Below are 1,105,904 nucleotides of genomic sequence, written 5' to 3' on the forward strand. Positions count from 1 at the left end.
TTTCCTTTGTTCTCCCTGCTTGCAAACTGATGCCACATTTTAAGGGAAACAAGCACAAAAGTTCACAATACACTCAGCTAGTCTCTGCATTTTCTTCCACATGGGTTGGGCTGCTTTCTTATGCTAATGCAGTTCTTGATTTTTCTTTACTGATCGTGAAACCTTACAGAGTGGCCCTCCAAGTTCACAGAAGTAAAAGATGACATGACAGAGAGCGAAAGGTCCCATATATCCAAGCCCTGAACAAACCGACTCAGACAATCACACCACCCGTAAGAAAGAGGGGAAAATCTGTAAAGGTTCGAAATCATCATCACCATGAAACACATACAGATATCAAATGGCCTGGGTGAGATGCCTGAATTAACCCTTCACTATTTACAAACATTTGTGCCCATTCTAGAGGGAGAATGGTGCCACTGGGACTTCCAGCAAATCCAAAACATTGGGAAGAATGGACCAAACACAGGGATGGGAAGGGAAGGGAAAAGGAGCGGAAACCAAGATACCACTAGCATCATCTTCAGCTGGATCTGCTCCTAAGGGTGAAAATAACAAACTTACTGACAGCAAAGCTAAGTTTATTGAACAGGTTAAATCAATTCAATAAGAAATAAAATCAACTGATTAATTTTAATTAATTTCACGGTTATTAAAAGTTTGTTTGATAATCCAGTTGTTAATGCAACCCCACAAATGGCAAAACTGATTTCTCAAAACCAAAATACACCAAAGCAGGAAAGGTTAACAATCTGTTAACGCAGGCAAGAACATCTAATAACCAACTCTCAGAGGCACATCTGCTGTCTCCCAAAACACAAGTTAAATCTACCAAATCTGTGCCCCAGTGTTACAGTGACAGACCTGTCCTCACCAGTACTGCACCCCAGTTTAACACTGACAGACATGTCCACTCCAGTGCCCAAGTGTAACACAGTGACAAACCTGTGTACACAATGTCTGCCAGCTTTAGAGTAGCAGACCCATACATCCCAGTACTGTACCCCAATGTGATGCTCAAATAATCTTCCCAGACACATCCCAAGTTTAGGACTACAAAATCTGTCTTCCCTTCAGCTCCATGGAATACAGCATTTAAACATCTCCTACCTGTTTGCAACTGGGCCTTTGAATTTTGGATCATATTTCTTTGAATCACCTAAAACAATGAAAAGATACAAGAAAACATAAACAAAGGCAGATCTGAAACAAAAGAAACTACAAAACACGTCTATCTACAATTAACAACTTTATACAAGAACAAAGATTAATTCTTACATAAAACACTTAAGCTTCATACTGAAGTATGTTACTGAACAATGACATATACAAATAATTGAGATGTAATTGCTCTCCTTCCTACAGATGTGCAGTTTCTCGCCAAAACTTTGCTGGTTCCATGAAATGATGAAAAACATGATTTTGATTGGTGTGTTAGTTGGATAATAGTCAGTTTCATCATCTTCGATCTTGCGTCCTGACCTGTCTTGGTTCACAGACAAAACAAGGCTAGTCGGCTATAAATAGATTCATGGACCATCTGAACAACAGTTATTGTGTTTTACTGAAATTGGAGTCAATGGGATTTTTGAGGTGGGGGGTGGCTCTTTCTGCTGGTTGGTGCTATACCTGGCAACCTGGCACATCGGAGAACGGTTGCGGTTGTTGGAGATCAGTCGTAGGGATGTTTGCCAATGATTGCACAATGTTCAGCATCACTCAAAACTCCTCGGATACTGAAGCAGTCCATGTTGAAATGCAGCAAGACTAGGACAGAACACAGGCTTGAGCTGACAAGTGCCAAGTAACATTCATGTTCACAAGTGCCAGGCAATGACCATCGCCAACAAGATAGAATCTAACCATCGCCATTTGACATTCAATGGCATTATCATCGCTGACCCTTCAGGCCAACCTGTCCATGCTGACCAGATAGCCTACATTAATCGAATCACATCTGCCAGCATTTGATCCATATCCCTCTAAACCCTATTCATACATCCATCCTTTTAAATGTTGTAATTGTATCACCCTCCACCACTTCCTCTGGTGGCTCATTCCATACATGCACCTCTGAGAAAAAGTTGCCCTTTCGGTCCTTATAAACCTTTCCCCTATCATCGTAATCCAATGCCCTCTAGTTTTGGACTCCCCTACCCTGAGGAAATGACATTGGCTATTCACCCTATCCATGCCCCTCCTGACTCTATAAACTTCTATAAAAGGTCACCCCTCAGCCTCTGATGCTCCAAGGAAGACGGCCTTAGCCTATTCAGCCTCTTCCTATATCTCAAACCCTGGCAATGTCTTTGTAAATCTTTTCTGAACTCCTTTAAAGTTTCACAATATTGTTCATAGCAGGGAGACTAGATGCTTCTTCCATCATAGCAACTGGCCTCTGCAGGTATTTATTCTACAAACGCCAGTCACCTTGAGAATGATGTATAGGTATAAGCTGGCAGGAAGAGAGTTAAGTTCAGAGATTCGTGAAACAAGAGGTTCAGCTGAGCATGACTCAGATCAGATAAGAACTTACAGTTACAATGGGGCACTGGAGGCAAGGATAGTGGGTTAACAAGGCAGAAAAGCAGTCATTATGTAGAGCCATGTAACAATATTGGAAGCATTCAGTATGCAAGATCAGCTAACAAGGGGAAGTATTCATTGTATGAATTTGGTTAACAAGGTTAAGAACATTCATTGTATAACAGTAAAGGGCTTGGTCTCAGTTATTAATGCTCGTTGATTGTTGATTGCAACGGTCACCTATTAATATGTATGTTGCCTTATCTGGATGCTCCTCCCTGCAAAATGACTATATAGTTCATTGAGAAACTGCTGCTCCAGGGAAGACCGTGAACTCATGTCCTTGTGCACATGGGTGACTGTTCTCTCTCCCTCCAGGGCCCAGAATAAAGATAAAGGAGGTAAAGTTATATTGTCTCTGAGTGTCTTTCTTCGACTGGGGGAGGGGGGGGGGGGGGGGGGAAGGAATGACAACCTCATGGACAACTTCCATCTTGAAATTCTGTAATTCCTAATGAGTTCCTATGGGAACCACCCTCCAACAACAAAGTGCACACAACAAGATCTCTCAAGTAACAAACTAAATACCCGGATAACATTTGAAGTCATAGAAAGTGTGTGTGTGTCGGAAAAAAATTCAAGTGGTCTGGCATCATCTGTGGAGAGAGAAAGAGTTAATGTTAAGAATTTAACTAAAGTTTGATTTGATACAAAGTTAACCATATTCCTCTCCAAGGGCCTGCTGATTAAAACTAAGTGTTGAGAATCCACAAACAATTTTATCTGTGTGGCACTGGAGAAGTGCAACAGATCAGGCAGCATCCAAGGACGTTTCGGGCAGAAAGGCCTTCATCAGAAAGGGCTGAAGGACTTATGCCCATAGCGGCGACTCTCCTGCTCCTTGGATGCTGCATGAACTGCTGTGCTTTTCCAGCACCACATTTTTCAACTGACTCTCCAGCATCTACAGTCCTCACTTGCCCCCCCCCCCCCCCCCCAAGAGATTTTAATCCGTCAGTTGACATACTAAAATTGACAAGGTCGCAGAATGAAATCTTTGCTCTTTAAATACCACCACAGGATTTTTTTTTTTAATAACCAACCTGAAAGGCTCATCACCCTGCCCTAAAGCTGACACATCCAACAGTGCAGAACGCCTTTGGCACTGCACTTGAATGTCAGATTGAATGCGATAGCAAGCTTCTGATGTGAGATTTGAACAAAACCTTCTTTCAAATACCGTAGGGAGCTTTCACGTTGTAGTGTTCTTAAATAGAGTTGCCATCTTCCCTCTAATTCTCTAATATTGGTGACTTTTGTTTGTGGATTGATAATCCTGGCTACTAGCAAACAAAAACGTTAAACATTGCCACATTCTGGGAATTCTCCCTCTGCCAAACATTGCAGCAAATAGAAAACAATTTTAAAATCCTATAAATTTAAATCACAAACACCAGAATACCCAACAGTTTGTGCTAACACTAACTGTTACATTTAAGATTTGGAAACGCCGGTGTTGGACTGGGGTGTACAAAGTTAAAAATCACACAACACCAGGTTATAGTCCAACAGGTTTATTTGGAAGCACTAGCTTTCAGAGCGCTGCTCCTTCAACAGGTGATTGTGAAACCATCTGAACTGAAACCAACATGTTCATTCTAAGAGATGAGACACTTAACAAACAATCCGGGTCTTTTTCAATATATCGTTTCAGTTACATCGTACTTAAACTTTTGCTATAAATTCTGTGTCTTACAATCTTATTCTCCACAATCACCTGAAGGAGCAGTGGTCCAAAAGCTAGTGCTTGCAAATAAACTTGTTGGACTATAACCTGGTGTTGAGTGGTTTTTACCTTTAGTTATATTTAAAACATTAACCTGATCCTTCTCTTTATAAGCTGGCTTCGTTTTTTTGAAAAGAATGTTCAGTTCATTTAAGTAGCAGTTTACAATCATGCTCTATACAGACATGTAGACTTGACTGTTTATGTAGCAAACTGCGCAATATCACCACAGGAAATATCTTGCTGTCTAAGTTCTGCTCTCAATTTACATTTGGAGATTGAAAAGACAAATTAAAGAAAGCAATTGATCCCAAAGTGAAGTTACCAATACGTTGATATTCTGCCACTGACAACATGCACTAATTAAACAAACACAAGAGGAAACAATTCACACGTTGACTTCTTACATTGTCAGAACATCCGGGTGATTTTAATCAGGAGTTAATTGGAAAGATCAGTGGCTGCATTCTGCAGATAGATATATAGTCAAGAGATAAACTATAACCCTCTCCACAAACAGCACTGGAACAAATCATGTGCCCGGGGCAGGGACTTGAAGCAGGAAACATCACAACCCTTAAAGTACTTAGATGAGCACTTAAATGTTATAACATAAGGCTAATAGCCAAGTGCTCGAAAGTGGGATATGGAGTAGTTTATGTCAGTGCAGACTCAAACCAAAAGGCCTCTTCTGTACTGTATGAGTCTTTGAATAAATTTGGCAGGAGTATCTACTGAGAAAGGAACTCAATTAATCTATCTCCAATTAATCAAAAGATTGCCCTCATGATGGTGAACATACCAAAGGTTTTAATATCATTTTAAGTGACCAAAATGCACTTCTTACAGCCCAGCAATCCTCACACACTACTAGAACATCAGCACAATTTACATGCTATAATCTTGGAATTAGGTTTAAACCAGCAAATGCCCAATGCAGAGACATTAGTGACAAGGGTCTTGAGGATATGGGAGAAGCCACTTGAATCAATGCAATCAAAAGGGAGTTATCTGAAAAGGATCAAAGTGGGGGTTACGAGGCAAAGATCGGAGAATGGTATTAAGCGAAATGCTCTTTCCGAGAGTTGATGTAAACACAATGGACCAAGAGTCCCTTTCTGTCCTGTGTAAATCTGTGATTAATGAGTTTTTCAGTTTCTTTACGAGATTGGCAAATGACAGACCATAACTGGAATGTAACTGGAGAGAGGGGCCTGCACATATCCCCCCTTGGACAAAGGGATTATACTGAATAACAGATCCCAACATCAGAACCAAATAAGAGAAACATTCTGCTAAAATGACCATCCCCAACTGTAAAACCTGCAGTCAGAATGCCATCTGCCTACAACAGACACCTTTCCATGGTGTGTCCATGAACATGGAGTCAGCAATCATTAAGAGCCATCTACTACCAGGCATGGAATTCTGACAACCCACTTTAACATTTCATCCCCCATTTCACTAGGACATCATTCTTGCTCCTACCCACTTTGTAAAAAGCCAAACATGCCCATAAATTGCATTGAAAAACAAGTTCTTTTATGATTTCACTATTTGAAATGGATTTTTCTTTACTACAATATTTGGAGAAAGTATGTGCAGTGCCTGAACACAAACTTCAGTGGCACCATGTGGAGAACAGGAATGGAATGTGCTGCACAGCATCAGATTAATCAGACCACATGTCTTGTAACAAAACGCTTCTCAATGGGAAGATAAATATTCAGAGATAAATACACACAGTTTGCTGTGTTGAAAATTGCATGCTCTTTTCGTGTAATGAAGTGTTAATTTTTCCAAAAATTATTATCCCTTTCTGATCTCCGTGAGTGAGGTCAGCAACAGTCCCCTGAAGCTATCCTGACAGAGGGATAGTAGGAGTCGAATCTGAAGTGTTGTCAGTCTCCGCCATACTAACTTACTCAAAACACTTGAGGGCAATGTACCTGCCATTCGAACATGACCTCGTCCATTCAAATCTTGTGTATATCTCACCTAAACTTCCTATACTCTGGGGATTAAACAAAGTTTCCACAGAAAATGGTTGGAAATATCTGTCCTGTGTACAGAGGCACAGTGAAAAGCTTTGTCTTGTGAGCAATGCAGGCAGATCACAGAGTCAAGTAGCATAGATAATAGCAGCAAAAATAAAAACAGGTACAGGCGAATGTTTTGAGTCAATTCAGTATTTTAACAACAGTAGGATAGAAAATGTTCCAAAGCCAACTGGTGCATGTGTTCAGGCTTCTGTACCTTCTCCCCGATGGTAGAAGTTGTAGAAAAGCATTGCCAGAGTGGGATGGATCTTTGAGAATGCTGGTGGCTTTTCCTTGACAGTGGGCCTGGTAGATGGATTCTATAAACGGGAGGTTGGCCTTTGTGATTATCTGGGCCGAGTTCATCACACTCTGCAACAGTCTCCGATCTTGAATGGTACAGTTGACATATCAGGTAGTGATACATCCAGACAGAATGCTCTCGATGGTGCATCTATAAAAGTTGGCAAGGGTATTCACCGTCATGTCAAAATTTCCTCAGCTGCCCGAGGAGGAAGAGATGTTGTTGGGCCTTTGTAACCAGTGCATTCACATGAAGAGTCCAAGAGCTGCTTGTTGTGGATGACCACTCCCAAGAGCTTGACACTCTCCACTCATTCCCCCCTACACATTACCAGCACAGAGATGGAACGAGTAACATCCTGCCGAAAGTCAATTTTGAGTTCCAGTGTTGAGTGTTAGTGAGAATGAAATATTGTCCCCAGTCTTCACTGATTGTGGCCTGTGGGTCAGGAAACTGAGGATCCAGTTGCAGAGAGTGGGGCTCAGTCTGAGATCACTAAGTTTAGTAAATCAGTCTTAAGGGGATAATAGCGTTGAAGGTTGCACTGTAGCCAATGAGTAGGATTCTTACGTAGCTGTTCTTGGTGTCAAGATGTTCTAGGGAAGTGAAGGGCAAGTGATATGGCATCTGACATGCATCTGTTGGTCTGATAAGCAAATTGGAGTGGGTCAAGTGTAGGGGGAGGCTGGAGTTGATTACTGCCATGATCAGCCTTTCAAAAGCACTTCATGACCACCAAAGCTAGGGCCACTGGGCGGTAGTCATTGAGACATGCTGCGTGAGCCTTCTTAGGGCCAGGGATGATGTTGGCCTCTTGAAACAGGCAGGGACTGTGGCCTGCTGCAGGGAAAGGTTGAAGATATCAGAGAAGACCTCTGCCAGTTGATCTGTGCATGGCCTGGTACTCTGTCTAGTCCCATCGCTTTCCTTGGATTCTCACAAAGGAAAACCGATCTGACCTCTGATGCAGTATCTCTTGGGATAGGTTCGTCCGGACTTGTCAAAATAGGTGTTACCTCTCCACCAAAATTTTAATCAAAGCGAGCAAAGAAGGCAATGAGAATCTGGGAGGGACATGTCATCGTCGGCTATCTTGCACTCTCTTTTTCAAATTTGTGATGTCATTCAGTCCTTGCCACAGTGACCAGGTGCCTGTCTGGGTCTCTAGTTTGGATCGGTATTGGTCCTTAACTGTCTTAATGGCTCTGCGAAGGTCACACTTGGATTCCTTATATTTGAGTGGGTCTCCTGATCTGAAGGGTAAAAACAAGACTGCAGATGCTGGAAACTAGAGTCTAGATTAGAGCTGTGCTAGAAAAGCATAGCAGGTCAAGCTTTTCCTGCTCCTCAGATGCTGCCTGACCCGCTGTGCTTTTCCAGCACCACTCTAATCTAGACTCTTGATCTGAAGGCCTCAGGCCTAGTTTTTAGCAGATTCTGTATGTCCTGATTCATCCAGGCCTCCTGTTGGGGAATACCTGGATTCATTTCCTCGGTATGCAGTTCTCCACACACTTGCTGACAGTGGTGGCGAACTCGTCCAAGGTACCTGCGGACTGTTTGAACATGCCCCAAATTAGCTGATTCCAGACAGCACCAGAGTTGATCCTCTGCCTCCTCTGACCAGCACTGGACCTGTATCCGTGAGGAGGTCTCCTGCTTGAGCCTTTACCTGTAATCCAGGAGAAGAAGCGTGGCATTGTGGTCGGAGTTCCCGAAATGAAGGCAGGGGATGGAGCGGGAGGCATCTTTCAGTGGTGTAGTGATAGTCTAAAACGTTTGGGCCCCTGACTACTGTCTTAAAGTAGAGTGAACTATTCATACGGCAACATCCTGTCCTTTTACTCTGGTGTTTGACAAAGTAACTGGATTTGACTCTAAGTCACCTGTTCTTTGTCTTCCTCAAATTTCACAGCAAAGTGAGGCAAGAAGTTGGTGATTAAAATCACAGTCCAGCCTAATACAACCTCAAGGTGAATTACTGTAGGGAGCCTGGATGTTAATTGCTGGCAGACTATCCAACTGTGGAAGCATTCAGCCCGCTCTAACCAAACTGAAGTGTCAATCTCCAGGGCAGTGAGTGGGTCACTGGCTTAGGGGTAAGATTCTTATTTAGCAATATGTAGTAAAGTGTTCCACAAGATCTCCTGAGATCATATAGAGATACGCAGGGTAAATAGTCAATGAGTTAAAACCATAGCTCAAAATGTTGATGCACCATAGATACTAGAGTAATAGTCGATCTCATGTAAAAGTCGATCCCCTATTTCTGGCCAAATAACCTGGAATTTTCCATATATCTCAGGTGAAAGTCAACCCTAGTTCTTCACAGATAACAGAACGACATTTGAGAGTCAGTGCACCGGCCGTCAGGCCCCGCTCCAGCTTCCTGGTCTGCTGTTTGTTAAGCTCCACTCCCAGTCTTCCAGTTCGCTGGCTGTAATGTTCCCCTCCGGGTTCTCAGAATTACCATGGTTCATTTTTTTTCCTTTATTCGTTTTGAGATCACTTGGGTTTCTGCTAATGATTAAGGTATAAATTTTGACAGGCATGAATTTCAACCCCTCAAAAGTCCTATCCATGTACTGGTCGACCCCATAAATCTAACCTTAAAAATAGTCCAAACAATTGTTGATTATTACTCGACTATATACGGTAGGTTGAACGGGTTTCGCTTCATGGGGCACAGGCACTAGTACTGGATGTTCAGGTGAGACAAGGTTCACTTGGACTATGCTGTGTCCAGTGTTCTGGAATATCACATTACCATAGTTGTAGAGAACGCATTAACTAAACAGAGTATTGGGATGGTGCATACAGTATTCAGCAAAAAAATTAATATCATACCCATCAACCTTTGCTTATGATGTCATCACCATTCTCAGGTAATTCCTCAGATCAAATCTGGGAGTTAAATACTCTGTCATGTAACTTCTCAAAAGGACAGGTAGGAAGGAAAGGGTAGTAGAATAGTTTTGTTAGTATGGAACAAAATAAGTAAATAGCAAGAAATGATCTTCAACTGAAAGATATAGAATCCAGATTAGTGGAGACAAGAAATAACAAGGGGAAGATGATACTGGTAGTAGTAGGGCACCTTCCCCTGCCACTGCAGGAACTATAAAACCTGCGCCCACACCTCCTCCCTCACCTCCATCCAAGGCCCTAAAGGAGCCTTCCACACCCAAAGTTTTACCTGCACATCCACTAATATCATTTATTACATCCGTTGCTCCCGATGCGGTCTCCTCTACATTGGGGAGACTGGACGCCTCCGAGCAGAGCGCTTTAGGGAACATCTCCGGGACACCTGCACCAATCAACCACACTGCCCTGTGGCCCAACATTTCAACTCCCCCTCCCACTCTGCCGAGGACATGGAGGTCCTGGGCCTCCTTCACCGCCGCTCCCTCACCACCAGACGCCTGGAGGAAGAACGCCTCATCTTCCGCCTCTGAACATTTCAACCCCAGGGCATCAATGTGGACTTCAATAGTTTCCTCATTTCCCCTTCCCCCACCTCACCCTAGTTCTAAACTTCCAGCTCAGCACTGTCCCCATGCTTTGTCCTACCTGCCTATCTCCTTTTCCACCTATCCACTCCGCCCTCTCCTCCCTGACCTATCACCTTCATCCCCTCCCCCACTCACCTATTGTACTCCATGCTACTTTCTCCCCACCCCCACCCTCCTCTAGCTTATCTCTCCACACTTCAGGCTCTCTGCCTTTATTCCTGATGAAGGGCTTTTGCCCAAAATGTCGATTTTGCTGCTCATCGGATGCTGCCTGAACTGCTGTGCTCTTCCAGTACCACTAATCCAAAATCTGGTTTCTAGCATCTGCAGTCATTGTTTTTACCTAGTAGTAGTAGTATACAAGCCTCCTAACTGTAGCTATACCATAGGAAAGAGAATAAATCAGGACATAAGGGCATGGAAACAAAGCAGTATGTTAATCATGGGTGACTTTACTCTTTACAGGTTGGTAAGAGCAGCTTGGCAGAGATATCCAGGAGGAAGAATTCAGATTGCATTTGACAATTGACTAAATACAGGACATTGAGCACCATAGTCTAGAAGTGGCCTAACCAATTTGTGTGTCTCTGCTTAAGGAAAGGCGTTGTGAAACTTCAGAGGGTTCAGAAAAACTTTGCAAGGATGTTGCCGGGGTTGGAGGGTTTGAGCTATAGGAAGAGGCTGAACAGGCTGGGGCTATTTTCCCTGGAGCGTTAGAGGTTGAGGGGTGACCTTAGAGGTTTATAAAATCATGAGGGGCATAGGGTGAATCAACAAGGTCTTTTCTCCCCCCAGTGAGGAGAGTCCAAAACTAGAGGGCATAGATTTAAGGTGAGGGGGAAAGATTTTAAAAAGGGGCATTAAGGGGCAATCTTTTCATGCAGACTGTGGTGCATGTACAGAATGAGCTGCCAGAGGAAAGCTGGTACAATTACAACATTTAAAAGGTATCTGGAATTGAATTTATTGTCACGTGTACAGAGGCACAGTGAAAAGTTTTGTCTTGCGAGCAATACAGACAGATCACATAGTTAAGTAGCATAGATGAGTAAATAATAGGTAAACAGTGGCAAAAATAAAAACACAGGTACAGGCGAATGTTAAGAGTTTGGGAGTCTATTCAGTATTCTAACAACAGTAGAGAAAAACTGTTACGTAACCGGCTGGTGTGTGTGTGTGTGTGTGTGTGTGTGTGTGTGTGTGTGTGTGTGTGTGTGTGTTCAGACTTCTGTACTTTCTCTCCGATAGTAGAAGTTGTAGAAAAGCATTGCCAGGGTAGGATGGATCTTATATGAGTAGGAAGGGTTGAGGGATATGGGCCAAGTGCTGGCAAATGGGACTAGATGAAGGTAGGATATCTGGTTGGCACAAACTAGTTCGACCAAAGCGTCTGTTTCCACGCTGTGTCTCTCTATAACGCTAAATCAATAAACTACATATCCAAACAGGGATCAGGCTACTTTGGATCCAGTAATATGTAATGTGGCAGATTTAATAAATGATCCTCCAAGAAACAGTGTCCAAATAACATGACAGAATTTAGCATTCAGTTTGAGAGAGAAACTTGGGTCTGAAACTATTGCGCAAAACCTTTAAAAGCCCTAATAATTACAAAAAGGAATAACTGGGAAAGTAGTTTAGCAGAAGAGATTTTCATTTTCAATTTGTTCATGAGACATGATGCATCATTGGCTGGGGCAACTTCTGTGGACAGTTAAAAGTCAACCTTGTTGCTGTGGACCTGGAGTCACATGTAGGCCAGACCTAATATGAATGGCGAATCCCCTTCCCTAAAAGGCATTAGTGAACCAGGCGGGTATTTAAGACAATCAATAGTCATTATAAAGTTGTGATAAGACTAGTTTTTTATTTCAGACTTTTGTGAATTCAAATGTTACTATCTGCCATGGTGAAACTCAAACTCATATCCTCAGAACATTAACCAGAGGCTTTGTATTACTAGTCCAGTGACATTACTATGTTGCAACCACCTCCTTTAAATGATGAACAATGGCAGACTTTCAAGAAAATAGTTTATGACTCACAGCAAAGATACATCGCAGTGAGGAAGGCAGATTTGAAGGGAACAAACTGACCATGGTTAACCAGGGACTATAGGATAGTATCAAATTGAAAACAAAAGTGGTAAAGATTCATGATAAAGCAGTTGATTGAGAAAGTTTTAAAACAACTATGAAGAATATTAAAAGAAAGAAACTTTTGATTGTAAATTTGCAAGTACATATACACACACGTGTGTGTGCGCGCGCGCATATAAGGCCAAAGTAGACATTGGCCCTTGGAAGACAGAGCCTGGGAAATAATAATGGGGAACCAGGTCAGGAATCTACGTACATGGACACAGATCTCACTGTTCACCTACACTACCAAGAATCTTACCATTAACCCAGTACTCTGCATTCCTGTTACTCCTTCCAAAGTGAATCACTTCTCACTTTTCTGCACTAAACTCCATTTGCCACCTCTCAGCCCAGCTCTCCAGTTTATTTATGTCCCTCCACACTATCCAAAACTCTACTCACCTTAGTGTTATCTGCAAATTTACCAATCCATCCTTCTACGCCCTCATCCAGGTAATTTATAAAAATGACCAACAGCAGTGGACCCAAAACAGATCCTTGCAGTACATCACTAGTAACTGAACTCCAGGATGAACATTTCCCATCAACCACCATCTTCTGTCTTCTTCCAGCTAGCTAATTTCTTATTCAAATTGCTAAAGCACCCTCAATCCCATGCCTCTGTATTTTGTGGAATAACCTACCGTGTGGAACCTTATCAAACACCCGACTGAAATCCATATACACCACAGCAACTACTTTACCCTCATCCACCTGTTTGGTCACCTCCTCAAACTCAATAAAGGTTTGTGAGGCACGACCTACCTTTCACAAAACCGTATTTATTATTCCTAATCAATTTATTTCAACAGGATTATAAATCCTCTCTGTTATACTCTTTTCCAACACTTTGCGCACAACTGAAGTAAGGCTCATTGGTCAATAATTACCAGGGTTGAACAAGGGGACAACATTTGCTATCCTCCAGTCTTCTAGCACTATTCCTGTAGACAATGACGACAAAGATCAAAGTCCCCTCCCTGCCTTCCCAGAGAATCCTAGGACGAATCACATCCAGCCCAAGGGACTTATCTATTTTCACATTTTCCAGAATTGATAACACCTCTTCCTTGTGAACCTCAATCCCATCTAGTCTAGTCGCCAATATCTCAGTATTCTCCTCGACAACATTATCTTTTTCCAGTGCGAATGCTGACGAAAAATATCCATTTAGCACTTCCTCTATCTCCTCTGACTCCATGCACAACTTCCCACTACTGTCCATGACTGGCCCTAATCTTTCTCTAGTCATTTTTTTATTCCTGATATACCAATAGAAAGCCTCAGGATTTTCCTTGATCCTATCTACCAATGACTTCGCATGTTCCCTCCTGGCTCTTCTTAGCTCTCTTTTGTCTTTCCTAACTAACTTGTAACTCTCAAGCACCTTAACTGAGCCTTCACATCTGATCCTAACATAAACCTCCTTCCTTTTGACAAGAGATTCAACTTTTTTAGTAAACCACAGCTCCCTCGCTCAACATCTTCCTCCTTGTCTGACTGATACGTACTCATCAAGGACACATAGGAGCTGCTCTTTGAATAAGCTCCGCATTTCAATTGTGCCCAGCCCCTGCAGTTTCCTTCCCAGTCCTATGCATCCTAAGTCTTGCCTAATCGCATCATAATTGCCTATCCTCCAGCTATAACTCTTGCCCTGCAGTATATATCTATCCCTTTCCATCACTAAAGTAAACATAACCGAATTGTGATCACTACCAAAGTGCTCACCCACCTCCAAATCTAACACCTGGTCCAGTTCATTACCCAGTACTAAATCCAATGTGGCCTCACCCTTTGTTGGCCTGTCTACATACTGTGTCAGCAAACCTTCCTGCACACACTGGACAAAAACTGACCCATCTAAAAGAACTTGAAGTTTGTACTCCCAGTCAATATTTGCAAAGTTAAAGACCCCATAACAACTACCTTGTCACTCTTGCTCTTATTGAAAATAATCTTTGCTATCCTTTACTCTACATCTCTGGAACTATTCAGAGGCCAATAGAAAACTCCCAGAGTGACCTCTCCTTTCCTGTTTCTAACCTCAGCCCATATCACCTCAGTAGGGGAGTCCTCAAACATTCTTTCTGCCACCGTAATACTGTCCTTGATTAACAATGCCACACTTCCACATCTTTTACCATCTTCTCTGTTCTTACTGAAGATCAAAATCCCTGCAACAACCATTCCTATCCTTGCTCTACCCATGCCTCCAAAATGGCCACAACATCGAAATCCCAGGTACCAACCCAAGCTGCAAGTTCACCCACCTTATTTTGGATGCTCCTGGCATTGAAGTAGACACACTTCAAACCAACTTCCTGCTTGCCGGTGCCCTCTTGCGACTTTGAAACCTTATTTCTGACCTCACTACTCTCAACCTCCTGTATACTGGTATTGTCCCAATTCCCTATCCCCGTATCAGTCGAAGCAAACACTCATGGCTGTAGAATAGAAAGTGATTAAACAAGGGGACCGTTTCCAACACAGGAATATCCAGAGTGATTACGGTTTAAAATCTTATCTTGTGGGCCCGTCCATCTCGAGGTAACGATGTTCCAGGTGATTGCTGACACCGTCCGATTGTAACAATTCGTTTGGACTCCTGCCTGACTTGCCACGTTGACGTACTGTTTCCCTATCCCCGTATTGGTGGAAACAAACACTCAGACACAGTATGGCTTTACCTTCTCCATCTTTATTCCAGTCCCTGGAGAGAGAGAGAACAATCACCCATGTGCACAGAGACACGAGTTCTCGTTCTTCTCTCAAACAGCAGATTCTAAAGGAATTCTATAGTCACTACAAGGAGCAGCATCCAAACAAGGTAACATCTATATTGATTGGGTGACCGTTACAATCAGTGTGCATCAACAGTAAAGATTAAGCCATTTGGCACGATACAATAGATGTTCTTAACCTTGTTAACTGGCATTACATAATGGACGCGTTTTATCTCATTAACTCACTACCCTTGCCTCTAGCTCCTCATTGTTTACTGCAAGTTCCTGTCTGGTCAAAGTCACGCTACCTGAGCTTTTGTCACGCATCCTAAAACCTAACTCTTTCCCTTCCTGCTCATAACTTGTACACTTTCTCACTGGAACTACAATTTGGGTTCCATTCCCCTGTTGAACTAGTTTCAACCTCCTCGAAGAGCATGAGCAACTTTCACCCCCCCACCCCAGAATATTGGTACCCCTCTGGTTCAGGTGAAGGCGATCATGTTTGTAGAGGTCCCACCTACCCTAGCAGGAGCCTCAATAATCCAGAAATCCAAACCCTCTCTCCTGCACCATCCCTGCAGCCACGTGTTCAACTCCTCTCTCCCCCTATTCCTTGCCGCTCTAGCACATGGCACAGGCAACAAACCAGAGACAACAACTCTGTTCTAGCTCTAAGCTTCCACCCTAGCTCCCTGAATTTCTGCCTTAAATCCCCATCTCTCTTCCTACTTATGTCGTTGGTGCCTAAGTGGACCACGACTTGGGATTGCTTCCCCTCCCCCTCAAGGATCCCGAAAACACAATAAGAGGTCACGAACCCTGGCACCTGGAAGGCAACACATCAACCGCGAGTTTCTCCCGTTCCTAAAGAGCCTCCTATCTATCCCCCTAACCGCCCAAATATATAACCTCACTTATCCAGAAGTCCCGTATCTGCTGCTGAACAGCGTGTTCTCCACCTATACAAGAGGTAAATATTTATACTTTAAAAACTTACCTTCGGGTCAGGCCCCTGGTTCACGCTGTCACACCTCCCACTGCAACTGCCGCCAAAAAATTGCACAAATATTTCACAATAAGTTTTGAATATAAAGGTGAAATTGCGGCATAAGCACTTTGATTTAAAGCTTTGAGGACAGGACTTTCTCCAGCCACATTTGCCCATTATCATCCATCTCATTCTAATATCCAAAGCTGGCCATGAATACACTGTTCAGCTTTCAAGATCCATTCTGATTCACCAAATGTCATAGTCTAGTGGGTCAAAATTAAATCCACACGACGTGTGTGATTCACCCACGAGCTGGACAGCCAGTGAAAGCCCCACATCACCTCCTTTGGAGAAAGCTCACATCAAGTACTGCCAAGCACCTGGGGTCAAGAACTTAATCGGAGGAATTCCAACACCAAGAGAGCTGCCAGAGACCAAACAATTCCTGACTGCCTGGAGAGCTCCCGGGTTTGTGCTGGTAATCCACGGGGACTTCAGGCCAAAAGGTATGAGAGGCCGGGATTAGAATGGCTGCCTGGGGCATTGCTCAGCGGACCCACACTTCCTGATGCTGGTTCCTCAATCAGGTCCAGAGGCTGAAAGCTCATGTTGTCCTCACTCAGAACCCCCTCCCCACTCCAATTAAATACAGCCTTTCCTCCAAACCCACCTCATGAACAGGGGAGTCTATGTCCTCTCCCCAATTCTATACCTGCTCAACTTGGTGAAATATGTCATCAAGGTCCCCAACCCAAAATAGAAATCAATTCATACTGCCATACAACATTGGCTGTAAGACATAAGGTATTGTACAGCAAAACGTTCAGGGCATTTCTAACAAATACAAGATAGAATACAATCGAATGCATGGTGCTGGAAAAGCACAGCAGGTCAAGCAGCATTCGAGGAACAGGAGAATCAATGTTTCGGGCATAAGCCCTTCATCAGGATTCCTGATGCTCCAGATGCTCCTGATTCTGAGCTCCACCATCTGCGGTCCTCACTTTCTCCTACAAGATAGAATACAGTGTATTATCCTCCGCCATTTCTGCCATCTATAATCAGACCCCACCGCCAGAGGTATATTTCCTTCCACGTGCTTATCTGCATTCTGCAGAGACCATTCCTTCCATGGCTCCCTTGCTAGGTCCACACCCCTCCACCGACTCAAAATCCACATCCAGCACCTTCCCTTGCCGCTGCAAGTAGTAAAACCTGTGCCCACACCTCCCATCTCATTCCGTCCAAGGCCCCAAAGGATCTCTTCACATCCAGCAGAGATTTTCCCGCCCATCCACCCACCTCATCTACTATGTCCATTGCTCTCGATGTGGTCTCCTCTACATTGGGAAGACAGGACGCTAACTTGCAGAACGATTCAGGGCACATTTCTGGGACACACACCAAACACCTCCACTGCCCTGTGGCCGATCAGTTCAATCCCCCACAAGGACATGCAAATCCTGGGCCGCCTCCACTGCCAAATCCAAGCCACTCAACAACTGGAAGAACGACGCCTTTTTTTTTTTAACCACCTTGGGACTCTTCAACCACACAGCATCAACACTGACTTCACTAGTTTCTTAACCTTCCCTCCTCCCACCTCACCCAACATCCAACCCTCCTACTCGGTACCGCCCTTTTGACTTGTCCTACCAATCCATTTTCCTTCCCACCGATCCACTCCAGCCACCCTTTTGACTTATCACTATCACCCTCCACCTGCATCTACCTATCACCTTCCCATCTGTGTTCCCCCCACCCCACCCTCCTATTTATCTCTTAGCCCCCTTGACCCCTCTCCATATTCCTGATGAAGGGCTAATGCCTGAAATATCGATTCTCCTGCTCTTTGGATGCTGCCTAACTTGCTGTGCATTTCCAGTGCCACACTTTTCAACATGAAACACAAGATAGCGGCAACAGCAACATGCCAGCAACATCAATATGAAGACACTCTCTGCAGCTTCAATATCAGTTATCAGCAGAATGAGAGGATTGCAATCGTCGATAAAGTTAGTGCCACACCTCATATTTTTACTAAGTAAAACTTAGAATTAAACTGTGCTCTTCCACTGTTAACATGGCTGAAAGGAAACCAGGATCAGCCAAAGGAATAATTGATCTTTACAGGACAATCTCTCCCCAACCACTTGGAACTTTGAAATTAAGAACAGATTGATCGTCACACACTTCTAGCAATTGTATTGATAAGGGTCAAACAGGAGAGTCACTTTCACTGTCAAATACAAGCTAGTCAATGAGACCTTTCCAGTTTCAAGTTTCTCCTTGAACTTAAAATAGATAAAATATACAGTCACTAGATTTCTGCACACACCTGTTAATTAAAGTTATATTTAGTTTCACTCTTTTTGATTAAAATCTGAGAGCCATATCATTTCAGGCCCAATCTGTTTGTGTACACTCCTGCTATAGGATGTTATAAAACTGGAAAGGGTGCAGAAAAAGATTTACAAGGATATCACTGAGACCGCAAAGTTTGAGTTATTAGGAGAGGCTGGGACTATATAAAGGTATATTAAAATCATGAAGAGCATGGATACAGTGAATAATCATGGTCTTTTCTCCAGAGTAAAAGAGTCCAAAACTAGGAGGGAATTGGTTTAAGGCAAGAGGGGAAAGATTTAAAAGGGACCCATGTGGTAACATTTTCACACAGAGGGTGGTGCATGTATGGAACGAGTTGCCAGAGGAAGTGGTAGAGGAGAGTACAATTACAACATTTAAAAGACATTTGGACAGGTACATGAATAGAAAGGTTTTAGAGGGATATGAGCCAAATGCAGGCAAATGGGACTTGCTCAGTTTAGAAAACATTATCGGCATGGATGAGGTAGGCTGAAAGGCCTGTTTCCATGCTGTATGACTCTATTAATCTATAATTGAAGTTCTAAGTCAGTCTTCTGCATTGTGAAAGCAGAAACACGCAAATAATGCTGTGAACGCTCCACCACTTACTACAAGTCTGTCTAACCGCGACTGTACGCACTCTGGGGCCTGAACTGCACTGACAACAAACAGCAACAACAGCCTGAAAGGAAAAAAAACAAGTTTCCAAACATGAGCAAGAAACAATCAGGGCCCATAAACCATTACCATATTTCCCATAGAAATTCTCCTCTGTGCTCATGGTCTTCAACTGTGCAAATTCTTTTCACAATTGTGATGACGTTGTGTACTCTGCATCGCTCAGTACAATATCCTTCGTGTCTGCCTGCTGTAGAACACGCTGCAGTGCTCAGCACAGTGCAGACTGGTTTAACTGGATACTCAGCTCTTACAACTGGGTGGCGGCTCAGCAAGTTCCTTTACTGCTGGCTTTTGTATCAGGGGGCCCAACCACCCGTCCTTCCTGAACCAGGTTAAAAATGTCTGAAAGGCTGAGGTGTGTTCATTGTACATTTAATATTCCATTTGAATAACACATTTTCCTGATAATTTAGTGACGATACAGGCAAATAAAGGGGAATGTAATGACAATAAAAAGCAAATAACTATTTGTTCTAAGTTCCAAATGTTGCAAAGTATCAAATGATACATCTCAGTAAAATCAAACTAAGACTGCTGTACATGGCTCATACCTGGCCTTCAGAAGCTAAGTGTGTGAGAGAGGGGCTAACTATCCTTTTCATCAGTCCCTTGAAATGGAGGGTGACCCCTGGCTCCATTCTGTTCAATGGGTTTGAGGATAGTTGATAACACAATGTCTAAGTTCAGACCCTGACATAGGTGGGGCTGGTGGTGCTTGAAGGGTTGGGTTGTGCACACTCTCTAACACCTTGACTGTGGCTCCACTTGTTCCTGACGAGTTCAGTGTATTAACTCAAAGATGCACCTTCTCCATGTTGGTCAATCACAATCCAGGATATCCTGCGAGCTGACAGCAATGCTTTGAGGACATTAAAGCCACCAATGGTGGTACTCAATGCTTCGAGGTACCTGCTGTAGGTTTTCGGGAGGGCACGCTTCTTGACCGGCTGGAAAAGGACCTTATTTTTGAAGTATTCACTGAAACGCCCATAAGAGATGAGGTAAATAGCAAAGGTCTCTTCCCCAGGGTAGGGGAGTTCAAAATTAAGAGGCACATTTTTAAGGTGAGAGGAGAAAGATTTTAGAAGGGACCAGAGGGACAACTTTTTCACACCGAGGGTGGTGTGCATATGGAATGAGCTGTCAAAGAAGTGGCAGATGCAGGTATAGTTACAACATTTAAATGATACTTGGACAGATACATAAATAGGAAAGGTTTAAAGGGATATGGGCCAAGTTGGACTAACTTGGGTTTGGGAAATTTGATTGGAATGGGTGAGTTGGATTGAAGGGTCTGTTTCTGTGCCATATGACTCTATTCACAAACTTCAGAGAAGGAGTCATCGGTAACTATAGCTCCATTCCGGAGGAATGCATACACCAACCTTTTCTGTTTTGGATTTAGATTGAAACAGTCAAGGCTGACAGTTTCCTGCTTGTTAAAATCAACTAGGTAAAAACAATAACTGCAGATGCTGGAAACCAGCTTTTGGATTAGTGGTACTGGAAGAGCACAGCAGTTCAGGCAGCATCCGAGGAGCAGCAAAGTTGACATTTTGGGCAAAAGCCCTTCATCAGGAATAAAGGCAGAGAGCCTGAAGCGTGGAGAGATAAGCTAGAGGAGGGTGGGGGTGGGGAGAAAGTAGCATGGAGTACAATAGGTGAGTGGGGGAGGGGATGAAGGTGATAGGTCAGGGGGGAGGGTGGAGTGGATAGGTGGAAGAGAAGATAGGCAGGTAGCACAAGTCATGGGGACAGTGCTGAGCTGGAAGTTTGGAACTAGGATGAGGTGGGGGAAGGGGAAATGAGGAAACTATTGAAGTCCACATTGATGCCCTGGGGTTCAAATGTTCCGAGGCGGAAGATGAGGTGTTCTTCCTCCAGGCGTCTGGTGGTGAGGGAGCGGCGGTGAAGGAGGCCCAGGATCTCCATGTCCTCGGCAGAGTGTTCTGTTCAATTATCCCCAGACCTTTGGATAATTTGCTGCAGACGGGATGCAGCGTTACAGCCAGGAAAACAGAGGAGAGTTGGCGCAATCCAGAGTTTCTCACTAGTCTGCACAGAGATAGGGTTTGGAGAGGTTCCGTCAGTAAGGACCACTTGAAGGTCATGAAAGACAAGGCAACTTGGCCACGAGTGAGAAGTGACTGAGGATGAATCTGGAAGAAGTCACAACCGAGAAGAGGATTGTGGGAGTACTCAGTGTCAAAAAACGGTGAAGCCCCAAACATTAGTGCTTCCCTCCCTCCTCCTCAAACCAAAGAGAGACTGGCTGCCGGAAAATTTGTTTGCGACTTAGAAACAACAGGGCCTCAGCAGTGTGCATCATCTTTACCAGTAAAGATGACAGGGGCTCTGGGAAAGCATGCAATATATATGGTATGTAAAATGTGGGAATTGTGGATACACAAGACATCCAGGATAGTCACAGTGCATGAAGTGCCAGAAGATAGCAGTCTTTGAATAACTTGAGACTGACTTGGAGCAACTATTTTCCTCTGTGCACTGTACAAAAGGAGGGGTACCTGGGACAGTTGTACCAGAGTGGTCAGTCTGCATCATGACAGGCTGGCAACGAGGAGTGCAGAGACAGAAGAGTGGGAGATTCTTCACTGAAAGGAAAGGAAACAGCAGGTCCACAAAACCCAGGACTCCTGGTATGAAATTTTAAACATCTAATCAGTGAGCAACATGACTGAATCTGGGGTGGATGACTCCACAAGGGACGCCTATAAGGAAGGCACAGTGGGTCAGTGGTTAGCACTGCTGCCTCGTAATGCCAGGCACCCAGGTTCAACTCCACCCTCAGGCAACTGTGTGGATTAGGGTTACAGGGCTAGGATAGGGGGGTGGTCTGGGGGAGATGCTCTTCAGAAGGTTGGTGTGGACTTGATGGGCCACACGATAAGAGATTCTATGATGATTCTTTTATGACTTGCGGGAGAACCACAGTACCGTGATGCCCAAGACTACTCTGGGAAGAGAGAGAAAGGCTGGTAAGCAGATCAGATGTGGCAATAATGGGCGACTCACTAGTTCAAGAGTGAGACAATCTAATTTGCAACTGAGGTGAGTCCCTATGGTCCGTTGCCTCCTCGGTGCAAGGGTTCAGGAATGACTGGATAAACATTTGGAAAGAGAGGGTGTACAACCAGTGGCTGTGGTGCATGTGCGGAGGAGGGAAGGGATCTACATTTCTAAGGCAGGTGACCAGGTAGGTTGACTAATAGAACTACCAAACAGTGCAAAAAAGAGAAAATATCAGGACAGAGGTAAAAAGGCAGTGGGGGGGAAGGCTTGAGTGTTGACAATTAGATTAGATTAGGATTACTTAGTGTGGAAACAAGTCCACACTGACCCTCCGAAGATGAACAAAGATTACGGTCACCTTCTATGGGCAAGAAAGTGATAAATGCGTGGAATATAGAAAACAAAACTGGAGATCTGAAAGCAGAAATTGCTCTGGGGATATGACACAGTAGTACTGACAGAAATATGGCTTACGTCAGAACAGAACTGAATATTTAACATCCCAGGTTAGAAGGCTTTTTACAGCAACAGGCAGGGGTAAAAATAGAGGAGGTGGCGTAAGTGTCTTGGTAACAGATAATATCATAGCCCTTGAAGATTCAGTTCCTGAATTAGAATCTACAGAGGAACCTCAATTATCTAAATACCGAATTATCCAGCAAGACCGCAAGGTTCCAACGCGTGTCTAAACTAAGTTCTCCTGCATTCGATCATCCAGAATTCAAACTAACCAAACAAAATTCTCTCTGCCCGAGTCCTTCGGAAAATCGAGGTTCCTCTGTATATGTTTGGAGATGGGAAACAGGAAGGTGTTGGCTTGGGGGGGGGGGGGGGGGGGGGGGGGGGGGTTGCTGAGTATTTATTATGAGGAGACAAAAACACTGCAGATGCTGAAATCCTAGGTAGACAAGCAGGTGCCTGGAAGAACACAGCAAGCCAGGCAACAGCAGGAAGTGGAGAAGTCAACTTTTTGGATGTAACTCTTCTTCAGGACTGGGGTTGGATGTAAGGGGAGCTGCAATGTTTCGGGTGTAACCCTTAGACCTCCAAATAATGGAAGGAAGTAGAAGAGAGCATTTGTACACAGATTATAGAAACCTTATAGGACAAGTGGGGCTGTGACAGTTGGTGATTTCAATTACCTCAGAATAGACTGGGAAAAAGGTAGAGTGTGGGGCACAGAAGGGGGTGGGGGAATTCCTACGATATGTGCAGGAGAACTTCTGGAACAGTACATTTTCAGTCCCACGAGGGAGTGTGGGGTGTTGGATCTGGTCCTAGGGAATGAGACAGACCAACTGGAGAACATCAGAGCTAGGGAGCATTTGGGAAATAATGATCATTATATAGTGAAGTTCGATATTACCTTGGAAAAGGATAAAAATCAGTCAAGGATCAAGATTCCAGACTGGAAAACAGATTTTATGGGTCTAAAAGCTGAATTGGAGCAATTGAAACATTTTGGGGGATAAAACAGGTGAAAAATGGGAGAGATGAATAGATACAAGCTAGGTACATATCCATGATACAGGGTATTCAAATGTAGAGTACCCAAATGACTAAGGATATTGATGAAAAAAATAAGAGAAAAAGGAGACATATGATGCATACCGGAATAATAATAGCAATAGAAATCAGGAAGAATATCACAAATGCAGGCTGGAATAAGGAATGCTAAGAGGAAACATGAGGAAAGGATGGCAGGTTGCACTAAAACAAGTAGTAAAATGTTCTTCAAACATCATAATAGTAAAAGATTAGTGAAGGATAGAGTGGGGCTCATCAGGAACAAGCAGGAGAAATTGCTTACAGAAGCGAAAGGTATGCCAGAGGACTTGACTTTCCTTCCATTTTTACTAGATTACAAAATGGTCACAATGGCCTATTTGAGCAACTGTGGGCTGGGAACAATTGAGTGGTACTGAGATAACTAAAGAGGTGCTAAACAGGCAGGCAGCACTCCAGGCACTGAAGTCCCCAGGCACAAGTGGGATATATCCTAAATTGCTGAGAGGGGTAAGGGAGCAAATTGTGAAGCTGTTTCCAGGCCTCTCCGAATACTGGATTTGTCCCAGGGGGACTGGAAGATTGGAATTGTGATACCATGGTTTACGGGGCAAAGGATAACCCAGGAAACTACAGATCTGACAGCTTGATAACAACTGATGAAGGCCATAATACAGGTTAAGGTAAATAAAAACAGACAAAAATAAGTTAATACTAGACAGTCAACATGGCTTTGTCAAGGGTAAGTAATGCCTCAACAAATTTTAATTGAGTCCTTTGATGAGGTGACACAGGCAGTGGAAGTTGTGGATATTTGGACATTCAGAAAGCAATTGCTGGGGCACACAGCAAGCTGGTGAGCAAATTAGAAATGTTCGAGATTGGCAACATGGATTAGAAGTTGGTTAAAAGATGGGAAACAGTAGGTATAGATGGACATTTCACAGACTGGAGACAAATTGAAAGTAATGTCACCCTGGGATCAGGAGTTTGGACCCTTGCTTTTTCTGATTTACATAAATGATTTGTTGATGGATGTTGACGGTAAAATCTCTACACTTGCAGATAACACTAAGCTAGGGAAAGTAGTGAATTATGAAGATGCCACTGAGTTACTTCAGAGCGCATCAATCAGTTGGCCAAATGGACAGGTGTCTAACAGATTAATTTCAATGCTGGGAAATGTGAGGTCATGCATTTTAGAAGAGGAAATCTGATGAAGGAGCGTCGCTCCGAAAGCTAGTGTGCTTCCAATTAAACCTGTTGGACTATAACCTGGTGTTGTGTGATTTTTAACTTTGTACACCCCAGTCCAACACCGGCATCTCCAAATCATACATATTTGAAAGTGATGATTTTTTGGGGCTACAGAGAAAGGGCTGGAGAATGGGTAGCTCTTTTGGGAGCAGAAGGCCGCCTCCTGTGTTGTCAAATGCTATGATTCTATACTGTTTATTGTTGTTACCACGGCTCCAGTGCTCAGCTAAGCTCACAAGGTTACAATTATACTACTGCACACAATGTGAAAGAGAGAATGGACAAAATCCAACATGCTAAGCTATTAATTCACAGGATTTGAAATTTGCTGGCTGGGCTAACATTTACTGTCCATCCCTAACTGCCCTGGAGAAGGTGCTGGTGACTTGCCTTCTTGAACTACTAAAATCCGTGGAGTGTACAGCGAGAGATGTTAGGGAAGGATTTACAGGATTTCGACCCATAGACAGTGAAGGAGCAACGTTAGCTCTAAATCAAGATGGTGTGCAGCTTTGAGGGGAACCCGTAGGTGGTGGTCTCTCAAATCAGCTTCCTACGATTATGCCTTTTAGATTGTGAAGATGGTAGATTTTGTTGGTGGTCATCAGATCAAGAGTAGGTCATTCAGCCTCTGAAAGCTGTGGTATCATAAACAGATCGTCTATAATCTTGTATGATCTTTATACCTTCCCGTCTGTTTTCCATCACTTTTCTGTACTAATTTTGTCAATAAATATCTGACAATCTTGAAAGGTTGAAATCAACAGTGACCCAGTCTCTACTTCTCCTAGGAGAAAAGAATTCCAAAACCAAATTAACTACCCTCAGAAGAAATTCTTCCTCATCTCCATCTTAAATGGTAGACACCTTGCTTTGAATTTGCCTCCCAAATCTGGAGTCCCCATGAAGAAACATCCTCTCAGCATCTACCCCGTCAAGTCCTCAAAATCTTGTATATTTCAATAAGATCCCTTTATTTGGGTGTAGGCCAACATCTCCAATTGTTCCTCTGAAGATAAGCTCTTCATCTCAGGAATGAGTGACCTTCCCTGGATGCCTCAAAATATTTCCACCCCTCCTTTAGTGAGCAGAACAAAACTGTACACAATACATTCGGAATGGTATCAACAATGTTCGGGACAATTATAGCAAGCCTCCTCTATTTTTATAGTACTGCATCTTACTATTAAGTTGAACATTGTTTGCCTTCTTAATCACTTACTGTGTCGGCATAATGTTCTGTAATCCACGGATAAGGACACCAAAACTCATCCGCATGCCAGCATCCGGCAGTTTCTCTATATTAAAAAACATTCTGGTTTCTATTTCCCTACATTATTGCCTACATTATAGTCAACTTGTCAAACCATTGCCCGCTCATTCAATCGCTATCTCTTTGTAGACACTTTGAATCCTCATAACTTGCTTTCCTGTTTATGATTTGGAGATGCCAGTGTTGGACTGGGGTGTACAAAGTTTCCTGTTTATGTTTGTATTGTGTTGCTTTCAAAGCAACAGTAAGTGCAGGAACTGCATCAATGTATGATCAGAGTGCCCTGGAAGTGTTTTGTTGCCCTGAGTACCTGCACCCTGACTTTCTCCACTCCTCAGACTAAACTGGCATCTTGTTACTTCCCAATGAAGACAGGGTATCTATTATTCTGGTCAAAAAGCAAATAGGGGAAAGGAAAGTAAATTAAAGAACTGAATCTTCACGATTTGTTGCAGTTCAACTCCCACAGTACCATGTTGTTAAGCAAAGGCAATAAGTCCTGCCCTAACCGGCGGCATATTCATGAATAAAAAGAACCATCAAGTTCCGCTGAGAAGCGGTGGACCATAACTGCAGCTGTATAGTTATAAATAAGTAATGTAGAAACTGGTCTCCAGAGACTGATTCACATTAATATAAAACTTATCTTAAAAAGCCATATTTCTTCATAATAGACAAATATTCCTGACGTGCTCTGGCCAACAATTCTCAAGAGTCTCTACATTCCTGCAATTCTGACCACTTGTGCATTTTGCACTTTGCCTACACCCAAACACTGCAATTTCAACCTCCTCTCACTACAAAGCATCTATGTCTCTGACCAAGTTATTGGCTATCCATCCTCTATGGCCAGCTTAGTCTGATTACAATGTCTATAAAGCACATAGGAACTTTAAACATCCTATGTTGGAAAACCAGATCCTTTCAACTGGTGTAATTAATAAATTAAACAGCTGCTTCATAAAGAGAAGAATCTGAGTTATGGAATATTGTAAAGAATCTGATAATATTGTGCAAATCAATAAGAATGCTGAGAGATGTTTTAATTAGAATGTTACAGATTGTCTCAGCTGCTGAATGGAATTTTCTTTTACAGCTGTCAATATACAGTTTTCAGAGCAGGTTGTTAAATGTGGATCAACCTGAAACCTCATTTGGATGAAAGCTCCAAATAAAAAATATATTGTTCTTCAACTTTGTAGAGACAGAGCATCAATCTGTTTGGGAAAAAGGCTGCATATCTGTAATTACATAGAGTTCGCACAGTGCAGCATGGAATGCACCAAGTTCCTTCCTCACTGATTGCCACACTGTATCCTATTTACATAGAGAGCAGTAAAGTGTTCCCATAGATGGCCTGACAATCCATAGTTTGCAGTTAGCACATTAAAACAAACTTTTTTTAATAGAAAAAAGGATGGTTTGGATGTGAAATGAACTTCCAGAGAAAGTGGGGGATACAGGTACAGTTACAACTTTTAAAAGTACATGAATCAAGAAGGTTTGGAGGGATAAGGGCCAGGAGCAGACAGGTGGGGCTAGTTTAGTTTGAGATTATGTTCAGCATGGACTGATTAGACCAATGGGTCTGTTTCCAAGCTTATGACTCAAATCATCCAGCAGTATTTCCTAACCACCCCCTGATTCTCAGCAAGAATGAGCTGCCTTCTCCTGATCATTTATTTCAGAGGGTATTAGATGTCATCCATGTAGATTAGCTATGGAGTCAATAGTAAGCCAGGGCAACAGGATGACTATTTCAGATTAGACACTTTTTTTATTTCAAAAATATACTTTATTCATAAATACTTTGATGATCTATACAACTGGACATGCCATACATATGTAAACATTCCATTTGTTTGCATACCGAAACAGAGTAATCATTCCTATTTACAGGTCTGTATGATTACATTTTGAGCTGAGGCGTCAGCAGAGCCCAAATGACTGCGTGGGCCCCCTGTTCTTCTTTAGGCAGGCAGACGTTACTCAGTGGTCTTTCCCCACCGCGCCTTGGCGGCAGCTGCCCCAGGCTTCAGCACGTCCCTCAACACGTAGTCCTGGACCTCGGAATGTGCCAGTCTGCAACACTCAGTCGGGGTCAACTCCTTCAGCTAGAAGATCGGCAGGTTTCGGCTTGCCCAGAGAGCGTCCTTCACCGAGTTGATGATCCTCCAGGCACAGTTGATGTTTGTCTCGGTGTGCGCCCCGGGGAACAGGCCGTAGAGCATGGAGTCCCGCGTCTCAGCGCTGCTCGGGACGAACCTCGACAAACACCACTGCATTCCTCTCCAGACTTCTTCTGCGTAGGCACATCCCAGAGGGAGGTGTGTGACAGTCTCGTCTCCTCCGCAGCCGCTTCGAGGGCAGTGAGCGGTGCGGCTGAGAGTCTGGGCGTGCATAAAGGATCTCACAGGCAGAGCCCATCTCACCACAGCCAAGCCATGTCTTGGTGCTTATTGGAAAGTTCTGACGATGAGGCATTCTGCCAAATGGCTTTGACAATCTGCTCAGGGAACCGCTCAATAGGATCCGCCCTCTCCTTTTCCCAAAGGGTCTCAAGGACACTACGTGCTGACCACTTCCTGATGGACTTGTGGTCAAAAGTGTTTTTGTTCATAAACTTCTCCACGAAGGACTGGGGATACGGAACGGTCCAACTACTCGGAGCGTTCCGCGGCAGCGAGGCCAGGCCCATCCTTCGCAACATTGGGGACAGGTAGAACCTCAGTACGTAGTGACACTTGGTGTTTGCGTACCGGGGATCCACGCACAGCTTGATGCAGCCACACACAAAGGTGGCCATCAGGGTGAGGGTGGCATTGTTTGTATTTTTTCCCCTTTTGCCCAGATCTTGGTACAGCGAGTCCCTTCAGACCCGGTCCATCTTTGACCTCCATATAAACTGGAAGATGGCCCGGGTGACTGCAGCGGCACAGGTTCTGGGAATAGGCCAGACCTGTGTCACGCATAATAGCAATGACAGTGCCTCACACCTGATGACCAGGTTTTTTCCCCGCGATGGAGCGCGACCGTAGCTTCCATCTGCCCAGTTTCTGCCTCACTTTGCTGATACACTCCTCCCAAGACTTGGCGCATGCCCCAGCACCCCCCCCCGAACCAAATACCCAGCACCTTCAGGTGGTCAGTCCTGACGGTGAAGGGGATCGAGGATTGGTCGGCCCAGTTCCTGAAGAGCATGGCCTCGCTCTCGCCTTGGTTTACCTTGGCCCCCGAGGCCCGTTCGAACTGGTCACAAATGCACATGAGGCTGCGCACGGACAGCGGATCCGAGCAGAACACGGCGACATCATCCATGTACAGGGAGGCCTTAACCTGCAGGTCCCTGCTGCCAGGAATAGTCACCCCTCTCAGGCTCGCATCCTTCCTGATGGACTCGGCAAATGACTCTATGCAGCACACAAACAAGGCAGGAGAGAGGGCAGCCCTGCCTGACTCCAGATCTGACTGGGAAGCTATCTGATTCCCACCCATTGATTGAGACTGCACTGACAATGTTGGCGTAGAGCAGTCTGATCCAATTGTAGATTCCCTCCCCAAAGCCCATTTTGGAGAGAACATCTCTCAGGCACCTGTGTGATATCCTGTCAAAGGCTTTCTCCTGGTCCAGGCTGATCAGGCAGGTGTCCAACCCTCTGTCCTGCACGTACGCAATCGTATCTCTGAGGAGTGCAAGACTCAGCGATCTTCATGCCCGGCATAGCACAGGTTTGGTCAGGGTGAATCACCGACCCCAGAGCAGACCTGACTCGGTTGGTGATTACCTTTGACAGAATTTTGTAATCCGCATTCAACAGTGAGATTGGTCTCCAATTTTTGAGTTCCTCCCTCTCCCCCTTCCGCTTGTAGATGAGGATGATGACGCCTTTCCTCATGGATTCACTCATGGTACCTGTCCGAAGCATACTGACATACACCTCCAGCAGGTCCTAGCCAATCAAGTCCCACAGAGCAGAATAAAGCTCGACCGGTAAGCCGTCGCTTCCGGGATTAGACACTCATTGTAGGAAAATTCTCCGCATTACCTTCCGCATCCAACTACAGTCCCCACACAGCTGAATTTTATATTCACAAACCAGCTCCCTTCCCACCCCCCGGGGCAGAGCAGGGCAGGGGGGTGGGAGGAATGTAAAGGAGGGTGCGATAACAGCGAATCTCTCAACTTAGGGATGGGGAGAAGCTGCAGAGTTCGCAATGTGTCTGCCATTTGTAAATCACTAATTGACGAGCTCATTAACGACCTTATCGCAGGAATTTTAAAAATATTGTCTGTTGCATTTGCAGTCTGATAAAGGTGTAGGAATAGGGTGTAGGTTTGCTCGCTGAGCTGTAGATTTGATATCCAGACGTTTCATTACCTGGCTAGGTAACATCATCAGTAGCGACCTCCAAGTGAAGCAAAGCTGTTGTCTCCTGCTTTCTATTTGTTTGTTTGTCCTGGATGGGATTCCTGCGGTTCTAGACTTATGCCAGAGAATTCTGAGAGGCCTGGCACTCCAACCACAACGCCATTAACAAACATATTAGGTCTAGATACCATCTATCAACCCCTCAGAAAATGAACAGGAAATGACATCACCACAAACCCCAGGAACCCCATCCAGGACAAACAAATAGAAAGCAGGAGACAACAGCTTCGCTTCACTTGGAGGTCGCCACTGATGATGTTACCTAGCCAGGTAATGAAACGTCTGGATATCAAACCTACGCCCTAAACCTCAACCTGAGCTACAAACCTTGCAAGGTGTAGGAGTGTTGTATGGCAGCTACGAGGAGTGCTGGGAACAAATTTCGGTTTAAGGACTACTTGGAAAAAGTACTGGAGGGTTTGGGACTATTTAGACATCCTCTGGACGAAGATGAATTATTGACACAGGTTGAATCTGAAGTCTATTGCGTGGTTTACAATGAATAGGTCTGGGCCACTCACTCCAACCCCAAATCCAGTTTCAGGAGGTATCTAATTTAGCTCTAAGAGTCTAAACCAGGAAGATAAACTTGAACATTTGTACAACATTTTAAAGTTTATACAGAAAATAAGTAAAGTGAAGGAAAGAAAGGTGGAGTTGAGAGTAAACTAAAGACAGAAAAATGTTAAAGTTAAATTTTCAGAATCTCCAACATTAACATTTGGGAAAAAATAAATTCCGCTCTGTTTTCACTGCCAGAGACTTTGTTGACAATAATTGGGATTTAACATGCTTTTAAAAATTCACCTGGACACCAACACACCAGTCCCAACCTATCCTGCACACATCACAGGTAAGTTGAGCAACTTCATGACCTTTCACTGTCTTCAATGCAGAGCCTTTCAGTAAAAACATGTGGAGGTTCAAGGCAACCCAGACATCAGCTTTTGGATGTCTACCTATTTGCAGGCTTCAAATCATACTGCCCATGAGTTGTGCTGTCTGCCTCACTGTCATTCATGATGCAAAACTTGGGCATTAGCCCAGTGCAGATACAACATTGCTGCATTAGAAAGCTGTTCCTCTCAAGGCCAAGGCTGTAGCTGAAAACAAGACCGTCATGTGTGCCAAAGTATTTCTAAAGTGCCTCAAGATTTAAAACAACCTTTTGGGCATTACACAGCCCCAGCAGTTTTCAAACATTCACACTATGTTTACCGGTAACTGCCAAAACATTTGGCGGATGGTTTCCTACTTTGCCCCAGTAGTTTTCCCCACTCCTCTCTGGGGTACAATTCTACGTCTGTTGATAATACCGTGCTGAAGTGGCTTACAGCCTGGTCTCTGGACTTTCAGTGGGTTCCTCAAGAACACAGGAGCAGATGTCTAGCTCAGTCCTGTCCTCACTTCACATCCAAATATACTTTCCAACAGAATAATCAGTGACAGAAATATAGGTCATTGTCTCCTCCCACTAAAGCCCCACCACTCTTCTGACAGAGGTCAGTAGAGGCAGGATCAAGGCTAAGACATATACAAGTCGTCTGAAGAATAAACTGATCCTTTAAGAACTACCCACTTCCACAAGGAACATCATTTCTTGCTTCCCAAAACCTGACAAAATTTGCTAATAAAAAGATTTAAAAGAACAGATTTTAGAGAGATGAACAACTTATTTTAATAAAGCACTGAAAAGGAAAACAAAATCCCAATACAGGGAAATGCCAATCCTCCCAGTAGGATGAAGAAAATATTCTGACTGAGTGTCTTTGCTGTGGTCTTGTTTCAGCAGTAGCTAAAAATGAATAACCATGTGACTGAGCTGCAAGTTTCTATTTCAGTTTCAATCTGTACCTACTGAATAAGGAGAGGGCGGCAGTGTGAAGGTCTCTAATCAAGACTGGAAGAGTATTTGAGCCCCTGGCACACTGACCAACACAACCCAAGCAAACTTTGAGCCCCATCTACACAAAAGAAAACTTAGCCTGTCAAAGGCAAGAGCAATTGGTAATGAAATCAACCCCTAATGTCTCACACTGCACCCTCCCTCACTTTTATACCTTCCCAGGAGAAAGCAAGGGCCAATGTTACCAGTTTAATGGTCATCGCCACTGACAACTGCTAAAAGGTGCATCCTTATAGATTCAAGCAGGGAACAGTTCAAACTGGACTAACAGTGCTGATTACATTTCCTAACAACAGGATTTGCACTTACATGTAAACCACAACCATCAGGGAAAAGTTACTGAGTCAGTGTTACCTGTGGAATCATTTCTCGATATGGAAAATGTGGTATTAGCATTGTCTGGCAATGAAACCGTAGAAAACAGGTCTCGGGGCTGGTAGACGACAACAATGCAGAGCTCATCAACACTGAGTAATAGGCCCAATGCTTTACCATCAGCGAGTACTTCAAGTGGACATAATCTCACTGGTGGCGATAGTGCAGTTTAAGCACCTACCCATTAGCCATTTACGACAGATTGCTCACACTGTGCAAACATATTTGTCCAATTCAGATTTAATTAGTAAATGTAATGATTTCTTATTCAATTCAGATCCAAAGGCTGACATCAGCATCTAGATGAAGGAATGAGATCACACATTACAAGACATGTTCAATTATTTTAGTGGATTGGACAGCTAAGCTGGGGCTGTCCTGCATACCAGGTCCAAGACCAAACTGAACAAGTAAACAAGCATTCATTCCAACTAGGCTCTCTCCACCATGTAATAACAAATAACCAGTTTGGTTCGGCAGACTGAAATCTCCCTCTGGGAGGGGAAGCAGGAGGCCAGACTGTTTCTGTCTTCCCATTCCCCCTCCTCAGTCGAAGCAAAATGCTCAGACAGCGTATAGTCTTTCCTCCATCTTTATTCCATGCCCTGGAGGGAGCGAGAACGATTGCCCATGTGCACAGAGACATGGGTATTCCCTCTCAAACAGCAGTTTCTTAATGAATTATATAATCATTTTACTGGGAGGAGCATCCAGATAAGGCAGCATACATATTAATTGGGTGACCATCACAATCAGAGAGTGTCAATAGCAAAGATTAAACCATCTAGTGTTATACAATGAATGTTCTTAACTTTAACTGGCTTCACTTAATGAATACTTTTGACTTTGTGAAACTGACCTTACATATTGAATGCTTCCAATATTGTTAAATGGCTCTAAATAATGCTTTTTCACCATTACCCTTGCTTCCAACACCCCATTGTTAACTGCAAGTTCTTAATTGATCCGAGTCATGCTCAGCCGAACCTCTTGTTTCACAAAATTCAGAACTTAACTCTTTCCCTACCTGCTCATACCAGATACACATTCTCATTTCTATATCTTGAACTGGCCTTGGGAAGAGTCTCCTGCTCGCTGGAATTTTCCTGATGCCATCCCATTAAGTGGCATGAAGCTAGATTCCAAGTCATCTTAAAAGGTACTGGGTGGGGGAGAGGGAGGTCTCTAAACTGCAGGACCAATCAGGCATTTCTTAGCTTGACAGCAGCAGCAGCAGGCTGTAAGGAACGGTAAGTCAGTGTGTGTGTTTCAATGTGGATGCCTTCTTCCAAGAGTTTTTAAAATCATTAATTAAAAAATTAGTTTCATCTTCCAGGACATGTCACTAGACTGTTCCCCTATCCTGGCCTGCAGTTGGGTGTCCACAGTAGTCACCAATGCCACTGGAAACTAGACATCAACAGGGAAATCCTTATCAGCCTCATTTAATCAGACTTGAGGTCCTGCCAGATCCTGATCACTTATCACATGCGGCTGGGGAGTCCTGTTGGTCAATCCTACTTCCACTGAAATGACCCAGCAGAATGGAGCGAGGTAACTCGACAGGGAGTAAAACCAGAGCTCAGCAATTGGAAACAGGCCTTATAGACTGGAAATATAAGCAGTCACCTCGATAGTAAAAGAATGGTGCCCTGAAATTATTTCCCTTTACCCTAATGAACATTGTAACTATAGTTGGACAGTAATCTCAACTTCCTAGAAATATCACATCCCAATTTGAATGCATGCTGTTCTATCATCACAGGATCAGAGATCTGGATATTCCCCCCCTTCCACCCACCCAGAACCAGACACAGTTATTCAGGGTGAGGCTCTCCACCATAAAAGTGAGAAATTAAAACTTCTGATCATGTCAACATCACTCAAATGCTGAGAACAAATCAGAAAACCTAGTCATCAGGGCTTTCTTCTGGGCTGAACTGAAATCTAGTCCCCACCAGAAATAACACCAAGTTCCCAATTGACAAGCATTAATTCTCTGTAACCCAATTGTGGGTTACATCGACGCTCATGATTTCCTCCTGACCTTTCTGCGAAAAAAAAATGGTGCTCAGTGGGAAAGAACACCCTTCTGAGACTAGTGTTGGGTTTGTCTGTAAAATGTACAAAATCCCCACCCTCTGCAGTCTTTGATCAAACACTTTCAATATCCAAGTATAAAAAAAAAATCACAATTAAAACCTAAGTGAAAACATTAAGAAATGCATGTTGAGCAAACCAACAGGCAATGCCTTTTATCATAAGGCAAATATTTCAACTTTCCTCACGGATGATTTTCGTCCACTTAGTGCTTTTTCCCTGCCCCCAAATCTAACCAGATAATACAGACGATTCCAAAGAATCAAACCATATTTGTAACATTGTCTTGTTTCTCTTTCCCACAGATGCTGCCAGACCTGCTGAGCCCCTCCAGCACTCTGTCCTTAATCCAGGTACAGCCTTTGCTGAAATACCAATAAGCACTCCAGCTTTAGTTGAAACATTTACTGATGTGTTGAGATAATCCTCTCAAAGATTAAAATTTCATTTCTACATTTCTGTGCAATTTTACTCACATTAGCCAAATTTTCCAAAACTAAAGAATCAGGGTAAAAAAAATGTTAAAAATCACATAACACCACGTTATAGTCCAACAGGTTTATTTGGAAGCACTAGTTTTCGACCTGATAAAGAAACAGTGCTTTCAAAGCTAGCACTTCCAAATAAACCTGTTGGACTATAACGTGGTGTTGTGATTTTTAACATTACCCACCCCAGTCCAACACCAGCTCCTCCAAATCACTTCTTTATAATGTATTATCTTCAAGACTGATATCAGCTGAGAACAACCACACAATAGTGCCAAACTCTGATCTCCTACTTTCCCAGTTTTTACAATTAATTCCAGCAGTTTCAGTTGCAGAAGGACTCAAGGTACCTACTAGGCCTAGACTCCAGTGCAACAATTTTCAAAAATAACCAATTAACTCATTAGTATACTTTGGGTTGTCTTAGTGACAAGCTTCATGGTGCAGCTAAAGCAGAGAAGGATGTTCCATAATGCTTCCTGGTTGATGATATCAATGTATATGATTTTTACTAGAGGATATTTAGAGGTCACAGTTTAAGGGTACAGGGTAGGCCATTTAAGACTGAGATGAGGAGAACTTTGTTCATCCAAGGATGTGGTGAGCCTATGGAATTCACTGTCACAAAGTGGCTGAGGCTATCACAATGGATGTTTCCAAGGAGTTAATTATCATTCTCAAGGCTGAAGCAATAACAGGATATGGGGAGAAGGCAGAAACTGGGGACTAAGTTGGATGATCAGCCATGATCATATTGAATAGTAGAGCAGGCTTGAAGGGCCGAATGACCTACTCTTGCTCCTTGTTTCTATCCAGCCCTCCAATCCCCAGGATTCCCTCCAAGGATTCCTAAGAAATGAAATTTCTTAAGGGACAGGGTGACCAGCCAGAGGTCGTTGTGCACAATGGTACCAATGACATTGGTAGAAAGAGGGATGAGATCCAGTGTAGTGAGGACAGCGAGTTAGGAAAAAGGCTAAAGAGTAGGACCTTTAGAGTAGCAATCTCTGGATTACTATCAGTGCCACACGCCAGTGAGGCAAGGAATAGAAAGACAGGAGAGATGAATGCATGGTTAAGAAGCTGGTGCAGGGAACAGGGTTTCAGGTTCTTAGATCTTTGGGACCTCTTCTGGGGTAGGGGTGACCTACCCCAGAATTAGAATTAGAGGGGGTCATTTCAGAACAGAAATGCGGAGACATTTCTTCAGCCAGAGAGTGGTGGGCCTGTGGAATTCATTGCCACGGAGTGCAGTGGAAGCCGGGACGCTAAATGTCTTCAAGGCCGAGATTGATAGATTCTTGTTGTCTAGAGGAATTAAGGGCTACGGGGAGAACGCTGGTAAGTGGAGCTGAAATGCACATCAGCCATGATTGAATGGCGGAGTGGACTCGATGGGCCGAATGGCCTTACTTCCACTCCTATGTCTTATGGTCTTATGGACCTGTACAAGAAGGATGGGTTGCACCTAAACTGAAGGGGAACCAAAATCCTTGCAGGGAGGTTCACTAATGCGACTCTGAAGGATTTCTACTCGAGTGGCGGGGGCTTGGAATCAAAGCAGCAGGTCAGCAATTGGAGGGATTGAGGGGAAGGTAGATATTAGGACCAGAAAACAGAAAGAAAAGACAGGCAGAGACAGGTTAATAAACACGATAGTACTAATGGGCTAAAGTATATTTATTTCAACTCAGAGTATTATGGGTCAGCAAATGAGCTTAGAGTCTGGGTCAGCACATGAGACTATGATGTTGTGACCATTACAGAGATCTGGATAAGAGTGTTTACTCAAAGCTGCAAGGTTTTTATTGTTTTAGACGCGATAGGGAAGGAGGTAAAAGAGTTGGAGGTGTTACATTATTTATCAGGGAGAATGTCAGTTGCACTCAGAGGACATACTGGAAAGCTCATCTACTGAGGAAATATGGGTACAGCTCAAAAACAAGAAAGGTACAATCATTCTGATGGGACTATAGCATAGGCCCTCTTAACAGCCACCAGGACATCTAGGAACAGATATGTTGGCAGAATATGAAAAAATGCAAAAACAACAGGGTGACTAACATCCCCAAGATTGACTGGGACTTCCTTAGAACACAAGGCTTAAATGGGGCAGAATTCAAGGGGGTTTCTTGAAACAGTAAATAGATAGTCCAAATGGAGGAGGTGCCATACTGAATGTTGTATTGGCTAATGAGCCTAACCAGACGACTGGCCTTTCAGTGGGAGAGCATTTTGGAAATAGTGATTATAACTCCTTAAATTTTAAGAAAACTATGAATAAAGGATGAGTCAGGACCTTGTGGGAAGGTACTAAATTGGAGGAGGGCAAACTTAGTCAGTAGTATTAGGCAGGAGATAGGGAATGTTAATTGGGAGGAGCTGTTATCGGGCAAGTCCACATTTCACATTTGGGAGTTGTTTAAAGTTGTGATCAGAGTTCAGGACTGGCATGATCCAGTAAGAAGAAAGGACAAGGATGGCAAGGTATAGGACTCATGGATAATGAGGGAGGTTGTGAATTTAGTCAAAAATAAAAAATGCATATGTAAGGTTCAGGAAGCTAAAAATTGGACAGAGCATTTGCGGAATATAAAGAAAGTAGGAAAGTATTCAAGGAGGCAATTAGGAGAGCAAGAAAGGGCCGTGGAATGACCTTGGTAAGTAGGGTGAAAGAGAAACCCAAGGCATTCTATACATATATTAAAAGCAAGCGGATAACTAGGGAGAGGGTAGGACCACTCCAGGATAAAGAAGGGAACTTGTGCTTGGAGGCAGAAGATGTGGGTCAGATCTTCAATGAGTACTGTGTGTCAGTATTCACTCAAGGAGGACATGGAAGACAGCAAGATTAGTGTGGGGCACACTAATATGATAGGGCAGTTTGAGATCTAGAAGTGGTGTTAGGTCTCTTGAAGAACATTAATGTAGATAGGATCCCAGTGCTCGATGGCACTTGCCCCAGGTTATTGATAGGGGCTGGGACTTTGACCAAGAGTTTTGTCTCCTCGCTAGTCACTGGAGAGGTCCCGAAGGGCTGGCAAGTAGCTAATGTTATTCCACTGCTCAAGAAGAGAAATAGGGATAATCAAGGAAACTATAGACCGGTGAGTTTCACCTCAGTGGCTAAGAAGCTACTGGAGAGGATTTACACCCATTTGGAAGAGCATGGCCCAATTGGGGGCAATCAGCATGGCTTTGTGCAGGGCCAGCCATATCTTATTAACTTGAGTGAATTTTCAGGAGATGACTAAGGATAGAGCAATGGATCTTGTCCACAAGGATTTTAGTAAGGCTTTCAACAAGGTCAGCTCATCCAGAAGATTAAGATGCATGGGATCCATGATGACGTGGCTGCTTGGATTTAGAACTGGCTTGCCCAGAAAAGTCAGTAGTGGAGGAAGGGTGTTTTTCTGGCCGAAGGTCCATGACTGGTGATGTTCTGTAGGGATCCGTACTGGGACCTCTGCTGTTTATGTGACTTGGATGAAAACAGAGGGATGGATTGGTAAGTTTGCAGACGACACAAAGTTCAGTGAATTTGTGAATAGTGTAAAACGTTGTCAAAGGATATAGCAGGATAAGGATAAGTTTAAATATAGATGTAGAAATGGCAGATGGAATTTAATCCTGGCAAGTATAAGATGTTGCACTTTATGAGATCAAATATGAAGGAAAGTATACAGTTAATGGCAGGACCCCGACCAGAATTGACGTATAGAGGGATCATGAGGTTCAAATCCATAGCTACCTAAAAGTGGCCATGCAAGTAGATAGGGTGGTAAAGGCATCCAATGACATGCTTACCTTTACTGGCTGGGGCATTAAGGACAAGAGTCAGGATGTCATGTTGAAGCTTTAAAAGATTTTAGTTAGGCAGTTAGAGTGTTGAGTTGCATTCAAGTGGCCACATTGCAAGAAGGATGTGGAGACTTTCGGGAGGGTGCAGAAGAGGTTTACCAGGATGCTGCCTGGATTAGAGAGTATAAACTATAAGGAGAGGCTAGAAAAACTAGGATGTTTTCACTTGAGCGATGGAGGCAGAGAGAATCAAAGAAAATGTGGGGCAATTTTGTTTTGCACAAGAGTGGTGAGTCTGGAAGGCACTGTTCAAGGTGCTGTCAGAGGCATTTAAAGGGCTGTTAGATAAGCACATGAATAAGCAAAGAAGGGAGGAATATAGACCAAAGGCAGAAGGGATTAGTTTAAATTTGGCATCATGTACTGTACAACATGGGCCGAAGAGCCTGTTCCTGTGCTGTACAGTTCTAAGTTTGAAGAACCTAGAATTTTATTTGTCGGAAAGAATGTGCTGAATTCTGTCTAAAACACAACTGTGGTTTCTGGTTCCACCATTCATAGCAGTAATCCATTCCACATTTTTTTTTGAAAAAAATCTTCCTTCTGTAATTCTTGCTTTCTTCAGCTGCCCTTTGTAATAGTAACTGCATCTCCAAAGAAGCAAGATGAACTTCTTTGGGAACAGAGAAGTACAGGATGCTTGTTATGAACAATTCCCCTTAGTTTGAGTTAACTGTCCCAGCCTGCATGCTCAACTGAAATCTAGGTCTGAAGTGTTGTTTTGTTCATTCAGTTTGGGCAAGGATCGATGATTGAGGGTGACTCAAGGAAAAATCTGGATGATTTAACAACTGAAGGCAAAGACATGTTTCCGGATGTAATTTTGCTGCAACAAACAAGGCAGGTAGAAACTTGTTGCCTGCACTACACAGTCATTCCTGGCACCAAAGTAGATACCAAAGGCAGGTACAGACAATTATCAACAGCTTTCAGTATTTTGTCTCAACTGTTTCAGTACAGATGTCTGTCACGCCCAGTACTCAAGAAGAAAAACAAGCACAGATGTTAATATTCCCAGTTAACCATAAATTGTCTGTAATATTTAACAAGATAACTCTGTTACCACTTTAGTGATGTTAGTTGACTTTCTTTATTCAATGCAACCCAAGTAAAAGTTTCACTTATCTTTGAAACAAGCTGGTTTTCAGTTTACCTTATATTAAAGGCACTATTTAATGAGCCTCACTTAGCTGCACTCACGTCTTCTCTCTCAGATGGTTATAATGCAGGCCAAGAGTCTGAAACAGAACCCAGGAAATTGTCTATTGTGGGAAACATCATTTTCCAGATGAACAAACTGACTAACTACAATCGGATAGAACTCCCATAGCTAAAGCAAACAGAGGTATCTAAAAGGTGCGGTAAGGCATTACACTAACAACTCTGTTTAAACATTTTGCCTGTCAAAATATTTCTACTAAATTTTCAAATTAAATAATAAAATTAATTGCTCAATTTGTGTTGGAGGCTTGCAATTAACTTAATTCCAGTGGCCACTGACAAGATCCTCTCTCCAAGTGTTTAATAACACAGCTGTCTGGCTATAAACTGGAATCCTGGTTTGCATTCGAGTTAGGATGGTTGACAAGTGATCAATGTGAACTATTTATGATGATAAAAAGCACAGCACCCATAAAGGTAAAGAAGAACTATTTCCTCTGGTTAGTCAATCAAGAAAAAGGGAATACTCTTAAAACTAGACAATCAAGGAGTGATCCACTTCTTCACAGAAAAAGTTGAGAGAACCTAACATTTTCTCACCCTAAAATAGCTCTGCATCCTGGAGTTCAACTGAAACAGCTGGGACCGAGATCAAGAGATCTACACAGCCTAAGGATAAAGAATATGTAGCAAAGACAGGTAAATTAAGCTGAGGTACAAATCTAACTGTTTGGCAGAACAAGCTCAAGAGGCTGACAGAGCCTGGTCCTATATTGTGGATAACTAACTGATTAACCAACAAACAAAATATCTTTGTTTCTGTTATGGTTTCTGCATCATGTTATCAGTGAGTATTAAGAAAATTATGTTGATCATAACAACTTATACACTTGAATTATCACATCAAAATTAGCCAGATATACTAATTTCAATCTGAGGAGAAAGTGAGGTCTGCAGATGCTGGAGATCAGAGCTGAAAATGTGTTGCTGGAAAAGCGCAGCAGGTCAGGCAGCATCCAGGGAAAGGAGAATCGACGTTTCAGGCATAAGCCCTTCTTCAGGAAACCTGCTGCGCTTTTCCAGCAACACACTTTCAGCGCTAATTTCAATCTGATCCCTACCTGGGAACACTGACAAAATATTGAATATACTGTCAAAATACCAGCTACAGCTCAAGTTGTACCTCAACACAATAACAGATCAGAGCCAAGTTGACTGGCTCCAAACATTAATTCTGAATAACCTGGAATTTACATGCCTTTTTGGATAATATTCTGAACGCTGTGTTCTCAAACTCCCAGTAATACTATGATCATGCAGAGATCACAAAATAATCTTGAACGAGTGACATTCCACCAGTCAACACAATTGTCATTTCAGTTACGTCTTTGCTAATGTTTGAGCTTTAATTTAGATTGCTAGCAAATCTTAACCAAGGCAGGGTAGGGGCACAACAGACATCACAACAGTGCAGCTCTAGGAATTGGAAAAAGTCAACCAGGATATCTGTTCCCAGTCACTATTCAGTTATCAGTTACTGGAAGTGTAAATGTATGAACATGAGGAAAAACATGACTGGACCTGGCTATGATGTCTCCATAGTAAAACCTCAGACTGACATTTGAAGATTGGTCACTTGGATGACATATGGTAGGGAAGCTGACATCAGTGCAATTGAACATCAACAGGAAACTGCACCTTTAGGACAGTAAGAAATCTGATACAACAAATTAATCTAAATCTTAACAGCAGACGGGGTGACTGAGATCTCTGGCCAGATTACAGTGACTACCTTCACCAGGTATTACACATGTTAATAAAATCCTGAGGGGTGAGGCTGGACAGGAATACAATCTCTCTTCATGATAGCACTGATGCCAGAGTGAAGCTAAGCAATTCTTCACAGGAATAGATACAACTGATTAATACGGATACCATCATCTCCAGTTGATATTCATTCAGGGGATGGAAGAAAACTACAAATGGTAGCCATCCTAAATTAGAAACATTTCAATAAAGTCCATCTTGGAAAATTTACGTCCACGTAGCTCAAAACATCAGAACAATGATCTTTGAAATCTAACTACACTGAGGGGAGTAATGCAAACTCCCAGGAAACCAACTGTATTTCGCATGGTCATATTTCAGCTTATCAGTTAATTCTCCTGTATGAAAAGTTACATTTTCTTCAATGTTAACAGTAGTTAATGACTAAGCAAATAGGAAGGCTTGTGGTATATATGGTGTATTCAATATTTAAAAGCCAGATGAGACATGTTGAAACACTATTGGCCAATCATTACAGTTTGCTGCACTTGGAGTTTAACGGCTCAATGATCTAAGTCACTTTTCACAAAAGGTCCCAAAGATTAGAAAGAAAGGATTTTCAATTTAAATACAAACAGAGAAAAGCAAGTAAGAACTTCAGGCCAGGTATCTAGTTGGAACCTATATTAATTATCCGTTTTCATTGAAATGCTGACAAACTTACTTCTAGAACTCATAGCAAGAAAAACATTAACCTAAAAATTGTCAGAAATACTCAGCAGTACAGATCTACCAACTGTCAAAAAACAAGATTATACAGTGGATTTCTTTAAAATGGAAAGGACCCAGTAGAAAACAATCAAGACAACGTACATCTGATTGCACCCTGATGGATTAAAAACATCATTTTGAATTTATTTAATGCAGGGAATGTTCATGTGAACTTTTATTTTTGAGGAAAATTAAACCAGCAACATGTTTTCCACTATACTGTTCTGACTGCAAAACAAGTGACATTCTCAATTTTCACTCAAGAACTGAGTCTTCCATTTGTCTTGGAAAATGTGACTCACTTCACATTATTCTTTCAATTCCTCAGGTTCAGAAAATAGAGTGTGACCTCAAGAACCGGTTGCCAGAGTGTAGTCCTCTGGATCATGAGGGTTGGGGTTCAGCTGGAGTAAGATCCTGGGGGCTTGGAGCTGAGGTTTGGACCCTGGGGTTTGGGGAGTGAGGTCCTAGGTGGGGTTTACAACCTGGTTCTGCAGTGTGGTCCTGAGGACAATGTTTTAGACCCTGGAGTTGAAAAGTGTGGGACTGGAAAAGCACAGCAAGTCAGGCAGCATCCAAGGAGAGTCTACATTTCAGGCATAAGCCCTTCATTAGGAATGAGGGGGAGGAAGGGGGCTGGGAGATAAATAGGGCAGTGGGGGGGGGAGAGAAAAGAGAGAGAGAGGGGTAACTGGGAAGACAATAAGTGGATGCAGGTGGGGGGTAATAGTGATAGGTCAGTGGAGAGGGTGGAGCAGATAGGAAGAAAGGAAGATGGGCAGGTAGGACAGGTCAAGAGGGTGGTGCCGAGTTGGAGAAAGGGAAATGTGGAAACTGGTGAAGTTGTTCTTGAGCCCATGTGGTTGAAGATAAAGTGTTCTTCCTCCAGATGTCAGGTGGCTTGGATTTGGCAGTTGAGACTGCCCAGGGCCTGTATATCCTTGGGGGAGCAGGAGAGGGGAGTTGAAGTGGTTGACCACAGGGCAGTTTAGTGCATTTGGACCCTGGAGTTCAGTGGGTAAAGTCTTGAGGACCATGTCCTAGAATTTAGACCTAGATCTGGAATGAGATCCTGGTGGCCAGAGACGGAGATTACACAGGTGGGGTCCTCAGGACCAGAGGCTCAGGTATAGAGGAGGAGGGGAGGGAGGAGGGGAGGGAGGAGGGGAGGGAGGACCGTGGTCTGGAGGGTGAGGACCGTGGTCTGGAGGGTGAGGACCGTGGTCTGGAGGGTGGGGGTGAAGTCGAGGTCGAGGTCGAGGTCGAGGTCCATGGTCTGGGGGGGGGGGGGGGGGGAGAAAGAGAGAGGTCCTGGGGTCCCTGGTCAGGGGGGAGGGGGGGGTAAGGTCCAAGGTCTGGGGGTTGAGGTCCTGGAGTCCATTGTCTGGGGGGTGGGGGGTGGGGGGTGGGATCGGGTGGGGTGGGGAGAGATCCATGGTCTGGGGATTGAGGTCCTGGAGTCCATTGTCGGGGGGGGGTGTGGAGGGGTGGGGGATGAGGTGGGGGGGTGGGTGGGGAGAGATCCATGGTCTGGGGATTGGGGGTGAGGTCCATGGTCTGGGGGGGGGGGGGGGGGGGGGTAATGTGTTCAGGAGCCCGGGTCTCCCTGAGTAGATTGTAAAAAACAGACAGACAGATGGAGACACAATAACTGACCTTGCAGTTGCTCACTACCCGCCATGGCGGCGGCCGCCTCCTCCTCCTCCCGCGGGTCCCGGTCCCGGTCCCGGTCTCGGCTCCAGCCGCTCGCGCGCTCGCTCTCTCTCCGTCACAAATCCACGATGCCATCTGTGGGCGGGACCGTCCAATCAGTAACGAGGGGGGGGTTCCACATCGCGAGACCAACCAATAGGTACCTGGAGATTGGTGGACCCTCCGATTGACATTCTAACTGCCCAATTATCAGAGAGGGGTGTGTCACAAGCTTGTCCCGTTACTCTATTGGAATGTATTCCCTAGTGTTACAACCGCACCCTCCAAATATACAGCCTTGCAAAAACTAAGCTATTGATAGGATCTCAACTCCAACACTGCAAAACCTTTACAAGTCCCAAACAATATAAGGGAGGGAATTCAGCCCCTCATATCCGTGTTAGCTCTTTCAGAAAAACTATCCACTAATTCCAAATCCCCCCCTTTCCCTCGGGTTCAGCAAAATTTGCCTGTTGAAGTGTCCATCCAATTCAAGCTTTGAAGCATCTTGCAGCCTTCTTGAACTGTAAGTCATAAGCTTAACCTATGCAGACTGGGTGTTTTGTAAGAGGCAGAGAGGCTGACTAGGGACATGATTGAAACGTGTAAAATTATGAGGGGCAGAGATTGAAACGACGGGGAAAATCCTTTACCCTTCATGGAGGAATCAATGACGGAGTGGGAGGGGGCAGGGGAATGGGGGTGTATCGATGTCAAGGAAAGGAGAACCTGTGAAGAAAGACTTTTCACCTGGATGGTAGTGGGAATCTGGAACTCATTGCGTGTAAGGGTGGTAGAGGCAGAAACTCATAACATTTAAGAAGTAGATAGATATGCACTTGCAAAGCCAAGGGGTACACAATTATGGGCCAAGTGCTGGAAAATGGGATGGTTGTTTTTGTTTGACATGGAGGTGATGGGCCAAAGGACCTTTCTCTGTGCTGAGATCTGTGACTCTAAATTCCCTTGCAGTTTGGTGTCATCAGCAAACTTGGAAATATTACAATTAGTCTTCATATTCAAATCATTGACATGGATTGTTGTAGTCCTAGCATTGATCCTTATGGGACCCCAGGTGTAACATCCTATTAGATTAGATTAGATTCCCTTCAGTGTGGAAACCGACTCTCTGAAGAATAACCCACCCAGACCCATTTCCCTCTGACGAATGCACCTAACACTATGGGCAATTTAACATGGCCAATTCACCTGGCCTGCACATCTTTGGACTGTGGGAGGAAACCGTAGTGCCTGGAGGAAACCCATGCAGACACTGGGAGAATGCGCAAACTCCACACACAGACAATTGCCCGAGGTGGGAATTGAACCAGGGTCCCTGGTGCTGTGAGGCAGTAGTGCTAACCACTGAGCCGCCATGCCGCCGTGCCTGAGAATGATCAAATTATTCCCACCCTCTGCTTTCTATTGACCAATTGTCAATCCATAATAGTATATTTGACCCAAATCGAATGTGTCCTAATTTTATTTACTAACGTCATGTTTGAGATCTTAGCTAACACATTTTGAAAATCCAAATACATCAAATCCATTGATTCTCAGCTGTGTATGCTACAAGTAACATCAGGTCAGGAAATTTATCAACCCTCAATCCCAAATTTTCCAATTACTATTCTTTACTAGTGGGTTTTGAGAAGATTTGTAGCTCTGGTTAAGGTTCTGGATGTAGGTTTGCTAACTGAGCTGGAAGGTTCATTTCCAGGCGTTTTGTCTGCCCTACTAGGTAACATCTTCAGTGGGCAAAAGTGAGGACTGCAGATGCTGGAAACCAGAGTTTAGATCAGAGTGGTGCTGGAAAAGCACAGCAGGTCATTCAGCATCCAAGGAGCGGGAAAATCAACGTTTTGGGCAAAAGCCCTTCACCAGGGCTTCCTGATGAAGGGCTTTTGCCCGAAACGTCGATTTTCCCGCTCCTCAGATGCTGCCTGACGTGCTGCACTTTTCCAGTACCATTCTGATCTAACATCTTCAGTGGGCCTCAGGCGAAGCACTGTACATGATTCCTGTTTTTTATTTATATGTTTGGGCTTCTTTGGGTTGGTGATGTTATTTCCTGTGGTGATGTCATTTCCTGTTCTTTTTTCTCAGGGGGTGGTAGATGGGGTCTAACTCAATGTGTTTGTTGGTAGAGTTTTGGTTGGAATGCCATGCTTCTAGGAAATTTTCGTGCGAATCTCTGTTTGGCTTGTCCTAAGATGGATGTGTTGTCCCAGTCGAAGTGGTGTCCTTCCTTATCTGTATGTAAAGATACTAGTGAGAGAAGGTCAAGTCGTTTTGTGGCTAGTTAGTATTCAAGTATCCAGGTGGCTAGTTTTCTGCCTGTTTGTCCAATGTAAATTAACCTTCTTCGCTGTCCATTACACCTCCAATTTTGATTTCATCTGCAAACTTACTAATTATACCTCATATGCTCACATCCAAACCATTTATATAAATGACAATAAGTAGTGGACCCAGCACCGATTCTTGTGCACTCCACTGTTCTCAGGCCTCCAGTCTGAAAAATAACCCCCCACCGCCACCCTCTGTCTTCTACCTTTGAGCCAGTTCTGTATTCAAATGGCTAGTTCTCCCTGTATTCCATGGAATCTAATCTTGCTAACCAGTCTCCCATGGGGAACCAAATCTTAAAAAAAAAACAAATCACCTTTAACTTTATATCCACCAAGAAATGGAAGCCTAGTTTATGTAACCTCTCCTTAAAAAAGAACCCTTGGAACTCTCATAACATTCCAGTAAACCTGCAGACCATTCCATCCAATGCCAATATTTCCTAATGTATAATGCCCAAAACTATACACTGAATGCAGCCTAACCAGGGTTTTGTTTAGTTGCAACTCAACTTTAATATTTTAGCCCTTGCATAATTAAAACTAAAATTTCATTAGTGTACTTGATTGTTCCTTTCCTGTAACCTTTAGCTTTTGAAATGTAATTTGTGTACACATATCCCTGAATCTCTTTGGTCCTCCACTGTTTGGATTTATCCCTTCTGGGTCCAATATGGATGATTTCACAGTTCAAATCCATATGCCACACTTCTGTTCACTCACTCAAGCTAACGGTGTCTCCTCTGAACTTTCAGCTCCCGTTTACACCACTTACTATGCCACTGAACTTTGTTCCATCAGAAAACCTGGATGTATAGCTATCAAATATGCTATCCTAAGTCATTAATAAACATAGCGACTAGTTGAGGCCTTACCACAGATCCTTGTGGTATACCACTCTACTTGAAAAGGGATTGAATAGTAGCTTGGAAAATAAAAACATTAAAGCTAAGAGGGAACAGCCAGAGTGATGGGATTAAACATAATGGCTTGTGGGCAAAAACGTTCATAAATTGAATAGCTTGTATACATTGTAACATTCTGTGATACCATGTACTCCCTCTCATCCTTGTAATGAAATATTAATCACGCAAGAAACAATGCTTTGATTGGACAGAAAAATATAACAGAATGTGTATTATAGCTAATGTCAAAAAATATGAAACATAAACTTGCAATTTTGGTGAGGGCTATTTCACATACTGTGCAGCTTGTTTGCAATTTTACAGTCACCAATTGATTCAAACTTGCCAAGAACTTCTCCTTAGTTTGAGATCAGCTTCAGTTTTTTTTTAATATCACTTGATATAGAATGCCTTCCAAACTCAGGACAGCCTCTAACTTATTCACTTAGACATTCTGTAAGCACAACTTTATTCAAATAATCAGCAACAGAGTCAATTCGCAGGTCAGGATTGATTCTCGTCTGTCTCCATATCTTCATTCCAGTTTATCAAAACAATTAAATCCAAGCAAAACAAATAAAGCAACCTACCCACATTTATGATACAGATTGTATGCAAATTATTTTCAAAAATACAAATTGAAACTCTCCTATACATAAAGACAAAAGTGAATTGTTTCAAGATAAATAGCAGACCAAGTATTTATTTTAAAAACACACAATGGATATTTAATTCAGCTGACTGAGATGCATATTTGCACCTCTTCTCATGAAAAGATAACTTCACTGTTAACAATTCTAAGATTTAGGAAATACATTCAATTAAAAAGGTGAGGACCGATTAAGGATAGTCAGCATGGCTTTGCATATGGGAAATAGTGTCTCACAAACTTGATTGAGCTTTTTGAAGACATAACCAAAAAGATTGATGAGAGCAGAGCAGTAGATGTTGTTTATATGGACTTGCCTTTGACAAGGTTCTGCATGGGTAGCCTTGTTAGTAAAGTTAGATCACACAGGATTCAGGGAGAACTTGTCAATTGGACATAAAATTGGCTTGACGGTTGGAGACAGAGGATGATGGTGAAGGGTTGTTTTTTGAACTGGAGCACTGTGACCAGCGGTGTTCCGCAGGGATCAGTGCTGGGTCCACTGTTGTGTCAGTTATATATACAATGGATAGCATGGGCCAAATTGCTGAGGAATGGCATATGGAATTTAACGGTGGCAGTGGTTAGCACTGCTGCCTCACAGCACCAGAGACCTGGGTTCAATTCCCGCTTCAGGCAACTATCTGTGTGGCATTTGCACATTCGCCCCGTGTCTGCGTGGGTTTCCTCCTGGTGCTCCGGTTTCCTCCCTCAGTCCAAAAATGTGCAAGTTAGGTGAATTGGCCATGCTAAATTGTCCATAATGTTAGGTGAAGGGGTAAATATAAGGGAATGGATTTGGGTGGGTTGCTCTTCGGAGGGTCGGTGTGGACTTGTTGGGTCAAAGGGCCTGTTTCCACACGGCAAGTAATCTAATCTATAAATGCAAAACTGATACATTTAATGGTAAGGCTGGGTAGTGTTATTGAACTGAGACCTCGGATTCAGGTACATAGTTCTTTGAAAGTTGCATCACAGGTAAACAGGGTGGTTACGAAGGCATTTAGCACGCTTGCTTTCATTGCTCAGACCTTTGAGTATAGGAGTTCGGACATCATGCTGAGGTTTCACAGGATGTTAGTGAGGCCACATTTGAAATACTATATATATTTCTACTTGCCCTGCTGTCGGAATTATATTATTAAATTGGAGAGGGCTCAGCAAAGATTTACAAGAATCTTGCCAGGACTGGAGGGTTTGAGTTATAAGGAGACGCTAGAAAGGCTGGGATTTATTTCAATGGAGTGTAGGAGGTTGAGAGGTGACCTTATAAAGGTTTATAAAATCATAACAGGCATAGATAAGGTGAATAGCAAAGGTATTTTTCCAAGGTTAGGGGAGTTCAAAACTAAGGGGCACATTTTTGAGAGGAAAAAGATTTAAAAGGGACCTCAGGGGCAACTTTTTCACACAAACCGTGGTTTCTATGTGGAACTGCCAGAAAAAGTGATCGATGCGGGTACAGTTACAAGTCATTTAAAAGTCATTTGGATAGGTACATGAATGGGAAAAGTTGGAGGGATATGGGCCAAACTCAGACAAGTGGGGCTAGTTTTAGTTTGTGAAATGTATTTGGCATGGATGAGTTGGATTGAAGGGTCTGTTTCTGTGTTGTATGACTCTATAACTCAATATAAAATTTATCTTAATAAAGTTTTAACTTGCCTTTAAACAATTTTGATAAACAAACAATTATTATTAAACTTGAAAGAAAGTCATAAACACACAACTCAGAAATTGTGGCCAACTTATATGTTCAGCTTACATCTGTCATGACTGGAGTAAACTCAGGACAACATATCACATTCAAGTCAAAGAAAAATACTGCAGATATTAGAGATCTGAAATTAAAAAAAGCAAGCGCTGAAGAAACTCAATATCTGTGGAGAAATAAGCAGACCTAAAGTTTAGAGTTCAATATGACTTCTTTGAAAGGAGTCTTGGTGGAGGAGAGAGAGGCTGTAATCAAAATGAGGACAGAGCTCATGGTCTGGATTACTGGACTCCACGTTGAGTCCTGAAGACTGTAAAATACTTAAACAGAAAATGGGAGCTGAGGGCAGAAATGTCAGTGTGAGAGTAAGTTCAAAGTCAGGCATTAGACAGAGGCTTGGAGCTTTAAAGACAATGATAGCATTCATGATTTATAGTACTTTAATCCACATAAAGATAATTTAATGAAAAGATCAGGTTATTGTGAATGCAACAATAAATGGTGTTTGACTTATATTCATCGCACCTTTTGAGCATGAAGTTTAAAATTGTGATAAATGGGGTTGGATATGATTCTAAAGAGTTTATGAAACTAAGTTAGACAGTTCTTCGGGAACAGGGACCTAACCCAATATGTGTCAAGGACAGCAGGGACGGCCTGAAGAGTGAATGGAAAATTGGTTTTACAATTGAAGTTTATATCTGGAGAGTAAACATTAAAAGCCATTAACTTATTTTGGTTCAGGAGAATCAAGCATTAATTTTAGTTTAAGAAACACTAGCAGCTTGGAAGTGATCTGAGTGGGCTCAGAATAAAATACAGATTCCATAGTTCAGTGCGGCGAAAGCACAGTTAACGCAATAGAAAGGTTTAGCTTACGGAACTTCCAAATCAAGAGAGATTGGTTGGAAATCTTTAGGTTTGTGATATTCATGTAAGACGATTTCACAGTTCACCGGAAGGAACTGGAGAGAATCAGTTGAACTGAATCGATTGTTATAATTTCATTGGGTTGAGTCTCTGTAATGAATAGTACCAGGAAATGGGGTAAGATTTTGTTTTGCTCCATGTTTTAAGAACTTTCAAACTGTGGTCTGTATTTAGATACAAAAAGTGTGGCGCTGGAAAAGCACAGAAGGTCAGGCAGTATCCGAGGAGTAGGTGAGTTGATGTTTCGGGCATAAGCCCTGCACCAGAAATGTGGGGGGGGAAGGGAAGGGGGCTGAGAGACAAATAGGACTGGGGGGGGCACTGGTGGTAAGGTAGCTAGGAAGATGATAGGTAGATGCACATGGAGGAGGGGGGTGATAAGTCAGAGCAGAGGGTGAAGTGGGTAGGTGTGAAGGAAGGTGGACAGGTGGGACAGTTCAAGAGGGTGGTACCGAGTTGGAAGGTTGGGTCTGGGATGAGGTGGGGGAGGGGAGATGAGGAAACTGGTGAAATCGACGTTGATGCTGTATGGTTGGAGGGTCCAAAGGCAGAGGATGAGGCATTTTTCCTCCAGGTGTTGGATGGCTTGGATTTGGTGGTGGAGGTGGCCCAGGACTTACATGTCCTTGGTGGAGTGGGAGGGGGAGTTGAAGTGGTTTGCCACAGAGCAGTGGGATTGTGTGTGTGTCCCAGAGATATTCTCTGAAACGTTGCCACCGCAAGGGGTGTAAAACCTGCGCCCACACCTCTCCCTCACATCCATCCAAGGTCCCAAAGGATCCTTCCACATTCGGTAGAGATTTTCCTGCACATCCAAATGCCTCATCTATTTATCTGTTTCCTCTATTTAGATAACCTGGTTTGCTATTATTTTGTGTAATAAACTTCTGCTCTATTGTTAAATAAACTACGCAGCCTCATGTAGTTATGTTTTAATGACTGTTTTCCACATTAGCTAAGTCTTTTAAAAATAGTCTATCAAGCCAGACTTGATTCTGGGATCTGACTTATCGGGTAGTGACATCAGCTGGGATCATAACAAGATATGCATTTTGAGTTGTTTAAAAGTCTGTTTTACATTACAAATTTCAGGTATAGAGAAATAAATGAGTCCAGCAATTTAATTTGCTAATTTTTCCAACTTTTTTTATTCCATGTTAAAAATCACATAACACCAGGTTATAGTCCAGCAGGTTTATTTGGAAGTACAAGCTTTCAGGTAGCTAGTGATGCAGGATCATAGGACACAAAATTTATAGTAAAAGATCAAAGTGTCATACAATTGATGCGATGTATTACACATTTCAGAGGAAAACAAACAATCGCTTAATTAAATCCCCAATATGCAAATTCAGAATCTGTAATAATGCGATTAAAGCAGAAATCAGTCCCACAAGGAATACGATGAATTACATGGAAGAACTCCCCTGTTTTTATAAAACAGAACCCATTGGAAACAGATAAAGTCGCCATAATCCCAGGGGCAATAGGGCTGTTCTTGAGACCTTCATGATGAGATTAACCAGTACAGGAACTGAACCCACATAGTTTGCATCACTCTGCATTGTAAACTGGTCATTCGGCTAATTAAACTAACCAAGCCCATTGGAAGCAATGTTATCACTGATCTCCAGAAGACATAGATAAAATGTTTCAGGTGATACGTACGCAAGATTTCTTTTATTTCCTTGTGTTTGATTCTGAATTTAGGAAACAGGAAAACCAATTCACAAACTTGCAAAGCAACAGAAAATATACCACAACCCCCCTTTCACTGTTTTATCACGCAGCATTGCCCTTTGATGTGAAGGCCACTGCTTGTCACTGGCCACGCGGATGTTTCCTTTCTTCCTGGTGGTGGAAATTTGAATAAAGATTCATGCACCTTGTGTCTTTCGCTGTGTCTCACACCTGCACACACACATGGGCGCTAGGGAAAAAAATAAGTACTACCACAGTTAGGCGATAGTGTGGGGGTAACAGGGAGAAAAAAAATAAACAGGAGTGCCAGAGCTTCTGTTACTCTGAGAGCTGGCTCTGAGGAAGCTAAGCTGAACCACTGTGAAGTATTATGCACGTGTAAATAAAGGATGACTTGGTGACGGGCTGCCACCCTCTGTGAGGAAAAAAAGAAAGAAAAACCACAACTAACATCAAAATACATCTCTACTTTGTCCCTCAAAACCAGGATGATAATTACTTATGGCAAGAACCTGTAAGAGGAGTCCTTTAACATGGGGAAACTGTAGCTATAGCTACCACAGGGTTCAGGGTGACTAGCAAACTCACATTTTCCATAGGCATATCAATCAGATGGATCTATTGATTGATAGTCAAACTGTTTGGCCACATTGCCACACATCTGCCATGACCATCGTAGTTGAGGTGGGACCCGAACTCAGATATGGGGATTGTGTTATAAGACCCGCCTCCCAACTCCCACCCACATATATGTACTGCTGTTGGAGATGTGACTTAATAAGGAAATGTGTCACTCAGACTCAAAGTAGCAGTAGATGATCTCATTAATATACATAGCATAGATAATTAGATTAGATTAGATTCCCTACAGTGCGAAAACAGGCCCTTCGGCCCAACAAGTCCACACTGACCCCCTCGAAGAGCAACCCACCCAGACCCATTCCCCTACTCATGCACCTATCACTATGGGCAATTAAGCATGGCCAATTCACCTAAATTGCACACCTTTGGACTGTGGGAGGAAACCGGAGCACCCAAAGGAAACCCACGCAGACATAGGGCAAACTCCACACAGACAGTCACCCGAGGCTGGAATCGAACCCGGGTCCCTGGTGCTGCGAGGCAGCAGTGCTAACTACTGAGCCACTGTGCCACACTCTTCGGAGGTTCGGTGTGAAATGGTTGGGCTGAAGGGCCTGATTCCACACTGTAGGGAATCTAATCTAATCTAATCTGTTAATAATTATTTTGTCCACAAATCTATTAAGCAAATCATTTATTTTCAATTAAGCATTCCAAATTAGTGACAGTGCTTGGAGTTTTCCAGAGATAAGGAATAGACCAATGAAATCTTAACTGCAGAAAAAAAAGTCATTATTTTTTACGAGTATGATGGTTCTTCAGGTGGCAATTAAAGCTTTTGAATGCTCAGGCATACAAATAAATCAGCTTAATGTCACAGAGAAAATGTAACTGTTATTCAGGTCCTTATTCAGTTATTGCACACTTTATAAATAATGTGAAGTCTGTAAGGCTCTTAGATACTGATGTTCTTACCAATAATCTAATTCTAAAAATTGAACCAATCCAAACTAGAGACCCAGACAGATACTCGGTGACTATGGCAAGGACTGAATGACATCACAGGTTCTAAAAAGAGACAGTGCTAGATAGCAGACGATGTCACATCCCTCCCAGATCGTCTCAATGACTTCTATGCTCGCTTTGAGCAGAATTTCGGCTGGGACTAGAGAGAGTACCAGGCCATGCACTCAGAGCATATGCAGATCAACTGGCAGACGTCTTCTTGGACATCTTCAACCTCTCCCTGCAGCAGGCCACTGTCCCTGCCTGTTTCAAGAGGCCAACATCATCCCTGTGCCTCAGAAGGCTCATGCAGCATGTCTTAATGACTACCGCCCAGGGGCCCTAACGTTGGTGGTCATGAAGTGCTTTGAAAGGCCGGTCATGGCATTAGTCAACTCCAGCCTCCCCACTACACTTGACCCACTCCAATTTGCCTATCGGACCAAAAGATCCACATCAGATGCCATATCACTTTCCCTTCACTCCTTCCTAGAACATCTTGACACCAAGAACAGCTACATAAGAATCCTACTCATTGACTACAGTTCAGCCTTCAACACTATTATCCCCTCAAGACTGATTTACTAAACTTAGTGATCTCAGACTGAGCCCCACTCTCTGCAACTGGATCCTCAGTTTCCTGACCCACAGGCCACAATCAGTGAGGCTTGGGACAATATTTCATCCTCACTAACACTCAACACTGGACCCCCTAGGGGTGCGTACTCAGCCCCTTACTGTACTCATTGTATACCCATAACTGTGTCGCCAAATACGAAACTAATGCCATTTTCAAGTTTGCTGATGACACCACCATAGTTGGTCGAATCTCAGATGGCGACGAAACAGACTACAGACGGGGGGTCAAAGATCTGGAAAAATGGTGCACTGAGAACAATCTAGCACTCAATGCTGGCAAAACCAAGGAACTTTTTATTGACTTTCGGTGGGATGTTACTCCTCCCTCCTACACATTAACAGCACAGTGGTGGAACGAGTGGAGAGGGTCAAGCTGGTGGGAGTAGGCATCCACAACAAGCTTTTTTGGACTCTTCATGTGGACACACTTGTTACAAAGGCCAACAACGTCTCTTCTTGCTCAGACAGCTGATAACATTTGGCAAGACTGTGAATGTCTTTGCCAACATTTATAGGTGCGCCATCGAGAGCATTCTGTCTGGATGTATCACTACCTGGTATGGCCACTGTACCATTCAAGATCAGAGACGGTTACAGAGAGTGGTGAACTCAGCCCGGATAATCACAAAAGCCAACTTCTAATTTACAGAATCCATCTACCAGGCCCGCTGTCAAGGAAAGGCCACCAGCATTCTCAAAGATCCATCCCATCCTGGCAATGCTTTTCTACAACCTCTACCATCGGGGAGAAGGTACAGAAGCCTGAACACACGCATCAGCCGGTTTCGAAACAGTTTCTACCCTACTGTTGTTAGAATACTGAATGGACCCACAAACTCTTAACATTCGCCTGTACCTGTGTTTTTATTTTTGCCACTGTTTACCTATTATTTACTTATCTATGCTACTTAACTCTGTGATCTGCCTGTATTGCTCACAAGACAAAGATTTTCACTGTGCCTCGGTACACATGATAATAAATTCAATTTAATGCAATAAATCTAAAATTATACAAGTAATACTGCCAAATTATTGCATGCACATGTTCTCTAATTTTTAATATCTAGGATTTTGTTTAATAAAATGTTCACTTTCTCATTCATGTGAAAACTCCCAATGACTGAATGGGTAAGTGTGCCATATAGAGTTCACAGAGTCATAGAGTCCTACAGCATGGAGACAGGCCCTTCGGCCCAAACCGGTCCATACCGACCAAAATGTCCATCCATGCTAACCCCATTTCCCTGCACTTGGCCCATATTTCATTCAACATTTCCCATTCATGTATTTAAGTTCTGGCTCAGATTATTTAAGAGTGCAGATTTATTGGGGGGGGAGCTTTTGTGATGATGCCGCTCCTTTAACAAGATTATGCTGTCCTTGGTTTTTTTCAAAGACGGGTTGTAAAAGGCAGAGGTTCTGATTTGTCTGACCAGATCATATTTATCAATAAATCCTCTTGCCACTCTTTACCTTGTATCCAGTTACCAATACACCTCACAGGAATCAATCTTAATATGTGTGCAACGCTGGAACAGTAGAAGAGAGAACATTTAAGCAAATAAATCTAATATAGTTATGCTCAGGAATGTACATACAAAAGGCAATTTGTACTCATCCAGTGTTATGCACACAGAGAGTTCTAATCGAGTCATGTTGGATCTGACCCTTAATAATGTCCATCCCTGTACTTCCAAACTATCAGAAAATAATGATTAAAAATAAGAATCTTGCCCTAACTCATGGGAATTAAGACTAATTGTAACCCTACACTATCTGACTGGGAATTCAACTATAAAACTTGCATTTAGATAGTGTAAATGTCCATAATGGTTCACAGTGGAATAAACATTTCTCTTGTATTCTTTTATCCTAATTATAAAACTCAAAATGCTAATCACATTTATTATAAACTTATTTATGTACACTCGAATTTGCCTCAATGGTGGACACCTGCCTCAAATACGGAACATGGTCAGTTTAAGTCCCCCATGTGAAACTTGACAAAATCTCAGCTCACTTCAGTATTACATTGTCAACAGTGCCATCTTTTGGATGATAGTTTAAATTAGTGTATAAATTGACCCTCTCAAGTGAATATAAAATTTCCTATGTGAAGAAGAGGGCAGTTCTCTTGGCGGCTAGATCACATTAATTCTTCAGCCAAGATTCCCGGAATATGCGTGTCATAGGCTGGGGCAGCAAGAATTGCCCATCCCTACACCACACTGAGAGTCAACCTCATTACTGTGGGTCTGGAATCACATATAGGCCAGACCAAGTAAGGTTGATAGTTTCCCCACTAAAGGATAATATTGAACATAATGAGATTTCCTGACAATTGACAACAGCTTCATGGTCATCATTGGACACTTAATTTTACTGAGTTCAAATTTCACCATTTGCCATGATGGGATTTAAACCCAGGTGCCCAGAACATTGTGTGGGTCTCAGCATTAATAGTCTAGCACTAGGACTAACACCACTAGGCCATGGCGACCCTTGATATGTTATCATTTAAAGTAAAGTCATCATTGTTCTATCAGACCATTAGAGAGAGATGACAGGTGGTAGTTTAACCTGAGGGTCACCACACCTCAGGCAAGGGGAGAGGTTGAGAAGGGAAGTCCTTCACACTAACCTTAACCAGTACAAGAATTAAACCCACCCCATAGTAAGAGTAACAAAAAGATGGGGTACTGGGCTAATGGTCGGATACTTGGTAGTGTGGATGAGCAGAGGGATCTTGGTGTCCATGTACACAGATCTTTGAAAGTTGCCACCCAGGTAAATAGTGCAGTGAAGAAGGCATATGGCGTACTGGCTTTTATTGGTAGAGGAATTGAGTTCCGGAGTACTGAGGTTATGTTGCAGTTGTATACGACTCTGGTGCGGCCGCATCTGGAGTATTGTGTGCAGTTTTGGTTGCCATACTATAGGAAGGATGTGGAGGCACTGGAACGGGTGCAGAGGAGGTTTACCAGGATGTTGCCTGGTATGGTAGAAAGATCGTATGAGGAAAGGCTGAGGCACTTGGGGTTGTTTTCATTGGAGAAAAGAAGGTTTAGGGGTGACTTGATAGAGGTGTACAAGATGATTAGGGGTTTAGATGGGGTCGACAGTGAGAATCTTTTTCCACGAATGGAGTCAGCTATTACAAGGGGGCATAGCTTTAAATTAAGGGGGGGGGGGGTAGGTATAGGACAGATGTTAGGGGTAGGTTCTTTACTCAGTGAGTCATGAGTTCATGGAATGCCCTACCAGTAGCAGTGGTGGACTCTCCCTCATTATGGGCATTTAAGCGGGCATTGGATAGGCATATGGAGGATAGTGGGCTAGTGTAGGTTAGGTGGGCTTGGATCGGCGCAACATCGAGGGCTGAAGGGCCTGTACTGCGCTGTATTCTTCTATGTTCTATGATGGGGTCAATCTGCATTGCTGAGTTAACTGACCCCTAGGTGTGGCTCACTGACTGCCCATCCCTAACTGCCTTGCAAAGGTGCTGGTGAGCTGCAATGTCTTGAATCACTGCAGTCCATTTAGTGTAGGTACCTCTACAATTTTGTTCAGGCAGGAGTTCTAGGATTTTGACCCAGTGACAGTAAAGGAATGGTGATGGCTTGGAGAGGAACTTACTGGTGGTGGTGTAGCCTTGTATCTACTGACCTTGTCCTGTTCAATCGTAGTGGCTGTGGGTTTGGAAGATGCTATCTAAGGAGATTTGATGAATTGTTCTGGTGCATCTTGTAGGTGGTAGAGTCAATGGTGGAGGGAATGAGTATTTGAGGATCTAGTGCCAAGCAGATTGTTTTGTCTTGGATAGTGTCAAGCCTCTAGAGTGTTGTTGGAGTTGCACTCATGCAGGCAAGTGGGGAGTATTCTAACACATGTCTGACATACGCCTTGTAGATAATGGACAGGCTTTGGACAATCAGGAGATAAGTTATCAGCAGCAAAATTCCTAACATTGGACTTACTCTTGTCGCCAAGATATCTATATAGCAAGTCCCATTAACTTTCCTAAGGAACCCTCAGGATGTTTGTTGTGGGGAATTCAGTGAGGGTATGCCATTGAATGTAAAGGGGGAGATACTCTTTTGTTGGAGATGGTCATTACCTGGTACCTATGTGGTATGAACATTACTTGCCACTTTACAGCTCCAGCCAAAATACATTCTGGGAATAATCTGGGAAATTACAGGTCAGAGAGCGTTACATCAGTGATAAGGTAATTATTGGATAAGAAACTTATGGATAGGATTACACCCATTTGAAAATTATGGACTTATTTATAGGCAGCATGAGTTTGTGCTGGGGAGGTTGTGTCTCACAGAACGTGCTTTTTTTTGAGGAGATGACAAAGATGATTGATGAGGGTAGAGCAGTGGATTTTGTCAACATGGATTTTAGCAAGGCCTTTGACCAGGTTCCTCATGGCAGGCTGACAGAGAAGGTGAAGTCACATGGAATGAGTTGGAAAGGTGCATACTGAACTGAACTGGCTTACTCATAGAAGATAGAGTTTGCAGTGGAAGGGTTTGCAGTGAAATATTCCTGATGAAGGGTTTGTGCCCAAAACATTGACTCTCCTGCTCCTCGGGATGCTGCTTGACCTGCTGTGTTTTTCCAGCTGCATACTTTTTAATGTTTACATGAGTATGCAAGGCATGGATAAAATGGATACTTGGAATTTTTTTACCAGGGTAGAAATGTCAATTACTTAAGGGACATAGGTTTAAGGGAAATGGGGAAAGTTCAAAGGAGATGCAAGTTTTTACATAGAGGATGGTAAGTGCTTGGACTGCGCTGCCAGAGGAGGTGATAGAAGCAGATATAATGGCAACATTTAAGAGGCACCTTGACAGACACATGAATAGGTAAGGAGTAGCAGGATATAGACCACATAGAGGCAAAAGATTTTTAGTTTAGTACGGCATCATTTGCTGGCGCAAGCTTTGTGGGCTGAAACGTCTTCTGTTGTGCTGTACTGTGCTTTGTGTGTTCAGTCCAGCAGCTCGGCCACATTCAGTCATGGGCTTGGTCCCACCACAGCTAAAAAAAACCTGTATTCCTGCAGTCCCAGGATTGTGCCATGGTCAGTCCTACAGGTCAGATGCAACCAGCCCAGGGATTATTGTCTGTCAAGGTGTTGTGGAGGTATTAGTCAAGAGGCTGAGCCAAGTTTTGTAGTGAGACAACAGGAGGACCTTAGTATGATGACAATGAGGAATTGAAAAACAATGGTGATACATGAACAGGAGAGGTAACAACATGTCCCCAGTGAATAGGAAAGGCAGAAGGCAGGTAGGAAGGCTCTTAGTACCAAAATGGGAAACTAGGTACGGGCAATAAATGCAGTTTCGTTGTCATTGCCCACATTCCTCTTTAATGCATTCAGTGGTCACAAATCAACACTCAATATCTACACAGCTATTGAAGAAAATCAATGATCACAAAAAGAATTTAGATTGGCACCAAAGAAAAATAAACTTGCAGTTCTCTGTGGATACAACAGGGTGAATGGGATCAATGGGATGGGTATGCAGAGAGCTGGCATGGGCTTGACAGACCTACTGTCGCCTTTCCATTCTGTAATGATTTTGTGGTTTCTAGATTTATTTCCAAAAATTAGGATCACTTCTCTAATTTCAATAATACTACATTCTCAGATCTACTCAATAACAATTGAGTACAAAGTGAGTATGAAAAGTTTTTTGTTTATATAGTTACACACCAACAAAATAGACTTTGTGAATTGATTAAAGGGCTAGTTTCCATGCTGCCAGTCCTTACTGGATAGTGTTGAGTTTCCATCCTGACATGGTTCAAATTCCTGAAAATGAAAATTAGAAAGGTCAAATGGAACATGTGAATCTTTTGATTTGGTAAGTTTTTTTTCCCTTTTCCCATCCAGACAAAGGCACAGTTGTTTAGAAGGTGGGAAACCTTGGTAACTGAATCCAGTGGCCGTTCTTCACATCTGAACCAAGACATTTGGTCTTGGCAGATAATTCTAAGGCAGATAGCATGACAAATGAACTCAGCCTGGTCTCACCTGACATCCACACATTACATTTTCTAGCAGGGTTAAATAGTTAGTAAGCAGGAATACTTTTTCTTTTTTAAATTTGAATTAATGAAACTTGCTGAGATCAGTTAACAATTCACAAACCAAAGTTGTAACCTGCAACCTACTGTTCTCCATGGTTCAGTTATCTACTGCCTTAAGTAGCTGAGCATACCTAACCCCTTACTGACATGGTGTGTAAAGTAACATTTTTCTTTGGATAAGACAATGACTTGTTAACAGGAAGCAAAGAATAAACGGGTCTTGTTTTAATTCATTTCGGGATATGGCCATCACTGGCTGGGCTAACATTTCATGCTCATCCCTGTGTGTCCTTGAGAATTTGACGGCGAGCTGCCTTTTTGAAGCACTGTAGTCCATTTGGTGTCGGTACACCTAGAATGCTGGTTAGGCCAAAGTTTTGACTCCATGACAGTGAAGGAACAGCGATTATATTTCTAAGGCAGGATGGTAAGAGAATTAAAAGAGGACTTGGAGGTGATGGTGTTCTCATGGATTTGCTGTCCTTGGTTTTCCAGACTGTAGTGATTGTGAGTTTGGAAAGTGTAGTCTAAGCAGCCATGGTGAATTGTTGCAGTGCATCTTCTAAGTGGTATACACACAGCTGCTACTGTGTTGGTGGTGGAAGGAGTTAATGTTTGAGAATGTGGAGCTGATCAAGCAGACATTTTTATTAAGATGGTGTCAAACATTGAGTATTGTTGGAGTGTATTCATTTAATAGACAATAGGTGCAGGAGTAGGCCATTCTGCCCTTCGAGCCGGCACCACCAATCAATATGATCATGGCTGATCATCCTTAATCAGTATCCTGTTCCTGCCTTATCTCCATAACCCTTGATTCCACTATCCTTGAGAGCTCTATCCAACTCTTTGTTAAATGAGTCCAGAGACTGGGCCTCCACTGCCCTCTGGGGCAGAGCATTCCACACAGCCACCACTCTCTGGGTGAAGAAGTTTCTCCTCATCTCTGTCCTAAATGGTCTACCCCGTATTTTTAAGCTGTGTCCTCTGGTTCGGCCCTCACCCATCAGCGGAAACATGTTTCCTGCCTCCAGAGTTTCCAATCCTTCAATAATCTTATATGTCTCAATCAGATCCCCTCTCAGTCTTCTAAACTCAAGGGTATACAAGCCCAGTCGCTCCAGTCTTTCAGTGTAAGGTAATCCCACCATTCAGGAATTGACCTCGTGAACCTACGCTGCACTCCCTCAATAGCCAGAATGTCTTTCCTCAAATTTGGAGACCAGAACTGCACACAGTACTCCAGGTGTGGTCTCACCAGGGCCCTGTACAGCTGCAGAAGAACCTCTTTGCTTCTATACTCAATCCATCTTGTTATGAAGGCCAGCATGCTATCAGCCTTCTTCACTACCTGCTGTACCTGCATGCTTACCTTCATTGACTGGTGTACAAGAACACCCAGATCTCTCTGTACTGCCCCTTTACCTAAATTGATTCCATTTAGGTAGTAATCTGCCTTCCTGTTCTTGCCACCAAAGTGGATAATCATACATTTATCCACATTAAACTGCATCTGCCATGCATCTGACCACTCACCTAACTTGTCCAGGTCACCCTGCAATCTCCTAACATCCTCATCACATTTCACCCTGCCACCCAGCTTAGTATCATCAGCAAATTTGCTAATGTTATTACTAATACCATCTTCTACATCATTAACATATATTGTAAAAAGCTGCGGTCCCAGTACTGATCCCTGCGGTACCCCACTGGCCATTCCGAAATGGAGCCGTTTATCACTACTCTTTGTTTCCTATCAGCCAACCAACTTTCAATCCAAGTTAGTACTTTGCCCCCAATACCATGCACCCTAATTTTGCTCACTAATCTCCTATGTGGGACTTTATCAAAAGCTTTCTGAAAGTCCAGGTACACTACATCTACTGGATCTCCCTCGTCCATCTTCAGAGTTACATCCTCAAAAAATTCCAGGAGATTAGTCAAGCATGATTTCCCCTTCATAAATCCATGCTGACTCTGACCTATCCTGTTACTAATAGCCAGATGTGTCGTAATTTCATCCTTTACAATATACTCCAGCATCTTTCCCACCACTGAGGTCAGACTAACTGGTCTATAATTTCCTGCTTTCTCTCTCCCACCTTTCTTAAAAAGTGGTACAACATTAGCCACCCTCCAATCCGCAGGAACTGATCCCGAATCTATCGAACTCTGGAAAATAATCACCAACGCATCCACGATTTCTCGAGCCACCTCCTTCAGTACCTTGGGATGTAGACCATCAGGCCCCGGGGACTTATCAAGCTTCAGACCTAACAGTCTCTCCAACACCAATTCCTGACAAATATAAATTCCCTTAAGTTCAGGTCCTTCAGCCACTGTTACCTCAGGGAGATTGCTTGTGTCTTCCCCAGTGAACACAGATCTGAAGTACCAATTCAATTCTTCTGCCATTTCTTTGTTCCCCGTAATATATTCCCCTGTTTCTGTCTTCAAGGGCCCAATTTTAGTCTTAACCATTTTTTTGCCTTTCACATACCTAAAAAAACTTTTATTATCCTCCTTTATATTATTGGCCAGTTTACCTTCGTACCTGATTTTTTCTCTGCGTATTTCCTTCTTAGTAATCCTCTGTTGTTCTTTAAAAGCTTCCCAGTCCTCCGTTTTCCCACTTATCTTTGCTATGTTATACTTTTTCTCTTTTAACTTTATATGTTTCTTAACTGCCCTCGTCAGCCACGGCCACCCATGCCTCCTCCTAGGATCTTTCTTCCTTTTTGAAATGAAGTGATCCTGCAACTTCTGCATTATACACAGAAATATCCGCCATTGTTCCTCCACTGTCATCCCTGCTAAGGTATTGCACCATTGAACTTTGGCCAGCTCCTCCCTCATAGCTCCATAGTTCCCTTTATTCAACAGAAATATTGTCACTTCCGATTGTACCCTCTCCCTCTCAAATTGCAGATTGAAGCTTATTGTATTATGGTCACTACTTCCCAATGGCTCCTTCACTTCGAGGTCCCTGACCAATTCAAGCAAGTGTGGATAATTCCATCACACCCTGGCCTATGTCTTGCAGAAAATTGACAGGCTTTGGGAAGTAAGGTGGTGAGTTACTCACTGGGACATTCCTAGACTATGACCTGCTCTTGTAGACACTGTACTTATATGACTCGTCCAGTTTAGTTTCAACTCTGACTCTCCAGCATCTGCAGTCCTCACTTTCTCCCAATTTTCCACATTGTCAGGCTGACGCAAGTATTGTACTTATCAAGCTTCAGACCTAACAGTCTCTCCAACACCAATTCCTGACAAATATAAATTCCCTTAAGTTCAGGTCCTTCAGCCACTGTTACTTCAGGGAGATTGCTTGTGTCTTCCCCAGTGAACACAGATCTGAAGTACCAATTCAATTCTCCTGCCATTTCTTTGTTCCCCGTAATATATTCCCCTGTTTCTGTCTTCAAGGGCCCAATTTTAGTCTTAGCTCTACTGAAAAAGAATGGTTGGGGGCATGGCAATTTCTGGAGCATGTGTCTTCAGTATTATCGACAGAATGTCTGTTCTTCACGGTACCCAGAGACTTCAGATGTTTCTTGCTATCAAATGAAGTGAATTGAAGGCTGGCAATCATGACACTAGAGACCTCTGGCGGAAGCTGAGATATATTGTCAACTTGGGTTGGCAAGCAGTAATTACAAAGTACCATCGGGACCACAGCTAATGCTTCAACTGTTTACAAACCATATTAATAACTTGGATGACAGAATCCAATGTCGAGAGTGTGTTGCTGGGAAAGGACAGCAGGTCAGGCAGCATGTGAGGAGCAAGGGAATTAACGTTTTGGGCATAAGCTCTTCATCATTCTATTCCTGATGAAGGGCTTATGCCCGAAAAATCAATGCTCCTGCTCCTTGGATGCTGCCTGATCTGCTGTGCTTTTCCAGCAACACACTCTCGACACTGATCTTCTGCATCTGCAGTCCTCACTTTCTCCTCCTGACAGAATCCAATGCAATGTTGCCACATTTAATAGCAGGCGGGGAATTTGTGAAGAAGATACAAGATAGCTGCAAAGAGATAGGTTAACTGAGTGAGTAAAAGTTTGACATATGGACTCTCCTGTAGGAAAATATGAACTTGATCATTTTGACAGGAAGAACACAAACACAGTATTGTTTAAATGGAGAAAGACTGCAAAGCTCTGCAGGACAGCGAGATCTGGAAGATCCTGGTGCATGAATCACAAAAGGCTAGAATGAAGGTACAATGATAACTGGGAAGGCAAATAGAATGTTGTTGTTTATTACAGAAATAATGTAGTACACAATGAGGGATGTTTTCCTTTAGTTATACAGCGCCTTAGCAAGACCATATCTAGGGAATTGTGCTCTTGTTGTTGTCGTTATGAAGTTTATTGAGATTAGTAAGCACTTTGTGATTTGTTGGGTGGAACTTAATGAAGGACAGGATGAGGGCAGTAATGTTCTTGAGGAATTGGCATTTATGTGGAATGAAGCTAAGGAGGTCTACACAGATCATACTGGAAAAGTCAATTCAAGACAAGTGTGACATTTATGTGCATTGTCTATCTGAATCCTCAATTATACTCACCCAAAATAACTGTGATTATATGGAATTCACAAGTGTATGGAACCCCATGTTTGAAATCTCTAGCAGGGGCTGAACAGCATAGATTGGTCTTGCTAATGTTAATGGCAAAAATATTTTGTTTATCCACAACTTGACCATACATCAGCCATCACTCACGATTGAAATCAAGGGTGAAGGGAAGACATAAAAGTGTAAATTAGCCTTTATATGAAAATTGGCTCCAAGGTTATTTCTTAGGTACAGCTTAATATTGAAAATTACAGGCCCACCTGGAATCAATGCCTAGAGTCACAGTTTTTAAATATCTCTAACGTAGATCACTCACCTCATTTATGTTGTCATTTTTTGCCACTTCTGAAATATAACAGAAATATGATTTTGAGTGAACATGCTGGTGTGTAAATTTGTTAAAAAAAAAGACTTCACAAATATAGAAGGTATACTTTACACTTAGAAAATTAATGGATCAGCAGCACTGACTGTAAGCAAGCCTAGATAGTTCTTTTTATGGGTAACTAGAACACCTATAGATTAATTTCATATTATATTCATTGTCATTAGCCAGCAAGACACCATCTTATACAATCATTGCAAATTTGAAACCATCTTGATTTATCTGTTTTTTAATTACTCACATATAATAAATTTTGTTCCAGAATTAGCAAATAGCCAGAAATACATGACTGACCAAATAATATATCACAATTAGGTTTTAATTGAAGAAATATTCAAAGTATTCAACTAGTTTTATTAAGGTCTTAAAAGCTGTAATTTTGAAGCTTGCAGTTAAAAGTCCTAATTTGCCAGTTAAGATTCCGTTTATTAGGAACAGCAGGAAGTCAGATAAAATGTGCATAGCTCAACTTCATTCTAGCTTTGACCATCTCAATGATGAAACCAACCAGTAGACAAGGTTGATAGCAAGAAGCACAATGTATCAATATCTGTTTGAATGGATAATATTCCCTGGCAGTGAAACTCCAATTTAAAGAAAGCAGAAATTAAACTGACCAGCTATGAAATTGTATAAACATGGTTTGAGATGACGTCTTGATAAATTAAAGTTTTGAGCAACATTTTTTGAAGTTAGTTGCTTGCAAAGGCAAAATTTGAAAGATCTAATGTAAATGAAGCACTTTGAGGAATCTAAAACTGTACATCAACCTGATCATCAATCTGTCAAAAACAGGGTATGATATAAATACACATCAGGTTTGAAGCTGAAAACATTGATGTATATTTATATCATACCCTTTTTTTTAAAATAATAATTCTCTTTTAATTTTCAATTTGAGAATTCAACTTTGGCTCACACATATACTTGTGAGAACAACATTTATTTGTTTTGATTAGGTTAATTTCAGTAATTAATTCTCAAATTAATTCCATAATCAAGAACTAAATGAAATTTCTAGCAGGGTCTGAACAGCATAGATTGGTCTTGCTAACATTAATGGCAAAAATATTTTGTTTATCGACAACTTGACCATACATCAGCCATCACTCATGACTGAAATCAAGGGTGAAGGGAAGACATAAAAGTGTAATATTAGCCTTTATATGAAAATTGGCTCCAAGGTTATTTCTTAGGTTAATTCCATAATCAAGAACTAAATGAAAGTAACATCTTCAATATATTAAACAACCTTGTAATTTCTGACAAACTAGCAGAACAAGATAAAAAGACCAGACATTTGATTTGTAAACTATTAAAAAAGTAAAATAATTAAAAAATTGTATCACAAGAGATAGACTAACGATCAGACAGATAGGCATCAAAGCAAAACACATTTCACAATACAAAAAAAGTTTGCTTGCATCCCAATGGAAAATTAGCATGTTGCAGTCTCAATGTTGAATGAAAGTAGTAACTGGTTTCACTGTGATATTACTTTTACTGAAGGAAAAATCAAAAGTAAAATATGGAAATCAGCGGAAGGGAGACATCTCTTGACATTTAGCACTTATTTCTGTCCTACTCAGGATTATGGTATAAGAAATAATAAGAATCAAAATAAGGATCAAATGATCCCACAATTAGAACAGCTGTTAGGAAAAGGAGAAAAAGCCCTGTTTAAAAGAAGCGACTGATTTAAAACTATGGATCCAAGGTAAACAGATGCTAATGTAACAGCATTCCTGTGGCATCAGCAATTTTACATGTGTGCCAATGCAAACACAGCTATGGCTAAGAAATAGGAGGTTAAACAAAAACTAAAAATGAGCAAGAAAATTAATTCTTAAGACTGATTTACAGGTTGCTAGGGAGTACTGTATACTAAGAGAAAGTATCAGTGAACAACAGTCTAAGGACGATCACATATTGTTAACTGAATATAGAAGTGACAAGGGAGATTCAAAAGACGTGGATTGTTCTTGTCAGTTTTATGCCCATCACAGATGTAAATGTCAATTTGCAAATGGTCAGGTATGTCATCACCAGTAACAACAGTCGAAGCTGGGGATTTCCCTCACGTGTTTCTAAGAAGTAAGTAGTGATGTTGTGCTATTGCCACTGGACTATTAGTCCAGCAATGCAAATAATGCTTTGGTTTGAATCCCACCACAACAATTCAATAAATTCTTGGAATTAAAAGTCTAATGATGACTGGGAACCCACCGCCATAGAAATCCATCTGGTCCACTGATGCCCCTTTTGGGAAGGACAAGTCCTTACCTGGTCTAGTCTACATTTGACTCCTGACCTACAGCAATGTGGTTGACACTTAACTGCTATCTGAAATGATCTAAGAATCCATCAGTAGTTTATCAACCACTAAGAAGTTTCAGAAAAGGGATGAAGTCAGAATGACCACCTGGTGTCAACCGAAGCATTGGAAACGACAATAGGAAACTCAGCCCTGCCAGCGAAAAAAGTCCTCCTTACAACATCTGGGGATGAGTACCAAAATTGGGAGGGGTCCTTTCCTGCAGGCAGGGCTGACCCAGCAGAGGTGGTGGCACAGTGGGATACATTCAGAAGGAAATTGCTTTGGCAGTCCTTAACATTGGGCCCCATGAAATATAATACCTTTGGGTCAAACATATTCAAGGGAAATTCCTGCTGATTACTACATAATATTCTCCTTTGGCTGATGAATCAGTACTCCTCCGTGGTCACCATCAGTTGGAGGAAGCACTGAGAGTGGTAAAAGTGTAGAATGTATTCTGCCCGGTGGATTTCCATGTCCAGCATCACAAGTGACTCAGCAGCAGTACCCATGACCAAGCTAATTGAGTCTAAAGGACTTAGCTGCTAGACTGGGTCTGTGGCTGGATGTGAAGGAACCAACAGAGGCAAAAACATCTTTGACCTGATCCTCACCAATCCACCTGCTGCAGATGTATCTGGCCATGACAATATTGGTCAGAGAGACCAAAACATAAGACTCAGTCTGCCAGATTTTTGTCCACTGACTCATTTTATCTATAGTCCCCTGTAACTTCTTTTTGACTTCTTCACAACATACTTTTCAATCTATGTTGGTGTTGTCTGTGAATATAGCTACCATGCCTTTGCTCCCTTCACTTAAGTAATCAATGTTGTCCTGATGTTGAGGCCCCAGCAAGGATAGCAGCAGGACTCCACTTGTTACATTCTACCAATTAGAGAGATCAATCTATGTATACTCTGTTTTTTGCCAGCCATCCATGTAACAATATTACTGCAACACTATCAGCTTGTATTTTACCCAAAAGGTTTTAATATTGCACTTTAGCAAAAGCCTTCTGGAAATCCAGCTATAGTATGTCCACAGGCTCCCCTTTATTCACAGTGCATTTTATTCCTTCAAAGAACTCCAATAAAATCATTCTACAGGATTTCCCTTTGACAAACCACACAAATTCTTCCTGATTACCTCAAGATTTTCTAAGCGTAGAGCCATAATCTCTTTATGGATCGATTTTAACAACTTCCATGACAGAGATCAAGCTAACTGGCCTACAATATTTCCAGTTTTCTGTATTGCTCCATTCTTGAATAGAGAGGTTATGTATGTTTATTTCCAGCCTGAAGGAAACTTTCTAGGGAATTTCAGAAAAATTAACACCTATGCATTTACATCCTCACTAGTTATCACTTTTAAGACCATAGGATGAAGTTCCTCTGGACCCAGAGGCTTATTAGCCTTCAACTCCATCAATTTGCATTATACTGCTCCTCTTGTAATTGTACTTTTGCTAAGTTTCTCTCCCCTTTCCATCTCCTGATTTGAAATTATTATTGTAATGTTTTTGAAACCTCTACTGAAGACAGAAACAAAATATTTGTTCATATCACCCACCACTTCCTTGTTATTTGCTATTATCTCCCCATTCTCACTCTGCAGAGGACCAACATTTACTTTACTGACACTTTCCTTTTTAAAATATATGTGGAAATTCTTCCTATCTGCTTTGACATTCCTAGCTAGATTCCTCTCATCATTAAATTTTCAGTCATTCTCAGCCATTGGATATATTCTAACCATTCATCTTTGCACATAGAAGATAGAACGGTACAGCACATACAGGCCCTTCGGCCCTCGATGTTGTGATGACCTTTTATCCTTCTCTAATATCAAACTAACCTACATCCCATACATTTTACTATCATCCATGTGCCTATCCCAGAGTTCCTTAAATGTCCCAAATGTATCTGACTCTACTATCAATGCTGGCAATGCATTTCACAATGCAATCACTCTCTTTGTAAAGAACTTACCTCTGACATCTCCCCTAAACCTCCCTTCAATCACTTCAAAATCATGCCCCCCACTGTGAGAGCCATTTCCGCCCAGGGAAAAAGTCTCTAGCTATCCACTCTATCTATGCCTCTCATTATCGTGTACACCTCTATCAAGTCACCTCTCATCCTTCTTCACTCCAATAAGAAAAGCCCTAGCTCCCTCAACTTTTCTTCATAAGACATTCCCTCCAGTCCAGGCAGCATCTTAGTAAATCTTCTATGCAACTTCTCTAAAGCTTCCACATTCTTCCTATAATGAAATAACCAGAACTGAACACAATATTCCAAGTGTGGTCTAGCCAGGGTTTTATAGAGCTGCAGCATAGCCTGCAGCTCTTAAACTCAATCCCCCTCCTACTGAAAGCCAACACACCGTATGCTTTCTTAACTCTAACAACTTGGGTGGCAACTTTGAGGGATCTTATGGGCGTGGACCCTAAGAACCTGTTCTTCACACTGCCAAGAATCCTGCCTTTAACCCTGTAATCTGCATTCAAATTTGACCTTCCAAAATGAATCACTTCACACTTTTTCAGGTTGAACTCGATCTGCCACTTCTCAGCCCAGCTCTGCATCCTGTCAGTGTCCTGTTGCAACCGACAACAGCCCTCCACACTATCCACAACTCCACCAATCTTCGTGTCATTTGCAAGCTTACTAACCCACCCTTCCACTTCCTCATCTAAGTCATTTATAAAAGTCACAAACAGCAGATGTCTCAGAACAGACCCTTGTGGAACACCATTGGACATCAAGCTCTGGGCTGAATACTTTCCATCTACTGCCACTCACTGTATTCTATAAGCCAGAATCGACAGCCAAATTTCCCTGTATCCCATGCATCCCTTACTTTCTGAATGAGCCTACCATGGGGAACCTGATCAAATGCTTGCTAAAATCCATACACACAACATGCATTGCTCTACCTTCATCAATGTGTTTTGTCACATGCTCCAAGAATTCAATAAGGCTTGTGAGGCACAACCTGCCACTCACAAAACCATGCTGACTATCTTTAATCAGACAATGCTTTTTCAAGTAATCATAAATACTGTCCCTCAGAATCCTCTCCAATAACTTGCCCACCAGTGACTTAAGACTGACTGGTTTGTAATTCCTGGGGTTATCCCAATTCCCTTTCTTGAACAAAAGATTAACATTTGCTAACTCCAATCATCTGGTACTACTCCAGTGAACATTGAGAACGCAAAGATCATCGACGAAGGCACAGCAATCTCTTCTCTTGCTTCCTGTAGTAACCTTGGGTACATCCTGTCTGGTTCATGTTTTTCAAGATTTCCAGCACATCCTCATTCTTAACATTAACCTGTTTAGGCATATCAGCCTGTTTCATGCTGTCCTCACAAACAACAATGTCCCTCTCACTAGTGAATACTGAAGCAAAGTATTCATTAAGGACCTCCCCTAGCTTCTCCGACTCTAAGCACAAGTTACTTTCACTACCCCTGATCAGCCCTACCTTCACACTGGCCATCCTCTTGTTCTTCACCTAAGTGTAGAACGGCTTGGGATTTTCCTTAATCCTACATGCTAAAGATTTTTCATGTCCCCATCTAGCTATCCTAAGTCCATCCTTCAGTTCCTTTCTGGCTACCTTATAACCCTTTAGAGCGCTGTCTGATCCTTGCTTCTTTAACCTTAAGAAAGCTTCCTTCTTCCTCTTGACTCGACACTCCACATCTCTTGTCATCGAAGGTTCCTTCACCCTTATACATTTTTCCTCAGGTTTGATGCTTTCCTTAACTTCTTTAGTTAATCACAGATAGTTGGTCCTCCCTTTAGTATTGTTCAATATAGTAGGAACGTAAGTATTCTAAATATTCTGAAATATCCCCTTAAATGCTTGCCACTGTATCCCATTCATCTATCCTCTAGCCTAGTATGCCAGTTTGCTTCAGCTTGCTCAGTTTCCATGTCTATGTAGTTGCCCTTATTTAGGTTTAAAATACTAGGTCATAGACCTAATTTTCTCCCTTTCAAACTGAAAGTAAAATTCAGTAGTAGTACAGTTATTGATAGTTACAGGTAGCTTTACTCTGAGGTTAATAATTAATACTGTTGCATCACACAATAATTTAACCTGCTCTCTGGTTGCCTCCAGAAAATGCTGCTCTAAGAAACTATTTAAAAACCTTTCCATGAATTCCTCATCCGGGGTACCAATGCTAATCTGATGTTTCCTGTTTAGATTAAAGTCATCCTTGATTATCGCCTTCCCTTTATCACAAACACCAGAATTTCTTCTTGTATATCTTATCCCACGTTGTGGTTACTCTAAGAGGGCATGTAGACCATTCCCATTGGTGACATCTTCCCCATACTATTTCCCCTCTCCATCCAACCCCATTCTAATCCTGATCTCCTAAACTGAGATCACCTTTAACTGTTACACAAATGTCTTCCTTGATTAACACTGTAACTTCTCCACCTTTACCTAACTTACTAATTTCCTTGCAAATCGAACATCTCTCATTATTCTGATTACAATTTTTGTTATACTTTAGCCATGTTTCTGAAATGGTTGCCGGATCATATTTATTCACTTGAATGTGTGCGATCAATTAATTTTAAGTCAAAAGTCTCACACCAAATGTCATCAAAACAAAAATGTTTTCTAAAATGGAAGATTAAAGTAAACAACAGGTGAACAAAGTAACCTATAACGTAACCTATTATCAAAGAACAATTTATTACTGTACAAATGCAGTTAATCACAGACCAAACACACCCACAGCAAATGGAACCCAAACAAGTTGCCAATAAAGAAGTTAGGTCCCTGTTGAATGGTCAGTGCTGGGGTTCCAATGCAAGTGTGACAGTAGACCAGTCATTCCTTCTGATTTAGAAGGGGAGAACAACAGAGCATGATAACTAACACAGGTTCAGATTCATACGTTGAACATTACGCTGCAGTGAGCAAAGGTTGTGCTCCAAAGAAAGGTTATGATGGCTCTGAAAATGTTATATTCTTCAGTATAGTTAACTGATCACTGCACATGGATTTGCCTTTAAAGGGGGCATAATAGGAGCTTATAAATTGGGTGGGCTTTTCAATTTCTTTTGAGTTCCCTGGGCAACGGTGAGAAATGTGGGAAGATACAATGAAAGTGAAAAAAAATCAGATTCTAAACATCAAGTAAAAAAATGTTGATGTTCCCCTTCAGAATCTTACTAATGAACAGCAATTATCTTTATTTCCATGCATTTGTATACGTTTAATGAATCTCACAAGGAGGTGGTGGTGTAGTGGTGGACTAACAATCCAGAATCCAATGTTCTAGATGCATAGGCTCAAATACCACCATGGCAGATGGTGAAATCTGAATTCAATAAAAATCTGGAATAAAAAGTGAGCTGAATGGTGACCATGTAATCATGTGAAAAACCATCTCGTTGACACTTAAACGCTCTTTGGGAAATTTGTGATTAAAGGTGACCTCTGGCCAGTGACAATTTTTTTAAATGGCTTAACAGTACAAATTTGCTACTGCACAATTCTGTATTTTTTGGAAGAGTACCAAGTTAAAAATGGGTGTGTATAATATACGTGTAGGAGACTTACGTTTTCTTTACTTTCTTTACATTCTTTTTTGGAAGAAGGAACCAGGTCAATATCAACAATACAATAAAACTCACGATAACAGCTAAAATAACTGTAAATAAAAAGAGAGAAAGAAATCACAACAAGGGACTTAAATCTAGAAATAGGTAAACCCTGAATCTGATAAATGCACAGAGTAGACATGTTAGTAAACAAAGGAATAATCAAAATATTCTTAATAATGAAAGAGCATACATTAAGACACAGAAGTGGAAGTAAGGCCATTCGGCCCATCGAGTCCACTCCACCATTCAATCATGGCTGATAGGCATTTCAAACTCCACTTACCCGCATTCTCCCCCTAGCCCTTAATTCCTTGTGACATCAAGAATTTATCAATCTCTGCCTTGAAGACATTTAGCTCCCGGCCTCCACTGCACTCTGCGGCAATGAATTCCACAGGCCCACCACTCTCTGGCTGAAGAAATGCCTCTGCATTTCTGTTCTGAATTTATCCCCTCTAATTCTAAGGCTGTGTCCACGGGTCCTAGTCTCCTCGCCTAACGGAAACAATTTCCTAGTGTCCACCCTTTCCAAGCCATGTATTATCTTATAAGTTTCTATTAGATCTCCCCTTAATCTTCTAAACTCCAATGAATACAATTCCAGGATCCTCAGCCGTTCCTCGTATGTTAGACCTACCATTCCAGGGATCATCCGTGTGAATTTCCGCTGGACACACTCCAGTGCCAGTATGTCCTTCCTGAGGTGTGGGGACCAAAACTGGACACAGTACTCCAAATGGGGCCTAACCAGAGCTTTATAAAGTCTCAGTAGCACAACGGTGCTTTTATATTCCAACCCTCTTGAGATAAATGACAACACTGCATTCGCTTTCTTAATCACGAACTCAACCTGCATGTTTACCTTTAGAGAATCCTCGACGAGCACTCCCAGATCCCTTTGTACTTTGGCTTTACGAATTTTCTCACCGTTTAGTAAGTAGTCCATGCTTGTATTCTTTTTTCCAAAGTGCAAGACCTCGCATTTGCTCACATTGAATTCCATCAGCCATTTCCTGGACCACTCTCCCAAACTGTCTAGATCCTTCTACAGCCTCCCCACTTCCTCTCCACCTGTCCACCTAACTTTGTATCATCAGCAAACTTCGCTAGAATGCCCCCAGTCGCTTCATCCAGATCATTAATATATAACGTGAACAGCTGCGGCCCCAACACTGAACCCTGCGGGACAGCGCTTGTCACCGGCTGCCATTCCGAAAAAGAACCTTTTATCCCAACTCTCTGCCTAAGCACACTTAGTGTGCTCTAAGTGTACAAAACTTCATTGTTTAATAAGGCTCCTTATCCTGATAGTATACTAGATTCCTAAATCTTGCCATTGGAATTAAAAAAGCTGGTTTTGATTCTTTAATCATGGATAAATGTGTGTCTAAGTGAAAGATTGGGGTACATGAACACTAAAACCCTGGTAAAATACACTTGCAGATATAAATGCAACTGATGCTATACAGACCATGATGACAGAGGAGGAAATTCAATCATTAAAGACTTTCAAAATTAGTAAAGTGGATACATTGGATAAGGCTGTATTGCTCGTAGTTCTATGAGCAGCAGATGAAAAATACCTATACAGCTTATTCAAGAATAACGGTTACCCAATAAACACAATCCGCCGATTCCTAAACAACAAACCCAGACAAGCAGACGTAACACACCCAGAATCTCTAGCCACATTACCATACATCAAAGACATCTTGGAGATGACTACCAGACTACTCTGACCCCTTGGCATCATGGTAGCCCACACACTTAAACAGCAGCTGGTGAACCTAAAGGACCCTTTACAAACAATCAGCAAAACAAATGTCATTTACAAAATACCATGCGAGGACTGTAATGAACACTACATCAGACAGGCCACCAACCAGCCACGAAAAGACATGACCCACCATCACTAGTATCCTTATATACAGATGAAGAAGGACACCACTTTGATTGGGACAACACATCCATCCTCACACCAATTCCTCAAATTCATCAAGATGTTAGGATGGATTTTCCATTGAAATGTAAAGTCAGTAGGTTAATCAGAACATCCTCCATCAAGAACCTTTTTACCTGTAGAGTTAAGTGCACATGAAGGGTGGGTGAATGGCTTAGTCTCTACTGGGGGTTGTGCCAGGATGGAAGTTGAAATTTGCAGTGGTAAACACTGATGGTTGGCTGTCTCGGAGGAAGAAGCAGCCACTGAATTGCCTTCAGAGATATTTTACATTTATTTGTTGATACTCTGTTCCCTTATTATTGGAACCCCTGATTCACTCAACAATGGAAAAACAAGGTCCATTGGAAATCAAACTTAGGATCTTTCAGCAGTGTGATGGCCAGTTATTTGTTTAATAGATTTAATGAACATTGGTGGAGCTGTAAGGAATTTTCATAGTTACCACCTTCTTTATTACTCACTGATAACAATCATTCTGAAGCGTCTTTGCCCAACTATCCAATAATTATTATGCTCAATAGTAGGTCCATGTTCACGCTCATGTCTATGCTCATGTTTATGTTCATGTCTATGTTCATGTTCACGTTCATGCTCACGTTCATGTTCAAGGTTGTGGTGCTTACTAGCCTGCCTCAACTTTTCATCTTCTAAGTCTGAAAATAAACAAAATGTTAGAATGAACATCAATTAAACAATGAACAACATACTACAACAACATGAAGCAGGTATATGATTGTAAAAGATGGTTAAGAAACCAAAACATTTAAAGATAGTTGGAATTTGAAACAATAAATGCTGAAATCACTCAGCAGGTCAGGCAACATCTAAATAAAGACATATTGGCATAAACTTCAATGTAAACTTCACTGTTCATTCCATAGATGTGGTATGACTTGTTATAGAGTCGCAGAGGTGTACAGCATGTAAACAGACCGTTTTGTCCAACTCGTCCATGCCGACCAGATATCCTAACCTAATCTAGTCCCACTTGCCAGCAAATGGTCCATACCCCTTCAAACCCTTCCTATTCATATACCCATCCAGATGCCTTCTAAATGTTGCAACTGTACCAGCCTCCATCACTTCCTCTGGCAGCTCATTCCATACACATACCACCCTCTGCGTGAAAAAATTGCCCCTTAGGTCTTTTATATTTTTCTCCTCTCACCCTAAACCTATGCTCTCTACTTCTGGACTCGTCCACCTCAGGGAAGAGACTTTGTCTATTTATCCTGTCCATGCCCCATTTTGGTGTTTAAACCTTGTTGACATTTGAAAATGGTACTTCTGACTTTTGCGAAAAGTCAGTAACTGGAACAAGTTCATATAATTTTGAATTCTGGAAACAGTTTTATGGCATGTTAGAATAGGTCACTAATCTTTTTATATAAGGAATGCCCTGTTCCATGATATATCTGGTTGTTTTGCAAATGATTTGCACATAGTTTTAGTAACTTGATTGGATCAAATAATGCACACACAAACAATAAACAATTAACCAGTGGGACACAAACCGAAATTCCTGGAAAAACTCAACAGGTCCGGCAGGACCGGTGGTGAGAAAGTAGAGTGAATGTTTCAGGTCCAGAGATCCTTCTTCAGAACTGTCAGAGAGAAGCAGAACTTCTTCAGGTAGGCATACTTGGAGGAGATGTGGCAGTGTGTTTAATACAGAAAGCTTTTCCTCCACCGATGATGCAAGACTTGTTGAGTTTTTCCAGCAATTTTGTTTGTGTTTCTGATATCTAAGTTTTTTTTAGCTTAGTGATTAATCAATAGGATTGTGCTTATTGGTAATACTTTATCTCAAAGTAATTTATTTCCTTTTCACTCAATTTTCTCCTCTCCTGAAGGTGCTGACCACTTATGGAATATTATTCTTCGATACTTGCAGCTTTCTGGAGCCTTGTACGAAGGACCTTTATTTAATTAAGGTTAGGCAATGACAGAATACTTAATTGCTGACCACCACATCCAAATGTGGCACCAAGACAAAGGAGCATCACTACTGCTGAGACCTGATTCACCAACTGAGCACAGATATTGACCATGGGAACACTTGATTTACATCAATAATTATCAGAGTGGGCAGTGCATTTAGCCACTGTACTTTCTATAGACTTAAAATCCCCTTACATCTGCCTGACACTCTCTCAACCCTCAACCATTCCGGTCAACAAATAATGATTCCAATAATTCTTCCTTTTCCTTTGGGAAATACCTCATCCTACTTTTGATTCACAGGATCTCTGTCAAATGATTCAACAAACAAGTAAATACTCAACTATAATCAACTGTAACATTCAATATTCATACCAAATAAGACCTACTTCACAATACACTGCACAAAAAAGCCTAACATAACAAAGCTAAAGTGCATAATTTGTTTCCAATTTTCACAAAATATCATAGAATTCCATCAAATGTAGTTTAGAATGTGTCAGCTATGGTTCAGTTGTTGGACTCTTGCCACTTGGTTTGAAAGTTATAGTTTCAAGTCCCATTCAGGAGACGCAAGTGTGTTATCTAGGTCTGAACCTCTGATGTAGAACTGAAAAAGCATAGTGGTATCTCTTTATTTTTTATTTTTTTTCTTCTTTTTTTCTTTCTTTGGTAGTGCTTATTTTATCCCCAGCACCCATGGTGGATGTAGGGGTACTCCTGTTTTTTTTTCTTTCTTTTTTTTTCCTCCACACTACCACCTAAGTGCAGTAGTGCTTATTTTATCCCCAGCACCCATGGTTTGTGTGTGCAGGTGTGAGACACAGTGGAAGACACAAAGTGCACCAATCTTTATTCAAATTCCACCACCAGGAAGATAGGAAAACACCCGGGTGGCCAGTGACAAGCACTGCCCTTCACATCAAGGGACAGTGCTGTGTGATCAAAACAGTGAAGGGGAGGGTAGGGACTAAATCAAAATAGAATTGGAGAGAGAAATGATGCACTCCACTCCCTGCGGCGCCCACCTCTCCCTGAACAACTCCAGGCTGTTGGTCGACACCGCGTGCACCTTCTCCAAGGACACCCGGGCTCTAACATAACCGCGGAAGAGGGGCAGGCAAGTGGTATCTCTTTATTGGCTGTGGGCATCATTAGTAAGGCCAGCATTTATTACTCATCTCTAATTGCCTTTAAGAAGATGGTGGTGAGCTGTATTGCTATACTGCGGCAGCATGTGTGGTGTTGACGCATTCAAGTGCTGGTAAGGAGGGATTTCCATGTTTTTGACTCATGGTACAGATCTGAGTTGTTGTGTACAATCTCGCTGTCACTGGTTTTCTACATTACAACAGTAACTACATTTCAAAAATACTTAAATGCAATATCTTGAGGTTGTGAATGCAATAGTAAATAATTTTTTTTCTTGACTCTTGGAAATGTAATGTGTACAGGATGCATCTTATGGCACTTATCTTACTTTTTGTTTAGCATTCATTCACTTTGATCTTACTTGGAGGCCACCAGCCTCTGTATGCTTCATGTTGCTTTCTTAGTGCACTCACTGACTTCAGCACTGACTTATAGACTGCCAGCATCTGTCTACTTTTCATTGCGTTCTGAGCTTACTCACTGACTTCAGCAGACTTTTGCATTGCTTTCTTAACATACACTCATTGACTTCAGCACTAAGTTACAGGCTGCCAGCCTCTCTCTGGGTCACAGTGCTTTTTCAGTGTACATGGTCTTGCATGTTCAGAAACAGTTTGCCAATCTCTGTGGTTTACACAGCTTCTGAATGCAAAGGAAAAGGCAAACAGTTTGTCACAGTGGGAAGCACTGAACAGTCAAGGGAGAGCAAAGGTCCACCAAGTAGCTTGTAACAGCTATGAAAAGGGATTAGGAAAGGGAACTTGCCAGGGACATCAAGATCAATGAGAAGACATTTTATAGTTACTTAAAGGAAAATGGGTATTCAGAAGCTAAGTTGGTCCACTAAAGAGTCAAAGTGGGGACAATGGGGAAATGTCATACGCGCTGAATAATTACTTTGCCTCTGCATTTACCATAGAACAGGAAGAGAGCTTGTCAGAAGCCCTGAAGAAATTAATAGTAGATCAGGAACAGGAACTGAATAAAACAAATGCAAGTAAAACATTGATAATGAGGAAACTAATGGAATTAAATAGTGACAAATTCCAAGACCTGATAGTTTTGATCTAAGTGTGTTAAAAGAAATAGGGAGCACATTGAAGTTGCCCTAATTATAATCTTTTAGAGTTGCCTTGATACTGCAGCCATCCTCTGGATTGGAAAATTGCATGTGTCACTCTGCTGTTTAAGAAAGGTGAAAAAGGTAAGTCAAGGAACCATAGATCAGTTAACCTAACATCTGTGGCAGGGAAGTTGTTGGAGTCTATAATTAAAAATTGGGTAACTGAAAACCTTGAAAATTCCCGTTAGTCAGGGAGAGCCAGCATGGATTTGTGACAGGTAGGTCATGCCCGACCAACCTCATTGAATCTTTTGGAGAGATGAGTAGGTAGTGGGCAGGGGAATTTCTATGGATGTTGTTTTTATAGACTTCCAGAAGGCATCTGATGAAGTCTCACACAAGAGGCAGTTAACTAAGGTAGAAGCCCACAGACTGAGGGTAAGTTACTGACTTGGCTAGGAAATTTCGTTGAGTGGCAGGTGATAGGAAGTAGTGATAATCAGGAGGTAGTCAAATTGGCAGGATGTGTTAAGTGGTGTTCCACAAAGATCTGCGTTAGGGCCTCAATTATTCATATTATTAATAACTTGGAGAATGGCACAGAAAGTCGTATATCTAAATTTGTTGATGATGCAAAGTTAAATGGCAATTTAGACAGTGTAGATAGTAGCACAAAATTACAAAGGGATATTGTTAGACTAAATGAATGGACAAGATTGTGGCAGATAGAGTCCAATGTAAGCAAGTATGATGTTATCTATTTTAAACCAAAAAAGGCTAGATCAGTGTACTTCCTAGATGGTATGAAGTTAAATACAGTGAATATCTAAAGAGACTTGGGGGGGTCAGGTACATAGGTCTTTAAAGTAACAGGAACAGATGCAGAAAATAATCAAGAAATCTAATGGAATGCTGGTCTTTGTATCAAGAGGATTGCAGCACAAGGATGTAGAAGATATGCTGCGGTTGTACAATACTCTGGCTAGACCTCACTTGAAGTACTGTGTGCAAATCTGGACACCTGTAGCGTATGAATCCAAAACTTATAACTCCAAAACAGATCATTAGAAGTCAACTGGGCTTGGTAACAAGCAACTGAATGAGAATGGAAAATTATGCAATAACAGGCTGTTTTGCAAGAAGAAAAACATAGCATGAAAACAGTTTGTTTTTTTTATCAACTTTTTTTGATCACCAAATGCAGAGGAATCTTTGGAAAAGTACTCAGAAGAGGTAATTTGGCATGTAATATTAAAGCATGCAGTATACTATTCATATCAGAGACTTTTCACAGTTTGTTGGACTTCACCATTGGAACAGATGGTGCCATGGAATTGAGATCGCAATCCAAATGTCAGCCATCGCTGAGGGGACTTTGACGTGTACAAAGGCATGAGACTCACTAATAGATTCACTCATTCGTTTGCGTATATTTGAAGTAGTTTAAGGTAGTAAATTTGCTTTACATCAAAGCACATGTGTTTTCTTGTACTCATTTTGATCAGACCTTAAAGAACCAGTTTAAGCACTTTAGTCTAACGTTACAACAATACATTTTAGGAATGATACAGTGGCTTTGGAGGAAGTACAAAGTAATTTACAAGAATTAAATCTGGACTTTGGATGTAAAGTCATGAAGAAAGATTATACAAATTAGGTCTGTCTTAGAATCACAGAATATAATCCCTACAATGTGGAAGCAAGTCATTTGGCCCACTGAGTTACTACCAACCTTCTGAAGATCATCCCACCCAGACCCAGACCCCTCCCCCCTCATTCCTGTAACTCTCCATTTCCAGTGGCTAATCCACCTAGCCTGCACATCCCTGGACACTATGAAGCAATTTAGCATGGTCAATCCACCTAACCTGCACATCTTTGGATTACGGGAGAAAACTGGAACACCAAGAGGAAGCCCATGCAGATACGGGGAAGAATGTACAAATTCCACACAGTCACCTGAGGATGGAATTGAACCCATGTCCCTGGCTCTGTGAGGTAGCAATACTAACCACTAAGCCACCCTTGTTTAGGAGTTAGAAGGTTAAGGGATGATCTGATTGAAGTCTTCAAAACATTAATAGGAAAGGACAGGGTAGATAAAGATAAACTATTTTCACTGGTTGGGGATTCTAAAATAAGGGGCATTGTCTGAGAATTAGGGTTAGGCCATTCAGAAGAGATATTAGGAACCACTTTTCCACAGAAAGGGTGGTAGCTGTTTGGAACTCACGTTCACAAATGTCAGTGAATGCTGGAATTGTTGTTAGTTTTAAATCTGCTGAAAAAAAAAGTGTTAAGCAAAGCTTTAAGAGATAAGGACCAAAGGCAGATGTGTGGAGTTTGATCACAGATCAGCCACAATCTCATTAATAGCAGAACAGGCTCAAGGGGCTGAATGGCCTATCCCTGTTCCTATGACCAACAGGATGTGCCAGCAGTTTAAGTGACAAATACACTGCACGTGCTTAAAGCCATTGGCCATATGTGAAAGTCAAGAGAAGCAGTCCTCAGCGTGGCGAAGGGTGTTCGTGGGTTAGTCCGGGCTCTTGTGATTCTAGTCCAGGGGTTAGCCACAGTTGGGTGCTTAGCATTACCTTATTCCAAGAGTTTGTGTCCTTGTAGTCCATGGTATTGGACTATGGACAGTCCTGAAGGTAAAGTTCAATCAGTCTGGAATTATAGACGGGCTAGTCAAATAACTATGGATCTTTTGCTTTAGCGACACAGAGGAGGATTTTTCCTGCAATGAGACAATGGGAGAGATTGAGTATGATGGACATAGATTGAGGAGTAGTTAGTGGAGATGAGGAGCAGGAGGACTGAATGGATGTCCCCATTCAGTGAGTAGGGAAGTGCACAAACAGGAAGTATCAGTCATTTGGAAGGATGAGGTGGGTGAAAGCCATTAAGTCGGCATTATGCATGCAACAGTGAGATCTGTGGTCAGTGAACCTTGGCAGGAAGTGTATGCAATGCCAGAGTTAGACTGCATTGTGGCGCTGTGGATGTTACGTGAAGGAAGAAGATAATAGCATTAGCACTTGTGGAGGACAGGAGATAATGACCCTCTTTGTGTATTCAGGCCATTCCTTTTCACTTGGGAAGCAGTACTGACTGCATTTTGGGTCCAGGTTGGCTTGGTTTGGTGGTGTGGCCTCCTGTAATGGTCCGCAAATAAAAATGATTGCTCTCCCTTCTACTGCACCATCCACCAAGGGCTCAAGGTCCTTTTATATGAAGCAGGAAGGGAACTCTGCTTTCCTCTCCCCTGGGTCATGTCCTTGGAGATAATGATCAAACAGCACAGTGTGAGCAGTCATTCCTGACTTGTAGCTTCTGAAATATCATGCAGCAGGGCTGTAAGCATGGGTGTTACTGGCCTGGACATCGGAAGGTTCCCAGCAATGGTTACAATCTTGCCTCTCCGGCTGTACAATTCTTAAGAGCCCAGCTGCATAATCAATAAGATGAAGAGCAATAGAGAAAAGCCTTGGCAGACCCGGCACTGAATCTCTTAAAAAAAACACGGAAAATTTCCGCATGCTGTTCCTCAGATTATTGGGGAGCATCGATGACACATCTGTCCATTTTGAAATCCAGAGCTATTCTAATTCCCCACCCAAAATGCAGTCTCCAACATTAACCTTTTCAGAACCATTAACCCATACAACACTTCCATCCAAATAATTTTTCAACACTTTGCATTTATATATTCACATGTCTAATTAAATTTACAGCTATCCATCTTGCTCCAAGTCTCTAACTTCATAATTTTAGATAGTCAGGAGGCTTTGTAGGTCTTTGGTTCAGTTCTGATCTTGATCTTATATGGTCCGTAAACTGTTTTTCCATTGAAGAACATTTTATCTCTTGGATCCCCTCTGTGGAGGATGTTATTCCTACTTAACCATTACCTTCTCTTAAGCAGGAATCATCTTGGTTCTCTTTGCACTGGAATTCTTCCTTGCTTTAGGAATTCTAAAACTGCAGTTCAGTGCCAGTGCAGAGAGGCAGACCTTGTGCCAGATTGCACCTGTAGCCTTAACTCTAGTTTCAAGGTCAGTAGGCTTGCCTTGCAGGGAACTCAGTCAATCCAAAAGGAAAATCTGACCTTCTGAGGCACTTTATGCCGGTTGATTTTGCAGGACCAGGACATGTCCTGTCTCTACCTTCTGACTTGGAATGAAAGTAAGGATCTAGATTACTATTTGCACTCCAAACCTGCTGCACCATGAGAAATAAACAAAATTGACAATTACTCTGGTGAGGTCAGTGAAGTAATAGAAAGTGTTGTTGACAGTCCTAGGCAGAAGTGGGTACTGCGGATGCTGGAGATTACAGTCAAGATTAGAATGGTGCTGGAAAAGCACAGCAAGTCAGGCAGCATCCGAGAAGCAGAAAAATCAAAAGCCCTTCATCAGGAACTATTGACAGTGCTGTCAAGCAGCAGTTACTCACAATAACTCACAAAGATTCTCACTTTGGGTTCCACCAGAAATCCTCAGCTTCAGAACTTTAGATGAGAGGATATCATCCTGAAACATTTGCCCAATGTCTCTGGCCAGATAAAAATTATGACTTAACTTTCTCCAATTTTTCTGTCTGATCTTCCAATATAGGATTCTCCCACCCTCAGTCAGCACAGGAATCCTCAGAGGGAGCAGCTGAGAATATCCACACAGAAACTATACCCCTTTTTGGCGTTTTCTCACAGGCAAGTTCAAAATTCCCAGATTTTAACCGAGTAGTTGTGGGATTGTATGAATGAAATGCATAGGTTTGTAAATGGATGACAGAGTATGGTATGTGAAGTAAGTAGCTAGGGTACAAGGTAGTAATGTGGAGGTGTGTTGGTTGGTAGGTTGGTCAAGTATCAGGTGAGGAGAGTGGCTGATGGGTAAGTGAAAAAGTTGTAGGTTGGGTGGCAGGGCAGTAGACTAGTAAGGTCATGTCAAGGTGGAGTTGGGTTAGTTTAGGGTTAGGATTGGGGGGGGATAGTCAGGTTTGTGGAAGGGTCAAGCAGGAGTCAGGGATTAATGGTCCGAGATTAATGTCAGGAGGGAGTCAGAATATTGGGAGTTTCAGAGAAGTTGAGCGAGTCATGGGGGAGTCACGAACAATCAATGGTGAAGGGTCAGCTGTTTGAACATCCAAAAGTTAAACGGTGTTTTCATCTCTAAGACATTTCCTGGCTAAGTACCCAGATAAGTAGCTCAGATCTCTACCAACTCAAAGTTGGAGATAAATGGGCAGGTCTTGGGGAGCTGTCCAAAGAAGGTTTAAACCACTCAAGAAATTTCAATAGAGTCAGCGCATAAGGATGTCCAAGAGATCCAGCTGCACATCGGTGGGGTTACATCCTGTCTCCAGATATCTGCACACTAACTGATATAGATATGTATTCTATTTTTCTTCACAGATGCTTCCTGATCTGCTGAGTATTTCTAATGTTTTCTGCTATTGTTTTAGAATTTCCACATCAGCAATAGTTTGCTTTTGTCTTATTCCTAGCTGCAAACATGGACAAAAGAAAACTGATGAGAATGGAGGTTAGAGTAGAATAGAATAGAATCCTTATAGTATGGAAACAGGCCATCGGCCCAACAAGTCCACATCGACCCTCTGAAGGGCATCCCACCCAAAACCATCTCCCTAACTTATCCTAAGATGAGCTGAGTCATTGCCCTTGACATCAAATAGCATTTGAGCCAATTATTCCATTGAGGAGTACCTTAAAACTGAACTGGTGGAAACCTCTCCATGGGCTGATGGTTTTTGATTGTTGGGGCCAATCATTTTAACATCAAGATACTACTGTCTTTGCCAGTTGCTTTATTTCTTGCTTCCTCATCTCTTTCATTTAGGTCAGAGGTGGTGATAATTTCTGACAATTGGACAGCATTCAGTTCCATTTACATTTCCTCAGAAGACAGCTGCCCATAAACACGTGCAGCAAGATTTGGACAATATCTGGCTTAGGGTAAGAAGCAAGTAATGCTTGTGTCACAAACATGCCAGATAATGAGCATTTTTCCAAGAAAGAGGTTTGATAGCACTATGATTATGTTACAGGGCTAGTAGTCCAAATACCTGACTTCATGAACCAAGGATGCACCAAAGGAGCTGTGTTGTAGGGACGAAAACCTGCTGTCTTGATACAGTCTGGTCCATATGTGACTCTATTTTTGAGGCATCCTGCCTAATCTTAAAGTGTGTAATTATAAGACTTTTTGTCTTTTTAATTCTTTGACCACATCCTTGTGTTTGCTCCTCCTTGCAAAACTCCTAAGTTTCCAGTGTTATTGTTCATGTCTTCTTGCATATCATGTATCTAGGTGAGATACATTGTATAGATGTGTATTCTTGTTAGGTTGAGTAACAGTAACAACTCTCATAATCACTTTGGTATACTCTGCCAGTATTCATTATACAATCTATGTTATATCTACAGCCTAACAGTATAACAAACTCATAAGAACCATTGAAAGTTACACCAAATAAATTGATCCTATCCTGACTACAGTAAACTAAACAGAAAATATTCCTGAGTGTAGTCTTTCTATATCATAATTCCATTCTCCACAACCACAAACACATTTCAAATTTAAAGCTTCTTTATCTTCTGACATTGGGAGTGATTTATGTTGGACTGTAATTGTTTTTCACACCTGTAAATATCTCTTCAAATGACTCATAATGTGGCATTCTGTTCAAAGTCTGGCCTCTTCGACGATTCATGCCCCATTCATTTCGAAAAGCAGGATCTGAAATGAAATATTTGATAACTGTACCATCAGGATTTGCTACACTTATCATGGTAAGAGATCAGTTTTCTCTTACAAATTGTACCCCATGACACTTCTTTTTTGCATTCTTCAGTACACTGAGATCATCAAATAGCAAACTTCTTGACCTTTATTAATACTTTGTCCAACTACTGAGGGGTCATCTCTTAGATCCCAAAATTTAAAAAAAGACAACTGTATGAGTATGGCTTTGTGAACCAACCGGCTCAGGTAAGCTGAATGACTGGGCAAAGCATAACAAATGCAAGATAATATGGATAGATGTGAGGTTATCCACTATAGTAGGAAATACAGGAAGGCAGATTATTATTTGAATGGCTATAAATTGAGACACAAGAATGTGCACTTGGACTTGGGTGTCCTTGAAAAGCAGTTGCTGAAGGTAAGGACATATCTGCAGCAGGAGGTAAAGAAGACAAATAGTATGTCAGCCTTCACAGAGAGGATTCAAATATAGAAGAGGGGCATCTTGTTGCAAGTGTACAGCCTTGGAGAAACTTCTCCTGACATATTGTGTGCTGTTTTAGTCTCCTAATCAGAGGAAAGATGTTCTTGTTATTGAAGGTTTACCAGACTGATTCCTGAGATGGCAGAACTGATATCTAAGGGTAGGTTAAACCAGTTAGGATTATATTCACTGAATTTAAGAAGAACAAGGAGAGATTGCATATAAACCTATAAAATTCCAACCTATAAGAAGAGTAGACACTGGAAGGATGTTCCCAATGACTGGGGAGTCCATAATTAGGGATAACAGTCTAAGGGTAAACTATGACTGAGATGAAGAGAAATCTCTTCACCAATTGAGTATTGAACAAGTGGAATTCCCTAACACAGAAAGCAGTTGAGCAAAATATTAGGAGAAAGTGAGGACTGCAGATGCTGGAGATCAGAGTTGAGAGTGTGGTGCTGGAAAAGCACAGCAGGTCAGGCAGCATCCGAGGAACAGGAGAATCGATGTTTCATCTTGATGAAGGGCTTGTGCCTGAAACGTTGATTCTCCTTGCTCCTTGGGTGAGCAAGATATTGTTTGATTTCAGGAAAGAGTTGCAAATAGCGCTTTGGGCTGAAGAGATTAACGAATATGAGGGATAAGCAGGAACAGACTACTTAGTTGGATGTTGAGAGTGTAGTGCTGGAAAAACACAGTGGGTCAGGCAGCATCCAAGGAGCAGGAAAATTGACGTTTCGGGCAAAAGCCCTTCATCAGGAATGAGGCTGGGAGCCTTGGGGGTGGAGTCAGCCATGATCATTATGAATGGCAGAACAAACTTGAAGGGCCAAATGGATTACTCTTGCTTCTATTTACTGTTTCTACGCATGGTCACAGTGAACATATTTCTGACAATGATAAGCATTACACTAATTGCAGATAATTTAACATATCACATTTTATTACAATTCCATGTATAAACAACAATTTACCAAAGGAATTCAGAACTTTGTGTCCATGTTAATCCAAGTATTGGTTAATGATATGTGGAATGATTTCTGACTTCCCTTGATGGTTCTGCTGTCACACTGCAAGACAGAGAGATGCATTCTACTACCCAATTTATTAAACTGCTGCAGGATAACTTTACTCGCTCAGCTATCATCCAGCTTTTGTAGCTTTAATTGTTATTTAACTCATCATCATCAGACAGCCACCTGTGATGTCTTACTCTTTTCTCACTCCTTGGGTACCTCTTGGGCCCCAAACATCTGACCTTGACCGCTCTTATTTCTACATGTTTCCCATTAGTGACAGCGTTCAAAAACAGGTGAGATTCCATATGTGTACTGAGAATGCCTGGTTCTACCTCACCACCACTTCTGTCGACTCCTCGCTGGTCATCTACTCCATCCTTCTATCTGAAGGTGAAGCAGACTGTTCACCAACTTGGAGCCTTTTGACTTTGAGATGAGCTTCCAATCACAAATCCAGAATCAAAAAAAAAATGCAGATGTAAATTCAGTGCTGTCTGGTGAAGCCTTGTGTGGGATCCATGTGATGTCACACCTGTAGAATGTCAGGGAAACCTCAGACAAGGAGAAGGAGAGAGTGGAACAGAAGAAATAATAAGCTATCTCACCATCTCAGCACAAAGCCACCTCTTGCAGACATTTTCTAATGTTTTGTCTTTCTAGGAATAGACAAAACAAAGTGTTAACCTTGGTACGTGTGTGCTAATGGGAGAAGAGGTGCTAGTGGAACAAGTACGCTGGTGAACTGAAGTTTACATGTTATGAGGAATGGTCACTCAACCCAAAACGTTAACTCTGATTTCTCTCCACAGTTGCTGCCAGACCTGCTGAGCTTTTCCAGCAAGCTCTGTTTTTGTCTGCGTGTACCAGCTTTGGTTGAAGCACAAGTGCAATGTGAACCTCAAAACTGAAGAACCACACGCTAGTCAACCGTGAATTACAGACAAAAGGATTCTCTTGCTCTAAATATTTGAAGCCAATTAGTTAATAAGACAGTCAAAGGGAAGGACAACAGAAGGATCTCCAGCTGAGTGCTGCCAGCCAACAGCCAAATGGAAACAGGACAACAGGATTTCAGCCAATCTGCAAGAGCCAAGAACCTCAAAATCATTCATTCAATTATCACTGTTTCATAATCTGCTCTTCATGAATGACAGAGGGAGAGTAATCTCTTTTAGATTCTTTTGGATTCTTTTCTTATTCCTAGTCTTTGTGTATATGTTATTTATTAATTCCTTTTTTGTTTAGTAACTCTTTTGTCAATGCAAGAAAGCCTCCAGTTCTTTTCAAAATGCAGATTTATTTTGCTTGAGAAAGGAATCTACAAGATAATCACATTGTGACCAACCCAGGGAGGATTGTCAAGAAGAGGAAACAAGGACTTTAAACTAGTGTCGGGGGGGAGGGGGGGGGGGGGGGACACACGACAGGAAGTATGATGGTAAATAAAAAGATAAGCACGAGGTAAGCATGTGTCGGAGAGTTTAAGTTCAAGGCAGACTATGAAGGAAGTAAAAAGGAAGGATAACTCAGGAGATGTAATTAGAGATGTTGGAAATCATGAAGGTAAGAAAGCTAGCATAAGGGCACTTTACCTGAATGCTTGTTGCATTCATAACAAGGTTGATGAGTTAACAGCGCAAACCATCGAAAATTAATATGATTTAGTAGCCATTACAGAGACATGGCTACAGGATGGTCACGACTGGAAGTTAAATATCCAAGGGTATCAGACTATTCAGCAGGATAGACAGGAAGGTAAGGCAACATCCGAGGAGCAGGAACATCGACATTTCAAACAAAAATAATACGTGCAATTCTGGTCTCCTTCCTATTGGAAAGATGTGAAACTTGGAAGGGCTCAGAAAAGATTTACAAGGATGTTACCAGGGTTGGAGAATTTGAGCTATAGGGAGAGGTTGAATAGGCTGGGGCTGTTTTCCCTGGAGCGTCAAGAGGCTGAGGGGTAACCTTATAGAAGTTTATAAAATCATGAGGGGCATGGATAGGATAAATAGACAAAGTCTTTTCCCTAGGGTGAGGTACTCCAGAACTAGAGGGCATGGGTTTAGGGTGAGAGAGGAAAGATATACAAGAGACCTAAGGGGCAACTTTTTCACGCAGAGGGTTGTACGTATATGGAACGAGCTGCCAGAGGAAATGGTGGAGGCTGGTACAATTGCAACATTTAAAAGGCATCTGGATGGGTATATAAATAGGAAGGGTTTAGAGCTATATGGGCCGGGTGCTGGCAGGTGGGGCTAGATTGGGTTGGGATATCTGGTCGGTACGGACAAGTTAGACCAAAGAGTGTGTTGCACATCTCCATGACTGTAAAAGCCCTTCATCAAGCTTTTGCCCAAAATGTTGATTTTCCTGCTCCTTGGATGCTGCCTGACCTGCTGTGCTTTTCCAGCACCACTCTCATCTCCAGAATTTGTAGTACTTACTTTTGCCTAGGAAGGTAAGGGGGGTGAAGCAGCTTTGATATTCAAGGACAACACCAGGGCGGTGTTGAGAGATGATATAGGTTCTTTGGAGAATAAGGTTAAATCCATTTGGGTGGAAATTAGAAATTCTAAGAAGAAAAAGTCACTGATAGGCGTAGTCTATAGGTCACCAAATAATATCACATTGGGGCTGACAATAAACAAATAAATAACTAATGCCTGTAAAAATGGAACAGCAATTATCATGGGGGATTTTAATCTACAAGTCGATTGGTCGAACCAGCTCGGTCAGGGTGGCCTTGAGGAGGAGTTCTATTCCTAATGAAGGGCTTTTGCCCGAAACGTCGATTTTCCTGCTCCTTGGATGCTGCCTAACCTGCTGTGCTTTTCCAGCACCACTCTAATCTAGACTCTGGTTTCCAGCATCTGCAGTCCTTGTTTTTACCTTGAGGAGGAGTTTGTTGAGTGTATCCATGGTAGTTTTCTTGAATGGTATGTAATGAACCGCTGAGGGTGCAAGCTATCCTAGATTGGTCCTGTGTAATGAGACAGGAATAATTAATGACCACATAGTTAAGGGCCATCTTGGAAGGAACGATCACAGTATGGTTGAATTTAGAATACAGATGCAGAGTTTGAAGATAAAATCCAATACCAGGGTCCTGTGCTTAAATAAGGGAGACTACAATAGAATGAGGAAGGACTTGGCTAAAGTAGTCTGGAAACAAACATTTTATGGTGGGACAGTTGACGAGCAGTGGAGGACTTTCAAAGCGCTCAGCAAAAGTAGATTCCAATGAAAAGGAAGGACTGTAAGAAAAGGGGTAATCTGCCATGGGTGTCTAAGGAAACAAGGGAGGCTATCAAATTAAAAGAGAAGGCATACAATGTGACCAAAAATAGCATGAAACTAGAAGATTGGGAAAACTTTAAAGGTCAACAGAAAGCCACAAAAAGAGGTAGAGCAAAGTAAGATAGAACATGAGAAAAAACTAGCACAGAATATAAAGATAGATAACGAAAGTTTCCATAAATACATAAAAAGAAAAAGAGTGGCTAAAGTAAATGTTGGTCCTTTAAAGGATGAGAAGGGGTATTTAGTTATTGGATATGATGAAATGGCTGAGGCTTTGAACATGTATTTTGTATCGGTCTTCACAGTGGAGGACACTAATAACATGCCAGTAATTGACAAAGAGATGAAGGTAGGTGAGGACCTGGAAACAATTATTATTATGGAAGAGGTAGTATTGGGTAAACTAATAGAGCTAAGGATAGACAAGTCTCCTGGCCCTGATGGAATGCATCCCAGGGTGCTAAAAGAAATGGCAGGTGAAATAGCAAGTGCACTGGTGGTAATTTTCCAAAATTCATTGGACTCTGGAACAGTCCCAGCAGATTGGAAAACAGCAAGTGTGACGCCATTGTTTAAAAAGGAAGGTAGACAAAAGATAGGGAGCTATAGACCAGTTAGCTGTAGTGGGGAAGACGCTTGAGTCTATTATCAAGGAAGAAATAGCAAGGCATCTCGATAGAAATCATCCTGTTGGGCAGACGCAGCATGGATTCATGAAGGGCAGGACATGTTTAACAACTCCTTTGGAATTCCTTGAAAACATTATGAGCAAGTTGGACAACAGGGACCCAGTGGATATGGTGTACCTAGATTTCCAAAAGGCCTTTGACACGGTGCCGCACAAGAGGCTCATGCATAAAATATAGATGCATGGCGTTATGGTGAAGTATAAGCATGGATAGAGGATTGGTTGCCTAACAGGAAGCAAAGAGTGGGGATAAATGAATGCTATTCTGGCTGGCAATTAGTGACTAGTAGTGTGCCTCAGGGATCAGTATTGGGTCTGCAATTATTCACAATATAGATGATTTGGAGTTGGGAACCATGTGTAGTGTGTCAAAGTTTGCAGATGACACGAAGACGAATGGCAGAGTAAAGTGTGCAGAGGACTGTGAAACTTTGCAGAGGAACACAGATACTTTGAGTGAGTGGCCAAAGGTCTGGCAGATGGAATACAATGTTGATAAATGTGAAGCCATCCATTTTGGTAATAGTATAAAGGATTATTATTTGATTAGTAAAATGTTGCAGCATGCTGCTATGCAGAGGGACCTGGGTATTATCGCGCATGAACCACAGAAGGTTGGTCTGCAGGTACAACAAGTCATTGGGAAGACAAATGGAATTTTGACTTTTGTTGCTAAAGGGATTGAGGTTAAAGGCAGGGAGGTTATATTGCAGCTGTAGAGGGTGCTGGTGAGGCCAAACCTACTCTATGCAGTTCTGGTCTCCTTACTTGAGAAAGGATGTACTGGCACTGGAGGGGTTGCAGAGGAGGTTCACTCGGTTGTTTCCGGAGTTGAGGGGGTTGGCTAATGAGGAGAGACTGAGTAGACTGGGGTTGTATTTATTGGAATTCTGAAGAATAAGGAGGGATCTTATAGAAACATAGAAAATTATAAAGGGAATAGCTAAGATAGAAGTAGAGAGGATTAGAGTGGTGCTGGAAAAGCACAGCAGTTCAGGCAGCATCTGAAGAGCAGGAAAATTGACGTTTTGGGCAAAAGCCCTTCATCAGGAATACAGGCAGATTGCCTGAAGAATGGAGAGATAAATGAGAGGAGGGTGGGGGTGGGGAGAAAGTAGCATAGAATACAATAGGTGAATGGGGGTGGGGATGAAGGTGATAGGTTGGAGAGGAGGGTGGAGTGGATAGGTGGAAAGGAAGATAGGCAGGTAGGACACTGTCATGGGGACAGTGCTGAGCTGGAAGTTTGGAACTGGGGTGAGGCGGGGGAAGGGGAAATGAGGAAACTGGTGAAGTCCATATTGATGCCCTGGGGTTGAAGTGTTCCGAGGCGGAAGATGAGGCGTTCTTCCTCCAGGCGTCGGATGGTGAGGGAGCGGCAGTGAAGGAGGCCCAGGACCTCCATGTCCTCAGCTGAGTGGGAGGGGGAGTTGAAATGTTGGGCCACAGGGCGGTGTGGTTAATTGGTGCAGGTGTCCCAGAGATGTTCCCTAAAGCGCTCTGCTAGGAGGCGTCCAGTCTCCCCAGTGTAGAGGAGACCGCATTGGGAGCAATAAATGATATTGGTGGAAGTGCAGGTAAAACTTTGATGGATGTGGAAGGCTCCTTAGGGGCCTTGGATGGAGGTGAGGGAGGAGATGTGAGATTCCTGCGGTGGCAGGGGAAGGTGCCAGGACGGGAGGGTGGGTTGTTGGGGGGGCGTGGACCTGACCAGGCGTGGACCTGACCAGGTAGTCACGGAGGGAACGGTCTTTGTGGAAGGCAGAAAGGGGTGGGGAAAGAAATATATCCCTGGTGGTGGGGAGCGTTTGGAGGTGGCGGAAATGTCGTCGGATGATTTGGTTTATGCAAAGATTGGTAGGGTGGAAGGTGAGCACCAAGGGGGTTCTGACGACATCCGATGACATTTCCGCCACCTCCAAACGTCCTACCTGCCTATCTTCCTTTCCACCTATCCACTCCACCCTCCTCTCTGATCTATCACCTTCATCCCCACCCCCATTCACCCATTGTACTCTTTGCTACCTCCTCCCTGACCTATCACCTCCCTCCCCCATTCACCTACTGTACTCTATGCTATTTTCTCCCCATCCCCACCCTCCTCTCATTTATCTCTCCACCCTTCAGGCTCTCTGCCTCTATTCCTGATGAAGGGCTTTTGTCCAAAACGTCGATTTTCCTGCTCCTTGGATGCTGCCTGAACTGCTGTGCTTTTCCAGCACCACTCTAATCCAGAATCTGGTTTCCAGCATCTGCAGTCATTGTTTTTACCGAGAAGTAGAGAGGATATTTCCACTGGCGGGTGAAATTAGGACAAGAGGACGTAGCCTCAAAATTAGAGGGAGCAGATTTAGGACTGAATTGAGAAGGAACTTCTTTACCCAGAGGGTTGTAAATCTATGGAATTCCTTGCCCAGTGAAGTTGGTGCTACTTCAGTAAACGTTTTTAAAGCTAAGATAGATTTTTTTTAACAATAAAAGAATTAAGAGATATGGTGAGAGCAAGTTTAAGTGGATCTGAGTCCACGAAAAGATCAGCCATGATCTTGTTGAATGGTGGAGCAGGCTTGAAGGGACAGACAGGCTACTCCTCCTTCTAGTTCTTATGTCCTTAATTCTTTCCTCTTCACCCAGAATCTTAACAATTTGTGGTATCCATCTGGAACCAAAGTAACATGGGGAATCTCACCCAAAGCCTGACCATAACATCAAGAACATAATTGCTTAGATTAGTACAACCTTGGATCAATCTCCATCAAAGTCAAAGGTCCAAGTGCAATCTCGCATAATTACTTTTTGCACTGTTTCCAATGTGCTCAAGTGTGCAATTATCTTATCCAAAGAATTTTTAGAGTCAGATAAGGTACAGGCAGTGACCGCTTAATTACATACAAATTGGGATCTTCTGACTCAATTAACACTCTAATACCATGTTAATGCAAAATTGCAATGTTCCCAACCCAGTGAGTAAAATCTTTCAAGTTGGTTTTTCAGAGCCACTGAAGTACTATGGTACATTGTATAGATCTATAAAGTAATCAGGCCTTCCACATCACCTCTTTGTGACATTTATTAACACATTATTTGGAATCTGGAATATTGTGTGCAGTTTTGGTCGCCATACTATAGGAAGGATGTGGAGGCACTGGAACGGGTGCAGAGGAGGTTTACCAGGATGTTGCCTGGTATGGAAGGAAGATCGTATGAGGATAGACTGAGACACTTGGGGCTGTTTTCATTAGAGAAAAGAAGGTTTAGGGGTGACTTGATTGAGGTGTACAAGATGATTAGGGGGTTAGATAGGGTTGACAGTGTGAACCTTTTCCCGCGTATGGAGTCGGGTATTACAAGGGGGCATAGCTTTAAATTAAGGGGGGGTAGATATAGGACTGAAGTTAGGGGTAGGTTCTTCACTCAGCGAGTCGTAAGTTCATGGAATGCCCTGCCAGCAGCAGTGGTGGACTCTCCCTCTTTATGGGCATTTAAGCGGGCATTGGATAGGTATATGGAGGATAGTGGGTTAGTATAGGTTAGGTGGGCTTGGATCGGCGCAACATCGAGGGCCAAAGGGCCTGTACTGCGCTGTATTCTTCTATGTTCTATGTTCTATTTCTGCAGTAAATTTAACCTGCATGTCAAGTTTGCAACTAGAACCAGTGTCATCTGGATGATAGAATATTTGGAAGAGAAGCAGCATGTGTTCTTCTTCTTGAGTCACAATCAGCCTCACAACAGCAGACGTTGTGCCTGTTATCGGATAGTAGGAATTGCTCATAAAAAGCTTTGACTGGTAAACATCACATCCTTCTGCAATGTCTTCAACAGAAGTTTCTCACAATCTTCAGCAGTTGTGGATTTATGAATTTTTCCCTTTTTTATATACAGATCATTTATGCAGCTCAGTTGGCATCTGTTACGGACAAGGGAGAAGATATGAATTTAATTATGTTAATTTTTCTCCTCTTTTGTCCACAGCAGATGTGTTTGTAATTTTTCGTTTCCTTCTCTCTTTTAAAGTAGGCTATGGCATGTTTCCCTAAATCTCTGTTTGTGAAGTACATTTGTTAAATGACATACAACAAACTCACTTTATGGTTAAAATGAAAGGTAGCATTCAAGCAGTCAAATACTTTTGAAGCACATGCATGAAAATAGACAAACAAGGAAGAAAGAAGAGAAAAAGGAAAGGAAAGAGGTCACAATTAGGAATTGTTTAAAACATAAAGCTATGAACAATAATTCACTTTTTTTTTGGACTGAATCTTGAAATTCATGGCGAGCCTTTTCCATAGTCTGATCTTGAATAATCCTTTTTTGTAGTGGTTCAAGGTATAGCAGTGAGAATGGTTCACTTTAAAGGCACATGTAGGATTTCTTCCAGAAACCAGTTTTTGAGGAAGGCTCAGCCAACTATGGTCTTCTGTAGATAACATTTTGCAAGCAGTGAGATTAACAGAGGGCTGGCCCTTCCAAGACTAAAGGAAGGCAGATCAGAATTATATTTAAACTTGTTTATGGAATACAGAAGTTTCAATCATGTGACAGGGTTCTTGCATGAGCCACCTAAATTAGCAAGATTGTTTCAATGTTTCTGGTTCTGATCATAGTTTGCTCAATTGAGGTGAATGGTGCCAAGTAGTGCCACTCCAGACAAAATGAGTTTAATTAGCCTACTTTATTCAGAAATAATTGGGAATCTATCTGGTCTGCTGTTTTTTTAGTGTTGATTGATAGCAAGGTGTTACAACTGAGGCTACAGAAGCGCACTGTTATTCTAGTCTCACTCCCCATGGGTCACAACATAAAATAAAAATACGTTTTTCTAGTTACCAGGGTGGCCTTCAATATTTTGTCTACATCTAGTTTTAAATAAAAAAATCTACTAATCAGGTTTCTTAATATATGCAATTACTGATTTATCAAAACAAAACCTACTCACTCATGATGCAACAACTGGTTAATACACAAAGTCAATAATGTAGGAGCATCAACTCTTATCTTTATATATGCCTCAAATATACACATACAAACACATGCACATGCACACTCTTCACATTAAAATCTCAGGTTCAGAGATGTCAAGTCTTGTTAAAGCCAAGGTGATGTACCACAATAGCACAGGAACAGAAATCACAAAAGATCAGACCTGCAGTGGTGTGCAGTTTTGGTTTCCACATTTGAGGGAGCATAATCTTGCATTAGGGATGGTGCATTGAAGATTCATAGAAGGATTCACCCATGATATGAGACTGATTTAAATGGATTTTACATTCTCCTAAGCTTTGAAAAATAAAAGGTGATCTCACTGAAACAAGTGACATTCTGAAGGGGCTTGACAGGGTGGAAACAAAGAGGCTTTTTCCCTTGGCTGGGAATCTAGAACATGGAACACAACCTCTAAATAAAGGTTCTGTTATTTAGGACTAAGATCAGAAGAAATTTCTTCAAGGGTTTGTGAATCTTTGGAATTCTCTATTTTAAAGGAATTTGTATGTTCCATTATTAAGTATATTTTTCTCTACAGCTCTGCAGGTCACACTGTCTATGTCAGATTTCAATATATTCAACACAAAAGCAAGGTATTTTGGATTGACAGCACCTGCAATATTTTGCTTTCATGTATAAATAAACAAAGTCTTTTCCCTGGGGTGGGGACCAGAACTAGAGGGCATAGGTTTAGGGTGAGAGGGGAAAGATATAAAAGAGACTTAAGGGGCAACTTTTTCACACAGAGGATGGTACGTGTATGGAATGAGCTGCCAGAGGAAGGGTGGACACTAGTACAATTGCAACATTTAAAAGGCATCTGGATGGGTATATGAATAGAAAGGGTTTGGTGGGATATGGGCCAGGTGCTGGCAGGTGGGACAAGATTGGGTTGGGATATCTGGTCGACATGCACGAGCTGGACCGAAGGGTCTATTTCTCTATGACTCTATTTTGAGTAAATTTGAGTCAAGATAGACAGCATTTTGATCTCTCAATGAAGCAAGGTATAGGAAGTGAGGCATCCAATCAACCATGAACATATTAATTATACAATAAGCATGAGGCGTTTATGGTCTCCTCTTGTTCATATTTCTTATAAGAACAGAAGAATGCTCCTAAAATAAGTTTCTCACAATTAGAAAATAGGAACTTCAGCAATAGCATTGGTTAAGGACTTTGCAAATAAATGCACGCACGTGTTGCTTAGAAATAATATTAGATCTACACCTAAGATTGCCCAATTTTGAAAGTTTAGAAACTTGTGACTCATCTTCGACTGTACTTCACAGCTTTAAGTTTAGCACAAACAAAAGGTAACAAATGGCAGCATGATTTATTTTTGTCAGCACTACCTGTCAATAATGAGCTTTTTCATGTTTTACTCATCACCGAGTGGGTGTTATTCTACATAAGTGACAAAGAGGCATACAGCTATAAGCAGTAAATATCTGCAAACACATTGTTCACTCGGTGTATGGAGGACATTGCTTTTATGGCTTCTTCACATATTAACATTTCAGAAGCTATGTACCTTTCTTTTCTTTATTACTAACGCTAATTTATACTATTACCATCTTTGTCTAACCTACTTTCTCATTGTCGCTTAAGCACACATCACCATCGTTGCCATTGCATGTTATCCTTCCTCCCACATCTGCAACAACTCATGCTCTTTTTCATATTCCAGCTCGTTTACTTTTTTTCTGTTTATGCAGTCTAATTTGATTTAAGGCTTCAGGTAGAAACATTTTTGCTGGATTTTCCAGAACGTCCATCACCACAGAATTCTTTGAATACTTTTAGTGAACCATTGAGGAGTGTAATTATCCTCTTAGTGATGAACTGTAAAAGAATTGGTACCTCAATTACAGCTCTGCAGAAAAAAGAACAACTGTGCATGGATGGAGGCTTTGGATGCAGCACTCTTTAATTAGGAAAGAGGACCAAGTTAACTTTTCCTTGCCTAGTCAACTTGGCATGTCTGAGATCAGATAATAAAGATCGAATGAACTTGGTATCTTCACAATATATTCAACACCAAATACCTTAAGAGCCACAGACAGTACTTAATTTGATTCCGTGGCAAAGGTCTGCAGAATAAATTATCTTTAACTTGTTGTTTTCTTCAGCATCTCCACAATGATAACCACCAACAGCTCAGTAAATAATGCACTATCTTCTGTAGTACTGAGCTACATAAATCACAGGCTGGAATTTTAAAAGGTGGTAGGATTAGGACATTGAACAGGCAGGATGTGAGAATTACAGTCCTGAAGATTATCTTGAGACATTGATGCTGATGGAACAGCATGCAATTTTCAAACAGCTGATGAAGGGAGACAATGGGGAATCTGTTCATCTCCAACTAATGCTCCCTTAAGCTCCTTAAGGAGTTTATTAGGAGCCTGTCAGATACAAAATTTAATTTTTCAATTTATTTCACCCAAAGGTCTGATAAATATTACTGCACAGCTGTTGAGTTCTGCACGGGCCAATCAACTTTCATTTGTCTTTGTAAGTTACGTATGCCTTCTGGGACCTGTTTCTGACAGTGCAAATGCTGAACTTTAATTTTCTTTCAAGCTGCCTTCCACCCACATCAAATAGTACTGAGTGGCCTGTTTTCTTCAGCAAGACTGCAAATCCCACAGCTTAGCTGCTACATGCTCTGCACTTCTAACTGGGTGCTGAGCTTGTTTCCTTGCAGACTGGCCAGCACTCTGAAGTTTGGAGCAGATTGTTGGGTTCCTGACCCCAATTTGAAAATGCAGCCCTGCATGTCTCAAGGTCATTTATCCTGCATTGAGAGTTACAATTCAACAATTAGACTAGCTGAAAATGGAAATCACAATGGGCTGAATCTCACACTTCTTTTGGCTAAGTGTCAGTTTTGTCAAGTTTTATAGAGAGTTTTTCTGTGTTTCTTACCTTTTTTTTACCAAATGCTCCTCATTAACAACCTACCCCACTTCAAGATGACCCTCTCATCTGTCCCCATTCTACCACTTGGTATACTCAGAATAAATTGCCGCTGTTGGGATTCCCAGTAATGGATCTGCGTCCCTGGTGCCATATGGAGGCCCTGATACCAGACCCTGCCAGCCTGGTGCAAAGTTGTCAACTGGTTCAATGCAGTTTTAGCCATCTGGAGGAAATCACAACATTGTAAGAAGATATTCTGCATTCTTCTGGCATAATTGCCACCATCTTCTCTCCAATACCCCACATTCATTCACTCTCTGCTCTTTCATCCACCTCCCATCAAGGGTCACACTCTAACACTTTGACTATTGCCTGCAAGATCTTCCCTCATTTGCTGTCACCAGTAACTCTACATATAGATCAGGGATAGTGGAGGGAATTTGTGCCTGACATCTGAAGAGGTAGGGGAGGCCCTAAATTAGTTTCTTGCTTCAGTATTCATTAGAGAGAGGGATCTTGTTGATAGTGAGAACACCATGGATGAGGTTAGTCGGCATGAACAGATTGATATTAAGAAAGTGAATGTGCTGGAAATTCTGGGAAGCATCAAGATAGATAATTCCCCTGGGCCGGACCAGATATATCCAAGGTTACTAAGGGAAGCAAGGAATGAGACTGCTGTGCCTCTCCACGGGAATAGTACCAGATGATTGGAAGGAGGTGAATGTTGTTCCTCTGTGCAAGAAAGGGACTAGGGAACTCCCTGGGAATTACAAACCAGTCAGGCCTATGTCTGTGGTGAGCAAGCTACTGTAAAGGATTCTGAGAGATAGGATTTATGAGTATTTGGAAAAACATAGTTTTATTAAAGATAGTCAGCATGGCTTTGTGAGAGACAGGTCATTCCTCTCAAGACTTATTGAGTTCTCTGAGGATGTGACAAAACACATTGATGAAGGTAGAACAGTGGATGTGGTGCATATGGATTTCAGTAAGGCATTTAAACAAAGAACAAAGAAAATTTACAGCCCAGGAACAGGCCCTTCGGCCCTCCAAGCCTGAGTCGATCCAAATGTACTGTCTAATCCTGTGGGTCAATTCCTAGGCATCTGTATCTCTCTGCTCCCCACCTACTCATGCATCTGTCCAGACACATCTTAAATGAATCTACCGTGCCTGCCTCTACCACCTCTGCTGGCAACGCGTTCCAGATGCCCACCACCCTCTGTGTGAAGTACTTGCCGCGTGTATCCTCCTTAAACTTTTCACCTCTCGTTATTGAATCACTCACCCTGGGAAAAAGCTTATTGCTATCCACCCTGTCTATATCCTTCATGACTGTAAATCTCAATCAGGTCCCCCCTCAATCTCCTTTTTTCTAATGAAAACAAACCTAACCTACTCAAACACTCTTCATAGTTAGCACCTTCCATACCAGGCAACATCCTTGTAAACCTTCTCTGCACCCTCTCCAAAACGTCCACATCCTTTTAGTAATATGGCGACCAGAACTGTATACAGTAGTCTAAATGCGGCCGAACCAATGTCTTGTACAATTTTAACATGACTTGCCAGCACTTATACTCAATACCCCGTCCAATGAAGGCAAGCATACTATATGCTTTCTTGACCACTCTAACCACCTGTGCAGCAACCTTCAGGGTACAATGAACCTGCACTCCCAGATCTCTCTGCCCATCAACTTTTCTGAAGGCTCTTCCATTCATTGTACAATTTGCTCTAGACTTAGTCTTGCCTAAATGCATCACCTCACATTTGTCTGGATTGAAAACCATCTGCCACTTGTCTGCCCAACTCTCCAGTCTACCTATATCCTCCTGTATTCTCTGACAGTCCCTTATGCTTTCTGCTACTCCACCAACCTTCGTGTTATCTGCAAACTAAGGTTCCCCACAGTAGGCTCATTCAGAAAGTTAGGAGCTATGGGATACAGGGAAATTTGGCTGTCCGGATACAGAATTGACTGGCCGAAAGAAGACAGCAAGTGGAAAGTATTCCGCCTGGAGGTCCGTGACCAGTGATATCACAGATCTGTTCTTGGGCCTCTGCTCTTTGTAGTTTTTATAAATGACTTGGATGAAGAAGTGGAAGGGTGGGTTAGAAAGTTTGCCGATGACACATGTTGGAGATAGTGTTGAAATCTGTTGCAGGCTACAATAAGAGGGCGAGCTGGGCTGAGAAGTGGCAGTTGGAGTTCAACCTGGATAAATGCAAAGTGAATCATTCTGGAAGGTCGAATTTGAATGGCAAGGATTCTTGGCAGTGTGGAAGAACAGAGTCGAGAGTGTGGTGCTGGAAAAGCACAGCCGAGCAGGCATTAACCAAGGAGCAGGAGAGTCAACATTTTGGGCATAAGCCCTCCATCAGGAATCCTGATGAAGGGCGTATGCCTGAAACGTCGTCTCTCCTTCTTCTCCAATGCTGCCTGACCTGCTGTGCTTTTCCAGCACAACAGTCTCGAGCCTAGAGCCCAGTTACAAGTGGAGTTCTGCAGGGATCAGTTCTGGGTCCTCTGCTGTTTGTAATTTTTATTAATGACTTGGAAGAGGGAGTCAAAGGGTGGGTCAGTAAATTTGCAGATGATACGAAGATTGGTGGAGTTGTGGATAGTGAGGAGGGCTGTTGTTGGCTGCAAAGGGACTTAGATATGATGCAGAGCTGGGCTGAGGAGTGGCAGATGGAGTTCAACCATGCCAAGTGTGAGGTTGTCCATTTTGGAAGGACAAATAAGAATGCGGAATACAGGGTTAACGGTAGGGTTCTTAGTAAGGTGGAGGAGCAGAGGGATCTTGGGGTCTATGTTCATAGATCTTTGAAAGTTGCCACTCAGGTGGATAGAGCTTGTAAGAAGGCCTATGGTGTATTAGCGTTCATTAGCAGAGGGATTGAATTCAAGTGTCGTGAAGTGATGTTACAACTGTACAGGACTTTGGTTAGGCCACATTTGGAGTACTGTGTGCAGTTCTGGTCTCCTCACTTTAGGAAAGATGTGGAAGCTTTGGAGAGGGTACAGAGAAGATTTACCAGGATGTTGCCTGGAATGGAGAATAGTTCGTACGAGAATAGGTTGAGCATGCTAGGCCTTTTCTCATTGGAACGGAGAAGGATGAGGGGTGACTTGATAGAGGTGTATAAGATGATCAGGGGAATAGATAGAGTAGACAATCAGAAACTTTTTCCCCGGGTACAACAGAGTGTTACAAGGGGACATAAATTTAGGGTGAAGGGTGGAAGGTATAGGGGAGATGTCAGGGGTAGATTCTTTACCCAGAGAGTGGTGGGGGCATGGAATGCGCTGCCTGTGGGAGTGGCAGAGTCAGAATAATTGTTGAGTAATAACTGTTGCACCTACACTTCCTGTGTAAAGAACCTACCTCTGACATCTCCTCTATACCTTCTTCCAATCACCTTAAAATTATCATCCCTCTCACACACACTCACACTCTCTCCCTTTCTCTTACATGCACACTGTCTCTCCCTTTCTCTCAAACACACTACTCTCCCTTCCTCTCACGCACACTCTCTCTCTCCGTTTCTCACACACATACTCACTCTCCCTTTCTTTCTCACACACATTCACTCTGCCTTTCTTTCTCTCTCTCACACACACACACACTCAAACTCACACTCCCTACCCCCCCAGACACAAACTTTCTCCCTTTCACACACACACAATCTCCCTTCCCTCCCCCCCCCATACACACACACACCTCCCTTACACACACACTCTCCCTTTCCCACAGAAACACACACAATCTCTCCCTTTCTCACACACACACACTCTCTCCCTTCCCCTCCCCACCCCCCCCCACACACACTTCCCTTACACACACACTCTCCCTTTCCCACACAGACACACACACTCTCTCCCTTCCCATCCCCCACCTGCCCCCACACACACACTCCCTTCTCCCCCCCACCCCACACACACTCTCCCTTCTCCCCCCACCCCAAACACACTCTCTCCCTTTCCCACACGCACTCTCTCCCTTTCCCACACACACACACTCTCTCCCTTTCCCACACACACTCTCTCCCTTCCCTCTCCACAAACACACACATACTTCCGTTACAGACACACACACTCCTTTCCCACACACACACAGACACACTTCTCCTTCCCCACACACACACACACATTCCTCCTTCCCCACACACACACTCCTTTCCCCCCCCACACACAACATCATGGGCTAAAGGGCCGGTACCATGCTTTACTGTTCTATGCCCTCTGGGATATCTGTTCTGTCCCTCAGGATACTCCTGTCCACACCAAGAGTAACCCATTTTCATCTCCTTTAACACCTACCTCTCTCTCTCTCTTTCTCATTTCAGGAGGAAAACAGCCAACAAGTCAGCAAGAGTCAAGATAGGTGATGGGTTGTTTGACATTTGACTGCTCACTCCATATGAGGAGAAGATTCTTTCTGCCTCAATCTGGTGACTGACTATCCAAGACCCTGGGCTGGTATCAGAAGCTGCCCTTGATTTACTGTGCTGGACCCCCAATGAAGACTGCTGACAACTATGATAAACTCTTGGATTTCCATCTGTGCTAAGCAATATAGAAGGACTGAGAACCTGGCAAAACAAGCAGGATGCTGTGAGCATCCAGGCACACTCAAAGTGACAGAACACTAATGGAGGGCATGTCTTTGAGCACAAAGTATCTTTGCTGCAGCATTACAATGAAAGTTGTTATTGAGTTGTGGTGCAGCAGTGAATGCAAAAGCATACTGCAAGTATACAGTAAATACTGCCAATGTTCATAGACATGCATGTGAGGCCAATATCTATATAATGTGCCCCATGTTGTTGGTGCCTTCTGACCAAAATGAAGCTCCTTTGGAGAAAGTAGCGAGCTGAAGTTGCCAAGTACCTGTTCTGAATTCCATTTTGAGAATTCTGTGTTCAATTTGCTTGTAGCAGGTGGTATATTAAAGAAGCAAAATCTGCAGTTAGGAAGGTCATTGAAAAGTAATAATGCCACTTAATAGGCACCCAACTGCTGCCGAGAGAGACTGTTGCCTCAACACCCTGAACTTAATCAAAAGATGCAGTAAGATGTTCCTAACACTGCACTGAAATGGGATCAATGAACTTCTCACTCTGACCTACATTGTTCAGGCTTAAATAAAATTCCACCCAATGTTTCTACACTGGGTGCTAGTGGTCCAGTAAAACAAACTTTTTTTATGGTTAGGAACCTACAATCTTCCATTGTAGCTTGGTCAGAAAATGACAAAAATGTCAGGGGTCCTGCAACTGACCACTATGCAGTATGTAAAAATGCATACGCATGGTTAATAAACTGAACTGAGAAGAAAAGCAAGCTAATCTCTGATATACTCTATAATGACTCATTAGGTTCAGAAATAAAGATAAGCACTAACATGAGATAGTTTAAAGACTCCAATGTCTATGGAACAGCATCCCAGTAAAGGTCAACACCTTCAGGTAAAGAATGCATATTAAAACCTTGTTATGAGTAACATTAAATGTCTTTCAGACCATTTTTCCCATTCAGTAATAAAGACAATCATTTATTTTAATTTTTTTCAAAAATCCATGATGTTGTTTCTTATCCTATCTGAGGAGTACTCCAAGAGCCATTCCTCAATAAAGCTACAATTAGGATTTGGAGAGAGGCAATTTATTCATTGTTTCTTTCTGCTTCCTGGGTCAGAATCACTTTGCATCAAATGCACTGAATTGCTCAGGCCAGCACAACAAAATCAAGACTTACTATCAATTTTTAATGTCACATTATTTCAGTTTAATTATTTAGAGAAAATTGCTTTTCAAACCTTGATATATATGTGGAGTGACTCCAAATGAAGATTCAGGAATTATAACTTCTCTGGATCCGTCTCTGATAACTTCCTCTTCACCATGATTGACAGGATCTAAAATTATATATTTTAGGATTATCATCTGAACTTTTGTGCACTTTACAATATTTTTCTCCCCTATTTTACTCTTTTATCCCCCACAGACAGCTTTATAGCTCAAAGTTCTCTAACCTCACAAAGCCTGCTTCTGCCTTCTCCTCAAAATAAACAACCAAGTCTGTTTCTGCCTGTTCCTGACCCATCTTCTTCCTACCTCAACTATTTTTTTAATCCTCTTGACAGGTCCCTTCCCACTTAAAGCTGCAATTCTTCTAATGCTTTATGTTAATTTCAAAATTTCCAGTTCATGGATCTCTGCCTCTTCCTTTTCAGCATGGTCGTGCAATCCTATTCACGTCAGGATGGTCTCAGGGCTCTCCAATTCTTCTGGAAAAAAGGCCTGAACCGTTCCCATCCACCACCAACCTCCTCTGCCTGGCCAAGCTCGTCCTCACTTTCAACAACTTCTCCTTTAACTCCTCTGACTTTCTTCAGATAAAGGTGTGACCATGAGCCTCAGTTATGCCCATCACTTTCTGGGATAAGTGCAACATGGCTTGATCCAATCTTACTCGGTTTTCACCACACAATTCTTTCTCCAGTTCAGAGTTGGTATGAACCAGAGAAAGGTGCTGCTTCACTCTCTCATTTGGAACTGTAAATTTCACTTCCAATTTCCACCCTGCACCTGGTCCATCTCCAATTCCTCCCTTCCCTTTCTCGATATCAGTTTCCATTTCTAGGGATAGGCGGGCCACCATTATCCACTACAAACCCACTGAATCCCACAGTTACCTTGACTATACATCCTCACACTCTGCTTCCTGTAATTACTTCACTCCATTCTCCCAGGTTCTCCATTTCCATTGCATCTGTTCTGATGATGCCACCTTTCACGGGGGGGGGGGGCACAGAAATGTCCATCTTTTGCCACCACTGTGGTCAAAGGGCTGTTAACCATGTTTGACCCATCTCCCATACTTCTACCCTCACCCTTTCTCTTCCCTTCACAACAATGATAGTGTTCCACTTGGGAACCCTGCAATCTCTTGGAGTCCAACAACTTTACAGTCTGATTCCTTCCTTCCATGGTTTTTACCCACTTGTCTCCAGTTATCTGCTCACCCCTTCCCTTCCCATTTGTGTCCCTCCCAGAAAAAAATTTAGATTGAGCATAAATCCCACATTTTCCTAGCAGTTAACTACTAACAGCTTTGATGAGGAGTCATTGGATTCAGAACATTAACTCTGCTTTCTTCCCACAGATGCTACCTGATCTGCTGAGTTTCTCAAGCAATTTCTGTTTTAGATTTCTAGCATCTGCAGCCTGTTTTATTTTTAATGTATTAGGCCATATCTGCTTAACTGCTGCCTCTATACCTTTTGCAGTGAATCACAGTAGGATTGTCACTTCTATTTAGCTGCCTAATCAAAATTCAGCTACAATAATTACAAGTTACCAAGTAACAAATTAGGTTCCTAATTTCTGTAAGACACAACTTGTTCAATAATCCAAATCTGTTGGTCATATAATTTATGATTATACTTTACGTAAGACTCAACCATGCCAAAACACTGCAAAACTTTACATAAAAAGAATGATTTATTGAAGTGCAGTGTGATGGTGCCATATCAAAGGTGATTGTGGAAAATAAAAGTTTACAATGTTAGGGGAAGCCGATTGGTTGATTAGTAAAATAAATTAAATGTAAAAAGCATCTCCACTGATAATAAATGAATGCCAGTTACATCCCTGTGAGAATGGAGAATATGTGTAGTGTAGTTTTGCTATCTTATGGTGTAGATCTGAGACATTTATAGCAAGGAAACTGAAATTGTCTAGCTAATTATATATGTATATATAGAATATATATACACGTATATAAATATGTTGTTCACTGTCCTTAATTCTTTGTATTTCATAGAGTCATACAGCAAGTCAACAACTCACCGAGATTGCTTAGTTTGAAGATGATAGGAGGGATACGCTACTAGGTACAGATGTATAGCTTGCTTGCATTTGATAAAAACTGAAAATGCTGGAAACTCAGAAGCATCAGACAGCACCTGTGGACAGGGACAGAGATCATTTTTCAGGTTGATGACCCTGAACTTAAGCATGTTTCCACCATTCACTGTTTTTATATCAGTTTTACAGCATGTACAGTGTTTTTATTAAGGGCTTTTACATTTGCCTCTACACTCCAGCTGCACTGTCACCCTGCAATGTCTCTATAATGAAGTAAATGCAGTATGATATTTCTATCCATTGGTGTGGTGGCATATGACTCAACAGATCACAGGACTATAATCTCAGAAATGAAAGACTCAGAGGTCGCATGGAATCTGTTCCTGGAGATGCACAAATTGACACATTTTCCCCTATTCTATACTCAGGGTTTCCCTGATCATTAGTAGTTTACAGGCTTTGATGAATAGCCGATCCATAAGTGTGGCACAGAAATTCATGGGGTCCTGGATGATGTGGGCTATGGTGAGAAATCTGGGAGAATCACGTGAGAAGTCAGTCGAGACCTTTCTTAATATCAGAAGCAACTCATTGCATTTTCAGTTCCAGATGGTGAGATGTCTGTTAACAGCGATGATTGCTTGTTGTCATCATCATTAATTGCAAATTTGTCTCATTGACATGCAGCTCCCTATTCCCAAAAAGGAGACTAAACGTCAACAATTCCCGAGATTAAAGTTGAGAAAGTACCTGGTGACTTCAGCTTGTCACTTGTTCCAAAGGACCACAATCTTGGACACCTGGCAACAAAATTTCTGTGGGTACTCCACGACACCTGCTGCAACCACCCTATCCATGGAAGCTAGCATCCAACACTTGACAATCTTTCTGGACCCTCATGGCATGACCATACATACTTCAACACTTTAAAGCTGCCTTTCAGGGTGCAGTGGCAACTAGCACTGCAATACTGTCACAAGGACACTTTGCATACAGGGACACAAACCCAGCTCACAGATTGGACCAAGGGTGCATCTTAAGGTTGTCCACTTGCTTTCTTAGTGTTCCCTCACCTAAACCCTACCTGGATGCTCACATCATCCCTGCCTTTCCTTGCCTCATGCCCTTTAACTACTCAGATACAGATACCAGGCTCATAATATTTCTGTTTTGCCTTGCTGTATAGCACAGCAAGGAAGGTTTGCATGGTTGTCAGTAATCCTCAATCAAGGTAGAGATCTTCTGTCAGTGGCATCCTGGCACATTAAGCAGACTCCAAGATTAACTAGGAGAAAGTGAGGACTGCAGATGCTGGAGATCAGAGTCGAAGAGTGTGATGTTGCGAAAGCAAAGCCAGTCGGGCAGCATCTGAGGAGCAGAAGAATCGACGTTTCGAGCATTAACTCTTGATGAAGAGCTTATGCTCGAAACATCGATTCTCCTGCTCCTCGGATGCTGCCTGGCCCACTGCGCTTTTCCAGACTCCAATATCAGTCCAGTGTCTTGGGCACAGTCAGTTGGCCACTTGGGGCAGTCAGGATCAGATCCTTCTTTGCAAAGGGAGTAAGAGCAGGACGTAAGGCAGCCCACCGCCAGTCTTGCCTTCTTCTGCCCCATTGTGGGCTGTTTTCCTCAGGAACGATTGAAAGGGATGGATTTAATCAGATGAAACCGGGTTGCAAAGCTACTACTGCTAGTGGGGTGGAGAAGTGGCAACTGAGCAGGCACAGCTGAGGCCATTCAGGATTAGGAGGGCATTCAGATGTGTTGGAGTGAGTGAGGGAAGATGTTGCATGTAATAGTAAGTGTATAGTCACTGACCAATTTCCTTCACTGTTGTGTATTTCTCCAGCTGAATGAAATTTCAATGACCCAAGCAGCAGTCTCAGACCAGACTAGCAGGATCTGATGACATGACCTCCACTGCCAGTCCTGGGGGAGGAGGATATTCCTGCTCTGCACTACCTCATCCAAGTAGCTGGCTACAAAGAAGACCATTGATTTCCTCTCATCTGCCACATTTTGAGCAAATGTCACAATCATACAGGGCATCTCCGGACTGACAGTGCATATGTGGGTGCACAATGGCCTTTTCAAAGATAGTGTGTGTGCCAAAGATGCTAGTCTATTTCATCTTGGTAATGGACAGTTCTTCAGGCAACAGTAAGTGATAGAAACAGGCTAACCTCAGATATAGGGGACTCCATTGTGATGAGGATTCCACTGTGATGAGATAGGTAATTGATAGTTCAGTTTGGGACAATAGAATGAGATAACTCTCTTGGCATCATAGAAAGAATTCCTCGATGAAACTGACGCATAGCCAGTAGAAAAGTAAGATTCAGCCCACAAACTTACTTTCACTTTCTGTTAATATTAATAATTGGGATTAGTTTTGGCATTCAAGTCCAGTAGTAATTCTAAAAAGTAATTTGGATTCAGCCACTATATTCACTTAACAATACCTGTCAACGTGATTGGTATTAACTGTATTTTCATTGAATTTTAAAGTACACCCAGTGGTCCCCAGCATCAGAGAGTCATACCTGGAACAAAGGAAAATGGTTGTGGTTGTGGAGTGTCAGTCATCTCACCTCATGGATATCTCTGCAGGAGTCCCTCAGGGTAGTGTCCTAGGCCCAACAATCTTCAGTTGCTTCCTCAATGACCTTCCCTCTGTCATAAGGTCAGAAGTGGGGATGTTCGCCAATGTTCAGCACCATTCGCAACTCCTAGATATTGAAGCAGTCCATGCTCAAATGCAACACGATCTGGGCAACATCCAGGTTTGGGCTGACAAGTGGTAAATAACATTTGCGCCACACAAATGCCAGACAATGACCATCACCAATAAGAGACACTCTAAATACCGCCCCTTGACATTCAATGGTATTACCATCACTGAATCCCCCACTGTCAACATCCTTGGGATTACCATTAACCAAAACTCAACTGGACTCACCACATAAACACAATGGCTACAAGAGCAGGTCAGAGATGAGGGATACTGTGGCGAGTAACTCACTCCTGACACCCCAGGAATACTCCTCTCTTTCCTGGATGGGTGCAGCTCCAAAAACACTCAAGAAGCTTGATATCATCCAGGTCAAAGCAACCTGCTTGATTGGCACCACATCTACAAACATTCAATCCCTCCACCACTGGTGCTCAGGAGCAGCAGCGTGTACTATCTATAAGATGCACTGCAGAACTTCACCAAAGATCCTTAGATACCTAGGACCGCTTCCACTCAGAAGGACAAGGGCAATAGGTACTTGGGAACACCACCACCTGCAAGTTCCCCTCCAAGCTACTCACCATCCTGACTTGGAAATATGTTGCCGTTCCTTCACAGTCTTCAGGTCAAAATCCTGGAATTCCCTCCTTACCAGTATTGTAGGTCAATCCACAGCAAGTGGACTGCAGCGATTCAAAAAGGCAGCTCACCACCATCTTCCCAAGGGTAAATAGGGATGAGTTATCAATAATGCCCACAAATGAACAAGAAAAAAAATCAAGGGCTAGAGGGCATTAGTTTAAGGTTAGAGGGGAAAGAATAAAAGGGAACCTGAAGGGCAACTTTTTTTTACACAGAGCATGGTATACATATGAAATGAACTGCCAGTGGAAGTGATTAAGGTGGATATGTTAACATTTAAAGGCATTTGAACAAATACATGGATAGGAAAGGATTAGAAGGATATGGGTTAAGTGTAGGAAAATGGGGTTAGCGTGGACGGACATTTTGTTCGGCTTTAGAACAGTTTGGGCTAAAGGGCCTGTCTCCATGCTGTAGGACTCTATGACACTATGACTCTAAGTGCTGCCCTGATTTATTTTTCCAAAATGCAGTACCTCATGTTTATCTAAATTAAACTCCATCTGCAACTCCTCAGCCCTTTGGCCCATCTGATCAAGATCCCATTGTTCTCCGAGGTAATCTTCTTCACTATCCACATACCACCAATTTTGGTGTCATCTGCAAACCTACTAAACATATCTCCCATGTGCACATTCTAAAAGAGATACAGAGCAGAGATACCTGGCCACATCTATACATAAATTATTAAAGGCGGAAAGACAGGTAGAGATAGCTGATAATAAAACATAGAGTATTCAAGGCGAAATTACTAAGGGCATAGAATATAAGAGTAAGACAGTTATGCTGAGCTTATATATGATACTAGTTAGGCCTCAGCTAGAGTACTGGGTATATTTCTGTGTTCCTCAGTTTGGAAAGATATGAATGCATTGGAGAGAGTTCATAAAACCATTATCACAATGGTTCTAAGATTAAGAAATTTCAGTTATGTGGATAGATTAGAAATGTTGGGATTGTTTTCCATGGAAAGAAGGCTAAGAGGATAGCTGATGGTAGATGGATGATTAAGTAGAAACAGTACGGGGCGGCATGGTGGCTCAGTAGTTAGCACTGTTGCTTCACAGTGCCAGGGACCCAGGTTCAATTCCAGCCTTGAGCAACTATCTATGTGGAGTTTGTACAATCTCCCTGTGTCTGCGTGGGTTTTCTCTGGGTGCTCTGGTTTCCTCCCACAATCCAAAGATGTGCAGGTTAGGTGAATTAACCATGCTAAATTGTCCATAGTGTTCAGGGATGTGTAGATTAGTTGCATTAGTTGGGTAAATGTAGAGTAATAGGGTAGGGGAATGGGTCTGGGTGGGTTACTCATAAGAGGGTCGGTGTGGACTTGTTGGGCCAAAGGGCATATTTCCACACTATAGAGATTCTAATTCTAAATGGCTGAATCCTTAGGATCATTGATTCACAGAGAGATCTTGCAGTCCAAGTCCATAGCTCCCTGAAAGTGACACCACAGGTGGTTAAGGTGGTAAAGACAACATATTCAAGTCTGCCTTTATCATTTGGGGCATTCAGTATAAAGTTGGCAAATCATGCTGCAACTGTACAAGACTTTGGTCAGGCCACATTTGAAGTACTGTGTGCAGTTCTGATCACTGCACTATAGGGAGAATCTGGGTTTTGGAGACAGTGCAGAAGAGGTTTACCAGAATGTCGCCTGGATCGGACTGTTTAATTATAATGAGAGACAAACTTGGATTGTTTTTGCTAGAGAGTCGGAGGCTGTGGGGAAACTTGATAGAAGTTTATAAAATATGAGGGGCATGAACAGGGTGGATAGTAAGGGTGACTTTCCCAGAGTGGAAATGTCAAATATTAAAGCACATATGTTTAAGATGTGATGATGCTGCCCCATTAACAAGTTTATTTCACCCTTGTTTTCTCCAAGAGGAGTCGTAAAGACAGAGGTGCCAAATGTCTGAACTGGCTACTTTAATAATGGCTAACAGATACTGCCTAAGTCTTAAATCAGAGGAGGCCTTTAAGGTTTTTTTTTAAACAACGAAAGGGGAGTGGCCAGCTCTCCTAGCTCAGGTTTTGTTTTTCTAGATTGGCTTAGTTTGAAGCTGCTGGTCAAAGAAGACTGCTGGAAAAAAAGGTCCCTGATTGAACAGAGGTTTTCTGGTTGACTCATCGTTGGCATCTCTCCTGTAAGAACCTGTGTTTGATTTTACCATTTTTGCGAAGGGGTCTTTATGGGGATGTTGCAGGAAATTAGAACAGCATCATTAAGTTGCGATAAAGTCGTTTGGGTTTTCAGTTAGGTTAAGTTATTCTATATTCTGTTCTCTTTTGTTCATGTTTCATTCAGTAGTCTGTAAATAAATTCTGTTTTGTTTAAAACTGAATTGTTTGACTAGCTGCATCACTCCTGGAATATCCGTTATACACCTGCTTTAAACAACTAGAAAAGTTAGGATCTGGTGTCCTTCTTGAAATGTTTTGTGGGGCTCTGGCCTGGTCCACAACAAATGTGAGAAGGGAAAGTTTAAAGGACATGGGCGAGGCAGATTTTCTTTTAAAACACAGAGAGTAGTAGGTTCCTCGAATGAGTTGCCAGGGAGGTGATGGAGCAGATATGATAGCAATGTTTAAGGGGCATTTAGACAGATACATGAACAGGCAGAGAATAAAGGGGATATGGGCCATTACAGGCAGATGGGATTGGTTTAGAATAGCATCATGGTTAGAACACACACAGTGAGTTGAAGAGTCTGTGAACCGGTGTAGAAGTGTTGGTTCAAGTAGCCTACTGCTGCACGTTAACAATTCTTTGATTCAGTGATATTTGAAAAAAACAGATCACTTTTCTCTCCTACAAGCTGTGAATACTTCTCTGCATACTTATAACCAGAAATTTTTTCGTACCTTCATACACATGTGGATGCATTCTAGGAGGCGGTCTGGGCAAATAATATTCTTTGTGTCCAGTCACTGCATCCTCATTCTTTAAACGGTTTTCATCGCCTACAGAATCTGCAAACAAAAAAGTAAAACAGTGGTAACAAAATAAGCAAAACAAATTGTTATAAGGTTGAAGGCATGCACTCTATCTTCACGGGAGAGAGAGTGCAGTTCTGAACTGAGAGCTTACAAGCACCTGTGTATATGACCAGATGGCAGTCCCATCATGTATTGGATAATGGAAAATACATAACATTTGGTTGTGAAATAGATACTTGAGCTTTGTTTGCTGTTTTCACAACAATTCAAATTTAACCAATCAGTTTAAATTATGCCCCAGGATACCAAAACTCAATTGCTTTTGAATTTATTGTTTTGTCAACATTGAACCAATGAGATGATCCGATATTGAGGCAGCGTATAAAAATGCAGACAACTTGAAAATTGGTCAGACAGGACCTGCATAGATAGAGAAAGTGCTGGAGAGCTATTTGCCCATCTTAACATCTTGCTCTCAAAGAAATTAGAAAACACTCTCTATCAAAGGTACCTTTTCACGTGAAACATACTCGCAGTAAAAAGAAAGATGACGACCTAGAGCGATCAGCAGCTGGAAAAGTGAAAACACATAAGAAGACAGACGCTATGTGGTTTTGAAATTAAGTTGAAATTAAGGTACTTATTAATTTTAATAAGTACCTTATTGGAACACCATATTGTTGTAGGGTTGGAGGCAGATAGTAAGCAGATAAGTGAAAGGGGGGGGTGCTTAGATTTGTGAATAGTTTTTGTTTAATGTTCATTTTTAGAGTAAGAAAATAAATTGATATTATTTTCTTTAAATAGTGGAATTTGGGAGTTTTCTGTCACTCATAATTTAAATGATTATGAGGTGAGGTGAACTTTTCTAGGTGTTTGGTTTACTTAACAGAGGGGTTCGCCTCCGTGTGGTAACAATCCAATTTAGATTTTTTTTTAACCCTCTCATTGCATTAATTTCATATTTACTTCTTAATTCAGAATCATCAAATATTCAACAATTGCTCTGAAGTTCCCAGCAGAGAATACAAGGTGATAGTCATATTGTGGAAAAAATTGAAAATACTAAAGGATAAGGTGAATCAGGAAGTAACAGTAGTTGCTAGAAAATGTGGATTTTAAAATCCTGTAGATTGAATTGTTTCAATGATCTCTGTGTGACATTACAATCCAGATGCTGTCTCTAAGATCCCTGAGTTAACATTATAATCCAGGTGCTATCTCTGTGATTTATGTGCTAACATTATAATCTAGATACTGTCTCTATAGTTTCTGAGCTGTTCATGTGACACCTGTTTAATTTCTAAAATCTCTACACTGACACTGCAGTTTCTGTTCAGCCAATACAATGGTTATGCTATCCTTAAGATTCCATTGCATTATGTACAATTCCTGCTGTTACTTTCATAGTTTCATTCTAATCCCAATCTCTGCCATCATTCAGCATCCCAGTCCTACTGCTTTTCATGCAGTGCCACCTTCATGCTGCTTACTAAAAGATTTATTTCACTGGCAGCATACTTTATTTAATTTGTATTTTACACAAAAATGATGCTGTGCTACTCACGTAAAGCATGGGAATTGTAACGCTTACGCCTGAGCTGCAATTGGTTGCTTTTCAGCTGCTCTCCTCCAGGGAACTGTGGCACTTTCCTTGGGTGACCTAAAATAAGGAAAATTTTAAAAATATTGAGTTAAGAAAAGGACCAGATGGCGTGACAGTTGACCACCTTACTCTTTGGTTGACTGTGTTTTCCTACTTTAACAGTTTTCTCATGCTGACAGATAATTCCAGGTAAAATGAATTAGGTTTTGCATGTGATATGTTTTGGCTAACATTAAGAGAAAGAAACATGCCACATATATTTCACTAATTTCTTTCCATCAGAATAAATTAAATGCCTAGCTAAATCAAAAATAATTCTAAAAATTAGATTACAGAAAGGAAGACCATGACTGACAAACTTGAGAAATTCTGAGTTGATATAGTGGTGTATATAGACTTTCAAAATCATTGACAAAGTGCTATGCAGGAGGAAGGGACATGGGATTAGGGGGAGGATAGCAAATTGCTTTAAACACAGGGATTGATGGAAGGAAACAAAGCAGGAATTCAGATTCATTTCTCAGTAGTCGGAATTGTGAGATGGTGTTCAAGAAGTTACTATGCTATTTACTGTATATTTGATTAGAATTAGCTGGAGGTGGGGTCCAATTTGATGGATAATATTAAAAGATGAAACAAATTCAGGCCAAAGATATCTGGAAGGGAATACAGCACAGTTCTACAAGGATTCTGCCTGGTAGGAGGAAATATGATAAAGGCAGGCTCAATGTGGGTACAACTACAACATTTAAAAGATATTTGGATAAGTACGTGAATAGGACATGTTTGGAGGGATGTGGGTCAGGAGCAGGCAGGTGGGGCTAGTTTAGTTTGGGCTTATGTTCGGCATGAACTGGTTGGACTAAAGGGTCTGTTTCGTGCTGTATGACTCTATGACTCTAAGAAAAGTCCCAATTTGAAGAATTATCAGAAGGCTTTATCAGAAGGCTAAAGTGACCTTAACCCAAATAAAAGACAGCACTTTCATGACAAAGGAGGAAACATTGCCCCATTAAGTAGTTACTGGGAAGACTGTGCCAATAATTGAGCCCCACTATTGCACAAGCCATCACAAATGTCTAGGTACCCACTTTAAAACACCAAGATGATCAATTTACCTGACTAACTGCGGTTCAGGACAAAGCCAATTCACACCATGTTTTGTCAAAAACAGGAAAATAACTATTTAGTGTAAACAAACTTACTTGTTAACAAATGGAAAAAGATTACTAATCTACTTTGTAACTTAAACTATACCCCTTTAAAATCATAAATACAGCCATCAATTTATTTATTACAAATAGGATAGATTAAAGACAGATGCTTTGACACAAATATTATAGGTGGGAAACAGAGATATGGAAAACAAAATGTGCTGAAGATCAAAACTCCAGATTGCAAAATGCAGAGCTATTTCTCACAATTCTTTTGATTTTAGCAATGCCGTCAAGCTACTCTGTCTCAATAATGGAGTGATCTCACTGCTCCAAAAACACCCTAGTCTTGTCCAGCCAAAAATGTGCCCCACTTGATGTTTCAAGTTGCATAACACTCCTGATATGTTATCAATATAGCAGTTTCTGACTTTTCTTCCATTTTACAGTTCAAAAGGAAAACAAACATGTGGTCTCTTATAGTACAGCCAAGGTATCAGTCATGGATCAGAAGTAACACTTCTGCCTTGAAGTCAGAAACTTGCAGGTTTAAAGTCCAGCACAAAGATTTCACCTGACGAAGGGACAACGCTCCGAAAGCTATAACCTGGTGTCGTATGACTTTTGACAAAAAATTTAGCATATAGTCTATGTTGGTACTTTAATTCAGCACCTTTGAGATAAGGCTGAGCCCCAAAATGTTTGCTGAGGTAAAAGTCAAAAATCAAAGGCTACAAATCTACAGCAGCACAGGGAAGTTCTCGTTAATGTCTGAGCTAATATTTATCTCTCAACCAACATCATTATTTTCTTTCTGTTTACAAGTTTCCATATTTCCTCTCTTACAATTACTGCATTTCAAGAAACTAACTTAATTTGTCTGATGTCATAAAAGGTGTCTTATATAACAAGTACTGTATTTCTCTAAATTTCAGCATTGCAAGTAAGATGGGGACAGTGGCATAGCCGTAATGTCACTGGACCAGCAGTTCAGAGCCTCGAATAATGTGCTGGGTACAAAGTTTCAATTGACAGAAGGTGGACTTTGAATTAATAAAGACATCTGGAATTAAAAAAAGCAAAATAGTGCATATGCTGGAAATCTGAAACAAAGAACGTGCTGGAGAAATGTCTCTTTCTCACTCCACAGATGCTACCAGACTTGAGTTTCTCCAGCACTTTAAAATAAAAAACAATACAGCACTGGAAACCTCCAAGCCTGCGCCTATACATTTTGTCCTTCCATACTAAAATTCTTCATTTCCAGGATTTGTATCCCTCTATTCCCTCAAGATTAGAATGGTGCTGGAAAAGCACAGCAGGTCAGGCAGCATCCGAGGAGCAGGAAAATTGACATTTCAGGCAGGAGCCCTTCATCAGGAATAAGCAGTCCTCACTTTTGCCTAGTCCCTCTATTCCCTTCCTATTCAAGTATTCGTCTCGGTGCTCCTTAAATGCTGTTATTGTGTCTGTTTCCACTACTACTTCTGGCAGCGCATTCCAGACACTCACTATTCTTTGTGTGAAAAACTTACCTGCACATCTCTTTTAAACTTTTGCCTCTTCACCTTGATGCTGTGTCCCCTAGTAATTGACACCTCCACACTTTCCACTTTATCCATGCCAATTACAATCTAGGTCATCCCTCAACCTCCTGCGTTCCAATGAAAACAAACCCATCTATCCAACCTTCCTTCACAGCTAAAATCTTCCATGCTAGGCAACATCCTGATAAGCCTTTTCTGTACCATCTACAAAGCATCCACATCCTTCTGGTAGCTTGGTGACCAGAACTGTATGCAATATTCCTAATGTGGCCCAACTAAAGTTCTTTAAAGCCTATAATTTGTTTATCGGTTTAGCTCAATGGCTAGACAGTAAGTTCGCGAAGTAGTGTGATGCTAACAGGATGTGTTCAATTCCGACACCAGCTGAGGTTACCATAAAGGACTCTCCTTCTCAACCTCTCCCCTTGCCTAAGGCGTGGTGGTCCTTATAAAATTCAGACTAGTCCCTCTATACATTATGGAAGCTGACCTGCAAGGTGAAAGGAGAATGTGCTAACTTACAATGTTCCTAAACTGTGATACATTTAAAGTTTCACTCACTATTGTTTGACTGTAGTGCTTTTCCTCACCTCCATGCAATCTGGGAGGGGGGTCACTTCTACGGCCCTCCATGGAGATTTGGTTCTGTTGTCTGTGAGCATTCTCCTCAGGTGGAATTCTCTTCTCAGGGAGATGAGTAAGCTCTGAAATAAAGTGCACTGTGGAGAATTATAAACACAGAAGTGTGGGACAGCAAACTTCTGTTCTCTCACTTTACAATTACCATTGTGATTTTAATGGGTTTTGTCTGACGCTTACTCGATGGACCAAAGGGCCTTCTTCTGGGCTGCAGACCTCTATGACTCTACATCTAGCTCAATAATTTTCCCAAGAAAACAAAGCAAAACCAGCATTCAAATATTAGAACCAGAAACAGCTTATAACATTGGCTTGTAACTTTCTGGGTCATATAGTCATACTGCACAGAAACACACCCATCAGCCCAACTTGTCCATGCCAACCAAGTTTCCTAAACCAAACTAGTCCCATTTGCCTGCATTTGACCCATAACACCCTAAACCTTTCCCATCCATGTAGCTATCCAAATGTCTTTTAAATGTTGTAATTGTACCCTCTACCACTTCCTCCTGCTGCTCGTTCCACATACGCACCACCCTCTGTGTGAAAAGTTTGTTGCTCAGGTCCCATTTAAATCTTTCCCCTCTTACTTTAAACCTATGCCCTTGACTTTTGGACTCCCCTTCCCTCAGGAAAAAAACCTTGGCAATTCACCTTGTCTATGCCCCTCATGATTTTATAAACCTCTATAAGATCATTCCTCAGCCTCCTATGCTTCATGGAAAAAAAGTCACAGCCTATCCAACCTCTCCTTTTAACTCAAACTTTCCAGTCTCGTTAATATCCTTGTGAATATTTTTTGCATCCTTTCCAGTTTAATAACATCCCTCCTATAGCAGGACGACCAGAATTACATGCATTCCTCCAAATGTGCCTTACCAATATCTTGTACAGAGGTAACATGATGGACCAAACTCCTGTACTCAGAGCACTGAGATCAATGAAAGCAAGAGTGCCAAATGCTTTCTTCACCACCATCTACTTCAAATGCCATTTTCTTTTTCTTTATTCATTTGTGGAATCTGGGCAATGTTGGCTAGTCACCATTTATTGCCAAACTTGAGAAAATAGTGATAAGCTGCCTTCTTGAACCTACGGGTCTACCTGCTGTGGGTTTACCCACAATACCGTTAGGGAGGGACTTTCAAGGAAATGTGTACCTGCACCTCTAGATTTCTCTGTTCGACAACACTCCCTATCATTAACTGTGTAAGTCTTGCACTATTTCATCTTATCAAAATGGAACACCTATTGTTTATCTGCATTAAACTCCATTGCCAAACCTCAGTCCACTGGCCAAGTTGATTAAGATCCCGTTGTACTCTTAGTTAATCTTCTTCACTGTGCACTATACCGCCAATTTTGGTGTCATTTGCAAACTTACTAACCATGCCTCCTATCTGCTCTTCCAAATTGTTTATATAAATGGCGAACAACAGTGAAGTCAGTACCAATCTTTGTGGCATACTGCTGGTCACAGGCCTCCGGTCTGAACAACAACTCTCTGTCTCTTACTGTCAAGCCAATTTTGTATTCAGTTGATTAGCTCTCCCTAGATTCCACGTGAAGTAACTTTCCTAAACTGTCTAACATGCAGAACCTTATCCAAGATCTTGCTAAAATCCGCTCTGCGTTCATCTATCTTCTTGGTCACTTCTGCAAAAAATCCCAATCAAATTTGTGAGACAGGATTTCCCACACACAAAGCTATGTTGACTATCCCTAATCAGTTCTTGCCTTTGCAAATGCATGTAGATCCTGTCTCTCAGAATCCATCCAACAACTTACCCATCACTGACATCAGGCTCACTGATCTGTAGTTTCCTGGCTTTTCCTTACAGGCTTTCTTAAATAATGGCACAACATCAGTCACTCTCTGGTCTATCAGCACCTCACCCATGGCTCCATGATTGGCCTGCAATTTCTTCCCTAGCTTCTCATGAAGTCCTGGGATATACTTGATCAGGTCCCAGAGAGATTTAGCTATCTTTATGTGTTTTAAGACCTCCAGTACCCCCTCTTCTGGTTGCAAGTTTACTCCCTGAGCTGGTAGGTTTGTTCTTAGACGTTTCGTTACCAAGCTAGGCAACATCATCAATGAGCCTCCGTTGAAGCAATGAAACATTGATATCACCAACCTTAAGAGACCAAGACACATAAATGGAAAGTGGGACAGAACTCCAGTGCTTCAATGTAGGCTCACGTTGATATTACCTAGCATGGTGACAAAACGCCTGAGAACAAACCTACCAACTCAACGAGCAAACTTACAACCTGAACCTCAACTTGAGCTACAAATCTTCTCAAAAATTGCAAACCTCCTCTTCTGTAATGTGGACTTTTTTCAAGATATCACTATTTATTTCGCCAAGTTCCCTAGCATCTATGTCCTTTTCCATGGTAAATACTGAGGAGAAACATTTGTTTAGGATTTCACCCATCTCCTGTGGCTCCAAACACAAGCAACTTTGTTGATCTTTAAGAGACCCTTTTCTCTCCCTAGTTACTCTTTTGTCCTTAATATACTTGTAGAATCTCTTTGGATTCTCCTTAACTTTATCTGCCAAAGCTATCGCATGTCTCTTTTTTGCCCTCCTGATTTCCCTCTTCATTGTTGTCCTACATCCCCTGGGATTCACTTGATCCCAGTTGTCTATACCTGACATATGCTTCCTCCTTTTTCTTGACCAGAGCCTCAATATCTCTAGTGATCCAGTGTTCCCTACTTCTGCAAGCCTTGCCCTTCACACAAATAGGAACACCAGCCCTGAATTCTTGTTGTCTTGCTTTTGAACCCCCCTGATGTCCCTTTACCTGCGAACAGCTATCCCAGTCAACTCTTTCAAAGTTCCTGTTTAATATCATCAACAGACCAAAGATGTGCAGGGCAGGTGAATTGGTCATGCTAAATTGCCCATAGTGTTAGGTGCATTAGTCAGAGGGAAATGGGTCACTCTTCGGAGGGTCGGTGTGGATTGGTTGGGCCGAAGGGCGTGTTTCCACACTGTAGGGAATCTAATCTAATCTAAAAAAAGTGACCTTGCCTCAATTTGAAACTTGAACTTGTGGACCAGACCTAGCCTTCTCCATAACTGTTTTTAAAAAGGTCAAGGAAAACTGGTTCCTCCTGTCTCTTCTCTCTCTCTCTGCCCTTCAATTATACGTCCTTCAATCATGATACCCTTCAGCCTTCTCTGTTCCAAGGAAAACAACTCCAACTTCTTGAATTTCTGCTCGTAGCTACATTTCTCGAGTCCTGGCAACATTCTATTAAATCTTCTCTGCAGAGAAATTACATTCTTTCCATAGTGTGGTGACCAGAACTGCACACAATACTCTATATAGTTTCATCATTTTATCCCCACTTTTGTGGAATATTATATATCTCTGCCAATGGAGGGGAGAATTCTATATACCTTTTTTACAAGTTTATCTACCTGTACTGCTACTTTTAGGAAGCTGGGCACTTGCATGCCTAGATCTCTCACTTCATCTACCCCTCTCAGTATATTCGCAGTTATTATGTATTTCCTTTTACTGTTTCATCTCCCTAAATGTATTGAACTCCATCAGCCACTTTCCTGCCCACTCCTCGAAACCAACTATATCATTTTGGAGTTTACAGCTATTCTCTACATTATCCACAATATGGCCAACAATTTTTGTGTTGTCTGCAAATTTCCCAATTGTGTTTCCCATGTTCAAGTCCAAATCATTAATGTATAAAACAAATAGCAGGGGCCCCAACACAAAGTCCTGTGGAACACCACATGAAACAGCTCTCCATTTGCAAATGCAGCCATGGGACCATTACCCTTTGTTTCCTGCCACTAAACCAACTTTGGATCCAGTGTGACACATTATCCTGTATCCAGGGGCTTTTCCTTTTTGACCAGTCTGCCATGTGGGACCTTGTCAAATGCTTACCAAACTCCATGTTGACAACATCCACTGTACTACCCTCAAAGTATTTGTAGAAAAGTAGAGCAATTCTTCTGGTTATGATTATCTAATCTTAGATAATGTGTTCTTTCATCTCAGTACAACTGGGGAACCTTGTGCGCATAAAAAATCTCAAATTAAAAAGCTAGTCTAATGGTGAACATGTAACCATTGTCAATGATTGCAAAAACTCATATGGTTCACCAAAATATTTCAGGGAGGGAAATTTGCTGTCTTTATCTGATCTTGCCTACATGTGACTCCAGATCCACTGCAACAGTGGTTGACTCTGAACTGCCATCTGAAATGGCCGAGCAAGATATTCAGTTGCACCAAACTGCAACAAAGTATAAACAAAGGAGTGAAACCGGCATCGACCTAGGCAATGGAAACTCAGCCCTGTCTATCCTGCAAACTCCTCCCTGTCAACATCTTGGGGCTTGTGTTAAAATTGGGAGAACTGTCTCACAGTCTAGTCAAGTCAAGCAATGTTTCCACACTGTAGGGACTTTATGATTCTATGAATAGCACAACATAGTCATACACATGGAATAATACCTTACAATTTCCAAAGACACACAGTGTGGGTTCCACTAGGGCCACACAGTCAAGTCCAGAGCACAGGCAAAAGAACTGAACTCCAGAGATGAAGCGAGAGTGACTGCCTTTGACATTATTGGAGAACCTGACCAAGAGTGGCATGAAAGAGCCCTTGCAGACAGAAATCTCCCCACTGTTTGGAGACACACCTGGCACAAAGAAAGATAGTTGTGGTTTATGAAGGTTAGTTATCTAAGCTCCAGGACATTTCTGTAGGAGTTCCTCAGGATAGTGTCCCAGGCCCCAACCTTCTTCAGCTGCTTCATAAATGGTCATGCCTCCATAATAGCATCGGAAGTGGGGGTGTTCCACTTTTACTTACACAATGTTCAGCAATTTTCATGACACCTCAGTTACTGACGTTGGGAAGATCCAAATGCAGAAGAACTTGGACAATATTCAGGTTTAGAGTGCTCATGGGTAAATGACATTCACACTCACAGACATAAGGCAATGGATATGCCCAACATTGAGGAAATATAAAAGTTTTTCCTTGACATTCAATGACATTACATCACTGAATCCTCTATTAACAACATCTTGGAGATTACCATTTATCAGATAGTGAACTACACCAGCCAAATATATTTGTTGTTGCAACAGCAGATTAGAGGCTAGGATTTATGCAACTCATCCCATCTCCCCAGAGCCTTTCTAGTATTTGCAGGCACAAGTCAGAAATGTAATAGAATATTCTCCACTTCCCCAGATGGTTGCATCTCCTGAAATGCCTCAGGACAAAGCCACCCACTTGAATGTCACCCTCTCTGTAACATTCAATTTCACTCCCTTCACTTCCAATGCACAGTAGCATCAGTATGTACCATCATCAAGATGAATGGCAGTACCTCACCAAGGGTCCATCCACAGCACCTTCCAAAATCACTACTTCCAACTAGAAGGTCAAGAGAGCAGCAGATACATGGAAACATTAGCAGCTGCAAGTTCCCCTCCAAGACTTTCACCATCCTGACTTGGAAATACATCATCGTTCTCCACTGTTGCTGCGCAAAAATCCTAGAACACCCCTCCTAACAGTATAGTGGCTGAAGCTAAACCAAACAGATTACCATGGTTCAAATAAGTGGCTCACGACCACCTTCTCCAGGACAATTGGAGATGGACAATAAAAGCTGACCCACCAGTAACACCCACTTTCTATGAAGGAAAGAATAGGTACCATGTTCCTTTATATGACAATGACTAAATATGAATCATAATTTATTAGTTATGAAGGGCTTTGGGTCCTGATACCATGAAAAACAGATTTCCTCAACTTCTCTTGACGATAAATTGTATACTAAAGGTAAAATCTATCATCTGGCTGAGATGCAATTTCCAGAGATGCATGGGCAGTGCTGATTGGTGACCTTTGGGTATGAGATTTGGGAAGGGTCTTGTTATACTATTCCCTGGAGGCCTGTACGGACAGTACTTACCCAGGGGAAGCTGACCCACGAGACAGGTGAGGAGCAACAGGTAACCACCACCCGCCGCCATCTTGATCCCCGCCAGGTGTGAAACCCCCGGGCATGCGGCAGCCCATTGTGACTGCAACCCAGCCCTGCAGCCAATCACGGCACAGCTCGGCGCCGCGCGCGGGGTGTCCCCGGTCATGGCGACACACGCGCTTCGAGCAGTTGCCCAGAGCACGCGCACTGTGTCAGCTCAGGCGTTCAGATCTCAAGGAAATGTAGATGGATGGATGACTGACTAAAACACCCATAAAAAACCTATAATTATCATCAAAAGCTTATAATAATGATTCTAGATTTCATATTTAGAAGTATGAAATATAAAATCACGAATGTTCGAGTGACAAATTGTAAAACATTGGTTAGCCTTCAACTTGAATATTGATTGCAGTACCGGCACCACATTTTCGAAAATATGTAGGCAGTTAGGTGAGACTGTAGAAAATATTTTTAGATATTTTCTAACCAATGTGTTCAGAGATGTTATTACACTTCTTGAGCAGGAGAGATTTGAACCCAGGATCAGCATTGTTCATAAGATTGGTTCCAAATTTCTTCGGTAACTTAGAGTATCCTTCAGACGTTGAGAGGTGTTCTAAGTCATGAGGAGTCAGACTGAATACAAAAAGTGATATTGTTCTAATTAACAGAAGAGTTGAGAACCCAAGTACAAAGGTTTAAGGAACTTGACGGATGAAACAGTAGCAATCCGAGGCAAAATGTTTCCACAGCGAGTGGTTAAGATCTGGAATGACATCTCTGAGAATGTGGTGGAGGCGCTTTCAGTCATGTCTTTCAGAATGAATTGGGAGAGTTCCCTGATGGGAATATATTTACAGGGCAATGGGGAAAAGACAGAGGAAAAATGGTTGATTGCTCTTTCATACATACTGGCTAAATGGCCTCTTTCTGTGTTACAGCCATTCTCTCCCATCTTTTGAGAATCTAATTACCATTTTCACCATCTGGAGTGTATGTGAAGTTTCCCATTATTATGTACATTACTGCTACGCTGAATTATGCAATTCTGCAGGGAGGTGCATGTATGAAATGAGGCTGTACACTTACAACATTTAAAAGGCATCTGGATGAGTATATGAATAGAAAGGGTTGAGAGGGATATGAACCAAATGGGACTAGATTTATTTAGGATATCTGGTCAGCATGGACAATTTCAAAGGGTCTGTTTAGATTAGATTAGATTAGATTTGATTACAGTGTGGAAACAGGCCCTTCGACCCAACAAGTCCACACCGACCCGCCGAAGCGAAACCCACCCATACCCCTACATTTACCCCTTACCTAACACTACGGGCAATTTAGTATAGCCAATTCACCTGACCCTGCATATCTTTGGACTGTGGGAGGAAACCGGAGCACCCGGAGGAAACCCACGCAGACACGGGGAGAACGTGCAAACTCCACACAGTCAGTCGCCTGAGGCGGGAATTGAACCCGGGTCTCTGGCGCTGTGAGGCAGCAGTGCTAACCACTGCGCCACTGTGCCGCCCACCGTTCCTGTGCTTTGTATCTGTTTACCTCTCTGACTCTGTATGATTGATTAATAAATGTCTAATCACCAGTAACTGAATCACCACAAGGAAATGTTTGTGTTTAAAATTTGCTGTCTAACTTTATTAATGCTCACCAATTTTCCAAAACCGCTAGTGTAGAGCAACAAACTGTGTCTATAATCCCTCCAATTCTAAAACAATCATGTCAAACAAATAACGTGCAGTGGATTATAGTCCATTTAAGGGCAACTTAAAAATGTCAGACATTTTGATGCTTTTGAAAATCACCAAAATTGGAGGTGGAAAGTATGTGTCTGTAAAGTTTGGATAATGATCAGCTATGCATGTTTAAAAGCTGGGCTGCTTGCTGAAAATTCAGACATATTCAGCTGGAAATTATACAAACTACTAGCAAGTATTCATTTCAGTTCTTCTTTCAAAAAGACCTGCTATGAATTGTCACTTTGTAAGCTGTACATGTAACAAACATATAGTTTGCATCAGTTGATTCTAATCATTAACATTATCCCATTATTGCAGCTCTATGTAACAATGATCTCCATTGGAAAAGTGTCTTTAAGTGGTCTGAACATCTCTGGAAACCTAAGCCAGGTGAGAATCAACGATACTGAAGAGCAAAGAGAAACTTTTATTTTCTTGTAACCTTTTCTGTTATTGTTTGGTACATAGTACCAGCTGGAATGTGGGATCACATTAATTACATGGTTGATGAAGTAAAGAAACATATACAACTTGTGTATTTTCAGCAAGAAGCGAGATTAGGGTAAATTTGTCTCTTGCGTGCTCCGGAGAGATGGCTTTATCTCTTGGGAATGATGTTGAGAAATTACATTCCTGCAGCTCTGAATTTCCATTTGATAAAATGAATAGCATGTGTGGTTTTTCAGCAAAGGTCACCATAATCTTACCAGACGATAGGGCTGCATTCTCATTCGGGAGATGGCTGATGGTGTTTTAACCTGAGGGAGGATGACCATACCACAGGCAAAGTTGAGAAGGAAAGTCCTTCATGGTAACCTCAGCTGGTATGGGAAGTGAAATTACATCATAAACCAGCTGTCTATGTTTTAAGCTGAGGTCAGGTTCGAAGCGGAACCTCACACCTAAAGTGCATTGTTTAACCTGAGATGTCACCTCTTGTACATAAATAAAATCTTTAATTATCTAGGGACAAAGATTTGAAAGAAATCTGTGTTTTGCATTTTAATCAGTAGTCTAACTCCTAACTGATTAAAGGATTCAACAAGGGCACCTAGTGTTAATGTTGTTAACCTTTTGCTTATAAATACTGTTTTATAACTCTCAATCATACCACGCCTGAGAAACAAGCTGACCTCCGAAAGCTTGCAGTTTCAAATAAACCTGCTGGACTAAAACCTGGTGTCGTTTGATTTTTGACCTTATTCATCCCAGTCCAACTCCAACCTCTCCACATGAAGAAAACTCAAGCGATGTGCATTTGCAGCTAATTTATTGATACAGAATGAAACATGTTATAATTTCGCACATTCCCATGTTCTAGTCCATAATAAGATCTATAGAAAACCAAATTCAAAATGGCATAAAATGTAATATAAAGCAAGTTTGCATTTTCCGTACAATTGCTTCCAGAGTCTGCTAATGAAAATAATTATTAAACTTAGACTATCCAGTTTTTGTATAGATCAGCATAATGATTAAGACATACGACCTTTGTCTGAATATTCATGGGGTTTCTCCTGATCTTTCAAGATAACTTCAGCACTTACTCCATTTTCATCAATCTTCCACCAAGAGTATAGCAGCAAAGTAGGAAAACCTCCAAAGCTATTTTCCTTCATAATCAACAAGGACCAGTAGTGTTATTAGAATCATAGAATCCTTGCAGTATGGAAGCAGGCCATTCCACCTATACTGACCCCTGGAAGACCATCCCACCAGACCCACCTCTCTATATCCCTATGTTTTCCATGGCTAATCCACCTAGCTTGCACATCTCTGGACATTGTGGGCAATTTGCACCTCTTTGGACTGCGGGAGCAAACCCTTGGAGTCATGTGGAGAATGTGCAAACTCCACACAGACAGTCGCTTGAGACTGGAATTGAACTTGGGTCCCTGGCGCTGTGAGGCAGCAGTGCTAACCACTGAGCCACCATTCCATCCCTGCAAAAAGCCCCAGATCCAATGTGACAGGTTGAAACATGATTCCAGACCCTCAAAAAGGCAGAAAACTTTGAAGACAAATGCACTTCCCAAATCAGATCTTTACATTGCCACTCAATGTCACTAAATATTGAGAGTAAATGATAGCGCTGACCTTTGATCATGAGTATGAACTTTTTGTGCCATGCATGTCAGATAAAGGTTCTTCAATCAGAGCAACTCATCCAAGGTTGGCATCCAAAGGGCTGAGTATAATCCAGTTTTATTCATGTAAGTTAATTCATTTAGCTGACAAAATAAATCCAGTAGGCTACATGGTGGCCATTACTGATACCAGTTTTTTATTCCAGAATCGTTTGATTAACTAAATTTAAATTCCACAGCTGCCATGTGGATACAAATCCTTCTATCTTTCTACCATTCCTATTCATTCAATACCAACAATTATCTGCAGTAGGGTAATGCTTTGCTGAAATAACAAAACATTGATGCAAATGAAACCATCAACATTGTCATTCTACAGACTCTGCAATCCCACTGAGGATTTTCATCAGCTTGTCTTAATTTATGTTGAAGTTCGGTTTCAGGAGAGGATGCTCTATATCGTGGCCCCCTTGACCAGTCATAAAACTATATTAATGATCATTGTGTTTTTTAAGTGGAAAAAGAGTATACCATAGATATGAAGCTAGACAAATAATACTTTAGTTTTACTTTCTACAAAGCTAAAATCTAAATGCTGTGATTATAGTTATCAGTTGTACTATGGACAGAAAATAAGTCCCTTGAAGATTCTTTTGGTGCTTCCTTTTGATGAGATCATGGGGCTTGACAGATTGGTGTACCTTCTGCAATATACCACACTTCATTATGTCGACCAGTTAATGTCTTTGGACTGAATGAAAAAGAAATTTTAAAAATTAATTTTTATTGAAATTAAAATTGCAAACTAATATTCACAACATACATGACAGAATGGAGAATTGCCCCCAGTCTTTTTCTTTAGTTTTTAATAGTGATGTTAAGTGTGTGATTTATATATATTAATTACACTTGTTTTAGAATTTGGATTTTGAACTAGTGGTTTCTGTCTATGAGTGAGTTAAATAATTAACTTGTCATTTTTTTTCTGAAGTCATGATTTTTAAACCATTATGAGGGGGCAGTTCTAGAGTGATAATGTGGATTTGTTTGCGAAGTGCGAGTTTATGATTGAAAAGAGCAAACATTGAAAAGCATTAGTTGCCTTTAGTTTAGAAGAATCAGGAAAGGATTTTTCTTTTGCCTGGGGAAAGACCCAGAGAATAGCAAATTTTTGGTTTCAGTTCACAGAACATGGTTGAGGTTAGATACAAGACAGTCTTTTCCTAGATGGGTTAGATATAAGACAGTCTTCTCAGAACAGTGAGGAAATAGGTTACTTCAGAGTAAAGATTTTAGTTTGAAAATTATGGACCTGACATGTTTTGTTAAAAATGTGATGGAGTTATCTGAAGCTAAGAATGTTCAAGTTTGGTTGTGTAATACTTTAAGGAAAACTCTATCAAACTCTGAAGACTGGGAGTTGATAGCAATAGTTAAATGAAACCTATAGATGTAATTGAGAAGTGAGCTGTTTCTGGTATTTCTGCACTGTAAAGGATGTTGGGGTAGATAGGATGCTATTTTACTGTGTGATTTGAAATCTTTCAAATTATGTTATATGCAAGTGGCCTGGTGCATAATAAACTTCTGGTTTCTTGTTAAAACAAAATTGTACCATTTCACTGAAAGACCACCTTGTCAAATTGAATGAAAAATAAAATCTGATCGGTCAAGCTGGATTTCCATCTGAGATCTGACTTGTCCAGTAGCTTCACCAACTGGGATCATAACACACTCTTCTAGGACAATGTAAGGGAGACAAAAAAATTCAAGCAAAATAGAACCATCTCCACAGTCAGTACTACTAAGTGTATATGCAAATTGGTCTTCCTTTCTGCTGGATGGGAAATATTTTGACTTTTCTTGTGTCACTTGAGTAGCCAGTGTTTGAACTCATCATTTGAGATATTATAGATCTATATCTTTTTTAATATCCAGTTTAGGCCATTTAGAACTGAGATGAAAAGAAATTTCTTTACATAGAGAGTGGTGAACCTGTGGAATTCTCTGCCACAAAGAGCTGTTGAGGCCAAACATTGACTATTTTCAAGAAGGAGTTAATATAATTCTTGGTGCTAAAGAGATCAAAGTGCATCAGGAGAAAACAGGAACAGGGTTCTAAGTTGGATGATTGGCCATGAACATACAATATAGAGCAGGTAGAATGGCCTACAATGCTCCTATTTTTTATGCTTCTTTTAAGGGGAAACTCATAGTGTCATTGTATTGCTCTTTGTACATCACCATTTCATTATAGTTAAATTTGTGAATTCAATATAGAGGATGGCAGATGTGATTGCCTGCCCTGCTCCATGCAATGTAACACATTGTGTATCAGTTCACTCAATTACCTGGATAACGATTGCTTTAAAGCAAAGGACTGCTGAACATGCATTAAATCATTACCTATTGTAGCCAGCGCCAAAATAAAAACTGGAATCAAATTGTTCAGCAGCATTTTCCAGCTGCTGTTTCAAACTCTTGGCATTGGATTTTGAATTCAATGTCATTAACCAACCACCAAACGATTTCACATAGGCATACATATCTGGGAAATCAATGAAGTAAACCTGTTTAATATAAAAGAAAAAAATGTCAAAATGTTAAGATGGAAAATAATGGAATCAGTGATAAAATAAATTCCTTCTTTAAAACTGCCCTGTTCCCTAAATATTAAGTGCCATAGAATTGCATGTTTTAGGTTTATGTCTGAAATTTAGTATGTATTAAACTCCTGGTCCAATGTGATAGGCAGAATCATGATAGTCGACCATCAGTAGTAACAGAAAACTTTGAGGACTACCACGCTGCTCTTCACAATGTTGCTGAATGGTGGGAGCAAGCGTTACTATTGACTTCGAGTTTACATCGAAAGGAGATGCTAAGATTAAGTTAAAGAATTGAATTAAGGTTTTAAAAATATATCAAGTATACATAAAACTTCCTTGTTTGAAGTGTCAAGCAGCAACTCACTGACTATAAAAAAAACTAGAAATTAGTTTCAAGTCATTGTGCTGCAGGGGTCAAATGTACTGAATCATAAATTAATAAGAAGTGGACAATTAATAATCAATTTGGATAAGCCAACCCTATCTAATGATGCACATTTATGGATGAAGCTTTGCTTGCTGAGCTGGAAGGTGCGTTTTCAGATGTTTCGTCACCATACTAAGTAACATCATCAGTGAGCCTTCAGATGAAGCCTTCATCCGGAGGCTCACTGATAATGTTACCTAGTATAGTGACGAAACATCTGAAACATCTTTGGTCCAACTTATCCATGCCAACTCGAAATCCTAACCTAATCTAGTCCCATTTGCCAGCACTTGGCCCATATCCCTTTGAAGCCTTCCTATTCATATAACCATCCAGATACCTTTTAAATGCTGTAATTGTACCAGCCTCCACCACTTCCTCTGACAGCTCGTTCCATACACGGACCACCCTCAGCATGAAAAGTTTACTTCTTCGGTCCCTTTTATATCTTTCCCCTCTCACCCTGAACCTATGCCCTCTAGTTCTAGTTTCGGACTCCCCCACCCCAGGGAAAGACCTTGTCTGTTTATCCTATCCATGCCCCTCATGATATTATAAACTTCTAGAAGGTCATCCCTCAGCCTCCGACGCTCCAGGGAAAATAGCCCCTGATTATTCAGTCTCTCCCTAAAGCTCAAATCCTCCAATTCTCAGAACATCCTTGTAAATCTTTTCTGAAACCTTTCAAGTTTCACAACATCCTTCCAATAGGAAGGAGACCAGAACTGCATGCAATATTCCAAAAATTGCCTAACCAATGTCCTATACAGCCGCAATATGACCTCTCAACTCATATACTCAATGCTCTGACCAATAAAGGAAAGCATACCAAATGTCTTCTTCACTATCCTGTCTACCTGCAACTCTACTTTCAAGGAACTATGAAGCTGCACTGCAACGTATTCTGAGGTAACCTTTTTCGCTGTCCACTACACCTCTAATTTTGCTGTCGTAGAGTCATAGAGATATACAGCATGGAAACAGACCCTTCAATTCAACCCATCCATGCCGACCAGATATCCCAACCCAATCTAGTCCCATCTGCCTGCAAGCTTACTAACTATACCTCCTCTGTTCACATCCAAATCATTTATATAAATGACGGAAAGTAGTGGACCCAGCACCGAGCCTTGTGGCACTCCGCTGGTGACAGGCCTCCAGTCTGAAAAGCAACCCTCCACAACCACTCTCTGTCTTCTGCCTTTGAACTGGTTCTATATCCAAATGGCTAGTTCTCTCTGTCTTCCATGAGATCTAACCTTGCTAACCAATCTCCCATGAGGAACCTTGTTGAACACCTTACTAAAGTCCATATGGATTATATCTACAGCTCTGCACTCATCAATCCTCTTTGTTACTTCTTCAAAAAATTCAGTCAAGTTTGTGAGACATGATTTGCCATGCACAAAGCCATGGTGACTATCCCTAAGTAGTCCTTGCTTTTCCAAATACATGTAAATCCTATCCCTCAGGATTTCCTCCAACAACTTACCCACCACCGATGTCAGGCTCACTTGTCTATGGTGCCCTGGCTTTTTTAACCACCTTTTTAAAAATAGTGGCACCATGTCTGCCACCCTCCAGTCTTCTGGCACCTGACCTGTGACTATCGATGATCCAAGTATCTCAGCAAGGGGCCCGGCTATCACTTCCCTAGCTTCCCACAGAGTTCTCGGGTACACCTGATCAGTCCTGGGGATTTATCCTTTTGTATGCATTTCAAGACATCCAGCACCACCTCCTCTGTAATATGGACATTTTTCAAGATGTCACCTTCTATTTCCCCACATTCTATACATTTCACGTCCTTCTCCACAGTAAACACTGCCACAAAGTACTCATTTAGTATCTTGCCCATATATGCGGCTGCACATAAAGGCTGCCTTACTGATTTTATCTCCCCAATTACCCTTTTGTCCTTAATGTACTTATAAAAACCCTTTGGATTCTCCTTAACCCTATTTGCCAAAACTATCATGTACCCTTTTTGCCCTCCTGATTTCCCTCTTAAGTATACTCCTACTGCTTTTATACTCTTCTAAGGATTCACATGATCTCTCCTGTCTATACTTGTCATATGCTTCCTTCTTTTTTTTTACCAAAACCTTAATTTCTCTCGTTATCAAGAATTCCCTACACCTACTATCCTTTCCTTTCACCCTAACAGGAATATACTGTCTCTGGACTCTCATCTTATTTTTGAAGGCTTCCTGATTTCGAGCCGCCCCTTTACCTGCGAACATCTGCCCCCAATCAGCTTTTGAAAGATCTTGCTTAATACTGTCAAAATTGGCCTTCCACCAATTTAGAACTTCAACTTTTTTCCATCACTATTTTAAAGTTAATAGAATTATGGTCGCTGGTCCCAAAGTGCTTCTCCACTGACACTCGGTCACCTGCCCTGCCTTATTTCCCAAGAGTAGGTCAAGTTTTGCACCTTCTCTAGTAGGTACACCCACATATTGAATCTTGTATACACTTATCAAATTCCTCTCCATCTAAATCCTTAACACTATGGCAGTCCCAGTCTATGTTTGGAAAGTTAAAATCCCCTACCATAACCACCCTATCATTCTTACAGATAACTAAAATGTCCTTACAAATTTGTTTCTCAATTTCCCGCTATTAGAGGGTCTATAATACAATCCCAATTAGGTGATCATTCCTTTCTTATTTCTCAGTTCCACCCAAACAATTTCCTTGGTTGTATTCCCAGGAATATCCTCCCTAAGTACAACAGTAATACTATCCCTTATCAAAAACACTACTCTCCCTCCTCTCTTGGTCCCCTTTCTATACTTCCTATAGGATTTGTATCCTGGAACATTAAACTGCCACTCCTGTCCATCCCAGAGCCACGTTTCTGTAATGCTATGATATCACAGTCCCATGTTCCTAAACATGCCCTGAGTTCATCTGCCTTCCCTGTTAGGCAACTTGCATTGAAATAAATGCAGTTTAATTTCTTAGTCCTGGAAATGTGTTGCTGGAAAAGCGCAGCAGGTCAGGCAGCATCTAGGGAACAGGAGAATCGACGTTTCGGGCATTAGCCCTTCTTCGGGAATTGCCCGAAACGTCGATTCTCCTGTTCCCTAGATGCTGCCTGACCTGCTGCGCTTTTCCAGCAACACATTTCCATCTCTGATCTCCAGCATCTGCAGACCTCACTTTCTCCTCAATTTCACCTTGTTGCTTTGTTCCTTCCTGCCCTGACTGTTTGACTCGCCCCCTTTCCCAACTGTACCAGTTTCAGATTGATCTCTTTCCTCACTATTTGCCTGGGTTCCATGGCTCCCCCCCAAATCCTCCTGAGCATCTCTAGCAACTCTCCCTGCCAGTATATTAGTCCCCTTCCAATTTAGATGCAATCCGTCCTTCTTGTACAGGTCACTTCTACCCCAGATGAGATTCCAATGATCCAAAAACGTGAACCTTTCTCCCATGCGCCAGCTCCTCAGCCATGTATTCATCTGCTCCATCTTCCTATGCCTACCCTCAGTAGCTCATAGCACCGGGAGTAATCCAGATATTACTACCCTTGAGGACCTCCTTTTTAAATTCCCACCTAACTTTCTATATTCTCCCTTGAGAATCTCATCCTTTTCCTTTCCTATGTGGTTGGTTCCAATGTGTACAATGACCTTCTGCTGGTCCCTCTCAACTTTGAGAACATTCTGCACCCTCTCTGAGACATCCTTGATCCTGGCACCAGGGAAGCAACACACCGTTCTGATTTTTTGCTGCTAGCTGCAGAAACGTGTTTCTGTGCCTCTGACTAGAGTGTCCCCTTCACAGTTGATTGCTTGGAACCCGACATGCCCTTCATTGCCTTATAGCCTGTCTCGAAACCATAAACTTGGCTGTTCATGCTACATTCCCTTGAGAATCCATCACCTCCTACATTTTGAAATGTTTGAAATGGGGAAACTCCTGCATTACCTGCCTACCCTTCCTGGAGTTAACCCATCTACCTGACTGTATCTGTAGCTTTTCTCCCTTCCTATAACTGCCATCCATCACATCCTCTCACTCTTGTAAATTCCTCATTGCCTCTATCTGTCGCTGCAACCGATCCATGCAATGTGATAGGATTTGCAACCAAACACATTTACTGCAGACACAATCATCAGTAACATGGAAACACTAATATCTGACAGGAAGAGCATTTCACTGTATTAAAGTCCATCTTTGCTCCTTCGCAATCTACAGATCAAGAAAATAGCACTGTCCTTTTTGTCCTAAAAAACAGTGCTCTAGGCTAACTTAGTACTTAGGTTTAAATTTTTAAAAATTTAATCAAAAGACAGATTTCAATAAAACATATTAATCAAGAAAGAACCCACTCTATTCAGTACAGCAGAATTACAGCAAACTTGTACGTTAAAATTAAATTGGTTCAACATTCAGTTTCAACAAAAGTTGAACCATCTATCTACTCACATTAGTGTCAATGGGTGCTGGTGGATTCTGCTGATTACTAGCTGGCAACAAAAAATGGATGGTGTAGGTCTTGATATCTAAGAAATGTTTATCTTGAGGTATCTTCAGCAGAACTGGAGCTGTCATGTCAATATTTTTGCCTGTGTTTAAATAACACTGTTAGTACTTGTTCAATATGAAGCAAAATAGTTCTCCTATTCTACAATTGTATTTTTTTGCTAGATTGACAAATTTGGAGAAATTGGGTAAATACTGATGTTATGGTGAAAGTTGGATGAATTCCCATCTGTAGTCAGGCAAAGATTTTTATACAGCAAACTTTGTAGCTGTACCTCTTATGCTGTCATCCAAATCATTTATATTAATGATGAAAAGTAGTGGACTCAGCACCGATCCTTGTGGCACTTCACTGGTCACAGGCCTCCAGTCTGAAAAACAACCCTCCACTACCACCCTCTGTCTTCTACCTTCGAGCCAGTTCTGTATCCAAATGGTAAGTTCTCCCTGTATCCCATGAGATCTAACCTTGCTCACCAGTCTCCCATGGGGAATCTTGTTAAACGCCTTGCTGACGTCCATATAGATCACATCTACCGCTCTGCCCTCATCAATCTCTTTGTTACTTCTTCAAAAAACTCAACCAAGTTTGTGAGACATGATTTCCCATGCATAAAACCATATTAACTATCCCTAATCAGTCATAGAGTCATAGAGATGTACAGCGTGGAAACAGACTCTTCGGTTCAACCTGTCCATGCTGACCAGATATCCCAACCCAATCTAGTCCCACCTGCCAGCACCCAGCCCATATCCCTCCAAATCCTTCCTATTCATATACCCATCCAAATGTGTCTTAAATGTTGCAATTGTACCAGCCTCCACCACTTCCTCTGGCAGCTCAAACCATACACGTATCACCCTCTGCGTGAAAAAGTTTCCCCGTGGGTCTCTTTTATATCTTTCCTCTCTCACCCTAAACCTATGCCCCCTAGTTCTGGATTCCCTGACCCCAGGGAAAATACTTTGCCTATTTACCCTATCCATACCCCTCATAATTTTGTAAACCTCTATAAGGTCACCTTTCAGCCTCCAACGCTCCAGGAAAAACAGCCTCAGCCTGTTCAGCCTCTCCCTATAGCTCAAATCCTCCAACCCTAACAACATCCTTGTAAATCTTTTCTGAACCCTTTCAAGTTTCACAACATCTTTCCGATAGGAAGGAGACCAGAAGTGCACGCAATATTCCAGCAGTGGCCTAACCAATGTCCTGTATAGCCGCAATACGACCTCCCAACTCCTGTACTCAATACTCTGACCAATAAAGGAAAGCATACCAAATGCCTTCTTCACCATCCTATCTACCTGAGACTCTACATTTAAGGAGCTATGAACCTGCACTCCAAGATCTCTTTGTTCAGCAACACTCCCTTGGACCTTACCATTAAGTATAAAGGTCCTGCTAAGATTTGACTTCCCAAAATGCAGCACCTCGCATTTATCTGAATTAAACTCCATCTGCCACTTCTCAGCCTTGCCTTTCCGTGCTGTACATCTCTATGACTCTATGACCTTAACCAACATACTGACCTATGTGAATGTCGCGTGGGCAGAACCTGTTGTACAAGCATTACTAGATTTTATGGTATTGGAGACAAGGTTAATCAAACAATGGTGGGCGACTGTACATTAAGTTAAATATCACACAGCTAGCTACCTGACAAAGAAGCAGCGCTCCAAAAGCTTGTACTTTCAAATGAACCTTTTGGGCTATAACCTGGTGTTGTCCATTTTTAACTTTGTCCATCCCAGTCTAACACCAGCACCTCCATGACATGTACCTGCCTTAACTACAACTTCCTTATCTCCCTTTCTTTCTATTCTTCGTTGGCTGCCTGTCCCGTAATGGGTTTAAATTTAAAGTCTTGGCTCTCAGCTTTAGTTCCTGCTACATCCTCACCTTACCTTAATTCTATGATATGTGGCAGCTCTATATTTCTATTTTTTACTCCTCAACACCCTGCTGTCTTAATTCCATTTGCTTTGCATTATCCTGTGCATGACTCGAAATTGATGATAAAGCTTTTGATAGTTTTCCTTTCCTAAACTACTCTGCTTTTCTATCTCTCTTTAAAAGCTTTCTCAAAGCAACCTTAGAGTGGGGTTTGTCACAAGCAGACCCGAGGCTAGTATTTAATTGGGGGAGGAGGAATTACACTGTTATTAGGCAGGAACTGTGGAGCATAAATTGGGAACAGATATTCTCAGGGAAATGCAAGACAGAAATGTGGAGGTTGTTCAGGGAGCACTTGCTGTGAGTGCTGGATAATTTCGTCCCACTGAGGCAAGGAAGGGATGGTAGGGTGAAGGAACTTTAGATGTCAAGAGGTATGACATATCTAATCAAGAGGAAGAAGGAAGCTTACTTAAGGTTGAGGAGGCAAGGATCAGACAGGACTCTAGAAGATTACAAGGTAACCAGGAAGGAACTAAAGAATGGACTTAGAAGAGGTAGAAGGTGGGCATGAAAAAGCTTTGGCGGGTAGAATTAAGGAAATTCCCAAAGGTGTTCTGCAGTTATGTGAGGAAAAAGAGGTTGGCCAGAGTGAGGGTTGGGCCAGTCAGGGATAGTGGAGGGAACTTGTGCCTAGAGTCGGAGGACATATGGGAGGTCCTTAATGAATACTTTACTTCAGTATTCACTAGTGAGAGGGACCTTATTGTTTGTGATGATAACGTAAAGCAGGCTCATATGCTCGAATAGGTTGATGGTAAGAAGGAGGATGTGCTCGAAATTTTTAAAAACATGAGGATAGATGGGTTTCTGGGTCAGACTGGATATACCCAAGGTTACTGCGGGAAGTGAGGGAAGAGATTGTTGCATCTTTGGCAGTGATCTTTGCAACCTCACTCTCCACTATAGTAGTACCATATGATTGGAAGGTGGCAAATGCTTTTCCCTTGTTCAAGACAAGGAATAGGGATAATCCTGGGAATTACAGACCAGTCAATCTTACATTGGTGGTGGGCAAATTATTGGAGAGGATTCTGAGAGACAGGATTTATGATTATTTGGAAAAGCATAACTTGATTAGGGATAGTCAGCATGGCTTTGTGAGGGGCAGGTCATGCCTCAGAAGCCTTGTTGAATTTTTTGAGGATGTGACAAACACATTGATGAAGGTAGAGCAGTGAATGTTGCGTACATGGATTTTAACAAGGTGTTTGATAAGGTTCCCCATGGTAAGCTTATTCAGAAAGTAAAGAGGCATGGGATACATGGAAATTTAGCTGTCTGGATACAGAATTGGCTGGCCCAGAAGAGAAACGGTTGTAGTAGATGGAAAGTATTTAGCCTGAAGCACGGTGACCAGTGGTGTTCTGCAGGGATCTGTTCTGGGACCTCTCCTCTTTGTGATTTTTATGAATGACTTGGATGAGGAAGTGGAAGGGTGGGTTAGTAAGTTTGCTGATAACACAGAAGTTGTTGGAGCTGTGGGTAGTGTGGAAGACTGTGTAGATTGCAATGGGACATTGACAGGATGCAGAGCTGGGCTGAGAAGTGGCAGATGGAGTTCAACCTGGAAAAGTGTGAAGTGATTCATTTTGGAAGGTCAAATTTGAATGCAGATTACAGGGTTAAAGGCAGGATCCTTGGCATTATGGAGGAACAGGGGTCCACATTCACAGATCCCTCAAAGTTGCCAACCAAGTTGATAGAGTTGTTAAGAAGGTGTATGGTGTGTTGGCTTTCGTTAACAGAGGAATTGAGTTTAAGAGCTACAAGGTTATTCTGCAGCTACATTGAGTCCTGGTTAGATCACACTTAGAATACTGTGTTCATTCTGGTTGCCTCGTTATAGGAAGTATGTGGAAACTTCAGAGAGAGTGCAGAGAAGACTTAATAGGATGCTGCCTGGACTGGGGGGGCATGTCTTATGAAGAAAGGTTGAGGAAGCTAGGGCTTTTTTCATGGGAGCTAACAAGGATGAGAGGTGACTTGATAGAGGTGTACAAGATGATGAGAAGCATAGATAGCGAGAATGGCAAGAGACCTTTTCCCAGGGCAGAAATGGCTTTCACGTGGGATCATAATTTTAAGGTGATTGGAGGAATGTTTAGGAGTGATGTCAGAGGTAGGTTCTTTACACAGAGAGTGGTGAGTGTGTGGAATGCACTGCCAGCAGTGGTGGTAGAGTCAGATACATTAGGGACATTTAAACGACTGTTGGTTAGGCACATGGGTGATAATAAAATGTATGGTATGTAGGTTGGTTTGATCTTAGGGTAGGATAAAACTGAAGGGACTGTACTGTGCTAGACTGCTCTATAAAGTTTAGAGTGGGTTGGAAAAGCACAGCTGGTCAGGCAGCATCCGAGGAGCAGGAAAATCGACATTTCAGGCAGGAGCTCTTCATCAGCCCTTCTATGTCCTATGTTTCCCAGTTTGTTACAGTTCCAAGAGGGATATCCCAAACTGTTAAGCTCACAGGGAGAAGGCATGAACTGGCTTCCCTCTTTTAATCACCTGACCCTCAGTCACATGTGAAATCTGATCCCTTCCTTTTCACCCAGAATCAAATTAGCATACATTTTGAAAGGAGTCAATTTAACCAAGCTTTAGATTCATAGAGTCATAAAGATGTACAGCATGGAAAAAGAGTTAGTTTATTAATGTCAAAACATGCAAAGTACTAATAACATACAGATGTTATACACATAGATTAGAATTAACGTTTGAGTCCAAAAAGATAAAAGTCAAAAAGAAACATATGTGATTTTGTAACAAAAGCAGAAATTGTTGGAAAATTTCAGCAGGTCTAGCTGCATCTGTGGAGAGAAATCAGAGTAAACTTTTTGGCCCAGTGACTCTTCTTCAGAACTGGTGGTAGCTAGAAAAAGGTTAGTTTTTATGCAGAGGATAGGTTGGAGGGAGAGGGTAAGAAGTAAATGATAGGTTGAGGTAGAGCCCAAAGAGGAAAAAGAACAGTTCTCAGGCAAAGGAGTAGATAACAATCAGCCTAGGAGATTGAGTGGCTGCTGATGGGGACTATGAGTAGCAAACAATGGGTAGTGTGTAATAGCAGACCATGTGATAACAAGACTTGGTGTGTGGGATTTGGAGTATGGACATGGGAGAAGGTCACAGGATCTGTCTCTGAATTGTCATGAAGAACGGATAGTTGAATGTTGTGGCTGTTGCATTGGAGGTTACAGGTAACATTGACAAGGGTAGTTGAACAGTCAGTATTTGTTTTGTAGGTTGATTGAATTTCACAGAATCACAGAATTGTTTCAGTGCAGAAGGAGGCCATTCAGCCCATTATCCTGCACCAGCTCTTCAATCCAACATCGTCATCTAGTGACAACCTCCTGCTTCCCCCCGCATGCCCTTATACATTATTCAAAGTTTGGGTGAAGATTTGTATCTCGGGTGCTCGTTGTTGTGGTTCTGTTCGCCGAGCTGGAAATTTTTGTTGCAAACGTTTCGTCCCCTGTCTAGGTGACATCCTCAGTACTTGGGAGCCTCCTGTGAAGCGCTTCTGTGGTGTTTCCTCCGGCATTTATAGTGGTCTGTCCCTGCCACTTCCGGTTGTCAGTTTCAGCTGTCCGCTGTAGTGGCCAGTATATTGGGTCCAGGTCGATGTGTTTGTTGATGGAGTTTGTGGATGAGTGCCATGCTTCTAGGAATTCCCTGGCTGTTCTTTGTTTGGTTTGCCCTATAATGGTAGTGGCATGGCACTCATCCACAAACTCCATCAACAAACACATCGACCTGGACCCAATATACCGGCCACTACAGCGGACAGCTGAAACTGACAACCGGAAGAGGCAGGGACAGGCCACTATAAATGCCAGAGGAAACACCACAGAAGCACTTCACAGGAGGCTCCTAAGCACTGAGGATGTCACCTAGACAGGGGACGAAACGTTTGCAACAAAAATTTCCAGCTCGGCGAACAGAACCACAACAACTTATACATTATTTCTATCCAAATAATCATCCAATGCTCTCTTGTATGTCTCAATTGAACTTAGCTCCAACACACTTCCAGGCAGTGTATTCTATATCCTAACTACTCACAGTGAAAAAGCTTTTTGTCACATCACCCTTGCTTTATTTGCACATCACTTTAAACCTATATACCCTCTTGTTCCTTCAATCAATTGGAACAACTTATTCCTGTCTACTTCATTCGGCTCTCTCATGATTTTGAGAACCTCAATCAAGTCTTCTCTGAAAAGAGAACAGTCCCAACTCCTTCAATCTATATTCATAACTGAAGTTTTCTCATATCTGGAACTGTTCATGTAAATCGCTTCTGAAATCTCTCCAATGAATTCACTCCTCTCCTATAAAGTGATACCTACAGCTGTACACAGTACTCTAGCTGAGGTCCAGCAAATGACTTAGGCGAATTTAACATCACCTCCTCGTTCTTGTATTCTATCTCTTTTGGTAAAGCCAAGGACACTGTGTGCCGTATTGACTAGTCTCTCCACCTGTCCTACCACCTTGAATGACCTGTACACATATACACCTACTACATCTAATTTTGAAATCCTTGAAATTTTTAAAACAAATTCCTTGTAGCCTTGTCTCTTGTTGTCTCCATAAGCTCGTCTGACCTGGACAAACTGTCTTTTACCCTGATTTCAGGCAGTTGTGGATTATTTGTTCCAGTTGCTCATTTGTTGACAACATGGCTTTAGTCTTTTAGGTTCCATTCTCTGGAGTGTCACTTGTGAAAGACCCCTGCCTCTTCACTTTCCTCTGTTGCTTTAAGATTTGTTTGTAAAACTTAACAACTTAGTTTTGACAGAATCTTGGCACAACCTGTTCAATAATTGTTAAAAGTAGTTTTCATGGGCTTTCAAAAAACAGACTCTTTGCAATTAAAATGGTTCTGATTATTTTTAAGGAGGTATTTATTCCCTCCATCTTTGTTGGGTGCTCTTGTGTCAAAAATGATTCTTGTTTAAGAAAATAATTAAGTAGGCAGCTATGAATATTTGAAATAGGATCGGGAATAGACCATTTGGCCCCTAGAACCTACTCCATGATTGAAATATTTGTGTTTCAAATTCTACATTCTGATCTACACTCAATAATCCTTCATTCACTTGTCTAACAAGAAGCTGTCTACCTTTGCCTTAAAAATATTCAGTGAGCATTGCCTTCACCATCTTTTGAGGAAGAGAATTCCAAAGTCACACAACCCTATGAGTGAAAAAGTTCTCCTCATGTCTGTCTTAAAAAGATGATCCCTAATTTTAAAACAGGGTCCCCTAGATATGGACTGACCTACAAGAGGAAATATCTTTTCCACATTAACTTTGTCAAGACCTTAAATCAAGTCACTCCTCATACTTGTAAACTGCAGTGGAGTCAAGCCACTGGTCAACAATCAACCTGGTGTCGGACTTTATTTGCTCGCCATTGCGAAGAAATATGTAAGAACAAGCTTTGGTAGGTGCCATTTAATCTTTCCTCCCTCCCTGCAGACCACTGTCAGTTCTCTAGTCTTTTCCAAAATCACTGCACCTGACTACATAGACACAATATGGTGCTTTGTCCAGATGTTAAGCAATTTATTTTGAGTTAAATGTCCATTTTAACTTTGAAATAAAACTCTGAAAGTAAATGTTACAACTAGTGTGATTGTCCCTGTTATATTTAATCTTTGTTCTCATATTTGTACCTTCTGCATTTTTGCCCTGAATGTACTGAAAGAGCCTTGTGAATCCTGAGTACATGGCAAATTCCATTAAGAAGGACGTAGTGTTTGTAGCAACCCATTTTGAAGCATTGTAATGGCGAACCTACATGTGGAGCAATAAAGGAAAGCAGAGATTAAACATCAAACAGTCAGTTCAACTAGCTAAAGATCAAACCATGTAAACTTAACAAAGCATATCTTATTCCCAGCTACATGATTTTGATTCTGTTTGCCTAGATTAACCAGCTTTATGATTATTTCTGTGTAAACTTATACACTAAAATAACATGTTTTGTTTTCTGGACCCATGCCCATCAAAACTGGTTTGAAACTACTTGATCTCATTCCATGTAGGATGCTTATGGCTGATGACGAATGTCAATTGTCATTTGTTAGTCTTGTCTGGATCAAATTCAAGCTGTATTCAAGAGTAAAATAACTGTGTCCTCACTCAACAACTAATTACTATTTTAACCCTTTCCTTTCAGATGTCATTAGTTACTTCATAGAGATTAAATATATTTTTCAAATGTTGCTTATTGACATCATATACAGCGCCTATTGTTTTGAAGGTCAAAAGAAAAATGATCAATCCAATATTCTTTTTCAAATCCTATTTGTCCAAGGTAAGCAGTATGCAAAGCAAAAGAAATTCACTCCTGCAGAAATGAACTTCCCAGCTTCTTACATTATACACACTTTATTCATTTTACTCTAGAATTGAGAAGTAGTTCTGAGCTCCATTTCTCACCTCATAATCTGAAGTTTCACAAACAAGGTCATAGTTGAAACATTCCTTTACTTCATTGCATTGAGCTGGTTTAGAATCACTGCTCAAAGATGAATAAAAGAACAAAAAAATTGTAAGTAAATATTAGCCAAATCATCCTTGACCACCATTTCAGCATAGTAATCCATCTTAAAATAATGCTTGCATTTTTGACAGATACACCATTGAAGATGCTTAAAAGACATGTAAAGATAGGAAGTTTGATCTTTGAGATATATAACATAGAACATTACAGCTCAGTACAGGCCCTTTGACCCTTGATGTTGTGTTGACATGTGAAACCAATCTGAAGCCGATCTCACCTACACTATTCCATTATCATCCATATATTTATCCAATAACCATTTAAATACCCTTAATGTTGGCAAGTCTACTACTGTTGCAGGCAGGGCATTTCATGCCCTTACTACTCTCTAAGTAAAGAACCTACCTATCTATCACCCCTCAATTTAAAGTTATGTCTCCCCGTGCTAGCCATCACTATCCGAGGAAAAAGGCTCTCAATGTCCACCCTATCTAATCCTCTGGTCATCTTGTCTGTCTCTTTAAGTCACCTCTCAACCTTCTTCTCTCTAACCAAAACAGCCTCAAGTCCCTCAGCCTTTCTCATAAGACCTTCCTTCCATACCAGGCAACATCCTGGTAAATCTCTTCTGCACCCTTTCCAATGCTTCCAAATCCTTACTATTTTGTGGCAGCCAGAACTGTACGCAATATGAATTAAGTAGGAAGTTTACAGGGCTATTCTGTCTTGTGTTCCTGAACACTTCGGGCCATTTGGCATCTGATTGAGGGGGACAATGAAAGGAGATAGTTAAGTTTATCAATTCATGTTGTCTCCTAGCGCTGACTTGAATGCCTGTAGGAATCAAGGGGCCATTTATGATTTTTTGCTGGTGTTTTTTCGTCTTATTTCTGTCTCCTTCAGGAATTGACAAACAGATTTTGGCGGAGTGTATTGGGTTGCATCATCTAATGGAAAGAATCAGCATAATGATTCCCCTTATTTCAACAAGCAACCTTAGTGAGAATTTTCACACATATTATCATTCAGTATATATAACAACACTAACTAGCGAGCATTTCTGGCTAACTATGAGCAGTGAAAACTCTGGAAACTTTATATTCTTCCTTAATTTGAACAGTGTAGCCAAATTTCAGGCCTCTATCATTGGTTTGACTGAGTTCAGTTAAAAAGAAAGGAAGCCATACATGTATATTGCAGTTTGTACAACCATTGGATGTCTCAAAGTGCTTTCCAGTCACTTAAGTGTTTTTAAATTGTAATCACTATTATAAGAGGGCAAGGATCTGCCTGACTTGTATGGCTCAGCTATTCACTGAAACATTGAGCAGATCCTAAGTGATCTTTAAGTTTATAAGCTCTACACTTGTTGTATAAACCTAGTATTTTCCTATATATGCTATTGATTTGTAAGCACGTTTACACTAGAAAATACAGGCACTGTTTGCCAGTTAATGATTGTTTTCTGTTTTATAAAAGGCTGAAAGATATTCTATTGGTATCACTGATGGTAGTCTGTGATTAATCATGAGAGATGGTAAAACACCAGTTTTACACTATCCACGATAGAGTGTCTCACTTTGTAGAGTAATCCATCTCGTACCTGGACAAAAGCTGACTGCACTATGCTTTTGCTTATTAGTGTCTTTCCTATTCTCCTCCCTGAAGGCACTAACTATTCTTGAATTTCAGCTGTGTTGTAATTAGCATCCCCTAGTACCACACCGTTCCAGCACCACACTTTTGACTCTAATCTCCAGCATCTGCAGTACTCATTTTTGCCTTTCCCCTATACTTTGCCAGTTGGCCATTCTCCAAATGTGAGTCCAGACAATGAGTGCTGGCAAAATATCTGGCTGTGTCACAGAATACCTAAACCCAATCCTGTGCATTTTGCAGTGATGGTCAGTTGATCAGAAGTCTGTGTTTATTAGGAATTCAGAGCAAGGTGAAATAAAGACCTCATCACATTCAGCTATGATACTATAAGTTGCAGGACACATGATTGGTGCTTCTAAATCACAGTCTCCTATTTACTTCTTTGGGTACACTATTCATTTCTTACCTTATCCCAATTTCTGTCAGACCAAGGTATAGAAAGATAATTAGTCCAGCCCAGTACCTAAGGGGAGAAAAATACAACCAATCTAAACAATATAGATATAGTCCCACAATTTCAGTTTATATTTTGAAAATAAATCTTACAATCCTTCAATAGTTGTATCCATTTTTAAAAAAATGAATAAAAATAAAAATGAAATAAAAATAAAGAAGTCTAATATTTGGCAAGAAAAAGATATAGTAGACTGGGAAGATTAACACTCATTCTATCCCTCAGCTCCATCCAGTATGACTCTTCCCTGGAACTTTGGTCATTCCCTTAGTTTATTTTCTGTTCAGTGAAGGGATATGAGCATTGCTGACTGGGCCAGTATTTATTGCCTTTCTATAACTCTTGATCTGAGTGGCAGGCAAGATCTTTAGGAGAGCATTTAAGTGGGCGGCACGGTGGCACAGTGGTTAGCACTGCTGCCTCACAGCGCCAGAGACCCGGGTTCAATTCCCGCCTCAGGCGACTGACTGTGTGGAGTTTGCTCATTCTCCCCGTGTCTGCGTGGGTTTCCTCCGGGTGCTCCGGTTTCCTCCCACAGTCCAAAGATGTGCAGGTCAGGTGAATTGGCCATGCTAAATTGCCAGTAGTGTTAGGTAAGGGGTAGATGTAGGGGTATGGGTGGGTTGCGCTTCGGCGGGTTGGTGTGGACTTGTTGGACCGAAGGGCCTGTTTCCACACTGTAAGTAATCTAATCTAATTCAACCACATTGCTGAGGGTCTGCAGTCACATGTAAGTCAGGTAAGGTAAGGATGGCAGATTACTTACTCTAATGGACATTAAGTGAACCAGGTGAGTTTGCATAACATTCAACAATGTTTACATTGAATTATTGAATCTTAGAATAATCCCTACAGTGCTCAATTTTAATTCAAGATTTTTCTTGAATTCAAATTTCACCATCTGCCATGGGATTTGAAGGCCAGACTTTGGTCTGGGGTTTCTGGATAATTGTGCTACACCAGCACCTCCCCTATGGCAAAAGTATTTCAGGGATATACATAAAACTTATGTAGGTTTATTTTTTGTTAATGGAAATGAAGATATAGTCATTAGCTACCACAAATGCAGTCACTAGGTGGCAGTAGAAGAATTCGGAAATATAAATGCAGTGCAAAGTTAGTTTAACTTTTATTACTACTGGACTACATTTTACAATCAGTGGCGAAGCAGCACTACTTGAAGAGAGTTTCCCATAAGGATCTGTTGGTCTCTTTTGCTGTGCATTTCATCTTTCCCAATTTTAACTGGTACAAAGTCAAGGTGATCTCCAGGCAGCGAGCAATAGTGATGTCATCAAGCAGGGTAAACCCCCAAGCACATTGAATAATTTTCAACAAACCAAGAAGTAAAACTCACGTATTAATCTTCAATGTTTATACATTTTGCAGAGTATGAAAATAAATGCTGGGGCACACCAGAGAAGTTGAAATATTGTAAACAAGCTTTTAAGTATGTTATTACAAAAAAACCCAGGTATTTTTAAAGGGGAAAAATTGACGTTTTACAAATATAACATTTATTTTTCAGAACCATGACTTAGCATTCTATTAAAAAATTATGTTGCATTAACAAGTGACTATTTAAAAGTAATTTTAAAAAGAAAAGAAGGAAGTTCTGATATGTTGAATGTAATTGTAACAATTGCAGTTTACAGAGACTTCAATAGTGCACCTTTAGGAGAGGGAATCACTGATAACTGAAATTTTGCATTACATTATACAATCAGAAACAATTTGGCATCATTCCAATGCAAAATCTGGATTGTTGTTTCTGCTCTGAAGGGTAACTTCAATTTTCAGCCCATTGAGTTATAAAGAGAGGTTGGATAGGCTGGGATATTTTTCCCAGAGCATAGGAGGTTTATAAAATCATGAAGGGCAGAGAAATGTGAATGGCAGGTTTATTTTTCCAATGGTGGGGGATTTCAAGACTAGAGGGCATATTTTTAAGGTGAGAGGAGATAGATTTTTAAAAAAGACATGAGGCAATTTGTTTACACAGAGGGTGGTTCATGTATGGAATGAACTTTGAGACGAATTGGTGAATGTGGGTACAGTTACAACATTTAAAAAACACTTCGATAAGTATATGAGTAGGCAGGGTTTAGAGGGACCAAATGCAGGCAGGGAGGACTAGTTTAGTTTGCGATTATGATCGGCATGGACTGGTTGGATTGAAGGGTCTGTTTGTGTCCTGTATGACGCCAAGATTCTATGTTTTCCTCCAGATAGCAACGTGATGGTGCTTGCTGCCTGCGGTGCAACCTGTGGTGCCAAACAAGTGGTCATTTTTATGTATGAGTCAAATAATTGGTATTGACAAAATGTTAATCATGAGCATCATCGTAGCTGAGTTTGATCCTCTTATCATTTGTGAGAGAGTCACCTGGTTTGCAATCAGAAGCAGGAGCTCTCACTAATTCTCTTGTAGAGGCGAAATACAACTCTCCTACCTGCTGATTTACTTGACATTGCATAATTCAAAGCATCTACATTTATTTATAATTCATGGTTTTATTCAGTTATTTCCATTCTTATTATCTTTATTTATTGTTCCTGCTCTTAGCAGTTCCTAGATTATTCAGTTGTTACTATGGCATATTTAAATCTATCTTTTGCCAGAATCATTAGTATATGGTTGACAGATGTGATTTGGATCCGAATCAACATTTTTCCCCAGATATTTTACCCCCTGGGGATAAGCTAACTTTTTGGGGGGGGGGCAAGCTTTTCAGTTTGCGAGAGAGAAATAAACCATATTCAAGGATGTGAGCTGCAAACTGTATTGGTATGCTACCCCATGCAACTAGAAAGTCCTTAGCCTGTCTGCCATATGGGGATGATAGGAAGAGGTAATGGGAGGCTTTAACCAAAGCATTATTGAAACCCAGCCATCTCCCCTTGACCCCTGTTTCCTCTCTTACCCCCCAAATATATTTTAAAATAAATGTACTCCATTGTTCAGGGACCCAGAACACTAATGACTGTGTGATCCCTTCTGAGCCAAGGAAGGAGGCCCTCGCTGGAAGGGCAGGAGGAAGTTCTAGGCCAGCCCTATTCATTTGGCACACATCGCTTTTTTGTCATTCCATGTTATGCTTATTGTTTAATTCATTACTTGTGTCAAGTCTAGTTGTTGTTACTTTTAACTTAAGAAGTAAAATTGGTAATAAAGTTGATACACAGCTTAATTCCAGGTGGCAATGCTGCCTCATACAACACACAAAGAATCCCAGATGAGCAGGTGCAGACCACAGGTGATCAAGACGGTCTGCCTCGATGCTTGATGCCAAACTGCTAGATGCAGTGTTTACTCTTTTATTCTCATAGAAACTGAGTCAGTGAGTTGAAATAGACTTTTACTTTTTGAAAGCAATAAAGGATGGAGAAGTGGGAGCGATGGCATCAGCCGATTTAGGATTGTGGAAAGGGTACAGGACACAGTCATAAAAAGAAGTGAGATGACAAGAAATGTAAGTGTGAATAATGCCAGGGGTTTTAAGAGAGATGTCATGTGTGATTTTTTTGCCAAGATTACCCCATATTATGAAACCTTTTTTGCAACTAGTGCTGGGCTGTTGTTTATACACTGTATTTAGATTCTGGTGTGACAGTGTAATTTGACTAATTACAGTGGCAGACAAGAATTACTTTTAATTTTGTCAACCGCAACTAAATGAGCTCATACTATAATTATTATAAAATGTAAAATGGGAGAAACCTTATTAATGATCTGAATTTTAAAGAACATAAAACTGCCTTGAGTTTTGCATAAAGGAACTAAAACTACATCTCCTGTCGAGGTGAACACCTGTACTGTGCATTCAGAAGGAACAGAAGCCAATAGGCAATGTACAGATGCCTTGTGTGTGCAATCTCTAGGACTTCAATGGACAGTACATCACTATAATTGAGACATTCCTTTCTGTGCACAGCCACCAGAACAAATTTAGATGTGCACAGTTTAACCTTAGCTTTCAGATTACAGAATTTGCTTCTTGGCTAATTGGGCAAAGCAATATTTTGCCTTGGTATAGCCAGTGAATTTAATTTTCTTTCTCATTTAGCATTATTTGTTTTTTTCCTTGAAACATGGGGACTCCAAACTTAACCAATCCACCCAATTTATTGTCTTAGATAATTTCTAATCAAACACTTCAGAGGGGTTATTACACACCTCTGGAGCAGGTAGGACTTGAACCCTGGCCTCCTGGCTCAGAGATAGGTACAGTGCAACAAGAACCCACGTTTTTGCCTTTTTATTATAAATGCTGTTGTCTCTTCAGGAAATGGAGGATGTTGACAATTAGAAGCAAGGAGAGTTGTGCCTACGGTGTGGGAGAGAATACTTTAGACCAACAGTATTATTTCTAGGAATGACTGAGAGACCAGGTTGTCTGATAGCTATGGACCTTCAGGGAAACAGTATTGATCTGTAAGAGGATTACCAAACCAGTTCTGCAGCAGTATTGTGACAACTGTATTAAATCTTTGTGCTTTGTTTTTCAAAGTGTCACAGGGGAAACTGTCAGTTATGCCAATGTGCAGAACAAAGTTTTTCTGGGAGGCACTGAAGCAGTATTTCCAGCGAAAACTGATTAAAACACAGGATTACCAGTGAGAATGTACAGAGAATTGAGAAAGAATGTATTGTTAATTCTGCTATGTCAACCCATAAACATTGGAATTTTCACATCAGCTGATTTGATACTTTTCTTGCTACTGTTCCAACATTGGGTCAAGGTACTGCTTTCAAGTGCTTAAAACTACAGATACAGTAGTATCTGTACTATACTATAAACAGAAGAGCCTTGGGAAAAGTTGATGAGCAGAGAGATCTGGGAGTTCAGGTCCATTGTACCCTGAAGGTGTCTGCACAGATGAATAAAGTAGTCAAGGATGCATTTGGTATGCTTGCCTTCATGGACGGAGTATTGAGTATAAGAGCTGGCAGGTCATGTTAAAATTGTACAAGACTTTGATTAGACTGAATTTAGAATACTGTATGCAGTTCTGGTCGCCACATTACCAAAAGGATGTGGACACTTTGGAGAGGGTGCAGGGAAGGTTTACAAGAATGTTGCCAGGTATGGAAAGTGCTAGCTATGAAGAGAGGTTGAGTAGGTTAGGATTGTTTTCATTAGAAAAAAGGAGATTGAGGAGCGACCTGATTGAGGTCTACAAAATCATGAAGGGTAGAGACAGGGTGCATAGCGATAAGCTTTTTCCCACGGTGAAGGATTCAGTAATGAGAGGTCACGCATTAAAGGTGAGACAAGAAAAGTTTAAGGGGGATACCCTTGGCAAGTACTTTACACAGAGGGTGGCAGGTGCCTGGAACATGTTGCAAGCAGAGGTAGTAGAGGCAGGCACAGTAGATTCATTTAAGATGCACCCGGACAGATGCATGAGTAGGTGAGGAGCAGAGGATACAGATGCTTAGGAATTGACTGACAGGTTCAGACAGTACATCTGGATCGGCTCAGGCTTGGAGGGCTGAAGGGCCTGTTCCTGGGCTGTAAATTTTCTTTGTTCTTTGTTCAGTATGGCACTTACAAATGTTTTAAAATTTAAAGTAATTTTGTACTTTTGTTAAAATTTATTTGAATTATTAGTTAGTATTAACAAGCAGTGTTGCAGCCACCACTGGTGTAGTGTCAGGATAATTAAGGCAAATTCTGCATCTACAACAATTCAGGGTCTGAGTTTTCCTGGGTAGCAAAATTGGTGCTTCAAGACTCCAAAGTACATTCTATCTGGCCTCAGGAGTCGGTATCATTGTTAGCAGATAGTGATATTTTCAATTTTAGTGCTACACATCCAGAGTCCTAACATCAATATTACCATTTCAAAAGGGGATAAAATAAATTATCTTAAAGTTACTGATCTTAAGTAATGAGGTTTAGAACTGCTCAGAATGAGATTTCTACTGCAGAGATTGTCCCGTTCAAAAAAAGAGCATAGATTTACAATGACTTGTTTGTGTTAGAAACCTAACAACTTGTCATTGCTGAAGCATGCATTGTTCATAATAGATTGAAAATTCTACATTTAAATGTTAAATTAAGTTTTATCAAGCATTATCGATCATTGTGATACCTTCTGGGGAAGGTGGGACCTGTACAAGGAGGACAGGCTACACCTGAACTGGAGGGCTACCAATATCCTGGGCAGGAGATTTGCAAGAACTGTTTGGGAGGGTTTAAACTAGTTTGGCATGAGGATTGGAACCAAAGCTATGGATCAGATGATTGGGTAGCTGGTGAACAGGATAGAGCATGCAGAGAGTCTATGAGGAAGGATAGATAGTTGATCGGGCAAAGTTGCAGTCAGTGTGATGGGTTGAAGTGTGTCTATTTTAACGCAGGAAGTGTCAGGAATAAAGGTAATGACAATAGTAATGCTCTCCCACTGAGACATCTGATACCTGACCTGGTTCACTGCCAAGCTCCAAATCCAATATGGCCTCCCTTCTAGTCAACCTATCTGCACATTGAGTCAGGAATCCTTCCTGGACACACCTGACAAAATCTGGTCCATCCAAACTATTTGCACTTAGATGTTCCAATCAGGAATAAAGGTAATGAACTTAGAGCATGGATCAGTATGTGGAGCTACGATGTTGTGGCCACTATGGAGACTTGGATATCACAGCAGCAGAAATGATTGTTGGATGTTCTGGGGTTTTGATGTTTCAAAAGAAATAGGGAGGGAGGTAAAAGAGGTGGGGAGTGGCATTGCTAATCAGGGATGGTATCACAGCTGCAGAAAGGGAGATCATTGAAGAGGGTTTCTCTACTGAATCATTATGGGTAGAAGTCAGAAGCAGATAAGGAGCAGTCACATTATTGGGAGTTTTCTATAGACTCCCGAATAGCAACAGAGATATTGAGGAGCAGCTTGGAGGCAAATTTTGAAAGGTGCAGAAGTAACAGGGCAGTTATCATGTAACATTGATTGGAACGTCTAAGTGCAAATAGTTTGGATGGACCAGATTTTGTCAGGTGTGTCCAGGAAGGATTCCTGACTCAATGTGCAGATAGGTTGACTAGAAGGGAGGCCATATTGGATTTGGAGCTTGGCAGTGAACCAGGTCAGGTATCAGATGTCTCAGTGGGAGAGCATTACTATTGTCATGGAGAGGGATAGAAGCAGACTGTATGGGAAATTATTTAATTTGGGGTGGGGATTTACAAGGCTATTTACAAGGCGGGAACAGTGGAGCATAAATTGGGAACAGATATTCTCAGGGAAATACACGATAGAAATGTGGAGGTTGTTTAGGGAGCACTTGTGAGTGCTGGATAGGTTTGTCCCACTGACGCATGGCAGAGATGGTAGGGTGAAGGAACCTTGGATGACAAGAGCTGTGGAACATCTAATCAAGACGAAGGAGAAACCTTTCTTAAGGTTGAGGAAGCGAGGATCAGGCATGGCTTCAGAGGGTTACAAGGTAGCCAGGATGGAAGTGAAGAATGGACTTAGGAGAGCTAGAAGGGGACATGAGAATGCTTTAGTGGCTAGGATTAAGGAAAACCCAAAGGCATTCTTACATTTATGTGAGGAACAAGATGATGGCCAGAGTGAGGGTAGGGCCAATCAGGGACAGTGGAGGGAATTTGTGCCTGCAGTTGGAGGAGGTAGGGGAGGTCCTTTTAATGAATACTTTGCTTCAGTATTTGCTAGTGGGAGGGACCTTGTTGTTTGTGAGGACAGTGTGAAACAGACTGATATGCTCGAACAGGTTGATATTAAAAAGGAGGATGTGCTGGAATTTTGCAAAACATGAGGATGGATAGATCCTCTGGGCCAGACATGACTGGATGGTGGCAAATGTTATTCGCTTGTTCAAGAAAGAGAATAGGGATAACCCAAGGAATTATAGACCATCAGTCTTATGTTGGTGGTGGGCAAATTATTGGAGTGGATTCTGAGAGACAGGATTTATGATTATTTGGAAAAGCATAGCTTGATTAGGGATAGTCAGCATGGCTTTGTGAGGGGCAGGTCATGCCTCACAAGCCTTGTATTCTTTGAGGATGTGACACAACACATTGATGAAGATAGAGTAGTGGATGTGGTGTACTTGGATTTTAGCAAGGTGTATGATAAGGCTCCCCATGGTAGGCTCATTCAGAAAGTATGGAGACATGGGATACACGGAAATTTGGTTGTTGAGATGCAGAATTGGCTGGCCAATAAAAAACAGAGGGTGGTGGTAGATGGAAAGTGTTCAGCCCAGAGCTCGGTGACCAGTGGTATTCCGCAGGGATCTGTTCTGAGACCTCCGCTCTTTGTGATTTTTATAAATGACTTGGATGAGGAAGTGGAAGGGTGGGTTAGTAAGTTTGCCGATGACACAAAGGTTATTGGAGCTGTAGATAGTGTGGAGGGCTATTATAGGTTGCAACGGGACATTGAGAGGATGCAGAGCTGGGCTGAGAAGTGGCAGATAGAGTTCAACCTGGAAAAGTGTGAAGCGATTCATTTTGGAAGGTCGAATTTGAATGCAGATAATGGGGTTAAAGGTAGGATTCTTAGCAGTGTGGAGGAATAAAAGGATCTTGGACTCCACGTCCACAGATCCCTCAAAGTTGCCACCAAAGTTGATAGGGTTAAGGTGTATGGTGTGTTAGCCTTCATTAGTAGGGAGATTGAGTTTAAGAACTACAAGGTTATTCTGCAGCTCTATAAAGCTCTGGTCAGACTATACTTGGAATATTGTGTTCAGTTCTGGTTACCTCATTATAGGAAGGATGTGGGAAGCTTTATAGAGAGTGCAGAGGGGATTTACCAGGATACTGCCTGGACTGGAGGGCATGTCGTATGAAGAATGGTTGAGGGATCTAGGACTTTTCTCATTGGATCAAAGAAGGATGAGGGGTGACTTGATAGAGGTGTACAAGGTGATGAGAGGCATAAATAGAGTGCATAGCTAGAGACTTTTTCCCAGGGTGGAAATGGCTATCACAAGGAGTCATACTTTTAAGGTGATTGGAGGAAGATTTAGGGGAGATGTCAGAGGTAGTGGTGGGTGTGTGGAATGCACTGCCAGCGGTGGTAATAGAGTCAGATAAATTAGGGACATTTAAACGACTGTTGGATAGACACATGGATGATAATAAATGTATGGTATGTAGGTTGGTTTGATCTTAGAGTAGGATAAAACTGAAGGGCCTGTACTGTGCTGAACCGTTCAATGTTCCATGTTCTATGTCCCAAATTGGATAAAAGTGATATTTACAAGGGACATATGTTATATATTTTAAAAGGGATTTCAATATTATTGATCTGTTGACTGTTAGCTTTGAACAAACAGCACAATAACACTATCAATTCCAAAATAACTAACTTAGAAGTAATGTAAATTGCGTATTGCAGAAAAATAATTTTAGTTATATTGCAAATCAATGCACAAATTATTGTTGAAAATCAGTATATTATTTTAACAGTTTGTGCAGAATGTATAGAAATGAATAGAACCATATTTAGTATAAAAATGTTATTAACTTTACTCAAACAAAGTTAAAAAAAGCCCTTTATGCTGAGAGGTCAAATTATTTCAGATATACTGAGTTACAGTCTTTTTAAAAAATACTATTATCATGTAAATTGAAAGAAAACTTTTAGAACACTCACATTGTTGTGCCCAGGTTTTTCTCTCAGTTGTTCTGATGTCAGTCGATGACTGTTTATTTTGTGTCGCTTAAATGAAGAACTACTTGCGTTTTATACAATTTTGGTTTTGAAGGTGGGATGTGATTATAAAACGTTGATTATTCAACATTGAATGACAAAGTTATGCAACTATTGCAAAAGATCACATGCTCTGCATATAAAGTAATTGTGTAAGTCATGTGACAGGCTTTCCAACAATAAAGCTGAAAGAATAGTCATCAGCTATTTTTTAAGTATGTCATATGTTATTCTTTGCCAAGATTACCCAATGCTTATGAAACCTTCTTGGACCAATGTTGGGCTGTTGTTTTCAGTTAGATTCTGATTTAATTTTGTGCGGTTTGAGTGTTTCTTTGACTAATTGCCAAAGGCTGGCAGGATTAACTCTTCATTTTAACAACCACAACCGGTGAGCTCACACCATAATGGTGATTACAAAATGTATGAAAAATAGAAATCCTGACATGATCTGAAGTATAAGGAACACAGAATTGCCTTGAAGTTTACATTAAGGAGCCGAATCTGCAATTCCTGTACAGGTGAATGCTGGACATAGAGGGCACAAAAACCAGTAGACAGTCTACAATCACATTCTCAATGTTATTCCTAGTATTTCCATTGACCTGTGCTGTGTCAGGTATTTATTTTGATGCACATCTATCAGAAGTACATTTAGATGTGCATACCTTAACCGTAGCTTTTAGATTGTTGAATTTGTTTCTTTGAGGAGAAATTGAGGTCTGCAGATGCTGGAGATCAGAGCTAAAAATGTGTTGCTGGAAAAGCGCAGCAGGTCAGGCAGCATCCAGGGAAATTCCTGAAGAAGGGCTTATGCCCAAAACATCGATTCTCCTGTTCCCTGGATGCTGCCTGACCTGCTGTGCTTTTCCAGCAACACAGTTTTAGCTAGAATTTGTTTCTTTGCCACTTTGTTTTTTTTTGCCTTGCATTCCCTTGTGAAATTAGCCTCTTGTTTCACTTGAGTGAAGAAATAATTTTTTTTTCTGAACTTTTGGAGCAAGATTTTCGTTTTGGGATTGGGATCCTGGTATCAGGCCCATTTTGGACACCGATCAATGTTGGCCCAGTGCAATCTCTGGGATTTTGAAAGTGTTGTTTAATCCATGGCCTTAAAGTGTGCTCGGTATATGCAGTGCATAGTGGGCAGGCTCTAGTGCTGCCTCCAGCAGTGAAGGATGTAGCTAGCTGGTGCAGATAAGGGAGACAGAGACCACCTCTCTCAACACTTGTAAATGACATGGTGCCACGTTGACTTGGCCTCCATAAAAGTGGTTCCAAGGCAGGTAGTTTCCAGCATTGCTGCTGTTATTTTCGAGGTCAAACACCTCTAGCCTTTCTAGCAAGACAATTTGAAATCTAAACAGTCCATTCCAAACCAAATCAATTCACTCAAGTTGTTGTGACATTACTGAGTATTCTGTTGTATCTTTACTGTGTAGAGAATGAGGTGCAGCAGGATCAGTGACAAAGGTGCCTTCATCTCACAAAGGTGGAGTGCACAGATTTCACAAAGATGTGGTTCCCATACAGTCCAAATACATGCCAAACCCACCTAACCATATTCATGCCAAGTGGATACTCCTCTGTGTGGAATGTGTATGTGTGGAAAATGATTCCTGTTCTCCCTTTTGTTGATGTTAAGTCTCAATGTGCTCCTCCACATTTGTGATTTTTATGCTACATTGTAAGCTGTTTAATGCAAACATTAATCAATAAGGCAAAGAGAAGAAATTTCAAAGGAGGCATATGCTAAATTCATAAAATAATTTATAGGGTAAAATTTTATTGGAAATATGAGAAACATGCCGCTGGGGCTGTAAGTGGGAGCTGACCCCACTTTAGTGAGTGATGGGACCACTAGCAGCATATAGCCAAAGCACTATCCAATCCACTGGATGGTTGCTGAGCAACGTCTTCAGCAACATCACCAGCAGTACAGGAAGAATGGGTCTCAATGAGAAGGCACCCTTAAAGTGATGATAACATTGGTTGAGTGGGGCAATGGATGGGGAGGAGAGGGAATTTGTGGGGAATTGTCATTATGTGAAGGCAGCCTTTGCTGCTGGAGGAAACCTTCTGTGTGCCCATAAAGGACCTTCCCCCCCACCCCGATCAAACATGCTGGGAGTCCACCAGGTTTTATCAGCCAAACCTAGAATCCCTACAGTGTGGAAACAGGCCTTTTGGCCCAACAAGTCCACACTGACCCTCCGTGGAGCAACCCAACCAGACCCATTTCCCCCAACCCTATTATACTCCTGACTAATGCACCTAACCTATGCATCCCTGAACACTATGGGCAATTTAGCATGGTCAATTCACCCTCACCTGCACATTTTTGGAGTTGGGGGGGGACCAGAGCATCCGGAGGAAATTCATGCAAACACGGGGAAAATGTGCAGACTCCATACAGACAGTCGCCCAAGGTTCAAATCCGGGTCCCTGCCACTGTGAGGCAACAGTGCTAACCATTGAGCCACCATGCCCTCTCGATGCAATTGAAAGTGGTCCTTTCTCATTAAATCTATGGTTGGGCATGTAAATTGCCAACTTTTGCTGGCTGTGATAATAGGAAAAACTGAGGACTGCAGATGCTGGAGAGTCAGAATCGGAAAGTGTGATGCTGGAAAAGCACAGCAGGTCAGGCAGCATCCAAGGACCAGGAGAATCAATGTTTCGGGCATAAGCCAGTGAACGAGTCCCAGGACTTGCATGTTATTGGTGGAATGGGAGGGGGAGTTGAAGTGTTCGGCCATAGGGCAGTGTGGTTGTTTGGTGTGTGTGTCCCAGACATGTTCCCTGAAACACTCCGCAAGTTGACGTCTTGTCTCCCTGATATAGAGGAGACAACATTAACAACAGCGGGCACAGTAGATGAGGTGGGTAGATGTACAGGAAAATCTCTGCTGGATATGGAAAGATCCTTTGAGGCCTTGGATGGAGGTGAGAGGGGAGGTGTGGGTGCAGGTTTCCCACCTCTTGTGGCAGCAAGGGAAGGTGCTAGGTGTGGAGGGTGGGTTGGTAGAGAGATGGACCTAACGAGGGTGTCACGGAAGGAATGGTCTCTGCCTGTGATAATAGGTGTGAGAAAACACTAATTCCCTTCCTAATGCCAACCCTTTCCTTCAAAATTTACCAGCCCCTCTGTATACCCAGCGTGTCCCAAACAGCCAGACAATTCAGCTTGGTATATTTAAATCACTTGAATCATGCAGATAGTGACAACACCTTGCAGGGCAGAAAAATGCAGTTGATTGGCTGGTGAGTATTGCTGCATTGTAACTAACTTGAAGAAACACTGAATTAGTCAGGTTTATTAATCTGTCTTAATATGTTTATTGATGTTGCCAATGTTTATTATCAGGTACAAGGTTAACAAACTAATAAAGAAATGACAGGATAGCTTCAATCTTGAGAATGGCTACCCTGTGTAATGTGGGAGCTCCAGGATATTTCCCAAGTACTGGCAATTGCCTTATCAAAGATAGAAAGAAGTGTTGTTATGAAAGGATGTGAAAGCATGGTCACTGAGCAGGCAGGTAATTAGTAAACAGGACTTGATGTGGGCTTGAATTTAGACAGCAGAGTTTTACAATGAGTTCAAGTTGAAGAAGCTTGGATGAACGGATGCTGGCTAGGAGAGCTGTAGAATAGGCAGACCGACAGGTAGCAGAAGCGTGGATGAGGGTTTTAATCGCAAGTGAGCTGAGGCATTAGAGGAGATGACTAATATTATGAAAATGGAAATAAGTGGCTTTGGTTCTAGAGCGGATATGTGGTCAGAAGCTTACTTGGTAAATATAAAACGAAAGTTACGTGTAGTATGAGTCTCACAGTTTTATTAGGGAGAGGCATAGAGTTGGTGATTCAGGACTAGAATTTATGGTGCTGTCAGAAGGAAAATTATGCTCATCCAGGTCTGTATGTCAAACAGGCAGGTTGGAACAACATCAAAGAAATCATAGGGCAGAATCTTATAGGGACCTGAGCAATGTAGGCTCTGCAAGATTTATGGCAGAATCAGGTGAGCAGTCTGGTAAGCCTGTCTTGACATCAGGTGTATTTCACTGCATCTTTTATGCTTTTGCCGAGAGGCAAGGTGCATTTCTTGCTAGGCAATAGTGAGTTACCAACTAAAGGTATAGCTTGTTAAATTATTTATTAATGCCACCTCATTAATATTGAGTTTCCTATCTCACCAAACAAGCTAGATATTGACAATTCTTGACATGGAGGTCAGACGTCAGCTTGCTGCTTGCTCCAAAGAACCTCCATGTTGAACATAGGTACCAAAATTTCAGGACATGCTTCATTTGCAATGGCGGAATGCAAACCCATCCTTCGAAAATGACATCTGATGGGTCAGCTTCTAATAAACCTCATGACGCATAGAGTAATTCAGCATGGTAACCATCCTTCAGTCCAATTCGTCCATGCCAAACAAGTTTCCCAAACTAGTCATACGTGCCTGCGTTTGGCCCATATCCCTCGAAACCTTTCCTGTTCATGTAGCCAGCCAAATGTCTTTTAAATGTTGTAACTGTACCTGCATCTACCACTTCATCTCTGATTCATTTACAATAAATTTCTGCACTTCATTACTGCAGCTAGGGCTGCACTGGTAACTATTGTAATGCTGCTGCAAGGCCACTGTTTGCTTAGGGACATGCACCCATCTCATGGACTTGTTCAATCTACATTTCCAGGCTCTCCACTTGCTGTCACAGCATTCAGTCACTCTGAGACTGTCTGGATGCTCATAGCATCTCTGCTTTGTACAGTCTGACCTTTCAGACAGACATAAAGCCAGAAAGCTTGTAATGGTTGCTAACAAGCCTCAGTCAAATCAACAGGGATAGCCTTATTCAGAGGATCCCAGCACAGTAAGACAAGGGTAACCTCTGACGTCTGTTGAGGGTCTTGGACATGATCAGTCAGCCGTTTGAGTGTTCAGAGTCAGGGTACTCTCTACATAAGGGGAGTGGAGCTAAATGTCGGGCAGTTTACCATCTGTCTTAAGTCCTTCTTCTGAATTATAAGTTGTTTTCCTCCTCAAATAAGGGAGAGGAACAGATATTACAGGAAATGAAATTGGGTGGTACAGTTGTTACTATTGGTCTAGATGGGAATGTGCCTGAAGTGAGTGAGTAGGCAGTGCAGAGAGCATGCAGCATTAGTGGTGTCGGGTAGGGTGGGTGTAAGCGTGGGGAAGTTATTGCAGGCAGTTGTGAGAGTGGTAGAGCGTGAGTCTTGTTGGGAGGTGAGTGAGATAGCAGAAATAGTGTAAGGAGAGAAGGTGGTGGCATTAAAGCTGACAGAGTAGAGAAAGTCACTGACCATCTTCCTATAGTGCTGGGTATTTCTACAGATAGCTAAGACTGCACTGACCAGGCTGGCATGGACAATGTAGTAGCCTCCGCTGCTGGCCTTGGGAAGAGGATGTGCTGTGTCTATGCCAACCCATCCAGCAGGACCTCAAAGTCCCTGGCTGAAAAACAGGCTGCTAATTTCCCTTTATCTGCATACTTAGGGCAGGAATAGTATAGAGACAAAAAAACTTCAAATATTGGTATCCAAAACAGAGGCAGGAGGCTGGAAGAACACAGAAAGCCAGGCAGCGTCAGGAGGTGGAGAAGTCAAAGTTTTGGGTGTAACCCTTCTTAAGGTCTGGGAGTGGGTGTAGGGGGAGCGCACACAAAGGGGATGGCGGGTGCAAGGTGGTGAAGTGGGGATAGGTGAAGATAGGTAGAGGGTATGACCTGGTTGATCAAAGGTATGACCTGGTTGATCCATTTGGTGGCAGGGAGCAGTGGAAGGGATGGGGAGGGGCTGGGAAGGGAGTCGGGGGCTGGGGAGGGAGGTTACTTGAAATTGGAGAACTCAATGTTGAGTCATCCGGACTGTAGGCTGCCCAGGTGGATGATGAGGTGGTGTTCCTCTAATTTGCGCTGTGGTTCATTCTGGCAATGGAGGAGACCAAGGATGGTCATGTCAGAAAGGGAAGTGGGAAGGGGAATTGAAATTGAAATGGTCGGCCCCCTACAGGCCTAGCTGTGATGCTTGGTGAACCATTCCCTAAGTTTACATCGGTCTCCCGCCCATTTCGATTCCCCCAACCATTCCCTTTCCGACATGGCCATCCTTGGTCTCCTCCATTGCTAAAATGAACCACAGCGCAAATTGGAGTAACAACAGCTCATCATGCACCTGGGCAGCCCACAGCCCGGAGGACTCAACATTGAGTTCTCCAATTTCAAATAACCTCTCTCCCCATCCCCCGAATCCCTTCCCAGCCCCTCCCCATCCCTTCCACTGTTCCCTGCCACCAACCGGATTCATTCATCCTATGACCAACTAAGTCATACCCTCTACCTGTCTTCACCTATCCCCACTTCACCACCCGGCACCCCATTTATCTGTAGCTCCCCCCAACCCACCCCCTGTCCTGAAGAAGAGTCAACCTTAAACGTTGACTTCTCCACCTCCTGATACTGCCAAGAATTGTACAGGGCAGATCGGGGCTTTTTAAAGATGGCGTGGGTGTCAGCGATGTTGATCTTTGGTAGGTATCCACTGAGTTGTGACTCATTCCTGGAAGGCATGTGATAAGATGGGGATAGAATTGAATGAGAAAGATGCTTTTGGGCTTGGTAGTAGTTAATGAAGTGAGTTTGATAAGACAAGGCAAGAAATCTCAAAATCTCTGAAATAGGATTTTCATCGAGCATCCATCCAAAGATTTGATGCAATCCACACAACCCGATTTTGATGGTAAATCCATTGTGTTTAAATGTATTCATTTGGGCATTAACTGGGGATTCACTTCTGCTCCTAGAAATAGGATTAATTAAAACTGTGATTAGGAAGTGCATGGTATCTGTGAATAGAAGATTGTAGGAGTGCAAAATTGATTCCAATTCCACCACTCACAGCTGGGCTTTCTAAAATAGTGGTGAAGTAGAGCTGGTTGTTGTTAGTATACAAGAGTATTCTGAAGTGATTTCAAGTGATGCCATCTACAGATAGTACGTAAATGAGAAATAAGAAGGTACCAGTGATAGATCCTTGGGAGATTTCCGAGATATGGATGCTAAAGCAGAAAGAAGTGACTTTGAAGATAATTTTCTAGTTACAGCTGGATAAATAAGAATGCTAGTGCTTTTTCTGTGATTCTATATAGAAACACACAATAGAATGCCACTGCAAATTAAGGACGATTCTAAGTGATGAAGTCCTCAGCGGGTCAATCCACTGTCAACTCCTTTAAAAGATCCAAATGATGTAAATTAATGCATAGAAAGATGTTTTGATGCTTGGGGCTAAAATAGAGCTCCCATTGAATCTGTAATGCTTAAATCTAAATTTCCTTCTTTAACTCAGCCACAAAGTAGATGCTGAGCTAACACTTAAGAGAATAATATAATCCTCCAAGCATCCTGGATTTGAGCTGAAATATGAAGATGTTTGCACTAGCCCACACATTGGCTTTTGAGGAGGGTTTTAAATCAGAGGTCCATCCTTTTTTACTTAGAGCTTGCAAAATAGACTGGCATGAACTAAACCAGCAAAGTTCTCCTTTATGCAGGTTGGCTGTTTTCCCCAGGTGATCTTTTACAATTTTTCTGACTGCCAGTTTATCTTATGCTTTTACCGACAGTCTTGGGCACCAGTTCACTTAACAAAGCAAATTATAAAATTGTATTTAAACCTGGAGGAAAGAAGTTATTTCTCTTCCAGTTCCATTGCCTTGTTGGATTTTGAGGCATTTTCCAGAGTTTGAAAGAACACATAACCAGCTCTCTCTTTGACATCATATCTGGTTAATTATGATTTTGGTGTTAACTTCTTTGCTTGTACATTTTCATTCAGCTGATGTATATCAACATTGTGATGTTAACTGTGTTAGATCAGTTTGTTTACTGATCCATGTTCAAGCAGGAAATTAAGTTTGGGCAGAGGTCACAGGAAGTGCATTAAAACTATAGAGCTACAACAAGTGCAGAAAAATATGCTGCAATTCAAAGTAAAGCAAACATTGTGAAACAGAACATCTCATTTATTCCTCTCAATTTTCTCTCCTCCTTTCCCAGAGGGATTGAATAGTGTTTGGCTCAGATTTCACAGACACTTGCCCAACGCTTGCTGCTGCGTTGATCTTCATTGGCCAGTGGCCCTAGTCAGGATTTTTGGGTGGGTTAAATTTCAAGAGCAAAAATTAGTTTGTAAAATTCTACTGTTTTCTTTGTCCTGCAGCTGAAACTCTACCTTTGTCAGAATAGAAAGAAGAAACAATCATGATAATTACATGAAGAGAACAGTTTCAAAACCTAATGATTTGAGTCGGACTCAAATCACAGCCAAGATGGTCATGGCTAAATAATCTTAATTGTGTTTCTCTAAATGTCCAAACTTCCATGAGTTGGCTTCAATGGCAGCTAATACTTTCTATGATGTTCTGGGCAGAGGAAGAAGAGATCATATTTCTCTGGTTCTTAATTTTTAAAAACATTTTTTCCTGTTTTTAGACCTTTAGACCCTAAACAAATGAAGTGGGTCAGTAACTTGCATCCTCCTCCTCGAGTGCATGAGGAATTTCAGATAGGGCGGTAAATCAAACATTGGCCTTTCATGTCTATGATGACTCCTTCTGGGGTTTTAATCCAATCCTGATGGATAATCTAAAACAGCCATCTTTTGTTTTGAGCAGGTAAGTTTCTCCTGATTCTTTGTCAATCAGACATAGGCTGTAATATGACTAGTATGATTTGGAAAATTGGCACAATCATTGACATATCTTGGGCAAAGGTAAGGAGAATGACAGCAACAGGATACAGTGGGTACTAGAAGTCTGAAACAAGCACAGAGAATGCTGGATAAACTCAACAGGTCTAGTAGCATCTGTGGAGAGAGAAACAGAATTAATGTTTCATGTCCAGTGTAACACTTCTTCAGAACTGATTCTGAAGTTCTGAGTTCTAGAGAAGAGTAATACCCGATACAAAACATTAACTATATTTCTTTAATAACTGTGATTATGCATCTGAGTTATTAGGAAGAACTAAAGAACTGGAACTACTTACATGAGAAGGTGCAGAGATGACTATTGTAGTGCTCAATTAGTTAATGGAGACTGACAAGTTAAATGTAAATAATACATTTAATAGTCACACATTCTACAAATAAGTAAAAGGTGAAAAGAAAGTTCATCCATTGGAGACTTTGGATCACTGATTGGAAGCATTAACTCTGAGTAGAATCTCATAGGGGTCTCAGTGATGTAGGCTGTCATTAGATTTGTCACAGAATCACATAAGAAGTCCAGCAAGGCCTTCCTTAGAATTGGGAGCATCCTGCTCCATTTATTATGCATTTGCCAAGCAGCAAAGCAAGATTCTTGCAAGGTCGCCAATTTAGGGAGGATTATAGGTTGTTAAACATCTTACTAACCTCACAACTCACCTCATTAATATTCAGCAACAAATCTTACCAATAAGCAAGAATTCTCATCATGGAAGTCAGAGCAGGTATCTGGCAGCCTCAGCTCACTGCTGGCTGCAAGAAGCCTTCATGTTGGACACCAGACACAAATATCTCAGGGCATATTTCATGGATACTGGCCACATGCACATCACATCCATGGAATTGGCATCTGACACGTGCCAGCCTCTAAGAATGCTCACGGTACAACTCCAGGCCACCATAAATACACTTCTGCACTTCAGTACTGAACCTTGTGTAGCATTCGTAAATATCGTTGTAATGCTGCAGCACTGGGCTAAGGGACAGTCCGACTAAATTTATGGGCTCTTAGCATGCTATCATAGTGCTCATTCATTTTGATCCTGCCTGTATGCTCCCAGCATCCTTGCCTTGCCTTGCCTTGACTTTTTGTACTTTGCCCCCTCAGCCAGAGATACCATTACTTCTCTCATGCCTCAGCATTTAGCATGGATACAAAAGAAATAAGATTGTCATGGTTGTTTGTAGGCCTCAGTCAAGTTCAGGAAGATAGCCTTCATTCAGGAGATCGTGCACTGTAAGCCAAGGGCAACCTCCAGTACCACTCCAGGCCACACTCGGGCAGTCAGTCAAGATCCTCACCTCATAGGAAGTGAGGAACCAAATGTCAGACCGCCAGTACCTGACTTGAGTCTTTTCTACTGCATATTGTGGGCTGTTTTCCTCCTGGACTAAAAGGAAGCAGATATTACAAGAGATGAAAGTGGGTGCTGTAGCTGTTACTGTGCAAGTTGGGAGTGACCTCAGTGAGTGATTAGGCAGCACTGAGGGAATGAAGGGTTATTGGTATTGGGGGTTTAGGTGGGTGACAGTGGGTAGTGGAAGATATTGCAGCCAGTAGCAAAAGTGATAAAGCATGAATGCCACTGGGAGGTGAATAAGGTAGCAGGTGGAAAAATAAGATGGTCGTACTTAGACTGGTGGAGAGAAGGACATTGACCTCCTTTCTATAGTGTTGAGTATTGAGCCAGATGGCTGCATCTACTCCAAACCAATTGGCAACATTGGATTAGGCTGGCATTATTTGATGTTGGGGCCTGTTATGGACTAGGCCAGACCACTCAAAACATTCTTGAGCAGGCAACCCAGACCATAACTTTGCAATTTATTTAGGTACGTGTACAGTGAGAATTACCAGGAGTAAGCTAGCTAGGTTGACCACTGGGTTTTAAAACAGACAGAAATTTATTCACAAAATTACATAATGAAACACAAAGAACAGAATAAAGAACCCCTATAGAACTCAGCCTGTCCAAACTAGACTTAATTATGCTGTTCTGAATATACACAACTGTCCCAATAAGCAAACCCCCTTAAAACACAGTTAAAAAATGGAACAGATGCTTACACGTTGAAGTTAGAAGAGCAGAAAGAGAGAGAGAGAGAGAGAGAGAGAGTTTCCAGACAGCTCACTGTTGAACTCCCAACTAGTTCTGGACTGAACTGCTCAGCTAGAGAGCTGACCACTCCCCTTTCACTGTGCAGGTCACTTCTAAAACATGATCACTTTGACCCGGAGTCTCATCTGTTTACATATAAACAAAAAGGCCTCTCAATACTCTTTAATCTCGGTACCAAACCAGTCTAGTTGGCACTGGGAGCGTTTACAACCCCTCTGAAAAAAAAGTAAGAATGTAGTATACTTGAGAAAAGGAACAGCTTTTAGAAAAAAGGAACCAGCTTTGTGACAGGCCCCACTGCTGGTCCTGGGGGAAGAGGAAGTCCTGTGTCTTCACATCCCATCTAGCAGGATTTCCAGTACCCTCCCCACAAAATGGGCCAGCAGTTTTCCGTGTCTGTCATGTCCAGGGAAAATGACAGGAACTGTGCAAGGCAGCTCAAGATTGAGGGCTTGTCCGGGTGCGTGGCAGGCTTTCAAAGGTGACACAAATGCTGGTGAATTCTGGGACATCTGGTGAGGGGTGAATTTTCTGGGAATGGAGTAGAAACATGAGGCTAGACTCATGATGGATGCCATTGTAGCAGGTAGTTAATGTGGTTAGTTTGGTAAGATATGGCTAGAGAATGTACTAAGGCTCAGAGCAAGAATGCTCCAAAGTACTTCATACAACTTGGACTTGGCCAAAAAAAGTAGGATTCAGCACACTGTGTCTCTCTTCATAGACGCTGCCTGATTGCTAAATATTTCCACTTTTCTTTGGTTTTATTTTAGATTTTCGGCATCCACATTGTTTGCTTCACTACTCTTAGGTAACAAGTACGTAAGGTTATCTATCCACTTGCACATTGGGCTAGACTGGATCAAGAGTTAAGATTAGAGTGGTGCTGGAAAAGTACAGTAGGTCAGGCAGCATCTGAGGATCAGGGAAATTGACATTTCGGGCAAAAGCCCTTCATCTGGAATGCCCAAAATGTCAATTTTCCTGCTCCTTGGATGCTGCCTGACCTGCTGTGCTTTTGCAGCACCACTCTAATGTTCACTCTAATCACCAACATCTGTAGTACCCACTTCTGCCTGGATCAAAAGTCATCAGACCTCTCTGCTCTGCCAAAATTTCTCACCGTAGATTCCAGAAGAGCAAAGATAACCTTTTATTTCCAGTACCAAGTGACTTATAACCCCATTCTCTTGTTGCCTTCACAACAACACTGGACCTTTTGCCTCTAACTGTGTATCTTTAAATTATGCCTCTGATGTGCTACGGATAGTGGTGATGTCCCTGCAGTGTTACCCACAATATGTAATCACCATTAACTGAATAGTGACAAAGTCAGAGGTCTAGGACAGAGGAGTAAATACTGATGTTAGACAAGTATGTTGCTCAATCTTTACTGCAATTTTAGAGTTCACAGTAACACAATTGATGTGAGCAAAGTATTCAAGAAGTACACAGAATTGCTGCTATAATAAAATAAAATCAAGAACTGTGGATTCTGGAGATCTGAAGCAAACAAAAACAAATTTGCTGGAGAAGCTCAGCAAGTCTGGCAGTGACTGTGAAAAGAGAAAACAGTGTTAACGTTTCGAGACCAGTGACTCTTCTTATAGAATCGCTGTTGACATAAGCAGTTGGCTCTTTAACCATGTGCTTTGGAAGCAACTGATGCTCTTCTTGCTGAGGATTTTGATATCTGTAAAATGTTTGACTTTTCTGTTCCTTATTCTTACCAGTGAGCATTGATACTAATGGTTGTCCACTTTTTAGAGAATTTACATATTGTTCAAATGATTTAAAGTGTTCATATTTGACAGACTTAGATATACACAACACTAAACTAATATCGCCCCAAGCAACATCAGTTTTGTAATATTAATGGGAAGAGCAGTTTTAATGTGGGTGGCTTAATCAGGATATTCAGATTGAGGGTATATCCAGGTGAGATGTGTTTGAACTTGTATGTTTAAATGCTGTAATGATGCCCTTCCTTATTTCTAAATTCCAAGTGGGAGTAAAAATCTCACTTTGAGCTTTACGAATTTCTTAAAAAGGGATTTGCTTCAGTATTTGGTTAAACTGGGATTAAAGCCTCCCACCTTGTATCATGAGCAGGCAAAAGAGTTAATGATTAGATAATTATTAGGAATGTATGAGAACATGATAATCATTACAAAGCAGAACGATTAACTTAATTTTAATGTTGGGGAGTTGATGCAGCATATGGGCACTAATTGCATCAGATAAGACTCTAAGCTGTAAGAGCAAAATTAGGCCTTTTGGCCCATCAAGTTTGTTCCTTTAAGTTCCTGAACTCTATTCTCCTGCCTTCTCTCCACAATCTTTGATCCCCTTACTAATAAAGAATCTATCTATCTCTGTTGACACTGCATCTACGCTACAGCTATGCCAATTAACACTGAAGTGGATGCATCATGTATGTTAAATGCAGATGAATATATGAACAATGCAAAGACCCTGTTTTAAATACACATCAGTTATCCTCAGTCCAGCAGTTAAGGAAGTTATCCTGCAGTTAGGCCTCATCTCAAATATTTTATTTGGTTTAATTCAGCAACCTGGATTTTCCCCTATGGGTCAGAATGCCAATGTTGGAGTCAAATGAACATCACACTTGGGAAATAGACAGTTGTTAGTGATTTTCTTTAAGATTAGATTCCCCACAGTGTGGAAACAGGCCCTTCGACCTAAAAGTCCACACCAACCCTTCGAAGACTAACCCACCCAGATTCATTTCCCTATATTTCACCCTGAATAATACCCCTAACACTATGGGCAATTTAGCATGGCCAATTCACCTGACCTGCACATCTTTCGGAATTTTGGAGAAACTGGAACACCCAGAGGAAAGCCATGCAGACATGGGGAGGATATGCAAACTCTACACAGACAGTCTCCTGAGGCTGAAATCAAATCTGGTTCCCTGGCGCTGTGAGGCAACAGTGCTAACCACTGAGCCACCATGCCATCCCTACATTAAAATCACCCATAATTATTGCTGCACCTTTCTTACTATCTACATTATTGTTAGTTCAGGAGCCTATAAACAACTCCCATAAGTGACTTTTTAGTTCTGCTATTTCTCATCTGTACATGTGATTTGGTATGTTCTTTTGAAGAGATGAAGGGCTTACACCCAAAATGTTGATTCTTCTGCTCCTCGGATGCTGCCTGACCTGCGATTTTCTAGCATCACACGCTGGACTCTGATCATCTACTAAGTTCACTTTCCAACACACTTCTCTGCTATTCATTGCTTGAGAGACCAAAAATCCATCTATATCAATCTCAAATATGTTCAGATTGGAGCAAACATCCACAGCTCTCTGGGGCAGAGAATTCTAAAGATTCATGACTCTTTCAGTGAAGAGATTTCTCCTCATCTCAGACCTAAATGGGCAGCCTCATTACCATGAGACTTTAATGCTATGTTTTAGATGCTCAAGCCAAAAGAAACAATCTCCCTGTGTCAACATTGTCAGACCTCTTCAGTATCTTATTTGTTTCAATGAGATCACCCATCGTTTCTCATCTTTTTCTTAAGTGGGAGACTTATAGTTTTAGTCATTTCCTATGGTTCTAGTCTCTCCCATAATAGGGAACATCCTTTCACCATCTACCTTGTTAAGTCCCTTCACGATATTGTGTTTCAATAAGGTGACTTCTCATTCACTTAAATTCCAGTAGATATAGCACAAAGTGCCCAACCTTTCATCTTAAGATAACCCCTTCATCCCAGCAATGATTTGAGATAACCTTAACTACAATTATCGTCTTTTTGAATAAGGAGACTAAAATTGAACAGAATACTCTCCATATGCTGCACAAGTGCAGCAAAATATTTCTACTGCAATACTCCACTCCTCTTTTAATAAATAACAACATTTCATTTCTTAATCACTTGCTGTTCCTCCATACAAATGTTTTATGATTCATATATCAAGAAACTCCATCCTTCTGTAACTTGGAGTTCTGCAGTGTCTCTCCATTTGAATAATATGCTGCATTTCACTTCTTCCTGCCAAAGTGAACAAATTCATATTTTCCCACTTTATACTTCATTTTGCAATATTTTCCCACTTAACTGACCTATCTCCCTTTGCAGATACTATACCTTGTCTTGAACATTTACTTATATAGCTATTTTGATATTACTGTCAAATGTAGGTACCCATATGTTCAGTTCCTTCATCTATTTTGCTGTTCTAAACTTCAGAGATTATAAACCCATCCTTTTCAGCCTCTCCTCAAAACACAATCCACCCATTCCAGGCATATATTCTCTGAACTGCCTATTGCCTTCACACCACCTCTTGATCTATGGTGGGTGAGTAAGACAGCTTATCATCCTTGGGTCTCTTGAAATCCATAGCTGAACAATCAATTGCGATTTTTGTGAAGATTTGTAGCTCAAATTGTGGTTCAGGATGTATGTTTGCTCACTGAGCTGGAAACTTTGTTCTCAGATGTTTTGTCACTACACTGGGTAATATCATCAGTAAGCCTCCATTGAAGCACTGGTGCTCTGTCCTGCTTTCTATTTAGACCAAGATACATAAATAGAAATTGGGACAGAATACCAGCACTTCAATGGAGGCTCACTGATAATGTTACCTAGCATGGTGACGAAACATCTGAAAACAAATCTTCTAGTTTAGTGAGCAAACTTACAACCTGAACAATCAATGTGTAGTTAACTGCCTTATTCCACCTCTGACATTATAATATGAGTGTATGTGTATTGTAATGTGTTCATCAGAGGTACTCTTCAAGTCATAGAGTAATACGGCAAAGAAGCAGATCTTCGGCCCAACTCATCTGCACTGACCAGATGTCCTAAATTAATCTATTCCCATTTGCCAGCATTTGGTCCACATCGCTCTAAATCCTTCCTATTCATACATCCATCCAGATGCCTTTTAAATGTTGTAATTGTACTCACCTCTGGCAGCTTGTTCCATACATACACCAATCTCTGCATGAAAACATTGCCCCTCAGGTCCCTTTTAAATCTTTCCCCTCTCACCTTAAACTTACGTCCTCTAGTTTTGGACTCCCCTACCCTGGGGAAAAAAACCTTGGCTATCTACCCAATCCATGCCTCTCATAAACCTCAAGAAGGTCATTCTTCACTTTCCGATACTCTGGGAAAAATGTCCCAGCCTATTCAGTCTCTCCCTATAGCTCAATCCCAGCAACATCCTTGTAAATCTTTTCTAAACTCTTTCAAGTTTAACAACATCTTCCCTATAGCAAGGAGGCAAGTCACCTAGCTCAAAATGACAATCCTTGTTTTATGCCATCCTCCCAGCCTCTAGAAATCCCCAAAACACTTACCTGTGGACCCCAATTCCTCCCCAACCAAGTACTGCTGTCTTCCCAATAACACTGACATGCATGTTCTTCCTTCTGGGGGCTCGTTGTAATCTAAGCAGCAGTGACTACTAAGTTCTCGCATAGCTGGGAGTCAGGAGCCAGCCAATCTGACTGAGAGGTGGTCTTCCTTTCTCTCAGGAGTGGAATTTCTTGCTGTAGGCTCACTGCGCTGATTCAAGGCGTATCTCTGCAGGGCAATCTTTTAAAGTCAGTCGTCTAAGATTGACTTTTCTACCAAAAAGTGTGTGAGCAATTTCTTTTATTCATTCATGTGATGTCGGCATTGCTGACCATCCCTAGTTAACCAGAGGGCAGCAAAGAGTCAACCATATTGATGTTAGTCTGGGGTGACATTTAGGTCAGAACAATTGGCAGCAGATTCTCATTTCTAAAGAATGTTAGTGAACCAGATGAGTTTTTACAGCAATTGACAGCGCTACCATAAGACCACAAGGAATAGGAACAGGTGTAGCCATTCGGTCCTCAAGCCTCCTCCACTGTTCAATAGGATCATGGCTGATCCAACGTTCCTTACGTACACTTTCCTTCCCTTTCTCCCTACTGATCAAGTATCTATTTATTTCAGTCCTAAATATACATATTGGGAAGTGGTGGAGTAGTCATAATGTCATTGGACTAGTTATCTAGAATGCTTGGTCAATGTTCTGGGGCATGGGCTGAAATCCCACTATGGTTGAGAAAGAACTTTTAATTCAATACAAATCTGGAATAAAAGCTGACCTAATGATGATCATGTTGCAAGGAATGGAGTGATATGGCCCAAGGCCAGATAGAAGAGATTAGTTTAATTTGGCGTCATGTTCGGCACAACACCGTGGGCCAAAGGGCCCCTTCCTGTGCTGTACTGTTCTATGACTCTGCCCTTACAACTGTCTGTGGCAAAGAGTTCCAGAGACTCACAACCATTTGAGGAAGAAATTCCTCCTCATCACAGTCTTAAATTGGCACTCTTTTATTCTGAGATTATGCTCTTTTGTCTCAGACTCTCCCATGAGGAAAAACATTCTCTCAGCACTTACCCTGTGGAGCCCCTTAAGAATCCAGTACATTTCAATGAGATCACCTCACGTTCTGAACTCCAATGAGTAGAGTATCAACCTGTTTAGCCTTTGCCCCTAAAATAATCCCTCTATACCAGGGATGATCCTCGTGAACTTTCTCTGAACTGCCTGGCATGATAATCATTCTTTAATTAAAGGGACCAAAATAGCTCACAGTACTCCAAGTGTGGTCTCAGCAGCCCCTTGCAGAGTTGCAGTAAAGCTCTTAAACTGCAATATGATCATCATTAGGTCAGCTTTTATTCCAGATTTGTATTGAATTAAAAGTTCTTTCTCAGCCACAGTGGGATTTCAGCCCATGCCCCAGAACATTGACCAAGCATTCTAGATAACTAGTCCAATGACATTATGACTACCCCACCACTTCCCAGTATACCATCCCAATACATCACCAGCAGCATCGCACCACCCACTCACATTCCCAGCATAAAATTGAACCATTTGAATCAACAGTTGTGTTTACAGTATGTAACTCTTATCCTGGTTAATTGTGTTTGGTCATTAGAGAAAGTTGCTGCCACTACTCAAGAAAAAACATTGCCATTGTAAAGGAATCACGTAAGACTGGCTGTTCATTTTGATTTATTGGAAGTAAATGCAGAGTTGAACATGTTTTTCAGCCAAAAAAAGCATTAAAAATGTGTATTTGCATCTTTATGTTTCTATTGTTGGATGACCAAAATGACTTGAAATTGTTTATTTTCTGTGATGCTTTACATTCCAGTCATCCTGATGAGTATTCAATTGCAGCAAATTTTGTATTGGTTTTGGTGGGTGAAAATGAGAAATATTGCCACTTAACCAGACAAGCTAAGAAAATAAAATGATTGTTTGACTATAGTTGCAGAAACACTTCATGGAAGCAATGGATATGGAACTCTGTTTTGAAGGAAACTCCATATTAGGGGTGCACTGAGAAGATTTGCCCATTGAGCAAATTGTTCCTCCTTCATCAATTAAAGTAGTTTAAGTGATGAGGGTGAGCAACATAATTTAATCTTTTCACTTCCAATCTTTTCACTTCTAACTAACAATTACTGCGGTAATTGTTCCTTTGGGGGGCAGATTTTACTTGACAAAAAGTATGTGACAAATGATTAAGGATTGCCTATTCTTGACTCCTACTTTCTTTATACTCTTCTAAGGATTCACTCGATCTATTCTGTCAATACCTTACATATGCTTCTTTCTTTTTCTTAACCAAACCCTCAATTTCTTTAGTCATCCAGCATTCCCTATACCTAACAGCCTTTCCTTTCACCCTAACAGGAACATACTTTCTCTGGATTCTCGTTATCTCATTTCTGAAGGCTTCCCATTTTCCAGCTGTCCCTTTACCTGTGAACATCTGTCCCCAATCAGCTTTTGAAAGTTCTTGCCTAATACCGTCAAAATTGGCCTCTCTCCAATTTAGAACTTCAACTTTTAGATCAGGTCTATCCTTTACCATCATTATTTTAAATCTAATAGAATTATGGTCGCTGGCCACAAAGTGCTCAGTAGATGTGATCTATATGGACTTCAGTAATGCATTCAACAAGATTCCCCATGGGAGACTGGTTAGCAAGGTTAGGTCTCACGGGATACAGGGAGAACTAGCCATTTGAATACAGAACTGGCTCAAAGGTAGAAGACAGAGGGTGGTGGTGGAGGGTTGTTTTTCAGACTGGTGGCCTGTGACCAGTGGAGTGCCACAAGGATCGGTGCTGGGTCCACTACTTTTTGTTATTTACATAAATGATTTGGATGCGACCATAAGAGGTACAGTTAGTAAATTTGCAGATGACACCAAAATTGGAGGTGTAATGGACAGTGAAGAGGGTTACCTCAGGTTACAATAGGATCTTGACCAGATGGGCCAATGGGCAGGGAAGTGGCAGATTGAGTTTAATTCAGATAAATGTGAGGTGCTGCATTTTGGGAAAGCAAATCTTAGCACGACCTTTACACTTAATGGTAAGGTTGCTGAACAAAGAGACCTTGGAGTGCAGGTTCATAGCTCCTTGAAAGTGGAGTCGCAGGTAGATAGGATAGTGAAGAAGGCGTTTGGTATGCTTTCCTTTATTGGTCAGAGTATTGAGTACAGGAGTTGGGAGGTCATGTTGCTGCTGTATAGGACATTAGTTAGGCCACTTTTGGAATATTGTGTGCAATTCTGGTCTCCTTCCTAGCGGAAAGATGTTGTAAAACTTGAAAGGGTTCAGAAAAGATTTACAAGGATGTTGCCAGGGTTGGAGGATTTGAACTATATGGAGAAGCTGAACAGACTGGGGCTGTTTTCCCTGGAGTGTCAGAGACTGAGAGGTGACCTTATAGAGGTTTACAAAATTATGAGGGGCATGGATAGAGTAAATAGGCAAAATATTTTCTCTGGGGTCGGGGAGTTCAGAACTAGAGCGAATAGGTTTAAGGTGAGGGGGAAAGATATAAAAGAGACCTACAGGGCAACTTTTTCATACAGAGGGTGGTACGTGTATGGAAAGAGCTGCCAGAGGAAGTGGTGAATGCTGGTACAATTGCAACATTTAAGAGGCATTTGGATGGGTATATGAATAGGAAGGATTTGGAGGGATATGGGCCGGGTGCTGGCAGGTGGGACTAGATTGGCTTGGGATATCTGGTCGGCCTGGATAGGTTGGACTGAAAGGTCTGTTTCCATGCTGTACATCTCAATAACTCTATGACTCGAAGAATGAAATTAAGGAAATGTCTAGTCAAATGGATTGGTTCAATTAATCAATCATCTGATTGTCCCAAAAAGAGCATTACTTGTACTAAATGACTTTGTTGTATAAAAGAATATAGTGTTTTGTTCTTTAATTTGTTTTGAAATATGATTTGTGAAGATTACTTAAATTTTCTTTGAAAGGGAAATCTGTTGTTGTATAATTGATTTAAGGGTAAGTGTCTGCACCTATTGGAATGTGCCTGATGTGTTCCGTATTCAGAAGCTAATTAGTCAGAGGCTGGGTAAGTATTTAGGTTGGTCTTTGAATAACAGGCCTGAAGAAGGGCCTGTGCCCGAAACGTCGAATCTCCTGTTCCCTTGATGCTGCCTGACCTGCTGTGCTGTTCCAGCAATAAAGTTTCAACTTTGATCTCCAGCATCTGCAGACCTCACTTTCTCCTTTGAATAACAGGTGCAGTAACAGTTTGTGACCAGAAGGGGATTTTCACATCACTATTCTCCACTCCCAAATCAAAGGGAAATATTTTTCAGCAATAGTATTTTAATTAGATAAGTTTCAATGTAGTTTCGTTTCAGTTGGTACCCCTCTAAGGGAGTGTAAGTTAGTTAACTTGTTCATTTGATTTTAGTTTACTTATGTACACTGGTGGGGGAGGTGTTAAACGTACATATCAAATATCTCATTTTGTGAATTAATCTGAAACTTAGTGAAGATTGACATTTGGTCTCTGCTTTTTGACAAAGGGTCACAAAGCATTAACTCTGTTTCTGTTTTATCAGATGCTACTAGACCTGCTGAGTTTCTGCAGCACTTTCTGTTTTTGTTCCTCCATCAATTGAAGAAGTTTAAATGATGAGGGTAAGGAATATAATCTTTTCACTTCCAAAGCATTGCTGACCGCTGTCTTTGCTTTAACCCTATGGATACTTGAAATGTATTGTTGCAAACCATCACCTTGAGCATAATTAATGTAAATTGTAACTTAACTCGAACTCTATTGGGTAAATCATTTTTGTGCTTAGTAATACTCATTTATCTCCTCAAATCTATTGCTCCCCTCCATTCTTTGGGACACGCATTTTGAAATTCCTGTCTTCAGTTTCAACTTCTAATTATCTAATTTAGCCTTGAACAAGTTGATGGGCCTTTTCCTTGTTTTCCATTATTAATTCACCAGACTCTCTCTGGAGAAGACAAACACAGGCTTTAGTTATGCTTTTCTTATTTAAACACCAGAACTATTATAACCTGTTTTTAATATATCCAGAGAGTTTTGTATCATATCATAATTTTTCCCTTTTATTGTTTGGTCATTCTTTGCTAGCCCTTAAAATCAGTTCAACCTCGTGACCGGCCACTAACTTTTACAGAATTGTGTAGAATTGTTCCTTTGAATATGATAATATTCTTATTTTCATCACTGAGTTATGAATGAAGCTTTCTTCTCAAGTAGTCTTTCTTGCTCACTGGGATTAATCTTTGCTGAGAGTTATTAAGTACCTTCCTACAAAGTTGATGGTGCACATCTACTGTTCCACCTCTTAACCTCGTTTCCCAGTTCACTTTAGTCAGCTCAGTCTTATGGTTACTTATATTTAAAAGACTTGTCTTAGAACAGAACTTTTCCCCTTCAAACTGAATCTGAAATTCTATCATGTTACAAACTCTGTTGCCCCAAAGCTCCATGAGTATGTGCTTACCTCATTGCTCATTATCAGGCCTGGAATAGCCTGCTGTCTGTACAGCCTGAAGAGACTGTCCTGGATATGCTTAATGAACTTAATTTCTATGCTACCTTTACTTGATGTAAATTATGCTTTATTCAATGTACATGTAGATTTAAGTCACCACCACATCTGGGGCAATGAGGTGCACAGTAAACATAGTGCATTTAGAGGGCAAGAGATTAGGGACACCGCAGGCCTGTGTCCAGTACTGTGTTAGATCTCTGTGGAATGTTTATTTCCTTTAAAGGCCCTCACATTGGTGGGATATGCACCCCCTCCCTCATGGATCAGCTGACTTGCCCAGCTCACACTGAATGTGATTGCAGCTATTTATATCCCCATCATGCACTTTCGATTTCCAGCGCAATGGAAGGCAACAGAAAGTCTTTGGCCAGTGACTTCCAGCCTTCACCTCTACATGTTGCTGAGCTCCCATACATGTTAATTGCCTTCCTCACAGCTCCCTTAGATTATACACCTTCTCCGAACCCAACCTGTCTACATGAGGTCGCAGCTGCCTACCTTTATCGCCCCCCAGTTCTTGACTTATGACTATAACACGTGTGGTCACACACTGTCCCCCTACCTTGAATCCAGAATACTTCTGACCGTGGATGAACCCTCCATCTCCCACAATGTGACTCCCCGTCCCCATCTATGATTTGCCGTATTCCCTCACCACAAGTGCTGATGCCTCCATGAGGATTATCAACCCCCTTTCCCCCACAAAGTGCAGCCCCCAATATTGAAGAATAACTTGCTGAGTATCATAACCACGGCAGTGGACCCCTTGTTCCCCTACATTCCTTTTTCCACTCGCCTTCTATGGATAGATCCTATGGACTGACTGTGGCTCACCCCCATGAGCAACCTTACCCAGCGACCGTGGGTGAGAAGTGTCCAGATCCCTGACTGACAACTGTATATCTCCCTGAAGGGTATTAACCTAAACCCCCGACCTGACCACTGTGGAGCCACAGGACTGACTGTGACCCATTCCTGACATTGCAGAGGCTTAGACTCTGACCAGGTTCGCCCTGAGCGGATTCCTGAATGTGGGCATTCCCCTGTATTGGTACTGGATGCTGCCCTTGACTTGCTGTGCCAAGGCTCCTCGACTGATGGATCCCTCCATGGACATCGATGAGAGCTATTCTTTTAAGACTTTAGACATGGTTGCTTGCTGGTTGTACAGGCAGTGTGTTTGCCCTAAAGCTGCTGGCTTCTTGCTAAATGTCCAGATTACAGAGGAGGAAGTGCTGGATGTCTTGAAACGGTTAAAAGTGGATACATCCCCAGGACCTGATCAGGTATACCCAAGAACTCTGTGGGAAGCTAGAGAAGTGGTTGCTGGGCCTCTTGCTGAGATATTTGTATCATCGATAGTCACAGGTGAGGTGCCGGAAGACTGGAGGTTGGCAAACGTGGTGCCACTGTTTAGGAAGAGCGGGAAAGACAAGCCAGGGAACTACAGACCAGTGAGCCTGATCTCGGTGGTGGGCAAGTTGTTGGAGAGAATCCTGAGGGACAGGATTTACATGTATTTGGAAAGGCAAGGACTGATTCGGGATAGTCAACATGGCTTTGTGCATGGGAAATCAAGTCTCACAAACTTGATTGAGTTTTTTGAAGAAGTAACAAAGAAGATTGATGAGGGCAGAGCAGTAGATGTGATCTATATGGACTTCAGTAAGGCGCTCGAAAAGGTTCCCCATGGGAGACTGATTAGCAAGGTTAGATCTCATGGAATACAGGGAGAACTAGCCATTTTGAATACAGAACTAGCTCAAAGGTAGAAGACAGAGGGTGGTGGTGGAGGGTTGTTTTTCAGACTAGAGGTCTGTGACCAGTGGAGTGCCACAAGGATCAATGCTGGGCCCTCTACTTTTTGTCATTTACATAAATGGTTTGGATGCGACCATAAGGGGTACAGTTAGTAAGTTTGCAGATGACACCAAAATTGGAGGTGTAGTGGACAGCGAAGAGGGTTACCTCAGATTACAACAGGATCTGGACCAGATGGGCCAGTGGGCTGAGAGGTGGCAGATGGAGTTTAATTCAGATAAATGCGAGATGCTGCATTTTGGGAAAGCAAATCTGAGCAGGTCTTATACACTTAATGGTAAGGTCCTAGGGAGTGTTGCTGAACAAAGAGACCTTGGAGTGCAGGTTCATAGCTCCTTGAAAGTAGAGTCGCAGGTAGATAGGATAGTGAAGAAGGCTTTTGGTATGCTTTCCTTTATTGGTCAGAGTATTGAGTACAGGAGTTGGGAGGTTATGTTGTGGCTGTACAGGACATTGGTTAGGCCACTGTTGGAATATTGCGTGCAATTCTGGTCTCCTTCCTATCAGAAAGATGTTGTGAAACTTGAAAGGGTTCAGAAAAGATTTACAAGGATATTGCCGGGTTGGAGGATCTGAGCTACAAGGAGAGGCTGAACAGGCTGGGGCTGTTTTCCCTGGAGCGTCGGAGGCTGAGAGGTGACCTTATAGAGGTTACAAAATTATGAGGGGCATGGATAGGGTAAATAGGCAAAGTATTTTCCCTGGGGTCGGGGAGTCCAGAACAAGAGGGCATGGGTTTAGGGTGAGAGGGGAAAGATATAAAAGAGACCTAAGGGGCAACCTTTTCACACAGGGTGGTACGTGTATGGAATGAGCTGCTAGAGGAAGTGGTGGAGGCTGGTACAATTGCAACATTTAAGAGGCATTTGGATGGGTATATGAATAGGAAGGGTTTGGAGGGATATGGGCCGGATGCTGGCAGTTGGGACTAGATTGGGTTAGGATATCTGGTCGGCATGGACGGGTTGGACCGAAGGGTCTGTTTCCACGCTGTACATCTCTATGACTCTATGACTCTATGTGGTGTTAGGTGCGTGATTGATGTAGTGCATTGCCAATACAGCAAGATCTGTGTCCCCTAACGGAGGAATGCTGACTAGCCAGTCAAGCTGCCTTTATGTTTAACTGCACCAGTTAGTACAGCAGGGCAAGGAATGTGTGCTGTGAGCATGCAGCTAAGTGCTAAATGAAAGAGAACAAGTGAGCATGCTGAGATGCGGATTAGCTCAGTCTATGAGTTGGGTACCAGTCCATGCACATAAACTGTCCTTGCAGCAGCCTTTCAATGCTAGTTGTTAGTGTACTCTGTATTGCAAGTCTGTCTTTCCAGACTGGCCTGCAAGTGTATAGAGATCTCTATGATCTGTGCTACCACAAGTGATCCCGTACTTTCCCGAAACAAAAATAGAAATTGCTGGAGAAACTCATCAGATCTGGCGGCAACTGTGAAAGAATGAGTCAACATTTCGAGTCCAGTGATCCTTCTTCAGAGCTGATAGTAACTAGGAAAAGCTTGTGTATATGTTGAAGAAAGGGGCTGGGGGTGATGTTGTTGGGGGAGTGCAAAAAGAGTAAGAGGATAGGTGGAGATGAAGTCCAGAGAGCGAGAAAGACAGTTTGGCGGACAAGGTGATGGATGATAGTAAACCCGGAAGAGAAAATCTGATAATAGGTCCATAAGTAGTTGAAAATGGGTTGGCTGTGCTGAAAACAGTCCATGTCATGACAGGGTGTGAGTAAAGGACATGGAATGACATGTCCAGGTTCTACAACTATTGAACTTAATATTGAGTCCTGGAGGCTGCAGGGAACCCACGCAGAAAATAAGATGCTGGTCCTCCAGCTTGTGCTGAGCCTTGCTGGATTACTGCAGTAGTCCCAAGAGAGAGATATTGACCAGGGATCACAGGTTGTGTTGAAGTGGCAGGCAACTGAAACGTCCGGGTCATTTTTACAGACAAATGTAGATTCTGCAAAATGGTCACCCAGCTAATGTTTTGTCTCCATTGTGTATAGGAAACCGCATTGTGAGCAGTGAATGCAGTGGAGCAGATTGAGTGAAGTGTAGGTAAATTGCTTGGCTCCATTCCTATATGGTTACCACCCTCCCCTCCCCTCCCACCCCACACCCCAGCCGGCTCTTGATATATTCCACCCTTTTCTATCTACTGTCATTTCTGAAGAAGCAAAGCATTAACTCTCCTCTCTGTCCACAGATGATGCCAGACCAGCTGCATTCCTCCAATAATTTCTTTCTTTGTTTCAGATCTTCAGTATCCACAGTTCTTTGTTATATTTTCGTGCCTTGCATTTCTTATTTCTACACAAACTGGTTCTATATCTTGCATTTACGATTTGTGGTTCTCTCTCACTATTACATGAAAACATCAGCCAGGCATTTGTGCTCAGGTTGTGGAGTGAGACTTGAACCCATAACTTTCAGTCGGAAATGCAAGAGCTCCACCTTACAATTGAGCCACAGCTGATGCAGTTGGGAACCAAGTAAGGGCTGTCCTGTAGAACTGGAACTTGCAAATGAGATGGTGGAAGGATGTTGTGAGATTGATTGTTGGAAGCTGAGCCAAGGTAGTGGAGGCACTATGCTCACAATTTTCGGGAAATATTATTGTAACCATGCTTACAGCTGTTTGGGTACTGTGGGAGACCTAGCTATCTAACTGGAATGATTTCAATAATAGTTAGGATTAAGGTTAGGTGAGGTGGGAGCAGTGGGAGTTGACAGTGTATTCAGGAACCATAGAATAGAAAGGTAGAGTTGCTTGAAGACACAATGTTAATTATTAAGGACTATATGATGAGGGTCTAGTACCGGGGATGTTGAAATATGCATGACAGTTCCAGAAGAGATAGAACCATTTAAAATTGTCCTCTGAAGAACAATGAGTACTAAAGGCCTGGCCAACATTCCTCTCTCAACCAAACAGCTGCTTGGGGAAACATGCTTTTAAAAAATGGATGCTACATTTTCTGTCTGAAATAATAGTCATTGCATTTCGAAGTGATTTTTATAGCATTTCATTTGGGACATTCTTGAGGTCCAAGATGAGGTATTTTGTATATTACGCAAGTCACTATTTTACTTTCTTCATTTTACTGTTACTTATTCCTTTTTCACAATTCCTACAGAACCCATGTACACATCAATGTTATATACAGATTGCTTCTGTTGCTGCTTGAAACCTGCTTTCAAGGGAAGCCATTCTGGATATTCATTGACATTATGGTGTGGACCATAAAGACCATGAAGACATGGGCAACGATGACATTTATGTTGGAAAGTAAAGGACCGTTTTGCAAAGAAGCTTTTGTGTATCTTTCAGAATCTTAATAATAAGTTTTGGCAAGCTATTCAATCCTGAGAATCACCAGAACTAAGCTGAATCCCTACTCCACCTGACATCAACAGAAAGACATATTTGAAACGGAGATCATTAGTGATGAAGGCCTGGAATCTTCGACATTCTTATTTTTTCTTGTGCAGATGACCTGAGATCAGAATCCTCATTTAAACATGGGGATCAGAGATAGGATAGTCTGGCTGGCTCAGCAGTTTAATACCTAAATTAGCTGAAACCCCAGGTACATTTAGCTGCCATTTCAGTTTCATGATGCTGGAGGAATATCCAGCCCTCTTCTACGTTTGGAAAGGAGGTGCAGGATTATTTACTCAACTGAAACTAGAAGACTGATACATTTTTTAATGTCTGAATTGGAGGGTAACTAGCCACTATCTTAGATTGATTTTTACCTTAACAAATGTTCATCCACGTATCATGAAAGATCAGATTTAATGATTTAAATTCTTTCTTTTGGCTTCTGAGTTGAAATTGTTTCTCATCAGGTGAGAATTTGTGAGAACTGAATCTAGCATCGTTCCCCCCTCTTCCCACCCACACATAGACATAACATACATACTCACATACTCTCGCGCACAGATATCTATCAGGGATTTCACAGCTCACATTTTATTCTCAACCCCTGCTGGATCTGCAGTCTTTATTTCTCCTCTCTCTCTCTCTTTCTCTCTCGCTCTCTCTCTCTCCCTCTCTGCACACAGTGATTAACTGGGCTGTCACATCGTCAGGCTGCGCACGTTGGTAAACAAAGAGAAGCTTCTGTGAATGGGGTGGCCCTGTATGGGAGCCGGGGATTTTTTTTTGGACAATCTTTCCTTAATAGAATCTCTTATTGTAGCAGACTGACCCATCCATTCTCAGTTATTACAAAGGTGAGCCTCCTCTATATGTAACCATACGCTTCATGTTTGGATCTCACATTGAGCTGCTGCAGAGTCTGGATTTTAACCAATGATGGTGATCATGTCTTATTCATGTATTTTTTTATAAATCTTTTTTTAGCGGTGTGTACAACCCATTAATGTCATGTGTGTTTTATATATATTTTTATCCTGATTAGTAAGGTTTTTTTATTGTACTCGGTTCACTGCAGTCACTGATTAGCTGTTTAAAAGTCATTTTGCAGTTTGAATATGAAGCAATAGACAAAGCGATTTCTGTATAAAGCAGTGTATGGCTCTTCTGAAGCCTGCGGGGTTTTCTTTTGCTTGTTTAGATTCGATAATGTGTTATATTCTGCTCTTCTAGTTTCACCTTGGTTTTGTTTGTGTGACTGATGGATGATGGTACCCCAGGTTATTTTGATAAAATATTGCTCACTTTGGATGAGTATGGTCCTGCTTCACCCTGATACCTCATTTGGTCAAAGCAATGAGTAATTGAGTGATGCTCACCAGAAGGTCTCAGAATCTACCTCCTGATCACTGCTGAGTTACTTAATCCTAGTGGGAACAGCATCTAAAGTGCTACAGTTGGTCACAGTGCCCTTGGGATAAGAAGGGAAAATGATCCAAGGTTTTTGCTCCTGATCACTCACTATTCACTGAGTAAGATAGTGATTTGGATGAGGACAAGTTAGACCTAACTGCAGCATCTCTGCAGTTGAATATCTCATGGATATTTACTGTCAAGGTTCATGCGTCAGGAGCACCCCATTGGCTGAGTTGCTGGAGGATGACTACCCCTATAAGTCTGTACCTGAAAATAAAAGGGAAAAAATAGATGAAAGCAAATAGAACAACATATTATATGAAAGAAAAATTGGATTCAATTCAACACACAAATTTCGAAAATGCTGGAAATGGTCAGCATAGTAATAAGGGTGAGGGAAAGGAACACTTTTTTTTGGATTTATAATCTTTGTTAAAACTAAAACATTAATTGAGAAAATACCGTAGTCATACCAAAATGTCTTTACTCCTAGAGATTCAAACTTCATCACATCTAGTTGAAAAAAGGCAAAGTGTCTACTCATAACAAATTGGTGTGTGAGTTCACGTGGTTTTTCGATAACTCCTGGCAGAAAGTTGGAAAGTAGCGTTGGCAAAGCAGTTGGAAAATGCAAGTGGATGCAAGCCCAATTGGATCTATCTGGTAGGATGAGACTGGAAAGCATCGGGCAGGTTAGAAAAGAAGAGGATGCCAGACACTGTTGACATGAAACAGGCTTGTAGGGTATAATAAGTGATAAGGCAGATTTTGTCAGGAGTTAAGAACTCTGATTTGTACTAATTCAATAAAGGTCAAAATTTAGCACATTCAGTGAGCGTCATTCTTGTTATGTTTGCAACTGATTATTATATCATAACGCTACTACATCTATGAAGTTTAACCACTATTCCCTGTCTGAACAAGGAGGGAAAGGCTTAACAAATCCTTTATAGTTTTACTCCAGATGTAAAAACAATCAATGTCAAGTTGCAACCATTTAGAGTCATAGAGATGTACAGCACAGAAACAGACCCTTCAGTCCAACTCGTCCATGCCAAACAGGTATCCTAACCTAATCTAGTCCCATTTGCCAGCACTTAGCCCATGCCCCTCTAAATCCTTCCTATTCATATACCCATCCAGATGCCTTTTAAATGCTGCAATTGTACTAGACTCCACCACTTCCTCTGGCAGCTCATTCCATACATGCACCACCCTCTGTGTGAAAAAGCTGCCCCTTACGTCCCTTTTATATCTTTCCCCTCTCACCCCAAACCTACGTCCTCTAGTTCTGGATTCCCCCACCCCAGGGAAAAGACTTTGTGTTTTTATCCTATCTATGCCCCTCATGATTTTATAAACCTCTATAAGATCACCCCTCAGCCTCTGACACCCCCAGGAAAACCTATTCAGAGAGCCTATTCAGCCTCTCCATATTGCTCAAGTCCTTCGACCCTGGCAACATCCTTGTAAATCTTTTCTGAACCCTTTCAAGTTTCAAAACATCCTTCTGATAGGAAGGAGACCAGAATTGCACGCAATATTCCAAAAGTGGCTTAACCAATGTCCTGTACAGCCGCAACATCACCTCCCAACTCCTATATTCAGTGCTCTGACTGATAAAGGAAAGCAGTCCAAATGCCTTCTTCAATTTCCTATCTACTTGCGACTCCACTTTCAAGGAGCTATGAACCTGCACTCAACGTCTCTTCATTCAGCAACACTCCCTAGGACCTTACCATTAAGTGTATAAGTCCTGCTCTGATTTGCTTTTCCAAAATGCAGCACCTCACATTTATCGAAATTAAACTCCAACTGCCACTCCTCAGTTGTGAGGGAACACCCAATTCCTCAGAAATTTGTGATCAAGTCAAGTTCAACCATGCGGCAGGAATATTTTGTCTGTCTGGTGAGTGTTACACACCAATCTGAAATGATTTTATAGCTGTGGCAAACCTTGTACTATTGTATGGTGTGATAAAGGCATAAATCTGCCCCTGTTCAATAATTGCTTACAACATACCAAATAATTTCTAAATTCTAATGATGTCAAGTTTGGTTAGAGGTGCTTCTGAATCAGTGAGAGTTATTATGTGCATGATAGCAGGGAACAGGACAGAAACCAGAAAGGTCACAGAGAATTTTCAATATTCCAAGAACCTGTGAAATAAATACGGCAAACACACATAGCCATAAACAGGCAAATATAGACATACCACTACATACAAACATGCACACATAATCAGAAATATGTTCATAATTCCCTTAGGTCTATCATTGACTATTTTTATTGAACCGTTGTTAGTATAACACGACAAATAGGATGCTATTTTTGGATTTGATGGGAATTGGTTACAGATTTATTAAGATTGATAAAATGACACTGCGTTAAAGTGTATTGTTCTTCTTAAGAATCACATATACTGATGTAAGGTAAAATAGAAATGATCTTTAGAATCTGATCGTGCAAACCACTTATCATGGTACCCATGTGTTTATCACTGACTGATGATATAAATCACTGGAAACTGTTACTTTTGATCATGAAGACTTTTGGTTTGCTTTGAGGCTGAGCAATCTTGGTCTTCTACCATAACTCTAGATATTTTGTTTGTTAAAGTGGCTGATTAGCTACCTATTGCTCTGAAATGTTTGCTGGACTCAGGGTTTGATTGGATTAACTTAAGTGCATGTGTGAACATTGCATTACTGGTAACGATTCTGATAAGTTTTGAGGATCTTTTCCAATACTTGTTTTTCAAGACCAGGTCAACAATTGGTTCTCATAGTGAACTTGGTCCTGGGCATCTTCTTCAAGGCAAATTTGTTACTGATACCGAATTGCCTCATTGCAATCCAGTTATTTGGCAAATTAAGAAATGTGATGACTTTGAACTTGAGACCAGCTTCATCCTTCAATTATTCTGTTTGAAGACTCATTTCTCTTAATTGTTCATTCAATGGGGTCTGCATTATTTGGGCATTTGCTAGATTCTTGAAAATCTTCACAGTATGACCCCTGGAGGCTGGATACCTTGCATCCAGCTTTAAAGTGAGGAAAGCATACATTTGTGAGGTGATAAAAATTGAGGCTGACTACTGATGCATGTAGCACGTTGTGACTAACAAGGTGGGGGTTCGATTTATATGCCAAGTAAATTGAAAATCTCAATTTTTGGCATGTTAATATTGGATCATTTTAGATTCTTTGTTATATTGCAAACTATGGAAAAAGGCAGTGCATTTTTAACTTGCCTTTTGGTCGTGATTCATAGCATGATATTTTGTATGTGATGTCAAAAATAGGAATTTAGTGGAATGGCTAATGTGGGCAGTTAGAGCATTATCCATTCACTTCTGTGATAGGCTTTAAGTGCAACCCAAATCAGTGGGAAGGATAGGTCCTCTCTCTACTGCTTGTAAGAATCCAATATTTTCTATCAGGAACTCACAGAATAGATAAAATATATCACAACTGTCACATCCTGATACATTCTCACTCCTATGAAATTAATTTGAAATTTTTACTTAAATGTTGGTGCAGGATACATGATGTGAAATATTGTAAAGAGTCATAGAGGTAAACAGCATGGTAACTACTCCCATTTACCTGCATTTAGCCCATAGCCTCTAAACCATTCCTATTCATACCAGAAGAGAGCAGAAGAGAGCAGACGATGAGGAAGGCAGAGAGGAGACAGGTGCAAGAGACCCCGGGGGAAGTACCTGTCAGGAACAAGTTGAATCTTTTGGAAACAGTAGAGACAGATGACACTGCCAGTCCACGAGGCAGCCAGGCCTGTCAATCAAAAGTTGGCGTGGAGGCAGAGCAGAAGAGTTGGACATCGCACTGGGCCGCGGTAATAGGGGACTCCATAGTGAGAGGAACTGACCAGGGTTTTTGTGGCAGCAGGCGGGACTTAAGGATGGTGTGTTGCCTTCCTGGTGCCAGTGTTAAAGACATCACAGACGGAGTGCAGGAAATCCTCAAGGACGAAGGTGAAGAGCCAGAGGTGGTGGTACATGTCGGCACAAATGACGTCGGGAAGAAGGGGAGGAACATACTACAGCGGGACTTCGGAGAACTAGGAAGAAGGCTGAAAAGCAGGACGTCCAGGGTGGTTATCTCTGGTTTGCTTCCAGTTCCTCGGGCTGGTGAGGCCAGAAACAGGGAGATAATGGACTTGAACGTGTGGCTGGGGAACTGGTGCAGGAAGCAAGGATTTAAGTTCTTGGATCACTGGGGTATGTTTTGTGGTAAGCATAAATTATACAAGAGAGACGGTTTGCACCTTAATAGGTTAGGGACCAGCATTCTGGCAGGCAGGTTTGCTACTGCAACACAGCTACGTTTAAACTAAGTAGTGGGGGGGAGGGGACAAACTGGATGTTTAAGAAGGAAATTGAAGGGAAAGTTAGAACAAAAGAAGTCAAGAAAGACAACTGTATCAATGAGGCAGAAAACTCAAAAAGGGATCATACTATAAGGTTGAGTGAAATAGGAGTTGATAGGAAGGGTGAGGCAGTAACAAATTAAAAATACTATACATGAACGCATGAAGCATTAGAAATAAGATGGATGAGCTTGAGGCTCTTTTGGAAATTGGCAGATACGATATTGTGGCGATTATTGAGACATGGTTCAAGTGAACAGGGCCTGGGAAATGAATATTCAAGGCTACACGTGCAATCGTAAGGACAGACTGACGGGCAGAGGGGGTGGGGTGGCATGTTGGTAAGGGATGGTATTCAGTCCCTTACGCGGGGGGACCTAGAATCAGGGGATGTAGAGCTGAGAAATTCTAAGGGTAAAAAGATCCTCTTAGGAGTTATCTACAGACCCCCAAACAGTAGTCTGGATGTCGGATATAAGTTGAATCAAGAGCTGAAATTGGCCTGTCGGAAAGATGTTACTACAGTTGTTATAGGGGATTTCAACATGCAGGTAGATTGGGAGAATCAAGATGGTATTGGACCTCAAGAAAGAGACTTTGTGGAGTGCCTTCGAGATGGATTCTTAGAACAGCTGGTGCTGGAGCCTACCAGGGAGAAGGCAATTCTGGATCTGGTATTGTGCAACGAACCAGAATTGATCAGGGACCTCGAAGTGAAGGAGCCATTGGGAAGTAGTGACCATAATACAATAAGCTTCAATCTGCAATTTGAGAGGGAGAGGGTACAATCGGAAGTGACAATATTTCTGTTGAAAAAAGGGAACTATGGAGCTATGAGGGAGGAGCTGGCCAAAGTTCAATGGTGCAATACCTTAGCAGGGATGACAGTAGAGGAACAATGGCGGATATTTCTGTATATAATGAAGAAGTTGCAGGATCAGTTCATTCCAAAAAGGAAGAAAGATCCTAGGAGGAGGCATGGGTGGCCGTGGCTGACGAGGGAAGTTAAGAAACATATAAAGTTAAAAGAGAAAAAGTATAACATAGCAAAGATAAGTGGGAAAACGGAGGACTGGGAAGCTTTTAAAGAACAAAGACGATTACTAAGAAGGAAATACGCAGAGAAAAATAAAGTACGAAGGTAAACTGGCCAAAAATATAAAGGGGGATAGTAAAAGCTTTTTTAGGTATGTGAAAGGCAAAAAAATGGTTAAGATTAAAATTGGGCCCTTGAAGACAGAAACAGGGGAATATATTACTGGGAACAAAGAAATGGCAGAAGAATTGAATTGGTACTTCAGATCTGTGTTCACTGGGGAAGACACAAGCAATCTCCCTGAGGTAACAGTGGCTGAAGGACCTGAACTTAAGGGAATTTATATTTGCCAGGAATTGGTGTTGGCGAGACTGTTAGGTCTGAAGCTTGATAAGTCCCCGGGGCCTGATGGTGTACATCCCAGGGTACTGAACGAGGTGGCTCGAGAAATCGTGGATGAGTTGGTGATTATTTTCCAGAGTTCGATAGATTCGGGATCAGTTCCTGTGGATTGGAGGGTGGCTAATGTTGTACCACTTTTTAAGAAAGGTGGGAGAGAGAAAGCAGGAAATTATAGACCAGCTAGTCTGACCTCAGTGGTGGGAAAGATGCTGGAGTCTATTATAAAGGATGAAATTACAACACATCTGGATAGTAGTAACAGGATAGGTCAGAGTCAACATGGACTTATGAAGGGGAAATCATGCTTGACTAATCTTCTGGATTTTTTGAGGATGTAACTCTGAAGATGGACGAGGGAGATCCAGTAGATGTAGTTTTTTTTAGATTAGATTAGATTAGATTAGATTACATTACATTACAGTGTGGAAACAGGCCCTTCGGCCCAACAAGTCCACACCGACCCGCCGAAGCGCAAACCACCCATTTGACCCTTACCTAACACTACGGGCAATTTAGCATGGCCACTTAACCTGGCCTGCACATCTTTGGACTGTGGGAGGAAACCGGAGCACCCGGAGGAAACCCACGCAGACACCGGGAAAATGTGCAAACTCCACACAGTCAGTCACCTGAGGCGGGAATTGGACCCGGGTCTCTGACGCTGTGAGGCAGCAGTGCTAACCACTGTGCCACCGTGCCGCCCATCGTGCCACCGTGCCGCCCATGTAGTGTACCTGGACTTTCAGAAAGCTTTTGATAAAGTCCCACATAGGAGGTTAGTGAGCAAAATTAGGGCGCATGGTATTGGGGGCAAAGTACTAACGTGGATTGAAAGTTGGTTGGCTGATAGGAAACAAAGAGTAGTGATAAACGGCTCCATTTCGGAATGGCAGGCAGTGACCAGTGGGGTACTGCAGGGATCGCTGCTGGGACCGCAGCTTTTTGCAATATATGTTAATGATATAGAAGATGGTATTAATAATAACATTAGCAAATTTGCTGATGATAATAAGCTGGGTGGCAGGGTGAAATGTGAGGAAGATGTTACAGGGTGACCTGGACAGGTTAGGTGAGTGGTCAGATGCATGGCAGATGCAGTTTAATGTGGATAAATGTATGGTTATCCACTTTGGTGGCAAGAACAGAAAGGCAGATTACTACCTAAATGGAATCAATTTAGGTAAAGAGATCTGGGTGTTCTTGTACACCAGTCAATGAAGGTAAGCATGCAGGTACAGCAGGTAGTGAAGAAGGCTAATAGCATGCTAGCCTTCATAACAAGATGGATTGAATATAGAAGCAAAGAGGTTCTTCTGCAGCTGTATAGGGCCCTGGTGAGATCACACCTGGAGTACTGTGTGCAGTTCTGGTCTCCAAATTTGAGGAAAGACATTCTGGCTATTGAGGGAGTGCAGCGTAGGTTCACGAGGTCAATTCCTGGAATGGCTGAAAGACTGGAGCAACTGGGCTTGTATACCCTTGAGTTTAGAAGACTGAGAGGGGATCTGATTGAGACATATAAGATTATTAAAGGATTAGACACTCTGGAGGCAGGAAACATGTTTCCGCTGATGGGTGAGTGCCGAACCAGAGGACACAGCTTAAAAATATGGGGTAGACCATTTAGGACAGAGATGAGGAGAAACTTCTTCACCCAGAGAGTGGTGGCTGTGTGGAATGCTCTGCCCCAGAGGGCAGTTCTGAGACCCAGTCTCTGGACTCATTTAACAAAGAGTTGGATAGAGCTCTCAAGGATAGTGGAATCAAGGGTTATGGAGATAAGGCAGGAACAGGATACTGATTAAGGATGATCAGCCATGATCATATTGAATGGAGGTGCAGGCTCGAAGGGCAGAATGGCCTACTCCTGCACCAATTGTCTATTGTCTCTTGTCATGTACCTTTCTAAATATCTTTTAAATGTTGTAGTTGTACCCGTCTCTACCACTTCCTCTGGCAGATCGTTCCAAATATGCACTACCTTCTTTGTGAAGAAAGTTGCATTTTAAATCTTTCTCCTTTCACTTTAAACCTATACTCTCCAGTTTTGGACTGTCCTATTCTGGGGAGAAGACTTAGCTATACACCTTATCTATACTTTTCATGATTTTATAAACCTCGATAAGGTCACTCTTTAGCCTCCTACATTCAGGGAAAATGGTCACAACCTATCCAACTTCTTTGTATAATTCAAACCTTCCAGTCTTGGTAAAATCCTTGTTACAACATTGTTTTGCACCCTTTACAGTTTAATAACATCCTTTGTATTCTGGACGACCAAAATCGTATGCAGTACTTCAAATGTGGCCTTATCAATGTCTTGTACAGCCATAACATGATGTCCCAAACTCCTGTACTCAACGTTCTGACCTATGAATTTGTTACAGGAGGGTGTACATTTCTGAAATCAGGATTAAATACCATTTTTGTGACAGTGTAAAAGGAACTTTATCCCTGTATCTGACCCTGAGTCAACTTTTTGCACAGTATTTATTTAACAGTTTAATGTAGAAATGATTGTAAAGTATGTATCTAATTTTTTTAAAAAAGGAAAAAGAAAATTTAGAAATGACAACCAAAGGTTTGACTGTGATGAGGAGAAATATCTTCACCCTGAGAATGATGAGCTTGTGGAAAATGCTACCACAGAAAGCAGTCCAGGCCAAAATGTTGTATGATTTCAAGAAGGAGTTGGATATAGCACTTGTGACAAAAGGAATCAAAAGATATGGGGAAAAGCAGGAGCAGGCTGTAAGTTGAATGATCAGTCAAAATCATAATGAATAGCAGGGCGGGCTCAAATGGCCCATCTGCACCAATTTCCAAGAGATGAGTTTTAAAAAGTGAGAATATGGTACAGGCACCTAGAAGAGGAGGGTATTCTCCATATAGACACGTTTCAAATTTATTTTAAGGTATGTGGTTAAATATTTTATCCAAAGAATATATAAAATTCTTAAGGGGCTAAACAGGGTAAATTTTGAGGAAATGTTTCTCCTGGTTAGAGAATTCAGAGTTTGTTGAAAGATTCATTTCCCTAAATTGTTCATTCAATGGGGGCTGCTTTATGTGAGCATTTGTTAGACTCTTGCAAATCTTTGCAATACAACCCTTCGAGGTTTATAATCTCATAACGTCATTTCAGCCAGTTAGGACTGAAATAGGGGAAACCTCTTTACTCAAAGTATTCTGAATCTTTGGAATTCCTTCCCCAGAGGCTGGTGGATGGTTACTTTTGGGTACCAAGGAATTAAGGAATATGGGGAAGGTTTGGGAAGATAGCACTAAGCCATGTTCCTTTGGATTGGCAGATCCATAAGGCCTACACGAGTTCTAATTTATATGTTCTGTATACTCTTAGACTAAATGAAATATTTGCTCATGTTGCTAATATTCCTTTGCTGCTGCTGAGTGAACTCATAGTTCACCTAAGACATAGTTCACCTAAGAGACCATGAGCTGTGATTCTGCACTCCCCCCAGTTATGATGAAAGAAATGTAAGTTTACTGTCACTCATGACTTCTTCAGTGTATCAACAGTCTGAATATTTACACCTTCTCAGACAATGTCAGATAGGGCATTCCAGATTTCACTGTATATTCACATGCCTTCATCATGGATTCACTTCTGTATTTTTTTGTGTTGATCATTTTTAGTACTTTCTCCTTTAGGTAATCAGGATTTTGAGATAAATCCATAATATCATGCTGAGTTTCCGAGCACTTTGGTGGTGGACTGATAGTATAGCAGAGGAATACATTTGAAAGGGAGTCTGATGTCTTGGTGCCATTGTGGCACAGGACCAACAGCAGAACCTCAGCAGTGTGGCTTCCACTGAGCATCCATTTGAGCCACATAAATGCACATATAATGGCACGAGAAGGGTGTGGAGTTCGGTAAACTCTTGAGGCTTTTCAGGTTTGAGGGAGGATGGGGTGGTTATTCAGATATGGTACCACTGTTTGAAAGTCACCTTCACTTGTCCACCCACCTGATCACTGAGACTTGCCTTTCTGGCTCTACTCCTAAAAATAAACTTACTTGAATTCTTCCTTTCTCATCCTGCAGTGACCAACACTAGTGGTTGTGCTGTTGAATTGCCAAGCTTTATCCCTGATTTGGCCAAAACTCTGGGAGGTGGGTTGCCAGCTCAAGCAATGGGGTGGGTTCTTGCTGTGGTGAAAAAATTCAACACCTTGTGTTGTCCTCATACGTTGTTGGAAGGGTGAAAGTTAGATGTCATTATTGTCATTAGCAGCTCACAAGGTTGACTGTGAGTAATATTAGTTTGAGTTTTTCACAGCAAGCAATTTCTTGTTCTTTACTTGAATCTGTTTCCTGTGCTTCTGAACTTTCCTTCTTATTCCTTTTTAAAGGTCCAAATACAGGAATGTGTGGCATAGTGATAATGTCAGTGTACTGGTGATCCACGGTGTTAATGTTCCAGGAATGTGGGTTCAGACCCCACCATTGAATTCAATAGCAAAATTGCAATTAAAGAAAGCTAGCTTAAAAATGATTATGTAACCACCGTTGATTGTCATAAATACCCAACTGGTTTACTAATATCCTTTAAGGAAGGAAACCTACTGTCCTTCCCTGGTCTGACATACATGTGACTCCAGATCCACACTCATGGTGGTTGATTCTTAGGTGTCCTCTGGGCAACAAATGTTGGCCAGGCCAGCGATGCCCACATCCTGTGAATGAATGATCATTTATTCTTCTACAAACTTCCCTCCACCTTGCCCTCTCACTATGTTGAACTCTAGAAACATTACCTTCCCCACTGATCTAATTATTTTTTCCCCAAGACTTCACAATTATGGACACTTCACTCTTTGGTCCATGCCCCACCAACAAATATATATTGTGTCTTTAAACTGGTGAAATGTCTAATGATGCTTCCCAGGAGCATTGTCAAACAAAGAGATAGGTGTTAAAGATAAAGGATGCTAGGAAACCGGAGAGAGAGAGATTGAGAGGTTTAGGAAAGGAATTCCTGAACTTTAGCATTGGCAGCATGAATGTCCGTTAGTAGTGAAGTAACTAAAATTTAAAATGCCAAGATGTCTTGAAGCATTGTAGGGTGAGTGGAACAAGCAGAGATAGAGAAGATCACGGTCATAGAAGGACTTGAAAACTAGCTTAGGAATTTCAAAACTAAGGTATTGCTTAACTGGGAACCAGCTTGGGTCAGCAAGCACTGGGGTGATGGGTACGTGGACTTCATATAAGATACAGATAACAGATGAGTACAGGGTCAGACTCCCATCCCATGCTCACACAGCCTGCTGATTATTATTTAAATAAATAAAATATTTGCATTTTTATAGTGCCTGACTTAACCTCAGGATGTTCTGAAGCACTTTACAACCACTGCTGCCTCACCATGCCAAGCAGCTAGGCTCGATTCCACCCTTACACAAATATCTGTGTGGAGTTTGCATATTCTCCCCGTGTCTGCGTGGGTTCCTCCAGGGGTCCAGTTTCCTCCCACAATCCAAAGAAAGCGTCAGAGGCTGAGGGGTGACCTTAGAGAGGTTTATAAAATCATGAGGGGCATGGATAGGATAAACAGACAAGATATTTTTCCTGGGGTGGGGGAGTCCAGAACTAGAGGGCATAGGTTTAGGATGAGAGGCGAAATATTTAAAAAGGGCCTAAGGGGCAACGTTTTCATGCAGAGGATGGTGTGTATGTGGAATGAGCTGCCACATGAAGTGGTGCAGATTGGTATGATTACAACATTTAAAAGACACCTGGATGGGTATATGAAAGGTTTAGAGGGATATGGGCCAAGTGCTGGCAAATGGGACAATATTAATTTAGGATATCTGGTTAGACCGAAGGGTCTGTTTCCATGCTGTACATCTTTATGACTCTATGTGCAAGTTAGGTGGATTGGCCATGCTAAATTGCCCGTAGTGTCCAGAGATGTGCAGGTTAGGTGGATTAGCCATGGGAAGTACATGGCTGCAGGGATAGGGTTGGGCATCGGGTATAGGTAAGATGCTCTTCAGAGGGTCAGTGTGGATTCGATAGGCTGAATGGCCTGCTTCCACACTGTAGGAATTCTATGATAAGTCCACTGAAGTAGTTTCTTAGTTTATTCATTGTTATAATGTTGGAAGAACAATAGACAATTTGCACGCATGGAAGTCGTTCAAACAGCAGCAAGGTAACAAACAGTTAGTTAATTTGTGATGTTGGCTGAGGAGTAAGTATTGACCAGAACACTAGGATGTAGTTTTTCTGAATAGTACTATGGGATCTTTTACACTAGTCTGAGAGTGCAAACAGGATCTTGATGTATTGTGACATCCAAAAATGGCAGTCTCGATAGTACAACAAGTCCCCCAGTGTCACCCTATCTGAGATACTCAAATTTTTGCAAGCCACAACTTTCTCATTGACAGGTAAGAGTGTTCCTACCGAGCCATGGTTAACACCATTGCATGAAGAACAACTGAATACATGAGGCATATGAACATATGAGGTGTCATAAAATTGAGTAGCGAAGATTGTTTACTGTGACAGCTCATTGATGGATCAGGGATTGCCATGAGCAGCATGCGGATGTAACAGTGAGAATCACTGCTTGAGATACCCTGAGAGAGTCGAGAGTGTGATGCTGGAAAGGCGCAGCAGGTAAGGCAGCATCCAAGAAGCAGGAGAATTGGTGTTTCGGCATTAGCCCTTCATCAGATTCCTGATGAAGAGCTCTTGCCCGAAACATCGATTCTCCTGCTCCTCGGATGCTGCCTGACGTGCTGCGCTTTTCCAACACCACACTTTCGACTCTGATCTCTAGCATCTGCAGTCCTCACTTTCTCCATCCCCTGATTGAGTAATTGATATTTCAGTGATGTGGTTCAGGCAGTCTCTGTTTTTATTTCTGGTGAAATTGACTTAGCTTGACTATAATTTCTAATCTTATATTGAAGAGAGCAGAGGAAGCCAGCTGAAAAACGACATCTCTTATAGCCTCACATCTGTAGACAGGCTTGTAAATTATTTGTAGCAAATTTCACTAGCAGAACTAGCACAGAAAAAAAAACTATTGCTTTCCAGTACAGGCCTGAGAGCAGTCATAGGAGGTAGAGCTTTCAATCTAGTGATATCGATAGGTGAAGTGAGTTGGCAAAAATTTGACAGATGGAATATAATGTGGGAAAATTTGGCAAGAGGAATAGAAAAGCAGTAAATTAATAAATGGAGACAATTTACAGAATTCAAAGTTTCAGAGAGATTTTGGTATGCTACTACATTAAAGAAAGTTAATGTTCAGGTACAATGAATAATTAGGAAGGTAAATGGAATACTAATGTCTATTACATAAAGAATGGAGCACAGGGAATTTGTTTTGCAACTGTATAGGGTCTTGGAGAGACTATGGATGGATTAGATTAGATTAGATTAGATTACAGTGTGGAAACAGGCCCTTCGGCCCAACAAGTCCACACCGACCCGCCGAAGCGAAACCCACCCATACCCCTACATTTACCCCTTACCTAACACTACAGGCAATTTAGTATGGCCAATTCACCTGACCCTGCACATCTTTGGATGGTGGGAGGAAACCGGAGCACCCGGAGGAAACCCACGCAGACACGGGGAGAATGTGCAAACTCCACACAGTCAGTCGCCTGAGGCGGGAATTGAACCCGGGTCTCTGGCGCTGTGAGGCAGCAGTGCTAACCACTGTGCCACCGTGTCGCCCACGGATGGAGTCAAATGCAATTCTTAAACGGCTAGTTGGTACTTTTCTCAGAACCTTCCACACAGTTTAGTTTTCCTGATCTGGTTGGGACCTCATGAGTATTCGTTAGCGTGTTATTAATACTCATTAACACCCCATCCCACTGGAATTATGTTGAAGGGTGCAATCTTAGGCAAATTATGTGTTCACAAACTCTATTATCTACAAGTGATGGAGACAATCAGGTTGGCATTGTATTTCCTAGCCACTGACTCCTTTCAAACACTCAACCAGGGATGTGTGGCCTGTCTCAATGTACAGGCCAAAAGTACAATCGTGAGTTCACAGATGTTCTTTGTGGGAAGATAGTACAGTTTTTCAGTTCACCATGGACCCAGCAAGTCAAGCTGTAAGAGATGTAGGATTTGCAACTCAGGTCCAAGATGCCATCTGCTGCATGCACGTGGCACTCCAAGCATGGCATCTTCCAGCCATGTTCCTGAACAGGAGGGATTTCACTCGCTCAACACCCAACTGGCATGGCGGGATGACAAGGGTTACCCCAAAATGTATGGCTAATGACTCTAGTGTGCAACACTCAGACTGATACCAAACAATGCTACAGTGCTGTCCCTCTATTTACTAGGGCTATCACTAAATAGGCAATTAGTCTTTTGAAGGTACAATTCTATTGCTTGGACCACTTAGGAGGTGTATAATTACCATTAATTATATGTTAATTTGTTCCTTTTGTGCTCATAATCTCCTGTTTAGTTTCCTGACCAGACCATCATTGTGGAGTTATGCAGAATTATATGGGTGCTGTGCTTCTATGAAACAAACCTCAGTTTACAAAGGCTTTGATGGAGAGGGGCCAAACTATTCTGATTGACGCCTGAAAATCAAACGTTTAGCTTAAATTCTCATTTCCCAGAGATTATGTTCCTCCCACAAAACAGCAGAGAACGACAGCCTCAGCATTCTTTGCACTGTTCCTCATAAGGTACGTGTGTGTCCAGTGATGAATGTTCCTCAAGGTAATCTACAAGGGAACATAGCCAAAAGATATAACAGATTGAAAATAAAATTACAGGACTGGTATACAAACCGCTGTATTTAAGTCAAGTATTAGGTTGTATAGAATGTTGACATACCTCTGCATCCAAAGTGATCTTGGTGTTCTTTAACCTTTTTATTCTTACTGCTGTATCTTGGTGCCACCTCTGCAGCCACAGCTGAGTTTAGGGAAGTTTGCAGACAGTTTTGCTTCTTTGCCCAAGATGACTCTGGTGGGTGTCCTTTGATGGTCTGGTGCATTGGGATCTCTAGCCTGCTGAGGGTCTCCTGCAAAGGCAGTGGTGAAACCTCTTCAATATAACCTGATGGAGATATTGGGTTCCATCCCTCTGAAGTGTCCTGAGATGAAAATCCCTGGGTTCCTGTCTGTTGCTTCTCCTACCAGGTAATAAGGGATATCTGCCAAAAGCAGATATATGGAATTTGGCCACAGATCAGCCATAATCTCATTGAATGGCAGAACAGACTCAAGGGACTATTCCTGTTGCTATGTTCCTATGTACCATCGCCTGGATGATGAACGAATGCATCCATGGTTCAAGTGCCGGAGTAAAAGTTCCCAAAACATATCCTGTAGCTACTGAAATAAAAGCTGGAGAAACTCAAATCTGGCAGCAGAAATGGAGAGAGAAATGTAGTTAACATTTCAAATCTGGTATGATTAATGAGTCTGCCTGCTTGTATGTCTCTATATCCCTCTAGCCTGCGAGGACCAGGATTCTATCCTCATACAGACTGAGGATTCCGATGTCAAGTTGTCCTTCAACCAAACAGGGCTTTTCTGTCTCTATTGCAGGCTGAGAGTTCTCTGGTGCCATGATAGTGTCCCTACCTCCTGGCTGGAAAGTCTAGGCTCAAGTCCCATCTGTCCAAAAGGTGTGACATTTGTATGACCAGTTTAAAAACAGCTGAAAGTGAAGCTGCAATTAGGTTATACTATCCTTCAGTTTAAAGTGGCTGAAGGTTTTAGGTGAAAAGAAAGCCTGAGAGTCACTTTATTGCTCATTGATTTCTCTTGTGATTGCTCCCACTCTGCTCGATTGGTGAGTCTTTTTACAAGTTTGCCAATTAAGAAGAAAGAATGCAATGCTGAGTTGTAAAGTTGTTGAAGGAGGGAATAATGAGCACTGAGAAAAGAAGGAGGCATGTTCCTTTGTTCAAAAAGCTGGAGTTTATTAAAGAAAATATACAAATGGAAATTATTCACAACTGGAATATTCAACATTCCTATGCTTATAATTCTTCATCACAACCACGTCTATTCCAAGTTAATGATAGACTTTGAGGTACAGCAGTGATCTGAAATAAAGAAGGAAGTGGTTGAATTTCAAGGAAAGCTCATGCAGTCTGGAGGGCAAAATATTTGGCTCTGAGGATAAACTGACCATGACCCAGAGTGAATAAAGAAGTGAGAGAAAACTCTATTATCTTGCCATGATTGGAATGAAGCAACACAGAGTGATCTGCAAGGGCTGTCTTCAACAACAGCACAATGACTGCTGCAATCTTTATTATTAAACAATTCTCCCACACTAATAAATGAATTATTTTTCCATCCTAACATTTGAATAAGGTGATTTTTTTTAACAATCTCATGGTAGTTGGAGACATGACTGATATCATCAATTGTATAGATTGAAATTCTTCCTTTTGCTAAAGTTGGAGTTAAGAGAACCAAATGTTGATATTAGTAACCATTGCCACCCAGATGCAACACATTGACTAATATTTGGCAAGTTTAAGTAACTTAGCTCTTAAAACCAAGAATTTTTCTCTCCATCCCTCTTAATTTTGAGAATAAGCAATTTGAACAGCTTGTGTCTTTGGATTAAAAAATCAATGGGTGAACCAGAGGTGCTGAAAGAAAGAGGAAGCTTTCACATTGCACTTCTATATGAGAATAAATAATAAAGAAATGTGCATAATGGGAGCAGCAGTAATTGCTCCCCCATCACACTGTGTTATGGAGGTGTACTGTACCTTTAAGAGAGTTGAAGGACTTAGCAAGCACACAGAGTGCTGGAGAATTTACAATGTCACATTTGGTCCAGCAGCCAGTAGTACCTGGGTCGTTATGAGACAAAACACAAATTCAAATTCGGCCAATCAGTTTAAATTATACCCCAAGATACTAACCTCCAATCAAGTTTGAATTTAGTATTTTGACAATATTAAAACCAATGAAACAATCCAATGCTTTGGGGTATAAGCCTGGGAAAATTTGAACAGTTGGAGGAGAACTGCCAAAAGACCAACAGAGGTAGGCTGCTAGTAAGAACTCTCTGAAAGGTACCTGTCTGGAGAAGGAGTTTGCATAGGAAAAAACAACAACACTGACTCTGGGGAGCAAATCTACAGCGGAAGATAAAAAGAGAGACAACAGCTGGCTGGTTTTGAAATTTGAACTTTTCTGTAAATCTTAATTGGGGGTTTTGTCGGACTAGTACTGTACAGTGGAAAGTAAACGATAGGTTTAGATAAATGAGTTGTCAATAGTTGTTAATTATTCTCTGTTAGATGTTAAAAAAATTTAGGTTGTTAATTTTTACTTTAAATTGTAAATTTTGGGATAGTTCTTTGCCTCTCGAATTTTAACTGATTACACGGGGTTAAATCATTTCTGCATTGTTGGTTTAAATTAGCAGGGGGGTTTAACCCCGTGTCATAACACACTGTCACTTGAAAGATTTTAATTATCTTCCTACAAATAGGCTGAAATAGTTCAATTTCTAGCTTTCTCCATAATCTGTGTTTTGGGCTAAGTGAGTGAGTCATTGCTTCACTGGACTTCAATAATTGAACATTTAAAATTGAACTTCTTCACTGATTGGCTTGTTGGAAAAGTTAACTGTACCCTGCAGCAGAGTATAGTTAATAAGTTGGACTTTGCAAATTGTTTGTGACACTAAAATGCCAGCAGTAAAAATGGTTTTGCTGAGATGTAACATACATGCTAGTTGGAGTTTGGAAATCAACATCCATCTGGATTTTGCTGTTCCTTATTCTGTGGATGTAATGAAGAATATTGCTAATTGTTGTCTGGAGTTCAGATGTATGAAGTTAAACTATTTAGATGTAACATCAGTGAGATGGAAGGTTTCTCCTCATTGATATTGAGATTTCTTTGGTTATTCTTTGTTGAGGTCAAGTGCAAGCAGCCCCACAAATGCACATGATCCATTGTTGATCAGGAATTGCTTTTATTTATTATTCTTCAGAGCTCATCATGATTATTCATGAATTGTTGAGCTACATAGACAGGGTTTCATCTTTGATAAGGGCTGAGTTAGCTAATCTGTCTATGTGATGTTAGCACTGATGAAGTTAATCTCAGAAGACTGAGAAAGGAAGGAGAAAAAGTCCACCAACACATCCATTTCTTTTAGGTCATAGAGACATTACACCACAGAAGAAGACTAATCAGCTCATCGAATTGATTTTTTAATATCTGTAGCACAATCCTTCTGCCACTTCTATCCAGGAGGCTGGAAGAACACAGCAAGCCAGGCAGCATCAGGAGGTGGAGAAGTCAATGTTTTGGGTGTAACCCTTCTGCAGGACCTGAAATGTTGACTTCTCCACCTCCTGATGTTGCCTGGCTTGCTGTGTTCTTTCAGCCTCTTGCTTTTCTATTTTGGATTCCAGCATCTGTAGTTTTTATGTTGCTACTTCTATCCAAGCCCTGAATACTGTACATACAAGCTTGGTCTCTGAGCTAATGGCTGCAAATGTGAGAGAAAATATGAGATATGTTCACCTACACTCTCTCCTTCCTCCATTGATTAGGGATGTTAGGTATGGATCATTCAAAGCTGAGACAGACAGACTTTTCAATTATCAGGGAGTCCAGATTTGTGGGAGAGGATAGGACAGGAGAGCTGAGGCCAAGATCAGGGTTACAATTCTGAATCTCTTATGATCTTAGGGTAGTTTATCCACAGGCCATACCTACTAGAACCAAAAGAGGCCCACAAAATAAGTTACTAAACAATAAATCTTCCACATTCCTCTGGGATAGAGATCACAGATTTACCACCCATTGAATGAAGCAATTCCTCTTCATCTCGATGCTAAACAGCTTGCCCCTTATACTGACACTATGTCCCTTGGTTTTAGACTCCACAATCAGGGAAAACATCCTTCCTATTTAACCTGTTGATTCCTGAATGTATTCTGTATGATGAATGAGATCGCCTGTTTAGAACTAATGTCTGATGAAGGGTCACTGGATTCGAAACGTTAACTTTTTTTTCTCCACAGATGCAACCAAACCTGCTGAGTTTCACCTGCTGAGCACTTTCTGTCTTTGCCATTGGATTACAGGTTCAGTAGTATTGCCACTCACTACAATCTCTCTAACTCAGGCCTTTTCTGAACTTGACAGATTCAGCTCTGAATCTGCATGTTTAAAGAGAAGCGCACTGGCTTGACTTAGGTGCCCTTTTCAGATGAAATTTGAAGTTGCTATTGAACTGATTTGGATGGGAAAGGAACAAAGGAAATGTGTTTAATTATACAGCATTACTGAATGTTAGCTGAATGGCCTCTTTCTATGCTGTATCAGTTTATCATTACACAAAATGCTCTGCTCAGTTCAATATCCTCACCCTCTCCTCAGGGTTCTTTCACATGGTGGGAGTTAAAAATAAAATCTGATGTCTTTAGGGTGAGAGGACCTATTTATCTCCTCAAAGTAAAAAGATTCTGTTACATTTTTCCAGTAAGACCTGAACATCACCTGATACTGTTCTGCTCAATACTTATGATGTGGAGGTGCTGGTGTTGGACTGGGCTGGACAAAGTTAAAAATCGCATGACCTCAGGTTATAGTCCAACAGGTTTATTTTGGAAGTACAAGCTTTCAGAGCACTGCTCCTTCATCAGGTAGCTAGCAGCGCTCCGATAGCTTGTACTTCCTAATAAACTGGTTGGACTCTAACCTGGTGTCGTGTGACTTTTAACAATATTTATGACTCAGCCAACATTATTAAAGCAATTTAGTTGATCTTAGAGTAGGATAAAAGGTTGGCACACCATTAAGGGTTGAAGGGTCTGTACTGTGCTGCACTGTTCTATGTTCTATGTTCAGATTATTTGATCACACCTTATTGCCCTTTGTGGAATCTCACTGTGCAAATTGACTGCTGCGTTTACATCAGTTTCACAATCTGCATTACCCACTGGATGATCACAATTTAACATATTTGAATCCTTCCCTCCAGTTCATTTATACAAAACAGTTATCCCACTATGCTCTTGAGTCAATGAGTTTCCTATGTGTTGTGACTTCTAATGTTTCTTCCACCCCCTTCGCACTTACTTTTTCAATTGTGACTCCCACCCACCCTCCGAGGACCCCTTCTCCCACCTCTAACATACTCCATCCATTTGAACATCCCATCCTGGCGTGTTATCCATCCTCGACCTTTTTATCTCTAACTGTCGCTGTGGCATTGATCACCTCAACCTGTCCATGCCTCTCACCCACTTCAACCTCTCACCCTTGCAAAGCACAGCTCACCACTCCTTCCGCTCCAACCCCAAACTCACCATTAAACCAGCGGAGAACGGGTGGGGAACCTCTACACCGCAAAAGCATGTGCCAACTCACAGATATCTCCTCCTCCCATCACCAAACCATCATCTCCCAGACCAACCACAACCTCATCACCTCAGGGGATCTCCTGTCCACAGCCTCCAACCTCATAGTCCCGAACCCCGCACTGCTCGGTTCTACCTCTTACCCAGAATCCACAAACTTGCCTGCCCTGGTCAACCTATCATCTCTGCCTCTCCTGCCCCACCAAACTTATCTCAACACTGTCCTGCCTTCCATGATCCAGGAACTCCCCACATACACTGGGGACACAATGCATGCCGTCCACCTTCTGCATGACTTTTGTTTCCCCAGGCCCCAATGCCTCATCTTTACCATGGACATCCAGTCCCTATACATGTCCATCCATCATGGTGAAGGCCTCTACGCCTTACATTGCTTCCTCTCCCACGGACCCAACCAGTACCGACACATTCAATCGATAGGCAGAACTGGTCCTCACCCTCAACAACTTCTCCTTCAAATCCTCCCACTTCCTTCAGACCAAAGGGGTAGCCATGGGCACCTGCATGGGCCCCAGCTATGCCTGCTTTTTTGTATTATACATGGAACAGTCCATCGTCCGTAGTTACACTGGCATCATCTCCCACCTTTTCCACTGCTATATTGATGACTGTATTGCCATCTCATGCTCCCACAAAGAGGTTCATCAGCTTCACTAACACCTTCCATCCTGATCTTAAGTTCATCTGGACCATGTCGGACACCTCTCATCCCTTCCTGGACCTCTCCATTTCCATCTCTGGTGACTGATTCAACATGGACTCTATTTCAAACCCATCAACTCCCATACCTACCTGGACTACACCTCCTCCCAATGCTGTCCTGTAAAACTCGTTTCTTATTCTCAATTCCTCTGCCTCGTCATATCTGCTCCCAGGAGGAGCAAATCCACTCCAGGAGATCCCAGATGGCCTCCTACTTCAAGGGCCGCAATTCCCCTCCCACATGGTCAACAATACCCTCCAGTGCATCTCCTCCACTTCCTGTACCTCCACCCTTGAACACCACCCTTCCAACTGCAATAAGGATAGATCCTCCTGCTCCTCACCTTCCACCCCATTAATCTTTGGATACAGCACATTGTCCTCTGCCATTTCCGCCACATACAATCAGACCCAACCACCAGAGATATATTTCTCTCCCCACCCCTATCTGCGTTCCGCAGAGACCATTCCCTCCGTGAGTCCCTTGTTAGATCCATACACCCCACCAACCCACCTTCCAAACCTGCCACCGCAGGAAGTGTAAAACCTGTGCCAACACCACCCCCTCACTTTAGACCAAGGCCCTAAAGGATCTTTTCACATTGGCAGAGATTTTTCTGCACATCCAAACACCTCATCTGCTGTGTCCATTGCTCTCGATGTGATCTCCTCTACATTGGGGAGACAAGACGCTAATTCGTGGAAAGTTTCAGGGAACATCTCTTGGACTCATGCACCAAACAACCCCATCGCCATGTGCCTGACCACATCAACTCCCCCTCCCACTCTGCCAAGAACATGCAAGTCCTGGGCATCCACTGCAAAATCCAAGCCACCTGATGACTGGAGAAGGAACACCTCATCTTCTGCCTTGAGACCCTTTAACCACATGGCATCAACACTGACTTCACTCATTTCCAAATCTCCCCTCCCCCCACCTTTTCCCATATCCAACCCTCCAACTCGGCACCGCCCTCTTGAACTGTCCTACCTGTCTATCTTCCTTCCCATCTATCTACTCCAACTTCCCCACCTGCATCTACATATCGTCTTTCCAGCTACCTTCCCCCCACATGCAACCCCACCCTCCTATTTATCTCTCAGCCCCCATCCTCTCCCCCACATTCCTAATGACGGACTTATGCCCAAAACATTGACTCTCCTGCTCCTCGGATGCTGCCTGACCTGCTGTGATTTTCCAGCATCCCGCTTTTCAACAATACAATACAGTCAGTCCTGCAGAGGTACCTTTACGCCAAACACTTTAAGTATCCATTCCAAAATCCTTCCCATATATTGTCAAACTGAATGTAAAAATCCTTCATTTTATTTAGTAACATTTGCTTTTATTAGATCTAGCCAAATGTCACTAGGATTTAGTCACTAAAAGCTTGGACCCAACCACATGAGTAATCAACTTAAAAAATGAAATTGCTGGCAATGTTTCAAACACTTGCTCACTCTGCTTTAATTTCATAATTGCTGATTTGAACTTATAAATCATGGACTTCATTTATTTCTTTGACTTTTGTGTTCTCCTCTTTTCAACTCCCCTTAATGGCAGAACTAAAGGATGTCTTCCTCTATCTGTTGCTGGGAGGCTGCAGCTCGTGCCCTCTTCCAGGACTGCTGAGTGGATCCTCCTGCTAAGGACCTGTGACATTTGTTTGAGCGCATCAAGGTATTTCTGCCCTTCTCAACAGTTACAGTTTGCATGGTTTTGGATAAGAACTACTTCCTTTTGCCAAGGCCTAGATCTGATGGACTAGTATTAGAATTAGGTTTTGAGCTGTAATTTGAGGTCTTGAAAATTTATCAAAAACTCTAATCAATTCATTCCTTCAGATATTCAGATGCATAAGCAAATTGCAAAAGTAAACCATTGGAAAAAAAAAGTTGGATTGTTTGATGTCCAGTTTATATTTGGAAATGTCTAATCAATGCATTAAAATTGATTTCCTCTACCTGATCACTCATGGTTTGTCCAGCTGTGGCTACACAAGGACTAGGATTCACTATTTTTTTCCTCTCAATTGTCCTTGTTCCTGTCATTTTCTCCCTTTCCCTAAAACTGTAATTGTGAAACGTTTCCAGCTTAGCAATCCAATATTACAAATTAGCTTTGAAAGTTGGTTGCTAACTAGATTTAGGGACTCTTGTACTTTCCCTTGCTGCAGTCAGTGACCCTTTCCTGGAGATCCGAGTAACTCTTCTGTTCTAGTGTTGAGAATTCTCTTCTCTTATGCGTAAACCTCAAGCCACTGTGTTCGATCTATACACCTTCTCTGTGCAACTTAACTGTTCCTAAATCAAGATTCATTTGATCTTCTGTGTCTTTCCAGGACATCACTCACATTACATTTCAACATTTCTTCCAGATTAGTATTTGAAACCTATTCTGGACATCATTTAGTCATGATTTTCTGAATTGTTTACCACTTTTTTCCTACTGTTTCCAACCTTGGTATCTTGTGTAATAGTCCTCGACCTTCATCTAACTTCCTCAATAATGAGAGAAAATCTTGCAGATAGCTGATACACATTCAACATGTGTAATTAAATTTGGTATCTATCAGCAAATCTGCTCACATTAGACATTATTTAATGGAGATGGTTGGGGTTTATCATCTCCCAGCTAGAAAGCCAGTGAGAGCCTTTAGTAGCCTCTTCACTGTATTAAAGTGTCAATGGGTCAGGCACCCAACTGGGCAGTGCCGGTCCTTCCCTGTAGAAGGACCCTGGGGCAGAAGCCTACTCCTTGGCGAGAGATATTAGTCAGTGAGAAGCCAGCAACTGTTTACTGTTTTGCAATACCACTGGAAGTGCAGTGGCTGCTGGTAGCACGATATTTATCCAAAACCTAAATTTGCAATGATTCCAGGTGTGTGATGCGACAGAGATGTCATGGGGGAGAGAGGAAGGACATCTGAGGGGAGGGAATGTATCAAGAAGAGCAGGGAAGTGGTTTCAGTGGGTCCTCCCCCTTACTAATGACAGGTCCTTTAATGAGAGACCACACACTGTACCAGATGTCCACAAAAAATGCACCATTGTTTTCTTTAAAGGCTGTTCGCCTAGTGAGTCTCCTACTTGTAGCTGAACGAATGCCATTGGTTGAGGTACGAGAATCTTAAGTGGACATTAATTGGTAGCAATGTGGGAGAGACATCTGTTAGCCTTCCTGATATGGATTTGATCAGGCTGTGGGGGATAGGTGGCAGAGATCCCACCTGACACCCTCCTGCCTGACTAAATATCCTCTACCACCAAACCCGCCACCTAGGAGGGCATAAAATTCCACTACTGTCTTACTGTAGCTTAGTGATATTTATGATAGGACCTGGGAACCTTTACTGCCCACCTCCCATCAGTTGAGATTCTCAGCAAAATGAGACTGTTTGTGTCTGTGGATTTCATTGTTTGGCTGATTGTAACATGTTTCAGAATTGGCATCAAGCACTATGTTCTGTTATTAAACAAAAACCCATATTCCATAATTTGCACATCAGTCTCCAGTAATTGGAGTTCCTCAATCTAAGAGATACATCTTTCAGCTGTTTGCATCTGTGTTTTAATGTCAAGAATCAATTCAATTAAGTATTTTCAGCCTTTAACTTAGACAAATATATTGCAACTTTCTGGATTTGATTTGTGAAAATGTAGTTATGCTATTCCGGATGTACAGTTGTGGCAGTTGTTCACTATCTTTTTTTAAATTCATTTGTGGGATGAGAGCATTGCTGGTCAGGCCAACATTTATTGCACATCACCAATGGTCCAGAGGGCAGTTAAGAGTCAACCACCATTGGTGTGGGTCTTGAGTCACATGTAGGCTAGACCAAGTAAGAGTGGCAGTTTCCTTCCTTAAAGGTCATTAGTGAACCCAAAAGGTTTTTCCTCACAGTCAGCAAGGTTTTTTGGCCATTAGAACTCTTAATTCCAGATTTTTAAAAATTGAATTCATATTCCACCATCTGCCATGGCAGGATTCCAACCTGGGCCCCCACAACATTACCTGAGGTCTCTGGATTAACAGTCCAGCGATAATACCACCAGGCCGTTGCCCTCTGGTATTAGCAGTGTGCCATGTTAAGTTTGGCAGCACAAGCAAGGCTTATTTTCTGTAATGACATTTGACATTACAGATAAATAAATGAGCTGTGCAAATTAGAAGATTCGATGTTTGATTATCAATCTGTGTGAATTTATCCTGATCTCAGTCAGGGGGACTCTAGTTGGCATCAGTCCATCAGAAATGGAGATAATCAATTTCAAAAGTGTTCACAGCCTTTATGTATAAGAGATCCATGCCAGTGCATCACATGAGTCTTCTCCCATCACTTCATCCAAACGTACCAATAGATACTTCAAAGCTGAAAGGTTCATTTCCAGACGTTTCGTTACCTTACTAGGTAACTACTACTTTATATGTTTGGGTTTCTTTCTATAAATAGAAAGCAGGAATTTTCAGCATTGCTTCGCATGAGGTCCACTGAAGATGTTAATTAATAAGGTAATGAAATGTCAAGAAATGAATCTTTCAGCTCAGCGAGCAAATCTACATCCAAAACCTCAATCTGAGTCACAAATCTTCTCAAAACTCGCTAAGATACTTCAAATTCAATTCTCTCTTATATATTTATCCAACTTCCCCTTGAATAAATTTAAGATGTTCAAATTAGCTAGCCCTTATGATAGCGAGTTCACACCACTGTCCACAACTATAAAGGTCTCCTGAATTCAGTATTGAGTTCATTAGTGACTTAATTAATTTCTAGTTTGCATTTAAGAAATCTGAAGACAAGTGCACAATGGATGCTAAGTGAGTTAGTAATTGAGCCATCATAAGTGTGTATTCAGGATATCGTATTTTGTGCATTTACCATCAGATTTATGAATTTACTGTATTTCCTTTAGATTTTACTGTTGTAATTAACCACACCCAATGGTTTTCAACAATGGTAGCAGTGTTTTTCTTTTTATTTGTTCATTTCCAGGGCAGCACGGTCGCTCAGTGGTTAGCACTGCTGCCTCACAGCACCAGGGACCCGGGTTTGATTCCAGCCTTGGATGACTGTCTATGTGCAGTTTGCACATTCTCCCGTGTCTGCGTGAGTTTCCTCCTGGTGCTCTGGTTTCCTCCCACAGTCCAAAGATGTGCAATTTAGGTGAATTGGCCATGGTAAATCACCCATAGTGTTCAGGGATGTGTAGGTTAGGTGCATTGGTCATGGGAACTGTTGAGTATTAGGGTAGGGGAATGGGTCTGGGTGGGATAGTCTTCGGAGGGTTGATGTGGACTTGTTGGGTCAAGTATTCTGTTCCATATTGTAGGGATTCTATGATTTCTTCTATGATTTGTGGGATGTAGGCCTATACGAATGGCCAGTATTTATTGCCCATCCCTAAGTGCAGTTGAGAAAGTGGTGATGAGCTGCCTTCTTAAACGGCTGCATCCCACCTGCTGTGGATTGGATCACAATGTCTTAGGGAGGAAATTCCAGTGTAGTTCATACTGTCTTTTTAGACTTAGGACTTGAAATTTATTACTACTGGTTGGAGTGTGGTTCTTGGAAATGTGATACTATTTGAAGAGTGTTCTCGAGGAAGATTTGAAAAATCTCTAATGCCTGTGAAGTTGTTCCCCGGCATAAGTCAATGCTTTCAGAAGAGGAGGCTAGTAAAAAGGAAATGAGGCTGCAGCCTCACACATACCAATTCACACTTCAGCTGGACACCTTTAGATTTATTATGATTCAATTTAAATGTGTTTTAATTAAATAAGACATACTGCACAACAAAAGCAATTTTATAAGTATAGATTACAAAGAAATTTACAAGGATGTTGCCAGGACTCAATGGTCTATGTTATGGAGAGAGGTTGGACAAGCCAGGACTTCTTTCTTTAGAGTGTAGGAGACTGAGGGGGACCTTATAGAGATGTATAAGATTATGAGAGGCATGGATAGGGTGAATGCAGTCAGTCTTTTTCCCAGGGTTGGGAAATCGAGGATTAGAGGGCATCAGCTTAAGGTTAGAGTGGAAAGAATAGAGGGGCAATTGTTTTACACAGAGGGTGGTATGCATATGGAATGAGCTGCCAGTGGAAGTGGTTGAAGCGGGTACATTAACAACATTTAAAAGGCATTTGGACAAATACATGGATAGGAAAGGTTTAGAAGGATATTGGCCAAGTGCAGGGAAATGGAGTTAGCGTGGATGGGCCTTTTGGTCAAGAGCCTGTCTCTGTGCTGGAGGACTCTGACTATGAGATTAGAAGGTTCAGATAGTAATAAATATATTATTGAAAATGAAGTGTTGAAATATATTAATTCAGTGTATATGAAAGTAAGGACTTTAATTTCTATAAACTCAAAAATTAAACAGTGTGAATAATAGAATGTGCATGTTTACTTGTTTATACAAATATTTTCACTGATTTAACAGTGGTGTTAATGCTTTTAAAATGATCAAAGTCGCACCTCTAAAAATAACAGGATGCAGGATTCCTAAGCCTTTGAGACGTACAAAAAATCTTGCTGTCACCAAAGTGCTGACTTTAATTTTAGCTTTTCAGCAATTTTTTAGTCTTACAGGTGCTGATCGAGGGTAAATTCAGCAATCCTGCACTCCTAGTGGTGAGCCACACTTGCAGAGAGCGTGTTCTGCAGTGTTGTCAGCCTACCTCCAACTCATTGTTCCTTTCTCTTGGTAAAGGAATAGCTGCATTTAACCTCGGTTAAATTAATCAGTCAGTCTGAAAAATCAGTACTCCAGGTAATGATTATTTAGATTATTAACAGCATCAAGGAATAGAGAAAGAAAAAGTAATTCTGGATATTTCTGAACCTGTGACTGTAATAGACATAGTGTCTTGATTAATATGGTCACTTCCTTTGTGAAGCTAAGCAGGTACATTTGTTGTTAAGCTGTTTCTCCCCCTTTGCTACCCCTCTTTAATGGGAGTTGCATGTAACTTGAAAAGGAGTATTGACTGTACAACACTCCATATAGACAGTGTAGCTATTTATTCGTCAGAATGCTGTGTACAGTTCTTGTCATCCTGCTGTATGAAGAATGTTATAAAACTGGAAAGGGTGCAAAAAAGATTTATAAAGATGTTACTGAGACTGGAGGGTTTGAGTTATAAGGAGAGGCTGAGTAGGCTGGGGCTTCTTTCCCTGGAGTGAAGAAGGCTGAGGGGTGACCTTATAGAGGTTTATAAAATCATGAGGGGCACAATTAAGGTGAACAACAAAGGTCTTTTTCCAAGAGTAGGGGAGTCCAAAGCTAGAGGACATAGGTTTGAGGTGAGAGGGGAAAGGTTTAAAAGGGACCTGAGGGGCTGCATTTTCACCCAGAGGGTGATTCATATGTGGAATGAACTGCCAGAGGAAGTTGTAAATGCAGGTACAGTTACAACATTTAAAAGATGTTTGAACAAGTACATGGATAGGAAAGCTTTAGGGGGATATGGTCCAAACACAGGCAAGTGGGACTAGTTTAGTTTGGGAAACTTGTTCAGCATGGACGAGTTGGACCGAAGGATCTGTTTCTGTGCTCTTTGACTCTATTTGGACCAACCTATGTTGGTATTTATTCTTCACTTGAACCTCTTCCCATTTTTCTACACTAAAGTCTACCATTGAAACTATTAATTATCTTCTCTCTTAAATTATGGCCTGGCTTCCCTTTAAATGCATTTACATGAGTTCATTTCAACTACTCACCATGTGCTGAATATCAGGATCTCACCTTTCTGTGGGTTACAAAACTTTTTTCTGTATACGCTGAATTTCTGGGTGAATATTTTATATTGATAATCTCTTGTTATGATCAAGAGGAAATTCTCTTTTTTTTTTAACAGAGAAAAATGGAGTAGAGAATGTTCATGCAGTATGTCATATATGGATTTTCAAAAGGCCATTGATGAGGTGCCCTATAATAGACAAACATAAAGATGAGATAATGGGGAATTACGATGCCAATTTTACATTTCATGGAAATTGACTGTTTAAACATAATGTAAGATTCTTTTTCTAACCTTAGAGAGGGATAAACAACTTTTCAATCACTTTAAGGAGAGCTCTGAGCTGAGATGTTACCTTTTGTTATAAAACCTTAAGTTATCTCGAGAAGGTGACTTAAATGAAGCTCTGGAATTTACATATTAATGAACCAAAACCTGCAACCCATTCTAAAAGATGAAAGATTTAAACAACAATCCAGGTTTGTTCTATATATCATTCCAGTTGCATGACATGGTAATCTTTCACTATAAATTCTGTGTCTTATGATCTTATGCTCCACAACCAATTGATGAAGGAGTAGCGCTCCAAGTGTTAGTGCTTCCAAATAAACCTATTGGACTATAACCTGGTGTTCTGTCATTTTTAACTTTGTCCACCCCAGTCCGACACTGACTCCTCCACATCATGGAGGAATATGGGCCAAACACAGTCAGGTGGGATGAGTTTGGTTTAGGATTATGGTCGGCATGGACTGGGTGGACTGAAGGGTCAGTTTCCATGCTCTAAGTCTCTATGACTCTATAACTAATAATCAACATGCCATTTTCCAGTTTATATTCCCAAATAAAATAGATACAGAGCCTACGCTTGGACCATTGCTCTATATCTCAGCGTGTTGAAAAAGGTAGCTATAGAGACAATAGATGCGTTGGTGGTAATCTTTTATTGCCTTGCAGGCAGATTTATGAGTGGTTTTGGAGAAATTTACATTAGATGGGGAAGACAAATTAGGAATGGTAACCTCTGGTTTGACAAACCTACAGGATTATTTTAAAGAGAAGAGGGACAGTGTGTGTGGTGTATTTGAATATTCAGAATACTTTAGATAAGGTACCAAAAGAAGGTTAGTAAAATTAGAATACATGGGATTGGTGTAATATACGGGTATGAATTGAAAATTGGTCAACACACAATGGGAATAAACAGGCAGGTGGTTACTCGTGGAACACTGCAAGGATCAGTGTTGGGGACACAGCTGTTCACAAACTATGTCATTGATTTGGATGTGGAAACCACATATATTATTGCCAGATTTTCAGACAACACAAAAATAGGTGGGAATGTGAGTTGTGAGACAATCCAAGTACACTTCAAGGCAGCTTTGAGAGGCCAAGAGTATGGAAAAGAACATGGCTGGTGGATTACGATGTGAAGAAGTTAAAAGTTGGGAGTTGGTGAGAGGTTGGGAAGTGATGCTGTCCAAAGAGATCTGGGCGTTCTTGTTCATGAGTCACAAAAAGCTTTCACAAAAAGCAAGTACAGCAAGCAATCAGGCAGGCAAATGTAAGTTGGTCTTCATTGCAAGCATATTTGAGTACAGGAATAAAGATGACATACTGCAATTGTATGGAGTCTTTATGAAACTGCACATGGAATATTGTGTACAATTTTAGTCTCCCTATCTAAGGAAGATATATTTGCCATAGAGAGAATGCAATGGATGTTCAGTAAATTAAACCATGGGATGGCAGGATTGTATTTCGTGGACGGATTGAAAAAACTGGTTTTGTAATCTTTAGAGCCTTGAAGATTGAGAGATATATATTTGAAACTTAGAAAATTCTTACAGGGATGGATATGGAAAAGATATTTCCCTGACTGATTGTGGAGGGAGAGGGGGAAGGTTTTGCAATAAAGGGTAGGTCATTTAAGATTGTGATTAGGTGAAGTTTTTTCACGCAGGGTGTTGAATATTTGGAATTCTGTATTGCAGAGAGCTGTGGAAGTTCAAACATTGAACAAGTTCAAATCAGAAATTGTTATTGGATGCTAATGACACTAAGGGATGTGGGAATAGCACAGGAAAATAGCATTGAGGCAAATAACTAATCATGATCTAGTTCAATGGGGTAGCTGGCTGGATGGGCTGAATGGCCTACTTCTTATACTATGTTTCCAGAATGGATTTCTGGCTGTCTTTGAGACAAAAAGCATAGAGGGGAGTAAAGTGTAGTTATTCAGTGGCAGAGAGTGGGAGGTGATGTTCCATAAGTATCAGTACTTGGACAACTGCCTTTCACAATTTAAATTCAGGATTTGGACTTTGGAATCAGAGGCACAATTTCTAAATTTGCAAATGACATCAAATTAGGAACATAGTCAACTCTGGGGAGAACTTAACTAAAACTATAGAAGAGCATTAAAGACTTGTCAATGGACAAACAATTGGCAAATGAAGTTCCATACAAGTGAATGTAAGGTAGTACATTTTGGTAAGAAGAATAAGAAATCACTTTTACTTGGATAATACAGGTCTGTCGAGGAGGAGACCAAAGGGAATTTGGTATCTAAATGTATCAATCCTAAAAGATGTGCCACAGGTAGGCAAAACATGAAGTAAAGCAAGCTCTGGGCTTTATTGCTAAAGGGAGTGTTAAAAAGGAGGCAAGTTCAACTAAAATAGCATTGATCCTTGATTTGTCACACCTTTAGAATACCACGTGCAGTTCTGGTTACCATGCAATAACGTTATAACTGGGCTGGGAGGACAGATGTACTAACATCAGGGTATTTGAAGCAGCCAATAGCACCAGCATTGAGGCCATCATCATCCAAAGTCAACTCTGGTTGCCTCGCCATTTGCTTCAGATGCCTGAGTTCACGCTGTCAAAGCAAGTCATCTTAATAGAGTTCAAGGAAGGCACTCGAACAAGAAGAAAGCTTCCCTTAAGAAATATAACATAGACATCAATGCATGGAAGACCTTCACATAGAAGAAACTGATTTGAAGGAAGATCCCATATGAAGGCACAGAATTCTTTGAAAACACACATTGATTGGAGGATATATGGAAAAGGAACCGAAGAAAAGAAAGTCAGCGATCTTAAGCCCAAGGATCATTTCCATCTCCCGGAAAGACATGCCAAATATGTGGATGGAGATGTGGCTCTTGAATCAGATTCATCAGCCACAAAATGACCCACAGAATCCATGATCAGTGACATGGAATTTCCTTGGTGGACAATGGTACTTATTAACTAGAGAATGCCAACAACAATAAAAATGTAATAGAATCAGTGGAGATTTCCAAGATGATCCCTGAAGTACTTGTATAAAGATGTCAGGAAAGGATTGACAGTTTTGGTCTCTTTTCTCTGGAATAAAGAAGGCTGAAAGGTGAGCTAACAGACGTTTTCACAATTAAGAAAGGTTTCGATGTTGAAAGATGGAGAAGAGATTCCCAATGCAAGGGAGAATCAAAGTTTTCTTGTAAGGCATAGAGGGATACATCTTTGCCTGGCCACAAGGCCAGAAACAAAAAAAAATTAACTTTACTTTCAGGCCTATTTTCTTCCCAGATTTGCTCCCATTGCAAGTCTTGGGTTAAACTAGCAGTCAAGTCTCATTGACATCATTGGAGCTTGGATATTTGAAAAATAGGGCCCACTACTTGCTGACATCTATGTTTCTCACCTGATCAAAAGAAAAGGTTAACATTTCAACCGGCTGGAACATAGCAGCATCGAAGAGGGCATTATTGCTGTGAAAGATTTAGCTGGCTGCGAGCATTCTCTCATTTATTACGACAGGCTTAAATGTTAAACATTTCACCTGTTTTCATTTATTAAATCATTCACAAGAAATCAAATCTTTCAATAAATGTTAAGAACATCAACTCAAATGGTGTCTTTCCTGTCAAGCACCAGACATAACTTAGGAGCACCAGTACTTGTTACATGATGTTAAGCAGATAGAATCATAGAGATGTACAGCATGGAAACAGACCCTCCGGTCCAACCCGTCCATGCCGACCAGATATCCCAACCCAATCTCATCCCACCTGCCAGCACCCGGCCCATATCCCTCCAAACCCTTCCTATTCATATACCCATCCAAATACCTCTTAAATGTTGCAATTGTACCAGCCTCCACCACTTCCTCTGGCAGCTCATTCCATACACGTACCACCCTCTGCGTGAAAAAGTTGCCCCTTAGGTCTCATTTATATCTTTCCCCTCTCACTCTAAACCCATGCCCTCAAGTTCTGGACTCCCCCACCCCAGGAAAAAGACTTTGTCTATTTACCCTAACCATGCCCCTCATAATTTTGTAAACCTCTATAAAGTCACCCCTCAGCCTCCGACGCTACAGGGAAAAAGCCCCAGCCTATTCAGCCTCTCCATATAGCTCAAATCCTCCAACCCTGGCAACATCCTTGTAAATCTTTTCTGAACCCTATCAAGTTTCACAACATCTTTCCGACAGGAATGAGACTAGAATTGCACGCAATATTGCAACAGTGGCCTAACCAATGTCCTGTTCAGCTGCAACTTGACCTCCCAATTCCTGTACTCAATGATCTGACCAATAAAAGAAAGCATACCAAATGCCTTCTTCACTAAATTAATTAATTAATTGGTTGGCTGGGTAGACCTAAAGAGAGAATATAGGCTCTTATGGTGCAGTGGGAGTGTCCCTACCTCTGAGCCAGGAGACTTGGGTTCAAGTTCCACCTACTCCTTGGAAACTAATGAAGTCAGTGTTGATGCTGTGTGGTTGAAGGGTCCCGAAACGAAAGATGATGCGTTCTTCCTCCTGTCATCAGGTAGCTTGGATTTTATGATTGAGGAGGCCCAGGACTTGCATGTCCTTGGTGGAGTGGGAGGGGGAGTTGAAGTGGTTGGCAGTGGGAGGGGGAGTTGAAGTAGTGTTGCAGAGAGAAAATACTTGATCTCCTACTCATCAATTTGCTTGTTTCAGGTATATTTATCCATGATAGTAGTATTGGTCGAAGTGACCATGCACAGTCCCTGTAAGACTATAAGATATAGCAGCAGAAAAACATTTTTACTGTACTAAGGTACATGTGGCAACAATAAATCAAGCCAAATTAGGCCATTCGGCCCATCGAGTCTGCTGCACCATTTAATCATGGCTGATATCTTTCTCAATCCCATTCTCCTGCCTTCTCCCCAAAACTTTGATCCCCTTATCAATCAAGAATCTATCTATCTCTTTCTTAAATACACTCAATGGCATGGCCTCCACAGCCATCTGTGGCAATGAGTTCCACGGATTCACCAACCTCAGGTTAAAGAAATTCCTGCTAATCTGAGTTTTAAAGGGTCATCCCTTCATTCTGAGGCTATGCCCTTGGGTCCGGATCTCTCCTATTAGTGGAAACCTCTTCTCTATAACCACTCTATCCAGGCCTCTCAGCAGTCTGTAAATTTCAGTGAGAACACCCCTCAGTGTTCTAAATTCCACAGACTACAGACCCAAAGTCTCAACTGCTCCTCATATGGACAAGCCTTACATTCCTGGGATCATTCTTGTGGAAAAGAAATCCCATTTTCACCTTGAAGACTAACACCCTGTTGGGTTGTTTTGTGCATATATCATGATAAATTGGATCAATTCTGAAAGATCTAGTAATTAAATTGATGTGGTGTTTCAGCAGCACCAAAGTTGTATTCCACCACAATCTGTAATTTTGTGATACAGCATACCCCTCAGTTTACTATCAAGCCACTCTGGTACAATTGGAAATACAAGAGGGCATGCCACAAGGATAAGGAGGTGACTTACTCACCACAGAATAACTAGTTGCCCCAGCAACCCGACATGCACCTGTTCCCTCCATCACGACAGATCAGTCTTCCTGGGACTCAACTCAAAGAAAGTGACGGCCTGGATGGAGTCCCCAGCCATGCACTTAGATCCTGTGTGAACCAGCTGGCAGAGGTATTCTTCAACCTCTCCCTCCTACAAGCCAAAATCCCCAGTTGCTTCAAGAAGACCACCATCATCCCAGTACCGAAGAAGGCATGTGCAACATGCTTTAATGACTACTGCGTAGTGGCTCTGACCTCCATAATCATGAAGTGCTTCAAAAGGCTGGTCATGGCCTACATCGACTCTAGTCTCCTGGCCTGCCTCGATCCCTTACAGTTCATCTACTGGTGTAACAGGTCTACAGCAGGTGCCATTTCCCTAGCCCTGCACTCATCCCTGAAACATCTGGACAACAAGGACACTTACGTCAGACACTTGCCCCTCGCCTACAGCTCCACCTTCAGCACCATTATCCCCTCCAGACTGATCTTAAAATTTTGAGACCTAGGTCTCGGCTCCACCCTCTGCAACTAGATCCTCAGCTTTCTGACCCCATAGATCACAATCAATGAAGATAGACAACTACATCTCCTCCACAATAACACTCAACACTGAAGCCCCCTAAAATGATGTGTTCTCAGCCCCCTACTGTAATCCCTGTACACCCATGACTGTGTTGCCAAATTCCAAACAAATGCATGTAAAAGTTTGCTGACTACACCACAGTGTAAGGACGGAGAGTCAGAATACAGAAAAGAGATAGAGGGCTTGATGATATGGTGTAGTGAGAGCAACCTCTCTCTCAACATCGACAAAACTAAAGAACTGATCCTTGACACCATGAAACTCATACCTTGATTTGACTTTCCAAAATGCAAGACTTCACCTTTACCTTTATTAAACTCCATTTGCCATTGCTTGGCCACTTCCCCAGCTGATTAACATCTTGCTGCAATTTCTGATAGCCTTCCTTATAGAGTCATAGAGTCCTACAGTACAGATACAGACTCTTTGGTCCAAACTAGACCATGTTGTTCAAAATATCCATCCACACTAACTCCATTTCCCTGCACTTGGTCCATATCCTTCTAATCCTTTCCTATCCATGTATTTGTCCAAATGCCTTTTAAATGTTGTTAGTGTATCCATCTCAACCATTTCCACTGGCAGCTCATTCCATATGCATACCACCCTCTGTGTAAAACAGTTGCCCCTCAGGTTGCCTTCTATTCTTTCCCCCCTAACCTTAAACTGATGCCCTCTAGTCCTCAATTCCCCAACCCTGGGAAAAGGACTGAGTACATTCACCCTATCCATGCCTCTCATAGTCTTATACATCTCTATAAGATCCCCCTCAGTCTCCCACGCTCCAAAGAAAAAAGTCCTAGCTTATCCAACCTCTCTCTATAACACAAACCATGGAGTCCTGGCAACATCCTTGTAAATATCTTCAGAACTCTTTCCAGATAATAACATTCTTCCTATTAACAAGGTGACCAAAACTGAACACAATACTCCAAGTGATACCTCACCAATGTCCTGTATAACTGCAACGTAACTTCTGTACTCAATGCCCTGACTGATGAAGGCTAGTGTGCCAAAAGCCTTTTTCACTGCCCTATCTAGCTGTGACCCCACTTTCAGAGAACTGTGAACCTCTACTCCAAGATCCTTTTGTTCCACTACACTCTTTAAGACCCTACCATTCACCATGAAACTCTTACCTTGATTTGACTTTCCAAAATACAAGACTTCATCTTAATCTATATTAAACTCCATTTGCCATTTCTTGGCCCACTTCCCAGTTGATCAAGGTCTTGCTGCAATTTCTGATAGCCTTCCTCACTGCCCATGATACCACCTATTTTAGCGTTATCAGTGAACTTACTAATCATGCCTTATACATTCTCATCCAAATCGGTGATATACAGTAGTTAAGAAAGAGTAATCGGCCCAGCACTGACCCTTGAGGCACTCCACTAGTCACAAGCCTCCAGTCCAACAATCACCCTTTTATTATTACAGCTGAAAATGTGTTGCTGGAAAAGCGCAGCAGGTCAGGCAGCATCCAGGGAACAGGAGAATCGATAAGCCCTTCTTATGCCCGAAACGTCGATTCTCCTGTTCCCTGGATGCTGCCTGACCTGCTGCGCTTTTCCAGCAACACATTTTCAGCTCTGATCTCCAGCATCTGCAGACCTCACTTTCTCCTTTTATTATTACACTCTGCTTCCTACCATTAAGCCAAATTTTTTATCCAATTTGCCAGCTTGCCCTGGATTCCATGCGATCTAACCTTCCAGAACAGCCTACCATGTGGAACCTTATCAAAGGCCTTACTCAAATCCTTATAGACTATGTCTACTGCCCTGCTGTCATCAACCTTCCTAGTCACTTCACCAAAGAATTAAACAAATTTGTGAGGCATGATCTCCCACTCACAAATCCATGCTGACCACTCCTAATCAAATATTGTCTTTCTAAATGCATGTATATCTTATCCCTCAAAATTTTCTCAAGTAACTTACCCACCACAGATGTTATGCTTACTGGTCTATAGTTCCCAGGCTTTTCTTTGCAGCCCTTCTTGAATAATGGCACAACGTCCACAACCCTCCAGTCTTCTGGGACCTCACCCGTGGCTAACAATGATGCAAAAGTATCAGCGCTGGCTGTCGCAATTTCTTCTCTAGCCTTTTGCAGTATTCTTGGATATATCTGGTCAGGACCAGAAGATTTATCCATGTTCATACATTCTAATACTTCCAACACTTACTCTGCTGTGATATGGACTGTCCACAAGATATCACCACTGACTTCCCCAAGTTTTCATGTCTTTTTCCATGGTAAACACAGAGGAGAAATATTCATTAAGAACCTCACCCATCCCCAGTGGTTCTACACATACATGAACACTTAGGTCCTTGAAGGGCCCTATTCTCTCTCTAATTATTCTTTTTCCTTTAATTATACTTAAAGTACCTCTTTGGATTCATGCTAATCATTTCAGCCAAGGCTATCTCGTATTCCCTTTTCACCCTCCTGTATTCCCTACAGACCTCCAGGGATTCCCTTGAACCCAGCTGCCTGTACCTGAGCCACGCCTCCTTTTTTCTGGTCAAAGTCTCAATATCTCTCGTCATCCAGAGTTTCCTATTCCTGTCAACCTTGCCCTTCACACTTGCAGGAACATATAGACCTTGAAATCTAGCTATTTCACTTTTAAAGGCCTCTCACTTGCTAAAGGTCCCTTTGCCTGCAAACAGACTACTCCAATCAACCCCTGCAAGCTCTTGTCTAATTCCATCAAAAATTGCCTTGTCCCAGTTCAGAACTTGAACTTATGGACCAGTCTTGTCCCTCTCCATGACTATTTTAAAATCAAAAGAACTACGGTCACTGGTCCCAGAGTGCTCCTCCACTGTCACCTCTGTCAGCTGTCCTGCCCTATTTCCCAAGAGTAGGTCGGGTTTTGCCCCTTCCCGAGTAGGACCCTCTATACACTGCTTGAGGAAACTTTCCTGAATGCACTTAGCAAATTCCTCTCCATCTAAACCCTTAACACTCTGGCAATCCCAGTCTACGTTAGGAAAATTAAAATCCCGTACAATGACAACCCTATGACTTTAGAAAGAAAGGAGGAGAACATGCTCCCATGTATATCAGTGGAGGGAGTTTGAGAGGGTTGAGAGTATCTAGTTTGTGAAAGTGACGATAATCAATGAAGTCCTAGACTTCCCATGTAGATGTAATGGTCAAGAAAGCACAAGAATGGCTCTTCTTCCTCAGGCAACTAAGGATTTGATTAGATTAGATTACTTACAGTGTGGAAACAGGCCCTTCGGCCCAATAAGTCCACACCGACCCGCCGAAGCGCAACCCACCCAGACCCATTCCCCTACATTTACCCCTTTTACCTAACACTATGGACAATTTAGCACGGCCAATTCACCTAACCTGCACATGTTTGGACTGTGGGAGGAAACCGGAGCACCCGGAGGAAACCCACGCAGACTCTGGGAGAATGTGCAAACTCTACACAGTCAGTTGCCTGAGGCGACTGGTATGTTCAGAAGGACCTTCACCAACTTTTACCGATGCACTGTAGAAAGCATACAGTCTAGGCCTGGTATGGCAACTGCTACGCCTAGGACTGTAAAAAATTACAGAAGGTTGTGAGCACAGCCGAGACCATCACTGAAGGCGATCTCCCATCCAGGGACTCAATTGCCAAGGAAAGACTGCCCACATCATCAAAACCATATGCACCCCAGTATTGCTCTCCTACAACTTCTTCTGTCAGGCAGAAGATACAGAAGCTTAAGCACATGCACCAACAGGTTCGAGAACAGCTTCATCTCTGTTACTCGACTGATGAATGCACTAACTTCAAATATGCTGATCTTGTTAACGTTCATCTTGCCTCGCGCACATCCTCTGGGGTGTAACCTGTATGCCTCACTGTATTCCAGGTTTTTTTCACCCTATGATCTGTATGCTATTGCTTACTGTCATCTGCCTGTACTGCTTGCAAACCAAGCTTTTCACTTTACTTAGGTACATGTGACATTAAATCAAATCAAATTTCAGTTTGATGGATGATTAATTTTAACCTAATTGCTCAAAATAAAATGGGCAATTCAGATCAGCACCTGTTTTACATACCACTCAATTTACCTCTTTGATGGAGTTTAAGATAGGCAACTGATCCCATCTTTGACCAGTGAGCTGGCTAAAAATTAACCGATACGTTTAAATGCAACTTGCACAGCTGTGAAGCAACCTGGAAGTCCACATGCAGCCCAATCCCCTTTAAGTTCCTACTTATATGGTGCATCACAAAATTAAATGTGGTATTTTTGATATAGAAGCATAGAAAATAGGGAATGGGATAGACCATTTAGCCCTTCAAGCCTGCCATACCATTCAAAATGGTCATTATGATAATATAAGCTAAATATGCATTTTAGTTAACATGCTGTGCACTGTTAAAAACATTAAGGAGCCATTGGTTAGGAAATTATGTAAGTTAACTGTGTTAAATTAGAAATTACCATTGCGGTATGTTTAGTGGACAAATATTTGACTTACTTGTCCACTATCTTTGCTCACTATTTTAATGCTGGCATTAGTAGCTTAAATTAAAGTGGAACTAATAATTATCAAGAAATAACTAACAGTGAATACAAGCAATCATAAGGAACCGTTAGCAGATGCCATTTCTGCATTGTTAGTTTTACGTCTATCAGCAGTGTTCTGAGGAGAGGGTCAAAAAGAACATTTTAAACCAATATGGAGAAAGCTCCTTCAGTGGCTTATTTGACTACACAATGTATAATGTAGGATATATACTGCAAAATCCTACAGCGCTGGAGCTCTGAAATTAAAAAAAACAGGCTAGAAAAATTCAGCATCTGTGAAGAGAGAAACAGAGTTAATGTTTCGAGTATAAGTCTCTTTGGGAACAATAATATAGGACACAGCTGTGCAGAGCAAATGGTAGGTCATCATCCTGGTCTGTGTTCAGTCATTGAATTTTCTGTTGTGTTACACTGTTTCTCCTAGTGCCTCCTCAATAGGAAGTGGAAGGAAAATCAGCTAGGGTTAATATTCTACATTGACTTCTGGAAATGTTTTTTCATCAGGACAGGATCATGGCTTTTTGCTAAGTCTCACAGTCAAATGGTTTGGCAACACTAATCCTCTGGACTCAAAATAAAGAAGAATCCTAACCTTCCAGGTATACTTTCTGAAGAAATTAGATATCTTCAACTTCATTAGTGAATTTTCAGAGGATTCCTGCCCTATAACCTATTCAAGGGAAGTTGGAACAAGAAAGAGAGAAATAAACATTGTTCAGAACTTGATGGGTTAATTCCCTTGTCACATACAAACTATTTATTTTCACTTCCTAGGCTGAGCAGGTGTTGAGAATTAAATCCACCTTGGATGAAATCTACCACCCACCTGGTCTGGCTGCAGTTCAACAGACCCCATGCTCATCCTGACAGATTGTTCATATCTTAAAAGGCAGCATCATGTGGGTCATTGATGTAGTAATCATACTATTTCAAGTAGCATCAAAGCCATCTAATGCAAGAATAAACTGCAATTACAACTTAAAGTTACATAAAAACTTGGAGACGAGAAAAAGCGCAAGGTTTAATTATATCAAGTTTGATTCTGAGCTTCAGCAAGAACCTAAAGGCTGGTGCTTTGAGAGCTCAAAGTGAGAGACCTCTATTAAGACAACTGTAATAACAAAGATTCTTCTTTTACTGAGTCTGTAACTGAAATTGGAGTGTGATATGTGTAGGTCAAGGGGCTGAACAGGAATAGAACAGAGTCAAGGTAGAAGCATTGCTCATGGGTATGTATATAGGGATAGAGTAGGCATGGGACAGTAGCAGATGGGTTTGAAATAGGATATATGTGTGCTAAGTGCAGGATCGCAACTTGAGTTGTTGTTGGAAATTTATTGATATGTTAGTTGTTACTCACTAATTAACTATTAAATATATTTACACAATGCAATAACAAGGAAAGAAAGAGAATTTTGGTATAAAACATGCATTTTTAGAACTGTTGAGACAGCCTGCTGAAAACTTCAGAGACATAGCAGATTTTTTGAGTAAGTATAGGAGTGTTTCACATTTGTAAAATATTTTAACAGTTAGTAAATCTGCTGCTTCTGTTGCTGAGCTTGAAAATCTATGTTATAACATCCTGGATGTCATGGTCTGATTGCAGATGAGCTGGAGACCATATGTGAGGATGGTACAAAATAGCTGAGTGTGACATAACATGACAGCAGATCTCTTAGCAGGAGTAGCTTCTAGCAGTAACAGCAGATCCTGATGCTGCCAAATATTTGGTCATCCTGTAAGCATTTGATAGTTGTGAAGGGAGGGATGGAATGGGAAGGATGGGAGGGGATTGAGTAATGTTGACCTCCCGGCAAAACCAAACTGAGATGAAGTGCATCTTTTTTGCACCATCCATGAAATATCTTCAGATGTTTTCTTCACTGCTTTTGTTCATTCGTGGGGTGTGGGTATCACTGGCTGAACCAGCATTTATTGCCCATCCCTAGATGGCCATGAGAAAATGGTAGTGAGCCGCCTTCTTGAACCACTGCAGTCATTGCTAATAGAACACCCATAGTGCTGTTAGGGAGGGAGTTTGATCCAGTGATACTGAAGGAGGGGCAATATATTTCCAAGTTAGGATGGTATTTGGCTTGGAAGGAGACTTGTAGGTGTTCCCATGTATCTGCTGCCTCGCCTTTTCAGGTGGTAGTGTTGATGGGTTTGGAAGGTACTGTCTAAGGAGCCTTAATAAATTTCTGCATTGCATCTTATAGATGGACTGCTGGAGCTACTGAGTGTTGGTGATGAATGGTGTGAAAGTTTGTGGATGTGGTGCCAATTGAGTGGACTGCTTTGTCCTGGATGGATGGTGACAGGCTTGGTGGGGGTTGTTGCATTCATCTAAGTAAGAGGCAAGTATTCCATCACATATTTCTTATGACTTGCAGATGGTGAACAGGTTTTGAGGAATCTGGACATGAGTTACTTGCCGCAGGATTCTGAGCCTCTGTCCAGTATTTATGTGGCCAGTCTGATTCTTTTTTCTGGTGAATGGCAACCCCCAGGATTTTGATAGTGAGAGATTCAATGATAATGATGCCTTTGAATGTGAATTAGTGATGGTTAGATTCTCTCTTGTTGGGGATGGACATTCCCTCGCACTTATGTAATGTGAATATTACTTGCCACTTCTCAGCCCGAATCTGGATATTGTCCAGGTCTTGCTGCATTTGGACATGGATTACTTCAGTGTCTGAGAAGTCATGGATGATGCTGAATATTGTGTAATCATCAGCAAGCATCCCCACTTTTGACCTTATGATGGAAGGAAGGTCATTGATGAAGCAAATGAAGATGGTTGGGCCTAGGACACTGCTGAGGATCCTGGAAGTGAGACGACTGACTTCCAACAATCACAACCATTTTCTTTTGTACCAGGTACGACTCCAACAATTGGAGAATTTTCTCCTTGATTTGCCTTTGACCCTTGGTTTATCAGGGCTTCTTGATGTCACGCTTGGTTAAATGTGCCCTTCATGTCAAGGACAGTCAATCTCACCTCACCTCTAGTATTCATCAGTTTTGTAAATGTTTGAACTAAAGCTGTGATGAGATCAGGAACTGAATGGTCCTTGAGCAGGTTATTGCTAAGCAAGTGCTATTTGTGACAGCTTCTATCATTTTACTGATGATTGAGAATAAAATGAGCTGGTAATTGGCTGGGTTGGATTTGTCCCGCTTTTTGGTCAATTTTCTACACCATTGGGTAGATGCCAGTGTTGTATCTGTCCTAGAATGGCTTAGCTATGGGAACTAAAAGTTCTGATGCACACACCTTCAGAATTATTGCTGGAATGTTTTCAGGGCCCACAGCCATTGCAGTATCCAGAGCTTTCTTGATATTGTGTGGAGTGAATCAAATTGGCTGAGGACTGTGGAGCTTAAATCTTATCTGTTGGATGTGGAATTGCTTAGCTCTGTTTATCACTTGCTGTTTGGTATGCAAATAGCCCTGGCTTTGAACTTCACCGGGTTGTTAACTCATTTTTAGATATGCCGATGCTGCTCCTGGTATATCCTGCACTCCTTTGAACCAGGGTTGATCCACTGGCACTGAAGAATAATCATTTAAAGCATTTCTCTTTCCATAGATCTGCCAGATCTGTGTTGTTTCTTCAATATTTTCTCTCTTTATTTTGATCCCCTGACGTCATGGTAAAGTGGGGATATATGTTGGGCCATTAGGTTCAAGAACAATTATGCTGCTGATGGCCCATAGTGCCTCATGGGTATGCAGCCTCGTATTGCTAGATCTGTTTAAAGTTTATCCCATTCAGCACAATGATAATGCCACACACCATGATGGAGGACTGTGCAGTTGACACTCCTATCAATACTGTAATGGACAGACACATCTGCAGCAGGCAGATTGGGGAGGATGGAGTATATTTTTTTTTCCCTTTTTTATTGATTTCCTCACAATTCAGTTTGGCAACTATTTCCAATAGAACTCGATCAGATCAGTCTATAGTAGTGCTGCTGGTGGTGGACAGTGAAATTCCCAATTCTGAGTACATTCTGTTCCTTTGCCACCATCATTGTTGCCTCCAAGTGATATTCAACATTGAGGGCCTCTGATTCATCAGTCGGGGGTGGGGGGAGGTGAGGTAGGTGGTAATCAGCAGGAGATTTTCTTGCCCATGTTTGACCTGATGTCATGTTGTCATGTCAGAAATATATTTTCTATACTCTTTTCATTTCTTTACATCTGTGCAACATTTTTAAGTTTTATGACAAGTTGTCATCAAATTGCACAGAAATAACTCAATTCACTTGTAAATCTTAAAATATGACCATTTTCGTGAGATGCCAAGAGATTTGTATGCAGTGATGTTGATTAGCTGATGGATCTGTGAACTGCTTTAAGAAGCCACACTATCACTTGGGAGAGAGTCACAAACCAGGGGGAATGAAGTGAATGTTATTTTTCCAAGTACTTTTTGTAACCCTCCTGTCAGTGTCCTGTCAGACATGCAGAGAGGAGACTGATTTTGCTCTGTGCCATTCTCTGGAGATTATTTTCTCCTTCTGTAGATTTTTTTTCCCACTGCTGTTGCTATGGTTACATTATTTAAGGCAGTTTAAAAATCGTCCTGTTGTTTGCTTCCTCTCTTGAATCAATGAAATTCTCTGCCACACTTCCTGGGATAGAGCCAGTAAAAGACACCGACAATTCATCTTTCTCTGCCAGACATGGCTGTGAATGTTAACTAGAGCTCTGTTTGCTAAGAGCTATTCTGAATGGATGCATTTTTCTTTTACATCTCACCCCTGCATTTAATAATTTGCATTAATTTAATACTTATATTAAACATATATAATGAATTCAGATAGTGATTCACCAATTTGCGCTACAGTCACCTCCTCCGGACTGATCCAGCCCTCTCAACATGTCATTGGGTTATGTGAATCCTGTTCTATGGGATACTAGAATCGTTATAAAATCAAATAAAAACTCAAATGTGATTCTGCTGTTTACCTTCTTACCCAGGCTGTAAAAAATGTTTGTTGACTGCAAATGTAATTCGAACCAATTGGGGTTTGCTTAATATGACGTGGACAGGTTTGAGAACCAGGGAAGCAGGTGTAAGCCACAAAGGATATCAACAGACGATGGGGGGAGGTGAGAAAAAGATTTCAACTGGTTGAAAATGTTTAAAATCGATAATGTCCTGTTGTGTTAACCATTCTACCAGCTTGTTTAAATGACATTTTCTAAACTCTCTGGTAGCTCAGTAGTTAATTTTAAATGTACTAATTCACACAGGATGAGTAAGACCCAGGTCGGATCTGTTTTGCAGAATCAAAACTGTTTTCACTGCCTCTAGGGCAGAAAGGTGTAAAAATCAGCTCAGTTGCTTCTCCTCCTCATTGTCCAGTGTATGTATGTGCACATGGGATCAGGGTTGACTGTTGTGTCCCATGTTGGAATAGTTCACATACATTCATTTGATGAATTATCAGAGAGCATTTGTTGAGTAGTACCCTATCTTCTTTGCTCCATTACCAGCTCTTGCACATCTTCCTTCTCATCTCTATCCTCATCTACAAAAGGGCATGAGATTTAAGGGCTTCTTTTATTCAACGATTTTGAGACAATTTGTTTAACTTTTGCTGCTGCTTCCCTTTTTCTGTTTGCCCACCAAACTTAACTCAGTCCAGGCTCTTTTCTGCCATAAAATTGAAATTGCAACTCACTCTAGATCCTCTCCTATTGCTCTACCAGTGCTTGTCTTATCTATGACACTCACATTTTGCCTCTTTGACTCTGTCCCCATTAAATTGCTACTGTCCAAAATTATTTCCTTGCTCCCAAGCAGCTGACAGTGTCAATATTTCCTCTGGTCTACGACTTCCCCCATCCCTTTCAAAACCACTGTGGAAACATAGAAAAAGTAGAATTAGGCAATTTGACCTATCAAGCATGCTCTGCAGTTCAACATGATTATAGCTGATCCTCTATGTCAATGTGATTGTCCTACTCTCTTCCTATACTCCTTGAAACCTTCAGTTGTCTATAAATCTACCTATTTCTTTCTTAAATATGTTCAGTGATTTGGCCTCCATAGTTTGTTTACAAGCAATACAGGCAGATCATAGTAAGCAACGATGTACAGATCAAAGGTTGCAAAAAACAGATTGCACAGAGCTTGCGCTAAACGAGATCACCATTAACAAGATCAGCATTATTTGAGACTAGAAATTCCATTCATCAGTCTAATAACAGCTGTGAAGAAGCTGCTCCTGAACCTATTGGTGCATGTGTTCTGATTTTTCTATCTGATGGAAGAAGTTGTAGGAGATCACACCTGGGGTGCGATGGGACTTTAATGATGTTGGTAGCCCTTCCACGGCAACGAGCAGTGCAAATGGAGACCATGGATGGAAGGTTGGCTTCTGTAATGATCTGGGCTGTACACACAAATTTCTGTAGTTTCTTTGAGTCTTGGGCAGAGGTGTTGCCATTACTTGGTCATTATGCACCCAAACAGTATACTTTCAATGATGTATCTGTAGATGCGAAATTTCCTGAGCCACCTGAGGAAGAAGAGGTCTTGACTATTGCCTCTATGTGGGAAGTCCAGGATAGGTTGTCGGTATTGAAACTCTGAGGAACTTGATGCTCTCCACCCTCTCAACCTCAGTTTCCTTGATGTAGATGGGCATGTTCTCCTTTCTGAAGTCAATGATCAGTTCTTTAGTTTTGCCGATGTTGAGAGAGAGAGAGAGGTTGTTCTCATTGTACTGCGTCACCAAGCCCTCTGTCTCCTTTCTGTGTATTGACTCGTTGTTGTTAGATATCTGCCCTACTACAGTGCTGTCATCAATGAACTTTTGGAACTTGGCAACACAGTTTTTAGATACCTAAAATTTTATGTTATCATCCTTGTATGTGAAGCCTCAAACTATCATATCTCACTAATCTTTGACATCTTCCAGAATTTTGGACTTATAACATACAACATAGAACATAGAACATTACAGCGTAGTACAGTCCCTTTGGCCCTCGATGTTACACTGACCTGTGAAACCAATCTAAAGCCCATCTAACCTACGCTATTCCATTATCATTCATATATCTATCCAATGACCATTTAAATGCCCTTAAAGTTGGCAAGTCCATTACTGTTGCAGGCAGGGCATTCCATGCCATTACTACTCTCTGAGTAAATAACCTACCTCTGACATCTGTCCTATATCTACTGCCCCTCAATTTAAAGCTATGTCCCCTCATCATCACCATCTGAGGAAAAAGGCTGTCACAGTCCATCCTATCTAATCCTCTGATCATCTTGTACGCCTCCACGAAGTCACCTCTTAATCTTCTTTTGTCTAACGAAAACAGCCTCAAGTCCATCAGCCTTTCCTCATAAAATCTTCCCTACATATTCCGCAACATCCTGGTAAATCTCCTCTGCAGCCTTTCCAATCCTTCCACATCCTTAGTATAATGCGGCAACCAGAACTGTACGCAATACTCCAAGTGCGGCCGCAAGAGAGTTTTATACAGCTGTAACATGACCTCATGGCTCTGAAACTCAGTCCTTCTACCAATAAAAGCTAACACACTATACGCCTTCTTAACAACCCTATTAACCTGGGTGGAAACTTGCGACTTGTATGAATTCCATTCCCTTCACCTCACCAGGGGCACACTTGCTTTCTTGGACTACTTGGGCTGGAATTTCCTACCTAAATTTTTCCAATCCTCTGTTCCTTTAAGACCCTTGTGAAAATTCCATCTCATAACTTCCTCATAATACGTTAGCACTTGAGTTTTACTATATTGGGTGTATATTGAGAAATTGGAACAGAGTCTGTCATTTAGTTGAATGAGTGAAATTCAGTGAAATCATGACTGATCTGTAATCTCACACACTTCACCTTTGCCCATATTTGGAGATGGTGGCATAGTGATAATGTCACTAACCTAATAATCCAGATGACACAAGATCAAATACCACCAGAACAGTTGATTATATTTAAATTCAGTTACTAACAATTGCATTATAAACCTAGTCTCAGTAATGGTGATGATCATTGACTAATGTAGAAACACATCTGGTTTATTAATGTCCCTTTGGGGAGGTTATCTGCCATCCTTATCTAGGCTGGTTTACTTGACCCATATCCAAGCAAAAAATACATATATAACCAATATTCAGCATTTATTTAACAAAAAACTATTTCATGTAAAATTTTCAACTGATTTAGCATCAATTGCTTTCAGCTGGGAAAGATGAAGAGAAATTACTTCACTCAAAGGATTTTGAATGTTTAGAATTCTGCATCCCAGAGGGGTGTAGATATTCAATTGTTGAGTATATCTGAGGCTGAAATGGAAGAATTTTGATCTCAGTTAATCAAGAGATATGAGGAATGAGCAGGAAAATTGAGTTGTGGCAGAAGTTTAGTAGTGATTGTGATAATTGGCAGTACAGATTCAGTGAGTTGTTTGGTCTACTCCGTTACTATTTCTAAGCTGCTTATATTCTTATGGTGCTGAGCATCTCATGTAATTCAGCTGCACTCATCCAATAAATATAGACCATTCTATTACAATCTTTTATTTTTAACTTGCTAATGGGATGTCGGCAGCACTGATTATACCAGCATTCATTGATCATCCATAATCAACTTGGAGAAGGTTAGATTAGATTCCCTGCAGTGTGGAAACAGGCCCTTCCACACAACCAAGTCCACACCCTACGGAGAGTAACCCACCCAGACCCAATTCCCTCCGACTAATGCACCTAATACTATAGGCAATTTAGCATGGCCAGTTCACCTGACCTACACATCTTTGGACTGTGGGAGGAAACCAGAGGACCCGGAGGAAACCCACACAGACACGGGGAGAATGTGCAAACTCCACACAGTCACCCAAGGCTGGAATCAAACCTGGGACTCTGGTGCTGTGAGGCAGCAGTGGTAACCACTGAGCCACCGTGCCGCCCATGAAGGTGAGCTGCTGTAGTCCATTTTGTTAAGGTACACCCATAGAGCTGTTAGGAAGGGAGTTCCAGGATTTTGACCAAGTGAAGGGACAGATGTATTTTCAAGTCAGAAAGGTGTGTGGCTTGATGGGGAACTTGCATGCCATGGTATTCCCATATGTCTATTCCCTTTGTCTTTCTGGTTGGTTGATGTTACGGGTTTGGAAGGGGCTGATGAATAAGCCTCGGTGAGTCATGCCTTGGAGGCGGTGGATGGGCTTTAGTAAGTTAGTCATAGAGATATACAGCAAAGAAACAGATCCTTCAGTCCAACTCATCCATGCCGACCAGATATCCTGAATTAATCTAGTCCCATTTGCCAGCATTTTGCCCATATCCCTCTAAACCCTTCCTACTCATATACCCATCCAGATGCCTTTTAAATGTTGTAATTGTACCAGCCTCCACCAGTTCCTTTGGCAGATCATTCCATATACGCACCACCCTTTGCATGAAAAAAATGCCCCTTGGATCCCTTTTAAATCTTTCCTCTCTCACCTTAAACCTATGCCTTCTAGCTCTGGACTCCCCTATCCTGGGGGAACGATCTTGTTTATTTACCCTATCCATGCCCCTTATGATTTTATAAACTTCCATAATGTCACCCCTCAGCCTCCGATGCTCCAGGGAAACAGCCCCAGCCTTTTCAGTCTTTCCCCACAGCTCAAACCCTTCAACCCTGGCAACATCCTTGGAAATCTTTTCTAAACCCTTTCAAATTTTACAACATCCTTTCTAGAGGAGGGAAATCAGAATTGCACACAATATTCCAAAAGTGGCCTTACCATTGTCCTGTACAGCCGCAACATGACCTCCCAATTCCTATACTCAATGTTGCAGAGTTTGTCGTCTCGGTGTGTTGTAGCCACAGTGACTTTATGTCTGCCATCCACTGAAGTTTCTGATGAATGCTAAACCTCAGGATGTTGATGTAGTTTGCTGTTGTAATGTAGGAACAGCAAGGTAGCAATGTAAACTGCGTTGAAAACATGGAGCAACTGCAAAGAGATACAGACAGTTAGGTGAGTAAGCAGCATGATGGCAAATGAAGTACAGGTAGTTCTCATATAAAGTGTGCTTTGGCAGTGCGATTTGGCTATAACACCACTGAAGAATTAAAGCTCAGTATTTTCGAGAACGCTTGCCTCTGTTTGCAATAGCACGATTCCAGCGGCGATTGTTTCACATGCTTCTTTCTGCACATGTGCCAATGTCAACGCCGAAGTTTCCATGCCATTCTGCGTATGTACCGATGTCAGAGCATGTGAGAGGTACAGCATTATACATTGAGCAGCTTCATCTCAAAAATTAAATGAATGAATGTTCATTGCTCTCCCTCAGAGACAAGAATATTCTTGTATAATTCTTGTATAAGCCCTGTATAATTACTGCAGGACTGCATTACACTTATACATTCAATTTGCCTTTCTACTTTGTTCTTGTACCTGCATATCATATAATCTAAACCAATCCCCAAGAAACAGTCGGAAGACAATCAATCACAGCAATCTACTTCTACAACCACAACTGCACCTTAACATGGTAATTTTTAGATTAGATTTGCTACTGATTAGATTCCCTACAGTGTGGAAACAGGCCCTTCGGCCCAACAAGTCCACACCGACTCTCCGAAGAGTAACCCACTCAGACCCATTCCCCGACCCTACATTTATCCCTGACTAATGCACCTAACACTACGGGCAATTTAGCATGGCCAATTCACCTAACCTGCACATCTTTTGGATTGTGGGAGGAAACCGGAGCACCCAGAGGGAACCCACGCAGACACGGGGAGAATGTGCAAACTCTACACAGACAGTCGCCTGAGGTTGGAATCAAACCCGGGTCCCAGGCACTGTGAGGCAGCAGTGCTAACCACAGACCCACCGTGCCGCCCCTTTAAATATTCAGACTACAATACAGATTAGATTCCCAACAGTGTGGAAACAGGCCCTTCAGCCCAACAAGTCCACATCGACCCTCCGAAGAGTAACCCACCCAGACCCATTTCCCCTCTGACTAATGCACCTAACACTATGGGCAATTTAGCATGGCCAATTCGCCTGACCTGCACATCTTTGGACTGTGGGAGGAAACTAGAGCACCTGGAGGAAACCCAGGCAGACGATGATGATCCTCTGTCCCTGCATTAATAATATTTTTTCAATGTACTGTGTTAAATTTACTTTTGTTTCATTAATAAATATGACTTAAATTTTCATTCAAGCTGTGTTAGGCTTTTGGGTGTTTTTTTGAGTGATTGCGAGTGTTATTTTTTGCTGGTATGCCCCTAACTCTAGTTTTCCCATTGGCCTCATTAATGTTTATTAAGCGATTTTCTATTAAGTGAGGTTTTGCTGGATGCAACTATGGCATTATAGAACTACCTGTATAAAATGGATAAATGTTAACTTATTCATTCTAGTAATGAGAATAAAAAAGCAGAATATTTTGATGTTGGTGTTCAAAGAGATTTAGATTGGCTCTTACATGGTACAGAAGAAAGTTAACATACAGATACAGCAAGCAATTAGAATGGCAACTAGCATATTGACCTTTATTGTAAGTGGATTGAGGTGCAGAAAAGGAGATCTTGTTACAATTGTACAGTATTTCGATGACACTAAATTTTGAATACTGTGTGGAGTTTAGATCTCTGTATTGAAGGAGGGGCAAACTTGCATAGGAGGTCAGATAGCAAAGCCTCTTGGGATTGGTCCCTGGACTGGTGTTTGGTGAGGATTGTGACAAGAAGTTGGATGGTTTGAGCTCATATTTTCTAGAGTTTAGAAGAATGAGGGGCATTGAAACTTACAGGACTGTGAAAGGGCACAGTAGGGTACATGGAGGCACAGTCTTGGGATAAAGGGCCAATTGTTTTGGATTGAGATGAGGACAAGTTACTTCAGAGATTTCTGAATCTTTAGAATTCTCTACCCCAGACCATTGTGGATGCTCAATCATTGAATATGTTGAAGTATGGGATAGACAGATTTCTGGTTTCCTCAGGGAATCGATGGATATGGGATGGAAAATGAACAGGAAGGTGGACCTGAAACCTGCAATAAGCTATTAAGTGCAGAACAGACTTGACAAACTATATGTTCTCGCTCTCACTCATATTCCATATGTTCCTATGATATAGGTGAATCAGCAATTTAAATAATGTCTGTGGGAGATGGTTATATTCCCTTGTGTTGGTGATGGGCTAGTACTTGTGAAGCACGAATATTCCTTGCCATTTATCAGCCCAAGTCTGAATGTTATCCTCATTTTGCTGCTTATGATTATGGATTGCTTAAGTACTGAGGAGTTGCACCTGGTAAACCTTTGTACTTCTCCAAGTTCTTGACAATCTTCCTCAGTGTGGAATATACAGTTGCACAATTTAGTTGTCATTGGGTGGCAGCATTTAAAGACAACCAAGAACAGATCTTGGGAGACTCTGGAGATTACTATGGAGGGAGCTGGAGGAGAAGCTGGAAAAGGTGCAAACTGTGGTGGAAATAGCATAAATAGACCTCACTTGACACTAAAGTAGAAACAAATGAAACATAGCAGAGGAGGATGATATGATTCACCATGTCACATTTTGTAGACAGACATCATTATAGTTTAAGGAGATGTAATTGGTGATCATGTCAAACACTATTTTGATGCTGTATATAGGAAGAAAACCAGAGTAGAGATCTCTGAATAGTGAGACAGGGAGGTGATGTCAAGTTCAAAGATCTTCAATAAGAAGAAAAAGGTAGAGATTGCTGTAGTTGTACAAAAAGATGAATTCAACACAAAAAAGTCACACAGTACATTGGAATGCAGAGGCAATTACCATTACACATTGAGGTTCTGCAGAAGTTTTGATTTTTTTTCACTTATTTTATTCATGCCTATGTTCACATGAACATATAATACTCCCCTTTGTTCTTCATCTACAGGAGATATCAGGACATGCAAGCATTTTATTCCTGGTGCTGATAATTTAAAAATATTTGATTAAAATATTCGCAGACTCCAAGCAACAGGGTCTTCATAAAGCTGAAACCAGGACTGGCAACTCCTGATGCAGTAACCAGCACATTATTTTCATCGCAGAACTGGCTGAAGTTTATACACTGTGACCATTCTTCTCCTTATCACAGGACTGGGCCAAACTTTCTCACAATGAAAAAGAGCAGCAGTGTCCTAGCTGTGAATGCAGAAGATGTAAGTACAACAAATTTAAAGAATGCATTGTATTTTAGAATAAGAACATAATAAAAAGAGCAGGAGAGGCCATTCAGCCTTTGAGATCACTGCACCATTCAGTGAGATAATGCCTGATCTACTTCAATATCATTTTGCTGTTTTCCCCATATCCTTTGAGATTGCATTATTTATTGATGCCCAGTTTGGGCTCTGCCAGGGCCACTCTGCCTGAACTCATTGCAGCCTTGGTTCAACCATGGATAAAACATCTGAATTCCAGAGATGAAGTGAGTAACAACCTTTGACATCAAGGCCACATCTGATTAAGTGTGTTATTAAGGAACTCTAGCAAAACTGGATTTATTGGGATTCGAGGGAAAAGTTCTCCAGTGTTTGGAGTCATACCTGCCACATAAGAAAGTAGTGGCTGTTTATCAAGAGAGAGCGAGGACTGCAGATTAGATTTGATTCCCTACAGTATAGGAACAGGCCATTTGACCCAACAAGTCCACACTGACCCTCCAAAGAGCAACCTACCCAAACCCATTCCCCGACCCTATATTTACCCCTGACTAATGCACCTAACATTATGGGCAATTTAGCATGGCCAATTCACCCGACCTGCACATCATTGGATTGTGGGAGGAATCCCACGCAGACATGGGGAAAATGTACGAACTCCACACAGACAGTCTCCTGAGGCAGTGCTGGAGGTCCGAGTGGGAAACTGGTGAAATTCACATTGGTCCTGTGTGGTTGGAGGGTCCCAGGACGGAAGATGAGACGTACTTCTTCCAGGCATTGAGCGGTTAGGGTTTGGCAGTGGAGGAGGCCCAGGACTTGCATGACCCGCACCTCCCTCCCATCCTGGGGCTCTCCATCTCCATTTCTGGCAATCTATTCAACACAGACATCCAGTACAAACCCACCGACTCCCATAACTACTTGAACTACACCTCCTCCCACCCTGCCTCCTGTAAAAATGCTCTCTGTTATTCCCAATTCCTCTGCCTCCACCGCATCTGCTTCCAGGAGGACTAATTCCACCATAGAACATCCCAGATGGCCTCCTTCTACAAAGACCGCAATTTCTCCTCTCACATGGTCGACAATGTCCTCCAGCGCATCTCCTCCACTTCCCCACCTCCACCCTTGAACCCAACCCTTCTAACCGCAACAAGGACAGAACCCCGCTGGTCTTCACCTTCCACACCACCAACCTCCACCATTCCCACCACCTACAGAGACCCCACTCCAATTACAAATAGACCCCACTACCAGAGTTATATTTCCATTCCCACCCCTTGCACATCCAACAGAAATTTACCTGTACTTCTACACGTCATCCATTGCACCCGATGTGGTCTCCTCTACACTGGGGAGACAGGACGCCAACTTGCACATCATGTCAGAGAACATCTCTGGGACACCTGCACCAACCAACTCCACTGCCTTGTAGCTGAACACTCCAACTCTCCCTTCCACTCTGCCAAGGACATGCAGGTTCTGGGCCTCCTCTATCACCAAACCCTAACCACCTGATGCCCAGAAGAATGCCTCATCTTCCATCTTGGGACCCTCCAAACAATATAGATTTCACCAGTTTCCGCATTCCCCCTCTCCCCACCTTATCCCAGTCGCAACCTCCCAACTTAGTACTGCTCTCTTGAACAGTCCTACCTGCCCATCTTTCTTCCTACCTATCTGCTCTACCCTCTTCTCTGACCTATCACTTTCACTCCTTCCTTCATCTACCTCTTGCATTCTCAGCTACCTTCCACCCAATCCCCTCCCATTTATCTCTCAGCCCCCTTGGCCCACAAGCCTCATTCCTGATGAAGGGCTTATGCCCAAAATATACTGTCCTGTTCCTCAGATGCTGCCTGACCGGCTGTGCTTTTCCAGCACCACACTCTTCGTGGCTGTTGGTCAGTCATCTCAGTTCCACGATGTCTCTCCAAGAGTTCCTCAGTATAGTGTCCTTGGCCCAACCACCTTTAGCTGCTTTATCAATGACCTTCCCTCTACCATAAGGTCAGAAGTGGGGCTGTTGGCCAACGATTACACAATATTTAACACCGTTCACAATTCCTCAAAAACTGAAGCAGCCCATACCAAATGCAATGAGACTGAGACAATATCTAGTCTTAAGTTGAAAAATGGCAAATAACATTTGCACCACACAAGTGCGAGGCTAGACCACCAGAATATCACCTCGCTAAAACTGGCTGCCCCATAGCTATAGATCACTCAAAGTGTTAACTGACTAAGGGTGATACATCTCTCCACCTGGTCCACCTAGAGAAGAAGTGCCACCTCAGAATTCTGCAGACCGTTTGGTTTGCAGGCAGTTCTGTAGTCCCAGCAGCCCAGGTTCAAGCAATGGCCGCTGCTGGACTACAGCCAGTTACTGAAGGAGGACAAATGGATGGCAATCTGGGGTATTGGCGGGTTCTCAGATGTTGGGGGCTGGGTTTGAGAGACTGTGAGGGAGTTTTAATTTTGTTGGGGGTGGGTGGATGGTGCATTTCATATTAGCACAGGATATCCATAAAGGATTCACATGGTGACTGACACTAAAGCTGCTAGTTTTGCCAAATTAAAATGGGTCTCCCTTTGTTGCAGATGTAACAATGACAGGAGTGAGAAATTTGGCTCTCAATGGAGCACTACTTGAGTCAGGGAGTAGGAGACAGAGTGAGAGATGGAAGGAGTCAGGAATTAGGAGTGAGCTGGGGAGTGGGAGAGAGAGAGAGAGTTGGGGAATATCAAGCAGTCGAAGAGATGGGGAGAGAGAGAGTCACGAAAATGGAGATAGAGATTCAGGATATAGGAGACAGTCGGAGACAGGAGTTAGGGAGAGGTGAGGAATGAGACAGGCTTCTCCAAAATGTTACCATTAAGTCACGAAATGTTACATTGGCCAGCACAAAACAATGCTGAAGCAGATGTCCCGATGATAATTGTGCATAGCTTCGCCATTATACGTGCAGTATTAAAGAGCAATGATGCTGAATGAAGCAATTTAAAATTGGGCTTACTGTGCTTCCCTTTTGAACTTGCACAAAGCTCTTCATCTGTCTTGGAATCTCATTTTTTTCTCTGAACATTTGCTCTCAATTCCAATCTTGCCTGGTCAACATCTGATATGCTTTCCACTATTGGTGAAGATCCATGGGATGTTCTTTGTGATAAATGGGCTATTTAAATGTAAATTGTTCAAACTGTTTTAAAATCCATGAGGTGCCTGTTTTACGAATGTCTGATTTAAGATTGCTGATACTGAAGACCGGGATTTCACATTACTATTAATTTTAAGGATCTGACATGCGAACATACTTATGAACAGATATTTTACAGTATTGTACTGTGCTCTGATGTGTTCTGGATGTACTGGAACCTGTTGTGTCACCCAGGGACCTTGTGTATAGTGAAAAGTGCAGTTTCAGACCCCAAATACAGCATGCTTTATGGCTGTGACACCCTCTGGTGAAAGGAAAGCTGAACTACAGTGGTTGTGACCCTGAGGTCTGGGACCAAATTCAACAAGAAAATTTAATTATTAATCTAAATGTGGAATACATTAAAAGCTTTCTTTGAATGTATCCAAGTTTGAAAAGATGACAGATCTCAACGATGAATTTTTATAATGTTCATTATTTATTGATCAATGGGAATACCATTGGTTTTTTCATTCCTGTCTCTGTAAAGGATGTGCCTTCAGTCAAATCGTATTTGTTGTGTTTAGCGTTACAAGTACTCCTTCTGCAGTTTCCAGCTGATGACTGTATTAATAAGCCTGGGTTACCCCTTTAAAGAGGATTATATTGTTCCTTTAAAAGGGGTAATTTGTTGTTGAGAACTGAAAAGCAGCATGTTATTTAAATAGAGAGAACGACTGTAGAACTCTGAACTACAGAGGGTTCTGGGCATCCTGATACATGAGTCACAAAATGTGTGTATCCAGGTACAACAAGTGTTTCAGGAGACAAACTGAATACTGTTGTTTATTGTCAGAGGAATGGAAAATAAAAGTAGGGCAGCTGTGCTACAGTTATTGAGAATATCGCTGAGGCCACATCTGGAGTATTGTATTGTTTTTATCTCCTTATTTAAAAAATAATGTAAAGTAGTAGTGCAAACAAGGTTAACTTGACTGATTCCTGGGATGAGGGAGTTACCTTATAAGGAAAGGTTGAACAAGTTGAGCCTGTATCCACTGGTCTTTGAAAGAACGAGAAATGTCTTCACAGGGAGCAGTTGAGGCTGGGTCATTCTCAAGGCAAGGAAAAACAGATGCAAAACTAACAAGTGATTGAAATGGTATCAGGGGTAGGCAGAAATGTATGTTTGAGGCCATGGTCAACTCAAATAGTTCTATCAAATGATGGAGCATGCTAGAGGGGCTGCATGTCCTACTGTTGCTCCTAAATTATCTGTTTGTATGTTCGTACATTTCTGCCAAAAGGAGCAGCATCACTATATTTTGCATCACTCTCTGTGCATGTGGATTACAATCACATATAGCAAACTTTTTATTAAGTGGCACCTAAGGAACCAGGAGTCTGCTGGTTGAGCAAATATTCTGGTTGATCAGCCAGCACACCCCAGTTCCAGAAGTGCCGGTTAATAAAATGTTTGTTGTAGTCTATTTAAAGCATAAATCACTTAAATAATAATACCTTAAATAAAACTTATAGAATGTAATGTATAGAGGAATCTCGATTATCTGAATATCAATTATCCGAAAATCAGATTATCTGAAGGAGATCTCGAGGTCCCGATAGAAACATTTAATCAAAGACGTGTTTCCAACAGCCATCGTGTCTTTTGTTTACAGTGATTAAACAGGCACAGTCTCCAAACAACTGACCTCCCATCCCCTCTCTCTCCCCACACTTTCCCTGGAGTTCTACAGAGGGGTGTCTCTAAACCCTCCCCCCCTTCCCCAGATAATCTCTCCAACATTGTCCTGTATAGGGCAAAGGCAGAACCTGTCAAAAGGTTTTTTTTAGATTACATTACAGTGTGGAAACATGCCCTTCGGCCCAACAAGTCCACACCGACCCGCCGAAGCGTAACCCACCCATACCCCTACATTTACTCCTTACCTAACACTAAGGGCAATTTAGCATGGCCAATTTACCTGACCTGTACATCTTTGGACTGTGGTAGGAAACCGGAGCACCCGGAGGAAACCCACGCCGACACAGGGAGAACGTGCAAACTCCACACAGTCAGTCACCTGAGGCTGGAATTGAAACCAGGTCTCTGGCGCTATGAGGCAGCAGTACTAACCACTGTGCCACCGTGCCGCCCACAAAACGTTGTATGTGTGGCTGCGGCTGTGCGTGCGTGCGCTATTTGGAGACTTACCAGAAAAAGGCATCTGCTACAGTAGCAGCAGTCCTGTTGTTGGGTGTCCAGCTGCCCCGGAGAGGGGGGTGAGGGCGGACTGGGGGGTCGGGGGGGGAAGAAACGGTGTTGGACAGAGTTGGGGAGGTGGGATGAGTTTTGCTTGGGATTGGGGCGGGGCTGGATGGGGTTAGGGGCAGGGTGGAGCTGGACAGGTTTGGAGCGGAGGCGGTGTTGGATGGGGTTGGGGGCGTGAGGTTGGATGGGGTTGGTGTGCTGCTGCAGTCTCCTGAATGGGAATCAGACTTTTAAAAACTCTTGAGCCCCAGAGGAAAGGCATTTAATCAATTAACCGAATAATCAATTATCCGAACGAAATAGTGCCCGCCCATCTCGTTCGGATAATTGAGGTTCCCCTGTAAATGTAAATTAGACTTAAAACATAACTTAAACATTATCACCAGAATCACATTACTAGGATCATCAGGTTGAGTCACTACCATTCAAGGATCGCCACCTGATTCAACATTTTCTTTCTTAAACAAATCCTGAATGTCAGCTAGCTTAAAATAATCTTGCTTTTTCTGTAAGAATGTAGAATGCAGTAAATGTAACCGAATGACTTCTTGCGCGGTGTAGCAATTTTGAGTTTCAGCAAATTTAAGCAACACCTGAAAGGCCTCTGCCGCCTTAGCCCAAGAAACCCTCACTTCATGCAATTCTTCATCAGTGTTCCTTTCAGATTCGCTCTCTTTCGTTGGATTCAAGGCGGTCTTAATTATTTCATCATCATTCAACACATGCCTAACATCTTTATCAACATCAACCCACAGTTCCAATTCTTGTTCACTAAATTTACACACAAGATTTTCATCACTTTGCACATTTTTCATCATCAAAGCCATTTCCATGACTGTACTTTTCTTCTGACAAACTCTGAAATCTTCGAATTCTTCATCTGAAGATAAACTTACATTGGGCAATAATTTATGCCAAGCACACCTCAAAGTCTGGGGCTTAACTAACTTCCAAGCACAAGCTACATTATACACTGCATCTTCCAGAGTATATACATTCTGAAACTTGGTAATCTTTTCATTACTGCTCAAAAGTTTACGTAATAAGTTTTTTCTGTAGTGACACTTTAAATTTTCGATGATCCCTTGGTCCATGGGCTGGATTAACGCAGTCACTTTCAGTGGTAAATAAATAACAAATATATTTCCTGACACCAATTTCGACTCTGGAGGATGAGCTCTACAGTTATCCAGCAATAAGATACACTTGCTGTCTTCGGGTTTTCCAATCTTTCGGAAATGCTGCTTAACCGAAGGGACAAAAAAGTGGTGAAACCAATGAGTGAATAATTGAACGTCCATCCATGAATTACTTTGAGCACTGTACCCAACAGGTAGGTGACGCAAATTCTTGAAAACACATGGATTCTTGGATTTCCCGACGACAAAAAGTTTTATCTGGTGTGTTCCAGCGGCATTGGCGCAAACGAGGACTGTTATCCGATCTTTGTTCTTCTTCAATCCCTCAGCATGAGCCTCACCAGAACCTGGCAGAGCTGATTCCGGAAGGTATCTCCAGAGCAGCCCGCTCTCATCAGCGTTATAGATCTGGTCGGGTGAAAGACCGTGTTCAGCAACGATTTTTGCGAAGTGATCACACAACGATCCCTGTGCTCGGCACTCAGCTGCCGTGCTCCCCCCTGACAGGTCCAGGTGCCGTATGCCATGCCGTAACTTAAAACAAGTGAGCCAGCCTTCAGAAAAGGCGCAAGGGCCAGTCAGCTGCAACTTGGTGTACAGCTCCTTGGCCTTTTCGATCAGCATCGCCCGTGTCATCGGAATCCCCTCCAGGCGCTTGAGGGCAAACCACTGGTACAACACCGTGTCGAGTTCTTCCAGTTTGGGTTTCTTCAGCGTGCGCCTCTTATCCGCACTCCCGCTGCTCTCTGACAGTGTGTAAAACTTCAGCAGCTCCTGCTTCTGCCGCTTTATGTCATAAATAGTGGACGAGCCAATGTTGAACTCGGTCATGATCTGACTGCGCTTCTCTCCCTTCTCAAGCCGTTGACATATTTCTATTTTCTGCTTGAGTGTCAGTACCACACGTTTACGTTTGCGGCTCGAGCGAGCGGTCGGAGTTTCCGTCATGGCGGACGCCGGGGGCAGTTGTTCTCGCGACAAACCGCCGCCACTGTCTGACTCTCCCAAACAATATGGCGGAAGTGGAAGCAGGAAGGTGCCAAGCGCGCCACTGATCCGGCAGCGGCGGAACACGGAACTACCGGCAGCGAGCCTTCTCACTCGCACCCTCCGCTGACGACTTGGCTCAACATTTTTGGCGGTTTGTCGAGAGGGCAGGCTGACCAGGATGCCGGTTAAAACAAAGTTGTGACACAGACATAGACCTGTACAGCACGGAAAACAGACCCCTTCGGTCCATCTTTTCCATGCCGACCAGATATCATAGAATCATGGAATGCCTACAGTGTGGAAACAGGCCATTTGGCCCAACAAATCCACACCGGCACTCCAAAGGCGTTCCCACCTGTATCCATTCCCCTACCCTATTAGTCTACATTTCCTCTGACTAATGCACCTAACCTACACATCCCTGAACACTATGGGCAATTTAGCATGGCCAGTTCACCTAACCAGCACATCCTTTGGACTGTAGGAGGAAACTGAAGCACCCGGAGGAAAACCATCTAGTCCCATTTGCCAGCATCTGGCCCATAACCTTCTAAAGCCTTCCTATTCATATACCCATCCAGATGTCTTTTAAATGTTGTAATTGCACCAACCTCCACCAGCTCCTCTGACAGTTCATCCCATACCTGCACCACCCTGCGTGAAAAAGTCCCCTCGGGTCCATTTTATATCCTTCCCCTCTCATCTTAACCTATGCCTTCTACTTTTGGACTCCTCTACCCTGGGGAGAAACCTTGACTATTCACCTGATCCATGCCTCTTGTAATTTTATAAAACTCTATAAAGTCACCACTCAGCCACTGATGCTCCTGGGAAAATAACTCCAGCAGATAAATTTTGATGGTATTAGGCAAGAACTTTTGAAAGCTGACTGGAGGCAGATGTTTGCAGGTAAAGAGACGGCTGGAAAATGGGAAGCCTTCAGAAATGAGATAACAAGAATCCAGAGAAAGTATATTCCTGTCAGGGTGAAAGGAAAGGTGGGTAGGTATAGGGCATGCTGGATGACTAAAGAAATTGAGGGTTTGGTTAAGAAAAAGAAGGAAGCATATGTAAGGTATAGACAGGATAGGTCGAGTGAATCCTTAGAAGAGTATAAAGGAAGCAGGTGTATACTTAAGAGGGAACTCAGGAGGGCAAAAATGGGACGTGAGATAGTATTGACAAATAGAATTAAGGAGAATCCAAAGAGTTTTTACAAGTGCATAAAGGACAAAAGGGTAACTAGGGAGAGACTAGGGCCCCTCAAAGATCAGCAAGGTGGCTTTTGTGTGGTATGGAATCTTTTAATAATCTAATTTGAAACAAGTAATTAGATTTTCCTGAAGGAAGTCTAGGCCCTTTAGATGGCTTGACCCTACACCCCAAGCAGTCAGTCAATGCCACCAATGAAAGGTGATTGAATTAGTAGTCCTTTTGTTTTATTATCCTTTCCCAACCTGTGTATTTTGTTTCTTCTACCTCATTGTTGGTTGTTAAAAACCTGTTCCTGAATACACTTTATTCCCTGCCAGAATTGCAACAGAATTGCCTTTACCTTGTTTTTTGTTTTGGAATGGTGTTGATATGAACACCTTTCACAAGTTCCTTTCAGTGTCTGTGGCTCAACTTTTGATTTGCTAAAACCTCTCCTAGGAATTTGCATTTTAACAAAGGTAACAAGCACTCTCCCTTTTATAAGAACTGGACTTTTGAGAGCACTGCTGCCTCTCCATTGAGGGTGAAAACCTGGTCATCAGGCGTAATGTACTCTCTCTGCTTTTGTACATGGTGCAGGTCTGGCGCATTCCCAGACCTGAGGCATTGCTGTGACCTAAGCCATCTTCCACTTCATCTGGGGGTCTAAGACACACTGTGTCCGCAGATACACCATGTACAAAACACCATGGATAAGTGTGAGAAGAATCTCACCAACACTACCGCATTCTGATGGCCACCTTTGTGTGTCACTGCATGAAGTGTCACTTTGTATTGAGGATCTACCGGTCCCCAGTGATGCAAGGGATTCGACTGGCATCGTTGCTAAAGAATGTTCCGGGTAATTGGACCATTCTGTATCAACCTGTCCTTCAAGGAGAAATTTGCAAAGAAAAATACTTTTGACCACAAGTCCATCAGGAAGTGGTCAGCACATAGCATCTTAGACCCTGCAGGAAAAAGAAAGGGTGGGTCATAGAGATATACAGCACGGAAACTTCGGTCCAATTCATCCATGCTGACCTGACGTCCTAAACTGATGTAGTCCCATTTGCCAACATTTGGCCCATATCCCTCTAAACCCTTCCTATTCATGTACCCATCCAGGTGCCTTTTAAATGCTGTAATCGTACCAGCCTCCATCACTTCATCTGGCAGCCAATTCTATACACACAACACCCTCTGCATGAAAAAGTTGTCCTTTAGGTCCCATTTAAATCTTTCCCCTCCCACCTTAAATCTATGCATTCTAGTTCTGGACTCCCCCAAACCAGGAAAAAGACCTTGTCTATTTATCCTATCCATGCCCCTCATGATTTTATAAACCTCTATAAGGTCACCCCTCAGCCTCCAATGTACCAGGGAAAACAACCCCAGCCCATTCAGCATCTCCCTGTAGCTCAAACCTTCCAACCCTGGCAATATCCTTGTAAATCTTTTCTGAACCCTTTCAAGGTTCACAACATCCTTCCATAGCAGGGAGACCAGAATTGCACACAATTCTGCACAATATTCCAGTGGTGGCCTAACTAATGTCCTCCTGTTGGCTTGTTCTCTGAGCAGACTCAAAATCATTTCGCAAAATGCCTCATCACCAGAACATTCCAACAAGCACCAAGGCATCGCTTGGCTGAAACCCACACCCTGTGATTGGATTAAAAACAAACTTAAGTTGTTAATGAGTTTGTTTATATCATGTGTTGTGGTTCTTGGGTTGCTATAATTGATCTCTGTACAAAAAAGTGGGAGAAAATCAGCCAGAGCTTTCTCTTCTGGCCATGAAAATGGGAAAAAGTGTGTGCACATGTGTAAATGTGGGAGGATCTTTACCACTAGGTGAGGTTAGAATAGGGTTCAGTTGTGCTGCCCTGCACAATGAAGAGCCTGCTACTCTCACTCTCCAGGTTCATATTTGAAGAACACACACTTGAAAAATGAGCCACAGGGATTGAAATCCATATGTTGGGAAAACATTTTCTGCTTTCCTCTGATAAGACTTCAAAAAGACATTTTCCTTGAGAATTGCTGACATTTACTAGCGTGATACTTCTGTTTCCTATAAAAATAGGAATAATCAGTCACAGAATTGTTCCAGCTCCATGCACCCAGACTCTCTTCTTGTGCCTCGGATCATGGAAGCATCTTTTTGCTATTAATAAAATGGTGCTGTGTTTGAAAAGGAACAGAATGAAATACAACAATTAGTATTTTGTTTGCTGCAGTAATGCAGTTAAGCAACTGGATAAAATCAGGGCAACTGGTGATTCATTTATTGTCCTGCCAATGCATCATTTCTGAGTTCAGCTCATTTTATTGAATTGCTTAAAAGGTGGACTTGATTTTGCTGGCTCTGCTGTATTTTTGCAAGGTTATTGGCTCTCATTGCTGCTGATGATTTATTTTCTGCTTGGATTAGCATTGAGGGAAGAGGCAAAATAGCTTAACTTAGTTGATAGCATTGTTGCTTCAGAGTCAGAAAACTGGCAGCTGAGCACTCAATTCAAACTAAATTGGCAGGATGATGGGATCCTAACAAGTAGTTCAGAAGAGAGAGAAGCTGCGATGGAAGTAGAGAGTGGTGGAAATTTTGAACTCAACTGCATGAAAGAATGAGTCAATGAGTGTGGTGCTGGAAAAGCACAGCTGGTCAGGTAGCAGCCAAGGAGCAGGAGAATCGACATTTCAGACATCAGGATGAAGGGTTTATGCCTAAAACGTCAATTCTCTTGCTCTTCAGATACTGACTGACGACTGTGCTTTTCTAGTATCATACTCTTTGACACTGATCTCCAGCATCCGCAGTACCCACTTTCTCCTGCATGAAAGAATGGTTGAATCAGAAACTCAGAATATTTGAGTGGCATTTAGATATTAGCTTGCATTGCCACAGCCCCCAAAGCTATGGGCCAAGAAATGGATTATTGCAGTTAGATCTTTGTTGATCATCACAGATGTAATGGGCTGAATGGCCACTTCTGTGCTGTGAATGTGCAAGAGCCAAAGAGTCTGTGTCCTACTGAAGGATTATTGGAAGTAATGACTTTCTAAAAGGCCCCTTTTCAGTGGAGAGCTGGGAGTTTTCTCATGTCATACCCAATATTTGTCCTAAGCACCATCAAAGTCATTCATCTCATTCTTGTTTATGGAACTGAGAGGTTTAGTCAAATTAGCATTAATCAGATTTAATCAAATATCATCCTATTAACAACCAACTCCCCTTGCTACTCCAAAATCATATCTTTTCGATCAGGTATCCTATCAAACACCAGTCTGATGCATTGTGAGCAGCTGACAAGGAGATCATGAATATGTCACCAGGAGAATCCTTGGAAGGATTTGATCATTTTGGGAACCACTTGTAACCACTGGTGGCTGGCCTCCAGGAGCAACAGGTCTTCTCATAAGCTGCCATCATAACCTGTAACTCATGATATACAATTGTTCCAACTAGTCGAGGAAACTTAGCCATTGCCTGTATACTTTGGGCTATGGGTAGTACCTTCCAGCTGCAGCCCACTGTTTCTGTCCATTCTGCTGATTCTGCCTCTTATGTACGGCTACAGAACTCTGGCTACCAGGTCAAAGCTGGTGTTGACTATTTTGGGCCTCATCATATTGCTCCTCATTCGTTGTCCAGTGTAAGTCAGTCAAAGTGTCTGAAGTGATTCAGAACCTGTAGTGAATAGACTCTCAGCAAAAGAACTATGAACAAACTTTTCCTGTAGTGTGAGAAAGAATATCTGTGAATATTGTTGTTTATTGTACTATTTTAATGAGTTTTAAACAGTTGCTATCTGTTCCCACCTTTCTTTTAGTGGTGAGTTTCAGAACGTCCAGGAAATGTATAAACACGATGTTCAATATAAAACTGTGTTGAAGTATTACACCAATTTTGTGATTGCTATGTGATTATTAATAACTTGCTTCACCAGTGGGATCGTGTGTACCCAGCCAAACACACTCAAATTTAATGCAGAAGTAGGCAAATTGGAGTGGCTTCCTGACTTGTTTGTATATTTGCCAGTGGAACTCTGCACTGAAACCTACAGACATCAGCCCGTACAAATCCAACCTCCTGCCACCTCTCCCTGCCATTTCACTTTTTAAACTAAAGAGTCATGCATAGATTGTGGTTGACAGCACAAATGTTGCTGTGATATGATGAAATGTGTGGTTGGAAGCACTATGTACAGTGTTAATATCCTTTGGAAGCATACTATATGGTTGCTGTTTTCTGATTGCTACCAATCACATTGTCATGGACCTAGCTGGGATGGGGCTGTGATACAGATTAGTTGAAGGAGTGTATGATGGCATCAAAATTTCACTGAAACCCCAACAGAGAATTTACTGATATCAGGCTTGTACTCATCAGTTACAGTGCCTTGCGGAGTTTCTCCCAGGAGAAAACAAAGCTGGGTTTTGGATGAGTAAGTTCACTGTCAGCAACCTGAGGGGGTGACTGAGGTTGTCTTTAACTTATTTCAGTTTCAAGAATAATAATACATGTAGTGGAGATTTCCAGGATGACTACGCCTACAGAGGTGAGAGTATCATAAATTAAACACTCTCTCTTCCCACCTCTGTTTTTCATGTCTATCAGAACAATTTAGAGCATGCCTAGCCGTTACTATGGCAATGTGGAGCAGAATACAAAGGCATGCACATGCTCTACCTACATATAGCATTGTCATTTTAAAATATGATTTTACTATTTCTGCATGTTTGTCCTATGCTATTCTGAAGAAGTATTAACTTTCAATGGCATTCAGTTCCACAGATATGTGTTGCCCCTCTGGTAATCCACCCGTCGTCTGTTCCTTTCATGTGGGCCTGGACATTGAGTGTTGGCAACAATTTCAGCTTTAGGAACCTGAGTCAGATCCTGACTTCACCCAAATGGACTTAGCAAAGTGCTGGATGGTGTTTTGAAGTGGAAAACAGCTGCTTATTTGTTAATCTCTTTCCAGTTATGGCATTCTTAGGGGCAATTATAATTACCCTAGTTCTTAGTTTTAGGTTCACATTTAGGATCCTAGTTTTAGGATCAAATACCAACACAATCTGGGAGTAGAAACCAAGACCATTCTGGTCTCCCCGGCTCAGAATATACAACATAATTTTTTTTAATCTTTCACGTCGCTATCCATTCATTTTAATTGCAGAAGAAGTGATTATGTTCCAACTGTGTACCTGTTTGTTGCTATATTCATGTAATGCGATCTCAGTAAAATTATCCCTCACCATTTTTGCCACAGAAGCAGTTCCAGGTAACACTCCACACAGCAAGAATCAATCAGATGTCTATTACGTTGTGGTGAACCAAGTGAGGGTGCTCAGTTGCTGAGTGCAATGTTGCGTGTTGAGCTCATCTTCTCTTTGCTGTGGTGCTACACATATCATACATCCAGCATGCTGAGAGCTGGAAGTCTGAGCTTTTCTTTTTCTTGCTCCAGTAATAGAAGGAAATATATAAGAAGTAGGGTTATCCTAGCTTGAAGCATGTTAACATAGCATATTACAACAGCTTCAAATTATATAGCATCTTTAGGTAGTGAACCCTCACTCCACAGGGCCATTGTAATGCAAAGTGTGATGTTGAGCTATTAATGAGATATTAGGTCCAATGACCAATATTTTGGTCAAAGAGGTCAGGTTTAAGGTGTGTCTTAAAGTAAGAAAGTGAAGTAGAGAGATGGAGAGATGAAAGGGAGGAATCCCAGAGTTTGGAGTCTTGGCAATTGAAAACACAGCCACCAATGGAACAATTGTAATTGGACTGTGAAAGAAACAAAAATGAGAGAAGTGCAGATATGTTGGAGCACTAGGATTAGAGGAGTTTACAGTGATAGGTCGGGAGCAAGGATGCAAAAATCAGGGTGAGAATTTTAAAATCAAGACATTGTTTAACCAGAAGCCAACATAGTTCAGCAAGCCCAGAGATGACAGGGAATGGGGCTTCCTGTGAGCCAAGAACAGGCAGCAGAGTTTTGGATGACCTCAGGTTTATTAGGGTTGAATATGAGAGACCAATCAAGATAAGAAAAATACATTCAATTGAAGATAGCTCAAGTAATGTTTTATTTCCCACATAGTGGGAATGGCTTCTCCATTTGGTTAGCATTTAACATGCATGGAGAAGACATTGGTGCAGACCTATGTCCCATCATTCTGTTCTACATGTTAAACATATCAGGAAAGGATGAACAGACTGGTAGTCTGTTAAGAGATGTTTAAGATTATGAATGGTTTTGATTGCGCAGAGAGAGAGCGAGGGGGAGCATTTTTCCATTTATGGAAGAGATTAGCAAAATATGATAGTTACCAAAAACAAAGAGGAATTTTAGAAGAAGCTTCTTAGTGAGTGGTAAAATTGTAGAACTTGTTTTCATAAGGAGTGAAGGTTGAAGTAAATAGATTAATTATATTCAAGGGGAAGTTAGATAAGCATAGGAGAAGAATTTTATGGAGAGTTATGCTGATAGTGTTAGAACTTGAGTGGAGTCTAAATACTGATAAAGATTGCTTGGGCCAAATGGTTTGTTTCTGTACTGTATATACTATGCAATTCTTGAGGCATGGATTGAAACTGTTGCCTTTGCAAGTTAGTGAGTAACACTTGTCTCTGTGCAATTAGACGAGGAATTGGTGGGAGGGCCACTCCAGGTTCTATACCCATATCTTATTGAGTAGATGTAAATTGTCATTTGGAGAGGCCTGAGAATAGGATTGTCATTGCTCTTGTTATGATCCTGGACAAGCCCCCAATTTTAATTTGAACCCAGATGAATCCAATAACTTTGAAAAAAGAACAAATCCAAAATCTTATTAATTTATTGAAATAAAACCCACAAGATTCCACAGTTTAAAACAAATTTTTTTTGCTGTACATGAGTCAAACCAAGCGAACACTACATTTTTAAAAACATAGTCTAAAATGCAGAATCAATATCAGCGAAACATAAACAAAGCATGGTTTTGTGTGAAGGAAATTGCGTCTCACAAACTTGATTGAGTTTTTTTGAGGAGATAATGAAAAAGATTGATGAAGTCAGAGCGGTAGACATTGTTTACATGGACTTTAGTAAAGTCTTTGACAAAGTTCCACATGGTAAACTAATTAGTAAATTTAGATTACAAGGGATTCAGAGAGAACTTGTGAACTGGATACAAAATTGGCTTGATCTTAGGAGACAGAGGGTGTTGGTGGACGGTTGTTTTTCAGACTGGAGGCCTGTGACCAGTGTTGTTCCACAGGGATCGGTACTCGATCCACTTTTGTTTGTCATTTATATAAATGATTTGGATGAGAATTTAGGAGACATGGAGAGTAAGTTAGTAGATGACACCAAAATTGATGGCATCGTGGACAGCGAAGAAGGTAATCTAAGATTACAAAGAGATCTTGATCAATTGGGTCAGTGGACTGAGGAGTTTAATTTGGATAGATGCATGGTATTGCATTTTGGTAAAACAAACAAGGGTAGACTTATAGAATTAATGGTAGGACCCTGGGTAATGTTATAGTAGAGAGAGATCTAGCAGTTTAGAAATATAATTTTTTAAAAATTTGTATCACATGGAGAAAGGGTGGTTAGGAAGCCATTTAGCATACTTGCCTAGTGGAGATGATGGTCTAATGGTTTTACTGTTAATCAGGAGACCCAGATAATGTTCTAAGGACCTAGGTTCGGCATACAGTGGATTTTGAATTCAATTTTTAAAATTCTGGAATTAAAAGTCTAATGACCATGTTGATTGTCAGAAAAACCCATCTGGTTCACTCATGTCCTTTAGGGAACGATACTGCCATCATTACCTGTTCTGGCCTACATGTGAGTCCAGACCCAGAGCAATGTGGTTGACTCTTAACTGCCCTCTGGGCAATTAGGCTCAACAATAAATGCTGCCTAGCTAGCAACGCCCTCATCCCATGAATGAATAAAGATTTGCTCAGACCTTTGAGTATAGGATTTGGGACGACATGTTGAGGTTGTACAGGGTGTTGATAAAGCTTGTTCTGGAGTATTGTGTACACCTCTGGTCACCCTGCTGTAGAAAGGGTATTATTAAATTGGAGAGGGTTCAGAAAAGATTTATCAGGATGTTGCCAGGAATGGAAGGTTTAAGTTATAAAGATAGCCTGGGACTTTTTTCACTGGAGCATAGGAGGTTGAGGGGTGATCTTATAGTGGTTTATAAAATCATGAGGGGCATAGATAAGGTGAATGGCAAGGGTCTTTTCTCTAAGGTGAACTGGATACAAAACTAGGGGGCATATTTTTAAGGTGGGACGGGAAAGATTTCAAAAGGACATAAAGGACAACGTTTTACGCAGAGAGTGGTTCATATGTGGCTTGAACTGCCAGAGAAAGTGCTGGTGAAGGTACAGCTAGAACATTTAAAAGATGAACAGGTACATGAATAGGAAAGGTTTAGAGGGATATAGCCCAAATGCAGGCATGTGGGACTAGTTTAGTTTGGGAATATGGTTAGCGTGGACTAGTTGGACCGAAGGGTCTGTTTCCGTGCTGTATGACTCTACATCTATGACTTTAAATAATAGGCAAATTGTGGTCAAATATAAACTATAAATTACATATGAAAGGATAGAAATGACAAAGACAGATCTTATGAATAAGCTTTGATTCATTGCCACAGAAGGCTTTGGATGCCAGGTCATTGACAGTAAGACTGAGGTAGTATCAAGGGGTTCAAGGGTTACAGGTGGAAAGCAGGAGAATGAGGTTGAGAAAAGTATCAGCCATGATTGAATGCCAGAGCAGACTTAATGGGCAGAATGGTCTACTTTCTGCTCCTATGTCTCATGGTCTTATGCTCTTGATAGGAGGGCTTATGCCCGAAATGTCGATTCTCCTGTTCTTTGGATGCTGCCTGACCTGCTGCACTTTTCCAGCAACACATTTTCAGTTATGCTCTTGATAATCCATTCAAGTCTATATATATCATCAATCAAAGTCACAAAGTTCTTTAAAACTCTGTCTTTCTCATGAAAAATGTCAGCTCCTATCTTTCTAGGATTTAACTCAGACTTCATTTGACTTCAAGCAATGCATGTTTAAGAGAGGAAGGTGATACTGGAGCTGTAGAAAATGCTGTTTAGCCCACAATGAGAATTCTGTGTGTAATTCTGAAATCCACAATATAGGAGGGATGTGATTACTCTGGAAAGCCTAAGCTGGAGAGTTTTAGTTTTGAAGAAAAGATTAGATAGACTGGAGTTGTTTTGCTTGGAGCGGAGGGGACTGAGGGGGGACATTATTGAGATGTATAAAATTATGAACGAGGTAGACAGGGTAGATCAGAAGAAACACTTCCCCTTGGTGGAAAGATCAATGACCAGGGCATAGATTTAAGGTAAGGAGCAGGAGGCTTGGAGGGATGTGAGTGAAAACTTTTTTATCCAGAGTGTGTTGGGAATTCTGGAACTTTGCCTGAAAGGGTGGTAGAGGCATAAACCTTCATAGCATTTAAGTTGTACACTTGTCTTGCCAAGGCATACAAAGCTCTGAGCCACGTGTTGGGAAATGGGATTAGTACAGTTAGGTGGTTGTTTTTGACTGGCACCAACCCAATGGGCTGAAGAGCATTTTCTACCCTGTAGACTTCTATGATTTTAAACCAGCCAGAGTTCCAAGGCACAGTCTTCATCAAAAATGGCTCATTTCTGCAGAAACTCACTGCTGTATATAACAGTCTGGATGATGTAAATCCCCCAAAGTTATCTTCAAATAGCATCTGTACAACTACATATTTACTTTTTCTCAGCACCTGAATCTAGCCTCTATCTTCTTCAGCCTACCTATACTGCTCCACACCACTCATAGAACCGCTTAGCATTTATCCCTGAGCTCTGATGCCTCTTGCCCCTTTTTGAATTGTTTTAGCCAGAACTTGTGGTTTCAAATCTCTGTTTTAGTCTTTATTTCCTCAACACCTAGGACAATCACTCTTCTTTCTCAGCTTCTCATTTCAGTTTGGATCTGTCTCAAAATCCAAGCTTTGCCCCCAGAATCCATCCCTTTTGCTTCCCCAGAGTGCACTGAATAGCATGTGGGAAAGAGGTCAGCAGGAAGATCGGAAAATAGCATATCAACAACATTTGTAAATGTCAAAATACACAAGTAATGTTTTGAAATGCTGGACATCCAAAACCTTAAAATTATAAATGATACATTTCCTTATTAGCTAGACCCATCAGATCATTGCCAGTTTAAGGACAGGATATTAAAGTCTTTACAAAAGGAAAGTCTTTATTTGTTGCTGCCCTAAAAGAACTCTAATTTATAGAAGAGTTTTAACTGGAGAGAGAAATATTTGAAGGAACAGAATACCTTTGGCCTCAGAGCAATGAAAAGAAATTAACAAAATTGAATAAGATATGACTTAGAAGCAAAATGAGTTTTTCAAGAATTCATTCATGGGAAGTGGACCTTGCTGGCTGGTCCAGTATTTTTTGCCTATTCTTAGTTGCCCTTGAGAAGGTGGTGGTGCACTCCCTTCTTGAACAACTGCAGTCCAAATTAAACAATGGATCAGAAAGATATCTCACTTAATGGCTTGTGAGTAATAGATAACATAATTTGATTAGGGAGATCCTAGCCTATACTAACCTTAGCTAGGTGAGAGTGATCGTCAGAATTATTCTCAGTGCTATGGTTTAGAAAGTTCTTGCTCCTGACAATACATTTGAGTGGGTAGGTGGGGGTGGGTCTGATTGAGGTGACCTCTGGAGTGATGACAAGATTGGCCTCACTTATGATGCTCTTATCTTGTCAGGGGCTGGAGGGGTGGTGGTATCTAAGCTAACCTTCAACTTCAAGGAGGGTGGGAAACACAAAAAGCACCCACTTTGCATCTTTTAAAGATTTGCACCAATTTCTCTATTTAAAAATATGGATATCTATAATTTTGATACAGAAAGATTAGACATTTAGCAATAATTAGTTGCTTCCAATTACTGTGATAACTGCTTTGCATGTTAGACATTTGTGATAAGGGAAAAACATTTCAACTTGGTAGGAAAATTACAGCTCATATAAATTTAGATTTAGAATAAGGAAAAAGAACATAATCTAAATTGAAGTTAAATAAGAGAGAGTGATTCACCACCCAAGAGATTGTAGATAAAAATAATTATTTAACGCAGTGAATCATGCAAATTACATGACCCCACAGTGTATCTTTTAGCCTCTGCCCCTAGCATTATAGCGTTCAGCTCATATTTATACTCTTAATAGCACTGTTGAAGTCAATATGAGAGTATTGACTCTCAATGAAGTGTTCAAATCTCAGACAACACAAATAAAGAAGCCAGGATCAAGAGGCAGTGAAGCAAAACATTTTCACCCAAGTAATCATTTTCCAGAAAAGACAATAATGTGAAAGAGTTTAACTGAATTAGAGAGGCAACAAGCTATCTTTCTGGCGAGAGAGAGAGAGAGAGAGAGAGAGAGAGTTAAAATTCACCAATCTGGATGGGTATTGTGATTTAAAATGGCCTGCTGTTTGTCGATGTTTTCCATTAAAGGGTCTGCCCTCCATGTCTGAAGGTGCTGATTCTTGCTGGGAAGTGTGTGGGGGGATATTTTTGTGGGCATAGACAGTTTTCTCTCAAGTGGCTTTTCTTTAGTTGTGAGTGGACTGTCAGCAGCCTACTCATTCCTTCTCTTCAATGAACATTTCTCAGCAGGGGTGCTGCATGCTTCTCTGAATGAGAAAGCTATTTAAAAAACCAGTTCCATAGATAAACTCACTCATAATGGACTTATAAGTCTTATAGAGAGACCTGGGGATTCATGTACATCAAACTTTGAAGGTGTGAAGACATATTGAGAGTGTAATTAGCAAAGTATCAAGATCTGCTACTTCATAAGTAGAGGTATTGAGCAAAGGAGGTCAGACTTAAACTTTATGAAGTTGTGGTTAGACCTCAACTAATGTGTCACGTTCAGTTCTGGTCACCATATTTTGGGAAGAATGGTTTGATATTCCATATAAGGCCCATGGAGAATCACAAATTAATCTCGTCATTGAGTATGAGTTCCCTTGGTAACAGGGAATGGCCTGCCCAGCCAGAACCCATCATCTTCATAACAGTAGCACATCTGATGTCAGGTCAAATGGTTATATGTTCAAATCATGTCAAACTAATGGTGTATTGTTGCAGCTTAACTCCCTGGATTTAGAAGGGCTGTTGTGGTGCAGTGCTGGTGTCTATACCTCTTGAGTCTGGAAGCCCGGGTACAAGTCTCACCTGTTCCAGAGATGCATAATAACATCTCTGAACAGGTTGATTAGAAAATATACAAAGCAGATCCAGGAATGGACATGGACGACTGTCTGTCCCAGACTAGGATTGGCCTAGTGCCGCAAGTAGTGGCTCTATTTTGGTATTCAGCAATAAATGAAGTTCATTTCCAGTCAGGCTTTCTGAGATATTATGGTTAGGAAGGCCCTTGAGAGGATATGGAGGAGAGTTACCAGAATTCTGGTTAATTCCAAGTTTCAGGGACAATAAACACCTCAATTTCTGGACTTGATGATGTATAGAAGCAACTAAAGGTGGTTGGTCCCAGGACATACTCTCCTGAGGAACTCCTGCAATGACGTCCAGGGACTGAGATTGAACCATAGGACTGAGGTGCAGGAATAAGTCATCTGACTTATTCAATAAGCTCATGGCTGATCTGGTGTGGTTTCAACTCACTTTCCTATCTGCCGCCCATAAAACTTACTTCCCTCATCTTTTGAAATGTATCTACTCTGTGTTATATAATTTCAATAACCCAGCCTTCACTGTTTTTTAGGGAAAGCAATTTCACAGGCTCATGATACTCTGAGAGAAAAAAAAGCTCATCCCCATCTTATGGTGGCTCAGTGATTAGCACTGCTGCCTCACAGCGCCAGCAACCTGGGTTCAATTCCAGCCTCGGGTAACTGTCTGTGTGGATTTCTGCCGGGTGCTCTGTTTTCTTCCAGCAATCCAAGGACATGCAGGTTAGTTGGATTGGTTGTGCTAAATTACCCATAGTATACAGGTTAGGTGGATTAGCCATGGGAAATACGGGGTTATAGGGATAGCATGGTGAGGCTGGGTCGGGATGGTATGTTCTTTAGAGGGCAGTGCAAAATTAGTGGGCCAAATGGCCTCTTTCCTTACTGCAGAGATTCTATGATCTATACTAAAAGCAGTGCCTCTTGTTCATTAAACAGTGTGCATGGTTCAAGCCTCTCCTACGAGGGGAAGTATCCTTGTGGGACTCACCACATCAACATCATCTACAACAATCTTTTCTGGACCGTATACTATTAAATCAAGTCATCTCTCACTATTCAAAATGCTAGTGGAAACTGGTCCAGTCCATCCAATTGTTCCACATAAGACAACACACTCATTCTAGATAACAATCTGATAAACCTTCTCGAAAACACCTCCAATACATTTTCATCCTTCTTTGTGTAAGGAGATAAAGACTGCGCAAAGTATTTGAGATGTGGTCTCACCAATGCCCAATATGACCAGAATATCCTTACTTTTATAAGTAAGTTCTCCAGTTCTAAAGAAGGGTCACTGGACCCAAAACGTTAACTCTGATTTCTCTCCACAGATGTTGCCAGACCTGCTGAGTTTTTCCAGCAATGTGTTTTTGTTTCTGATTCTTACTTTTCGAATCCATTCCTCTTGTAATAAACAACAAAATTCCATTAACCTTCTTAATGCCCGCTGCACACATAAACTAGAGCACCTAGATCTCTTTATCTCAGAATTCTGCAGTTATTCATTTAAATAACACTCAGCACTTTTTATTCTTTCTACTTCACATTTTTTTCACCTTATATTTCACCTGCCAGAATTTTCCCCAGTCACTCCACTTATCTGTGTAGCTAGGCAACCTTATTATGTCCTCTTCACAACATACTTTGCTACCTGTCTTTGTGTCGTCTGCAAATTTAGCCCTCAATCCCCTCGTCCAAGTCATTGATACAAATTGCAAAAATTTGAGGGCCCAGCACAGACATGTAGGTGTTTCCACTCATCACATCATGTCAATTTTAAAGAGACACACATTCATGAAAAGTCAACATAGTTTTGTGAAAGGCGTTCAAGAAATTTGTTCGAGGATTTTGAGGAATTAACAAACAACGTGAAGAAAGAGGAACATGTTGATGCAGTGTAGACTTCCAAAGAGTATTTGATAAGATACAATACCCAAAGTTATGACAAAATAAAAGACCTCATGATGTGAGGGCAATCCATAACTCATGGGTGTAAAAGGGATCAGAGCTAAAGACTCAACTATTTATAATTTATGTTAGTACCTTGGATATGGGGAGAGAATTCTGCAAGCTAAATTTGAATGTGCATAGCATTGATAAAAAGTGGATGATCATCTTGATGGGATTGTACTATAGCTCGCCTCCCCCCCAGTAGTCAGTGGGAAACTAAGGAGCAAACATGTACAGAGTTCTCAGACATCTATTAGAATACTAGGGTTGTATTGTAGGGATTTTAACATTCCAAACATAAACTGAGCCTGCCATAGTGTTAAAGGGCTTGGGAAGGAATTTAAGTGTGTTCAGGAAAGTTTTCTTTATCAATATATAGGTGTATCAATTAGAGAAGGAGCAAAACTCTGTCTTCTTTTGGGAAATGAGGCAGCGCAAGTGACTGAGGTGTTATTGGGGGAGCACTTTCAGACCAATTTTCATGATTCTATTAGTTTTAAACTGGTTATGAAAGAGGATAGGCCTTGTATAAAAGTTAAAATTTTAAATTGGAATAAGGCCAATTGTATGAGCCAGAAACTTTCATAAGTTGATTGAGGTACGCTGTTTGCAGGTAAAGGGATAAATGGCAAGGGGAGGCTTTCAAAAGTGAAATAATGAGAGTTCAGAGATAATATGTTCCTCTTAGAATGGAGGGCAATGCTGGTAGGAGTAGAGAACATTGGATGACTAGAGACATTGAGTCTCTGGTCAAGCAAAAAAAGGAGACATATGTCAGATATAGACAGCTGGTATCAAGTGAATCCCTTGGTGGTTCAAGATGGCAGAGTCGGGCTCCTCTGCCAGACCTCGTCTGCTCTGACTGGTTTTCTTTATCTTTTTCTTTTGTTCCCTCTGTCTTTTTTTTTCACTTGCTTACCTTGTCTTGAATTCGGGTGGCATTGACAGCAGGGAGCAGACCTCGAACAGACCCAAGGCGCTGACCTTGAACAGACTCAAAGCCTGACCTTGTGTAATCTCGAGCTGGACCCAGGGAATCGACCTTCAGCAGGCCAAGGGCATAGACCTCAAGCCAGGCACCGGGTGCAGTCTTCGAGTGGGCCCAGAGTGGAGGGGAGTGGGCCTCTGCTTAGTTTTCTGGAGCAAGCACAGGACCTGGAAATGGTGGCTGCCACATCAGCAGAGGCAATATGGTGAGGTCGGCCCAGTGGCAAATGATGGTGCCTGAGGTTCGGCGATTTTATTGGATCAGGTGCTGGCTGCGGCGAAGTGGTGATGGAAGGGCATCATAGCAACATCGATGAGGAGGGCTCAGCAGTGAGAGATGTGACTATAATGTTGATTGGTCCAGCGCAGGTGGCAATGAGGCGGTGGAAGAGCGATAGCGGCATATGCATCATTGATGGTGATGAGCTACCTCAGAACTAGCGGACTCTCTTCAAGCTGTATCTTTCTTTCTTTCCTTATTCTTAAGTTATTCAAAACAACACTATTTCGTGGTGACACATGAAGGCTTCTCATTGTATTTTATTGTACTCTTACTGTAAAATATAAGTGACAATAAAATCAACAATGGGGGTGTAGGAGGACACTTAAGAGGGAAATCAGAAGGAGAAAAAGGAGACTTGAGATAGCTTTGGCAGATAAGATTAAGGAGAATCAAAAACAGTTGCATAAGTTCATCAAGGGCACAAAAGCAAGTAGGGAGAGGATAAGGCCTGTTAAAGATCAGCAAGGCCATCTACGTGTGGAACCACAGGAGATGGGTGAAGTAGTAAGTGAATACTTTGTGTTAGTATTTACTGTGGAGAAGGACATGCAAGGTAGGGAACTTGAGGAAATAAAGAGTGATGTCTTGAAAAGGGTCTGCATTACAGAAGAGAGGTCTTAAAAAGGTAGATAGATCCCTGGGAGTTGATTATGTGTATCCTAGGACATTGTGGGAAGCTAGAGAAGAAATTGTGGGGCCCCTAGCAGAAGTATTTATGTCATCTACAGCCATAGGTGAGGTGCCAAAGATTGGAGGGTGGCAAATGTTTTGCCTTTATTTAAGAAAGGCTACAAAGAAAAGCCAGGAAAATGCAAGATGGTGAGTCTGACGTCAGTGGTGGTTAAGTTATTGGAGGGGATTCTGAGAGCCTGAATTTATATGCATTGGAGAGGCAAGGACGGATTAGGGATAATCAGCATGATTTTCTGCATGGGAAATCATGTCTCACAAACTTGATTGAGTTTGTTGAGGATGTGACCAGGAAGATTGATGAAGGCAGAGTTTTAGTCATTGTCTACATAGACTTTTGCAAGGCCTTTGATAAGGTTCCGCATAGTAGACTGGTATGTAAAGTTAGATCACATGGGAGGTGTTGCATTTTGGTAAGACAAACCAGGGCAGGACCTACACAGTTAATGGTAGGGCAGTGGGAGTGTTATCGAGCAGAGAGACCTAGGGGTTCAAGTACATTGTTCCTTGAAAGTGGTGTCACAGATAGACAGGGTAGTGAGGAAGGCTTTTGATATGTTTGCTTTCATTGGTCAGAGCATTGAGTATAGGAGTTGGGACTTCATGTTGCGGTTGTACAGGACATTGGGGAGGACACTTTTGGAATGCAGCATACAGTTCTGGTCATGCTGCTTTATGAAGGATATTGTTAAATTGGAAAGGGTGCAAAAAGTTTTACATGAATGTTGCTAGGACTAGAGAGTTTGAGTTCTGAGAAGAGGCTGAACAGAAAAGTCAGGGAACTGCAGAATGGTGAGTCTGACATCACTCCTTTGCTGCAGGAGGCTGAGGAGTGACCTTATAGAGACCTATAAAATCATGAGGGGCATCAATATGTTGAAAATCAAAGGTCTTTTCCCTTGGTAGGGGAATTCAAAACTAGAAGGCATAAGCTTAAGACGAGAGGGGAAATATTTAAAAGGGTCCTGAGGGACAATGTTTCCACATAGAGAGTCATAGAGATGTACAGCATGGAAACAGACACTTCGGTTCAACCCATCCATGCCGACCAGATATCCCAACCCAATCTAGTCCCACCTGCCAGCACCCGGCCCATATCTCTCCAAACCCTTCGTATTTATATACCCATTCCTTTTAAATGTTGCAATTGTATCAGCCTCCACCACTTCCTCTGGCAGCTCATTCCTTACACGTACCACCCTCTGTGTGAAAAAGACGCCCCATAGGTCTCTCCTATATTTTTCCCCTCTCACCCTAAACTTATGCCCTCCAGTTCTGGACTCCCCAACCCCAGGGAAAATACTTTGTCTATTTATCCTATCCATGCCCCTCATAATTTTGTAAACCTCTATAAGGTCATCTCTCAGCCTATGACTCTCCAGGGAAAACAGCCCCAGCCTGGTCAGCCTGTCCCTATAGCTCAAATCCTCCAACCCTGGCAATATCCTTGTAAATCTTTTCTGAACCCTTTCAAGTTTCACAACATCTTTCCGATAGGAAGGAGACCAGAATTGCGTGCAATATTCCAACAGTGGCCTAACCAATGTTCTGTACAGCTGCAACCTGACCTCCCAACTCCTGTACTCAATACTCTGGCCAATAAACAAAAGCATATGAAACGCCTTCTTCACTATCCTATCTACCTGCGACTCCACTTTCAATGAGCTATGAACCTGCACTCCAAGGTCTCTTTGTTCAGCAACACTCCCTTGGACCTTACCATTAAGTGTATAAGTCCTGCTAAGATTTGCTTTCCCAAAATGCAGCACCTCGCATTTATCTGAATTAAACTCTATCCGTCACTTCTCAGCCCATTGGCCCATCTGGTCCAGATCCTGTTGTGATCTGAGGTAACCCTCTTCGCTGTCCACTACACCTCCAATTTTGGGATTATCTGCAAACTTACAAACTGTACCTCTTATGCTCACATCCAAATCATTTATGTAAATGACAAAAAGTAGAGGACCCAGCACCGATCCTTGTGGCACTCCACTGGTCACAGGCCTCCAGTCTGAAAAACAACCCTCCACCACCACCCTCTGTCTTTTACCTTTGAGCCAGTTCTGTATCCAAATGGCTAGTTCTCCCTGTATTCCATGAGATCTAACCTTGCTAATCAATTTCCCATGGGAACCTTGTCGAACGCCTTACTGAAATCCATATAGGTCACATCTACCGCTCTGCCCTCACCAATCCTCTTTGTTACTTCCTCAAAAAACTCAATCAAGTTTGTGAGACATGATTTCCCATGCACAAAGCCATGTTGACTATCCCTAATCAGTCCTTGCCTTTCCAAATACATGTACATCCTGTCCCTCAGGATTCCCTCCAACAACTTGCCCACCACCGACGTCAGGCTCACTGGTCTATACTTCCCTGACTTGTCCTTCCCACCCTTCTTAAACAGTGGCACCACGTTAGCCAACCTCCAGTCTTCCGGCACCTCACCTGTGACTATCGATGATACAAATATCTCAGCAAGAGGCCCAGCAATCACTTCTCTAGCTTCCTGCAGAGTTGTAGGATACACCTGATCAGGTCCTGGGGATTTATCTACCTTTATGCATTTCAAAACATCCAGCACTTCCTCCTCTGTAATTTGGACATTTTGCAAGGTGTCACCACCTATTTCCCTACAGTCTATATCTTCCATATCCTTTTCCACAATAAATACTGATGTAAAATACTTGTTTGGTATCTCCCCCATTTTCTGCAGCTCCACACAAAGGCCGCCTTGCTGATCTTTGAGGGGCCCTATTTTCCCCCTAGTTACCCTTTTGTCTTTAACGTATTTGTAAAAACCCTTTGGATTCTCCTTAATTCTATTTGCCAAAGCTATCTCATGTCCCCTTTTTGCCCTCCTGATTTCCCCCTTAAGTATACTCCTGTGGTGAATATCTGGAATGAACTACCAGAGGAAGTTGTGGATGTAAGTACAGTTAAAATGTTTAAAAGACATTTGGATAGGTATATGAATAGGAAAGGTTTAGAGGGATATGGGCCAAATACAGACAAGTGGGACTTCTTTAGTTTTGGAAACATGGTTGGCATGGACGATTTGAACTGGAGTGTCTGTTTTTATGCTGTATGACTCTGTGACTGTAAATTGATAGTGATCATTGAAATAAAGAAATGTGCTCTGATAGCCATTATGGAATGGCTGCATCCAGAGTGGTCCTGCAGATTTGAGGAATATATGGCATTCAATAAGAATTACAAGCTAGGCAAAAGTGGAGGCATCAGATCTTAATCAAAAGTGGCCCTGCAGTAGATAGAGATGACCTTGGTTTAGGATATCATACTATAGAGTTTGTTTGGGTACATATAAGGAATAGACAGGAAACAAAAATTAGTAGATATGGTCCACAGATCCCTGGGAGGAACTATAATGTAGGATGAAGTTGGATGCTGGTGATAAAGAGCTGGAAATAACCACTGTAACTTCTGAATGAAAAGCTTATCTAATGTTCTCAAGTTAGTTTCTATGTACAGCATGTCCTCGAATCAACTAAAGAGCAAGTTATAAAGGATTTATTAATGAGGCAAAATTAGTAATGGCTATGTAAAGCCATCTCCAATTAGCAGCATCACAATATGATTGGATTTTACATCCAGTCTGAAAGGGAGAAGAATGGGTCTGAGGTTAGTATTTAAACTTCAATAAGGATAACCATGCGGGCATGAAGCTGCACTCACTGAAATGAAATTGGATACAAGGCGAGGAGATAAATCAATAGGGAGGCAGTTAAGGGAAAGTTTCAGAATACTCAGAATGAGCATGCAAAGAAAATATCCAAAAAGATAAGCCACCACCTGTGATTAACTAAACAAGATTTTGAAAGCATCAAACTTATAAAGAAAAAGCATGTAATTACATAAAGCTGTGTGGTAGGTCAGATAATTGGTCAGAACATGCAGAATAGGTCAGAATCACTAAAAGGTTAATCAGCAGAAATAAATTGCAATACATGAGGAAGCTTGGTAGAAATGTAAATATAGGCAGCAGGAATTTCTGCAGGCATCCAAAAAGGAAAAGAGTAAATAAAATAATTATTGATCCTCCAGAGAATGAGGATAGGGTATTGATAATCAATAATAAATGTAAGTGATAATCCCAGAGGGCCTTAGTGCTCTTCTCTATTAGATAGAGATGACTGGTGGTGAGTTTAACCCGAGGATCACTTCAGGTAATGAGTGAGGTTGAGAAGAATATTAACCTCAGCCAGTGCAAGAATTGAACCTAAGCTTTTGGCATCACTCTGCATCACAAATGAACCATCCAGCCAAATGAGTTAACTGACCTCCAAGCCAACTGAGCTAACCAATAATAAGGAAATGGTGGATGTAATGAAAAAATACTTTTCTTCTGTCTTCATTGTAAAGCTTGGAAAACTATCTGATTAATAACAGCAAATCAGGAGGCGGAAGGAAGAAGAGAACTTGGCAAAATTAAAACACCAAGGAAGTGGTACAGAGCAAAGTGATGGAGCTTTGGACTGACAATTCTTTGGATCCTGATGAACTTCACCCTAGGGTCTGAAAAGAAGTGTCTAATAAGGTAGTGCATGAGATAATGCAATAATGCCAGTTTTTCACAATGCTCTAGATTCTGGAAAGATTCTATCAGATTGGAAAATAGCAATTGTAACCCCCTCTTATTCAAGCAGAGAGGGAGGCAGAAAATAGGCAACTAAAGACCACTTACTGCTCCTCTCCCTCTGCCTATACATAAAAGCACTAAATGTTTTCATTTCTGAAGAAGAATCAAATTGGTCTCAAATGTTAACTCTTTCTTTCTCCACAGAGGCTGCTGAGTTTCTCTAGCACTGTTTTTATTGTTAACTATAGGCTGGTTAGCTTAAGGTTTTTCATGAGGATGTTGTTAGAATTGATCATTTATGTGTTTATAACTGATAACTTAGAATAACCGATGTAATTGGGAAGGATCAGCATGGTTATATGAAAGGGAAATTATGTAGTATGTGGAATTCAAAACACAAACAAATAAGCCATGATCTTATTGAATGGCGGAGCAGGCCTGAAGGTCTGAATAGTCTACTTCTGCTCTGAATTTGTATGTTCATATATTTTAGTTTCCTTTGAGTTACAACATCTCCTTGATTTGCAAGACCCCTGGTCCCAACATGGTTGATAGGAAACCTGTCCCATTGCTACAGCTTCCAATTTTACCACTACTTATGCCAGTGTCCCCAGAATCAAAAACCCATTTCATCTATGTCATGTTGATTGACCTCCAACAACTCTAGCCATCTTGGCTTAGTGCTACGTACGACTCTGATCAGTGGAGAGCTTACTATATGTCTGTCATAGACTTCAATTTTGCGAGGGCACATTGATGTCATTCTTAATCTCCATTGTTATGACTCAATGATTATGTGAATCAAGCTGCCAGCAAGGGTAACCAAACAAGAAATTATGCCAGGGTTCCAAAGGTCAAAATCCTGGCAGTAAGTAGCATTCAGGATAAATTCAGAAATACATTGGAATAATTTTCTGGGAAATTGAATGGCTGGCTTGTATGGATTAAGTATTTGCTCAAAGTTCTCATAATCATTTCATGATTTTCATGTTGCATTCAGACAGGTAAGACCTTATCAGTTCAACCTTATGATATAACCTGACTGGAATTTGAGCCTAGAACCTGTATTTTGCATTGAGCTCAGTACCACAACACATGGCATGTTTGCACATTGAGCCATTGAGAAGTATTTAGTCAGATTTAATTGAAGAAAGAATCATTTGATCTGCTAATGGTGACATTGTGCAGTCTTGTGTTTATATGCAGAAGAGATGGCTGATGAACATGTGACACATGAATTGCCAAAGATATTGAATCACAAAATGGAAATAGAAATCACAATATCAAACATGCTTGTGCATTGCAGCATGAAATTGAATACTGGCATTTATATTGTTCTAGTTCTGTACAGTACTCCTACGCACACACACAGACTTAGGCTTTCCCATTGTCTCATAATGCACACTGTGCAGCATCCCTCAATATCTCAACGCATTCTTGGATTGTTCATCTTTTTTCTCAGTGATTCACTCTATTTATTTTGTGCTATACTGATGAGGAGGCTTACCATTGAATTCACTTGTCACTGTGCAAGCTGGAAATTGTCTTTCTGCATTCAGACACCTGGTACTAAAATGACAATGTGCTGAGACTCCTACAGCAGCTCATTATCTGCCAAATTGCTGCCGTAAATAAAGTAAAGCTGCTGGATTTCCTGTGAATGCTTCCTGCTCTTCCATCACACTAAGTGAAAGTACATTTATATAAATTATTTTGATGAGAATATAGAAGGCATGGTTAGTAACTTTGTGGATGACACCAAAAGTGGTGGCATAATAGACTGAAGAAAGTTTTCTAAGATTACAAGGGGATCTCGATCAAATGGGTCAATGGGCTGAAAAATGGCAAATCTGCCTAAATGCGAGGTATTGTATTTTGGTACAACAAACAAAGGTAGGGCTTATACAGTTAATTATAGGGCCTTGGGTAGAGTTGTAGAACAAAGGTACCTAGGGCTGTACATACATAATCCTTTAAAGTTTGCATCACATATGGACAGACTGGTTAAAAAGGTGTTTGGCGTGCCTGCCTTCATTGCTCAGTCCTTTGAGTATAGGAGTTGTGATGTTATGTTGAGGTTGTACAAGACTTTGGTGAGGCCTTTTCTGGAATACTGTGTCCAGTTCTGGTTGCCCAGTTCTAGAAAGGATATTATCAAGCTGGAGAAAGTTCAGAAGAGATTTATTAGAATGGTGGTAGGTTATAAAGAAAGGCTGGAACTTTTTTCAGTGAAGTATAGGAGGTTGCAAGGTGACCCGATAGAAGTTTATAAAATAAGGAGAAGTATAGGTAGAGTTGATGGTATTGTCTTTTCCCCAAGATGAGGAATTTCAAGACAAGGAGAGAGATTTAAAAAATACATAAGAGGCAAATTTTTTATACAGAGGGTTGTTCGCATCTGGAGTGAATTTCCTGAGGAAGTGGTGGATGCAAGTACAATTACAGCATTTAAAAGGCATTTGGATGGATACATGAAAAGGAAAGGTTTGGAGGGATATGGGTCAGGAGCAGGCAAGTCCTCAGGGTGTCCAGAAGTAGAGGGTGTAGGTTTAAGGTGAGAGAGGAAAGATTTGAAAGAGACCTTAGGGGCAACTTCTTCACGCAGAGAGCGATGCGTGTATGGAATGAGCTGCCATTGGAAGTGGTGGAGGCTGGTACAATTACAACATTTAAAAGACAATGGGTGGGTATACGAACAGGAAGGGTTTAGAGAGATATGGATTGGGTGCTGGCAAATGGGACTAGATTAATTTAGGATATCTGGTTGGCATGGACAAGTTGCATCCAAAGGTCTGTTTTCATGTTGTACTTCTCTATGACTATGAATGATCTAATTCATGTTGCCAGTGACACAGGGGCACGCATAATATAAACTGGTCAAAGCTGCACAAAACCTAATATATCCCTTAGTCACAAGCTAATGACAAAATTGAATGGCTTGTGTAGTGATGTGAACACTAGTGTTTCACCTCTGGGACCAGTAAAGATATGCAATTTTGAGTGAGAGAACTTAAAACCAAAATTAAAGCTAAAATCTTGAGAACCAATTTAGAATGAAGAAACCATTTAGATCTTAATGGAAGCTAATCATTTTGTAGGGAATTACTGAAAGATCCTGTAATTAAGTTAGCTTACAATCATAATAAGTTAAAGTGCTTTTCTTTTAATGTCTGATTTTGATTTTTAATGTAAGTTTCAAACCTATGGCACTTCAGTCATTTGTTTTAATTGGCTAGGTGTCTGATGTGTGGAAACTCATTCCCATGTTTAACCATCTCTGAATTAATCTGCTGGAAGATCCGTGTAGCTGCAATTTCTATTTAGTAATTATGGAGCAAAACATCTTCCCATTAGGATGCAGTCTACTTACCTAATCTGAAAAGATTCAGCCAAATGTCAGAGCTAAGGCCAATGACCAAAACTGCTGCAACAGTTCACATTATTGGAATTGCACAGGTCACCACAGAGCACCTTTCCGCAACTTGTCGATTTTAACAAAGAATGAACAGGGTTATCTGGCAATTTTTAGACAGAATCCTTTCTGCCAATGACATATTTCCCATCAGATCCCAACAATAAACCATGCTCCTTAGTCATCAATAATGTGTTGCTGTATACCATGAGTGTAACAGTGGCAGGGACCTCATAGAACATCTGTTCTCTGATTGGGGCTGTTAATCTGTTCCAATCAAGGAACCCGAGCTGAGAGATAAAAAGAGAAATGTCAGACATTCTGATACTCTTGAGAGTTGTTTCTGAGGGAGCGGGACCAATGTCAAGGATTCTCGATGTGTAAATAAAAGGTGACTTGGTGATGGGATACTGGCCACAGTGAAGTTATTTTAGTGGCGATGAGAGTAAAGCATGTTCCCAAAGAAACTCTCTCGCAACAGTCGTCTTTGAGTTTGGGATAAGCATTTCTGGCGTCATGCCATTATTTGGGAATCTTTACTTGTCCAAACCAATCAAAATAAACATCTGGTTAAACAGTCATCCAGTTTGAATGATGGTCAATACTGACGCAGCCATATCAGTGATTGCAGAACTAGTCTTCAACAAAATTCGCTCTGAATTCCAATCTTAAGTTTGACAAGACCTCAGCTAGACTGAGAACCAATACTAGGGAACCTCTACAGATTAAGGATACAACTTCAGTTTCGGTCACTTATGAGAAGCAACTGGTTCAGTTACCAGTCCAAGCTTGATGGAGCGAAATTACTTGAGAAATGTTCACCTAGATTCGCTCAACATTTTTCAATTAGAAAATGGCTGCCGAAGTGAAGTCATAATTAAATACTTGAAAGTCTTTTAGGAAGATGTAGGGGCTACCAAATGAGTCAAGGCCACCTTGCATGTGGACCAGGAAGCAATTCCACGATTCTGTGAGGCCTGGCCAGTGCCATTTGCTTTATGGGCAAAAGTAGAGACAGAAATCAGAAGGCTGGAAAGCAAACAAATCAACAAACCAATCCACTTAGCGGAGTAGGCAGCACTGGTCATAACAATTGTGGAGCCTGATGGGTTGGTTCACCTTTTTAGGGACTGCAAATAGAAACTGTTTTTTGCAGCTGGATAAATACCCAATCCCACACATAGAGAATTTATATGCAAAGATAGTATGGGGGCTGTCCTTCACAAAGTTAGACATGAGCTATGCATACTTGCAATTGTGGTTAGATGAGGATTCCCAGATGTGTACTACAATTAATACCCATAATATTTTATCCCAATATATGAGACTGGCAATTAGCCTGTGCAATTTTTCAGCAGGCAATGGAGAATATTTTATATGGTCTACCCCAGGTCGCCATAAATCTAGATGATATGCTAATAACAGTGAAGACCAATAAGGAGCAGTCAGAGAACTTGGACATATTCATTAGATGTTTCTTCAAGGTATATGTACATCTTAGGAAGGAGGAATGTGTGTTGCAGGCATCCCAAGTGTCCTACTTGGGCTACAGAGTCGATGAGACCAGGTTACATCTATTGGAAGATAAAGTAAGGCCGATCAAAGGTTCCCTGGTTCCCACATCTGTAAAAAAGCTTAGGTGTTTCCTTGGCTGGTAAACTATTACAGAAAGTTCATACATAACCTGACCTCCATCCTAATTTAGTATAAAAGTCCATCGCTGAATTCGACCTGCAGTTATTGGCAGCTCAGCCTTGTCCTCTTTAAGTAGACCAAGGGAGGGTTTGTGGTCTGTTATTATTAGAAATTTACATCTGTAAAGGTATTGGTTGAATTTCCTGACTTCAAATAAGACCACCAAACCTTCCTTCTCTATCTGGGCATATTTACTCTCTGCATTAGCCAAAGTCCTTGATGTTGGGCATTGATACCGCCACTAGAACAATTCGTAATGGTTTTAAGTTTTGCACCAACTCTTTAAAAAAAAGGTCAGCCTTGGAAATGGTTGTGTAGCCAAGGAAGTGAAGAAACAGATATCATTCTTGAAGGTGTTGGCACATTGTGGGCGGCACGGTGGTACAGTGGTTAGCACTGCTGCCTCACAGCGCCTGAGACCCGGGTTCAATTCCCGCCTCAGGCGACTGACTGTGTGGAGTTTGCACATTCTCCCCGTGTCTGCGTGGGTTTCGTCTGGGTGCTCCGGTTTCCTCCCACAGTCCAAAGATGTGCAGGTCAGGTGAATTGACCATGTTAAATTGCCCGTAGTGTTAGGTAATGGGTAAATGTAGGGGTATGGGTGGGTTGCGCTTCGGCGGGTCAGTGTGGACTTGTTGGGCCGAAAGGCCTGTTTCCACACTGAAATGTAATCTAATTGTGCTCCCAAGCAAGATCTGGTATTGATATGCGATGCCTCCTTGTATAGCATTGGACTGGTATTAGCTCATGGGTGGAGAGTGTGGTGCTGGATATGTACAGCAGGTCAGGTAGCACCCAAGGAGCAGGAAAATCGACATTGCGGGCAAAAGCCTTTCATCAGCCCTCCTGATGAAGGGTTTTTGCCAGAAGCGTCAATTTTCCTGGTCCTCGGATGCTGCCTGACCTGATGTGCTTTTCCAGCATCACACTCTCGACTCTCATCTCAAGCATCTGCAGTCCTCACTTTTGCTTAGCTTATGGGTGGTCCAATGAAAAGGAATGCCCAACATCAAGGACTTTGGCTAATGCAGAGAGTAAATATGCCCAGATAGAGAAGGAAGGTTTGGTGGTCTTATTTGAAGTCAGGAAGTTCAACCAATACCTTTACAGATGTAAATTTCTAATAATAACAGACCACAAACCCTCCTTTGGTCTACTTAAAGAGGACAAGGCTGAGCTGCCAATAACTGCAGGTCGAATTCAGCGATGGACTTTTATACTAACTGCGTATAATTACGAGTTGGAACACCGTCCAGGAGGCCTGGTAACAAATGTGGATGCATTGAGGCATCTCCCACTGGCACATACACCACCGGTGATACCGCCACTAGAACAATCCGTAATGGTTTTAAGTTTTCTGGACACACTTCCAGTCACAGCTGACAATAGTAGACTTTGGACACAGAAAGATCTGGTCCCGGCAAAACTAAAACAGTTAGTGGCAGTTGGGGAAACCAAAGGACCATCACAATCAAAACTGAAATTTTTTGGACCGAGAGAGACCAGATTACATAGAAGACGGCATATTATTATGGGGAGCAAGAGTGTTCCGAGCAAAGGTTGCTGGCAAATAGTGGCTGAATTTACCAGAGCCATTCAGGGGTCTCCAATATGAAGATGTTTGCGAGATGTTATGTTTGGTGGCCAGCCTTGGTTGCAGACATAGCCGTGTTGGTGGGCAGTACCCAGAGTTCCAACAAGGACAAAAATTACAGCCAGCAGCTCCTCCACATTCATGGGAATTGCCAGGTAAATGCTGGACTCAGTTACATGTTGACTATGCAGGTCCTTTCATGGGCTAAATGTTCTTAGTTATTGTAGACACCCACATTTATCGTGCATAGAGATCATTTGTCAAAAATGGGAACAATGTTTCAAAACCTATACACATCTTTTACAATGCACAGACTCCTGGAAACGTTGGTCACAGATAACAGGCCATTGTATACTAGCAGGGATCTTGAGTATTTCCTAAAGTCGAATGGGATTCGACATCTCAGTACAGCTCCATACTATTCATCATCCAATGGCCTGGCAGAAAGAGCATTCCAAATTTTGAAGGCAGGCTTGAAGAAACTCCAACTCCTCCTCCCACTCTGCCAAGGACATGCAGGTCCTGGGCCGCCTCCATCGCCACTCCCTCACTATCTGACGCTTGGAGGAAGAATGCCTTATTTTCTGCCTCAGAACTCTTCAACCCCAGGGCATCAATGTGGACTTTACTAGTTTCCTCATTTCTCCTCTCCCTCCCCTCCCCCCCACCTTACCCCAGTTCCAACCTTCCAACTCAGCACTGCCCTGATAACCTGTCCCACCTGTCAATCTCCCTTTTCCTTCCCACCTACCCACTCCACCCTCCTCTCTGATCTATCACCTTTATCCCCACCTTCATCCACTTATTGCATTCTCAGCTACCTTCTCCCCAGCCCCACCCTCTCCCATTTATCTCTCCACCTCTCCCCCCCCCCCCCCGAATCTCTCAACCTTATTCCTGATGAAGAGCTCTGACACAAAAAGTCAATTTTTCTGCTCTTCAGATGCTGCCTGACCTGCTGTGCGTTTCCAGTAACACACTGTCAACATAGGCCTGAAGAAACAGCCTACACCATCGCAAGATCCCAAAATGTCCCAGTTCCTATTTGATTAAAGGACCACTCCTCGTGCAACCACAGGATAGCTCCAGCAGAGTTGCAAAAGGGGAGAAGATTCCGTATCAAGTTAAATAGGATCTTTCTGGGCCTGAGGAAGAGGGGGGAGGGGGGGGGGGGGAGGGAAAGAGTGAAATAGCATCAGGAATGCCTAACAAGCACGTGGACGATATGAAAGCCGTGAGCTTGCAAAAGGCATGGGAGTAAAACATTCCCTGCTCCTTGAAAATAGTCGGACCCTGTGAGTTCTCCCACTCTGTCAAGCGTTGAAGAAACTTTGGAATCTGTGATGCACATGTCAGATCTTGTGCTTTAGGAAGCAAAGAGTGAATTTCCCCTGAGGTGCTCCAGGTGCAATAGGTGTGCTCCTGTGCATTACATGCCACCCGTATATGAACCTGACCTGGTGCTAAAACGCTTCAGGAGATGCAACAAGAAAAAGGACTGACTTATGTTTTTGGACTCAAGGGCGAGGCATATAGTTATTGTAATGAGGTCAGCCAAGTAGACCTCATAGAATATAAGTTCCCCGATTGGGGATGTTAATTTGGCCCAATCAGGGAGCCCTGCCTGACAGACATAAAGAAAAATGTTGAAGGTTCTCTTCACTCTGAGAGCTGGCTCTGAGGGAGCTGGACCAGTGTCAAGGACTTTCCATGTGTAAATAAAGGATGACTTGGTGGCAGTATACCAGCCTTTATTGTGTTATTTCACTGTAGATCTGCTTCACTTGGATTGTCAGAGCAGTTAGAGTCATAGAGATGTACAGCATGGAAACAGACCCTTCGGTCCAACCCGTCCATGCCGACCAGATATCCCAACTCAATCTAGTCCCACCTGCCAGCACCTGGCCCATATCCCTCCAAACCCTTCCTATTCATATACCCATCCAAATGCCTTTTAAATGCAATTGTATCAGCCTCCACCACATCCTTTGGCAGCTCATTCCATACATGTAGCAACCTCTGCATAAAAAAGTTGCCCCTTAGGTCTCTTTTATATCTTTCCCCTCTCACCATAAACCTATGCCCCCTAGTTCTGGACTCCCCGACCCCAGTGAAAAGTTGTAGTGGGTTGTTTGCTTCCAAACATCCCATTGCCATCCCAATCACCTTGGTGTCAAACAAAGCAGCTCACCTTCTCTTACTAAAAGCCTAGTTAGTCATGAGAAGACTGACAAGAATTAGTTTCTCCCTTCCCTATTTGGTTTTCCATGTACAAAGACCCTTGCAAAGTATATTGTCTAACTCTAATCCTGTTCTCCTGATCACAGCACAGCACACAATAAAACATAGTGACTCTAACAGACAGAGAAGTGAAGTATTTGTTAGGGTAATTTAGAAGGGACATGACTCTGTACCTAACCGCTGTATCTGTCTTGGGAGTTTGATGACGATTATGTATCTAAACCTGTGCTGTGCCTACCCTGAGAGTTTTTGATGGGGATAGTGTAAAGGGGGATTTACTCACCAATCCTGTATCCATGCTAATATATTACCCAACTCTATGAGCCCTTATCTTGTGCATTAACTTTTTTAAGTGCCTTATTGAATCCCTTTTAGAAATCCAAATAAATTACATCGACTGATTCCTCTTTATCTACATTAGTTACAGTACACCCTCAAACTCTCGAATAAATTTGTCAAACAGGCATTCTCTTTCCTGAAAATGTGGTGTATTTTTCTAACCTTACTATCCTTTTCTATTCACATTGTTAAGACTTTCTTAATAATATATTCAACACTTTTCCAATGGCTGATGTCTAAAGATTCTTGTTTTCTTTCTCCCTCTTTTAGTGAACAGCTGTAACATTTGCTAACTTCCAAACTGCTGACATCAGGGATGCTGCACGTAATTGTTGTATATGTCAGTATCGACTTGGTTTTTAGTCACCTGACAGAGGACACAGTTATAGTTCAATGTGAAGGTTAACAAACCACATGGGAACTAATTTAGTTTTCACACAGAAAGCTTGAAGTGGAGAGTCTTAGATTCTCCAAGGATATCACACCTTATCTTGACAAAATTAATACAAAATAAAATTACAAAAATAATAGTAATTTTCAATCAAATGGATAGCAAATGACCAATGGAAGGATAGACTTAGACATTGACTTAGTTTCTTGGATTTTTGTATTATAATGATAAGCTCAGCAATAAGTTGCCTGCAGGTTCTGATGAAAGGTCAGAAACCTGAAATATTAATTCTTTTTCTCTCTCCACAGGTGCTTTGAGATGTGCTGAGTACTTTCGGCATTTTCTGTTTATAGTTCAGCAAAAAATTATGCAAGTCATGAAAGTGATGATGTGATGTTAATGTATTGTTTTGACCTTTCTGTCATCCACGTTTCTCTTACTTTTCTGTTCTTTATACACACAGTAATCAAACTCTCTGGATGGGATACCAGTTTCATAAATGTAATTTCTGTCTTACCAGAGAAAGGTCTTGTATTTATAGAGTATCTTATCACAACTTAAAGATGTTCTGAGACCATTAACAATCAGGTTGTGGGTTTGCTCACAGAGCTGGCAGGTTTGTTTTCAAGCATTTCTTCACCATGTTAAATAACATCAACAGTGAGCCTCTGGCAAAGTGTTGGTGTACTGTTCTGCCTGCTATTTACGTGTCTTGGTTTGTTGTGGTGTATGATATCATTTCTGGTTCTGTTTCTGAGAGGTTCGTAAATGGGGTTCAAATCTATGTGTTTGTTAATTGAGTTCCAGTTTGAATGCCAGTCCTCTAGGGATGGTTGCGTGTGTCTTTGTTTGGCCTTTCCCAGGTTGGATGCATTGTTCCAGTCGAACTGGTGCCCCTCTTCATCTGTATGTGTGAATACCAATGATGGTTGGTCATGTCTTTTTGGTGGCTAGTTGGTGCTCATGTATTCTGGTGGCTAGTTTCCTGCTGGTTTGGCCAATGTAATGTTTGTTGCAGTTCCTTGCAGAGTATTTTGTATATTATGTTCGTTCTGCTGGCTGTGGGTACAGGGTCCTTTAAATTGATCAGTAGTTGTTTTATTGTAGTAGTAGGTTTGTGGGCTACCATAATGCCTCGGCCTGGAGTAATCTGGTGGTCACCTCCTAAATGTTTTTGATGTAAGGGAGGGTGACTAGAGTCTCTAGGCATGTTGTGTCTTCCTGTTTAGGTCCATTGTGCAGAAATCACCAACATGAGCACCAACTAGCCACCAAAAGACATGACCAACTGTCACAGACCAGAGGGAAACCAGTTCGTCTGGGACAATGCATCCAACCTGGGACAGGCCAAGCAAAGACACGTGCAGGAATTCCTAGAGGCCTCGCATTCAAACTGAAACTTTATTAACAAACATATTGATTTGGACCCAATTTACCAACCTCTCAGAAACAGTACCAAAAATGACATTGCACACTGCGACAAACCAAGACACATAAATAGTAAGTGGGATAGAAACCAATGCTTCACCAGAGGCTCACTGATGATGTTACCTAGCAAGGTGGTGAAATGTATGAAAACAAATCTACTAGCTCAGTGAGAAAACTTACAACCTGATCCACTACCTGAGCTATAAATTTTCTCCAAAATCTCACCATCTCACCACAATCAATGGATTAGTTTAGAAATGAAGTCAAGGAAACCAGTCCATTTCCACAGCAGAATGACCAAATATTCTGTTTATATTTGTGTTGGTTGAGCAAAGTTAGTGGGAAAATTATACCTGGTTTTCTCTCAATGTGATCTTATGCTGCCACTTTAAAAGATAGTAGAGCCTTGGAATTACCCCAAATGATTTGACAGTGCAATGTTTCCCTATTATTAAATTTATGTCAACTATCAGAGACATTTAAAAAAGATGGGTGTAACAATGAAGGAACTATAGAATTAAGTTAAGCTATGTGGCCTTTCTCATCTGTATCAATTTTGTGACCTGTTCCCCTCAGTGGAGAGTTTTCTATCTGATTACAGTACCAACAATTTTTATCATCTGCACTTCTCAAGGACAGCATTACACTATGTAACTAGTATCAAACAATTAAGATATGAGTCAATTCCAAAAGTTGCTCTCATAGCAGATTAATTATGCTATTTCAGGCAATTCATTAAGTACTTACTTTGTATTTACCCCTTTTAAATGGTGCTGCTGATTCAGGCAAGGTTGGGTTTTCAGTCTGCCATTTGTACTTTGTTGAAGTCCAATTATCTCAGTGATAGGATATTAACAGTCAGGAGAGGCAGTTGCTACATATTTCCCAAAAAATATACTTTATACTTAAAAATATACTTAAAATTAGTATTACCAGGACAAATATTACAAGGACATTTCAACTTGACTATTTTGGACGTGTAAGAAAATTTAACATACAATTGTAACAGTGTTCATGTAGAGTTGCTAAGTTTTAAAGTTGTTTGTTTTTAAAAAGTAAGTTGGTTATTCTGTTCTTTTGCTAACAGTCCATCACCTATAGCAGGTGAATCCCATTACACCAATATTCCTGCTATATGCAGTGAACTCTACACATGTATTCAGCAGAGGGAGAAGTGAAAGATTTAAAAATTACAATAAATTGTTGAGGACGTTGATTGTGATTTTAGTCTGAAGAAAAGAGGCATTGAGTTGTTTCAATTTTCAACTGCAATTTTACACAGATATAGGGGAGAGGGAAAGAAATGACCTGTCTGAGAAGTGTCAATATTTCTAGGTACTGTGAAAATTGCTTGGCATATTTTGAGGCAATGTGGCAGATAGAAAGGACTTTGTTAACAGTAGCTGCTGAAGCTAGCAAATGGACAGAAACTCTCATTTTTTTTTAGAAATTCTCAGTTGTTGGTGAAACTATTCAAAGCTTGATTGATTCTTTTCTTTCTCTTAGAAAAATAAGGAGACTTTGGATGTTGGGCGGTGCAGTCGATCGTACACCTCCAGCAGCACGCTGGGAGTGGATCCACGTCGAGGTCGCCGCACCTTCTCTGGCACCTTGCAGGTACCACAGTGGAGAACAAGGTCCAGATCACCAGAGATAGACAGATTCCAGAGGCCAACCACTCTGCCTCTACTCATCCCTCCACGCATAGCTATTACACAGGCAGACCAGGAGGAGGCCAGGTAAGAGTGAGATGCATACAGTTGAAATTACTGCAAGACAAACAAGTGGCTCAACCACATAAGAGCCAAGTGGAAATGGCAACATCTATCATTCAGATCTTGCTCCCATGAAGTAACTAAACACATACATCAAAGTAGCACAGGATAATCAGATAATCAGATAGTCTTAGTTTTTCAATAGCTGTTCCAGAGTCCTGACTGTTTCCTAAAAATGTCCTTGTTTTCACCTTTTTCCTTTTTGTCAAATCTAAACTGAGCCTGGTTGGGAAAAATCTGAGCAACATTTGGTTCTTCTTCCCATGAATATGCATCATAATGTAACCGTCCCGAGTGTTCCCAAGGGAGTTGTAACTAACTTTTTTGAGCGATCAGCCCTATTGCTGATGACATCTTTTAAATGATCTGCAGAATAGGACTAGCCTTTCTGGCTGGACAGATTCCAGAAAATGTCACCACATGATACCTCACCTTCTTAAGTCCTTCCCTCAGCTTCACATCCTCAGTTGTCCAAAATGTTAATCATGGAGCCCCACATTCTCATGGCATTTTAATGTATCCTGGTTTTGAATTTTGGAAATCTGGTGACCCATGGGTATGATGAAGAATACACTTAAGGTGTTAATCAAGGGAACCATCTAACTGGAGTGTGATCCTTGGAGTTGGTCATGTTTGATTGGAACTCTGACAAATTTGGAACAGGATGAGGAGTATCCTTAGAACATCTGGCTGTCATGTGAAGATACTGCACTAGATTATTCTGTATTCTACTTAAGAATGTATGAGATCAGACTCAACTCCTTCTTGCAAAGGGAACAGCGTTATGGATTCTGGCCAAACTGGGAAAGGACAGAATTCTCTATATTCAGTAGAAGCAGACTGTGCCTGTTGAATCCTTCTTATGATCAATCAAATAAAGTCTGATTCAGGAACGGAATCCATTTTCTGTGGGGTTTAGAATGAATGCTTAAAAACAGCAAGGTGGGAGTGTTTTAGAAACAGTGATAATGATTGTTGACTGATATCAGGATGGGAGGGGACCATTCTGATGACAGTGCATTAGCAAACATTAAATTTGGAACAAACCTTCTATTTTTAAAAAATTAGTTGCAAAAATATTTAGTTAAAATGGTTGCTATTAATTATGTTTAATTTGTAAGGTTGAATCTGATGTCAGATCCACAGTTTGAGAGATTATGCAGTGGATCTTTAATGGAAACAGAAATGGGATGATTTCTGTCTTTTGTCATTGCACCTACTGGGTGGGATCCCCTCACTGCCCAGGCAATGCTGGCAGGACTTGTTTAATGGCTTCTTACTTAAATTTTATTTTCTGTAAAAGCCTCTTGCCCCTGAAAGCATGTGAATTGCTGTTGATCCAAGGAATGCTGATAAAGAGCTCTCAATGCTTTACCAATCTCCTTATCCTATGGACCAGCCTGAAGTGTCAACCTTGATTATTAGGGGTGCAGCAGGTTGGGGGCTGCAGGATGGTGGGGGGCAGGGATAGCGAGTGGGGAGATGTCGAGATGCAGGGATGGCATTGATGAGATGGCCAGCAAGACAGTGAGGGATAGGCTGCAAGAATGGGGGCACCACTTTCATTTGCAGCTCCAACTTCCTGACCCAGTGTGGTGCAGGTACACAATAATGGCTTTCTATTCAATACATCATTTCAGGCAGCAAATGGAAAGCTTGCAGCTCCAGACACTGGTGGTGATAGCTCAGTGGCTCCAAATTCCAATAGTGGTTCGAACCGTTACTTGATTTTAGTCAAGAGGGTAGTGAAATGTGGGGCGACAACAGGGAATGGGAAAATTAAACCCTGACTGTTGTGCTGATCATTATCCAGTGACTCCTACTGGAAGGAATGTTGGTACTGCTTGCCTCCACTAACCCCCAAACCTTGTGCTTGCGCCTGTGGTGGGGTGACAATGGTTAGGGTGGAGAACAAGTTCCAGATAGAATTAATGATGAAAAGAAAAATCTGATAAGGTACAAAATGTCTTCATACCATGGAATAATCTGGATGATTTACCCAGCGGGATAGAGTATCACCCAGTAAACTGGTCAGCTGCTGCTTTTTGTCAGTCTTCCCTAATACCACCATGTGGCAGCAGTGAGCTGCTAATATGCCTCTGTTTCAGAATCAAGTTTATTCAAAATGTGGACTCGAGTGGCAGAAAACTCTCTGTCATATGTTATATTTCTTCTTCCTATAGCCTTCCAAATCAGTCTTTTATCTCAGCTTTTCTTGCCTCTTTCCACCAATACAATGATTGCTAATGCATTTCTGAACTTTCCAGTTGTTGAAAATTCTCCACCCGATATCCTTTACATCTGCCACATATCAAAGTTAACGTTTTACATCCTCAAATTTTCCTCAAAAACGCTTTCTCCGGGTGTCAAAACTGTGTAACTACCGTCTCCTCATCCCTTTTGTTTTTCCTTGCCCCAATAGTCAACATTTAAATTTACTTTTTTTTTTGATCAATCTTATGTCTTTTACTGTTTTCACCTTTTCATCCTGCATTGGGAATTCTCCTCTGCTTTCTCAAGTAAAATGAGTTACATCAACATTTCTAAAAAAAAAATCAGGAGGTCGTCTGATTGCTGCATAATGACCGAAAGAAATTGGCTCCAACAGCATCAACTTTGCTTCCAGAATGATTGGCTTTAAAGTATTTTCTGCTGGTTGAGCTTTGGTTCACCATGATAAGTACAAAGGCTTTAAATTGTTGTGAATAGTTGCTTGGAATTAATTATTCATTGTGACAACCCTAACATCAGTTGGCACTCAAGTATAATTAGGGCTCTCATGACACAATGATAGTACTCCTAAGGGTAGAGTGGGGGGTGGGGGGAGGTTCAGTTAGCTCACTTGGCTGAACAGCTAATTTGCATCGCATAGTGATGCCAGCATGTGGGTCAATTCCCATGCCATGAAGATCCTGCCTTCTGAACCTCTCCCCTCACCTGAGGTGTTGTGACCCTCGGGTTAAACTACCGCCAGTTATATCTCACTTTCCAATGAGAGAGCAGCCCCGTCATCCTTTGGCCCTCTGATACTGTTGCAACTTTGCCTGCTCTTTTATGCAGAGGCACTAAAGGATCCACTTTTCTACCCATTCCACAAATGGTTTGGTGGAGTGGGTAGAAAAGTGGTAGATGAAAAGTGGCAGAAAAGTAAGAAGTGCTGCATTTTGACAGGAGTAACATGGAAAAGCTATATAAAACAAAGGTTACTAATCTAAAGGAGGTGCATGAGTTGAAGGAACTGGGTGAACGTGCGCACAAACATTCAAGGTGACAAAGCAGGTGGAGTTAATAATGCGTTCAGTATCCAAGGCTTTATTAACAGGGCATAGAGTATAAAACCAAGGGAGTTATGTTAAACATGTATAGAGCACTGGTTCAGCATCAACTGGATTAATGTGATCATTTGTGGGTGCCACATTTTATTAATGATGCAAAGTCTTTAGAAAAGGAATACAAAATAGAATAGCAATGTACTGTCACTTGTGTTTATGAAAATACAGTGAGATGTGCATAAGTGGCCACAATTCAGTGCCAGTTTAATTACAGTAATTATAGAGAGAAATAACTGAGACAAAGTTAAGACAAAATTCATCAGTTTTCCTCTCCACGGCATTCTGGGTCTATACAGTGGCTATGCCACAGCCAACGCCACGCTGGGGCTACCAAAGCAAAGATTTCCGGACTGGACCCACTACACTGCCACTGCCAAAGCCAACACCAAAGTCACTATAACATCGCCATAGCCAGGAAGGACAGAGTGGAGCCTCCAAGTTACTGATGCTGAAGCCATCACCCCTTCACTTGTTACCTGAAGCTGCCACATTGCTACCATAGCCACTGGGAACAAACCAGGACCACCATGCTATCACCGCTATAACCATCACTGAAACTACCGTCAGGAGGAACGGACCAAACCCACCAATGATAAAGCCATGGCTACTATTGACATGAGGAATAGACATCGGATCCACCACACTACCACTGCCACAGTGGACCCTTGCAACTGCCTTCCACCACCACAACCGCAGAAGAGAAGTAAAGGTGAACTTTGATCAAAAAGAGAAATGAAGAAACAAAACAAAAAGAAACAAAGAAGAATGCAGCCAGCTATGTGAGTGAATAGAATGGACCCAAGGATAAGGAATTCAAGTTACTTGGATAGATTTGAAAAGTTGGGACAGTCTTCCTTGGAGAAGAATGAGTTGAGAGGAGATTTGATAGAGAGGTGAGGGGTCTGTACATTGTAGATAGAAAAAACTGTTCACATCAGTGGAAGGGTTGAGAACAAGGAGGTGGGGATCTAAGTTACTTGGCAAAAGCACAATAACAACTTGAGGACAATCTTTCTCATGGAAGAGTGTTTAACATTTAAAACATTACGGCTAAGACATAGAGGCAATTGAACCATTCAAGAGAGAATTGGATTGTTATCTGAAAAAGAAGGAAGTGAAGGGATTGCTGGGAGGAGGCAGAGGGGTGACACAAAGTAAATTTCTCCTCTAGGGAGCTAGCAAAGGTGAAACAGGTGAAATGGCCTCCTGTGCTGCACCAATTTGGTGATAAAACTGCAGCATCACTAGAATAACAGCTTAAGGTGAAATTAGAGTGGTACAGTGGATCTAATCTCCCATGGGAGATGATAGAACTAGGGAAAAATAGCACAATTGTGGCATTTATTTCCTTATATTTAATGGGATTCATTGAAATGTTTCTATTGGGACCCAACAGCAGCAATTAATTCAAAAAGTATAAATTGGTTGTCGTAATGTGTGTAACGCTCTGGGTAATGCTTCAGTTAGAAACTAAAACAGAAGTTGCTGGAAAAGCACAGCAGATCTGGCAGCATCTGTGAAGTGAAATGAGGAAGGGTCACCGGACCTGAAACATTAGCTTTGCTTTCTGTTCACAGATGCTGCCAGATCTGCTGAGCTTTTCCAGCAACATCTGTTTTTGTTTCAAAGCATCCACAGTTCTGTCGGTTTTTATTTAATGCTTCAGACAGGCTGCTTGAGGGTTTTAAAACTATTTTGAAATATTCTTTATTGGCATGTCAATGTTGCTGGCTAGGCCACTATCTGTTGCTCATTCCTAACTGACCTAGAGAAGATGGTGATGAGGTGCCCATTGATGTGCTGCAGTCCACGTGTTGCAGGGACTTCGGCAGTGCTGTTCAGGAAGAAGTTCCTGTATTTTGAGTAAGCAGTAGTGAAGGAACAGCATTTATAGTTCCAAGTCAAGTGTGGCTTGAGAAGGGAAGTTTAAGGGAGCATTTGTTGCCTTGTCCTTCTTGGTAGCAGAAGTTGTGGGTTTGGAAGATATATTTGAAGGAGCCTTGGTGAAATGCTGCATTACATCTTGCATAATTTAAGTAATGTATATAATGCTTCCACTGTCAGTAGTGGATGGAGTGAATATTTAAGGTTGTGGATGGGGCACCAATCGAGTCAGCTGCTTTGTTCGAAATGGTGTTGAACTTCTTGAGTCTTCAGAGCTGCACTCATTGAGGCAAGTCAGGATTATTCTATCACACTCCTGATTTGTGCCTTGTACTTGGTGGACAGGCATTGGGGAGTTAAGTACTGAGTTATACGCTGCAGGATTCTAAGGCTCTGGCCTGGTTTTGTCGCCACAGGACTTCTATAGTTGGTCCAGTTCAGTCTCTAGTCAATGGCAAATGGTAGAATTTTGATTGTTGGGGCATACATTGGTAATGTCATTGAATGTCAATGTAAGATGGTTAACTACTGTCTTTTACAATATAGTCATTGCTGGCACTTGTGTGGCGCAAATTTAACACAAGCCTGAATAATATCCAGGTTGAAACTTTATTGCTGGAACAGCACAGCAGGTCAGGCAGCATCCAGGGAACAGGAGATTCGACGTTTCGGGCACAGGCCCTTCTTCAGGAATGAGCAGAGAGTGTTCAGCAGGAGAAGATAAAAGGTAGGGAGGAGGGACTTGGAGGAGGGGCGTTGGAAATGTGATAGGTGGAAAGAGGTCAAGGTGAGGGTGATAGGTCGGAGTAGGATGGAGGCGGAGAGGTCAAGAAGAAGACTGCAGGTCAGGAAGGCGGTGCCGGGCTGGAGGGATTCGGCTGAGACAAGGTGGGGGGAGGGGGGATGAAGAAACTGGTGAAGTCCAAGTTCATCCCCTGTGGTTGGAGGGTTCCCAGTCGGAAGATGAGACGTTCCTCCTCCGACCGTCGCGTTGTTGTGGTTTGGCGGTGGATGAGTCCAATGACCTGCATATCCTCGGTGGAGTGGGAGGGGGAGTTGAAATGCTGTGCTACAGGGTGGTTGGGTTGGTTCGTCCGGGTGGCCCAGAGGTGCTCTCTGAATCGCTCCGCAAGTAGGCGGCCTGTCTCCCCAATATAGAGGAGGCCACACCGGCTGCAGCGGATGCAGTAGATGATGTGGGTGGAGGTGCAGGTGAATCTGTGGCGGATATGGAAGTTTCCTTTGGGGCCTTGGAGAGAAGTGAGGGGGGAGGTGTGGGCGCAAGTGTTGCACCTCCTGTGGTTGCAAGGGAAGGTGCCGGGAGTGGAGGTTGGGTTGGTGGGGGGTATGGATCTGACAAGGGAGTCGCGGAGGGAGTGGTCTCTACGGAAAGCTGATAGGGGAGGGGAGGGAAATATATCCTTGGTGCTGGGGTCTGTTTGGAGGTGGCGGAAGTGACGGCGGATGATGCGCTGTACATGGAGATTGGTGGGGTGGTAGGTGAGGACCAGTGGGGTTCTGTCCTGGTGGCGGTTGGAGGGGCGGGGCTCAAGGGCGGAGGAGCGGGAAGTGGAGGAGATGCGGTGGAGGGCACCGTCGACCACGTCGGGGGGGAAATTGCAGTCCTTGAAGAAGGAGGCCATCAGTGTTGTACGTATTTTGAACTGGTCCTCCTGGGAGCAGATGCGGCGGAGACGAAGGAATTGGGAGAATGGGATGGCGTTTTTACAGGGGGCAGGATGGGAGGAGGTGTAGTCCAGGTAGCTGTGGGAGTCGGTTGGTTTGTAGTAGATGTCCGTGTTGAGAGCACCTCTGGTCCACCCGGACGAACCAACCCAACCACCCTGTAGCACAGCATTTCAACTCCCCCTCCCACTCCACCGAGGATATGCAGGTCATTGGACTCATCCACTGCCAAACCACAACAACGCGACGGTCGGAGGAGGAACGTCTCATCTTCCGACTGGGAACCCTCCAACCACAGGGGATGAACTTGGACTTCACCAGTTTCTTCATCCCCCCTCCCCCCACCTTGTCTCAGCCGAATCCCTCCAGCCCGGCACCGCCTTCCTGACCTGCAGTCTTCTTCTTGACCTCTCCGCCTCCATCCTACTCCGACCTATCACCCTCACCTTGACCTCTTTCCACCTATCACATTTCCAATGCCCCTCCTCCAAGTCCCTCCTCCCTACCTTTTATCTTCTCCTGCTGAACACTCTCTGCTCATTCCTGAAGAAGGGCCTGTGCCCGAAACGTCGAATCTCCTGTTCCCTGGATGCTGCCTGACCTGCTGTGCTGTTCCAGCAATAAAGTTTCAACTTTGATCTCCAGCATCTGCAGACCTCACTTTCTCCCTGAATAATATCCAGATCTTGCTGCATATGGAGAGAATATCCCCATGTCTAACTTATGATGAAGGGAAGATCATTGATGCACCAAGATGGTTGGGCCTGGAATGCTACCCTGAATAACCTCTGCAGCAATGTTTTGGAGCACAGATAACTGACCTCCAACAACCACAACTGTTCTCCTTTTTACCACATATGATTCCAACCAGTGGAGAGCTTTCACCTTGATCACCATTGACTCCAGTTTTACTAAGGTTCCTTGATGCCACATTCAATCAAATGCATTCTTGATATCAAGGGCAATCTCTCTCACGTTTTTTGAGGTTGACTCTCTTGACCATCTCTGGACCAAGGTTGTAATGAGGTCAAGAGCAGAGTAGCCCTTATGGAACTAAAGTGGGCACGTAATTATTGCAGTGTAAGTGGCTGGAGCTGGCACAATCAGAGAACCTCTCCATCTCTTTGCTGATGACTAAGAAGAGGCTGATTTGTGGAAATTGACTGGATTGGAATTTTGTCTGGAGGACATGCAATTTTCCACATTATCAGATATTTGCCAATGTTGCAGCTGTACTCAGGCAGCCTGAATAGGGGCATGGCTCGCTCTGGAGCACAAGCATTCAGTACTATTGTCAGAATGTTGTCAGGGCCCATAGTCTTTGAAGTGTTTAGTGCCTGCAGCCATTTCTTGATATCACAGTGGGTGAATTGAATATGCTGAAAACTGGCACTTGTGAATCGGGGGACCTCTGGAGGAGGCCAAGATGGGTCATCCACTCAGCTCTTCTTGCTGAAGATGGTGGCAGATGCTTAAGCTTTTTCTTTTGCACTAATGTGCTGGGCTCTTCTATTGATGGTGAAATATTTGTGATTCAATTACTTGTATTGAAACCCAGATAGTTGTGCAGTGAAGCTAGTCTTTGTTCACTTCTAAGCTTTTATTACAAATACATACATATACATACACATATTACAAATGCATTTGCACATCTCTAATAAAAATCTCTATTAAAAGATGATCTTCAATTAATACCCAGCTTCTGAATATAATTAACACCAACTGACACACTATAATAGATTCCTTATCTTTTTTTAAATGGCACAACCGTTGTCCATGTGAGCAGAGTTTGCAGGCTCCTGCTGATGGTTTTGCAGGTAGGCGAACGTATGCCCGCCCCTGATCTGTCAGAAATTGGGCTTGGTCTAGGGTGGTTTGACTGCCCTCACCTTAATGTAGACCCTGACATGGCCAGGTATTGGCTACTTCTGTGGATCCTTCTGCATAGTTTCTCCACAATGCCTCCACCATCTGATCCTTAGATTTACCTTTTTTCTGAGCCCCTGGCACTTACAATCTGGGGATTGTCTATGATGTGGCTGCAAGGATGGTGTAGGATGGAGGGCTTCAGGTATTTGGACAATTTGACTGCATTCTGGGGAAGGTGGGACCTGTACAAGCAGGACAGGTTGCACCTGAACCAGAAGGGCACCAATATCCTGGGGGGTAGGTTTGCTAGCTATCTTCGGGGGGGTTTAAACTAATTTGGCAGGGGGATGGGATCCGGACTTGTAGTCCAGCAAGTAGGCTAGCTGTTTGTCAGGATGTCCAAGTGTGTGGGGAGGCTGTGAAGAAGTTGGCACTGACAGGGAATACTTGCGGACACAGAGATGGGTTCAAGTGCGTATACTTCAACGCAAGGAGTATCAGAAATAAGGTCGGTGAACTTAAGGCGTGAATAGGTACCTGGGACTACGATGTTGTGGCCATCACGGAAACGTGGATAGAAGAGGGACAGGAATGGTTGTTGGAGGTTCCTGGTTACAGATGTTTCAGTAGGATTAGGGAGGGTGGTAAAAAAGGAGGGGGGGTGGCGTTGCTAATTAGAAATGGTATAACAGCTGCAGAAAGGCAGTTTGAGGGGGATCTGCCTTTAGAGGTAGTATGGGCTGAAGTCAGAAATAGGAAAGGTGCAGTCACCTTGTTGGGTCTTTACTATAGGCCCCCCAATAGCAGCAGAGATGTGGAGAAACAGATTGGAAAACAGATTTTGGAAAGGTGCAGAAGCCACAGGGTAGTAGTCATGGGCGATTTCAACTTCCCAAATATTGATTGGAAGCTCTTTAGATCTAGTAGATTGGATGGGGCGGTGTTTGTGCAGTGTGTCCAGAAAGCTTTTCTAACACAGTATGTAGATTGTCCGACCAGAGGGGAGGCCATTTTGGATTTGGTACTCGGTAATGAACCGGGACAAGTGATGGGCTTGTTAGTGGGTGAACAATTCTGTGACTTTCACCTTGGTTATGGAGAGAGATAGGTGCATGCAACAGGGTAGGTTTTACAATTGGGGGAAGGGTAATTACGATGCTGTAAGACAGGATCTGAGGAGCATAAGTTGGGAGCATATGCTGTCCGGGAAGGATGTCGTGGAAATGTGGAACTTTTTCAAGGAACAGATACGACGTGTCCTTGATATGTATGTACCGGTCAGGCAGGAAAGAAATGGTCGTGTGAGGGAACCTTGGTTGACGAGGGAGGTTGAATGTCTTGTAAAGAGGAAGAAGGAGGCTTACATAAGGTTGAGGAAACAGGGTTCAGACAGAGCAGTGGAGGGATACAGGATAGCCAGAAGGGACCTGAAGAAAGGGATTAGGAGAGCTAAGAGAGGGCATGAAAAATCTTTGGCGGATAGGATCAAGGATAACCCAAAGGCTTTTTATGCGTATGTGAGAAACATGAGAATGACGAGAACGAGGGTAGGTCCGATCAAGGACAGTAGTGGGAGACTGTGTATTGAGTCGGAAGAGATAGGAGAGGTCTTGAATGAGTACTTTTCTTCAGTATTTACGAATGAGAGGAACCGTATTGTTGAAGAGGAGAGTGTGAAACGGACTGGTAAGCTAGAGGAGATACATGTTAGGAAGGAAGATGTGTTGGATATTTTGAACAACTTGAGGATAGACAAGTCCCCCGGGCCTGATGGGATATATCCTAGGATTATGTGGGAAGCAAGAGAGGAAATTGCAGTACCGTTGGCAATGATCTTTTCATCTTCACTGTCAACGGGGGTGGTACCAGGGGACTGGAGAGTGGCGAATGTTGTGCCCCTGTTCAAAAAAGGGAATAGGGATAACCCCGGGAATTACAGGCCAGTTAGTCTTACTTCGGTGGTAAAGTAATGGAAAGGGTACTGAGGGATAGGATTTATGAGTATCTGGAAAGGCACTGCTTGATTAGGGATAGCCAGCACGGATTTGTGAAGGGTAGGTCTTGCCTTACAAGTCTGATTGAATTCTTTGAGGAGGTGACCAAGCATGTGGATGAGGGTAGAGCAGTGGGTGTAGTATACATGGATTTTAGTAAGGCATTTGATAAGGTTCCCCATGGTAGACTTATGTGGAAAATCAGGAGGCATGGGATAGAGGGAAATTTGGCCAATTGGATAGAAAACTGGCTAACCGGTCGAAGTCAGAGAGTGGTGGTAGATGGTAAATATTCAGCCTGGAGCCCAGTTACAAGTGGAGTTCCGCAGGGATCAGTTCTGGGCCCTCTGCTGTTCGTAATTTTTATTAATGACTTGGAAGAGGGAGTCGAAGGGTGGGTCAGTAAATTTGCAGATGATACGAAGATTGGTGGAGTTGTGGATAGTGAGGAGGGCTCTTGTCGGCTGCAAAGGGACTTGGATATGATGCAGAGCTGGGCTGAGGAGTGGCAGATGGAGTTCAACCCTGCCAAGTGTGAGGTTGTCCATTTTGGAAAGACAAATAAGAATGCGGAATACAGGGTTAACAGTAGGGTTCTTAGTGAGGTGGAGGAACAGAGGGATCTTGGGGTCTATGTTCATAGGTCTTTGAAAGTTGCCACTCAGGTGGATAGAGCTTGTAAGAAGGCCTATGGTGTATTAGCGTTCATTAGCAGAGGGATTGAATTCAAGAGTCGTGAAGTGATGTTGCAACTGTACAGGACTTTGGTTAGGCCACAGTTGGAGTACTGTGTGCAGTTCTGGTCGCCTCACTTTAGGAAGATGTGGAAGCTTTGGAGAGGGTGCAGAGAAGATTTACCAGGATGTTGCCTGGAATGGAGAATAGGTCGGACAAGGATAGGTTGAGAGTGCTAGGCCTTTTCTCATTGGAACGGCGAAGGATGAGGGGTGACTTGATAGAGGTTTATAAAATGATCAGAGGAATAGATAGAGTAGACAGACAGAAACTTTTTCCCCGGGTACAACAGAGTGTTACAAGGGGACATAAATTTAAGGTGAAGGGTGGACGGTATAGGGGAGATGTCAGGGGTGGGTTCTTTACCCAGAGAGTGGTGGGGGCATGGAATGCGCTGCCTGTGGGAGTGGTAGAGTCAGAATCTTTGGTGACCTTTAAGCGGCAATTGGATAGGTACATGGATGGGTGCTTAAGCTAGGACAAATGTTCGGCACAACATCGTGGTCCGAAGGGCCTGTTCTGTGCTGTATTGTTCTATGTTCTATCCCAGTAGTGCCATAGTTTCCTGGGGTATGCTACTGAGCCTTCAGAAATGCTGGTCAATCAGATTGGCAGGCAGCTTTTGGAGGCAGGTCTTCCTCTTGAGTTGGATGCGGATGACTGTGAGGCTGTCAACATTGATATTTTTTGTAATGTGGCAGGAAATTCCATCATCCAAACATATTGCACATTATTTTCATAATATTTTAGTTAAAAATAAAAACATCTGTATTCTTTATGTGCATTGTGAGACAGCCCTCATCTCGAAGCCCTAACAACTCATTGTACATGTACCTTTTATAAAACAACCCAACAATTGGTGGCTTAAATTTACCAATTTATTTTTAGAGATTTCCTTTCTGTCCAGTTTATACGTTAAGGCAGCCCATAACTTTTAATTCACATTTTTCATGGTGTGCAATATTGCACAATGAATGCATGTCTACATCACAGTTGATGCTTATATTACCTTCAGTAATCCATTGTATAGCTGTCGCTTAAGATATTTGTTAAATAGAATTCCATAACTGCTGTTTCCACAAGAAATGGTGTTTCAGCAGTTGGAGTAGTTTTATGAACTAGTTTTGTTTTCTTGGCTTCTCAAACTAAAGTACAGCCTTTGCCATTGTCATCCATGAGAAATACAATAAAATCAGATGTACCGGCGTACCCATCAGGATGATTTGCCAGTAAAGCATCATTAAATATAACTGCTGATCTTTGAGTCAGCTAAGGATGGTAATTTAAGTATTTGTCCAGACTTAATTTTTATTCCATAAATATTCTCTACTTTGAGCTGTTCCATCAAATCACTAAACTCTGACACATCAAAACTAGCTTTTGATCTTGTTTGAATGTGTACCCATTTTAACTGACTAATAACCTTCAAAATGTTTTGCCTTTTCTTTCAGTTTAACATTGCCTTTCTATGAAGACTTAATATTGTTAAAGGCAGAGGAAAGAGACAGACTGAACTCCTTTTATTCCTGTCACTTTCTGTCCATAAACAGAGTTGTTTAATTTTGAAAACACTGTGACATGTTTCACAAGCCCATTTTATGAAGTCAAATTTAAAAGTGAGATGCAGCAAACTCCCCTAGGGTTTAATTCGGACAAATGATTTAATAATGTATTGAAACCCAGAGTTTGAGAGGAAAGAGCTTCATATCAATATCAGTAAAGAATTGCAGATGCTGGAGATCTGAAACAAAAACAGAAATTGCTAGAGAAACTCAGCAGGTCTGGCAGCATCTGTGGAGAGACTTTAACATCTATGAATATTAAAACCAGAGGTGTTATTGTCAATTTAATAAACTCCAAACGTTTCCAAAGTAACTTATTTTGATTTGACTCAACTATCCAATTTATTGGTCTCTTTGTTGAGAATCATCTCTCTCTGATGCTGACTCTCAGTGTTCTTCTTGGTATTCTGTGACATTTGTATCCTCAGATTATCCTCAACAGATCAACCTCAAAAGCAGGATAGTTTCTTTATTACCTTTTGATGAATCATTGTTCTGTACAGTAAAGTCAGCTATGCTGGAATTTCTTGTTGGAGGTTTGAGGGATGTGGGGGTTCCTTCCAGTTTCCACTTTGTCTCGGAAGCTTTGAATTCTCACACCAGTTAGGGGCCATTGTGTTGTACAAAGGTAAATCAAATTCTGAATAGCTTCCTTTTCAGTTGCTAATGAGATACCAGATCACACTAGCAATGGGAACAGTCATGTGTTTTCTAGGGGGCAGCTATTAAATTGTTGTATGTATTTCTAAAAGCTCAGAAGAGCATTTTTAAAATAAAATATAAAAATGATAACACCATCAAAAATTGATGAACATTCCATGCAATTCTACTTATTCAACGTCCTCTGAAAATTATTGATGTTATTTAACGTTGATCCTGTCAGTGTGTGTGTGAGTGTGAGGGAGAGAGACTGCTTGTATCTTTGTGGATTTCCATGTTTTTGAGGAGTGAGAATGAATGCAGTCTGGGTTAGGTTCATTATGATCAAGTTATATTTGTACAAAGATCTTGCATCAAATAGAAAAATATGTTATTTTCATTTTTACAAAATCCTACTTGAGTAAGGTCTTGGGTGTTCAATTCATTTTGTGTGAATGGATTTGAATAATTTACTGTTTTAATGTTTAGAAATGTGCTTTAATTCTTTAGCAGCTTTGTTGCTGTTGAAATTCAATGCACGATGTTTATGTAAAATGTTGTTTTCAACTATTAATCCGTCAGGTTAAGTTCTATGATTCTGAAAGACAAAGAGAGATAGAGGCTGATTTGTGGCTGGCGGCTAAGGGCAGAGAGAACCATTCAGTAGTGTTACTAAACACACCAGCTCAGTCCTGCATCTCTTCATTTGGTTTTTAATCAAAGCACAATGATCCATAATTGCTGTTGTGGTGGTACAGTTCCAAATATTGTAATTCTGCTGATTTGAAAATATATAATTTAAATTTAAGTTCAAGCAGAGTGCAGTTTTTGTTGTTCTGTAGGTTTGAAATGTGTGTTGCAACTGGCTGCCGCTACCATTTTATTTCCCACAGGATTTGGGCATTGCTAGCCAGGCAAGCATTTATTGTCTGATCCTAATTGCCCTTGAGAAGGTGTTGATTAGCTGCTACCTGGAGTTCATGAGGGGTAGGGATACACACAATGATGTTAGGAAAAGAGTCCCAGGATTTTGTGACAGTAAATTAGTGACAATATCAGAATGGTGAGTGGCTTGTAGGTAACCTGCAGGTATTGGTGTTGCCATATAGCTGCGGCCCTTACCCTTCCAGATAGTAGAGATTGTGAGTTTGGAAGGTGCTCTGGAAGAAGCCTGATGAGTTGCTGCAGAATGTCTTGTATACACATGTAACTGGTAAACATAGCTTCCAGTGTGTATCAATGGTGGAGGGTGAGAATGTTTAAGTTAAATGAGGTGCATTCAAACTGGCTAATTCATCCTGATGGTAATGAGCTCCTTGAGTAATGTTAGCACTGCACTCAAACAAAGAATATTCCACAGATTTCTGATTTGTACAATATAAATGGTGGACACAGGAAATCAGCAGGTGAGTTACTTGCTACAGGATTTCTTGCTTTTGGTCTGTTCTTGTAGCCGTAATTTGTATATGGCTGGTCCAAACAGTTTCTGGACAATGGAAACCCTCTGGACATTGTAGAGGTGATTCAGTGATGTTAATTGTAATAGTTAGATTCTGCCTTTGAGATGATCATTTATTAACATTTGTGTGGCATGAACGTTACTTGTTACTTGTAAGTCTAAACCTGAATGTTGTCTAGATCTTGCTGAGTATGACTTGGACTGAGGAATCACGAAAGGTTCTGAACATTGTGCATCAGCAAACATCCTCATCGAAATTATGATGGAGGGAAGGTCATTGATAAAGCAGGTGAAGAAATCCTTGCATAGGTATCCTGGAGTTGAGAATAATCACTAATTTATAATCAGGATTTTCCATTATGATATTGCCTCAATTTGGATGATGTAGAGTCGGTTCGCTATCACAACTTTTGTGAGATATTCAGAACTTCCTTCAGTGTCACTGGGTCAAAATCCTGGAGTTTCCTTCCTGATGGCATTGTGAATACCTACAGCACATGGACTGTAGTGCTTCAAGAAGGCAGCTCATCACCGCCTTGTCAGGAGAACTAGAGACGTACATTAAATGCTGACCAACTAGCTGCAACCATGTCCCATGACTGAGTAAAACAAAGGAAAACAATATTATTATGACCAGAACCTGGGCAAAGTTACTCAATTGGGTTTCAGACAGGATAACTCAAACCAATAAGATTAGATTACATTACAGTGTGGAAACAGGCCCTTCGGCCCAACAAGTCCACACCGACCCGCAACCCACCCATACCCCTACCTTTACTCCTTACCTAACACTACGGGCAATTTAGCATGACCTGCACATCTTTGGACTGTGGGAGGAAACCGGAGCACCCGGAGGAAACCCATGCAGACACAGGGAGAACGTGCAAACTCCACACAGTCAGTCGCCTGAGGCGGGAATTGAACCCGGGTCTCTGGCGCTGTGAGGCAGCAGTGCTAACCACTGCTGCCCATAAGTTCCTAGATTAGGAGGACTGAATTAGCTCTTCCTTTGTTATTGTACAATTCCCTTGGTTGTTTGCAACGTGGTTAATTTTAATTTGACCCCTCCACTTCTGAATACTTTTCTCCTAGACCTAAAAGAAATTATGTTGAAAAGGAACATTTTAAGCAGGTATTTGTGAATTAACAATAACGTGAACTTATTAATTACCAAACATGAGAGAAATAGTAGAAGAAAGTGAGGACTGCAGATGCTGGAGATCAGAATCGAGAGTGTGGTGCTGGCAAAACACAGCGGGTCAGGCAGCATCCGAGGAGCAGGAGAATCAAAATAGTAACATAACACACACCAATTAAAAATAAAAGGTGAATTCAAAAAGATAAAAGTTTTAAAAATGAAGACATGTCCAGATTAGCCTCTTGAGTTGTTCGCGAAGAGCGGAACATTCCTGCCATTTGAGTAGATGTTACCAGTAGCATTGACGGTAGTAGACTGAGTTTCTTGTCTTTGTAGGTTAACTAAAACTCCTGTCCTGATTCCTTTTGGCTGTGGCTAACTGGCAACACATTGATTAGGAGAGCTATGTTTTTCATTTTCTACTTGCAGTGCATGAGTGTTTAAATGACTGTTCTCAGAGCACACTATTCCACACGCTAGGATTTCAAGTCACTAAGACATACAAACCAGGGTTAAATTCACTTTAAACACTGTCCCTTTCTATTCTTGAAAGGGGCAGAAATACAAATATACCTCTCACCCAGATTGCTGCATTTTTAATAATTTACTATCGTACTCCAGTTTGAGATGCTTACAGGAGATTACAAGTTCAGTTTGTAGTGCATTTTCTCCCTTCAAAGCTTCTTTGACACCTTCTGAGGTATGACATTCCAGAGTCTCTCTCTCCATACAGCTATTGAATTCACATCTGCAGTCAATCTTTGGTTAGGCAAGCAATGGCCAACGATATAGTGATTATATACTAATCACTGTAATATTAATCTAGTGGACCTAGGTTCAAATCCTGCTATGACAGATGGTGGAATTTGAATTCAGTTTAAAAAATGGAATTAAAAGTCTAACTAAAAGTCAATTATCAGGAAAATTTCATTTGGTTCACTCCTGTTCTTTAGGGAAGGAAACGGCTGTCCTTATTTGGTCTGGCTTACATGTAATGTATTTGACTCTTAATTGCCCTCTAGGCAATTCGGCAAGAGCAATAACTGTTAGCCTAGCCAGTGATGCCCCCATCCTATGAATGAATGATGGAAAAAAAACAGACAAAACAGATTATGTGAAAGTGAATACAGGTCGTTCTGCTATAATGCGACAATTGAGCTATAGAAAATCGCATTATGGAAAATCGCCATAGAAAATCGCACTCTAGGAGATCACTAATAGGAAAATTGCTCTACCTGTTCAGCAGTATGTTTGCATTATACAAATAATGTGCACAATTTATCAATCGCCAATTGTTACACCCAACTTGCGCTGACGAAATGAGGATTATAGCAAAACAACCTGTAGAAGAAGTCCATTGGGAGAGAGGTGGATGTTTGAGAATTTCTTGGAATCCCAGAAAATCCGATTTTAAATCTGTGAATCAGTGTACTTGGCTATGTGCGGCATCACAGCCAGATCTTAAGTTGGCGTCATTCAACATCCACAGAAAACCAAGTCATCATTTTGTGTACAATCAGTGGGAGAGTCATAATTCCTTGATGGAGATGCAGTGAAGTCCATTGCAACTGTTACTATCTCCGACTGAGACCAATTAACTGTGCAAAGATTAGGAGTTAAATACAGAACTTTCCAACCTGCATTATTCAATAGAAAATTAGGCAGTGTGTTTACCCACTGAAGCAACAGGGGATAATTGTGTAAACAGTTTATTTAGAGATCTTTGTTTACTTGTGTATCTGTTTCCCGGTTGATGTATTCATGTTTACAGCAATTTAGAATTTTACACCTAGGAGAGCATATCCCTCTTTAATACATACAGACCTTTTTGAGGGCCTGATGCCTCTTTCTATTCCTAGGAACTTTGTCTCTGATTTTGCATACCACCCTGTGGAATTATGTGAAACAGATAGTTGCATGATGGGAAAACTGGCCAACCCCTGGTTGCAACATACACATTGGCTGTCCTTTGAATGACCTCAGAGCTGCCTGAGATAACCCAAGTTAAGACTATAACAAAGGTCATTCCTGATGAAGGGCTTTTGCCTGAAATGTCAATTTTTCTGCTCCTCGGATGTTGCCTGACCTGCTGTGTTTTTCCAGCACCACTCTAATCTTGACTCTGATCTCCAGCATTTGCAGTCCTCACTTTCACCTAAAGGTCAAAACATTGCTAACCTCAGCAGGACTTGATGTAGGCTAAGTGCACATAAATTCTTTAACCTTGGTAGACCTCAGCAGAGCTTGGTCAGGCTGGCTCCACAGGAATTCTGGGATAGTGACTGAGCCCAATTAAAGACATGCCACAAAATCCTTTGAGCCCCCAACAAGGACGAGATTATGAGATAATGTATATGGCACCAGGTTTTGGGAGGTCAATGTGATAAACCGCTGATATAATAACACAGAACAGAATTAAGTATACTGGTCTAATGCATGACTAATCTCTAGTGATAGTCATTGATAGCTATTGATAAGTTTTAAGTATAAATATTCCTGCTTTACTCTCTGTAAACGTGAAATTGTGAGAGAGCTGTGATCAACTATTTAAAGGTCAAGTGACCAAGATTCCAATTGAATTATGTCCATTGTTCAAAGTGTTATTTAGAGTCAGTAAAGTGCTGAGTAGGAGAATAGTTCAAGTATAAAGAGCAGGGATACTAGAGTGATTTAATACTTACTTAAATAAAATATGATAAAGATGGCAGGTTAGTAATATGTTGCAACTGCAGTGTGTAGGAATTGCTGGACACCAAGGTGATCCACAGCAAACTCATTTGTAATAAATGTTTCCAGGTCAACCAACTTTGGATCCAAGTTGAAGAGCTGGAGTCTGAACTACAGATGCTGTGCTGCACCAGGCAGGGGATAATTTACCTGGACACTTTACTCCAGGAGGTAGACACACCCCTTGGTTAGGCAATTCAGATGTGGTCTGTATTCAAGGACAGGGAGGTATGATTGTAGATGAGCTAGGCACAAGGACTCAAAGCACAGCCCAAGAGAAGCCTTTGACCCTGCAATTGTTCAACATTTAAGAGATGCAGTTGTGTAGATGAGAGTAGGGAGGATGTAGCAAATTGACCATGGCACCTTGGTACAGGGAACAATTCAAGTGGTGGTGGTGGTGGGGGGGGGGAGGGGGGAGGTGAGCAGGGGAAGAGAGTTGGGGTTGGGATTGTGTATGTTCGTGGTACTGTTAGAGGATAGTATTATTAGGGGGATAGATAATATTCCCTGCAGCCATTAGTCCTGAAGGCAGTGTTCTTTCCCTGGTGCCCAGGTTAAGGACATTTCCTTAGGGGAGGGATCTAGTTGTCATCATTCACATTGCTATTAATGACATTGACAGGACTGGAAAGGAGCATTTGTTGAAGGATTCTGCACAGTGTTAACCTAAACAGAGTTAAATCTCCAAAGTAACAATCTCAGGATTGCTATCTGAGTCATGGCAAGACTGATTTATGTTAAATAAAATTAAGAAAGTAAATATATGGCTTAAATATTGTTTTGGGAGGGATTATTTCCATTTCATGGAGCCCTGGCAGCAGTATTGGTGAAGAAGTAAGCTGTTCCATTGGATGGGCTTCACTTGAACCATGCTGGGATCAGTATCTGGGCGAATCAAATAACTAGGATTGGAGAGAGGGCTTCAAACTAATTAGAGAGGGGCAAGGAGATGCATAAGCTTACAAAGATTAAGGATATGGGTGCCATTGCATGGAACTATTTTGAAAATGATACTCAGAGAGGGACAAGAAGAGACCAAGTGCACTGCAAATAGGTGCAAAGGGAGAAAGAATGGTTTAAAAAAAGCTAAATGAATGACTCTTTACTTAAATATGTATAGTATTCAGAATAAAATAAATGAATTAACAGTACAAATAGAGGTTAATGAGTTTGATCTTATAACCATAATGGAGTCATGGTATAAGGAGACCAAACTTGGGAACTAAATATTGAAGATTATGTGATTTTCCAAAATGTCAGGCAGGAAGAGATGAAGATGAAATAGCTTTGTTAGTACAAGATGGAATAAGTAAATTGGTAGGAAATGATCTTGAATGAGATGATGTAAAATCCAAATGGGTACAAGTAGAAATGACAAGGGCAAGAAGACATGGGTCGGAGTAACCTTTAGATGACCAAGCATTAGGTATTCTGTAGGACAGAAAATAAATGAGAAAATAGCATGGGCATTGTAAAAAAGGCATTAATCATAGGTGATTTAAATCTTTATGTAGATTTGGGAAAATCAAATTGGTAAAGGTAGCTATGATGAAGAATTCATAGTGAGTATTTGAGACAGTTTCTTAGAACAATAACTTGTGGATCCAACGAGGAATTCAGACCATTTTGGATCTGGAAATGTGTATTTAGGCAGGAGAGAGAGATCCCCAGGGTAACAGTGATCATAACATGGTGAAATATAGCATTCAGTTTGATGGTGAGAACCATGGAATAGGAAACACCTGAGTTAAACTTTTATAAGAGTAATTACAGGACTGAGTTGGCTGTTGTGGAAAGGAGTTTAACAGAAAAAGACAATTGAAGGACAATGGCAGGTGGTTACAAAAATAGTTCATGACTCCCCACAAAGATATATCCCAGAAAGGAAGACAGATTCTAGGAAGGGGATAAATCGAACATGGAAGTTAAGGATAGTATCAAATTGAGATAAAAATAGTAAAATGTGCCAAAAATTAGTGGTAAATCAGATGAATGTGAGGGATTTAAAAGCCAACAGAAAATGACCAAAAAAAAGAGAGAAAATAAACTGTCAGGGCATTTAGTGACTAATGTAAAAACACATAGTAAGAGCTTCTTTAAATATATAAAAAGGTAAAAAAGAGACCAAAGTGAGTGTGATCCAGTTGTAGAACAAGGCTAGAATAGTAATAATGTGGACCCAGGAAATGGCAAAGATGTTGAATAAGTATTTTGCATCAGTCTTCATGGCAAAGGACATTAATACCATTCAAAAAAATACTAAATAATCAAGACATCCTGGTGTTGGAGAAAATAAGCACAGTAATTATCTCTAGAGAAAATGTACTAGGTAAACTAATGGGCCTCAAGAATGATCATTTTATAGGCTACATCTGAAGATTTTAAAGGAAAGTAGCTACAGGGATATTGAATGCATTGGTAGTAATCTTTCAAAGATCCTTAGATTTGGGAAACTGCCAATGTAATAACAAAAAGGAAGGGAGAGCAAACAACAAGTTTATAAGTCAGTTAGCTTAACTTCTGTCATTGGGAAAGTGTTACAGTATCTTGTAAAGGACATATTGGCAGAGTAATTAGAAATACATAATATGGTTAGGCAGAATCAACATGGTTTCATGAAAGAGAAATCATGTTTGACAAATGTATCACAGTTGTTTAAGGAGGTCACAAGTAGGATAGGTAAAGAGGAACCAGTAGATGGAGTCATAGACTCATATGGCATGAAATATATTTGTATTTCCAAATGACATTAGACAAAACTACTTAGAGTCATAGAGATATACAGCATGGAAACAGATCCTTCGGTCCAACTCGTCCATGCCAATTAGATATCCTAAATTAATCTAGCTCCATTTGCCAGCATTTGGTAAATTTGCACCTAAATCCTTCCTATTCATATACCCATCCAGATTCCTTTAAATGTTGTAATTGTACTAGCCTCCACCACTTCCTCTGGCAACTCATTCCATACAAGAATTACAGCTGGAGGAAAGGCAATTATGAGGCGATTAGGCAATATGTACCAGTCAGGCAGGGAGGAAGTGGACAAGCGAGGGAACCATGGTTTATGAAAGAAGTTGAATCACTTGCTAAGAGGAAGCAGGAGGCTTATGTAAAGATGAGCCATGAGGCCCAGCCAGGCCACTTGAGAGATGCAAATGAGTCAGGAAGGATCTAAAGAGAGAGCTAAGTAGAGCCAGGAAGGGACATGAGAAGTCTTTGGCTGGTAGGATCAAGGAGAACCCTAAAGCTTTCTATAGGTACGTCAGGAATAAAATAATGACTAGAGTAAGATTAGGGCCAGTCAAAGACAGTAGTGAGAATTTGTGCATGGAGCAAAGAGATAGGAGAGGCACTAAATGAATATTTTTCGTCAGTATTCACACAGGATAAAGACAATGTTGTCGAGGAGAATACTGAAATACAGGCTATTGGACTAGATGGGATTGAGGTTCATAAGGAGGAGGTGTTAGCAATTCTGTAAAGTGTGAAAATAGATAAGTCCCCTGGGCTGGATGGAATTTATCCTAGGATTCTCTGGGAGGCTAGGGAGGAGATTGCAGAGCCTTTGGCTTGATCTTTATGTTGTCATTGTGTATAGGAATAGTGCCAGAAGACTGGAGGATAGCAAATGTTGTCCCCTTGTTCAAGGAGGGGTGTAGAGTCAACGCTGGTAATTATAGGCCAGTAAGCCTTACTTCGGTTTTGGATAAAGTGTTGAAAAAGGGTATAAGAGAGAGAATTTATAGTCATCTAGAAATGAATAAATTGATTTGGGATAGTAAACACGGTTTTGTGCTGGGTAGGTTGTGCCTCACTAACCTCATTGAGTTCTTTGAGAAGGTGACCACACAGGTAGATGAGGGTAAAGTGGTTGATGTGATCTATATGGATTTTAGCAAAGCATTTGATAAGATTCCCCATAGTAGGCTATTGCAGAAAATACAGGGGCATGGGATTGAAGGTGGTTTGATAGTTTGGATCAGAAATTGGTTAGTTGTAAGAAGACAGAGAGTGGTTGTTGATGGGAAATGTTCATCGTGGAGTTCAGTTACTAGTGGTGTACCGCAAGGATCTGTTTTGGGGCCACTGCTGTTTGTCATTTTTATAAATTACCTGGATGAGGATGTAGAAGGATGGGTTAGTAAATTTGCGGGTGACAGTAAGGTCGGTAGAGTTGTGAATAGTGCTAAAGGATGTTGTAGATTACAGAGGGACAGAGATAAGCTGCAGAGCTGGGCTGAGAGGTGGCAAATGGAGTTTAATGTGGAAAAGTATGAGGTGGTTCATTTTGGAAGGAGTAACAGGAATGCAGAGTACAGGACTAATGGTAAAATTCTTGGTAGTGTAGATGAACAGCGAGATCTCGGTGTCCATGTGCATCGATCCCTGATAGGGTTGTTAAGAAGACATACGGTGTGTTCGCTTTTATTGGTAGAGGGATTGAGTTTCGGAGCCATGAGGGCATGTTGCAGCTTTACAAAACTCTGGTGCGGCCGCACTTGGAGAATTGTGTACAGTTCTGGTCACCACATTATAGGAAGGATTGGAAGCATTGGAAAGGCTGCAGAGGTGATTTACCAGGATGTTGCCTGGTATGGAGGGAAGGTCTTATGAGGAAAAGCTGAGGGACTAGAGGCTGTTTTCATTAGAGAGTAGATTAAGAGGTGACTTAATAGAGATATACAAGATAATCAGAGGATTAGATGGGATGGGCTGTGACAGCCTTTTTCCTTAGATGGTGATGGCTAGCACGAGGCGACACAGCTTTAAATTGAGGGGTGATAGATATAGGACAGATGTCAGAGGTAGATTCTTTATTCAGAGAGTATTAAGGGCATGGAATGCTCTGCCTGCGACAGTAGTAGGTTTGCCAACTTTAAGAGCATTTAAATGGTCATTGGATAAACATATGGATGATAATGGAATAGTGTAGGTTAATGGGCTTCAGATTGGTTTACAGGTAAGTGCAACATTGAGGGCCAAGTGGTCTGTACTGAGCTGTAATATTCTATGTTCTATACAGACACCGTCCTTTATGTGAAAACGTTGCTCCTTAGCTCCCTTTTAAATCTTTCCCCTCTCACCTTAAACCTATGCCCTCTAGTTTTGGATCCCCCCAACCCTGGGAAAAAAGACTTTGTGAATTTATCCTATCCATGCTCCTCACGATTTTTATAAACCTCTATAAGGTCACCCCTCAGCCTCCGATGCTCCAGGGAAAATAGCCCCGGTCTATTTAGCCTTTCCCTATAGCTCAAACCTTCCAAACCTGGCAACATCCTTGTAGTTCCTTCCTGAACATTTTAACGTTTTGCAACATCCTTCCTATAGCAGGGAGACCAGAATTGAATGCAGTATTCCTAAAGTGGCCTAACCAATGTCCTGTACAGCTGCAGCATGACCTCCCAACTCCTATACTCAATGCATTGACCAATAAAGGCAGTTAATAAAGTAAAAGCACATTGTGTCAAGGTAAGTACATTTGCTGTATAGAGGATTGGCTAACTAGCAAAGACAGAGAGTTAGGATGAAGGGGACATTTTCAGGATGGTATCCTATAATTAGTGAAGTGCCATAGATATCAGTGCTGGGGCCACAATTATTTACAGTATATTAATGATGTGGATGATGGAAGTGAATCTGTTGTCACAGTTTTGAGGATGACATAAAAATAGGTGGGAAGGCAAATGGAAAGGATGACAATGAGTCCATAGAGAGATATGAACATATTCAGTGAGTGGGCAAAAGCTTGGCAGATGGAATATAATGTGGGGAAATTGGACATTATGCCCTTTGGTAGGAAGAATAGAAAAGCTGAATATTATTTAAATGGAGAAAGACTGCAGAAAACTGTGGCAACAGAGGGATTTGAGAGTCCTTGTGCATGATTCACAAATGCTAGAATCCAGTCCTGTGGGTAAAAGGGAAAACAAAAATTATTGGTTTGGATTTCAAGTGGAATCAAGTATAAAGATATGGAAGTCTTGCTAACACTAAGGATTGAAAGTATAAGATTCTTAGTGGCCTTGTCAGGGTAGACACGGATAGTTTGTTTCTCCATGTGGAGGGGTATAGGAGCAGAGGACATCATTTCAAAATAAGGAGTTGCTCATTTCAGACTGAAATGAGGAGGGAATATTTTTTCTTTCAGATGTTAGTGAATCTGTGGAATACTTCACTGAAGTGGGCTGTTGACAGCATTACCCTTATTAATCATTTCTATTACGTTTTCAAAAAAACTCCAATAAACTATTCGAACATGGCTTCTGTTTGTAAATCCATTCTGGTTCTTCCTAAACAAGCCAACTTTTCTCCTTATGACTGCTAATTCAAATCTGAATAATTATTCTAGAAGTTTCCTCATGACTAATGTCAAATTGACTGACCTGTAATTGCTTGGCATACCTTGTAACCATTTTTGAACATGAGCATATTTCTGCAATTCTCCAATCCAAGGCATCCCCGCCCCCCACCTCCAGAGTCCAGGGAAGATTGAAAAGTTTATGGCGAGCAGCCCTGCAATCCCCTTCAATATTCTTTGATGAATCCAGTCTCAGTGCTTAGTGGTTTTTTTTTAATCGATAGCCAATCCAACACTTGCTTGTAAACAATTTTGAACCCTTCTAGTGACACTGTTTTCTCTTCTGTCATTATGCCTTGGGTATCATCTACATCCCTGGTAAAATTAGATGCAAAATATTCATGTAGTACATCAGCCATAGCTGTTGCAGCCATGTGTCAATCTCATTTTTGGTCCCAAATCCTTTTATTACCAGTTTACGTACAGTAGTCTCCTACAAACAGCAATATGATGATGACCAGATCATGTGTTTAAGGGATATTGATTGAGGAACAAATGTTGTCCTGAAAAATGGAAAGAAGTCTTGTACTTCCTCTTCAAGATAACACCACGGAATTTTTTACAAACAGAAACTTGTATTACTGCATTGCTGTTTTCCAATGTTGTAGTATTCATGTAATAGAACAGTAAAAGATCACTTGGGAATTCTCCAAATAATTGGTTGGAATTGGACAGCTGGACTTTTCAGATTTTGAAGGATCTAGTTACAGCTCTTTGACAATGATACATAAGTTGCCTACACTATGTACTGTCTACCCAACATACTGATGTTGCTTTTTCAACAAGACTGACAAATCTTATAACCTTCACTGCTGAAAAGAGCTTGGGCAGCAGTCGAGGACAGTGTCACTTCATTAGAGCAGAGAAATTTGAGTAGAGTTTTGACAGAGGTGTTCAAAATCAGGAATGGCCTTGATAGAGAGAAATAAGAGAAAGCAGTTACGGTGGACAGAGATTTAAGGGGATTAGTAAAAGACCCAGAGTCAAAATGAGGAAACATGTTTTTCACTGCAACAAGTTGTTGTATTCTGGAATGTGCTGTCTGAAAGAGTGATGGTGTCAAATTCATGAGTAAATTTACAAAACGAATCGGATCAATACTTGAAGGGAAAACAATATTAGGACTATGGGGTAAGAGAATAGTAGTTGTACCAGAGACCTAGTATTAGACATGGTCTATCACTGTTCCTTCTGTTCCTTTACTTTCCTTCACTGGGTCAAGATCATAGAATTCCCTACCTAACACCTCCCCATATGAACTCCTGGAGGTCAAGCAAGCCCCTACCACCTCCCCCCCCCACTCCACATCCAGCTTCTAAAATGCAAATAGGAATTTGCCATAACTGATGAGATTGACGGTGCTGGCTAGTTCCTGTGAATAATTTCAAAAGGTTGACTTTAGACTAATGGCATTTGGAGTCTAGAGTTACCATAATGTTTCTGACTTAAGAACGGGAAAAAAAGGGTATTGTTTCAATCCTGTTCATTATTCACTGAATTCATTTGAAACTGTGAGACATGGCAGGATCAGCCACAGTGGTAATACCCTTGCAACAAATTAATATACTGCCAACACTCATGTCTAGGATCCCACATGAAGAATGACACATTAGAGAGATATCAGAATGAGTCCAATGCTTGGAAATGTTCTACACTAAGAATCGTGAGGAGAGAAGAAATTGGAAAGTACATTAACATCAAACAAGTTTGAGAAATCAGTTAAATGTCTTTCTTTGTACAAATCCTCTGTAGGTATTTATTTAGTTCCGAGAAAAATCAGAATTGAAAACGTTATATTAAACTTTTGGTCACCTGAGGCAATTTATTTGCATGCATAATTGAACTAATTAACTCTATAAAATTAGATGGGCATCACTCCAACAATACCCAACAAGCTGGACCTCATCTAGAAAGAAATTGTCCCCTAATCAGCATCCAATGCGTTATTTAAACAGTTAGGTCCTCCAGCATGACATGGTTTCAGTATTTTCACACACAAAATGCACTACAAGAACTCACAAAGACTTCTTTGACAGCAGCTGCCAAACCTAGGACCACTATCACAAGGGGAACATCTACAAGTTGCCCTTCAATTGATAACCATTTAAGCTTAGAAATGCTGCAAATGTTACTTGCCACTTATCAGCCCAAGCTTGAATATTGCCTGGGTCTTGCTGTATATGTACACATATGCTTCATTATCTGAGGTGTTGTGACTGATGCTGAGCAATATGCAATCATCAACAAATATCTCCACTTCTAATACTATGATGGAGAGAGGGTCATTGATCAAGTAGCTTAAGATGATGGCAGCATGACCACCTGCAAGTTCCTCTCCAAGCTTCTCCCCATCCTGACTTAGAAATATATTGTCATTCATTCACTGTCACTGAATCAATATCCTGGAACTTCCTCCATGCAGCATTATGGGTCTACCTACCCCAAATGGACTGCAGCGGTTCAGGAACACAACTCACTACCTTTCTCAAGAGCAACTAAGGATGGCAATAAATACTGGCACATCCAGTGATGCTCACTTCTCCGAATGAATAAAAATGTGCTGAGGATGGTTAAATCAAGGAACTGTTCTGAGGAACACTTGCAGTGATGACCTGAGACGCGGATGATTGACATTCAACAACCACAAGCATCTTCCTTTGTGTTAGAATAACTCCAACCAATACAGAGTTTTAACCTGATTCCCATTGACTCTGGCTTTGCCAAGGCACCTTGATGCTATGCTTGATCAAGTGCCACCTTGATTTCAAGGGCAGTTATTCTTAATTCTGGAGTTAAGATCTTTTAGTCCATGCTTGGACCAAGGCTATACTGAGGGAAGGAACTGAATGGCTCTGGCAGACTGAGTATCAGTGAACAGGTTATTGCTGAGCAAGCACTGCTTATCATCACTTTGCTGATGATTGAGAGTGGGTTAATGGAGTGGCAATATACAGGACATACTCGGACAATTTTCCACATTGTTGGACAGATGTCAATGTTGTAGCTGTACTGGAACAGCTTGGCTAGGGGCACATAAGGTTCTGGAGCACAGGTTTTCAGTATTATTGCCACTGTGTTATGCATTGCCTTTGCATACTCTAGTGTCTGCAGCCAATTCTGGATATCGTATGCAGTGAATTGAATCATCTGGAGGTTATCACCTGTATGTTGGGGACCTTGGGGAAATTCGAGATGGATCATCACTCGCACTTACAGCTGAAAATGGATGTAAGTGCTTCAGCCTTGTCATTTACAATCACATGCTGCATATCCATATCATTGAGGATGGATATATTTATGGAGCCTCCACCTCCTGCTGGTTGTTTAATTGTCCATTACCAAGCATGACTGGATGTGATGGGACTGCAAGAGCTAGAACAAAGGTGCGTCAGTGAATCACTGTTTGTAAAAGGAATGCGCAAAAGTGATTGAGACCCAACAACCACAAGCATCTTTTTCTGTGCAAGAATTAACTCCAACCAGTGCAGAGTTTTAACCTGGATTCCCACTGACTCTGGTTTTGCCAAGGCACCTTGATACCACACTTGGTCAAATGCAATCTTGATCTCAAGGGCAGTTACTCTTACCTCTGGAGTTTAGATCTTTCGTCCATGTCTGAACCAAGACAGTAGTGAGGTAGGAGCTGAATGATAATCTACTGGAAAATTAAAGACAATCAAGAGAAGCTAGACATATCAAACAGAAACAGGACACATTGCAAGTATAAGACACAGGAAGGTTGATTAAAATGGTGAAAAAGATGTTTATGTGGACATAAAGAATTGCACCATTAATATGAAAAACCAAATTAAATTTGTTGTTTCACTGAACAACATGTACATTTTGCAAGAGTGTTGGTGTATAACAGGGGCTGGTTGACAAATTAAACACCATGTGATGTGCTACATTGTGAGAGAAACAATATCATCAGAGAAAAAAAAACATTTTGAACATGAAGAGAAACTTTTAAGAGGATGAAGCACATGACCAAAATCACAAGTTCATAATGAATATGAGCACTGCATCATCTCCCACTCTCAGTCAGTGTGTACAAATGCCACATCGTCTCCCACCCTCAGTCAATGTATATAAATACTGAACCACCTCGCTCTCTCAGTCAGTGCATACTAACACTGCACTATCTCTGAAGCTTAGTCACTGTGTACAATCAATGCACCATCTCCCTCTCTCAGTGTATAGAAACACTGCACCATCTCCCACTCTCAATGAATGTGTACAAAAACTGCATCATCTCCCACTCTCAGTCAATGTTTACAAACAGTAGTCTCCCAATCTCAGTCAGTATGTAAAAATACTGCACTGTCTCCCTCTTTCACTCAGTATGCACAAACACGGACCATCTCGCACTCTTAGTGAATATGGACAAACATTGCATTGTCTCCCATTCTCAGTCAGTGTGTACAAACACTGCATCAACTCCCACTCTCAGTCAGTGTGTACAAACACTGCATCATCTCTCACTATCAGTGCGTACAAACACTGCATCATCTTCCACTCTCAGTCAATGTTTACAAACACTACAGAGTCCCCCAATCTCAACCAGTGTGTAAACACACTGCACCGTCTCCTCCTTCAGTCAATATGTACAAACACTGCACCATCTCCCACTGTCAGTGAATGTGGACAAATACTGTACTGTCTCCCACTCTCAGTCAATGTGTACAAACACTACAGCCTCTCACATGCTCAGTCAATGTGTACAAACACTACATCATCTCCCATTCTCAGTCAGTGTGTACAAACACCGCACTGTCTCCCACTCTCAAATCACTGTGTACAAACACTGTGTCATATCCCACTCTCAGTCAGCGTGCACAAACACTGCACCATCTCCCACCATCAGTGCATACAAACACTGCATCATCTCCCACACTTCATCAATGTGTACAAACACTGCACCATCTCCCACCTCACTCAGTGCGTACAAACACTGCATCATCTCCCACTTTCAGTCAATGTGTCCAAACACTACAGCATCTCCCACTCTCAGTCAGTGTATACAAACACTGCACCATCCCCCACTATCAGTGTGTACAAACACTGCACTATCTTCCACTATCAGTGTGTACAAACACTGCATCATCTCTCACTCTCAGTCAATATGTACAAACACTGCATCATCTCCCGCTCTCAGTCAATGTTTACAAACACTACATAGTCTCCCAATGTCAGTCAGGGTGAAAACACTGCATCATCTCCCACTCTTCGTAAGTGCGTACAAACACTGCGGCAAGGCAAAAGTGAGGACTGCAGATGCTGGAAATCAGAGTCTAGATTAGTGTGGTGCTGGAAAAGTACAGCAGGTCAGGCAGCATCCGAGGAGCAGAAAAATCGATGTTTCAGGCAAAAGCCCTTCATCAGGAATGAAGGCTGGGAGCCTCCGGGTTGGAGAGATAAATGGGAGGGTGTGGGGCTGGGGAGAAGGTAGCAAAGAGTACAATAGGTGGATGGGGTGGGGATGAAGGGGTAGGTCAGAGAGGAGGGTGGAGGGGATAGGTGGGAAGGAAGATTGGCAAGTAGGACAGGTCATGAGGATGGTGCTGAGCTGGAAGGTTGGAACTGGGGTAAAGTGAGGGGAGGGAAAATGATGAAACTGGTGAAGTCCACATTGATGTCCTGGGGTTGAAGTGTTCCGAGGCGAAAGATGAGGAGTTCCTCCTCCAGGCGTCGGGTGGTGAGGGAGCGGCGGTGGAGGAGGCCCAGGACTTGCATGTCCTCGACAAGGTGGGAGGGGGAGTTGAAATGTTCGGCCACAGGGCAGTGGGGTGTCCCGGAGATGTTCCCTAAACCGCTCTGCAAGGAGGCATCCAGGCTCCCCAGTGTAGAGGAGACCGCATCAGGAGCGACTGACACAATAAATGACATTGGTGGATGTGCAGATGAAACTTTGATGGATGTGGAAGGCTCCTTTGGGGCCTTGGATGGAGGTGAAGGGAGAGGTGTGGGCACAGGTTTTGCAATTCCTGCGGTGGCAGGGGAGTGTGCCAGGAGGGGAAGATGAGTTGTTGTGGGGCGTGGACCTGACTAGGTGGTCACGGAAGGAACGGTCTTTGTGGAAAGGGGTGGGCAGGGAAATATCTCCCTGGTGGTGGGGTGACGGAAATGTCGCCAGAGGATGCGGTTTATGCGAAGGTTGGTAGGGTGGAAGGTGAGGACCTAGGGTTCTGTCCTTGTTACAGTTGGAGGGGTGGGGTTTGAGGGCGGAGGTACGGGATGTGGATGAGATGCGTTGGAGGGCATCTTCAACCACGTGGGAAGGGAAATTGTGGTCTTCAAGAAGGAGGCCATCTGGTGTGTTTGTGGTAGATCTGGTCCTCCTGGGAGCAAATACCGCGGAGGCAGAGGAATTGGGAATACAGGATAGCATTTTTGCAGGAGGAAGCGTGGGAAGAGGTGTCAGTGTCAAGTCGGTCATCATTGATGGAGATGGAGAGGTTCAGGAAGTGGAGGGAGATGTCAGAGATGGTCCAGATGAATTTAAGGTTGGGTTGGAATGTGTTGGTGAAGTTGATGCAGGAGCACGAGGTGCCGCCGATGCAGTCATCAATGTAGCGGAGGAGATGGTGGGAAGTGGTGCCGGTGTAACTACGGAAGATGGACTGTTCCACATAGCCGACAAAGAGACAGGCACAGATAGGGCCCATGGCTACCCCTTTCATCTGGAGGAAGTGATCTCCCACTCTGAGTTCTTGTGTATAAACGCTGCACCATCTCCCACCCTCAGTTACTTTGCACAAACACTGCTCCATCTCCCATTCTCAGTCAGTGCGTACAAACACTACAGCATCTCCTACTCTCAGTCACTGTATACAAACACTGCACCATCTCCCACTCTCAGTCAGTGTGCACAAACAGAGCATCATCTCCCACTCTCAGTGTGTACAAACACTGCACCGTCTCCCTGTCTCAGCCAGTGTGTACAAACACTACACCATCGCTCACTCTCAGTCAGTGTGTACAAACACTGCACCATCTCCCACTCTCAGTCAGTATGTACAAACACTGCACCATCCCCCACTCTCAGTCACTGTATATAAACACTACACTGTCCCCCACTCTCCGTGTGTACAAACACTACACCATCTCCTGTTCTCAGTCAATGTGTTCAAACACTACATAGTCTCCCAATCTCAGTCAGTGTGTACAAACACTACATCAATTCCCACTCTCAGTCAATATTTACAAACTCTACATAGTCTCCCTGTCTCAGTCAGTGTGCGCGCACACTGCACCATCTCACACTCACAGTCAGTATGTACAAACACTGCACCATCTCCTACTTTCAGTGAATGTGGACAAACACTGCACCATCTCGCACTCTCAGTCAGTGTGTACAGACATGCACTGTCTCCCAGTCTCAGGCAGTGTGGACAATCAATGCATCATCTCTCACTTTCATTCAATGTGTACAAATACTACATCATCTCCAAGGTCAGCATGTACAAACATTGCACCGTCCCCCACTCTCAGTCACAGTGTACAAACACTGCACCGGCCCCCACTCTCTGTGTGTACAAATACTGCACCATCTCCCATTCTCAATCAATGTTTACAAACACTACATAGTTTCCCAATCTCAGTCAATGTGTATAAACACTGCACCATCTCCCACTCTTAGCGTGTACAAACACTGCACCATCTCCCACTCTCAGTCAGTTTACACAAACACTGCTCCATCTCCCACTCTTAGTAAGTGTGTACAAACACTGCACCATCTCCTACTCTCAGTCAGTTTGCACAAACACTGCTCCATCTCCCACTCTCAGTCAGTGCGTACAAACACTACAGCATCTCCTATGCTCAGTCACCGTGTACAAGCACTGCACCATCTCCCACTCTGTGTGTACAAACACTGTACCATCTCCCGTTCTCAGTCAATGTGTACAAACACTACATCATCTCCCACAGTCAGTCAATGTTTACAAACACTACATAGTCTCCCAATCTCAGTCAGTGTGTATAAACACTTCACCATCTCCCACTCAGTCATTTTGCACAAACACTCACCATCAAGCCAGCGGACAAAGGGGGCGCAGTGGTAGTCTGGCGCACTGACCTCTACATCGCTGAAGCCAAACGCCAACTCGAGGACACCTCTTCCTACCGCCCCCTTGACCATGACCCCACCCCCCATCACCAAACCATCATCTCCCAGACCATACAGAACCTCATCACCTCAGGAGATCTCCCACCCACAGCTTCCAACCTCATAGTCCGGGAACCCCGCACTGCCCGGTTCTACCTCCTTCCCAAGATCCACAAGCCTGACCACCCTGGCCAACCCATTGTCTCAGCATGCTCCTGCCCCACTGAACTCATCTCTACCTACCTCGACACTGTCCTATCCCCCCTAGTGCAGGAACTCCACACATACGTTCGAGACACCACCCACGCCCTCCACCTCCTCCAAGACTTCCGTTTCCCCGGCCCCCAATGCCTCATCTTCACCATGGATATCCAATCCCTCTACACCTCCATCCGCCATGACCAGGGCCTCCAAGCCCTCCGTTTTTTCCTCTCCAGACGTTCACAACAGTACCCCTCTACCGACACTCTCATTCGTTTGGCCGAACTGGTCCTCACCCTTAACAATTTCTCCTTTGAATCCTCCCACTTCCTCCAGACCAAAGGGGTAGCCATGGGCACACGTATGGGCCCCAGCTATGCCTGTCTCTTTGTTGGCTACGTAGAGCAGTTGATCTTCCGTAATTACACCGGCACCACTCCCCACCTTTTCCTCCGCTACATTGATGACTGCATTGGCGCCACCTCGTGCTCCCGCGAGGAGGTTGAGCAATTCATCAACTTCACCAACACATTCCACCCTGACCTTAAATTTACCTGGACCATCTCTGACACCTCCCTCCCCTTCCTGGACCTCTCCATCTCCATCAGTGACGACCGACTTGACACTGACATCTTCTACAAACCCACCGACTCCCACAGCTACCTGGATTACACCTCTTCCCACCCTACCTCCTACAAAAATGCCATCCCGTAGTCCCAATTCCTCCGCCTCCGCCGTATCTGCTCCCAGGAGGAGCGGTTCCACCATAGAACTCACCAGATGGCCTCCTTCTTTAGAGACCGCAATTTCCCTTCCCACGTGGTTAAAGATGCCCTCCAACGCATCTCATCCACATCCCGCACCTCCGCCCTCAGACCCAACCCCTCCAACCGCAACAAGGACAGAACGCCCCTGGTGCTCACCTTCCACCCTACCAACCTTCGCATAAACCAAATCATCCGCCGACATTTCCGCCACCTCCAAACAGACCCCACCACCAGGGATATATTTCCCTCCCCACCCCTCTCCGCCTTCCGCAAAGACCGTTCCCTCCGTGACTACCTGGTCAGGTCCACGCCCCCCTACGACCCATCCTCCCATCCTGGCACTTTCCCCTGCCACCGCAGGAACTGTAAAACCTGCGCCCACACATCCTCCCTCACCTCTATCCAAGGCCCCAAAGGAGCTTTCCACATCCATCAAAGTTTTACCTGCACATCCACTAATATCATCTATTGTATCCGTTGCTCCCGATGCGGTCTCCTCTACATTGGGGAGACTGGGCGCCTCCTAGCAGAGCGCTTTAGGGAACATCTCCGAGACACCTGCACCAATCAACCAAATCGCCCAGTGGCTCAACATTTCAACTCCCCCTCCCACTCTGCCGAGGATATGGAGGTGCTGGGCCTCCTCCACCGCCGCTCCCTCACCACCAGACGCCTGGAGGAAGAACGCCTCATCTTCCGCCTCGGAACACTTCAACCCCAGGGCATCAATGTGGATTTCAACAGTTTCCTCATTTCCCCTTCCCCCACCTCATCCTAGCTTCTAACCTCCAGCAACTCGATCCCCTGACCTGTCCGGACTTGTCCGACCTGCCCAGCTCCTTTTCCACCTATCCACTCCACCCTCTCCTCCCTGACCTATCACCTTCATCTCCTTCCCCACTGACCTATTGTACTCTATGCCACTCTCTCCCCACCCCCACCCTCCTCTAGCTTATCTCTCCACGCTTCAGGCTCTCTGCCTTTATTCCTGATGAAGGGCTTTTGCCCGAAACGTCGATTTTGCCTGTCTTCGGATGCTGCCTGAATTGCTGTGCTCTTCCAGCACCACTGATCCAGAATCTGGTTTCCAGCATCTGCAGTCATTGTTTTTACCATCTCCCACTGTCAGTCCGTGTGTATAAACACTGCACCATCTCTCACTCTCAGTCAGTTTGCACAAACACTGCTCTGTCTCCCACTCTGTCAGTGCGTACAAACATTGCAGAATCTCCTACTCTCAGTCACTGTGCACAAACCCTGCACCATCTCCCACTCTCAGTGTGTACAAACACTGCACATCTCCCACTCTCAGTCAGTATGTACAAGCACTGCACTGTCCCCCACTCTCAGTCACTCTAAACAAACACTGCATCGTCCCCCACTCTGTGTGTGCAAACACTACACCATCTCCCGTTTTCAGTCAATGTGTACAAACACTACATCATCTCCCTTTCTCAGTCACCGTGTAAAAACATTGCACCATCTCCCACTTTCAGTCAGTGTGCACAAACACTGCACCATCTCCCATTCTCAGTCAATGTGTACCAACACTACATCATCTCCCATTCTCAGTTAATGTTTACAATCACTACATAATCTCCCAATCTCAGTCAGCGTCTAAATACATGGCACTGTCTCCCACTCTCAGTCAATGTGTCAAACACTGCACCATCTCCCATTCTCAGTGAATGTGGACAAATACTGCATCACCTCCCACTCTCAGTCCGTGTGTATAAACACTGCACCATCTCCCATTCTCAGTCAGTTTGCACAAACACTGCTCCATCTCCCACTCTCAGTCAGTGCGTATAAACACTACAGCATCTCCTACTCTCAGTCACTGTGTACAAACACTGCACCATCTCCCACTATCAGTCAGTATGTACAAACACGGCACCATCTCCCACTCTCAGTCACTGTGTACAAACACTGAATCGTCCCCCCACTCTCTGTGTGTACAAATACTACACCATCTCCTGTTCTCAATGTGTACAAACACTCCATCAAATCCCACTGTCAGTGTGTACAAACACTGCACCATCTTCCAATCTCAATCAGTGTATACAAACACTGCACCATCTCCCACTCTCAATCAGTGTGTACAAACACTGCACCATCTCCCATTCTCAATCAGTGTATACAAACACTGCACCATCTCCCACTCTCAATCAGTGTGTACAAACACTGCACCATCTCCCAGTATCAGTGCATACAAATTCTGCATCATGTCCCACTCTCTGTCAGTATGTGCAAAAACTGCACCATCTCCCACTCTCAGTCACTGTCTATAAACACTGCTCCATTTCCCACTCTCAGTCAGTGTGTACAAACACCGCACTATCTCCCACTCTGTCAGTGTGTACAAACATTGCACCATCTCCCACTATCAATGCGTACAAACTCTCAGTCAATGTGTACGAACACTACAGCATCTCTTACTATCATACAGTGTGTACAAACTCTGCATCATTTTCCACCCTCAGTCAGTATGTGCAAAAACTGCACTGTCCCCCACTCTCAGTCACTGTCTACAAACACTGCTCCATCTCTCACTCTCAGTCAGTGTGTTCAAACACTGCACCGTCTCCCACTCTCAGTGTGTACAAACATTGCACCGCCTTGCACTCTCAGTCAGTGTATCCAAACATTGCACCATATCCCACTCTCTGTCACTGTGTACAAACACTGCATCATCTCCCTCTCTCAGTCAATGTGTACAAACACTGCACCATCTCCCAGTATCAGTGCATACAAACACTACACCATCTCCTAATCACAGACAGTGTGTACAAACACTGCATCATTTCCCACTCTCAGTCAGTGCGTACAAACTATCTCCCAGTATCAGTGCACATAAATACTGCACCATCTCCCACTCTCAGTGCATACAAACACTGCACTGGCTCTAACTCTGAGACAGTGTGTCCAAACACTGCACCATCTCCTACTCTTAGTAAGTGTGTACAAACACTGCATCATCTCCCTCTCTCAGTCAATGTGTACAAACACTGCACCATTTCCCACTCTCAGTCAGTATGTACAAACACTGCACCATCTCCCAGTATCAGTGCATACAAGCATTGCATCATCTCTCACTCTCAGTCAATGTGTACAAACACTCCATCATCTCCCACCGTCAGTCAGTGTGTACAAACACTGCACCATCTCCCACTATCAGTGCATACAAACTCTACATCATGTCCCACTCTCAGTCAATATGTTTGAACACTACAGCATCTCCTACTCAGACAGTGTGTACAAACACTGCACCATCTCCCACTTTCAGTCACTGTGTACAAGCACTGCATCATCTCCCTCTCACAGTCAATGTGTACAAACATTGCACCATCTCCCACTCTCAGTCAGTATGTATAAACACTGCACCATCTCCCCACTCTCAGTCAGTATGTACAAACACTGCACCATTTCCCACTCTCAGTCAGTATGTACAAACACTGCACCATCTCCCACTCTCAGTCAGTATGTACAAACACTGCACCATCTCCCACTCTCAGTCACTGTGTACAAGCACTGCATCATCTCCCTCTCACAGTCAATGTGTACAAACATTGCACCATCTCCCACTCTCAGACAGTATGTACAAACACTGCACCATCTCCCACTCTCAGTCACTGTGTACAAGCACTGCATCATCTCCCTCTCACAGTCAATGTGTACAAACATTGCACCATCTCCCACTCTCAGTCAGTATGTACAAGCACTGCATCATCTCTCACTCTCAGTCAATGTGTACAAACACTCCATCATCTCCCACCGTCAGTCAGTGTGTACAAACACTGCACCATCTCCCACGACAGTGCATACAAACGCTGCATCATGTCCCACTCTCAGTCAATGTGTACGAACACTGCAGCATCTCCTACTCTCAGTCACTGTGTCTACAAACACTGCACCATCTTCCACTCTCAGTCAGTGTATACAAACTGCATCATCTCCCACTCTTAGTAAGTGTGTCCAAACACTGCACCATCTCCCACTCTCAGTGCATACAAACATTGCACCGTCTTCCTCTCTCAGTCAGTGCGTAAAGACACTGCACCGTCTCCAACTCTGAGTCAGTGCGTACAAACACTGCACCATCTCCCACTCTTAGTCAGTGTATACAAACACTGCACCATCTCCCACTCTCAGTCAGTGTATACAAACTGCATCATCTCCCATTCCTAGTAATTGTGTATAAACACTGCACCATCTCCCTCCCTTAGTCAGTATGTACAAACACTGCACCATCTCCCACTCTCAGTCACTGTGTACGTACACTACTCCATCTCCCACTCTCAGTCAGTGTGTACAAACACTGCACCGTCTCCCACTCTCAGGCAGTGTGTACAAACACTGCACCATTTCCTACTTTCAGTCAGTGTATACAAACACTGCACCATCTCCTACTCTCAGTCAGTATGTACAAACACTGCACCATCTCCCACTCTGTCCGTGTGTATAAATACAGCACCATCTCCCACCCTCAGTCAGTGTGCAAAACACTGTGCCATATTCCACTCTCGGTCAATGTGTACGAATATCACAGCATCTCCTACTCTCAGACAGTGTGTACAAACACTGCACCGTCTCCAACTCTCTGTCAGTGTGTGCAAATACTGCACCATCTCCCACTATCAGGGCGTACAAAACTGCATCATCCCCCACTCTCAATGTGTACAAATACTACAGCATCTTCCCCTCTCAGTCAGTGTGTACAAACACTGCTCCATCCCACAGCTCTCAGTCAGTGCGTACAAACACTGCAGCATCTCCTACTCTCAGTCACTGTGTACAAACACTACAGCATCCCCTACTTTCAGGCACCGCCTCCCTGTCTCAGTCAGTGTGCACACACACTGCACCATTTCGCACTCGCAGTCAGTATGTACAAACACTGCACCATCTCCCACTCTCAGTGAATGTGGACAAACACTGCACCGTCTCCCACTCTCAGGCAGTGTGGACAAACAATGTGTCATCTCCCACTCTCATTCAATGTGTACAAACACTGCATCGTCTCCCACTCTCAATCAGTGTGTACAAACACGGCACCATCTCCCAATATCAGTGCATGCAAACACTGCATCATCTCTCACTTTCAGTCAATGTGTACAAAAACTCGATCATCTTCTACTCTTAGTCATTGTGTACAAACACTGCACCATTTCCCACTCTCAATCAGTGTGTACAAACACTTCACTGTCTCCCACTTTCAGGGTGTACAACCACTGCATCATCCCCCACTCTCAATTTGTATAATCACTTCAGCATCTCCCACTCTCTGTCAATGTGTACAAATACCGCTCCATCTCCCACTCTCAGTCAGTGTGTACAAACACTGCACCGTCTCCCACTCTCAGTGTGTCAAACATCGCACTGTCTCCTACTGTCAGTCAGTGTGTACAAACACTGCACCAGCTCCCACTCTCAGTGTGTACAAATACTACATCATCTCCCACTCTCAGTGTGTATAAACTCTGCACCATCTTCCACTCTCAGTCAGTGTGTACAAACACTGCACCATCCCCCTCTCTCAGTCAAAGAACAAAGAACAAAGGAAATTTACAGCCCAGGAACAGACCATTCGGCCCTCCAAGCCTAAGCCGATCCAAATCTACTGTCTAAACCTGTCGATCAATTCCTAAGCATCTGTATCCCCCTGCTCCCGACCTACTCATGCATCTGCCCAGACACATCTTAATTGATTCTACCTTGCCTGCCTCTACTACCTCTGCTGGCAATGCATTCCAGGTACCTAGCACCCTCTATGTAAAGTACTTGCTGCATGTATCCCCCTTAAACGTTTCACCTCTCACCTTGAAAGCGTGACCACTCGTTATTGAATCCTGCACCCTGGTAAAAACCTTATCTCTATCTACCCTGTCTATACCCTCCATGATTTTGTAGACGTCAATCAGATCCCCCACTCAATCTCTTTTTTTCTAATGAAAACAAACCTAACCTACTCAACCTCTCTTCATAGCTTGCTCCTTCCATACCAGGCAACATCCTCGTAAACCTTCTCTGCACCCTCTCCAAAGCGTCCACATCCTTTTGGTAATGTGGCTACATGAACTGTACACAGTATTCTAAATGTGGCCGAACCAATATCGTGTACAGATTTAACATGACCTGCCAGCTCTTATACTCAATACCCCGTCTGATGAAGGCAAGCATACCATATGCCCTCTTGACCACTCTATCCACATGTGCAGCAACCTTCAGGGTACAATGGACCTGAACTCCCAGAACTCTCCGCTCATCAACTTTTCCCAAGGCTCTACCGTTTACTGTATAATTCGCTCGATACTTAGATTTCCCAAAATGCATCACCCCAGTGTCAGTGTGTACAAACACTGTGCCATCTCCCACTCTCAGTCAGTGTGCACAAACACTGCACTCTTTCCCTGTCTCAGTCAGTGTGCACAAACACTGCACTGTTTCTCTCTCTCAGTGTGTACAAACACTGCACCATCTCCCAATTTCAATGAGTGTGTACAAACACTGCACGAGCTCCCACTCTCAGTCAATGTGTACAAACTCTGCATTGTCTCCCACTCTCAGATAGTGTGTACACACACTGCATCATTTCCCACTTTCAGTCAGTGTGGACAAACACTGCACTGTCTCCCACTCTCAGTCCATGTGTACAAACATTGCATCTGCTCCGACTCAGTTAATGTGTACAAACACTGCACTGTCTCTCTCTGTCTGTCTGTGTACAAACACTGTACCATCTCCCACTCTCATTCAGTGTGTACAAACACTGCACCATCTCCCAGTATCAGTGCATGCAAACTCTGCATCATCTCTCACTTTCAGTCAATGTGTATAAAAACTCAATCATCTCCTACTCTTAGTCATTGTGTACAAACCTGCACTGTCCCTCTCTCTCTCTCTCTCAGTCAGTGTGTACAAACACTGCACCATCTCCTACTCTCATTCAGTGTGTACAAACACTGCACCATCTCCCAGTATCAGTGCATGCAAACACTGCATCATCTCTCACTTTCAGTCAATGTGTACAAAAATTCGATCATCTCCTACTCTTAGTCATTGTGTACAAACACTGGAGGAGAAAGTGAGGACTGCAGATGCTGGAGATCAGAGCTGAAAATGTGTTGCTGGAAAAGCACAGCAGGTCAGGCAGCATCCAAGGAACAGGAGAATCGACATTTCGGGCAAGAGCCTGAAGAAGGGCTCATGCCCAAAACGTCGACTCTCCTGTTCCTTGGATGCTGCCTGACCTGCTGTGCTTTTCCAGCAACACATTTTCAGCTGCACCATCTCCCACTGTCAGTCAGTGTGTACAGGCACTGCACCATCTCTCACTCTCAATCAATGTGTACAAGCACTGCACTGTCTCCCACTCTCAGTGAGTGTGTACAAACACATCACTGTCTCCCACTTTCAGAGCATACAACTACTGCATCATCCCCCACTCTCAATGTGTACTAACACTACAGCATCTCCCACTCTCAGTCAATGTGTACAAACACCGCTCCATCCCCACTCTCAGTCAGTGCGTACAAATACTGAACCATCTCCGACTCTCTGTGTGTACAAACACTGCACCATCTCCCACTCTCATCAGTGCATATAAACACTGCACCATCTGCAACTCTCAGTCAGTGTGTACAAACACTGCAACGTCTCCCACTCTCAGTGTGTGAAACACTGCACCGTCTCCTACTGTCAGTCAGTATGTACAAACATGCACCATCTCTGACTGTCAGTCATTGTGTACAGACACTGCACCATCTCCTACTCTCAGTCAGTGTATGCAAACAATGCATCATCCCCCACTCTCAGTCAGTGTGTACAAACACTGCACCAGATCCCACTCTCAGTCAGTGTATACAATCGTTGCACCATCTCACACTCACAGTCAGTATGTGCAATCCCCACATCAACTCCCCCCTTCCAGTCAACGTGTACAAATGGAACACCTTCTCCAACTCTTAGTAAATGTGTCCTAACACTGCACCATCTCCCACTCTCAGTCAGTATGTACAAACACTGTACCATCTTCCACTCTCAGTCAGTATGTACAAACACTGCACCATCTCCCACTCTCATTCAGTGTGTACAAACACTGCACCATCTCCCTCTCTTAGTCAAAGAACAAAGAACAAAGGAAATTTACAGCCCAGGAACAGACCATTCGGCCCTCCAAGCCTGAGCCGATCCAAATCTACTGTCGAAACCTGTCGATCAATTCCTAAGCATCTGTATCCCCCTGCTCCCGACCTACTCATGCATCTGCCCAGACACATCTTAATTGATTCTACCTTGCCTGCCTCTACTACCTCTGCTGGCAATGCATTCCAGGTACCTAGCACCCTCTATGTAAAGTACTTGCTGCATGTATCCCCCTTAAACTTTTCACCTCTTACCTTGAAAGCGTGACCACTCGTTTTGAATCCTGCACCCTGGGAAAAAGCTTATCTCTATCTACCCTGTCTATACCCTTCATGATTTTGTAGATGTCAATCAAGTCCCCCACTCAATCTCCTTTTTTCTAATGAAAACAAACCTAACCTACTTAACCTCTCTTCATAGCTTGCTCCTTCCATACCAGGCAACATCCTCGTAAACCTTCTCTGCACCCTCTCCAAAGCGTCCACATTCTTTTGGTAATGTGGCTACATGAACTGTACACAGTATTCTAAATGTGGCCGAACCAATGTCGTGTACAGATTTAACATGACCTGCCAGCTCTTATACTCAATCCCCCGTCTGATGAAGGCAAGCATACCATATGGGCGGCACGGTGGCAATGGGCGGCACGGTGGCACAGTGGTTAGCACTGCTGCCTCACAGCGCCTGAGACCCGGGTTCAATTCCCGACTCAGGCGACTGACTGTGTGGAGTTTGCACGTTCTCCCCGTGTCTGCGTGGGTTTCCTCCGGGTGCTCCGGTTTCCTCCCACAGTCCAAAGATGTGCAGGGTCAGGTGAATTGGCCATACTAAATTGCCCGTAGTGCTAGGTAGGGGTAAATGTAGGGGTATGGATGGGTTTCGCTTCGGCGGGTCGGTGTGGACTTGTTGGGCCGAAGGGCCTGTTTCCACACTGTAATGTAATCTAATCTAAATGCCCTCTTGACCACTCTATCCACCTGTGCAGCAACCTTCAGGGTACAATAGACCTGCGCTCCCAGATCTCTCTGCTCATCAACTTTTCCTAAGGCTCTTCCGTTCATTGTATAATTCGCTCTAGACTTAGACTTCCCAAAATGTATCACCTCAGTGTCAGTGTGTACAAACACTGCACCATCTTCTACTCTCAGTTAGTGTGCACAAACACTGCACTGTTTCCCTCTCTCAGTGCGTACAAACACTGCACCATCTCCCAATTTCAGTCAGTGTATACACACTGCACAAGCTCCCACTCTCAGAGTCCAAAACTGCAGCATCTCCCTCTCTCAGCGTATACAACTTTCACAGCGTCCCACGCTCAGTCCCATGTGTACAAACATTGCACCTGTTCCCACTCAGTTAATGTGTACAAACATTGCACTATCTCTCTCTGCCTGTCTGTGTACAAACACTGTACCATCTCCCACTCTCAATCAGTGTGTACAAGCACTGCGCTGTCTCTCTCTCTCAATCAGTGTGTACAAACACTGCACCATCTCCCACTTTCATTCCATGCTTTTCTATCTTTGGGTTTATTTCCTGAAGAAGGGCCTGTGCCCGAAACGTCGAATCTCCTGTTCCCTGGATGCTGCCTGACCTGATGTGCTGTTCCAGCAATAAAGTTTTATCTTTGGGTTTACACTCTCAAAGTTTCTTGAAGGGAATATTTTCTCTTCCACTGTGTCGTTTAATGTAGAGGAAATGAGCCAATCAGATCAGGGAACATCTCGCCTAACTTTCCCGTTGATTTCTTAAAAAATAGAATCAGGAATGTGTCTAGCACGTTCACCTGGCTGGTTAATTAAATAGATTATTAAGGAACAGGTTAGACTAGCGGGAAACAAGCGGAGATACACGGAAATAGACATGGATAATAAACAAGAAATAGAGACAGCACATACAGCAGGATGGAGAGATGACAGAAACAGGTTTCTTTGATGTTGTTGAGAAGGAGACTGTGGTTTGTATGTCTCGGTGCCAGAGAGCGCTCGCGAGTATTTCTTAGCAACAGAATAAGATACTGATCTTCACTGCTCCAGAGAGGAAGGGAGGGAGAGAACGCACGGAGAGGACTGAGGGGCAGAAAGAGCTCTGGAGAGAGGCTGAACTCTGCAGTGGAGAAGCTGAGCAATAATCCAGCGCTGAGACTGGTCAGAGAAGGTGCTAGCAGCAAGACCTCAGGCAGGAGAGGGCACAAGGAACTGCAAATGTAAGTTTGGTGGGAATACGTGGGACGGCCGGGGAGAGGCGGATTTCATAAAAGCTGAATTAAAAATAGAAGCCGGGCGACAGAGGAATGATGAGTCTGGAACACGGTGCCGGCGAGGAAAAGGGAGAAGTTTATTAGCGATTGGAAAGGGTGCCGGGTGCCCATTGCGTGCGGGAGAGCTGGGAGCCAGCCTGAGGATGGGCGAGATACCAAGAGGCGTTTAAACAGGGGAGCGAGCGATCCGCTAGACAGACAGCGATCAGAGCAAAACAAACCAGGCAAATGGAAGTGCAGCAGGATAGGAATCGCTGCTGATTCAGACCAAATCAAAACAGAAACAAAAATTAGAAGGTGTACATTAAAAAGGAAGCAGGAGAGGAGCGACTAAAATGAGTTGAACAGCAGTGTGTTGCTGCCTACGAGACTGAACTGCTAAAAAAAAACCCACATTATTTTGTAACAACAACATCCCCAGGAGGAGCCAGGCAAGGAGGAAAAGTCTCAGAATCAAACCGGGGGGGAAGGCGGTGTCAATGAGGATAGTGCCAGTGGCGGCACTGAATGAATGAACTGAGGTCAGCTCAGTCTCTTGGAGGGTCTGGGGGCCTCGAGTCCTTGTCACAGGGCCGGGAGGGAGTCACTTACAGCCTCCTTCCCTCAGCCCCAGCCGGTACCGGCGGCTTTGCGGCCATCTGATGAGCTGAAACTTCATCCCTGTCTGTGCCCCTGAACCCAGAGCTGAGCATCTGCTGGAGCCCTGCCGGGTCACTGTGAGCCGTGAGGTGGTGCCCATTACATTGAGACCAGCTCTCCCCCCCCCCCCACCCCTTCTCCCCTCGTCCGGCGATGGATCCTCCACCTTGCTCCAAGAAGAGCTTGTCTCTGTCCCTGCCCGTCCCCAGAGAGGGGCAGAACACCCTCAAACCCCCGCAGCACCTGTGGAGACAACCCCGAACACCCATCAAAATCAAACACCGCGGATACTCGGACACAGACCGGCATGTACACCGCCAGATGGAGCGATCTAACGCCGTGGATACAAGTGACAGACCCGGGCTGAATAAATCCCGCATGTCCTGGCCATCGTCCTTTCAAGGGACTCCCAGACGGTAGGACTGGACTTATCTAACTACTCAGTAAACAAGGGTCTAGCTGGCGCAATTTCCGTTCGAACACGTTACTTCTCCATTTCAATTGAGAGCTGTGCTTGATCCCAAATGGTGATATTAATGAATGCTCCATCACCCTATCTAGGGTTGTGAGAGTGACGAAAGACTGTTTGTGTTAGTCATTTTCTCAGCAAATTTATATATCTTTAAAGTTTTTCAAAGTTTAAAAAAATGCTCCATACAAGACCCTGAGTATTGAAGGTTATCTCTGTCCATTGGGGGCAGTGCTGGGGGAAGATAGCAAGTACACAGTGATAGCAATGTCTGTGCAATGGGGTGCATTGGAAACTGTCTCCACAGGGACTGTCTGAACAATGTGGGAGCTGTTTAAGGAACAGAGACAGTGTAGTGCTAGGATACTTGTAGTTATTCTTACCTCTTATTTTTGCATGTGCTTTGAAGATGTTTAAACATGAAAATGCCATTGCATCACTTGTATGAACTGTCATAGCATCCCAATTACAGGAGTATTGTTGGCTTCAGAACACACACGTACCAAAACTGCATACCACTACACGTATGTTTTTAAAATGGCTCAATACAGAGTTCTTTTTCCAATTGTTTGGTTTCCCCTCCTCAAAATGCCACCTTATGCCCTGGTGCAGAATACCTCTGCTATCTTATGCCAAGTGTCCATTCTTTACGAGTAAAGAAAGGCAGTAAGCGTTGCTATCAATTGCCTGGCTTTAGCTCATATCTATGCACCTGTCATTTCTAATGGGGGTTAAATTTCCTCCGTGTAACTCACGCTTTCAAGGCTAATTGTGACTGAGATCAGCATAGAGCCAAAATCAAGCCTGAAGCCTCTGGTCCATCCAGCTCTGGTACACAATGTCGTGATCAAAACATCCATTGCAGAAGTTGGGAGTGTTTTTGGTGCATCTTTCTGATTCACAGGCAATTGTCATAATTGTAATTAAAATCTTGAATATATTCATCATGCTAGTTAAAGGTCCAAATCAATGATGCCTTTAGGTTTTCCAGCATTAATGCATTAGAACCCAGTGATGTGATGTGACAAATATGACAGCCAGTTCTACACTAGCCACTAGGTTTTGGAGGTTTGTCAATTTAAGTCAGAATATTTTTGACCTAGTCTTTTTTCCTCATTAACTGACATTTCTAATTTCCAAAATGAAGTCTTAAATAAAAAAAAAATCATACTACACAATTATGTCATTCAACTTATCATTGGATTGTCTATTGTAATTTTTTTTATTTTGTTCAAATTTTCACTAAAGGCCTCAGCATAGGGTTTGCTTGGATATTTTATGTCTCAGCCCCAACATTGAGAACGGTTTCAGTCACAATTATACATCCTGAACAGGAGATGAATAGTAAATGGAGAGTGCCAACATGCTGTGAGCATTTGGCATTTTCTTTGCTTATACCAAACTTCAAAAGATGGGCGATTGGGTGGTAAAAATTTTTTTAAGAAAGATGAATTTAAATAAATATGTGACGAAGTTTGCTTTTCTGTTATGGATTCCTCTTAGAAAAAAACTAAAGCAGGATGTGAACAAAATCAGCTATTATTTTGTGTGAGAATTTCCAGCACTGGCAAAAAAAATCAGCTGTGGCTCCTTTTATTAGTGATTATTAAAGAAAGTGTACTGTTTACAGAGAATTGATTTTAATTATTTCAATAAAGAATCTCTCCTGTGTTGTTCTAGAGCCTTTGTAAAAACCTGAACATCATATATACATAATGACCTTTAAGTATTTGATAGAATAATTTTTGTTCCTTTTTAAAGGCACACATGGAGGTTATATAAGATTGTTAGTTCATTATGTTTACAAAACATAAGTATTAATTGGTCAAAAGAAAATTCAGAACATGCTGAAGATGGGGAAATTGATGGAAAGGTATGATATTTGGGAAAGCATAAATATGGAGTCTGGTAGTTTGACAGATCCCAAGTTGTGGTTTGCGTTCCATTCTCATGAGTCCCCTTTCCCATATATATGTACATTCTGCTTTTCCAAAAGCCATCAGTTTCTGGTAGACTCAAATAATGGACCTCAACAAGTTCTTCTTTAGATTTCCTCACTTCTATAACTTCTTCCTCTTCAGGCTCTGCAGCCACTCACCAATGTTTGTAAATCCCAAAACCACATTATAAGACTCCAACCCATCGTATCTGTTACTGTGGGAGACCATCACTTTACACTTGTTATTTTAAAATCCTAAACTCATGCCATTAAACAGCTGGTATTTCTTTTTCTAGCTCAGTATGTTCTGGATGTGTTCCAGGAGACACTTTATTAAAAGGGTACTTAATACTGGAATCATTTACTTTCTGTGATGTTTTAACCAGCAATGCCAATAAAGCCACTCCTTTGTGAATGTGGTGCTATAGATCATTATTTATTGGTGTTATTTACATTCTAGTAAGTTAGCAATGTTAAAGGAACATTATTCTCATCTGAAACAATCATTATCAGCACATCCCATCTTAGTTTTTCATCCTCTGACCTGGAGCCACCATTAGTTTGCATGCAGTTATTAGTTTATTTGTCTGGGTCATCCTTCACATTCCCAACCTACCAACCATTCTTTGTCAGATTGTCAAGACAATTATAGAGATATACAGCACAGAAACAGACCCTTCGGTCCAACTTGTCCGTGCTTACCAGATATCCCACCCCATTTTAGTCCCACCTGCCGACACCTAGACCATATCCCTCCAAACCCTTCCTATTCATATACCCATCCGGATGCCTTTTGAATGTTGCAATTGTACTAGTCTCCACGGCTTCCTCTGGCAGCTCATTCCATACACGTACCACCCTCTGCATGAAAACGTTGCCCCTTAGGTCTCTTTTATATCTTTCTCCTCTCACCCTAAACTTATACCCTCTAGTTCTGGACTTCCCCCACCCCAGGGAAAAGACTTTGTCTATTTATCCTATCCATGCCCCTCGTGATTTTATAAACCTCTGTAAGGTCACCCCTCAGTCTCCAATGCTCGAGGGAAACCAGCCCTAGCCTATTCAACCTCTCCCTATAGCTCAAATCCTCCAACTCTGGCAACATCCTTGTAAGTTTTTCTGAATCCTTTCAAGTTTCACACCATTTTTCAGATAGGAAGGAGACCAGAATTGCAAGCAATATTCCAACAGTGGCCTAACCAATGTTTTGGACAGCCGCAACATGACCTCCCAACTCCTGTACTGAATACTCTGACCAATAAAGGAAAGCATACCAAATGCCTTCTTCACTATCCTATCTACCTGTGACTCCACTTTCAAGGAGCAATGAACCTGCACGCCAAGGTCTCTTTGTTCAGCAACACTCCCTAGGACCTTGCCATTAAGTGTATAAGTCCTGCTAAGATTTGCTTTCCCAAAATGCAGCACCTCACATTTATCTAAATTAAACTCCATCTGCCACTTCTCAGCCCGTTGGTCAACGGTAATGGGCTGGTTCCATACTCATTAAATCATTCCATTGTGACTGAATACCGTAAGTTGCTTGCAACAAAACCATCGTCCAAACCTATGGTAATGTGTTTTTGATCACAAAAGGATAATAAGGTAAAGCTATCCAATCAGAGCTTACTAATTTTAACCAGGTCTCAACTTGGGCTGATTTTAATCAGATCCTCAGATAGTTTTGAGAGGGTTGATTTTAATCAGATCTTCAGACAGTTTTGGGAGGAGCTGATTTTTAAATTCTCAGTACATGGAGGGGCTGATTTTAATAACATCTCAATTCAGAGAAGGTCAGATTTTAATCAAATCTGAAATCAGGGAGGGACTGATTTAAATCAGATCCCTCAAACTGTATTTGGAGGGTCTGCTTTTAATAGCGTCTCAATCTCAATCAAATTTTCATCAGACCTCAATAAGGGTGGCACGGTGACTCAGTGGTTAGTACTGTTGCCTCACAGCGCCAGGTACCTGGGTTCAATTCCAGTCTCAGGTGACTGCCTGTGTGGATTTTGCACATTCTCCCTGTGTTTGCATGGGTTTCCTCCACAATCCAAAAATGTACAGGTTGGGTGAATTGACTATGCTAAATTGCCCAAAGTGTTAGGTGCATTAGTCAGAGACAAAAGGGTTTGAGTGTGGTGGTCTTCAGAGGGTTGGTGTGGATTTGTTGGGGGAAATGACTTGTTTCCACATTGTAGGGAATCTAATCTGATCTAATCAAATAAGATCCCAATAAGGGGAGTGGCTGATTTGAATTAGGTCCTCACTCAGACAATTCAGGGAGGGACTAATTTTAAATACAGATACAAATACAATTCAGATTTGGTCAGATATTAACAAGGGAGGGATTGATTTAAGTCAAGTCTCAGTGTAGAAGGTCTGATTTCATTCTAATCTCAGTTCAGGGAGGGACTGATTTAAATTAGATCCACACATAGAACATATAACATGCAACTTTGTATTGGATGATGAAATCATGTATTGCTTTACAAAAACAAGCTCACCATGCGGCGAGGTCACCAACAGGCTGTTGAGAGATCATGGAGCTTGTCAGAAAACAAAGATCATAGTCTGTCATGTAGACTTAGATTAGATTACTTCCTTAGATTACTTACAGTGTAGTGGCTTACCATGTAGTGCTCGTAAATCACCTTGCCCTGACTGTGAGGCATGGATACAACCTAATGGTGGCACATAAATTAACCAGATGAATTACACCATTGCTGTTTTAGATTTATTTGCAATACGAAGTGGCAGGACAGACACCCCACACCAAAGTTATTTTAGAGAGCATATCTATCAGAGGTCAGCTTTGCTGGGTCAGCCATGTGACTCACTTGAACAATTCCCACAGGCAGGATGGCCGGATGCTGATACAGCCAGCTGAGCATGAGAACTGCAACATAAGAAGTTACTAACTCAGCGACAAGACCAGTTTGAAAGCCACTCTCATTGCTTGTAAGGTATAGGCTACTACATGGTAAAAAACGACTCTAAATAAATTGAAATAGAGAAGTTCCCAACATCAAGACAGTCTCTGCATTTGCGGGGAACAGAGTCGGATGCTGCCTGAACTGCTGTGCTTTTCCAGCACACTCTTATCTAGACTCTGGTTTCCAGCATCTGCAGTCGTTGTTTTTACCTCAGCTTCCTACAGGACATTAGAAAGCCTGCGCCACCGCCCCCCCCCCCCCCCCCCCGTTTAGTCATATTTGCAATCGGATCAGCAAATCCTAACAATGAACAGTTGGTTTCCTTGCTGAATACTCATCTGTCAAAACAAAGGGACAATCCATCATTAGATTATTATTATTACCATTCAATTAGAAAGGGTGAATGCAGGGAGTATGTTCCCAATGATCGGGGAGTCCAGAACCAGAAGTCACAGCCTTAGGATAGAGGAGATGTGGAAAAGTTTCTTCACACAGAGTGATGAAAATGTGGAATTCTCTGCCACAGAAAGTGATTGAGACCAAATTGAATGTTTTCAAGAAGGTGATAGATTTAGTTCTTAGAGCCAAAGGGTATGTGGTGAAAGTGGGAACAGGGTTCTGAATTGGTTGATCAGCTATGATCATATTGAATGCCAGAGAAGACTCAAAGGGCCAAATGGCCTACATCTGTCCATATTTTCAATTATTATTATTTTAGGTCATAAGGCTGCTGTAAGTACCTTTGGATGCTTTATTAAATTAAACATACTATTGACACGCAAACTGTCCCTGTTGCTGTTTAGTCTTCCTCTTGTGTTCGGATGTTTAGATCTCCTCTGATTGTATTGTGGGCAATTCCATTACAATGATGATTCTGCTTTAAGTCCTTCATTAAACAGGACCTGATCAGGTGTACCCAAGAACTCTGTGGGAAGCTAGAGAAGTGATTGCTAGGCCTCTTGCTGAGATATTTGTATCATTGATAGTCACAGGTGAGATGCCGGAAGACTGGAGGTTGGCAAACATGGTGCCACTGTTTAAGAAGGGCGGTAAAGACAAGCCAGGGAATTACAGACCAGTGAGCCTGACCTCAGTGGTGGGCAAGCTGTTGGAGGGAATCCTGAGGGAAAGGCAAGGACTGATTCGGGATAGTCAACATGGCTTTGTGTATGGGAAATCATGTCTCACAAACTTGATTGAGTTTTTTGAAGAAGTAACAAAAAAGATTGATGAGGGCAGAGCGGTAGATGTGATCTATATGAACTTCAGTAAGGCATTCGACAAAGTTCCCCATGGGAGACTGATTAGCAAGGTTAGATCTCACGGAATACAGGGAGAACTAGCCATTTGGATACAGAACTGGCTCAAAGGTAAAAGACAGAGGGTGGTGGCGGAGGGTTGTTTTTCAGACTGGAGACCTGTGACCAGTGGAGTGCCACAAGGATCGGTGCTGGGTCCTCTACGTTTTGTCACTTACGTAAATGATTTGGATGTGATCATAAGAGGTACAGTTAGTAAGTTTGCAGATGACACCAAAATTGGAGGTGTAGTGGACAGCGAAGAGGGTTACCTCAGATTACAACAGGATCTGGACCAGATGAGCCAATGGGCTGAGAAGTGGCAGATGGAGTTTAATTCAGATAAATGCGAGGTGCTGCATTTTGGGAAAGTCTTAGCAGGACTTATACACTTAATGGTAAGGTCCTAGGGAGTGTTGCTGAACAAAGAGACCTTGGAGTGTAGGTTCATAGCTCCTTGAAAGTAGAGTCACAGGTAGATAGGATAGTGAAGAAGGCATTTGGTATGCTTTCCTTTATTGGTCAGAGTATTGAGTACAGGAGTTGGGAGGTCATGTTGCGGCTATGCAGAACATTGGTTAGGCCACTGTTGGAATATTGCGTGCAATTCTAGTCTCTTTCCTATCGGAAAGATGTTGTGAAACTTGAAAGAGTTCAGAAAAGATTTACAAGGATGTTGTCAGGGTTGGAGGATTTGAGCTATAGGGAGAGGCTGAACAGGGTGGGGCTGTTTTCCCTGGAGCGTCGGAGGCTGTAAACCTTATAGAGATTTACAAAATTGTGAGGGGCATGGTTAGGATAAATAGACAAAGTCTTTTCCCTTGGGTCATGGAGTCCACAACTAGAGGGCATAGATTTAGGGTGAGAGAGGAAAGATATAAAAGAGACCTAAGGGCAACATTTTCACGCAGATGGTGGTACTAGTATGGAATGAGCTGCCAGAAGATGTGGTGGAGGCTGGTACAATTGCAACATTTAAGAGGCATTTGGATGGGTATATGAATGGGAAGGGTTTGGAGAGATATGGGCCGGGTGCTGGCAGGTTGATTAGGTTGGGTTGGGATATCTGGTCGGCATGGACAGGTTGGTCCAAAGGGTCTGTTTCCATGCTGTACATCTCTATGACTCTAAACCACTTTAAAATACATGAAATCATGAAAGGTGCTGCATAAGTGTAATACAGCACAGTATTAAATGGAATTAAAGCACAGAAACAGGCAATAGATATCAAGAAGATATCTCAAGTACAGGAGAGAGGCTAAGGCTGGAATAAGGAAGGCTAAGAGGAAGCATGAGGAAAGGATGGCAGGTTGCGCTAAAACTAGAAGTAAAATGTTCTTCAAACATAATATTAGTAAAAGATTCGTGACGGATAGAGTGGGGCCCAAGGTAAACTGCTTACTGAAACAAAGGATATGGCAGAGGTACTAAACAAATATTTTGCTTATTTCTTAACCAAATTAGAAGCCGGTGACAATGGTGTAGTTGAGCAACTGAGCAGTATAGTCACAGCTAAAGAACAGGTGCTAAAAAGGCTGGCAGCATTTCAGGTAGAGAAGTCACCAGATCCAGACGGAATGCATCCTAAATTGCTGAGAGAGATAAAGGAGCAAATCACAGAGCTGTTGATAGAAATTTTCCAGGCCTCTCTGAATACGGGTTTAGTCCTTGAGGACTGTAGGGTTGCAAATGTGATATCAATGTTTAATAAAGGGGTAAAGGATAACCAAGGAAACAACAGATCTGCCAGCTTGACATCAATAGTGGGAAAACTGAAGGAGGCCATAATTAAGTTCAGATAAGTATACAGTTAGAAAATAATAAGTTAATACTAGATGGTCAACATGGCTTTGTCAAGTAATGTCTCAACAAAGTTAATCAAATTCTTTGACAAGGTGACACAGCTGGTGGATGAGGGTAGTGCTGTGGATGTTATATATTTCGACTTTCAGAAAGCATTCAATATGGTGCCACATGGCAGGTTGGTTAGCAAATTATAAATGTTTGAGATTGATGGATCCTTGGCAACATGGATTAGAAGTTGGTTAAAAGATAGGAAACAGACGGTAGGTATATATGGGTATTTCACAGACTGGAGACAAATTGAAAGTGGTGATTTCAGGGATCAGTGTTGGGACCTTTGCTCTTTCTGATTTATATAAATAATTTGAAGATGGTTTTGAGGGAAATGTCTCTAAATTTGCAGATGACACTATGCTAGGGAGAACAGTGAGTTGGGAGGTTGATGCTGAATGATTTCAGAGGGACATTGACAAGTTGGCCAAATGGACAAATGAATTTTAATGTAGAAAGATGTGAGATAATGCATTTTGGGAACATGGAGAGACAATATAGGCTCAAAGATAGAATCTTGAGGGGAGTACAGAAGCAGAGGGACCTCGGGATTCACCTGCATGATTCTCTGAAGGCGGACAGGCAAGTTAAAACATTTGTTAAGAAGGCCTTTAGGATCTTTATGTTTATAAATAGTGGCATAGATTATAAAAGCAACGAAGTGATGCTATACCTCTACAACTCATTGGTCAGACCACATTTGGAGCATTGTGTTCAGTTCTGGGCACCTTATTTAAGGCAGCATGTTAAAGTTCAAAGGAGATTTACTGGAATGGTACCAGGACTGAGGGAATTTAGATACAAAGAAAGATGAAAGAAATTGGGCTTATTCTCCTAAGATTAAGAGGTGACCTTATTGAGGTGATCAGAATTATGAACAATTTTGACAGGATAAAGAAGGATATTCTGTTTCCACTAGTCGGTATGTCAGTAACTAGAGGGGTCATAATTGCAAGATTGTCAGCAAGACAGCTAGGAATGAAATGAGGAGAAACTTCTTTACTCAGAGAGTTGTTAGGATTTGGAATGTGCTGCCTGGAGAGTGGTGCAAATGGATTCTGTAGGAGGTTTCAAAAATGAGCTGGATATATATTTGAAAGTGATGAATTTAGAGGGCTACAGAGACAGGGCTGGAGAATGGGATGAGCTGAATAGCTCATTCAGGAGGTGATACAGACATAGTGATTCAAATGGCCTCCTTCTTTACTGTAAAATTCTTACATTCTGTTTGATCTGATGTATAGTTGCCAGAATCTGTGCCTACTCTCACCCTGCTTCATCGAATTTGATTAGGGCCGGAGGACAAAATCTCACAGTAAGCGGTTTCCCATTTAAGACAGAGATGAGGAGAAATTTCTTTGCCCAAAGTCTAGTGAATCTGAGAAATTCTTTACTGCAGAGAGCTCTCAAGACTGAGTCATTATGTATATTTAAGGCTGAGATAGATTTTTATTCGGTAAGGAAATCGAAGGTTGTGGGAAATGGCAGGTAACTGGAGATTGAGGGTTATCAGATTAGCCATGATCTCATTGAATGCCAAAGCCAACTCAATAGGCCAAATGGCCAACTTCTCTCCTATGTCTTATGCTGTAATATTATCAGTACATCCTTTCACTTTTGTCTCTGTTGTGCTTATCCAACTTCTTCTTGATTACATCTTAGCTATTCGCTTCAACCACTCCCTGTTGTTATTCAGTTCACATTCTCACCACTCCCTGGGTAAAGAAGCTCCTTCTGAATTTCCTGTTTCTAAATCATATTTACAGTCCCTTGATTGGGTCTCTCCTAGAAACAGATACTTATTACAACCTTTCAAAATCTTTATGTAAAGGAATCACCCCTCAGTTTTCTGGAGAAAAGGTTCCAGTCGGCTAATTAGAACATAGAACAGTACAGGTAAAAGTGAGGACTGCAGGTGCTGAAGATTAGAGTCAAGAGTATGGGGCTGGAAAAGCACAGCAGGTCAGGTAGCATCTGAGGAGCAGGAAAATCAATGTTTCAGGCAGAACGCTTCAGAGAACATCTCCGGGACACCCGCACCAACCAACCTCACTGCCCTGTGGCTGTGACTTGAGCTCCCCCTCCCACTCTACCAAGGCCATGCAGGTCCTGGGCCTCCTCCATCACCACTCCCTAACCACCCAATACCTGGAGGAAGAATGCCTCATCTTCTGCCTCGGGATCCTCCAACCCCATGGCATGAATGTGGATTTCACCAGTTTCCTCATTTCCCCATCCCCCACCTTACCCCAGTTCCAACCTTACAGCTCAGCACCGCCCTCATGCCCTTCCCACCTGACCATCTTCCTTCCCACCTATCCACTCCATCCTCCCCTATCACCTTTACCCTCACCTTCATCCACCTATTGCACTCTCAGCTACCTCTCCTCAGCCCCACCCTCTCCCATTTATCTCTCCATCCCCGAGGCTCCCAGCATCATTCCCGATGAAGGGCTTTTCCCCGAAACGTTGATTTTCCTGTTCCTTGGATGCTGCATGACCTGCTATGCTTTTCCAGCACCGCACTCTCGACATAAAACAGTACAGCAAATATAGGCCCTTCAGCCTTCGATAGAACATAGAACAATACAGCACAGAACAGGCCCTTCGGCCCACGATGTTGTGCCGAACTTCTAACCTAGATTAAGTACCCATCCATGTACCTATCCAAATGCTGCTTAAAGGTCGCCAATGATTCCGACTCTACCACTCCCACGGGCAGCGCATTCCATGCCCCCACCACTCTCTGGGTAAAGAACCCACCCCTGACATCTCCCCTATACCTTCCACCCTTCACCTTAAATTTATGTCCCCTTGTAACACTCTGTTGTACCCGGGGAAAAAGTTTCTGACTGTCTACTCTATCTATTCCTCTGATCATCTTATAAACCTCTATCAAGTCACCCCTCATCCTTCGCCGTTCCAACGAGAAAAGGCCGAGAACTCTCAACCTATCCTCGTATGACTTCCTCTCCATTCCAGGCAACATCCTGGTAAATCTTCTCTGCACCCTCTCCAAAGCTTCCACATCTTTCCTAAAGTGAGGCGACCAGAACTGCACACAGTACTCCAACTGTGGCCTAACCAAAGTCCTGTACAGCTGCAACATCACTTCACGACTCTTGAATTCAATCCCTCTGCTAATGAACGATAATACTCCATAGGCCTTCTTACAAACTCTATCCACCTGAGTGGCAACCTTCAAAGATCTATGTACATAGACCCCAAGATCCCTCTGTTCCTCCACCTGACTAAGAACCCTACCATTAACCCTGTATTCCGCATTCTTATTTGTTCTTCCAAAATGGACAACCTCACACTTGGCAGGGTTGAACTCCATCTGCCACTCCTCAGCCCAGCTCTGCATCATATCTAAGTCCCTCTGCAGCCGACAACAGCCCTCCTCACTGTCCACAACTCCACCTATCTTCGTATCATCTGCAAATTTACTGACCCACCCTTCGACTCCCTCATCTAAGTCATTAATAAAAATTACAAACAGCAGAGGACCCAGAACTGATCCCTGCGGAACTCCACTTGTAACTGGGCTCCAGGCTGAATATTTACCATCTACCACCACTCTCTGCCTTCGACCGGTTAGCCAGTTTTCTATCCAATTGGCCAAATTTCCCTCTATCCCATGCCTCCTGACTTTCCGCATAAGCCTACCATGGGGAACCTTATCAAATGCCTTACTAAAATCCATGTACACTACATCCACTGCTCTTCCCTCATCCACATGCTTGGTCACCTCCTCGAAGAATTCAATAAGACTTGTAAGGCAAGACCTACCCTTCACAAATCCGTGCTGGCTGTCCCTAATCAAGCAGTGTCTTTCCAGATACTCATAAATCCTATCCCTCAGTACCCTTTCCATTACTTTGCCTACCACAGAAGTAAGACTAACAGGCCTGTAATTCCCGGGGTTATCCCTATTCCCTTTTTTGAACAGGGGCACAACATTCGCTACTCTCCAGTCCCCTGGTACCACCCCCGTTGCCAGTGAAGACGAGAAGATCATTGCCAACGGTACTGCAATTTCCTCTCTTGCTTCCCACATAATCCTAGGATATATCCCGTCAGGCCCGGGGGACTTGTCTATCCTCAAGTTGTTCAAAATGTCCAACACATCTTCCTTCCTAACAGGTATCTCTTCTAGCTTACCAGTCCATTTCACACTCTCCTCTTCTACAATACGGTCCCTCTCGTTCGTAAATACTGAAGAGAAGTACTTGTTCAAGACCTCTCCTATCTCTTCCGACTCAATACACAGTCTCCCACTACTGTCCTTGATCGGACCTACCCTCGTTCTCGTCATTCTCAGGTTTCTCACATACGCATAAAATGCCTTGGGGTTATCCTTGATCCTATCCGCCAACGATTTTTCATGCCCTCTCTTAGCTCTCCTAATCCCTTTCTTCAGGTCCCTTCTGGCTATCCTGTATCCCTCCACTGCTCTGTCTGAATCCTGTTTCCTCAACCTTATGTAAGCCTCCTTCTTCCTCTTTACCAGACATTCAACCTCTCTCGTCAACCAAGGCTCCCTCACACGACCATTTCTTTCCTGCCTGATAGGTACATACATATCATGGACACGTCGTATCTGCTCTTTGAACAAGTTCCACATTTCCACCACATCCTTCCCTGACAGCCTATGCTCCCAACGTATGCTCCTCAAATCCTGCCTTACAGCATCGTAATTTCCCTTCCCCCAATTATAAAATCTACCTTGTTGTGCGCACCTATCTCTCTCCATAACCAAGGTGAAAGTCACAGAATTGTGGTCACCATCACCAAAATGTTCACCCACTAACAAGCCCACCACTTGTCCCGGTTCATTACCGAGTACCAAATCCAATATGGCCTCCCCTCTGGTTGGACAATCTACATACTGCGTTAGAAAAGCTTCCTGGACACACTGCACAAACACCGCCCCATCCAATCTACTTGATCTAAAGAGCTTCCAATCAATATTTGGGAAGTTGAAGTCGCCCATGACTACGACCCTGTGGCTTCTGCACCTTTCCAAAATCTGTTTCCCAATCTGTTTCTCCACATCTCTGCTGCTATATAGTAGCCTATAGTAAAGGGGGGCCTATAGTAAACACCCAACAAGGTGACTGCACCTTTCCTATTTCTGACTTCAGCCCATACTACCTCCAGAGGCAGATCCCCCTCAAACTTCCTTTCTGCAGCCGTTATACCATTTCTAATTAGCAATGCCACCCCCCCTCCTTTTTTCCCACCCTCCCTAATCTTACTGAAACACCTGTAACCAGGAACCTCCAACAGCCATTCCTGTCCCACATCTATCCACGTTTCCGTGATGGCCACAACATCGTAGTCCCAGGTACCGATCCACGCCTTAAGTTCACCCACCTTATTTCTGATACTCCTTGCGTTGAAGTATACGCACTTGAGCCCATCTCTGTGTCCGCAAGTAGTCCCTGTCAGTGCTACCTTCTCCACAGCCTCCCTACAGTCTTGGGCATCCTGACAAACAGCTAACCTACTTGCTGGACTACAAGTCCGGATCCCATCCCCCTGCCAAATTAGTTTAAACCAAATTCGATGTTGTGCCAATCTTTTATCCTACTCTAAGTTCAAACTAACCTACGTACCCTTCATTTTACTATCATCCATGTGCCTATCCGAGAGTTCCTTAAATGTCCCTAATGTATCTGACTCTACTACCACTGCTGGCAGTGCATTCCATGCACCCACCATTCTCTGTGTAAAGAACCTATCTCTGACATCCCCCCTAAACCTTCCTCCAGTCACCTTAAAATTATGACCCCTTGTGATAGCCATTTCGGCCCTGAGAAAATGCCTCTGGTTATCTACTCTATCTATGCCTCTCATCATCTTGTACACCTCTATCAAGTCACCTCTCATCCTTCTTTGCTACAATTAGAAAAGCTGTAGCTCCCTCAACCATTCTTCATAAGACATGCCCTCCAGGCAGTATCCTGGTAAATCTCATCTGTACTCTCTCTAAAGCTTCCACTTCCTTCCTATAATGAGGCGACAAGAACTGAATACAATATTCCAAGTGTAGTCTAACCAGGGCTCTGTAGAACTTCGTGGCTCTTAAACTCAATCCCCCTCCTAATGAAAGCCAACATACCGTACACCTTCTTAACAACCCTATCAACCTGGGTTGAAAATGTGTTGCTGGAGAAGCGCAGCAGGTCAGGCAGCATCCAGGGAACAGGAGAATCGACGTTTCGGGCATAAGCCCTTCTTCAGAAGGGCTTATGCCCGAAACGTCGATTCTCCTGTTCCTGGATGCTGCCTGACCTGCTGCGCTTCTCCAGCAACACATTTTCAGCTCTGATCTCCAGCATCTGCAGACCTCACTTTCTATCAACTTGGGTATCAATTTTGAGGATCTATGGACGTGGAGCCCAAGATCCCTCTGTTCCTCCACGCTACCAAGAATCCTGCCTTTAACCATGTAATCTGCATTCAATTTCGACCTACCAAAATGAATCACTTTACACTTATCCAGGTAGAACTCCATCTGCCACTACTCTGCCCTGCTCTGCATCCTGTCAATGTCTCGTTGCAACCTACAACAGCCCTCCACACTATCCACCACTCCATTAAGCTTAGTGTCATCAGAAAACTTTCTAACCCATCCTTCCAGTTCATCATCCATGTCATTTGTAAAAATCACAAAGAGCAGAGGTCCAAGAACAAATCCCTGCAGAACACCACTGGTCACCAAGCTCCTGACTGAATACTTTCCATCTACTACCACCCTCTGTTTTCTATGGGCCAGCCAATTATCTGTATTTCATGCCTCCTTACTTTCTGATTGAGCCTACCATAGGGAACCTTCTCAAATGCCTTGTTAAAATCCATATACACCACATCCACTGCTCTCCCTTCATCAACATGTTTTGTCACATACTCAAAGAATTCAATAAAGGTGTGAGGCATGACCTCCCCCTCACAAAGCCATGCTGACTATCTCTAATCAAACAATGGTTTTCCAAATAATCATAAATCCTCTCTTTCAGAACCCTCTCCATTAATTTGCCCACCATAAACATAAGATTGACTGGTCTGTAATTCCCTATTCCCTTTCTTGAACAAGGGAATAACATTTGCTGTGCTCCAATCATGTGGCATTAATCCAGTGGACAGTGAGGACACAAAGATCATCGCCAAAGGTGCAGCAATCTCTTCCCTCACTTGCTGTAGTGACCTTGGGTATATCCAGCCTGGCCCAGGGGACTTATCTATCCTTGTTCTTCAAAGTTTCCTGTACATTCTCCTTCTTAACATCAACCTGTTTGAGCATATCAGCCTGTTTCATGCTGTCCTCACAAACAACAAGGTCCCTCTCAGTAGTGATTACCGAAGCAAAGTATTCATTAAGGACCTCCCCTACCTCCTCCGACTCATACTGGACTTTTAATTCCCAAATCTACATTTATATATGTAATTGGTAAAGAAATTGGTCCCAGCACCAGTACTTGTTCAACATTAATTATAGAGATGTACAACCATGGAAATAGACCCTTCGGTCCAACTCATCCATGCCAACCACCTGGCAGATCATTCAGAAATGTACCACCCTCTGCGTGAAAATGTTGCCCTTTAGGTCTTTTTTAAATCTTTGCCCTCTCACCTTAAACCTATGTTCTCTAGTTTTGGACTCCCTACCCCAGGGAATAGACCTTGTCTATTTATCCTCTCTATGCCCCTCATGATTTTATAAACTTCTACAAGGTCACTCCTCAGCCTCTGACACTGCAGACAAAATAGCCCCATCCTGTTCAGCCTCTCCCTGTAGTTCATACCCTCCAATACTGGAAACATCCTTCCAAATCTTTTCTGAACTCTTTCAAGTTTCACAAATTCCCATTTTATGCTCATCTGAGCAACTACCTTTCACCTTGACTATCCATTTGTATCCAACTTACTATTGTGTTACTTGTGCCCTGAGTCCACATGTTCTGCTCATGCAAGTCTTTCTTTAAGCAGATGTGTTCCGTAAGAATTTCCAGTCAGGAGCATAGTCCATGTGATAAAACATTGTCTGATCATGAAGTAGTTCCACTTAATATGCAAGTTAAAGTAGTGAATGATGATGTATTAGCTGCCTCAGGTAATAATTAGCAAGACCATTTATTGTATGGTGTAAAAGGTAAGGATAGGGCTTAGTTCTCTTGCATAACATCTTGTACTGAAAATTTTAAACCATTTAACATAATTATAAGTCAATACAAGCGGCCACGGCAGTTTTTGCAGCTTCCCTGATGTATAACAACATCACCACTTATTGATGTAGATTTAATGCCACCTCCCTTCATCAACACAGACTGTGGCTGGACAGCTGGTAGCATCCATGGCAGTCCCGACAGAGCACTCAGTCCATTTTGAGGGCTGGATCACTACCGTTTGAACAAAAAGCAGCAAAGCTCTGAAAAACAAGTCATATTAGACTCAAAACATTAACTCTGTTTCTATCTCCACAGAGGCTGCCAGACATCAAGTTTCTTCAGCACTTTCTGTTTCGTTCCACTTACAGAGGCATGGATTATCTAGCATTTAGTTTTCTTTCTATTAGGAATTAAGGGAACAAAGTCTTTCAATCCCAGGGTTTAAAATTGCAGCGATTTGCTTTGAGAGCAAAGTGATATAAACTCTGGATGAATGACAATCTCTTGATTTTATAGCGACAGCTATTTTATTCTGGTGCTGTCTCCCTTATTCAGCCAGTTACTCTTCCTGCCCTCCCCCTAAGTTCCTGTTCACACTGCATATGTCATCACACTTCTGTATATTCGCAGTATATTCTTGCTGTCATTTCCTCACTAAATTCTCTTGATACTACAATACAAATTCTTGATAAAAAGTTACGCAGTTCAGGAAATTGTTTTTCTTTCCCCTGTCGCCCCCAAGTATTAATTGATGCACTTTTAAATTTCTTTTACACATTAAAAAATTTGGAGCAGAACAATTCAGTTTCAAGCACTCTGTGTCAGCATTAGATTTGTAGAGCAAGTACAACATCAAGAGTGAAGTTTTCTATACATCCCCATAACATATTCCGAGGGCAGTTAAAACACAAAGTTGGGTACAAATGAGCCCAACGCAGTAAGGAGCAATCCCCCTTTCCTTCAGAAGTATCCATAAAATTGCCACAAACTTGTTTCAAATAAGCCCATTGCATGTTCAAGATATTTTCATCTCATAGTGCCTTTGTACGGTTTACACGTTGAAAGAGGAAGATGTTGTGCAGAACCCTGGCCAGCAGATCTCTCAGCAAAAGTTGCTGTGAGGCAATTTTTCAATTGAACATCTTCACAGTTCCAGCCATTTGTAATGTCGATAATTTCTTACTTTTGCTGTCCTGCTGTCAGTTATGACATAGAGTTTACAGTACAGCGTGAAAATTAAAGCCCAGTAAATAGCAGGCAAATTAACGCAACACACATACACATATTGTTGTATACTTGATGTGTCTTTAGGGGCCAGCCATACACAATGATTGTGTAAAAATGTCACCAAATACTGGAGCTAGTGGAGTCAAGGTTACAACCCAGCCCCCTCAGTGAAACAGAAATAGGCCTTCACATAACAAAAACATCTGAAGCACTCACGCAATGAATTAAATGGTTTTGTGAGAACAGTGTGGCTGCAAATGATTAGAAAGGAAAAGCAGGGAAGGTTGAATTTTGGGTGAAGGTATCAATATTTTATCTTAAATTGCATTTATTAAGTTGATAGTAAAAGGGGCAATCCTGGAACATGATCAATTCAGAAACCATACCTCTGGCACTGAAACCCCTAATAGACATCATTGGGTGCTATTGATAGGAAAGTGCCGCTGGTGCCAAAGAGTTTTGGCAATCGAGCAAAATTCTAAAATAGGATCTCTAAAGTCTGTGCAATGCTGAGCCATCAGCTGTTTATTATCCCCAGCCTTGGTGATACCAGAGATAGCGCAAGTCAGAATAATAGTCTTTAATGTAGCTGTTTACTGACTATGCTTGCGCAACTGCCTTTGCTTTCAGTAATATGACTTTGTTCTGACCTCAAATAGCAAAATGCCAGCTGACAATGTTGTAATTCCCACATCCGCCACCTTGTGGTCATTGCCCCAATATCTTTTTATTTTGCTTCTGTGAAACACTTTAGGATATTTTACTGTGTTGAAAGTGCTATATAAATGTACTTTCTACAGGGCTATGAGTAGCCATGAGTACGCAATGAGGCCATCCTCTCAGAATTGAGTTATGACTTCCACATTTTAGACAGGATCCGAATAACAGAGGCATTTTGACCCTATCTGATGTGAATTTCTACATGGTTTTCATAGTTTAACAACAATGTAATAATCATTTGGAAGTACAGAATTTGAGTATTCCTGAAAAAAACATGTATTTTGTTTAAGCTTTTTGTCATCAGGAAATACTGCAAAAAAGGGTAAGCATTCTTTATACTAATTTGATGGCAAATAGACTCTGATTGATTGTGGCATTGCTATGGAGAATGCAGCACTTAATGATGACTGACAGCTAACTGCCAAACTTTGTTTAAGTTTTCAACTTGACAGGTTAACTTTGATTGTCAAGAGGTTTGTGTCTTGGAAGCTACATATGTCAGTACATAGGGCCAGTTCTATGCACATAGGAAGAATATTTACATACATTCTGCCTGTTACAACTCAACAAACTAGGCAATAGCCATTTTCTCGCTCATATCTCAGGACAATGTCTTGACCAATCAAAGTCAACCCATCTAGTTTAAAATTTAAACAAACTCCACTTAGACATTCATTGTTGACAGGTTATTACATCATGTGGAATGTTCCAGTCAAGATCAAAACACATATCTTCCAGCAAATAGCATTCAGCAGCAAGAACCCTGTCTGATTTATCCCTCCCATACCAGAGGCCACCAAAGATAAGCCATCCAAGTTAGCATCAGCTATAACAACATACACAGTCATTGAACAGTTTATTTAAGGTTGTTCTGGGACGTATTGCAACTCTTGTGCAAGAGCAGCATGTATTGCCATCTCTAATTTTCTTTGAAAAAGTGGTGAGCCTTCTCAGGTGTCAACAAGTATAAACCTGTCAAGAAGTGTCAAGGATAGCAATATGTGTCAAGGTCTGTCAAGCTTTGTCTAGATATGTGGACAAATATCACCATGTCAAGATCTGTCAAAAAGTGTCAAAATATGTCTTTTCGAATTAGACTGTTTTTCTCAATAGAGTGTAGTCTGCAGTATAAAAGTTTTAGTAATGAAACTTTTTATCCCTCTTATGTTTGTGTGTTTGAAGCTATTCAATGAGTTGGCATAGTAGGTGAAGGGGGAAAGGTGGTGGTTTGAAGTAGGGACAAAGATAGAATGGGGGAATGAGGGACCATGGAGAATGGGTAGTGGGGCATAGGGGCTATTGGAGGTTATAGGAATGTATAGAGGATGTTAGGTTGTATGAATTGGCATGCGAGGGGAATGGGGATTGTGTGGTGCTGATGGGACTGTGAGGGATGAGGGGTGGAGGAATGTATTATATTTGTGTTTTTTATAATGTTCTTGTTCTCATTTGGATCCAGTACCAGGACATCTTTGGTAGGTGTAGGGCAAGTTAGGGTTTGTGAAAAGACATTTGTGCATAAAAGTGCATAAACCCATTGGGACTGTGAAATCTGCCAAGAAAATGCATTATTGGAAAAAAGAAACATTAGGTATTTCAAGTTTACATAAAACCATTAAGGAATGGTGCTACATGACTGATTTCCCAAACTGTCATTTTCATAACAGGGTGCATATCAAGTCAGCATTTTGATGCACAACTACAACTGGTTATTGAATGTAAACAGACATTTCCATAAGGAATTAAGAACTTAGCGATTAGGCATTCAATGGAATGTTTGCTTTCATAAAAGATTAGTTTGAATAGATTAGAATAGAATAGGAATTTATTGCCACTTGTACTTCTACATGAAAAATACAGTGAAAGATTTCATAACTTGCTTCACCATGGCTCCTCCATCAATGACAGACATCATACATCATAACAAAAAAAAGTAAAATTAAGACAAAGTGCCTCATAGTTCAGTTAATTGCTCCTGGCTCAGTGAAAACCAGCTAAGGGACACTGGAATAAGATGCAGCTGGGACGAGATCACCATTCTAGGTCATGAGCATCTGCCAGGCCCCTGGAATGCTTGGATAAAGAAGACCTTCATGCTGGGACAAGACCTCCAACTTGGACAAGACCACCTCTTCAGGACACTGCCACGCTGTGCCAAGACCACTGTTTCTTCACCTTCAGGCGCCTGGGCCTAGATGTGCACCTGGAGCCTCGGCCTAACCTATGGGTCCAGACAAGAGAGTCAGCCTGGGAACTGTTCCTTGCTCGCCAGGAGACCCCGGGCTGGGGTGGGGCTGTGTCCAGCGCATCTGATGTTGTTGCTGCTACTGTCACTGGAGGCCTCCTCCTTCACCTGTCACTCTCCAGGCTCAAACGAAAACAAAGAAAGAGAGCCAATTCAGAGCAGATGAGCCCTAGGCTCAGCCCAACTACTCCACCACAACTAGTTGAAGAAGTTTCACTGAATGGACTTGCTTGTTATCAATAAGAGTGATTCTTCCCCCCAGTAGTGACATCAATTATGTTTCCAGATGATGATAATACTAAATAAGTCAGATCACAAAGTGCAACCTACTTTGTTAGATCATAAATTTAATTTTTGATGTTGGTTACTGTGGTGATTAGCAATCTTTCTCTTCCAGTCCAGAGGAACCTTGATTATCTGAAGGACACGGATGGGGAGTATTTCGCTCGGTTAATCAAATGCCGGATAATCGAGTGTAGGATAACATATTAGCCAAGCACTGGGACCTTGCGATCTTGTTCGGATAATCCGAAATTGAGTTAATCAAATGCCGGATAATTGAGGTTCCTCTGTAATACTTGAGCCCCACTACTTTCAGGATCATCACAAAAGGTAAAGCCCCAATTTTCTTCTCTGATGAACTGAGGTTGGTAGAAAACACTGACCAGATCCTTGTACTTAACAAGAAACTGCTATTTAATATGCAGAAATCAAATCTAACCACAGGCAAGCAAAACTGTGAATTATCAACATATAACTTTCCTAGCTGAAACTCAAACACCCTTCATAAACTCTACACTTACACACATACAGACATGGACAGGCAAACATGGATGTCATGCGTAGAGAGACAAATAATATTACTGGGAAACCAGTGCAAGGGATTTGATGAGACATCCCTTTTGCTTCTGAAATTTTTCTGATCTCCAATCTCCATTCTTTCCAAATTCTTTCAGTTCTTTATTGTAGTCTTAAAGCAACTGGCACACTAATGGTTCAGTTTTTTTCAATCACTGGTTGGAGACAACAGCTTACAGCAGCCGATGGAAGAGAATTGCTTGTGATCATCTAGATTTTGGCTATTTTACTGCAGAGAGAGAAACAGCGAGATCTTTCCCCTATTGGAATCTGGAGGCTTCCACCTCTGTTTTGATCATGCACACACACTGTTCATCTGCCCAGGAGCTAATCAGAGTTGTTCAGCTGATGATTGCTGGCATCCACACTGGTCTCATTGCACAAACCAATCTGTCTCTGAGCAGAGCTTTTTCTGCATGTACATAATGTCATGGTATCTTAAACCTCTTTGTCTCACGACTTATTTCAAACCAACAGTGTAAACCCAACTCGGAATGCTTACTAGTAATTTGCTTTCAAAGTGCAACAGCTTCTTCCACAGTCCTTTATTTAAAGCAGTCCTTTTTCTGAGTTGGGTCACAATCCAAAATAATGTAGTCTTTACAGAATGTACTGCCATTTTGACCTTAACTCTTCAAGTTCTCTGTTAATTGGGTCTTATTAGTTTGATATCCTGAAGACATGGAACCCTGAGGCAAGCTTTCAAGCTAGGTCTCCTTGGGAACTGGCTCTCCCTGGGTCATCCAGCCTGATTCCCAAACCAGGCCACAACTCTGAAGCATAAATTGGAAGTGCAGTTGACTATGTTTAAAGGTGGGTAGTTCATGGAGTCAAACCTTCTTCTGCTTCTGTGCACTGAACCCAGGAATATAAATGGGGTCCCATGATTCACAAGACTCCTGAGCCATGAACCATTGAAACTTTGATCAGATTGTGAAAATTGTGAAGGACTAGGATATACCTGTCATTGCACTAGAGACAACCAGGTCAGGAGTGCCAGCTGTGGGCTCATGACCAACACCAACCTGCCGACTTTAAAAGGTGAAAATGTGTTGCTGGAAAAGCGCAGCAGGTCAGGCAGCATCCAGGGAACAGGAGAATCGACGTTTCGGGCATAAGCCCTTCTTCAAAAGGGCTTTAAAAGGCATTCCTGAAAATCAGAAATCCAGAAATTGGGGTGGGTATCCTGGAAGCACCATTTTAAAGGATCCAGAATCAACATAGTTTGGCAAGACTCCAAGCCTTTACTTTGATAGTTGCTTTTTAATTCTGGATTTAAAAATTTTTCAACTGCTATGGTGGATTTGAACTGTGTTTCTACATTTTTTATTCAGTTTTGTAACCACATAACAGCCTGTCTGAGTGAGGTTAAGGATCGGTTTGACATCTCTAATTCAACATAAAACTAGGGGTTTCAGCACCTGATAGTACAGAATTCCTAATCACTCAAACAGCCTTTCTCCCTACCTGCAATAGCAACTAAACAAAAGTGTTGAAGTGAATAAAAAATTAATAATTAATTAATTAATTAATTAAAAAATAATTAATTAGCTAAGCAAGGCAGTGATTTAGAGGTAATTCCATTGGACCGGTAATCCAGATCCTGAAGCTAATATTCTGGGAATATCAGTTTGAATGCCAATGTGGAGACGGTGAAATGTGAATTTAGTAAAAATCTAGCATAAAAAGCTGGTCCAAAAATGACCATTTAGGCTTTGATTGTCGTAATGCCCATCTGATTCACTAATGTACTTTTGGGAATGAAATATGCTGTCTTCAACTGGTTTGGCCTACATGCAATTCCAAACTCTCAGCAATGTGGTTGATTCTTAATTGTTCTGTGGAAAATGAAGTGCTGACCTATCCAGTGACACCTATATCTCATGAACAAGAAGAAAATGTTTTTAATACCATGACAGCTTTTATTCCTGAAAACTCAAGGTTATGCTCAGATATGAATCTTTCTATCATTAAATGTATTTTAAGATTGAGGTAGAATTTGGTCTCTCAGACAATCAAAGGGGTATGGGAAGCAGCCAGGAAAGTGAAGACCATTGAGTCATAGAGATGCCAGCATGGAAACAGACCCTTTCATCCAACCTGTACAGGCTGACCAGATATCCAAAATTAATCTAGTCCCATTGGCCAGCATTTCGCCCATAACCCTCAACACCCTTCCTATTCATGCCTTATAAATGTTGTAATTGTACCAGCCTCCATCGCTTCCTGTGGCAACTCATTCCAAACATGCATCACCGTCTCCGTGAAAATGTTGCCCCGTAGGTCCTGTTTTGAAGTTGTGGGTGTAGTGTACCTTTAAGAGAGTTAAAAGCAACAGAACTACCTGACAGAACCAAATCTTCTGAAACAAAAATGTAATGTAACATTTGATCGAGCAACTTGATTAGTTGGTTACCTGGAATTGACAAAACAGATTCAAATTAGGCCAATTAGTTTAAATTATACCCCAAAAAATACCAAACTCCAATCAAGTTTGAATTTAGCATATTGACAATATTAAAAGCCAATGACACAATCCGATGCTTTGGGGGGTATAAGACCAGGGAAAATTGAACAGTTGAGAGGAGAACTGGCAAGCCACCAGCATGTAAAAAGACTGCCTGAAAAACAGCTCTCTTAGAAGCTACCTTTATCGATCAGTAACCTCTGAAGCAGAATCCGCAAGAAGAAGACAGGAATTCAGAGAAAACTGAAAGCTGCCTGGTTTTGAGATAAGAAGTTTTGTTTTATACATTTTAATTGGGGGGTTTTATTGGATTAGTATTGGAGAGGGGAAAGTAAAAGATAGGTTAGAGGAAGGAATTGTAAATAGTTGTTAGTTAATTATTCTCTGTTATATTTTAAGAAATAAAGTTGTTAATTTATACTTTAACTAGTTCTTGGCCGATCGAATTTTCACAGATTACTGCACAGGATAAATCTTTTCTGCGTTGCTGGTTTTAAATTAGCAGAGGGGTTTACCCCGTGTCATAACAGGTCCCTTTTAAATCATTCCCCTCTCACGATAAACCTATGCAGTATAGTTTTGGACTCCCCAACCCAGGGAAAAGACCTTGTCTATTTATCCTATCCATGCCCGTCATGATTTTACAAACTTCTATGAGGTCACCCCTCAGCCTCTGATGCACCAGTGAAAATAGCTCCATCCTATTCAGCTCAAACTCTCCAACCGTGGTAACATATTTGTAAATCTTTTCTGAATCCTTTAAGGTTTCACAACGTCTTTTCCTGTAGCAGGGAGACCAGAATTGCACACAATGTTCCAAAAGTGCTCGAACCGATGTCCTGTACAGCCCAACTTCTGATTAGACTCCCTACAGTGTAGAAACAGGCTCTTTGGCCCAACAAGTCCACACCAACCCTCCAAAGAGTAACCCACTCAGCCCCATTTCCCTCTGACTAATGCACCTAACACTATGGGCAACTTAGCATGGCCAATCTACCTGACATGCACATCTTTTGGACTGTGGGAGGAAACCGGAGCACCCGGAGAAAACCCACACAGACACGGGGAGAATGTGCAAACTCACACAGACAGTTGCCCGAGGCTTGAATCGAACCCAGGTCCCTGGTGCTGTAAGGCTGCAGTGCTAACCACTGAGCCACCGTGCCACCCCAAACTTCTATACTCAATGCACTGACAAAGAGGGGAAAGCATACCAAACGCCTTCTTCACTATCCTATCAACCTGCGATTCCACTTTCAAGGAACTATGAACCTGAACTCCAAGGTCACTTTGTTCAGCAACACTCCCCAGGACTTTACCATTAATTGTATAAATCCTGCCCATGATTTGCCTTTCCAAAATACAGCACCTCACATTTATCTAAGACTGAGATCCAACATAATTGTTTTGAATGGTCATCACCTCCTCCTATCTCTTGATGTTCTTGACTTCCCAGAGATTTCAGGACAATCCTGAAGGATAGCTTTTTCCTCATTAAAGATCTTTTGTTTACAGTCAACTGTTCACTAAGGCTATCTGAACTGAGTTTATAGAGATTCTCATCCAATGAGTTTGGTCTGAATTTGAACCCAGCTGTCAGACAGTAGGCTGTTTCTGTTATGAGTGTTGTGTGATGTTATAATATTTTGAATTGTGATTGAATTGTTGAAGAGGAGAGTGTGAAACAGACTGGTAAGCTAGAGGAGATACTTGTTAGGAAGGAAGATGTGTTGGACATTTTGAATAACTTGAGGATAGACAAGTCCCCCGGGCCTGAAGGGATATATCCTAGGATTATGTGGGAAGCAAGAGAGGAAATTGCAGAGCCGTTGGCAATGATCTTTTCGTCTTCACTGTCAATGGGGGTGGTACCAGAGGACTGGAGAGTGGCGAATGTTGTGCCCCTGTTCAAAAAGGGGAATAGGGATAACCCCGGGAATTACAGGCCAGTTAGTCTTACTTCGGTGGTAGGCAAAGTAATGGAAAGGGTACTGAGGGTTAGGATTTATGAGTATCTGGAAAGACACTGCTTGATTAGGGACAGCCAGCACGGATTTGTGAAGGGTAGGTCTTGCCTTACAAGTCTTATTGAATTCTTTGAGGAGGTGACCAAGCATGTGGATGAGGGTAGAGCAGTGGATGTAGTATACATGGATTTTAGTAAGGCATTTGATAAGGTTCTCCATGGTAGGCTTATGCAGAAAGTTAGGAGGCATGGGATAGAGGGAAATTTGGCCAATTGGATAGAAAACTGGCTAACCGGTCGAAGTCAGAGAGTGGTGGTAGATGGTAAATATTCAGCCTGGAGCCCAGTTACAAGTGGAGTTCCGCAGGGATCAGTTCTGGGTCCTCTCCTGTTTGTAATTTTTATTAATGACTTGGAAGAGGGAGTCGAAGGGTGGGTCAGTAAATTTGCAGATGATACGAAGATTGGTGGAGTTGTGGATAGTGAGGAGGGCTGTTGTCGGCTGCAAAGGGACTTAGATATGATGCAGAGCTGGACTGAGGAGTGGCAGATGGAGTTCAACCCTGCCAAGTGTGAGGTTGTCCATTTTGGAAGGACAAATAAGAATGCGGAATACAGGGTTAACGGTAGGGTTCTTAGTAAGGTGGAGGAGCAGAGGGATCTTGGGGTCTATGTTCATAGATCTTTGAAAGTTGCCACTCAGGTGGATAGAGCTTGTAAGAAGGCCTATGGTGTATTAGCGTTCATTAGCAGAGGGATTGAATTCAAGAGTCGTGAAGTGATGTTACAGCTGTACAGGACTTTGGTTAGGCCACATTTGGAGTACTGTGTGCAGTTCTGGTCGCCTCACTTTAGGAAAGATGTGGAAGCTTTGGAGAGGGTGCAGAGAAGATTTACCAGGATGTTGCCTGGAATGGAGAATAGGTCATACGAGGAAAGGTTGAGCGTGCTAGGCCTTTTCTCATTGGAACGGAGAAGGATGAGGGGTGACTTGATAGAGGTTTATAAGATGATCAGGGGAATAGATAGAGTAGACAATCAGAAACTTTTTCCCCGGGTACAACAGAGTGTTACAAGGGGACATAAATTTAAGGTGAAGGGTGGAAGGCATAGGGGAGATGTCAGGGGTGGGTTCTTTACCCAGAGAGTGGTGGGGGCATGGAATGCGCTGCCTGTGGGAGTGGCAGAGTCAGAATCATTGGCGACCTTTAAGCGGCAATTGGATAGGTACATGGATAGGTGCTTAAGCTAGGACAAATGTTCGGCACAACATCGTGGGCCGAAGGGCCTGTTCTGTGCTGTATTGTTCTATGTTCTATATTAGTTTGTGAGCCACGGAGCTTTGCAGTTTGGGGTTCTTTTAAACTCAAACAGGGATGATTAGGTGTAATTTAGTGGAGTAACATGGAATTTGTATGGAATCCAAGTAAATTAGCTGAATAAGCATTAATTAATTACTGCTAATTATCACAGCTTAATCAATTTTTGTTGCAAAGGCTGGCAGCTGAGTAGATCTCAAATATAACTGAACATTTTTTTCAGACCTGTTAAAGTTCAAAGGGAGAGGAATGTGCTGATTTTCTTGAAGCTGCTGTTCTTTCTAAGACTTTCTGTTGTTGCCAAATGTTGTTTCCGCATTTCAAACCAAGAATGCGGTTTCCTAAACCTGCACACAGGAACCAAACCATGGTGTAACAGGAATCAACTAATAGATAATGCAGTTTGTGCTTTTTAACTTGTCACTCATTAATGAGAGTTGAAGTTGTGCTGGAACATGTTTTAGTGAATCCTTTATGCAGTTACTAGCTTATGTTTCTGTCTGCCCCTTTCCTTTAATTAATATTAAGAGAATGTAGGGCAACAGAAGAGGCACTATAATTCCCCAATGGACGAGCAGTATGACAGTGGTGAGAATAAAAGCAGTAGGGATAGGATTACAAAGAAAGGAACAAGAAGTTAGGTTAAGTGTGTTGATGGGTCAAGATATGGGGACTGTGGTGGATAATTCACTAGTCACACGACACCAGTTTATCGATGAACAGGTTTATTTGAAGTCACAAGCTTTCAGAGCGCAGCCCCTTCGTCAGGTGAATTGATGAAGGAGCAGTGCTCCAAAAACTTGTGATTTCAAATGAACCTGTTGAACTATAATCTCATGTTGTGCAACTTCTGACTTTGATGGGCCAAGGGTACCAAAGAAGAAGGGCTTGGATTCTGATGTTGATTAGAGTCAAGATTAGAATGGTGCTGGAAAAGCACTGCAGGTTAGGCAGCATCCAAGGAGCAGGAAAATCAACGTTTTGGGCAAAAGCCCTTCATCAGGAATGAGGCAGGGAGCCTCCAGGGTGGAGAGATAATTGGGGGGGGGGGAAATGAAGGTAGCTGGGAATGCAGTAGTAGATGGAGGGTGGGGATGAACGTGATAGGTCGGAGAGGAGGGTGGAGTGGATGGGTGGGAAGGAAGATTGGCAGGTAAGACAGGTCATGAGGATGGTGCGGAGCTGGAAGGTTGGACCTGAGGTAAGGTGGGGGAGGGGAAATGAGGAAACTGGTGAAGTCCACATTGATGTCATGGGGTTGAAGTGTTCCGAGGAGAAAGATGAGGCATTCTTCCTCCAGGCGTCGGGCGATGAGGGAGTGGCGGCAGAGGAGGCCCAGGATCTGCATGTCCTCAGCAGAGTGGGACGGGGAGATTGGGTTGATTGGTGCGGGTGTCCTGGAGATGTTCCCTAAAGTGCTCTGCGAGGAGGTGTCCAGTCTCCCCAATGTATAGGAGACCGCATCAGGAGCAACGGATACAGTAAATGACATTGGTGGATATGCAGACGAAACTTTCTGATGTTGATTGAAGAATGGATGAAAATGATGATGAAAATATTTTCAAAATATTAATAATTCAAGCAACTGCTTTAGGGAACATAGACAAAGTGAAATAAAATGTTTTAAAACCACAGCTTTTTTGTCAAAGCATATTTCTTCCATGTTTCAAATGTAGAAAGGAATTCTCGCAAGAGTGGTGAGGCAGAAGTTACCCCAACTTACTGTGACCCTGCAGTAACCCTTGGGGTGGAGTTATTGGGGACAAGTACCACAGCAGTATTTCTGGGGTATCTACGGACTGTTGGGACTGAAAGCTCTTTACTGTTTTCTTGGTGGGATGGTGGTTCTGCAAGCTGAAAAATTTATTGGTGTAAATGAAGTGTTCTGCTCCTCCCTTTGATCTGGCAGGCCCTATATTCGTTATGGCAGTTGATGTTTCTGCTATCCACGAGTCCACAGCACTCCTAAAGATGATATTGGAAAGTGGAGCAGGTGGAGGAATTACCTCCACTCCTGCCCTTACCTGCTTTTCTACCCATGCCACAGCCCCTTCCCCCCTTCCCTTGCTGAACTCAGTCATTTTCATTGAAGGTGCAAAAACCATGGTTTTGTCCAGTCTCCAGGAGCTTAGCTCCCAGAATGTTAGATATCCGCTGCCAACAATATTGGACATTATCGGTAGATATTTTCTTAGCACGCTATTCAGAGATGTTATTGCACACCTCTGGAGTAGGTGAGACATGAACCTCAGCCTCCTGGCCCAGAGGTAGGGATACTACCATTGTGTCACAAAAATCCACATTGTAAGCACACTTTTAGAAAATGTCCAGATTAAACGAAGGTTTTCTGAATTCAGATATGCAGGCAATCTGACTGAAAAGACAGGAACAAAATAGAAAATGAATGAGAAAAGGGGAAAAAAAGTTTAGAATTGTGACTTTTCAGTTCCATATTCACAAACATGGCCGAGTGAATGTTCTGATTCTGTTTAAAAGCAATTTCTAGCAGAGTGGACTTTAAAGCCTGTTTAAATGGAGACTCCCAGCAGCACAGCTCTGTTTTATTGCCTGTCTGTGTGAATGAGCGTTAAGATACTGGTGCCGAGGACAGATGGTCCTTGTCAGCCGTTGCGTAGAAATGAAGTAATAGATGGGTGGGAGGGAGAAACCTAATCAAGTCATCAAGACTTCATTGTGATACCAGCATAACTGTAAGACTGATGGGAAGCTGAAGCAATGTAAATGTGTTATTGGTGACTCAGTAACTCCCTTCCACCTACAGTTAAAGCATTACATATATTGACTGTTCTTTCCTAATAATCAACTCTGGATTATCAATGTTTACCTCACCCGTACCACCTCCCCACTCACCAGGATTTTCTGTCTTACTTTCCTCAACATGTTGGTTCATACAAGGAACAGTTTCGTGGGTTCTATGATATTTCACCAAAGTTGACATTCGAGTGTGAATTATATATTGTATATTGCCATGACCATGAGACAATTAATTTTATCTTTTCCTCACCTGATCTCCATACATATAGTAACACAGATCCAAGGGTTGGTAATGACAATGACATACATGCTACATTTATACTGCACCCTTGCTGCATTTCTATTGCAACCTAACTGCATTCTAACTGCTTCCTAACTGTATTCTAACTGACATGACCTCACTGCAGCCTTGGTTCAAACATCAACAAAAGATCTGACCTCTTTTCAGTGAGAATAACTGTCCTTGGCACCAAAGCCATATTTGACCAGCTATGTCATCAAGGAACCCTAGAAAAATTAGAGGCAGTAGGAATCGGGGAAATCTCTCTGTTGGTTAGAGTCAAAACTAGAACAAAAGAAGATGATTGTGGTTGTTGGAAGTCAGTCACATTAACTACAGGACATTACTTCAGGAGTTCCTCAGGATAGTGTCTAGGCCCAATCATCTGCAGCTGCTTCATTAAAGATCTTCCCTCAATCAAAAGATCAGAGGTTGGGATGTTTGCTGAAGATTGCACAATATATTTTGTACCATTCACAACTCCTCAGATACCGAAGCAGTCCATGGCTAAATGCAGTTCAGACCTGGATGATATCCATGCTTGTGTGAGGTATTGTTCGTGCCACACAAATGGCAACGATCATCCTCAACATACTTTGATCATTGCACCTCAACTTTCAATTACATTACAATAATATAATCCCCACTAAGAAAATCTTGCGGGTAACTGTTGACCAGAATCTGAACTGGATTAGCTATCTGATTCCTTTGGCTACAAGATCAGAATCTGGGAATCCTGCAGCGTATGTCTGTGGAGCAGCATGGTGGCTCAATGGTTAGCACTGCTGCCTCCCAGCGCCAGGGACCCAAGTTCGATTCCAGTCTTAGGTGACTGTACGTGTGGCGTTTGCACATTTCTCCCCATGTCTGTGTGGGTTTCCACCCATAGTCCAAAGATGTGCAGGTTAGGTGAATTGGCTATGATAAATTATTCATAGTGTTCAGGTATATGTAGGTTAGGTGCATCATTCAGGAGAGTTGTAGAATAATAGGAGGGAATGGGTCTGGGTGGGTTATTCTTTGAAGGATCAGTGTGGACTTATTGGGCCAAATGGCCTGTTTCCAACGTGTAGGGATTCTATGATCTGAACTGACCTCCTGACTCCCAAAACCTGTCCACTGTCTTCAAGGCACAGACAAGGAGTGTGCTGGAATACTCCTGACCTGCCTGGTTGAGTGCAGCTCCAACAGCACTGAAGAAGCTTGACACCATCCAGAAAAAGAAACAACTTACTTGATTAGCACCACATCCACAAACATTTACTCCCAACTATTACCACCTTCTCAAGGGAATTAGGGACGGACAATGAATGCTGACCCAGTGGTGACAACATCCCATGAATGAATATAAAACAAAACTTAGATCACTCTATCTGCACCCTTACTTCACTCTCAACACATCCTTATCTCATTTTTACTACATCCTTACTGAGCTCTTATTGCACCCATATTGCTTCCATACTCTGATTTTACTGTACCCTTTGCTGTACCCTTTGCTGCACCCTTACTACACTCTTCCTGCACCCTCATCACCACGTGTTGAACATAAAGTTCAAATATTGCCATCAGAGACAACATGTTGCATTTATATAGCTCCTTTAAAGTAAACTGTTCCACAGTGCTTCAGAAGGGTGTTATCGATCAGAATTTGACACCAAACAATCTTGATGCTGTCAATGCAGATAATCAAACTCTTGATCACTGAGGTAGGTCTTCAGAAGCACCTGAAAGGAGCAAACAGAGAGAAAGTAAGACTTAGAAAGGGAGTTCCAGAGCTAATGGTCCCAAGCTGGTGAAGGTAGAGTGATTAAACTCAGAAATGCACAAATAGTTGGAATTGAAGGAGGTTGGAAATTTTTGTGAGCTGTAGGGTTAGTGCAGGTTGCAGCCAAAGCCACAACGTGAGGCCATTTAGAGATTTGAAAGTAAGGATGTACATTTTAAGATTGAGAGTGACATCATCCCTTTGTTATTTCACTTGAATTGTCCTGCCTGACAGAGACTGTCCTCCCTGTTTCTGGACATTAGCTTTTCCCTTGACCTCTGTCTGACTACCCAAAAAAGTAATATACATTCCTGAGCTTTGCCACCTTCAGATTGGTTGCCAGGCTGGCCCTCATTGCAATGAATAGAAGTGACACCAGAGGAATTAGGTTGCTCTCTGTCACTCATGTTGTCTGATCAGCTTAGGAGCCCTGTATAGGGAGGAGAGGTGGGAGTGTCTCATTTTCAGCCTGACAATTCAGGTGTCTTGGTTAAGCAAACATTGAATCAATCAAACTGTTAACAAATAAACTGACCCTTGGAGTACCAATCAAAGTGGATTATGCGAGGTAATGGAAAAAAATTGGTGAGACCGGGCTTGGGAAGCAAGGTCTATTTTAGATAGTGAACATTCAAAGTGATTCTAAATTTAGTCAACGATGCCAAAAGTGAAGGACATAAGCCCTTTCATAGTAAAAATAAATCCAGGGCACGGAGATATCCAAAAATGTGTTAAAGATCTTTCTGCGAAGAAATATATTTTTCTCACTCTTTTAGTGGGTGCATCAGAAAATGCTGAGACAGCAAGGAAAGGAGGCAGTATGGGTGATGAAGTGTCTTTTTGGAAGTACAGCATTGAATTGCATTTCAGTGTCAGTCTCATTTCCTTATCTGTTCCCAAAGCTTTATGAATTTATTTTCTTCAAGTGCCCATCCAATTTTGTGTTGAAGTTATACATCTTCTCTATTTGTACCACCCTCGCAGGCAGTGAGTTCCAGATCATTACCACTTGTTGTCTTGAAAATATTCTTCCTCGCATCCTCCCTCCATTTCCTAGCCAAAACTTTAAAGCTGTGTCCCTTCATCCTTGCATCATCAGCTAATGGAGAACAGTTTTGCTTTTAAAATTTACCGTATTTAAACCTATCATAAGCTAATATGTTACAAAAGTGTGGTGCAGAATAAAGCCAATAACATGTTTTCAATCCCTGTACCATCTGCCTTAATTCATGGAGACCTGCCTCCTTAGCTTACTCCATGTTTGTGAAACAGTTATCCTCAAGCTCTATTAAATGGCTTGTGAAAGACATTTAATGCACCTCATTAACTGCATTGAGTCTTTCTGTTACCTATTCAAAAAACTGCAGCAAATTGGTCAAACATGATTTCCTTTTAAGGAAGCTATGCTGGCTCATCCAAACCCTTTTCCAAGAGACTACCAATTCTATTCCGAAAATTTGTTTCTAGAAGCTTACCCATGACTGAAGTTAAATTAATTGGTCTGTAATTGGGCTTATCCTTACAACCTTACTTGAACAAGGCCATAATGTTTCCAACTCTGCAGTCTTCTGGGCCTCCCCAAAGTCGAGGGAAGACTGAAAGATTGTGGCCAATGCCTCTGTAATGTCCATCCTCACCTCCTTCAATATCCTTGGATGCATCTCATCCAATACTGGTGTCTTTTCAATTTTAAGAATCAGTAATCTGACCAACACTTCCTCCTTATCAACTTTGAACCCATCTGTGTCACCATAGGAAAGCATCTCCCTCTTTGGTAAAGACAGCTTCAAATTCATTTAGCACGTTAGCCATGTCCCCTGCCTCTATGTATAAATCACTTTTTTTGGGTCCTTCAATATCCCTAGCCGTCCCTAGCGGCACGGTGGCTCAGTGGTTAGCACTGCTGCCTCACAGCACCAGGGTCCAGGTTCGATTCCAGCCTCGGGGGATTGTCTGTGTGGAGTTTGCACATTCTCCCCGTGTCTGCGTGGGTTTCCTCCGGGTGCTCCGGTTTCCTCCCACAGTCCAAAGATGTGCAGATCAGGTGAATTGGTCATGCTAAATTGCCCATAGTGTTAGGTATATTAGTCAGAGGGAAATGGGACTGGGTGGGTTACTCTTCGGAGGGTTTTTGTGGACTTGTTGGGCTGAAGGGCCTGTTTCCACACTGTAGGGAATCTAATCATAACCTCATAGCTAAAACCCCACTTCCCTGAATGCATTCTGGTAAATCTCCTCAGCACCCTCTCAAGGACCATCTTGTCCATCCTAAAATGTGGCTACAGGAGCTGGACAGAAGTGGAGATGAAAGTAGTGCTTACCAATATTGTAAAGTAGGAAATGTTATGATAAATTCCCAGTGGCAGATGTGGCTAAGATAATAGGACATAAGTTTAAAGTGAGGAGTAAGTGGCTTAGAGGAGATCTGAGAAAAAAAAATTCCCCAGAGGGTAGTAGAAATATGGAACATGCTGTCTGAGAGGGTAGTGGAGACAAGTACTCTCGCAATATTTAAGAGTCATCTGGATGAGTACTTAAATTGCTAGGGCATAGCATGCTATGGACCAAGTGTAGGTAAATGGGATTAGTGTACATGGGTTGGTGTTTGTTGGTCAGCATAAACATAGTTGGCTGGAGGGTCTGTATATGCTGTATGACTCTATAAATAATTTGAACTTGACATATTAATGTATGGAACAAATAGTTTGAAATTCTTGTTCCATCTAACCATTCAAGGTATAAATGTGACTGATTTAGTAGTGCTCAATACTGCTGCAAAATCAAGAGAAAAATATTAGTTGCTGTGATAGCAACTCGGCAATGAATTGAGATGGGATATCCTGAACAAACTTTCCTCTTTCTTACACTGTCAGCAGACAGCTAAAGGTGCGACTGCACAGGGTCCGGAACTCAAGAAACATGCAGTATTGGGTAGAGAGGTGAAGAGAGAAAGAGCACTCATTGCTTGCTGCCTTTGTAATGTTGGAAAGGTAGCCCAATTTTCACAGAAGCAGATGCCGCATACACAGAAGCAACAGCATGAGCAGATTAGGGTCTGGATTTCCCAAGAGATTAAATTAGATTCCCCACAGTATAGAAACAGACCCTTCAGCCTAACAAGTCTATACCGACCTCCGAAGAGTAACCCATCTCATTCCCCTAACTAATGCACCTAACACTGTGGGAAATTTAGCAAGGGTGATTCACCTGACCTGCACATCTTTGGACTGTGGGAGGAAACCCACACAGACATAGGGAGAATGTGCAAACTCCGCATAGACAGTCACCCAAGACTGGAATCGAACCCAGTCTGTGGCACTGTGAGGCAGCAGTGCTAACCACTGAGCCACCCATCATTAACTGAGATATTAATCAAATTTCAGTGTTCACCGTGTTTAGAAAATAAGTTAACAGAATGTTCAGAGATTTAAGATGTTTTCATTTTATGGTTGTGTTTACCAAAGTTTACTTCTCATGAATGCATTTAAAACGAAAATCATATATTTAAATTGATGCTCGTGCTCTTTAAATTTTCAATGCGGCATTTTAATTGGATTTTTATGTAAATTAGGTGTGACCAGGACAAGCTGTGCTGAAGGCAGAGTTACCCACAGTGCCTCACACCAGCCACAGGCTGATTTATGTTGTTTCATAGATCAGTGGCTGAGGACAGTCAGCAGCTGAGCCATATGGACCACAGAGGTGCTAAATATAGCCTGGTCCATACTAAATTAACTGAGCATCCTCTTAGATCAGGAAGATAAACCTTAACTGGCAGCTACACACTCACCCCATCCTTTTGCTTGAGTGCACGTGGGTCTATGGCATGGCTGGTCAGTTACGTCATCTGTGGTTAGACAGTTAATTGATATTCAACTGTACTGGCTCACCCACGAAGAATTGCCAATAATTTTAATGTTTGCTATCTGTGGAACTGAATCTCAGTGAGGCTCATGGCTTCTGGAAGATGTGGAAAAATGATCAAAGCTAAAGGAAGCGAAGTCTTGAGTTTTAATGAGATGGTTGGAAGACTTTAATAGAAAACCCGCTTGCTGGAGTAAAGTGGGTAGAATTTAAACTGGGGTCACAGCTTCATAGTGATCCAAAAGAGATTCCAGGAACTTCCTGACATCCGCAGATTTCCATATTGACTATGATGTGGAAGTGACAGTGTTGGACTGGGGTGGACAAAGTTAAAAATCACACAACACCAGGTCGTAGTCCAACAGGTTTATTTGGAAGCACTAGCTTTCGGAGTGTTGCTCCTTCATCAGGTGGCTGTGGAGTATAAGATCATAAGACACAGAATTTATAGCAAAAGTTTACAGTGTGATGTAACTGAAATTATGTATTGAAAAAGACCTGGATTGTTTGTTAAGTCTCTCATCTTTTAGAATGAACATGTTGGTTTCAGTTCTTTCATAAGTAAATTGTAGAACGTTTTTAAAGTTACATTCTCAAATGAACTTTCACAATAGGTGCCATGTTGGCCCAGATAATGCATTGAAGGTGTGAGTTCACTTGAGAATGTAACTTTAAAAATAGGTTCTGTGATTTACATATGAAAGAACTGAAACCAACATGTTCATTCTAAAAGATGTGAGACTTAACAAACAATCCAGGTCTTTTTCAATACATAATTTCAGTTACATCACACTGTAAACTTTTGCTATAAATTCTGTGTCTTATGATCTTATACTCCACAGCCACCTGATGAAGGAGCAACACTCCGAAAGCTAGTGCTTCCAAATAAACCTGTTGGACTATGACCTGGTGTTATGTGATTTTTAACCAAATAATTATCAACAAGTTCCTGCATTTGTGGACTTAACTAGGCCCTTTATGGTATATTAACAAAGAATATTTATTGCACTTCTTATCTTTGAATGGTGGATACCATGAGTTGAATCTGACAGGGGTCTGACCAACACACGCTATAGTGAGATTTCTGGCAGAATCCAATGAGATGTCCAGTGAGGCCCATCTCAACACTGAGACAGCTTGCTCCATCTTGTATGCTTTTCACAAGACAGCGGTGAGAATTGCCAATTGATGATTTCAAATTATTTAATTCCCTGTTGACGGCTCAATTTGCCTCATTAACATTCAGCTTTCTTTCCTACCAAATTCGCCAAACAAGATCAACATCAGGAAAATCTGACATGGAAGACAGAGCAATTTGGCCTCTTCAGCTTACCACTTGCTCCGAAGCACCTTCGCGTTGGACAACATCTCAGGGCGCTCTCCATGGAACCGACCACTCACACCCCACATCTAAGGACATGTGCCAACCGTTAAGAATATTATGCTGCACCTTAGGCCTTAGGTTGTACTGGCAACTACCATTGTAATGCAGCTGCAAGAAACTGTGTGCTTAGGGACACACACCCAAACAATGGACTAGACTAGGCTCCGCCTCCAGTTTGTTTGGTTGCTGTCATAGTGCAAACTCACTCTGAGCCAATCTGGCTGCTCATAGTATCACTATCATATGTTGTCTTGCCTTGCTAATTAGTTAAAAATCAGAACACCAAGTTATAGTCTAACAGATTTATTTGGAAGCACTAGCTTTCGGAGTGCTGCTCCTTCATGAGGTGGTTGTGGAGCAGCGCTCCACAAGATAAGGCTTCCAAATAAACCTGTTGGACTATATACTGGTGTTGTGTGATTTTTAACTTTGTACAGCACAGTCCAACACCGGCTCCTCCAAACCTCGCTGATTAATGCAGACACAGAGGAACGATCCTGTCATGGTTGTCAGAAAGTCTCAGTCAAGATAAGGGGGATTGCCTTCTGACAGGGAGTCCCAGCGCAGTAAGCCTAGGAAAGCCTCTGAAATGAGTCCAGGGTCTTGGTTTTAGTCAATCAGCCTCTCAGGGCAGCCAGGGTCAGCCATGTATGGGGTAGGCGCTGAGGGTTTGGCAAACCTCCACCTGTTTTTGACTCCTTCTGTCCTGTGATGAGACATTTTCTTTCTGGAATAAGTAAGGCGTAAGTATTCAGGGAGAAGAAAGTGGTGGTACAGCTAATACTATTGTGCAGTTTGGGGAAGTGACCCGAGTGATTTGGCAATGCAGCGTGTATGCAGGTTGCATGGGCAGAGGTTGTGATGGGTGACAACAGGTAAGGAACAGCAGGTAAAGTGAAATGTATTCAGCAATATTGAGTGGGGTAGAGGCTAGAGATGGGTACAATTGCAAAAATAGAGTGAGGGTGAAGTGTCAGTGAGAATATGGTGGCATTTACACTGGCAGAGTGGAGAATTGTATTGACCTTTTACAGTACTGGGCAGACTTTGAGACTGCTTTAATCCACATTCCAACTTTGGTCTAGGCTAGCATGGTCTGGTGTCAGGGACTCAGCTGCCAGTCTTGGAGATTAGATTAGGTTAGATTTTACTGTCATGTGTAGCCAAGTACAAGAGTACAGTCAAAAGTGTACAGAGTCACCACTCTCCTGGCACCATCTTAGAATACAATAGTTAGAATTAAAAACAAGGTCAGAAATTAACAAAACAATAGGAAAATATAATGCCCAGATCACCCTTGCTGCTGTCGCCAGACCCATCACTGCGTCAGCCCATCCAACAGAATCCTCAGTTCCCTGTCCACAGACCAGGATGCCAATTTCCTCCTTGTCTGCCATGTACAGACTAAATGTGAGGAGTTGAACTGTGCAGCTGTGGACTGACAGTGTTTGGCCTGGTGTGGGTGCATGGGATGCCAGTGATTTTTGGGATTATAGGTGAGTTGTTCTGGGAATGGTGTTTGGCAGGATAGGGCTTGAATCAGATGTGAGAGTGCCATACAGGCAGTGTAGCTGATTAATGAGGTGATTTTGGTAAGATACAATGGGTCAACACGGTGGCCCAGTGGTTAGCACTGCTGCCTCACAGTACCAGGTCCCCAGGTTCGATGCCAGCCTCAGGCGACTGTCTGTGTGGAGTTTGCACATTCCCCCTGTGTCTGCGTGGGTTTCCTCCGGGTGCTCTGGTTTCCTCCCACAGTCCAAAGATGTGTAGGTCAGGTGAATTGGCCATGCTAAATTGCCCATAGTGTTAGGTGCATTAGACAGAGTGGGGAAATGGGTCTGGGTGGGTTACTCTTCGGAGGGTCCATGTGGACTTGTTGGGCTGAAGGGCCTGTTTCCACACTGTAGGGAATCTAATCTAATCATACAGAAAGCAAACTTGCTGAGCCATGCCGTGGGACTCCCTTCAAAATCTTGGTAACTTAGGCTGAGAAAAAAGAGCAGAGGTTTCAGCTGTGTATTTTTAAAGTTAGAACAGTGTTAGCGAGGGAATGCAGCAGTGTTTGCAGGGAAACCTCTACCCTAAATTTGAATGATTACTGACAAAGAGTGGTGCTGCCTAGAATTTTACAAGTTGCATTTAGCAAATCAGAGTACAAACTGGGCAGTTAAAAGACATCCCAAAATTCAACATAAGTGCATGACTAAGACTCAGACAAAACATCCAAAGCCAATACTGATCTCTTCTGTCAACTCAGGAAAACCATTCACCTGTGAAGTTGATTCCACCTGTGCTCACATTATGCTAAGACACTTGTGCTTGTTAGTAGTAAGGACAGTGTCAGTAGTGGGGATGTTGGTTGTCTTTTCTTTCTCCTAAATCAACTCACTAAAGTCTAAAAGTTTCTACGTTTCTGATTGAGAGGCACATTTTGCTGGAGTACCCTAACTTTGGTTAAATTTTTTAACTGTCCAATCTAGCACCTTTTGGATTAGGTGTTATTCCAGGTGCCTGTTCAAAATGATATTAAAGTTCCCATGACATTATTTGAAGGACAGAGAGTTCTTCCTACACCAATAAATGTGGAGGAGCCGGTGTTGGACTGGGGTGAACAAAGTTAAAAATCACACAACACCAGGTTATAATCCAACAGGTTTATTTGGAAGAACTAGCTTTCAGAGCACAGTGCTTCCAAATAAACCTGTTGGACCATAACCTGGTGTTGTGTGATTTTAACTTACTCCAGTAGAGTTAAATATCTCATGATGACTGAAGAATGATGCTTTGTGGAAATCGGCTGTTGTCATTGTGTGAATAAACAAAATTGCCATACCCCAAACTAACTCTGTATGTGAAGCCATGATCCTGAGAAACATGATGAGGTGCTATATAAATGCAAATACCCCGTTAGCCTAATCTGCTAGACCACTGTAAAATAAGCAGATCAGCCATAATCTGATTGAATGGTGAAAATAGGCTCAAAGGACTGAATGGTTGCCTCCTGCTGCTGCTATGGACCATTAATGCATTTCTTCTGCTTACATTTATTTCTCATCAATATTCATTCCTCTGCCCACTTACCTCTGCCCTTCATAACATTTGCTGTTCCTGAGTATGGTTCCACAAATGTCAGTTTTTATAATTCCTCAGCAGTGCAGCCACTCTTCATGTGCAGGCCAAGATACAGAATATTATCAAGTTATTTATCCTGGAAGTCATCACAACTAAGCCTAATCCTCTCCTCACCCACTATTCACACACGTTCACTTTCCAGCTACGGTCTCTGAACTGACAGGAGGAACATGAAGCCAGACTTATTTTTCTTAATCTGACCCAGTGTTAGAAGCATCTGCTTCAGATAAAGATGTTACTGTTTGCTTTGATTCCTTATTTGCAAAGTGAAGCAGATTGTAAAACCGAAGCAGCAGTGCAAGGGAAAATGACAGTAGATTAGATTAGATTCCCTACAGTGTGATAAAAAGCCCCTTCGGCCCAACAAGTCCACACACAACCTCCAAAGAGTAACCCACCCAGACCCATTTCCCTCTGACTAATGCATTTAACACTACGGGTAATTTAGAATGGCCAATTCACCTGACCTGCACATCTTTGGACTGTGGGAGGAAACCGGAGCACCCGGAGGAAACCCACGCAGACACAGGGGAATGTGCAAACTCCACACAGACAGTCGTCCAAGGCTAGAATCGAACCTGGGTCCCTGGCACTGTGAGGCACAATGAGCCACCATTTTTTAAAAAGTCCAACAGAAACACATTTTCCTTGTTGGCAAGTCTGCACGGTATAATTGTGAACTGCAGCTTGGGTTAGTGTGAGTAGCATAAATATTACACATGCCATGTGGCTACAGATCATGGCAGTTTTAGGTGTCCAGCTGTTTACATCTGTCACTTTCTACAGCATATTAGACTGCACATCCATTGACACAGAGGGTGGTGATGTGTTCAGTATCAATTAAATTACAGTAGTAACAGTGAATGGTACATCATCAGGTACACCAGTCACCAGTAGGATTCTGATCAGGATCACAATAGCAGGAGGTTGTCCCATTCGCTAGTCAGGATCACTGATTGTTGACCTTAATTACAAACAATCCAAAATACCACTCCCACCCAACTCATTAAATCACTTAGGACAGACATTTGTTCCAACCTGGGAGAAAAATGTGACAGGGTTAGTATTTAATTATTTTATTTATGCGCCTATAAATCCACAGCAGAGAGAATACCTGCACACTGATTGCAATCTGTGAACCCGTTTGGATAGTGTTGCCTGGGTAACATAAACTGTGGTAAATATACTTTTCTAATCTGACCCCAATCTTTGAAAGTATGGACATCAATATTAATCTTAATGGACTTCTCTCCACAACACTCTCACAGAAAACAAACTACAAGCTTGGACTGTGTAGATAGACGGTTACCTCAGTGACTGCTGATTGGTATTCCAGTAGGTATGGTTTTGAGAATAAATCTAGAGATGGTCGTAGGAATGATAATCCAGTGTGCAGCTGTCAAGTTGTATTTACACAGTTATCTTTGTATCAATGGATGCACTGCGTCAGTAATTAGTCTTGGTAATTTATTTCACCATGTCTGAAACCCAGATATTTTTCCCCTTTAATTGTAATCTCTATTTTTTTGTTCAAGGTGGTGCGTATTGCTGAGGGTAATGTTCCACTCTTAATTCTCTATCGACATGGTCATTCTTCACGTATGCCCTTACAACAGTGTGTGTTGGCAAGTCATTTCTTTGGGAAGAGTAACATGAGTCTGATCCTGTCCATAAATTAGACGATTGTACATTAATAGGTGAAGCTACAGAAAGGAAAAAAGAAATGTTTCAATCAGGGTTACACTACGTGTGAATGGGTGCATAAAGTACAGACATTAAAATTGCTATGTTACAGATAAAGATTACTGCATGGGATTTTGATGTTACATCTGTAATAGATGTGGCTCAAGGAAAGACAGAACTAGGTGTTAAATATTACATGGTGTTCAGCAAGTAAGGAAGGAAAGAAAAGAAAGAGGGGTGGCAGTACTGTTAAGGAGTTCAATGTATTCTTCAGAAGGAGGATGTCCCAGTGGGTTCAAGGATTGAGTTGATTTGATTAGAACTAAGGAATTAAAAGAGGGTATTTCTCAGTCTAGTCTACAGTCCATTGACTAGTGGGAAGGATGTAAGAGAACTCCACGAGATGTAAGCATTAGAGTATTTAAGTAATATTATACTTATAACTGGGAGCTTTAATTACATGCGTATAGACTGGGATGGGGTAGTGTAAAGAGCTGTGAAGGGCAAGCAATACTAGATTGTGTTCAGGAGAATATTCTCCAATAGTTGTGTCCAGACCAATGAAAAAAGAGATACTGCTTGACCTCTTCTTGGGAATGAGCCAATTGGAGCAGCCTCAGTGGGGAAACTTTTAGGGGACAGTGATCATAGCATCATAAGATTTGGGATGACAGTGGAAAGGACATAGGGAAAACCAGAGTAAGAACAATTAACTGGCAAAGAGTTAACATCAGTGGAGCAAGAATAGAGATGGGGCAGTAGTCTGGAACCAAAGGTTGATGGAGAGAACTGTTGTTGAACAATGGGCTACCTTCAAAAATTAGATACTTCAGGCCAGACAGAGGTATAGTCTCTTAAAAGGGAAAGGAAGGACAAACAAATTGAGGGCTCCAAGGCTGAAAAATAAAGTAATGGTTAAGAAAGAAGTGTGCTTATAATTGCTGCCAGATAGAAAATACAGTTGAAAACCAGCTGAATTAAAAGGTTCATAAGAGAGGTTAAAAAATAAATAAGAGCAGCAAAAAGGGGAAATGAAAAAAAGACTAGCAGCTGACATAAAAGGGAATACAAAAGTACATAAACAGTACAAAAGGTGATAAAAGAAGGATTAGGGTCAAATAGAGACCAAGGAGAGGTTTACACATGGACAGGGAGTATTGCTAATGTATTAAATGAATACTTTGCAATTGTTTTTACCAAGTTAAGAATCACACAGCCCCAGGTTATAGTCCAACAGGTTTAATTGGAAGCCCTAGCTTTCAAAGCGCTACTCCTTCATCAGGTGGTTGTGGAGTATAAGATTGTAAGACACAGAATTTATACCAAGAAATTTGATGCTACCTTTGGCCATGGTGAAACCAAAGGGAACTCAATCATTACAAGGATTTAAAATTGGCAAAGAAGTGATATTGGATAGAATGTAAGTATTTAAAATTAATAAGGCACTGGGACCAGATAAAATGCATTCAAGGATGTTGAAGAAAGTGAGAATAAAAATTGCAGAGGCAGTAGATACAGTCTTTCAATCTTTCTTACTCTTCATGTAGACCCAGCTGGTGTCATCAAACTGAAGAATTGCTGACATTATCACATTGTTCAAAAACATTGTAAGGACAAGACCAACAATTACGGACCAGTCAGTTTAACTTCAGTGGGGGAGCAACATCTAGAAACAATTATTCAGGATGGAATTAATAGTTACTTGTTAAAATGTGGATTAATTAAGATGAGCATCTACCGATCTCTTACAAAAAAGTGATGTTTAACTTATTTTGCTGAAGTTTTTTGAAAAGGTAACAGAGACAGTTGATGATGGAAAGACTGTTGATATGAACATGAACTTCCAAACGTATTGAACATAGACAATAGACTCATGAAAAGGGTATATGGATACTTGGCTGAATGACAATTGCCTGAAGAATAGGAAACAAAGAGTAATGGTTAATGCGATTATTTGCACTGGAGTACAGTTATTAGTAGAGTTCCTCAGGGTTTGAATTTGAGGCCCTTGCTTTTCCTGATACATATATGTGATCTAGATCTTAGTGTGCAGGGAAAAAATTCAGATTTTTTGGATAATGCAACACCCAGAAGCATTGTAAATTGTAAGGAGGACAATAGAAAACTGCAGTAAGAGATAGATAAGTTAGTGGATTGGACAGATGGGGGCAAATGAAGTTCAGTGCGGAGATGCCATTTGGATACAGAACTGGCTCAAAGGTAGAAAACAGACGGTGGTGGTGGAGGGTTGTTTTACAGATTGGAGGCCTATGACCAATGGATTGCCACAAGGATCAGTGCTGGGTCCACTACTTTTCATCATTTATATAAATGATTTGGATGTGAGCATAAGAGGTATAGTTAGTAAGTTTGCTGATGACACCAAAATTGGAGGTGTAGTGGACAGTGAAGAAGGTTATCTCAGATTACAACAGGATCTTGATCAAATCGGCCAATAGGCTGAGAAGTGGCAGATGGAGTTTAATTTAGATAAATATGAGGTGCTGCATTTTGGGAAAGCAAATCTTAGTAGGACTTATACACTTAATGGTAAGGTCCTAGGGAGTGTTGTTGAACAAAGAGACTTTGCAGTGCAGGTTCATAACTCCTTGGAAGTGGAGTCGCAGGTAGATAGGATAGTGAAGAAAGCATTTGGTATGCTTTCCTTTATTGGTCAGAGTATTGAGTACAGGAGTTGGGAGGTCATGTTGTGGCTGTACAGGACATTGGTCAAGCCACTGTTGGAATTTTGCGTGCAATTCTGGTCTCCTTCCTATTGGAAAGATGTTGTGAAACTTGAAAGAGTTCAGAAAAGATGTACAAGGATGTTGCCAGGGTTGGAGGATTTGAGCTATTGGGAGAGGTTGAATAGGCTAGGGCTATTTTCCCTGGTGCATCGGAGGCTGAGGGATGACCTTATAGAGGTTATATAATCATGATCTTTATAAAATCATGAGGGGCGCAGATAGGATAAATATACAAAGTCTTTTCCCTGGGGTTGGGGAGTCTAGAGCTAGAGGGTATTGGTTTAGGGTGAGAGGGGAAAGAAATAAAAGAGACCTAAGGGGCAACTTTTTCAGTCAGAGGGTGGTACGTATATGGAATGAGCTGCCAGAGGAAGTAGTGGAGGCTAGTACTACTGCAACATTTAAAAGGCATCTGGATGGGTATATGAATAGGAAGGATTTGGAGGGATATGGGCCAGGTGCTGGCAGTTGGGACTAGATTGGGTTGGGATATCTGATCAGCATGGATGAGTTGGATCGAAGGGTCTGTTTCCATGCTGTACATCTCTCTGACTCTATAATTGTAAGGCAACACATTTTTGGCAGAAGGAACATCAGTGAGTAAAAATAATCTTTAAAGAAAACAAGCTGAAGAAATATCTTAGTGAAATATTTTCTGGATACTTGAGAAAGTTCCAGAAATCAATGTCTTAGATCTCCTCATAGACTCTTAATAACAAAATATTAGCTCAATCCAGGACCTAGGTCTAACTGATCCTCCACCTCAACTGAGGATCTTACACTACTCTGTGACCAACAACAAGCAGATCTTCTTGACAGTTTATCAAAGGAATTTTGAGAATAAACACATTCTATCTTCTACATCTGAACCCTTGACCTGTTCAGGTGTTTCTTTATGTTTTTCTTCTCTTTGCCTATATTTCTGTATCCATTATACTTCGCAGAGGTGAGTTTTCTCAACCTGTCCATGTATGAATGCGCATATGTTTGGAATTAAGGGGATATAATTTATTCGTGCATAGTAGCTTAGTTGATAACTGGTGTAGCCATGTGTTTAAAGCATAAATTAAAGTTAATGTTTTGGGTCCAGTGATCCTTTCTAGAAGGGTCACTGGACCCGAAACATTAACTCTGATTTCTCTCCACAGATGCTGCCACATCTGCTGAGCTTTTTCCATAATTTCTATTTTTGTTTCTGATTCCTGGCATCTGCAGTTCTTTCAAGATTTTGTTTCAAGCATTACTTTGTTTCTAAAAAATGAGTTAGAGTTTACTGACAAAACTGGTGAAAGTTTCTTTTGATCTGGAAAGCACAAAGAGAAACAATTTGAATAACTTGGTGAAAAAGAATGACATTTAAACTTTCTTTAAAACATGTGATGCACTGGGGCTTAATTCCAGAGTCATAGCTGATTCTGTGGATGAGAAGCTTCACCTATAAGGATAAATTAAATAAGTTAAGACTGTTTTCCTTTGAGAGGAGAAGGTTAAAAGGAGATTTAATAAAAGTTTTCAATATCATGAGGGAGCTGGGCAGAGTACAAAGGGAGAAAGTGTTCCCAGTTATAAAGTTATTGAGAACGAGAAGGCTTAGATATTAGATAATTTGCAAAAGATGTAAATATGAGAAATTTTTTTCACAGAGTGAGTAGTTAGGGTCCGGAGTGCCATGCCCAGAAGTGTGGTGGAAGTAGGTGCAACTGATACATTAACTTATTATTAAATAGAAGCCATATTCAGAGATATGGAGAAAGGACAAGGGAAATGGCACGATGTCAGGATATTCGTTCAGGGAACAGGGCTAGAGCTAATAAGCCAAATGGCCTCCCCCTGCATTGTAAAATTTCTGTGATTTTGTGACTTACGCATAAATGCCCAAAGAGGTTATGTGAAAACGATCAATTGAAGGAATTCAGTCTTATTTTTCCAATAAGAAGCAGGGGCCAGGAATCAAACTAATGTTCCTCTTGTTTGTCCAACTCCATGTCCTAATCTCGTTGACATACCATGTTGCATACGATGATCGAAACTGAGTATTTCAAAGAGGTTGAGGTTAGATATTATCACTTAACTCTGTAATACTTGGAACTATGCTGTAATTGTTCTCAGCAACAAGCATAGAAACTGCAGAATGATCTTCTATTGATGAAGCATGAAAGTGCCCATTGTACCAATGGTTTCTACACCATTACTATGGTCTGATTATCATAGTTGATGTTGAAAGCGACTGATGTATAGCATATGTACCCTTATTGCGTTCCCTTGTTTAAAGGTCACATTTATTTAACTTGTCTTGAATATTGAACAATTTCTTTCCCCCCAGATTGTTTTGCAGTGAATTCAATCAGATAAATCTGTCAGGTAATTCAGGTCATTGTGTTCTCCCAGCAACTACCAAATTCATAGTCAACAGAGAGATCATCCTGGTTACTGTTACCTCCAGCAGCACTTTGTTGTTCTGTGACAATGCTGCCCCTTTAACAAGATTGTGCTGTCTTTGGATTTTTTTTTCATACAGTTTGTAAAAGACACAGACTCCAAAAAGTCTAAGTTGAAGGGTTTTAGGGCCAATTTGATTACAGCTAACAGATACTGCCTCAGACAAAAGGCATTTAAATTTAAACAAAACACATGTACAATGAAAAGGCAGTGGCCTGATTCTCCCAGCTCAGTTTTTTCTCTGGTTTGGTTTTAGCACAGAGTCGAGAGTGTGGTGCTGGAAAAGCACAGCAGGTTAGGCAGCAACCAAGGAGCAGGAGAATCAAAGTTTCCAGCATAAGCTCTTCGTCAGGAATGGATTCCAATGAAGAGCTTATGCTCGAAAAGTTGATTTAGATTAGATTAGATTAGATTACTTTACAGTGTGGAAACAGGCCCTTCGGCCCAACAAGTTCACACCAACCCGCCGAAGCGCAACCCACCCATACGCCTACATTTACCCCTTACCGAACACTACGGACAATTTAACATGGCCAATTCACCTGACCCGCACATCTTTGGACTGTGGGAGGAAACCGGAGCACCCGGAGGAAACCCACGCAGACACGGGGAGAATGAGCAAACTCCACACAGTCAGTCGCCGGAGGCGGGAATTGAACCCGGGTCTCTGGCGCTGCGAGGCAGCAGTGCTAACCACTGTGCCACCGTGCCGCCCACATTCTTCTGCTGCTTGCATGTTGCCTGACCTGCTGTGCTTTTCCAGCATCACACTTTCAACTCTGATCACCAGTATCTGCAGTCATCACTTACTCTTAGTTGGTTTGAGCACAGCAGAGGTTTGAAGCTGCTGGACCCAAAGAAGCAGGTCCATGCTGGTACTCTTTTTCTAACATCTGTCCTGTAAGACCCTGTGTGCAAGTATTTGGAACAGCATCATTAAGTTGAGATGATCTGTTGGATTTTCAGATAGGTTAAGTTATTCAGTATTCTCTTTCATTTGTTTCATTTAGTAATCTTATAAATAAATTCTGTTTTGTTTAAAACTATGTGGTTTGACCAACAGCATCCCTCCTGGAATATCCACGTTACACCTATTTAAAACAACTAGCATAGTTCGAGTCTGGGCTACTTTCTTGAAATATTTCGAGGGGGTCTGGCCTGGTCTATAACAGTTCCCAGACCAAATAAATTTGGGTTGAGATTTTCAGGTGTGAGTTTACCTTGTGGCACAAACCAACATTCGGTTTATATCACATGGCTGCATAAATGGTAAAGTGGCTCCATATTCTGCTCTTTCGCCTGTCTGCTTTTCCCTATCTCTTTTTTCTGCCGCCTTTCTTTTCTATTTTTCCACCCATAACCCACTGGATTTGGACATTTGTCGATGTTCTCTATGTTCCATGTCACTCACATCACTGATGAAATAATTACCAGCAGTACCTGCACCAGGAAAAGTTCCTGTCACTACATATCAGGATATAAACTGGATAACTTTGACAGAGTGCCTGGTCAGTGATTCCATTTGAAAAACAGATGGGCAAAGTCCAATTTTCCATTGATATATTTTAAAAATAGACAGTGTACAAATGGGATTGATCCATTTCACAGCTAAACATGTGCAATATTATAATTGTACAAGCAAACCTGGCAAGATGTGTTTTTGAGTTTGTGACTGAACGACAAACAGTTCCTCTATGACCATATGCTAGCCAGCCTGATCATTGCATCTCCCACAGTACAGAGTTCACGGTTTCAGTTTGTTTGGACTGTTATAGTTCCAAAACCAATACAGGGAGACTGCACTATATATGTGTTGAATTCTCATAATTCAGCTGAATTATTGGCACATGTCCAGGCCTACCAGTGCATCAAACTTTATTTTAATACAAGCAGCTCAGGGTGCAAAATACAGAGCTGCACTTTTAAGCTCTGATCCCCAGCATCTGCAGTCCTCACTTTCTCCTAGTGTACAAAATATGACAAACAACGAGCTTAAAATAGAGCTCAGGCATCTAGGAGTGTAGAGTTATTGGGTAGGCAGATTATGGCTTTGCAAAGTTAGAGAGGGTGGATATATAACAAAAGTACTTTGCACAAAAGCACTGCTTTCTGGAACATGTACACACATGACACAGAAAGGGTCTGTATTCATTGCTTTTGAAAGAATCAATCTAAAATCTTTACTTGTTTAATGTAATGACTTTTGTCATTAGCTTTTCAATGATCAAAATTTACAGGCAGACATTCATGAAACCAGAATGTGTATTTAAATCGTAACAGGTGTTTGTTTATTCTCAGTGATACGGTTCCCACTGGTGTTAATGGCATCTGTTTTCTTATTTCCCTGTCATATTTCTGTTCATAGAAGCTATGTTTATTTGGAAAGCCTTTCCTCTGAAGGGCTGAGGAGGAAGCTGCTGTCATTTACTAACTATCAGTTAAGGAAGAAGAGTTTTTTTTTATTGCAATGATGTGACTAATGAGAGTCATTAGTGAGAAACTCTGTAGAACAGTAGAAGGTGAAGCAATGTAAGGAAATGAGACGGTTTGGGGTAAGTGCAGAGAAGGACACTCCTTGATAAGGGAAATATGACATCAACCTGTCCACCCTTCCACCCCTCTCACTCACTCCAACCTCGCACTCTCATAACCCGCAGCCCTCCACTCCCTCTGCTCCAACTCCAACCTCACCATCAAACCCGCAGACAAGGGGGAGGGGGGGCGCAGTAGCAGTGTGACGCACCGACCTCTACACTGCTGAAGTCAGGCGCCAACTCGCAGACACCTCCTCCTACTGACCCCTTGATCGCGACCTCACCCCCCATCACCAAACCATCATCTCCCAGACCTTCCACAACCTCATCATCTCTGGGGATCTCCCATCCACAGCCTCAAACGTCATTGTCTGTGAACCCCACACCACCTGATTCTACCTGTTTCTGAAGATTCACAAACCTGACTGCCTTGGTTGACCAATTGTCTCAGCCTGCGCATGTTCCCCCGCACTCATCTCTTCCTACCTCGACACTATCCTGTCCCCCTTACTCCAAGAATTCCCCACCTATGTTCGTGACACCACCCATGCCCTTCACTTCACTACATCTAAGATTTCCATTTTCCCGGCCCTCAACGCCTCATCTTCACCATGGACATCCAGTCCCTGTACACATCGATCAGCCACGACGAAGGACTCCCAAGTCTTCCGTTTCTTCTTCTCATGCCATCCCAACCAGTACCTTTCCACCAACACCCTCATCCACCTGGCTGAATTGGTCCTCACCTTCAACAGCTTCTCCTTCCAATCCTCCCAATTCCTCCAAATCAAAAGAGTAGCTATAGGCACCCACCTGCCTGTTTGTCGGATACATGAAATGGTCAATCTTCTGCAGTAACATGGGCAGCACCCCTCACCTGTTCCTCCGCTACATTGATTAATTTTTTGGCACTGTCTCGTACTCCCATGAGGAGGTTGAACAGTTCATCAACTTTACAAACACCTTCCACCTCGACCTCAAATTCACCTGGACCAACTTGGACACCACCCTCCCCTTCCTGGACCTCTCCATCATCGTCTCTAGCGACCGACTAACTACAGACATCTACTACAAGCCCACCGACTCCCACAGCTAACTAGACTACACCTCCTCCCACCCTACCACCTGTAAAAATGCCATCCCTTATTCCCAATTCCTTTGTGTGTATGCATGCTTGATAGAGAGAGAGAGAGAGTGTGTGTGTGTGTGTGTGTGTGTTGTGTGTAGTGGGGTCACCTGTAGTGTGACATGAACACTTCAGTGGTCAGGGACATTTGGCTTTGGATCTTCGGGTGACCATCCTCCAAGGCGGACTTTGGGATATGCAACAATGCAGAGTGGTTGAGCAGAGCCAAGTTCAGTACCCATGAGGATGGCCTCAACCAGGACCTTGGGTTCATGTCACACTATAGATGACACCACTACACAATACACTCTCACGTGCATACACACACAAGCACACATACTCACACACTCTTATATGCTCACACACTCACGCAGACTTTCTAATACACACACTCTCTCTCTCTCATACTGTTATGAAGATGTGGGTGTACTTTAAGACAGTTAAAAGCAGCAGAACTACGAGACACAGCTGTTCTCAGTAAGGCAACAATATAACACTCGGTCAAACAACTCGATTAGCTCGATTTGCCTGAAGACAAAAAGAAATTCGAATTAAGCCAATCAGTTTAAATTATACCACAAAAAATATCAAACTCCAATCCAGTTTGAATTTAGTATATTGACAATCTTAAAAGCCATTGACACAATCCAATGCTTCAGGGGTAAAATTGAACAGTTGAGAGGAGAACTGACAAGCCCAGCATGTAAACAGAATTCCTGAAAAACGCTGTCTTAAAAGTAACCTGTGACACAGAAATTCCTAAGAAGAAGAAAACACAGGAAGATCTGACTAGAAGAACGAAAGCTGCCTGGTTTTGAGATAAGAAGGGTGGTTTTGTAAATCTTAATTGGTGAGTTTTATCAGACTAGTATTATAGAAGGTCAGGTAAATGATAGGTTAGAGGAAGAAATTGGAAATAGTGGTCAGTTAATTATTCTTTGTTATACTTTAAGAAACAAAATGTTAATTTTTACTTTAAATATTTGTTGGCCACTTGAATTTTTACAGATTACTGCATGGGATAACTCTTTTCTGTGCTGCTGGTATTAAATTTTGCAGAAGGGTTTACTCCGTATCATAACACATACACCCCCCTACCCACACACCCATGCACACAATCTCTCACAGGCTTACACTCCATCACACATACAAACAAACACACATGCACACATTCTTTCTCTCTCTCTCTCAAGTAAGCACACATGCAAACACATTCCTTGATACAGAGGTTGGAGGCTTATGTGGTATTGATAATGATTTGTTGGTTTGAATCAGGTAAGCATGAAGCTTAATGACATCACTGAGGCGTTTTTAAAAATTGTTAATGGAATGTGGTTGTCACTGGCAGGGCCAGAATTTATTGCTTATATCTAATTGCCCTTGAGAAATTGTTGATGAGCTGCCTTCTTGAATCGCTGCAGTCCATTTGGTGTACGTATATCCCCAATGCCCTTAGTGAAGGAGTTACAGGATTTTGATAATAAAGGAAGGGTAATATATTTCCAAGTCAGGATGATGTGTGACTTGATGGGGAAGTGTGGTATTCTCATGTATCTGGTAGAGGGAGTGAAAGTTGAGGCAGTGTATCAGGTGGCAATCAAGTTTGCTGTCAGATATACTGAATGATGTTAAACATTTCCAGTGTTGTTGGAGCTGCACTCATCTAGCCAAGTGGAGAATATTCCATCACTCCTGACGAGAATGCAGGTGTGTTACTCACCGCAGAGTTTCCAACCTCCGACCTGCTCTTGTAGCCAATTTATTTTCATGGTTGAAGCAAGTACAGAGATTTCTGAAGAAATTCAGTAGGTCTAGCAGCCTCAGTGGAGAAAAAAGCAGAGATAATGCTTCGAGTATGATTTGACTCTTCTTCAGTTTGTTACAGATTTCCAGCATCCATGTTATTTAGCCTTTATTATTTATAGGGCTGGATGTGTTTAGTTTTTGGTCAATGATACCTCCAGATTTGACAGTGGTGTTTAGTGATGGTAATGCCATTGAATGTTAAGAGTTAATATTTGCATTCTATCTTATTAGATTTTAGATTAGATTACATTAGATTACATTACAGTGTGGAAACAGGCCCTTCGGCCCAACAAGTCCACACCGACCCGCCGAAGCGTAACCCACCCATACCCCTACATTTATCCCTTACCTAACACTACGGGCAATTTAGCATGGCCAATTCACCTGACCTGCACATCTTTTGGACTGTGGGAGGAAACCGGAGCACCCGGAGGAAACCCACGCAGACACGGGGAGAACGTGCAAACTCCACACAGTCAGTCGCCTGAGGCGGGAATTGAACCCGGGTCTCTGGCGCTGTGAGGCAGCAATGCTAACCACTGTGCCACCGTGCCGCCCACTAGATATGTCATTGCCTGGTATTTCTGTGGTGCAAATGTTAATTGCCACTTGTCAGTCCAAGCCCAAATGTTCCCCATGGCTTTCTGCATATCGACACTATCGAGGAGAGGCAAATGGTGCTGAACATTGTGTAATTATCAGCAAACATCCCCACTTCTGATGTTAAGATGGAGATAAGGTCATTGATGAAGCAACTGAAGATGGTTGGTCCAAGCACACTATCCTGAGGAACTCCTGTAGTGATGCCCTGGGACTGATATGGTTGACCTTGAGCAGCCACAACCATCATTCTTTATGTTGGGAGCAATTCCAACCAAGTTTCCCCCAATTCCCATTGATTCCAATATTGCTAGGATTCCTTGGTGCCACACTCAGTCAAACACACAGCTTCAGTAATGTTGCTAAGACACATAATCTTTGCATATCCAGTGGCATAACATATGCAATTTCTTAAAAGCATAGAGAGTGAGTAGAAAGTGAGGACCGCAGATGCTGTAGGTGAGCTTAAGCCCTTTCCTGATGAAGGGTTTATGCCCGAAGCGTCGATTCTCCTGCTCCTTGGATGCTGCCTGACCTGCTATGCTTTTTCAGCATCACCCTTTCAATCACAGAGAGTGAATCAACTTCAGTGAAGACTGCATCTGTGATGCTAGAACAGGAGGAAGCTGAGGTGGATAGTCCAATCGGTACTTCCTGCTAAAGTTTGTCAGCCTTATTTTTTTCCAGTGAAATGCTGGGCTTCCCCATTATTGAGAATAAAGATATTTGTAGGGCCTAATCCTCCATTGACTTGCATAGTTGTCTATCACCATTCATGACCTGATGTGGCCGAACTGCAGAACTTAAATTTCATGCACTTGGTGTGGGAACCTTTTAGCTCTGTTTATTGAAAGCTGCTTGTGTTGCTTGCCATGTAAATAGTCCTGTGTTGACAAGTCCAGGAACTCCTTCTGCACTCTTGTTTGAACAAGGGTTCATCCCTGACTTTGTTGTATGATGCAGAGAGGGATATGCCTGGCATAAGGGTATAGATAATGGTTGAATACAATTCTGCTGTTACTGGTGATGCACAGCAACTCATGGAGGCTCAGTTTGAGTTGCTAGATCGATTTGAAATCTATCCCATTTAGCATCATAACGTTGTTATAGAACAGGAAGGGACGTATAGTTAAAAAGTGTGGTGCTTGAAAAATACTCTGCAGTGGACTCTCCTACTGATACTGGACAGATTCATCTGCAACGAGTAGATTCGTTGACAATGTACATTTCTCCAGTTTGTTGATTTTCTTACCACATGCCACAGACCCAATCTAGCACTTCGTTCTTTAGGATTCAGCAAACTCAATCAGTTATGGTGCTACTGAGCCACTTATGGTACTGGATCTTGAAGACTGCCACTCCAGATTACTTTCTGTGCCCTTGCCACCCTCAGTGTGTTCTCCAGGTGATGTTCCACATGGAGGATTCATCAGTGGATGTTCAATAAGTGGCAATCAGCAGGAGGTTCCTTTACCTATTCCTGGTGTGATTCCATGAGAGTTCATGGCATTGAAGCCTTACACCCAATTGTATTCAATGATTCTACTACCTCCAGTGAGCATCTTCCATCAGTGGGAAGGGCATTTCCAGGCATGGAGATTGTGCTGTCTGCAACATTGTATGCAGATATGATTCCAAGAGAATGATTGTCTTGGGCTTTTGCTTGTTTTAATATTGTTCTTCTAATTTTGACAATAGTCCCTAAATGTTGGCAAGAAGGTATTTGTAGGGTCAACAAGGCTGTATTGCTGTTGTCATGTCCAGTGCCTTAATTGGTACTGAGTCGTCCATCTGGTTTCATTCTTTTTATCAGACTTTGTAGCTGTCAGATACAACTGAATGTCTTGCTAGCCCATTTCAGAGTTAACCAAATTGCTGTGGAGTCTGATGTTGGCTCGACCAGATGAGGGTGGCAGACTTTCTTGAAACATTAACTCTGTTTTTTTCTCCACAGAAGCTGCCAGAGCAGCTGAGTTTGTCCAATATTTTCTGTATTAGTAGCAGATTTTCCTTCCCTAAAAGGAATTTCTGAACTTTGTTGATTAAGAATGGCTTCATGGTCACCATTTGAATAACTTTCAATTCCAGATTTATAAATTGAATTCAGGTCTCACCAGCTATTGAGTTGGGATTTAAACCATGCGCTAGGACATTAACCTGGGTTTTTGAATTATTAGTCCAGTGACAATCAGTAAGCCACTACCGCCCAAAGAAAATTAATCCTCACCATTTATCATTTCATGCCCATTAACCATACCTCATTCATCCTTGTGAAAGTACATTGCAAATAAGTTGACTTGTGCCTCTGATCCAAGAGGGCAGCTTCAAACCACACTGACATTAACCTCAATGAAGTGTGGAGGAAGAAAGTTGCGATAAGTAATGAGCCCCGTAACCGGATTATTGAAACATACTGGAATTCCAAATTTTTGACTTAATGCTTCATAAAAACCAGATTGAAGGCTAGTGTGAATTGACAGGCACATCAGGATCACTACCTGCTGTACTGATGAGTATTTACTGAAACTGTGAATGTCCTGGCAAGGTAAAAGAAACTGGTCTCTTTTTAAATTCACAACATTTCCAATTACTTCAAAATGTCAACTGGTGTGACTTTAGGGAGAACTGTCAGTTTTATGAAATTATATTCTAAGACATTTGATGTCTGGAAAAAAATGTTGACTGTTTATTCTTTGGATTTTATCAAAGCTCTCTGACCACATATGTGTCCAAAGTTGACAGCATCCTCTGTGAAAAGGAAAGGTGTGATCTGAGCCAGGGGTTGCAGTGGGGGAAAAAAACAGGCAATCCCTTGAGATGTCTGCATTGTGCTGTGCTGAGTATCACTGAGATTTCACTGGCTCCAAAGTATTTGGTACGATTGCCAATTCCAGGTGGCTAATCTTTGTGTGAGTGCAAACATTGACTGCTCTTGGGCCGGGTGGCGGTTGGGGGGGGGTGAGATGTTTGAGGAAATGAGCAGGGCATTAGATGTTCTCCATATGGACTTTAGTAAGGCCTTTGATAAGGTCCCTCATGGCAGGTATGTACAAAATGTGAAGTCACATGGGAACCGTGGAGTGCTGGTAAGACAGATACAGAATTGGCTGAGTTACAGAAAACAGAGAGTAGAGGTGGATGTGTATTTATCTGACTGGGGATATGTGACCAATGGTGTTCCATAGGGATCCGTGCCAGAACCACTGTTGTATAAGTGATTTGGGGGAGTATGTAGGTGGCCTGATTAGCCAGTTTAAGGATAACACAAGGATTGCAGGAGCTGCAGATAGTGATGAGGATTGCCAGAAGATACAACAGGATATAGATAGGCTGGAGACTTGGGCAGAGAATTGGCAGATGGAATAAAATCCAGACAAATGTGAGGTGGTGCACTTTGGGATATCTAAGGCAGGAGGGAAGAATACGGTAAATGGAAGAACCCTTTGTAACATCAATGTACAGAGGGATGTAAGCGTACAGGTACACAGTTCCTGGAAAATGGCAACATCAGTAGATAAAATGGACAAGAAGACATATGGCAGGCTTGCCTTCATTTGTCAAAGCACAGAATATAAAAATTTGCAAGTCACTTTGCAGCTATAATAAACTTTAATTAGGCTACACTTGGAGTATTGTGTGCAGTTCTGGTCGCAACACTACCAGAAGGATGTGGAAGCTTTAGAGACGGTGCAGAAACGGTTTACCAGATTGTTGCCTGATTGGAAGGGTATTAGCTATGAGGAGAATTTGGACAAACATGGTTTGTTTTCACTTGAACGTCAAAGGTTGAGGGGTAACCTGATAGAAGTTTACAAAGTTTTGAGAGGCATGGATAGGTTGGATAGTCAGAGTCTTTTTCCTGGAGTACAAATGTCATTTACAGGGACCTAGGTTTAAAGTAAAAGGGGCAAGTTTAAAGGAGGTGTGAGAGGCAAGTTTTTTATACAGTGGGTGGTAATGCCTGGAATTTGCTGCCAGAGGAGGTGGTAGATTCAGATACACTAGCAACATTTAAGAGCCATCTTGACAGATACATGAATAGGCAGCGAATAGAGGGATGCAGACCATGTAGAGGCAAGAGGTTTTTAGTTCAGAAAGACATCAAATATCAGCGCAGTCTTAGTGGGCCGAAGGACCTGTTCCTGTGCTGTATTATTCTTTGTTCTTTCATCTAAACTCCTGCACATTTATTTACCAGCGGGGATTATTTTGCCCACTAAACTTGGGGATGCTAAGACAGACCAGGAATCAGCATCAATCTTCCCCTTCTATGTTGTCCAGCCTCATACGAGACAGTGATGTTTGTAAGTGATTATACCAACTTGGATGGTACCGTAATTTTTTCAAACACTGATATTGCTGCCGGTTTAAATTGCTGATTTTGGACGACCATGTATCTGTAACCCAAAGATGCTAATCACTGCATATATACTTTAATACCAAGTCTCAAGTTGCTATTGTTGGTATTCCAGTATTGTTTCTCCAGCATTTACCATGAAGGCAAGACAAGATAAGCTCATTAAATAAAGCACAATTGTGTTAATAATACTCACACATCTTACACGTATCTTGTACATGCTTATCACATACATCCATCTGTCACACACATTGACATATAGCCACAGAGAAATGCTAGACCTAATTTTCTGAAACTCCTTACCATAACAGCAGCTGAGATTAGTAGTGTAGATGCGTTTATAGGTTTTCTGGATAAGTACATAGAATAGACCAGTGTAGAAGGATATGCTGATAAGGTGAGATGATGTAGGATGGGAAACATCTCATGTGAAGTTTAAGATTCAGTGTGGAGCTCTTGGGTCAAATGGCATGTCAAGTAAATTCTAAATGAACTAATGTACCAAACAGATGCTTGCTCATGCGCGCACAAACACACGCACCTACAGATAAATACATATTTCAGATGTTTCTCATTTTAAAATTTTTAAAACAAATGTTGAGTCATGTTCACCAAACCAAAATGTCTTCTTTTCCATTCTATTTTTACACCACATCCCATCTCTCCACGACCACGCACATACTGATATGAGGAAATTACTTGTCACAATAATTGGTACTTTGCATCCTTGATTCCAATGGCTGGCACAAACTACTCTGAATTTGAAAAACATCTGTCACGCCTAAAAGGCTAAAATTATCTCTCGCTCTGAGCCAGTGCTGGCTCCTGTGTCCCCAGGACATCAGGCATTGCATACTGAGTCACTGAATGTTCAATAAATCATGTGGTTTCTTCATTCATAAAACTGACAGGCTTTTAAACTTTCCTCTCTGGGTGAAGCTGAAAGGAGCAGCTGCCTTCTTATTTACGAGTAGCAAATGAAAATCAAAGCACAAGCTCAGTCCAGTCTTTAGCACAGAAGGAAAAATACATGTATTTTTACAAAGAAACTGGGGTGTTTTAAGATATATTTTATACACTCAATATGCTCCTAGTTCGAGTCGTATAGTCAGCAGAGGACCCACAAGGAGTGCCACTGACCTCCTGAGGGCTGCTTCTCCCATTCAGTCACTTCATTGCCAGTCAGTATCGCAACTCTTGCATTTCCATCCATATCCCTTAATGTTCTTACCCAATCATAACATGTCACTAATAAAGCATGATCTCCCCATGTCAGCCTGGGTTTCCTCTGGATGCTCTGGTTTCCTTCCACAGTCCAAAGATGTGCACATTAGGTAGATTGGCCATGCTAAATTGCCTCATAGTATCCAGGGATGTGCAGGTTAGGTAGATTGGCCATTCTGAATTCCCTGGTAGTATCCATGGTGAACATGGAGTTACGGACACTGGGGGGGGGAATACTCTCTGGAAGGTTGGTGCAGACTCCTTGGGCCGGAGGCCTCCTTTTGCACTGTACGTATTCTACAATCCTTTTCCAGAAAAGCATGTAGCCAGTCATGAGTGACTTGCCACTATTTTTCACTCTACAGAGTGAGGAAGAAGTAGAGCTCCATCTTGCACTGTCTGAGCAACTGGCAACAGAGGATAAGCTCCAAGTGGAAAAACTTTGTCTCAGGGCAAAACTGCTGGAGGTAGCTGCCCTGGATCTCTTAGTCTTCATGGCTACTTGGAACAATGTACACCTTGTAACTCAGTGGCCAAATACTAAACAGTATTTTGAAAGATCTGGTAAAAGAACAAGAGTTTAGGAATAGGTGATGGTAGGATTTGGGAGGTATATTAACTGGGAGTAGATGAACCAATTGTGAATCGTCACTTTGAGGTAAAGGCCAGTTGAACTGTGGGATGTGACGTACAGCCTTTAGTTAGCTGATCACTGAACAGGGAAAGAAAGAAGCAGTTAGCTATCAGCATGAAGCAAAGAGTGAACCTGGTGGCTGAAAGGAGTTTTGGAGGTGTATGGAGTGAAGGAGTATGGCCCCAGGTAACACAAAGAGACTCCCTTTGTGACTTGACACACCTGGCCATAATGAAAATTTTGACACTTACTGTCTGACCTGTTCAGTCTTAAGAACTGCTAATAGTTAGTTGGAGCATTAGAGGTGAGGAGAAAGTGAGGTCTGCAGATGCTGGAGATCAGAGATGGAAATGTGTTGCTGGAAAAGCGCAGCAGGTCAGGCAGCATCTAGGGAACAGGAGAATCGACGTTTCGGGCATTAGCCCTTCTTCAGGATCGACTTCCTGAAGAAGGGCTAATGCCCGAAACGTCGATTCTCCTGTTCCCTAGATGCTGCCTGACCTGCTGCGCTTTTCCAGCAACACATTTCCATCATTAGAGGTGAGGACCACCCTTTTCAGACTATTCTTAAAAGGACTTAGAAATCCTATTGGTATAACATGGCTCTGATTTGTTTGCTTGAATGTGATATCCACCTGATTTAAATAGGGGCCTCATCCACTGGTGTTAAGATCTCAAAGCTAGGAACTGGGAATTGGCTTATCTTTTTTGAACTGCCTACACACACTTATTAGGGCTGCTGTGGTGCAGTGGTAACATCCCCAGCTCTGACCCAGAATACTTGTGTTAAAGTTCTACCTGAGGTGTTTCAATTCACACCTGAATAGGTTGGTACAATATCCACACATACCTGCCTAGTTTCTGCTGAATAGGTTCACTTAAAATGGTCCCATCATACTTTAATTAGAGTAATGCATATATTCACGCATGTGTATTGGTAAAGATGAGGTTCAGCCATCAAAGGCAGAACAGGGACATTGTAAAGAAGAGCTGTCACAAAAAACACATTCTGCTTGAATCAGTCACTCCTTCAAACACAATTCTGTAAATCTTTCCCACCTGTGTTCTTTCTCACCAGTGAAAATCGTCTGTGTACAACCCTCTCCCCTAAGCTTCTACCCATTTCTTTTTTTTTGACAAAAAATTAGACATATTTTCAGAGTTCAGCTCATTCCCTTAAAAATGTCGAGTGTATGAGCTTTGTGTCTTCCTTTATCCAGAGTGAACAAGGGGTGTGGGTGTGATTGCTGACATGCTGGTGAAAGTATCCTGTCATTGTGAATTTGCTGTTAAACACAAAGATTAAAAACCTGAGACATATCCTGATGACAATCTACTCCTCTGCAGACCTCTGCATGGACCATGTTGGAGTATTCAGCGCAGGTTTGAGCATGAGACTTACAAAAGAACATTGGTACATTAGAGACAGTTCAAAAGAGAGTGATAAGATTGTCCAGAAGGAAAACCAGTAAATCTGGTGAATGAGTCATATTGGTCGGACTCGAGTATTTCAAGATAGAGGCCCAGTGTGACCAGTACATTCATTTTCAAGAATTACTAGTTTTAGGTTATTCCCTCTGACTGAATTTGGGAATTTAGGCTCCAAATTGTGTCGTGGGAATCATAAACTGAGTTTAGCTAAAAACTGCTCAAAGCAGACTTGCCCGTATGGACTGAATGTTCCCAGCTCTGGATGGGGGTAGTAGAGGCTGGAGGTCTGCTGGTAAAATAGAAGGACATCATTGCGATGCTGCCTCAACAGCAGGGAGGAGGTGGGCAAGGTTTGCATTGGCTGCCCACTGTACAGATGTAATCAGCCAGCTTCTGTAACAAAGATCCCAATTGGTGGGATACAGGGAGGTGACCTGCTTCAAGTAGGTGCTCTCCCTACAACAGTCTGAGTAAGAGAGCCAGAGGCTCCATGACCTCAGGGAAAGGCCAGCAGGCCCACAGGCACGAAACCCCCTAACAGTCTCCCTGAAGGAGTAATTCCCTTCAATCATTGGGAAACATTTACCCTTGGCCAACCAGGTTAGACTATATCGATAGAACCCTCAAGTGTCACCTCGAGTTTGAGATACCATCAAGATCTTCCAGTTACCTTCATATCATCCAGGCTTCTGATTGAGCCTAAGGCATCACGAGACTGTCCACCAACCCAAATTAGACCATGAGCCCAGAAGTGTCCAATTAGGAGACTGCTTCTAGTAAAATCACTGAGCCGGTCCCACTGCCAACAAGTGCTGGAAGCCCACAGTAAATTCACCTGTGTTATCTCCATCAGTACCCAGCTCTGCAAAGGTTTCCTACAGCTTCTTGTTCAGTTCCTAATCCCCTTATTTCTGTTCCTTCTCAGCTCGAATTTGAACCATGCACCACACACACATTTACCTGGATCGACTTCCATCATCATCTCAAACTTTATCCGGTCAATTTAGAATTCCAAAGAAAACATAGGGCAGAATTTTCCCATATTTTGGTTGTGTTATGTTCAGGGAGTTTCATGGAAGGTTTACTGCCATGGTCCTTGGTGGCTTTTCTCATGCAAGCTTCTACTGCTCACCTCACTAATTGTACATTTGGGATTCATACTACCCTGCCCGTGCAATCTCGCAATCTCGGAATTGCTCACCAGGGTATACTGTTCATGCTATGGGCACTATATTTAAACTCCATTGACAAACCATTTCAGACTATGCAAGCCAGGTATCGGTCTTTCACAGTCTGCTGCTGCTGGCAATGTCTCAGAAAGGGAAATTAGCTTTGCAGAGAGAGACCTGCTGGTAGACAAGGTGATAGAGAGGAGGACCATCCTCTTTCTGGTGGAATGACACTGAAGGCTTGACACCAGACCAAGCCAGTCTCAACTGAAATAGCAGTTTGGGTCAGAACCATTTGTTTGACCAAGAGGATTGCACAACAGTGACGCAAGAAGCTCAGTCTGTTAAGCTTGAGAGGGTTCAGAAAAGATTTACAAGGATGTTGCTGGATTGGAGGGTATGAGTTATAAGAAGAGAGTGAATAGCCTGGGCGTTTTCCCCAGAGTGTCAGAGACTGAGGGGTGACCTTCTTGAGGTTTATAAAATCATGAGGGGCATTGGTAGGGTAAATAGCCAAGGTCTTTTCCTGAGGGTGAGGCAGCCCACAGCTAGAGGGCATAGGTCAGAGGAGAAAGATTTTAAAAAGACTTGCGGGATAACTTTTTAATGCAGAGGGTGGTGCATGTATGGAATGAGCTGGCAGTGAAAGTGGTGGAGGCTGGTAAATTACAATATTTAAAAGGCAGTTGAATGGGTAAATGACTAGAAGGGATTAGAGGAATGTGGGCCAAATGCTGACAAATGGGACTAGGTCAGATTGGGATGTCTGATTTACACAGATGAGTTCAACCATGTTTCTATGCTGCATGACTCTATGACTCCATCTTTTGCACTCAGCAAGGGTAAATGGCGCCATCCTTTCTCTGCTACCTAACAGTAACTTCAACTGTGACATTGCACACACAGCTCCCACTAAAGCTCATACTTGCTACTGCATGCAACCTCTCCACTCAATAGCTCCTATCCACCTCATCCTCCACAACTATGAGCTCATCCTGTCCTCCATTAAAGGGAGGGCTCAGCAGACATTATTAAAGTTGGAGAACATGTAATAGAACAGAGAATATGGAAAAGGTGAGAAGTCTAACTTCATGCACAGCAGATAAGGGGACAACTGTGAGAAGGGGAGAAGTCAGTGTAAGACTAGAGGTGTTGTACATAAATGCTCACAGTACGAGAAACAAGGTGAATGTGCTTGTAGCACAGATTGAAATTGGCGGGTACAATGTGGGCATCACAGAGATGTGGCTGCAAAGGGGTTGCATCTATTGAAAGGACAAGCACATGGGCAGAGGAGTCAGGGCTCCTGGTTAGTAAGAAATGAAATGAAATTAGATTAGATTACTTACAGTGTGGAAACAGGCCCTTCGGCCCAACAAGTCCACACCGACCCTCTGAAGAGCAACCCACCCAGACCCATTCCCCAAATTTACCCCTTCACCTAGTGCTATGGGCAATTTAGCATGGCCAATTCACGTAACCTGCACATTTTTGGACTGTGGGAGGAAACCGGAGCACCCGGAGGAAACCCACGCAGACACAGGGAGAATGTGCAAACTCCGCACAGACAGTTGCCTGAGGCAGGAATTGAACCCAGGTCTCTGGCATTGTGAGGCAACATTGCTAACCACTGTGCCACCATGCCGCCCACTTGATAATAAGAAGCAATATAGGATTGGAAAGCATAGAATCTGTGTGGATAGAGATGAGGAATCACAAAGGGAAAAAAAGACCCTGATGGGAATTACGTACACGTCTTCGAGCAATAGTCAGGAGAAAGAAACAGAATGTACAAAAGGCACTTATACAATAATCATGGGGGACTTCAATCTATAGATGGACTCGGTAAATCAAGTTGGTAGCAAATCCCAAGAAAAGGAATTTCTAGAATGTCTATGAAATGTTTTTTGGAGCAGCTTGTGGTAGAGCCTACAAGGGCACAGCAATTCTGGATTTGGTGATGTGAAATAGAACATGGAACAGGCCCTTTGGCCCATCATGTCTGTGCCAACAATGATTCCATTTTAAACTGATTTCACCTGCCTGCATATGGTCCATATCCATCTATTCCCTATCTCTTCTTGTGTAATGAGGCTGAGATGACAAGGGAACTTAAGGTGAAGGAATTCCTGGGGGCAGTGGCCATTGGATGATAGAATTCACCCTGCAATTTAAGAGGGAGAAGCTAGAAACACATGTAACAGTATTACAACTGAGTAAAGATAACTAAAAGGATATGAGGGTGGAGGTGATAAAGTTGATGGGAAGAGGAGCCCAGCAGGGAAGATGATGGTTTAGCAGTAATGACAGGTGTTTCTGGGGGTAATTTGTAAGAAATCCCAAGGAAGAAAAACATATGAAGGGGAGGATAAGGCAACCAGGGCTGACAAAAGAAGTCAGGGACAGCATAAAAGCAAAAGAAAAATCATACATGTGATGAAGATCAATGGGAAGACAGAACCCTTTAAGAACTCACAGAGGACAACTAAAAAAGCAAAGGAAGAGGAGGGAGGTGAGAAGATGAAATATGAGAACAAGCTAGCTAGTATTATAAAAGAGGATTGCAGGTGTATTTTTAGGTATGTAAAAGGTAAGAGAGGCAAGAGTAGACTTTGAACCCGTGGGAAAATGAGACTGGAGAAGTTAAAATAGAAAACAAAGAAATGGTGAAATAACTGAATCGGTACTTTGCATCAGTCTTCATGATGGAAGACTCCAGTAGCATACCAGAACTTCAAGAAAGTCAGGGGCAGAGGTCAGTGTACTGGCCATCACTAAGGAGAAGGTGCTAAGAAAGCTGGGTAAATCACTTGGACTGGATGGACTATACCTCAGGGTTCTGAAGGAGATAGCTGAGGAGATTGTGGAGGCATTGGTGATTGTCTTTCAGGAATCACTGGAGTCAGGGATAGTACCAGAGGACTAGAACATAGCTAATGTAAATCCCTATTTAAGAAGGGAAGGAGGTAGAAAACAGAAATAATAGAGATTCCTGAAGAAGGGCTTATGCCCGAAACGTCGATTTTCCTGCTCCTTGGATGCTGATTGGCCTGCTGCGCATTTCCAACCCCACACTTTTCAACTCTGGTCTCCAGCATCTGCAGTCCTTACTTTCTCCTAACGGAAATAATAGGCCAGTTAGCTGAACTCGGTCATTGGTAAGAATTTAGTGTCCATTATTAAGGAAGAGATGGCTGAATAATTGGAAATGTATGGTAAATAAGGCTGAGTCAAGGGGGTCATGCCTGACAAATCTGTTTGGATTCTTTGAGAAGGTAATGAGCAAATTAGACAAAAGAGTACTAATGGACATGATTTATTTGGATTTCCAAAAAGCCTTTGACATGGTGCCACACAGGAGGCTGCTAAATAAGAAGAGACCATGGTATTAGGGACAAGCTACTGGCATAGATAGAGGATTGGCTAACTGGGAGATAGCAAAGCGCGGGAATAAAGGAGTCTTTATTAGCATATCAGCTGGTGACTAGTGAAGATCTGCAGGGGTCAATGTATGTTATACATTAATAATCTGGATGAACGAGTGGTTCAGGTCTCTGGGTCTGTACTCAATGGAATTTGGAAGAATGAGGGAGGATCTTATTGAAATTTACAGAATATTAAGGATAGAGTGGAGGTGGACATTGTGTTTCTACTAGTCAGAGAGACCAGGTGCCAGGGGCACAGCCTCAGTGTGAAGAGATAACCCTTTCAAACTGAGATAAGGAGGAACTTCCTCAGTGGAAGGGTGGTGAATCTGTGAAACACATTGCCACAGAGGCCTGTGGAGGCCAAGTCATTGGGTATATTTAAGACAGAGATACATAGTATCTCTTGATTAGTAAGAGGATCAGAATTATGGGAAGAGAATGAGGTTGAGAAATATATCAGCCATGATTGAATGGCAGAGCAGACTCGATGGGCTGAATGGCCTAATTTGTTTCTATATTTTATGGTTCTCTGGCTTGAAAGTTATGGAACGACAAAGGCTGCAACCTCGAAGTAACTGCAAAGTTAGTGTGTACTAAAAAAGGAAGCTAACAGTCAGAAAGTGCATCCTGTGGAGATACATGAGATGATTGTGTGTTCATGTTCACAAAGTGACTTGGCAGAAGAATGTAAGTCAAGGTTCCCAGAGTGAAATTCTGTCAGAGTCAAGTGGACTCTGCGATCAGCCATGATAATGTGCTGAGACTGGTGTTTTGCTGATGCTAATGAAAGTTGGAGGTAATCACTGTCGTTGGAGTGCGCCATGAGATGGGGTGAATGGACCTGAAGTCGGAAGTCTGGAGAAAAAAAACCTGAAGGGGAAAAATTGGATGTTTCTTCCTTGACATATTTTCATTCTCATTTTCCCAAAATTCTCTCCATTGACCACATCACTCAAACACTGAGAAAAGTCTACCCATAATTACTTTTATAAGCCTTCCACCTAATTGTGTAAACTCCTGAAACCTGGAACTGTCATTGGTGCTGCCCTCGTTCTCTCAAGTAATGACGTCCATCCTGATATTCATTGACACGACAGCGTGCAGTGTTCCAGGAAAGGGCTCTAATGCCTAATAGAGAAGTGAAACATTTTGATTGATATTTTACCACTTTTTAAAAATGTATATCGATAATTTCTTTCATTTTCATGTGCTTCATCTGCATTCCTATACTGAACCCAAAAAGAAAAATTTGCTTTTATTTTACACTTCACACACTGTCAAGTCATCCCAAAGCTCTTTGCATAAATACGTAAGAAATTGGCTATTCGGCCCCTCAAGCCCACCTCTCCATTCTATAAGGTCATGCCTGATGTGCCTCAAGCCTCAACTCCTCTTTCGTGCTAAGCGCTCATAACCCTCACCTCCTTGATATTTCAAAAGTCTATCTACCTCCTGTTTAAATACTACTAGTGATCTAGCCTCTACAACTTTCTGGGGCAGAGAACTCCAGGCAGTCAGTACCCTCTGAGAGATTAAATTCCTTTGTGTCTCAGTTTTAAATGAATGTCCCTTTATTCTGGAACTATGCTCCCCGGTTCGAGACTGCCCCATGAGTGGAAACATCTTCTCAACATCTGTCCTGTCAAGCCCCCTCAGAATCTTGTATATTTCAATGAGATCACCACTCATTCCTTTAAACTCTACTAAATAAAGGTCTGATCTATTTAACCATTCTTGATAAGTCAAACTGTTCATCTCAGGAATCAGCCAGTGAACCTCTTTTGAACTGCTTCCAATGCCAGCATATGTTTTCTTCAACATGTGGACCAACTCTGTACACAGTACTGCTGGTGCACCCTCACCAACAGCCTGTACAGTTGTGACAAGACTTCTCTATTTTTAAATTTCAGCTCCCCCCTAGCAATGAAGTCCAAAATTCAATTTTCTTTCTTAATCACTTGTTGCACCTGTATACTAACTTCTGTATTTCATGCACAAGAACAACCAGAACCCTCTGTACTGAACTTTTTCTAGGATCTGTCTCCATTTAAATAATGGTCTGCCTTTTAATTCTTTCTCCCAAAGTGTGCGATCGCACATTATCCTAGATTAAACTCCGTCAGACAAGTATTTGCCCACTTACTGAGCAAATGTTTATGAGGCTTTTAGACAGACCATATCATTCTATGTTCTATCTATATCCCCTTGCGGATCCCTTATGCCCTTATTACAATATGCCCTCCCACCTATTTTTGTATCATCAGCAAATTTGGATACATAACACTCTGCCCCCACCTTCAAGTCATTAATATGCATCATCTGTAATTGAGGCCCTTGGACTGATCCTTGTGGCACTCCACTAGTTATGCCTTTCCAACCTGAAAAAAAATTCTGTGTGTTAACCAGTCCTCAATCCATGCAACAGATGATGTATGCTAATACATTATCCCCAGTATCGTGAGCATGCATCTTGTACAATAACATTTTATGTGGTATCTTTACAACCAATGAAATGTTTTCTTGAAATTCTGTCACTGTTGCCAGTAGGAAATACAGTAATCAACCTCTGCATAGCAAGCTTCATTAGATAACAATGTGATAATGATCAGATAATCTGTTTCTGTGTGTTGGCTGAAGGATAACTGCTGGCCAGGACAAGAAATGAATCCAGAATAGTTTTAAAATGAATAAATAGGGGAGGAGAAACAAATCACTCAGTTGTGTTGCATAAAACAGTCACTATACAGCAGGCCTTTCTCTTACGCTGCCAAATGCTGGTTAAAAATTAGTTTGCACTGTATTTTAAGGATGGGGTTTGAGATTGACAACCAGTTGTGGTGGAGGCAGGCAGTTCAAAAATGTGATTGAAGTATGGAGCAAACATCTGCCTCACTGCTGGTTGCCTCTGGTTCAGCGGGGAGCCGAGCAATGTTCCTTAATTGCATGTGGTGCAACCAACCTTCTGTTCTTAAAGTAATCTGTTCCTCTTAAAGGGGAAGTGCACTGCTTGACAAGTGGCTACAACTCTAAACAAGGAAAATGTAACATTTAGACCGAAGCCTTTGAAATGTGAATGCTAAGATGAATGCTATTAATTCAAATGACAGACCATAAGGTAAAGAAGAGCTGTTTGACGTTACATGAACAGAAAGAATTCTAAAAAGTGACATTCAGAAAAGAAAGTGTCAATATTTCTGCCATTTGAATAGGCCTGAAAAACAACAGAGACTCTTTTCTTGAGGGTAAAGTGAAGTGCAACTGAAGAAATTTAAAACTGAGTAGCTGGAATAGGTTGCTCCGTCACTTAATAAAGAATGGTTGACATTGGCATCGTTGGATGATGGATGTCATCAAGCAACTGTAGGTGAGATACAGTGGATGTGTGAGAATGGCATCAGACAGACAATTGTGACATCCCGTGACAGCAGACCTCCAGTCGGGGCAGCTACAAGCACAAGCAGAAGGGCAGAGAAGGCTTCCTGGCGATGGATGCAGTGTTGGAGGTGGTCATAAAGAGAGATGCTGTGGTTCCAGAGAGGGCCAGGAGGCTTTCAAAGATTGGGAATTGGTGGTTATGTAGGACAGTGCCTGGAATCTAGACCCAAGGACCTGGCAGAGGAGCCAATCAAATACTAGGAGGCGTAAGATTAAGTTGAGGAGGAAAAGTTTAAGGGAAATGGATGAGGCATTTCTTTTATACAGAGGGTGTTAGGTGTCTGGAATGTGCTGCCAGAACAATTTCAACAGCAACATTTAAGAGGCATTTCAGCAGAAAGGTGCACACATGGGATTAGAGGGACGTAGATTATATGCAGGGAGATGGGATTGGTTTAGAATGGTATCATGGTTGGTACAGTCACGTGGGTGGAAGGGCCTGTTCCTGTGCTGTGCTGTTCTACGTACTATATAAGCCAAATGACCTCAGGTGTGTGATCAAGGACATCCTCATGCATCATTTCTAATTCAGCCTTTTAAACTACACAGTGCACAACATCTCCATTACTTACCCGTCAGTATCCCCTCACTCACAGAACTCGGATGAAAATCCAAATCTTTCACCTTACTCTCTTAGACCTAGCAACACTGCTGGCAGCCTCACAACCACCTTCCTCTAGATATACATACTTCTAGATATTCCACTCTGGCAGGTGCATTACCCACAATATGCTGTTATCCCTTTTGCATGACAAAGTGGAGTATAATAAAACAGAGGAGAAAGTGAGGTCTGCAGATGCTGGAGGTCAGAGTTGAGATTTTTTTGCTTGAAAAGCACAGTAGGTCAGGCAGCATCCGAGGAGCTGGAAAATCGACATTTCAGGCCAGAGCCTTCTGCTCCTCGGATGCTGCCTGACTTGCTGTGCTTTTCCAGCAACACACTCTCAACTATAATAGATTAGATTAGATTACATTACAGTGTGGAAACAGGCCCTTCGGCCCAACAAGTCCACACCGACCAGCCGAAGCGAAACCCACCCATACCCCTACATTTACCCCTTACCTAACACTACGGGCAATTTAGCATGGCCAATTCACCTGACCCTGCACATCTTTGGACTGTGGGAGGAAACCGGAGCACCCGGTTTCCTCCCACAGAGCAGAGCAGAACTCACAGGAGTCTAGTGTGCCTATAAGTCTTAACATTAAGGATACGATAGGTCTTTACATCATGGGGTCTGTGTAACAGAATTTGTAATGTTGGTGTCATTGAAAATGTTCTGGATGACAGTCTGTTTCTACCTTCTGTACCTCACTCCTCCAGGTAGCCTCCATTATGCTGTTTGTGCAATATAAGGTGTGACTTATATATATATTTTATGTATTACATATATATATATATATATATATATATATAATTTATTTTAGAGCTGATTTTGAACTAGAGGCATGTGTATTCCTGTAGCCAAGGCAATATCTTCTAAAACATTATGAGAGACTTATTGAGAGTAATGGTGTTTGTTTTCACTGGGTAGCTTTACATGATTCTGGATCAGTGGTGCTGGAAGAACACAGCAATTCAGGCAGCATCCGACGAGCAGCAAAATCGACGTTTCGGGCAAAAGCCCTTCATCAGGAATAAAGGCAGAGAGCCTGAAGCGTGGAGAGATAAGCTAGAGGAGGGTGGGGTGGGGAGAAAGTAGCATAGAGTACAATAGGTGAGTGGGGGAGGAGATGAAGATGATAGGTCAGGGAGGAGAGGGTGGAGTGGATAGGTGGAAAAGGAGCTAGGCAGGTCGGACAAGTCCGGACAGGTCAAGAGGACAGTGCGGGCTGGAAGTTTGAAACTAGGATGAGGTGGGGGAAGGGGAAATGAGGAAGCTGTTGAAGTCCACATTGATGCCCTGGGGTTGAAGTGTTCCGAGGCAGAAGATGAGGCGTTCTTCCTTTAGGCGTCTGGTGGTGAGGGAGCGGCGGTGAAGGAGGCCCAGGACCTCCATGTCCTCGGCAGAGTGGGAGGGGGAGTTGAAATGTCCAAGCCCTCAGACCCCACCCCTCCAACCGTAACAAGGACAGAACACCCCTGGTGCTCACCTTCCACCCTACAAACCTCCGCATAAACCAAATCATCCGCCGACATTTCTGCCACCTCCAAAAAGACCCCACCACTAGGGATATATTTCCCTCCCCACCCCTTTCCGCCTTCCGCAAAGACCATTCCCTCCGTGACTACCTGGTCAGGTCCACGCCCCCCTACGACCCACCCTCCCATCCTGGCACTTTCCCCTGCCACCACAGGAACTGTAAAACCTGTGCCCATACCTCCTCCCTCACCTCTATCCAAGGCCCTAAAGGAGCCTTCCACATCCATCAAAGTTTTACCTGCACATCCACTAATATCATTTATTGTATCTGTTGCTCCCGATGCGGTCTCCTCTACATTGGGGAGACTGGGCACCTCCTAGCAGAGCGCTTTAGGGAACATCTCCGAGACACCCGCACCAATCAACCAAACCGCCCCGTGGCCCAACATTTCAACTCCCCCTCCCACTCTGCCGAGGACATGGAGGTCCTGGGCCTCCTTCACCGCCGCTCCCTCACCACCAGACGCCTAAAGGAAGAACGCCTCATCTTCCGCCTCGGAACACTTCAACCCCAGGGCATCAATGTGGACTTCAACAGCTTCCTCATTTCCCCTTCCCCCTCCTCATCCTAGTTTCAAACTTCCAGCCCGCACTGTCCCCTTGACCTGTCCGGACTTGTCCGACCTGCCTAGCTCCTTTTCCACCTATCCACTCCACCCTCTCCTCCCTGACCTATCATCTTCATCTCCTCCCCCACTCACCTATTGTACTCTATGCTACTTTCTCCCCACCCCCACCCTCCTCTAGCTTATCTCTCCACGCTTCAGGCTCTCTGCCTTTATTCCTGATGAAGGGCTTTTGCCCGAAACGTCAATTTTGCTGCTCGTTGGATGCTGCCTGAATTGCTGTGCTCTTCCAGCACCACTGATCCAGAATCTGGTTTCCAGCATCTGCAGTCATTGTTTTTACCAGCTTTACATGATAGGCATGGTTATGCATTATGCATCAGAAGGATCTGGAATTGTACCTTTTTTGGCTTATAGGAAACATGCACAGCTTGAAGAAACCTTTTGGTTTGTGTTTACGGAAGTTTTAGTGAAAGTTAATGTGTAAAACGGCTGTTCCTGAAGAACAGAGATAGTTTAGAACTGTTAATAAATAGATTACATCAATGTAAGAAGTTCAGTTTGAAAGTTGCAGACTAACGGTGTTTTGTTAAAATCCTGAAGGGGCTATTTGAAGCTGAGAAAGTCTAAGCACAGTTGGATAAAGACTCAAGAAAGCACCTGTCAAATTATCAAGACTGGGAAATGAAGCATTCATTAAGTTAAACCTTATAGATAGAGATAGACAAGGGAATTCTCTCTGGTCTGAGGACTACAAAGGGGTCCTGTTGGGACTAATGGGATTGTAGTTTATTATGTACATCAAAATCTTCAAATTTGTGTTATATCTAAATAGTTTGGTTTATTTTATCATTCTTTCTTTTGCATCATAAGCATCTGTTATATTGTTGAAACCAAATCTCCAAATATGCTTATGTCTCTGTGAAAGATCACCTCGTTAAAACCAGTACACTACAGATGTTGGGAGCAACAGCACAGGAATGATGAAGAGGCCCTTTCACTTCATCTGACACTCACAGTTCTGCATTTAACACTAACGTTCCACAGCACCTGATTGGAAAGCTGAGTCTGCTTGGCCTAAATACCTCCCTTTGTAACTGGATCCTGGACTTCCTGACTGGGAGACTTCAGTCAGTCTGGCCAACACCATCACACTGAGCACAGGGGCCCCCAGGGCTGTGTGCTTAGTCCACTGCTGTTCACCCTGCTAACACACGACTGTGCAGCGATGCACAAGTCGAATCACATTATCAAGTTCACTGATGATATTAGTAGGTCTCATCAGCAGGAACGATGAGTCAGCATACAGAGAGGAGGTGCAGCAGGTAATAGACTAGTGCAGAGCCAACTGCCTGTCTCTGAATGTGGACAAGATGAAAGAGATGGTTGTTGACTTTAGGAGGGCACAGAGCAACCACTCTCCACTGGACATCTACGGGTTACCAGTGGTGATTGTGAAGAGCACCAAATTTCTTGGCATCCACTTGATGGAGAATCTCACCTGGACCCTCAACACCAGCTCCATAGCCAAGAAAGCCCAGTAGTGTCTCTACTTTCTGTGCAGGCTGAGGAAAGCCCATGTCCCACCTCCCTCCACCCCCATCCTTACTACATTCGACAGAGGGTTCATTGAGAGTACGCTGAGCTGCTGCATCACTCCCTGGTTTGGGAATTACACCCTTTCAGATTGTAAGACCCTACAACAGATAGTGAGGACCACTGAGAGGATCACTGGGATCCCTCCCCTCCCCATTACTGACATTTGCACCACACGCTGCATCCAAAAGGCTATGAGCATTGTGGAAGACCCGACACACCCCTCACCTCAAACTCTTCTCCCTCCTGCCATCTGGCGGAAGATACCAAAGCATTTGGTCTTTCACAGCCAGACTGTGCTACAGTTTCTTCCCCCAAGCCATCAGGCTCCTTAACACTGTATGATTGGACTCTTTCCCATCTGCAACTCATTGCATGACTTTGAATTGCTGCTAGAAAAATGTCTATTATTTATCATTCTTCGATGTCACTGTAACTTGCGTGGTTTGCACTTCTTATGCACTTTATGCCGTGTACAATTGTGTAGTTTGTGCTGTCCATGTAGCACCCTCGGTCCTGGAGGAACACTGTCTCGTTTTTACTGTATCCGTTGTATATGATAGAAATGACAAATGAAAAGCTACTCTAAGTTTGTGAGAAGATTTGTAGCTCGGGTGCTCGTTGTTGTGGTTCTGATCGCCGAGCTGGGAATTTGTGTTGCAGATGTTTCGTCCCCTGTCTAGGTGACATCCTCAGGGCTTGGGAGCCTCCTGTGAAGCATTTCTGTGATGTTTCCTCTGGCATTTATAGTGGAACAGCTGGAACTGATAACCGGAAGCGGCAGAGACAAACCACTATAAATGTCGGAGGAAACATCACAGAAGCGCTTCACAGGAGGCTCCCAAGCACTGAGGATGTCACCTAGACAGGGGACGAAACGTCTGCAACACAAATTCCCAGCTTGGCGAACAGAACCACAATGAAAAGCTACTCTATCTGTCTACTCTCTACTCACAGACACCAGTCAGATACTGGTGTAATTAGTGCAGTGGTAATAGATAGTTCATGTGCCAGTTCATCAGGGGGAAATGTCATAGCCAGGTTCTGCAACAGGGACCTCAGGCATACTGGAAATCACTGAGAATATGCATGCCAAGTTGCTGGGTGTTATGAGAATATGAAGGAGTCCAGCTCCAACATGACAGAGGGCATCCTGCAGAGGTTGTGCCTCGAATATTAATCTGTCTTCAGATCCCAGTTAACCTGCTGAATGTTTCTGAAATTGTGTGTTTTTAATCTGGGCTTCCAGGATTTGGAGGACTTCAACTTTTAGTTCAAATTAGATTTTGCCTACGTCAATGCATACTGTATATCGAGAAAGCCTGAGTTGGATCCTGAGGCAAGTGCAAAGTGCATTGATCCTGTAGCTCAGCAAACACAGGGCTGAGGCTGAGCAATTACTGCAAATTAATGAACTGGAAAGCATGACAATTTGTCAGCTTTGAGGTGGATTTTAAATTGTAAATCCTGTGGCTGTTGAATATGTGAATTATTTTGTGAAATTCATAGAGAACATGCACCCAGCAAGGTCGCTCATTCATCAGTGATCCATCGTTTCACATGTAGCATTGCTGGAACACGCTGATTCACTTTCACTCTGTTGTTTATTGTGCTTTCACACAAAGTAACAGCAAACTGTCCAGTGTATTTGATGAACTCGTAAGCGGGAATATTTGTGCCACAAGGTGACTATCATCTCCAAAACAGAATCTGGCCACACCTCCTTGATATTTGGTAACATTACTGTCACCAAATTCTCCAACATTAACATCCTGGTGGGGAGAGCTCACCATTTACCAGAAACCTAGATGGACAGTTAGATAAATACTGTGACGAGAAGAGCAAATCTAAGGCTGGGAATTCAGTGGCAAATTCACCTTGTCTCTTGACTCCCTTAAGTCTGTCCACCATCAACAATGTGCAAGTGAGGAGTGGAATGGAATGTTCTCCTCTTGATGCCAAGTTGCGTAGAATAATTTTTATTTTTTTGGATTTTGGATTGTTTTGAAAAGAGAAGCGTATGGATATGAGTTAATGCTGTGAAGATTTTTTAAAGAGTCAAGAAGTCATTCCCAGATCGTGACTTAAATGTTCGGTTCCAATAAAGTGCTTGAGAGTACACCTGGAATGTTAATAGATTAAGATGTTTATAATTTTGGATTTATGACAGGCAGTGTAAACATGTTAAACCATTAGTTTTATTTTCAGTTCTGTGTAGAAATTGCCATTGTTTTATTTGAGAAGAATCAAGCTCAGAAGCAGTTGAGTTTCTCTTGTGGCATATTTTAGTTTACTTAGGAGGAAAACCAGCCACTGCAGTACAGTGCTTTTACGAGAACATAGAACTGTACAGCACAGTACAGGCCCTTGATGTTGTGCTGGACTTTTATCCTATGCTAAGGTCAAACTAACCTACATTCCCTTCATTTTACTAACATCCATGTGCCTATCCAAGAGTCACTTAAATGTCCCTAATGTATCTGACTCTACTACCACTGCTGGCAGTGCATTCCACACACCCACCACTCTGTAAAGTATTGACCTCTGACATCTCCCGTAATCTTTCCTTCAATTACCTTAAAATTATGTTCCCTTATGATAGCCATTTCGGCTCTGGGAGAAAGTCTCTGACTATTCACTCAATCTATGCCTCTCATCATCTTGTACACTTCTATCAAGTTACCTCTCACCCTTCTTTGTTCCAGTGAGAAAAGCCCTAGCTCCCTCAATCTTTCTTCATAAGACTTGCCCTCCAGTCCAGGCAGCATTCTGGTAAATCTCCTCTGCACCCTCTCTAAAACTTCCATGTCTTTCCTATAATGAGGCAACCAGAAATGAACACAATATTCTGAGTGTGGTTTAACCAGGGCTCTATAGAGCTGCAGCATAACTTCGTGGCTCTTAAATTCAGTCCCCCTCCTAATGAATGCCAATATACCATACGCCTTCTTAACAACCCTATCAGCTTGGGTGGCAACTTTGAGGGATCTATGGACATGGATCCCAAGATCCCTCTGTTCCTCCACATTGCTAAGAATCCTGCCTTTAACTCTGTATTCTGCATTCAAATTCGACCTTGCAAAATAAATCACTTCATACTTTTTACATTGAACTCCATCTGCCACTTATCAGCCCTGCACTGCCTGTCGATTTCCTTTCCCTCTCCTGACGCTCGCCCAGTTACCTTTATCCTGTAACTTAGGTGCGATGGTCTCCCTATAACTTCTCTATCACCCCCTCAGCTTCCCAAATGAGCCAAGAGAGAGTGAATAAATATTTTTTAAAATCCTTACCTTATAGGGTCTTTTTTATTGGTTAGAGAAGGAGGACGGGTGGGAGACTTTACACATGTCGTGTCCTGGGTTCAGCCACAACCTGAATATATCGGTTCACGTACCCAGCAGTCCCCATGTCCGTGTCCACTCCTGTTGAACCTTCACTCCACCTGTTCACGAGGTCAGTATTTACAGGAAAATTTACCTTCCCAGCAGCCCCATGATCTGCGCTGTCACCACTCCCACTGCTGCAATGGGTTTGTAGTTTTTAAAAATTCATTCATGGGATGAGGGTGTCATAAGCTTGGCCAGCATTTATTTCCCAACCTAATTGTCCAGAGGATAGTTTAAGAGTCACCTACATTGCTGTGGGTCTGGAGTCACATGTAGTCAGATCAGGTAAGATTGGCAGTTTCGTTCCTTAAAGGACATTAGTGAACCACGTTTTTCTCCAGATTTTTAAAAAAATTGATTTCACATTTCACTATCTGCCATGGTGCAATTTGAGCCCGGGTCCCCAGGATATTACGAATCTGTCTGGATTAATAGTCCGGTGATGCTATCACAAGGTCACTGCCTCCCCATATTTGTGAAGATTCAAAATCCTGAGAGTTTTAAGATAGAAACCTTCAAATTATTAGAATTTGAAATAGTTTAGTGCCATCAGCTGAGATCATAACACTAGGGTGTGTGAAGCTCGGTACCAACAAAAGTGTTATTTGATTGATTGACATTCCTCCCATTAATATTCACTCCCTCTTCTACCAAAACTGTACCAGTGATATGTAGGATGAATTCATGAATTGCAATCAAGGTCATTCTCTATGTCAGTATGTTCATTTGAGAGTGATTTAGATAAATATTGATTTAATTTCCTCATTGTGAACAAAGAAAACTGCAGGTTTGAGGAGCAAGTCGTTGATAAGTAGACAGTAGATAAGAAATAACAAAAATATAAATAATTAATTCATGATTCATCACAAGTGTACCCTTAAGGAATGAAAATGCCATGGAAAAGTATTCAACCTTGGCTAGCAAGAGAAATTGAAACATTAGAAAGACAGAAAATGTTCATCAGGTCTGGTGGTCTCTGTGGAAGAACAGAGCTAATGGGTGGAATTGTCTAAGGATCTGAGCGATGTGGGTTATGGTGAGACTCATGGCAACACTGGACAAGAAGTTCAGTGAGGTCCATCTCGACCTCATAATCATCGCACTCTGGAGTTTCGCGTTAGGCAGCAGCGAGTTCCCAATTATGGGAGTTTATTGCTTGTTAAACACCTTGTTGATGGCCCAACTCATTTAATTAATATTCAGCTTTCTATATTACCAAAGTCATTAAACAAGCTAGATGTTGAGAAACCTGAGAAACATCAACTTACTGCTTCCTCTGAAGGACCTTCATGTTGGATACTGGGCACCAATATCTCAGGCCACGCTCTATAGGGCCTAATCACACACACACAGTCTAAGGACTTTGGCATCAGATATGTGCCAGCCTCTAAGAACCCTTAGGGTGTAGCTCCAATTCATTTAACAGTATGCTTCTGCATTTCAAAGCTGCACAACAGGCACACAACAGCAGCCATCATTGTAATGCTGCAGCCAGAATACTGTGCACTCAGACAGGCATATCCAGCTCATCAAGCTGCATCTCCGGGCTCTTCATTTGTTTCATAGTGCTCATTGCTGTCAGCTTACCTGAATACTCATAGCAACCCTGCTTTGCATGGCCTTGCCTTGCCTTATTGAGCTTTGCCCCTTCAGCCAGAGATACTTGTCTCAATATACTCTGTCTTGCCTTCCATTTAACTCAGACACAAAGGAAGGAAGCATGTCAGCATGCCTCAGTTAAATCGAAAGAAACAGACTTTTTGTCAGGGGGTCCTGGTAGAGTAAGTCAAGGGCAATCTCCACTGGGGAGGTATCTAGAGTGAATAAAAAATTCAGAGGAGAATGCAGGATTAGTGCTGTCGGGTTGGGGGTGTGTGACAGCGAGTAAGGGGAGATGTTGCAAGCAAATGGTGAGACCATGAGAGCCAGAGCCGTGTGTTAGGTATTTCAATGAATTCTGGATATCAGCTGAGTGGAGAATTGTTCTGGGAATGGCATGTGGTAAATTGGGCTGGAGTCAACTGAGGGATGCCATAAGCGTGGGTATGCCGTTAATAAGGTGAGTTTGTGAGATACAGTGAGGAACCTCACGAGGCCTCACGGCAAACAGCCTTTCATAAAACTTGACACAACTTGCACTGAGCCAAAAAAATAAGATTCATCCCCATGTTTCCATTCAGTGATCCTTCACCAGACTATTTAGGGATGTAGCGGTTTGACCTAGGTAAGTAATAATTGAGCTTCAAAGGATTAAGTACGTCTCAAACTTTTATTTCTGAGAAATGAAATTTGGGTAATATGAATGCAAGTCTGTCATTGAATGCACTTCAATGATTTTGGGGAATGTACAGTGCTGTTTGCACACAGTGAGTCACAGACAAAGAGGGCAAGTTGCTCCTGTAACTTGTTATTCTAATAATGTTGAGAGACTGATCAGGAGTCAGGCATCACCAGAGTTCTGCATTCACTCGCATACACCTGTTTTCAGACTTAGTGTATTTGGTGTTGGCAGAATACTGGTAACAGTGAGGTGTGTGAGGTAGCTGCAGAAGACCATTCTATTCTCTAAATTATATTGATTTACTTTTCAGTATTTTGAACCTCAACCTTGCATGTTGATTAACGAATGAGTCTAAATTGCATGGTAAAGGAAAATTCAAATATTCTGGCATATGTTGCTATCATTAATGGAATTAGTTAGAAAATGGATGGTTTTCAGATTTGCTGAGCACTGCAAATTTCTGACTAATTCAGGATTACATATTGAAGAGAGTAGTATTTGTATTTCCTTTAGCCAATTCATAATGAGCCACCTGATAATGCCAAGGAAGGATCTAATGAAATTCTTTGGGCTAGAAAGTAATAGTTTACCATACCTCCTTTTACTAATGTTTTGGTGATTTTTCAAGATGATAAATCTTAGATTTATGAAAACTTTATCTGTGATCAAGCATCAAGCATTCACAGACCAGATATAGCACAAGTTTGATTTATAGTAAGGTATCTGCTACACTGCCCTGCAATATTTCCATTTGCCTTGCCAGTCCTGACAAAGCCTTTCAGCCCAAAACGTTGACTTTCCTGCCCCTTGGATGTTGTCTGACCTGCTATGCTTTTCCAGCTTCACGTCTATTGCCTTGCCATATCATTATGATATTTGAGAAGAGGGTGGAACTATATTGTTAAGTGTATGCAATATGTAATTGTCCAAAACGCCAGATGTCCTCCATCTTCTGTATTAGTCCCACGGGATCGAGGATGATCTGCTTCCATTCCAGTTCAATGAGTTATGAGATGGCTAATAAGCATAGCATGATCTATAGAGCGTGCCACATGCAAGGTGAATGGTAATTGGAAATTTGGGTAGATGTGTTGTTTTGTGATTTGTGGGCTTCTCCAATGCCTTGAATTCACCTTTGCACATCCCTGATGAAAACTCTAAATTTTTCAGTGGGTTTCAAAATGAACATTCTCCCTTTGGTTGGTCACAAGCCAAAATCTCCCAAGGTTTTGGAGGAATGTTTGACCTCTTCAGGGATACTTGGAGGACAGCCTCAAAACATTTCTGATCATTTGGGTATCTCCTTACACGCCAGTCCCAAGTCGACCAGTTGGTTCAGTTTGCTGTTAGGCACATGAGCAACTTCTCCCATCCAGCAGAGCTGGTTTTGAGTGATTAGCACCTCAATGTTGGGCAAGTTGGCTTGGGAGAGAATGTTACTGAAGGGTCTTGTTTCTTGCTTCTGGATTTGGAGGATCTTGCAAAGGCACTGCTGGTGGTACCTTTCCCCACCAAAACATTATTTTAGTTGAATAGGTCATTTGGTTACAAAGTACCCTGGTTGTTTCAAAACTCTCAAAGTGTGAAAAGCTGTAGCATAGGATGTGAATTGGCCCAACATATTACCTTAGTTGGGAAAGGACTTGGGATTTGCAGCAAATCACAGCCTTATCTCTTACCCATCCTTTTTAAACTTCCGAGCAGGAGTTACTCTGATCAGAAACACCATGATAGATACCATCTGAAAGCTACTGCAAGGTAATGATGTAGCCAAGGTAAAACAGTTTAACCTTGAAAGTGGAAAAAGAACGACCTTCCCCACCCCAGCACGTTGCAACTTCCAATTCAACTGAGAGACAAACTTGTAGCACTTCAACTCAAGTTATCTCACAGTTTCCTGTTAACTCTTTATTTTTCAAGATCTCCATGCCAGCTAAATCATCAATTCATCTAAGAAATTACAGGCCTGACATGCAAGAGACTGAAGTAGTTACTAAGTGTAATCATATTGTTTTTATTCTTTAACTGAATATAAATATTTTTATGGTCATGTGTCTGAGATGCCATATTTAAACATTTGGACAAATGTATAATAATAAATAATTTTCTTTATTTCAATTTACGAAAGAAGTGTGCCTTTGGAAACTATTTAAATTGAAATCAAGCACTTGGAGGGTTAAAAAAATACACTAACCTCGCACATAAAGACACTTTGATCACAGATAATAAGAAAGCTCAAACTCTATTCATGATAACGTTATGTTGTTGAAGAAGAGTTAGGAATAATATTTTATATTCACGTATACGTCAACATTCAGGATGTTACATAATTCGCCACTCCACTGCAATAGATGTACCAAAACAACAATTTAATTTTCATTGCATGTGGAGAGATGTAAATAAACTCAACATCAGTGAAATGTGATTACTTCAAATTTCCAGGGGCCATAAGATGACTGCCCTATCATTTTCCAGGTCCATAGATCATGGGTTAGATGCAGAATGATACTCCTTTCTATTACCATACTCAAATATTATGATCTGTTTCAGTGCAATGTTTCCATTTGCCTCACCATATTCTTTATGTTTCTTAGAATGGAAAGTTGAACTTTGGGAACACTAGGATTGAGCACTAGGATTGAGGTGTCTAAACACATGGCCAAACAGGCTCACAGCTGAGGTAAAAAGAAAATGATGCCATCAGTCTCTTTCAGCTGTGAGCCAAGGAGTGTGGAAAAGCCAAGGGCGATATGGTGGCTCACTGGTTAGCACTGCTGTCTCACAGCGCCAGGAACCTGCGTTCGACTGCAGCCTCGGGCGACTGTCTATGTGGAGTTTGCACATTCTCCCTGTGTCTGTGGAAAAGTCCAAAGACCAATTTCCTTTTTTGGCTGGGCTGACCCTATTATAGAGAGGGAAATTCTTCATCCTTTCTGTCAGAATCAGATTTAGAACATAGAACATAGAACAGTACAGCACAGAACAGGCCCTTCAGCCCACAATGTTGTGCCGACCACTGATCCTCATGGATGCACCCTCAAATTTCTGTGACCATATGCATGTCCAGTAGTCTCTTAAATGTCCCCAATGACCTTGCTTCCACAATTGCTGCTGGCAACGCATTCCATGCTCTCACAACTCTCTGTGTAAAGATCCCGCCTCTGACATCCCCTCTATACTTTCCTCCAACCAGCTTAAACCTATGACCCCTCGTGTTAGTCACTTCTGCCCTGGGAAATAGTCTCTGGCTATCGACTCTATCTATGCCTCTTATTGTCTTGTACACCTCAATTAGGTCCCCTCTCCTCCTCCTTTTCTCCAATGAAAAAAGTCCAAGCTCAGTCAACTTCTCTTCATAAGATAAGCCCTCCAGTCCAGGCAGCATCCTGGTAAACCTCCTCTGAACCCTCTCCAAAGCATCCACATCTTTCCTATAATAGGGCGACCAGAACTGGACGCAGTATTCCAAGTGCGGTCTAACCAAAGTTTTATAGAGCTGCAACAAGATCTCACGACTCTTAAACTCAATCCCCCTGTTAATGAAAGCCAAAACACCATATGCTTTCTTAACAACCCTATCCACTTGGGTGGCCATTTTAAGGGATCTATGTACCTGCACACCAAGATCCCTCTGTTCCTCCACACTGCCAAGAATCCTATCCTTAATCCTGTACTCAGCTTTCAAATTCGACCTTCCAAAATGCATCACCTCGCATTTATCCAGGTTGAACTCCATCTGCCACCTCTCAGCCCATCTCTGCATCCTGTCAATGTCCCGTTGCAACCTACAACAGCCCTCTATACTGTCAACGACACCTCCAACCTTTGTGTTGTCTGCAAACTTGCTGACCCATCCTTCAATCCCCTCATCCAAGTCATTAATAAAAATTACAAACAGTAGAGGCCCAAGGACAGAGCCCTGTGGAACACCACTCACCACAGACTTCCAGGCAGAATATTTTCCTTCTACTGCCACTCGCTGTCTTCTGTTGGCCAGCCAATTCTGTATCCAGACAGCTAAGTTCCCCTGTATCCCATTCCTCCTGACCTTCTGAATGAGGAGAAAGTGAGGTCTGCAGATGCTGGAGATCAGAGATGGAAATGTGTTGCTGGAAAAGCGCAGCAGGTCAGGCAGCATCTAGGGAACAGGAGAATCGACGTTTCGGGCATTAGCCCTTCTTCAGGAATGAGCCTACCATGGGGAACCTTATCAAATGCCTTGCTGAAGTCCATATACAGCACATCCACAGCTCGACCCTCATCAAATTTTCTAGTCACATCCTCAAAGAACTCAATAAGATTTGTGAGGCATGACCTGCCCCTCACAAAGCCGTGTTGACTGCATTTAATCAAGCCATGCTCTTCTAGATGGTCATAAATCCTATTCCTCAGAATCCTTTCTAACACCTTGCAGACGACAGACGTGAGACTTACTGGTCTGGAATTGCCGGGGATTTCCCTATTTCCTTTCTTGAAGAGAGGAATTACATTTGCCTCTCTCTGGTCCTCAGGTACGACTCCAGTGGAGAGCGAGGATGCAAAGACCTTCACAAGTGGCGAAGCAATTGCATTTCTCCTTTCCCAAAGCAGCCGAGGACAAATCATCAGACAATCCAAAGTTCAAAGATTCTGCATGGATAAGGAATTCTATTAATGTCGGGATTGGTTTAATCCAATTGGATTTTGTGCAGCATGGAAATTTGACTGCTGGATTTTATGGTGTAAAGTAGTTTGCCTCTTGAATTCTATACAGTAGGAAAGGGTTTGACCCTCATATTCTGTATAATGCAAAGTTTGTTCTCTTAGATTTTGTACTGCTCAGATGGAGTTTTGACTGCCAACATTCTGTAACATGTGAGCAAGTGGAAGGATATGTAGTGAGTGTGGAAGGAACTGTCGGTTGGAAATCTGTGAAAGGACTGAAATGATTGACGAGTGGAGTTCGGAATTAGTGGGAAACTCGAATTCTTTTTACAGTTCATTCTATAATTATTTTGATGATTCAAAGATGATGAGATGCAACATGGATACAGTAGAAGCAGATAAAATAACCCTGAGCAACCTGAGCTGTGAAGTGTAACACTGACAATCTGAACCATTCAGGACATGCACTGATAATACCACACCTGAAAATATTGACCTTTTCAAGCAGTGCTGTTCATACCGTTCTCAGAGAGCAGGGTATAGTGAGAGAGCAGACTATTGCATTAATCAGCAGATTGCTCCCCTATACCAGATGTAAACTGCAGTAGAACAGTGACACACTCATTAGAAAATAAATAGCAACCAAACCATGAGCTCCTGCTGTTACTTCAGGATCAAATTCCAACATTTAAAGCCCTGTTTGCTGTTCTCAAACATTCAGTTGGATTCAGTGATCTATCCACTAATACTCTGCTCAGGATCGGAGCATTTATCTATATTTCTATATCTTAATAGTGATAAGAGAGGTTTGACAGTTCTCATTGAGACATGCTAATTTTCTGGAGAGCTGAATTCTGAGCTCTGATCTTCTCCTATTAAGTTCACATTGATACTGTGTGTCTGAGCTACGTTAAGTGTGCTTCCTCATTCCCTTTGAATGAAAAATGTAAGTTAATAGATTGCCTGTTGGTGATTGTAATGGAATGGTTCTCTTGACTTTAACACAATGATAATTGCTAGTGCTGAATATTCCCAGGCCGGTACTGAATTGTTTCAGGCCAATAATGCCCACAGTATTGTACAGACTGATGGTTTTACTTTAAGTGTTCATCTCTCTCCATATGCTATTTGCCCAAATAACATTAATGCTTCTTATTTAGCTCTGATTTCTGATTTGATACAAAAATGAAACATCAACTTTGGCTTGAAGCTTGGCAAGTTGAACATTTTCAGGGGTAATTTATGGTTATTAGCCATTTTAGCTTGGTCTTTGGTCAAGAAGACCTATTGCAAATTTCATAATGAAATATCTCATCACTTGACATATTATGGAATATTGGGAGGACACAATCATCAGAGGCAGAATGATGCAGTGGGTCCCTCCAGAAACCCAGGTGATGGCTTGGGATCTGTGTTTGAAGCCCACTGTGGCAGAAATTAAAATTTGAATACAATTCAAATGACGACTGAAAAGCCATTGTTGTAAGAGCTTGTCTGGTTCACAAGTGCCCTTAATCAAAGGAAACCTGCCAACCTTATCCGGTGTACATGTGATTCCAGACCCACAACAATGGTTGACTTGGTTGAATCACAGAGAATGCTGGAGAAACTTTGCAGGTTGGAGAGAGAGATAGAGTTAACATTTTGACTCCCAGATTTTCAGCATCCACAGTATTTTGTTTTTACTCAGTTGTACCAAATGCTATAAACTCAGAAGACAATACAAAGAGGGACAGGTAGCATTGAGGAGGTAGGGAGGCTGCAGAAGGATTTGGACAGGTTAGGGGAGTGGGCAAAGAAGTGGCAGATGGAATACAATGTGAGAAAGTGTGAGAGCATGCTTTTTAGTAGAAAAAAATAGAGAAAAAATAGATGGGCAAAAAATTCAGAAGTCTGAAGTGCAAAGAGACTTGCTAGTTCTAGTCCAGGATTCTTTCAAGTACACTTGCAGGTTGAGTCAGTGGTTAGGAAGTTAAATGCAGTGATGGCATTTATTTTGAGAAGACTTGAATATGAAAGCAGGGATGTACTCCTGAGGCTCGTTAAGGCTCTAGTGAGACTACAGTTGGAATATTGTGAGCAGTTTTGGGCCCCACATCTCAGGAGGGATGTACTGGCCCTGGAGTGTGTTCAGAGAGGTTTACAAGAATTGTCCCAGGAATTAAAAGCTTAGCATTTGAGGAACATTTGATGGCTCTGGGTTTATACTCGAAGGAGTTTAGAAGGGTGAGGGGGATCTAATTGAAACCTACAGAATACTGAATGGCCTGGGGACAGAGTAGATATTGGGAAGACATTTCCATGGGTAGGAGAGACTAGGACCTAAGGGCATAGTCTTAGAGTGAAGGGAAAACCATTTAGAACAGAGATAAGGAGAAACTTTTTCAGCCAGAGAGTGGTGAATCTATGAAATTCATTGCCAAAGAAGTCTGTGGAGGCAAGATCATTAAATATATTTAAGATTTAGATAGATCCTTGAGTATCAAGGGCATTAAGGGTTATGGAGAAAAAGCGGGAGAATGTGAAATTTATCAGCCATGATTGAATGGCAGAGCAGACTTGATGGGCTGAGTGGCCTAATTTCTGATCCTATGATTTATGATCTAATGGAGTCATCAACAGTGCTATCAAGTAGCACCTATTCAGAAATAATCTGCCAGTTTGGGTTCTGCCAGGGCTGCTCATCTCCTGACCTCATTACAGACTTGGTTCAAATATGGACAGAAGAGCTGAATTTCAGAGGTGAGCTGAGAGTGACAGTCCTTGGCATCAAGGCTGCATTTAACTGAGTGTGGCATCAAAGAACCCGAACAAGACTCGAATCAATGAGTATTGGGGGCAAACTCTCTGTTCGTTGGAGTCATACCTAGTACAAAGGAAGATGGTTGTGATTGTGAAAGGTCAATCATCTTGCATCCAGGACATCTTTGCAAGAATTCCTCAGGGATTGTCCTAGGCCCAATCAGCATCAGCTGCTTCATCAAAGACCTTCCCTGCATCATAAGTTTAGAGTGGCGATATTCACTAATGATTGCGCAAATGTTCAGCACTTTTCATAACTCCTCAGATTCTGAAGCAGTCCAGGCTTGGCCTTTCAATGGCAAATGGCATTTGTGCTGCATAAGTGTCAGGAAATGACTATCTCCAACAAGGGTAATCATTATCCCTTGACATTCAGTGGCATCACTATCACTGAATCCCCCACTATCAACAATGTCAGAGTTACTATTGACCATAAACTGAACTAGATTTGCAACAGATAGATGAGAACACCACCATCTGCAAGCTCCTCTCTGAGTTATCACCATCCTGACTTGCACCTGTATCACTGTTCCCTCACTGTTGCTGGGTCAAATTCCTGGAAATCCATCTCTACAGCCCTAGGTATGTCCATATTCCAAATGGACAGACACAGTTTAAGAAGGCAGCTCACGACCATCTTCTTAAGGGCAATTAGGAATAGAAAATAAATGATTGTCCAGCAAGTGAAGCCATTTCCCATAAATTAATAAATAAAAAGAGAGGCATAGAGAGAGAAAGAATTGGAGGCAGGGTAAGGATGGAAAGAAGACTAAATGAATGTATTGCTTTTTCAAGTGCCACGTTGTCCTCATCTTTAGCTTCGTCAGAACAGAGAGCCACTTACTGCCAATGGAGACCCCATACCGTCAATTGTAATTACCAGATGGCCAGTTTGGGTTGAGAGTTGACATTCACAAGGGAGCCTGTTTTAATAGTTTGAGACGGACTAATTATGCAAAGAGTGCAGATTCAGATCAAATGGAGATGGAATAGTCGGTCAGAGTTCTTGCTCCTAATCAATATCCAGTGACCCCTTCAGTAGGGCTGCTAGTGAACATTGATTGACAGCAAATTAAACTCTGCTGTGAAGCCTGTTAATCTGTGTAGGCTCAAGATTTGTACTTCCAAGGCCACATGTGGGAGTACAGCAGAAAGAGAGTGTGCTTAGAATGTTAAATAAGGTACAATTAAACACAGTGAATGCATGATGTCATGGGATAAAAATTACAGGTTTGTTCTGACATCAGAACCAGAAAATGATATAGCTATTGCTTTTTAAAGGGCTTTTTACTATGAATCGCATGTGTCTCCAGCTAAAATGGACAGTATGCCTGTAGTTCAAGAGTTAATTGTGTGAAAATATTTCATAAATACAAAACAAATCAAAAATTTGGACTGCTGGAATTTTTTTATTATGCCTGAGTATTTCAAAATGTTTGAGCATTTTGTTAATGTATCGACTAATGCATCTATCCGCAAGGCCAGAACAGTCAGCAACCAAAAGCTTTGTATTTGAGGCCTCCTGTGATTCTGCCCAACTTTAAACTTACAGATAAACACCATGAGTGTTGTCCGTATATAAGGATATTCCTTTGGGTTTCAAGTTTGTGAACTGACAAAAATTGCACAGTTGGAAAGATCAATAAAAAAACCATAAGGCAACGTCAAGTCAGAGACGAAGCTTCCATCACTTCAAATAAGAATGATTTAAACTTGTATAGCACCTTTCACAACTTCATAATGTCTCAAGGCATTTTACAACCAGTGAAATACTTTTGAAGTTCACCTACTATTATAATGTAGCAACTACAACAGTAAATTTGTTCATAGAAAGCTCCCACAAGCAGAATTATGGTAATGGCCAGGAAGTCTGTTTTAGTGATATCATTGAAGTATGAATATTGCTCAGAATACTGCAGGAGGATTCTTTTCACTCAAGAGACTACACTGGGCTTCATTTCAGACTGAGTTTAACATCTGTGGGCGGCACGGTGGCACAGTGGTTAGCACTGCTGCCTCACAGCGCCAGAGACCTGGGTTCAATTCCCGCCTCAGGCGACTGACTGTGTGGAGTTTGCACGTTCTCCCCGTGTATGCGTGGGTTTCCTCCGGGTGCTCCAGTTTCCTCCCACCATCCAAAGATGTGCAGGTTCAGGTGAATTGGCCATACTAAATTGCCTGTAGTGTTAGGTAAGGGGTAAATGTAGGGGTATGGGTGGGTTTCGCTTCGGCTGGTCGGTGTGGACTTGTTGGGCCGAAGGGCCTGTTTCCACACTGTAATCTAATCTAATCTAAAATCTTAATCAAAGATGGCATATCTAACAGCGCAACCCTGTTTCAATAGTGCTCCCCCTGACAATGCAGCCCTCCTTAGTACAGCTACTTAAAAACTGCCTCACTGCTGTCCTCTTGAAAATGCAGCACTTTCTCATTGCAGTCCCTCCTGCAGTGCAGCATTTCCTCAGTGCTGGCCCTCTTGCAGCGCAGCATTTCCTAGTGGTGTCCCTCAGTGCAATGCAGTACTTCCTCAGCTGTATTGCACTGAGGGACAGCAGTGCAGTATTTCCTTAGTAGTGACCCTTCCACAATGCAATGTGGGTTTGAGTCAGAATTGAACGCACAGCCTCCCAACTAGGAGGCAAGACTTCTGATATCAGAACATAACAAGATCTATTGTGTTTTTGTTGTACTTTGGCCTAAGGATATCCTGACAAACTTGTTTAGAGCCAAGCATTATTGTAATACTGTATACACAGACCTGTGTTTCTCGAGTTTCAAAAATACATTGTAGTGCCACCCATAGGTAGAACACTGATGTTGCAACAATTTTTCACTCCAAATTGTGAGAGAAAGGCTAAAGCAAAAAACTGGAAATCTGAAATAAAAACAGAAAATTGCAGGAAATTCTCAGCAGGTCAAACAGTATTTGTAGAGGGAAATTGAGTTAATGTTTCAGATGCTGGCCCATATCTCTTTTTCAATGATCTGATGGAAGGTACAATTACCTCAACATTAGCAGGAGCATTTTGAATTCTTGCAACAAGTTACTAATTGGTTAATTCTGTGGCTTACATATTGCACCTTCAAGCATGATGTAAGACCTTTGGCCTGTGCTCAGCAGGTAAAGCCACACAAAGGTCACTTGGTAGTCTCACTCTGTCGATATCCCAGCATCCTGCTTCACAGGAACATCATCAAACAAAAGTATAACACCAACATTTCGCTGAAAGATTAGACTATATAACCAAGAGTTTAGTCAAAGAGTTAGTTTTAAGGAGTGTATTAAAGGTAAAAAGCATATTGTGGCAGGGAGAGAATTTTAGAACTTAGGACCTTGGCAACTGAAAACAGAGCCACCATTAGTGTGGCCTTTTCCTGGTCTGGCAATCTGACAATCCAGCGCCCAGTCAGTGTAACAACAGAGCACCAGTCTAGATTATGCACTCAAATCTTTGCAATGGGACTCAAGCCCATTTTCTCAGACGGGAGATTCTTGAAAAATAAACCAACCTACCAAGCCAGAGCTCACACTGAAATTGTGTCCTTTATCTGTACCATTGGTCCCCACCCTGGCCTTCAGTTGTTTCAAATCTGGCCTTTACAGACAAAAGTGTCATCTAATTTGGTAACGTGCAACTAAAAGAAAGTGTACCTGTAATAAATTACAGGTTGAAATTTGGAAAATAATATTGAGGATTTCACAAGGGCATTTTAGATGATTAATATAGAAACAATGTGCAAGATTATGGGTAAAGGGTAAGAAAATAACATTAAGGCCACGGGCAGCAGATGCATGGAAACTGCACCACCTACAAGTTCCCCTCCAACCCGCTCAACATTCTGATTTGGAAATAGTTTGCTGTTCCTTTAGTGTCACTGGGTGAAAAGCCTGGAACTCTGTCCCTAAGGGCATTGTGGGCCAACTCACGGCACATGGACTGCAATGGTTCAAGAAGGCAGCTCACCCCAATCTTCTCAATGGCAGCCAAGATGCCAATGTCCTATGACTGACTCAAAAGTAATCATGAAGCTCATTCAGAGAGCCAGTGCAGACATGATGTGCCAGATAGTCTGCTTCTCATCTGTAGAAAATCTGTAAAAAAGAATGAATTGAGCAGCTTGTTCAAATCTTTTAATGACCTGTGAGAATGGGCTTAAGATCCTGAGTGTGTGCATGTAACCTGTGGGTCACAATACAACAAAAGCGGAATTTCCATTTGAATTTGACAATTTAACCAGAGACTTAAATAAAGCCAAGTTTTCAAGAAATATTTGAAATTTCACCTTTCCCACACTGATTATTCTACCCTCCCACGTCATATTCCCTCCCCTGATATCAGTTCCTATCCTTGACACATCTTTCTCAGCCCTTGTAAGAAAGCTCTCTGAAGCTACATCACTCTTCTGTAACATCCCTCCACTCTCCTACAGATTCTGATCCTGATTAGGATATGGTTGCCCTGTTCCAGGAATGAAGCATCAAAGGCAGTATAAGTGGTTAATGTTGTCCTCTGGAACGTGACCATAGAGATCAGAAGGAAGCCTTGACCTTGGACTGCTCCCCATTGTGGAAAATCTACTGGGCAGAATATTCTTTTCATTTTGAGCATGAGTTGGGAACCAATTCTGGGACTGGACCTTGCTTAGACTGTTAGTCTGCCTGCCTGCAAGATCTTTCTGGAGATAGCCAAATAAGAGGCTACCTCTTGGCGTACCATCAAGGATGGTGAATAAGCCCCTAAAGCTGCAGGCCCAATATTTTTAGATTAGATTACATTACAGTGTGGAAACAGGCCCTTCGGCCCAACAAGTCCACACCGACATGCCGAAGCGAAACCCACCCATACCCCTACATTTACCCCTTACCTAACACTACGGGCAATTTAGCGTGGCCAATTCACCTGGCCCTGCACATCTTTGTGACTGTGGGAGGAAACCAGAGCACCCGGAGGAAACCCACGCAGACACGGGGAGAACGTGCAAACTCCACACAGTCAGTTGCCTGAGGTAGGAATTGAACCCGGGTCTCTGGCACTGTGAGGCAGCAGTGCTAACCACTGTGCCATCCTAATATGGGGTCCTGAAATCTTGGAATAACTGAGGTGAGCATTGCCATTGTCAGAGGAGACACCCTCTGAAGAGGTTTGAACTTTAATATAACAAGCAGTGGCCACAAATGTTTGCCGGACTGATTCCTGGGATATCAGGACTGATGTATGAACAGACTGGATGGATCAGGACAATATTCATTGAAGTTTAGGAGAATGAAGGAAGATCTCATAGAAGCCTATAAAATTCTAACCAGTCTGGACAGGGATAAGGATAATTGGAGAGTCCAGAACCGTGATCATTGATATGGGGTAAACAATTTAGTACAGAGATGGGAAGAAATGTCTTCACCCATTGAGTGATGAGCCTGTGGAATTCTCTGCTACAGAAAGTGGATGAGAACAAAACATTGAATATTTTCAAGAAGGAGTTAGATATAGTTCTTGGTGTTAAAGGGATCAAAAGGTTTGGTAGGAAAGTGGGAGAAGGATACTGAGTAGGCTGATCACCAGGATCAAACTGAATGGTGCAGCAGGTTTGAAGACCCAAATGGCCAACACCTGCTCCTATTTGCTATAACGTAGGGCTACCCATAAGAAAGAGAAACCCCCTTCTCAGGAGCGTTAGCCAGCACAGCTGTGACCTGCTGATGATTGTAACCATCGTGGGAAGGGGTGATTACAGGGGAGTTCTCTGGACGCCATCCAGGTCAGTCACTGGCAAGCTGCCTGCAGGCACCTGCTGAGGTTTCCTCCTCAGAGGATTTTGGGTTGGCGGGGCATGGGACATCAAGGCTTACCAAGATCCTGGCAGTGACCCCAAACAGCCCACAAATGAGTACTTAAATATGCAGATTGGCTACCTAACAACAATCAGATGTCTTAAAAGCCAGTAAAACTTGTGAATGACACAAATGATCAGATTTATGTCAAAAATCATCAAAAATAGAGCAAGCCGGCTGCATTCATTTCCAAGTATTACTGGTTTTTTAACTTGATTTTCCCTTTGGAGTCTCAAATACTTCCCCATCCCTCTTCAATTCCCACCCCACAGAGCTGGGATGATTCCAGCAAATGTCCTCTTAATTCTGCATAGCTGAAAAACATTTCTGCGTAATTTTCATGTCAGACTGTCTCTCACTGGCCAGGGAGACAGTTCAAGTGGAAAACACAAATGTTTATACTAAGTATGATGGAAGCAGGAAGCTTTTTTTCAAATTTTTCATCATATTTTGTACATTACTGGCATCAATGAACTCAACAGTATTTATTATTTCATGATTAAGTGGGTGGTAGAGCAGCAGATGGTTTTTATGAAGTAGAATTATTTGGGGGGCTTAGAAGGAGAGAGAGAGAAACATACAAAGAGAAGCCCTGTTAAAAAAAAAAGGTGCTGGATCTGACTTATCTCACTGCTGATTGTAATTATTGTCAATTATCTGTCAAAGCTCTGACTCTGTTTTTGAGGCAGGAATAGCATATGAAGTTTTGAAGTGGAAACTTTTCCAGGAATACAGTTTTTGAAACAAGAGGACAAAGATTTTGCCCTTGACCTTTAGAAATTTGCTGTTTGCTGTAAAACAGCACAACTTTCTTTTTCAAATCATTAATGGGATTTGGATGTTGCGATCTGGGCCAGCACTTATTGCCCATCCCATGATGCCTTTGAAAAAGTGACGATGAGCTGCTTTCTAGACCCACTGTAGTCCATTTGATGTGAGTACATATACAACACTAATAGGGAGGGATTTTCAGGATTTTGACCCAACAATATGGGAGGAATTGTGAAATATTCCAAGTCAGGATGGTGAGTGGTTTGGAGAGATATTTACAGATTGTGGTTCTCCCATGTACCTGTCACCTTTGTACTTCTAGATGGTAGAGTCCAGGTGATTGGAAAGTGCAGGTGAAGGGGCCTTTGAGAATTAATACAGTGCATGTAACAGATTGGTACACACTGCTGTCATTGAGAGTTGGTGGTGGAGGGAGTAAATGTTTGTGGATATGGTGCTAATCAGGTGGACTGCTTTGTCTTGGATAGTGTCAGCCACTGAAATGACAACCATACGACATAAAATACTATGGGCCAAATGCTACAAAGTACGATCAGTGTAGATGTAGAGGAGTTTTCCTGATGAAGACCTGATGAGCTGAAGGACCGCTGTTGTATTGTTTGTTTCTATTATTCATCATCATGAGGTCCCGTCAACTGGGAATCATCCTAAACTAACTCAACTGGACATCATCCTGAATTCGCCTCAACTGGACATCACCCTGAATTCTCCTCAAGTGGACATCACACCGATCTCCCACCAACTGGACATCACCCTGAATTCCCACCAACTAGACAACACCCTGAGTTCCCATCAAATGGACATCTCCCTGAGCTCCCACTAACTGGACATCACCCTAGGCTCCCACCAACTGGACATTACCCTAGGCTCACACCAACTGGACATCACTCTGAGCTCCTTTCATCTGGACATCACACTGAGCTCCCACCAACTGGACATCACCCCGATCTCCCACTAACTGGACATCACCCTGAGCTTCCACCAACTGGAGATCACCCCGATCTCCCATTAACTGGACATCACCCTGAGCTCCCACTAACTGGACATCACCCCGATCTCCCACCAACTGGGCATCATACTGAGCTCCCACCAACTGGACATCACACCGATCTCCCACCAACTGGACATCACCCTGAGCTCCCACCAACTGGACATCAGACCGATCTCCCACTAACTGGACATCACCCCGATATCCCACCAACTGGACATCAGACCGATCTGCCACTAACTGGACATCACCCCGATCTCCCACTAACTGGACATCACCCTGAGCTCCCATCAACTGGACATCACCCTGATCTCCCACCAACTGGACATCACTCTGAGCTCCCACCAACTGGACATCACACCGATCTTCCACCAACTGGGCATCACACTGATCTCCCACCAACTGGACATCACCCTGAGCTCCCACCAACTGGACATCACCCTAAGTTCCCACCAAATGGACATCTCCCTGAGCTCCCACTAACTGGACATCACCCCGATCTCCCACCAACTGGACATCACCCTAGGCTCCACCAACTGGACATCACCCCGATGTCCCACCAACTGGACGTCACCCTGAGCTCCCACCAACTGGACATCACACCGATCTCCCACCAAGTGGACAGCACCCTGAGCTCCCATCAACTGGACATCACCCCATTCTCCCACCAAATGGACATCACCCTGAGCTCCCACCAACTGGACATCACCCCGATCTCCCACCATCTGGACATCACCCTGAGCTCCCACCAACTGGACATCACACCGATCTCCCACCAACTGGACATCACACTGATCTCTCACCAACTGGACATCACCCTGAACTCCCACCAACTGGACATCAGATTGATCTCCCACCAACTGGATATCACACTGAGCTCCTTTCACCTGGACATCACACTGAGCTCCGACTAACTGGACATCACTCTGAGCTCCATAACACAACTTTGAACTAGCCATCTGCTATGGAACATAAGTTCCAATTCTGTATATCTGGGCATGACTCTGAGCCCACTTTAACTGGACACTACCCATTGCTCCACTCCACAAGACGTCAGAATAAATCCCGTGAATGAGATATCAGTCCATTCTCCATGCATCTGGATTAGTCATTATTTGCTTCAGTAATTTCATGGAGGGCCAGTGTAAAAGCTGAGTGCCACAGGCTCTCACAGCCAGTAGGAATACAACAGTTGGCCATGGGTAGATGGGGTGCATTTGTTGTCCATTGTTCCTTGGGTTAGGAAACTGGAGATAAGCTCTGGTTCTGGTTCCAATGCTTGTTCATTATTTAGTGACCATAAACGCATGGAGAGAATGTTGCCAATTGGCCATTGGTTAAATATTGTCTGGGCAGTGATACCTTCCATGGTTATTTAAATCATGCTGACTGGCCACTCAGGCAACGTGGGCACTGGGACCAAATCCCAGCAAGGAATTCATTAATTCAACTGAAAAGAGGCAGTAAATTGGTGAGAAGAGAACTGTATGTTTCTAGAAAGTGATCGTGTCATTTCTGAAATCATTACTGTGGGCTGAAATTGAAAGTCTATGTTATTAAATGACGGAGTGTACTCGACCCTATAGTGTGTGGGAGCTCACTGTGGCTTTGCTGTTAAACACTTTATTCTGAGCTTTATTGCGAAGGAATTGCAGCCAATGAGAAGATGAGTCATCATTTAGTGTCAGGGGAGTTAGGGGTGCGGGGATCTGTGAACAGAACAGTTTCCAGCATTCCCAATTGGCAGCTCAATTCTAATCTTGGCTAGCAGTGTTTTGAAGAATAGACTGATTGGGTTCAGCAAACCTATTGACAAAAATGATGAACAAATGGAGCTGCATTACAGCCTTGTTTTCTTCATTAAGTGACAAAACTCTCCACAGCCCTCAGCCACAACCCTTCTCTTCTGAGGCGAGGGAACTCCTTGACCTTTTTGTGAACAAAATCACCTGATAACTTATAAAGTGTTTGTCAGATAGAATGTTGTGAAAGGACTTGCTTAGCATAAGAGTATAGGATCAAGAGCAGGAGTAAGGTCCATGAACCCCTCAAGCCTGCTTCATCATTCAGTAAGATCAAGGTCTGCTCTTCAGCTGAGCTGCACTTCGCTGCCTGCTACTGTAGCTTTCTATAGCTCAAAGTCTGTCCGTCTCAGCTTTAAATATATTCAACGACTCAACACTTGTAGACCCCAGTGTAGAGAAAACTTATAACTCTTTGAGAGAAGAAATTTCTCTTTATTGCTTTATTAAATGGAAGACCACCTATTCCGAGATTGTTCTCCCAAGTTCTGGATTTCCCCATGTGGGAAAATATCCTGTCATCATCAATCCTATCAAGACCCCTCAGAATTGTATAGACCCAAAGTATTCTAAGCTTCCTGGCAAGATAAACCTTTTATCCCAGGAATCAAACTTGTGAGGTTTCTCAGGATTGATTTCAAAGCAAGTGTATCTGACCTTAAATGCTGTAAACTATTATAGATCTGATCTCACCAATGCCTTGTATAGTTGTATCAAACTTGTCTACTTTTATATTCCATCCTCCTTGCTGTAAAGGGCAATGTTCAATTTGTCTTCTTAATCACTTGCTGTGTCTAAATGCCAGCTTTTTCTGATGCATGCACAGTGGACATGAAGTGCATATCACAATGAATCACAGACTTGAGTATCAATGTTAGGATTGTGAGGTTGACTTTATTGCTGGGTGCTGTATTTTCTGTGAGCACAGATTAGGAAGATTTCTTGGAGTTGCTGATTGATGTTGATGTCATTGATCCTGTCAGTGAAGGGTACGTGTGTCAGCAAAGCAACAGCCAGGGTTGCTTTCCAGGCTTTTCCCCTCCAGTCTTTTGGACAATTTAATTTATATTATCAGGAGATTGTTCAGGAACATCTGTGTTTGCAGTCTGCTTCCATGTTTCACAAGATCATTGGCAATGCAGAAAATAGGTCTTTCTGTATAGAGAGTTTCCTCTGACTGCTGTCAGAATTTTGCATCACATAAAAGTAATAATCTAAGATATTGCACGTATTCAGACATATACATTGTGTGACTCCTATACCCATGTTACACAGAGTTACACTCATTGCCAGGATAGTGCAACATTCACCCAAGATAGTGCTCCGTGCACTATATGGCATGCAGTCCCAGGGAGTACTCTTAAAACCATGTGACACTGACTCCCAGGGAGTTTATTTAATTATTTCATTGAACTACTAAGAATAAGAGAAAGCACATGTTGTTCCATACAGAACATACTGATCATGACAGTAATAAAACCCATCCATTCTGGCTGTGACATCTTTGACAGCAGAGTCTTTGCCCTTTTCTCCTTCATTCATTTAGGAGATGTGGGTGTTGCTGGCTGGCCTAGCATATATTACCCATCCCTAGTTCCCCCTGAGAAAGTGGTGGTGAGCTGCCTTCTTGAACCATTGTAGTTCTTCTGCCGTAGGTACACCCACAGTGCAGTTGGAGAGGGAGTTGCAAGTTTTGACCTAGTGACATTGAAGGAATGGCAATATATTCCCAAGTCAGGATAGTGAATGGTTTGGAAGGGAACTTCTTGGATAGTGGTGTTTGTCAGTTTGGAAGATGCTGTCTAAGGAGCCTTGATGAATTCCTGCAGTGCATGTTGTAGATGGTGCATATTGTTATAACTGTCCAGTGGTGGTTGAGGGATTGAATCTTTGTAGCTGTGAAGTCAATCAAGCAGGCTGTTTTGTCCTAAATGGTGTCAGGCTTCTTGAGTATTGTTGGAGCTGCACACATCCAGGCAAGTGGGGAGTATTCCATTATACCCATGCTGTGTGCTTTGTAGATGTTGTCTTTGGCAAGTTTGGAGGTGAGTTTCTTTCGACAGGATTCCTAACCTCTGACCTGTTTTTATAGCCACTGTAATTATATAGCTAGTCCAATTGAGTTTCTGGTCAATGGTAACCTCCAAGATGTTGATAAAGAGGGATGCAGTAACATCCTTGGAAATCAAAGGCTGATGACACTTCAACACCTCTCCTATATTTCAGAAAACTGGTTTGACAACCACAACTCTCCAAATCATGCTCCCTTGACCCATTACAATCTGTTGCTGGTCAGTCGGTGTTAAGGGGAAATTGGAGTTCTGTAGAAATGATAGAGCCTTAGAGTAACCCTTGGGAGTGATATGAACATGTAACTTAGGAGCAGAAGTAGGCCATTCAGCTCTTCAAGTCTGCTCTACCATTCAATTAGAGTATGGATGATCTGATTCTGAATTCCACATTCCCATCTACTAACTTTAACCTTTTTAAACTTTTTCACCTTATTCTCCTGGCTAATAAAAATCTATCTATCCCTGCCTTAAAAATATTCAATTACCCCAACTCCAGTGTCTCTTAGACATATATACAAAATTGTACAATTCTTATTTCTGTCAGAAAAGGTTCTAATTTTAGAACAGTGTCCTTAATTGTGGATTGACTCATATTCTTTCCATGTCCGCCTTGTGAAGACCATTCAGGATCTTATAACCTTCAACCAAATCACTCCTAACACGTTTAAACTGTAGTGAAATCAGACCCAGTCTATCCAACCTATTCTCACAAGACAATATACTCATTCCAAGTATGACTTTAATAAACCTATAGCACATTTATGTCCTTCCTTAAATGAAGAGAGCAAACGTGCACCCAATATTTGTGATGCAGTCTCACTAATACCCTGTATAACCAAGGTAGAAGGCCCTTATTTTTATGTTCAGTTCCTCTTGCAATAAAGGATGGCATTCCATTAGTCTTTTTAATCACTTGCTGGCTTTGAATACTAACTTTTTCTTGTGACTCATTCACTAGAACACTTAGATCCTACTGCATGCAGAATTTTGGAATTATTATCTGTTTAAGTAATACTCTGTTTCTTTATTCCTCTTGCCAAAATGAACAACTTCACATTGTCCCACATTATACTCCAGCTGGCAGACTTTTCGTACACTCACTTAACCCATCTACATATGTTTGCATCCTTCTTTTGTCCTCTTCACGGCATACTTTCCCACCGATCTATCATTTGCAAATTTAGTCACCATGCCTTTGATCCCCTCATCTCAGTCATTGATGTAAATTGTTAAACGCTGAGGGCATAGCACAGCACCCTGCAAGACTCCACTCATCATCCAGCCAGTCAGAAAAAGGCCCATTTATATATGTCCTTTGTTTTCTTCCACCAGACAATCTTCAATCCATGCTAATGTTTTAACCTCATAAACCATGAGCATCTAATTTGCACAATAATCTTTTAAGTGGCACCTTACATCCACAGTGCATGTTACTCCTTCAAAAAACTTCAATACATTGATTATACATGACTTCCCTTAGTCGATATCACTCTGATTCTTAACGATTACTTTGAGTTTTTCTGTGTGGCCAGCTATAACCTCCTGAATGAGCAAATCCTACATCTTTCCAACCACAGATATAAAGCTAAGTAACCGAGTTTTCTGTTTTCTGCCTCCCTCTCTCCTTAACAAGAGATGTTATATTTGCTCATTTCTAGTCTGATGGACCTATTCCAGAATTTAATGAAACTTGAAAATTAACCCCAATGCATCTGTAACCTCATTAACCACCTTTTTAAAGATAGAGTTATTGAGTCACACAATGTGGAAACAGACCCATCGATCCAAATAGTCCACACTGACCAGACGTTCCAATCTGACCAAGCCCCATTTATCAGCACTTGGTCCATATCCCTATTAACCTTTCCTACTCATATCCCCATCCAGACGCCTCCACCACTTCCTCAGGCAGCTCATTGTATGCATGCACCACTCTCTGTATAAAAAGGTTACACCTCAGATCTTTTATAAATCTTTTCACTCTCACCTTAAATCTATGTCCTCTAATTTTGGACTCCCCTACCCTAAGAAAAAGACCTTGGCTATTCAACCTGTCCAGGCCCCTTATGATTTTATAACTTCTTTAAGGTCACCCCTCAGCCTCCCAAAGCTCCAGGGAAAAAGCCCCAGCCTATCCAGCCTCTCCCTCTAACACAAACCCTGTAGTCCCAGCAACATCCTTGTAAATCTTTTCTGCACCCTCTTAGGTTTAACAGCATCCATCCTTTTGAAGGGCAGCCAGAATTGTGCGCAGTATTCTTAAAGTGGCTTCACCAATGTCCTGGACAGCTGCAACATGTCATCCCAATTTCTTTACTCAATATTATGATCGATGAAGGCAAGCATGCCAAATGCCTTCTTCACCACCCTGTCTACCTGCAACTCAACTTTCAAGGAACTATGCACCTGCACCTCTAGGTCTCTTTGTTGAGTAACACTCCTTAAGGCTCTACCATTAACCATATAAATCCTGCCCTGGTTTGTCTTGCAACAGGTCACACTTATTTAAATTAAATTCCATCTGCCACTCATACGTCATTGATCCATCTGATCAAGGTCCGTTATACTCTGAGATAATCTTCCCTGCCCACTACACCACCTAGTTTTGAGTCTCTTGCAATCTTGCTAACCATGTCTCTTACATTCACATCCAAATCGTTTATATAAATTACTAAAAGCAGTAGGCCCAGCACACATCCTTGTGGAACCCGGCTGGTCACAGGCCTCCAGTCTAAAAAGCAATCCTCTACCACCACTCTCTGTCTCCTACCTTCAAGTCAATTTTGTATCCAGTTGACTAGCTCCCCCTGGATTCCATGTGATCTAACCTCACTCACCAGTCTACCATGTGGAACCTTTTCAAATGCTTTACTGAAGTCCGTGTAGACAATTTTCTTTATCACATCTTCAAAACATTCAATCAAGTTAGTGAGACGTGATTTCCTACACACAAAACCATGTTGACTATCCCAAATCAGTTCTTGCCTTTCCAAAAGCACATAAATCCTGTCCCTCAGAATTCCCTCCAACAACTTACCCACTGACGTAAGGCACTCTGATCTATAGTTTCCTGGCTTTCCTTACTATCTCCCTTACATAATGGCACCACACAAGCCAACCTCCAGTGTTCTGGCACCTCACCCATGGCTGTCAATGATATAATATGGGGCAATCTCTTCCTATAAAGTTCTGGAAAATACCTGATCAGATCTTGGGGATTTATCTACCTTTATGCATTTTAAGACCTCCAGCGCTCCCCTTTTCTAATATGAACTCTTTTCATTATATCACTATTTATTTCCCCAAGTTCCTTGGCTTCCATGTCCTTCGTCACAGTAAATACTGTTGTGAAATATTTGTTTAGTAATTCACCATCTCCTGTGATTCCACTTATAGTTGGCCATGTTGTACTTTAAGGGGCACTATTCTCTCCTTAGTTACTGTTTTCTCCTTAATGTACTTATAGAACCTCTTTGGATTGTCCTGAACTCTATTTGTCAAAGATCCTAAAATGAAGTTCGTCAGGATCTGGAAATGCCAGCTTGTAACTCCATCAGTTTACTTTGTACTGTTTCCCTTGTGATTTAATTTCACCAAATTACTCTCTTCCTCCCACGTCTTGATTTACAGGTATTACTGCGATGTTTTCGTACCCTCTCTTGAAGACAGAATCAAAATATTTGCTCACTTCAGCCATCATTTCCTTATAATTACTACTAATTGCTCATTTTCACTCTGTTGAGGACCAACACTCATTACTTTATTTCTTTTTAAAATCTGTGGAAACTCTAGCCATCTATTTTTACATTTTTAGTTAGCTTCTTCACATAATTTCTTTTGATTAATCTTTTAACCATTTTTTTCAATCATCTTTGTACAAATATATATTTTTTCATTAAGTTTTATGCTTTTCTTAAGTTCTTTAATTACCACAGATAGTGGGTCCTCTCATTAGAATGTCCCTTCATAGTAGGAATATACTTAATTTGAAAAATCCCTTTAAATGTTTGTTTACTGCTTCCCTACTTTTTATTCTTTGGCAAGGCCAGAATTTCTGCCCATCGCCAGATGGGATTGTTATGACATGGTTATCATTAGACTAACTTTTAATTCCACATTTTTACTGATTTAATATTTCACCATCTGCCATGGTGGGATTCAAACCAACATCTCCAGAACATAAGCATGAGGTTATGGATTACTAATCCAGTGACAGCACCATTATGCCACCACCTTCCCAGCAAAACCCCAGCCTCATGTTTCAGTTCACTTCAGCTAGCTCTGCTTTCATGCCAACATTGTTCCCTTATTTAAATTTAAAGTATTCCTATTCTTAGATGATCAGAGGATAAAAAGTTGGTTAAAGTGCAGGTGTATATATTTCTGGTCAATTTACTTTTAACTTAAACATTACAAAACATTTAAAACTGCTGATTACTTGTACCTAAGAGTGTCCCATCATATTCTTGAGTCATGCATTGTCGATGATCACTGAACATTGGGAGACAGAAGATGAATGCCTGACTGCAGAATTCCTGGACTCTAACCTGCTCTTGTAGCCACAGTATTTAAATAGTTAGCCTTGTTAAGTTTCTGGTCAATAGTAACCCCCAGGGTATTGATAGTGGGGGATTCAGTGTTGACAATGCCATTCAATGTCAAGGAGCTATAATTAGATTCAATCTTATTGGAGACGGACAATGCCTGACACTTGTGTGGCGCAACTGTTACTTGCCACTTGGATGTTGTCTATATCTTTCTGCTTCAATATCTGACATGTAATGAAGAATGTGAATATTATGATATCATCAACGAACATCCCCATACCTCACTTTATTTTGGAGGCAAGGTCGTTGATGGAGCAGGTATAAATGTTTGGGTTGAGGACACACGTTAAGGAACTCCTGAATTGTGTCCTGAAGTTGAGCTGGCTGACCACCAATAATTACAACCATCTTCCAATGTGGCAGGTGTGACCCAAATCACAGGTGTGACTCCTTTTGATTCCAGTTTTGCTTGGGCTCCTTGATGCCACACTCGGTTAAATGCAGCGTTGATGTCAAGGACAGTCACTCTCACCTCTCCTCTGGAGTATAGCTCTTTTTTCTGTGTTTGGACCAGGACCAGAGTGAGGTTAGGTGCAAGGTGGCCCTGGCGGAATATAAACTGAACATCAGTGAGCAAGTTATTCCATTGCAAGACCAGCTTGATAGCATTGTCAATTACCTCTTCCAGCTTTCGTTGTTTGACACCCAAGTAATACAGTTTTGAGGCTTTGCCAGGTTGACATATTATTTTTAGGCTAGCCTGGCACTGCTCTTGGCATGCCCTTTTGCATTCTTCATTGAACCAGGTTTATCTGCTGGTTCAATGGTAATGGTAGAGTGGAGAATATGTTGGACCATGAGGCTACAGATTGTGGTTGAATACTATTCCTCTGCTGCTGATAGCCAACAGTTCCTCATGATAGCGAATGAGGCCTCATTCCTGATGAAGAGCTTATGCCCGAAACATTGATTCTCCTGCTTCTCGGATGCTGCCTGACCTGCTGTGCTTTTTCCCGCACCACACTCTCAACTCTGATCTCCAGCATCTGCAGTCCTCACTTTATCCCAGTTTCTCATGATAGCCCAGTCTTGAGTTGCTAGATCTGTTCAAAGTCTGCCCATTTAACATGGTGATAGTGCCAAACAACATGTTGGAGGATGTTCTCAGTATGAAGATCGAACTTTGCTTCCACAAGCACTGCATGATGGTCACTCACACTGATACTCTCATGGATGGACATCTCTGTGGTCGGTAGATTTATGGGAATGAAATCAAGTACATTCTTCCCTCTTGTTACTTGCAGCAAGCTCCACTTGCTGTTGATCTAATCCTGCAGTCACATAGGACTTGACTCGCTTGTCTGAGTGGTGCTACTAAGCCTCTCCAAGTGATGGACTTGATGTCCCCATCCAGAGTACATTACATGTGCCCTTGTCACGCTTAATGCTTCCTGCAAGTGCTGAGTAACATAAAAAAGGGCTGAAGAAGAGCTCATGCCCGAAACGTCGATTCTCCTGCTCATTGGATGCTGCCTGACCTGCTGCGCTTTTCCAGCAACACATTTTCAGCTCTGATCTCCAGCATCTGCAGTCCTCACTTTCTCCTAACATTAAAAAAAAGCACTGATTCATCAGGAAATCAGATGGCTTCCCTGTCCTTGCCTGACATGATGTCATGAGACTTCATGGGGTTTGGAGTTAATATTGAGGACTCGCAGGACTGCTCTCCCCTGACTGGCTACCACTGTGCTGCCACTTCTACTGGGTCTATCCTACTGGTGGTACACGAAATACCCAGGGATGGTGATGGTGATGTCTAGGATATTTCCTTAAGGTCTGATTCCGTGTGTGTGAGACTCTGTCAGACTGTTGCTTCAATTTTCTGTGGGACAGCTCTCCCAATTTTGGCACAAAGCCCCAGATATTTTTAAAGAGGACTTTGTAGGGTCAATCTGGCTGATTGCTAATGTTGTTTTCAGTATATAAGTTGATGCTCGATGGTCTGTTTTTTTTTTGGCTTTGGTACAAGTGAGTGTCTTGCAATGCCATTTATGAGGATGGTTGAGAGTCAACCACATTGCTGTGGGTCTGAAGTCACGTGTCTGCTAAATCAGATAAGGATGGCAGATTTCCTTTCCTACAGGACATTGGTGAGCCAGATACCATTTTTAAAACTAATGTCACTTTACTAATACACGCTTTATATTTACACATGTATTCACTGAATTCAGTTTGCAAGAACTGTCATGGTAGGATTTGAACCTTTGTTGCCTGGGCATTAAGCTGGGTTACTGATTGGATTACTAGTCAAGTGACTTCACAACTATCCCACCATCTTTCTCCCCATTCACCTCATTAGATTATTAATAGTTCCCAATAATTTGTTATAAACTTCCTCAGTACTTCCCCAAATGCTTAGTCAAAGAGGAGGTTTTAAATATATTTTAAAAGCGAGGAAGAGAGACAGAGAGGAACTTAGGTCCTAGGCAACTGACGGCACAATTACCAGTACATGAATGGGTGGAAGAAATCTGATGAATAGGAACCCAAAGTTGGAGGACTGCGGACTGCAGAGATCTTGGTCAGGAATCAGCTTGTAGCACTTTTTCTGATTATGTACGATGTGACTTTGAATAGGGGAATACTGGTTATAGATTTAGCTTCATTGTTGGTGAAATCTCAGAAGGACACTGTTACAATCGATGGAATAATGTAACCTACCAATGGAACAAGTCCTTCTTGATTTGCTTGCAGCTTAAACAGCAGGAATCTATTGCCTTGTAAAGAAGGAATGTTACATAATATTAAGCAAATTGAAATTGTGGTTTCAAATAAATTTACAGATTGCTGTTAGAAGTCAGCTGAGTATGATTGTTTGTACAGCTTGAAGTCACATGCTTTCTGTCTAGACTTACATTAGTTATAATCCAAAATATTGAGCCATTTGCATGTTTTTTTTTCAATTTCTAGCAAATTCTCTTTTGTTGAAAAGGACTATAGTCATTCTGGTTACATTCAAGTTGTGGTCATTTCTTGGTGGGCGTTGGGGATTTGGGGGGTGTGGGGTGGTTAGTGGGGGGAGTGCAGGTTTGTTACTCGTCAATTAAATTATTTTTCTCTTGTGATTTTATGCCCAAACCCAAAAGTTTGGGTTCAAACGATTGAGGAGATTGCAAGGTCAAGACTTGTCTTCAATCTGGCTTCTTATCCCTTTGGCTGCTCAGGGGCTTTTAATGCTCTCTCTGCATTTTAAAAGAAAAGTGTATTTCCCTTATTACTGGATGTAAAAGGTTTTTATTCAGTTGTTTTTGGTATTTTCTGTGCAGAATATTTATGTTCAGTGATTTCTCCTATTTAGCAGTTGTTCAATTTTGTGGAATTTCCGACTGCTGGTTGGTCTTAAAGCTGCGCCGCCAATTCCTTTGAGTTCTTGTCTTCTGCAAACCATTTCAACTCTGTTTCCTAGTATTCACCATCTTGGCAGCAGTTTCTGTCATTGGCATCATGTTTTGTTGTGTGGTCTTAGGCCTACATTCAACAGTTTGGGTTCAAGATAGACTGTTCAAAGAGAAGACAAGGTCAAGAACTTGCCTGGGTTTTTTGTAACACTGTTTATGACATATTAAGGCTTAATATTGTACATGGTATTCATAGATATACAAGAATCTAATTTCACTGCAAGACTTATTGCAAAACTATTCTATAAACTCTACTGCCAAATGCTAGTTGGCCTACTACACATGCTTCTCTCTAAAGTTTTTATAAAACAGTCTATATTGTAAGGATTACCTAGCTACCTTTACTCAGCAGCATTCTAAAGGCTATCTCTCAATGCAATGTTCTACAGTTCTGTTCTTCCTGCCAAAATTGACCACTTCAAATTTTCCCACATATTATCGCATCTGCCAATTTTTTGCCCACTAACATAAACTGCATGTATTCCTTTGCAATTTCCTACCTATCTTTGGATTATGAGAAAAATTGGTTGCAAAACAGTCAGTACATTCTTCAAAGGCATTACTATGGATTGCAAATAGTTAAGGCCCCAACACTGAGCCAAGTGGCAATCCACTGATTAGTTTGCCAATCTTAAAATTGTTCATTTATCCGTAACTCTCTTAGTTGGACATCTTTATTGATAGATCACTTGTAATATCATGAATTTTTATCTCCTGTTGTAAGATAATAGTTTTCAATTCCCCAAAATGCCAGTTTAACCACGTCCCGAATCTGCAGAGAAAAAATTACACTTAAAAGTGTATGGATAAGGTCAAGTTTTTATTTGATCTGCAACAGCATTCCCAGTAATCTGCTTGGAGCTCCCAGCTCCATACGCAGCAGTGTCAATACTGTGACAATCCGCATCCACATGCCCATCATCACTTGCAGAACGTTGAAGTTGCACAACTTGGTGGGAACATTATCTCCAAGGACAAATTGTTACTGTTGGTCTACTTTGCTGCCAAAAAATATTGCAAAGTAAACAGAAACACATCCGCCATATGTCCATCTGGAATTACGAAGAAATAAAGAAAGAAATCCTCTTAACCCAGACCCTGCTGAACACAGATTCTGTACACTATACCATTTATGGATGATAAGAGACTTTAGGTACAGGCAGTTGGACTGTGTCACGTTCAGGTTTTGGCTGCTCCCATTCAATGTGGCTGCTGTGCCTGCACTTCCTGCTGCCCCCACACCATTCTCAGTCCCTCTGGTTTCCTTCAAAATTGGCCTCATTGGTCAGCCTTTTGAATCATTTCCACAAGCCATTTCTGTACATGTGCCTCTGTGCTGTATCTGTGCTTTACCCACAATACAAAACCCAGCTGTACTGCCTTCATAGTCCAGTTGGCCCAGCTAAAGTGTGAACTGCAGTCGCTGTTGTTTCAGTAATCACCAGCTCAAGTCTGACCCTGATTTGTGGAATCTCTTCATAGCTCACACTTTGTAACAATATTAGCAAGTTTATCTCAATCAAGTCTCTCCATTCCTGTGAAAAAAACTAGTGTACTCCTGCCCCAATACTGTCATCCCTCCCTCATGCTGCACCCTTCCTCATTCCAATACTGGACTCCTTCCCCCAATACTGGACACCTGTTCACAATTCTGCACCCCCTTCACTCATGAGTGGTAAGTGTTAGTAATGGGTGAATATGCAGTGCTAGTGAAATGTTCGTTGTCAGTTGAAGGGTTAATGCTCAGTGTTGGTGAAGTTAATGGTCAATGCTAGTGAAGTTTCAATGATCAGTGCTGGTGAAGAGTTAATGGCCAGTGCTGGTGAAGAGTTAATGGTCAGTGCTGGTGAAGAGTTAATGATCAGTGCTGGTGAAGAGTTAATGGCCAGTGCTGGTGAAGAGTTAATGATCAGTGCTGGTGAAGGGTTAATGGCCAGTACTCATGAAGGGTTAATGGTCAGTGCTGGTGAAGAGTTAATGATCAGTGCTGGTGAAGAATTAATGGTCAGTGCTGGTGAAGAGTTAATGGTCAGTGCTGGTGAAGAGTTAATGATCAGTGCTGGTGAAGAATTAATGGTCAGTGCTGGTGAAGGGTTAATGGTCAGTGCTGGTGAAGAGTTAATGGTCAGTGCTGGTGAAGAGTTAATGATCAGTGCTGGTGAAGAATTAATGGTCAGTGCTGGTGAAGAGTTAATGATCAGTGCTGGTGAAGGGTTAATGGTCAGTGCTGGTGAAGGGTTAATGGCCAGTACTCATGAAGAGTTAATGGTCAGTGCTGGTGAAGAATTAATAGTCAGTGCTGGTGAAGGGTTAATGGTCAGTGCTGGTGAAGGGTTAATGATGTGTTGATGACCATGGGTGAAGTTCTCAAATTATTGCAGTTCCAGATGGGATATTCCAAATTGTCAAACTCCTATGTGAGGAAGGATGAACTGGCTCCCCTTTCTTCACCTGCCTTCAGTTTGTTGCAACAGGTTAATTTACAAAGGGTACCCTCCCTCACTTTCTCACAGACCAAATGAATTTATGTTTTAAAAGGAGCCAGTTTAATCAGGCTTTCTTGAGTTAACAGTAGGGTGCATTTATTAATAATTAATTTTAAGAAGAAATAATAATAACAAAATGTACATACATAGATTAGGAATAAGAAGTGAGTCCAAAAGAAAATTAATGTTAAAAAAGGGAAAAGTCACTCATGAAGAGTAGATAGTAAAACACTGCAATCATTGATGTTACTGGCTCTGGTAGCATTGACATTGGTAGAGGAACAGTCAAGTTTGAATTTCTTGGCTTGGTAGTTCACTACAAATTCCTTTGTCCTGCTTCATTATGATTGTTGTTGGCTGGCAGTATTTGCAGTGAGAGAGTCCTTTAGACATATTAAGTCGAAGAAAGCAAAATCTCATAGAAGTCTGAGTGACATTGGTCATGGTGAAGTTTTTGGCAAAATTTGACAGGAATTCTAGCAAGGTCCATCTTGTTATCAGGAGCATCTCACTCCAACTGTACTTTTCACAAGTGGTGGGGCAAGTTTCTCACTCGGCAGAAACAAGTTGTCAAATAAGGGGGTTTATTGTTTGTTAACTGCCTGCTGTGGGCCCAACTCACTTCATTAACACTCAGTTTCCTATTTTATCAAACAAGCTAGACGTCAAGAAATTCAACATGGAAACCAGAGCAGAAATGTCATAAATTCAGCTCATTGTTGGCACTGCACCACCCTCTTGAATTGTGTTCAAATACAGATCAGGGCATAATCAAGGGGCAGCAGCAACATGCACTCCTCACAACCATCATAGCACATCTCCAATGTACTGGCAGCACAGTCTTGTGTTACAGGGTGCACTGACAGTTACAATCAAAGGCTGCAGAAGTGACACTTAGTGCAGGTGGTTGAGCACACAGATAACAGATGGGACCAGCGCTGCTCACTTCACTCACCTCTGTGCCCTGTAATTATCTGGATTATCTGGATTATCTCTGTTTCCCTTCTTAAACAAAGGAATAATATTGGCCATTCTGCCATCCTCTGGAACCTCACCTGAGACCAAAGAGAATGCAAAAATATCTGTTCAGGCCCAAGTTATTTCCGCCTTCTGTATCCTGGGGTAGACCCTATCTGGCCCTGGGAACTTGTCCAATGTCACAAAGCTAGTCCCATTTCTTTCATAAAAGCTCAAGGATACTCTGCCCTTGATTTTATTTCAGAGGGGTAATAAAACAGGCCAGGCTCTGATCAGTCTGATTTTGTACAGAGATGAAAAGGGTTTGAGAGGTGTATTGTTTATATGTAAACAGATGAGACTTCAGGCCAAAGTGGTCATGTTTTAGAAGTGACCGGTATAATGAAAGGGGAGTGGTCAGCTCTCTAGTTGAGCAGTTTGGTTCAGTCTTGAACTGGTGAGGCTTTCAACAGTGAACTATGTGGAAACTTTCTCTCTCTTTCTGCCCTTCAACTTCAGCCTGTAAGCATGTGTTCCATTTATACTGGCTTTTAAAGGGAGTTTGCTTAATGGGATTGTTGTGTATATTCAGAATCCCATGCTTAAGTCTAGTTTGGATAGACTGAGTTCTGTTGGGGTTCTTTATTCTGTGTTTTGTGTTTCATTGTGTAATTCTGTGAATAAATTTTTGTCTGTTTTAAAACTTAGTAGTCAACCTAGCTAACTTACTCCGGGTAATTTTCACCGTATACTTACTGAAACAAATTGCAAAGTTATGGTCTGGGCTGCCTGCTTAACAATGTCTTGAGTGGCCTGGCCTCCTCCATTAGTGCATTTCAAGACACTCAACACTCCCTTCTTCATTATGTTGATCTGCCCAATTCCCTAACCTCATGTCTCTCTCTTAGGTGAATACTGATGTAAAGTACTCATTAAGGATTTCACTCATTTCATTATGAAAATTCTCCCAGAATGAGTCTGAGCTGAGAACCTTCATCATCGTTAGAAGATCTTGAGATCATTGTTAGATTGTGACCCTGGAGGATTGTCAGTTGAGCTGAGCTCCTGTTTGTGGATCTTTATGCTGGTTTCGGTCTACCGCCAATTCAGATCCCAGCCAAACAAGCTACGGCCTCTGTGAGTGACTGCAGACTATCACACATCTCCTTCTGGAATGTACCTTTGTAAAGGGGGTCTGGGGAGAAATGCAGTGGTTCTCGTCAAGGTTCATCCTGAGCAGCTCCATGATGCAGGTCCCTGTGCTCTACAGGCTGTTCCCTGGAATAGGACAAACATTGACTGCATCTGGAGGACCATCAACTCAGTGAAAGATGCTCTTTAATTTGCCCAAAACTTGTTGGTTGTCCAGAACAAGGAGTTGACCCTGATCGAGTGTTGCAGACTGGCACATTCCAAGGTCCAGGACTACATGTGTGGGATGCACTAACGCTTGGGTAGCTGCTGCCAAGGTGCAGTGGGGAAAGACCACTGTCTGAGGTATTTCTGCCAAAGTACAATGGGGTCGATTCAGCTATTGCCTCAAATATATATAAATAATATGTTGCATAAGTCAAAAATATTTTTGGATTGTTGGAACTGTCAGGAGAGTCAAAATCCAATGTTTGTTTGTTCCCAATATGCACAGACTGCACAGAAACGAACTGCTGTAGCAACTATGTATGTTTCTAGAGATATTTTTATGAATCAAATATATTTTTGAAATTAAAAAAAGTTCTCTCACATCATATCTATCTGCTTGCTTTCAGCATCCATGCCTTGCACTGCCTTGTTTTGCAAATTCGGGCATTTACACAGTCAGGCAACATGCCTTGGTGGTCTGCGATCCTCAGTGAAGGGGGTGGACATCTTGCAGTACAGCAGTGAATTACATAATTTTCACAGCCACTCCATGTGCATGTGCAGCAAACAGGCAGCCATGTCTTAAAGTCTTAATGGAGTAGTCCCCATCAAATTCCATGCAGGCACCAGTCAGTCAGGGGGTCTCAACACATTAAGTTAAGGGATGTCTACGTTACCAGTCCAGGGGATTATCCACAGTCTGTTATCCAGTCGGAATTGTTTCAATCAGGGGGTCTGTGCCTGTGCAGTCCAGGGAGTGGGTAATGATCATTCCTGTGGCTCCATAGCAGCTATTCCAGGGGTAATAGGTTTAACATAGTTGGCCAAGTGTACATCCAACAGTCAGGGGTCTGGATATTTCTGGTCCTGGGACTGTCCGGTTAGATTGCTCAAGGGGATGGACCATGGTCAGTCTGTCAGATCTGCCTTACTGCAGTAATTGACAGCTTGATCAATATTGCCACACCATCTTTTCACCAACCTTGCCGCCATTTCTCTCTCAACCATGTCTACATGATAGCGATGATATCGTATGCCCATTTGTATACACCCTCAACACCCTCAACTCATCTGCCTTTCTCACAAGATCCCTTACATTAAAATAAATACCGTACTCCTTTTGTCTTGGCTATATATGCTCTGCCTTCTGGACAGATTTTGCTTTTCTTCTACACCTGTCTGTACATCATCCCATAAAATGCCTCCACTCCATATTCAATCCTACTGCCAAATTAGTTTAAACCCACACCAACAGCACCAACACCCCTGCCATCCCTTCGGATTCTGGTTGAGATGTAACCCAATGGATTAGCACAGGTCCAGAAATGGACTTGTGATCCAGGAATCTAAAGCCCTTCCACCTGCACCAACTCTTCAGCCACACGTTCATCCATTCAAACCACCCATTCCTGTACACATGAGCACTAAATTTAGATTTCACTACGTATCATGGTATGATCTGAACACACGCCTCTAGGACATTATCCTGGGATTTTAGTTCCTTTTACACCGATATTGCCACTGTCCCACTACCTCTACCTTTTCTCTGTCTTGGCATGAGTTATATGGATGTGTATTGATGTTCCCAAAGCTGTGGCCTTCCAAACACACTAGTATTCTTGAAAGTGGAACATTACAAGTGTGTTCTTTGCCCAGACTGCTGTCTTCTTTACCATCATGTTCACCGTCGGAGTTAGAAACAGAATGACAAGTTCAGTTTCTAGTGCATTTCTCTCTTTGAAGCCTCTTTGACACATCTTAAGGTGTGACACTCCAGAGTCTCTAGATAGCCACTCAGTTTACACCTGCAGTCACTTTGGCTGTATCAACCCTCTTTTAAAAGGATCATTGGAATTAAAGTTTGGTCTAGCCATAGGTGATCTGGGCTGAGATTATGATTCATGGTCATGATCGTGTTCAATATTGCTGAAGGATTAATGCTCAGTGTTGTGGAAGGCTGAATGTTTGGTGTTGGCAAAGAATTAATGTGCAATGTTAGGGAAGAGTTAATATTTAATGTTGGTAAAGAGTTAATATTTAGTGTTGTTAATAGGTTAATGTTCAGTGTTGGTACCTCTTCTCATTGTACTTTGTCAATTGATGCATTGAGTTCTCTGCCTACATGGATCAGCAATGCTGGATTTGCATCACTGCCAGGCTGTACATAATGATCAGCACACTTCAACAACAATTCATTGTGTTAGGTATTTGGAGACATGACGTGCACAACATAAATGAGGCGTCATAATTATTATGGCTAAATGTGCAGATCATGACTGTAGCTTAATTGCAGATGTATTTGTGAGACCCAGGAAACCAGATCATCTGGCAAAATTGAAACAATGTCAACAGGAAATCAGACCAAAAAAAAAGAGTAAAAGATGGAAAAACTCCTGTAAATACAAGTTATGAAATATTTCGACCCTGTCTAGTGACAGCAGATGAAGATGTTGTGTACATTGACAGACTATGCAGAGATTGAACTGTAATTTATCTGACTATTGAACAAGGAAGGTAGTGGTTATTATCAATATAAAAGCTAATGAGGTGTACAGATCAAGATGGATTTGTTTCAGTGCCAGGTGGTAGTGTGCAATACTCCATTATCTCACTGTTTATTCTCTCATCACATGAGAGAAAAGGAAAGCAAAGGTATATTGAAGAACTAGAAGCAACAATGGCTGTGTCTAATTGAGCCTCTCCACAGAGTGTGAATTCCACACAGTGTGATATATCTCATTCCCTATAAAATGCAGCAGTGGGAGGTAACACTGCACTGATTTTCTGTCTAACGAAGTTCTCACTCTTTCCTTCTTTGACTAATTAAAACAAGATTTATCAAAATGCTGCTATAGAGAAGGAGATCGTTTTAAGAATAAAATCACGCAACTCTTCAGAGATGGACAGAGAGCCAGAGATGGTCACCCTTTTCACTGAACCTCAGAGTAGTTACGTGCAGAAAGAGAAACCTGCGCCTACACAGGTTTTGAAAGAACCATGCAAGGTGGTTTCACTGTTTCTGCTATTTCTCTGTATACCTGCAAACTTTTCCTTTGCAAGAATTGGATTTTTGAAGATTACTAGTGAAGCTGTTTCCATTATTCTTTATGCATCTTAATCCAGATCACAGTAATAAATGTTCCCTCTTTTGACTTTTTTGCTGGATGCCTTAAACCCTGCAAATATCTTCCCACTAACATCTGGGGGCTAGTGGCAAAATTGGGAAAACTGCCTCACCAACTAGTAAAGCAACAGCCTGACATAGTCATACTCACGGGAATACACCTTACGGGCATTGTTCCAGACAATGCCTTCCAGGAACTGTCTTAAAATGTAGGTGTCTTGAAACATAGAACATAGAAAAATACAGCGCAGTACAGGCCCTTTGGCCCTCGATGTTGCGCCGATCCAAGCCCACCTAACCTACACTAGCCCACTATCCTCCATATGCCTATCCAATGCCCGTTTAAATGCCCATAAAGAGGGAGAGTCCATTACTGCTACTGGCAGGGCATTCCATGAACTCACGACTCACTGAGTAAAGAATCTACCCCTAACATCTGTCCTATACTTACCACCCCTTAATTTAAAGCTATGCCCCCTCGTAATAGCTGACTCCATACATGGTCAACCCTATCTAAACCCCTAATCATCTTGTACACCTCTATCAAGTCACCCCTAAACCTTCTTTTCTCCAATGAAAACAGCCCCAAGTGCCTCAGCCTTTCCTCATACGATCTTCCTACCATACCAGGCAACATCCTGGTAAATGTCCTCTGCACCCGTTCCAGTGCCTCCACATCCTTCCTATAGTATGGCGACCAAAACTGCACACAATACTCCAGATGCGGCCGCACCAGAATCTTATACAACTGCAACATGACCTCAGGGCTCCGGAACTCAATTCCTCTACCAATAAAAGCCAGTACGCCATTTGCCTTCTTCACCGCACTATTTACCTGGGTGGCAACTTTCAGAGATCTGTGTACATGGACACCAAGATCCCTCTGCTCATCCACACTACCAAGTATCTGACCATTAGCCCAGTACCCCATCTTTTTGTTACTCATACAAAAGTGAATCACCTCACACTTACCTACATTGAACTCCATTTGCCATGTTTCTGCCCAGCTCTGCAACTTATCTATATCCCGCTGTAACCTGACACATCCTTCCTCACTGTCAACAACTCCACCGACTTTCGCATCATCCGCAAACTTGCTCACCCAACCTTCTAACCCCTCCTCCAAGAGTAACTGCACTCCAAGATGAACCTTTACCATCAACTACTACCCTCTGTCTTCTTCCAGCCAGCCAATTCCTAATCCAAACCTCCAACTCACCCTCAATGCCATACCTCCGTATTTTTTGCAGTAGCCTACCCTGGGAAACCTGATCAAACGCCTTACTAAAATCCATATATATACCACATCTACCGCTTTACCCTCGTCTACCTCCTTAGTCACCTTCTCAAAGAATTCAATAAGGTTTGTGAGGCACGACCTGCCCTTCACAAAACTATGCTGACTATCCTTGATCACATTATTCCCATCCAGATGTTCATAAATCCTATCCCTTACAATTCTCTCTAAGACTTTGCCCACAACAGAAGTGAGACTCACCGGCCTATAGTTACTAGGGTTATCCCTACTCCCCTTCTTGAACAAGGGAACCACATTTGCTATCCTCCAGTCTACTGGCATTATTCCTGTAGACTACGAGGACATAAAAATCAAGGCCAATGGCTCTGCAATCTCCTCCCTTGCTTCCCAGAGAATCCTAGGATAAATGCCATCAGGCCCAGGGGACTTATCTATTTTCACTCTTTCCAGAATTTCCAACATCTCTTCCCTACATACCTCAAAGCTGTCCATTCTAATTAATTGTGACTCAATATTCACATCGGCAACAATGTCCTGTTCCTGAGTGAATACTGACAAAAAGTATTCATTCAATGTCTCCCCAATCTCTTCAGCCTCCACACGCAACTTCCCACTACTATCCTTGACTGGACCTATTCCTACCCTCGTCATTCTTTTATTCCTGACATACCTATAGAAAGCCTTAGGGTTTTCACTAATCCTACCAATTAAGGACTTTTCATGTCCCCTCCTTGCTGCTCTTAGCTCTCTCTTCAGATCCTTCCTGGCTACCTTATAACTCAAACATTCCTAGAAAGCTTGCACAGATCTGAATGATCCACTTGTGGTGATCACAGGCCAATTGTACATTCAGCGTGTGGTAGCCCTTCTTGTTCATGAATGCAATTGCCTGATCTTTTGTAGCCTTAATGGCCATGTTTCACCTGGTGAAGTCCAACAGTGGAATTGAAGCTCACAGCACTCACTAACTGACTGTCCAGATCGGTGCAAAACTGTACATATTGGCTGATTCTTTTCAACATGATGTGGAGAAGCTGGTGTTGGACTGGAGTGTACAAAGTCAAAAATCACACAACACCAGATTATAGTCCAACAGGTTTATTTGGAAGCACTTGCTTTCGGAGCACTGCTCCTTCATCAGGTGGTTGTGGAGCATAAGATCATAAGACACAGAATTTATAGCAAAAGATTAGTATCATCCAACTGGAATGATACATTGAACAAACCTGGATTGCTGTCAAGTCTTTCATCTTTTCATCCTGAAGAAGGGCTTATGCCCGAAACGTCGATTCTCCTGTTCCCTGGATGCTGCCTGACCTGCTGCGCTTTTCCAGCAACACATTTTCAGCTCTGATGTCCAGCATCTGCAGACCTCACTTTCTCCTCTTTCATCTTTTAGAATGGGTTGCAGGTTTCGAGTTCATTAATATGTAAATCCCAGAACTTCTTTTAAGTCACATTCTTGAGATAACTTAAGGTTTTATAACAAAAGGTGACATTTCAACTCAGACAATGCATTATATTGTGAGGTTGGGATACAGACAGACTCTAACCTCCCACCATTTCTCATTGAGGCTAGCTTCCTCTCCATTGCGCCACTTAGTTTACTAACCCCTTCACCGGAGAAGCACTGTCTTCAGTGACATTTTACAGACTGTAGACCACTCCAGTGAGTAGCATCATCTGCGTACAAGTGATTGATTGAATGCTCCTCTGCACCCTGAATCCAGTACCTCTTTTCAGCATTTCTTCCCTTGTGCTTATCAGGGGCTTTCTTTTATTCAGTCATGGATACGGCATCACTGACTGATCCAACGTTTATTTCCCATTTCCACTTATTGTCCTTGAGAAAGTGGTGCTGAGCTGCTTTCTTGAACTATTGTGGTAAATGTGCGATAGATAGACCCACAATACCATTAGGGAGGAATTCCAGGATTTTGACTCAGCAACACTGAAGGAACAGTGATATATTTCCAAGTCAGGGTGGTGTGTAGCTTGGAGAAGAATATGGTGGTGTTCCCATGTATCTGCTGCCCTTGCCCTGGATGGTAGTGGGTTTAGGAGTGCTGTCTAAGATTTGTTGGTGAATGTCTGCAGTGCATCTTGTATATTAGACACACTGCAACTACTGAGAGTCAGGGAATGGATGTTTGTGGATGTGATGCCAATTAAGCCAGCTGCCTTGTCCTAAATGCTGACAAGCTTCTTGAGTGTAGTTGAAGTTGCACCCATCCAGACAAGTGGGGAGTATTCCATCACAGTCCTTGTAAACAATGGATAGACTTTGGGGAGTCAGGAGGTGAGTTACTTGCAATGGTAATCCTAGCCTCTGACCTGCTCTTGTAGTCACTGTATTTATATGGTGAGTCCTGTTCAGTTCTAGTTGATGGGAACCCCAGGAATTTGATATTGGGGAACTCAGTGGTGGTATCTCTATTAAATGTCAAGGGGCGAAGGTTAGATTGTCTCTTATGGCGATGGTTTGATTCCATGATTATGGCTACTGTTCTTGACTAGTCTGTGAGACTACTCCCACAATTTTGGCACGTTCTGCCAACCTTACTTGGTCTGACCCAGCTGTGATTCCAGACCAACAGCAATGGGGTTAACTCCTGATTTAGGGATGGACACCTGGGTCACCTGTCTGCACTATTCCAATTAGATGGCAAACACAGAGGCAGCCTGTTGTCACCTCCAGAAAGGTCACACAGGCCAGGGGGTCATAGGCACCTGCCAAGGCCCCTGAGTTTCCACCAGCACAGACTCAGGGATGGTTTGTTGTAATATCTGATGGTGACTGTCTAAAGACTGACTGGCAACAGCCTTAATGAAAGATTGCTCAGTTCCTTGATTGCCGATGTATTGAGATATTTTTAAGGGTCTCATTATTTGAAGAACATTTTAATGAGAGTAGTGATAGTGCAAACTTTGGAATCCTGTGGAGAGTGAGAGAGCATATTGTGCAAACCACTGTGATGGGAATGTTGTTACTGTCACCATGTCCTTTAAACCTGAGATTAACTCACTCAGCACAGGGCTTTCTTGTCTGTACAGTTCATTACATCTAGAAAGTGTTTGCTTGCTAAGACAAAGTGGAGAATCTCAAGAAATTGATAACCAATCTAAAACGTAAAATAGTTTCAGTTACTGATGTCCACTTGGATTTTGTGAGTGGCAACAAGGACCCCTCCTTTACTATATTCTCAGGAGAATTCATATTCTCAACAAACAGTATTTCAACACCGTCTCAAACATCAAAAATTGTAAGTACAACAAACTTTTATCTACCCACCTCCATAACCAGCACTCCTCAAACATTCCAGTAGATTCCTCCGGCTTCTGGAACTGCTCAGATGCCATTAGCCATGCAGCTGGTGCAGCCACCATCCCCACGCTGATTGATGATGTCACTTCCGCCCCCATCACAGCCGCTTCCACAGCCACTTCCGCCCCTCACAATTCCTCATGCACCACACGTAACATCACTTCCGTCCCTCACATCATCACTGATGTCACATGCTCAGTGACTTCCGCCCCCTCCAATGTCGTGCTTACCACCACTTCCACCCCCATCAACGCCACTCACCTGCATTCTGCTGACACGCCCCCGCAGATCCCACTGTCACCACCCCTGCCCCCCAGAACCCTGAGGGGAACACCACCACTGCTCATGACTCCACCCCCATTCCGCCCACCATCACACCCACTCCAGTTACAGGCTCCGCCCCCACTCCCAGCTCCACACCCACACCAGATCCCAGTTCCCAGCCCTGCCGAGTGTTCACCATCCCTCCAGACCTCCCCCTCGCTGAGGGCAAACTATCAGTCCTCAGCAAAGGACTCACCTTCATCCCCCTCCGTCCACGCATCAATGAAGTTAATACACGCCGTGACGTCAAACACTTATTCCGCCGCCTCTGCCTCCGAGCTTACATTTACAATCAGGACTCCCACCCACCTTCCGAGGGCCCCTTCACTCGCCTCCAACACACTGCATCCACCTGGACACCTTGTGCTGGCCTATTACCCGCCCTCGACCTCTTCATTTCCAACTGCCGCCGGGACATTAGCCGCCTCAACCTGTCTACACCCCTCCACCACTCCAATCTCTCTCCCTCACAACGCGCAGCCCTCCACTCCCTTTGCTCCAATCCCGACCTCACCATCAAGCCAACAGACAAAGAGGTTGCAGTGGTAGTCTGGTGCACTGACCTCTGCACCGCTGATGCCAGACGCCAACTCAAGGACACCTCCTCCTACTGCCCCCTCGACCATGACCCCATCCCCCATCACCAAACCATCATTTCCCAGACCATACAGAACCTCATCACCTCAGGAGATCTCCCACCCACAGCTTCCAACCTCATAGTCCAGGAACCCCGCACTGCCCGGTTCTACCTCCTTCCCACGATCCACAAGCCTGACTACCCTGGCCGACCCATTGTCTCAGCATGCTCCTGCCCCACTGAACTCATCTCTACCTACCTCGACACTGTCCTATCCCCCCTAGTCCAGGAACTTCCCACATACGTTCGAGACACCACCCATGCCCTCCACCTCCTCCAAGACCTCAGTTTCCCTGGCCCCCAAAGCCTCATCTTCACCATGGATATCCAATCCCTCTACACCTCTATCCGCCATGACCAGGGCCTCCAAGCCCTCCATTTCTTCCTCTCCCGACGTCCCCAACAGTACCCTGCCACCGACACTCTCGTTCGTTTGGCCGAACTGGTCCTCACCCTTAACAATTTCTCCTTCGAATCCTCCCACTTCCTCCAGACCAAAGGGGTAGCCATGGGCACATGTATGGGCCCCAGCAATGCCTGTCTCTTTGTTGGCTACGTAGAACAGTCCATCTTCCGTAATTACACCAGCACCACTCCCCAACTCTTCCTCCGCTACATTGATGACTGCATTGGCGCCACCTCGTGCACCCGGAAGGAGGTTGAGCAATTCATCAACTTCACCAATACATTCCACCCTGACCTTAAATTTACCTGGACCATCTCTGACACCTCCCTCCCCTTCCTGGACCTCTCCATCTCCATTAATGACGACCGACTTGACACCGATATTTTTTACAAACCCACCAACTCCCACAGCTACCTGGATTACACCTCTTCCCACCCTGCCTCCTGCAAAAATGCCATCCCGTATTCCCAATTCCTCCGCCTCTGCCGTATCTGCTCCCAGGAGGACCAGTTCCACCACAGAACACACCAGATGGCCTCCTTCTTTAGAGACTGCAATTTCCCTTCCCATGTGGTTAAAGATGCCCTCCAACGCATCTTGTCCACATCCCGCACCTCTGCCCTCGGACTCCACCCCTCCAACCGTAACAAGGACAGAACCCCCCGGTGCTCACCTTCCACCCCCACCAACCTTCGCATAAACCAAATAATCTGCCGGCATTTTGTCACCTCCAAACAGACCCCACCACCAGGGATATATTTCCCTCCCCACCCCTTTCCGCAAAGACCGTTCCCTCCGTGACTACTGACTACCTGGTCAGGTCCACCCCCCCCCCCCCCCCCCGCCAACAACCCACCCTCCCGTCCTGGCACCTTCCCCTGCCACTGCAGGAATCCCACACCTCCTCCCTCACCTCTATCCAAGGCCCTAAAGGAGCCTTCCACATCCATCAAAGTTTTACCTGCACATCCACCAATATCATTTATTGTATCCGTTGCTCCCAATGCGGTCTCCTCTACATGGGGGAGACTGTACACCTCCTAGCAAAGTACTTTAGGGAACATCTCTGGGACACCTGCACCAATCAACCACACTGCCCTGTGGCCCAACATTTCAACTCCCCCTCCCACTCTGCCGAGGACATGGAGGTCCTGGGCCTCCTTTACCGCCGCTCCCTCACCACCCGACGCCTGGAGGAAGAACGCCTCATCTTCCGCCTCGGAACACTTCAACCCCAGGGCATCAATGTGGACTTCACCAGTATCCTCATTTCCCCTTCCCCCACCTCACCCCAGTTCCAAACTTCCAGCTCAGCACTATCTCCATGACTTGTCCTACCTGTCTATCTTCCTTTCCACCTATCCATTCCACCCACCTTCATCCCACCCCCATCCACCCATTGTACTCTTTGCTACCTTCCCCCACCCTCCTCCATGACCTATCACCTCCATCCCCACCCCTACTCACCTATTGTACTCTATGCTACTTTCTCCCCACCCCCACCCCCCTCTCATTTATCTCTCCACCCTTCAGGCACTCTACCTGTATTCCTGATGAAGGGCTTTTGCCCGAAAGGTCGATTTTCCTGCTCCTCGGATGCTGCCTGAACTGCTGTGCTTTTCCAGCACCACTCTACTCCAGAGTCTGGTTTCCAGCATCTGCAGTCATTGTTTTTACCTGAGTGGCACCTTGAGAGTGACACAAGGTTTCAGAAATATGCAGTAACACACATAGTGTCTGGAATTCCTCCATCTTCAAATAACATGCCTGCCATGTGGAAATCAGACCTGTTGTGTTTCAATCTGAGAAAGCTTCCAGCCTTCTGTGCAACTAGTTTTGTCATCTCCATTAATGGCACTCTTTGTTGAAGTTCTGTGTTGTGTTCAGTTTCTAGCCTTAGCTTTAAACATGTTTCAGTCAACTCGTTTACTCAGAATTAAATCCTCACATTCGTTAACTATAGGCCCAGAAATAGAAAGGTTGTTTGTTTGGGGCTGACAAATGTCAGGCAAAAATAGCTTAATGTTGAAGTCATTTGTTGATGACATCCTGTTTGGTGATAGGGATTGGGTAACATGTTAAAGTGCAATGGTAGGTGTGTTGCATATACAGCCGGTTTAGCAGCAGTTCTGTAAAGCAGATGAGTACTGATCTTGGGTATCAATGTCTGTATCATCCTTCACACCTAAGTAACTCCTGGTAACTTTAATCACTTAGCATTCCAGGTTTAGCTATCTTTCTTATATGAACGTTTCTTTCTCTCATGATCTCCCCTTCCTTCAGAAGATGCTAACTCCACTAGGGACAGATTGCATAAATAGTTAATGCTGTGACTCTTCATCCAAGTGAGCCATAAGACCATAAGACATAGGAGCAGAAATTAGGCCATTCAGCCCATTGAGTCAGCTCCGCCATTCAATCATGGCTGATAAGTTTCTCAACCCCATTGTCCCGCTTTCTCCCCATAATCCTTGATCCCCTTGACAGTCAAGCTGTCATATGAGTTTCCCTCATATGAGAGCTAATGCGATGAATATGGGATGGAAACACCAGAGATTGTTATTGTGGTGTGATTGTTGAGGTGTAACAGCTGTACTCAGTGACAACATGCAGCAAGCGACAAAGTATATGAATCCTATCACAAGGAACACAAGGCTAACACAGAGCCGCACTCGATGTGTGTCAGAGATATTAATTTGTCTCGGTCTCAGAGTAATTTACACTCAAAAAAATCCTGCTTAAAGTGTGGTTGCTGTTGTGGTGCATAAAGCACACAAGTCATTTTGTGCATAGTAAGATCCCACAAGCAACAGTGCACTAACGACCAATATGATAAATCTGCTCCAGTGTGGATTGAAGGATAGATATTGAAACCTGCGGAGAACTCTCCTGCTCTTTAAGAAATAGCACCGTGGGATTTCTTGCGTTCGCCCGAGGGAGCTACTATGCAGTCGGGACCTGACTGAAAGACAATACCTCCAGAGGTACAGCACTCCCTTACTATTGTACTGGAGTGTCAGCCAAATTGGCTGTTTCTGTGTTGTAGCTGCTGTCCATTTGTTTAACTGTTTGTTAGTGTTTCTAGGTAAATGAACAAATATATATTGCGCCTATATTAGTGGAGCAGGGGAAGTGTTACAAACTTGAGTTCAGTGTTGTGGACATTTCAGCATCGGAGCTATGTAAACATAAAAATTAGGAGCAGAAGTAGGCCATTCGACCCTTTGAACCTATGCTACTAACCAATAAGATCAAGGTTATTCTGATTGTACTCTCAACTCTACTTTCCAGTCCTCCCCTCTATAAACTCAGGACTCTTGCCTTTTAAAAATCCAAGAACAACAAATCTACAGATTACCCTTTATCCACCTTGTTTGTTATTTCCTTACCTCTAATAAATTGATTAATAATTTACATTTCACAAAGTTTTTGAAGTAAACTCAGTAATGGATCCTAGCAGTTTCCCCATGACTGATGTTAAACTAACTGGATATAGTTTCTTGCTTGGTGTCTCTCTCTCCTTTTTTCACTGGAATTGATACATTAACTGTTGTCCAAAGCAGCTGGGACCCTTCCCGAACCTAAGGAATTTTGGAAGGTTACAGTCTGTCCCCCATCTTTGCATTCATTTCTTTTAAGACAACAGGGTGCAGGCAACTGTTTCTGGGATTTGTTTACGGTTTAGCCTTTTCCCTGGTGGGTGGTGTGATGGTTCAGCGATTAGCACTGCTGCCTCTCAGCACCAGGGACCTGGGTTTGATTCCACCCTCAGCCGACTGTCTGTGTGGAATTTGCATGTTCTCCCTGTGTCTGTGTGGGTTTCCTCTGGATGCTCGGTTTCCTGCCACATTCCAAATATGTGCAGGTTGGTGGATTGGTCACGTTAAATTGCCCATTGTGTTCAGGGGTTTGCAGGCTAGGTGGATTAGTCATGGGAGATGTGGGGTTATGGGATATGGTGGGGATCTAGGTGGGTTGCTCTTCGGAAAGTTGATGTGGACTCGATGGGCTAAATGGCCTCCTTCCACATTGTACGAATTCTATGGTGATGGTTATTCTATTAAGTTCTGACTCACCTCTTGAATTTTGAGTAATTTTGAGAGTTTTTGTCAAAATCTACCAGTGAGGACTGGCACAAAATATCTTTTTTTTCCCTCCATCATTTTCTTACTTTCTTTTGCCCATTCCGCAAAGAAAGTGTCCCAAATACACTCCACGAGCTTTATCTGATTTTCCCATCCACATGTAGACGAAAGTCATCCTGATTACTGTATTGAGGTATTGTTTGTATGTGCCCTCTTCATTTTTCCCTTTATACCATGTCCTGCAGTTAACTACTGTTAGGAAACAGTTGCCTCTCACTATTGTACTATATCCTTAATTTACAAAGCTACCCCACCAGTTTTGTAGCTTCCTATCTTATCAAGGAGTCAATATTCAGTTCACAAATCTGGTTACCCAGCAATGATGTCCCTATCATACACATTGATTTTTATCGGTGGAGATGTCACTCATTTGTTGACCTTGTCACAAATAGTGTGCTTTGTCAGATACAGGCCTTTTATATTATCATTTTACCATCTTTTTGCAAACTTTGGCATTAAGTGTTTAATTGATACACACTGGGCTTTGGGGCTGTGTACACGCTGGATTTTGGAGCTATGTACATGCTGGGCTTTGGGGCTGTGTACACACTGGGCTTTGGGGCTGTGTACACGCTGGGCTTTGGGGCAGTGTACACACTGGGCTTTGGGGCTTGTACATGCTGGGTTTTGGGGCAGTGTACACACTGAGCTTTGGGGCAGTGTACACACTGGGCTTTGGGGCTGTGTACACGCTGGGCTTTGGGGCAGTGTACACGCTGGGCTTTGGGGCTGTGTACACACTGGGTTTTGGGGCTGTGTACACACTGGGCTTTGGGGCCATGTACACGCTGGGCTTTGGGGTTGTGTACATGCTGGGCGTTGGGGCCATGTACACGCTGGGCTTTGGGGCCATGTACACACTGGGCTTTGGGGCCATGTACACGCTGGGCTCTGGGACTGTGTACACACTGGGCTTTGGGGCTGTGTACACGCTGGGCTTTGGGGCAGTGTACACACTGGGCTTTGGGGCAGTGTACACACAGCTTTGGGGCTATGTACACACTGGGTTTTGGGGCAGTGTACACACTGGGCTTTGGGGCTGTGTACACGCTGGGTTTTGGGGCAGTGTACACACTGGGCTTTGGGGCTGTGTACACACTGGGCTTTGGGGCCATGTACACGCTGGGCTTTGGGGTTGTGTACATGCTGGGCGTTGGGGCCATGTACACACTGGGCTTTGGGGCTGTGTACACGCTGGGCTTTGGGGCTGTGTACATGCTGGGCTTTGGGGCCGTGTAAACACTGGGCTTGGGGGCTATGTACACACTGGGCTTTGGGGCTGTATACCCACTGGGCTTTGGGGCTGTGTACATGCTAGACTTTGGGGCAGTGTACATACTGGGCTTTGGGGCTGTGTACACGCTGGACTTCAGGGCTGTGTACACATGGGCTTTGGGGCTGTGTACACACTGGGCTTTGGAGCTGTGTACACTCTGGGCTTTGGGGCAGTGTACACACTGGGCTTTGGGGCTGTGTACACACTGAGCTTTGGGGCTGTGTACATGCTGGACTTTGGGGCAGTGTACATACTGGGCTTTGGGGCTGTGTACACGCTGGGCTTTGGGGCCGGGTATACACTGGCCTTTGGGGCTGTGTACGCTCTGGCTTTGGGGTTGTGTACATACTGGGCTTCAGGGCTGTGTACACACTGGGCTTCGGGGCTGTGTACACACTGGGCTTTGGGGCTGTGTATACACTGGGCTTTGGGGCTGTGTACACTCTGGGCTTTTGGGGCTGTGTACATGCTGGGCTTTTGAGGCTGTGTACATGCTGGGCTTTGGGGCTGTGTACACACTGGGCTCTGGGGCTGTGTACACACTGGGCTTTGGGGCAGTGTACACGCTGGGCTTTGGGGCTGTGTTCATGCTGGGCTTTGGGGCCGTGTACACACTGGGCTTTGGGACTTTGTACATGCTGGGCTTTGGGACTCTGTACATTGTCTGGCTATGACCAGAATAATGGCACACAATGCACTTGCACAGATTTGATCTCGTCTTCAGTGCACATTTTTAAATTCATTTCCAGGACATTAATTGCCATGTACTTCCATTAGAACCATTGGACAATAAGACCCTGAAGCACATATATAGTCTCATTATATTACGCTCTCTCAAACTAAATCATAAAACTGGAGAAGGAGATGAAGAATTATTGGTCATTTTAAATAAGATTAGAATGATGGAATAGAATCCCTACAGTATGGAAACAAGGCCCTTTGACCCAACAAGTCCACACTGACCATCCGATGTAAAACCCACCCAGATCCATTTCCCTACCTTATATTTACTCCTGACTAATGCACTTGACCTACAAGTCCCTGAACACTATGGACAATTTAGCACAGCCAGTTCACCTAACCTGCACATCTTTGGATTGTGGGAGGAAACCAGAGCACCAGGTGGAAACCCATACAGACACGGGGAGAACTGCAAACTCTACACAGACAGTCGCCCAAGATCGGGATCTAACCTGGGTCTGTACAACTATGAGGCAGCAGTGCTAACCACTGAGCCACCGTGTCGCCCCAGTTTGATTCGAAGAGAACTGGATGAATCAGACTCCTGAGCATCCCAGTAACTAACCCCAGAGAAAGCAATAATCTCAGGGGCAGTAATAGTCAGACCATTGGAATTCGCCTGAAGTGTCCTGTAATGGTAAAGCAAGCAAGTTTTCTGAACATGATCAGAGTCCTTTGAAATCTGCTGAAAAAAACAGTAAGCTGGATTTTCTAGTAGACATCTCGACTCAGAAATAGGGCTGTATTGGAGTCCTAAGCCTATCCTTGACATCAGTGTCCTTTCTGAATGGTCTCCTCAGCACTCACTGACCCATTGGGCTGGCACATGGGCTTCTGATGCTGCAGACCTGCAGTGATCCCAGGCTGACTGTCTTTCCATGGAGCTGTCTCTATTCTCGGGTGACCCCTGGAAGTTGTGGAGAGGTAGAAATTCTTTAGCGAGCTATCCCGATGCAACCTCCTACTACCCTCTAAGATTGTTTTCCCGGGTTGTGTGTGGCTGACAAGGAAAATTGGAGATACACAATTCAACTGTTGTTATTTGATTTTTTTTTTTCACATTGACAAGTCACGAGGCTGGCATTTTTATCAAGATTTTATTAGAATTGTTGTTATAGAAAACCCCCAGGGTTAAATTTGTCACAAAATTAATGGTTAGTGAAATCATTTTGCTCTCATACTTATGGCACAATCGAGATGTTAAAAGTCATTAGAGAAGGTGACTGAGTTGAAGACTTATTGATTTCTTTCTAACAAGTTGTTAGGTTTGATATTTTCAACAGAACAAGCAGTATCTTAAAATGACCCATTCCCAGTGCAAAACCAGCACCATTCACTGAGTCTGCATGCAGAACTCCTTCAAGTATCTACAGTCTGGGAGTCCATTTTTAAAGTAATTGCATAGAAGATTAAGGGGCTATCTAACTGTGGTATTTAAGGTGATTAAAAAAGGAGAAATAACTTTCTCTGGTGGGAGAATCCGAAAAAAGGAAAGTAAAACACATAAAATTAGAGCTAATTAGTTGAGAGATGATATCAGAAAGCAGTTCTGCACAAAGGCTTTAGACCCTGAGAGACATTTAACATTTTTCAAAAATTGAGATTCATGCATTTTCATTGAGTGAAGGAGCAAAGGATTACAAAACCAAGGTTGATCAATCGCTACAGATCAGCCATGATCTAACTGAATGGTGAAACAGGCTTGAGGGCTGAATGGACTCCTCCAAATACTGGATCCTTAATTTACCCAGTGCTTTTTTTTGCCTATTTGCACAGGCTTGAGCTATATCCAAGCATTACAGTGTCATCCCCATGACAAGTAGGGGTTGTACCAATCTGTTAGTTTCATGTGTACTTGTTAGCAAATATTGATTATCATCAGAAAATTGCATGATTAAGTTAGCACCATTTAATTACTTTCCTCCTAGGCAATTTCCCATCCTGAAATACTGAGCTCTCACTGTAATTGAAGGTCAAAGCTGCAACCAGTTGTGACTTTCAAATCCTCAGTCCTTAAACTCAATATTTGACAGCTCAAAGAAGTAGTCACAAGAAGCTAAATCGTGATATCGATTAGGATTTAGAGCATTGAACGAGATCTAGATGATTGGCACCTGTTCAACTAAGATTTTAAAAAATGCATTTTTGACATCAAATTCATAATCTGACCACTTCCAACAAATAGGCAAGAAATGCAGTAATGAGCGAGGTCTTCTTCAAGGCTTGCTTCTGGTGAGGGTAGGTGGGTTCCATATACACCTAACTGACCTGACCCATGACAGCATTAGGGATGCATTGCTATTTTACCAGATTGACACTTTTTCTAAAATTCCAATTCCACCCCCATCTATTAGCTCTTGCTGGGCTGTAGTTCTGTAATGGCCACGTGAGCCTATATTCTTTGTGTCCCCAAGACTTTCCCTGTGAACTTGGAAAACAGTTATTCTTGTGACTTCACTGTGAATGATCAACTGATGGCCAGAATGTGAGGTTTCCATCCAGTTAAGGTCAGGATGTGGGCTCTGAAACAAGTAACAGTAGCTTTTGATGGCAGGTAATTAAGGGAGTGCTTGTTTCAAAATGGAGGACGTTATGGTTTCCATGGAAACCAACAATGTTAAGAAGAAATTTGAGCTTCCAGTGAATGGCTGAAAGGATTGCACAACAAGGTGTGATGTTTTAACTGTAACAAGGAAACCAAAAGAAGTATTGACTAACACTATTTCACTGCGCAGCACGTACTCTATCACAGTGATTCCCAGCCTTTCCATTATCAAGGCACGCAGGCTCCAGAGCTGAGCAGATTACCCTTCTCCTGCATACGTGGGGTGATGAATGTCAGTAGATATTACCTTCAATAATGTGCATCCAGGCTCCAGAAGAGATTGGAAGCATGGGCATGAAAATTTCCTGGTACACTTCTTGCCTTTTCAGACCTGCAGTACTTTGGTTGAAAACCACTGCTGTAACATATAGAGAACACCCCCCACCTGTCATTTGAATCTAGTAATTGGACTGGAAGTCTACCTCCACTGTAAGACTTCGCTCTGTCCCATCAGTGAATGCTTCTCCTGGGAGGATGTGACCACTACTGGAAGGAGTCCCAAGATTGGAGAGCAATCCAGGAAGCAAGTAATTATTGTTGGGAGAAGGAGCTTTGAAGAGAGGAGGTTGCAAACAGAGGAAGAGTAATAGCAAAGGGAAGGAATAATTCTCAATGGACCTTATGGTCCTAATATCTAGTTCCTCAATCAGACACTGAGTGCCTTTGCTCAAGGTATCCTCACCTCCCAGAGGCAACAAGCTTGCCATACGTTTTCAGCTACTGTCCATGCAGCATGGTGACAGGCCTGACTGCAACTAGGATCATCCCAGCAGCAACAAGATGTAGTCTTTCATTGGCCATTAATTGTACCATGAAAAGTCTCATTATGCAGCAAGGCAGAAAGGGTGACTGTGTCCCGTCTGTCTTGCACTTCATTCTAGTCAAGGTGGGAAGGTGGCCGTGGTTCAGGTAGTTGAGCATCCCACCTTATACCCTTCCTGCTTCAAAGCCCTCTACCAGGGATTAGATTTTTAAGGCTCTTCCTAGTTCTCAGACTTTCAAAATGGTGGGTGGGATCCAGGCCCAGAGGACGCAAACTATTTCCAGTGGTTGCTGGTGGGGGGAGGAATTCAGAGACCCCACTTTGACAGCATGAAAAATCATAACATTTAAAGGTAGGCAGGTCTGTTAAAGTGTCAGACACCCCAAATTATCAAGCCCCTAGTGAGGAAGGATAAACTGGCTCTCTTTCATTATTCATATGTGCCCCCTTGGTTGGTCACAAGAAGCTTAGTTTAGAAAGGATTCCTTCTTTTGTGGATGTCTTTCTCCCAACCAGTTTGACCAGGCTGCCTTGAGCTGATGAAAGAATAAGTTCATTTGTTACGAAACATGAGAAGAAATAATGCAACACACAGACTAGAAATGAGAGGTGAACCCAAGCAAAAATTAGAAAATAAATGATCAGTCTCTACGAAAAGTAGATGATGGGAGGTTGAGGCCTTTGCTTTTAGTGATGGGGAGCACTGATGAAGATAGGTAACTGCACTTCCTCCACAATAATACTCAACACTGGAGTCCCCAAGGATATGTCCTCAGCCCCCTGTACTCCCTGTACACCCAAAACTGTGTTGCTAAATTCCAAAAGAACGCCATCTACAAGTTCACTGATGACACCACTGTAGTTGTACAATATCTAACAATGATGAGTCAAAATACAGAAGGAAAATAAAGGGCTTGGTGATGTGGTGCAATGATAACAACCTCTCTCTCAATGTTGGCAAAACTAAAGAAATGATTATTGACTTTAGGAAAAAGGGAGAAGAACACGCCCCCATCTACATCAATGGAGCTGAGGTTGAAATGGTTGAGAGTATCAAGTTCTTCGGAGTGATGATAGCCAACAACCTGTCCTGGACTTTCCACATAGATGCGACGGTCAAGAAAACACAACAACACCTCTTTTTCCTCAGGCAGCTCTGGAAATTTGTCATGTCCATAAGGACCATCACCAACTTCTACAGATGCACCATTGAGAGTAAACTGACCAGGTACATAACGGCCTGGAATGGCAACTGCTCTGTCCAGGTCTGTAAGAAACTACAGAAGGTGGTTTGCATAGCCTAGACCATCGCAGAAGCCAACTTTCCATCCATGGACTCCATTTACATGGCTTGCTGCCAATATCATCAAAATCCCATCATATTCTGATAATGATCTTCTCCAACCTCTTCTGTCAGGCAGAAGTCACAGAAGCCTGAACAAATGCACCAGCATGTTCAGGAACAGCTTCTCCCCACCAGTTATTAGACTGATGAATGGACTATCTAGCCTCAATTAAAGCTGATCGTGCTAATGATCTCACCTAGCGCACACCCTGTGCAGTGTAACCTGTATATGCCTCTGTCTAAGTCTTTTTGATCTGCACATCCTTGCTTACTATGATCTGCTTGTACTGCTCGTAAACAAAGCTTTTCACTGTACCTCAATACACGTGACAATAAATCAATCAATCAATCAATGTTGATAGATGAGCAGTTGATTTTGAGATGCTTAGCTTTGCTGGTTAGCTGAAAGATCTGTTTCTTTTCGACTGTGGCTTCACTTTCTGGCTTTAGCAGAGAGAGAGAGACTTCCCATCTGTTTACCTGCAACGCAGGAATGACTAGGGTTTCTCAGTTGTGACCCTCAAAACACATACCTTCACCCACTAGCAGACATAGACCATATATGAAATTTGCTTTTAATCCAACTTCTTGTCTATTCTCAAACGGGGCAAATACAATTAGGGCTCTCACCCATACTGTTGTGTTTCTTCCCCACCACGTTCAGAATCTCAGATAACTCACAGGGGACTACAGTTCAGTTTGCAGAGCTTTTCACCTTTCGATGTCTTTATCTTTAAAGTTTCCTTAACACCAATTAAGTGTGACAATCCTGAACTTCCTCAAGGCTGAGAAAGTTCAGGCCATTCAGACCATTATTAAATTACCTTGCTCTGAATTTACATTTGCAGTCTCTTTTTTCATTTCTATCTTCTTTTAAAAAAAAATTGTGATTTAACGTTCAATATGTCCATAGATGATCTGAGGGTACGATGTGTGGTCATGGGAAACTCCACCTTAACTGTCAGATTAACTGCTTATTCATCTCACTGCTGTTTTCACCATCTTGCTGTTTGCAAATTGCTTACTCAGTTCCCTAAATTACAATGTGACAACACTATCAAAGTAACCAGATGGTGTTGAATGCTTTGGGATTTCTTGAGAAGGTGGAAGGTGCCATATAATTATTTGATAATTCTGGCACACTTCTACATCGTGTTCAAACAGTATGTGAGATGGCTGCAGATTATTCTTAAGCACTTAATATTGCAATTTTTATAAAAGGTTCCCAGAACAGAATTATACTGTGAAGTGAGCTATGGTCCAAATCAACACTGTGAGCCACAACTTGTATAGTCACCCAGGGTGAATGTTGTGGCTGTCACTTCAAGTGAAGTCACACACCCTTCTCACACCAACAGTAGGAGGTGCAACAACCTAGATTTGGGTTAATGCCAAGAGGAAAATATCTAAACTCAGCATCCTCAATATCAAGCAAGAACATCTCCAAAAAATGGTCAATTAATAGACCACACTGACAACCTACACAGAGTGCATCTGCAGAACTAAACACGACAATTTTGAAAGAAATAACAAAAAAGAATTAACAAAACCTACTTATACATTTATATGTAGCACTTCACCATAGCTGTGTTCATTCATCTAAACTGAGGCTTCAAATGTGACAATCCATCAGGCATTTTTAAAAAAATTAGTTACATGCTCATTATTACTTAAAAACCTTTTTCTCTGCATTTCTGTTAGCCATGAGCACAGGACAACGCTGGGAATGATAATCATTCCTCTATCTTTTTAAGAGAGTTTTCTTGAATTGCTGTGTTAAAAAAGTCTTTCAGCACCAGTGACTGCAGGAATAGAATTCCTAGATAAACTGTGAAGAGAGTAAAGAGACATAAACAGAAAAAGGAGAGAAGTTAATACATTAATACTTGTAGCTTTTGTGACTGTGCAACCACAATGGTGAACGTCTCTCAGTTATATAGCTCACGGCTAAAAATCATGTCCATGGAACTTGTCTAATGCTGACAGCTCTGTCATAGTTCTTCCATTGTGTTGCCCTTCCAATCCCAGATGATAGACCTATCCTTTTCACTCAATTGGAGTAGGATTTAGGTCTATTTTACTATATTGAGTATTCTTGCGTATTGAAGGTATCATATCAGAGAGATTTCCTGTCAAAGGAACCTGTACATATCAGCTGAAGGCTTCATTCGCGCTCACATTCTCACTGATTGAATCAAAAATGTATACATTAAGGTGTTTTAAATGCTGTTCTATAGTTTTTTTTACTGTAACCCCAAGGTCCCTTTGTTCGCTGCTTCCTCAACATCAACTGTCAACTTGATCGATCTCTCAGATTTTGAGCCTTTAGGCTCAACGGGGGTGGTACCAGGGGACTGGAGAGTGGCGAATGTTGTGCCCCTGTTCAAAAAAGGGAATAGGGATAACCCCGGGAATTACAGGCCAGTTAGTCTTACTTCGGTGGTAGGCAAAGTAATGGAAAGGGTACTGAGGGATAGGATTTATGAGTATCTGGAAAGGCACTGCTTGATTAGGGACTGCCAGCACGGATTTGTGAAGGGTAGGTCTTGCCTTACAAGTCTGATTGAATTCTTTGAGGAGGTGACCAAGCATGTGGATGAGGGTAGAGCAGTGGATGTAGTATACATGGATTTTAGTAAGGCATTTGATAAGGTTCCCCATGGTAGGCTTATGCGGAAAGTCAGGAGGCATGGGATAGAGGGAAATTTGGCCAATTGGATAGAAAACTGGCTAACCGGTCGAAGTCAGAGAGTGGTGGTAGATGGTAAATATTCAGCCTGGAGCCCAGTTACAAGTGGAGTTCCGCAGGGATCAGTTCTGGGTCCTCTGCTGTTCGTAATTTTTATTAATGATTTGGATGATGGAGTCAAAGGGTGGGTCAGTACATTTGCAGATGATACGAAGATTGGTGGAGTTGTGGATAGTGAGGAGGGCTCTTGTCAGCTGCAAAGGGACTTGGATATGATGCAGAGCTGGGCTGAGGAGTGGCAGATGGAGTTCAACCCTGCCAAGTGTGAGGTTGTCCATTTTGGAAAGACAAATAAGAATGCGGAATACAGGGTTAACGGTAGGGTTCTTAGTGAGGTGGAGGAACAGAGGGATCTTGGGGTCTATGTTCATAGGTCTTTGAAAGTTGCCACTCAGGTGGATAGAGCTTGTAAGAAGGCCTATGGTGTATTAGTGTTCATTAGCAGAGGGATTCAATTCAAGAGTCGTGAAGTGATGTTGCAACTGTACAGGACTTTGGTTAGGCCACATTTGGAGTACTGTGTGCAGTTCTGGTCGCCTCACTTTAGGAAAGATGTGGAAGCTTTGGAGAGGGTGCAGAGAAGATTTACCAGGATGTTGCCTGGAATGGAGAATAGGTCGTACGAGGATAGGTTGAGAGTGCTAGACCTTTTCTCATTGGAACGGCGAAGGATGAGGGGTGACTTGATAGAGGTTTATAAGATGATCAGAGGAATAGATAGAGTAGACAGTCAGAAACTTTTTCCCCGGGTACAACAGAGTGTTACAAGGGGACATAAATTTAAGGTGAAGGGTGGAAGGTATAGGGGAGATGTCAGGGGTGGGTTCTTTACCCAGAGAGTGGTGGGGGCATGGAATGCGCTGCCTGTGGGAGTGGTAGAGTCAGAATCTTTGGTGACCTTTAAGCGGCAATTGGATAGGTACATGGATGGGTGCTTAAGCTAGGACAAATGTTCGGCACAACATTGTGGGCCGAAGGGCCTGTTCTGTGCTGTATTGTTCTATGTTCTATTGTTCTATGTTCTATGTAAATATTATTTCCTTTCAACACCAGCAGTCACTCCTGTAAGTAAACCTTGTGTTCCTGTTGATCTCGACCAGCATTCCCTCCATGCTGTGTGACTATGTAACAGTGCATCAAATGTCATACATTTAATTACTGTTGCTGTGTTACTTTGGTTAACTAAGACTTCCTGCCATTTTCGTAAAAGGACTGGTTGACCGTCCCACAACAGGAAATTTATAAATGAGATTCAAGCCTGCCATGATTAATCAGATGGGATTAACAAACGAAATTCCTTACATGCGTCACTTTTCTCCCCAACCTTCCTGCTCGCCATTCCATTTACTTCCTCATTCATTTCCTCCCTCTGCCTGGCCTTGTCACTGCTCAGAATGACTGCTCAGGACAGGGAGAAATGGTGTCAAGGGTCAGGAGGGAAAGCAACAAACATGAAGGAACTGACTCAGGAGGGAAATAGCAAGATGAGTGGGAATGGAGGGGATGTGACATGGGTCAACAGTGAGTTGGGAGGGAGAGAGGGGGACAACTGATAGGGAGGCAGAGAGTCAAGAGGGAGGTGGCTAGCAGTGGGGAGGCCAAGGTGACAGGTCAGGAAGTAGCCTAAAGCCTAATATTTAGCCGAAAGGCTCAAAATCTGAGAGATCGATCAAGTTGACAGTTGATGTTGAGGAAGCAGCGAACAAAGGGACCTTGGGATTACAGTAAAAAAAAACTACAGAACAGCATTTAAAACACCTTAATGTATACATTTTTGATTAAGAGAGTGCTTCCTAAACATTTTCCCTCTGTGACACCATTTCAGGACTTGAAAATTATTATGACACTCAAGTGAGAAATGCCAATGCATGAGTATAGATGTTATAACTTGGTCAGAGCTCTGCGGCTGCCACTACTACCAACATTTCAACCTGCAACTCCACTTGGGGTCCCAACCCACACTTTGGAAAACTCAGCATTAGGAGTTTGTAAGTTATTAAGAGTTTTTAAGTTATTGAGTTGGAGTAAGAGAATTGGGCACCAATTTGTTATTCTGCTATATCTGGTTTGTAGAATTATTAAAGAAAAAATTGATCTCAAAGACATTTAACACATTAAAAGTATAACAACATAGCAGCATTTCTACAGAGTTTATATAAACTTTCTGATTCTTAGCCCAAATCTTTAAATAACAATGAAACTTCCTTGTGATAATATCTCATGGGACATTTTAAACTGTTTATCCTTCCAAATACTACTTCTCTCTATTCATGTTTGTATGCATTGTAAGAGACACTTTGATTTAAAAATAGTGAACTATTTATTATTAATCTAAAAGAACTGAAGGTGGTTTAAATGTCACTACTTCCCTAAAGCCACCCTCAGCAATATTCTTCTTCCTGGGATTCAATTCACTCTTTACCACAGTGCTTTCGACCTCAGCCCCAGATGCAGTCTTCCCCCTTCAATATTCACGTAATTTATGGAGACAGTGTCTCTCTGACCTTCACTCTCCAGTTCACAAGAGCTAACCTCTCTCCAAATTCGCAGAGACACTTTACTGCTGCATGATTATGTTTGTTGATATGATGAAATGACTCAAGCTTTTTACCTCGGAAATGTTAAGTAAAGAAAACACTCAATAAACTGAGAAAATAAAAGTTGCCATTTCCACATTTCCATTCAATTCAAAAGACAAGCCTTTTAAGCTTGTCACTGAACTCATAATCCAGAGACCCAGGCTAATGCTCTGGATTCAAGTACCACCATGGCCGCCATAGAATTTAAAGTCACTTCATAAATCTGGAATTGAAAGTTGTTTCAATGATGGTGACCATGACATTATTATCAATTGTTGTAAAAACCCAACTGATTTACTAATGTCCTTAGAGTCGTAGTCATGCAGCACAGAAACAGAACCTTTGTTCCAACTCATCCAAGTCAACCAGTTTTCCCAAAATGAACTATTAGTCTTCATTTGGCCCATATCCGTCTAACCCTTTGCTATCTATGTTCCTGTCCAAATGTCTTTTAAATGTTGTCATTGTACCTGCATCTACCACCTCCTCTGGCAGCTCATTCCATATATGCACCGCCTTCTGCATGAAAATGTTGCCCCTCAGATCCCTTTTAAATCTTTCCCCTCTCACCTTACACTATGCGCACAAGTTTTGAATTCCCCTATCACTGGGAACAGACCTTTGCTATTCACCTTATTTATGCCCCTCACAATTTTATATACCTCTATAAGATTTAAAAGGGACCGAATGGGCAACATTTTCCATGCAGAGGGTGGTGCATGTATGGAATGAGCTGTCAGAGGAAGTGGTAAAGCTGAAAATGTGTTGCTGGAAAAGCGCAGCAGGTCAGGCAGCATCCAGGGAGCAGAAGAATCGACGTTTCAGGCATAAGCCCTTCTTCAGGAATGAGGAGAGTGTGCCAAGCAGGCTAAGATAAAAGGTAGGGAGGAGAGACTTGGGGGAGGAGCGTTGGAAATACAATAGGTGGAAGGAGGTTAAGGTGAGGGTGATAGGCCGGAGTGGGGGTGGGGGCGGAGAGATCAAGAAGAAGATTGCAGGTTAGGAAGGTGGTGCTGAGTTCGAGGGTTGGGACTGAGACAAGGTGGGGGGAGGGGAAATGAGGAAACTGGAGAAATCTGAGTTCATCCCTTGTGGTTGGAGGGTTCCTAGGCGGAAGATGAGGCGCTCTTCCTCCAGCCGTCGTGATGCTATGGTCTGGCGATGGAGGAGTCTAAGGACCTGTATGTCCTTGGTGGAGTGGGAGGGGGAGTTGAAGTGTTGAGCCACGGGGTGGTTGGGTTGGTTGGTCCGGGTCCCAGAGGTAGTCTCTGAAACGTTCCGCAAGTAGGTGGCCTGTCTCCCAATATAGAGGAGGCCACATCGGGTGCAGCGGATGCAGTAAATGATGTGTGTGGAGGTGCAGGTGAATTTGTGGTGAATTTGTACTATAAACCAACCGACTCCCACAGCTACCTAGACTACACCTCCTCCCACCCTGCCCCCTGTAAAAACGCTAATCCATATTCCCAATTCCTTCGTCTCTGCCACATCTGCTCCCAGGAGGACCAGTTCCAATACCGAACAACCCAGGTGGCCTCCTTCTTCAAAGACCGCAATTTGCCCCCAGACGTGATTGACGATGCTCTCCACCGCATCTCCTCCACTTCCCGCTCCTCCGCCCTTGAGCCCCGCCCCTCCAATCGCCACTAGGACAGAACCCCACTGGTCCTCACCTACCATCCCACCAACCTCCATATACATCATATCATCCGTCGTCATTTCCGCCACCTCCAAATGGACTCCACCACCAGGGATATATTTCCCTCCCCTCCCCTATCAGTGCTCCGAAAAGACCACTCCCTCCGTGACTCCCTCGTCAGGTCCACACCCCCCACCAACCCAACCTCCACTCCTGGCACCTTCCTCTGCAATCGCAAGAAATGCAAAACCTGCGCCCACACTTCCCCCCCTTACTTCCCTCCAAGGCCCCAAGGGATCCTTCCATAGCCGCCACAAATTCACCTGCACCTTCACACACATCATCTATTGCATCTGCTGCACCCGATGTGGCCTCCTCTATATTGGGGACACAGGCCGCCTACTTGCGGAACGTTTCAGAGAACACCTCTGGGACACCCGGACCAACCAACTCAACCACCCCGTGGCTCAACACTTCAACTCCCCCTCCCACTCCACCAAGGACATGCAGGTCCTTGGACTCCTCCATCGCCAGACCATAGCAACATGACGGCTGGAGGAAGGGCGCCTCATCTTCCGGCTAGGAACCCTCCAACCACAAGGGATGAACTCAGATTTCTCCAGTTTCCTCATTTCCCCTCCCCCCACCTTGTCTCAGTCCCAACCCTTGAACTCAGCACCACATTCCTAAACTGCAATCTTCTTCCTGATCTCTCCGCCCCCACCCCACTCCGGCCTATCACCCTCACCTTAACCTCCTTCCACCTATCACATTTCCAATGCCCCTCCTCCAAGTCCCTCCTCCCTACCTTTTATCTTAGCCTGCTTGGCACACTTTCCTCATTCCTGAAGAAGGGCTCATGCCCAAAACGTCGATTTCTCCTGCTCCTTGGATGCTGCCTGACCTGCTGCGCTTTTCCAGCAACATATTTTCAGTTCTGATCTCCAGCATCTGCAGTCCTCACTTTCTCCTAGAGGAAGTGGTAAAGCCTGGTATAATTACAACATTTAAAAAGCAACCAGATGAGTATATGAGTAGGAAGGGTTTAGAGAGATATGGGCCAAGTGCTGTCAGGAATAAAAGAATGACTACAGTAAGATTAGGGCCAATTAAGGATAGTAGTGGGAAGTTGTACATGGAGTCCAAGAAGGTAGGAGAAGTGCTAAATGAATGCTTTTCGCTAGTATTCACACTAGAAAAAGACAATCTTGTCAAGGAGAATACTGAGATACAGGCTACTGGACGGGATTGAGGTTCACAAGGAGGAGGTGTTAGCAATTCTGGGCCAGGTGGGATTTATCCCAGGATTCTCTGGGAAGCTGGGGAGGAGATTGCAGAGCCTTTGGCTTTGATCTTTATGCCATCATTGTCTGCAAGAATAATGTAGGAAGACTGGAGGAAAGCAAATGTTGTCCCCTTGTTCAAGAAGGGGAGTAGAGACAACCTTGATAATTATCGACCAGTGACCCTTACTTCGGTTGTGGGTAAAGTGTTGGAAAAGATTATAAGAGATAGGATTTATAATCATCTAGAAAGGAATAATTTGATTAGGGATAGTCAACATGGTTTTGTGAAGGGTAGGCCATGCCTCACAAACCTTATTGAGTTATTTGAGAAGGTGACCAAACAGGTGGATGAGGGTAAAGCGGTTGATGTGGTGTAAATGGATTTCAGCAAGGCGTTTGATAAGGTTCCCCACGGTCGGCTAATGTTGAAAATGCAGAGGCATGGGATTGAGGGTGATTTAGCAATTTGGATCAGAAATTGGTTAGCTGTAAGAATACAGAGGGTGGTGGCTGATGGGAAATGTTTATCCTGGAGTTCAGTTACTCGTGGTGTACCGCAAGGATCTGTTTTGGGGCCATTGCTGTTTGTCATTTTTATAAATTACCTGGATGAGGGCATAGAAAGATGGGTTAATAAATTTGGTTGGTGGAGTTGTCGATAGTGCCAAAGGATGTTGTAGTTTACAGAGGGACATAGATAAAACGCAGAGCTGGGCTGAGAGGTGGCAAATGGTGTTTAATGCAGAAAAGTGTGAGGTGATTCACTTTGGAAAGAACAACAGGAATGCAGAGTACTGGGCTAATGGTAAGAATCTTGGTAGTGTAGATGAACAGAGAGATTTCGGTGACCAGGTACATAGATCCCTGAAAGTTGCCCCCCAGGTTGATAGGGTTGTTAAGAAGGCGTATGATGTGTTAGCTTTTATTGGTGGAGGGATTGAGTTTCGGAGCCGCGAGGTCATGTTGCAGCTGTACAAAACACTGGTGCGGCCGCAGTTGGAGTATTGTGTACAATTTTGATCACCACATTATCAGAAGAATGTGGAAGCTTTGGAAAGGGTTCAAAGGAGAGTTACCAGGATGTTACCTGGTATGGAGGGAAGGTCTTATGAGGAAAGGCTGATGGGCTTGAGGCTGTTTTCGTTAGAGAGAAGAAAGATGAGAGGTGACTTAATTGAGACATACAAGATAATTAGAGGGTTAGGTAGGGTGGACAGTGAGAGTCTTTTTCCTCGGATGGTGATGGCTAGCACAAGGGGACATAGCTTTAAATTGACGGGTGATAGATATAAGAAAGATGTCAGAGGTAGTTTCTTTACTCAGAGTCGTAGGGGTGTACAATGCCCTGTCTGCAACAGTATTGGACTTGCCAAGTTAAGGGCATTTAAATGGTCATTGAATAGGCCTATTGTTGAAAATGGAATAGCATAGGTTACATTGGCTTCAGATTGGTTTCACAGGTCAATGCAACATGAGGGTCAAAAGGCCTACCATTCGCTATAATGTTTTATGCTCTGTGTTAAATGGGGCGAGATTTAGTTAGGATATCTAGTCGGCATGGGTGAGTTGGACCGAAGGCACTGTTTTCATGCTGTATAGCAGTATGACTCGCAAGTTACCCCTCAACCCAGGCTCCAGAGAAATAAGTCCCAGCCTATCCATCCTCTCCTCACAGCTCAAATCCTCCAATCCCATTAACACCCTTACAAAGCTTTTCTGCACCCTTTCCGAATTTAATAGCAATCTTCCTATAGCAGGGTGACAAGAACTGAAATCTGAAATCTTTACTTGATCTAGCCTACATGCGATTCCAAGCCCACAGCAATATGGTTGATTCCGTCCTGCCCTCTGAAATATTCTAACAAGTCATTCTGTTCCATTGCAATTGAGGTTGGGCAGCAAGTACGAGGCTTGCCAGTGACATATACATCTCATGAAAGAATTAAAAAATATAAGATATGCTAAAATACAAGCTGCAATATAAAAACTCACCAGCTCAGCAAATATACCCACAACTACGACAACTAATACCTTTCACATGCATAGTAATAGCTAGCAGTGGTTATAGTACAGAGCTTAAAACAGAAAGGTCATGAGTTCAACTGCCACAAAGGTAAATTTAAAATTAAATTCATAAGCCTTATAAATTGTGGATTAGCATGTTACTGTGCCAATAGCTTGGGGTGAGATTCTTTCCTTATTTTTCATGTAAAAATATATTTTACGTGTATATAATCTGAAAAGAATTCCATTAGGCTGATACCTAGGAGGAAAGAATTGACTTATCATGAAGGATTAAACAGGTTAGGTGTTTTATTCCTTTGAGTTAAGAAGAATGAGAAGTGATCTTATTGAAATATACATGATTCTGAGGGAGCTTGATCGGGTGCAGGAATCTGAAGCTAGGGGACCGAGTTACAGAATAAAGGAGTGCTCATTTAAAACCGAGATGTGAAGGAATGCCTTCTGTCAGAACATCGTGAAAACCTGGGATTCTCTAGCACAGAGAGTTGAGGAGGTTAGATCACTGAAAGTATTTAAAGACGGGTGAATTTTTGATTTATTGAGGAGTTGAGGGCTATGGAGAGCTGGTGAGCAAAAGGAATGGAGCCCTGGAACAGATCAACCCTGATCTTGTTTAACGGCAGGGCAGGCTCAAGGGGCCGAGTGGCACAATCCTGTTTCTGTTTCTGATATTCTTACGGGTGGTGCATGTTGCTTGTTATATGAGCGCCAGAATATTTTTCACGTGGATAGAAAATTTTAGGCCAAACATTGATCCAGAATGCACTCTTTTCTGCCTAATATCTAAATAAATGATAGTATGATTCAGGGAGTAGTCAACTTAATGAACTCTAGAACAGGCAACCCAATTGGAGGCTAACCTACTCACACATTGATTATGTTCTGTCAGGCTATTGAAAGTTCATTCACCTATTGTTCCAGTTTATTCTGTTAGTTCATTATTCTTAAATGACCTACCAACATAAGTTTGTGAGACGGAGTCTCTCCCCAACAAACATTGAATCACCTAAGATTCCAGCCTATCAAAATCATAAAAGGCTCAAGACTCAAAATTGCCTTGGCCTTAGAAGACAGAAGGTAATTGTGGAGGGGTGCTTTCTGGCTGGTGGTCTGTGACCAGTGGTGTTCAGCAAAGATCAGTGCTCGGACCTATGTTGTCTATGATATATATATAAATGATTTGGATGAAAACGTAGCTGATCTGATTAGTAAGTTTGCAGACGACAAGAAAATTAGTGGAGCTGTAGATAGTGAGGAAGGTTATCGAAGGATGCAGCTGGATATAGATCAGTTGGAAGGGTGGACGAAGAAATGGCAGATGGGGGGGATTACACATAAAGTGTGAGGTGATACGTTTAGGGAGATAGAAGGCAACAGGAATGTTTACAGTTACAAATCACACAGCCCCAGGTTATAGTCCAACAGGTTTATTTGGAAGCACTAGCTTTTGGAGCGCTGCTCCTTCATCAGGTGGTTGTGGAATATAAGATCGTAAGACAGAATTTATAGCAAAAGTTTACAGTGTGATGTAACTGAAATATTATATTGAAAAAGACCTGGATTGTTTGTTAAGTCTCTCATCTTTTAGAATGAACATGTTGGTTTCAGTTATAGAGTCATAGAGTCATAGAGATGTACAGCATGGAAACAGACCCTTCGGTCCAACCCATCCATGCTGACCAGATATCCCAACCCAATCTAGTCCCACCTGCCAGCACCCGGTCCATATCCCTCCAAACCCTTCCTATTCATATATCCATCCAAATGTTTCTTAAATATTGCAATTGTACCAGCCTCCACCACTTCCTCTGGCAGCTCATTCCATACACGTACCACCCTCTGCGTGAAAAAGTTGTCCCTTAGGTCTCTTTTATATCTTTCCCCTCTCATCCTAAACGTATGCCCTCTAGTTCTGGACTCCCCAACCCCAGGGAAAAGACTTTGTCTATTTATCCTATCTATGCCCCTCATAATTTTGTAAACATCTATAAGGTCACTCCTCAGCCTCCGACGCTCCAGGGAAAACAGCCCCACCCTGTTCAGCCTCTCCCTGTAGCTCAAATCCTCCAATCCTGGCAACATCCTTGTAAATATTTTCTGAACCCTTTCAAGTTTCACAACATCTTTCCGATAGGAAGGAGACCAGAATTGCACGCAATATTCCAACAGTGGCCTAACCAACAGCCGCAACATGACCTCCCAACTCCTGTACTCAATACTCTGACCAATAAAGGAAAGCATACCAAACGCCTTCTTCACTATCTTATCAACCCGTGTCTCCACTTTCAAGGAGCTATGAACCTGCACTCCAAGGTCTCTTTGTTCAGCAACACTCCCTAGGACCTTACTATTAAGTGTATAAGTCCTGCTCAGATTTGCTTTCCCAAAATGCAGCACCTCGCATTTATCTGAATTAAACTCCATCTGCCACTTCTCAGCCCACTGGCCCATCTGGTCCAGATCCTGTTGTAATCTGAGGTAACCCTCTTCGCTGTCCACTACACCTCCAATTTTGGTACTTGGCTATCAGCTTCTGCTCGGTCACTTTGCGTTGTTGCCTGTCCCAAAGTCCGCCTTGGAGGACAGTCACCCGAAGGTCCGAGGTCGAATTTCCCAGACCGCTGAAGTGTTCTCTGACTAGGAGGGAGCACTTCTGTCTGTTGATTGTTGTGAGGTGTCCATTCATCCGTTGAGGTAGCTTCTCCTTGGTCTCACCAATGTACCATACCTCAGGGCATCCTTGCCTGCAATGTATGAGATAGACAACGTTGGCTGAGTCACATGAGTACCTGCCATGTAGATGGTGGGAGGTGTCCCCATGCTTACTTGTGGTAACCGTGTCAACAATCTGACACATCTTGCAACATCTAACATGACACGTGGTATTGTCCTAAAAGCCGGGCAGTTTGCTACGAATCTCAGGACAACACCATACAACCGTGTCACAGTAGACGTTACAAGATGTCTCAGAGTGTCAACACGGATACCACCATTACGCGTGAGGACACCTCCCACCGTGTACATGGCAGGTACTCATGCGACTCAGCCAACATTGTCTATCTCAAAAGCTGGAGGCAAGGATGCCCCGAGGTATAGCACATTGGCGAGACAGAGCAGAGGCTACGGCAACAGATGAATGCGCACCGCACAACAATCAACAGACTGGAGTGCTTCCTCCCAGTCGGAGAACACTTCAGCTGTCCAGGAAATTCGACCTCGGACTTTCGGGTGACCATCCTCCAAGGCAGACTTTGGGTCAGGCAACAACGCAAAGTGGTAAAAACAATGACTGCAGATGCTGGAAACCAGATTCTGGATTAGTGGTGCTGGAAGAGCACAGCAGTTCAGGCAGCATCCAAGGAGCTTCGAAATCGACGTTTCGGGCAAAAGCCCTTCATCAAAAATAAAGGCAGTGAGCCTGGAGCGTGGAGAGATAAGTGAGAAGAGGGTGGGGGTGGGGAGAAAGTAGCATAGAGTACAATGGGGAATGCAAAGTGGCCAAGCAGAGGCTGATAGCTAAGTTCGGTACCCATGGGGATGGCCTCAACCAGGACCTTGGGTTCATGTCACACTACAGGTGACCCCACTGTACTGCACGCACACACACACACAGGCACTCCTACGCACACATACTCCTACAGACACAGACACTTATGCAGACCGTCTCTCATGCACAAACTGTCTCCCATATGCTCACACATACACTCCCACACACCCTCTTACAGACTTATACCCCTTTACACTCATACTTACACACATACAGACACTCATCAACACACACACACACACACAAACACACAAGTTTGTGGGGTGAATCTATGTTTGCAGAATTAAATTTTATTTTGCTCAAAAACTGCATAAATCCATGTAAGGTTCTGTAAATCCATCTTTTAGATTAGAATCAGCCTGAACATTATGATTTGGAGATGCCGGTGTTGGACTGGGGTGTACAAAGTTAAAAATCACACAACACCAGGTTACAGTCCAACAGGTTTAATTGGAAGCACACTAGCTTTCGGAGCAACGGTCCTTTCATCAGGTGATCACCTGATGAAGGAGCGTTGCTCCGAAAACTAGTGTGCTTCCAATTAAACCTGTTGGACTGTAACCTGGTGTTGTGTGATTTTTAACTTTGAACATTATGACACAGTCTCACACAGGGCACCTCACACCTTCAGTGCATTATCTGGGCTGACATGACACCAAAGTTAAAGTTCACTTTAAAAACGTTCTGCAATTTACATATGAAAGAACTGAAACCAACATGTTCATTCTAAAAGATGAGAGACTTGACAAACAATCCAGGTCTTTTTCAACATATCATTTCAGTTACATCACTCTGTTAACCTTTTGCTATAAATTCTGTGTCTTACAATCTTATTCTCCACAACCACCTGATGAAGAAGCAGGGCTCCAAAAACTGGAGCTTCCAAATAATCCTGTTGGACTATAACCTGGTGTTGTGTAATTTTTAACTTTGTACACCCCAGTCCAACACCAGCGTCTCCAAATCAAGAAAGTATACAATAAATGGAGCAGTGATATACAGAAGGATCTTGGGGCCAAAGTCCATAGCTCCCTGAAAGTGGCACACAAGTGGATAAAGTGGTAAAGAAGGCATTAGGCATGCTTGTCTGTACTGTTTAAGACACTGAGTATAAAAGTTGTTGAGTTTGGAGTACTATGCACAGTTCTGATTGTCGTACTATAGGAAGGTTGCGGAGACTTTGGAGAGGGTGCAGAAAAGATTTAGCAGGATGTTGCTTGGATTGGACTGTATTAGCTCTAATGGGAGGCTGGGCAAACTTGGATTGCTTTCGCTAGAGCATGGGAGGCTGAGGGGATGACCTGAAAGAAATTTATAAAATTGAGAGACATGGATAGGTTGGATAATTGGAATCTCTTCCCCAGGGTGGCAATGTCAAATCTTTGGGACATAAGTTTAAGGTGACAGGAGGAAAGTTTAAAAACAATGTGAGGGCTTTTATTTTATACAGAAGGAAGTGGAATGCACTGTCGGGGAAGGCAGTAGAAGCAGATATGATAGTGAAGTGTAAGAGGCATTGAGACAGACAGAGAATAACGAGGTAGAGACTGTTTTCAATCAGATGGGATTCGTTTAAAATAACTTTATGGTCAGCACAGATATGGAGGGTGGAAGGGCCTGTTCTGGGCTGTACTGTTCTCTGTTTGTTCTATGATTATCCGTCAACCAGTCACTTATTCTGGATAAAAGATCTGATCTTTGATGTGACGGACTGGCTCCACTCTCCCTTACAAAGTTCAAAAAGAAGAAAACTGTAGACAATCAGTACAGATAGAGGCTGGGGGGGCGGGGGGGGGGGGGGGGGGGGGGCGGAGGAGGGGAGTGCAGTGGACAAACAAATCTGCTGTCCCACCAGAGAGAGGGAGAGGTACAGAAAGAGAACAGTTATGTGTCAAATCCAAGAGAGAATCAGAGGGTGAGGAGACTGCTCAGCATCCCACCACAGAGACAGAGAAGAGTGAATGAAGACAGAGGCTCTGGTGGGTATTGTAATTGTATTTTTCAGGTCAATGAAACCATCTTCAGGAACATTATGAGATGTTTCAGATCGTAAATAACAACATCCCTCGGGATAACTAAATCGATATCTCAGAATCACTATTCTGTGAGCATCAATAAACTTACATTGCCAGGTAGATCTAATAGACAAACAGTATAGTTCAGAATGATAGATTTCTCTGTACAGCCTCAGCAACTAACCCTTTACATGCTGAATCTAGCATTATAAGAATACAAGTTTAACACAGACAAACATCCATTTTTCTCACCTTCTACGGTATGACTATCCTCTCTCTCAGTAGGGTTGATGCTCAACTTCTTTGGCAGTTTCTCATGTTCTCTGTAATCTGATGCAATGTCTTACTGTTGAATTATTCTCCCCCCATTCTTATCTCTCTTTGTAGTGGAACTGTTAACTTGTTTTATCTCTCTCTCTCTCTCTCTCTCTCTCTTTTGCTATGTCTCCCCATTGCTGACTCTATATCTGTCTCTGTCATTCTTGTTCACGAAATTGTTCCTTGGCCAGAAATATTGTTCTTAGAAAAGAAGCTGAGTAAATTCAATAAGTCTAAAAGCATTCAAGATTCAGAAGGGGTTTGGTCGTGTAGATTCTGAGAGACTGACAGGGCAAATACTGAGAGATTAATGAGGTAGATACAGGGAGACTGACAGGGTAGATATTATGGTAGTATAATCCTAACCCCTGTTTAAGAAGCGAGGGAGACAGAAAACAGAAATCTTAGTTGTTCCTAAGATCTTAGAGCCCATTATTAAGGATGAGATTGCAGAGTACTTGCCTAGCTAACACTCATTGTTACAGCTAACCTGAGAATGCATCTTTTAAAAAAGAAGGGTTTTGTGATTTACACATGAAAGAAGTGAAACTATCATGGTATTCGAACAGATGAAGACTCAACAGACAATCAAGGTATTTTTCAATGTATAATTTCAGTTACATCACACTGTAAATTTTTGCTATAAATTCTGTGCCTTAGAATTGTGTCCTCCACTATCACCTGATGAAGGAGTGTCGCTCCGAAAGCTAGTGTGCTCCCAATTAAACCTGTTGGACTATAACCTGGTGTTGTGTGATTTTTAACCTTGTACACCCCAGTCCAACACCGGCATCTCCAAATCATGGTAAAATAGGACTGAGTCAGCATGGCTTTGTCAAGGGGAGGTCATCCCTGACAAATTTGTTAAAAGTCTTTGAGGAAGTAACATGTGAGTTTGACAAAGGAGATCCAGTGGATATGATCTAGCTGGATTTCCTGAAGGCCTTTGACAAGGTGCTGCACAAGAGGCTGCTAAATACAATAAGAGCCCATGGTGTTAGAGGCAAGCTACTGGTATGGATGGAGGATTGGCTGATTGGCAGAAGACAGAGAGTGGCGATAAAGGGGTCTTTTTCAGGATGACAGCTGGTGACTAGTGGAGTTCCGCAAGGGTCCATGTTGGGACCACAGCTATTCATGTTATGCATTAATGACCTCAATAAGGGAAGTGAAGGCATTGTTGTTAAGCTTAACAAAAATAGGTTAAAGGACAAGTAGTGTTGAGGAGGCAAGGAGGCGGCAGAAGGACCTGGACAGGCCAGGAGAGTGGGCAAAGAAGTGCAGATGGAATACAATGTGATAAAGTGAGAGGTTATGCACTTTGGCAGGAAGAAGAGGGGTGTAGACTATTTTCTAAATGGGGAAAGGCTTTGGAAAGTGATTTGGGAGTCCGAGTTCAGGATTCTTTTTAATGTTAACATGCAGGTTCAATTGGCAGTCAGGAAGGTAAATGCAATGTTAACATTCATTTTGAGGGAGTGAGAGTACAAGAGCAGAGATCTACTGCTGAGGCTGAATAATGCTTTGGTCAGTTCACATATGGAATACTATGAGCCTGTATCTAAGGAAGGATGTGCTGGCCTTGGAGGGGATCTAGAGGGGATTCACAAGAATGATCCTGGCAATGAAGGGCTGTCTTATGAGGAGCAGTTGAGGACTCTGGGTCTGTACTTGATTGAGTTTAGAAGGATGAGGGGAAAATCTCATTGAAACTTACAGAATATTGAGAGGCCTGGATAGAGTGGATGTGGAGAAGATATTTCCACTCGTGGGAGAGACTCGGACCAGAAGGCATAGCCTTAGAATGAAGGGATGACCCTTTAGAACTGAGATGAGAATGAATTTACTCAGCCAAAGAATAGTGACTGTATGGATGTTCATGTGGAGGGCTGTGGAGGCCAAGTCATTGAGTGTATTTAAGGCAGAGATAGATAGATTCTTAATTAGTAAGGGATTCAACATTATGAGGAGAAGGCAGGAGAATGGGGTTGAAAAACATATCAGCCAGAAGTGGATTGGCAGAGCAGGCTTGATGGGCCAGATCACCTAATTCTGCTTCGAGATACAAAGGACAAAGAACCTTACAGCACAGGAACAGGCACTTCGGGTCTTCTGGTCTATACCTTATGGTCTTACAGAAACTAAGAGACGGACAGGTAAACACGGAGACTGACAGGGAGTATCGTGGGAGACTGACAGGGTAGGCACAGAAGTTGATGGGGTAGATACTGAGAGACAGAGAAGACACTGAGAAATCGTCAGAGTAAACACTAAGATTGACAAGCCAAATACTGAGAGATTGACAGGTTAGACACAGATTGTTTTCATTAGCTGGGATGGCTGGAACACAAGAAATAGTCTCAGGATAAGGGACAATTGAACTAAGACTAAGATAAGGATAAATAACTTCCCTCAAAGAGTTGCAGGTGTTTGGTTTCTCTTTTTCCAGAGGATTGTTCATGTTCCATTGTTGAATACATTGAAGGCTGAGGACAGACAGATATTTTGTTTCTCAGGGAATTGAGGATTTTGGAGAGTTTGCGAGAAAGTGGAGTTGAGATAGGGGATCTGCCACAATTATACTGAATGACAGAGTAGGCTTAAGCACCCATATGGTCAACACCTGCTCCTTTTCCTTATGGTCTCTCGGTTTCTATTTGACCTGCACTATCCACAACACCCACTTTACACATCTGGTTCTCAAGTGGGTCTCTGGTGAACTCAGTCTTTGGGTGTTTTCTGACTCCCTGCACACCTTCTCCAACATCTCCATGATTTTGATTTAATGTTTCTGTCAGATAACAAGGGAGTTTGTTAAGGAGTAACTTTTCGAATGCAAACTGGACCAGGAAGAATTGAACTTGATATTGTGGTCCTGTTATTCTGTCTGATCCAAGTTGCGTTGTCAAGTTTTGTGGAAATAAGTTAAAAGGTTTCCGGGTAATTGCAGCTGAGGAAATTTCGAAAGTGCCTCTTGTTCAGGGATTAGTTTCAGGCTGTTTTTAGATCTGTGTGATGCATTTTGACAAATTGCAAAATAAAAACGAATCAAAGTTATTATTGAGCAGCCCCAGCTTCCATAAATCAGAAGAGATGTCGAGAGCAAGGAAATTAATCAGAGACAGGATTTTGTGTCATGGTGTTCCAGCATTGAGCACTCGCTTGGGGAATAAGGCACAGACTCTGAAGCATTAACCCTCTCATTGTTTTAGCCTGCTACTGATGCTTCTTCCTCCTTTCCTGAAGTCTGCTGAGGTATGGCTCCATTCACCTAAATTGTGAAGGAATAAAATTCTGTCTGGCTGTACGGAGAGAGGTGTTGTTGCTGATCCTGTTCCTGTCCTTACCTAACACCTACACTTTCCAGTGAGATCCACAGAATTATCTAAGCCATTGTCCATAACAAGAACATCCAGGTCATTGTGCCTGGCCATCACCTTCTCCAGGTCAATTCGCATTTGGCACTAAGTGTTGACCAGTAATATCATATTCCATGAACAAATTTACAAAAGTGCTTCTCCACTCAAGACTTGTCTAGACATTAAGTATAACAACAACTTATATTTATGTAGCACATTTTACATAATGGAATGTCCCAAGGCAGTTTTCAGGAGCATCAATTGAAGAATGACTCTAAGTCACATCAGAAAATATTAGGTCAGATGACCAAAAGCTTTTCTGAAGTGTTTTCAGAATTGTCAGATACATGAAGAGGTTGGAGGTTGGAGGAAGGAGAGAGCTAGGCTGTGAAGGTCTTCAAAAACAAGAATGAGAATTTTAAAATCATGATGTTAGAGGTTTTGAAAAGAATTGTAACTCGGGTTGTGGGTGAGGTCGTAGATTTGTTTGCCGAGTTGATGTGTTTTTCTGCAGACGTTTCGTCAACTCACGAGGTGGCCTCGTCAATGCGCCTCCAGTGAAGCGTTTGTGATCTGTCCCACCAGGTATTTATGTGTCGCTGTTTTCTAGTGATCCTGTTCTGTATCTGAGTGGTTTATACATGGGGTCCAGTTCCATGTTTATTGATTGAGTTCTGATTGGAGTGCCAGGCTTCAAGGAATTCTCTTGTGTGTGTCTGTTTTGCCTGTGTTAGGATGGTTACAATATAGAACATAAATTCAACTGGGACTCAATCAATAAACATATTGAACTGGACCCCATATACAAACCACTTAGATACAGAACAGAATTACCAGAAAACAGCGACACATAAATACCAGGTAGGACAGACCACCAACACTTCACAGGAAGTGCATTGACGATGCACCTAGCGAGGTGACGAAACGTCTGCAGAAAAACACATCAGCTCAGCGAATGAATCTATGACCTCAATCATGGTGTTGTTTGATTAGGAGCTAATGTGCATCAGGTGGTAGGGAGATAAATCTCACAGATTTCAAAGATAGGCAGCAGAGTTTTGAATAACTTCAAGTTTATGGAGTGTACAATGTGGGAGAGCATCCAGAGATGCAATGGAATACTCGAGTTAAAAGCTAACAGTGCTGTGGATGAGAGCTTCAACAGCAAATGAGTTGAGACAGTTAATAACTCAGGAAAGGAACATCAGTTATTGTTGAACACCAAAATAGAGCCACTACTCAGGTTAATCCCACTCTGGGACAAACTGTTCTACAGATCCATACTTTTTTAATTTATCCAGAGGTGCCTATCACACACAACTGAATTTCTTTTCATCACCAAATCACTGTGCACTTTTTCTTTTTGATTAATCATCACAACCAGTCAGTCAATGTGTTTCCAATTGAATACATTGCACATAAAGCCTATTAAGAGCAGTACAAACCATCAAAGGTAAGGCAGAGGTAGGGAGCAGGGGGAGGGGGTTAAATCAAAATGGAGTTGGAAGGAGATAGAAAACACTGAAACCCCTGCAGTGCCCATCACTCTGTAAAGGCATTGAGAATACTACTCCCACTCCAAGAACAGAATATAAGACAGCTAAGTACATGAATAAGAAATGTTTGGAGGGATATAGACCAACTGCAGCCAGGTGGAACTAGTTAAATTTGGGACTATGGTCGGCATGGATTTGTTGGACCGAAGGGTCTGTTTCCATGTTGTATGACTCGATGATACCGGGCATGAATACAGCTGTGGTGGAGGGGCAGACAGTTAGCAGATATGACCCCCTCCACAACCCACTGCCTGGGCCTGTTAATAGCCTGCTTGGCTAGGCCCAGGAGCAGATCCATGAGGAGGTCCTCTGATTTGCCCACATGCCTCCTCAGTGGATACCCAGAGATCCAGAGTGCAGTTCTGAAGAGCAACCAAAAGCGCAACAAAGATTTTTCAAATATCGGTAAAGGAGGTGCACTCGCCAAAACTCGCCAAACGTGACCCACAGACTCCACAGCGCCACAAAATCAACAGTTGGGCTGGGAGTCCATGACCACCACAATCTGCACTTACACAGGACATGCAACATCCTTGACCACAGGTCCCAGATGGAAAGTAGAAGGGCTTTTCACAGAGGATCCTACCATGTCAAGGGGTGTCCAAACGGCTGATAAAGGAGTCAAAGTGAATGGTGTGCAGCAGCAGCCCGTATAACGATCACATCCATGCCAGGAAGAAGGACACAGAGGGCATTCCCATCAAGTGCCTCAGGTTGTGGGCGCAGTCTCTTGAGGGAAGTTCAGGAGCCTGTGGCTGATGTGAAATTCCATCCAAGCAGGGATACACACAAACGGGATTCCATCATTCACTGTAGCATCCTCGAACTTGTGCACAGTGTCAGGTCCGAGCACCACCAGTTTCAGGCAAAAGATGGCATTGGCCATGAGCTGGACATCCATCGTCACCCGCCTGCCAATTCCTGCAGCAATATCCAGCATAGGCCTCTGCCACCCAGCATGTCCCCAGTTGTGGTCACCGCTGCAATCATGGCTGTCTCTCCACTTGCCAATGAAACCCGCAATGAGGCAGTTGTGGATTCCTGAGCAGTGACTCCGATGATAGCTGCTATTCCTGACGATGGGAAGACCCGGCACAGGTCAAACATGTTTTAGGTATTGATTGGGTCCTGGTAAAACACAGGCAGCATCCTGAGGGAGACATGGAGACCCTGGCGATATACAAACAGGTGCTGTACGTTATAATTGATTAGATTAAATTAGGTTACTTACAGTGTGGAAACAGGCCCTTCAGCCCAACAAGTCCACACCAACCCTCCGAAAAGCAACCCACCTAGACCCATTCCCCTACATTTACCCCTTCACTTAACACTACGGGCAATTTAGCATGGCCAATTCACCTGACCTGCATATCTTTGGACTGTAGGAGCAAACCGGAGCACCCGGAGGAAACCCACGCAGACACGGGGAGAACGTGCAAACTCCACACAGACAGTTGCCCGAGGCGGGAATTGAACCCGGGTCTCTGGCGCTGTGAGGCAGCAGTGCCGACCACTGTGCCACCGTGCTGCCCTTGAGGTTGAGGTTGCTCACCTAGCACAAGGAATACATCAGTAGGGCACAGCATCTGGGAGGAGGTTCAACATAAAGGTATCACTGCATGGACAAAGTCAGGAAGTCACCACCCAGGTGCGAAGGTAGCAGAAGAAGTGAACAGGCATATTCTGGATTTTTGTGACAAAACCAGGGGAAAGGGTCAAAGGGACCACCTGGTACCACACCATGGAGGCCACCAAATGGTTTATGACCAGCACTAGGAGTAGTCCTGTCCTAGGCAAGCAGAGACTTTGGCTGCATCTCCTGCCAATTCGCTTGTCCGGATTCCTTATCCCGGCTTAGGTAGACTTCCCAGATAGAGGAGATGAATTGTGCTCTCCCCATAGCTCCTTTAGTAAGAAATCCAACCACCACAAGCCCATTAGGACTTTGGCCATGTCAATCCTGACAGAAGACGCAGGTGAATACACTGCCTGACACTCACACATCTTCCAAGTCAGCTTGCTCAATGAATATGAAAAGTGCATGAAAGTGTCAGCATAAGCCAAAAGACACCCCTGTGCCCAGTTTGCACAGAGCCAATCCCAACAACATCCTCCACAAGAGGCACAGGAAAGGCTCCATACATCTCGCCAGACAAGGAGCATCCATGACTCACTCCTGTCCTAAGTGAAGAGGTGCTGAGAGGAACTCGTTAACTTTAATCAGACACTCTGCGGCAGTATCTCGCTTCAGATCTGGGTGACAAAATGAGTCCCAAATCTGAATGCTCACAGGACCAGCTGGACTGGCCTTTGCCTGATACCAAGGGAACTCATACTGAATGATTCCATGAGGAAATTAATTAGTGATTCCCCATGGGCCTTGCAGGGGTTATCAGAGACAGGAAGGCAAGCAATGTTGTACAGATGGAAATAAGAGTCTTAGCGATAACACAAATCAGGAGGTCAGGAGCACAACTCAGGTCAAATATGACTCCACGTTACAAACAGACTGGATAATGTCAGAGCCGGTTGTTGGGGAACAGATTTTAGACCTGCATTCCAAAAACAAAAGCTTCTGTCTTCCCAATGGTCTGCTGGATGTCAGAGTGTTGGATGTCAGAGAAGCAGTGGAGGAGTTAAGCAAGGGCCTGCCCTCAGGTAAAGGGGGATCAAGATCAGAAGTCAGAAAGGGCCAATGTTATACTACAAAAGATCATTTTATTCAAGTCCACAATTTTTTGAGAGAGCTTTATTTCAATTAGCTAAACTCCATAAACCTTTCATCTCACTAATTACACTAGTTCCCATATTTATACAACCAATTCAAATCCAGTTAAATTCTAATTAATATATCACCAACTGTTCCTTCATTCCATTAGGTCTTGAGAATCTGTTCAGGCCATTTCTGATTATATCAGCCAAGGATTTGATCTTTGGGGATGTCAGAGGTCACAGTGTGGGAACAGGGGGAGAATCCATTCTAAGTGATTTTCAAGCTGCAGTTAGTTCAGTAGGAATGGAAACAGGTGAGAGCAATCTCACCCAGTTGGACAACAGTGGCAGGGGAAGCCTGATTAAAGGAATTCAATTATGGAGTTCTGAGAAATTTTGAGAGGTGAAACATGTTCAAAGACATTGAACATTGAACCTAGAACAGTACAGCACAGTACAGGCCCTTCGGCCCTTGATGTTGTGCCAGCCTTTGATCCTCCTCTAAGATCAGACTAACCTACATATTCATTGTATATAACCTACATGTTCATTGGATTAATTTCCATGTTCCTGTTCAAGAGTTGCTTAAATGTCCTTAATGTACTGACTCTATTACCAATGCTGGCAGTGTATTCCACACACTCACCACTCTCTGTGTAAAGAATCTACCTCTGACATCTCCCCCAAACCTTCCTCCAATTACCATGAAATAATGCCCCCTTATGATAGACATTTCCGCCATAGGAAAATGTCTCTGGCTATGCACTCTATCTATGCCTCTCAACATCTTGAAGACCTCTATCAAGTCACCCTTCGACCCATATCTTCACCCCAATGAGAAAAGTCCTAGCTCCCTCAACCTTTCTTCATAAGACATGCCCTCAGTCCAGGCACCATCCTGGTAAATCTCCTCTGCACCATCTATAAAGCTTCCACAGCATTCCTATAATGAGATGACCAGAACTGAACATAATATTCCAAGTGCGATCTACCTAGGACTCTATAGAGCTGCAGCATAACCTTGCAGTTCTTAAACTCAATTCCCCCTGCTAATGAAAGCCAGCACACAAGTAGGGAAGATGTGTTGCGTAGGCTAGAGGTTATTAAGGTGGACAAATCCTCAGGACCGAATGGGATCTATCCCAGGTTGCTGAGAGAGGCGAAAGAGGAAATAGCTGGGATCCTGACAGATATCTTTGTGGCATCCTTAAATACAGGTGAGGTGCCAGAGGACTGGAGGGTTGCTCATGTTGTTCCCCTGTACAAGAAGGGTAGTAGGGATATTCCGTGTAACTACAGACCAGTGAGCCTGATGTCAGTGGTGGGAAAGTTGCTGGAGGAGGTACTGAGGGATAGGATCTATTTATATTTAGAAAAGAATGGCCTTATCAGTGATAGACAACATGGTTTTGTGCGGGGGAGATTGTGCATTACCAACTTAATAGAGTTCTTCGAAGAAGTGACCAAGTTGATAGATGAAGGAAGGGCTGTTGATACATGGACTTTAGTAAAGCATTTGATAAGGTTCCCCATGGTAGACTAATGGAGAAAGTGAAGTCACATGGTGTGAAGGGTGTTCTGCTAGGTGGATAAAGAACTGGTTGAGCAACAGGAGACAGAGTAGTAGTTGAAGGGAGTTTCTCGAAATGTAGAAAGGTGATCAGTGGTGTTCCACAGGGGTCAGTATTGGGGCCACTGTTGTTTGTGATATACATAAATGATCTGGAAGAGGGCACTGTTGGAATGATCAGCAATTTTACAGATAACACGAAGATTGGTGGAGTAGCAGAAAGCATAAGGGACTGTCAGAGAATACAGGAGGATATAGATAGACTGCAGAGTTGGGCGGAAAAGTGGCAGATGGTTTTCAATCCAGAAAAATATGAGGTGATGTGTTCAGGCAAGACTAACTCTCGAGTGAATTATACAATGAACGGAAGAGCCTTGGGAAAAGTAGATGGGCAGAGAGATCTGGGAGTGCAGGTCCATTGTACCCTGAAGGTTGCTGCACAGGTGGATAGAGTGGTTAAGAAGGCATATCGTATGCTTGCCTTCATTGGACGGGGTATTGGGTATAAGTGCTGGCAGGTCATGTTAAAATTGTACAAGACATTGGTTTGGCCATATTTAGAATACTGTGTACAGTTCTGGGCGCCACATTACCAAAAGGATGTGGACGCTTTGGAGAAGGTACAGAGAAGGTTTATGAGGATGTTGCCTGGTATGGAAGGTGCTAGCTACGAAGAAAGGTTGAGTAGGTTAGGTCTATTTTCAATAGAAAAAAGGTGATTGAGGGGGGATCTGATTGAGATTTACAAAATCATGAAGGGTAGAGACAGGGTGGATAGAGACAAGCTTTTTCCCAGGGTGAAGGATTCAATAACGAGAGGTCACGCTTTCAAGGTGAGAGATGGAAGGTTTAAGGGGGATACATGCGGCAAGTACTTCACACAGAGGGTGGTGGGCATTTGGAACGCGTTGCCAGCAGAGGTGGTAGAGGCAGGCACGGTAGATTCATTTAAGATGCGTCTGGACAGATGCATGAGTAGGTGGGGAGCAGAGGGATACAGATGCTTAGGAATTGACCAACAGGTTTAGACAGTACATTTGGAGCGGCTCAGGCTTGGAGGGCCGAAGGGCCTGTTCCTGGGCTGTAAATTTTCTTTTTTTATTTTGTTTTTGTTTTTACACCATACTCTTCTTAACAACCTGTGACAACTTTGAGGGATCTATGGACATGCATCCCAAGATTCCTCTGTTCCTCCACAGTGCCAGGAATCCTGCCTTTAACCCTGTATTCTACATTCAAATTCAACCTTCCAAAATGAATCACTTCACACATTTCCAGGTTGAACTCCATCTGCCACTTCTCAGCCCAGTTCTGCATCCTGTTAATGTCTCGTTGCAACCTACAACAGCCCTCCACACTATCCACAATTCCACCAATCTTTGTGTCATTGGCAAACTTACTAACCTACCCTTTCACTTCCTCATCCAAGTCATTTATAAAAATCATAAAGAGCAGAGGTCCGAGTACTGATCCCTGCAGAACACCACTGGTCACCAAGCTCCAGGCTGAATACTTTCCATCTCTCACTGCTCTCTGTCTTCTATTGGCCAGCCAATTCTATACCCAGGCAGACTGGCTGCCCTGTATCCCATGTCTCCTTACTTTATGAATGAGCCTCCCATGGGGAACCTTATCAAATGCCTTGCTAAAACCCATGTACACCACATCCACTGCTCTACCTTCAACATGTTTTGTCACACTCTCAAAGAATTCAGTAAGGTTTGTGAGGTATGATCTGTCCTCACAAAGCCATGCTGACTATCTCTAATCAAACTATGATTTTGCAAGTAATCATAAATCCTGTCTCTCAGAATCCTCTCCAATAACTTGCTCACCACAGATATAAGACTGACTGGTCTGTAACTCCCAGGATTACCCCTATTCCCTTTCTTGAACAAGAACATTGAAGAGGACAAATAGATGAAATGGGGATGGTTGTTCCCAGGGACAGAGGAGTCAAGGTTTCTTTTGAGGGGAATAGTGATGAAAGCAGAAATAAAGGAGAACAGGACAACAGCAGCTAGGTGCCTTTGAATGAAAAACTGATTGCAGCAATCTGTCACAGTTGCAACCTATACTTGGGACCTCAGAACAGTCAAGGTACTTCCAAAAATCCCCAAACTAGCAGATCAGACTCTTGATCCATAGCTGTAGGTAGCTGTAGGTCAAGTGAATATCCTCAACATGGCAGAGGAGGAAGAAACTGGCTGCTCGCTATTGTTAAATTCCAGAAGAGATGCCACAAACATGATCAAAGTATATGTGATCATTTTCTTACTTTCTACATGAGTAATTCAGAACAAACCAAAGGTGTGAATATCATTTTCAAAAACTAGTTGGCAATTATAAATGGAGTTGACATGAAACTCTATTTTGTAAAATATTGTGCAACTTCATCTGGTTCTAGTGCATTAAATTAACATTTATGTAATTGTTTGCAGTATTACAGAGGAACAAAATAGAGTCTTTTCAGAGTCTTAGTCACAGGCCGTTCTCAGAAGAGTCTTGAGCAAGTCTCAGGGGAGTCTTGGGGCAGTTTGTGTTGTGAAGATAGATATGTGACCGTTGTTGGTTGGTGGTGTTAGGGGAGGAAGTTATCTGCAGTCTTACTGCAATCCCTGTGAGGATTTACACTGAAATGTGTTGTTGTGCCGCTGACTCATATATTGAGGTTACTGATGATTGTAATTACTGTTGAGGGCCAAGGGTAGGAATTTCATTCACCATTGCACAATCCAGCTGAGTTACAAAATGCCTTTTCTTTCCTTTACTGTTGACAGCAGCATCTGTGATTGTTCAGGAAATGCTTTTACAGATCTCACAGCCACCAATGGCCATGACCTTAGTTGTTTTTGTTCTCGAGAACTTTCTATCAGTAGAGATGTTTATTGCAAAATAATGGTGGTGTCAGAAAGGAACCGGCATTAACTCCAAACAGGCAGCCCTAGCCCATTCCTGCAGCAAATCATGCCATTAATTTATGGTAGAATAGGAATTAAAAGGAAAAGCAATAATGGGATGAAAGACCTGTGGATTTTTTTTCGGAAAGCCTAATGAAGGAGCAATGGTCTGAAAGCTTGTACTTCCAAAAAATGTGTTGGACGATAACCCAGCGTTGTGTGATTTTTAACCTTTTTTCGGAAAGGTAGCAGATTCCGGGGAATGTAGGGAGTGGGGAAGGTAAAGATTGGGAAATCTGAGGAGTGGGCTGTTGAGGATTAAGGGAATGTAAGAAATGAGGAGGGTGAGGATGTGAGGATTGTGAGGGATGTGAGGTTTGTGAGGACTGTGAGGATTGTGAGGATGTGAGGATTGTGAGGATTGTGAGGATTGTGAGGATTGTGAGGATGTGAGGACTGTGAGGATTGTCAGGATGTGAGAATAGTGAGGATTGTCAGGATGTGAGAATAGTGAGGATGTGAGGGATGTGAGGTTTGTGAGGATGTGAGGACTGTGAGGATTGTGAGGATTGTGAAGATTGTGAGGATGTGAGGATTGTGAGGATTGTGAGGATGTGAGGATGTGAGGACGTGAGGATTGTGAGGATTGTGAGGATTGTGAGGATGTGAGGACTGTGAGGATTGTGAGGATGTGAGGATTGTGAGGATTGTGAGGATGTGAGGATGTGAGGACGTGAGGATTGTGAGGATTGTGAGGATTGTGAGGATGTGAGGATTGTGAGGATTGTGAGGATGTGAGGACGTGAGGATTGTGAGGATTGTGAGGATTGTGAGGATGTGAGGATTGTGAGGATTGTGAGGATTGTGAGGATTGTGAGGATGTGAGGATTGGGAGGATTGTGAGGATTGTGAAGATTGTCAGGATGTGAGGATTGTGAGGATTGTGAGGATTGTGAGGATTGTGAGGATGTGAGGATTGGGAGGATTGTGAGGATTGTGAGGATGTGAGGATGTGAGGATTGTGAGGATTGTGAGGATGAGAGGATTGTGAGGATGTGAGGATTGTGAGAATGTGAGGATGTGAGGATGTGAGGATTGTGAGGATTGTGAGGATGTTTGGATTGTGAGGATTGTGAGGATGTGTGGATTGTGAGGATTGTGAGGATGTGAGGATTGTGAGGATTGTGAGGATGAGAGGATGTGAGGATTGTGAGGATGTGAGGATTGTGAGGATTGTGAGGATGAGAGGATGAGAGGATTGTGAGGATGTGAGGATTGTGAGGATTGTGAGGATGAGAGGATGTGAGGATTGTGAGGATGTGAGGATTGTGAGGATGTGAGGATTGTGAGGATTGTGAGGATGAGAGGATGTGAGGATTGTGAGGATTGTGAGGATGTGAAGATGTCAGGATTATGAGGATGTGAGGATTGTGAGGATTGTGAGGATTTGATGGCTGTGAGGGTGTGAGGATTGTGTGGATGTGAGGATGTGAGGGATGTGAGGATTGTGAGGATGTGAGGATGTGTGGGATGTGAGGATTGTGAGGGTGCTGAGGATGTGAGGATAGTGAGGATGTGCGGATTGTGAGGATGTGAGAATGTGAGGATGTGAGGATGTGACGATTGTGAGGGATGTGAGGATTGTGAGGATGTGAGGATAGTGAGGATGTGAGGATTGTGAGGGATGTGAGGGATGTGAGGATGTGAGGATTGTGAGGAAGTGAGGAGGTGAGGATTGTGAGGATTGTGAGGATGTTAGGATTGTGAGAATGTGAGGATGTGAGGATTGTGAGGATGTGAGGATTGTGAGAATTGTGAGGATGTGAGGATGTGAGGATTGTGTGAGGGATGTGAGGATTGTGAGGATGTGAGGATTGTGAGGATGTGAGGAGTGAAGATGTGAGGATTGTGAGGATGTGAGGATTCTGAGGATGTGTGGGTTGTGTGGATTGTGAGGATGTGAGAATGTGTGGATTGTGAGGATGTGAGGATTGTGAGGATTGTGAGGATGTGTGGATTGTGAGGATGTGTGGATTGTGAGGATTGTGAGGATGTGAGGATGTGTGGATTGTGAGGATTGTGAGGATTGTCAGGATTGTGAGGATTGTGAGGATGTGAGGATTGTGAAGATTGTGAGGATGTGAGGATTTTGAGGATTGTGAGGTTTGTGAGGATTGAGAGAATTGTGAGGATGTGAGGAATGTGAGGATGTGAGGATTGTGAGGATGTGAGGATTCTGAGGATGTGTGGGTTGTGAGGATTGTGAGGATGTGTGGATTGTGAGGATGTGAGGATTTTGACGATTGTGAGGATTGTGAGGATTGTGAGGATGTGAGGATTGTGAGGATGTGAGGATGTGAGGATTCTGAGGATGTGTGGGTTGTGAGGATTGTGAGGATGTGTGGATTATGAGGATGTGAGGATTTTGACGATTGTGAGGATTGTGAGGATTGTGAGGATGTGAGGATTGTGAGGATGTGAGGATGTGAGGATTCTGAGGATGTGTGGGTTGTGAGGATGTGAGGATGTGTGGGTTGTGAGGATGTGAGGATTTTGAGGATTGTGAGGATTGTGAGGATGTGAGGATGTGTGGATTGTGAGGATTGTGAGGATTGTGAGGATGTGAGGATAGTGAGGATAGTGAGGATTGTGAGGATTGAGAGAATTGTGAGAATGCGAGGATTGTGAGGATGTGAGGATAGTGAGGATGTGAGGATAGTGAGGATGTGTGGATTCTGCGGTTAGTGAGGATTGTCAGGAGTGAGAGAATTGTGAGGATGTGAGGATTGTGAGGATGTTTGGATGGTGAGGATTGTGAGGATTGTGAGGATGTGAGGATTGTGAGGATTGAGAGAATTGTGAGGATGTGACGATTGTGAGGATTTGAGGATGTGTTGATTGTGAGGATTGTGAAGACGTGAGCATTGTGAGGATTGTAAGGATGTGTGGATAGTGAGAATTGTGAGGATTGTGAGGATTGTGAGTATGTGTGGATTGTGAGGATGAGGATTGTGAGGATGTGAGGATTGTGAGGATTGTGAGGCTGTGTGGATTTGAGGATTGTGAGCATCTGAGAATTGTGAGGATGTGAGGATTGTGAGGAATTTGAGGATGTGTGGATAGTGAGAATTGTGAGGATTGTGAGGATTGTGAGGATGTGAGGATGTGTGGATTGTGAGCATTGTGAGGATGTGAGGATGAGAGAACTGTGAGTATTGTGAGGATTGTGAGGATGTGAGGATTGTGAAGATGTGAGGATTGTGAGGATGTGAGGATTGTGATGATTGAGAGAATTGTGAGAATGTGAGGATTGTGAGGATTGTGAGGATGTGTGCATTGTGAGGATTGTGAGCATGTGAGAATTGTGAGGATGTGAGGATTGTGAGGATGTGAGGATTGTGAGGAATTTGAGGATGTGTGGATAGTGAGAATTGTGAGGATTGTGAGGATGTGAGGATGTGTGGATTGTGAGCATTGTGAGGATGTGAGGATGTGTGGATTGTGAGGATTGTGAGGATTGTGAGGATGTGAGGATTGTGAGGATTGTGAGGATGTGAGATTGTGAGGATTGTGAGGATGTGAGAATTGTGAGGATTGTGAAGATTGTGAGATGTAAGGATTGTGAGGATGTGTGGATTGTGAGGATTGTGAGGATGTGTGGATTGTGAGGATTGTGAGGATGTGAGGATGTGTGGATTGTGACGATGTGAGGATTGTGAGGATGTGAGGTTTGTGAGGATTGTGAGGATTGTGTGGATTTTGAGGTTGTTAGGATTGTGAGAATTATGAGGATTGTGTGGATTGTGAGGATGTGAGGATGTGAGGACGTGTGGATTGTGAGGATGTCTGGATTGTGAGGATGTGAGGATCGTGAGGATGTGAGGATTGTGAAAATTGTGAGGATGTGAGGATTGTGAGGTTGTGGGGATTCTGAGGATTGTGAGGATGTGAGGATGTGTGGATTGTGAGGATGTGAGGATTGTGAGGATGTGAGGATTGTGAGGATGTGAGGATTGAGAGAATTGTGAGGATGTGAGGATTGTGAGGATTCTGAGGATTCTGAGGATTGTGAGGATGTGTGGATTGTGAGGATTGTGAGAATGTGAGGATTCTGAGGATTGTGAGGATGTGAGGTTTGTGAGGATGTGAGGATGTGTGGATTTTGAGGATGTGAGGATTGTGAAGATGTGAGGATTGTGAGGATGTGAGGATTGTGATGATTGAGAGAATTGTGAGAATGTGAGGATTGTGAGGATTGTGAGGATGTGTGGATTGTGAGGATTGTGAGGATGTGAGGATGTGTGGATTGTGAGGATGTGAGGATGTAAGGATTGTGAGGATTGTGAGAATGTGAGGATTGTGAGGATTGAGAGAATTGTGAGGAGGTGAGGATGTGTGGATTGTGAGGATTGTGAGGATGTGAGGATGTGAGGATTGTGAGGATGTGAGGATGTGTGGATTGTGAGGATTGTGAGGATGTGAGGATGCGTGGATGTATGAATGTGAGGATGTGAGGATTGTGTGGATTGTGAGGATTGTGAGGATTGTGAGGATGTGAGGATTGTGAGGATTGTGAGGATTTGAGGATTGTGAGGATTGTGAGGATTGTGAGGATGTGATGATGTGAGGATGTGTGGATTGTGTGGATGTGAGGATGAGTGGATTGTGAGGATTGTGAGGATTGTGAGGATGTGAGGATTGTGAGGATGTGAGGATTGTGAGGATTGTGAGGATGTGATGATAGGATGTGTGGATTGTGAGGAAGAGGATTCTGAGGATGTGTGGGTTGTGAGGATTGTGAGGATGTGTGGATTGTGAGGATGTGAGGATTTTGACGATTGTGAGGATTGTGAGGATTGTGAGGATGTGAGGATTCTGAGGATGTGTGGGTTGTGTGGATTGTGAGGATGTGAGAATGTGTGGATTGTGAGGATTGTGAGGATTGTGAGGATGTGTGGATTGTGAGGATGTGAGGATTGTGAGGATTGAGAGAATTGTGAGGATGTGAGGGTTGGAGGATGTGAGAATTGTGAGGATGTGAGGAATGTGAGGATGTGAGGATTGTGAGGATGTGAGGATTCTGAGGATGTGTGGGTTGTGAGGATGTGTGGATTGTGAGGATGTGAGGATTTTGACGATTGTGAGGATTGTGAGGATTGTGAGGATGTGAGGATTGTGAGGATGTGAGGATGTGAGGATTCTGAGGATGTGTGGGTTGTGAGGATGTGAGGATGTGTGGATTGTGAGGATGTGAGGATTTTGAGGATTGTGAGGATGTGTGGATTGTGAGGATTGTGAGGATTGTGAGGATGTGAGGATAGTGAGGATTGTGAGGATTGAGAGAATTGTGAGAATGCGAGGATTGTGAGGATGTGAGGATAGTGAGGATGTGAGGATAGTGAGGATGTGTGGATTCTGCGGTTAGTCAGGATTGTCAGGAGTGAGAGAATTGTGAGGATGTGAGGATTGTGAGGATTGTGAGGATTGTTAGGATGTGAGGATTGTGAGGATTGAGAGAATTGTGAGGATGTGAGGATTGTGAGGATGTGTGGATTGTGAGGATGTGAGGATTGTGAGGATGTGAGGATTGTGAGGATGTGAGGATTGAGAGAATTGTGAGGATGTGAGGATTGTGAGGATTCTGAGGATTCTGAGGATTGTGAGGATGTGTGGATTGTGAGGATTGTGAGAATGTGAGGATTCTGAGGATTGTGAGGATGTGAGGTTTGTGAGGATGTGAGGATGTGTGGATTTTGAGGATGTGAGGATTGTGAAGATGTGAGGATTGTGAGGATGTGAGGATTGTGATGATTGAGAGAATTGTGAGAATGTGAGGATTGTGAGGATTGTGAGGATGTGTGGATTGTGAGGATTGTGAGGATGTGAGGATGTGTGGATTGTGAGGATGTGAGGATGTAAGGATTGTGAGGATTGTGAGAATGTGAGGATTGTGAGGATTGAGAGAATTGTGAGGAGGTGAGGATGTGTGGATTGTGAGGATTGTGAGGATGTGAGGATGTGAGGATTGTGAGGATGTGAGGATGTGTGGATTGTGAGGATTGTGAGGATGTGAGGATGCGTGGATGTATGAATGTGAGGATGTGAGGATTGTGTGGATTGTGAGGATTGTGAGGATTGTGAGGATGTGAGGATTGTGAGGATTGTGAGGATTTGAGGATTGTGAGGATTGTGAGGATTGTGAGGATGTGATGATGTGAGGATGTGTGGATTGTGTGGATGTGAGGATGAGTGGATTGTGAGGATTGTGAGGATTGTGAGGATGTGAGGATTGTGAGGATGTGAGGATTGTGAGGATTGTGAGGATGTGATGATAGGATGTGTGGATTGTGAGGAAGAGGATTCTGAGGATGTGTGGGTTGTGAGGATTGTGAGGATGTGTGGATTGTGAGGATGTGAGGATTTTGACGATTGTGAGGATTGTGAGGATTGTGAGGATGTGAGGATTCTGAGGATGTGTGGGTTGTGTGGATTGTGAGGATGTGAGAATGTGTGGATTGTGAGGATTGTGAGGATTGTGAGGATGTGTGGATTGTGAGGATGTGAGGATTGTGAGGATTGAGAGAATTGTGAGGATGTGAGGGTTGGAGGATGTGAGAATTGTGAGGATGTGAGGAATGTGAGGATGTGAGGATTGTGAGGATGTGAGGATTCTGAGGATGTGTGGGTTGTGAGGATGTGTGGATTGTGAGGATGTGAGGATTTTGACGATTGTGAGGATTGTGAGGATTGTGAGGATGTGAGGATTGTGAGGATGTGAGGATGTGAGGATTCTGAGGATGTGTGGGTTGTGAGGATGTGAGGATGTGTGGATTGTGAGGATGTGAGGATTTTGAGGATTGTGAGGATGTGTGGATTGTGAGGATTGTGAGGATTGTGAGGATGTGAGGATAGTGAGGATTGTGAGGATTGAGAGAATTGTGAGAATGCGAGGATTGTGAGGATGTGAGGATAGTGAGGATGTGAGGATAGTGAGGATGTGTGGATTCTGCGGTTAGTCAGGATTGTCAGGAGTGAGAGAATTGTGAGGATGTGAGGATTGTGAGGATTGTGAGGATTGTTAGGATGTGAGGATTGTGAGGATTGAGAGAATTGTGAGGATGTGACGATTGTGAGGATTTGAGGATGTGTTGATTGTGAGGATTGTGAAGACGTGAGCATTGTGAGGATTGTGAGGATGTGTGGATAGTGAGAATTGTGAGGATTGTGAGGATTGTGAGGATTGTGAGTATGCGTGGATTGTGAGGATGAGGATTGTGAGGATGTGAGGATTGTGAGGATTGTGAGGATGTGTGGATTGTGAGGATTGTGAGGATGTGAGGATTGTGAGGATTGTGAGGATGTGTGGATTGTGAGGATTGTGAGGATGTGAGGATGTGAGGACGTGAGGATTGTGAGGATTGTGAGGATTGTGAGGATGTGAGGACTGTGAGGATTGTGAGGATGTGAGGATGTGAGGATGTGAGGACGTGAGGATTGTGAGGATTGTGAGGATTGTGAGGATTGTGAGGATGTGAGGATTGTGAGGATTGTGAGGATGTGAGGATGTGAGGACGTGAGGATTGTGAGGATTGTGAGGATTGTGAGGATGTGAGGATTGTGAGGATTGTGAGGATGTGAGGACGTGAGGATTGTGAGGATTGTGAGGATTGTGAGGATGTGAGGATTGTGAGGATTGTGAGGATTGTGAGGATTGTGAGGATGTGAGGATTGGGAGGATTGTGAGGATTGTGAGGATGTGAGGATGTGAGGATTGTGAGGATTGTGAGGATGAGAGGATTGTGAGGATGTGAGGATTGTGAGAATGTGAGGATGTGAGGATGTGAGGATTGTGAGGATTGTGAGGATGTTTGGATTGTGAGGATTGTGAGGATGTGTGGATTGTGAGGATTGTGAGGATGTGAGGATTGTGAGGATTGTGAGGATGAGAGGATGTGAGGATTGTGAGGATGTGAGGATTGTGAGGATTGTGAGGATGAGAGGATGAGAGGATTGTGAGGATGTGAGGATTGTGAGGATTGTGAGGATGAGAGGATGTGAGGATTGTGAGGATGTGAGGATTGTGAGGATGTGAGGATTGTGAGGATTGTGAGGATGAGAGGATGTGAGGATTGTGAGGATTGTGAGGATGTGAAGATGTCAGGATTATGAGGATGTGAGGATTGTGAGGATTGTGAGGATTTGATGGCTGTGAGGGTGTGAGGATTGTGTGGATGTGAGGATGTGAGGGATGTGAGGATTGTGAGGATGTGAGGATGTGTGGGATGTGAGGATTGTGAGGGTGCTGAGGATGTGAGGATAGTGAGGATGTGCGGATTGTGAGGATGTGAGAATGTGAGGATGTGAGGATGTGACGATTGTGAGGGATGTGAGGATTGTGAGGATGTGAGGATAGTGAGGATGTGAGGATTGTGAGGGATGTGAGGGATGTGAGGATGTGAGGATTGTGAGGAAGTGAGGAGGTGAGGATTGTGAGGATTGTGAGGATGTTAGGATTGTGAGAATGTGAGGATGTGAGGATTGTGAGGATGTGAGGATTGTGAGAATTGTGAGGATGTGAGGATGTGAGGATTGTGTGAGGGATGTGAGGATTGTGAGGATGTGAGGATTGTGAGGATGTGAGGAGTGAAGATGTGAGGATTGTGAGGATGTGAGGATTCTGAGGATGTGTGGGTTGTGTGGATTGTGAGGATGTGAGAATGTGTGGATTGTGAGGATGTGAGGATTGTGAGGATTGTGAGGATGTGTGGATTGTGAGGATGTGTGGATTGTGAGGATTGTGAGGATGTGAGGATGTGTGGATTGTGAGGATTGTGAGGATTGTCAGGATTGTGAGGATTGTGAGGATGTGAGGATTGTGAAGATTGTGAGGATGTGAGGATTTTGAGGATTGTGAGGTTTGTGAGGATTGAGAGAATTGTGAGGATGTGAGGAATGTGAGGATGTGAGGATTGTGAGGATGTGAGGATTCTGAGGATGTGTGGGTTGTGAGGATTGTGAGGATGTGTGGATTGTGAGGATGTGAGGATTTTGACGATTGTGAGGATTGTGAGGATTGTGAGGATGTGAGGATTGTGAGGATGTGAGGATGTGAGGATTCTGAGGATGTGTGGGTTGTGAGGATTGTGAGGATGTGTGGATTATGAGGATGTGAGGATTTTGACGATTGTGAGGATTGTGAGGATTGTGAGGATGTGAGGATTGTGAGGATGTGAGGATGTGAGGATTCTGAGGATGTGTGGGTTGTGAGGATGTGAGGATGTGTGGGTTGTGAGGATGTGAGGATTTTGAGGATTGTGAGGATTGTGAGGATGTGAGGATGTGTGGATTGTGAGGATTGTGAGGATTGTGAGGATGTGAGGATAGTGAGGATAGTGAGGATTGTGAGGATTGAGAGAATTGTGAGAATGCGAGGATTGTGAGGATGTGAGGATAGTGAGGATGTGAGGATAGTGAGGATGTGTGGATTCTGCGGTTAGTGAGGATTGTCAGGAGTGAGAGAATTGTGAGGATGTGAGGATTGTGAGGATGTTTGGATGGTGAGGATTGTGAGGATTGTGAGGATGTGAGGATTGTGAGGATTGAGAGAATTGTGAGGATGTGACGATTGTGAGGATTTGAGGATGTGTTGATTGTGAGGATTGTGAAGACGTGAGCATTGTGAGGATTGTAAGGATGTGTGGATAGTGAGAATTGTGAGGATTGTGAGGATTGTGAGTATGTGTGGATTGTGAGGATGAGGATTGTGAGGATGTGAGGATTGTGAGGATTGTGAGGCTGTGTGGATTTGAGGATTGTGAGCATCTGAGAATTGTGAGGATGTGAGGATTGTGAGGAATTTGAGGATGTGTGGATAGTGAGAATTGTGAGGATTGTGAGGATTGTGAGGATGTGAGGATGTGTGGATTGTGAGCATTGTGAGGATGTGAGGATTGCGAGGATTGTGAGGATGTGAGGATTGCGAGGATTGTGACGATGTGAGATTGTGAGGATTGTGAGGATGTGAGGATTGTGAGGATTGTGAAGATTGTGAGAAGAAAGGATTGTGAGGATGTGTGGATTGTGAGGATTGTGAGGATGTGTGGATTGTGAGGATTGTGAGGATGTGAGGATGTGTGGATTGTGACGATGTGAGGATTGTGAGGATGTGAGGTTTGTGAGGATTGTGTGGATTTTGAGGTTGTTAGGATTGTGAGAATTATGAGGATTGTGTGGATTGTGAGGATGTGAGGATGTGAGGACGTGTGGATTGTGAGGATTGTGAGGATGTCTGGATTGTGAGGATGTGAGGATCGTGAGGATGTGAGGATTGTGAAAATTGTGAGGATGTGAGGATTGTGAGGTTGTGGGGATTCTGAGGATTGTGAGGATGTGAGGATGTGTGGATTGTGAGGATGTGAGGATTGTGAGGATGTGAGGATTGTGAGGATTGTGAGGATGTGAGGATTGAGAGAATTGTGAGGATGTGAGGATTGTGAGGATTCTGAGGATTCTGAGGATTCTGAGGATTGTGAGGATGTGTGGATTGTGAGGATTGTGAGAATGTGAGGATTCTGAGGATTGTGAGGATGTGAGGTTTGTGAGGATGTGAGGATGTGTGGATTTTGAGGATGTGAGGATGTGAGGATTGTGAAGATGTGAGGATTGTGAGGATGTGAGGATTGTGATGATTGAGAGAATTGTGAGAATGTGAGGATTGTGAGGATTGTGAGGATGTGTGCATTGTGAGGATTGTGAGCATGTGAGAATTGTGAGGATGTGAGGATTGTGAGGATGTGAGGATGTGAGGATTGTGAGGAATTTGAGGATGTGTGGATAGTGAGAATTGTGAGGATGTGAGGATTGTGAGGATGTGAGGATTGTGAGGATTGTGAAGATGTGATGATGTGAGGATTTTGAGGATTGTGAGGTTTGTGAAGATTGAGAGAATTGTGAGGATGTGAGGAATGTGAGAATGTGTGGATTGTGAGGATGTGAGGATTGTGAGGATTGTGAGGATGTGTGGATTGTGAGGATGTGTGGATTGTGAGGATTGTGAGGATGTGTGGATTGTGAGGATTGTGAGGATTGTCAGGATTGTGAGGATTGTGAGGATGTGAGGATTGTGAAGATTGTGAGGATGTGAGGATTTTGAGGATTGTGAGGTTTGTGAGGATTGAGAGAATTGTGAGGATGTGAGGAATGTGAGGATGTGAGGATTGTGAGGATGTGAGGATTCTGAGGATGTGTGGGTTGGGAGGATTGTGAGGATGTGTGGATTGTGAGGATGTGAGGATTTTGACGAGTGTGAGGATTGTGAGGATGTGAGGATTGTGAGGATGTGAGGATGTGAGGATTCTGAGGATGTGTGGGTTGTGAGGAAGTGAGGATGTGTGGATTGTGAGGATGTGAGGATTTTGAGCATTGTGAGGATTGTGAGGATGTGAGGATGTGTGGATTGTGAGGATTGTGAGGATTGTGAGGATTGTGAGGATGTGAGGATAGTGAGGATAGTGAGGATTGTGAGGATTGAGAGAATTGTGAGAATGCGAGGATTGTGAGGATGTGAGGATAGTGAGGATGTGAGGATAGTGAGGATGTGTGGATTCTGCGGTTAGTGAGGATTGTCAGCAGTGAGAGAATTGTGAGGATGTGAGGATTGTGAGGATGTGTGGATGGTGAGGATTGTGAGGATTGTGAGGATGTGAGGATTGTGAGGATTGAGAGAATTGTGAGGATGTGACGATTGTGAGGATTTGAGGATGTGTTGATTGTGAGGATTGTGAAGACGTGAGCATTGTGAGGATTGTGAGGATGTGTGGATAGTGAGAATTGTGAGGATTGTGAGGATTGTGAGTATGTGTGGATTGTGAGGATGAGGATTGTGAGGATGTGAGGATTGTGAGGATTGTGAGGATGTGTGGATTTGAGGATTGTGAGCATCTGAGAATTGTGAGGATGTGAGGATTGTGAGGAATTTGAGGATGTGTGGATAGTGAGAATTGTGAGGATTGTGAGGATTGTGAGGATGTGAGGATGTGTGGATTGTGAGCATTGTGAGGATGTGAGGATGAGAGAATTGTGAGTATTGTGAGGATTGTGAGGATGTGAGGATTGCGAGGATTGTGAGGATGTGAGATTGTGAGGATTGTGAGGATGTGAGGATTGTGAGGATTGTGAAGATTGTGAGATGTAAGGATTGTGAGGATGTGTGGATTGTGAGGATTGTGAGGATGTGTGGATTGTGAGGATTGTGAGGATGTGTGGATTGTGACGATGTGAGGATTGTGAGGATGTGAGGTTTGTGAGGATTGTGTGGATTTTGAGGTTGTAAGGATTGTGAGAATTATGAGGATTGTGTGGATTGTGAGGATGTGAGGATGTGAGGACGTGTGGATTGTGAGGATTGTGAGGATGTCTGGATTGTGAGGATCGTGAGGATGTGAGGATTGTGAAAATTGTGAGGATGTGAGGATTGTGAGGTTGTGGGGATTCTGAGGATTGTGAGGATGTGAGGATGTGTGGATTGTGAGGATGTGAGGATTGTGAGGATGTGAGGATTGAGAGAATTGTGAGGATGTGAGGATTGTGATGATTATGAGGATTCTGAGGATTGTGAGGATGTGTGAATTGTGAGGATTGTGAGAATGTGAGGATTCTGAGGATTGTGAGGATGTGAGGTTTGTGAGGATGTGAGGATGTGTGGATTTTGAGGATATGAGGATGTGAGGATTGTGAAGATGTGAGGATTGTGAGGATGTGAGGATTGTGATGATTGAGAGAATTGTGAGAATGTGAGGATTGTGAGGATTGTGAGGATGTGTGGATTGTGAGGATTGTGAGGATGTGAGGATGTGTGGATTGTGAGGATGTGAGGATGTAAGGATTGTGAGGATTGTGAGGATGTGTGGATTGTGAGGATTGTGAGCATGTGAGAATTGTGAGGATGTGAGGATTGTGAGGATGTGAGGATTGTGAGGAATTTGAGGATGTGTGGATAGTGAGAATTGTGAGGATTGTGAGGATGTGAGGATGTGTGGATTGTGAGCATTGTGAGGATGTGAGGATGTGAGGATGTGTGGATTGTGAGGATTGTGAGGATTGTGAGGATGTGAGGATTGTGAGGATTGTGAGGATTGTGAGGATGTGAGATTGTGAGGATTGTGAGGATGTGAGAATTGTGAGGATTGTGAAGATTGTGAGATGTAAGGATTGTGAGGATGTGTGGATTGTGAGGATTGTGAGGATGTGTGGATTGTGAGGATTGTGAGGATGTGAGGATGTGTGGATTGTGACGATGTGAGGATTGTGAGGATGTGAGGTTTGTGAGGATTGTGAGGATTGTGTGGATTTTGAGGTTGTTAGGATTGTGAGAATTATGAGGATTGTGTGGATTGTGAGGATGTGAGGATGTGAGGACGTGTGGATTGTGAGGATGTCTGGATTGTGAGGATGTGAGGATCGTGAGGATGTGAGGATTGTGAAAATTGTGAGGATGTGAGGATTGTGAGGTTGTGGGGATTCTGAGGATTGTGAGGATGTGAGGATGTGTGGATTGTGAGGATGTGAGGATTGTGAGGATGTGAGGATTGTGAGGATTGTGAGGATGTGAGGATTGAGAGAATTGTGAGGATGTGAGGATTGTGAGGATTGTGAGGATTCTGAGGATTGTGAGGATGTGTGGATTGTGAGAATGTGAGGATTCTGAGGATTGTGAGGATGTGAGGTTTGTGAGGATGTGAGGATGTGTGGATTTTGAGGATGTGAGGATGTGAGGATTGTGAAGATGTGAGGATTGTGAGGATGTGAGGATTGTGATGATTGAGAGAATTGTGAGAATGTGAGGATTGTGAGGATTGTGAGGATGTGTGGATTGTGAGGATTGTGAGGATGTGAGGATGTGTGGATTGTGAGGATGTGAGGATGTAAGGATTGTGAGGATTGTGAGAATGTGAGGATTGTGAGGATTGAGAGAATTGTGAGGAGGTGAGGATGTGTGGATTGTGAGGATTGTGAGGATGTGAGGATGTGAGGATTGTGAGGATGTGAGGATGTGTGGATTGTGAGGATTGTGAGGATGTGAGGATGCGTGGATGTATGAATGTGAGGATGTGAGGATTGTGTGGATTGTGAGGATTTGAGGATTGTGAGGATTGTGAGGATTGTGAGGATGTGATGATGTGAGGATGTGTGGATTGTGTGGATGTGAGGATGAGTGGATTGTGAGGATTGTGAGGATTGTGAGGATGTGAGGATTGTGAGGATGTGAGGATTGTGAGGATTGTGAGGATGTGATGATAGGATGTGTGGATTGTGAGGAAGAGGATTGTGAGGATGTGTGGATTGTGATGATTTTGAGGATGTGAGGATTGCGAGGATTGTGAGGATGTGAGGATTGTGAGAATTGAGAGAATTGTGAGGATGTGACGATTGTGAGGATTTGAGGATGTGTTGATTGTGAGGATTGTGAAGACGTGAGGATTGTGAGGATTGTGAGGATGTGTGGATAGTGAGAATTGTGAGGATTGTGAGGATTGTGAGGATTGTGAGTATGTGTGGATTGTGAGGATGTGTGGATTGTGAGGATTGTGAGAATTGTGAGGATGTGTGGATTGTGAGGATTGTGAGGATGTGAGGATTGTGAGGATTGTGAGGATGTGAGGATTGTGAGGATGTGAGAATTGTGAGGAATTTGAGGATGTGTGGATAGTGAGAATTGTGAGGATTGTGAGGATGTGAGGATGTGTGGATTGTGAGGATTGTGAGGATGTGAGGATTGTGAGGATTGTGAGGATTGTGAGGATTGTGAGGATGTGTGGATTGTGAGGATTGTGAGCATGTGAGAATTGTGAGGATGTGAGGATTGTGAGGATGTGAGGATTGTGAGGAATTTGAGGAAGTGTGGATAGTGAAAATTGTGAGGATTGTGAGGATTGTGAGGATGTGAGGATGTGTGGATTGTGAGCATTGTGAGGATGTGAGGATGTGAGGATGTGTGGATTGTGAGGATTGTGAGGATTGTGAGGATGTGAGGATGTGAGGATTGTGAGGATTGTGAGGATGTGAGATTGTGAGGATTGTGAGGATGTGAGGATTGTGAGGATTGTGAGGATTGTGAAGATTGTGAGATGTAAGGATTGTGAGGATGTGTGGATTGTGAGGATTGTGAGGATGTGTGGATTGTGAGGATTGTGAGGATGTGAGGATGTGTGGATTGTGACGATGTGAGGATTGTGAGGATGTGAGGTTTGTGAGGATTGTGTGGATTTTGAGGTTGTTAGGATTGTGAGAATTATGAGGATTGTGTGGATTGTGAGGATGTGAGGATGTGAGGACGTGTGGATTGTGAGGATTGTGAGGATGTCTGGATTGTGAGGATGTGAGGATAGTGAAAATTGTGAGGATGTGAGGATTGTGAGGTTGTGGGGATTCTGATGATTGTGAGGATGTGTGGATTGTGAGGATGTGAGGATTGTGAGGATGTGAGGATTGAGAGAATTGTGAGGATGTGAGGATTGTGAGGATTCTGAGGATTCTGAGGATTGTGAGGATGTGTGGATTGTGAGGATTGTGAGAATGTGAGGATTCTGAGGATTGTGAGGATGTGAGGATAGTGAGGATGTGAGGATAGTGAGGATGTGTGGATTCTGCGGTTAGTGAGGATTGTCAGCAGTGAGAGAATTGTGAGGATGTGAGGATTGTGAGGATGTGTGGATGGTGAGGATTGTGAGGATTGTGAGGATGTGAGGATTGAGAGAATTGTGAGGATGTGACGATTGTGAGGATTTGAGGATGTGTTGATTGTGAGGATTGTGAAGACGTGAGCATTGTGAGGATTGTGAGGATGTGTGGATAGTGAGAATTGTGAGGATTGTGAGGATTGTGAGTATGTGTGGATTGTGAGGATGAGGATTGTGAGGATGTGAGGATTGTGAGGATTGTGAGGATGTGTGGATTTGAGGATTGTGAGCATCTGAGAATTGTGAGGATGTGAGGATTGTGAGGAATTTGAGGATGTGTGGATAGTGAGAATTGTGAGGATTGTGAGGATTGTGAGGATGTGAGGATGTGTGGATTGTGAGCATTGTGAGGATGTGAGGATGAGAGAATTGTGAGTATTGTGAGGATTGTGAGGATGTGAGGATTGCGAGGATTGTGAGGATGTGAGATTGTGAGGATTGTGAGGATGTGAGGATTGTGAGGATTGTGAAGATTGTGAGATGTAAGGATTGTGAGGATGTGTGGATTGTGAGGATTGTGAGGATGTGTGGATTGTGAGGATTGTGAGGATGTGTGGATTGTGACGATGTGAGGATTGTGAGGATGTGAGGTTTGTGAGGATTGTGTGGATTTTGAGGTTGTAAGGATTGTGAGAATTATGAGGATTGTGTGGATTGTGAGGATGTGAGGATGTGAGGACGTGTGGATTGTGAGGATTGTGAGGATGTCTGGATTGTGAGGATCGTGAGGATGTGAGGATTGTGAAAATTGTGAGGATGTGAGGATTGTGAGGTTGTGGGGATTCTGAGGATTGTGAGGATGTGAGGATGTGTGGATTGTGAGGATGTGAGGATTGTGAGGATGTGAGGATTGAGAGAATTGTGAGGATGTGAGGATTGTGATGATTATGAGGATTCTGAGGATTGTGAGGATGTGTGAATTGTGAGGATTGTGAGAATGTGAGGATTCTGAGGATTGTGAGGATGTGAGGTTTGTGAGGATGTGAGGATGTGTGGATTTTGAGGATATGAGGATGTGAGGATTGTGAAGATGTGAGGATTGTGAGGATGTGAGGATTGTGATGATTGAGAGAATTGTGAGAATGTGAGGATTGTGAGGATTGTGAGGATGTGTGGATTGTGAGGATTGTGAGGATGTGAGGATGTGTGGATTGTGAGGATGTGAGGATGTAAGGATTGTGAGGATTGTGAGGATGTGTGGATTGTGAGGATTGTGAGCATGTGAGAATTGTGAGGATGTGAGGATTGTGAGGATGTGAGGATTGTGAGGAATTTGAGGATGTGTGGATAGTGAGAATTGTGAGGATTGTGAGGATGTGAGGATGTGTGGATTGTGAGCATTGTGAGGATGTGAGGATGTGAGGATGTGTGGATTGTGAGGATTGTGAGGATTGTGAGGATGTGAGGATTGTGAGGATTGTGAGGATTGTGAGGATGTGAGATTGTGAGGATTGTGAGGATGTGAGAATTGTGAGGATTGTGAAGATTGTGAGATGTAAGGATTGTGAGGATGTGTGGATTGTGAGGATTGTGAGGATGTGTGGATTGTGAGGATTGTGAGGATGTGAGGATGTGTGGATTGTGACGATGTGAGGATTGTGAGGATGTGAGGTTTGTGAGGATTGTGAGGATTGTGTGGATTTTGAGGTTGTTAGGATTGTGAGAATTATGAGGATTGTGTGGATTGTGAGGATGTGAGGATGTGAGGACGTGTGGATTGTGAGGATGTCTGGATTGTGAGGATGTGAGGATCGTGAGGATGTGAGGATTGTGAAAATTGTGAGGATGTGAGGATTGTGAGGTTGTGGGGATTCTGAGGATTGTGAGGATGTGAGGATGTGTGGATTGTGAGGATGTGAGGATTGTGAGGATGTGAGGATTGTGAGGATTGTGAGGATGTGAGGATTGAGAGAATTGTGAGGATGTGAGGATTGTGAGGATTGTGAGGATTCTGAGGATTGTGAGGATGTGTGGATTGTGAGAATGTGAGGATTCTGAGGATTGTGAGGATGTGAGGTTTGTGAGGATGTGAGGATGTGTGGATTTTGAGGATGTGAGGATGTGAGGATTGTGAAGATGTGAGGATTGTGAGGATGTGAGGATTGTGATGATTGAGAGAATTGTGAGAATGTGAGGATTGTGAGGATTGTGAGGATGTGTGGATTGTGAGGATTGTGAGGATGTGAGGATGTGTGGATTGTGAGGATGTGAGGATGTAAGGATTGTGAGGATTGTGAGAATGTGAGGATTGTGAGGATTGAGAGAATTGTGAGGAGGTGAGGATGTGTGGATTGTGAGGATTGTGAGGATGTGAGGATGTGAGGATTGTGAGGATGTGAGGATGTGTGGATTGTGAGGATTGTGAGGATGTGAGGATGCGTGGATGTATGAATGTGAGGATGTGAGGATTGTGTGGATTGTGAGGATTTGAGGATTGTGAGGATTGTGAGGATTGTGAGGATGTGATGATGTGAGGATGTGTGGATTGTGTGGATGTGAGGATGAGTGGATTGTGAGGATTGTGAGGATTGTGAGGATGTGAGGATTGTGAGGATGTGAGGATTGTGAGGATTGTGAGGATGTGATGATAGGATGTGTGGATTGTGAGGAAGAGGATTGTGAGGATGTGTGGATTGTGATGATTTTGAGGATGTGAGGATTGCGAGGATTGTGAGGATGTGAGGATTGTGAGAATTGAGAGAATTGTGAGGATGTGACGATTGTGAGGATTTGAGGATGTGTTGATTGTGAGGATTGTGAAGACGTGAGGATTGTGAGGATTGTGAGGATGTGTGGATAGTGAGAATTGTGAGGATTGTGAGGATTGTGAGGATTGTGAGTATGTGTGGATTGTGAGGATGTGTGGATTGTGAGGATTGTGAGAATTGTGAGGATGTGTGGATTGTGAGGATTGTGAGGATGTGAGGATTGTGAGGATTGTGAGGATGTGAGGATTGTGAGGATGTGAGAATTGTGAGGAATTTGAGGATGTGTGGATAGTGAGAATTGTGAGGATTGTGAGGATGTGAGGATGTGTGGATTGTGAGGATTGTGAGGATGTGAGGATTGTGAGGATTGTGAGGATTGTGAGGATTGTGAGGATGTGTGGATTGTGAGGATTGTGAGCATGTGAGAATTGTGAGGATGTGAGGATTGTGAGGATGTGAGGATTGTGAGGAATTTGAGGAAGTGTGGATAGTGAAAATTGTGAGGATTGTGAGGATTGTGAGGATGTGAGGATGTGTGGATTGTGAGCATTGTGAGGATGTGAGGATGTGAGGATGTGTGGATTGTGAGGATTGTGAGGATTGTGAGGATGTGAGGATGTGAGGATTGTGAGGATTGTGAGGATGTGAGATTGTGAGGATTGTGAGGATGTGAGGATTGTGAGGATTGTGAGGATTGTGAAGATTGTGAGATGTAAGGATTGTGAGGATGTGTGGATTGTGAGGATTGTGAGGATGTGTGGATTGTGAGGATTGTGAGGATGTGAGGATGTGTGGATTGTGACGATGTGAGGATTGTGAGGATGTGAGGTTTGTGAGGATTGTGTGGATTTTGAGGTTGTTAGGATTGTGAGAATTATGAGGATTGTGTGGATTGTGAGGATGTGAGGATGTGAGGACGTGTGGATTGTGAGGATTGTGAGGATGTCTGGATTGTGAGGATGTGAGGATCGTGAGGATGTGAGGATTGTGAAAATTGTGAGGATGTGAGGATTGTGAGGTTGTGGGGATTCTGATGATTGTGAGGATGTGTGGATTGTGAGGATGTGAGGATTGTGAGGATGTGAGGATTGAGAGAATTGTGAGGATGTGAGGATTGTGAGGATTCTGAGGATTCTGAGGATTGTGAGGATGTGTGGATTGTGAGGATTGTGAGAATGTGAGGATTCTGAGGATTGTGAGGATGTGAGGATAGTGAGGATGTGAGGATAGTGAGGATGTGTGGATTCTGCGGTTAGTGAGGATTGTCAGCAGTGAGAGAATTGTGAGGATGTGAGGATTGTGAGGATGTGTGGATGGTGAGGATTGTGAGGATTGTGAGGATGTGAGGATTGTGAGGATTGAGAGAATTGTGAGGATGTGACGATTGTGAGGATTTGAGGATGTGTTGATTGTGAGGATTGTGAAGACGTGAGCATTGTGAGGATTGTGAGGATGTGTGGATAGTGAGAATTGTGAGGATTGTGAGGATTGTGAGTATGTGTGGATTGTGAGGATGAGGATTGTGAGGATGTGAGGATTGTGAGGATTGTGAGGATGTGTGGATTTGAGGATTGTGAGCATCTGAGAATTGTGAGGATGTGAGGATTGTGAGGAATTTGAGGATGTGTGGATAGTGAGAATTGTGAGGATTGTGAGGATTGTGAGGATGTGAGGATGTGTGGATTGTGAGCATTGTGAGGATGTGAGGATGAGAGAATTGTGAGTATTGTGAGGATTGTGAGGATGTGAGGATTGCGAGGATTGTGAGGATGTGAGATTGTGAGGATTGTGAGGATGTGAGGATTGTGAGGATTGTGAAGATTGTGAGATGTAAGGATTGTGAGGATGTGTGGATTGTGAGGATTGTGAGGATGTGTGGATTGTGAGGATTGTGAGGATGTGTGGATTGTGACGATGTGAGGATTGTGAGGATGTGAGGTTTGTGAGGATTGTGTGGATTTTGAGGTTGTAAGGATTGTGAGAATTATGAGGATTGTGTGGATTGTGAGGATGTGAGGATGTGAGGACGTGTGGATTGTGAGGATTGTGAGGATGTCTGGATTGTGAGGATCGTGAGGATGTGAGGATTGTGAAAATTGTGAGGATGTGAGGATTGTGAGGTTGTGGGGATTCTGAGGATTGTGAGGATGTGAGGATGTGTGGATTGTGAGGATGTGAGGATTGTGAGGATGTGAGGATTGAGAGAATTGTGAGGATGTGAGGATTGTGATGATTATGAGGATTCTGAGGATTGTGAGGATGTGTGAATTGTGAGGATTGTGAGAATGTGAGGATTCTGAGGATTGTGAGGATGTGAGGTTTGTGAGGATGTGAGGATGTGTGGATTTTGAGGATATGAGGATGTGAGGATTGTGAAGATGTGAGGATTGTGAGGATGTGAGGATTGTGATGATTGAGAGAATTGTGAGAATGTGAGGATTGTGAGGATTGTGAGGATGTGTGGATTGTGAGGATTGTGAGGATGTGAGGATGTGTGGATTGTGAGGATGTGAGGATGTAAGGATTGTGAGGATTGTGAGGATGTGTGGATTGTGAGGATTGTGAGCATGTGAGAATTGTGAGGATGTGAGGATTGTGAGGATGTGAGGATTGTGAGGAATTTGAGGATGTGTGGATAGTGAGAATTGTGAGGATTGTGAGGATGTGAGGATGTGTGGATTGTGAGCATTGTGAGGATGTGAGGATGTGAGGATGTGTGGATTGTGAGGATTGTGAGGATTGTGAGGATGTGAGGATTGTGAGGATTGTGAGGATTGTGAGGATGTGAGATTGTGAGGATTGTGAGGATGTGAGAATTGTGAGGATTGTGAAGATTGTGAGATGTAAGGATTGTGAGGATGTGTGGATTGTGAGGATTGTGAGGATGTGTGGATTGTGAGGATTGTGAGGATGTGAGGATGTGTGGATTGTGACGATGTGAGGATTGTGAGGATGTGAGGTTTGTGAGGATTGTGAGGATTGTGTGGATTTTGAGGTTGTTAGGATTGTGAGAATTATGAGGATTGTGTGGATTGTGAGGATGTGAGGATGTGAGGACGTGTGGATTGTGAGGATGTCTGGATTGTGAGGATGTGAGGATCGTGAGGATGTGAGGATTGTGAAAATTGTGAGGATGTGAGGATTGTGAGGTTGTGGGGATTCTGAGGATTGTGAGGATGTGAGGATGTGTGGATTGTGAGGATGTGAGGATTGTGAGGATGTGAGGATTGTGAGGATTGTGAGGATGTGAGGATTGAGAGAATTGTGAGGATGTGAGGATTGTGAGGATTGTGAGGATTCTGAGGATTGTGAGGATGTGTGGATTGTGAGAATGTGAGGATTCTGAGGATTGTGAGGATGTGAGGTTTGTGAGGATGTGAGGATGTGTGGATTTTGAGGATGTGAGGATGTGAGGATTGTGAAGATGTGAGGATTGTGAGGATGTGAGGATTGTGATGATTGAGAGAATTGTGAGAATGTGAGGATTGTGAGGATTGTGAGGATGTGTGGATTGTGAGGATTGTGAGGATGTGAGGATGTGTGGATTGTGAGGATGTGAGGATGTAAGGATTGTGAGGATTGTGAGAATGTGAGGATTGTGAGGATTGAGAGAATTGTGAGGAGGTGAGGATGTGTGGATTGTGAGGATTGTGAGGATGTGAGGATGTGAGGATTGTGAGGATGTGAGGATGTGTGGATTGTGAGGATTGTGAGGATGTGAGGATGCGTGGATGTATGAATGTGAGGATGTGAGGATTGTGTGGATTGTGAGGATTTGAGGATTGTGAGGATTGTGAGGATTGTGAGGATGTGATGATGTGAGGATGTGTGGATTGTGTGGATGTGAGGATGAGTGGATTGTGAGGATTGTGAGGATTGTGAGGATGTGAGGATTGTGAGGATGTGAGGATTGTGAGGATTGTGAGGATGTGATGATAGGATGTGTGGATTGTGAGGAAGAGGATTGTGAGGATGTGTGGATTGTGATGATTTTGAGGATGTGAGGATTGCGAGGATTGTGAGGATGTGAGGATTGTGAGAATTGAGAGAATTGTGAGGATGTGACGATTGTGAGGATTTGAGGATGTGTTGATTGTGAGGATTGTGAAGACGTGAGGATTGTGAGGATTGTGAGGATGTGTGGATAGTGAGAATTGTGAGGATTGTGAGGATTGTGAGGATTGTGAGTATGTGTGGATTGTGAGGATGTGTGGATTGTGAGGATTGTGAGAATTGTGAGGATGTGTGGATTGTGAGGATTGTGAGGATGTGAGGATTGTGAGGATTGTGAGGATGTGAGGATTGTGAGGATGTGAGAATTGTGAGGAATTTGAGGATGTGTGGATAGTGAGAATTGTGAGGATTGTGAGGATGTGAGGATGTGTGGATTGTGAGGATTGTGAGGATGTGAGGATTGTGAGGATTGTGAGGATTGTGAGGATTGTGAGGATGTGTGGATTGTGAGGATTGTGAGCATGTGAGAATTGTGAGGATGTGAGGATTGTGAGGATGTGAGGATTGTGAGGAATTTGAGGAAGTGTGGATAGTGAAAATTGTGAGGATTGTGAGGATTGTGAGGATGTGAGGATGTGTGGATTGTGAGCATTGTGAGGATGTGAGGATGTGAGGATGTGTGGATTGTGAGGATTGTGAGGATTGTGAGGATGTGAGGATGTGAGGATTGTGAGGATTGTGAGGATGTGAGATTGTGAGGATTGTGAGGATGTGAGGATTGTGAGGATTGTGAGGATTGTGAAGATTGTGAGATGTAAGGATTGTGAGGATGTGTGGATTGTGAGGATTGTGAGGATGTGTGGATTGTGAGGATTGTGAGGATGTGAGGATGTGTGGATTGTGACGATGTGAGGATTGTGAGGATGTGAGGTTTGTGAGGATTGTGTGGATTTTGAGGTTGTTAGGATTGTGAGAATTATGAGGATTGTGTGGATTGTGAGGATGTGAGGATGTGAGGACGTGTGGATTGTGAGGATTGTGAGGATGTCTGGATTGTGAGGATGTGAGGATCGTGAGGATGTGAGGATTGTGAAAATTGTGAGGATGTGAGGATTGTGAGGTTGTGGGGATTCTGATGATTGTGAGGATGTGTGGATTGTGAGGATGTGAGGATTGTGAGGATGTGAGGATTGAGAGAATTGTGAGGATGTGAGGATTGTGAGGATTCTGAGGATTCTGAGGATTGTGAGGATGTGTGGATTGTGAGGATTGTGAGAATGTGAGGATTCTGAGGATTGTGAGGATGTGAGGATTGTGAGGATGTGAGGATGTGTGGATTTTGAGGATGTGAGGATGTGAGGATTGTGAAGATGTGAGGATTGTGAGGATGTGAGGATTGTGATGATTGAGAGAATTGTGAGAATGTGAGGATTGTGAGGATTGTGAGGATGTGTGGATTGTGAGGATTGTGAGGATGTGAGGATGTGTGGATTGTGAGGATGTGAGGATGTGTGGATTGAGAGAATTGTGAGGATGTGAGGATGTGATGATGTGAGGATGGTCAGGATGGTGAGGATTGTGAGGATTGTGAGGATGTGAGGTTCATGGGGATGGTGAAGATGTGAGGATGGTCAGGATTGTGAGGATGTGAGGATAGTGAGGATTGTGAGGATTGTGAGGATTGAGAGAATTGTGAGGATGTGAGAATTGTGAGGATGTGAGGATTATGAGGATTGTGAGGATGTGAGGATTGTGAGGATTGTGAGGATGTGAGGATGTGATGATGTAAGGATGCGTTGATTGTGAGGATGAGTTTTGTGAGGATGTGAGGATTGTGAGGATTGTGAGGATGTGTGGATTGTGAGGATTGTGAGGATGTGAGGATTGTGAGGATTGTGAGGATGTGAGGATTGTGAGGATTGTGAGGATGTGAGGATTGTGAGGATTGTGAGGATGTGAGGATTGTGAGGATTGTGAGGATGTGAGGGATGTGAGGATTGTGTGGATTGAGAGAATTGTGAGGATGTGAGGGATGTGAGGATTGTGGGGATTGTGAGGATTGTGAGGATGTGAGGATGTGTGGATTGTGAGGAATGTGAGGATTATGAGGATTGTGGGGATGCGAGGATTGTGAGGATGCGATGATTGTGAGGATGTGAGGATGCGAGGATTGAGAGAATTGTGCGATGTGAGGATTGTGAGGATGTGTGGATTGTGAGGATTGTGAGGATTGTGAGGATTGTGAGGATTGTGAGGATTGTGAGGATGTGAGGATTGTGAGGATTGTGAGGATTGTGAGGTTTGTGAGGATGTGAGGATTGTGAGGATGTGAGGATTGTGAGGATTGTGAGGATGTGAGGACAGTGAGGATTGTGAGGATTGAATGAATTGTGAGGATGTGACGTTTGTGAGGATTGTGAGGATGTGGGGATTGTGATGAATTTGAGGATGTGAGGATTGTGAGGATTGTGAGGATGTGTGGATGTGAGAATGTGAGGATTGTGAGGATTGTGAGGATGTGAGGGATGTTAGGATTGTTAGGATTGTGAGGATGTGAGGATTGTGAGGATGAGTGGATTGTGAGGATTGTGAGGATTGTGAGGATGTGAGGATTGTGAGGATGTGAGGATTGTGAGGATGTGAGGAGGTGAGGATATGTGGATTGTGAGGTTGTGAGGATGTGAGGATGAGTGGATTGTGAGGATTGTGAGGATGTGAGGATTGTGAGGATGTGAGGATTGTGAGGATTGTGAAGATGTGATGATGTGAGGATGTGTGGATTGTGAGGATGAGGATTGTGAGGATGTGTGGATTGTGAGGATTGTGAGGATGTGAGGATTGTGAGGATGTGAGGGATGTGAGGGATGTGAGGATTGTGTGGATTGAGAGAATTGTGAGGATGTGAGGATTGTGAGGATTGTGAGGATGTGAGGATTGTGAGGATGTGAGGGATGTGAGGATTGTGTGGATAGGGAGAATTGTGAGGATGTGAGGGATGTGAGGATTGTGGGGATTGTGAGGATTATGAGGATGTGAGGATTGTGAGGATGTGAGGATTGAGAGAATTGTGAGGATGTGAGAATTGTGAGGATGTGAGGATTATGAGGATTGTGAGGATGTGAGGATTGTGAGGATTGTGAGGATGTGAGGATGTGATGTAAGGATGCGTTGATTGTGAGGATGAGTTTTGTGAGGATGTGAGGATTGTGAGGATTGTGAGGATTGTGAGGATGTGAGGATTGTGAGGATTGTGAGAATGTGAGGATTGTGAGGATTGAGAGAATTGTGAGGAGGTGAGGATGTGTGGATTGTGAGGATTGTGAGGATGTGAGGATGTGAGGATTGTGAGGATGTGAGGATGTGTGGATTGTGAGGATTGTGAGGATGTGAGGATGCGTGGATGTATGAATGTGAGGATGTGAGGATTGTGTGGATTGTGAGGATTGTGAGGATTGTGAGGATGTGAGGATTGTGAGGATTTGAGGATTGTGAGGATTGTGAGGATTGTGAGGATGTGATGATGTGAGGATGTGTGGATTGTGTGGATGTGAGGATGAGTGGATTGTGAGGATTGTGAGGATTGTGAGGATGTGAGGATTGTGAGGATGTGAGGATTGTGAGGATTGTGAGGATGTGATGATAGGATGTGTGGATTGTGAGGAAGAGGATTGTGAGGATGTGTGGATTGTGATGATTTTGAGGATGTGAGGATTGCGAGGATTGTGAGGATGTGAGGATTGTGAGAATTGAGAGAATTGTGAGGATGTGACGATTGTGAGGATTTGAGGATGTGTTGATTGTGAGGATTGTGAAGACGTGAGGATTGTGAGGATTGTGAGGATGTGTGGATAGTGAGAATTGTGAGGATTGTGAGGATTGTGAGGATTGTGAGTATGTGTGGATTGTGAGGATGTGTGGATTGTGAGGATTGTGCGAATTGTGAGGATGTGTGGATTGTGAGGATTGTGAGGATGTGAGGATTGTGAGGATTGTGAGGATGTGAGGATTGTGAGGATGTGAGGATTGTGAGGAATTTGAGGATGTGTGGATAGTGAGAATTGTGAGGATTGTGAGGATGTGAGGATGTGTGGATTGTGAGGATTGTGAGGATGTGAGGATTGTGAGGATTGTGAGGATTGTGAGGATTGTGAGGATGTGTGGATTGTGAGGATTGTGAGCATGTGAGAATTGTGAGGATGTGAGGATTGTGAGGATGTGAGGATTGTGAGGAATTTGAGGAAGTGTGGATAGTGAAAATTGTGAGGATTGTGAGGATTGTGAGGATGTGAGGATGTGTGGATTGTGAGCATTGTGAGGATGTGAGGATGTGAGGATGTGTGGATTGTGAGGATTGTGAGGATTGTGAGGATGTGAGGATGTGAGGATTGTGAGGATTGTGAGGATGTGAGATTGTGAGGATTGTGAGGATGTGAGGATTGTGAGGATTGTGAGGATTGTGAAGATTGTGAGATGTAAGGATTGTGAGGATGTGTGGATTGTGAGGATTGTGAGGATGTGTGGATTGTGAGGATTGTGAGGATGTGAGGATGTGTGGATTGTGACGATGTGAGGATTGTGAGGATGTGAGGTTTGTGAGGATTGTGTGGATTTTGAGGTTGTTAGGATTGTGAGAATTATGAGGATTGTGTGGATTGTGAGGATGTGAGGATGTGAGGACGTGTGGATTGTGAGGATTGTGAGGATGTCTGGATTGTGAGGATGTGAGGATCGTGAGGATGTGAGGATTGTGAAAATTGTGAGGATGTGAGGATTGTGAGGTTGTGGGGATTCTGATGATTGTGAGGATGTGAGGATGTGTGGATTGTGAGGATGTGAGGATTGTGAGGATTGTGAGGATGTGAGGATTGAGAGAATTGTGAGGATGTGAGGATTGTGAGGATTCTGAGGATTCTGAGGATTGTGAGGATGTGAGGATTGTGAGAATGTGAGGATTCTGAGGATTGTGAGGATGTGAGGATTGTGAGGATGTGAGGATGTGTGGATTTTGAGGATGTGAGGATGTGAGGATTGTGAAGATGTGAGGATTGTGAGGATGTGAGGATTGTGATGATTGAGAGAATTGTGAGAATGTGAGGATTGTGAGGATTGTGAGGATGTGTGGATTGTGAGGATTGTGAGGATGTGAGGATGTGTGGATTGTGAGGATGTGAGGATGTGTGGATTGAGAGAATTGTGAGGATGTGAGGATGTGATGATGTGAGGATGGTCAGGATGGTGAGGATTGTGAGGATTGTGAGGATGTGAGGTTCATGGGGATGGTGAAGATGTGAGGATGGTCAGGATTGTGAGGATGTGAGGATAGTGAGGATTGTGAGGATTGTGAGGATTGAGAGAATTGTGAGGATGTGAGAATTGTGAGGATGTGAGGATTATGAGGATTGTGAGGATGTGAGGATTGTGAGGATTGTGAGGATGTGAGGATGTGATGATGTAAGGATGCGTTGATTGTGAGGATGAGTTTTGTGAGGATGTGAGGATTGTGAGGATTGTGAGGATGTGTGGATTGTGAGGATTGTGAGGATGTGAGGATTGTGAGGATTGTGAGGATGTGAGGATTGTGAGGATTGTGAGGATGTGAGGATTGTGAGGATTGTGAGGATGTGAGGATTGTGAGGATGTGAGGGATGTGAGGATTGTGTGGATTGAGAGAATTGTGAGGATGTGAGGGATGTGAGGATTGTGGGGATTGTGAGGATTGTGAGGATGTGAGGATGTGTGGATTGTGAGGAATGTGAGGATTATGAGGATTGTGGGGATGCGAGGATTGTGAGGATGCGATGATTGTGAGGATGTGAGGATGCGAGGATTGAGAGAATTGTGCGATGTGAGGATTGTGAGGATGTGTGGATTGTGAGGATTGTGAGGATTGTGAGGATTGTGAGGATGTGAGGATTGTGAGGATTGTGAGGTTTGTGAGGATGTGAGGATTGTGAGGATGTGAGGATTGTGAGGATTGTGAGGATGTGAGGACAGTGAGGATTGTGAGGATTGAATGAATTGTGAGGATGTGACGATTGTGAGGATTGTGAGGATGTGGGGATTGTGATGAATTTGAGGATGTGAGGATTGTGAGGATTGTGAGGATGTGTGGATGTGAGAATGTGAGGATTGTGGGGATTGTGAGGATGTGAGGGATGTTAGGATTGTTAGGATTGTGAGGATGTGAGGATTGTGAGGATGAGTGGATTGTGAGGATTGTGAGGATTGTGAGGATGTGAGGGTTGTGAGGATGTGAGGATTGTGAGGATGTGAGGAGGTGAGGATATGTGGATTGTGAGGTTGTGAGGATGTGAGGATGAGTGGATTGTGAGGATTGTGAGGATGTGAGGATTGTGAGGATTGTGAGGATTGTGAAGATGTGATGATGTGAGGATGTGTGGATTGTGAGGATGAGGATTGTGAGGATGTGTGGATTGTGAGGATTGTGAGGATGTGAGGATTGTGAGGATGTGAGGATTGTGAGGATTGTGAGGATGTGAGGATTGTGAGGATGTGAGGGATGTGAGGATTGTGTGGATAGGAAGAATTGTGAGGATGTGAGGGATGTGAGGATTGTGGGGATTGTGAGGATTATGAGGATGTGAGGATTGTGAGGATGTGAGGATTGAGAGAATTGTGAGGATGTGAGAATTGTGAGGATGTGAGGATTATGAGGATTGTGAGGATGTGAGGATTGTGAGGATTGTGAGGATGTGAGGATGTGATGATGTAAGGATGCGTTGATTGTGAGGATGAGTTTTGTGAGGATGTGAGGATTGTGAGGATTGTGAGGATTGTGAGGATTGTGAGGATGTGAGGATTGTGAGGATTGTGAGGATGTGAGGATTGTGAGGATTGTGAGGATGTGAGGGATGTGAGGATTGTGTGGATTGAGAGAATTGTGAGGATGTGAGGGATGTGAGGATTGTGGGGATTGTGAGGATTGTGAGGATGTGAGGATGTGTGGATTGTGAGGAATGTGAGGATTATGAGGATTGTGGGGATGCGAGGATTGTGAGGATGCGATGATTGTGAGGATGTGAGGATGCGAGGATTGAGAGAATTGTGCGATGTGAGGATTGTGAGGATGTGTGGATTGTGAGGATTGTGAGGATTGTGAGGATTGTGAGGATTGTGAGGATGTGAGGATTGTGAGGATTGTGAGGTTTGTGAGGATGTGAGGATTGTGAGGATGTGAGGATTGTGAGGATTGTGAGGATGTGAGGACAGTGAGGATTGTGAGGATTGAATGAATTGTGAGGATGTGACGATTGTGAGGATTGTGAGGATGTGGGGATTGTGATGAATTTGAGGATGTGAGGATTGTGAGGATTGTGAGGATGTGTGGATGTGAGAATGTGAGGATTGTGAGGATTGTGAGGATGTGAGGGATGTTAGGATTGTTAGGATTGTGAGGATGTGAGGATTGTGAGGATGAGTGGATTGTGAGGATTGTGAGGATTGTGAGGATGTGAGGATTGTGAGGATGTGAGGATGTGAGGATTGTGAGGATGTGAGGAGGTGAGGATATGTGGATTGTGAGGTTGTGAGGATGTGAGGATGAGTGGATTGTGAGGATTGTGAGGATGTGAGGATTGTGAGGATGTGAGGATTGTGAGGATTGTGAAGATGTGATGATGTGAGGATGTGAGGATTGTGAGGATGAGGATTGTGAGGATGTGAGGATGTGAGGATTGTGAGGATGTGAGGAGGTGATGATATGTGGATTGTGAGGTTGTGAGGATGTGAGGATGAGTGGATTGTGAGGATTGTGAGGATGTGAGGATTGTGAGGATGTGAGGATTGTGAGGATTGTGAAGATGTGATGATGTGAGGATGTGAGGATGTGAGGGATGTGAGGGATGTGAGGATTGTGTGGATTGAGAGAATTGTGAGGATGTGAGGATTGTGAGGATTGTGAGGATGTGAGGATTGTGAGGATGTGAGGGATGTGAGGATTGTGTGGATAGGGAGAATTGTGAGGATGTGAGGGATGTGAGGATTGTGGGGATTGTGAGGATTATGAGGATGTGAGGATTGTGAGGATGTGAGGATTGAGAGAATTGTGAGGATGTGAGGATTGAGAGGATTGTGAGGATGTGTGGATTGTGAGGATGTGTGGATTGTGAGGAATGTGAGGATTATGAGGATTGTGGGGATGTGAGGATTGTGAGGATGCGATGATTGTGAGGATTGTGAGGATGTGAGGATTGAGAGAATTGTGCGATGTGAGGATTGTGAGGATGTGTGGATTGTGAGGATGTCAGGATTGTGAGGATTGTGAGGATTGTGAGAATGTGTGGATTGTGAGGATTGTGATGATATGAGGATTGTGAGGATTGTGACGATTGAGAGAATTGTGAGGATGTGAGGATGTGAGGATTGTGAGGATTGTGAGGATGTGTGGATGGTAAGGATTGTGAGGATTGTGAGGATGTGAAGATTGAGAGAATTGTGAGGATGTGAGGATTGTGGAGATTGTGAGGATTGTGAGGATGTGTGGATTGTGAGGATTGTGAGAATTGTGAGGATTGTGAGGATGTGAGGATTGTGAGGATTGTGAGGATAGTGAGGATGTGAGGATTCAGAGAATTGTGAGGATGTGAGGGTTGTGAGGATGTGAGGATTGTGAGGATGTGAGGAGTGAGGATGTGAGGATGTGAGGATTGTGAGGATGTGAGAATGTGTGGATTGTGAGGATGTGAGGATTGTGAGGATTGTGAGGATGTGTGGATTGTGAGGATGTGTGGATTGTGAGGATTGTGAGGATGTGAGGATGTGTGGATTGTGAGGATTGTGATGATTGTCAGGATTGTGAGGATTGTGAGGATGTGAGGATTGTGAAGATTGTGAGGATGTGAGGGTTTTGAGGATTGTGAGGTTTGTGAGGATTGAGAGAATTGTGAGGATGTGAGGATTGTGAGGATGTGAGGATTGTGAGGATGTGAGGATTCTGAGGATGTGTGGGTTGTGACGAATGTGAGGATGTGTGGATTGTGAGGATGTGAGGATTTTGACGATTGTGAGGATTGTGAGGATTGTGAGGATGTGAGGATTGTGAGGATGTGAGGATTCTGAGGATGTGTGGGTTGTGAGGATGTGAGGATGTGTGGATTGTGAGGATGTGAGGATTTTGAGGATCGTGAGTATTGTGAGGATGTGCGGATGTGTGGATTGTGAGGATTGTGAGGATGTGAGGATTGTGAGGATGTGAGGATAGTGAGGATGTGAGGATAGTGAGGATGTGTGGATTCTGCGGTTAGTGAGGATTGTCAGGAGTGAGAGAATTGTGAGGATGAGAGGATTGTGAGGATTGAGAGAATAGTGAGGATGTGAGGATTGTGAGCATTGTGAGGATGTGTGGATGGTGAGGATTGTGAGGATTGTGAGGATGTGAGCATTGAGAGAATTGTGAGGATTGTGAGGATTGTGAGGATTGTGAGGATGTGTGGATAGTGAGGATTGTGAGAATTGTGAGGATTTTGAGGATTGTGAGGATGTGAGGATTGTGAGGATTGTGAGAATGTGAGGATAGTGAGGATAGTATGGATTGTGAGCATTGTGAGGATTGTGAGGATGTGAGGATTGTGAGGATTGAGAGAATTGTGAGGATGTGGGGGTTGGAGGATGTGAGGATTGTGAGGATGTGAGGAGTGAGGATGTGAGGATTGTGAGGATGTGAGGATTCTGAGGATGTGTGGGTTGTGTGGATTGTGAGGATGTGAGAATGTGTGGATTGTGAGGATGTGAGGATTGTGAGGATGTGAGGATTCTGAGGATGTGTGGGTTGTGTGGATTGTGAGGATGTGAGAATGTGTGGATTGTGAGGATTGTGAGGATGTGAGGATTGTGAGGATTGTGAGGATGTGTGGATTGTGAGGATGTGTGGATTGTGAGGATTGTGAGGATGTGAGAATGTGTGGATTGTGAGGATTGTGAGGATGTGAGGATTGTGAGGATGTGTGGATTGTGAGGATGTGTGGATTGTGAGGATTGTGAGGATGTGAGAATGTGTGGATTGTGAGGATTGTGAGGATGTGAGGATTGTGAGGATTGTGAGGATGTGTGGATTGTGAGGATGTGTGGATTGTGAGGATTGTGAGGATGTGAGGATGTGTGGATTGTGAGGATTGTGATGATTGTCAGGATTGTGAGGATTGTGAGGATGTGAGGATTGTGAAGATTGTGAGGATGTGAGGATTTTGAGGATTGTGAGGTTTGTGAGGATTGAGAGAATTGTGAGGATGTGAGGATTGTGAGGATGTGAGGATTGTGAGGATGTGAGGATTCTGAGGATGTGTGGGTTGTGAGGAGTGTGAGGATGTGTGGATTGTGAGGATGCGAGGATTTTGACGATTGTGAGGATTGTGAAGATGTGAGGATTCTGAGGATGTGTGGGTTGTGAGGATGTGCGGATGTGAGGATGTGTGGATTGTGAGGATGTGAGGATTGTGAGGATTGAGAGAATTGTGAGGATGTGAGGGTTGGAGGATGTGAGGATTGTGAGGATGTGAGGAGTGAGGATGTGAGGATTGTGAGGATGTGAGGATTCTGAGGATTGTGATGATATGAGAATTGTGAGGATTGTGACGATTGAGAGAATTGTGAGGATGTGAGAATTGTGAGGATGTGTGGATTGTGTGGATGTGCGAATGTGTGGATTGTGAGGATTGTGAGGATTGTGAGGATTGTGAGGATTGTGAGGATGTGAGGATTGTGAGGATTGTGAGGATTGTGAGAATGTGTGGATTGTGAGGATTGTGATGATATGAGAATTGTGAGGATTGTGACGATTGAGAGAATTGTGAGGATGTGAGAATTGTGAGGATGTGTGGATTGTGAGGATTGTGAGGATGAGAATTTTGAGGATGTGAGGATTGTGAGCATTGTGAGGATGTGTGGATGGTGAGGATTGTGAGGATTGTGAGGATGTGAGCATTGAGAGAATTGTGAGGATGTGAGGATTGTGAGCATTGTGAGGATGTGTGGATGGTGAGGATTGTGAGGATTGTGAGGATGTGAGCATTGAGAGAATTGTGAGGATGTGAGGATTGTGAGGATTGTGAGGATGTGTGGATTGTGAGAATTGTGAGAATTGTGAGGATTGTGAGGATGTGAGGATTGTGAGGATTGTGAGGATGTGAGGATTGTGAGGATTGTGAGGATTGTGAGGATGTGTGGATTGTGAGAATTGTGAGAATTGTGAGGATTGTGAGGATTGTGAGGATGTGAGGATTGTGAGGATTGAGAGAATTGTGAGGATGTGAGGGTTGGAGGATGTGAGGATTGTGAGGATGTGAGGAGTGAGGATGTGAGGATTGTGAGGATGTGAGGATTCTGAGGATGTGAGGATTCTGAGGATGTGTGGGTTGTGACGAATGTGAGGATGTGTGGATTGTGAGGATGTGAGGATTTTGACGATTGTGAGGATTGTGAGGATTGTGAGGATGTGAGGATTGTGAGGATGTGAGGATTCTGAGGATGTGTGGGTTGTGAGGATGTGAGGATGTGTGGATTGTGAGGATGTGAGGATTTTGAGGATCGTGAGTATTGTGAGGATGTGCGGATGTGTGGATTGTGAGGATTGTGAGGATGTGAGGATTGTGAGGATGTGAGGATAGTGAGGATGTGAGGATAGTGAGGATGTGTGGATTCTGCGGTTAGTGAGGATTGTCAGGAGTGAGAGAATTGTGAGGATGAGAGGATTGTGAGGATTGAGAGAATAGTGAGGATGTGAGGATTGTGAGCATTGTGAGGATGTGTGGATGGTGAGGATTGTGAGGATTGTGAGGATGTGAGCATTGAGAGAATTGTGAGGATTGTGAGGATTGTGAGGATTGTGAGGATGTGTGGATAGTGAGGATTGTGAGAATTGTGAGGATTTTGAGGATTGTGAGGATGTGAGGATTGTGAGGATTGTGAGAATGTGAGGATAGTGAGGATAGTGTGGATTGTGAGCATTGTGAGGATTGTGAGGATGTGAGGATTGTGAGGATTGAGAGAATTGTGAGGATGTGGGGGTTGGAGGATGTGAGGATTGTGAGGATGTGAGGAGTGAGGATGTGAGGATTGTGAGGATGTGAGGATTCTGAGGATGTGTGGGTTGTGTGGATTGTGAGGATGTGAGAATGTGTGGATTGTGAGGATGTGAGGATTGTGAGGATGTGAGGATTCTGAGGATGTGTGGGTTGTGTGGATTGTGAGGATGTGAGAATGTGTGGATTGTGAGGATTGTGAGGATGTGAGGATTGTGAGGATTGTGAGGATGTGTGGATTGTGAGGATGTGTGGATTGTGAGGATTGTGAGGATGTGAGAATGTGTGGATTGTGAGGATTGTGAGGATGTGAGGATTGTGAGGATTGTGAGGATGTGTGGATTGTGAGGATGTGTGGATTGTGAGGATTGTGAGGATGTGAGAATGTGTGGATTGTGAGGATTGTGAGGATGTGAGGATTGTGAGGATTGTGAGGATGTGTGGATTGTGAGGATGTGTGGATTGTGAGGATTGTGAGGATGTGAGGATGTGTGGATTGTGAGGATTGTGATGATTGTCAGGATTGTGAGGATTGTGAGGATGTGAGGATTGTGAAGATTGTGAGGATGTGAGGATTTTGAGGATTGTGAGGTTTGTGAGGATTGAGAGAATTGTGAGGATGTGAGGATTGTGAGGATGTGAGGATTCTGAGGATGTGAGGATTCTGAGGATGTGTGGGTTGTGAGGAGTGTGAGGATGTGTGGATTGTGAGGATGCGAGGATTTTGACGATTGTGAGGATTGTGAAGATGTGAGGATTCTGAGGATGTGTGGGTTGTGAGGATGTGCGGATGTGAGGATGTGTGGATTGTGAGGATGTGAGGATTGTGAGGATTGAGAGAATTGTGAGGATGTGAGGGTTGGAGGATGTGAGGATTGTGAGGATGTGAGGAGTGAGGATGTGAGGATTGTGAGGATGTGAGGATTCTGAGGATTGTGATGATATGAGAATTGTGAGGATTGTGACGATTGAGAGAATTGTGAGGATGTGAGAATTGTGAGGATGTGTGGATTGTGTGGATGTGCGAATGTGTGGATTGTGAGGATTGTGAGGATTGTGAGGATTGTGAGGATTGTGAGGATGTGAGGATTGTGAGGATTGTGAGGATTGTGAGAATGTGTGGATTGTGAGGATTGTGATGATATGAGAATTGTGAGGATTGTGACGATTGAGAGAATTGTGAGGATGTGAGAATTGTGAGGATGTGTGGATTGTGAGGATTGTGAGGATGTGAGAATTTTGAGGATGTGAGGATTGTGAGCATTGTGAGGATGTGTGGATGGTGAGGATTGTGAGAATTGTGAGGATGTGTGGATTGTGTGGATGTGCGAATGTGTGGATTGTGAGGATTGTGAGGATTGTGAGGATTGTGAGGATTGTGAGGATGTGAGGATTGTGAGGATTGTGAGGATTGTGAGAATGTGTGGATTGTGAGGATTGTGATGATATGAGAATTGTGAGGATTGTGACGATTGAGAGAATTGTGAGGATGTGAGAATTGTGAGGATGTGTGGATTGTGAGGATTGTGAGGATGTGAGAATTTTGAGGATGTGAGGATTGTGAGCATTGTGAGGATGTGTGGATGGTGAGGATTGTGAGGATTGTGAGGATGTGAGCATTGAGAGAATTGTGAGGATGTGAGGATTGTGAGCATTGTGAGGATGTGTGGATGGTGAGGATTGTGAGGATTGTGAGGATTGTGAGGATGTGTGGATTGTGAGAATTGTGAGAATTGTGAGGATTGTGAGGATTGTGAGGATGTGAGGATTGTGAGGATTGTGAGGATGTGAGGATTGTGAGGATTGTGAGGATGTGTGGATTGTGAGAATTGTGAGAATTGTGAGGATTGTGAGGATTGTGAGGATGTGAGGATTGTGAGGATTGTGAGGATGTGAGGATTGTGAGGATTGTGAGGATTGTGAGGATGTGTGGATTGTGAGAATTGTGAGAATTGTGAGGATTGTGAGGATTGTGAGGATGTGAGGATTGTGAGGATTGAGAGAATTGTGAGGATGTGAGGGTTGGAGGATGTGAGGATTGTGAGGATGTGAGGAGTGAGGATGTGAGGATTGTGAGGATGTGAGGATTCTGAGGATGTGTGGGTTGTGTGGGTTGTGAGGATGTGAGAATGTGTGGATTGTGAGGATGTGAGGATTGTGAGGATTGTGAGGATGTGTGGATTGTGAGGATGTGTGGATTGTGAGGATTGTGATGATTGTCAGGATTGTGGGGATTGTGAGGATGTGAGGATTGTGAACATTGTGAGGATGTGAGGGTTTTGAGGATTGTGAGGTTTGTGAGGATTGAGAGAATTGTGAGGATGTGAGGATTGTGAGGATGTGAGGATTGTGAGGATGTGAGGATTCTGAGGATGTGTGGGTTGTGAGGAATGTGAGGATGTGGTGATTGTGAGGATGTGAGGATTTAGACGATTGTGAGGATTGTGAGGATTGTGAGGATGTGAGGATTGTGAGGATGTGAGGAATCTGAGGATGTGTGGGTTGTGAGGATGTGAGGATGTGTGGATTGTGAGGATGCGAGGATTTTGAGGATTGTGAGGATTGTGAGGATGTGTGGATTGTGAGGATTGTGAGGATGTGAGGATAGTGAGGATTGTGAGGATTGAGAGAATTGTGAGGATGTGAGGATTGTGAGGATGTGTGGATAGTGAGGATGTGAGGATAGTGAGGATGTGTGGATTCTGCGGTTAGTGAGGATTGTGAGGAGTGAGAGAATTGTGAGGATGAGAGGATTGTGAGGATTGAGAGAATTGTGAGGATGTGAGGATTGTGAGCATTGTGAGGATGTGTGGATGGTGAGGATTGTGAGGATTGTGAGGATGTGAGCATTGAGAGAATTGTGAGGATGTGAGGATTGTGAGGATTGTGAGGATGTGTGGATTGTGAGGATTGTGAGAATTGTGAGGATTGTGAGGATGTGAGGATTGTGAGAATGTGAGGATAGTGAGGATACTGAGGATGTGTGGATTGTGAGCATTGTGAGGATTGTGAGGATGTGAGGATTGTGAGGATTGAGAGAATTGTGAGGATGTGAGGATTGGAGGATGTGAGGATTGTGAGGATGTGAGGAGTGAGGATGTGAGGATTGTGAGGATGTGAGGATTCTGAGGATGTGTGGGTTGTGTGGATTGTGCGGATGTGAGAATTGTGAGGATGTGAGGATTGTGACGATTGAGAGAATTGTGAGGATGTGAGAATTGTGAGGATGTGTGGATTGTGAGGATGTGAGAATTGTGAGGATGTGAGAATTGTGAGGATGTGCGGATTGTGAGGATTGTGAGGATGTGTGGATTGTGAGGATTGTGAGGATTGTGAGGATGTGTGGATGGTGAGGATTGTGAGGATTGTGAGGATGTGAGGATTGTGAAGATTGTGAGGATGTGAGGGTTTTGAGGATTGTGAGGTTTGTGAGGATTGAGAGAATTGTGAGGATGTGAGGATTGTGAGGATGTGAGGATTGTGAGGATGTGAGGATTCTGAGGATGTGTGGGTTGTGACGAATGTGAGGATGTGTGGATTGTGAGGATGTGAGGATTTTGACGATTGTGAGGATTGTGAGGATTGTGAGGATGTGAGGATTGTGAGGATGTGAGGATTCTGAGGATGTGTGGGTTGTGAGGATGTGAGGATGTGTGGATTGTGAGGATGTGAGGATTTTGAGGATCGTGAGTATTGTGAGGATGTGCGGATGTGTGGATTGTGAGGATTGTGAGGATGTGAGGATTGTGAGGATGTGAGGATAGTGAGGATGTGAGGATAGTGAGGATGTGTGGATTCTGCGGTTAGTGAGGATTGTCAGGAGTGAGAGAATTGTGAGGATGAGAGGATTGTGAGGATTGAGAGAATAGTGAGGATGTGAGGATTGTGAGCATTGTGAGGATGTGTGGATGGTGAGGATTGTGAGGATTGTGAGGATGTGAGCATTGAGAGAATTGTGAGGATTGTGAGGATTGTGAGGATTGTGAGGATGTGTGGATAGTGAGGATTGTGAGAATTGTGAGGATTTTGAGGATTGTGAGGATGTGAGGATTGTGAGGATTGTGAGAATGTGAGGATAGTGAGGATAGTGTGGATTGTGAGCATTGTGAGGATTGTGAGGATGTGAGGATTGTGAGGATTGAGAGAATTGTGAGGATGTGGGGGTTGGAGGATGTGAGGATTGTGAGGATGTGAGGAGTGAGGATGTGAGGATTGTGAGGATGTGAGGATTCTGAGGATGTGTGGGTTGTGTGGATTGTGAGGATGTGAGAATGTGTGGATTGTGAGGATGTGAGGATTGTGAGGATGTGAGGATTCTGAGGATGTGTGGATTGTGAGGATTGTGAGGATGTGTGGGTTGTGTGGATTGTGAGGATGTGAGAATGTGTGGATTGTGAGGATTGTGAGGATGTGAGGATTGTGAGGATTGTGAGGATGTGTGGATTGTGAGGATGTGTGGATTGTGAGGATTGTGAGGATGTGAGAATGTGTGGATTGTGAGGATTGTGAGGATGTGAGGATTGTGAGGATTGTGAGGATGTGTGGATTGTGAGGATGTGTGGATTGTGAGGATTGTGAGGATGTGAGAATGTGTGGATTGTGAGGATTGTGAGGATGTGAGGATTGTGAGGATTGTGAGGATGTGTGGATTGTGAGGATGTGTGGATTGTGAGGATTGTGAGGATGTGAGGATGTGTGGATTGTGAGGATTGTGATGATTGTCAGGATTGTGAGGATTGTGAGGATGTGAGGATTGTGAAGATTGTGAGGATGTGAGGATTTTGAGGATTGTGAGGTTTGTGAGGATTGAGAGAATTGTGAGGATGTGAGGATTGTGAGGATGTGAGGATTGTGAGGATGTGAGGATTCTGAGGATGTGTGGGTTGTGAGGAGTGTGAGGATGTGTGGATTGTGAGGATGCGAGGATTTTGACGATTGTGAGGATTGTGAAGATGTGAGGATTCTGAGGATGTGTGGGTTGTGAGGATGTGCGGATGTGAGGATGTGTGGATTGTGAGGATGTGAGGATTGTGAGGATTGAGAGAATTGTGAGGATGTGAGGGTTGGAGGATGTGAGGATTGTGAGGATGTGAGGAGTGAGGATGTGAGGATTGTGAGGATGTGAGGATTCTGAGGATTGTGATGATATGAGAATTGTGAGGATTGTGACGATTGAGAGAATTGTGAGGATGTGAGAATTGTGAGGATGTGTGGATTGTGTGGATTGTGAGGATTGTGAGGATTGTGAGGATTGTGAGGATGTGAGGATTGTGAGGATTGTGAGGATTGTGAGAATGTGTGGATTGTGAGGATTGTGATGATATGAGAATTGTGAGGATTGTGACGATTGAGAGAATTGTGAGGATGTGAGAATTGTGAGGATGTGTGGATTGTGAGGATTGTGAGGATGTGAGAATTTTGAGGATGTGAGGATTGTGAGCATTGTGAGGATGTGTGGATGGTGAGGATTGTGAGAATTGTGAGGATGTGTGGATTGTGTGGATGTGCGAATGTGTGGATTGTGAGGATTGTGAGGATTGTGAGGATTGTGAGGATTGTGAGGATGTGAGGATTGTGAGGATTGTGAGGATTGTGAGAATGTGTGGATTGTGAGGATTGTGATGATATGAGAATTGTGAGGATTGTGACGATTGAGAGAATTGTGAGGATGTGAGAATTGTGAGGATGTGTGGATTGTGAGGATTGTGAGGATGTGAGAATTTTGAGGATGTGAGGATTGTGAGCATTGTGAGGATGTGTGGATGGTGAGGATTGTGAGGATTGTGAGGATGTGAGCATTGAGAGAATTGTGAGGATGTGAGGATTGTGAGCATTGTGAGGATGTGTGGATGGTGAGGATTGTGAGGATTGTGAGGATGTGAGCATTGAGAGAATTGTGAGGATGTGAGGATTGTGAGGATTGTGAGGATGTGTGGATTGTGAGAATTGTGAGAATTGTGAGGATTGTGAGGATTGTGAGGATGTGAGGATTGTGAGGATTGTGAGGATGTGAGGATTGTGAGGATTGTGAGGATTGTGAGGATGTGTGGATTGTGAGAATTGTGAGAATTGTGAGGATTGTGAGGATTGTGAGGATGTGAGGATTGTGAGGATTGAGAGAATTGTGAGGATGTGAGGGTTGGAGGATGTGAGGATTGTGAGGATGTGAGGAGTGAGGATGTGAGGATTGTGAGGATGTGAGGATTCTGAGGATGTGTGGGTTGTGTGGGTTGTGAGGATGTGAGAATGTGTGGATTGTGAGGATGTGAGGATTGTGAGGATTGTGAGGATGTGTGGATTGTGAGGATGTGTGGATTGTGAGGATTGTGATGATTGTCAGGATTGTGGGGATTGTGAGGATGTGAGGATTGTGAACATTGTGAGGATGTGAGGGTTTTGAGGATTGTGAGGTTTGTGAGGATTGAGAGAATTGTGAGGATGTGAGGATTGTGAGGATGTGAGGATTGTGAGGATGTGAGGATTCTGAGGATGTGTGGGTTGTGAGGAATGTGAGGATGTGGTGATTGTGAGGATGTGAGGATTTAGACGATTGTGAGGATTGTGAGGATTGTGAGGATGTGAGGATTGTGAGGATGTGAGGAATCTGAGGATGTGTGGGTTGTGAGGATGTGAGGATGTGTGGATTGTGAGGATGCGAGGATTTTGAGGATTGTGAGGATTGTGAGGATGTGTGGATTGTGAGGATTGTGAGGATGTGAGGATAGTGAGGATTGTGAGGATTGAGAGAATTGTGAGGATGTGAGGATTGTGAGGATGTGTGGATAGTGAGGATGTGAGGATAGTGAGGATGTGTGGATTCTGCGGTTAGTGAGGATTGTGAGGAGTGAGAGAATTGTGAGGATGAGAGGATTGTGAGGATTGAGAGAATTGTGAGGATGTGAGGATTGTGAGCATTGTGAGGATGTGTGGATGGTGAGGATTGTGAGGATTGTGAGGATGTGAGCATTGAGAGAATTGTGAGGATGTGAGGATTGTGAGGATTGTGAGGATGTGTGGATTGTGAGGATTGTGAGAATTGTGAGGATTGTGAAGATGTGAGGATTGTGAGGATGTGAGGATTGTGAGGATTGAGAGAATTGTGAGGATGTGAGGATTGGAGGATGTGAGGATTGTGAGGATGTGAGGAGTGAGGATGTGAGGATTGTGAGGATGTGAGGATTCTGAGGATGTGTGGGTTGTGTGGATTGTGCGGATGTGAGAATTGTGAGGATGTGAGGATTGTGACGATTGAGAGAATTGTGAGGATGTGTGGATTGTGAGGATGTGCGGATTGTGAAGATTGTGTGGATGTGAGGATGTGAAGATTGAGAGAATTGTGAGGATGTGAGGATTGTGGGGATTGTGAGGATTGTGAGGATGTGTGAATTGTGAGGATTGTGAGAATTGTGAGGATTGTGAGGATGTGAGGATAGTGAGGATAGTGAGGATGTGTGGATTGTGAGGATTGTGAGGATTGTGAGGATGTGAGGATTGTGAGCATTCAGAGAATTGTGAGGATGTGAGGGTTGGAGGATGTGAGGATTGTGAGGATGTGAGGAGTGAGGATGTGAGGATTGTGAGGATGTGAGGATTCTGAGGATGTGTGGGTTGTGTGGATTGTGAGGATGTGAGAATGTGTGGATTGTGAGGATGTGAGGATTGTGAGGATGTGAGGATTCTGAGGATGTGTGGGTTGTGTGGATTGTGAGGATGTGAGAATGTGTGGATTGTGAGGATGTGAGGATGTGAGGATTGTGAGGATGTGAGGATTGCGAGGATTGTGAGGATGTGTGGATTGTGAGGATGTGTGGATTGTGAGGATTGTGAGGATGTGAGGATGTGTGGATTGTGAGGATTGTGATGATTGTGAGGATGTGAGGATTTTCTGGATTGTGAGATTTGTGAGGATTGAGAGAATTGTGAGGATGTGAGGATTGTGAGGATGTGAGGATTGTGAGGATGTGAGGATTCTGAGGATGTGAGGATTCTGAGGATGTGTGGGGTGTGAGGATTGTGAGGATGTGTGGATTGTGAGGATGTAAGGATTTTGACGATTGTGAGGATTGTGAGGATGTGAGGATGTGAGGATTCTGAGGATGTGTGGGTTGTGTGGATTGTTAGGATGTGAGAATGTGTGGATTGTGAGGATGTGAGGATTGTGAGGATGTGTGGATTGTGAGGATGTGTGGATTGTGAGGATGTGTGGATTGTGAGGATTGTGAGGATGTGAGGATGTGTGGATTGTGAGGATGTGTGGATTGTGAGGATTGTGATGATTGTCAGGATTGTGAGGATTGTGAGGATGTGAGGATTGTGAGGATTGTGAGGATGTGAGGATTCTGAGGATGTGTGGGTTGTGAGGATTGTGAGGATGTGTGGATTGTGAGGATGCGAGGATTTTGACGATTGTGAGGATTGTGAGGATGTGAGGATTCTGAGGATGTGTGGGTTGTGAGGATGTGCGGATGTGAGGATGTGTGGATTGTGAGGATGTGTGGATTGTGAGGATGTGAGGATTGTGAAGATGTGTGGATTGTGAGGATGTGAGAATTGTGAGGATGTGAGGATTGTGAAGATTGTGAGGATTGAGAGAATTGTGAGGATGTGAGGATGTGAGGATTGTGAGGATTGTGAGGATTGTGAGGATTGTGAGGATGTGTGGATGGTGAGGATTGTGAGGATTGTGAGGATGTGAAGATTGAGAGAATTGTGAGGATTGTGGGGATTGTGAGGATGTGTGAATTGTGAGGATTGTGAGAATTGTGAGGATTGTGAGGATGTGAGGATAGTGAGGATAGTGAGGATGTGTGGATTGTGAGGATTGTGAGGATTGTGAGGATGTGAGGATTGAGAGAATTGTGAGGATGTGAGGGTTGGAGGATGTGAGGATTGTGAGGATGTGAGGAGTGAGGATGTGAGGATTGTGAGGATGTGAGGATTCTGAGGATGTGTGGGTTGTGTGGATTGTGAGGATGTGAGAATGTGTGGATTGTGAGGATGTGAGGATTGTGAGGATGTGAGGATTCTGAGGATGTGTGGGTTGTGTGGATTGTGAGGATGTGAGAATGTGTGGATTGTGAGGATGTGAGGATGTGAGGATTGTGAGGATGTGAGGATTGCGAGGATTGTGAGGATGTGTGGATTGTGAGGATGTGTGGATTGTGAGGATTGTGAGGATGTGAGGATGTGTGGATTGTGAGGATTGTGATGATTGTGAGGATGTGAGGATTTTCTGGATTGTGAGATTTGTGAGGATTGAGAGAATTGTGAGGATGTGAGGATTGTGAGGATGTGAGGATTGTGAGGATGTGAGGATTCTGAGGATGTGAGGATTCTGAGGATGTGTGGGGTGTGAGGATTGTGAGGATGTGTGGATTGTGAGGATGTAAGGATTTTGACGATTGTGAGGATTGTGAGGATGTGAGGATGTGAGGATTCTGAGGATGTGTGGGTTGTGTGGATTGTTAGGATGTGAGAATGTGTGGATTGTGAGGATGTGAGGATTGTGAGGATGTGTGGATTGTGAGGATGTGTGGATTGTGAGGATTGTGAGGATGTGAGGATGTGTGGATTGTGAGGATGTGTGGATTGTGAGGATTGTGATGATTGTCAGGATTGTGAGGATTGTGAGGATGTGAGGATTGTGAGGATTGTGAGGATGTGAGGATTCTGAGGATGTGTGGGTTGTGAGGATTGTGAGGATGTGTGGATTGTGAGGATGCGAGGATTTTGACGATTGTGAGGATTGTGAGGATGTGAGGATTCTGAGGATGTGTGGGTTGTGAGGATGTGCGGATGTGAGGATGTGTGGATTGTGAGGATGTGTGGATTGTGAGGATGTGAGGATTGTGAAGATGTGTGGATTGTGAGGATGTGAGAATTGTGAGGATGTGAGGATTGTGAAGATTGTGAGGATTGAGAGAATTGTGAGGATGTGAGGATGTGTGGATTGTGAGGATTGTGATGATTGTGAGGATGTGAGGATTTTCTGGATTGTGAGATTTGTGAGGATTGAGAGAATTGTGAGGATGTGAGGATTGTGAGGATGTGAGGATTGTGAGGATGTGAAGATTGAGAGAATTGTGAGGATTGTGGGGATTGTGAGGATGTGTGAATTGTGAGGATTGTGAGAATTGTGAGGATTGTGAGGATGTGAGGATAGTGAGGATAGTGAGGATGTGTGGATTGTGAGGATTGTGAGGATTGTGAGGATGTGAGGATTGAGAGAATTGTGAGGATGTGAGGGTTGGAGGATGTGAGGATTGTGAGGATGTGAGGAGTGAGGATGTGAGGATTGTGAGGATGTGAGGATTCTGAGGATGTGTGGGTTGTGTGGATTGTGAGGATGTGAGAATGTGTGGATTGTGAGGATGTGAGGATTGTGAGGATGTGAGGATTGTGAGGATGTGAGGATGCGTGGATTGTGAAGATTGTGAGGATGTGAGGGTTTTGAGGATTGTGAGGTTTGTGAGGATTGAGAGAATTGTGAGGATGTGAGGATTGTGAGGATGTGAGGATTGTGAGGATGTGAGGATTCTGAGGATGTGTGGGTTGTGTGGATTGTGAGGATGTGAGAATGTGTGGATTGTGAGAATGTGTGGATTGTAAGGATGTGAGGATTGTGAGGATGTGAGGATTGTGAGGATTGTGAGGATGTGTGGATTGTGAGGATGTGTGGATTGTGAGGATTGTGAGGATGTGTGGATTGTGAGGATTGTGATGATTGTCAGGATTGTGAGGATGTGAGGATTGTGAAGATTGTGAGGATGTGAGGATTTTGAGGATTGTGAGGTTTGTGAGGATTGAGAGAATTGTGAGGATATGAGGATTGTGAGGATGTGAGGACTGTGAGGATGTGAGGATTCTGAGGATGTGTGGGTTGTGAGGATTGTGAGAATGTGTGGATTGTGAGGATGTGAGGATTTTGACGATTGTGAGGATTGTGAGGTTGTGAGGATGTGAGGATTCTGAGGATGTGTGGGTTGTGAGGATGTGAGGATAGTGAGGATTGTGAGGATTGAGAGAATTGTGAGGATGTGAGGATTGTGAGGATGTGAGGATATTGAGGATGTGAGGATAGTGAGGATGTGAGGATGTGAGGATGTGTGGATTCTGCGGTTAGTGAGGATTGTCAGGAGTGAGAGAATTGTGAGGATGAGAGGATTGTGAGGATTGTGAGGATGTGAGAATTGTGAGGATGTGAGGATTGTGAAGATTGTGTGGATGTGAGGATTGTGAGGATTGTGAGGATTCAGAGAATTGTGAGGATGTGAGGATTGTGAGGATGTGAGCATTGAGAGAATTGTGAGGATGTGTGGATTGTGAGGATTGTGAGGATTGTGAGGATGTGAGGATTGAGAGAATTGTGAGGATGTGAGGATGTGAGGATTGTGACGATGTGAGGATTCTGAGGATGTGAGGATTGTGATGATTGAGAGAATTGTGAGGATGTGAGAATTGTGAGGATGTGTGGATTGTGAGGATTGTGAGGATTGTGAGGATGTGTGGATGGTGAGGATTGTGAGGATTGTGAGGATGTGAAGATTGAGAGAATTGTGAGGATGTGAGGATTGTGGGGATTGTGAGGATTGTGAGGATGTGTGGATTGTGAGGATTGTGAGAATTGTGAGGATTGTGAGGATGTGAGGATTGTGAGGATTGTGAGGATGTGAGGATAGTGAGGATGTGTGGATTGTGAGGATTGTGAGGATGTGAGGATTGAGAGAATTGTAAGGATGTGAGGGTTGTGAGGATGTGAGGATTGTGAGGATGTGAGGAGTGAGGATGTGAGGATTGTGAGGATGTGAGGATTCTGAGGATGTGTGGGTTGTGTGGATTGTGAGGATGTGAGAATGTGTGGATTGTGAGGATGTGAGGATTGTGAGGATTGTGAGGATTGTGAGGATGTGTGGATTGTGAGGATGTGAGGATTGTGAGGATTGTGAGGATTGTGAGGATTGTGAGGATGTGTGGATTGTGAGGATTGTCAGGATTGTGAGGATTGTGAGGAGGTGAGGATTGTGAGGATTGTGAGGATGTGTGGATTGTGAGGATAGTGAGGATGTGTGGATTGTGAGGATTGTGAGGATGTGAGGAGTGAGGATGTGAGGATTGTGAGGATGTGAGGATTCTGAGGATGTGTGGGTTGTGTGGATTGTGAGGATGTGAGAATGTGTGGATTGTGAGGATTGTGAGGATTGTGAGGATGTGTGGATTGTGAGGATGTGTGGATTGTGAGGATTGTGAGGATGAGTGGATTGTGAGGATTGTGAGGATTGTCAGGATTGTGAGGATTGTGAGGATGTGCGGATTGTGAAGATTGTGAGGATGTGAGGATTGTGAGGAAGTGAGGATTGTGAGGATTGTGAGGATGTGAGGATTCTGAGGATGTGTGGGTTGTGAGGATTGTGAGGATGTGTGGATTGTGAGGATGTGAGGATTTTGACGATTGTGAGGATTGTGAGGAATGTGAGGATGTGAGGATTGTGAGGATGTGAGGATGTGAGGATTCTGAGGATGTGTAGGTTGTGAGGATGTGAGGATGTGTGGATTGTGAGGATGTGAGGATTTTGAGGATTGTGAGGATTGTGAGGATGTGAGGATGTGAGGATAGTGAGGATTGTGAGGATTGAGAGAATCGTGAGGATGTGAGGATTGTGAGGATGTGAGGATAGTGAGGATGTGAGGATAGTGAGGATTGTGAGGATTGAGAGAATCGTGAGGATGTGAGGATTGTGAGGATATGAGGATAGTGAGGATATGTGGATTGTGAGAATGTGAGGATGTGTGGATTGTGAGGATGTGAGGATTGTGAGGATGTGAGGGTTGTCAGGATTGAGAGAAATGTGAGGATGTGAGGATTATGAGAATGTGAGTATAGTGAGGATTGTGAGGATGTGTGGATTGTGAGAATGTGAAGACGTGAGGATTGAGAGGATGTGGGTATAGTGAGGATTGTGAGGATGTGAGGATGTGAGGATTGTGAGAATGTGAGGATTGTCAGGATGTGAGGATAGTGAGGATGTGAGGATAGTGAGGATGTGAGGATTGTGATGATGTGAGGATAGTGAGGATATGAGGATTGTGAGGATGTGAGGATTGTGAGGGTGTGAGGTTGTGTCGATTGTGAGGATCTGAGGATTGTGAGGCTGTGAGGACGTGAGGATGTGAGGATTTTGAGGATTGTGAGGATGTGAGGATTGTGCGTATGTGAGGTTTGTGAGGATGTGAGGATTGTGAGGATTTTGAAGATGTGACGATAGTGAGGATTGTGAGGATGTGAGAATGTGAGAATGTGAGGGTGTGAGGATGTGAGGATAGTGAGGATTGTGAGGATTGTGAGGATGTGAGGACTGTGAGGATTGTGAAGATTGTAAGGATGTGAGGATTGTGAGGATTGTGAGGCTGTGAGGATTGTGAGGATTGAGAGAATTGTGAGGATGTGAGGATTGTGAGGATGTGAGGATTGTGAGGCTGTGAGAACTGTGAGGATGTGAGGGTTGTCAGGATGTGAGGATTGTGAGGCTGGGAGAACTGTGAGGATGTGAGGATTGTGAGCATGTGAGGATGTGAGGATTGTGAGGATGTGAGGAGTGAGGATGTGAGGATTGTGAGGATGTGAGGATTCTGAGGATGTGTGGGTTGTGTGGATTGTGAGGATGTGAGAATGTGTGGATTGTGAGGATTGTGAGGATTGTGAGGATGTGTGGATTGTGAGGATGTGTGGATTGTGAGGATTGTGAGGATGAGTGGATTGTGAGGATTGTGAGGATTGTCAGGATTGTGAGGATTGTGAGGATGTGCGGATTGTGAAGATTGTGAGGATGTGAGGATTGTGAGGAAGTGAGGATTGTGAGGATTGTGAGGATGTGAGGATTCTGAGGATGTGTGGGTTGTGAGGATTGTGAGGATGTGTGGATTGTGAGGATGTGAGGATTTTGACGATTGTGAGGATTGTGAGGAATGTGAGGATGTGAGGATTGTGAGGATGTGAGGATGTGAGGATTCTGAGGATGTGTAGGTTGTGAGGATGTGAGGATGTGTGGATTGTGAGGATGTGAGGATTTTGAGGATTGTGAGGATTGTGAGGATGTGAGGATGTGAGGATAGTGAGGATTGTGAGGATTGAGAGAATCGTGAGGATGTGAGGATTGTGAGGATGTGAGGATAGTGAGGATGTGAGGATAGTGAGGATTGTGAGGATTGAGAGAATCGTGAGGATGTGAGGATTGTGAGGATATGAGGATAGTGAGGATGTGTGGATTGTGAGAATGTGAGGATGTGTGGATTGTGAGGATGTGAGGATTGTGAGGATGTGAGGGTTGTCAGGATTGAGAGAAATGTGAGGATGTGAGGATTATGAGAATGTGAGTATAGTGAGGATTGTGAGGATGTGTGGATTGTGAGAATGTGAAGACGTGAGGATTGAGAGGATGTGGGTATAGTGAGGATTGTGAGGATGTGAGGATGTGAGGATTGTGAGAATGTGAGGATTGTCAGGATGTGAGGATAGTGAGGATGTGAGGATAGTGAGGATGTGAGGATTGTGATGATGTGAGGATAGTGAGGATATGAGGATTGTGAGGATGTGAGGATTGTGAGGGTGTGAGGTTGTGTCGATTGTGAGGATCTGAGGATTGTGAGGCTGTGAGGACGTGAGGATGTGAGGATTTTGAGGATTGTGAGGATGTGAGGATTGTGCGTATGTGAGGTTTGTGAGGATGTGAGGATTGTGAGGATTTTGAAGATGTGACGATAGTGAGGATTGTGAGGATGTGAGAATGTGAGAATGTGAGGGTGTGAGGATGTGAGGATAGTGAGGATTGTGAGGATTGTGAGGATGTGAGGACTGTGAGGATTGTGAAGATTGTAAGGATGTGAGGATTGTGAGGATTGTGAGGCTGTGAGGATTGTGAGGATTGAGAGAATTGTGAGGATGTGAGGATTGTGAGGATGTGAGGATTGTGAGGCTGTGAGAACTGTGAGGATGTGAGGGTTGTCAGGATGTGAGGATTGTGAGGCTGGGAGAACTGTGAGGATGTGAGGATTGTGAGCATGTGAGGATGTGAGGATTGTGAGGATGTGAGGATTGTGACGATTGTGAGGATGTGAGGATTGTGAGGATTGTGAGGATTGTGAGGATTGTGAGGATGTGAGGGATGTGAGGGATGTGAGGATCGTGTGGATTGAGAGAATTGTGAGGATGTGAGGGATGTGAGGATTGTGGGGATTGTGAGGATTATGAGAATGTGAGGATTGTGAGGATGTGAGGATTATGAGGATTGTGGGCATATGAGGATTGTGAGGATGTGTGGATTGTGAGGAATGTGAGGATTATGAGGATTGTGGGGATGTGAGGATTGTGAGGATGCGATGATTGTGAGGATTGTGAGGATGTGAGGATTGAGAGAATTGTGCGAAGTGAGGATTGTGAGGATGTGTGGATTGTGAGGATTGTGAGGATTGTGAGGATTGTGAGGATTGTGAGGTTTGTGAGGATGTGAGGAATGTGAGGATTGTGAGGATTGTGAGGATGTGAGGATTGTGAGGATTGTGAGGATGTGGGGATTGAGAGAATTGTGAGGATTGTGAGGATTTTGAGGATGTGAGAATGTGAGAATGTGAGGATTGTGAGGATGTGAGGGATGTTAGGATTGTTAGGATTGTTAGGATTGTGAGGATGTGAGGAGCTGAGGATGAGAGGATGTGAGGATTGTGAGGATTGTGAGGATTGAGAGAATCGTGAGGATGTGAGGATTGTGTGGATGTGAGGATTGTGAGGATGTGAGGATAGTGAGGATATGTGGATTGTGAGAATGTGAGGATGTGTGGATTGTGAGGATGTGTAGGTTGTGAGGATGTGAGGATGTGTGGATTGTGAGGATGTGAGGATTTTGAGGATTGTGAGGATTGTGAGGATGTGAGGATGTGAGGATAGTGAGGATTGTGAGGATTGAGAGAATCGTGAGGATGTGAGGATGTGAGGATTCTGAGGATGTGTAGGTTGTGAGGATGTGAGGATGTGTGGATTGTGTGGATGTGAGGATTTTGAGGATTGTGAGGATTGTGAGGATGTGAGGATGTGAGGATAGTGAGGATTGTGAGGATTGAGAGAATCGTGAGGATGTGAGGATTGTCAGGATGTGAGGATTGTGAGGATGTGAGGATAGTGAGGATATGTGGATTGTGAGAATGTGAGGATGTGTGGATTGTGAGGATGTGAGGATTGTGAGGATGTGAGGGTTGTCAGGATTGAGAGAAATGTGAGGATGTGAGGATTATGAGAATGTGAGTATAGTGAGGATTGTGAGGATGTGTGGATTGTGAGAATGTGAAGACGTGAGGATTGAGAGGATGTGGATATAGTGAGGATTGTGAGGATGTGAGGATGTGAGGATTGTGAGAATGTGAGGATTGTCAGGATGTGAGGATAGTTAGGATTCTGAGGATGTGAGGATTGTGATGATGTGAGGATAGTGAGGATGTGAGGATTGTGGGGATGTGAGGATTGTGAGGATGCGATGATTGTGAGGATTGTGAGGATGTGAGGATTGAGAGAATTGTGCGAAGTGAGGATTGTGAGGATGTGTGGATTGTGAGGATTGTGAGGATTGTGAGGATTGTGAGGTTTGTGAGGATGTGAGGAAGGTGAGGATTGTGAGGATGTGAGGATTGTGAGGATTGTGAGGATGTGGGGATTGAGAGAATTGTGAGGATTGTGAGGATTTTGAGGATGTGAGAATGTGAGAATGTGAGGATTGTGAGGATTGTTAGGATTGTGAGGATGTGAGGAGCTGAGGATGAGAGGATGTGAGGATTGTGAGGATGTGAGGATATTGAGAATGTGAGGATTGTTACGCTGTGAGGATGTGAGGATTGTGAGGATTGTGAGGATGTGAGGATTGTGAGGATGTGAGGATGTGTGGTTTGTGAGGATCTAAGGATTGTGAGGCTGTGAGAACTGTGAGGATTGTGAGGATGTGAGGATGTGTGGATTGTGAGGATTGTGAGTATTGAGAGAATTGTGAGGATGTGAGGGTTGTCAGGATGTGAGGATGTGAGGATTGTGAGGCTGTGAGAACTGTGAGGATGTGAGGATTGTGAGGATGTGATGATGTGATGATGTGAGGATTGTGAGGATTGTGAGGATTGTGAGGATGTGAGGATTGTGAGTATTGTGAGTATTGTGAGGATTGTGAGAATTGTGAGGATGTGAGGATTGTGAGGATTGAGAGGATTGAGAGAATTGTGAGGATGTGAGGATTGTGAGGATGTGTGGATTGTGAGGATTGTGATGATGTGATGATGTGAGGATTGTGAGGATTGTGAGGATTGTGAGGATGTGAGGATTGTGAGTATTGTGAGGATTGTGAGGATTGAGAGAATTGTGAGGATGTGAGGATTGTGAGGATTGAGAGGATTGAGAGAATTGTGAGGATGTGAGGATTGTGAGGATGTGTGGATTGTGAGGATTGTGATGATATGAGGATTGTGAGGATTGTGACGATTGAGAGAATTGTGAGGATGTGAGGATTGTGAAGATTATGTGGATGTGAAGATTGTGAGGATGTGTCGATGGTGAGGATTGTGAGGATTGTGAGGATTGTGAGGATGTGAGGATTGTGAGGATTGTGAGGATGTGGGGATTGAGAGAATTGTGAGGATTGTGAGGATTTTGAGGATGTGAGAATGTGAGAATGTGAGGATTGTGAGGATTGTGAGGATGTGAGGGATGTTAGGATTGTTAGGATTGTGAGGATTGTGAGGATGTGAGGAGCTGAGGATGAGAGGATGTGAGGATTGTGAGGATGTGAGGATATTGAGAATGTGAGGATTGTTACGCTGTGAGGATGTGAGGATTGTGAGGATTGTGAGGATGTGAGGATTGTGAGGATGTGAGGATGTGTGGTTTGTGAGGATCTAAGGATTGTGAGGCTGTGAGAACTGTGAGGATTGTGAGGATTGTGAGGATGTGAGGATGTGTGGATTGTGAGGATTGTGAGTATTGAGAGAATTGTGAGGATGTGAGGGTTGTCAGGATGTGAGGATGTGAGGATTGTGAGGCTGTGAGAACTGTGAGGATGTGAGGATTGTGAGGATGTGATGATGTGATGATGTGAGGATTGTGAGGATTGTGAGGATTGTGAGGATTGTGAGGATGTGAGGATTGTGAGTATTGTGAGGATTGTGAGAATTGTGAGGATGTGAGGATTGTGAGGATGTGTGGATTGTGAGGATTGTGATGATATGAGGATTGTGAGGATTGTGACGATTGAGAGAATAGTGAGGATGTGAGGATTGTGAAGATTATGTGGATGTGAAGATTGTGAGGATGTGTCGATGGTGAGGATTGTGAGGATTGTGAGGATGTGAGGATTGAGAGAATTGTGAGGATGTGAGGATTGTGAGGATTGTGAGGATTGTGAGGATGTGTGGATTGTGAGGATTGTGAGAATTGTGAGGATTGTGAGGATTGTGAGGATTGTGAGGATTGTGAGGATGTGAGGATAGTGAGGATGTGAGGATTCTGAGGATGGGTGGGTTGTGAGGATTGTGAGAATTGTGAGAATTGTGAGGATTGTGAGGATGTGTGGATTGTGAGGATTGTGAGAATTGTGAGAATTGTGAGGATTGTGAGGATGTGTGGATTGTGAGGATTGTGAGGATGTGTCGATTGTGAGGATTGTGAGGATGTTACGATTGTGAAGATTGTGAGGATGTGAGGATTTTGAGGATTGTGAGGTTTGTGAGGTTTGTGAGGATTGAGAGAATTGTGAGGATGTGAGGATTGTGAGGATGTGAGGATTGTGAGGATTGTGAGGATGTGAGGATTCTGAGGATGTGTGGGTTGTGAGGATTGTGAGGATGTGTGGATTGTGAGGATGTGAGGATTTTGACGATTGTGAGGATTGTGAGGATTGTGTGGATGTGAGGATTCTGAGGATGTGTGGGTTGTGAGGATTGTGAGGATTGTGAGGATGTGAGGATTGAGAGAATTGTGAGGATGTGAGGGTTGTGAGGATGTGAGGATTGTGTGGATTGTGAGGATGTGAGAATGTGTGGATTGTGAGGATGTGAGGATTGTGAGGATTGTGAGGATTGTGAGGATGTGTGGATTGTGAGGATTGTGAGGATTGTGAGGATGTGAGGATGTGTGGATTGTGATGAATGTGAGGATGTGAGGATGTGAGAATGTGAGTGTGTGAGAATGTGAGGATTGTGAGGATGTGAGGGATGTGAGGGATGTGAGGATTGTGAGGATTGTGAGGATGTGAGGATTGTGAGGATTGTGAGGAGGTGAGGATTGTGAGGAGGTGAGGATTGTGAGGAGGTGAGGATTGTGAGGATATTGAGAATGTGAGGATTGTGAGGCTGTGAGGATTGTGAGGATTGAGAGAATTGTGCGGATGTGAGGATTGTGAGGCTGTGAGAACTGTGAGGATGTGAGGATTGTGAGGCTGTGAGAACTGTGAGGATGTGAGGGTTGTCAGGATGTGAGGATGTGAGGATTGTGAGGCTGTGAGAACTTTGAGGTTGTGAGGTTTGTGAGCATGTGAGGATGTGAGGATTGTGAGGATGTGAGGATTGTGACGATTGTGAGGATGTGAGGATGTGAGGATTGTGACGATGTGAGGATAGTGAGGATGTGAGGACTGTGAGGATTGTGAGGATGTGTGGATTGTGAGGATTGTGAGGATTGTGAGGATTGTGAGGATTGTGACGATGTGAGGATAGTGAGGATAGTGAGGATGTGAGGATGTGTGGATTGTGAGGATTGTGAGGATGTGTGGATTGTGAGGATTGTGAGGATTGTGAGTATGTGAGGATTGTGAGGATTGTGACGATGTGAGGATAGTGAGGATAGTGAGGATTGTGAGGATTGCGAGGATTGTGAGGATGTGAGGATTGAGAGAATTGTGAGGATGTGAGGATTGTGAGGATTGTGAGGATTGTGAGGATGTGAGGATTGTGAGGATTGAGAGAATTGTGAGGATGTGAGGGTTGGAGGATGTGAGGATTGTGAGGATGTGAGGAGTGAGGATGTGAGGATTGTGAGGATGTGAGGATTCTGAGGATGTGTGGGTTGTTTGGATTGTGAGGATGTGAGAATGTGTGGATTGTGAGGATTGTGAGGATTGTGAGGATGTGTGGATTGTGAGGATGTGTGGATTGTGAGGATTGTGAGGATGTGTGGATTGTGAGGATTGTGAGGATTGTCAGGATTGTGAGGATTGTGAGGATGTGAGGATTGTGAAGATTGTGAGGATGTGAGGATTGTGAGGATGTGAGGATTGTGAGGATTGTGAGGATGTGAGGATTCTGAGGATGTGTGCGTTGTGAGGATTGTGAGGATGTGTGGATTGTGAGGATGTGAGGATTTTGACGATTGTGAGGATTGTGAGGATTGTGAGGATGTGAGGATTGTGAGGATGTGAGGATGTGAGGATTCTGAGGATGTGTAGGTTGTGAGGATGTGCGGATGTGTGGATTGTGAGGATGTGAGGATTTTGAGGATTGTGAGGATTGTGAGGATGTGAGGATAGTGAGGATTGTGAGGATTGAGAGAATCGTGAGGATGTGAGGATTGTGAGGATGTGAGGATAGTGAGGATGTGAGGATAGTGAGGATTGTGAGGATTGAAAGAATCGTGAGGATGTGAGGATTGTGAGGATGTGAGGATAGTGAGGATATGTGGATTGTGAGAATGTGAGGATGTGTGGATTGTGAGGATGTGAGGATTGTGAGGATGTGAGGATTGTGTGGGATTGAGAGAAATGTGAGGATGTGAGGATTATGAGAATGTGAGTATAGTGAGGATTGTGAGGATGTGTGGATTGTGAGAATGTGAAGACGTGAGGATTGAGAGGATGTGGGTATAGTGAGGATTCTGAGGATGTGTGGGTTGTGTGGATTGTGAGGATGTGAGAATGTGTGGATTGTGAGGATGTGATGATGTGATGATGTGAGGATTGTGAGGATTGTGAGGATTGTGAGGATGTGAGGATTGTGAGTATTGTGAGGATTGTGAGGATTGAGAGAATTGTGAGGATGTGAGGATTGTGAGGATTGTGAGGATTGAGAGGATTGAGAGAATTGTGAGGATGTGAGGATTGTGAGGATGTGTGGATTGTGAGGATTGTGATGATGTGATGATGTGAGGATTGTGAGGATTGTGAGGATTGTGAGGATGTGAGGATTGTGAGTATTGTGAGGATTGTGAGGATTGAGAGAATTGTGAGGATGTGAGGATTGTGAGGATGTGAGGATTGTGAGGATGTGAGGATTGTGAGTATTGTGAGGATTGTGAGGATGTGAGGATTGTGAGTATTGTGAGGATTGTGAGGATTGAGAGAATTGTGAGGATGTGAGGATTGTGAGGATTGTGAGGATTGAGAGGATTGAGAGAATTGTGAGGATGTGAGGATTGTGAGGATGTGTGGATTGTGAGGATTGTGATGATATGAGGATTGTGAGGATTGTGACGATTGAGAGAATTGTGAGGATGTGAGGATTGTGAAGATTATGTGGATGTGAAGATTGTGAGGATGTGTCGATGGTGAGGATTGTGAGGATTGTGAGGATGTGAGGATTGAGAGAATTGTGAGGATGTGAGGATGTGAGGATTGTGAGGATTGTGAGGATTGTGAGGATGTGTGGATTGTGAGGATTGTGAGAATTGTGAGGATTGTGAGGATTGTGAGGATTGTGAGGATTGTGAGGATGTGAGGATAGTGAGGATGTGAGGATTCTGAGGATGGGTGGGTTGTGTGGATTGTGAGGATGTGAGAATGTGTGGATTGTGAGGATGTGAGGATTGTGAGGATTGTGAGGATGTGTGGATTGTGAGGATTGTGAGGATTGTGAGGATGTGTGGATTGTGAGGATGTGAGGATTGTGAGGATTGTGAGGATGTGTGGATTGTGAGGATTGTGAGGATTGTGAGGATGTGTGGATTGTGAGGATTGTGAGGATTGTGAGGATGTTAGGATTGTGAAGATTGTGAGGATGTGAGGATTTTGAGGATTGTGAGGTTTGTGAGGATTGAGAGAATTGTGAGGATGTGAGGATTGTGAGGATGTGAGGATTGTGAGGATTGTGTGGATGTGAGGATTCTGAGGATGTGTGGGTTGTGAGGATTGTGATGATGTGATGATGTGAGGATTGTGAGGATTGTGAGGATTGTGAGGATGTGAGGATTGTGAGGAATGTGAGGATTATGAGGATTGTGGGGATGCGAGGATTGTGAGGATGCGATGATTGTGAGGATGTGAGGATGCGAGGATTGAGAGAATTGTGCGATGTGAGGATTGTGAGGATGTGTGGATTGTGAGGATTGTGAGGATTGTGAGGATTGTGAGGATGTGAGGATTGTGAGGATTGTGAGGTTTGTGAGGATGTGAGGATTGTGAGGATGTGAGGATTGTGAGGATTGTGAGGATGTGAGGACAGTGAGGATTGTGAGGATTGAATGAATTGTGAGGATGTGACGATTGTGAGGATTGTGAGGATGTGGGGATTGTGATGAATTTGAGGATGTGAGGATTGTGAGGATTGTGAGGATGTGTGGATGTGAGAATGTGAGGATTGTGAGGATTGTGAGGATGTGAGGGATGTTAGGATTGTTAGGATTGTGAGGATGTGAGGATTGTGAGGGTGAGTGGATTGTGAGGATTGTGAGGATTGTGAGGATGTGAGGATTGTGAGGATGTGAGGATGTGAGGATTGTGAGGATGTGAGGAGGTGAGGATATGTGGATTGTGAGGTTGTGAGGATGTGAGGATGAGTGGATTGTGAGGATTGTGAGGATGTGAGGATTGTGAGGATGTGAGGATTGTGAGGATTGTGAAGATGTGATGATGTGAGGATGTGAGGATGTGAGGATTGTGAGGATGAGGATTGTGAGGATGTGAGGATGTGAGGATTGTGAGGATGTGAGGAGGTGATGATATGTGGATTGTGAGGTTGTGAGGATGTGAGGATGAGTGGATTGTGAGGATTGTGAGGATGTGAGGATTGTGAGGATGTGAGGATTGTGAGGATTGTGAAGATGTGATGATGTGAGGATGTGAGGATGTGAGGGATGTGAGGGATGTGAGGATTGTGTGGATTGAGAGAATTGTGAGGATGTGAGGATTGTGAGGATTGTGAGGATGTGAGGATTGTGTGGATAGGGAGAATTGTGAGGATGTGAGGGATGTGAGGATTGTGGGGATTGTGAGGATTATGAGGATGTGAGGATTGTGAGGATGTGAGGATTGAGAGAATTGTGAGGATGTGAGGATTGAGAGGATTGTGAGGATGTGTGGATTGTGAGGAAAGTGAGGATTATGAGGATTGTGGGGATGTGAGGATTGTGAGGATGCGATGATTGTGAGGATTGTGAGGATGTGAGGATTGAGAGAATTGTGCGATGTGAGGATTGTGAGGATGTGTGGATTGTGAGGATGTCAGGATTGTGAGGATTGTGAGGATTGTGAGAATGTGTGGATTGTGAGGATTGTGATGATATGAGGATTGTGAGGATTGTGACGATTGAGAGAATTGTGAGGATGTGAGAATTGTGAGGATGTGTGGATTGTGAGGATTGTGAGGATGTGAGAATTGTGAAGATTGTGAAGATGTGATGATGTGAGGATGTGAGGATGTGAGGATGTGAGGGATGTGAGGGATGTGAGGATTGTGTGGATTGAGAGAATTGTGAGGATGTGACGATTGAGAGAATTGTGAGGATGTGAGGATTGTGAGGATTGTGAGGATTGAGAGAATTGTGAGGATGTGAGGATGTGAGGATTGTGAGGATTGTGAGGATGTGAGGATTGTGAGGATTGTGAGGATGTGAGGATAGTGAGGATAGTGAGGATGTGTGGATTGTGAGGATTGTGAGGATTGTGAGGATGTGAGGATTCAGAGAATTGTGAGGATGTGAGGGTTGTGAGGATGTGAGGATTGTGAGGATGTGAGGAGTGAGGATGTGAGGATGTGAGGATTGTGAGGATGTGAGAATGTGTGGATTGTGAGGATGTGAGGATTGTGAGGATTGTGAGGATGTGTGGATTGTGAGGATGTGTGGATTGTGAGGATTGTGAGGATGTGAGGATGTGTGGATTGTGAGGATTGTGATGATTGTCAGGATTGTGAGGATTGTGAGGATGTGAGGATTGTGAAGATTGTGAGGATGTGAGGGTTTTGAGGATTGTGAGGTTTGTGAGGATTGAGAGAATTGTGAGGATGTGAGGATTGTGAGGATGTGAGGATTGTGAGGATGTGAGGATTCTGAGGATGTGTGGGTTGTGACGAATGTGAGGATGTGTGGATTGTGAGGATGTGAGGATTTTGACGATTGTGAGGATTGTGAGGATTTTGAGGATGTGAGGATTGTGAGGATGTGAGGATGTGAGGATTCTGAGGATGTGTGGGTTGTGAGGATGTGAGGATGTGTGGATTGTGAGGATGTGAGGATTCTGAGGATGTGTGGGTTGTGAGGATGTGAGGATGTGTGGATTGTGAGGATGTGAGGATTTTGATGATCGTGAGTATTGTGAGGATGTGCGGATGTGTGGATTGTGAGGATTGTGAGGATTTGAGGATTGTGAGGATGTGAGGATAGTGAGGATGTGAGGATAGTGAGGATGTGTGGATTCTGCGGTTAGTGAGGATTGTCAGGAGTGAGAGAATTGTGAGGATGAGAGGATTGCGAGGATTGAGAGAATAGTGAGGATGTGAGGATTGTGAGCATTGTGAGGATGTGTGGATGGTGAGGATTGTGAGGATTGTGAGGATGTGAGCATTGAGAGAATTGTGAGGATTGTGAGGATTGTGAGGATTGTGAGGATGTGTGGATAGTGAGGATTGTGAGAATTGTGAGGATTTTGAGGATTGTGAGGATGTGAGGATTGTGAGGATTGTGAGAATGTGAGGATAGTGAGGATAGTGTGGATTGTGAGCATTGTGAGGATTGTGAGGATGTGAGGATTGTGAGGATTGAGAGAATTGTGAGGATGTGGGGGTTGGAGGATGTGAGGATTGTGAGGATGTGAGGAGTGAGGATGTGAGGATTGTGAGGATGTGAGGATTCTGAGGATGTGTGGGTTGTGTGGATTGTGAGGATGTGAGAATGTGTGGATTGTGAGGATGTGAGGATTGTGAGGATGTGAGGATTCTGAGGATGTGTGGGTTGTGTGGATTGTGAGGATGTGAGAATGTGTGGATTGTGAGGATTGTGAGGATGTGAGGATTGTGAGGATTGTGAGGATGTGTGGATTGTGAGGATGTGTGGATTGTGAGGATTGTGAGGATGTGAGAATGTGTGGATTGTGAGGATTGTGAGGATGTGAGGATTGTGAGGATTGTGAGGATGTGTGGATTGTGAGGATGTGTGGATTGTGAGGATTGTGAGGATGTGAGGATGTGTGGATTGTGAGGATTGTGATGATTGTCAGGATTGTGAGGATTGTGAGGATTGTGAGGATGTGAGGATGTGAGGATTGTGAAGATTGTGAGGATGTGAGGATTTTGAGGATTGTGAGGTTTGTGAGGATTGAGAGAATTGTGAGGATGTGAGGATTGTGAGGATGTGAGGATTGTGAGGATGTGAGGATTCTGAGGATGTGTGGGTTGTGAGGATTGTGAGGATGTGTGGATTGTGAGGATGCGAGGATTTTGACGATTGTGAGGATTGTGAGGATGTGAGGATTCTGAGGATGTGTGGGTTGTGAGGATGTGCGGATGTGAGGATGTGTGGATTGTGAGGATGTGAGGATTGTGAGGATTGAGAGAATTGTGAGGATGTGAGGGTTGGAGGATGTGAGGATTGTGAGGATGTGAGGAGTGAGGATGTGAGGATTGTGAGGATGTGAGGATTCTGAGGATGTGTGGGTTGTGTGGATTGTGTGGATGTGCGAATGTGTGGATTGTGAGGATTGTGAGGATTGTGAGGATTGTGAGGATTGTGAGGATGTGAGGATTGTGAGGATTGTGAGGATTGTGAGAATGTGTGGATTGTGAGGATTGTGATGATATGAGAATTGTGAGGATTGTGACGATTGAGAGAATTGTGAGGATGTGAGAATTGTGAGGATGTGTGGATTGTGAGGATTGTGAGGATGTGAGAATTTTGAGGATGTGAGGATTGTGAGCATTGTGAGGATGTGTGGATGGTGAGGATTGTGAGGATTGTGAGGATGTGAGCATTGAGAGAATTGTGAGGATGTGAGGATTGTGAGCATTGTGAGGATGTGTGGATGGTGAGGATTGTGAGGATTGTGAGGATGTGAGCATTGAGAGAATTGTGAGGATGTGAGGATTGTGAGGATTGTGAGGATTGTGAGGATGTGTGGATTGTGAGAATTGTGAGAATTGTGAGGATTGTGAGGATTGTGAGGATGTGAGGATTGTGAGGATTGTGAGGATGTGAGGATTGTGAGGATTGTGAGGATTGTGAGGATGTGTGGATTGTGAGAATTGTGAGAATTGTGAGGATTGTGAGGATTGTGAGGATGTGAGGATTGTGAGGATTGAGAGAATTTTGAGGATGTGAGGGTTGGAGGATGTGAGGATTGTGAGGATGTGAGGAGTGAGGATGTGAGGATTGTGAGGATGTGAGGATTCTGAGGATGTGTGGGTTGTGTGGGTTGTGAGGATGTGAGAATGTGTGGATTGTGAGGATGTGAGGATTGTGAGGATTGTGAGGATGTGTGGATTGTGAGGATGTGTGGATTGTGAGGATTGTGATGATTGTCAGGATTGTGGGGATTGTGAGGATTGAGAGAATTGTGAGGATGTGAGGATTGGAGGATGTGAGGATTGTGAGGATGTGAGGAGTGAGGATGTGAGGATTGTGAGGATGTGAGGATTCTGAGGATGTGTGGGTTGTGTGGATTGTGCGGATGTGAGAATTGTGAGGATGTGAGGATTGTGAGGATGTGAGGATGTGAGGATTCTGAGGATGTGTGGGTTGTGAGGAATGTGAGGATGTGGTGATTGTGAGGATGTGAGGATTTAGACGATTGTGAGGATTGTGAGGATTGTGAGGATGTGAGGATTGTGAGGATGTGAGGAATCTGAGGATGTGTGGGTTGTGAGGATGTGAGGATGTGTGGATTGTGAGGATGCGAGGATTTTGAGGATTGTGAGGATTGTGAGGATGTGTGGATTGTGAGGATTGTGAGGATGTGAGGATAGTGAGGATTGTGAGGATTGAGAGAATTGTGAGGATGTGAGGATTGTGAGGATGTGTGGATAGTGAGGATGTGAGGATAGTGAGGATGTGTGGATTCTGCGGTTAGTGAGGATTGTGAGGAGTGAGAGAATTGTGAGGATGAGAGGATTGTGAGGATTGAGAGAATTGTGAGGATGTGAGGATTGTGAGCATTGTGAGGATGTGTGGATGGTGAGGATTGTGAGGATTGTGAGGATGTGAGCATTGAGAGAATTGTGAGGATGTGAGGATTGTGAGGATTGTGAGGATGTGTGGATTGTGAGGATTGTGAGAATTGTGAGGATTGTGAGGATGTGAGGATTGTGAGAATGTGAGGATAGTGAGGATACTGAGGATGTGTGGATTGTGAGCATTGTGAGGATTGTGAGGATGTGAGGATTGTGAGGATTGAGAGAATTGTGAGGATGTGAGGATTGGAGGATGTGAGGATTGTGAGGATGTGAGGAGTGAGGATGTGAGGATTGTGAGGATGTGAGGATTCTGAGGATGTGTGGGTTGTGTGGATTGTGCGGATGTGAGAATTGTGAGGATGTGAGGATTGTGACGATTGAGAGAATTGTGAGGATGTGAGAATTGTGAGGATGTGTGGATTGTGAGGATGTGAGAATTGTGAGGATGTGAGAATTGTGAGGATGTGTGGATTGTGAGGATTGTGAGGATTGTGAGGATTGTGAGGATGTGTGGATTGTGAGGATTGTGAGGATTGTGAGGATGTGAGGATGGTGAGGATTGTGAGGATTGTGAGGATGTGAAGATTGAGAGAATTGTGAGGATGTGAGGATTGTGGGGATTGTGAGGATTGTGAGGATGTGTGAATTGTGAGGATTGTGAGAATTGTGAGGATTGTGAGGATGTGAGGATAGTGAGGATAGTGAGGATGTGTGGATTGTGAGGATTGTGAGGATTGTGAGGATGTGAGGATTGTGAGGATTCAGAGAATTGTGAGGATGTGAGGGTTGGAGGATGTGAGGATTGTGAGGATGTGAGGAGTGAGGATGTGAGGATTGTGAGGATGTGAGGATTCTGAGGATGTGTGGGTTGTGTGGATTGTGAGGATGTGAGAATGTGTGGATTGTGAGGATTGTGAGGATTGTGAGGATGTGTGGATTGTGAGGATGTGTGGATTGTGAGGATTGTGAGGATGAGTGGATTGTGAGGATTGTGAGGATGTGAGGATTGTGAGGATGTGAGGATTCTGAGGATGTGTGGGTTGTGTGGATTGTGAGGATGTGAGAATGTGTGGATTGTGAGGATGTGAGGATGTGAGGATTGTGAGGATGTGAGGATTGCGAGGATTGTGAGGATGTGTGGATTGTGAGGATGTGTGGATTGTGAGGATTGTGAGGATGTGAGGATTGTGAAGATTGTGAGGATGTGAGGATTTTCTGGATTGTGAGATTTGTGAGGATTGAGAGAATTGTGAGGATGTGAGGATTGTGAGGATGTGAGGATTGTGAGGATGTGAGGATTCTGAGGATGTGAGGATTCTGAGGATGTGTGGGTTGTGAGGATTGTGAGGATGTGTGGATTGTGAGGATGTAAGGATTTTGACGATTGTGAGGATTGTGAGGATGTGAGGATGTGAGGATTCTGAGGATGTGTGGGTTGTGTGGATTGTTAGGATGTGAGAATGTGTGGATTGTGAGGATGTGAGGATTGTGAGGATGTGTGGATTGTGAGGATGTGTGGATTGTGAGGATGTGTGGATTGTGAGGATTGTGAGGATGTGAGGATGTGTGGATTGTGAGGATGTGTGGATTGTGAGGATTGTGATGATTGTCAGGATTGTGAGGATTGTGAGGATGTGAGGATTGTGAGGATTGTGAGGATGTGAGGATTCTGAGGATGTGTGGGTTGTGAGGATTGTGAGGATGTGTGGATTGTGAGGATGCGAGGATTTTGACGATTGTGAGGATTGTGAGGATGTGAGGATTCTGAGGATGTGTGGGTTGTGAGGATGTGCGGATGTGAGGATGTGTGGATTGTGAGGATGTGTGGATTGTGAGGATGTGTGGATTGTGAAGATGTGAGGATTGTGAAGATGTGTGGATTGTGAGGATGTGAGAATTGTGAGGATGTGAGGATTGTGAAGATTGTGAGGATTGAGAGAATTGTGAGGATTGTGAGGATGTGTGGATGGTGAGGATTGTGAGGATTATGAGGATGTGAAGATTGAGAGAATTGTGAGGATTGTGGGGATTGTGAGGATGTGTGAATTGTGAGGATTGTGAGAATTGTGAGGATTGTGAGGATGTGAGGATAGTGAGGATAGTGAGGATGTGTGGATTGTGAGGATTGTGAGGATTGTGAGGATGTGAGGATTGAGAGAATTGTGAGGATGTGAGGGTTGGAGGATGTGAGGATTGTGAGGATGTGAGGATTGTGAGGATATGAGGATTGTGAGGATGTGAGGATTCTGAGGATGTGTGGGTTGTGTGGATTGTGAGGATGTGAGAATGTGTGGATTGTGAGGATGTGAGGATTGTGAGGATGTGAGGATTGTGAGGATGTGTGGATTGTGAGGATGTGTGGATTGTGAGGATGTGAGGATGCGTGGATTGTGAAGATTGTGAGGATGTGAGGGTTTTGAGGATTGTGAGGTTTGTGAGGATTGAGAGAATTGTGAGGATGTGAGGATTGTGAGGATGTGAGGATTGTGAGGATGTGAGGATTCTGAGGATGTGTGGGTTGTGAGGAATGTGAGGATGTGTGGATTGTGAGGATGTGAGGATTTTGACGATTGTGAGGATTGTGAGGATGTGAGGATTGTGAGGATGTGAGGATTCTGAGGATGTGTGGGTTGTGAGGATGTGAGGATGTGAGGATGTGTGGATTGTGAGGATGTGAGGATTTTGAGGATTGTGAGGATTGTGAGGATGTGTGGATTGTGAGGATTGTGAGGATGTGAGGATGTGAGGATAGTGAGGATTGTGAGGATTGAGAGAATTGTGAGGATGTGAGGATTGTGAGGATGTGAGGATAGTGAGAATGTGAGGATAGTGAGGATGTGTGGATTCTGCGGTTAGTGAGGATTGTCAGGAGTGAGAGAATTGTGAGGATGAGAGGATTCTGAGGATGTGAGGATTGAGAGAATTGTGAGGATGTGAGGATTGTGAGCATTGTGAGGATGTGTGGATGGTGAGGATTGTGAGGATTGTGAGGATGTGAGCATTGAGAGAATTGTGAGGATGTGAGGATTGTGAGGATTGTGAGGATGTGTGGATTGTGAGCATTGTGAGGATTGTGAGGATGTGAGGATTTAGAGAATTGTGAGGATGTGAGGGTTGGAGGATGTGAGGATTGTGAGGATGTGAGGAGTGAGGATGTGAGGATTGTGAGGATGTGAGGATTCTGAGGATGTGTGGGTTGTGTGGATTGTGCGGATGTGAGAATTGTGAGGATGTGAGGATTGTGACGATTGAGAGAATTGTGAGGATGTGAGAATTGTGAGGATGTGTGGATTGTGAGGATGTGAGAATTGTGAGGATGTGAGGATTGTGAAGATTGTGAGGATTGAGAGAATTGTGAGGATTGTGAGGATTGTGAGGATTGTGAGGATGTGTGGATGGTGAGGATTGTGAGGATTGTGAGGATGTGAAGATTGAGAGAATTGTGAGGATGTGAGGATTGTGGGGATTGTGAGGATGTGTGAATTGTGAGGATTGTGAGAATTGTGAGGATTGTGAGGATGTGAGGATAGTGAGGATAGTGTGGATGTGTGGATTGTGAGGATTGTGAGGATTGTGAGGATGTGAGGATTGAGAGAATTGTGAGGATGTGAGGGTTGGAGGATGTGAGGATGTGAGGAGTGAGGATGTGAGGATTGTGAGGATGTGAGGATTCTGAGGATGTGTGGGTTGTGGGGATTGTGAGGATGTGAGAATGTGTGGATTGTGAGAATGTGTGGATTGTAAGGATGTGAGGATTGTGAGGATGTGAGGATTGTGAGGATTGTGAGGATGTGTGGATTGTGAGGATGTGTGGATTGTGAGGATTGTGAGGATGTGTGGATTGTGAGGATGTGATGATTGTCAGGATTGTGAGGATGTGAGGATTGTGAAGATTGTGAGGATGTGAGGATTTTGAGGATTGTGAGGTTTGTGAGGATTGAGAGAATTGTGAGGATATGAGGATTGTGAGGATGTGAGGACTGTGAGGATGTGAGGATTCTGAGGATGTGTGGGTTGTGAGGATTGTGAGAATGTGTGGATTGTGAGGATGTGAGGATTTTGACGATTGTGAGGATTGTGAGGTTGTGAGGATGTGAGGATTCTGAGGATGTGTGGGTTGTGAGGATGTGAGGATGTGAGGATGTGTGGATTGTGAGGATGTGAGGATGTGAGGATAGTGAGGATTGTGAGGATTGAGAGAATTGTGAGGATGTGAGGATTGTGAGGATGTGAGGATATTGAGGATGTGAGGATAGTGAGGATGTGAGGATGTGAGGATGTGTGGATTCTGCGGTTAGTGAGGATTGTCAGGAGTGAGAGAATTGTGAGGATGAGAGGATTGTGAGGATTGTGAGGATGTGAGGATTGTGAAGATTGTGAGGATTCAGAGAATTGTGAGGATGTGAGGATTGTGAGCATTGTGAGGATGTGTGGATGGTGAGGATTGTGAGGATTGTGAGGATGTGAGCATTGAGAGAATTGTGAGGATGTGTGGATTGTGAGGATTGTGAGGATTGTGAGGATGTGAGGATTGTGAGGATGTGAGGATTGTGAAGATTGTGAGGATTCAGAGAATTGTGAGGATGTGAGGATTGTGAGCATTGTGAGGATGTGTGGATGGTGAGGATTGTGAGGATTGTGAGGATGTGAGCATTGAGAGAATTGTGAGGATGTGAGGATGTGAGGATTGTGACGATGTGAGGAGTGAGGTTGTGAGGATTGTGAGGATGTGAGGATTCTGAGGATGTGTGGGTTGTGTGGATTGTGAGGATGTGAGAATTGTGAGGATGTGAGGATTGTGATGATTGAGAGAATTGTGAGGATGTGAGAATTGTGAGGATCTGTGGATTGTGAGGATTGTGAGCATGTGAGAATTGTGAGGATGTGAGGATTGTGATGATTGAGAGAATTGTGAGGATGTGAGAATTGTGAGAATGTGTGGATTGTGAGGATTGTGAGGATTGTGAGGATGTGTGGATGGTGAGGATTGTGAGGATTGTGAGGATGTGAAGATTGAGAGAATTGTGAGGATGTGAGGATTGTGGGGATTGTGAGGATTGTGAGGATGTGTGGATTGTGAGGATTGTGAGAATTGTGAGGATTGTGAGGATGTGAGGATTGTGAGGATTGTGAGGATGTGAGGATAGTGAGGATGTGTGGATTGTGAGGATTGTGAGGATGTGAGGATTGAGAGAATTGTAAGGATGTGAGGGTTGTGAGGATGTGAGGATTGTGAGGATGTGAGGAGTGAGGATGTGAGGATTGTGAGGATTGTGAGGATTGTGTGGATTGTGAGGATTGTGAGGATTGTGAGGATGTGTGGATTGTGAGGATGTGAGGATTGTGAGGATTGTGAGGATTGTGAGGATGTGTGGATTGTGAGGATTGTCAGGATTGTGAGGATTGTGAGGAGGTGAGGATTGTGAGGATTGTGAGGATGTGTGGATTGTGAGGATAGTGAGGATGTGTGGATTGTGAGGATTGTGAGGATGTGAGGAGTGAGGATGTGAGGATTGTGAGGATGTGAGGATTCTGAGGATGTGTGGGTTGTGTGGATTGTGAGGATGTGAGAATGTGTGGATTGTGAGGATTGTGAGGATTGTGAGGATTGTGAGGATGTGTGGATTGTGAGGATGTGTGGATTGTGAGGATGTGTGGATTGTGAGGATTGTGAGGATTGTCAGGATTGTGAGGATTGTGAGGATGTGCGGATTGTGAAGATTGTGAGGATGTGAGGATTGTGAGGAAGTGAGGATTGTGAGGATTGTGAGGATGTGAGGATTCTGAGGATGTGTGGGTTGTGAGGATTGTGAGGATGTGTGGATTGTGAGGATGTGAGGATTTTGACGATTGTGAGGAATGTGAGGATGTGAGGATTGTGAGGATGTGAGGATGTGAGGATTCTGAGGATGTGTAGGTTGTGAGGATGTGAGGATGTGTGGATTGTGAGGATGTGAGGATTTTGAGGATTGTGAGGATTGTGAGGATGTGAGGATGTGAGGATAGTGAGGATTGTGAGGATTGAGAGAATCGTGAGGATGTGAGGATTGTGAGGATGTGAGGATAGTGAGGATAGTGAGGATTGTGAGGATTGAGAGAATCGTGAGGATGTGAGGATTGTGAGGATATGAGGATAGTGAGGATATGTGGATTGTGAGAATGTGAGGATGTGTGGATTGTGAGGATGTGAGGATTGTGAGGATGTGAGGGTTGTCAGGATTGAGAGAAATGTGAGGATGTGAGGATTATGAGAATGTGAGTATAGTGAGGATTGTGAGGATGTGTGGATTGTGAGAATGTGAAGACGTGAGGATTGAGAGGATGTGGGTATAGTGAGGATTGTGAGGATGTGAGGATGTGAGGATTGTGAGAATGTGAGGATTGTCAGGATGTGAGGATAGTTAGGATTCTGAGGATGTGAGGATTGTGATGATGTGAGGATAGTGAGGATGTGAGGATAGTGAGGATGTGAGGATTGTGATGATGTGAGGATAGTGAGGATATGAGGATTGTGAGGATGTGAGGATTGTGAGGGTGTGAGGTTGTGTCGATTGTGAGGATCTGAGGATTGTGAGGCTGTGAGGACGTGAGGATTGTGAGGATTGAGAGAATTGTGAGGATGTGAGGATTGTGCGTATGTGAGGTTTGTGAGGATGTGAGGATGTGAGGATTGTGAGGATTTTGAAGATGTGACGATAGTGAGGATTGTGAGGATGTGAGAATGTGAGAATGTGAGAATGTGAGGGTGTGAGGATGTGAGGATAGTGAGGATTGTGAGGATTGTGAGGATGTGAGGACTGTGAGGATTGTGAAGATTGTAAGGATGTGAGGATTGTGAGGATTGTGAGGCTGAGGATTGTGAGGATTGAGAGAATTGTGAGGATGTGAGGATTGTGAGGATGTGAGGATTGTGAGGCTGTGAGAACTGTGAGGATGTGAGGGTTGTCAGGATGTGAGGATTGTGAGGCTGGGAGAACTGTGAGGATGTGAGGATTGTGAGCATGTGAGGATGTGAGGATTGTGAGGATGTGAGGATTGTGACGATTGTGAGGATGTGAGGATTGTGAGGATTGTGAGGATTGTGAGGATTGTGAGGATGTGAGGGATGTGAGGGATGTGAGGATCGTGTGGATTGAGAGAATTGTGAGGATGTGAGGGATGTGAGGATTGTGGGGATTGTGAGGATTATGAGGATGTGAGGATTGTGAGGATGTGAGGATTATGAGGATTGTGGGCATATGAGGATTGTGAGGATGTGTGGATTGTGAGGAATGTGAGGATTATGAGGATTGTGGGGATGTGAGGATTGTGAGGATGCGATGATTGTGAGGATTGTGAGGATGTGAGGATTGAGAGAATTGTGCGAAGTGAGGATTGTGAGGATGTGTGGATTGTGAGGATTGTGAGGATTGTGAGGATTGTGAGGTTTGTGAGGATGTGAGGAATGTGAGGATTGTGAGGATTGTGAGGATGTGAGGATTGTGAGGATTGTGAGGATGTGGGGATTGAGAGAATTGTGAGGATTGTGAGGATTTTGAGGATGTGAGAATGTGAGAATGTGAGGATTGTGAGGATGTGAGGGATGTTAGGATTGTTAGGATTGTTAGGATTGTGAGGATGTGAGGAGCTGAGGATGAGAGGATGTGAGGATTGTGAGGATTGTGAGGATTGAGAGAATCGTGAGGATGTGAGGATTGTGTGGATGTGAGGATTGTGAGGATGTGAGGATAGTGAGGATATGTGGATTGTGAGAATGTGAGGATGTGTGGATTGTGAGGATGTGTAGGTTGTGAGGATGTGAGGATGTGTGGATTGTGAGGATGTGAGGATTTTGAGGATTGTGAGGATTGTGAGGATGTGAGGATGTGAGGATAGTGAGGATTGTGAGGATTGAGAGAATCGTGAGGATGTGAGGATGTGAGGATTCTGAGGATGTGTAGGTTGTGAGGATGTGAGGATGTGTGGATTGTGTGGATGTGAGGATTTTGAGGATTGTGAGGATTGTGAGGATGTGAGGATGTGAGGATAGTGAGGATTGTGAGGATTGAGAGAATCGTGAGGATGTGAGGATTGTCAGGATGTGAGGATTGTGAGGATGTGAGGATAGTGAGGATATGTGGATTGTGAGAATGTGAGGATGTGAGGATTGTGAGGATGTGAGGATTGTAAGGATGTGAGGGTTGTCAGGATTGAGAGAAATGTGAGGATGTGAGGATTATGAGAATGTGAGTATAGTGAGGATTGTGAGGATGTGTGGATTGTGAGAATGTGAAGACGTGAGGATTGAGAGGATGTGGATATAGTGAGGATTGTGAGGATGTGAGGATGTGAGGATTGTGAGAATGTGAGGATTGTCAGGATGTGAGGATAGTTAGGATTCTGAGGATGTGAGGATTGTGATGATGTGAGGATAGTGAGGATGTGAGGATTGTGGGGATGTGAGGATTGTGAGGATGCGATGATTGTGAGGATTGTGAGGATGTGAGGATTGAGAGAATTGTGCGAAGTGAGGATTGTGAGGATGTGTGGATTGTGAGGATTGTGAGGATTGTGAGGATTGTGAGGTTTGTGAGGATGTGAGGAAGGTGAGGATTGTGAGGATGTGAGGATTGTGAGGATTGTGAGGATGTGGGGATTGAGAGAATTGTGAGGATTGTGAGGATTTTGAGGATGTGAGAATGTGAGAATGTGAGGATTGTGAGGATTGTGAGGATTGTGAGGATGTGAGGGATGTTAGGATTGTTAGGATTGTGAGGATGTGAGGAGCTGAGGATGAGAGGATGTGAGGATTGTGAGGATGTGAGGATATTGAGAATGTGAGGATTGTTACGCTGTGAGGATGTGAGGATTGTGAGGATTGTGAGGATGTGAGGATTGTGAGGATGTGAGGATGTGTGGTTTGTGAGGATCTAAGGATTGTGAGGCTGTGAGAACTGTGAGGATTGTGAGGATGTGAGGATGTGTGGATTGTGAGGATTGTGAGTATTGAGAGAATTGTGAGGATGTGAGGGTTGTCAGGATGTGAGGATGTGAGGATTGTGAGGCTGTGAGAACTGTGAGGATGTGAGGATTGTGAGGATGTGATGATGTGAGGATTGTGAGGATTGTGAGGATTGTGAGGATGTGAGGATTGTGAGTATTGTGAGGATTGTGAGGATTGAGAGAATTGTGAGGATGTGAGGATTGTGAGGATTGAGAGGATTGAGAGAATTGTGAGGATGTGAGGATTGTGAGGATGTGTGGATTGTGAGGATTGTGATGATGTGATGATGTGAGGATTGTGAGGATTGTGAGGATTGTGAGGATGTGAGGATTGTGAGTATTGTGAGGATTGTGAGGATTGAGAGAATTGTGAGGATGTGAGGATTGTGAGGATTGTGAGGATTGAGAGGATTGAGAGAATTGTGAGGATGTGAGGATTGTGAGGATGTGTGGATTGTGAGGATTGTGATGATATGAGGATTGTGAGGATTGTGACGATTGAGAGAATTGTGAGGATGTGAGGATTGTGAAGATTATGTGGATGTGAAGATTGTGAGGATGTGTCGATGGTGAGGATTGTGAGGATTGTGAGGATTGTGAGGATGTGAGGATTGTGAGGATTGTGAGGATGTGGGGATTGATAGAATTGTGAGGATTGTGAGGATTTTGAGGATGTGAGAATGTGAGAATGTGAGGATTGTGAGGATTGTGAGGATGTGAGGGATGTTAGGATTGTTAGGATTGTGAGGATTGTGAGGATGTGAGGAGCTGAGGATGAGAGGATGTGAGGATTGTGAGGATGTGAGGATATTGAGAATGTGAGGATTGTTACGCTGTGAGGATGTGAGGATTGTGAGGATTGTGAGGATGTGAGGATTGTGAGGATGTGAGGATGTGTGGTTTGTGAGGATCTAAGGATTGTGAGGCTGTGAGAACTGTGAGGATTGTGAGGATTGTGAGGATGTGAGGATGTGTGGATTGTGAGGATTGTGAGTATTGAGAGAATTGTGAGGATGTGAGGGTTGTCAGGATGTGAGGATGTGAGGATTGTGAGGCTGTGAGAACTGTGAGGATGTGAGGATTGTGAGGATGTGATGATGTGATGATGTGAGGATTGTGAGGATTGTGAGGATTGTGAGGATTGTGAGGATGTGAGGATTGTGAGTATTGTGAGGATTGTGAGAATTGTGAGGATGTGAGGATTGTGAGGATGTGTGGATTGTGAGGATTGTGATGATATGAGGATTGTGAGGATTGTGACGATTGAGAGAATTGTGAGGATGTGAGGATTGTGAAGATTATGTGGATGTGAAGATTGTGAGGATGTGTCGATGGTGAGGATTGTGAGGATTGTGAGGATGTGAGGATTGAGAGAATTGTGAGGATGTGAGGATTGTGAGGATTGTGAGGATTGTGAGGATGTGTGGTTTGTGAGGATTGTGAGAATTGTGAGGATTGTGAGGATTGTGAGGATTGTGAGGATTGTGAGGATGTGAGGATAGTGAGGATGTGAGGATTCTGAGGATGGGTGGGTTGTGTGGATTGTGAGGATGTGAGAATGTGTGGATTGTGAGGATTGTGAGAATTGTGAGGATTGTGAGGATTGTGAGGATGTGTGGATTGTGAGGATTGTGAGGATGTGTCGATTGTGAGGATTGTGAGGATGTTACGATTGTGAAGATTGTGAGGATGTGAGGATTTTGAGGATTGTGAGGTTTGTGAGGTTTGTGAGGATTGAGAGAATTGTGAGGATGTGAGGATTGTGAGGATGTGAGGATTGTGAGGATTGTGAGGATGTGAGGATTCTGAGGATGTGTGGGTTGTGAGGATTGTGAGGATGTGTGGATTGTGAGGATGTGAGGATTTTGACGATTGTGAGGATTGTGAGGATTGTGTGGATGTGAGGATTCTGAGGATGTGTGGGTTGTGAGGATTGTGAGGATTGTGAGGATGTGAGGATTGAGAGAATTGTGAGGATGTGAGGGTTGTGAGGATGTGAGGATTGTGTGGATTGTGAGGATGTGAGAATGTGTGGATTGTGAGGATGTGAGGATATTGAGAATGTGAGGATTGTTACGCTGTGAGGATATTGAGAACTGTGAGGATTGTGAGGATTGTGAGGATGTGAGGATGTGTGGATTGTGAGGATTGTGAGTATTGAGAGAATTGTGAGGATGTGAGGGTTGTCAGGATGTGTGGGTTGTGAGGATTGTGAGGATGTGTGGATTGTGAGGATGTGAGGATTTTGACGATTGTGAGGATTGTGAGGATTGTGTGGATGTGAGGATTCTGAGGATGTGTGGGTTGTGAGGATTGTGAGGATTGTGAGGATGTGAGGATTGAGAGAATTGTGAGGATGTGAGGGTTGTGAGGATGTGAGGATTGTGTGGATTGTGAGGATGTGAGAATGTGTGGATTGTGAGGATGTGAGGATATTGAGAATGTGAGGATTGTTACGCTGTGAGGATATTGAGAACTGTGAGGATTGTGAGGATTGTGAGGATGTGAGGATGTGTGGATTGTGAGGATTGTGAGTATTGAGAGAATTGTGAGGATGTGAGGGTTGTCAGGATGTGAGGATGTGAGGATTGTGAGGCTGTGAGAACTGTGAGGATGTGAGGATTGTGAGGATGTGATGATGTGATGATGTGAGGATTGTGAGGATTGTGAGGATTGTGAGGATTGTGAGGATTGTGAGGATGTGAGGATTGTGAGTATTGTGAGGATTGTGAGAATTGTGAGGATGTGAGGATTGTGAGGATGTGTGGATTGTGAGGATTGTGATGATATGAGGATTGTGAGGATTGTGACGATTGAGAGAATTGTGAGGATGTGAGGATTGTGAAGATTATGTGGATGTGAAGATTGTGAGGATGTGTCGATGGTGAGGATTGTGAGGATTGTGAGGATGTGAGGATTGAGAGAATTGTGAGGATGTGAGGATTGTGAGGATTGTGAGGATTGTGAGGATTGTGTGGATTGTGAGGATTGTGAGAATTGTGAGGATGTGAGGATTGTGAAGATTATGTGGATGTGAAGATTGTGAGGATGTGTCGATGGTGAGGATTGTGAGGATGTGAGGATTGAGAGAATTGTGAGGATGTGAGGATTGTGAGGATTGTGAGGATGTGTGGATTGTGAGGATTGTGAGAATTGTGAGGATTGTGAGGATTGTGAGGATTGTGAGGATTGTGAGGATGTGAGGATAGTGAGGATGTGAGGATTCTGAGGATGGGTGGGTTGTGTGGATTGTGAGGATGTGAGAATGTGTGGATTGTGAGGATTGTGAGAATTGTGAGGATTGTGAGGATTGTGAGGATGTGTGGATTGTGAGGATTGTGAGGATGTGTCGATTGTGAGGATTGTGAGGATTGTGAGGATGTTACGATTGTGAAGATTGTGAGGATGTGAGGATTTTGAGGATTGTGAGGTTTGTGAGGTTTGTGAGGATTGAGAGAATTGTGAGGATGTGAGGATTGTGAGGATGTGAGGATTGTGAGGATGTGAGGATTCTGAGGATGTGTGGGTTGTGAGGATTGTGAGGATGTGTGGATTGTGAGGTTGTGAGGATTTTGACGATTGTGAGGATTGTGAGGATTGTGTGGATGTGAGGATTCTGAGGATGTGTGGGTTGTGAGGATTGTGAGGATTGTGAGGATGTGAGGATTGAGAGAATTGTGAGGATGTGAGGGTTGTGAGGATGTGAGGATTGTGTGGATTGTGAGGATGTGAGAATGTGTGGATTGTGAGGATGTGAGGATTGTGAGGATTGTGAGGATTGTGAGGATGTGTGGATTGTGAGGATTGTGAGGATTGTGAGGATGTGAGGATGTGTGGATTGTGATGAATGTGAGGATGTGAGGATGTGAGAATGTGAGTGTGTGAGAATGTGAGGATTGTGAGGATGTGAGGGATGTGAGGGATGTGAGGATTGTGAGGATTGTGAGGATGTGAGGATTGTGAGGATTGTGAGGAGGTGAGGATTGTGAGGAGGTGAGGATTGTGAGGAGGTGAGGATTGTGAGGATATTGAGAATGTGAGGATTGTGAGGCTGTGAGGATTGTGAGGATTGAGAGAATTGTGCGGATGTGAGGATTGTGAGGCTGTGAGAACTGTGAGGATGTGAGGATTGTGAGGCTGTGAGAACTGTGAGGATGTGAGGGTTGTCAGGATGTGAGGATGTGAGGATTGTGAGGCTGTGAGAACTGTGAGGTTGTGAGGTTTGTGAGCATGTGAGGATGTGAGGATTGTGAGGATGTGAGGATTGTGACGATTGTGAGGATGTGAGGATGTGAGGATTGTGACGATGTGAGGATAGTGAGGATGTGAGGACTGTGAGGATTGTGAGGATGTGTGGATTGTGAGGATTGTGAGGATTGTGAGGATTGTGAGGATTGTGACGATGTGAGGATAGTGAGGATAGTGAGGATGTGAGGATGTGTGGATTGTGAGGATTGTGAGGATGTGTGGATTGTGAGGATTGTGAGGATTGTGAGGATTGTGAGGATGTGAGGATTGTGAGGATTGTGACGATGTGAGGATTGAGAGAATTGTGAGGATGTGAGGATTGTGAGGATTGTGAGGATGTGAGGATTGTGAGGATTGAGAGAATTGTGAGGATGTGAGGGTTGGAGGATGTGAGGATTGTGAGGATGTGAGGAGTGAGGATGTGAGGATTGTGAGGATGTGAGGATTCTGAGGATGTGTGGGTTGTTTGGATTGTGAGGATGTGAGAATGTGTGGATTGTGAGGATTGTGAGGATTGTGAGGATGTGTGGATTGTGAGGATTGTGAGGATGTGTGGATTGTGAGGATTGTGAGGATTGTCAGGATTGTGAGGATTGTGAGGATGAGAGGATTGTGAAGATTGTGAGGATGTGAGGATTGTGAGGATGAGAGGATTGTGAAGATTGTGAGGATGTGAGGATTGTGAGGATGTGAGGATTGTGAGGATTGTGAGGATTGTGAGGATTGTGAGGATTGTGAGGATGTGAGGATTGTGAGTATTGTGAGGATTGTGAGGATTGAGAGAATTGTGAGGATGTGAGGATTGTGAGGATTGAGAGGATTGAGAGAATTGTGAGGATGTGAGGATTGTGAGGATGTGTGGATTGTGAGGATTGTGATGATGTGATGATGTGAGGATTGTGAGGATTGTGAGGATTGTGAGGATGTGAGGATTGTGAGTATTGTGAGGATTGTGAGGATTGAGAGAATTGTGAGGATGTGAGGATTGTGAGGATTGAGAGGATTGAGAGAATTGTGAGGATGTGAGGATTGTGAGGATGTGTGGATTGTGAGGATTGTGATGATATGAGGATTGTGAGGATTGTGACGATTGAGAGAATTGTGAGGATGTGAGGATTGTGAAGATTATGTGGATGTGAAGATTGTGAGGATGTGTCGATGGTGAGGATTGTGAGGATTGTGAGGATTGTGAGGATGTGAGGATTGTGAGGATTGTGAGGATGTGGGGATTGATAGAATTGTGAGGATTGTGAGGATTTTGAGGATGTGAGAATGTGAGAATGTGAGGATTGTGAGGATTGTGAGGATGTGAGGGATGTTAGGATTGTTAGGATTGTGAGGATTGTGAGGATGTGAGGAGCTGAGGATGAGAGGATGTGAGGATTGTGAGGATGTGAGGATATTGAGAATGTGAGGATTGTTACGCTGTGAGGATGTGAGGATTGTGAGGATTGTGAGGATGTGAGGATTGTGAGGATGTGAGGATGTGTGGTTTGTGAGGATCTAAGGATTGTGAGGCTGTGAGAACTGTGAGGATTGTGAGGATTGTGAGGATGTGAGGATGTGTGGATTGTGAGGATTGTGAGTATTGAGAGAATTGTGAGGATGTGAGGGTTGTCAGGATGTGAGGATGTGAGGATTGTGAGGCTGTGAGAACTGTGAGGATGTGAGGATTGTGAGGATGTGATGATGTGATGATGTGAGGATTGTGAGGATTGTGAGGATTGTGAGGATTGTGAGGATGTGAGGATTGTGAGTATTGTGAGGATTGTGAGAATTGTGAGGATGTGAGGATTGTGAGGATGTGTGGATTGTGAGGATTGTGATGATATGAGGATTGTGAGGATTGTGACGATTGAGAGAATTGTGAGGATGTGAGGATTGTGAAGATTATGTGGATGTGAAGATTGTGAGGATGTGTCGATGGTGAGGATTGTGAGGATTGTGAGGATGTGAGGATTGAGAGAATTGTGAGGATGTGAGGATTGTGAGGATTGTGAGGATTGTGAGGATGTGTGGTTTGTGAGGATTGTGAGAATTGTGAGGATTGTGAGGATTGTGAGGATTGTGAGGATTGTGAGGATGTGAGGATAGTGAGGATGTGAGGATTCTGAGGATGGGTGGGTTGTGTGGATTGTGAGGATGTGAGAATGTGTGGATTGTGAGGATTGTGAGAATTGTGAGGATTGTGAGGATTGTGAGGATGTGTGGATTGTGAGGATTGTGAGGATGTGTCGATTGTGAGGATTGTGAGGATGTTACGATTGTGAAGATTGTGAGGATGTGAGGATTTTGAGGATTGTGAGGTTTGTGAGGTTTGTGAGGATTGAGAGAATTGTGAGGATGTGAGGATTGTGAGGATGTGAGGATTGTGAGGATTGTGAGGATGTGAGGATTCTGAGGATGTGTGGGTTGTGAGGATTGTGAGGATGTGTGGATTGTGAGGATGTGAGGATTTTGACGATTGTGAGGATTGTGAGGATTGTGTGGATGTGAGGATTCTGAGGATGTGTGGGTTGTGAGGATTGTGAGGATTGTGAGGATGTGAGGATTGAGAGAATTGTGAGGATGTGAGGGTTGTGAGGATGTGAGGATTGTGTGGATTGTGAGGATGTGAGAATGTGTGGATTGTGAGGATGTGAGGATATTGAGAATGTGAGGATTGTTACGCTGTGAGGATATTGAGAACTGTGAGGATTGTGAGGATTGTGAGGATGTGAGGATGTGTGGATTGTGAGGATTGTGAGTATTGAGAGAATTGTGAGGATGTGAGGGTTGTCAGGATGTGTGGGTTGTGAGGATTGTGAGGATGTGTGGATTGTGAGGATGTGAGGATTTTGACGATTGTGAGGATTGTGAGGATTGTGTGGATGTGAGGATTCTGAGGATGTGTGGGTTGTGAGGATTGTGAGGATTGTGAGGATGTGAGGATTGAGAGAATTGTGAGGATGTGAGGGTTGTGAGGATGTGAGGATTGTGTGGATTGTGAGGATGTGAGAATGTGTGGATTGTGAGGATGTGAGGATATTGAGAATGTGAGGATTGTTACGCTGTGAGGATATTGAGAACTGTGAGGATTGTGAGGATTGTGAGGATGTGAGGATGTGTGGATTGTGAGGATTGTGAGTATTGAGAGAATTGTGAGGATGTGAGGGTTGTCAGGATGTGAGGATGTGAGGATTGTGAGGCTGTGAGAACTGTGAGGATGTGAGGATTGTGAGGATGTGATGATGTGATGATGTGAGGATTGTGAGGATTGTGAGGATTGTGAGGATTGTGAGGATTGTGAGGATGTGAGGATTGTGAGTATTGTGAGGATTGTGAGAATTGTGAGAATTGTGAGGATGTGAGGATTGTGAGGATGTGTGGATTGTGAGGATTGTGATGATATGAGGATTGTGAGGATTGTGACGATTGAGAGAATTGTGAGGATGTGAGGATTGTGAAGATTATGTGGATGTGAAGATTGTGAGGATGTGTCGATGGTGAGGATTGTGAGGATTGTGAGGATGTGAGGATTGAGAGAATTGTGAGGATGTGAGGATTGTGAGGATTGTGAGGATTGTGAGGATTGTGTGGATTGTGAGGATTGTGAGAATTGTGAGGATGTGAGGATTGTGAAGATTATGTGGATGTGAAGATTGTGAGGATGTGTCGATGGTGAGGATTGTGAGGATGTGAGGATTGAGAGAATTGTGAGGATGTGAGGATTGTGAGGATTGTGAGGATGTGTGGATTGTGAGGATTGTGAGAATTGTGAGGATTGTGAGGATTGTGAGGATTGTGAGGATTGTGAGGATGTGAGGATAGTGAGGATGTGAGGATTCTGAGGATGGGTGGGTTGTGTGGATTGTGAGGATGTGAGAATGTGTGGATTGTGAGGATTGTGAGAATTGTGAGGATTGTGAGGATTGTGAGGATGTGTGGATTGTGAGGATTGTGAGGATGTGTCGATTGTGAGGATTGTGAGGATTGTGAGGATGTTACGATTGTGAAGATTGTGAGGATGTGAGGATTTTGAGGATTGTGAGGTTTGTGAGGTTTGTGAGGATTGAGAGAATTGTGAGGATGTGAGGATTGTGAGGATGTGAGGATTGTGAGGATGTGAGGATTCTGAGGATGTGTGGGTTGTGAGGATTGTGAGGATGTGTGGATTGTGAGGTTGTGAGGATTTTGACGATTGTGAGGATTGTGAGGATTGTGTGGATGTGAGGATTCTGAGGATGTGTGGGTTGTGAGGATTGTGAGGATTGTGAGGATGTGAGGATTGAGAGAATTGTGAGGATGTGAGGGTTGTGAGGATGTGAGGATTGTGTGGATTGTGAGGATGTGAGAATGTGTGGATTGTGAGGATGTGAGGATTGTGAGGATTGTGAGGATTGTGAGGATGTGTGGATTGTGAGGATTGTGAGGATTGTGAGGATGTGAGGATGTGTGGATTGTGATGAATGTGAGGATGTGAGGATGTGAGAATGTGAGTGTGTGAGAATGTGAGGATTGTGAGGATGTGAGGGATGTGAGGGATGTGAGGATTGTGAGGATTGTGAGGATGTGAGGATTGTGAGGATTGTGAGGAGGTGAGGATTGTGAGGAGGTGAGGATTGTGAGGAGGTGAGGATTGTGAGGATATTGAGAATGTGAGGATTGTGAGGCTGTGAGGATTGTGAGGATTGAGAGAATTGTGCGGATGTGAGGATTGTGAGGCTGTGAGAACTGTGAGGATGTGAGGATTGTGAGGCTGTGAGAACTGTGAGGATGTGAGGGTTGTCAGGATGTGAGGATGTGAGGATTGTGAGGCTGTGAGAACTGTGAGGTTGTGAGGTTTGTGAGCATGTGAGGATGTGAGGATTGTGAGGATGTGAGGATTGTGACGATTGTGAGGATGTGAGGATGTGAGGATTGTGACGATGTGAGGATAGTGAGGATGTGAGGACTGTGAGGATTGTGAGGATGTGTGGATTGTGAGGATTGTGAGGATTGTGAGGATTGTGAGGATTGTGACGATGTGAGGATAGTGAGGATAGTGAGGATGTGAGGATGTGTGGATTGTGAGGATTGTGAGGATGTGTGGATTGTGAGGATTGTGAGGATTGTGAGGATTGTGAGGATGTGAGGATTGTGAGGATTGTGACGATGTGAGGATTGAGAGAATTGTGAGGATGTGAGGATTGTGAGGATTGTGAGGATTGTGAGGATGTGAGGATTGTGAGGATTGAGAGAATTGTGAGGATGTGAGGGTTGGAGGATGTGAGGATTGTGAGGATGTGAGGAGTGAGGATGTGAGGATTGTGAGGATGTGAGGATTCTGAGGATGTGTGGGTTGTTTGGATTGTGAGGATGTGAGAATGTGTGGATTGTGAGGATTGTGAGGATTGTGAGGATGTGTGGATTGTGAGGATTGTGAGGATGTGTGGATTGTGAGGATTGTGAGGATTGTCAGGATTGTGAGGATTGTGAGGATGAGAGGATTGTGAAGATTGTGAGGATGTGAGGATTGTGAGGATGTGAGGATTGTGAGGATTGTGAGGATGTGAGGATTCTGAGGATGTGTGCGTTGTGAGGATTGTGAGGATGTGTGGATTGTGAGGATGTGAGGATTTTGACGATTGTGAGGATTGTGAGGATGTGAGGATTGTGAGGATGTGAGGATGTGAGGATTCTGAGGATGTGTAGGTTGTGAGGATGTGAGGATGTGTGGATTGTGAGGATGTGAGGATTTTGAGGATTGTGAGGATTGTGAGGATGTGAGGATGTGAGGATAGTGAGGATTGTGAGGATTGAGAGAATCGTGAGGATGTGAGGATTGTGAGGATGTGAGGATAGTGAGGATGTGAGGATAGTGAGGATTGTGAGGATTGAGAGAATCGTGAGGATGTGAGGATTGTGAGGATGTGAGGATAGTGAGGATATGTGGATTGTGAGAATGTGAGGATGTGTGGATTGTGAGGATGTGAGGATTGTGAGGATGTGAGGATTGTGTGGGATTGAGAGAAATGTGAGGATGTGAGGATTATGAGAATGTGAGTATAGTGAGGATTGTGAGGATGTGTGGATTGTGAGGATTGTGTGGATGTGAGGATTCTGAGGATGTGTGGGTTGTGAGGATTGTGATGATGTGATGATGTGAGGATTGTGAGGATTGTGAGGATTGTGAGGATGTGAGGATTGTGAGTATTGTGAGGATTGTGAGGATTGTGAGTATTGTGAGGATTGTGAGGATTGAGAGAATTGTGAGGATGTGAGGATTGAGAGAATTGTGAGGATGTGAGGATTGTGAGGATGTGAGGATTGTGAGGATTGTGTGGATGTGAGGATTCTGAGGATGTGTGGGTTGTGAGGATTGTGATGATGTGATGATGTGAGGATTGTGAGGATTGTGAGGATTGTGAGGATGTGAGGATTGTGAGTATTGTGAGGATTGTGAGGATTGAGAGAATTGTGAGGATGTGAGGATTGTGAGGATTGTGAGGATTGAGAGGATTGAGAGAATTGTGAGGATGTGAGGATTGTGAGGATGTGTGGATTGTGAGGATTGTGATGATATGAGGATTGTGAGGATTGTGACGATTGAGAGAATTGTGAGGATGTGAGGATTGTGAAGATTATGTGGATGTGAAGATTGTGAGGATGTGTCGATGGTGAGGATTGTGAGGATTGTGAGGATTGTGAGGATGTGAGGATTGTGAGGATTGTGAGGATGTGGGGATTGAGAGAATTGTGAGGATTGTGAGGATTTTGAGGATGTGAGAATGTGAGAATGTGAGGATTGTGAGGATTGTGAGGATGTGAGGGATGTTAGGATTGTTAGGATTGTGAGGATTGTGAGGATGTGAGGAGCTGAGGATGAGAGGATGTGAGGATTGTGAGGATGTGAGGATATTGAGAATGTGAGGATTGTTACGCTGTGAGGATGTGAGGATTGTGAGGATTGTGAGGATGTGAGGATTGTGAGGATGTGAGGATGTGTGGTTTGTGAGGATCTAAGGATTGTGAGGCTGTGAGAACTGTGAGGATTGTGAGGATTGTGAGGATGTGAGGATGTGTGGATTGTGAGGATTGTGAGTATTGAGAGAATTGTGAGGATGTGAGGGTTGTCAGGATGTGAGGATGTGAGGATTGTGAGGCTGTGAGAACTGTGAGGATGTGAGGATTGTGAGGATGTGATGATGTGATGATGTGAGGATTGTGAGGATTGTGAGGATTGTGAGGATTGTGAGGATGTGAGGATTGTGAGTATTGTGAGGATTGTGAGAATTGTGAGGATGTGAGGATTGTGAGGATGTGTGGATTGTGAGGATTGTGATGATATGAGGATTGTGAGGATTGTGACGATTGAGAGAATTGTGAGGATGTGAGGATTGTGAAGATTATGTGGATGTGAAGATTGTGAGGATGTGTCGATGGTGAGGATTGTGAGGATTGTGAGGATGTGAGGATTGAGAGAATTGTGAGGATGTGAGGATTGTGAGGATTGTGAGGATTGTGAGGATGTGTGGATTGTGAGGATTGTGAGAATTGTGAGGATTGTGAGGATTGTGAGGATTGTGAGGATTGTGAGGATGTGAGGATAGTGAGGATGTGAGGATTCTGAGGATGGGTGGGTTGTGTGGATTGTGAGGATGTGAGAATGTGTGGATTGTGAGGATTGTGAGAATTGTGAGGATTGTGAGGATTGTGAGGATTGTGAGGATGTGTGGATTGTGAGGATTGTGAGGATGTGTCGATTGTGAGGATTGTGAGGATGTTACGATTGTGAAGATTGTGAGGATGTGAGGATTTTGAGGATTGTGAGGTTTGTGAGGTTTGTGAGGATTGAGAGAATTGTGAGGATGTGAGGATTGTGAGGATGTGAGGATTGTGAGGATTGTGAGGATGTGAGGATTCTGAGGATGTGTGGGTTGTGAGGATTGTGAGGATGTGTGGATTGTGAGGATGTGAGGATTTTGACGATTGTGAGGATTGTGAGGATTGTGTGGATGTGAGGATTCTGAGGATGTGTGGGTTGTGAGGATTGTGAGGATTGTGAGGATGTGAGGATTGAGAGAATTGTGAGGATGTGAGGGTTGTGAGGATGTGAGGATTGTGTGGATTGTGAGGATGTGAGAATGTGTGGATTGTGAGGATGTGAGGATTGTGAGGATTGTGAGGATTGTGAGGATGTGTGGATTGTGAGGATTGTGAGGATTGTGAGGATGTGAGGATGTGTGGATTGTGATGAATGTGAGGATGTGAGGATGTGAGAATGTGAGTGTGTGAGAATGTGAGGATTGTGAGGATGTGAGGGATGTGAGGGATGTGAGGATTGTGAGGATTGTGAGGATGTGAGGATTGTGAGGATTGTGAGGAGTGTGAGGAGGTGAGGATTGTGAGGAGGTGAGGATTGTGAGGATATTGAGAATGTGAGGATTGTGAGGCTGTGAGGATTGTGAGGATTGAGAGAATTGTGCGGATGTGAGGATTGTGAGGCTGTGAGAACTGTGAGGATGTGAGGATTGTGAGGCTGTGAGAACTGTGAGGATGTGAGGGTTGTCAGGATGTGAGGATGTGAGGATTGTGAGGCTGTGAGAACTGTGAGGTTGTGAGGTTTGTGAGCATGTGAGGATGTGAGGATTGTGAGGATGTGAGGATTGTGACGATTGTGAGGATGTGAGGATGTGAGGATTGTGACGATGTGAGGATAGTGAGGATGTGAGGACTGTGAGGATTGTGAGGATGTGTGGATTGTGAGGATTGTGAGGATTGTGAGGATTGTGAGGATTGTGACGATGTGAGGATAGTGAGGATAGTGAGGATGTGAGGATGTGTGGATTGTGAGGATTGTGAGGATGTGTGGATTGTGAGGATTGTGAGGATTGTGAGGATGTGAGGATTGTGAGGATTGTGACGATGTGAGGATAGTGAGGATAGTGAGGATTGTGAGGATTGTGAGGATTGTGAGGATGTGAGGATTGAGAGAATTGTGAGGATTGTGAGGATTGTGAGGATTGTGAGGATGTGAGGATTGTGAGGATTGAGAGAATTGTGAGGATGTGAGGGTTGGAGGATGTGAGGATTGTGAGGATGTGAGGAGTGAGGATGTGAGGATTGTGAGGATGTGAGGATTCTGAGGATGTGTGGGTTGTTTGGATTGTGAGGATGTGAGAATGTGTGGATTGTGAGGATTGTGAGGATTGTGAGGATGTGTGGATTGTGAGGATGTGTGGATTGTGAGGATTGTGAGGATGTGTGGATTGTGAGGATTGTGAGGATTGTCAGGATTGTGAGGATTGTGAGGATGTGAGGATTGTGAAGATTGTGAGGATGTGAGGATTGTGAGGATGTGAGGATTGTGAGGATTGTGAGGATGTGAGGATTCTGAGGATGTGTGCGTTGTGAGGATTGTGAGGATGTGTGGATTGTGAGGATGTGAGGATTTTGACGATTGTGAGGATTGTGAGGATTGTGAGGATGTGAGGATGTGAGGATTCTGAGGATGCGTAGGTTGTGAGGATGTGAGGATGTGTGGATTGTGAGGATGTGAGGATTTTGAGGATTGTGAGGATTGTGAGGATGTGAGGATAGTGAGGATTGTGAGGATTGAGAGAATCGTGAGGATGTGAGGATTGTGAGGATGTGAGGATAGTGAGGATGTGAGGATAGTGAGGATTGTGAGGATTGAAAGAATCGTGAGGATGTGAGGATTGTGAGGATGTGAGGATAGTGAGGATATGTGGATTGTGAGAATGTGAGGATGTGTGGATTGTGAGGATGTGAGGATTGTGAGGATGTGAGGATTGTGTGGGATTGAGAGAAATGTGAGGATGTGAGGATTATGAGAATGTGAGTATAGTGAGGATTGTGAGGATGTGTGGATTGTGAGAATGTGAAGACGTGAGGATTGAGAGGATGTGGGTATAGTGAGGATTCTGAGGATGTGTGGGTTGTGTGGATTGTGAGGATGTGAGAATGTGTGGATTGTGAGGATGTGATGATGTGAGGATTGTGAGGATTGTGAGGATTGTGAGGATGTGAGGATTGTGAGTATTGTGAGGATTGTGAGGATTGAGAGGATTGAGAGAATTGTGAGGATGTGAGGATTGTGAGGATTGTGAGGATTGAGAGGATTGAGAGAATTGTGAGGATGTGAGGATTGTGAGGATGTGTGGATTGTGAGGATTGTGATGATGTGATGATGTGAGGATTGTGAGGATTGTGAGGATTGTGAGGATGTGAGGATTGTGAGTATTGTGAGGATTGTGAGGATTGAGAGAATTGTGAGGATGTGAGGATTGTGAGGATGTGAGGATTGTGAGGATTGTGAGTATTGTGAGGATTGTGAGGATGTGAGGATTGTGAGTATTGTGAGGATTGTGAGGATTGAGAGAATTGTGAGGATGTGAGGATTGTGAGGATTGTGAGGATTGAGAGGATTGAGAGAATTGTGAGGATGTGAGGATTGTGAGGATGTGTGGATTGTGAGGATTGTGATGATATGAGGATTGTGAGGATTGTGACGATTGAGAGAATTGTGAGGATGTGAGGATTGTGAAGATTATGTGGATGTGAAGATTGTGAGGATGTGTCGATGGTGAGGATTGTGAGGATTGTGAGGATGTGAGGATTGAGAGAATTGTGAGGATGTGAGGATGTGAGGATTGTGAGGATTGTGAGGATTGTGAGGATGTGTGGATTGTGAGGATTGTGAGAATTGTGAGGATTGTGAGGATTGTGAGGATTGTGAGGATTGTGAGGATGTGAGGATAGTGAGGATGTGAGGATTCTGAGGATGGGTGGGTTGTGTGGATTGTGAGGATGTGAGAATGTGTGGATTGTGAGGATGTGAGGATGTGAGGATTGTGAGGATTGTGAGGATGTGTGGATTGTGAGGATTGTGAGGATTGTGAGGATGTGTGGATTGTGAGGATGTGAGGATTGTGAGGATTGTGAGGATGTGTGGATTGTGAGGATTGTGAGGATTGTGAGGATGTTAGGATTGTGAAGATTGTGAGGATGTGAGGATTTTGAGGATTGTGAGGTTTGTGAGGATTGAGAGAATTGTGAGGATGTGAGGATTGTGAGGATGTGAGGATTGTGAGGATTGTGTGGATGTGAGGATTCTGAGGATGTGTGGGTTGTGAGGATTGTGATGATGTGATGATGTGAGGATTGTGAGGATTGTGAGGATTGTGAGGATGTGAGGATTGTGAGTATTGTGAGGATTGTGAGGATTGAGAGAATTGTGAGGATGTGAGGATTGTGAGGATGTGAGGATTGTGAGGATGTGAGGATTGTGAGTATTGTGAGGATTGTGAGGATGTGAGTATTGTGAGGATTGTGAGGATTGAGAGAATTGTGAGGATGTGAGGATTGTGAGGATTGTGAGGATTGAGAGGATTGAGAGAATTGTGAGGATGTGAGGATTGTGAGGATGTGTGGATTGTGAGGATTGTGATGATATGAGGATTGTGAGGATTGTGACGATTGAGAGAATTGTGAGGATGTGAGGATTGTGAAGATTATGTGGATGTGAAGATTGTGAGGATGTGTCGATGGTGAGGATTGTGAGGATTGTGAGGATGTGAGGATTGAGAGAATTGTGAGGATGTGAGGATGTGAGGATTGTGAGGATTGTGAGGATTGTGAGGATGTGTGGATTGTGAGGATTGTGAGAATTGTGAGGATTGTGAGGATTGTGAGGATTGTGAGGATTGTGAGGATGTGAGGATAGTGAGGATGTGAGGATTCTGAGGATGGGTGGGTTGTGTGGATTGTGAGGATGTGAGAATGTGTGGATTGTGAGGATGTGAGGATTGTGAGGATTGTGAGGATGTGTGGATTGTGAGGATTGTGAGGATTGTGAGGATGTGTGGATTGTGAGGATTATGAGGATTGTGAGGATTGTGAGGATGTGTGGATTGTGAGGATTGTGAGGATTGTGAGGATGTGTGGATTGTGAGGATTGTGAGGATTGTGAGGATGTTAGGATTGTGAAGATTGTGAGGATTGTGAGGATTGTGAGGATGTTAGGATTGTGAGGATTGTGAGGATGTGAGGATTCTGAGGATGTGTGGGTTGTGAGGATTGTGAGGATGTGTGGATTGTGAGGATGTGAGGATTTTGACGATTGTGAGGATTGTGAGGATTGTGTGGATGTGAGGATTATGAGGATGTGAGGATTCTGAGGATGTGTGGGTTGTGAGGATTGTGAGGATTGTGAGGATGTGAGGATTGAGAGAATTGTGAGGATGTGAGGGTTGTGAGGATGTGAGGATTGTGAGGATGTGAGGAGTGAGGATGTGAGGATTGTGAGGATGTGAGGATTCTGAGGATGTGTGGGTTGTGTGGATTGTGAGGATGTGAGAATGTGTGGATTGTGAGGATGTGAGGATTGTGAGGATTGTGAGGATTGTGAGGATTGTGAGGATGTGTGGATTGTGAGGATTGTGAGGATTGTGAGGATTGTGAGGATGTGAGGATGTGTGGATTGTGATGAATGTGAGGATGTGAGGATGTAAGAATGTGAGGGTGTGAGAATGTGAGGATTGTGAGGATGTGAGGGATGTGAGGATTGTGAGGATTGTCAGGATGTGAGGATTGTGAGGAGGTGAGGATTGTGAGGAGGTGAGGATTGTGAGGAGGTGAGGATTGTGAGGATATTGAGAATGTGAGGATTGTGAGGCTGTGAGAACTGTGAGGATGTGAGGATTGTGAGGCTGTGAGAACTGTGAGGATGTGAGGGTTGTCAGGATGTGAGGATGTGAGGATTGTGAGGCTGTGAGAACTGTGAGGTTGTGAGGATTGTGAGCATGTGAGGATGTGAGGATTGTGAGGATGTGAGGATTGTGAGGATTGTGAGGATGTGAGGATGTGAGGATGTGAGGATGTGAGGATTTTGAGGATTGTGAAGATGTGAGGATAGTGAGGATGTGAGCATAGTGAGGATTGTGAGGATTGAGAGAATTGTGAGGATGTGAGGATTGTGAGGATTGAGAGAATTGTGGCGATGTGTGGATTGTGAGGATTGTGAGGATGTGACGATTGTGAGGATTGTGACGATGTGAGGATAGTGAGGATAGTGAGGATGTGAGGACTGTGAGGATTGTGAGGATGTGTGGATTGTGAGGATTGTGAGGATTGTGAGGATGTGAGGATAGTGAGGATAGTGAGGATGTGAGGACTGTGAGGATTGTGAGGATGTGTGGATTGTGAGGATTGTGAGGATTGTGAGGATGTGAGGATTGTGAGGATTGTGAGGATTGTGACGATGTGAGGATAGTGAGGATAGTGAGGATGTGAGGATGTGTGGATTGTGAGGATTGTGAGGATGTGTGGATTGTGAGGATTGTGAGGATTGTGAGGATGTGAGGATTGTGAGGATTGTGACGATGTGAGGATAGTGAGGATAGTGAGGATGTGAGGATTGTGAGGATTGTGAGGATTGTGAGGATGTGAGGATTGTGAGGATTGAGAGAATTGTGAGGATGTGAGGATTGTGAGGATTGTGAGGATGTGAGGATGTGAGGAGTGAGGATGTGAGGATGTGAGGATAGAACATAGAACATAGAACATAGACGAATACAGCGCAGTACAGGCCCTTGGGCCCTCGATGTTGCGCCGATCCAAGCCCACCTAAACTACACTAACCCACTATCCTCCATATACCTATCCAATGCCCTCTTAAATGCCCATAAAGAGGGAGAGTCCACCACTGTTACTGGCAGGGCATTCCATGAACTAACGACTCGCTGAGTGAAGAACCTACCCCTAACATCAGTCCTATATCTACCCCCCCTTAATTTAAAGCTATGCCCCCTTGTAATACCCGACTCAATACGCGGGAAAAGGTTCATACTGTCGACCCTATCTAACCCCCTAATCATCTTGTACACCTCAATCAAGTCACCCCTAAACCTTCTTTTCTCTAGTGAAAACAGCCCCAAGTGCCTCAGTCTTTCCTCATACGATTTTCCTTCCATACCAGGCAACATCCTGGTAAACCTCCTCTGCACCCGTTCCAATGCCTCCACATCCTTCCTATAGTATGGCGACCAAAACTGCACACAATATTCCAGATGCGGCCGTACCAGAGTCTTATACAACTGCATCATGACCTCAGGACTCCGGAACTCAATTCCTCTACCAATAAAAGCCAGTACGCCATATGCCTTCCTCACCGCACTATTTACCTGGGTGGCAACTTTCAGAGATCTGTGTACATGGACACCAAGATCCCTCTGCTCATCCACACTACCAAGTATCCGACCATTAGCCCAGTACCCCATCTTTTTGTTATTCTTCCCAAAGTGAATCACCTCGCACTTAGCTACATTGAATTCCATCTGCCACCTTTCTGCCCAGCTCTGCAGCTTCTCTATATCCTGCTGTAACCTGCCACATGCTTCCTCACTGTCAACAACTCCTCCGAGGATGTGAGGATTTTGAGGATTGTGAAGATGTGAGGATAGTGAGGATGTGAGCATAGTGAGGATTGTGAGGATTGAGAGAATTGTGAGGATGTGAGGATTGTGAGGATTGAGAGAATTGTGGCGATGTGTGGATTGTGAGGATTGTGAGGATGTGACGATTGTGAGGATTGTGAGGATTGTGAGGGTGTGAGGATTGTGAGGATTGAGAGAATTGTGGCGATGTGTGGATTGTGAGGATTGTGAGGATTTTGAGGATTGTGAGGATGTGAGGATTGTGAGGATGTGGGGATTGTCAGGATTTTGAGAATGTGAGGATGTGAGGATGTAAGAATGTGAGGATTGTGAAGATTGTGAGGATGTGAGGGATGTGAGGATTGTGAGGATTGTGAGGATTGTGAGGAGTGAGGATGTGAGGATGTGAGGATTTTGAGGATTGTGAAGATGTGAGGATAGTGAGGATGTGAGCATAGTGAGGATTGTGAGGATTGAGAGAATTGTGAGGATGTGAGGATTGTGAGGATGTGAGGATAGGGAGGATTGTGAGGATGTGTGCATTGTGAGGATGTGAGGATGTGTGGATTGTGAGGATGTGACGATTGTGAGGATTGTGACGATGTGTGGATTGTGAGGATTTTGAGGATTGTGAGGATGTGAGGATTGTGAGGATGTGGGGATTGTCAGGATTTTGAGAATGTGAGGATTGTGAGGATGTGAGGATGTAAGAATGTGAGGATTGTGAAGATTGTGAGGATGTGAGGGATGTGAGGATTGTGAGGATTGTGAGGATTGTGAGGATGTGAGGATTGTGAGGAGGTGAGGATTGTGAGGAGGTGAGAATTGTGAGGATATTGAGAATGTGAGGATTGTGAGGCTGTGAGGATTGTGAGAATTGAGAGAATTGTGAGGATGTGAGGATTGTGAGGATGTGAGGATTGTGAGGATTGTGAGGCAGTGAGAACTGTGAGGATGTGAGGGTTGTCAGGATGTGAGGATGTGAGGATTGTGAGGCTGTGAGAACTGTGAGGTTGTGAGGATTGTGACGATTGTGAGGATGTGAGGATTGTGTGGATTGTGAGGATGTGTGGGTTGTGAGGATTGTGAGGATGTGTGGATTGTGAGGATGTCAGGATTTTGAGGATTGTGAAGATGTGAGGATAGTGAGGATGTGAGCATAGTGAGGATTGTGAGGATTGAGAGAATTGTGAGAATGTGAGGATGTGTGGATTGTGAGGATGTGAGGATAGTGAGGATTGTGAGGATGTGTGCATTGTGAGGATGTGAGGATGTGTGGATTGTGAGGATTGTGAGGATGTGACGATTGTGAGGATTGTGAGGATGTGAGGATTGTGAGGATTGAGAGAATTGTAAGGATGTGAGGATTGTGAGGATTGTGAGGATGTGAGGATTCTGAGGATGTGTGGATTGTGAGGATGTGAGGATTGTGAGGATGTGGGGATTGTCAGGATTTTGAGAATGTGAGGATTGTGAGGATGTGAGGATGTAAGAATGTGAGGATTGTGAAGATTGTGAAGATTGTGAGGATGTGAGGATTGTGAGGATTGTGAGGATGTGAGGATTGTGAGGAGGTGAGGATTGTGAGGTTATTGAGAATGTGAGGATTGTGAGGCTGTGAGGATTGAGTGAATTGTGAGGATGTGAGGATTGTGAGGATGTGAGGATTGTGAGGCTGTGAGAACTGTGAGGTTGTGAGGATTGTGAGGATGTGAGGATATGAGGATTGTGAGGATTGTGAGGATGTGCGGATTGTGAGGATTGTGAGGATTGTGAGGATTGTGAGGATTGTGAGGATTGTGAGGATGTGAGGATTTTGAGGATTGTGAGGATTGTGAGGATTGTGACGATGTGAGGATAGTGAGAATAGTGAGGATAGTGAGGATGTGCGGATTGTGAGGATTGTGAGGATTGTGAGGATGTGAGGATTTTGAGGATTGTGAGGATTGTGAGGATTGTGACGATGTGAGGATAGTGAGAATAGTGAGGATAGTGAGGATGTGTGGATTGTGAGGATTGTGAGGATGTGAGGATTGAGAGAATTGTGAGGATGTGTGGATTGTGAGGATTGTGAGGAATGTGAGGATGTGTGGATTGTGAGGATTGTGAGGATGTGAGGGATGTGAGGATTGTGAGGATTGTGAGGAGGTGAGGATTGTGAGGATGTGAGGATTGTGAGGATTGTGAGGATGTGAGGATTGTGAGGATGTGTGGGTTGTGAGGATTGTGAGGATGTGAGGGATTTTGAGGATTGAGAGAATTGTGAGGAGGTGAGGATTGTGAGGATTGTGAGGATTGTGAGGATGTGAGGATTCTGAGGATGTGTGGGTTGTGAGGATTGTGAGGATGTGAGGATGTGTGGATTGTGAGGATTGTGAGGATGTAAGGATAGTGAGGATTGTGAGGATTGAGAGAATTGTGAGGATGTGAGGATTGTGAGGATAGTGAGGATGTGAGGATAGTGAGGATGTGTGGATTCTGCGGTTAGTGAGGATTGTGAGGAGTGAGAGAATTGTGAGGATGTGAGGATTGTGACAATGTGAGGATGTGTGGATTGTGAGGATGTGAGGATTGTGAGGATGTGAGGATAGTGAGGATTGTGAGGATTGAGAGAATTGTGAGGATGTGAGGATAGTGAGGATATGTGGATTGTGAGAATGTGAGGATGTGTGGATTGTGAGGATGTGAGGATGTTAGGGATTGTGAGGATGTGAGGATTGTGAGAATGTGAAGACGTGAGGATTGTGAGGATGTGAGTATAGTGAGGATTGTGTGGATGTGAGGATTGTGAGGATGTGAAGACATGAGGATTGTGTGGATTGAGAGAATTGTGAGGATATGAGGGATGTGAGGATGTGAGGATAGTGAGGATATGTGGATTGTGAGAATGTGAGGATGTGAGGATTGTGAGGATTGTGAGGATGTGAGGATTGTGACGATTGTGAGGATGTGAGGATTGTGAGGATTGTGAGGATTGTGAGGATTGTGAGGATGTGAGGATTGTGACGATTGTGAGGATGTGAGGATTGTGAGGATTGTGAGGATGTGTGGATTGTGAGGATTGTGAGGATTGTGAAGATTGTGAGGATGTGAGGATTGTGAGGATTGTGAGGATTGTGAGGATGTGAGGATTGTGAGGATGTGAAGACGTGAGCATTGTGTGGATTGAGAGAATTGTGAGGATGTGAGGGATGTGAGGATGTGAGGATAGTGAGGATATGTGGATTGTGAGAATGTGAGGATGTGTGGATTGTGAGGATGTGAGGATGTGAGGATTGTGAGGATGTGAGGATTGTGAGAATGTGAGGGTTGTCAGGATTGAGAGAATTGTGAGGATGTGAGGATTATGAGAATGTGAGTGTAGTGAGGATTGTGATGATGTGTGGATTGTGAGAATGTGAAGACGTGAGGATTGTGAGGATGTGAAGATAGTGAGGATTGTGAGGATGTGAGGATTGTGAGGATGTGAGGATTGTGAGGATGTGAGGATTGAGAGAATTGTGAGGATGTGAGGATTGTGAGGATGTGAGGATTGTGAGGATGTGAGAATTGTGAGAATTGTGAGGATTGAAAGAATTGAGAGGATGTGAGGATTGTGAGGATGCGAGGATTGTGAGGATGTGTGGATTGTGAGGATGTGAGGATGTTAGGATTGTGAGGATTGTGGGGATTGAGAGAATTGTGAGGATGTGAGGATTGAAAGAATTGAGAGGATGTAAGGATTGTGAGGATTTGAGGATTGTGAGGCTTGAGAGGATGTGAGGATTGAGAGGATGTGAGGATTGTGACGATGTGAGGATTGTGATGATTGTGAGGATTGTGAGGATGTGAGGATTGTGAGAATGTGAGGATTCTGAGGATGTGAGGATTCTGAGGATGTGTGGGTTGTGAGGATTGTGAGGATGTGTGGATTGTGAGGATGTGAGGATTTTGACGATTGTGAGGATTGTGAGGATTGTGAGGATGTGAGGATTCTGAGGATGTGTGGGTTGTGAGGATTGTGAGGATGTGAGGATGTGTGGATTGTGAGGATGTGAGGATTTTGAGGATTGTGAGGATTGTGAGGATGTGAGGATTGTGAGGATGTGAGGATGTGTGGATTGTGAGGATTGTGAGGATGTGAGGATAGTGAGGATTGTGAGGATTGAGAGAATTGAGAGAATTGTGAGGATGTGAGGATTGTGAGGATGTCAGGATAGTGAGGATATGAGGATAGTGAGGATGTGTGGATTCTGCGGTTAGTGAGGATTGTGAGGAGTGAGAGAATTGTGAGGATGTGAGGATTGTGACAATGTGAGGGTGTGTGGATTGTGAGGATGTGAGGATTGTGAGGATTGTGAGGATGTGAGGATAGTGAGGATATGTGGATTGTGAGAATGTGAGGATGTGTGGATTGTGAGGATGTGAGGATGTGAGGGATTGTGAGGATGTGAGGATTGTGAGAATGTGAAGACGTGAGGATTGTGAGGATGTGAGTATAGTGAGGATTGTGTGGATGTGAGGATTGTAAGGATGTGAAGACTTGAGGATTGTGTGGATTGAGAGAATTGTGAGGATATGAGGGATGTGAGGATGTGAGGATAGTGAGGATATGTGGATTGTGAGAATGTGAGGATGTGTGGATTGTGAGAATGTGAGGATGTGTGGATTGTGAGGATGTGAGGATGTGAGGATTGTGAGGATGTGAGGGTTGTCAGGATTGAGAGAATTGTGAAGATGTGAGGGTTGTCAGGATGTGAGGATGTGAGGATTGTGAGGCTGTGAGAACTGTGAGGTTGTGAGGATTGTGAGCATGTGAGCATGTGAGGATGTGAGGATGTGAGGATTGTGACGATTGTGAGGATGTGAGGATTGTGAGGATGTGTGGATTGTGAGGATTGTGAGGATGTGAGGATTGTGAGGATTGTGACGATGTGAGGATAGTGAGGATAGTGAGGATAGTGAGGATTGTGAGGATTGTGAGGATTGTGAGGATTATGAGGATTGTGAGGATGTGAGGATTGAGAGGATTGTGAGGATGTGTGGATTGTGAGGATTGTGAGGATTGTGAGGATTGTGAGGATTGTGAGGATGTGAGGATTGTGACGATGTGAGGATAGTGAGGATTGTGAGGATTGTGAGGATTGTGAGGATTGTGAGGATTATGAGGATTATGAGGATGTGAGGATGTGAGGATTGAGAGAATTGTGAGGATGTGTGGATTGTGAGGATTGTGAGCATGTGAGGATTGTGAGGATTGAGAGAATTGTGAGGAGGTGAGGATTGTGAGGATTGTGAGGATGTGAGGATGTGAGGAGTGAGGATGTGAGGATTTTGAGGATTGTGAGGATTGAGAGAATTGTGAGGATGTGAGGATAGTGAGGATTGTGAGGATGTGTGCATTGTGAGGATGTGAGGATGTGTGGATTGTGAGGATTGTGAGGATTGTGAGGAAGTGACGATTGTGAGGATTGTGAGGATGTGAGGATTGAGAGAATTGTGAGGATGTGTGGATTGTGAGGATGTGAGGATTTTGAGGATTGTGAGGATTGTGAGGATGTGAGGATTCTGAGGATGTGTGGATTGTGAGGATGTGAGGATTGAGAGGATGTGGGGATTGTCAGGATTTTGAGAATGTGAGGATTGTGAGGATGTAAGAATGTGAGGATTGTGAGGATTGTGAGGATTGTGAGGATTGTGAGGATTGTGAGGATTGTGAGGAGGTGAGGATTATGAGGAGGTGAGGATTGTGAGGATATTGAGAATGTGAGGATTGTGAGGCTGCGAGGATTGTGAGGATTGAGAGAATTGTGAAGATGTGAGGATTGTGAGGATGTGAGGATTGTGAGGCTGTGAGAACTGTGAGGATGTGAGGGTTGTCAGGATGTGAGGAAGTGAGGATTGTGAGGATTGTGAGAACTGTGAGGTTGTGAGGATTGTGAGGATGTGAGGATGTGAGGATTGTGAGGATGTGAGGATTGTGAGGATTGTGAGGATTGTGAGGATTGTGAGGATTGTGAGGATTGTGAGGATTGTGAGGATGTGAGGATTGTGAGGATTGTGAGGATAGTGAGGATAGTGAGAATGTGTGGATTGTGAGGATTGTGAGGATTGAGAGAATTGTGAGGATGTGTGGATTGTGAGGATTGTGAGGATGTGAGGATTGTGAGGATGTGAGGGATGTGAGGGATGTGAGGGATGTGAGGATTGAGAGAATTGTGAGGAGGTGAGGATTGTGAGGATGTGAGGATTGAGAGAATTGTGAGGAGGTGAGGATGTGTGGATTGTGAGGATTGTGAGGATGTGTGGATTGTGAGGATTGTGAGGATTGTGAGGATTGTGAGGATGTGTGGAGTGAGGATGTGAGGATTTTGAGGATTGTGAAGATGTGAGGATAGTGAGGATGTGAGGATTGAGAGAATTGTGAGGATGTGAGGATTGTGAGGATAGTGAGGATTGTGAGGATGTGTGCATTGTGAGGAGTGTGAGGATGTGAGGATGTGTGGATGTGAGGATTGAGAGAATTGTGAGGATGTGAGGATTGTGAGGATGTGAGGATTTTGAGGATTGTGAGGATGTGAGGATGTGAGGATACTCAGGATTTTGAGGATTTTTAGGATTGTGAGGATTGTGAGGATTGTGTGGATTGTGAGGATGTGAGGATGTTGAGGATTGTGAGGATTGTGAGGATTGTGAGGATTGTGAGGATGTGAGGATGTGAGGATTGTGAGGATGTGAGGATTGTGAGGATGTGAGGATTGGGAGAATTGTGAGGATGTGAGGATGTGAAGATTGTGAGGATGTGAGGATTGTGAGTTTTGTGAGAATGTGAGGATGTGTGGATTGTGAGGATGTGAGGATGTGAGGATTGTGAGGATTGTGAGGATAGTGAGGATGTGAGGATGTGTGGATTGTGAGGTTAGTGAGGATTGTGAGGAGTGAGAAAATTGTGAGGATGTGAGGATTGTGAGAATGTGAGGATGTGTGGATTGTGAGAATGTGAGGATGTGTGGATTGTGAGGATGTGAGGATGTGTGGATTGCGAGGATTGTGAGGATGTGAGGATTGAGAGAATTGTGTGGATATGAGTATAGTGAGGATTGTGAGGATTGTGAGGATTGTGAGGATGTGAGGATGTGAGGATTGTGAGAATGTGAGGATTGACAGGATGTGAGGATAGTTAGGATTGTGAGGATGTGAGGTTGTGAGGATTGTGAGGCTGTGAGGATGTGAGAATTGTGAGGCTGTGAGGACTGTGAGGATGTGAGGATGTGAGGATGTAGGATTGTGAGGATTGTGAGGATGTGAGGATGTGAGGATGTAGGATTGTGAGGATTGTGAGGATTGTGAGGATGTGAGGATTGTGAGGATGTGTGGATTGTGAGGATGTGAGGATTGTGAGTATTGTGAGGATGTGAGAATTGTGAGGATGTGACGATGTGAGTATTGTGACGATGTGAGGATTGTGAGGATTGTGAGGATTGTGAGGATGTGAAGATTGTGAGGATGTGAGGATTGTGAGGATTGTGAGGATTGTGAGGATTTGAGGATTGTGACGTTTTGAGGATTGTGAAGATTGTGAGTATGTGAGGATTGTGAGGATTGTGAGGATTGTGAGGATTGTGAGGATTGTGAGGATGTGAGGATGTGTGGATTGTGAGGCTTGTGAGGATTGTGAGGATTGTGAGGATGTGAGGATTGCGAGGATGGTGAGGATGGTGAGGATGGTGAGGATTGTGAGGATTGTGAGGATGTGTGAATTGTGAGGATGGTGAGGATGGTGAGGATTGTGAGGATGTGAGGGATGTGAGCATTGTGCGGATTGAGAGAATTGTGAGGATTGTGAGGATTGTGAGGATTGTGAGGATTGTGAGGATTGTGAGGATTGTGAGGATGGTGAGGATGGTGAGGATGGTGAGGATGGTGAGGATGGTGAGGATTGTGAGGATTGTGAGGATGTGAGGATTGTGAGATGTGAGGATTGTGAGGATGTGAGAATTGGAAGATTGTGAGGATGTGAGGATGTGAGGATTGTGATGATTGTGAGGATTGTGAGGATGTGAGGACTGTGTGGATGTGAGGATTGTGAGGATGTGAGGATGGTGAGGATTGTGAGATGTGAGGATTGTGAGATGTGAGGACTGGAGTAGTAATGTTATCACCAAATATTATCTTAGAGGCAAATTCTTTAAGTGCATAGCCCTTTTATATTATTTTTCTCATCTGTGCATGCACATTAATATAAACGGACCTACCTGTATGTAGTCTGGACTGGGATTTTTGGCTTGCACACAGCTGGATAGTTTCGTAGCACCATTGGTGGTGAAGCCATCCATCATTTTGAATTCCAGGAAAGAATGTGTTTGAGGAGAAAGTGAGGACTGCCGATGCTGGAGATCAGAGCTGAAAATGTGTTGCTGGAAAAGTGCAGCAGGTCAGGCAGCATCCAAGGAGCAGGAGAATTGACGTTTCGGGCATGAGCCCTTCTTCAGGAATGAGGAAAGTGTGTCCAACAGGCTAAGATGAAAGGTAGAGATGGAAATGTGTTGCTGGAAATGCGCAGCATGTCAGGCAGCATCTAGGGAACAGGAGAATCGACGTTTCGGGCATTAGCCCTTCTTCAGATGCTGCCTGACCTGCTGCGCTTTTCCAGCAACACATTTCCATCTCTGATCTCCAGCATCTGCAGACATCACTTTCTCCTCTAAGATGAAAGGTAGGGAGGAGGGACTTGGGGGAGGGGCGTTGGAATTGCGATAGGTGGAAGGAGGTCAAGGTGAGGGTGATAGGCCGGAGTGGGGGTGGGGGTGGGGGCGGAGAGGTCAGGAAGAAGATTGCAGGTTAGGAAGGCGGTGCTGAGTTCGAGGGATTTGACTGAGACAAGGTGGGGGGAGGGGAAATGAGGAAACTGGAGAAATCTGAGTTCATCCCTTGTGGTTAGAGGGTTCCTAGGCGGAAGATGAGGTGTTCTTTCTCCAATCGTCGTTTTGCTATGGTCTGGCGATGGAGGAGTCCAAAGACCTGCATGTCCTTGGTGGAGTGGGAGGGGGAGTTGAAGTGTTGAGCCACGGGGTGATTGGGTTGGTTGGTCCGGGTGTCCCAGAGGTGTTCTCTGAAACGTTCTGCAAGTAGGCGGCCTGTCTCCCCAATATAGAGGAGGCCACATCGGGTGCGGCGGATGCAATAGATGATGTGTGTGGAGGTGCAGGTGAATTTGTGGCGGATATGGAAGGATTCCTTGGGGCCTTGGAGGGAAGTATGGGGGGAGGTGTGGGCGCAAGTTTTGCATTTCTTGCGGTTGCAGGGGAAGGTGCCGGGAGTGGAGGTTGGGTTGGTTGGGGGTGTGGACCTGACGAGGGAGTCACAGAGGGAGTGGTCTTTTCGGAACGCTGATAGGGGAGGGGAGGGAAATATATCCCTGGTGGTGGTCCGTATGGAGGTGGCGGAAATGACGGCGGATGATACACTGTATATGGAGGTTGGTGGGGTGGTAGGTGAGGACCAGTGGGGTTCTGTCCTGGTGGCGATTGGAGGGGCGGGGCTCAAGGGCGGAGGAGTGGGAAGTGGAGGAGATGCGGTGGAGGGCATCGTCGATCACGTCTGGGGGGAAATTGCGGTCTTTGAAGAAGGAGGCCCTCTCCCAAAAGCTGTCCACTATCTGCAAGGCACAAGTTAGGAGTCATGATTTGGAGATGCCTGTATTGGACTGGGGTATACAAAGTTAAATTTCACACAACACCTGGTTATAGTTCAACAGGTTTATTTTGAAGCACTAGCTTTCGGATCTTATTCTCCACAACCACCTGATGAAGGAGCATCGCTCCGAAAGCTAGTGTTTCCAAATAAACCTGTTGGACCATTACCTGGTGTTGTGTGATTTTTAACCAAGTTAGGAATGTGATGGAATACTCCCCACTTGCCTGGATATGCTTAGCTCTTAACAACACTCGAGAAATTTGACACCATCCAGGACAGAGCAGCCCACTTCATTGGCACCTCGTTCACAAACATTAAAAATCGCTTAATTTGGAGTTTGAAAAATTTATGTTTTCTAACAGAAGCTCCTCGTAGTTATCCATTGACTGGGTGACTGCCCACTGCATTGTCCAAAGATGAACTGGAGCGAAACCAAAAACATATTGTACACAAGTTGGAGACCTCCCTTCCTCATCTGAAATGCAATATCTCTCTATTCAATCCCAATTGACACGAGATATCCCTTAAAATAAGCTGTATCATGCCAACATGCACCTTACATCACACCACCAACTAAACTCCTAAAATTAGGAGTATGGCAGGGTTATCACTGGTTCTTCAGCTGGTAGATGGGACTATGATGGCATCCATTCAATTCAGACAGTATTCTTTGATAAAACACAGCACCAAAGTGTCAACAGTTAGATACAGCTAAAGGTTCAAATCCCAGATCGTACAGAAGGTATTTTCATGAAGTCGGTTCAAACCAAATGTAATGACACAGAACAGCAGGTGAATGAATTATACTTGATAGCAGATTATAGTCACGGAGAGAAAAATAATGTGCTTTGTACTCCCTGGGCAGGTGCATCCACAGCCGCAGCATGTCTGTCGATAAATTTGCTTTCCAATGTTTAAGCAATAAGATGCACGAGATATGTTGCTGACTTCAAAATGGAGAAAATAGATCTGTAAATGGAATTAAAAGGCAGGCAGCGGATCTGATCTGACTCTGGGAACACATCCTCAGTGTCAGGTAACTGCATTAAACCCTAAAGAGACCAGATGGTAGTTAAAGCCCAATTTATCCAGTATTTATATTGCACAATTTCTTGTCAGTGCCTCTTTTAACAGCATTAAGCCCAACAGAACATATGTTTCACATTTTTTTTTAGATTAAGATTAGATTAGATTAGATAAGATTACATGACAGTGTGGAAACAGGCCCTTTGGCCCAACAAGTCCACACCGACCCGCCAAAGCGCAACCCACCCATACCCCTACATTTACCCCTTACCTAACACTGCGGGCAATTTAGCATGGCTAATTCACCTGACCTGCACATCTTTGGACTGTGGGAGGAAACCGGAGCACCCGGAGGAAACCCACGCAGACACGGGGAGAACATGCAAACTCCACACAGTCAGTCGCCTGAGGCGGGAATTGAACCTGGGTCTCTGGCGCTGTGAGGCAGCAGTGCTAACCACTGTGCCACCGTGCTGCCCACCCACTGTGCCACCATGCTGCCCACCCACTGTGCCACCATGCCGCTAATTTCTTTTAAATTAGTTTAGTTCATTATATAAATTCAGTTTCTTTCCCCAAGTCTTTCTATTCTCCTTTCTGTTTGTTGAAGTTGCTTTGTCTTGCTGAGTGCACGCAGTACCGTAGACAGTCTCTGGCACCTCATCCTATCAAGAACATCCAAAGGCATCACACACTGTGAAACTGAATTTTTTAAAACAATGCAGTGAGTTGAGATTGAAACGAAAAAGAAACTGAATGAAAAGCAGTGCATCAATGTCTCCCATCAGGTGGTGAGATGGTACTACAGTGAAATTGAGACTAGGCTAGAAATGCATAGTGCTCAGCACTCCACTATGCCAGCTGCTAGGATTTAAATTCAATCAATACATCTGCATTTTAAAGCTTGTGTTTGATGTAGTTACTATGAAACCATTATTGATTGTTATATTTTTAAAAATCACTGATTTTAAAAGAAAAGCAATCTGCCATCCTTACCCAGTCTGGCCTACATGTGACTACAAAGCAATTTGAGGAGAAAGTGAGGTCTGCAGATGCTGGAGATCAGAGCTGAAAATGTGTTGCTGGAAAAGCGTAGCAGGTCAGGCAGCATCCAGGGAACAGGAGAATCGACGTTTCGGGCATAAGCCCTTCTTCATGCTGTTCCCTGGATGCTGCCTGACCTGCTGCGCTTTTCCAGCAACACATTTTCAGCTCTGATCTCCAGCATCTGCAGACCTCACTTTCTCCTCAAAGATTTCAACCTACTGCGAATCCTCTTACAAGGATGCCTTCCTTGAAGAAGCTCTCTTCCTCCCTCTACAAAGATTTCAGTGAGTCCCTGAAGAAGGGCTTATGCCCGAAACGTCGATTCTCCTGTTCCCTGGATGCTGCCTGACCTGCTGCGCTTTTCCAGCAACACATTTTCAGCTCCAAAACAATTTGGTTGACCTTTAACTGCCCTCTGAAATAGTAACCACAGTTCAAGGGCAATTAGGGATGGATAACATATGCCCATGATCACAATGACCCTACCAAACCTGATATTGGTCCAAGCTGCAGGGGGTTTTATTAAATTTAGTTACTCCTTTAGTTACTGCCCAGACCTGCGTTAATTGCCCACCCCTAAATGCCCTGGGGAAAGTGGTGGTGAGTTGACAATGTTGCCAATGTTTATGGAGCAATAAGAAAATCTCAGTTGCTTTGTCCACTTCCAGAACAAACTGAACTGAGTCCCAATATCTGCATTTGCATTTGATTCGGTTCAGCAGTTACCATGCGAGTCACTGGGGATAATGGCTGGAACTTTACTCTTTGAGAATGAATTACCTGGTACACAGCATGTTATATAATGCCTCTTCCCATGCTGCCAATCTGGCAGGTTGTATAGAAACTCAATTGGTTCAGACAGGGCTGGTCCAGCAGGTGGCCAGAGCCACAGGTGGTTCGCAAGGCCTTGTCCAGGACATTCGGAACAACAGAGAAAGGAGTGGATTGGACAACAGCTGCTTAAACAATCCATCAGACCATAAGAAGTAGGAACAGGAGTCAGTCGTTCAGCCCCTCATGCCTGCTCTGCCAATCAATAGGATCATGGCTGATCCAACGTTCCTCACATCTCCATTCCTGCATTTTCCCCATAACCCTTGACTGTCTGACCGATCAAGGATCTCTGTCCACTCTAGATATACCCAAGGACTCTTGACAGCTCTCTGTCGCAAGGAATTACAAAAACGCTCAACCCTCAGGGATGAAATTCTTACTCATGTCATTCTTAAACTGGCACTCTTTATTCTGAGACCATGCCCTTTGGTCCCTTTGAGGGGAAACATCCTCTCAGCATTTATTCTGTCAAACCCCTTAAGAATCCAATATATTTCAATCTTTCAACTTAAAAGACCCAGTACATCCCATGGACAAAACCAGCGTCATCTACAAAATTCCATGTAAGGACTGCCACAAACACTACGTAGGACAAACAGGAAGAAAGTTGGCCATCAGGATACACGAACACCAGCTAGCCACAAAAAGACACGACCCCCTCTCCCTCGTAGCCCTACACACGGATAAAAAAAGCCACCTTTTCGACTGGGACAACACATCTATCCTGGGACAGGCTAAGCAAAGGCATGCCAGAGAATTCCTAGAGGCCTGGGACTCCAACCACAACGCCATAAACAAACACACCGATCTAGATGCCATCTATCAACCCCTCAGAAAACGAACAGGAAATGACATCACCACAAACCCCAGGAACCCCATCCAGGAGAAAGATATAAATAGAAAGCAGGAGACAACAGCTTTGCTTCACTTGGAGGGCGCCACTGATGATGTTACCTAGCCAGGTAATGAAACGTCTGGATATCAAACCTACAGCTCAACGAGCAAACCTACACCCTATATTTCAATTAGATCACCTCTCATTCTTCTAAACTGCAATGAATAGAGTTCCAACCTGTTTCACCTTTGCTCATAAGACAGTCCCTCCATACCAGGGATCATCCTACTGTATCTTCTCTGAACTGACTCCAATGAAATAATACTTTCCTTAAATAAGGGAACCAATACTGCTCACAGTACTCCTGATATGGTCTCACCAACACGTTATATTGTTGCTGTAAGACTTGCCATTCTTATACTCCAACCCCACTGATATAAGGGCCAATAGGGTCAGCAGTGAAATGCAGGTGTAAACAATCAGCAGCAAATACATGAAAGAAACGGCCTGTGTTTGAATGAGCAGCAGGCAGTGTCCAAGTAATTGACTCCATATGGACTATTGTGTCTCCACATGTGGCATTGTTCCTGGTCCCCTGAAGGAGCACAAGAGAGCAGTGCAGGCCGGGGAGACCATGAGGAGCAGCAGCAACATTCAGCAGGCACCCATGCCTGCCACGGCAGCTTCAGTGCTGAAAATGTGTTGCTGGAAAAGCGCAGCAGGTCAGGCAGCATCCAGGGAACAGGAGAATCGACGTTTCGGGCATAAGCCCTTCTTCGGGCATAAGCCACGGCAGCTTCAGTGTAAGACATGGCTGAGTGAAAATGCAAAGTCCACAACCTGAAAATGTTTAAGTCTCACAGCTCAGGAGGAATTGAATGAGGAGGCAAGTCTTGGAGTGAGACAGAGCATGGGAGAGAGTTTGTGACTGTATGGGAAGTGGGGCCATAGTGTGGGGACTAATAGGGAGGGAGAGACAAAGATGTGTTTGAGAGAGAGAATACTTGTGAGGGAAAGGGTGTGTGTATTAGGGAAAGAGTGTGAGTAGGAGAGACAGTGAGCGTGCATGAGGGGAAGGAGAGAGACAGAGTTTATATGATTGCTTTATTGCTTTGGAATTCCTAAAATTCACATTTGCTATGTGCAAAACATTGTCTTTCTGAAATTTACTCATCAGGGACCCTGAGTGAGAGAAAAATTGAATAGTGGCCCAGAAAGGTTGGACAGCCTCTGGGTCAGACAAGTGAGACTTCCCAGGTGTGAGTGATTCCAAATCTGTTGAAACCACGTTCACTGACATACTTCCCACCCATTGGTTGCTTCTCTGCAGTGGCCTCTAATGAATTTCCTGATGAAACACTACCCTCTGTAGGAAGATGGAGTGGTTACTATACATTAGCCCTTTCAGAGTCTATGAAAAACAATGTATTCTCCTGACAAATTAATCATTCCCTACTGCACTCACAAAGAATGATATTCTAAACTGAATCAGTAACATCTTGCTCTGTATTGTTAAAGTTTTCATTGATGTGCTGGTTGCTGATAATAGGATACATGTTAAAAATCACACAACACCAGGTTATAGTCCAATAGGTTTATTTGGAAGTACAAGCTTTCAGATCGCTGGTCCTACATCAGGTAGCTAGTGGGGTAGGATCATAGGACACAGAATTTATAGTAAAAGATCAAAGTGTCACACAACTGATGCGATGTATTGATCAAACCTAGTTTGCTATTAAGTCTTTAATCACTTAGAATGAGGATGTAGGTTTCGATTCATTAATATGTAAATCCCAGAACTTCTTTCAAATCACAGTCCCAAGATAACTTAAGGTTTTTTAATAAAAGGTGACATCTCAGCTCAGACAATGCGTTAAAGGTGTGAGGTTAGAGTTGGTCTATATTCTGACCTTGAGTCAGACTTATTCTATTTCCAAAGTAGGAATTTATAAAATGTTACATAGACTGGCTGCCTACAGATTGTCTGCTTTTTGAATTAAATAGAATGTATCTGCAAATGCAAATTCACCCCATAGCTTTAGATGTGTGTGTGCTTGCGTGTGTGTGTGTGTGCACGTGTGAGGGAGTGAGAGAGTGTGTGTGTGTGCTTGCGTGTGTGTGTGTGCACGTGTGAGGGAGTGAGAGAGTGTGTGTGTGTGCATGCGTGCTTGATAGAGTGTGTGCACGCATATGACAGAGTATATGCCTATGAGAGGATGTGTGTGCGTGAGTGTGAGTGTGTGTTTGAGAGAGAACATGTGTATGAGAGAGGGTCTGTGTGAGTGTGACTGTGTGTAAGAGTGTGTGTGTACGTGTGTGAGTGTGTGTGTGAGAATGTATAGTGAAGTGGTCACCTGTAGTGTGACATGAACTCAGAACCCAGTTGAGGCCATCCTCATGGATATTGAACTTGGCTATCAGCCTCTGCTCGGCCAACACCAGCACCTCCACATCTAGGATACATATTACAGGCAATCTACAACAATATGATTGACACTTAACTGCCCTCTCAAATGGAAAAAGTGAGGACTACAGATGCTGGAGATCAGAGCTGAAAATGTGGGTGGCACAGTGGGCGGCACAGTGGCACAGTGGTTAGCACTGCTGCCTCACAGCACCAGAGACCCGGGTTCAATTCCCACCTCAGGCGATTGACTGTGTGGAGTTTGCACATTCTCCCCGTGTCTGCGTGGGTTTCCTCCGGGTGCTCCGGTTTCCTCCCACAGTCCAAAGATGTGCAGGGTCAGGTGAATTGGCCATACTAAATTGCCCGTAGTGTTAGGTAAGGGGTAAATGTAGGGGTATGGGTGGGTTGCGCTTCGGCGGGTCGGTGTGGACTTGTTGGGCCGAAGGGCCTGTTTCCACACTGTAAAGTAATCTAATCTAATCTATTCTAATGTGTTGCTGGAAAAGCGCAGCAGGTCAGGCAGCATCCAAGGAACAGGAGAATCGACGTTTCTGCCCTCTCAAATGGCCTAGCAAGCTGCTCAGTTCCAGGGTAATTAGGGATGGGCAGCAAATGCTGGCCTTGATGGTGAATCAATTTGTTTTTAATTGAGACTTAACCATATGATCATCATCTCTCAGACTGTCTAATGCCATAAACTAGAAAAAGATTGTGGTCCAAACTGAGAGACTAAAGTCTTCTCTCTCTCATTCTTCTTGGAGTCACTGGACATTATTGAACACAACTTGCAGTGCAAGTAAGATTAATGTTTGTCCATAATTTGAGATCTACCTTTAAGGGGGAGGTGATGGCCTATGGCATTATTGCTAGACTATTCACCCAGAGAGCCAGGTAATGTTCTGGGGACATGAGTTCAAATCCTGCCATGGCAGATAGTTGAATCTGAATTCAATTTATAAGCACTTAAAATAGCCTGTTTGACCTTTTCATAATCTCTTGACACCTCATCCGACAGTGCAGCAAATAGCTCACTAGCTCTGCCTACCAGTTTAGTCTGAACTAGCATTACCCATAAATCCTCGGACTACTCCATCTGCCGAGCCAATTTTTCAAATGAAATGAAGAAGACTTCAACATCTTTCTCAGCAAAATGTGACAGAGTTTTGACATATTTATATATACCACTACCTTCTCTTTTAATCTCCATCCTTGCTGACCAAGTCACGACTTCTCAAGTTCAAATTCTCTCTCTTTTTGCTCAGCTAAAAACTTTCTCTCTTGTTTTCCTCTCTCTCTCCTCTCTCCTCTTCTTCTCTCTCTCTCTTTGCTCAGCGAAGAACCTTCTCTCTCTCTCCTCTCTCTCTTTCTCTCTCCCTCTCTCTTTCCTCTTTCTCTGTCTTTGTTTATTTTTTAACTCCATTTTCCTCCATTGTAATTTAAATTTTTCTACCTCTACTGCACTTCTCTAATACACCTTAGTGTTTGAGTAATTCCCTTACAATTTCAGCTTTACTTTTGTCCTTGGCGAAGCCCAAATCTAACGCATTTGCTAATTCTAAAAATATGGCCTTTTTCTTTCCTTCTAAACTTTCTTGGCAAATTTGTGAATCATCTTCAAATCCCAGAACCTCTTTAGCAATTTTAAGACCCATTTCTCTCATTTTTAATTGACTCAGCCGCAAGTGACCGAAAGTAAACAAATTGCCTCACCTATGTGTTATTTTAATATCTAGGACACTAACCTGCAAGTGTTTATATCTGCTGGAATTTTTCATACCCCCAAATCTAATCAAATCTGTCTAAAACAGTTCAAGTCACGGACCTGAGCCCCCAAACTGTTACAACACGAGGTAAACTCTCCTCAACCTGTAAACCAGAAACACAGAAAAGATTTATCCCATGCAGTAATCTGTGAAAATTAAAGAGGCCAAGAACTATTTAAAGTAAAAATTAACAACTTTATTTCTTAAAGCAAAACAGAGAATAATTAACTAACAACTACTTACAACTCCTCTCTAACCTATCTTTTACCTTCCCTTCTATAATACTAGTCTGATAAGAATCCCGATTACAATTTACAAAACAAAACTTCTTATCTCAAAACCAGGCAGCTTTTGGTTTTCCTATGGGCGGCACGGTGGCACAGTGGTTAGCACTGCTGCCTCACAGCGCCAGAGACCCGGGTTCAATTCCCGACTCAGGCGACTGACTGTGTGGAGTTTGCACATTCTCCCCGTGTCTGCGTGGGTTTCCTCCGGGTGCTCCAGTTTCCTCCCACAGTCACAAAGATGTGCGGGTCAGGTGAATTGGCCATGCTAAATTCCCCATAGTGTTAGGTTAAAGGGGTAAATGTAGGGGTATGGGTGGGTTGCGCTTCGGCGGGTCGGTGTGGACTTGTTGGGCCGAAGGGCCTGTTTCCACACTGTAAGTAATCTAATCTAATCTCTATATTCCTGTTGTCTTTTCTTCTTCTTGGGGATTCTGCTTCACAGGTTACTTTTTGATAAAAAAATCTTTTGAGAGAGCTATAATTCAGATAGTCTTTACATGCTGGTAACTTGGCAGTTCTCCTCTCAACTGTTCAATTTCCCCAGTCTTATACCCACCCCCCCCACCAAAGCATCGGATTGTGTCATTGGCTTTTAAGATAGTCAATGTAATAATTTCAAACTGGATTGGAGTTTGGTATTTTTCAGGGTATAATTTAAACTGATTGACCTAATTCAAATCTGTTTTGTCATTTCCAGGAAACCAGCTACCCTAGCTACCCCAGTAGCTGGAGCACATGTTATATTGTATCTTTGTTCAGAACATTTGGTGCTGTCGGATAGTTTTTGCTAGCTTTTAACTGTCTTAAAGCTACAGTACACCCACATCTTCATAACACTAAGGAAAGAATAGGACACCTCAAAGATCAGCAATTTAGCCTGTATGTGGAGCCGCAGGAGATGGGGGGAGAAACCAAACGAGTATTTTGTGTCAGTGTTTACTGTGGAGAAGGCCATGAAAGATATAGACTGTAGGAAAATAGATGGGGACATCTTGGAAGATGTCCACATTACAGAGGATTAGATGTTGGATGTCTTGAAACGCATAAAGGTGGACAACTCCCCACGGGCTGAAAAGGTGTACCTTAGAACTCTGTGGGAAGCTAGGGAAGTGATTGCTGAGCCTCATGCTGAGATATTTGTATCATTGATAGTCACAGGTGAGGTGCCGGTAGACTGGAGGTTGGCTAACATGGTGCCACTATTTAAGAAAGGTGGTAAGGAAAAGCCAACGAACTATAGACCAGTGAGCCTGACATTGGTGTTGGGCAAGTTGTTGGAGGGAATCCTGAGGGACAGGAAGTAATGTATTTGGAAACACAAGCACTGGTTAGGGATAGTCAACCTGGCTTTGTGAGTAGGAAATCATGTCTCACTAACTTGTTTGAATTTTTTGAAGAAGCAACAAATTGGATTGATGAGGGCAGAGTGGTGGATATGATGTATATGGACTTCAGTAAGGCATTCAACAAGGTTCCACATGATAGACTTGTTAGCAAGCGAGTTTTGAAAAGATTTGTAGACCAGGTTGAGGTTGTGGATGTAGGTTTGCTTGCTGAGCTGGAAGGTTCATTTCCAGACATTTCGTCACTATACTAGATAACATCTTCAGTGGGTCCTGTGGGTGACAAAAAGTCCGGAAATGAACCTTCCAGCTCAGTGAGCAAACCTATATCCAGAACTAGTTAGCAAGGTTGGATCATAAGAATTACAAGGAGAATTTACCATTTGGATACAGAACTGGCTTGAAGGTAAAGGACAAAGGGTGGTGTTGGAGGGTTGTTTTTCATACTGGAGGCCTGTGACCAGTGGTGTGCCACAAGGATCAGTGCTGGGTCCACTGCTTTTCATCATTTATATAAACGAATTAGATGTGAACATAGGAGGTATATAGTAAGATCGCAGATAACACCAAAATTAGAGGTATAATGGACAGCGAAGAAGGTTACCTCAGATTACAATGGGATCTTGATCAGATGGGCCAATGGGCCGAGGAGTGACAGATGGAGTTTAATTTAGATAAATGTGAGGTGTTGCATTTTGTAAAGGCAAATCACAGCAGGACTTGCACACTTAATGGAAAGGTTCTGGGGAGTCTTGCTGAACAAAGACACCTTGGAGTGCAGGTTCATAGCTCCTTGAAAGTGGAGTCGCAGGTAGATAGGATAGTGAAGAAGGCGTTTGGTATGCTTACCTTTATTGGTTAGAGTATTGAGTACAGGAGTTGGGAGGTCATGTTGCAGCTGTTCAGCACATTGTTTGGGCCACTTTTGGAATATTGTGTGCAATTCTGGTCTCCTTCCTATCAGAAAGATATTGTGAAATGTGAAAGGGTTCAGAAAAGATTTACAAGGCTGTTACCAGAGTTGGAGGATTTGAGCTATAGGGGGAGGCTGAATAGGCTGGGGCTGTGTTTCCTGAAGTGTCAAACGCTGAGGGGTGACCTTATAGAGGTTTATAAAATTATGAGGGGCATGGATAGGGTAAATAGACAAGATTTTTTCCCTGGGTTGGGGGAGTTCAGAACGAGAGGGCAGAGGTTTAGAGTGAGAGGGGAAAGACTTAAGGCACCTAAGGGCCAACCTTTTCAGGCAGAGTTGCCCGAGATAGTGATGGAGTCTGGTACAATTACAACATTTAAATGGCATCTGGATGGATATATGAATGGGAAGGGTTTGGCGATATGGGCCAAGTGCTGTCAAATGGGACTAGATTAGGTTAGGATATCCGGTTGGCATGGATGAGTTGGATCAAATGATCTGTTTCCATGCTGTACATCTCTATGACTCTAAGCATTGAAATTAATGCTGTCTAATTGATCAGTTTTCCCTTGTTCCCTGCCATACTCTTGCCCGCTGAATCTCTTTAACTGGTGCTCAATAACTTCTGCACTAGCTTCAACTTCCTCTCTTGTCTCACTACCTCTTAGGATCCCATCCCCCTGACAGACCAGTTTTAACCCTCCCGAGTAGCTCAGCAAATCTCCTCACCAGCATATTGGTTCCCTTCCAGTTCAGGCGCAACTTGTCGCTTTCTGTACAGATCAACTCTGCCCCAGAAGAAATCCCAAAGCTCCAAATATCTGAATCCCTGTCCCCAACTCCTCAGCCACGCATTCATCTGCCTTGTCCTCCTATTCCTACTCTCATTAGCACAAGACACCAGAAGTAATCCAGAGATTTCTACCATTGGGGTCCTGCTTTTTCACCTCCTGTCTAACTCCCTGTTTGTCCAGGAAGCTCATTAATACCAAACCCATAAGTGTTACATTATTGGCTGACGACAGGTTTAACCACTAAAAGCCTTCCCCTATCACGTGATTGCACGCCACCAACTCTTCAAGTTTAATTGTAGTTACCTAGGAAACAGCAAGAATTGAGAGATTGCCAAAGGGTAAAAATAAACAGGTATTTTTCCAAGTGGCAGCTAGTGAGCAGTACGGTACCAGAGAGATCATAGCTTGGACCAGCTATAAAAATATATATTAGTGATTTAGCTGATGGAATTAAATGTAACATCTCCAAGTTTGCAGAAGACACACAGCTGGGTGGGAGGGTGAGCTCTGAGGTTGGCACAGTGTGTTTTAGTGTGATATGGACAAGTTGAGTGAGTGGGCAAATGCACGGCAGTTAAAATGTAATGTGGATACATATGTGCTTACCTACCATGGTGACAAGAATGGAAAGGCCGATTATTATCTAAATGGCAAATGATTGGGAAAGGAGTAGGTGCAACTGGCTGTCCTTGTACACCAGTCGCTGAAAGTAATTACGCAGCTGCAGCAGGTGGTGAAGAAAACACCTTTGGTATGTTGGTCTTGAAAGCAAGAGGATGAGTATAGAAGAAGAGATGCCTTGCTGCAATTAAAGAGGGCTTCGGTGAGGCAGCACCCAGAGTATCATATGCAGTTTTGGTCTCACTAACTGAGGAAGGATGTTCTGGCATGGGAGGAAGTGCAATGGAGATTTACCACATTGAGTCCTAGGATGGCAGGACTGACATGTGAGGAGAGGCTGCATAATTTAGGACTATTTTCACTAGATTTAGAACAATGAGGGGTAGATGTTATTGAAACCTATAAAACTCTAACAGGACGAAACAGAATGGAAACAAAATGCAGCAAGGATGATCCTGATGACCAGGGATTCAAGAGCCAGGGGTACAGTCTTAGGATAGAGGTAAATTACTAAGGACTGACATTAGGAGCAAGGTCTTCACCTAGAGAGTGCTGAATTTGAAGTTTGATACCACAGAAAGTAGACCAAAACGTTGACTCTTTCCAGAAGCAGTTCTTAGGGCTAAAGAGATCAAAGGGTATGGGGAGATAGCCTGAACCGGGGACTGAGTCAGATCATATTGAATAGTGGAGCAATCTCAAAGGGTCAAATGATCTACTGCTCCTATTTTCTATGTTTCTATACAACTCATACTCATTTACTGTCCCACCATCAGGAACAGTGTGCTCTGGATAAAATTCCACCTAAGAACAAAATCCTCTGCCAGCACTATAGAGACAGCTGCGCAATCGATTTTGTGTTTATAGTCAATAAACTTCTTGTTATTGAACTCAAGTGAGTCCTTTTACTCTATTAGAACCAATTGATTTTCTGTCAGACCTGATTTCTAAATAAGAGAGCACAACTGGATGAGGTGTAGACATTGAAAAAGAGAGGACAGCTGGAACATAAGAACTAGGAGCAGGAGTAGGTCATTTGGCTCATCGAGCCTGCTCCACCATTCAATAAGATCAGGCTGATCTTTTCATGGACACAGGTCCACTTACCCCACCCTCTCACTGTAACCCTTACTTCCTTTACTGTTCAGAAAATTATCTATCTTAGTTTTAAAAATATGTAATAAGGAAGCCTCAACTACTTCACTGGGCAGGGAATTCCTTAGAGTTGAGAGTGTGTTGCTGGTAAAGCACAGCAGGTCAGGCAGCATCCGAGGAGCAGGAAAATCGTGTCTCAGTCTAGAGCCCTTCATCAGGAATGAGGCTAGGTGCCTCAGGGGTGGAGAGATAAATGGGAGGTAGGTGGGGCTGGGGAGAAGTTAGCTGAGGGGTAGCAGGGAATTCCATAGATTCACAATCTTTTGGGTAAAGAAGTTCCTCCTCAACTTCGAGGATCCTAAATCTGTTCCCCCTAGTTTTGAGGCTGTGCTCCCTAGTTCTAGTTTCATCTGCCAGTGGAAACAGCCTCCCTACTTCTATCTTATCTATTCCCTTCATAATTTTATATGTTTCTATAAGATCCCCCCTCATTCTTCTAAATTCCAACAAATATAATCCCAGTCTATTCAGTATCTCCTCATAAACCAACCCTCTCAACTCTGGAACCAACCTAGTAAGCCTCCTCTGCACCCCCTCTGGTGCCAGTACATCCTTTCTCAAGTAAGGAGACCAAAACTGCACACAGTACTCCAGGTGTGGTCTCACCAGCACCCTGTACAGCTGCAACATAACCTCCCTGCTTTTAAAATCAATCCAATGCAATGAAGGACAAAATTCCATTTGCCTTCCTAATTACCTGTTGTACCTACAAACCAACCTTCTGTGATTCATGCACAAGGACATACAGGTCCCTCTGCATAGCAACGTACTGTAGTTTTTACCATTCAAATAATTGTCCTTCTTACCGTTATTCCTACCAAACTGGATGACTTCACATTTATCAACATTGTACTCCATCTGCCAGATCTTTGCCCACTCACTTAAACTATCTATATCCCAATGCAAACTTCCAGAGTTCTCTGCACACGTTGCTCTACCACTCAGCTTAGTATCAACTGTAAACTTTGACACACTGCATGTTGTCTCCAACCCCTAATCGTCTATATGAATTGTAAAGAATTGTGGTCCCACCACTAGTCACTGATTGCCAACCAGAAAAGCACTCATTTATCCCCACTCTTTGCTTCCTGTTAGTTAACCAATCCTCTATCTGTGCTAATATATTGCCTGTAATGCCATGCACCTTTATCTTATGCAGCAGCCTTTTGTGCGGCACCTTGTTGATTGCCTTTTGGAATTCTAGGTGCACCTCATCTACTGGGTCCCTGTAGTCCACCTTGTGTTATTTCTTCATAAAATTCCAGTGAATTAGTTAAACATGACCTGCATTTCATGAACCCATATCAAGAAATTAAGTTCTTCTTTTTCTGAGATTAATATGGAATGGAATGTAAAAGCTGAGCTGTTGTGCTACAGTTGTACAGAGCATGGGTGAGAATACATCTAGAATACTGTGTATCGTTTTGGTCTCCTTAACTAAGGAAGTATTAAATCTCATCAGAACCAGTTCAGAGAAAGTTCACTCAACTGACTCTTGGAAGGAAGGGCTTATCCCATGAAGAAAGTTTCGACATGTTGGGCCTGAACCTCTCTGAGTTTTGAAGGATGAGAAGTGATCTTACTGAAATATAAGATCCTGAAGGAATTTGACAGGGTGGGTGCTGAGAGAATATGTCCCCTTGTAGGAAAGACTAGAATGATTTAAAAATAAGGAGTCTCCTATTTAAGACATATATGAAAAGAATTTCTTTTTCTTAGAGGGACTTGAGTTTGTGGAACTCTTTCCCAGAGAACAGAGGAGGTTGGGGCATTTTATGACCGAGGTAGTTGCAGTCAGAAGTTATCAGGGGAAGTGAAAATGTGGAGTTGAGGTTACAATCAGATAGATGTTGTTGAATAGGCTCCAGAGACAGGTTGGCCCACTCCCACCTGTGCTTTGTACATTTGTATGTAAGGACTGGGGCCTAAGTGTCTCTGTCTAGGAAAGAACATTTCAGATCAGGATCACAATACAGTGATTGTTGTTTGCATGTGGGCTTCTTTGTGTATATATTGTCTGTGTGTTCTCTGTGTTTTTGTCTGTACATGGTGTCTGTGTGTGTAACAGATGTGTTTCTGTATGCAAATGTGGAATCTCTGTGTGGCATTTGTGTCCGTGTGTGATGTCTCTCAGTGTGGTGCCTGTGTGTGTGGTGTCTCTCAGTGCAGTGTAGGTGTCTGTGTGTGGTGTCTGTGTCAGTGTGGTGCCTGTGTCTGTGTGTGGTGTCTCTCAGTGCAGTGTAGGTGTCTGTGTGTGGTGTCTGTGTCAATGTGGTGTCTCTCAGTGTGGTGTATGTGTCTGTGTGTGGTGCCTCTCAGCATGGTGTGTCTGTGTCTGTGTTTGGTGTCTCTCAGTGTGGTGTATGTGTCTGTGTGTAGTGCCTCTCAGCGTGGTGTCTGTGCCTGTGTGTGGTGTCTCTCATTGTGGTGTCTGTGTCTGTGTGTGGTGCCTCTCAGTGTGGTGTCTCTGTCTGTGTGTGATGTCTGTCAGTGTGGTGTCTGTGTCTGTGTGTGGTGTCTGTCAGTGTGGTGTCTGTGTCTGAGTGTGATGTCTATGTGTGGTGTCTCTGTCTGTGTGTGATGTCTGTCAGTGTGGTGTCTGTGTCTGTCAGTGTGGTGTCTGTGTGTGGTGTCTGTCAGTGTGGTGTCTGTGCCTGTGTATGGTGCCTCTCAGTGTGGTGTCTGTGTCTGTATGTGGTGTCTCTCAGTGTAGTGTCCGTCTGTGTGTGGTGTCTGTGTCTGTGTGGTGCCTCTCAGCGTGGTGTCTGTGTGTGATGTCTGTCAGTGTGGTATCTGTGTCTGTGTGGTGCCTCTCAGCATGGTGTCTGTATCTGTGTGTGGTGTCTGTCAGTGTGGTGTATGTGTCTGTGTGGGGTGTCTGTCAGTGTGGTGTCTGTGTCTGTGTGGTGCCTCTCAGCGTAGTGTCTGTGTCTGTGTGTGGTGTCTGTCAGTGTGGTGTATGTGTCTGTGTGGGGTGTCTCTCAGTGTGGTGTCTGTCTGTGTGTGGTGTCTGTCAGTGTGGTGTCTGTGTCTGTGTATGGTGCCTCTCAGTGTGGTGTCTGTCTGTGTGTGGTGTCTGTCAGTGTGGTGTCTGTGTCTGTGTGTGGTGTCTCTCAGTGTGGTGTCTGTCTGTGTGTGGTGTCTGTCAGTGTGGTGTCGTGTCTGTGTGGTGCCTTTCAGCGTGGTGTCTGTGTCTGTGTGTGATGTCTATGTGTGGTGTCTCTGTCTGTGTGTGATGTCTGTCAGTGTGGTGTCTGTGTCTGTGTGGTGCCTTTCAGCGTGGTGTCTGTGTCTGTGTGTGATGTCTATGTGTGGTGTCTCTGTCTGTGTGTGATGTCTGTCAGTGTGGTGTCTGTGTCAGTGTGTGGTGTCTGTCAGTGTGGTGATTGTGTCTGTGTATGGTGCCTCTCAGTGTGGTGTCTGTCTGTGTGTGGTGTCTGTCATTGTGGTGTCTGTGTCTGTGTGTGGTGTCTCTCAGTGTGGTGTCTGTCTGTGTGTGGTGTCTGTCATTGTGGTGTCTGTGTCTGTGTCTGTGTGTGGTGTCTCTCAGTGTGGTGTCTTGTCTGTGTGTGGTGTCTGTTAGTGTGGTGTCTGTGTCTGTGTATGGTGTGGTGTTGGTATCGATTCTCAATGGTGAATTGTTTCAGACATTTTCTTTCAATAATTAGAATGACCATTTATAAATAGCCAGACCCAAAGCTCTCATGGAATTGTTATGGTTGAGAATCAGTCCCTCCTAAAAATAAGAACGGAAAACTAATGCTGCAAATGGGGAACAACAGCATAAGGAAGGCTATGAAAACCAGGCACTGTTCCAAATTAGTTAGACACTGATGCCATCACTCGTGTATTTCTGATCTGTAGTTTGTCCCAGGTATAACACTAAAAGATTAATTATCCTATGGGAGTTTCAGGATCCAAAGCAGCTATTTTTTCCTTTGGAATTGGTAAGAATTAAAGTCACACTAGAATCTTTGTTGTGTTGTGATGCAGTCAATTCTCCTGACCATCTTCAGTATGCCACCATATAATGTACATCTGTAGTTCAGGACTATGAAAGGAAAAAAAATGAAAGAACTGCAGATGCTGAAAATCAGAAACAAAAACAGAAATTTATGGAAAAGCTCAGCAAGTCTGGCAGCCTGGAGAAATCAGAATTCCAGTGTCCCTTGCTCAGAACTGATTTCTCTTCACAGATGCTGTCAGACTTGCTGAGCTTTTCTAGCCATTTCTGTCTTTGTTGTCCATGAAAGGAAATATTGCTCACTGACCTGAAATCAAGGTCATGCCCTGTTAGCACTCTGACTTATTGTGTTCTAGAACTTCACAACTATTGTATTCTTTACATCATTTAACCCTCTGAATTTAACCTTAAACTCACTAAGCCCCACTTTTCTCTCTGGTGTACTGTGACCCTCAGTGTTCAGTCTAAAATCTGCACTCTTCCATTTTCTATGTTTCTCATTGCAGTGTGGAGAGCTCCAGTCTCATCACTGCTAGTGCTATTCTCTAAACTTTCAGAGTTACCTATCAGAATCCAGATAATCTAAAACTTTGAACTGTCAAAAAATGTGAACATAAAACAGTTTGTAAATGAGGTACACCCTACTGGAATCATTAGATTCTTGTATGTATGTGTGTGTGTTTTCTTCAAAACTGTGGGAACTTTATAACAAGCTTCAAAAGATCCTTTAATATTTCAGCTCCAGTGAACTGCTTTTGAAGTATGATCACTGTTGTAATGGAGGAACCACAACAGCTGGTTGAGCACTGCAAGTTTCCAGCAACAGAACTGAGATATATATTCAGATTATCTGTTTTTAACAATGTTCACTGAGAGATAAAAAAATGGCCAGAGTCAATACCCTGCTTATCTTCAGATAATACCCTGCAATCCATCTGAGGAAGCAAACAAGGCCTCTTGTAATGCTGCACCTGAAAACAGAGAGCAGTCCGATATTGCTATCCTCCAGCAGTAAAGAACTCCAATAATATGGCATTGAAGTATCAGCCTAGATATCCTGGAGGTTGGGCATGAACAATGCAGTCCATTGCTACATTAGCATTAGAATATTAGTGTTTTACAGCACAGAAAGAGGGTGCTGAGGAGATTCACCAGAGTGTTGCCTGGCTGGAGTGGTTCATCTCTGGAGAGAGACGAGATAGGTTGGGGTTGTTTTCCTGAGAGCAGAGAAGGCTTGGGTTAGGAGTGGAATTTGATTAAAGAGTACAATCTTAGAGGGATAGACAGGGTAGGTAGGCAGAAACGTTTCCCTGTTTAGCGGAGTCAATAACCAGGAAACATGGGTTTGAGGTAAATGGCAGGATGTTTCGAGGTGATTTAAAAAGCAATGTTTTCATCCAGGTGGTTGGCGCTGTCTCGAACTCACTGCCTGAAAGGGTGGTACAGGAAGGAACCATCACAATCTTTAAGAACTATTCAGATAGTCATTTGAAGTGCCATAGCATAAAAGTCTTCAGCCCATTTGTCTACACTGGTCACTGAGACCCAATCTTCTCTGGTCCCCCTTTCCAGCATTTGGCTTGTAGACTCATATGCTATGGCACTTCAAATAATCATTTAAAACCTCCTTATGAATGTCCACATTTCCAAACACTACATCATTATCTGTGTCATCATATGCAAATCAGCAGTGATCCTGTGCCTAGCCCTCTCCCCATCTCTCTGCTGTTTCCCATGCTCCTCCTCCCATCTGGCTCTCTCTCCCTGGTCCCCCAACCTAATCTCCCCGTCCTGCCCCCACCTCCAAATCTCTAACCCCCATCCCGTTCTCTCTCCTCTCTCCCTTCTCAGTGACATTGAATTTCCACTCCTCGCCCCCACTGTTGTGGATCTCTCACCCCCACCCCTTCCAGTTCTCTCTCTCCTCAGCCACCTCCCCGATCTGTACCACACCCTCTCGCCACTCCTCCATCCTGATTTCCCCTCCACCCAACACCGCTCCAGATCTCTCAACCTCCCTTTCCACTCCTTCCAGCTCTCGCTTCCCACTTCCCCCATCATGATCCTTCAGATCTCTTCTAAATTCTCACTCTTTCCAGCTCTCTCTTTCTTGCCCTTCCTCCACCGAATCTCTCCCCCCTTTTCAGTCTCTCACTCCACTCCGGTCTGTAACCACCCACCCCCCCCTCCCCATTCCCTCTCCCCTCTCCCCCACCTTGAACTCTACACTGCTACCGCTGCCTCTGGATCTCTCTCCCTCACACACACTCAACCGGCTCTCTCCCTCCTCCTCTGGATATCCTACTCCAGATCCTTCCCCCATCCCCACTGTCCTGGGTCCAGGACCATGTTCTCCCGAAGCCATTTGAATGCACATGCACGATTTAAGGCAGTTGACATGGCTTTTGTTTTACTTCTGTCTGTGGATCAATCACTACTGTACCTCCACTCCGTACTGTACCTTCACTTGATATCCCATTACCCTGTCAAATTAGTTTAAACCCCTATCAACTTTATTAGCAAACCTCCCCTCCCACAAGGATTTTGATCAAGTTGTGGTTCAGATGCATCCCATCAGACTTGTACAGGCCCCAGCTTCCTCAGAAACAAATCCAGTGATGCAGGAATTTAGATACCCTCCTCCTGGTTCAAACCCTTCAGCCGTGCATTAATCTGCTCTGTCCACCTACTGCAAACTCACTACCAAATGACACCAGGAATAATCCAGAAATTACATCCTTTGAGCTCCTGCTTTTCAATCTGCTACCTAGCTCCCTATGTTCTTGTTGCAGGACTTTATCCCTCTTTCTACCAATGTCATTGCTACCTGATGAACCATGACCTCTGACTGTTCACCCTCCACCCTGTATGACAGCTAAGGTTCAGTGACAATGGACGGCACGGTGGTTCAGTGGTTAGCACTGCTGCCTCACAGCGCTAGAGACCCAGCCTCAGATGACTGTCTGTGTGGAGTTTGCAAGTTCTCCCCGTGTCTGCGAGTGTTTCCTCCCACAGTCCAAGGAGGTGCAGGCCAGGTGAATTGGCCATGCTAAATTGCCTATAGTGTTAGTGCATTAGTCAGAGGGGAATAGGTCTGGGTGGGTTACTCTTCAGAGGGTCGGTGTGGACTTGTTAGGCCCACCAACCTTCGCATAAACCAAATCATCCGCCGACATTTCCGCCTCCAAACAGACCCCACCACCAGGGATATATTTCCCTCCCCACCCCTTTCCACCTTCCGCAAAGACCGTTCCCTCCGTGACTACCTGGTCAGGTCCACGCCCCCCTACAACCCACCCTCCCATCCTGGCACTTTCCCCTGCCACCACAGGAACTGTAAAACCTGCGCCCACACCTCCTCCCTCACCTCTATCCAAGGCCCTAAAGGAGCCTTCCACATCCATCAAAGTTTTACTTGCACATCCACTAATATCATTTATTGTATCCGTTGCTCCCGATGCGGTCTCCTCTACAGGGAGACTGGACGCCTCCTAGCAGAGCGCTTTAGGGAACATCTCCGGGACACCCTCACCAATCAACCACACCGCCCCGTGGCCCAACATTTCAACTCCCCCTCCCACTCTGCCGAGGACATGGAGGTCCTGGGCCTCCTTCACTGCCGCTCCCTCACCACCAGACCCCTGGAGGAAGAACGCCTCATCTTCCGCCTCGGAACACTTCAACCCCAGGGCATCAATGTGGATTTCAACACTTTCCTCATTTCCCCTTCCCCCACCTCACCCTAGTTCCAAACTTCCAGCTCAGCACTGTCCTCATGACTTGTCCTACCTGCCTATCTCCTTTTCCACCTATCCACTCCACCCTCTCCTCCCTGACCTATCACCTTCATCCCCTCCCACACTCACCTATTGTACTCTATGCTACTTTCTCCCCACCCCCACCCTCCTCTAGCTTATCTCTCCACGCATCAGGCTCACTGCCTTTATTCCTGATGAAGGGCTTTTGCCCGAAATGTCGATTTTGCTGCTCCTTGGATGTTGCCTGAACTGCTGTGCTCTTCCAGCACCACTGATCCAGAATCTGATTTCCAGCATCTGCAGTCATTGTTTTTACCTTGTTGGGCCGAAGGGCCTGCTTCCATGCTGTAGGGAATCTAAAAAAAAACCTGACCTTGCCCCAGGGAGGAAACACATCATCCTGAAGTCCCAAATAATCTCAGGAGGGAAAAGGTTGCATGTGGTCACTATCCACTGTTTCCTTTCCTTGTTGCAATAGAATTGACCCTGCTGTTATATCCTCCCATAATCAATTAGCTTCATCTTTCAGCATCAAGATTGACCTTGGCCCAAGATTGATGATTTTCTAATGTGTGTGTGATCAGGAAACCTATGATGTTTCCGACCTGGCTTTGCTGCTCTGTCTGTGTCCCAAGATGTAAAAGGGAAAAATTGTGTGCATCAGCTAGGTTTCAAACAGCTGAACTATCCTGTGGAGCCTTCACTAATTAATCCCTTATAAATACCTCTACTGGAAGTGTAAGCATATTGAAACCTGCAGGTTTGATGAAGACTTTAGTTTGAAATGCTGAGAAAGATCCAAAGGGACAGCTTCTGACAGATACCTAAAGAAATGAATGTCAGCACAAGAGACAGAGGTCTGAATAAGCACTGAGGGACAAGCGAGCATTCCCTCAGCAAAATGTGACAGCATAAGTAAAGGCTATAGATGTGACTTGATGATGTGACCTTTGTAACAAAACAAGCAAATAATTTGATTCCTTGGATTATTTGGTTGAGGAACTCAGCAGGAAGACATTGACATCCTGTGTCACTGTGCTGAGGAGAAGAGTATGTGACTTGAAACACATGGGGTAGTGTCACACTGCTCCCCCGAAGTGACCTTATTTCTGACTTTCTCTGCAGCGTTGATGGTGTTTTTGCCAGATTGCTTCCTGAAGAGACTGCTCTAGCGCACCAAGACAATGCCGGTCTCAAGACTGTCTTGAGTCACTGTCCTGTCACATGTAAAGGAGAACAAAGACAGATGAATGTGTGGTTGGAAAGATGATACAATAGGGAAGGTGTTAGATTCTAGAGATACTGAAACTGACTCACTGAACAGTTTACATCTGAGTAGAGCTGGGACCAAGTTCCTTGTGAGCCATTTTTTGTTAGTGCTGTTAGTGGGCGTTAAACTAACTCCATTGTGGCGTAGGAACCAGGAGAGTGTATTAAAGAGCAACACCAAGGTCTACAAAACCCTGGGAGAGTCAGACAGCATTTGTATCAAGAATAATCAGTGAATAGGCAGAATTACAGAAAGGAGGAAAGAAATAGAAATTAAAGCAGGGTTACACTAAATATGTGAATGCATGGAGTACAGTCAATAAAATGACTGAGTTATCAACTGCAGATTGCCCTGTGGGATTTTGACATTGTGTCTATAACACACATGGCTCAAGGAAGGGCAGGACTGGGTGTTAAATATTCTTGGTTACATGATGTTCAGAAAAATAGGGGAAGATAAAAGGAGGGGTGGCAGTAGTGTTTAAGGAGTTCAAGTATTGCTGTGGGAGAAGGATGTCTCGGAAGTTTCAAGGATGTCGTCACTTTGTTAGAAACAAGGAACAAAAAAGAGGCAATTACATTGCTTGGGCTAGTCTGGTCCATCAGCTAGTGGGAAGAATTTAGAGGAACAACTCTGCAAGGAAGTTGCAGAGATTTGTAGTCATTACAGAGTATTTAACTAATATTATACTTATGATGGAAGATTTTAATTACCTGAATATAGACTGGGATGGTGATAACGTAAAAGGAGGGTGCAGCAGGGGTTCCTAGATTGTGTTCAGAACATTCTCCAGCTGTAAGTGTCCAGACCAATAAGAAAAGAGGCACTGCTCAATGTGTTCTTGAAAATGGGCCAATTGAAGCAAGTGTTAAAAGGAGAACTTTGAGGGTACAGTGATCATTGTATAATGGGATAATAGATCTCAGTGGAAAAGTACATAGGACAAACCAGAGTAAGAACAATTAACTGTTGGAGAGCCAACATCAGTGGGACAACAACAGAGCTGGTTGAATTTTCAAACAAACTAAAGTTAAACCGATTGAATGTAATTACAGGGCTGATCCTTCTGCCCCTTGTTAAACCCTTGTGTTACATTTGCAATTCTTCAGTGCTCAGACATCACTTCTGAGTCCAGGGAAGATTGAAATGTTATCCCAAATGCCTCTGCAATTTCAACTGTCACTTCTTCGATTTTCCTTGCATCATATCTGGTTGCAGTTCCTTAGCAATTTTAAGTACCCCAGTCGATCCAACTTGCTTTCTTAATCATTTTAAACCCTTCTAGTGACAGAATTACCTCCTTTGTCACCATGGCCTGGGAAGCACTTGCCTTAGTAAAGACAATCATTGATGAAGCATAGTTACATAGTGGAGATGGTCAAGACAAAAACCATATCGTGAGAAATTGCTGCAGTGATGGCCTGGGATTGAGATAACTGACCTCCAACAACCATGACTGTCTTCTTTTGTGTTAGATGTGACTTTAACCAGAAGAGATTCCGGTTGACTTTAATTTCCTTAAATTCCTTAATAAAATGCAGCCAAGAGCAGTCACTTCCAACACTTGTCTTGAATTTAGCTTTTTGTCATTGTAATGAGGTCTGGATCAGGTAGCCCCAGTGGAAATTAAACTAAACTTCAATGAGCATTTTATTGTGAAACAAGTGCCATTTGATAGCACAGAATCATAGAATTGATCTGGTGTAGGAGGAGGACGTTCAGCCCAATGTGTATACACTAGCTCTCTTGAATGCTTTAAAAGAGCTTGCCTCCACCACACTACCAGGCAGTGCATTCCAGACCTGAACCACAAAAAGAATTTTTTCTCACATATTATTTGTTTTTTTTTCAAAAATTGCCTAATATCTGTGCCCTCTTGTTCTTAATCCTTTTATGAGAGCAAGCAGTTTCTATCAAACTATTCTGTCCAGTTCCTCATGATTTTGAAAGATGCTTTCAAATCTCTGTAGTCTTCTCGTCTGCAAGGAAAACAGTGGCAACATCCCCAATCCATCTTTATAATTGATGTTTCTCATCAGTGGAACCATTCTCTTAAATCTCTAGTCATTTGGTAGAACAGAACTTGAGTATTGAGGAAGAAAGACACATTTTGTCATAATGTTTTGTCTTGCATACATCAGGATATTTTGCAGGAATATAAATTCAAGGCTAAGAAAACATTTATATTGCATGACAGTAGAGAAATGAAAGCTCATAGTTGATTGCACAATGTTCAGTAACGAATCAGTTCATTCCTGCATGCAATAAGACTTGGCATCAATCAGGCAAGCAGCACATAAGTGGCAGTGACCACCTCCAACTGAAGATAATCATTCTGTCTTGATGATTAATTGCATTACCATCACTGAATGCCACACCACCCACATCCTGGGAGTTACCATTGTTCAGAAATGTAACTGGACTCACCTTATAAATATAGTGACTACAAGAGCAGATCAGATACTAGGAATAGTGCAATGAGTAACTCACCTCCTGACTCCCCAAAGCCTGTCCAGCATCTAAAAGACACAAGTCAGGAGTGTGATGGAATATCACCAGTAGCCTGGTTGAGTGCAGCTCCAACTACCCTCAAGAAACTCGATAGCAATCACAACAAAGCAGCCCGCTTCATTATTAATATATTTACCAACTTGCACAGCATTGTCAGTTGGAGCAGCTTGAAAAGTCTACTAGATGCATTCCAGCTATCACCAAGGCTCCTTCAATAGCATCTTCTAAAAATGTAACCTGAATGACCTAATAAAGGAAGCAGATTCATGTAACCTGTTTAATTTTCCACATTGTTGGGTAGATGCTAGTGATATCACGTGGAGTGCATTGCATTGGCAGAGCATGGGTATCTGCGATTCGGGAGACCTGAGTGGCAGCCTGAAAAGGATAATCTGCTCTGCACTGTAGTGGTTGCAAATACTTCAGCTCTGTGTTTTGCACTGACATATAGGCTCTGCCTTCATTACATAAGCTAATGTCGAGCTTTGTCCTTTGTTAGTTGTTTAATTGCTCATCACCATTCACAACTAAATGTAGCTGCATCACAAAGCTTGAGTTGTATCCTTTAGTTCTGGGATTGCTTAGCTCTGTCTTTCAGTCACTGCTTCTGCCATTTGGCAAGTGCCCAATCCAATGTTATAGCTTCACCATCTTTAGATATGCCTGGTGCTGCTCCTGGCACACCCTTCTGCTCTCTTCATTTAAACTAGAGTTGATTCCCGGGCTTGATGGTAATGATAGAGTGAGCATGAGATTGCACACTGTGGCTGAATACTATTTTTCTGACTGTAGATGACTTACATTGCTTCATGGATATCCAATTTTGAGTTGCTACGTCTGTCTGAAATTTATTCCATTTAGCACAGTGGTGGTACCACACAATACGATGGAGGGTACATCTATGTGAAAATGGGACTTTGCCTCCACAAGACCTGTGGAGTCAATACTACCAATACTGTCAAGGACCATTGCGTCAGTGACAGAGAAGTCAGTGAAGATGAGCTGAAGTAATTGATTGTCTACTCTTGTTTGTGTGTCACCACCATCTGCAGGCCCAGGCAGGCAAATTTGTTCTCGAGGACTTGACTAGAACAGACTGTATTGATACTGCTGAGCTTTAGATGGTGATGGACATGGAGGTCTGTCACACCAAGTTATTCCCTGCCTTTACTTTCACCTTCATGGCTTTTCCTGAGGGACATCCAACATGGGGAAGTAGTAATTCATTGAGTGAGGGAGGGATAGTTGTCATCAGCTTTCTTTACCCATATTTCACTTAAGGAGGTTTCTGTGAAAAGTAAGGCTATGATAATAAAGCATTAGAGAAGAATTCACACAGATGTTTGGGAAATGTCCTAATTTCTCACTAGCCATTCAGTCCCTGACTGTGTATGGTGCAGAGACTGGATGATTTCAAATGCATGAAGCAGAACCATCTAAAAGTACAATTCCTACCCAACTCCCAGTGATTATTTAAATGATGCTTCCTAAAAACAGCCTGCCCGACTCAAGCTTACCTGATGAGGACCAGCCCTGGGTTCTGTGTTTATTGCAGAATATATAGACTCCTTCCTCCCTTGACGCTTTTTAACTGGTGCTGTGTGTGACTAATACAGTGACTCATTCTCTCTAAGTGCAGGTCCTGAAGGATTATAAAGGACAATACGAGAATAAGGAACAGCGACTGGGGGAAAATATTGCTCAGGATGATCAAGGTGTTGGGAGTTTCAAAGATTAATAATTGAAACATTTATATATTTTTATAAAAAATTCATTTTCTAATCATGAAACCCTACCAGCAATGAATGAATTCAGTGAATGAATTGAAATGGTGCATGCTAACTGATTTCCTGGCTTCCACTAATTAGTCTTTGAATTAGCATTTTCTTTTTATTTCCAAGATAATTATCTCATCACTTATGCCTGCATATTTAATATTTCTTCGAAAGGTTTGAGTTGATAGTACAAAGCATGGAGAGGATTACAACAACACGGTTGACCCGTGTCACATATTGCAGGGCTTCGTGCAGTCTGCTCGGGCACCATTTCAACATCGGATTACAAATGCAGAACTCAACATTGCTGGCCACACAAATGCAGTGTGGAAGTGTCAGGGGAATTTCAGCAATTACATTTGACGCTGAGCATTCCAGAAACCCGCAAGGGGAAAGGCCATGTAACCCCTCCACCCTAATTCAATTAGATTGTGGCTAATCTGTATCTTAACATAATTTACCTGCTTTGATCCCACATCTCTTGGTTTTAGTTTTCTGGTCAGAGTGGTATAAATCTCAGTTTTGAAATTTGCAAACGATTCCCAGCATCCTCAGCCTGTTTGAGGAGAGTTCACGATTTTCCTTACCCGTAATGTGAAGAAGTGATGCCTGACATCAGCCCTCAGCAACCTAGCTCTAATTTTAAGGTTATGAACACCTCCTAATAATGGGAATAATTTCTCTCAACCTACTGGAAATATTTTACTTTACTAACCTCTTTAATCATCTTAACAACTCAATTAGACTATTCTCAAACTCAGGGGAAAACAGCATAATCGCCATCTGAGAATGATTTCTTTTTAAATCAACCTCTTCAAGTATGTTATTACCTACCTCTGGAGCAGGGGGGAACCTCCTGATACAGAGGTAGAGACACTACCACTGCACCACAAGAACTTTCGGTTTGGGAGTGATCACTGTCTTTCCCCATTCCATCTTGCATGCTTCCCCTTCAACACATTGGAGGAAGGGATTGTTTTCCAAATGTAGACCCAATCTGTAATTTAAAGCTCACATTATGATTTCTAATATGTCTATATATTCTCCCCCCGTAATTCAGTGAGTGGATGTACCATGTGGTACTTGTTACATCCGAGATCCTGGGGACGTTCCCCAATTTTGTTCCAGACAGGATACCCTAAATAGTTAACTTCATTCTTCCTCATCTGGAACTTTATTCCCCCCACCTTCTTGACCTCAACAAGGTTAATTTAAAACCCTTCCCTTTTGCATATCTTCCTCCTAGAACTAAATAAACTGTTAGGTTTCAAAAGGAGTCAATTTAACCAAGCTTTTTTGAGTTAACGAAAAGTGAGTTTAGATTCCTTATAGTGTGGAAACAGACCATTCAGCCCAACAAATCCACACCAACCCTCCAAAGAGTAACCCCCCCAGACCCAGTTCCCTCTGACTAATGCACCTAGCACTATGGGCAACTTAGCATGGCCAATTCACCTGGCATGGACATCTTTGGACTGTGGAAGGAAACTGGAGCACCCAGAGGAAACCCGCACAGACACGGGGAGAATGCGCAAACTCCACACAGATAATCACCCAAGACTTGAATTGAACCTGGGGCCCTGGCGCTGTGCAGCAGCAGTGCTAACCACTGATCCACCGTGCCACCCCATTCATTGCTAGACACAAAAAAATTAGTACAGCAACACACATAGACACATACTAAAGATAAGAGGTGAACCACAAAAGATAAATATTTTTTTTAAAAAGAGAGATACAGATCAGTTACTGAATTGACTGTAAAGAACAGACAGTTGAATGTTGCAACCATTGCAGTGGATATTACTGGCAATATTGACTTTGGTGAAAGAGAGTCTTTACTTCTGGCTTGCTAGCCAGTGGACTTTTCATGTTCAGAGTTAAAAATCAATTTTATTTGCATCACAGGGTTGATCAGGGGTAAGTTCTTCAACTGTGATCTTCTTTGTATGCTAACGCTTGAAATGAGGTTAGTACACACAGGTGTCTTAGTCCATTGGCATACATGAGAAGCTCAGTTCCACTAGCGCACTCCAGTAGAGATGAAATTAGCTTTTTAATATCCATCCTTGTTTACCCTCCAAAGGGAAACCACAATATATTTCTGAAGGTTTGGGCACAATTTGCAGAGGCTGGCTTGCTGTTGAGAAGGATGTGTTCAGCCTTCTTTAGTAGTCACTAGAGATCACCGTCCAGTCTGTTTATCTTGCCCCTTCCCTCCCCATTTGAAAGGTTGTTGTTTGAAGTACCTTTCACATCTTTATGTGTGGCATTCCGTGGGTCTCTGTTTGCCACTTGATGTATTTCTGCAGCCATTTTTTGGCTGAATTTTCTCTCTTTTTAAAAATACATTTTGAATTTATGAGTTAAAAATGTGTCACAGTTCTTCAGGGTTCTGATCCATGATAATGACATGCTGAGCCATATAAATAAGGGTTTAAGGTTTAGTTTCTGGTCCATACTCACAGATTCAACCAGGGCTGTAGTTATCAGGAACCCTATTACTGAGGGGAAAGGTCAGGCAACCTCCTCACTTCTAATCAATATCCACTGATGCACTTGCTCAAGGTCACTCAGACTCAACATCCAGGAACAGAGAAGGTGTCTGGGAGCTTTCAGCAACTTTGAGAGTGACCCCACTTGAATCAGCAGCTTCAGAGGATTAGAGAAAATTATAGCAACAGTTGGCGGAGTTTCATACTGGGGAGAGCACACAGCAGAATGCAATCTTCTCAGGAATCATAGGGAAGCAGAAGAAAGTAGCCATTTAAAGGTTAGTGTCACTGTTAACCAATTACTAGTGATAATTCGATCTTTATTACTTCATAGGTGTTGGTTCATGCATATTGTAAGCTTTGATGTTCAGTCGATGTGATATGCCATTTGTTCCCACTTAGTGCCTGAATAAATAGACAGTCAAATGACTGTATGAAAGATTGGTTTAATGAGGTGGTCTGCAGTTCAGGAAATGCTTATTTAATGGTTGCCAGGATGGAATTGCATTAGTTAGTGGGTGGAGCCATTTTTCTCTCTTGTTTTGTGACCTCACCCCGAGTCGTAGTTATAATAGGTCCGAATATTCCACTCTTTGAATGTCTCAATGCTTCACGTGTTGATTGCTCCTCAATTGTGACAGTTATTTATGAGTAGGTTTCATGGTACCCACATGCTGTTGAAGTAGACAGTGAGAAAGATGCTCACTGTAACTCCATGATTGCACTGATGTTTCCTTTTGCATAAGACTTTAAACTGAGGCACTTTCTGTGCTCTCACTTCAATGCTAAACATTGCAACATTTTGAAGAAGAGCAGAGGAGTTGAGGGATCTCTAGGACTATCCTCCCCCAAGTAAAATCATTGTAACAGACTGCCTGGCTATTATGCTGATATTGGGGCCTTGCTATGCTCAAATTGGCAGTCACACTTTGTACATTGTAATAGTGACTGTGCTTTGAAAGTACTTAGCTTTCTGAATGTTAGTCCTAAAATTAAGAAAAGTACCTTAGAAATGCATGTTGTTTTCTTTCTTAAGGACCTGCTCTATGATGTAACATTGTCCCTTGCAGAAATTCCTCCACTGTTTATAGTGGCTCTACTCCTGGATTCTGAAATACAGCAGGTAGAATACTGGAGTAAGTGCCTGCAACGCAGCAGCAAATTTGAGAGTTTGTAAAGTATTTCTGCAGATGTTTGGCTGGATATTTGATCAGAGGTCTGTAGCTAATTACACTGACTGGACAGTGCGTCACCACTGGGTGCAAAGTCAGCATTTGGTAACGTTTGATAAATAAATAAATAGCATTTTTGCGCACTGGACAGGCAGGCTATGATGCAACACTAATCATGCAGACATAGTTTTGTATATCCACTGTCCTCTTCCTTTGTACAATTAACATCATGTAGTCCTGACATAATATTGCAAACAGATTGAGACAAGGTGCAAAGTCTGCAAGAAAAAGGGTGGAAGAATGATAGTTCACAGACGAGTGGACGGTTGAATTGTGATTGCCATTGCCTCCTCCGTTGGATAGCCATGTTTTGAGCTGCTTGGGCCCCTCATCTCTGAAATATTTATTGTAATCGTTATTACCTCTACCTCTGCTTTGAAACTTACTTTCTGTGACTAAACTTTTAGTTACCAAAATTAATATCCAAATGTTTATAAACTATATTAAAGGTACCTATTGTTGCTGTTTTGATGCCTGTTGTAGTTTTCCCAATCTGTACTGTGATGAATTGAGCACATTCTAAATAAGTCTAGGCTCGGTGGCACCTTTGTCTGGCTTTTCTTGCACAATTACATCTGCTCAATCAAGGAGCTCAGGGAACCTTGTGGCTGGAGCCAGCAGGAAGTTGACATCTCTGCGTAGTCTTATGGGGTCAAAGGTCCTGGTTCATAGTTAAAGAGCAGCTAGACAGACATTCATTCCCTCTTTGCCAGGAGCACTATCGGGGTCAGTGAGTGCCTTCAGTTAAATATTTTGACTGTTCCACCCTTTCAACCTCGCTCCTTTCCCCAGACAAATGTCCACTCTTTGGTCTGTGCCCTCTCTTCCTTAATCATTCTCTGTGCACCTTGCAACCTAGATTATTGTCAATCGATCTGAATTTTGGCCTGACATTGACAAATGCTCCAGAAGGAGTCCAAAGCAGTGGCTACCCTCTGATGCCTCCACCTGCTGTGTGATTCTTATACGCTGTTGGGAATTGAAAGGCACACATTGCTACTTCACAAATGACTTAATTGGAAGAGGCTATTTGATTCTGCTGAGTTCACCTTTTAATGGACATCCATGACATGCAAATGCCTTCAAAAGGGATTCCTGATATTTGCCATTAGGAAGCTCAAGCTGCCTTCAAACTTCCAAGAGGTTAACTGCAAACTTTTTTAAAATTATGCTGTTGATATGATACTTAGCTCCTGGGAGCTGTACACAGTTCTATTCTGAGACTGTTTCCAGAAACACTCAAACACAAGTCACCCAGTCAGAGGAGCTGTGTCGAGAGAAGCAGCCATCTAGGCACTATATTAGGAGTGGGAGTTTGTCAAGTAAAGGAAAGAAATCCCAGCCTTCACAAGGTACATACCTCCCACTTTATACAACAAAATTAACATTGTCTTCATATCAACAATTCCTGTTTAATCTCTCTCCTGGATATAAACATCACTTGATCCCAGTGAATTCCTCATGTTGTTGGGTGAACTTATCTGTCAGATTTCAACAAGAGCATGTTCTGGGCAGTGACCACTGGGTGACATTAGTTTTTGAAACTTTTAATCACCAACGCCTTGGATATTTTGGACACTTTTTTAAAAAGTGAGTATCTGGTTGGATGCTCACCTGGTCATTCAGTAGAATGAAGGCAACAATATCAGGCCAAATATTGTTGCAAACAACTTTGTATTGCAATGTAGGATGAAGTGTCAGTGACATAGAAAATATATAAGAGCTAGCAATACTTATGAAGAGGTGCAGCTGTAAAGAATATTCTTTACTAAGTATTCCTTACCTCTGATAAATAATCTAATACTTCTCTTTCTTGGTTATTATAATATGGAGGTGCTGGTGTTGGACTGGGGTGGATAAAGTTAAAAACCACACAATACCAGGTTATAGTCCAACAGCTACCTGATGAAGGAGCAGCACTCTGAAAGCTTGTAATTCCAAATAAACCTGTTGGACTATAACCTAGTGTTGTGTAATTTTTTACTTTGATTATTATAGTAAGACAGTTGTAGCTATCTGTGTGTCAGACTGAGCTGTGTATTTCTGCACCTCTTTCTCTGTCTCAGTCTGCCTGTTTTTCATTCTCTGTGTCTCTCCTGAGGACGCACTCTGTCCCTCTTACTGAACATGTCGCTTGTGGTGACCTGTCTATCCCACTCTCCTTCTTTTTCCCTTTGTTGCAATGACAGTCTGCCTCTGAGGTTTTTCGTATCTTTGCTTTTCACTTTTTCTGATTATCCCTGAATCAATTCAATATTAAATCAGTTTTGACCTTCACAGAGTCACAGTGAATAAAGTTGTTAAATATGGGTGACTAATCGAGTATCAGATGTATGGTGGTGATAATAAACACACCATCTTCATACAATGTCACAACCAATGAATCTGCAGGTCTGTAGAGTAACTGAATAACTATAGATAAAGCAAATTAGAAAAAAAATTTACTGAATTGCCTGCCAATAATTCAGATGATTTCTAATGACAGCTAAATCGTGCAACAAAAATTCATGCTAATTGTAAATTTCTGTATAGCAGTGTCACTGTGTGCCTCACACACTATCTCCCTCACCTCTCACTTTGGCCCTCATTCTCAGTCCCCCTCACAACTCTCCCAGGCTCTCACTCACTATCCTCCTAACTTCTCTCTGCCCTCATCCTGCACCCCCTCACTCCTCTGTGTGACCCTCACTCACTATCCCCCTCAATCCTCTCTCTGACCCTCACTCACTATGCCCCTCACTCACTATCCCCCTCACTCTGACCCTCACTCACTATCCCCCTCACTCCTCTCCCTAACCCTCACTCCCTATCCCCCTCACTCCACTCCCTGACCCCCACTCATTATCCCCCTCACTCTGACCCTCACTCACTATCCCCCTCACTCACTAAGCCCCTCACTCTGCCCCTCACTCCCTATCCCCCTCACTCCTCTCCCTGACCCCCACTCACTATCCCCCTCACTCTGACCCTCACTCACTATCCCCCTCACTCCTCTTCCTTACCCTAACTCTCAGTCCCCCTCACTCCTCTCCCAGGCTCTCATTCACTATCCTCCTAACTTCTCTCTGCCCTCAGCCTGCACCCCCCTCACTCCTCTGTGTGACTTCACTCACTATCCCCCTCACTCTGACCCTCACTCACTATGCCCCTCACTCTGACCTTCACTCACTATCCCCCTCACTCCTCTTCCTTACCCTAACTCTCAGTCCCCCGCACTCGTCTCCCTGACCCCCACTCACTATCCCCCTCGCTCCTCTCCCTGACCCTCACTCACTATCCCCCTCACTCTGGCCTTCACTCAAATTCCCCTTCACCCCTCTCCCTGACCATCACTCACTTTCCTCCCTCACTCATCTCTCTGATCCTCACCCACTATCCCCCTCACTCCTCTCCCTTACTCTCACCCTCTATCCCTCTTAGTCCTCTCCCTTACCCTCACTCACTATCCCCCTCACTCTTCTCCCTGACCCTCACTCACTATCCCCCTCACTCCTCTGCCTGACCATCACTCACTATCTCTCTTACTCCGGTGTCTGGGTCCACTCAGTATACCCTTATTCCTACTTGAATTTAATCCAAAACCTGGGAAGGATGTGGACCTGCAGAAAGTCACTGAAACCTGAAACAGCAAGACAGAGGAGGACCCTTTGGGAGATAGAGGAGGGACGGAAGTTCAATAAAGAGCAGGTTAAAGAGAGGTTTACTGAAGGGAAGAGAGCAGATCAAACAACATAAGGGAGAGAGTGGGCATAGCAGCTTCATCGAGAGCAGGAGGGAGTGCAGAGGAGTCTGGATGGTGTGCATGAAACACAAAAGGTTAATATGCAGATATAGCAAGTAATTAAGAAAACAAATTGAATTTTTGTGCTTTGCTGCTAGGGGGTTGGAATTTAAAAATAAGGAAGTCTTGCTACAACTGTAGAGGCTGTTGGTGAGGCTGCTCCTGGACTGTTGTGAACTGTGTTGGTCCCCAAATATACAAAAGGATACACTGACATTAGAGGCAGTTCAAAAGAGATTCACTGGCTGATCCTGGGATGAAAGGATTGACTTAACAGGAATGGTTAAACAGGTCAGGCCTTTATTTGTTAGAGTTTAAAAGAATGATGATGATCTTATTGAAACATTCAAGAGTCTGAGAGGCCTTGATAGAATAGAAGTTGAGAAGATGTCTCTACGAGTGGGGGAGCCTTGAACTAGAAGACATAGTTATAGAAAAAGGAGACACTATTTAAAACTGAGATATAAAGAACTTTATTTCTCCCAGAGTAGTAAATCTCTAAAAGTCTCTACTCCAGAGAACTGTGGAGACTGGATCCCTGCACGTATTTATTGGAGTTAGTTAGATTTTTGGGATATTGATATTGAGATATTTGTGATATCAATCTAGGAGATTCCAATGTTGAGAGCTATGATGAGCAGACCTGAAAAAGGACTGGAAGCTGTTGCAGTTCAAACCTAACCTTGTCTGAATGGTAGGGCAGGCTTGAGAGGTTGAATGCCCTGTGTTTGCTTCTATTTTTGATATTCTATTTCTTAATCCTCTCAAGCATCTTAGACAGAGCTAAAAACCCATGCCAATCATTTGGTGATCAGGAATGTTCAGGCCATATTATGTTAAATACACACCCTCTTCCCCTGAAACAGTCACTCACGTACAGTCATAGTCTAACACCCTTCCAATTGCATATTCATTCATTTACATAAAAATCGCACTCACATGCAAACATTCATAAAATCCCACCCAGACACTTTGAATGCTATATTCAGTCCTATACAGTTGAATTCATTCACACTAATTCTCACATTCACTTGGATCCACACACACACTTAAACGCACCCACATATTTCAATGGAAGAGTACGTGGATTGGGGTGTTAAGGAGCTACCAATTTGCACTCTCTTTTACTTGCCTTTTTAAAAATTCACTCATGGGTTGTGACCGTCGCTGGCTTGGCCAGCAATAATTGCTCATCCCTAGTTGTCCTTGAGAAGATGGTGATAAAGCTGCCTTCTTGAACTGTTGCAGTTCATTTGGTGTAGACAGCCACAATACTGTAAGGGAGGGAATTCCAGGGTTTTGAACCAGCAACATTGAAGGAACAGTAATATATTTCCATGTCAGGAATGTGAGTATTTTGGAGGGGTCTTGCAGGGGGTGGTGTTCCCATATACCTGCTGCCCTTGTCCTTCTTGGTGGAAGTGGTCATGGGTTTGGAAGGTGCTGTCTAAGGAGCCTTGGTGAATTTCTGCCATGCATCTTATAGATGGAACACACAGCTGCTACTGAGTGTCGGTGGTGGATGGAGTGAATGCTTGTGGATGTAGTGCCAATGAAATGGACTGCTTTGTCCTGGATGGTGTCAAGCTTCTTGAGTGTTGTTGGAGCTGCACCCATCCAGGCAAGTGGGGAGTATTCCATCACACTCCTGATTGTGCCTTGTAGATGGTGGACAGCCTTTGAGGAGTTAGGAGGTGAGTTACTGCAAGATTCCCAGCCTCTGACCTATTCTTGACGCCATAGTATTTATATTAAATTATACAGCTTGAGGAGATAATATGTAGTAATAGAACCAAGGTAGCCTTGAATTCAAAAAAGAGAGTTCATAATGTTAAATCAGCCTAGAACAAACACATCACAAGTGATGAATCATTTTTTCCATGCTGTATCAAATTCTTTGTGATTCCAAAATCGCAGAAATGCATTTTGAAGGGCTGCCTGCTTCTTTCTCTGCGATGTTTTTCTCATTGAGACAAGCAAGTCATCCTGTCTTGCTCCAGGTTCCATCTTGTTCCCTGGGAGAGCTGGAGGGGAGGAGATGCTCCATTTAGCCCCAATCGAGGGTACTAGCATGCTGCCAAGAGCTATCCCCAGCCTGTGCCATGATACCTGGTGCTGGTGAGCCTCATCCTGTGGCTGTTTTTTTCACCAAGATTTTCACTGCATTTACAGCTTTTAGCTGTGCTTAGCATGCTGTAGGCCCAAGAACCTTTGAAGGCTTTACACAGGATTTCAAAATATATCACTTCCATCTGCATACAGTTTGAAACTTCTGCCTCAGAGAAGCCGAATTCTTCCAGAAAGTTTATTCTGCTGGCTCTGTCTAATTTCTCTCCATCTGCTCTTCTCATTTCCTCTCTCTGTTTCTCACCATTGCTTTGCTTGTCACTCAGTTTCTGTTGTTTAGCTACAATGGAATCTGGAACAGTGTTGATCCCTCACTCTTTTCATCCACAGTTGCATACCATGTAAATAAAATTACATATATTTTGGGGCTATTTTAATTTCTGACTGACTTCTACATGTCTGGGCCTCTCAGCGGAGACAAAAGGTAACGGGCTGACAACAGAGATGGTGAAGTGATTCCTTCTAATCTTAGATATGATTGAGCTGCCTTGCAATTGGAGCCAATTCTGAGCTGTCAAGTATTCACCCAGCAGTGTCTAACTCAAAGCAAACAGCCAGTGGAACTTGAAGCTCTCAGCTCATGGAGCTCTAACTGTGTCAGGAAAATGCTAGAACAAAGATATTGTGAAGAAATGGTGGCAAAGCAATCTCTGGATACAGGGAGTATTGATTTTGATATTGTACAGTGCAAGCAAGGTTATGAAATGGAAGATGCAACATGAGTAGTAAAGTGCGAGAAAAGCATTGGAGAGGTCAGACTTAGTAAACAGGCACCAGGCTTGGGAGTAAAGCAGGAACATTATGTGTGAGAAACATTTGTTTATTCACTCGTGTAATCTGGGCATGATTGGCTGGGTCATCATTTATTCCCCATCCCTAATTGCCCTTGAGAAGGTGGTGATAAGCTGATGTACTGTAGGTTCGCCCCTACATTGCCATAACTCTGTTGTATCAGGGCAGAGAGAGTGAGTATGGCAGCAGCTACAGAGAAGAATGTCCCATTTAGATGCTGTGTAGCAGCATATAAGCACAACAAATGTGAAACTCTTCCAACTCCTAATGCAACTAATGAGGGTGGGGACAGTGCACATAATACAGGGCAGGATGAGTATACTTCAGGCACTTAAAGTTCTGCAGGGAGGGTGTATCTAAGAATTATTATCTTCTTTCTGACAGTTTATGTTTTCTTCACTCTTGTCTGTCACACTGGAATGTGGGAATAATCAGATCAGCCATTATCTAATGGAAAGGCAGAGCAGGTTCGAGAGCTGAGCGGGCTACTCCTGCTCCTAATTTACATCTGGCTGTTACTACTGATCCTAATTTACATGTGACTATTACTCCTGATCCTAATGTACATGTGGCTATTATCCTTGCTCCTAATTTACATGTGGATTTTACCCCTGCTCTAATTTACATGTGGCTATTACTCCTGCTCCTAATTTACATGTGGCTATTACTCCTGCTCCTACATGTGGCTATTACCCCGATCAGGCTATTACTCCTGCTCCTAATTTACACGTGGCTATTATCTTTGCTCCTAATTTACATATGGATATTACCCCTGCTCTAATTTACATGTGGCTACTACTCCTGCTCCTACATGTGGCTATTACCCCGATCAGACTATTACTCCTGCTCCTAATCTACATGTGGCTATTATCTTTGCTCCTAATTTACATATGGATATTACCCCTGATCCTAATTTACATGTGGCTACTACTCCTGCTCCTAATTTACATGTGGCTACTATTCTTGTTCCTAATTTACATGCAACTATTATCCTTGCTCCTATTTACATGTGGCTATTACCCTGATCAAAATTTTCATGTGGCTACTACTCCTGCTCCTAATTTACGTGTGGCTATTACTACTGCTCCTAATATACATGCGGCTATTACTCCTGCTCCTAATTTACATTTGGCTATTACTCCTATTCTTAATTTACATGTGGCTATTACTCCTGTTCCTAATTTACATGTGGCTATACTCCTGCTTCTAATTTACATGTGGCTATTACTCCTGCTCCTAATTTGCATGTGGCTATTACTCCTGCTCCTAATTTACATGTGTGTATTATTCCTGCTCCTTATTTACATGTGGCTATACTCCTGCTCCTACATGTGGCTATTACCCCGATCAAAATTTTCATGTGGCTATTACTCCTGTTCCTAATTTACATGTGGCTACAACGTCTGTTCCTCATGTACATGTGGCTATTATCCTTGCTCCTAATTTACATGTGACTATTACCCTTGCTCCTAATCTACATGTGGCTATTATTCCTGCTCCTAATTTACATGTGGCTATTACTCCTGATCCTAATTTACATGTGGCTACTACTCCTGCTCCTTATTTAAATGCGGCTTTTTCTCCTGCTCCTAATTTACATGCGGCTAATATCCTTGATCCTAATTTACATGTGGCTATTACTCCTGCTCCTAATTTACATGCGGCTACTATTCCTGCTCCTAATGTACATGCAGCTAGTATCCTTGCTCCTAATTTACATGTGGCTATTACCTCGATTGTAATTTACATGTGGCTCCCACTCCTGCTCCTAATTTACATATAGCTAATACTCCTCATCCTAATTTACATGTAGCTGTTCCTCCTCCTAATTTACATGTGGCTATTACCCCGATCCAAAATTACGTGTGGCTATTACTAATGCTCCTAATGTTCATGTGGCCACTGCTCCTGCTCCTAATTTACATGTGGCCACTGCTCCTGCTCCTAATTTACATGTGGCTATTACTCCTGATCCTAATGTACATGTGGCTATTACTCCTGCTTCTAATTTACATGTGGCTATTACCCTTGCTCCTAATTTACATGTGGCTACTATTCCTGCTCCTAATTCAAATGTGGCTTTTACTCCTGCTCCTAATTTACATGCGGCTATTACTCCTGCTCCTAATTAACATGCGGCTATTACTCCTGCTCCTAATTTACATGTGGCTACTACTCCTGCTCCTAATTCGCATTCGGCTATTACTCCTGCTCCTAATTTACATGTGGCTACTACTCCTGCTCCTAATTCGCATTCGGCTATTACTCCTGCTCCTAATTTACATGTGGCTACTACTCCTGCTCCTAATTTACATGTGGCTATTATTCCTGCTCCTAATTTACATGTGGCTATTACTCCTGTTCCTAATTTACATGTGGCTATACTCCTGCTCCTAATTTACATATGGCTATTATCCTTGCTCCTAATTTACATGTGGCTATTACTCCTGCTCCTATTTTGCATGTGGCTATTACTCCTGCTCCTAAGTTACATGTTGCTCTTACTCGTGTTCCTAATTTACAGGTGGCTACTCCTTCTGCTCCAAATTTACATGCGGCTGTATCCTTGCCCCTTATTGACATGTGGCTACTACTCCTGCTCCTAATTTACATGTGGCTATTAGTCTTGCTCCTAATTTACATGTGGCTATTACTCCTGTTCCTAATTTACATGTGGCTATACTCCTGCTCCTAATTTACATGTGGCTATTACTCCTGCTCCTAAGTTACATGTTGCTATTACTCGTGTTCCTAATTTACAGGTGGCTACTCCTCCTGCTCCAAATTTACATGCGGCTGTATCCTTGCCCCTTATTGACATGTGGCTACTACTCCTGCTCCTAATTTACATGTGGCTATTATTCCTGCTCCTAATTTACACGTAGCTATTAGTCTTGCTCCTAATTTACATGTAGCTATTACTCCTGCTCTTAATTTGCATATGGTTATTATTCCTTGTCCTAATTTACATGTGGTTATTACTCCTGCTCTTAATTTGCATATGGCTATTATTCCTTGTCCTAATGTACATGTGGCTATTACTCCTGCTCCTAATTTGCATGTGGCTGTTACCTTTGCTCCTAATGTACATGTGGCTACTACTCCAGCTCCTAATGTACATGTGGCTACTACTCCAGCTCCTAATTTACATGTGGCTACTACTCCAGCTCCTAATTTACATGTGGCTACTACTCCTGCTCTTAATTTGCATGTGGCTATTACTCATTGTCCTAATTTACATGTGGGTATCACAACTGTTCCTAATTTACATGTGGCTATTACTCCTGTTCCTAATTTACATGTGGCTATACTCCTGCTCCTAATTTACACGTGGCTATTATCCTTGCTCCTAATTTACATGTGGCTATTACTCCTGCTCCTATTTTGCATGTGGCTATTACTCCTTGTCCTAATTTACATGTGGGTATTACACCTGCTCCTAATTTACATGTGGCTATTACTCCTGTTCCTAATTTACATGTGGCTATTACTCCTTGTCCTAATTTACATGTGGGTATTCCACCTGCTCCTAATTTAAATGTGGCTATTCCACCTGCTCCTAATTTAAATGTGGCTATTACTCCTGCTCCTAATTTACATGTGGCTACTACTCCTGCTCCTAATTTGCATATGGCTGTTTCCATTGTTCCTAATTTACATGTGGCTACTACTCCTGCTCCTAATTTGCATGCGGCTGTATCCTTGCTCCTTATTGACCTATGGCTATTATTCCTGCTCCAAATTTACATGTGACTGTTACCCTTGCTCCTAATTTACATGTGGCTACCATTCCTGCTCCCAATCTGCATGCGCCTATTACCCCTGCTCCTAATTTACATGTGGCTACTACTCCTGCTCCTAATTTGCATGCAGCTATTACTCCTGCTCCTAATTTACATGTGGCTATTACTCCTGCTCCTAATTTACATGTGGCTATTATCCTTGCTCCTTATTTACATGTGGCTATTACTCCTGATCCTAATGTACATGTGGCTATTACTCCTACTCCTAATTTACATGTGGCTACTACTCCTGATCCTAATGTACATGTGACTATTACTCCTGCTTCTAATTTGCATGTGGCTATTACACTTGCTCCTAATTTACACGTGGCTACAACTCCTGTTCGTAATTTACATGTGGCTATTACTCTTGCTCCTAATTTTCCATGTGGCTTTTACTCCAGCTCCTAATTTACATGTGGCTATTACTCCTGATCCTAATTTACATGTGGCTACTACTCCTGCTACTAATTTACATGTGGCTATTACTCCTGATCCTAATGTACATGTGGCTATTACTCCTGCTTCTAATTTACATGTGGCTACTATTCCTGCTCGTGGTTTACATGTGGCTATTACCCTTGCTCCTAATTTACATGTGGCTATTACCCTTGCTCCTAATTTACATGTGGCTACTACCCTTGCTCCTAATTTACATGTGGCTATTACCCTTGCTCCTAATTTACATGTGGCTATTACCCTTGCTCCTAATTCAAATGTGGCTTTTACTCCTGCTCCTAATTTACATGTGGCTACTTCTCCTGCTCCTAATTTGCAGGTGGCTATTACTCCTGCTCCTAATTTACATGTGGCTACTTCTCCTGCTCCTAATTTGCAGGTGGCTATTACTCCTTCTCCCAATTTACATGTGGCTATTACCCCTGCTCCAAATTTACATGTGGCAACTACTCTTGCTCCTAATTTACACGTGGTTATTACTCCTGCTCCTAATTTGCATGCGGCTATTACTCCTGCTCCTAATTTACATGTGGCTAATTCTCCTGCTCCTAATTTGCAGGTGGCTATTACTCCTGCTCCTAATTTACATGTGGCTATTACTCCTTCTCCCAATTTACATGTGGCTATTACCCCTGCTCCAAATTTACATGTGGCAACTACTCTTGCTCCTAATTTACACGTGGTTATTACTCCTGCTCCTAATTTACATGTGGCTATTACTCCTTGTCCTAATTTACATGTGGGTATTACACCTGTTCCTAATTTACATGTGCTTATTACTGCTGTTCCTAATTTACATGTGGCTATACTCCTGCTCCTAATTTACATGTGGCTATACTCCTGCTCCTAAGTTATATGTTGATATTAATCCTGCTCCTAATTTACAGGTGGCTACTCCTCCTGCTCCAAATTTACATGTGGCTATTAACCTTGCTCATTATTTACATGTGGCTATTATTCCTGATCCTAATGCACACGTGGCTATTACTCCTGCTCGTAATTCACATCTGGCTATTATTCCTGCTCCTAATGTACATGTGCGTGCTACTCCTGCTCCTTATGTACATGTGGCTATTACTCCTGATACTAATGTACATGTGGCTATTACTCCTGATACTAATGTACATGTGGCTATTACTCCTGCTCCTATTTACATGTGGCTACTACTCCTGTTCGTAATTTACATGTGGCTATTACTCTTGCTCCTAATTTTCCATGTGGCTTTTACTCTAGCTCCTAATTTACATGTGGCTATTACTCCTGCTCCTATTTACATGTGGCTACTACTCCTGTTCGTAATTTACATGTGGCTATTACTCTTGCTCCTAATTTTCCATGTGGCTTTTACTCTAGCTCCTAATTTACATGTGGCTATTACGCCTGCTCCTAATTTACATGTGGCTATTACTCCTGCTCCTAATTTACATGTGGCTATTTCTCCCACTCCTAATTTACATGTGGCTATTACTCCCGCTCCTAATTTACATGTGGCTATTTCTCCTGCTCCTAATTTACATGTGGCTAATATCCTTGATCCTAATTTACATGTGGCTATTCCTCCTGCTTCTAATTTACTGTGGCTACTGCTCCTGCTCCTAATTTACATGTGGCTACTATTCCTGATCCTAATTTACGTGCAGCTAGTATCCTTGCTCCTAATTTACATACGGCTATTACCCTGATTGTAATTTACATGTGGCTACCACTCCTGCTCCTAATGTACATATAGCTATTACTCCTAATCCTAATTTACATGTGGCTATACTCCTGCTCCTAATTTACATGTGGCTGTTACTCCTCCTAAGTTACATGTGGCTCTTACCCCTGATCCTAATTTACGTGTGGCTATTACTACTGCTCCTAATATACATGCAGTTATTACTACTGCTCCTAATTTTCATGTGGCTACTATTCCTGCTCCTAATTTACATGTGTCTATTACCCCTGCTCCAAATTTACATGTGGCTATTACTCCTGCTCCTAATTTACATGTGGCTATTACTCCTGCTCCTAATTTACATGTGGCTATTACTCCTGCTCCTAATTTACATGTGGCTATTACTCCTGCTCCTAATTTACATGTGGCTATTACTCCTGCTCCTAATTTACATGTGGCTACTACTCCTGCTCCTAATTTACCTGTGGCTATTACTCCTGCTCCTAATTTACCTGTGGCTATTACTCCTGCTCCTAATTTACATGTGGCTATTACTCCTGCTCCTAATTTACATGTGGCTATTACTCCTGCTCCTAATTTACCTGTGGCTATTACTCCTGCTCCTAATTTACATGTGGCTATTACTCCTCTTCCAAATTTTCATATGGCTATAGTCCTGCTCCTAATGTACATGTGGCTTTAGTCCTACTCCTAACTTACATGTGGCTAGTATTCCTGCTCCAAATTTACATCTGGCTATTATCCTTGCTCCATATTTACATGTGGCAACTACTCTTGCTCCTACTTTGCATGTGGCTATTATCCTTGCTCCTAATCTACATGTGGCTTTTACTCCTGCTCCTAATTTACGTCTGGCTACTACTCCTGCCGCTAATTTACATTTGGCAATTACTCCTGCTCCTAATTTATATACAGCTATTACCCCTGATCCTAATTTACATGTGTCTTTTACTCCTGCTCCTAATTTACATGTGGCTACAACTTCTGTTCCTAATTTACATGTGGCTATTACTACTGCTCCTAATATACATGCGGCTATTATTCCTGCTCCTAATTTACATGTGGCTATTACTCCTGCTCCTAATATACATGCGGCTATTATTCCTGCTCCTAATGTACATGTGGCTATTACTCCTGCTCCTAATTTACATGTGTCTATTACCCCTGCTCCTAATTTACATGTGGCTATTTCTCCCACTCCTAATTTACATGCAGCTATTACCCTTGCTCCTAATTTACATGTGGCTTTTACTCCTGCTCCTAATTTACATGTGGCTATTACCCTTGCTCCTAATTTACATGTGGCTTTTACTCCTGCTCCTAATTTACATGTGGCTATTACTACTGCTCCTAATATACATGCGGCTATTATTCCTGATCCTAATTTACATGTGGCTATTACTCCTGCTTCTAATTTACATGTGGGTATTACTCCTGCTCCTAATTTACATGTGGCTATTGCTCCTGCTCCTAATTTACGTGTGGCTATTACTCCTGCTCCTAATTTACATGTGGTTATTACTCCTACTCCTGATGTACATGTGGCTATTACTCCTGCTCCTAATTTACGTGTGGCTTTTACTCCTGCTCCTCTTTTACATGTGGCTAATACTCCTGCCCCTGATTTTCATGCGGCTAATACTCCTACTCCTAATTTATATGTGGCTATTACTCCTGCTCCTAATTTACATGTGGCTATTGCTCCTGCTCCTGATGTACGTGTGGCAATTACTCCTGCTCCTAATTTACATGTGGTTATTACTCCTACTCCTAATGTACATATGGCTATTACTCCTGCTCCTAATTTACGTGTGGCTTTTACTCCTGCTCCTAATTTACATGTGACTATTATCCTTGCTCCATATTTACATGTGGCTATTACTCCTGATCCTAATGTACATGTGGCTATTACTCCTGCTCCTAATTTACATGTGGCTACTACTCCTGATCCTAATGTACATGTGACTATTACTCCTGCTTCTAATTTGCATGTGGCTATTACCCTTGCTCCTAATTTACACGTGGCTACAACTCCTGTTCGTAATTTACATGTGGCTATTACTCTTGCTCCTAATTTTCCATGTGGCTTTTACTCCAGCTCCTAATTTACATGTGGCTATTACTCCTGATCCTAATGTACATGTGGCTACTACTCCTGATCCTAATGTACATGTGGCTATTACTCCTGCTTCTAATTTACATGTGGCTACTATTCCTGCTCGTGGTTTACATGTGGCTATTACCCTTGCTCCTAATTTACATGTGGCTACTACCCCTGCTCCTAATTCAAATGTGGCTAATTCTCCTGCTCCTAATTTACATGTGGGTACTACTCCTGCTCCTAATTTGCATGCGGCTATTACTCCTGCTCCTAATTTACATGTGGCTACTTCTCCTGCTCCTAATTTGCAGGTGGCTATTACTCCTTCTCCTAATTTACATGTGGCTATTACCCCTGCTCCAAATTTACATGTGGCTATTACCCCTGCTCCAAATTTACATGTGGCAACTACTCTTGCTCCTAATTTACACGTGGTTATTACTCCTGCTCCTAATTTACATGTGGCTATTACTCCTTGTCCTAATTTACATGTGGGTATTACACCTGTTCCTAATTTACATGTGCTTATTACTGCTGTTCCTAATTTACATGTGGCTATACTCCTGCTCCTAATTTACATGTGGCTATACTCCTGCTCCTAATTTACATGTGGTTATTACTCCTGCTCCTAAGTTATATGTTGATATTAATCCTGCTCCTAATTTACAGGTGGCTACTGTCCTGCTCCAAATTTACATGTGGCTATTAACCTTGCTCATTATTTACATGTGGCTATTATTCCTGATCCTAATGCACACGTGGCTATTACTCCTGCTCGTAATTCACATCTGGCTATTATTCCTGCTCCTAATGTACATGTGCGTGCTACTCCTGCTCCTTATTTACATGTGGCTATTACACCTGATACTAATGTACATGTGGCTATTACTCCTGCTCCTATTTACATGTGGCTACTACTCCTGTTCGTAATTTACATGTGGCTATTACTCTTGCTCCTAATTTTCCATGTGGCTTTTACTCTAGCTCCTAATTTACATGTGGCTATTACGCCTGCTCCTAATTTACATGTGGCTATTACTCCCGCTCCTAATTTACATGTGGCTATTACTCCCGCTCCTAATTTACATGTGGCTATTTCACCTGCTCCTAATTTACATGTGGCTAATATCCTTGATCCTAATTTACATGTGGCTATTCGTCCTGCTTCTAATTTACTGTGGCTACTGCTCCTGCTCCTAATTTACATGTGGCTACTATTCCTGATCCTAATTTACGTGCAGCTAGTATCCTTGCTCCTAATTTACATACGGCTATTACCCTGATTGTAATTTACATGTGGCTACCACTCCTGCTCCTAATGTACATATAGCTATTGCTCCTAATCCTAATTTACATGTGGCTATACTCCTGCTCCTAATTTACATGTGGCTGTTACTCCTCCTAAGTTACATGTGGCTCTTACCCCTGTTCCTAATTTACGTGTGGCTATTACTACTGCTCCTAATATACATGCAGTTATTACTACTGCTCCTAATTTTCATGTGGCTACTATTCCTGCTCCTAATTTACATGTGTCTATTACTCCTGCTCCAAATTTACATGTGGCTACTACTCCTGCTCCTAATTTACATGTGGCTATTACTCCTGCTTCTAATTTACATGTGTCTATTACTCCTGCTCCAAATTTACATGTGGCTACTACTCCTGCTCCTAATTTACATGTGGCTATTACTCCTGCTCCTAATTTACATGTGGCTATTACTCCTCTTCCAAATTTTCATATGGCTATAGTCCTGCTCCTAATGTACATGTGGCTTTAGTCCTGCTCCAAATTTACATCTGGCTATTATCCTTGCTCCATATTTACATGTGGCAACTACTCTTGCTCCTACTTTGCATGTGGCTATTATCCTTGCTCCTAATCTACATGTGGCTTTTACTCCTGCTCCTAATTTACGTCTGGCTACTACTCCTGCCGCTAATTTACATTTGGCAATTACTCCTGCTCCTAATTTATATACAGCTATTACCCCTGATCCTAATTTACATGTGGCTACTACTTCTGTTCCTAATTTACATGTGGCTATTACTACTGCTCCTAATATACATGCGGCTATTATTCCTGCTCCTAATGTACATGTGGCTATTACTCCTGCTCCTAATTTACATGTGTCTATTACCCCTGCTCCAAATTTACATGTGGCTACTCCTCCTGCTCCTAATTTACATGTGGCTATTACTCCCACTCCTAATTTACATGCAGCTATTACCCTTGCTCCTAATTTACATGTGGCTTTTACTCCTGCTCCTAATTTACATGTGGCTATTACCCTTGCTCCTAATTTACATGTGGCTTTTACTCCTGCTCCTAATTTACATGTGGCTATTACTACTGCTCCTAATATACATGCGGCTATTATTCCTGATCCTAATTTACATGTGGCTATTACTCCTGCTTCTAATTTACATGTGGGTATTACTCCTGCTCCTAATTTACATGTGGCTATTGCTCCTGCTCCTAATTTACGTGTGGCTATTACTCCTGCTCCTAATTTACATGTGGTTATTACTCCTACTCCTGATGTACATGTGGCTATTGCTCCTGCTCCTAATTTACGTGTGGCTATTACTCCTGCTCCTAATTTACATGTGGTTATTACTCCTACTCCTGATGTACATGTGGCTATTACTCCTGCTCCTAATTTACGTGTGGCTTTTACTCCTGCTCCTATTTTACATGTGGCTAATACTCCTGCCCCTGATTTTCATGCGGCTATTACTCCTACTCCTAATTTATATGTGGCTATTACTCCTGCTCCTAATTTACATGTGGCTATTGCTCCTGCTCCTAATTTACGTGTGGCTATTACACCTGCTCCTAATTTACATGTGGCTATTACTCCTGCTCCTAATTTATATGTGGCTATTACTCCTGCTCCTAATGTACATGTGGCTATTACTCCTACTTCTAATTTATATGTGGCTATTACTCCTACTCCTAATTTAAATGTGGCTATTACTCCTGCTCCTAATTTATATCTGGCTATTACTAGTGCAGGCCACAAGCAGAATTCATGCCATTGTGACCCTTTAGAGTCTGTGTAATTAACCCAGTGCCTTTACAGTGTCCCACCTACCCAGACTGTAGCCATAGCTGCGATATTGGTTACTTCTGGACAGTCGTGTTTTTATGTTTCTCTGATGTGGGACAGAATAACTGTGGTGAATGTTAAACACCCTCAGCTGTTGTGTTTAGCGGGTTATTAGCAAATGCTTTATCACCTTTACAATACTTTCTACAACCTGATGGCACAAAGTTTGATTTGTGGCTCTCGCTGAGTGCCAATGCAACAAGGCACCAGCTGTCACTAATTGTCTCACACCTTGACACTAACTCCTTGATCAAACTGCCTCACTTCCTAAATATTTTGATTTGTTATCATTGTTAAATTTGTGTCACGAATCTTCCGTATGCAATGGTTAACAACTGCTGATAATATCTGTTCTCAAACAGCTAATGTTTTACAGGTCCTATTGTCTGCCTGTAGTTCACTGGATGTTAAAACATGTTGGAACATTATCAGCTTTCTTTGTACCTTTCCACTCAAACCAACATCCACTGCTTTTTCTACATGTGTACAGTATAACATACTGGCAAACAGTGTGGAAGAAACAGGACTGAAGTGACCTGGAAGAGGACTGGCTGTGCTGGTGGGGAAATGGCACCATCTGTTTGCCTAAGCTGTTGCTTAAATATGAGATAATTTAGTAATGGGACCAGACAGCTGGAGGCTGGAGTTTTGAAAATCAAGCAAATGAGTGAGGATAATGCAATGGAGGTGGGAGTTTCAAGAACCAAGCATGGTGGCATTGAGGGCTGAGGGCATCACTAAGGAAAGGCTTTACCTAACTACCCAGAAAAAAGAACTTACCCCTACCCCTCAGAACATACCCCTACACCTCAGAACATACCCCTACCCCTCAGAACATACCCCTACCCCTCAGAACATACCCCTACACCTCAGAACATACCCCTACCCCTCAGAACATACCCCTACGCCTCAGAACATATCCCTACGCCTCAGAACATACCCCTATCCCTCAGATGCTTGTATGACTAAGCTGTTTAGGATCTTTTCCTTTCCTATCTCATGCTCAGCTTCTGAAGGTGCTGCAGGATAAAATGGTGCTAGCCTATTGATTTATGATCACGTATACATCATCATCATGCATGTATGCACATTTAGTGACATAAGCACCTCAGACTTCAGTTTTGTTTTGCTGTTTAATATCCAGCGATAAGTCGATCCATTCCAGAATTTGTCTTCTTGGTAACAATTTGAAGGCTGGGTTTGCAGCTAGGATGTTTTTCTTCATGAAATGCACACTGCCAGCTTCAGCTGGAATACATGAAGTTCACAATGTTGTGGCAAATTCACAGGATGCAATCAGAGTGCAAACTCTGCACTAGGTCATCAATCCACCCAGCACAGAAACAGCCCCTTCAGGCCAACCACTCCATGCTGACCATAATCCAAAACTATACTAGCCCCACCTGCCTGCACTTGGCCCCATATCCCTCCAAACAATTCTTATTCATCTACTTATCCAAATGTCTTTCAAATCTTGTAACTGTACCCGCAACCACCACTTCCTCTGGAAGTTCATTACACACACACCGAACCACTCTCTGTGTAAAATAAAAATTGATCCTTGTGTCTTTTTTTAATCTTTCTCCTCTGACCTTAAAAATATGTCTTGAAATCTCCCACCTGGGGAAAAGACACCTGCCATTCACCTTCTCTATACCCTACATTATTTTATAAGCCTCTACAAGGCCACTCTCAACCTCCTATACTCCAGTGAAAAACTTCCCAGCCTATCCAGCCTCTCCTAATAACACAAACCTCCCATTCCTGGCAACATTCTGGTAAATCTCTTCTGAATCCCCTCCAGCTTGATAATATCCTTCTAATAACCAGAAGACCAGAAATGGACACAGTACTCCAGAAAACGCCTCACCAATGTCCTGTACAACCTCAAAGTAATGTCCCAACTCCTATATTCAAAGATCTGAGCAATGAAGGCAAACACGCTAAACGCCTTCTGAACTACTCTATGTGATGCAAACTTCAAAGTATTATGCACCTGAACCTCCCAGTGTCTCTATTCTATTACAGAGGAGGAGGTGCTAGCTGTCTTAAAATGCATAAATCCCCAGGACTTGAACAGGTGTACCCTAGAACTCTGTGGGAAGTTACGGAAGTGATTGCAGGGCTTCATGCTGAGATATTTGCACCATCGATAGTCACAGGTGAGGTACCGGAAAACTGGAGGTTGGCTAACGTGGTGCCACTGTTTAAGAAAGATGAAAAGGAAAAGCCAGGGAACTATAGATCAGTGAGCCTGACACCAGTGATGGGCAAGTTGTTGGAGGGAATCCTGAGGGACAGGATTTATATGTATTTGGAAAGGCAAGGACTGATTAGGGATAGCCAACACAGCTGTAATTTGAGAAATCATGTCTCACTGACCTGTTTGAGTTTTTGAAGTAACAAAGAGGATTGAGGAGGGCAGAGTGGTGGACCTGATCAATATGGACTTCAGTAAGGCGTTTGACAAGGTTCCACATGGGAGACTGATTAGCAAGGTTAGGTCACATGGAATACAGGGAGAACTAGCCATTGGATACAGAACTGGCTCAAAGGTAGAAGACAGAGGGTGGTGGTGGAGGGATGTTTTTCAGACTGGAGACCTGTGGCCAATGGTCTGCCACAAGGATCAGTGCTGCGTCCACTGCTTTTTGTCATTTATATAAATGATTTGAAGGTGAACATAGGAGGTATTGTTAGTAAGCTTGCAGATGACACCAAAATTGGAGATGTAGTGGACAACGAAGAAGGTTACCTCAGAGAACAACAGGATCTTAATCAGGCGAGCCAATGGGTTGAGGAGTGGCAGGTGGAGTTTAATTTTGATAAATGTGAGGTGCTGCATTTTGGAAAGGCAAGTCTTAGCAGGATTTATACACTGAATGGTAAGGTCCTGGGGAGTGTTGCTGAACAAAGACACCTTGGAGTGCGGATTCATAGTTGCTTGAAAGTGAAGTCACAGGTAGATAGGATAGTGAAGAAGGTGTTTGATATGCTTTCCTTTATTGGTCAGAGTATTGAGTATGGGAGTTGGGAGATCATTGTTGAGACTGTACAGGACATTGGTTAGGCCACTTTTGGAATGTTGTGTGCAATTCTGGTCTCCCTCCTATAGGAAGAATATTGTGAAACTTGAAAGGGTTCAGAAAGATTGACAAGGATATTGCCAGGGTTGCAGATTTGAGCTACAGGGAGAGGTTAAATAGGCTGGAGCTGTTTTGGCTGGAGCTGTTTTCTCTGGAGCGTCAGAGGCTGAGGGGTGACCTTATAGAGGTTTATAAAATTATGAGGGACACAGATAGGGTAAATAGACAAGGTCTTTTCCCTGGGGTGGGTGAGTCCAGAACTAGAGGGCATACGTTTAAGGTGAGAGGGGAAAGATATAAAAGAGACTAAGGGGCAACTTTTTCACACAGAGGGTGGTGTGTGTATGGAATGAGCTGCCAGAGGATGTGGTGGAGGGTGGTACATTTACAGCATTTAAAAGTTATCTGGATGGGTATATGAATATAGGAAGGGTTTGGAGGGATATGGGCCAGGTGCTGGCAGGTGGGACTAGATTGGGTTGGGATATCTGCCCGGCATGGATAAGTTGGATCGAAGAGTCTGTTTCCATGCTGTACATCTCAATGACTCTACGACTGCCCAAGGCTTTACTTTTAAGTGTATAGTTGTTATATCATTGTTCATCACCCCCACCCACTCCAGCTGTTCTCACAGACCAATATTAGTGAGGCTGGTCCTGTAATATTGTTATGACTGTGACAGGAACAATGTAGTGACAATGAAACCCCACCACAACACAAGTCCTCCTCCCCCTCCTAAACCTTAGTATAAATGTTTTAATTCAATCATCAAATTGTTTCCCTTTTATAATGCTATCCAGGGTAAAAAGAGACTTTCATCAGCCTTCAATTTACAAATGATCTATTAAATTAAAACAAACTTATTCCTGAAAACAAGTAACCAACCAGTGAACAATTAAGCTGTTATCCAGAATACCATATCCCTTGTTGATCTCAAGCAAACACATTCATAGCACAGAAAATGCATAATTTGAGAAAATATTTAAAAAGGGCAAAGATCTGCAAATCAAAACATAAATTTAATGAATTCTCAGAGTCCATTGTATTTTTTTATTGATGAGGTGGAATTACTGACAGCTGTAGACTCATAGAGAATTTCCCAGCCAAGTTTTAGTTCATATAGAGAGTGGGTTTTTTTCCAAGTTTTTGAAAGCAGGCACAGTTCAGCTATTCAGATTTTACAAGGCAGTCAAAATACTGAGATGTGGAAACTTTCTCAGTAACCAAGAGAGAATTATAGGAGAGAGACTCGCCTTTACTGCAACATCTTTTTCTTTTTGATTCCTGGTGTTTTGAAACAGAAACCAAGACCAGAAAAGTCCCTAGAGTCTCATCCAACCAGGTTTCCCAGCCTCATCCCTTATCTCGACTGATTTGATTTGATATATTGTAGTCATATGTACCTATATACAGTGAAAAGTTTTGTTTTGCAAGAGGTACGGCAGATCATAGCAAACAATGACACACAGATGATAGGGTACTTAGACAGAGCGATGCGTACAGAGTTACACTGCACAGGAGGTGCACAAAGCAAGGTCAACATTATTTGAAGTTAGAGAGGTCCATTCAGCAGTATCATAACAGCAGGGAAGAAGCTGATCTTGAACCACCCTAAAAAGGTTTCCTTGTTTTTTTTCCCAAAGTAATCATGCGACATTCTCTAATCAGCAGATTGCTTACAACTCCCATTAAACTGTTCATCTGATTCCTCGAGAAAACACTATTTGATTCAAAGAATGTCTAACAATTCAGTATCTTCTAAATTTCAACAGAATCCATTAATGTTGAAAAGTGGATGACTACAATGCCTCAAGTTTAAAGTTCTCATCTTTTGTTTTCAATCATTTTTTTCTAAGAGCTCCTTCAACTCTGACCTCCTCAACATGCACCATTTTCTTCACTTCCCATGTCTTCAGCTGCCAAGGCCCTAAGATCTATCTATACTACCTGCCAAAACCTTTCCACTTCCCTATCTGTCCTCTTTCTGATCCAACTTTTGGTCACCTGTCCTTTTGTGATGAGTGTCAAACATTGTTTGATAAAGCTCCTGTGAAGAATCTTGGGACAATTTTCAGTGTTGAATGCCCTGCATAAATAAAGTCGCTGCTGTTGTGATTTGCCTAATTTAGAAGACGACTAATGTCAGCCCAGAAATGCCACGCAGTAAGTTGAATTGTTTGAGGAATGAAATTTCCTTGTGTGGCAATGTGTAACAGACTGCTACTGGCTAGAAGCCCAGGAACTCTGTAAATAAAATGCAGCAAACCGGAGGAAATCAAGCTGCTTATTTACTTTAATAATGTTGCTGAAGGCTGCAAATTCAATTTTATTTCAACCGAAAAAGGAAAAACTGGAAACATGTAACAATAGTGTCGTGATGTACACGGGAAAGAGTGGTTTAAGATAATGCAGGCAGCACCCAAAGAGCAGGAGATGCGATGTTTCGGGCAAAAGCCCTTCATCAGGAATACCCAAAACATCGATTCCCCTGCTCCTCGGATGCTGCCTGACCTGCTGTACTTTTCCAGCACTACAGTCTCAACTCTGACCTCCAGCATCTGCAATCAACACTCTGTCCTGTATTAAGATTATGTCAGCCAAGGAAGGAGCTGCTTTGTATCTGGTTTTGTTCTACATTAATGCTGTCCTTTCTTCTCATTAAGCTGTGGTGGATCAGTGAAGGAACTTTTCTCTCCTTGCACCTACTGTTAGTGTCAGGCACTTCCTGCAGCAACTGTTCATAGAAACCCATCAACAAAGTCCAATCAATAACCGTCTTCAGAGAAACACCAGAACACTCCGTGCATCATGAGACCCTTCTGTGTTTTGAAGATGATTGTCCAATTAATGTTGAATTATGATCACATTAGTACCTGCAAATGTTCTCTTAGGAACTGCTCACTAACCTCTGCAGCCTTCCTAGAAGACACATTTTTAATTGCCCATCAATCCAGTGTGCAAGGTGAGAGCACTTTCCAATTACTGAATAAGAAAGATTTCTGGGCCCTCTTGTGGCACAGTCAGGAAGCCTGGGTTCGATTTCATCTGCCTGTGCAGCTTGATTTAACATATATAAGAGATGTTTCTGGGCCTTTTGTGGTGTGGTGGTTGTATCCCTGCCTCCAAGCCAGGATACCAATGTTCAACTCTCAGCTGCTCCAGAGGTGTATAATAACATCTCTGAATAGGTTGATTAAAGGAGAGGTTTCCTGAAAATAACAGGGCTTGTGAATCAAGTTTCAGACATTTCAAACACTCACAACCACTGATGAACAAGCTGCACAGAAGTAACCACATTATTGGTAGAGTTGTTCAGTAAAGCATTCCAATATCTCACTTCAACCAATATATTTTTTATATCATGTTCTTAATTCCATCTCTTGAAATACTGCCATCCCAACTGACCAGAAAGCAAATGAAGGTTGGACCATTTGTAACAGTACCCCAGCCTTCTGTTTGGATATCAGCCTATTTTAAAGCAACCTGCCGTTTCAAGTTTTAGTATAGGTGCAATCATTCGGACGTGCGGGAGATCAGTGTTACCCAGATCACTAGCAGTGAGAAGGATGTGGGAGATCAGGTGTTGGATTCCTTCCAGTGTGAAAGAATGTCCTATCAGACAGCATTGTAAACAACTCACAGACACTATGTCCTTGACCTGCAGTTTTTCTGCTTGAGCTATACTGCTATAGATTGACAGGGATTCTTTCTTGGAACATTGACTATTGTGAGAAAGTGAGGGCTGCAGATGCTGGAGATCAGAGCTGAAAGTGTGTTGCTGGAAAAGCGCAGCAGGTCAGGCAGCATCCAAGGAACAGGAGAATCGACGTTTCGGGCATAAGCTTATGCCCGAAACGTCGATTCTCCTGTTCCTTGGATGCTGCCTGACCTGCTGCGCTTTTCCAGCAACACATTTTCAACATTGACTATTGCGCAGAGATATTTAAGGCTTAGCATAATCAGAAATAAAACAGTGTGTTCCACGTACTTCCAGAGAATTCCCAATCTGGTTCAGTTTAATCAGAAAATTCACTGAGGTAAGTTTGAAATGCTAAAGAAACATGCAAACCTTCAAGGGAAACTGGTACACCAGGGGTTAAATTGTAGTTGATCAGATTACACAGAAACTCAACAAGTTAATGTTTTCCTCAAATCTTTGCTTGTTCACCAAAAAGGTTTCTGTTTTATTTGTGAAGTGCTTTGAGTAGTGTGGTTATTTAGTGTTAGCTGTGAGCCACTCAGACAGGAGACACTGCATGTACAACCAAGTTTGGACTTTCAGTGATTTCCAGTGACCACTTAACTTGAACTATAACTGACGTCAAGGGAAAGTTGAACTTCCTGGTGGGACTTGTAGAGAGTGGTTGGTTAAATAGAGCACGAAGGAGGGGCAGGTTAACTCTCCCTCCAGGACAGTACGGGGGTGTGGAGGCTCCAATTTGAGGCAAACCAGTCGACACTGTACAGTTGGCAGTGACCAGGCGTTTAAGGGTGTGTCTCATTATGGTATTTGAGAACCTTGTGACAAACAAACAGAAAGGAGGAGTGTACAGCAATGTGTACTAATCGGCAGCTGGAAAGCAAGCCTGAATCTATGCCACTCGCATGGACAGTAACTCATGGAAAAAATGAATGAGACAAGTTAATCTACTGACTCTTCAATGGAGGGAGTAAATGAGGGGATTTGATAAGCTGAAACCCAGTGCAGGCAAGTGATACTTCAATGGAAAGTTTGGAACTGATTTCTGCAGAATCTCTGAGTGAAGGAAGCTAGATGTCATTCAAAGGAATCTACATTTTCTAACTGAGTGTAAAATATACTCAAGCCAGCTAACGATTCTACCGATTTAGCTAAAAATGATCGATAATTACAAATTAGCATGAATTTAATACATGAACTTACTTATAACTTATGTCTGGAATATAGTGAGAAAAATCAACAGACATTAGAAACATGTACCATACTAGAGACAGAAAATTCTGCTTTTCACTTTTAAATACATTTCGACATTAAAAAGGCTACAAGCAACAAAAGGATTAAATGATACATGCATAACTGCGGTGTATCACTGATATTCAGCAATGTTGAACAGCTTGCCATTTTCCAACCGATGCCTGCTTTTCTTGATCTGCAACCCCCTGTCAGGGACTGACCAGTCATACACAAGGAGTCAGCGCATTACCACTTGCTGAATGGAGGGAAGTTCTGTTTCACATTGCTCCCAGCTGGAAGTCCCAAACTCCCCAAGCTGGTCTGCCAATCTTTTGGGGGAGATATCATCGCAAGGAGACATTGAGGATGATGCATTTTTCCCAAATTCCTTGGACACAGATGGTTTGGACCAATTCCGTCCGCGGCTGTGTGGAGTTGGTCCTTTGTCTCCACGGCGTTCACCACGGAATTCACCACAGCTCTTTCGAAAATTGCTTTTAAACAGGAGTATTCGTGAGTTCAGGCAACGTTCCGGTAGTCACACTAGGTAAGGGTCTCAAGCAACATCTTGTCTTTCTGTCACATTATCTAAAGAGGGATGTACTTATCATACAGGGAGTACAGTAGAGGTTCAGCAGACTAAACCCCGAGATGGTGAGATTATTTTACAAGGACAGATTTTCGAAAACTAAGTCTATATTCTTTAAAGTTTTAAAGATTAAGAGGTGATCTCATTGAAACTTACAAGAGTTTTTACAGGGTGTGACAGGATGATGGTATTCCCCTACCAGGTATTTGACTGCAGCAGGGCAAAACTGATTCGATCACCATAGTTTATCCAGGGCTGAAGAAATCAAGGATTCCTCACTCCCCGACCGGGGACAGGGTCTGATGGTCCCTCACTCCCCGACCGGGGACAGGGTCTGATGGTCCCTCACTCCCCGACCGGGGACAGGGTCTGATGGTCCCTCACTCCCCGACCGGGGACAGGGTCTGATGGTCCCTCACTCCCCGACCGGGGACAGGGTCTGATGGTCCCTCACTCCCCGACCGGGGACAGGGTCTGATGGTCCCTCACTCCCCGACCGGGGACAGGGTCTGAGGGTTCCTTACTCACTGACGGAGAGGAGGAATGAGAATCACGCATTAAACCAGCAGTGTACTCCAACTGATAAAGGCCAATGAACTAATGAGACTATTTATTGAAATGGTAAATGTGTTGTTAAAATGATTGTGTTGATGAACCATGAAATGTAACTGATGTTATCTGACAGGCGGTTTCAGCACTTATCACATACCCAGCGCACAAAGTCCCAACGTGTTTTTCACAAGATTAACTCCAACATAGCTTCTCGAACTATCTCATCTTTTTGATTTCTGTCTCAATTGTGAAGTGGCATTTAAGAAACAAATTGCTGGCAGTAGTGACCCTACTCTCAGACCCTCACACACAGTGACCCCCACTCAGACACTCACACACAGTGACCCCACTCTCAGACCATCACACACAGTGACCCCCACTCTCAGACCATCACACACAGTGACCCCACTCTCAGACCCTCACACTCACAGTGACCCCCACTCTCAGACCATCACACACAGTGACCCCACTCTCAGACCCTCACACTCACAGTCACCCCCACTCTCAGACCCTCACACACACAGTGACTCCCACTCTTAGACCATCACTCACACACAGTGACTCCCACTCTCAGACCCTCACACACAGTGAACCCCACTCTCAGACCCTCACACACAGTGACCCCACTCTCAGACCCTCACACACAGTGACTCCCACTCTCACACCCTCATACACATGACCCCACTCTCAGACCCTCACACACAGTGACCCCACTCTAAGATCATCACTCACACGCAGTGACTCCCACTCTCAGACCCTCACACACAGTGACCCCACTCTGAGACCATCACACACACAGTGATGCCACTCTCAGACCCTCACACACAGTGACTCCCACTCTCAGACCCTCACACACAGTGACCCCCACTCTCAGACCCTCACACACAGTGACCCCCACTCTCAGACCATCACACACACAGTGACTCCCACTCTCAGACACACACACAGTGACCCCACTCTTAGACCATCACTCACACACAGTGACCCCATTCTCAGACCCTCACACACAGTGACCCCCACTCTCAGACCATCACACACAGTGACCCCACTCTCAGACCCTCACACTCACAGTGACCCCCACTCTCAGACCCTCACACACAGTGACCCCACTCTCAGACCCTCACACAAACACAGTGACCCCCAATCTCAGACGCTCACACACAGTGACCCCCACTCTCAGACCCTCACACAGTGACCCCACTCTCAGACCCTCACACACACACAGTGACCCCCACTCTCACACCCTCACACATAGTGACCCCACCTCTCAGACCTTCACACACACAGTCACTCTCTCACACAGTGATCCCACTCTCAGACCCTCACACACACACACACACACACAGATTTCACTCTCAGACCCTCACACACAGTGACCCCACTCTCAGACCCTCACACACACACAGTGTCCCCCCCTTTCAGACCTTCACACACAGTGACCCCCACTCTCAGACCCTCACATACAGTGACCCCACTCTCAGACCCTCACATACAGTGACCCCCCCTCAGACCCTCACACAGTGACCCCACTCTCAGACCCTCACACACAGTGACCCCCACACACAATGACCCCACTCTCAGACCCTCACACACAAACAGTGACCCGCACTCTCAGACCCTCACACACAGTGACCCCACTCTCAGACCCTCACACACAATTAACTCACTCTCAGACCCTCACACACACAGAGACCCACACTCTCAGACCCTCACAATCAGTGACGCCACTCTCAGACCATCACACACACATAGTGACGCCCACTCTCAGACACACACACAGTGACCCCTACTCTCAGACCCTCATACAATGAACCCACTCTCAGACCCTCACACACAGTGACCCCCACTCTCAGACCCTCACACACAGTGACTCCACTCTCAGACCCTCACACACACACAGTGACCCCCACTCTCAGACCCTCACACACACACAGTGACCCCCCTCTCAGACCCTCACAGACACACAGTGATCCCATTCTCAGATCCTCACACACAGAGACCCCACTCTCAGACCCTCACACTCACAGTGACCCCCCACTCTCAGACCCTCACACACAGTGACCCCCACTCTCAGACCATCACACACACAGAGACACCCACTCTCAGACCATCACACACACATAGTGACCCATACTCTCAGACCCTCACACACAGTGACCCCACTCTTAGACACTCACACTCAGTGACCCTCACTCTCAGACCCTCACACACACACATAGTGAACCCCACTCTCAGACCCTCACACACACACAGTGACCCCCACTCTCAGACCCTCACACACACACAGTGACCCCCCTCTCAGACCCTCACAGACACACAGTGATCCCATTCTCAGATCCTCACAAACAGAGACCCCACTCTCAGACCCTCTCACACAAAGTGACATCCACTCTCAGGCCCTCTCACACAATGACCCCACTCTCAGCCACTCACACACAGTGACCCCACTCTCAGACCCTCACACAGTGACCCCACTCTCAGACCCTCACACACACACAGTGACCCCCACTCTCACACCCTCACACATAGTGACCCCCACTCTCAGACCTTCACACACACACTGTCACTCTCTCACACAGTGATCCCACTCTCAGACCCTCACACACACACACAGCGATTTCACTCTCAGACCCTCACACACAGTGACCCCACTCTCAGACCCTCACACACACAGTGTCCCCCCCCCTTTCAGACCTTCACACACAGTGACCCCCACTCTCAGACCCTCACATACAGTGACCCCACTCTCAGACCCTCACACACAAACAGTGACCCGCACTCTCAGACCCTCACACACAGTGACCCCACTCTCAGACCCTCACACACAATTACCTCACTCTCAGACCCTCACAATCAGTGACGCCACTCTCAGACCATCACACACACATAGTGACGCCCACTCTCAGACACACACACAGTGACCCCTACTCTCAGACCCTCATACAATGAACCCACTCTCAGACCCTCACACACAGTGACCCCCACTCTCAGACCCTCACACACAGTGACTCCACTCTCAGACCCGCACACACACACAGTGACCCCCACTCTCAGACCCTCACACACACACAGTGACCCCCCTCTCAGACCCTCACAGACACACAGTGATCCCATTCTCAGATCCTCACACACAGAGACCCCACTCTCAGACCATCACACACAGAGAGACCCCCACTCTCAGACCATCACACACAGAGAGACCCCCACTCTCAGACCCTCACACACAGTGACCCCACTCTTAGACACACACACAGTGACCCTCACTCTCAGACCCTCACACACACACATAGTGACCCCCACTCTCAGACCCTCACACACACACAGTGACCCCCACTCTCAGACCCTCACACACACACAGTGATCTCATTCTCAGATCCTCACACACAGAGACCCCACTCTCAGACCCTCACACACACAGTGACATCCACTCTCAGGCACTCTCACACAATGACCCCACTCTCAGACACTCACACACAGTGACCCCACTCTCAGACCCTCTCACACAATGACCCCACTCTCAAACCCTCACACAAAATCACCCCACTCTCAGACCCTCACACACAATGACCCCACTCTCAGACCCTCACACACAGTGACCCCACTCTCAGACCCTCACACACACACACACACACAGAGTGACCCCCACTCTCAGACACTCACACACAGTGACCCCACTCTCAGACCCTCTCACACAATGACCCCACTCTCAAACCCTCACACAAAATCACCCCACTCTCAGACCCTCACACACAATGACCCCACTCTCAGACACTCACACACAGTGACCCCACTCTCAGACCCTCTCACACAATGACCCCACTCTCAAACCCTCACACAAAATCACCCCACTCTCAGACCCTCACACACAATGACCCCACTCTCAGACCCTCACACACAGTGACCTCCACTCTCAGACCCTCACACAATGACCCCACTCAAAGACCATTACACACATGGTGACCCCACTCTCAGACCCTCACACACAGTGACTCCACTCTGAGACCCTCACACACACACAGTGACCCCCCTCTCAGACCCTCACAGACACAGTGATCCCATTCTCAAAACCTCACACACAGTGACCCCACTCAGACACTCACACACATTTACCAGACTCTCAGACACTCACACACAGTGACCCCACTCTCAGACCCTCACACACAATGACCCCACTCTCAGACCCTCACACTCACAGTGACCCCCCACTCTCAGACCCTCACACACAGTGACCCCCACTCTCAGACCATCACACACAGTGACCCCACTCTCAGACCATCACACACACATAGTGACCCACACTCTCAGACCCTCACACATAGTGACCCCACTCTTAGACACTCACACACAGTGACCCTCACTCTCAGACCCTCACACACACACATAGTGACCCCCACTCTCAGACCCTCACACACACACAGTGACCTCACTCTCAGACCCTCACACACACACAGTGATCCCATTCGCAGATCCTCACACACAGAGACCCCACTTTCAGACCCTCTCACACAATGACCCCACTCTCAGACACTCACACACAGTGACCCCACTCTCAGACACTCACACACAGTGACCCCCACTCTCAGACCCTCTCACACAATGACCCCACTCTTAAACCCTCACACACAATGACCCCACTCTCAGACCCTCACACACAATGACCCCACTCTTGGACCCTCACACATAGTGACCTCCACTCTCAGACCCTCACACACACACAGTGACCTCACTCTCAGACCCTCACACACACACAGTGATCTCATTCTCAGACACTCACACACAGAGACCCCACTCTCAGACCCTCTCACACAATGACCCCACTCTCAGACCCTCACACACAATGACCCCACTCTTGGACCCTCACACACAGTGACCCCCACTCTCAGACCCTCTCACACAATGACCCCACTCTCAAACCCTCACACACAATGAGCCCACTCTCAGACCCTCACACACAATGACCCCACTCTTGGACCCTCACACACAGTGACCCCCACTCTCAGACCCTCTCACACAATGACCCCACTCTCAAACCCTCACACACAGTGACCCCACTCTCAGACCCTCACACACAGTGACCCCACTCTCAGACCCTCACACACAGTGACCCCACTCTCAGACCCTCACACACAATGACCCCACTCTCAGACCCTCACACACATGGTGACCTCACTCGCAGACCCACACACATACACAGTGACCCTCACACACAGTGACCCAACTCTCAGACCCTCACACACAGTGACTCCACTCTGAGACCCTCACACACACACAGTGACCCCCCTCTCAGACCCTCACACACACACAGTGACCCCCCTCTCAGACCCTCACACACAGTGACCCCACTCAGACACTCACACACAATTACCCCACTCTCAGATCCTCACATATAATGACCCCACTCTCAGACCCTCACACACAATGACCCCACTCTCAGACCCTCACACTCACAGTGACCCCCACACTCTCGGACCCTCACACACAGTGACCCCCACTCTCAGACCATCACACACAGTGACCCCACTCTCAGACCATCACACACACATAGTGACCCACACTCTTAGACCCTCACACATAGTGACCCCACTCTTAGACACTCACACACAGTGACCCTCACTCTCAGACCCTCACACACACACATAGTGACCCCCACTCTCAGACCCTCACACACACACAGTGACCTCACTCTCAGACCCTCACACACACACAGTGATCCCATTCTCAGATCCTCACACACAGAGACCCCACTTTCAGACCCTCTCACACAATGACCCCACTCTCAGACACTCACACACAGTGACCCCACTCTCAGACACTCACACACAGTGACCCCCACTCTCAGACCCTCTCACACAATGACCCCACTCTCAAACCCTCACACACAATGAGCCCACTCTCAGACCCTCACACACAATGACCCCACTCTTGGACCCTCACACACAGTGACCCCACTCTCAGACCCTCACACACAGTGACCCCACTCTCAGACCCTCACACACAATGACCCCACTCACGGACCCTCTCACACAATGACCCCACTCTCAAACCCTCACACACAATGAGCCCACTCTCAGACCCTCACACACAATGACCCCACTCTCGGAACCTCACACACAGTGACCCCACTCTCAGACCCTTACACACACACACACACACACACACACAGTGACCCCCACTCTCAGACCCTCACACAATGACCCCACTCACAGACCATTACACACATGGTGACCTCACTCGCAGACCCACACACATACACAGTGACCTCACTCACAGTGACCCCACTCTCAGACCCTCACACATAGTGTCCCCCACTCTCAGACCCTCACACACAGTGACCCCACTCAGACACTCACACACATTTACCAGACTCTCAGACACTCACACACAATTACCTCACTCTCAGACCCTCACACACAGTGACCCCACTCTCAGATCCTCACATATAATGACCCCACTCTCAGACCCTCACACACAATGACCCCACTCTCAGACCCTCACACACACAGTGACTCCCACTCTTAGACCCTCACACACAGTGACTCCAGTCTCAGACCCTCACACATAATGACCCCCACTCTCAGTCCCTCACACACAGTGACCCCACTATCAGACCCTCACACACAGTGACCCCCACTCTCAGACCCTCACACACAGTGATCCCACTCTCAGACCCTCACACACATTGACCCCCACTCTCAGACCCTCACACACAGTGATCCCGCTCTCAGACCCTCACACATAGTGACCCCACTCTCAGACCCTCACACACACACAGTGACCCCCCTCTCAGACCCTCACAGACACACAGTGACCCCCACTCTCAGACCCTCTCACACAGTGACCCCCACTCTCAGTTCCTCTCACACAGTGTCTCCCACTCTCAGACCCTCTCACACACACAGTTATCCCACTCTCAGACCCTCACACACAGTGACCCCACTCTCAGACTCTCACACACACACAGACCCACACTCTCGGACCCTCCCAATCAGTGACACCACTCTCAGACCATCACATACACACAGTGACCCCACTCTCAGAACCTCTCACACAGTGACCCCACTCTCAGACCCTCTTACACAGTGACCCCACTCTGAGACCCTCACACACAGTGACCCCCACTCTCAGACCCTCACACACAGTGACCCCACTCTCAGACCCTCACACACAGTGACCCCCACTCTCAGACCCTCACACACAGTGACCCCACTCTCAGACCCTCACACAAAGTGATCCCCACTATCATACCCTCACACACAGTGACCCCACTCTCAGACACTCACACACCATGACCCCACTCTCAGACCCCCACACACAGTGACCCCACTCAGACCCTCACACACAGTGACCCCACTCTCAGACACTCACACACAATTACCTCACTCTCAGACCCTCACACACAGTGACCCCACTCTCAGATCCTCACATATAATGACCCCACTCTCAGACCCTCACACACAATGACCCCACTCTCAGACCCTCACACACAGTGACCCCACTCTTAGACCCTCACACACAGTGACTCCAGTCTCAGACCCTCACACATAGTGTCCCCCACTCTCAGTCCCTCACACACAGTGACCCCACTCTCAGAACCTCACACACAGTGACCTCCACTCTCAGACCCTCACACACAGTGATCCCACTCTCAGACCCTCACACACATTGACCCCCACTCTCAGACCCTCACACACAGTGATCCCGCTCTCAGACCCTCACACATAGTGACCCCCACTCTCAGACCCTCACACATAGTGATCCCACTCTCAGACCCTCACACACACAGTGACCCCCACTCTCAGACCCTCACACACAGTGACTCCACTCTCAGACCCTCACACACAGTGATCCCCACTATCATACCCTCACACACAGTGACCCCCACTCTCAGACCCTCTCACACAATGACCCCACTCTCAAACCCTCACACACAGTGACCCCACTCTCAAACCCTCACACACACACAGTGATCCCACTCTCAGACCCTCACACACAGTGATCCCACTCTCAGACCCTCACACACAGTGACCCCACTCTCAGACACTCACACACAGTGACCCCACTCTCAGACCCTCTCACACAATGACCCCACTCTCAGATCCTCACATATAATGACCCCACTCTCAGACCCTCACACACAATGACCCCACTCTCAGACCCTCACACACAGTGACCCCACTCTCAGACCCTCACACACACAGTGACTCCCACTCTGAGACCCTCACACACAGTGACTCCAGTCTCAGACCCTCACACATAATGACCCCCACTCTCAGACCCTCACACACAATGACCCCACTCTCAGACCCTCACACATAGTGTCCCCCACTCTCAGTCCCTCACACACAGTGACCCCACTCTCAGACCCTCACACACAGTGACCCCCACTCTCAGACCCTCACACACAGTGATCCCACTCTCAGACCCTCACACACATTGACCCCCACTCTCAGACCCTCACACACAGTGATCCCGCTCTCAGACCCTCACACATAGTGACCCCCACTCTCAGACCCCTCACACACACACAGTGACCCCCCTCTCAGACCCTCACAGACACACAGTGACCCCCACTCTCAGACCCTCTCACACAGTGACCCCCACTCTCAGTTCCTCTCACACAGTGTCTCCCACTCTCAGACCCTCACACACACACAGTGACCCCACTCTCAGACCCTCACACACAGTGACCCCACTCTCAGACCCTCACACACACAGAGACCCACACTCTCGGACCCTCCCAATCAGTGACACCACTCTCAGACCATCACATACACACAGTGACCCCACTCTCAGAACCTCTCACACAGTGACCCCACTCTCAGACCCTCTTACACAGTGACGCCACTCTGAGACCCTCACACACAGTGACCCCCACTCTCAGACCCTCACACACAGTGACCCCACTCTCAGACCCTCACACACAGTGACCCCCACTCTCAGACCCTCACACACAGTGACCCCACTCTCAGACCCTCACACACAGTGATCCCCACTATCATACCCTCACACACAGTGACCCCACTCTCAGACACTCACACACCGTGACCCCACTCTCAGACACTCACACACAGTGACCCCCACTCTCAGACCCTCTCACACAATGACCCCACTCTCAAACCCTCACACACAGTGACCCCACTCTCAAACCCTCACACACAGTGACCCCACTCTCAGACCCTCTCACACAATGACCCCACTCTCAAACCCTCACACACAATGACCCCACTCACAGACCCTCACACACTATGACCCCACTCTCAGACCCTTACACACACACACACACACACAGTGACCCCCACTCTCAGACCCTCACACAATGACCCCACTCACAGACCATTACACACATGGTGACCTCACTCGCAGACCCACACACATACACAGTGACCCTCACACACAGTGACCCCATTCTCAGAACCTCACACATAGTGTCCCCCACTCTCAGTCCCTCACACACAGTGACCCCACTCTCAGACCCTCACACACACAGTGACCCCACTCTCAGACCCTCACACATAGTGTCCCCCACTCTCAGTCCCTCACACACACAGTGACCCCATTCTCAGACCCTCACACATAGTGTCCCCCACTCTCAGTCCCTCACACACACAGTGACCCCATTCTCAGACCCTCACACATAGTGTCCCCCACTCTCAGACCCTCACACACACAGTGACCCCATTCTCAGACCCTCACACATAGTGTCCCCCACTCTCAGTCCCTCACACACAGTGACCCCACTCTCAGACCCTCACACACACAGTGACCCCACTCTCAGACCCTCACACACACAGTGACCCCACTCTCAGACCCTCACACACACAGTGACCCCACTCTCAGACACTCACACACATTTACCAGACTCTCAGACCCTCACACACAATTACCTCACTCTCAGACCCTCACACACAGTGATCCCACTCTCAGATCCTCACATATAAGGACCCCACTCTCAGATCCTCACACATAATGACCCCCCACTCTCAGACCCTCACACACAGTGACCCCACTCTCAGACCCTCACACACACAGTGATTCCCACTCTCAGACCCTCACACATAGTGTCCCCCACTCTCAGACCCTCACACACAGTGACCCCACTCAGACACTCACACACATTTACCTCACTCTCAGACCCTCACACACAGTGACACCACTCTCAGACCCTCACATATAATGACCCCACTCTCAGACCCTCACACACAGTGACTCCCACTCTTAGACCCTCACACACAATGACCCCACTTTCAGACCCTCACACATCGTGTCCCCCACTCTCAGACCCTCACACACAGTGACCCCACTCTCAGACCCTCACACACAGTGACCCCACTCTCAGACCCTCACACACAGAGACTCCCACTCTCAGATCCTCACACACAGTGACCCCACTCTGAGACCATCACACACACTGTGATGCCACTCTCAGACCCTCACACACAGTGACTCCCACTCTCAGACCCTCACACACAGTGACCCCCACTCTCAGACCATCACACACACAGTGACTCCCACTCTCAGACACTCACACACAGTGACCCCACTCTTAGACCATCACTCACACACAGTGACCCCACTCTCAGACCCTCACACACAGTGACCCCCACTCTCAGACCATCACACACAGTGACCCCACTCTCCGACCCTCACACTCACAGTGACCCCCACTCTCAGACCCTCACACACAGTGACCCCACTCTCAGACCCTCACACACACACAGTAACCCCCACTCTCAGACTCTCACACACAGTGACCCCCACTCTCAGACCCTCACACAGTGACCCCACTCTCAGATCATCACACACACACAGTGACCCCCACTCTCACACCCTCACACATAGTGACCCCCACTCTCAGACCCTCACACACACAGTCACTCTCTCACACAGTGATCCCACTCTCAGACCCTCACACACACACAGTGACCCCCACTCTCAGACCCTCACACACAGTGACCCCCACTCTCAGACCCTCACACAGTGACCCCACTCTCAGACCCTCACACACACACAGTGACCCGCACTCTCAGACCCTCACACATAGTGACCCCCACTCTCAGACCCTCACACACACAGTCACTCTCTCACACAGTGATCCCACTCTCAGACCCTCACACACACACACAGAGATTTCACTCTCAGACCCTCACACACAGTGACCCCACTCTCAGACCCTCACACACACACAGTGTCCCCCCCTTTCAGACCCTCACACACAGTGACCCCCACTCTCAGACCCTCACATACAGTGACCCCACTCTCAGACCCTCACATACAGTGACCCCCCCTCAGACCCTCACACAGTGACCCCAATCTCAGACCCTCACACACAGTGACCCCCACTCTCAGACCCTCACACACAATGACCCCACTCTCAGACCCTCACACACAAACAGTGACCCGCACTCTCAGACCCTCACACACAGTGACCCCACTCTCAGACCCACACACACAATTAATTCACTCTCAGACCCTCACACACACACACAGAGATTTCACTCTCAGACCCTCAGACTCATTGACCCCCACTCTCAGACCCTCACACACAGTGACCCCACTCTCAGACACTCACACACAGTGACCCCACTCTCAGACCCTCTCACACAATGACCCCACTCTCAGATCCTCACATATAATGACCCCACTCTCAGACCCTCACACACAATGACCCCACTCTCAGACCCTCACACACAGTGACCCCACTCTCAGACCCTCTCACACAATGACCCCACTCTCAGATCCTCACATATAATGACCCCACTCTCAGACCCTCACACACAGTGACCCCACTCTCAGACCCTCACACACACAGTGACTCCCACTCTTAGACCCTCACACACAGTGACTCCAGTCTCAGACCCTCACACATAATGACCCCCACTCTCAGACCCTCACACACAATGACCCCACTCTCAGACCCTCACACATAGTGTCCCCCACTCTCAGTCCCTCACACACAGTGACCCCACTCTCAGACCCTCACACACAGTGTCCCCCACTCTCAGACCCTCACACACAGTGATCCCACTCTCGGACCCTCACACACATTGACCCCCACTCTCAGACCCTCACACACAGTGATCCCGCGCTCAGATCCTCACACATAGTGACCCCCACTCTCAGACCCTCACACACACACAGTGACCCCCCTCTCAGACCCTCACAGACACACAGTGACCCCCACTCTCAGACCCTCTCACACAGTGACCCCCACTCTCAGTTCCTCTCACACAGTGTCTCCCACTCTCAGACACTCACACACACACAGTTATCCCACTCTCAGACCCTCACACACAGTGACTCCACACTCAGACCCTCACACACACACAGTGACCCCACTCTCAGACCCTCACAAAAAGTGACCCCCACTCTCAGACCCTCACACAGTGACCCCACTCTCAGACCCTCACACACACACAGTGACCCGCACTCTCAGACCCTCACACATAGTGACCCCCACTCTCAGACCCTCACACACACAGTCACTCTCTCACACAGTGATCCCACTCTCAGACCATCACACACACACACAGAGATTACACTCTCAGACCCTCACACACAGTGACCCCACTCTCAGACCCTCACACACACACAGTGTCCCCCCCTTTCAGACCTTCACACACAGTGACCCCCACTCTCAGACCCTCACATACAGTGACCCCACTCTCAGACCCTCACATACAGTGACCCCCCCTCAGACCCTCACACAGTGACCCCAATCTCAGACCCTCACACACAGTGACCCCCACTCTCAGACCCTCACACACATTGACCCCCACTCTCAGACCCTCACAAACAGTGATCCCGCGCTCAGATCCTCACACATAGTGACCCCCACTCTCAGACCCTCACACACACACAGTGACCCCCCTCTCAGACCCTCACAGACACACAGTGACCCCCACTCTCAGACCCTCTCACACAGTGACCCCCACTCTCAGTTCCTCTCACACAGTGTCTCCCACTCTCAGACACTCACACACACACAGTTATCCCACTCTCAGACCCTCACACACAGTGACCCCACACTCAGACCCTCACACACACACAGTGACCCCACTCTCAGACCCTCACACACAGTGACCCCCACTCTCAGACCCTCACACAGTGACCCCACTCTCAGACCCTCACACACACACAGTGACCCGCACTCTCAGACCCTCACACATAGTGACCCCCACTCTCAGACCCTCACACACACAGTCACTCTCTCACACAGTGATCCCACTCTCAGACCATCACACACACACACAGAGATTACACTCTCAGACCCTCACACACAGTGACCCCACTCTCAGACCCTCACACACACACAGTGTCCCCCCCTTTCAGACCTTCACACACAGTGACCCCCACTCTCAGACCCTCACATACAGTGACCCCACTCTCAGACCCTCACATACAGTGACCCCCCCTCAGACCCTCACACAGTGACCCCAATCTCAGACCCTCACACACAGTGACCCCCACTCTCAGACCCTCACACACAATGACCCCACTCTCAGACCCTCACACACAAACAGTGACCCGCACTCTCAGACCCTCACACACAGTGACCCCACTCTCAGACCCACACACACAATTAATTCACTCTCAGACCCTCACACACACAGAGACCCACACTCTCAGAAGCTCACAATCAGTGACGCCACTCTCAGACCATCACACACACATAGTGACGCCCACTCTCAGACCCTCACACACAGTGACCCCTACTCTCAGACCCTCATACAATGAACCCACTCTCAGACCCTCAGACTCATTGACCCCCACTCTCAGACCCTCACACACAGTGACCCCACTCTCAGACACTCACACACAGTGACCCCACTCTCAGACCCTCTCACACAATGACCCCACTCTCAGATCCTCACATATAATGACCCCACTCTCAGACCCTCACACACAATGACCCCACTCTCAGACCCTCCCACACAGTGACCCCACTCTCAGACCCTCACACACAGTGACTCCAGTTTCAGACCCTCACACATAATGACCCCCACTCTCAGACCCTCACACACAATGACCCCAATCTCAGACCCTCACACATAGTGTCCTCCACTCTCAGTCCCTCACACACAGTGACCCCACTCTCAGACCCTCACACACAGTGTCCCCCACTCTCAGACCCTCACACACATTGACCCCCACTCTCAGACCCTCACACACAGTGATCCCGCTCTCAGACCCTCACACATAGTGACCCCCACTCTCAGACCCTCACACACACACAGTGACCCCCCTCTCAGACCCTCACAGACACACAGTGACCCCCACTCTCAGACCCTCTCACACAGTGACCCCCACTCTCAGTTCCTCTCACACAGTGTCTCCCACTCTCAGACCCTCACACACACACAGTTATCCCACTCTCAGACCCTCACACACAGTGACCCCACTCTCAGACCCTCACACACACAGAGACCCACACTCTCGGACCCTCCCAATCAGTGACACCACTCTCAGACCATCACATACACACAGTGACCCCACTCTCAGAACCTCTCACACAGTGACCCCACTCTCAGACCCTCTTACAGAGTGACCCCACTCTGAGACCCTCACACACAGTGACCCCCACTCTCAGACCCTCACACACAATGACCCCACTCTCAGACCCTCACACACAGTGACCCCCACTCTCAGACCCTCACACACAGTGACCCCACTCTCAGACCCTCACACAGAGTGATCCCCACTATCATACCCTCACACACAGTGACCCCACTCTCAGACACTCACACACCGTGACCCCACTCTCAGACACTCACACACAGTGACCCCCACTCTCAGACCCTCTCACACAATGACCCCACTCTCAAACCCTCACACACAGTGACCCCACTCTCAAACCCTCACACACACACAGTGATCCCACTCTCAGACCCTCACACACAGTGATCCCACTCTCAGACCCTCACACACAGTGACCCCACTCTCAGACACTCACACACAGTGACCCCACTCTCAGACCCTCTCACACAATGACCCCACTCTCAAACCCTCACACACAATGACCCCACTCACAGACCCTCACACACAATGACCCCACTCTCAGACCCTCACACACAGTGACCCCACTCTCAAACCCTCACACACACACAGTGAACCCACTCTCAGACCCTCACACACACAGTGATTCCCACTCTCAGACCCTCACACATAGTGTCCTCCACTCTCAGACCCTCACACACAGTGACCCCACTCAGACACTCACACACATTTACCAGACTCTCAGACACTCACACACAATTACCTCACTCTCAGACCCTCACACACAGTGACCCCACTCTCAGTCCCTCACACATAGTGACCCCCACTCTCAGACCCTCACACACACACAGTGACCCCCCTCTCAGACCCTCACAGACACACAGTGACCCCCACTCTCAGACCCTCTCACACAGTGTCCCCCACTCTCAGACCCTCACACACACACAGTTATCCCACTCTCAGACCCTCACACACAGTGACCCCACTCTCAGACCCTCACACACACAGAGACCCACACTCTCGGACCCTCCCAATCAGTGACCCCCACTCTCAGACCATCACATACACACAGTGACCCCACTCTCAGAACCTCTCACACAGTGACCCCACTCTCAGACCCTCTTACAGAGTGACCCCACTCTGAGACCCTCACACACAGTGACCCCCACTCTCAGACCCTCACACACAATGACCCCACTCTCAGACCCTCACACACAGTGACCCCCACTCTCAGACCCTCACACACAGTGACCCCACTCTCAGACCCTCACACAGAGTGATCCCCACTATCATACCCTCACACACAGTGACCCCACTCTCAGACACTCACACACCGTGACCCCACTCTCAGACACTCACACACAGTGACCCCCACTCTCAGACCCTCTCACACAATGACCCCACTCTCAAACCCTCACACACAGTGACCCCACTCTCAAACCCTCACACACACACAGTGATCCCACTCTCAGACCCTCACACACAGTGATCCCACTCTCAGACCCTCACACACAGTGACCCCACTCTCAGACACTCACACACGGTGACCCCACTCTCAGACCCTCTCACACAATGACCCCACTCTCAAACCCTCACACACAATGACCCCACTCACAGACCCTCACACACAATGACCCCACTCTCAGACCCTCACACACAGTGACCCCACTCTCAAACCCTCACACACACACAGTGACCCCACTCTCAGACCCTCACACACACAGTGATTCCCACTCTCAGACCCTCACACATAGTGTCCTCCACTCTCAGACCCTCACACACAGTGACCCCACTCAGACACTCACACACATTTACCAGACTCTCTGACACTCACACACAATTACCTCACTCTCAGACCCTCACACACAGTGACCCCACTCTCAGATCCTCACATATAATGACCCCACTCTCAGACCCTCACACACAATGACCCCACTCTCAGACCCTCACACACAATGACCCCACTCTCAGACCCTCTCACACAATGACCCCACTCTCAGATCCTCACATATAATGACCCCACTCTCAGACCCTCACACACAGTGACCCCACTCTCAGACCCTCACACACACAGTGACTCCCACTCTTAGACCCTCACACACAGTGACTCCAGTCTCAGACCCTCACACATAATGACCCCCACTCTCAGACCCTCACACACAATGACCCCACTCTCAGACCCTCACACATAGTGTCCCCCACTCTCAGTCCCTCACACACAGTGACCCCACTCTCAGACCCTCACACACAGTGTCCCCCACTCTCAGACCCTCACACACAGTGATCCCACTCTCAGACCCTCACACATAGTGACCCCCACTCTCAGACCCTCACACACACACAGTGACCCCCCTCTCAGACCCTCACAGACACACAGTGACCCCCACTCTCAGACCCTCTCACACAGTGACCCCCACTCTCAGTTCCTCTCACACAGTGTCTCCCACTCTCAGACACTCACACACACACAGTTATCCCACTCTCAGACCCTCACACACAGTGACCCCACACTCAGACCCTCACACACACACAGTGACCCCCCTCTCAGACCCTCACACACACACAGTGACCCCCCTCTCAGACCCTCACAGACACACAGTGACCCCCACTCTCAGACCCTCTCACACAGTGACCCCCACTCTCAGTTCCTCTCACACAGTGTTTCCCACTCTCAGACACTCACACACACACAGTTATCCCACTCTCAGACCCTCACACACAGTGACCCCACACTCAGACCCTCACACACACACAGTGACCCCACTCTCAGACCCTCACACACAGTGACCCCCACTCTCAGACCCTCACACAGTGACCCCACTCTCAGACCCTCACACACACACAGTGACCCGCACTCTCAGACCCTCACACATAGTGACCCCCACTCTCAGACCCTCACACACACAGTCACTCTCTCACACAGTGATCCCACTCTCAGATCATGACACACACACACAGAGATTTCACTCTCAGACCCTCACACACAGTGACCCCACTCTCAGACCCTCACACACACACAGTGTCCCCCCCTTTCAGACCTTCACACACAGTGACCCCCACTCTCAGACCCTCACATACAGTGACCCCACTCTCAGACCCTCACATACAGTGACCCCCCCTCAGACCCTCACACAGTGACCCCAATCTCAGACCCTCACACACAGTGACCCCCACTCTCAGACCCTCACACACAATGACCCCACTCTCAGACCCTCACACACAAACAGTGACCCGCACTCTCAGACCCTCACACACAGTGACCCCACTCTCAGACCCACACACACAATTAATTCACTCTCAGACCCTCACACACACAGAGACCCACACTCTCAGAAGCTCACAATCAGTGACGCCACTCTCAGACCATCACACACACATAGTGACGCCCACTCTCAGACCCTCACACACAGTGACCCCTACTCTCTGACCCTCATACAATGAACCCACTCTCAGACCCTCAGACACATTGACCCCCACTCTCAGACCCTCACACACAGTGACCCCACTCTCAGACACTCACACACAGTGACCCCACTCTCAGACCCTCTCACACAATGACCCCACTCTCAGATCCTCACATATAATGACCCCACTCTCAGACCCTCACACACAATGACCCCACTCTCAGACCCTCCCACACAGTGACCCCACTCTCAGACCCTCACACACAGTGACTCCAGTTTCAGACCCTCACACATAATGACCCCCACTCTCAGACCCTCACACACAATGACCCCACTCTCAGACCCTCACACATAGTGTCCTCCACTCTCAGTCCCTCACACACAGTGACCCCACTCTCAGTCCCTCACACACAGTGACCCCCCCTCAGACCCTCACACAGTGACCCCACTCTCAGACCCTCACACACAGTGTCCCCCACTCTCAGACCCTCACACACATTGACCCCCACTCTCAGACCCTCTCACACAATGACCCCACTCTCAGATCCTCACATATAATGACCCCACTCTCAGACCCTCACACATAGTGACCCCCACTCTCAGACCCTCACAGACACACAGTGACCCCCACTCTCAGACCCTCTCACACAGTGACCCCCACTCTCAGTTCCTCTCACACAGTGTCTCCCACTCTCAGACCCTCACACACACACAGTTATCCCACTCTCAGACCCTTACACACAGTGACCCCACTCTCAGACCCTCACACACACAGAGACCCACACTCTCGGACCCTCCCAATCAGTGACACCACTCTCAGACCATCACATACACACAGTGACCCCACTCTCAGAACCTCTCACACAGTGACCCCACTCTCAGACCCTCTTACAGAGTGACCCCACTCTGAGACCCTCACACACAGTGACCCCCACTCTCAGACCCTCACACACAATGACCCCACTCTCAGACCCTCACACACAGTGACCCCCACTCTCAGACCCTCACACACAGTGACCCCACTCTCAGACCCTCACACAGAGTGATCCCCACTATCATACCCTCACACACAGTGACCCCACTCTCAGACACTCACACACCGTGACCCCACTCTCAGACACTCACACACAGTGACCCCCACTCTCAGACCCTCTCACACAATGACCCCACTCTCAAACCCTCACACACAGTGACCCCACTCTCAGACCCTCACACACACACAGTTATCCCACTCTCAGACCCTCACACACAGTGATCCCACTCTCAGACCCTCACACACAGTGACCCCACTCTCAGACACTCACACACGGTGACCCCACTCTCAGACCCTCTCACACAATGACCCCACTCTCAAACCCTCACACACAATGACCCCACTCACAGACCCTCACACACAATGACCCCACTCTCAGACCCTCACACACAGTGACCCCACTCTCAAACCCTCACACACACACAGTGACCCCACTCTCAGACCCTCACACACACAGTGATTCCCACTCTCAGACCCTCACACATAGTGTCCTCCACTCTCAGACCCTCACACACAGTGACCCCACTCAGACACTCACACACATTTACCAGACTCTCAGACACTCACACACAATTACCTCACTCTCAGACCCTCACACACAGTGACCCCACTCTCAGATCCTCACATATAATGACCCCACTCTCAGACCCTCACACACAATGACCCCACTCTCAGACCCTCACACACAATGACCCCACTCTCAGACCCTCACACACAGTGACCCCACTCTCAGACCCTCTCACACAATGACCCCACTCTCAGATCCTCACATATAATGACCCCACTCTCAGACCCTCACACACAGTGACCCCACTCTCAGACCCTCACACACACAGTGACTCCCACTCTTAGACCCTCACACACAGTGACTCCAGTCTCAGACCCTCACACATAATGACCCCCACTCTCAGACCCTCACACACAATGACCCCACTCTCAGACCCTCACACATAGTGTCCCCCACTCTCAGTCCCTCACACACAGTGACCCCACTCTCAGACCCTCACACACAGTGTCCCCCACTCTCAGACCCTCACACACAGTGATCCCACTCTCAGACCCTCACACATAGTGACCCCCACTCTCAGACCCTCACACACACACAGTGACCCCCCTCTCAGACCCTCACAGACACACAGTGACCCCCACTCTCAGACCCTCTCACACAGTGACCCCCACTCTCAGTTCCTCTCACACAGTGTCTCCCACTCTCAGACACTCACACACACACAGTTATCCCACTCTCAGACCCTCACACACAGTGATCCCACACTCAGACCCTCACACACACACAGTGACCCCCCTCTCAGACCCTCACACACACACAGTGACCCCCCTCTCAGACCCTCACAGACACACAGTGACCCCCCCCTCTCAGACCCTCTCACACAGTGACCCCCACTCTCAGTTCCTCTCACACAGTGTCTCCCACTCTCAGACACTCACACACACACAGTTATCCCACTCTCAGACCCTCACACACAGTGACCCCACACTCAGACCCTCACACACACACAGTGACCCCACTCTCAGACCCTCACACACAGTGACCCCCACTCTCAGACCCTCACACAGTGACCCCACTCTCAGACCCTCACACACACACAGTGACCCGCACTCTCAGACCCTCACACATAGTGACCCCCACTCTCAGACCCTCACACACACAGTCACTCTCTCACACAGTGATCCCACTCTCAGACCATCACACACACACACAGAGATTTCACTCTCAGACCCTCACACACAGTGACCCCACTCTCAGACCCTCACACACACACAGTGTCCCCCCCTTTCAGACCTTCACACACAGTGACCCCCACTCTCAGACCCTCACATACAGTGACCCCACTCTCAGACCCTCACATACAGTGACCCCCCCTCAGACCCTCACACAGTGACCCCAATCTCAGACCCTCACACACAGTGACCTCCACTCTCAGACCCTCACACACAATGACCCCACTCTCAGACCCTCACACACAAACAGTGACCCGCACTCTCAGACCCTCACACACAGTGACCCCACTCTCAGACCCACACACACAATTAATTCACTCTCAGACCCTCACACACACAGAGACCCACACTCTCAGAAGCTCACAATCAGTGACGCCACTCTCAGACCCTCACACACAGTGACCCCTACTCTCAGACCCTCATACAATGAACCCACTCTCAGACCCTCAGACACATTGACCCCCACTCTCAGACCCTCACACACAGTGACCCCACTCTCAGACACTCACACACAGTGACCCCACTCTCAGACCCTCTCACACAATGACACCACTCTCAGATCCTCACATATAATGACCCCACTCTCAGACCCTCACACACAATGACCCCACTCTCAGACCCTCCCACACAGTGACCCCACTCTCAGACCCTCACACACAGTGACTCCAGTTTCAGACCCTCACACATAATGACCCCCACTCTCAGACCCTCACACACAATGACCCCACTCTCAGACCCTCACACATAGTGTCCTCCACTCTCAGTCCCTCACACACAGTGACCCCACTCTCAGACCCTCACACACAGTGTCCCCCACTCTCAGACCCTCACACACATTGACCCCCACTCTCAGACCCTCACACACAGTGATCCCGCTCTCAGACCCTCACACATAGTGACCCCCACTCTCAGACCCTCACACACACACAGTGACCCCCCTCTCAGACCCTCACAGACACACAGTGACCCCCACTCTCAGACCCTCTCACACAGTGACCCCCACTCTCAGTTCCTCTCACACAGTGTCTCCCACTCTCAGACCCTCACACACACACAGTTATCCCACTCTCAGACCCTCACACACAGTGATCCCACTCTCAGACCCTCACACACAGTGACCCCACTCTCAGACACTCACACACGGTGACCCCACTCTCAGACCCTCTCACACAATGACCCCACTCTCAAACCCTCACACACAATGACCCCACTCACAGACCCTCACACACAATGACCCCACTCTCAGACCCTCACACACAGTGACCCCACTCTCAAACCCTCACACACACACAGTGACCCCACTCTCAGACCCTCACACACACAGTGATTCCCACTCTCAGACCCTCACACATAGTGTCCTCCACTCAGACACTCACACACATTTACCAGACTCTCAGACACACACACACAATTACCTCACTCTCAGACCCTCACACACAGTGACCCCACTCTCAGATCCTCACATATAATGACCCCACTCTCAGACCCTCACACACAATGACCCCACTCTCAGACCCTCACACACAATGACCCCACTCTCAGACCCTCACACACAGTGACCCCACTCAGACACTCACACACATTTACCAGACTCTCAGACACTCACACACAATTACCTCACTCTCAGACCCTCACACACAGTGACCCCACTCTCAGATCCTCACATATAATGACCCCACTCTCAGACCCTCACACACAATGACCCCACTCTCAGACCCTCACACACAATGACCCCACTCTCAGACCCTCACACACAGTGACCCCACTCTCAGACCCTCTCACACAATGACCCCACTCTCAGATCCTCACATATAATGACCCCACTCTCAGACCCTCACACACAGTGACCCCACTCTCAGACCCTCACACACATAGTGACTCCCACTCTTAGACCCTCACACACAGTGACTCCAGTCTCAGACCCTCACACATAATGACCCCCACTCTCAGACCCTCACACACAATGACCCCACTCTCAGACCCTCACACATAGTGTCCCCCACTCTCAGTCCCTCACACACAGTGACCCCACTCTCAGACCCTCACACACAGTGTCCCCCACTCTCAGACCCTCACACACAGTGATCCCACTCTCAGACCCTCACACATAGTGACCCCCACTCTCAGACCCTCACACACACACAGTGACCCCCCTCTCAGACCCTCACAGACACACAGTGACCCCCACTCTCAGACCCTCTCACACAGTGACCCCCACTCTCAGTTCCTCTCACACAGTGTCTCCCACTCTCAGACACTCACACACACACAGTTATCCCACTCTCAGACCCTCACACACAGTGACCCCACACTCAGACCCTCACACACACACAGTGACCCCCCTCTCAGACCCTCACACACACACAGTGACCCCCCTCTCAGACCCTCACAGACACACAGTGACCCCCACTCTCAGACCCTCTCACACAGTGACCCCCACTCTCAGTTCCTCTCACAGTGTCTCCCACTCTCAGACACTCACACACACACAGTTATCCCACTCTCAGACCCTCACACACAGTGACCCCACACTCAGACCCTCACACACACACAGTGACCCCACTCTCAGACCCTCACACACAGTGACCCCCACTCTCAGACCCTCACACAGTGACCCCACTCTCAGACCCTCACACACACACAGTGACCCGCACTCTCAGACCCTCACACATAGTGACCCCCACTCTCAGACCCTCACACACACAGTCACTCTCTCACACAGTGATCCCACTCTCAGACCATCACACACACACACAGAGATTTCACTCTCAGACCCTCACACACAGTGACCCCACTCTTAGACCCTCACACACACACAGTGTCCCCCCCTTTCAGACCTTCACACACAGTGACCCCCACTCTCAGACCCTCACATACAGTGACCCCACTCTCAGACCCTCACATACAGTGACCCCCCCTCAGACCCTCACACAGTGACCCCAATCTCAGACCCTCACACACAGTGACCCCCACTCTCAGACCCTCACACACAATGACCCCACTCTCAGACCCTCACACACAAACAGTGACCCGCACTCTCAGACCCTCACACACAGTGACCCCACTCTCAGACCCACACACACAATTAATTCACTCTCAGACCCTCACACACACAGAGACCCACACTCTCAGAAGCTCACAATCAGTGACGCCACTCTCAGACCATCACACACACATAGTGACGCCCACTCTCAGACCCTCACACACAGTGACCCCTACTCTCAGACCCTCATACAATGAACCCACTCTCAGACCCTCAGACACATTGACCCCCACTCTCAGACCCTCACACACAGTGACCCCACTCTCAGACACTCACACACAGTGACCCCACTCTCAGACCCTCTCACACAATGACCCCACTCTCAGATCCTCACATATAATGACCCCACTCTCAGACCCTCACACACAATGACCCCACTCTCAGACCCTCCCACACAGTGACCCCACTCTCAGACCCTCACACACAGTGACTCCAGTTTCAGACCCTCACACATAATGACCCCCACTCTCAGACCCTCACACACAATGACCCCACTCTCAGACCCTCACACATAGTGTCCTCCACTCTCAGTCCCTCACACACAGTGACCCCACTCTCAGACCCTCACACACAGTGTCCCCCACTCTCAGACCCTCACACACATTGACCCCCACTCTCAGACCCTCACACACAGTGATCCCGCTCTCAGACCCTCACACATAGTGACCCCCACTCTCAGACCCTCACACACACACAGTGACCCCCCTCTCAGACCCTCACAGACACACAGTGACCCCCACTCTCAGACCCTCTCACACAGTGACCCCCACTCTCAGTTCCTCTCACACAGTGTCTCCCACTCTCAGACCCTCACACACACACAGTTATCCCACTCTCAGACCCTCACACACAGTGATCCCACTCTCAGACCCTCACACACAGTGACCCCACTCTCAGACACTCACACACGGTGACCCCACTCTCAGACCCTCTCACACAATGACCCCACTCTCAAACCCTCACACACAATGACCCCACTCACAGACCCTCACACACAATGACCCCACTCTCAGACCCTCACACACAGTGACCCCACTCTCAAACCCTCACACACACACAGTGACCCCACTCTCAGACCCTCACACACACAGTGATTCCCACTCTCAGACCCTCACACATAGTGTCCTCCACTCAGACACTCACACACATTTACCAGACTCTCAGACACACACACACAATTACCTCACTCTCAGACCCTCACACACAGTGACCCCACTCTCAGACCCTCACACACAATGACCCCACTCTCAGACCCTCACACACAATGACCCCACTCTCAGACCCTCACACACAGTGACCCCACTCAGACACTCACACACATTTACCAGACTCTCAGACACTCACACACAATTACCTCACTCTCAGACCCTCACACACAGTGACCCCACTCTCAGATCCTCACATATAATGACCCCACTCTCAGACCCTCACACACAATGACCCCACTCTCAGACCCTCACACACAATGACCCCACTCTCAGACCCTCACACACAGTGACCCCACTCTCAGACCCTCTCACACAATGACCCCACTCTCAGATCCTCACATATAATGACCCCACTCTCAGACCCTCACACACAGTGACCCCACTCTCAGACCCTCACACACACAGTGACTCCCACTCTTAGACCCTCACACACAGTGACTCCAGTCTCAGACCCTCACACATAATGACCCCCACTCTCAGACCCTCACACACAATGACCCCACTCTCAGACCCTCACACATAGTGTCCCCCACTCTCAGTCCCTCACACACAGTGACCCCACTCTCAGACCCTCACACACAGTGTCCCCCACTCTCAGACCCTCACACACAGTGATCCCACTCTCAGACCCTCACACATAGTGACCCCCACTCTCAGACCCTCACACACACACAGTGACCCCCCTCTCAGACCCTCACAGACACACAGTGACCCCCACTCTCAGACCCTCTCACACAGTGACCCCCACTCTCAGTTCCTCTCACACAGTGTCTCCCACTCTCAGACACTCACACACACACAGTTATCCCACTCTCAGACCCTCACACACAGTGACCCCACACTCAGACCCTCACACACACACAGTGACCCCCCTCTCAGACCCTCACACACACACAGTGACCCCCCTCTCAGACCCTCACAGACACACAGTGACCCCCACTCTCAGACCCTCTCACACAGTGACCCCCACTCTCAGTTCCTCTCACAGTGTCTCCCACTCTCAGACACTCACACACACACAGTTATCCCACTCTCAGACCCTCACACACAGTGACCCCCACTCTCAGACCCTCACACAGTGACCCCACTCTCAGACCCTCACACACACACAGTGACCCGCACTCTCAGACCCTCACACATAGTGACCCCCACTCTCAGACCCTCACACACACAGTCACTCTCTCACACAGTGATCCCACTCTCAGACCATCACACACACACACAGAGATTTCACTCTCAGACCCTCACACACAGTGACCCCACTCTCAGACCCTCACACACACACAGTGTCCCCCCCTTTCAGACCTTCACACACAGTGACCCCCACTCTCAGACCCTCACATACAGTGACCCCACTCTCAGACCCTCACATACAGTGACCCCCCCTCAGACCCTCACACAGTGACCCCAATCTCAGACCCTCACACACAGTGACCCCCACTCTCAGACCCTCACACACAATGACCCCACTCTCAGACCCTCACACACAAACAGTGACCCGCACTCTCAGACCCTCACACACAGTGACCCCACTCTCAGACCCACACACACAATTAATTCACTCTCAGACCCTCACACACACAGAGACCCACACTCTCAGACCCTCACAATCAGTGACGCCACTCTCAGACCATCACACACACATAGTGACGCCCACTCTCAGACCCTCACACACAGTGACCCCTACTCTCAGACCCTCATACAATGAACCCACTCTCAGACCCTCAGACACATTGACCCCCACTCTCAGACCCTCACACACAGTGACCCCACTCTCAGACCCTCTCACACAATGACCCCACTCTCAGATCCTCACATATAATGACCCCACTCTCAGACCCTCACACACAATGACCCCACTCTCAGACCCTCCCACACAGTGACCCCACTCTCAGACCCTCACACACAGTGACTCCAGTTTCAGACCCTCACACATAATGACCCCCACTCTCAGACCTTCACACACAATGACCCCACTCTCAGACCCTCACACATAGTGTCCTCCACTCTCAGTCCCTCACACACAGTGACCCCACTCTCAGACCCTCACACACAGTGTCCCCCACTCTCAGACCCTCACACACATTGACCCCCACTCTCAGACCCTCACACACAGTGATCCCGCTCTCAGACCCTCACACATAGTGACCCCCACTCTCAGACCCTCACACACACACAGTGACCCCCCTCTCAGACCCTCACAGACACACAGTGACCCCCACTCTCAGACCCTCTCACACAGTGACCCCCACTCTCAGTTCCTCTCACACAGTGTCTCCAACTCTCAGACCCTCACACACACACAGTTATCCCACTCTCAGACCCTCACACACAGTGACCCCACTCTCAGACCCTCACACACACAGAGACCCACACTCTCGGACCCTCCCAATCAGTGACACCACTCTCAGACCATCACATACACACAGTGACCCCACTCTCAGAACCTCTCACACAGTGACCCCACTCTCAGACCCTCTTACAGAGTGACCCCACTCTGAGACCCTCACACACAGTGACCCCCACTCTCAGACCCTCACACACACAGAGACCCACACTCTCAGAAGCTCACAATCAGTGATGCCACTCTCAGACCATCACACACACATCGTGACGCCCACTCTCAGACCCTCACACACAGTGACCCCTACTCTCAGACCCTCATACAATGAACCCACTCTCAGACCCTCAGACACATTGACCCCCACTCTCAGACCCTCACACACAGTGACCCCACTCTCAGACCCTCTCACACAATGACCCCACTCTCAGATCCTCACATATAATGACCCCACTCTCAGACCCTCACACACAATGACCCCACTCTCAGACCCTCCCACACGGTGACCCCACTCTCAGACCCTCACACACAGTGACTCCAGTTTCAGACCCTCACACATAATGACCCCCACTCTCAGACCCTCACACACAATGACCCCACTCTCAGACCCTCACACATAGTGTCCTCCACTCTCAGTCCCTCACACACAGTGACCCCACTCTCAGACCCTCACACACATTTACCCCCACTCTCAGACCCTCACACACAGTGATCCCGCTCTCAGACCCTCACACATAGTGACCCCCACTCTCAGACCCTCACACACACACAGTGACCCCCCTCTCAGACCCTCACAGACACACAGTGACCCCCACTCTCAGACCCTCTCACACAGTGACCCCCACTCTCAGTTCCTCTCACACAGTGTCTCCCACTCTCAGACCCTCACACACACACAGTTATCCCACTCTCAGACCCTCACACACAGTGACCCCACTCTCAGACCCTCACACACACAGAGACCCACACTCTCGGACCCTCCCAATCAGTGACACCACTCTCAGACCATCACATACACACAGTGACCCCACTCTCAGAACCTCTCACACAGTGACCCCACTCTCAGACCCTCTTACAGAGTGACCCCACTCTGAGACCCTCACACACAGTGACCCCCACTCTCAGACCCTCACACACAATGACCCCACTCTCAGACCCTCACACACAGTGACCCCCACTCTCAGACCCTCACACACAGTGACCCCACTCTCAGACCCTCACACAGAGTGATCCCCACTATCATACCCTCACACACAGTGACCCCACTCTCAGACACTCACACACCGTGACCCCACTCTCAGACACTCACACACAGTGACCCCCACTCTCAGACCCTCTCACACAATGACCCCACTCTCAAACCCTCACACACAGTGACCCCACTCTCAAACCCTCACACACACACAGTGATCCCACTCTCAGACCCTCACACACAGTGATCCCACTCTCAGACCCTCACACACAGTGACCCCACTCTCAGACACTCACACACGGTGACCCCACTCTCAGACCCTCTCACACAATGACCCCACTCTCAAACCCTCACACACAATGACCCCACTCACAGACCCTCACACACAATGACCCCACTCTCAGACCCTCACACACAGTGACCCCACTCTCAAACCCTCACACACACAGTGATTCCCACTCTCAGACCCTCACACATAGTGTCCTCCACTCTCAGACCCTCACACACAGTGACCCCACTCAGACACTCACACACATTTACCAGACTCTCAGACACTCACACACAATTACCTCACTCTCAGACCCTCACACACAGTGACCCCACTCTCAGATCCTCACATATAATGACCCCACTCTCAGACCCTCACACACAATGACCCCACTCTCAGACCCTCACACACAGTGACCCCACTCTCAGACCCTCACACACAATGACCCCACTCTCAGACCCTCACACACAATGACCCCACTCTCAGACCCTCACACACAGTGACCCCACTCTCAGACCCTCACACACACAGTGACTCCCACTCTTAGACCCTCACACACAGTGACTCCAGTCTCAGACCCTCACACATAATGACCCCCACTCTCAGACCCTCACACACAATGACCCCACTCTCAGACCCTCACACATAGTGTCCCCCACTCTCAGTCCCTCACACACAGTGACCCCACTCTCAGACCCTCACACACAGTGTCCCCCACTCTCAGACCCTCACACACAGTGATCCCACTCTCAGACCCTCACACATAGTGACCCCCACTCTCAGACCCTCACACACACACAGTGACCCCCCTCTCAGACCCTCACAGACACACAGTGACCCCCACTCTCAGACCCTCTCACACAGTGACCCCCACTCTCAGTTCCTCTCACACAGTGTCTCCCACTCTCAGACACTCACACACACACAGTTATCCCACTCTCAGACCCTCACACACAGTGACCCCACACTCAGACCCTCACACACACACAGTGACCCCCCTCTCAGACCCTCACACACACACAGTAACCCCCCTCTCAGACCCTCACAGACACACAGTGACCCCCACTCTCAGACCCTCTCACACAGTGACCCCCACTCTCAGTTCCTCTCACAGTGTCTCCCACTCTCAGACACTCACACACACACAGTTATCCCACTCTCAGACCCTCACACACAGTGACCCCACACTCAGACCCTCACACACACACAGTGACCCCACTCTCAGACCCTCACACACAGTGACCCCCACTCTCAGACCCTCACACAGTGACCCCACTCTCAGACCCTCACACACACACAGTGACCCGCACTCTCAGACCCTCACACATAGTGACCCCCACTCTCAGACCCTCACACACACAGTCACTCTCTCACACAGTGATCCCACTCTCAGACCATCACACACACACACAGAGATTTCACTCTCAGACCCTCACACACAGTGACCCCACTCTCAGACCCTCACACACACACAGTGTCCCCCCCTTTCAGACCTTCACACACAGTGACCCCCACTCTCAGACCCTCACATACAGTGACCCCACTCTCAGACCCTCACATACAGTGACCCCCCCTCAGACCCTCACACAGTGACCCCAATCTCAGACCCTCACACACAGTGACCCCCACTCTCAGACCCTCACACACAATGACCCCACTCTCAGACCCTCACACACAAACAGTGACCCGCACTCTCAGACCCTCCCACACAGTGACCCCACTCTCAGACCCACACACACAATTAATTCACTCTCAGACCCTCACACACACAGAGACCCACACTCTCAGAAGCTCACAATCAGTGACGCCACTCTCAGACCATCACACACACATAGTGACGCCCACTCTCAGACCCTCACACACAGTGACCCCTACTCTCAGACCCTCATACAATGAACCCACTCTCAGACCCTCAGACACATTGATCCCCACTCTCAGACCCTCACACACAGTGACCCCACTCTCAGACCCTCTCACACAATGACCCCACTCTCAGATCCTCACATATAATGACCCCACTCTCAGACCCTCACACACAGTGACCCCACTCTCAGACCCTCACACACAGTGACTCCAGTTTCAGACCCTCACACATAATGACCCCCACTCTCAGACCCTCACACACAATGACCCCACTCTCAGACCCTCACACATAGTGTCCTCCACTCTCAGTCCCTCACACACAGTGACCCCACTCTCAGACCCTCACACACAGTGTCCCCCACTCTCAGACCCTCACACACATTGACCCCCACTCTCAGACCCTCACACACAGTGATCCCGCTCTCAGACCCTCACACATAGTGACCCCCACTCTCAGACCCTCACACACACACAGTGACCCCCCTCTCAGACCCTCACAGACACACAGTGACCCCCACTCTCAGACCCTCTCACACAGTGACCCCCACTCTCAGTTCCTCTCACACAGTGTCTCCCACTCTCAGACCCTCACACACACACAGTTATCCCACTCTCAGACCCTCACACACAGTGACCCCACTCTCAGACCCTCACACACACAGAGACCCACACTCTCGGACCCTCCCAATCAGTGACACCACTCTCAGACCATCACATACACACAGTGACCCCACTCTCAGAACCTCTCACACAGTGACCCCACTCTCAGACCCTCTTACAGAGTGACCCCACTCTGAGACCCTCACACACAGTGACCCCCACTCTCAGACCCTCACACACACAGAGACCCACACTCTCAGAAGCTCACAATCAGTGACGCCACTCTCAGACCATCACACACACATAGTGACGCCCACTCTCAGACCCTCACACACAGTGACCCCTACTCTCAGACCCTCATACAATGAACCCACTCTCAGACCCTCAGACACATTGACCCCCACTCTCAGACCCTCACACACAGTGACCCCACTCTCAGACCCTCTCACACAATGACCCCACTCTCAGATCCTCACATATAATGACCCCACTCTCAGACCCTCACACACAATGACCCCACTCTCAGACCCTCCCACACAGTGACTCCAGTTTCAGACCCTCACACATAATGACCCCCACTCTCAGACCCTCACACACAATGACCCCACTCTCAGACCCTCACACATAGTGTCCTCCACTCTCAGTCCCTCACACCCAGTGACCCCACTCTCAGACCCTCACACACAGTGTCCCCCACTCTCAGACCCTCACACACATTGACCCCCACTCTCAGACCCTCACACACAGTGATCCCGCTCTCAGACCCTCACACATAGTGACCCCCACTCTCAGACCCTCACACACACACAGTGACCCCCCTCTCAGACCCTCACAGACACACAGTGACCCCCACTCTCAGACCCTCTCACACAGTGACCCCCACTCTCAGTTCCTCTCACACAGTGTCTCCCACTCTCAGACCCTCATACACACACAGTTATCCCACTCTCAGACCCTCACACACAGTGACCCCACTCTCAGACCCTCACACACACAGAGACCCACACTCTCGGACCCTCCCAATCAGTGACACCACTCTCAGACCATCACATACACACAGTGACCCCACTCTCAGAACCTCTCACACAGTGACCCCACTCTCAGACCCTCTTACAGAGTGACCCCACTCTGAGACCCTCACACACAGTGACCCCCACTCTCAGACCCTCACACACAATGACCCCACTCTCAGACCCTCACACACAGTGACCCCCACTCTCAGACCCTCACACACAGTGACCCCACTCTCAGACCCTCACACAGAGTGATCCCCACTATCATACCCTCACACACAGTGACCCCACTCTCAGACACTCACACACCGTGACCCCACTCTCAGACACTCACACACAGTGACCCCCACTCTCAGACCCTCTCACACAATGACCCCACTCTCAAACCCTCACACACAGTGACCCCACTCTCAAACCCTCACACACACACAGTGATCCCACTCTCAGACCCTCACACACAGTGATCCCACTCTCAGACCCTCACACACAGTGACCCCACTCTCAGACACTCACACACGGTGACCCCACTCTCAGACCCTCTCACACAATGACCCCACTCTCAAACCCTCACACACAATGACCCCACTCACAGACCCTCACACACAATGACCCCACTCTCAGACCCTCACACACAGTGACCCCACTCTCAAACCCTCACACACACACAGTGATTCCCACTCTCAGACCCTCACACATAGTGTCCTCCACTCTCAGACCCTCACACACAGTGACCCCACTCAGACACTCACACACATTTACCAGACTCTCAGACACTCACACACAATTACCTCACTCTCAGACCCTCACACACAGTGACCCCACTCTCAGATCCTCACATATAATGACCCCACTCTCAGACCCTCACACACAATGACCCCACTCTCAGACCCTCACACACAGTGACCCCACTCTCAGACCCTCACACACAATGACCCCACTCTCAGACCCTCACACACAATGACCCCACTCTCAGACCCTCACACACAGTGACCCCACTCTCAGACCCTCACACACACAGTGACTCCCACTCTTAGACCCTCACACACCGTGATTCCAGTCTCAGACCCTCACACATAATGACCCCCACTCTCAGACCCTCACACACAGTGTCCCCACTCTCAGACCCTCACACACAATGACCCCACTCTCAGACCCTCACACACAGTGACCCCACTCTCAGCCCCTCACACACAGTGACTCCCATCTCAGACCCTCACACACATGACCCCACTATCAGACCCTCACACACAGTGACCCCACTCTGAGACCATCACACACACAGTGATGCCACTCTCAGACCCTCACACACAGTGACTCCCACTCCTAGACCCTCACACACAGTGACCCCACTCTGAGACCATCACACACACAGTGATGCCACTCTCAGACCCTCACACACAGTGACTCCCACTCCTAGACCCTCACACACAGTGACCCCCACTCTCAGACCATCACACACACAGTGACTCCCACTCTCAGACACTCACACACAGTGACTCCACTCTTAGACCATCACTCACACACAGTGACCCCACTCTCAGACCCTCACACACAGTGACCCCCACTCTCAGACCATCACACACAGTGACCCCAATCTCCGACCCTCACACTCACAGTGACCCCCACTCTCAGACCCTCACACACAGTGACCCCACTCTCAGACCCTCACACACACACAGTAACCCCCACTCTCAGACCCTCACACACAGTGACCCCCACTCTCAGACCCTCACACAGTGACCCCACTCTCAGACCCTCACACACACACAGTGACCCGCACTCTCAGACCCTCACACACACAGTCACTCTCTCACACAGTGATCCCACTCTCAGACCCTCACACACACACAGTGACCCCCACTCTCAGACCCTCACACACAGTGACCCCCACTCTCAGACCCTCACACAGTGACCCCACTCTCAGACCCTCACACACACACAGTGACCCGCACTCTCAGACCCTCACACATAGTGACCCCCACTCTCAGACCCTCACACACACAGTCACTCTCTCACACAGTGATCCCACTCTCAGACCCTCACACACACACACAGAGATTTCACTCTCAGACCCTCACACACAGTGACCCCACTCTCAGACCCTCACACACACACAGTGTCCCCCCCTTTCAGACCTTCACACACAGTGACCCCCACTCTCAGACCCTCACATACAGTGACCCCACTCTCAGACCCTCACATACAGTGACCCCCCCTCAGACCCTCACACAGTGACCCCAATCTCAGACCCTCACACACAGTGACCCCCACTCTCAGACCCTCACACACAATGACCCCACTCTCAGACCCTCACACACAAACAGTGACCCGCACTCTCAGACCCTCACACACAGTGACCCCACTCTCAGACCCACACACACAATTAATTCACTCTCAGACCCTCACACACACAGAGACCCACACTCTCAGAAGCTCACAATCAGTGACGCCACTCTCAGACCATCACACACACATAGTGACGCCCACTCTCAGACCCTCACACACAGTGACCCCTACTCTCAGACCCTCATACAATGAACCCACTCTCAGACCCTCAGACTCATTGACCCCCACTCTCAGACCCTCACACACAGTGACCCCACTCTCAGACACTCACACACAGTGACCCCACTCTCAGACCCTCTCACACAATGACCCCACTCTCAGATCCTCACATATAATGACCCCACTCTCAGACCCTCACACACAATGACCCCACTCTCAGACCCTCACACACAGTGACCCCACTCTCAGACCCTCACACACACAGTGACTCCCACTCTTAGACCTTCACACACAGTGACTCCAGTCTCAGACCCTCACACATAATGACCCCCACTCTCAGACCCTCACACACAATGACCCCACTCTCAGACCCTCACACATAGTGTCCCCCACTCTCAGTCCCTCACACAGTGTCTCCCACTCTCAGACCCTCACACACAGTGTCCCCCACTCTCAGACCCTCACACACAGTGATCCCACTCTCAGACCCTCACACATATTGACCCCCACTCTCAGACCCTCACACACAGTGATCCCGCTCTCAGACCCTCACACATAGTGACCCCCACTCTCAGACCCTCACACACACACAGTGACCCCACTCTCAGACCCTCACAGACACACAGTGACCCCCACTCTCAGACCCTCACACACAGTGATCCCACTCTCAGACCCTCACACATATTGACCCCCACTCTCAGACCCTCACACACAGTGATCCCACTCTCAGACCCTCACACATATTGACCCCCACTCTCAGACCCTCACACACAGTGATCCCGCTCTCAGACCCTCACACATAGTGACCCCCACTCTCAGACCCTCACACACACACAGTGACCCCACTCTCAGACCCTCACAGACACACAGTGACCCCCACTCTCAGACCCTCACACACAGTGATCCCACTCTCAGACCCTCACACATATTGACCCCCACTCTCAGACCCTCACACACAGAGATTTCACTCTCAGACCCTCACACACAGTGACCCCACTCTCAGACCCTCACACACACACAGTGTCCCCCCCTTTCAGACCTTCACACACAGTGACCCCCACTCTCAGACCCTCACATACAGTGACCCCACTCTCAGACCCTCACATACAGTGACCCCCCCTCAGACCCTCACACAGTGACCCCAATCTCAGACCCTCACACACAGTGACCCCCACTCTCAGACCCTCACACACAATGACCCCACTCTCAGACCCTCACACACACACAGTTATCCCACTCTCAGACCCTCACACACAGTGACCCCACTCTCAGACCCTCACACACACAGAGACCCACACTCTCGGATCCTCCCAATCAGTGACACCACTCTCAGACCATCACATACACACAGTGACCCCACTCTCAGAACCTCTCACACAGTGACCCCACTCTCAGACCCTCTTACACAGTGACCCCACTCTGAGACCCTCACACACAGTGACCCCCACTCTCAGACCCTCACACACAGTGACCCCACTCTCAGACCCTCACACACAGTGACCCCCACTCTCAGACCCTCACACACAGTGATCCCACTCTCAGACCCTCACACACAGTGACCCCACTCTCAGACACTCACACACAGTGACCCCACTCTCAGACCCTCTCACACAATGACCCCACTCTCAAACCCTCACACACAATGACCCCACTCACAGACCCTCATACACAATGACCCCACTCTCAGACCCTCACACACACAGTGACCCCACTCTCAAACCCTCACACACAATTACCTCACTCTCAGACCCTCACACACAGTGACTCCCACTCTCAGACCCTCACACACAGTGACCCCACTCTGAGACCATCACACACACAGTGATGCCACTCTCAGACCCTCACACACAGTGACCCCCACTCTCAGACCCTCACACACAATGACCCCACTCTCAGACCCTCACACACAGTGACTCCCACTCTCAGACCATCACACACACAGTGACTCCCACTCTCAGACACTCACACACAGTGACCCCCCTCTTAGACCATCACTCATACACAGTGACCCCACTCTCAGACCCTCACACACAGTGACCCCACTCTCAGACCCTCACACACACACAGTGACCCCCACTCTCAGACCCTCACACACAGTGACCCCCACTCTCAGACCCTCACACAGTGATTCCACTCTCAGACCCTCACACACACACAGTGACCCCCACTCTCACACCCTCACACATAGTGACCCCCACTCTCAGACCCTCACACACACAGTCACTCTCTCACACAGTGATCCCACTCTCAGACCCTCACACACACACAGTGACCCCCACTCTCAGACCCTCACACACAGTGACCCCCACTCTCAGACCCTCACACAGTGACCCCACTCTCAGACCCTCACACACACACAGTGACCCGCACTCTCAGACCCTCACACATAGTGACCCCCACTCTCAGACCCTCACACACACAGTCACTCTCTCACACAGTGATCCCACTCTCAGACCCTCACACACACACACAGAGATTTCACTCTCAGACCCTCACACAGTGACCCCACTCTCAGACCCTCACACACAGTGACCCCACTCTCAGACCCTCACACACACACTGTGCCCCCCCCTTTCAGACCTTCACACACAGTGACCCCCACTCTCAGACCCTCACATACAGTGACCCCACTCTCAGACCCTCACATACAGTGACCCCCCCTCAGACCCTCACACAGTGACCCCAATCTCAGACCCTCACACACAGTGACCCCCACTCTCAGACCCTCACACACAATGACCCCACTCTCAGACCCTCACACACAAACAGTGACCCGCACTCTCAGACCCTCACACACAGTGACCCCACTCTCAGACCCACACACACAATTAATTCACTCTCAGACCCTCACACACACAGAGACCCACACTCTCAGAAGCTCACAATCAGTGACGCCACTCTCAGACCATCACACACACATAGTGACGCCCACTCTCAGACCCTCACACACAGTGACCCCTACTCTCAGACCCTCATACAATGAACCCACTCTCAGACCCTCAGACTCATTGACCCCCACTCTCAGACCCTCACACACAGTGACCCCACTCTCAGACACTCACACACAGTGACCCCACTCTCAGACCCTCTCACACAATGACCCCACTCTCAGATCCTCACATATAATGACCCCACTCTCAGACCCTCACACACAATGACCCCACTCTCAGACCCTCACACACAGTGACCCCACTCTCAGACCCTCACACACACAGTGACTCCCACTCTTAGACCCTCACACACAGTGACTCCAGTCTCAGACCCTCACACATAATGACCCCTACTCTCAGACCGTCACACACAATGACCCCACTCTCCGACCCTCACACATAGTGTCCCCCACTCTCAGTCCCTCACACACAGTGACCCCACTCTCAGACCCTCACACACAGTGTCCCCCACTCTCAGACCCTCACACACAGTGATCCCACTCTCAGACCCTCACACACATTGACCCCCACTCTCAGACCCTCACACACAGTGATCCCGCTCTCAGACCCTCACACATAGTGACCCCCACTCTCAGACCCTCACACACACACAGTGACCCCCCTCTCAGACCCTCACAGACACACAGTGACCCCCACTCTCAGACCCTCTCACACAGTGATCCCCACTCTCAGTTCCTCTCACACAGTGTCTCCCACTCTCAGACCCTCACACACACACAGTTATCCCACTCTCAGACCCTCACACACAGTGACCCCACTCTCAGACCCTCACACACACAGAGACCCACACTCTCGGACCCTCCCAATCAGTGACACCACTCTCAGACCATCACATACACACAGTGACCCCACTCTCAGAACCTCTCACACAGTGACCCCACTCTCAGACCCTCTTACACAGTGACCCCACTCTGAGACCCTCACACACAGTGACCCCCACTCTCAGACCCTCACACACAGTGACCCCACTCTCAGACACTCACACACAGTGACCCCCACTCTCAGACCCTCACACACAGTGACCCCACTCTCAGACCCTCACACACAGTGATCCCCACTATCATACCCTCACACACAGTGATCCCACTCTCAGACCCTCACACACAGTGACCCCACTCTCAGACACTCACACACAGTGACCCCACTCTCAAACCCTCACACACACACTGTGATTCCCACTCTCAGACCCTCACACATAGTGTCCCCCACTCTCAGACCCTCACACACAGTGACCCCACTCAGACACTCACACACAGTGACCCCACTCTCAGACACTCACACACAGTGACCCCCACTCTCAGACCCTCTCACACAATGACCCCACTCTCAAACCCTCACACACAGTGACCCCACTCTCAAACCCTCACACACACACAGTGATCCCACTCTCAGACCCTCACACACAGTGATCCCACTCTGAGACCCTCACACACAGTGACCCCACTCTCAGACACTCACACACAGTGACCCCACTCTCAGACCCTCTCACACAATAACCCCACTCTCAAACCCTCACACACAATGACCCCACTCACAGACCCTCACACACAATGACCCCACTCTCAGACCCTCACACACAGTGACCCCACTCTCAAACCCTCACACACACACTGTGATTCCCACTCTCAGACCCTCACACATAGTGTCCCCCACTCTCAGACCCTCACACACAGTGACCCCACTCAGACACTCACACACAGTGACCCCACTCTCAGACCCTCACACACAGTGACCCCACTCTCAGATCCTCACATATAATGACCCCACTCTCAGACCCTCACACACAATGACCCCACTCTCAGACCCTCACACACAGTGACCCCACTCTCAGACCCTCACACACACAGTGACTCCCACTCTTAGACCCTCACACACCGTGATTCCAGTCTCAGACCCTCACACATAATGACCCCCACTCTCAGACCCTCACACACAGTGTCCCCACTCTCAGACCCTCTCACACAATGACCCCACTCTCAGACCCTCACACACAGTGACCCCACTCTCAGACCCACACACACAGTGACTCCCATCTCAGACCCTCACACACATGACCCCACTATCAGACCCTCACACACAGTGACCCCACTCTTAGATCATCACTCACACACAGTGACTCCCACTCTCAGACCCTCACACACAGTGACCCCACTCTCAGACCATCACACACACAGTGATGCCACTCTCAGACCCTCACACACAGTGACTCCCACTCCTAGACCCTCACACACAGTGACCCCCACTCTCAGACCATCACACACACAGTGACTCCCACTCTCAGACACTCACACACAGTGACCCCACTCTCAGACCATCACTCACACACAGTGACCCCACTCTCAGACCCTCACACACAGTGACCCCCACTCTCACACCATCACACACAGTGACCCCACTCTCCGACCCTCACACTCACAGTGACCCCCACTCTCAGACCCTCACACACAGTGACCCCACTCTCAGACCCTCACACACACACAGTAACCCCCACTCTCAGACCCTCACACACAGTGACCCCCACTCTCAGACCCTCACACAGTGACCCCACTCTCAGACCCTCACACACACACAGTGACCCCCACTCTCACACCCTCACACATAGTGACCCCCACTCTCAGACCCTCACACACACAGTCACTCTCTCACACAGTGATCCCACTCTCAGACCCTCACACACACACAGTGACCCCCACTCTCAGACCCTCACACACAGTGACCCCCACTCTCAGACCCTCACACAGTGACCCCACTCTCAGACCCTCACACACACACTGTGACCCGCACTCTCAGACCCTCACACATTGTGACCCCCACTCTCAGACCCTCACACACACAGTCACTCTCTCACACAGTGATCCCACTCTCAGACCCTCACACACACACACAGAGATTTCACTCTCAGACCCTCACACACAGTGACCCCACTCTCAGACCCTCACACACACACTGTGCCCCCCCCTTTCAGACCTTCACACACAGTGACCCCCACTCTCAGACCCTCACATACAGTGACCCCACTCTCAGACCCTCACATACAGTGACCCCCCCTCAGACCCTCACACAGTGACCCCAATCTCAGACCCTCACACACAGTGACCCCCACTCTCAGACCCTCACACACAATGACCCCACTCTCAGACCCTCACACACAAACAGTGACCCGCTCTCTCAGACCCTCACACACAGTGACCCCACTCTCAGACCCACACACACAATTAATTCACTCTCAGACCCTCACACACACAGAGACCCACACTCTCAGAAGCTCACAATCAGTGACGCCACTCTCAGACCATCACACACACATAGTGACGCCCACTCTCAGACCCTCACACACAGTGACCCCTACTCTCAGACCCTCATACAATGAACCCACTCTCAGACCCTCAGACTCATTGACCCCCACTCTCAGACCCTCACACACAGTGACCCCACTCTCAGACACTCACACACAGTGACCCCACTCTCAGACCCTCTCACACAATGACCCCACTCTCAGATCCTCACATAGAATGACCCCACTCTCAGACCCTCACACACAATGACCCCACTCTCAGACCCTCACACACAGTGACCCCACTCTCAGACCCTCACACACACAGTGACTCCCACTCTTAGACCCTCACACACAGTGACTCCAGTCTCAGACCCTCACACATAATGACCCCTACTCTCAGACCCTCACACACAATGACCCCACTCTCAGACCCTCACACATAGTGTCCCCCACTCTCAGTCCCTCACACACAGTGACCCCACTCTCAGACCCTCACACACAGTGTCCCCCACTCTCAGACCCTCACACACAGTGATCCCACTCTCAGACCCTCACACACATTGACCCCCACTCTCAGACCCTCACACACAGTGACCCCCACTCTCAGACCCTCACACACGATGACCCCACTCTCAGACCCTCACACACACACAGTGACCCCCACTCTCAGACCCTCACACACAATGACCCCACTCTCAGACCCTCACACACAAACAGTGACACGCACTCTCAGACCCTCACACACAGTGACCCCACTCTCAGACCCACACACACAATTAATTCACTCTCAGACCCTCACACACAAACAGTGACCCGCTCTCTCAGACCCTCACACACAGTGACCCCACTCTCAGACCCACACACACAATTAATTCACTCTCAGACCCTCACACACACAGAGACCCACACTCTCAGAAGCTCACAATCAGTGACGCCACTCTCAGACCATCACACACACATAGTGACGCCCACTCTCAGACCCTCACACACAGTGACCCCTACTCTCAGACCCTCATACAATGAACCCACTCTCAGACCCTCAGACTCATTGACCCCCACTCTCAGACCCTCACACACAGTGACCCCACTCTCAGACACTCACACACAGTGACCCCACTCTCAGACCCTCTCACACAATGACCCCACTCTCAGATCCTCACATAGAATGACCCCACTCTCAGACCCTCACACACAATGACCCCACTCTCAGACCCTCACACACAGTGACCCCACTCTCAGACCCTCACACACACAGTGACTCCCACTCTTAGACCCTCACACACAGTGACTCCAGTCTCAGACCCTCACACATAATGACCCCTACTCTCAGACCCTCACACACAATGACCCCACTCTCAGACCCTCACACATAGTGTCCCCCACTCTCAGTCCCTCACACACAGTGACCCCACTCTCAGACCCTCACACACAGTGTCCCCCACTCTCAGACCCTCACACACAGTGATCCCACTCTCAGACCCTCACACACATTGACCCCCACTCTCAGACCCTCACACACAGTGATCCCGCTCTCAGACCCTCACACATAGTGACCCCCACTCTCAGACCCTCACACACACACAGTGACCCCCCTCTCAGACCCTCACAGACACACAGTGACCCCCACTCTCAGACCCTCTCACACAGTGATCCCCACTCTCAGTTCCTCTCACACAGTGTCTCCCACTCTCAGACCCTCACACACACACAGTTATCCCACTCTCAGACCCTCACACACAGTGACCCCACTCTCAGACCCTCACACACACAGAGACCCACACTCTCGGACCCTCCCAATCAGTGACACCACTCTCAGACCATCACATACACACAGTGACCCCACTCTCAGAACCTCTCACACAGTGACCCCACTCTCAGACCCTCTTACACAGTGACCCCACTCTGAGACCCTCACACACAGTGACCCCCACTCTCAGACCCTCACACACAGTGACCCCACTCTCAGACCCTCACACACAGTGACCCCCACTCTCAGACCCTCACACACAGTGACCCCACTCTCAGACCCTCACACACAGTGATCCCCACTATCATACCCTCACACACAGTGATCCCACTCTCAGACCCTCACTCACAGTGACCCCACTCAGACACTCACACACATTTACCAGACTCTCAGACACACACACACAATTACCTCACTCTCAGACCCTCACACACAGTGACCCCACTCTCAGACCCTCACACATAATGACCCCCACTCTCAGACCCTCACACACAGTGACCCCACTCTCAGACCCTCACACATAATGACCCCCACTCTCAGACCCTCACACACAGTGACCCCACTCTCAGACCCTCACACACAATGACCCCACTTTCAGACCCTCACACATCGTGTCCCCCACTCTCAGACCCTCACACACAGTGACCCCACTCTCAGACCCTCACACACAGTGACTCCCACTCTCAGACCCTCACACACATGACCCCACTATCAGACCCTCACGCACAGTGACCCCACTCTTAGATCATCACTCACACACAGTGACTCCCACTCTCAGACCCTCACACACAGTGACCCCACTCTGAGACCATCACACACACAGTGATGCCACTCTCAGACCCTCACACACAGTGACTCCCACTCTCAGACCCTCACACACAGTGACCCCCACTCTCAGACCATCACACACACAGTGACTCCCACTCTCATACACTCACACACAGTGACCCCACTCTTAGACCATCACTCACACACAGTGACCCCACTCTCAGACCCTCACACTCACAGTGACCCCCACTCTCAGACCCTCACACACAGTGACCCCACTCTCAGACCCTCACACACACACAGTGACCCCCACTCTCAGACCCTCACACACAGTGACCCCCACTCTCAGACCCTCACACAGTGACCCCACTCTCAGACCCTCACACGCACACAGTGACCCGCACTCTCAGACCCTCACACATAGTGACCCCCACTCTCAGACCCTCACACACACAGTCACTCTCTCACACAGTGATCCCACTCTCAGACCCTCACACACACACACAGAGATTTCACTCTCAGACCCTCACACACAGTGACCCCACTCTCAGACCCTCACACACACACAGTGTCCCCCCCTTTCAGACCTTCACACACAGTGACCCCCACTCTCAGACCCTCACATACAGTGACCCCACTCTCAGACCCTCACATACAGTGACCCCCCCTCAGACCCTCACACAGTGACCCCAATCTCAGACCCTCACACACAGTGACCCCCACTCTCTGACCCTCACACACAATGACCCCACTCTCAGACCCTCACACACAAACAGTGACCCGCACTCTCAGACCCTCACACACAGTGACCCCACTCTCAGACCCACACACACAATTAATTCACTCTCAGACCCTCACACACACACACAGAGATTTCACTCTCAGACCCTCAGACTCATTGACCCCCACTCTCAGACCCTCACACACAGTGACCCCACTCTCAGACCCTCACACACACAGTGACTCCCACTCTTAGACCCTCACACACCGTGATTCCAGTCTCAGACCCTCACACATAATGACCCCCACTCTCAGACCCTCACACACAGTGTCCCCACTCTCAGACCCTCTCACACAATGACCCCACTCTCAGACCCTCACACACAGTGACCCCACTCTCAGACCCACACACACAGTGACTCCCATCTCAGACCCTCACACACATGACCCCACTATCAGACCCTCACACACAGTGACCCCACTCTTAGATCATCACTCACACACAGTGACTCCCACTCTCAGACCCTCACACACAGTGACTCCCACTCCTAGACCCTCACACACAGTGACCCCCACTCTCAGACCATCACACACACAGTGACTCCCACTCTCAGACACTCACACACAGTGACCCCACTCTCAGACCATCACTCACACACAGTGACCCCACTCTCAGACCCTCACACACAGTGACCCCCACTCTCACACCATCACACACAGTGACCCCACTCTCCGACCCTCACACTCACAGTGACCCCCACTCTCAGACCCTCACACACAGTGACCCCACTCTCAGACCCTCACACACACACAGTAACCCCCACTCTCAGACCCTCACACACAGTGACCCCCACTCTCAGACCCTCACACAGTGACCCCACTCTCAGACCCTCACACACACACAGTGACCCCCACTCTCACACCCTCACACATAGTGACCCCCACTCTCAGACCCTCACACACACAGTCACTCTCTCACACAGTGATCCCACTCTCAGACCCTCACACACACACAGTGACCCCCACTCTCAGACCCTCACACACAGTGACCCCCACTCTCAGACCCTCACACAGTGACCCCACTCTCAGACCCTCACACACACACTGTGACCCGCACTCTCAGACCCTCACACATTGTGACCCCCACTCTCAGACCCTCACACACACAGTCACTCTCTCACACAGTGATCCCACTCTCAGACCCTCACACACACACACAGAGATTTCACTCTCAGACCCTCACACACAGTGACCCCACTCTCAGACCCTCACACACACACTGTGCCCCCCCCTTTCAGACCTTCACACACAGTGACCCCCACTCTCAGACCCTCACATACAGTGACCCCACTCTCAGACCCTCACATACAGTGACCCCCCCTCAGACCCTCACACAGTGACCCCAATCTCAGACCCTCACACACAGTGACCCCCACTCTCAGACCCTCACACACAATGACCCCACTCTCAGACCCTCACACACAAACAGTGACCCGCTCTCTCAGACCCTCACACACAGTGACCCCACTCTCAGACCCACACACACAATTAATTCACTCTCAGACCCTCACACACACAGAGACCCACACTCTCAGAAGCTCACAATCAGTGACGCCACTCTCAGACCATCACACACACATAGTGACGCCCACTCTCAGACCCTCACACACAGTGACCCCTACTCTCAGACCCTCATACAATGAACCCACTCTCAGACCCTCAGACTCATTGACCCCCACTCTCAGACCCTCACACACAGTGACCCCACTCTCAGACACTCACACACAGTGACCCCACTCTCAGACCCTCTCACACAATGACCCCACTCTCAGATCCTCACATAGAATGACCCCACTCTCAGACCCTCACACACAATGACCCCACTCTCAGACCCTCACACACAGTGACCCCACTCTCAGACCCTCACACACACAGTGACTCCCACTCTTAGACCCTCACACACAGTGACTCCAGTCTCAGACCCTCACACATAATGACCCCTACTCTCAGACCCTCACACACAATGACCCCACTCTCAGACCCTCACACATAGTGTCCCCCACTCTCAGTCCCTCACACACAGTGACCCCACTCTCAGACCCTCACACACAGTGTCCCCCACTCTCAGACCCTCACACACAGTGATCCCACTCTCAGACCCTCACACACATTGACCCCCACTCTCAGACCCTCACACACAGTGACCCCCACTCTCAGACCCTCACACACAATGACCCCACTCTCAGACCCTCACACACACACAGTGACCCCCACTCTCAGACCCTCACACACAATGACCCCACTCTCAGACCCTCACACACAAACAGTGACCCGCACTCTCAGACCCTCACACACAGTGACCCCACTCTCAGACCCACACACACAATTAATTCACTCTCAGACCCTCACACACAAACAGTGACCCGCTCTCTCAGACCCTCACACACAGTGACCCCACTCTCAGACCCACACACACAATTAATTCACTCTCAGACCCTCACACACACAGAGACCCACACTCTCAGAAGCTCACAATCAGTGACGCCACTCTCAGACCATCACACACACATAGTGACGCCCACTCTCAGACCCTCACACACAGTGACCCCTACTCTCAGACCCTCATACAATGAACCCACTCTCAGACCCTCAGACTCATTGACCCCCACTCTCAGACCCTCACACACAGTGACCCCACTCTCAGACACTCACACACAGTGACCCCACTCTCAGACCCTCTCACACAATGACCCCACTCTCAGATCCTCACATAGAATGACCCCACTCTCAGACCCTCACACACAATGACCCCACTCTCAGACCCTCACACACAGTGACCCCACTCTCAGACCCTCACACACACAGTGACTCCCACTCTTAGACCCTCACACACAGTGACTCCAGTCTCAGACCCTCACACATAATGACCCCTACTCTCAGACCCTCACACACAATGACCCCACTCTCAGACCCTCACACATAGTGTCCCCCACTCTCAGTCCCTCACACACAGTGACCCCACTCTCAGACCCTCACACACAGTGTCCCCCACTCTCAGACCCTCACACACAGTGATCCCACTCTCAGACCCTCACACACATTGACCCCCACTCTCAGACCCTCACACACAGTGATCCCGCTCTCAGACCCTCACACATAGTGACCCCCACTCTCAGACCCTCACACACACACAGTGACCCCCCTCTCAGACCCTCACAGACACACAGTGACCCCCACTCTCAGACCCTCTCACACAGTGATCCCCACTCTCAGTTCCTCTCACACAGTGTCTCCCACTCTCAGACCCTCACACACACACAGTTATCCCACTCTCAGACCCTCACACACAGTGACCCCACTCTCAGACCCTCACACACACAGAGACCCACACTCTCGGACCCTCCCAATCAGTGACACCACTCTCAGACCATCACATACACACAGTGACCCCACTCTCAGAACCTCTCACACAGTGACCCCACTCTCAGACCCTCTTACACAGTGACCCCACTCTGAGACCCTCACACACAGTGACCCCCACTCTCAGACCCTCACACACAGTGACCCCACTCTCAGACCCTCACACACAGTGACCCCCACTCTCAGACCCTCACACACAGTGACCCCACTCTCAGACCCTCACACACAGTGATCCCCACTATCATACCCTCACACACAGTGATCCCACTCTCAGACCCTCACTCACAGTGACCCCACTCAGACACTCACACACATTTACCAGACTCTCAGACACACACACACAATTACCTCACTCTCAGACCCTCACACACAGTGACCCCACTCTCAGACCCTCACACATAATGACCCCCACTCTCAGACCCTCACACACAGTGACCCCACTCTCAGACCCTCACACATAATGACCCCCACTCTCAGACCCTCACACACAGTGACCCCACTCTCAGACCCTCACACACAATGACCCCACTTTCAGACCCTCACACATCGTGTCCCGCACTCTCAGACCCTCACACACAGTGACCCCACTCTCAGACCCTCACACACAGTGACTCCCACTCTCAGACCCTCACACACATGACCCCACTATCAGACCCTCACGCACAGTGACCCCACTCTTAGATCATCACTCACACACAGTGACTCCCACTCTCAGACCCTCACACACAGTGACCCCACTCTGAGACCATCACACACACAGTGATGCCACTCTCAGACCCTCACACACAGTGACTCCCACTCTCAGACCCTCACACACAGTGACCCCCACTCTCAGACCATCACACACACAGTGACTCCCACTCTCATACACTCACACACAGTGACCCCACTCTTAGACCATCACTCACACACAGTGACCCCACTCTCAGACCCTCACACTCACAGTGACCCCCACTCTCAGACCCTCACACACAGTGACCCCACTCTCAGACCCTCACACACACACAGTGACCCCCACTCTCAGACCCTCACACACAGTGACCCCCACTCTCAGACCCTCACACAGTGACCCCACTCTCAGACCCTCACACGCACACAGTGACCCGCACTCTCAGACCCTCACACATAGTGACCCCCACTCTCAGACCCTCACACACACAGTCACTCTCTCACACAGTGATCCCACTCTCAGACCCTCACACACACACACAGAGATTTCACTCTCAGACCCTCACACACAGTGACCCCACTCTCAGACCCTCACACACACACAGTGTCCCCCCCTTTCAGACCTTCACACACAGTGACCCCCACTCTCAGACCCTCACATACAGTGACCCCACTCTCAGACCCTCACATACAGTGACCCCCCCTCAGACCCTCACACAGTGACCCCAATCTCAGACCCTCACACACAGTGACCCCCACTCTCTGACCCTCACACACAATGACCCCACTCTCAGACCCTCACACACAAACAGTGACCCGCACTCTCAGACCCTCACACACAGTGACCCCACTCTCAGACCCACACACACAATTAATTCACTCTCAGACCCTCACACACACACACAGAGATTTCACTCTCAGACCCTCAGACTCATTGACCCCCACTCTCAGACCCTCACACACAGTGACCCCACTCTCAGACACTCACACACAGTGACCCCACTCTCAGACCCTCTCACACAGTGACCCCTACTCTCAGACCCTCATACAATGAACCCACTCTCAGACCCTCAGACACAGTGACCCCCACTCTCAGACCCTCACACACAGTGACTCCACTCTCAGACCATCACACACACACAGTGACACCCACTCTCAGACCCTCACACACACACAGTGACCCCCCTCTCAGACCTCACAGACACACAGTGATCCCATTCTCAGATCCTCACACACAGAGACCCCACTCTCAGACCCTCACACTCACAGTGACCCCCCACTCTCAGACCCTCACACACAGTGACCCCCACTCTCAGACCATCACACACACAGAGACCCCCACTCTCAGACCATCACACACACATAGTGACCCACACTCTCAGACCCTCACACACAGTGACCCCACTCTTAGACACTCACACTCAGTGACCCCCACTCTCAGACCCTCACACACACACATAGTGAACCCCACTCTCAGACCCTCACACACACACAGTGACCCCCACTCTCAGACCCTCACACACACACAATGACCCCCCTCTCAGACCCTCACACACACACAGTGACCCCCCTCTCAGACCCTCACAGACACACAGTGATCCCATTCTCAGATCCTCACAAACAGAGACCCCACTCTCAGACCCTCACACACAAAGTGACATCCACTCTCAGGCCCTCTCACACAATGACCCCACTCTCAGCCACTCACACACAGTGACCCCACTCTCAGACCCTCACACAGTGACCCCACTCTCAGACCCTCACACACACACAGTGACCCCCACTCTCACACCCTCACACATAGTGACCCCCACTCTCAGACCCTCACACACACAGTCACTCTCTCACACAGTGATCCCACTCTCAGACCCTCACACACACACAGTGACCCCCACTCTCAGACCCTCACACACAGTGACCCCCACTCTCAGACCCTCACACAGTGACCCCACTCTCAGACCCTCACACACACACAGTGACCCGCACTCTCAGACCCTCACACATAGTGACCCCCACTCTCAGACCCTCACACACACAGTCACTCTCTCACACAGTGATCCCACTCTCAGACCCTCACACACACACAGAGATTTCACTCTCAGACCCTCACACACAGTGACCCCACTCTCAGACCCTCACACACACACAGTGTCCCCCCCTTTCAGACCCTCACACACAGTGACCCCCACTCTCAGACCCTCACATACAGTGACCCCACTCTCAGACCCTCACATACAGTGACCCCCCCTCAGACCCTCACACAGTGACCCCAATCTCAGACCCTCACACACAGTGACCCCCACTCTCAGACCCTCACACACAATGACCCCACTCTCAGACCCTCACACACAAACAGTGACCCGCACTCTCAGACACTCACACACAGTGACCCCACTCTCAGACCCACACACACAATTAATTCACTCTCAGACCCTCACACACACAGAGACCCACACTCTCAGAAGCTCACAATCAGTGACGCCACTCTCAGACCATCACACACACATAGTGACGCCCACTCTCAGACCCTCACACACAGTGACCCCTACTCTCAGACCCTCATACAATGAACCCACTCTCAGACCCTCAGACACAGTGACCCCCACTCTCAGACCCTCACACACAGTGACTCCACTCTCAGACCCTCACACCCACACAGTGACACCCACTCTCAGACCCTCACACACACACAGTGACCCCCCTCTCAGACCTCACAGACACACAGTGATCCCATTCTCAGATCCTCACACACAGAGACCCCACTCTCAGACCCTCACACTCACAGTGATCCCCACTCTCAGACCCTCACACACAGTGACCCCCACTCTCAGACCATCACACACACAGAGACCCACACTCTCAGACCCTCACACACAGTGACCCCACTCTTAGACACTCACACTCAGTGACCCTCACTCTCAGACCCTCACACACACACATAGTGAACCCCACTCTCAGACCCTCACACACACACAGTGACCCCCACTCTCAGACCCTCACACACACACAATGACCCCCCTCTCAGACCCTCACACACACACAGTGACCCCCCTCTCAGACCCTCACAGACACACAGTGATCCCATTCTCAGATCCTCACAAACAGAGACCCCACTCTCAGACCCTCACACACAAAGTGACATCCACTCTCAGGCCCTCTCACACAATGACCCCACTCTCAGCCACTCACACACAGTGACCCCACTCTCAGACCCTCACACAGTGACCCCACTCTCAGACCCTCACACACACACAGTGACCCCCACTCTCACACCCTCACACATAGTGACCCCCACTCTCAGACCTTCACACACACACAGTCACTCTCTCACACAGTGATCCCACTCTCAGACCCTCACACACACACACACAGCGATTTCCCTCTCAGACTCTCACACACAGTGACCCCACTCTCAGACCCTCACACACAGTGACCCCCACTCTCAGACCATCACACACACAGAGACCCCCACTCTCAGACCATCACACACACATAGTGACCCACACTCTCAGACCCTCACACACAGTGACCCCACTCTTAGACACTCACACTCAGTGACCCTCACTCTCAGACCCTCACACACACACATAGTGAACCCCACTCTCAGACCCTCACACACACACAGTGACCCCCACTCTCAGACCCTCACACACACACACAGTGACCCCCCTCTCAGACCCTCACACACACACAGAGACCCACACTCTCAGACCCTCACACACAGTGACCCCACTCTTAGACACTCACACTCAGTGACCCTCACTCTCAGACCCTCACACACACACATAGTGAACCCCACTCTCAGACCCTCACACACACACAGTGACCCCCACTCTCAGACCCTCACACACACACAATGACCCCCCTCTCAGACCCTCACACACACACAGTGACCCCCCTCTCAGACCCTCACAGACACACAGTGATCCCATTCTCAGATCCTCACAAACAGAGACCCCACTCTCAGACCCTCACACACAAAGTGACATCCACTCTCACACCCTCACACATAGTGACCCCACTCTCAGCCACTCACACACAGTGACCCCACTCTCAGACCCTCACACAGTGACCCCACTCTCAGACCCTCACACACACACAGTGACCCCCACTCTCACACCCTCACACATAGTGACCCCCACTCTCAGACCTTCACACACACACAGTCACTCTCTCACACAGTGATCCCACTCTCAGACCCTCACACACACACAGCGATTTCCCTCTCAGACCCTCACACACAGTGACCCCACTATCAGACCCTCACACACACAGTGACCCCCTCTTTCAGACCTTCACACACAGTGACCCCCACTCTCAGACCCTCACATACAGTGACCCCACTCTCAGACCCTCACATACAGTGACCCCCCCCCCAGACCCTCACACAGTGACCCCACTCTCAGGCCCTCACACACAGTGACCCCCACTCTCAGACCCTCACACACAATGACCCCACTCTCAGACCCTCACACACAAACAGTGACCCGCACTCTCAGACCCTCACACACAGTGACCCCACTCTCAGACCCTCACACACAATTACCTCACTCTCAGACCCTCACACACACAGAGACCCACACTCTCAGACCCTCACAATCAGTGACGCCACTCTCAGACCATCACACACACATAGTGACGCCCACTCTCAGACACACACACAGTGACCCCTACTCTCAGACCCTCATACAATGAACCCACTCTCAGACCCTCACACACAGTGACCCCCACTCTCAGACCCTCACACACAGTGACTCCACTCGCAGACCCTCACACACACACAGTGACCCCCACTCTCAGACCCTCACACACACACAGTGACCCCCCTCTCAGACCCTCACAGACACACAGTGATCCCATTCTCAGATCCTCACACACAGAGACCCCACTCTCAGACCCTCACACACAGTGACCCCCACTCTCAGACCATCACACACAGAGAGACCCCCATTCTCAGACCCTCACACACAGTGACTCCCACTCTCAGACCCTCACACACAGTGACCCCCACTCTAAGACCATCACACACACAGTGACTCCCACTCTCAGACACTCACACACAGTGACCCCACTCTTAGACCATCACTCACACACAGTGACCCCACTCTCAGACCCTCACACTCACAGTGACCCCCACTCTCAGACCCTCACACACAGTGACCCCACTCTCAGACCCTCACACACACACAGTGACCCCCACTCTCAGACCCTCACACACAGTGACCCCCACTCTCAGACCATCACACACACAGTGACTCCCACTCTCAGACACTCACACACAGTGACCCCACTCTTAGACCATCACTCACACACAGTGACCCCACTCTCAGACCCTCACACTCACAGTGACCCCCACTCTCAGACCCTCACACACAGTGACCCCACTCTCAGACCCTCACACACACACAGTGACCCCCACTCTCAGACCCTCACACACAGTGACCCCCACTCTCAGACCCTCACACAGTGACCCCACTCTCAGACCCTCACACACACACAGTGACCCGCACTCTCAGACCCTCACACATAGTGACCCCCACTCTCAGACCCTCACACACACAGTCATTCTCTCACACAGTGATCCCACTCTCAGACCCTCACACACACACACAGAGATTTCACTCTCAGACCCTCACACACAGTGACCCCACTCTCAGACCCTCACACACACACAGTGTCCCCCCCTTTCAGACCTTCACACACAGTGACCCCCACTCTCAGACCCTCACATACAGTGACCCCACTCTCAGACCCTCACATACAGTGACCCCCCCTCAGACCCTCACACAGTGACCCCAATCTCAGACACTCACACACAGTGACCCCCACTCTCAGACCCTCACACACAATGACCCCACTCTCAGACCCTCACACACAAACAGTGACCCGCACTCTCAGACCCTCACACACAGTGACCCCACTCTCAGACCCACACACACAATTAATTCACTCTCAGACCCTCACACACACACACAGAGATTTCACTCTCAGACCCTCAGACTCATTGACCCCCACTCTCAGACCCTCACACACAGTGACCCCACTCTCAGACACTCACACACAGTGACCCCCACTCTCAGACCCTCACACACAGTGACTCCACTCTCAGACCCTCACACACACACAGTGACACCCACTCTCAGACCCTCACACACACACAGTGACCCCCCTCTCAGACCTCACAGACACACAGTGATCCCATTCTCAGATCCTCACACACAGAGACCCCACTCTCAGACCCTCACACTCACAGTGACCCCCCACTCTCAGACCCTCACACACAGTGACCCCCACTCTCAGACCATCACACACACAGAGACCCCCACTCTCAGACCATCACACACACATAGTGACCCACACTCTCAGACCCTCACACACAGTGACCCCACTCTTAGACACTCACACTCAGTGACCCTCACTCTCAGACCCTCACACACACACATAGTGAACCCCACTCTCAGACCCTCACACACACACAGTGACCCCCACTCTCAGACCCTCACACACACACAATGACCCCCCTCTCAGACCCTCACACACACACAGTGACCCCCCTCTCAGACCCTCACAGACACACAGTGTTCCCATTCTCAGATCCTCACAAACAGAGACCCCACTCTCAGACCCTCACACACAAAGTGACATCCACTCTCAGGCCCTCTCACACAATGACCCCACTCTCAGCCACTCACACACAGTGACCCCACTCTCAGACCCTCACACAGTGACCCCACTCTCAGACCCTCACACACACACAATGACCCCCACTCTCACACCCTCACACATAGTGACCCCCACTCTCAGACCCTCACACACACAGTCACTCTCTCACACAGTGATCCCACTCTCAGACCCTCACACACACACAGTGACCCCCACTCTCAGACCCTCACACACAGTGACCCCCACTCTCAGACCCTCACACAGTGACCCCACTCTCAGACCCTCACACACACACAGTGACCCGCACTCTCAGACCCTCACACATAGTGACCCCCACTCTCAGACCCTCACACACACAGTCACTCTCTCACACAGTGACCCTCACTCTCAGACCCTCACACACACACAGAGATTTCACTCTCAGACCCTCACACACAGTGACCCCACTCTCAGACCCTCACACACACACAGTGTCCCCCCCTTTCAGACCTTCACACACAGTGACCCCCACTCTCAGACCCTCACATACAGTGACCCCACTCTCAGACCCTCACATACAGTGACCCCCCCTCAGACCCTCACACAGTGACCCCAATCTCAGACCCTCACACACAGTGACCCCCACTCTCAGACCCTCACACACAATGACCCCACTCTCAGACCCTCACACACAAACAGTGACCCGCACTCTCAGACCCTCACACACAGTGACCCCACTCTCAGACCCACACACACAATTAATTCACTCTCAGACCCTCACACACACAGAGACCCACACTCTCAGAAGCTCACAATCAGTGACGCCACTCTCAGACCATCACACACACATAGTGACGCCCACTCTCAGACCCTCACACACAGTGACCCCTACTCTCAGACCCTCATACAATGAACCCACTCTCAGACCCTCAGACACAGTGACCCCCACTCTCAGACCCTCACACACAGTGACTCCACTCTCAGACCCTCACACACACACAGTGACACCCACTCTCAGACCCTCACACACACACAGTGACCCCCCTCTCAGACCTCACAGACACACAGTGATCCCATTCTCAGATCCTCACACACAGAGACCCCACTCTCAGACCCTCACACTCACAGTGATCCCCACTCTCAGACCCTCACACACAGTGACCCCCACTCTCAGACCATCACACACACAGAGACCCCCACTCTCAGACCATCACACACACATAGTGACCCACACTCTCAGACCCTCACACACAGTGACCCCACTCTTAGACACTCACACTCAGTGACCCTCACTCTCAGACCCTCACACACACACATAGTGAACCCCACTCTCAGACCCTCACACACACACAGTGACCCCCACTCTCAGACCCTCACACACACACAATGACCCCCCTCTCAGACCCTCACACACACACAGTGACCCCCCTCTCAGACCCTCACAGACACACAGTGATCCCATTCTCAGATCCTCACAAACAGAGACCCCACTCTCAGACCCTCACACACAAAGTGACATCCACTCTCAGGCCCTCTCACACAATGACCCCACTCTCAGCCACTCACACACAGTGACCCCACTCTCAGACCCTCACACAGTGACCCCACTCTCAGACCCTCACACACACACAGTGACCACCACTCTCACACCCTCACACATAGTGACCCCCACTCTCAGACCTTCACACACACACAGTCACTCTCTCACACAGTGATCCCACTCTCAGACCCTCACACACACACACACACAGCGATTTCCCTCTCAGACTCTCACACACAGTGACCCCACTCTCAGACCCTCACACACAGTGACCCCCACTCTCAGACCATCACACACACAGAGACCCCCACTCTCAGACCATCACACACACATAGTGACCCACACTCTCAGACCCTCACACACAGTGACCCCACTCTTAGACACTCACACTCAGTGACCCTCACTCTCAGACCCTCACACACACACATAGTGAACCCCACTCTCAGACCCTCACACACACACAGTGACCCCCACTCTCAGACCCTCACACACACACACACAGTGACCCCCCTCTCAGACCCTCACACACACACAGTGACCCCCCTCTCAGACCCTCACAGACACACAGTGATCCCATTCTCAGATCCTCACAAACAGAGACCCCACTCTCAGACCCTCACACACAAAGTGACATCCACTCTCAGGCCCTCTCACACAATGACCCCACTCTCAGCCACTCACACACAGTGACCCCACTCTCAGACCCTCACACAGTGACCCCACTCTCAGACCCTCACACACACACAGTGACCCCCACTCTCACACCCTCACACATAGTGACCCCCACTCTCAGACCTTCACACACACACAGTCACTCTCTCACACAGTGATCCCACTCTCAGACCCTCACACACACACAGCGATTTCCCTCTCAGACCCTCACACACAGTGACCCCACTATCAGACCCTCACACACACAGTGACCCCCTCTTTCAGACCTTCACACACAGTGACCCCCACTCTCAGACCCTCACATACAGTGACCCCACTCTCAGACCCTCACATACAGTGACCCCCCCCCAGACCCTCACACAGTGACCCCACTCTCAGGCCCTCACACACAGTGACCCCCACTCTCAGACCCTCACACACACACAGTGACCCGCACTCTCAGACCCTCACACACAGTGACCCCACTCTCAGACCCTCACACACAATTACCTCACTCTCAGACCCTCACACACACAGAGACCCACACTCTCAGACCCTCACAATCAGTGACGCCACTCTCAGACCATCACACACACATAGTGACGCCCACTCTCAGACACACACACAGTGACCCCTACTCTCAGACCCTCATACAATGAACCCACTCTCAGACCCTCACACACAGTGACCCCCACTCTCAGACCCTCACACACAGTGACTCCACTCTCAGACCCTCACACACACACAGTGACCCCCACTCTCAGACCCTCACACACACACAGTGACCCCCCTCTCAGACCCTCACAGACACACAGTGATCCCATTCTCAGATCCTCACACACAGAGACCCCACTCTCAGACCCTCACACTCACAGTGACCCCCCACTCTCAGACCCTCACACACAGTGACCCCCACTCTCAGACCATCACACACAGAGAGACCCCCATTCTCAGACCCTCACACACAGTGACCCCACTCTTAGACACACACACAGTGACCCTCACTCTCAGACCCTCACACACACACATAGTGACCCCCACTCTCAGACCCTCACACACACACAGTGACCCCCCTCTCAGACCCTCACACACACACAGTGATCCCATTCTCAGATCCTCACACACAGAGACCCCACTCTCAGACCCTCACACACAGTGACCCCCCACTCTCAGACCATCACACACAGTGACATCCACTCTCAGGCACTCTCACACAATGACCCCACTCTCAGACACTCACACACAGTGACCCCACTCTCAGACCCTCTCACACAATGACCCCACTCTCAAACCCTCACACAAAATGACCCCACTCTCAGACCCTCACACACAATGACCCCACTCTCAGACCCTCTCACACAGTGATCCCACTCTCAGACCCTCACACACAGTGACCCCCACTCTCAGACCGTCTCACACAGTGACCCCCACTCTCAGATCCTCTCACACAGTGTCTCCCACTCTCAAACCCTCACACACACACAGTGATCCCACTCTCAGACCCTCACACACAGTGACCCCACTCTCAGACCCTCACACACAGTGACCCCACTCTCAGACACTCACACACAGTGACCCCACTCTCAAAAGCTCACACACACACAGTGATCCCACTCTCAGACCCTCACACACAGTGATCCCACTCTCAGACCCTCACACACAGTGACCCCACTCTCAGACACTCACACACAGTGACCCCACTCTCAAAAGCTCACACACAATGACCCCACTCACAGACCCTCACACACAATGACCCCACTCTCAGACCCTCACACACACAGTGACTCCCACTCTTAGACCCTCACACACAGTGACTCCAGTCTCAGACCCTCACACATTATGACACCCACTCTCAGACCCTCACACACAGTGATCCCACTCTCAGACCCTCACACACAATGACCCCACTCTCAGGCCCTCACACACACAGTGACTCCCACTCTTAGACCCTCACACACAGTGACTCCAGTCTCAGACCCTCACACATAATGACCCCCACTCTCAGACCCTCACACACAGTGATCCCACTCTCAGTCCCTCACACACAGTGACCCCACTCTCAGACCCTCACACACAGTGACCCCCACTCTCAGACCCTCACACACAGTGACCCCCACTCTCAGACCCTCACACACAGTGACCTCATTCTCAGACCCTCACACACAATGACCCCACTCTCAGACCCTCACACACAGTGATCCCGCTCTCAGACCCTCACACATAGTGACCCCCACTCTCAGACCCTCACACACACACAGTGACCCCCCTCTCAGACCCTCACAGACACACAGTGACCCCCACTCTCAGACCCTCTCACACAGTGATCCCACTCTCAGACCCTCACACACAGTGACCCCCACTCTCAGACCGTCTCACACAGTGACCCCCACTCTCAGATCCTCTCACACAGTGTCTCCCACTCTCAGACCCTCACACACACACAGTTATCCCACTCTCAGACCCTCACACACAGTGACCCCACTCTCAGACCCTCACACACACAGAGACCCACACTCTCGGACCCTACCAATCAGTGACACCACTCTCAGACCATCACATACACACAGTGACCCCACTCTCAGACCCTCACACACAGTGACCCCACTCTCAGACCCTCTTACACAGTGACCCCACTCTCAGACCCTCTCACACAGTGACCCCACTCTCAGACCCTCTTACACAGTGACCCCACGCTGAGACCCTCACACACAGTGACCCCCACTCTCAGACCCTCACACACAGTGACCCCACTCTCAGACCCTCACACACAGTGACCCCCACTCTCAGACCCTCACACACAGTGACCCCACTCTCAGACCCTCACACACAGTGATCCCCACTCCCATACCCTCACACACCGTGACCCCACTCTCAGGCACTCACACACAGTGACCCCCACTCTGAGACCCTCTCACACAATGACCCCACTCTCAAACCCTCACACACAGTGACCCCACTCTCAAACCCTCACACACACACAGTGATCCCACTCTCAGACCCTCACACACAGTGATCCCACTCTCAGACCCTCACACACAGTGACCCCACTCTCAGACACTCACACACAGTGACCCCACTCTCAGACCCTCTCACACAATGACCCCACTCTCAGACCCTCACACACAGTGATCCCGCTCTCAGACCCTCACACATAGTGACCCCCACTCTCAGACCCTCACACACACACAGTGACCCCCCTCTCAGACCCTCACAGACACACAGTGTCCCCCACTCTCCGACCCTCTCACACAGTGATCCCACTCTCAGACCCTCACACACAGTGACCCCCACTCTCAGACCCTCACACACAAACAGTGACCCGCACTCTCAGACCCTCACACACAGTGACCCCACTCTCAGACCCTCACACACACAGAGACCCACACTCTCGGACCCTCCCAATCAGTGACACCACTCTCAGACCATCACATACACACAGTGACCCCACTCTCAGACCCTCACACACAGTGATCCCCACTCTCATACCCTCTCACACAGTGATCCCACTCTCAGACCCTCTTACACAGTGACCCCACTCTCAGACCCTCTCACACAGTGACCCCACTCTGAGACCCTCACACACAGTGACCCCCACTCTCAGACCCTCACACACAGTGACCCCACTCTCAGACCCTCACACACAGTGACCCCCACTCTCAGACCCTCACACACAGTGACCCCACTCTCAGACCCTTACACACAGTGATCCCCACTCTCATACCCTCTCACACAGTGATCCCACTCTCAGACCCTCTTACACAGTGACCCCACTCTCAGACCCTCTCACACAGTGACCCCACTCTCAGACCCTCTTACACAATGACCCCACTCTGAGACCCTCACACACAGTGACCCCCACTCTCAGACCCTCACACACAGTGACCCCCACTCTCAGACCCTCACACACAGTGTCCTCCACTCTCAGATCCTCACACACAGTGATCCCGCTCTCAGATTCTCAGACACTCAGACCCCCACTATTAGTCTCTTAAATATATAGTGACCCCACTCTCAGACCCTGTTATAGCTAATTTTACTATCCAACAAGTCAGACTCCAGATCAAAGTTGGGCTTGATAGATTTTATTGTTGCATGTTTATTTTAGTTAATGTAGCGTCAGTCTCTGAAACATCATCACAGGAGCTGCAGAGTTTCTTTAACATCAAAACAGAATTTTATGATAAAAATTTGCAAATTGAAAGTGGCTAACCAGGTTATCAAAATATAGAACATGGATTGGGAAATCTTGAACACAAAACAACACAAAGTGTCATCCTGACTCTATCGACCAAACCCAGAGAAATTACTCCTCTGCATCAAGTCTTCCTTGTTCAACCTAAATAATTCTTCCCTCATCCTTTCTTGTGAGAAGCGCAGTCTTTTTACATAAATACTGTAAAAATTGAGAGCTCACACTTTCTCAGTTTTTAACAACTTGCAAACTTCTAACCGCCACACCTGATCTAAAAGTCTTACAAATTAAACTTTCTTTTTGAGTTAAATGTGCTTTTTTTGAATTGTTCTACGTACCTTTTTAGGAGATAAAGTATTTGCTTCAGAGCCGAATCAGCTGTGCTCTGAAATGCCCAAAGCTTCCAATTTCTGAATTTTTTAAACTAAAGTTGTTATTCCCCGGTATCAATGAATCTAACCAGGTTGTTGGTGTAAACCACACAGTTACATACCTCCTCTGTGACTTTATTGTTTCATCATAGGAACATTGCTGTGTCGTGTTCATTCTGAATGGCATAATTTTGCATTGATAAAATCTATCTGGTATTACAAAAACCAATATTTCCCTGCACCTATCAGACAATGAAACTTGCCAAGATCCTTTTAGTAAGTCATTTTTGGCAAAGAATCAAGCAATTGTTATGATCCCTGCTACTGATTTTATTACTAGTCATGTCAGATTCCAGAAGGAAACATTTTGTTCTTTTGTTCAACTTAAACTTACAGTCATAGAGTCATAGAGCTGTACAGCTTGGAAACAGACCCTTCAGTCCAACTAGTCCATACTGAACAGAGATCTTACACTAATCTAGTCCCATTTGCCCATTTATCCTGTATCCTTCTAAACCCTTCCTATTCATATACCAATCCAGATGCCTTTTAAATGCTGTAATTGTACCAGCCTCCACTACTTCCCCTGGGCAGTTCATTCTATACATAGACCATCCGCAGTGTGAAAAAGTTTCCCCTTAGATATCATTTAAATCTTTCCCCTTTCACCTTAAATTTATGCCCTCTAGTTTGGACTCCCCTATCCTGAGGAAAATACCTTGTCTATTCACCCTATCCATGCCCTTCATGATTTTATAAGTTTCTATAAGGTCAACCCTCAGTCTCCGATGCTCCAGGGAAAATTGCCCCAGCCTCTCCCTATAGGTCAAACCATCCAACCCTGCAACATCCTTGTAAATCTTTTCTGAATCCTTTCAAGTTTCACACCATCCTTCCTATAGCAGGGAGAACAGAATTGAACACAGTATTCCAAAAGCAGCCTAACCAATGTCCTGATGAAGGGCTTTTGCATGAAACATCGATTCTCCTGCAACTTGGATGCTGCCTGACCTGCTGTGCTTTTCCAGCAACACACTCTCGACATTGTGTTGTACAAGTTGCAACATGACCTCCCAATTCCTATACTCAATGCACTGACCTATGAAGGCAAGCTACCAAACGCCTTCTTTACTATCCTGTCTATCTACGACCCCACATTCAAGGAACTATGAACCTGTACTCCAAGGTCTCTTTGTTCAGCAACACTTCCAAGGACCTTACCATTAAGTGTATAAATCCTGCCCTGACTTCCCTTTCCAAAAAATAACTTGGTAGTCTTTCACCAATATATAAGAACACAATATTGCAGAGTTGATTTTAACAATTAAACAGAAGTTTATTATATAAAATAAAGAAAACAACAAATTAAAGTATCCACATCAAACACATGACTAAACAAAAATTCTATCTACTCCCGAACGCCATCATTTTACAGTTGTCAAATTCCAGAGGATCTTTCCTCTAGATTTTTCCCTATCTGTTTTTTTCTCTGTTCCTATCCTGTGTGTTGTGAAGATTTTTCCTTTAACTCACTCAGTGGAGACCTTAGACTTTCACAGTCTGTTAACAATCTGCATATTTCTAAACAAATATTCCTGGTTTGGAAGTTTTCTTAAATTACGTTCTGAACAAACTCCTCTTACATATGTTTGCATCTAACCTCTGTCAGCTCTTCTTCAGACTGAACTCAAATGCTTTTCCATCTCTGGGAGTTTCTAAACTAAAATAAATCCTTGATTATTCTGAACTCAAAAGCAAGCAACTGTATTTAAGCTCTTCTCTCTCCTGTTGTAAAACCTCACATTATAACCAAATATCTATCAACCGTCCAGGAGGCCTCTAGTCATCTGCTCTGTGACACACACTTGTTTTAAATTGTTGTTTTTAAAAGATAATTAAATCTGTTTACTCAAATAAACCATCAACCATATGCAATTAATTTATAATACAAACTCAAAAAATTGTTTCATTATGTAAATCACATGACTTTCATCAGTTTCTAATGCTTGTAATAAAGTCCTACAATCTTGGTACAGGATTCAAATCTGCTTTTCTTACTACATTGACTTTTCAATAATACAGAATTTTTATGACTCCTCTGGTTTTGACAGTATCATAATAGGTGCGTTCTAGCTCCAATGGTTCAGTTCAATAATGTCATTGTTAATAATGAATTTATAGTTCGCTCCATGTGAACTAATTTCTCTGGATTGAGTCGGTAACGATGCTGTATTATGGGTAACGTATCTCCTACATTAACATCAGAACAGTCAAGGACTGTTGGCCTATTGACACAGATTGATTTATGATTCTGGAACAGCATTTATAAGGCATTTATAACTTTGTGAGAAGCTGCATAATATCCAATCTGACTGCTGGAGAATAAACTTATGAATTTACTGTTCCAAGCACAACTTCTCGATTATCTCAGTCACTCTTTAATTGAATTGTGTATATCGGGACTGGATTGTAACCTCTAATGTAAGCCTCCAGTTAGTATTTTCTCTTTCATTAACTCCTCTGGAAAATAAATGGGCGAGCACGAGTGACTAACTTGCTCCAGTGTCTCTTAATACACTTATCAGTCTACCTCATTGATTGGAAGATCAAGGGAACACTTCTCCTTTTGAAGTAAATATTCAGACTATGTACTGATCCAATTCTCTTTATCGATATTCTGGAAGAATTTCTTTGACTGTCCTGAATCATCTCACCCTTTTTTAGTCCATTCTAAGGAAACATGTTCTCTTTGAACCACCACTACAGTTTTCGTACCTACTTCATGATGCTCCCTTTTCTGAGGATGTGCCAGACATTCCTATTATCGCAGTCAGTCTCCTATTTAACTTTGATATATTCAGTCCTTTTACAATGGCAGCATGTGATTTTCTTCATATCAATTCTTGGTTCTGGTCTTTCTCCTCTATTATTTTGGTATCCTTCACTTTGCTTCCTGTAACTGATGCCTCTTCCATCTGTAGATTTTCTGTTACTCCAATGTCCTTTGTGGATTCCCATCTCCCTAGTGTAGCTGTCTGTATGAGACCTAATTGATCTGTGCCTGAAGTGCTGCTTCTCAGATCTTTGATAACTGATACTCAAGATGGATAGGGTGAATAGCCTAGGTCTTTCCACCAGGGTAGGGAAGTTCAAAACTCGAGGGCATAGGTTTAGGGTGAGAGGGGAAACACTTAAAAGAGGCCTGAGGGGCAACTTTTTCACACAGAGGGTGGTGCGTGAATGGAATGAACTGCCAGAAGAAGTGGTGGAGGCTGGTACAATTACAGCATTTAAAATGCACCAGGATGGGTACATGAATAGGAAGGTTTAGAGGGATAGAGGCAAAGTGCTGGCAAATGGGACTAGATTAGGTTAGGATATCTGGTTGACACAGATGATTTGGACCTATTTCTGTGCAAGAGTACCATTTCTAAATTCTTCCATAATCATATATCCCCGATTAAGTTCCAAATCTATCTCTTGGGCTACAAGCTCTTCATTATTTCCTTGCTCTGAGTTTTTCTCTGGCCACCTTGTGTTTTTCTCTGGCCACCTTGTGTTTTTCTCTGGCCACCTCATGTTTTCTAAGTTCCCTAACTCTTCTGAGCTCTTTCTTTTAAGTGTTTGTATCCAAGTTTCTTTTCTATCAGTCTCCTGCCTTTCATTAGCTTTTTTTGGTTAAACTTTTCCATTTCTCTTTTCTTTGATAACTTCCCCCATTCTCTTTTTCCTCTAGTTCTATTTTTTCATTTATTTTTCGCTGCGGCAAGTTTATGATTTTATGTCTTAACTGTACCTTAACCAAATAATACCCTGATTTCAGATTTCCCTTCTCTTAATCCAGATGTTGGATGAACATTTCCAGCATCTTTTTAGTGAGATCCTGCTTTTATTTCTATCTTCCATTTATCTGTTAACTTTCCATTTGGCCTTAGTCAAAGATTTCAAATAGCTCACAGTTACACCTTCTACTCCCTGAAAACTCTGAGCAACAAGCAAAGCCATCTTGAAAAATCAGTCCATGCAATAAACCTAACCACAACAGTCCTGTGTTATGTTCAGTTACTCCACATAGCTTTGAAAGAGACAGAAATTCTTCTTAAATAGGTTATGGATCCAGCGATTGTTATTACTGGTTCCATTCCCATGTGTGAATACCAAGAAAACATACCTCAGCTCAGTGTCTTCAGCTCAGTTGGATTGTAGCGGGTGTGGGTTGAACAATTTCTCATCTGTCTGTAGATTACCTCTGCACCTGTGAGTTATTTGCGGGAGATAAGCTGAAATTGTACAGCAAGGATAAAGGAGAAGAGAGTTGGTGCAATGTCAGGGTTGTTTGATCCCAGTTTTCATGAAGCTGGATTTGTGTTGGTTCTATTGGAGTGGGTCACAGTGTGCATCATGTGGAGCAGGCAGAGGATGGGAACAAGTTGCTGAGCAACAGCCATATTTCAGGAGGATACTCCATGAGTTTTCATGCTTGACACAGTCAGAGGCTTTTGGCTGGCTCTATCAGGGCACCCAGAAGAATGTGTTAAAGCATCACTGAAGAGGTCAACATGTCCAATGACTCGCTGAAGATATTAGCATGTTACAAACCAAAATAGAGAAGATTCATTCAGGAAGGCAGTGAACACATCAAGAGGTGAAGTCGAGGCATTGCAGGGAACACTCAAACCCCTAAACAATCCATCCACCCAACCGGTCCAGGAACCCCTGCCCCACACATGGCAGGGTCTGTAGATCACACACTGGAATCATCAGTCATCTTGGAAACAACTGAATTGGAGAGAGGAAGTAAGTACCCTCAATCCTGAGGGACTGTCCGAAAGACGAGGCAAGAGATTCCTGAGCAGTCAGGCTTCAGGAGAGGAACAAACAGAAGGAAATGAATTGGGTGAAAGGAAAATAATGCTTCAGGTGAAAGGAAGGGTTAATTCTGAGATGCAACGTTTTTATTCGATGGAATTTGCAGGAATTATGATTCTCGCCCGCAGACAGCTGGGGTGCTGGCTCACTGGCGTGGAAACCCTGACACCTGCAATGCTGTCAAGACTTTAAAGCAGCTCCCTGAAAGTTTGATTAATGCGCCTCCCCCCTCCCTCCACAGGCCTGGCCCTCCCCTCGCCTCCCTCACCAGGGTGGACCTTTTCCTGGGGCCAACCGTTCCCCAGACTGAAAACCAAAAATATCACAACTGCGCCATTTACATTCCTGAAACATCCAAAAGCACTTTCCAACCAATTAAGCATTTTTGAATTGTCATCGCTGTTGTAATGTTGGAATTACAGAAACCAGTTCTTGCACGGTTTTAAAGAAAAGGTGTAAGGTTGTGAAGAGTGAATATATTTCTGGAGATTTATTCAATTCAAAAGGAAATGATTTAAATGTCATAATGTTTCCATCTCGGCCACGAATGTGTGTTTGTTTACCCAGTTTACGTGTGGTGGACTTCCCCTTTTGTTTTTTTCTCTGTTAGATTGGCAACTTCCAAATGTGACAATAGAATCTAAAGGCTGGCCAAGCAGTACCAAGCATCATCAGCAGAGGACAGTGCAGGATAATCTTTAAACCAAATACTGGAGAATCGCAAAGATCAGCTTTAATAAATAGCTTCTGCTGTTAATGCAGTCAGAAAATCTTGCATTCAAAACTGTACGCATTTTGAAATTTCTCCTGCTGCCCCACATCCTTGTGTGAGCTCAATTGCATATCACCAAATATCGAATAGATTTATAAAATGGTTATAATACATGAGGAGACAGCACCAGGAACCTAGTTCGATTCCAGTTTTGGGTGACAGTGTGGAGTCTGCACATTCTCCCAGTGTCTGCATGGGTTTCCTCCGGATGCTCCGGTTTTCTTCCATAGTCCAAAAATGAGGTGGTTTGGCCATGGGAGGGATAGGGTAGGGGCTGGGTCTGGTTGGGATGCTCAGCAGAGGGTTAGTATGGACTTGATGAGCAAATAGCCTCTTTCCACATGTAGGGATTCTATGAAATAATTTGTCCATCAGTCTGTGCTGGTCGCTCATCACAATCCCTTCCTTATCAATTCTTTTCTCCAAACCAACTCACCTTCGGAATCCATGATTGAATCTTCAGACACAACATTCCAGGTCCTGAATCACTTTAAATATTGGTGAACTCCGATTCTTAATCCTTTCACAGATGGGAACAACTCCTCTCTATTTTGTCTGCTCAGTTCCCTCGTGAATTTGTGGAGGGAGTCTGGTTTTTGAGGGAGCGTGTGTGAGGGAGTCAGGTTTGTGAGGGAGTGTATGTGTAGGAGGGAGTCAGGTTTGTGAAGGAGTGTATGTGTGGGAGGGAGTCTGGTCTGTGAGGGAGTGTGTGTATGTGTGTGAGGGAGTGTGTGTGGAGAGCATTGGGTTTGTGAGGGAGAGTGTGTGGGAGGGAGTCAGGTTTGTGAGGGAGCGTGTGTGAAAGGAATCGTGTTTGTAAGGGAGTGTGTATGAAAGGGAGTGTGTGTGAGGGAGTCAGGTTTATGAGGGAGTGTGTGTGGAAGGGAATCGGGTTTCTGTGGGAGTGTGTGTATGAGAGGGAGTTGGGTTTGTGAGGGTGTGTGTGTGGGAGGGAGCCTGGTTTGTGAGGGACTGTGTGTGGAAGAGAGTCTGGTTTGTGAGGGTGTGTGTGGGAGGGAGTCTGGTTTGTGAGGGAGTGTGTGTGGAAAGGAGTCGGGTTTGTGAGGCAGTGTGTGTGTGGGAGGGAGTCGGGTTTGTGAGGGTGTGTGTGTGGGAGGGAATCTGGTTTGTGAGGGAGTGTGTGTGAGGGAATCTGGTTTGTGAGGGAGTGTGTGTGAAGGGGTGTGTATGGGAGCGAGTCTGGTTTGTGAGGGAGTGTGTGTGGGAGGGAGTCGGATTGTGAGGGTGTGTGTGGGAGGGTGTTGGGTTTGTGAGGGGGTGTGTGTGAGGGAGTGTGTATGGGAGCGAGTCTGGTTTGTGAGGGAGTGTGTGTGAGGGGGTGTGTATGGGAGCGAGTCTGGTTTGTGAGGGAGTGTGTGTGGGAGGGAGTCGGGTTTGTGAGGGAGTGTGTGTGGGAGGGAGTCGGGTTTGTGAGGGAGTGTGTGTGTGAGAGAGTCTTGTTTGTGAGGGAGTGTGTGGATGGAGTTGGGTTTGTCAGGGAGTGTGTGTGAGGGAATCGGGGTTATGAGAGAATGTGTGTGGGTGTGTGAGGGATGGCGTTTGGGAGCGAGTCAGGTTTGTGAGGGAGTGTGTGTGGATGGAGTCGAGTTTGTCAGGGACTGTGTGTGAGGGAATCGGGATTATGAGAGAATGTGTGTGGGTATGTGAGGGATGGCGTTTGGGAGCGAGTCAGGTTTGTGAGGGAGGGTGTGTGGATGGACTCGGGTTTGTGAGGTAGAGTGTGGGAGGAAGTCTGGTTTGTGAGGGAGTGTGTTTGTGAGGGAGTCTGGTTTGTGAGGGAGTGTGTGTGGGAGAGTGTCTGGTTTGTAAGGGTGTGTGCTTGGGAGGGAGTCTGGTTTGTGAGGGAGTGTGTGAGGGAGTGTGTGTGTGAGGGGGTGCATGTGGAAGGGAGTCTGGTTTGTGAGGGAGTGAGTGTGGGAGAGAGTATGGTTTGTGAGGGAGTGTGTGAGAGAGGGAGAAGGTTTGTGAGGGAGTGTGTGTGTGCATATGTGTGTGGAAGGGAGTCAATAGACAATAGACAATAGGTGCAGGAGTAGGCCATGCTGCCCTTCGAGCCTACACCACCATTCAATATGATCATGGCTGATCATCCTTAATCAGTATCCTGTTCCTGCCTTATCTCCATAACCCTTGATTCCACTATCCTTGAGAGCTCTATCCAACTCTTTCTTAAATGAATCCAGAGACTGGGCCTCCACTGCCCTCTGGGGCAGAGCATTCCACACAGCCACCACTCTCTGGGTAAAGATGTTTCTCCTCATCTCTGTCCTAAATGGTCTATCCCGTATTTTTAAGCTGTGTCCTCTGGTTCGGCACTCACCCATCAGCGGAAACATGATTCCTGCCTCCAGAGTGTCCAATCCTTTAATAATCTTATACGTCTCAATCAGATCCCCTCTCAGTCTTCTAAACTCAAGGGTATACAAGCACAGTTGCTCCAGTCTTTCAGCATAATGTAGTCCCGCCATTCCAGGAATTGACCTCGTGAACCTACGCTGCACTCCCTCAATAGCCAGAATGTCTTTCCTCAAATTTGGAGAGCAGAACTACACACAATACTCCAGGTGTGGTCTCACCAGGACCCTATACAGCTGCAGAAGAACCTCTTTGCTTCTATACTCAATCCCTCTCGTTATGAAGGCCAGCATGCTATTAGCCTTCTTCACTACCTGTTGTACCTGCATGCTTACCTTCATTGACTGGTGTACAAGAACACCCAGATCTCTCTGTACTGCCCCTTTACATAAATTGATTCCATTTAGGTAGTAATCTGCCTTCCTGTTCTTGCCACCAAAGTGGATAACCATACATTTATCCACATTAAACTGCATCTGCCATGCATCTGACCACTCAACTAACCTGTCCAGGTCACCCTGTAATCTCCTAACATCCTCATCACATTTCACTCTGCCACCCAGCTTAGTATCATCAGCAAATTTGCTAATGTTATTACTAATACCATCTTCTATATCATTAATATATATTGTAAAAAGCTGCGGTCCCAGCACTGATCCCTGCAGTACCCCACTGGTCACTGCCTGCCATTCCGAAATGGAGCCGTTTATCACTACTCTTTGTTTCCTGTCAGCCAACCAACTTTCAATCCAAGTTAGTACTTTGCCCCAATACTATGCGCCCTAATTTTGCTCACTAACCTCCTATGTGGGACTTTATCAAAAGCTTTCTGAAAGTCCAGTACACTACATCTACTGGATCTCCCTCGTCCATCTTCAGAGTTACATTCTCAAAAAATTCCAGAAGATTAGTCAAGCATGATTTCCCTTCATAAATCCATGCTGACTCTGACCTATCATGTTACTACTATCCAGATGTGTTGTAATTTCATCCTTTATAATAGACTCCAGCATCTTTCCCACCACTGAGGTCAGACTAAGTGGTCTATAATTTCCTGCTTTCTCTCGCCCACCTGGTTGTGAGGGAGTGTGTGTGGGAGAGAGTCTGGTTTGTGCGGGAGTGTGTGTGTGGGAGTGTGTGTGTGGAGGGAGTCTGTGTGGGAGTGTGTATGGGAGGGAGTCTGGTTTGTGAGGGAGTGTGTGTGGAGGGGAGTCTGGTTTGAGAGGAAGTGTGTGTGGGAGGGAGTCTGGTTCGTAAGGGAGTTTGTGTGGAGGGGAGTTAGGTTTGTGAGGGAGTGTGTGTGGGAGAGAGTCTGGTTTGTGAGGGACTGTGTGTGAGGGGGAAATAGTTTTGTGAGGCAATATGTGTGTGGGTGAGTCTGGATTGTGAGGAGCTGTATTTGTGTGAGGGAGTGTGTGTGGGAGAGAGTCTGGTTTGTGAGGGTGTGTGTGTGAGATCGAGATGGGTTTGTGTGGGAGCGTGCGCGTGTGAGGCAATGTGTGTGTGGGTGAGTCTGGATTGTGAGGAGCTGCGTTTGTGTGAGTGTGTGTGGGAGGGAGTCTGGTTTGTGAAGGAGTTTGTGTTGGGAGCATGTGTGTGTTTGTGTGAGGGAGTGTGTATATGTGTATGTGTGTGAGGGAGAGAGTCTGGTTTGTGAGGGAGTGTGTGTATGTGTGTGTGTGAGGGAATGTGTGTACGTGTATCTGTGTGTGAGGGAGCGTGTGTGTTTGTGTATGTGAGAGGGAATGTATATATATCTGTGTGTGAGGGAGTGTGTGTACGTGTGTGTGTGTGAGGGAATGTATGTATGTGGATCTGTGTGTGAGGGAGTGTGTGTGTGTTTGTGAGGGAATGTGTGTGTGTGTATGTGAGGGAGTGTGTGTGTGTGTGTTTGTGAGGGAGTGTATGTGTGTGTATGTGAGGGAGTGTATGTACGTGTGTGTGTGAGAGAGAGAGGGATTGTGTCGATGTGTATGTGAGAGATGGTCTCAGTCTAGTTTTCCTGTGAGGTTATAAAAGTTTTCAGCACAATGACCCAATTCATTTCTCTGAAAATCAACCCCTCCCCCAAAGCCCTCCCCACATCCTGTCTACTCTGTGCAGAAAAACATCTCAGTGAATAGTGAGCTCTTTATAAAAGGTTGTTTTTTAATCTTTCCCCTGTGCTAGTCTCATTGAGGTAGCTCTCTCCAAGGATGCATTGACACTTACTGCCGTACTGCCCGTTGGTCCTGTGAGAGTTCTCTGCCAGGACTCTCTTGCTGGTGTCATCATTTCTTCATTAGACATCACCATCCCTCCATCTGTAGCTGAACATTCAGGATATTAAGTACTCACCTCTTTACAGACCACCTGACTGCTGATCCTGATGTGTCTGTTATAATTTAGGAGCTGAAAAGGAAGAAGTAACAACATTACTTTCTTAGGTTCTCATGCTCTGCTAAATGCATAATAACCCTTACTGGGTAGATAACAGCGTTGCTCTCATCCCCACACCCAAACACTCACTGCTCATGGAGGCAATGCAAGCTGTGGATAGCATCCAAGTCCCTGAGCCGACAGTAACCACACAGAGCAAGAATTGGGAAAACCCTAGCTTGCCTTCCTCCAGGGTGTCCTCCTCCTGCCTGCATCTCTCTCTCTCTCTCTCTCTGTCTGTCTAACCCTGTGCCGCAACTCCCCGACCTCTCAAAGCTTTGCTGTCCATGGGGCATGGCTGCTGCAATCTTAAACCCATTCCATTTAAACTACTTAGGACCCAACAGGCCCCACACTGCAACAAGAACTTTTATCTATATTGGCTTTTCAACAGAGCAAATGATACCAACGAGTTTCACAGAAGATTGTAAACCAAAGTAGGGTGCTGTGTCATTTGAGAAGGTATGGGGTTAAATGTCCAAAGGTTTGGTCAGAGGGCTGGATTTCTAAGCAGGGCCTCAGAGAAACATTGATATTATTATTGGCTCAGTGTCCTCAGGCAGTGCTCCCCAGCAGCAGGTCAGGATGGCGAGTGGTTTGCAGGGTTATTTACAAGTGATAGTTTTCCCAGGTACCCTTTGACCTTCTGATGGAAGTGGTTATGGGTTTGGAAGGCTCTATTTGAGGATTCTAACCAATGCTCTACCAGTGATTACTTTTTATTGACCATCCACATGCCTCCTGTTAATATCATTTCGCTGAATGGACATACAATAGACACCTGTATGCCACATCTGTCAATTCCTCTACTGCCTGCCCTGTGAAAATCCTCATCCAATCCTGGGTGGGACAGAATATCCTCAGTTAAAGATCAAGAAGCCTGAAGCTGTTGTCTTTTGTTCCCATCACAAACGTCGCTGTCAAACCCACCCCCTCAATCAGTGCCTCAGTCCCCTGGGTCACCATTTCATTCCCTCCCGTTTCCCCCCACCATGGCATCATCTCATCCCCACCTCTCCTCTCCCTAGTCACTCCCTCAGGCTGAGCCGCGCTGTTCACACAGAGTTCTTGTTGCTGCTGACCTATATTTCAGAGCCCACACCTCTGCATCTCCTTGCCACCTGTCTAACCTTACCTGGTTGCGCTGCTGGCTCAGCTATAGTGACAGCTCCAGCAGTGTTCCTCTGGCCGTCCTGCCTGTCGATAAGATCCTGTTCACCCCAGACTGTGCTGCAGGCACCAAGTCACCTTCCCCTGTTCTCACAAGCACAGATTCCCAGCAAAGCAGAGTCTCTGTATTAAAATGCTCAGCACTGCTTTCAAATCCCTCTGCAACCTTTCCTCCCCCAGCACTCCCCTACCATGGTCCTCCAATTCCACCCCTATCCCTGATTTTAATCAGCCCATTTTTAGCTGCCAAATTCATTCTCGTCCCAAACCTCTATACCTTTAGTGTGCTGTTTGATGTCTATCCCCTGAACCAGGTTTTCACTTGTTTCTCTGGTTCAGCATCCATTTCTATCTCATGAGGTTTGTGTGAAGCCAAATCAGAGGTAGTATTGACAAACAGGATAATGTGGGAGCTCTTTTCGGAGTCTGTCCTCAGATGGCAATCGCTTTTTAATATCATTCCAGAATCGGCGGAGAGAGGGAGTCTCAAAGGCAAATGATATCCACCACAAATGTAGTTTTCATGATCTGAAAGGTCTATGCTTTAAAATTGATGGCTTTTGGGTACATGTGTAGTCCACTGCAACCCCCCTCGCTAGCCTGGAGAATGCTGCTTGCAGTTGTATGAATTGCATTGATTTCTCAGTATTGGAGGGCCCAGCGAGATTTTGAGTCACCACAGGAAATGACATCATCAACCCAAGGAAACCCAAACATAAAAACAGAAAGCGGGCTACACCATCAGTGCTTCAACCAGAGGCTCACTGAAGATGTTACCTAGTATGGTGACGAAACATCTGAAAACATACCTTCCAGCTCAGCGAGCAAACCTACATCCAGAACCTAAATCTGAGCTACAAATCTTCTCAAAACTCACTTGATGGGGGAACATTTTAGCAATAGTGACCACAATATGGTGCAGTTCAAATTTGTTCTGGACAACAAAAAATACGGACTGCAAAAGACAGCTTTGGATTGAGGAAGGCAAATTTTATTAGAATAAAGTAGGACCTTGGCCACAGTAAACTGGGAACAACTCCTTGTGGGTAAGTCTACAGCAGAGCAATGGTGGGGGTGGGGGGGCATTCAAAAAGGAGTTGGGGAGAGTACAGGTCCAACATATACTCTTTTGAGGGAAATGTAGGAGCAATAAGTTCAGAGAATCCTAGATAATGATGATAAAGAAGAAGATTAGGGCTTTTAGCAAGTTCAAAAGGACCAATTCACCTGTGGCCCTGGAGGAGTACAGGAAATTCAGGAGGGAACATAAGAAAGCAATTAGAAGAGCAAAACAGGAGCATTAGAAAGGACTAGTGAAGAGATTAGGGAGGATCCAAAGATATTTTATTAAAACATTAAAGGGAAGAGGGTAACCAGGGAAAGAGTAGAGACCAAGGGGACATCCTACCTCATGTTGGAATGGTGTCGAATGAATACCTCCCTTTGGTTTTAATCTGGAAATGGAGAATGGAATTCAGGAAAAGGTACCTGAGGAACTTGCACAGTTTGACATAGGAAATGGGGAGGCATTGGATGCTCTGTCAGGCTTAAAAACAGTCAAATCCACTGGCCTGGATGAATTGCATCTCAGGCTATTGTGGGACGCAAGGTAGGAAATTGCAGTAACTCTGACACAAAGTTTTAATTCCTCTCTGGCCATGGGGTAAGTGCCAGAGTACTGGAGGACAGTTGATATGGTTCCACTTTTTAATAGGGGTGGTAGAGATGAACGAGGAAATTATAGACTGGTGAGTCTCATGTCAGTGGTAGGGCAACCATTAAAGAAAATTCTGAGGATGGAAATTAATACCCATTTGGACAGGCATGGGTTAATTAGGTATAATCAGCATGGCTTTGTTAGAAGGAGGTCATATCATTTATTTTGAAAATGTGATCAAGTGTGTGGATAAGGGAAGTTCAGTCGATGTAGTTTACATGGATTTTAACAAAGCTTTTGACTAGGTCCCACAGGGGAGACTGATTGAGAAGGTTAAAACACATGGATTTGAGGGAAACTTAGCAGGATGGATCATAAACTGGCTCAGTAATAGGACACAGAGGGTAGTGGTGGAAGGCTGTTTGAGTGACCAGAGGCCAGTATCCTGCCGTGTACCACAAGGATCAGATTGGGACCCTTATTGTTTGTTAGATACATAAATGATACAGATGAAAATGTGGGGGGAATGTTCAGACAACAAATTTACAAACAACACCGAGATTGGTAGAGTGGTTAATAGTGAAGAAGATGGTTGTAGGTTACAGGAAGATACAGATGGGTTGGTCAGATGGACAGACCAATGACAGATAATATTTAACCTGATAACTACGAGGTGATATGCTTTGGAAGAAGAAACAAGATGAGGGAGTATTTGATGAATAAGGACACTGGGTAACTTAGAGGAGCAGAGGGATCTCAGGGTAATTATTCACAGATCCCTGAAGTCAGCAGAGCACATGAACAGGAGGGTTAAGGCGGTATATGGGACACTGGCTTTCATTTAGTCGTGGCGGAGAGTACTAAGAACAAGGATGTAATGCTGGAGTTGTACAGAGTGTTGGTCAGGCCACAGCTGGGGTAGTGTGTGTGTTTCTGGTCACTTCACTATAGGAAGGATGTGCTAGCACGAGAGGGGCTACAGAGGATGTTCACCAGGATGTTGCCTGGGATGGAGATATTGAGCTATAGGGAGAGACTAGATAGGCTTGGATTGTTTTCTTCAGAACAGAGAAGGGTGACGGGGTTCATGATTGAGGTGTATAAGATTATGAGAGTGTAAACAGGGTGAATAGAGATCAGCTGTTCCCCTTCGTTGAGGAGTCAATCAAGCATTGTTTTAGGGTAAAGGCCAGGAGATTCAGAAGGGATTTGGGAAAAATCTTGCTCACACAATGAGTGGTAGGAATCTGGAATGCACTGCCTGGTAAAGTAGGGGAGGCTGGAAATCTTTAAAAAATATTTGGATGAGTACTTCAAATATCATGAGATTCAAGGATATGGAACATGTGCAGGAAATTGGGATTAGTGGTCCAGTGGTAGTTATGTCAGAACAAACTCGATGGGCCGAAGGGCCTTTTCTGTGCTGTATGAATCTATGAAAGAACCAACATGACAAAACTGACACGATTTTGTGTGTAATTTACACATTGACCATGGATTCCCCCCAAAATGGAAAGTCTTTAATGTGACCTGATGGGTTTCTGCCCCGTGGATAATGAGGGAAAGTGAGTGACAGGGATGGTGTCTCAGTCGGGAGTGAGATTCTGATCGAACTGTAGCTGGCTAGTAGCCAGCACTGAGCTGGAAATGAATGGTCCTGTCGTCACAGCTGACTGAGTACAGAGGGATAGGACAGGCTGACATCACTAAGACAGCACACACCCTCCTGAACTACTGCAAAGAGACGGAGTTAGGATTCCCAGCACTGGAGCTGTTCAGCTCGTAGGTTCCTGCAAAAATATGGCAGGATCAACTCGAAATCAAATCACCACTTTGTGAAGTTTCATCAGTGCAAGGCTGACTATTGAATCTCAACTTCTCTGGAAAACCTCTCACACCTTTACCCCCTCCACAAGTTCCCAGAACACCTATGGCACCGTTTATTCCCGTCACTGGGATTCACTCAGGTCTGCTAGTTTCTATCTGGATTACTTGGCAGTGAGCTGCTCAGTCTGCTTGGAACAGCAATGTGTTGTAGTTCTATCAATGTCTTAACTCCTGGAATTGTGTCTTGCCGGTGTACAGATCTGTGTGAACCCAGCACTTGCCATTTACCTTCCCCAACTGGGGTTATCATAATGTGTACAAAAGTGTGAGCAGACCAATCAACTACAGTAAGCATCACAACAAAAGTCCCCTTCACTTTCCAGCAGAAACCATGAGGGGAGACTGGAATAGGGGAAGATCCCTGAAAAGGGACTTTGGCAGTTCCCTGGGTAGAAATTGAAGTGAGGGAGGAGAGGTGGGACCTGGAGCCAGCAGACAGAGCTGAGGTAAGTGATGAGGCACGGGCCTCACTGGATAATTTCTCCAACTGCTAAACATCACCTTCCTCACTTTTGATGGTGTGTGGTACCTGTAATGGGCTTGGCATGGTAAATGTCCAATTGGAAACATGGGTGATTTACCCGTGGTGGTTAATAGATGGAAGAATATACCATGGGTAATGTAGTGATGGGAAAAAATGTTCAGTTTTGTGTGATTGCAGTGCTAGATGTAAAACAAAACTAATCCTCATACTGTTACTAACAGAAACGTTATGAGCCGTGTGAAATCAGGTAAAGAGATCAAAGCCAAAACCCTAGACCTCTCAATCCATGTGTTTCCTTATTACAGTTACCCACTAAGTAACTGCGACACGTAAAGGTTCATTTTTAAAAATCACATTCACATTGACCTTCATGTGATATAACTTAGCTCAGATTTCTGCCAGACTTTCACTGATACAATATTTTTCCAAGAACTCTGTGCATTTCAAACCACTGGGTTACTGATTACATTTGGAACAGGCCATTAGACACAGTAGGATCTGCCCTAGTGTTTATGCCTGAAATGTACCTCCTCCAACCCTGTTAATCTCAACCTAGTAGCAACATCCCCTTCAATTTTTGTTTTGCCAGCATGGATGTCTGAATTATATAGTTAAACCGGAGAGGAAGACTTAAGGTGGAGGATGTTGAAGTGTGTGTGTGCAGGGTTTTTTGTAGAGCTTAGGATAGGAATAGGTTGAGAGCTGGGATTGGTGTTGAGATTAAGTTTAGGATTATACTTTAGGAGAACAGATTCCAAAGAAAGGGTTTGTAGATGCTCTGTTTTATGAATATTTCACAAAATATTTAAATTGCACTTGGGGGTGAAATGTGGACAGAATGATCATATTTGCTGTAAATGGAGTCTTGGTTGTCAGTCAGTGCTTCCCACTTATACCACACATTTACTCCATGTGTTAGATTTCAGTGGCAGATACCTCCTGTCACTGCACCTGAGGAACAGTGCACTCTGGTCCGTCTGGAAGAATGGCAAAATCGAAGCAATCCCAGCTCTCTGCCCACTATCACATGGGATTGGTACAGCATTAGAAACTTCAAGTACTCAAGCCCAATTCTACTCTTAACCAGTACCCTCACACATTTCCTTTCCGTGAGGAGCAGGTGCTCTCCTGGTCTGGAGGGTTAGCCACGGAGACCTCTCAGGCATGAGCCAAGTCAGCACAGACCAGGGGCTTACTCTGGGATTGGCCAGCTTTATGGGGACCGGTACATTTGTATCAAGGGGATTGAGGGCTACAGGGAGAAAGCAGGAGAATGGAATTGGGAAACTTATCAGCCATGATTGAATGGCAGAGCAGACTCGATGGGCTGAATGGCCTAATTTCTGCTCCTATGTCTTAGGTCTTATGGGAATGAATGAAACAAAAGTATTGCTGGAAAAATTCAGCAGGCAGCATCTGTGAAGAGAGATCAAAGTTAACGTTTCGGGTCCGGTGACCCTTCCTGAGACCCTTTCTGGATGAAGATGCTTAGCTTCCTGCCAGATATCAGAGTTTTTTGCAAATTTCCGAGTTTGTTGCAAATTTCCAAATTTGTTGCTTATGTGGTTGTTTCTCTGTCTAAATGTCATCAGCTGTCAATTCTGTAAATAGATCCTATAAAACAAATAGCATTTTAATGAAATGTAACTTGGTTCAGTCCAAAGCAGTGACTCTGTGTCGGGTTTTGTAAAAAGCCACGCTACCTCTGATACCTCGGGACAGAGAGAGAAATGAGTAAGTGCTGGGGAAGTTGTTCGGTTCAGATTGTCTTGCAGTAGCTGACATTGGGCATCTTTACACACGCTTCTCAGATGTAGCCGAGGGTCTGACTTCATTTGGTATAGGACGGTGTTATGCATTTCTCCTTCAATGAGGAAGACATCAAGAAACAACGATTCACAAGGACTCTTAGGTTTGTAGTCCTTCTCTATTTACTGGATGTTAAACAGTGATTGAGGGCAGAAGAGGGTGGTGGGAACTTGAAACAAGCTTCAGCTCCACCGTGGGGCAAAACGATCAAACATCAACTCCACCGTGGGGCAAAACGATCAAACATCAACTCCACTGTGGGGCAAAACTATCAAACATCAACTTCACCGTGGGGCTACAGAAACTCAAACGTCACCTCCATCTGAATGAGATTACAGACAAGAGACTAGAATATAGAGCAAGGAGGACGAAGCCACCAGTGAAGGGGCATCAGTTGTAGGTGTGAAGCTGATGTCAGGCTCTGTCAACTGTGGGTCTACACTTCAGCAATGCTTTGGTTGCTTCTCTGTTTGACATTCTCAAAAATGGGTCCAGCTTAAACAAGTCATGTTGCTGCATCTTCCCTTGGCTTGTGTGTCATCCATCGGTAGCTCCAACAAGGTAAAGTCACCATAGTGCTAGTGGATCTTAGGGCTGCCTTCTCACTGGAGAGAGGCAACCAGCTGTGGTATACACTGAGGGTCAACATGCCTTAAGTGAAGGGAACGATTGAGAGGGAGAGTTCTTCAATGTAACCTCATTGGAATTGAACCCACATTGTTGATATCACTCTACATCATAAACTAGCCATCCAGCCAACTGAACTAACCGATCGCCATGCACCCAACAACTGCACATTGTTAGTGGCCACAGCACTACCTGGTGACAGTGCAGTAAGTTCTCTGCTTTTCATTGGTACTGAGAGGTACTCATACCAGTCAGTCTCCATTTGGATTTGTGGCCTGTGCAGTTGGCATAGCTGTGAGAAGTTCAGCTGTTAGAGACCTGGCTGAGTATCCCTCCTCACTGATGAGCTAGCTCACTCAGCTGATGCTTATGTTATCTCATTCTTTCACAGCTATTGTTATTCTACAGACTTTGGTTTTTAATCAGATTAATTTGCTTAACTGATTTGTTCACACTTCTAAAGAAAGTGCAATAGCAATATTCTGCTTCTTACCAATATTCTGCCCTTGATCAAAATTCTGTACCTGATTAATATTCTGCTACTGATCAATAAGCAGCCCCTGCTCAGTCTAAAACTCCTGGTCAATAGTCTGTTCCTGATCAAAATATAGCATTTTGGCAAATTCTGATTGATCTCACATTTTGATCAATGTCCTATTCTTGATTCACTGATGAAGGAGCGGCGCTCCGAAAGCTAGTGTGCTTCCAATTAAACTTGTTGGACTATAACCTGGTGTTGTGTGATTTTTAACTTTGTGCACTATTCTTGATTGTTACTCAACTCCTGATCAATAATAGTGCTCCTGATCAATATTGTCCACTATTTGTGCGTCAATGTACAGTACTTTGTGCCCTCTGTACACAGCAGTGCCTGTGAACTGATGCACAAAATGCTTTATCTGTATACAAACAGTGAGGAGGGAAAGAAAGAAACAAAATAGGAAATAGAAGGATGAAAATTAAAAATGAAGTTAAGCCTGGACCTGTGGATGTAGAACTAACAGAAGAATGTGGAAATGAGACTGGAGAGTGTGTAGAGCAGTGTATCTAATCCATGTGGGGGGCAGAGTGTGTAAGGCAGGGTAGTTAAACTGAATGGGGGGAGACTGTGTAAGGCAGGATATTTAATCAGATTGTTCAAGGTGAACGTGTAAGGTAGGGTGCAGTTCCTAGAGAATAGGATGTATAATTTTTTTTAAAACTATCAGCAAATTGAAGGATAAGATTAAAATGTAGAGAGATCTAAGGTTAATGATGACAAAATTTGAAGGGAAGTGTTTGTGGTGGTATATGCAGGTAGAAAGTTATGATTTTCTGTTGGATCCCATTTGATCAGCCCATCATGTTATCATAGAGACCTTCTGTCTACACTTCAAGATAATGTTTGCTGGCTTTTGATGTGGATTGGTTCAGTTCCCACACCTGTTGAAGTTTTCATGAAGGCCCTGCTTTCTTGACCTAGCCCCTGGCCTGAGGTGTACCACCAGTGATCTGTCTCTGATCAGATGGTGGAACTGTGGTAACTTTACAACGTACCTTGGATTTTAAAACTGTACTGTGTCCAGTACTCAATGTTCATGCCTTCTATTCTACCAAAGCCTCATTTATCTCTTAGATTTCCCTTACCCTGTTTCCATGGTGTTGGAGTGGTTTGTGTTGAAACTTTATTGCTGGAACAGCACAGCAGGTCAGGCAGCATCCAGGGAACAGGAGATTCGACGTTTCGGGCACAGGCCCTTCTTCAGGGGTGGTTTGTGCTCTCACCCCTGCACCCAGCCATCAGACTGCTTCAGTTAGGCAATCACACAGTGGATTCAGCCAGAGATAGTTCCTCAAATCAACAGCTAATCCCAAACCCACAGAGCATTTAGTAAAGGATGATTCCTCATTCAGTGTTAACTTCTACAGTCACCATCTACTGCCAAGTAAGAGTAAGTCAGGAGAGGGTTAGCAGGCAAGAGAGTGGACGTGACTGGAGTGCCAAAAGATTGAATAAGTGGACTGGACACAGATTCTTCACAATGTGGGGCTGGACTGTAACTAAGGAGTTGGATGGGGCAGAGTGGGAGTTCTTGAGTGAAGGAGAGTGGTTTGGTGTTTCCTGGGAAATATTAAAACCAAGATTTAGTAACCTTTACAAATAAATCTCATATTTGGATTCTGATCTAGAATGCATAGCTTTTGCAAACTGAAATATCCCAGGGTCTGTTTTACTGGGATAAGGTAGCAGAGGCTGCCAACACCATTGGATTTATCAACCCTGGTCATCACCTTCAGGAGGGGATGGTGAGGGGAAGTTAGAGGAAGAAAGTAGAACTGTGGGAAGTTCAGGGATTTAAAAAGCTGCTTAAGAAGGACTGTGGCTGCACCAGGTGAGTTAAAACAACCTGCATCTAAAGTGTGTGGTCTGTTATCATCAATACTTTGAGAGCACAGGTGTTCTTCAAAAAATCAAAAGATTTAGCCCGCAATCAGCGATGAGTCTAAAGGATTAGTTAAACATAAAGACTGTTCATTCTCTGTCAGGATACAAACCCGAAATCAGAAACATCACAGGTAAATTGTAAAATATGACTTACAGTATCCAATATGTGTTAGGGTCCACAAATGGATGTGACATGAAGGCAGGCTTAGATTTAGTTGTGATATCCTCTACAATCTGATATTTTGTCAACACCTAATATTCCGATATTTAAAACTGGAAATGAAGGGCAACTTGAGTTCATTGACCAGTAGCCCACTGAGTGTCACCACCTTCAAGAGATGGGGAACTGTACCTGAGGGAGAGTCAGCACCTTCAGGAGAGGAAGACAGCAATTAATTGAGAAAGATATTATTTTTAAATTTCCAAATGTTCCATCAGCAATTTTAGGGAATATTCATTTGGAGATGCAAACTAATGAAAAACAAATTCCTCTTTTTGCAGTTTTGACGTTGAGAATGGACCATCTCCAGGTCGGAGTCCACTGGACTCGCAGGCGAGTCCGGGACTGGTGCTACATCCAACATTCCCTCAGAGCCAGCGTCGGGAGTCATTTCTTTATCGGTCTGACAGCGATTACGATATGTCACCCAAAACAATGTCCCGAAATTCCTCCGTGACAAGTGAAGTGTGAGTACGGCTTTATTATTTGTTTTTTGATTGTCTGTAGATATCTTTTATACAAGAGAACTTCATGGCAGTGTACTCTCCCTGTCTATAGAATCTTATTTCCTGTTTATGTATCTCAGACTAATTTTAATGTCAACATTTCCCATTATATATGCATATGTCCATATTCGGACTGGGATTTATTCATATTTTAATTATACCTTCCTTTCACAGTTTTATGTGCCTAACCCCTTTGGAGATACTTTGAAGCTCCAGTGAATTCAACATCTCTTCCCAAATTCCAGTAGCCTTTTATATGGAATGAGAAACAAGAATATCAAATGAAAAAGAGCTTCTGTGCATGAACACTGAAATCCTCCTGCTCCAGTGTCTTCACATCACATAATGTTAGTGCAGTGGTTAGGTGGGCTAATTGAATCTTGTCAGTCATTGCAACAGGAATGGAATATAAGGTGAGGATGTTGTGCTACAGTGGTACAAGGACCATATCTGGAGGACTGTCTTTACTTTTGGTCTGTTACAGTAATGCTTTAGAAGCAGTTCACAGAAGGTTCACTCACTCATTTCTGGGATAAAAGGGCTTATCTTATGAAGAAAGGTTCAAAAGGTTAGGTTTGTACTAATTGGAGTTTTGAAGACTGAGAGATGTTCTTATTGAAACAAACAAGACCTTGAGGGGACCCCTGGACTGGGAGAGCCAGGTTTAAGTCCCACTTCTCCCAGAGGTGTATAATAAAATCTCTGAACAGCTTGATTAGAACCATACGGTGGATACCTGGATGATGTTCGTCTTATGTAGAGACCAAAACAAAGGGGAGATAATCAAAGATTAAGAGATCTTCTTTCAGGACAAAGCAGAAAACAACTATTTACCTCCTTACTATTGAGAGTTCATCCCCGCAGCAATAACTGGCTCAGTAGCTACGAGAACTAGGTTAGATTAATAGTTGAATATCACAGAAACGGATCAGACCCACAAGTAACAGCAAGTAAGATCTGCTAATATAACTGTGAAATAAAAGGCCTTGTATCCCTCACAAATCAGATCAGTAATTATGGGAAAGTGTCATTGTTTAATGATAGTTTCTTCTGACTTAGGGTTGCAAATTTTCAAAACATTTTCAACAAGGTGAATCATTTGCCTAGATTTAATGCAGTTTTACTTTCTGGCCTTAAAGTGACAGGCTTTAATTATAGTTTCACCTGAGTATCCACTTAATAATTTGAGATAAAAGTCTTTGTACTACTGCTTGAGTTCTCAACACAGCATGACTGAACCCACAAGTTTTTGAATCCATCTGTTATCCAGTCCATCTGGTACTCAGTCATTCAATATTTAACACACCCTTTACCAAACCCAATGGTTAATTAACCTATCTCTTATCAAATATACCCTTTATCTATCCCATTGGTGTTAAACACATCCATTATCGAAAATAGCAGTTATCCAAACTGTCAGTTATTGAAACGTTGGACATAGAACCTACTCCCTACCTCGTTTTATTCCAGTTTCATTAGAATGAGGATTGGACTAAGTTATTATCGCATTGTTTCTTGAGGGATCTTGCTGTGCACAGATTGGCTGTCACATGATACAAGTGACTAAATTTCAAAAGTATTTCATTGGTTCGAGAACATATTTGGGAAATCCTGAGTTGGTGAAAGGTACGATGAGAAATGTCATTCTTCACAAGAGGCAGGTTTCCCACTCCATTCGGCTAGCTGGGACAATCCACTGTTATAATACTCCTTCTCTTTTATAAGACCACATTCTGACATGTAGTCTCCACTACTATACTCTGATCCCTAAGCATGTACATCCTATGTAGGTTTTTAATTTTGGGTTATATGGAGATTTTACTCATTAGCTACAGGATCTTTCTTATTTCTGAGACATATAGATCACATTTGCTCAGTTTTCTGCAGCCCAGGACTATGTAAATATTGACTGAAACCTTTAAACTGCTGACACTGATGGGGGCCTCCACTCATCCGCAATATATCTGCCTTTGTACGTGACATCTGGCGGTTTTCAGACCACTAAGCATCATGCATTGAGCACAGGCAGGGAAAACAAGGCACTATTACCTATCACTTTGTAACTTCCAGGAATAATCTGATTGATTTCTCCATCCTGTGATAATCCAGGAAAAGCCTGAGAGCTTACTTACATTGTGTCCTGGCCAGAAGTACCTCAGGTACTCAACACAAAATTAACAGGTAATATGAGCGAGAGCACCGCAGATGCAGGAACTGCAGGAAACAGGGCAGATACAGGTGATACAGAGAGAGAGAGAGAGAGAGAGAGAGGGAACAGGAACACAGGAGGTGCAGGAGCTACAGCAAACAGGGTAAATACAGGTGATGCAGAAAGAGACAGGGAACAGGAACACAGCAGACACAGAAAATACAGGAAACAGGATAGGTACATGAGATACAGGCAGGCAGAGAGCAGGAACACAACAGACAGGAGCTACAGGATGAAAGTGAGGACTGCAGATGCTGGTGATCAGAGTCTAGATTAGAGTGGTGCTGGAAAAGCACAGCAGGTCAGGCAGCATCCGAGGAGCAGGAAAATCGACGTTTCGGGCAAAAGTCCTTCATCATCAGAAATGAGATAACAAGAATCCAGAGAAAGTATATTCCTGTCAGGGTGAAAGGGAAGGCTGGTAGGTATAGGGAATGCTGGATGACTAAAGAAATTGAGGGTTTGGTTAAGAAAAAGAAGGAAGCATATGTCAGGTATAGACAGGATAGATCGAGGGCAAAAAGGGGACATGAGATAGCATTGGCAAATAGAATGAAGGAGAATCCAAAGGGTTTTTACAAATATATTAAGGACAAAAGGGTAACTAGGGAGAGAATAGGGCCCCTCAAAGATCAGCAAGGCAGCCTTTGTGTGAAGCCACAGAAAATGGGGGAGATACTAAATGAATATTTTGCATCAGTATTTACTGTGGAAAAGGATATGGAAGATATAGACTGTAGGGAAATAGATGGTGACATCTTGCAAAACGTCCAGATTACAGAGGAGGAAGTGCTGGATGTCTTGAAACGGTTAAAGGTGGATAAATCCCCAGGACCTGATCAGGTGTACCCGAGAACTCTGTGGGAAGCTAGAGAAGTGATTACTGGGCCTCTTGCTGAGATATTTGTATCATCGATAGTCACATGTGAGGTGCCATAGACTGGAGGTTTGCAAACATGGTGCCACAGTTTAAGAAGGGCGGTAAAGACAAGCCAGGGAACTATAGACAGGTGAGCCTGACCTCGGTGGTGGGCAAGTTGTTGGAGGGAATCCTGAGGGACAGGATGTACATGTTTTTGGAAAGGCAGGGACTGATTAGGGATAGTCAACATGGCTTTGTGCGTGGGAAATCACAAACTTGATTGAGTTTTTTGAAGAAGTAACAAAGAAGATTGATGAGGGCAGAGCAGTAGCTGTGATCTATATGGGCTTCAGTAAGGCGTTCGACAAGGTTCCCCATGGGAGACTGATTAGCAAGGTTAGATCGCACGGAATACAGGGATAACTAGCCATTTGGATACAGAACTGGCTCAAAGGTAGAAGACAGAGGATGGTGGTGGAGGGTTGTTTTCAGACTGGAGGCCTGTGACCAGTGGAGTGCCACAAGGATCGGTGCTAGGTCCTCTACTTTTTGTCATTTACATAAATGATTCGGATACGAGCATAAGAGGTACAGTTAGTAAGTTTGCAGATGACACCAAAATTGGAGGTGTAATGGACAGCGAAGAGGGTTACCTCAGATTACAACAGGATCTTGACCAGATGAGCCAATGGGCTGAGAAGTGGCAGATGGAGTTTAATTCAGATAAATGCGAGGTGCTGCATTTTGGGAAAGCAAATCTGAGCAGGACTTATACACTTAATGGTAAGGTCCTAGGGAGTGTTGCTGAACAAAGAGACCTTGGAGTGCAGGTTCATAGCTCCTTGAAAGTGGAGTCGCAGGTAGATAGGATACTGAAGGAGGCGTTTGGTATGCTTTCCTTCATTGGTCAGAGTATTGAGTACAGGAGTTGGGAGGTCATCTTGCAGCTGTACAGGACATTGGTTAGGCCACTGTTGGAATATTGCGTGCAATTCTGGTCTCCTTCCTATCGGAAAGATGTTGTGAAACTTGAAAGGGTTCAGAAAAGATTTACAAGGATGTTGCCAGGGTTGGAGGATTTGAGCTATAGGGAGAGGCTGAACAGGCTGGGGCTGTTTTCCCTGGAGTGTCGGAGGCTGAGGGGTGACCTTATAGAGGTTTACAAAATTATGAGGGGCATGGATAGGATAAATAGACAAAGTCTTTTCCCTGGGATCGGGGAGAGCAGAACTAGAGGGCATAGGTTTAGGGTGAGAGGGGAAAGATATAAAAGAGACCGAAGGGGCAACTTTTTCACACAGAGGGTGGTACGTGTATGGAATGAGCTGCCAGAGGATGTGGCGGAGGCTGGTGCAATTGCAACATTTAAGAGGCATTTGGATGGATATATGAATAGGAAGGATTTGGAGGGATATGGGCCGGGTGCTGGCAGGTGGGACTAGATTGGGTTGGGATACCTGGTCGGCATGGACGGGTTGGACCGAAGGGTCTGTTTCCATGCTGTACATCTCTATGAGTCTATGACTCTATCAGGAATAATGTGCATTTGACTTGCAGTCCAAAATATGAGTCACAAATTATCAACAGAATAGGTGTTGGACAGAGTTATAAAGCTACAGGAGCTACAGGAATTAGACAGATACAGAGAGACAGGGCAGGGGACCACAACAGATACAGGAGCCACAGAAATCAGGGCAGATACAGGTGATACACAGAGACTGGGAAGAGGAACACATCAGATATAGGAGCTGCATGGAATAAACAGATACAGGAGATACAGAGAGACAGGGAGCAGGAATTCTACAGATACAAGAGGTGCAGGAAGTACAGATAAAGATTTAAATCAGATTCTCCCCTCCCTCCTTCACTGTTGTAGTGAGTAGAGACTATCGACATGAGTATGTCTTCATAGCTAAAGCCTCTTTACTTTGGTGTCACCTGAGTAAATCTCTGTATTGCTGTCTGTCTCTGTCTGTATCTCTTTCTTCATCTTGTCTCTATCCCTTACTGCCTCAGTCAGTTCTCTGATGCCCTCTTACTTTATCTTACTCTATTTCTCTCCCTCTGCCAATACCAGCTTGCATTTGTGTAGCACCTTTAACAAAGTAGAACATCCCAAGGTGTTGCAGACAAATGTCCTCAAATTTTATCTCGCTCTCGCTTTCTAACTCAGTCCAAAGCCCATTCTGTTGATAAATTGTGACTCATATTTTGGTCTGCAAGTCAAATGCAAATACCATGCTTTTCAACTCTGTGACTTGACTTTTAAAAATAACTACCCAGACATCAGATTTTCAGTTTCTACGGGTGGGCTAGATCTGATGTTGGGACAGGAGGAAGGTATTGTGAGCAGGTGTCCTGGCTTGAGGCTTTGGCACTGTGTCTGAAAAGATTTTAAAGACCATAAAATGTCTCTCATTTTTCCAATTACGTAGACCCTAGGGCTTATGATGGAATATAGTAGCAAACAGTGTTTGTTTTAACAAGGAGACATACTGTTCAAAGATTTAAGAAGCAGAACATTTAACTGCTTTGACAGTTTGATAGGTCCATTCATAGCTGCTTTTCACAGGCCTTCTTGTGAGGTTTGTCAGTTAATTCTGACCGGTCTGTTGATAGTTCCTTGACATTTAATAAGTTTATGCCTTTTTAAACAAACAATGAAGTGTACTTTAAAAATCCAAAAGGCACCATACCCACCCCCCAGAAGGTGTTTGGGACCATATTTGAAGGGTATCCCGGTTTCCAAATAAAAGGACAAAGTTTTGATCTGCTTTTTCTGGTCTTACTCTGCTAATGTAAATGAACAGCTGTCTCTGTGATACAGGCCTGTGTGAATCATGATTCAACACACAAAATGAAAATGGAAATGTCATTCACCAGTGTCAGCACAGCTTAATGAAGGGCAAGTCATGCTCACCAAACTTGCTGCAGTTCTTTGAGGATGTAACCAGCAAAATGGATAATGGGGATCTGGTGGATGCGGTATATTTAGATTTCCAGGAAGCATTTGACATAAAAGACTGATCCAGAAGGTTAGATCCCAAAAGTTAAAGATAGACTATTGGCTTGAATACAGGACTTGCTGACTGACAGAAAGCAGAGGGTCAGGATAAATGGGTGCTCTGGATGGCAAACTCTAACAAGTGGGTGCCATATGGTTCATTTCTCAGACCACATCTATTTACAATCTGTAAAATGATCTCCAAGCAGAGACCAAGTGTAACATCGTAAAATTCACAGATGATACTAAAATAGGTGGGAAAATGTGGGCTATGATGAGGAGGTAAAGAGTTTACAGATGGATATTGATAGGCTAAGAGAATAGGCCCAAATCTGGCAGATGGAGTTTGATGTAGATAGGTGTGAGGTTGTCTATTTTAGCTAGAAAAATAAAAGGGCAAATTATTATTTAAATGGGAATCAGATTCAAAGTACATCAGTGCAGAGGGATCTGGGTGTCTTTGTGCATGAATCACAGAAAGTGGGTTTGCAGATGCAGCATATAATAAGAAAGGCAAATGGAATTTTGGCATTTATTGCAAAAGGACTGGATTATGAAAGTTAAAAAGTATTGTTACAATTATATAAGGCATTGGTGAGACCACACCTGGAGTACTGTGTCCAGATTTGGCCTCCTTACTTGAGGAAGGATGTGGTGGCACTGGAGGCAGTTCAGAGGAGGGTCACCAGGTTGATGCCAGGGATGAAAGGGCTGGTGTACAAGGAGCTGGTGTACAAGGAGCTGATGTACAAAGGGCTGGTGTACAAAGGGCTGGTGTACAAAGGGCTAGTGTACAAGGGGCTGGTGTACAAAAGGGCTGGTGTACAAAGGGCTGGTGTACAAGGAGCTGGTGTACAAAGGGCTGGTGTACAAAGGGCTGGTGTACAAGGAGCTGGTGTACAAGGAGCTGGTGTACAAGGGGCTGGTGTACAAGGGGCTGGTGTACAAGGGGCTGGTGTACAAAGGGCTGGTGTACAAAGGGCTGGTTGAACAGCTTGGCTTGTACTCACTGGAGGTCAGAAAGATGAGGGAAGTTCTGATTGAGGGATATCAAATGCTAAAGGGGATTGATAAGGTGGATGTTGAACAGGCGTTTCCCTCTTGTGGGACAGGCTCAAACAAGATTTGGACTGAGAGGAGGTAGGTTCAAAACTGAGGTGAGGAGAAACTCCTTCTCTGAGAGGGTTGTGAATCTGTGGAACTGTGCCCCAGAGTGCAGCGGAGGCAGAATCAATCAACAGATTCAAGAAAGAAATAAATACGTTTCTGATGAAAAGTGGGATAAAGTGCTACGGGAAGCAGGTACAAGAGTGGAGTTGAGACCAAGGTAAGATCGGCCATGATCCTGTTAAATGGTGGTGTGGGCTCGAAGGGCTAAATTGCCTACTCCTGCAGCTAAGTCTGATATGAATATGGGAAATGTCGTCTTCATGGGTGGCACTTCCAATTTTTGACCAGTTTTATCAAGAATTCCAGGCAGGTATATCTGACTTCTGTTGGGATGTTTTGGTTTTTGATCCACGTTCTGAACTCATGTGTTTTTCTTTCAGACATACTGAGGACCTCATTGTCACTCCTTTTGCTCAGGTGAGTTAAGCTAGCCAACTTCTTACAATCTGACTGTCGTTCTCTCTGTCTCTTACTGTGCTGCCACAATGTTCTTAAGAAAATCACAAATGAAATTAGAATCTCTTGTACTTCCTAATGACACAACACAAAGTAGCCGTACAATTAATCCTGCTGCCCTATTCTATAGCACATTTCCTTTTCAAGTAGTTTTCCAATTCCCTTTTCAAAGTTACTATTAAATCTGCTATATTATCCTGTTCGACAGTGCATTCCACATCACTGATTGCTGTGTAACAAATTCTTCCCATTTCCTCTGATTCTCTTGCCAACCTTCAATCTGTGCGCTCAGGTTAACAATCCTCTAGAAATAGCATCAGCTTATTTACTTTACCCAAACTGCGTATAAGTTTGGAAGCTTCATTTAACTCTTTCCTCAACCATCTCTGCTCTATCTGCGCAATCCCTGCCTCTCCATGGTTCTGAAATCTCTCTCTTCAGCACCATTCTAACAAATCTCCTCAGGACTTGACATCATTTATAAAGTGCAGTGCTCAAAATTGGACACTATCTTCCAATGGTGGTCTAACCAGTGTTTTACATACACTTAGCACAACTTATTGTTTTTATAATCAATGCTTCTGTGTATAAACCCAAGAAACCTGCATGCTTTTTAACAGTCTTCCCAACTTGTCCTAGTACTTTCAAAAATGTACATATGTAGCTATATCTGTCTGTTGTTGCATCTGTTTAAAGTTACACCAATAAAAAAATTGGCTCTCCTTATTCTTCCTTCCAAAATACACACTGTCACACTTCTGAATGTAAATTTCAATGGCCACGTGTAGTTTACTTCACAGCCATGGAAACACAAAAAACAGGAGCAGGAGGAGGCCAGTCGGCCTTTTGAGTCTGCTCTGCTGTTTAATATAATCATGGCTGATCATCCAACTCGGTCCCCTGTTCCCACTTTCTCCCCACATATGCTTTGATCCCTTTAATTCTAAAAACTATATCCATGTCCTTCTTGAAAACATTCACTATTTTGGCATCAACCACTTTCTGTAGCAGAAAATTCCACAGGCTTTCCACTCTCTGGATGAAGAATTTTCTTCTCATCTCATTCCTAAATACTCCATATCCGTAGGCTGTGGCCCTTGGTTCTAGACTTCAAACTCTCTGTGTTTTTTATAGGTTTCTGTGAGATCCCCCTCATTTTTCTAAACTCCAACCATTTTTCTAACCAATCCATCTCTCTTCATACATCAATCCTGTCGTCCCAGGAAGAAGTCTAGTAAACCCTTGTTGCATTCCCTCTTCAGTCAGGATCTCTTTCCTCAGATAAGGAGAGCAAAGCTGTACCAAGGTTCTGCACATGGGACCATGACTTCCTGAGGTTTTCCACTCACCTCATTGTTCACTGCATTTATGAGCATTGAGTAATCTGAAAACTTTGAAGTTAGGTTCTCTACACCCAAGTCCAGCTCACTTATAAAAATCAAAAAGAGCAGTGTCTCTAATATTGGCCCCGATGGAACACAACGGTATATGTCTGAAATCATGTGTTCCAATATTACTCCCTGCTTTCTGTCCCTTAGCCAAATGTGCGTCCATGATGTCATTTCCTCTTAAACCCAAATTGAAGCCAATGGGATTAATGCTAGAAACGTCAATTCTCTTGCTCCTCAGATGCTGCCTGACTTGCTGTGCTTTTCAACTTCAATGTTGCTGACTAGTCTATTACTCAATACACTGTCAAACACTTCTGATAGTCTGTGTATAAAATGATCAGCTGTTATTTATTAATGTATATTTCTCAAAGCAAACATAAATTTTGTCCAGTTTCTGGTCACTAGTCAGTTATCGACCACTGCCTTTAAGTTGACTGGCCTGAAGTTGCCAGTTTTATTCCATCTCCCCTTTCTTAAACAACATACAACATTTGCAATCCAGCAATTCTCTGGCATCACTTAAATTTCCAAGAAGGAATGAAAGATTATTGCTCGAACCATGCCCTCCGCAGTAACTGAGGATGTGTCTATTTGTGTTGGGTGACTTTTCTATTTTGAAGTCCCGCCAACTATTTAAATACCCTCTTATTTTTATTGAATCAAATTTCTTCACCCCTTTCCAGCTCCTGTACTGTGATATTGCAAGGACAGATGCAAAGTATTCATCCAGACCTCAATCATTCTCTCTGCCTCCAGAAGATGATACACCCTTTCTTTAACTAGACTTGTGTTTGGGAAAGAGTCTAAAGGTTGTTTTGGTTCTCTGCTAATCCTGTCTCATATATTCTTCTTCGCCTCCATCTTTCCTTTTCCAGTTCTCTGAAATTCAATCATTCAGGGTTTATAATTCTTCACCTCTCTATATATCATTAAACCCCTCTTCCTGTTGCATGTTTAATCTCTATGTCTCGTCTCCTCCAGGGTGGTGAACTTTTTGATTCACTTCCTTTTCCCCTCCGGAATCTATTTAATTTGTATCTAAACTATTTCCTATTTGAAATCGTTTTATTGCTGATTTATTGCTCTACCTTTTAATCTTTGACTACAGCACACCTGAACTAGGTACCTTTTAAATGAAATTATCCCTCTTTCAGATCAATATCTTCATCTTTTAATGTTCTTTGTTCGTTTCCATAACTACCCTATACTACCTCACAGTGCCATTGGATTGTTACAGCCAAAGACTGTTTACCCGTTGAGTATGGTCTAGCTCACCAAATGAGCAGATCACTTTGTACACTCTCCCACTTTCTCCCTGTTGCATATTTTTCCTTTTCAGACAGCTATCCAATTTCTTCTTGAAACCTTCATTGAACCTGCCTCGACCACTCTCAGACAGCGCAGTCCAGACACTAACTACTCAAAAGAACCTGACTCCACCAGTCTCACTGACAGTATAGTCCAGACCCTAACTACATGAGTGACTCTGGTGCTGCCTTCCTCTTAGGTAGTACATTCCAGTCTAAGGATTCCAAGGATATGTGCCCCATGGGAAGGACAGGCAGATGGCAGAGGGGAAAGAGTTGCCTTTTTAGTAAGACATTAATAGCAAGGAGTAATTTAGGGTCAGAAGGCATAGAAACTGTGTAGAGGAAGTGAGGACTGCAGATGCTGGAGATCAGAGTCGAGAGTGTGGTGCTGGCAAAACACAGCGGGTCAGGCAGCATCCGAGGAGCAGGAGAATCAATGTTTTGGGCATGAGCTCTTCATCAGGAATGAGGCTGGGAGCCGAGGGAGTGGAGTGATAAGTGGGAGGGGGTGGGGCTGGGGGAAAGATAGCTGAGAGTGCAATAGGTAGATTGGGGTCATAGAAACTGTGTAGGTAGAGTTGAGGAACTGCAAAGAAAAAAATACCCTGTTGGAAGTTACGTACAGGCTTCCTAGCAATAGTCAGGTTGTGGAGCAGAAAAGACAGTAATCATGGGAAAACTTCAATATGCAGGTGGAATGGGAAAATCAGGTTGGCAGCAGATCCAAACCAAAGATATTTGTGGAATGTCTATGAGGTTTTTTTTGGAGCAGCTTGTCGTAGAGCCCACTAGGGAACAGGCAATTCTGGATTCGGTGATGTGTAATAAGGCAGATTTGATTAGGGAGCTTAAAGTGAAGGAACCCCTAATGGAGCACTGACCATAACATGGTAGAACTCACCCCACAGTGTGAGAAGGAGAAGCCAGTATTACGATTGAGGAAAGATAACGACAGAGACATAAGGGAGGAGCTGGTCAAAGTTGATTGGAAAAGGGGCCTAGCAAGGAAATTAATGGAGCAGCAATGGTTGGAATTTCTGGGGTAATTTGGGAGGCTTAGAAGACATTCATCCCAAGGAAGAAGAATCACACCAGGGGGAGGATGAGGCAACTGTGATTGACAAGGGAAGTCAGGGACAACATAAAAATAAAAGAAAAATCACACATTGTGGTGAAGGTTAGTGGGAAGATAGAGGATTGGAAAGCCTTTAAAAACCAGCAGAGGGTAACTAAAAAAAGCAATAAGAGGAGAGGAGGGAAAAAATGAAATATGAGGGTAAGCTAACTCATAACATGAAAGGTTGCAAGAGTTTTTTTAGATATATAAAAGGTATGAGTGAGGCAAGAGCAGACATTGGACCACTGGATAATGAGGCTGAGCAATGAAGAAATGGTGAAGGAGCTGAATCGATACTTTAGAACGAAGAACAAAGAAAATTTACAGCCTAGGAACAGAATCCTTCAGCCCTCCAAGCCTGAACCGATCCAAATGTACTGTCTAAACCTGTCAGTCAATTCCTGTGCATTTGTATCCCTCTGCTCCCCACCTACTCATGCATCTGTCCAAACGCATCTTAAATGAATCTACCGTGCCTGCCTCTACCACCTCTGCTGGCAACGCATTCCAGATACCCACCACCCTCTGTGTGAAGTACTTGCCATGTGTTTCCCCCTTAAACTTTCCACCTCTCGTTATTGAATCCTTCACCCTGGGAAAAAGCTTATCGCTATCCACCCTGTCTATACCCTTAATGATTTTGTAAACCTCAATCAGGTCCCCCTTGATCTCCTTTTTCTAATGAAAACAAACCTAACCTACTCAAACTCTCTTCATAGCTAGCCCCTTCCATACCAGGCAACATCCTCATAAACCTTCTCTGCACCCTCTCCAAATCATCCACATCCTTTTGGTAATGTGGCGCCCAGAACTGTACATAGTATTCCAAATGCGGCCGAACCAATATCTTGTACAATTTTAACATGACTTGCCAGCTCTTATACTCAATACCCCGTCCAATGAAGGCAAGCATACGATATGCCTTCTTGACCACTCTATCTATCTGTGCAGCAACCTTCAGGGTACAGTGGACCTGCACTCCCAGATCTCTCTGCCCATCAACTTTTCCCAAGGCTCTTCCGTTCAATGTATAATTACCTAAATGCATCACCTCACATTTGTCTGGATTGGACTCTATCTGCCACTTTTCTGCTCAACTCTCCAGTTTATCTATATCCTCCTGCATCAGTCTTCACAGTGGAAGACACCAGTAGCATAGTCAGGAGGCAGAGGTGAGTGTAGTGGCCATCACGAAGGAGAAGGAGATGGGGAAGTTCAAGGGAATAAAGGATGAAGAGCTTATGCTCGAAACATTGACTCTCCTGCTCTTCGGATGCTGCCTGACCTGCTTTTCCATCACCACACCTTTTGACTCTGATCTCCAACATCTGCAGTTCCACACTTTCTCCCTGCATAAGATGGCGACTGTTTTCTCAATGGGGAAACTTTTCAGAAATCAGAAGCACAAAGGGAGTTAGGAGTCCTAGTTCAGGATTTTAAAAGATGATTAGTTCAGTTGCCAGTAAGGAAGACAAATACAACGTTTACATTCATTTCAAGAGTACTGGAAGGCAAGATGTACTGCTGAGGCTGTATAAGGCTCTGGTCAGACCACATTTGGAATACAATGAGCAGTTTTGGCCCCAGTATTTAAGGAAGGATGTGCTCGCCTTGGAGGGGGTCCAGAGCATGTTCACAAGAATTATCCCGAAAATGAAGGGGTTAAAGAGCTGTTGAGGACTCTGAGTCTGCCCTCAGTGAAATTTAGAAAGCTGAGGAGGTATCTCATTCAAACTTACAGAATACCGAGAAGCCTGGATAGACTAGATATGGTTAAGATGTTTCTACTACTAGCAGAGACTAGGACCCAAGGGCACACCCTCAGAGTGTGGGAATGACCTTTTAGAACTGAGATGAGGATGAATTCTTTCAACCAAAGGATGGTGACTGTGTGGAACTCATTGTTGCAGAGCGCTGTGGAGGTCAAGGCATGAGTGTATTTAACACAGAGATAGATAGGTTTTTGATTGGAAAGGGGATCGAAGGTTTTGGAGGGAGGGAATGAAGGCAGCAGAATGAAGTTGAGAAACATATCAGCCAGGATTGAATGGCAGAGTACACTTGGTAGGTTGAGTGGTTTAATTCTGCTCCTATAGCTTCTGGGTCTAACCATTCGAGTGAACCTGCCTCCATCACAGTCTGTCAGGCATCCCAAACTGTAACCACTCACTCTGTGAAGAGGTTTCCATTCATATTACTCCTGTCCTTTTGCCAATCACCTTAAATCTGTGATGAAAGCAAAATATTGCAGAGGCTGGAGATCAGAAATAAAAACAGAAATTGCTGGAGTAACTCATCAAATCTGACAGCATGCGTGGAGAGAGTCAGTATGACATTTCTTCAGAATATCCTAATGCAATATTCTAATGTTTTATACAAGGTTAATATAACGTAATTGCTTTTACTAGCCCATGCTCTGAATCCACCTGCTATTTTAATATATCCCTCCACTCTTGTACACTTTCCGAACCGTACTACCTGTTGTATATTGTATATCTACATTCTTCCTACGAGATAAATCACTTCATACTTCTCTGCATTAAATTTAATATGCTAATTGTCAATTCACCCCATCAACGTGTTTGTGACTTCATGAAGTTCTGCACTAACCTTCTTACAGCTCAAGATGCTTCCAAATTGCATACCATCCACAAAATAGAAATTCTGCATCAATTTTAAAAGTCCTCAAAATGAATTTCAGGAGTTACTAACCTCTTTGCCTTTTGCTTTTCTTTTTCCAGTCTTTATTAGGGTAACTGAAGTTTCCAATTGTCATTCTTGTATATTTGATTTGTAATTGGAAAATACCCCAATGGTTTAAAAAAGGGTGCTGTGCTGAACATGGAGTGAAAACACATTATTGGGAAAATGCGGAAGGAGCTTTACTCTGTTTCCAACATGGTTCTGTGCCTGTCCTGGGAGTATTTGATGGGGACAGTGAAGAGGCAACTTTACTCTGTATGTACCCAGAACTGTCTGTGACATATGTCTATTACTTTATCTCTTTCTGTCTTCCTCTCAGATCCTGGCGAGTTTGCGCAGTGTGAGGAACAACTTCACTGTTCTGGCCAACACCCAAGGACCCCCAAATAAGTGAGTACCAGATATCTTCAGGCAACCACAGCCCAGGGTATGGACCAGTCCTCTAGCCATCAATGATTCTGTGATTCACTGAGGTGAATTCATGAGAATATCACAGCACCCAATCACAAGCGTAGTTCAAAGTTACAGGTTTCATTGATTCAACAATGTACAAGTGGCCATTCAGCCCGGTTAAACCATACTTGTACTCCAAACGAATTCCTCAAGTCCTGTTAAGCTCTTTCACACTGCTCTCAAACTTCCTATTCAGATCTCCCCCCATGTGTTGATCAAACACCTCCCCCCCAATTAATGCTATCATTAACCACTTCTTGTGGCACCAAGTTCCACACTTTCATCATCCTCATGTTGAAGTGTTGGCTACAGTTCAAAAGTGTTTCTTTGGTTACAAAGCATTTTGGGACATCCCATGTTGCGAAAAGAGTTATCCAAATATAAGTTTTTTTTCTCTTTCTTTAAAATAATTCTTCCTAAATTTTTAATTCCACCTGTTAATGATTATTGCGCAGAGTCAACCACACTGCTCTGCATCTAGATTCAAGTGTAGGCCAACCAGGTTCAAAGCCCCACAACAGGAGATGGTGAGATTTGAATTTCATAGAAATCTGACATTAAGAATCTATTGATGGCCACTAATCCACTTTTGATTGTCGAAAAAACCCATCTAGTTCACTAATGTCCTTCATAGAGGAAACTGGCATCCTTACCTGGTCTGGATTACATGTGAGTCCAGACCCACAGTAATGTGGTTGACTCTGAATTGCTCTCTGGGTAATTAGGGATGGGTAACAAGTGTTAGCCTAGTTAGTGATACCCTCATCCTGTGAATGAATGAAAAGATATTAATATCTATGTACTGTTGTTCTCACAAGCGGAAATAGTTTCTCCGCATTCATTCTACTGAACAGTCATAATTTTACAGATTCTTATCAATTTTTCCCTTGGGCTCCTTTTTACTAGATTAGCCTCTGCTTGTTCAGGAAAATGTCAGTTGTTACTGATTAACCCGAGTTAGCAGCTGGAAAATGAACTTAGTGACTCCTGGTCCCCTTGCACCAAACACACGCTTGTTTCAAATCTTCACAGGATTATCTCAATGTCCTGATATAATCTTGATGGAACATTGGCAGGAACCCCAGAGAAACAATGGAAATGCCTGGTACTAGGAAGATGAGCTGAGCTCCTCCTAGTGAATTCCCAGTCTACCCCTACTGGAGAGTTCTGATCAATCCCTCAGAGAAACCCAGTAGATCATCTGAGGGTGAATTTTCAGACAATTCTGTTCGGGTGAGGTTATGGGGTAGTTGTTTTGAGTAATCTGCTTGAATGCAAGAGAAACCCTGAAGTTATAACTTTGCACTGTACTCCCCTAGGGGGTTGTGGTAATACAGCTTCTGCATCCTGGAAAGGCCAATATCAGCCTGCAGTGAGCATGAAATATGGTGCAGACTCTCTAAGTCCTGAATTTTCCCAGAGTAAAAAACAGCAAATAGTGGCCAATTCCATAATTCCCACCCCTATTCCCAGTGCCTCCAATTTCTGGTGGTGCAGGATAGGGATATGCATCCTAGTCTCCAGCAGTTACTACAGAGTCAGGTCAGCTTGCCCATGGCTCATGGTTCACAGAGCCCCAGCTGTGAACTAGTCTACATCCGCAATCTCTTTGGAAGGGAAATTGAAAAAAAACTTAAACCACGCTCCTTCCACGCTAGGAATAACTTACTATGATCTTGCAAGGACATCAATCTAGCAAAGTCATTAAAACAATCTCCTGTTGAAAAGTGCAGTGCTGGAAAAGCATAGCAGGTCAGGCAGCATCTGAGGAGCAGGAGAGTCGACGTTTCGGGCAGGAGCCCTTCATCAGGAGTGTATGCCAACCTGTACTTTGATTAGTCTGAGCTTACAGCCAAGCTTCATTGTCTTTGCATTTCTGTGATCTCTTTTGTCAATGTCCCAATGTTTATTTGGATAAGATTAAGAAGTATGGAGTGTCTGACATTTCCGTTATCAATCATTTAATGGTTTGTCTGATACTTTCATAGGGTTATAGGAACAGCAGCCTTTTAAAAAAAATATGCCAACAGATTCTTTTTTGTTTTCACAATGTCTACACTTGTGATTGTGGGGGCACAGTGCATCGCCCCCACCCCTGACCACCATCACCACGACTACACAAGGAAAACCTCCTCACTCAAACTACGCACCTCAGTAACCAGATTCTGTCCAAGAGTTACTGCAGAGCCAGCGCAGAGAAGTACATTTGGAGGATAATTGAAGGCCCCATGGATACACTATGGAGCACTCAATCACTTGGTATCTCATAAAGTGCAACAATAGTGCAATCCCAAAATCAAATCAAACAGTGGAAATTCTACACATCGTAATTTATTGTGTATGTGTGTGTGTGTGTGTATATGTACCTCATTGTACACTTGCTCGTTTCCTGTCTGCGTGTACTTTTCTGGGAGCTGTCTGCGTGCTGTGAGTGTGTATTTCCTGTCTACTGTATCCTGTCTGGGTGTTGTCTGTACGTATCCTGTCTGTGTCTATCCTGTTTAATGCTATCTGTGTATCCTATCTGGATGAATATTATCAGAAGCCACATGACACCTGGGTATAGTCTAACAGGTTTATTTGAAATCACAAGCTTTCAGCGCGCTGCTCCTTTACCTGACAAAAGAGCAGCGTTCCAAAAGCTTGTAATTTCAAATAAACCTGGTTAGATTAGATTAGATTAGATTACTTACAGTGTGGAAACAGGCCCTTCGGCCCAACAAGTCCACACCGACCCGCCGAAGCGTAACTCACCCATACCCCTACATTTACCCCTTTACCTAACACTACGGGCAACTTAGCATGGCCAATTCACCTGACTTGCACATCTTTGGAGTGTGGGAGGAAACCGGAGCACCCGGAGGAAACCCACGCAGACACGGGGAGAACGTGCAAACTCCACACAGTCAGTCTGTCATGTGACTTCTGAGCTTGTCCACCCCAGTCCAACACTGGCAGTTCCACTTCATGTGTGAATATTGCCTGTCATAATCCTTTCCATGCACTGTCTGCTATCTGCATTCTTTCAAAGCATGTCTGGTCTCTGTCCATCTTGTGTGCATGCTGTCTGCACAATCTTGCAAGCAGCTATCACCCCCATGCCTATACAAGCACTTACTTGTTTTTCTGATTTTCTCCACAGGAGGTCACCAGCAGGACCACAGCCTGCACTGTGCACCCTGTCAGGTAATTAAACCTCTTCTACACAACAAAGAAATGAAAGAGCACATTGTTAATCTGTAGCTGCTGTGACATGGCAGCAGGCACTTACAGTCATTGCAGCTGTAGCAGGTTAGGAGTCCATAGCGTCTTGTTCAAAACCTCTGCAGAGGAGATCCACAACATGTAGGTGATGCAGTTCCTGAATCTCAGCAAGTTTACAGTACAGAAAGGCTGCCTGGCCCACCAATCTGTGCTGGCTGAGAAACAAGTCCCCAGCCTAATCCCACTTTGTGGCATTTCATCCATAGGTCTGCAGTTACAATAGGAGACAGTGAGGTCTGCAGATGCTGGAGATCAGAGTTGAGAGTGTGTTGCTGGAAAAGCACAGCAGGTCAGGCGGCATCCGAGGAGCAGGTTGAGATGCATTTCCAGACACCTTTTAAATGAAGTGAGAATTTCTGCCTCTATGACCCTTTCAGAACCCTTGCGCCTTTGTGGGGGAAGATAGTTTTTTTCCTCCTTCAGTCAGTCTACTAATTATTTTAAATCTATGTGTCATAGTCTGATCTTTCTATGAAGGTAAATGGCCTTTCCCATCCACTCCTTAAACTGTTGTACATCTCAATCAAATCTCCCATCACCCTCCTCTGTTCTAAGGAGAACAACTCCAGCCTATCCAATCTTTCTTCAAAGTTTCATTTGTCCTGTCCTGTCCTTGAAAACCCCATCCCAACTCTATCTATGAAAGTTACATCCTTTCTGTTATAGAGGACCAGAATTTCACACAACCTTCCATGATTTCACAGGACAGATACAGCACAGAGTTAGATGAAAGTGAAATATTCCCTTCACTGTTCCTATCAAACACCCCTAGGACAGGGACTGCCCGGGGTTAGATACAGAGTAAAGCTGCCTCTACACCATCTGCATCAAACACTCCCAAGACAGGCACAATACCATGTTAGATATAGATTAGATTAGATTACTTACAGTGTGGAAACAGGCCCAACAAGTCCACACCGACCCGCCGAAGCGCAACCCACCCATACCCCTACATTTACCCCTTACCTAACACTACGGGCAATTTAGCATGGCCAATTCACCTGACCCGCACATCTTTGGACTGTGGGAGGAAACCGGAGCGCCTGGAGGAAACCCACGCAGACACGGGGAGAACGTGCAAACTCCACACAGTCAGTCGCCTGAGGCGGGAATTGAACCCAGGTCTCTGGCGCTGTGAGGTAGCAGTGTTAACTGCTGTGCCACCGTGCCGCCCACGGTAGGGTAAAGCTCCGTTTACTTTTTTAAACTGAAAATAAAGCTACCTGTACACTGTCGCCAGCAAACACTCCCTGACAGGTTCAGCTCAGGACTAGATACAGAGTAAAGTTTCCTTTGCACTGTCCCCATCAACCACTCCTAAGACAGGTAAAGCACTGTAAGAGATGATAATAAGCTGCATTTATTTCCTGTAACTCTATAAGAGGAACTGTGTTTGTCCTGCCACAGAGAATTGTTGGGTTTACAGTGTGACTTTCAGTGAATTTCTGATTTATGAATAAAGCTTGAGCAGTCAGTGTGCTGGGCCTTTGAGAGTGTAGGAAAGGGGCTGCTCTGCTCAGCTCTGACAATTAAATATTTCCAAAGTAGCAAGTAACACTGTCCCTGCACAAGTCCCAGGTAATGACTGCCTCCACCATAACAGAATCTAACCATCGACCCTCGATATTCAATTGCATTACCATCACTGAATCATCCACTATCAGCAACCTAGGGATTAACAGGAGGGCGTAGGTTTAGGGTGAGAGGGGAAAGATATAAAAGAGACCTAAGGGGCAACTTTTTCACACAGAGGGTGGTACGTGTATGGAATGAGCTGCCAGAGGAAGTGGTGGAGGCTGGTACAATTGCAACGTTTAAGAGGCATTTGGATGGGTATATGAATAGGAAGGGTTTGGAGGGATATGGGCCGGGTGCTGGCAGGTGGGACTAGATTGGGTTGGGATACCTGGTCAGCATGGACGGGTTGGACCGAAGGATCTGTTTCTGTGCTGTACATCTCTGTGACTCTATGACTGATGATTACCGTTGACCAGAACTGAACTGGATGAGCCATATAAAAACTGTGCCTATGAGAACAAGTTAGAGGAAAGGAATAACTCACCTCCTGACTCCCCAGAGCCTGTGCATCTATTCCAAGGTCCAAATCAGGAGTGTGATGCAATACTCCCCACTTGCCTGAATTGGAGGCAACTCCAACAACACTCAAGAGGCTTAACACCATCCAGGACAAAGCGACCCGCTTGATTGGCACCACATCCACAAACATCCACTCCTTCCACTACAGGCACTGAGTAGCAGCAGTGTATACTATCTACATGGTGCAGTGCAGAAATTTACCAAAGATGCTTAAAAGCACCTTTGAAATCTACAACCACTTGCATCTGGAAGGGCAAGGGCAGCAGGTTTATGGGAACACCACTACCTACAAGTTCCCCTCCAAGCTACTCACCATCCTGAAATGGAAATATATGGCCATTCCTTCACTGTCACTGGATCAAAATCCTGGAATTCCCTCTCTAAGGGAATTGTGGGTCAACCTGCAGCAGTTCAAGAAGGCAGCTCACCTTCACCTTCTCAAGGGCATTAAAGATGGGCGATAACTGTTGGCCCAGCCAATGATGGTCACATCCCATGAATGAAACGAAACAAAGGTATGGCAGCAGAAGGCGCTCTGTCAGTGTCTCGTCAATTTCCCATTTTTTATGGTTTAATTTATACTGAAGTAGTTTTCTGACTGTATGAAAATTCAAAAACAAGAAGAGATGATTGTCCCCTCCCGTACCCACTTCCCCATACAGTCTGAGCTGTGCTGATACTGTTCAGTCTACTCATTCACTTTCCATTCCTCTCCTGACCCTGACCTCTGCCTTCTGTAATCTTCCCCTCCACCCTTCCCTCTTGGTTTTCACATCGCTCCCTCTCAGTTGCTAACCCCATGCTGCTCTCACCAATGACCACCCTGACTCTCCCTCCCCTTTTCCCTTGCCATGACTCTTTCTTTCCCCTCTCCCTGTTCCATACCTTGTTAATCAACTGCCCTTATCCTCCCCTTACTCTCTGCCAAGTGGGAGAATTTAGAAATAGGTTGGACACTAGTTATGTGAACAAGTGTTCTGATGTGAAAGTGACAGTCTCCTCTTAGAAGGGAAAACCAGGAAACCATGTAAAGATACACTGCTCCCACCCATGATGTTAGGGAGCTTCAGCACACTGAGTACTGAATTCTGACTGGTTTGTCCCCATTGTGGCCAACACCCACTGAAAACATACTTGGGCATATTATAACCATACAACTTCTACCTCAACTTCTATCATTGTACCTTTGGGTCATCTCTGTCTCATCACTTTCTGAATGATTTTTCCACTGCCCACATCTCAGAAAGAATATATTTGCCTTTCAGTGGCCACAGCACAGATTCACCAGAAACTGTAAAATCATGAGAACAGGTTGTAGTGCCTGCATTTCCCTTTGCTCAAATATTGAAGATTCAAAAGATGGTGAATCAAGTGTTGAAGATGGTGAAAGAATTTGCGAATATGTTTAGGGAGGAGCTATTCTCGTCTGGTGGGAGAGCCCAGAAACTGGAGGACAGATTTTAAAATCAGGGCAAAGCTGTTCTGGAGTAAGATTAGTAAATACTTGTTCACATAATGGGTATACGTCCAGTATGTTTGAAAGAGAGAGAGATGGGGGGGGGGGAGATAGTGTGTGAAATGATGGTAAAAAGACCCTCCACACTCGGTTAGTGTAATGAGAGTTCCCCACTTTAACCATGCTCATGGCTTTGTGTTTCCAGATGAAACTTACCAGCAACTGGCAAAGGAAACCCTGGAGGAGCTGGATTGGTGTTTAGACCAACTAGAGACAATCCAGACCTACCGCTCCGTCAGTGAGATGGCCTCTAACAAGGTAAGCAAGTGGGAGCAGGATGTGGGAAAACAAAATTGGGCTGCAGCGCAGTATTGAATACTGATGTTTTTGATTCACTTAATGAACATATTTGAAACTTGTGTATCTCCCTGAAGCCAATGTTTCTTTATTAAAAGGAAGCTTTGAATTTGATCTGTGCACAAATTCAGTCAACCTCCTGGTCCTAGCATAAGAAATGTGCAAGCTCCAGGTTCATTTACTTGTCTACAGTCAATTCTTTTAATAGGAACATACAAAATAAGAACAGAAGTAGACCATCCAGCCCCTCAAGCCTGATAAATAAGATTATCGCTGATCTGTTTGGCTTGTGAATTCCCAATACACTGTAGCCAACTTGCTCCACATACCTTTACGGTTTCCTCTGCTCAGACTGAAGACCCCAGTTTCAGAATGAGTGATGTGACAGTCAAACGTCATATAAAGTTCCACTGTGTTATGGTCACTATTTCCCAACGGCTACTTTAAGCAAGTTTATTAATTCACCAAGGGGTTGTAGGGATCACTGCCATTCCTAGGCCCACCCCTCCATTAGTAGCAACAAATTTTAAATTTAACCAAACAAACTTATTCTTACAAAGATGTAAACATTATTCACAGTTTGGATTTTCAAATATATATATATATATATCTATCATTTTCAATATATCTACAGAAACCCACACAATCTGAGTAGAAACAAAAGCATGCACACTCTGCCAAGTATAAACTTAATGTACTTTGGCTAAGTGGTAGTATTAAACTGTTCTAACCAAGATGGGGAGAGTTCATTGCCTTTATCTAGTCCCTCTACTCCACAGATTACAACATAAATTAATTGTTTTGCGTGGTTCCCATCATGGTCAACTATATGTTTTCTCTATATAAAACATAAAATAAAAAGATCCATTAATCAGGTTTCTTTAATAAACACAAAAGTATTGATTTATTATAAGCAAAACTTATTCAATGATTATGCAAAACTGATTAACATATTATGTTTGTAATATTAAAAGATATCCCTTTAAAAAACTCAGCAATACACACAAACAAACACACACAAGGTAAAGTGGCAAATAAAAGAGTTCTCTCCTCAAACATTTGCTTTGGAGAATAAAAGACTTTACACAATAATTTTAGTTCTTGAAGGCAAAAAGAATCAGCTTTGAGTACTCAGGTGACTTAGTGTGGTTCTTTGGCAAATATAGACAGGTGTCATCAAACATAGGTAATTGTATCTGGGATCTTGGCAGACACAGCTTCCTCAGGAAGCACAGCATTGAGGAGTCTTCAAATCGCTCTTTGAGAGAAACAGACAGATCAAGCCAAGCAGCTATTTTTTTCAATGCTATTCCCCAACTGAAAGACAAAGCTATCTCTAAACCTGCAAATAAAGCCTGTTCAAATAAAACTGCCAGAAAACTCAGAATGCACAGTCAGATGTTTTCCCTGAAGTGAGTTCAAGCAAACAAATTCAGCAATTATCTGGAAACATGCTTTACTCAGGCAACGCCTTGTTAAAACAGAAGTCCTTCTAATGACTTAGTTGATGTCTGAGATTAATTTCTTACGTCATTGGTTGCAGTTGACTGAAGTCCCTTTGTCAAACAATGGGGTAGATTCTAAGAAAATCCTCTTCAGGATTTTTACACAAAGGATAAAGGTGACTTCTGGTGGTTTTAGCTCCATAGTAGAGCAAAGATGTGAACAGGGACACAGTGTGGACATAATCATAGTGTGAGGAGGGACTCTGGGTTAGCGCAGACAGGGTGAGCAGACACAGTGTAAGCAGGGACCGTGCGTGTAGGCACACAATGTGAAGAGTGATAGTGTGAGCAAGGACATGGCACGGTCAGGGTGAGAGTGTGAACAGGGACAGAGCACGGACAGGGACATAGCGCAGACAGACGGGATGAGGGTGGGGACGGGGAGAGGGCGGGGACAGAGAGAGGGCGAAGTGAGAGAGAGGGCGGGGTGAGAGAGCGTGGGGACAGGGAGAGGGTGTCAACAGGGACACAGTGTGAACAGGGACACAGTGTGAACAGGGACACGGTGTGTGCAGGGACACAGTGTGAACAGGGACACGGTGTGAACAGGGACACGGTGTGAGCAGGGACACGGTGTGAACAGGGACACGGTGTGAACAGGGACACGGTGTGAGCAGGGACACGGTGTGAACAGGGACACGGTGTGAGCAGGGACACGGTGTGAACAGGGACCCAGTGTGAGCAGGGACACGGTGTGAACAGGGACACGGTGTGAACAGGGACACGGTGTGAGCAGGGACACGGTGTGAACAGGGACACGGTGTGAACAGGGACACGGTGTGAGCAGGGCCACGGTGTGAACAGGGACACGGTGTGAGCAGGACACGGTGTGAACAGGGACACGGTGTGAACAGGGACGCAGTGTGAGCAGGGACACGGTGTGAGCAGGGACACGGTGTGAACAGGGACACGGTGTGAACAGGGACATGGTGTGAACAGGGACATGGTGTGAGCAGGGACGCGGTGTGAGCAGGGACACAGTGTGAGCAGGGACACGGTGTGAACAGGGACACGGTGTGAACAGGGACACGGTGTGAACAGGGACACAGTGTGAACAGGGACACGGTGTGAACAGGGACACGGTGTGAGCAGGGACACAGTGTGAACAGGGACATGGTGTGAACAGGGACACGGTGTGAGCAGGGAAATGGTGTGAACAGGGACACAGTGTGAGCAGTGACACAGTGTGAACAGGGACACGGTGTGAACAGGGACACGGTGTGAACAGGGACACAGTGTGAGCAGGGACACAGTGTGAGCAGGGACACGGTGTGAGCAGGGACACGATGTGAACAGGGACGCGGCGTGAACAGGGACATGGTTAAACAGGGACACGGTGTGAGCAGGGACACGGTGTGAACAGGGACACAGTGTGAGCAGGGACACGGTGTGAACAGGGACACAGTGTGAGCAGGGACACGGTGTGAGCAGGGACACGATGTGAACAGGGACGCGGCGTGAACAGGGACGCGGTGTGAGCAGGGACACGGTGTGAACAGGGACGCGGTGTGAACAGGGACACGGTGTGAATAGGGACACAGTGTGAGCAGGGACACGGTGTGAACATGAATGCAGTGTGAGCAGGGACACGGTGTGAGCAGGGACACGGTGTGAACAGGGACGCGGCGTGAACAGGGACATGCTGTGAGCAGGGACACGGTGTGAACAGGGACACGGTGTGAGCAGGGACACGGTGTGAGCAGGGACACGGTGTGACCAGGGACACGGTGTGAACAGGGACACAGTGTGAGCAGTGACACAGTGTGAACAGGGACACGGTGTGAACAGGGACACGGTGTGAACAGGGACATGGTTAAACAGGGACATGCTGTGAGCAGGGACACAGTGTGAACAGGGACGCGGTGTGAACAGGGACACGGTGTGAACAGGGACACGGTGTGAACAGGGACACGGTGTGAGCAGGGACACAGTGTGAACAGGGACACGGTGTGAGCAGGGACACGGTGTGAACAGTGACACGGTGTGAACAGGGACACGGTGTGAACAGTGACACGGTGTGAGCAGAGACACGGTGTGAACAGGGACATGGTGTGAACAGTGACACGGTGTGAACAGGGACACGGTGTGAGCAGGTACACGGTGTGAACAGGGACACGGTGTGAACAGGGACACGGTGTGAACAGGGACACGGTGTGAGCAGGGACACAGTGTGAGCAGGGACACGGTGTGAACAGTGACACGGTGTGAACAGGGACACGATGTGAACAGTGACACGGTGTGAGCAGAGACATGGTGTGAACAGGGACACGGTGTGAACAAGGACACGGTGTGAACAGGGACACGGTGTGAGCAGGGACACGGTGTGAACAGGGTTACGGTGTGAACAGGGACACAGTGTGAGCAGTGACACAGTGTGAACAGGGACACAGTGTGAACAGGGACACGGTGTGAACAGGGACACAGTGTGAGCAGTGACACGGTGTTAACAGAGACACGGTGTGAACAGGGACACGGTGTGAACAGATACACGGTGTGAACAGGGACACGGTGTGAACAGGGTTACGGTGTGAACAGGGACGCAGTGTGAACAGGGACGCGGTGTGAGCAGGGACACGGTGTGAACAGGGACACGGTGTGAACAGAGACACGGTGTGAGCAGGGACACGGTGTGAACAGAGACACGGTGTGAGCAGGGACACGGTGTGAGCAAGGACACGGTGTGAGCAAGGACACGGTGTGAGCAGGGACACGGTGTGAGCAGGGACACGGTGTGAACAGGGACGCGGTGTGAGCAGGGACACGGTGTGAACAGGGACGCGGTGTGAACAGGGACGCGGTGTGAGCAGGGACACGGTGTGAACAGGGACACTGTGTGAGCAGGGACGGGGTGTGAACAGGGACGCGGTGTGAGCAGGGACACGGTGTGAACAGGGACGCGGTGTGAACAGGGACGCGGTGTGAGCAGGGACACGGTGTGAACAGGGACACTGTGTGAGCAGGGACACGGTGTGAACAGGGACGCGGTGTGAGCAGGGACACGGTGTGAACAGGGACGCGGTGTGAACAGGGACGCGGTGTGAGCAGGGACACGGTGTGAACAGGGACACTGTGTGAGCAGGGACACGGTGTGAACAGGGACGCGGTGTGAGCAGGGACACGGTGTGAACAGGGACGCGGTGTGAACAGGGACACTGTGTGAGCAGGGACACGGTGTGAACAGGGACGCGGTGTGAGCAGGGACACGGCGTGAACAGGGACGCGGCGTGAACAGGGACGCGGCGTGAACAGGGACGCGGTGTGAGCAGGGAAATGGTGTGAACAGGGACACAGTGTGAGCAGTGACACGGTGTGAGCAGGGACACGGTGTGAACAGGGACACGGTGTGAACAGGGACACGGTGTGAGCAGGGACACGGTGTGAACAGGGACACGGTGTGAACAGGGACACGGTGTGAGCAGGGACACGGTGTGAACAGGGACACGGTGTGAGCAGGGACACGGTGTGAACAGGGACACGGTGTGAACAGGGACACGGTGTGAGCAGGGACACGGTGTGAACAGGGACACGGTGTGAGCAGGGACACGGTGTGAGCAGGGACACGGTGTGAACAGGGACACGGTGTGAGCAGGGACACGGTGTGAACAGGGACACGGTGTGAACAGGGACACGGTGTGAGCAGGGACACGGTGTGAACAGGGACACAGTGTGAGCAGTGACACAGTGTGAACAGGGACACGGTGTGAACAGGGACGCGGTGTGAGCAGGGACACAGTGTGAGCAGTGACACAGTGTGAACAGGGACACGGTGTGAACAGGGACACAGTGTGAGCAGTGACACAGTGTGAACAGGGACACGGTGTGAGCAGGGACACGGTGTGAACAGGGACACAGTGTGAACAGGGACACGGTGTGAGGAGGGACATGGTTAAACAGGGACACGGTGTGAGCAGGTACATGGTGTGAGCAGGGACATGCTGTGAGCAGGGACACAGTGTGAACAGGGACACGGTGTGAGCAGGGACACGGTGTGAACAGGGACACGGTGTGAGCAGGGACACGGTGTGAACAGGGAAATCGTGTGAACAGATACACGGTGTGAACAGGGACACGGTGTGAACAGGGTTACGGTGTGAACAGGGACGCAGTGTGAACAGGGACGCGGTGTGAGCAGGGACACGGTGTGAACAGGGACACGGTGTGAGCAAGGACACGGTGTGAGCAAGGACACAGTGTGAGCAGGGACACGGTGTGAGCAGGGACACGGTGTGAACAGGGACGCGGTGTGAACAGGGACGCGGTGTGAGCAGGGACACGGTGTGAACAGGGACGCGGTGTGAACAGGGACGCGGTGTGAGCAGGGACACGGTGTGAACAGGGACGCGGTGTGAACAGGGACGCGGTGTGAGCAGGGACACGGCGTGAACAGGGACGCGGCGTGAACAGGGACGCGGCGTGAACAGGGACGCGGTGTGAGCAGGGAAATGGTGTGAACAGGGACACAGTGTGAGCAGTGACACGGTGTGAACAGGGACACGGTGTGAACAGGGACACGGTGTGAGCAGGGACACGGTGTGAGGAGGGACATGGTTAAACAGAGACACGGTGTGAACAGGGACACGGTGTGAACAGGGACACAGTGTGAGCAGTGACACAGTGTGAACAGGGACACGGTGTGAGGAGGGACATGGTTAAACAGGGACACGGTGTGAGCAGGTACATGGTGTGAGCAGGGACATGCTGTGAGCAGGGACACAGTTTGAACAGGGACACGGTGTGAGCAGGGACACGGTGTGAGCAGGGACACGGTGTGAACAGGGACACGGTGTGAGCAGGGACACGGTGTGAACAGGGACACGGTGTGAGCAGGGACACGGTGTGAACAAGGACATGGTGTGAACAGGGACACGGTGTGAGCAGGGACACAGTGTGAACAGGGACACGGTGTGAGCAGGGACACAGTGTGAACAGGGATACGGTGTGAACAGGCACATGGTGTGAACAGGGACACGGTGTGAACAGGGACACAGTGTGAACAGGGACAAGGTGTGAACAGGGACACGGTGTGAACAAGGACACGGTGTGTACAGGGACACGATGTGAGCAGGGGCACGGTGTGAACAGGGACATGGTGTGAACAGGGACACGGTGTGAGCAGGGACATGGTGTGAACAGGGACATGGTGTGAACAGGGACACGGTGTGAAAAGTGGCACGGTGTGAGCAGGGACACGGTGTGTGCAGGGACACGGTGTGAACAGGGACAAGGTGTGAACAGGGACACGGTGTGAACAAGGACACGGTGTGTACAGGGACACGATGTGAGCAGGGGCACGGTGTGAACAGGGACATGGTGTGAACAGGGACACGGTGTGAGCAGGGACATGGTGTGAACAGGGACATGGTGTGAACAGGGACACGGTGTGAAAAGTGGCACGGTGTGAGCAGGGACACGGTGTGTGCAGGGACACGGTGTGAAAAGTGACACGGTGTGAACAGGGACACGGTGTGTGCAGGGACACGGTGTGAACAGGGACACGGTGAGAGCAGGGACACGGTGTGAACAGGGACACAGTGTGTGCAGGGACATGGTGTGATCAAGGACTGAGTGTGAGCAGGGACACGGTGTGAACAGGGACACAGTGTGTGCAGGGACATGGTGTGATCAAGGACTGAGTGTGAGCAGGGACACGGTGTGAACAGGGACACAGTGTGTGCAGGGACATGGTGTGATCAAGGACTGAGTGTGAGCAGGGACACGGTGTGAACAGGGAGATGGTGTGAGCAGGGACACGGTGTGAACAGGGACACGGTGTGAGCGGGGACACGGTGTGAGCAGGGACACAGTGTGAGCTGGGACACGGTGTGAACAGGGACACGGTGTGAGCAGGGACACAGTGTGAACAGGGACACGGTGTGAACAGGGACGCGGTGTGAGCAGGGACATGGTGTGAACAGGGACACGGTGTGAACAGGGATACGGTGTGAACAGGGACACGGTTGTGAAAAGGGACACGATGTGAACAGGGACACGGTGTGAACAGGGACACGGTGTGTGCAAGGACACGGTGTGAGCAGGGACACGGTATGAACAGGGACACGGTTGTGAAAAGGGACACTGTGTGAACAGGGATACGGTGTGAACAGGGACACGGTTGTGAAAAGGGACACTGTGTGAACAGGGACACGGTGTGAGCAGGGATACGGTGTGTGCAGGGACACGGTGTGAGCAGGGATACGGTGTGAACAGGGATACGGTGTGTGCAGGGACACGGTGTGAGCAGGTACACGGTGTGAGCAGGTACACGGTGTGAGCAGGGACACGGTGTGAACAGGGACACGGTGTGAACAGAGACACGGTGTGAACAGGGACACGGTGTGAACAGGGACACTATGTGAACAGTGACACGGTGTGAACAGGGACACGGTGTGAACAGGGACATGGTGTGAACAGGGTACGGTGTGAGCAGGTACACGGTGTGAACAGGGACACGGTGTGAACAGGGACACGGTGTGAACAGGGACACGGTGTGAGCAGGTACACGGTGTGAGCAGGGACACGGTGTGAACAGGGACACGGTGTGAACAGTGACACGGTGTGAACAGGGACACGGTGTGAACAGGGACACGGTGTGAACAGGGACACACTGTGAGCAGGGACACGGTGTGAGCAGGGACACGGTGTGAACAGGGACACGGTGTGAGCAGGGACACGGTGTGAACAGGGACACGGTGTGAGCAGGGACACGGTGTGAACAGGGACACGGTGTGTGCAGGGACACGGTGTGAGCAGGGACACGGTGTGAACAGGGACACGGTGTGAGCAGGGACACGGTGTGAACAGGGACACGGTGTGAACAAGGACACGGTGTGAACAGGGACATGGTGTGAGCAGGGACACGGTGTGAACAGGAACAGAGTGTGAACAGGGACATGGTGTGTGCAGGGACAGGGTGTGAACAAGGACACAGTGAGAACAGGGACATGGTGTGAACAGGGACACGGTGTGAACAGGGACACAGTGTGTGCAGGGACATGGTGTGATCAAGGACTGAGTGTGAGCAGGGACACGGTGTGAACAGGGACACAGTGTGTGCAGCGACATGGTGTGATCAAGGACTGAGTGTGAGCAGGGACACGGTGTGAACAGGGACACAGTGTGTGCAGGGACACGCTGTGAACAGGGACAGTGTGAACAGGGACACGGTGTGAGCAAGGACACGGTGTGAGCAGGGACACGGTGTGAACAGGGACAGTGTGAACAGAGACACGGTGTGAACAGGGACAGTGTGAACAGGGACACGGTGTGAGCAAGGACACGGTGTGAGCAGGGACACGGTGTGAACAGGGACAGTGTGAACAGGGACACGGTGTGAGCAGGGACACGGTGTGAAAATGGACACGGTGTGAGCAGGGACACGGTGTGTGCAGGGACACGGTGTGAACAGGGACACGGTGTGAACAGGGACGTGGTGTGTGCAGGGAGCACAATATTAACAGGGACATGGTGTGAGCAGGGACATGGTGTGAACAGGGACACGGTGTGAACAGGGACACGGTGTGTACAGGGCCATGGTGTGAGCAGTGACACAGTGTGAGCAGGGACATGGTGTGAGCAGGGACACGGTGTGAACAGGGACACGGTGTGAACAGGGACACGGTGTGAGCAGGGACATGGTGTGAACAGGGACACGGTGTGAACAGGGACACGGTGTGAGCAGTGACACAGTGTGAGCAGGGACATGGTGTGAGCAGGGACACGGTGTGAACAGGGACACGGTGTAAGCAGTGACACAGTGTGAGCAGGGACATGGTGTGAGCAGGGACATAGTGTGAGCAGGGACACGTGTGAGCAGGGACACGGTGTGAGCAGTGACACAGTGTGAGCAGGGACATGGTGTGAGCAGGGACACGGTGTGAACAGGGACACAGTATGAACAGGGACATGGTGTGAGCAGGGATACGGTGTGAACAGGGACACAGTGTGAACACGGTGTGAACAAGGACACGGTGTGAGCGGGGACAGAGTGTGAACAGGGACACAGTGTGAGCAGGGCACGGTGTGTGCAGGGACACAGTGTGAACAGAGACACGGTGTGAGCAGGGACACGGTGTGAGCAGGGACACGGTGTGAACAGGGACACGGTGTGAGCAGGGACACGGTGTGAACAGGGATACAGTGTGAGCAGGGATAGAGTGTGAACAGGGACACGGTGTGAGCAGGGACACAGTGTGAACAGGGACACGGTGTGAACAGGGGCACGGTGTGAACATGGGCACGGTGTGAGCAGGAACACGGTGTTAACAGGGACACAGTGTGTGCAGGGACACGGTGTGAACAAGGACACAGTGTGTGCAGGGACACGGTGTGAGCAGGGACACGGTGTGAGCAGGGACACGGTGTTAACAGGGACACAGTGTGAACAGGGACATGGTGTGAGCAGGGACACGGTGTGAACAGGAACAGAGTGTGAGCAGGGACATGGTGTGTGCAGGGACACGGTGTGAATAGGGACACGGTGTGAACAGGGACACAGTGTGAGCAGGGATAGAGTGTGAACAGAGACACGGTGTGAGCTGGTACACGGTGTGAACAGGGACACTGTGACAGCAGTGACACGGTGTGAACAGGGACACGGTGTGAGCAGGGATACGGTGTGAGCAGGGACACAGTGTGAACAGGGACACAGTGTGAACAGGGACACGGTGTGAGCAGGGACACGGTGTGAACAGGGACACGGTGTGAGCAGGGACACGGTGTGAACAGGGACACGGTGTGTGCAGGGACACGGTGTGAACAGGGACACGGTGTGAGCAGGGACACAGTGTGAGCAGGGACATGGTGTGAGCAGGGACATGGTGTGAGCAGGGACACGGTGTGAACAGGGACACGGTGTGAACAGGAACAGAGTGTGAACAGGGTCACGGTGTGAACAGGGACACGGTGTGGACAGGGACATGGTGTGAGCAGGGACACGGTGTGAACAGGAACAGAGTGTGAGCAGGGACACGGAGTGAACAGGGACACGGTGTGAACAGGGACACGGTGTGAGCAGGGACACAGTGTGAGCAGGGACACTATGTGAGCAGGGACACGGTGTGAGCAGGGACACGGTGTGAACAGGGACACGGTGTGAACAGTGACGCAGTGTGAGCAGGGACACAGTGTGAGCAGGGACACGGTGTGTGCAGGGACAAGGTGTGAACAGGGACACGGAGTGAACACGGACACGGTGTGAACAGGGGCACGGTGTGAACAGGGACACGGTGTGAGCAGGGACACGGTGTGAACAGGGACATGGTGTGAACAGGGACACGGTGTGAGCAGGGACACGGTGTGAGCAGGGACACGGTGTGAACAGGAACAGAGTGTGAACAGGGTCACGGTGTGAACAGGGACACGGTGTGGACAGGGACATGGTGTGAGCAGGGACACGGTGTGAACAGGAACAGAGTGTGAGCAGGGACACGGTGTGAACAGGGACACGGTGTGAACAGGGACACGGTGTGAGCAGGGACACAGTGTGAGCAGGGACACTATGTGAGCAGGGACACGGTGTGAGCAGGGACACGGTGTGAACAGGGACACGGTGTGAACAGGGACACGGTGTGAGCGGGGACACGGTGTGAACAGGGACACGGTGTGAGCAGGGACACGGTGTGAACAGGGACACGGTGTGAACAGGGACATGGTGTGAACAGGGACACGGTGTGAGCAGGGACACGGTGTGAGCAGGGACACGGTGTGAGCAGGCACACGGTGTGAACAGGGACACGGTGTGAACAGGGACACGGTGTGAGCAGGGACACGGTGTGAACAGGGACACGGTGTGAACAGGGACACGGTGTGAGCAGGGACACGGTGTGAACAGGGACATGGTGTAAACAGGGACATGGTGTGAATAGGGACATGGTGTGAATAGGGACACGGTGTGAGCAGGGACACGGTGTGAGCAGGGACACGGTGTGAACAGGGACACGGTGTGAACAGGGACACGGTGTGAGCAGGGACACGGTGTGAGCAGGGACACGGTGTGAACAGGGACACGGTGTGAACAGGGACACGGTGTGAGCAGGGACACGGTGTGAACAGGGACACGGTGTGAGCAGGGACACGGTGTGAGCAGGGACACGGTGTGAACAGGGACACAGTGTGAACAGGGACACGGTGTGAGCAGGGACACGGTGTGAGCAGGGACACGGTGTGAGCAGGGACACGGTGTGAGCAGGGACACGGTGTGAACAGGGACACGGTGTGAACAGGGACATGGTGTAAACAGGGACATGGTGTGAATAGGGACACGGTGTGAGCAGGGACACAGTGTGAACAGGGACACGGTGTGAGCAGGGACACGGTGTGAACAGGGACACGGTGTGAGCAGGGACACGGTGTGAACAGGGACACGGTGTGAGCAGGGACACGGTGTGAGCAGGGACACTCTGTGAGCAGGGACACGGTGTGAGCAGGGACACGGTGTGAACAGGGACACGGTGTGAACAAGGACACAGTGTGAGCAGGGACACGGTGTGAGCAGGGACACGGTGTGAACAGGGACACGGTGTGAACAGGAACAGAGTGTGAACAGGGACATGGTGTGTGCAGGGACAGGGTGTGAACAAGGACACAGTGTGAACAGGGACATGGTGTGAGCAGGGACACGGTGTGAGCAGGGACATGGTGTGAACAGGGACATGGTGTGAACAGGGACACGGTGTGAACAGGGATATGGTGTGAACAGGGACACGGTGTGAGCAGGGACACACTGTGAGCAGGGACATGGTGTGAGCAGGGACATGGTGTGAGCAGGGACACGGTGTGAGCAGGGACACGGTGTGAACAGGGTCACAGTGTGAGCGGGGACACTGTGTGAATAGGGACACGGTGTGAACAGGGACACGGTGTGAACAGGGACACGGTGTGAACAGGGACACAGTGTGAACAGGGACACGGTGTGAGCAGGGACACGGTGTGAGCAGGGACACGGTGTGAACAGGGAGATGGTGTGAGCAGGAACACGGTGTGAACAGGGACACGGTGTGAGCGGGGACACGGTGTGAGCAGGGACGCGGTGTGTGCAAGGACACGGTGTGAGCAGGGACACGGTGTGAGCAGGGACACGGTGTGAGCAGGGACAAGGTGTGAACAGGGACATGGTGTGAACAGGGACACGGTGTGAACAGAGACACGGTGTGTGCAAGGACACGGTGTGAGCAGGGACACGGTGTGTGCAAGGACACGGTGTGAGCAGTTACACGGTGTGAACAGAGACACGGTGTGAACAGGGACACGGTGTGTGCAGGGACACGGTGTGAACAGGGACATGGTGTGAACAGGGACACGGTGTGAATAGGGACACGGTGTGTGCAGGGACACGGTGTGAACAGGGACATGGTGTGAATAGGGACACGGTGTGAGCAGGGACACGGTGTGAGCAGGGACACTCTGTGAGCAGGGACACGGTGTGAGCAGGGACACTCTGTGAGCAGGGACACGGTGTGAGCAGGGACACGGTGTGAGCAGGGACACGGTGTGTGCTGGGACTTGGTGTGAACAGGGACACGGTGTGAACAGGGACACGGTGTGTTCTGGGACTTGGTGTGAACAGGGACATGGTGTGAATAGGGACACGGTGTGAGCAGGGACACGGTGTGAACAGGGATACGGTGTGTGCAGGGACACGGTGTGAACAGGGACAAGGTGTGAACAGGGACATGGTGTGAATAGGGACACGGTGTGAGCAGGGACACGGTGTGAGCAGGGACACGGTGTGAACAGGGACACGGTGTGTGCAGGGACACTGTGTGAGCAGGGACACGGTGTGAACAGGGACATGGTGGGAACAGGGACATGGGTGTGAATAGGGACACGGTGTGAGCAGGGACACGGTGTGAACAGGGACAAGGTGTGAACAGGGACACGGTGTGAACAGGGACACGGTGTGAACAGGGACACGGTGTGTGCAGGGACACTGTGTGAGCAGGGACAAGGTGTGAACAGGGACATGGTGTGAACAGGGACATGGTGTGAGCAGGGACACAGTGTGAACAGGGACACGGTGTGAGCAGGGACACGGTGTGAACAGGGACACGGTGTGAGCAGAGACACGGTGTGAACAGGGACATGGTGTGAACAGTGACACGGTGTGAACAGGGACACGGTGTGAACAGGGACACGGTGTGAGCAGGGACACAGTGTGAGCAGAGACACGGTGTGAACAGGGACATGGTGTGAACAGTGACACGGTGTGAACAGTGACACGGTGTGAACAGGGACACGGTGTGAACAGGGACACGGTGTGAGCCGGGACACGGTGTGAGCAGGGACACAGTGTGAACAGGGACATGGTGTGAACAGGGACATGGTGTGAACAGTGACACGGTGTGAACAGGGACACGGTGTGAGCAGGTACACGGTGTGAGCAGGGACACGGTGTGAACAGGGACGCGGTGTGAGCAGGGACACGGTGTGAACAGGGACACAGTGTGAACAGGGACACGGTGTGAACAGGGACACGGTGTGAACAGTGACACGGTGTGAACAGGGACACGGTGTGAACAGTGACACGGTGTGAGCAGAGACATGGTGTGAACAGGGACACGGTGTGAACAAGGACACGGTGTGAACAGGGACACGGTGTGAGCAGGGACACGGTGTTAACAGAGACACGGTGTGAACAGGCACACAGTGTGAGCAGTGACACAGTGTGAACAGGGACACGGTGTGAACAGGGACACGGTGTGAACAGGGACACAGTGTGAGCAGTGACACGGTGTTAACAGAGACACGGTGTGAACAGGGACACGGTGTGAACAGGGACACAGTGTGAGCAGGGACACGGTGTGAACAGGGACACGGTGTGAACAGGGACACGGTGTGAGCAGGGACACGGTGTGAGCAGTGACACAGTGTGAACAGGGACACGGTGTGAACAGGGACACGGTGTGAACAGGGACACAGTGTGAGCAGTGACACAGTGTGAACAGGGACACGGTGTGAACAGGGACACGGTGTGAACAGGGACACAGTGTGAGCAGGGACACGGTGTGAGCAGGGACACGGTGTGAACAGGGACACGGTGTGAACAGATACACGGTGTGAACAGGGACACGGTGTGAACAGGGTTACGGTGTGAACAGGGACGCAGTGTGAACAGGGACGCGGTGTGAGCAGGGACACGGTGTGAACAGGGACACGGTGTGAACAAGGACACGGTATGAGCAGGGACACGGTGTGAGCAAGGACACGGTGTGAGCAGGGACACGGTGTGAACAGAGACACGGTGTGAGCAGGGACACGGTGTGAGCAAGGACACGGTGTGAGCAAGGACACGGTGTGAGCAGGGACACGGTGTGAGCAGGGACACGGTGTGAACAGGGACGCGGTGTGAACAGGGACGCGGTGTGAGCAGGGACACGGTGTGAACAGGGACGCGGTGTGAACAGGGACGCGGTGTGAGCAGGGACACGGTGTGAACAGGGACACTGTGTGAGCAGGGACACGGTGTGAACAGGGACGCGGTGTGAGCAGGGACACGGTGTGAACAGGGACGCGGTGTGAACAGGGACACTGTGTGAGCAGGGACACGGTGTGAACATGGACGCGGTGTGAGCAGGGACGCGGTGTGAGCAGGGAAATGGTGTGAACAGGGACACAGTGTGAGCAGTGACACGGTGTGAGCAGGGACACGGTGTGAACAGGGACGCGGCGTGAACAGGGACGCGGCGTGAACAGGGACGCGGTGTGAGCAGGGAAATGGTGTGAACAGGGACACAGTGTGAGCAGTGACACGGTGTGAGCAGGGACACGGTGTGAACAGGGACACGGTGTGAACAGGGACACGGTGTGAGCAGGGACACGGTGTGAACAGGGACACGGTGTGAACAGGGACACGGTGTGAGCAGGGACACGGTGTGAACAGGGACACGGTGTGAGCAGGGACACGGTGTGAACAGGGACACGGTGTGAACAGGGACACGGTGTGAGCAGGGACACGGTGTGAACAGGGACACGGTGTGAACAGGGACACGGTGTGAGCAGGGACACGGTGTGAGCAGGGACACGGTGTGAACAGGGACACGGTGTGAGCAGGGACACGGTGTGAACAGGGACACGGTGTGAACAGGGACACGGTGTGAGCAGGGACACGGTGTGAACAGGGACACAGTGTGAGCAGTGACACAGTGTGAACAGGGACACGGTGTGAACAGGGACACGGTGTGAACAGGGACACAGTGTGAGCAGTGACACAGTGTGAACAGGGACACGGTGTGAACAGGGACACAGTGTGAGCAGTGACACAGTGTGAACAGGGACACGGTGTGAGCAGGGACACGGTGTGAACAGGGACACAGTGTGAACAGGGACACGGTGTGAGGAGGGACATGGTTAAACAGGGACACAGTGTGAACAGGGACACGGTGTGAGCAGGGACACGGTGTGAACAGGGACACTGTGTGAGCAGGGACACGGTGTGAGCAGGGACACGGTGTGAACAGGGAAATCGTGTGAACAGATACACGGTGTGAACAGGGACACGGTGTGAACAGGGTTACGGTGTGAACAGGGACGCAGTGTGAACAGGGACGCGGTGTGAGCAGGGACACGGTATGAGCAGGGACACGGTGTGAACAGAGACACGGTGTGAGCAAGGACACGGTGTGAGCAAGGACACAGTGTGAGCAGGGACACGGTGTGAACAGGGACACAGTGTGAGCAGGGACACGGTGTGAGCAGGGACACGGTGTGAACAGGGACGCGGTGTGAACAGGGACGCGGTGTGAGCAGGGACACGGTGTGAACAGGGACGCGGTGTGAACAGGGACGCGGTGTGAGCAGGGACACGGTGTGAACAGGGACGCGGTGTGAACAGGGACGCGGTGTGAGCAGGGACACGGCGTGAACAGGGACGCGGCGTGAACAGGGACGCGGCGTGAACAGGGACGCGGTGTGAGCAGTGACACGGTGTGAACAGGGACACGGTGTGAACAGGGACACAGTGTGAGCAGTGACACGGTGTGAACAGGGACACGGTGTGAGGAGGGACATGGTTAAACAGGGACACGGTGTGAGCAGGGACACGGTGTGAACAGGGACACGGTGTGAACAGGGACACGGTGTGAGCAGGTACATGGTGTGAACAGGGACACGGTGTGTGCAGGGACACGGTGTGAACAGGGACACGGTGTGAACAGGGACACGGTGTGAGCAGGTACATGGTGTGAGCAGGGACACAGTTTGAACAGGGACATGCTGTGAGCAGGGACACAGTTTGAACAGGGACACGGTGTGAGCAGGGACACGGTGTGAGCAGGGACACGGTGTGAACAGGGACACGGTGTGAGCAGGGACACGGTGTGAACAGGGACACGGTGTGAGCAGGGACACGGTGTGAACAAGGACATGGTGTGAACAGGGACACGGTGTGAGCAGGGACACAGTGTGAACAGGGACACGGTGTGAGCAGGGATACGGTGTGAACAGGCACATGGTGTGAACAGGGACACGGTGTGAACAGGGACACAGTGTGAACAGGGACAAGGTGTGAACAGGGACACGGTGTGTACAGGGACACGATGTGAGCAGGGACACAGTGTGAACAGGGACACAGTGTGAACAGGGATACGGTGTGAACAGGCACATGGTGTGAACAGGGACACGGTGTGAACAGGGACACAGTGTGAACAGGGACAAGGTGTGAACAGGCACACGGTGTGAACAAGGACACGGTGTGTACAGGGACACGATGTGAGCAGGGACACAGTGTGAACAGGGACACAGTGTGAACAGGGATACGGTGTGAACAGGCACATGGTGTGAACAGGGACATGGTGTGAACAGGGACACAGTGTGAACAGGGACAAGGTGTGAACAGGGACACGGTGTGAACAAGGACACGGTGTGTACAGGGACACGATGTGAGCAGGGGCACGGTGTGAACAGGGACATGGTGTGAACAGGGACACGGTGTGAGCAGGGACATGGTGTGAACAGGGACATGGTGTGAACAGGGACACGGTGTGAAAAGTGGCACGGTGTGAGCAGGGACACGGTGTGTGCAGGGACACGGTGTGAACAGGGACAAGGTGTGAACAGGGACACGGTGTGAACAAGGACACGGTGTGTACAGGGACACGATGTGAGCAGGGGCACGGTGTGAACAGGGACATGGTGTGAACAGGGACACGGTGTGAGCAGGGACATGGTGTGAACAGGGACATGGTGTGAACAGGGACACGGTGTGAAAAGTGGCACGGTGTGAGCAGGGACACGGTGTGTGCAGGGACACGGTGTGAAAAGTGACACGGTGTGAACAGGGACACGGTGTGTGCAGGGACACGGTGTGAACAGGGACACGGTGAGAGCAGGGACACGGTGTGAGCAGGGACACGGTGTGTGCAGGGACACGGTGTGAAAAGTGACACGGTGTGAACAGGGACACGGTGTGTGCAGGGACACGGTGTGAACAGGGACACGGTGTGAACAGGGACACAGTGTGTGCAGGGACATGGTGTGATCAAGGACTGAGTGTGAGCAGGGACACGGTGTGAACAGGGACACAGTGTGTGCAGGGACATGGTGTGATCAAGGACTGAGTGTGAGCAGGGACACGGTGTGAACAGGGACACAGTGTGTGCAGGGACATGGTGTGATCAAGGACTGAGTGTGAGCAGGGACACGGTGTGAACAGGGAGATGGTGTGAGCAGGGACACGGTGTGAACAGGGACACGGTGTGAGCGGGGACACGGTGTGAGCAGGGACACAGTGTGAGCTGGGACACGGTGTGAACAGGGACACGGTGTGAGCAGGGACACAGTGTGAGCAGGGACAAGGTGTGAACAGGGACATGGTGTGAACAGGGACGCGGTGTGAGCAGGGACATGGTGTGAACAGGGACACGGTGTGAACAGGGATACGGTGTGAACAGGGACACGGTTGTGAAAAGGGACACGATGTGAACAGGGACACGGTGTGAACAGGGACACGGTGTGTGCAAGGACACGGTGTGAGCAGGGACACGGTATGAACAGGGACACGGTTGTGAAAAGGGACACTGTGTGAACAGGGATACGGTGTGAACAGGGACACGGTTGTGAAAAGGGACACTGTGTGAACAGGGACACGGTGTGAGCAGGGATACGGTGTGTGCAGGGACACGGTGTGAGCAGGGATACGGTGTGAACAGGGATACGGTGTGTGCAGGGACACGGTGTGAACAGGGACACGGTGTGAACAGGGACACGGTGTGAGCAGGTACACGGTGTGTGCAGGGACACGGTGTGAACAGGGACACGGTGTGAGCAGGGACACAGTGTGAACAGGGACACGGTGTGAGCAGGGACACGGTGTGAGCAGGGACACAGTGTGAACAGGGACACGGTGTGAGCAAGGACACAGTGTGAACAGGGACATGGTTAAACAGGGACACGGTGTGAGCAGGTACACGGTGTGAACAGGGACACGGTGTGAACAGGGACACGGTGTGAGCAGGTACACGGTGTGAGCAGGGACACGGTGTGAACAGGGACACGGTGTGAACAGTGACACGGTGTGAACAGGGACACGGTGTGAACAGGGACACGGTGTGAACAGGGACACACTGTGAGCAGGGACACGGTGTGAGCAGGGACACGGTGTGAGCAGGGACACGGTGTGAACAGGGACACGGTGTGAGCAGGGACACGGTGTGAACAGGGACACGGTGTGAGCAGGGACACGGTGTGAACAGGGACACGGTGTGTGCAGGGACACGGTGTGAGCAGGGACACGGTGTGAACAGGGACACGGTGTGAGCAGGGACACGGTGTGAACAGGGACACGGTGTGAACAAGGACACGGTGTGAACAGGGACATGGTGTGAGCAGGGACACGGTGTGAACAGGAACAGAGTGTGAACAGGGACATGGTGTGTGCAGGGACAGGGTGTGAACAAGGACACAGTGAGAACAGGGACATGGTGTGAACAGGGACACGGTGTGAACAGGGACACAGTGTGTGCAGGGACATGGTGTGATCAAGGACTGAGTGTGAGCAGGGACACGGTGTGAACAGGGACACAGTGTGTGCAGGGACATGGTGTGATCAAGGACTGAGTGTGAGCAGGGACACGGTGTGAACAGGGACACAGTGTGTGCAGGGACACGCTGTGAACAGGGACAGTGTGAACAGGGACACGGTGTGAGCAAGGACACGGTGTGAGCAGGGACACGGTGTGAACAGGGACAGTGTGAACAGAGACACGGTGTGAACAGGGACAGTGTGAACAGGGACACGGTGTGAGCAAGGACACGGTGTGAGCAGGGACACGGTGTGAACAGGGACAGTGTGAACAGGGACACGGTGTGAGCAGGGACACGGTGTGAACAGGGACACGGTGTTAGCAAGGACACGGTGTGAGCAGGGACACGGTGTGAAAATGGACACGGTGTGAGCAGGGACACGGTGTGTGCAGGGACACGGTGTGAACAGGGACACGGTGTGAACAGGGACATGGTGTGAGCAGGGACATGGTGTGAACAGGGACACGGTGTGAACAGGGACACGGTGTGTACAGGGCCATGGTGTGAGCAGTGACACAGTGTGAGCAGGGACATGGTGTGAGCAGGGACACGGTGTGAACAGGGACACGTTGTGAACAGGGACACGGTGTGAGCAGGGACATGGTGTGAACAGGGACACGGTGTGAACAGGGACACGGTGTGAGCAGTGACACAGTGTGAGCAGGGACATGGTGTGAGCAGGGACACGGTGTGAACAGGGACACGGTGTGAGCAGTGACACAGTGTGAGCAGGGACATGGTGTGAGCAGGGACATAGTGTGAGCAGGGACACGTGTGAGCAGGGACACGGTGTGAGCAGTGACACAGTGTGAGCAGGGACATGGTGTGAGCAGGGACACGGTGTGAACAGGGACACAGTATGAACAGGGACATGGTGTGAGCAGGGATACGGTGTGAACAGGGACACAGTGTGGACACGGTGTGAACAAGGACACGGTGTGAGCGGGGACAGAGTGTGAACAGGGACACAGTGTGAGCAGGGCACGGTGTGAGCAGGGACACGGTGTGAACAGGGACACGGTGTGTGCAGGGACACAGTGTGAACAGAGACACGGTGTGAGGAGGGACTCAGTGTGAGCAGCGACACAGTGTGAACAGGGACACGGTGTGAGCAGGGACACGGTGTGAACAGGGATACAGTGTGAGCAGGGATAGAGTGTGAACAGGGACACGGTGTGAGCAGGGACACAGTGTGAACAGGGACACGGTGTGAACAGGGGCACGGTGTGAACATGGGCACGGTGTGAGCAGGAACACGGTGTTAACAGGGACACAGTGTGTGCAGGGACACGGTGTGAGCAGGAACACGGTGTTAACAGGGACACAGTGTGTGCAGGGACACGGTGTGAGCAGGGACACGGTGTGAGCAGGGACACGGTGTGAACAGGGACACGGTGTGAGCAGGGACACGGTGTGAGCAGGGACACGGTGTTAACAGGGACACGGTGTGAACAGGGACATGGTGTGAGCAGGGACACGGTGTGAACAGGAACAGAGTGTGAGCAGGGACATGGTGTGTGCAGGGACACGGTGTGAATAGGGACACGGTGTGAACAGGGACACAGTGTGAGCAGGGATAGAGTGTGAACAGAGACACGGTGTGAGCTGGTACACGGTGTGAACAGGGACACTGTGACAGCAGTGACACGGTGTGAACAGGGACACGGTGTGAGCAGGGATACGGTGTGAGCAGGGACACAGTGTGAACAGGGACACAGTGTGAACAGGGACACGGTGTGAGCAGGGACACGGTGTGAACAGGGACACGGTGTGAGCAGGGACACGGTGTTAACAGGGACACAGTGTGTGCAGGGACACGGTGTGAACAGGGACACGGTGTGAGCAGGGACACACTGTGAGCAGGGACATGGTGTGAGCAGGGACATGGTGTGAGCAGGGACACGGTGTGAACAGGGACACGGTGTGAACAGGAACAGAGTGTGAACAGGGTCACGGTGTGAACAGGGACACGGTGTGGACAGGGACATGGTGTGAGCAGGGACACGGTGTGAACAGGAACAGAGTGTGAGCAGGGACACGGAGTGAACAGGGACACGGTGTGAACAGGGACACGGTGTGAGCAGGGACACAGTGTGAGCAGGGACACTATGTGAGCAGGGACACGGTGTGAGCAGGGACACGGTGTGAACAGGGACACGGTGTGAACAGTGACGCAGTGTGAGCAGGGACACAGTGTGAGCAGGGACACGGTGTGTGCAGGGACAAGGTGTGAACAGGGACACGGAGTGAACACGGACACGGTGTGAACAGGGGCACGGTGTGAACAGGGACACGGTGTGAGCAGGGACACGGTGTGAACAGGGACATGGTGTGAACAGGGACACGGTGTGAGCAGGGACACGGTGTGAGCAGGGACACGGTGTGAACAGGAACAGAGTGTGAACAGGGTCACGGTGTGAACAGGGACACGGTGTGGACAGGGACATGGTGTGAGCAGGGACACGGTGTGAACAGGAACAGAGTGTGAGCAGGGACACGGTGTGAACAGGGACACGGTGTGAACAGGGACACGGTGTGAGCAGGGACACAGTGTGAGCAGGGACACTATGTGAGCAGGGACACGGTGTGAGCAGGGACACGGTGTGAACAGGGACACGGTGTGAACAGGGACACGGTGTGAGCGGGGACACGGTGTGAACAGGGACACGGTGTGAGCAGGGACACGGTGTGAACAGGGACACGGTGTGAACAGGGACACGGTGTGAGCAGGGACACGGTGTGAACAGGGACACGGTGTGAACAGGGACACGGTGTGAACAGGGACACGGTGTGAGCAGGGACACGGTGTGAACAGGGACACGGTGTGAACAGGGACACGGTGTGAGCAGGGACACGGTGTGAACAGGGACATGGTGTAAACAGGGACATGGTGTGAATAGGGACATGGTGTGAATAGGGACACGGTGTGAGCAGGGACACGGTGTGAGCAGGGACACGGTGTGAACAGGGACACGGTGTGAACAGGGACACGGTGTGAGCAGGGACACGGTGTGAACAGGGACACGGTGTGAGCAGGGACACGGTGTGAACAGGGTCACGGTGTGAGCAGGGACACGGTGTGAGCAGGGACACGGTGTGAACAGGGACACAGTGTGAACAGGGACACGGTGTGAGCAGGGACACGGTGTGAGCAGGGACACGGTGTGAACAGGGACACGGTGTGAGCAGGGACACGGTGTGAGCAGGGACACGGTGTGAACAGGGACACGGTGTGAACAGGGACATGGTGTAAACAGGGACATGGTGTGAATAGGGACACGGTGTGAGCAGGGACACAGTGTGAACAGGGACACGGTGTGAGCAGGGACACGGTGTGAACAGGGACACGGTGTGAGCAGGGACACGGTGTGAACAGGGACACGGTGTGAGCAGGGACACGGTGTGAGCAGGGACACTCTGTGAGCAGGGACACGGTGTGAGCAGGGACACGGTGTGAACAGGGACACGGTGTGAACAAGGACACAGTGTGAGCAGGGACACGGTGTGAGCAGGGACACGGTGTGAACAGGGACACGGTGTGAACAGGAACAGAGTGTGAACAGGGACATGGTGTGTGCAGGGACAGGGTGTGAACAAGGACACAGTGTGAACAGGGACATGGTGTGAGCAGAGACACGGTGTGAGCAGGGACATGGTGTGAACAGGGACATGGTGTGAACAGGGACACGGTGTGAACAGGGATATGGTGTGAACAGGGACACGGTGTGAGCAGGGACACACTGTGAGCAGGGACATGGTGTGAGCAGGGACATGGTGTGAGCAGGGACACGGTGTGAGCAGGGACACGGTGTGAACAGGGTCACAGTGTGAGCGGGGACACTGTGTGAATAGGGACACGGTGTGAACAGGGACATGGGTGTGAATAGGGACACGGTGTGAGCAGGGACACGGTGTGAACAGGGACAAGGTATGAACAGGGACACGGTGTGAACAGGGACACGGTGTGAACAGGGACACGGTGTGTGCAGGGACACTGTGTGAGCAGGGACAAGGTGTGAACAGGGACATGGTGTGAACAGGGACATGGTGTGAACAGGGACACGGTGTGAACAGGGACATGGTGTGAACAGGGACACGGTGTGAACAGGGACACGGTGTGAGCAGGGACAAGGTGTGAACAGGGACATGGTGTGAACAGGGACACGGTGTGAGCAGGGACAAGGTGTGAACAGGGACATGGTGTGAACAGGGACACGGTGTGAGCAGGGACACGGTGTGAACAGGGACACGGTGTGAGCCGGGACAAGCTGTGAACAGGGACACGGTGTGAACAGGGACACGGTGTGAGCAGGGACACGGTGTGAGCAGGGACACGGTGTGAACAGGGACACGGTGTGAGCTGAGACACGGTGTGAGCAGGGACACGGTGTGAACAGGGACACGGTGTGAACAGGGACACGGTGTGAGCAAGGACACGGTGTGAGCAGGGACACGGTGTGAGCAGGGACACGGTGTGAGCAGGGACAAGGTGTGAACAGGGACATGGTGTGAACAGGGACACGGTGTGAGCAGGGACACGGTGTGAACAGGGACACGGTGTGTGCTGGGACACGGTGTGAACAGGGACACGGTGTGAGCAGGGACACTGTGTGAGCAGGGACACGGTGTGAGCAGGGACACGGTGTGAGCAGGGACACGGTGTGAACCGGGACACGGTGTGAGCAGGGACACGGTGTGAACAGGGACATGGTGTGAACCGGGACACGGTGTGAGCAGGGACACGGTGTGAACAGGGACACGGTGTGAGCAGGGACACGGTGTGAGCAGGGACACGGCGTGAACAGGGACATGGTGTGAACAGGGACACGGTGTGAACAGGGACACGGTGTGAGCAGGGACACGGTGTGAACAGGGACACGGTGTGAACAGGGACACGGTGTGAGCAGGGACACGGTGTGAACCGGGACACGGTGTGAACAGGGACACGGTGTGAACAGGGACACGGTGTGAGCACGGACATGGTGTGAACAGGGACACGGTGTGAGCAGGGACACGGTGTGAACAGGGACACTGTGTGAACAGGGACACGGTGTGAGCAGGGACACGGTGTGAACAGGGACACAGTGTGAACAGGGACACGGTGTGAGCAGGGACACGGTGTGAACAGGGACACAGTGTGAACAGGGACACGGTGTGAACAGGGACACGGTGTGAGCAGGGACACGGTGTGAACCGGGACACGGTGTGAACAGGACACGGTGTGAACAGGGACACGGTGTGAGCACGGACACGGTGTGAACAGGGACACGGTGTGAGCAGGGACACGGTGTGAACAGGGACACGGTGTGAACAGGGACACAGTGTGAACAGGGACACGGTGTGAACAGGGACACGGTGTGAGCAGGGACACAGTGTGAGCAGTGACACAGTGTGAGCAGGGACATGGTGTGAGCAGGGACATAGTGTGAGCAGTGACACAGTGTGAGCAGGGACACGGTGTGAGCAGGGACACAGTGTGAGCAGTGACACGTGTGAGCAGGGACACGGTGTGAGCAGTGACACGGTGTGAACAGGGACACAGTATGAACAGGGACACGGTGTGAGCAGGGATACGGTGTGAACAGGGACACAGTGTGAACAGGGACACGGTGTGAGCAGGGATACGGTGTGAACAGGGACACGGTGTGAACAGGGACACAGTGTGAACACGGTGTGAACAAGGACACGGTGTGAGCGGGGACAGAGTGTGAACAGGGACACGGTGTGAACAGGGACACGGTGTGAGCAGGGACACGGTGTGAACAGGGACATGGTGTGAACACGGTGTGAACAAGGACACGGTGTGAGCGGGGACAGAGTGTGAACAGGGACCCAGTGTGAGCAGGGACACGGTGTGAGCGGGGACAGAGTGTGAACAGGGACACGGTGTGAGCAGCGACACAGCGTGAACAGGGACACGGTGTGAGCAGGGACACGGTGTGAACAAGGACACAGTGTGTGCAGGGACACGGTGTGAACAAGGACACAGTGTGAACAGGGACATGGTGTGAACAGGGACACGGTGTGAGCAGGGACACGGTGTGAACAGGGACACGGTGTGAACAGGGACACGGTGTGAGCAGGGACACGGTGTGTGCAGGGACATGGTGTGAACAGGGACACGGTGTGAGCAGGGACACGGTGTGAACAGGGACACAGTGTGAACAGGGACACGGTGTGAGCAGCGACACGGTGTGAACAGGGACACGGTGTGAACAGGGACACGGTGTGAGCAGGGACACGGTGTGAACAGGGACATAGTGTGAACAGGGACACGGTGTGAGCAGCGACACGGTGTGAGCAGGGACACGGTGTGAGCAGGGACACGGTGTGAACAAGGACACGGTGTGAACAGGGACACGGTGTGAGCAGGGACACAGTGTGAGCAAGGACACGGTGTGAGCAGGGACACGGTGTGAACAGGGACAGTGTGAACAGGGACACGGTGTGAACAGGGACAGTGTGAACAGGGACACGGTGTGAACAGGGACACGGTGTGAGCAAGGACACGGTGTGAGCAGGGACACGGTGTGAACAGGGACAGTGTGAACAGGGACACGGTGTGAGCAAGGACACGGTGTGAGCAGGGACACGGTGTGAACAGGGACAGTGTGAACAGTGACACGGTGTGAACAGGGACACGGTGTGTGCAGGGACACGGTGTGAACAGGGACACGGTGTGAGCAGGGACAAGGTGTGAACAGGGACATGGTGTGAACAGGGACACGGTGTGTGCAAGGACACGGTGTGAGCAGGGACACGGTGTGAACAGAGACACGGTGTGAACAGGGACACGGTGTGTGCAGGGACACGGTGTGAACAGGGACATGGTGTGAACAGGGACACGGTGTGAATAGGGACACGGTGTGTGCAGGGACACGGTGTGAACAGGGACATGGTGTGAACAGGGACACGGTGTGAATAGGGACACGGTGTGAGCAGTGACACGGTGTGAGCAGGGACACTCTGTGAGCAGGGACACGGTGTGAGCAGGGACACGGTGTGAGCCGGGACACGGTGTGTGCTGGGACTTGGTGTGAACAGGGACATGGTGTGAATAGGGACACGGTGTGAGCAGGGACACGGTGTGAACAGGGATACGGTGTGTGCAGGGACACGGTGTGAACAGGGACAAGGTGTGAACAGGGACATGGTGTGAATAGGGACACGGTGTGAGCAGGGACACGGTGTGAACAGGGACACGGTGTGTGCAGGGACACTGTGTGAGCAGGGACACGGTGTGAACAGGGACATGGTGTGAACAGGGACATGGGTGTGAATAGGGACACGGTGTGAGCAGGGACACGGTGTGAACAGGGACAAGGTGTGAACAGGGACACGGTGTGAACAGGGACACGGTGTGAACAGGGACACGGTGTGTGCAGGGACACTGTGTGATCAGGGACAAGGTGTGAACAGGGACATGGTGTGAACAGGGACATGGTGTGAACCGGGACACGGTGTGAACAGGGACATGGTGTGAACAGGGACACGGTGTGAACAGGGACACGGTGTGAGCAGGGACAAGGTGTGAACAGGGACATGGTGTGAACAGGGACACGGTGTGAGCAGGGACAAGGTGTGAACAGGGACATGGTGTGAACAGGGACACGGTGTGAGCAGGGACACGGTGTGAACAGGGACATGGTGTGAGCCGGGACAAGGTGTGAACAGGGACACGGTGTGAGCAGGGACACGGTGTGAGCAGGGACACGGTGTGAACAGGGACACGGTGTGTGCTGGGACACGGTGTGAGCTGAGACACGGTGTGAGCAGGGACACGGTGTGAACAGGGACACGGTGTGAACAGGGACACGGTGTGAGCAAGGACACGGTGTGAGCATGGACACGGTGTGAGCAGGGACACGGTGTGAGCAGGGACAAGGTGTGAACAGGGACATGGTGTGAACAGGGACACGGTGTGTGCAGGGACACTGTGTGAGCAGGGACACGGTGTGAACAGGGACATGGTGTGAACAGGGACATGGGTGTGAATAGGGACACGGTGTGAGCAGGGACACGGTGTGAACAGGGACAAGGTGTGAACAGGGACACGGTGTGAACAGGGACACGGTGTGAACAGGGACACGGTGTGTGCAGGGACACGGTGTGAGCAGGGACAAGGTGTGAACAGGGACATGGTGTGAACAGGGACACGGTGTGAACAGGGACACGGTGTGAACAGGGACATGGTGTGAACAGGGACACGGTGTGAACAGGGACACGGTGTGAGCAGGGACAAGGTGTGAACAGGGACATGGTGTGAACAGGGACACGGTGTGAGCAGGGACAAGGTGTGAACAGGGACATGGTGTGAACAGGGACACGGTGTGAGCAGGGACACGGTGTGAGCAGGGACACGGTGTGAACAGGGACACGGTGTGTGCTGGGACACGGTGTGAGCTGAGACACGGTGTGAGCAGGGACACGGTGTGAACAGGGACACGGTGTGAACAGGGACACGGTGTGAGCAAGGACACGGTGTGAGCAGGGACACGGTGTGAGCAGGGTCACAGTGTGAGCAGGGACAAGGTGTGAACAGGGACATGGTGTGAGCAGGGACACGGTGTGAATAGGGACACGGTGTGTGCTGGGACACGGTGTGAACAGGGACACGGTGTGAGCAGGGACACGGTGTGAGCAGGGACACGGTGTGAACCGGGACACGGTGTGAGCAGGGACACGGTGTGAACAGGGACATGGTGTGAACCGGGACACTGTGTGAGCAGGGACACGGTGTGAACAGGGACACGGTGTGAGCAGGGACACGGTGTGAGCAGGGACACGGCGTGAACAGGGACATGGTGTGAACAGGGACACGGTGTGAACAGGGACAAGGTGTGAGCTGAGACACGGTGTGAGCAGGGACACGGTGTGAACCGGGACACGGTGTGAACAGGGACACGGTGTGAACAGGGACACGGTGTGAGCACGGACACGGTGTGAACAGGGACACGGTGTGAGCAGGGACACGGTGTGAACAGGGACACGGTGTGAGCAGGGACACAGTGTGAACAGGGACACGGTGTGAACAGGGACACGGTGTGAGCAGGGACACGGTGTGAACAGGGACACAGTGTGAACAGGGACACGCTGTGAACAGGGACACGGTGTGAACAGGGACAGAGTGTGAACAGGGTCACGGTGTGAGCAGGGACACGGTGTGAACAGGGACACGGTGTGAACAGGGACACGGTGTGAGCAGGGACACGGTGTGAACAGGGAGATGGTGTGAGCAGGGACACGGTGTGAACAGGGACACGGTGTGAGCGGGGACACGGTGTGAGCAGGGACGCGGTGTGTGCAAGGACACGGTGTGAGCAGGGACACGGTGTGAGCAGGGACACGGTGTGAGCAGGGACACGGTGTGAACAGGGACACGGTGTGAACAGGGACACGGTGTGAGCAGGGACAAGGTGTGAACAGGGACATGGTGTGAACAGGGACACGGTGTGTGCAAGGACACGGTGTGAGCAGGGACACGGTGTGAACAGAGACACGGTGTGAACAGGGACACGGTGTGTGCAGGGACACGGTGTGAACAGGGACATGGTGTGAACAGGGACACGGTGTGAATAGGGACACGGTGTGTGCAGGGACACGGTGTGAACAGGGACATGGTGTGAACAGGGACACGGTGTGAATAGGGACACGGTGTGAGCAGGGACACGGTGTGAGCAGGGACACGGTGTGAGCAGGGACACGGTGTGTGCTGGGACTTGGTGTGAACAGGGACATGGTGTGAATAGGGACACGGTGTGAGCAGGGACACGGTGTGAACAGGGATACGGTGTGTGCAGGGACACGGTGTGAACAGGGACAAGGTGTGAACAGGGACATGGTGTGAATAGGGACACGGTGTGAGCAGGGACACGGTGTGAACAGGGACACGGTGTGTGCAGGGACACTGTGTGAGCAGGGACACGGTGTGAACAGGGACATGGTGTGAACAGGGACATGGGTGTGAATAGGGACACGGTGTGAGCAGGGACACGGTGTGAACAGGGACAAGGTGTGAACAGGGACACGGTGTGAACAGGGACACGGTGTGAACAGGGACACGGTGTGTGCAGGGACACTGTGTGAGCAGGGACAAGGTGTGAACAGGGACATGGTGTGAACAGGGACATGGTGTGAACAGGGACACGGTGTGAACAGGGACACGGTGTGAGCAGGGACAAGGTGTGAACAGGGACATGGTGTGAACAGGGACACGGTGTGAGCAGGGACAAGGTGTGAACAGGGACATGGTGTGAACAGGGACACGGTGTGAGCAGGGACAAGGTGTGAACAGGGACACGGTGTGAACAGGGACACGGTGTGAGCAGGGACAAGGTGTGAACAGGGACATGGTGTGAACAGGGACACGGTGTGAACAGGGACACGGTGTGAACAGGGACATGGTGTGAACAGGGACACGGTGTGAACAGGGACACGGTGTGAGCAGGGACAAGGTGTGAACAGGGACATGGTGTGAACAGGGACACGGTGTGAGCAGGGACAAGGTGTGAACAGGGACATGGTGTGAACAGGGACACGGTGTGAGCAGGGACAAGGTGTGAACAGGGACATGGTGTGAACAGGGACACGGTGTGAGCAGGGACAAGGTGTGAACAGGGACACGGTGTGAACAGGGACACGGTGTGAGCCGGGACAAGGTGTGAACAGGGACACGGTGTGAACAGGGACACGGTGTGAGCAGGAACACGGTGTGAGCAGGGACACGGTGTGAACAGGGACACGGTGTGTGCTGGGACACGGTGTGAGCTGAGACACGGTGTGAGCAGGGACACGGTGTGAACAGGGACACGGTGTGAACAGGGACACGGTGTGAGCAAGGACACGGTGTGAGCAGGGACACGGTGTGAGCAGGGACACGGTGTGAGCAGGGACACGGTGTGAACAGGGACACGGTGTGTGCAGGGACACTGTGTGAGCAGGGACACGGTGTGAACAGGGACATGGTGTGAACAGGGACATGGGTGTGAATAGGGACACGGTGTGAGCAGGGACACGGTGTGAACAGGGACAAGGTGTGAACAGGGACACGGTGTGAGCAGGGACACGGTGTGAACAGGGACATGGTGTGAACAGGGACATGGGTGTGAATAGGGACACGGTGTGAGCAGGGACACGGTGTGAACAGGGACAAGGTGTGAACAGGGACACGGTGTGAACAGGGACACGGTGTGAACAGGGACACGGTGTGTGCAGGGACACTGTGTGAGCAGGGACAAGGTGTGAACAGGGACATGGTGTGAACAGGGACATGGTGTGAACAGGGACACGGTGTGAACAGGGACATGGTGTGAACAGGGACACGGTGTGAACAGGGACACAGTGTGAGCAGGGACAAGGTGTGAACAGGGACATGGTGTGAACAGGGACACGGTGTGAGCAGGGACAAGGTGTGAACAGGGACATGGTGTGAACAGGGACACGGTGTGAGCAGGGACACGGTGTGAACAGGGACACGGTGTGAGCCGGGACAAGCTGTGAACAGGGACACGGTGTGAACAGGGACACGGTGTGAGCAGGGACACGGTGTGAGCAGGGACACGGTGTGAACAGGGACACGGTGTGTGCTGGGACACGGTGTGAGCTGAGACACGGTGTGAGCAGGGACACGGTGTGAACAGGGACACGGTGTGAGCAAGGACACGGTGTGAGCAGGGACACGGTGTGAGCAGGGACACGGTGTGAGCAGGGACAAGGTGTGAACAGGGACATGGTGTGAACAGTGACACGGTGTGAGCAGGGACACGGTGTGAGCAGGGACACTGTGTGAGCAGGGACACGGTGTGAGCAGGGACACGGTGTGAGCAGGGACACGGTGTGAACCGGGACACGGTGTGAGCAGGGACACGGTGTGAACAGGGACACGGTGTGAGCAGGGACACGGTGTGAGCAGGGACACGGCGTGAACAGGGACATGGTGTGAACAGGGACACGGTGTGAACAGGGACACGGTGTGAGCAGGGACACGGTGTGAACAGGGACACTGTGTGAACAGGGACACGGTGTGAGCAGTGACACGGTGTGAACCGGGACACGGTGTGAACAGGGACACGGTGTGAACAGGGACACGGTGTGAGCACGGACACGGTGTGAACAGGGACACGGTGTGAGCAGGGACACGGTGTGAACAGGGACACTGTGTGAACAGGGACACGGTGTGAGCAGGGACACAGTGTGAACAGGGACACGGTGTGAACAGGGACACGGTGTGAGCAGGGACACGGTGTGAACCGGGACACGGTGTGAACAGGGACACGGTGTGAACAGGGACACGGTTGTGAAAAGGGACACTGTGTGAACAGGGATACGGTGTGAACAGGGACACGGTTGTGAAAAGGGACACTGTGTGAACAGGGACACGGTGTGAGCAGGGATACGGTGTGTGCAGGGACACGGTGTGAGCAGGAATACGGTGTGAACAGGGATACGGTGTGTGCAGGGACACGGTGTGAGCAGGTACACGGTGTGAGCAGGTACACGGTGTGAGCAGGGACACGGTGTGAACAGGGACACGGTGTGAACAGGGACACTATGTGAACAGTGACACGGTGTGAACAGGGACACGGTGTGAACAGGGACATGGTGTGAACAGGGTACGGTGTGAGCAGGTACACGGTGTGAACAGGGACACGGTGTGAACAGGGACACGGTGTGAACAGGGACACGGTGTGAGCAGGTACACGGTGTGAACAGGGACACGGTGTGAGCAGGGACACGGTGTGAACAGGGACACGGTGTGAACAGTGACACGGTGTGAACAGGGACACGGTGTGAACAGGGACACGGTGTGAACAGGGACACACTGTGAGCAGGGACACGGTGTGAGCAGGGACACGGTGTGAACAGGGACACGGTGTGAGCAGGGACACGGTGTGAACAGGGACACGGTGTGAGCAGGGACACGGTGTGAACAGGGACACGGTGTGTGCAGGGACACGGTGTGAGCAGGGACACGGTGTGAACAGGGACACGGTGTGAGCAGGGACACGGTGTGAACAGGGACACGGTGTGAACAAGGACACGGTGTGAACAGGGACATGGTGTGAGCAGGGACACGGTGTGAACAGGAACAGAGTGTGAACAGGGACATGGTGTGTGCAGGGACAGGGTGTGAACAAGGACACAGTGAGAACAGGGACATGGTGTGAACAGGGACACGGTGTGAACAGGGACACAGTGTGTGCAGGGACATGGTGTGATCAAGGACTGAGTGTGAGCAGGGACACGGTGTGAACAGGGACACAGTGTGTGCAGGGACATGGTGTGATCAAGGACTGAGTGTGAGCAGGGACACGGTGTGAACAGGGACACAGTGTGTGCAGGGACACGCTGTGAACAGGGACAGTGTGAACAGGGACACGGTGTGAGCAAGGACACGGTGTGAGCAGGGACACGGTGTGAACAGGGACAGTGTGAACAGAGACACGGTGTGAACAGGGACAGTGTGAACAGGGACACGGTGTGAGCAAGGACACGGTGTGAGCAGGGACACGGTGTGAACAGGGACAGTGTGAACAGGGACACGGTGTGAGCAGGGACACGGTGTGAAAATGGACACGGTGTGAACAGGGACACGGTGTGAACAGGGACGTGGTGTGTGCAGGGAGCACAATATTAACAGGGACATGGTGTGAGCAGGGACATGGTGTGAACAGGGACACGGTGTGAACAGGGACACGGTGTGTACAGGGCCATGGTGTGAGCAGTGACACAGTGTGAGCAGGGACATGGTGTGAGCAGGGACACGGTGTGAACAGGGACACGGTGTGAACAGGGACACGGTGTGAGCAGGGACATGGTGTGAACAGGGACACGGTGTGAACAGGGACACGGTGTGAGCAGTGACACAGTGTGAGCAGGGACATGGTGTGAGCAGGGACACGGTGTGAACAGGGACACGGTGTGAGCAGTGACACAGTGTGAGCAGGGACATGGTGTGAGCAGGGACATAGTGTGAGCAGGGACACGTGTGAGCAGGGACACGGTGTGAGCAGTGACACAGTGTGAGCAGGGACATGGTGTGAGCAGGGACACGGTGTGAACAGGGACACAGTATGAACAGGGACATGGTGTGAGCAGGGATACGGTGTGAACAGGGACACAGTGTGAACACGGTGTGAACAAGGACACGGTGTGAGCGGGGACAGAGTGTGAACAGGGACACAGTGTGAGCAGGGCACGGTGTGAGCAGGGACACGGTGTGAACAGGGACACGGTGTGTGCAGGGACACAGTGTGAACAGAGACACGGTGTGAGCAGGGACTCAGTGTGAGCAGCGACACAGTGTGAACAGGGACACGGTGTGAGCAGGGACACGGTGTGAACAGGGATACAGTGTGAGCAGGGATAGAGTGTGAACAGGGACACGGTGTGAGCAGGGACACAGTGTGAACAGGGACACGGTGTGAACAGGGGCACGGTGTGAACATGGGCACGGTGTGAGCAGGAACACGGTGTTAACAGGGACACAGTGTGTGCAGGGACACGGTGTGAACAAGGACACAGTGTGTGCAGGGACACGGTGTGAGCAGGGACACGGTGTGAGCAGGGACACGGTGTTAACAGGGACACGGTGTGAACAGGGACATGGTGTGAGCAGGGACACGGTGTGAACAGGAACAGAGTGTGAGCAGGGACATGGTGTGTGCAGGGACACGGTGTGAATAGGGACACGGTGTGAACAGGGACACAGTGTGAGCAGGGATAGAGTGTGAACAGAGACACGGTGTGAGCTGGTACACGGTGTGAACAGGGACACTGTGACAGCAGTGACACGGTGTGAACAGGGACACGGTGTGAGCAGGGATACGGTGTGAGCAGGGACACAGTGTGAACAGGGACACAGTGTGAACAGGGACACGGTGTGAGCAGGGACACGGTGTGAACAGGGACACGGTGTGAGCAGGGACACGGTGTTAACAGGGACACAGTGTGTGCAGGGACACGGTGTGAACAGGGACACGGTGTGAGCAGGGACACAGTGTGAGCAGGGACATGGTGTGAGCAGGGACATGGTGTGAGCAGGGACACGGTGTGAACAGGGACACGGTGTGAACAGGAACAGAGTGTGAACAGGGTCACGGTGTGAACAGGGACACGGTGTGGACAGGGACATGGTGTGAGCAGGGACACGGTGTGAACAGGAACAGAGTGTGAGCAGGGACACGGTGTGAACAGGGACACGGTGTGAACAGGGACACGGTGTGAGCAGGGACACGGAGTGAACAGGGACACGGTGTGAACAGGGACACGGTGTGAGCAGGGACACAGTGTGAGCAGGGACACTATGTGAGCAGGGACACGGTGTGAGCAGGGACACGGTGTGAACAGGGACACGGTGTGAACAGTGACGCAGTGTGAGCAGGGACACAGTGTGAGCAGGGACACGGTGTGTGCAGGGACAAGGTGTGAACAGGGACACGGAGTGAACACGGACACGGTGTGAACAGGGGCACGGTGTGAACAGGGACACGGTGTGAGCAGGGACACGGTGTGAACAGGGACATGGTGTGAACAGGGACACGGTGTGAGCAGGGACACGGTGTGAGCAGGGACACGGTGTGAACAGGAACAGAGTGTGAACAGGGTCACGGTGTGAACAGGGACACAGTGTGGACAGGGACATGGTGTGAGCAGGGACACGGTGTGAACAGGAACAGAGTGTGAGCAGGGACACGGTGTGAACAGGGACACGGTGTGAGCAGGGACACAGTGTGAGCAGGGACACTATGTGAGCAGGGACACGGTGTGAGCAGGGACACGGTGTGAACAGGGACACGGTGTGAACAGGGACACGGTGTGAGCGGGGACACGGTGTGAACAGGGACACGGTGTGAGCAGGGACACGGTGTGAACAGGGACACGGTGTGAACAGGGACAAGGTGTGAACAGGGACACGGTGTGAACAGGGACACGGTGTGAGCAGGGACACGGTGTGAACAGGGACACGGTGTGAACAGGGACATGGTGTAAACAGGGACATGGTGTGAATAGGGACACGGTGTGAGCAGGGACACGGTGTGAACAGGGACACGGTGTGAGCAGGGACACGGTGTGAACAGGGACACGGTGTGAGCAGGGACACGGTGTGAACAGGGACACGGTGTGAGCAGGGACACGGTGTGAGCAGGGACACTCTGTGAGCAGGGACACGGTGTGAGCAGGGACACGGTGTGAACAGGGACACGGTGTGAACAAGGACACAGTGTGAGCAGGGACACGGTGTGAGCAGGGACACGGTGTGAACAGGGACACGGTGTGAACAGGAACAGAGTGTGAACAGGGACATGGTGTGTGCAGGGACAGGGTGTGAACAAGGACACAGTGTGAACAGGGACATGGTGTGAGCAGGGACACGGTGTGAGCAGGGACATGGTGTGAACAGGGACATGGTGTGAACAGGGACACGGTGTGAACAGGGATATGGTGTGAACAGGGACACGGTGTGAGCAGGGACACTGTGTGAGCAGGGACAAGGTGTGAACAGGGACATGGTGTGAACAGGGACATGGTGTGAACAGGGACACGGTGTGAACAGGGACACGGTGTGAGCAGGGACAAGGTGTGAACAGGGACATGGTGTGAACAGGGACACGGTGTGAGCAGGGACAAGGTGTGAACAGGGACATGGTGTGAACAGGGACACGGTGTGAGCAGGGACAAGGTGTGAACAGGGACACGGTGTGAACAGGGACACGGTGTGAGCAGGGACAAGGTGTGAACAGGGACATGGTGTGAACAGGGACACGGTGTGAACAGGGACACGGTGTGAACAGGGACATGGTGTGAACAGGGACACGGTGTGAACAGGGACACGGTGTGAGCAGGGACAAGGTGTGAACAGGGACATGGTGTGAACAGGGACACGGTGTGAGCAGGGACAAGGTGTGAACAGGGACATGGTGTGAACAGGGACACGGTGTGAGCAGGGACAAGGTGTGAACAGGGACATGGTGTGAACAGGGACACGGTGTGAGCAGGGACAAGGTGTGAACAGGGACACGGTGTGAACAGGGACACGGTGTGAGCCGGGACAAGGTGTGAACAGGGACACGGTGTGAACAGGGACACGGTGTGAGCAGGAACACGGTGTGAGCAGGGACACGGTGTGAACAGGGACACGGTGTGTGCTGGGACACGGTGTGAGCTGAGACACGGTGTGAGCAGGGACACGGTGTGAACAGGGACACGGTGTGAGCAAGGACACGGTGTGAGCAGGGACACGGTGTGAGCAGGGACACGGTGTGAGCAGGGACACGGTGTGAACAGGGACACGGTGTGTGCAGGGACACTGTGTGAGCAGGGACACGGTGTGAACAGGGACATGGTGTGAACAGGGACATGGGTGTGAATAGGGACACGGTGTGAGCAGGGACACGGTGTGAACAGGGACAAGGTGTGAACAGGGACACGGTGTGAGCAGGGACACGGTGTGAACAGGGACATGGTGTGAACAGGGACATGGGTGTGAATAGGGACACGGTGTGAGCAGGGACACGGTGTGAACAGGGACAAGGTGTGAACAGGGACACGGTGTGAACAGGGACACGGTGTGAACAGGGACACGGTGTGTGCAGGGACACTGTGTGAGCAGGGACAAGGTGTGAACAGGGACATGGTGTGAACAGGGACATGGTGTGAACAGGGACACGGTGTGAACAGGGACATGGTGTGAACAGGGACACGGTGTGAACAGGGACACAGTGTGAGCAGGGACAAGGTGTGAACAGGGACATGGTGTGAACAGGGACACGGTGTGAGCAGGGACAAGGTGTGAACAGGGACATGGTGTGAACAGGGACACGGTGTGAGCAGGGACACGGTGTGAACAGGGACACGGTGTGAGCCGGGACAAGCTGTGAACAGGGACACGGTGTGAACAGGGACACGGTGTGAGCAGGGACACGGTGTGAGCAGGGACACGGTGTGAACAGGGACACGGTGTGTGCTGGGACACGGTGTGAGCTGAGACACGGTGTGAGCAGGGACACGGTGTGAACAGGGACACGGTGTGAGCAAGGACACGGTGTGAGCAGGGACACGGTGTGAGCAGGGACACGGTGTGAGCAGGGACAAGGTGTGAACAGGGACATGGTGTGAACAGTGACACGGTGTGAGCAGGGACACGGTGTGAGCAGGGACACTGTGTGAGCAGGGACACGGTGTGAGCAGGGACACGGTGTGAGCAGGGACACGGTGTGAACCGGGACACGGTGTGAGCAGGGACACGGTGTGAACAGGGACACGGTGTGAGCAGGGACACGGTGTGAGCAGGGACACGGCGTGAACAGGGACATGGTGTGAACAGGGACACGGTGTGAACAGGGACACGGTGTGAGCAGGGACACGGTGTGAACAGGGACACTGTGTGAACAGGGACACGGTGTGAGCAGTGACACGGTGTGAACCGGGACACGGTGTGAACAGGGACACGGTGTGAACAGGGACACGGTGTGAACAGGGACACGGTGTGAGCACGGACACGGTGTGAACAGGGACACGGTGTGAGCAGGGACACGGTGTGAACAGGGACACTGTGTGAACAGGGACACGGTGTGAGCAGGGACACAGTGTGAACAGGGACACGGTGTGAACAGGGACACGGTGTGAGCAGGGACACGGTGTGAACCGGGACACGGTGTGAACAGGGACACGGTGTGAACAGGGACACGGTTGTGAAAAGGGACACTGTGTGAACAGGGATACGGTGTGAACAGGGACACGGTTGTGAAAAGGGACACTGTGTGAACAGGGACACGGTGTGAGCAGGGATACGGTGTGTGCAGGGACACGGTGTGAGCAGGAATACGGTGTGAACAGGGATACGGTGTGTGCAGGGACACGGTGTGAGCAGGTACACGGTGTGAGCAGGTACACGGTGTGAGCAGGGACACGGTGTGAACAGGGACACGGTGTGAACAGGGACACTATGTGAACAGTGACACGGTGTGAACAGGGACACGGTGTGAACAGGGACATGGTGTGAACAGGGTACGGTGTGAGCAGGTACACGGTGTGAACAGGGACACGGTGTGAACAGGGACACGGTGTGAACAGGGACACGGTGTGAGCAGGTACACGGTGTGAACAGGGACACGGTGTGAGCAGGGACACGGTGTGAACAGGGACACGGTGTGAACAGTGACACGGTGTGAACAGGGACACGGTGTGAACAGGGACACGGTGTGAACAGGGACACACTGTGAGCAGGGACACGGTGTGAGCAGGGACACGGTGTGAACAGGGACACGGTGTGAGCAGGGACACGGTGTGAACAGGGACACGGTGTGAGCAGGGACACGGTGTGAACAGGGACACGGTGTGTGCAGGGACACGGTGTGAGCAGGGACACGGTGTGAACAGGGACACGGTGTGAGCAGGGACACGGTGTGAACAGGGACACGGTGTGAACAAGGACACGGTGTGAACAGGGACATGGTGTGAGCAGGGACACGGTGTGAACAGGAACAGAGTGTGAACAGGGACATGGTGTGTGCAGGGACAGGGTGTGAACAAGGACACAGTGAGAACAGGGACATGGTGTGAACAGGGACACGGTGTGAACAGGGACACAGTGTGTGCAGGGACATGGTGTGATCAAGGACTGAGTGTGAGCAGGGACACGGTGTGAACAGGGACACAGTGTGTGCAGGGACATGGTGTGATCAAGGACTGAGTGTGAGCAGGGACACGGTGTGAACAGGGACACAGTGTGTGCAGGGACACGCTGTGAACAGGGACAGTGTGAACAGGGACACGGTGTGAGCAAGGACACGGTGTGAGCAGGGACACGGTGTGAACAGGGACAGTGTGAACAGAGACACGGTGTGAACAGGGACAGTGTGAACAGGGACACGGTGTGAGCAAGGACACGGTGTGAGCAGGGACACGGTGTGAACAGGGACAGTGTGAACAGGGACACGGTGTGAGCAGGGACACGGTGTGAAAATGGACACGGTGTGAACAGGGACACGGTGTGAACAGGGACGTGGTGTGTGCAGGGAGCACAATATTAACAGGGACATGGTGTGAGCAGGGACATGGTGTGAACAGGGACACGGTGTGAACAGGGACACGGTGTGTACAGGGCCATGGTGTGAGCAGTGACACAGTGTGAGCAGGGACATGGTGTGAGCAGGGACACGGTGTGAACAGGGACACGGTGTGAACAGGGACACGGTGTGAGCAGGGACATGGTGTGAACAGGGACACGGTGTGAACAGGGACACGGTGTGAGCAGTGACACAGTGTGAGCAGGGACATGGTGTGAGCAGGGACACGGTGTGAACAGGGACACGGTGTGAGCAGTGACACAGTGTGAGCAGGGACATGGTGTGAGCAGGGACATAGTGTGAGCAGGGACACGTGTGAGCAGGGACACGGTGTGAGCAGTGACACAGTGTGAGCAGGGACATGGTGTGAGCAGGGACACGGTGTGAACAGGGACACAGTATGAACAGGGACATGGTGTGAGCAGGGATACGGTGTGAACAGGGACACAGTGTGAACACGGTGTGAACAAGGACACGGTGTGAGCGGGGACAGAGTGTGAACAGGGACACAGTGTGAGCAGGGCACGGTGTGAGCAGGGACACGGTGTGAACAGGGACACGGTGTGTGCAGGGACACAGTGTGAACAGAGACACGGTGTGAGCAGGGACTCAGTGTGAGCAGCGACACAGTGTGAACAGGGACACGGTGTGAGCAGGGACACGGTGTGAACAGGGATACAGTGTGAGCAGGGATAGAGTGTGAACAGGGACACGGTGTGAGCAGGGACACAGTGTGAACAGGGACACGGTGTGAACAGGGGCACGGTGTGAACATGGGCACGGTGTGAGCAGGAACACGGTGTTAACAGGGACACAGTGTGTGCAGGGACACGGTGTGAACAAGGACACAGTGTGTGCAGGGACACGGTGTGAGCAGGGACACGGTGTGAGCAGGGACACGGTGTTAACAGGGACACGGTGTGAACAGGGACATGGTGTGAGCAGGGACACGGTGTGAACAGGAACAGAGTGTGAGCAGGGACATGGTGTGTGCAGGGACACGGTGTGAATAGGGACACGGTGTGAACAGGGACACAGTGTGAGCAGGGATAGAGTGTGAACAGAGACACGGTGTGAGCTGGTACACGGTGTGAACAGGGACACTGTGACAGCAGTGACACGGTGTGAACAGGGACACGGTGTGAGCAGGGATACGGTGTGAGCAGGGACACAGTGTGAACAGGGACACAGTGTGAACAGGGACACGGTGTGAGCAGGGACACGGTGTGAACAGGGACACGGTGTGAGCAGGGACACGGTGTTAACAGGGACACAGTGTGTGCAGGGACACGGTGTGAACAGGGACACGGTGTGAGCAGGGACACAGTGTGAGCAGGGACATGGTGTGAGCAGGGACATGGTGTGAGCAGGGACACGGTGTGAACAGGGACACGGTGTGAACAGGAACAGAGTGTGAACAGGGTCACGGTGTGAACAGGGACACGGTGTGGACAGGGACATGGTGTGAGCAGGGACACGGTGTGAACAGGAACAGAGTGTGAGCAGGGACACGGTGTGAACAGGGACACGGTGTGAACAGGGACACGGTGTGAGCAGGGACACGGAGTGAACAGGGACACGGTGTGAACAGGGACACGGTGTGAGCAGGGACACAGTGTGAGCAGGGACACTATGTGAGCAGGGACACGGTGTGAGCAGGGACACGGTGTGAACAGGGACACGGTGTGAACAGTGACGCAGTGTGAGCAGGGACACAGTGTGAGCAGGGACACGGTGTGTGCAGGGACAAGGTGTGAACAGGGACACGGAGTGAACACGGACACGGTGTGAACAGGGGCACGGTGTGAACAGGGACACGGTGTGAGCAGGGACACGGTGTGAACAGGGACATGGTGTGAACAGGGACACGGTGTGAGCAGGGACACGGTGTGAGCAGGGACACGGTGTGAACAGGAACAGAGTGTGAACAGGGTCACGGTGTGAACAGGGACACAGTGTGGACAGGGACATGGTGTGAGCAGGGACACGGTGTGAACAGGAACAGAGTGTGAGCAGGGACACGGTGTGAACAGGGACACGGTGTGAGCAGGGACACAGTGTGAGCAGGGACACTATGTGAGCAGGGACACGGTGTGAGCAGGGACACGGTGTGAACAGGGACACGGTGTGAACAGGGACACGGTGTGAGCGGGGACACGGTGTGAACAGGGACACGGTGTGAGCAGGGACACGGTGTGAACAGGGACACGGTGTGAACAGGGACACAGTGTGAACAGGGACATGGTGTGAACAGGGACACGGTGTGAGCAGGGACACGGTGTGAACAGGGACACGGTGTGAACAGGGACATGGTGTAAACAGGGACATGGTGTGAATAGGGACACGGTGTGAGCAGGGACACGGTGTGAACAGGGACACGGTGTGAGCAGGGACACGGTGTGAACAGGGACACGGTGTGAGCAGGGACACGGTGTGAACAGGGACACGGTGTGAGCAGGGACACGGTGTGAGCAGGGACACTCTGTGAGCAGGGACACGGTGTGAGCAGGGACACGGTGTGAACAGGGACACGGTGTGAACAAGGACACAGTGTGAGCAGGGACACGGTGTGAGCAGGGACACGGTGTGAACAGGGACACGGTGTGAACAGGAACAGAGTGTGAACAGGGACATGGTGTGTGCAGGGACAGGGTGTGAACAAGGACACAGTGTGAACAGGGACATGGTGTGAGCAGGGACACGGTGTGAGCAGGGACATGGTGTGAACAGGGACATGGTGTGAACAGGGACACGGTGTGAACAGGGATATGGTGTGAACAGGGACACGGTGTGAGCAGGGACACACTGTGAGCAGGGACATGGTGTGAGCAGGGACATGGTGTGAGCAGGGACACGGTGTGAGCAGGGACACGGTGTGAACAGGGTCAGAGTGTGAGCGGGGACACTGTGTGAATAGGGACACGGTGTGAACAGGGACACGGTGTGAACAGGGACACGGTGTGAACAGGGACACAGTGTGAACAGGGACACGGTGTGAGCAGGGACACGGTGTGAACAGGGAGATGGTGTGAGCAGGGACACGGTGTGAACAGGGACACGGTGTGAGCGGGGACACGGTGTGAGCAGGGACGCGGTGTGTGCAAGGACACGGTGTGAGCAGGGACACGGTGTGAGCAGGGACACAGTGTGAACAGGGACATGGTGTGAACAGGGACACGGTGTGAACAGAGACACGGTGTGTGCAAGGACACGGTGTGAGCAGTTACACGGTGTGAACAGAGACACGGTGTGAACAGGGACACGGTGTGTGCAGGGACACGGTGTGAACAGGGACATGGTGTGAACAGGGACACGGTGTGAATAGGGACACGGTGTGTGCAGGGACACGGTGTGAACAGGGACACGGTGTGAATAGGGACACGGTGTGAGCAGGGACACGGTGTGAGCAGGGACACTCTGTGAGCAGGGACACGGTGTGAGCAGGGACACGGTGTGAGCAGGGACACGGTGTGTGCTGGGACTTGGTGTGAACAGGGACATGGTGTGAATAGGGACACGGTGTGAGCAGGGACACGGTGTGAACAGGGATACGGTGTGTGCAGGGACACGGTGTGAACAGGGACAAGGTGTGAACAGGGACATGGTGTGAATAGGGACACGGTGTGAGCAGGGACACGGTGTGAGCAGGGACACGGTGTGAACAGGGACACGGTGTGTGCAGGGACACTGTGTGAGCAGGGACACGGTGTGAACAGGGACATGGTGTGAACAGGGACATGGGTGTGAATAGGGACACGGTGTGAGCAGGGACACGGTGTGAACAGGGACAAGGTGTGAACAGGGACACGGTGTGAACAGGGACACGGTGTGAACAGGGACACGGTGTGTGCAGGGACACTGTGTGAGCAGGGACAAGGTGTGAACAGGGACATGGTGTGAACAGGGACATGGTGTGAACAGGGACACGGTGTGAACAGGGACATGGTGTGAACAGGGACACGGTGTGAACAGGGACACGGTGTGAGCAGGGACAAGGTGTGAACAGGGACATGGTGTGAACAGGGACACGGTGTGAGCAGGGACAAGGTGTGAACAGGGACATGGTGTGAACAGGGACACGGTGTGAGCAGGGACACGGTGTGAACAGGGACACGGTGTGAGCCGGGACAAGGTGTGAACAGGGACACGGTGTGAACAGGGACACGGTGTGAGCAGGAACACGGTGTGAGCAGGGACACGGTGTGAACAGGGACACGGTGTGTGCTGGGACACGGTGTGAGCTGAGACACGGTGTGAGCAGGGACACGGTGTGAACAGGGACACGGTGTGAACAGGGACACGGTGTGAGCAAGGACACGGTGTGAGCAGGGACACGGTGTGAGCAGGGACACGGTGTGAGCAGGGACACGGTGTGAACAGGGACACGGTGTGTGCAGGGACACTGTGTGAGCAGGGACACGGTGTGAACAGGGACATGGTGTGAACAGGGACATGGGTGTGAATAGGGACACGGTGTTAGCAGGGACACGGTGTGAACAGGGACAAGGTATGAACAGGGACACGGTGTGAACAGGGACACGGTGTGAACAGGGACACGGTGTGTGCAGGGACACTGTGTGAGCAGGGACAAGGTGTGAACAGGGACATGGTGTGAACAGGGACACGGTGTGAGCAGGGACACGGTGTGAACAGGGACACGGTGTGAACAGGGACACGGTGTGAGCAGGGACACGGTGTGAACAGGGACACGGTGTGAACAGGGACACGGTGTGAGCAGGGACACGGTGTGAACCGGGACACGGTGTGAACAGGGACACGGTGTGAACAGGGACACGGTGTGAGCACGGACATGGTGTGAACAGGGACACGGTGTGAGCAGGGACACGGTGTGAACAGGGACACTGTGTGAACAGGGACACGGTGTGAGCAGGGACACGGTGTGAACAGGGACACGGTGTGAACAGGGACACGGTGTGAGCAGGGACACGGTGTGAACCGGGACACGGTGTGAACAGGGACACAGTGTGAACAGGGACACGGTGTGAACAGGGACACGGTGTGAGCAGGGACACGGTGTGAACCGGGACACGGTGTGAACAGGACACGGTGTGAACAGGGACACGGTGTGAGCACGGACACGGTGTGAACAGGGACACGGTGTGAGCAGGGACACGGTGTGAACAGGGACACGGTGTGAACAGGGACACAGTGTGAACAGGGACACGGTGTGAACAGGGACACGGTGTGAGCAGGGACACAGTGTGAGCAGTGACACAGTGTGAGCAGGGACATGGTGTGAGCAGGGACATAGTGTGAGCAGTGACACAGTGTGAGCAGGGACACGGTGTGAGCAGGGACACAGTGTGAGCAGTGACACGTGTGAGCAGGGACACGGTGTGAGCAGTGACACGGTGTGAACAGGGACACAGTATGAACAGGGACACGGTGTGAGCAGGGATACGGTGTGAACAGGGACACAGTGTGAACAGGGACACGGTGTGAGCAGGGATACGGTGTGAACAGGGACACGGTGTGAACAGGGACACAGTGTGAACACGGTGTGAACAAGGACACGGTGTGAGCGGGGACAGAGTGTGAACAGGGACACGGTGTGAACAGGGACACGGTGTGAGCAGGGACACGGTGTGAACAGGGACACGGTGTGAGCAGGGACACGGTGTGAACAGGGACATGGTGTGAACACGGTGTGAACAAGGACACGGTGTGAGCGGGGACAGAGTGTGAACAGGGACCCAGTGTGAGCAGGGACACGGTGTGAGCGGGGACAGAGTGTGAACAGGGACACGGTGTGAGCAGCGACACAGTGTGAGCAGTGACACGGTGTGAGCAGGGACACGGTGTGAACAAGGACACAGTGTGTGCAGGGACACGGTGTGAACAAGGACACAGTGTGAACAGGGACATGGTGTGAACAGGGACACGGTGTGAGCAGGGACACGGTGTGAACAGGGACACGGTGTGAACAGGGACACGGTGTGAGCAGGGACACGGTGTGAACAGGGAAACGGTGTGAAAATGGACACGGTGTGTGCAGGGACATGGTGTGAGCAGGGACACGGTGTGAACAGGGACACGGTGTGAACAGGGACACGGTGTGTGCAGGGACATGGTGTGAACAGGGACACGGTGTGAGCAGGGACACGGTGTGAACGGGGACACAGTGTGAACAGGGACACGGTGTGAGCAGCGACACGGTGTGAACAGGGACACGGTGTGAACAGGGACACGGTGTGAGCAGGGACACGGTGTGAACAGGGACATAGTGTGAACAGGGACACGGTGTGAGCAGCGACACGGTGTGAGCAGGGACACGGTGTGAGCAGGGACACGGTGTGAACAAGGACACGGTGTGAACAGGGACACGGTGTGAGCAGGGACACAGTGTGAGCAAGGACACGGTGTGAGCAGGGACACGGTGTGAACAGGGACAGTGTGAACAGGGACACGGTGTGAACAGGGACAGTGTGAACAGGGACACGGTGTGAACAGGGACACGGTGTGAGCAAGGACACGGTGTGAGCAGGGACACGGTGTGAACAGGGACAGTGTGAACAGGGACACGGTGTGAGCAAGGACACGGTGTGAGCAGGGACACGGTGTGAACAGGGACAGTGTGAACAGTGACACGGTGTGAACAGGGACACGGTGTGTGCAGGGACACGGTGTGAACAGGGACACGGTGTGAACAGGGACACGGTGTGAACAGGGACACGGTGTGAACAGGGACACGGTGTGAGCAGGGACAAGGTGTGAACAGGGACATGGTGTGAACAGGGACATGGTGTGAATAGGGACACGGTGTGAACAGGGACACGGTGTGAACAGGGACACGGTGTGTGCAAGGACACGGTGTGAGCAGGGACACGGTGTGAACAGAGACACGGTGTGAACAGGGACACGGTGTGTGCAGGGACACGGTGTGAACAGGGACATGGTGTGAACAGGGACACGGTGTGAATAGGGACACGGTGTGTGCAGGGACACGGTGTGAACAGGGACATGGTGTGAACAGGGACACGGTGTGAATAGGGACACGGTGTGAGCAGGGACACGGTGTGAGCAGGGACACTCTGTGAGCAGGGACACGGTGTGAGCAGGGACACGGTGTGAGCAGGGACACGGTGTGTGCTGGGACTTGGTGTGAACAGGGACATGGTGTGAATAGGGACACGGTGTGAGCAGGGACACGGTGTGAACAGGGATACGGTGTGTGCAGGGACACGGTGTGAACAGGGACAAGGTGTGAACAGGGACATGGTGTGAATAGGGACACGGTGTGAGCAGGGACACGGTGTGAACAGGGACACGGTGTGTGCAGGGACACTGTGTGAGCAGGGACACGGTGTGAACAGGGACATGGTGTGAACAGGGACATGGGTGTGAATAGGGACACGGTGTGAGCAGGGACACGGTGTGAACAGGGACAAGGTTTGAACAGGGACACGGTGTGAACAGGGACACGGTGTGAACAGGGACACGGTGTGTGCAGGGACACTGTGTGAGCAGGGACAAGGTGTGAACAGGGACATGGTGTGAACAGGGACATGGTGTGAACCGGGATACGGTGTGAACAGGGACATGGTGTGAACAGGGACACGGTGTGAACAGGGACACGGTGTGAGCAGGGACAAGGTGTGAACAGGGACATGGTGTGAACAGGGACACGGTGTGAGCAGGGACAAGGTGTGAACAGGGACATGGTGTGAACAGGGACACGGTGTGAGCAGGGACACGGTGTGAACAGGGACATGGTGTGAGCCGGGACAAGGTGTGAACAGGGACACGGTGTGAGCAGGGACACGGTGTGAGCAGGGACACGGTGTGAACAGGGACACGGTGTGTGCTGGGACACGGTGTGAGCTGAGACACGGTGTGAGCAGGGACACGGTGTGAACAGGGACACGGTGTGAACAGGGACACGGTGTGAGCATGGACACGGTGTGAGCAGGGACACGGTGTGAGCAGGGACAAGGTGTGAACAGGGACATGGTGTGAACAGGGACACGGTGTGTGCAGGGACACTGTGTGAGCAGGGACACGGTGTGAACAGGGACATGGTGTGAACAGGGAAATGGGTGTGAATAGGGACACGGTGTGAGCAGGGACACGGTGTGAACAGGGACAAGGTGTGAACAGGGACACGGTGTGAACAGGGACACGGTGTGTGCAGGGACACGGTGTGAGCAGGGACAAGGTGTGAACAGGGACATGGTGTGAACAGGGACATGGTGTGAACAGGGACACGGTGTGAACAGGGACATGGTGTGAACAGGGACACGGTGTGAACAGGGACACGGTGTGAGCAGGGACAAGGTGTGAACAGGGACATGGTGTGAACAGGGACACGGTGTGAGCAGGGACAAGGTGTGAACAGGGACATGGTGTGAACAGGGACACGGTGTGAGCAGGGACACGGTGTGAGCAGGGACACGGTGTGAACAGGGACACGGTGTGTGCTGGGACACGGTGTGAGCTGAGACACGGTGTGAGCAGGGACACGGTGTGAACAGGGACACGGTGTGAACAGGGACACGGTGTGAGCAAGGACACGGTGTGAGCAGGGACACGGTGTGAGCAGGGTCACAGTGTGAGCAGGGACAAGGTGTGAACAGGGACATGGTGTGAGCAGGGACACGGTGTGAATAGGGACACGGTGTGTGCTGGGACACGGTGTGAACAGGGACACGGTGTGAGCAGGGACACGGTGTGAGCAGGGACACGGTGTGAGCAGGGACACGGTGTGAACCGGGACACGGTGTGAGCAGGGACACGGTGTGAACAGGGACATGGTGTGAACCGGGACACTGTGTGAGCAGGGACACGGTGTGAACAGGGACACGGTGTGAGCAGGGACACGGTGTGAGCAGGGACACGGCGTGAACAGGGACATGGTGTGAACAGGGACACGGTGTGAACAGGGACAAGGTGTGAGCTGAGACACGGTGTGAGCAGGGACACGGTGTGAACCGGGACACGGTGTGAACAGGGACACGGTGTGAACAGGGACACGGTGTGAGCACGGACACGGTGTGAACAGGGACACGGTGTGAGCAGGGACACGGTGTGAACAGGGACACGGTGTGAGCAGGGACACAGTGTGAACAGGGACACGGTGTGAACAGGGACACGGTGTGAGCAGGGACACGGTGTGAACAGGGACACAGTGTGAACAGGGACACGGTGTGAGCAGGGACACGGTGTGAACAGGGACACGGTGTGAACAGGGACACGGTGTGAGCAGGGACACGGTGTGAACAGGGAGATGGTGTGAGCAGGGACACGGTGTGAACAGGGACACGGTGTGAGCGGGGACACGGTGTGAGCAGGGACGCGGTGTGTGCAAGGACACGGTGTGAGCAGGGACACGGTGTGAACAGGGACACGGTGTGAACAGGGACACGGTGTGAGCAGGGACAAGGTGTGAACAGGGACATGGTGTGAGCAGAGACACGGTGTGAACAGGGACACGGTGTGTGCAGGGACACGGTGTGAACAGGGACATGGTGTGAACAGGGACACGGTGTGAATAGGGACACGGTGTGTGCAGGGACACGGTGTGAACAGGGACATGGTGTGAACAGGGACACGGTGTGAATAGGGACACGGTGTGAGCAGGGACACGGTGTGAGCAGGGACACGGTGTGAGCAGGGACACGGTGTGTGCTGGGACTTGGTGTGAACAGGGACATGGTGTGAATAGGGACACGGTGTGAGCAGGGACACGGTGTGAACAGGGATACGGTGTGTGCAGGGACACGGTGTGAACAGGGACAAGGTGTGAACAGGGACATGGTGTGAATAGGGACACGGTGTGAGCAGGGACACGGTGTGAACAGGGACACGGTGTGTGCAGGGACACTGTGTGAGCAGGGACACGGTGTGAACAGGGACATGGTGTGAACAGGGACATGGGTGTGAATAGGGACACGGTGTGAGCAGGGACACGGTGTGAACAGGGACAAGGTGTGAACAGGGACACGGTGTGAACAGGGACACGGTGTGAACAGGGACACGGTGTGTGCAGGGACACTGTGTGAGCAGGGACAAGGTGTGAACAGGGACATGGTGTGAACAGGGACATGGTGTGAACAGGGACACGGTGTGAACAGGGACATGGTGTGAACAGGGACACGGTGTGAACAGGGACACGGTGTGAGCAGGGACAAGGTGTGAACAGGGACATGGTGTGAACAGGGACACGGTGTGAGCAGGGACAAGGTGTGAACAGGGACATGGTGTGAACAGGGACACGGTGTGAGCAGGGACACGGTGTGAACAGGGACACGGTGTGAGCCGGGACAAGCTGTGAACAGGGACACGGTGTGAACAGGGACACGGTGTGAGCAGGGACACGGTGTGAGCAGGGACACGGTGTGAACAGGGACACGGTGTGTGCTGGGACACGGTGTGAGCTGAGACACGGTGTGAGCAGGGACACGGTGTGAACAGGGACACGGTGTGAACAGGGACACGGTGTGAGCAAGGACACGGTGTGAGCAGGGACACGGTGTGAGCAGGGACACGGTGTGAGCAGGGACAAGGTGTGAACAGGGACATGGTGTGAACAGGGACACGGTGTGAGCAGGGACACGGTGTGAACAGGGACACGGTGTGTGCTGGGACATGGTGTGAACAGGGACACGGTGTGAGCAGGGACACTGTGTGAGCAGGGACACGGTGTGAGCAGGGACACGGTGTGAGCAGGGACACGGTGTGAACCGGGACACGGTGTGAGCAGGGACACGGTGTGAACAGGGACACGGTGTGAGCAGGGACACGGTGTGAGCAGGGACACGGCGTGAACAGGGACATGGTGTGAACAGGGACACGGTGTGAACAGGGACACGGTGTGAACAGGGACACGGTGTGAGCAGGGACACAGTGTGAACCGGGACACGGTGTGAACAGGGACACGGTGTGAGCAGGGACACGGTGTGAACCGGGACACGGTGTGAACAGGGACACGGTGTGAACAGGGACACGGTGTGAGCACGGACACGGTGTGAACAGGGACACGGTGTGAGCAGGGACACGGTGTGAACAGGGACACTGTGTGAACAGGGACACGGTGTGAGCAGGGACACAGTGTGAACAGGGACACGGTGTGAACAGGGACACGGTGTGAGCAGGGACACGGTGTGAACCGGGACACGGTGTGAACAGGGACACGGTGTGAACAGGGACACGGTGTGAGCACGGACACGGTGTGAACAGGGACACGGTGTGAGCAGGGACACGGTGTGAACAGGGACACGGTGTGAACAGGGACACAGTGTGAACAGGGACACGGTGTGAACAGGGACACGGTGTGAGCAGGGACACAGTGTGAGCAGTGACACAGTGTGAGCAGGGACATGGTGTGAGCAGGGACATAGTGTGAGCAGTGACACAGTGTGAGCAGGGACACGGTGTGAGCAGGGACACAGTGTGAGCAGTGACTCGTGTGAGCAGGGACACGGTGTGAGCAGTGACACGGTGTGAACAGGGACACAGTATGAACAGGGACACGGTGTGAGCAGGGATACGGTGTGAACAGGGACACAGTGTGAACACGGTGTGAACAAGGACACGGTGTGAGCGGGGACAGAGTGTGAACAGGGACACGGTGTGAACAGGGACACGGTGTGAGCAGGGACACGGTGTGAACAGGGACAGTGTGAACAGGGACACGGTGTGAGCGGGGACACGGTGTGAGCAGGGACACGGTGTGAACAGGGACAGTGTGAACAGGGACACGGTGTTAGCAAGGACACGGTGTGTGCAGGAACACGGTGTGAGCAGGGACACGGTGTGAACAGGGACACGGTGTGAACAGGGACACGGTGTGAACAGGGACACGGTGTGAGCAGGGACAAGGTGTGAACAGGGACATGGTGTGAACAGGGACACGGTGTGTGCAAGGACACGGTGTGAGCAGGGACACGGTGTGAACAGAGACACGGTGTGTGCAGGGACACGGTGTGAACAGGGACATGGTGTGAACAGGGACACGGTGTGAATAGGGACACGGTGTGTGCAGGGACACGGTGTGAACAGGGACATGGTGTGAACAGGGACACGGTGTGAATAGGGACACGGTGTGAGCAGGGACACGGTGTGAGCAGGGACACTCTGTGAGCAGGGACACGGTGTGAGCAGGGACACGGTGTGAGCAGGGACACGGTGTGTGCTGGGACTTGGTGTGAACAGGGACATGGTGTGAATAGGGACACGGTGTGAGCAGGGACACGGTGTGAACAGGGATACGGTGTGTGCAGGGACACGGTGTGAACAGGGACAAGGTGTGAACAGGGACATGGTGTGAATAGGGACACGGTGTGAGCAGGGACATGGTGTGAACAGGGACACGGTGTGTGCAGGGACACTGTGTGAGCAGGGACACGGTGTGAACAGGGACATGGTGTGAACAGGGACATGGGTGTGAATAGGGACACGGTGTGAGCAGGGACACGGTGTGAACAGGGACAAGGTGTGAGCAGGGACACGGTGTGAACAGGGACACGGTGTGAACAGGGACACGGTGTGTGCAGGGACACTGTGTGAGCAGGGACAAGGTGTGAACAGGGACATGGTGTGAACAGGGACATGGTGTGAACAGGGACACGGTGTGAACAGGGACATGGTGTGAACAGGGACACGGTGTGAACAGGGACACGGTGTGAGCAGGGACAAGGTGTGAACAGGGACATGGTGTGAACAGGGACACGGTGTGAGCAGGGACAAGGTGTGAACAGGGACATGGTGTGAACAGGGACACGGTGTGAGCAGGGACATGGTGTGAACAGGGACACGGTGTGAGCCGGGACAAGGTGTGAACAGGGACACGGTGTGAGCAGGGACACGGTGTGAGCAGGGACACGGTGTGAACAGGGACACGGTGTGTGCTGGGACACGGTGTGAGCAGGGACACGGTGTGAACAGGGACACGGTGTGAACAGGGACACGGTGTGAGCAAGGACACGGTGTGAGCAGGGACACGGTGTGAGCAGGGACACGGTGTGAGCAGGGACAAGGTGTGAACAGGGACATGGTGTGAACAGGGACACGGTGTGTGCAGGGACACTGTGTGAGCAGGGACACGGTGTGAACAGGGACATGGTGTGAACAGGGACATGGGTGTGAATAGGGACACGGTGTGAGCAGGGACACGGTGTGAACAGGGACAAGGTGTGAACAGGGACACGGTGTGAACAGGGACACGGTGTGAACAGGGACACGGTGTGTGCAGGGACACTGTGTGAGCAGGGACAAGGTGTGAACAGGGACATGGTGTGAACAGGGACATGGTGTGAACAGGGACACGGTGTGAGCAGGGACACGGTGTGAACAGGGACATGGTGTGAACAGGGACACGGTGTGAACAGGGACACGGTGTGAGCAGGGACAAGGTGTGAACAGGGACATGGTGTGAACAGGGACACGGTGTGAGCAGGGACAAGGTGTGAACAGGGACATGGTGTGAACAGGGACACGGTGTGAGCAGGGACACGGTGTGAGCAGGGACACGGTGTGAACAGGGACACGGTGTGTGCTGGGACACGGTGTGAGCTGAGACACGGTGTGAGCAGGGACACGGTGTGAACAGGGACACGGTGTGAACAGGGACACGGTGTGAGCAAGGACACGGTGTGAGCAGGGACACGGTGTGAGCAGGGTCACGGTGTGAGCAGGGACAAGGTGTGAACAGGGACATGGTGTGAGCAGGGACACGGTGTGAATAGGGACACAATGTGTGTGCTGGGACACGGTGTGAACAGGGACACGGTGTGAGCAGGGACAAGGTGTGAACAGGGACATGGTGTGAACCGGGACACTGTGTGAGCAGGGACACGGTGTGAACAGGGACACGGTGTGAGCAGGGACACGGTGTGAGCAGGGACACGGTGTGAACCGGGACACGGTGTGAACAGGGACACGGTGTGAACAGGGACACGGTGTGAGCACGGACACGGTGTGAACAGGAACACGGTGTGAGCAGGGACACGGTGTGAACAGGGACACTGTGTGAACAGGGACACGGTGTGAGCAGGGACACAGTGTGAACAGGGACACGGTGTGAACAGGGACACGGTGTGAGCAGGGACACGGTGTGAACCGGGACACGGTGTGAACAGGGACACGGTGTGAACAGGGACACGGTGTGAGCACGGACACGGTGTGAACAGGGACACGGTGTGAACAGGGACACAGTGTGAACAGGGACACGGTGTGAACAGGGACACGGTGTGAGCAGGGACACAGTGTGAGCAGTGACACAGTGTGAGCAGGGACATGGTGTGAGCAGGGACATAGTGTGAGCAGTGACACAGTGTGAGCAAGGACACGGTGTGAGCAGGGACACAGTGTGAGCAGTGACACGTGTGAGCAGGGACACGGTGTGAGCAGTGACACGGTGTGAACAGGGACACAGTATGAACAGGGACACGGTGTGAGCAGGGATACGGTGTGAACAGGGACACAGTGTGAACAGGGACACGGTGTGAGCAGGGATACGGTGTGAACAGGGACACAGTGTGAACACGGTGTGAACAAGGACACGGTGTGAGCGGGGACAGAGTGTGAACAGGGACACGGTGTGAACAGGGACACGGTGTGAGCAGGGACACGGTGTGAACAGGGACACGGTGTGAGCAGGGACATGGTGTGAACACGGTGTGAACAAGGACACGGTGTGAGCGGGGACAGAGTGTGAACAGGGACCCAGTGTGAGCAGGGACACGGTGTGAGCGGGGACAGAGTGTGAACAGGGACACGGTGTGAGCAGCGACACAGTGTGAACAGGGACACGGTGTGAGCAGGGACACGGTGTGAGCGGGGACAGAGTGTGAACAGGGACACGGTGTGAGCAGCGACACAGTGTGAACAGGGACACGGTGTGAACAGGGACACGGTGTGAACAGGGACACGGTGTGAGCAGGAACACGGTGTTAACAGGGACACGGTGTGAACAGGGACACGGTGTGAACAGGGACACGGCGTGAACAGGGACACGGTGTGAACAAGGACACAGTGTGAACAGGGACATGGTGTGAACAGGGACACGGTGTGAGCAGGGACACGGTGTGAACAGGGACAAGGTGTGAACAGGGACACGGTGTGAACAGGGACACGGTGTGAACAGGGACACGGTGTGTGCAGGGACACTGTGTGAGCAGGGACAAGGTGTGAACAGGGACATGGTGTGAACAGGGACATGGTGTGAACAGGGACACGGTGTGAACAGGGACATGGTGTGAACAGGGACACGGTGTGAACAGGGACACGGTGTGAGCAGGGACAAGGTGTGAACAGGGACATGGTGTGAACAGGGACACGGTGTGAGCAGGGACAAGGTGTGAACAGGGACATGGTGTGAACAGGGACACGGTGTGAGCAGGGACACGGTGTGAACAGGGACACGGTGTGAGCCGGGACAAGCTGTGAACAGGGACACGGTGTGAACAGGGACACGGTGTGAGCAGGGACACGGTGTGAACAGGGACACGGTGTGAACAGGGACACGGTGTGTGCTGGGACACGGTGTGAGCTGAGACACGGTGTGAGCAGGGACACGGTGTGAACAGGGACACGGTGTGAACAGGGACACGGTGTGAGCAAGGGCACGGTGTGAGCAGGGACACGGTGTGAGCAGGGACACGGTGTGTGCTGGGACACGGTGTGAACAGGGACACGGTGTGAACAGGGACACGGTGTGAACAGGGACACGGTGTGAGCAGGGACACGGTGTGAACAGGGACACGGTGTGAACAGGGACACGGTGTGAACAGGGACACGGTGTGAGCAGGGACAAGGTGTGAACAGGGACATGGTGTGAACAGGGACACGGTGTGAGCAGGGACACGGTGTGAACAGGGACACGGTGTGTGCTGGGACACGGTGTGAACAGGGACACGGTGTGAGCAGGGACACTGTGTGAGCAGGGACACGGTGTGAGCAGGGACACGGTGTGAGCAGGGACACGGTGTGATCCGGGACACGGTGTGAGCGGGGACACGGTGTGAACAGGGACATGGTGTGAACCGGGTCACGGTGTGAGCAGGGACACGGTGTGAACAGGGACACGGTGTGAGCAGGGACACGGTGTGAGCAGGGACACGGCGTGAACAGGGACATGGTGTGAACAGGGACACGGTGTGAACAGGGACACGGTGTGAGCAGGGACACGGTGTGAACAGGGACACTGTGTGAACAGGGACACGGTGTGAGCAGGGACACGGTGTGAACCGGGACACGGTGTGAACAGGGACACGGTGTGAACAGGGACACGGTGTGAGCACGGACACGGTGTGAACAGGGACACGGTGTGAGCAGGGACACGGTGTGAACAGGGACACTGTGTGAACAGGGACACGGTGTGAGCAGGGACACAGTGTGAACAGGGACACGGTGTGAACAGGGACACGGTGTGAGCAGGGACACGGTGTGAACCGGGACACGGTGTGAACAGGGACACGGTGTGAACAGGGACACGGTGTGAGCACGGACACGGTGTGAACAGGGACACGGTGTGAGCAGGGACACGGTGTGAACAGGGACACGGTGTGAACAGGGACACAGTGTGAACAGGGACACGGTGTGAACAGGGACACGGTGTGAGCAGGGACACAGTGTGAGCAGTGACACAGTGTGAGCAGGGACATGGTGTGAGCAGGGACATAGTGTGAGCAGTGACACAGTGTGAGCAGGGACACGGTGTGAGCAGGGACACAGTGTGAGCAGTGACACGTGTGAGCAGGGACACGGTGTGAGCAGTGACACGGTGTGAACAGGGACACAGTATGAACAGGGACACGGTGTGAGCAGGGATACGGTGTGAACAGGGACACAGTGTGAACAGGGACACGGTGTGAGCAGGGATACGGTGTGAACAGGGACACAGTGTGAACACGGTGTGAACAAGGACACGGTGTGAGCGGGGACAGAGTGTGAACAGGGACACGGTGTGAACAGGGACACGGTGTGAGCAGGGACACGGTGTGAACAGGGACACGGTGTGAGCAGGGACACGGTGTGAACACGGTGTGAACAAGGACACGGTGTGAGCGGGGACAGAGTGTGAACAGGGACACGGTGTGAACAGGGACACGGTGTGAGCAGGGACACGGTGTGAACAGGGACACGGTGTGAGCAGGGACACGGTGTGAACACGGTGTGAACAAGGACACGGTGTGAGCGGGGACAGAGTGTGAACAGGTACACGGTGTGAACAGGGACACGGTGTGAACAGGGACACGGTGTGAGCAGGAACACGGTGTGAGCAGGGACACGGTGTTAACAGGGACACGGTGTGAACAGGGACACGGTGTGAACAAGGACACGGTGTGTGCAGGGACACGGTGTGAACAAGGACACAGTGTGAACAGGGACATGGTGTGAACAGGGACACGGTGTGAGCAGGGACACGGTGTGAACAGGGACACGGTGTGAACAGGGACACGGTGTGAGCAGGGACACGGTGTGAACAGGGAAACGGTGTGAAAATGGACACGGTGTGTGCAGGGACATGGTGTGAGCAGGGACACGGTGTGAACAGGGACACGGTGTGAACAGGGACACGGTGTGTGCAGGGACATGGTGTGAACAGGGACACGGTGTGAGCAGGGACACGGTGTGAACAGGGACACAGTGTGAACAGGGACACGGTGTGAACAGGGACACGGTGTGAGCAGGGACACGGTGTGAACAGGGACATAGTGTGAACAGGGACACGGTGTGAGCAGCGACACGGTGTGAGCAGGGACACGGTGTGAGCAGGGACACAGTGTGTGCAGGGACACGGTGTGAGCAGGGACACGATGTGAACAAGGACACGGTGTGAACAGGGACACGGTGTGAGCAGGGACACAGTGTGAGCAAGGACACGGTGTGAGCAGGGACACGGTGTGAACAGGGACAGTGTGAACAGGGACACGGTGTGAACAGGGACAGTGTGAACAGGGACACGGTGTGAGCAAGGACACGGTGTGAGCAGGGACACGGTGTGAACAGGGACAGTGTGAACAGGGACACGATGTGAACAAGGACACGGTGTGAACAGGGACACGGTGTGAGCAGGGACACGGTGTGAGCAGCGACACGGTGTGAACAGGGACACGGTGTGAACAGGGACACGGTGTGAGCAGGGACACGGTGTGAACAGGGACATAGTGTGAACAGGGACACGGTGTGAGCAGCGACACGGTGTGAGCAGGGACACGGTGTGAGCAGGGACACAGTGTGTGCAGGGACACGGTGTGAGCAGGGACACGATGTGAACAAGGACACGGTGTGAACAGGGACACGGTGTGAGCAGGGACACAGTGTGAGCAAGGACACGGTGTGAGCAGGGACACGGTGTGAACAGGGACAGTGTGAACAGGGACACGGTGTGAACAGGGACAGTGTGAACAGGGACACGGTGTGAGCAAGGACACGGTGTGAGCAGGGACACGGTGTGAACAGGGACAGTGTGAACAGGGACACGATGTGAACAAGGACACGGTGTGAACAGGGACACGGTGTGAGCAGGGACACAGTGTGAGCAAGGACACGGTGTGAGCAGGGACACGGTGTGAACAGGGACAGTGTGAACAGGGACACGGTGTGAACAGGGACAGTGTGAACAGGGACACGGTGTGAGCAAGGACACGGTGTGAGCAGGGACACGGTGTGAACAGGGACAGTGTGAACAGGGACACTGTGTGAGCAGGGACACGGTGTGAACAGGGACACGGTGTGAACAGGGACACGGTGTTAGCAAGGACACGGTGTGTGCAGGGACACGGTGTGAGCAGGGACACGGTGTGAGCAGGGACACGGTGTGAACAGGGACACGGTGTGAACAGGGACACGGTGTGAGCAGGGACAAGGTGTGAACAGGGACATGGTGTGAACAGGGACACGGTGTGTGCAAGGACACGGTGTGAGCAGGGACACGGTGTGAACAGAGACATGGTGTGAACAGGGACACGGTGTGTGCAGGGACACGGTGTGTGCAAGGACACGGTGTGAGCAGGGACACGGTGTGAACAGGGACACGGTGTGAGCAGGGACAAGGTGTGAACAGGGACATGGTGTGAACAGGGACACGGTGTGTGCAAGGACACGGTGTGAGCAGGGACACGGTGTGAACAGGGACATGGTGTGAACAGGGACACGGTGTGTGCAGGGACACGGTGTGAACAGGGACATGGTGTGAACAGGGACACGGTGTGAGCAGGGACACAGTGTGAACAGCGACACGGTGTGAATAGGGACACGGTGTGAACAGGGACACGGTGTGAATAGGGACACGGTGTGAGCAGGGACACGGTGTGAGCAGGGACACTCTGTGAGCAGGGACACGGTGTGAGCAGGGACACGGTGTGAGCAGGGACACGGTGTGTGCAGGGACACGGTGTGAGCTGAGACACGGTGTGAGCAGGGACATGGTGTGAGCAGGGACTTGGTGTGAACAGGGACATGGTGTGAATAGGGACACGGTGTGAGCAGGGACACGGTGTGAACAGGGACAAGGTGTGAACAGGGACACGGTGTGAACAGGGACACGGTGTGTGCAGGGACACTGTGTGAGCAGGGACAAGGTGTGAACAGGGACATGGTGTGAACAGGGACATGGTGTGAACAGGGACACGGTGTGAACAGGGACATGGTGTGAACAGGGACACGGTGTGAACAGGGACACGGTGTGAGCAGGGACAAGGTGTGAACAGGGACATGGTGTGAACAGGGACACGGTGTGAGCAGGGACAAGGTGTGAACAGGGACATGGTGTGAACAGGGACACGGTGTGAGCAGGGACACGGTGTGAACAGGGACACGGTGTGAGCCGGGACAAGCTGTGAACAGGGACACGGTGTGAACAGGGACACGGTGTGAGCAGGGACACGGTGTGAGCAGGGACACGGTGTGAACAGGGACACGGTGTGTGCTGGGACACGGTGTGAGCTGAGACACGGTGTGAGCAGGGACACGGTGTGAACAGGGACACGGTGTGAACAGGGACACGGTGTGAGCAAGGACACGGTGTGAGCAGGGACACGGTGTGAGCAGGGTCACGGTGTGAGCAGGGACAAGGTGTGAACAGGGACATGGTGTGAACAGGGACACGGTGTCAGCAGGGACACGGTGTGAATAGGGACACGGTGTGTGCTGGGACACGGTGTGAACAGGGACACGGTGTGAGCAGGGACACTGTGTGAGCAGGGACACGGTGTGAGCAGGGACACGGTGTGAGCAGGGACACGGTGTGAACCGGGACACGGTGTGAGCAGGGACACGGTGTGAACAGGGACATGGTGTGAACCGGGACACTGTGTGAGCAGGGGCACGGTGTGAACAGGGACACGGTGTGAGCAGGGACACGGCGTGAACAGGGACATGGTGTGAACAGGGACACGGTGTGAACAGGGACACGGTGTGAGCAGGGACACGGTGTGAACAGGGACACGGTGTGAGCAGGGACACGGTGTGAACAGGGACACGGTGTGAGCAGGGACACGGTGTGAACAGGGACATGGTGTGAACAGGGACACGGTGTGAACAGGGACACGGTGTGAGCAGGGACACGGTGTGAACAGGGACACGGTGTGAACAGGGACACGGTGTGAGCACGGACACGGTGTGAACAGGGACACGGTGTGAGCAGGGACACGGTGTGAACAGGGACATGGTGTGAACAGGGACACGGTGTGAACAGGGACACGGTGTGAGCAGGGACACGGTGTGAACAGGGACACGGTGTGAACAGGGACACGGTGTGAGCACGGACACGGTGTGAACAGGGACACGGTGTGAGCACGGACACGGTGTGAACAGGGACACGGTGTGAGCAGGGACACGGTGTGAACAGGGACACTGTGTGAACAGGGACACGGTGTGAGCAGGGACACGGTGTGAACCGGGACACAGTGTGAACAGGGACACGGTGTGAACAGGGACACGGTGTGAACAGGGACACGGTGTGAGCACGGACACGGTGTGAACAGGGACACGGTGTGAGCAGGGACACGGTGTGAACAGGGACACGGTGTGAGCAGGGACACGGTGTGAACAGGGACACGGTGTGAGCAGGGACACAGTGTGAGCAGTGACACAGTGTGAGCAGGGACATGGTGTGAGCAGGGACATAGTGTGAGCAGTGACACGGTGTGAGCAGGGACACGGTGTGAGCAGGGACACAGTGTGAGCAGTGACACGTGTGAGCAGGGACATGGTGTGAGCAGGGACATAGTGTGAGCAGTGACACAGTATGAACAGGGACACGGTGTGAGCAGGGATACGGTGTGAACAGGGACACAGTGTGAACAGGGACACGGTGTGAGCAGGGACACAGTGTGAACACGGTGTGAACAAGGACACGGTGTGAGCGGGGACAGAGTGTGAACAGGGACACGGTGTGAACAGGGACACGGTGTGAGCAGGGACACGGTGTGAACAGGGACCCAGTGTGAGCAGGGACACGGTGTGAGCGGGGACAGAGTGTGAACAGGGACACGGTGTTAACAGGGACACGGTGTGAACAGGGACACGGTGTGAACAAGGACACAGTGTGAACAGGGACATGGTGTGAACAGGGACACGGTGTGAGCAGGGACACGGTGTGAACAGGGACACGGTGTGAACAGGGACACGGTGTGAGCAGGGACACGGTGTGAACAGGGAAACGGTGTGAAAATGGACACGGTGTGTGCAGGGACATGGTGTGAGCAGGGACACGGTGTGAACAGGGACACGGTGTGAACAGGGACACGGTGTGTGCAGGGACATGGTGTGAACAGGGACACGGTGTGAGCAGGGACACGGTGTGAACAGGGACACAGTGTGAACAGGGACACGGTGTGAGCAGCGACACGGTGTGAACAGGGACACGGTGTGAACAGGGACACGGTGTGAGCAGGGACACGGTGTGAACAGGGACATAGTGTGAACAGGGACACGGTGTGAGCAGCGACACGGTGTGAGCAGGGACACGGTGTGAGCAGGGACACAGTGTGTGCAGGGACACGGTGTGAGCAGGGACACGATGTGAACAAGGACACGGTGTGAACAGGGACACGGTGTGAGCAGGGACAGTGTGAACAGGGACACGGTGTTAGCAAGGACACGGTGTGTGCAGGGACACGGTGTGAACAGGGACACGGTGTGAACAGGAACACGGTGTGAACAGGGACACAGTGTGAACAGGGACACGGTGTGAGCAGGGACACGGCGTGAACAGGGAAACGGTGTGAGCAGGGACACGGTGTGTGCAGGGACACGGTGTGAACAGGGACATGGTGTGAACAGGGACATGGTGTGTGCAGTGACATGGTGTGAACAGGGACACGGTGTGAACAAGGACACGGTGTGAACAGGGACACGGTGTGAGCAGGGACACAGTGTGAGCAAGGACACGGTGTGAGCAGGGAGACGGTGTGAACAGGGACACAGTGTGAACAGGGACACGGTGTGAGCAGGGACACGGTGTGAGCAGGGACTCGATGTGAACAAGGACACGGTGTGAACAGGGACACGGTGTGAGCAGGGACACAGTGTGAGCAAGGACACGGTGTGAACAGGGACACGGTGTGAGCACGGACACGGTGTGAACAGGGACACGGTGTGAGCAGGGACACGGTGTGAGCAGGGACACGGTGTGAACAGGGACACGGTGTGAACAGGGACACTGTGTGAACAGGGACACAGTGTGAACAGGGACACGGTGTGAACAGGGACACGGTGTGAGCAGGGACACAGTGTGAGCAGTGACACAGTGTGAGCAGGGACATGGTGTGAGCAGGGACATAGTGTGAGCAGTGACACAGTGTGAGCAGGGACACGGTGTGAGCAGGGACACAGTGTGAGCAGTGACACAGTGTGAGCAGGGACACGGTGTGAACAGGGACACAGTATGAACAGGGACACGGTGTGAGCAGGGATACGGTGTGAACAGGGACACAGTGTGAACAGGGACACGGTGTGAGCAGGGATACGGTGTGAACAGGGACACAGTGTGAACACGGTGTGAACAAGGACACGGTGTGAGCGGGGACAGAGTGTGAACAGGGACACGGTGTGAACAGGGACACGGTGTGAGCAGGGACACGGTGTGAACACGGTGTGAACAAGGACACGGTGTGAGCGGGGACAGAGTGTGAACAGGGACCCAGTGTGAGCAGGGACACGGTGTGAGCGGGGACAGAGTGTGAACAGGGACACGGTGTTAACAGGGATACGGTGTGAACAGGGACACGGTGTGAACAAGGACACAGTGTGTGCAGGGACACGGTGTGAACAAGGACACAGTGTGAACAGGGACATGGTGTGAACAGGGACACGGTGTGAGCAGGGACACGGTGTGAACAGGGACACGGTGTGAACAGGGACACGGTGTGAGCAGGGACACGGTGTGAACAGGGAAACGGTGTGAAAATGGACACGGTGTGTGCAGGGACATGGTGTGAGCAGGGACACGGTGTGAACAGGGACACGGTGTGAACAGGGACACGGTGTGTGCAGGGACATGGTGTGAACAGGGACACGGTGTGAGCAGGGACACGGTGTGAACAGGGACACAGTGTGAACAGGGACACGGTGTGAGCAGCGACACAGTGTGAACAGGGACATAGTGTGAACAGGGACACGGTGTGAGCAGCGACACGGTGTGAGCAGGGACACGGTGTGAACAGGGACACGGTGTGAGCAGGGACACGATGTGAACAAGGACACGGTGTGAACAGGGACACGGTGTGAACAGGGACACGGTGTGAGCAGGGACACAGTGTGTGCAGGGACACGGTGTGAGCAGGGACACGATGTGAACAAGGACACGGTGTGAGCAGCGACACGGTGTGAGCAGGGACACGGTGTGAGCAGGGACACAGTGTGTGCAGGGACACGGTGTGAGCAGGGACACGATGTGAACAAGGACACGGTGTGAACAGGGACACGGTGTGAGCAGGGACACAGTGTGAACAGGGACACGGTGTGAACAGGAACACGGTGTGAACAGGGACACGGTGTGAGCAGGGACACGGCGTGAACAGGGAAACGGTGTGAAAATGGACACGGTGTGTGCAGGGACACGGTGTGAACAGGGACATGGTGTGAACAGGGACATGGTGTGTGCAGGGACATGGTGTGAACAGGGACACGGTGTGAGCAGGGACACGGTGTGAACAGGGACACAGTGTGAACAGGGACACGGGTGTGAGCAGGGACACGGTGTGAACAAGGACACGGTGTGAACAGGGACACGGTGTGAGCAGGGGCACAGTGTGAGCAAGGACACGGTGCGAGCAGGGACACGGTGTGAACAGGGACACAGTGTGAACAGGGACACGGTGTGAGCAGGGACACGGTGTGAGCAGGGACACGATGTGAACAGGGACACGGTGTGAACAGGGACACGGTGTGAGCAGGGACACAGTGTGAGCAAGGACACGGTGTGAGCAGGGACACGATGTGAACAAGGACACGGTGTGAACAGGGACACGGTGTGAGCAGGGACACAGTGTGAGCAAGGACACGGTGTGAACAGGGACACGGTGTGAGCAGGGACACGGTGTGTACAGGGACACGGTGTGAACAGGGACACAGTGTGAACAGGGACACGGTGTGAACAGGGACACGGTGTGAGCAGGGACACAGTGTGAGCAGTGACACAGTGTGAGCAGGGACATGGTGTGAGCAGGGACATAGTGTGAGCAGTGACACAGTGTGAGCAGGGACACGGTGTGAGCAGGGACACAGTGTGAGCAGTGACACGTGTGAGCAGGGACACGGTGTGAGCAGTGACACGGTGTGAACAGGGACACAGTATGAACAGGGACACGGTGTGAGCAGGGATACGGTGTGAACAGGGACACAGTGTGAACAGGGACACGGTGTGAGCAGGGATACGGTGTGAACAGGGACACAGTGTGAACACGGTGTGAACAAGGACACGGTGTGAGCGGGGACAGAGTGTGAACAGGGACACGGTGTGAACAGGGACACGGTGTGAGCAGGGACACGGTGTGAACAGGGACACGGTGTGAACACGGTGTAAACAAGGACACGGTGTGAGCGGGGACAGAGTGTGAACAGGGACCCAGTGTGAGCAGGGACACGGTGTGAGCGGGGACAGAGTGTGAACAGGGACACGGTGTGAGCAGCGACACAGTGTGAACAGGGACACGGTGTGAGCAGGGACACGGTGTGAACAGGGACACGGTGTGAACAAGGACACAGTGTGTGCAGGGACACGGTGTGAACAAGGACACAGTGTGAACAGGGACATGGTGTGAACAGGGACACGGTGTGAGCAGGGACACGGTGTGAACAGGGACACGGTGTGAACAGGGACACGGTGTGAGCAGGGACACGGTGTGAACAGGGACACAGTGTGAACAGGGACACGGGTGTGAGCAGGGACACGGTGTGAACAAGGACACGGTGTGAACAGGGACACGGTGTGAGCAGGGGCACAGTGTGAGCAAGGACACGGTGCGAGCAGGGACACGGTGTGAACAGGGACACAGTGTGAACAGGGACACGGTGTGAGCAGGGACACGGTGTGAGCAGGGACACGATGTGAACAAGGACACGGTGTGAACAGGGACACGGTGTGAGCAGGGACACGATGTGAACAAGGACACGGTGTGAACAGGGACACGGTGTGAGCAGGGACACAGTGTGAGCAAGGACACGGTGTGAACAGGGACACGGTGTGAGCAGGGACACGGTGTGTACAGGGACACGGTGTGAACAGGGACACAGTGTGAACAGGGACACGGTGTGAACAGGGACACGGTGTGAGCAGGGACACAGTGTGAGCAGTGACACAGTGTGAGCAGGGACATGGTGTGAGCAGGGACATAGTGTGAGCAGTGACACAGTGTGAGCAGGGACACGGTGTGAGCAGGGACACAGTGTGAGCAGTGACACGTGTGAGCAGGGACACGGTGTGAGCAGTGACACGGTGTGAACAGGGACACAGTATGAACAGGGACACGGTGTGAGCAGGGATACGGTGTGAACAGGGACACAGTGTGAACAGGGACACGGTGTGAGCAGGGATACGGTGTGAACAGGGACACAGTGTGAACACGGTGTGAACAAGGACACGGTGTGAGCGGGGACAGAGTGTGAACAGGGACACGGTGTGAACAGGGACACGGTGTGAGCAGGGACACGGTGTGAACAGGGACACGGTGTGAACACGGTGTAAACAAGGACACGGTGTGAGCGGGGACAGAGTGTGAACAGGGACCCAGTGTGAGCAGGGACACGGTGTGAGCGGGGACAGAGTGTGAACAGGGACACGGTGTGAGCAGCGACACAGTGTGAACAGGGACACGGTGTGAGCAGGGACACGGTGTGAACAGGGACACGGTGTGAACAAGGACACAGTGTGTGCAGGGACACGGTGTGAACAAGGACACAGTGTGAACAGGGACATGGTGTGAACAGGGACACGGTGTGAGCAGGGACACGGTGTGAACAGGGACACGGTGTGAACAGGGACACGGTGTGAGCAGGGACACGGTGTGAACAGGGAAACGGTGTGAAAATGGACACGGTGTGAGCAGGGACACGGTGTGAGCAGGGACACGGTGTGAACAGGGACACTGTGTGAGCAGGGACACGGTGTGAGCAGGGACACGGTGTGAACAGGGACACGGTGTGAACAGGGACACGGTGTGTGCAGGGACATGGTGTGAACAGGGACACGGTGTGAGCAGGGACACGGTGTGAACAGGGACACAGTGTGAACAGGGACACGGTGTGAGCAGCGACACGGTGTGAACAGGGACACGGTGTGAACAGGGACACGGTGTGAGCAGGGACACGGTGTGTGCAGGGACACGGTGTGAGCAGGGACACGGTGTGAACAGGGACACGGTGTGAACAGGGACACGGTGTGAACAGGGACACGGTGTGAGCAGCGACACGGTGTGAACAGGGACACGGTGTGAACAGGGACACGGTGTGAGCAGGGACACGGTGTGAACAGGGAAACGGTGTGAAAATGGACACGGTGTGTGCAGGGACACGGTGTGAGCAGGGACACGGTGTGAACAGGGACACGGTGTGAACAGGGACACGGTGTGTGCAGGGACATGGTGTGAACAGGGACACGGTGTGAGCAGGGACACGGTGTGAACAGGGACACAGTGTGAACAGGGACACGGTGTGAGCAGCGACACGGTGTGAACAGGGACACAGTGTGAACAGGGACATGGTGTGAACAGGGACACGGTGTGAGCAGGGACACGGTGTGAACAGGGACACGGTGTGAACAGGGACACGGTGTGAGCAGGGACACGGTGTGAACAGGGAAACGGTGTGAAAATGGACACGGTGTGTGCAGGGACACGGTGTGAGCAGGGACACGGTGTGAACAGGGACACGGTGTGAACAGGGACACGGTGTGTGCAGGGACATGGTGTGAACAGGGACACGGTGTGAGCAGGGACACGGTGTGAACAGGGACACGGTGTGAACAGGGACACGGTGTGAACAGGGACACGGTGTGTGCAGGGACACGGTGTGAGCAGGGACACGGTGTGAACAGGGACACGGTGTGAACAGGGACACGGTGTGAGCAGCGACACGGTGTGAACAGGGACACGGTGTGAACAGGGACACGGTGTGAGCAGGGACACGGTGTGTGCAGGGACACGGTGTGAGCAGGGACACGGTGTGAACAGGGACACGGTGTGAACAGGGACACGGTGTGAGCAGGGACACGGTGTGAACAGGGACACGGTGTGAACAGGGACACGGTGTGAGCAGGGACACAGTGTGAGCAAGGACACGGTGTGAGCAGGGACACGGTGTGAACAGGGACAGTGTGAACAGGGACACGGTGTGAACGGGGACAGTGTGAACAGGGACACGGTGTGAGCAAGGACACGGTGTGAGCAGGGACACGGTGTGAACAGGGACACGGTGTGAACAGGGACACGGTGTGAGCAGGGACACGGTGTGAACAGGGACACGGTGTGAACAGGGACATGGTGTGTGCAGGGACATGGTGTGAACAGGGACACGGTGTGAGCAGGGACACGGTGTGAACAGGGACACAGTGTGAACAGGGACACGGTGTGAGCAGCGACACGGTGTGAGCAGGGACACGGTGTGAACAAGGACACGGTGTGAACAGGGACACGGTGTGAGCAGGGACACAGTGTGAACAGGGACACAGTGTGAACAGGGACACGGTGTGAGCAGGGACACGGTGTGAACAGGGACAGTGTGAACAGGGACACGGTGTGAACAGGGACAGTGTGAACAGGGACACGGTGTGAGCAGGGACACTGTGTGAGCAGGGACACGGTGTGAGCAGGGACACAGTGTGAACAGGGACACGGTGTGAACAGGGACACGGTGTGAACAGGGACACGGTGTGAGCAAGGACACGGTGTGAGCAGGGACACGATGTGAACAGGGACACGGTGTGAGCAAGGACACGGTGTGAGCAGGGACACAGTGTGAACAGGGACACGGTGTGAACAGGGACACGGTGTGAACAGGGACACGGTGTGAGCAAGGACACGGTGTGAGCAGGGACACGATGTGAACAGGGACACGGTGTGAGCAAGGACACGGTGTGAGCAGGGACACAGTGTGAACAGGGACACGGTGTGAACAGGGACACGGTGTGAACAGGGACACGGTGTGAGCAAGGACACGGTGTGAGCAGGGACACGATGTGAACAGGGACACGGTGTGAGCAAGGACACGGTGTGAGCAGGGACACAGTGTGAACAGGGACACGGTGTGAACAGGGACACGGTGTGAACAGGGACACAGTGTGAGCAAGGACACGGTGTGAGCAGGGACACAGTGTGAACAGGGACACGGTGTGAACAGGGACACGGTGTGAACAGGGACACGGTGTGAGCAAGGACACGGTGTGAGCAGGGACACGATGTGAACAAGGACACGGTGTGAGCAGGGACACGATGTGAACAAGGACACGGTGTGAACAGGGACACGGTGTGAGCAGGGAAATGGTGTGAACAGGGACAGTGTGAACAGGGACAGTGTGAACAGGGACACGGTGTGAGCAAGGACACGGTGTGAGCAGGGACACGGTGTGAACAGGGACAGTGTGAACAGGGACACGGTGTGAACAGGGACAGTGTGAACAGGGACACGGTGTGAGCAAGGACACGGTGTGAGCAGGGACACGGTGTGAACAGGGACAGTGTGAGCAGGGACACGGTGTGAACAGGGACAGTGTGAACAGGGACACGGTGTGAGCAAGGACACGGTGTGAGCAGGGACACGGTGTGAACAGGGACAGTGTGAACAGGGACACGGTGTGAGCAAGGACACGGTGTGAGCAGGGACACGGTGTGAACAGGGACAGTGTGAACAGGGACACGGTGTTAGCAAGGACACGGTGTGAACAGGGACAGTGTGAACAGGGACACGGTGTGAACAGGGACACGGTGTGAACAGGGACACGGTGTGAGCCGGGACACGGTGTGAGGAGGGACACGGTGTGAGCAGGGACACGGTGTGAACAGGGAAACGGTGTGAAAATGGACACGGTGTGAGCAGGGACACGGTGTGTGCAGGGACACGGTGAGAACAGGGACGTGGTGTGAAAATGGACACGGTGTGTGCAGGGACACGGTGTGTGCAGGGACACAGTGTGAACAGGGACACGGTGTGAAAATGGACACGGTGTGAGCAGGGACACGGTGTGTGCAGGGACACGGTGTGAACAGGGACACGGTGTGAACAGGGACGTGGTGTGTGCAGGGAGCATAATATTAACAGGGACATGGTGTGAGCAGGGACACGGTGTGAACAGGGCCATGGTGTGAGCAGTGACACAGTGTGAACAGGGACATGGTGTGAGCAGGAACACGGTGTGAACAGGGACACGGTGTGAACAGAGACACGGTGTGAACAGGGACACGGTGTGAGCAGGGACACGGTGTGAACAGGGACACGGTGTGAGCAGTGACACAGTGTGAGCAGGGACATGGTGTGAGCAGGGACATAGTGTGAGCAGGGACACGTGTGAGCAGGGACACGGTGTGAGCAGTGACACAGTGTGAGCAGGGACATGGTGTGAGCAGGGACACGGTGTGAACAGGGACACAGTGTGAACACGGTGTGAACAAGGACACGGTGTGAGCGGGGACAGAGTGTGAACAGGGACACGGTGTGAACAGGGACACGGTGTGAACAGGGACACATTGTGAACAGGGACACGGTGTGAGCAGGGACACGGTGTGAGCAGGGACACGGTGTGAGCAGGGACACAGTGTGAACAGGGACATGGTGTGAGCAGGGATACGGTGTGAACAGGGACACAGTGTGAACAGGGACACGGTGTGAGCAGGGACACGGTGTGAACAGGGACACAGTGTGAACAGGGACACGGTGTGAGCAGGGACACGGTGTTAACAGGGACACGGTGTGAACAGGGACACGGTGTGAGCAGGGATACGGTGTGAACAGGGACACAGTGTGAACAGGGACACGGTGTGAGCAGGGACACGGTGTGAGCAGGGACACTGTGTGAACAGGGACACGGCGTGTGCAGGGACACGGTGTGAACAGGGACACGGTGTGAGCAGGGACATGGTGTGAACAGGGATACGGTGTGAGCAGGGACACGGTGTGAACAGGGACACGGTGTGAACAGGGACACGGTGTGAACAAGGACACGGTGTGAGCAGGGACACAGTGTGAACAGGGACACAGTGTGAACAAGGACACGGTGTGAGCAGGGACACGGTGTGAACAGGGACACGGTGTGAGCAGGGACATGGTGTGAACAGGGACAGAGTGTGAACAGGGACATGGTGTGAGCAGGGACATGGTGTGAGCAGGGACACGGTGTGAACAGGGACACGCTGTGAACAGGGACACGGTGTGAACAGGAACAGAGTGTGAACAGGGTCACGGTGTGAGCTGGGACACCGTGTGAATAGGTACACGGTGTGAACAGGGACACGGTGTGAACAGGGACACGGTGTGGGCAGGGACACGGTGTGTGCAGGGACACGGTGTGAACAGGGACACGGTGTGAGCAGGGACACGATGTGAGCAGGGGCAAGGTGTGAACAGGGACACGGTGTGAACAGGGACACAGTGTGAACAAGGACACGGTGTGAACAGGGACACGGTGTGAACAGGGACACAGTGTGAGCAGGGACACGGTGTGAACAGGGACACGGCGTGAACAGGGACAAGGTGTGAACAAGGACACGGTGTGAGCAGGGACACGGTGTGAACAGGGACACGGTGTGAACAGGGACACGGTGTGAGCAGGGACACGATGTGAGCAGGGGCAAGGTGTGAACAGGGACACGGTGTGAACAGGGACACAGTGTGAACAAGGACACGGTGTGAACAGGGACACGGTGTGAACAGGGACACGGTGTGAGCAGGGACAAGGTTTGAACAAGGACACGGCGTGTGCAGGGACACGGTGTGAACAGGGACACGGTGTGAACAGGGACACGGTGTGAGCAGGCACACGGTGTGAACAGGGACATGGTGTGAACAGGGACAAGGTGTGAACAGAGACACAGTGTGAGCAGGGACAAGGTGTGAACAGGGACACGGTGTGAACAGGGACACGGTGTGAGCAGGGACACGGTGTGAACAGGGACACGGTGTGAACAGGGGCACAGTGTGAACAGGGACAAGGTGTGAACAGGGACACGGTGTGAACAGGGACACGGTGTGAGCAGTGACACGGAGTGAACAGGGACACAGTGTGAACAGGGACAAGGTGTGAACAGATACACGGTGTGAACAGGGACACGGTGTGAACAGGGACACGGTGTGAGCAGGGACACGGAGCGAACAGGGACACAGTGTGAACAGGGACAAGGTGTGAACAGGGACACGGTGTGAACAGGGGCACAGTGTGAACAGGGACAAGGTGTGAACAGGGACACGGTGTGAACAGGGACACGGTGTGAGCAGTGACACAGTGTGAACAGGGACAAGGTGTGAACAGATACACGGTGTGAACAGGGACAAGGTGTGAACAGGGACACGGTGTGAACAGGGACACGGTGTGAGCAGGGACATTGCGTGAGCAGAGACACGGTGTGAACAGGGACACGGTGTGAACAGGGACACAGTGTGAACAGGGACACGGTGTGAACAGGGACACGGTGTGAGCAGGGACACGGTGTGAGCAGGGACACGGTGTTAACAGGGACACGGTGTGAACAGGGACACGGTGTGAGCAGGGACACGGTGTGAGCAGGGACACGGTGTTAACAGGGACACGGTGTGAACAAGGACACGGTGTGAGCAGGGACACGGTGTGAACAAGGACACAGTGTGAACAGGGACACGGTGTGAACAGGGACACGGTGTGAGCAGGGACACGGTGTTAACAGGGACACGGTGTGAACAGGGACATGGTGTGAGCAGGGACACGGTGTGAACAGGAACAGAGTGTGAACAGGGACATGGTGTGAGCATGGACATGGTGTGAACAGGGACATGGTGTTAGCAGGGACACGGTGTGAACAGGGATATGGTGTGAACAGGGACACGGTGTGAGCAGGGACATGGTGTGAGCAGGGACATGGTGTGAGCAGGGACACGGTGTGAACAGGGACACGGTGTGAACAGGGACACGGTGTGAACAGGGACACGGTGTGAGCAGCGACACGGTGTGAACAGGGACACGGTGTGAACAGGGACACGGTGTGAGCAGGGACACGGTGTGTGCAGGGACACGGTGTGAGCAGGGACACGGTGTGAACAGGGACACGGTGTGAACAGGGACACGGTGTGAGCAGGGACACGGTGTGAACAGGGACACGGTGTGAACAGGGACACGGTGTGAGCAGGGACACAGTGTGAGCAAGGACACGGTGTGAGCAGGGACACGGTGTGAACAGGGACAGTGTGAACAGGGACACGGTGTGAACGGGGACAGTGTGAACAGGGACACGGTGTGAGCAAGGACACGGTGTGAGCAGGGACACGGTGTGAACAGGGACACGGTGTGAACAGGGACACGGTGTGAGCAGGGACACGGTGTGAACAGGGACACGGTGTGAACAGGGACATGGTGTGTGCAGGGACATGGTGTGAACAGGGACACGGTGTGAGCAGGGACACGGTGTGAACAGGGACACAGTGTGAACAGGGACACGGTGTGAGCAGCGACACGGTGTGAGCAGGGACACGGTGTGAACAAGGACACGGTGTGAACAGGGACACGGTGTGAGCAGGGACACAGTGTGAACAGGGACACAGTGTGAACAGGGACACGGTGTGAGCAGGGACACGGTGTGAACAGGGACAGTGTGAACAGGGACACGGTGTGAACAGGGACAGTGTGAACAGGGACACGGTGTGAGCAGGGACACTGTGTGAGCAGGGACACGGTGTGAGCAGGGACACAGTGTGAGCAAGGACACGGTGTGAGCAGGGACACAGTGTGAACAGGGACACGGTGTGAACAGGGACACGGTGTGAACAGGGACACGGTGTGAGCAAGGACACGGTGTGAGCAGGGACACGATGTGAACAAGGACACGGTGTGAGCAGGGACACGATGTGAACAAGGACACGGTGTGAGCAGGGACACGGTGTGAGCAGGGAAATGGTGTGAACAGGGACACGGTGTGAACAGGGACAGTGTGAACAGGGACACGGTGTGAGCAAGGACACGGTGTGAGCAGGGACACGGTGTGAACAGGGACAGTGTGAGCAGGGACACGGTGTGAACAGGGACAGTGTGAACAGGGACACGGTGTGAGCAAGGACACGGTGTGAGCAGGGACACGGTGTGAACAGGGACAGTGTGAACAGGGACACGGTGTGAGCAAGGACACGGTGTGAGCAGGGACACGGTGTGAACAGGGACAGTGTGAACAGGGACACGGTGTTAGCAAGGACACGGTGTGAACAGGGACAGTGTGAACAGGGACACGGTGTGAACAGGGACACGGTGTGAACAGGGACACGGTGTGAGCCGGGACACGGTGTGAGGAGGGACACGGTGTGAGCAGGGACACGGTGTGAACAGGGAAACGGTGTGAAAATGGACACGGTGTGAGCAGGGACACGGTGTGTGCAGGGACACGGTGAGAACAGGGACGTGGTGTGAAAATGGACACGGTGTGTGCAGGGACACGGTGTGTGCAGGGACACAGTGTGAACAGGGACACGGTGTGAAAATGGACACGGTGTGAGCAGGGACACGGTGTGTGCAGGGACACGGTGTGAACAGGGACACGGTGTGAACAGGGACGTGGTGTGTGCAGGGAGCATAATATTAACAGGGACATGGTGTGAGCAGGGACACGGTGTGAACAGGGCCATGGTGTGAGCAGTGACACAGTGTGAACAGGGACATGGTGTGAGCAGGAACACGGTGTGAACAGGGACACGGTGTGAACAGAGACACGGTGTGAACAGGGACACGGTGTGAGCAGGGACACGGTGTGAACAGGGACACGGTGTGAGCAGTGACACAGTGTGAGCAGGGACATGGTGTGAGCAGGGACATAGTGTGAGCAGGGACACGTGTGAGCAGGGACACGGTGTGAGCAGTGACACAGTGTGAGCAGGGACATGGTGTGAGCAGGGACACGGTGTGAACAGGGACACAGTGTGAACACGGTGTGAACAAGGACACGGTGTGAGCGGGGACAGAGTGTGAACAGGGACACGGTGTGAACAGGGACACGGTGTGAACAGAGACACGGTGTGAACAGGGACACGGTGTGAACAGGGACACGGTGTGGACAGGGACACGGTGTGAACAGGGACACGGTGTGAGCAGGGACACGGTGTGAGCAGGGACACGGTGTGAGCAGGGACACAGTGTGGACAGGGACATGGTGTGAGCAGGGATACGGTGTGAACAGGGACACAGTGTGAACAGGGACACGGTGTGAGCAGGGACACGGTGTGAACAGGGACACAGTGTGAACAGGGACACGGTGTGAGCAGGGACACGGTGTGAACAGGGACACGGTGTTAACAGGGACACGGTGTGAGCAGGGACACGGTGTGAGCAGGGACACGGTGTTAACAGGGACACGGTGTGAACAGGGACACGGTGTGAGCAGGGACACAGTGTGAACAGGGACACGGTGTGAGCAGGGATACGGTGTGAACAGGGACACAGTGTGAACAGGGACACGGTGTGAGCAGGGACACGGTGTGAGCAGGGACACGGTGTGAACAGGGACACGGCGTGTGCAGGGACACGGTGTGAACAGGGACACGGTGTGAGCAGGGACATGGTGTGAACAGGGATACGGTGTGAGCAGGGACACAGTGTGAACAGGGACACGGTGTGAACAGGGACACGGTGTGAACAAGGACACGGTGTGAGCAGGGACACAGTGTGAACAGGGACACAGTGTGAACAAGGACACGGTGTGAGCAGGGACACGGTGTGAACAGGGACACGGTGTGAGCAGGGACATGGTGTGAACAGGGATACGGTGTGAGCAGGGACACGGTGTTAACAGGGACAGAGTGTGAACAGGGACATGGTGTGAGCAGGGACATGGTGTGAGCAGGGACACGGTGTGAACAGGGACACGCTGTGAACAGGGACACGGTGTGAACAGGAACAGAGTGTGAACAGGGTCACGGTGTGAGCAGGGACACCGTGTGAATAGGTACACGGTGTGAACAGGGACACGGTGTGAACAGGGACACGGTGTGGGCAGGGACACGGTGTGTGCAGGGACACGGTGTGAACAGGGACACGGTGTGAACAGGGACAAGGTGTGAACAGGGACACGGTGTGAACAGGGACACAGTGTGAGCAGGGACACGGTGTGAACAGGGACACGGCGTGAACAGGGACAAGGTGTGAACAAGGACACGGTGTGAGCAGGGACACGGTGTGAACAGGGACACGGTGTGAACAGGGACACGGTGTGAGCAGGGACACGATGTGAGCAGGGGCAAGGTGTGAACAGGGACACGGTGTGAACAGGGACACAGTGTGAACAAGGACACGGTGTGAACAGGGACACGGTGTGAACAGGGACACGGTGTGAGCAGGGACAAGGTTTGAACAAGGACACGGCGTGTGCAGGGACACGGTGTGAACAGGGACACGGTGTGAACAGGGACACGGTGTGAGCAGGCACACGGTGTGAACAGGGACATGGTGTGAACAGGGACAAGGTGTGAACAGAGACACAGTGTGAGCAGGGACAAGGTGTGAACAGGGACACGGTGTGAACAGGGACACGGTGTGAGCAGGGACACGGTGTGAACAGGGACACGGTGTGAACAGGGGCACAGTGTGAACAGGGACAAGGTGTGAACAGGGACACGGTGTGAACAGGGACACGGTGTGAGCAGTGACACGGAGTGAACAGGGACACAGTGTGAACAGGGACAAGGTGTGAACAGATACACGGTGTGAACAGGGACACGGTGTGAACAGGGACACGGTGTGAGCAGGGACACGGAGCGAACAGGGACACAGTGTGAACAGGGACAAGGTGTGAACAGGGACACGGTGTGAACAGGGGCACAGTGTGAACAGGGACAAGGTGTGAACAGGGACACGGTGTGAACAGGGACACGGTGTGAGCAGTGACACAGTGTGAACAGGGACAAGGTGTGAACAGATACACGGTGTGAACAGGGACAAGGTGTGAACAGGGACACGGTGTGAACAGGGGCACAGTGTGAACAGGGACACGGAGTGAACAGGGACACGGTGTGAGCAGGGACATTGCGTGAGCAGAGACACGGTGTGAACAGGGACACGGTGTGAACAGGGACACAGTGTGAACAGGGACACGGTGTGAACAGGGACACGGTGTGAGCAGGGACACGGTGTGAGCAGGGACACGGTGTTAACAGGGACACGGTGTGAACAGGGACACGGTGTGAGCAGGGACACGGTGTGAGCAGGGACACGGTGTTAACAGGGACACGGTGTGAACAGGGACACGGTGTGAACAGGGACAGTGTGAACAAGGACACAGTGTGAACAGGGACACGGTGTGAACAGGGACACGGTGTGAGCAGGGACACGGTGTTAACAGGGACACGGTGTGAACAGGGACATGGTGTGAGCAGGGACACGGTGTGAACAGGAACAGAGTGTGAACAGGGACATGGTGTGAGCATGGACATGGTGTGAACAGGGACATGGTGTTAGCAGGGACACGGTGTGAACAGGGATATGGTGTGAACAGGGACACGGTGTGAGCAGGGACATGGTGTGAGCAGGGACATGGTGTGAGCAGGGACACGGTGTGAACAGGGACACGGTGTGGACAGGGACATGGTGTGAGCAGGAACAGAGTGTGAACAGGGTCACGGTGTGAACAGGAACAGAGTGTGAACAGGGTCACGGTGTGAGCAGGGACACGGTGTGAATAGGGACACGGTGTGAACAGGGACACGGTGTGTGCAGGGACACGGTGTGAACAGGGACACGGTGTGAACAGGAACAGAGTGTGAACAGGGTCACGGTGTGAACAGGGACACGGTGTGAACAGGGACACGGTGTGAACAGGGACACGGTGTGAGCAGGGACACGGTGTGAGCAGGGACACGGTGTGAACAGGGACACGGCGTGTGCAGGGACACGGTGTGAACAGGGACACGGTGTGAGCAGGGACATGGTGTGAACAGGGATACGGTGTGAGCAGGGACACGGTGTGAACAGGGACACGGTGTGAACAGGGACACGGTGTGAACAAGGACACGGTGTGAGCAGGGACACAGTGTGAACAGGGACACAGTGTGAACAAGGACACGGTGTGAGCAGGGACACGGTGTGAACAGGGACACGGTGTGAGCAGGGACATGGTGTGAACAGGGATACGGTGTGAGCAGGGACACGGTGTTAACAGGGACAGAGTGTGAACAGGGACATGGTGTGAGCAGGGACATGGTGTGAACAGGGACACGGTGTGAGCAGGGACACGGTGTGAGCAGGGACACGGTGTGAACAGGGACACGGTGTGAACAGGGACACGGTGTGAGCAGTGACACAGTGTGAACAGGGACACGCTGTGAACAGGGACACGGTGTGAACAGGAACAGAGTGTGAACAGGGTCACGGTGTGAGCAGGGACACCGTGTGAATAGGTACACGGTGTGAACAGGGACACGGTGTGAACAGGGACACGGTGTGGGCAGGGACACGGTGTGTGCAGGGACACGGTGTGAACAGGGACACGGTGTGAACAGGGACAAGGTGTGAACAGGGACACGGTGTGAACAGGGACACAGTGTGAGCAGGGACACGGTGTGAACAGGGACACGGCGTGAACAGGGACAAGGTGTGAACAAGGACACGGTGTGAGCAGGGACACGGTGTGAACAGGGACACGGTGTGAACAGGGACACGGTGTGAGCAGGGACACGATGTGAGCAGGGGCAAGGTGTGAACAGGGACACGGTGTGAACAGGGACACAGTGTGAACAAGGACACGGTGTGAACAGGGACACGGTGTGAACAGGGACACGGTGTGAGCAGGGACAAGGTTTGAACAAGGACACGGCGTGTGCAGGGACACGGTGTGAACAGGGACACGGTGTGAACAGGGACACGGTGTGAGCAGGCACACGGTGTGAACAGGGACATGGTGTGAACAGGGACAAGGTGTGAACAGAGACACAGTGTGAGCAGGGACAAGGTGTGAACAGGGACACGGTGTGAACAGGGACACGGTGTGAGCAGGGACACGGTGTGAACAGGGACACGGTGTGAACAGGGGCACAGTGTGAACAGGGACAAGGTGTGAACAGGGACACGGTGTGAACAGGGACACGGTGTGAGCAGTGACACGGAGTGAACAGGGACACAGTGTGAACAGGGACAAGGTGTGAACAGATACACGGTGTGAACAGGGACACGGTGTGAACAGGGACACGGTGTGAGCAGGGACACGGAGCGAACAGGGACACAGTGTGAACAGGGACAAGGTGTGAACAGGGACACGGTGTGAACAGGGGCACAGTGTGAACAGGGACAAGGTGTGAACAGGGACACGGTGTGAACAGGGACACGGTGTGAGCAGTGACACAGTGTGAACAGGGACAAGGTGTGAACAGATACACGGTGTGAACAGGGACAAGGTGTGAACAGGGACACGGTGTGAACAGGGACACGGTGTGAGCAGGGACATTGCGTGAGCAGAGACACGGTGTGAACAGGGACACGGTGTGAACAGGGACACAGTGTGAACAGGGACACGGTGTGAACAGGGACACGGTGTGAGCAGGGACACGGTGTGAGCAGGGACACGGTGTTAACAGGGACACGGTGTGAACAGGGACACGGTGTGAGCAGGGACACGGTGTGAGCAGGGACACGGTGTTAACAGGGACACGGTGTGAACAAGGACACGGTGTGAGCAGGGACACGGTGTGAACAAGGACACAGTGTGAACAGGGACACGGTGTGAACAGGGACACGGTGTGAGCAGGGACACGGTGTTAACAGGGACACGGTGTGAACAGGGACATGGTGTGAGCAGGGACACGGTGTGAACAGGAACAGAGTGTGAACAGGGACATGGTGTGAGCATGGACATGGTGTGAACAGGGACATGGTGTTAGCAGGGACACGGTGTGAACAGGGATATGGTGTGAACAGGGACACGGTGTGAGCAGGGACATGGTGTGAGCAGGGACATGGTGTGAGCAGGGACACGGTGTGAACAGGGACACGGTGTGGACAGGGACATGGTGTGAGCAGGAACAGAGTGTGAACAGGGTCACGGTGTGAACAGGAACAGAGTGTGAACAGGGTCACGGTGTGAGCAGGGACACGGTGTGAATAGGGACACGGTGTGAACAGGGACACGGTGTGTGCAGGGACACGGTGTGAACAGGGACACGGTGTGAACAGGAACAGAGTGTGAACAGGGTCACGGTGTGAACAGGGACACGGTGTGAACAGGGACACGGTGTGAACAGGGACACGGTGTGTGCAGGCACACGGTGTGAACAGGGACACGGTGTGAACAGGGACACGGTGTGAACAGGGACACAGTGTGAGCAGGGACACGGTGTGAACAGGGACAAGGTGTGAACAGGGACAAGGTGTGAACAGGGACAAGGTGTGAACAGGGACACAGTGTGAGTAGGGACACGGTGTGAGCAGGGACACGGTGTGAGCAGGGACACGGTGTGAACAGGGACACAGTGTGAGCAGGGACACGGTGTGAACAGGGACACGGTGTGAGCAGGGACACAGTGTGAACAGGGACAAGGTGTGAACATGGACAAGGTGTGAACAGGGACACAGTGTGAGCAGGGACACGGTGTGAACAGGGACACGGTGTGAACAGGGACACGGTGTGAGCAGGGACACGGTGTGAACAGGGACACGGTGTGAACAGGACATGGTGTGAACAGGGACACAGTGTGAGCAGGGACACGGTGTGTGCAGGGACACGGTGTGAACAGGGACCCAGTGTGAGCAGGGACACGGTGTGAACAGGGACACAGTGTGAACAGGGACAAGGTGTGAACAGGGAGACAGTGTGAACAGGGACACGGTGTGAACAGGGACACAGTGTGAACAGGGACACGGTGTGAACAGGGACACGGTGTGAACAGGGACACGGTGTGAGCAGGGACACGGTGTGAACAGGGACACGGTGTGAACAGGGACACAGTGTGAACAGGGACAAGGTGTGAACAGGGACAAGGTGTGAACAGGGACACAGTGTGAGCAGGGACACGGTGTGAACAGGGACACGGTGTGTGCAGGGACACGGTGTGAACAGGGACCCAGTGTGAGCAGGGACACGGTGTGAACAGGGACACAGTGTGAACAGGGACACGGTGTGAACAGGGACACGGTGTGAGCAGGGACACGGTGTGAACAGGGACACGGTGTGAACAGGGAGATGGTGTGAGCAGGGACACGGTGTGAGCAGGGACACGGTGTGAACAGGGACACGGTGTGAACAGGGACACGGTGTGAACAGGGACACGGTGTGAGCAGGGACACGGTGTGAACAGGGACACGGTGTGAGCAGGGACACGGTGTGAACAGGGACACTGTGTGAACAGGGACACGGTGTGAACAGGGACACGGTGTGAGCAGGGACACGGTGTGAACAGGGACACGGTGTGTGCAGGGACACGGTGTGAACAGGGACACAGTGTGAACAGGGACACGGTGTGAACAGGGACACAGTGTGAACAGGGACACGGTGTGAACAGGGACACGGTGTGAGCAGGGACACGGTGTGAACAGGGACACGGTGTGAACAGGGAGATGGTGTGAGCAGGGACACGGTGTGAGCAGGGTCACGGTGTGAACAGGGACACGGTGTGAACAGGGACAAGGTGTGAGCAAGGACAAGGTGTGAGCAGGGACACGGTGTGAACAGGGACAAGGTGTGAGCAGGGACAAGGTGTGAGCAGGGACACGGTGTGAACAGGGACACGGTGTGAGCAGGGACACGGTGTGAACAGGGACACGGTGTGAGCAGGGACATGGTGTGAACAGGGACACTGTGTGAACAGGGACACGGTGTGAACAGGGACGCGGTGTGAACAGGGACACGGTGTGAACAGGGACACTGTGTGAACAGGGACACGGTGTGAGCAGGGACACGGTGTGAGCAGGGACACGGTGTGAACAGGGACACTGTGTGAACAGGGACACAGTGTGAACAGGGACACGGTGTGAGCAAGGACACAGTGTGAGCAGGGACACGGTGTGAACAGGGACACGGTGTGAACAGGGACACGGTGTGAGCAGGGACACGGTGTGAACAGGGAGATGGTGTGAGCAGGGACACGGTGTGAGCAGGGACACGGTGTGAACAGGGACACGGTGTGAACAGGGACACGGTGTGGGCAGGGACAAGGTGTGAACAGGGACACGGTGTGAACAGGGACACGGTGTGAGCAGGGACACGGTGTGAACAGGGACACGGTGTGAGCAGGGACACGGTGTGAACAGGGACACGGTGTGAACAGGGACACGGTGTGAACAAGGACACGGTGTGAGCAGGGACACGGTGTGAACAGGGACACGGTGTGAACAAGGACACGGTGTGAGCAGGGACACGGTGTGAGCAGGGACACTGTGTGAACAGGGACACGGTGTGAACAAGGACACGGTGTGAGCAGGGACACGGTGTGAGCAGGGACACGGTGTGAACAGGGACACAGTGTGAGCAGGGACACGGTGTGAACAGGGACACGGTGTGAACAGGGACACGGTGTGAACAAGGACACGGTGTGAGCAGGGACACGGTGTGAGCAGGGACACGGTGTGAACAGGGACACGGTGTGAACAGGGACACGGTGTGAGCTGAGACACGGTGTGAGCAGGGACACGGTGTGAACAGGGACACGGTGTGAACAGGGACACGGTGTGAGCAGGGACACGGTGTGAACAGGGACACGGTGTGAGCTGAGACACGGTGTGAGCAGGGACACGGTGTGAACAGGGACACGGTGTGAGCTGAGACACGGTGTGAGCAGGGACACGGTGTGAGCAGGGACACGGTGTGAGCAGGGACACGGTGTGAACAGGGACACGGTGTGAGCTGAGACACGGTGTGAGCAGGGACACGGTGTGAGCAGGGACACGATGTGAACAGGGACACGGTGTGAACAGGGACACTGTGTGAACAGGGACACGGTGTGAGCAGGGACACGGTGTGAACAGGGACACGGTGTGAACAGGGACACAGTGTGAACAGGGACACGGTGTGAACAGGGACACGGTGTGAACAGGGACACGGTGTGAGCAGGGACACGGTGTGAACAGGGACACGGTGTGAACAGGGACACGGTGTGAGCATCTGAAAGGAAAAGGGCCACAGACACATGGAAACACCACCATCTTTAATTCCCCTTCAAGCCACTGATTTGGAAATATATCCCTGTTCCTTCAGTGTCACTGGGTCAGAATCCTGGAATTCCCACCCACAGCACGTAGACTGCAGTGGTTGAAGAAGGCAGCTCACCCCCACCTTTTCAAGGGGCAACTAGGGACGGACAATAAATGCTGGGCCCGGACAACGACACCGTTATCTCCTGAATGAACATAGAAAGAGAAAGAGGCTGTTTTGTTATCTGAGCCTGCTGCATCATTTCATAATATTGTGGCTGATCTGATTGATGCCTCACGTCTGATTTTCTACTGAACTCCCCTCTCACCTTTGACTTTCTCATCAATTAAAAGGCATAAAATATCTAATTTGCTATTACTCTTGCTTGGGGTATGAGCACCACCTCAGGCCAGAATTTATCCCTGCTGTGCAGAAATAATCTCTCTGCGTACAATATACATCCCCATTCAGAGTTTTGACCTTGAGAAGGTGGTGGTGAGCTGCCTTCTTGGATTGCTGCTGCCCATGTGGAACCCACAATGCTGTCAGTGAAAGTGTGCCAGCATTTTGCCTTCACACATTGCCAAAGCCCTAAGATTTAGATTTCCCTCATAATCAGTCTTCCCTCTGCCTGTCTCTTCTCTTTGAAAACATTCCTTAAAAGGTATGGTTTTGACCAAACTTTCCTCTTTGCAGTCTTAATATCTCTACATGGTGCTTGGTTTCAAATTTGCTGGATAATTTTCCTGTGAGGCACTTGCAAGCGTTTTACCACATCAAGGGTGCTATATAAATGCAAGTTATTTAAAGATACTATTTTGCGAGAAAGAAGAGTTCAACTTTTAGTTACATTTCTCATGATCACTATCCATTGACTTTCTTTCAATGTGGTAAACTGCTGCTTTGTGGATGACTACCGCAGGAGACCAAAGAGAAGGAAAGTCCAGTTGATGGTGTTGGCTGTGTAAGAAATATTTGTCAGCATTGTTGACATCTGATGCCTACAGATCCAGGACGAAACTTTTTTTCTGAACTCTGTGACAAGTGCAACTGGCTATTACATTTAGTGTGAGGTGGAGTCGTGTAGAGACATTGACCAGATCTGGGCAGTAGTTCCACATCCTGAAGAACTTTCATGAATTGTCAATCTTTCATGGCCATCTTTCTGGTGCTGACCAAAAACCTGTCGGTTATATAATTCAGTTTCGCACCTTACCATGGTAGGTTTTGAATCCATGACTTGTGAGTTGCTAATAAGCAAGCTATAGATGTTTCTGTTATTTATTTGGTATTTGGGGAAAATCAGATTGTCATCGGTAGTCTGAATGAGGGGTTCACAGAATGCTCAACACATTCAGGAGCTGACTGTGAAATGTGACAATTCATTCATGAGTCGAGAGCGGGTGGTGCTGGAAAAGCACAGCAGGTCATGCAGCATCCAAGGAGCAGGAGAATTGGCGCTTCAGGCAAAAGCCCTTCATCAGGATGCTGCCTGACCTGCTGTGCTTTTCCAGCACCACAGTCAGCTCTGCAATGTGTTGCTCTGACAGACTATTTTGAGCATTCTGTGAACTCCTCATCTGATTTTCTACTGAACACCCCTCTCACCTTGGCCTTTCTCATTGATTAAAAGGCATAAAGTACCTAATTTGCTATTACTCTTGCTTGGGCTATGAGTACCACCTCAGGCCAGAATTTATCCCAGCTGAGCAGAAGTAAGCTCTGTAAGTACAATACACATCCCCGTTCAGAGTTTTGATCTTGAGAAGGTGGTGTTTATGTGAGGAGTAAATTCTGAAAATCCTGACAAGTGAAAGGATTAAAGACACAATTTCTCAGTGAGCTCCAGGTTCAGTCAACATTGCACCTCTTTTCCAAGACAGTGCCTTGTTATTGAGGGGGTGTGCGGCACATTGTCACAAACTGCTCCTCCCTGCTTCCCTCAGAATTCCACTCATTAAACAGAAGAACCCAGAGCAGGGGTAGGCCATCTGGCCTGTTGACCCAGCTCTGCCATTCAGTAAGATCGTGGCTGGTCTTTTTATGGCCTCAGCTCCATTTACCCGCCCTCTCACCATAACCCTTAATTCCTTTACTGTTCAAAAATCTATCTTTGCCTTAAAAACACTCAACAAGGTAGCCTCAGCTGCTTCATTGGGCAAGGAATTCCACAGATTCACAACCCTATGGGCGAAGAAGTTTCTCCCCAACTCAGTCCTAAATCTGCTTCCTGTTATTTTGAAGCTGTGCTCCCTGGTTCTAGTTTCACCTGCCAGTGGAAACATCCTCTCTACTTCTATCTATTCCCTGTATAATTTTATATGTTTCTATAAGATTCCCCCTCGCTCTTCTAAATTCCAATAGGTACTGACTCGGTCTACTCAACTTCTACTCATAAAGCAACTCTCCCAACTCTGGAACCAACCGAGTGAACCTCCCCTGCACCCCCTCCGGTGCCAGTCCATCCTTTCTCAAGTAAGGAGACCAAAAATGCACACAGTACTCCAGGTGTGGTCTCACCAGCACCCTGTACAGCTGCAACATAATCTGCCTGTTTTTCACCTCCATCCCTTTAGCAATGAAGGACAATATTCTATTTGCCTTCTTAATTACCTGCTGCACCTGCAAACCAACTTTTTGTGATTTATGCACAAGGACACCCAGGTCCCTCTGCACAGCAGCATGCTGCAGTTTTTCTTACCATTTAAATAATAGTCTGTTTTGCTGTTACTCCTCCCAAAATGGATGACCTCACACTTACCAACATTGTAGCCCATCTGCCAGACCCTTGCCCACTCACTAAACCAACCTATATTCCTCTGCAGGCTTTCAGTGTCCACTGCACACTTTGATCACTCATTTTAGAGTAATCTGCGAACTTTGACACACTGCACTTGGTCCCCAACTCTAAATTATGCGTGTAAATTGTAAACAATTGTGGCCCTAACACTAGCATGGCAAGAGGATTTGCTGACTGGCAGAAGGCAGAGTGGAGATAAAGGCGTCTAGTGGAGTTCAGTTGGAAACATAACTATTCACATTATACATTATTGATCTGAACAAAGGAAGTGAGGACAGTGTAATGAAGTTTGCAGACAACACAAGGATGGGTAGAAGGACAGGTAGTTCCTCCAGGTTGAGAAGGAGGGCAGGCTGCAGAAAGATAGGCTGAGAGAGTGGGCAAAGCAGTGATAGATGGAATATAATGTGGGAAGGTATGAGGTTTTGCACTTTAGTCAGAAGAATAGCAGTGCAGAGTATTTCCTAAATGGGGAAAGTTTTCAGAGTCTGAAGAGCAAAGGGAATCGAGAATCTTGGTTCAGGATTCACTTACAGTTAACATGCAGACTCAGCTGAGAGTTTTGAAAGGGCTTGTAAACAGGAGTAGGGATGTATTGCTAAGGCTGTATAAGTCTGTGGTCATATTGGTCTTGGAATATTGTGAGCAGTTTCAAATCCCAGTATCTAAGGAAGGATATGCTGGACTTGGAGAGGGGTATCTTGTTGAAACTTATAGAATACTGAGAAGCCTGGATAGAGTGAATATGGAAAGATGTTTCCACCAGTAGGAGATACTGGTAGCCGAGGACACAGCTTCAGAGTGAAGGGATGGCCCTTCGAACTGAGATGAGGAGGAATTTCTTCTGCCAGAGGGTGTGGAACTCAGAGGGCTGCAGAGCACTGTGGAGGCCAAGTCATTAAGTGTCTCTAGAGTCATAGAGTCATAGAGATGTACAGCGTGGAAACAGACCCTTCGGTCCAACTGTCCATGCTGACCAGATATTCCAATTCAATCTAGTCCCACCTGCCAGCACCCGGCCCATATCCGTCCAAACCCTTCCTAATCATAAATCCATCCAAATGCCTCTTAAATGTTGCAATTGTACCAGCCTCCTCCACATCCTCTGGCAGCACATTCCATACACGTACCACCCTCTGCGTGAAAAAATTGCCCCTTAGGTCTCTTTTATATCTTTCCCCTCTCACCCTAAACCTATGCCCTCTAGTTCTGGATTCCCCGACCCCAGGGAAAAGACTTTGTCTATTTATCCTATCCATGCCCCTCATAATTTTGTAAACCTCTATAAGGTCACCCCTCAGCCTCCGACACTCCAGGGAAAACAGCCCCAGCCTGTTCAGCCTCTCGCTTTAGCTCAGATCCTCCAACCCTGGCAACATTCTTGTAAATCTTTTCTGAACCCTTTCAAGTTTCACAACATCTTTCCAATAAGAAGGAGATCAGAATTGCATGCAATATTCCAACAGTGGCCTAACCAATGTCCTGTACAGCCACAACATGACCTCCCAACTCCTGTACTCAATACTCTGACCAATAAAGGAAAGCATACCAAACGCCGCCTTCACTATCCTATCTACCTGCAACTCCACTTTCAAGGAGCTATGAACCTGCACTCCAAGGTCTCTTTGTTCAGCAACACTCCCAGGACCTTGTCATTAAGTGTATAAGTCCTGCTAAGATTTGCTTTCCCAAAATGCAGCACCTCACATTTATCTGAGTGAAATTCCATTGCCACTTCTCAGCCCATTGGCCCATCTGGTCCAGATCCTGTTGTAATCTGAGGTAACCCTCCTCGCTGTCCACTACACCTCCAATTTTGGTGTCATCTGCAAACTTACTAACTATACCTCTTATGCTCGCATCCGAATCATTTATGTAAATGACAAAAAGTAGAGGGCCCAGCACCGATCCTTGTGGCACTCCACTGGTCACAGGCCTCCAGTCTGAAAAACAACCCTCCACCACCAACCTCTGTCTTCTACCTTTGAGCCAGTTCTGTATCCAAATGGCTAGTTCTCCCTGTATTCCATGAGATCTAACCTTGCTCATCAGTCTCTAAGACAGAGTTAGATAGGCGGTTGATTAGTCAGGGGATCGAAGGTTACAGGTAGGAGGCAGGAGGATGGGGTTGAGAAACAGATCACCCATGATCAAATGGCAGAGCAGTCCCGATGGGCTGAATGACCGAAAGCTGCTCCTATATCTTACAATCTTATGGTCTATTAGCTCAGGATCGCAATCACTGTCAGGTTTGAGCCAAACCAGTTCAAAACAAGGGTTCCACCTATTGCCGGAACCTGAAATTGAAAGAAAGGCTTCGATTTACATGGTTTCGTGTCCTCAGAACACTATTAAGCACATCGCAGCCCATGAAATGCTTTTGAGTGTAGTCCTTATTGTAATGTGGGAAACATGACAGCCGATTTATGGGGATCAAGGACCAGGCAGCAATGTAATGGTTCATATGTGATCGTTCCATGGCAGCCATCATCTCGTCAGACTATGGTTTTCAACTTATGAATGGACTCTGTGGTACTCATCACCTGGGTGGGGATGAGGTGGGGGGCAGTGTCTGAGGAGCCCCACTCTGACAAAGGAGGGCAGTGGCCTGGGAAGTTGCGTGATTTACTGGCCTGTGTCTTTTCAGGGCATTCATCTTGGCCAGCTGAGGTTTCAAATTACTTTCACATCAGCTCCTGGGATTACCGCAATCAATGGCTGTTTTGGAAACACAAGCAGATCATCCAAACTCTTATTGAATGACAGAGCAGGCTCAAGGGAAATATAGTAACTGGAATAGGCCAATCAGCCCATCGGTCTGCCCTGCCATTCAATGTGATCATGGCTGACCAAACACTTCAATACCTTTTACTACCTCTCCAATCCTATAACCCATTTACCACTGGTAATCAGAAATCTATTAATTTCTAGCTAAAAATTACTCAAAGACTGAGCCTCCATAGCCCTCTGTGGTAAAAAATTCTAAAGTTTCACAACCCTCTGAGTGAATAAATTCTCATTTCAATCCTAAATGAGATCCCTTATTATTAGTTTGTGACTACTGGCTCAAGGTGCCTAACCAGAAGAAACCCCTTACCTGTACCTACCCTGTCTATCTATTTCAGTATTTTCAAAGTTACAATGAGATCACCTCTCATTCGTCAAAACTTTAAAGTATACAGACCCACTTTGCCCAGTCTGTCTTCATAGGCCATAGCGGGAACAGTCCGGTGAACTGTCATTGCACTCCCTCTGTGACGATAACGTCCTTTCTCAATTGAGGAGGCCGAACTGCACACAACATTCCAGGTGCAGTCAAACTAAGCTCATATACAATTGAAGCAAGACTTCACCACTCCTGAAATTAAATTCTCTTGCAATAAAGGCTATTATTCCATTAACTTTCTTCTTAGCTTGCTGCACCTGTCTGTTAGCCTTCAGTGACTTATCGCGGTGGCTCAGTGTTTAGCACTGCTGCCTCACAGCGCTAGGAACCTAGCTTCCATTCCAGCCTTGGGCGACTGTCTTGTGTAGAGTTTGCATATTCTCCCAGTGTCTGCGTGGGTTTCCTCCGGGTGCTCCGGTTTCCTCCCACAGTCCAAAGATGTGCAGGTTAGGTGAGTTGGCTGTACTAAATTGCCCGTAGTGTTCGGGGATTTGTAAGTTAGGGGCATTAGTCAGGAACAAATGCAGAGTGATAGGGTGGCACACTCCTTGGAGGGTCAGTGTGGATCTGTTGGGCCAAATGGTTTGTTTCCACACTGTAGGGATTCTATATCGAGGTCACTTTGTACATTTACAACTTATTGGACTTTGCAACTTATTAACCATTTAAGAAACAGTCAGCATGGCTTTGTGAGTGAGAGAGAGTCAGAAGGGGAATTAAAGAGAGTCAGAGAGGGGGGGGGGGTTAAAGAGAGAGTCAGAGAGAGGGGGGATTAAAGAGAGAGTCAAAGAGAAGGGAATTTAAGGAGAGAGTCAGAGAGGGGAACTTAAAGAGACAGTCAGAGATGGGAGATTAAAGAGAGTCAGAGAGAGGGGAGATTAAAGAGAGAGTCAGAGAGAAGGGAATTTAAAGAGAGAGTCAGAGAGAGGGGGGAGATTAAAGACAGAGTCATTGAGAGGGGCGATTAAAGAGAGTCATGGAGAGGGGTGAATTAAAGAAAGAGTCAGAGAGAGGGGAAATTAAAGAGAGAGTCAGAGAGAGGGGCGATTAAAGGGAGAGTCAAAGAGAGGGGGAATTAAAGAGAGTCAGAGAGAAGAGAGATTAAAGAGAGAGTGCAGGTGAGGGGATATTTAAGAGAGAGTCAGAGAGAGGGGAGATTAAATAGAGAGTCAAAGAGAGGGGGAATTAAAGAGAGAGCCAGAGAGAGGGGAAATTAAAGAGAATTAGAGGAGAGATTAATGAGAGAATCAGAGAGAGTGGAGAATAAAAGAGAGTCAGAGAGAGGGGAATTTAAAGAGAGAGTCAGAGAGAGGGGAATTTAAAAAGAGAGTCAGACAGAAGGGGTAAATTAAAGAGAGAATCAGAGAGAGGGGAAATTAAAGAGAGTCAGAGAGAGGGGAATTTAAAGAGAGAGTCAGAGAGAGGGGAAATTAAGGAGAGAGTCGAAATTAAAGAGAGAGTCAGAGAGAGGGGAATTTAAGGAAAGAGTCAGAGAGAGGGGGTAAATTAAAGAGAGAATCAGAGAGAGGGGAAATTAAAGAGAGTCAGAGAGAGGGGAATTTAAAGAGAGAGTCAGAGAGAGGGGAAATTAAAGAGAGTCAGAGAGAGGGGTGATGAAAGAGAGAGTCAAAGAGTAGTGGAATTAAAGAGAGTCAGAGAGAGGGGAGATTAAAGTGAGAGTCAGAGAGAGGCGTGATTTAAAAGGGAGTCAGAGAGAGGGGAAATTAAAGAGAGAGTCAAAGAGTGGTGGAATTAAAGGGAGTCGGAGAGAGGGAAGATTAAAGAGAGAGTCTGAGAGAGGGGTGATTAAAGAGAGTCGGAGGAGAGGGGAAATTAAAGAGACAGTCAGAGAGAGGGGGGAAGTAAAGAGATAGTCAGAGAGAGGGGGGAAGTAAAGAGAGAGTCAGAGAGAGGGGGGAAGTAAAGAGAGAGTCAGAGAGAGGGGGGAAGTAAAGAGAGAGTCAGAGAGAGGGAAAGTTAAAGAGAGAGTCAGAGAGAGGGAAAGTTAAAGAGAGAGTCAGAGAGAGGGAAAGTTAAAGAGAGAGTCAGAGAGAGGAGAAATTAAAGAGAGAGTCAGAGAGAGGGGTGATGAAAGAGAGTCAAAGAGACAGGAGATTAAAGAGAGAGTCAAAGCGTGGTGGAATTAAAGAGAGTCAGAGAGAGGGGAGATTAAAAAGAGAGTCAGAGAGAGGTGCAATTAAAGAGAATCAGAGAGAGGCGCGATTAAAAAGAGAGTCAGAGAGACGGGAAATTAAAGAGAGAGTCAAAGAGTGGTGGAATTAAAGGGAGTCAGAGAGAGGGAAGATTAAAGAGAGAGTCAGAGAGAGGGGCAATTAAAGAGAGAGTCTGAGAGAGGGGTGATTAAAGAGAGTCGGAGAGAGTTGAAATTAAAGAGAGTCAGAGAGAGGGGAGATTAAAAAAAGAGTCAGAGAGAGGGGAAATTAAAGAGACAGTCAGAGAGAGGGGGGAAGTAAAGAGAGAGTCAGAGAGAGGGAAAGTTAAAGAGAGAGTCAGAGAGAGGGGAAATTAAAGAGACAGTCAGAGAGAGGGGGGAAGTAAAGAGATAGTCAGAGAGAGGGAAAGTTAAAGAGAGAGTCAGAGAGAGGGAAAGTTAAAGAGAGAGTCAGAGAAAGGGAAAGTTAAAGAGAGAGTCAGAGAGAGGGAAAGTTAAAGAGAGAGTCAGAGAGAGGAGAAATTAAAGAGAGAGTCAGAGAGAGGGAAAGTTAAAGAGAGAGTCAGAGAGAGGGAAAGTTAAAGAGAGAGTCAGAGAGAGGGAAAGTTAAAGAGAGAGTCAGAGAGAGGGAAAGTTAAAGAGGGAGTCAGAGAGAGGGAAAGTTAAAGAGAGAGTCAGAGAGAGGGAAAGTTAAAGAGAGAGTCAGAGAGAGGGAAAGTTAAAGAGAGAGTCAGAGAGTGGTGGAATTAAAGAGAGTCAGAGAGCGGGGAGATTAAAGAGAGAGTCAGAGAGAGGCACGATTAAAGAGAGTCAGAGAGGGGCGATTAAAGAGAGAGTCAGAGAGAGGGGAAATTAACGAGAGAGTCAAAAAGAGGGGAAATTAAAGAGAGTCAGAGAGAGGGGGGAGATTAAAGAGAGTCAGAGATAGGGGAATTTAAGGAGAGAGTCAGAGAGAGGGGAAATTAAAGAGAGTGAGAGAGAGGGGAGATTAAAGACAGAGACAGAGAGAGGTGCGATTAAAGAGAGTCAGAGAGACGGGAGTTTAAAGAGAGAGTCAAAGAGTGGTGGAATTAAAGTGAGTCAGACAGAGGGGAGATTAAAGAGAGAGTCAGAGAGAGGGGCGATTAAAGAGAGTTAGAGAGAGAGGGGAAGTAAAGAGATAATCAGAAAGGGGGGGGGAAGTAAAAGAGAGTCAGAGAGAGGGGGGAAATTAAAGGGACAGTCAGAGAGAGGAAATTAAAGAGAGAGTCAGAGAGAGGGAAAATTAAAGAGAGTGAGAGAGAAGGGCGATTAAAGACAGAGACAGAGAGAGGGGAAATTAAAGAGAGTCAGAGAGAGGGGGGAAATTAAAGAGAGAGGCAGAGAGAGGGGAGATTAAAGGGAGAGTCAGAGACAGAGGGGAAATTAAAGAGAGTGAGAGCGAGGGCAATTCAAAGAGAGTCAGAGAGAGGGGATTTTAAGGAGAGAGTCGGAGAGAGGGGAAATTAAAGAGAGAGTCGGAGAGAGGGGAGATTAAAGGGAGAGTCAGAGAGAGGGGAATTTAAAGAGAGTCAGAGAGAGGGCAAATTAAAGAGAGAGCCAAAGAGTGGTGGAATTAAAGAGAGTCAGAGAGAGGGGAGATTAAAGAGAGAGTCAGAGAGAGGGGCGATGAAAGAGAGAGACAGAGAGAGAGGAAGTTTAAGAGAGAGTCAGAGAGGGGGGAAAATAAAGAAAGAGTCAGAGAGAGGGTGAATTAAAGAGAGAGGGGAAATTAAAGAGAGTCAGAGAGAGAGGGGAAGTAAAGAGATAGTCAGAGAGAGGGGAAATAAAAGAGAGAGTCAGAGAGAGGGGAAATTAAAGAGAGTCAGAGAGAGGGGAGATTAAAAAGAGAGTCAGAGAGAGGGGAAATTAAAGAGAGAGTCAGAGAGAGAGGGAATTAAGGGCGAGAGTCAGAGAGTGGGGGGAAATTAAAGAGAGAGTCAGAGAGAGGAGGGAAATTAAAGAGAGTCAGAGAGAGGGGGGAAATTAAAGAGAGAATCAGAGAGAGGGGGAAAATTAAAGAGAGTCAGAGAGAGAGGGGAATTAAAGAGTAAGAGAGAGGAGGGAATTTAAAGAGAGTCAGAGAGAAGGGAATTTAAGGAGATGCAGAGAGAGGGGGAATTAAAAACAGAGTCAGAGGGAGAGGGGAAATTAAAGAGAGTCAGAGAGAGGGGGAAATTAAACTGAGAGTCAGAGAGAGGGGAGATTAAAGAGAGAGTCAGAGAGAGGGGCGATGAAAAAGAGAGAGACAGAGAGAGAGGAAGTTTAAGAGAGAGTCAGAGAGGGGGGAAAATAAAGAGAGAGTCAGAGAGAGGGTGAATTAAAGAGAGAGGGGAAATTAAAGAGAGTCAGAGAGAGAGGGGAAGTAAAGAGATAGTCAGAGAGAGGGGAAATAAAAGAGAGAGTCAGAGAGAGGGGAAATTAAAGAGAGAGTCAGAGAGAGGGGAAATTAAAGAGAGTCGGAGAGAGGGGCGATTAAAGACAGTCAGATAGAAGGGAAATTAAAAAAGGTCAGAGAGGGGGGAATTTAAGGAGAGAGTCAGAGAGGGAGGGAATTAAAGAGAGAGTCAGAGAGGAGGAGATTGAAGGGAGAGTCAGAGAGAGAGGGGAATTTAAAGAGTGTCAGAGAGAGGGAAAATTAAAGAGAGAGTCAAAGAGTGGTGGAATTAAAGACAGTCAGAGAGAGGGGAGATTAAAGAGAGAGTCAGAGAGAGGGGCGATTAAAGAGAGTCAGAGAGAGAGGGGAATTAAAGAGAGTCAGAGAGAGAAGGGAAATAAAGAGATAGTCAGAGAGAGGGGAGATTAAAGAGAGAGTCAGAGAGAGGGGAAATTAAAGAGAGTCAGAGAGAGGGGAAATTAAAGAAAGTCAGCAAGTGGGGAAATTAAAGAGAGGGTCAGAGAGAGGGGGAATTAAAGACAGAGTCAGAGGGAGAGGGGAAATTAAAGAGAGTCAGGGAGAAGGGGGAAATTAAAGAGAGTTTCAGAGAAAGAGGGAATTAAAGAGAGTCAGAGAGGGGGGAAATTAAAGTGAGTCAGAGAGAGGAGAGTTTAAAGAGAGAGTCAGAGAGAGAGGGAATTAAAGAGAGAGTCAGCGAGAGGGGGGAAATTAAAGGGAGAGTCAGAGGGGGATTTAAAGAGAGAGTCAGAGAGAGAGGGGAAATTAAAGAGCGAGTCAGAGAGGGGAGGAATTAAAGAGAGTCAGAGAGGGGAGGAATTAAAGAGAGAGGGGGAATTAAAGAGAAACAGAGAGAGGGGGAATTAAAGAGAGAGTCAAAGAGAGGGGAAATTAAAGAGAGTCAGAGAGGGGGGGAAATTAAAGAGAGAGTCAGAGAGAGAATGAATTAAAGAGAGAGGGGAAATTTAAGAAATTCAGCAAGTGGGGAAATTAAAGAGAGAGTCTGAAAGAGGGGCAATTAAAGAGAGTCAGAGAAAGGGGAGATTAAAGAGAGAGTCAGAGAGAGGGGAAATTAAAGAGAGTCAGAGAGAGAAGGGAAATAAAGAGATAGTCAGAGAGAGGGGAATTTAAGGAGAGAGTCAAAGAGTGGTGGAATTAAAGACAGTCAGAGAGAGGGGAGATTAAAGAGAGAGTCAGAGAGAGGGGCGATTAAAGAGAGTCAAAGAGAGGGGGAATTAAAGAAAGTAAGCAAGTGGGGAGATTAAAGACAGAGTCAGAGGGAGAGGGGAAATTAAAGAGAGTCAGGGAGAGGGGAGATTAAAGGGAGTGTCAGAGAGAGGGGGAATTAAAGAGAGAGTCAAAGAGAGGGGGCGATTAAAGAGAGTCGGAGAGACGGGAGATTAAAGAGAGAGTCAGAGAGAGGGGAGATTAAAGAGAGAGACAGAGAGAGAGGAAGTTGAAGAGAGAGTCACAGAGAGGGGAAATTAAAGAGAGTCAGAGAGAGAGGGAAAGTAAAGAGATAGTCAGAGAGAGAGGGGAATTTAAAGAATGTCAGAGAGAGGGGAATTTAAGGAGGGAGTCAGATAGAGGGGGGAAATTAAAGAGAGAATCAGAGAGAGGGGAGATTAAAGAGAGTCAGAGAGAGGGGAGATTAAAGAGAGAGTCAGAGAGAGGGGGAAATTAAAGAGAGTCAGAGAGAGGGGGAAATTAAAGAGAGTCGGAGAGAGAGGGGAAATTAAAGAGAGTCAGAGAGAGGGGGAAATTAAAGAGAGTCGGAGAGAGAAGGGAAATTAAAGAGAGTCAGAGAGAGGGGGAAATTGAAGAGAGAGTCAGAGAGAGGGGCGATTAAAGAGAATCAAAGAAAGGGCGAATTAAAGAGTGAGCCAGAGAGAGGGGGAAAATTAAAGAGAGAGCCGGAAACAAGGGAAATTAAAGAGAGTCGGAGAGAGAGGGAATTAAAGAGAGAGTCAGAGAGAGGGGAAATTAAAGAGAGAGTCAGAGAGAGGGGAGATTAATGAGAGAGTCATAGAGAGGGGAAATGAAAGACAGAGTCAGCGAGAAGGGGGAAATTAAAGAAAGTGTCAGAGAGAGGGGAATTTAAGGAGAGAGTCAGAGAGAGGGGCGATTAAAGAGAGTCGGAGAGAGGGGATAATAAAGAGAGAATCAGAAAGGGGAAGTTAAGGAGAGAGTCAGAGAGAGGGGATATTAAAGAGAGAGTCAGAATTGGTGGTGGGGTGGGGGTGGTTTCGATATCAGATAAAGAGAGAGATAGTTAACAAATGAAGGATAGTGAAAAATTGATAGACAGGTAGATGATCGTCAACAAGAGGAAGTGAAATATAGATAGAGGGACTGTAACAGATTAATGTGCATCAGGGAATTTTCTGGAAGTTCCCCTTTAATTAAATACTCTGCTATTCTGACCCTCCCCCCTCTGGTTGTAATTTTAGAGGGATTTATAATAGAGAAAATCTGGGTTATTGGAGTTCAGCAGTGGCTGGTTGTGCTGGTGGCCCCAGTTTAGTGCTGCTGCACACCTCACTCCTTCTCCCCTCCTCCTCCCCCCCTTTTACATCATTGACTGCAGTGAGGATACAGGAGCAGCTTGCAGACACTGTCTGTGCAAGGCTGCCATACGGGGAGACTGTAAACAGCGTGTATTCCAGCCATCTGACAGAGAGAGGAGAAAAACGGCCAGCAATCAGTGAAAGGACCTGAGGGCTGGATGTGTTGATCAATAAGGTTGAGGCACAGTGACTCCTGTGTCATTTACAGAGCTGCAGACTGTGGTACCCAGGGCGAGAGAGAGACAGAGGGAGGAGAAGCTCCATTTTACGATGTTGTTTCTCTGGATTTGATGTGACAAGCTTTATGCTTCACTTTCCTGATGAGTGCTGGAGAATTTATAGGTTATCAGTTTTATGCTTGAAGATGTTGGAAGCAACAAAGTCTGATACTTTCTGTCTCCACGAAACTGCAGTGTACTGTGGGTAGTCGGAGTCTGCACTGCAGTGAAGACATCTTGTCACTGGCAGCTGCTGGCTTTGGCCTATTCGAACAGGAGCCTGGCCTGGCCTGCTTATGCTCTATCAAAGCCAGGCGTCATCAGAGAAGGGTAAATGGAATAGAATTAACAGCTTGTGTAACAATACAGAGCCCGTGTCATGAGAAACACCTTGGAAAACATGCTGGGGATATTTCCATCAGATGAAGTCACACCAGGCTCCAAGAAGATGCCGAGTGTACTGGATGAAATCTGAAAGCTCGGAACCTTCTCTCTCCCTCGGGTGGATTAGTGAGGGCTGGAAAAGCTGTGAACTGGCCCTGGATTAGTGACTGGAGCTCCCCAGCAGTTCAGGTATTTACCTGAGACTGCCCGACAGGCAGATCTATAAATTCCACAAGACTGCCAGAATCTGACAAGATGCCACTGGTTGACTTTTTTTGTGAGACATGCTCTAAACCCTGGCTGATCGCCTGGTGGGATCAGGTAGGACTCCACTGCTCTACTTATTCCATTTTCCATTTATTTGCAATTTCAATGATTGCTGGGCGCGTGAAGCAATTTATGGCATAGGGTTGATGATAAAATTTCAGACTTTGCTGTCATTTGGTGGTTCAGATTTGACCCCCTTCTGTCAGATATTTCAAACCCATCACAGGTTTGCCTGGTTGGTCTGATCTTGTGACAGGGCTGCAGTTTAATCCCACTGCCTCCTCAGCCAACCAGGATTGATAACGTTTTGCTTTTAATTGTAAGGTTTCTGTGAATACACTGTGCTGCTTTAATTCTGTAACTGTTAAGAGTTTGCAACACCTTCCTAGACTTATTCCTGTGTTAAAGCTGCTGAGGCTTGGAGCAAGGGAAATTAAGCACAACCTTCACAGTGCTGTCTCAGCTCTCAGTAATTTCCACTGACTGACACAAGCGCACACATACCCCTACCTGATAAACACACAAAAACGCACACACACACACACTCACCCCTACCTGATACACACACACACCTACCTGATATACACACACACATCTACCTGATACACACACACAGACACCCCTACCTGATACATACAGCCACCCCTACCTGATACACAGACACACACACACACCTACCTGATACACACACACACACACCCCTACCTGATACACACACACAAACACACACACACCCCTGCCTGATACACACACACCCCTACCTGATATACACACACACCCCTACCTGATACACACACACACACACCCCTACCTGATACACACACACAAACACAACACACCCCTGCCTGATACACACACACACACCCCTGCCTGATACACACACACACACCCCTACCTGATATACACACACCCCTATCTGATACACATACACCCCTACCTGCTGCACACACACACCTCTACCTGATACACACACACCCCTACCTGATACACACACACACCTCTCCCTGATATATACACACACACCCCTCCCTGATATACACGCACACCCCTCCCTGACATACATACACACCCCTACCTGATACACACACACAACACCCCTACTTGATACACACACACACAACACCCCTACCTGATACACACACACACCCCTCCCTGATATACACACACACACCCCTCCCTGATATACACACACACACCCCTACCTGATATACACACACACACGCACACACACCTACCTGATACACACATCCTTACCTGATACACACACAACACCCCTACCTGATATACACACACACACAAAACACCCCTACCTGACACGCACACACACACACCCACCTGATACACACTCACACCTACCTGATACACCCACACCCACCCCTACCTGATACACACATACCCCTACCTGATACCCACACACACGCACCCCTACTGATACACATACACCCCTACCTGATAACCACACACACCCCTGCCTGATACACACGCACACCTACCTGATACACCCACACCCACCCCTACCTGATACACACACACCCTACCTGATAATCCCACACACACACACCCCTACCTGATACACACACACCCTACCTGATAATCCCACACACACACACACACCCCTACCTGATACACACACACCCCTACCTGATAATCCCACACACACACACACCCCTACCTGATACACACACCCCTACCTGATACACACACACCCCTACCTGATAATCACACACACACACTCACCCCTACCTGATACACACACCCCTACCTGATACACACACACCCCTACCTGATAATCACACACACCCCTACCTGATAATCACACACACACACTCACCCCTACCTGATACACACACCCCATCTGATAGCCACACACACCCCTATCTGATATACACACACACCCCTACCTGATAACCACACACAGACACACCCCTACCTGATACACACACACCCCTACCTGATACACACACACCCCTACCTGATACACACACACCCCTACCTGATACACACACACCCCTACCTGATACACACACACCCCTACCTGATAACCACACACAGACACACCCCTACCTGATACACACACACCCCTACCTGATACACACACACCCCTACCGGATGCGCACACACACACCCCTACCAGATGCGCACACACCTACCTGATACACACACACCCACACCCACCCCTACCTGATACACACACACACTCCACACCTGATAGCCACACACAGACACACCCCTACCTGATACACACACACACACCCTACCTGATACACACACACCCACACCCACCCCTACCTGATACACACACACACTCCACACCTGATAGCCACACACAGACACACCCCTACCTGATGCACACACACACACTCCTACCCGATACACACACACACCTACCTGATACACAGACACCCACACACACACCCCTACCTGATACACACACACCTACCTGATACACAGACACCCACACCCACTCCTACCTGATTCACACACACACTCCACACCTGATAGCCACACGCACCACTCCCTGATATACACACACACATCTACCTGATACACACACACACACACCCCTCCCTGATTGTTGAGGGGCTAAGGTGGCTGGTGGGCATTGGATGAATGTACTGCCCCCATGGAGGTACAGTTAACCCAGTCTGTGCAGCCCTCGATTAGAAAAGGGATGATGTTTTTATGAAATCCATTGGCATATTTGTTTACATGAAGGTGCAATGTAAATGTATGTTGTTATTAATGTGAAGCAAATGTGAATGTTGTATGGTCTATAGTATTGTTATCAGTGCTCAATGTCTAGATGCATGGCCAAGAGGATAGGCCATAAGAGTCATTGCTTTAGGAAAGATGGAGAGACCATGGGTTAAAGGACCTAATACATGGATTTCTATTTAATGCCTTCAAGTCATGCAAAATGCCTTTCAAACTTCTACACATACAAATTTTTCAAATAATTTAGAAATTATGAAAGCTATTTCCAACTGGAAACTACTGACCTCTGATTGACCTCTGGATCTTTCCAAGGTCTTAGTCTCTATTACATAAACTTTCAGACGAGAAGGAAAGCATTCAGCCCATTGTGTCCATATCAGCACTTTGGCAGAATGATCCATTTCATCTTGGTGTGCTCCTATCTATTATTTATCCAACTCCCTTTTGAAAGTTACTATTGAACTTATTTTTAATGTCCTTTCAAATAGCACATTCCAGATCACACCAATCTTCTGTGTAAAAATACTCTCCTCATTCATTTTCCCTTCAGTTCTTTAATTTTTTTTCAATTTGTATTCCCTGAAAACCAGCCCTACCCCACTGGATTGAGTTTCTTCCAATTTGTTCAATTAAAATATCACAATTAATAGCAGGAAGCTTTGAACTAAAACTCTGGGTTTACTGAGTTATAGAAGTTAAACAACTGTATATCATGCAGACACATTAGCTTTGTATCAGGCATCGACCTCACACACTAGGCTGGGCTTTCTATGTTCAAAAGACTTGTAGAATGATACTGCTTATATGATGTAATATGATGTAAAATTGCTATCCATCCCAAACTCCTCTGGTTTACCATCACTGACTCCACCCAACTCCGTTCACTTGTTTATAATACAATCAGATTGCATTTTAACAAGTTCTGTTTACACCAACTAAATGGAGTGTACAGCACCAAATGATCTATCTCAGCCCTGCCCAGCTCAGTACATTCAAGTCTATCCCAGCTCAGTCTATCCCAGCCACACCCAACTCAGTCTATTCCATATAGTATTCAAAGTGAGAGGTGTGACAGAGTTTTTAGATTAGATTCCCTACAGTGTGGAAACAGGCCCTTTGGCCGAATCAGTCCACACTGACCCTCCGAAGAGTAACCCACCCAGACCCATTTCCCTCTGACCAATGATCCTAACACTATGGGCAATTTAGCGTCACCAATCCACCTGACCTGCACATCATTGGATTGTGGGAGGAAACCAGAGCACCCAGAGGAAACCCCATGCAGACACGGGGAGAATGTGCAAACTCCATACAGACAGTCACCCAAGTCTAGAATCGAACCTGGGTCGCTGGCTCTGTGAGACTGCAGTGCTAACCACTTATCACCCATGTCAAGATTGAGAACAGGGAGCTGGAGATTTCTAATTAAAGAACCAAGAGTGATTTAGGAAAAATCACTTTCAGATAGCGAGCGGTTTGAGTGTAGAGGACACTGCTGGAGAAGATGGTTGAGGAGGGATTAATTGGAGTATTCATAAAATAATTAGATGGTTAAATGAAATGGAAAAATATGCAGGGTTTACAAGAAGAGGGCAGCAGAATGGCACTAAAGGAGGATTTTAATTTGGCGATCAGTACAGACATGATGGGCAGAAAGGCCTCCTTTTGTGTTGTAATGATTCTGTGACTCTGTGAAGTCCTTGAACTGCCTACTAAAGTTCCTTTGCCTGTGCGTTCTGTCCTTTTATTTCTGCATCGTAACTAACTGTCAAGCATACCCCAGGGCGGAGACAAATGTAAAGATATCAAAATAAACCTGCTGGAGTATTCTTCTGGAAAAATAGCTTTACAAGAATAAGTAATGAAAAATATTACTATGGCAACTGCTACTTGCTGACTTGCTGACAACAGGGTGTTGGAAATAGATATTCAAATACCTTAAAAGGAAATTGGACAGACTCTTAAGGGAACTAAACTGCAGGATTACAGGTAGAGAGGGGAATGGGACTGACATGAACTCAATGATCTCTGACAGTGGTTTCACCTGAGGGTTACCATGGATCTCAGGCGAGGTCCAGAGGGTGAGTCCTCTGCAGCAATTGAACCCACACTCTTGGCATCACTAACCAGTTGTCCAGTCAATTGAGCTAACTAGTCATTTAATTTCAGTAAATCCTGGGGACAAGGACCATTAATACACTTCCACAGTTTTTTCTATCCACCCATAGTAACTATATTTTTTTGTTGCATGTCTATCTATATGTGTGTGCACAGAAGGGGGGTTTAAAGGGGATTAGAGTTTTGACCAATAGAGTTCTCTGTTGAAAGGTCATAAATTTTTATCTGTAGCTGAAATCCTCTGACTTCTAATAAATAGTCATTGCTATTAAGTACAGAAACATGATCCACGCTTTCTGTTAACCTAGCTCTCGGAAGACAACTAAATTGGAAAATTTGCATTTTTAAAAATGTTAAACTTTTTGTGATGACTCCAGGAATAGTCGGGCTTGAGTACCAACCCACTAGACCACTGAGGTGTGACAATACACACTGACACTGAGACACACACACACACACACACACACACACAGTAACACACCTACACACATAGTGACACACCTACACACACACACAGACACACAGTAACACACCTACACACATCCAGACACACAGTGACACACCTACACACACACTGAGACACACAGTAACACACCCACACACATACAGACACACAGTGACACACCACACACACACACTGAGACACACAGTAACACACCCATACACATACAGACACACAGTGACACACCTACACACACACAGATACGCAGTAACACACCTACAAACACACATACTCTGAGACACACAGTAACACACCTACACAGATACACACTGACACACAGTAACACACCTACATGCACACACACACAGACACACAGTAACACAGCTACACACGCACACACACTCTGAGACACACAGTAACACACGCACACACTCTGAGACACAGTAACACACCTACACACACATAGAGACTCACAGTAACACACCTACACACACAGATACACAGTAACACACCTACACGCGCACACTGAGACTCACAGTAACACAGCTACACACATACAGACACACAGTGACACACATACAGACACACAGTGACACACCTACACACACACTGAGACACACAGTGACACACCTACATACACACTGAGACACACAGTGACACACCACACACACACACTGAGACACACAGTGACACACCTACACACATACACACACACTGAGACACACAGTAACACACCTACACACATACAGACACAGTGACACACCTACACACACACACTGAGACACACAGTAACACACCCATACACATACAGACACACAGTGACACACCTACACACACAGATATGCAGTAACACACCTACAAACACACACACACATACTCTGAGACACACAGTAACACACCTACACAGATACACACTGACACACAGTAACACACCTACATGCACACACACAGACACACAGTAACACAGCTACACACATACACTGAGACGCACAATAACACATCTACACGCACACACAGTAACACAGCTACACACATACACTGAGACACACAATAATACATCTACACGCACACAGACACAGTAACACAGCTACACACATACACTGAGACACACAATAATACATCTACACGCACACAGACACACACACTCTGAGACACACAGTAACACACGCACACACTCTGAGACACACAGTAACACACCTACATGCACACACACACAGACACACAGTAACACAGCTACACACATACACTGAGGCACACAATAATACATCTACACACACACGCACACACTCTGAGACACAGTAACACACCTACACACACATAGAGACTCACAGTAACACACCTAAACGCGCACACTGAGACTCACAGTAACACAGCTACACACACAAAGACACACAGTAACACACCTACACGCGCACACTGAGACTCAAAGTAACACACCTACATGCGCACACTGAGACTCACAGTAACACATCTACATACACGCACACAAAAAAAAACACACGGAGACACACAGTAACACACCTACATGCGCACACTGAGCCTCAAAGTTACACACCTACACACTGAGACACACACACGTGTGTACACAATCATGCTGAGGCACACCCACATTGATACGCACACCCACATGCACACGCCAACACGTACGCACATACAGTCACTGAGACATACACATTAATGCTAAGACACATACATACAGAAATGAGCGGGCACACACACTGGCACTCAAGTACACACAGGCACACTGATGAAGAGGCTGACATCGGTACATAAACACACACACACACACACACACACACACACACACACACACACACACACACACACACACACACACAGACCTCTTGACACTCAGACATAGACTGAATCATTCCCTTTTACTCACTGTGTGTAGCCAGTTTGTTGCTGGTTAACCAGTTTCCTTTGCTGACTCTCTGGAGTATTAGTGACGTTGAATGAGTTTTTTAAGATCTGTTTATATCCTTGAAGAACATAATTTGGCATATGTTAGATAAATATCTTTGGACATATTCTGCACTTTCCATGAGCTCATGGAAAATGATTGGCAGCTTAGTGTGAGAGAGATGGAGCTGTGAAAGAGAATGAAAGAAGTTTGGGAATGATGATGAGTGAGGCTGTGGGCCAGTAACAGACTAGGTTCGAGTTTGGGGAGAGAGAAAATGGGCAGTGCTGATTTGATTAAAAATCCATCTCACTCCTTTTAATGAACCTTGGGAATATGGACTCTGTGGCAGCATTTGATAGGTCTTGGATGAGGGCAAGCTGGGAGGCAAGTGGGCACATTGGGGTTCAACCTGCTGGCTCTGTTCCTCCCTTGAGCCCATTTCCCAGACGTGGCATGGGCAGCCAGTTAAAGGCTCCGTAAAGCTGATTGGCAGAGGTTAACTGGGATTTTCCAAATTACTTCTGCGCTGACTCACCCCACCACCGGTACCCTCACAGACACTGGCTTTCTGTCCTCTCAATAGATTGTTAATTTAATCTGTCCGAATTATTAAATTCCACACTTTCCTGACAGCCCCCTTGGACTAATCTTGGCACTCGGTGGCTTCCCTACTGACTTTGATATTTCGGTGTCTGGTCTACTGTGCAGCATATTCTTCTTCTTTTACCAACACTCCTGTACAACCACACAAATCTCTCCAGGTCTCTCCTTTTCTTTTACTAAATGAACATGGTTCCTTAGATGCTAGACTTCCTCTGAATCCCAGCCAATAGGGGTCACCACAAAACCTGACCTATTCTCATGGAGTACTGTGGATTGATTGGGGTTACATTCTGATGCATAGGCACTGGGGATGTTGTTGTCCTTGTTGCTGTCAGAGTGAGATCAGTGAAAGGTGCAGAGCCAGGACATCTGTTCATTGAGTAAATGTGATCAGTCAATATAACAACTATTTTAAATATGAATGACAAGGCCTCAGAGAGGGTTCAGAGAAGGTTTGCTAACTCCAGGGATGAATTAATGGAGGTGTTCAGCATCATGAAGGGGTTGGAGAGGGTGAACAACGAGAGAATGTTTCCCCTGTTGTTGAGCAGAGCTGAAAGACACCTGCTCATTTCCAAACGATTTAGACAGGACTTAAGGAGAAACTTAAAAAAAATGTTTTGATGTGGAATGAGCTGCCTGATAGGGTGTTGCAAGCAGAGTCAAGAATAACTGTAATTGAAAAAAATTCAAGTGTGGACATTTGCAAAGCTGCTAGGATCCTGTGCTGTATTAAGTGCAGTGTTATCAAGGTAAAGGGGGAATATACTGATCCTGTACTGGACACAGGGCAGTGTTATCAGGGTAAAGGGGAATATACTGATCCTGTACTGTACACAAGGCAATGTTATCGGGGTAAAGGGGGAATATACTGATCCTGTACTGTACACAAGGCAGTGTTATCAGGGTAAAGGGGGAATATACTGATCCAGTACTGTACACAGGGCAGTGTCATCAGGGTTAAAGGGGAATATACTGATCCTGTACTGTACACAGGGCAATGTTATTGGTGGTAAAGGGGAATATACTGATCCTGTACTGGACACAGGGCTGTGTTATCGGGGGTAAAGGGGAATATACTGATCCTGTACTGTACACAGGGCAGTGTTATTAGGGTAAAGGGGAATATACTGATCCTGTACTGTACACAGGGCAGTGTTATCAGGGATAAAGGGGGAATATACTGATCCTGTACTGTACACAGGGCAATGTCATCAGGGTAAAGGGGGAATATACTGATCCTGTACTGTACACGGGGCAGTGTTATCAGGGTAAAGGGGGAATATACTGATCCTGTACTGTACACAGGGCAGTGTTATCGGGGTAAAGGGGGAATATACTGATCCTGTACTGTACACAGGGCAATGTTATCAGGGTAAACGGGGATATACTGATCCTGTACTGTACACAGGGCAGTGTTATCAGGGATAAAGGGGGAATATACTGATCCTGTACTGTACACAGGGCCATGTCATCAAAGTAAAGGGGGAATATACTGATCCTGTACTGTACACAGGGCAGTGTTATCAGGGTAAAAGGGAAACATACTGATCCTGTACTGTACACAAGGCAATGTTATCAGGGTAAAGGGGGAATATACTGATCCTGTACTCTACACAGGGTAGTGTTATCAGGGTAAAGGGGGAATTCGCTGATCCTCTACTGTACACAAAGCAGTGTTATCAGAGCAAAGGGGGAATATATTGATCCTGTACTGTACACAGGGCAGTGTCATCAGGGTTAAAGGGGAATATACTGATCCTGTACTGTACACAGGGCTGTGTCATCGGGGGTAAAGGGGAATATACTGATCCTGTACTGTACACAGGGCAATGTTATCGGTGGTAAAGGGGAATATACTGATCCTGTACTGTACACAGGGCTGTCTTATCGGGGGTAAAGGGGAATATACTGATCCTGTACTGTACACAGGGCAGTGTTATCAGGGATAAAGGGGGAATATACTGATCCTGTACTGTACACAGGGTAATGTTATCAGGGTAAAGGGGAAATATACTGATTCTGTGCTGTACACAGGGCAGTGTTATCAGGGTAAAGGGGAATATACTGATCTTGTACTGTACACAGGGTAATGTTATCAGGGTAAAGGGGAAATATACTGATCCTGTACTGTACACAGGGCAATGTCATCAGGGTAAAGGGGGAATATACTGATCCTGTACTGTACACAGGGCAGTGTTATCGGGGTAAAGGGGGAATATACTGATCCTGTACTGTACACAAGGCAATGTTATCGGGGTAAAGGGGGAATATACTGATCCTGTACTGTACACAGGGCAGTGTTATCAGGGTAAAGGGGAAATATACTGATCCTGTACTGTACACAGGGCAGTGTTATCAGGGTAAAGGGGAAATATACTGATTCTGTGCTGTACACAGGGCAGTGTTATCAGGGTAAAGGGGAATATACTGATCTTGTACTGTACACAGGGCAGTGTATTAAGGGTAAAGGGTGAGTATACTGATTCAGTACTGTACACAGGGCAGTGTTATCGGGGGTAAAGGGGAATATACTGATCCTGTACTGTACACAGGGCAATGTTATCGGTGGTAAAGGGGAATATACTGATCCTGTACTGTACACAGGGCAGTGTTATCGGGGGTAAAGGGGAATATACTGATCCTGTACTGTACACAGGGCAGTGTTATCGGGGGTAAAGGGGAATATACTGATCCTGTACTGTACACAGGGCAATGTTATCGGTGGTAAAGTGGAATATACTGATCCTGTACTGTACACAGGGCAGTGTTATCAGGGTAAAGGGGGAATATACTGATCCTGTACTGTACACAGGGCAGTGTTATCAGGGTAAAGGGGAATATACTGATCCTGTACTGTACACAGGGCAATATTATCAGGGTAAAGGAGGAAAAAACTGATCCTGTACTGTACACAGGGCAATGTTATCAGGATAAAGGGGGAATATACTGATCCTGTACTGTACACAGGGTAATGTTATCAGGGTAAAGGGGGAATTCGCTGATCCTCTACTGTACACAAAGCAGTGTTATCAGGGTAAAGGGGGAATATACTGATCCTGTACTGTACACAGGGCAATGTCATCAGGGTTAAAGGGGAATATACTGATCCTGTACTGTACACAAGGCAATGTTATCGGTGGTAAAGGGGAATATACTGATCCTGTACTGGACACAGGGCAGTGTTATCAGGGTAAAGGGGGAATATACTGATCCTGTACTCTACACAGGGTAGTGTTATCAGGGTAAATGGGGAATTCGCTGATCCTCTACTGTACACAAAGCAGTGTTTTCAGGGCAAAGGGAGAATATATTGATCCTGTACTGTACACAGGGCAGTGTCATCAGGGTTAAAGGGGAATATACTGATCCTGTACTGTACACAGGACAATGTTATCGGTGGTAAAGGGGAATATACTGATCCTGTACTGTACACAGGGCAGTGTTATCGGGGGTAAAGGGGAATATACTGATCCTGTACTGTACACAGGGCAGTGTTATTAGGGTAAAGGGGAATATACTGATCCTGTACTGTACACAGGGCAGTGTTATCAGGGATAAAGGGGGAATATACTGATCCTGTACTGTACACAGGGCAAAGTCATCAGGGTAAAGGGGGAATATACTGATCCTGTACTGTACACAGGGCAGTGTTATTAGGGTAAAGGGGAATATACTGATCCTGTACTGTACACAGGGCAGTGTCATCAGGGTAAAGGGGGAATATACTGATCCTGCACTGTACACAGGGCAGTGTTATCAGGGTAAAGGGGGAATATGCTGATCCTGTACTGTACACAGGGCAGTGTTATCAGGGATAAAGGGGGAATATACTGATCCTGTACTGTACACAGGGCAATGTCATCAGGGTAAAGGGGGAATATACTGATCCTGTACTGTACACAGGGCAGTGTTATCAGGGTATAGGGGGAATATACTGATCCTGTACTGTACACAAGGCAATGTTATCGGGGTAAAGGGGAAATATACTGATCCTGTACTGTACACAGGGCAATGTTATCAGGGTAAAGGGGAATATACTGATCCTGTACTGTACACACGGCAGTGTTATCAGGGTAAAGGAGGAATATACTGATCCTGTCCTGTAAACAGGGCAGTGTTATCATGGGAAAGGGGGAATATACTGATCATGTACTGTACACAGGGCAGTGTTATCAGGGTGAAGGAGAATAGACTGATCTTGTACTGTACACAAGGCAAATGTATCAGGGTAAAGGGGGAATATACTGACCCTGTACTGTACACAGGCAGTGTATTAAGGGTAAAGGGTGAGTATTCTGATCCTGTACTGTACACAGGGCAGTTTTATCAGTGTAAAGGGGGAATTCACTGATCTTCTACTGGACACAGGGCAGTGTTTTCAGGGTAAAAGAGGAATATACTGATCCTGTACTGTACACAGGGCAATGTTATCAGGGAAACGGGGGAATATACTGATTCTGTGCTGTACACAGGGCAGTGTTATCAGGGTAAAGGGGAATATACTGATCTTGTACTGTACACAGGGCAGTGTATTAAGGGTAAAGGGTGAGTATACTGATTCTGTACTGTACACAGGGCAGTGTTATCAAGGTAAAGGGGGAATATACTGATCCTGTACTGTACACAGGGCAGTGTTATCAGGGTAAAGGGGAATATACTGATCCTGTACTGTACACAGGGCAGTGTTATCAGGATAAAGGGGGAATATACTGATCCTGTACTGTACACAGGGCAATGTTATCGGTGGTAAAGGGGAATATACTGATCCTGTACTGTACACAGGGCAGTGTTATCGGGGGTAAAGGGGAATATACTGATCCTGTACTGTACACAGGGCAATGTTATCGGTGGTAAAGGGGAATATACTGATCCTGTACTGTACACAGGGCAATGTTATCGGGGGTAAAGGGGAATATACTGATCCTGTACTGTACACAGGGCAATGTTATCGGGGGTAAAGGGGAATATACTGATCCTGTACTGTACACAGGGCAAAGTCATCAGGGTAAAGGGGGAATATACTGATCCGTACTGTACACAGGGCAGTGTTATCAGGGTAAAGGGGAATATACTGATCCTGTCCTGTAAACAGGGCAGTGTTATCATGGGAAAGGGGGAATATACTGATCATGTACTGTACAAAGGGCAGTGTTATCAGGGTAAAGGGGGAATATACTGATCCTGTACTGTACACAGGGCAGTGTTATCAGGGTAAAGGGGGAATATACTGATCATGTACTGTACAAAGGGCAATGTTACCAGGGTAAAGTGGGCATATACTGATCCTGTACTTTTCACAGGTCAGTGTCATCAGTGTAAAGGGGGAATATACTGATCCTGCACTGTACACAGGGCAGTGTTATCAGGGAAAAGGGGGAATATGCTGATCCTGTACTGTACACAGGGCAGTGTCATCAGGGTAAAGGGGGAATATACTGATCCTGTACTGTACACAGGGCAAAGTCATCAGGGTAAAGGGGGAATATACTGATCCTCTACTGTACACAGGGCAGTGTCATCAGGGTATAGGGGGAATATACTGATCCTGTACTGGACACAAGGCAATGTTATCGGGGTAAAGGGGAAATATACTGATCCTTTACTGTACACAGGGCAATGTTATCAGGGTAAAGGGGAATATACTGATCCTGTACTGTACACACGGCAGTGTTATCAGGGTAAAGGAGGAATATACTGATCCTGTCCTGTAAACGGCAGTGTTATCATGGGAAAGAGGGAATATACTGATCATGTACTGTACACAGGGCAGTGTTATCAGGGTAAAGGAGAATATACTGATCTTGTACTGTACACAAGGCAAATTTATCAGGGTAAAGGGGGAATATACTGACCCTGTACTGTACACAGGCAGTGTATTAAGGGTAAAGGGTGAGTATTCTGATCCTGTACTGTACACAGGGCAGTTTTATCAGTGTAAAGGGGGAATTCACTGATCCTCTACTGTACACAGCGCAGTGTTTTCAGGGTAAAAGAGGAATTTACTGATCCTGTACTGTACACAGGGCAATGTTATCAGGGAAACGGGGGAATATACTGATTCTGTGCTGTACACAGGGCAGTGTTATCAGGGTAAAGGGGAATATACTGATCCTGTACTGTACACAGGGCAATATTATCAGGGTAAAGGAGGAATATACTGATCCTGTACTGTACACAAGGCTATGTTATCGGGGGTAAAGGGTGAATTATACTGATCCTGTGCTGTACACAGGGCAGTGTTATCGGGGTAAAGCGGGAATATACTGATCCTGTACTGTACACAGGGCAATGTTATCAGGGTAAAGCGGGAATATACTGATCCTGTACTGTACACAGGGCAGTGTTATCAGGGTAAAGGGGAATATACTGATCCTGTACTGTACACAGGGCAGTGTTATCAGGGGAAAGGGGAATATACTGATGCTGTACTGTACACAGGGTGGTGTTATCAGGGTAACGGGGAATGTACTGATCCTATACTGTTCATAGGGCAATGTTATCAGGGTAAAGCTGGAATATACTGATCCTGCACTGTACACAGGGCAGTGTTATCAGGGTAAAGGGGGAATATACTGATCCTGTACTGTACACAGGGCAATGTTATCAGGGTAAAGGGGGAATATACTGATCCTGTACTGGACACAGGGCAATGTTATCAGGGTAAAGGGGGAATATACTGATCCTGTACTGGACACAGGGCAGTGTTATCAGGGTAAAGGGGGGATATACTGATCCTGCACTGTACACAGGGCAATGTTATCAGGGTAAAGGGGGAATATACTGATCCTGTACTGGACACAGGGCAGTGTTATCAGGGTAAAGGGGGGATATACTGATCCTGCACTGTACACAGGGCCATGTTATCAGGGTAAAGGGGGGATATACTGATCCTGCACTGTACACAGGGCCATGTTATCAGGGTAAAGCGGGAATATACTGATCCTGTACTGGACACAGGGCAGTGTTATCAGGGTAAAGAAGGAATATACTGATCCTGTACTGTACACAGGGCAATGTTATCAGGGTAAAGGGGGAATATACTGATCTTGTACTGTACACAGGGCAGTGTTATCGGGTAGTAAAAGGGAATATACTGATCCTGTACTGTACACAGGGCAGTGTTATCAGGGTAAAGGAGGAATAAACTGATCCTGTACTGTACACAGGGCAGTGTTATCAGGATAAAGGGTGAGTATACTAATCCTGCACTGTACACAGGACAGTGTTATCAGGGTAAAGGGAGAATATGCTGATCCTGTACTGTACGCAGGGTAGTGTTATCAGGGTAAAGGGGGAATATACTGATTTTGTACTGTACACAGCGCAGTGTTATCAGGGTAAAGGGGGAATATACTGATCCTGTACTGTACACAGCGCAGTGTTATCAGGGTAAAGGGGGAATATACTGATCCTGTACTGTACACAGGGCAGTGTTATCAGGGTTCAGGGGGAATATACTGATCCTGTACTGTACACAGGGCAGTGTTATCAGGGTAAAGGGGGAATATACTGATCCTGTACTGTACACAGGGCAGCGTTATCTGGGTGAAGGGGAATATACGAATCCTGTAAAATACACAGGGCAGTGTTATTGGCCAGTAAAGGGGGAATATACTGATCATGTACTATAAACAGGGCAATGTTATCAGGGTAAAGGGGGAATTTACTGATCCTTTACTGTATAGAGGGTAGTGTTATCAGGGTAAAGGGGAATATACTGATCCTGTACTGTACACAGGGCAGTGATATCAGGGTAAAGGGGAATATACTGATCCTGTACTGTACACAGAGCAGTGTTATCAGGGTAAAGGGGAATATACTGATCTTGTACTGTACACAAGCAATGTCATCAGGGTAAAGGGGGAATATACTGATCATGTACTATAAACAGGGCAATGTTATCAGGGTAAAGGGGGAATTTACTGATCTTTTACTGTATAGAGGGTAGTGTTATCAGGGTAAAGGGGAATATACTGATCCTGTACTGTACACAGAGCAGTGTTATCAGGGTAAAGGGGAATATACTGATCTTGTACTGTACACAAGCAATGTCATCAGGGTAAAGGGGGAATATACTGATCCTGTACTGTACACAAGCAATGTCATCAGGGTAAAGGGGGAATATACTGTTCCTTTACTGTGCATGGCAGTGTTATCAGGGTAAAGTGGGAATATACTGATCCTGTATTGTACACAGGGCAATGCTCTCAGGGAAACGGTTGAATATACTGATTCTGTACTGTACAGAGGCAACGTCATCAGGGTAAAGGGTGAATATACTGACACTACTGTACACAGGGCAGTGTTATCAGGGTAAAGGGGAATATACTGATGCTGTACTGTACACAGGGTCGTGTTATCAGGGTAAAGGGGAATATACTGATCCTATACTGTTCATAGGGTAATGTTGTCAGGGGAAAGCTGGAAGATACTGATCCTGTACTGTACACAGGGCAGTGTTATCAGGGTAAAGGGGGAATATACTGATCCTGTACTGTACACAGGGCAGCGTTATCTGGGTGAAGGGGAATATACGAATCCTGTAAAATACACAGGGCTGTGTTATTGGCCAGTAAAGGGGGAATATACTGATCATGTACTATAAACAGGGCAATGTTATCCGGGTAAAGGGAGAAGTTACTGATCTTTTACTGTATAGAGGGTAGTGTTATCAGGGTAAAGGGGAATATACGAATCCTGTACTGTACACAGGGCAGTGATATCAGTGTAAAGCGGGAATATACTGATCCTGCACTGTACACATGGCCATGTTATCAGGGTAAAGGGGGAATATACTGATCCTGAAATGTACACAGGGTGGTGTTATCAGGGTAAAGGGGAATGTACTGATCCTATACTGTTCATAGGGCAATGTTATCAGGGTAAAGCTGGAATATACTGATCCTGCACTGTACGCAGGGCAGTGTTATCAGGGTAAAGGGGGAATATACTGATCCTGTACTGTACACAGGGCAATGTTATCAGGGTAAAGGGGAATATACTGATCCTGTACTGTACACAGGGCAATGTTATCAGGGTAAAGGGGGAATATACTGATCCTGTACTGTACACAGGGCAATGTTATCAGGGTAAAGGGGGAATATACTGATCCTGTACTGTACACAGGGCAATGTTATCAGGGTAAAGGGGGGATATACTGATCCTGTACTGCAGATAGGGCAGTGTTATCAGGGTAAAGAGGGAATATACTGATCCTGTACTGGACACATGGCAGTGTTATCAGGGTAAAGCGGGAATATACTGATCCTGTACTGTACACAGGGCAATGTTATCAGGGTAAAGGGGGAATATACTGATCTTGTACTGTACACAGGGCAGTGTTATCGGGTAGTAAAAGGGAATATACTGATCCTGTACTGAACACAGGGCAGTGTTATCAGGCTAAAGCTGGAATATACTGATCCTGTACTGTACACAGGGCAGTGTTATCAGGCTAAAGCTGGAATATACTGATCCTGTACTGTACACAGGGCAGTGTTATCAGGGGAAAGCTGGAAGATACTGATCCTGTACTGTACACAGGGCAGTGTTATCAGGCTAAAGCTGGAATATACTGATCCTGTACTGTACACAGGGCAGTGTTATCAGAGTAAAGGGGAATGAACTGATCCTATACTGTACACAGGGCAGTGTTATCAGGGTAAAGCGGGAATATACTGATCCTGTACTGTACACAGGGTAGTGTTATCAGGGGAAAGGGGAATATACTAATCTTGTACTGTACGCAGGGCAGTGTTATCAGGGGAAAGGGGAATATACTGATCCTGTACTGTACACAGCGCAGTGTTATCAGGCTAAAGCTGGAATATACTGATCCTGTACTGTACACAGGGCAGTGTTATCAGGCTAAAGCTGGAATATACTGATCCTGTACTGTACACAGGGCAGTGTTATCAGAGTAAAGGGGAATGAACTGATCCTATACTGTACACAGGGCAGTGTTATCAGGGTAAAGCGGGAATATACTGATCCTGTACTGTACACAGGGTAGTGTTATCAGGGGAAAGGGGAATATACTAATCTTGTACTGTACGCAGGGCAGTGTTATCAGGGTAAAGGAGGAATATACTGATCCTGTACTGTACACAGGGCAATGTTATCAGGGTAAAGCGGGAATATACTGATCCTGTACTGGACACAGGGCAGTGTTATCAGGGTAAAGGGGGGATATACTGATCCTGCACTGTACACAGGGCAATGTTATCAGGGTAAAGCGGGAATATACTGATCCTGTACTGGACACAGGGCAGTGTTATCAGGGTAAAGGAGGAATATACTGATCCTGTACTGTACACAGGGCAGTGTTATCAGGGTAAAGGGGGAATAGCTGGAAATGTGTTGCTGGAAAAGCGCAGCAGGTCAGGCAGCATCCAGGGAACAGGAGAATCGACGTTTCGGGCAAAAGCCCTTCTTCAGGCTTATGCCCGAAACGTCGATTCTCCTGTTCCCTGGATGCTGCCTGACCTGCTGCGCTTTTCCAGCAACACATTTCCAGCTCTGATCTCCAGCATCTGCAGACCTCACTTTCTTCCCTAAAGGGGGAATATACTGCTCTTGTAATGTACACAGCGCAGTGTTATCAGGGTAAAGGGGGAATACACTGATCCTGTACTGTACACAGGGCAGTGTTATCAGGGTAAAGGGGGAATACACTGATCCTGTACTGTACACAGGGTAATGTTATCAGGGTTCAGGGGGAATATACTGATCCTGTACTGTACACAGGGCAGTGTTATCAGGGTTCAAGGGGAATATACTGATCCTGTACTGTACACAGGGCAGTGTTATCAGGGTAAAGTGGAATATACTGATCCTGTACTGTACACAGGGCAGTGTTATCAGGGTTCAGGGGGAATATACTGATCCTGTACTGTACACAGGGCAGTGTTATCAGGGTTTAGGGGGAATATACTGATCCTGTACTGTACACAGGGCAGTGTTATCAGGGTAAAGTGGAATATACTGATCCTGTACTGTACACAGGGCAGCGTTATCTGGGTGAAGGGGAATATACTGATCCTGTACTGTACACAGGGCAGTGTTATCTGGGTGAAGGGGAATATACGAATCCTGTAAAATACACAGAGCAGTGTTATTGGCCAGTAAAGGGGGAATATACTGATCATGTACTATAAACAGGGCAATGTTATCAGGGTAAAGGGGGAATTTACTGATCCTTTACTGTATAGAGGGTAGTGTTATCAGGGTAAAGGGGAATATACTGATCCTGTACTGTACACAGAGCAGTGTTATCAGGGTAAAGGGGAATATACTGATCTTGTACTGTACACAAGCAATGTCATCAGGGTAAAGGGGGAATATACTGTTCCTTTACTGTGCAGGGCAGTGTTATCAGGGTAAAGGGGAATATACTGATCCTGTACTGTACACAGGGCAATGTTATCAGGGTAAAGGGGGGATATACTGATCCTGTACTGCAGATAGGGCAGTGTTATCTGGGTAAGGGGGAATATACTGATCCTGTATTGTACACAGGGCTGTGTTATCAGTGTAAAGGGGAATATACTGACCTATATTGTAGACAGGGCAATGTTTTCAGGGTAAAGTGGGAATATACTGATCCTGTACTGTACGCAGGACAATGCTATCAGGGAAACGGGTGAATATACTGATTCTGTACTATACAGAGGCAACGTCATCAGGGTAAAGGGGGAATATACTGACACTACTGTACACAGGGCAGTGTTATCAGGGTAAAGGGGAATATACTGATGCTGTACTGTACACCGAGTCGTGTTATCAGGGTAAAGGGGAATATACAGATCCTATACTGTTCATAGGGCAATGTTATCAGGGTAAAGCTGGAATATACTGATCCTGTACTGTACACAGGGCAGTGTTATCAGGGTAAATGGTGTGTATACTGATCCTGTACTGTACACCATACAGTGTTATCAGGGAGTAAAGGGAGAAAAAACTGACACTGTACTGTACACAGGGCAGTGTTATCAGGATAAAGCTGGAATATACTGATCCTGTACTGTACACAGGGCAATGCTCTCAGGGAAACGGTTGAATATACTGATTCTGTACTGTACAGAGGCAACGTCATCAGGGTAAAGGGGGAATATACTGACACTACTGTACACAGGGCAGTGTTATCAGGGTAAAGGGGAATATACTGATGCTGTACTGTACACAGGGTCGTGTTATCAGGGTAAAGGGGAATATACTGATCCTGTACTGTACACAGGGCAGTGTTATCAGGGTAAAGGGGGAATATACTGATCCTGTACTGTACACAGGGCAGTGTTATCAGGGTAAAGTGGAATATACTGATCCTGTACTGTACACAGCACGTGTTATCAGGGTAAAGAGGGTATATACTGATCCTGTACTGTACACAGGGCAGTGTTACCAGGGTAAAGCGGGATATACTGATCCTGCACTGTACACAGGGCAGTGTTATCAGGGATTAAAGTTGAAACTTTATTGCTGGAACAGCACAGCAGGTCAGGCAGCATCCAGGGAACAGGAGATTCGACGTTTCGTCCTGAAGAAGGGCCTGTGCCCGAAACGTCGAATCTCCTGTTCCCTGGATGCTGCCTGACCTGCTGTGCTGTTCCAGCAATAAAGTTTCAACTTTGATCTCCAGCATCTGCAGACCTTACTTTCTCCTCCAGTGTTATCAGGGAGTAAAGGGGGAATATACTGATCCTGTACTGTACACAGGGTAGTGTTATCAGGGGAAAGGGGAATATACTGATCCTGCACTGTACACAGGGCAATGTTATCAGGGTAAAGGGGGAATATACTGATCCTGTACTGTACACAGGGCAGTGTTATCAGAGTAAAGGGGAATGAACTGATCCTATACTGTACACAGGGCAGTGTTATCAGGGTAAAGCGGGAATATACTGATCCTGTACTGTACACAGGGTAGTGTTATCAGGGGAAAGGGGAATATACTAATCTTGTACTGTACGCAGGGCAGTGTTATCAGGGTAAAGGAGGAATATACTGATCCTGTACTGTACACAGGGCAATGTTATCAGGGTAAAGCGGGAATATACTGATCCTGTACTGGACACAGGGCAGTGTTATCAGGGTAAAGGAGGAATATACTGATCCTGTACTGTACACAGGGCAGTGTTATCAGGGTAAAGGGGGAATAGCTGGAAATGTGTTGCTGGAAAAGCGCAGCAGGTCAGGCAGCATCCAGGGAACAGGAGAATCGACGTTTCGGGCAAAAGCCCTTCTTCAGGCTTATGCCCGAAACGTCGATTCTCCTGTTCCCTGGATGCTGCCTGACCTGCTGCGCTTTTCCAGCAACACATTTCCAGCTCTGATCTCCAGCATCTGCAGACCTCACTTTCTTCCCTAAAGGGGGAATATACTGCTCTTGTAATGTACACAGCGCAGTGTTATCAGGGTAAAGGGGGAATACACTGATCCTGTACTGTACACAGGGCAGTGTTATCAGGGTAAAGGGGGAATACACTGATCCTGTACTGTACACAGGGTAATGTTATCAGGGTTCAGGGGGAATATACTGATCCTGTACTGTACACAGGGCAGTGTTATCAGGGTTCAAGGGGAATATACTGATCCTGTACTGTACACAGGGCAGTGTTATCAGGGTAAAGTGGAATATACTGATCCTGTACTGTACACAGGGCAGTGTTATCAGGGTAAAGGGGGAATATACTGATCCTGTACTGTACACAGCACAGTGTTATCAGGGTAAAGTGGAATATACTGATCCTGTACTGTACACAGCGCAGTGTTATCAGGGTAAAGGGGGAATACACTGATCCTGTACTGTACACAGGGCAGTGTTATCAGGGTAAAGGGGGAATACACTGATCCTGTACTGTACACAGCACAGTGTTATCAGGGTTCAGGGGGAATATACTGATCCTGTACTGTACACAGGGCAGTGTTATCAGGGTTTAGGGGGAATATACTGATCCTGTACTGTACACAGGGCAGTGTTATCAGGGTAAAGTGGAATATACTGATCCTGTACTGTACACAGGGCAGCGTTATCTGGGTGAAGGGGAATATACTGATCCTGTACTGTACACAGGGCAGTGTTATCTGGGTGAAGGGGAATATACGAATCCTGTAAAATACACAGAGCAGTGTTATTGGCCAGTAAAGGGGGAATATACTGATCATGTACTATAAACAGGGCAATGTTATCCGGGTAAAGGGAGAAGTTACTGATCTTTTACTGTATAGAGGGTAGTGTTATCAGGGTAAAGGGGAATATACGAATCCTGTACTGTACACAGGGCAGTGATATCAGTGTAAAGCGGGAATATACTGATCCTGCACTGTACACATGGCCATGTTATCAGGGTAAAGGGGGAATATACTGATCCTGAAATGTACACAGGGTGGTGTTATCAGGGTAAAGGGGAATGTACTGATCCTATACTGTTCATAGGGCAATGTTATCAGGGTAAAGCTGGAATATACTGATCCTGCACTGTACACAGGGCAGTGTTATCAGGGTAAAGGGGGAATATACTGATCCTGTACTGTACACAGGGCAATGTTATCAGGGTAAAGTGGGAATATACTGATCCTGTATTGTACACAGGGCAATGCTCTCAGGGAAACGGTTGAAGATACTGATTCTGTACTGTACAGAGGCAACGTCATCAGGGTAAAGGGTGAATATACTGACACTACTGTACACAGGGCAGTGTTATCAGGGTAAAGGGGAATATACTGATGCTGTACTGTACACAGGGTCGTGTTATCAGGGTAAAGGGGGAATATACTGATCCTGTACTGTACACAGGGCAATGTTATCAGGGTAAAGGGGAATATACTGATCCCGTACTGTACACAGGGCAATGTTATCAGGGTAAAGGGGGAATATACTGATCCTGTACTGTACACAGGGCAATGTTATCAGGGTAAAGGGGGGATATACTGATCCTGTACTGCAGATAGGGCAGTGTTATCAGGGTAAAGAGGGAATATACTGATCCTGTACTGGACACATGGCAGTGTTATCAGGGTAAAGCGGGAATATACTGATCCTGTACTGTACACAGGGCAATGTTATCAGGGTAAAGGGGGAATATACTGATCTTGTACTGTACACAGGGCAATGTTATCAGGGTAAAGGGGGAATATACTGATCCTGTACTGTACACAGGGCAATGTTATCAGGGGAAAGCTGGAAGATACTGATCCTGTACTGTACACAGGGCTATGTTATCAGGGGAAAGGGGAATATACTGATCCTGTACTGTACACAGGGCAGTGTTATCAGGCTAAAGCTGGAATATACTGATCCTGTACTGTACACAGGGCAGTGTTATCAGGCTAAAGCTGGAATATACTGATCCTGTACTGTACACAGGGCAGTGTTATCAGAGTAAAGGGGAATGAACTGATCCTATACTGTACACAGGGCAGTGTTATCAGGGTAAAGCGGGAATATACTGATCCTGTACTGTACACAGGGTAGTGTTATCAGGGGAAAGGGGAATATACTAATCTTGTACTGTACGCAGGGCAGTGTTATCAGGGTAAAGGAGGAATATACTGATCCTGTACTGTACACAGGGCAATGTTATCAGGGTAAAGCGGGAATATACTGATCCTGTACTGGACACAGGGCAGTGTTATCAGGGTAAAGGGGGGATATACTGATCCTGCACTGTACACAGGGCAATGTTATCAGGGTAAAGCGGGAATATACTGATCCTGTACTGGACACAGGGCAGTGTTATCAGGGTAAAGGAGGAATATACTGATCCTGTACTGTACACAGGGCAGTGTTATCAGGGTAAAGGGGGAATAGCTGGAAATGTGTTGCTGGAAAAGCGCAGCAGGTCAGGCAGCATCCAGGGAACAGGAGAATCGACGTTTCGGGCAAAAGCCCTTCTTCAGGCTTATGCCCGAAACGTCGATTCTCCTGTTCCCTGGATGCTGCCTGACCTGCTGCGCTTTTCCAGCAACACATTTCCAGCTCTGATCTCCAGCATCTGCAGACCTCACTTTCTTCCCTAAAGGGGGAATATACTGCTCTTGTAATGTACACAGCGCAGTGTTATCAGGGTAAAGGGGGAATACACTGATCCTGTACTGTACACAGGGCAGTGTTATCAGGGTAAAGGGGGAATACACTGATCCTGTACTGTACACAGGGTAATGTTATCAGGGTTCAGGGGGAATATACTGATCCTGTACTGTACACAGGGCAGTGTTATCAGGGTTCAAGGGGAATATACTGATCCTGTACTGTACACAGGGCAGTGTTATCAGGGTAAAGTGGAATATACTGATCCTGTACTGTACACAGGGCAGTGTTATCAGGGTTCAGGGAGAATATACTGATCCTGTACTGTACACAGGGCAGTGTTATCAGGGTTTAGGGGGAATATACTGATCCTGTACTGTACACAGGGCAGTGTTATCAGGGTAAAGTGGAATATACTGATCCTGTACTGTACACAGGGCAGCGTTATCTGGGTGAAGGGGAATATACTGATCCTGTACTGTACACAGGGCAGTGTTATCTGGGTGAAGGGGAATATACGAATCCTGTAAAATACACAGAGCAGTGTTATTGGCCAGTAAAGGGGGAATATACTGATCATGTACTATAAACAGGGCAATGTTATCAGGGTAAAGGGGGAATTTACTGATCCTTTACTGTATAGAGGGTAGTGTTATCAGGGTAAAGGGGAATATACTGATCCTGTACTGTACACAGAGCAGTGTTATCAGGGTAAAGGGGAATATACTGATCTTGTACTGTACACAAGCAATGTCATCAGGGTAAAGGGGGAATATACTGTTCCTTTACTGTGCAGGGCAGTGTTATCAGGGTAAAGGGGAATATACTGATCCTGTACTGTACACAGGGCAATGTTATCAGGGTAAAGGGGGGATATACTGATCCTGTACTGCAGATAGGGCAGTGTTATCTGGGTAAGGGGGAATATACTGATCCTGTATTGTACACAGGGCTGTGTTATCAGTGTAAAGGGGAATATACTGACCTATATTGTAGACAGGGCAATGTTTTCAGGGTAAAGTGGGAATATACTGATCCTGTACTGTACGCAGGACAATGCTATCAGGGAAACGGGTGAATATACTGATTCTGTACTATACAGAGGCAACGTCATCAGGGTAAAGGGGGAATATACTGACACTACTGTACACAGGGCAGTGTTATCAGGGTAAAGGGGAATATACTGATGCTGTACTGTACACCGAGTCGTGTTATCAGGGTAAAGGGGAATATACAGATCCTATACTGTTCATAGGGCAATGTTATCAGGGTAAAGCTGGAATATACTGATCCTGTACTGTACACAGGGCAGTGTTATCAGGGTAAATGGTGTGTATACTGATCCTGTACTGTACACCATACAGTGTTATCAGGGAGTAAAGGGAGAAAAAACTGACACTGTACTGTACACAGGGCAGTGTTATCAGGATAAAGCTGGAATATACTGATCCTGTACTGTACACAGGGCAATGCTCTCAGGGAAACGGTTGAATATACTGATTCTGTACTGTACAGAGGCAACGTCATCAGGGTAAAGGGGGAATATACTGACACTACTGTACACAGGGCAGTGTTATCAGGGTAAAGGGGAATATACTGATGCTGTACTGTACACAGGGTCGTGTTATCAGGGTAAAGGGGAATATACTGATCCTATACTGTTCATAGGGCAATGTTATCAGGGGAAAGCTGGAAGATACTGATCCTGTACTGTACACGGGGCAGTGTTATCAGGGTAAAGGGGAATATACTGATCCTGTACTGTACACAGGGCAGTGTTATCAGGGTAAAGGGGGAATATACTGATCCTGTACTGTACACAGGGCAGTGTTATCAGGGTAAAGTGGAATATACTGATCCTGTACTGTACACAGCACGTGTTATCAGGGTAAAGAGGGTATATACTGATCCTGTACTGTACACAGGGCAGTGTTACCAGGGTAAAGCGGGATATACTGATCCTGCACTGTACACAGGGCAGTGTTATCAGGGAGTAAAGGGGGAATATACTGATCCTGTACTGTACACAGGGTAGTGTTATCAGGGGAAAGGGGAATATACTGATCCTGCACTGTACACAGGGCAATGTTATCAGGGTAAAGGGGGAATATACTGATCCTGTACTGTACACAGGGCAGTGTTATCAGAGTAAAGGGGAATGAACTGATCCTATACTGTACACAGGGCAGTGTTATCAGGGTAAAGCGGGAATATACTGATCCTGTACTGTACACAGGGTAGTGTTATCAGGGGAAAGGGGAATATACTAATCTTGTACTGTACGCAGGGCAGTGTTATCAGGGTAAAGGAGGAATATACTGATCCTGTACTGTACACAGGGCAATGTTATCAGGGTAAAGCGGGAATATACTGATCCTGTACTGGACACAGGGCAGTGTTATCAGGGTAAAGGAGGAATATACTGATCCTGTACTGTACACAGGGCAGTGTTATCAGGGTAAAGGGGGAATAGCTGGAAATGTGTTGCTGGAAAAGCGCAGCAGGTCAGGCAGCATCCAGGGAACAGGAGAATCGACGTTTCGGGCAAAAGCCCTTCTTCAGGCTTATGCCCGAAACGTCGATTCTCCTGTTCCCTGGATGCTGCCTGACCTGCTGCGCTTTTCCAGCAACACATTTCCAGCTCTGATCTCCAGCATCTGCAGACCTCACTTTCTTCCCTAAAGGGGGAATATACTGCTCTTGTAATGTACACAGCGCAGTGTTATCAGGGTAAAGGGGGAATACACTGATCCTGTACTGTACACAGGGCAGTGTTATCAGGGTAAAGGGGGAATACACTGATCCTGTACTGTACACAGGGTAATGTTATCAGGGTTCAGGGGGAATATACTGATCCTGTACTGTACACAGGGCAGTGTTATCAGGGTTCAAGGGGAATATACTGATCCTGTACTGTACACAGGGCAGTGTTATCAGGGTAAAGTGGAATATACTGATCCTGTACTGTACACAGGGCAGTGTTATCAGGGTTCAGGGGGAATATACTGATCCTGTACTGTACACAGGGCAGTGTTATCAGGGTTTAGGGGGAATATACTGATCCTGTACTGTACACAGGGCAGTGTTATCAGGGTAAAGTGGAATATACTGATCCTGTACTGTACACAGGGCAGCGTTATCTGGGTGAAGGGGAATATACTGATCCTGTACTGTACACAGGGCAGTGTTATCTGGGTGAAGGGGAATATACGAATCCTGTAAAATACACAGAGCAGTGTTATTGGCCAGTAAAGGGGGAATATACTGATCATGTACTATAAACAGGGCAATGTTATCAGGGTAAAGGGGGAATTTACTGATCCTTTACTGTATAGAGGGTAGTGTTATCAGGGTAAAGGGGAATATACTGATCCTGTACTGTACACAGAGCAGTGTTATCAGGGTAAAGGGGAATATACTGATCTTGTACTGTACACAAGCAATGTCATCAGGGTAAAGGGGGAATATACTGTTCCTTTACTGTGCAGGGCAGTGTTATCAGGGTAAAGGGGAATATACTGATCCTGTACTGTACACAGGGCAATGTTATCAGGGTAAAGGGGGGATATACTGATCCTGTACTGCAGATAGGGCAGTGTTATCTGGGTAAGGGGGAATATACTGATCCTGTATTGTACACAGGGCTGTGTTATCAGTGTAAAGGGGAATATACTGACCTATATTGTAGACAGGGCAATGTTTTCAGGGTAAAGTGGGAATATACTGATCCTGTACTGTACGCAGGACAATGCTATCAGGGAAACGGGTGAATATACTGATTCTGTACTATACAGAGGCAACGTCATCAGGGTAAAGGGGGAATATACTGACACTACTGTACACAGGGCAGTGTTATCAGGGTAAAGGGGAATATACTGATGCTGTACTGTACACCGAGTCGTGTTATCAGGGTAAAGGGGAATATACAGATCCTATACTGTTCATAGGGCAATGTTATCAGGGTAAAGCTGGAATATACTGATCCTGTACTGTACACAGGGCAGTGTTATCAGGGTAAATGGTGTGTATACTGATCCTGTACTGTACACCATACAGTGTTATCAGGGAGTAAAGGGAGAAAAAACTGACACTGTACTGTACACAGGGCAGTGTTATCAGGATAAAGCTGGAATATACTGATCCTGTACTGTACACAGGGCAATGCTCTCAGGGAAACGGTTGAATATACTGATTCTGTACTGTACAGAGGCAACGTCATCAGGGTAAAGGGGGAATATACTGACACTACTGTACACAGGGCAGTGTTATCAGGGTAAAGGGGAATATACTGATGCTGTACTGTACACAGGGTCGTGTTATCAGGGTAAAGGGGAATATACTGATCCTATACTGTTCATAGGGCAATGTTATCAGGGGAAAGCTGGAAGATACTGATCCTGTACTGTACACAGGGCAGTGTTATCAGGGTAAAGGGGGAATATACTGATCCTGTACTGTACACAGGGCAGTGTTATCAGGGTAAAGTGGAATATACTGATCCTGTACTGTACACAGCACGTGTTATCAGGGTAAAGAGGGTATATACTGATCCTGTACTGTACACAGGGCAGTGTTACCAGGGTAAAGCGGGATATACTGATCCTGCACTGTACACAGGGCAGTGTTATCAGGGAGTAAAGGGGGAATATACTGATCCTGTACTGTACACAGGGTAGTGTTATCAGGGGAAAGGGGAATATACTGATCCTGCACTGTACACAGGGCAATGTTATCAGGGTAAAGGGGGAATATACTGATCCTGAAATGTACACAGGGTGGTGTTATCAGGGTAAAGGGGAATGTACTGATCCTATACTGTTCATAGGGCAATGTTATCAGGGTAAAGCTGGAATATACTGATCCTGCACTGTACACAGGGCAGTGTTATCAGGGTAAAGGGGGAATATACTGATCCTGTACTGTACACAGGGCAATGTTATCAGGGTAAAGGGGGAATATACTGATCCTGTACTGTACACAGGGCAATGTTATCAGGGTAAAGTGGAATATACTGATCCTGTACTGTACACAGGGCAATGTTATCAGGGTAAAGGGGGAATATACTGATCCTGTACTGTACACAGGGCAATGTTATCAGGGTAAAGGGGGGATATACTGATCCTGTACTGCAGATAGGGCAGTGTTATCAGGGTAAAGAGGGAATATACTGATCCTGTACTGGACACATGGCAGTGTTATCAGGGTAAAGCGGGAATATACTGATCCTGTACTGTACACAGGGCAATGTTATCAGGGTAAAGGGGGAATATACTGATCTTGTACTGTACACAGGGCAGTGTTATCGGGTAGTAAAAGGGAATATACTGATCCTGTACTGTACACAGGGCAGTGTTATCAGGGGAAAGCTGGAAGATACTGATCCTGTACTGTACACAGGGCAGTGTTATCAGGGGAAAGGGGAATATACTGATCCTGTACTGTACACAGGGCAGTGTTATCAGGCTAAAGCTGGAATATACTGATCCTGTACTGTACACAGGGCAGTGTTATCAGGCTAAAGCTGGAATATACTGATCCTGTACTGTACACAGGGCAGTGTTATCAGAGTAAAGGGGAATGAACTGATCCTATACTGTACACAGGGCAGTGTTATCAGGGTAAAGCGGGAATATACTGATCCTGTACTGTACACAGGGTAGTGTTATCAGGGGAAAGGGGAATATACTAATCTTGTACTGTACGCAGGGCAGTGTTATCAGGGTAAAGGAGGAATATACTGATCCTGTACTGTACACAGGGCAATGTTATCAGGGTAAAGCGGGAATATACTGATCCTGTACTGGACACAGGGCAGTGTTATCAGGGTAAAGGAGGAATATACTGATCCTGTACTGTACACAGGGCAGTGTTATCAGGGTAAAGGGGGAATAGCTGGAAATGTGTTGCTGGAAAAGCGCAGCAGGTCAGGCAGCATCCAGGGAACAGGAGAATCGACGTTTCGGGCATAAGCCCTTCTTCAGGCTTATGCCCGAAACGTCGATTCTCCTGTTCCCTGGATGCTGCCTGACCTGCTGCGCTTTTCCAGCAACACATTTCCAGCTCTGATCTCCAGCATCTGCAGACCTCACTTTCTTCCCTAAAGGGGGAATATACTGCTCTTGTAATGTACACAGCGCAGTGTTATCAGGGTAAAGGGGGAATACACTGATCCTGTACTGTACACAGGGCAGTGTTATCAGGGTAAAGGGGGAATACACTGATCCTGTACTGTACACAGGGAAATGTTATCAGGGTTCAGTGGGAATATACTGATCCTGTACTGTACACAGGGCAGTGTTATCAGGGTTCAGGGGGAATATACTGATCCTGTACTGTACACAGGGCAGTGTTATCAGGGTAAAGTGGAATATACTGATCCTGTACTGTACACAGGGCAGTGTTATCAGGGTTCAGGGGGAATATACTGATCCTGTACTGTACACAGGGCAGTGTTATCAGGGTTTAGGGGGAATATACTGATCCTGTACTGTACACAGGGCAGTGTTATCTGGGTGAAGGGGAATATACGAATCCTGTAAAATACACAGAGCAGTGTTATTGGCCAGTAAAGGGGGAATATACTGATCATGTACTATAAACAGGGCAATGTTATCAGGGTAAAGGGGGAATTTACTGATCCTTTACTGTATAGAGGGTAGTGTTCTCAGGGTAAAGGGGAATATACTGATCCTGTACTGTACACAGAGCAGTGTTATCAGGGTAAAGGGGAATATACTGATCTTGTACTGTACACAAGCAATGTCATCAGGGTAAAGGGGAATATACTGATCCTGTACTGTACACAGGGCAATGTTATCAGGGTAAAGGGGGGATATACTGATCCTGTACTGCAGATAGGGCAGTGTTATCTGGGTAAGGGGGAATATACTGATCCTGTATTGTACACAGGGCTGTGTTATCAGTGTAAAGGGGAATATACTGACCTATATTGTAGACAGGGCAATGTTTTCAGGGTAAAGTGGGAATATACTGATCCTGTACTGTACGCAGGACAATGCTATCAGGGAAACGGGTGAATATACTGATTCTGTACTATACAGAGGCAACGTCATCAGGGTAAAGGGGGAATATACTGACACTACTGTACACAGGGCAGTGTTATCAGGGTAAAGGGGAATATACTGATGCTGTACTGTACACCGAGTCGTGTTATCAGGGTAAAGGGGAATATACAGATCCTATACTGTTCATAGGGCAATGTTATCAGGGTAAAGCTGGAATATACTGATCCTGTACTGTACACAGGGCAGTGTTATCAGGGTAAATGGTGTGTATACTGATCCTGTACTGTACACCATACAGTGTTATCAGGGAGTAAAGGGAGAAAAAACTGACACTGTACTGTACACAGGGCAGTGTTATCAGGATAAAGCTGGAATATACTGATCCTGTACTGTACACAGGGCAATGCTCTCAGGGAAACGGTTGAATATACTGATTCTGTACTGTACAGAGGCAACGTCATCAGGGTAAAGGGGGAATATACTGACACTACTGTACACAGGGCAGTGTTATCAGGGTAAAGGAGAATATACTGATGCTGTACTGTACACAGGGTCGTGTTATCAGGGTAAAGGGGAATATACTGATCCTATACTGTTCATAGGGCAATGTTATCAGGGGAAAGCTGGAAGATACTGATCCTGTACTGTACACAGGGCAGTGTTATCAGGGTAAAGGGGGAATATACTGATCCTGTACTGTACACAGGGCAGTGTTATCAGGGTAAAGGGGGAATATACTGATCCTGTACTGTACACAGCACGTGTTATCAGGGTAAAGAGGGTATATACTGATCCTGTACTGTACACAGGGCAGTGTTATCAGGGTAAAGTGGAATATACTGATCCTGTACTGTACACAGCACGTGTTATCAGGGTAAAGAGGGTATATACTGATCCTGTACTGTACACAGGGCAGTGTTACCAGGGTAAAGTGGAATATACTGATCCTGTACTGTACACAGGGTAGTGTTATCAGGGTAAAGTGGAATATACTGATCCTGTACTGTACACAGCACGTGTTATCAGGGTAAAGAGGGTATATACTGATCCTGTACTGTACACAGGGCAGTGTTACCAGGGTAAAGCGGGATATACTCATCCTGCACTGTACACAGGGCAGTGTTATCAGGGAGTAAAGGGGGAATATACTGATCCTGTACTGTACACAGGGTAGTGTTATCAGGGGAAAGGGGAATATACTGATCCTGCACTGTACACAGGGCAGTGTTATCAGGGGAAAGGGGAATATACTGATCTTGTACTGCAGATAGGGCAGTGTTATCAGGGTAAAGAGGAAATATACTGATCCTATACTGGACACAGGGCAGTGTTATCAGGGTAAAGGGGGGATATACTGATCCTGTACTGGACATAGGGCAGTGTTATCAGGGTAAAGGGGGGATATACTGATCCTGTACTGCAGATAGGGCAGTGTTATCAGGGTAAAGAGGAAATATACTGATCCTGTACTGGACACAGGGCAGTGTTATCAGGGTAAAGGAGGAATATACTGATCCTGTACTGTACACAGGGCAGTGTTATCAGGGTAAAGGGGGGATATACTGATCCTGTACTGGACATAGGGCAGTGTTATCAGGGTAAAGGGGGGATATACTGATCCTGCACTGTACATAGGGCAATGTTATCAGGGTAAAGGGGGAATATACTGATCCTGTACTGGACACAGGGCAGTGTTATCAGGGTTCGGGGGAATATACTGATCCTGTACTGTACACAGGGTAGTGTTATCAGGGAGTAAAGGGGAATATACTGATCCTGTACTGTACACAGGGCAGTGTTATCAGGGAGTAAAGGGGAATATACTGATCCTGTACTGTACACAGGGCAGTGTTATCAGGGTAAAGGGGGAATAGCTGGAAATGTGTTGCTGGAAAAGCACAGCAGGTCAGGCAGCATCCAGGGAACAGGAGAATCGACATTTCGGGCATAAGCCCTTCTTCAGGCTTATGCCCGAAACGTCGATTCTCCTGTTCCCTGGATGCTGCCTGACCTGCTGCGCTTTTCCAGCAACACATTTCCAGCTCTGATCTCCAGCATCTGCAGACCTCACTTTCTTCCCTAAAGGGGAAATATACTGATCCTGTACTGTACACAGCGCAGTGTTATCAGGGTAAAGGGGGAATACACTGATCCTGTACTGTACACAGGGCAGTGTTATCAGGGTAAAGGGGGAATACACTGATCCTGTACTGTACACAGGGCAGTGTTATCAGGGTAAAGGGGGAATATACTGATCCTGTACTGTACACGGGGCAGTGTTATCAGGGTTCAGGGGGAATATACTGATCCTGTACTGTACACAGCGCAGTGTTATCAGGGTAAAGGGGGAATACACTGATCCTGTACTGTACACAGCACAGTGTTATCAGGGTTCAGGGGGAATATACTGATCCTGTACTGTACACAGCACAGTGTTATCAGGGTAAAAGGGAAATACACTGATCCTGTACTGTACACAGGGCAGTGTTATCAGGGTAAAGGGGGAATACACTGATCCTGTACTGTACACAGGGCAGTGTTATCAGGGTAAAGTGGAATATACTGATCCTGTACTGTACACAGGACAGTGTTATCAGGGTAAAGTGGAATATACTGATCCTGTACTGTACACAGGACAGTGTTATCAGGGTAAAGTGGAATATACTGATCCTGTACTGTACACAGGGCAGTGTTATCAGGGTAAAGGGGGAGTATACTGATTGTACTGTGCACAGAGCAATGTTATCACGGTAAAAGGGGAATATACTGATCCTGTACTGTACACAGGGCAATGTTATCAGGGTAAAGGCGGAATATACTGATCCTGTACTGTACACAGGGTAGTGTTATCAGGATAAAGGGGGAATATACTGATCCTGCACTGTACACAGGAAAATGTTATCAGGGTAAAGTGGAATATACTGATCCTGTACTGTACACAGGGCAAAGTTATCAGGGTATAGAGGGAATATACTCATCCTGTACTGTACACAGGGCAGTGATATCAGTGTAAAGCAGGAATATACTGATCCAGCCCTGTATACAGGGCAATGTTATCAGGGTAAAGGGGGAATATACCGATCCTGTACTGTACACAGGGCAGTGTTATCAGGATAAAGGGGGAATATACTGATCCTGCACTGTACACAGGGCAGTGTTATCTGGGTGACGGGGAATATACTGATCCTGTACTGTACACAGGGCAATGTTATCAGGGTATAGAGGGAATATACTGATCCTGCACTGTACACAGGGCAGTGTTATCAGGGTAAAGCGGGAATATACTGATCCTGTACTGGACACAGGGCCGTGTTATCAGGGTAAAGGGGAATATACTGATCCTGCACTGTACACAGGGCAGTGTTATCAGTGTAAAGGTGGAATATACTGATCTTGCACTGCACACAGGGCAGTGCTTTCCGGGAGTAAAGGGGGAATATACTGATCCTGTACTGTACACAGGGCAGTGTTATCAGGGTAAAGTGGAATATACAGTTCCTGTACAGTACACAGGGCAGTATTATCAGGATAAAGGGGGAATATACTGATTCTGTACTGTACACACGGCAGTGTTAACAGGGTAAAGTGGGAATATACTGATCCTGTACTGTACACAGGGCAGTGTTATCAGGGTAAAGAGGGAATATACTGATACTGTACTGTATGCAGAGCAGTGTTATCAGGGTTAAGAGGGAATATACTGATCCTGTTCTGTACACAGGGCCGTGTTATCAGGGTAAAGGGGAATATACTGATCCTGTACTGTACTCAGGGCAATTTTATCAGGGTAAAGCGCGAATATACAGATCTTGCACTGTACACAGGGCAATGTTATCAGGGTACAGGGGGAATATACTTATCCTGCACTGTACACAGAGCAATGTTATCAGGGTAAAGAGGGAATATACTGATCCTGTACTGTACACAGGGCAGTGTTATCAGGGTAAACAGGGAATATACTGATCCTGTACTGTACACAGGGCAGTGTTATCAGGGTAAAGGAGGAATATACTGATCCTGTACTGTACACAGGGCAGTGTTATCTGGGTGAAGGGGAATATACTGATCCTGTACTGCATACAGGGCAATGTTATCAAGATAAAGGGGGAATATACTGATCCTGTACTGTACACAGCGCAGTGTTATCAGGGTTTAGGGGGAATACACTGATCCTGTACTGTACACAGCGCAGTGTTATCAGGGTGAAGGGGGAATATACTGATCCTGTACTGTACACAGGGCAGTGTTATCAGGGTTCAGGGGGAATATACTGATCCTGTACTGTACACAGGGCAATGTTATCTGGGTGAAGGGGAATATACGAATCCTGTAAAATACACAGAGCAGTGTTATTGGCCAGTAAAGGGGGAATATACTGATCATGTACTATAAACAGGACAATGTTATCAGGGTAAAGGGGGAATTTACTGATCCTTTACTGGAAAGAGGGTAGTGTTATCAGGGTCAAGGGGAATATACTGATCCTGTACTGTACACAGAGCAGTGTTATCAGGGTAAAGGGGAATATTCTGATCAGGCTGTGCAGATTCCCTGATCTTGGACTGTACACAAGCAATGTCATCAGGGTAAAGGGGGAATATACTGTTCCTTTACTGTGCAGGGCAGTGTTATCAGGGTAAAGGGGATTATACTGATCCTGTACTGTACACAGGGCAATGTTATCAGGGTAAAGTGGAATATACTGATGCTGTACTGTACACGGTGCAGTGTTATCTGGGTAAGGGGGAATATACTGATCCTGTATTGTACACAGGGCTGTGTTATCAGGGTAAAGGGGAATATTCTGACCTATATTGTAGACAGGCAATGTTTTCAGGGTAAAGTGGGAATATACTGATCCTGTACTGTACGCAGGACAATGCTATCAGGGAAACGGGTGAATATACTGATTCTGCACTATACAGAGGCAACGTCATCAGGGTAAAGGGGAATATACTGATGCTGTACTGTACACAGGGTCGTGTTATCAGGGTAAAGGGGAATATACAGATCCTATACTGTTCATAGGGCAATGTTATCAGGGTAAAGCTGGAATATACTGATCCTGTACTGTACACAGGGCAGTGTTATCAGGGTAAAGGGGGAATATACTGATCCTGTACTGGACACAAGACAATGTTATCAGGGTAAATTGTGTGTATACTGATCCTGTACTGTACACCATACAGTGTTATCAGGGAGTAAAGGGAGAAAAAACTGACACTGTACTGTACACAGGGCAGTGTTATCAGGATAAAGCTGGAATATACTGATCCTGTACTGTACACAGGGCAGTGTTATCAGGGAGTAAAGAGAGAATATACTGATCCTGTACTGTACACAGGGTAGTGTTATCAGCATAAAGGAGAAATATACAGATTTTGTACTGTACACAGCACGTGTTATCAGGGTAAAGAGAGTATACACTAATCCTGTACTGTACACAGCGCCGTGTTATCAGGATAAAGAGGGTATACACTGATCCTGTACTGTACACAGGGCAGTGTTACCAGGGTAAAGCGGGATATACTGATCCTGCACTGTACACAGGGCAGTGTTATCAGGATAAATCTGGAATATACTGATCCTGTACTGTACACAGGGCAGTGTTATCAGGGTAAAGTGGAATATACTGATCCTGTACTGTACACAGGGCAGCGTTATCTGGGTGAAGGGGAATATACGAATCCTGTAAAATACACAGGGCAGTGTTATTGGCCAGTAAAGGGGGAATATACTGATCCTGTACTGTACACAGAGCAGTGTTATCAGGGTAAAGGGGAATATACTGATCTTGTACTGTACACAAGCAATGTCATCAGGGTAAAGGGGGAATATACTGTTCCTTTACTGTGCAGGGCAGTGTTATCAGGGTAAAGGGGAATATACTGATCCTGTCCTGTACACAGGGCAGTGTTATCAGGGTAAAGGGGAATATACTGATCCTATACTGTTCATAGGGCAATGTTATCAGGGGAAAGCTGGAAGATACTGATCCTGTACTGTACACAGGGCAGTGTTATCAGGGTAAAGGCTGAGTATACTGATCCTGTACTGTACACAGGGCAGTGTTATCAGGGTAAAGAGGAATATACTGATCCTGTACTGTACACAGGGCAGCGTTATCAGGGTAAAGGGGAATATACTGATCCTGTACTGTACACAGGGCAGCGTTATCAGGGTAAAGGGGAATATACTGATCCTGTACTGTACACAGGGCAGCGTTATCAGGGTAAAGGGGAATATACTGATCCTGTACTGTACACAGGGTAGTGTTATCAGGGTAAAGGAGAAATATACTGATTTTGTACTGTACACAGCACGTGTTATCAGGGTAAAGAGGGTATATACTGATCCTGTACTGTACACAGGGCAGTGTTACCAGGGTAAAGCGGGATATACTGATCCTGCACTGTACACAGGGCAGTGTTATCAGGGAGTAAAGGGGGAATATACTGATCCTGTACTGTACACCGTACAGTGTTATCAGGGTAAAGGGGGAATATACTGATCCTGTACTGTACACAGGGTAGTGTTATCAGGGGAAAGGGGAATATTCTGATCTTGTACTGTACACAGGGCAGTGTTATCAGGGTAAAGTGGAATATACTGATCCTGTACTGTACACAGGGCAGTGTTATCAGGGTTCAGGGGGAATATACTGATCCTGTACTGTACACAGGGCAGTGTTATCAGGGTAAAGGGGGAATACACTGATCCTGTACTGTACACAGCGCAGTGTTATCAGGGTAAAGGGGGAATATACTGATCCTGTACTGTACACAGGGCAGTGTTATCAGGGTTCAGGGGGAATATACTGATCCTGTACTGTACACAGGGCAGTGTTATCAGGGTTCAGGGGGAATATACTGATCCTGTACTGTACACAGGGCAGTGTTATCAGGGTAAAGTGGAATATACTGATCCTGTACTGTACACAGGGCAGCGTTATCTGGGTGAAGGGGAATATACGAATCCTGTAAAATACACAGAGCAGTGTTATTGGCCAGTAAAGGGGGAATATACTGATCATGTACTATAAACAGGGCAATGTTATCAGGGTAAAGGGGGAATTTACTGATCCTTTACTGTATAGAGGGTAGTGTTATCAGGGTAAAGGGGAATATACTGATCCTGTACTGTACACAGGGCAGTGTTATCAGGGTAAAGGGGGAATATACTGATCCTGTACTGTACACAGCACAGTGTTATCAGGGTAAAGGGGGAATATACTGATCCTGTACTGTACACAGGGCAGTGTTATCAGGGTAAAGGGGGAATACACTGATCCTGTACTGTACACAGGGCAGTGTTATCAGGGTAAAGGGGGAATATACTGATCCTGTACTGTACACAGGGCAGTGTTATCAGGGTTCAGGGGGAATATACTGATCCTGTACTGTACACAGGGCAGTGTTATCAGGGTAAAGGGGGAATACACTGATCCTGTACTGTACACAGCGCAGTGTTATCAGGGTAAAGGGGGAATATACTGATCCTGTACTGTACACAGGGCAGTGTTATCAGGGTTCAGGGGGAATATACTGATCCTGTACTGTACACAGGGTAGTGTTATCAGGGTTCAGGGGGAATATACTGATCCTGTACTGTACACAGGGCAGTGTTATCAGGGTAAAGTGGAATATACTGATCCTGTACTGTACACAGGGCAGCGTTATCTGGGTGAAGGGGAATATACGAATCCTGTAAAATACACAGAGCAGTGTTATTGGCCAGTAAAGGGGGAATATACTGATCATGTACTATAAACAGGGCAATGTTATCAGGGTAAAGGGGGAATTTACTGATCCTTTACTGTATAGAGGGTAGTGTTATCAGGGTAAAGGGGAATATACTGATCCTGTACTGTACACAGAGCAGTGTTATCAGGGTAAAGGGGAATATACTGATCCTGTCCTGTACACAGGGCAGTGTTAGCTGGGTAAGGGGGAATATACTGATCCTGTATTGTACACAGGGCTGTGTTATCAGGGTAAAGGGGAATATACTGACCTATATTGTAGACAGGACAATGTTTTCAGGGTAAAGTGGGAATATACTGATCCTGTACTGTACGCAGGACAATGCTATCAGGGAAACGGGTGAATATACTGATTCTGTACTATACAGAGGCAACGTCATCAGGGTAAAGGGGGGATATACTGACACTACTGTACACAGGGCAGTGTTATCAGGGTAAAGGGGAATATACTGATGCTGTACTGTACACAGGGTCGTGTTATCAGGGTAAAGGGGAATATACAGATCCTATATTGTTCATAGGGCAATGTTATCAGGGTAAAGCTGGAATATACTGATCCTGTACTGTACACAGGGCAGTGTTTTCAGGGAAAATGATGTGTATACTGATCCTGTACTGTACACAGGGCAGTGTTATCAGGGAGTAAAGAGAGAATATGCTGATCCTGTACTATACACAGGGTAGTGTTATCAGGGTAAAGGGGGAATATACTGATCCTGCACTGTACACAGGAAAATGTTATCAGGGTAAAGGGGAATATACTGATCCTGTACTGTACACAGGGCAGTGTTATCTGGGTGAAGGGGGAATATACTGATCCTGCCCTGTATACAGGGCAATGTTATCAGGGTAAAGGGGGGATATACTGATCCTGCACTGTACACAGGGCAATGTTATCCGGGTAAAGGGGAATATACTGATCCTGTACTGTACACAGGGCAGTGTTATCTGGGTGAAGGGGAATATACTGATCCAGTACTGCATACAGGCCAATGTTATCAGGGTAAAGGGGGAATATACTGATCCTGCCCTGTATACAGGGCAATGTTATCAGGGTAAAGGGGGAATATACTGATCCTGTACTGTACACAGGGCAATGTTACCAGGATAAAGAGGGGATATACTGATCCTGTACTGTACACAGCGCAGTGTTATCAGGGTTCAGGGGGAATATACTGATCCTGTACTGTGCACAGAGCAATGTTATCAGGGTAAAAGGGGAATATGCTGATCCTGTACTGTACACAGGGCAGTGTTATCAGTTTAAACCGGGAATATACTGATCCAGCCCTGTATACAGGGCAATGTTATCAGGATAAAGGGGGAATATACTGATCCTGCACTGTACACAGGACAATGTTATCAGGGTAAAGGGGGAATACACTGATCCTTACTGTACCCAGGGCAGTGTTATCAGGGTAAAGGGGGAATATACTGATCCTGTACTGTACACAGCGCAGTGCTATCAGGGTTCAGGGGGAATATCCTGATCCTGTACTGAAAACAGAGAAATGTTATCAGGGTAAAGGGGGAATATACTGATCCTGTACTGTACACAGCGCAGTGTTATCAGTGTAAAGCGGGAATATACTGATCCTGTACTGTAAACAGGGCAGCGTTATCTGGGTGAAGGGGAATATACGAATCCTGTACTGTACACAGGGCAGTGATATTAGTGTAAAGCGGGAATATACTGATCCTGCACTGTACACAGGGCAATGTTATCAGGGTAAAGGGGGAATATACTGATCCTGAAATGTACACAGGGCAGTGTTATCAGGGTAAAGGGGAATATACTGACCTGTAGTGTACACAGGGCAATGTTATCAGGGTAAAGGGGGAATCTACTGATCCTGTAATGTACACATGGCAGTGTCATCAGGGTAAAGAGGGAATATACTTATCCTGTAATGTACACAGGGCAGTGTTATCAGGGTAAAGGGGAATATACTGATCCTGTATTGTACACAGGGCAGTGTTATCAGCGTAAAGGGGAATATACTGATCCTGTACTGTACACCGTACAGTGTTATCAGGGAGTAAAGGGGGAATATACTGATCCTGTACTGTACACAGGGCAGTCTTATGAGGGTAAAGGGGAATATAGTGTTCCTGTACTGTACACAGGGCAATGTTACCAGGGTAAAGGGGGAATTCACTGATCCTCTCCTGTACACAGGGCAGTGTTATCACGGTCAAGGTGGAATATTCTAATCCTGTACTGTACACAGGGCAGTGTTATCAGGGTAAAGGGGAAATATACAGATCCTGTTCTGTACGCAGGGCCGTGTTATCAGGGTAAAGGTGAATATACTGATCCTGTATTGTACACAGGGCAGTGTTATCAGGGTAAAGGTGGAATATACTGATTTTGTACTGTACACAGGGCAGTGTTATCAGGGAGTAAAGGGGGAATATACTGATCCTGTACTGCACACAGGGCAGTATTATCAGGATAAAGGGGGAATATACTGATCCTGTACTGTACACATGGCAGTATTATCAGGATAAAGGGGGAATATACTGATCCTGTACTGTACACATGGCAGTGTTATCAGGGTAAAGAGGGAATATACTGATCCTGTACTGTACACAGGGCAGTGTTATCAGGGTAAAGAGGGAATATACTGATTCTGTACTGTCCACAGGGCCGTGTTATCAGGGTAAAGGGGAATATACTGATCCTGTACTGTACACAGGGCAATGTTATCAAGGTAAAGGGGGAATATACTGATCCTGTACTGTACACAGGGCAGTGTTATCAGGATATAGCTGCAATATACTGATCCTGCACTGTACACAGGACAATATTATCAGGGTAAAGTGGAATATACTGATCCTGTAATGTACACAGGGCAGTGTTATCTGGGTGACGGGGAATATACTGATCCTGTACTGTACACAGGGCAAAGTTATCAGGGTATAGAGGGAATATACTGATCCTGTACTGTACACAGGGCAGTGTTATCTGGGTGACGGGGAATATACTGATCCTGTACTGTACACAGGGCTGTGTTATCAGTGTAAAGCGGGAATATACTGATCCTGTACTGTACACAGGGCAGTGTTATCAGGATAAAGGGGGTATATACTGATCCTCTACTGTACACAGGGCAATGTTATCTGGGTGAAGGGGAATATACGAATCCTGTACTGTACACAGGGCAGTGATATCAGTGTAAAGCAGGAATATACTGATCCTGCACTGTACACAGGGCAATGTTATCAGGGTAAAGGGGGAATATACTGATCCTGCACTGTACACAGGGCAGTGTTATCAGGGTAAAGAGGGATTATACTGATCCTGTACTGTCCACAGGGCCGTGTTATCAGGGTAAAGGGGAATATACTGATCCTGTACTGTACACAGGGCAATGTTATCAGGTTAAACGGGGAATATACTGATCCTGTACTGTAGACAGGGCAGTGTTATCAGGATAAAGGGGGAATATACTGATCCTGTACTGTACACAGGACAATGTTATCAGGGTAAAGTGGAATATACTGATCCTGTACTGTACACAGGGCAGTGTTATCAGGGTTCAGGGGGAATATACTGATCCTGTACTGTACACAGGGCCGTGTTATCTGGGTGACGGGGAATATACTGATCCTGTACTGTACACAGGGCAAAGTTATCAGAGTATAGAGGGAATATACTGATCCTATACTGTACACAGGGCAGTGTTATCTGGGTGAAGGGGAATATACTGATCCTGTACTGTACACAGGGCAGTGTTATCAGGGTAAAGGGGGTATATACTGATCCTGTACTGTACACAGGGCAATGTTATCAGTGTAAAGCGGGAATATACTGATCCTGTACTGTAAACAGGGCAGCGTTATCTGGGTGAAGGGGAATATACTCATCCTGTACTGTACACAGGGCAGTGATATCAGTGTAAAGCAGGAATATACTGATCCTGCCCTGTATACAGAGCAATGTTATCAGGGTAAAGGGGGAATATACTGATCCTATACTGTACACAGGGCAGCGTTATCTGGGTGAAGCGGAATATACGAATCCTGTACTGTACACAGGGCAGTGATATCAGTGTAAAGCAGGAATATACTGATCCTGCACTGTACACAGGGCAATGTTATCAGGGTAAAGGGGGAATATACTGATCCTGAAATGTACACAGGGCAGTGTAATCAGGGTAAAGCGGGAATAAACTGATCCTGCCCTGTGTACAGAGCAATGTTATCAGGATAAAGGGGGAATATACTGATCCTATACTGTACACAGGGCAGTGTAATCAGTGTAAAGAGGAAATATACTCATCCTGTACTGTACATTGGGCAGTGTTATCAGTGTAAAGCGGGAATATACTGATCCTGCCCTGTACACAGGGCAATGTTATCAGGGTAAAGGGGCAGTCTCCTGATCCTGTACTGTACACTGGGCAGTGTTATCAGGGTAAAGGGGCAGTCTCCTGATCCTGTACTGTACACTGGGCAATTTTATCAAGGTAAAGGGGGCATATACAGATCCTGAAATGTACACAGGGCAGTGATATCAGTGTAAAGCGGGAATATACTGATCCTGCCCTGTACACAGAGCAATGTTATCAGGGTAAAGGGGGAATATACTGATCCTGTACTGTACACAGTGCAGTGTTATCAGTGTAAAGCGGGAATATACTGATCCTGTACTGTACACAGAGCAATGTTATCAGGGTAAAGGGGGAATATACTGATCCTATACTGTACACAGGTCAATGTTATCAGGATAAAGAGGGGATATACTGATCCTGCACTGTACACAGGGCAATGTTATCAGGGTAAAGGGGCATATACTGATCCTGTACTGTACACAGCGCATTGTTATCAGGGTTCAGGGGGAATATACTTATCCTGTACTGTGCACAGTGCAGTGTTATCTGGGTGAAGGGGAATATACTGATCCTGTACTGTACACAGGGCAATGTTATCTGGGTAAAGGGGGAATATACTAATCCTGTACTGTAAACAGGGCAAAGTTATCAGGGTAAAGGGGGAATATACTGATCCTGTACTGTACACAGGGCAGTGTTATCTGGGTGATGGGGAATATACTGATCCTGTACTGTACACAGGGCAATGTTATCAGGATACAGAGGGAATATACTGATCCTGTACTGTACACAGGGCAGTGTTATCAGGATAAAGGGGGTATATACTTATCCTGCACTTTACAGAGGGCAATGTTATCAGGGTAAAGGGGGAATATACTAATCCTGTACTGTAAACAGGGCAGCGTTATCTGGGTGAAGGGGAATATACGAATCCTGTACTGTACACAGGGCAATGATATCAGTGTAAAACGGGAATATACTGATCCTGCACTATACACAGGGCAATGTTATCAGGGTAAAGGTGGAATATACTGATCCTGTACTGTACACAGGGCAGTGTTATCAGGGAGTAAAGGCAGAATATACTGATCCTGTACTGTAGACAGGGCAGTCTTATGAGGGTAAAGGGGAATATAGTGTTCTTGTACTGTACACAGGGCAGTGTTACCAGGGTAATGGGGGAATTTACTGATCCTCTCCTGTACACAGGGCAGTGTTATCACGGTCAAGGGGGAATATACTAATCCTGTACTGTACACAGGGCAGTGTTATCAGGGTCAAGGGGGAATATACTAACCCTGTACTGTACACAGGGCAGTGTTATCAGGGTAAAGGGGAAATATACAGATGCTGTTCTGTACGCAGGGCCGTGTTATCAGGGTGAAGGGGAATATACTGATCCTGTATTGTACACCGGGCAGTGTTATCAGGGTAAAGGTGGAATATACTGATCCTGTAATGTACACACGGCAGTGTTATCAGGGAGTAAAGGGGGAATATACTGATCCTGTACTGTACACAGGGCAGTGTTATCAGGGTAAAGAGGGAATATACTGATCCTGTACTGTACACACGGCAGTGTTATCAGGGTAAAGAGGGAATATACTGATCCTGTACTGTACACAGGGCAGTGTTATCAGGGTAAAGAGGGAATATACTGATCCTGTACTGTACACAGGGCAGTGGTATCAGGGTAAAGGAGAATATACTGATCCTGTACTGTACACAGGGCAATGTTTTCAGGTTAAAGGGGGAATATACTGATCCTGCACTGTACATCGGCAATGTCATCAGGGTAAAGGGGCAAAAAAGTGATCCTGTACTGTACACAGGGCAGTGTTATCAGGGTAAAGGTGGAATATCCTGATCCTGTACTGTAAACAGGGCTATGTTATCGGGGGTAAAGGGGAATATACTGATCCTGTACTGTACACAGGGCAGTGTTATCGGGGGGTAAAGGGGAATATACTGATCCTGTACTGCACACAGCGCAGTATTATCAGGGTAAAGGGGAATATACTGATCCCGTACTGTACACACGGCAGTGTTATCAGGGTAAAGGGGAATATACTGATCCTGTACTGAACACAGGGCAGTGTTATCAGGGTAAAGGGGAATATACTGATCCTGTACTGAACACAGCGCAGTATTATCAGGGTAAAGGGGAATATACTGATCTGGTACTGTACACAGGGCAGTGTTATCAGGGTAAAGAGGGAATATACTGATCCTGTACTGTACACAGGGCAGTGTTATCCGTGTAAAGGGGAATATACTGATCCTGTACTGTACACACGGCAGTGTTTTCAGCATAAAGAGGGAATATACTGATCCTGTACTGTACACAGGGCAGTGTTATCGGGGGTAAAGGGGAATATACTGATCCTGTACTGTACACAGGGCAGTGTTATCAGGGTAAAGGGGAATATACTGATCCTGTACTGTACACAGGGCAGTGTTATCGGGGGTAAAGGGGAATATACTGATCCTGTACTGTACACAGGGCAGTGTTATCAGGGTAAAGGGGAATATACTGATCCTGTACTGTACACAGGGCAGTGTTATCAGGGTAAAGGGGAATATACTGATCCTGTACTGTACACAGGGCAGTGTTATCAGGGTAAAGGGGAATATACTGATCCTGTACTGTACACAGGGCAGTGTTATCGGGGGTAAAGGGGAATATACTGATCCTGTACTGTACACAGGGCAGTGTTATCAGGGTAAAGGGGAATATACTGATCCTGTACTGTACACAGGGCAGTGTTATCAGGGTAAAGGGGAATATACTGATCCTGTACTGTACACAGGGCAGTGTTATCAGGTAAAGTGGGAATATACTGATCCTGTACTGTACGCAGGACAATGCTATCAGGGAAACGGGTGAATATACTGATTCTGTACTATACAGAGGCAACGTCATCAGGGTAAAGGGGGGATATACTGACACTACTGTACACAGGGCAGTGTTATCAGGGTAAAGGGGAATATACTGATGCTGTACTGTACACAGGGTCGTGTTATCAGGGTAAAGGGGAATATACAGATCCTATATTGTTCATAGGGCAATGTTATCAGGGTAAAGCTGGAATATACTGATCCTGTACTGTACACAGGGCAGTGTTTTCAGGGAAAATGATGTGTATACTGATCCTGTACTGTACACAGGGCAGTGTTATCAGGGTAAAGGGGAATATACTGATCCTGTACTGTACACAGGGCAGTGTTATCAGGGTAAAGGGGAATTCACTGATCCTCTCCTGTACACAGGGCAGTGTTATCACGGTCAAGGGGGAATATACTAATCCTGTACTGTACACAGGGCAGTGTTATCAGGGTCAAGGGGGAATATACTGATCCTGTACTGTACACAGGGCAGTGTTATCAGGGTAAAGGGGAAATATACAGATGCTGTTCTGTACGCAGGGCCGTGTTATCAGGGTGAAGGGGAATATACTGATCCTGTACTGTACACCGGGCAGTGTTATCAGGGTAAAGGTGGAATATACTGATCCTGTAATGTACACACGGCAGTGTTATCAGGGAGTAAAGGGGGAATATACTGATCCTGTACTGTACACAGGGCAGTGTTATCAGGGTAAAGAGGGAATATACTGATCCTGTACTGTACACACGGCAGTGTTATCAGGGTAAAGAGGGAATATACTGATCCTGTACTGTACACAGGGCAGTGTTATCAGGGTAAAGAGGGAATATACTGATCCTGTAATGTACACACGGCAGTGTTATCAGGGAGTAAAGGGGGAATATACTGATCCTGTACTGTACACAGGGCAGTGTTATCAGGGTAAAGAGGGAATATACTGATCCTGTACTGTACACACGGCAGTGTTATCAGGGTAAAGAGGGAATATACTGATCCTGTACTGTACACAGGGTAGTGTTATCAGGGTAAAGGAGAAATATACTGATTTTGTACTGTACACAGCACGTGTTATCAGGGTAAAGAGGGTATATACTGATCCTGTACTGTACACAGGGCAGTGTTACCAGGGTAAAGCGGGATATACTGATCCTGCACTGTACACAGGGCAGTGTTATCAGGGAGTAAAGGGGGAATATACTGATCCTGTACTGTACACCGTACAGTGTTATCAGGGTAAAGGGGGAATATACTGATCCTGTACTGTACACAGGGTAGTGTTATCAGGGGAAAGGGGAATATTCTGATCTTGTACTGTACACAGGGCAGTGTTATCAGGGTAAAGTGGAATATACTGATCCTGTACTGTACACAGGGCAGTGTTATCAGGGTTCAGGGGGAATATACTGATCCTGTACTGTACACAGGGCAGTGTTATCAGGGTAAAGGGGGAATACACTGATCCTGTACTGAACACAGCGCAGTGTTATCAGGGTAAAGGGGGAATATACTGATCCTGTACTGTACACAGGGCAGTGTTATCAGGGTTCAGGGGGAATATACTGATCCTGTACTGTACACAGGGCAGTGTTATCAGGGTTCAGGGGGAATATACTGATCCTGTACTGTACACAGGGCAGTGTTATCAGGGTAAAGTGGAATATACTGATCCTGTACTGTACACAGGGCAGCGTTATCTGGGTGAAGGGGAATATACGAATCCTGTAAAATACACAGAGCAGTGTTATTGGCCAGTAAAGGGGGAATATACTGATCATGTACTATAAACAGGGCAATGTTATCAGGGTAAAGGGGGAATTTACTGATCCTTTACTGTATAGAGGGTAGTGTTATCAGGGTAAAGGGGAATATACTGATCCTGTACTGTACACAGGGCAGTGTTATCAGGGTAAAGGGGGAATATACTGATCCTGTACTGTACACAGCACAGTGTTATCAGGGTAAAGGGGGAATATACTGATCCTGTACTGTACACAGGGCAGTGTTATCAGGGTAAAGGGGGAATACACTGATCCTGTACTGTACACAGGGCAGTGTTATCAGGGTAAAGGGGGAATATACTGATCCTGTACTGTACACAGGGCAGTGTTATCAGGGTTCAGGGGGAATATACTGATCCTGTACTGTACACAGGGCAGTGTTATCAGGGTAAAGGGGGAATACACTGATCCTGTACTGTACACAGCACAGTGTTATCAGGGTAAAGGGGGAATATACTGATCCTGTACTGTACACAGGGCAGTGTTATCAGGGTTCAGGGGGAATATACTGATCCTGTACTGTACACAGGGCAGTGTTATCAGGGTTCAGGGGGAATATACTGATCCTGTACTGTACACAGGGCAGTGTTATCAGGGTAAAGTGGAATATACTGATCCTGTACTGTACACAGGGCAGCGTTATCTGGGTGAAGGGGAATATACGAATCCTGTAAAATACACAGAGCAGTGTTATTGGCCAGTAAAGGGGGAATATACTGATCATGTACTATAAACAGGGCAATGTTATCAGGGTAAAGGGGGAATTTACTGATCCTTTACTGTATAGAGGGTAGTGTTATCAGGGTAAAGGGGAATATACTGATCCTGTACTGTACACAGGGCAGTGATATCAGGGTAAAGGGGAATATACTGATCCTGTACTGTACACAGAGCAGTGTTATCAGGGTAAAGGGGAATATACTGATCTTGTACTGTACACAAGCAATGTCATCAGGGTAAAGGGGGAATATACTGTTCCTTTACTGTGCAGGGCAGTGTTATCAGGGTAAAGGGGAATATACTGATCCTGTCCTGTACACAGGGCAGTGTTATCTGGGTAAGGGGGAATATACTGATCCTGTATTGTACACAGGGCTGTGTTATCAGGGTAAAGGGGAATATACTGACCTATATTGTAGACAGGGCAATGTTTTCAGGGTAAAGTGGGAATATACTGATCCTGTACTGTACGCAGGACAATGCTATCAGGGAAACGGGTGAATATACTGATTCTGTACTATACAGAGGCAACGTCATCAGGGTAAAGGGGGGATATACTGACACTACTGTACACAGGGCAGTGTTATCAGGGTAAAGGGGAATATACTGATGCTGTACTGTACACAGGGTCGTGTTATCAGGGTAAAGGGGAATATACAGATCCTATATTGTTCATAGGGCAATGTTATCAGGGTAAAGCTGGAATATACTGATCCTGTACTGTACACAGGGCAGTGTTTTCAGGGAAAATGATGTGTATACTGATCCTGTACTGTACACAGGGCAGTGTTATCAGGGAGTAAAGAGAGAATATGCTGATCCTGTACTATACACAGGGTAGTGTTATCAGGGTAAAGGAGAAATATACAGATTTTGTACTGTACACAGCACGTGTTATCAGGGTAAAGAGAGTATACACTAATCCTGTACTGTACACAGCGCCGTGTTATCAGGATAAAGAGGGTATACACTGATCCTGTACTGTACACAGGGCAGTGTTACCAGGGTAAAGCGGGATATGCTGATCCTGCACTGTACACAGGGCAGTGTTATCAGGGAGTAAAAAGGAATATACTGATCCTGTACTGTACACAGAGCAATGTTATCAGGGTAAAGGGGGAATATACTGATCCTGCACTGTACACAGGACAGTGTTATCAGGGAGTAAAGGGGGAATATACGGATCCTGTACTGTACACAGGGCAGTGTTACCAGGGTAAAGCGGGATATACTGATCCTGCACTGTACAGGGCAGTGTTATCAGGGAGTAAAGGGGGAATATACTGATCCTGTACTGGACACAGGGCAGTGTTACCAGGATAAAGAGAGGATATACTGATCCTGTACTGTACACAGGGCAATGTTATCAGGGTAAAGGGGGAATATACTGCTCTTGTACTGTACACAGTGCAGTGTTATCAGTGCAAAGCGGGAATATACTGATCCTGTACTGTACACAGGGCAATGTTACCAGGATAAAGAGGGGATATACTGATCCTGCACTGTACACAGGGCAATGTTATCAGGGTAAAGGGGGAGTATACTGATCCTGTACTGTACACAGGGCAGTGTTATCAGGGTAAAGGGGGGATATACTGATCCTGTACTGTACAAAGCGCAGTGTTATCAGGGTAAAGGGGGAATATACTGATCCTGTACTGTACACAGCGCAGTGTTATCAGGGTTCAGGGGGAATATACTGATCCTGTACTGTACACAGGGTAGTGTTATCAGGGTAAAGGCGGAATATACTGATCCTGTACTGTACACAGGGTAGTGTTATCAGGATAAAGGGGGAATATACTGATCCTGCACTGTACACAGGAAAATGTTATCAGGGTAAAGTGGAATATACTGATCCTGTACTGTACACAGGGCAAAGTTATCAGGGTATAGAGGGAATATACTCATCCTGTACTGTACACAGGGCAGTGATATCAGTGTAAAGCGGGAATATACTGATCCAGCCCTGTATACAGGGCAATGTTATCAGGGTAAAGGGGGAATATACCGATCCTGTACTGTACACAGGGCAGTGTTATCAGGATAAAGGGGGAATATACTGATCCTGCACTGTACACAGGGCAGTGTTATCTGGGTGACGGGGAATATACTGATCCTGCACTGTACACAGGGCAGTGTTATCAGGGTAAAGCGGGAATATACTGATCCTGTACTGAACACAGGGCAGTGTTATCAGGGTAAAGGGGAATATACTGATCTTGCACTGCACACAGGGCAGTGCTTTCCGGGAGTAAAGGGGGAATATACTGATCCTGTACTGTACACAGGGCAGTGTTATCAGGGTAAAGTGGAATATACAGTTCCTGTACAGTACACAGGGCAGTATTATCAGGATAAAGGGGGAATATACTGATTCTGTACTGTACACACGGCAGTGTTAACAGGGTAAAGTGGGAATATACTGATCCTGTACTGTAGACAGGGCAATGTTATCAGGGTACAGGGGGAATATACTTATCCTGCACTGTACACAGAGCAATGTTATCAGGGTAAAGAGGGAATATACTGATCCTGTACTGTACACAGGGCAGTGTTATCAGGGTAAACAGGGAATATACTGATCCTGTACTGTACACAGGGCAGTGTTATCAGGGTAAAGGAGGAATATACTGATCCTGTACTGTACACAGGGCAGTGTTTTCAGCATAAAGAGGGAATATACTGATCCTGTACTGTACACAGGGCAGTGTTATCGGGGGTAAAGGGGAATATACTGATCCTGTACTGTACACAGGGCAGTGTTATCAGGGTAAAGGGGAATATACTGATCCTGTACTGTACACAGGGCAGTGTTATCAGGGTAAAGGGGAATATACTGATCCTGTACTGTACACAGGGCAGTGTTATCAGGTAAAGGGGGAATATACTGATCCTGTACTGTACACAGGGCAGTGTTATCAGGGTAAAGGGGAATATACTGATCCTGTACTGTACACAGGGCAGTGTTATCAGGGTAAAGGGGAATTCACTGATCCTCTCCTGTACACAGGGCAGTGTTATCACGGTCAAGGGGGAATATACTAATCCTGTACTGTACACAGGGCAGTGTTATCAGGGTCAAGGGGGAATATACTAACCCTGTACTGTACACAGGGCAGTGTTATCAGGGTAAAGGGGAAATATACAGATGCTGTTCTGTACGCAGGGCCGTGTTATCAGGGTGAAGGGGAATATACTGATCCTGTACTGTACACCGGGCAGTGTTATCAGGGTAAAGGTGGAATATACTGATCCTGTAATGTACACACGGCAGTGTTATCAGGGAGTAAAGGGGGAATATACTGATCCTGTACTGTACACAGGGCAGTGTTATCAGGGTAAAGAGGGAATATACTGATCCTGTACTGTACACAGGGCAGTGGTATCAGGGTAAAGGAGAATATACTGATCCTGTACTGTACACAGTGCAATGTTTTCAGGTTAAAGGGGGAATATACTGATCCTGCACTGTACATCGGCAATGTCATCAGGGTAAAGGGGCAAAAAAGTGATCCTGTACTGTAAACAGGGCAGTGTTATCAGGGTAAAGGGGAATATACTGATCCTGTACTGTACACAGAGCAATGTTATCAGGGTAAAGAGGGAATATACTGATCCTGTATTGTACACAGGGCAATGTTATCAGGGTAAAGGGGGAATATACTGATCCTGTACTGTACACAGGGCAGTGTTATCAGGGTAAAGAGGGAATATACTGATCCTGTACTGTACACAGGGCAGTGGTATCAGGGTAAAGGAGAATATACTGATCCTGTACTGTACACAGTGCAATGTTTTCAGGTTAAAGGGGGAATATACTGATCCTGCACTGTACATCGGCAATGTCATCAGGGTAAAGGGGCAAAAAAGTGATCCTGTACTGTAAACAGGGCAGTGTTATCAGGGTAAAGGGGAATATACTGATCCTGTACTGTACACAGGGCAGTGTTATCGGGGGGTAAAGGGGAATATACTGATCCTGTACTGCACACAGCGCAGTGTTATCAGGGTAAAGAGGGAATATACTGATCCTGTACTGTACACAGGGCAGTGTTATCAGGGTAAAGGGGGAATATACTGATCCTGTACTGTACACAGGGCAGTGTTATCCGTGTAAAGGGGAATATACTGATCCTGTACTGTACACACGGCAGTGTTTTCAGCATAAAGAGGGAATATACTGATCCTGTACTGTACACAGGGCAGTGTTATCGGGGGTAAAGGGGAATATACTGATCCTGTACTGTACACAGGGCAGTGTTATCAGGGTAAAGGGGAATATACTGATCCTGTACTGTACACAGGGCAGTGTTATCAGGGTAAAGGGGAATATACTGATCCTGTACTGTACACAGGGCAGTGTTATCAGGTAAAGGGGGAATATACTGATCCTGTACTGTACAGAGAGCAGTATTATCAGGCCAAAGGCATATGTACTAATCCTGTATTGTACACCAGGCAGTGTCATCAGGGTAAAGGGGGAATATACTGATCCTGTACTGTACACAGGGCAGTGTTATCAGGGTAAAGGGGAATCTACTGATCCGATACTGTACACAGGGCAGTGTTGTCAGGGTAAAGGGGGAATATGCTGATCCTGTACTGTACTCAGGGCAGTGTTATCAGGGGGTAAAGGGGGAATATACTGATGGTGTACCATACACAGGGCAGTGGTATCAGGGTAAATGGGAATATAATGATCCTGTATTGTACACAGGGCAATGTTTTCAGGGTAAAGGGGGAATATACTGATCCTACACTGTTCACAGGCAATGTCATCAGGGTAAAGGGGAATATACAGATCCTATATTGTACATAGGGCAATGTCATCAGGGTAAAGGGGGAATATACTAATCCTGTACTGTACACAGGGCAGTGTTATCGGGGAGGTAAAGGGGAATATACTGATCCTGTACTATACGCAGGGCAGTGTTATCAGGGGGAAAGGGAAATATACTGAACGTATATCCCGTATGCAATTTGACAGACAACGCACACACTGCGCACTGTGCGACTGACGGTGCCTATACTGTATGCTGTGTGACAGACATACAGTGCCCACACTGTGCGCTGTGTGACAGACAGTGCCCACACTGTACGCTGTGTGACAGACAATGTATGCTGTGTGACCGACAGACAGTGCCCACACTGTGTGCTGTGAGACAGGCAGTGCCCATACTGTACGCTGTGTGACAGACAGACAGTGCCTACACTATACGCTGTGTGACAGACAGTGCCCACACTGAGCGCTATGTGACAGACAGACAGTGCCCACACTCAGCACTGTGTGACAGGCAGTGCCCACACTGTACGCTGTGTGACAATCAGTGCCCACACTGTGCGCTGTGTGACAATCAGTGCCCACACTGTGCGCTGTGTGACAGACAGTGCCCCCAGTGTGTGCAGTGTGATGGACAGACAGTGCCCACACTGTGCGCTGTGATAGACAGTATCCACACTGCGCGCTGTGTGACAGACAGTGCCCACACTGATTGCTGTGCGACAGACAGTGCCCCCAGTGTGTGCAGTGTGATGGACAGACAGTGTCCACACTGTGCGCTGTGTGACAGACAGTGCCCCCAGTGTGTGCAGTGTAATGGACAGACAGTGCCCACACTGTGCGCTGTGATAGACAGTGTCCACACTGTGCGCTGTGTGGCAATCAGTGCCCACACTGTGCACTGTGTGACAGACAATGCCCACGTTGTGTGCTATGTGAAGACAGACAGTGCCCCCAGTGTGTGCAGTGTGATGGACAGACAGTGCCCACACTGTACGCTGTGTGACAGACAGTGCCCACACTGTACGCTGTGTGACAATCAGTGCCCACACTGTGCGCTGTGTGACAGACAGTGCCCCCAGTGTGTGCAGTGTAATGGACAGACAGTGCCCACACTGTGCGCTGTGTGACAGACAGTGCCCCCAGTGTGTGCAGTGTGATGGACAGACAGTGCCCACACTGTGCGCTGTGATAGACAGTATCCACACTGCGCGCTGTGTGACAGACAGTGCCCACACTGATTGCTGTGCGACAGACAGTGCCCCCAGTGTGTGCAGTGTAATGGACAGACAGTGTCCACACTGTGCGCTGTGTGACAGACAGTGCCCCCAGTGTGTGCAGTGTAATGGACAGAGAGTGTCCACACTGTGCGCTGTGTGACAGACAGTGCCCCCAGTGTGTGCAGTGTAATGGACAGACAGTGCCCACACTGTGCGCTGTGTGACAGACAGTGCCCCCAGTGTGTGCAGTGTTATGGACAGACAGTGCCCACACTGTGCGCTGTGATAGACAGTGTCCACACTGTGCGCTGTGTGGCAATCAGTGCCCACACTGTGCGCTGTGTGACAGACAGTGCCCCCAGTGTGTGCAGTGTAATGGACAGACAGTGCCCACACTGTGCGCTGTGTGACAGACAGTGCCCCCAGTGTGTGCAGTGTAATGGACAGACAGTGTCCACACTGTGCGCTGTGTGACAGACAGTGCCCCCAGTGTGTGCAGTGTAATGGACAGACAGTGCCCACACTGTGCGCTGTGTGACAGACAGTGCCCCGAGTGTGTGCAGTGTGATGGACAGACAGTGTCCACACTGTGCGCTGTGTGACAGACAGTGCCCACACTGTACGCTGTATGACAATCAGTGCCCACACTGTGCGCTGTGTGACAGACAGTGTCCACACTGTGCGCTGTGTGACAGACAGTGCCCACACTGTACGCTGTATGACAATCAGTGCCCACACTGTGCGCTGTGTGACAGACAGTGCCCCCAGTGTGTGCAGTGTGATGGACAGACAGTGCCCGCGCTGTGTGACAGACAGTGCCCACACTGTGCGCTATGTGACAGTGTCCACACTGTACTCTGTGTGACAGATAGTGCCCACACTGTACGCTGTATGACAATCAGTGCCCACACTGTGCGCTGTGTGACAGACAGTGCCCCCAGTGTGTGCAGTGTGATGGACAGACAGTGCCCGCGCTGTGTGACAGACAGTGCCCACACTGTGCGCTATGTGACAGTGTCCACACTGTACTCTGTGTGACAGATAGTGCCCACACTGTACGCTGTATGACAATCAGTGCCCACACTGTGCGCTGTGTGACAGACAGTGCCCCCAGTGTGTGCAGTGTGATGGACAGACAGTGCCCGCGCTGTGTGACAGACAGTGCCCACACTGTGCGCTATGTGACAGTGTCCACACTGTACTCTGTGTGACAGATAGTGCCCACACTGTACGCTGTATGACAATCAGTGCCCACACTGTGCGCTGTGTGACAGACAGTGCCCCCAGTGTGTGCAGTGTGATGGACAGACAGTGCCCGCGCTGTGTGACAGACAGTGCCCACACTGTGCGCTATGTGACAGTGTCCACACTGTGTGCTGTGTGACAGACAGTGCCCACACTGTGCGCTATGTGACAGTGTCCACACTGTACTCTGTGTGACAGACAGTGCCCACACTGTGCGCAGTGTGACATACAGTGCCCCCAGTGTGTGCAGTGTGATGGACAGACAGTGCCCACACTGTGTGACAGACAGTGCCCACACTGTGTGCTGTGTGACAGACAGTGCCCGCAGTGTGTGCAGTGTGATGGACAGACAGTGCCCACACTGTGTGACAGACAGTGCCCACACTGTGCGCAGTGTGACATACAGTGCCCCCAGTGTGTGCAGTGTGATGGACAGACAGTGCCCACACTGTGTGACAGACAGTGCCCACACTGTGTGCTGTGTGACAGACAGTGCCCCCAGTGTGTGCAGTGTGATGGACAGACAGTGCCCACACTGTGTGACAGACAGTGCCCACACTGTGTGCTGTGTGACAGACAGTGCCCCCAGTGTGTGCAGTGTGATGGACAGACAGTGCCCACACTGTGTGCTGTGTGACAGACAGACAGTGGTGAATAGAATGAATGTTAGGGATGCTGGATGTAATACCAGTCAAGTGGTCTGCTTTGTCCTGGATGATGTTATACTTCTTGAGAATTGTTGGAGCGCCATCATCCAGGGAATTGGAGATTATTCCATCACATTCCTGACCTGTTGTTTGTAGATAATGGACACGCTGTGGTGAATCAGGAAGTCAATATTTGCAGCTTCTGACCTGACCTGATAGCCACTGTATTTATTTACCTGGTCCAGTTCAGTTTCTGGTCAATGGTTAATCTTCTCTCGATTTTGGGGTGGTGCCAGAGGACTGGAGTTTTACAAACATTAAGTTGTTCAGAAATGATTGAAAAGATCAACCCAGCAATGTAAGACCAATCGCTTTAACTTTGGTCATGAGGAAATTTCTAGAAAGAATTATTTGGGAGGATTAATAGTGATGTGAAAACTGCGTGTCAATTTGGAAGAGTCAGCATGAATTTGGGATGATTTTATTGAACGACTGGAATGTTTTGTAGAGATAACAAAGTTGATGAGAGTCCAGGCTGTTGATATGGACTTCAGAAGGTGTTGATGCAGTGCCATACAACAGACTTGTGAGGGAAGTTCAAGGTCAAAATATAACACAGCCAGTAGCAATGTAGATGCAGAATTGACAGAATGAGAGGAATCAGAGAGCAAGGGGTCAATGGTCATTCTTCAAGCTGAGAAAGCTCTTTCGTGCAGCTACCCTGGGGTCGGTATTGAAACCTGTGCTTTTCGTGACATTTTACACATATATATAAACTCGAAGACTTGATGTGCAAGGGACACTTTCAGAATTTGTAGATGACACAGCACTTGTCAAAATTGTAAAGCCTGGGGAGGACAGTGTAGAACTTCAAAAAGACTTTGCCAGATTGGCAGAGTGAGTGGATAGGTAGCAGATGATGTTGAATGTGGGGAAGTAAGAGGTGTTGCACTTTGATACAAAGAATATCGAGGGGCAGTACAAAATAAAGGTTCCTGTTCTAAAGGATATGCAGACCCGGTCTATATGTCCATAAGTAACTGACAGTGGAAAGGCAGGTACAGTACAATATTCTAGGTTCATTAATAGATTACAAGACCAGGGAGGTAATACTGAACTTCTCTAGATCACTCTTTAGACCCCAGCTGTGTGCAGTTCTGGGCCGTGCACTGTAGGAAGGATGTGTATGTCTTGGAAAGTGCAGAAGAGGTTGATGAGAATATTTTGAGGGATAAGAAATGTCAATATCAGAACAGATTGGAGAGATTAGGACTGCTTCATTAGGGAGGAGAATGTGATGGGGAGGTCTGATGAGGGGCATGTGCAATGAATAGGGAAAACCTGTTCCCATAAGTAAAAGCATCAAGAACCAAAATGGCACAGATTGAAAATGATTTCAAAAGCAGCAAACATGAGGTGAGAAAAACGTTCGCACACATCTGGTTGGCACCTGGAATGCACTGACTGGAAGTGTGGAGGAAGCAGTTTCAATCGAGACATTCAGGAGAGCATTGGGTGAAAATTTAAATAGAGACAATGCCAAGCTCGTGATTGGCTTTTGAGTCAGATTGCTCAGGCAACCAGTGCTGATATGATGGGCTGAATGGCCTCCTTTGCACTGAAACAATTCTGTGATTGTATAAACAGTCGCCCCATCCATTGTGAATGTTGATAGCAGTGGGCAGCCAGGATATTTGCTCAGAATGCTTCTTGGTGAGTCTTGTATCTCATCAGGTACCAGCAGCCTGGTGAACAATTGGCATAAACTGGGAACCACATTTCGATGCAGCTCCAGGTCTGGTCCCAGTTTCTGAAATCTGAAAGCGAGGGTGTTTGTACGGTGATTGTTTTCAGAAACTGGGTGAACTGTCAGTCTTATCTTCCACCTGAACTGCCTGTGAGTTGAACTCGAGAAATCAGTCTTCAGATTCTTTGACCACACCCAGACACTGTCCTGAGATTAAGATTATCCAAACTCAGTGTACAGTCCGAATTGTCTCTTTTCCAACTGTCCAGGAATTACATGAAGAGCGAGTCAACAGTACTGACTGTCTGGATTAGTGGTGCTGGAAGAGCACAGCAGTTCAGGCAGCATCCAAGGAGATTTTGCCCGAAACGTCGATTTCGAAGCTCCTTGGATGCTGCCTGAACTGCTGTGCTCTTCCAGCACCACAAATCCAGAATCTAGTTTCCAGCATCTGCAGTCATTGTTTTTACCCAGTACTGACTGTCTGTCTGTCAATTCCTGAAGAAAAGGAAGTTAGAAAGCAGGTTAATACACTCAGAACAGGAGTAGAACTGGATCTAAAAATTCTTTTGGGAAGATAAAAAAGAAAAAAAAATGTGTTTCTGTTCGCCGAGCTGGGAATTTGTGTTTCAGATGTTTCGTCCCCTGTCTAGGTGACATCCTCAGTGCTTGGGAGCCTCCTGTGAAGCGCTTCTGTGATGTTTCCTCCGGCATTTATAGTGGTCTGTCCCTGCCGCTTCCGGTTGTCAGTTCCAGCTGTCCGCTGCAGTGGCCGGTATATTGGGTCCAGGTCGATGTGCTTATTGATTGAATCTGTGGATGAGTGCCATGCCTCTAAGAATTCCCTGGCTGTCCTCTGTGTGGCTTGTCCTATAATAGTAGTGTTGTCTCAGTCGAACTCATATTGCTTGTCATCTGCGTGTGTGGCTACTAAGGATAGCTGGTCATGTCGTTTCGTAGGACAAATAGGAAGACAGCTAACGGTCTGCATCTATGAACACCAACTAGCCACGAAACGACATGACCAGCTATCCTTAGTAGCCACACACTCAGATGACAAGCAACATGAGTTCGACTGAGACAACACTACTATTATAGGACAAGCCAAACAGAGAACAGCCAGGGAATTCCTAGAGGCATGGCACTCATCCACAGATTCAATCAATAAGCACATTGACCTGGACCCAATATACCGGCCACTGCAGCGGACAGCTGGAACTGACAACCGGAAGTGGCAGATACAAACCACTATAAATGCCGGAGGAAACATCACAGAAGTGCTTCACAGGAGGCTCCCAAGCACTGAGGATGTCACCTAGACAGGGGACGAAACGTCTGCAACACAAATTCCCAGCTCGGCGAGCACCCATGCTACAAATCTTCTCCCAAACTTAGAAAAAAGACATCTCGGCTGATACCGCAATGAGTTGGAATACTGAAGGGGCACTGCTGTGTCATAGGGTCATTACTGAGAGAACACCGCAATGTCAGAGAGTCAGTGCTGAGAGAGTGCTGCACTGTTGGAGGGTCAGCGCTGAGAAAGTGCCGCACTGTCAGAGGGTCAGTACTGAGGGAGTGCCGCACTGTCAGAAGGTCAGTGCTGAGGGAGTGCCGCACTGTCAGAAGGTCAGCGCTGAGAAAGTGCCGCACTGTCAGAGGGTCAGTACTGAGGGAGTGCCGCACTGTCAGAAGGTCAGCGCTGAGAAAGTGCCGCACTGTCAGAGGGTCAGTACTGAGGGAGTGCCGCACTGTCAGAAGGTCAGTGCTGAGGGAGTGCCGCACTGTCAGAAGGTCAGTGCTGAGGGAGTGCTGCACTGTTGCAGGGTCATTGCTGAGAGAGCGCCGCATTGTCAGAGGGTCAGTACTGAGGGAGTGCCGCACTGTCAGAGGGTCAGTGCTGAGGGAGTGCCACACTGTCGGAGGGTCAGTGCTGAGGGAGTGCCACACTGTCGGAGGGTCAGTACTGAGGGTGTGCCACACTGTCGGAGGGTCAGTGCTGTGGGAGTGCCACATGTTGGAGGGTCAGTGCTGAGGGAGTGCCGCACTGTTGGAGGGTCAGTGCTGAGGGAGTGCCGCACTGTTGGAGGGTCAGTGCTGTGGGAGTGCCACACTGTCCGAGAGTCAGTGCTGAGGGAGTGCCGCACTGTCGGAGGGTCAGTGCTGTGGGAGTGCCACACTGTCCGAGAGTCAGTGCTGAGGGAGTGCCGCACTGTCGGAGGGTCAGTGCTGTGGGAGTGCCGCACTGTCGGAGGGTCAGTGCTGTGGGAGTGCCACACTGTCCGAGAGTCAGTGCTGAGGGAGTGCCGCACTGTTGGAGGGTCAGTGCTGTGGGAGTGCCACACTGTCCGAGAGTCAGTGCTGAGGGAGTGCCGCACTGTCGGAGGGTCAGTGCTGTGGGAGTGCCACAATGTCCGAGAGTCAGTGCTGAGGGAGTGCTGCACTGTCGGAGGGTCGGTGCTGAGATATGAGATGGAAACGAAAAGCCTATTGATAGCTCCCCGGTGGAGGTTTATAAACACAGGAGCTCCATTTGAAGAAGAGCAGTGGTATTTTCTCTCTGATCTTGAGGTAATATTTCTCTCTCAGTCAGTATCATTGAACACTATATTATGATTGTCTTACTCTTAATATTAATGTGGCGAGTGTCTTATCACATGTCACAACAGGAACTAAACTTCAAAGGTATTCTGGATACCCAGAGAGTGAAAAAGGCAATGTAAATGAAGGCTTTCTTTTAAGTCAAATAAAATTAATATACTTATCAAAAAGATTAAATTTTTAAGCCAGATGCAACAATGAAAGAGAGTAGTGGGGATTTGGAGACTGAAAACTTCATGAAAGTTCCCTCCTAAAATGTACACAGTCTAACAAGTCACATCTTGTGTGTTTATGTGTTTCTGTGCCCTACAGACACCAGATTCACTCCATCTTTAGATTACTAGCTATTCCTTAACAGTCAACACCATCTACAAGATGCAATGCAGCAACTCACCAAGGCTCCTCACACAGCACCTCCCAAATTCATGACCACTTTCATTGAGAAGGGCGAGAGCAGCAGGTACATGGGAACACCGCCCCCTGTAAGCTTCCCCCCGTCCCCTCACTATCCCATCAGTGTCATTAAACTCCATCCCTAACAGCTTTGAGAGTGTCCCTGCACCACATGGACTGCAGTGGTTGAAGAAGGAGCACACCATCACATTATCCAGGGGAATAAAGGATGGACAATGAATGCAGCCCAGCCAATGATGCCCACCTGCCCTGAACAGATAAAGAATTAGAGAGAGTCCTGCCACCCCACTGAGACAGAAAAGAAAGTCTCATTAATGTCTTAGTTGTTTTCCTGAAGCCAGCAGTCTGCTTCCACTTTGCCTATTTGCACATACACAGTCCCCCTGATGTCATCATTACAATTGCAGAGTGAAACCTGCACACTGTGTACCTGACTGGCACACTCGCGGGATGGAGGCAGTGGGGGGATTGAGTGAGACAGTTAGTAAGCTATAATTGCAGGATTTGCATTGGTAGGAATCATTTGCCAAAACACAGATTTTCTTGATGTTGCGCCTGTTAAAATACATTGCGTTGTTTGATGGTTCGGGTGCTGAGGATTCTTTGGTGCAAGAAGCTAATGGCAGCGTCTCTGATGCCAGAGACTGTGACAGTCTGGCTGGGAAGGGTGACAGCAGACACTGCCTCAAAACATTTGGGGATGAAAGAGGTGCTGAGCTGTTTGGGGTTAATGTTCATACCTTGCTCTTGTTCTCTATAACAGTTCAAGAGGATGCTGAACCGTGAATTGACCCACCTGTCTGAAATGAGCCGCTCAGGGAACCAGGTCTCTGAGTACATATCCAGTACCTTCCTTGGTAAGTGAGAACACAATCCAGAGAAAGACCCCCATTGAAAGGGTCAACTAGGGAGACAGAAGGAGAGAGGAGTCACCCTGGGGAGACAGAGTGAGGAGCCACCCCAGAGAGATAGAGGGAGAAGAGTCACCCCAGGGAGAGAGGAACCACCCCAGGGAGACAGAGAGAGAGGGAGACAGAGAGAGAGGGAGACAGAGGGAGAGAGGGACTTCCTGAGGAGACAGACAGGAAGCTGACACCAAAGGGAGATGAAGACAACAACAGCCTGGGAAACAGGGGAAGATGAGGTTAGGAAGAGAAAGTCAGATAGAAATGGGAGAATGAGGGAAAGGGTTAGAGATGTAATTTCCTAAGAGGAAGGCTTGCTACAATTTCCAGGAGGGATCTGAGGGATGGCTGGACAAGAGCAGTTGCTGAACCTATTCTGTGTTTCTGTATGTGTATATTTTTAAAAGGGCACCTGTAACTTTAAATGCATTGGTATATTTGTTTCTCTGTATATTTGTGTCTATATTTTTGCATGTCCTTATATATTTGTGCCTGCATATTTGTATCTATATTTTTGCATGTCCTTATATATTTGTGCCTGCATATTTGTATCTATATTTTTGCATGTCCTTATATATTTGTGCCTGCATATTTGTATCTATATTTTTGCATGTCCTTATATATTTGTGCCTGCATATTTGTATCTATATTTTTGCATGTCCTTATATATTTGTGCCTGCATATTTGTGGGCAGTCTGGGTACTGCCTTTGTAATTGTGGCACGCGCTGTGTTTGTGTCTGTATTTATGTGGGTGTCTGTGTATTTGGATATTTGTGTGAATCTAGATCTTTCTGCTGGAATGATGACATGATAATTCACCATTACATTTGACTCTGTCCATCTGCCACTTTTTTTGCAGACAAGCAGAATGAAGTGGAGATCCCACCTCCCACCCAGAAAGACCGAGAGAAGAAGAACAAACAGCCCATGTGTCACATCAGTGGAGTGAAGAAACTGACCCACAGCTCAAGCCTCAACCTGAGTAACTCAAGCATCCCCAGGTTTGGAGTAAAGACTCATCAGGAAGAAGCACTAACAAAGGTAACATTGGGTTGTTGGTCCCCAGGGCACAAATACCAGCCAACTGCTCCAGGCTTGAAGTGGAAACTCTGTGAAAACCCCAGGGAATTGTCAAGCTGGCTCTGGGTTTAGCACTTTATGGAGCAGAAGCTTCCAGTTTCCACTTTCTTCCGTCTACACCAAAACACCTCCACCCACCTCCAACCTGCCTGTTTTTAGTAGATCTCAATTAGTGTAGCTGACCTCAGTACTCCAGCTAAACGCATCGCTCAGTGACTTCTTCAGTGTATGGGTGTCAGACAATACCATGGAAGCACATCATTGAAAAGAGCAGTGATGTGCTCAAAGATCCAGTCACGCCTGGAGGGGGAGCATCCAGCAGCCCAGATAATTGAACTGTCTCACTGGGAAGCTCCTGAAAGATAAGAAAACTGTACCCCAGTCACACTCAGCACCTTCAGGAGAGGGGAAACTGTACCCCAGCGAGAGGCTGCACCTTCAGGAGAGGGGGAAGTGTACCCTGGGGAGAGTCAGCATCTTCAGGAGAGGGGGAACTGTACCCTGGGGAGAGTCAGCATCTTCAGGAGAGGGGGAACTGTACCCTGGGGAGAGTCAGCATCTTCAGGAGAGGGGGAACTGCACCCTGGGGAGACTCAGCATCTTCAGGACAGGGGGAACTGTACCCTGGGGAGAGTCAGCACCTTCTGGAGAGAAGGGAACAATACCGGGGGGAGAGTCAGCACCTTCAGGAGAGGGGGAACAATACCGGGGGGAGAGTTAGCACCTTCAGGAGGGGGGGAACTGCACCCCAGTCAGAGTCAACACCTTCAGGAGAGAGGGAACTGTACCCTGGGGAGAGTTAGCACCTTCAGGAGGGGGGGGAACTGTACCCCAGGGAGAGTCAGCACCTTCAGGAGAGGGGGAACTGTACCTGGGGGAGAGTCAGCACCTTCAGGAGAGGGGGAACTGTACCCCGGGGAGAGTCAGTACCTTCAGGAGAGGGGGAACTGTACCCCGGGGAGAGTCAGCACCTTCAGGAGAGGGGGAACTGTACCTGGGGGAGAGTCAGTACCTTCAGGAGAGGGGGAACTGTACCCTGGGGAGAGTCAGTACCTTCAGGAGAGGGGGAACTGTACCCCGGGGAGAGTCAGCACCTTCAGGAGAGGGGGAACTGTACCCCAGGAAGAGTCAGCACCTTCAGGAGAGGGGGAACTGTACCCTGGGGAGAGTCAGCACTTTCAGGAGAGGGGGAACTGTACCCCGGGGAGAGTCAGTACCTTCAGGAGAGGGGGAACTGTACCCCGGGGATAGTCAGCACCTTCAGGAGAGGGGGAACTGTACCTGGGGGAGAGTCAGCACCTTCAGGACAGGGGGAACTGTACCCCAGTCAGAGTCAGCACCTTCAGGAGAGGGGGAACTGTACCCCAGTCAGAGTCAGCACCTTCAGGAGAGGGTGAACAATACCGGGGGGAGAGACAGCACCTTCAAGAGAGGGGAAACTGTACCCTGGGGAGAGTCAGCACCTTCAAGAGAGGGGGAACTGTACCCTGGGGAGAGTCAGCACCTTCAGGAGGGGGAGAACTGTACCCTGGGGAGAGTCAGCAGCATCAGGAAAGGGGGAACTGTACCCTGGGGAGGCTCCGCATCTTCAGGACAGGGGGAACTGTACCCCAGGGAGAGTCAGCACCTTCAGGACAGGGGGAACTGTACCCCGGGGAGACTCAGCACCTTCTGGAGAGGGGGAGCTGTACCCTGGGGAGAGTCAGTACCTTCAGGAGAGAGGGAACCGTATCCTGGGGAGAGTCAGTACCTTCAGGAGAGGGGGAACTGTATCCTGGGGATAGTCAGCACCTTCAGGAGAGGGGGAACTGTACCTGGGGGAGAGTCAGCACCTTCAGGACAGGGGGAACTGTACCCCAGTCAGAGTCAGCACCTTCAGGAGAGGGGGAACTGTACCCCAGTCAGAGTCAGCACCTTCAGGAGAGGGTGAACAATACCGGGGGGAGAGACAGCACCTTCAAGAGAGGGGAAACTGTACCCTGGGGAGAGTCAGCACCTTCAAGAGAGGGGGAACTGTACCCTGGGGAGAGTCAGCACCTTCAGGAGGGGGAGAACTGTACCCTGGGGAGAGTCAGCAGCATCAGGAAAGGGGGAACTGTACCCTGGGGAGGCTCCGCATCTTCAGGACAGGGGGAACTGTACCCCAGGGAGAGTCAGCACCTTCAGGACAGGGGGAACTGTACCCCGGGGAGACTCAGCACCTTCTGGAGAGGGGGAGCTGTACCCTGGGGAGAGTCAGTACCTTCAGGAGAGAGGGAACCGTATCCTGGGGAGAGTCAGTACCTTCAGGAGAGGGGGAACTGTATCCTGGGGAGAGTCAGCATCTTCAGGAGAGGGGGAACCTGTACCCTGGGGAGAGTCAGCACCTTCAGGAGAGGGGAACTGTACCCTGGGGAGAGTCAGCACCTTCAGGAGAGGGGGAACTGTACCCTGGGGAGAGTCAGCACCTTCAGGAGAGGGGGTGCTGTACCCCAGTCACAGTCAGCACCTTCAGAAGTGGGGGAACTGCACCCTGGGGAGAGTCAGCACCTTCAGGAGGGGGAGAACTGTACCCTGGGGAGAGTCAGCAGCATCAGGAAAGGGGGAACTGTACCCTGGGGAGGCTCCGCATCTTCAGGACAGGGGGAACTGTACCCCGTGGAGAGTCCGCACATTCAGGAGAGGGGGAACTGTACCCCTGGGATAGTCAGCACCTTCAGGAGAGGGGGAACTGCACCCTTGGGAGAGTCAGCACCTTCAGGACAGGGGGAACTGTACCCCGGGGAGAGTCCGCACCTTCAGGAGAGGGGGAGCTGTACCCCGGGGAGAGTCAGTTCCTTGAGGAGAGGGGGAACTGTACCCCAGTCAGAGTCAGCACCTTCAGGAGAGAGGGAACTGTACCCTGGGGAGAGTCAGCACCTTCAGGAGAGGGGGGATTGTACCCTGGGGAGAGTCAGCACCTTCAGGAGAGGGGAAGCTGTACCCCGAGTAGCGTCAGCACCTTCAGGAGAGGGAGAACAATACCCTGGGGAGAGTTAGCACCTTCAGGAGAGGGGGAAGTGTACCTTGGGGAGAGTCAGCACATTCAGCAGAGGGGGAACTATACCACCGGCCGGAGTCAGCACCTTCAGGAGAGGGGGAACTGTACCCCTGGGAGAGTCAGCACCTTCAGGAGAGAGGGAACTGTACCCTGGGGAGAGTCAGCACCTTCAAGAGAGGGGGGATTGTACCCTGGGGATAGTCAGCACCTTCTGGACAGGGGGAACTGTACCCTGGGGAGACTCAGCACCTTCAGGAGATGGGAAACTGTACCCCAGGGAGAGTCAGTGCCTTCAGGAGAGAGGGGACTGTAACCTGGGGAGAGTCATCACCTTCAGGAAAGGGGGAACCGCACCCTGGGGAGAGTCAGCACCTTCAGGAGAGGGGGAACTGTAACATGGGGATAGTCAGCACCTTCAGGAGGAGAGAATCTGTACCCTGGGGAGAGTCAGCACCTTCAGGAGAGGGGGAACTGTAACATGGGGATAGTCAGCACCTTCAGGAGGTGAGAATCTGTACCCTGGGGAGAGTCAGCACCTTCAGCAGAGGGGGAACTGTACCCCAGGGAGATTCTGTACCTTCAGGAGAGGGGGAACTGTACCCTGGGGAGAGTCAGCACCTTCAGGAGAGGGGGAACTGTACCCCAGGGAGATTCAGTACCTTCAGGAGAGGGAGAACTGTATCCTGGGGAGAGTCAGCACCTTCAGGAGAGGGGGAACTGTACCCTGGGGAGAGTCAGCACCTTCAGGAGAGGGGGAACTGTACCCTGGGGAGAGTCAGCACCTTCAGGAGAGGGGGCACTGTACCCTGGGGATAGTCAGCACCTTCTGGACAGGGGGAACTGTACCCTGGGGAGACTCAGCACCTTCAGGATAGCGGGAACTGTACCCCAGGGATAGTCAGTACCTTCAGGAGAGGGGGAACTGTACCCCAGTCGGAGTCAGCACCTTCAGGAGAGGGGGAACTGTACCCTGGGGAGAGTCTGCACCCTCAGGAGAGGGCGAACTGTACCCCAGGGAGAGTGAGTACCTTTATGACAGTGGGAACTGTACCCCAGTCAGAGTCTGCACCTTCAGGAGAGGGGGAACTGTACCCTGGGGAGAGTCAGCACCTTCAGGAGAGGGGAAGCTGTACCCCGAGTAGCGTCAGCACCTTCAGGAGAGGGAGAACAATACCCGGGGGAGAGTTAGCACCTTCAGGAGAGGGGGAAGTGTACCTTGGGGAGAGTCAGCACATTCAGCAGAGGGGGAACTGTACCACCGGCCGGAGTCAGCACCTTCAGGAGGGGGGGAACTGTACCCCTGGGAGAGTCAGCACCTTCAGGAGAGGGGGAACTGTACCCTGGGGAGAGTCAGCACCTTCAGAAGAGGGGGAACTGTACCCTGGGGAGGGTCAGCACCTTCAGGAGGGGGGGAACTGTACCCCAGGGAGAGTCAGCACCTTCAGGAGAGGGGGAGCTGTACCCCAATCAGACTCAGCACCTTCAGGAGAGGGGGAACTGTACCCTGGGGAGAATCAGCACCTCCAGGAGAGGGGGAACTGTACCCTGGGGAGAGTCAGCACCTTCAGGAGAGGGGGTACTGTACCCTGGGGAGAGTCAGCCCCTTCAGGAGAGGGGAAGCTGTACCCCAGGGAGAGTCCGCACCTTCAGGAGAGGGGGCATTGTACCCTGGGAAGACTAAGCACCTTCAGGGGAGGGGAAACTGTACCCTGGGGAGAGTGAGCACCTTCTGGAGAGGGGGAACTGTACCCCGGGGATAGTCAGCACCTTCAGGAGAGGGGGAACTGCACCCTGGGGAGAGTCAGCACCTTCAGGACAGGGGGAACTGTACCCCGGGGAGAGTCCGCACCTTCAGGAGAGGGGGAGCTGTACCCCGGGGATAGTCAGCACCTTCAGGAGAGGGGGCACTGTACCCCAGTCAGAGTCAGCACCTTCAGGAGAGAGGGGATTGTATCCTGGGGAGAGTCAGCACCTTCAGGAGAGGGGGAACTGTACCCTGGGGAGAGTCAGCACCTTCAGGAGAGGGGGGATTGTACCCTGGGGATAGTCAGCACCTTCTGGACAGGGGTAACTGTACCCTGGGGAGACTCAGCACCTTCAGGAGATGGGAAACTGTACCCCAGGGAGAGTCAGTGCCTTCAGGAGAGAGGGGACTGTAACCTGGGGAGAGTCATCACCTTCAGGAAAGGGGGAACTGCACCCTGGGGAGATTTAGCATCTTCAGGAGAGGGGGAACTGTAACATGGGGATAGTCAGCACCTTCAGGAGGAGAGAATCTGTACCCTGGGGAGAGTCAGCACCTTCAGGAGAGGGGGAACTGTACCCCAGGGGAGAGTCAGCACCTTCAGGAGAGGGGGAACTGTACCCCAGGGAGATTCAGTACCTTCAGGAGAGGGGGAACTGTACCCTGGGGAGAGTCAGCACCTCCAGGAGAGGGGGAGCTGTACCCCAATCAGACTCAGCACCTTCAGGAGAGGGGAACTGTACCCTGGGGAGAGTCAGCACCTTCTGGAGAGGGGGAACTGTACCCGGGGGAGAGTCAGCACCTTCAGGAGAGGGGAAACTGTTCCCCAGTCAGAGTCTGCACCTTCAGGAGAGGGGGGTACTGTATCCTGGGGAGAGTCTGCACCCTCAGGAGAGGGGGAACTGTACCCCAGGGAGAGTGAGTACCTTTATGACAGTGGGAACTGTACCCAGTCAGAGTCTGCACCTTCAGGAGAGGGGGAACTGTACCCTGGGGAGAGTCAGCACCTTCAGGAGAGGGGAAGCTGTACCCCGAGTAGCGTCAGCACCTTCAGGAGAGGGAGAACAATACCCGGGGGAGAGTTAGCACCTTCAGGAGAGGGGGAAGTGTACCTTGGGGAGAGTCAGCACATTCAGCAGAGGGGGAACTGTACCCCAGTCAGAGTCAGCACCTTCAGGAGAGGGGGAACTGTACCCCTGGGAGAGTCAGCACCTTCAGGAGAGAGGGAACTGTACCCTGGGGAGAGTGAGCACCTTCTGGAGAGGGGGAACTGTACCCCGGGGATAGTCAGCACCTTCAGGAGAGGGGGAACTGTACCCTGGGGAGAGTCAGCACCTTCAGGAGAGGGGAAGCTGTACCCCGAGTAGCGTCAGCACCTTCAGGAGAGGGAGAACAATACCCGGGGGAGAGTTAGCACCTTCAGGAGAGGGGGAAGTGTACCTTGGGGAGAATCAGCACATTCAGCAGAGGGGGAACTGTACCCCTGGGAGAGTCAGCACCTTCAGGAGAGAGGGAACTGTACCCTGGGGAGAGTCAGCACCTTCAGGAGAGGGGGGATTGTACCCTGGGGATAGTCAGCACCTTCTGGACAGGGGGAACTGTACCCTGGGGAGACTCAGCACCTTCAGGAGATGGGAAACTGTACCCCAGGGAGAGTCAGTGCCTTCAGGAGAGAGGGGACTGTAATCTGGGGAGAGTCATCACCTTCAGGAAAGGGGGAACCGCACCCTGGGGAGAGTCAGCACCTTCAGGAGAGGGGGAACTGTAACATGGGGATAGTCAGCACCTTCAGGAGGTGAGAATCTGTACCCTGGGGAGAGTCAGCACCTTCAGCAGAGGGGGAACTGTACCCCAGGGAGATTCAGTACCTTCAGGAGAGGGGGAACTGTACCCTGGGGAGAGTCAGCACCTTCAGGAGAGGGGGAACTGTACCCCAGGGAGATTCAGTACCTTCAGGAGAGGGAGAACTGTACCCTGGGGAGAGTCAGCACCTTCAGGAGAGGGGGAACTGTACCCTGGGGAGAGTCAGCACCTTCAGGAGAGGGGGAACTGTACCCTGGGGAGAGTCAGCACCTTCAGGAGAGGGGGCACTGTACCCTGGGGATAGTCAGCACCTTCTGGACAGGGGGAACTGTACCCTGGGGAGACTCAGCACCTTCAGGATAGCGGGAACTGTACCCCAGGGATAGTCAGTACCTTCAGGAGAGGGGGAACTGTACCCCAGTCGGAGTCAGCACCTTCAGGAGAGGGGGAACTGTACCCTGGGGAGAGTCAGCATCTTCAAGTGAGGGGGAACTGTATCCCAGTCGGAGTCAGCACCTTCAGGAGAGGGCGAACTGTACCCCAGGGAGAGTGAGTACCTTTATGACAGTGGGAACTGTACCCCAGTCAGAGTCTGCACCTTCAGGAGAGGGGGAACTGTACCCTGGGGAGAGTCAGCACCTTCAGGAGAGGGGAAGCTGTACCCCGAGTAGCGTCAGCATCTTCAGGAGAGGGAGAACAATACCCGGGGGAGAGTTAGCACCTTCAGGAGAGGGGGAACTGTACCCTGGGGAGAGTCAGCACCTTCAGGAGAGGGGGTACTGTACCCTGGGGAGAGTCAGCCCCTTCAGGAGAGGGGGAACTGTACCACCGGCCGGAGTCAGCACCTTCAGGAGGGGGGGAACTGTACCCCTGGGAGAGTCAGCACCTTCAGGAGAGGGGGAACTGTACCCTGGGGAGAGTCAGCACCTTCAGGAGAGGGGGAACTGTACCCTGGGGAGAGTCAGCACCTTCAGGAGGGGGGGAACTGTACCCCAGGGAGAGTCAGCACCTTCAGGAGAGGGGGAGCTGTACCCCAATCAGACTCAGCACCTTCAGGAGAGGGGGAACTGTACCCTGGGGAGAATCAGCACCTCCAGGAGAGGGGGAACTGTACCCTGGGAGAGTCAGCACCTTCAGGAGAGGGGGTACTGTACCCTGGGGAGAGTCAGCCCCTTCAGGAGAGGGGAAGCTGTACCCCAGGGAGAGTCCGCACCTTCAGGAGAGGGGGCATTGTACCCTGGGGAGACTAAGCACCTTCAGGGGAGGGGAAACTGTACCCTGGGGAGAGTGAGCACCTTCTGGAGAGGGGGAACTGTACCCCGGGGATAGTCAGCACCTTCAGGAGAGGGGGAACTGCACCCTGGGGAGAGTCAGCACCTTCAGGACAGGGGGAACTGTACCCCGGGGATAGTCAGCACCTTCAGGAGAGGGGGCACTCTACCCCAGTCAGAGTCAGCACCTTCAGGAGAGAGGGGATTGTATCCTGGGGAGAGTCAGCACCTTCAGGAGAGGGAGAACAATACCCGGGGGAGAGTCAGCACCTTCAGGAGAGGGGGAACTGTACCCTGGGGAGAGTCAGCACCTTCAGGAGAGGGGGGATTGTACCCTGGGGATAGTCAGCACCTTCTGGACAGGGGTAACTGTACCCTGGGGAGACTCAGCACCTTCAGGAGATGGGAAACTGTACCCCAGGGAGAGTCAGTGCCTTCAGGAGAGAGGGGACTGTAACCTGGGGAGAGTCATCACCTTCAGGAAAGGGGGAACTGCACCCTGGGGAGATTTAGCATCTTCAGGAGAGGGGGAACTGTAACATGGGGATAGTCAGCACCTTCAGGAGGAGAGAATCTGTACCCTGGGGAGAGTCAGCACCTTCAGGAGAGGGGGAACTGTACCCCAGGGAGATTCAGTACCTTCAGGAGAGGGGGAACTGTACCCAGGGGAGAGTCAGCACCTTCAGGAGAGGGGGAACTGTACCCCAGGGAGATTCAGTACCTTCAGGAGAGGGGGAACTGTACCCTGGGGAGAGTCAGCACCTCCAGGAGAGGGGGAGCTGTACCCCAATCAGACTCAGCACCTTCAGGAGAGGGGAACTGTACCCTGGGGAGAGTCAGCACCTTCTGGAGAGGGGGAACTGTACCCGGGGGAGAGTCAGCACCTTCAGGAGAGGGGAAACTGTTCCCCAGTCAGAGTCTGCACCTTCAGGAGAGGGGGGTACTGTATCCTGGGGAGAGTCTGCACCCTCAGGAGAGGGGGAACTGTACCCCAGGGAGAGTGAGTACCTTTATGACAGTGGGAACTGTACCCAGTCAGAGTCTGCACCTTCAGGAGAGGGGGAACTGTACCCTGGGGAGAGTCAGCACCTTCTGGAGAGGGGGAACTGTACCCCTGGGAGAGTCAGCACCTTCAGGAGAGGGGGAACTGTACCCTGGGGAGAGTCAGCACCTTCAGGAGAGGGGAAGCTGTACCCCGAGTAGCGTCAGCACCTTCAGGAGAGGGAGAACAATACCCGGGGGAGAGTTAGCACCTTCAGGAGAGGGGGAAGTGTACCTTGGGGAGAGTCAGCACATTCAGCAGAGGGGGAACTGTACCCCAGTCAGAGTCAGCACCTTCAGGAGAGGGGGAACTGTACCCCTGGGAGAGTCAGCACCTTCAGGAGAGAGGGAACTGTACCCTGGGGAGAGTGAGCACCTTCTGGAGAGGGGGAACTGTACCCCAGTCAGAGTCTGCACCTTCAGGAGAGGGGGAACTGTACCCTGGGGAGAGTCAGCACCTTCAGGAGAGGGGAAGCTGTACCCCGAGTAGCGTCAGCATCTTCAGGAGAGGGAGAACAATACCCGGGGGAGAGTTAGCACCTTCAGGAGAGGGGGAACTGTACCCTGGGGAGAGTCAGCACCTTCAGGAGAGGGGGTACTGTACCCTGGGGAGAGTCAGCCCCTTCAGGAGAGGGGGAACTGTACCACCGGCCGGAGTCAGCACCTTCAGGAGGGGGGGAACTGTACCCCTGGGAGAGTCAGCACCTTCAGGAGAGGGGGAACTGTACCCTGGGGAGAGTCAGCACCTTCAGGAGAGGGGGAACTGTACCCTGGGGAGAGTCAGCACCTTCAGGAGGGGGGGAACTGTACCCCAGGGAGAGTCAGCACCTTCAGGAGAGGGGGAGCTGTACCCCAATCAGACTCAGCACCTTCAGGAGAGGGGGAACTGTACCCTGGGGAGAATCAGCACCTCCAGGAGAGGGGGAACTGTACCCTGGGAGAGTCAGCACCTTCAGGAGAGGGGGTACTGTACCCTGGGGAGAGTCAGCCCCTTCAGGAGAGGGGAAGCTGTACCCCAGGGAGAGTCCGCACCTTCAGGAGAGGGGGCATTGTACCCTGGGGAGACTAAGCACCTTCAGGGGAGGGGAAACTGTACCCTGGGGAGAGTGAGCACCTTCTGGAGAGGGGGAACTGTACCCCGGGGATAGTCAGCACCTTCAGGAGAGGGGGAACTGCACCCTGGGGAGAGTCAGCACCTTCAGGACAGGGGGAACTGTACCCCGGGGATAGTCAGCACCTTCAGGAGAGGGGGCACTCTACCCCAGTCAGAGTCAGCACCTTCAGGAGAGAGGGGATTGTATCCTGGGGAGAGTCAGCACCTTCAGGAGAGGGAGAACAATACCCGGGGGAGAGTCAGCACCTTCAGGAGAGGGGGAACTGTACCCTGGGGAGAGTCAGCACCTTCAGGAGAGGGGGGATTGTACCCTGGGGATAGTCAGCACCTTCTGGACAGGGGTAACTGTACCCTGGGGAGACTCAGCACCTTCAGGAGATGGGAAACTGTACCCCAGGGAGAGTCAGTGCCTTCAGGAGAGAGGGGACTGTAACCTGGGGAGAGTCATCACCTTCAGGAAAGGGGGAACTGCACCCTGGGGAGATTTAGCATCTTCAGGAGAGGGGGAACTGTAACATGGGGATAGTCAGCACCTTCAGGAGGAGAGAATCTGTACCCTGGGGAGAGTCAGCACCTTCAGGAGAGGGGGAACTGTACCCCAGGGAGATTCAGTACCTTCAGGAGAGGGGGAACTGTACCCAGGGGAGAGTCAGCACCTTCAGGAGAGGGGGAACTGTACCCCAGGGAGATTCAGTACCTTCAGGAGAGGGGGAACTGTACCCTGGGGAGAGTCAGCACCTCCAGGAGAGGGGGAGCTGTACCCCAATCAGACTCAGCACCTTCAGGAGAGGGGAACTGTACCCTGGGGAGAGTCAGCACCTTCTGGAGAGGGGGAACTGTACCCGGGGGAGAGTCAGCACCTTCAGGAGAGGGGAAACTGTTCCCCAGTCAGAGTCTGCACCTTCAGGAGAGGGGGGTACTGTATCCTGGGGAGAGTCTGCACCCTCAGGAGAGGGGGAACTGTACCCCAGGGAGAGTGAGTACCTTTATGACAGTGGGAACTGTACCCAGTCAGAGTCTGCACCTTCAGGAGAGGGGGAACTGTACCCTGGGGAGAGTCAGCACCTTCTGGAGAGGGGGAACTGTACCCCTGGGAGAGTCAGCACCTTCAGGAGAGGGGGAACTGTACCCTGGGGAGAGTCAGCACCTTCAGGAGAGGGGAAGCTGTACCCCGAGTAGCGTCAGCACCTTCAGGAGAGGGAGAACAATACCCGGGGGAGAGTTAGCACCTTCAGGAGAGGGGGAAGTGTACCTTGGGGAGAGTCAGCACATTCAGCAGAGGGGGAACTGTACCCCAGTCAGAGTCAGCACCTTCAGGAGAGGGGGAACTGTACCCCTGGGAGAGTCAGCACCTTCAGGAGAGAGGGAACTGTACCCTGGGGAGAGTGAGCACCTTCTGGAGAGGGGGAACTCTACCCCGGGGATAGTCAGCACCTTCAGGAGAGGGGGAACTGTACCCTGGGGAGAGTCAGCACCTTCAGGAGAGGGGAAGCTGTACCCCGAGTAGCGTCAGCACCTTCAGGAGAGGGAGAACAATACCCGGGGGAGAGTTAGCACCTTCAGGAGAGGGGGTACTGTACCCTGGGGAGAGTCAGCCCCTTCAGGAGAGGGGGAACTGTACCACCGGCCGGAGTCAGCACCTTCAGGAGGGGGGGAACTGTACCCCTGGGAGAGTCAGCACCTTCAGGAGAGGGGGAACTGTACCCTGGGGAGAGTCAGCACCTTCAGGAGAGGGGGAACTGTACCCTGGGGAGAGTCAGCACCTTCAGGAGGGGGGGAACTGTACCCCAGGGAGAGTCAGCACCTTCAGGAGAGGGGGAGCTGTACCCCAATCAGACTCAGCACCTTCAGGAGAGGGGGTACTGTACCCTGGGGAGAATCAGCACCTCCAGGAGAGGGGGAACTGTACCCTGGGAGAGTCAGCACCTTCAGGAGAGGGGGTACTGTACCCTGGGGAGAGTCAGCCCCTTCAGGAGAGGGGGCATTGTACCCTGGGGAGAGTCAGCACCTTCAGGAGAGGGGGAGCTGTACCCCGGGGATAGTCAGCACCTTCAGGAGAGGGGGCACTGTACCCCAGTCAGAGTCAGCACCTTCAGGAGAGAGGGGATTGTATCCTGGGGAGAGTCAGCACCTTCAGGAGAGAGGGGATTGTATCCTGGGGAGAGTCAGCACCTTCAGGAGAGGGGGAACTGTACCCTGGGGAGAGTCAGCACTTTCAGGAGAGGGGGGATTGTACCCTGGGGATAGTCAGCTCCTTCTGGACAGGGGTAACTGTACCCTGGGGAGAGTCAGCACCTTCAGGAGAGGGGGAACTGTACCCCAGGGAGATTCAGTACCTTCAGGAGAGGGGGAACTGTACCCTGGGGAGAGTCAGCACCTCCAGGAGAGGGGGAGCTGTACCCCAATCAGACTCAGCACCTTCAGGAGAGGGGAACTGTACCCTGGGGAGAGTCAGCACCTTCTGGAGAGGGGGAACTGTACCCGGGGGAGAGTCAGCACCTTCAGGAGAGGGGAAACTGTTCCCCAGTCAGAGTCTGCACCTTCAGGAGAGGGGGGTACTGTATCCTGGGGAGAGTCTGCACCCTCAGGAGAGGGGGAACTGTACCCCAGGGAGAGTGAGTACCTTTATGACATTGGGAACTGTACCCAGTCAGAGTCTGCACCTTCAGGAGAGGGGGAACTGTACCCTGGGGAGAGTCAGCACCTTCAGGAGAGGGGAAGCTGTACCCCGAGTAGCGTCAGCACCTTCAGGAGAGGGAGAACAATACCCGGGGGAGAGTTAGCACCTTCAGGAGAGGGGGAAGTGTACCTTGGGGAGAGTCAGCACATTCAGCAGAGGGGGAACTGTACCCCAGTCAGAGTCAGCACCTTCAGGAGAGGGGGAACTGTACCCCTGGGAGAGTCAGCACCTTCAGGAGAGGGGGAACTGTACCCCTGGGAGAGTCAGCACCTTCAGGAGAGGGGGTACTGTACCCTGGGGAGAGTCAGCACCTTCAGGAGAGGGGAAGCTGTACCCCGAGTAGCGTCAGCACCTTCAGGAGAGGGGAAACTGTACCCCTGGGAGAGTCCGCACCTTCAGGAGAGGGGGAACTGTACCCCAGGGATAGTCAGTACCTTCAGGAGAGGGGAAACTGTTCCCCAGTCAGAGTCTGCACCTTCAGGAGAGGGGGAACTGTACCCTGGGGAGAGACAGCACCTTCAGGAGGGGGGGAACTGCACCTCAGGGAGAGTCAGCACCTTCAGGAGAGGGGGAGCTGTACCCCAATGAGACTCAGCACCTTCAGGAGAGGGGGAACTGTACCCTGGGGAGAGTCAGCACCTCCAGGAGAGGGGGAACTGTACCCTGGGAGAGTCAGCACCTTCAGGAGAGGGGGTACTGTACCCGGGGGAGAGTTAGCACCTTCAGGAGAGGGGGAACTGTACCCTGGGGAGACTCAGCACCTTCAGGAGAGGGGAAACTGTACCCCAGGGAGAGTCCGCACCTTCAGGAGAGGGGGCATTGTACCCTGGGGAGACTCAGCACCTTCAGGGGAGGGGAAACTGTACCCTGGGGAGAGTGAGCACCTTCTGGAGAGGGGGAACTGTACCCTGGGGAGAATCAGCACCTCCAGGAGAGGGGGAACTGTACCCTGGGGAGAGTCAGCACCTTCAGGAGAGGGGGAACTGTACCCCTGGGAGAGTCAGCACCTTCAGGAGAGGGGAACTGTACCCTGGGGAGAGTCAGCACCTTCAGGAGAGGGGGAACTGTACCCTGGGGAGAGACAGCACCTTCAGGAGGGGGGGAACTGCACCTCAGGGAGAGTCAGCACCTTCAGGAGAGGGGGAGCTGTACCCCAATCAGACTCAGCACCTTCAGGAGAGGGGGTACTGTACCCTGGGGAGAGTCAGCACCTCCAGGAGAGGGGGAACTGTACCCTGGGAGAGTCAGCACCTTCAGGAGAGGGGGTACTGTACCCTGGGGAGAGTCAGCCCCTTCAGGAGAGGGGAAGCTGTACCCCGAGTAGCGTCAGCACCTTCAGGAGAGGGAGAACAATACCCGGGGAAGAGTTAGCACCTTCAGGAGAGGGGGAACTGTACCCTGGGGAGACTCAGCACCTTCAGGAGAGGGGAAACTGTACCCCAGGGAGAGTCCGCACCTTCAGGAGAGGGGGCATTGTACCCTGGGGAGACTCAGCACCTTCAGGGGAGGGGAAACTGTACCCTGGGGAGAGTGAGCACCTTCTGGAGAGGGGGAACTGTACCCTGGGGAGAATCAGCACCTCCAGGAGAGGGGGAACTGTACCCTGGGGAGAGTCAGCACCTTCAGGAGAGGGGGAACTGTACCCCTGGGAGAGTCAGCACCTTCAGGAGAGGGGAACTGTACCCTGGGGAGAGTCAGCACCTTCAGGAGAGGGGGAACTGTACCCTGGGGAGAGACAGCACCTTCAGGAGGGGGGGAACTGCACCTCAGGGAGAGTCAGCACCTTCAGGAGAGGGGAAACTGTACCCCAGGGAGAGTCCGCACCTTCAGGAGAGGGGGCATTGTACCCTGGGGAGACTCAGCACCTTCAGGGGAGGGGAAACTGTACCCTGGGGAGAGTGAGCACCTTCTGGAGAGGGGGAACTGTACCCTGGGGAGAATCAGCACCTCCAGGAGAGGGGGAACTGTACCCTGGGGAGAGTCAGCACCTTCAGGAGAGGGGGAACTGTACCCCTGGGAGAGTCAGCACCTTCAGGAGAGGGGAACTGTACCCTGGGGAGAGTCAGCACCTCCAGGAGAGGGGGAACTGTACCCTGGGAGAGTCAGCACCTTCAGGAGAGGGGGTACTGTACCCTGGGGAGAGTCAGCCCCTTCAGGAGAGGGGAAGCTGTACCCCGAGTAGCGTCAGCACCTTCAGGAGAGGGAGAACAATACCCGGGGGAGAGTCAGCACCTTCAGGAGAGGGGGAACTGTACCCTGGGGAGAGTCAGCACCTTCAGGAGAGGGGGGATTGTACCCTGGGGATAGTCAGCACCTTCTGGACAGGGGTAACTGTACCCTGGGGAGACTCAGCACCTTCAGGAGATGGGAAACTGTACCCCAGGGAGAGTCAGTGCCTTCAGGAGAGAGGGGACTGTAACCTGGGGAGAGTCATCACCTTCAGGAAAGGGGGAACTGCACCCTGGGGAGATTTAGCATCTTCAGGAGAGGGGGAACTGTAACATGGGGATAGTCAGCACCTTCAGGAGGAGAGAATCTGTACCCTGGGGAGAGTCAGCACCTTCAGGAGAGGGGGAACTGTACCCCAGGGAGATTCAGTACCTTCAGGAGAGGGGGAACTGTACCCAGGGGAGAGTCAGCACCTTCAGGAGAGGGGGAACTGTACCCCAGGGAGATTCAGTACCTTCAGGAGAGGGGGAACTGTACCCTGGGGAGAGTCAGCACCTCCAGGAGAGGGGGAGCTGTACCCCAATCAGACTCAGCACCTTCAGGAGAGGGGAACTGTACCCTGGGGAGAGTCAGCACCTTCTGGAGAGGGGGAACTGTACCCGGGGGAGAGTCAGCACCTTCAGGAGAGGGGAAACTGTTCCCCAGTCAGAGTCTGCACCTTCAGGAGAGGGGGGTACTGTATCCTGGGGAGAGTCTGCACCCTCAGGAGAGGGGGAACTGTACCCCAGGGAGAGTGAGTACCTTTATGACAGTGGGAACTGTACCCAGTCAGAGTCTGCACCTTCAGGAGAGGGGGAACTGTACCCTGGGGAGAGTCAGCACCTTCTGGAGAGGGGGAACTGTACCCCGAGTAGCGTCAGCACCTTCAGGAGAGGGAGAACAATACCCGGGGGAGAGTTAGCACCTTCAGGAGAGGGGGAAGTGTACCTTGGGGAGAGTCAGCACATTCAGCAGAGGGGGTACTGTACCACCGGCCGGAGTCAGCACCTTCAGGAGAGGGGGAACTGTACCCCTGGGAGAGTCAGCACCTTCAGGAGAGGGGGTACTGTACCCTGGGGAGAGTCAGCACCTTCAGGAGAGGGGAAGCTGTACCCCGAGTAGCGTCAGCACCTTCAGGAGAGGGAGAACAATACCCGGGGGAGAGTTAGCACCTTCAGGAGAGGGGGGACTGTACCCTGGGAGACTCAGCACCTTCAGGAGAGGGGGGACTGTACCCGGGGGAGAGTCAGCACCTTCAGGAGAGGGGAAGCTGTACCCCAGGGAGAGTCCGCACCTTCAGGAGAGGGGGCATTGTACCCTGGGGAGACTAAGCACCTTCAGGGGAGGGGAAACTGTACCCTGGGGAGAGTGAGCACCTTCTGGAGAGGGGGAACTGTACCCCGGGGATAGTCAGCACCTTCAGGAGAGGGGGAACTGCACCCTGGGGAGAGTCAGCACCTTCAGGACAGGGGGAACTGTACCCCGGGGAGAGTCCGCACCTTCAGGAGAGGGGGAGCTGTACCCCGGGGATAGTCAGCACCTTCAGGAGAGGGGGCACTCTACCCCAGTCAGAGTCAGCACCTTCAGGAGAGAGGGGATTGTATCCTGGGGAGAGTCAGCACCTTCAGGAGAGGGGGAACTGTACCCTGGGGAGAGTCAGCACTTTCAGGAGAGGGGGGATTGTACCCTGGGGATAGTCAGCACCTTCTGGACAGGGGTAACTGTACCCTGGGGAGACTCAGCACCTTCAGGAGATGGGAAACTGTACCCCAGGGAGAGTCAGTGCCTTCAGGAGAGAGGGGACTGTAACCTGGGGAGAGTCATCACCTTCAGGAAAGGGGGAACTGCACCCTGGGGAGATTTAGCATCTTCAGGAGAGGGGGAACTGTAACATGGGGATAGTCAGCACCTTCAGGAGGAGAGAATCTGTACCCTGGGGAGAGTCAGCACCTTCAGGAGAGGGGGAACTGTACCCCAGGGAGATTCAGTACCTTCAGGAGAGGGGGAACTGTACCCAGGGGAGAGTCAGCACCTTCAGGAGAGGGGGAACTGTACCCCAGGGAGATTCAGTACCTTCAGGAGAGGGGGAACTGTACCCTGGGGAGAGTCAGCACCTCCAGGAGAGGGGGAGCTGTACCCCAATCAGACTCAGCACCTTCAGGAGAGGGGAACTGTACCCTGGGGAGAGTCAGCACCTTCTGGAGAGGGGGAACTGTACCCGGGGGAGAGTCAGCACCTTCAGGAGAGGGGAAACTGTTCCCCAGTCAGAGTCTGCACCTTCAGGAGAGGGGGGTACTGTATCCTGGGGAGAGTCTGCACCCTCAGGAGAGGGGGAACTGTACCCCAGGGAGAGTGAGTACCTTTATGACAGTGGGAACTGTACCCAGTCAGAGTCTGCACCTTCAGGAGAGGGGGAACTGTACCCTGGGGAGAGTCAGCACCTTCAGGAGAGGGGAAGCTGTACCCCGAGTAGCGTCAGCACCTTCAGGAGAGGGAGAACAATACCCGGGGGAGAGTTAGCACCTTCAGGAGAGGGGGAAGTGTACCTTGGGGAGAGTCAGCACATTCAGCAGAGGGGGAACTGTACCCCAGTCAGAGTCAGCACCTTCAGGAGAGGGGGAACTGTACCCCTGGGAGAGTCAGCACCTTCAGGAGAGAGGGAACTGTACCCTGGGGAGAGTGAGCACCTTCTGGAGAGGGGGAACTCTACCCCGGGGATAGTCAGCACCTTCAGGAGAGGGGGAACTGTACCCTGGGGAGAGTCAGCACCTTCAGGAGAGGGGAAGCTGTACCCCGAGTAGCGTCAGCACCTTCAGGAGAGGGAGAACAATACCCGGGGGAGAGTTAGCACCTTCAGGAGAGGGGGTACTGTACCCTGGGGAGAGTCAGCCCCTTCAGGAGAGGGGGAACTGTACCACCGGCCGGAGTCAGCACCTTCAGGAGGGGGGGAACTGTACCCCTGGGAGAGTCAGCACCTTCAGGAGAGGGGGAACTGTACCCTGGGGAGAGTCAGCACCTTCAGGAGAGGGGGAACTGTACCCTGGGGAGAGTCAGCACCTTCAGGAGGGGGGGAACTGTACCCCAGGGAGAGTCAGCACCTTCAGGAGAGGGGGAGCTGTACCCCAATCAGACTCAGCACCTTCAGGAGAGGGGGTACTGTACCCTGGGGAGAATCAGCACCTCCAGGAGAGGGGGAACTGTACCCTGGGAGAGTCAGCACCTTCAGGAGAGGGGGTACTGTACCCTGGGGAGAGTCAGCCCCTTCAGGAGAGGGGGCATTGTACCCTGGGGAGAGTCAGCACCTTCAGGACAGGGGGAACTGTACCCCGGGGAGAGTCCGCACCTTCAGGAGAGGGGGAGCTGTACCCCGGGGATAGTCAGCACCTTCAGGAGAGGGGGCACTGTACCCCAGTCAGAGTCAGCACCTTCAGGAGAGAGGGGATTGTATCCTGGGGAGAGTCAGCACCTTCAGGAGAGAGGGGATTGTATCCTGGGGAGAGTCAGCACCTTCAGGAGAGGGGGAACTGTACCCTGGGGAGAGTGAGCACCTTCTGGAGAGGGGGAACTGTACCCCGGGGATAGTCAGCACCTTCAGGAGAGGGGGAACTGCACCCTGGGGAGAGTCAGCACCTTCAGGACAGGGGGAACTGTACCCCGGGGAGAGTCCGCACCTTCAGGAGAGGGGGAGCTGTACCCCGGGGATAGTCAGCACCTTCAGGAGAGGGGGCACTGTACCCCAGTCAGAGTCAGCACCTTCAGGAGAGAGGGGATTGTATCCTGGGGAGAGTCAGCACCTTCAGGAGAGAGGGGATTGTATCCTGGGGAGAGTCAGCACCTTCAGGAGAGGGGGAACTGTACCCTGGGGAGAGTCAGCACTTTCAGGAGAGGGGGGATTGTACCCTGGGGATAGTCAGCACCTTCTGGACAGGGGTAACTGTACCCTGGGGAGACTCAGCACCTTCAGGAGATGGGAAACTGTACCCCAGAGAGAGTCAGTGCCTTCAGGAGAGAGGGGACTGTAACCTGGGGAGAGTCATCACCTTCAGGAAAGGGGGAACTGCACCCTGGGGAGATTTAGCATCTTCAGGAGAGGGGGAACTGTAACATGGGGATAGTCAGCACCTTCAGGAGGAGAGAATCTGTACCCTGGGGAGAGTCAGCACCTTCAGGAGAGGGGGAACTGTACCCCAGGGAGATTCAGTACCTTCAGGAGAGGGGGAACTGTACCCAGGGGAGAGTCAGCACCTTCAGGAGAGGGGGAACTGTACCCCAGGGAGATTCAGTACCTTCAGGAGAGGGGGAACTGTACCCTGGGGAGAGTCAGCACCTCCAGGAGAGGGGGAGCTGTACCCCAATCAGACTCAGCACCTTCAGGAGAGGGGAACTGTACCCTGGGGAGAGTCAGCACCTTCAGGAGAGGGGGAACTGTACCCTGGGGAGAGTCAGCACCTCCAGGAGAGGGGGAGCTGTACCCCAATCAGACTCAGCACCTTCAGGAGAGGGGAACTGTACCCCGGGGATAGTCAGCACCTTCAGGAGAGGGGGAACTGTACCCTGGGGAGAGTCAGCACCTTCAGGAGAGGGGAAGCTGTACCCCGAGTAGCGTCAGCACCTTCAGGAGAGGGAGAACAATACCCGGGGGAGAGTTAGCACCTTCAGGAGAGGGGGAAGTGTACCTTGGGGAGATTCAGCACATTCAGCAGAGGGGGAACTGTACCCCAGTCAGAGTCAGCACCTTCAGGAGAGGGGGAACTGTACCCCTGGGAGAGTCAGCACCTTCAGGAGAGGGGGAACTGTACCACCGGCCGGAGTCAGCACCTTCAGGAGAGGGGGAACTGTACCCCTGGGAGAGTCAGCACCTTCAGGAGAGGGGGAACTGTACCCCTGGGAGAGTCAGCACATTCAGGAGAGGGGAAACTGTACCCCAGGGATAGTCAGTACCTTCAGGAGAGGGGAAACTGTTCCCCAGTCAGAGTCTGCACCTTCAGGAGAGGGGGAACTGTACCCTGGGGAGAGACAGCACCTTCAGGAGGGGGGGAACTGCACCTCAGGGAGAGTCAGCACCTTCAGGAGAGGGGGAGCTGTACCCCAATGAGACTCAGCACCTTCAGGAGAGGGGGAACTGTACCCTGGGGAGAGTCAGCACCTCCAGGAGAGGGGGAACTGTACCCTGGGAGAGTCAGCACCTTCAGGAGAGGGGGTACTGTACCCTGGGGAGAGTCAGCCCCTTCAGGAGAGGGGAAGCTGTACCCCGAGTAGCGTCAGCACCTTCAGGAGAGGGAGAACAATACCCGGGAGAGAGTTAGCACCTTCAGGAGAGGGGGAACTGTACCCTGGGGAGACTCAGCACCTTCAGGAGAGGGGAAACTGTACCCCAGGGAGAGTCCGCACCTTCAGGAGAGGGGGCATTGTACCCTGGGGAGACTCAGCACCTTCAGGGGAGGGGAAACTGTACCCTGGGGAGAGTGAGCACCTTCTGGAGAGGGGGAACTGTACCCTGGGGAGAATCAGCACCTCCAGGAGAGGGGGAACTGTACCCTGGGGAGAGTCAGCACCTTCAGGAGAGGGGGAACTGTACCCCTGGGAGAGTCAGCACCTTCAGGAGAGGGGAACTGTACCCTGGGGAGAGTCAGCACCTTCAGGAGAGGGGGAACTGTACCCTGGGGAGAGACAGCACCTTCAGGAGGGGGGGAACTGCACCTCAGGGAGAGTCAGCACCTTCAGGAGAGGGGGAGCTGTACCCCAATCAGACTCAGCACCTTCAGGAGAGGGGGAACTGTACCCTGGGGAGAGTCAGCACCTCCAGGAGACGGGGAACTGTACCCTGGGAGAGTCAGCACCTTCAGGAGAGGGGGTACTGTACCCTGGGGTGAGTCAGCCCCTTCAGGAGAGGGGAAGCTGTACCCCGAGTAGCGTCAGCACCTTCAGGAGAGGGAGAACAATACCCGGGGGAGAGTTAGCACCTTCAGGAGAGGGGGAACTGTACCCTGGGGAGACTCAGCACCTTCAGGAGAGGGGAAACTGTACCCCAGGGAGAGTCCGCACCTTCAGGAGAGGGGGCATTGTACCCTGGGGAGACTCAGCACCTTCAGGGGAGGGGAAACTGTACCCTGGGGAGAGTGAGCACCTTCTGGAGAGGGGGAACTGTACCCTGGGGAGAATCAGCACCTCCAGGAGAGGGGGAACTGTACCCTGGGGAGAGTCAGCACCTTCAGGAGAGGGGGAACTGTACCCCTGGGAGAGTCAGCACCTTCAGGAGAGGGGAACTGTACCCTGGGGAGAGTCAGCACCTTCAGGAGAGGGGGAACTGTACCCTGGGGAGAGACAGCACCTTCAGGAGGGGGGGAACTGCACCTCAGGGAGAGTCAACACCTTCAGGAGAGGGGGAGCTGTACCCCAATCAGTCTCAGCACCTTCAGGAGAGGGGGAACTGTACCCTGGGGAGAGTCAGCACCTCCAGGAGAGGGGGAACTGTACCCTGGGAGAGTCAGCACCTTCAGGAGAGGGGGTACTGTACCCTGGGGAGAGTCAGCCCCTTCAGGAGAGGGGAAGCTGTACCCCGAGTAGCGTCAGCACCTTCAGGAGAGGGAGAACAATACCCGGGGGAGAGTCAGCACCTTCAGGAGAGGGGGAACTGTACCCTGGGGAGAGTCAGCACCTTCAGGAGAGGGGGGATTGTACCCTGGGGATAGTCAGCACCTTCTGGACAGGGGGAACTGTACCCTGGGAGAGTCAGCACCTTCAGGAGAGGGGGTACTGTACCCTGGGGAGAGTCAGCCCCTTCAGGAGAGGGGAAGCTGTACCCCGAGTAGCGTCAGCACCTTCAGGAGAGGGAGAACAATACCCGGGGGAGAGTCAGCACCTTCAGGAGAGGGGGAACTGTACCCTGGGGAGAGTCAGCACCTTCAGGAGAGGGGGGATTGTACCCTGGGGATAGTCAGCACCTTCTGGACAGGGGTAACTGTACCCTGGGGAGACTCAGCACCTTCAGGAGATGGGAAACTGTACCCCAGGGAGAGTCAGTGCCTTCAGGAGAGAGGGGACTGTAACCTGGGGAGAGTCATCACCTTCAGGAAAGGGGGAACTGCACCCTGGGGAGATTTAGCATCTTCAGGAGAGGGGGAACTGTAACATGGGGATAGTCAGCACCTTCAGGAGGAGAGAATCTGTACCCTGGGGAGAGTCAGCACCTTCAGGAGAGGGGGAACTGTACCCCAGGGAGATTCAGTACCTTCAGGAGAGGGGGAACTGTACCCAGGGGAGAGTCAGCACCTTCAGGAGAGGGGGAACTGTACCCCAGGGAGATTCAGTACCTTCAGGAGAGGGGGAACTGTACCCTGGGGAGAGTCAGCACCTCCAGGAGAGGGGGAGCTGTACCCCAATCAGACTCAGCACCTTCAGGAGAGGGGAACTGTACCCTGGGGAGAGTCAGCACCTTCTGGAGAGGGGGAACTGTACCCGGGGGAGAGTCAGCACCTTCAGGAGAGGGGAAACTGTTCCCCAGTCAGAGTCTGCACCTTCAGGAGAGGGGGGTACTGTATCCTGGGGAGAGTCTGCACCCTCAGGAGAGGGGGAACTGTACCCCAGGGAGAGTGAGTACCTTTATGACAGTGGGAACTGTACCCAGTCAGAGTCTGCACCTTCAGGAGAGGGGGAACTGTACCCTGGGGAGAGTCAGCACCTTCAGGAGAGGGGAAGCTGTACCCCGAGTAGCGTCAGCACCTTCAGGAGAGGGAGAACAATACCCGGGGGAGAGTTAGCACCTTCAGGAGAGGGGGAAGTGTACCTTGGGGAGAGTCAGCACATTCAGCAGAGGGGGTACTGTACCACCGGCCGGAGTCAGCACCTTCAGGAGAGGGGGAACTGTACCCCTGGGAGAGTCAGCACCTTCAGGAGAGGGGGTACTGTACCCTGGGGAGAGTCAGCACCTTCAGGAGAGGGGAAGCTGTACCCCGAGTAGCGTCAGCACCTTCAGGAGAGGGAGAACAATACCCGGGGGAGAGTTAGCACCTTCAGGAGAGGGGGGACTGTACCCCAGGGAGAGTTAGCACCTTCAGGAGAGGGGGGACTGTACCCTGGGGAGAATCAGCACCTTCAGGAGAGGGGAAACTGTACCCCTGGGAGAGTCCGCACCTTCAGGAGAGGGGAACTGTACCCCTGGGATAGTCAGCACCTTCAGGAGAGGGGAACTGTACCCCAGGGATAGTCAGCACCTTCAGGAGAGGGGAACTGTACCCCAGGGATAGTCCGCACCTTCAGGAGAGGGGAACTGTACCCCTGGGAGAGTCAGCACCTTCAGGAGAGGGGAAACTGTTCCCCAGTCAGAGTCTGCACCTTCAGGAGAGGGGGAACTGTACCCTGGGGAGAGACAGCACCTTCAGGAGGGGGGGAACTGCACCTCAGGGAGAGTCAGCACCTTCAGGAGAGGGGGAGCTGTACCCCAATCAGACTCAGCACCTTCAGGAGAGGGGGAACTGTACCCTGGGGAGACTCAGCACCTTCAGGAGAGGGGAAACTGTACCCCAGGGAGAGTCCGCACCTTCAGGAGAGGGGGCATTGTACCCTGGGGAGACTCAGCACCTTCAGGGGAGGGGAAACTGTACCCTGGGGAGAGTGAGCACCTTCTGGAGAGGGGGAACTGTACCCTGGGGAGAATCAGCACCTCCAGGAGAGGGGGAACTGTACCCTGGGGAGAGTCAGCACCTTCAGGAGAGGGGGAACTGTACCCCTGGGAGAGTCAGCACCTTCAGGAGAGGGGAACTGTACCCTGGGGAGAGTCAGCACCTCCAGGAGAGGGGGAACTGTACCCTGGGAGAGTCAGCACCTTCAGGAGAGGGGGTACTGTACCCTGGGGAGAGTCAGCCCCTTCAGGAGAGGGGAAGCTGTACCCCGAGTAGCGTCAGCACCTTCAGGAGAGGGAGAACAATACCCGGGGGAGAGTTAGCACCTTCAGGAGAGGGGGAACTGTACCCTGGGGAGACTCAGCACCTTCAGGAGAGGGGAAACTGTACCCCAGGGAGAGTCCGCACCTTCAGGAGAGGGGGCATTGTACCCTGGGGAGACTCAGCACCTTCAGGGGAGGGGAAACTGTACCCTGGGGAGAGTGAGCACCTTCTGGAGAGGGGGAACTGTACCCTGGGGAGAATCAGCACCTCCAGGAGAGGGGGAACTGTACCCTGGGGAGAGTCAGCACCTTCAGGAGAGGGGGAACTGTACCCCTGGGAGAGTCAGCACCTTCAGGAGAGGGGAACTGTACCCTGGGGAGAGTCAGCACCTTCAGGAGAGGGGGAACTGTACCCTGGGGAGAGACAGCACCTTCAGGAGGGGGGGAACTGCACCTCAGGGAGAGTCAGCACCTTCAGGAGAGGGGGAGCTGTACCCCAATCAGACTCAGCACCTTCAGGAGAGGGGGAACTGTACCCTGGGGAGAGTCAGCACCTCCAGGAGAGGGGGAACTGTACCCTGGGAGAGTCAGCACCTTCAGGAGAGGGGGTACTGTACCCTGGGGAGAGTCAGCCCCTTCAGGAGAGGGGAAGCTGTACCCCGAGTAGCGTCAGCACCTTCAGGAGAGGGAGAACAATACCCGGGGGAGAGTTAGCACCTTCAGGAGAGGGGGAACTGTACCCTGGGGAGACTCAGCACCTTCAGGAGAGGGGAAACTGTACCCCAGTCAGAGTCCGCACCTTCAGGAGAGGGGGCATTGTACCCTGGGGAGACTCAGCACCTTCAGGGGAGGGGAAACTGTATCCTGGGGAGAGTGAGCACCTTCTGGAGAGGGGGAACTGTACCCTGGGGAGAATCAGCACCTCCAGGAGAGGGGGAACTGTACCCTGGGGAGAGTCAGCACCTTCAGGAGAGGGGGAACTGTACCCTGGGGAGAGTCAGCACCTTCAGGAGAGGGGGAACTGTACCCTGGGGAGAGTCAGCAACTTCAGGAGAGGGGGAACTGAACCCCAGAGAGAGTCAGCAACTTGAGGTGGAATGAATGGAATAATGGTTAAGAATATCCTGTGAAATGTTTTGAAGAATCAAACAGTAATATTCCAATATTCCGGTCGTTTTGTGCTATGTTTACAGAGATATCCTGTTCTTCTAGGAATTGGATGATTTGAACATATGGGGCCTTAACATTTTCCGAATTTCCGAGTTCTCGAACAACCGGCCGCTCAGCTGCATCATGTACGCTATTTTCCAGGTAGGAGGTGAACTTGCCTAACAGACGTTGTCGGATCATTCTATCTGTACAGGCCGTCCATTGGTTCTTATATTTGTTCTGTTTGCAAAGAACGGGGCCCTGCAGCTTCACGCGCACCCAGTATTCCTCAGTGCTGCTCTCCACCAGTCAGAGTCCTGACTTACCAACTAATCTGTACTGTCCTCCTGTGCTGTATAAATTATTACTCCCTTTGAGGTTTGGTATTCTTGCAAAACTGTACTGATGAATAAGAGACAAAAACCAGGTCTCTTTTGCAATATGCAAGGCCAGTTTACTCAGGGTAATGGTCACTCACTGTGTTTATTTCAGGAGAGAGACTTGATGAAGACCTTCAGGATTCCAGTTGATACTTTCCTCACATACATAATGACACTGGAGGATCATTACCATGCTGATGTCGCGTACCACAACAGTTTGCATGCAGCTGATGTTACTCAGTCCACACATGTACTGCTGTCTACCCCAGCCCTCGATGTGAGTGTATTTCACCCTCAGTTTTGCTCAGTGTATCTCTTTGAGGGTAGTTGGGAAACAACGCATTCCGTACTAATTCCAGGGAAGGTATAATTCTTGCTACAAGCCACCTGCAGCCTGTAGGCCTGGGCTCCAGAACAGACCATCATTGAGACTGTTTGTTGACTTTGCTGAGCTGAGTCCTGTTGACTGAGGAGAGAGTTTCTCTCTGGTTTGATTGAGGCTGGATGATAGATAGGAGTGTGGTCATCACTTTCCCTTGACTGCACCTTTTATTTCAGGCCGTCTTTACCGATCTAGAGACACTCGCTGCATTGTTTGCTGCTGCAATTCACGATGTGGATCACCCAGGCGTTTCCAATCAGTTCCTCATCAACACCAGTGAGTATCAGGACTCAGTTTGGATCATTACATTCTTCTTCATTCTTGAAATGTGGCCATCACTGACCAAGTTGCAAGTTACAGTCCGTCCTGACACACCCAATAATGGCCATCTCCTCAATCCAGTCATGATTTAATGTAAATGAATGCTGACTGGGCTATTTTCGAGGGCATGGTGTGAGGCTGAAACAAGTTGTGTTTAGAATAGTGAGCTTCCTTCTCTCAAGGTCATTAATGAACCAAGTTGTATTTTTGTTACAGTCTAACAGCTTCATGTGGGTCACAGTTACTCATACCAGCTTTTTACTTCCATATCTTGTTAACTGAATTAAACTGTGAGATTAAATTCAGAATGTGTGGACTGACGACCCAGGGCTCTGGATTGCTAATGCAGTAACATGAGAGCCTTGACTTGCTTTTGGAGTGGAGGTGGATCCCCAGGAGGCTGAGTGCTGGCTCTATGCATACCTTGGTTTGAAACAGTATGATAGGGACTAATAGGAGCCAGCTTTTATTGTATCACTGTAGCGACCATCTCAGGTGTCAGAGAGGAGAGTGAAAGCTCGTTATTCAGTTGCTGGCTGTGTCTTAACCATTTAGGAAAGTACCCAATACTCAAGCCCCATTGTTCTCGTGGTCCTCTCAAAAGTTGAAGATTTAATCAAATTACTCAAAATCCCCAAATTTCCTGCCTCCTGCCTTACAAACTCAGGTTAGTAGAATACACCAGTCAGGTTTTTATAACTTAAAAAGAAACTACTGTTCATTACAAATAAATCAGTTCTAACCATGGGCAAACAAAACATAAATTCCAACTTATAACTCAAACTTTAGTCCTTCTTAAATCCCTACACAGGCAGCAGACAAATACAAACAAAAACAGAGATGTTATGGATGGGGAAGAAGTATTAATGAAATATTACAATACAGTTGAATACAGCATTAGGTGTCTATTTTGCTTATAAGACCTTCTGATCTCTAATTACCTTCTTTACAAATCCTTTCAGTTCTTTACTTCAGCGACGGGGCAAGGGTTTATTTTGCAAAACAGTATTTTATTCATTCATTGCCTTCAAGTAAAAGGGTCCATGCAGATCTTGCGGAAAATACCGTGCAGTTTGACATTGCTCACAAGAGCTCCAGTCCATTTACACCAAAATGGCATTTTCTAATACTGCAATGAAATCCAAAATTCCGCCCCCCTCAGGGTATTGTGGACTGCAGCGGTTTAAGAAGGCAGCTCACCTTGTCAAGAGGGAACAAGGGACAGGACATAAATGCTGCCCAGCCGGAAACACACTAAACCCCAATAGATACTGCCCAGGCAGATACACCCACATCCCCCAATAGACGCTGCCCACCCAGGGACACACACATCCCCCAATAGATACTGCCCAGACAGGGACACCCACATCCCCCAACAGATACTGCCCAGGCAGGGACACCCACATCCCCAATAGATGCTGCCCAGGCAGATACACCCAACATCCTCCAATAGATGCTGCCCACCCAGGAACACTCACATCCCCCAACAGATACTGCCCACCCAGGGACACTTACATCCCCCAACAGATACTGCCCACCCAGGGACACTCACATTCCCCAATAGATACTGCCCAGGCAGGGACACCCCCATCCCCCAATAGATACTGCCCACCCAGGAACACTCACATCCCCCAATAGATACTGCCCACCCAGGGACACTCACATCCCCCAACAGATACTGTCCACCCAGGGACACCCACATCCTCCAATAGATACTGCCCACCCAGGGACACCCACATCCTCCAATAGATACTGCCCACCCAGGGACACCCACATCCCCGGATAGATACTGCCCACCCAGGGACACTCACATCCCCCAACAGATACTGCCCAGGCAGGGACACTCACATCCCCCAACAGATACTGCCCAGGCAGGGACACACACATCCCCCAATAAATACTGCACACCCAGGGAAACTCAGATCCCCCAATAGATGCTGCCCACCCAGGGGCACTCACATCCCCCAATAGATACTGCCCACCCAGGGACACACATGTCCCCCAAAAGATACTGCCCACCCAGGGACACTCACATCCCCCAATAGATACTGCACACCCAGGGACACTCACATCCCTCAATAGATACATCCCCCAATAGATACTGCCCACCCAGGGACACCCACATCCCCAAATACATACTGCCCACCCAGGGACACATACGTCCCCCAGTAGTTACGGCCCAGGCAGGGACACCCACATACCCCAATAGATACTACCCAGGCAGGGACACACACAATCCCCAATAGATACTGCCCACCCAGGGACACACACATCCTCCAATAGATACTGCCCACCCAGGGACACACATGTCCCCCAATAGATACTGCCCACCCAGGTACACTCGTATCCCCCAATAGATACTGCCCACCCAGGGACACACACATCCTCCAATAGATACTGCCCACCCAGGGACACCCACATCCCCCAATAGATACTTGAGGAGAAAGTGAGGACTGCAGATGCTGGAGATCAGAGCTGAAAATGTGTTGCTGGAAAAGCGCAACAGGTCAGGCAGCATCCAGGGAACAGGAGAATCGACGTTTCTGGCATAAGCCCTTCTTCAGGAATGAGGAAAGTTGGTCCAGCAGGCTAAGATAAAAGGTAGGGAGGAGGGACTTGGGGGAGGGGCGTCGGAAATGTGATAGGTGGAAAGAGGTCAAGGTGAGGGTGATAGGTCAGACTGGGGTGGGGGCGGAGAGGTCAGGAAGAAGATTGCAGGTTAGGAAGGCGGTGCTGAATTCGATGGATTTGACTGAGACAAGATGGGGGGAGGGGAAATGAGGAAACTGGTGAAATCCGAGTTCATCCCTTGTGGTTGGAGGGATCCTAGGCAGAAGATGAGGCGTTCTTCCTCCAACCGTCGTTTTGTAATGGTCTGGCGATGGAGGAGTCCAAGGACCTGCATGTCCTTGGTGGAGTGGGAGGGGGAGTTGAAGTGTTGAGCTACAGGGTGGTTGGGTTGGTTGGTTCGGGTGTCCCAGAGGTGTTCTCTGAAACGCTCCGCAAGTAGCCGGCCTGTCTCCCCAATATAGAGGAGGCCACATCGGGTGCAGAGGATGCAATAGATGATGTGTGTGGAGGTGCAGGTGAATCTGTGGCGGATATGGAAGTTTCCTTTGGGGCCTTGGAGGGAGGTGAGGGGGGAGGTGTGGGCGCAAGTCTTGCACCTCCTGCGGTTGCAGGGGAAGGTGCCGGGAGTGGAGGTTGGGTTGGTGGGGGGTGTGGACCTGACGAGGGAGTCACGGAGGGAGTGGTCTTTATGGAATGCTGATAGGGGAGGGGAGGGAAATATATCCCTGGTGGTGGGGTCCGTTTGGAGGTGGCGGAAATGACGGCGGATGATGCGCTGTACATGGAGATTGGTGGGGTGGTAGGTGAGGACCAGTGGGGTTCTGTCCTGGTGGCAGTTGGAGGGGCGGGGCTCAAGGGCAGAGGAGCGGGAAGTGGAGGAGTTGTGGTGGAGAGCATCGTCGACCACGTCGGGGGGGAAATTGCGGTCCTTGAAGAAGGAGGCCATCTGGGTTGTACAGTATTGGAACTGGTCCTCCTGGGAGCAGATGTGGAGGAGACGAAGGAATTGGGAGAATGGGATGGCGTTTTTACAGGGGGCAGGGTGGGAGGAAGTGTAGTCCAGGTAGCTGTGGGAGTCGGTCGGTTTGTAGTAGATGTCCGTGTTGATTCGGTCGCCTGAGATAGAAATAGAAAGGTCGAGGAAGGGGAGGGAGGAATCTGAGACTGTCCAGGTGAATTTGAGGTCAGGGTGGAAGGTGTTGGTGAAGTGGATGAACTGTTCAACCTCCTCGTGGGAGCACGAGGTGGCACCGATACAGTCATCGATGTAGTGGAGGAAAAGGTGGGGGGTGGGGCCAGTGTAGTTGCGGAAGATGGATTGTTCCACATACCCTACGAAGAGGCAGGCATAGCTGGGGCCCATGCGGGTGCCCATGGTTACTCCTTTCGTTTGGAGGAAGCAAACGAAACCTGCTCCTATATCCATCACCACGTCTAACCCCGCCCCCACGCCGATATCCGTCCCCGCCCCCAGGCCTAACCCCGCCCCCACACCCAGCTCCCGCCCCACACCAGGTCCTACTCCCAGCCCTGCCGTGTTTTCACCATCCCTCCAGACCTACCCCTCTCTGAGGATGAAAGATCAGTCCTCAGCAGAGGCCTCACATTCATTCCCCTACGCTCTTGGATTAACGAGTTCAACACACGGCGTGACATCGAACAATTCTTCCGCCGCCTTCACCTCCGCGCCTACTTCTTTAACCAAGACTCTCGCCCACCCTCTGACGACCCCTTCTCCCACCTCCAACACACCCCATCCACCTGGACACCCCGTGCTGGCCTCCTACCTGCCCTCGACCTCTTCATAGCCAACTGCCGCCGCGATATTAACCGCCACCTGAACTCCCCCACCCCTCCCACCCACTCCAACCTCTCACCCTCGGAACGCGCAGCCCTCCACTCACTCCGTTGCAACCCCAACCTCACTATCAAACCAGCAGACAAGGGAGGCGCGGTAGTAGTTTGGCGCACCGACCTCTACACCGCTGAGGCCAAACGCCAGCTCGCAGATACCTCCTCCTACTGCCCCCTTGACCATGACCCCACCTCCCACCACCAAACCATCATCTCCCAGACCGTCCATAACCTCATCACCTCAGGGGATCTCCCATCCACCGCCTCCAACCTCATAGTCCCACAACCCCACACCTCCCGCTTCTACCTCCTGCCCAAAATCCACAAACCTGACTGCCCCGGCCGACCCATTGTCTCCGCCTGCTCCTGCCCCACCGAACTCATCTCCGCCTACCTCGACACGGTCCTGTCCCCCTTAGTCCAAGAACTCCCCACCTACGTTCGGGACACCACCCATGCCCTCCACCTGCTCCATGATTTTCGCTTCCCCGGTCCCCAACGCCTCATCTTCACCATGGACATCCAGTCCCTGTACACCTCCATCCCCCCATCACGAAGGACTCAAAGCCCTCCGTCTCTTCCTTTCCCGCCGTACCGACCAGTACCCTTCCACTGACACCCTCCTTCGACTGACTGAACTGGTCCTCACCCTGAACAACTTCTCTTTCCAATCCTCCCACTTCCTACAAACGAAAGGAGTAGCCATGGGCACCCGCATGGGCCCCAGCTATGCCTGCCTCTTCGTAGGATATGTGGAACAATCCATCTTCCGCAACTACACTGGCCCCACCCCCCACCTTTTCCTCCGCGACATCGATGACTGTATCGGCGCCGCCTCGTGCTCCCACGAGGAGGTTGAACAGTTCATCCACTTCACCAACACCTTCCACCCCGACCTCAAATTCACCTGGACAGTCTCAGATTCCTCCTTCCCCTTCCTCGACCTTTCTATTTCTATCTCAGGTGACCGAATCAACACGGACATCTACTACAAACCGACCGACTCCCACAGCTACCTGGACTACACCTCCTCCCATCCTGCCCCCTGTAAAAACGCCATCCCATTCTCCCAATTCCTTCATCTCCTCCACATCTGCTCCCAGGAGGACCAGTTCCAAAAACGCACATCCCAGATGGCCTCCTTCTTCAAAGACCGCAATTTCCCCCCCGACGTGGTCGACGATGCTCTCCACCGCAACTCCTCCACTTCCCGCTCCTCCGCCCTTGAGCCCCGCCCCTCCAACCGCCACCAGGACAGAACCCCACTGGTCCTCACCTACCACCCCACCAAGCTCCATGTACAGCGCATCATCTGCCGTCATTTCCGCCACCTCCAAACGGACCCCACCACCAGGGATATATTTTCCTCCCCTCCCCTATCAGCATTCCGTAAAGACCACTCCCTCCGTGACTCCCTCGTCAGATCCACACCCCCCACCAACCCAACCTCCACTCCCCGCACCTTCCCCTGCAACCGCAGGAGGTGCAAGACTTGCGCCCATACCTCCCCCCTCACCTCCCTCCAAGGCCCCAAAGGAAACTTCCATATCCGTCACAGATTCACCTGCACCTCCACACACATCATCTATTGCATCCTCTGCACCCGATGTGGCCTCCTCTATATTGGGGAGACAGGCCGGCTACTTGCGGAACGTTTCAGAGAACACCTCTGGGACACCCAGACCAATCAACCCAACCACCCTGTAGCTCAACACTTCAACTCCCCCTCCCACTCCACCAAGGACATGCAGGTCCTTGGACTCCTCCATCGCCAGACCACAACAACACGACGGTTGGAGGAAGAGCGCCTCGTCTTCCGCCTAGGAACCCTCCAACCACAAGGGATGTACTCGGATTTCACCAGTTTCCTCATTTCCCCTCCCCCCACCTTGTCTCAGTCAAATCCATCGAATTCAGCACCGCCTTCCTAACCTGCAATCTTCTTCCTGACCTCTCCGCCCCCATCCCAGTCTGACCTATCACCCTCACCTTGACCTCCTTCCACCTATCACATTTCCGTCGCCCCTCCCCCAAGTCCCTCCTCCCTACCTTTTATCTTAGCCTGCTGGAGGAGAAAGTGAGGTCTGCAGATGCTGGAGATCAAAGTTGAAACTTTATTGCTGGAACAGCACAGCAGGTCAGGCAGCATCCAGGGAACAGGAGATTCGACGTTTCGGGCACAGGCCCTTCTTCAGGAGAAGGGCCTGCGTCTTAGCCTGAAGAAGGGCCTGCGTCTTAGCCTGCTGACAAACTTTCCTCATTCCTGAAGAAGGGCTTATGCCCGAAACGTCGATTCTCCTGTTCCCTGGATGCTGCCTGACCTGCTGCGCTTTTCCAGCAACACATTTTCAGCTCCAATAGATGCTGCCCACCCAGGGACACACACATCCCCCAACAGATACTGCCCAGGCAGGTATACCCATATTCCCCCAATAGATACTGCCCACCCAGAGACACCCACATCCTCCAATAGATACTGCCCAGGCAGGGACACCCACATCCCCCAACAGATACTGCCCACCAGGGACACTCACATCCCCCAATAGATACTGCCCACCCAGGGACACACACATCCCCCAATAGATACCGCAAAAGGAAGGGACGCTCACATCTCCCAATACATACTGCCCACCCAGGGACACACATGTCCCCCAATAGATACTGCCCACCCAGGGGCACTCTCATCCCCCAATAGATACTGCCCACCCAGGGGCATCCGCATCCCCAAATACATACTGCCCAGCCAGGGACACACACGTCCCCCAATAGATACTGCCCTCCCAGATACACTCATATCCCCCAATAGATGCTGCCCACTCAGGGACACCCACATCCCCCCCATAGATACTGCCTAGGCAGGGACACCCACATCCCCCAATAGATACTGCCCACTCAGGGACACCCACATCCCCCAATAGATACTGCCCAGGCAGGACCACTCATATCCCCCAATAGATACTGCCCAGGCAGGGACACTCTCATCCCCCAATAGATACTGCCCAGGCAGGGACACCCACATCCCCCAATAGATACTGCCCACTCAGGGACACCCACATCCCCCGATAGATACAGCCCACCCAGGGACACCCACATCCCCCAATACAACTGCCCACCCAGGGACACACACGTCCCCCAACAGATGCTGTCCAGGCAGGGACACCCACATCCCCAAATAGATACTGCCCAGGCAGGGATACCCACATCCCCCAATACATACTGCCCACCCAGGGACACTCACATCCCCCAATAGATACTGCCCACCCAGGGACACACACTTCCCCCAGTAGAAGCTGTCCAGGCAGGGACGCCCACATCCTCTGAATGAAAAGCAGTTACATTCTCACTAAGGCTACCAGGGTACCTTGAAACTTAATAAACCGTTGCAATGTCCTGGCAGAATGACCTCAGACAGTGGGCTTTCACCTCTGTGTCTTGGTGGTGACAGTCCCAAGCTTCCTTCAGCGTGTAGTCCTGCACCTTGGAATGTGCCAGTCTGCAACACTCAGTCATGGTCAGCTCTTTACAAAGGAACACCAAGCTGATGGTTCTCCAGGTGCTGATGATGTTTGTCTCAGTGTGTGTCCCAGGCCATAGAGCACAGAGTCATGTGACACGAAGCTACTCAGGACACACCTTGACACAAACACTGCATCTTTCTCCAGACTGTTTTTGCAAAGGTATGTTCCAGAACCAATTTCTTGGAGCTACTTTGAGGCCAACATGTTGGCAGAGAGAGTTTGGATATACATGAAGATATGATAGGTAGTGCCCTTCTCACCACTACCAAGGTTATTTCTTGGCGCTTGTTGGAAAGTTCTAGTAATGAGGCATTCTGGGCAGTCGTCACACTGATTGTTCAGTCGCTCAGTCACTAATTAGAGGCAGCATTTTTTGAAGAATGGTGAGCAAGAAAAGCTAGCTCTCTTCCAATTTGTGTTAATGTGCGGCAAAGGGAGAGAGAAAGGTGTCTTTTTGCAGTCTGGAGGCTCCTGGCCTCTGTAGTGTTCATACACAAGAGCCAATCACAGAGCTGTTACATTCAGCATTCCTGACCCAAGCAACTGGTTCTGATTGAGAAACCAACCAACAGGTGATCCCTTGGTGAAACTGCCAAAGCAGAATTCAGGGAGCTAAGAGAGAAGTTAAAGAGGAGGACCCAGAGATAGTGATTGCTACCAGGATTGCTACCAGTGCCATGTGCTAGCCAGGGTAGAAATGAAAGAATAGGCAGGATGAACATGTGGCTTGAGGGATGGTGTAGGAGGGAGGGGTTCAGATTTGTTGACATTGGGACCGGTTCTGGGGAAGGTGATGGTCTACACCTGAACCAGACTGGAACTAACGTCCTTGGGGGAGTTTTTGCTACCGTTGTTGGGGAGAGTATAAACTAATGTAGCAGGGGGCTGGGAACCAGCAGAGAAGACAAGTAGATAGCGAGGTGGAATCTAGAGAGTGTGAGTAACAGGATCATGAAGTTAGCGTTACCAACGGGAAGAGTCAGCAGAGAGCAAATGAACACTTAAAGAACTGGTGATCTGACGTGCATATGCTTTAATGCAAGGAGTATAGAGGATAAGGCAGACGAACTTAGGGATTGGATTGTTGCCTGGGAGTATGATTTTATTGCGATCACAGAGACTTGGTTCAAGGAAGGGCATGATTGGCAACTAAATGTTCCAGGATATAGATGCTTCAGACAGGACAGGGAGGGAAGTAAAAGGGGGGGCAGGTATGGTGGAGGTGGGGGGGGGGGGTGGAGTTGCATTGCTGGTCAGGGATGATTTCACGGCTGTGCTAAAGGAGCACACTGTGGAGGGCTTGAGCAGTGAGGTATTATGGGTGGAGCTGAGAAATAAGAAGGGTGAAGTTACATTGTTGGGGCTGTATTACAGGCCTCCCAACAGTGAGCATGAGATAGAAGAACAAATAAGTAAACAGATGATGGAAAGATGTAGGGGCAATAGGGTAGTGGTGCTGGGAGATTTTAATTTTCCCAACATTGATTGGGATACACTTAGCGTCAGAAGTCTGGATGGGGTAGAATTTGTACGAAGCATCCAGGAGAGTTTTCTAGAGCAGTATGTCAATAGTCTGACGAGGGAAGGGGCCATATTGGACCTGGTACTGGGAACGAGCCAGGACAGGTGGTAGAAGTTGCAGTGGAGATTTCTTTGGGAATAGTGACCACAATTCTGTAAGTTTTACAATACTCACAGAGAAAGATAAGAGTGGTCCTAAGGGAAGGGTACTAAACTGGGCCAAGGCCAATTATGTCAAAATTCGGCAGGAGCTCGGAAATGTGGCTTGGGGGCACATTTGAAGGGAAGTCCACATTTGATATGTGGGAGGCTTTCAAAGAGAAGTTGAAGGTAGTGCAGGATAGGCACGTCCCTTTGAAAACAAGGGATTTCAAAACAAGAGATAGGAAACACACGATTTGTGAACCGTGGATGACAGGAGAAATTGTGTGACTAGCCAGGAGGAAAAGGGAAGCATACATAAGGTCCAGGCAGCTAAGAACAGAACGGTCCTTGGAGGAATATCAGGAGAGTAGGACCAATCTTAAACGAGGAATCAAGCGGGCTAAAAGGAGTCATGAGAAAACTTTAGTGAGCAGAATTAAGGAGAATCCCAAGGCCTTTTCTTCATATATAAGAGGCAAGAGGGTAACTAGAGAAAAACTTGGTCCACGAAAGGATAAGGAAGTCGAACCTGAGAAAATGGGTGAGATTCTCAATGATGACTTTCTATCAGTGTTCACTGAGGAGAGGGACATGGTGAATGTTGAGATGAGAGATAGAAGTTTGTTTTCTCTAGATCACGTTGAAATAAGGAGGGAGGATGTGTTGGGTAGGCTAACGGATATTAAGGTAGACAATTCCCCAGGTCCAGATGGGATCTATCCCAGGTTGCTGAGGGACGCAAGAGAGAAAATAGCTGGGGCCCTGACAGATATCTGTAGCATCCTTAAACATAGGTCAAGTGCTGCAGGACTGGAAAGTTGATAATGCGGACCCCTGTTCAAGAAAGGTATTAGGGATATTCCAGGTAACTACAGAGCAGTGAGCCTGACGTCAGTGGTGGGAAAGTTGCTGGAGGAGGTATTGAGGGCTAGAATCTATTTATATTTGGAAGAGAATGAGCTTATCAGTGATAGGCAACATGGTTTTGACGGGGGAGATCATGCCTTACCAACTTAATAAAGTTCTTGGAGGAGGCAACCAAGTTGATAGATGAAGGAAGACCCGTAGATGTTGATACATGGGCTTTAGTAAGGCATTTGATTAGGTTCGCAATGGTAGACTAATGGAGAAATTGAAGTCGTATGGTTTGCAGGGTGTTCTAGCGAGGTGGATAAAGAATTGGTTGAGCAACAGGAGTCAGAGAGTAGTAGTTGAAGGGAGTTTCTCGAAATGGAGAAAGGTGCCTAGTGGTGTTCCACAGGGGTCAGTATTGGGGCCACTGTTGTTTGTGATATACATAAATGATCTGGAAGACGGCACTGTTGGTATGATCAGCAATTTTGCAGATGACACGAAGATTGGTGGAGTAGCAGAAAGCATAAGGGACTGTCAAAGAATACAGGAGGATATAGATAGACAGGAGAGTTGGGCGGAAAAGTGGCAGATGGAAATCAATCCAGACAAATGTGAGGTGATGCATTTTGGGAAGTCTAATTCAGGAGCGAACTATATTGTAAGTGGAAGAGTCATGGGAAAAGTAGATGGGCAGAGAGATCTGGGAGTGCAGGTCCACTGTACCCTGAAGGTTGCTGCACAGGTGGATAGAGTGGTCAAGAAGGCATATCGTATGCTTGCCTTCATTGGACGGGGTATTGAGTATAAGAGCTGGCAGGTCATGTTAAAATTGTACAAGACATTGGTTCGGCCGCATTTAGAATACTGTGTATAGTTCTGGGCGCCACATTACCAAAAGGATGTGGATGCTTTGGAGAAGGTACAGAGAAGGTTTACGAGGATGTTGCCTGGTATGGAAGGTGCTAGCTATGAAAAGAGGTTGAGTAAGTTAGGTTTATTTTCATTAGAAAAAAGGAGATTAAGGGGGACCTGATTGAGGTCTACAAAATCATGAAGGGTAGAGACAGGGTGCATAGCGATAAGTTTTTTCCCAGGGTGAGGGATTCAATAACAAGAGGTCACGCTTTCAAGGTGAGAGGTGGAAAGTATAAGGGAGATACACGTGGCAAGTACTTCACACAGAGGGTGGTAGGTGCCTGGAACTTGTTGCCAGCATAGGTGGTCGCGGTAGGCATGGTAGATTCATTTAAGATGCGTCTGGACAGATGCATGAGTAGCTGGGGAGCAGAGAGACATGGATGCTTAGGAAGTGGGCGATAGGTTAAGACAGTAGATTTGGATTGGCTCAGGCTTGGAGGGCCAAAGGGCTGTAAAGTTTCTGTGTTCTTTGTCCTGAACACCACCCACGGTGTTGCTGGTTCCGACAATGTCCCCAACTGCCTACCCAAAGCAGCAGTGTAAATATAGCTTACAATAGGCTCCAGTAACTTGTTTTAAAACTGAGACATTTCCTTCCACAGTTTCCTTGGTTCAAAACAGTTTCCATTTCCCATTTTGGTCCACAAACCAAAAGTAAAGACAAATATAAAGATATGGTCTTGACAGCAGCATCATAGCTAAGTTTGTCACCTGGTTTCCAGCAACAGCAGCAGTCCTGTCTCATTCACTGTCCTGCCATAATTCAGGTTGTAGTCTATTGTAACACCTGCAATGCTCACAACCTCAGCGCTACATGTGGTTTCAACTTGAGGCTCCTTGACAACAGTGTTCGATATCACATGGATGACTGAGGCAGCAAAGGACACCAGCCCAGCTCTTAATGTTAGTCACGCTTCTCCAGGGCCTTAGCATTTTATAGGTTTTGGAGCCTTTCTGGACTGGGTGCTGTCTACTTCTGACAGATTCTGTGTGAACTTTAGGATCTCTGCCCTTGGGCTAATGTGGCCCAACAGTGACCATTTTGTTACTGTCTCCCAGATTCTGAGCTGGCACTAATGTACAATGATGAATCTGTCCTGGAGAACCATCACCTCGCTGTGGGCTTCAAACTGCTCCAGGAGGAAAACTGTGACATATTCCAGAATCTCCCCAAACGACAGCGGCAAAGTCTACGCAAGATGGTCATTGACATGGTGAGTACATTTCGACCCCATGTTTTCCCCCCTTGGTTCAGTGGGAAGCCGAGTCAGGGTCAGACTTCAGAGCATATAATGCTGGGCAATGCTCCCAATGTTGGGGAAGTCGCACTGTGTCCAAACAAGCCAATTACCTGGTCATGATCATGTGCTATGTGTGGCTGTCACTTTTCTCCATATTCCAACAGTGAGCACACGACAGTAGTGACCTGGTTGGCTGGAAGTGCTCTGTCTCATTTGTTCTCTTGTGCTTATAAAACAGGTTCTGGCAACAGACATGTCAAAACACATGAGTCTCCTCGCAGACCTGAAAACTATGGTAGAGACAAAGAAAGTGACGAGCTCAGGGGTCCTCCTGCTTGACAACTACACTGACAGGATCCAGGTATTAATTGTGTTCCCCGCGTCAGTGCATACGGACTGTGTGTCCCATGTCAGAGAGTACGGACTGTGCATCCCGGGTAATAGCGTATGGACTGTCTGGTCTGTGTCAGTTTAAAAATTGTATGTCCCGTGTCAGAGTGTACAGACTGTGTGTCCCGTGTCATAGCGTACGGACTGTGTGTCCCGTGTCAGAGAGTATGGACCGTCTGTCCAGTGTCAGAGAGTACGGGCTGTGTGTCCCATGTCAGAGAGTACGGGCTGTGTGTCCCATGTCAGAGAGTATGGACTGTGTGTCCCGTGTCAGAGAGTACAGACTGCATGTCCCGTGTCAGAGAGTATGGACTGTGTGTCCCATGTCAGAGAGTATGGATTGTGTGTCCTGTCAGAGAGTACGGACTGTGTCACCCCTATCTGAGAGTACGGACTGTGTGTCCCGTGTCAGAGAGTACGAACTGTGTGTCCCGTGTCAGAGAGTACGAACTGTGTGTCCCGTGTCAGACAGTACGGATTGTATGTCCTGTGTCAGAGAGTACGGACTGTGTGTACCATGTCAGAGAGTACGGACTGTGTGTACCATGTCAGAGAGTAGGGACTGTATGTCACATTTCAGAGAGTACGGACTGTATGTCCCGTGTCAGAGAGTATGGACTGTGTGTCCCGTGTCAGGCAGTACAGACGGTGTGTCCCATGTCAGAGAGTATGGACTGTGTGTCCCGTGTCAGTACAGACTATGTGTCCCGTGTCAGAGAGTACGGACTGTGTGACCTGTGTCTGAGAGTACGGACTGTGTGTACCGTGTCAGAGAGTACGGATTGTATGTCCTGTGTCAGAGAGTACGGACTGTGTGTACCATGTCAGAGAGTAGGGACTGTATGTCACATTTCAGAGAGTACGGACTGTATGTCCCGTGTCAGAGAGTATGGACTGTGTGTCCCGTGTCAGTACGGACTGTGTGTCCCGTGTCAGAGAGTACGGACTGTGTGACCTGTGTCTGAGAGTACGGACTGTGTGTACCGTGTCAGAGAGTATGGACTGTGTGCTTAGTGTCAGAGAGTAGAGACTGTGTGTCCCCTGTCTGAGAGTATGGAATGTGTGCCCAGTGTCAGAGAGTGTGGACCGTGTGCCCAGTGTCAGAGAATATGGACCGTGTGCCCAGTGTCAGAGAGTACGCACTGTGTGTCCCGTGTCAGAGAGTACGGACTGTGTGTCCCACGTGAGATTGTGTGACTGTTTGTCCCACATGAGACTGTATGGACTGTGTGTGTCCCGTGTCAGAGAGAATGGACTGTGTATCCTGTGTCAGAGAGTACGGATTGTGTGCTCAGTGTCAGAGAGTACGGACTGTGTGTCCAGTGTCAGAGAGTACGGACTGTGTGTCTCCTGTCAGAGAGTACGGAGTGTATGTCTCGTGTTAGAGATTACGGACTGTGTGTCCCGTGTCAGAAAGTAGGGACTGTGTGTCCAGTGTCTGAGAGTACGGACTATATGTCCCATGTCAGAGAGTACAGACTGCGTGTCCAGTGTCGTAGAGTATGGACTGTGTGTCTCCTGTCAGAGAGTACGGAGTGTATGTCCCGTGTTAGAGATTACGGACTGTGTGTCCCATGTCAGAGAGTATGGACTGTCTGTCACATGTCAGAGAGTACGGACTGTGTGTCCCGTGTCAGAGAGTATGGACTGTGTGTCCCGTGTCAGAGAGTACGGATTGTGAGTCCAGTTTCAGAGAGTACGGACGATATGTTCCCTGTCAGTGAGTACGGATTGTGTGTCCCGTGTCAGACAGTACAGACTGTGTGCGCAGTGTCAGAGAGTACGGACACTGTCACCCCTGTCTGAGAGTACGGACTGTGTGTCCCGTGTCAGAAAGTACGGATTGTGTGTCCAGTGTCTGAGAGTACGGACTGTGTGTCCTGTGTCTGAGAGTATGGACTATATGTCCCGTGTCAGAGAGGACAGACTGCGTGCCCAGTGTCTGAGAGTAAGGACTGTGGGTCCTGTGTCTGAGAGTACGGACTATATGTCCTGTGTCAGAGAGTACAGACTGCGTGCACAGTGTCAGAGAGTACGGACTGTGTGTCTCCTGTCAGAGAGTACGGACTGTGTGTCCCGTGTCAGAGAGCACGGACTGCGTGCCCAGTGTCAGAGAATACACACATTGTGTCCCGTGTCAGAGAGTATGGACTGTGTGTCCAGTGTCTGAGAGTACAGACTGGGTGTCCCGTGTCAGAGTGTATGGTCTGTATGTCCCGTGTCAGAGAGTACGGACTGTGTGTCCCGTGTCAGAGAGTACGGATGATATGTCCCGTGTCAGAGAGTACCCACATTGTGTCCCGTGTCAGAGAGTATGGACTGTGTGTCCAATGTCTGAGAGTACGGACTGTGTGTCCCGTGTCAGAGAGTACGGACTGTGTGTCCAGTGTCAGAGAGTACGGACTGTGTATCCAGTGTCAGAGAGTACGGACGATGTGTCCCGTGTCAGAGAGTACGGATTGTGTGTCCCGTGTCAGAGATTACAGACTGTGTGCGCAGTGTCAGAGAGTATGGACTGTGTGTCCCCTGTCAGAGAGTACGGACTGGGTTTCCCGTGTCAGAGAGTATGATCTATGTGTCCAGTGTCAAAGTTACGGACTGCATATCCTGTGTCAGAGAGTACGGACTGTGTGGCCACTGTCAGAGAGTATGGATTGTGTGTACAGTGTCAGAGAGTACGGACTGTGTGTCCAGTGTCACAGAGTACAGACTGTGTGTCCCGTGTCAGAAAGTACGGACTGTGTGTCCAGTGTCTGAGAGAACGGGCTGTGTGTCCTGTGTCTGAGAGTACGGACTATATGTCCCGTGTCAGTGAGGACAGACTGCGTGCCCAGTGTCAGGGAGTACGGACTATGTGTCTCCTGTCTGAGAGTATGGATTGTGTGTCCAGTGTCAGAGAGTACGGAGTGTATGTCCCATGTCAGAGATTATTGACTGTGTGTCCACTGTCAGAGAGTATGGATTGTGTGTCCTGTGTCAGAGAGTATGGATTGTGTGTCCAGTGTCAGAGAGTACGGACTGTGTGTCCAGTGTCACAGATTACAGACTGTGTGTCCAGTGTCAGAGAGTACGGAGTGTATGTCCCATGTCAGAGATTAAGGACTGTGTGCCCAGTGTCAGAGAGTACGGACACTGTCACCCCTGTCTGAGAGTACGGACTGTGTGTCGCGTGTCAGAGACAACGGACTGTGTGCCCAGTGTAAGAGAGTACGGACTGTGTGTCCCGTGTCAGAAAGTACGGACTGTGTGTCCAGTGTCTGAGAGTACGTACTGTATGTCCTGTGTGAGAGAGTACAGACTGCGTGCCCAGTATCCGAGTGTACGGACTGTGTGCCCAGTATCAGACAGTACGGACTGTGTATTCCGTGTCAGAAAGTACGGACTGTGTATCCAGTGTCCGAGAGTACGGACTGTGTGTCCCGTGTCAGAGAGTACGGACTGTGTGTCCAGTGTCAGAGACAACGGACTGTGTGTCCCGTGTCAGAGAGTACGGACTGTGTGTCCAGTGTCTGACAGTACGGACTGTGTGTCCTGTGTGAGAGAGTACAGACTGCGTGCCTAGTATCAAAGTGTACGGACTGTGTGCCCAGTATCAGACAGTACGGACTGTGTGTTCCGTGTCAGAAAGTACGGACTGTGTGTCCAGTGTCTGAGAGTAAGGACTGTGTGTCTCCTGTAAGAGAGTACGGACTGTGTGTCCCGTGTCAGAGAGTACGGACTGCGTGCCCAGTGTCAGAGAGTACGGACTGTGTGTCTCCTGTAAGAGAGTACGGACTGTGTGTCCCGTGTCTGAGAGTAAGGACTGTGTGTCTCCTGTAAGAGAGTACGGACTGTGTGTCCCGTGTCAGAGAGTACGGACTGCGTGCCCAGTGTCAGAGAGTACGGACTGTGTGTCTCCTGTAAGAGAGTACGGACTGTGTGTCCCGTGTCAGAGAGTACGGACTGCGTGCCCAGTGTCAGAGAGTACAGACATTGTGTCCCGTGTCAGAAAGTATGGACTGTGTGTCCAGTGTCTGAGAGTACGGACTGTATGTCCCCTGTCAGAGAGTATGGACTGTGTGTCCCATGTCAGAGAGTACAGACTGTGTGCGTAGTGTCAGAGAGTACGGACTGTGTGTCCCATGTCAGAGAGTACAGACTGTGTGTCCCGTGTCAGAGAGTACGGACTGTGTGTCCCCTGTCAGAGAGTACGGACTGTGTGTCCCCTGTCAGAGAGTACGGACTGTGTGTCCCCTGTCAGAGAGTACGGACTGTGTGTCCCGTGTCAGAGAGTATGGACTGTGTGTCCCGTGTCAGAGAGTACGGATTGTGAGTCCAGTTTCAGAGAGTACGGACGATATGTCCCCTGTCAGAGAGTACGGATTGTATGTCCCGTGTCAGACAGTACAGACTGTGTGCGCAGTGTCAGAGAGTATGGACTGTGTGTCCTCTGTCAGACAGTACGGACTAGGTGTCCTGTGTCAGAGAGTACGGTCTGTGTGTACAGTTTCAGAGTGTACGGACTGTGTGTCCACTGTCAGAGAGTATGGATTGTGTGTCCAGTATCAGAGAGTACGGACCGTGTGTCCAGTGTCTGAGAGTACGGACTATATGTCCTGTGTCAGAGAGGACAGACTGCGTGCCCAGTGTCTGAGAGTAAGGACTGTGGGTCCTGTGTCTGAGAGTACGGACTATATGTCCCTTGTCAGAGAGTACAGACTGCGTGCCCAGTGTCCGAGAGTACGGACTATGTGTCTCCTGTCAAAGAGTACGGATTGTGTGTCCCGTGTCAGAGAGCACGGACTGCGTGCCCAGTGTCAGAGAGTACACACATTGTGTCCCGTGTCAGAGAGTACGGACTGTGTGTCCCGTGTCAGAGTGTATGGACTGTATGTCTCGTGTCAGAGAGTACGGACTGTGTGTCCCGTGTCAGAGAGTACGGATGATATGTCCTGTGTCAGAGAGTACACACATTGTGTCCCGTGTCAGAGAGTATGGACTGTGTGTCCCGTGTCAGAGAGTACGGATGATATGTCCCGTGTCAGAGAGTACACACATTGTGTCCCGTGTCAGAGAGTATGGACTGTGTGTCCAATGTCTGAGAGCACGGACTGTGTGTCCAGTGTCAGAGAGTACGGACTGGGTTTCCCGTGTCAGAGAGTATGATCTGTGTGTCCAGTGTCAAAGTGTACGGACTGCATATCCTGTGTCAGAGAGTACGGACTGTGTGGCCACTGTCAAAGAGTATGGATTGTGTGTCCAGTGTCAGAGAGTACGGACTGTGTGTCCAGTGTCACAGAGTACAGACTGTGTGTCCCGTGTCAGAAAGTACGGACTGTGTGTCCAGTGTCTGAGAGTACGGGCTGTGTGTCCTGTGTCTGAGAGTACGGACTATATGTCCCGTGTCAGAGAGGACAGACTGCGTGCCCAGTGTCAGGGAGTACGGACTATGTGTCTCCTGTCTGAGAGTATGGATTGTGTGTCCAGTGTCAGAGAGTACGGAGTGTATGTCCCATATCAGAGATTATGGACTGTGTGTCCACTGTCAGAGAGTACGGACACTGTCACCCCTGTCTGAGAGTACGGACTGTGTGTCCCGTGTCAGAGACAACGGACTGTTTGCCCAGTATCAGAGAGTACGGACTGTGTGTCCCGTGTCAGAAAGTACGGACTGTGTGTCCTGTGTGAGAGAGTACAGACTGCGAGCCCAGTATCAGAGTGTACGGACTGTGTGTCTCCTCTCAGAGAGTACGGACTGCGTGTCCCGTGTGAGAGAGTACAGACTGCGTGCCCAGTATCAGAGTGTACGGACTGTGTGCCCAGTATCAGACAGTACGGACTGTGTGTTCCGTGTCAGAAAGTAAGGACTGTGGGTCCTGTGTCTGAGAGTACGGTCTATATGTCCCATGTCAGAAAGTACAGACTGCGTGCCCAGTGTCAGAGAATATGGACTGTGTGTCTCCTGTAAGAGAGTACGGACTGTGTGTCCCGTGTCAGAAAGTACAGACTGCGTGCCCAGTGTCAGAGAGTACAGACTGTGTGTCTCCTGTCTGAGAGTACGGACTGTGTGTCCCGTGTCAGAGAGTACGGACTGTGTGTCCCGTGTCAGAGAGTACGGACTGAGCGTCCAGTGTCAGAGAGTACGGACTGAGCGTCCAGTGTCAGAGAGTACGGACTGTGTGCCCAGTTCCAGAGAGTACAGACTGTGTGTCCAGAGTCTGAGAGTACGGACTGTGTGTCCCGTGGCAGAGAGTACAGACTGGGTGTCCCATGTCAGAGAGTACAGATTGTGTGTCCTGTGTCAGAGAGTACAGACTGTGTGCACAGTGTCAGAGAGTATGGACTGTGTGTCCCCTGTCAGAGAGTACGGACTGGGTGTCCCGTGTCAGAGAGTATAGACTGTGTGTCCCGTGTCAGAGAGTACGGACTGTGTGTCCAGAGTCTGAGAGTACGGACTGTGTGTCCCGTGTCAGAGAGTATGGACTGTGTGTCCCATGTCAGAGAGTACAGACTGTATGTCCCGTGACAGAGAGTACGGACCTTGTGTCCCGTGTCAGAGTGTACGGACCGTGTGTCCCATGTCAGACTGTATGGACTGTGTGTCCCACGTGGGACTGTATGACTGTGTGTCCCACATGAGACTGTACTGACTGTGTGTGTCCCCTGTCTGAGTGTCCGGACTGTGTGCCCAGTGTCAGAGAGTAGGGACTGTGTGTCCCGTGTCAGAGAGTACGGACTGTGTGTCCACTGTCTGAAGGTACGGACTGCGTGTCCCCTGTCTGAGAGTACGGACTGTGTGTCCTGTGTCAGAGAGTACGGATTGTATGTCCCATGTCAGAGATTACGGACTGTGTGTCCCATGTCTGAGAATCCGGACTGTGCCACCCCTGTCAGAGAGTACGGGCTGTGTGTCCCGTGTCAGAGAGTACGGACTGTGTGTCCCGTGTCAGAGAGTACGGACTGTGTGCCCCGTGTCAGAGAGTATGGACTGTGTGCCCCGTGTCAGAGAGTATGGACTGTGTGTCTCCTGTCAGAGAGTATGGACTGTGTGTCCCGTGTCAGAGAATATGGACAGTGTGTCCCGTGTCAGAGAGTATGGACTTTGTATCCAGTGTCAGAGAGTACGGAGTGTATGTCCCATGTCAGAGAATACGGACTGTGTGTCCAGTGTCTGAGAGTACCGACTGGGTGTCCCGTGTCAGAGTGTATGGACTGTATGTCTCGTGTCAGAGAGTACGGACTGTGTGTCCCGTGTCAGAGAGTACGGATGATATGTCCTGTGTCAGAGAGTACACACATTGTGTCCCGTGTCAGAGAGTATGGACTGTGTGTCCCGTGTCAGAGAGTACGGATGATATGTCCCGTGTCAGAGAGTACACACATTGTGTCCCATGTCAGAGAGTATGGACTGTGTGTCCAATGTCTGAGAGCACGGACTGTGTGTCCAGTGTCAGAGAGTACGGACTGGGTTTCCCGTGTCAGAGAGTATGATCTGTGTGTCCAGTGTCAAAGTGTACGGACTGCATATCCTGTGTCAGAGAGTACGGACTGTGTGGCCACTGTCAAAGAGTATGGATTGTGTGTCCAGTGTCAGAGAGTACGGACTGTGTGTCCAGTGTCACAGAGTACAGACTGTGTGTCCCGTGTCAGAAAGTACGGACTGTGTGTCCAGTGTCTGAGAGTACGGGCTGTGTGTCCTGTGTCTGAGAGTACGGACTATATGTCCCGTGTCAGAGAGGACAGACTGCGTGCCCAGTGTCAGGGAGTACGGACTATGTGTCTCCTGTCTGAGAGTATGGATTGTGTGTCCAGTGTCAGAGAGTACGGAGTGTATGTCCCATGTCAGAGAATACGGACTGTGTGTCCAGTGTCTGAGAGTACCGACTGGGTGTCCAGTGTCAGAGAGTACGAACTGTGTGGCCAGTGTCAGAGAATACGGACTGTGTGTCCTATGTCAGAGAGTCCGGACTGTGTCCCCTGTGTCAGAGAGTACAGACTGTGTGTCCAGTGTCAGCATGTACGGACTGTGTGTCCTGTGTCAGAGAGTATGGACTGTGTGTCCCGTGTCAGAGAGTACGGACTGCATCTCCCCTGTCTGAGGGTATGGACTGCGTGTCCCCTGTCTGAGAGTACGGACTGTGTGTCCTGTGTCTGAGAGTACGGACTGTGTGTCTTGTGTCAGAAAGTACGGACTGTGTGTCCAGTGTCTGAGAGTATGAACTGTAAGCCCCGTTTCAGAGAGTACAGACTGGATGTCCCGTGTCAAAGAGTACGGACTGCATGTCCTGTGTCAGAGAGTACGGTTGGCGTGTCCCGTGTCAGAGAGTACGGATTGTATGTCCCCTGTCTGAGATTACGGACTGTGTGACCTATGTCAGACACTACGGACTGCATGTCCCTTGTCAGAGAGTACGGACTGAGTGTCCTGTGTCAGAAAGTACGGACTGTGTGTCCAGTGTCTGAGAGTACGGACTGGGTGTCCTGTGTCAGAGAGTACGGACTGTGTGTCCCGTGTCAGAAAGTACGGACTGTGTGTCCAGTGTCTGAGAGTATGGACTGTGTGTCCTGTGTCTGAGAGTACGGACTATATGTCCAGTGTCAGAGAGTATGGACTGTGTGTCTCCTGTCAGAGAGTACGGACTGTGTGTCCCGTGTCAGAGAGTACGGACTGTGTGCCCAGTATCAGACAGTACGGACTGTGTTCAGTGTGAGAAAGTACGGACCGTGTGTCCTGTGTCTGAGAGTACGGACTGTGTGTCCTATGTCTGAGAGTACAGACTGTATGTACCGTGTCAGAGAGTATGGACTGGGTGTCCCGTGTCAGAGAGTATGGACCGTGTGTCCAGTGTCAGAGAGTATGGACTGTGTCCAGTGTCAGAGAGTACGGACTGTATGTCCCATGTCAGGGAGTACAGACTCTGTGTCCCGTGTCAGAGAGTATGGACTGTCTGTCCCGTGTCAGAGAGTACAGACTGTGCGTCCCATGTCAGAGAGTATGGACCGCGTGCCCAGTGTCTGAGAGTACGGACTATATGTCCCGTGTCAGAGAGTACAGACTGCGTGCCCAATGTCAGTGAGTACAGACTGTGTGTCTCCTGTCAGAGAGTACGGACTGAGAGTACCGTGTCAGACAGTATGGACTGTGTGTCCTGTGTCAGAGAGTACGGACTGTGTGTACTGTGTCAGAGAGTACAGACTGTGTGCCCAGTGTCAGAGAGTATGGACTGTATGTCCCATGTCAGAGAGTAAGGACTGTATGACCCGTGTCGGAGAGTACGGAGTGTGTGTCCAGTGTCAGAGAGTCCACAGTGTGTGGTCCGTGTCAGAGAGTACAGACTGTGTGTCCCGTGTCAGAGAGTACAGACTGTGTGTCCCGTGTCAGAGAGTACAGACGGTGTGTCCTGTGTCAGAGAGTACGGACCATGTGTCCCGTGTCAGAGTGTACGGACCATGTGTCCCGTGTCAGAGTGTATGGACTGTGTGTCCCACATGAGACTGTACTGACTGTGTGTGTCCCCAGTCTGAGAGTCCGGACTGTGTGCCCAATGTCAGTGAGTAGGGACTGTGTGTCCCCTGTCTGAGAGTAAGGACTGTGTGCCCAGTGTGAGAGAGTACAGGCTGTGTGTTGCATGTCAGAGAATACTGACTGGGAGTCCCGTGTCAGAGAGTACGGACTGTGTGTCCACTGTCTGAGGGTACGGACTGCGTGTCCCCTGTCTGAGAGTATGGACTGTGTGTCCCGTGTCAGAGAGTACGGACTGTGTGTCCCGTGTCAGAGAGTATGGACTGTGTGCCCAAATCAGAGAGTACAGACTGTATGTCCTGTGTCAGAGAGTACGGACTATTTGTCCCGTGTCAGAGAGTACAGACTGTGTGTCTAGTGTCAGAGAGTACGGACTGTGTGTCCAGTGTCTGAGATTACGGACTGTGTGTCCCATGTCTGAGAGTACGGACTGTGTGTCCAGTGTCTGAGAGTACGGACTATGTGTCCAGTGTCAGAGAGTCCGGACTGTGCCACCCCTGTCTGAGAGTACGGACTGTATGTCCTGTGTCAGAGAGTATGGACTGGGCGTCCCGTGTCAAAGAGTACAGACTGTGTGCCTAGTGTCAGAGAGTACGGACTGTGTGTCCTGTGTCAGAGAGTACGGACTGTGTGTCCCGTGTCAGAGAGTACGGACTGTGTGTCCCGTGTCAGAGAGTACGGACTGGGCGTCCCGTGTCAGAGAGTACAGACTGTGTGCCCAGTGTCAGAGAGTACGGACTGTGTGTCCCGTGTCAGAGATTATGGACTGTGTGCCCCGTGTCAGAGAGTATGGACTGTGTGTCTCCTGTCAGAGAGTATGGACTGTGTGTCCCGTGTCAGAGAATATGGACAGTGTGTCCCGTGTCAGAGAGTATGGACTTTGTATCCAGTGTCAGAGAGTACGGAGTGTATGTCCCATGTCAGAGAATACGGACTGTGTGTCCAGTGTCAGAGAGTACCGACTGGGTGTCCAGTGTCAGAGAGTACGAACTATGTGGCCAGTGTCAGAGAATACGGACTGTGTGTCCTATGTCAGAGAGTCCGGACTGTGTCCCCTGTGTCAGAGAGTACAGACTGTGTGTCCACTGTCAGCATGTACGGACTGTGTGTCCTGTGTCAGAGAGTATGGACTGTGTGTCCCGTGTCAGAGAGTACGGACTGCATCTCCCCTGTCTGAGGGTATGGACTGCGTGTCCCCTGTCTGAGAGTACGGACTGTGTGTCCTGTGTCTGAGAGTACGGACTGTGTGTCTTGTGTCTGAGAGTAGGGACTATATGTCCCATGTCAGAGAGGACACACTGGGTGCCCAGTGTCAGAGAGTACAGACTGTGTGTCTCCTGTCAGAGAGTACGGACTGCGTGTCCAGTATCAGAGAGTACCGACTGTGTGTCCAGTGTCTGAGAGTACGGACTGTGTGTCCTGTGTCTGAGAGTACAGACTATATGTGCAGTGTCAGAGAGTATGGACTGTGTGTCCTGTGTCTGAGAGTATAGACTGTGTGTCCCGTGTCAGAGAGTATGGACTGTGTGTCCCATGTCAGTGAGTATGGACCATGTGTCCAGTGTCAGAGAGTATGGACCTTGTCCAATGTCAGAGAGTACGGACTGTGTTTCCAGTATGAGAGTACGGACTGTATGTCCCGTGTCAGAGAGTACGGACTGTGTGTCCCGTGTCAGAGAGTATGGACTGTCTCTCCCGTGTCAGAGAGTACGGACTGGGTGTCCCATGTCAGAGAGTATGGACCGTGTGCCCAGTGTCTGAGAGTACGGACCGTGTGTCCTGTGTCTGAGAGTACGGACTATATGTCCTGTGTCAGAGAGTACAGACTGCGTGCCCAGTGTCAGAGAGTACAGACTGTGTGTCTCCTGTCAGAGAGTACGGACTGTTTGTCCCGTGTCAGAGAGTACGGACTGCGTGCCCAGTATCAGAGAGTACGGACTGTGTGCCCAGTGTCTGAGATACGGACTGTGTGTCCAGTGTCAGAGAGTACGAATGGCGTGTCCCGTGTCAGAGAGTACGGATTGTATGTCCCGTGTCTGAGATTACGGACTGTGTGACCAATGTCAGACACTACGGACTGCATGTCCCTTGTCAGAGAGTACGGACTGAGTGTCCAGTGTCAGAGAGTACGGACTGAGTGTCCTGTGTCTGAGAGTACGGACTGAGTGTCCTGTGTCAGAAAGTACGGACTGTGTGTCCAGTGTCTGAGAGTACGGACTGTGTGTCCTGTGTCTGAGAGTACAGACTATATGTGCAGTGTCAGAGAGTATGGACTGTGTGTCTCCTGTCAGAGAGTACAGACTGTGTGTCCTGTGTCAGAGAGTACGGACTGTGTGCCCAGTACCAGACAGTACGGATTGTGTGTCCAGTGTGAGAAAGTACGGACTGTGTGTCCTGTTTCTGAGAGTACGGACTGTGTGTCCCGTGTCAGAGAGTACGGACTGTGTGTCCCGTGTCAGAGAGTACGGACTGTGTGTCCCGTGTCAGAGAGTATGGACTGTCTCTCCCGTGTCAGAGAGTACGGACTGGGTGTCCCATGTCAGAGAGTATGGACCGTGTGCCCAGTGTCTGAGAGTACGGACCGTGTGTCCTGTGTCTGAGAGTACGGACTATATGTCCTGTGTCAGAGAGTACAGACTGTGTGTCTCCTGTCAGAGAGTACGGACTGTTTGTCCCGTGTCAGAGAGTACGGACTGCGTGCCCAGTATCAGAGAGTACGGACTGTGTGCCCAGTGTCTGAGATACGGACTGTGTGTCCAGTGTCAGAGAGTACGAATGGCGTGTCCCGTGTCAGAGAGTACGGATTGTATGTCCCGTGTCTGAGATTACGGACTGTGTGACCAATGTCAGACACTACGGACTGCATGTCCCTTGTCAGAGAGTACGGACTGAGTGTCCAGTGTCAGAGAGTACGGACTGAGTGTCCTGTGTCTGAGAGTACGGACTGAGTGTCCTGTGTCTGAGAGTACAGACTATATGTGCAGTGTCAGAGAGTATGGACTGTGTGTCTCCTGTCAGAGAGTACAGACTGTGTGTCCTGTGTCAGAGAGTACGGACTGTGTGCCCAGTACCAGACAGTACGGATTGTGTGTCCAGTGTGAGAAAGTACGGACTGTGTGTCCTGTTTCTGAGAGTACGGACTGTGTGTCCCGTGTCAGAGAGTACGGACTGTGTGTCCCGTGTCAGAGAGTACGGACTGTGTGTCCTGTGTCAGAGAGTACGGACTGTGTGCCCAGTACCAGACAGTACGGATTGTGTGTCCAGTGTGAGAAAGTACGGACTGTGTGTCCTGTGTCTGAGAGTACGGACTGTATGTCCCGTGTCAGAGAGTACGGACTGTGTGTCCAGTGTCAGAGAGTATGGACCGTGTGTCCAGTGTCAGAGAGTATGGACTGTGTCCAGTGTCAGAGAGTACGGACTGTATGTCCCATGTCAGGGAGTACAGACTGTGTATCCCGTGTCAGAGAGTATGGACTGTCTCTCCCGTGTCAGAGAGTACGGTCTGTGCGTCCCATATCAGAGTGTATGGTCCGTGTGTCCAGTGTCAGAGAGTACGGACTGTGTGTCCCGTGTCAGTGAGTACAGACTGTGTGTCTCCTGTCAGAGAGTACGGACTGTGTGTACTGTGTCAGAGAGTACGGACTGCGTGCCCAGCATCAGAGAGTACGGACTGTGTGCCCAGTATCAGACAGTACGGACTGTGTGTCCTGTGTCAGTGAGTATGGACCGTGTGTCCAGTGTCAGAGAGTACGGAGTGTGTGTCCCCCATGTTTGAGAGTACGGACTGTGTGTCCTGTGTCTGAGAGTATAGACTGTGTGTCCCGTGTCAGAGAGTATGGACTGTGTGTCCCATGTCAGTGAGTATGGACCGTGTGTCCAGTGTCAGAGAGTATTGACTGTGTCCAATGTCAGAGAGTACGGACTGTGTGTCCAGTGTGAGAGTACGGACTGTATGTCCCATGTCAGGGAGTACGAACTGTATGTCCCGTGTCAGAGAGTATGGACTGTCTCTTCCGTGTCAGAGAGTACGGATTGTATGTCCCGTGTCAGAGAGTAATGACCATGTGCCCAGTGTCTGAGAGTACGGACCGTGTGTCCTGTGTCTGAGAGTACGGACTATATGTCCTGTCAGAGAGTACAGACTGCGTGTCTCCTGTCAGAGAGTACGGACTGTGTGTACCGTGTCAGAGAGTATGGACTGCGTGCCCAGTATCAGAGAGTACGGACTGTGTGCCCAGTATCAGACTGTACGGACTGTGTGTCCCGTGTCAGAAAGTACGGACTGTGTGTCCAGTGTCAGAGAGTACGAATGGCGTGTCCCGTGTCAGAGAGTACGGATTGTATGTCCCGTGTCTGAGATTACGGACTGTGTGACCAATGTCAGACACTACGGACTGCATGTCCCTTGTCAGAGAGTACGGACTGAGTGTCCAGTGTCAGAGAGTACGGACTGAGTGTCCTGTGTCTGAGAGTATGGACCGTGTGCCCAGTGTCTGAGAGTACGGACCGTGTGTCCTGTGTCTGAGAGTACGGACTATATGTCCTGTGTCAGAGAGTACAGACTGCGTGCCCAGTGTCAGAGAGTACAGACTGTGTGTCTCCTGTCAGAGAGTACGGACTGTTTGTCCCGTGTCAGAGAGTACGGACTGCGTGCCCAGTATCAGAGAGTACAGACTGTGTGCCCAGTATCAGACAGTACGGACTGAGTGACTCGTGTCAGAAAGTACGGACTGTGTGTCCAGTGTCTGAGATACGGACTGTGTGTCCCGTGTCAGAGAGTACGGACTGTGTGTCCAGTGTCAGAGAGTACGAATGGCGTGTCCCGTGTCAGAGAGTACGGATTGTATGTCCCGTGTCTGAGATTACGGACTGTGTGACCAATGTCAGACACTACGGACTGCATGTCCCTTGTCAGAGAGTACGGACTGAGTGTCCAGTGTCAGAGAGTACGGACTGAGTGTCCTGTGTCTGAGAGTACGGACTGAGTGTCCTGTGTCAGAAAGTACGGACTGTGTGTCCAGTGTCTGAGAGTACGGTCTGTGTGTCCTGTGTCTGAGAGTACAGACTATATGTGCAGTGTCAGAGAGTATGGACTGTGTGTCTCCTGTCAGAGAGTACAGACTGTGTGTCCTGTGTCAGAGAGTATGGACTGTGTGTCCCATGTCAGTGAGTATGGACCGTGTGTCCAGTGTCTGAGAGTATGGACCTTGTCCAATGTCAGAGAGTACGGACTGTGTTTCCAGTATGAGAGTACGGACTGTATGTCCCGTGTCAGAGAGTACGGACTGTGTGTCCCGTGTCAGAGAGTACTGACTGGGTGTCCCATGTCAGAGAGTATGGACCGTGTGCCCAGTGTCTGAGAGTACGGACCGTGTGTCCTGTGTCTGAGAGTACGGACTATATGTCCTGTGTCAGAGAGTACAGACTGCGTGCCCAGTGTCAGAGAGTACAGACTGTGTGTCTCCTGTCAGAGAGTACGGACTGTTTGTCCCGTGTCAGAGAGTACGGACTGCGTGCCCAGTATCAGAGAGTACGGACTGTGTGCCCAGTATCAGACAGTACGGACTGAGTGTCTCGTGACAGAAAGTAAGGACTGTGTGTCCAGTGTCTGAGATACGGACTGTGTGTCCAGTGTCAGAGAGTACGAATGGCGTGTCCCGTGTCAGAGAGTACGAATTGTATGTCCCGTGTCTGAGATTACGGACTGTGTGACCTATGTCAGACACTACGGACTGCATGTCCCTTGTCAGAGAGTACGGACTGAGTGTCCAGTGTCAGAGAGTACGGACTGAGTGTCCTGTGTCTGAGAGTACGGACTGAGTGTCCTGTGTCAGAAAGTACGGACTGTGTGTCCAGTGTCTGAGAGTACGGACTGTGTGTCCTGTGTCTGAGAGTACAGACTATATGTGCAGTGTCAGAGAGTATGGACTGTGTGTCTCCTGTCAGAGAGTACAGACTGTGTGTCCTGTGTCAGAGAGTACGGACTGTGTGCCCAGTATCAGACAGTACGGATTGTGTGTCCAGTGTGAGAAAGTACGGACCGTGTGTCCTGTTTCTGAGAGTACGGACTGTGTGTCCCGTGTCAGAGAGTACGGACTGTGTGTCCAGTTTCAGAGAGTATGGACTGTGTCCAGTGTCAGAGAGTACGGACTGTATGTCCCATGTCAGGGAGTACAGACTGTGTATCCCGTGTCAGAGAGTATGGACTGTCTCTCCCGTGTCAGAGAGTACGGACTGGGTGTCCCATGTCAGAGAGTATGGACCGTGTGCCCAGTGTCTGAGAGTACGGACCGTGTGTCCTGTGTCTGAGAGTACAGACTGTGTGTCTCCTGTCAGAGAGTACGGACTGTTTGTCCCGTGTCAGAGAGTACGGACTGCGTGCCCAGTGTCAGAGAGTACAGACTGTGTGTCTCCTGTCAGAGAGTACGGACTGTTTGTCCCGTGTCAGAGAGTACCGACTGCGTGCCCAGTATCAGAGAGTATGGACTGTGTGCCCAGTATCAGACAGTACGGACTGAGTGTCTCGTGTCAGAAAATACGGACTGTGTGTCCAGTGTCTGAGATACGGACTGTGTGTCCAGTGTCAGAGAGTACGAATGGCGTGTCCCGTGTCAGAGAGTACGGATTGTATGTCCCGTGTCTGAGATTACGGACTGTGTGACCAATGTCAGACACTACGGACTGCATGTCCCTTGTCAGAGAGTACGGACTGAGTGTCCAGTGTCAGAGAGTACGGACTGAGTGTCCTGTGTCTGAGAGTACGGACTGAGTGTCCTGTGTCTGAGAGTACGGACTGAGTGTCCAGTGTCAGAGAGTACGGACTGAGTGTCCAGTGTCAGAGAGTACGGACTGAGTGTCCAGTGTCTGAGAGTACGGACTGAGTGTCCTGTGTCAGAAAGTACGGACTGTGTGTCCAGTGTCTGAGAGTACGGACTGTGTGTCCTGTGTCTGACAGTACAGACTATATGTGCAGTGTCAGAGAGTATGGACTGTGTGTCTCCTGTCAGAGAGTACAGACTGTGTGTCCTGTGTCAGAGAGTACGGACTGTGTGCCCAGTACCAGACAGTACGGATTGTGTGTCCAGTGTGAGAAAGTACGGACTGTGTGTCCTGTTTCTGAGAGTACAGACTGTGTGTCCTGTGTCTGAGAGTACGGACTGTGTGTCCTGTGTCTGAGAGTACGGACTGTGTGTACCGTGTCTGAGAGTACGGACTGTATGTCCCGTGTCAGAGAGTATGGACCGTGTGTCCAGTGTCAGAGAGTATGGACTGTGTCCAGTGTCAGAGAGTACGGACTGTATGTCCCATGTCAGGGAGTACAGACTGTGTATCCCGTGTCAGAGAGTATGGACTGTCTCTCCCGTGTCAGAGAGTACGGTCTGTGCGTCCCATATCAGAGTGTATGGTCCGTGTGTCCAGTGTCAGAGAGTACGGACTGTGTGTCCCGTGTCAGAGAGTACAGACTGCGTGCCCAGTGTCAGTGAGTACAGACTGTGTGTCTCCTGTCAGAGAGTACGGACTGTGTGTACTGTGTCAGAGAGTACGGACTGCGTGCCCAGCATCAGAGAGTACGGACTGTGTGCCCAGTATCAGACAGTACGGACTGTGTGTCCTGTGTCAGTGAGTATGGACTGTGTGTGTCCCATGTTTGAGAGTACGGACTGTGTGTCCTGTGTCTGAGAGTATAGACTGTGTGTCCCGTGTCAGAGAGTATGGACTGTGTGTCCCATGTCAGTGAGTATGGACTGTGTGTCCAGTGTCAGAGAGTATTGACTGTGTCCAATGTCAGAGAGTACGGACTGTGTGTCCAGTGTGAGAGTACGGACTGTATGTCCCATGTCAGGGAGTACGAACTGTATGTCCCGTGTCAGAGAGTATGGACTGTCTCTTCCGTGTCAGAGAGTACGGATTGTGTGTCCCGTGTCAGAGAGTAATGACCATGTGCCCAGTGTCTGAGAGTACGGACTGTGTGTCCTGTGTCTGAGAGTACGGACTATATGTCCTGTCAGAGAGTACAGACTGCGTGCCCAGTGTCAGAGAGTACAGACTGTGTGTCTCCTGTCAGAGAGTACGGACTGTGTGTACCGTGTCAGAGAGTATGGACTGCGTGCCCAGTATCAGAGAGTATGGACTGTGTGCCCAGTATCAGACTGTACGGACTGTGTGACCCGTGTCAGAAAGTACGGACTGTGTGTCCAGTGTCTGAGATACGGACTGTGTGTCCTGTGTCTGAGAGTACGGACTATATATCCCGTGTCAGAGAGTACGGACTGTGTGCCCAGTGTCAGAGAGTACAGACTGCGTGCCCAGTATCAGAGATTACGGACTGTGTGTTCCGTGTCAGAGAGTATGAACTGTCTGTCCCGTGTCAGAGAGTACGGACTGGGTGTCCCGTGTCAGAGAGTACGGACTGCGTGCCCAGTGTCAGAGAGTACGGACTGTGTGTCCAGTGTCAGAGAGTACGGACTGTGTGTCCAGTGTCAGAGAGTACGAACTGTGTGTCCACTGACAGAGAGTACGAACTGTGTGTCCAGTGTCAGAGAGTCCGGACTGTGTGTCCTGTGTCTGAGAGTATAGACTGTGTGTCCCATGTCAGTGAGTATGGACCGTGTGTCCAGTGTGAGAGAGTATGGATCTTGTCCAATGTCAGAGAGTACGGACTGTGTTTTCAGTATGAGAGTACGGACTGTATGTCCCGTGTCAGAGAGTACGGACTGTGTGTCCCGTGTCAGAGAGTATGGACTGTCTCTCCCGTGTCAGAGAGTACGGACTGGGTGTCCCATGTCAGAGAGTATGGACCGTGTGCCCAGTGTCAGAGAGTACGGACTGTGTGTCCTGTGTCTGAGAGTACGGACTATATGTCCTGTGTCAGAAAGTACAGACTGCGTGCCCAGTGTCAGAGAGTACAGACTGTGTGTCTCCTGTCAGAGAGTACGGACTGTTTGTCCCGTGTCAGAGAGTACCGACTGCGTGCCCAGTATCAGAGAGTACGGACTGTGTGCCCAGTATCAGACAGTACGGACTGAGTGTCTCGTGTCAGAAAGTACGGACTGTGTGTCCAGTGTCTGAGATACGGACTGTGTGTCCAGTGTCAGAGAGTACGAATGGCGTGTCCCGTGTCAGAGAGTACGGATTGTATGTCCCGTGTCTGAGATTACGGACTGTGTGACCAATGTCAGACACTACGGACTGCATGTGCCTTGTCAGAGAGTACGGACTGAGTGTCCAGTGTCAGAGAGTACGGACTGAGTGTCCTGTGTCTGAGAGTACGGACTGAGTGTCCTGTGTCAGAAAGTACGGACTGTGTGTCCAGTGTCTGAGAGTACGGACTGTGTGTCCTGTGTCTGAGAGTACGGACTATATGTGCAGTGTCAGAGAGTATGGACTGTGTGTCTCCTGTCAGAGAGTACAGACTGTGTGTCCTGTGTCAGAGAGGACGGACTGTGTGCCCAGTATCAGACAGTACGGATTGTGTGTCCAGTGTGAGAAAGTACGGACTGTGTGTCCAGTGTCTGAGAGTACGGACTGTGTGTCCTGTGTCTGAGAGTACAGACTGTATGTCCCGTGTCAGAGAGTATGGACTGGGTGTCCCGTGTCAGAGAGTATGGACCGTGTGTCCAGTGTCAGAGAGTATGGACTGTGTCCAGTGTCAGAGAGTACGGACTGTATGTCCCATGTCAGGGAGTACAGACTGTGTATCCCGTGTCAGAGAGTATGGACTGTCTCTCCCGTGTCAGAGAGTACGGTCTGTGCGTCCCATATCAGAGTGTATGGTCCGTGTGTCCAGTGTCAGAGAGTACGGACTGTGTGTCCCGTGTCAGAGAGTACAGACTGCGTGCCCAGTGTCAGTGAGTACAGACTGTGTGTCTCCTGTCAGAGAGTACGGACTGAGTATACCGTGTCAGAGAGTACGGACTGTGTGTACTGTGTCAGAGAGTACGGACTGCGTGCCCAGCATCAGAGAGTACGGACTGTGTGCCCAGTATCAGACAGTACGGACTGTGTGTCCTGTGTCAGAACGTACGGACTGTGTGTCCTGTGTCAGTGAGTATGGACCGTGTGTCCAGTGTCAGAGAGTACGGAGTGTGTGTGTCCCATGTTTGAGAGTACGGACTGTGTGTCCCGTGTCAGAGAGTATGGACTTTGTGTCCCATGTCAGTGAGTATGGACCGTGTGTCCAGTGTCAGAGAGTATTGACTGTGTCCAATGTCAGAGAGTACGGACTGTGTGTCCAGTGTGAGAGTAAGGACTGTATGTCCCATGTCAGGGAGTACGAACTGTGTGTCCCGTGTCAGAGAGTATGGACTGTCTCTTCCGTGTCAGAGAGTACGGATTGTGTGTCCCGTGTCAGAGAGTAATGACCATGTGCCCAGTGTCTGAGAGTACGGACCGTGTGTCCTGTGTCTGAGAGTACGGACTATATGTCCTGTCAGAGAGTACAGACTGCGTGTACCGTGTCAGAGAGTATGGACTGCGTGCCCCGTATCAGAGAGTACGGACTGTGTGCCCAGTATCAGACTGTACGGACTGTGTGCCCAGTATCAGACTGTACGGACTGTGTGTCCCGTGTCAGAAAGTACGGACTGTGTGTCCAGTGTCTGAGATACGGACTGTGTGTCCTGTGTCTGAGAGTACGGACTATATATCCCGTGTCAGAGAGTACGGACTGTGTGCCCAGTGTCAGAGAGTACAGACTGCGTGCCCAGTATCAGAGATTACGGACTGTGTGTTCCGTGTCAGAGAGTATGAACTGTCTGTCCCGTGTCAGAGAGTACGGACTGGGTGTCCCGTGTCAGAGAGTACGGACTGCGTGCCCAGTGTCAGAGAGTACGGACTGTGTGTCCAGTGTCAGAGAGTATGGACTGTGTGTCCCGTGTCAGAGAGTACGGACTGTGTCCAATGTCAGAGAGAACGGACTATGTGTCCAGTGTCAGAGAGTACAGACTGTGTGTCCCATGCGAGAGAGTATGGACTGTGTGTCCCGTGTCGGAGAGTACGGACTGGGTGTCTGTTGTCAGACAGTACAGACTGTGTCCAATGTCAGAGAGTATGGACCGTGTGTCCAGTGTCAGAGAGTATGGACTGTGTCCAATGTCAGAGAGAACGGACTATGTGTCCAGTGTCAGAGAGTATGGACGTTGTATCCAGTGTCAGAGAGTACGGAGTGTATGTCCCATGTCAGAGAGTACCGCATGTGTGTCCAGTGTCAGAGAGTACGGACTGTGTGTCCCGTGTCAGAGAGTACGGACTGTGTGTCCTGTGTCAGAGAGTATGGACTGTGTGTCCCGTGTCAGAGAGTATGGACTGTGTGTCCTGTGTCAGAGTATGGACTGTGTGTCCTGTGTCAGAGACTAGGGACTGTGTGTCCCATGTCAGAGTGTACGGACTGTGTGTCCTGTGTCGAAGAGTACGGACCATGTGTCCCGTGTCAGAGTGTATGGACTGTTTGTCCCACGTGAGACTGTATGACTGTGTGTCCCACATGAGACTGTACGGACTGTGTGTGTCCCCTGTCTGAGTGTCCGGACTGTGTGCCCAGTGTCAGAGAGTAGGGACTGTGTGTCGCATGTCAGAGAGTACTGACTGTGTGTCCCGTGTCAGAGAGTACGGACTGTGTGTCCTGTGTCAGAGAGTACAGACTGTGTGTCCCGTGTCAGAGAGTACGGACTGTCTGTCCCGTGTCAGAGAGTACGGACTGCGTGTCCCCTGTCTGAGGGTACGGTCTGCTTGTCCCCTGTCTGAGGGTACGGACTGTTTGTCCCGTGTCAGAGAGTACGGACTGTGTGTCCCCTGTCAGAGAGTATGGACTGTTTGTCCCGTGTCAGAGAGTACGGACTGTGTGTCCCGTGTCAGAGAGTACGGACTGTGTGTCCCGTGTCAGAGTGTACGGACCGTGTGTCCCGTGTCAGAGGGTACAGACCGTGTGTCCCATGTCAGAGAGTACGGACCGTGTGTCCCGTGTCAGAGAGTACGGACCGTGTGTCCCGTGTCAGAGAGTACAGACCGTGTGTCCTGTCACATATGTGCTGCTTACGTGAAGAAGTGTTGAAAGATGCAGATTCAATGATTCTCTAATAACCATATCTGAGCTCCCACTCGATCCCCTGAGTTTAGTTCCCATGGTTACTCAGAGTCGGTATGTTTGTGTTGCTAGGTGATGAGAAATATGGTTCACTGTGCTGACCTGAGTAATCCTACCAAACCACTGGAGTTGTACCGGCAGTGGACAGATCGCATCCTGGAAGAGTTTTTCCGTCAGGGAGACAAAGAAAGAGAGCGCGGCATGGAGATCAGCCCAATGTGTGACAAACACACAGCCTCAGTGGAAAAGACGCAGGTATTTACTGAAACAAGGGAGACGTTATGTATGAACAACTGAGCCATGTATTTCATTTAGCCTCAGCACTCCCGAGTTATTGGAGACTTCTGCTGTCCTCCTCCTTCTGTCAAACAGTATTTGAGTATGAGCACAGGTTGTCGTGCACCCATCAGTTGAAGATCGGGCTGGTTCTCAGTGTCAGTCTGGTTATAAATGATCCCAAATCCAGGTTTCCCCTCATGAGGACCACAATGTGGGACAGTCAGCAAGATCTGCTTCTCCCAGGAATCTCGGTCCTGAATAACTATGTCCACAGCAAGGAGAGCATAGGGAGAGCAAGGTAATGGGGGGAGAAGCCAAGGAAGATAAGTGCTCAGGGGTTGGAATAAGGTTTATTGTCTCTGATGCCATTCTCTGTGCCTTGCAGGTGGGATTCATTGACTACATAGTGCACCCACTGTGGGAGACATGGGGTGACCTCGTGCACCCTGATGCCCAGGATATCCTGGACACACTTGAGGACAACAGGTACTGGTACCAGAGTATGATCCCACAGAGCCCCTCACCACCACTGGATGACCCCAGCCAGGGAGAAGAGGTTTGCACTGACAAGTTCCAGTTTGAACTGACACTGGAGGAAGAAGAGGAATCAGATCGATCAGACAAGGAGAGAAACAGCACAGGAGAGGAGGAGACAAGCTGCCACAGCTCAGAAGAGACCATGTTGTGCACAGCTGAGGCACAGGAAGACAGCAGCACCAAGGAGGGACAAATAGGCACCACAGCCAAGGACACATCTTCTGTAGAGTCATAAAAGAGGGAGAACAACCCTTGTGCAAAACAGATGAAATTTGTCCATTCTTGGAGACATACGCATCATCTGTGATTGGAATCCAGGTCTGTGGGTGGATTCCAACATCAGAGCGCCCGAAAACTGAGCAAATTCAGTATGGGAAGGGGACAGGAGATCAAAGCATTCTTTGGTTTGAACCTTTAATACGGTGAGAAGAAGTCACTTTGAAAGAGTGTGTACCTCAATCTCCCCCCAGCCCAACAGCAGTGAAAGAAACAGTCACAACCTGGGTAAACGAGAGACTTCCAACAAGAACCAGGTGGACCCACCGAAGCTCCCTCTCCCCCACATTGTTTCCATGACAAGGAATCTGTTTCTCTGAGTGTGACAGGGTCTGGGAACTGCGTGCCTTTTCTAGAATTATCTACAAGCTTTGTCTTTGTAGTTAAGTCAAGCAATGATTTGTTTTATTTTTAATGTTATATTTTACGTACTGTTTCTTATAAGTTATTCCGCAAGGTTCTAGAAAGAGCCAGATCAATGGAACATAAGCCGGTGGATATGAAGTGAAACTGGTTGCAAACACTAAACTCTGCTCCTCACTTTGTGAAGTCTTCCTCTAACCTTCTTTTGCACAATATGGCAATATCTTTGGGACTTTTTAAAATAATTTATGTTGTAGAGATTCTGTGGTGCGCACAAGTTGCTGCACTGGCTAAGGTTGGGAATGTTTCCTCGGTTTGAGGTTTCCTGTTCTCATGTGCCAGGAGGGTACTGCACTTTCATGTCTGTTAATGGCTTTGAGAGGACCAAGGCAAGATTTGGGCCCAGCTTAAAGCTAGGACCACCTTAAACATGCCTCCTGTCTTCTCCATTCTTGTCCTCTTTAGAAGGAGACGCTGAATCCCAATGAAATCGGTTTTCACAGTATCTCCAGCACCTACTTATCCACTCCTCTGGCGTCTGGAGGAAATGTAACCATGGGAATATTATAGCCATGTCCAGTTGTGTCTTCATTAGATACACATACATAAATATGTGTACACACACACACACTCACTCACTCTCACATACACCCACACAGTCACTCACTCTCACATACACCCACACACACACTCACTCTCACATACACCCACACACACTCACACAAACACACTCACTCTCACATACACCCACACAGTCACTCACTCTCACATACACCCACACACAGACACACACACACACACTCTCACATACACCCACACGCACTCACTCTCACATACACCCACTCACACTCACATACACCCACACACACACTCACATACACCCACTCACACACACACTCTCTCACATACACCCACACACTCACTCACTCTCAATACACCCACGCACGCACACACTCACTCTCACATACACTGGCTCACACACACACACTCACCCTCACATAACTCACATACACACACACCCACACAGACACACTCACTCTCACATACACCCACTCACACACACTCTCACTCACTCACTCTCACGTACACCCATCCACATACACACTCACTCACTCTCACACCTCACACACACACACTCATTCTCACATACACCCACTCGCACACACTCACTCTCACAAACATCCACACACACACATGCACTCACTCTCACATATACCCACCCACACACGCACACACACTCACTCACTCTCACATACAGCCACTCACACACACACTCACTCACTCTCACATACATCCACCCCACGTACACACATGCACTCACTCTCACATATACCCACCCACACATGCACGCACACTCACTCACCCACACAGACACATGCACTCACTCTCACATATATCCATCCACACACACAGTCACTAACTCACACACCCCACACATGCACACACACTCTCTCACCCACATTCAATCATTTTCACATAGACCCACTCACACACACACTCACTCATTCTCACATACACCCACCCACACATGCACACAGTGACCCCACATGCACACTTTCACTGACTCTCATATACACCCACACACACACACACGCATTCACTCACTCTCATGTACACCCACCCACACATTCACTCACTCTCACATACACCCACTCACTCACACACATTCACTCTGTAACATACACCCACTCACACATACCCACTCACATATACCCTCACACACACACTCACTCACTCTCACATATACCCATGCACGCACATGACTCATTCTCACATACACCGACTCACACACACTCACTCTCACATAACTCACAAACACACACAGTCACACTCACTCTCACATACACCCCCACACATACTCACTCACTCTCGCGTCCACTCACTCACACACACACACTCTCACTCATTCTCACATACACCCACCCTCACACACACATTCACTCAGTCTCACATACACCCACCCTCACACACACATTCACTCAGTCTCACATACATCCACACACACACATTCACACACACACATTCACTCACACACATTCACACACACACATTCACACACACACATTCACTCACACACATCCACCCACACACACACATCCACACACACACATTCACCCACACACATTCACTCACATGTTCTGATTACTATTGAGGTGCAAAGTAAATCCTGAATCTGGAATGTTTTAATTCTCTGTCCCAGAATCATGTGAGGGTTCTGTTCTAAACCAGAATTTTCATTTATTTGTTTCTTTAATTAAACCAAAGGCAGGACATGAAGCTGTGCTCTTCTGGTTTGCTGTACAAGGTCAGTATAAGTTTGATTTTTGTTGCCTTAAACTCAGTTTGCGCTCGTAAGAGAACTCTGTACCGGCCAACTCTCAGTCCCGGAGATGAGATTGGTGTGATGCCATAGGGATTCCCTCCTGTGCCAAGAGCCAAGCTATTGGAGTCTGCCAGAATTGCCAATATACAGCTGTTATCACCACCATAAATGCTGCATTCAATCAAGATACAGTTCATGGAAATTAATGTTGTCTTGAGTTCCAGAACCAACACACACAGAGCATGAAATAATGCATACTCTTCCCATAACAACCCTCACTTCAAATCATACAATACTCAACCCATCCAGCCTCTGCTTTCTCTTTAAAGAACTATCCAATTGGTCGCACTCATCTGCTCTTTCCCCTTAGTTTTTCAAGAATTTACCTCATTCACTTTTGAAGTTACTTTAATATCTGCTCCCACTGCCCTATTGGCTAGCACATTCCAGATCAGAATAACTCACTGTGTTAAAAAAAAGGTCTTATCTCCACTTGTTCTTTGGTCTTTAATCTGTGCCCCAGTGTTACCTGCCCACTGGAAATAGATTCCTGCTAATTTCCTTGACCAAAATCTCTCATTACCATCGTGCTCAAAGTCAGGTCAGCCAAGGGTTAAACAGCTTTCTCTCTGTGGTCTTTAGGGCACTGATGTGATCCATCATCTGACAGTTGGAATAGCTCTGTCACTATAAAGCCCATTACTAAAGCATTAGGATCCTGCTACAAACTTATCCCCAAAGGAATTATCATCATGAAGTTACAAATAATTGAGACAACTCATGCCCCCCCCCCCCCCCCACCCCCCACCTTAGCTGAACAGACAAGTACCAGAAACACCAGCTGGGGATAAAGTGGCCATTCTGAACAGTCTTCACCAAGCAGCCAAGATCAGGCACAGCTCTGTAATTCTTGTACAGTTTTTTCTTAGTTTTTATTGTTCACAATTTTATTTGTTTGGTTCTGGTTTGTACATAATGTAATGTTTGTAAATGATTCTCTAAAGCAGTTATGATATGGAGGCTGAAAGATAGTACTGAGGAGAAGAAATGATAATTCCTTTGTATTATAATGTGATATGTATTGCCCTTGGAAACTGTCACCTACGTTCAGCCAGTGCTGTTCCTCAAGTAAGGGACTGGGCAAAAAACTATTTTAAATGTGTCACCATCAAATACTCACTCATCCATTTACTGTGATGGAGGAATGGTTACAAATAAGAGATTGAATCAGACAATACAGATCCGACGAGACTCCTTTACAATCTAAATTATGCTCTGAATGTGAGATATTATTAACAAATCGCAATAGGCAGAGCAATGCAAAAAATACAACCATCTTTTCCAGTGCAGATATCCCATTAAACTGATTTTCAGCTTCACCTCATCTTGTCCATTCCTCCACTTGTGAACAAAATACTTGCAATTGCCCCCTCACCCATTCCCTCCTCACTCATTCCCCACTCACCCTTTCTCCACTTGCTCAATCCCCCTCACCCATCCCAACCTGCTCATCCCCCCCCCCCCCCCCCCCCCACCCAATTTCCCAGTGTCTACCCTCCTTCATTCACCTCTTTTCCAACACTTGCCTTTGGCCATCACAAGCTTATTATTCCCCCTTGCTCATTCCCATCTTCCTCTTCCCATTCCCATTTCCCTACCCATTTCCCCCATACTCCTTTGCAACCCTCACCCATTCGTAGACTCTGAGCTATTCTAAACCTGGTTGGTCACATTGTTCTTTCTCTGAATCATGTTTTGAGAATTTTAAGAATATTGGAAACTGCAAACAAGAAATGGAACATTTTGTTGCGCCTGTGCAGTAATGTTCTCACACCAATCAAAGCATATACCAGCACATTAGTAAACAAGATGGTGGAGTCTCCAATGTTTCTGAAATGCAGCATCCAATGGGTGTATTAGCTCAGATTGTTCCAGTCAGACAGCCTGTGGTGAGGGTGAGATGTATAACACCCTGTATGAACCCAAACCTGTTTGGCTCTCACTATTTTTTCAAATGGAGAAACAGCTGACTCCAGCAAAACCCCAATTCACTGCGTCAGGTCTGAGCCACTGCACTGGCTCTATGCTCACTGCAATAGCAGTACATTCAGTTCCAGAATTAGTGAAACTTCATGCAATTGTCACAGACTACCTACAAAAGAATCTTCCAAAAAATATTTGGGCAAGATGGGTCATGGGTCAGCAGTGGTCAATGTTGGATGAATTTGAACATTTCTCTATCTGATTTTCAGTCCAAGGTGCCCACAGAATGCAGGATTCTCGAGGATGGTTTCATAAAGGAAACTGAGCACTTTCAACTTTCCATATTCAATAAATGGATCTATTGTACATTGTAGCATTAAATCGTACAGAAACATGTTTGAAAAACTATTAAAAATCACTTGAAATTACTTGTAACATTTGTATATTTGTGTGATAGTGCTCAGGTCCGACTCATACCCAGCTTTATATCTCAGTGTGCCTGAGGCTCAGATCGCTCTCAATCTCTAGCAGTGTTAGAAAGTGTTTCTATCAATAAAATAACACCCCATAAAATGTCCAAGGCCAAGCCCTCCTAATACGTACATTGTGGAATGTGTGATTTACTGATTTTTAGAATCATGCTTATTGAATGCGTAAGGAATTTCAGTCAATGAGAGAACCATGGGAAATGTCAAGGAATAAAAAGCACAAAGGAGGTCCAAAAGGTTTGTTGTAATTATTCTCTTTCATGGACTTACTGGTGACTATTCATCCCATCTCTACCTAGACATTATGGCTTACTGGGGTAGTGCACTGGAAATCAAGACCCTCTATTTCCAGTGTTTTCACAAAAATTAGATTTGATAAAAATAAGCAGAATTCCCCAATTTACCAGCCTTTTAGATCCAGGTTGACAGAAAGCACAAAGCAGATTTCTGTATTTAAATTATTATAATTCTAGTTACAGATAAACAAGTATGAACCTTTGGAACACAACTCTATTAGTTAGAGTTCTAACTCCTAATAAAACTCCCCTTTATGCACATATACATGCTGAAAAAATTGTGTTATAAGTAGAGAGAAAGAGTGGGAAGGCAGTGTTTCATGTCCATATTTTGTTGAGATGATCATTTTGGCTTGTCAGGACTTACTCAAAAAGAATCTGACTTATTGGTTAAAGCAACAATTTGCAGCAGATGATTAGGAGAAATAAATTGGCCTTTTCCCTGCAGAGTGAAAGTCAGCTCCTTCCATTTTGGAAGCCCGGAAGATTCTGCTCCTCGATACTTCATAATCAATCCGTTCAGACATGTTTTTACACACCTCTGGAGTTGGTGGGACTTGACCCCAACCTCCTGACTCAGAGGTAAGAACACGAGTATTGTATCACAGGAGCCCTTTAGGCTGCTGGCTATATCATTCACACCCAGAAGCAGTTCAGGTAATTGGGAACCAATCGCAAATGGTTGTTGGCAAGTGGAAAATCTCTCTGATCGATCCACAGACCAATCAACTACTTGTTGCTGACAAATCATTACAGAGCCTGTAATCTCCCCCACTGTTCAAGCAGCAGTGTAAATAGCAATCACAATGAGAGCCAGGTGACATTTTTAAACAATACAGTAAGCTTTTCAACAGTACTTAGTTTTGAAAACAATCTCCACCTACCTCGACACTGTCCTATCCCCCCTAGTCCAGGAACTCCCCAAATACGCTTGAGACACCATCCATGCCCTTCACCTCCTCCAAGACTTAAGTTTCCCAGCCCCCACCACTTCATCTTCACCATGGACATCCAATCCCTCTACACCTCCATCAAGCATGACCAGGGCCTCCAAGCCCTCCATTTCTTCCTCTCCCGACATCCCCAACAGTATCCTTCCTCCGACACTGGCATTCATTTGGCTGAACTGGTCTTCAACCTCAACAATTTCTCCTTCAAATCCTCCCACTTCCTCCAGACCAAAGAGGTAGCTGGTATGGGCCCCAGCTATGCCTGTCTCTTTGTTGGCTACGTAGAACAGTCCATCTTCTATAGTTACACCGGCACCACTCCCCACCTCTTCCTCCGCTACATTGATGACTGTATTGGCGCCACCTCGTGCTCCCACAAGGAGGATGAGCAGTTCATCAACTTCACCAACATATTCCACCCCGGCCTTAAGTTCACCTGGACCATCTCTGACACCTCCCTCCCCTTCCTGGACCTCTCCATCTCCATTAGTGACGACCGACTTAACACTGACATTTTTTACAAACCCACCAACTCCCACAGCTACCTGGATTACACCTCTTCCCACCCTACCTCCTGCAAAAATGCCATCCCGTATTCCCAATTCCACCATCTCCACCGTATCTGCTCCCAGGAGGACCAGTTCCACCACAGAACTCACCAGATGGCCTCCTTCTTTAGAGACCACAATTTCCCTTCCCACGTGGTTGAAGATGCCCTCCAATGCATCTCATCCACATCCAGCACCTCCGCCCTCAAACCCCACCCCTCCAACCGTAATAAGGACAGAACCCTTGGTCCTCACCTTCCACCCCCACCAACCTCCGCATAAACCGCATCATCTACTGACATTTTTGCCACCTCCAAATGGACCCCACCACCAGGGATATATTTCCCTCCCCATCCCTTTCCGCTTTCCGCAAAGACCGTTCCCTCCGTGACTACCTGGTCAGGTCCACACCCCCCAACAACCCACCCTCCCATCCTGGCACCTTCCGCTGCCACCGCAGGAATTGCAAAACCTGTGCCCACACTTCCCCCCACCTCCATCCAAGGCCCCAAAGGAGCCTTCCACATCCGTCAAAGTTTTACTTGCATATCCACAAATGTCATTTATTGTATCCGTTGCTCCCAATTCCTTCTCCTTTACACAAGGGAGACTGGACGCCTTCTTGCAGAGCCCTTTAGGGAACATCTCCTGGACACCCGCACCAATCAACCCCACCGCTCCATGGCTGAACATTTCAACTCCCTCTCCCACTCTGCCAAAGACATGCAGGTCGTGGGCCTCCTCCACTGCCACTCCCTCACCACCCGATATCTGGAGGGAAGAACACCTCACCCTCCGCCTCAGAACACTTCAACCCCATGGCATCAATGTGGACTTACCAGTTTCCTCATTTCCCTTCCCCTTCCAGCTCAGCACTATCCTCATGACCTGTCCCACCTATGCGCTCCACCCTCCTCTCCGACCTATCACCTTCATGCTCACCTCCATCCACCTATTGCACTCTCAGCTACCTTCTCCCCAACCCCAACCCCCTCCCATTTATCTCTCCATCCCGGAGGCTCCCTGTCTCATTCTTGATGAAGGGCTTTTGCCTGAAAGGTCGATTTTCCTGCTCCTCAGATGCTGCCTGACCTGCTGTGCTTTTCCAGTACCACCCTAATCTTGACTCTGATCTCTAGCATCGCAGTACCCACTTTTGCCTTTTCCCATTTCAGTCCAGAATCAAACAACACGGACATATAAAAAGGTCTTTACACAGAATAAATACTGCCCCCACTGCCTTGATCCCAAATTACTCCCATAGCTCTCTGTTTTCCCATACTAACTGCAAATAAATCCCACTAACCTGCTCTCTTCCCATACCCCTGTTTTCATCTTGCAGTTTGCTCCATTCTGTTCAATTTGAGTTGGTAAAAAAGAAGCAGCCCTTCAGAAATCAAAAAAAAGTTTCTTTAAAGCTAACCAGTTATTTAACATTTTCTCTCAGTGATCCGACCGACTTCCCGTGAGTTTAAAGTAAATGTGGAGCATGAACCACTGGGTAGAGAGCTCCTTCAGAAACTCCAAAACCAAAGGATAGTCCCAAACATCTTCCAAACCTTAAACTCTCATCAAGTATACCTTATGTAAGATGTCACTCAGCTGATTTTTAAAATGATTCTTGTCTTTAAGGTATAAGGAACTTGTGACATTATGGAAAATGTGAGAAACTGTACAATTTTTCAGGAAGTCTAAAAAATGTTCAGCATCCACATTTGAGTAAGTCCCATTATAAATATGGACTTCAAATTAAACCAGTAGAACAGAATGTGAAATATGTGCTTGGAATGTTCAGATTACAAATGCAAGACAAGAATTTTATTTCTGGAGACAATTTGCACAGGTTAAATGGATTGGCCAAGGGAAATGTGGGGTTACAGGGATAGGGTAGAGGAGTGGATCTGGGTGGGATGTTCTTTGGAGAGGTGGCATGGAGGGATGGGCTGAATGGCCTACTTCCACACTGTAGGGATTCTACGATTCAGAGTTATGATGGGGGGGTGGTGGTGGGGGGGGGGGGGTCAGAGGGGAAAGTTGGAGCTAACATTTGGTTCAATATATGAACATTCCTGAGTTGATGAGCCTGACATGTTGTAACTTAGACAAAAGGCAACTTTAATTAAGAAAGATTTGAATACCATTCTAAAAGGGCAGTGATTAAATGTCATCTTTTTAACTGTCTATTGTTCTCATCCAACTATCTTGTCTGTTAAATGAGGTTTTTATCCAGTCACATAATGACATTTTACTCAGTCATACCACAAATGTCACAAAAGCAGCCAGAGGATGATAAAGAACTGGGGCACTATATGCTCACTTGCTGCTTGGAAGGGTTATGCTATTTACATTGTTAGCCCTTCACACCTTCCCAACCAGTCATAGCAGCTGTTCAGAAATTCACTTCAGATGACCAGCCAACTCTACACTTGGAAAGTTGGGGAAATAGAGCAATTAACTGCACCTCAGTGGTTCCTGCCTTTCAGTAGAGGGGGGATACTAATGTGGTGAGTCCAGTTGAGTTTCTGGTCCATGGTAACCCCAAGAATGTTGATCGTGGGGGATTCAGTGATGGTAACACTATTGAATGTCAAGAGTCGATAGATTGTCTCTTATTAAAGATAATACTTGCCTGACATTTGTGTGCCGTGAATATTACTTAAATGTTTTCACATTTGTGACTACTCTGAGATTACTGAGGCTTGATTTCCATGGCACTATCTCTGTGCAGAAATACCTGTGCAATTTTCCACATTGCTGGTTAGATACCAGTTTTGTCGCTATACTGGAACAGCCTGGCTAGGGGTTCAGTTAGTTCTGTAGAGCAAACCTTCAGTACTCTGAAGACACCCATTACCTTTGCAGCATTCAATATCTTCAGCTGTTTCTTGATACAATATGAAGTGAATCAAGTTGGCTGAAGACTGGCCTCTGTGCTGCTGGGGATTGCTGAGACGGATTACCCACTGGCACTTCTGGCTGAGATCATTATGAATGTTTTAACCTTTTGCACTGACGTGCAGGGGCTCCCCATCATTAAGAATGTTTGTGGAGCCTTCTCCAATGAGTTGTTTAATTGTCCACTACCATTCACTGGATGTGGGTTTGACTGGAGAACTTAGATCCAATATGTTGGTTAGATTACTTACAGTGTGGAAACAGGCCCTTCGGCCCAACAAGTCCACATCGACCCACCGAAGCGTAATCCACCCAGACCCATTCCCCTACATTTACCCCTTCACCTAACATTACTGGCAATTTAGCATGGCTAATTCACCTAACCTGCACATCTTTGGACTGTGGGAGGAAACCGGAGCACCCGGAGGAAACCCATGCAGACACGGGGAGAGAATGTGCAAACTCCACACAGTCAGTCGCCTGAGGCGGGAATTGAACCCGGGTGTTTGGCGCTGTGAGGCAGCAGGGCTATCCACTGGGCCACCGTGCCACCCATGGTTGATTGTGGGATCTCTGATTGTGACATTACAGCACAGGGAGACAATGTTGGTGCCCATGGTGCTCAGCACAACAGCAGCTCAAAGAAATATACACATAATGTCCTGAGATATTAAATCTGTTTCTTTTTCCATGCATGCAGCTTGACTCTGACCTGAATAATTCACATCAGTTTTGTTTTCCTCTCTTGATATTGTCCTGATATCCTCAACCTGCCTAGGACATAAATACAGATTTAGGCTTTCTTCACAATTTATTACTCTAATCAGCATTTACACTGTGTTAGTTTAGTCTGACATCCTGCTCAAAAACTCAGAGTTGAGCAGCGACTGATATTGCACATCTAGATAGGAATAATGTGATCAAGGATAGTCAGCATGGTTTTGTGAAGGGCAAGTCGTGCCTCACAAACCTTATTGAATTCTTTGAAAAGGTGACGAAGGAGGTTGATGAGGGGAAAGCGGTAGATGTGGTATATATGGATTTTAGTAAGGCGTTTGATAAGGTTCCCCATGGTAGGCTACTGCAGAAAATACGGAGATATGGCATTGAGGGTGAGTTGGAGGTTTGGATTAGGAATTGGCTGGATGGAAGAAGACAGAGGGTAGTAGTTGATGGCAAAGTTTCTTCATGGAGTGCCGTCACTAGCGGTGTTCCGCAAGGATCTGTTTTGGGACCATTGCTGTTTGTCATTTTTATAAATGACCTGGAAGAGGGGTTAGAAGGTTGGGTGAGCAAGTTTGCGGATGACACGAAAGTCGGAGGAGTTGTTGACAGTGAGGAAGCATGTGGCAGGTTACAGCAGGATATAGAGAAGCTGCAGAGCTGGGCAGAAAGGTGGCAGATGGAATTCAATGTAGCTAAGTGCGAGGTGATTCACTTTGGGAAGAATAACAAAAAGATGGGGTACTGGGCTAATGGTCGGATACTTGGTAGTGTGGATGAGCAGAGGGATCTTGGTGTCCATGTACACAGATCTCTGAAAGTTGCCACCCAGGTAAATAGTGCGGTGAGGAAGGCATATGGCGTACTGGCTTTTATTGGTAGAGGAATTGAGTTCCGGAGTCCTGAGGTCATGATGCAGTTGTATAAGACTCTGGTACGGCCGCATCTGGAATATTGTGTGCAGTTTTGGTCGCCATACTATAGGAAGGATGTGGAGGCATTGGAACGGGTGCAGAGGAGGTTTACCAGGATGTTGCCTGGTATGGAAGGAAAATCGTATGAGGAAAGACTGAGGCACTTGGGGCTGTTTTCACTAGAGAAAAGAAGGTTTAGGGGTGACTTGATTGAGGTGTACAAGATGATTAGGGGGTTAGATAGGGTCGACAGTATGAACCTTTTCCCGCGTATTGAGTCGGGTATTACAAGGGGGCATAGCTTTAAATTAAGGGGGAGTAGATATAGGACTGATGTTAGGGGTAGGTTCTTCACTCAGCGAGTCGTTAGTTCATGGAATGCCCTGCCAGTAACAGTGGTGGACTCTCCCTCTTTATGGGCATTTAAGAGGGCATTGGATAGGTATATGGAGGATAGTGGGTTAGTGTAGTTTAGGTGGGCTTGGATCGGCGCAACATCGAGGGCCCAAGGGCCTGTACTGCGCTGTATTCTTCTATGTTCTATGTTCTATGTTCTATGTTCTATGTTCTATGTTCCCCTAAAATGCAGTTTTCCTTTCAAGTCTACAGCAAACCCCTCTCTTCCTCTCTCTTTCACACACACACTCCCTGATTTTCTCTCTATCTGTTGAACTTTCCTTCATTCTTTCTCTTCCAATCCTTCTCTCGGGCTGCCTGCCACTCCTTGGCTCTACTGAGGAACTCAGTTCCTCTTTATTGATTGTCTGTTTTGCTCTAAACTTTTACCTTAGTCTAATTCTCGGTTTTTGACTATCCATCTTTTTCATTGCTTGTTCTATCTATGTTATTTTCACAATGAGCTTTTGAGATTGCATGGCCTAGTGAAACTATGGGTTACATAATGAACCTAAAATCAGTGCCCTTTGGGCAAGCAATCTTGTGAATCCTGAACCCAGCGAATGAGTCAGGAGGGCACAGTGATTGTCTGAATATGAACCGAATGGAAATTGATCCAGAAAACTCAGTGTTTGATGCCATTCCTGCAACTCAGAGCATTTCTGACAGAGGTAATGGTTACTACAAAACATTGCAGAGGGTTTCTGGTGGATGTAATGGAAATTCAGACTGATACTGACTGAAACATACCAGGAATCCAACTCCATGCAGACTGAGCCGATCTCAGAAAAAAGGTAGTTAATTCTGGCTGATTTGTAATGGACTGAGAAAACATAACACTGTCGGAGGGTCAGTGCTGAGGGAGTGCCGCACTGTCAGATAGTCAGTGCTGAGGGAGTGTGCTGCACTGTCAGAGGGTTAGTGCTGAGGGAGTGCCGCACTGTCAGAGAGTCAGTGCTGAGGGAGTGCCGCACTGTCAGAGAGTCAGTGCTGAGGGAGTGCCGCACTGTCAGAGAGTCAGTGCTGAGGGAATGGGCACTGTCAGAGGGTCAGTGCTGAGGGAGTGCCGCACTGTCAGAGGGTCAGTGCTGAGGGAGTGCTGCACTGTCAGAGGGTCAGTGCTGAGGGAGTGCCGCACTGTCAGAGGGTCAGTGCTGGGGGAGTGCTGCACTGTCAGAGGGTCAGTGCTGGGGGAGTGCTGCACTGTCATAGAGTCAGTGCTGAGGGAGTGCTGCACTGTCAGAGGGTCAGTGCTGAGAGAGTGCTGCATGTCAGAGGGTCAGTACTGAGGGAACGCAACACTTACAGAGAGTCAGCACTGAGGGAACACTGCACTGTCAGAGGGTCAATACTGAAGGAGTGCTATACTGTCAAAGAGTCAGCACTGACTCTAGTGCCACATTGTTAGAGAGTTAGTTCTGAGGGAGTGCCGCACTGTTGGAGAGTCAGTGCTGAGGCAGTGCCACACTGTTGGAGGGTCAGTGTGGAGGGAGTGCCTCACTGTTGGAGAGTCAGTGCTGAGGGAGTGCCGCACTGTTGGAGAGTCAATGCTGAGGGAATGCCTCACTGTTGGAGAGTCAGTGCTGAGCGAGTGCCGCGCTTTTGGAGGGTCAGTGTGGAGGGAGTGCCTCACTGTTGGAGAGTCAGTGCTAAGGGAATACTGCACTGTCAGAGGGTCAGTACTGAGTGGGTGCTGCACTCTCAGGTGGTCAGTACAGACATTGTGCCACACTGTCGGGGCATCTGTCCTGAGGGATCACTGCAATTTTGGAGATGTTACCTGATCACCCTTTGTGAGTGATGAGGGGGTTTTCTGAAAGCCCTGTCCTATTAGTGGGATGGGGAGGTGTGACCTTTCCTCTGTGAGTATTTCTCCCACTCTGTTTTCCTTCCAATGGAATAGTTCTCATCCCCAGGATCCAGGATCCTGGTGCCTGTCACAGGAATGCAGTTTGCTTCAGCAATGGAACTGTGTGTGTGGTTTTCGATAACACGAAGGACTGGATGTTTCAGTGAAGTCTCCACTGGAAACTGAAGAAATAACCCTCCTAAGAAGAGCTTCAGAGTGTACAGGATAAAAATAGGCAATCATTTTAAACAAAGATTTATGATTATAAATATGACATCAGCTGTCAGGTCTTGACATTTGCAATAATAGCAACTCATTGCTTGGCTCTCTAATTTTTAAAGACTTTTCCTTTGAATGCCTTTGATGTACATAATTACTATCTGCTTTGATAATGTACAACAGAGCTGTGCAGATTTTATTAAACATTTAGTGTGTCTGTCTCCTCACAGGCAGAGACCTTTACGCAGGTTCTGATGCTGATAATAAACCATGAGCTCCTGCTGTGTATTATGACAGCTCAGTAATTACATCTGTTTATCAGATGTGAACAAGGGTTTAAATAGAGTGGACTTCAAGCAAGGCAAGCACAGGCTGTAACCTCATCCCTGGCATTGGGACTCCTCATTCCCGCTCCTCAATCTCTCTTCTTTAGCTCTCAATTCTCCCCTCACTCCTGCATCCTCAGTATCTCAGGAATAAGAAGGAAAGTCCACGTCATGCTGAGGTTTTGGTTTACTCTGACCCTCTGGCTGGTCATCTCACAGTTTCAGCTGGAGGCTGATGCTCGTAAACCTGTTCTTGGACTGAAACTGTGTGGGAGAGAGTTTATCCGGGCTGTCATTTTCACCTGTGGAGGCTCCAGATGGAAAAGGACAGGAATAAAGACAGCAGGTAAGAGCTGCCAGGCAAGCCTGTGACACTTAGACCCGCGATAGCACATAGCACTGAGTGGACATACCAGCAGAGGGTTACCTGCTGGTTACCAGACCCGAGAGGGTTACCTGCTGGTTACCAGATCCTAGTGGGTTACCTGCTGGTTACCATACCCTAGAGGGTTACCTACTGGTTACCAGACCCGAGAGGGTTAACTGCTGGTTACCCGATCCTAGTGAGTTACCTGCTGGTTACCAGACCCCAGAGGATATCTGCTGGTTACCATATCCTAGTGGGTTACCTGCTGGTTACTATACCCTAGAGGGTTACCTGCTGGTTACCAGATCCTAGTGGGTTACCTACTGGTTACCAGACCCGAGAGGGTTAACTGCTGGTTACCTGATCCTAGTGAGTTACCTGCTGGTTACCAGACCCCAGAGGATTATCTGCTGGTTACCAGATCCTAGTGAGTTACCTGCTGGTTACCAGATCCTAGTGGGTTACCTGCTGGTTATCAGATCCTAGTGAGTTACCTGCTGGATACCAGACCCCAGAGGGTTACCTACTGGTTACCAAATCCTAGTGGGTTACCTGCTGGTTACCATACCCTAGAGGGTTACCTGCTGGTTATCAGATCCTAGTGAGTTACCTGCTGGTTACTATACCCTAGAGGGTTACCTGCTGGTTACCAGATCCTAGTGGGTTACCTACTGGTTACCAGACCCGAGAGGGTTAACTGCTGGTTACCCGATCCTAGTGAGTTACCTGCTAGTTACCAGACCCCAGAGGATTATCTGCTGGTTACCAGATCCTAGTGAGTTACCTGCTGGTTACCAAATCCTAGTGGGTTACCTGCTGGTTACCATACCCTAGAGGGTTACCTGCTGGTTATCAGATCCTAGTGAGTTACCTGCTGGTTACTATACCCTAGAGGGTTACCTGCTGGTTACCAGATCCTAGTGGGTTACCTACTGGTTACCAGACCCGAGAGGGTTAACTGCTGGTTACCCGATCCTAGTGAGTTACCTGCTGGTTACCAGACCCCAGAGGATTATCTGCTGGTTACCAGATCCTAGTGAGTTACCTGCTGGTTACCAGATCCTAGTGGGTTACCTGCTGGATACCAGACCCGAAAGGGTTACCTGCTGGTTACCAGATCCTAGTGAGTTACCTGCTGGATACCAGACCCCATAGGATTATCTAATGGTTACCAGATCCTAGTGGGTTACCTGCTGGTTACCATACCCTAGAGGGTTACCTGCTGGTTATCAGATCCTAGTGAGTTACCTGCTGGTTACCATACCCCAGAGGATTATCTGCTGGTTATCAGATCCTAGTGGGAAGAATGGAAAGGAGAAGTCAGCAGGATTCCTAAAGGAGCTGTGATCCTCTCACGCTCTGCCTAGCTGCCTGATGCTTATGTTTGTGTGGGCAGAGTGAAATCTCTGCTGACATGAGAGAGAAATCAAATGTCCAGTGCTCCCTGCAGCTGAATCCAGAGCCCAGGTGGTTCTCAGTCTGTGCTGTTCCAATGAAGGGGGCCAACTGGCACTGCTGGGGGGCTCAGGGTCTGGATGGGACAGTCAAAGTACATTCTTTTTCATTCATTCACTCATTCATTCACAGGATGAGGGCATCGCTGGTTGGACCAGCACTACTGCCCATCCCTAATTGCCCATAGAGCAGTTAAGCATCAACCTGATTGCTGTGGGTCTGGAGTCACATGTAGGCCAGACCAGGTAAGGATCAAAGTTTCCTTCCCTGAAGGACAAAAATGAAGCAGATGGGTTTTTCCATCAATCAGCAATGGTTTTGTGGTCATCATTAGATTCCTGAATCCAGGAATCCAGGAATTTTTATTGAATTCAAATGTCACAATCTGCCATGGTGGGATTCTATGCAGGTCCCCAGGACATTACCAGGCTCTCTCTATTAACAGTCCAGTGATAAGCCATCACCTCCCCGAAATCAGGCAGCACTGCCTCAGAATTGTCAATGTTCAATTGCACACTCACTCCAGGCCCAACAATTGTCAATTCTGCTGTGTCAGGACTGATAGCTGCAATTGAATTAGGGCTCAAGCCCTCTTCACTGGTCTTTGTGAGTCTGTTATTACAAGTTTCCCACGCTGGGTTTTGTGGGGAGATTATAGGCTGAGCACTGAAGTCAGTTCATTGCTGTTTTTGAGACCACACATATTTGATATGGGGTCCATGGAGCAGCACTAATGTTTGTAAATAATCCAAAGAGATTCTCAAATGCCACTAGAGGAGAAGAACTGGCTGAACAGAACATCTGAATTAAATTATTGTTCGCTGATCCTGTCTGGAACAAGTACAAATGCCATAGAGTTTTTCTCAAAACTCCGGCATAACGAGCAGTAAATTTAGCTGGAGGCCCCTCTCCAAATCATTAGCCAGTGATAAAGCCTGTAGAGAAGAGTCTGTGTATATGTTGAGAAGGTAAAGTCACCTGTGGTTGAACATTCTATCAGCTCTCACTGTCTGGAATCCTCGATGAATAGCAAGCTCAGCTGAGAGGACGAGTGGTTAGGAATCTGTCACTGAGGGTGCGGTGTAGCAAGTACATTCCTGCATCTCCCGCTGTTCTCCATACTGATTAAGTTGAGACAAATATCAGCCACGATCTAGGTAGAAGTGGCTACTGCGGATGCTGGAGATTAGAGTCAAGATTAGAGTGGTGCTGGAAAAGACAGCAAGTCAGGAAGCATCCGAGGTCCTGCTCCTCAGATGCTGCCTGACCTGCTGTGCTTTTCTTAGCTGAAACAGGCTCAATTCGACATGATCTATTGTCAGAGGTCTTCTGGATGTAGTGGAGATAATTTGAGATCCTAAAGACAGAAATTCACTGCAAACCAGTATTTAGTTGATTGGAATGTTTGGACAAGATTTAATGATAAGTTTCTGCTTTGTGGGTTATGGTGTGTTTATCTTCTAGATACCTCTGGGAACTCCGGCTACTTGGAGAAGATGATGAAAGACACCAATTTCAATGGCTGGGCTCTTTCAGAGGATGTCACCATCTCTGAACCAGAGAGTTGGAGAGTGCTGGTGGGACTGGGGGGAGAGAGCCGAAGTCGGAGAAGCATTTCTGATGATGTACTGGAGACTTTGAGGAGCACCGTTAGGAAGGGGAGGGATGTGGTGGTAGGCCTGTCCAGTGCTTGTTGTAAATGGGGTTGCACCAAGAGTGAGATCAGCTCACTCTGTTAGAGTACACCTCGGCATCATCACCAACCTTCTGTTCACCTCGACATACAACAGGAACCTGAAGACTGGGTCGAAATGTGCAAATAGTTCTCCTGCCAAGATCTTAGCCCTCACAAATCTCGAAAGCACAGCATAAATATCTGTGCATGATACAAGCACAGTGATCAAAATAAAGACCAGCAATTTGCAGGAAGCGGATGTTTTGCGAGACAGACATTTATTGAAATGTTTAATGCTTTGACTCTAGATTAGCTTTTTTTATTAATTTGCCATCAAACATTCATTGTTTTTATTTAAGGTTTCAGTCATAATCTTAATATGTTCACATCGTGTTTGTACAGTCTGCGTTTCATAAAAAAAAGCTACAGCATCACTACAACTCAAGTCTTATTTGTCAGTGTTCAGGTGGGAGTAATTCGTTCAGTTTCCACTGTAATGAAAGAATTATTAACCAGTCTCACTGTTCTGTAGTGCAACAGGATTGACACACTGCCTCACACTGGGGTACAGTCCTGCACACACTGCCTCACACTGGGGTACAGCCCTGCACACACTGCCTCACACTGGGGTACAGTCCTGCACACACTGCCTCACACTGGGGTACAGTCCTGCACACACTGCCTCACACTGGGGTACAGTCCTGCACACACTGCCTCACACTGGGGTACAGTCCTGCACCCACTGTCTCACACTGGAGTACAGCCCTGCACACACTGCCTCACACTGGGGTACAGTCCTGCACACACTGCCTCACACTGGGGTACAGTCCTGCACACACTGCCTCACACTGGGGTACAGTCCTGCACACACTGCCTCACACTGGGGTACAGCCCTGCACACACTGACTCTCACTGGGGTACAGTCCTGCACACACTGCCTCACACTGGGGTACAGTCCTGCACACACTGCCTCACACTGGAGTACAGCCCTGCACACACTGTCTCACACTGGGGTACAGCCCTGCACCCACTGCCTCACACTGGGGTACAGCCCTGCACACACTGACTCTCACTGGGGTACAGTTCCTCACACATTGGCTCTCATTGGGGGATGGATCCCATAACACTGACTCTCACTGGGGGATGGATCCCATAACACTGACTCTCACTGGGGGATGGATCCCATAACACTGACTCTCATTGGGGGATGGATCCCACAACATTGACTTCCTGAAGAAGGGCTTATGCCCAAAACGTCGATTCTCCTGTTCCTTGGATGCTGCCTGACCTGCTGCGCTTTTCCAGCAACACATTTTCAGTTCTGACGCTCATTGGGGGATGGATCCCATAACAATGACTCTCACTGGGGGATGGATCCCATAACACTGACTCTCACTGGGGGATGGACCCCATAACACACTGACTCTCACTGGGGGATGGATCCCATAACACTGACTCTCACTGGGGGATGGATCCCATAACACTGACTCTCACTGGGGGATGGATCCCATAACACTGACTCTCACTGGGGGATGGGCCCCATAACACACTGACTCTCACTGGGGGATGGATCCCATAACAATGACTCTCCTTGGGGGATGGATCCCATAACACTGACTCTCACTGGGGGATGGGCCCCATAACACACTGACTCTCACTGGGGGATGGATCCCATAACACTGACTCTCACTGGGGGACGGACCCCATAACACACTGACTCTCACTGGGGGATGGATCCCATAACACTGACTCTCACTGGGGGATGGATCCCATAACATTGACTCTCACTGGGGGATGGATCCCATAACACTGACTCTCACTGGGGGATGGATCCCATAACACTGACTCTCACTGGGGGATGGGCCCCATAACACACTGACTCTCATTGGGGGATGGATCCCATAACAATGACTCTCCTTGGGGGATGGATCCCATAACACTGACTCTCACTGGGGGATGGGCCCCATAACACACTGACTCTCACTGGGGGATGGATCCCATAACACTGACTCTCACTGGGGGACGGACCCCATAACACACTGACTCTCACTGGGGGACGGACCCCATAACAATGACTCTCACTGGGGGATGGATCCCATAACACTGACTCTCACTGGGGGATGGGCCCCATAACACACTGACTCTCACTGGGGGATGGATCCCATAACAATGACTCTCCTTGGGGGATGGATCCCATAACACTGACTCTCACTGGGGGATGGGCCCCATAACACACTGACTCTCACTGGGGGATGGACCCCATAACAATGACTCTCACTGGGGGATGGATCCCATAACACTGACTCTCACTGGGGGACGGACCCCATAACACACTGACTCTCACTGGGGGATGGGCCCCATAACACACTGACTCTCACTGGGGGATGGGCCCCATAACACACTGACTCTCACTGGGGGATGGGCCCCATAACACACTGACTCTCACTGGGGGATGGGCCCCATAACACACTGACTCTCACTGGGGGATGGATCCCATAACATTGACTCTCACTGGGGGATGGATCCCATAACAATGACTCTCACTGGGGTACATTGAACAAGTCGTGGATTAGCGTGTACTGTGAGGTGGTTACTCCACAGGTGAACACTGAAAAGGAAGAAAGGGTATGGGTGAAACCCAGATAGAGTAGAGAATGCTAGATAGTGCAGGAATCCCCTGTAGCTATCTCCCCTCTCCTTTCTAACAGATAGCATGTTATGGATATTGTTGGGGAGGATGTCTATGCAAGGAAAGCAGTTGGCAGCCAGCTTCCTGGCACCATGGGTGAGTCTGCTATGTAGGACAGGAGGAAGAAGAATGGCAGAGCTGCAGTGGTAGGGGATTCAATTGGAAGGAGAACAGGTAAGTGTTTCTGTGACCGCAAAAGAGATTCCTGGATGGTATTTTGCCTAAAATGTCACTGAATGCTCACAGGGCCAAGGCAAACAGATGATGGTGCATTTCAGTAACAATGACATAGGTAGAAAAGTGGGACGAGATCCTGAAAGCTGAATTTAGGGAGCTAGGAAGTAAATTAAAGAACAGGACGCAAAAGCTAGTAATCTCTGGATTATTCCCAGTGCCACGTGCAAGTGACTGTCAAAATGAGAAGTTAATCCAGATGAATGCGTAGCTGGAGAGATGGTGCAGGATTTCTGGAACATCAGAACTGTTTTAAAGGTTGTTGGGACCTGTACAAGGTGGACAAGTTGTGTTTGAGACAGAACGGGACTAGTGTCCTTGCAGGGAGGTTTGCTTGTGCTGTTGGGGAGGATTTAAACTAATTTAGTTTGGTTGGTTTGTTGCTTTTCAAAGAGAAGGTTCAGTGGAGGAGCTGATTAGCCAAATTAGAAGAGACAGCAATGATATGTTACTTAAGGCACAAGGGAGTTAGGCCGGGTTGAATGGTATTTAATTTAATGCCAGGTGTCTAGCAAATAAAGAGATTAGTTGAGGGCACAAATTTAAAAATGGGAGTATGATGTCTACACGTTGGGAGAGATCAGCTCCCACAACAGTTTCAGAGAAATAGATGAAGAGCTATGTAGGCAAAGTTTAGGTATTAAAGTAATAGGGTGAGAATAGGGCATTTCAACTTGCCCAACATTAACTGGCATAGTCAGTGTGTGAAAGGTTTATAACGAAGGGAATTCTTAAAAGGCATCTAGCAGAGCTGTTTAAGCCAGTGTGTAGAAGGCCGTACATGAGAGAGGGCAGTCCTGGGCTTGGTTTTAGGTGATGAAGGTGGGAAACTGGGTATCAGTGATGAAGTATTTCACAAACAGCGTTCACAACTCCATTAGACTCAATTGTAACGGACAAGGTCAAGGATGGGCCTGAAATCAAAGTTCTCAACTGGGAGAAAGCTGATTTTAATAAGATCAGATATGGTTTGGCCAAAGGGGAATGGGAGCAGATACTACCAGATAAAGTTGTCTAAGAACATTCAAATTAGGACATCGGGAGAATAGAAGGCCATCATGCTACAATAAAGGCAAAGGGTGGAATCATCAAATCCAGTCAACTCTGGATATTGAGGGATGCACAGCATTAGGTTAAGGCAAGGCTCAAAGTTACTTAAGTCCCAGAGGAGTACAGAATGTGCAAGGGGGAACTTAAAAAGATTAGGAGAGCTAAAAGGGAATATGAAAGGATATTGGGCAGATAAAATAAAGAAAAATCCTATACTGTTTTACAGGTACCTTAAGAATAAAAGGATAACAAGGGCAAGAGTCAGGACATTAAGAACTACAGTAGTAATTTCCTGTGGACGCAGAGGATGTAGGTTCAATTCTAAATGGATACTTTTTGTAAGTGTTCACTAGTGAGAGGAACAATATGGGAATAGAAATCAGGGAGGGAGGTTTGTGATACAATTAAAGAAATTAGGATATAGAGGAAATTCTCAGTGGTCTGACAGACCTAAAAGTAGATGAACATCCAGGAGCAGATAAAATATATCCCAGGTTGTTGACTGGGACAAGAGAGGAAACAGCAGGGACACTTGTAAAAGTTTCCATTTCCTCTCAGGCCACAGGAGAAGTGCCAGAGAAGTGAAGGACAGTCAATGTGGTACCATAATTCAAGAAGTGAGCAAGGGATTATTGTGATTGCAATGAGGCCAGGCAGGTGGATATCATAGATTGTGAATTCCCTGTTTGGGGCTGACAGATAATAAGCAGGAATGTGAGAGGTTCTGTTCACTCTGAGAGCTGGCTCTGAGGGAGCTGGATCAGTGTCAAGGTCTCTCCATGTGTAAATAAAGGGGGACATGATGATGGGATTACAGCTTCTCTAGAGTTATTTCAGGAATAAACCAGGAAACCAAAGACTAGTCAGTCTAATTTCAGTAGTGGGGAAACTATTGGAAGCAATTCTGAGAGACAGAATTCATTTGCATTTGGAGAACAGAGATTAATCAAGAACAGTCATCATGTTTTTTTAAGGGGAGGCCAAGTCTGACCAACCTGATTAGGTTTTTCAAAGAGGTGACCAGGGCAATGCTTCAGGTATGGTTTACTTGCACTTTAGCAAGGGTTTTGATAAGGTCCCATATGGGAGACGGATAGCAAAGATAAGAGCTCATGGGATCCAAGGAAATTTGTCCAATGGGATCCAAACTCGGCTGAGTGACAGGAAGCAGAGGATGATGGTTGAGGGATATTTTTCCGACTGGAAGTTGTGTCCAGTGAAGTCCCACAAGCAGTTAGTATTGGGGTCCTTGTTGTTTGTCGTTGAGATAAGTGACTTAGACTTGAATGCAGGAGGGTTATCAGTAAGTTTGCATATGATACAAAAATTGGGGGGAGGGTTGGTAAATAGTGAGGAAGATAGCCTTAGACTACAGGGGGAGGTAAATGAGCTGGTTAGATGAGCTGATAAGTAGGAAATGGAGTTTGATCCGTATAAATATGAAGAGATGCACTTGGGCAGGACAAATTACACAAGGGAATGCATGATGAACAGTTGGACCATGAGAAGCACCGAGAATCTGAGCAAACCTTGATATGGATATACACACCAGTCCCTTAAGATATCAGGACAGTTAGGTAAAGTGGTTAAAGAAGGGACGCTTGCCTTTATTAGCCAAGGAATAGGGTTGAAGAGCAGGTTATGCTGGAATTGTATAAACTGCTGGTTAGGCCACAGTGAGGGCACTACACGCAGTTCCAGAATCCATATCAGAGGAGTTAAGGGGTTATATATGAGTGGCAAAAACACACATAGACTTTCACTGGGAAACAGTCTCATATACACTGTCTCTCACAGGGGTACAGTCTCAAACACACTGACTCTCACTGGGGTATAGTCTCACACACACTGTCTCTCACACAGGGGTACAGTCTCACACACTGACTCTCACTGTGGTACAGTCCCCACACACGCTGACTCTCACTGGGGTACAGTCACACACACTGACTCTCACAGGGGTACAGTCTCACACACACTGACTCTCACAGGGATACAGTCTCACACACGCTGACTCTCACTGGGGTACAGTCTCTCACACACTGACCCTCACTGGGGCACTGCTCCCACACACACTGACTCTCACTGGGAAACAGTCTCACACACATTGACTCTCACTGGGATTCAGTTCCACACACACTGATTCTCTCTGGGATACAGACCCCACACACCGACTCTCACTGGGTTACAGTCTCATACACACTGGTTCTCTCTGGGATACAGACCTCACACACCAACTCTCACTGGGATACATTCTCACAAACACCGACTCTCACTGGGATACAATCCCACACACACTGACACTCACTGGGATACAGTCCGCTACATACTCACTCTCAGTGCGATATAGTCACTCACACACTGACTCTCAGTGGGATTCAGTTCCACACACACTGACTCTCACTGGGATATAGTCTCGTACACACTTACTCTCACTGGGATACAGTCTCACACACACTGACTCTCACTGGGATACAGCTCCCACACATACTCTCTCTCACTGGGGTACATTCCCACACACACGGACTCTCACTGGGGTACAGCTCCCTCATACACTGATTCTCATTGGGATACAGTCGCACGCACACTGTCTCTCACTGTGGTACAGTCCCACAGACGCTGACTCTCACTGAGATACAGTCACACACAATGACTTTCACTGTGGTACAGTCCCCACACACATTGACTCTCACTGGGGTAGAGTCACACACACTCTCTCACAGGGATACAGTCTCACACACGCTGACTCTCACTGGGGTAAAGTCTCTCACACACTGACTCTCACTGGGGTACAGTCTCTCAGACACTGTCTCTCACAGGGGTACAGTCTCACACACTGACTCTCACAGGGGTACAGTCTCACGCACACTGACTCTCACTGTGATACAGTCACACACACTGACTCTCACTGTGGTACAGTCCCCACACACACTGACTCTCACTGGGGGACAGTCTCTCACACACTGACTCTCACTGGGGTACTGTCTCACACACGCTGACTCTCACTGGGGTACAGTTCCCACACAGACAGACTCTCACTGGGGCACTGCTCCCACACACATTGACTCTCACTGGGATACAGTCTCATACACACTGACTCTCACTGGGAAACAGTCTCACACACACTCACTTTCACAGGGATACAGCTCCCACACACACTCTCTCTCACTGGGGTACACTCCCACAGACACTGCCTCCCACTGGGGTACACCTCCAACACACAAGGAATCTCACTGGGGTACAGCTCCCACACACACACTGACTCTCACTGTGTTACAGCTCCCACACACACTAACCTCAGTTGGATACAGTCCCGCATACACTGACTCTCACTGGGATACATCAAACACATTGACTCACACTGGGGTACAGCTCCCTCATACACTGACTCTCATTGGGATACAGTCGCACGCACACTGTCTCTCACTGTGGTACAGTCCCACACACGCTGACTCTCACTGAGAGACAGTCACACACACTGACTCTCACTGGGTTACAGTCACACACACCAATTCTCACAGGGATACAGTCGCACACACACACTGACTCTCTCTGGGATACAGTCCCACACACACTGACTCTCACTGGGATACAGTTCCACACACACTGTCTCTCACGGGGATACAGCTCCCACACACACTGTCTCTCACTGGGGTACACATCCCACACACATTGACTCTCACTGGGGTATACCCCCACACACACTGACTCTCTCTGGGATATAGTCCCACACACACTGACTCTCACTGGGATACAGTTCCACACACACTAACTCTCACTGGGATACAGTTCTACACACACTAACTCTCACTGGGATACAGTTCTACATACACTGATTCTCACTGGGATACAGCTCCCACACACACTGACTCTCACTGGGGTACACTCCCACACACACTGACTCTCACTGGGATACAGTCTCACACACATTGACTCTCACTGGGATTCAGTTCCACACACATTGACTCTCACTGGGATACAGTCTCATACACACTGACTCTCACTCGGAAACAGTCTCACACACACTGACTTTCACAGGGATACAGCTCCCATACACACTCTCTCTCACTGGGGTACACTCCCACACACACTGCCTCTCACTGGGGTACACCTCCAACACACAAGGATTCTCACTGGGGTACAGCTCCCACACACACACTGACTCTCACTGTGTTACAGCTCCCACACACACTAACTCTCAGTTGGATACAGTCCCGCATACATTGACTCTCACTGGGATACAGTCACACACACTGACTCCCACTGGGGTACAGCTCCCTCATACACTGACTCTCATTGGGATACAGTCGCACGCACACTGTCTCTCACTGTGGTACAGTCCCACAAACGCTGACTCTCACTGAGAGACAGTCACACACACCGACTCTCACTGTGGTTACAGTCGCACACACCAATTCTCACTGGGATACAGTCGCACACACACTGACTCTCACTGGGATACAGCTCCCACACACACTGTCTCTCACTGGGGTACAATCCCACACACACTGACTCTCACTGGGATACAGCTCCCACACACACTGTCTCTCACTGGGGTACAATCCCACACACACTGTCTCTCACTGGGGTACACATCCCACACACACTGACTCTCACTGGGGTAGAGCTCCTACACACACTGACCCTGCCTGGGGTACAATCCCACACACACTGACTCTCACTGGGGTACAATCCCACACACACTGACCCTCACTGGGGTACAGCTCCCACACACACTGTCTCTCACTGGGGTACAGTTCCCACACACACTGACTCTCACTGGGGTACACTTCGACACACACTGTCTCTCACTGGGGTACAGTTCCCACACACACTGACTCTCACTGGGGTACACTTCGACACACACTGTCTCTCACTGGGGTACAGTTCCCACACACACTGACTCTCACTGGGGTACACTTCGACACTCACTGACTCTCACTGGGGTACAATCCCACACACACTGACTCTCACTGGGGTACACATCCCACACACACTGTCTCTCACTGGGGTACAGTTCCCACACACACTGACCCTCACTGGGGTACAGCTCCCACACACACTGTCTCTCACTGGGGTACAGTTCCCACACACACTGACTCTCACTGGGGTACACTTCGACACACACTGTCTCTCACTGGGGTACAGTTCCCACACACACTGACTCTCACTGGGATACACTTCGACACACACTGTCTCTCACTGGGGTACAGTTCCCACACACACTGACTCTCACTGGGGTACACTTCGACACACACTGTCTCTCACTGGGGTACAGTTCCCACACACACTGACTCTCACTGGGGTACACTTCGACACACACTGTCTCTCACTGGGGTGCAATTCCCACACTCACTGACTCCCACTGGGGTACACATGACACACACACTGACCCTCACTGGGGTACACTCCCACACACACTGACTCTCACTGGGGTACAGTCGCACACATACTGACTCTCACTGGGGTACAGTCCCACACACACTGACTCTCACTGGGGTCCAGTCCCACACACACTGACTCTCACTGGGGTGCAGCTCCCACACACACTGACTCTCACTGGGGTACAGTCCCACACACACTGTCTCTCACTGGGATACAGTTCCCACACACACACTGACTCTCACTGGGTTAACGCTCCCACACACACTGCCTCTCACTGAGGTACAACTCCCACACTCACTGACTCTCACTGGGGTACAGTCCCACACACACTGACTCTCACTAGGGTACACTTTGACACACACTGACTCTCACTGGGGTACAGCTCCCACACACACTGATTCTCACTGGGGTACAGTCCCACACACACTGACTCTCACTGGGGTACACTCCCACACACACTGACTCTCACTGAGGTACAGCTCCCACACACACTGACCCTCACTGGGGTACAGCTCCCACACACACTGACTCTCACTGGGGTACAATCCCACACACACTGACTCTCACTGGGATACAGTTCCACACATACTAACTCTCACTGGGATACAGTTCCACACACATTGACTCTCACTGGGATACAGTCTCATACACACTGACTCTCACTCGGAAACAGTCTCACACACACTGACTTTCACAGGGATACAGCTCCCATACACACTCTCTCTCACTGGGGTACACTCCCACACACACTGCCTCTCACTGGGGTACACCTCCAACACACAAGGATTCTCACTGGGGTACAGCTCCCACACACACACTGACTCTCACTGTGTTACAGCTCCCACACACACTAACTCTCAGTTGGATAAAGTCCCGCATACATTGACTCTCACTGGGATACAGTCACACACACTGACTCCCACTGGGGTACAGCTCCCTCATACACTGACTCTCATTGGGATACAGTCGCACGCACACTGTCTCTCACTGTGGTACAGTCCCACAAACGCTGACTCTCACTGAGAGACAGTCACACACACCGACTCTCACTGTGGTTACAGTCGCACACACCAATTCTCACTGGGATACAGTCGCACACACACTGACTCTCACTGGGATACAGTTCCACACACACTAACTCTCACTGGGATACAGCTCCCACACACACTGTCTCTCACTGGGGTACAATCCCACACACACTGACTCTCACTGGGGTACACATCCCACACACACTGACTCTCACTGGGGTACAGTCCCACACACACTGTCTCTCACTGAGGTACAGTTCCTACAGACACTGACTCGCACTAGGGTACACTTCGACACACACTGTCTCTCACTGGGGTACACATCCCACACTCACTGACTCTCACTGGGGTACACATCCCACACACACTGACTCTCACTGGGGTACAGTTCCCACACACACTGACCCTGCCTGGGGTACAATCCCACACACACTGACACTCACTGGGATACAGCTCCCACACACACTGTCTCTCACTGGGGTACAATCCCACACATACTGACTCTCACTGGGATACAGTTCCACACACACTGTCTCTCACTGGGGTGCAATTCCCACACTCACTGACTCCCACTGGGGTACACATGACACACACACTGACCCTCACTGGGGTACACTCCCACACACACTGACTCTCACTGGGGTACAGTCGCACACATACTGACTCTCACTGGGGTACAGTCCCACACACACTGACTCTCACTGGGGTACACTCCCACACACACTGACTCTCACTGGGGTCCAGTCCCACACACACTGACTCTCACTGGGGTGCAGCTCCCACACACACTGACTCTCACTGGGGTACAGTCCCACACACACTGTCTCTCACTGGGATACAGTTCCCACACACACACTGACTCTCACTGGGTTAACGCTCCCACACACACTGCCTCTCACTGAGGTACAACTCCCACACTCACTGACTCTCACTGGGGTCCAGTCCCACACACACTGACTCTCACTAGGGTACACTTTGACACACACTGACTCTCACTGGAGTACAGCTCCCACACACACTGACTCTCACTGGGGTACAGTCCCACACACACTGACTCTCACTGGGGTACACTCCCACACACACTGACTCTCACTGAGGTACAGCTCCCACACACACTGACCCTCACTGGGGTACAGCTCCCACACACACTGACTCTCACTGGAGTACAATCCCACACACACTGACTCTCACTGGGATACAGTTCCACACATACTAACTCTCACTGGGATACAGTCCCACACACAGTGACTCTCGCTGAGATACAGTCCCATACACACTCACTCTCACTGGGATACAGTTCCACACACACTAACTCTCTCTGGGATACAGTTCTACATGCACTGACTCTTACTGGAATACAGCTCCCACACACACTGACACTCACTGGGGTACAGTCCCACACACACTGACACTCACTGGGGTACACATGACACACACACTGACTCTCACAGGGGTACAGTCCCACACACACGGTCTCTCACTGGGATACAGTTCCCACACACACTGTCTCTCACTGGGGTAGAGCTCCCACACACACTGACCCTGCCTGGGGTACAATCCCACACACACTGACTCTCACTGGGATACAGCTCCCACACACACTGACTCTCACTGGGGTACAGCTCCCACACACACTGACTCTCACTGGGGTACAGTCCCACACACACTGTCTCTCACTGGGGTAGAGCTCCCACACACACTGACCCTGCCTGGGGTACAATCCCACACACACTGACTCTCACTGGGGTACAGCTCCCACACATACTGACTCTCACTGGGACACTACTCCCACACTCACTAACTCTCACTGGGGTACACTCCCACACACACTGACTCTCACTGGGATACAATCCCACTCTCACTGACTCTCACTGGGGTAATGCTCCCATACACACTGCCTCTCACTGAGGTACAACTCCAACACTCACTGACTCTCACTGGGGTACAGTCCCACACACACTGACTCTCACTGGGGTACACTCCCACACACACTGACTCTCACTGGGGTCCAGTCCCACACACACTGACTCTCACTGGGGTGCAGCTCCCACACACACTGACTCTCACTGGGGTACAGTCCCACACACACTGTCTCTCACTGGGATACAGTTCCCACACACACACTGACTCTCACTGGGTTAACGCTCCCACACACACTGCCTCTCACTGAGGTACAACTCCCACACTCACTGACTCTCACTGGGGTCCAGTCCCACACACACTGACTCTCACTGGGGTACACTTTGACACACACTGACTCTCACTGGAGTACAGCTCCCACACACACTGACTCTCACTGAGGTACAACTCCAACACTCACTGACTCTCACTGGGGTACAGTCCCACACACACTGACTCTCACTAGGGTACACTTTGACACACACTGACTCTCAGTGATGTACAGCTCCCACACACACTGACTCTCACTGGGGTACAGTCCCACACACACTGACTCTCACTGGGGTACAGTCCCACACACACTGACTCTCACTGGGGTACAGTCCCACACACACTGACTCTCACTGGGGTACAGTCCCACACACACTGACTCTCACTGGGGTACAGTCCCACACACACTGACCCTCACTGGGGTACAGCTCCCACACACACTGTCTCTCACTGGGGTACAGTCCCCACACACACTGACTCTCACTGGGGTACACTTCGACACACACTGTCTCTCACTGGGGTACAGCTCCCACACACACTGTCTCTCACTGGGGTACAGCTCCCACACACACTGTCTCTCACTGGGGTACAGCTCCCACACACACTGTCTCTCACTGGGGTACAGCTCCCACACACACTGTCTCTCACTGGGGTACAGCTCCCACACACACTGTCTCTCACTGGGGTACAGCTCCCACACACACTGTCTCTCACTGGGGTACAGTCCCCACACACACTGACTCTCACTGGGGTACACTTCGACACACACTGACTCTCACTGGGGTACAATCCCCACACACACTGACTCTCACTGGGGTACACTTCGACACACACTGACTCTCACTGGGGTAGAGCTCCTACACACACTGACCCTGCCTGGGGTACAATCCCACACACACTGACTCTCACTGGGATACAGCTCCCACACACACTGTCTCTCACTGGGGTACAATCCCACACGCACTGACTCTCACTGGGATACAGCTCCCACACACACTGTCTCTCACTGGGATACAGCTCCCACACACACTGACTCTCACTGGGGCAGAGCTCATACACACACTGACCCTGCCTGGGGTACAGTCTCGCACACACTGACTCTCACTGGGGTACAGTCTCGCACACACTGACTCTCACTGGGGTACAGTTCCCACACACACTGACTCTCACTGGGGTACAGTCTCGCACACACTAACTCTCACTGGGGTGCAGCTCCCACACAGACAGACACTCACAGGGGCACTGCTCCCACACACATTGACTCTCACTGGTGTACACTCCCACACACACTGACACTCACTGGAAAACAGTCTCACACACATTGACTCTCACTGGGATTCAGTTCCACACACACTGACTCTCACTGGGATACAGTCTCATACATACTGACTCTCACTGGGGTACAGTCCCACACACACTGTCTCTCACTGGGATACAGTCTCACTCACACACTAACTCTCAGTGGGATACAGTCCCGCATACACTGACTCTCAATGGGATACAGTCACACACACTGACTCCTACTGGGGTACAGCTCCCTCATACACTGACTCTCATTGGTATACAGTCGCACGCACAGTGTCTCTCACTGTGGTACAGTCCCACACACGCTGACTCTCACTGAGAAACAGTCACACACAATGACTCTCACTGTGGTACAGTCCCCAAACACATTAACTCTCACTGGGGTACAGTCACGCACACTGTCTCTCACTGGGATACAGTCTCACACACACTGACTCTGACTGGGGTACAGTCTCTCACACACTGTCTCTCACTGGGATACAGTTCCACACACACTAACTCTCACTGGAATACAGTTCTACATGCACTGACTCTCACTGGAATACAGCTCCCACACACACTGACTCTCACTGGGGTACACATCCCACACACACTGACTCTCACTGGGATACAGTTCCCACACACACACTGACTCTCACTAGGGCACTACTCCCACACTCACTGACTCTCACTGGGGTACACATCCCACACTCACTGACTCTCACTGGGGTACACATCCCACACTCACTGACTCTCACTGGGGTACTACTCCCACACTCACTGACTCTCACTGGGGTACACATCCCACACTCACTGACTCTCACTGGGGTACTACTCCCACACTCCCTGACTCTCACTGGGGTACAGTCCCACACACACTGAATCAAACTAAGGTACACTTCGACACACTGACTCTCAGTGGGGTACAGCTCCCACACACACTGAGTCTCACTGGGGTACAGTTTGACACACACTGCCTCTCACTAGGGTACACATCCCACACACATTGATCCTCACTGGGATACAGTCCCACTCTCACTGACTCTCACTAGGGTAATGCTCCCATACACACTGCCTCTCACTGAGGTACAACTCCAACACTCACTGACTCTCACTGGGGTACAGTCCCACACACACTGAATCAAACTAGGGTACACTTTGACACACACTGACTCTCAGTGATGTTCAGCTCCCACACACACTGACTCTCACTAGGGTACACTTCGACACACACTGTCTCTCTCTGGGGTACAGCTCCCACACACACTGACTCTCACTGGGGTACACTTCGACACACACTGTCTCTCACTGGGGTACAGCTCCCACACACACTGTCTCTCACTGGGGTAGAGCTCCCACACACACTGTCTCTCACTGGGGTAGAGCTCCCACACACACTGACTCTCACTAGGGTACACTTCGACACACACTGACTCTCACTGGGATACAGTCCCAAACACAGTGACTCTCTCTGGGATACAGTTCCTCACACACTGTCTCTCATTGGGATACAGTCCCAAACACAGTGACTTTCTCTGGGATACAGTTCCACACACACTGTCTCTCACTGGGGTGCAATTCCCACACTCACAGACTCCCACTGGGGTACACATGCCACACACACTGACTCTCACTGGGGTACAGTCCCACTCTCACTGACTCTCACTAGGGTAATGCTCCCATACACACTGCCTCTCACTGAGGTACAACTCCAACACTCACTGACTCTCACTGGGGTACAGTCCCACGCACACTGAATCAAGCTAGGGTACACTTTGACACACACTGACTCTCAGTGGGGTACAGCTCCCACACACACAGACTCTCACTGGGGTACAGTCCCACACACACTGACTCTCACTGGGGTACAGCTCCTACACACACTGAGTCTCACTGGGCACTACTCCAACACATACTGACTCTCACTGGGGTACAGTCCCACACACACTGTCTCTCACTGGGATACAGTTCCCACACACACACTGACTCTAACTGGGTTAATGCTCCCACACACACTGCCTCTCACTGGGGTACAGCTCCCACACACACTGACTCTCACTGGGGCACTACTCCCACACACACTGACTCTCACTGGGGTACAGCTCCCACACACTGTGACTCTCCCTGAGGTACAGTCCCACACACACTCACTCTCACTGGGGTAAAGCTCTCATACACACTGCCTCTCACTGAGGTACAACTCCAACACTCACTGACTCTCACTGGGGTACAGTCACACACACTGACGCTCTCTGGGATACAGTCCCACACACACTGACTCTCACTGGGATACAGTTCCACACACAATGACTCTCACTGGGGTACAGCTCCCACACACATTGATCCTCACTGGGGTACAGCTCCCACACACACTAACTCTCACTGGGGTACAGTCTCACACACACTGACTCTCTCTGGGATACAGTCCCACACACACTGACTCTCACTGGGATACAGTTCCACACACACTAACTCTCACTGGGATACAGTTCTACATACACTGACTCTCACTGGGATACTGCTCCCACACACACTGTATCTCACTCGGGTAAACATCGCACACACACTGACTCCCACTGGGGTACAGTCCCACACATACTGTCTCTCACAGAGGTACAGTTCCCACACACACTAACTCTCACTGGGGTGCAGCTCCCACACAGACAGATCCTCACTGGGGCACTGCTCCCACACACATTTACACTCACTGGTGTACACCCCCATACACACTGACTCCTCCAGGGATACAGTCCCACACACACTGACTCTCACTGGGATACAGTCCCACACTCACTGACTCTCACTGAGGTACAATCCCACACACATTGACTCTCACTAGGGTACACTTCGAAACACACTCACTCTCACTGGGGTACAGCTCTCACACACACTGACCCTCACTGGGGTACAATCCCTCACACACTGATTCTCACAGGGGTATAGTCCCACACTGTCTCTCACTGGGATACAGTTCCCACACACACACTGACTCTCACTGGGGTACAGCTCCTACACACACTCAATCTCACTGGGGCACTACTCCCACACTCACTGACTCTCACTGGGGTACACATCCCACACGCACAGACTCTCACTGAGGCACAACTCCCACACTCACTGACTCTCACTGGGATACAGTCTCATACACACTGACTCTCACTGGGATACAGTCTCACACACACTGACTCTCTCTGGGATACAGTCCCACACACACTGACTCTCACTGGGATACAGTTCCACACACACTAACTCTCAGTGGGATACAGTCCCGCATACACTGACTCTCACTGGGATACAGTCACACACACTGATTCCGACTGGGGTACAGCTCCCTCATACACTAAATCTCAGTGGGATACAGTCGCACGCACACTGTCTCTCACTGGGGCACTGCTCCCACACACATTGACTCTCACTGGGGTACACTCCCACACACACTGACTCTCACTGGGATACAGTCCCACACACACCGTTTCTCTCTGGGATACAGACGCCACACACCGACTCTCACTGGGATACATTCTCACAAACACTGACTCTCACTGGGATACAGTTCCACACACACTGACTCTCTCTGGGAAACAGTCTCACACACATTGACTCTCACTGGGATTCAGTTCCACACACACTGACTCTCACTGGGATACAGTCTCGTACACACTGACTCTCACTGGGATACAGTCTCACACACACACTAACTCTAAGTGGGATACAGTCCCGCATACACTGACTCTCAATGGGATACAGTCACACACACTGACTCCTACTGGGGTACAGCTCCCTCATACACTGATTCTCATTGGGATACAGTCGCACGCACACTGTCTTTCACTGTGGTACAGTCCCACACACACTGACTCTCACTGAGATACAGTCACACACAATGACTCTCACTGTGGTACAGTCCCCACACACTGACTCTCACTGGGGTACAGATCCCACACACACTGACCCTGCCTGGGTTACAATCCCACACACACTGACTCTCACTGGGATCCCGTTCCACACACACTAACTCTCACTGGGATACAGTCCCACACACAGTGACTCTCTCTGAGATACAGTCCCACACACACTGTCTCTCACTGGGATACAGTTCCACACACACTAACTCTCACTGGGATACAGTTCTACATACACTGACTCTCACTGGGATACAGCTCCAACACATACTGTCTGTCACTGGGGTACACATCCCACACACACTGACTCTCACTGGGGTACACATCCCCCACACACTGACTCTCACTGGAGTACAGTCCCACACACACTGTCTCTCACTGGGATACAGTTCCCACACACACACTGACTCTCACTGGGGCACTACTCCCACACACACTGACTCTCTCTGGGGCACTACTCCCACACACACTGACTCTCTCTGGGGTACTACTCCCACACACACTAACTCTCACTGGGGTACAGTCCCACACTCACTGACTCTCACTGGGGTACAGTCCCACACTCACTGACTCTCACTGGGGTACAGCTCCCACACACATTGATCCTCACTGGGGTACAGCTCCCACACACACTGACTCTCACTGGGGTACATCTCCCACACACACTGACTCTCACTGAGATACAGTCCCACACACACTCACTCTCATTGGGATACAGTTTCACACACACGAAGTCTCACTGGGATACAGTTCTACATACACTGACTCTCACTGGGATACAGGTCCCACACACACTGACTCTGACAGGGATACAGTCCCACACACACTGTCTCTCACTTGGGTACAGTTCCCACACTCACTGACTCCCACTGGGGTACACATCCCACACACACTGACTCTCACTGGGGTACTACCCCCACACACACTAACACTCACTGGGGTAAAGCTCCCATACACACTGCCTCTCACTGAGGTACAACTCCAACACTCACTGACTCTCACTGGGGTACAGCCCCACACACACTGACTCTCACTGGGGCACAACTCCCACACACACTGACTCTGACTAGGGTATAGCTCCTACACACACTGAGTCTCATTGGGCACTACTCCCACACATACTGACTCTCACTGGGGTACAGCTCCCACACACACCGACTCTCACTGGGGTACAGCTCCCACATACACCGACTCTCACTGGGGTACAGCTCCCACACACACTGACTCTCTCTGGGGTACAGCTCCCACACACACTGACTCTCTCTGGGGTACAGCTCCCACACACACTGACTCTCTGTGGGGTACAGCTCCCACACACACCAACTCTCTCTGGGATGCAGTCCCACACCATCAGTGCCACACTTACTCCCATTTTGCTGCCTTCTCCCTATAAACTCTACACAGTTTACCAAGTAATTCTTTTATGAACACCTCAATCGACCCCTCCTCAACCACCTTGTTCAGCAGTGTCTTCTCTACTCAAACCACCCGCTGTCTGAAAGTGATTTCCGCAATATCACTTTCATTTCATATTTACTCTCAATCTCTGATTCCTTCTTCTCATGGGTGGTAATTTTCCCTCTGTCTACTCTGTCCAGTCCCTCATGATTTTAAATATTTCAAATAGATATCCCCTCAGTTTTCAGCTCTCCAAGGAAGAAGGTTGTAATTTCTCTAATCTTTATGCATGTATCTTCATTCCTGCAAGCATTCTTGTAAATCTCTTCCGCATGCTCTCCAATGTCTTTCTATTCTTCCTGAAGTGCGGCATTCAGAACTGGACACAATACTTCAGTTTCCTATCAATGTAGTTCCTATATTTCCTATCAATGAAGCTGAGGATAGCAGTAGAAGTTGCTATCGTCCCAGAGCAGCATAGGGCTGCTGTCCCTTTCAGAGAAATTCATCGTGCCTCATGCAAGGGTAGAGGTTGAAAAGGCGAAACCTTTAGAGTAACCTCAGCCATTGCAGGAATTGAATCTGTGCTGGTGGCATTCTGCATCACAGCCAGCTCCCCAGCCAACTAAGCTAACTGACTGCAGGTCAAGAATACTGCATGCTTTACTAACCATACTCACTATCTGTCCTGCAATCGTCAATGACTTGCACATGGATAAACCCAGGCCCCACTGCTCCTGCACCCCTTTTAGGATCACCTTTATCCACTTTATATTATACTGTCTCTCCATCTTCCTCCTATCAAAATCTCACATTTCTCTACACTGAGCTTCATCTGCCATCTATGTACCCACTCCAACTTGTCAATGATGTTTTTGAAGTTCCACACCACATCCTCAAAGTTTATACATAATCCATCCAAGTTTTGTAGTGTCTGCAAATTTTGTAATTTATTCAGAGGTACCTATTGGGGAGAGGGTCACAGCTGCTGCTAAACACACCGTGTCTACTGGGGAGAGACTCAAGGTGGCAGGTAAATACCTTATAGGCAAAAGTGAGGACTGAAGATGCTGGAAACCAGAGTTCAGATCAGAGTGGTGCTGGAAAAGGTCAGGCATCATCTGAGGAGCAGGAAAATCAACATTTCGGGCAAAAGCCCTTCATCAGAATAGAGGCAGGAAGCCTCCAGGGTGGAGTGATAAATGGGGGGGGTGGGGCTGGGGAGAAAGTAGCAAAGAGTACAATAGGTGAATGGGGTGGGGATGGAGGTGATAGGTCAGAGAGGAGGGTGGAGTGGATAGGTGGAAAGGAAGATAGGCAGGTAGGACAGGTCATGAGCTGGAAGGCTGGAGCTGGAATGAGGTGGGGGAAGGGGAAATGAGGAAACTAGTGAAATTCACATTGATGCCCTGGGGTTGAAGTGTTCTGAGGCGGAAGGTGAAGCGTTCTTCCTCCAGGCGTCAGGTGGTGAGGGAGCGGCAGTGGAGCAGGCCCAGGACCTGCATGTCCTCGGCAGAGGGGGAGGGGGAGTTGAAATGTTGGGTCATGGGGCAGTGGGGTTGATTGGTGATACCTTGTACCTACTCGGGAGAGGGTCAGGACTGCTGGTAAATACCTGATGAAGGGCTCCTGCCTGAAACATTGATTTTCCTGCTCCTCGGATGCTGCCTGACCTGCTGTGCTTTTTCAGCAACACCCTCTCAACACTGATGGTAAACACATTGTGTCTACTGGAGAGAGAGTTAGGACTGCTGGTAAATACCTGAATCATACTGGGGAGAGGGTCAGGGCTGCTGGTAAATACCTAATTCATACTGGGGGGAAGGTCAGGGCTGCTGGCAAATACCTAATTCATACTGGGGGGGAGGTCAGGGCTGCTGGTAAATACCTAATTCATACTGGGGGGAGGGTCAGGGCTGCTGATAAATACCTAATTCATACTGGGGGGAAGGTCAGAGCTGCTGGTAAATACCTAATTCATACTGGGGGGAGGGTCAGGGCTGCTGATAAATACCTAATTCATACTGGGGGGAAGGTCAGAGCTGCTGGTAAATACCTAATTCATACTGGGGGGGAGGTCAGGGCTGCTGGTAAATACCTAATTCATTCTGGGGGGAGGTCAGGGCTGCTGATAAATACCTAATTCATACTGGGGGGAAGGTCAGGGCTACTGGTAAATACCTAATTCATACTGGGGGGGGGAGGGTCAGGGCTACTGGTAAATACCTAATTCATACTGGGGAGGAGGGTCAGGGCTGCTGGTAAATACCTAATTAATACTGGGGAGAGGTTCAGGGTTGCTGGTAAACAGACCGTGCCTACTGGGGGGAGGGTCAGGGCTGCTGGTAAACACAACGTGCCTACTGGGGGGAGGGTCAGGGCTGCTGGTACATATCTCAAACATACTGGGGAGAAATGTAGAAAATAGATGCAGGTGAATGCCAATCGGCCTTCGAACCTGCACCACCATTCAACATGATCACGGCTAAACACAAAGTCTCAGTCGCCCACTCTTCCCCTCTCCCCATACCCTGGATCCCTTTAACCACTAGGGCCATGTCCACCTCCTTCTTGAATATAAGTAATGAACTCGCCCCAACAGCTTCCTGTTGGAGAGAATTCCACAGGTTCACAATTCTCTGGGTGAAGAAATTCATCCTCATCTCAGTCCTGAATGTTTGACCCTTTATTCTTAGACTGTGGCCCCTAGTTCTAGATTTCCCCAATATCAGGAACATTCTTCCCACATCTAGCCTGTCCAGCCCCCTCAAGATTTTATGTTTCTATGAGACTCCCCTCTCATTCTTCTAAATTCCTGCCACTCTGAAAAGAACCCATTCATTCCAACTCTCTGCTTCCTGTCTGCCAAGCAGTTCTCTATCCACATCAATACATTACCTCTGATAGCATGAGCTTTCACTTTCCTTATTCATCTCATGTGGAACCTTGTCAAAAGCCTTTTGAAAATCCAAATACACTACAACTACTGATTCAGCCGAGGCCACCCTACTGGTCACATCCTCAAAAAAATCCAGAAAATCCGTCAAGCATGATTTCATTTCAGTGAATCCATGCTGACTTGGACCGATTCAGTCACCGCTTTCTAAATGTTCACATATTACATCTTTAATAATTGATTCCAGCATTTTCCCCACACCGATGTCAGGGCTAACTGGCATTTAATTCCCAATTTTCTCTCTCCCTCCTTTTTAAAGAATGGGGTTACATTAGCTACCATCCAGTCTATTGGAACTCTTCCAGAGTCTACAGAACCCTGGAAAATGATCACCAATGTGTCCACCACTTCTGGAACATCAAACATTACAGTGCAGTACAGGCCCTTCAACCCTCGACGTTGCGCTAACCTGTGGAACCAATCTGAAGCCTATCTAACCTACACTATTCCATTCTCATCCATATGTTTATCCACTGACCATTTAAATGCCTTAAATGTTTGCAGGGTGTTCCATGCCCCTACTACTCTCTGAGTAAAGAAACTACCTCTGACATCTGTCCTATATCTATCACCCCTCAATTTAAAGCTATGTCCCCTCATGCTAGCCATCACCATCCAAGGAAAAAGGCTCTTACTGTCCACCCTGTCTAACCCTCTGATTATCTTATATGTCTCAATTAAGTCACCTCTCAACCTTCTTCTCTCTAACAAAAACAGCCTCAAGTCCCTCAGCCTTTCCTCATAAGACCTTCCCTCCATACCAGGCAACATCCTCGTAAATCTCCTCTGCACCCTTTCCAAAGCTTCCATATCCTTCCTATAATACGGTGACCAGAACTGTACAAAATACTCCAAGTGCGGCCGCACCAGAGTTTTGTACAGCTGCAACATGACCTCGTGGCTCCAAAACTCAATCCCTCTACCAATAAAAGCTAACACACCGTGTGCCTTCTTAACAACCCTATCAACCTGGGTGGTAACTTTCAAGGATCTATGTACATGGACACCAAGATCCCTCTGCTCATCTACACTACCAAGAATCTTTCCATTAGCTGAGTACTCTGCATTCCTGTTGCTCCTTCCAAAGTGAAACACCTCACACTTTTCCACATTAAACTCCATTTGCCACCTCTCAGCCCAGCTCTGCAGCTTATCCATGTCCGTCTGTAAACTGCAACTTGCTTCTGCACTATCCACAACTCCACCGACCTTAGTGTCATCTGCAAAGGTACTAACCCATCCTTCTCTGCCCTCATCTAGGTCATTTATAAAGATTACAAACAGCAGTGGCCCCAAAACAGATCCTTGCGGTACACTGCTAGTAACTGAACACCAGGATGAACATTTCCCTCAATCACTGCTTTCTGTCTTCTTTCAGCTAGCCAATTTCTGATCCAAACCACTAAATCACCCTCAATCCCATGCCTCCATATCTTCTACAATAGCACTTTATCAAATGCCTTGCTGAAAATCCATATACATCACATTAACTGCTTTACCCTCATCCACCTGTTTGGTCACCTTCTCAAAGAACTCAATAAGGTTTGTGAGGCACGACCTACCCTTCACAAAACAGTGTTGACTATCCCTAATCAAATTATTCCTTTCTAGATGATTATAAATTCTATCTCTTATAATCCTTTCCAAAACTTTATCCACAACCAAGTAAGGCTCACAGGTCTATAATAACCAGGTCTGTCTCCACTCCCCTTCTTGAACAAGGGACATTTCCTATCTTCCAGTCTCTGGCACTATTCCTGTAAATAATGATGGCATAAAGATCAAAGCCAAAGACTCTGTAATCTCCTCTCTGGCTTCCCAGACAATCCTTGGATAAATCCTATCTGGCCTAAGGTACTTACCTATTTTCACACTTCCCAGAATTGCTAATACCTCTTCCCTGTGAACCTCAATCCCATCTAGTCTAGTCGCCAATATCTCAGTATTCTCCTCGACAACACTGTCATTTTCCAGTGCGAATACTGACGAAAAATATTCATTTAGCGCTCCCCCATCTCCTCTGACTCCATGCAAAACTTCCCACCACTATCCTTGATTGACCCTAATCTGTCTCTCGTCATTCTTTTATTCCTGATGCACCGATAGAAAGCTTTTGGGCTTTCCTTGATCCTATCTGTCAATGACTTCTCATGTCCCCTTCTGGCTCTTCTTAGCTCTCTCTTTAGATCTTTCCTGGCTAACTTGTAACTCTCAAGCACCCTAACTGAGTCTTAACGGCTCATCCTAACATAAACCTTCTTCTTCCTCTTGACAAGAGATTCAACTTCTTTAGTAAACCACAGCTCCCTCGCTCATCAACTTCCTCTCTGCCTGACAGGTACAAACTTATCGAGGACACGCAGTGGCTGTTGCTTGAATAAGCTCCACATTTCAATTGTGCCCAGCCCCTGCCATTTCTTTCCCCATCCTATGCATCCTAAATCTAGTCCAATAGCATCATGATTACCTTTCCCCAAGCAATAACTCTTGCCCTGTGTTATGTACCTTTCCCTTTTCATCACTAAAGTAAACATAACCGAATTGTGGTCACGATCACCAAAGTGCTCACCTACCTCTAAATCTGATACCTGACCCAGTTCATTACCCAGTACTAAATCCAATGTGGCCTTGCCCCTTGTTGGCCTGTCTACATACTGTGTCAGGAAACCCTCCTGCACACACTGGACAAAAACTGACCCATCTAAAGCACTCAAACTATAGTATTCCCAGTCAATATTTGGAAAGTTAAAGTCCCCCATAACAACTACCCTGTTACTCTCGCTCCTATCCAGAATTATCTTTGCTATCCTTTCCTCTACATCTCTGAAACTATTCGGAGCCCTATATCTGTGGGCAGGCCGATGGCACAGTGGTTAGCACTGCTACCTCACAGCACCAAAGACCCGGATTCAATTCCCGCCTCAGGGGACTGACTGTGTGGAGTTTGCACATTCTCCCTGTGTCTGCGTGGGTTTCCTCCGGGTGCTCCGGTTTCCTCCCACAGTCCAAAAATGTGCAGGTTAGGTGAATTGGCCATGCTAAATTGCCCGTAGTGAAAGGTGCAGGGGTAAATGTAGGGGAATGGGTCTGGGTGGGTTCTGCTTTGGCGGGTCAGTGTGGACTTGTTGGGCCGAAGCGCCTGTTTCCACAGTGTAAGTAATCTAAGAAAACTCCGAACAGGGTGACCTCTTCTTTCCTATTTCTAACCTCAGCCCATACTACCTCAGTCGACAAGTCCTCAAACATCTTTTCTGTCACCGTAATACCATTCTTGATTAACAATACCACACCTCCCCCTAGGGTCTGTTTCCATGCTGTACATCTCTATGACTCTTTTACCATCTTCCCTGTTCTTACTGAAACATCTAAATCCTGGAACCTGCAACAACCATTGCTGTCCCTGCTCTATCCACATCTCTGAAATGGCCACAACATCCCAGGTATCAACCCATGCTGCGAGTTCACACACCTTATTCTGAATCCTCCTGGCGATTAAAAGACACACTTCAAAGCACCTTCCTGCTTGCCAGTGAACTCTTGCAATCTTGAAACCTTATTTCTGACCTCACTATTCTCAACCTCCTGGACACTGGAGCTACAATTTAGGTTCCCATTCACCTGCTGAATTAGTCCAAACCCTAAGTATTAGCATACTTCCCCCCCACCAGGATATTAGTCCCCCTCTGGTTCAGGTAAAGATCATCCTTTTTGTAGAGATCCCACCTACCCTAGAACGAGCCACAATTTTCCAGATTTCCAAAACACTCTCTCTTGCACCATCCCTGTAGCCACATGTTAAACTCCTCTCTCTCTCTCCCTATTCCTCGCCTTTCTCGCACATGGCATGGACACTTCTAGGCCACTTCTATAAGTACTCTAGAATGCACAGCATTACGGCCTGGGGACTTATTCCATCAATTTCCTAAATACCATTTCTTGACTAATAATTTGGATTTCTTTCAGTCCCTCCTTCAGGCTTGACCCTCTGTCTCCTAGCATTTCCAGCAGGTTATTTGTATGAGGGCTGCTGGTAAATACCCAATTCATTTCCCACTGGGGAAAGGTCGGGGCTGCTGGTAAATACCCAATTCTTACTGGGGAGAGGATCAGGGCTGATGGTAAACATTTATTTCCTACTGGGGAGAGGGTCAGAGCTGCTGGTAAATATCCCATGCCTACTAGAGGATATCTGACACTGTAGCAAGATGCACAAGATGCCCAAAGTTTCATTTCCCCTGGGAACCCCCCAATGGATCTTGATCTTGTTCCTCCACTCAGACTTTGTGAAGCCTCCCCCAGCAATTGGGTTTTGTCACTGCAGTGTTAGTAGTCAACTAGGAGAAAGTGAGGACTGCAGATTCTGGAGATCAGAGTTGAGAGTGTGGTGCTGGAAAAGAACAGCAGGTCAGGCAGCATCTGAGAAACAGGAGAATTGATGTTTCGGGCAAGAGCCCTTCATCAGGAAGGAGGAACTCTCTGACCTGCTGTGCTTTCTCAGCACTACACTGTCAACACTGCAGCATTAGTGCAGGGCTGTCAGGAGCACGCTTTGCTGATCACTTCCTGTGACTTGCGGCTTTTCACTTCCTTGCATCTACTGAAAGTATTTTCATTGTCATTCTCAGAAATGTAATTGCAAAGCTGACAGCTTCCTGTCTTGTGTTTCCAGCATTGTTTTCAGTTTCTCAGTTAAATTACATCTGCTTCCTCACGAGCACATAAATCCGGCACCAGGTAAGCCTTCCATGATGCCTCCCAACACCTCTATGTCTCAGTGAAATGGGGCACCTCGATCTGTGAGCTTAGCTTTGGTAAACTCACTCCTGAGTGAAGAGGCAATGAAGTTCATTCTATGGATCTGAGCACATCATCACAGCTGATGCTGCAGTACAGCACTGAAGGCATGTTGCATTGTTGGATGGTCAGTTTGGGCAGATTAATGCTCTATTGGAGAGTCAATACTAAGTGAATGCCAGACGTTTGCACAGACAGAATGAAGACAGCGCCAAAACGTTCTAGGGTAAGGACAAGTTGGAAAGTCAGGGCTGAGGCAGTGCCTTACTGTTGGAGGATGAGTAATGAGGGGGGCTTTACTGTTGGAGATCAGTAATGGGAGGGCAATTTACTGTGGGAAATCAGTAATGAGGGAGGGCTTTACTGTGGGAAATCAGTAATGAGGGAGGCTTTACTGTTGGAGTATCAGTAGTGAGGGGGTGCTTTACTGTTGGAGATAAGTAATGGGAGGGCTTTACTGTGGGAGGATTAGTAATTAGGGTGGCTTTACTGTTGGAGATTAGTAATGGGGGGGCTTTACTGTGGGAGTATCAGTAAGGGGAGGGCTTTACTGTTGGAGTATCAGTAATGAGGGGGGCTTTACTGTTGGATATTAGTAATGGGGGGGCTTTACTGTGGGAGTATCAGTAATGAGGGAGGGCTTTACTGTGGGAGAATTAGTAATGGGGGGGCTTTACTGTGGGAGGATTAGTAATTAGGGGGGCTTTACTGTTGGAGATCAGTAATGGGGGGGCTTTACTGTGGGAGTATCAGTAATGAGGGGGGGCTTTACTGTTGGAGATCAGTAATGGGGGGGCTTTACTGTGGGAGATCAGTAATGGGGGGTCTTTACTGTGGGAGGATTAGTAATGAGGGGGGGCTTTACTGTTGGATTACCAGTAATGGGGGGGCATTACTGTGGGAGGATTAGTAATGAGGGGGGGCTTTACTGTTGGATTATCAGTAATGGGGGGGCATTACTGTGGGAGATCAGTAATGAGGAGGGGCTTTACTGTGGGAGTATCAGTAATGAGGGAGGGCTTTACTGTTGGAGGATCAGTAAAAGGCTTTACTGTGGGAGATCAGTAATGAGGGAGGGCTTTACTGTGGGAGTATCAGTAATGGGGGGGCTTTACTGTTGGAGGATCAGTAATGGGGGGGCTTTACTGTGGGAGTATCAGTAATGGGGGGGCTTTACTGTTGGAGGATCAGTAATGGGGGGGCTTTACTGTGGGAGTATCAGTAATGAGGGAGGGCTTTACTGTGGGAGATCAGTAATGAGGGGGGCTTTACTGTTGGAGGATCAGTAATGGGGGGGCTTTACTGTGGGAGTATCAGTAATGAGGGAGGGCTTTACTGTTGGAGGATCAGTAAAAGGCTTTACTGTGGGAGATCAGTAATGAGGGGGGCTTTACTGTTGGAGGATCAGTAATGAGGGGGCTTTACTGTGGGAGTATCAGTAATGAGGAGTGGCTTTACTGTGGGAGGATTAGTAATGAGGGGGGCTTTACTGTTGGAGGATCAGTAATGGGGGGGCTTTACTGTGGGAGTATCAGTAATGAGGAGTGGCTTTACTGTTGGAGATCAGTAATGGGGGGGCTTTACTGTGGGAGTATCAGTAATGAGGAGTGGCTTTACTGTTGGAGATCAGTAATGGGGGGGGCTTTACTGTGGGAGTATCAGTAATGAGGAGTGGCTTTACTGTTGGAGATCAGTAATGGGGGGGCTTTACTATGGGAGTATCAGTAATGAGGGGGTTTTACTGTGGGAGTATCAGTTATGAGGGAGTGCGTTACTGTTGGAGATCAGTAATGAGGATGGGGCTTTAGTGTTGGAGGATTAGTAATGAAAGACTACTGCACTGTTGGAAGGTGAAGAACGATGACACTGCTGGAGTGTCAGTACTGAGGGAGTGCTGTACTGTCAGAGGGTCAGTGCTTTGTGTGTGCTGCAATGTTGGAGGGTCACTACTGAGGGGATCATACACGGTTGAGGTACTCTCTCTCAGATTAGATATTGAACTGAGGTTAATTCTGCCAGGTAATTTAGATGTAAACAATTCCACATAACTAGTCTGGAGAAGAGGAAAGGAGGCCTGTACAATCTTCTGGCTAATATCCATTTCTCAACCACCATGTCAAAAATGGCATGTATTCTTTGCTAAATTACTGTTGTTAGGGACTAGCTGTGCACCGTTTAACAGTGATCTATTCTGTCCTCAGCTAGGAATGAATGTGGTGGTGCCTGTGATTATGAATATTCTAATCTCTAATCTTCTCGTTTCCGCAGACATGGTCATAGGTTGTTTGATTGGTCGAGCTCTCATAATGCCTGATTGTATTCTCAGGCCAGATCCACACATTCACATTTCAGTGATTTGGCGCAGGGACCTGTACAGATTGTCAGTGACAGGGATGAAGATCCCACTGTCCTTCCTCACTTGGGGTAAATACAGATGGATTGGGCTGTATGGGTCCTTGTGCGTGAATCACAGAAGTTTAGTGTGCAGGTATAGCAAGTAATTAGAAAAGCTAATAGAATGTTATCATACATCACAAGGAGAATTGAGAACAAAGATAGGGAGTTTGTAGGCACAGGTGAGACATCATCTGGAATACTCTGTGCAGTCTTAGTCACCTCATTTAAGACTGAATGTAAATGCATTGAAAATAGTTCAGGGAAGGTTTACCAGACTAATACCCAGAGTTGGAGGGCTGTTTTATGACAGGTTGGATTTGTGGCTGTTGGAATTTAGAAGTGCAATTTCATTGGAACATTCACATTCCTCAGGGATCTTGACAGAATGGACGTGCAGAGGATCTTTCCTCTTATCTGGAAATCTAAAACCAAGGGTCACACTTTAAACATCAGAGATGACCAATTTAAAACCGAGATGAGGCAAAAAACAATTCTCAGGTTTGTGTTGTGGTTAATCTCCTCGAGACCACACGGGTTGAACTTTGCTTATTAAATTCATGTTTAAGTAACTACACTTCTGAGTCTTTGGAACTCTCTTGCTGAAAAGCTGATGGAAGCAGAGTCCTTGAATATTTTTAAGGCAAAGATGAATAGATCCTTGTTCAATGAGAGGTTAAAAGTTTTGGGATCGGATTAAAGAAGCAACTTTGCAGCTCTGGGTTTGTCATAACAGGAAACAGCCAGAAAACAAAGTGAAGTACATATTATAGAGAACCACGTCCAGGTTAGTTTTGATGTGACACTGTGCATGCCCTCTCTGAACTGGCTGAGAGTTCATTTGGAGATCACAGTTCACCATAATCATTTTAAGGCATTAGGAATGATCAATAAATGCTGACCTTGCCTTTGATTTCCACATCCTGTAAACAAACTAAATAAAAACTACATTCAGGGAACCAGACAATAAAGAAGCTTCATTTTAAAAATATTAGCAGTAAATCTCTCCAACATTCTTTCTCTACCATATGCATCACTATCTCTCAATACAATTATCTGTTTCTGTCTTGTTTTTGCTGTCTCTTCTGTCTCAGCTAATTTTTTATTCTGTGTCTCTCCATATCTTGCTGACAATCTGTCTGGCCTTCCCATTTTTTTCCTTGAAGTTAGAGTGTAGTTAGATGGTTAATTTCATAGACACTGTGGGCAAGTTATGCATAAGTCGGGTTTTCAGCAGAAATTCTCTCAGTCTGATGCTCCAGTGAATGTGCAGATGAATATTTATCTCTGTACATTATTTTGAAATGATCGACAACTGACAATGCTCTAGCCATTGACTTCAGGAAGCAAGATGGAGGGCACGCCCCTGTCTACACCAATGGAGCTCAGGTGGAGAGGGTCAACAGCATCAAGTTTCTAGGAGTGATGATCACCAACAATCTGTCCTGGGCCACCCACAGAGGTGTGACCATCAAGACCTCTGCTTCCACAGGTGACTCACAAAATTCGGCACATCCATAAGGACTCTCAACAACCTTTATAGATGCACCGTTGAAAGCATTCTATGAAGATGCATTGCGGCTTGGTTTGGCAACTGCTCTGGCGAGGACCATAAGAAGCTACAGAGTTGTGAACACAGCCCAGTCAATCACGCAAGCCAACCTTTCATCCATTGACTCCATCTACACCTCTCGCTACTTCAGAAGACAGCAACATCATCAAAGACCCCTCCCGGTTATAATCTCTTCCAACCTCTTCCGTCAGGCAGAAGATACAAACAGATTCAAGAACAGCTTCTTCCTTGCTGGTCCTAGACTTCTAAATGGACCTCTCATATTTGAAATCTTGCTTTTTGTGCACCTTCTTTGCAGCTGTAACATTGTATTCCTCCTGTACTATTACCTTATGAACTTTGAATGGTATGAACTGCTTGGACTCCATGGAAAACAAAACATTTCACTGTACCTAGGTACATGTGACAACGATAAATTTAATTAAAGTCAGATCTATTGACTGGATCATAGATCCTCCACTGGGGAATCCCACTTGAGTAAACAAAGACACAAGCAACAAGATAGCAGCAGTTATTAATAGAAACACAACAAACTCTAGACTGTTGCATGATTTGGAGATGCCAGTGTTGGACTGGGGTGTACAAAGTTACAAATCACATAACACCAGGTTATAGTCCAACAGGTTTAATTGGAAGCACTAGCTTTCGGAGCGACGCTCCTTCATCAGGGGGTTGTGGAGGGCACAATTGTAAGACACAGAATTTATAGCAAAAGTTTACAGTGTGATGTAACTGAAATTATACATTGAAAAATACCTTGATTGTTTGTTAAGTCTCATTTGTTAGAATGACCATGATAGTTTCACTTCTTTCATATGAAAGCCACAAAACGTTTTTTAAAAATTACATTCTCAGGTTAACTGTAACAATTGGTGTCAGCCCAGATAAGATTTTGAGATATTGAAGGCGTTAGCCCCCTGTATTCCCTGTCTGTGCCATAATGTTTAGACTGATTCTAATCTAAAAAGTAAGTTAACAGGGTCTAGCATGGATTCATGCAGTTTTTGAGCAAAGTACAAATTCAACCCACAAATATTTATGTGTCTGTGTGCATGTGGGTTTTTGAGTGTGTGTGTGTGTGTGTGTGTGTGTGTGTGTGTGTGTGTATATGTCTGTGTGTGTTTCCCGGGTTGGGTTTTGTGAGTGTCTGTGAGAGAGTGTATATGTGTGTGTGAGTGTAAAGTGTCTAGTCTGTGAGAGGGTGCATGTGTGACTGTGGGAGTGTGTGTGTCTGTAGGAGTGTTTGTGAGTGTCTGTGTCTGTGTATAGGAGTGCCTGTATGTGTGCACGCATGCGCAGGAGTGTCTGTGTGTATAGTGCAGTAGTTGTCACCTGTAATGTGACATGAACCCAAGGTCCCGGTTGAGGCCCTCCCGATGGGTACTGAACTTAGCTATCAGCCTCTGCTCGGCCACTTTTTGCTGCTGCCTGTCCCAAAGTCCGCCTTGGAGGATGGTCACCCGAAGGTCCGAGGCCAAATGTCCTGGACCACTGAAGTGTTCCCCAACTGGGAGGGAACCCTCCTGTCTGTTGATTGTTGTGCGGTGCCCATTCATCCGTTGTCGTAGCCTTTGCTTGGTTTCCCCAATGTACAATGCCTCCGGGCATCCTTACCTGTTGTCTGTTGTAACACCAGTCTTCTGTTCCCTCTGACAGGTGATTCATGACATTATGGGAACAGTTTGTGAGATGCTGCTTATTGCAGTTGTACTGATACAGCAGGAAACACAAGCAGGTACAGTTCTACTTTCAGATTCACAGCCATTGATCATTCTGTATTAGTGCTCACTAAAGGAATGTTACAGAATGGAATGAGAAGAGAACAGAAAAATGTATTAAAATTGTTAGAATTAAGCAAAAAGTAACAGTTAAGGGCAGTTTTCAGCATGGCTGGGCCATTTATCTCACTGGATGCTGTCTGAGTTACTTCTGAGCATTTGGAGATATGTTTAGAGAGAATGGAAATGATACTAAGATGGTTAGTATAACAGATTTTTTTTTTGAAGATGAAAGAGAGCCATAAAAAGATTTTGACAAGACGAGGGCTTTTGTTAAAAACAGGTTGCTGCATTCAGTGTCAGTAAGAGTGAGATATTGTAGTTTGGTAAAAGGACAGCTGTAATAAGACTTTGAATAAGAGTTGACTCCGTTACTGGGGAGAGCTATTTGGGGAGATGGGTTGACAGTACATTAAAGGAAAACTTGAGGTGATGGGGTACAAAAACAAATGACAATTGATTTCTAAGTTTTAACCATAAGAGCTGTAGGATATAAAAATCAATCATTAATACAGAACCGATATTAATGGTCCAAACTAGGAGCATGACTCAATGATGCAAGTCTGCTCTCACATTCAATAAGATTATTAAAATAAAACCAAAGAAGAGTCATTCGACCTGAAACATTAACTCTGATTGCTGTCCACAGATGTTTCCATAAGCTCTCTCTGCATCCTCCCAGCCGCTGTGACACTGTATGCTGCACTATTACCCAGGCGCACTTATTTAGCACAATTTGCCTGTAAAGCACAATCCACAACACTTTTCACTGCACCTCAGTACAGGTGACAGTAATAAATCAAATGAAATACTCCCTATCTCTTCATATATCTGTCAAAATGTCTCCTAAATGTTACTTTTGTGTCTTCCTCCACCATCTCCACTGGCAGCACATTCCATGCATTTACTACCCTCTGTGTAAAAACCTTGCCTTTCACATCTCCTTTGAACTTACCCCTTTTACCTTTAACCTGTGCCCCATAGAAATCTACCCTGGGAACAAGACTCTGAGTATCTAGACCTCTCATAATTTAGTAAACTTCTCTCAGGTTGCCCCTCAGCCTCTGACGTTCTCGTGAAAACAAACTAAACTTGTCCAATCTCTCTTCGTAGCTAATACCCTCCAAACCAGACAACATCCTGGTAAACTGTTTCTGTACCCTCTCCAGAGCCTTCACATCCTTCCGGTAGTCTGCTGACCAGAACTGTACACTAAATTTCAGATATGGCCGAACTAAATTTTGGGTGATTAAGCAGAAATGTTCAAAATCATGGAAGGATAAAAGAAGCAGAAGAACAAACAGAAAATGCTGCAAAGACTCAGCAGGTCTGGCAGCAACTGAAATCTGTTGAGTTTCTCCAGCACTTTCTGTTTTTATCACAGATTTCCAGCACCCACAGTACTTTGCTTTTATAGACCAAAGCACTTTGTGTCCTTCAGTAGAGTGGTGAAGAATTGCACAGCGTTATAAGATCTTATGTAGAAGATTTCAATCAGAGGGCAGGTATATTCAGGATTTGAAAAGATGTATTTGGATCCTGGTCTGTGCAGATGAATGGTCAGTCTGGGTGGTGCTGATAATTGACACAATACCTTCTTTCATTATTTTTGCAGTTTTGTTTTTAGGTCACCTGTCTAATAATTCTGATCTGGATTTTAGCTGCCATAAAATATCCCTGAATGACACTGCAGCCTTTGATACTGGCACTGGCTTCTCTTCAAGCTGTAGATTCTCGGCCCAGTCCAGGTTGGTTGTGGTGGGGAGGTGTATCTGTGACTAGGCCAGGATGGTTAAGGCATAGAGTGGCTCCCTATCTCTAACCAATTGATGGTGAGTCCTGGGTGTAGTTTTCTGTCGCTCCCTCTGTTACAGTGAGGCCTGGGGAGGGTTTCTGCCCAGGCCCAGGGATGGTGAGTCCTAGGTGTGAGTCACTACTACATTATTCAGTGTCTTTTCACCAATGCTACAGCTTCTGAAGTGATGATTGCAGCTCTATATCAAAGACAGTGTCATTTCAGTCACTGGGAACAACCAGATCCTTGATGCTGTTGTACTGAGGCCAGGCTGGAGGGTGACTGAACTACTAAACAGTTGTGGTGAAAATAAGGACTTCAGATGCTGGAGATCAGAGTTTAGATTAGAGTGGTGCTGGAAAAGCACAGCAAGTCAGACAGCATCCGAGAAGCAGGAACATCGACATTTCGGGCAAAAGCCCTTCCTCAGGGCTAAACAGTTGTCACCTGTCGCCCTGTGACTCCGGGCTCTTGGAGGAAAGGCAAGGCCAGAGAGAGTTGGCTCTTCCCCTTTAAGGCTGGAAAGTGTTTCACTCACTTTATTCCTTATTATTACTCAGACCCATCCCAAGACCTATTCTGCTTCAGATTCCACAAGAATTCGGCAGTGAATTGTACCTGGAATCCAAGTGATGTTACCCCAACAAACTACACCTTCTATTTTCAGGAGAAGGGCAGGTAAGTGATCCCCTTATATTGTTTCAGCAAGTGCACAGTCAGACCCTGTCAGAGAGGTACATGGGTTGAGGGGGCACATAGGATTCTGTGCTCTTTAATCAGAACTCAGTCAGAACAATCTGAAACCATCTTTTCTACTTTCATCACATAATCCAAATTTCCATTCCTGCAGTACTGAGGGGATGATATTAACTCTTTGTCTCTCTAGATCTGCTCCTTGACCTGTTGAGAATTTTCAGTGTTTTCTATTTCCAACTGTGAAACTGTACCCAGTGTAAGTTCATATCTTCGATAGAACTGGGGGAAATGAGGGAGAAAAGAACGTGTGGCAAGTCACTCTTCATGCTTCTCCTGAAACTGCAATCGTCAGGTAAAATCTATTCTCTCCTGACTGTCTGAAAGACTGAAATTATGAGGCAGGTTACAGAAACAAGCTTGAACAGGGTTGCCTGAAGTATAAAACGTTAAGGAGTGATCAAATGGAGATGGGTCAGATGATCAAATAAATCGAACAATAATATTACCTCTAGTGGGGAGTCTAAAACCAGGGGCCAAAGCTTTAAAACTATGAAATAGAATTTCTAGCACCAAAACAGGCCATTCAATCCAACTGCCCTGTACTTGCTCCCATGTTGCTCCTTTAACAAGGTTTGTGTTGCCCTTGGTTTACAAGACACAGGTTCCGAAAGGTTTGGCTCGATCTATTTGAAGAAGCTTTTAAATTTTAAATACTAACCTAACTATGCATAATGTAATTACAGGAGATGCTGTTCTGATTTAGCAACATTCTTATATGCATAACCCTCTAAAGTTGGCACAGGTTCAAAAGGAGATTGAACGCATGTTCCAATCGAAGTGAATTACAGTGACTGGAGCTCACTCGTAGTAAAGGTGCCAAAACCAGATGGTACCCAATGGTTACATGTGGACTTAATCCTGCTCTTTCTGAGTAAATAGAAGACCTGGTGGGGAGAAGACCAAAATTGCAGGTGTAGTTTTCAGCGAAGAAGGTTATCTCAGAGTACAACGGGATCTTGATCAGATGGTCCAATAGGCCGAGAAGTGACAGATGGAGTTTAATTTAGATAAATGCAAGGTGCTGCATTTTGGAAAAGCAATTCAGAGCAGGATTTATACACTTAATGACAAGGTCCTGGGAGTGTTGCTGAAAAAGAGACCTTGGAGTGCAGGTTCATAGTTCCTTGAAAATGGAGTCGCAGGTAGATAGGATAGTGAAGACGGCGTTTGGTATGTTTTCCTTTATTGGTCAGAGTATTGAGTTCAGGAGTTGGGAGGTCATGTTGCAGCTGTACAGGACGTTGGTTAGGCAACTGTTGGAATATTGCGTGCAGTTCTGGTCTCCTTCCTATCGGAAAGATGTTGTGAAACGTGAAAAGATTTACAAGTATATTGCCAGGGTTGGAGGATTTGAGCTATAGGATGGGCATTTGGTATGCTTTCCTTTATTGGTCAGATCACTGAGTACAGGAGTTGGGAGGTCATGTTGCGGCTGTACAGGACATTGGTTAGGCCACTTTTGGAATATTGTGTGTAATTCTGGTCTCCTTCCTATCGGAAGGATGTTGTGAAACTTGAAAGGGTTCAGAAAAGATTTACAAGGATGTTGCCAGGGTTAGAGGATCTGAGCTATAGGGAGAGGTTGAATAAGCTAGGGCTGGTTTCCCTGGAGCATCAGAGGCTGAGGGGTGACCTTATAGAAGTTTATAAAATCATAAGGGGCATGGATAGGATAAATAGACAAGGTCTTTTCCCTGGGTTGGGGAGTCCAAAACTAGAGGGTATAGGTTTAGGGTGAGAGGGGAAAGATATAAAAGGGTCCTAAGGGGCAACTTTTTCACACAGAGGGTGGTGTGTGTATGGAATGAGCTGTCAGAGGAAATGGTGGAGCTGGTACAATTGCAGCATTTAAAAGGCATCTGGATGGATATATGAATAGCAAGGGTTGAGAATGATATGGTAAAAACAAGGACTGCAGATGCTGGAAACCAGATCCTAGATTAGAGTGGTGCTGGAAAAGCACAGCAGTTCAGGCAGCATCCAAGGAGCAGGAAAATTGATGTTTCGTGCTCCTTGGATGCTGCCTGAACTGCTGTGCTTTTCCAGCACCACTCTAACCTTAGAAGGATATGGACCAAGTGCTGGAAAATGGAACTAGATTAGTTTAGGATATCTAGTTGGGTGAGGTGGACCGAAGGGTTTTTTCCATGCTGTACGTCTCTATGACTCTAAGAGACCAAATCGAGGTCTTCAAAATTGTGGGGGAGTTTGGGGTTAATATAATGGAAGATGTTTCCAGTTGTAACCAAGACGAGATCTGGGAGCACCAATATAAGATGGCAAATGAATCCAGTAGGGAATTTAGGACAAATGCCTTTACAAGAGAGACCGTGTGGAACTTGATAACACAGGGAGTACAAAGTTAAAAATCACACAACACCAGGTTATAGTCCAGCAGGTTTATTTGGAAATACAAGCTTTTGGAGCACTGCTCCTTCATCAGAAAGTGGGACAGGATCACAGGACACAGAATTTATAGTTAAAGAACTGTCACACAACTGATGCAATGTATTTTTAAAAAAAATTATAAATCTCTCAGCCTCTGATGCTCCAGGGAAAACAGCCCCAGCCTGTTCAGCCTCTCCCTATAGATCAAGCCCTCCAACCCTGGCAACATCCTTGTAAATCTTTTCTGAACCCTTTCACAACATCCTTCCGATAGGAAGGAGACCAGAATTGCACGCAATATTCCAAAAGTGGCCTAACCAATGACCTGTACAGTTGCAATATGACCTCCCAACTCCTGTACTCAATACTCTGACCAATAAAGGAAAACATACCAAACGCCTTCTTCATTATCCTATCTACCTGTGGCCTTACTTTCAAAGAGCTATGAACCTGCACTCCAAGATGTCTTTGTTCAGTAACACTCCCTAGGAACTTCTCATTAAGTGTATAAGTCCTGCTCTGATTTGCTCTTCCAAAATGCAGCACCTCACATTTATCTAAATTAAACTCCATCTGCTACCCTCAGCCCATTGGCCCGTCTGATCAAGATCCCATTGTAATCTGAGGTAACCTTCTTTGCTGTCCACTACACCTCCAATTTTGGTCTTCTCCCCACCAGGTCTTCTCTTTACTCAGAAATACCAGGATAACATCAGGAAGTACCTATTCAGACAAAGGGAAGGAGAAATGTGGAACTCTGCCCCTGAGAAAGTTGTTGAGGCTGGGGGCAATTGAAAAATTCAAGTCAAGAGTTTGATGAATGTTCGCTAGACAGCTTGGGACTGAGATGACAGATTAGTCATCATCTAGTTGGACAGTGAAAAGGCTTGAGAGTAAATGGTTCAAGTCTCTTCCTATTTTTACCTAACTACACTTTTTACCTACTGTTTTGAACTTTGAGATTTTCGAAACCTGGGGGGGCACGATTTATGCAGGAATTGGCCAACTCTTGCTAGATCCTGTGGCCATTAACAACCTGCCTTGGAACAAGTGAGCAGTATAACTGTCTGTGCTGCTTGAGTTGGGAGGAATCCTTTCAAGCACATTGATGGCCTACTCTTCTTCCCACAGCACTGACCCAACTGAAATATCGACCTGTTTACATTCATTGATGTTGGAGAGGAAGCAATTCACTGCAGGAAGAACCTACGTTGCCTGGGTAAAGACCAGTGGCACAGAGAGAGAGGAAAGCTTAAAAAGACTGGAATTCATCATTGATGACATAGGTACAGAGATTGTTGTCATAATCAATGGTTAGCATTTCTGTCACACAATGCACAACTAGCTAAACAAAAGACCTTTGGATAACTGTACCAGGCACTTTAGCCATTTTTGTGTCAATTCAGTGAGGGAACTCATTTGCAGAGTGGACTAAACTTTTATCTATCATCCCTGTGACCAGGATTTGAACTGAGCTGAGAGTGATTTGGCTGCATATCTGTAAGGGTGAAATTTGATGGGGAGGTCAGGTGAACTCTATCAACTCTGGCTAACAACCAACCACATAGCCCTGGTCACACTAAACAACAACTTTACTCACAAACATTCAATAGCCTGTAACTCTTCCTCTCACTGTGGTACAGGTCCCACATACATTGATTTCTCACTAGGGTATGATCCAACACATACTGACACTCACTGGAATGCAGATCTACACACACTGATTCTCACTGAAGTATAATTCAACACCCAGCCTGGCTCTCATAGAGGTATGAATTGCCCACATGCTGACTAATACTGGGATACAGGTTCCGCAGATAGTGTCTCTTGGTACTATCAAGAGTGTGGTACAATTCAACATACACTGACACTGACTGGGATACAGTTTTCACACAGACTGACTCTCATTGGGCTAAAAGTCCATACTTTCAAAGGTAAAAATATTGCCTTACCTCAACAGCTATAGCATGGTAATCCTGGCTGGCTTCTGTCTTGATCATGATGAGTTAGTGAGGTTTCATGCAGATGCAGTGATGGAATCTGGAGCCAGATGGCTCAAATTATTGAAGAGCCAGTCTTGGGTTGGAATAGATGTAGTCAATGGTAATGGCTGTCTTTCCAACTGCTTACACTTTCTGAAACTGCTGTATTGTTCCTTTAGTGAAGCCTCTGTCTCCAGCTGCTGTGACTGGAGAATTGACACCGAACACTTCAAAATCCATATTTATTACATGGCAGAAACCCAACAACCTCGATTCATCAAAAACCCTCCAGTTTAAGCTTCAGTACAGAGTTGTAGGTGACTTTTTCTGGACTGAGGTAAGTCAGTCTTTGCCCTATCTGTTTGAGCCCTTTAAGGGAGTCAAGTATTGGTGTGCTCTTTAGATGGTGAGAGTAGCAAGTGACAGCAAGGTATGATAAACACAGGCTGGGTGATAAACCCCAACAGATCATCGAACATAGAACAGTACAGCACAGTACAGGCTCTTCAGCCCTCGATGTTGTGTCGACCTTTTATCCTAGTACCACACAGGAAATGGACTTGCAGCCCAAGATCCCTCTGTTCCTAAGGATTCTGCCATTTACGGTATCCTTTCCTCTTGCATTTGACCTCCCAAATGCTTCACCTCATCTGTCATCCAAATGTGAATAAATCCTCTACCTAAAAGTCTCTCCAATTATTTCCCTACCACTGATGTAAGACTCACTGACCTATAATTTCCTGGATTATCCCTGTTGCCCTTCTTAAGCAAAGGAACAACATTAGCTATTCTCCAGTCTGGAACCTTAGCAGTGGTTAAAGAGGATATAAAGATCTTTGTCAAGGCCCCAGCAATCTCCTCTCTTGCCTCCCTCAGTATCCTGGGATAGATCCCAAGGGCTCTGGGGAGTTATCTATCGACAGGTCCTAGAATATCAACATACCCCATCCTAATCTTACCCTCATCCGTGTCCTGCTCCTTGGTAAATACCAATGTGAAGTTTTCACTTCCTCTCACTCTATGCATAAGTTCCTTCCTTTGTCCTTGAGTGTACCTACCTGCCCTCTTGCTCCCACTATATGTGTAAGATGCCCTGGGATTCTCCTGAATCCTATTTGCCAAGGGCATTTCCTGGGCCCTTTTCATCCTAATTCCTGTTTCTTGCCTGCTTCCTTTATATTCTTGAAGGGCCTTGTCTGATTTTCTGATCTTACAATGACTCTCCTAATCATGTAGGTGACATTCCCACGCAGAGTCACTTCACTGAGGTATTCCAGCAAAACGAATTGCTGATTTGAAGTGAGCCTCCATGTTTTACAAATATCTGATTGGTATCATCAGAGACTTGAGCCCAGTCACATCATGTGAGACTGACAAGGTTGTCAATGCTGAAACAGCTTTTAAATTGACAAATGATATCACACAAGCCCCAATTTTCTCAGCATCAGGGCGGCATGGTGGCCCAGTGGTTAGCACTGCTGCCTCGCAGCACCAGGGACCCAGATTCAATTTCCGCCTCGGGCAACTGTCTGTGTGGAGTTTGCACATTCCCCCTGTGTCTGCTTGGGTTTCCTCTGGGTGCTCCGGTTTCCTCCCACAGTCTAAAGATGTGCAGGTTCGGTGAATTGGCCATGCTAAATTGTCTATAGTGTTAGGTGTAGGGAAATGGGTCTGGGTGGGTTGCTCTTCGGCGGGTCGGTGTGGACTTGTTGGGCCGAAGGGCCTGTTTACACACTGTAGGGAATCTAATCATTTCCTGAAATCTGGAACCTGCGGGTTTATCCAGACAAGTCACTGCTGCTGGCTTGTCTGAAGGTTATCAGACATGTGCGGTGCAGCGAATCACATACATCTTGCATTTAGCTATTGTCTAAGCACAATGTACACGACTTGAATTCCACCTGTAATCGATGCTCCTGAACTCTATGAATAAAGGCAAAATCACTGGAAATGTGAAATAAAAACCTAGGTTCTGAAGAAGAGGCATATTGCATTGGAAAAAATGTTAATGTCTCTCATTCATTAGATGCTGCAAGACCCACTAAGTTTCTTTTTGGTTTTACTTGTTCCTGAATCATTGGTCTTCTGAGGTGGAGGCCCCAAGACCTGGGCCATGCATCCCTCAAACAAGAACCCATGGGTCACCTGAAAGGTGGCCCTCTCACTTTCAATCCTGACAGCAGCAGCTTCTCTCCCGTCCTTCCTTTTCCAATTCACACTGTTGCACAGACCCATGCAGAGTCCCCCACTGGATTCACTGGAGCCAGCGGGAATCTCTGTGCTGCTACTGGTGAGGAAGATGTCACTGTAGAGATGGACCAAAATATCACCTAACCTGCTTCTGTACTCAGTGAGCAAAGTAGAGGCTGACAGCTTTCAAAAATTACACAGTTTAATAACTGATCAGAAGGAATTGCCCACTCACTCGGATACTGACACATAAAAAAGTTAAAAATCACACAACACCAGGTTATAGTCCAACAGGTTTATTTGGAAGTACAAGCCTTCAGCAGGTAGCTAGTGGGGCAGGATCATAAGTCACAAAGTTTAGAGTAAAAGATCAAAGTGTCATACAATTGATGCAATGTATTGAACAAACCTAGATTGCTGTTGAATCTTAATCACTTAGAACACACACATATAAGTCTGTAGGGTGAATTTGTATTTTCAGATTTGCCTTTGCAGATACATTCTATTTTGCTCAAAAAGCAGCCAATCTGTAGGCAGTCAGTCCATGTTTCATTTTATAAATTACTATTTTGGAAATAGAATCAGTCTGACTCAAGATTGGGATACAGACAGACTCTAACCTCACAGCTTTAATGCATTGTCTTAGCTGAGATGTCACCTTTTTGATAAAACGTTGTTATCTCCAGACTGTGATTTGAAAGAAGTTCTGGGATTCACATATTAATGAATTGAAACCTGCATCCCCATTCTAAGTGATTAAAGACTGAACAACAATCTAAGTTTGTTCAATACATCGGATCAGTTATTTGACAATTTGATTGTTTACTCTCAATTCTATGTCCAATGATCCTACCCCACTAGCTACCTGATGAAGGAGCGTCGCTCCCGAACCTAGTACTTCCGAATAAACCTGTTGGACTGTAACCTGGTGTTGTGTGATTTTTAACTTTGTCCTCCCCAGTCTGACACCTGCTCCTCCACATCACAAAACAAACTGTGAAGGTTAACAGGGAGCTCCTCCCTATACAGAGTTCTCCAGAAAATAACCACATTTGCTACATTACATTAAAGATTTCACAGGATGAAATTGGAATCCATTCAACAACTTACGAGTTGGAGGATCTGCAGCCATTCACAGTCTATGAGATTCGGGTACAATGTGCACGGGAAGGGGAGACAAATAGGAGACTGTGGAGTGAATGGAGTGCTGTGTCCAGCATTCGAACTTCGGAAGACAGTAAGTGGACATCCATAACAATACAGATTACAATCTGTCATCCCTCGCTGTAACACGCTGATATACTCCACACCCCTCACTGTAACACTCTCTGATATCACCCACACCTCTCACTGTAACACCCTCTGATATCACCCACACCCCTCACTGTAACACTCTCTGATATCACCCACACCTCTCACTGTAACACTCTCTGATATCACCCACACCTCTCACTGTAACACCCTCTGATATCACCCACACCTCTCACTGTAATACTCTCTGATATCACCCACATCCCTCACTGTAACACTCTCTGATATCACCCATACCCCTCACTGTAACACTCTCTGATATCACCCACATCCCTCACTGTAACACTCTCTGATATCACCCACATCCCTCACTGTAACACTCTCTGATATCACCCACACCCCTCACTGTAACACTCTGATATACCCCACACCCCTCACTGTAACACTCTGATATACCCCACACCCTTCACTGTAACACTCTCAGATATTACCCACACCTCTCACTGTAACACTCTCTGATATCACCCACACACCTCACTGTAACACTCTCTGACATCACCCACACCCCTCACTGTAACACTCACTGATATTACCCACACCCCTCACTGTAACACTCACTGATATTACCCACACCCCTCACTGTAACACTCATTGATATTACCCACACCCCTCACTGTAACACTCCCTGACATCACCCACACCCCTCACTGTAACACTCACTGATATTACCCACACCCCTCACTGTAACACTCATTGATATAACCCACACCCCTCACTGTAACACTCACTGATATAACCCACACCGCTCACTGTAACACTCTCTGTTATTACCCACACCCCTCACTGTAACACCCCCTGATATACCCCACATCCCTCACTGTAACACTCCCTGACATCACCCACACACCTCACTGTAACACTCTGTAATATGCCCCACATCCCTTGCTGTAACACTGTCTGATATCCCCCACACCCCTCACTGTAACAATCTCTGATATCCCCCATACCCCTCACTGTAACACTCTCTGATATCTCCCACATCCCTCACTGTAACACTCACTGTTATACCCCACACCCCTCACTGTAACAGTCTCTGATACCACCCACACCCCTCACTGTAACATTCTCTGATATTACCACACCCCTCACTGTAACACTCTCTGATATTACCCACACTCCTCACTGTAACACTCATATTACCCACACCTCTCACTGTAACACTCTGTAATATGCCCCAAACCCCTCACTGTAACACTCACTGATATAACCCACACCCCTCACTGTAACACTCTCTGATATTACCCACATCCCTCACTGTAACACTCACTGATATAACCCACACCCCTCACTGTAACACTCACTGATATTACCCACACCCCTCACTGTAACACTCACTGATATTACCCACACCCCTCACTGTAACACTCCCTGACATCACCCACACACCTCACTGTAACACTCTGTAATATGCCCCACATCCCTTGCTGTAACACTGTCTGATATCTCCCACATCCCTCACTGTAACAATCTCTGATATCCCCCATACCCCTCACTGTAACACTCTCTGATATTACGCACAACCCTCACTGTAACACTCTCTGATATAACCCACACCCCTCACTGTAACACTCTCTGATATTACCACACCCCTCACTGTAACACACTGATATAACCCACACCCTTCACTGTAACACTCTCTGATATTGCGCACACCCCTCACTGTCACACTCTCATATATTACCCACACCCCTCACTGTCACAGTCTCTGATACCACCCACAACCCTCACTGTAACACTCTCTGATATTACCCACACCCCTCACTGTAACACTCCCTGACATCACCCACACACCTCACTGTAACACTCTGTAATATGCCCCACATCCCTTGCTGTAACACTGTCTGATATCCCCCACACCCCTCACTGTAACAGTCTCTGATATCCCCCATACCCCTCACTGTAACACTCTCTGATATCTCCCACATCCCTCACTGTAATACTCACTGTTATACCCCACACCCCTCACTGTAACACTCTCTGATATTACCACACCCCTCACTGTAACACACTGATATAACCCACACCCCTCACTCACTCACCTGTCTCTTCTCCTGATACTCAGCTCCTGTTGGATCTCTCGATCTGTGGTTTACACACCAGCCTAATCTGGATGGATTGCAGACACTTACCTTGCTGTGGAAGGTAATGTTTGATAGATGACATTTTCCTCTCCAATTCCCCAATGGGCCCAGGGTGTAGCATAGCCAACATGCAGACTGGAGTGGGGGATGGACTGTCCTCTCTCAGTACACTGCCCTGAAACATGCAATTTCGATTTACTCTCTAGTGTGGGATTAGTGTTAAGTATGGGTCTGGGGGGGTGAGGGTCCGGATAGAACACAGAACAGTATAGCACTGGACCTTTGACCCACAATGATATGCCGAACATGACACCAATTTAGTAATCCCTTCTGTCTGCTCATGGTCCATATCCTGCCATCCTATCTAAAAGTCCCTTGAATGTCCCTAATATCTGCCTGCACCATTGCCCCTGCCAGTGTGTTCCAGACACCTACAACTCTCTGTGTACACAAACTTACTCCTCACAGCTCCTTTGGACTTACCCCTCTCTTACCTTAAATGCATGCCGCCTGGTATTAGGCCTTTCAACTCAGTGAGAAAGATTCTGTCAACCCCACATATACACCTCTCATAATCTTATAAACTTCGACCAGGTCTCCCCTCAACCTCTGCTACTTTCGAGAAAATCACCCCAGCTTGTCCAGCCTCTCCTTACAGCTCACACCCTCTAATCCAGGCAGGATCCCAGTAAACATCATCTGCACCCTCTCCAAAGCCTCTACGTCCTTCCTGTAATGAGGTGACCAGAACTTAACGCAATATGCCTAACCAAAGTTTTATAAAACTGCAACATCAACATGGGTGCTGGGGAAAAAATAAGCACTACCGCAGTTAGGCGGTAGTGTGGGGGTTAAAATAAATAAAAACAAACAAAATAAATAAAAACAAAGAAACATATGCCAAATGCCTCCTTTATCACCCCATCTGCTTGTGTGGCCACTTTCAGGGAGCTATGGACCAAGAACCCAAGACCTGTCTGTATATCAATGCTGGTTAGGGTCCTGCCATGAACTGTATACTTTCCGTTAACATCTGATCACCCAAAGTGCAACACCTGACTTGCCTGGATTCAACTCCATCTGCCACTTCTTCGCCTGTATCCAGTGACAATCGTTTACACTATCCACAACTTTTCCGATCTTTGGTTTGTCTGCAAACTTACTAACCCACCCATCTACATTTTCATCCAAGGTATTTAGATATATCATAAACAACAGGGATCCCAGTAGGGATCCACATGGCCAAGACACTGTGGATCCCAGGCATCCTACTGTTCTGCATTAGCCTTACTGAAATCCAAGTAAACAACATTCACTGCTCCAACCTCATCACCTCCTCAATAAAAAGTCAATCAAGTTAACAATGCATGACCTACCTGCACAAAGTCACGTTGTCTGCCCCTACTTCCGCCATGCTTTTGCAAATGTACCTAAATCGGGGTGTGGGTGTGTACGGACCGTGTCAGGGTGTGGGTGTGTACGGACCGTGTCAGGGTGTGAGTGTGTACGGACCGTGTCGGGGTGTGAGTGTGTACGGACCATGTCGGGGTGTGGGTGTGTGTACGGACCGTGTCGGGGTGTGGGTGTGTGTACGGACCGTGTCGGGGTGTGAGTGTGTACGGACCGTGTCGGGGTGTGAGAGTGTACGGACCGTGTCGGGGTGTGGGTGTGTACGGACCGTGTCGGGGTGTGGGTATGTACGGACCGTGTCGGGGTGTGGGAGTGTACGGACCGTGTCGGGGTGTGGGTGTGTACGGACCGTGTCGGGGTGTGGGTGTGTACGGACCGTGTCGGGGTGTGGGAGTGTACGGACCGTGTCGGGGTGTGGGTGTGTACGGACCGTGTCGGGGTGTGAGTGTGTACGGACCGTGTCGGGGTGTGGGTGTGTACGGACCGTGTCGGGGTGTGGGAGTGTACGGACCGTGTCGGGGTGTGGGTGTGTACGGACCGTGTCGGGGTGTGGGTGTGTACGGACCGTGTCGGGGTGTGAGTGTGTACGGACCGTGTCGGGGTGTGGGAGTGTACGGACCGTGTCGGGGTGTGAGTGTGTACGGACCGTGTCGGGGTGTGGGTGTGTACGGACCGTGTCGGGGTGTGGGTGTGTACGGACCGTGTCGGGGTGTGGGTGTGTACGGACCGTGTCGGGGTGTGAGTGTGTACGGGCTGTGTCGGGGTGTGAGTGTGTACGGACCGTGTCGGGGTGTGGGTGTGTGTACGGACCGTGTCGGGGTGTGGGTGTGTACGGACTGTGTCGGGGTGTGGGAGTGTACGGACCGTGTCGGGGTGTGGGTGTGTACGGACCGTGTCGGGGTGTGGGTGTGTACGGACCGTGTCGGGGTGTGGGTGTGTACGGACTGTGTCGGGGTGTGGGAGTGTACGGACCGTGTCGGGGTGTGGGAGTGTACGGACCGTGTCGGGGTGTGTGTGTGTACGGACCGTGTCGGGGTGTGGGTGTGTACGGACCGTGTCGGGGTGTGGGTGTGTACGGACCGTGTCGGGGTGTGGGTGTGTACGGACCGTGTCGAGGTGTGGGTGTGTACGGACTGTGTCGGGGTGTGAGTGTGTACGGACCGTGTCGGGGTGTGGGTGTGTACGGACCGTGTCGGGGTGTGAGTGTGTACGGACCGTGTCGGGGTGTGAGTGTGTACGGACCGTGTCGGGGTGTGGGTGTGTACGGACCGTGTCGGGGTGTGGGTGTGTGTACGGACCGTGTCGGGGTGTGAGAGTGTACGGACCGTGTCGGGGTGTGGGTGTGTGTACGGACCGTGTCGGGGTGTGAGAGTGTACGGACCGTGTCGGGGTGTGAGAGTGTACGGACCGTGTCGGGGTGTGAGAGTGTACGGACCGTGTCGGGGTGTGTGTGTACGGACCGTGTCGGGGTGTGAGAGTGTACGGACTGTGTCGGGGTGTGGGTGTGTACGGACCGTGTCGGGGTGTGTGTGTGTACGGACCGTGTCGGGGTGTGAGTGTGTGTACGGACCGTGTTGGGGCGTGAGAGTGTACGGACTGTGTCGGGGTGTGGGAGTGTACGGACCGTGTCGGGGTGTGGGAGTGTGTACGGACCGTGTCGGGGTGTGGGTGTGTACGGACTGTGTCGGGTTGTGAGTGTGTACGGACTGTGAGTGTGTACGGACCGTGTCGGGGTGTGTGTGTGTACGGACCGTGTCGGGGTGTGGGTGTGTACGGACCGTGTCGGGGTGTGGGAGTGTACGGACCGTGTCGGGGTGTGGGTGTGTACGGACCGTGTCGGGGTGTGAGTGTGTACGGACCGTGTCGGGGTGTGGGTGTGTGTACGGACCGTGTCGGGGTGTGGGAGTGTACGGACCGTGTCGGGGTGTGAGTGTGTACGGACCGTGTCGGGGTGTGGGTGTGTACGGACCGTGTCGGGGTGTGGGTGTGTACGGACCGTGTCGGGGTGTGGGTGTGTACGGACCGTGTCGGGGTGTGTGTGTGTACGGACCGTGTCGGGGTGTGGGTGTGTACGGACCGTGTCGGGGTGTGAGTGTGTACGGACCGTGTCGGGGTGTGGGTGTGTACGGACCGTGTCGGGGTGTGAGTGTGTACGGACCGTGTCGGGGTGTGAGTGTGTACGGACCGTGTCGGGGTGTGGGAGTGTACGGACCGTGTCGGGGTGTGAGTGTGTACGGACCGTGTCGGGGTGTGGGAGTGTACGGACCGTGTCGGGGTGTGTGTGTGTACGGACCGTGTCGGGGTGTGGGTGTGTACGGACCGTGTCGGGGTGTGAGTGTGTACGGACCGTGTCGGGGTGTGGGTGTGTACGGACCGTGTCGGGGTGTGAGTGTGTACGGACCGTGTCGGGGTGTGAGTGTGTACGGACCGTGTCGGGGTGTGGGAGTGTACGGACCGTGTCGGGGTGTGAGTGTGTACGGACTGTGTCGGGGTGTGAGTGTGTACGGACTGTGTCGGGGTGTGAGTGTGTACGGACTGTGTCGGGGTGTGGGAGTGTACGGACCGTGTCGGGGTGTGAGTGTGTACGGACTGTGTCGGGGTGTGGGTGTGTACGGACCGTGTCGGGGTGTGGGAGTGTACGGACCGTGTCGGGGTGTGGGAGTGTACGGACCGTGTCGGGGTGTGAGTGTGTACGGACCGTGTCGGGGTGTGGGAGTGTACGGACCGTGTCGGGGTGTGAGTGTGTACGGACTGTGTCGGGGTGTGGGTGTGTACGGACCGTGTCGGGGAGTGTGTGTGTACGGACCGTGTCGGGGTGTGAGTGTGTACGGACCGTGTCGGGGTGTGGGTGTGTACGGACCGTGTCGGGGTGTGAGTGTGTACGGACTGTGTCGGGGTGTGGGAGTGTACGGACCGTGTCGGGGTGTGAGTGTGTACGGACTGTGTCGGGGTGTGGGAGTGTACGGACCGTGTCGGGGTGTGGGAGTGTACGGACCGTGTCGGGGTGTGGGAGTGTACGGACCGTGTCGGGGTGTGAGTGTGTACGGACTGTGTCGGGGTGTGGGAGTGTACGGACTGTGTCGGGGTGTGGGAGTGTACGGACCGTGTCGGGGTGTGGGAGTGTACGGACCGTGTCGGGGTGTGGGTGTGTACGGACTGTGTCGGGGTGTGGGAGTGTACGGACTGTGTCGGGGTGTGGGAGTGTACGGACCGTGTCGGGGTGTGGGAGTGTACGGACTGTGTCGGGGTGTGGGAGTGTACGGACCGTGTCGGGGTGTGGGAGTGTACGGACCGTGTCGGGGTGTGGGAGTGTACGGACTGTGTCGGGGTGTGGGAGTGTACGGACCGTGTCGGGGTGTGGGAGTGTACGGACTGTGTCGGGGTGTGGGAGTGTACGGACCGTGTCGGGGTGTGGGAGTGTACGGACCGTGTCGGGGTGTGGGAGTGTGTACGGACTGTGTCGGGGTGTGGGTGTGTACGGACTGTGTCGGGGTATGGGAGTGTACGGACCGTGTCGGGGTATGGGAGTGTACGGACCGTGTCGGGGTGTGGGTGTGTACGGACCGTGTCGGGGTGTGGGTGTGTACGGACCGTGTCGGGGTGTGGGTGTGTGTACGGACCGTGTCGGGGTGTGAGTGTGTACGGACCGTGTCGGGGTGTGAGTGTGTACGGACCGTGTCGGGGTGTGGGTGTGTGTACGGACCGTGTCGGGGTGTGAGTGTGTACGGACCGTGTCGGGGTGTGGGTGTGTACGGACCGTGTCGGGGTGTGAGTGTGTACGGACCGTGTCGGGGTGTGAGTGTGTACGGACCGTGTCGGGGTGTGGGAGTGTACGGACCGTGTCGGGGTGTGTGTGTGTACGGACCGTGTCGGGGTGTGGGAGTGTACGGACCATGTCGGGGTGTGGGAGTGTACGGACCGTGTCGGGGTGTGGGTGTGTACGGACCGTGTCGGGGTGTGAGTGTGTACGGACCGTGTCGGGGTGTGAGTGTGTACGGACCGTGTCGGGGTGTGAGTGTGTACGGACCGTGTCGGGGTGTGAGTGTGTACGGACCGTGTCGGGGTGTGGGTGTGTACGGACCGTGTCGGGGTGTGGGTGTGTACGGACCGTGTCGGGGTGTGAGTGTGTACGGACCGTGTCGGGGTGTGAGTGTGTACGGACCGTGTCGGGGTGTGAGTGTGTACGGACCGTGTCGGGGTGTGGGTGTGTACGGACCGTGTCGGGGTGTGTGTGTGTACGGACCGTGTCGGGGTGTGAGAGTGTACGGACCGTGTCAGGGTGTGTGTGTGTACGGACCGTGTCGGGGTGTGTGTGTGTACGGACGGTGTCGGGGTGTGTGTGTGTACGGACCGTGTCGGGGTGTGTGTGTGTACGGACGGTGTCGGGGTGTGAGTGTGTACGGACCGTGTCGAGGTGTGGGTGTGTACGGACCGTGTCGGGGTGTGAGTGTGTACGGACTGTGTCGGGGTGTGGGTGTGTACGGACCGTGTCGGGGTGTGAGTGTGTACGGACCGTGTCGGGGTGTGGGTGTGTGTACGGACCGTGTCAGGGTGTGAGTGTGTACGGACTGTGTCGGGGTGTGAGTGTGTGTACGGACCGTGTCAGGGTGTGAGTGTGTACGGACCGTGTCGGGGTGTGAGTGTGTACGGACCGTGTCGGGGTGTGTGTGTGTACGGACGGTGTCGGGGTGTGGGTGTGTACGGACCGTGTCGGGGTGTGGGAGTGTACGGACCGTGTCGGGGTGTGGGAGTGTACGGACCGTGTCGGGGTGTGGGAGTGTACGGACCGTGTCGGGGTGTGAGTGTGTACGGACCGTGTCGGGGTGTGGGTGTGTGTACGGACCGTGTCGGGGTGTGAGTGTGTACGGACCGTGTCGGGGTGTGGGAGTGTACGGACCGTGTCGGGGTGTGTGTGTGTACGGACCGTGTCGGGGTGTGTGTGTGTACGGACCGTGTCGGGGTGTGGGAGTGTACGGACCGTGTCGGGGTGTGGGTGTGTACGGACCGTGTCGGGGTGTGGGAGTGTACGGACCGTGTCGGGGTGTGTGTGTGTACGGACCGTGTCGGGGTGTGGGAGTGTACGGACCGTGTCGGGGTGTGTGTGTGTACGGACCGTGTCGGGGTGTGTGTGTGTACGGACTGTGTCGGGGTGTGGGTGTGTACGGACCGTGTCGGGGTGTGAGTGTGTACGGACCGTGTCGGGGTGTGGGTGTGTACGGACCGTGTCGGGGTGTGGGTGTGTACGGACCGTGTCGGGGTGTGGGAGTGTACGGACCGTGTCGGGGTGTGGGTGTGTGTACGGACCGTGTCGGGGTGTGGGAGTGTACGGACCGTGTCGGGGTGTGGGTGTGTACGGACTGTGTCGGGGTGTGAGTGTGTACGGACCGTGTCGGGGTGTGAGTGTGTACGGACCGTGTCGGGGTGTGGGTGTGTACGGACCGTGTCGGGGTGTGAGTGTGTACGGACCGTGTCGGGGTGTGGGTGTGTACGGACCGTGTCGGGGTGTGAGTGTGTACGGACTGTGTCGGGGTGTGGGTGTGTGTACGGACCGTGTCGGGGTGTGGGTGTGTGTACGGACCGTGTCGGGGTGTGAGTGTGTACGGACCGTGTCGGGGTGTGGGTGTGTGTACGGACCGTGTCGGGGTGTGGGTGTGTGTACGGACCGTGTCGGGGTGTGAGTGTGTACGGACCGTGTCGGGGTGTGGGTGTGTACGGACCGTGTCGGGGTGTGGGTGTGTGTACGGACCGTGTCGGGGTGTGAGTGTGTATGGACTGTGTCGGGGTGTGGGAGTGTACGGACCGTGTCGGGGTGTGGGTGTGTACGGACCGTGTCGGGGTGTGGGAGTGTACGGACCATGTCGGGGTGTGGGTGTGTACGGACCGTGTCGGGGTGTGAGTGTGTACGGACCGTGTCGGGGTGTGAGTGTGTACGGACCGTGTCGGGGTGTGTGTGTGTACGGACCGTGTCGGGGTGTGTGTGTGTACGGACCGTGTCGGGGTGTGAGAGTGTACGGACCGTGTCGAGGTGTGGGTGTGTACGGACCGTGTCGGGGTGTGGGTGTGTACGGACTGTGTCGGGGTGTGAGTGTGTACGGACCGTGTCGGGGTGTGGGTGTGTACGGACGGTGTCGGGGTGTGGGAGTGTGTACGGACCGTGTCAGGGTGTGAGTGTGTACGGACTGTGTCGGGGTGTGTGTGTGTACGGACTGTGAGTGTGTACGGACCGTGTCGGGGTGTGAGTGTGTACGGACCGTGTCGGGGTGTGGGAGTGTACGGACCGTGTCGGGGTGTGGGAGTGTACGGACCGTGTCGGGGTGTGTGTGTGTACGGACTGTGTCGGGGTGTGGGTGTGTACGGACCGTGTCGGGGTGTGGGTGTGTACGGACCGTGTCGGGGTGTGGGAGTGTACGGACCGTGTCGGGGTGTGGGAGTGTACGGACCGTGTCGGGGTGTGGGAGTGTACGGACCGTGTCGGGGTGTGGGTGTGTACGGACCGTGTCAGGGTGTGAGTGTGTACGGACCGTGTCGGGGTGTGGGAGTGTGTACGGACCGTGTCGGGGTGTGAGTGTGTACGGACCGTGTCGGGGTGTGGGTGTGTACGGACCGTGTCGGGGTGTGGGAGTGTGTACGGACCGTGTCGGGGTGTGGGTGTGTACGGACCGTGTCGGGGTGTGGGTGTGTACGGACCGTGTTGGGGTGTGGGAGTGTACGGACCGTGTTGGGGTGTGGGAGTGTACGGACCGTGTCGGGGTGTGAGTGTGTACGGACCGTGTCGGGGTGTGGGTGTGTACGGACCGTGTCGGGGTGTGGGAGTGTACGGACCGTGTCGGGGTGTGAGTGTGTACGGACCGTGTCGGGGTGTGGGTGTGTACGGACCGTGTCGGGGTGTGGGAGTGTACGGACCGTGTCGGGGTGTGGGTGTGTACGGACCGTGTCGGGGTGTGGGTGTGTACGGACTGTGTCGGGGTGTGGGAGTGTACGGACCGTGTCGGGGTGTGGGTGTGTACGGACTGTGTCGGGGTGTGGGAGTGTACGGACCGTGTCGGGGTGTGAGTGTGTACGGACCGTGTTGGGGTGTGGGAGTGTACGGACCGTGTCGGGGTGTGAGTGTGTACGGACCGTGTCGGGGTGTGGGTGTGTACGGACCGTGTCGGGGTGTGAGTGTGTACGGACTGTGTCGGGGTGTGGGAGTGTACGGACCGTGTCGGGGTGTGAGTGTGTACGGACTGTGTCGGGGTGTGGGTGTGTACGGACTGTGTCGGGGTGTGAGTGTGTACGGACCGTGTCGGGGTGTGGGAGTGTACGGACCGTGTCGGGGTGTGAGTGTGTATGGACTGTGTCGGGGTGTGGGAGTGTACGGACCGTGTCGGGGTGTGGGTGTGTACGGACTGTGTCGGGGTGTGGGTGTGTACGGACTGTGTCGGGGTGTGGGAGTGTACGGACCGTGTCGGGGTGTGAGTGTGTACGGACCGTGTCGGGGTGTGGGAGTGTACGGACCGTGTCGGGGTGTGGGAGTGTACGGACCGTGTCGGGGTGTGGGAGTGTACGGACCGTGTCGGGGTGTGGGTGTGTACGGACCGTGTCGGGGTGTGAGTGTGTACGGACTGTGTCGGGGTGTGGGAGTGTACGGACCGTGTCGGGGTGTGGGTGTGTACGGACCGTGTCGGGGTGTGGGAGTGTACGGACCGTGTCGGGGTGTGGGAGTGTGTACGGACTGTGTCGGGGTGTGGGAGTGTACGGACTGTGTCGGGGTGTGAGTGTGTACGGACCGTGTCGGGGTGTGAGAGTGTACGGACTGTGTCGGGGTGTGAGTGTGTACGGACCGTGTCGGGGTGTGGGAGTGTGTACGGACTGTGTCGGGGTGTGGGAGTGTACGGACCGTGTCGGGGTGTGGGTGTGTACGGACCGTGTCGTGGTGTGAGTGTGTACGGACCGTGTCGGGGTGTGGGAGTGTACGGACTGTGTCGGGGTGTGAGTGTGTACGGACCGTGTCGGGGTGTGGGAGTGTACGGACTGTGTCGGGGTGTGAGTGTGTACGGACCGTGTCGGGGTGTGAGTATGTGTACGGACCGTGTCGGGGTGTGAGTGTGTACGGACCGTGTCGGGGTGTGGGTGTGTGTACGGACCGTGTCGGGGTGTGGGTGTGTACGGACTGTGTCGGGGTGTGGGAGTGTACGGACCGTGTCGGGGTGTGGGTGTGTACGGACCGTGTCGGGGTGTGGGAGTGTACGGACCGTGTCGGGGTGTGAGTGTGTACGGACCGTGTCGGGGTGTGAGAGTGTACGGACCGTGTCGGGGTGTGGGTGTGTACGGACTGTGTCGGGGTGTGGGAGTGTGTACGGACTGTGTCGGGGTGTGAGTGTGTACGGACCGTGTCGGGGTGTGAGAGTGTACGGACCGTGTCGGGGTGTGGGTGTGTGTACGGACCGTGTCGGGGTGTGGGTGTGTGTACGGACCGTGTCGGGGTGTGGGTGTGTACGGACTGTGTCGGGGTGTGGGAGTGTACGGACCGTGTCGGGGTGTGGGTGTGTACGGACCGTGTCGGGGTGTGGGAGTGTACGGACCGTGTCGGGGTGTGAGTGTGTACGGACCGTGTCGGGGTGTGAGAGTGTACGGACCGTGTCGGGGTGTGGGTGTGTACGGACTGTGTCGGGGTGTGGGAGTGTGTACGGACTGTGTCGGGGTGTGAGTGTGTACGGACCGTGTCGGGGTGTGAGAGTGTACGGACCGTGTCGGGGTGTGGGTGTGTGTACGGACCGTGTCGGGGTGTGGGTGTGTACGGACCGTGTCGGGGTGTGGGTGTGTACGGACCGTGTCGGGGTGTGGGTGTGTACGGACTGTGTCGGGGTGTGGGAGTGTACGGACCGTGTCGGGGTGTGGGAGTGTACGGACCGTGTCGGGGTGTGGGAGTGTACGGACCGTGTCGGGGTGTGGGTGTGTACGGACTGTGTCGGGGTGTGGGTGTGTACGGACCGTGTCGGGGTGTGGGAGTGTACGGACCGTGTCGGGGTGTGAGTGTGTACGGACCGTGTCGGGGTGTGGGAGTGTACGGACCGTGTCGGGGTGTGGGTGTGTACGGACCGTGTCGGGGTGTGAGTGTGTACGGACCGTGTCGGGGTGTGAGTGTGTACGGACCGTGTCGGGGTGTGGGAGTGTACGGACTGTGTCGGGGTGTGGGAGTGTGTACGGACTGTGTCGGGGTGTGGGAGTGTACGGACCGTGTCGGGGTGTGAGTATGTGTACGGACCGTGTCGGGGTGTGAGTGTGTACGGACCGTGTCGGGGTGTGGGAGTGTACGGACCGTGTCGGGGTGTGGGTGTGTACGGACTGTGTCGGGGTGTGGGAGTGTGTACGGACTGTGTCGGGGTGTGAGTGTGTACGGACCGTGTCGGGGTGTGGGTGTGTACGGACCGTGTCGGGGTGTGGGTGTGTACGGACTGTGTCGGGGTGTGGGAGTGTACGGACCGTGTCGGGGTGTGGGAGTGTACGGACCGTGTCGGGGTGTGGGAGTGTGTACGGACTGTGTCGGGGTGTGAGTATGTGTACGGACCGTGTCGGGGTGTGAGTGTGTACGGACCGTGTCGGGGTGTGGGAGTGTACGGACTGTGTCGGGGTGTGGGAGTGTGTATGGACTGTGTCGGGGTGTGAGTATGTGTACGGACCGTGTCGGGGTGTGAGTGTGTACGGACCGTGTCGGGGTGTGGGAGTGTACGGACTGTGTCGGGGTGTGGGAGTGTACGGACCGTGTCGGGGTGTGAGTGTGTACGGACTGTGTCGGGGTGTGGGAGTGTACGGACCGTGTCGGGGTGTGGGAGTGTACGGACTGTGTCGGGGTGTGGGAGTGTGTACGGACTGTGTCGGGGTGTGAGTATGTGTACGGACCGTGTCGGGGTGTGAGTGTGTACGGACCGTGTCGGGGTGTGGGTGTGTACGGACCGTGTCGGGGTGTGGGAGTGTACGGACTGTGTCGGGGTGTGGGTGTGTACGGACCGTGTCGGGGTGTGGGAGTGTACGGACCGTGTCGGGGTGTGGGAGTGTACGGACCGTGTCGGGGTGTGGGAGTGTACGGACCGTGTCGGGGTGTGGGAGTGTGTACGGACTGTGTCGGGGTGTGAGTATGTGTACGGACCGTGTCGGGGTGTGAGTGTGTACGGACCGTGTCGGGGTGTGGGAGTGTACGGACTGTGTCGGGGTGTGGGAGTGTGTATGGACTGTGTCGGGGTGTGAGTATGTGTACGGACCGTGTCGGGGTGTGAGTGTGTACGGACTGTGTCGGGGTGTGGGAGTGTACGGACCGTGTCGGGGTGTGGGAGTGTACGGACTGTGTCGGGGTGTGGGTGTGTACGGACTGTGTCGGGGTGTGGGAGTGTACGGACCGTGTCGGGGTGTGAGTGTGTACGGACTGTGTCGGGGTGTGAGTGTGTACGGACTGTGTCGGGGTGTGGGAGTGTACGGACCGTGTCGGGGTGTGGGAGTGTACGGACTGTGTCGGGGTGTGGGAGTGTGTACGGACTGTGTCGGGGTGTGAGTATGTGTACGGACCGTGTCGGGGTGTGAGTGTGTACGGACCGTGTCGGGGTGTGGGTGTGTACGGACCGTGTCGGGGTGTGGGAGTGTACGGACTGTGTCGGGGTGTGGGTGTGTACGGACTATGTCGGGGTGTGGGAGTGTACGGACCGTGTCGGGGTGTGGGTGTGTACGGACTGTGTCGGGGTGTGGGAGTGTACGGACCGTGTCGGGGTGTGGGAGTGTGTATGGACTGTGTCGGGGTGTGAGTATGTGTACGGACCGTGTCGGGGTGTGAGTGTGTACGGACCGTGTCGGGGTGTGGGTGTGTACGGACTGTGTCGGGGTGTGGGAGTGTACGGACCGTGTCGGGGTGTGGGTGTGTACGGACCGTGTCGGGGTGTGGGTGTGTACGGACTGTGTCGGGGTGTGGGTGTGTGTACGGACCGTGTCGGGGTGTGAGTGTGTACGGACCGTGTCAGGGTGTGAGTGTGTACGGACTGTGTCGGGGTGTGGGTGTGTGTACGGACCGTGTCAGGGTGTGGGTGTGTGTACGGACCGTGTCGGGGTGTGGGTGTGTACGGACCGTGTCGGGGTGTGAGTGTGTACGGACCGTGTCAGGGTGTGAGTGTGTACGGACCGTGTCGGGGTGTGAGTGTGTACGGACTGTGTCGGGGTGTGGGAGTGTACGGACTGTGTCGGGGTGTGGGAGTGTGTATGGACTGTGTCGGGGTGTGAGTGTGTGTACGGACCGTGTCGGGGTGTGGGAGTGTGTACGGACCGTGTCGGGGTGTGAGTGTGTGTACGGACCGTGTCGGGGTGTGAGTGTGTACGGACCGTGTCGGGGTGTGGGAGTGTACGGACTGTGTTGGGGTGTGGGAGTGTGTATGGACTGTGTCGGGGTGTGAGTGTGTACGGACCGTGTCGGGGTGTGTGTGTGTACGGACCGTGTCGGGGTGTGGGTGTGTACGGACCGTGTCGGGGTGTGTGTGTGTACGGACCGTGTCGGGGTGTGGGTGTGTACGGACTGTGTCGGGGTGTGGGAGTGTACGGACTGTGTCGGGGTGTGGGAGTGTGTATGGACCGTGTCGGGGTGTGGGAGTGTACGGACCGTGTCGGGGTGTGAGTGTGTACGGACTGTGTCGGGGTGTGGGTGTGTACGGACCGTGTCGGGGTGTGGGAGTGTGTACGGACCGTGTCGGGGTGTGAGTGTGTACGGACCGTGTCGGGGTGTGGGAGTGTACGGACCGTGTCGGGGTGTGGGTATGTACGGACCGTGTCGGGGTGTGAGTGTGTACGGACTGTGTCGGGGTGTGGGTGTGTACGGACCGTGTCGGGGTGTGGGAGTGTGTACGGACCGTGTCAGGGTGTGAGTGTGTACGGACCATGTCGGGGTGTGTGTGTGTGTACGGACCGTGTCGGGGTGTGGGTATGTACGGACCGTGTCGGGGTGTGAGTGTGTACGGACCGTGTCGGGGTGTGGGTGTGTATGGACTGTGTCGGGGTGTGGGTGTGTGTACGGACCGTGTCGGGGTGTGAGTGTGTACGGACCGTGTCGGGGTGTGGGTGTGTGTACGGACTGTGTCGGGGTGTGGGTGTGTACGGACCGTGTCGGGGTGTGGGAGTGTACGGACCGTGTCGGGGTGTGGGAGTGTACGGACTGTGTCGGGGTGTGGGTGTGTACGGACCGTGTCGGGGTGTGTGTGTGTACGGACCGTGTCGGGGTGTGGGTGTGTGTACGGACCGTGTCGGCGTGTGAGTGTGTACGGACTGTGTCGGGGTGTGAGTGTGTACGGACCGTGTCGGGGTGTGTGTGTGTACGGACGGTGTCGGGGTGTGAGTGTGTACGGACCGTGTCGGGGTGTGGGAGTGTACGGACCGTGTCGGGGTGTGTGTGTGTACGGACCGTGTCGGGGTGTGGGTGTGTACGGACCGTGTCGGGGTGTGGGTATGTACGGACCGTGTCGGGGTGTGAGTGTGTACGGACCGTGTCGGGGTGTGGGTGTGTATGGACTGTGTCGGGGTGTGAGTGTGTACGGACCGTGTCGGGGTGTGGGTGTGTACGGACCGTGTCGGGGTGTGGGAGTGTACGGACCGTGTCGGGGTGTGGGTGTGTACGGACCGTGTCGGGGTGTGGGTGTGTACGGACCGTGTCGGGGTGTGGGTGTGTGTACGGACCGTGTCGGGGTGTGAGTGTGTGTACGGACCGTGTCGGGGTGTGGGTGTGTGTACGGACCGTGTCGGGGTGTGGGTGTGTACGGACCGTGTCGGGGTGTGGGTGTGTGTACGGACCGTGTCGGGGTGTGAGTGTGTACGGACTGTGTCGGGGTGTGGGAGTGTACGGACCGTGTCGGGGTGTGGGAGTGTACGGACCGTGTCGGGGTGTGGGTGTGTACGGACTGTGTCGGGGTGTGAGAGTGTGTACGGACTGTGTCGGGGTGTGGGAGTGTACGGACCGTGTCGGGGTGTGGGTGTGTACGGACCGTGTCGGGGTGTGGGAGTGTACGGACCGTGTCGGGGTGTGGGAGTGTACGGACCGTGTCGGGGTGTGAGTGTGTACGGACCGTGTCGGGGTGTGGGTGTGTACGGACCGTGTCGGGGTGTGAGTGTGTACGGACCGTGTCGGGGTGTGAGTGTGTACGGACCGTGTCGGGGTGTGAGTGTGTACGGACCGTGTCGGGGTGTGGGTGTGTACGGACCGTGTCGGGGTGTGTGTGTGTACGGACCGTGTCGGGGTGTGAGAGTGTACGGACCGTGTCAGGGTGTGTGTGTGTACGGACCGTGTCGGGGTGTGTGTGTGTACGGACGGTGTCGGGGTGTGAGTGTGTACGGACCGTGTCGGGGTGTGTGTGTGTACGGACCGTGTCGGGGTGTGTGTGTGTACGGACGGTGTCGGGGTGTGAGTGTGTACGGACCGTGTCGAGGTGTGGGTGTGTACGGACCGTGTCGGGGTGTGGGTGTGTACGGACCGTGTCGGGGTGTGAGTGTGTACGGACTGTGTCGGGGTGTGGGTGTGTACGGACCGTGTCGGGGTGTGAGTGTGTACGGACCGTGTCGGGGTGTGGGTGTGTACGGACCGTGTCGGGGTGTGGGAGTGTGTACGGACCGTGTCAGGGTGTGAGTGTGTACGGACTGTGTCGGGGTGTGAGTGTGTGTACGGACCGTGTCAGGGTGTGAGTGTGTACGGACCGTGTCGGGGTGTGAGTGTGTACGGACCGTGTCGGGGTGTGAGTGTGTACGGACCGTGTCGGGGTGTGGGTGTGTACGGACCGTGTCGGGGTGTGGGTGTGTACGGACCGTGTCGGGGTGTGAGAGTGTACGGACCGTGTCGGGGTGTGTGTGTGTACGGACCGTGTCGGGGTGTGGGAGTGTACGGACCGTGTCGGGGTGTGGGTGTGTGTACGGACCGTGTCGGGGTGTGGGTGTGTACGGACCGTGTCGGGGTGTGGGAGTGTACGGACCGTGTCGGGGTGTGGGTGTGTACGGACCGTGTCGGGGTGTGGGTGTGTACGGACCGTGTCGGGGTGTGAGAGTGTACGGACCGTGTCGGGGTGTGGGAGTGTACGGACCGTGTCGGGGTGTGGGTGTGTACGGACTGTGTCGGGGTGTGGGTGTGTACGGACCGTGTCGGGGTGTGGGTGTGTGTACGGACCGTGTCGGGGTGTGGGAGTGTACGGACCGTGTCGGGGTGTGGGTGTGTACGGACTGTGTCGGGGTGTGGGTGTGTACGGACTGTGTCGGGGTGTGGGAGTGTACGGACCGTGTCGGGGTGTGGGTGTGTACGGACCGTGTCGGGGTGTGAGTGTGTACGGACCGTGTCGGGGTGTGAGTGTGTACGGACTGTGTCGGGGTGTGGGTGTGTGTACGGACCGTGTCGGGGTGTGGGAGTGTGTACGGACTGTGTCGGGGTGTGGGTGTGTGTACGGACCGTGTCGGGGTGTGGGTGTGTACGGACCGTGTCGGGGTGTGAGTGTGTACGGACTGTGTCGGGGTGTGGGTGTGTACGGACCGTGTCGGGGTGTGAGTGTGTACGGACCGTGTCGGGGTGTGGGTGTGTGTACGGACCGTGTCGGGGTGTGGGTGTGTGTACGGACCGTGTCGGGGTGTGAGTGTGTACGGACCGTGTCGGGGTGTGGGTGTGTGTACGGACCGTGTCGGGGTGTGGGTGTGTGTACGGACCGTGTCGGGGTGTGAGTGTGTACGGACCGTGTCGGGGTGTGTGTGTGTACGGACCGTGTCGGGGTGTGTGTATGGACTGTGTCGGGGTGTGGGAGTGTACGGACCGTGTCGGGGTGTGGGAGTGTACGGACCGTGTCGGGGTGTGGGTGTGTACGGACTGTGTCGGGGTGTGGGAGTGTGTACGGACCGTGTCGGGGTGTGAGTGTGTACGGACCGTGTCGGGGTGTGTGTGTGTACGGACTGTGTCGGGGTGTGTGTGTGTACGGACCGTGTCGGGGTGTGAGAGTGTACGGACCGTGTCAGGGTGTGTGTGTGTACGGACCGTGTCGGGGTGTGAGTGTGTACGGACCGTGTCGGGGTGTGAGTGTGTACGGACGGTGTCGGGGTGTGAGTGTGTACGGACGGTGTCGGGGTGTGAGTGTGTGTACGGACCGTGTCGGGGTGTGAGTGTGTACGGACCGTGTCAGGGTGTGAGTGTGTACGGACCGTGTCGGGGTGTGAGTGTGTACGGACCGTGTCGGGGTGTGTGTGTGTACGGACCGTGTCGGGGTGTGTGTGTGTACGGACGGTGTCGGGGTGTGGGAGTGTGTACGGACTGTGTCGGGGTGTGGGAGTGTACGGACCGTGTCGGGGTGTGTGTGTGTACGGACCGTGTCGGGGTGTGAGTGTGTGTACGGACCGTGTCGGGGTGTGGGTGTGTACGGACCGTGTCGGGGTGTGGGAGTGTACGGACCATGTCGGGGTGTGGGAGTGTACGGACCGTGTCGGGGTGTGGGTGTGTACGGACCGTGTCGGGGTGTGGGTGTGTACGGACCGTGTCGGGGTGTGGGAGTGTACGGACCGTGTCGGGGTGTGGGTGTGTACGGACCGTGTCGGGGTGTGAGTGTGTACGGACCGTGTCGGGGTGTGTGTGTGTACGGACCGTGTCGGGGTGTGAGTGTGTACGGACGGTGTCGGGGTGTGAGTGTGTACGGACGGTGTCGGGGTGTGAGTGTGTGTACGGACCGTGTCGGGGTGTGAGTGTGTACGGACCGTGTCGGGGTGTGTGTGTGTACGGACTGTGTTGGGGTGTGGGAGTGTACGGACCGTGTCGGGGTGTGAGTGTGTACGGACCGTGTCGGGGTGTGGGTGTGTGTACGGACCGTGTCGGGGTGTGTGTGTGTACGGACGGTGTCGGGGTGTGAGTGTGTACGGACCGTGTCGGGGTGTGGGTGTGTACGGACCGTGTCGGGGTGTGGGAGTGTACGGACCGTGTCGAGGTGTGGGTGTGTACGGACCGTGTCGGGGTGTGGGTGTGTACGGACCGTGTCGGGGTGTGGGTGTGTGTACGGACCGTGTCGAGGTGTGGGTGTGTACGGACCGTGTCGGGGTGTGGGTGTGTACGGACCGTGTCGGGGTGTGTGTGTGTACGGACTGTGTCGGGGTGTGGGTGTGTACGGACCGTGTCGGGGTGTGAGTGTGTACGGACCGTGTCGGGGTGTGGGTGTGTACGGACGGTGTCGGGGTGTGGGAGTGTACGGACCGTGTCGGGGTGTGAGTGTGTACGGACCGTGTCGGGGTGTGTGTGTGTACGGACGGTGTCGGGGTGTGAGTGTGTACGGACCGTGTCGGGGTGTGTGTGTGTGTACGGACGGTGTCGGGGTGTGAGTGTGTACGGACCGTGTCGAGGTGTGGGTGTGTACGGACCGTGTCGGGGTGTGGGAGTGTACGGACCGTGTCGGGGTGTGGGTGTGTGTACGGACCGTGTCGAGGTGTGGGTGTGTACGGACCGTGTCGGGGTGTGGGTGTGTACGGACCGTGTCGGGGTGTGAGTGTGTACGGACTGTGTCGGGGTGTGGGTGTGTACGGACCGTGTCGGGGTGTGAGTGTGTACGGACCGTGTCGGGGTGTGGGTGTGTACGGACGGTGTCGGGGTGTGGGAGTGTACGGACTGTGTCAGGGTGTGAGTGTGTACGGACTGTGTCGGGGTGTGTGTGTGTACGGACTGTGAGTGTGTACGGACCGTGTCGGGGTGTGAGAGTGTACGGACCGTGTCAGGGTGTGAGTGTGTACGGACTGTGTCGGGGTGTGTGTGTGTACGGACTGTGAGTGTGTACGGACCGTGTCGGGGTGTGAGTGTGTACGGACCGTGTCGGGGTGTGGGTGTGTACGGACCGTGTCGGGGTGTGGGTGTGTACGGACCGTGTCGGGGTGTGGGAGTGTACGGACCGTGTCGGGGTGTGGGTGTGTACGGACCGTGTCGGGGTGTGGGTGTGTACGGACTGTGTCGGGGTGTGGGAGTGTACGGACCGTGTCGGGGTGTGGGTGTGTACGGACTGTGTCGGGGTGTGGGAGTGTACGGACCGTGTCGGGGTGTGAGTGTGTACGGACCGTGTTGGGGTGTGGGAGTGTACGGACCGTGTCGGGGTGTGAGTGTGTACGGACTGTGTCGGGGTGTGGGAGTGTACGGACCGTGTCGGGGTGTGAGTGTGTACGGACTGTGTCGGGGTGTGGGTGTGTACGGACTGTGTCGGGGTGTGAGTGTGTACGGACCGTGTCGGGGTGTGGGAGTGTACGGACCGTGTCGGGGTGTGAGTGTGTATGGACTGTGTCGGGGTGTGGGAGTGTACGGACCGTGTCGGGGTGTGAGTGTGTACGGACCGTGTCGGGGTGCGAGAGTGTACGGACCGTGTCGGGGTGTGAGTGTGTATGGACTGTGTCGGGGTGTGGGAGTGTACGGACCGTGTCGGGGTGTGAGTGTGTACGGACCGTGTCGGGGTGTGGGTGTGTACGGACCGTGTCGGGGTGTGAGTGTGTACGGACTGTGTCGGGGTGTGGGAGTGTACGGACCGTGTCGGGGTGTGAGTGTGTACGGACTGTGTCGGGGTGTGGGTGTGTACGGACTGTGTCGGGGTGTGAGTGTGTACGGACCGTGTCGGGGTGTGGGAGTGTACGGACCGTGTCGGGGTGTGAGTGTGTATGGACTGTGTCGGGGTGTGGGAGTGTACGGACCGTGTCGGGGTGTGAGTGTGTACGGACTGTGTCGGGGTGTGGGTGTGTACGGACCGTGTCGGGGTGTGAGTGTGTACGGACTGTGTCGGGGTGTGGGTGTGTACGGACTGTGTCGGGGTGTGGGAGTGTACGGACCGTGTCGGGGTGTGAGTGTGTACGGACTGTGTCGGGGTGTGGGTGTGTACGGACCGTGTCGGGGTGTGGGAGTGTGTACGGACCGTGTCGGGGTGTGAGTGTGTACGGACCGTGTCGGGGTGTGGGAGTGTACGGACCGTGTCGGGGTGTGGGTATGTACGGACCGTGTCGGGGTGTGAGTGTGTACGGACTGTGTCGGGGTGTGGGTGTGTACGGACCGTGTCGGGGTGTGGGAGTGTGTACGGACCGTGTCAGGGTGTGAGTGTGTACGGACCGTGTCGGGGTGTGTGTGTGTACGGACCGTGTCGGGGTGTGAGTGTGTACGGACCGTGTCGGGGTGTGAGTGTGTACGGACCATGTCGGGGTGTGTGTGTGTACGGACCGTGTCGGGGTGTGGGTATGTACGGACCGTGTCGGGGTGTGAGTGTGTACGGACCGTGTCGGGGTGTGGGTGTGTGTACGGACTGTGTCGGGGTGTGGGTGTGTACGGACCGTGTCGGGGTGTGGGAGTGTACGGACCGTGTCGGGGTGTGGGAGTGTACGGACTGTGTCGGGGTGTGGGTGTGTACGGACCGTGTCGGGGTGTGTGTGTGTACGGACCGTGTCGGGGTGTGGGTGTGTGTACGGACCGTGTCGGCGTGTGAGTGTGTACGGACCGTGTCGGGGTGTGAGTGTGTACGGACCGTGTCGGGGTGTGTGTGTGTACGGACGGTGTCGGGGTGTGAGTGTGTACGGACCGTGTCGAGGTGTGGGTGTGTACGGACCGTGTCGGGGTGTGGGTGTGTACGGACCGTGTCGGGGTGTGGGTGTGTACGGACCGTGTCGGGGTGTGGGTGTGTGTACGGACCGTGTCGGGGTGTGAGTGTGTGTACGGACCGTGTCGGGGTGTGAGTGTGTACGGACTGTGTCGGGGTGTGAGTGTGTACGGACCGTGTCGGGGTGTGGGTGTGTACGGACCGTGTCGGGGTGTGTGTGTGTACGGACCGTGTCGGGGTGTGGGTGTGTGTACGGACCGTGTCGGCGTGTGAGTGTGTACGGACCGTGTCGGGGTGTGAGTGTGTACGGACCGTGTCGGGGTGTGTGTGTGTACGGACGGTGTCGGGGTGTGAGTGTGTACGGACCGTGTCGGGGTGTGGGTGTGTACGGACCGTGTCGGGGTGTGTGTGTGTACGGACCGTGTCGGGGTGTGGGTGTGTACGGACCGTGTCGGGGTGTGGGTGTGTACGGACCGTGTCGGGGTGTGGGTGTGTACGGACCGTGTCGGGGTGTGGGTGTGTACGGACCGTGTCGGGGTGTGGGTGTGTGTACGGACCGTGTCGGGGTGTGAGTGTGTACGGACTGTGTCGGGGTGTGAGTGTGTACGGACCGTGTCGGGGTGTGGGTGTGTACGGACCGTGTCGGGGTGTGGGTGTGTACGGACCGTGTCGGGGTGTGGGTGTGTGTACGGACCGTGTCGGGGTGTGTGTGTGTACGGACGGTGTCGGGGTGTGAGTGTGTACGGACCGTGTCGAGGTGTGGGTGTGTACGGACCGTGTCGGGGTGTGGGTGTGTACGGACCGTGTCGGGGTGTGAGTGTGTACGGACTGTGTCGGGGTGTGGGTGTGTACGGACCGTGTCGGGGTGTGGGTGTGTACGGACCGTGTCGGGGTGTGGGTGTGTACGGACCGTGTCGGGGTGTGGGAGTGTGTACGGACCGTGTCAGGGTGTGAGTGTGTACGGACTGTGTCGGGGTGTGAGTGTGTACGGACTGTGAGTGTGTACGGACCGTGTCGGGGTGTGTGTGTGTACGGACCGTGTCGGGGTGTGGGTGTGTACGGACCGTGTCGGGGTGTGGGAGTGTACGGACCGTGTCGGGGTGTGGGTGTGTACGGACCGTGTCGGGGTGTGAGTGTGTACGGACTGTGAGTGTGTACGGACCGTGTCGGGGTGTGTGTGTGTACGGACCGTGTCGGGGTGTGAGTGTGTACGGACCGTGTCGGGGTGTGGGAGTGTACGGACCGTGTCGGGGTGTGTGTGTGTACGGACTGTGTCGGGGTGTGGGTGTGTGTACGGACCGTGTCGGGGTGTGGGTGTGTACGGACCGTGTCGGGGTGTGGGTGTGTACGGACCGTGTCGGGGTGTGTGTGTGTACGGACCGTGTCGGGGTGTGGGTGTGTACGGACCGTGTCGGGGTGTGGGTGTGTACGGACCGTGTCGGGGTGTGGGTGTGTACGGACCGTGTCGGGGTGTGTGTGTGTACGGACCGTGTCGGGGTGTGGGTGTGTACGGACCGTGTCGGGGTGTGGGTGTGTACGGACCGTGTCGGGGTGTGAGTGTGTACGGACCGTGTCGGGGTGTGGGAGTGTACGGACCGTGTCGGGGTGTGGGAGTGTACGGACCGTGTCGGGGTGTGGGTGTGTACGGACCGTGTCGGGGTGTGAGTGTGTACGGACCGTGTCGGGGTGTGGGAGTGTACGGACCGTGTCGGGGTGTGGGTGTGTACGGACCGTGTCGGGGTGTGTGTGTGTACGGACCGTGTCGGGGTGTGAGTGTGTACGGACTGTGTCGGGGTGTGGGAGTGTACGGACCGTGTCGGGGTGTGGGTGTGTACGGACCGTGTCGGGGTGTGAGTGTGTACGGACCGTGTCGGGGTGTGGGTGTGTACGGACTGTGTCGGGGTGTGGGTGTGTACGGACTGTGTCGGGGTGTGGGAGTGTACGGACCGTGTCGGGGTGTGGGTGTGTACGGACCGTGTCGGGGTGTGAGTGTGTACGGACCGTGTCGGGGTGTGAGTGTGTACGGACTGTGTCGGGGTGTGGGTGTGTGTACGGACCGTGTCAGGGTGTGAGTGTGTACGGACTGTGTCGGGGTGTGGGTGTGTGTACGGACCGTGTCGGGGTGTGGGTGTGTACGGACTGTGTCGGGGTGTGGGAGTGTACGGACTGTGTCGGGGTGTGGGAGTGTACGGACTGTGTCGGGGTGTGGGAGTGTACGGACTGTGTCGGGGTGTGAGTGTGTACGGACCGTGTCGGGGTGTGAGTGTGTACGGACCGTGTCGGGGTGTGGGAGTGTACGGACCGTGTCGGGGTGTGGGAGTGTACGGACCGTGTCGGGGTGTGAGTGTGTACGGACCGTGTCGGGGTGTGGGTGTGTGTACGGACCGTGTCGGGGTGTGGGTGTGTACGGACCGTGTCGGGGTGTGGGAGTGTGTACGGAACGTGTCGGGGTGTGAGTGTGTGTACGGACCGTGTCGGGGTGTGGGTGTGTACGGACCGTGTCGGGGTGTGAGAGTGTACGGACCGTGTCAGGGTGTGTGTGTGTACGGACCGTGTCGGGGTGTGAGAGTGTACGGACCGTGTCAGGGTGTGTGTGTGTACGGACCGTGTCGGGGTGTGAGTGTGTGTACGGACGGTGTCGGGGTGTGAGTGTGTACAGACCGTGTCGAGGTGTGGGTGTGTACGGACCGTGTCGGGGTGTGAGTGTGTACGGACTGTGTCGGGGTGTGGGTGTGTACGGACCGTGTCGGGGTGTGAGTGTGTACGGACCGTGTCGGGGTGTGGGTGTGTACGGACCGTGTCGGGGTGTGGGAGTGTGTACGGACCGTGTCAGGGTGTGAGTGTGTACGGACTGTGTCGGGGTGTGAGTGTGTACGGACTGTGAGTGTGTACGGACCGTGTCGGGGTGTGTGTGTGTACGGACCGTGTCGGGGTGTGGGTGTGTACGGACCGTGTCGGGGTGTGGGTGTGTACGGACCGTGTCGGGGTGTGGGTGTGTACGGACCGTGTCGGGGTGTGGGTGTGTACGGACCGTGTCGGGGTGTGGGTGTGTACGGACCGTGTCGGGGTGTGGGTGTGTACGGACCGTGTCGGGGTGTGGGTGTGTACGGACCGTGTCGGGGTGTGGGTGTGTACGGACCGTGTCGGGGTGTGGGTGTGTACGGACCGTGTTGGGGCGTGAGAGTGTACGGACCGTGTCGGGGTGTGGGTGTGTACGGACCGTGTCGGGGTGTGGGTGTGTACGGACCGTGTCGGGGTGTGGGTGTGTACGGACCGTGTCGGGGTGTGGGAGTGTACGGACCGTGTCGGGGTGTGGGTGTGTACGGACCGTGTCGGGGTGTGGGTGTGTACGGACCGTGTCGGGGTGTGGGTGTGTACGGACCGTGTCGGGGTGTGGGTGTGTACGGACCGTGTCGGGGTGTGGGTGTGTACGGACCGTGTCGGGGTGTGGGTGTGTACGGACCGTGTCGGGGTGTGGGAGTGTACGGACCGTGTCGGGGTGTGGGTGTGTACGGACCGTGTCGGGGTGTGAGTGTGTACGGACCGTGTCAGGGTGTGGGAGTGTACGGACCATGTCGGGGTGTGTGTACGGACCGTGTCGGGGTGTGAGAGTGTACGGACCGTGTCGGGGTGTGGGTGTGTACGGACCGTGTCGGGGTGTGAGTGTGTACGGACCGTGTCGGGGTGTGAGAGTGTACGGACCGTGTCGGGGTGTGAGAGTGTACGGACCATGTCGGGGTGTGGGTGTGTACGGACCGTGTCGGGGTGTGAGTGTGTACGGACCGTGTCGGGGTGTGAGTGTGTACGGACCGTGTCGGGGTGTGAGTGTGTACGGACCGTGTCGGGGTGTGAGTGTGTACGGACCGTGTCGGGGTGTGGGTGTGTACGGACCGTGTCGGGGTGTGAGTGTGTACGGACTGTGTCGGGGTGTGTGTGTGTACGGACCGTGTCGGGGTGTGGGTGTGTACGGACCGTGTCGGGGTGTGAGTGTGTACGGACCGTGTCGGGGTGTGAGTGTGTACGGACCGTGTCGGGGTGTGAGTGTGTACGGACCGTGTCGGGGTGTGAGTGTGTACGGACCGTGTCGGGGTGTGAGTGTGTACGGACTGTGTCGGGGTGTGGGTGTGTACGGACCGTGTCGGGGTGTGGGAGTGTACGGACTGTGTCGGGGTGTGGGAGTGTACGGACCGTGTCGGGGTGTGAGTGTGTACGGACCGTGTCGGGGTGTGAGTGTGTACGGACTGTGTCGGGGTGTGGGTGTGTACGGACCGTGTCGGGGTGTGGGAGTGTACGGACTGTGTCGGGGTGTGAGTGTGTACGGACCGTGTCGGGGTGTGAGTGTGTACGGACTGTGTCGGGGTGTGGGTGTGTACGGACCGTGTCGGGGTGTGGGAGTGTACGGACTGTGTCGGGGTGTGGGAGTGTACGGACCGTGTCGGGGTGTGGGTGTGTACGGACCGTGTCGGGGTGTGGGTGTGTACGGACTGTGTCGGGGTGTGAGTGTGTATGGACTGTGTCGGGGTGTGAGTGTGTACGGACGCTGTCGGGGTGTGAGTGTGTACGGACCGTGTCGGGGTGTGAGTGTGTACGGACTGTGTCAGGGTGTGAGAGTGTACGGACCGTGTCGGGGTGTGAGTGTGTACGGACCGTGTCGGGGTGTGGGTGTGTACGGACCGTGTCGGGGTGTGAGTGTGTACGGACCGTGTCGGGGTGTGAGTGTGTACGGACCGTGTCGGGGTGTGAGTGTGTACGGACCGTGTCGGGGTGTGGGTGTGTACGGACCGTGTCGGGGTGTGAGTGTGTACGGACCGTGTCGGGGTGTGGGAGTGTACGGACCGTGTCGGGGTGTGGGAGTGTACGGACCGTGTCGGGGTGTGGGTGTGTACGGACCGTGTCGGGGTGTGGGTGTGTACGGACCGTGTCGGGGTGTGGGAGTGTACGGACCGTGTCGGGGTGTGGGAGTGTACGGACCGTGTCGGGGTGTGGGTGTGTACGGACCGTGTCGGGGTGTGGGAGTGTACGGACCGTGTCGGGGTGTGGGAGTGTACGGACCGTGTCGGGGTGTGGGAGTGTACGGACCGTGTCGGGGTGTGGGTGTGTACGGACCGTGTCGGGGTGTGAGTGTGTGTACGGACCGTGTCGGGGTGTGGGTGTGTACGGACCGTGTCGGGGTGTGGGTGTGTACGGACCGTGTCGGGGTGTGGGTGTGTACGGACCGTGTCGGGGTGTGGGTGTGTACGGACTGTGTCGTGGTGTGTGTGTATGGACCGTGTCGGGGTGTGTGAGTGTACGGACTGTGTCGTGGTGGGGGGACTATGTGGGAGTTTATGGACTGTGTGGGTGTGTGGGGACTGTTTGGCAGTGTATGGACTGTGGGAGTGTATGGACTGTGTCGGAGTGTGGTGACTGTGTGGGAGCGTCTGGACTGTGTGGGAGCGTGTGGACTGCATGGGAGCGTTGGGACTGTGTGGGAGTGTGGGGACTGTGTGGGAGTGTGGGGACTGTGTGCAATGTGTGGGAGCTTATGGACTGTGTGAGAGTACATGGACTGTGTTGGAGTGCGGGGACTGTCTGGGAGCGTGGGGACTGTGTGTGAGTGTATGGACAGTGTGGGAGTATATGGACAGTGTGGGAGCGTGGGGACTGTGTGTGAGCATGGGGACCGTGCGGGAGCGTGGGGACTGTAGGAGTCTGGGGACTGTGGAAGTGTGGGGGCTGTGTGGAAGTGTGGGGATAGTGTGGGAGTGTGGGAATTGTGTGGGAGTGTGGGGACTGTGTGGGAGTGTGGGAACTGTGTGTGAGCGTGGGGACCGTGCGGGAGCGTGGGGACTGTGTGGGAGTCTGGGGACTGTGGAAGTGTGGGGACTGTGTGGAAGTGTGGGGATAGTGCGGGAGTGTGGGAATTGTGTGGGAGCGTGGGGACTGTGTGGGAGCGTGGGGACTGTGTGAGAGCGTGGGGACTGTGTGAGAGCGTGGGGACTGTGTGGGAGCGTGGGGACTGTGTGGGAGCGTGGGGACTGTGTGGGAGTGCATGGACTGTGTGGGAGTGAGGGGACTGTGTGGGAGTGCATGGACTGTGTGGGTGTGAGGGGACTGTGTGAGATGGTGTGGGGACTGTGTGGGAGTGAGGGGACTGTGTGGGTGTGAGCCGACTGTGTGAGATGGTGTGGGGACTGTGTGGGAGTGTGGGGACTGTGTGCGAGCGTATGGACTGTGTGGGAGTCTGGGGACTGTGTGGAAGTGTGGGGATTGTGTGGGAGCGTGGGAATTGTGTGGGAGCGTGGGAATTGTGTGAGAGCGTGGAGACTGTGTGGGAGTGTGGGGACTGTGTGGGAGCGTGTAGACTGTGTGGGAGCGTATGGACATTGTGGGAGTGTGGGGACTGTATGGGAGTGCATGGACTGTGTGGGAGTCAGGGGACTGTGTGGGAGTGTGGGGACTGTATGAGAGCGTGGGAACTGTGTGGGAGTGTATGGACAGTGTGGAAGCGTGGGGACAGTGGAGGAGTGTATGGATTATGTGGGTGCGTGGGGACTGTGTGGGAGTGTATGGACTATGCGGGAGCATAGGTACTGTGCGGGTGTGTATGGACTGTGTGGGACTGTGTGGGAGCATGGGGACTGTGTGGCAGTGTATGGACTGTATCGGAGCGTTGGGACTGTGTGGACTGTGTGGGAGCGTGGGGACTGCGTGGGAGTGTACGGACTGCGTGGGAACGTGGGGGAGCGTATGGACTGTGAGAGAGCGTATGGACTGTGAGAGAGTGCATGGACTGTGTTGGAGTGTGGGGACTGCGTGTGAGCGTGGGGACTGTATGGGACTGAGGACAGTGTAGGAGTTTATGGACTGTATGGGAGTGTATGGACTGTGTGGTAGCGTGGGGACTGTGTGAGAGCGTATGGACTGTGTGGGAGTGTGGGGACTGTGTGGGACTGTATGGACTGTGTGGTAGCGTGGGGACTGTGTGAGAGCATGGGAACTGTGTGAGAGCGTGGGAACTGTGTGGGAGCGTGGGGACTGTGTGGGAGCGCGGGGACTGTGTGGTAGCGTGGGGACTGTGTGGGAGCGTGGGGACTGTGTAGGAGCGTGGGGACTGTGTGGGAGCGTGGGGACTGTGTGGGAGTGTATGGACTGTGTGGGAGTGTGGGGACTGTGTGGGAGCGTGGGGATTGTGTGGGAGTGTGGGGACTGTGTGGGAGCGTGGGGATTGTATGGGAGTGTATGGACAGTGTGGGAGCGTGGGGATTGTGTGCGAGTGTATGGACTGTGTGGGAGTGTGGGGATTGTGTGGGAGTGTGGGGACTGTGTGGGAGTGTATGGACAGTGTGGGAGTGTATGGACAGTGTGGGAGTTATGGACAGTATGGGAGCGTGGGGATTGTGTGCGAGTGTATGAACTGTGTGGGAACGTGGGGACTGTGTGGGAGTGTATGGACAGTGAAGGAGTGTATGGACTGTGTGGGAGCGTGGGGACTGTGTGGGACCGTGGGGATTGTGTGGGAGCGTGGGGATTGTCTGGGAGCGTGGGGACTGTCTGGGAGAATGGGGACTGTCTGGGAGAATGGGGACTGTGCGGGAGTCTGGGACTGTGTGGAAGTGTGGGGACTGTGGGAGTGTGGGGATTGTGTGGACTGTGTGGGAGCGTGTGGACTGTGTGGGAGCGTGTGGACTGTGTGGGAGTGGATGGACTGTGTGGGAGTGCATGGACTGTGTGGGAGTGCATGGACTGTGTGGGAGTGCATGGACTGTGTGGGAGTGCATGGACTGTGTGGGAGTGTATGGACTGTGTGGGAGTGCATGGACTGTGGGGGAGCGAATGGACTATGTTGGAGTGTGGGGACTGTGTGGGAGTGTATGGACTGTGTGGGTGTGTGAGGACTGTGTGGGTATGTGAGGACTGTGTGGGAGCGTGGGGATTGTGTTGGAGTGTGGGGACTGAGTGTGAGTGTGGGAACTGCGTGTGAGCGTGGGAACTGTATGGGACTGTGTGGGAGTTTATAGACTGTGTGGGAGTGTGGGGATTGTGTGGGAGTGTGTGGACTGTGTGGGAGTGTGTGGACTGTGTGGTAGCATGGGGACGGTGTGACAGCGTGGGAACTGTGTGAGAGAGTGGGGACTGTGTGGGAGCGTGTGGACTGTGTGGGAGTGTGGGGACTGTATGGGAGTGCATGGACTGTGTGGGAGCATGGGTACTGTGTGGGAGTATATGGACTGTGTGGGAGTATATGGACTGTGTGGGAGTGTGGGGATTGTGTGGGAGTGTGGGGACTGTGTGGGAGTGTATGGACAGTGTGGGAGCATGGGGATTGTGTGGGAGTATATGGACTGTGTGAGAGTGTGGGGATTGTGTGGGAGCGTGGGGATTGTATGGGAGTGTATGGACAGTGTGGGAGCGTGGGGATTGTGTGCGAGTGTATGGACTGTGTGGGAGTGTGGGGATTGTGTGGGAGTGTGGGGACTGTGTGGGAGTGTATGGACAGTGTGGGAGTGTATGGACAGTGTGGGAGTGTATGGACAGTGTGGGAGTTATGGACAGTATGGGAGCGTGGGGATTGTGTGCGAGTGTATGAACTGTGTGGGAACGTGGGGACTGTGTGGGAGTGTATGGACAGTGAAGGAGTGTATGGACTGTGTGGGAGCGTGGGGACTGTGTGGGACCGTGGGGATTGTGTGGGAGCGTGGGGATTGTCTGGGAGCGTGGGGACTGTCTGGGAGAATGGGGACTGTGCGGGAGTCTGGGACTGTGTGGAAGTGTGGGGACTGTGGGAGTGTGGGGATTGTGTGGACTGTGTGGGAGCATGGGGATTGTGTGGGGACTGTGTGGGAGTGTATGGACTGTGTGGTAGTGTGGGGACTGTGTGAGAGCGTGGGAACTGTGTGAGAGGGTGGGAACTGTGTGAGAGGGTGGGGACTGTGTGGGAGTGTGGGAACTGTGTGGTAGGGTGGGAACTGTGTGGGAGCGTGTGGATATTGTGGGAGTGTGGGGACTGTATGGGAGTGAATGGACTGTGTGGGAGTGTGGGGATTGTGTGGGAGTGTGGGGACTGTGTGGGAGTGTATGGACAGTGTGGGAGTGTATGGACAGTGTGAGAGTTATGGACAGTATGGGAGCATAGGGATTGTGTGCGAGTGTATGAACTGTGTGGGAACGTGGGGACTGTGTGGGAGTGTATGGACAGTGAAGGAGTGTATGGACTGTGTGGGAGCGTGGGGACTGTGTGGGAGCGTGGGGATTGTCTGGGAGCGTGGGGACTGTCTGGGAGAATGGGGACTGTCTGGGAGCGTGGGGACTGTGCAGGAGTCTGGGACTGTGTGGAAGTGTGGGGACTGTGGGAGTGTGGGGATTGTGTGGACTGTATGGGAGCATGGGGATTGTGTGGGGACTGTGTGGGATTGTATGGACTGTGTGGTAGTGTGGGGACTGTGTGAGAGCGTGGGAACTGTGTGAGAGGGTGGGAACTGTGTGAGAGGGTGGGAACTGTGTGAGAGGGTGGGAACTGTGTGAGAGCGTGGGGACTGTGTGAGAGCGTGGGGACTGTGTGAGAGCGTGGGGACTGTGTGGGAGTGTGGGGACTGTGTGGTAGCGTAAGAACTGTGTGGGAGCGTGTGGATATTGTGGGAGTGTGGGGACTGTATGGGAGTGAATGGACTGTGTGGGAGTGTGGGGGACTGTGTGTGAGTGTATGGACTCTGTGGGAGTGTGGGGACTGTGTGGGAGCGTGGGGCTTGTGTGGGAGCGTGGGAACTGTGTGAGAGCGTGTGGACTGTGTGTGTGTGGGTTTGTGGGGACTGTGTGGGAGTATGTGGACTGTGTGGGAGCGTGTGGACTGTGTGGGAGCGTGTGGACTGTGTGGGAGTGGATGGACTGTGTGGGAGTGCATGGACTGTGTGGGAGTGCATGGACTGTGTGGGAGTGCATGGACTGTGTGGGAGTGTATGGACTGTGTGGGAGTGCATGGACTGTGGGGGAGCGAATGGACTATGTTGGAGTGTGGGGACTGTGTGGGAGTGTATGGACTGTGTGGGTGTGTGAGGACTGTGTGGGTATGTGAGGACTGTGTGGGAGCGTGGGGATTGTGTTGGAGTGTGGGGACTGAGTGTGAGTGTGGGAACTGCGTGTGAGCGTGGGAACTGTATGGGACTGTGTGGGAGTTTATAGACTGTGTGGGAGTGTGGGGATTGTGTGGGAGTGTGTGGACTGTGTGGGAATGTGTGGACTGTGTGGGAGTGTGTGGACTGTGTGGGAGTGTGTGGACTGTGTGGTAGCATGGGGACGGTGTGACAGCGTGGGAACTGTGTGAGAGAGTGGGGACTGTGTGGGAGCGTGTGGACTGTGTGGGAGTGTGGGGACTGTATGGGAGTGCATGGACTGTGTGGGAGCATGGGTACTGTGTGGGAGTATATGGACTGTGTGGGAGTATATGGACTGTGTGGGAGTGTGGGGATTGTGTGGGAGTGTGGGGACTGTGTGGGAGTGTATGGACAGTGTGGGAGCATGGGGATTGTGTGGGAGTATATGGACTGTGTGAGAGTGTGGGGATTGTGTGGGAGCGTGGGGACTTTGTGGGAGTGTATGGACAGTGTGGGAGTGTATGGACAGTGTGGGAATGTGGGGATTGTGTGGGAGCGTGGGGACTGTGTGGGAGCGTGGGGACTGTGTGGGAGTGTGGGGATTGTATGGGAGCGTGGGGACTTTGTGGGAGTGTATGGACAGTGTGGGAGTGTATGGACAGTGTGGGAGCGTGGGGATTGTGTGGACTGTATGGGAGCATGGGGATTGTGTGGGGACTGTGTGGGATTGTATGGACTGTGTGGTAGTGTGGGGACTGTGTGAGAGCGTGGGAACTGTGTGAGAGGGTGGGAATTGTGTGAGAGGGTGGGAACTGTGTGAGAGGGTGGGAACTGTGTGAGAGCGTGGGGACTGTGTGAGAGCGTGGGGACTGTGTGAGAGCGTGGGGACTGTGTGAGAGCGTGGGGACTGTGTGAGAGCGTGGGGACTGTGTGGGAGTGTGGGGACTGTGTGGTAGCGTAAGAACTGTGTGGGAGCGTGTGGATATTGTGGGAGTGTGGGGACTGTATGGGAGTGAATGGACTGTGTGGGAGTGTGGGGGACTGTGTGTGAGTGTATGGACTCTGTGGGAGTGTGGGGACTGTGTGGGAGCGTGGGGCTTGTGTGGGAGCGTGGGAACTGTGTGAGAGCGTGTGGACTGTGTGTGTGTGGGTTTGTGGGGACTGTGTGGGAGTATGTGGACTGTGTGGGAGCGTGTGGACTGTGTGGGAGCGTGTGGACTGTGTGGGAGCGTGTGGACTGTGTGGGAGTGGATGGACTGTGTGGGAGTGCATGGACTGTGTGGGAGTGCATGGACTGTGTGGGAGTGTATGGACTGTGTGGGAGTGTATGGACTGTGTGGGAGTGCATGGACTGTGGGGGAGCGAATGGACTATGTTGGAGTGTGGGGACTGTGTGGGAGTGTATGGACTGTGTGGGTGTGTGAGGACTGTGTGGGTATGTGAGGACTGTGTGGGAGCGTGGGGATTGTGTTGGAGTGTGGGGACTGAGTGTGAGTGTGGGAACTGCGTGTGAGCGTGGGAACTGTATGGGACTGTGTGGGAGTTTATAGACTGTGTGGGAGTGTGGGGATTGTGTGGGAGTGTGTGGACTGTGTGGGAATGTGTGGACTGTGTGGGAGTGTGTGGACTGTGTGGGAGTGTGTGGACTGTGTGGTAGCATGGGGACGGTGTGACAGCGTGGGAACTGTGTGAGAGAGTGGGGACTGTGTGGGAGCGTGTGGACTGTGTGGGAGTGTGGGGACTGTATGGGAGTGCATGGACTGTGTGGGAGCATGGGTACTGTGTGGGAGTATATGGACTGTGTGGGAGTATATGGACTGTGTGGGAGTGTGGGGATTGTGTGGGAGCGTGGGGACTGTGTGGGAGTGTATGGACAGTGTGGGAGCATGGGGATTGTGTGGGAGTATATGGACTGTGTGAGAGTGTGGGGATTGTGTGGGAGCGTGGGGACTTTGTGGGAGTGTATGGACAGTGTGGGAGTGTATGGACAGTGTGGGAATGTGGGGATTGTGTGGGAGCGTGGGGACTGTGTGGGAGCGTGGGGACTGTGTGGGAGTGTGGGGATTGTATGGGAGCGTGGGGACTTTGTGGGAGTGTATGGACAGTGTGGGAGTGTATGGACAGTGTGGGAGCGTGGGGATTGTGTGGGAGCGTGGGGACTGTGTGGGAGTGTATGGACAGCGTGGGAGTGTATGGACAGCATGGGAGTGTATGGACACCGTGGGAGTGTGGAGACTGTGTGCGAGTGTATGGACTGTGTGGGAGTGTTGGGACTGTGTGGGAGCATATGGACAGTGTGGGAGCGTATGGACAGTGTGGGAGCGTATGGACAGTGTGGGAGCGTATGGACAGTGTGGGGACTGTGTGGGAGCGTATGGAGTGTGTGGGAGCGTATGGACTGTGTGGGAGTTTATGGACTGTCTGGGAGCGTGGAGACTGTGTGGGAGTGCATGGACTGTGGGGGAGTGAATGGACTATGTGGGTGTGTGAGGACTGTGTGGGAGCGTGGGGATTGTGTTGGCGTGTGGGGACTGCATGTGAGCGTGGGGACTGTATGGGACTGTGGGGTCTGTGTGAGGGTTTATGGAATGTGTGGGAGTGTGGGGACTGTGTGGGAGCGTGGGGACTGTGTGGGAGTGTATGGACTGTGTGAGAGCGTGGGGACTGTGCGTGAGCGTGGGGACTGTGCGTGAGCGTGGGGACTGTGCGAGAGCGTGGGGACTGTGCGAGAGCGTGGGGACTGTGCGTGAGCGTGGGGACTGTGCGAGAGCGTGGGGACTGTGCGAGAGCGTGGGGACTGTGTGGGAGTGCATGGTTTGTGTGGGAGCGTGGGGATGTGTGGGAGTGTATGGACTGTGTGGGAGCATGGGGACTGTGGGAGCATGGGGACTGTGTGGGAGTGTATGGACTGTGTTGGAGTGTGGGGACTGTGCGGGAGTCTGGGGACTGTGTGGAAGTGTGGGGACTGTGGGAGCGTGGGGACTGTATGGGAGTGTATGGACTGTGTTGGAGTGTGGGGACTGCGTGTGAGCGTGGGGACTGTATGGGAGTTTATGGATTGTGTGGGAGTGTGGGGACTGTGTGGGAGTGTATGGACAGTGTGGGAGTGTGGGAGCGTGGGGCTTGTGTGGGAGCATGGAGACTTTGTGGGAATGTATGGACTGTGTGGGAATGTATGGACTGTGTGGTAGTGTGGGAACTGTATGAGACCGTGGGGACTGTGTGAGAGCGTGGGGACTGTGTGAGAGCGTGGGGACTGTGTGAGAGCGTGGGGACTGTGTGAGAGCGTGGGGACTGTGTGGGAGCGTGGGGACTGTGTGGGAGCATGGGGACTGTGTGGGAGCATGGGGACTGTGTGGGAATGCATGGACTGTGCGGGAGCGTGGGGACTGTGCGGGAGTGTGGGGACTGTATGGGAGTGCATGGACTGTGCAGGACTCTGGGGACTGTCTGGAAGCGTGGGGACTGTGTGGGAGTGTATGGACTGTGTGAGAGCGTGGGGACTGTGTGAGAGCGTGTGGACTGTGTGGGAGTGTATGGACTGTGTGAGAGAGTGGGGACTGTGTGAGAGCGTGGGGACTGTGTGGGAGCGTGGGGACTGTGTGGGAGCGTGGGGACTGTGTGGGAGTGCATGGACTGTTCAGGAGCGTGGGGACTGTGCGGGAGCGTGTGGACTGTGCGGGAGTCTGGGGACTGTCTGGAAGCGTGGGGACTGTGTGGGAGCGTATGGACTGTGTGGAAGTGTGGGGACTGTGTGGAAGTGTTGGGACTGTGAGGGAGCGTATGGACTGTGGGAGCGTGGGGATTGTGTGGGAGTGTGGGGACTGTGTGGAAGTGTATGGATTGTGTGGGTGTGTGGGAACTGTGTGGGAACGTGGGGATTGTGTTGGAGCGTGGGGACTGTGTGGGAGTGTCTGGACTCTGTGGGAGCGTGGGAACTGTGTGGGAGCGTGGGGAGTCTGTGGGAGTGTAAGGACTGTGTGGGAGTGAATGGACTGTGTGAGACTGTGGGGGAGTGTATTGACTTTGTGGGACTGTGGGGACTGTGTGGGAGTGTGTGGACCATGTGGGAGCATGGGGACTGTGTGGGAGTGTGGGGACTGTATGGGAGCGTGGGGACTGTGTGAGAGTGCATGGACTCTGTGTGAGTGTGGGGACTGTGTGGGAGCGTGAGGACCAGTTCCAATACCGAACCCAGATGCCCTCCTTCTTCAAAGACCGCAATTTTCCCCCATACGTGATCAACAATGCTCTCCACCGCAACTCCTCCACTTCCCACTCCTCCGCCCTTGAGCCCCGCCCCTCCAATCGCCACCAGGACAGAACCCCACTGGTTCTCACCTACCACCCTCCATATACATCGTATCATCCTTCGTCATTTCCGCCACCTCCAAATGGACTCCACCACCAGGGATATATTTCCCTCCCCTCCCCTATCAGTGTTCCGAAAAGACCACTCCCTCCGTGACTCCCTCGTCAGATCCACACCCCCCACCAACCCAACCTCCACTCCTGGCATCTTCCCCTGCAACCGCAAGAAATGCAAAACTTGTGCCCACACTTCCCTCCAAGGCCCCAAGGGATCCTTCCATATTGGACTGTGTGGGAGTATATGGACTGTGTGGGAGTGTGGGGATTGTGTGGGAGTGTGGGGACTGTGTGGGAGTGTATGGACAGTGTGGGAGCATGGGGATTGTGTGGGAGTATATGGACTGTGTGAGAGTGTGGGGATTGTGTGGGAGCGTGGGGACTTTGTGGGAGTGTATGGACAGTGTGGGAGTGTATGGACAGTGTGGGAATGTGGGGATTGTGTGGGAGCGTGGGGACTGTGTGGGAGCGTGGGGACTGTGTGGGAGTGTGGGGATTGTATGGGAGCGTGGGGACTTTGTGGGAGTGTATGGACAGTGTGGGAGTGTATGGACAGTGTGGGAGCGTGGGGATTGTGTGGACTGTATGGGAGCATGGGGATTGTGTGGGGACTGTGTGGGATTGTATGGACTGTGTGGTAGTGTGGGGACTGTGTGAGAGCGTGGGAACTGTGTGAGAGGGTGGGAACTGTGTGAGAGGGTGGGAACTGTGTGAGAGGGTGGGAACTGTGTGAGAGCGTGGGGACTGTGTGAGAGCGTGGGGACTGTGTGAGAGCGTGGGGACTGTGTGGGAGTGTGGGGACTGTGTGGTAGCGTAAGAACTGTGTGGGAGCGTGTGGATATTGTGGGAGTGTGGGGACTGTATGGGAGTGAATGGACTGTGTGGGAGTGTGGGGGACTGTGTGTGAGTGTATGGACTCTGTGGGAGTGTGGGGACTGTGTGGGAGCGTGGGGCTTGTGTGGGAGCGTGGGAACTGTGTGAGAGCGTGTGGACTGTGTGTGTGTGGGTTTGTGGGGACTGTGTGGGAGTATGTGGACTGTGTGGGAGCGTGTGGACTGTGTGGGAGCGTGTGGACTGTGTGGGAGTGGATGGACTGTGTGGGAGTGCATGGACTGTGTGGGAGTGCATGGACTGTGTGGGAGTGCATGGACTGTGTGGGAGTGTATGGACTGTGTGGGAGTGCATGGACTGTGGGGGAGCGAATGGACTATGTTGGAGTGTGGGGACTGTGTGGGAGTGTATGGACTGTGTGGGTGTGTGAGGACTGTGTGGGTATGTGAGGACTGTGTGGGAGCGTGGGGATTGTGTTGGAGTGTGGGGACTGAGTGTGAGTGTGGGAACTGCGTGTGAGCGTGGGAACTGTATGGGACTGTGTGGGAGTTTATAGACTGTGTGGGAGTGTGGGGATTGTGTGGGAGTGTGTGGACTGTGTGGGAATGTGTGGACTGTGTGGGAGTGTGTGGACTGTGTGGGAGTGTGTGGACTGTGTGGTAGCATGGGGACGGTGTGACAGCGTGGGAACTGTGTGAGAGAGTGGGGACTGTGTGGGAGCGTGTGGACTGTGTGGGAGTGTGGGGACTGTATGGGAGTGCATGGACTGTGTGGGAGCATGGGTACTGTGTGGGAGTATATGGACTGTGTGGGAGTATATGGACTGTGTGGGAGTGTGGGGATTGTGTGGGAGTGTGGGGACTGTGTGGGAGTGTATGGACAGTGTGGGAGCATGGGGATTGTGTGGGAGTATATGGACTGTGTGAGAGTGTGGGGATTGTGTGGGAGCGTGGGGACTTTGTGGGAGTGTATGGACAGTGTGGGAGTGTATGGACAGTGTGGGAATGTGGGGATTGTGTGGGAGCGTGGGGACTGTGTGGGAGCGTGGGGACTGTGTGGGAGTGTGGGGATTGTATGGGAGCGTGGGGACTTTGTGGGAGTGTATGGACAGTGTGGGAGTGTATGGACAGTGTGGGAGCGTGGGGATTGTGTGGACTGTATGGGAGCATGGGGATTGTGTGGGGACTGTGTGGGATTGTATGGACTGTGTGGTAGTGTGGGGACTGTGTGAGAGCGTGGGAACTGTGTGAGAGGGTGGGAACTGTGTGAGAGGGTGGGAACTGTGTGAGAGGGTGGGAACTGTGTGAGAGCGTGGGGACTGTGTGAGAGCGTGGGGACTGTGTGAGAGCGTGGGGACTGTGTGAGAGCGTGGGGACTGTGTGAGAGCGTGGGGACTGTGTGGGAGTGTGGGGACTGTGTGGTAGCGTAAGAACTGTGTGGGAGCGTGTGGATATTGTGGGAGTGTGGGGACTGTATGGGAGTGAATGGACTGTGTGGGAGTGTGGGGGACTGTGTGTGAGTGTATGGACTCTGTGGGAGTGTGGGGACTGTGTGGGAGCGTGGGGCTTGTGTGGGAGCGTGGGAACTGTGTGAGAGCGTGTGGACTGTGTGTGTGTGGGTTTGTGGGGACTGTGTGGGAGTATGTGGACTGTGTGGGAGCGTGTGGACTGTGTGGGAGCGTGTGGACTGTGTGGGAGCGTGTGGACTGTGTGGGAGTGGATGGACTGTGTGGGAGTGCATGGACTGTGTGGGAGTGCATGGACTGTGTGGGAGTGTATGGACTGTGTGGGAGTGTATGGACTGTGTGGGAGTGCATGGACTGTGGGGGAGCGAATGGACTATGTTGGAGTGTGGGGACTGTGTGGGAGTGTATGGACTGTGTGGGTGTGTGAGGACTGTGTGGGTATGTGAGGACTGTGTGGGAGCGTGGGGATTGTGTTGGAGTGTGGGGACTGAGTGTGAGTGTGGGAACTGCGTGTGAGCGTGGGAACTGTATGGGACTGTGTGGGAGTTTATAGACTGTGTGGGAGTGTGGGGATTGTGTGGGAGTGTGTGGACTGTGTGGGAATGTGTGGACTGTGTGGGAGTGTGTGGACTGTGTGGGAGTGTGTGGACTGTGTGGTAGCATGGGGACGGTGTGACAGCGTGGGAACTGTGTGAGAGAGTGGGGACTGTGTGGGAGCGTGTGGACTGTGTGGGAGTGTGGGGACTGTATGGGAGTGCATGGACTGTGTGGGAGCATGGGTACTGTGTGGGAGTATATGGACTGTGTGGGAGTATATGGACTGTGTGGGAGTGTGGGGATTGTGTGGGAGCGTGGGGACTGTGTGGGAGTGTATGGACAGTGTGGGAGCATGGGGATTGTGTGGGAGTATATGGACTGTGTGAGAGTGTGGGGATTGTGTGGGAGCGTGGGGACTTTGTGGGAGTGTATGGACAGTGTGGGAGTGTATGGACAGTGTGGGAATGTGGGGATTGTGTGGGAGCGTGGGGACTGTGTGGGAGCGTGGGGACTGTGTGGGAGTGTGGGGATTGTATGGGAGCGTGGGGACTTTGTGGGAGTGTATGGACAGTGTGGGAGTGTATGGACAGTGTGGGAGCGTGGGGATTGTGTGGGAGCGTGGGGACTGTGTGGGAGTGTATGGACAGCGTGGGAGTGTATGGACAGCATGGGAGTGTATGGACACCGTGGGAGTGTGGAGACTGTGTGCGAGTGTATGGACTGTGTGGGAGTGTTGGGACTGTGTGGGAGCATATGGACAGTGTGGGAGCGTATGGACAGTGTGGGAGCGTATGGACAGTGTGGGAGCGTATGGACAGTGTGGGGACTGTGTGGGAGCGTATGGAGTGTGTGGGAGCGTATGGACTGTGTGGGAGTTTATGGACTGTCTGGGAGCGTGGAGACTGTGTGGGAGTGCATGGACTGTGGGGGAGTGAATGGACTATGTGGGTGTGTGAGGACTGTGTGGGAGCGTGGGGATTGTGTTGGCGTGTGGGGACTGCATGTGAGCGTGGGGACTGTATGGGACTGTGGGGTCTGTGTGAGGGTTTATGGAATGTGTGGGAGTGTGGGGACTGTGTGGGAGCGTGGGGACTGTGTGGGAGTGTATGGACTGTGTGAGAGCGTGGGGACTGTGCGTGAGCGTGGGGACTGTGCGTGAGCGTGGGGACTGTGCGAGAGCGTGGGGACTGTGCGAGAGCGTGGGGACTGTGCGTGAGCGTGGGGACTGTGCGAGAGCGTGGGGACTGTGCGAGAGCGTGGGGACTGTGTGGGAGTGCATGGTTTGTGTGGGAGCGTGGGGATGTGTGGGAGTGTATGGACTGTGTGGGAGCATGGGGACTGTGGGAGCATGGGGACTGTGTGGGAGTGTATGGACTGTGTTGGAGTGTGGGGACTGTGCGGGAGTCTGGGGACTGTGTGGAAGTGTGGGGACTGTGGGAGCGTGGGGACTGTATGGGAGTGTATGGACTGTGTTGGAGTGTGGGGACTGCGTGTGAGCGTGGGGACTGTATGGGAGTTTATGGATTGTGTGGGAGTGTGGGGACTGTGTGGGAGTGTATGGACAGTGTGGGAGTGTGGGAGCGTGGGGCTTGTGTGGGAGCATGGAGACTTTGTGGGAATGTATGGACTGTGTGGGAATGTATGGACTGTGTGGTAGTGTGGGAACTGTATGAGACCGTGGGGACTGTGTGAGAGCGTGGGGACTGTGTGAGAGCGTGGGGACTGTGTGAGAGCGTGGGGACTGTGTGAGAGCGTGGGGACTGTGTGGGAGCGTGGGGACTGTGTGGGAGCATGGGGACTGTGTGGGAGCATGGGGACTGTGTGGGAATGCATGGACTGTGCGGGAGCGTGGGGACTGTGCGGGAGTGTGGGGACTGTATGGGAGTGCATGGACTGTGCAGGACTCTGGGGACTGTCTGGAAGCGTGGGGACTGTGTGGGAGTGTATGGACTGTGTGAGAGCGTGGGGACTGTGTGAGAGCGTGTGGACTGTGTGGGAGTGTATGGACTGTGTGAGAGAGTGGGGACTGTGTGAGAGCGTGGGGACTGTGTGGGAGCGTGGGGACTGTGTGGGAGTGCATGGACTGTTCAGGAGCGTGGGGACTGTGCGGGAGCGTGTGGACTGTGCGGGAGTCTGGGGACTGTCTGGAAGCGTGGGGACTGTGTGGGAGCGTATGGACTGTGTGGAAGTGTGGGGACTGTGTGGAAGTGTTGGGACTGTGAGGGAGCGTATGGACTGTGGGAGCGTGGGGATTGTGTGGGAGTGTGGGGACTGTGTGGAAGTGTATGGATTGTGTGGGTGTGTGGGAACTGTGTGGGAACGTGGGGATTGTGTTGGAGCGTGGGGACTGTGTGGGAGTGTCTGGACTCTGTGGGAGCGTGGGAACTGTGTGGGAGCGTGGGGAGTCTGTGGGAGTGTAAGGACTGTGTGGGAGTGAATGGACTGTGTGAGACTGTGGGGGAGTGTATTGACTTTGTGGGACTGTGGGGACTGTGTGGGAGTGTGTGGACCATATGGGAGCATGGGGACTGTGTGGGAGTGTGGGGACTGTATGGGAGCGTGGGGACTGTGTGAGAGTGCATGGACTCTGTGTGAGTGTGGGGACTGTGTGGGAGCGTGAGGACCAGTTCCAATACCGAACCCAGATGCCCTCCTTCTTCAAAGACCGCAATTTTCCCCCATACGTGATCAACGATGCTCTCCACCGCAACTCCTCCACTTCCCACTCCTCCGCCCTTGAGCCCCGCCCCTCCAATCGCCACCAGGACAGAACCCCACTGGTTCTCACCTACCACCCTCCATATACATCGTATCATCCTTCGTCATTTCCGCCACCTCCAAATGGACTCCACCACCAGGGATATATTTCCCTCCCCTCCCCTATCAGTGTTCCGAAAAGACCACTCCCTCCGTGACTCCCTCGTCAGATCCACACCCCCCACCAACCCAACCTCCACTCCTGGCATCTTCCCCTGCAACCGCAAGAAATGCAAAACTTGTGCCCACACTTCCCTCCAAGGCCCCAAGGGATCCTTCCATATTCACCACAAATTCACCTGCACCTCCACACACACCATTTACTGCATCCGCTGCACCCGATGTGGCCTCCTCTATATTGGGGAGACAGGCCGCCTACTTGCGGAACGTTTCAGAGAACACCTCTGGGACACCCGCACCAACCAACCCAACCGCCCCGTGGCTCACACTTCAACTCCCCCTCTACCAAGGACATGCAGGTCCTTGGACTCCTCCATCGCCAGACCATAGCAACACGACGGCTGGAGGAAGAGCGCCTCATCTTCCGCCTCGGAACCCTCCAACCACAAGGGATGAACTCAGATTTCTCCAGTTTCCTCATTTCCCCTCCCCCCACCTTGTCTCAGTCCCAACCCTCGAGCTCAGCACCACCTTCCTAACCTGCAATCTTCTTCCTGACCTCTCTGCCCCCACCCCCACTCCGGCCTATCACCTTCACATTATCACCCTCACCTTAACCTCCTTCCACCTTTCGCATTTCCAACGCCCCTCCCCCAAATCCCTCCTCCCTACCTTTTATCTTAGCCTGCTTGGCACACTTTCCTCATTCTTGGAAAAGGGCTTATGCCCGAAATGTCGATTCTCCTGCTCCTTGGATGCTGCCTGACCTGCTGCGCTTTTCCAGCAACACATCTTCAGCTCTGATCTCCAGCATCTGCAGACCTCACTTTCTCCTAAAGTAGAAGGAACTCTGGGCTGCTCAAATCTCCCAGTCTGGAAGTTCACATTGCTAGAGAAAATGTTCAATATCATATCACCGTCTGGGTTACATTTGACGTGGTCTATGTTCTTTGGTAATCTGTTGCTTGAGAAACCCTGCAAGTCTGTCTGTGTTCTGCTACTACAGCTACTAATCAGCTCTCAGACTGTGTCCTTGGCTAATGCCCTCAAATCTCCAACTGTACTGACCTTCATGATTCACTTCTGTTCCAATAATTCTAGACTTACCCAGACATATGTTAATACTCTGCTTCGTCTATCAATCATCACTCTTCCTGATTTTCTGAAGGTCCCAGTCTAATTCCCCACCTCCCTCAGCTACACCCAACAATATTTTCATGGTTTACTGAGGTGACTCTATCTGAGCTGCTGTGTGTGCCATTGGATGTGGCTTAATTCCTTCCAGCTCTGATTTCTCCAACATTTCACCATGTGGATCACATGGCAATGGCTGCACATTCTACCTGTCACTCTGATCTCTGATACCTGTCCAAACACAGACACTGGCTTAAAGCATTCAGCTCCTCAAACTCCATTTCTCATTCAAGATTTGAACATCTCATCCTTCTGACCCTTCTCTAACTCAAACACATGAATTTCTAACTTCCAACATTCAAACCCATCACTAGATCCAAGTATGATAATTTATTTGGGGGGTGTGGGTTTGCAGCGTCTTGAACAACATCAAGCAAGAGGAATAATTCAGAAATACTCAGTGGTCTACAGAGAAATGACAACAGAGGAAGCAATATCATCGACTGCCTGCTGTAGTCTCAACCTTCCAAGGACCACTCAATGGGTGAACGTCACTGCACACAACTCTGTTGGAGCAACTCAGCCAGCCATACTCAACCTCATAGCAGGTAAACATAAACACAGAGATGTACACAGTGCGCAGGGTGAACTGTACCTCAAACAGATATCAAAGGCCTATTTAAATGTGTTGAGAGAACAGTAGTTGTGTACACATCACTGCCTCTTGCACACGTGTATAAGAAATTGTACCTGCTTTTATTCTTTCATGGCATGGGGGTGATTATTACCATTCCAAACCGCCCTTGAACACAGTGGTTTTCCAAGGAAAATTCACAGGGCTGTTAAGAGTCAACTGCACTGCCATGATGGGATTAAAACCCATGTCCCCAGACCATTAGCTAGATCACTAACACCAGTGTATTATCACTACACCATGACAAACATGCACTACATTTCCCTCTACACATGGAGTTTCAGATACCAGTAAAAGTGAATATGACAAACAGTGGTTGCAAGTATATCCACTGGTTCCGTTGCACGCTGCATATAACAGACAATCACAGCAGCACCATGAGACTGAGCCATGCACCTTCATAGGGGCAAGGAATTTAGTGGAGTGGGATGGTGGGGGTGGGAGCAGGGTGTCAGCTAGAATTCCAAAGTGAACTTATTTGTATTGCTTATTTTGATCAGGCTTTCCGCCACCATTCAATATGACAGTTCACAGCAGGAACCGCTCAGTACAGGTGTTTTGGGAGCCACCAGCCAATGCAACTCCTGAAGAGTTTGTGGTGGAATGGTATAAAATGCCGGTAAATTCAGAGTATACACTCAACTGGAAAAAAATACCAGCAGCGAATGTGTGTGTAACCTTAGTGGAAGGTAAGTGTAAGCTGGTGCAGATTTTTAAGCAAGCATAGACTGACAGGATAAAAATGTGAAATGAGTTTATCAGTCTGTGTCATGTCCCAGCAGCCAAGTAACCACAGCATGAAATTGCTACTGATTAATCTCTAATTTAATCCAAGTGTAGGGAGAGTTTTACTCTTTATCTCGTCTTGTGGTGTCTCTGTTCTGGGATTGTTTGATAGGGACAGTTTTGACAGAGCTTTACTGGATGTAGGTTGGCTCACTGAGCTGGAAGATTCATTTTCGGATGTTTCGTCACCATACTACGTAACATCTTCAGTGAGTCTCCAGACAAAGAGTAGAGATAACTATACTTTCAGTTGAAAAGAATGGACAAAGCTTTGCTCTATATCTAACCCCCTGTTAGTACCAGCCTGGAAGTGTTTGATGGTGACAGTGTAGAGGCAGCTTTGCTCTGGATCTAACTCCTGCTGTACCAGTCCTGGGAGTGTTTGATAGGGACAGTGTAGAGGTAGCTTTGATCTGTATCTAACCCCTAGCTGTTTCTGTCTTGGGAGTTTTTAATGGGAAAGTGTAGCGAGAATGTTTACTCTGTATCTAAGATGGAAATGTGTTGCTGGAGAAGCGCAGCAGGTCAGGCAGCATTCTAGGGAACAGGAGAATCGACGTTTCGGGCATTAGCCCTTCTTCAGGAAAGACCGAAACGTCGATTCTCCTGTTCCCTAGAATGCTGCCTGACCTGCTGCGCTTCTCCAGCAACACATTTCCATCTCCGATCTCCAGCATCTGCAGACCTCATTTTCTCTTCTACTCTGTATCTAATCCTATGCTTACAAAACAAGACTGGGACAGAAGCGAGCAAGTGATGGTTCCATTCTCTCAATGGTGTGCATGCTGAACTCAATTCACGTCTGCTTGTGCAGGCTTGTTCCTGAGCACTGATAGCCTGTTTTCTTTTCAGGTCTTCTGTATCCCCTGCTTCTGTACAGGATCTCAGTGTACGCTCGATATCAGGCAGGATTGGGAGGCCCAGTGTCCACTCTGGTTTATGCAGAAGAAGGAGGTACCATTTCCTGTTGCTGTCAGTGAAACCTGTTTACCTGCAAATCTTCCTGAGAGAGATGGTAATATTGAGCTCTGGGACTCTTTTCTCGACACAGTCAACCCACATGAGCTCTACAGCTCTCTGAAGAAATTTGATAGGGTCAACTATTTGGAGATATTTCCACTTCTGGGACCATGAATATAAAACAGTCATAAATAAACCCGGTAGATTACTGAGGATAGGCAAGGGGCAGTGATATATGAGTGAGCAGACTGCAGCCATATCCTCCTACCCTACTTATCCTTCATCCTCCACTGAAAGGCTGAATGAGGGATGACCACTGGAAAGACCGTTACTATTAAGACAACCTGGGTAAAACAATGAGAGAGAAGGGAAGGACATTCTGTTGGGTGAAATCAGGCAATGTGGGATCGGCTTCAAGCAGACCATAGGCACCAGCACTGAGCAGTTAGGCTAAATGGCCTGTGTTATTCACAACTGTGTACTCACGAATCAGCTACTAATATTGGTTCGGCTACAAGGTGTGCAGTTTTCTGTAATCTATTACAGAGACAAGATTAACGTGAAAGGAAACATACATTGTGTATTCACCAGGATGATCATGGGGGACTTCAATATATGAATGGACTGGGTGAATAATGTTGCCGGTGGATTCAAAGAATGGGAATTCATGGAATGCTTACAGAATGTCTTTTTGGAACAGCTTGTGATGGAGCCCACAATTTGGAGCAGGCTATTCTAGACTTAGTGCTATGTAATGAACCAGACTTTATAAAAGATCTTAAAGTAAGGGAACACTTAGGAGGCAGCAATCATAATATGGTAGAGTCAGTCTGCAGTTTGAAAGAGAGAAGGCAAAGTTGGATGTATTGGTGTTACAGTTAAATAAAAGTAATTACAGGGGCATGAGAGAGGAACTGACAAAAATTGACTGGAAGCAGAGACTAGTGGGGAAAACAGGAGAGCAACAATGGCAGGAGTTTCTGGGTGGTGTAATTGAGGATACAGTACAGAGGTTCATCCCAAAGAAAAGAAAGATATCCGGTGAGGGGGGTGGTGTAGATTACACAGACATGGCTGACAAAGGAAGTCAGGAAATGTATCACAGGAAAAGAGAGCACCTATAAAGTGGCCAAGAGCACTGGGAAATCAGAAGATTGGGAAGACTACAAAAACAAACAGAGGATAATAAGGGATAAATAAGGAAGGAGAGGATCAAATATGAAGGTAAGCTAGCCAGTAATATTAGAAATGATAGCAAAAGTTTCTTTAAATACATAAAAACAAACGAGAGGCAGAACGTATAATTGGACCACTCCAAATTAGTGCAGGAAGGCTCGTGATGGGAGATAAGGAAATAGCTGAAGAACTTAATAAGTACTTTGTGTCCAGTCTTCACAGTGGAAGACATGAGTAATATCCCAACAATTAAGGAGAGTCAGGGAGCAGAGTTGAGTAATGATAGCCATTACAAAAGAGAAAGTGCGAGAAAATGGCTGATGAAATTCAACATGAGCAAACGCAAGGTCTTGCGCTTTGGAAAAAAGAATACAGGCATGGACTATTTTATAAACAGTGAGAAAATTCATAAAGCCAAAGTACAAAAGGATTTGGGTGTGATAGTCCAGGATTCTCTAAAGGTTGACTTGCAGGTTGGGTCCGTGGTTAAGAAAGCAAATATAATGTTGTCGTTTATCTCAAGAGGGTTGGAATATAAAAGCAGTGATGGGCTTCTGAGACTTTATAAAGCTCTAGTTAGGTCCCACTTAGAATACTGTGTCCAATTTTGGGCCCCAAACTTCAGGAAGGATATAATGGCACTGGGGCGTGTCCAGTGGAGATTCACATGGAGGATCTTTGGAATGATGAACAGCTGAGGATCCTGGGATTGTATTCATCAGAGTTTAGAAGGTTGAGGGGAGATCGAATAGAAACTTACAAGATAATGCATGGCTTCGAAAGGGTGGACGCTGGGAATTTGTTTCCATTAGGCAGGGAGACTAGCACCTGTGGGCACAGTGTTAGAATTAGAGGGGGTCAATTTAGAATGAAAATGAGGAGACATTTCTTCAGCCAGAGAGTGGTGTGCCTGTGGAATTCATTGCCACAGAGCGCAGTGAAGGCTGGGACGTTAAATGTCTTCAAGGCAGCGATTGATAAATTCTTAATCTCGCAAGGAATTAAGGACAATGGGGAGAGTGTGGGTAAGTGGAGTTGAAATGCCCATTAGCTATGATTAAATGGCGGAGTGCACTCGACGGGCTGAATGGCCTTACTTCCCCTCCTATGTCTTATGCTGTTATAGTCTTATGGATAAATTCAGAATTAGGAATCTAGGAAAGAGCTGAATACTGAGGCTGAGAGAAGATGTAATTTACAATGATGAAGGTTATGGTGGAGGAACCCGATAAATAGTAATCAGCTCAGTTCTATCAATGTGACATTTCTCAAATTCCATAAAACAAATTGTTATTATTCAATTCAATGCTTCCAATTTTCAGATGACCTCAGGTTAACTGATGCCTGTTCTCACGAAGATGCAGTACATGAAACATTTCTCAGATGTTATTTTTGCTCCATGTTAGTGTTTCATTTTCATTCTCTCGCAGTTCCTCTTGCTGGGCCTGAAATCTCAATTCTAAATATCTCCCAGACTGGGGTCACTCTGCTATGGAAGGATCTCCCACTGGATCAGCAACAGGGGTTTATAAAATGCCTCACTCTGTACTACGTCAAGAATCCAGGTGGACTTGCAAAACAAAAGAGTAAGAAGAATCAATTTAGCATTTTGTATGTTGTAAATGTCTTATTAGTAGAAGATACAAAATATATCCCAAAAATAGTGGGAAAATGGGCAGCTAAAGCAAGAGATGAACTTAAAACAATCACTATTACAAGCTAAACAAAAGACTTTCCGATTCATTTGGCCCAAGTACCTGCTTCCTACAGACTTAAAGGAGGTGGCTGTAGAGTTATTGGATTCTGGAAAAGTATGAACAGAAGGGAAAACTGTAAATGTAACAGCACTATTCAAGAAAACAGGGATACAGAAAGCAGAAAACCATAGGCTTGTTAGCCTAACTCCATGACAGGAAAATTGACAGAATTCATTATGAAGGAAATATTAGCTGGACATTTAGAAAAACAAAATAATATCAGGCAGTCAACATGATTTTGTGAAAGGGAAATCATGTTTGTCAAATTGATTATAGTTCTTTGAAGATGTAAAAAGCAGGCTGAATTAAAGGGAACCAGTATATGTGGCATATTTGCATTTCTAGAATGCATTCCAAATGGTGTTATATAAAAGGTTACTGAACAAGAGCTCATCGAGATAAAAAGGAATTTCTTCTCTCAGAGGTTTGAGTGTCTTTGGAAAACCTCGACACAGCTGCAGCGGAAAGAGTCCTTGTGCATATTTAAGGCTGAGATAGATAGAATCAGGAGTTACAGGGAAAATGCAAGAAAGTTGGCAAGAGGAATGTCAGATGAGCCATAATCCTATTGAATGGTAAATTCAAGGCTCAAGGGGCTGAATTGCCTATTCCTGTTACTATTTATGGTCTTATTGTATTGGGTGACGTATCAGTGTAGATGGAGGATCTACTGATAATCAGGAAATGGAGAGTCAGGAAAAATTGCTCATTCAGATTGTAAGTTTGCTTGCTGAGTTAGAAGGTTAGTTTTCAGACGTTTCATCACCATGCTAGGTAACATAATCAGTGAGCCTCCAGTGAAGCACTGGTGTTATATCCCACTATTTATGTATCTTGGTCTGTTAGGTGGGTGATATTATTTCTGGTTCTTTTCTCAGAGGTTGGTAAGTGGGATCCAAATCGATGTGTTTATTGATAAGTTCCAATTTGAATGCCAGGCCTCTTGGAATTCCTGTGCGTGTTTCTGTTTAGCCTGCCCTAGGATGGATGTGTTGTCCCAGTGAAAGTGGTGTCCTCCTTCAACTATATGTAAGAATATTAGTGATGATGGGTCATATCTTTTAGTGGCTGGTTTGTGTTCATGTATCCTGGTGGCTAGTCTTCTGCCTGCCTGTCCTTGCATGGTATTTTGTAAATGACATTTGTTTTGCTGGTTGTTTCTATAGAATCCTTTAGGTTCATCAGCTCCTGTTTAAGTGTTTTGGTAGGTTTGTGGGCTACCATGATGCCAAGAAGTTGGAGTAGGCAGGTAGTCATTTCAGAGGTGTCTTTCATGTATGGTAATCTGGCTAGAGTTTCTGGGCCCGTTGTGTCTGCTTGTTTGGGTTTGTTGTTTAGGAATCGGCGGACTGTGTTTATCGGCGACCGGTTCTTCTCAAATACACTGTATAGGTATTATTCTTCTGCTGCTCATAGTTCCTGGATGCTGCAGTGTGTTGTGGCCTGTTTAAATAATGTCCTGATGCAGCTCTTTTTTTGGTTATTGAGATGATTGCTTCTGTAGTTGAGTATCTGGTCAGTGTGTGTTGCTTTCCTGTCTGAAGTTCTCCATTAACTGTTCGTTCCACTGTGACAACTAGGAAGGGGAGTCTGTTGTTGTTCTCCTCCTCTTTTGTGAATTTTATGCCTGTCAGGATATTGTTGATGATGTGGTAGGTTTCCTCTAATTTGTTCCATTTTGTGATGACAAAGGTGTCACCCATAGAGCAGACCCAAAGTTTGGGTTGGATGGGGGAGGCTTGAACGAACAGCCCAAACTTTGGGTCCGCTACGTGGATGACACCTTTATCATCACAAAAAAAAAGGAACAAATTAAAGGAAACCTACAGCATCATTGACAGTATCTTTACTGGCATAAAATTCACAAAAGAGGAGAACATCAACATACTCCCCTTCCGAGATGTCGCAGTGGAACAAACAGTTAATGGAGACCTTCAGATCTACAGGAAAGCAACGCACACAGACCAGATTCTCAACTACAGAAGTAATTATCCCAACACCCACAAACAGAGCTCCATCAGGACATTAGTAAAACAGGCCACAACACACTGCAGCACCCTGGAACTATGAGCAGCTGAAGAAAAATACCTATACAGCGTATATGAGAAGAACGGGTACTCGATAAACATAGTCCGCCGATTCCTAAACAACAAACAACAAACAACAATGGACCCAGAAACTCCGGTCACAATACTATACATCAAAGACATCTCTGAAATGACTAGCAGGCTACTCCGACCACTTGACATCATAGTAGCCCACAAACCTATCAATGCACTTAAACAGCAGCTGATGAACCTGAAGGACACTATCACAAACAATCAGCAAAACAAATGTTATTTACAAAATACCATGCAGAGACTGGAACAAACAGTACATCGGAGAGACAGGCAGAAGACTAGCCACCAAGATACACGAACACAAACCAGCCATGAAAAGACATGACCCACCATCACTAATATTCTTACATATAGTTGAAGGAGGACACCACTTTGACTGGGACAATACATCCATCCTAGGACAGGCTAAACAGAGACATGCACGGGAATTCCTAGAGGCCTGGCATTCAAATTGGAACTTCATCAATAAACACATCGATTTGGACCCCATTTCCCAACCTCTGAGAAAAAAAACCCAGAAATGATATCACCCTCCTTAACAGACTAAGACACATAAATAGAAAGTGGGACATAACACCAGTGCTTCACCGCAGACTCACTGATGATGTTACCTAGCATGGTGACGAAACGCCTGAAAACAAACCTTCCAGCTCAGTGAGCAAACTTATAATCTGAACCGCAACATGAGCTACAAATCTTCTCAAAAATTACAAGTTGCTCATTTTCAGGTTGGTGCCATAGGATTGAATGGTGGGATCTATGATCCATTTTAATGACTCAGACAAAGAGTTGCCACAATTGTTGATGATATAGAGATAGGTAGGAAAACAAGTCTGAGAGGGATGTAAAGAGTCTACAAAGAAATAAAGTGGATTAAATGAGTGGACAGAAATCTTAACAAATAGAGTATAATGTGAAAATGTGAGGTTTGCGATTTTGGCAGCAAGATCAGAAAAGCAAGATCTTATTGAAGTAAAGACAGAATGCTGAATACAGCAGCACAGAATGATTTTCGGGGTGTCCTTGTCCATCAATCACAAAGGTTAGTAGGTAGGTACAGCAAATAATTGGGACATAGTTGCATGTTGACCTTTATTACAATGGGAATAGAGTATAAAAGTAGGTGCCTTGCTACCAGCATACAGGATATTAGTGAGACCACAGCTAAAGTAGTTTTATCCATTTTATTTTCACATCTTGGTCCTGAATCCAACAGCTTGTGTAATTCATGTGACTTTCAACAGTTGAGTACTGATATCCCTCTGCCACAGGCTTTGCAAAGTCTGTCCTGAGCAGTCACTGATTGCTTGCAATATCTCAAGCTAGGTTTTTAGGATTTTGAATTCTCTTTGATTATCACAGCTGTGGCAGAGAAATTAATCTATTTCACAGCCAGGGTCACAACCCTCAGCTCTACTTTCCTGACACTGCCAGTGAATACCCGACGGCCTGGAACTCACTGAAGTGGGTCACCCCACACTGAACTGCAACTTTCTTTCAGCCTTCAGCTCCAAAACATTTTACTGTGTTAAGAACAAGCTAATAACAATGTGCAGAGAGCATTGCTGAAGAACATGGCCATGCTGGTATCTCCTTCCTCAATAAGACTTCAGGATCTAGAATCATAAAAAAATCATCAAGAAAGAGGATAAGTTAGAGGTTATTATACAGAGATAAGTACAAAAGAAAGAGAAAATAGACTGCAGTAACAGACAGAGAGAGAAAAAAATGGCAGAAAGGAAAAAAAAATTAAAATCTGACACTATTAAAACCTCCTTCAACAATCCACAGCCTGAAGAAATGCATTATTGTTTTGCTTCTCATTTACTGGACTAGAATTGATTGGCAGTTATTAACAACTGTCATTAAACTGTTTCAGCTACTTATTAGAGTTGTATTTCAATGGTGGATTAAATTGACAATTCATGTAAAACATTTATGATACAAGGAGATTGAGTGAGAAGCCGTTTGTGTCAGTCTAATAGAGGGAACATGTGTAACCTCTGTGTAACCCCACTCAGTGCTGTGTAATGTCTGGTGTTTACCATGTCCCACACTCAGTGCTGTGTTATCTCTGGTGCTCAGCATGTCCTTCCCATTTATAGGTACAATATGTCTGGTGCTCACCATGAAACCCCACTCCATGGGTGTGTTATCTCCGTGCTTACAATGAAACCCCTGTGAATGGGTGAGATGTGTCGTAGTAAGGCTTGCATTTGGCCTGGAATCACAGGTTAGCTACAAACGCATGGCTCCTGATTGAGATCCATTGATTCTGCAGGACTGTAAATGTGTGTGTGTGTGTGAATCTTGGATATTGGCCCCATTGTTGAATAAGCCTCAACATTCACTTAGCTGGACGTATACTTGAAGAGTTCCTGCATGGATGAAATATGAATGGTTACATGCTTCTCTATGTTGGCTCTATGAGGGAAAAAGATGTACATCTCAAAACTTTGTTCTTCCTCACAGCTCGCAATTTAAGCTATACATTAGACAGATATACATTGTCACACTTGGAGCCCGACAGTACTTACACAATCTGGATGACAGCGTCCACTATTGCAGGAGAGGGACGTAGAGGGCCATACCTTCACTTCAAAACACAAGGTAATGTTGGTGAACGGGGTAAGGGAGTGGTTTGGGAAGGAAATAGTGATGGTACTTCCAGATTTTTGAAATGAAAACAGTCCAGGATCTCCAGCAACCCAATGAGAAACAATGATATCCTTGTAATGTGGAAAGAGCCATGACTCAGTATTTTCCCAAGGTCAAAGTCAAGATCTTTACAAAAAAAACCAAACAACTGTGGATGTTGAAAATCAGAAACAAAAACAGATACAATGGGAAAACCTCAGCAGGTCTAGAAGCATCTGTGAAGGGAAAGCAGAGTTAACATTTCAGATCCAGTGACTCTTCTTCAGTATTAATTCTGCTTTCTCTCCGCAGATGCTGCAGACATCCTGAGTTTTCCCAGCTGTTTCTGTTTTTATTTTAAACTCAAGCTCAATCACAATGAGAAAATGCATTTTCAGCTAAGAGGAATTGATATAAATCATGGCAAATAAATATTAAAGAATTCATACACCACCTTATCACAACCCAGAATGGTTTTCAACAGACCCTCAGTACTGACTCTCCCATAGTACAACACTCCCTTAGTACTGACCCTCCAACAGTGCAGCACTCCCTCAGCACTGACCTTCCAACAGTGCAGCACTCCCTCAGTATTGACCCTCCAACAGTATGGGACTCCCTCAGCACTCACCCTCCAACAGTGCAGCACACCCTCAGTACTGACCCTCTGACAGTGCAGCACGCCCTGAGTACTGATCCTCCAACAGTGTGGTACTCCCTCAACACCGACTTGGCAGTGCAGCCCACTCCGAGTACTGACCCTCTGACAGTGCAGCACGCCCTAAGTACTGATCCTCCAACAGTGCGGTACTCTCTCAGCACTGACTGGCAGTGCAGCACGCCCCGAGGACTGACCCTCTGACAGTGCAGCATACACTCAGTACTGACCTCCTAACAGTGCTGCACACCCTCAGTGTTGCACTGCTGTTGTCTGAAGTCAAGTCCTGGAGTCATGGTTGACACCGTAACCTTCTGAATCAGAAGAGAGCTGCCTGATGAGAAAATGTAGTGAAAGCAGCTACTGGTAGTTTGTGTATTGGGCAGTCCAGTCAGTGAAAAAGCAGGCCTGCCTGTTGGCCGTGTGTGTAAGTTCTGATCCTGTTTTCTGCTTTGTTCAGGTTCACAGGTTGTGACCTGGATGCTTGTGGCACTGTTCTCTACATTTGTGGTGACTGCAGTTATTTCCTTCAGTTTCTGTAGATTCTATAAACAAAGGTGAGTCAGTCCCCAAAGATTAACTGAACCTTGGCATGATGGAGAAAATGGCTATGAGTTTTTAGATACACAGGTGGAGGTGGGTACTGCAGATGCTGGAGATTAGAGTCAAGATTAGAGTTGTGCTGGAAAAGCACAGCAGGTCAGGCATCATCCAGGGAGCAGGAAAATCATCGTTTCGGAGGGCTTTTGCCCGAAACGTCGATTTTCCTGCTTTTTCGATACACAGTCAGTTGTTTGTATTTGTGAAAATTCGCATAGTTTTGCTCACATAACTGCATTGATACTCGTGAAATTATGTCTTCCCTTCTGCATGCTTATATGTATGAAGGTGTATGAACCTGTCTGACCACAAACAATATTGTTTAACTTCAATAAAATGGCATTTCCTCTCACTTCGTCCCTTCCTCTCAGGGTGATATCTAGAACAGGGAAAGGAAAGAAAGCAGTGGATTCAAGTCTTCACTAGAGACAGGGTGAGTGAGTGAGCTTTATGTTAAGCTCCAGTTTCAAGATAGGGGTTAGGTTCTGCCAGCTGTTATGAAGTTAAAGGTGTGTACTGTACCTTTAAGTTGAAACTTTATTGCTGGAACAGCACAGCAGGTCAGGCAGCATCCAGGGAACAGGAGATTCGACGTTTCGGGCACAGGCCCTTCTTCAGGAATGAGCAGAGAGTGTTCAGCAGGAGAAGATAAAAGGTAGGGAGGAGGGACTTGGAGGAGGGGAGTTGGAAATGTGATAGGTGGAAAGAGGTCAAGGTGAGGGTGATAGGTCGGAGTAGGGTGGAGGCGGAGAGGTCAAGAAGAAGACTGCAGGTCAGGAAGGCGGTGCCGGGCTGGAAGGATCCGGCTGAGACAAGGTGGGGGGAGGGGGGATGAAGAAACTGGTGAAGTCCAAGTTCATCCCCTGCGGTTGGAGGGTTCCCAGTCGGAAGATAAGACGCTCCTCCTCCGACCGTCGGGTTGTTGTGGTTTGGCGGTGGATGAGTCCAATGACCTGCATATCCTCGGTGGAGTGGGAGGGGGAGTTGAAATGCTGTGCCACAGGTTGGTTGGGTTGGTTCGTCCGGGTGGCCCAGAGGTGCTCCCTGAATCGCTCCGCAAGTAGGCGGCCTGTCTCCCCAATATAGAGGAGGCCACACCGGCTGCAGCGGATGCAGTAGATGATGTGGGTGGAGGTGCAGGTGAATCTGTGGCGGATATGGAAGTTTCCCCTGGGGCCTTGGAGAGAAGTGAGGGGGGAGGTGTGGGCGCAAGTGTTGCACCTCCTGCGGTTGCAAGGGAAGGTGCCGGGAGTGGTGGTTGGGTCGGTGGGGGGTGTGGATCTGACAAGGGAGTCGCGGAGGGAGTGGTCTCTACGGAAAGCTGATAGGGGAGGGGAGGGAAATATATCCTTGGTGCTGGGGTCTGTTTGGAGGTGGCGGAAGTGACGGCGGATGATGCGCTGTACATGGAGATTGGTGGGGTGGTAGGTGAGGACCAGTGGGGTTCTGAACACTCTCTGCTCATTCCTGAAGAAGGGCCTGTGCCCGAAACGTCGAATCTCCTGTTCCCTGGATGCTGCCTGACCTGCTGTGCTGTTCCAGCAATAAAGTTTCAACTTTGATCTCCAGCATCTGCAGACCTTACTTTCTCCTGTACCTTTAAGAGACAGCGAATGCTGTCTTGCACTGAGAGTTTCCAAGCACTTGTCATATGACTAGCTAGCAGTCTCACGGTGCACTGGAAAATTGAAAATATGTAACATTTGGCTATGAAATGTATACCTGAGTTTTGGTTGCTGTTTTGACAACAATTTGAATTTAGCCAGTTTAAATTATGCCCCAGTCGAGTTTGATTTTAATGTTTTTGCCAACCTCAAACCTATAAGGCAATCCGATGCTTGGGGTATAAAGAAGCAGGCATTTTGAAAGTTAGACAGAGTAACTTCCAGCAAAACACCCTCTATCAAAGGTATCTTTTTTCATATGAAACATCTTCACAGTAAAAAGAAAGATGACCCAGGGAGATCTTCAGCCAGAAGAAGACAGACACCGATGACGAAAGCCACTGTGTGGTTTGAAATTAAGCTGATGCAATTTTAATAAGATTTTACTGGAACATTATATTCCTATAAAGTGGGAGGCAGATAATAAGCAGTTAAGAGAAAGGGAGGCTTAGAGTTGTAAATAGTTGCTGTTTAGTGTTCACTTTTAGGAGTTAAAGAATAAACTGATATTATATTCTTTGAATAGTGGAATTTGGGAGTTCTCTGTCACTCATACTTTAACAGATTATGAGGCGAGGTGAGCTTTTCTGAGTGTTTGGTTTAATTAGCAAGAGGGTTCACTGCTGTCTTGTAGTACAGCAATCTCCATCAACATCTTGCTAATTTGCAGATGATATTGCACAGGTACTGCACTGAGTTTCTGAGGAGACATTGTAGAGAAGGTTTAAATTTGCCAGGTTAGCTCATCAGTTTCATAATCTTAAGTAAATGATCTCTGGCCCAGTAAAATGTGGTGTACTACATCACCAAAAATGACAATATATTTTCCAACCACCCATGTCACTGACTGTGTGAAACTTTTAAGGAGTTGGGCTAAGGAGTGGCAGATGGAGTTTAATTCAGATAAATGCGAGGTGCTGCATTTTGGGAAAGCAAATCAGAGCAGGACTTATACACTAAATGGTAAGGTCCTGGGGAGTGTTGCTGAACAAAGAGACCTTGGAGTGCAGGTTCATAGCTCCTTGAAAGTGGAGTCACAGGTAGATAGGATAGTGAAGATGGCGCTTGGTATGCTTTCCTTTATTTGTCAGAGTATTGAGTACAGGAGTTGGGAGGTCATGTTGCGGCTGTACAGGATAGTGGTTAGGCTACTGTTGGAATATTGCATGCAATTCTGGTCTCCTTCCTATTGGGATGATGTTGTGAAACTTGAAAGGTTTCAGAAAAGATTTACAAAGATATTGCCAGGGATGGAGGATTTGAGCTATAGGGAGATGTTTATAGGGAGAGGCTGTTTTCCCTGGAGCGTCGAAGGCTAAGGGGTGATCTTATAGAAGTTTATAAAATCATGAAGGGCATGGATAAGGTAAATAAACAAGGTCTTTTGCCTAGGATGGGGGAGTCCAGAACTAGAGGGCATAGGTTTAGGGTGAGAGGGGAAAGATATAAAAGAGATCTAAGAGGCAACTTTTTCACACAGAGAGTGGTATGTGTGTGGAATGGGCTGCCAGAGGAAGTGGTGGAGGCTGGTACAATTGCAACACTTAAAAGGCATCTGGATGGGTATAATGAATAGGAAGGGTTTGGAGGGATATGGGCCGAGTCCTGGCAGGTGGGACTAGATTGGGTTGGGATATCTGGTCAGCATGGACGGGTTGGACCGAAGGGTCTGTTTCCGTGCTGCACATCTCTATGCTGTACATGTAGTTCAATGCAGCTAAATGTGAGGTGATACACTTTGGGAAGAATAACAGGAAGGCAGAGTACTGGGTCGATGTAAAGATTCTTGGTAGGATGGATGTGCAGAGGGATCTTGGAATCCAAGTACATAGATCCCTGAAGGTTTCCACCCAGGTGGATAGTGCTGTTAAGAAGGCATACGGTGTGTTAGGATTCATTGGTAGAGGGATTGAGTTCCGGAACCGCAATATAATGTTGCAACTATACAAAACGCTGGTGCGGCCACACTTTGAATATTGTGTACAGTTCTGGTCCCCATATTTCAGGAAGGATGTGGAAGCATTGGAAAAGGTGCAGAGGAGATTTACCAAGATGTTGCCTGGACTGGAGGGAAGGTCTTATAAGAAAGGCTGAGAGACTTGAGCCTGTTCTCATTGGCAAGAAGAGGGCGAAGAGGGGATTTGATAGAGGCATACAAGATGATCAGAAGATTAGATAGGGTAGACAGTTAGAGTCTTTTTCCTAGGATGATGACATCAACATGTATGAGAGGGCATAACTACAATTTGAGGGGTGATAGATTTAAGACAGATGTCAGAGGCAGGTTCTTTATACAGACAGTGCTAAGGGCATGGAATGCCCTATCTGCTAATGTAGTCAACTCAGCCACATTAGGGAGATTTAAACAATCCTTAGATAAGCACATGGATGATTTTGGGATAGTGTAGGGGGATGAGCCGAGAATAGTTCACAGGTCGGTGCAACATCGATGGCCAAAGGGGCTGCTCTGTGCTGTATTGTTCTATGTTCTTTACGACTTTGCGATTTGCTATATTAAATGATGCTCAGTAGATTGTATACAAGAGGAGATTTTAAACACATTCTCTTCAGCCAGAATGGTGAGAATGTGGGAATAATTACCACAGGGAGTCACCAAAGTGAATAGGTGAGCTAGGGAAAGGCATGCAGGATAAAAGAGGAGAAAACATTCTGATTGGGCGAGAGGAGATCATGTGAAGCATAAACACTGGCAGGGACTGGCTGGGCTGAATGGTCTATTTCAATGCTGCATATTCCTGATAATTCTAAGTGGTCCATTTCCCTATCAGAAGAAGTTAGAACAAGGGAGTGCATAATTTTAATATTTGAACTGGATCCTTCAAGGAAACATCAGGAAGCATTTCTTCATACAAGAGGGAGTGGAAATCTGTAAAAGACTGTAAAGGCTGTGGGTCAAATAAACATTTTAAGACTGACATCAGTAGAATGTAGAGATTCAAAAATACAAAGGATTATGGAACCAAGGCAGATAAATGATGGAACAGACTCAAGGTTCTGAATATCTCTTCCTTCTGCATGCCTTTCAGAATACAAAGCTGCAGCTCATTCTACTTACCTCAGTGGTGTTGCCAAAAAGTTCCGGATCCAAGGAACAGCAATGTTGGGCACGAGCAGGTAAGGATGTTCATGCCTTTAATCAAACTTTTTCTAACAGTGTAAGAAATAAAGACAATGAAAAGCCCAGAACTGAACACAATGCATCACATTCTCTGTATCTTTACTACCTCTCCTTGACAACAGATCATCAGGTCTGGCAACCTGTCTGCCTTTACACTTATTACTTATTAAATACTTGTCCCTCATGATAAGAGACTGTTACGATATCTTCCCCACCCCATTAGCATATTACTTACATTTAGGATGTGAAGACCAATGCAAACTATTGGTTTAAATTATCTCTATTTTTTGTTATGGATTTCCCAGTTGCATCCTCCAAGGGTCCCACACTTATTTAGCTATTCGCTTTCTTTTTATTTGCCCGTAGATGCACTTGCTGTTTGCTTTCACAGTTCTGGCCGATTTATTTTCGTAATCAATTTGTCCTTCTTTATTTGCTTCATACTCATCGCTGCTGGTTCCTAAAACTTTCTAAGCCTCTGACATACCACGAGGTTTCACCACTTTTTACACCTAATTTTGATTGGATACTCTCCTGACCACCTTTGTTAAATAAGAAGAGCTCATCATTTCCATCGAGTCCTTCTTTTTGACTGGAATAAGCTTTCCAACAAAAGAGAATCTAATCATTACATCTTGACACTCAATGGCATTACCATCATTGGCATTACCCTGGAATCAATGTTCTGGAAGTTTTCATTGTTCAGAAACTGAACTGTACTAGCTATCAGCGATCTCTCTAATCTTCTGGCTGCATGGACCACCAGAGTCCATGTGCGGCAATGATTTCTGGATGCCATGATCAGCATACTGATTGACATGCACAGAACTTACATACACGCACGCACATCCACCTCCTCCCCCCCCCCCCCCCCATTACTAGATGCATAGCAAGCCATATTAAAACTGTGGCTACAAGAGTCGAGGACCCTTACACTGCCTCACCTTATGTTTCCACAAAGCCTGTCCACCATCGATAAAAACACAAACCAGGAGAGTGATGGATGAATGCAGCTCCAACAACACTCAAGATGCCTGACATCATCCCAGACAAAGCAGCAAACTTGATTGGCACCACATCCACAAACATTCACTCCCTCACGACCAATGCACAGTGTGTACTATTTACAAATGCACTCCAGAAATTCACCAAGGCTCCTTCAGCAGCTTCTTCTAAACCCACAATCTCTAACAATCTAAATGACAAGGGCAGCAGATACATGGGGAACCCCACCACCTGAAAGTTCATCACTAAGCCTCTCATCATCCTGACTTGGAAACATCTGACCAGTCTGACACTGACACTGGGTCAAGATCCTGGAGCTTCCCAACAGCAATTTTGATGCATCTGCACCAAATGGTGCAGTGGTTAGCACTGCTGCCTCACAGCGCCAGAGACCTGGGTTCAATTCCCGCCTCAGGCGTCTGACTGTGTGGAGTTTGCATTCTCCCCGTGTCTGCGTGGGTTTCCTCCGGGTGCGTGGGTTTCCTCCCACAATCCAAAAATGTGCAGGTTAGGTGAATTGGCCATGCTAAATTGCCCGTAGTGATAGGTGAAGGGGTAAATGTAGGAGAATGGGTCTGGATGGGTTACACTTCGGCGGGTCGGTGTGGACTTGTTGGGCCGAAGGGCCTGTTTCCACACTGTAAGTAATCTAATCTAAAAATGACAGTTGTATCCTAACACACCATTCCATTTACCCCAAGCCTGTTGATCTACACTGACTTCCAGTCAGGCAATGCAGTGATTTTAAAATTCTCATCCACATGTGCAAATTCTGCCATGGCCATCCTTCTCCCAGTGCCCATTACCTCCTGCAGCTTTATAACCCTCCCCACATCTCAGCACTTTTTAAATTTCTCTTGCAGATTTCTGATTCTAATTAGTCCACAACTGGTGAGCGCATTTCAGTCCTGAGCTCCAGAGTTTTATCCACAATCCTCTCCAACTCTCCTTTACTACCCTTATAAAATATTTCTTAAATCCGATCTGTTGAATTAAGTTTTTGGTTAGCTGCACTAATATGGCCTTTTGTGGCTCACTCTCAGATTATCTCTTGATAACGCTCCAGCATTGACATTTAAAGTGCTATAGAAATATAAGTTTTTGATGTTCTTGTTGTAGATCAATCCAGCTGTATACCTGATGTGATGAGTAATTGAACTTCGATTGGAGAATCAAGTGTATCAACTGCTGTTAGTCAATCAGGCCTGATTTTCGCTTGTTTGACACTATGTAGAACCAACTTAGACTGCAAACAGAACATGGCGTAATGTTTGGTTCTATGGGAGAATGGGTAACGTGTAGTGTGACATGTACACTTACAGCCTGTGTTTCAGTGGGAGCCTCCACCTTCAGGAGATGAATATAGAGCACTTTCAAGAAAACACACGCTTGATAATAGGGAAGCACAAACTGAGAAAGCATCAACTATTATTTCTGATATTGTGACGCCAAAACACTTTTGATTCTAAGGATTTGAAATCTACAACATATTTACTATCCTTATAGAATCTTTCCTACACCCCTGTACCCTCATGCTACAGCCCCACCCTGGACTCTCAACTTGGATTCCCAAGACTAAACCCCATCCCTGAACCCCACACTGAAACTTAAACAGCTTCAAAATGCAGTTTTGCGAAATATATGGAATAAGTTATATTTTTTGACATAGAAGAGAAACTAACATTGACTTGAAGTACTGATCATTATTGATTATCTATTCTCAGTATGATTACCCTCCGAGCTATCGTGAGGTACCAGTGGAGCCAGTAATTGATGAGTTGGAAGAGATTGAAACTGACTTACAGATTGAAACTGACATCAAGGTTGAAGTTCCATTCACAACAAGCAACAATTCCACTCTGGCAGAAGACATCAGACCCAGCAGCTCAGAAGATACTTACTGGATGAGTTGTCATTCTGCACCTCCAGAGGCCTCCACTTGTTTGGAAAAGAAACTTGTGGAAGAGCCAGAAACCAGCACAACATTAATGGTGAAACCCCTCACCTCAATTGGTTACGAGAAACACTTCTTGCCATCAGAAGCAGATGTGCTTAATAATGAATGGCAGTTAGCAGACAGGAAGGTGTGGATGGGAACTGAGGACGATCATTAAACTTCAGCAGGATAAAGTGAGGACTGCAGATGCTGGATATCTGTCAAAATGTATGCTGCTGGAAAAGCACAGCCGGTCAGATAAATGGGATGGGGCTGGGGCTGGGAGGAGGTAGCTAGGTTTGTGATAGTTAGATGAAGGTGAAGGGATAATGATAATAGGTTGGAGTGGAGGGTGGAGCAGATAGGTTGGAAGGAAAATGGACAGGTAGGACTGTTCAAGAGGGCGGTGCAAGTTGGAGGGTTGGATCTGGGATGAGGTGGGGGAGGGGAGATGAGGAAGCTGTCCCACCTGTCTATCTTCCTTCCCACTTGTCTATCTTCCTTCCCACTTATCTGCTCCACCCCGAACTCCGACCTATGACCATCACCCTCTCACCTTCTTCTATCTATCGCATTCCTAGCTACCTTCCCCCGAGGCCCAACCCCCTCCCATTTATCTCTCAGCCCCTGTGCTCAGCTTATGTTTGAAACGTTGATTCTCCTACTCTGAGGATGGAACACCAGACAATCTCGAATGTTATTCAAAGTAACCTGCATTGCAGCTGACCTCAGCCCTCTGAAGTCACAAGTGTAGCAAGTCTGATGAGAAAGGCAACAAAGGAAACCAATGGACTCATCAATAGACCAAATGTGCTATCACAATTTTGTGATTAAACTCAGGGTTCTATGAAATCCATGTTGTCCTCCTGCAGCATTGAAACTTTTCTTACATAATTTCAGGTTTAGGACCTGACTGAGAAATCTTATCTGGTCATTTTGACACAGAACATTCTGAAGCTAAACCTCCATCTCTTGGTTTTACTCATCGAATACTTCAAAGAAAGTGTTGCAAAATTATTGTCCCGTTCCATGCACTTTCCTTACTTTGGTGAAGTCATCAGGAGCTGTCTCCTGTTCATGCTGGAAGCCTGTAGCTCTCTATTCTCCATTGCCCGTTCTGTTTTCCAACACTGGGATTGGTAGCTATCCAATATTCCCAAGGCCCTGAATGTCTTATGAACATCAGTTTCAATATTTTTAAAGAACTGCATAATACCCAATAGTAAAGATCTTAAAATGAAATTATAAAAAGATGAAGAAATAATTTTCTTAAACTGGTACTCTGACAACAACAGGTTAATGCAGACGCTGAGGTTTCAAGAAACATTTGGCAGTGTCTATTTCATAATCAAATATTTCATAATCAAATAACGGGAAGCTTCCTGGTGGTAGGCTCTTATTTCAGGCACAGGCGCTGGACTTATATGGGCTATTTGTGCACACAACAGTCTGTACATGAGCTGCCGTTGCACAATGCCATTAAATCCTCTATTTGTGCTGAGCACGCCAGCAATCTATAATTGGTAATGTTCATGGAACAGTTCCAAGAGTTAATAGGTAGCAATTTTCAATTCTACCCAACAATAATGGAGGGGCCTATTGTGAGGTTTTCAAAAGATCACTCAGGATAATTTGGGATTAAAAAGGGGAGTTCAAAAGTTACAGTTGAGTCAGAGGATGGGAGGGGGACTGTCAGAGATAACATATTCATCTCTTTCCTGTACAAAAATTTTGTCACGTGAGGGCAGAGGGATGTCCTAAGAGCTGTGGGGGGGCTCCGGCTAAGCTAGGCTAGGCCAGGTGACTGTAAAGAGCTGGAATTATGCATGTGAACAAGTACAGGAAAGCAGTTTCAGAGTTCAGTGGGGAGTGAATGTCCAAGAAAGGAGGGCAATTAACTAAAACTCATTCAATTAATGAGGCAGTCCATGATGGAGCAGTTCTCAAGAGGAAATTTCAAAGATAGATCAGCAAAAAGTGAAGAATTGTCACCCCTTGTGACATTTAATGAGATTGACATATACCAATGTCTGCCATAACTGAGCAATCTATCAGGTCTGTCTTGATCAAACTTGCAATTTGATGTGTGTGTGGGGGAGGGGGGGGGGGTGTTTAATCACTCTATTGTCCATGTTTATTGAGTGTTAATCTGGGTTAATAAACTGTACATTTATTGTTGATGTATTATTGTGCTAACTTTGTATCAAGTCTGTTGTTGCTTGTTCAAAACTGCAGGCTTTATTCTCTTAGAAGTCCTCTGAATCTACCATTTTGTTTACTTTTTTAAAAAGTTAGACAAAAACAATGCTACACATAATAAAAAGTGCTACACACATTAGGCATGCACTTGCAAACAAAGCTACACATGCAGACACAAATTGAATTACTCACACAGATACACAAACAGAATATGCACACAAACAAAAACAATGCTATGCACACACAAAAGCAAAACTATGTGCACACACACACACAGAAATGGTATCCTGTCTGCTCTCTCAAACAGTGTCATAGAACTTTAATGTCTATTTTGAAGAAGAGCAGGTAAGTTCCCCCTGAAATCATAGCTAATATTCATCCCTCAACTGACATAAAATATCATCATTGCTATTTGTGGAAGTTTACTGTGTGAAAATGAACTGCTGTGTTTCCTACCTTACAGCAGTGACTAGACTTCAAAAGGTACTTCACCATCTGTAAAACACCTGGGACAGTCCTGTGAAAGGTGCTATAGAAATGCAAACGTTATCTCTTGGTTTCAATTGCCATTGCAGCCATCCACTGAAGCCTTCATCTCTTGGTAGAAATTAATTCATCCTGCCCTCCATCCTAGTGCTCCTTCATTACAGCTTGTTTCCAGGTGGTCATACCTGGAGGGATGATGTTCATTTACTTTTCTCAAAAACTTTAGGAATGAATGCAATACACTTAAAAGATTTTAAGTCCACCATAAAATGACTAGGGACTGCAACCCATCCCTCAGTAGGACCAAGCACCAGCAGTCATGGGGTGGCACAGTGGTCAGCACTGCTGCCTAACAGCACCAGGGACCCGGGTTCAATTCCACCCTCAGGCAACTATCTGTGTGGAGTTTGCACATTCTCCCCAAGTTTGTGAGGGTTCCTGCTGGGTGCTCTGATTTCCTCCTACAGTCCAAAGATGTGCACGTAGATTGACCATGCTAAATTATCCATAATGTTCAGGGATGTGTACGTTAGGTGTGATAGCCATTGGAAATGCAGGGTGATGGATCCTGGAGGGATGGTCTTCAAAGGCTTGGTGTGGACTGGTTGGGCTAAATAGCCTGTTTCCACACTGTAGAAATTCAATTCTATTCTATGGATTATAAGATATCATCTTGAGAGAGATCAAGAGACACCAGACATTATCCAGTGAGTGAGATACAGCAGATAACTCACTGCGACTGACAGATATTACTGAATGTCACCCTGAGACTGAGAGACACCAGATATTATCAGGAGAGACCCATGCTGTATGAATTCAAGGCTCTAAATGACCCAAAGAGGCAACAATGAGAAAAAATGTAATTTTCTTGGTCCTTATCACAAATGCATTCCATTATCATCCATGCCATCCTTTGCCAAGGCAAGTAGTTGAGGATAAACTAGATTTTTTGTAACCTTGAAAATCATACTTTTAAACGAGATGAAATTCTGATTGTGTAAAGCCATGGTGACACTACGATCACCTACCTTACCACCAACATGCCTCAACATGAGAAGCAACAGGCAATCTTTTGCTTCCAGGTTCCATTACGACTAATAATTTGGGATAGTAAGGCAGCCAAGAAATAGAATTGCAGAATCATTACAGCACAGGATGTAGGTTTGCTTGCTGTGCTGGAAGGTTTGTTTTCAAATGTTTTGTCACCATACTAGTTCACATCATCAGTGAGTCTCTGGATGAAGCACTGATGGCATAGCCCACTTTCTATTTATGTGTTTAGGCTTCCTTGGGTTGGTGATGTCATTTCCTGTTTCTTTTCTCAGGGGGTGGTAAATGGGAACCAAGTCAATGTGTTTGTTAATAAGAGTTCCGGTTGGAATGCCATGCTTCTAGGGATTCCCGAGCGTGTTTCTGTCTCGCTTGTCCTAGGATGAATGTGTTGTCCCAGTTGAAGTGGTGTCCTTCCTCATCTGTATGTAAGGAAACTAGTGAGAGTGAGTCATGTCTTTTTGTAGCCAGTTGACGTTCATGTATCCTGGTGGCTAGTTTTCTGCCTATTTGTCCAATGTAGTGTTTGTTACAGTTCTTGTAAATGACATTAGTTTTGCTTGTTGTCTGTATTGGGTCTTTCAAGTTCATTAGCTTCTGTTTTAATGTGTTGCTGGGTTTGTGGGCTACCATGATGCCAAGGGGTCTGAGTAGTCTGGCAGTCATTTCCAAGATGTCTTTGATATAGGGGTGAGTAGCTAGGGTTTCTGGACGGGTTTTGTTTGCTTGTTAGGATTTGTTGCTGAGATATTGGCAGACTATGTTCATTGGGTATTGTTCTTTTTGAACAGGCTGTATAGGTGATTTTCCTCTGCTCTGTGTAGTCGCTTATTGAAATAATGTTCTAATGCAGCTTCATTTGTGGGTGTTGGGAAGATAGCTTCTGTAGTTTAATATTTGGTCCATCTGTGTTGTTTTCCTGTAGACACTGGTTTGAAGTTTCCCATTGGCTGTTCACTGTACTGTAACATCTAGGAATGGCAGTTTGTTGTGATTTTCCTCTTTGGTGAATTTTATGCCAGTAAGGGTATTATTGATGGTCTTGAAGGTTTCCTCTAATTTGTTTTGTTTCGTGATGACGAAGGTGTCATCTACGTAGCGGACCCAAATTTGGGTTGGATGGTTGGCAGAGCTGTTTGTTCAAGTCTCTGCATTACTGCCTCTGCTAAGAACCCTGATAACGGAGACCCCATGGATGTTCCGTTGATTTGTTTGTAGGTTTTGTTGTTGAAGGTGAAGTGGGTGGTAAGGCATAGGTACACTAGCATGACGATATTGTCCTTGCTGATGAAGTTAGTGGTGTTTGGTGTATGTGTCTTTGGTTCTTCTAACAATGTTGTCAGCGTTTCCTTGGCCAGGTTGATGTTGACGGATGTGACCAGGGCTGTTACATCAAAGGAGACCATTATTTCATCCTCTTCTAGCTTGGTGTCTTTGGTCTTCAGGAACTCTTGGATGGAGTGATGTGAGCCTTCTACTAAGTGTTTTAGTCTTTGGTGTAGTTCCTTGGCCAATCTGTAAGTTGATATTCCAGGTAGTGAGACTATGGGTCTGAAGAGGGCTCCTGGTTTGTGAATTTTGGGTAATCCATAGGTGGTGGTGTGTTGGATCCATCTGTTTTCAATTTTTGGAAGTCAGTCTTATTTATTTCTCCAGATTTCTGAAGTTTTTTTTTGAAAATGAACCTTCCAGCTCAGCGAGCAAACCTATATCCAGAAGCTCAACTTGAGCTACAAATCTTCTCAAAACTCCTAACACCAATGGGGGCAATACGCTAAAACTGGCCTGAAAATGGGAAACCAATGCCATCCAACAGAATGCCACCTATGAAATGACTTAGGCAGAAAACTAGCCACCAGGATCCATGAACATCAACTAGCCACCAAAAGACATGACCCACTCTCATTAGTATCCTCACATAGAGATGAGGAAGGACACCACTTTGACTGGGACACCACATCCATCCTAGGACAAGCAAAATAGAGACACGCACAGGAATCCCTAGAAGCATGGCAATCCAACTGGAACTCCTTCAACAAACAAATTGACTTGGATTCCATCTACGGCCCCCTGAGAAAAAGAACAGGAAATTACATCACCAACACAAGGAAACCTAAACTCATAAATAGAAAGTGGGCTATGCCACCAGTGCTTCATCCAGAGGCTCACTGATGACGCTACCTAGTATGGTGACAAAATGTTTGAAAATGAACCTTCCAGCTCAGCGAGCAAACCTACATCTAGAACCTCAACCTGCTCAATCTTCTCAAAACTTGCATTACAGCACAAGAAACCATTCAGCCACTCCTGACCATGATGGCTGTCTAAAGACCAACACTAATAATCCTACAGCCCTGCTTTGACCTGGAGCCCTGCAAATCATTTTCTCTTCTATCCAATTCTGTTCTGGAAGCTGTGATTGAATTTACTTCTGCTATAATTTCAGGCTGTATTCCAAATCATAATCACTTATACTATAAAGGATATTTCTCTTATGTTGCCCTTTTTCTTTTGTTGTTCAGTTTGTGTACTTGGATTCTTGATTTATTCACCAAGGTGTTCAGCTTCTAGTAATTCACAGGACAAGGGCATCACTGGCTAGGTGTGAATTTATTGCCTGTCCCTAATTGCCCAGAGGGCAGTTAAGAGTCAACCACATTAGCTGTGGGTCTGGACTCACATATTGTCCAAGACCAGGTAAGGATGGCTTTTTTTTCACTGATGGTCATTAGTGAACCAGATGGGATTTTCCAACAATTGACAATGGATTAATGGGTTATCATTTACTTCCTCCAGACTCTTCATCATTTGTGAGATGGGTTTAAATTTAAGACCATAAGACATAGAAGCGGAAGTAAGGCCATTCGGCCTATCGAGTCCACTCCGCCATTCAATCATGGCTGATGGGCATTTCAACTCCACTTACCCGCATTCTCCCCGTAGCCCTTAATTCCTTGTGACATCAAGAATTTATTAATTTCTGCCTTCAAGACATTTAGCATCCCAGACTCCACCTGCACTCTGTGGCAATGAATTCCACAGGCCCACCACTCTCTGGCTGAAGAAATGTCTCCGCATTTCTGTTCTGAATTTACCCCCTCTAATTCTAAGGCTGTGTCCACGGGGTCCTAGTCTCCTCGCCTAATGGAAACAATTTCCTAGTGTCCACCCTCTCCAAGCCATGTATTATCTTGTAAGTTTCTATTAGATCTCCCCTTAATTTCTAAACTCCAATGAATACAATCCCAGGATCCTCAGCCGTTCCTCATATGTTAGACCTACCATTCCAGGGATCATCTGTGTGAATCTCTGCTGGACATGCTCCAGTGCCAGTATGTCCTTTCTGAGGTGTGGGGACCAAAACTGGACACAGTACTCCAAATGGGGCCTAACCAGAGCTTTATAAAGTCTCAGTAGCACAACAGTGCTTTTATATTCCAACCTTCTTGAGATAATTGACAACATTGCATTCGCTTTCTTAATCACGGACTCAACCTGCATGTTTACCTTTAGAGAATCCTCAACTAGCACTCCCAGATCCCTCTGTACTTTGGCTTATGAATTTTCTCACCGTTTAGAAAGTAATCCATGCTTCTATTCTTTTTTCCAAAGTGCAAGACCTCGCATTTGCTCACATTGAATTCCATCAGCCATTTCCTGGACCACTCCTCCAAACTGTCTAGATCCTTCTGCAGCCTCCCACTTCCTCAGTATTACCTGCCTGTCCACCTAACTTTGTATCATCGGCAAACTTCACTAGAATGCCCCCAGTCCCTTCATCCAGATCATTAATATATAATGTGAACAGCTGCGTCCCCAACACTGAACCTTGCGGGACAGCACTTGTCACCGGCTGCCATTGCGAAAAAGAACCTTTTTTCCCAACTCTCTGCCTTCTGTCAGACAGCCAATCCTCAATCCATACCAGTAGCTCATCTCGAACACCATGGGCCCTCACCTTGCTCAGCAGCCTCCCGTGTGGCACCTTATCAAAGGCCTTTTGGAAGTCTAGGTAGATAACATCCACTGGGTTTCCCTGGTCTAACCTACTTGTCACCTCTTCAAAGAACTCCCAACAGGTTTGTCAGGCACGACCTCCCCTTACTAAATCCATGTTGACTTGTTCTAATCCGACCCTGCTCTTCCAAGAATTTAGAAACCTCATCCTTAATGATGGATTCTAGAATTTTACCAACAACTGAGGTTAGGCTAATTGGCTTATAATTTTCCATCTTTTGTCTTGATCCTTTCTTGAACAAGGGGGTTACAACAGCGATCTTCCAATCATCCGGGACTTTCCCTGACTCCAGTGACTTTTGAAAGATCTCAACCAACACCTCCGCTATTCCCTCAGCCACCTCCCTGAGAACTCTAGGATGTAACCCATCAGGGCCAGGAGATTTATCAATTTTAAGACCTTTTAGCTTTTCTAGCACTTTCTCTTTTGTAATGGCAACCATACTCAACCATCTGGGACAGAATATGAAGCTATGACAAATTCAGGGAAAACACAACACAACTGGTGGATGTAGACGAGGGCTGGAATCAGTCCTGAGCCTGTCCATTGGAAAGGTTAGTCCCATTGATGGACTAAGTAATTGTTGTTATTTTAAACACATTGTCCCAGTGCATGATGAAAGGTGGGTATTGGCTTTAATCATCTCCACCTCACCCCGATCTGCAGCGGTTATCAGTGTGAGCCCACCGCCTACCTACCTGCTGCTCACTCTGAGACACTCTCTCTCAATTAGGGGCCCAAGAGTAGGCCCCGTCTCCATGGTAACCACTGGCCAAGAGAGACGACTTACCTTCCGCGTGGCACGATGGTCCAGGGCGCAGAGCCCGCCGGGTAAAAGCGGGCCCTGATCACGTGAGCAGGGCAGCAACTCCGATAGGTCAGAGAGAATTTAAACCCGGAGCCGGGCACCGCGGGACCTGACACCGGGTACGGGGGGGGGTAGAGCGGGACCGTGATACCGGGCACCGGGGACAGAGCCGAACCGCGATATCAGACAGGGGGACGGATAGAGTGGGACCCCGACACCGGGGGGGGGCGGGAGAGCGGACAAAGCGGGACACGAGTAACGGGAATAGAGCGGGACCACGACACCCGGCACCGGGTGACGTGAAGGTTGGCACCGATCGGTCGCTGTCTGTGCGCGTGCGCGCGGGGAAGGGGGCGGAGTCAGCGGGAGGGGGCGGAGTCAAGGCGGCGGCGGCGGCGGCGGCAGTGAGCAGCCCATTGTGGGGAGGGACCATCAGAGGACGCCGGGGCTTTGGCCTGCGGCCGGTGAGTGAGCGGCGCCGGGCCTGGATGGAGGAGGGCCCGAGTCCCCGGGGGGGTGGGGTGGGTGCATCCCGATCCTCCGCCAGCCCGCGGCTGCGGCCTGCGCTCTCCTCCGCTTCCAGCCGCGCTGATGGGGCCCGAGTGCAGGCCTTAGGCCCCGGGCTCCATTCCCGGAGCGGGGCCTGCTCCCAGAGCGGCTGCCCCCCGGGGGTGGGGGGTATTGGGGACGGTGTTGTGTTATAATTACCACCCACACTGTTTTAAACCATGTCCCCGGGGCCTCTCCCTCTCCCCCTCCCCCTCTCTCTCTGGGATGAGGAGTTTACCTCGTGGGGATAAACCCTTCTGTATAAAACCCAGTTACATGAGACAGGAAATCTCTGTGTGACCCTTCCACTTCTCAGGAGTGTGCTGTAATGATTGGTATCTCCTGCTGAATACTGTGCTGTTGATCTGGGCAATTATGGCTGTGCTTCAAATGACCAGATTCTTGGCTTTGAGAGCTCACGGTCAGCATTTTCTGATCGTGATGCTGGTGTTAACCAAACCTTGCTTAACGAGCAGATATTCTGGTGCTTGGTAAAGGGCAGTACAGCCTTTGTGATGCCCCATGGGTCTGAATGCAATGTTATGGAAGGGGTTGCTGAGGGCTCTTGGGGTCAAATGGCTGCAGTTTCTCAATATTGGCTGAGGCTGCTCGATCTAATCCCACTCAGTGCAACAGGAAACACTCATCCTTTTGTAAAGATCTGTTGTGCTGCTAGTGTCTCTGTTTCAGAGATTGGAATGAGGTATTCAGAGGGAGGAGAAAGGGGAATGTGGGCAGTGTGGCATGATGCAGGGATAGTGATGTGATTTTTGCAAAAGGTGAAAGTGTTGGTGAGGTGTCTGCGTTGTGACTGACTGGTCAGGTGAATTAGCCCATCCTCATTTCTTGTGACAGTCTTTCAGTAACTTGCTTCTCTTTGCAGGAATATTCGTGATGGAGTGGCAGCCTGATGAGCAGGGTCTTCAGCAAGTTCTTCAGCTGCTCAAAGACTCTCAGTCGCCAGACACCGCAACACAGCGTGCAGTGCAACAAGTATCCTGTCTGTTCAAAGATTCAAACTGTTCAGCTATCTGTATAGTCCTAATTTTCATTTAATTTCATCTCCCTCTTTGGTCATGCTTGCTGCCTTTGAGCTTCTGAATGATAGTTAAAAGTTTGACAGATGATGTTGAATAATCATTGGCAATTACTGTGGTACTGTCTAGTACTTGATGCACATTGCACATTTTTAGTAGAGACTTTGGATGTTGGGAAGAGAAGTCAGTTCCTGTGCCATGGGCGTTTGTGGAAAATTTTCCCCATTCAGAATTTGCCTGCAGTGTCAGCCATCTGTAGCTGTACGGATTTGATCTTGCTTGCTATCCTCTGTCTCTTCTAGTGCAGGAAGTGGATAATGATTGAATTTAGTTGCTTTTGTTTGTGTTATCACTTCTTTTAGTTTGTTGGGTGAGAATTTCAGTCTTATGTTGCTTTATCCTGAGCTTCACTTCCAGAAATTGGAGCAGCTGAATCAGTATCCAGACTTCAACAACTACCTGATCTTCGTCCTGACCAGATTGAAATCTGAAGGTGCTGTTCATTTTAAATTCCTTACTTCATTAAAAAGACATGCCTATTTCCACTTTGTTTTACCAGGAGGTTGGCAATGATTCAGCCAGTCTATGCCAGGGTACAAGGTGGATGTAACCATTTACACTGTGGATTAGATTCCCTACAGTGTGGAATCAGACCCTACGGCCCAACAAGTCCACGCCAATCTCCAAAGAGTAACCCACCCAGACCCATTCCCCTACCCTATATTTCCCCCTGGCTAATGCACCTAACATACACATCCCTGAGCACCATGGGTGGTTTAGCATGGCCAATTCACCTAACCTGCACATCTTTGCATTGTGGGAGGAAACCCAGGCAGACATTGAATGTACAAACTCCACACAGTTGTCCAAGGCTGGAATCGAACCTGGGATTCTGGTGCTGTGAGGCAACAGTGCTAACCACTGAGCCATTGTGCCGCCCTCCCAACATTACTGCCTGATGGTGTTTCCAAAGGCACACTGTTGATTGGATGGGCCGAAAAGCCAAATGCTGTGCCTGTACCCAATGTAACATGCTAGTGTTGCTTTTAACTAGTAACAGCCCTCTGAGTGCGCCGCTTATTACGATGGTATTGATGACATGGGATCATTCCAGTAACGTTGTGTTGTTTCCCTCTTTAGATGAACCAACCCGGTCCCTCAGTGGCCTCATTCTGAAGAACAATGTCAAGGCTCACTACCAGAGTTTCCCACAGGGCGTTGCTGACTTTATCAAGCAGGAGTGTTTGAATAACATTGGGGATGCCTCTCCACTCATCAGAGCAACCATAGGTAACTGAACTAACCAGACACTGGCTTCTCTGAATCACTGCTTTGTGGGATCTGATGTTCTGCCAGGAGTTGATTGAGAAACTCCTGCTTAACACCGCAACCTGTATAGTCGAATACGAAGTTCTCTCTTGTGTTCTGGCCGTGGCCTGTTTACAAAGTTTTGAATGATTGTGTTTAAGGCCACCCTGTTAGAGGGTATGGTGTGCCTGTCTGGTTCTGTCCTGTCTCTCTCTGCTGTTGAATCCTGATGGTCTGCAGTATCCAGCATGAGAGGCAACTGCTGGTGTACTGAACATTTTATCTACACATTGTGAGAACACAATTAGATGTTTCCTTTAGCTATTTATAGGAAATCTGGAAGAGTGCTGATGTTCCCTCACTAGTAAACCACAGATCCAGGCTTCTGCTCTGGGGACAGGGTTCAAAATGCATCATGGCAGCTGGTGGCGTTTGAATTCAAATAATAAATATGGATTTGTGACTGTGTTTTAGATTACTGTAAAAGTGGCCTTTGGGAAGGAAATTTGCCACCCTCCTCTGGTCTGGGCTACAATTGATTCCACTCCCAGCAAGCTACTCAGCTCAGGGGCAATTGGAGATGGGCAATACATGAGCTTTGTCAGCTATGCCCAAATGTCAAACAAAAGAACAAAATGTGGCAGACATTTTCTCTGACCTGTGGGACACTGAAACCGACCCTTGGGAAAGTGAACTACACCATTGGAATGATCTACACTCCAACTGTACTGGGATTGGTGGTCTTGTGAAGTAGAGCAGGTTTAAAACTAGATAGTGGGGACAATGTCCTAAATTTGGGAAGTTGTGGTGAACTGGGGTGGGTGAGTTGGGGAGGGGGGAGGTGGGCAAGAGGAAGGAATTACTGTTAAATATGCTAAGACTTTAACAGGAAGGGATAGAGAATACAGATCTAAGAGTGGATCAGATAAAACTAGAGTTCAAACATAAGAGCAAAATTTAAAGGTTATTTTAAATTCATTAAACATGTGAAACAAAAGATGAGCCAGGAGGAAAAATTGAAATAACTATGATCTATTGACCGTTACTGAAATGTGGCTGTAGGATGACCTGAATATTGAAGGGTACGTGGCACTTAGGACAGCCAGGAAACAGTGGAGGAGTGCCTCTGTTAATTAAAGGTGATAATAACAGAGTAAAGAGGGATGACCTAATTTCACGAAACCCAGATGTAGGAGCTGTGTGGTCCCCCAACAGTAATCAGTAGGACAGAGTATCAAGTAAAACAAATGCTGGCTTATCCAAAGGATGCAGCAATTTATCTATGTAGATTGGAGGGGAAAAAAGATAAAAATGGTCTGGATGAGTTAATTGAATATCTTTGAGACCATTTCTTAAACCAGTATGATGATGCCAGCCAAGAGAGCAGATTGTTGTAGACCTGGATTTGGGCAGAGAGATGGCAATAAATGCTGACCTCAGTGAAGACGCCCTGAATAGCAGTGACTGTAATATGATCGAATTTACATTCGGTTTAAGGGAGAGATGTGTGGGTCCAAAACTGTTTTGAGTTAAAATGAGGGCAGTTAAGGGCATGAAAGCACAGCTAGTGAAAGTGAGCTGGCAAGTTGGAATGGGCTAACAAAGTCAGAGTATGCAATTCAAAGAAAAGTCATACCGTGCAAAGATGACTGACAGGTCCAAAGATCGGTTAGGATATAGAGAAAAACCAAAAACAAGTTACTAGAAGATTGAGGGGGATAAATACAATGAGAGTAAGTTAGCCAAAGGTATAAAAGCAAACAGGAAAAGTTTCTTCAGATGCTTTAAGAAAACACTAAAAAGTAATGAGTTGGCACAATTTGAACAGAGATTTTGCATTGACCTTCAGCAAGGGCAATGTGGTACAGTGGCTTAGTGGTCAGCACTGCTGCCTTACAGTGCCAGGGACCCAGGTTTGAGTCAACCCTCTGGTGACTGTCTGTATGGAGTTTTTATGCTTTTTCCTGTGTCTGTGTGGGTGCTCTGGCGTCCTTCTGCAGTCCAAGGATGTGCAGGTTAGGTGGATTAGTCATGGGAAATGCAGGGTTATAGGTTGCAGGGGTGGGTCTGGGAGAGATGGTCTTCAGAGGGTCACTGTGGACTCGATGGGCTGAATGGCCTGCTTCCACACTGTGTAGGGATTCTATGATTCTAAAAATAATAGGAGTTGAAAGGAGGACGAACCACAGGAAAATTACAATTACCAGCAGATAATACTGAGTAAAATGTTAAAACAGCAAGTTGACAAGTTCCTAACACCTTATTTCATCTTGGTGTGTTAAAAGAAGTCATAAGTGAGGTAAGGGTTCTGAAGAAGGGTCACTGAACTCTTTTTTTCTCTCTTAGTCAATACTGCCAGACGTGCTGATTTTCTTCAGCGAATTTTTTTTTTGGTTTAGACCTCTTGTATAGTTAAGCTAGTGAGATAGTTGATTGTAATTTTTGAACACTCATTGCGTACAGGGAAGGCTCCTTTAGGTTGGAAAATTAATATAACTCTCATTCAAAAGGAGAGAAGCAGAAAAAAAAACAGCATGCCAAGTTGGCTTAAGATCTGTCATCAGGGAAATGTTGAAGCTTTTATTAAGGATGTTATAACAGGCCACTTGGATAATTTCAAGGCAGGGCCAATATGGTTTTGTCAAAGGAAAATCATGTTTAACTAACTTAATTGGAATTATTTGAACAAGAACTCTTATAGTGGTAAAGGTGAATCAGTGGATGTTTTGTACTTATTGTGGCATTTGATAAAGTGCCACAAAAGTTATTGCGTAAATTAGAAGCTCGTAGTGTAGGTAGTAACGTGTTGGTGTGGTGGAAGATTGGCTAGCTAACATCCGAGAACGAATAAATGGGTCTTTTTCTGACTGACAGGATTTCACAAGTGATGTGTCAGTCGTGGGGCCTCAACTCTTTTCAAAATAATTCATATAAATTGCAAGGACTAAACATACAGTAGTTAAATTTACTAGTGACACACAGACAGGAAAGTGAGTCGTGAAGCAGGCACAAGGAGCCTACAAGGGGATATGGATAGGTTAAATGTGTGGACAAAGATCTGGCAAATGGTGTAAATGTGAAACGACGTGAAATTGTACATGTTGGCATAAAAATAGAAGTCATGTACATGGTAAGAAGTCAGCAAAGATTTTGGTGTTCTAATGCATGAGTTGCAAAAGTTAGTATGCAGGTCCAGCAAATAATTAGGAAAGCTAATACTGTAGCTTTCTGATTTTTTTGTAAGGGGAATTGAATGCAAGGGAATACTTCAGTTATACAGAGCATTATAAAGACTTAATCTGGAACACTGGTAACTGTACTTGCAGTAGACACATTTAATATTATCAGGGCCGTGGCCGGTGGGCAGAAATCTTAAGAGTATAGAGTTGAAGTGAAGATCAGATACTTGGATCACCCATGATCTTACTGAATGGCAGAGCAGGCTTAAAGGGCCAAGAGTCCTATTTCATTCGATTTGAAGA

The 1,105,904-nt window shown here is 46.5% G+C and overlaps 7 protein-coding genes and 2 long non-coding RNA genes across 17 annotated transcripts in view; 5 read left to right on the top strand and 4 right to left on the bottom strand.

The window, feature by feature from the left end:
• LOC122552333 (choline transporter-like protein 2) overlaps positions 1-44,757 on the bottom strand; it is a 78,039-nt gene extending 33,282 nt beyond the window's left edge. The window contains 2 exon segments of the mRNA XM_087983385.1: positions 1,111-1,159; positions 44,664-44,757. Of these exon segments, the coding sequence (XP_087839511.1) occupies positions 1,111-1,159; positions 44,664-44,688 (74 nt within the window). The 5' untranslated portion in view covers positions 44,689-44,757.
• Positions 44,758-74,169: 29,412 nt separating this feature from the next.
• LOC122552459 (uncharacterized) lies at positions 74,170-125,828 on the bottom strand. Its single transcript, XM_087983164.1, has 8 exons — positions 125,651-125,828; positions 119,621-119,749; positions 116,291-116,386; positions 114,649-114,756; positions 106,346-106,444; positions 87,008-87,103; positions 76,642-76,833; positions 74,170-74,264 (listed from the first exon to the last, which is right to left on the bottom strand). Exons 1-8 carry the CDS (start codon positions 125,826-125,828, stop codon positions 74,170-74,172), a joined length of 993 nt encoding a protein of 330 aa, XP_087839290.1.
• A 2,847-nt stretch (positions 125,829-128,675) lies between these two features.
• Positions 128,676-157,422, bottom strand: LOC122552332 (heme-binding protein 2-like). Its single transcript, XM_043695086.2, has 7 exons — positions 157,271-157,422; positions 147,584-147,640; positions 145,455-145,533; positions 144,686-144,806; positions 136,986-137,125; positions 131,916-132,079; positions 128,676-130,260 (listed from the first exon to the last, which is right to left on the bottom strand). Coding segments are annotated over exons 1-7 (639 nt in total). The 5' UTR covers positions 157,273-157,422; the 3' UTR covers positions 128,676-130,184.
• A 27,756-nt stretch (positions 157,423-185,178) lies between these two features.
• On the top strand, positions 185,179-238,500 carry LOC148136377 (uncharacterized). Its single transcript, XR_015754397.1, has 3 exons — positions 185,179-185,236; positions 208,296-208,412; positions 238,402-238,500. It is a non-coding gene; the product is annotated as an uncharacterized LOC148136377 (long non-coding RNA).
• Positions 238,501-238,554: 54 nt separating this feature from the next.
• pde4a (phosphodiesterase 4A, cAMP-specific) lies at positions 238,555-972,770 on the top strand. Of its 5 annotated transcripts, XM_087983115.1 has the most exons (16): positions 238,555-238,669; positions 280,845-281,077; positions 724,642-724,827; positions 732,492-732,528; positions 739,408-739,478; positions 742,684-742,727; positions 746,564-746,676; positions 904,767-904,860; positions 905,769-905,950; positions 930,966-931,064; positions 931,395-931,559; positions 931,841-931,940; positions 944,426-944,580; positions 944,846-944,968; positions 966,654-966,836; positions 967,246-972,770. In XM_087983115.1, exons 1-16 carry the CDS (start codon positions 238,628-238,630, stop codon positions 967,630-967,632), a joined length of 2,214 nt encoding a protein of 737 aa, XP_087839241.1. In that variant the 5' UTR covers positions 238,555-238,627; the 3' UTR covers positions 967,633-972,770. The 5 variants fall into 5 exon arrangements, with proteins under 5 accessions (XP_087839241.1, XP_087839242.1, XP_087839240.1 ...); XM_087983116.1 differs by lacking the exons at positions 238,555-238,669; positions 280,845-281,077 and adding an exon at positions 325,739-327,040; XM_087983114.1 differs by lacking the exons at positions 238,555-238,669; positions 280,845-281,077 and adding an exon at positions 640,075-641,401.
• A 9,212-nt stretch (positions 972,771-981,982) lies between these two features.
• LOC122552329 (relaxin-3-like) lies at positions 981,983-985,874 on the top strand. The gene is made up of 2 exons (XM_043695084.2): positions 981,983-982,292; positions 985,233-985,874. The coding sequence occupies exons 1-2, from the start codon at positions 982,118-982,120 to the stop codon at positions 985,505-985,507; spliced, it is 450 nt and encodes a 149-aa protein (XP_043551019.1). The 5' UTR covers positions 981,983-982,117; the 3' UTR covers positions 985,508-985,874.
• A 26,290-nt stretch (positions 985,875-1,012,164) lies between these two features.
• LOC122552393 (interleukin-12 receptor subunit beta-2-like) lies at positions 1,012,165-1,093,087 on the top strand. Of its 5 annotated transcripts, none has more exons than XM_087983495.1 (15): positions 1,012,165-1,012,269; positions 1,017,953-1,018,031; positions 1,020,430-1,020,547; positions 1,024,145-1,024,299; positions 1,025,175-1,025,332; positions 1,028,257-1,028,422; positions 1,030,559-1,030,638; positions 1,072,251-1,072,443; positions 1,073,030-1,073,218; positions 1,074,168-1,074,269; positions 1,076,882-1,077,037; positions 1,081,801-1,081,938; positions 1,083,084-1,083,180; positions 1,087,935-1,088,022; positions 1,090,756-1,093,087. In XM_087983495.1, the coding sequence occupies exons 2-15, from the start codon at positions 1,017,968-1,017,970 to the stop codon at positions 1,091,143-1,091,145; spliced, it is 2,094 nt and encodes a 697-aa protein (XP_087839621.1). In that variant the 5' UTR covers positions 1,012,165-1,012,269; positions 1,017,953-1,017,967; the 3' UTR covers positions 1,091,146-1,093,087. The 5 variants fall into 5 exon arrangements, with proteins under 5 accessions (XP_087839621.1, XP_087839622.1, XP_087839623.1 ...); XM_087983496.1 differs by having other exon boundaries at positions 1,028,266-1,028,422; XM_087983497.1 differs by lacking the exon at positions 1,073,030-1,073,218 and having other exon boundaries at positions 1,090,756-1,093,086.
• LOC148136378 (uncharacterized) lies at positions 1,080,402-1,093,950 on the bottom strand. The gene is made up of 4 exons (XR_015754505.1): positions 1,093,623-1,093,950; positions 1,087,964-1,088,055; positions 1,081,866-1,082,057; positions 1,080,402-1,080,944 (listed from the first exon to the last, which is right to left on the bottom strand). It is a non-coding gene; the product is annotated as an uncharacterized LOC148136378 (long non-coding RNA).
• A 5,955-nt stretch (positions 1,093,951-1,099,905) lies between these two features.
• The window catches only part of LOC122552327 (transportin-2), a 37,418-nt gene continuing 31,419 nt past the window's right edge, over positions 1,099,906-1,105,904 (top strand). The window contains exons 1-4 of the mRNA XM_043695073.2: positions 1,099,906-1,099,992; positions 1,100,961-1,101,070; positions 1,101,532-1,101,607; positions 1,102,255-1,102,404. Of these exons, the coding sequence (XP_043551008.1) occupies positions 1,100,972-1,101,070; positions 1,101,532-1,101,607; positions 1,102,255-1,102,404 (325 nt within the window). The 5' untranslated portion in view covers positions 1,099,906-1,099,992; positions 1,100,961-1,100,971. The remainder of the gene's footprint in view (positions 1,099,993-1,100,960; positions 1,101,071-1,101,531; positions 1,101,608-1,102,254; positions 1,102,405-1,105,904) is intronic.

The sequence above is a fragment of the Chiloscyllium plagiosum genome, unplaced genomic scaffold (genome assembly GCF_037043375.1).
Source record: "Chiloscyllium plagiosum isolate Xiang-an unplaced genomic scaffold, Cpla_swu_hap1 HiC_scaffold_45, whole genome shotgun sequence".
Classification (NCBI taxonomy): Eukaryota; Metazoa; Chordata; class Chondrichthyes; order Orectolobiformes; family Hemiscylliidae; genus Chiloscyllium; species Chiloscyllium plagiosum.

Bases quoted from the DNA above. Each gene is read 5' to 3' on its own strand.
- LOC122552459 (XM_087983164.1), bottom strand. From the start codon at position 125,828: ATGACCGGGGACACCCCGCGCGCGGCGCCGAGCTGTGCCGTGATTGGC. The intron at 116,387-119,620 runs GTGAGGAAAAGC...TCCTTATTTTAG, and splicing joins CCCTCCCAGATTGCATGGAG to GTCACCCAAGGAAAGTGCCA. The intron at 76,834-87,007 runs GTGTGAAAAACA...GTTTATTTTCAG, and splicing joins ATTTGAAGAGATATTTACAG to ACTTAGAAGATGAAAAGTTG.
- LOC122552332 (XM_043695086.2), bottom strand. The intron at 145,534-147,583 runs GTAAGAAATGAA...ATCTTTGAGCAG, and splicing joins CTGACAGAAATTGGGATAAG to TGATTCTAAACCAGCTCAAT. The intron at 130,261-131,915 runs GTAATGATTTAA...TTTTTCATTCAG, and splicing joins TTTGGCGCTGGCTACAATAG to TCCAAAGACATTAACTGGTC.
- pde4a (XM_087983114.1), top strand. From the start codon at position 641,115: ATGGAGGGAAGTTCTGTTTCACATTGCTCCCAGCTGGAAGTCCCAAAC. The intron at 732,529-739,407 runs GTGAGTTAAGCT...TCTTCCTCTCAG, and splicing joins TTGTCACTCCTTTTGCTCAG to ATCCTGGCGAGTTTGCGCAG. The intron at 742,728-746,563 runs GTAATTAAACCT...TTGTGTTTCCAG, and splicing joins TGCACTGTGCACCCTGTCAG to ATGAAACTTACCAGCAACTG.
- LOC122552329 (XM_043695084.2), top strand. From the start codon at position 982,118: ATGCTGAGGTTTTGGTTTACTCTGACCCTCTGGCTGGTCATCTCACAG. The intron at 982,293-985,232 runs GTAAGAGCTGCC...TTTATCTTCTAG, and splicing joins GACAGGAATAAAGACAGCAG to ATACCTCTGGGAACTCCGGC.
- LOC122552393 (XM_087983495.1), top strand. From the start codon at position 1,017,968: ATGGGAACAGTTTGTGAGATGCTGCTTATTGCAGTTGTACTGATACAG. The intron at 1,030,639-1,072,250 runs GTAATGTTTGAT...GTGGGTTTGCAG, and splicing joins CACTTACCTTGCTGTGGAAG to CGTCTTGAACAACATCAAGC. The intron at 1,088,023-1,090,755 runs GTAAGGATGTTC...ATCTATTCTCAG, and splicing joins GCAATGTTGGGCACGAGCAG to TATGATTACCCTCCGAGCTA.